This window comes from Lissotriton helveticus, chromosome 9 (genome assembly GCF_964261635.1).
Source record: "Lissotriton helveticus chromosome 9, aLisHel1.1, whole genome shotgun sequence".
Taxonomy (NCBI): domain Eukaryota; kingdom Metazoa; phylum Chordata; class Amphibia; order Caudata; family Salamandridae; genus Lissotriton; species Lissotriton helveticus.
The window spans coordinates 140,961,161-142,073,410 of record NC_136070.1 but is presented as its reverse complement, the minus strand read 5'-3'; the positions used below and the strand labels follow the sequence as shown (position 1 = coordinate 142,073,410).

Here is a 1,112,250-nt window from a genome sequence, read left to right as displayed (position 1 = left end):
TTCCCCACCCTGGGCACATCCCTGCACTCCTGCAGGAGACGGTGTTCAAGTCCATTTATGTAAAGGAGAAATAGGAAGGGGGCCAGAACACACCCCTGGCGTACTCCGCGTCCCACTCCAAATCTCCTAGTACATTCTCCCCCACGGCCATATAGGACTGTGGCTCCTGAGTATAATTCTCTGAGAAAACGGATAATAGGATCTTCCACGCTCAGCCCCTTCAAAATTTCCCACAATTTAGTATGTGATACGCAATCAAATGCCGAGGACAAGTCGACAAACGTGAGATATAACCGTTCACCTTTAACCCTCGTATACTTTTGCTGAACAATCATTAAATTTAAACATTGTTCAACAGTTCCCATACCCTTCTGGAATCCATACTGTAGGTCGCTCATTATTTCATTTTCCTCCGCCCAATTCTGGAGTCTAGCCAAAATGATTCTACCAAGAATTTTTACAGATGAATCAAGAAGGGAGATTGGCCTATAACAAGCACATTTTTGTCTGTCACCCTTCTTGTAAATCGGCACAATAATCGAGGTAAACCAAGATGGGTTTAAACCCTTGGCAAGTGTGGCATTAAAAAGCTGTACCAGCATGGGGCCCCAGATCTCTTTGTTTGCTTTATATAGATCTGCAGGGATCCCGTCAGGGCCAGCAGCCTTGCCACCCTTCGTTGCTTTCAGCCCCGTTATGACTTCCTCCAGGATTATCACCAGGTTCTCATCCCCCACTCCACCGGTAACCATTGTAAAAACATTTGTAGTGTTAGTATCATCTTGGGAGCTATATAAGTTTGAAAAATGTTCCACCCATTCGTCTTCAGTAATCGCCGTCTCTATCCGAGCCTTGTGACTATCAAAGAGGAAGGGAGTATTAACGGCCCTCCAAAAGGCAGATGCATCCTTCGACTGTGCAGCCTCGCAGAGGGCTTCTAGGGCCTCCTTTTTTATAGCGTTTTTTTCTATTTTTCAGGGCCTCATTATAAATTTTCCTCAACCTTCTTATTACTAGACGATCCCGGGGAAACCTATGGATAGCGTGTTTCAAGTCACTTAATGCCCTTGTACAAGCGGTATCAAATCAACTTTTAGTACGCCTAGTCCTATCTTTTACCTCCACCCACAGGCTTTTTTTGATTTCAAAAGCTATTCTATCAAAATGCTCTAATATCTGGTCACACTGAGATGTCTCCCCAAGACAAATGGCAAAACTATCTGAACAAACATTCAGCAGCTTTGCAAGAAACATTTCTGGCGTGACCTTGACCCATTTTAGAGTATACCCATTTTGCCTTCCCAGAGTCACGTCAGGGGCAGTACGTGAGGTGAGGGTATCTTCACAATGTTCATAAAAAGGGTTCTCAGCCTCTATTAATTGGGGCAAATGATCACTTAGGGGTAACTCTAGAGTCTCTGACCTATTAATCCTGTGGCTATAACTATTTGATATAAGAATAAAATCAATAGTGGACGATGCTCCTCTACCAATAAATGTAGGCCCAAAAGAAGTGGGATTCGGAGCTATTTCATTTCCAAAACCCAAATCGTACATGAACACTAATTCATTAAGTAGGTCCCCGATCAAGGAGTGGTCAAAGTGTGTTAGATTAATATCTTGTTCTAACATTAGGCCACAAATCCCCTGTTTTCCCTTTGTACAGAGTGGACAATTAAAATCCCCCCCCCATATAATTATCATTTCTTTGTTGGACTTGTCTATTTCATGTTGTATGTCTTCCCTAAGCATTTTTAAGATCTTCGGGATTTCGTTTTTTAGAATGTTATTATAAAAATTTATCACAGCTACATTGATTCCCTTTTTAGAGCTTAGGGTTATTACTTGATAGTAACCAGATTTAGACATAAAATGTACTTTCTCATATTTAAACTGGTTAGAGAGAAATGTTATTAAACCTCCCTTCGCACGTCCGTGTTGGCCCCCCACAGCCGGGGTAAAAAAGGTTCTGTACCCACTTATATACACTGGGTCCGTGGACCAAGTTTCTTGAAGGGCCACAACGTCCCGCCCATTTAGGATGGTCTCCCAGGATGGATTATTAATCTTGTTCCTTAATCCTGCTACATTCCAAAATAGGAGTGTGCAGGATTTCCTTTTCTCGTTTTCTTCCATGTTTGCCAGGGGGATATTACAAAATACCTTTTTACGAGTGGAACTTACTCCTCCAGTATTATACCCCCCATCTAACTCCCGAGTACTCAAAATGTTACAGGGAGGCTCTTCGGTGTCTCCATAGTTTGTATTTAGGGTCAATTCTAGTGGTAAAGTAATCTTACATCCCTCCCCTAGGGTGCACTCTTTTAGTTTCCGTTTAGAATCAGTGTCATCTCCTACTCTCAAGTTATTTGTCTGGTGTATATCCTGCTTTTGTCAATCGACATAGTCAAGGCCCGAGAAAGCATCGAATCTATTATAAATTGGTAGATTATAAAGTGGTAGGGCAAAACCTCTATTCTCCCAAAAATGATTATTATTTCCAAAATTCAATCCAGGAGTTCTTGGAACACAATGCCTTTGATGGAAATTAAATTGTCTCTGAGTTTGGGAAAAAGGAGTCTGACTGTATCCATATTGATTTAAGCCGGACCAATTTACGGGGTACCTTACTTTGTCCCTATCTCTAGGGTTTTGCCCTGGGCAATAAGGGTAGAAGTAGCTGAGGTAGTGAGTAGTGATAGAATCGCTGCTTCTTGAATCATACCAATCTCCTATATGCCGGACCGCTCTATGATCTTTAAAATTTACAATAATAACATCCCCTTTCTTGTCTTTGTGTCTAGAGCCCACCCAGGATGAACGCCTCACAATCAAAATGTCTCCGTTAATATGGGCGGGCAGGGGTCTATTATTACGTAACCAGTGTGTCACTTTGTTTCTTAAGGCTTGATGGTCTTCCCCGATGTCCATAGGTAGCTCGGGGACACCCGCCATGACTATTGTATAGGGCGCTGCTTCAGGTGGTAAGTCAACAGTTCTCAGTGGGTGCCAATTTCTATTGTGAGAATTTGCTGTACCATTCTCCTTAATAGCCTTACCGTGCGGTATCTCTGCCCTTTCTTCCACGATCAGGTTTTCCCCACCTTGGACACCTGCTTTACTTATGGCTTTAATTTCAGGGACGAGCTTCTTTTTTAACAAAGGTGATGATAAAGCTTTTTTTGGTGTCGGGCCAGTTGCTTTTACCCCAATTTGTACAGTTTTTTTGGGGGGAGTTGGGCAAAGTGGAACTTGTTTAATGGCTGTCAACGTTGTAACAGATGAGCCACTAGGTTTTGTAGTGTTCACCCCCTTTGCCAAATCAGCTAGTAATAGTGTATTTTTCCCTACTTTTTTTATCTAACTGGTCGAGTTGAATGTTACACAAATTTATTTTTTCTAACAGGGGCTGAATTAATGCTTTTAACAAGCTTTCAAATTTTACTAGGAGGCCACTCTCACTGGAGGAGCAAGAGTGGGATGTCGTTTGAGATACAGTCGGAGGGGTTAATAAAGTAACCACATCGGTCACTGCTAAAATTGGGCTCCTCTTCTGTAATTTAGCTTCCCGGGTCTTCAGAGGGCAACCCCCTCTTTTTTTGGTAATGTTAGTGTTGGTATTAGATGGTGACATGTACATTATATTTGGAGATGATGCTGGTGAGAATCTAGGGGAATTTGATAACCCTTCATCAACATAAGTACTACACAAACTCGTGCGGGGTACTCGCGTACTAACAGGGGTACTTAGAATGGAGACCTCAGTAGTGGAATAATCAGATGCTTCCCCATTTTCCCCCCTGCCTCCTAAATTAGATAACCCAGTATCTTCTATGCTACTGTGTGTGTGGGTTATTGTTAGGGCTGCCCCTATATGTCCCAAGGTAGAACTTTTGTTTGTCATTGTTTCCAATCGAGGGCTCTTTTTTAGCTGTGTGTAGTTTTTGATTTCTTCCCCCTTCTTCTTCTTGATTTTGCCTTTTTAAATATTCTCGTTGAACATGTAAGGGATGTAAAATGTTCTTTTTCCACGATATCTGGCCGATCATCAAGTCTTACGGCATGCACCTGTGCAATCGCAGTGACCACTTTCCCAAAGGCAATAGGGGTGTTTTTATGCGTAGGTATATCTATTAACTGCGCCTCATCCTGAATCAAGGAAAGACTCCCCTGACCTAAAGAGGCCCTTCTATCACAATTAATCTGAGTTACTTTCTGGATCAAATAGTTATCCATAGGCCCTTTGTCTAGTTTCTCCTTAGACATCGTACTAGCTTAATTTCATGCAGAATCTGAAAAAAAAATACTTAAAATACTTAAGATAATTAAACACAGCAAAAACTACAGTCCTTCAGTGATCAGCGCTCAATACCTAAACTTAAATATATACAACAGAGGTTCACAGGGCGTACCTGTATATAAAGTGTCCCTGCAGGGCCAGTGTCTAATGCCCAGTCCAGTCTCCTCAGGCCTCTGAGGCCTCAGAGGGCCCGCCCTTTGCCCGGGCTTTGCTCCGCGCTTTGCCCCGCGCGCGTCCCGCTTGCGCGTCTGGCGCTGACTGTATATAACGGGAGGGAGGCGGGAAGAGGACCAGCTGCGTCGAATCTAGGAGCGCAGCGCCCGCTTATCCTCGCAGTCCCGCAGGGGTGAAGCGTCCCTGTACGGCTCCTCTCGATGTCAGCTAAGCCTTGGTGGTGGCAGCCTCGAGCGGCTCCCGCGAAGCGGGGGCCGCGAGGAGTGGGCAGCAAGCAGCAACAGTGCCACGTAGGCGGAAAGCAGCAACAACCACGTCGTCCCACCTTCAACAGCAGTACAACACGCACCCTGCCCTCGGTTCTTTAATCCAGGCAGGAGGGAGGCGGGAAGAGGACCAGCTGCGGCGAATCTAGGAGCGCAGCGCCCGCTGGTCCTCGCAGTCCCGCAGGGGTGAAGCGTCCCTGTACGGCTCCTCTCGATGTCAGCTAAGCCTTGGTGGTGGCAGCCTCGAGCGGCGGCCGCGAGGAGTGGGCAGCAAGCAGCAACAGTGCCACGTAGGCGGAAAGCAGCAACAACCACGTCGTCCCACCTTCAACAGCAGTACAACACGCACCCTGCCCTCGGTTCTTTAATCCAGGCAGGAGGGAGGCGGGAAGAGGACCAGCTGCGGCGAATCTAGGAGCGCAGCGCCCGCTGGTCCTCGCAGTCCCGCAGGGGTGAAGCGTCCCTGTACGGCTCCTCTCGATGTCCACTAATCCTTGGTGGTGGCAGCCTCGAGCGGCACCCGCGAAGCGGGGGCCACGAGGAGTGGCCAGCAAGAAGCAACAGTGCCACGTAGGCGGGAAGCAGCAACAACCACGTCGTCCCACCTTCAACAGCAGTACAACGCGCACCCTGCCCTCGGTTCTTTAATCCAGGCGGGAGGGAGGCGGGAAGAGGACCAGCTGCGGCGAATCTAGGAGCGCAGCGCCCGCTGGTCCTCACAGTCCCGCAGGGGTGAAGCGTCCCTGTACGGCTCCTCTCGATGTCAGCTAATCCTTGGTGGTGGCAGCCTCGAGCGGCGCCCGCGAAGCGGGGGCCGCGAGGAGTGGGCAGCAAGCAGCAACAGTGCCAGGTAGGCGGGAAGCAGCAACAACCACGTCGTCCCACCTTCAACAGCAGTACCAAAGGGCTAGATTAAGTGGTAACTGACTTTAAGCTCTTCTGGGATCTAGACTATTAAGTCTTTCATGATCCTTGAAAGGATGAAGTGGAGGAAAAAATGACAGTTGCGCTGTCGCTTGGTTGACATGAAAGTCCGATGCCACCTTTGAGAGGAAGGACAGTGTCACTAATTTATTTTTGAGAATAAGGTTGAGGCTGGAGAGGTGGACAAAGTCTCTTTTTAACACCTCCTTGCATGAAGCTTATCAGAAAAAGAAACGCACTATACCAAGAAAGGATTAGCGGGTGATAATATTTTGTCTTTATAATCTGTAGAACCCAATGCTCTTTTTACACCTCTGACGATTTGTGAATTTAAACTTAACAACTACAAGCTGCTGGGCAATACTGGACAAGATTCCGAAATGCCCCTGACAAGACAAACAATTTAGCACATGCTTGATCTGTTATATCTACACACAGAAAAGAGACGAGTGAGGGATTCAAGCCTACTATCAAATCTATGATACCAAATTTCCTAAGAAATATGCATCACACCAATTCATGACTAAAAACAGTCCTCGCTCACAATTTGTGGCATGCTTCACTATCGGCATCTACATACCAACTAAATGTGTATCAGGATGGGCTCCACCACTTTAGTGGAAGTTCTTTGCTGTTCTTTTTTTCTGTGGGATCTAGGGATCGGTTATGTTATTGAACAGTAAAAATGCTTTTGAAAAATGTCCAAATTTATAATGTTTGATTTGTTCCTAGGCTACATTAAAATATAAATGTTTGGATGGTTAGGCAATTGTTTTACCGCCCAGACTAATGAGTTGACATGTTTCAGGCTCTTTTGCAAATGCTCACAGGGTACGAAGCTTTCTTCAGGACTGTATAATCACCTATTTCTTTATATGCTGCTGTCAGACGTTTCTTTGATTAGCACATACTACATACAAGATGAGATGGACATAAAGAAAAGCTGGTATGGGTAATCCAACGGAGTAATAAAACATGATAGACTTGAGAACATTTGTAGAATAGACAAATATTTTGACATGCAAAATATGAGAAATGCTGCACTGCACATTCTATGGCACACTGCATTCAGGGGATCACAAACGTCCACTAAAGTGATATAGCCCATCTCAAAAAACGTTGTTGGAACGTATAGCCCGATGATGAAGCATACCACAAATTTTGTGGGTGAGATCTATTTTTTCCAAAGTAATTAATATCTTTTTTAACAAAACTCACGCTCTAAAAGCAAATCACAATTTCAGCCAAAGCTGATTCTGTTTATACTACTAAGCTTATTACCATAATTGCATAACAGTCTACGTACGGTGAGGCCAGTGACATGCAGCTTCTCCCGGGATTCTGGCAGACGGGTCCTGATCGCCTCTGGGAACATGCACTGCTCCAGTGAGTAAGCCGCCCTGTTTTATGTATTCCCATTCAATACACCTTTCCATACTTATTGTGTATTGTTTATTTCCCATGTGAAAGGAGTACATGGCAGAATGTATCTCACCTTTCCTGTTTACTCCCTTGAAGGCCTTGGCTGTAATTTTTGTTTTGTTTTATTGAAGTCCTTTTAATGTCATTACAAATTAACAGAAAAATACATTTCAAAGTCAATTCTTAAACACAGAGTACCAACAAAAAGCCCTTTTTTTAAACTAATGCAAAGCACTATACACCAAGCCTTGTAGCACAGTACAGAAAAAAAAAACGTAATTCCTCTCTAATTTAATCAAAAAATGTCCCCCAGATCCTATCGAATCTTCTCATCCCCCCTACCCGCAGTGCATAAATCTGCTCACTGGATTTAACTCGTCTCATCTTTTGTAGCCATTCATACATGGATGGAATCTGTTCGGTACGCCATTGCTGTAACAAAAGAGATCTGGCCACTGCCATAGCAATGTACAGTAATTTAGCTATCTGATCGGAAAACATAAGATCGGAGTCAAAACCATGTAGAATTAAATTCTCGTTCACTGCAATCGTAATATTATATTCAGTCTGCAAAAAAGCAAAAATGTATTCCCAGAATTTCACAATCTTGACACAATAAACCATTACATGTGACCAGTTTGCTGGAGAATGATGCATACATCTAAAACAGTGTGCAGAATAATTGGAATACATTTTAGAGATGGAGGCAGGTGTACGATACAGCAACCATTTACTAAAAAATAGCATTCTACGCCAATTAGCCCCACGCAATGTACTGAAATTAAATTTATTAATAACTGTCCAAGTATTCACGGACATTGCGTGGTTTTCATGATCTTGCCATTTTTTAATTGCCTTCTGATTTAAGTCAGCCCTCCTACTCTGAACTAGACAGCGCTTCCAATCCCCGGGTTTTCTGTCGGGTTCAATAACTAAAAGTTCATTAGTCAATTGACTTAGTTGACCTAGCTGTGTAGTGTCGAGTTGCACGAGAAACTTATACAGAATATTGTAAGACCCTAACAACATAAAATTCCTAGGGATTAATTGCGACATTTCCACCAAAGTGATCCAAACTCCATTTCTCAAAAAGTCGGAAACTTTAAGAAATCCTGCCCCCGCCCAATTACCAGCTAGATCTAAGCTTTGTACAACCCCCATCAATGGGAGAATACTGGACAGTAAAGTTGTTGAGTTAATAGGGGGAACCGAGTATCTTTTAAACAGAGCCTGACGTTTAAAAAAAAACCATAGTAACAACTTGTAACGGACTAATTTGGGATATTTAAGCACCTGCAGGGGGACTGGTATCTGAGTTTCTGTACACATCAAACCGAAAACGAGATTAATATATAATTTATTACTATAGATTTGACCTTTAAATCTTGATAAGTACTGTGCAAAGTATGCATTATAATAGTCCCTGAGATTTGGCAGGGCGAGCCGTCCATGTCCCAAAGCCTCATATAAAGTACTTAATGCAATGCGGGGTGTCTTCTTTGCCCAGATGAAGGCCGAAAACATAGATTCTACCCTGGTAAAAAAAGACCCCGGTAAAAAGCATGAAATAGTTGAAAACAAAAAATTGAATAAAGGGAGAACGGACATTTTTATCAATGCCACTCTGCCTAGAATGGTTAATGGTAAAGCATTCCAGCGAGAAAAAAAACTGCTTGAACTTTCCGAAGAAGGGGATCAAAATTCAAATTATACAAATCTTTGACTGACGCTGAGAAAAAGACTCCGAGATATCTCTTGGGCTTATTGTTGATACAACTGCGTATATCTGGATACAATTCCGGAGTTTTACCCCCACAGATTAATATTTCCGTTTTCTTTTTATTTATACGGTATCCCCCCAGGGCTTCAAAATCCTCAAAAATCTGAAATACTTTGGTTTGAGTTCGTAATTCGGGTTTAATAATAAGCATAATGTCATCTGCATACAGTTTCACTTTAGGCATTAATGGAATCGGGGAAAGAATTTCTGCACAGTTCCTCAATGCGACTGCCAGTGGCTCGATGAAAAAAGCAAAGGGGACTGGCGATAGTGGGCACCCTTGCCTCGTGCCACGTTTGACTGAAACTGACCCAACCATGCGGTATTTATGATGACATTAGCTTTAGCATTAATATACAAGTTGCGTATCACAGATATAATTTTACCAGAAATCCCAAAGTGCTCCAAAATAATAAAGAGTGTCTCCCAAACCACCAAATCAAAAGCTTTTTCAGCATCCAATAACAAAACCAAAGCAGAAATCCCTTGTGTTTCAAAATAATCCAAAGCTTCAATCAAATAATGAGTATTTGTAACGAGTTGCCTGCCCGCAATGAAACCATTCTGATCTGGATGGATCAAATCTGCTGTGCAATAATTAAAACGTATTGATAAAAGTTTTGCTACTATTTTGTAATCTGAGTTTAATAAAGTTATTGGACGATAGGAATTTGGATCCCTTGCATCCTTCCCCTTCTTCAGAAAGCTCACAACATTGCCTTGTCTAAAGGAATCTGGTAACGTGCCTCCCTCTAACATAGAGTTTATTAGTTCAAGAAAAAAATCAGCAAAAGCACAAAAAAATACCTTTAGAAATTCTGAGGGGAACCCATCTGGGCCACAGGCCTTACCATTGGGATGATCCTTAATAACGGACTCTAGTTCTTCCATAGAAAAAGGGCTCGCCATAGTTAGTTGTTCAAATTCAGAGAGCGAGGGCAATGTATGATTGAGTAAAAAGGTTTCTAGCTTTCGAAGGTCTACACTATGTTGCGGGCTGTAGATAGCATTATAGGGATTAAGCATTATGTCACCTATTTTAACCGGATCAACTGTCTCTACATGGGTGGATGGGCACTTTAACCCTTTTATCAGGTTAGCAGCAGCTTGTTCCCTGACCTCCCAGGCTAGGAATTTCCCTGTGAAGTTGCTTTCTTCGTATATCTTCTGGCATTGTTGTCGGAATACCTCTTCACTTTGGGCATAATAGTTAGCGCTGAGTTCCCGTTTACCCTAGTATAGCTGATATTGATTAATACTAGATGGGTGATGCAGCCTTATATTGCTTAATGCCTGTACTCTTTGCTCAAGGAGCTTCTTCTTGGATTTAGCTGCCTTTAAGCTAGCTGCATCCTTGCCAATGATGATTCCACGAATAAAGGCTTCTAGGGAGTCCCAGACGATGTTAAGTGAAGCGGACTCATAATTTCGGGAAATAAATTCTTTAATCTCTATCTTCATAGTTAACCCATGTTTCATCGTTTAAATACTGTTTATTAAACACCCATCATTTAGGAGTCCTTACACTATTTTCTAAAAGAAACTCAATAGCGAACATAGCGTGATCAGAGAATCCATTGTTAAGAAATCTCTGCTGAAAAAAGTGAAGTTGTCTAGAAACCAAAAAGAAATCTATCTGTGATGAGGACTTAAATCTTCCTGACCAACATGTAAATTCTGCTTTAAACAAATGGTGCGAGCTCCACGGATCGTGAAGATCAAGAATTGTTTTATAATTTTGGATGACTTTCAAAGATTTAGGTTTGAGCTGTTTTCTTGTCTGCGTAGTAGAATCCAGAATTGGGTCAATAAGAATATTGAAGTCTCCTCCAATGATCACATCTCCTATCACAGTCAAGAGAGATTGAAACAACTCTTCATATACTCTGAAATTATCTTCTACTGGCGCATAAAAACTTACAAAGGTTATAGGTCTCTGTCTGTGCTTAATTGTACATGTAGCCCAACACCAACGCCCTAAGTCATCACTGTCAGAATTTATAATCTCTGCATGGATATTTTTGTTTAAAAAAATAGCAACCCCTCTCTGGGATTCCGAAATCAAAGAGAATCCTCGATATGACGCCCAGGCTCTGAACATTGAAAAATCAGCCAATTTTATGGATGGAATGTACGTTTCCTGTAACAGAATCACAGAGGGGTTTTCTATGTTAATCCACATCTCTATGGCCCGCATTTTCTTTTTATTATTTAGGCCATTAACATTGAATGATACTACTTTCAATTCCTCTTTGCTAGACATCTGAAATATTTACCATATTTTTTGGTCGGTTCATTCTCTTAATACAGTAAGTAAAACCTTGATCTACAAAAAAAAAAAAAAAAAAACACATTCATTTTTTCCTTACTTTTACCCCCTACCCATCCCCCTAGGATCCACCCTCCATAGTGCTCCTATGCCTACACCTGTGCCCTCCCCCCAACATGTGGCGCTTCCTTCCTCCCCCACGCCAGCCACAGAACCCTTCACCCTTAAAACTCGGGTGTCCTGTTATTACACCCCTGGGACCCCTCCTCCTCCACCTTCACCCCCGCAATGCATCAGGCTTGGCTCAAAAAGAGAAAGAAAAAACCCCTTTAGCATGCGCAGCATCTAGTACATCACTCAAAGCATTTAATGAATAATTAACTATTCCCAAATTTGAGCACTTTGTTAAACTTCCAACCCAGGATACCTACTATCCCAAAAAAATACAAGTAAAAAAAAAAAAATACTCAAAACCTAGGTAACCATTCCTGTATTTAAACCACAAGGGTTTTAGCTCTATTCTATATTTATCCTTTCCATTCACCCCTTATGCCCCTGTAAAATTTCCTTCAATAACTCCTGTGCTTCATCCAGATCAGACAGCATGTAGAATTTGCCTTTTACCAGTACTTTCAATTTGGATTGCTGTGCAATCGTAGCCTGGGCACCATTTGCCTTAAATAAATGGAGGATTTTCACAAATTCCTTCCTCCTACGTGCTGCTGCGGCGGACATATCTGAAAAAATTTGGCACTTAATTGTCTCATTAACTGCGAATTGTCTTTGCTGAATTGCTTGGGATAAAATAGTATCTTTTATGCGAGAGTCCGAAAAATTTAGCAGGATTGTACGCGGTAGCGTGGAGTTAGGAAAAGGATGGGCAGGTACCCGGTGCGCCCGGGTTATAGCCAGGTCCCCTTCATATTCTGGGATTACTTTTTTCTTTAAGAAGGAGGTCACCCATTGAACTGTGTTCGATCCCTCTAACCCTTCAGGGACTCCAACTATTCGGAGGTTAGATCTTCCTGTATAATTTTCCAGGTCATCCAGTTTTATTTCGAGCGCCCGTCTGCTTTTATTGACCACCTTGACATCTTCTTTGACCTCCATCATCTGGTCCTCCAGAGTTGAGATTCGGGTCGAGTGGAAAGCTTGAGACCAAATCCTCAATTTTCTCCAGCCGCTGATGGATTGAGGCTAGTTCGGCTCTTTGAAATCTTTTCAACTCCCGAACCTCATCCAAGATTCAATTTAGCAAATCACCGTCATTTGGATCTCGCCTGCTGACTCGGTATTCAGGTCAAGGATGGGGCTAAAGGGATCAATTGTACAAGAAGGATGATTATCTATATGGTCATCCATAGCCGGTAATAAGGATACCTTCTTTAATGTGGATTGCGACTGTATCTGCGTTTCAGCTGAGGGGGGATTTAGCTTTTAAATCGGGGGCACCAGAGACACTCTCAGACTGATCGTGACCTTGTGCTATTTCGGTGTTTCCTGGACAAGCGTCCTTTTGCACAATCGGCAACGATGATTGTTCATCTTGGTGGAGTATCAGAGTGGTGTGACATTAAACCCAGGGTCAGTTATAACAAAGCCGGTTGTAGCAGGTTTTTCTTGCAATTGAGTAGACACTGGTTGGATAACCCCTAAGTTGCCACCTGAAGCCTGCAAAATTTGGGCGGGGCAGCTGGAGGATTGCGTACTAGGTTTTTTTAACAAAGAGAGGAAATTGTTTTGGTCCTTTGGCAGAAACAGCAATTTTATCTTTTTTAGGACCGTTGAATCCAGTATAATTCGGCTGAGCCGCTTCCGGGCTGGTAATTGACACGTTCATCTCATCCAGTGTTGTATTTGTTACAAGACTAGTTTGGTTCAAATGTTCAATGGACGGTGCCTCCTGCTCATCTGTGCTCTCGGATGATTCCTTACCCATCAGCCTGGCTGCTTCTTTGGCTTCCTTTGCCTGTAGCCGGCGAACTCTGGCTTTAATCCGTGCGTTTAGCAGCTTGCCCATATTCTCGTGTACCCCTGTACTCCACTCAGGCTGATTTCTACCTCCCTTTACCTGCCCTTAAGCTCAAAGCCAAAGCTCTCAATCATGGTCCATTTTAAGCAGTGTATAAACTTTAAATATGTATAAACTTTATTGTTTAGTTAATTAAAACCATAACAAAGCCAAAAAATTGAAGAAAATGGAACATTACAATAAAATCAATAAAATTCTTCGTAGTACAGTTTAAAGCACAACATTTAAAATGATGCTGGTAGGAGCTTTATCAGATTGCTCATCATTAAAATAGTTAATAATACTGAAAATCTTATTTTAAAGTTTCAAGAGCTTTCAGACGCTTTTCAAAGGCTATCAAGAACTTTATGAATTTGCAATTAATTATAGGGTCTGTTGAGTCTAGAGCACCAATAATGGCCGATCTACAGGTGCGTAGACCTTTAGCCCTAAAAATGTTCTTTAAAAAGAGTGTGCGCTCCCGGTTCAATGCTTTACAGTGGCATATAATATGGATTAAATTTTCTTTTGTAGTGCCACATAGTCGACAGGCGTTTGCATCTGAGCGTTTCCAGACGGGTTCGTCAGCCAGTGTTGGTAGTTTGCCGAATCTCACTGCCATCAGCCTTTTTTTTTATAAACACAGAATACGTTGATGCTAGGTAGGTAGCCGAGATGAGATTGTTGTAACTGTTAATAACGGTCCAAGAATGGGAGCGGACGGCAAAGATAGCTTTCTACGTAATTAGTGAGTGAAATGTTGCCGCTTTGTTTAGAACCTGTTTAAAGGACGCAAATGGCAGGTTTTTTTCCCACAGGTTTTCAGTGCATGTTTGCTCCAGAGCGCCAGTCAGGTATTTGTTTGCTGCAGAGTTTTGTTGGTTTTCTAATTCCTGCCATAACAAGCTGCCCAAGGTGTTATTTGTGGAGCTAGTTTTAATTCTATACCATACACTAATACTTGTGTAGAGTCTTCCCAGTGACTCGTTCATCAGTCCAAATTCTAAACGCATCTGGGCGGGTGAAGCTGAGCGTGGGAGTTGTAAGACCTTCTTGTAGATTTTTATGATAAGGCTGTTTAAGGTGATATCATCCTTGCCCTGCATGGCTATACTAGCATAAGATGGAGTTGGAAGTACTTTGGTTACCATCACTGTTAGTAGAGGTTTCAGCGACGGGCCTTCCAATTTTTTTGCCAGTGAGCTAAGTGCGAATATTAATGCTCCGGCTCTCTGCTTCATGTATTTTTTTGGGGCGTTTAGAGTGAGTTTGTCATCAATGTAGTATCCTAGGTATTTATAGTTTGGTACTCTTTCCAGTGATTTTCCCTCAAGTGAGATGTTAAGTTGCACTGTACGACGGTTGGTTATTGACATAATTTTTGTCTTGGATAGATTCAGAGCAAGGTTATTTACCTTCAAAAATTCTGACGTTACTGCCAGTAGTCTGGACAGGCCCACTTTAGTTAGGCTCAGAAGCACAATATCGTCTGCGTAAGCCAAATGGCTAAGATGAAAATTACCAAGTTTCGGTGCGTGCACATTGCAGATGTTTAAATTTCCCGAAAGGTCTGAGATAAATAGGTTAAAAAGCTGTGGTGCTAATAAGCAACCCTGTTTTAATCCGATCGATGTGTATACCTTTCTTGATAGGTGTGATCCGTCCCCTAGCTTGATTTGTGTCCAAGTATCGGTGTAGAATAGGAGTAGCCCCTTCAGTATTTTCTCGGGTATGGCCCAAACTCTCAGCTTCGCCCATAAGAGCTTGCGATCAACGCTATCGAAGGCCGCCTTCAGGTCGATAAAACAGAGGTTCAGGTCCTGTTTCGATCGCTGGCATTTTTCTGCTATCATGGTTATTGTTAATATATTTGACGTAGTTCCGATGCCTGCTCTAAATCCAGTTTGGTTTATTGGAATTATTGCTTTATCATCTGCCCAATTTACCAGGTCTTTTAAAAGGAGAGAGGCAAAATATTTAGCTTCGATGTCCTGGAGTGTTATTAGGCGATAATTTAAAGGGTTAGCTCTGTCTCCTCCTTTATATATTGGGGTGATGATAGAACCTTTCCAGCTTTCTGGAATGCGGTTATAAGTTTGAACATCGACAAAAAGATCTTCGAGATGCGAGCCCCAAAAGTCTGGTGCTTCCTTAAAGGCAATTTGCGGTATGCCATTCGGGCCCGGCGCTCCATTGCTTTTTCCCTTTCTGATGATGGTGATAATCTCAACAGCCGTGTACCAGCCACCTGTGGCTTCAGTAGGTGGAGTTGTCCTTTGTGCCATTGTTGTGAGGTCGGTATGATAATGTTCTTCGCAACTGTTTAAATACGGTTCCACTGGTCCCACTAGCTGCCCAGGAGCATTCCTTTGGTTTTCTACAAATTTTGTCGACAAGAAGGTTGACCATACCGTTTCTTGAATATTCGAGGTCAGTACGTTTCGTGGCCTTGGCAGCTGGTTTATTATGTTCCAAAATTTATTTGAATCCTGTAGCTTAGAGCTGGCCAGTAAATTAATCCAGAACTCGTCGTTCGCCTTCTTTTTCTGCTCCCAAATCCTTTTTTTTATATAATTTTCTTTGGACAAGAAAAGTATTCAAGTAGCTCGGTCGTTCGCTTTTGATTGCAGGTTTTTTTAGCTTCTCCGTAGAGCCCTTCTTTGTTCATATAGTGCCACGGGCAGTTTCTTGGTTGGGTGCTTATTTTTTGCCGCTGTTTTAGTTGGCTTCATTTTTAACTTTAATTTCGCAAGAAAAAGAGACCAGGCTTGTATTTTATCCATTGTAGTTCTGTTCGTCTCTTGCAGAGCGTCCTTTATTATTGAAGTCCATTTCTTTTTGTTCGAACTGTTCCAGTGTATTAGTTTCTGATTAATTGTTCCTAGTTGGCCCTCCAGGGAATACACCGGTTGCAATGTATCTGCAAAAAAGTTAAGTTTCAGGTGTTGCATGATATGATCGCTCATTGTTGTGTATTCGATGTAAAAGGTGAGTACTGGAGGGATCAATGGAAGACTTACTATAGTAAAAATCCAATGTAGATTGACTATAAGGACCATAGAACGTTTTCTTTGGTGGGTTGTCTTTCTCTGACCTACCATTCAGTACTCGCATGCCTAGGTACTCTAGGTCTGTTACTAAGTGAGTAGCTAGGCTGTCCTTTCGGCTCTTTGTTGCGCCTGTTGCCTGCTTGGGGACGTTCCAGTGTATGTTCTCTGAGGTTAGTATATCGTCTTCCTCTGGTGTGTAAATGAGTTTGGAGTTAAAATCTCCCGTTAGGATAATGTTCCAAGTTGGTTCGGAACTTCGAAGATTTAATATTTCCTTGCATAATAAATCGTTTTTTGTCTTTTTTACTTGAAGATTTGGTTGGGTGTAATAATTGATCAGTATTGTCTTTTTCTGACCGTACTTTTTATGGCCTGAGAATTTAATTATCTGTAAACTTGGATCCGGCGATTGGAGTTGTTCTGTCTTGATTTTAAGTGCAGTAGACACATATACTGATAGGCCTCCGATTGCTCTCCCGTAGGTTTAACATTTTTTCGCTGGCACAGTGTAGTGGATATAGCCTGATAGTGCAATTTCTTCCTGCAGCCATGTCTCTTGCAGCGCAATTATGTCGGCGTTGTCCCATTCATTCAAGGCAAGACCGTCGTCCAGCAGTCTTTTTGCACCCGCTATGTTCCATGAGATAATATGTATGTTATTATTTGCTGCTTTATTTCTTTCGGGCCGATCGGTCAATTAGACCATTTATTGTTTAATAAACTGGGAAGCCATTTCCAGGAGTCAGTTGTGGTTAACTGTTCCCTTGCTTTAACTAAGTCCGGCTCTTTGCATGTAAGTTCTGCCTCGCATCTGCCTTTGGCGTTATGTAATATAGAACAGACTGTTTTTTTCGGGGCAAGGTCCGCCCGTCTCCTTGTGAGTTGCGGGACGCTATTTATCTGTAGAGGAAGCGGGTATCTTGGGGCGATTGGCTGTGATAGTTGAATGCCCCATGCTTGGAATATCTCCGTTTTCCCTAGAATAGATTGCACTATGGCAGCGGATTTCCATGTTGTCGTTGTTTGTTCGTGCGTTGTTGCATTAGTGCTGGTTAAAAATTCAACCCGGTCTAAGTCGGACGTTTTGATGGCGCTTAGATCCTTAATTTCTTTCATTCATTTTAAGATGTTGTGTTTAGGATATCGTGTCTGCCTTGGGTCACGTACTCTGGGGTAAAAATAACTTGGCAGCCAACGTTGTCTGCTTTGATGGTATCTGATATTGGCTTTGTTACAGCTGCTTCGCTTGGCCGTGGCGTTTCATTGTTAGTAACGCAGAAGCTCAGCTTTGTCTTGATCAGATTGCGCTGGGTATCAGATGTTGAATTGATGGTATCTGATATCTGCTTCATTGCTCCCTCATCACTTGATCGTGATATTTCGTTGTTGGTAACAACGAAGCTCAGCTTTGTCTGGGTCGAGTTGCGCTGGGTATCTGATGTTGAAATGTGGGGGATTGGCCCGGGGTATTGAGTGGTGCCATGTATTCCCTCTCGGTGGACTATTTCTGTGTTGTTGGCTTTGAAGCAGTGCTTTTCAGCTTTGCTCTCTCTCTCCTTCTGTAGTTGGCTAGTAACGCATTCTTGAACAGCTTTATTTCCCTCATGATGTGCTCGTAGTTGAGCATTTTGGGGTTTTAATAATGGTGTTGTGTTGGGCAAGTGCTTCCACCAAGCCGAGTTTATTGGTTCCATGGCTGGCATCCGGTCGTTGGGTGGCCGCCCATTTAAAGAGCTCTTTGACTGCTCATTGTCCGCTTGGACGATGGTTTTGTTGTTGTCAGTCGCCGGGGATATTTTGTGTTCTGACCCTTTTGCTGGCAAGCTGGTCTGTTTTGCAGCGGGATTTTGATCAGATGTTAGTGTCGATTGGCGGATTTGCTGAGTTCCCAGTGAGCTTTGAGGCTTGGGTTCCGCAGTTAGCGACGTTGTGTGTGTAGGTTGTCCGTTGGCTCCTGCTGTAGGATCTTTAATAGTGGCCCTTGTGCCTGCCTCTGTCGTATTTTGTATATGTTGGTTTAAAAATATTGGATAAATGCTGTGGCATCGGAGCACATCTTCTTCCGTTTTTTTGTTTCTTGCTTTTGTTTCTTTTTTCTTTTGTCTTTTTGTTAATCTTTGTTTCATTTGCTTGGCAGTGGTGGATTCCGTCAGTGGTTTTTCAGTTGTGTTATCGCTGATTTATATTGATCTCGTGCCTTGATGTCTGTAATTCAGGTGTTTTATCATCGGGACATCTGTTGCTGCCGGGTTGTTGGTCTTCGGATTTGACGCTGTTTAGGCTATCGGTGTCTCTATCACGGCTTATTGCGCGTTTGTTTAAATTAATGATCTGGTCAAGGACCATTGGTAGGGTGCTCAATTTGTCAAGAATTGGGCCACAAGGGCAAGTTTGATGTTGTTCGGTAGAGTTGGCTTGGGCTCTTTTAATTAAGGTGATCCAGTTTTGTATTTATTCCTGCTATGTAGGATGCAATTATATTCAATAAATCAATTTGGATGTCCAACTTGTCGGATTGCATTGTTAGCGTTGCCGTAGCGGTTTGTAGGGCTTGCAGGAAGGATGCTACGAGGGTCAGAGGCTCGTAGCCTTTAGGTGAATTTGTTTCTTCGTCATGTCTTAGGGAATTGTTATGTTCCTTTTACGTTATTAGATGGAGCTTGTTGCCCAGCGGAGACCATTGAACCGGGTGCGAGATTGTTATAGCTCGGAACTTGTGGGTATGGGGCCTCGTTTACCTTGAGCTTTTCGGGCTCTGCATTGGCTTTTTTCTGGTTCAACCGTTGGTTAGGGACTTTTTCAGGTGATAGCTCTCTCTCTTTAATTTTGTCAAGTAGTTGGCTAGTGGTAGGCCATTGTTGCGACAGATTAAAACTTGAGTGGAGTGTAAAGGTTTGCGTTTGTTGCGTTAAATCCCTTGTTACCAGACATAGGTTACTAGTTTCTTTACTATGGTTGTCTTGTGCTTGATTTTGTTCGGAGGCATCTAAGACCTCCTTGTGAGCAGTGTGGATTAATGCAGATGTGGTTACGCTTATTTGTCTGTTTGGCGGATTTTTTGTGTGATCACTGATTAATAGGTGCTCTTGACTTTTATTAACAGTACCGTCTTCGGTGAATTGAGAAGGTAGTTTCGCAGGCGAAGCTGAGGGCATACAAGCTTCGTCTGCCGACTGATTGTTGACTTATGATTCTTTCGCTGGATCCAGTGGGGTTTGTAGGCCCACTACGTCTGTCGTGGAAGAAAACAGTGCCGCGCCTGGGTCTTTCAGGAAGTTGAATTGTAGATCCTGTAAGGAGTTTTTGCTCGCTATTGATTTTTCAAAGAGGGTCGCAATTGGTGATATTAAAGGGTTTTTCAGGTTGCTATTGGCCTTATATGCGGATGATTTTTCAAGTCTTCTCCGTTTAGCTGAGCCCTTCCGAGTTGTCGGTTTCTCACTAGGTGCTTTTCTTACTTTGCTGGACCTCATTTTTGGGCTAGAGCTACTGCTGCTCACGTCCCCCGGACACCAAGTCTCTGCAGCTAGTTTACAGCTGCTCGCGTTGTTTTTTTTTTTCACCGCGCTCACGCCTGCTTGCAACCTGCGTTCTGCCTACCGCCTCCCACTGATGCTGTGCGCTTGTGGGCTCGGTGTTGCCTAGGTGGCGTTGGTATTACAGTGCGGATCTCCGCGGTCACACTTGCATGCAACATGCTTTCAGCAAGCCGCCGCAGCTCTTCTCTGGGCTCAGGCTCGCTCGCTCGCCAGCAGACCGGTCACGGGCTGTACTTCCAAGATCAAAGGTTGCGTAGGGAGGTTGTGCGCCCCCAGTGATGGCCACACGACTTTGCTTCACGCTCACCCTCACACTCGCCCTCACGCCCGTCTGCCCCGTGGAATGAGGACAGCTGCCGTCAGGGAGAGAGCGGGGGCGGAGGAAGGTGCTGGGCAATGTGGCTGCTCTTGCTTACTTTGTAGCGAGTATATGGGGCTGCTTTGCCCGGAACAGGGTAATAGGTGGTGCCTTTAGCTTAGAGTTAGGCCACTGCCTTTCTAGCGAGCCGGCCTTGGTCGGTTGGTGTCCGCCTGCTGCTTCACTTCACTTTATTTGTGTGTTTTTTTCTGTGTTTGATTGTTATTTGTAGGTTTCCCAGTTGGCTACCAAAATACAGTAGAGCAGGCTTTGTTGCTCTGAGCTGGGCTGGGCTGGACTAAGCTAGTCTCGAACCAGCTTGGCTCCCTCCGCTTAGGCCGTCCTTCAATCTCCAGCCTTAATCCTGCAGTGAATGTCTCTCTGTCTCCCCTGCCCGTTTGCACCACCCTCTGGTGCCTGACCCCCTCTCGCTCCTGGAGGGGTGCTTAGAGGGACCCTTGCCAGGTGGGTTTCTGTCTTGTCGACAGTCTATGGGCGGGTTGTGTTTTTCTATTGGGTGATGCAGGGATGCAGGACAGCGGGAGGAACTACCTCCTCGTCCCCCATCTGCCAGCCTCGCCTCCGGCCTCAGGCCGTTTAATTCGCAGTTTTCGTGTGGTACAACGCTGCTCGGGCAAAAGTCGGGCCGGTATTTGTAGTAAAGGAAGATACACAGTCCAGCTGTATAGTTAGATAATCCTTTATTGTAGATTCCTTTTAGGATAGGTAAGTAGGATAAGATAAGAAGTATAGGTAAAACCCCACCAGGAGCAAGCTCTAAGCAGCTCAGCCTGAGTTGATCAACTGACACTGTGAGCCAGAGAGAGGCACTGTGAACCAGAGAGTCACCCAGGCATTCTATGATGTCGTGAACATTCTATTCAGTGAAGAACAGCAGAGAAGTAGTTTACTACACATCCTCTTTCCTTAGGGAATGACAGAAGAATAGAAAGAAAGATAGACAAGATACCTCAAATATGACATTTGTATGAAAGTACAAAATAAAGTACACAAAAGAAATAATGCACGACAAGTACAGCATGAGGTATCATTAGCAATAAGATGCTACATTTTAAATGGACAGAAAAGACAACTAAATATTGCTACTATATGCCTCATCCCATTCCCTTAGGGTAACAGCATGGTTTAGATGAATGAATACCAAAGTAGCAAAGAAAGGTGGTCACGCTCACAAGCTCCCCACCGAGTAAACACCCTGGAAAACAAAGACGAGCGTAGACACAGACCCTTGAGAGAGATACAACAGGGTAAAATTCACTCAAGACAACAGGAAGAGTGTAAACCCCATGACAAAACTTCACCAGAGAAAAATTCCCCTGATAAAAGTAAGTTGACACTGAAATATGATAAAGCTCCACACTCAAAGTCCTACCAACATGAAACCCTTGGCCACGAATTCCAAGCAGGTAGACTTCGACAGAAGCAGGGTGTCAAATTGAAATGATGTTAAAACAATCTCCACCAAAAATAGGGAACAAGGCAGGGTGCTAACCCTGTAAAAACTACAACCTCCCCTAAGTAGGGTACACCACAGGATAGTCATCCTGGCAACTAAAATGGGCATTGACTACCCACAAATACACAACCTCCCCTGAATAGGGTACACCACAGGATAGTCAACCTGGGAACTGAAATGGGGCATTGACTACCCCCAAAAACACAACCTCCCCTAAATAGGGTACACCACAGAATAATCAACCTGGGAACTGAAATGGGGCATTGACTACCCACAAACACACAACCTCCCCTAAATAGGGTACACCACAGGAAATTTACACAGAGAACTGATATGGACATTGACTACCCACAAACTACCACCTCCCCAAAGTAGGGTACACCACAGTAAATTTACACTGGAAACTGATATAGGCATTGACTACCCACAACCACAACGACCTCCCCAAAGTAGGGTACACCACAGGAAATTTACACTGGGAACTGATATAGGCATTGACTATACACAAACACTACCACCTCCCCAAAGTAGGGTACACCACAGAAAATGTACACTGGCAACTAATATGGGCGTTGACTACCCACACATACAACCACCTCCCCAAAGTAGGGTACACCACAGGAAATTAACACTGGGAACAAGACTACAACATCCCCTACTTAGGGTACACGATAAGATTCAACATCACCATAGAAAACAGAAATGGGCATTGACTACCCACAAGCACACAACCTCCCTTAGATAGGGTAAACCTACACAGGAAATACAACAAAACTAGGAAACTAACTGTCCGCTCAAAACACTATGTTATACACTGAACACACCCCACCAAATTAAAGTACAGTGGTATACAGGACATGAATGATGAAAACAGACGTTGTAATCACAAAGCACTAGTTAAGCACCGGTGAGCGGTTTCTCACCCGGGATCCTTACACACACACCATATACCAAACAGGACATGCATTATGTCAACTTGCTGTGTCCCGGTAGAAGACTTGAGGGTCGATGCATTGTCGGTACTGCTGACCGCACAGCCATTACAGCTCCAGGAGCAAAGTTCTTGCCTCTGCTTAGATAGGCAACTCCGCGTGAACTTCATCAGGAGCATGGTAAACAGCAGCACGCAAGACCAGGAAGGCCGGACTAAACACCTCAACGAATGTCAAGTTATGCTGCTAGTGCTGGTGAAGTAAAGCTCTAGCAGGTACAAAAGCACAGGTCATCCGGAATGTGTGGGTATCTCTGGCACTAACGTGGCAAAATCTCGGAAGTTAGCGCGATGCGCGTTAACTCAAAAGGTGGCTGGCAGACAGGAACTGTGAGTAAGCCTTCAGAATGACGTGCTAATGCCAAGCACAAGATGGCGGCACGCTGCCTCACGCCACGCTGAGTGGCTCACGGCACGTCTGTGCGAGTGGAGACGTGAGACAATAGGACACAGAGGAGATGGAGGAACGGCATTGTGGCACCATGGAAACTCCACTTGACTGAGGTAGAGTAGAGGTAAGAGCGCACGCTGAGACAGACGTGGGAACACTTTTGAAAATCGAGCTCGCGCGTGCATGAAAAACTAAACTGCCAAACGGCTCCGCAGCAACTAGACTCTCTGTGTCCACGGCAATGTGCACAAACGCACAACAAGGCCACCACAACCCAGTTACCTCACATGGCGCTGCAGTACACCAACCACCGAAGTTCACCTCTCGTCTTGTCAGTGGTTCTTCCCAAAGCACTCTGTCAAGCACAGACCCAAGAAGTGCTGGCAGGGAAGGGACGATACACCTCCTCCGCAAAGCATGCGAGAACATAGACACTGGTGGTTCTTGTGTAACAAATCGCCAAGACAGTTCCTCTGAAAAAGATCAGAAAAGTTCACCGCAGTAGTCACTGATGCTGCCAATAAACTACCTCACATATGCACTTGCATAGGCTGTGGAGAAAGTCGCAAGTTGCAAGTTGAAACACCCTGCCATCGTCTTTAGATGTAACTTGCTCAACGTATAAACACTTCCCACACTGGATGAAGACCAGATGAAATAAATACACACCGCAGGCCTCACAGAAGAGTGTTGCTGGGGAAACTTTTCCCAGGCAGGATCAGGGTGACAGCAGGCAAATTAGTAACAAACGCCCAGGTTGCAGGCTGTCCAGATAGTACAAGACACTGGTGGGGTTGACCAGGGCGTTACCTTTAAGTTTCAATTGACGTGTTGAAAGTTCTTACTGTCTTTGTTTCTTTCTCATATGGTTCCTTAGTTGGCCTTTCTCCTTAGTTCACGCGTAGGTTCATCCTGTTGACAATCGTCGCCAAATTGTAGTAAAGGAAGATACACAGTCCAGCTGTATAGTTAGATAATCCTTTATTGTAGATTCCTTTTAGGATAGGTAAGTAGGAGAAGATAAGAAGTATAGGTAAAACCCCACCAGGAGCAAGCTCTAAGCAGCTCAGCCTGAGTTCATCAACTGACACTGAGAGCCAGAGAGAGGCACTGTGAACCAGAGAGTCACCCAGGCATTCTATGATGTCATGAACATTCTATTCAGTGAAGAACAGCAGAGAAGTAGTTTACTACAGTATTCCCCCCGTATCCACACTCACCGATTCTGCAGTCTTGGGGAGGCGGCTCGTTGGACCGCTAGTAACAGCGGTCCGCTGCTTCTGATGCGTGGAACTCTGAGGCACTGCGGGACGCACGGAGCACAGCGCTCCTGCTTTCTGGGCCGTGTGTGCCTACGAGGGTGCAAGGTGGAGCAGTCTTCGGCCGTCAGCAGATTTGCTGGTTTGTGGTCCTGGGGGTCTGCTACGGCGGCACTCTCCTGCGTTCTCCACGCCACTTGACCCCCCCGCTCGGTACGGCTCGGGTCTGCTCTGCTCTGCTCGGCGCTACTCCTCTGCACCTCTACTCCGCGCGCAGCTGCTCTCTGCGACGCTCCCAGTACTCTCTATGCTCTGCTCTCTAGCGCCACTGTGGTGCAAGACGAGACATTTTAAACAGTGTGTATGACAGGCCTCGATTGAGAGCTCTGGTGTTGAGACTGAAGGCACTACGAGCTTCTCACAGTGTCTGTCAGTGAGTCAAACCAATGTAAAATAAAGAAAAAAAAGATGTATTTACCCACTGCCGCGTTCTCGATGCTCCTCTTCATCTCAGCAGCACAGGCTCCCAGAGCTTCAGCCAGCAACTTCCCTCTACCAATCCAGACGCTGCTCAAGCAGCATGAGAAATCACTAAGATTGGTTTGAGTGTGCTGATCTGACACTCCTTCAGGCTCTAGGGGCCTGTGTTTGCGGTCGGTATTAAAAAAAATAAAATGGTAATACATTTGTTTTCATCTCATTTTATTTTTCATGTTTCCTGCGCTTGCAGTGGAGGGGGCGACAGTCTTCCACCCTCATGGAGGCACCGCCGCTGCTACAGAGGAGGGTTTTGGGTTGACAACAGTGTACAGAGCTCCTCAAAATCCTCACTGTTAGACCTGGCATCTCTGGCGTGGTTTCCCCTGACTTTTTGCCTCTACATCCTGTATTTTTGACACTGTGCTGGATTTCGTTTTTGCTGGTTTAGATGCTTTGAAAACTTTGCCACTGCTGATCAGTGTCAAAGTGCAAGTGCTTCCTAGGTAAATTGTTACTGTGATTGGTTATCCATGATTGGCATATTTGTGTTACCATGAAGTACCTAGTAAAGTGCACTGAGTGTGACAGGGCTGGTGATTCAAATGCTACTAGTGGGCCTGATTGTGCCACCCACATGAGTAGCCCTAAAATGGTGTCTCAGGCCTGCCACCGCAGGGCCTGGGCGCAGTTGCTAACTGCCATGCTGCCCTGACTAGTTCCACACTGGCCAGGCCTACCCTTCCCTTTCTGTTCACATTGGTCACCCCCTATAGAAGGCCCTAGGTACCCCCCTGGGCAGGGTGTAGTGTATATGAAAGATAGAGCATGTACTAGTGTGTGTGACATGCTCTGGTAGTGAATTACAGCCATTTCCGTTTTCCACTACTGAGAGTGCTATCTTGCCCATAGGCTATTATGGGGAATGCTGTGTATAATGCTTACCTGCATATCTTCCCATAGGAGCAAGATAGAAAATTAAAGTTTGGTATCCCTGAACTCAGAATTTAATAACACATCTTTTAGGACAGATGGTTTTTAAATCCTGCGTTTGAGAACTGCACGTTTAGAAAGTGGCTGTTCTCTTGTCTGACCTTTCTGTGTGCCTTGGCCTGTTTGTGAATTGACTGTCTGGTTTGTGAATGACAGGGGCTGGGGAGCTAATAAACAACAAACTTAGGGGTCTAATTAGAAATCCCAGTGTGATTCTATGCTTTTGTAATCATGTCAATTGTACATGAGGACAAACACAGCAAATCCAACAAACCATACCACCAAAAGTGAAGCACCAGTAAACGTGAGTCACCCCTAGTTAAGGATTCCCATCAAAAGTCTAGCATGGATCAATATTCTCATTTGGTAGTCCTTATCGGGTATCGTGTCTCTTGATCATTGAGACCGGCATACCCAGACAGCCAGTTCGGGGTAGCGACCCACAATCACTCGGTACTACCACATGATGTTGATACGATGGGAAGTGCAGTGCAAAAGCAAAAAAGTGGTGATTTAAAAAAGGATAGGGAACTTAACACAAACCAGTTTTAATGAACGTTAGCCCCTTCCCCTTTAAAAACAAGAACAGTATAACATCATCAACGCAGTCCACACAAATAGCTGCGAGGAGACCAACATGTTTCAGCCCCAATGTGAAAATTCCCCAGGCTTTCGTCAGGGTCTCTGTTCTAAATATATGCTACTGCTTATAAGTGAATAAAGTGTGAAAAAACTATACAAAAAACACACAAGTGAAAACCAGTAAAGGATATAATTTTCCTTCAACTGTATCAACTCCTCTCTTCGGCACCTGGTCGAATTAGTACTGTATGTTGGGGACAAACATACCGGTGAATCACGATCAGTTATCATGGTCTGCTAAAAGAGATACATCGTTCCTCAAACGAGGCTGGATGAGTCAGCCCTAGGCTGAATAGCTGCATCTGCATCTTGAGTGGTAGGAGGGGATAGCACCTGGGCCTGAATAGGGCTGTGCCTGCCTTCCACAATGCTGGCTCCACCTCCTGCTGGGCGGCTGACGACCCTGCCTCTCTCTCTGAAAGGAAAGAAGAAGTCAGGAAAACACAGTGCTCCAGGACTGACCAGAAATTGTTCTGACTAAGCCAATGCCTCCCTGCCTCCAGAGAACAAAAGAAAGACTGGTATAAAAAGGGCTACCCAAAATACAGAAAATTAGATTATCCTGGAATCAAGAAGGAACCTCTGCCAAGGAGAAAACTGGAAGACTGAAGAGGAAGGACTGTCCTGCTGTGTGCTTGTGGACTGACCTGCAGTTGCTTTGCTGCCAAGGAGCGGGGAAGGAATTTGCTGTGTGCTGCATCCCCTTGCTTGAAGAGATCTCCAAGGGCCTGAGGAGAGCTGGCCTCCTGTTAAGAAGTCCCAGGAACAAAAGGACTTCACCCCCAGCTTCCCCCCTGAACTGTGCTGAGTTCGTTCTGCCCTTCCTAGAGTGCTTGATCCAATTGTTGGGCCTCTGGAAGTTGTTGCCTGCTGTTTGGGAAGCTGGACAAGTAGAAAAGAAGACAATCTGCAATTTTCACGCATCGCTCGCTTGTGGAGCGCCTCCCCGACAGTGCGAGGAAATTCCAATCGCCGCGAAGATCGAGATCGTCGCAGCGCCTGTTGCCGCTGCAAGAGGCGACGCATCGTTCGCTTGCGGAACGCATCGGCCCGGAGCAGGAAGAATCCGGTAACTGCGAGTATCGCTGCAAAGCCTGTCATTGCTGGGTGAGATCGCCGCACCGCTTGCTTGCGGACCGCATCACGTCACTGCGAACATCGTCACAGAGCCATCGCAAAACAATTTTGCTAATTAATTCAACTTTCAGATTTCTTTGATCATGTCTGGCTGTCAGCCTTAGTTGTTACTCTATAGTATTGGGACCCTTTACTAGGGCCCATTTAAATCCCTATATATAGGCAGGTGACTCCTTGCGAGTCTTGGTTCTATAAAATATGAGAGAAACAAGGTTATAGTTGAGAATTATTACTACATTTTTTTTATTTAAACTAATGCCAACATGTTTTGGCCCTCACAAACAGTCCAAAACTGATCTGGGACCTTCTTCAGGAGTGTAATCGTATCTCTGCATGAACGACTACACATTCATGCTCTATGTGTGAATGGCCAATAGCTCTCACCTGAAATTGTAAGGGACTACTTATCAGGGAGTGGACAGGAAAGGCTGGTAGAACAAAGGCCAGCCGAGGTCTACCTTGTTTGACTTGGAGATGCCAGGCAGGGTGTCTCCTATTAATTTCCAGGAACCTCCTAGACACCCAAACTCCAGTCACAGTGGGAAAGAAAACCCATTTGGATTCTGTCAGGTGGGAGGAAACTCAACTAAATAGGGGAAAGTTAAAGGAGCTGAAAAACGACCTGCTTGGTGGCAGAAGTGGTCTGCCATGTTTAAAAGAGGGCCCCTGAATAACTTTAAATTAAGGCAAAAAGGAGGTCCTGTAAAAGCAGATGGGGCAGCAAGAAAGGAGTTTAAATTGGGTGGCAGAATTTCTCCAAGCACAGGATAAATCTCGCATCTCAACCACTACCGCCACAGAACATCCCTGGACCTGGGAAGACTCCTCCTGAAGAATGCTGTCCTGAAAAAAGTCTCCTGACTCCTGCTGGTAGTTAGTTTGGTAATGTTATTGTGTTGTGCACTTTACTTTTTTAAATTATTGGTACTGTTTGAACTCCTACTCCATCCTGCACATTTCTCATCTTGAACCACTCCCAAATCATTGTTATGGAATGAGGAGATGCTGAGGCAATTAATCACTTATCAAAAATTTCTGAATGACAGATGTTCCAAACTGTGGCTGACTCTTGCTCTCGGTGTGCAAATGGTAATCATCAATGAATGTCTGAATGGAATACCAAGTGACGCCTTGGTAAATAATCACAACAGGAACATTGTGAAGAAGTCCAGAATTAGGAGCCATTCCTCTTATGGTATGAGAACTTAATTCTTCAAGAAATTCCTTTTGGTTAGCAATATTCTCCTTTCTGGGAATTGAATACTTGCAACTGAAGAACAAGTAACTTACTTTCGGTAATGCATTATCTGGTAGAGACATTGGGCCCCATTACGATGTCAGGTGAAAGGCCATTCAACAGCTCCTCAGTGGCATTCTGCTCGACAATTGAGGCATTGGTCCCACTACTGTATTATGATACAGACGGTCCAGCCGATGCCTGTGGGGGGAATCCGAACTGCCTCCAACAGCCTCAAGGAGCCCTATTAGGGGCGGAAGGCAGATTGTAACCCCCAAAATGGAGGCGGTGCCTGCTCAGGCACTGCAGTGGGGGTTACGATCCATGTTTCTGACAGCCTTTACATGTCGGTTCTTCCGCCATGAAAAGGTGTAAAGGGTAATTTGGGGCCCCTAGCATGGCTCCTGTCCTCCGTGGCCCTCAGCTATGTGCACAGGTGCCCCCCTAAACATCAATGCATTGTGTGGCAGGCACCCCATGGTGCCTGCCACACGGTGCAAAGATGTTTGAAATGTGTATTTGTCCTATTGCAGCTTGTGCTGAAGCCCGCAGCAGAAGGCAGAATCAGAAATATAGAATTTCCGACTGCCGTGAAGGCGGTCCCATCATAATTTGGAAAGCGGGACCACTGACTCCTTGTTGGGTGGTTCCATTTCTGACCAAATGCCGTTCAGACACTTGTCCAAACGGCATCGTAATGAGGCCCATAGTCTAGCAGGTTCCTTAATTTTTTCATTCTCCCAGGGTGTCAGCCTGGATCCAGAACTTTTTCTGCAGTACCACGGCACACCAGGGGACGGAATTGTACTACTCCACAATGACGTTGACTCCAGTTATGACAACAGTGGAGTCATATAAGTCTCCTCCAGCACGTGGAAGTCAGTTTTGTTTGTGAAACATTCCACGCCAAAAGGTGAAGCCACTATAGAAACTGGCTATGGAAACAGTGTGCCAAAAAGATCAATATATCTTTGAAACAATAATTAGATGGTGAAAATAAATGGTATGTTAATACCTAGACAAGGTCCACAATAAAAGACCAAATGGTTCTTCGAAACCCAAGGTTACGTGAAACATTGACCGCTGGTATATAAACCAGTGTGGTATAAGGAAATACCTCTCACCCTGTAAGTTGTTCGCAGAGCAGGGAGGATGGGCAGGGCGTTAAGGAATCTCCAGCTAGACTGTTTCTACCAGATAATGCGTTACCAAAGGTAAGTAAATTTTCCTCTGATAGAGACTTCTAGCCACAGATTCCTTAATATATTTATTAAATGCTATAGCTATATCCCAACTGGGGGAGAGGCTGTGAATCAATCCCACAAACGTTCCCAGCGAGAACAAGCCAGTAAGAGTTAACAAGAGACCATACACATGTAGGATTCAGATGAAAAGGAGCATGAGCTACTTACAAAAACTGTAGTAAAGACCACAGGCAATGTAAATAAAAAACAACCTTGCAGGCACATATATAGTTTTGTATCCACAATTCATACATAGATAAACAATAGGTGTGTGTATATATATATATATATATATATATATACACACACACACTAAGTAGCATATACAGCTATACACAAACGCACAGTGAAGAGAGAAGCAGACTGCATCTCATTGTAAAATTTACTAAAATATTAGGAATATCTTGCCTTATTTTATATAGCAGAGCTATATCGAAGTATGTATAAACACACATGCAATCCACCTGTTTATATGCTATATAAACACATAGATAAAATGCAACTAGAAACAGCCCATGATACCATACAACAGAAAATCAAGGGAGAGATCACACCCTCAATACAGCAACCTGGGTGACTTAGCGTTTAGATATAGCTGGCTGTCTAAAAGAATCCTAATGGGCTGTTACCACCATAAACCTAAAAGAAAACAGAAAAATTAACCTTTGCCAACAGAAAACACTTACGACCACATTTGGCCCAGAAGGTCAAGCTGAAGAAAAAAGGTTGTATGTCAGTACAACGCATGATTTTACCCCGCATGCCATTACAACGCGGGGATTACAACGCTGGCGCTGGATAGTGGAATAGTTTAATTTTCTATTCCAACTCCAGTCCCGTGGATAGTAGGGAAGGTGTTGGATAGAAAATTAAACTATTCCCTATCCAACGGCGCCCTCCAGCGAAAGTCGTTGTAACGACTTTCGTTGTAATCCCCGCGTTGTAATGGTAGTGCGGGGTAATAGTTGCGTCGTAAAGGATGTTCCCCAAGAAAAAACCCAACCCCTAGGAATCTCAAAATATAGGTATGCATGTGGAAAATGTGACGGCAAGGTATATCAGACAGAACTGAAATCTGACTTTAAATCAGACAAGGGCTCATACGTATTCACTGAAAAAAAACAAAGGTCACAGGGACCTTATAGTTCGGCTCAGATTTCACACACACAAAAGCAGTTATAGGTAGCTGAGCTAACTAGAACTCATGCCCCTGTAATGCACTGCTTATGACCTCACATATTACATTACTCATGACATGGTCAATGACATCACTGATGACATCACTGATTACATCATCCGGTGATTGAGTGTTTCTCAAAAGTTTACAAGTATTAAATATTGTGAGAAAGTGAACGCGGGGCTCACCTTCGTACCTCTATGGGAAGACATTCCCCGTAAAAACCATGGTTCTCTCGACACCCAATCCCCGAGAGGTGCATTTCGGAACACGAAGGCCAACGCAGAACTACAAAATCCATCCACATATCCTGTCTCTCCACAGCGGGACTACGACCCGAGACAGGAAGTAGGCGGAGTCGAACACGGTCATCATTTCCCCGGTCCAATGAAAGGAGGGCAGCACGAGGAGGAGGGGTCTTTGACCGGTTACGGAGAAGAAACAAGAGCGAAGATGGAAGAGGAAGTGCGAACGGAGGAAAGCGGAGACTACGAGAGACAAGACGAAGAAGACGCGAGGAACGAGGACGCCCTGAGAGGAGACGAGGAACCGGATGAGTGGTGGAGCGAGGAGTGGTGGTACCCACCGGAGGAAGTTGGAGAGCAGCCGCAATGCAGGAGAGTTGCGGCAGAGCCGGTGAGTGATAGTGTCTCTGGGGGCAACGGGGAGGGTGCGAGGGAGGTGGGAGGCGAACACGGAAAAGGGCACAAGTAGTGGAATTGAGGACTCAGCCTCAGAAGTACTTGTGTGTGGCAAGTCACCTTTATTTCACAGCAGAATCGGCACTTCACTTAATTATCGTTGTAGGCACTGAGTATTGTTCCAACCCTTTTTTCTTTGTGGCACTACTCCGGTTTAAAGGACCATTAATGTGCGATTTTCACTTAGTGTCTAGAACACACATCCCCTGATCCTGAGTATTAGAATAAGCTATTGAACCCTGACCTCTAAACACTTCAAGGTGTGGTGACGGGTAGACTCTAAATACCTTCCTCAACACAGTCATTGACGGCTCCCTTTTTCTCCTCTCTTATGAGCCTCCGCGGAGACGCCAACGAGAACGAGGAGGAGCCAGGAACAACTACCTCAGAATCCCCGCCAAGATCAAGAAGGACCGAACAGGGAGAGGAGCAGGAGGATATACCCCCTGTACGAACTACCACCCCTATCACTGATAACATACTTTTGGAAAATATATTCAGCCTCCTCGCCTGTTTATCAGACCTGCCCACCCACAAATATATATGCACCAAGGTGTATTGATGATTCAGTCGGTGTATGAGTGCCGGTATGGATGATTTAGTGGGTGCGTGACTGACTGTATAAGTGATTGATTATACGTGTCTCAAAGAATGTATGGGTGAGTGACTAATTTGTGTGAATGTCTGTATCAGTCTGTCAGTTGGTGTGTAAGTGGCTGTATGAGTTGGTGAGTAGGTGTCTGAGTGGGTGTATGGGTTATTGATTGGTCGTCTGAGTACCTGTATGGGTATATGAGTGTCTGTGTGGGTAGGTGAGGGTGTGCATCCATGCAGGTAGACTGCCTGCATGGATGAATGAGTGGGTGAGTCTGTGGCTGAATGGGTTTGTGAGTGCATCTGTGAGGGGCTATATGGGTGAGTGAGTATGCTTATGGCTGTATCAGAGAGTGAATGGATGTGTCAGTGGTATATGGGTGAGTAACTGCATATGTAAAAGGCAGTATAGGTGAGTGTTGGTGTATATAAGTGACTGTATGTGTGAGTAAGTGATTGTGAGAGTGGCTCTATGGGTGAGTGTGCTAGTGTCAGTGACTGTATAGGTGAGTGAACATGTATTAGTATATGTATGAATAAGTGTGTTTGTGTGTGTATAACTATAGGAGAGAAAGTGGCTGTGTGATTGACTATGGGTGAATGACTAGGTGTGTGAGTAGCTCTATGGGCGACAGCGTATGTGAGTGGCTATGTGGCTTTATGAGTAGATATATCAGTGGCTTTATTATTGAGTGAGTCGTTGTACGAGTGGCTCTATGGGTGGCTGAGTGGATGTGTGTGTAAAGCTATAGATCAGTGAGTGGGTATGTAAGTACTGGTATGGGTGTGTTAATGGTTTCGAGAAGGGTAGTGTAGAAGTTGCAGTGGGTGTATGAAAGGTTACTTGGGGGTGTGAGTGGGTGCATAAGATATTCTATGGATGATGTCATCAGTGATGTCATTTGAGATGTCATCAGTGATATCAGTGACCATGTCATGAGTGATGTAATATGTAAGGTCATAAGCAGTACATTGCAGGGGCTTGCTAATTATAGCTACTGAATTTCTTTGGTTTCGTATGAGTGAAAAGCCTAACAATAACGTCTCTTTAACCTCTTGTTTTTTCAGTGAATTCCTGTGGTTTAAAAAAAATTATATTTCCTAACTATAACATCCCTGTAACCTTTGTTTACGCGCCTCCGGAGGACGGTTGCAGCTAATGTACACACAACGGGGTACCAACAGAGAGAGCGGGGCCCCCTTCCCTGAGTTGTTACCAGGTAGAGGTGGGTCTACTTATCCACCAATATGGATAAGTTCCAGTAGTACTGAGCTTAACATTAGATTACTGGTTTTGTATCACTATTTATTAGCTTTTCATTAGTTATTTTTTCTCACATATGCAGCAGCATTGTTTATTTCTTATGGTCCTGATGAAAGCCTGGACACTCTGAAAGACCAGATAGGCTGAAACATGTCGACCGACCTTACCATCTTAGCAGCTTAATTTACACTGCTTTGCACTGCTTTTTAATCCTGCAGTTGAGACAAGCCAATAAAGAGATGTTTGTCCCCACTAGGTAGTTTTAGATTCACATATATCCTTCTAATCACATCCAGCGCTGCACCCTCACCACACCTAGCACTCACATATGGGATCTTAGTATCCTGAACATCTTAGGACATTGGAAAAAACATCCCAGAGCTCCTACATCACAGTGAGGGAGTTGTACCCCTCAGTGGGACTAGGTTTTCCCACTGGGTGGAGAAGCCCATATGATGAAGCATGCCACCTATGGTGGGTAAGGGCATTAGTCCTGAAAGGGATTGCTCCCCAGAGGGGCTTTACTGAGAGACACATTTTTCACCTCACTTTGTTAGACCCGAGTAGTATTGTGCTTTGATTATTGTATATGGGGAATCACTTCTCGCAGGTCTTAAAACTTTTCCCTTTGACCCGCTCCACATTTTTCTGTGATTCAATTGCTCTAATATATGCCAAAGACAGAAATGGAAGTGTTCAAATCAATTCTGTCCACAGATTGACAAAGCCAGGTCACATGTTCATAAAACTGTTTCTGCATTCCTCACAGACCATTATATGGGCTGTATCTATAACAACAATCTGCTTTTCGACATGCATGGAATTTATAAAATTGATGGAGTGCACTTTACAAACGAAGGCAAAAGGATGTTTTTAAGTAACTTGTAACTCTCCATCCGGTCTTATGTGTAGCAGCCAAATACACACAATCAACACAACCGCTCTTGTCAGAGCCACACTAGCCCCCAAAATATTGTGAAGTTTTTTTCTAAAGCTTTTTTTCTTTAGTTTTTGTTGATCTTCGCGACAACATCGCAATCGCCGAGGATGCATAGCAAAAATGGAAAACAAAAGCAGACATTCAATGTCAACACATCCAAAAATATTTTGTGAACAAATCCATTCTGAACTTTGTACTACACATATTACTACATACATACTTCTTTCAAAACATGTTTGAACTCAATATTTTTGCAGTAAGTTTCTTTAAAAACCATCTTTCAGACCTATTTTCTGTTTTTGCGGTTATTTGGGGCATCGAGATGACGTCGTTAACCATGACAATCGCGCATTTCCACAAAGTTTAAAACACATATATCCACACATACTACAGTGTTTTACACAGTAGTGGTTTCTTTCAGAATTCTCTAAGCTCATGTTTTTGTAGAGTTTCTATAAAAACCATCTCTAAAACCTATTTTATGTTTTCCCGGTGACTCCGGCAATTGCAATGACGTCGGTAATTGCGATCCCCCCGGGCACCTCGCGAAAACAGAAAATCAAAAGCTGGAATTCATTAGCCACCACCACATAAAAACATTATAACTATATAATTAATTATAACCATCACAGTAGATACCTCACTATCTAAATAACTCTATAAAAATATTTATCACAATCTCAATAGCTCTATAACAATGCATATTAATGATTCACTGATATATTTTTTATATTTCCACAAGTATTTAAGACGACGTTGATAGTCGCGATATCCCCGCGATGGTACACAGGGGGCCACTCTGGCGGTGTTTCGCGAATATCGCGCACAATTAAAAAAATCTATTAGTACACATAACTTGTCACTAACACCCCCATCTCTTAACCATGGGGTCAGAGTATCTCCACCCTGACTCCTTATGTGGGCTTTCACACAAACTTTCAGCCCCAGGAACCATTCCCGATAGATCAAATGGCGGGCGTAACTTTCTGTTCAGGCTGCCAAATCTGGTGTAAGTCCGTTCAGCGGTTCGGACTGTAGGTGTTGCTAAAGGTTCCTATGGGAATTAACATTACAAATGCAACCTTATTTTGTGCCCCAAATTTTTGGTCCCCACTGCACGGGTCACCCCCAATCTTTCCATGACAACCAGATCCTACACTTTTTGGGGGAAATTTCATGAAAATTGGTCAAACGACGTTTAAGTTACAGGAAAGTAAAAATACGGTTTTCCTACAGAAACGAGGTCCTAACTATAACTACCTACTGGCAACCGCCAGTAGGAGATATATATATATATATATCCATAAGAGCACAAGAAGTAACAGACTGCCAGCGCAAAAAAATGTAACCTTCAAAGGGCAGCTGCTGATTAGAGGATGAAAATGTCCCCAGGATCAGAGCACTTCCAGCCTTCAGACAGGATAAGTGTAACTACACCCATGATCCTAACATGTAAAAGTGTATAATAAGGAGAAACACAGAATATTCTTAAGGAAGAGAAAGACCAAAAAAGCGAGCATTCACTTAAGAAAAAAATTAATCCCTAAAAAATGCAGGACATTGGCTTACTGGTTAACACCTGAAGGTTAAGAAATCATGACACTGCATCGGAACCTTACAAGCAGTGTTCACAGAACCACATGTTCTAATAACATAAGTAGGGAACCATATGATCCTCTCACAACATGGAGGTAACCATTAGATATATAATTATTCTGAAGAATACAAAATAAAGACCTTGAACCTGCTAAAAATAACTCAAAGACAGAGGTGTACATATCAAGGAAACAATATCCAATGTACAGTCAAGGAATGCACAGCATGGTAAAGCTGGTATAACCCCATCATAGGGCAGCAGATGCACTACCTGAATCCCATGAAAAGTGCACCCTGCCGAAAACTAGCGAAAAGGACAGCAAACAAATGAAGGAGCCATCAAAAAAAAAATGTCCTAGTGGGAACCTCGTCAGGTCACAAAACATGGACTGCTGGGAAGAACTCAAAACTCCACTAAAGTGGAAATTCAGAGTCGTCAAAAAGAATAAGCATACTCTCTATAAAAAAGCTCTCGCAAAGGGCATAACAAGATGTCCCTTATAAGGGTCAAAAGTAATGCATACCAGCATACCGAACTGCCTTCAAAGGAGCATGTGACACAGGTAAACTTCCTAAATGGAAGAAATATCACAAGCAAATGACCTCTTGAGCCTGAAGCTCATCATCAGAGGAAGAAAGGGAAGGGAAAAACCCATGTCACAGGCATCCCTACATAACTTGAGACAATATTGAAAGAATAATATCTGCTAACCACAGGTGATACCAACAAACACAACGTATCCAAATATAGCACCGCCATAACATGGCCAGCCGTGTAAGAACCAAAGGATTACTATCCTCCCATAAAACTCTGGTATAGGGACAAATTAAAGAAGCATATAAATGGGAAAAGAGTAATTAGGACACTGTGTCACCTCGGCTATCACGGAAATGCCGTAAAGCCGAGTCAGCTTGGGCACCAAAAAGATGTGTGCCATTAAACGGCATATCGACCAAAGCAGGTTGGACAGCTTCTGAAAAACCTAAGGTACGTATCCAGGCACGATGCCATAGTGCCACTGAGGCAGCCATGGCCTGGCCTACTGAATCAGTAGTATCCATGCCACATCTAATTATCAGTTTAGCTGCCTGTTGGCCATCCCAAATCAAATGTTCGAGATTAGATCGGATGTCATCTGGAAGTGATGGCAACATAGTCTGCAGGGAATCCCACAAAGCATGAGAAAAACGCCCAAGAATACAATACCTGGTAGTGGACCTTAAAGCAGAACTAGTTGACGAAAAATCTCTATCAGATAGAACATTAGGCAGAGACTCTAGCTGTGAAGCTGAAGCAGCCGGAACTATCAAACTATGAGAGGTAGGATGCCTGAGGAGACAAGCTGAATCTCCAGGAGCAGGCAGGTGTCTGCAAGATATAGCACGATCCACGAGACCCCTGTATCTGGCTTAGCCCAAGACAGAGAATCTCGGTTTGCTTTGACACGCTTGTTATTGCAGTTCCAAGTTCTCATTGGCCTATATGTATCTTCATCAGACTCATAGTCATGCACAAACTGCACGGATACTGCGCCCCATATATCCAATTCCAAAAAGAGAAACACCACACATTCCTAGACCTCTGAATCCAGTGCCATCCCACCAGTGTTCTCCATTCCTTGCAGATGATCCTTGGTTTCCTCATCTCTGTTCTCTTCAGGTCTTCCATTTTCCTGTTTTGCTTTCTCTTTTCATCTATATATTTTGCCTTCACCACTTACTCCTCTGCGTTCACCCAATCTCACTCTCCAACCACCCTTCTCTTTGTTTTCCCCTTAAATGCCTAATTCTCCTCTTGTATGTCTTAACATTAGACTCTCATTCTGTTTTCCCCCTCACTGTCTTGTCTTTTAAACTCCACCATCTACCTTATCAGTTTAGTCTATCATTCCATTCTACTGTCTTCTTTCATCTTCCCCTGTATCCCTCTTTTTCACTGCTGCTTGTTCCCATTGTTTCTCCTTTTCCTGTTTTATACTCGCTTTTTCTGCCTTTATCTCTCGGACTCTTCCATCCCTCCTCTCTCTCCTGTCTCCCTTTATCTCCCAGTTACTGAAAATGACACTTAAATGGATTTGCTGGTTTTCTGTATAGCACACAACCTATTGGTCTTCATAGTACTAGAAAGATTCTTCTTTTAAATTCCAGCCTTAATTTTCAAAGCAGAGTTTGTTAGCAGGTTTAGGGGTAGTGTGCCAATGAGAGGAAGCTCAATATTAAGTGAATATAAACAGTTTAATACAAGGCTTAGGGGATTTAGCAATTTAAGAGCTAAAGGGGTCAGTGTGGGAAAGATGGACACAATTGTGGCCATATCGAGACTGCAGCTTCAGCCTCAGTGTAAATTAATGTGTTTTCCGGCATAGGGCACAAATGACCTAAGCCATATAGACACATGGCCCGATTCCAAACTTCATTTTATAGTACGTAATGAATATGCTACTTACCAGTATGTATCTGTTCTTGGCATGTAGGGCTGCTAACATTCATATCTGATGCATAGATCGCCGCCTAGTGTTGGGTCCGGATGATTGCACATTGTTGTCCTGGAAGAGTCTTCGAAGTATCACGAGATAGGTGGCTCCTCCCCTGGACTACAGTGCGCATGGGCATCGGCTCCATCCCCAGATTGTTTTTAGCCATTGTGGCAGTGATGGAGTTAAATAGTGTAAATGATGTCCATGCTAATGATGAATGCAAGAGAGTGTCTGCAGCCGCTACGGGCACCGGGGAGGAGGGCGGGCGATATGAATGTTAGCAGCCCTACATGCCAAGAACAGATGCATACTGGTAAGTAGCATATTCAGTTCGAGGCATGTGGGCTGCTAAATTCATATCTGATGCATAGAATACATAGCAGTCCCTCCATTAACGGCGGTTGCCCGTGCCAGCTGCAGAAGCTTGAAAAAGTGTTTTGAGAACAGCCTGTCCTACAGCTGCTTGCTGTTTGGAATGCACATCCACACAGTAATGTTTGGTGAACGTGTGTGGTGTAGCCCAAGTGGCTGCTCTACAAATGTCTTCTAAGGGAATGTTCCCTAGGAACGCCATGGATGCCCCCAATTTGCGTGTGGAGTGCGCTTTTGGGGGTATTGATAAAGTGCGCTTAGCTTTTTGGTAACAGATTTGAATGCACTTAACTATCCACCTGGCTATTCCTGCTTTGGAGATGGGGTTGCCTTTGTGCTGTGGTGAGAAGGCAACAAAAAGTTGTTGTGTCTTTCGAAAGTGTTGAGTCCTGTCAATGTAGTACATCAACGCCCTCCTAACGTCTAGTGTATGAAGCATTCTTTCCGCCACGGTTTGTGGGTTTTGAAAGAATGCAGGCAGGTCAATAGTGTGGTTGATATGAAACTGTGACACCACCTTCGGAAGGAATTTGGGGTTAGTGCGGAGCACTACCCCGTTAGAATGTATTTGGATGAAGGGCTCTTGGATTGTGAGCGCCTGCAGCTCGCTAACACGTCTGAGCGACGTGATAGCAATGAGAAAAGCCACTTTCCACGTCAGAAATTGAATTTCGCAGGAGTGCAGTGGCTCGAAAGGTGGGCCCATCAGCCTAGTGAGGACTACATTGAGGTTCCACACTGGAGCTGGTGGAGTTCTTGGAGGAATGACTCGCTTCAGTCCCTCCAGGAAGGCTTTAATGGCAGGCACCCTGAAAACAGAGAGGTGCTGCCTATTCTGGAGATAAGCCGCTATGGCGGATAGATGTATCCGAATGGAAGCGTACGCTAGATTGCATTTGTAAAGATGTAACAAATAGCAAATGATGTTAGGGATGGATGCATCTAGCGGATTGATATTGTTGTTAGTACAGTGAATGACAAACCTCTTCCATTTTGCTGCATAGCAAGCTCTGGTTGTGGGCTTTCTTGCCTCTCGGATAATGTCCATGCATTCCGGAGGCAGGTTGAGGTAGCCAAATTCTAAGACCTCAGGAGCCAGATCGCCAGATTGAGCTGTTGCGGATCTGGATGCTGAATGTCGCCATGGTTCTGCGTCAAGAGCCTGGGTGTGAGATGCAGCCTTTGATGCGGTACCACGGAAAGTTCTAGAAACGTGGTGTACCATGGTTGGCGTGCCCATGTTGGAGCAACCAGGATGAGAGTCATCGAGTGTTGCTTTAGCTTTCTTGCCACCAGCGGAATGAGAGGCGCTGGGGGAAAAGCGTACGCAAATTTGCCTGACCAGTTCATCCATATCGCATTCCCTTGCGATTCTGGGTGAGGGAACCTGGCGGCAAAGCTTTGGCATTTTGCGTTTTCCCTTGTGGCAAACAGGTCTATCTCTGGATGACCCCACTGCTGGAAGTACGGGTGAAGTACTGATGGATGAATCTCCCACCCGTGCATTTGATGGCTGTATCTGCTGAGCAGATCCGCATCTGATTGTCCTTGCCCGGGAGGTGTTCTGCCATGAGGAAGATGTTCCTCTGAATGGCCCACTTCCACATGCTCTGAGCCAGATGAGACAGCTGTGGTGAGTGAGTACCGCCCTGCTTTTGGATGTAGTACATGGCTGTCATGTTGTCCGTCCGGATCAACACGACCTTGTTGCACAAATGCACTTTGAAGGACTTGAGCGCCATGAAGATTGCCATCAATTCCAGGTAGTTGATGTGCAACCTTTGTTGATGGGTTGACCATAGTCCCTGCACTGTGTAGTGGAGCACATGCGCTCCCCACCCTTGGAGAGATGCGTCCGTTGTTAGGACAATCTGTGGCACCGGCTCCTGGAACGGTCGTCCCTTGCAAAGGTTGTGTGGATTCCACCAATGCAGAGAGTTGTATGCCCGACCGGTCACCAACACTAGGTCTGTCAGTTGTCCTTGAGCCTGTGTCCATTGATTTGCCAAGCATTCTTGGAGGGGACGCATGTGCAACCTTGCGTGCGGGACTATGAAGATGCAGGAGGCCATCATGCCTATCAACTGCATGAACACTCTCGCTGGCAGAGAGTGTTGCGGGCTAAACCTCTGGATCAGCGACTGAATGTTGTTGATTCTGACTGTGTTTGGTTGAGCTATAGCAGTAAGGGTGTTTATGGTCGCGCCCAGATACTGCTGCACATGGGCTGGCTGAAGGTGCGACTTTGGGTAGTTTAGCGAGAACCCCAGGCTGTGAAGGAGGTGAATAGTGTGGGACATGTGTGAGGCGCACTGTCTTTCCGACTATGCCTGAACGAGCCAGTCGTCGAGGTACGGATAGACATGTATGTTTTGTCTCCTGAGGTGCGCCGCCACTGTCGCTAGACACTTCGTAAACACTCTGGGGGCAGTAGTCACCCCGAAGGGTAGGACTTTTAACTGATAGTGCTTGTTGAGAATGGTGAACCTGAGGTATTTTCTGTGGGATGGGTGGAGTGGGATGTGGAAGTAAGCATCCTTGAGGTCCAAGGTTGCCAGGAAATCCCCTTGGTTTAGAAGGGGAAGGATTTGTTGCAGTGTCAGCATGTGAAAATGTTCTGACAGTATGTACATGTTGAGGGGGCGCAGATCTAGAATGGGTCTGAGCGATCCGTCCTTCTTTGGGATGAGGAAGTACAGGGAGTAGACACCTGTTCCTTCCTCCTCCACCGGCACGAGTTCGATTGCTCCTTTCTGCAGCATTACTAGCACTTCCTGCTGCAATAAGTGCAAGTGCTCTGCCGACATAGGACGTTGTCTTGGGGGGATGTTGGGAGGAGTGGATGTTAACTCCAAGCAATAACCGTACTGGATTAGTTTTCTCACCCACCTGTCTGTGGTGATGGACGACCAGACTGGCAGGAACTGCTGTAGTCTTCCCCCGACAGGTGTTGGATGGTCGGGGGCAGCGACAGGGAGTCACTGTTTGGTGGTGGCAGAGGAACGTGAGTTGTTGTTTCCTCTGCCTCTGCCCTTGGCATTGTTACCTCGGTAACCCCCTCTACCTTGCTTGGGGTACGAGGATTGCGCACCACCTCTTGCGAATTGTGTTTGTTGTCCCAAGTGTCCTCTGGTACCACTACGCGCACCTGAGCGACGAAAAGTGGTGCCTCTGAACTGTTGTGATTGGAGAGCCCCCATGGACTTAGCAGTCTCGTTGTCTTTCTTAATCTTTTCAAGTGTGGTGTCCACATCAGGGCCAAACAGTCTGTCAGGATTGACTGGCTGGTTGAGGATTGTAGTCTGGATGTCCTGCTTAAACCCAGATATACGAAGCCAGGCTTGGCGCCTTAGCATGACGCTAGTGTTAATACCCCTAGCCGCTGTGTCCGCGACATCAAGTGCACACTTAAAGGCAGCATTTGATATAAGCTTCCCCTCCTGAATGAGCATTTCGCCTGCTTCTTTATACTCATCAGGTAGATGTTGAAGGAGCTGTTCTAGGGTGTCGTAATGCGCCCTATCGTAACGCGCCAGTAGTGCTTGTGTATTTGCTATACGCCATACATTGGCAGCCTGCGCAGCCACCCGCTTGCCAGAAGCCTCAAGCACTTTCGACTCTTTGTCTGGGGGAGGAGCTTCACCCGTTGTTTGGGAGTTGGCCCGTTTGCGGGCGTTCGCGACCACCAATGAGTCCAAAGGCAACTGTCCCCGAATATAAGCAGGGTCTCCAGGTGCTGGCCTGTATTTTTTCTCAATACGTGGGTTTACCACTCTTGCTCTTGTTGGTTCCTTAAAGATCTCTGGTGCATGTTTAAGGACACCTTTCAGCATGGGGAGTGTTTTGACTGTTCTTTCGGAGACAGAGAAAGTGTCAAACAGGAAATCTTCCTCCACCGGGTCAGAGTGCATGTCCACATTATGAGTTGCAGCTGCCCGTTCTATTAAAGCAGCGAATGCTGCTGAGTCCTCAGTAGGTGATGTACGTGTTCCAAAAACCTGAGGGTCATGTACTACTTGATGGCTGTCCTGGTCCCCAGCGTCATCATATGGGTCCTGGTGTACATCAGGGTCAGTGTCAGTAGGGAAATTATATTGGTCATCCTGTTCTTCATCCTCACCCCCTGAGTGGTGGGGGGAAGGTGTTGGACTCCTCCTTGGTGGAGGCTGAAGAGGTTCAACAAGTGGAGGTATGTCCTGTGCTTGTTTTTCTTTTTTAGTGGAATAACAAAAGCTTCCAAAGGTTGGGAAGTGATCTTTCTTTTATAAAGTGTCAATTTCCCTGTGTTGGCATCGATGTAATGCTCTAAATTGTCCCCTGACGCCTTTGGCCGCTGCAAATTGGGACTGGGCGTCGAATATTCCGACGTGTCGGTGTTCTTCGACACCGTTGTGGCCACAAACGCTTTGGGCGCCACCTTTGGTGGCAGGACGTAGAGAAGCTTGGTGGACGACTTCGCCGGTATGTTCACCGGTGTCGGATCCGATGATGCGGTAGACGTTGACGTCTGTGCTTTCTCCCGAATTCTCTTGAGGGAGTCGGTGACCTGTTTTGTAAAAGAAGCCGAGGGTTTGGTAACCGATGCTTCATGTTTGTCTGCTTCGGAGGACTTCGGCGTAGCAGAAGTGGCCACCGATGATTCTTGGCCTCCCACGGGACGCTGCTTTGCGGTCGGTGTAGGCGCCGACGCCGGCGATGCCGACCCGGCATCCGTGTGCCGATGAGTAGCGGCTCCGGTCGTCGGATCTTGGGCCTTAGGCGCCGAGGCGGGATGGACGACCTTCTTTGAGGACTTGTCCTTAGCCACCGTTTGTGGCGCCGATGTGTCGACAGTCGTTTTGGACTTCGTGTGGCTTGAAGCTGACTGAGTTGAAGACGGAGTCGGCTTTGCTGGCTTGGACGGGACGTCGGCCATTTTAGATGTTGTGGAAGCCGCAAGTTTCGGTTTCGCTTTTGCTGAGTCGGCGGCCATTTTCGGAGCCGTGGAGACCGAAGGTTTCGGTTTCGTTTTCGGCGTGATGTCGGCCATGTTAGGTGCCGTCGACAGCAATAGTTGCGGTTTCGGTTTCGATACGCGCAACGGTGGCTCCTCCGGTGTATCCGTAGCCGGGCCCGAAGGCGGGGCTGGGGATATCGGTGCAGGGTCGAGGGTAAGGCCGAGTTGCGATCCCGTGACCGGAGCCTGAGTCGAGTAACTTTCGGGGCATAGCTCGTCCTCTGAGCTATCTTCCGCGGCCCCATAGACTTCTTCGTCGTCCCCTACCTCCTCGACGTATTCAAGGTCTTGGCTCTGTCCTTCGATGTATTCCTCTGGATCCGCCTCGACCTCCGTCGATGGTGGTGAGATCTGAAGTTGATGGCCGTGGCCTTCTTCTGCGGGGTCGTCGAATATGTCGTCGGGTGCCGGGGCTGCGTGGAAGGCCTCAAGTCGCGCCGCGCGCCGATGCTTGAGCGTCTTCTTTGACCTGAATTTGGAGCAGGCCATGCAGTTGTCTTCGTCGTGGTCCGGCGAAAGACATCTATTACAAACTGGATGCACGTCGATGTGTGGGTATTTGGACCCACACACGGGGCAGCGCTTGAACGGGCTCCGTTCCATGATGAAGCCGTCGGGGTCTTGCTGCGAGTACAGGGCCTCGATGCGCGAAGGGTAAGCCACTCCGCTGAAATCTGACCGGAAGAGTCAGACGATGCTCGGGACCGTTCGCATACAATACCGACGCGAATACCGAAGGCCTTTTGGCCTTGAGAAGGAAGGTTTTTCGATTCCGACAGGGAGCCGTCGAAATCACATCCGAACCCAATGGCGGAAAAAAACAATCTGGGGATGGAGCCGATGCCCATGCGCACTGTAGTCCAGGGGAGGAGCCACCTATCTCGTGATACTTCGAAGACTCTTCCAGGACAACAATGTGCAATCATCCGGACCCAACACTAGGCGGCGATCTATGCATCAGATATGAATTTAGCAGCCCACATGCCTCGAACAGTAGTACTACAGTTCGTGCTGGAATTGGAACAAAATGGAAAGACTTCCGCCCCATCACCTCACATCTTCGGGTAGCGGGGTGTGCTACTCTTGGGGGCACCCCTTCCGCATTATCTTTCGTCATGAAGGGAAACTGCACCAAACTAGATCCCTGGAAGAAGAACGCCTCATATTGGACTTGGGGTGGTGATTCTCCCACAGCTACTCAGAATGACGGAGAAGAAACAGACAGATCAACTAACCGAGTGCGGGGGGGGCCCGGCACCTCTCCTGGTGGCGCTCGACCAGATCCTGACACTATAGCCAGAGCGAAAAAGGCAGTCATAGATACATTGTCTGGACCTCTTCGAGACCAGCATCTCCTCCGGGTATCCTGTTCCTGCTCATCTGCTTGTAGCTCTTTCCTTTTCTCTCCAGCTTTGCCTTGACACTACGCAGAGGCGGTGGATGGCCGGGCTCAGCTGGGGAGTGGGAGCCGCACCCACGACCACACTAGTGATGAAATGGACACACCAGAAATGGACCCCATCTTTCTTTGCTCACGTTCTAATTTTTTGTTGTTATTGTTTGTTGGGATTTTGTTTTGTTTTGAATTTTCTTGGTTGAAAGGAACTGGGAATTATTGTTGCAAGCTCTTGACCTCCTCACTTCCCAACACAATCAGCTATGTCTAAACCACACACATGAACCTTTGCCCTCACACAAGTAGCCGGTGTATAGCACCTTTCACTAGTGCCCAATGTCAGACTGACTACGAATTCTCACTTTAAATGTCAAGGGCCGGTGTTACATCGGGTGTACTACTCCCGCATCCTCTTACATAAGCTGGGGCGCGCACCAGATCCATTCTCCCTTAGGGGTTGTGGGCAAGTCGGGACCTTTTATCATGTAATTTGGGACTGCCCCAAAATACAATCATACTGGGACCAGGTTACGACGGAGATTTCGGAGGTGGGGGGTGCTGAGGTCCGGCGAGACCCCCGGTGCTGCCTCTTAAATATTTGGCCACCTACTGACCTAAACGTAGCACTACAAAATTGGGCGACACTGGGCATGACCATCGCCAAGCGAAACATTGCCAAACACTGGGGCTCAGGGGCACCGCCAACGATGAATCAGTAGGGTACAGACATGGACAATGCCATGGTAGCTGAAAAAGCGGTCAACACTTACAGGGGCAGTCCCAGAAAATGGTCCAGAATATGGGGAAACTGGAATGAATCAAGAGGGAATATTTGCGATCCGCCACACGCAACATCAACCCCGGAGGATGGACCATGAGTGGGGGCCAGTCTAAAGGGACAGAACTGTGGTTCCATATGCAATGGTACAGGAAGAAGGGCGTCGAGGAGAATGGTATTACATGCCTTCATGAAATGTTGAACTGCCGGGGTTGGACTGTACTGTGTGCTATGTTATGTAATTTGCTCAAATTATGCACAGTTGGAGATGATTACTGTTTGATGATATTCAAGATGTTTGTGATCGTACAAATACGAAATGACAATAAAAATGTTTTTTGTTTAAAATGTCAAGGGCCTTAATCACCCCCTGAAGGGGAGCGCTATCCTGTCTTACTGGGAACACTTTGGGGCCCATGTATGCCTATTACAAGAGACCCACCGTCTTCCCCGGGATGAGCACAGGCTCCGGTCCAAACACTTTCCACCCAACTCTTCTCTTCCCTTCCGAACAAATCAGCGGGGGCAATTTTAGCCTCCCGACACTTCACAGGCAGGGCAATAGCCAAAGAGGCTGAACTACGGGGGAGGCCTTTGTTGCACTCATTACAAGTAGGCATGGAAACAATCACATTAGCCTCTATATATTCGCCCAATTAAGGACAGCAGTGACAGAGATTATGGGAACCTCTGACAGCTTAGTCTTAGTGGGATGCGACCTAAACCTTGTTCTTGACAATGTCATGGGCCGATCTGCACAATGACAGGGGCAGACGGGCGCTCTTTCTAAAGAGGGCTTGGCCTGGCTCAACAATAGGGGCTGCTTCGCTATTTGGAGGAACACACATCTGCAGGATCGAGAGTATAAATACTATTCATGTGCTAGGAAAACATATGCCAGGCTAGACTATTTCCAGGGGACCCGCGACCTGGTCTCTCGGATGCAGGAGGTCATCATTGAAGCCAGATCCCTGTCTGATCACGCAGCTGTTGTGGTGAGTATAGACATTCCCAAACATCGCCCAATCCCCAAAACTTGGTGCATGCAAGACAGTCTCTTCCAACGCCCCAGGAACGTAGATCAAATTACCAGAACAATTAAAGATTATCTGGCTATCAATGAGAACCAGGAAACAGCAGTTTCCATTCTGTGGGATGCACTGAAGGCTGTGGTCAGGGGTGCGATGACTGCCATATCGTCAGCCGAAAATAAAGAACAAAGGGATAAAAGGGACAATATTTCCTAACAAGATGAGGAACTTGAGCGTATTCATAACTGTACCGGAGCCCCCCCTGCGACCCCCACCGGTATAGAGGCAGTTGGAGGCCGTTGGATCCCAATTAGCTGGAATTGATACAGATAGGGTAGAATATGCAGCGCTCCGCCTAAAGCACTAATTTTACGTCGGGGGCGACAGGGCAGGCTGCCTCCTTGCCAATTGGTTGAGCATTCAGCGGCAAGAGCAGCAGGTTCAAGAGTTCCTAGATGCTGATGACCGGGCACAGACCGAAGACTCCCACATAGCTGTGGCGTTTAGAGATTACTATCAAACACTCTACACTGCGCAGAGAATATTTCGTAGTACCTCCAGGCAGCCCAAACATCTACCCTCACCTCGAAACAAAGGGATGACCTGGATTGCCCAATCAAAATCGAGGAAGCCATTGCATGTATAGCCCGACTAAAGTTACCCCATTTGGGGTGATTCAGGCGCTCTATAAATGACATAAATAAATAAATAAATCTCGGTCCCCTGGGCCGGACGGCTTCCCTTCCATCTTCTATAAAAACCTTTTGTCTGATTCTAGCACCCCTGCTCACCCAACTCTTCGGCGACCTTGCCCCCTTCGATGAAATTCGCCTCCAATGCTGTGATCCCGAAACCAGGGAAAAATAAAACCCAATGCTCTTCGTAGAGGCCGATTTCCCTTTTAAATATAGATTTAAAAATATTGTCAGGCATCCTAGCGGCCCGTCTCAATCCCTTACTGCGGGGTCTCATTGAACCGGACCAGGCAGGGTTTGTTCCACAATGCCAAATGTGGGGACAATACCTGCAGGGTCCTCTACCTTATCGATAAAGCCCAGAGACATGGCCAGGAACGTATGATCTTATCGGTCGACGCAGAAAAAGCTTTCAACAGAGTTCATTGGCCTACCTCATGGCTATTTTTAGAACATTTTGGCATGAAGGACAGATTTAGGAGGTGGATCGCTAGCAGTTACGATAGCCCTACCATAGTCATCCGGATAAATGACCATTCTTCCTTCCCATTCGCAATTAATAGTTGCACCAGACAGGGATGCCCGTTGTCACCATTACTCTTTTCACTATATATGAAGCCTATGGCCCACAGAGTCTGATCCCACCCTACAAGTAGGGGCATCAAGTTTGGTAGTGACTCCCACACAATTAGCTTGTATGCCAATGGTGTTCTGGCGATGCTCGAGGACATGGTCTCATCCATGCCGGCCTACCTCGATGAACTCACAGCCTTTGGCCAAGTCGCAGGGTTTAAAATAAATATCCATAGTCGCGATCTTTAAACTTAACAATGACACAGCGGTCATTAACCACACTTCAACAAAACTTCTCTCTCCAATGGGCCAGCTCACACATCAAATACTCTGGGCTCCAGATTGCTCCCACGACTTTGGAGATGGTGACTCTCAATTATCGTGCATTGACCCAGCAGATTAGTTCTGACCTGCACTGCTGGCGGCAACATGCTCTCTCCTGGCTTGGGAGGACGGCTGCTGAGCACATGGCTTTTCCACCCAGGATCTTATATTTCTTCCAAGTATTACCATTAGACCCAAACCGGGCTCCATTCGATTACATCAGGGTGAGGTAAATCATTTAATCTGGTGGTTAAACGTCCAGACTTCCTAGAGACTTGACTCAGAGACCTGTTGGAGGGTGGCTTGGGGGTTCCGGACATCCTTCGCTATTATGAGAGTAAACAGATTAGAATTTTTGTTGAATGGTCACGTGCGGAGTCGGAAAAGCACTGGCTCTTTATGGAAAAAGGACTTGCAGGACAGCTTCTGTTGAAGATTCCCTTTCTTCCAAAAAGTGCACGTCCCCTTGAGTTATACCTTTATTCTATTACCAAGCCAGCGATGGCAGACTGGCACAAGGTACCAACACGTTGACATCTCACCTTCCCCTCTCCCTTAAAAACTATTGTAGGGAACCTTGACTTTACTCCGGCCCTTTCGGACCCTGTGTTCCACCACTGGACCCAGGCAGGTTGTAGATCGGTGGGACATCTGTTTTGTTTTTGTTTTTTTAAATTATTTTTTATTGTAAATATAATCAAGGCACATAACAATCAGGCAGTAAGTACAGGCATTATATCCAGACAATGGTGAGACATCTGTTTGACACGCAGGGTCCTATTCCGTTTGACTCTCTCCGCCAAGTACAAAATCTTCCTGAAGGAGAGCGACAGCATTACACTAAAATACGCCATTGGGTACTGCAGCCCACTGTCCGGCATGGAGCACAAAGCCACCTCACTCCTTATGAACACTGGCTTCTTTCTAGCACATTAGGCACACGCCTTATTACCCATCTATATAAACTACTGGCCCCTGAATGCACAGCCACAAAATCCCCGGGTCAAAGGCAGTGGGAGTAAGAATAGGAAGGGAACTGTTCCTGAAAGAATATCGCTTTCGACACACAGCTCGCAATATCCCAGACACTGAAACAGCCACAAAAATTGTAATATACTGGTACCTTAACCCTAAAAGACTACATACATTTAGACCATCTACACCGCCTGACTGCTGGCACCAATGCTTTTCTGTAGGCACGCTACTACACATGCTATGAGAATGCCCGAAATTAGCTACACACTGGGAGCAGGTCCTTAAGAACATAAGGACCTGGACATCCATCTTGAGACAGAAATCCCTAGATTCCCGGAATATATCCTCCTTGGCCTCCCTAACACACTCACCTTCCCATTAAAGTCCCGCAGAGGCAGACAGTTAGGTTTAGAGCTACTGGAGGATCTTCAGAATATTTTACTGCACTGGGGTACTCGAAATATCCCTACTAACAAAGGCTGGCTACATAGACTCTGGCATATAATGGGGATGCAGCGGATCACCATCACTCTGATGAATCAAAGCTCTTCATTCCCCAAACTTTGGATGCCCTTCATAACCCTCCTCACGACAGAATTCAGTGAAGTCACTTGCTCTAAGTACTAACGCTTACTCCGCTTATCGGAACTGGATTCAGCTCTAACACATAATCGTTAATTTGGGTTGGAGGCTGGCAGCTTTGGCTCTATCTCCTCACTATTTTGTATGTGTCACCAGGTCCGGGTTGGTTGGGTGGGTGGGGAAGAGTTATGGGTCTAGCAATTGTTGGTATATTACGACAAGAGGTTTCATATGCATGTCATTATTGAAATGGTAAGGAATTTCAATTTTCGGGTACAGATGGATGTTAAAAAAGAAAGCTACCTTTCTGTGTGGGCGCTACTGAATTGTGTCCTGGTGTCGGACAGTGACACAAGGACAAATTCAGTATGTTTCCCTGGGGTGATCGTATCACAGATCCAATGCAAAAATAGCTGCCAGAACCAGAATCCAGCGCAATCCCCCTACTTTCTACTTTTGACTCCAGTAATACTACATACTTGCTATACATTGCAATTCAGAAACAGAGCATGAATCTTGACCTCTCTTATCATTTCTATGGGGAGTTCCTCACACATGCAATTTTAGTATTTAGGGCCCGTTTTAGATGTCGGAAGGACATCGATTCGGTACTGGGACCGACCGACCTCCTGTCAGCAGTCCCAACCCAGCAATTAGGATGCAACCTAACACTGTTTGGTCGCACTCCTAATCTGTACAATAGGAGAATGCATCCCGACCAGAATGCCTGCTCTCATTGTAAAGAGAAGAGGTGCAGTTCATCCCTGCACACCCTGGCAGGCCCCACACGTGGCCTGCCATGGGGTGCAGGGATCAACAGGGGGGTACCATAGGTGCCCCACTCTGCATCCAACTGGAGGCCGTGCACCCATGGGTCAACTTCGGACAGCCTTTCTGTGTCGGAAAGGCCGGCACAGAAAGGCTGTTGGAATCCGATATTGTAATCCCTTGGTGGAAAGATCTGTCCTTGTGATTACTGGAGGCTTCCTGAATGGCAAGCGGGCTCTCCGAGCCCGTCGAAAGCCATTCGGAAATCCAGTTTGGATTCCTTTCCGACCGACTCCATCCCAATAGGTTGGTCGGTAATTAATCCGAACAGCTGATTACGATGCCGTAAGAATGGCTCAGACATTGTAATCGGCCCCTGAGTTGTAAATGTGGGAGGGACCGGGGGTGTGACTAGAAAAGAGGGCATATTTACAACTAAAAGGGAAGTGTATAGGGAGGAGTAAGGAAGAGTTTATGGAAGATTAAAAAGGGGTTTAGGGAGGAATGTGAACCCACTTATCCCATAAAAAAATAAACCCATTCCTACTCACAAACTGCACTTCTAAAGTTACCAAAGCCAAAAATTACTCAAATTAGGTTACATTTAAACTTGTTAAAAATACAAATACATTTAATTTAATGTTAAAAATATTCTCAAAATCCAACTGATGTAAGTTATTTTAAAATATGTTAATAACCTTTTTTTTTTTTCAGAACAAAATTTTATTATTTTCTTTGAGAGAGATTGCAAGAAAAAACACAGCACTCCGACCACCGGAGAAGCTGTGAGCATAAAAGCAGAATGCACTGAAAGCAATCAATACAGTAATTCAAAATAACAGTTACCACAACTCTCCCGCCTCCCTGCCCCCCCCCGGCATTCCTCCCTCCCGGATCCCACCCAAACCCGTGCACGATGTCCACTGATTCCTAAGAAGGAAAACAATTATGAATCATTTAAGGTACACTCTCCCTCACCCAGGATCTAAGACAGCATCAAGATCGTGATGTGCTGGCGGCTCCAGCCACAGTCCCCTGTAGTCCGCCCACCTTTTCCAAATTTTATAGTGTTTCTTGGGACAGCCGCGGGCCTCAAACACCGGACGCTCCAGCCCCATACAGTGATCTAACCCCTTTTTCCACACTCCTACCGGGGGGGCCCTGGGGTCCTTCCAGGCTCTAGCCACATCTCTGTTGGCCACGGTAAGGCCAAGAAGCAGTACGTGCCGTTTGTAGACGTTGCCCCCCACCTGTTCCATTACATGAAGAAGGCCCAGCTGCGGTGTACGGGGAAGCTCCCATCCTAACACCTCAGACAAACAATCCCATACACCAGTCCAGAATCTCTCCAGTGCTCCACAGGACCAAACCGTGTGTATAAAAGAGCCCATCTCCCGACCACATCTCAGGCATTCAGGAGACGCAATCAAGCCAGCTCGCCACAGCCTCTCTCTAGTATAGTAAGCTCAATGCAAATATTTGAATTGGATAAACCGTAGGCGTACGGCAACGGCCGCACCCCTGGGGGCCGCAAGGGCTTCTCTCCAGTCCTCTTCTTCCAATTCACCCACGTCTCCTTCCCATGTAGTACGCAGCTTATCAAGCGAAGGGGGAACAGTGCGTGATCAGCTATTGATATATGCGGGATATCTTTTTATCCTCTAGTTCTCCCATGAATACCTTAGCCTCCAGGAGGCTGAATTCAGGCAAGGAGTCTAGCCCCTCTAGGGTGGGGGAGATGGCATGTCGGAATTGCAAGTATTTAAAGAACTGGGTTCGGGGCATGTCATATTCGTCTCTCAGTTCTTGAAACGATTTAAGGGTCGTACCCTTCATTACGTGGCCCAATGTCGAGATTCCTATTGCGTCCCAGCCGCGGAACCCCTGAAGGGACGCCAGAGCCGGTAGCCGACCATTCTGCCACAATGGGGTTTCCTCCGTCAGTGTGTTCCACCATCCCATACGGCGCAGCGCCTCTCGCCAAATCCGGAAGATCACCTGTGTGACCATCGGGAGCCTCTTCCTCTTTGCAGCCGAGTATAATATAGTATGAAGGGAGTCCGGCTACATCAGATACCCCTCCAGAGCGTACGCTGGCTCACTCCGGTCTCCGTACCACCATTCATTTAGTATCAATAGGTGGGACGCCTGATAGTAGGATAAGATATCCGACGATGCCAAGCCCCCGCAATATGTGGAAAGGAAACAGGTACGGAGCACAACTCTTACCACGCCCCCAGCCCAGAGGAACTGACCTAATGCCGAGTTGACCTGGCCAAACCACTGTGGCGAGAAAGGGTAGGGGTGGTTCTGTAGTTGGTACAGTAGGCGTGGGAGGACAACCATCTTGAAAATGGCCGAACGGCCATAGAGATTCAGGGGCATACGGGACCATGTTTTCATCTCCGACTGGACCCGGTCCCATATAGGGATAATATTGCGCTCCCACGCAACTCCAGGGAGGTCTGTCAAGAATACCCCCAGGTACTTTAGGCCCCCGGTCGCCTCCTGCAATGCCGACGCCCAGGAGCCAAATTCCATGCGGTCCCCTAGCGTCCACAGCGTGGATTTCTTCAAATTGAGGCTGAGCCCCGACACCTCCCCGAATACTCGCATGATTTCAAGGACCCTCGGCCCTGACCTATTGAGGTCCGTGAGGAAGAAGAGAACGTCATCGGCGTATAGCGCGATTCTGTCCGACGGTCCGGCCACCCATTCAAAGCCACGCATCTGTGCGTCTATCCGTACCCACGCCGCTAACGGTTCCATGGCAAGGGCGAACAGGTATGGCGAGAGGGGACACCCCTGTCGAGTGCCCCGTCCGATAGGAAAGGCGTCGGACACCGCTCCAGCCACTCTCACAGAGGCAGTCAAATCGGTATACAGCAGCTTCAAGTATGACAGAAATTGGGGCCCGAGGTTCAGGCGAGGCAGGAGTGCATGTAAGTAAACCCAGCTCAACGAGTCGAAGGCTCTATCTATATCGGCCAACAGGAGTGCCGCCTGGGCCCCTGTAGCCCGCATCATCTCAGCTGCCACCTGGGCACGCCTAATATTGTGTCTCGTTGCCCTGTGTGGCATAAAGCCCGCCTGATCCGGGTGGACCAGGTCAGTGATATACGGAAGGAGGCGATTGGCGAGTGCCTTGGCTAAAATCTTCGCTTCAATATTCAGAAGTGAAATAGGTCTATACGATTCATGGCGTTCAAGGGGCCTCCCGGTCTTACAAAAGACTACAATTTCGGCATGTCTCCAATCCGCCGGTAAACGGCCACATTCCCTGGCCCCCTCCAATGCTCTCTGATAACGTATCCCCAACTGAAGGTGATATTTCCTAAAGAATTCGCATGGGAACCCGTTGGGTCCGGGGGCTTTCCCAGCATGTAATTCCCCCAAGGCAGTTCCCAGTTCCTCAGCCGACAATGGGAGCTCGAGGCGATCCCACCCCTCCTCCGATATTGCCCGTCGCGGAAGGTCCGCAAGGAATTTATCAATTGCGTCTGCTGGGAGGGATTCTCGGGGGGCATATTGGGCCGCATAGTAGCGCGCAAAGCTAACTGCCAGGTCCTCGGGGGCTGACATGGAAGCGCCGGACTCATCTCGCAGACCCGGCAGTGTCTGCGCCTGGAAAGTATTCTGGCAAAGCCTATACAGCATTGTGCTGGACTTATCGCCCCATTGGTATATTCTACTCTGTGTTCCGAGCCATATCTGTTGTGACTCCTCAAGGTGTAAAGACGCAGAGGCCTGCTGCGCCTGTAGGAGCCGCCGCACGTCACCGTCGTCCCCGGTCGCAGTACATCTTTCTTCTAAGTTACGGACCAGATCTGCCGCCCTCTCTAGGTCTTCCCCACGCTCCCGTCGGGCCGCTGCGCACCAGGCTATGTCCACTCCTCAGAGTGTGGGCTTCAGGGCCTCCCAAAGGGTCACGTCATCTGTCTCTGACCCATCGTTGTCTTCCCAATAGTGGGCTATGGCCTCCCTCATATGCGACTGATAGTCGGCTTGTTGCAAGTGCCATGTGGAGAGACGCCATCTAAATGGTTGTCGCCTCCTGTCTAGGAGAAGGTCAAGAGTAATTGGGGAGTGGTCGGAGAGACCCCGCGGCAGTATGGCCGTCGAGCCCACCCTCCCAATCCGCGCGTAAGGAACAAACAGGTAGTCCAACCTTGAGAAGGATTTATGCACCGCTGAGACATAGGTGTACTCCCGGCTAGGAGCGTGGTGGTAGCGCCATGTATCAATCCAGCCCATCCCTCTCGCCATATCGTGTAGTTTGGTAGGAGTGTCCGCCGCCTGCTCACCCCAAGGCCTGAAGCGATCCATTCTGCAGTTCATGACATCGTTCCAGTCACCCCAATCACAGCCATCACATCAGGGATCTCAGCCCATACAGCAAACAACTTTTCAACAAGTGACCACTGCAACGGGGGCGGGGCATACACACTTCCGAAGACCACAGGTTTGTCCCCTATCATTCCCTTGACAAATATGTACCTGCCCTGAGCGTCTATCCATTGTGTCAAGTGGGCATAGGACACCCTGCGATGAATCAAAACAGCCACTCCCCGGGAGCCCCTAACAAAACCGGTATGGTATACCTGTTGATACCCATATCGCTGCAGGCTGAGGGTTTTAGTGCCCAGGAGGTGTGTCTCCTGCAAAAGCAGGACGTCTGCTTTCTCTTTCTTCCCCTGTCACAGAACAGCGCCCCTCTTGAGTTTGTCCAGCATACCCCTCACATTCCAGCTTACAATCCGCAGCGACGCCCTGGGGAACCCTGGCTCGGGGCCTCTAACCGCCATCTATAGGCTGAAAGACTAAGTGCCCGAGTGTTAGGGATCGAAAATGTACACATGATCATAAAGGAACTTGATTGAACATCGTGATGCAGAGAACTACCCCCCACCCCAACCCCGTACCGCCCCCGCCTCCCCACCCCCCAACAGCCCTCAGCCCAATGATTCCTCAACTCCTAGCCTCCCCCCCATACCTCAGCACGTTGAAGTACCTGTCGCGGTGTAGGTGTGCATCAGCCCCCAACGGGAGGCTGAAAGCCACCCACACCAATGGATCCCCATAAACTAGTCACCCAATCCCCAACTTACCCTCTGGGGGTAATAAACTACTTTGAACCCGAGGAACATGCCCGCTCATCAGGCCGTAGCCCCCCCCCCGCACCCACCCCCGTCCCACCTCAATATTGCAGAAACAGTTTAACAGTAGCCGTGATAAACCTCTAGTCCATCGTTTGTCCCCAATAGAAGTCTCACCACATAACGTATTCACCCCATGTGGTTGAGCATGTAAAATGACCTCTGGTCCGCCCAAGCCCTCAAGGATCTGGCTTTCGAGTGTCCGGGGTGACGGGCCTCTCCTCCAGCACCTCCCGAGAAGGAGAGCGTCCGCCGCCGAGGACTAGTCCGAGTCATGCCCGGGTGGAGTGTGGACCCGAACGCTAACAGTTTCGTCGTTCCAGGTGAACACCTCCTCCGGTGTGTTGAAGAAGAGGGTACGGACTGACACACAACCCATAAGCGGGCAGGGTAGAGCAAGGCATATTGGATCTTCAAGTCCCGTAGCCGTGCCTTGGCCGCTGTGAAGGATTGTCGCTGTTGTTGTACCAGTTTAGTGTAGTCCGGAAATATGAGGATCTTCTGATTATCGAATAGGGGGGATCAGCCGCTCGTGCATGTCGCAGGATAGTGTCTCGATCATGATAGTTGAGCAGCCGAGCAATCACAGGTCTCGGGCGGGCGCCCTCTGGCGGCTTCTTGATGAGCGCTCTATGTGCCCCCTCAACTATGAAGCAGCGGGAAAGGGAGTCCGTCGGCATCCACCCCTCTAGCCATTGGGTCAGGAAGGCTTCCATGTTGTCCTTCTTGCAGCCCTCCGGAAAGCCAACGAAACGCAGGTTATTGCGCCGGGCCCGCCCTTCTGCGTCTTCGGCCCGTAGCGCCAGGCCCTTTTGAATCCCCTCCAAGCTGGCTACTTTTTTCTTTAAGGTCGCCACGCCATCTTCCACCTCCGAGAGCCTGGTCTCTACTTCTGTAATACGGGTCACAGCATTCCGCAGGTCCTGGCGCAGGAGGGTGACATCCGCCCCCACCGCCCCAATCTTTGCATCTAGCATGTCTCTGGATTGCGTAATTGCCACCATGAGGGCCGCGTTGTCCGGTCCCGATGTTTGGGAGCCCCCGGATGCCCCGGATCCTCCATTCGGGCCCGTAAATTTGTCCATGGGCCCTTGTTTCGAAGTCCCCCCACCACTTCCTTCCCGGCTCCACGAAGTATATCGCTCTGCTCCTGCCGTAGCTCTGGGTGGGGACCACGTCCTAGGAGTATTGCTCTGCCCGCAGGTGCCAAGGGTGGTCGTGCTAACACCGTCCGAGTCACATATAAGACTCGCTGCTCCGGCACAGTACTGTTAATGCCAGCTGGCAGCACCCGCTGCGTCTCACAACTCTCCCTCTGCATATATAAAATGGCGCCGCGGCCACGAAATGCCTCTTTCCCCAGCAATCTAGCCTCAGGCAATGCCTGTCTCCATGAGGATCAAGTGTGGGGAGTGTTTTTTTAATGGCTGGGGCTGGCGAGCCGGACTGTGGCCACCTCCGCTGTCTCTTTGTCTCTGATGCCAGTAGCCCGGGCAAGGACACCGGGGCCCGCCAAAAGGAAAGTCACCAGGGATCTGACCGCCGAGTGAAAGATCCCACCAGCCCCTGCTAGCCACGTATTCAGGGCGTCTCAGCGAGGGGGGAGGAAAGGGGGGGAGGAAGAAGCAGAATGTTGGACCCCCGACACCAGCGCGGTCCGATGTCACCGCCGACAAGCCGGTGGCCCCCCCGCATAGGCCGCCGCCTCGCTGGGTCTCGCGCACCCTCTCCCGGCTCTCTCACCTTGAGGTGTCCCAGGCCGCGTCGGATGAGGACGTCTCTGCCGCCCAGTCGAGGTCCCGGCTGCAGCCGCCCTCTAGGCCGCACCGCTCCTCCACTTCCTGCGCCTCGCGATCGCCGCGGCCGTTCTATGCCGGCAGTAGGCAGGAACCCCTGTGGCTCCGTGTAGGGTCCGCGCGGCCGCACCACTCCGCAGCCCGGACTCTCAGCATTCTAGGTCTTGGCTTCTCGCGGCGAAAGGAGGCCCTGCCGGGCCGGGTCCCGCTCAGCGGCGTCCGGTGCTCCCGACACCCCAAAACTGCTCACGGGGGTCGCTAACCGCTCGGGACAGCAGGGTACTCCGTCGGGACGGGTCAGGGCAGGGGAGGAGCAGGAGAAATCATCGGATTCTGGAGTGGCGGGACGGAGCTAACTCTGGCTGCGTCCGCCATGCTGGCTACCTTGGCCACGCCCCCGTTAATAACCTTTTTAATAAAAAAAATGAATGTACCGTTTATTTTTATGAAAATATAATAAAATTACTTTTAATTAATGTCATATGTTACATTCAATAATTATTTATAAATAATGAAAATATATTTTTTCTTTATGTAGGATTTTAATTTAAACTTCAGAAAAATATTTTTGATTTAATTTATTATATTCAAAAAAATTACATTTGAAATTAAAATTAAAATAATGCTGTAATGTTTTTTTATTTTGTTCTATATTAAAAAATATATAGAATTAATTTGTTAATATTTAACATAAAATATGTTTATGTTTATATTTTTTGATTAAATAAATACACTTATTACTTTACGCTACACTTTACCATAGAGAGATGTCCACCTCCTGGGCAGAGTTCTCCCTATGATGAAGCATTGAAACAAAAATTAAGAGTTAATAAACTTTAGAAAAATGATTACAACTATTTTTATGTTAAGCATTAATGTAAATTAATGTCATGCATTTATTTTAAATGTAGAATAGCACTTATTAATTATTATAATGTGAATTATTTAATTTAAATAAATAAAATTAATTTTAAAGATTTATTTTAAAAAATCCCACCAATATTTATATTTATTTATTATGTACTAAAACTTACAAAAAGTTAAGTATATAATCAATTGAAATTAAATTAATTATTTTATAATTAAATTTACATTTATGTTTAAATTCAAAAGGTAAACTAAGTTTTTTTAGCATAAAATTATATTTCTTTTTAATTATATTTATATTTTTTAACATCAAATTATATATATATATATATATAAATATATGTATCAACAAAATCCAACCAACCAATTAATTCTAGTTAGGACCTCGTTTTCATTAAAAAAGCATTTTTTGTGTTCCTAATATCTTTGGCACCGTTTGACGAATCTTCACAAACCTTCCAAAAACAAATGTTCTTCCACCTCAGCTCCTAACTGAAAGTTTTGAGGGGATACGTCAAGTGGGAACAGAGAAAAAGGGGACGTCCCAAAACATGTTTTCCCTATTCATTTTTCCATTGGAGCTTTAGACATAGCTACAGCCCAAACTACTGAACGGATTTACACCAATTTGTCAGAAAGCTAGATTTTCGTCCAGAAAAAGTATGTTTTATGATTTGGTGTCAATCTGTTCAGTAGTTTTTTAAAAATTATTGCCAAAAAAACATTGCACATTTCACGTCGTGAAGGGTCCGGGAACAGGAGAGATCTCAAGCTGAGATCTGATTGGCTGCCACCACATCAGCAACAATGTGGTGGAAGCCATCTTAGGACTCAAATCTGCGGCAAAAGGGATTCTGGCAATCCTGGAGCAACTAAATCACTGACCTTGCTTCAGGAGAGATTCCAGTGGCGACTGATGCCAAAACAAAGCATAAAATGTCTTTCAATGTCAAGTTTATTAATTAATAGAATTGTCTATTGTTGTAAGGCTGATGCCCATCACTCAAAGTTTCACAGCCTTTTGACTGGGCCTTTACCTCCCAATACAATATATTGTTGTTTCTGTCGACACCTATATTAGATTTTTGTGTGGGTGGGCACAATGTGCAGGAAGTACTGATGCCGTTCAAAAATTCTGTGGTTTCTATTTGCGTTTTTCAATCAGATAATGGATCGGAGTTCACTACAAAACTCTTTCACTGAGGATCTTTTCCGCATGGAAGCACAACTGCAACTCTCTTCTCCAAACCAACCTCGGAGCAATGAAATTGTTAAGAGAGCGACAGCACCCTAACAAAATGTTTAATTTGAGGGCTCTAAGTGTAGCCATACTATAGTATCAAGGTCTAGATGATGTACAGCAAGCTCTCAATAACCCACTGAGAAATGTACTCTAGTCTAAGAACCTATACCAAACGCTATGTGGCCCAGACATGCGACAAGTGCTGAGTCCAAGAACTGTCATGTCTTTATTGTTACAGGACTTGCGAGAGGCCAGAGAAAAGATTTCAGAGCTACAAAAAACTACGCAACTGGTCCACAGAACACAGCTTGGCTGGATTCCAAAGCTAGGTGACATTATCCAGGCAAAGATCACCGAGAAACAGTAATTTGGCCGAGCAGGCTACTGTGATGTTCACATGATCGGAATTAAAGTTTGTAAAACTTGCAGCTATAAACACAGTCAGTGCCCAAAAACAAATTATTCAGATTTTCCTGACAGGCCTTAGAAAAAGCATCTATCAGACTAGTACAGAAACTAGTAAGTAACGGAACGTTCGCTACATGAAATTATGCTTTCAAACGTACTGTAAATTGGCCTATATCAGATATCTATATTAGAGAAAATGTTCCTAGTCTATCAGCAAACCAACCTTATCACCGGTAAACTCCAGTTTCTGTCAATAACATGGGAAATGTTGTCAACAATGAGCACAGAAACACTCGACTGTTACAATTAAAGGGGCCCATTACAATGTCGGGTGGATCAAATTACGATGTCGGGTGGATCACCACTGACAGGTATCAGTGGCAGTCGTCTCGACATGGAAAGCAGCGGTCCGACCTTCGCGTTATGATGTGGTCAGTTAGACGTCTGCAGGCTGAGGGAAAGACTGATGCCTACGACAGGATCTGAGATCCTGTCGGGGCATCGGTCAGACAGATAATCCCCAAATGGTGGTGGTGCCTGCTCAGGCACCACCATCAGGATTATGATGTCCATTTCCAACAGCCTTTCCATGTCGGTTGTTCCAACATGGAAAGGCTGTCAGAAAGTGAATTTGGGGAGCCCTAGCAGTGCCCCAGTCCCCCAGCGGCCTCTACTATGAGGCCTGGAGGGCACCTGTGGTGCCCCCCCAAACATCCATGCCCTGTGTGGCAGACACAATGCACACACCGTGCATGGATGTTTTAAAAGTATATTTTTTCTATTACGGCTTGTGCTGCAGCCCACAACACAAGCCGCAATAGAAAATATACACTTTCTGACTGCCATGAAGGCGGTCGCATTATAATAATGGAAGCAGAACAGCCAACTCCTCGTTGGCCGGTCCCTTTCCGCTACGGTGTCGGTTGGACCGATATCGTAATAGGGCCCTCTGTCTCACATGCTACTGCTCATGAACATCAGTGCCTTAAATGTCAATACTTTTAACTTTAGGTGCGGATTTCTAAGCTATACAGAACTGACACAGCAGGAATAGAAGCCCATGGGAACTATTGCATAACATTCCCAATAGTGCACCTATAAATGTAAGCCTGGCAGAGCTTTTTAGGTGTAATACTGGGAATGGTGATAATAAAAAAAAAAAGTAAAAGTATGTTCAGCGGTGCCAGAATGCATTACCCCAAGTTCCAGATCCAAATGAGCAATGCATTTTCCATGCTTCTCCTTATCCACAGCAACCAGAGATATGTTGGTTAGCAGTAGACCTGAGCAAAGGGGAATTGGATGAGAGGGAAAACAAAGACACTGAATGTCACACCTTTGACTTATTACACTGCTAGATGCAGGGTGATGGTGTCGGCTGGTTGACAGTGGATATCTAAAGAAAAGACTAATGAACAAGTTACTTACCTTCGGTAACGCTTTTTCTGGTAGATACAATATCTGCCTGTGGATTCCTCACCTGGTGAATATCCCCTTGCGTCAGCAACATTCGGAAATTCTTTTCGTAGCTTCGCGCCGACGTGGACTTGGACGTCATAGAGGCACGGCATCGCTCGCGACTCCGCTGACGTCACCGACGCCTATAATAGGCCCACGCCGGTGTGATGACATCAGTTCCGCCCTTTTTTCCGTGCCTTCGAGGCACACGGACGGACCAATGACAGTAGACATATACACAGTATACACAGTACAGATATCAAGGTAACACACACAGTGTGAAGCAAATGCAATAAAACATTTGAAATAAACAACCCCTTGACAATAAAATGAATACATTATAGAAACTCTGGAGTAGAAGAGTGGACAACGGGGAGGCGGGTGGGTCAGTGAGGAATCCACAGGCAGATATTGTATCTACCAGAAAAAGCGTTACCGAAGGTAAGTAACTTGTTCTTCTGATAGATACATCTGCCGTGTGGATTCCTCACCTTGTGAATAGAGTCCCACAGCAATCCCCACTCCCGGAGGAGGGTGTCCACTCTTCTAGACTAGGAAATCCTGGAGAACAGAGCGAGCAAAGTGACCGTCCCTCCTTACCTCAGAATCCAAGCAGTAATGCTTCGTGAAAGTGTGGAGGGAAGACCAAGTTGCCGCCCTACAAATATCCTCAACAGGAACACCTCTAGCCAATGCAGAGGTTGACGACTTAGCTCTAGTAGAATGAGCCCTTATACCCTCTGGAGGTTCCTTACCGGCCAAAGAGTAGCAGATGTTTATACAGAGGACGATCCATCTTGATAAAGTTCTTTTATGGACCGCTCTTCCTCTCTTGCAGCCAGCAAAGCCAATGAAGAGCTGGTCATCCAACCGACAGTCTTTAGTTCTGTCCAAGTAAAAAGACACCGCCCTCTTGGGGTCCAGACGGTGTAATCTCTCCTCCTCCTTGGAAGGGTGTGGGGGAGGATAAAAGGTAGGAAGGATAACAGATTGACCAAGGTGGAAAGGAGTTACCACCTTAGGCAGAAAAGCAGCCCTGGTCCTAAGAACCATACGATCAGCATGAATGGACAAGAAAGGGGGCTTGGAACTAAGAGCTTGAAGCTCACTTACCCTCCTTGCCGAGGTTATCGCAACGAGGAAAACTGTCTTAAAAGTCAAAAGCCTCATAGGACATTTGTGAAGAGACTCAAAGGGAGCACCCACCAGAAAGGTCAAAACAAGATTTAAGTCCCACTGAGGCACAACAAAAGGAGTAGGAGGGAACTTATTTGTGAGGCCCTTCAAAAACCTTAAAACCACAGGAGATTTAAAAAGAGAAGGCTGGTCAGGCAAGCAGAGAAATGCCGACAGCGCTGAAAGATAGCCCTTCACTGTGGCAACAGCAAGCCCCTGTTGCGCCAGAGAAAGGGCAAACTGGAGAACATCAGACAAATGGGCTCTCAAAGGGTCTATAGATTTCTCTCTACACCAAGTGACAAATTTAGACCACCTATAAGAATAGATGGACTTAGTGGAGTCACGCCTGGCTGACAAGATGACATCCACCACATCAGGCGGGAGCGAAAAAGAACTCAGGTTGCCCCGTTCCATCTCCAGGCATGAAGGTGTAAGGTCTGGAGGTGGGGGTGTAGAACCTGCCCCTCCATCTGGGAGAGGAGATCTGCCCTGTGTGGGAGACGGAGCAGCGGGTGAGAGGAGAGGTGGAGAAGGTCTGAGTACCACACCCTTCTTGGCCAATCCGGGGCAATCAATATAACTTGGGCCCGGTCTTGGCAAATTTTCCTCAGAATCCGAGGAATCAAAGGTATGGGAGGAAACGCGTAAAGGAGTTGCGAGCTCCAACTCAACTGAAACGCGTCCCCCAAGGCTCCTTGCATCGGATACTGGAGACTGCAGAATAACAGGCAGTGAGCATTCTCTTGAGTGGCAAAAAGGGCCACCTGAGGAGTTCCCCACGTCCGATAGACGTGACGAACTACCTCCGGATGAAGCCTCCACTCGTGGTCGGCAGAGAACTGCCAACTGAGACTGTCTGCACGAACGTTCTGAACTCCGGCCAGATGATTTGCCATCAGACAAATCTGATGGTCCTGAACCCAGGACCAGAGACGCAGAGCCTCTCTGCAGAGACACTGCGACCCCACTCCTCCCTGCTTGTTGATGTACCACATCGCGGTCGTGTTGTCAGTCAGGACCTGAACCGACTGACCGCGAAGGGAAGGGAGGAAGGCCTTGAGCGCCAGACGTATCGCCCGCAACTCTAGAAGGTTGATATGAAGCAACCTTTCCTCTGTAGACCAAAGACCCTTGACCTCCAGATCCCCCAGATGAGCACCCCACCCTAGAGTGGATGCATCCGTTATTACCGTGGCCACTGATGGAGGAAGTTGAAAAGGCTTTCCTTGCGACAGATTGCCTTCCACGCTCCACCAAGACAGATCCGCCGCAGCTTCTCTGGAGATCCTCACTGACTCCCTGAGATCTCCGTTGTGCTGATACCACTGCCTGCGGAGGCACCACTGGAGTGCCCTCATGTGCCAGCGTGCATGGTTGACCAATAGAATGCAAGAAGCCATCAGACCGAGCAGGCGAAGGACCTTCAGGACTGGAATAACCGCTCCATTGAAGAATAAAGGAATCATTTCCTGTATGTCGCGAATCCTTTGAGGAGGAGGGAATGCACGACATACAGTAGTGTCCAGTACCGCTCCTATGAACAGGTTGCGTTGGGAGGGCACCAGGTGTTACTTGGGTACATTTATCGAAAAACCTAACCTGTGCAACAAATGAGTTGTCTCTTGCAGATGATGGAGCACCTTCTCTGGCGACTCTGCTTTGATCAGCCAGTCGTCCAGATACGGGAATATAGGAATACCCGACCTCCTGAGATGTGCTGCCACCACTGCCATCACCTTGGTGAAGACTCAAGGCGCAGTAGTAAGACCAAACGGAAGGACCGCAAACTGGTAGTGTTGCGACCCAACCGTAAAACGGAGATACTTTCTGTGCGACTTCAAGATGGGAATATGAAAATACGCATCCTGCAAGTCGATCGACACCATCCAGTCCTCTTCCAGCAGCGCTTGAAGAACCTGTGCAAGAGTGAGCATCTTGAACTTTTCCTGTTTCAGGTAAAGGTTTAAGATCCTGAGATCCAGGATTGGCCGTAACCTGCCATTCTTCTTGGGGATCAGGAAATACCGGGAGTAGCACCCCTGACCCCTTTCCTGCTCTGGAACCACCTCTATCGCACCTTTTCTGAACAGTGCCAGGACTTCTTCCTGCAGGAGAAGCAGGTGGTCCTCCGAACAATAACCCTGGAAAGGAGGGTAATTTGGGGGAAACTCCCGAAAGGGAAGAGCATACCCATTCCCTACGAGATTGAGAACCCAAAGATCCGATGTTATCAATTCCCAATCTCGTAGGAAATGGGTAAGCCGGCCCCCCACTGGGCCCACATGATCCGGAATGGCGGATCTAGGGCTGCTTTGCTGCGTTGGTAGGGGGCTGGGAAGGGGAAGAGGAGGAGGAGGCTTGACGGCCTCGAGAATGGCCTCTTTGCTTGCCCCTATAAGACCTGTACAGCGTGTTCTGCTGCTGCTGTGGCTGCTGCTGCGTAATTTGTAGGATCGAAAGGAAGATCTGCTAAATCCTCTAGTACGCCTTCCAAAAGTGCCCCTGGTCTGAAGGCCTAATGACTTGGCTGTCGCTCTGCTGTCCTTAAAACATTCTAAAGCAGCGTCTGCTTTCTTGCCAAACAAGCCAGATCCATCGAAAGGGAGATCCAACAATGTAGATTGGACATCTGAAGAAAACTCACTAGACTTCAGCCATGCAGCTCTCCTCGTAGCTACAGAAGAGCCCATGATCCTTGCCACAGAGTCCGCCGTGTCTAACCCACTCTGAATCACCTGCCTTGCTGCAGCCTGAGTATCAGAGATAACTTCTTGGAAGTCTTTTCTATCCTCCTCAGGTAATTTGGGTACCAACTGTTTTACAGTGTCCATAAGGGCGTGAACATAACAACCCATCAGGCAGGTCGCATTTGTGGACTTCAACGCCGTACTAGCAGAGGAGAAAATCTTTTTAGCAGCCTGATCCTGCTTTCTCGACTCCTTTTCAGCTGGAACTTGAGGAAAAGCTCCTGTAGATCGTTTGGAACAGGCAGCCTGTACCACCAAACTCTCAGGCAGAGGGTGAGTGGATAAAAATTCTGGGTCTTCTGGAGCAGTCCTGTACCTTCTGGCAACAGCTCTAGACACAGCTGGAGTTGATAAAGGTTTCTTCCAAACGTCTAAAATAGGATCTCTAAGGGCATCATTAAAGTGCAGCAATGGTTCAGTCACCGATGAGGGAGAGTGAAGAACCTCCGTGAGTAGATTTGACTTGAACTCAGCAGTAGGTAAAGCAATGTTCAACAAACTTGCTGCTTTTTTAATTACAACGTGGTAAGGAGCCACATCTTTAGAGTGTTCGTCTGATACTGAAACCAAACCCACTAAGGGGACAGTTCAAGACCACTGGCCACCGAAAGATCCTCATAAGGGTCATCAGGATCCTGTAGCTCACCCTCCTCCAAATACTCCTCACGATAACTCTCTTCTTCCATCAGCCTCTGGGCTTCACGCCTCGACCTGTGCTTCACTTTCGAAGCCGTCGGATCCACTGTCGACTCTGCCGAAGCCGGAGCCGGAGCCGGCGCCGAGCCCGACGCCGGACGAGGAAGACTTCCACGACGTCTTTCGGGATCCGGCATCAGAGATGATGGAACCGGCGCCGAAGGATTCGGTTTCGTCGACTTCGGCGTTGATGGCTTCGGAGTCGAAGGCCTCGCCGGTGTCGGAAGATGCCAATGCGGCACCGGAGCCGGCATAAAGGGCGCAGGAGCATAGGTTTGGGGGACACCCAGACCAAATGCCATCGGACCCGTGGGACCAACAGGCATCCCAGAGGGGTACATAGCCCTGGAGTAGATACCATACATCGCATTTAGAAAATGCGTCGGATCCTGACCTGGAGTCGGAAAGGTTGGATACGAACCCCCAGGTGGATCTCGAGGGCGCGGAGTCGATACGACGTCGACCTCCTCTTCAGGCTGGTGCACTGGAGTCGACAGACCTTCGGGCAACGGAGCCTCTCCCTCTCCAACTGTCTCCCCCTCACCCTCATCCTCCCGATCCGGAGAATGGAATGGATCCGGAGATGGATTCGCTGTCTGCTTCAGCGAACCAGGCGAATTCGCATGCGACGCCGCACCTCCGGCGTCATGTTCTTCCGAAGCCGAAGACACCACATCTTTCTCTACCAGCTTCACCTGCGACTTCGGCTTAGAACCGAGTCTTTCTTTGAACAATGTCGGGATTCATGAGATCTTTTCCTATGCTTCTTTTTTGAAGACCTCGAAGCATGGGCCGAGGACGAATCCGAACGCGACCTCAAGTGAGATCTTGACCTCGAGCGTCGAGTCCGTGATCTCGATTTCTTCTTCTCCTTACTTCCTTTAAGCTTTGCAACAATAAGCTTAGCTTCTCTCTCCCGGAGGGCCTTAGGAGTCATCTTCTTGCAGGATCGGCAGTCTTCGACGTCGTGGTCGGAGCTAAGACACCATAAACAGCATTCATGCGGATCCGTAATGGACACAGTCTTGCCGCATTCCCCACAGGCCTTAAAACCCGTCTTCTTCGAAGACATGTTGAAAGAGGAGATAAAGGAATACTAACAATGCAAAGTAACAAAGTTACAGTAAAAGCTACGGACGATCCCTAGAAAACCGTTAACGTCGACGACGCGGAAAAAAGGGAACTGATGTCATCACGCCGGCGTGGGCCTATTATAGGCGTCGGTGACGTCAGTGGAGTCGCAAGCGATGCCGTGCCTCTATGACGTCCAAGTCCACGTCGGCGCGAAGCTACGAAAAGAATTTCCGAATGTTGGTGACGCAAGGGGATATTCACAAGGTGAGGAATCCACACGGTAGATATATCTATCAGAAATCTTACTATCTTACTAACTATATAACTCTCCATTGGGTTATTAACCCTAGCTGTTGCAAATTATATACATTGAGAATATCTCTATACCTGAGAATCTCTGGGATATTGTTGGAGCATTAGTGTTTCTGAAACCAAAACACAAATAGAATCTTAGTAAATTATATACTTACATTTTGTCCCTATCTTACTTCCTTTTATAATAGGGTAACTACCTTCAGTTATTTCAGTATTTTCTCTCTGCTTCTACTTTATACACTAAGGTTTGCTACTTAAAGTGAAGTATTAAGCAACATTCAGGAGGGTTATATAATTCACACTGATATCAATGAATCGCCTTTTCCCTAAACATGTACCAGGCCAATAAATCCAACACATACATCTTAAAATTATCAATAGTCTTTCTAATGCATACATCTAACTGCAGAATCCTCACTGTGTGCATATTCCCCAGCCATCAGTCTAGTACAGTTCTCCTGTGCACCGATAGGTTGCGTCATGCCGCTCTGTGTCAACGTTGTTCAGGTCTGGAAGTGGTGAGTGGAGCCGCGTATAAGCGCCACCCAAGAGCTGACATTAGTTCCTTTCTTTCCATCCCTTTAGATGTGGATCCAGAGTTTCTCCCTGGTCCTTGACCAGACTTTTGAAATAACTGGTACAGTATGAAAGGGAAATGTCACCCCTAAAATAACAGAGTTCAATCAGAGCAGAGATTGTCGCAGCTAGATGTTTGTGACAGACCTTCACGAAGTCTGTTTGTGATGTCAGGAGTCAGAGCATGACTCCAGGAACTTTGGTGACTACACCAGATGAATCCGAAGGCAATATGGCATTGTGAGGACAAACTCTATGTCGCCAAACACACGCCATAACAGGATGACGTCAAAAAGTAGGATGCGTTGCCATTCCTTAGGTTGTTCCCACAGCAGATAGTCGTTGAGGTCAAAGTCTTCAGGTAAGTCAAAGAAAAAAAAAAATCCAAGCAGGACATTACCCCTACCTGTCACTCTCGAACTAAAGAGAGGGTGCAAGGGCATCAGCATGCCTCATGGTCACACTCTGCATCGGAGCCAATTCCAAGCTTGCTCCCGACCCAACCTGAGTTCCCAGGTTCATAGGTGACGTAGCAGCAAGTTGAAGCCTTCAAGGAGACTTTGTTTCTGATTCTTTGGGTCGCAGCACTGGTACCTGGAGGTACTTGGGAGCCACACCTGAATAATATATTTGTTTCTCTGTTGATGCCCAGGCATCCTTAATGGATATGCTATTTGACGGCTCTTGCCTTTTGGGCCACAAAGTGGACTCTGCCTTGGAACATTTCAAAGGGAGCAGAGTAACAGTTCGTTCTTTGGGCCTTTCTGCTTCCACAAGGCAGTATAAATAGCAATTTCGCCCTCTCTGTGGCAATGGTAGAGGCTTCCTCGCAACGGTTGAGGGTTCCCATCAGACCACTTTCAGAGGGCCATGGGGCAAGCAGGAGCTACTGGGCCCAACTGTGGGACGCTGATGCCTTTTACTCCTGATGTCCCAGGGCCGACCTACTGTGGATCCTGAGCAACTGGGCTACATACCCTTTCAGCACTTGACTCTCAGTGGTAATGCGGATCGAGCAGTCCAAGGTTTTTTGGGAGGGCAGGGGATAGGAAGACACAGCAGGGTGGACACAGGCTCACAACTCAAATTATGTTCAATAGCAGAAATAAATGATTGCTCAGTCAATACTGTCTTTTATGACTAAGATAGTATTTTTATATGAACAGAAAGTGAAATACAGCATACACAAACAATACAGACAACCCCTGAGGTCAAGGCTCTAGTGTTCAATAGGCAGGTCTGTGAGTCCCACTTTCCTCTCACTAGTGGTAGTAGTTATTCCTCATTTACTATAAGTAACTTTCAGGTTAGGTCCCACTAGCAGTTTGGGTCTCAGGAGTGCCACTCCCACTCTTTTAGAAAAGTCAAAATTGTTCCAATGCTGGCAGATAAGCTCCCCCATGGCCTTCCGGCCCTTGGATCATTATTACCAACGGCAGAAGGGAATGCTTGATCGGAGTCTCTGAGAGCATCTCACTTGCGGGTGCGGAAGCTGCAGCCACTGCCTTTGGTGCAGGGGCAGCAGCTGGGTATCCTCTGCACTTCTCCAGTGCGACGGTATGTTTCTTTAATCCCTTCCACAGGAGGGAGGGGGGTATTTGAAGGCTTCTGGTTCCGATCCTCAGTAATGGCTTGGGCAAGCATTGGTCACCATGGTGGCCTCTACTCTCGATGATGGCATCAACCAGGTAATGGTCCTTGTCCATTCCGGTGGCCCCCTCTGGCATACAGGTTCATAACTTCAACTCCGCACATGGGTAACGGCCCAATTGGCAAGATTAACTTCGCAGCCGCCCCCGCTAGCATAAGGGGTCCCAACTTACATACCACACGTGGGTGATGGCCCGATCAACATGATTAACTTCACAGCAGACCCATTTGGCATATGGGTTTGACAGCTTACACACAGCACTACGAGTGATGGCCCGATTGGCACGGCAGTCCTCTCCTCAGAACTCGCTTCAGGGATCCGTTCGCTAGGATCTTTCACTGGACATTGCTCCCTCCAACGATCTATTCTTCCTAACAGGGTGCACAGGTCTTGGCAAGACACCAGGCACTAGTGCTCCTGAGATGCACCCAGACCCCTTTCTAAGGACCTCCCCCTGAATCAAAGAGCACCCTTTAAAGTGTATGAAGAATCTGGCTCTTTTTCCAACAGTGTGTGTGTCTCCCACCCAGCTCATAGGACTGCAGCAATCCACAAATCTGTCTGTGAGGATTCCACTAACTCCTCATGCTCCTCCAGTCAGCCCTACGTCTCCCAAAATTAAAAACAGAATCTTCCATGGATTATATCATTCACAGGCACACATACACCCAGCACATGCACAGCACTACAAAACACACACGCACTGCACAGCACAGCATTACATACTACCTTGATGTAGGCAAAGAGTGAGTTAAGCACAGAGCAGCATACCTTTCTTTACATGAGTAAGCCTGTCGACCTTACTCCATTGACACAGATAAAAAGGGCCTGTCTGCTCCTCTAGGTCACTAAATGGTATGCTGGCACCACCACGTTCATGTTACTTAACTACTGGCAAAAGAAGTAGTCTTTCACCACTATAAGGGTAGCACTTTGGGCTGCCCCCCACCCCAGTCCAACAAGACCCCAATCCATGAGACAGACCTATGCTATGGCGCACATGAATGATCTGTGTTTGCCCGTGACAAAAAAAAATCAGTACCAGGGATCCAAAATGTATCATTGAAGCTGGGGCGTTCAGTGCACGTCCATCACCATACTAGGGACTTTTCTGTTCCAACACTTCCCATTTCACCAGCGGAGGACTCCTCCTCTAAACCAGTATGCTTTTCAGCCCTTTGGTCGCAGAGGCCGCTGTTCTCAGAGACAACGAAAACAGCATGGACAATATTCAACTCAGTCCCCCACCCCTCCAGCAGCCGCAAAACCACTTTAGTGTGTCCTTGTCCAAAGGTGACATGCCATCACCACAGACAAGTGGATCCTCCACATTGTCCACTGGGGCTATGCTCTTCCATTCCTTTCTACTCTGTTGTGCCTTGCACCAACTTCAGGAGGGCAGACGGCGGACCATCTGTCCATTTTACGGCAGGAAGTGCAGGCCGTTTTGGCCAAAGGAGCCATAGAGAGGGTTATGGCCTCAGAGATAGTATCTGGGTGTTACTTCCTCTAGTTCCTTCTGCTGAAGAAGGATGAAGGGTTTCATACTATTTTAGATCTGCGCCATCTTAATGCCTTCATGCAGAAGGACAAATTCAAGATGTTCACTCCAGTTGAAGTGCTGTCTATCCAAGATCCTGGTGGCTGAATGGAGGCATTGGACAAAGACAGGTTTTCCCCAGGCATTCAACAATCACCTTTAGACAATGGTAAACCTCTTGACATCTTTGGGGTTCACAATCAATTTGCTGAAGACACACCTGACTCTTTCGTAGATGCACCCCAATTGAGCCACTGCACAGTTGTCCCTTGAGACTTCTGACCTTGAAGACTTCACTGCATTAGCACGAAGAGTTCCTGTCCTGGACATCTGTCAGTTCGCGACGCACTACTTCCTGGACAGTCAGGTCTGTCGAGAGAGGGGTATTTTGTGCACTGGGTTCTGCAGGACTTTTTAGTCTGAGCCAGTTCAGAGACCCGACACAATGGGAGGTACTGCTATGGTTAAAAATGATCCCAATCTAGAGATCTGCACACTGCTCATGCCAATCTGCTGATTTGATCTGTGTCTGAGGATGTAGACAGCCTAGAAAGCAACTGAAGTTAGAGTACAGGTGTAGCACTTATATGCCGCCCCACTTGTCAATTACGGAGTGGAATGACGTCTGCAAGAAGCTGCATGACACCAACTTTGTGAAGGAGTACTGCTCTAAATGTTTACAGGCCCAATCTGATGCCTGGGAAATATTCTCAATGTGGGGAATCTATAGTCAGATAGAGTATCCATCAGAAAGATCGCTACCAATGGTAAGTAAATTGTTCTTTAAGGTGACAAAGATGGTTCCCATTTCTCATTTAGGTTAGCTTCCAAAGTGCAAAAATTATAGTGTATTCTCTGATAATGGTTTATCTATGAAGTGATTTCCACAATTAAATCCCTTAGATACTTTTTGGTACTCCGCTTCAACTTCCAAACATGCTTCCAACTGAAAACAATCTTAAAGGTTTTCTCAAAGCCGGGTAATATGGTCGTGGCTGCAGTAAATGAGTATCTTGATTGCATAGCTAGGACAGTTTGAACCACAAGAAAACCTGTACTATATAACTCAAAATGGACACCGACATTTCTAAACACAGTGAGAGTTTAGAAGATTCAAGTAAAATTAGATAAGCAGTGTGTCCTCTGAGACACAGAGCATTTCTCCAAGCGGCGCCAACATTCCAGGAGACATGCCAGCCTGTCCTTCACCAGAATTACCTTAGCGGTAGTAAGATCAAAGTATTGTGCTTGCACGCCCACTGAGCACCGGATGGTCGGCCAAGATGACAGATCATGACGGGAAGATCTAAATCTTTATTTTTACTTTCATGTTTTTATTGGTGAATTGGGTCCTATGTTGGGAAGACCCTTACTGCCTCCTACCTTTCCACATTCTCTCTTTCCAAGGTCACGCACTGTAGAAGGTTGTGGATTCCGGCTACACAACCAACTCTCCTTTCAGTGTGCTCAGGAGCAGATAGTGTCCAGTTGGCTAAATACCCTCTCTGAAGTTCTTCTCCTTGTGGAGATTTGGCCAGCCAACTCAAACTTTGGTAATGTAAGGAGCCCAAGGTGTCTTTGATCACCGAAGGCGCCTGTGACGGATCGCAGGACAGTCACCCTCCATAAAAGTGGCGCATAAGCACTTGGACAACCACACCTAAGAGTAAGGGCCTGATTTAGATCTTGGCGGGACTCCCATTGCCCCTCTGTAGCGGCGGTTACAAGTACTCCATATAGCTGACAGATTCCCGCCAGCTGTATTTAGATGTGGGCTAGCTGATTCGCTGTTGGCTCTAACAGTCTGTTTGCATTTGTGTAAGCAGCTCACCTCCTTCTACGCGGCAGATTCTTCTGCTGACTAACAGTACTCTGTTGGGGTCAGGGTGGTGTTTTTCTGCCGAGCCTACTTGGATTTCACAGTTGTGCTGGCTTTGTCCTAGAGACAGAATCGTGACTGAGTGAGTCCGTCGTGGGGCATGTTTAACATTTTACTATTCTTGTGGCTTTTGGATGGATGCTAGGATCACACACTTGATGTGTGTGTACTCATTATTGTCACCTTTATAGCTCCAAGAGTGACCTGGAGGCCCAGAGAACTGGTGGTGCTTCTCCCAGCACCCCCCTCCCCTGTTACCACTATATCCCTAGGATAAGGTCTTGCAGATCCTATATACTGAAGGCCTGACAGGAATCCCTGGTGGAGTGAAGACTGGCAAGTAATACTTTATAATGTGTCACTAAACATACATGTAGTTATTGCTTTTAAATTGGCTGTTGCAAATGTGTTTTGCCATTTTTTTTTAATAGATAGCATAGCAGCCCCTACACTTTCCCCAGCCTCCCAACCAGCCCATTCTTCTGCCCCAATTCAGGTCCCTTACTCAACTCAATTCCAAAGTCCCACCCCAATCCCAAACACACTCACTTCTCTGCAGACACCCACTGCAACAGACACAAGCCGCACAATCACACACACTCACATAAACACAAACACACAAAGAAACACACATACAACATACATACACTATTGAATCTACTCCTACAAGCACCACACCCACAACCACACCAACCTCCAAAACAATACACTCAGCAAAAGCAACACACTTACCCAAAGCACATCTACACACAACGAAACGCCAACCAAAAGCAAACACACACATTTACCAGATTATCAAACACCAGCCAAAAACACACATCCAAACTGACACAACAAACACCAGACCACATGCAACTGCCAAACATACATGTTACAAGTACATCACCCACTCCAGGTCCCTCTACCTCCAAAAGTCACTCCTCTACCACCCCTCCCACTCTTACTCTGTTTTTGCTAAATGTATATTTTTGTAATTGTAAAAAAACTAAGAGAGAATCCTCTCAATTTAATTAACATATTTTTAATTCTACAATTGAAACTATTTAAGTGTTAATACAGGTGTGTTTATTTTAACGTAATAAGTGAAACAATGAACACATATGCATCACACATAAGAAAAGAATTGCATGTAAGAGCAATTTTATAATGAACGAATCCACAGCGGGGGATCCGCCTAGGAGGGAGGCGGATAATCTTATGGAAAAGCGACAGCAGGACATAAATCAGCAAAGATCTAAATCAGGTCCTTAGACTCTTTATCTCAAGCTTATGGTTCATGTATGTTCAAGCGCTAAAGAGATCAGGGATACTTTCCCCACCCAGTACAGGCAGAGATATTGTGGCCTGTTCATGGTGATGGTTTCAGATGATGATTCTGGTGCTTGCAGGTAACCAGCGAATAGATGGCATGACTTCCTCAGTCTGGCAATCAATTTTAATTTGGAAACAATTCTTTTTTAAATCACAGACAAAATCCATATAATTCACAGATTTCAAAACTATCTTTGCTTATGCTACAATATACTATTCTAGTCCATCATAAAATTACTGAAGTATTATTCGATAAATGGATTAATTGCAACAAATTAAGCAGATCCAAAGCACTACATTTGGGGGCATATTATCAAGGCAGCCGAAATGAAATTCTCGCCGCTTTTGCTGATGTTTTTGGCCGCAAAGAGGCGATAATTTCATCGCTCTATTAGCAAGCTGTCGCTAACATCAGTTAGCGACAGCTTTTAGGTGATAGCGAGCGGTTTGAGGCCCGCTTGCATGTCAGCGATATTTATCGCTAATGACATGCAAAGTGGGCGTACCCAACCAGTTAGCGACTGAAAGCAGTCGCTAACGTCGCTATCACCTAAAGCAAGGCAGGCGTAGCGGTAAAAAAATTTGTGCTAAGCGCGAATATCGCTAAAAACTAACGCCTGCTCAGACCAGTTCTTAACCTGTATATCCAATGGGAGGTGGATATTCAGGTTAAGACCCTATTGGCGTTAATGCCTGAATATCGCTGGTTTTCCAGCGATATTCACGCATTTCGCCGCTATCACCGGATATTTTATCGCATTGGAGATAAACGTTGCTAATAGCACATTATCTCTGCGATAATATCCAGTGATGCTTGTCGAGAATTTTTTTTTCGCTATGCTTCTTTAGCGATAAATATCGCTACTTGTTGATAATATGCCCCTCGGTTCAATCTGTATCCATAGCTAGCATTAGACCTCACTATAATTAAAGATATTTGCTGACACTATTGGCATGCAACATAGAGGTAAAATTAAAAGCTCAGCAAAACAATTAAATTTCATTCCAAGATGAAGTCAAGGATTGGGCACTCAGAAAGTCTATGGAGTCCCATTCTTCACTTCTAAAGGAAAAGCCAAATTCTCCCAGTAGTCTCGGTTCCACTCTGAGCATAACAGTATAAGGAAAAGGTGTCAAGGAAAACACCGCACAGGGTAGAAAATGGCCTTGGAAATCTTGTAGCTCTTGGTTGAAGATCAAGAAAAACACCAAACTCCTCCTGACATTAAAATACTGAAAATAACAAAGCATAATATCTAAATCTCTGGTAAGCTCATTCCGCCCAGCCCACTTCATTAGAGAATAGTCCAGCTCTTGGAGATCCCTCTCCGGAGGCGATGATTCAGCTATGAGATCACAGTCCTCTGGATTTAGAGCTCATCGAGGCCTGGAACAGAAGGGACATTTTCTGGCCCTAGTTGAAATAGGTTTGGAATCAGATGCAAGCAAGTAGGGCTGTGGTATCAACTTTCAAGGGATCCAGCCCCAGGGGTGGAATTTGTGGGAGTATCTAATTCCCTGAGAAATCCTCCCAACGCATCAATTGCCTAGAGTTTCTAACCAGACCATTGCTATCAACAGTTTCGACAGCAACGCTGCGCACTGTATCATTCAGCTTCAGATGGACATCACTTCGGCAATTTGCTACATCAACAAATTGGGTGTTGGGGACCAGATCAAAGAACCTGACAGCCCTGGCTAAGGATCTCTGGAACTACCAGCAAGGTCGGGAGTGTGATATTCAACCTATATTGCCCCTTCGCCGCCACAGAATTGCCTTTCCCCAGAACTATCTCTTCCTTTTAACATTCATCCTTGGGATATGAATACTCATGAGGACTATGATGAGAGAGGTTCTCTCTCTTATTCTGCTGGTGACACATGAGTGAAGATGCAAAAAGAGTTTCTGTACACATAAGGCAGAGGCACTTTCCAAATAATGCTTAATGTGATCAGTTCATTTAGTCATTTCCGTTTTTAGGTCGAGCAGACGTACTCTCAATGCGTGAGCATTGAGAGTGTCTGTCTCGACATCTATTGTTGCCCGTTAATGGGAATGTGGACACCGATGTGGACGAGCGTTTCCTTCGCGGTTTTCACCGCGGGAGCCCGCGTCTCACCCGCGCATGCGCAGGGTAACTCAGCCATTTTTTTTTTTTTTTTTTTTTCCAGCCCCGAACCGAATCAGGTATCAGAGCGCTTTACATATAGGCAGCCCCCACCCCTCTGCATGCGCACACACAGGCGAGCGCCTGCACACGCAGGCACACACATACAGGCACACGGCAGACACTCGCTCACACACACCCCCCTCCCCCACAGTCACACACACGCACTCTAGACACATACACACACGCACGCACACACACATACACAGCCCGACCCCCCCCCTGCACTCGCGCACACATGCTTCCCCCCCCCGCTCAGCAACCCACTCACCGGCTTCATTCCTGCGGCGGCTCTCCTCAGCTGCAGGGCCCGGCAGCAGGACTCTTCTTCCCTCCTTCGGCACCCGCAGGGTAGGCTCCTGCCAGCTCCGGTGCTTGAAACGCGGCTCCGGCTCCTGCCAGCTCCGGTGCTTGAAACGCGGCTCCCATCGCGGCTCTTCCGTTGGAGGCGGGGTAGGCTCCCGCCCTCCTACTTCCTGTTTCCTGTTGTCGCGCCGGCCTGCCTGACTTCCTGGTCGCAGGCCGGCACAGTGACGGCAGTGATTTGCGGTACTAATTAATTTAGTTATTTATGCATTTTTATATAGCGCGGACTTTACCCGAAGGCGGGATTTATTTCTTTATGTATTTATGCATTTTTTTTATTATGCCGAGTTGATTTGGGCAAATGAAGGAGCGGGCCTTTGCAAAATGAAACACGGGCTTTTTGTGCGGAATACACAATATTTTGAGGTAGCTAGAGAGAGTATTTGTTGCTTTGTTCGCGTTTTTCACAGTTATTAGGATTTCCCCACCATTTCTCTGCTTAAAAAAACATCATCTTTCTCCCATTCGCGTCACGGACCGCAGAATATCTTCCAGATGTTCCCTCCATTTCTGCAGATGGCAGTGCTCATCTTAGAAAGAATGCTCAAGAAAAGTCGTCCGTGGAAAGGACACAACGCCGTTTCTGGTGTTGTTTAAGTGAGTTGGGGGAAATATAGATTGCCAGGTAGCGCTTCAAAGGTGTTGTGCAGGTACGTGTGCTAGCTTTACACGTCTCAGCCGAAAAGGGCTGCCCGCCTTCGAATTTGGAAGCTAACCCGGGGTTTGGGGGTGACACCGTGACAGCATGAAGGATCCGTGGAGGGAACGCTGGTTGGACCCGTCAGGGCCTCCGCGTGTGGTTGGAGTTATCTGTTTCCTTTAGACAGCAGGCCCGTTAGTTAGCTGTCATATGGGACGCAATTTGGGTAGCCCGGGCACGCGGTGGGCGTTCTCTAACGCTTACTAGGTATCTGTGTAGCATGTACTGACCTTGGGTGTAAGTGGCAGTGGTTAGATCCGCACTCTGTTACTGCAATAGTTGTGCCCACGGCCCTCCACCCGGCATGATAAACGTTTGCGGCATTAGTGGCTGAGGGGAGCCCATTTCTAAAGGCACCCATTCACATGGTATTCTGAGTTCGGGAGCTTGAATAAAGCAACAAATAGTTAATCAACATATGTAAATAGAGCTGCAACATCATCTTTCTCCCATTCGCGTCACGGAGCGCAGAATATCTTCCAGATGTTCCCTCCATTTCTGCAGATGGCAGTGCTCATCTTAGAAAGAATGCTCAAGAAAAGTCGTCCGTGGAAGGATGTATGACGGTACAACGCGTACCGTCACAACGCATCCCTTTACCACGCATCCCTTACAACGCAAGTCGTTACCACGACTTGCGTTGGGGGCGCGGATTTCGAATAGTATAATTTACTATTCTAACACCAGTCCCCGTGGACCCTAGGGAAGGTGTTGGGATAGTAAATTTACTATTTTTAATCCTTTAGCGCCCTCCAGCGCAAGTCGTGGTAACGACTTGCGTTGTAAGGGATGCGTGCTAAAGGTACTGCGTTGTAAAAACTTCGTGGTAAACGATGTTTACCTCCGTGGAAAGGACACAACGCCGTTTCTGGTGTTGTTTAAGTGAGTTGGGGGAAATATAGATTGCCAGGTAGCGCTTCAAAGGTGTTGTGCAGGTACGTGTGCTAGCTTTACACGTCTCAGCCGAAAAGGGCTGCCCGCCTTCGAATTTGGAAGCTAACCCGGGGTTTGGGGGTGACACCGTGACAGCATGAAGGATCCGTGGAGGGAACGCTGGTTGGACCCGTCAGGGCCTCCGCGTGTGGTTGGAGTTATCTGTTTCCTTTAGACAGCAGGCCCGTTAGTTAGCTGTCATATGGGACGCAATTTGGGTAGCCCGGGCACGCGGTGGGCGTTCTCTAACGCTTACTAGGTATCTGTGTAGCATGTACTGACCTTGGGTGTAAGTGGCAGTGGTTAGATCCGCACTCTGTTACTGCAATAGTTGTGCCCACGGCCCTCCACCCGGCATGATAAACGTTTGCGGCATTAGTGGCTGAGTGGAGCCCGTTTCTAAAGGCACCCATTCACATGGTATTCTGAGTTCGGGAGCTTGAATAAAGCAACAAATAGTTAATCAACATATGTAAATAGAGCTGCAAAAAGTGACAAGTCCGTCTCTAAAGAAAAGCCCGGACGATAACTGTACATTGTTATGTAACTAAAAGTAAAATTAGTATAAGTTGGTTGTCTCACTAAAAGCACATCCTTTAAAATGTTTTAGACAAAGAAAGGATTCCATTTTTCATAGCTTGACATTGATTTGCCATGGTTGTAACAAGTCAGACCAACACATAATTACACGCCACACAATTACACTTTACTGAATACAACATACACTCCACATAATACGTAATTCCACTGTGCTCAACGCAACATACACTCCAAATACCACTCCGCACCACATAATTACACGTCACATAATTACACTGCACTCAATGCAACATACATTCCAAATACCACTCTGTGCCACATAATTACACGCCACATAATTACACTCTACTGAATGCAACACACACTCCACAGAATACCACTCAGTGCCACAATTACACGCCACATAATTACACTGCACTCAATGCAACGTACACTCCAAATACCACTCTGTGCCACATTACAAGCCACATAATTACACTGCACTCAATGCAACATACACTCCAAATACCAATAAGTGCCACATAATTACACGCCACATAATTACACTGCACTCAACGCAACATATACTCCAAATACCACTGTGTCACATAATTACACGCCACATAATTACACTCTACTGAATGCAACACACTCCACACAATACCACTCAGTGCCACATAATTATGCTTCATAACTACATTGCACTCAATGCAACATACGCTCAGTACCACTCAGTGCCACATAATTACACTGCACTCAATGCAACATACACTCCAAATACCACTCAGTGCCACATAATTACACGCCACATAATTACATTGCACTCAATGCAAAATACACTCCAAATACCACTCAGTGCCACATAATTACACACCACATAATTACACTCTACTGAATGCAACACACCACACAATACCACTCAGTGCCACATAATTATGCTTCATAACTACACTGCACTCAAAGCAACATACACTCCAAACAATACCACTCAGTGCCACATAATTACATGCCACATATTTAGACTCTACTGAATACAAAATACACTCCAGACAATACCACTCAGTGTCACATAATTATATGCTAAATAATTAGACTGCGCTCAATGCAACATACACTCCAAATACCACTCAGTGCCACATAATTACACACCCCATAATTACACTACACTCAATGCAACATACACTCCAAATACCACTCAGTGCCACATAATTACACGCCACATAATTACACTGCCCTCAATGCAACATACACTCCAAATACCACTCAGTGCCACATAATTACATGCCACATAATTACACTGCACTTGATGCAACATACACTCCAAATACCACTCAGTTCCACATAATTACACACCACATAATTACACTGTACTGAATGCAACACACTCCACACAATACCACTCATTGCCACATAATTATGCTACATTGTTATTAGTAATATCAATACATTTAAGTCACGTAAATACAACACATATTGCATTACAAATGCTATAGGTGTCACATTTGCGAAAGTTAAAACTATTGGCATTGTAAATAACAAAGCTATTAATTTCGCTATTTTCAAAACCAACACATAAATATAACATTTGTCATTTACAATACCAACAGCTCAAACTTTCCTAATGCGAGACCTATTGCATTGCAAATGCTTGTTCCTAAGGCCTGCTCTTGGTAAGTGTGCTGCCATGTATGGACTTCTGTAAACAAACGTTATCCAAACGTCTTGCTAAAAACACTCTTCTTTATTGTTTCTTTTTTTCAAAAAAAGCAAATAACATCCCAGGCAAAGCCAACCCATTTTCATTCCAAGGAGAATTGAACTTCTTCAGGGCTGTTAAAAAGTAATGATACATTAAAATCCAGAGCATTCTTTCCACATTGATAGATATCTTGTAAATCACAAAAAGTGATATATAACATTGCATAGCTTCAATTGACGCCATGTGAAAACTCTGTAGCTTGAAAGCTTTGGCAAGCTTTGTTGATGGATTAGGTAAATGCTTAACCTTGGATAGTAGTATTGATGCGGTCCGTATACTGATGGAAAAGTCCATTACATATGTGCCCGGGAGGCACACTATGGAACAGTTTTTAATCGGAAACAGTGAGTTCAAGTGAGAACTGGACAAAATGAGTTATGAGGAAATTAAGGGCATTAAAATTTAAATTGTGGGTGCCTGTATGGAAAAAACGGGACAGTGACTATAAAAATATGCAAACTCGGAATATAACTAACAGATTGTTTTTTTTTATAATTCTTTTTATTGAACAGTCGCTCAGTACACCGTTACAAATGGTTATATGAACAGTGGTGCAATACATTAGCTTTTGGGGGAGACATTTTGTAAAATAAATGGCAACAAGTTTCAAACAATAGCATTCCAAAGTGCCGTAGCTTTGCATCTTGAGATCCCTGTCTCTACCCCTCCCCCACTCCGATGCTCCACCCAATCCCCACTGTCTTCACTATCGGTGTCTGTATTCCACTCATGGGGTAACAAATTATTTTTAAGTACTTTGTAGTGATAGTGATGTAAAACAATGAGCTATCTAAAGGTGCATTACTCTGAGGTTAATAGACCCTTAAACTAACAAGAAAATTTCATACTGCTCTTTCAAACATCAGTCATGCCAAATAACCGCTTTGTTTCCTAAATGTTTATAAAAAATAGTGTACTACAAATCCCACAATACCCTCTGATGCTTTGGATTATAAATTAATCAGTTATTGACTCATTGTTTGTAAACCACCGTAAACAAGACATTAGTCCAAACACATTGTTGGTGTCGCAATTGATCATCTCCTCTGTTGTTTTTTTTCTCCACATGTGGACACCTGTTTACTGTACTATCTCTCTTTTATTTTTTTTTGCTGCGGTTTCCCAATTGATGTTGATGTTTATACTACCCCCTTGTTCTTTCCTTCTGCCCTACTGTAAAGTGCTCTGATATCCTTCGGAATCTTGTTTGCGCTATATAAAACTTTATAAATAAAAAAATAAATAATTGGATAACATGCTAACAACAAGTAATAAAGACTTGGGCCTTGTGCGCCTCTCGGGAGTAAGGTGCTTTTTTCTTTGCTTTAACATAATACTGTGGGAAATGGTCAGTCCCGACACCTGCAGCAGCAGAAAGAGCACACTGTGTTTGAGACCACTTTGCTTTGGGATAGATATGTATATATATATATATTCACTGAAAAAAACATAGGTTCCAGGGGCGTTATAGTTAGTTGGACATTTCACTCGTACAAAACCATTGAAATTCCCCCGTTATAGTTAGTTCAGCTAACTATAACTCGCGGGCCCGCAATACACTGCTGATGACACTGCTGATGACGCCACATATTACATCACTCATGACATGGTCAGTGACATCACTCATGACATCACTGATGACATCTTTATCAAAAGGAGGGAGAGAGATCAATAGATCAACGGACACTAGTTACCACTAGGGGAGTGGAAGGTCCAGTTACAGCATGTGTCCGCGGGTGGTCTGCACTAACAAAGTGGGGGGCTGAACTGTTCCTGCACCAGAGGGGGAAAGAAGGAGAAGGGGAATACTAGGAAGGACTATGCACACACTGGCGTGACCAGAGGTGTAAATGTAACACCTGTGGGCATCCCTTTTGTTGGATGTATTTGCCTCACACACCCCGAAGGATGTCATGCTTCATCATCGGCGGTTGCTCCTCGTCGGGGGGGCGGTGCAATCCCCGACGGGCACACCTCAAAGAGGGGCACTTTGGCGGAGATCTTTTGTATCCAACTGCCCTATGGTGAAGTGTGGGTGTGTGGGCGGGGAGGCAACTGAGCCTGAGGTGAAGGTTAAAATGCAGTAAGAGGTACCGGAAACAATTTTATTCTGGTGGTCCCCCTATTGCAGTTAAAATCGTGAAAGTAAGCTCACTCAGTGTCACCTCGTTAGGTAGAGTGACCTATGTGGAGCTCTGAAAAAAACAAGTGGTCAACATGTTTCTCGCAAACGGATTACTATCCTGCGATTCATCAGGACCTTAAAAAGTGAAAAATAAAATAAAGAAGAAAATTATCTCAATAACATGCCAGTGTCATGTGTATGGTGTGGTATGGGTATACAGTTTACCTCCATGGGAAGTCCTATGCCTAGAGTATGAGAAAGAAAGCAATTGCACATTAGTAATACATTTCTCATTTAGAACAGCAAGGACTTGTCAACGCCAGAATGTGAATACAATGCGGCATGCTTGGGGCAGTGTGGGGAATTGTCACTACCTCTCCATGCCAGGTGGTTACATCGTGCAGTGTGGTGTGCACACACACTCTAGAACTATATCGGTGAGGGGGTAGAGAATTAAAAAACAATTATAAAAAACAGCAGGCAACTATATACACACCATGTTGGCTTAGAGTGGCATCATGACCCTAGAGTGTGCGGGTGGCGACACCTACCATTCAGTGTGCGCAGTCAAACCTAAGTGGCTCATGTGGTCATGAAGTGATTGGCGCCAGACTCACCTAAGGGTTAAGGGCTAAATACCACATGAGTGATCGGCGGGTCAGTACATCGGGGGAAGCCTTCAGACTTGGCTAGAAAATAGACATGTTACAACAAGGGTGAAGAAGAACGCTTCGCATAGTTCAGATTATAAAGTGTAGGTGCTGCACAAGATTACAGGAACCGGTATTGACTAGGCTGTGAAAATAGTCATGTTACACCTAAGGTCTGGAAAAACACTTCACTGTGTTCAGGTGTATTTAAATTTATTTTATGTTACAATGCCACAGCGCGGTAAGGATTAAGGCAAAACGATAGGAGAAAAGAGACATGGAGCCGGTGTTGGAAGCCTCCATCTGATCAGTTCTCATGGAGTGCCCGCATATTAAAAAGGCGGGGAAGGCTCCGCTTAGTTCAGATTAATTAAACTATACAATTGGACACGCTAGCAGAATAATCAAGGAGGTCGGTGATGACCTTGCTGGAAAAATAGACATACTGAAACGAAGGTGTCCACAACAAGGAGCGGTGTCCATGTGCGGTTTGTAAAATGGAAGCGCTGCACAGGGATTGAAGGCAGCCGATATTGCAGCCTCCAGCCCGTCATGTCTCAAAGCGTGCTAGCACAGAAAGGGTCCGCCTCTTACCTTACTCTGCCCGTGTCCGCGAGGAGTCACCTACCCATCTCCGCCGAGCCCGGATAGATGGTGTAGCACTCGTGGAGTTTGTTTTTAATGGAGTCCGGATCGGGAGTTTCGATTAGGGTCCCGCCTCCCGCCAAAATCACGTGACGCGGGTGGTTGGTAGGTCGGCCATGATGTAGTGGTCAAAAGGCCATGGAATTCATGTGGAAAGCTAGCATTACAGGGTTAATTCCATCGGTTAAGTGGGGACAGAAGTTTATATTTACGGTAATTCATGACTAATTCCAGGAAACATAGTGTGTCAGCTACTCTTGAATTTAAAAGCAATGTTGATAGAAACCCAGGACAAACTTATAGTTTATCTGTCAAAATTCGTAAATGATGTATAGAATCACGTACACAGCAAGGGGCTAGTGTGTCACGTGATTACCAAATATAGAATGTTGTGATTGTAATATTAATATATATATGTGCCCGGCAGGGGGCTATTGAATCACGTGGTTTCATCAGTATCATTGGAGGTAATGGTGTCCCATATGGATGGTCTAAGGCACAACAGCAGCAGGGTGTGTGTGCCGGGGTTGGATCGACCCAGAGTAGTTAATCAAGGAGGTTAATAGGATGACGCACAGACCACAACCAGGTGGTTAGTGTGGATTCACAGTGAATGCCACGGGATGTCTTCATTCAGTCCCCGGCTATCAGTGGAAAGTCGATGGACCCATCTCTGCTCCTTCCGAAAGAGAGCATTTTTAGGGCAATTTGGACTGGATTCCAGAACAACCCATGTTTTTTATAATTGTTTTTTAATTCTCTACCCCCTCACCGATATAGTTCTAGAGTGTGTGTGCACACCACACTGCACGATGTAACCACCTGGCATGGAGAGGTAGTGACAATTCCCCACACTGCCCCAAGCATGCCGCATTGTATTCACATTCTGGCGTTGACAAGTCCTTGCTGTTCTAAATGAGAAATGTATTACTAATGTGCAATTGCTTTCTTTCTCATACTCTAGGCATACGACTTCCCATGGAGGTAAACTGTATACCCATACCACACCATACACATGACACTGGCATGTTATTGAGATAATTTTCTTCTTTATTTTATTTTTCACTTTTTAAGGTCCTGATGAATCGCAGGATAGTAATCCGTTTGCGAGAAACATGTTGACCACTTGTTTTTTTCAGAGCTCCACATAGGTCACTCTACCTAACGAGGTGACACTGAGTGAGCTTACTTTCACGATTTTAACTGCAATAGGGGGACCACCAGAATAAAATTGTTTCCGGTACCTCTTACTGCATTTTAACCTTCACCTCAGGCTCAGTTGCCTCCCCGCCCACACACCCACACTTCACCATAGGGCAGTTGGATACAAAAGATCTCCGCCAAAGTGCCCCTCTTTGAGGTGTGCCCGTCGGGGATTGCACCGCCCCCCCGACGAGGAGCAACCGCCGATGATGAAGCATGACATCCTTCGGGGTGTGTGAGGCAAATACATCCAACAAAAGGGATGCCCACAGGTGTTACATTTACACCTCTGGTCACGCCAGTGTGTGCATCGTCCTTCCTAGTATTCCCCTTCTCCTTCCATCACTGATGACATCTCAAATGACATCACTGATGACATCATCCAGTGAAAGTGTGTTTTTCTGAAAATTAAATATGTTTTATATATGTATAGCTCAAGGTTGATGGAACAATAAATGGGTATATAAGTGTCTAAAGGGATGATTTTTTTTCATTGATTGTATAACTGACTGATTAAGTGTATCTTAGTGAATACATGGGTTAGTGAGTAATGTTTAAATATATAAATATCTGTATCAATCTCTCACTTTGTGTATAAGTGGCTGCATGGGTTGGTGAGTAGCTACATGAGTGTCTATATAGGTTATTAGTTGGTTTTTTGAGTATCAGTATGAATGTCTGAGTGTCTGTATGGTATTACGTAGTGCATAGATGCTTCAATGAGTGACTCACTGTTTGTGTTGAAGACAGCATGTGTGCAGGACTATATGGGTGGATGAGTGTGTGTATGGGTGTGTTAGTGAGTGAATGACTGTCTCAATAGTGTCTTTATGAGTAACTACATATGTTTTAAACTAGTATATGTGAGTATTGATGTATATAAGTGAGTACATGTGAGAGTGAGAGATTGGAAGAGTTCCTGTATAAATTAGTATCCGTTTCTATAAGTGATTGCTTAAGAGAGTAAGTATGTGTAAGTTTCTGTAGCAGTAAGTGTGGTGGTGTGTGTATAACTGTATTTGCGATGTAATGGATGCTTGATACTTTCTTTGCATGTGTGACTATGTGTGTGAGTAACTCTATGGATGAGTGTCATTGTGTAACAGGATGTATAGGTGTATGAGTACATATGATGAGTGAGTACATGTATGAGTGACTGTATAGGACTGTTGGTGAATGAGTGGATATGTGTGTGTAGATCTTGGAATTACTGAATAGGTGTGCTGTAAGTGGTATTGGAATGTCCATTGTTTTGCAAATGTTAGTTTCTATTTTTGAAAGCGTGTTTCAAAGGTTATATTAGGGTGAGAGGAGGTCTGCCACTCTATCACAAGAATGATGTCATAAGTTATGTCGTTTGAGATGTCATCAGTGATGTCACTGACCATGTCATGAGTGATGTTATATGTGACGTCATCAGCAGTGCATTGCGGGCGTGCGAGTTATAGTTAGCTGAACTAACTGTAACGGGGGAATTACAATGGTTTTGTACGAGTGAAATGTCCAACTAACTATAACGGCCCTGAAACCTATGGTTTTTTCAGTGAATTTCTAAAGTTTTTGTTAAATGCCAATTTCTAAATATAACGTGCCTGAAACCTATGTTGTTTTCAGTTAATTTCAAAGGTTTTTTAAATGCTAGTTTCTAACTATTCCCGCAGAGGTAGGACATGTGAAGAAAGTAGAAAAAACACACAGAAAGAAGAAAATAAAATGCAGAAAGAAGCAACAGAAGTCCTCAAAGACAAAGATAGGTGCAGGAAGAAGGAAGACGTGCAGAAAGAACAAACAGGGGAGCAGAAAGAGACCTTGTTGCAAAATCATCCTGTACCTTCAACTTTTTCAGATGGGTACTGGTGGCAACTGACTCTGACTAACCAGTCCTAGAGCCAGTGCTATGCTAAAAGACACTTAGAATACAGTTAAAACACCTACATACACTAGGGAACGCTATGCGTTGGAGTACCCCTCTGATTATCATGGCCTCCTCTGTAAGACCCTAGTACATAATAAGGCAGGGGGATTAAAACTACCTCTTACCAGAGGGCGCATTTGCACACTGGTGAAGGGAGGGGGGGCTGAGCTGACGTGTGCAAACACACCCTGTGGCCATTTTAATTTGGGGGATAAAGTCCCCTTGAATCCTGAGTGTCCCTTGGGTCCAACTAGCCCAACAGGTATCTCCAGTTAGAGCCACAGAGCTGTGTTGCAGAGAGGTGTAAAAAAGTGCAAGGCCTGGACCACCTCTCTAAAAACGCAGTGCAGTAGCGCTTACTGGAAGCACCTGGTGGACCAGTTGGCCCCCAGGGGCCCTCAGGATTGAAGGGGAATTATTTCCCCAACTTAAAACGCGCCACAGGGCGTGTTTGCACACGTCACCTCAGTCCCCATCCCCTCCCTTCACCACTGTGTTAACGCGCCCTGTGGCCGTTTTAAGTTGTGAGATTAAGTCGCCTTGAATCCTGAGGGTCTCTAGGGTCCAACTAGCCCACTAGGTACCTCCAATAAGTGCCACAGAGCTGCGTTGCAGAGAGGAGTAAAAAGGGGCACAACCTGGACCTCCTCTCTGCAACGCAGCGCAGTGGCGCTTAATGGAAGCACCTAGTGGGCTAGTTAGCCCCAGGGGCCCTCAGGATTGAAGAGGAATTATTTCCCCAACTTAAAACTCACCACAGGGCGTGTTTGCACACGTCACCTCAGGCCCCATCCCCTCCCTTCACCATTATGTAAACACGCCCTGTGGCCGTTTTAAGTTGGGAGATTAAGTCCCCTTGAATCCTGAGGGTCCCTAGGGTCCAACTAGCCCACTAGGTACCTCAAGTAAGTGCCACAGAGCTGCGTTGCAGAGAGGTGTAAAGAGGGGTGTGGCCTCTGAATACATCTCTGCAACTCAACTCCCTGGCGCATACTGGAGGTACCTGGTAGGCCACTTGGCCCCCAGGGACCCTCAGTATTGAAGGGGAATTAATTCCCCAACTTACAACTCGCCAGGGGGTGCGTTTGCACAGTGGTGAACAAAGGGGGGGGGGGGGGCCTGAGGTGACATGTGTGAAAACACGCCCTGTGGCGCGTTCTAAGTTGGGGAATTAATTCCTCTTCAATCCTGAGGGTCCCTGGGGGCCAACTAGCCCACCAGGTACCTCCAGTATGCGCCAGGGAGCTGTGTTGCAGCCCCAAATCTCGCATGCATTCTGAAAGGTATTCCAGTGCCAGTTATTACACCTACTTTCACTCTGCTTGCAAACAGTAGTTATCTTCTTTTGAATAATGAGGAATGCTGCGTTATGCTTCCCGCAAAAAACACAGTTGATGGACAGAATGTAGAACAATGTCATACATTCACCCCAGTACAAGGATCTGGGCCTCAATCCATCGTTTTTTTGCACTCCACACCACCCTGGGTTAGACACTGGCTATATGCAAATCAGCTCTGACCCTGTGCCTCATGGGAACAGTCCAGTCCGAACTACCAAGCCATGTCTTTCCCAGACCGGAATCAAGCATCCAAGGACCGGTTTCTGGCTATCAGCCTTCATCAGCCTGGATAGCTTGACTCCAGTGGTGTGGAGAGCCTGGGACTCACGTCTGAGCATACCCAGCCCACTCGGGGTGATAACTGCAAAAAACACAGTTGATGGACAGAATGTAGAACAATGTCATACATTCACCCCAGTACAAGGATCTGGGCCTCAATCCATCGTTTTTGTGCACTCCACACCACCCTGGGTTAGACACTGGCTATATGCAAATCAGCTCTGACCCTGTGCCTCATGGGAACAGTCCAGTCCGAACTACCAAGCCATGTCTTTCCCAGACCGGAATCAAGCATCCAAGGACCGGTTTCTGGCTATCAGCCTTCATCAGCCTGGATAGCTTGACTCCAGTGGTGTGGAGAGCCTGGGACTCACGTCTGAGCATACCCAGCCCACTCGGGGTGATAATTGCAAAAAACACAGTTGATGGACAGAATGTAGAACAATGTCATACATTCACCCCAGTACAAGGATCTGGGCCTCAATCCATCGTTTTACCAGCATCCCTTACACTGTGACAGTCTCGCCATGTGTGGTTTGTTGTAAAAATTTACTGTTTACGCCCCCACACAGGAGACTCGATAACTCGGTCTGGCCTTCCATTCCGACCTTGAGGGCAGACTTCGATAAGTTGAGCAGAATTAGAGCATTGTTATCCCAAAAAGAAGTTTCTCTCGCATCTGCACGTGAAACATTCGTCCTTAATGTGGCCAATACCCAATCAGAGGTGCAAGCCCTTCTTAATACTGACCGCCCACTGCATTTTGGCGCTTTAATTCATACCATTTTCAATGCCTCTCGTATTACTGGCTTGGCCCATTTTTTTTTTAAGTTGTGGGCTCAGGTCTTGTGACTTCTTTCCAAACTATATTTGGTGTGATACCAGTATTTATTCATTCTATTTTTTTCAGCGTCTTCGGTGGATTGCCTTGGCCACTGGAGTACTGCTGGTAATTTGCCTTCTGAGCAATTGCTGCTATTCCTGTGGGCCTACACAGCCAAGACCGGCTGCAGATGCTTCATAGTTGTATGCTTGAATGCTATGGTACTCTGCCCCTGGCCATACTCAGTGTGGCTTACGGATTGTCCTTTCATTTTGCGTGCAACCTGTCTTCACCTGCTTGGAATGTTCATTTGAATGGGCATTGGACCTTTGCCTCTCCAATACGGTGTCTCCTGCACCGGATTTTGATCTGCTGATGAGTCCCTTAGTGTCCCATGAGCAAGAGTGTTCCGGTGTTGAGATTATGGCCTGCGCAGCTGCGCTTGGAGTTTTGGCACAGTGGAATATCTGTGCAGCGGCACAGGATTTCCTACAACAAACTTACATCGAGTATCACGCAAGTTGTCTTCTGATGGTGCTGAGTGTCTCTGTTTACTCATGTTGTGGACAAGTAACGAAAGAGTGTTCTTCTTCCCGCGAATCCTGAGAGGGACGGAGTGACATGTTCTAGGATGTCTAATCATTGGTAGCTTCACTGTAGTACGGAGAACGAATGATCTACTATAGCTAGTCGGATTGGGGTTCTGGGGACCAAGGTGGGCTTTCTGGTACACCACTACACACCAAGGTCCTGGTTTCCTGCGCGTAGTTCTGTGTATGTGTAGAATCCCTGCAACAGTAACCAGCGCTGACCTAAGTCTTGGAGTGGGACTGCAGTCTCCCTGTAAGTCTTATGACCAAGCTTTGTATGCCTGCAGTGCAGACAGTACAAGAGCATTACCACCAGAGCAACCACAATATTGCTGACTTTTTCTGACTCATGAGGAGGGCCTGCATCTGCCAATGGTGAAAAGTCTCCTTGCTGTTTGGGTGGGCGGACCACCTTGGTCTGTGCTACTGTTTTGTCAGTGTTTCCGCAATCCAACACAGGGAGAAGGAGGCAGGGCCTGTATTACTGCCGTGTGCTGCTATTTTCTATGGGCCTCCTGTTCAAGATTTTCAAGAGTACAATCCTTCAGCTAAACACATCAGGAAAATGAGGTGGAGAAAGCGAGGGAGAGGATAGCCTCAGACATGGAGAAGCTTAAGAGTGCAGCAGAAAAAGCAATATCCCCTCTAGCTGTAGAATTTTTTGCAGAGATTCAAAGAGCTCTTGCAGATGTATGGGTAAGGCACCAATATTTTGTATTGGTTTGTGAGATTTGAGTTTGCTTTGAATGCACAAGTCTTTAATGATATTCATAAAGCAGCTGCTCTGAATAGTCACTTACCTTTTGAAGAGATTGTGGTCACTGGGAGAAAACTTGTGGCTCATATGAATTATGAGTGAAAGATGAAAGCTTTGATCAGCTGGGATAGGATGAAGCTAGATTTGGTTCAAGGAAAGCAAGAGAGTGGTGGTCCATGTGAGACCCGGATTTATGGTGTGTTGCATGGCAGGAATGGGTAGGTGAAAGGGTTGGAACTATTATGCCCTCATTCAATTTATGATGAAATAGTGACTAAGAGAGCAGTGCTCTAACACCCTTAGGCAATACCGGTCTGATTTGACCGAGTAGGATCCTGAGAAGCTTGCTGTGTTGACTGACAAGTGATTAGGTTACAGGTCTAACAAACGTCTGGAGCCGCATATTTCTATGCAAAGGGGAGGGAAAGAAGTACCCATTTCAGACAGAAGGGAAGGGCCAGGGTAATTCCCAAACATCCAGGACTCAACACAAGCCAAATCAGAATTGGAAGCCTAGATTAGAGCAAAACGAAAACGAATGGAACCAAATGTACGCCATGTGAAATGTGGTGACTTGTAGTAGGTGCCACAAGGAGAAGCTTTACTCGTGAAGCAGTGAAGTGAAAGATACTGTATCAGCCATTGATATTATAAAGAATGTGTTATCTGTGGGAGCGGGGAACTGAAAGAATCCCATTGCACTGAACCTAGCAGCTGTGCATATTTGGGAGGGATCAGATGCCCTGAAGCACATTCACACAGCAGGGAAGGTTCTGAGAAAGCACAGGCTATGGTGCCCATTGCCCCTGCTCCTTGAAGATGAAGCCCCTCAAGAGGACCATGTGAGTCTCGATTACTGCCATAATTGCAAGGTTGGTTAGTAGCTGAATGATCTACCCTGGGGCACTTCCACCAGTTACCGGTTGACTGCCCTACATTTGTGGAACTTCAGAAAGAAGCCCAGGAACAACTCAGCAAGGGAGTAATTCGAAAGCATTATGTTGGGTGCCGCAGTGGAATGTTTCACAGCAAGTCCCTAAATTCTGACCCATGGACTAGCAAGAGATGAGTGGCTTCTTTAGAGAACAGGAGTTTCCTGTTATGACTAGATTATGACGTTCAGTTAGCAGCACTCTTGAGCATCAAAGAGTCCCAAGACTGGTTGAATACGTTGTTTTACTGGCTAGGAATATGAAAGGACATATTCAGTTTCAGTTGTAAGATAGGAGATGAGGTCAAGAAGCCATTTTTGCCGCTGCTTGTAGTAGGTGTGTAATTTATGCAGTTGGACATTGACATAGTTTGTCTGTTTAATCCACCACCACACTAGCATCAAGAAAAAAGTACATCCTGGTTGTGGTGTTATCAGCCATCAGGAATCTTGAGGTGACACCTCTGTGAAGTGCAACTACTAAGGTATTTACAAGGGCGCTCTTAAGAGATCTTTTCACAAGATGGATTTCCCAAGAAAGTGATCTCTGACAGAGGAAGAAATGCCATTTCATCATATATGAGAGACGCGGAAGGAAGGTCGTGTGGCCACTTCTCCACTATATATCACCCACAGAATACTGGTTTGGTGGAGCATTTTAACAAGCTGTAGTTTGGTGTCACCGTGCACGCTTGTTTCAGTACGTTAAGACTTACTTTAAACTGGTTCTTTTATTATAGTTCCGGGTTTGCAGCACTATCTGGCGCACTGTGTCTGGCAGTGCCTTATTGTTAGACCTGGCACCATTGGCGTGGTTCTCCCTTCCATTTTTGCTGTTGCCTCATGTAATTTTGCCGGTGTTGTATGCTTTGGGGACTGTGCCACTGCTATCCAGTGCCACAGTGCAAGTGCTCCCTACTGTAAATTGATGTACTAATCAGTGGTTCCATGTTTTGGCTATTTGGTTTACTTGTGAGACCCTAGTCTAGTGCACTGAGTGTGCCCAGGGCGTGTAAATCCATATGCTACTGGTGGGCCTGCAGCACTGGTTGTGCCACCCACAGAAGCAGCCTTGTAAAATGTGTCTAAGGTCTGCCATTGCAGAGCCTGCATGCAGTCTGGTACTGTCATGCTGACTGGGCAAGTGCACCCACTTCCCAGTCCCTAAACCTTCCCTTTTCTTCATATCAGTCACCCCGATGGTGGGCCCAGGGGCAGGGTGCAATGTAAGTATAAGGTAGGACAAGCCCTGATGTGTGTGGCATGTCCTAATAGTAAATTACAGCAATTTTTGTTTTTCACTATTGCAAGGCTACCTGTTCTCCATAGGCCAGAATGGGCTGTTAAGAGTGATTACATTTTATAATCCTAACTGTCTCGGAGAACATGGTGGAAATTCGAGTTTAGTATGCCTGGACTCAGAATAATAAAACACATCTTTTAGTAAAGTATATTTTAATATTCTGTGCTTGCAAATACCACTTTTAGATTGTAGGTATTTGCTTGTCTAACCATTCAAACCTGCCTCTGCTAGTTTGTCTATTCCTATGTCTGGTTTTGTGAGTGACAGGGCTGGGGAATTCCAGGAGACAGGCTGAGTCACCCAGTGGTGAATAGAGAGATCTGCATCTAGAAGGGAGGGAGGAGTTCACCTGAACCTTAAATAGGGCTGGGCCGGCCTTCCACAATGCTGGCTCCACCCTCTGGGGAGCGGCTGATGTCTCTGCCCTGCACACTGAAAGAAGAGAAGGAGTCCTGTAAACAAAGTGCTCCAGGACTGAACTTGCCTTCCACAATGCTGGCTCTACCTCCTGTGGGGCGTCTGATGTGCATGCCCTGCACTGTGAAAGGAAAGGAGAAGTCTGATAAACAGAGTGCTTCAGAACTGGTTTGGACTGGGCAAAGGCCCCTAACCCCTCAGAGAACAAAGGGTTTCTGGGTATAAATACTGGGGCCCTGATCCCATGAAATTAGATCACTTTGGACTACAAGAAGAAACCTTTACTGAGGAGAGGAACCTGAAGAAACTGAGGAGAGACTATTGCCAAGCTGAAGTGCTGCTTGGGGGATTGGCCTGCAGTGGTTGCCTTACTGCCAAAGGAAGGAGAAAGGAACTTTGTGTACTTTGCTTTCAACTTTTGAAGGATCTCCAAGGGCTTGGAAAAGAGCTTGCCTCCTGCTGATGTCTCAGGGACAACAGACTTCACCCCTCAGCTGCCCAGAGTTCTTTTGGAAGTGCCTGCTGCTGTTTTGGGCCTTCTGAGGAACTGTGTCGCAAGGAGCTGGAAGTGCGACTCAACGAGAAGAAGCGTGTTGCCGTCGCTGTGCCTGCCGTCGCAACTCCGGAGAAAGGAGGGTGTCGCCACTGGAACTGTCGCACTGCACAGCATCGGAGAGAAGCGTGTCGCAACGAAGAGGAAGCGTGTCTCCGTCGCTGCTGCTGCCGTCGCAACTCCGAAAAAGGAGGGTGTCGCCGCTGGAACTTTCGCACTGCACCGCATCAGGAGAAGAATCTCGCAACGAGGTTGGAGCGTGTCGCTGTCGCTATGCCTGCCGAAGCAGGAGGGTGTCGCCGATGGAACTGTCGCATTGCATCGCATCGACCAAGAGCACCTGCATCCCCGAGAAACGCGCCGCCGTCGAAGCTGCTGGCGTCACATCTTGAGGTTCGCCGCTGTAGTTGTCGCATCGAGCGGAAGCTTCACGCATCGTGGAGAAGAGCGTCGCCGCTGGAGCTGTTGCATCGTAAGGGTGTCGCCGCTGCAGTCCACGCATCAAACCGAGAGTTTCTCGCATTCCCGAGAAGCGTACCGCATCTGGAAGATCTTCCCGTCTTTATTTCTTTGCACCTAACTTTGCAGCATTTCCCATCGCTGCGACATTGTTTGTCGTGGAAGCGCAACGCAACTTAAGGTACATTGACGCAGAATGTCGCATCTAAGTACTGAACTGAACTAAGCTTAAATCTACCATCTTAAAGTAATCATAGGGTGTATTTTTGTCGTTTATGGTAGTGTGGTAACTGTATATAAAGTCTACTTATTTTTTTATATGAAACCTGTGTGGTGTCCATTTGTAGTGTTGTCACTGGGTTACTGTATGTGGTCACAACTGCTTAACTTACAACGCCTCTGAAATAAGCCTTGACTGCTCGCGACAAGCAACCTAGAGGGTGAGCAGGGTTTTTTTAGGTGTGTAATCCCCTTGTCCTGACTAGAGGAGAGGGTCCCTATTTGTCACAAGTACCTACCTACCTGTGCCAACTAGAGACCCCCAAATCTAACATTGGTAGGCAGCAGAAAGGATTCTGGATTTGCATTTGTGGCTCATGTACAGTGACTGGTGAACACTACTTAGTGAGTGCAGATCATAATGATACCACACACTTTTTGGTAGATTCCTTTTTGATTTTTTGATTGCCTATTTTTGAAAGATGCCTAATTCAGTAGAGAGAGCAGAATCTGTAGCCTCCCTTAATTGCGAATGGGAAGAAGAGAGTCTGGGATGCTACACAGTAAAGCAGATGAAGTACTTTTGCAAGAAATTCAATGTTTCCACTTCAGGATTTAAAGTGAAGGAAGAATTCTACAAGGCGCTGAGGACCTGGGTAGAAGCAAGGAAAACTCCTGTGATTGAGGAGGATGTCTTGGCAATTGTGCAACAAGAGGGGACAGTGGGCCTAGGAGGAAAGAAAATACCTTCCCCCGCATGTAGCAGTGCTTCTAACAAGAGTCTGTCTCCAGAGGAGCTGGAGGACAGAGAAAGATCAAGAAGGCATGAAATGGAGATGACCAAGTTCAAGGTGGATAGGCAGTTAGAATTAGAAAATAGAAAGTTAGATCTTAAGGAAAAGAAAATGCAGCTTGAGCATGAAAACGTTTTGAGGGAGTTGGAGTTTAAAACTAAAAGTTTAGAAGTTACTCCCTCTGGTGGCAGCATACCATCAGTACATACAGAAAGTAGAGTGTATATTCCCAAGGATGTGGTGAAGGAGTTTTACAAAAATTATGATATTGGTCAGTGGTTCAGAGCCTATGAGGTAGCCATGTCTTTCCACCGGGTCCCTGAGAGAGATTGGGGAGCGGGGTTGTGGGGAAGGTTCCTTAGTGAGGGGCGGGATACATTGTTAGACTTGCCTTCTGAAGTCAACAATTCATACAACCACATGAAAGATGCATTGATGTCTAGATATGGTTTGACACCTGAACTCTATAGGCAGAGGTTCAGGAAATGCAAAAAGTTAGAAAACAGTACTTGGGTTGAATATGTCACTTTCTTTTGCAGAGCATTGGATGGTTGGATAAAGGGCAGCAAGGTTAATGATTTTCAAGGTCTCTTTGATTTGATTGCATGGGAGCACTTGTCTGATAATTGTTTTCCAGAGCTGCGCCAGCATCTGATAGATAGCAAGCTGACTAACCCTAGGAAGCTTGCTGAGAAGGCGGACAGCTGGGTCAGTACCAGGGTCCACAAGGTTCACATGGGAGACTCAGCCAAAGGTGGGCAAGGTCCCCAGCAGAAGAGTCGGGGGGACAAGGGTAAACAGAAGGAGTTCCACAACGGACCCCAAAGTAGTCCCCAAGGGAACCCTGTGAAAGGTTCCCAGCCTCCCCCTGAGAGAAAGCAAGGGGCCCGACAGGTAGTCCTGTTCCCCAGGGGCCCCTGAAATGTTACAAGTGTGGTGACCTGGGTCATATGGCGAATGATACGAGGTGCCGCCTGTTTGGTAAACAAGCACCCACTGGTGCTCCGCCCCGGCAGATGGCTAGTGTAGCCTTGTCGGAGGAGATTGAAGTCCAAGGTGGGGGGGGTCCCGCACAGATGACCATTGTCTCTTTAGGAGACTGTGAGACGGTCTCAGAAGCTCAGCTACCCAGAAAAACTAAGAATTATGGGCAGCGAGTGACCGTCAATGGCCAAAAGGTGGAGGCTCTTAGAGACACAGGAGCCAGTGTGACAGCTGTCAGGTGTCACCTGGTGTCTCAAGAGCAGATTGTCCTTCATGCATTTTGCCAAGTTGTCAACGCCGACAACACAGAGAGTCATTGTCCAATGGCTCAGGTTCCCTTTGAGTGGGGGGGGGGTCTCTGGTACTCTTGGGGTAGCTGTGAGGCCCGCCATGCCTGTTGACTGTTTGTTGGGAAATGATTTGGAGAGCTCCCCTTGGGAAAAGGTGGAGAAGACAACTCACTTGAAGATGGTTGGACTGCCTGACTGGGCGTGCGTGACCACCCGGTCAATGTCAGCCAGTAGGGGTTCTCAAGAGGACCCCTGGAGCCTGAGAGGGAGGCCCAGGACCCTGCCGAACAGAGAAGTGGCAGGGGGCGTGGGAAACCGGCCCTGAAGTTCCAACGGCCCAGGAGGAGGTAGACCCTGAGGGGGATGCCCTGGAGCCTACCGGGGAACAAGTAGCTGAACTGGGGACCTGCCTGAGCTGACCCATTGGCAGCAAGAAGGAGGCCCCTCCAGGGAAGAATTTTGCAAGGAACAGAGAGAGTGCCCTTCTCTTGTGGGCTTGCGGCAAAAGGCTGCAAGCCAGGCAGCAGGTGATCAGTCAGGATCACACTTGATTTACTGGGAGAATGGTCTCCTATATAGTGAGCCTAAGGTTGCTGAACCTGGGTCAGCCCGTGTGCTGGTGGTACCCCAGAAGTTCAGAGCCTTCCTACTGGGGCTGGCTCATGATGTGCCGTTAGCAGGACATTTGGGGCAGGACAAGACCTTTGAAAGGCTTGTCACCCACTTTCATTGGCCCCAAATGCGCAAGAGTTCTGATACTCATTGCAGGACTTGTCAGACTTGCCAGGCAAGTGGAAAGAGTGGGAAGAAGCACAAGGCTCCTCTCCAGCCATTCCCTGTGGTCAGTACCCCCTTTGAACGGGTAGGGATTGACATTGTGGGGCCACTGGACCCCAAGACAGCCATGGGCAACAGGTTCATCCTGGTCTTGGTAGACCATGCCACTCGGTACCCGGAAGCCATACCTCTGAGGACAGTGACGGCCCCCGTGGTGGGAAGAGCACTGATGGGAATTTTCTCCTGAGTGGGATTCCCTAGTGAGGAAGTGTCTGACCGGGGAACCAACTTCATTTCCAAGTATATGAAGTCCCTGTGGCAGGAGTGTGGGTAACCTACAAGTTCACCACTCCTTACCACCCCCAAGGAAATGGGCTGGTGGAAAGGTTCAACCGGACCCTGAAGGGCATGATAATGGGTCTTGAGGAACCCATGAGGCGTAAGTGGGATGTCCTCCTACCGTGCCTACTCTTTGCATACCGTGAGGTACCACAGAAATCTCTAGGGTTCAGTCCCTTTGAGCTTCTCAATGGACACCCAGTCAGAGGAACTCTGAGTTTGGTTAAGGAAGGCTGGGAGCAATCTCCCAAGAAACCTCCCCAGGATGTATATAGCTACATGCTGGCCAACAGAAACCAGACTAGGCGTTTCAGGCAACTCGCTGAGGCGAATCTGGAAGCCAGCCAGGAAGAGATGAAGCGCTGGTATGACCAGAATGCCACTCTGGTAGAGCTTCAACCTGGCCAGAAAATGTGGGTCATGGCCCCAGTGGAGCCCAGCGCGCTCCAAGATAAGTGGACCGGACCATTTGAGGTTGTGGAGCGCAAGAGTCCAGTTACCTATTTGGTGGACTTGCGGTCTCCTAGGAACCCCTTGAGGGTCCTACATGTCAACCGCCTTAAGCCCCACTTAGAGAGGTCTGAAGTGGGCATGCTCTTGGCAACAGATGCTGGGATGGAGGAGGAGACTGAGCCTCTTCCTGACCTCCTGTCAGCCTCAGAGCAAGATGGGTCAGTGGATGGTGTTAACCTCTCTTCCAACCTGACCCCTGAGCAACAGAATGACTGCCGCCAGTTGTAGGGACAGTTTTCTGATCTGTTCTCCCTGGTTCCTGGTGTCACAGATTGTGACACCATGATCTGGACACAGGAGACAGCTTACCTGTGAAGCATAAGTCTTACAGGGTAACTGACAGGGTAAGGACTTGCATTAAAGAGGAGGTCTCAAAGATGCTTGCACTTGGGGTGATTGAGTCATCTAGCAGTCCTTGGGCCAGCCCAGTGGTCTAGGTCCCGAAGGCTGCAGCGCCGGGTGCCACACCCGAACTCCGGTTCTGTGTGGACTACAGAGGGCTCAATTCAGTCACGAAGACTGACATGCACCCCATCCCCAGAGCTGATGAGCTCATTGATCGGCTAGGAGCTGCACGGTACCTCAGCACATTTGACTTAACGTCTGGGTACTGGCAGATCGCCTTGACTGATGGGGTAAAGGAGAGGTCAGCATTCTCCACACCAGATGGGCATTTCCAGTTCCGTGATATGCCTTTTGGGATGAAGAATGCCCCTGCCACCTTTCAGAGGTTGGTCAACCAGGTGTTGGTGGGTCTGGATGAGTTCAGTGCCGCCTAACTGGATGACATCGCAGTGTTCAGTGCCAGTTGAGAGGAACATCTGAGTCACCTCTGGGAAGTGTTGATGGCGCTGCGGAAAGCAGGCCTCACGATCAAGGCGAGTAAGTGCCAGATCGGGCATGGTTCCGTGGTGCACTTTGGACACCAAGTTGGGAGTGGCCAGGTGGCGCCCCTACAACCCAAGATTGAAACCATCCTGGCTTGGGAGCCACCCAAAACCCAGACAGAGGTGAGAGCCTTCTTAGTCTCACAGGGTACTACAGGAGGTTTGTCAAGGGCTATGGCAACATTGTTGCTCCCTTGACAGAGCTGACTTCCAAGAAGCAGCCCAATGAAGGTGATCTGGACTAACACCTGTCAGAAAGCTTTTGAGGCCCTGAAAGCTGTCATGTGCACGGCGCCCGTGCTCCTGGCACCCAACTTCTCAAGTGAGTTAATCGTCCAAACAGACGCTTCAGAGCATGGTGTGGGGGCTGTTCTGTCACACATGAATGAGGAAGGCCTAGATCCAACTGTAGCCTTTATCAGTAGAAGGTTACTTCAACGGGAACAGAGGTGGAGTGCTATTGAGCGTGAGGCATTAGCTGTGGTCTGTGCACTGAAGAAGCTGAGACCATACCTGTTTGGGACTCACTTCCGGGTTCAGACAGACCACAGGCCCCTCAGATGGTTGATGCAGAGGAGGGGTGAGAATCCAAAGCAGACTTTACGGTGGAACACCACCCTGGTACAGAACACGCCAACGCTGATGGTCTGTTCAGATTTTTCCGCCTTAGCGAAGAGAACTCCCAGGAGTTAGGGTAGTTCTCCCCAATTTTGAGCTGGAGGGGACACGTGTTAGACCAGGCACCATTGGCGTGGGTCTCCCTTCCATTTATGCTGTTGCCTCATGTATTTGTGCTGGTGTTGTATGCTTTGGACACTGTGCCACTGCTATCCAGTGCCACAGTGCAAGTGTTCTCTACTGTAAATTGATGTACTAATGAGTGGTTCCATGTTTTGGCTATTTGGTTTACTTGTCAGACCCTAGTCTAGTGCACTGAGTGTGCCTAGGGCGTGTAAATCCAAATGCTGCTGGTGGGCCTGCAGCACTGGTTGTGCCACCCACAGAAGCAGCCTTGTAAAATGTGTCTAAGGTCTGCCATTGCAGAGCCTGCATGCAGTCTGGTACTGTCATGCTGACTGGGCAAGTGCACCCACTTCACCGTCCCTAAACCTTCCCTTTTCTTCATATCAGTCACCCCTATGGTAGGCCCAAGGGCATGGTGCATTGTAAGTATAAGGTAGGACAAGCCCTGATGTGTGTGGCATGTCCTAATAGTGAATTACAGCCATTTTTGTTTTTCACTATTGCAAGGCTACCTGTTCTCACTAGGCCAGAATGGGCTGTTAGAGTAATTACATTTTATAATCCTAACTGTCTCAGAGAACATGGTAGAAATTCAAGTTTAGTATGCCTGAACTCAGAATAATAAAATACATCTTTTAGTAAAGTATCTTTTAATATTCTGTGTTTGCAAATACCACTTTTAGAAAGTAGGTATTTGCTTGTCTAACCATTCAAACCTGCCTCCAAAAAAGGATTTCTGGGTATAAATACTGGGATCCTGATCCCATGAAATTAGATCACTTTGGGCTACAAGAAGAAACCTTTACTGAGGAGAGGAACCTGAAGAAACTGAGGAGCGACTATTCCCAAGCTGAAGTGCTGCTTCGGGGATTGGCTTGCAGTGGTTGCCTTACTGCCAAAGGAAGGAGAAAGGAACTTTGTGTAGTTTGCTTTCAACTTGTGAAGGATCTCCAAGGGCTTGGAAAAGAGCTTGCCTCCTGCTGAAGTCTCAGGGACAACAGACTTCACCCCCCAGCTCCCCAGGGTTCATTACTTCATGATCGAATTCATTTTCAATCCTTTCACATCATAATATGGTTCAGACGCTTTTTACAACACCCAATGCATTTCGGGTCATTAGTGCGACACTTCTTCAGGGGTCGAAAAAGGAAAGATACAAGACCAGTTCAGTCTCTAGGGTAGAGAGTTACTTGAACGATAATCAAATCCGAACAGAAAGAGTTGTAATACATAGTGTTTCTCAATCTTCAAGAATACATCATTTGTAATATGTGCAATTAAGAGACCGTTACCATATGAATATTAAATCATATTACAGCAGTTAAATCAAAACGTTCGAATCGGAGTGGCTAGTTGTTGCAGAATAGTTATATGTCTGCCATCGGTAGACAAATCTAACAAATGCGTTTAAATGTGTCTTCCGCTAATACAGCTTACGCGGTGCATCTTGGTGTTCTCGCATAATCGCAAGAGTCAGGCGTTTGTTGCTATCTTGAATGAGTTTGCAATGTTAACACAGTACGTAACGTTTCTTAGAAAAGTATGGGCAGTACGAGATGTCTAATATATTTCACTACCAATCAATACGCTATCAGTTAACTATCAAGAGTCTGGCTCATACTGTGTTAGAATGCCCGTTCTACTTACTGTTATTTGTGAAAGCGTCTACGCTCGCTCGCTGTGGGGAAGTCCCCACATTCTTGCTCTCGCCTAGCAGTGTGTGACCGAAATACTGCCTCATAATAGAGCGCAAACAACTCCGCTATACCCTTGCTCGTGTCCTTCACCGTACCATCCGCCGATCGAATCCCCGGCACCCAATTACGTTCCCTGTCCCGTTTCTCAAGCCAGGCTATCATACTATTGGTCTTGTCCCCCAAGTCATACACGCTCCTCTGGGTGGCTAAGGCGCGCGATCTCACCTGGTCGGCAAGTACATATTTCAGTTCCTTCTCTATAAGCCGTAACCTATGTCGCCGATCCTGTTCCTGCGTCGCCCCCCTAGCGTCCCCTAGGGCGTAAAGACCTAGTTCTAACTGTTCAATTTGAGCATACTTAACCTTGCGACGTTTTCCTACCTCCGCCTGTACAAAGCCCCTGGCCACTGTCTTATACGCCTCCCACACTATACCATGAGACCTAACGGAACCCACATTTTCCTCGAAGTATTGGTTTACCCGCTCCCTAAACTTCTCCTGAAACTCCTGAACTTTAAACAAAAAGGCATCAAGCCGAGGGGGGGGGGGGGGGGGGGGGGGATTGCCCACTCTTGTTCTGGACCCCGTAATTGCACCTCTACCGGGGAGTGGTCGGAGATCCCTCTTGCTTTATGGTGTCCCCCCTTGAAGAGGTCCATATGACCCACCTGCGTGAATATGTAGTCAATCCTGGATCCTGAGCCGTGTGCTGCGGATATGTGTGTACTGCCGAGTGTGAGGATTGTGCGCCCTCCATAGGTCCACCAAGCCCATAGCATGCACAAAACCCCTTAGCGGACCCATCCCCCCCCTAATTAAAACCCTAAGCCATGACCTCATTCATTTCCCCCCCAGGACCAGTATCCCAGATGGCAGATCCAAGAGTAGTTTCCCAATATCGGGGAGGGTGGTACTATGCAACTTTGGGGGAATGTAGAGCGAACAAAGGTTAAGCGTCAGACCTTCCCACTGGACAGACAGCGCCGCGTAGCGCCCCAAGGGGTCTAACCATTGTCGCCCAATTATCAGCGGAAACTAATTTTTAATGAGGATCCCCACTCCTCTGGATCCAATAGTGAAACCTGCATGAGCCCGCAGCGTGTAGCCAAATCTGTTAAGGGCCTTGCAGTGGTTCCCAATCAGGTGTGTTTCCTGGAATAGGACAATATCCGGGGCATGTCTACGAAGATATTGAAGCACCATAGTGCGCTTAATTTTGTTCTGCAGCCCATTAACATTCCAGGACAAAATATTGACTTGTTGTGTCCGTGGTGTATGCATCATAGACATCTATCCGATAAACCATTAGGGGAGGCTGCCCCTATCCCCCGCCTCCCACCTCCCCACCCTGAGTGCCGTTGGAGCCAAAACAATTGCATAATAAAACAACAAAAATGCAAAAATCAAAACTGTCGACCAACTCCCCCCCAATCCCCATAACTCCCCCCATCCCTGCCACCCTGCTGCGCCGGCCAACATGGCCCGACATACCCCAACAAGCAGAGCTCCTGTAGCCCTCACAACATAAACCTAGGGGGTGAATGGTACAACCAGCTCGACAACCTGAGGGACCCTCCCAGCCCTCACCTCCAGCAAATCAGCCGTATCACCATCTCCAAGCCCAGGGGGCGGCACAAAAAGTATACATTTGTAATACAAGTAATAGGACTATCCCCCCCCCCGATTATCACAAACAGTTCGAACCACTGTGATCAATACAGGCTAAGACCCCCCCCCTCCCCTGGGGGGTGTCCCCTGGGACTATGCCCTCCATCATAGCAATGTCTCAGCAGTTCCATACACAGCAGAGTCATTATACGTTACATGCACTCCATCTGCGCTCATCACACCAAGCTAGTCCCATCCGCCCCAGCCCAGGTCCGGCGAGGCCGATAGACTCCGAGTCCTGTACCGCCTGGGTGGTCGAGGGCCGCCCTGCTGTCGCTGTGCCCTCTCCGCGGAGTCTAGAGAAGAAGTCGGAGATGGGACGTCCGTGTCTCTCCAGGTGCCTCCTGGTCGAGGCCCTCTCCATGACTGCAAGTGTTCCTCCATCCATGTGTGGACCTCCTCCGGGGACGTGAAAAAGAAGGATTTTCCATTCGCTAAAAGTTTAAGATGTCTCGTAAAGAACATCATATATTTGATGCCCCGTTCGCGAAGCTCCCTCTTCACTCCATCGAATGATTGGCGCTGTTGCTGAACCTGGAGCATGAAATCAGGGAAAAATCTAATAGTGGCGTTTTCAATCCGCAAGTCCCCATGTTGGCGGGCTGCCTGCAGAATGGCGGCCCGATCCCTATAATTAAGGATCTGAGCGATGATGGTTCTCGGGGGAGCACAGGGAGGGGGTGGCGGGACCGCGCCTTGTGCACCCGCTCGATGATAAAGAATTTGGATAGACGCTTTGGCTTAAGGTGATTGAGGATGAGATCCTCCAAGAACAAGTCAACACTTGGCCCTTCCATCTTCTCCGGCACTGCCACCACGCGTATATTATTCCTGTGGGCCCTACCTTCCTGGTCCTCCAGCCGGGCCGCCGCCATTTTCTGCTGATGGGTCAGTTGCTGAACCTGCTGCTGCAACAGTTTGGTGGTACGTTGAAGTTCCACGATGTACGTAGCATTTTGAGTGGCTTTTTCCGAAGTTTTGTTTAAGTCCGCCCTTTGCAGCGCCATCTCGATGGAGACTTTATCAATCTTAGATTCCAGTGTGGTTCCCAGAGATTATATGGCCTGCATGATGGAGGTCAGGGAGGGCTCCTGCGTTTCGGACAAGTTCCCGGTGAGGGCCTCACCCCAGCCACCCGCATAGTTGTCCATGGTGTTGGTCTGCGTCATTGTAGATTTTTTGGGCTTCATGGCTGTCACTGATGCCGTAAACTGGACCTCAGGAGGTGGGGATACACCGCTCACTCACTCTCTCTGGTATTCTGCCACCACGCCGCCCGCACCCTTAGACTGTTGTTCACTCTCAGCCCAGGAGGCGCCCGTGCAGGGTCGACCAGACTTGAGGCGGGGCCTACCATACACAATGCGCCCTCACTCCGATCGCTGCAGCTCAGGCCTTGGCTCCGCCAGTGCCTTTCATCCCACGGACTCTTTGTCGCGATCCAAACAGAGCACTTCCCGAATCACGGCACGTCGCTTCGCCAGCCTCCACTTCTCGCATCTAGGGACACTCGCCTGCTTCCTTATCTCCCCTGCGTTCATGCGCCTCCCGCCACCACGTGGCACGAGGGCCAGGCCACCAAGCTCTCCGCTCCGTCGATTAACATCCAGTCCTCCTCTTCGGCGGGGGGCACCGACGCGCGCCCCGGCCTGTTGGTACAAATCAGCCGGGGCCCACACTTCCTGGCCCGGGCCTCCACTCGCCTCTCCACACGGGCCTGGGTGCAGTCCCTGCTGGCCCCATACTCCCTTCAAGTAGCTAGGGAGGTCTAACGCTGCCACCTGAGGACTCGGGGCAGCCTTACTTAATGGGGCCCCCTCCAAGTCGGGCCCGCCACTTTCCTCCACCGCCGGTGCGCCTCCCTCGCACCCGGCCCGCCGATCACACGAGGCCGGTGCATCATGTCTTCCCTCCCGTGACCCAGGCCCCGACAGTTTGCCAATCGCCGGGGCGCCGCGCCCACAGCCGTCAGGGAGCGCCAGTAAAGACTTGTCCCGGCACTGGAAGGCAAGTGCTGGTGAAATCCGTTGTCTGTGGCAATGAGACGGCAGGATAAATCACGGATTTTTGGGGCCGTCAGAACTCCCTCTGGAGAGCCGCGGTATTACGCGGCCATCTTGGTTGTCGGCCGGCCACGCCCCCCCCAACATTTCATACTTTTAACCACATATAACTTGTGATGATGAGGAAAAGCCAGATAAACAATACATCTTGAGTCAGTTTTCGTATGTTTAGAAATGGAAAGAGACACCCCTGAGGGAGTAAACACTACCTGGTAAATCTAAGGCTCAAACATCCTAAACCCTTCTGCAGGAAAGAAGTAGACTACATTTTGCTGACAATTGTTTACACGAAAGATCTTTGTTAGCTGGCCAGGCTCTGAGGAAACGTAAGACAACATCTACATCCCATAAAGTAGAGTTTTTTGGTTTGCACACAAGCGGGTGTTCCCCCACAGGTTTACCGTTCAGATGAAGATGACACACAGAAATGTCAGAACGGAAATTATTCACCGTCCTATATGCCAAGCCTTGTGTAGCAAGATCTGATAGAAAATTCACAATGTTATAGATACCAGATCCCACAGGATCCACATCCCATTCACCGCAATAAGAAAATCAGTGACACTAGGTGGATTCATAACACTTGTGTGTAGAGGGAGCCCAAGATTGGGATAAGAAGAACAGTGCATCTGGTGAAACTCCTGGCATTTGTCAACAACGCCTGAAAGTCATAACACTATAAGGGACAACAGTCCCTGAGTCACTAGGGGATGATAAAGGCCTGCCTGATCCGCCAGAAAGTCCTGGCAGGATTGAAATCGAATTGGAAGGGAGCAAAAAAACTCCATTGCCACTGGAAACCACTATTGGGCTTTCCAATGGAGTGCACCCAGAACCTATTCCGCTGCCTGTCTGCTCACCTCTGACAGCACCCTTTGGATCATCCAAAATGGTGGGAAATCATAGAACAGACCCATCGACCAGTCTTGGAGAAAAGCATCCGAGCTCAGCGCTCGAGGATACGCCCGCCAACTGTAAAAGAGCTGGAGTTGTGCATTGAGTCAGGAGGCAAATAGGTCCACTATGCAGGGACCCAGACACAAGTTCAAGAGATGAAAAACCTGTGGATGCAGTCTCCAATCGCTGGCATCACGGAGATATCAGGAATTCCAAATTTGCTCTCACATTGTACCTGCCTGGAATGTTTTCCGCCGTTACTGATATCTTATGCTGGAGGCAATAATGCCAAAAGTCTTTGCCAATCTCCACCAGAAGGAGTGAACTCAGCCTGCCCAGGCAATTGGTGTATCAGACTGCCGATACATTGACCATCCTCAATAAAATACAATAAAATACAACAGTCGTTTTGTGTGGTGATGAGGCAAGGACCTCAAAGAAGCCCAAGTAACTCCAGACAATTGAAGTGGCGGGAGAGTACCTCCAAGAACTACCTACCCCTCCCCCCCCCTTCCATAGGAACTGCAATGGGCTCCACAATCCCAGCGGGTGGGATCCGATTCTATCATCACCTCTGGGTCTGATACAAAAATAGCCCTGCCGTTCCAGACATCCATGAACTCCAGCCACAAAGACATCTCTGTCTTGACCTCCTCGGACAAGGATAACTGCTTGGTATAAGTAAGATCCTTGCAAAGGTGAAAAATGTTGAATAGAAAGCACTGTATAACTGAATATTTTTATTAAACTGGATTTATAAGTGTTTTGACACCCTGTGGAATTCATAGCTCCTTTAAGACTGTGTTTAGATATGTGTGTAGAGGATACATGGAGTGATTGATTTGAAAGATAAGTGAATCCAAAGGGAACTATATACTTAACTGTTAAGTCTCTTCTGGTGCCCTGTCCTTTTGCTCTGTGTGGCCTCTCTCTTTGTACTGAATGGAAGAAGCCAGCAGCCCTATCAGGGGTGCCAGAGTCCTCAAAGTTATAGCCAGAGAAGCAAGGGCTCTCCTCAACTCCTTCTTGGTGGACAATCGTTTCCGTAAGAGTAAGAGAAGTTGGGCTCAGACTGAGTCCACTTGGAAGCCCAGAAAACCCAATATTTGCAACGGAATTGTAGGAAGGTAGATCCCTGACTATGGTTGCCCCCAACTTTTTGCCTGGTGTTTTGCTGGTTTTCTGACTTAGTTGACCTGGGGCCCTGCTATTCAGGACCCCAGGCCTACTGCTCTCTCTGTAAAATGGATTCCATGTACCCTATGTACATATCTAATTGGATACTGAGTCACCTTATCAGTCCCTGTACAGTGTACCTTAGGTACCCAGGGCATAGGTGTACCCAGGGCCTACCAGGGGCTGCAGCATGTATTATGCCACCCCTGGCTGGCCATCCAAATCTGACACAACTGGCTGCACGACAGCTGGGGCAAGGTGGTGTAATCACCCTTTGCTTTAGATATAGTATACCTATATCTAACCCTAAAATGGACACACAGATCTCCTATCAGTCACTCCTATGGCAGGCCTTAACAATCCTGAAGGCAGAGTGCTTGGAATCGTGTGAGATAGTGCTCTGGCATGAGCTGAGCCTGTCTGCGGCTTTCGGGATCCATCCCTTAGCCGTTTCCATGATATCGCATAGCATATACTCTTAAGTGCATTATAATCCTCTCGGTTATATGCCAACTCTGGTATCGCTTTATCAAAACATGTCGAGTAAGGTGTCATACGAATTGGAATACTAACCCCTCGCCAATTCTGGCGACGGGGTTAGCATTCCACCCTTCTAGAGGGACACGACATGTATGTAACCTGTAACCCCGGTTAAAGTCAGACAGAGCCTTAGCTCCACAAAATGGATGCTGCCACCGAGACACAAGTCTGCCCTCCTGCTGCTGGGAGTCCTCCCAGCCCAGGAGGCAAGGACAAAGGGTTTCCTGCCAGGGGCGGTGCCAGCACCGTCCCAGACAGGATTTTGTGTATCCTAGGTAGGCAGGGCTTTAGAAGAAGGTGACTGCAAGTGGCACCCCGGTGCTCACTGTGCATAGGCCGGCTGGAACCAGTTGCAGGGGCACTCCAGCCCCTGATCTGGGGAAAGCCCGCCAAAGGAGAGGGGTGTAACCACCCCCCTCCTAGTCCCACCCATAGGGCAGGACTTAGTCGCGTGCCAGCCCCTTTGTGCAGGATAAAGGTAGGAACTGGCCCCCTTCCAGATCAGATCATCTTTGAATCCTGAAACTACTTTCCTCGAAAGGAACTCAAGACTTCTTCCCAAGATTCTCCCTTGTGACTAAGGAGTAGTCACCCTGCAGCAGCAGGCACCAACCAAGCATCGCGGTTTGTTGCCAGTCTCTCCTTCGGATCAAGACTGCTCCAGCACGACGAGAACCGGCTTCCCTGGCACCTCTGACCTCAACCTACATCATCAGCCCAGCTGTGATCCGTGGGTGTGACGAGACCTCGAGGGACCGGCCATCTTCAGAACTGCACGACGCTTGTCCAGCACGACTCCCGAGTGACCCTCGACTGAGTGCTTTGGGGTAAGAGAAGCCCCGACCCTGAGCAGCTCCAGCACCGAAGTTCAGCCACCCCTGCATCCACGAGATCTGCGTGGGGCCCTTCTGCTCTTTGCTGCCAACTGCGTTGTCCAGGTCGCTTGCCCGTTGGCTAGTGGCCCCCTCACGACGCTCCACGACGACAAACACTGCTGGTCTGGTTGCTCCAGACTAGCCCTTGCTCCCCTCCAAAAGAGGAGCACCCTGGACCCTCCTGGTCCACTCAAGACGCCATTTTAGGTCCACCGCGTGGGCCTTGCATTTGCCAAGACTTGTTGCCCAATCCTGGGTCCAGCGACGTCGACAGCAAGAACCTTCGTGGGACAGCTCGCACCTCCATCCTGGTCGCCGACAACGCCTCCTGGTCCGAGAGACTGCAGAGCCCAGCAGCGCCCACTCACCTGGCTGAGGGGACTTCGTCCGGTGCCATCCTGGTGCCCACTCAAATCACTGGCTAGTGATTCAGAACTTGGTCCCCTCTGCTTACAGGTTTCTTCTTCCCTGATCCAGGCTTGGATCACTCCGAACTTTCTTCACTGGCCGCCTGCCAGCAACTCTTTCTTCAGGCTCCTGGATCTTCAACGAGGGTTTCCGACACAACTTCAACCCTATGCAGCCGCAGCCCCTGGGCTAGGTAACCTGAGTACTCCGGTGCTCCAGCATAGTCCAACACCCTAAGTGTTCGGATCCACTCTTGTTTTCGACCCACCTAGTTGGGTTCGCCCGAGAACAGTAACTTTGCAACTGCTAGCCTCCATAGACTTTTTCCCGCCTTACGCGTGAGAGTTCCCACTCTGCACACGACGTCCACAGGCCTCCTGCATCTAATCCCAGTGTTTAGAACTGTAGGCCTAGCGATTCCTAAGTCTAGAAAAGTATTACTTACCTGCTAGCAAGTTCGCATTCCACTTACTGAGTATATGGTTTTTCGTGCCCCTAGGGCATTTGTGTAAATTGTGCGACTTAAAGTATTTTCGTAAGAGTTTTGTTGTGTGCTTAGCTCCCTGACTCATAAAGAGTTCAGGGTAGTCTTGTTATAAATAAATATCTGTTTATTTTCATAACAACTTGTGTGGTGTCCTTTCACTTGGTGTTCAAGGGGTAATGTGATGGTAAAACAGCTGGCTTAACACGCCCTCTAGAGTCTTAGCCTTAGACTGCTCGTATCCATGCTACTAGGATAGCTGGTCTATAAGGGTGACTTACAACCAATCATCAATAAGGGTTGTTTGGACTGATACATAGTGATCACTAGAATAGTGAGCACTGCATATCAGGCCAACTTCTCACATTGGTGAGCGGCGGTTGGGATTTGAGCTTGCTGTTGTTTTACCACACATATCCTAAGAATATCATTTGAAAGATCACATAAGTACTAAGGTACATATAACTTAGCTTAGAATACTCTGAGTTCTACTGAACCAGCTGTTGTAGCTCCTAGGGCCTAGCACACCCTAAACTACAACTCTAGCAAGGGATCAGTAGGTAAACATATAGTGTAGGTAAGTGCACCACTTACACCTCACTAGAAAAGCATGTCTACCCATGGAGAGTCTACTGAGACTCCCCTTGTGGATCTTGACCCCCCACAGGTCAAATCAAGATATGCAGCTCTCAGTTTCCAGGAGATGAGACAAGTGTGTACCTCCAGGAAACTGAAACAGGGGTCTAACCCCACCATTCCCTTTCTGATAGGTCTCTTAGAGACATATGATGCGAGAAAGATTTCTCAGCTAGATGGGAATATGCCAGCCTTAGAGGGTACCACTGGGGATCCAGACCTCCACAACACTGTAAATACAGTTGAGGAGGAGGATCTTGAGGAACTCTCTGAGGGTGAGGCAAACAAGGGTCCTGAGTTAGTCAGCAGACTCACTAGGGCCAACTTAGACCTACTTGGGCAAGGATCTGGGGGACCCCCAGTACTGACCCTGATGAGGCCTAACCTTGGAGTTAGGAGAGATAGATCTCTTTCTAGGGACTCCATTAGATCTCTGCACTCTAATGCCTCTTCTCAGAGGAGAGGGAACTCTCCACAAAGGAGATTGACTTCCCCTCAGAGAAGAGAGCATGAAGCAAGGATGAGACAAGCTAAACTGAGGATTGAAAGGGAAGAACTTGCCCTGGCCAAAGAGAAGCTTGCCTTTGCTAGAGAGCAGCAGATGAGTGGGACAGTTCCCACTGGTGGCAGCAATCTCCCAAGAGAAAAAGAGAAGGGTTTAGATACTAAACACCTGACAAAGATAGTGCCCCCCTTTAAACAAGGGGATGACATCCAGAAATGGATGGCTGCTTTGGAGAGGGCCTGCACTGTACAGTGCATCCCCCAAAGTCAGTGGGCAGCTATACTGTGGCTCTCCTTTGATGGCAAAGGTAGAGATAAGCTCTTCACTACTAGAGTTGAGAATGCTAACAATTACCAGGTCCTGAAAAATGCACTGGTTGATGGGTTTGGCTTAACCACTGAGCAGTACAGGTTGCTGTTCAGAGACACCCAGAAAACTCAGTCTCAGGACTGGTCTGACTTTGTTGATTGTGCCACTAAGGCTTTGGAAGGCTGGCTACTGGGTAGCAAGGTTACGGACTTCACAGGATTATATAATCTTATTATGAGAGAGCAAGTCTTAAATAATTGTCAGAACCAGTTATTACACCAGCACCTGGTAGACTCTGATCTGACCTCTCCACAAGAATTGGGTAAGAGGGCAGACAAATGGGTCAGAACCAGGATTAGGCCCAAGAACCAAGGTGGTGACCAGAAAAAGGAATCAACCAAGCCTCAAGAGAAGGGTGGGAATAAATCTCCAGATCAAACCACATCAGGGCCCCAAAAATCCTCTGAGGGGGGTGGGTCCCAGAATCCTTCTAATAACCAGAAGAAACCTTATTGTTATCCCTGTAAACAGGTGGGTCATTTGAAAACTGACAGCAGTTGCCCAAAGAATAACAATAAGGAGAACATACCCCCAAGTAACATTCCCAAACCTCCTGTTACTACTAGTAGTAATCCCCCAGGTGGTGGGAGTGCCCCCAAGAATTTGGGTGCATTTACTTTGGGAGTTCCTGGGGACTCTGGCCTAACCAGGTCCCCAAACTTAGATACTCTTGTCTGTGAGACTGGCATGGGGTTTGCCAACTTCACAACTTGTCCCAACACTTTGGGCAAGTACAGACAGGAGCCCCTCATTAATGGTATAAAAGTTGAGGCCTATAGAGATACAGGGGCTAGCATCACTATGGTGACTGAGAGTCTAGTCCCCTCAAGGCAACTTTTACCTGGTGCACATACCAGGTGACCAATATTGATGGAGTACAGAGAGATCATCCCATGGCAGTGGTCAATCTCAGCTGGGGAGGTGTCATTGGCCACAAGAGAGTGGCAGTGTCGCCAAACTTGCCTGTAGATTGCCTACTGGGGAATGATTTAGAGCTCTCAGCCTGGGCTGAAGTAGAGCAAGAAACCCATTCTAAAATGGTAAACTTCCATGGTAAGGTTAGTGGAGCAGCGATAGCCACAGCCCCAGTCCAAGATGTCCTCCCTGAACAGGTCAGGAGGGCTGTGCCAGTCACAGCCCAATCTCAGACAACTTCCTTCCCAGAACAGGTTGTAAAGGCTGTGATGGTCACAGCCCACACCCAAACTGAGCCCCCTCCTGAAAAGGTTGGGAAAGTTGTGATGGCCACAGCTCAAACTCAGACAGATGATAGTGTTGTGAAGCCTGAAACTATGGATCACTCCACTCAGACAGAGAGCATTGAGGAGGAAGAGAAATCTCCCTCCCACCAGACTCTAGGAAAGGATCAGCCTCCTCAGGGAACTGATCTGACCCCTTGTGAAGGAACTGCCCTAGAGGTAGTCAGGCCTAGCCTGGCAGAGCCCCTGATGTCAGTGGACCCTTCCAAGGTGGGACCCGGTCTGGAGCAGGTAACCTGCCCCTCTCTACCCTGCCTCAGTCAGCCCAGGGCTGTAGAGGTCAGGGAGGCCAGTGTTGGACCCCACAGGGCCCCCTGTCCAAAAGAATCCCCCAATCAGCAGATTAAGGGCACTGAAGCTAGCAGTCCTAGCCAAGTGAAAATAAAACAAACTCCTGAGGGATCCCCCTTAAATTTAGTTAGGGACCTCCCCCAGATGGACACTGTTGGGCACAGCCAGACCTGGGACCTAAGGGCGCCAAACCTGACCTGTCCCTCCAGTAAGCCAAACAGAGGGACCCAACCTCCAGCTGTAGGTAGCCAGAGGTTGACCCTGAGAGCCCAAAACAACTCAGTCTTCGAAAGAAAGGCCTCTATGGTAGAAAATGATTGGAGTAAGCTGAGCCCAAAATTAGTGGAGCCTCACTTCAGTACTCCATTTCAGCACCAGCCTTTTCCTTTGCCAAAACACACCACAGGTAGAGATTCCCTATGGTGGAGACCCTCAGATACCCTTAGGGTGAGGGATTGCTTAGTGGACCATGAGATAGGGGGTAACCATGCCAGTGCTGGTACTTCCTTATATGGCCACTCAGGCAATATAGGCTTACCTGGCAAGGATAGCCTTATCTCCTTTCGTTGGGGGGGGGGGGGTTATGTAGGAAGGTAGATCCCTGACTATGGTTGCCCCCAACTTTTTGCCTGGTGTTTTGCTGGTTTTCTGACTTAGTTGACCTGGGGCCCTGCTATTCAGGACCCCAGGCCTACTGCTCTCTCTGTAAAATGGATTCCATGTACCCTAGGTACATATCTAATTGGATACTGAGTCACCTTATCAGTCCCTGTACAGTGTACCTTAGGTACCCAGGGCATAGGTGTACCCAGGGCCTACCAGGGGCTGCAGCATGTATTATGCCACCCCTGGCTGGCCATCCAAATCTGACACAACTGGCTGCATGACAGCTGGGGCAAGGTGGTGTAATCACCCTTTGCTTTAGATATAGTATACCTATATCTAACCCTAAAATGGACACACGGATCTCCTATCAGTCACTCCTATGGCAGGCCTTAACAATCCTGAAGGCAGAGTGCTTGGAATCGTGTGAGATAGTGCTCTGGCATGAGCTGAGCCTGTCTGCGGCTTTCGGGATCCATCCCTTAGCCGTTTCCATGATATCGCATACCATATACTCTTAAGTGCATTATAATCCTCGCGGTTATATGCCAACTCTGGTATCGCTTTATCAAAACATGTCGAGTAAGGTGTCATACGAATTGGAATACTAACCCCTCGCCAATTCTGGCGACGGGGTTAGCATTCCACCCTTCTAGAGGGACACGACATGTATGTAACCTGTAACCCCGGTTAAAGTCAGACAGAGCCTTAGCTCCACAAAATGGATGCTGCCACCGAGACACAAGTCTGCCCTCCTGCTGCTGGGAGTCCTCCCAGCCCAGGAGGCAAGGACAAAGGGTTTCCTGCCAGGGGCGGTGCCAGCACCGTCCCAGACAGGATTTTGTGTATCCTAGGTAGGCAGGGCTTTAGAGGAAGGTGACTGCAAGTGGCACCCCGGTGCTCACTGTGCATAGGCCGGCTGGAACCAGTTCCAGGGGCACTCCAGCCCCTGATCTGGGGAAAGCCCGCCAAAGGAGAGGGGTGTAACCACCCCCCTCCTAGTCCCACCCATAGGGCAGGACTTAGTCGCGTGCCAGCCCCTTTGTGCAGGATAAAGGTAGGAACTGGCCCCCTTCCAGATCAGATCATCTTTGAATCCTGAAACCACTTTCCACGAAAGGAACTCAAGACTTCTTCCCAAGATTCTCCCTTGTGACTAAGGAGTAGTCACCCTGCAGCAGCAGGCACCAACCAAGCATCGCGGTTTGTTGCCAGTCTCTCCTTCGGATCAAGACTGCTCCAGCACGACGAGAACCGGCTTCCCTGGCACCTCTGACCTCAACCTACATCATCAGCCCAGCTGTGATCCGTGGGTGTGACGAGACCTCGAGGGACCGGCCATCTTCACAACTGCACGACGCTAGTCCAGCACGACTCCCGAGTGACCCTCGACTGAGTGCTTTGGGGTAAGAGAAGCCCCGATCCTGAGCAGCTCCAGCACCGAAGTTCAGCCCCCCCTGCATCCACGAGATCTGCGTGGGGCCCTTCTGCTCTTTGCTGCCAACCGCGTTGTCCAGGTCGCTTGCCCGTTGGCTAGTGGCCCCCTCACGACGCTCCACGACGACAAACACTGCTGGTCTGGTTGCTCCAGACTAGCCCTTGCTCCCCTCCAAAAGAGGAGCACCCTGGACCCTCCTGGTCCACTCAAGACGCCATTTTAGGTCCACCGCGTGGGCCTTGCATTTGCCAAGACTTGTTGCCCAATTCTGGGTCCAGCGACGTCGACAGCAAGAACCTTCGTGGGACAGCTCGCACCTCCATCCTGGTCGCCGACAACGCCTCCTGGTCCGAGAGACTGCAGAGCCCAGCAGCGCCCACTCACCTGGCTGAGGTGACTTCGTCCGGTGCCATCCTGGTGCCCACTCAAATCACTGGCTAGTGATTCAGAACTTGGTCCCCTCTGCTTACAGGTTTCTTCTTCCCTGATCCAGGCTTGGATCACTCCGAACTTTCTTCACTGGCCGCCTGCCAGCAACTCTTTCTTCAGGCTCCTGGATCTTCAACGAGGGTTTCCGACGCAACTTCAACCCTATGCAGCCGCAGCCCCTGGGCTAGGTAACCTGAGTACTCCGGTGCTCCAGCATAGTCCAACACCCTAAGTGTTCGGATCCACTCTTGTTTTCGACCCACCTAGTCGGGTTCGCCCGAGAACAGTAACTTTGCAACTGCTAGCCTCCATAGATTTTTCCCGCCTTACGCGTGAGAGTTCCCACTCTGCACACGACGTCCACAGGCCTCCTGCATCTAATCCCAGTGTTTAGAATTGTAGGCCTAGCGATTCCTAAGTCTAGAAAAGTATTACTTACCTGCTAGCAAGTTCGCATTCCACTTACTGAGTATATGGTTTTTCGTGCCCCTAGGGCATTTGTGTAAATTGTGCGACTTAAAGTATTTTCGTAAGAGTTTTGTTGTGTGCTTAGCTCCCTGACTCATAAAGAGTTCAGGGTAGTCTTGTTATAAATAAATATCTGTTTATTTTCATAACAACTTGTGTGGTGTCCTTTCACTTGGTGTTCAAGGGGTAATGTGATGGTAAAACAGCTGGCTTAACACGCCCTCTAGAGTCTTAGCCTTAGACTGCTCGTATCCATGCTACTAGGATAGCTGGTCTATAAGGGTGACTTACAACCAATCATCAATAAGGGTTGTTTGGACTGATACATAGTGATCACTAGAATAGTGAGCACTGCATATCAGGCCAACTTCTCACATTGGTGAGCGGCGGTTGGGATTTGAGCTTGCTGTTGTTTTACCACACATATCCTAAGAATATCATTTGAAAGATCACATAAGTACTAAGGTACATATAACTTAGCTTAGAATACTCTGAGTTCTACTGAACCAGCTGTTGTAGCTCCTAGGGCCTAGCACACCCTAAACTACAACTCTAGCAAGGGATCAGTAGGTAAACATATAGTGTAGGTAAGTGCACCACTTACACCTCACTAGAAAAGCATGTCTACCCATGGAGAGTCTACTGAGACTCCCCTTGTGGATCTTGACCCCCCACAGGTCAAATCAAGATATGCAGCTCTCAGTTTCCAGGAGATGAGACAAGTGTGTACCTCCAGGAAACTGAAACAGGGGTCTAACCCCACCATTCCCTTTCTGATAGGTCTCTTAGAGACATATGATGCGAGAAAGATTTCTCAGCTAGATGGGAATATGCCAGCCTTAGAGGGTACCACTGGGGATCCAGACCTCCACAACACTGTAAATACAGTTGAGGAGGAGGATCTTGAGGAACTCTCTGAGGGTGAGGCAAACAAGGGTCCTGAGTTAGTCAGCAGACTCACTAGGGCCAACTTAGACCTACTTGGGCAAGGATCTGGGGGACCCCCAGTACTGACCCTGATGAGGCCTAACCTTGGAGTTAGGAGAGATAGATCTCTTTCTAGGGACTCCATTAGATCTCTGCACTCTAATGCCTCTTCTCAGAGGAGAGGGAACTCTCCACAAAGGAGATTGACTTCCCCTCAGAGAAGAGAGCATGAAGCAAGGATGAGACAAGCTAAACTGAGGATTGAAAGGGAAGAACTTGCCCTGGCCAAAGAGAAGCTTGGCTTTGCTAGAGAGCAGCAGATGAGTGGGACAGTTCCCACTGGTGGCAGCAATCTCCCAAGAGAAAAAGAGAAGGGTTTAGATACTAAACACCTGACAAAGATAGTGCCCCCCTTTAAACAAGGGGATGACATCCAGAAATGGATGGCTGCTTTGGAGAGGGCCTGCACTGTACAGTGCATCCCCCAAAGTCAGTGGGCAGCTATACTGTGGCTCTCCTTTGATGGCAAAGGTAGAGATAAGCTCCTCACTACTAGAGTTGAGGATGCTAACAATTACCAGGTCCTGAAAAATGCACTGGTTGATGGGTTTGGCTTAACCACTGAGCAGTACAGGTTGCTGTTCAGAGACACCCAGAAAACTCAGTCTCAGGACTGGTCTGACTTTGTTGATTGTGCCACTAAGGCTTTGGAAGGCTTGCTACTGGGTAGCAAGGTTACGGACTTCACAGGATTATATAATCTTATTATGAGAGAGCAAGTCTTAAATAATTGTCAGAACCAGTTATTACACCAGCACCTGGTAGACTCTGATCTGACCTCTCCACAAGAATTGGGTAAGAGGGCAGACAAATGGGTCAGAACCAGGATTAGGCCCAAGAACCAAGGTGGTGACCAGAAAAAGGAATCAACCAAGCCTCAAGAGAAGGGTGGGAATAAATCTCCAGATCAAACCACATCAGGGCCCCAAAAATCCTCTGAGGGGGGTGGGTCCCAGAATCCTTCTAATAACCAGAAGAAACCTTATTGTTATCCCTGTAAACAGGTGGGTCATTTGAAAACTGACAGCAGTTGCCCAAAGAATAACAATAAGGAGAACATACCCCCAAGTAACATTCCCAAACCTCCTGTTACTACTAGTAGTAATCCCCCAGGTGGTGGGAGTGCCCCCAAGAATTTGGGTGCATTTACTTTGGGAGTTCCTGGGGACTCTGGCCTAACCAGGTCCCCAAACTTAGATACTCTTGTCTGTGAGACTGGCATGGGGTTTGCCAACTTCACAACTTGTCCCAACACTTTGGGCAAGTACAGACAGGAGCCCCTCATTAATGGTATAAAAGTTGAGGCCTATAGAGATACAGGGGCTAGCATCACTATGGTGACTGAGAGTCTAGTCCCCTCAAGGCAACTTTTACCTGGTGCACATACCAGGTGACCAATATTGATGGAGTACAGAGAGATCATCCCATGGCAGTGGTCAATCTCAGCTGGGGAGGTGTCACTGGCCACAAGAGAGTGGCAGTGTCGCCAAACTTGCCTGTAGATTGCCTACTGGGGAATGATTTAGAGCTCTCAGCCTGGGCTGAAGTAGAGCAAGAAACCCATTCTAAAATGGTAAACTTCCATGGTAAGGTTAGTGGAGCAGCGATAGCCACAGCCCCAGTCCAAGATGTCCTCCCTGAACAGGTCAGGAGGGCTGTGCCAGTCACAGCCCAATCTCAGACAACTTCCTTCCCAGAACAGGTTGTAAAGGCTGTGATGGTCACAGCCCACACCCAAACTGAGCCCCCTCCTGAAAAGGTTGGGAAAGTTGTGATGGCCACAGCTCAAACTCAGACAGATGATAGTGTTGTGAAGCCTGAAACTATGGATCACTCCACTCAGACAGAGAGCATTGAGGAGGAAGAGAAATCTCCCTCCCACCAGACTCTAGGAAAGGATCAGCCTCCTCAGGGAACTGATCTGACCCCTTGTGAAGGAACTGCCCCAGAGGTAGTCAGGCCTAGCCTGGCAGAGCCCCTGATGTCAGTGGACCCTTCCAAGGTGGGACCCGGTCTGGAGCAGGTAACCTGCCCCTCTCTACCCTGCCTCAGTCAGCCCAGGGCTGTAGAGGTCAGGGAGGCCAGTGTTGGACCCCACAGGGCCCCCTGTCCAAAAGAATCCCCCAATCAGCAGATTAAGGGCACTGAAGCTAGCAGTCCTAGCCAAGTGAAAATAAAACAAACTCCTGAGGGATCCCCCTTAAATTTAGTTAGGGACCTCCCCCAGATGGACACTGTTGGGCACAGCCAGACCTGGGACCTAAGGGCGCCAAACCTGACCTGTCCCTCCAGTAAGCCAAACAGAGGGACCCAACCTCCAGCTGTAGGTAGCCAGAGGTTGACCCTGAGAGCCCAAAACAACTCAGTCTTGGAAAGAAAGGCCTCTATGGTAGAAAATGATTGGAGTAAGCTGAGCCCAAAATTAGTGGAGCCTCACTTCAGTACTCCATTTCAGCACCAGCCTTTTCCTTTGCCAAAACACACCACAGGCAGAGATTCCCTATGGTGGAGACCCTCAGATACCCTTAGGGTGAGGGATTGCTTAGTGGACCATGAGATAGGGGGTAACCATGCCAGTGCTGGTACTTCCTTATATGGCCACTCAGGCAATATAGGCTTACCTGGCAAGGATAGCCTTATCTCCTTTCGTTTGGGGGGGGGTTATGTAGGAAGGTAGATCCCTGACTATGGTTGCCCCCAACTTTTTGCCTGGTGTTTTGCTGGTTTTCTGACTTAGTTGACCTGGGGCCCTGCTATTCAGGACCCCAGGCCTACTGCTCTCTCTGTAAAATGGATTCCATGTACCCTAGGTACATATCTAATTGGATACTGAGTCACCTTATCAGTCCCTGTACAGTGTACCTTAGGTACCCAGGGCATAGGTGTACCCAGGGCCTACCAGGGGCTGCAGCATGTATTATGCCACCCCTGGCTGGCCATCCAAATCTGACACAACTGGCTGCATGACAGCTGGGGCAAGGTGGTGTAATCACCCTTTGCTTTAGATATAGTATACCTATATCTAACCCTAAAATGGACACACAGATCTCCTATCAGTCACTCCTATGGCAGGCCTTAACAATCCTGAAGGCAGAGTGCTTGGAATCGTGTGAGATAGTGCTCTGGCATGAGCTGAGCCTGTCTGCGGCTTTCGGGATCCATCCCTTAGCCGTTTCCATGATATCGCATACCATATACTCTTAAGTGCATTATAATCCTCGCGGTTATATGCCAACTCTGGTATCGCTTTATCAAAACATGTCGAGTAAGGTGTCATACGAATTGGAATACTAACCCCTCGCCAATTCTGGCGACGGGGTTAGCATTCCACCCTTCTAGAGGGACACGACATGTATGTAACCTGTAACCCCGGTTAAAGTCAGACAGAGCCTTAGCTCCACAAAATGGATGCTGCCACCGAGACACAAGTCTGCCCTCCTGCTGCTGGGAGTCCTCCCAGCCCAGGAGGCAAGGACAAAGGGTTTCCTGCCAGGGGCGGTGCCAGCACCGTCCCAGACAGGATTTTGTGTATCCTAGGTAGGCAGGGCTTTAGAGGAAGGTGACTGCAAGTGGCACCCCGGTGCTCACTGTGCATAGGCCGGCTGGAACCAGTTCCAGGGGCACTCCAGCCCCTGATCTGGGGAAAGCCCGCCAAAGGAGAGGGGTGTAACCACCCCCCTCCTAGTCCCACCCATAGGGCAGGACTTAGTCGTGTGCCAGCCCCTTTGTGCAGGATAAAGGTAGGAACTGGCCCCCTTCCAGATCAGATCATCTTTGAATCCTGAAACCACTTTCCACGAAAGGAACTCAAGACTTCTTCCCAAGATTCTCCCTTGTGACTAAGGAGTAGTCACCCTGCAGCAGCAGGCACCAACCAAGCATCGCGGTTTGTTGCCAGTCTCTCCTTCGGATCAAGACTGCTCCAGCACGACGAGAACCGGCTTCCCTGGCACCTCTGACCTCAACCTACATCATCAGCCCAGCTGTGATCCGTGGGTGTGACGAGACCTCGAGGGACCGGCCATCTTCACAACTGCACGACGCTAGTCCAGCACGACTCCCGAGTGACCCTCGACTGAGTGCTTTGGGGTAAGAGAAGCCCCGACCCTGAGCAGCTCCAGCACCGAAGTTCAGCCCCCCCTGCATCCACGAGATCTGCGTGGGGCCCTTCTGCTCTTTGCTGCCAACCGCGTTGTCCAGGTCGCTTGCCCGTTGGCTAGTGGCCCCCTCACGACGCTCCACGACGACAAACACTGCTGGTCTGGTTGCTCCAGACTAGCCCTTGCTCCCCTCCAAAAGAGGAGCACCCTGGACCCTCCTGGTCCACTCAAGACGCCATTTTAGGTCCACCGCGTGGGCCTTGCATTTGCCAAGACTTGTTGCCCAATTCTGGGTCCAGCGACGTCGACAGCAAGAACCTTCGTGGGACAGCTCGCACCTCCATCCTGGTCGCCGACAACGCCTCCTGGTCCGAGAGACTGCAGAGCCCAGCAGCGCCCACTCACCTGGCTGAGGTGACTTCGTCCGGTGCCATCCTGGTGCCCACTCAAATCACTGGCTAGTGATTCAGAACTTGGTCCCCTCTGCTTACAGGTTTCTTCTTCCCTGATCCAGGCTTGGATCACTCCGAAATTTCTTCACTGGCCGCCTGCCAGCAACTCTTTCTTCAGGCTCCTGGATCTTCAACGAGGGTTTCCGACGCAACTTCAACCCTATGCAGCCGCAGCCCCTGGGCTAGGTAACCTGAGTACTCCGGTGCTCCAGCATAGTCCAACACCCTAAGTGTTCGGATCCACTCTTGTTTTCGACCCACCTAGTCGGGTTCGCCCGAGAACAGTAACTTTGCAACTGCTAGCCTCCATAGATTTTTCCCGCCTTACGCGTGAGAGTTCCCACTCTGCACACGACGTCCACAGGCCTCCTGCATCTAATCCCAGTGTTTAGAATTGTAGGCCTAGCGATTCCTAAGTCTAGAAAAGTATTACTTACCTGCTAGCAAGTTCGCATTCCACTTACTGAGTATATGGTTTTTCGTGCCCCTAGGGCATTTGTGTAAATTGTGCGACTTAAAGTATTTTCGTAAGAGTTTTGTTGTGTGCTTAGCTCCCTGACTCATAAAGAGTTCAGGGTAGTCTTGTTATAAATAAATATCTGTTTATTTTCATAACAACTTGTGTGGTGTCCTTTCACTTGGTGTTCAAGGGGTAATGTGATGGTAAAACAGCTGGCTTAACACGCCCTCTAGAGTCTTAGCCTTAGACTGCTCGTATCCATGCTACTAGGATAGCTGGTCTATAAGGGTGACTTACAACCAATCATCAATAAGGGTTGTTTGGACTGATACATAGTGATCACTAGAATAGTGAGCACTGCATATCAGGCCAACTTTTCACAGGAATCATAACATATTTCTCTGTGTTGAGGACAAACCCCAGATCCTGAAGGACCCGGCCAGCCCAGTACAGGTGAAGGAGAACGGTTTCTCTGATTGCGACCATTATGAGAATATCATCTAGGTACACCCCTCGCTCACGAAGGTATTGAACAACCAGTCGAAGGAGCTTGGTGAAACACTAAGGAGCCGAAGAAAGGCCGAAGGGCAAGGCGGTAAACTCATACCACCGATGATGCCCCTGGAATTGAAGAAACCTTTGATGTGGAGCAAAAATAGGAACTACCTAACATGCGTCTTTGAGATTGAAGGTTACTAGCCAGTCTCCTTGTAAAAGATTGCGTTACAAATGTATGCCCTCTATCTTGAAGTAGCGATCTATCTTGAAGTAGCGATACACAATCCAGGAATTAAACTCTTTTGAGACAGAGAACCAAATGAAATCCCTGGTCCTTCTTGAGAACCAAAAAGACCACATTGACGAACCCTCTCAGGTGTAGGTAAGTCTGGGCCACCGCCCCTTTGGAAATCAGGGAACACATTTTTTTGACCATGAAATTGGTCTGAGTTTGGGAAAAATGGAGAGGGAAAGGATGCCTCCCTTGACTCGGGGTTGAGTAAAAATCCAGCTGAAAACCCTGAACCATCTGTAATATCCATGGGTCTTGTGATATTGTTTGCAATTATGGTAAAACAACTCCCCCACGATAACCTCTGACTGAGGACGAATGCTCACCTGTGTAAAAGGAGCCTGCAGCATTGTCTCCATGTCGATATCCCCGTGGCGGGTATGTCCTCGCCGGCTCCTGTTGCGAATGGGGTAGAAGTTGGAAGTGCGTAGGGGGAGCGACCCCCTCCTCCTCTAGGCGCATATCCACGTGAGGCCTGATGGAGACCACAGCCAGGCGCTCAGCCTCGATAGCGTCGGGCCCTGACAAATAGGGCCCAGTTGAAGACCTTCTTCAAAGGTGACTGTGCTTAATCCAAAGCAGGAAATGTCGAGACATACTTCTCCAAATACTTCACAAACTTGTCACCAAATAGCAAGCCATTGGCCAGTGTGCCGGCTTCTGCGGAAGCTAGGTCAGCGAATTGGGGATCAATGCACATGGGCACCGATTTACGCCTTTCTGTAGATAAGGCGCAGCTGGCATTACCTAACAAAACACAATGCTCTTTGCGCCCATTCCAGGAGCTCCCCAGGGTCCAACTGGGACCGGTTATCATTTGCTTGTACAGCCAGGTCCAACATTGGGGTAAGAGGACCAGAAATGTCTAGGAGTTGGCTGGGTCCAAACTGGGGTGGCGTAGTGGGCAAAAAGAACAATGGATTTAACCCAGATCTTTTGACTGGGGGAGAATGTTTGCATTGTCAGCATTCTGTCCATCATTTGTTTGCTGTAACACTTTGCGCCCTAAGTGGGATGGATATGCCCATACGTGGGTCCCTTGCACACTGTGCCACTGGATTCAAGTTAGCCTGGCTGAAGAAGGGTAACATATCCTGAAACCGGTCCCAGGATGCTTGTTTCCGGTCCTGGGAGGACCTGGCCTGGCAGTTCGGTCTGGACTGTTCCCATGGGGCACAGGGTAAAGACTGATTTGCATATGACTGGGTCCAAACTGGGGTGGCCTAATGGCCAAAAGAACGATGGATGTAGCCCAGATCTTTTGACTGGGGGAGAATGTTTGCATTGTCAGCATTCCATCCATCATTTGTTTGCTGTAACACTAGGAGTTTATCCTGACACCCACGCCAGGCCCTATTGAGACCCTTCTTTGGGCCTTTAGCAAATTTTTGAGAAATGTGGCCATGTTAAGATTAAGTTCAGGTGTATCCGCCACTCTGCCTAGGAGGGATGGCCGTGGACACTCAGACCGCAACGTACTGTGCACTGCATGCTCGAAGCCCTGTCACAGATTATCTTGGACGTGATGGCCCACTTCTACACAGGGACCCATTCTGTAGAACAAGAATGCATAATCTCTTGTGGATCACAGAGCAAATGTTTTTTGGATGGAACTTCCGGCCCCACATGTCGCACTTTGCGTTTGGTGGCCAGTTCAAAATCTTTTTGGGGGTTCTTAGTATCCAAAGATGAAGAGGAAGAAGACACCTCCACCGTGAATGTGGTGCTCCTGGAGAACCTGGTCAGTTCAAAGGAATCTATACTTCCATACTTGTGGTCATTATAGGACTTCAGCCGAGGAGGCTTTAGAATAAGTACCCTGGGCAAAGCCCAACTCACGCAAAGCCAAATCCTGTTTAAGAGGGTCCCTTGAAGAACCTACCCGCTTACGCCATCCGTAGCATGCCAAGGACTGAGTAAAGGGCTGCAAAGCCTTTAAGGGGCTTGATTCAGAGTCTGGCACCTGTGTGTCAAGTGCCTCCACTACAAGCTATTCCATATGCTGTTCGATGGGTATCTTAGGCTATTCCATATAATCTTCTCCATCATCAACGTAGTACACCACTCAGTTGCCCTGGAGGGGTAGAAGAGGCTCCAGGGGGAAAGTAGCCCAGACGGGTGAATAAGGTCTCCAAAGGATGAACAAAATGAGGACAAACCACTGCCCCTGCCAGGTGCACTAAAACTAGGGACTTGAGGGAATCACCCAACTCTCCTAGGGCAAATCCCTTTAATCATTTATGTCCCCATAGGGTGTTCGCCGGGACCAAAAACACAGCCGACCACACATTGATCCACATTCTGTCCATCACTGTTGTGTTTGAAATTACCGCTCTAAGTGTACTGGGGATGCTCAGACGTGAGTCCCAGGCACTCCACACCACTGGAGTCAAGCTAGCCGGGCTGATGAGAGGTGTTACCTCGAAACCGGGCCGGTCCTCGGATGCTTGTTTCTGTTCTGGGAAGGACATGGCTTTTGTAGTTCGGACTGGACTGTTCCCATGGGGCACAGGGTCAGCGCTGATTTGCATATCGCCATTGTCTAACCCAGGGTGGTGTGGAGTGGAAAAACGATGGATTTGGGCCCAGATCTTTTGACTGGGGTGAATGTGTGACATTGATCCACATTCTGTCCATCACTGTTGTGTTTGCAATTACCGCTCTAAGTGTACTGGGGATGCTCAGACGTGAGTCCCAGGCACTCCACACCACTGGAGTCAAGCTAGCCGGGCTGATGAGAGGTGTTACCTCGAAACCGGGCCGGTCCTCGGATGCTTGTTTCCGTTCTGGGAAGGACATGGCTTTTGTAGTTCGGACTGGACTGTTCCCATGGGGCACAGGGTCAGCGCTGATTTGCATATCGCCATTGTCTAACCCAGGGTGGTGTGGAGTGGAAAAACGATGGATTTGGGCCCAGATCTTTTGACTGGGGTGAATGTGTGACATTGATCCACATTCTGTCCATCACTGTTGTGTTTGCAATTACCGCTCTAAGTGTACTGGGGATGCTCAGACGTGAGTCCCAGGCACTCCACACCACTGGAGTCAAGCTAGCCGGGCTGATGAGAGGTGTTACCTCGAAACCGGGCCGGTCCTCGGATGCTTGTTTCCGTTCTGGGAAGGACATGGCTTTTGTAGTTCGGACTGCACTGTTCCCATGGGGCACAGGGTCAGCGCTGATTTGCATATCGCCATTGTCTAACCCAGGGTGGTGTGGAGTGCAAAAACGATGGATTTGGGCCCAGATCTTTTGACTGGGGTGAATGTGTGACATTGATCCACATTCTGTCCATCACTGTTGTGTTTGCACACAGTCTGCTGCAGCGCGGTGAGCTGATCAGCAGTCACTACTCCATATCGGCTGCCTGGGATGCATGAGCTTCTGAATAATAGAAAGTGAACAGACCCGGACTGGGCGCGAATCGCTCGTCCCGCTCCCTCTCCACCGCACCAGCAATGCTGATCAGGCAGTATGGCTCTGTAGAGCTCAAGCGCTCTGTTGGCAAAATACTATAATACAAATATTTATACTGATAACTTTCAAATAAACACCAGACTTAAGAAAGTAAAAGTAAATTACTTAACTCAGCTGCTACTGCAGCAAAGGAGGAAGAACTATGGTAGCATTTGCATATATACTGTTACATGACCCCAGTGACTGGTGGAGAGAGTAGACTACAGTGGTTCATGGGAAGTGTAGTTTTCAGTTTAATAATGTTTCATTGGCTGCTGTGGTTTCTAAAGTAAAGAAAGAGCATAATCCGAAGCCTCCTTTCCTGATATTTAGTGGACGGGATCGGAAGGGCACGGCATGCCCCTACTTTTTTCATTTATTACAGTCCGTTCCCCCTACTTCTTTTTATTAAAAAAGTGTCCCAGGACTGCAGGAATGGTCCATATTAAAATGATAGCTTAATCATTTAGCCATGTCTCCTGTGTGGTGCATATCGAAGAAGGCCTCTGCAGTGCCCACGACCTCCTCCCCCTTCCCCTCTGTATCTGGGGACAGGGACCTGAAAAACAACTCTGAAAGGGCCGTCAGTGGGAAAAGTGCTACCTCTGATAGCTCTAATGCTGCAGTGATTTACAGCTCATTTATTGCTGACGCTACCTGGCTGCCCCCACTGTGACCAATACAATGGTCAAATCAGGAAGGTTTGGTGGCCCCGCCCATGACCTCATATGCCCTTTATTTTCGGGCTCACCCAGACTGACAGACACCACGTGGAAAAGAAGAAAAATGGATTAGGTGAGGAATCCCTGGCTGACTAAAATCTGCTCTCCACCCAGCCAGAACTGGAAAATAGGAGGAAGGCGGCTACTGTAAAAGAGGCCCCCAGCTGACCGAGCCACACCAGCCTCTGTTATGTTATGTTATGTTATACATTTATTTTTATAGCGCACGGCTACTCCAAAGGAGTGTCCCGGCGCTTTATTGAGGCAGCTCAAAATAAAAAACATATCACCATACAGCGAACAACTGAAACAAAAGAAAGCACAAGAAATACTAAAGGTTAAAAAGCCAGGTCTTCAGGCTCTTCCTGAAGTGAAGCAGATTAGAAGAGGACTGTAGGGCCAGAGGCAGGGTGTTCCATAACTGAGGGGCCCTCAAACTAAAGGAGCGCCCCCCAGTACGTGCCTTCCTGATTCGAGGAACCACAGCCAAGAACAAAGATTCAGATCGCAAAGACCTGGCCGGGCGGTAAAAGGCGAGCCTGCGTTGGAGGTACTTCGCTCCCACACCAAACAGCGCTTTATGCGCCAACGTCAGAACTTTAAACATGATTCGCTTCCGGATGGGCAGCCAATGGAGCAACTGCAACAAACCGGAGGCTCCTACTCGCCTATGAAGGCCAAAAATGGCGCGGGCTGCAGCATTCTGCACAACCTGCAGCCGCTGCACAAGATAGTCCGGCAGACCACTGTACAGGACATTAGCATAGTCCAATCTGGAACCAACTAAGGCCTGCACAGTGATCTTTCTGTGCTCTTCTGTGAGCAGAGGCAAGAACTTCCGGAGCATCTTGAGCAGCCCAAAGCAAGTGCCCGTTAGGCCGCGAACATGGGGCACCAGCGTCAGGCTGTTGTCCATCTTTACTCCCAAATTCTTTGCCACCAGCGATGCCGAGGCAGGGGGACACATATCTATTGGCCACCAGGCCCGCCAGTCGGGGTCAAGGGAGCAGCCGAAGAACATCACCTCCGATTTATTGGAATTGGCCTTGAGGCCATTCGACTGGAACCAGCTGAAGACCAACTCCAAGCAGCCTCGGATATTCTCCCCATCGAAAGCCTGATCTTTCCCACACGTGAAGATCAACTGCGTGTCATCAGCGTCTCCTGGAAATTATTCTGCGGGCCAGAGGTCCCCAGCCCCTCCTTTACAGACCTGCTCTTTTCCCCGCACTGGGGCCTGCAAGAAGAGCCTGGACTGCCTCTGAACTCCATGCTCACTCGTAAATGAATATCAAGTAAGTTGTGAAAATTAAAGAATACCTTGGTGATTTTTTTTTTTTCAAACGTTTAATGTCTTAATCAGCTATTTTTCTTATGCTATTTTATTTAATGTGGCTTATGTTATTTTATTTTATGTGTACGGCTACTCTGTATGTGTTCAAAGATGTGCTCTTTTAAAAACATACTGTTGACCTTTAAAAAAAATAATATTGCATATAATGGCACAAGTTCTGTGACCCCCAAGCACCAGCGCCCCTTTCGAACCCCATCCCGGGTCAGACTATGAAAACAAATAGGCCCTGGCACCAAGGTAAGACTGTCCGTACCGGACATGGGAGGAGAGGCTGCTTTTGTAACTGGGGACTGGTTTTGCGGCAGTGCTGCAAAATCGGCCCCCAGTAACAAAAAAAGCATTTGCAATGCAATGGGTGCAATAGGTCTCGCATTTGCAAAATTTTAAGTAATTGGCATTGTAAATGACGAAGCCTTTTATTTATCTCTTTTTGAAACAAACACATAGATAAAAGGTTTGTCATTTACAATGTCAGTAGCTCAAAGTGTCGCAAATACGAGACCAATTGCATAGCAAATGCTTGTTTAAAGCCCTCCCAAGAATGTGTGCAGACCACAAACATACTAAGATCCCAAAACGCAAAACAGATACTGAAAACGAACAAATAAATGTACTTCTTTCAAAAAGCATTTACAATTTTAATTTCTTTCATGTTTACACAAGATCACACAGTGCTTTTGTGTTTTAATACATCACAGAGTTACCACCTCAAGGTGAGAAGACGAAAACAAAACTCTGTTGCAAGAATGTAGCAGCCAGGCTGCTTGGTGCTTTAATCTCAAAGATGTTATTTTGTGCAATAAAAAATCCTGAAGTCGACAAAGTTAATAGACCCTAAGCACTGTAAACTGCCCCAGATCACCATATGTGAAAGTGACGCCAAAACTCAAATGGTTGTTTTGTACATTGAAATCGCCGCTGTCTGTGAAAAAAATAAAAATAAAATTTCTTATCAAACTGAATTTGTACAAAGCTGTGCTAATGTGCCCCAAGTTAAATATGAAGTCATGCTTGCACAGCTACACACAATTTCTCAAAAAGGGTGTGAAGTTTACGGCAGTATACACTCCATAATAAGAGTTATTTTTTAAGTTCATTAAAATCAAACGACTTTGAAACCATTTATTGCTCATGTGTTTTTGTTACAAAGAAATAAGCCCTTAAATAAAGTAACTGGTGACCATGTAATGCACTTTAAAGCCCTCTGGTTGTGTGTCTGCCGCTGTGAGCCTGTCCTTGCCACGCATAAAGAGGGCGCAAACTCTTTAATGCAAGTATTTGTAATGCAATAGGTCTTGCATGTCCGCGAGACTTATTGCATTACAAATGGGAGGCATCACGGACAGCGGGAGGGAGAGGCATTATGGACAACGGGAGGGGGGAACGGAGGCGTGTGGGATTAAAAGGCACAGACAACGGGAGGGGGTGGGTGGGGAAGTGCGAGGCATGGACAATGGGAGGGAGGGCTGGGGGAGTGAAATGCACAGACAATGGGAGGGAGGGCGGGTGGTGGGGAGTGAAAAGCAGGGACAACGGGAGGGGTTGAGGGAGTGAAAGGCACGGACAACGGGAGGGAGGGCGGGGGAGTGAAAGGCATGGATAACACGCACAAATATATTTTATCGGGGATTTGTTTGTTGGCAGTTTTGAGTTTTGACTCATTCAATGTAACGCACAGGGGTAATATGCCTGCTGCAAAGAAGATGCATCATACAGATGGGCCGGCAGAAATGTATTTAATGTTCCAAAGGTCTAATTAAATAATGGGAAAACTAGATCGGTAGTTTGTGGCTGTCATTAATTCATTGATGATTAAAACCCATATTTTATAGGGACCTCTAAAAATAGTTTGCTTCTGTGAAATACACAAAACATTCAGAAACTTCATATTATTTAATGCATAAATGTAAATTAACCATTGCCGATACTTCTCAGTTTTTGCAAAAAAATGTCAAACTCCAACCAGAATTGGAATCAATTGCTCAACTGCAGGTTAGTTTGGTGAACAATTGATCCCTTTGCATATGAGAGATGACTGGTAGAAATTGGGATAGTATTATGGCTTCTCTGCCAAGATTTTTGCATAGTAAAGCACAGGCAGGAAATGTACAGCAAGGTCAAAAAGGCATGTGGTCCTGTGTGAACGTCCTTAAGAATAACATAATGTGCTTACCTCAAAGGTCTACCCAGAGGCCTTCTTTTGGAGAGAAGTTGTGCAGGAAGCTTTGTACCAAACTGCTCATGTGTATCATTCATCCAGGAACCCAATTCAAAGGATATTCAGAAAGAATCTGTGTCTTACACCAACAGTTATCCGTAACGTTTATATCAAATAAGAATACATATCTACAATATTGCATTGAAAATGGCTTTACAGTAACTGGGCAGGACTGGCGGTACTGGGCATCAGACGTTTCCCAGGGCATCCCGATGGGTAGGGGGTCGGTTTAGTAGCAGTGCAGGAGTTTTAAAAAACACTGCAAAGTTCCTTGTATATTCAGCAGGTTCCGGGCAACAATAAAAGTGCCACGATAACTCTGGTGATCAATGTACCTGAAGAGAGAGACGGGATGGAGTTTTGCCCAATGGCGGTTTTGACGCATCTAAGGTAATGCAGAAGGTTAATATACCTTATGAAGAGAAAATGTACCATGCATATCAAAGAACAATAATTTATATGCATAGCTCAGTGGGTTACTGCTTTTTGTTCACTTCCCAAATGAAAATATAATTTTGCCTTTTACTGTCAAGATCTCTTTCAAGTTTTTTGTGAGTGGAAGAGTTAGCCAAGCCGGACAGTTCAAAAGGTATCCTTTGCAGGACACTTGAATACATAACGCCTATGTTTGAGCAGCTAGCTGGCTGACATGAATAGGGAGGAGTCCTGGTGGGTTTCTGTGAGTCAGATCAGATTCTCCTGAATAGTCCCTTTCTCTTCTAAGGCCTGCTTAACCCCTTCCTTGCTGTCCAGGAATGCAAAAAAGGCACACCTGTGACCAGGAGGATCCTTGTATTCATGTCCTCAAAGTTTGAGACAAAAAATACTAATTTCTGAACAATGAGTGTAAAAGCGTTACGGTAACATGTCGTTCCTGCTTCTTTTTCACATGCTTTGCATAATCTTGCATTCCCTATGAGTGTTTGCTTTCTCCAGGATGCTATTTTTGTCAGGCAGTGCATATTTGAATTGAGTCACATCTAGGTGTTTATAATGGGGGCAGACTTGATTTGTAGCTGAAGACAGTGCAAGTTTCTCTCAGTGGGGCAGAAGGGTGTTGGGGGGGAGGGGTTGGATGTGGCACTATGGCCAGTGCTACCGAATTTGAAACTGAGGAACCTGGTTCAGCCTTCATGACTAGTCCACTAGACCACTCTCCTGAGGGAGCAAATTCCTTTACTAGACCTTAGAAGGCCCACCTGGACCTTAGAAGCCCTGGTATATTAGAATTTTGAAGGCCTGTTCACCACAATCCATACTGATGTTCACCTCATGTCTTGCAGGCAGGCCTAAAAAGCAGCACACCCTCGAGCAGCAGTGACTTTGTCACTGAGGTCATAGGACCCTTGAGCTACAAGAACAGAAGAGAACCCTGCCAGAATTTGTTTATACACAGCCCTATAAAGGGTCCTTGATATAGATCAAGAAACCGGAACAACCCCGGAAAGAGTCAAGGAGCAAAAACCATGGTATACGAATAATTACTTTTATTATTTATTTGTCATTTTTTCTTCTTTTCTTTGTATTCGTGATTAAGAGAAAAATGCTACAAAAGTTTATGAATCATTTCATTCAATAAACATTAGAATCATTTCATTATGTAAGCATCAAATAAAACATATAGATCAAATATACAATATATACAGTCCCACATCAACCAATCAATCTCACAATCATAGAAACACCATCTTCATTCATACACATACAACAAACCTCAGTCACAATTCTACATATAGTCACAATGTTACAGTAACGCCGCTAAATTGATAGATGACCAAGAGATTAACAAATCATCCAGCAAATCAAAAAGTGGAGGCAGAGCATACAAAAGGGATTGAAGATGGAAAAAACAATCTTGTTGCCCGCAAAAATAACAACGACGCGCGTTTCGGTGTCTGGCCCAGTGGGGGGGCCACACCTTTGTCAGGGCGGGGATGTAACACGGCGTGTGGGACAAAACATCTGTGAATGAAACTATATATATATATATATATATATACATCCATGTTAATATTATATATAAATGAATAAATACATAATTAAGAATCTCCCTTCATGATAACATGATTAAATAGATTTGTTCATTTTCTCTCTCATGTAATATATATCTCCTGGGCTCTTCAGGAATTTCCGTATTCTATATTGCTATTTAAATTTGAAAACACTATAATATGGAAAAAATTCTCAAAACCCAGTGAGTGAAGTCCAAACACACAAGGACACCTACAATAGAAAGCATATATATATCCACAAGCGAATTTCATGTTATCGGGCATATAGATAGAGGAGGCCCGTCCATACATTCAACAACATTCACAAAGAGTCAGTCTTCTTCATAGAAGAGATGCTGGTAATGAATACAGACTATAACACATATATATAAAATCATAAACCAAAGCAAAATATTCGAGACACTTGACCAACATATCAACTTATTCTACAATGTGCATGGATCAAGGACTGTAGAGGAGAGGAGGTCTTAGTTCATAAGGTCTCTAAGGAGTGCGATATCCTCCATTAACACCCTAAAAAACGTATTAAAAGCAGCCCATTTCTGAACTCTGAATGGTTTCGGGGGCTTGTCCCAACCTTAACGTTATACGCTGCCATACATTGGGGCCTCGAGATGCATCGGAAAATGCCATACGTTATAGTCAAACTCACCATAATAGGTCTGGGCAAAGGTATGGGCCAGGATACTCAGAAGGTCCGGTATGGCGACTATGGGAACGCCGCTCGATGGCTTTCTTTTTTAATGATGAATCGCTAAGTCGATAATTCAAGGTCTGGAATCCTCGATAAGGAGATTCTGTTTAGGGCAGGTAAGGGATGAGATACATCAGGATCTATCAGGGCATCACTTATAATAAGACCAAGAGGAAAGGCATAGTTATACGCCCACCCCCCGGGTGGCTCTTATGAACACATCAAACACGACTAGAGCTGGCCAAATGCGGAGCTACCTGTATTTCAGGAAATATTGTCCGTGGTGAAATCAATTTATTCTGTAAAATGTCATCACAAAGATCGACGCGTTCAGGAGCTCATAAATGAGTGCGGCAGGCATTCTGGCATCACCAAGGTTAAAAGGTCTTAACCTAAGAAAACATATAGGATCAGATTAAATAATATCGCCCAGGTATGGTTCCCTATGGGGCCAGGTAACTGACACGCCCATGTCCGTGCAGGGCCTTATCGTCAGCCGTTTGGACTACAGAAATGCCCTGTTTACTGTCCTGAATGCTAATTTGCTCTCCGAGCAACAGATCCTTCAGAACACGGCAGCTAGGATTGTCCTTAATCTCCCCAGTAGATCCTCATCTATCTTGAATCTACTGACTCTTCACTGGCTCCCTATCCGCCAGAGGTCCATAAGAAAATACATGACGCCGGCCCTAACTACCTAAAAAACAAGCTCCTTAGGTACACCCCTGGCAGATCTTTAAGATCCAGCTCTAAATTCCTCCTTGCTCGGCCCCGTTTTCGGACCCTGCGAAACGGGGGCCGTTCTTTTTCCTATCTTGCCCCAATGTTGTGGAACAAACTACCGGTCCATATCTCATCCATTATCGGTCACAAATGCTTCTGTAAAAAACTGAAAACCTGGCTTTTCCCCCCTTCCACCAACTAGCCGCAGTGCATCGTCCCTGTCCTCTATTCTTTAGCTGCTAGCGCCTTGAGACCTTGCGGTGAACTGTGCGCTATATAAGAATGTATGACTATGACTATGTCCGTATTAGAGCACAACTAAATGGCGGATAGTTTAGAAACGGTCCCCCAGGTATATCTTATGGAGACCTCCCACAACATTAAAATATAAACAGAAGTCGATAAACCTATATTTAACGAAAAACTCTCCGGGATGGATTCCAATTTCTGAAGTCAGGAGTCGTCACAAGGATCGTAACTTTCAAAAAGACCATGAATATATGATGCATGCAGGCTGGGGTCACCAGGATTTAAGGATCGTAACCTGGAATAACATAAGAAATAGATATGAATACCATTACCCGGGATTAATTCCAGATAAGACCGGGGGTTAGTCCCTTGCTCTTTAACCTGTATGTAGCTCCACTCGCGCGGATTGCCGAAGCAGAAGGTTTGACCATGTTTATTTATGCGGATGATTCACAAATTAATTTCTCTCTTTCTAACACAGAGCAGGACTCCTTGTCTCCTTTGCAGGCAGGTTTAAGCAAAATTGCACTATGGATGAGGGAAAACCTATTGAAGCTCAATGGTGATAAAACGGAGGTTTTAATTTTTGGCCCTAATCCGGACCTTTGGAGCTCAAGGCATTGGCCTTTAGAAATGGGATGTCTTCCCATTCCGTCAGACCAAGTGCGAAATTTAGGCATTATCATTTATAATGGCCTAACCATGCAACCTCAAGTTAAGAAGTTAGCAGCCATGTGCTTCACTATTTTAAGGTGGCTCAGAAAAATCATTTGGATGCTGCCTGAAGACACGCAAAAGTCTGTAGTCAATGCCCTGATCACCTCGCGGCTCGACTACGGAAATGTTCTTTATTTGGGGTCTTCACAAGCTGTTATGAGACGTCTCCAGCTTGTGCAAAATGCCGCAGCTAGACTGTTGTGCAAGTGTCACAGGAGAGAACGCATGTCAGGGCATTGCACTGGCTCAGAGTCGAGAACAGAGTAAAGTTTAAGACTCTGAGTTTTATGCACAGAATTAAATTTGGCTCTGCCCCTAGATATCTACAATCTCTGGTACATACTTGCATTCCGGCCCGATGCCTGAGATCAGCATCACAGGGCTTGTTCAGCGTGCCCAAGGTCCATCGAGCCAGGATGGGTGGCAGGTCCTTCTCATTCTTGGGACCCAAGTTGTGGAATTCTCTCCCCCTTAACTTACGTACAGAAACAAATTATGTTCAGTTTCGCAGAGCCCTAAAGACTTGGCTGTTCAATCAGTAATATAACCCTGCCTTGCATGCGAGCACTATGACCTGCTCAACGGCTATCTTTTTCTTCAGCGCCGGGAAACCCTTTTTGGGTAGCTGTCGCGCTTTAAAAACTCAAAAAAAATAAAATTAAATAAATAACAAGCCCATATCTATAAAGGAGCCATACTAAGTGATGGATGGAACCGACAAACGCTCGGCTTACCTGGCTCGATAGGATAGAATCGCTCAACTATTCCATAAGCGCGGCGGGTGCGTGGATGACGTCACCGGGAACATTAGAAGGGGAGCGATCTGGATCCGCTTTAAAGCCATATACCGAGAAGCTGCACCAATCACAACTAATGGGATGCGGGCATAGGACTAGAACGGCCCGTTCCCGCAAAGATAGACATGGGACTATTCCTAGATCGATCCCAAACGGCCGCCAACGGCGGTCATCTTAAAATGGAGTCATCGTAACAAGATGGTAATCTCAGGCCATATACCTAGAAATAACGGTACGCGCCAAGTCATGGAACTCATTTAAAGTAACCATACTTCTATTGGTGACAGCTCTAACTATATGAAGTCGATAAAGCTATGGGCAAATAGAATGATATAGTTTCGTTTAAGGCGTCACAGAGGCCCACCTGGTCTCCCAAGCAGCGATTCATTTGCGACTGACCGACCTAGTACGGGTCCCTATACCTAAATGGGAGGGTACTCTGTGGTGAGTGATATCAAACAGTCGGAGCTTCATATATTTGCCAATAATAGAGAGCCAGACAAAATGATTGCCATCACGGTAGGCCAAACATATTGTTAAAATCTGGATTGTGGCGTAAACATTATCGGCGCCATCTTGTCCCTTTCAGATCCATACGTGCGCGTAAGCGGCAACCATTTTGATTGCCATGGTCTCTCTGCCCACTCCCGATAGCCAGCGTCTCTCTCTCTCCCTCACTCCCCTGCCTCGCAAGCATCCCCGACAACCCCCGGTCTCTCCTGCTTGGGTCATAAACGCACCTCCAGCGCGACCCTGCCTCCGAGCCACATCCCGTGCTGAACCCCTCACTCTTTCATCTCATTCATAGAACAGGCCCTTTTGATAACCTCTTCCTCCCTGCCCGATTGTCCGGCCTGACCCCAGGCCATCAACTAGCTCAACAGATGCAGTTTATTGCCCCCTACAGTAGGACCTCGCCCCACATCAAAGGAGCGGGGATTAATCAATGCCTTCACACCCCTAGACCCGACCGATCGCCCACATTCCTGTTCCCAGCGGAATGTCCAGCTGCGCGATAGCCATCATGCTGAGATTTGGGTGGGGACCTCTACTGTAGATATGTGTGAGAACGGGCCTGAACCGGGGATTCCAAAGATGCCTTTGTGAACTTCAAAGCAATACCACGGATGTCATAAATGTAATAAAGCCATAAACCTGTGTATAAGAGGCCAGGCCTCAGAGATGCGGTTAGAGCACCTCGAGAAGATACCCTGTTGTCTGATTTGACGTGTTCTGCTCCGTCGGAATAAAACTTCTGTTTCCTGCCTTCCAGTCTCCAGCGCCTGCCTCTTTATTTGGTAACCGAGAGTTGGGTGAGAGGCGGCTAACGCCGGGCAAACCTTGAGAAGGGGTAATCGACCTGATCTGCCTGACCCTTTTTCCTCAATTGGCGTCCCAAACGTGGGGCCCATCAGCGACACGTGGATCCAGTGGGAGAGGTCCTGACGACGGAGTGAACGACTGCAACGATCGGGAAGTGCACCTGCCCGATAGACCCTCGTCTGGCAGCCGATCATCCGAACTTCACTAGTTCCGAACAGACCTCTCTCGAGTGATCTACGGTCCTGACTGGGAACCATCAGGAGTGCCACGACAGAAGATAGAGGACGATCGGGCGCTGGAATCGGAAGACAGGAAACTGTCCATACGGTCCGGGTAAGGTCGTGTAACACGACAAACTGTGAAATATTTGATTGATTGATTAGAAAATACTAGTATTACTCTCCGAATTGTTGGTTCTCTTGGAGATTCTCTGTCTGCAAACGGAGAGAAATAGAAAGTATTCTCTCTTCCTTTGCAGGTAGTGAAGGGTAGGTAACGCAGGCTTTTGCCCCCGTTGTAATCCGTCGTGCCTATTTTTCTCCCCCACTGATTGATTGTTTGCCCGAACATTGTTTGTTCGAGGATTGTTTTCTCGAGAATTCTCTGTCTACAAACGGGGAAGGATAAAAGTATTCTGTCCTCCTTTGCAGATAGTGAAGAATAGGTAACGCAGGCCTTTGCCCCCGTTGTAACCCGTCGTGCCTATTTCTTTCTCGCCACTGATTGTTTGATTGAACGGACATTAATTGTTCGACATTTAGTTCTTTGGAGGCATTTTCTGCTGACAAATAACGTGGAATAGAGATATTCCGTCTAGTCTTTGTAAGCAGTGAAAGGATAGGTAGTGCAGACTTTTGTCCCCATTGTAACCCGTCATGCCTATCTTCTCCCCATTGTCCAGTAGTTGGTTCAGCCCGGACCGCTTATTAAAGGTGGATCATCCAGCTCCTCTGGAAGGCACCCCTAATAAGGATATGTTTTTAAAGTATGGACTAGTCGCCGTAGCTTATAGTAAGTTATGGCATAAATATACTAAAAAGGATCAGGAAAGTCAGTGGCCACTGATAGGATCCTTCGATGACGCAAAAATAAGCGTGCTGGAAACAGCCCTTTGTAACAATAAAACAACGCCCACTATGCTTGATAGTTTCGGCATGTGGCGTAAGGAGACGGAACAACGAAAGAAAAGAAACGAAGTCAGACTAGAGAAAGAATTGCGAAAAGCGGCTCATTTAGCTGCGAGCAAGTTGAAAGAAGAGATAAAGGAAAGAGAGGGAGCTAGACGGAAGCAAGAATCCGAGACATCGAGCCAATGTCCTGTTAGAACACCCTCTACGCTTTACCCTGAGCTACCTTCGAAGCAGCGAACGGACGATGATCTACTGCTAGGTCCCCCGATCATCTACATGCCCCCTCCATACGCCCCTTCCCAACCTCTAGTGCAACGCACGCAACCCCCTAGCACAGATGAGAGCAGTGCCAGAGCCTCGGTCCTCACGGCCTCCACGCCGGCCGAGCCCCTTGTACTCAGCGCAGCGCAGCGCAAGCAGCAACATTAGATGAGCCCGAAACTAAGAAGAAAGACTCTGCTAGGCTCCATCGATTGAATAAGGATGAACGAGCAGGGATTGATAAGATCGCAAAGACGCTAGTAGAACGGAAGGAAAGCGAAGATTACGTGACAGATATATGCAATACATATGCTGATAACCACAAACGACACTTTGTTGCACGTTTCTGTTACCACACCCTTAACGCCTATGAAGACCGGTATCGTAACAAAGGTCCTGAAAGCCTAACGACTCTGTATAGAAAAGTCGACATTGGAGAACAGGGCGAGGGTGATGTGACGGACCTCTTCTTGCGCACGCTTGAAGTCTTCTGCCACCTCACTGAACAGAGATTAGAGGCCGACACCACGACCCCAGCAGCAACTGAGCCTCAAACCGAGAGAACTGACACCATGATGCCAATAAGAGAAGCGGCACCTTATTGGGTCCCCTCACGAGGAGAGGGAACACACGACGATATTCACCACCAAGATGCGAAAGGGAGGGTAGTGTACAACTGGGTCTACCAACCCTGGGATCGGCAAGACATCCTGACTTTCCGAAAGTCCTTGCCCGATCTACGAAAGAACCCCACTGCCTTCTACACAGAATTAGATACCGCCTTGGGTTCGCCGATTATGACCCTAGCGGACATCGACTTGTTTTTCGGGCTATGTCTGCCAGCTGATGTGTGGAAGCAAATCCGGAAAGTCGACCACCTTGAGCTGTTCGGACATACCTGGTCACAACTCGATGGCATAGACAAACAGCGAGAGCCCGGACAGAAACCCTTGAAATCGATTCTAGACCTACCAGACAAAATAGTACTAAAACTGAAAACCATAGTACCAGAAAAGAAGGTGGACTGGTCGGTAGTAATGGCCTGCTGCCAGAAACCACAGGAAGACGCCTCAGAATATTTCTCCCGGTTCGAAACGGTGTTCTCCGATTACAGCGGCCAGGACATGACCTCTGCGACCGGACATCACTTGTTCGTCCAGAACTTTGTAAAAGGCCTGACACCAGAAGTCTCGCAAAAACTGCAGACTAGTGAAAGTAGTTGGGCTGCCTCCAAACCCGCGGCTATCCTTCAGATGGCCCAATACTACGAACGGCAAAAGAACGAGAACGATAGGGCGACTGAGAAAAAGAAAAAGGATTTGAAAGAACGAGTGATGATTGCTCAATTGCAAGGAGTGACGACAGGAAGGGAACAGTATAGAGGAAACTACCAGTCGAACGCTCATAGAAATCCACCCCCTAGAGACCGCACACCCGCACCAGGTGCTCCACGAACAGACCTCGATGAGAACCAGTGTGCGTTTTGCAAAGGATATGGGCATTGGAAGTCCCAGTGCCCGGTCCTGCTAGAAATGTACAAAAATAGGGACGCAAAAGACGTAGCGGGTGGGCCGAAAAATAAAGGACAGGGACGAGGGCACACAAACGACACCAGAAATGACAGATCAGGCAGACCGAACACTTTTGACCACCCCCGACAGAACCAATGCCAGCAGACTGACTGTGACGATGCCCGCGACTTCGCATAGGACTGCCTAGGGCAAGGGAGGGATCCAGTCAAGCTCTATGTTGACCAGCAAGGTCCTTACGTCACCGCTAAGGTCCTTGGTACGAAGTCTCCATTTCTGGTAGACACTGGCGCGACACGTAGTGCGTTATCTAAACGACTGATTCCAAGGGCACCCTTGTCTGGCTCACGCATAACATCAATAGGCTTTGATGGAACGCCCTCCACTAACCCCTTATCCGCACCGGTCTCCTTCGACTTGGACAGTAACCCCACTGACACGACGTTTCTGCTTTCTTCCAACACCCCCGATGCCATTATGGGACTTGACTTACTGAAGCATTTCCGAGCTACCATCAGGTGTTCACAGGACGGAGTTCGAGTCATTCTGTACGACAACCCGACTTTGCTCAGACCTCATCCCGCACGACACATGTTCTCCATCTCTGACGCTGATGCATCCTTACTTGACTCTCTGCCTCTGTATCTGTGGGCTAAAACTGACGCTGATGTAGGACGAATGATGATCGACCCCGTGCACATAACTGTTCGCCAAGATGCGATACTCCCAAAACTTCCACAGTATCGGATATCACCCGAAGGTGAGAAGGCATTGGTAATGATAATCCAGTCCCTGGTAGAGGCAGGAGTGGTAGAGGAAGCAGTCAGCAATATTTGCAACAGCCCTATCCTACCCATTGTGAAGAAGCAGGGCGAGGGAGATGAGAAAGCGTACCGCTTCATCATCGACCTTCGAGAGGTCAACAAGGTAGTTGTACCTCAGTACCCCGTAGTCTCAGATATCGCCACCATTCTGACCCTGATTCCTTCCACCGCCACCACCTTCACTGTAATAGACCTCAAGAACGCTTTCTTCTCCATCCCCATCCACCCAGACAGCCGCTACCTTTTCGGCTTCACGTTAAAATCCCGCTCATATAGATTCTGTAGAGCTCCCCAAGGTTACACAGAAAGTCCCAGCATCTATAGCCAGGCCCTCAAGAGACAGCTGGACGCCGTTCAGCTACCGGAGGGAGTGGTGTTGATACAGTACGTCGATGACATCCTTTTGGCGGCCGACACCACTCCACTTGCAGTCACAGCCACCTTCCAACTCTTGCACTTCCTTGCAGAAAATGGCCACAAGGTCTCCAAGAAGAAGTTGCAATTCTGCCAACCCCAGGTCACCTACCTAGGCCACCTCTTGTCCAAAGACGGGAGAAAGCTTACACCCGATCGAATTCAGGCCATTCTAGAAACCCCTGTCTCAAAGACCCAGAAACAAGTCCGCTCCCTGGTAGGCCTCACCTCCTTCTGCCGGCAGTGGTTGCCAAATTTCAGCCTCATTGTAAAGCCACTACTTTCCCTACTAGCCAAAGATGTCCCCTTCCCACTCCCTTGGACCCCCGAATGCCAATCTTCCTTCAAAGAACTTCGAGACGCCCTTTGTTCTGCACCAGTCCTAGGAACCCCCGATTACACCAAGCCCTTCTCTCTCTACACTAACGAAAGGGAGGGGTGCGCTTTGTTTGTCCTGACTCAAACTATTGGCCCCAAGCAACGACCATGTGCCTATTTCTCTGCCACCCTTGACCCCGTAGCGAGAGCCTTGCCTGCCTGCCTTCGAGCCGTAGCTGCCGCTGCTGTCTCTATCCGACAAAGTGAGGGGATCGTACTCTCGAATTCCCTCACGGTATTGGTGCCCCATGCTGTTGACACCCTCCTAAACCAGACTAAGACACAACACCTGACTAGCGCATGACTGACCGGATACGAACTGACTCTACTTGCACCCCACATCACGCTGAAAAGATGCACCACACTGAACCCAGCCACCTTGTAGCCTCTGCCCGAAAACGACCCAAATGTCCCCCCTATACATGACTGTGTGACCCTCACAGACGAACAGACTAGGAGTAGAGTTGACCTCCGAGACACCGCCTTCACAGACCCTGACAGAGAGCTATGGGTAGACGGCTCTTGCATAAAACTCCCCGACGGCACCACCTCAGCTGCCTATGCAGTTACCACAGCCCGAACTGTAGTTGAAACCGCCCGCATCACGCAACGATCCGCACAGGCGGCAGAACTGATTGCCCTCACACGAGCATGTATTATAGCAACAGGGACTACGGCAAACATTTACACGGACAGCCAGTACGCCTTCGGAGTGGTTCATCATTTTGGACTCTTGTGGAGAGAAAGGGGATTCCTGACGTCCCACGGCACGCCCATCCTCCACGGAGATCTAGTCTCCGCCCTGATTGAAGCAGTTCTCCTCCCCAAACGATTAGCTGTAATCAAATGCCAGGCACACAGGAAGGTGACAGACTTAGTCGGACAGGGAAACGCGCTGGCCGACATCACCGCCCGAACCACAGCTGAGAATAGGACGACGACACGCATGTATGTGACCAGGTCACAAGCAGAAAAATGGACTGACGCTAGGGAAACAATTAGGGACATCCAGATGGCCAGCTCACCACACGAATTGACTGAATGGACACGGGTGGGAATGAAAGACGATGAAGGCTGCTGGCGGACAAAGGACACTAACAAATGGTTGTTACCCAATTCATACCTGATCCCCATACTGACTATGGCTCACTCCCCTGCACACATAGGATCCGCCCCCATGATCGAACTCATCTCCAAGGTCTGGCACAACGACAAAATCCCCGACTCAGCCAGACGCCTGGTCCAGCAATGCCTTATCTGCCTGCAACATAACCCTGGGAAAGGAACTGTGGTACCCCGGGGAGGGTTTGGGGTCCCCGACCATCCTTTTGAGGTCCTCCAGATGGACTACATCCAACTAGAAAGATGCCAAAGCCTGAAGTATGTATTAGTCATTGTGTGTGCTTTCAGCAAATGGGTAGAAGCCTATCCAACCCGTGATAACACTGCCATGACCACTGCCAAAGTACTGCTGAAAGAGTTTTTCCCTCGCTACGGTCTTTGTCGAATTCTATGGAGCGACAACGGCCCCCACTTCATAGCTGAAGTTATCCAACTAATCTTGAAAGGGTTGGGGGTAAAACAGAGGTTTCATGCAGTCTTTCACCCCAATCCGCTGGCTTAGTTGAGCGACACAACGCCACACTGAAACTAAAACTGTCGAAGATAGTGGCCACCACAGGACTTAAATGGCCAGATGCCCTCCCACTGGCATTGCTATCGATGCGCTCCACTCCCACTAAGCACCATTTGACCCCCTACGAGGTTGTATTTGGGCGACCGATGAACCTCTGGACTGCCCCTAAACCGACCTCCATTCACGACGTCCCGGACGTCCTACTGTCTGATTACTTGTGCAAATTGACTAAAACGTTGTCTGTCATTCATCAGCAGGTGCAGCAGGCCATCCCCGATGCTTCCAGGGGTCCGGGTCACGATATCCAACCGGGGGATTATGTGCTGATCCGAAATTTCCAACGGGCGAAGAGTCTGGAACCCCGGTGGACGGGCCCCTGGCAAGTACTGATCACCACCCGGACGGCTCTTCGAGTGGAGGGGAAACGACACTGGCTGCACGCACACCACTGTAAGAAGGTCTCCTCGACCCTGGCCACGACAGAAAACGTCAGCACCCAAGAAGAACTGGTGAACAAAGACCGGCCATCACTGAACTGTTATCCTGATACCGAGGCACTCGAACTTGCAAAAATCTCTGATCCCACTGTGCCATCCAGGGAAGGGTATTTCCTGCGTCGAAAGGAGGGAGCTTCGGCTAAGTAGACCACAGACTGAGTTGAATCTCAGAACGGTAGCCTAAACACAACCAAGGGTTACCCGGAGAGAAGCTAAACGAAGTCTGCGGTTCTGCCCACTACCGAGCACCTCGAAGATGATGGAAGCGCCAGATAAGAAGATGATGGAAGCAACCGGAAATACCCACTACCGGAACCCAAAGACTGACAGTATACACAAATCGAAGACAATTGCCCTTTTCATTGTCCTCCTCTTTTGCCTCCTCCTCATGACTTCCTTCTGGATCGTGGAAGAGAGCGCACCCGCTCATCAGATATTGCTGACCACTGCACAGCCAACCACCATGAAAGAGCATCACCACCTGATCTCCCTTTCGCCTCAGCTCCGAGAAAGGCGTAAGGAGTTCTGGAACAATTCCTTCGTGCAACTGTTGCACCAACACAACCTTGCCGCCAACGCCACCAACTGCTGGATCTGCGGGTTGCTCCCGCATGCCACCGGACACTCCATCCCTTTCATCCCTTCCCCGTTCTCAGTTCACGGCTCCTGCCTTGCCTGGTTGATTCTCTTGCAAGAGAGCTACAAGGACAACGCCACTTCTGGTCAAACAGTGTCACACTTCTACCATGGGTTCTGGCTAAACAAAACCGGAAGAACATCTGCTCCCTTTTGTCCTTTGACCTCTGGTCCCTTCTTCCAGATGGACATCCCTGCCAAGGAACGAGTTGAAATGCAGGTGTTCCATAACCCAGCCAGACCCACCTTCTCCTACCTACGGAAACGAACTGCTGCCACTCTGACTGTGGTTCTGTCTGTTATCAATGTCACGGGCCTCGTGTGCCTCGAAGGCCTGGGAACACAGCTGGTGGGCCACAGTTCCTGCCACATCACCAGAACATTGGACTCAATTGATCCCCCCTCCTTTGTTGCTTCTCCGAATATGTACTTTGTTTGTGGCACCAAAGCTTACACGTGGCTTCCAAAAGGTTGGGGGGGTACTTGCTACATCGCCTTCATTCTCCCTCCAACGTACGTGGCCCCAGCAAACCATCACCGGCAGAAGCGCGCAAGAGACATTGAACAAGCCGACTCCACCGGAGCACAGTTCCTGGATGCAGTGAAGGGACTTGTTCCTCTGTGGGGCCCAATGGCAAACAGCCGCGCCATCCGACACCTGACCCAGGCAGTAGAAACGACCATGAACATCACGGCTGGCATCCTCACTAACAATACGGCCGAGCTTCAGGCAGCCCGCCTGGTGGCTCTTCAGAACCGCCTTGTTCTAGATGTGGTTCTAGCTGACCGTGGAGGAGCATGCCGCATCATCGGATCCAGCTGTTGCACCTACGTGCCAGATAACTCGCCCTCAGTTTACAAAGCAATCGAGCACCTCCACAGACTTTCCTCAGAGGTTCACCAGGAGCAAGAAGGATGGTCGCTTGGGAGCTGGTTTTGGGATACTTTGAAGGACTGGGGATGGAGGTTGTTTACATTTATATTGATACCGGTCGTGGTACTGTGTGGGTGTTGCCTAGGTATTCAATGGTTGCCACCTTTGTGCTCACTCACCGCTAACTGCATGTGCCCTAAGACTCCGAATTTCGACACTGATTGTATGAACGCTTTATATGATATCGAAATACGTAATCTAATGGGGATAGACATAAATTGACAAGTTGGCTAGATATGTGGAAAAGGGAGGACTGTTAAAATCTGGATTGTGGCGTAAACATTATCGGCGCCATCTTGTCCCTTTCAGATCCATACGTGCGCGTAAGCGGCAACCATTTTGATTGCCATGGTCTCTCTGCCCACTCCCGATAGCCAGCGTCTCTCTCTCTCCCTCACTCCCCAGCCTCGCAAGCATCCCCGACAACCCCCGGTCTCTCCTGCTTGGGTCATAAACGCACCTCCAGCGCGACCCTGCCTCCGAGCCACATCCCGTGCTGAACCCCTCACTCTTTCATCTCATTCATAGAACAGGCTCTTTTGATAACCTCTTCCTCCCTGCCCGATTGTCCGGCCTGACCCCAGGCCATCAACTAGCTCAACAGATGCAGTTTATTGCCCCCTACAGTAGGACCTCGCCCCACATCAAAGGAGCGGGGATTAATCAATGCCTTCACACCCCTAGACCCGACCGATCGCCCACATTCCTGTTCCCAGCGGAATGTCCAGCTGCGCGATAGCCATCATGCTGAGATTTGGGTGGGGACCGCTACTGTAGATATGTGTGAGAACGGGCCTGAACCGGGGATTCCAAAGATGCCTTTGTGAACTTCAAAGCAATACCACGGATGTCATAAATGTAATAAAGCCATAAACCTGTGTATAAGAGGCCAGGCCTCAGAGATGCGGTTAGAGCACCTCGAGAAGATACCCTGTTGTCTGATTTGACGTGTTCTGCTCCGTCGGAATAAAACTTCTGTTTCCTGCCTTCCAGTCTCCAGCGCCTGCCTCTTTATTTGGTAACCGAGAGTTGGGTGAGAGGCGGCTAACGCCGGGCAAACCTTGAGAAGGGGTAATCGACCTGATCTGCCTGACCCTTTTTCCTCAATATGGGCCAATGACAACCAGCTGCGGGACCATTTATGATAGGTGGCTAAAAGGCCTGAAGTGGTTAGGATCTCTATATATCCATCTGATAGCACTCCAATAGGAATAAAATAGACCCACAGGGGCTGGAATGCTACGCTCATATACCTAATAACAGAAAGATGTTTTCAACCCACATGCGTTCAATATAAGCATAATTATAACCAGACCTAGGGCCAATCATCCGAATCTTCAAAGGGTGTTCCTCCAGGATACAATATTTAGAGAATGGCATTGGCCCATGGGCATTCCTCATTCAGCCCTCTCTTAACAGAGTTCAAATAGAAAATCCAGAAGACTTCCCTCTTTTTGCGCATAGCGGTAGGATCCACTCCTGCAGGCACCTGAATTCTCTCCAGGATGAACCATTCGAGATCTTTTTCTGTATGGTTAGCCTCCTGCCAATGCATCACAATAGGAGCTGAGGTCTTGCCATTACGAATATTGGATTTGTGTTCTCCTATTCGTATGCGGCACTCACGTCCTGTTTCCCCCACATAAGATTTATTAAATGGGCAGAGGATCACGTATATCACATTGGGAGTGCGGCAATTAGTCATTTTCCTGTTAATGCGCCGCCGAGATTGTGCGCTCACTCGTGGTGATGGTATCGCCAATCAGAGCATTAGGGCAGGCCTGACAATTCCCGCATCGATGGTTGCCATAGATAGGATTCAAATTGTCAATGGCATTTTGTTGATGTTGAGGCATTTCAGTTAATTTACCTTTCACCGGGTAATTTTTCAGATTCCTATTCCTCCGAAAGGCAAAAATAGGTTTGGGGAGAGTCAGCCGACTGTCTCCCAAATTCAAGAGATGCCAGCAAGAATTAATTGTCTGCCTCAATTTGTGATCCAAATTTAAATGACGGGTAATACACATCAGTTTGTCATGAGGCGCCCTTTCCTTAGGTGAGACCATCAAATCCTATTAAAATATCTAGCCCGTTTAAAGGAATCCTTGATTAGTTTTGCGGGATATCCTCGATAGGCTAGTTTTTCTTTTAGAATGTCGGCTTGGACAAGGAAGTGTTTGATGTTTGAACAGTTCCTCCGAATACAGAGGAACTGGTTGAAGGGAATGCTATCCCATTGGCAGCGAGGGTAAAAGCTGCCATATTGTAGCAAAGTATTCCTTGCCGTGGGTTTAGTGTAGAGGGAAACAGTTAATTTCCTCTCCTGATGTTCGATCCAGATGTCCAAAAACCCAATTCGGACATTACTGGCATGGCCAGTGAATTTTAAATTGGAGTCGGCGGCATTAAGCACAGGGTTGTGAATAAAAATCCAAACAGAAGGGGCCCCCCAGAGGAGGATATAGGCAGGTTCGCGGGGGGAGCAATCTATATAATCTACAAGAACAGAAGAAAACCCTGCCAGAATTTGTTTATACTCGGCCCTATAAAGAGTCCTTGATTTAGATCAAGAAAACGGAACAACCCAGGAAAGAGTCAAGGAGCAAAAACCATGGTATATGAATAATTCCTTTTATTATTTATTTGACATTTTTTCTTCTTTTCTTTGTATTCGTGATTAAGTGAAAAAATGCTACAAAAGTTTATGAATCATTTCATTCAATAAATATTAGAATCATTTCATTATGAAAGCCTCAAATAAAACATATAGATCAAATATACAATATATACAGTCCCACATCAACCATTCAATCTCACATTCATAGAAACACCGTCTTCATTCATACACACACAACAAACCTCAGTCACAAACCTCAGTCACAATTCTACAAAGAAAAGAAGAAAAAATGTCACAATGTTACAGTAGCGCCGCTAAATTGATAGATGACCAAGAGATTAACAAATCATCCAGCAAATCAAAAGGTGGAGGTAGAGCATATAAAAGGGATTGAAGATGGAAAAAACAATCTTGTTGCCCGCAAAAATAAGGCAGACACGCGTTTCGGTGTCCGACCCAGTGGGGGGGCCACACCTTCGTCAGGGTGGAGATGTAACACAGCGTGTGGGACAAAACATCTGTGAATGAAACAATATATATATACATCCATGTTAATATTACATATAAATGAATAAATACATAATTAAGAATCTCCCTTCATGATAACATGATTAAATAGATTTGTTCATTTTCTCTCTCATGTAATATATATCTCCAGGGCTCTTCAGGAAGTTCCGTATTCTATATTGCTATTTAAATTTGAAAACACTATCATATGGAAAAAATTCTCAAAACCCAGTGAGTGAAGTCCAAACACACAAGGACACCTACAGTAGAAAGTATATATATCCGCAAGCGATTTTCATGTTATCGGGCATATAGATAGAGGAGGCCCGTCCATACATTCAACAACAATCACAAAGTCTGTCTTCTTTATAGAAGAGATGATGGTAACAAATACAGACTATAACACATATATATCAAATCATAAACCAAAGCAAAATATTCGAGACACTTGACCAAGATATCAACTTATTCTACAATGTGCATGGATCAAGGACTGTAGAGGAGAGGAGGTCTTAGTTCATAAGGTCTCTAAGGAGTGCCATATCCTCCATTAACACGCTAAAAACGTATTAAAAGCAGCCCATTTCTGAACTCTGAATGATTTCGGGGGCTTGTCCCAAACTTAACGTTATATGCGGCCATACATTGGGGCCTCAAGATGGAAAAGGCCATACGTTATAGTCAAACTCACCATAATAGGTCTGGGCAAAGGTATGGGCCTGGATACTCAGAAGGTCCGGTATGGCGACTATGGGAACGCCGCTCGATGGCTTTCTTTTTTAATGATGAATCGCTAAGTCGATAATTCAAGGTCTGGAATCCTCGATAAGGAGACTCTGTTTAGGGTAGGTAAGGGATGAGATACATCAGGATCTATCAGGGCATCACTTATAATAAGACCAGGAGGAAAGGCATAGTTATACGCCCACCCCCCGGGTAGCTCTTATGAACACATCAAACACGACTAGAGGTGGCCAAATGCGGACCTACCTGTATTTCAGGAAATATTGTCCGTGGTGAAATCAATTTATTCTGTAAAATGTCATCACAAAGATCGACGCGTTCAGGAGCTCATAAATGAGTGCGGCAGGTAGGCTGGCATCACCAAGGTTAAAAGGTTGTAACCTAAGATAATATATAGGATAGGATTAAATAATATCGCCCAGGTATGTTTGCCTATGGGGCCAGGTAACCGACATGCCCATGTCCGTATTAGAGCACAACAAAATGGCGGATCGTTTAGAAACCGTCCCCCCGGTATATCTTATGGAGACCTCCCACAACATTAAAAAATAAGCATAAGTCGATATACCTATATTTAACGAAAAACTCTCCGGGATGGATTCCAATTTCTGAAGTCAGGAGTCGTCACAAGGATCGAAATTTTCAAAAAGACCATAAATAAATGATGCAGGCAGGCTGGGGTCACCAGGATTTAAGGATCGTAACCTGGGATAACATAAGAAATAGATATGAATACCATTACCCGGGATTAATTCCAGATAAGACCGGGGGTTAACAAGCCCAGATCTATAAAGGAGCCGTACTAAGTGATGGATTGAACCGACAAACGCTTGGCTTACCTGGCTCGATAGGATAGAATCGCTCAACTGTTCCATACACGCGGCGGGTGCGTGGATGACGTCACCGGGACCATTAGGAGGGGAGCGATCTGGATACGCTTTTAAAGCCATATACCGAGAAGCTGCACCAATCACAACTAATGGGAGGCGGGCATAGGACCAGAACGGCATAGGACCCTTGAGGCCAGTCTGCCTCACTCATTGGTGCCTCCATTGGCTTTGTTCCAGCAATACTAATGCAACTCACCAGGGATTGGCAATGCAGGATTTGCATGCACAACGAAAAACTCTAAGTCATATTTTAAAAGTCACGCAAAGCCACTTTGCAAGTCATGAATGGCTTCATAAATATGAAGTAATGCAACACAGCGCAAAGTGCTGCCTTGCCTTACTGTGCGCAAAGGAGGTGGTGCAGTGGATGTTGGGAGGGAGACTGGTTTTGTAACCGGGGACTGGTTTTGCAGCAATGCTGCAAAATCAGCCCCCAGTAACAAAACCAGCAGAACTGTGCAGCATTATGACCCACTCTTAAAAACACACAAATCACTGCAGTGTTCCTTGTACATCCGTAGTTTTCCTGCAACAATAAAAGTTTCCACGCAACTCCCACGGTTTCCGATGTATTCAGATTTACAAGGACTTCTAAACTTGGGATTGCGTCAAAATCTTGCACCTCCTGATAGGAGGCATAACGAGGAGCAATATTGTTATTTCTCCTTTTTTCCTCTTTCTATGTGGGCTGCTGCATTTTGCAGCACACATAGAAAGAGGAAAGAGCCTCTTAGGATTGTTTTTGTACAGGAAGGTGCATGCAACAGAGGCATCCTTGCACCATGGTGCAAGTGTGCCTGCATTGGCGCTAGGTTGCCAAAATGGCATCAGCACAGAGGAAAAGGACAGGAATGCACCATATTGGATAAATACGGTGCATTACTGCCCTTTCCCTGAGATGCAGGGCAGCGCAGCAAGTTTGGGCAGCGCAGCAAAGTAACTTGCTGCGCTGCCCTAGCCACCATTCCCATAAATATGGCCCTAAGTTTGCAAAATTTGCGGTCTCTGCTTAATGCACAGGCACTTTTAGCATGTGCTGACTGCTTTGAGGCCACCGCAATTATGCAGCAATGGAAGACAAAATTATGTTTCACTGTTGACTAAATCCTGCAGCAAAAAAGGCTGCAGCGTAATGTTGTACATTTTCTGATACTTTATTATTTGACATTTTTAGACATACGAACAGTCTCTGCAAAGCTTTCACCCCATTAATAGCAGTTTAACAAACAAGTGCAGCACTGAGAACGTGACCAGTCAACCTTTGTAAAGGGCCCTCCACTTCACAGCAACACAAGTCATGTTGTTTTGATACATTTGAGCTACATTTTTTTCGTTGAATCCATCAGAAGGACCAGCTTAGGGTCAGCCTGCAGGGTAACTCCCAGAACTTCTCCCAGTTCTCCCAGTACTTCCCCTCAGTAGGCTTGTATGCTCGTGCAGGACCAAAGGGTATGGAAGAAGTTTCCCTCCTCGTGACCACATCGTAAGCAGCATGGGTCAGTTGCCCGTCCTATTTTATGCAGTCGGGCTCTGTCAAAGTATGTTCTGTGGAGGACCTTGAATTGGATGAACGGTAAGCGTGATTTAATGGCTACTTCCCTCGGGTGCATCAGGACCGTACCCCAATCTACTTCATCCATTTCCCCCACGCCTCTTACCCATATGTCTCTAAGTTTCCCCAATCCATCCGAGAGGTTATTCATCACCGTTTTATAAGTCAGAGACACTGCCTTATTAGGGATGCGTTCTTATAGGAGGCGTCCCTCTAAGGGTGCATATTCAGGGAGAGCCTCCGATAATGTCCCCTCCGCCCTCCAGGCGTGTTTCAATTGCATATATTTGTATTGTTGTGTGTGACGGAGCCCGTACTCCTGTCGTTGTGCTGCAAATGACTGTAATTACCCCTTCTTCATCACATCACCTAAGTTGGAGATGCCGATAGTGTCCCAATTTCGAAAGCCCTTCAACTTATTCAGTTCTTTTAGCCAGGCACATTTCCATAAGGGGGTTTGCTTAGTTGGTTTACGATCCCAGCCTGTGGCCTTTGTCGCCCTTATCCAAGCTCCCAGCGTGACTCTTGTCGCCGGAAGCAATCTGTTTCTTCCCTTGCCGCCGTATAAGTAGTGTAGGCACGTGTGTTTCTCCATTGTTTGTCGTTCTAACGCATATGTGGGATGGGAGGCCGGGGCGTGTATCCATTCATTTATGGGTGCCAGGTGTTCCGCCCAATAATACGATTCTATGTTGGGCAGTGAGATTCCCCCGTTATATTGATGTCTCGGTAGTGTCTTTAATGCTACCCGGGGCTGCTTTCCCAGCCACAGGAATGTCCTCAGTTCCACGTGAATGTCTTGGAAGACCCGTTGCTTAAGGGGGAAATACTCATTCTGGAAAGCATAGAGAAATCTAGGTAGCAATATCATTTTAAACATGGCCGCACGGCCCAGCAATGTAAGTGGGAGCAGTCGCCACCCCGCCGCATCCTCCGCGAAGTTATTCATGATACGTTTGACATTCCTGGCGTAGGACAGGGCGTTATCCGCCGTTATAAAAATCCCTAGATACACAAAACCCTCCCCGGTCTTCCTAAGTCTCACCGGGAGAGTGGGCCATCTTCCTTCCCCTTGTGGGTCATAAAGAATCGATGTATGCCAATTTATCTGGTATCCCGCTCTAGCATCATACCGTGCTAATTCCGAAAATAGAGCTGGGATCGTGGTAGCCGGGTAAGAGACATACAGAAGGACATCATCTGCATATAAGGAGATCTTTTCCTCCACAGTGCTTCCTTGACATAATCGGAACCCCCTGATTTCCACATTTTGTCGGACTGTGCAAGCCATCACCTCTATGGTCAGTGCAAATAGCAGCGGAGACAAGGGGCACCCCTGTCTGGTGCCCCGCTGTATAGGGAAGTCCTCCGACAGCACTCCATTGACCCTCACCCTTGCCCTGGGGTCGGTATAAAGTAGTCTTACCCATTGTCTATACTTGGGACCAAAGCCTAATTGCGTCAATACCCCTTCCAAGAAGGGCCAATGGACGGCGTCGAACGCTTTTTCTGCGTCGAGCGATAAAAACAGGTGTGGTTCCTCCCTATGGCACACTTCCATTAGCCAATTATGTGTCCTTCTAAGGTTGTATCTAGTCGCCCTGTCCGGTAAAAAAACGGTTTGGTCCAAGTGCACTAGGCCCGATATCACTCCCCGGAGGCGGGTGGCCAAGATCGTTGCAAGGAGTTTTGCCTCCACATTTAAAAGCGAGATGGGCCTATATGATGCGCACTCCTCAGGGGGTTTACCCTCCTTGTATATTGGGAGAATAATCGCTTGACGCAGATCAAACGGCAGCTCACCCTCCGCCGCCGCGTCTTCGAAGAGTCCCAACAAATGGCGAGAGAGCAAATCCGCAGTTTTCTTGAAAAATTCCGCCGGGAAACCATTGGGGCCCGGGGATTTCCCAGACCGGAGTTTACCCAGTGCCTTCCGAACTTCATCAACCGTAATGTCCGTGTCCAACTCGCGTTGGTCAGCGTTCGCGAGGCTCGGGAGCACTATACGACTCATATAGTTTACCGCTTCTTCCTGCGACCCTAGGTCCCGAGCCTCATAGAACGCTCGGTAGTACTTCGCAAAAGTCTCCGCTATACGTTCATCAATCCGTACCCATCCTCCCTGTCCGTCCTCTAATTTCTCCACCCACCTCGCATCCCTTTCTTTTCTACTAAGCCACGCCAACAGCCTCCCGGATTTTTCCCCCACGTCATAGAGACGGTGGAGCGTCGCCAGTGCCTGTGTCCGCGCTTCACCTGTCACCAGGTGCTTACATTGACGTTGGATGTCTAGGAGCTGTCTGAGGACCCCCTGATGGCTCTCGGTCTGGTGTTTCTGCTCAAAGGCTAGGATCTGAGTTTCCATCTGACGGGCCTCTTTCCCCTCCTTCCTCCGTTCCGCAGCTATCCTATTCTGAGCTCTGTCCCTCAGGACTGGTTTTAATGCTTCCCAGAGCATCACCCGGGAGGAGACTGTGCCCTCATTTTCCACTATATACACTTTCACGTTTGCCCGGATGCCGCGTAGGATGTCTGCATTTTGCAGATCCCATGCCGCTAGAAGCCATGTGGCCCGCCTTGTGGTTCCCCTATCTCCCCCTATCGTAATCAGGAGCGCCGAGTGGTCTGAGATGCCCCTCGCCTGATATTCCGCCGTGTCGGTGGTTCGCATTTCTTGCCGGGACATGAATATATAGTCTATCCAGGAGTACACCTTATGCGCCCCCGAGAAGAATGAGTAACCTTGAGCCTCCGGATGGAGCCACCTCCAGGTATCTACCAGTCCCAAGGCCACCATCGTCCTTGCTAGCAATGTGGGTATCGAGGCCCTATCTCTATCTCCCGACCTGTCTATCGCCGGTTCCATGACATCGGTAAAGTCATCCCCTAATACTTGAACCGTGTCTGCTGTTTGTAGGAGGATGTCCGTGACAGCTCTGAGTGTGGCCGCCTGCAGTTTGGGTGGTGCATAAACCGACAGGAACGTGTAGTCCAGTCTTCTCCAGCGTCCCCTGACCCCTACATACGTCCCCTGAGGATCCAGCCATGTCTGGGTTACCTGAAAGGGTGGGTGCTTCCTAATCAGGATCGCCACTCCCCTTGACCCTGATGTGAACCCTGCGTGCGCGAGGACTCTGTATTGTCGTCGCTCAAGGAAGGGACATTTGGTGCCCTGCATGTGTGTTTCCTGCAGTAGTATAACATCCGCCCCAGTCCTCCTTACCGCATTGCGTACCGTCCCCCGCTTAATCTTACAGCCAAGGCCGTTGACGTTCCATGTGAGGATCCTAACCCTCTCTGTGGTCATCTCCTCCCCCACTGAGCTAGTCATCAACAGCTCCTATTTCGAGGCCAGGGGTTTGTACGGGGTGGATGTTTCGGGCTTTCAGTTCGTAGGCGTGTGTGAGTAGTGTGACATGCTGCAAACAATCCCTCCCCCCCAACTCCCCCCTCCCACATCAAAACGGAAAACTTCTCCTGCTTCTCTCCGCTGAACCCCCAGCTTCAAACTGTTGTCCCTTACCCCAACTCCCCCCTCCCCACCTCCTCCCCCCGGCCGCCCCATCCCAGCCATTGGCTACCTATAGGACTTTCGGGCTGAGAAGGCCTGTCGCCCCCCCCCCCAAAGAACGCCCCCTAGCTAACTAGTCCCAGGACAAAATCGCCCAAGGGCGTGCCTCTATCCCCCAGCTGTAGCTGACTATGGGAGAACAAACTACCCCAGAAAACAGTAACCCAAAGGGGATAAGAGGGAGGGGGAGTGTCTACTTGCTTGCAGACTGTGTAAGAGCCAGTCTCTCCATCGTCCCAATCGTCCCGGTTTCAAGAATGCGAGTCCTGGAGGTCCACCTGGGAAGCCCCGGTCTCTTTGTCTTTCTCCTGTTCCATCTTGTTTATCGCTACCACCAGAGGGTGCATGGATGGAGCCCCCACGTCGTCGTCCTCTGAGGAATGACCACCAGTGTCATCTTCTTCTTCTGAGCGAGTCTTCTCCGCTAGGCAGCGGAACCTAGACCCAGCGTGATCCTCCGGCACCAGTGATGACGAGTGTCTCCTCCCTCTCTGAGTCGCGTTGTGTGTCGGATACGGTGTCGTGTTCTGCCTCCTGCTGCCTCGTGACCCTCTGGTTTTCGGTGTCTTTGATCGTTCCTCTCTGTGTTCCGTTGCGGACGTTCCCGACCCGATCTCCTGTCAGTCACTCTCCGCAAAAGTGGGCGCTCCTCGAGCCATTGCCACGCATCTTCCGGGTGAGTGAAGAAGTGCGTTTTCTCCTGGAATACCACTTTCAGTTTCGCCGGGAAGAGCAACATGTATTGGATGTGCAAGTCTTTCAGTTTCGCTTTCACTTGATCAAAGGAGCGCCTCTGCTTTTGGACCTCTTGGCTGTAGTCTGGGAAGATCATAATGTGAATGTCCCCCATCTTTCTAGCTTCTCGCAATATCGTGTCGCGGTCCGCAAAGTTCAGGAATCGAGCGATAACCGGCCGCAGTCTCGCCCCCTCCGGCGGTCTTGCCATCAGTGCTCGGTGCGCTCGTTCTATTATGAAACAGTTTGAGAAGCGCGCCGTCGGGAAGGTCTTCCACAACCAGGTATGGAGGAACTCCGCCATATTGTTTCCCTCGATTCCTTCCCGGAAACCTACAAAGCGGAGGTTGTTGCGGCGTGCCCTGTTTTCGGCGTCATCCACCTTCCACTGGAGTTGTTTGTGGGAGGCCTGGAGCTCGGCTACATCCTTCTTTAGCGTGTGAATGACGTCTTCCGCATCACCCAGCCTATTCTCTGCTGTGGTCATCCTTTCCGTCTGGTTACGGAAGTCCTGAGGCAACAGGTTTACCTCCGAGCCTACCTCTCACATTTTCACTTCCAGGGCCGCTCTTGATGCTTGGATGTCCTCTCGTGATGCCTATATAGCCCCCATGAGAAGCGCAGTGTCTGAGCGTGTCCCCCTTGGGTCGGTCTCCGTTGCGGGAGGGACTGACATGTATTTATCTATTGTCCCCTGGCGCGGAGGTTTGGGGGCCGTATCCTTCTTCCCCATGCTCGATATCGTCTTGAGGAAGCCCTGGTGTGTGGCCCCTGTCGCTCGTGTCCCCCGGTCTCACCTTGCACCAGCCGGAGTCTGACCGTGCGGTTGCTGATGTCCGGGGCTATGAGGCTCTGTGGGGCGCGTATCCAGCGCTCACTGCCGCAGAGCTAGCTGTCTCCCGTCTCCCTTCGCCACTAGACGTTACTCCGAGCCCCTGTGTCCACCTGGACCTTCAATCTTTGGTACCGGCTAGTCCACGGTGGTTCCCAGGTGCCGGGGAGGTGGAGGGATGGGGGCGCGAAGGGGGTCAGCCAATGCGGGCAGTGTCTCCGGGTCAATGGCGGGGGGCCGTTAGAGTCAGGGCCTCAGTGTCGTGCCCTCCAGGCTATGCTGCAGCTCCCAACAGTCGGGTGTCCCTGTGGTGTCTTCCGCGCCCTCCGTTACTCGCCTGCAGTGGGCTTGCTCCGGAGTCACCCGCCGGCCCGCACTTGAGGGAGGGTGCAGGCAGCCGGCTCCTCCGGTATCCGCTGGTAAAGGTTCTTCTGTGCGGCTGCTGTGAATATCACCTGTGTCTCACCTGCCTCTGATCGCTTTTCTGCCAATTTTGGGGGGACCATCAACGGCTTCTTCTATCGGTGCTCCGCTGCGGGCCCGTCAAGACCTCCAGGCATGGGTGTGCCCAGCGCCGTTTCCCACGCTCTGCACTACAGGTTGCGCTTCTCGCGGGTCGCCTCCGCCGTTTCCAGTGCGTCTCCAGCGGTCTCTCATCGGCCGCCTCCGCGTGCCCAGCCGTCTCCCTCTCAGAGTCGACCTCGATCCCTCCGCTATATTGAGCTCGGGTACCTCCGTTTTCAATTTTCCCGGGCGGCCCGCAGCTCAGGGTGCTCCTCTCCGTGCAGTGCCTCCTCTGCAGCAGGGCGCCGCCATCTTGGATACCGCCTCACTCGCCGTCAGGATCACCGCGGCCGCACTCACCTCCGATGACTGCCAGAGGTGCGGTTCACTCTCCATGTGCTCACAGTACACTCATGCAGTCCCGGGTGTCGAGTATGGGACGATCAGGTGCCGTTATTAAACCGGATTAGGATTAGCTCACCGGAGCTGCCGGGTGACACGTCTCAGTCGGCCATGCTGTTGGCCACGCCCCTCACGGATTCCATATGCAAATCAGTCTTGACCCTCTGCCTCATGGGAACAGTCCAGCCCAAACTGCCAAGCCAGGTCCTCCCTGGACCGGAAATAAGCATCCTAGGACCGGTTTCAGGCCTCATCAGCCAGGACAGCTTGATTCCAGTGGCACAGTGAGCCCACGGCCCAACCTGGCTTGCTTACGATGAGAAAGCAAAACACACACAAATGATGGACGAAATGCAGAACAAATCAAAACATACACCACCAGTCAATAGATCTGGGTTAAATCCATCATTCTTTTGCTCACCACGCCACCCCAGTTTAGACCTGGCAATATGCAAATCAGTCTTGCCCCTGTGCCTCATGGAAACAGTTCAGCCCGAACTGCCAAGCCAGGTCCTACCTGGACCGGAAACAAGCATCCCAGGACCAGTTTCAGGGTTTCACCCCTCATCAGCCAGGATAGCTTGATTCCAGTGGCACCGTGAGCCCAGGACCCACCTCTGGGCAAACCTTGTATTAAACCTCCAATAAATGTGGTTCTATTGGTAGCATTAAATAACGTTATAAGCTGTAACAGGTCAGTGAAATGCCAAAGAGACTAAAAATTAGGAGGTATTGCTCTTTATAGCCACACCTCTGACTCCGCCCACTGAAGCAATCCTCTGAATATTCCAGCCCCCTGATGCTCCGCCCACAGTTCCCCTACTTTTTTCCCCCACTTCGACCACTGCTGACATTGAATTTATTGTGCCTGTTGCATAACTATTGAGTTCTGAGTCTATACCCCTACACTACCTCCTGAGAAAACCATTGACCCTTCTACTTTGATATGCTGACAGTCAAGTGCAGAAAGGGTTACAAAGCACCCAGTTGCACATACCACAGTAGGTCAGCTCCAGGACAAATCAGTGGTAAAAGAACTCAACCTCTATGCAAGGCTTGCCCCATTTCTCCAACAGAAACATAAACACTCCCACTAGATAGGAGCTTGCTTTTGGACCCACTGTGCACTAATGTCTGCTTCCCTGGTCAACTGAAGATTATGCAAAGGCATTACTAGATTGGCTTTACAGTGTATTTTCCCATACAACTACCTGTCATCAGCCTACATCTAGTAGGATCTGATATCCTCTCCAGCGGGAATTTGTAGAAACTAACTAGTAGGTGGACAGTGCAGTCTTGCTGGGCACCACAGCTCAGTTGTCTGGATCAGGAGAATAGAACGAATGAAATGTTAGAGGTTGAATGTGTATTCACGTGTTTAGAAAATATTTACTATACCTTTATAAATATCTCTCAATCATAGTTAGAAAATTAAGTGTCCAGTGATTACATGTAAGTTAAAGGGGATAGGTCTATTCAAGTGCAAAACATAACAAAGAAATGTGGAAGACATAAATAGTAAAATACTCACAAAAAAACAGAACTCAAATGTCAGTCCCGAAATCAGCTTTCACCGTACAGACCTAGGTCCGATGAGCTCAGTACTCTAAAGTTTAAACTGCTCTCATACATACGAGTGAATAATGCATGCACTAAAGTCTGAACCGGTGGTGCATACACATCGAGTTGATTACAAACCCTGCCAGGGGTAATCCACATTCTAAAACACGGGACTATATATCTTCAAAATAGTACTCCAATTGATAAAGCGCCAATGAGCTAAAAACGATGATCCACGAGGTTAAAAAAATAGGGAATGTGGAGAAACGACTTCATTTTGGCTTTTTTCCACGATGGAGAAAAATACCCCAAAACATAACGTACCAAAAACTAAAGACGGTCTGCCAGATTAACCAACCTTATTATAGATCGTTTATGTTTCTGCATGCTTTGATTATCTCCCTGCTGCGTAGACCCGGAATTAACGTGCACCAGTGTTGCTCTTACATTGCGTTTTGGGCAGAGCACCCCTCGACGACTTCACCCTATGTCAAAGAAGGACTTTCGATCCGTATATCCCTCGACGCACTCACTCAGCCACAAGGCGGGGCCGACCCGCTCGAGGGCTGCGATCACGCGACAACCCTCGCTTCAGCCAATCACGTGGCCGCCTAGACAGCCACGCGAGGGGATTCGTGAGCTGGAGGACGGCGCGTGGGACATCTGCGTAAACCGTTTGCGCTCGAGACGAGGGAACGACGTTTCTGCAGGAGCATTCGAGAAGTATGTGAGTTCGTGCAGCATTGTAACGAATATTCGGCGCTCATGCCTAACTTTTCACATCTGCTGTGACGCGCTCGTCTGCTGCGGTACTCTTTAGCAAAGCAGAAAGTGTGCACTTCGCCGTCAGTTATTTAATGTGGTGACTACCTTTCAAGACTAAGTTGACCACATGCCTCCGTGCTTGCGCCTTATTTTTCCAATTCGAAATGAACCATGTGTAAACTGCCTGGTTTTCATCGCATGATGCCGAGCTAGCCAATGATGGTCCCCTACAGTTGCCCGAGATATTTCAACCTCGGTGGGTTTCCTGTATAAGCCATTATTGATAAAGGGTATTGAGCGACTTTTTTGTTACTCCTCTAATACTAATGTATTTATTTCCTAGTTTTCGTATTCTTCTGCTAATAAAATGGCTGCGGAAAGCCGACGTGCGAAGTCTGGTTGCGGAGACGTCACTTAGATCGGGAGAACGTGGCTGACACGTGACTGTAACGAAGCAAAGCTGAGCGCGCGGATGCAGTCTGCTGCACGCACAGCCTTGGCATTCACGCACCAGACGCCGCTTTGTTCGGTGATTTAAACGTCATTGCAACCGAAAGATTAATTTATTAAGTGGTAAGCCACAGTCACCTTTCACACGTGGGAGTCGGTCTAAACCACGTGTTAGCATTTGTGAATGGAAAATTGAGAGATTGAAACAAAAATGAAACGGGGACCGCGAAATGCTTCGAGGCATCTCTGGCTAAATGACCGATCTGAGTTATTTCCCGTAGGACAGGAGGGCTACAATTGTGTGGTTCTTCAGTCCGACTTTGATGGTCCGTCAAGTTTACCAGGATAACACCCGAGTCCTTCATGAATTCATAAATGCAAATTGGGCCCATTTACAAGCCTGTGTTAGCTGTTTGCAATCACTTTGTAATTGCATCAGTCTTCATTTTCTTACGTTGTCTTTTTCTAGTACTGGCAGTATATGTGGAGGCCGTAGCAAATTGGCGTTTCTTAACATTTTGCACACGTCTCCATGTTTTGAAGACTGGTCTATCTCAATAGTTCAAGTTTAAGTTTGGGGTCTTGTTTATATCATGTTTCTATTGTAATGGCTAAGAGGCACATCTTTTCTGAATCCTTCCAAGAAATATCCATATCCCCACCTATTTTAGTGGTGACATAACTATGCATTTAACTTTCTGTTCATCTTCTACTGTGTAGAAAGACATGTTATCACACGTTATCAAAGTCATGATTGCATGCTTTCTTCAAACAGAAGACCTACTAAAGTCCCTTTCTCACTTTAGAATGGTGTATTTGTACTCCGGTTGGAAACAAATATGTTAATGAAAACCAGCACTCTTACTTGGGCTTGAATGATAATAAATGATCTTCCTACCTGGACCGCATCTTTGCAGATCCCATTTCTGATCACTCAGTGTTAGTAGTCAACTTTAATGCCGTCAGAGTTTCCTCCTGGTGAGGATTTGCCACTTACCTCCATGTTTCTACATTCCAGACAACTATTCAGTTCTTCAGGAACACCGTCATCCTGAAGTCTCATGACACTATCAGTTCACATGGTCATATTTTCTTAGGAAACTGGTCTAATCAAGTACAACCTCCCCCGTGACAAGAAGTCCTTTTCAAAACTGCACATCTATGCTTCCCACTGCAGTCATCAATATTCTTCAGTTGGAAAAAGAAATAGCCAAGCAACCACTAATGGTACAGAGTGAAGACCTATTGGATGAAGAAGCTTTTCTGGGATATATGCAACTGCTATCTCTAAACACAGTTCCTAAAATCACAATCCCCAACATTCTTCATCTTGCCACAGTATTTTAACCTGCACATCACCCATAAATAAAGACCATGCCATCCCCTCTATGAGGCTGGCTGAATGTCCTAACACTCTTGCTCAAAATATTCCTCAATATCGAACCCAATCCAGCACGTGGTTATTTACAGTTTCAGCACACGTGAGAAGTTTTGGTTATGTTAAAGCCCAGTTTCAGCAAACAAGGCAGCTGCCATGTGCTGAAATGAAGGGAAAGTTTAGTTCATCTCATCTACACCGACACCGTTTCAGTACTTTAAACAGATTCATACGTTGGCAAAGAAACTTTGCTCATGGATATCTCAAAGCTAGGATGTCCATCTGCATTTGTACATTTAAATTGACAGATGCTTAATTGTTTGTGATAGGTACAATGAGATATTTTCTCACCTGAGCTGAAACATGAGTAAATTATGTTAATCTTACTATATACTGAACATGCTCCTCTGCCCTGGGAGCGCAGAGGTTTTCTGGTTTAGAGTTTTAGTTCAATATTGAGGGAACTAGTTTCGTCAGAACCCTCAAAAGTGAAGTATCTCTCAATGCCCTCGATGGCCTTGAAGTCTTTGAAGACCTGTGGGATCCAATTGGCAACAATCTGTCGAAGTCAGGATCAGCTAAGAGTGAAGATGGCAACTATTTTTTCGCTTCTTACAAAGATGTACAAAGAAGAAAGCATTAACTATTCTGGAGTAAACTAGCTAGGAGCTCATTTAGGATGCTCTGGTGTGGAGGAGGTTGAAGTGTATCTAGTAGCTCAGTTGAATAACTGGGTTCTGCATACTACCTTTTCCAACTTTCGGAAAGAGTCAAATCTGGCCAAATGCCTGTCAAGCATCTACGTAATATGCTTTTGAGAGTAATAGAAAAAAAGAGTTGCCACAGCCTCCCCTTCTCCCAGCTGCAGCTCTGCCTCTCCAAATCCTCTCTTGTAAGCTCCACTACAGGACATTTCACCTTTCAAAGGTACATTTTCCCATCTACCCATCAGTCGAATAGCTTGCTTAGTTGGTTTGTAGCTTAAGAATGCTAGCTAATTCAAAAATGCAAGTGTGATGACTTAGCTACAAAAGTTGAGCAGTGCCCATTCTACTGAATTCTAGATGTAACGAATGAGGAGTGGTGGGGTGTGTGGTTGGGTGGGTGGCAGGGGAGGGGGGTGTATGGCCTTTGCTGACTGTGAATTGTGAGTAGCGGTGGAGCAGGCGGAGGGAGGTGCTGAGCGGGTCCTGTGGATCGGTGTTTGCCAACCCACATAGATGCATGACAGAGCAGAGAAAGGAGGTGGCACCTGTGTATGCACAGCCTATCATTGATTGTGGGAGTGGAGAGCATGGGCTTATTTTTCCCTTCCTGGGCAGGCAGGAGGATTATGTCTCCAATTTGGTTGCTAACCTGCAGTACACAGAATGTAATAGCTTTCAGGAGACAGACCGTAACTAAGGCTTAGGCTAAAAGCAGTTGTGGGGCAAATAATTGGGAATTAGGGCAACATTCTGGGACAGAGAACTAATCAGCGGTTTGGACATATGCTCAGCCAAGGAGCATTGGTACTGCACAGAGCCTCCATCTAAGAAGGTCTAAGGAATGGGCAGGTGTTACACGTTTACATTATGGAGCATGACCTGCAGAGCCTGTGCCAACATTAAAGCAGTGAATGCTTAGTATGAAACACAGTAACACATGCATACATAGAAGCTCATACAAACAGCACTGATTGTTCTGGGAAGAATCACATAAGATTTATGACACCAGTTACAGTTTGCAGAAGTGAGAGGTGGGCTCATGTGTGAGGTGCAAAGCAGTGATTTCAGTTGGAGCCACTGTGAAATTACACTCCAGTCTGTGGCTGAGGGTGAAGTAGAGATATCCTGGACCAGGCCAGATGTCTCACTGCAATAAAAGAACTAGGCAAAAAACGAGCTTCAAGATTAGTTACAGCAGCTTTCCCTGACAATCAGCATGACACCTGGGTAGCTTAGGATCTCTCACCAATTAATATTGGCATGACTCCCAAAGGAGCACAACAGCTGAGTGAAGGTGAGCGTAATGCTTGTCTGGTGGACTTTAATAAATAACCTGGTATGACACTAGTCGCTGGACTGAATCAGCAATCTCCGACATTATTAAAGAGATTTCAGATATTGAGAAAGACATGTAAAACCTTCACACACATAATAGATGCATCAGCACCATTGGGGCAGTCGATGATTGACAGTGAGCAACTTGGCACTATATGTTGTCGCTGGAAGCACGGACAATGCAGTTGTTTGACGAATGTAAAGCCTTGGTCCATTTAAGGATCTCAAAGGATGTAGCTAAGGTTCCCATATTCTTCAGTGTGTGACAGATCTCTTTAAATTCCTCAATGAAAATTATTGGTTTCCTATAGAAACTGAAAGGGCTCACAGAGTTGGGAAATGCCCAAGTAAACCAGTAAAAAGGCTTAGGGATGTTCTTATCAAAACATCCTTCTACATACTCATGGAAAACATAAAAGATGATAAAGGTCAGAGTCATATTCACTATCATATCTGAATAACAATGTGTCTGTATATCACGACAGATGAACAGTTGAAATGGAGACAAATCACCCCATGTAGTTTAATCTCCACTAGCACCAAAGTTGGCGGCGATGGCTTTACCCAAAAGAACTACAGTTCTAGATAAGTGGTTAAGGAGTCACTATAATCGCTGTGAAGGAGAGAGGCAATATTGGAATTGATACAGAAGAAGAGTGCAGAAGAGTCTTACAAGAAGAGGCTCTGGAGCTCCCGGACAGTGGCTAAAGAGAACAGTGCAAAATAAAGACTTTTAAACAGTTTACTGAGATTTAGTGAACAAGGAAGGCACTGGAGTTCAGGTAAGATGTTAATATAGGATTCTTGAGATGCATTGATGTTTTTTGTTCTAATTAGCGCCGCCTTGTTCTGGTTGCTTATCACTTTTTAATGTGTAAATGCGTGCCCCTTAGCAGAGATTGTATCAGCCTTTGAATTCACTGCACTCACTTACACGGATGATATGCAGTTGATCATTATACTTTCCCAGGGCTCAGCGGAGAAGTCCTCAGCTGAAACTGTCTTTCTGCAGTGATGAATTCGATAAGCCTTAATTGCTTGAATCTCAATGGGGATAAGACGGAGGGGATGATAGTGGGGAACCAACAAAGCACCTGGTCTACTGCTTGGGGGCCTCTTTTCCTGGGTGCTTTTCCTTACCCGAAGCTTATAGTGAAAAATCTAGGAGTTTGGATTGATCTACATTTCACTTTTGACCACCAAGTCAAGACTCTTTTAACCAGATGTTTTGGGATCTTGGGATGTTTGAAAAAAATGTTGCAGTTTCTACTCTCCATGGCCCAGGAAATGGTGGTCTAGATCATGACAACATCCCTCATGGGCCACAGCAATGTACTTTCCATGGCCTCTCCCAGAGGTTCCTAAGATTGGATTGAAGAGGGATGATTGGAGTGGGGTAGATTGGAGTGGAGTGGGTTGGATAGGGGTGGGGTAGAGTGGGAATGGAGTGTTATAGAGTGGATTGTGGTAGCTAGGGTGAATTGGAGTGTGGTAGATTTGAGTGGAGTGGGGAGATTGGAGTGGGTAGATTTGAGTGAAGTAGATTTGTTGGTAAATTGGAGCGAGGTAGATTGTGGTAAATTGGAGTGGTGCAGATTTGAGTGGAGTAGATTTGAGTAGATTGGAGTGGAGTAATTGTGGGGTGAGGAGTTGGATAGTTTGCAATGGAGTTTGGAGTGTGGTAAATTAGGAAGGGTAGATTGTAGTGGAGTGGGGTAGATTGGGATGTTGTGGGGTAGACTAGGTGGGGTAGGGTAGATTGGGTGGGTTAGAGTGGGGCAGACTTGTTGAGTGGGATAGATTGAAGTGAAGTAGAGAGGGGTAGATAGGGGGTATATTGAAGTGGGGTGGGGGTAGATTGGAGTGGAATATGGTAGATTAGAGTGGAATGCAGTAGGAGTATAGATTGGAGTGGATAGATTGTGGTAGATTGGGTTGGATTGGAGTGGATGGATTGTGGTAGATTGGGTTGTGGTGGTTTGGAATGGATAGAGTGTGGTAGACTGGAGTGCAGAGGAGTTGGATGGATTACAGTAGAGTTTGGAGTGCAGTGGGGTAAATTGGACTGCGGTAGATTGGAATGTAGGGGGTAGATTGCAGTAGAATCAGGCAGATTGAAGTGGGTTGGATTGGGGTACATTGGAGAGGGGTGGACTGAAGTACACTGGAGTGAAGTGGGGTAGACTGGGATAGATTGGAGCAGAGGGGGGTAGATTGGAGTGGAGTGCGGTAGATTGGTGAGGAGTGGGGTAGACTACTGTGGTGGGGTTAATTGGGTTACACTGAGTAGGGTAGAGTGGTGAGGGGTAAGTGATGGAGGGGGTAGAGTGGAAGGGCGTGTTATGGATTGAGTGGCGTAGTTTGGTATGGCATGGAGTCGAGTGGTATGGCATGTTGTAGAGTGTCTTAAAGTGGAGTGGTGTAGATTGGAATGGGGTTGGGTTGATTGTGTTAGATTGAGTGGAGTGGGGTAGATTAGATCATGGAGTGGATTGTGATACATTGGAGTGGAGTGGGGTAGACTGCAGTGGAGTAGATTGGAGTGTGGGGAGGTAGATTGGGGTGGGTAAATTAGGGTGGGGTAAATTGGAGTGGAGCGAGGTCAAATGGCATGTCGTAGAGTGTCTTTGAGTGTAGGGGCCTAGAGTGGAGTGTCATAGAATGAAGTAGCATGGCATAGAGTGGAAGGGCTAAGAGTAGAGTGGAGTGGTGTAGTGTGGAGTATGCTTGGTGTGGTAGTGCATTGCCATAACTGACAACACATTTTCAATTGAAATGCTCATTACATCTGCACAGAAATACGGTTTCGCTGCACACAAACGATATTGTGCGCAAATGTAATCACCTACTGTTTTGATAGTGTTCAAATATTTGTTTCCACCACACTTCAGAATTACAAAAAATGTGCTTCATTTATACTAATTCTGATATGTTCTGAAACATGAGCACAGTTTTTTTTTTATTGTGTATGAAAAAAACATCCTACACCCTCTTCTCATATGGATACTCAGCAGGGTTGTCACATAAATTCTCTCACTTTGAGGCCAGAGAAAGAAAAGTAAACACCAAGCTTCCTGAGAAGAAAGAGATTGACAATTGACCCCTCTCTTTGAATGCACAGCAGATCTGACAAGATGGGCTCAAGATTTAAAGGCCTGTTTAAAGAAAGCGAGTTTGTGGAAATATAGTAAGCAAGGTTTGGGCAACAGGAGGGACAAACTCAAGCGGGCCAGCCTAAAGCAATCAAAGTCAGCAAATAGAAAGCCAGAAATTGTGAGTTATATATAGGGCTCTCGGTTTTATGGTATTTATTTTGTTGACATTTATTTCTGTATTTATCTATATTTATTTTTTGTCAACTTTATCTGTATTTATCTATATTTATTATGGGTTTTATGAAGAAAATAAAGCTGAAACTGGTATATTCCCACATTTATTTAACAAATAAATATACAGTAATGCTTGAATGCCTATACACAAAAAGGACAACCCCACTTGCCAAGAGACAGGGTACCACAGGTAAAAGGGAGAGAAGGCTCTCTTGGGATTATGGTTAATCTACTTTAAACTGAAAATATTCAAACACCCACAGTCAACAACTAAAAATATTCATGCATAGTCAATAAGCCAAGAGTTTCAAAGTTCGCATATACGTTACTCTCTGAACCCAAAACAACTGTAATGCACATAAAGGACACAGAACTCAAAAATCCATAGTAAAAAATGTCATTTATTAATGTACATAAATTGCAATTAAAAACAAAAATAATTTGTTATATTAAAAACACGATTTATAAAATACATCAATCTAAAAAATCAGCAAATAAGAATATTGAGAGACAAAAGGAGGTGCAAAGTAATCAATACATCAAAATTCGGTTGCTTCAAAAAAGGAATCACTAAATAGTAATTTCATCAGTCCATTATGTCATAATGTCATTGGACTTAGAAGGGCTCCTTGAATGCAACCAAATACCAAAAGAAGCGTTGACTCGTTTCGGTGGCGATAAATTATTAGGACATCACCTTCATCAGGACATTAAGATATGTCTCTCTTACAGACAATATGCAATTCACGGATCCTAGTCAGAAAATAAATAAATACAAACAATGTCAAATACTAAACCAATCCATTATAGACACCAATCAATTGTAACTAAAGAAAAACATTATATATAAACAACTTTTAATGTAAAAACATTCTTGAATGCCTGCCAGGTTTCAGTGATATGAACACCCGCAGAAGGTAAATCAATACACTTTTATGAAAATATGCACATTTCAGTATCAGCCATGTGCGTATCTACTGCTGTTTAATCCTCTTTACTAAAAATCCTTTTTTTAACCATCTTACCTATCAAGTCACACAGTTATTGGCCTGACCGTCATGGTCAAGTCTAGTGTATTTAGAATCACTCAAAAAACACCCAATTTTCATTTTTATCCACGTTTAAAAAATAAATACAGACAAGAAAAGAAATGGATTTCTGTCTGTATTTATCTGTAAAAATCAGTAAAAACAGAAAACAGAGCTGTAGTTACAAACCACAAAGCTAATGGAGTGCAATGAGCGGAATGCATTCCTAGTTCCGTTTTCTGATTGTCCCCAATCTTTAGCAAGCTGGACAGCTGTTCTGTCTGGTAGGCTTCGACCTAAAAATGAGATTCTCAACCTGAGGTTGGTGAACAACTGGAAGTAATTTCAAGACAACAAAAGGAAATACACTTTTTCTCACATGGTCACAGAACACACACAAAATTACTTCAGTTATTAGAGGCCATGTGAGCTAGAGGAGGTACATATTGTGGTTTTAATGGTCACCATCATGCAGATATAGGGGTTTAAAATAATTAATCAGTCCGGAATTAAAAACGTGCTACTCACCTGTGAGGGTCTCAAGGCGCTGAGGGGTGGGGGGGGGGCGCAGATCTGTTTAGCCAAAGAGCCAGGTCTTGAGGGTCTTCCTGAGGGTGTTCAGGGAGGGGGCGCGTCAGATGTCTTCCGGTAGCTCGTTCCAAGTCTTGGCTGCAATGTGAGAGAAGGATCTTCCGCCTGCTCTGGCTCTGGATGCACGGGGTTTCGGCCAGTGTGAAGTTGGTAGAGTGGAGGTTTCTTTTGGGTACGTGGAAGTAGATTTTGTCGTTGAGGTATTTGGGTCCGTTGTGTAGGCATTTGTAGGTCTGAGTGAGGATTTTGAAGGTGACTCTTTTCTCCACGGGGAGCCAGTAGAGTCTTAGTAGATGTTGGCTGATGTGTTCGTGCCTTAGGATGCAGAGGATAAGTCTGGCGGCGGTGTTCTGTATTGTCTGGAGGTTGCGGAGCAGAGACTTGTTGATGCCGATGTAGAGTGCGTTTCCATAGTCCAGTCTGCTGGTGCATGGTGCATGGGTGACTGTCTTCCTTGACTCGGGGGATCCATTTGAAGGTCTTGCAGAGGGTGTTGAAGTAGCTGGTGGTGACGTCATTGACCTGTCGGTTCATGGTGAGTAATGAGTCGAGTCAGTGAAATTGCTCTCCCACCCTCGCAGCTCCACCATTAAGTGAGGTGCCCCTGCACTCTTGAGTGTTGGTGATCGAGGCCCTCCTCCACCCGCAGGTTTCCCTGCGCCTCATCCCTGGTGGTCCAGTGGACCTCTGTCTCCTTTCTCTCACTCTGCTCCTTCACTCGTTTTTCTAACCCTTTCTATCTTTCACCTTTCTGCTCTTTTCTGCGTCTCTGCTCTTTTGTGCCTTATTTCTGCTTATTTTCCCTTTCTCTTTATCCCTTCTTTCCTCCCTTTACCTTTCCCCGCCGCTGCTGCCCCGCGGCCCCTCCCCCCCAGCGCGACCGGCCCAATCCAGCTCCCCTCCCCGCTCCCGCCTCCCAGCTGTCCAGCCCTCCCCGATCCCTACTTAATGGCGGCCACTGCGCGGGTGCGCGGCGGCCACTGTGCGGCCGCGGGCTGCGGGCGCGCCGCTGGTGCACCGAAGGCGCGTCAAAGGCAAGCACGTCTGCGCCCGTCTGCGACCCGTCCGCGACCAGCACCAGGAACCCTGGACCTCCGCCCCGCCAACGCTACGACCCAGCAGCACTCCACGCACTCAACCCAGGCTGCAACAACAACTGCAAGCTAGCATCACCAGCCGACACCCATGGACCCTTCAGCTGTCACCGCTGCCGGCACACCTGCAGCACCGCCAAGAACACGGATCCAGCACAACCCGCCCACAAGAACACAACCGAACCGAAGACCCTGCAATGTATCCTCCTCAACGTCCGATCCCTCCACAAACATGCCACAGAAATCTGGGACCTACTTGACAGCACCACCCCGGACGTAGCATTCTTCACCGAAACCTGGACCAACACCACCTCGGGACCAGACATCGCCATCGCCATCCCCCAAGGATACAAGATTTCCAGGAAGGACCGCCCCACCCACCCAGGAGGAGGAATCGCCATGGTCCACAAATCCAGCCTCCGCCTGAGTACACTCCCTGACGAGTCCACAGAACTGATGGAACACCTTCACTTCAAGATACTGGCCAGCCCCACCGCCGCCCTCCGAGGAACCCTCATCTACCGACCCCCTGGACCCCGCAGACCCTTCGCCAACTCCATCACGGACATTATCTCCCCGCAGGCCATCGCATCCACCAACTACACCCTGCTGGGAGACCTCAACTTCCACCTCGACAATCAACTGGACCCCAACACCACATGCCTCCTGGACAACCTCCACAACATTGGACTCCGCCAGATCGTAACCGAGCCAACGCACTCAGCAGGACACACCCTCGACCCCCTCTTCACTACAGGAAACTCCATCACCTTCAGCCACACCACCGAACTCCCATGGACCGACCATCGTTGCGTCCACTTCACCTTCAGAACACCCACCATCCACAGACACCAGCACCTGCTTCCGCAAAGAAACTGGACCAAAATCACCGACGACCAGCTCACCTCCTCACTCAACAACTCCACCCCAACCATCGCGGAAAACGACGACCCCAACACCGCAGCCCGAACCCTGCATAGATGGATCTCGGACAGCACCAACACCATAGCCCCCCTCAAGAAAAACAACAATACCCATGCCAAGAAAGCCAGATGGTTTACCACCGAACTTCGAGAATCCAGGCGCTCATGCCGCCGCCTCAAAAAGGCCTGGAGAAACACCAAATCCACAGAAGCCCACAACAACTTCAGAGCCGCCACCAACGCCCACCATCAACTCATCAGAGAAACGAGGAAAAAAGCGATTGAAGACAGAATCTCCACCCACGTACACAACAGTAAGGAACTCTTCAGCATCATCAAGGAGTTCGCCCAACCCACCAGCGAGTCTACTGACATCCCGCCCTCACAAGACCTCTGCGACAAACTCGGCACCTTTTTTCACCACAAAATCAAGAGCATCTACGACAACTTCGACGAAGACAACCAACACACTGAACCCTCACCAACCACCCCCGACACCCGGAAACCAGCGATTGATGACTGTACAGCCCTCACCGCCGAAGACACACGGAAGACAATGAAGTCAATCCACTCAGGGGCCCCCACGGACCCCTGCCCCCACCACATCTTCAACAGAGCCGCCGACACCATCGCACCCATGCTCCGCCACACCATCAACCGCTCCCTGGCGACTGCCTCGTTCCCCGACGACTGGAAACACGCCGAGGTGAACCCCCTCCTAAAGAAATCCTCAGCGGACCCCACCGACCTCAAAAACTACAGACCCATCTCCCTGCTCCCGTTCCCAGCGAAAGTCATCGAGAAAGCCATCAACAGCCAACTCGCCATATTCATTGAAGAACACAACATCCTCGACTCCTCCCAATCCGGCTCCAGAAAAAACCACAGTACGGAAACCGCCCTCCTCGCCGCAACAGACGACATCCGCACCCTACTGGACAAAGGAGATACAGTAGCCCTCATCCTCCTCGACCTATCAGCGGCATTCGACACAGTCTCCCACCGCACCCTAATACGCAGACTCTATGACGCAGGAATCCAGGACAAGGCCCTCGACTGGATCTGATCCTTCCTCTCCGACAGGACGCAGCGGGTCAGACTCCCCCTTTCCTCTCGGACCCCACACCTACCACCTGCGGAGTCCCCCACGGCTCCTCCCTCAGCCCGACGCTCTTCAACGTCTACATGGCTCCACTTGCCCCCATCGTCAGAACCTACGGACTCAACATCGTGTCATACGCAGACGACACCCAGCTCATCCTCTCCCTATCCAACGAGCCCAACACCGCCAGACGCAACTTTCGAGAAGGCATGGAAGCCGTCGCCAAATGGATGAAAAACAGCTGCCTACAACTAAACACCAACAAAACAGAAGTACTCATCATGGGCCCAAACCCCGACGCCTGGAGCGACACCTGGTGGCCCAGCGCCCTCGGAAACCCGCCAACCCCCACAGACCACGCACGCAACCTGGGAATCATCCTGGACTCTGAGCTCAAAATGGACCGCCAGATCAACTGTGTCTCATCTTCCTGCTTCCACACCCTCCGCCTCCTTCGTAAGACCTTCAAATGGATCCCCCTCGAACACCGAAAGACAGTCACTCACGCCCTGGTCACCAGCAGACTCGACTACGGCAACGCACTCTACGCCGGAATAAACAAAAACCTCATCCGCAAGCTACAGAACATCCAGAACGCCGCCGCAAGACTGGTCCTCAACCTGCCAAAACACTGCCACATCTCCCAGCACCTGCGCACACTCCACTGGCTCCCCGTCGAGGCGAGAATCACCTTTAAGATGCTCACCCACGCACACAAGGCCCTCCACGGCACCGGACCAGCATACCTGAACAGCCGACTCAAATTCCACGCACCCCAAAGAACCCTACGATCAGCCCAGCTCTCCTACGCCGTGGTCCCCCGCACCAGAAAGACCAGATCGGGAGGCCGCTCCTTCTCCTTCCTCGCTGCCAAAGCATGGAATGCCCTTCCGCTCCACCTCAGACAGACAACATCGCTCCCCATCTTCGCAAGAAACCTCAAAACCTGGCTCTTCGACAGACCCCCTCCTTGATGGAATGGAACCTGCACCCCCCTCCCCACCCCTAGCGCCTTGAGACCCTTACGGGTGAGTAGTCGTGCTTTAACAAACCCCTGATTGATTGATTGATTGAGTACGATGCCGAAGTTTTTGGCGTGGTCTGAGGGGGTAGGTGAGCTTCCGAGGGCGGTCGGCCACCAGGTGTTGTCCCAAGCTGAAGGGTTGGTTACAAGGACTTCTTTCTTCTCGGCGTTGACCTTCCGGCAGCTGTTGGTCATCCAGACTGCGACGTCTTGCATTCCTTTCTGAAAGTTGAGTTTGGCGTTGGTGGGGTCTTTGGTGAGGAAGAGGATGAGCTGGGTGTCGTCAGTGTAGGATACGATGTTTTTGCTGTGTTGTTGGACGATGGCTGCGAGGGGGCCATGTAGATGTTGAAGAGGGCTGGCTCAGTGACGACCCCTGTGGGACTCCGCAGGCGATTTTTGTGGGATCGGAGAGGAAGGGTGGCAGTCTGATCCTTTGGCTTCTTCCGGTGAGGATTGATTGCATCCAGTCCAGGGCTGTTTCTTGTATGCCGACGTTGTGTAGTCTGGCGAATAGTGTGTGGTGGTAGATGGTGTCGAAGGCCGCTGATAGGTTGAGTAGGTTGAGAGCTGCGGAGTGGCCTTTGTCCAGGAGGGTATAGATGTCGTCTATGGTGGCGAGTAGGTTGGTCTCAGTGCTGTGGTTGCTTCGGAATCAGGTTTGGGACGGGTCGAGGACTGCATTCTCTTCGATGAATCGTGTCAGTTCCCTGTTGACGATAAGGGCTGTGGTTCCTTTTGATGTCTGCTGGAAGATGCCCAGAAGGACCATAGACGTACAGCTAAATTAGAGAAGCCCATAAAACCTTTGGTGAAAGATACACAGAGGGACTGAACTAAAACCTTCAATTGGGACATACTGAAAGTGGCTACTCCGGGCACATTAACAGATATTGCCATGCAAAAGAAAGGGGAAACTTAGCTTGTAGTCAGGAAATTACAGAGAGAGCATATTTGGAAATACAGTTTAAAACACGTCAAAAGCTTTGCTAGAGAAGATAATGGGTACAATGTGCATCTTGAAAATACAAAAGGCAGAGCTTCTAGATATGTGGCATAAGAGGGTCAACAAAACAAGGGGGAGAAAGAGGGAATTGCTTAGGCTCACCCTCCAAGGTCAGATAAATCACAAATGATCTCTGGAACAGAGATCGAGAGCCTAGCTGTTAGTAGTCCTATCCACAATGTTCAATGTGGTTGGAATAGTGTATCCAATGAGAGAAAAGGAGAAGTTGCTCTTTTTCTTAGTGTCCCCTCACTCACCAGGGTTGCCCCTTGGTGACATGCTTCATCATGGGGGTCCTCCCAGCCCTCTACGGACTGGGGCGTGCTACGACTCACGAGTTACGCAGGAACACTTTAATAATGACTATGTGTGGTGCAAAGGTAGTGATGTGATGGAGTGGAATATGTGAATTTGTTAAAATTACCTGCCTAGTAAGCTATAAAAAATGTTATTCTGGCTTCTAGGTGGTACTGTATTAAAACCGGGGTAGAGCGATTAGGGTGCCCAAATGTCAATGTACTCAGGTGTACCTATCCATTCCTATCTGTCGACTAGTTTCATGCATCCCCCTTGCATAAGAGGGTCCCAGCGCCTTCAGACCCTCACAGGTGAGTAACTGTGCTTTACAAATCTCTGATTGATCGATTGAGAATAGACAAAATTGAGTTTAAATGGAAGAAATTAAAGATCATAAGTGGAAACGAAATGCACAGAAAAGGTGCATTCAAGTTTAGACAGTAATACAAGCACTGACACATCAAAGGGGCAATGACACAGCAAAGTGCCAAAATCCCGGAAAGACGCTCTAAGTACTTGCATAATGTTCCACTGCTCACCTCTCGTAAGTACTGCAGAAAGTACTGAATAACGCCATGGAGGAGGCTGAGGGGAAAGCTGTGATCAAAAGGCTGGGGTTTATTAATGCCCCAGGCTCTTCATGACCAAACTGATTTTTTTTGTCTGTCAGATATCGCTTGGTTAGAGATTTTAAAACAATCTAGCCATACTAGTTCAAAGATTATCTTCCTGTTTGGTTACATCACAACAAAACCATTACTATTAATCAAGAGTTGTTGATTTGTCCCCAGTTAAACCAGCGATCATAAGTTATGAAGTATGAAAGGTGTAGAACAGAACAAACACTACTCACTTTCTCTCCCCTGATCGAACCATGTTTAAGATATTTTTATGTCTGGATCTTAAATCCCCCATAGCTTTATAGGAGTATGTGTTGGGGAGTATATTCAATGCATCTGTGGAAAATTAGAAAAAAATATTGCCAGATGGCCTACCTCAAATCTTAGCAGATGTATTCAACTCTTTTAAGAAGGGTACTGGAGTTATAGTGTCTATAACAGAAGCCAATAGAAACCTGCGAAAGATCTCTCTTCCGCCCCCAAACACTGCATTTCTTTCTTCTCAATGCCTTAATAAATATGGGTGCCTAAATATTTACAAATGTCTGGCCAATTGTCTACATAAATTTCTCCCCTCATGATAGATTGGAGCAGTGTGGGTTTGTGAAGGGTGTTGGGTGCAAGATTTTTAGAAAACTACTCTTATAGTTGAAAAGGTATTAAAGCGCTGACAATAACCTCTCTGTCTGATTATGTTAGAGCCCAAATTGTAACAAGGTTTGGATTCAAGCAAGGCTCGGCTTTTGTCACATTTCCACAAATCTAGCTAAAGGGGCTGAAAGTAGGTGGGCAGGGAAGTTCCAAGCTTTGAATGTCTTGTGAGTGTTGCACACTCATAAGCTAACAAACTTCAGGGTATTCAGGTACTCTTCTCCAATCTTTTTCCACATTGAAAAAGGCAGGACAGTTACGCCTGACAGAATGGAATTCACAAATGTTTGCTAAGCCTACTTGGGTTGGGAATTTCTGGAAGCCAGAAATTTGCACCAATGCCAGCACGTATGCCTGCAGATGCATTTTGTGACTTCAAGAATATCCTCCCTTATTTATATTAATTTAGCCCATAATGATCCCATAATGGTTTTACAGTCGTTCTTTATTGTTTATCTCTTTATTTTAATATTGCATACATCAAACATGTTTTGCTAAATGATTTATCAGAGAGATGCTATTTAAAATGGCATAATAGTATAGTAAAATGTTTTTCGTCAAGTTGCTTTTGTGTTTATGCATGTTTTTGCATACAATCTGGGAGTATTCTGGGAGCACTGTTTCTGGCCTCTAATTGTTATATTTTGGAACTACTTTCAATAATACTAGGTGTGCTCTCAGCATTTTCTTTTAATGCTTGCCCTAATATTAAAGGATTTGAACAGCGTATATTTCTGGGTACCAACCTAGCCTTGGTGGAATACAATCCTCTTTCACAGATTAGTACTGAAGTACTGTAAACCGGAAATCGAAGGGTTTGTGCTGCACGGTGTTGGGCCTACTTGAGTAAGGGGACAAAATAACATGAAAACTTGTACATTATTTTGGATACTCCAATGTAAAGTACGCTTTTTTGTGATTGGTGTCCTGATGACTCTAGTAAATCCAAATCATTCTTAACCTCTTAGGTGTTGCCGTTGGTCAATGGCTGCAGTCCTTCCCAGTGTGGGTGTCGGCCATTGGGCAGCACAGGGAAGGGCTATAATGGCCTCTGCGGCCCTCTGCACCAGAAGTAAGCCATTTTTTTTTGATCAGGCTGCAGAGAAAGTTTTGTTTGACCATCCTAACACTGTCACCCCTAAAACGTCAACAGTTTTTATCCTCTCCTGCGGACTAAAGCATCCCATTCCAGTGGCAAGTGAAAGGACATTTGATTCTTTTGGGTGTTGTCTTTACATATGGGCAAGTAGAGTGTGGCTGACTCATAATATCATCTCACTTGCAATGGTTGCAGCACTTTTTGTGCTTGGTAGGCTGCCGCCTGGAATAGCTTACCGGACCAAGACAGTTCTGAAAATGAGAGATCGGTGAAGTCCACAGTGGTTGGTTTCACACCATTTTCTTATCCACAATGCACTGCAAACCTTAAGCTTTGAGTAAAAAAACGAATTTTCCTCAGTTCTGTGAGGAAAACATCTGGAATCTGCGGGCAGCTGCAAATGTTCTACTATGCAGCATTCCCCTAAGTCTACTGATAAAAATGGTACCTCTTGTGTGGATGGGTCAAGAGACCTTGACACAAAAGGGCCTAGAGTGCTGCGTGGCGATATCAGCAATAGGGGGGCTTGACCACCGCCCATGAAAACCTACTAACCATGGATATTTTTGAAAAGTAGATAATCAGGAAATTCCTGGTGTAGTGTGCCATGTGTGAATCCCACAAGGTTTTCTTATCCACAATGCGCTGCAAACCTCAAAACTTAGCCTGAAATCATGCATTTTCCTTACATTTCTGTGATGGAAACTTCTGGAATTTGCAGACACCCGCAACATTCCTAACACCCAGCATTGCCCCACTTGTGCCAATAAAAACGTGGCGCCACTTTTAGCGACAGGAACGGATCAAAATGAGGTTCGTTCGAGTCCCCACACAAGCTGTCTTTTCCCTACGTTAAGATCCATATTTTCTCATTGAGAGAAATAGCTTTTTTGCCTCATACTTTTGAGAGATGTAATTTCATCCAGTATAGTAGCCAAAGTTTTGTTGTAGTGAGTGGTCGGGTTATTTGCAGATTACACCTGATTCGGGAGTTGAAGTTGTGACATGATTCTTGAGGCAAGCTCATTGGTGTAAATATGTCTTGTGGCTCTTATCTGTAGTTGTGTTCTATACATTTGGCATTTGGTAAGAGATCATTCCATGTTGAGGTAGCAAAGGATGAGATAGTGGTAAAGACAGTCGGACGTGAGGATGAAGTCAATCAATAGCATCCCTTTTTATACAATCAGAAGATGAAGAGTTGATCCTTTTATATTGGTCAGACTGCTACAGAGTTGTTTTTGATCACCGTTACTTAGAAAGGAACTCAATTGGGCTACCTGAGAGTCCATAGGATTATTCCACTGGAAGCTCCCAATAATGATGTTATTGGTATGTTAGAGAAATTGTTTGGTGCTGGAATCCATTGCTAACTTTGCAGTATGGCGATCACCTTCAAGGAATTAGAATGCTGAGTAATTCTCGACTGAAACATGTGAGATGGATGGAGTTTTTGTGTATTACTGTGACCCCCTAGATCTAGTTTTTTTCTCACAAATTTAGAAGGGCCTTAGTGTAAATCAGAGGAGCAAAAAATGTATCTAGTTAGGTCTCTGTGAGGAATTAGATGTCATTATTGTAGGTTTCAATAGCTTCCGAATCTCTGTACTGTGTTTTGCAGTATGATTGCAATTATATAGCATATACCTCATGTTGGTTTTTATAGTTATCATGGCTTGTGAAGGGGTAATCAGTAGAGAGATGAGATTGTTGGGGTTTGATCTTTTTCTCGACCTAAATGTGTAGGTGTCCTGGGATAGGTAAGCTGCATTAGTTGAGTTGTAAGCTTACAGAGAAAATTATCCGGGGCTTGTTCTGAGCAATAATTGCGGGATCTTTTGTTGAAGTGTTCTTTGTAGTTCTTGCGAATGGATGGCCCAGGGTTGCTGGAAATTTCATGCTTGGGGCCAGGCGATATAAGATGGGTAAGGAGCTTTTCTTTAACACATTTTATTGTTTTCATATTGCAAGTTAAACAGAATGAAAATAAACTAAAGTCAACATTCAAGCGCTAGGCAACACAAATAAAGCGAATCGCAAGAATACTGTCCCCAAACCAGTAACAAGTGAACTTGTATTACAACAGGAGAAAGGAGCCACCCCATATCCGCCTGCAGAATCAGTCCACAGAACCCTTGAATCTTGTCGACGGGCCCCAAATTTGCTAACTTCTGCGGGATCCCGGTGCTTTGTACACTAGGTGTTCCTTCGCTGCACAGGAGTACAGGCTTCTAACCCATTCATATGGCGCCTATACATATTTCCAATATCTGGCCAAGTCTCTGTTGGCCACCAAAGATGCTGTGGCAATAAGGGCGCGGGTGGCTCCGGACTCTCCCAGCGCGCCCATTATCCCCAACAGAACAGTCTTGGGATCCAGAGCCTGCTACAGTCCTACCACTAGCCTAATATGGCTGTTGACCACGTTCCAATACTCTTGTGCCATTGTACAGTCCCACAGCACATGATAAAGGGAGCCCAGAGAATGACCACAACACAAACATTCAGAGCCCGAGCACGTCCCATGCGCCAGAAGCATGCCGTGAGCAGTAAATTCGATGAAAGTACTTGAACTGGATCAAGCAGAAAACACATAAAGATTGCGAGTGTCTTCAAGGCTATTTTTGCTTTGACCCACTCCTCATGAAGGGCCCCCACGTCCTCCACCTACCGTGACCTCTGGGTCCTCAGGGGGGTCTGGTATGTTGATGACCAGCGATTTATATAAACGTGAGATGACACCCTGCCCAGCTCATCGGTTACCAATTTACACTCCAGCGGATTAAATTCAAGGAGAGCCTCCAGTGTACATTTGAAGCTTCCCAGAGCATAGCGAAAATGGAAGTACCTATAGAACTGAGAGTAGTGGCAATGTACTACGCTGTTCGGGCTGGACTGTTCCCATGAGGCACAGGGTCAAGACTGATTTTTAGGTCTCGCTAGCTACCGCGTAAGCGATGCTCTGCGAGATATTTAGTGGGGCTTCTGAAAGTGCTCCCAAACAGGCGGATCAGACACAGTGCATGTGCTCCGGGCGCGCGCACCATTTGTTAGCCTGGCACAGCTGTGCTCCTTGCATTTCCCCCTCCCTTTTAGGCCATCTCTTTCAACAACAGCAGCAGCTGGCAGGCACAGTAAGGGGCAGAGCGGCGCACGCAATTAAACTCCGTTTACCCGATTATGTGTTTCTTTTTTTTTCTTTATTTGATTCAGAGGAAACGCAGGAAACAAAGTGCGATTATTTCCGTGGTCCAAGACTCAGCATTTTGATTTCTGCATTTCGCAATGTCCTTTGATAAGTTAGGTACACGACAAGACAGATGACACACATTCCCTTTACTGCAGCTTTTTCACGAGTAGATGCAAACAGAACACTTGTTGTTGCTTCATTAAATGTCTTATTTTTTCAGCCGAGCTTCCTCTGCACGTTTCTTTTATATTATTTCCTTACTGCGTTCCCATACAGGATAAGATTAAAGACCCTTGCATGGCTAAAACCTCCACTTAACACAATATTCACTTGTGTAACTCAATTGAGATAGTTGTCATCGTTGTTTTAGTGTACCAGTTCTTAACGTAAAATAGTTATAATAAAGTAAACCTGTGATGGTGTCGTTTTGTGTCCTAATACTCGAGGACGAGTAAAAATAAGTGGTTCCTAAAGCCTTACACGTTTGTGAATGGTTGTAAAATGTGCCGAAATTCAGCCTTTAAGCACAAAGATCATAATTGGAAGCTGCTAAATATGTTGTCACTGCCGCAGGATGGTTCCAACCAGTGTCTCTTCACAAGGCAGGCATATCCACATTCATTTTCCGTGCTTCAGGAATCTGGCCTTGCCTGTTGTGAAACCTTCTCACTTAGAGAAAGGGCTATAATATAATAATATAGCCTTTCCGGGTTCACATGAAGAGCCGTTTGGATAGGTGGGGCAAATAAAGTTGCTTTTGAAATGCACACTCCAAACTTGCCTTGTAATGACTCCTAATGCAGCTCTCTGGTTACAATGGCTTTGGGATTGCATCAACCTCCTAACCTGGTTGTTACTTTATTGCAGTAGTTAATCTGTGCGTTTAAAGTGAGTATGTTGTGCAAAGGGCAGCGATTTTGTACTTGGCGGGGAAGGTAGCTCATATTCTGCCTGCAGGCACCTTCATCTTGCAGTGCAGTTGGTACCCTTGGTTTTTCTGAGAGGTTTGCTATTGCACCCGTCTGCTTGCTGTTTATGAAATTGAGATTATTCATGATTTGCTGTCTCTATAATTTTTTTTTAAATACGTAAATTAGGCATGACCATGCCATTTTTATTCAAACTACGAGTCAACTTGTAAATGACTATGTGACCAATTTGAGGTCTTGTCTGTAGCTACGTTGCTGGACAAGATCGAAGTAGGGTTTCGATTGTCATAGAAGGCCGGTAAAGACCGTGGATACCACCTTGTTTTTTTTGTTGCACACTTTCAAAGTTTCTTTTTGCACACACATTGCCAGCCGTCAGTGCACACTTTCACCAGGCATACACCACCAGCCGTCAGTGCTCACTTCCACCAGGCACACACACAACCAGCTATCCGTGCACACTTTCACCAGGCATACACACCACCAGCCGTCAGTGCACACTTTCACCAGGTACACATACCACCAGCCGTCAGTGCACACTTTCGCAAGGCATACACACCCCCAGCGTCAGTGCACACTTTCACCAGGCACACACCACCGGCCGTTGGTTGGTGGTGTGTACCTGGTGAAAGTGTGCACTGTCAGTGCACGCTTCCACCCCAGGCATACACACCAACAGCCATCAGTGCACGCTTCCAACATACACACCACCAGCCATCAGTGCACACTTTCACCAGGCACACACCACCAACCGTCAGTGCACGCGTCCACCAGGCACACACACATCACCAGCCATCAGTGCACGTTTCCACCAGGCACACAGACCACTAGTCATTAGTGCACGCTTCCCCTAGACACACACACCACCAGCCATCATCACCAGTCAGTGCATGCTTCCATCATGCACACACCTGCTACTAGCTGTCTGTGCACATTTCCATCAGACACACACCACCAGCCGTTAGTGCACGCTTTCACCAGGCAGACACACACCACCAGCTGCCAGTGCACGTTTTAATAGGCACACTCCTCCAGCCGTCAGTGCACACTTTCACCAGGCATACACAACACCAGCTATAATTGCATGCTTCCACCAGGCACACACACCACCATTTGTCAGTGCATGCTTCCACCAGGCATACACACCACTAGTCATCAGTGCACACTTCTAGCAGGCAGACACACCTCCATCTGACCCGCCTAATGGTTAGACAACTATTTTGTTATGTATTGTCTTTTACACACTTTTGTTAGGCTGATCTATTTTAGTACACCTTATGCTGCAATCTGGCGTTCATTAGTTTTTTCTGGCACACCTCTACCCCATAACCTCTCACTGAAAGGTGTGAACTCTAGCAGTGTCACGCTCGCAAATGCCTTACAGTGCAACCACACACACAACCACACATACAACACACACAACCACACACACACCCACAACCACATACAACCACACACACAACCACACATACAAACACACACACAACAAACACACACACAACTACACTGAAAACCAAACCCTCAGTGCACACTTTCACCACGCACAGACACCGTCACTTATCAGTACATGCTTTCACCACACACAAACACCACCAGCCATCAGTGCACGCTTTCACCGGACACAGACACCACCAGCCGTCAGTGCACACTTCCACCAGGCACACACCAACAGACATAGTACACACTTTCACCAGGCACACACACACCATCAGCCATTAGTGCACACTTTCACTAGGCACGCACACACCACCAGCCGTCACTGCACGCTTTCACCAGGCATACACAAACCACCAACCGTCAGTGCACAATTTCACCATTCACACACACACCACCAGACGTCAGTGCACGTTTTCACCAGCCACAAACACACCACCAAAAGCCAGTGCACGCTTTCAAAAGGTACACACACCATGAGCCGTCAATACACGCTTTCACCAGACACATACCACCAGTTGTCCGTGCACGCCCTCACTCTATATATCTATCTATCTATCACCCTCACTCTATCTATCGCCCACACTCTATCTATCGCCCACACTCTATCTATCGCCCTCGCTCTATCTATCGCCCTCGCTCTATCTATCGCCCTCGCTCTATCTATCGCCCTCGCTCTATCTATCGCTCTCTATCTATCTATCGCCCTCACTCTATCTATCTATCGCCCTCACTCTATCTATCGCCCTCACTCTATCTATCGCCCTCACTCTATCTATCGCCCTCACTCTATCTATCGCCCTCACTCTATCTATCGCCCTCACTCTATCTCGCGCCTTCTCTCTATCTATTGCCCTCACTCTATCTGTCTATCGCCCTCACTCTATCTGTCTATCGCCCTCACTCTATCTGTCTATCTATCGCCCTCACTCTGTCTATCGCTCTCACTCTAACTGTCTATCTATCTTTCACCCTCACTCTATCTATCTATCTATCTATCTATCTTTTGCCCTCACTCTATCTATCTATCGCCTTCTCTCTATCTATGGCCCTCACTCTATCTATCTATCGCCCTCACTCTATCGCCCTAACTCTATCTATATATACTGCCCTAACTCTATCTATCTATCTATCTATCTATCTCCCTCGCTCTATCTATCTATCGCCCTCGCTCTATCTATCTTATCGCCCTCACTCTATCTGTCTATCTATCGCCCTCACTCTGTCTATCGCCCTCACTCTGTCTATCGCCCTCACTCTGTCTATCGCCCTCACTCTGTCTATCGCCCTCCCTCACTCTATCTATCGCCCTCCCTCACTCTATCTATCGCCCTCCCTCACTCTATCTATCGCCCTCCCTCCCTCTATCTATTGCCCTTCCTCTCTCTATCTATCGCCCTCCCTCCCTCTATCTATTGCCCTTCCTCTCTCTATCTATCGCCCTCACTCTATCGCATCACCACAGCATCACTCAGCATCACCACAGCATCACTCAGGGGTACCAGAACATCACTATGCGCTACCAGAGCATCTCTGAACGCCACAGCATCACTCAGCGCCACCACAGCATCAATCTGTACAACCATTCAACAACAACTGGTTCAAATATGTTCTCTCAATGTTTCAAGCTTCTTTACAAATGTCACAAAAAGATGTTAATATTTCACTTCTATTCTTGGATTTTCTTCACAATAAAATACACTGAGCATAATCTTCACAAAAGTTATTTACAAAAGTTTAAGCTATTGCCATTATAAATTGCAATAACTTTTATTTAAGTATTAATTATTAAAAAAAATAAAAGCCATTGTTATTTGTAATATCAATACATCTAAATCACGTAAATACAACACATATTGCATTACAAATGCTATAGGTGTCACATTTGCGAAAGTTAAAACTATTGGCATTGTAAATGACAAAGCTATTAATTTTGCTACTTTTAAAACCAACACATAAATAAAAAAATTGTCATTTACAATACCAATAGCTCAAACTTTCCTAATGCGAGACCTATTGCATTGCAAATGCTTGTTATGCATGGTTTCTATTGGTTTGATTTTTCTTTATGATATACTAGCAGCCCGCCCCGGCGTTGCCCGGGGCAGAAGGGGGCTGGGGGCAGCATTTTCGCCTTTTGTGCAGTCCCGGCCGGGCCCCCGACCGCCCCGACATTGCGTAGACCGCCTCCCGCCCCCGCCCGCCTGCCTCCCGCCCCCGCCCGCCTGCCTCCCGCGCCCGCCCGCCTGCCTCCCGCCTCCCGCCCGCCTGCCTCCTGCCTCTGCCTTCCCTGAGCCGCGCTCCGGACTTCACCGCCACTCCCGGGCCCCCGCCCGCCCCGACATTGCCCAGACCGCCTCTCGCCTTACCTGATGCGCCGCTCCGGACTTCACCGCCACTCCTCGCCGCTCGTCACCGCTCCTCCCCGCCTGTCGTCATCACGCACGTCTAGGTCGCGGTCAGCGCTACGTCGCGGCCGGCGCTAGTTTTAGGGAACTACTTTGTTTGTAAATTTTAATTTTTTAATTTACATTTTATTTTTATTTTATGTCACCTATGTCCATCTACACACCCTGAGGATTCCAACAATGTATTGGGTGTGTGGATTGGCGCTGTGGTTCCCGAGTTTACCCTGCCAAAAGGTTTCTGTTCTCTCTTTATACTAGTAGTATAGAATTTGGTACTGTACTGTTAGGTGCGACTACTTTTTCAATAATATTGTAAGGTGCTTTTGGACTGCTTTCTCAGTTCTGTTTAGCTGTTCTATATACAGAGTATACATGGCTGTGTGCATATGTGTTACACATATTTGGTCTTCGATATAAAAAAAAAAGAGAGAACAGAAAGATGTTTTAATGTGAGAAGTTGTTGCTTCTCTTTTCTCGTTTGGCTTGGTGCCTCTATATATATATATATATATAACATCCAACGGCAACCTCAGTGGAGTATCCCTCGTCAAGTGGGGGTGGCGCGCTGCCGGCGAGGAAACCGGTAATCAATATTCAAACAAAACGGCGTTCCAAGCGCGCTACTCAGGTACCAAAAGAGTCCACACCAACAAGCAGGTCTATCAAGTAGGTAGGGTTTATTCACGCCATAAGCCCTACGTGACGCGTTTCGCACTCCATGAGTGCTTGTTCACACAATGATGCTAGAAAAGTTTGCTGTATTTACCGTGTGCATACATGAACATAAACATAGGACTATCTGTGTATACAGCATTATGAAAGCGCCATCTTGTAATAGCAATATAAGTCTTACATTGATGGTCGTCAGTCCTAGTGCATAATAGTAATAAATCGCATTACAAATAACTGGCTTTGTAAACATAAATAATTAATAATAGTGCAATCAATTCATATTTCTTGAATCTGAACCACGTGAACCCAAAATTATAATTGTGTTCCTAATTGAACAGGTGGACTTTATATGTCAAAATTTACACACAAAGTGAAGAAAATAACTATATAAGTATATAAGTAGTCAGGCACCCACTCGTACTTGTATATAAGCGCCAAACACGTACAGCCAATCAACTGTCGGAGTGTTGACACGTGATCGGCATACGTCCATAACCATGGTGACAATACGTCAACAATGTGCCGGAGTCCCACTCTCGTTGCAATAGCACTGTGCGTGAGCGTACTTATATACGTTAGTACAAATATATAAACGGGGACTCTATATGAATGAGCAGAGTGTAGTCTGTTAGCAAAACACACGCTCGAGCATCCCAATGAATGCCAGTGTTGTTAACACGTGATCGGCACTGGAAACACAGGCGGTTTCCTTGGTGACCTAGGTAAATGAGGTCCCATTGTAAAGCATCAACATTGTGATCTTCGTTACTATCCCCTGGTTAGTGGGTAAAAACACATTGGCGAATCGAGTGAATGGTATTCCCTGGCTAGTGGGGGAGTTCACGTGTGGCATGGGTAGTTTTACAGTTCAAAGGTCTGACACAGTCATGAATCCAAACACGGTACAGCAAAAAGCATCCTGCAAAGGATCAGCTTTGAAAAAACCCCTGTTCCAAAAACCCATCAGTGTTACAGTGTACAGTGATACAAACAAATATATAACATACTTGAAGCGGAGAGTGGAGAAGGCCAAGTTGAAAGGACTCGGGTGCTTGCATCACAAGCCTGTGAATAAGTCCTGACCTTTCAACCTGTAGGGAAAAGTACATAAGCACCTGTATCAAAATGAGGAAAATGTTCAATAATACAGTACCTTACAAACAATATATATTTTTCATTCCTAATGTAAATGTACATTATATTCCTCATCAATATTGTGTCCGTTTGGAAAACGTGTGCAGAGACCAATAATGTGTCTCGATTCACGTTGCCTGAGTCTTAAAGCACGATTGCCACCTCTTCCGGATATGGATACCTGTTCAATAATATAGTATCTTAACAGTTTGGCGTTGGAGAAATGGTGACTTTCAAAATGCCTGGCTATAGGGTACTGTTTGTCTCTGTTCGTAATGGCTCTAGTATGTTCCAATATGCGTTGTTTGGCCATTTTAGTGGTACTCCCTACGTACCTCAATTCGCAAGGACAAATGAGTACGTACACCACAAATATGGTCGTGCATGTCAAAAATTGTTTTATGGTTTCCATTTTGTTGGTACTAGGATTCCAATATTCCTTGACCATATGGCTATTCGAACAGGCTTTACAGTGCCCGCAAGGAAAAAATCCAGGGAGATCCACCCCCCGTGGTACTATTTCACTGATCATATTGTGTACCAATAAATCACTTAGATTGTGTCCCCTGCGGTAGGTGATGCTAGGTCTTGCTGGTATGGTACTACCTATAATGGGATCATTTTTAAGAATATCCCAGTTCTTCATGATGCTTTTCTTTATTGCCTTGTAGTTACCATTATAGTCAAGGATGATACGGGTGACTTCATTATTCTCATTTGTTACATCATCATTCCTTTCATTGGTTAGTAAGTTCTTGCGTTCCACTGATTTTACTTTCTCCGTAGCCCTTTTGATCACCCATTTAGGGTAGCCCCTGTCGGTGAACCTTTGTACCATAGAAGCCTCCTCTTTAATATAGTCCTCCATGGTGCTACAGTTCCGTTTTGCCCTTAGAAGCTCCCCATACGGGATGCTCCACTTGAGGGGCTCTGGGTGACTGCTTAGGGCATGCAGTAAGGTGTTGCCTGCTGTTTCTTTCCGGAATAATATAGTTTTAAGTTTATTATTCCGTACTTGCACTTTGATGTCCAAATATTCAATCTCCCTGTCACTGATGTTACTTGTTAGTGTGATATTGTTGTTGTTATTATTCAGTTTGGAGATGAAATCAATGGCCATGGTTTTACTGCCTTTCCAGATCACAAAAATGTCATCTATGTATCTTAGCCACATAGTGACATTCTGGAATCCTTCTTGTACATCTGGTCTAATTCTCATGTCTGCCTCCCATGCGCCCATGAACAAGTTGGCAAAGCTCGGGGCAAAACATGTGCCCATCGCGGTACCATGCAGTTGGACATAGATGTCATCATTAAACAAGAAGAAATTGTTGACTAGACAGTATCTTATCATGTCTAAAATCATAGTGGTATGCCCCAAGTATTTGATGTTACGGGTTTTCAGGAATCTCGCACAAGCCTCTATGCCCTGATTGTGTTCTATAGAGGTGTACAGTGAGCTAACATCGAGTGTTATGAGCAGTAGATCTTTATCCCACTTGATGTCCTTGATCTTATCAAGAAAATCCTTCGTGTCACGTACATATGTGGGTAGATTTTTTACATATTCCTGCAAGAAGTAGTCCACGTATCTGGAGATGTTTTCCAGTACACTCCCTCTGGACGAAATGATGGGTCTGCCTGGTGGATTGTACTTGCATTTATGGACTTTTGGCAGTAGATATAGAATAGGAAGAATAGGAAAGTCTCGTTTTAAATAACAGTATTCCTCCCACTCGATCCATCCCTTATCTTTCCAGTCTGACAGCTTGTCCCAAATACTGGTAATACTCAGATTGTATTCCACTTTGTTACTTTTTCTGTATGTTTTTCCATCCGTCAGTTGTCTCATCGCTTCCCCTATATACATCTCTTTGGGTAGAATTACAATATTACCTCCCTTGTCTGCAGGACGGATGGTAATACTGTCATCTTCCGATAGCTCAATCATGGCTGATTTTTCTGCCGATGTGAGGTTATGCTTAAAAGTTTTCATTTTTTTCTGCCAATTATGGCTCCTGTAGTGAAGGAGTTCCTTCCCTACCATCTCCTGAAAGGTGTCTATGTTATCATGATACAACTTCGGGGAAAAAGTGGATTTGGGTTTGAAATTGCTCCTAGTACTGTTGTCATGTTGTATCTCAAGGGCTTCTAAGATACGTTTAGCTTCCAGACTTATATCATGATCATCCATCTCTTCATTCACTTCATCCAAGGCCAATAGATTGTCTATATCCCCAATGATCATATTGTCATCCATTTCCCTAGTATCACTGGTGCCCATATTCCTACTTCTAGATGGTTTAAGTATATGCCATTTTTTAAGTTTTAATTTACGGCAAAACTTGAATACATCAATCTTGTTATTCACATAATTCATAGGTACAGAGGGACAAAATGAAAGACCTAAACAAAGAGTACGTTTGTCTTTCATACTGATGTTTCTTGAGGAAAGATTAATAACAGTGCAATTTACCTGGTCTTCATCCATATTTAATATTTCTTGTTTTGGCCCTTCTTGTTTCCCACTTGGCCTCTTGTTCTGTTTCCTCCTCTGTTTGTATTTCTTCCTCTTCTTGTCCCGGTACCTCTTGGCCTTCCTCTTATGGGTGTCGGATTTTGTTGATTTTTCGCCTGTAGTCGTGCAGACGCCCTGGTCGCTTGTCGGCTCTGGTTCATGAGCCGATACATTTCTAAAAAATTGGGCTTTGATTTTTGGGTTACTCCTTCTGCTGCCATTCCACTGCGTGAGCTGGTTGTACTGTCGATGGAGTCTGAGTTGTCCGTGAGTGATGCGCTGGTATATTCATCATCTTCGTCCAGTTCTGCATTATCCGCTCCATTGGTTTGACCTTGTTGTTGTATCTGGTCATAAAGATGATCATATTTCTTAGCATGTGTCAGTATTCTCCCTGACTCGTAATCTCCACAGTCCCTGTGGAGTTTGTACTGTTTGCGCTTCTTAATGTCATCTTCTAGAGTCTTAAGTCTTATTTTCATTTCACTGATATATTCCATGATTATTACTTGATCTTGGTGTTTATTCAGCTCACTTGCAATTTCTTCAATTTCTTTTTTGATTTTTGTTCTGTCTGCCCAGGCATATTTCACAAGGATTTGCATCATCACTTTAGAGCTTTGCGCTGAGTTTGCAGCCCAATCATCCATCATTTGAGGGTCACGTGATTCGTACGAGGGGGTGATGTAAATACGCAGTCCCCTCGGTACCATATTCTTTTCCAGATAATCCTCCAGGGAGGTGGCTTCCCACCATTTGGATACCTCCTGTTTATGAAGTTTTTCGTATTTTCTTAATAAGTCCATGATGGGTTTGTTTGCTTTAGCTGGTGTTACTGCAGAGACGCCTTTGCCCGGCGCTCTAGCGAACAAGGACAGTGCAGCTTCCCTTCTCTCCTTCTCTTCCTCCATTGAAAACCTGGGATTGAGACTTCAATCCCTTGACAGGCACTGCAACAGTGGCGTGGAAGATGTACCCCTCCGTAAGATCGGAGTTCCCCCTCGTCTTCGGCAGGAACAGCTGATTGTCAAAGCGTTACCACAGTAAACGCGGTACACAGCCGATATAACTTTTGGTTGTACCGTGTTCCCGGGAGCACATCAGAGACCCGAGTCACGGTTAAGGAGTAATATATCACTCCGCTCTTGACTCGTTTGATTTGCGATGTGAATCCAGCTGCATAGGTCTCTCTGTGACGGAGACGGCGTAGATACCCTCGGTAATAGAACATCCAACGGCAACCTCAGTGGAGTATCCCTCGTCAAGTGGGGGTGGCGCGCTGCCGGCGAGGAAACCGGTAATCAATATTCAAACAAAACGGCGTTCCAAGCGCGCTACTCAGGTACCAAAAGAGTCCACACCAACAAGCAGGTCTGTCAAGTAGGTAGGGTTTATTCACGCCATAAGCCCTACGTGACGCGTTTCGCACTCCATGAGTGCTTGTTCACACAATGATGCTAGAAAAGTTTGCTGTATTTACCGTGTGCATACATGAACATAAACATAGGACTATCTGTGTATACAGCATTATGAAAGCGCCATCTTGTAATAGCAATATAAGTCTTACATTGATGGTCGTCAGTCCTAGTGCATAATAGTAATAAATCGCATTACAAATAACTGGCTTTGTAAACATAAATAATTAATAATAGTGCAATCAATTCATATTTCTTGAATCTGAACCACGTGAACCCAAAATTATAATTGTGTTCCTAATTGAACAGGTGGACTTTATATGTCAAAATTTACACACAAAGTGAAGAAAATAACTATATAAGTATATAAGTAGTCAGGCACCCACTCGTACTTGTATATAAGCGCCAAACACGTACAGCCAATCAACTGTCGTAGTGTTTACACGTGCCAGGGAATACCATTCACTCGATTCGCCAATGTGTTTTTACCCACTAACCAGGGGATAGTAACGAAGATCACAATGTTGATGCTTTACAATGGGACCTCATTTACCTAGGTCACCAAGGAAACCGCCTGTGTTTCCAGTGCCGATCACGTGTTAACAACACTGGCATTCATTGGGATGCTCGAGCGTGTGTTTTGCTAACAGACTACACTCTGCTCATTCATATAGAGTCCCCGTTTATATATTTGTACTAACGTATATAAGTACGCTCACGCACAGTGCTATTGCAACGAGAGTGGGACTCCGGCACATTGTTGACGTATTGTCACCATGGTTATGGACGTATGCCGATCACGTGTCAACACTCCGACAGTTGATTGGCTGTACGTGTTTGGCGCTTATATACAAGTACGAGTGGGTGCCTGACTACTTATATACTTATATAGTTATTTTCTTCACTTTGTGTGTAAATTTTGACATATAAAGTCCACCTGTTCAATTAGGAACACAATTATAATTTTGGGTTCACGTGGTTCAGATTCAAGAAATATGAATTGATTGCACTATTATTAATTATTTATGTTTACAAAGCCAGTTATTTGTAATGCGATTTATTACTATTATGCACTAGGACTGACGACCATCAATGTAAGACTTATATTGCTATTACAAGATGGCGCTTTCATAATGCTGTATACACAGATAGTCCTATGTTTATGTTCATGTATGCACACGGTAAATACAGCAAACTTTTCTAGCATCATTGTGTGAACAAGCACTCATGGAGTGCGAAACGCGTCACGTAGGGCTTATGGCGTGAATAAACCCTACCTACTTGACAGACCTGCTTGTTGGTGTGGACTCTTTTGGTACCTGAGTAGCGCGCTTGGAACGCCGTTTTGTTTGAATATTGATTACCGGTTTCCTCGCCGGCAGCGCGCCACCCCCACTTGACGAGGGATACTCCACTGAGGTTGCCGTTGGATGTTCTATTACCGAGGGTATCTACGCCGTCTCCGTCACAGAGAGACCTATGCAGCTGGATTCACATCGCAAATCAAACGAGTCAAGAGCGGAGTGATATATTACTCCTTAACCGTGACTCGGGTCTCTGATGTGCTCCCGGGAACACGGTACAACCAAAAGTTATATCGGCTGTGTACCGCGTTTACTGTGGTAACGCTTTGACAATCAGCTGTTCCTGCCGAAGACGAGGGGGAACTCCGATCTTACGGAGGGGTACATCTTCCACGCCACTGTTGCAGTGCCTGTCAAGGGATTGAAGTCTCAATCCCAGGTTTTCAATGGAGGAAGAGAAGGAGAGAAGGGAAGCTGCACTGTCCTTGTTCGCTAGAGCGCCGGGCAAAGGCGTCTCTGCAGTAACACCAGCTAAAGCAAACAAACCCATCATGGACTTATTAAGAAAATACGAAAAACTTCATAAACAGGAGGTATCCAAATGGTGGGAAGCCACCTCCCTGGAGGATTATCTGGAAAAGAATATGGTACCGAGGGGACTGCGTATTTACATCACCCCCTCGTACGAATCACGTGACCCTCAAATGATGGATGATTGGGCTGCAAACTCAGCGCAAAGCTCTAAAGTGATGATGCAAATCCTTGTGAAATATGCCTGGGCAGACAGAACAAAAATCAAAAAAGAAATTGAAGAAATTGCAAGTGAGCTGAATAAACACCAAGATCAAGTAATAATCATGGAATATATCAGTGAAATGAAAATAAGACTTAAGACTCTAGAAGATGACATTAAGAAGCGCAAACAGTACAAACTCCACAGGGACTGTGGAGATTACGAGTCAGGGAGAATACTGACACATGCTAAGAAATATGATCATCTTTATGACCAGATACAACAACAAGGTCAAACCAATGGAGCGGATAATGCAGAACTGGACGAAGATGATGAATATACCAGCGCATCACTCACGGACAACTCAGACTCCATCGACAGTACAACCAGCTCACGCAGTGGAATGGCAGCAGAAGGAGTAACCCAAAAATCAAAGCCCAATTTTTTAGAAATGTATCGGCTCATGAACAAGAGCCGACAAGCGACCAGGGCGTCTGCACGACTACAGGCGAAAAATCAACAAAATCCGACACCCATAAGAGGAAGGCCAAGAGGTACCGGGACAAGAAGAGGAAGAAATACAAACAGAGGAGGAAACAGAACAAGAGGCCAAGTGGGAAACAAGAAGGGCCAAAACAAGAAATATTAAATATGGATGAAGACCAGGTAAATTGCACTGTTATTAATCTTTCCTCAAGAAACATCAGTATGAAAGACAAACGTACTCTTTGTTTAGGTCTTTCATTTTGTCCCTCTGTACCTATGAATTATGTGAATAACAAGATTGATGTATTCAAGTTTTGCCGTAAATTAAAACTTAAAAAATGGCATATACTTAAACCATCTAGAAGTAGGAATATGGGCACCAGTGATACTAGGGAAATGGATGACAATATGATCATTGGGGATATAGACAATCTATTGGCCTTGGATGAAGTGAATGAAGAGATGGATGATCATGATATAAGTCTGGAAGCTAAACGTATCTTAGAAGCCCTTGAGATACAACATGACAACAGTACTAGGAGCAATTTCAAACCCAAATCCACTTTTTCCCCGAAGTTGTATCATGATAACATAGACACCTTTCAGGAGATGGTAGGGAAGGAACTCCTTCACTACAGGAGCCATAATTGGCAGAAAAAAATGAAAACTTTTAAGCATAACCTCACATCGGCAGAAAAATCAGCCATGATTGAGCTATCGGAAGATGACAGTATTACCATCCGTCCTGCAGACAAGGGAGGTAATATTGTAATTCTACCCAAAGAGATGTATATAGGGGAAGCGATGAGACAACTGACGGATGGAAAAACATACAGAAAAAGTAACAAAGTGGAATACAATCTGAGTATTACCAGTATTTGGGACAAGCTGTCAGACTGGAAAGATAAGGGATGGATCGAGTGGGAGGAATACTGTTATTTAAAACGAGACTTTCCTATTCTTCCTATTCTATATCTACTGCCAAAAGTCCATAAATGCAAGTACAATCCACCAGGCAGACCCATCATTTCGTCCAGAGGGAGTGTACTGGAAAACATCTCCAGATACGTGGACTACTTCTTGCAGGAATATGTAAAAAATCTACCCACATATGTACGTGACAAGATGGATTTTCTTGATAAGATCAAGGACATCAAGTGGGATAAAGATCTACTGCTCATAACACTCGATGTTAGCTCACTGTACACCTCTATAGAACACAATCAGGGCATAGAGGCTTGTGCGAGATTCCTGAAAACCCGTAACATCAAATACTTGGGGCATACCACTATGATTTTAGACATGATAAGATACTGTCTAGTCAACAATTTCTTCTTGTTTAATGATGACATCTATGTCCAACTGCATGGTACCGCGATGGGCACATGTTTTGCCCCGAGCTTTGCCAACTTGTTCATGGGCGCATGGGAGGCAGACATGAGAATTAGACCAGATGTACAAGAAGGATTCCAGAATGTCACTATGTGGCTAAGATACATAGATGACATTTTTGTGATCTGGAAAGGCAGTAAAACCATGGCCATTGATTTCATCTCCAAACTGAATAATAACAACAACAATATCACACTAACAAGTAACATCAGTGACAGGGAGATTGAATATTTGGACATCAAAGTGCAAGTACGGAATAATAAACTTAAAACTATATTATTCCGGAAAGAAACAGCAGGCAACACCTTACTGCATGCCCTAAGCAGTCACCCAGAGCCCCTCAAGTGGAGCATCCCGTATGGGGAGCTTCTAAGGGCAAAACGGAACTGTAGCACCATGGAGGACTATATTAAAGAGGAGGCTTCTATGGTACAAAGGTTCACCGACAGGGGCTACCCTAAATGGGTGATCAAAAGGGCTACGGAGAAAGTAAAATCAGTGGAACGCAAGAACTTACTAACCAATGAAAGGAATGATGATGTAACAAATGAGAATAATGAAGTCACCCGTATCATCCTTGACTATAATGGTAACTACAAGGCAATAAAGAAAAGCATCATGAAGAACTGGGATATTCTTAAAAATGATCCCATTATAGGTAGTACCATACCAGCAAGACCTAGCATCACCTACCGCAGGGGACACAATCTAAGTGATTTATTGGTACACAATATGATCAGTGAAATAGTACCACGGGGGGTGGATCTCCCTGGATTTTTTCCTTGCGGGCACTGTAAAGCCTGTTCGAATAGCCATATGGTCAAGGAATATTGGAATCCTAGTACCAACAAAATGGAAACCATAAAACAATTTTTGACATGCACGACCATATTTGTGGTGTACGTACTCATTTGTCCTTGCGAATTGAGGTACGTAGGGAGTACCACTAAAATGGCCAAACAACGCATATTGGAACATACTAGAGCCATTACGAACAGAGACAAACAGTACCCTATAGCCAGGCATTTTGAAAGTCACCATTTCTCCAACGCCAAACTGTTAAGATACTATATTATTGAACAGGTATCCATATCCGGAAGAGGTGGCAATCGTGCTTTAAGACTCAGGCAACGTGAATCGAGACACATTATTGGTCTCTGCACACGTTTTCCAAACGGACACAATATTGATGAGGAATATAATGTACATTTACATTAGGAATGAAAAATATATATTGTTTGTAAGGTACTGTATTATTGAACATTTTCCTCATTTTGATACAGGTGCTTATGTACTTTTCCCTACAGGTTGAAAGGTCAGGACTTATTCACAGGCTTGTGATGCAAGCACCCGAGTCCTTTCAACTTGGCCTTCTCCACTCTCCGCTTCAAGTATGTTATATATTTGTTTGTATCACTGTACACTGTAACACTGATGGGTTTTTGGAACAGGGGTTTTTTCAAAGCTGATCCTTTGCAGGATGCTTTTTGCTGTACCGTGTTTGGATTCATGACTGTGTCAGACCTTTGAACTGTAAAACTACCCATGCCACACGTGAACTCCCCCACTAGCCAGGGAATACCATTCACTCGATTCGCCAATGTGTTTTTACCCACTAACCAGGGGATAGTAACGAAGATCACAATGTTGATGCTTTACAATGGGACCTCATTTACCTAGGTCACCAAGGAAACCGCCTGTGTTTCCAGTGCCGATCACGTGTTAACAACACTGGCATTCATTGGGATGCTCGAGCGTGTGTTTTGCTAACAGACTACACTCTGCTCATTCATATAGAGTCCCCGTTTATATATTTGTACTAACGTATATAAGTACGCTCACGCACAGTGCTATTGCAACGAGAGTGGGACTCCGGCACATTGTTGACGTATTGTCACCATGGTTATGGACGTATGCCGATCACGTGTCAACACTCCGACAGTTGATTGGCTGTACGTGTTTGGCGCTTATATACAAGTACGAGTGGGTGCCTGACTACTTATATACTTATATAGTTATTTTCTTCACTTTGTGTGTAAATTTTGACATATAAAGTCCACCTGTTCAATTAGGAACACAATTATAATTTTGGGTTCACGTGGTTCAGATTCAAGAAATATGAATTGATTGCACTATTATTAATTATTTATGTTTACAAAGCCAGTTATTTGTAATGCGATTTATTACTATTATGCACTAGGACTGACGACCATCAATGTAAGACTTATATTGCTATTACAAGATGGCGCTTTCATAATGCTGTATACACAGATAGTCCTATGTTTATGTTCATGTATGCACACGGTAAATACAGCAAACTTTTCTAGCATCATTGTGTGAACAAGCACTCATGGAGTGCGAAACGCGTCACGTAGGGCTTATGGCGTGAATAAACCCTACCTACTTGACAGACCTGCTTGTTGGTGTGGACTCTTTTGGTACCTGAGTAGCGCGCTTGGAACGCCGTTTTGTTTGAATATATATATATATATATATATAAAACCTGCACTATCTATGGGTCCTGCCTCATTCAAGATACTAACTTGTTTCTGACGTCTGTGCTTACCGAATATATATATATATATATATATATATATATATATATATATATATATATATATATTCACTGAAAAAACCATAGGTTATACACCATATATTGTTAGGAATTAGCATTTAAAAAACCTTATTTTACTCACACAAAACCATTGAAATTCCATATATAGTTAGTTGCACTAACTATATATCGCGCACCCGCAATCCACTGCTGATCATGTCACATATTACATCATTCATGACATGGTCAGTGACATCACTGATGACATCACTGATGACATCTCATTTGACATCAATGACCACATCACTGATGATATCATTCATGTGACAATACAATGCATCTCCTCACGTTTTAATATAACCTCTGTTTCACCCAGTGTTAAATACAGAGTATAATTTTTGAAACCATTGACACACCAATACTAGTTACTACATACGTACTCACTGATTCCTACGTCTACACACACATTCACTCATTCACCCATACAATCATTCATACATACAATCACTCATCTTTACAACACTATCATATGCACTCATACACCTATACAGACACTTACACTCTGCCACTCATCCATGGAGTTACTCACACACCTAGTCAGTCCTGTAAAGAATCAATCACACTTCCATTTTCTTGTCTATACAGTTAAACATAGAGCACCTTACATTTTCAAACATATACTAACACATACTTACTTTCTTATACAATCATTGATACAAGTACACATTGATCTGCACAGAGTCACACACCTCCCAGCCAGCCACACACACACTCAGTCTCCTATACAAATACTTGGACAATCAATCAATAACCCATATAGTTAATCATATAGCTACTGATCAACACATGCAGCAGTTTACAGAACAACAGACATAATGATGCACAAATTAAGACAGTTTAGTCACTAACCCATGCACTCAGTGAGACACATTTAATCACTCACTCATACATTCAGTCATGCACCTACTAAATCCTTCGTCCAGACACTTATACATCTACTCATTCTTCAATATGTAAAACATATTTAAACTTTACAGAAACACACAGTCACTAGATGATGTCATCAGTGATCTCATCAGTGATGTCATTTGAGATGTCATCAGTGATATCATCAGTGATGTCACTGACCATGTCATGAATGATGTAATATGTGACATGATCAGCAGTGGATTGCGGGTGCGCGATATATAGTTAGTGCAACTAACTATATATGGAATTTCAATGGTTTTGTGTGAGTAAAATAAGGTTTTTTAAATGCTAATTCCTAACTATATATGGTGTATAACCTATGGTTTTTTCAGTGAATTTTCAAGGTTTTGTAAATGCTAAGGACCCCACCCCCCTGCCTTGGACAGACCATATGCTGATTCCTATGCACTGGTCACTCGACACGACACCAGCGCCCAAACAAAAAACAAGGGTACAAGCCAGACGTTGGCACAAGTTAGCACCAGAAGAATGGGAGGCCAAACTTCGCGATACCATCACCCCCTTGTCCATGGACCCAAACAGCGCAGATAGAGAATTCATGAATTGGCTACTCCGACCCCTAGATAGCTCCATTCCGCTGACCAGTACGCTAAAACACGCGAAAAGAACCGGCCACTCCCCTTGGTACACACCTGCCCTTACAGCCCTTAAAAAACAATGTAAAAAGACAGAACGCTCGTGGAGGAAAAACAAGTCAACAGAAGAGAAAAGCGCCTACTACCGCTCCATGAAAGCCTACAAACTAGCTTTGCATGACACCAAAAGGACTTATTATGAGGAAAAGATAAAAACTTCCGCCTGCTCATCCAAGGAGACTTTCTCCATTCTCAAAGAACTCCTCCACGTCCCGGAACCCCCACAGAAACCCATGGACCCCAATGAAGCCGAGGAAAAATGCGTCAAGCTGGCCACCTTCTTTGACGACAAAATAAAAAAAATTCTCATTTCCCTCCCACCTCCCAACTCTGACTCCTTGGTGAGAGCCAAAGAGCAGACACCCCCCGACGACAAACCCTCCCTGGAGGCACTTGGCCCAGTCTCAGAAGAAGAAGTGAGAGTCATACTTACCTCAACTAAGAGCGGTGCCCCTAGCGACCCAGTTCCCATACGTTTCGCTAAAAACATCACGCATACTATAGTGCCCCAATTGACAGCCCTGATCAATATCTCACTGGAACAGGGAGAGGTTCCATCTAACTGGAAGGAAGCTGTCGTCAAAGCGCTGCTCAAAAAACCGTCGCTTGACCCCACAGACCTCTCCAACTACAGACCTATCTCACTTCTACCTTGGATAGGTAAAGTCGCCGAAAAGTTGGTAAATAAAAAGCTGTCACACTACCTCGAGTCAAACCATCTTCTCAACGACTCGCAGACAGGCTTTAGACCAGGTCAGGGCACGGACACCGCCCTCCTCGTGGCAGTAGAAAGAACCAGGGAAATCATCGATACAGGAGGATCAGTGGCAGTGGTCCTCCTAGACCTCAGTGCGGCCTTTGACACGGTCAGTCACCAGGTCCTAATCCACCGTCTTGGGACTGTTGGGGTTAAAGGCAGAGCTCAGAGGTGGCTTGCGTCCTTTCTCTCCCGCCGCTCCTACCAAGTTTGGGAAGGCGAAAGCCGCTCCCCCTCCATCCCCCTCCAGTGTGGCGTGCCTCAGGGCTCCTCCCTGAGCCCCACGTTGTTTAACGTTTACATGGCCCCACTGGAGGGACTCGTCTCACCCTTTGGAGTCACTATCGTCAGCTACGCCGACGATACACAACTGGTGGTGACACTCTCCCACCCCAAGCTTGAGCCCTCCAATCTCCACGACTGCCTTACCAACGTATATCAGTGGATGAGTGACTCTGCTTTGAAGCTAAATGGCTCCAAAACAGAGATTCTGCTCCTTGGACAAAAAACCGCGAACCTCCCCTCTCACATGTGGCCCGCCTGCATGGGCGAACCCCCCACTCCCAAGAAGGAGGTCAAAAGTCTTGGAGTGTGGCTGGAGACTGACCTCACCTTCAGGACCCAGGCTAGAAAGACGGCCGGCACCTGCTACGGTTTACTTAAATCTTGCAGGAAGGTAATTCCACTTCTACCTTTTCAGTCGCGTCTCATGCTGATCCAGGGCTTAATTCTATCGAGGCTGGATTACAGCAATGCTATCTACCTGGGCGCCCCAGAATCCACCCTTCAAACTCTTCAGAAGGTTCAAAATGCCGCCGCCCGACTCCTCACAAACACCCCGGCCAGATCATCTGCAAAGCCTGCGCTCAGGAAGCTGCACTGGCTCCCGATTAGGGAAAGGGTCATTTTTAAGGCCCTCTGCCTTGCTCACAAGACTCTTCATAACACTGGCCCTCCTATACTAAACAACTGGATCACCCCCTATAGACCCACCAGAGCGCTCCGCTCGGAGCACGGAAACCTTATCACGATCCCTAAAGTGAAAAAGGTCCGCACAGGTGGCCGCCGCTTCTCAGTTAACACTGGAAAGAAGTGGAATGCACTCCCCCTGAGCCTTAGGACAGAACCTAACCTCCTTCGGTTCAGAAAAGCACTCAAAACTCTTCTCTTCCCCTAAAACTGTCACTTTCCCGGACTACACCCCCTCGTGAGTAATATGGTTTCAGCGCTGGGATACCCACTGGGTGACTACGCGCTCTACAAATCCCCTAAATAAATAAAAATAAATTCCTAACTATATATGGTCTATAACCTATGGTTTTTTCAGTGAATTTCAATGGTTTTTTAATAGCAAATATCATAAGCTGTCGAATGTCAAGTACGTGGTAAGTAAAAACATTTTCGTGTTTATGCACACTGATCTGCTTTGAATGCTGCCCCCCACCCCTCATTTCTATTAGGAGTACTCTCTCTTTGCAGATAGTGAAGGGTAGTTAACGCAGCCCTTTGCCCCCTTTGTAATCCGTCGTGCCTGCTTCTCTCTCCATTTGATTGATTGTTCTCTTTGGTTCATTCTCTATTTACAAACAAGCACAGAGTCGCAATACTCTGTTTAGTCTTTGCAGATAGCGAAAAATCGTGTAAAAAAACAAAAGGAATCGAGCAAAATCAGTAGGCCACTAATGGGATCTCTTTTTGACCTCGCTAAAATAGAAACATTAGGAACAACCTGTTGAAAATAGCAATGCGTATGTACATAAGCGGCGTTCATTTGTGTTCACAGTACCCCTTGTTGATTGTTTCAATCGAGCATTGAATTGTTCGAAGTTAATTCTCTTAAGGATCTTCTCTACCTGCAAACGAGGAAGAATAGGAATATTCTCTCTCCCTTTGCAGATAGTGAAGGGTAGGTAACGCAAGCCTTTAACACGTCGTACCTATTTCATTCCTCATTGATTGATTGATTGTCCGAACATTGACTGTTTGGGAATTAGTTCTTTTTGGAGGTATTCCCTGTTTGCAAATAAACGTAGGAAAATCTTTGCAAGTAGTGAAAGGGTACGTAATGCGGACCTTTCTCCCCCGTTGTAATCTGTCATGCCTATCTACTCCCCACTGATTGATGCACCTTTTTCACCCGGACCATTTACTAGAGATACGTCATCTGGCCCGACCAGAGAGCACCCCTAGTGAAAAGGACATATGCAATAATAACGAAGTGATCACTGTATCCTGTTAACAGAAACTTTACCATGAAACAACCTGGAAAGAAAAAAATAGGAAAACGAAAATCAGTAGGCCACTGATGAACATGAACTTTTATTAAACAACGAACAAAGAAACGATAACATAACGTAATGATAAAACCTATTAATGTCCTAGAAACAAGAAAACGTTAAAATATGCCAGTGGTGAGAGACCAGAAAAACAGTAAGAGAAACCAAATCACCCCTCGCTGTCCCACCGCCTGCCACGCCCAAAAAATCGATAGACTAGGGAAAATGCAAGTCAGTAGAACATCCGCCCCCACTCTGGAAACTTCCAAGGTGGGGCAGGGTTCCGGCTACGCCCAGCCGGGAGCAGCCCATATAAGGCAGGTCCTGCTGCCACGCCTCGGCCAGGAGATCCTAACGTAGGGTGTAGCCGGAGGAGAGGCCGAGGCCAGCGGGACCCGGCCAGGGGATTGCCTTTACAACGCTGAACAGTTGCAGGGGGGGGGAATGTCTCCTCGACCCTCCCCTCTCTCTCCCAGTCCGGCCGCGGTGGCCCTTGAGAGTTGCAGGTAGTCCCGCCACATGCTCTTCCGGTCCGGCCACCAACGGTCGGGGGGCCGAGGCCGACGGGATCCGGCTGCAGCCGATAAACCAAGAAACCCGTGCATGGGGCCAGAGCCAGGGGCGTCCGGCCGACATCCACCGGAAGCCCGGCCCGAAGACGGACGGGACACTTCTTTCTTTTATAATGGCTGCGACAACACTGGGGGGGGATGTCTTGCACATGCCTCCGACCCCCCCCCCCCCTCGTCCTCATCGCCTGGTCCGGCCATAACAAATCTCAAGCGAGACGCCGTGGGGTGCACTGGGAGGGAGAGACGGTGCGAACAGGCCTCTCCCGCCTCCCCAGGTGGAGGCTTCCCAGCTGCACCCTCAGCGCTCCAGGCGCCCGGAAAAGGGTTCTTCCACTGTGGCCATGCTGCAACGTCTCGCCCGGCAGGGTGGAGCCCGTCCGCTCATGTGACCCCGCGATCGCCGGTAGCTGCCGAACTCTCAAAATGGCGGTCGACCTGGCAAGAGCGGGCCCAGCATAAAGAAATGGCCCGGTCACTGGTTGACTCCACCACCGTAGTCCTCCACGACCTTGAAGATTCTAGAGGAGCCGCGGGAGTCTCCGACCCCCGATGGGGAATGACTGCCATGATCGCCCGTGGAGTGACGAAACTGTATCCGCGGGACGTCGGCGCTCCCATGCTGGCGCCAGCCTCACTTTGAATTACTAGAATCCTGCAGACCTCACTTCCGGTGAAAGCACAGTGTGACCCGGTAGGAAAAATTATTGCACCCCCTCCCCTTTTTGACTGATAGTTCAAACCACCGATCCTTTCCTTTGCCCTTTTAACGGAACTTTGGACTGCCTCCCCCTCTTTTACATTTTCTAGAGAAAACAAAACATTAACCACTACATTAGCATAGCAGTTGACACCAGAACTGTTTTCAAATTGAAAACCAACAACATCTTCAACAGAATCCTTTTTGTTTCTGCTGTGACCCTGCTACAGCACAGGCATTGTCCCCAGCAGTAATTCTGCAATGCCGGTAAGAATAGCTGTGGTGCCTACTGGACTCACTCACCCCCGCGGCGCCCCACGCCGTTTTTTGCTGGGCGGCAACTTACTAGACATCACTTTCGTGCCATCTAGATTTCAGCGCGTTCTGCTGCCTTGGAACTATTCGCACAACAGCCCGCTACTGACAAGAATATTTCATTATTGGTGCTGTCAATTTCAATAAATCTATTGGATAATTCAAAAGAAATTGCCACGGTCTCTTCGTTGTTTAAATGTTTTTACTGTTTTTGTTTTCTTGTATATATTTATATGTTATTAAAGTTTTATATTCCTACTACTTTGTTGGAGTGCTATATATTTTTAATGTGACACATAATTGTAAAAACTTTGATGTACAAAGAGTCATTCCTGGAATCTTCCGCTTCAGGCTCGGTCCCCTCCCCAATCACAATACAGGATGGTTTTCAGATAGTAGGAACACGTGTGGTGTGACGGATCTCATCGGGTGTGGGCCTTGATCTACTATAACTCCTTTGAAGAGGGGTGATTCTTTACAGCTGGGGCCATAAACTACATCTGCAGGGCTAGCTGATAGCCTGGACAATCGGACACAGAGAAAGAGGAGTGTCAGAGGGTGCGGTAGTGAATAGGGCGAAAGGGAGGTGTCGGGCGGGCACAGAGTGTGATTCTCAGGGAAGAGCAGCGCAGATGGGGGGAGGTTTATTGCCCATGCATAAGACAGAGAGCGGTGGTGACCAGTGCCTAGGGAAGCGTGCCTCGACAGCGTGCAGAGAGTGGGTCTGGTCAAGACATCTAAAATGGCTGCCGTGCACGACAAAAGTGTGGCATTTCAAAAAAGGCAAGATGGCGCAGACAATGTTTTTCAACACTTCCTCATTTCCTTCGAATCGAACGTTAACAGACGTTGGGGCATATTACCAAAGTTAAGCGATATTTATCGCTAACGATGCTTACCAACCAATTTTTTACCACTAAGCATCGTCAGAAATTATCGAAGATAAACCTTGCTATTATCAAGGTTTATCGCAAATGCGATAATAAACGGCCGCAATGCATGAATATCGCTAAAAACTCAGCGATATTCATGCATTACCGAGCTAATGCTCTTAGCCATGTTATCCACCTCCCATTGGATAACATGGCTAAGAACTGCTCAGGGCAGGTGTTACTTTTTGGAGATATTCGCGCTTAGCGCGAATATCTCCAAAAGTTGGTAATAGGAGATAGATATCTTGCATGTTGTAATGCAAGTTATTGTGGTATATGGAACTCATACCATAATCTCTCAGGAAAGCAGAAACGGATCCTTTTGGGACCGCCTAAAAAGGCCTAGGGGGTGAGGAGTACTCTACTTTGCCCCCTTTTCACGTTCCGAACTATTTTATTTTACTCTCTTCTGTAATTACACAAAATAGCAGCGATAAGATGCATCGGAGACACACAGTGAGAGAAAGGAGGCCGGAGATGAAGAAGAGATGTCAAATACACATTGGAGATAATATAGTGGCAGAAGGGAAGTAAATATGAGTAAACTTACCATGTAACATAAAAATGTTGCACTCTATACTATAAGTCTCATTTTATACTACAATCACTTCGCTACAACCTCATAAATTAAAAATAAAAATGAATAATGTCTCAAACAATTTTTGATTTCTAAATATAAATTTATTCTTCAGAATTTTCTAAATTTGAAAGAACTAGTAACATGTCCTCATCAGCAATGTCCTCATTAAAAGTCTCCAATGATGATTCTTGTAACTCTATGGTCTCCAAACACTCGATAAATTCGCCATCAAGAGATTGATCAAAAAAATCATTCAAGTCATCTCCTCCTTGTGACAATATTTCATTATTGGTGCTGTCAATTTCAATCAATGTAGTGGAATCATTCAAGTCATCTCCTCGTGACAATATTTCATTATTGGTGCTCTCAATTTCAATCAATGTAGTGGAATCATTCAAGTCATCTCCTCCTTGTGACAATATTTCATTATTGGTGCTGTCCATTTCAATCAATCTAATGGAATCATACAAGTCATCTCCTCCTTGTGACAATATTTCATTATTGGTGCTCTCAATTTCAATCAATGTAGTGGAATCATTCAAGTCATCTCCTTGTGACAATATTTCATTCTTGGTGCTGTCCATTTTAATCAATCTAATGGAATCATACAAGTCATGTCCTCCTTGTGACAATATTTCATTATTGGTGCTCTCAATTTCAATCAATGTAGTGGACAATTCAAAAGAAATTGCCACGGTCTCTTCATTGTGAGCCATTTTATTTTGAAATTGCTTGCTGTAAATTGCAGAAAAAAATAATCACTTTCATTTATCGTTTTTAGTAATACATAATATAAAACTAACTTTATCAAGTATTTAGTATAACAGAAGGACTGCAAATAAATAACAGAAAACATTTTTCAAATTATCTTCAAGTGTACAACATAGTTCCCCTTACAAATTAACAACTCACCTTTTTAAAAGTAGCAGAAGTGTTAGTACTGTGTAAATCAAACACCAGAAATTCACCACCAAAAATTCCTCACAAATGTACCTCAGACAGTAGTATCACAAAATGGCTGTGGTTTCCTCTCATTTGACATATATACATAACCAATTAACTTTCATCACACACAAATACAAAACCAAAGTAACATTTTAATTGGTTCTAAATTTCAACACTTTCAAATGTGTTTTCCCCATGCAATTTTCCATAGGACATTTACATACGTCTACAGCCTGAATGGCTGAACGGAATTACACCAAACTTGACAAAATGGTACATCAAACCTAAGAGGTCAGGAAGGATCTACTATGCCCCCTTATGGTCATTTCCCCCTTCGCTTTGGCCTCCTCTTGTCTCTCAATCCTACCGAGAGACAAGATGGCGGCCGCTACGGACTGTTTGGAATGTTGACAGACGCCGGAGAACCAATCAGCTTCGCAAAGCTCCGTAACGCGAAAAGTACGCGAAGCGGAGCGCTGTTACAGATATATATCTTTTTTTGAACGTTAATTTCTCAAAATCCACTGGAGCACATATATTGAGACCTAGCAAAGGCACATCGGGCTACCAGTCCCTAATATTTTGCCAAGTTTCGTGCAAATCCATTCAGCCGTTCGATTATTATTATTTTGTTTTTTTTTTGCCCCGCGGAGCCCTTTTAAAACCTCCACATCAAACGTAGGGGGTCAGCGAGGATCTACTATTCCCCCTTATGGTCATTTGCCCCTTCGCTTTGGCCTCCTCTTGTCTCTCGATCCTACCGAGAGACAAGATGGCGGCCGCTACGGACTGTTTGGAATGTTGACAGACGCCGGAGAACCAATCAGCTTCGCTTCACAAAGCTCCGTTGCGCGAAAAGTACGCGTCCTGGAGCGCTGCCCGGTCCGCTGTTACAGATATATATCTTTTTTTAAACGTTAATTTCTCAAAATCCACTGTAGCACATATATTGAGACCTACAAAAGGCACATCGGGCTACCAGTCCCTACAATTTTGCCAAGTTTCGTGCAAATCCATTCACCCGTTCGGGCTAAAAGTGAGGCCAACCGCCCTATGGAAAACTCAATGTTAAAAACATGTTTTGGGACCCCCCTTTTTTCTCAGCCCCCCCTTGACGAACCCCCCCCAAATTTTCAAGGGCTGCTCAGAAACAAAATGTTCAATTTTCCTGAAAATTTCAGCCAATTCCGTCCACAAACGCCAAAGTTATTAGACATAGAATTTTCAAAAAACCCATAGAGAAAAAATCCTAACTATATATACCTACTGGCGACCGCCAGTAGGTAATATATATATATATATATATCTCCATCTTTGTGGCAAATATGTATACAGCTGGCATGATTGATGAATACCTATATGAGATAGATTCAAATCTGTTTGGTGTAATTTTATCTTCTGTACAGTGCATTATGTAATCTTCGAGTGGTCATTTTGTTCAAACAAAATTCTTTAAACTATGGAGGTATTATTGGTTCATCTTTCTTGGTGTAGGGATTATGTCTCTAGTTTTTGTATTGATGCTCAGTCATCTTGGTATAATAGAAGTTAATTCTGAGAGTCCTTCTTTTTGGATTTTATCAGGAGAGTTATTTCTCTTATATTTCTTTATTGTTGTGAAGAATGCAGATTACATGGCATTTGTCTTGCACTTAGCCCTTTTTTTCAACAAGTTCTCTTTCCCCTTGAGGATAGAGAATAATGTCTGACAACTGTCAGATGGTTGGTTAGGGGTTCACCCCTTTTTTCCTCCATGTCCGATTCTCTCGGGCCTGTAGGGTTGTTTATTATTTATATGTTTATCTACATCAAAATACTTTATTTGGGCTATCCTGCTATCGAAGTCCCTAAACTGGTACAATACCTATAAATATACAATTTGACAATATAAAAACAGACTCTAAAACATCTCAATAAACCATTTTGTAAGTCATTAATATCAATATCTATGAGATATAAAACAAATGTTATCAAATTATCCCCTTGTTTTGCCAGTTATAAAAATACATTAATAGCCTAAAAATTCAGTAATTTAACCCATATAAAAATCGTAAATAGATCAGCTATGTTTGTCATTCGATGGCCTAGCTTCTAATAGACCAACTCCAGTATATATATTTTGATACCGCACAGACAACTAACTGCCTGTGAAGATTCTGTGTAGAGGAACTGTATGGCAATCTCAAGCTTTCGACAACCTAGTTGTCTACATATAAATGTAATCCATGTTTTCCTGGGGCAGGTAAAACCTGAACAGAAAAAATATAAAGTGGACTAGTGATTCATCAGCGTGTTGGTAAACTTGGCATAGGCTGCTTGTTTAAATTGGATTGTTACATTTTTCCAGTAAGAGCATAAGAGGCAAAGTGTCATAGCGAAATTTAAGAAATAGGGTCTTTGCTGGTAGAGGGTTGATAAAATCCTAAAAAGGCTCCCATCGGGTGTTAGGTTTAAAATCTAGGAAAAGTGAAGTCCGAGATAATAGCTATGGTATTTAATTCAAAAGTTAAGGAATCTGCAGCTAGATGTCTCTATCAGATGTACAAGTGACTTACCTTCAGTAGCGTAATATCTGGTAGAGATATAGTCTAGGCGCAGATTCCTTAGCGCCTTGCCCTTCCTCCCCGCTCTGCGAGAAACCTGTGAGAAACCTGTGAGACAAGGATTATACCCTGTTTCGATACTGGTTTTTACACCAGTGGTCACTATCTCACAAAATAATGGTTCAACAAACATCTTGGTGTTGCCTCATGAGTCTTCTCATGGTATTATCATACCTTTTACTTCCATTGGTGAGTGATCTGTAAAGTGGGGGTTGTTTACCTTTGCAAGGCTGGTTATGCATTAAGGTGCAGGGTTACACGTATTGTATTGTAATTGCATTTATTTAGCGCTTACTACCCCATATGAGGCGTCAAAGCTCTTTTTCGGTGAGTAGCACGCTACTCCGGGACCCATAGAGGATTAGTGTTGAATTAGTATAGTGAAACATGCAAGTACATTTTAAGTGGCCTAAGCTTAGTTGGTTAATGTGTCTTTGACTGGTATTAGCATATAATTTCTTGCTTTTTCGTAATTAGTGTTTCAAAGATTTTGATCTTTTTTGGGCGCACAGTTTCCACAGAAGTTATCACAGAAGAAACTGATGTCTGCACGCCAGAGGGGACTTTTATGGTACCGCCGACATCACATTTGTAGACAACTTCACTGCCGAGCCATACAGCGCTTTCCCCCCGGAGCGCCGATGTGCTGCTGAAACGTTTCCGGATCCAGTCTGAGGCCTGGGAAGAATTCACAAGTTAAGTAATCTGTGGCTAGACTGTGTCTCTACCAGATATTATGTTACAGAAGGCACGTAACTTGTACTTTCAACCCACAAGATCACTGTTCACAGGGGGACCCAGGTTCCGTGCACCCCAGCGCCGCCCCACGAGCTCCCCAGTGCCAGCCAACCTTACAGTCCAGCGGCTAACCTATAGTTTCCTGCCACACCACATGTCTTCCAGGCACCAGGGCCCCACCTCACCCCTAGGTCTTAACTCCAGGCCACTCAGGCGAAACAGTCACTGGCTCCCTAGCCACATGCCACTGTGCCATCCGAGCTCCCTCTGAGGCATGGCCTTCGGAGCAAAGTTGCCAGCTGAGGGGCCCTCCGGACCCTCAATGCCAAAAGCAAACACCTCCAGGGGATTTCACCCTGTTCAGTTCACAAAACCCTTGTTAGATTTCTTCCACAAGCATCAGGAGGACCCCAGCCACCCGGATCTCGATGTGCAGGGCTTCCACCACCGCTCTGCTGCCACAATACTTACTAGGCGGTGGGGGCACCTCTATCATGCAGTGTTTCACTGGGTCTGGCACCCTCGAATGCCCACATGGCTTCTCAATTTCGGCCCCTCGTAGCCTATGGCTATCAGGATGCTGTGGCCGCTGCCTGTCTTACGCCACTCGGCCTCATCAGCACAGCTGGTGCATGCATGCATGGGCGTAGGAAGTGTGGGGGACGCGGGGGACATATCCCCCCCAGATTTTGGAGTGGGGGGGACACGGGGGACAAGGGTGGGGGAGACGAGGAGACAAAAGAATTTCCCCTCTCCCTTCTGTTATTCGCAGGGCCATTAGAGCGTGAAAGCGCTACCTAATAGCCCTGTACTTGACCTGTGACCTCACCTGCCTCCAGTCAAAGAGGCCACCCGCCCTCTGCCCTTTGTTATTCTGCAGTAAGGCTTGGCCAGTTTGGGAAGGGCCGAGAAAGAAAAACAAGCATTTGCAATGCAATAGGTCTCGCATTTACGCAAGTTTGAGCTATTGGCATTGTAAATGACAATGCCTTTTTATTTTTGTTTTCGTTTTTAAAACATAAATAAAAGGCATTGTCATTTACAATGCCAATAGCTTGAACTCGTGTAAATGCGAGCTCTATTGCATTGCAAATGCTTGTTTTTTTAAGGCAGGTGGGTACAAATAAAGGACGCTGTTTACACTGTAGCTAATAGGCCCAGATCTTTCATGAACTTTTATTTATCTATAAATAGTTTGACGATGTTACATTAGAATGTATGTAATGCACCGGATGGGGGGGGACGAAACCTAACCACCATTACGTCGTAGGTACGCATTGTATTTGCATTTTACTGTTCATTATCTGTATACGTAGTACTTCGGTTGTCCTATGGCATCTATGTGTTGCTTATTTAAGCCTGTTCCGTTTTTGTGTTCTGGTAGTCCGTTTTTGCGTTCTGTTTGTTGTAGGTGTGAAATTCGTGTTAGAATGCAGTGCATTAAAGTGACACATATATTTTGGATGGGATGGTGGAGGAGTGGGGGGTGCGGGGTACCTGTACTACTGCAGTCCTAGTGCAAGCACTGTGCAAGTACGAGAATGGAAAGAGTAAAACTACGCTTGGCTCACTTACATGGAGAACCTGTGCTCCCAATTTGTATGGTGTAAATCCATTACCAAATATTATTAAGGCATAACGTTTGCAGTTGTCGACTTAGTTATAGCCAAGTGCAATCGAATATTTTACTGCAACGGATTCGGTGAAAGTGAACCGAGACGGTAACTCCCAGAATGCATCAGCAAGTCCCCATGATATACCCCTGGCGACGTGGAATCACATACCAACAGTAATTTAAAGGTGACCAGATGACTCAAATTTCCTATGCAACAGACACGCACAAACGTACTTTCCTCCCAGGTGGCCCAAACACCTCTTATCTGCGTCTCTTCCCCCTGCTCTAGTGACGCAGACAAGGCAAGCAGGTTATCTGCAACTAGTGAACAGCGGCAGCTCGACAGCCACAAGCAGGGAGAAGGTATAAAGCCTTCACGGCAGAGCATTACCATATCAAGTGGCAAGGAATTTACCAAAGCGGCTGCTGAAGGAGTGGACCTGAATAGTCATGCTCCGGTTTCCAATCCAACCAGCCGCGACGCAGCAGCCGCATCCTTAAACCAAACGAGCCAGCAGCTGCACTGAGCCCCATCTGCTGGGGGGGCACCAGGAGGGTGCGAATGAAAGCGGCTCTGATTAGACCGAGCCCATGTGGCGAGTGCACCAACCTTTCCCCGGCACACACCCCCTCTGCCATCCGCATACTAATGACTTGGTTTGTTAATTCTCGGAAGGCTGAAATACCTCTGTCCTCCACCCACTCGTGGCCAGCGCCGCGCGCACACCAGTGGGTCAGAGGCAAGCTTTTTGCAAAAAAAGAGTGACGGAGGAGGGATGCGGGCAGAGGGAAGGGGGCGAGAGCAGGACGGAGGAGGGCTGTGGGCAGAGGGGGCAAAGAGGGCGAGAGCAGGACGGAGGAGGGCTGCGAGCAGAGGGGGCGAGAGCAGGACGGAGGAGGGCTGCGGGCAGAGGGAAGGGGGGGCGAGCGGAGCCGAGCAGCTCCAGAAAGAGCTGACGGCGAGAGACAGGCACAGACACAGACGGACACCCACGGATCGCATCAAGAGAGAGGCAGGATAAACCCCCACTCTGTTGAAGTCATTAAATCTTCGGCTCCGCCCCCCCACTGCTTCGCTGTGGGACGGTAGCCTCGACCTAAAAACTCTTTTCTGTCATGCCCAGAGAAGGCAAGGACAGTGTTCGCTTCTCCTGCTCTGCCTCTGGTAGCTTCCCTCCTCCCCCCCACCCCCCTCTCTCTCTCTCTTTATTCCTCCATCTCTTTCTGTCTCTGTCTCGCTCCTTAAGTGCTGATTTCAAAAGACAGCTTTTACATACTCTCTCTTTCCTCTCCTTTTCTTTATGTGTTCCCTGTGAAATGGATCCAAAAAAGAGCGGAACACTTTGCTGGAAATGTCCTCATTTTCTGACAGGGTTCTATTCAAAGTACAACCTCGGGACGGAGAGAAAAAGTATCAAAATAAGAAAAATAATTAAATAATCAAATAAAGCAATACAGAGCGGTCAGCAGACAGGCCAGATTGTTATTTACACCCATGCACCTTAGTGCTGCTTTACCGAGTTTTCCAGTGAAGAGCTACTTTCTTTTTATCTACTTTGTTTGAACAACATTGTTTTCCCAGAGTGGGGAAGTGCACCATTCATAAAGGGACTGCAATACCTGGTTGAGGGGTGGAGTGGAAAACGTTTAATATGAGCGTTTTCAACTGTTTTAATTATTTTACCCTATAAAATGTGTACCGCAGCTCTGTGTTGAGGGATTTGGTCTTTTTTAAACCAAATTGCTTACATGTTGTAAATATATAAGCAATGGACATTGAAACGGGTCCCTTCCTGGTCCTGTAGTCATTTCCTGAAATTTTCAGGCAAAATCACTTACTGATTTCTGAATAATGAGTTTAAAACCGTTAAGGTAACCATGTTGTTCCTGCTTACATTTCACATGCTTTGCTCATCCTTGCATTCAGTGTTTGCTTTTTGCAGGGTGTTGTTACTTTTTTTTCAGGCAGCATTTTACTCTTGTCCAATGCATAATTTGAATTGAGTCTCAGCACAATTGGGTTGTAGCTGAAGGCAGTGCCAGTTTCTCTCAGTGGGGGAGTATGGTGTTCAATAGGGGAGAGGATGTGGCACTCTGGCCAGAGATGCCAAATTTGGAACTGGAGCACCATTTTCAGCATTCATGACCAGTCCCCCAGACCACACTCCTGACAGAGCTCATTCCGATGATACACCTTAGAAGGCCCGATAGACCTTAGAAGCCCTGGTGTCTTAGCACCAGCAGGTGGACCCTAACGGTGGCAAGTGTGAGTTAACCTTGAAGGCCTGTCCACCACAATCTATGCAGTTCACCTCCAGTCTTGCGAGCAGGCATACGAAGAAGCACACACTAGAGCGACAGTGACTCTATCACTGAGGTCACAAGACCCTTGAGGTCAGTCCACCTCGTCCATTGGTACCTCCATTGGACTTTTTCAGCACTAGTAGTGCAATTTACCAGGGGTTGGTAATGTTGGATTTGCATGTACATTAAACTTAGGGGGTGATTATAATGGTGGTGGGACTGCCACATCACTGTGTCGTTGACAGTCCAACCACCATTGATGACTGCATTACTGCCCGCCATATTACAATGGCGGGCAGTTCCCTGGCAGTCGGAGAGACCGATCGCCACGCATACTTCTCCCTTCCATAGGGAAGGGAGATGGCTGGGATCCTTGTTTCTTGCAGAAAGGAGAGAAAAGGGTGTATCTGCTCTTCAGGAAGGATATACAATGCAGAAAGGGCCAGCATAGCCTCTCTGGCATTTCCTTTGTGGGCTGCAAGCTAATGATGCTTAATTTAAGTTGGTGTCTGCATGTGAGGTGTAACTGTATTCTTTGTTAGAGACCGGTACATTATTTAAACCATCAGAATGTAAAACCGAACAAGAGAAAGGCATCAAGAGTTGTTGGCAGAAGGGAAATAAGGAAAACTGAGAAAAGGAGGAAGCAAAGATGAGAAAGAACCTGGAAGAGTGAGATAATGTGGAGGGAGAGTATGTTGGTGGATAAAGGAGGCAGGAGATGAAATCAGATGTACAGCCTTGGTATTCAACAACCCAGCTCCGCCACGGATTCCCTCACTACCACCCTTTAATAGTGCTGCTCAAGTCTCCATAACCACTCTCTCAGATGCATTTAATTAGTTATATAGCGCCACTCATACCAGTGCAGGGTGTCAGCACTTTACATCATTCACACTACACAGAGGCAGTCAATCATAGGTGTGTAAATCTGTGTATAGGAAATGTTAAATAGAACTACAGGGTGTAGGAGTCACATGTCATCCATACTTGTAGACAGTATTGTTTAAGAGTGCTTGGTCTGGATGTTGGAAAGTGGGTTAATAGTAGGGGCAAATGTATATATGTCCCCGGCAATAAGGACACTACCTAAATATATAGCTCCGTACCGGTCTTCGAAAATTATTCTCATGCTCAACCCTTGCTAGCTTGGCTGTGAGCCTGTATGTAAAGCATTTAAAAACACCAATTCAGTAAATAATTAAGACACAACACACAATAAAAATCCAACACCAATTTATAAAAATACAAAATATTTTTCTCTTTAAAATGAAAAAAATCCAATGTAGGGAACTGGGAATATGACTTTTAAAAATGTTTGCACGACATAGCATATAGAACGTATATCCCCTTTTGGTACATCTGGTCATGCTGGACCTGCTCAAAGTAAAAGTTTCCCTCCGACCACGATGAAGCCCTGCGGGGCTACTCCTTGCGGTAGGTCTCGGTCAAAGTTTTTACCTTCTGACTTAGAAACTTTTCTGGAGCTTTTCTTCACGGGGTCCATCAAAGCTCTCAGCCAGCCCTGATTCGGTGAGGGTTCGCCGGCTTGCCTTGCAACGAACTCCCGGTCAAACTTATGGAAGTGCAACCTCCGGAGCTTTCCAGCGGTACAAGCTAGGGATGCAGGCTGGCACACAGTTGATGGTGGGTGGCTTGGCTCTCATGGTTGGCCCTGGTCTCCTTTTCTAAGTTCGGAATTAGAAATGTTTACAGAGCTTTTTCTTGCAGGGTCCCTCAATGCTTTTCACTAGGCTGGAGTCGGTGAGGGTTCACCAGCTTGGGTTTGCGCCTACGCCCGATCAAACTCTGGAAATCGGACTCCTGGTGCTTTTTAGAGGGAGGAACCTGGACGGCAGGCCAACTCATGGTTGATGGCTGTCGACTTGGCTGGCCAGAGTGAGTCGGTCCACTTATGGAGCTTTTTACCAAAGTTGCTCCAAACTTCTCCAAACCTCTGGAACTTCTTCATGAAGTTTTCCAAAGGGTCTCAAAGTGTCCAAAATGTACTCCAAGGGTCTGGAATCTCCAAGATGGTCCCTGAAATGGACTTCAGTTACCACAATCCACTTGGACAAAACCCTTTCAAATTTACTGGTAGTTCTCCATGCTGGGGATTCTTGGTGGTCCAGTTGTGCTCTGTTAACCTTCAGCTTGCAGGGAGTCCACTCTTTAGTCCTTTTGAAGCAAGGTAGTCCATAGGACTGTAATTCCAGATTGTGCAACATGCACAATCTTCAGTCCAGGGCCTGGTTGGTTCAAATCAAACTACTCAGCAGGGACACTTCTTCTCCCAAGTTTGAAGCAGCATCATCTGAGAGGCTTTGTCTCTTTCAGATACTTATTCCAAGTTCTCTGGGTCAAAAAGGAGGACACTCCCATCCAATGAGGTGCAGCGTAATGCTCCAGGGTATGACCACATCCTCTAAAGTGTGGCATTATTTTCCCAAAGAGAGCAGAATTTCTCCAAAATGTATCATGGCTGATTTTCCAGCAGAGGGAGCAGAACTAACTAAACCAGCCTACAGGATGGCTTCACCTACTTGGGTCCACTCCCCTTACATCTGGGAATTCCTCCTTAATCCCCCCATCCGGCTGTGGGAGAGGTGTAAATGAAAGTGATTTTTCCAGCTTGTCTCCTTCTCTTGAAGAGCATTGTTTACTACACCTCCCCCTGGCTCTGGCATTCCTATGCTCAGCAACCTCTACTCCCAGACAAGCCTCCTAACTCTAGGGGTCATTTCTCACCTCTTCAAACAGCCAGTCCAATCCACTTACCCCTGACAAATCAAGGCAGGGCATTAGAGGTCTGAATTGTGGTTTGCAGACAAGAAAGTCTTATAACTTCTTGTCTCTATATTTTAGAATAAATTCAACAATACCACATTGTTGCATTTATCATTAACATTCTTCTGAGTCCTTTAATTCTAGTTGTATGGCTTTCCTTTCTCCAGTTATTAATTAATAACCTCTTGCAATGTTAACCTTTGGGCTGGGGATCTGCAATGGAAAAATTAACTGGCCAATTTCTCCAATACCAGGGCCTATATAACGATCCTCCTTATACCTACAGGACCCCCCACCCCTAGAATACATAGGAAAGACTTTAGGGGTTCTGATTATATCAAAATATTTCAGATCCTCACTTCACAGTGCACCTAGCACAAAAGCCGATTTTGGGAAGCACTATACTACAATGTAGGCAGTGAAATGTGCAATTTCACTAAACCCAGGGCATATAACACTCATTTTATAAGGGGCCTGATCTCTAACCCCTGGTACACCTAGGGGAACCCCTGGGGATACCCAAAAGTCAATATTGGGCACAATTTGCATTTTAAAAGCAGTCCTCCAACACGGGCCTGCTTTTAAACTGACCTCAGACTACAGCAGTGCACACATGCAAGCGCAGGAAGGGCTGCTGGCCTCTAAACCACTATGCCCTAATATGTATACTAGGGACTTAAAGGTAGTTTCAATCCCTATGTCCTATTATGTACTAGGGCCTTATAGGAGAGGTCATGTCAATCATGGAGGTACCCTAACCCATAGTGCACCCTATTGTATGTAGGTGTTTTTACTGTATTTGTAAGTGTCTCTTTCAACATAGCACTGGCCCTGGGCCTGGTTAGTCGGAGACCAGGGTCAGTCAGAGTGAGGTACCACCAGTGCAGGTCAGCAAAAAGTTGGGGAGTGCCCAGGGCACAGATGGCTTTGCAACACTAGAGAAGCACAAACTCAGAAGTTAAAACATAACACCATGGTTGGGGGTTCTCTTTAATAATCAGAATTGATTTCCATCCTAATGAGCCCATTTTCCAACCTTAGGATAATGAAAGACTGGGTAAAAATCATAAGGTTCTAATCTATACCTTGCAGTTTTCATGCAGCTCTTTGATGACGGTTAATAGCTCACTGTTCAATATTAGGATTTTAACTTATAAACTGCAAATAGCAAAAGAATCTCTCAGACAAAAGCAGTAACTCACTGACCTATTTACATGATATGCATTTTGTGATCTGCCTCGTACACGTTCTTTGCAGCAGGCATATTAACACATTGTGGCTACCTTACCATGAGTCAAAACTTCCAGTAGTCAGACCTCTGATCTCTCTCAATAAAGATCATTAACCACCGAAGTTATCTTCACATTTTTATTGTTGCCTGAAAATTGCTGGAGGGAGACCAGGAATGCAGCAGCAGGTACTTTTCAATCCGTAATGCACTTACAAACATGATGCCCTCACCCGAAGTCAGCGACCTTTTTTGCTTGGTACATGAAGATGCAAGATTCATATACATGTTTTTTTAACATTTGGTCTGATTACTATGTGAATGTAAATAACAATAAAGCATACATGCAAACTGTGACTACATGCCGGCTTTTCTCAATATTTCACTTCAAAACTATGCAACTGTATTTGTTTAACGGGCGGTGATTTGAATAGGGTCAATAGAAAGTCCACAAGGTTGTCCCCGTCCCCCCCAGAATTTTAGTGTCTCCTACGCCCCTGCATGCATGCCGCTGATGTTGTGGTCCTGGGAGCACGACTTCATGCATTGGCGCCTCCTGCTCCCAGGGCCTGCACACAGATCACCAGATTGGCTCCTCAGCAATGGTTGCAGGCCCCGGCCTGTCTCGGGGACCTGCCGCTTAAGCGCGCTGCAGCCGTCCTTCATTTTATGGCACCTGGCCTCATCAGCACAGCCTGCTTAGGCATTCTGCCACCTTCTTTGATGCACAGCACCTCTCAAGGTGAGACAGGCAGGGCACAAGTCCTAAAAAAAATGCATTTGCAATGCAATAGGTCTCGCATTTGCGAGAGTTTGAGCTACTAGCATTTCAAATAACAATATCTTTTATTTGTTTTACAAACCAAAACGTAAATAAAAGACATTGTCATTTACAATGCCAAAAGCTCAAACTCACGTATATGCGAGACCTATTGCATTGCAGATACTTGTTTAAGATATTGCCATGGTCCCTTTTTGGTACCAATGAGAGTATTTAGAATCAACGTAAAGCTGCAAAGGAGAATGGGTAATACTTGGGGTATTGAGAAAGTGTCTAGTTTTGTAGCATATTTACCAAAATCCGATATAGTGCGGATTGTCAAACATGTGCAGCAAGTATGGGTGTACTGCAGTTTCTGAGTCTACTATTTTAACAAACTATTTGATCTTGGGAAAATAAAACTTTCCCTGTGCATCTGCTCACTGATCTGACAAAATGTCAACATTTCGAAAGACTCATGAAGTAAGATTGAAACACAAAGGGCATTCTCACAGTAAAGAAGTCAGTCACACTTTCAGATCTGTTTATCGACATGTGGCTAAATTTGCGTCTTTTTGGCTGAAAGTGCTCCGAAGCTATATTGTACACGACCCCGCATGCCTAGCTCCCCACAGGCACATTTTACAGCTAATGAAGGGCTGAAAGGGAGATCTTTGCTTGTCCTGTGACTGAGATGGTTAAGAGGGGCATGGAACCAAAATGAAAGATGACGGTTGTGCCGCTGCGCCTTTGTGTGGGCAAAGGGACAGGAACCACGTTTTCAAAAACAAGCCCTCAAAATGCTAATGTTTTTTTTCTGTAGACACTACTCAAATTACTACTCACCTCCGTACACGCTATATTTACAGTAGCGGCGTCTTGTTGCTATGGTTACCACCCATTAGCGGCATTTATCTCCTTGTAACTCCGAGGCCCTTCGCTCCTGTTAGTCCGCTGTTAGAGTGGTTCCGTCAGTCCAGTGCCATACTCCACCATCCTTTAAAACCCCGGGTTCACACGGTACACCACTTGAGACTTCTTTCTTACCGCTATACTAAACTCATTCCACCAACAGACGGACACAACACATCCGACTTTTGGAGATGTGCTTCCGGGACCAAGCAGCAAAGCCACATCGGAAGTATAGTTTCAATGGTTACATGTAGGACGTGTGGTTCTTATTGGAAAAATATATTGGCGTTCTTAGCAACCACACAGCCCACATGACCGCCTTTTACCACCGAGTCCTTAAATGGAAGTTAGACGATTGCCTGCTTTGCTGCGTTTCGAGAAGGGAATAGTTCAGGCAGCAAGCGAGTTGTAAAAATTACACGCCCTGTTCAAATGACTGCAAGAAATTAGAGTTAACATTTCATTCGTTTCACTTAACGGTCATCAACGAGTTGAAAATTAGCGGGGAAATTATGCAGAAGAATGATGGTCATTCAATAGGTGATGATCACGTAAAACCGGACTATGTCGTAGTGTTTTGCAGGAAATGTCATGCAGTAACCTCTCCCTAGGGGCAGTGCTGACAACCACTATTCCTGACGAAGAATTCCACTGATGACGAAACTGCGAAGAACACAGACTGGCCCGTTTAATTTCTGCAAATTTTGTCTCGGAAACTTCAAGCCACAGTAACTGGCGGTCGAGCCCGTCTGCTCGTCAGAAATAGGTCGCTCGCAGCCCGGTAGGTGCGTCCACAGTCCCTTGTGACGTGTCTGTCGTATCCCCAGAGATGTCGTATCCCCAGACCCAGGAAAGCACGCAGGACACGATAGTGTTGTACAGGTATGCCTTTATTCTTATTCCTTACAGCATATGCAGATCACGACCTCATGCCTCGAGGTCCAGCACCAGACTCTTCCTCTCCCCACCCCTTGACCGGATGTGGTGTCCGGTGTCCCCTCGCCCCTGCGCTGCCCCAGGGTCCTAGTGCCCTTGTCCTGGACAGGACATCTCCCCCCTTGTTGCAAAACAAACATTTTTTTTTTTTTTTGAGAAAGGAAAAAGAGAAAGAGAGAGAGAGAGAGAGAGAGAGAGAGAGAGATGTTGTTCGATGGCCCAGAGGCCTCTTCGTTTACACCTCTTCAATTAGTCTCTTTGGTTCCATGTGTTTCCTTCTTGATCGCTGTTTTCTGATATCCGCTTGAGCTTCTTCCTTTTGTGTGCCTTTCTATAGTTCTTGCTTTGACCTTTCCGCTTCTCTTGCGTCTGCCTTGCTGACATGCGAAAGGTGCCCTGTGACGTGATGCTGGCCAAACCGCCGCCTTTGCCATCCGTTCTTTTGCTTTTGTCATCTTCAATTTGCCTCCGGGGATCTCGTTGCTCCATTTCCTCGCTTGTCCTTCTTTGACCATCGCAATGCCTCCTTTCTTTCTTTTCCGTTTCGTCGCATGTTTTCCTTTTTTCTCCTGAGCCTTTGTTGTTGCGTTTGCTGTTTGAGCTCTTGCAGCAGTGTCTTCTTGTTCCACTCTTTTTCCTTTCTTGTGTGTGATAGTCTCACTCTTCTTCATTCTCTCATTGCCACCACCTGTCTTCGGTAATTTTTTTCTTTGTTGATGTTGTGTCACCTTTGCTACCAGTTCTATTTCGTTGCCATCTGAATTTGGCTTTCTGCGCTGTCCCCGGTCAGCATGTGCTGGGTCGTCCTCGGCCGTCATAGCAAATCTGATCTCTTTCAATTCTTTGTGGTGCTCTTCGGGCCATGTGAAACGTTTTCCTTTGTTTGTTAGCCCCTTCGGTGGGGTGCTTGTGATGGCATCATCTTCTTCCAGTCTTTCAGTTGCCATGAGACCCATCATTTGCGTTGTGACGTTGCTCAACAGGCACGGCGCTGTTTCTTCTGTGAACTTTCCTCGCTCCATTTCTTTTGCGTCTGCTGTCGCTCTAGCCTCCGCTCTTGCTAGGGCCAGGATGTTTTCTAGTGATGTTGGCTCTTTTAGTATTTTTGCACGGAAGCTCCTGTCACGGCATCCTTCTATTATTCGCAATCTTATTGCTTGTGTGTTGTCAAATTTGTCAAATTCACAATGCGTTACAAGTTTCCTCAGTCTGGTCGCAAAGTCATCTGGTGTTTCGCCTATTTGTTGAGACGCAGTTGCGAAATTGTATCTTTCAAGATCAATATTTCTTTGCTGGTCAAATTTCATTGTTAACCATTTCTTTAGTTTTTTATAAGTAGTTGTTTCCTTTGTTGGTAGCGTCACTAGGAGGTCCCCAATTTCATCGCCTGCATAATTTAGTAATAGACCCAGTTTCTTTGCCTCTGTCACATCAGTCTCTTCCATGTATCTCTCCAGATGTCTGATCCAATTCTCCCACCTTATTCCGACTTGTGGCTCCGACAAGTTGAATGGTGGTGGTTTTCTGTATTGTGCACTTTGTCTTTCTGGCTTGGGGTCTGTCATTTCTTCTTTTCTGTGCTCTTCTTGACACTCTTTCGTGTGCGCTTCCTGGTATTCTTTTGTTGTTTCCCGTGCTCTTTCTGGCACTCGTCTGTTTTCTGTGCTCTTCCTGGCACTCTTCTATTCTCCGTGCTCTTCCGGCACTCTTCTATTCTCCGTGCTCTTCCTGGCACTCTTTTTTTTGTTTTTTTGTTATTTCTTCTACTATCTTTTTCTTTTGTTGTTTCCCGTGCTCTTTCTGGCACTCTTCTGTTTTCTGTGCTCTTCCTGGCACTCTTCTATTCTCCGTGCTCTTCCGGCACTCTTCTATTCTCCGTGCTCTTCCTGGCACTCTTTTTTTTTTTTTGTTTTGTTATTTCTTCTATTATCTTTTTCTTTTGTTGTTTCCCGTGCTCTTTCTGGCACTCTTCTGTTTTCTGTGCTCTTCCTGGCACTCTTCTATTCTGCGTGCTCTTCCGGCACTCTTCTATTCTCCGTGCTCTTCCTGGCACTCTTTTTTTTTTTGTTTTGTTATTTCTTCTACTATCTTTTTCTTTTGTTGTTTCCCGTGCTCTTTCTGGCACTTTTCTGTGCTCTTCCTGGCACTCTTCTATTCTCCGTGCTCTTCCGGCACTCTTCTATTCTCCGTGCTCTTCCTGGCACTCTTTTGTTTTCTGTGCTCTTCCTGGCACTCTTCTATTCTCCGTGCTCTTCCGGCACTCTTCTATTCTCCGTGCTCTTCCGGCACTCTTCTGTTCTCCGTGCTCTTCCTGGCACTCTTTTTTTTTTTTTTTTTTGTTATTTCTTCTATTATCTTTTTCTTTTGTTGTTTCCCGTGCTCTTCCTGGCACTCTTCTGTTTTCTGTGCTCTGCACTTTGTCGTCTTTATTTTCTCTTGTGTGTCTTTATTTTCCTTTCTTTCTTTTTACTTGTTGTCTTTTTCTCTTATTCACTGTTTTTTGTCTTCGCTTGTGCTTTATTAGCGCTCAATTCCTTTAGTTCGATTCTCTTATTCGTCCTTGTCACCCTTTGTTCTTTCTTTATTTTCTTCTTTGTCTGTGCTTTGTTCTCTTGTATCTTCTTTATTTGCACCTGTTCGTTGTGCTTTCTTTTGTCCTTTATTTTGCCTCTTTTTGCCTTTGCATATCCTTGTTTGTGCCTTTTTCTTAATTTCCTTTCTTTTCTTTCTTTTGTCCTTTTATTTGCCCCTTTTCTTCTGGTGTTTCTCTTATGTACATGTATTTATGTATTTATGCCCACTTGTCGTTATTTGTCCTTCTTTGTGCCTTTTCTCCTCTTTGATCGGCACTTTCTGATGTTTTTCGCCCTTTGCCTGACTTTAAGATGGCCGCCGCGCTCGTTCTCTTTTCCTATTGGCTTGTACAGCCTTATTCTAAGATGGCCGCCGTCTTCTCGCGGGACTTCGCGGCCAATCGCGATGCAGCCTGACCTCAAAATGGCCGCCGCGCTTGTTCTTCGTCCCTATTGGCCCTCGCGCCTGGCCCCAATATGGCCGCCGAGACTCTCGCGAGAGCTCGCGCTGGCTTTTCTTTTATTCCTTGAAACTCGCGCTCTTTGGCTGGCGCTTACCGGATTCGTTTCTTCTTTGTTCGCGGCGGTCGGGGTGGGCTCCCACGTCGCTGCTTTCTTCTGGATGGCGCTTCACTCTTCCCTCTTCCTTTTGACCACGACGCAATCCAGGGTGGGCTCCTCGTTTCAATCCCGATGTTCCGATGGGCACAGCATGCAGTCCGTCGAACCTTCGTCGCCAGATGTCGTATCCCCAGACCCAGGAAAGCACGCAGGACACGATAGTGTTGTACAGGTATGCCTTTATTCTTATTCCTTACAGCATATGCAGATCACGACCTCATGCCTCGAGGTCCAGCACCAGACTCTTCCTCTCCCCACCCCTTGACCGGATGTGGTGTCCGGTGTCCCCTCGCCCCTGCGCTGCCCCAGGGTCCTAGTGCCCTTGTCCTGGACAGGACATCGTCCCGTGCTTCTGGTTTGTATATAACCGCTTGTAGAGAGCGTGCTGCAGAGGCAAAGATGTGATCAAATCTGTGTTTCTAAATAAATCTAGAGTAGTCCTTCTGTATTGTAGTGGAATGCTCGTGTTGGAAATGGGATAGGTTTAGCATTAGTGACTGAAGAGCCCGAAAGGGTGCTGTCTTGAGCTCTGGACAGGGAGTGGGTGATTGTTGATAAAAGGCATGTATATGTCCAATAACGAATCTGCATCAGAATATTGTGGATAAGGGAGGGGTATGTTACGTTGTGCATTATGGAGATGTGTTAGGATCCTTGAGGAAGAGGTTTCCAGGGGGAACATTGTCGGTTCTAGAATGTGTCCGATGTATGAATGCTGACTTCAAGGTTGAAGGAGAAACTGGACGAAAATTGGCCACAATAGTAAGTGGGCTGAGGAGGATGGCACTAGTTGGTGTACTTGAGGGAGGAATTAAGGAAGTTGGGGGAATCCCTTGGCAGGGATTGGGTTAGGTGGTGCTTATCTGCAGTTTTTTGTTGTGAAGAATTGGAGGTCGAACATTCCCAGGTTCGTGTCCAGGGCTTGGATCCAAATGTTGCTACTATTGAAATTGGAGATTGGTACTGGAGAATTTTGAACCACAATGGTGTAACTGAGTTTGCCAAGAAATACATTAAATGTCATGTTTCTATCACTAGACTCAGCGTCTTCCATCGAGGTGGGAATTTGATTTCTCAATGTAATGAGTGCAATCTCTTATGAGCATGATGTCATCGAGTGCATTCATCTTTAGAAATACATGCTATATTTACCAGTGTTTTTTAATTCCTTTGAACAGAATTGCAGAACTTTGTGTGAGTTGATTCACATTCATGTCATTTTTTTATTAAATGCCATTAATTGTGCCTTTAATTACTCCGTATTCAAGATATTTTCCTTGTTACTTTTGGCACATCATTGTTTATTAAATTAGCCTTGTTAATATCCATCATAAGACATGCAAATATCGTGTCAAACTAGTGTAGCTGTAACTGGTTGTGTAAGCTATCATTTTCTTCTGATCCTTGGAGTTAGGTAATGGGTTTCCTTAATATCCTGCTTTTCATTCCTAACGGTTGTTTTCTTTCTTTTAATCTATTTTTTAAAATATTTTATTCGTCCTCCAGGAATTGATCCACTTTTGTTAACTTCTGAGGCTGGTTTCTGTAACTGTTTAATGTTGAGTAGAGGTCAGCTTATTCCATAGTGACTATAGTTTATTTTCCAGTGCATTTGGTCGGGATAATTCTTGCTCCGCATTATCTGGGTTATTTCAAACAACATTACCACATAATTTACTACCTTACATTCCTAAATCTTTTTTATTCTCTACTTATATTTTGTATACTGCTAATACTATAGAGACATGTCTTTATATGTGCGTCACCAATTCGGCTCCCAGTAGTAGTTCATACAGCTCTTCCTTGTTTCCTGGTTCTGCAGAGAAAATCTAGCCTAACCTGGGATTTTTTGCAAGAGTTCATAACTCTTGTTAAAATAACCAGTATGTGTTTATCCAATACAGTTTTTCTCATTTAATTTAAAACTGATTATGATATTAGTCCAAGAGATTCCTATATCGGATAGTGATGTATTTTTCCCATTATTCAATTATGTCCAGTTTAGATGTTTTCTGGACTGCCTTCATGTCCGTCTCTGGTAAAGGACAAGATGCTTATGCCTGCACCTTCTAGTGACCTGTTGGATGTAATCATTTCAGGACAAGGGTTTATTTGACTGTCTTGGATTTTTGTTCACTTTTGCCACTATATTCCACTTTAGTTAGAATCAAATAACTGTCTTGGCTGTGAGCTAGTGTAAAGTGATCTGGATAATCTTGTTGCACCACCAGTGTTTCATTCTTTAATGATGTTGAACAGAACACTAAATTGACACCACCCATATTCATTCATTGTTTTACCTCTGCCGTCACCAGTTTGCTGTTGTAGTCCAAGTCCAGTGCTTCATCATTCATTGATGTGAAACCGTGCCATCAACGACTGCCGTTCATATCCGTTTTGCCATTTTACAAGGAAACGTACCTTTGCTACTTTACTTATGATGCGGTTTGAAAACTTTATTCGAGATTGACCTATAAGCCTTTTAGCAGTGGCATAGAAAGCAAGGGTGACATGGCCCTAGTGCAAGCAAGGCTCTAGGTCCCCTGACTGCTGTTTATTTAGAGAATAATACATCAGTAATCGTGAATCAGGGCCATGGGCCCTGTGCTGCTGCACCGGTTGCATAATTGATAGCTGTGGCATAGCCTGTTAGTGTTAACAGGAACAGAAGTTTATTCTGTGTATTACACTGTATTCCCTACGTTAAAACTAATACAGTACCTAACTTGGTGTCGCTAGCTTTTCCTGGCTGCTCAACAATCATTGGTTCTCATTTTCCAGCACCGATCTTTGCAATTGTTTCTTTCTCCGTTCATAGTCTGCGAGTTGAGATATCATTTATCACCTCCTGTGTAATTATATGTTGCTTTTTATGAATGGGCTTTCCTGGATTGACATATTGTATGGCTCTGCTTTTATTTTGGAATTATTAAAGGGAATGTTCACCTAACACCTCTTTTTTAAGGCATAAATGGCCCCAAAACAAAATCCCATCATCGTCCGGTTATTTTATGTTTAGCTCTGGCATTCGCCAAAACCTTTTGGTTTTGGTAAAACTATATGTATGATATACTAAAAGAGGTTTTCAGACAACCACCTTCTTCCATTGGTGCAAAGTGTCATACACATTTTTCTTCTGCCCAGTACAGCATGGAGCAGTAGGACAGTTCACTTCAGCCACTGGCTAACTTCACCGAGTAATGGCAATCTAACCTTGTTGTTGCTATAATTCCCACTTAGGCCAAATACAGTAGTGCCCATACCTCCAATACTCCCTCTCAGTTCACCTCAGCGATCCCAGCCTGCTACAAATAGAACAGGGAACTCCACCTATTGCGAATCTAACCTTTCACACACACAGTTGTTCTCTTCGGTGCCAGAGATTACAGTGGTAATGCAGGCTTTTTGAGATCAAAAAGAGATTGTGTTTTTCTTTTCAATGTCCGTTTTTGTTATAATTTATTGGCAAGGGCTAGGCAGTTTCCCCAACATTATAGTTTAAAGAAATTACGAAACAAGCATTGGCAAAGCCTAAAGGCTGGCAGCGAACACCAGGCCTATTGGCTTTGAGAATACTTGGTTTCCAATATAATGTCTGTCACAGTTTTCCAACATTACAAGTTTACAAAATCAACACTTGACAACAGCCAACTATATTCCTTCTTGCTATTTTCTGATACATGTTAAGGCATGTTACTTAGTTACTTTATCTGTGCCCCACTTGAAACGTGGCAGAGTAAAGCTAAGAGGCTGAAAGATGGTGGTTACAGAAAGTGTTTACTTTCAGCTGTCAGACGTTTAAACCACCAACAAAGTCTGCCGTCCTGTTTGTCCTATCTGTGTCGTTATTATATAATGCTGATGCATTGTCACACTATACTTATTCTTTAAATTGAGTACACAGCGTGGGTGCATAATCAAATGGTTGTCTGCATGGATATGATACAATTCCCAAGAAGTTTTTCAGCTCTGCTTAGCGATTGACTCTATCAAAGCCTCTTGAACCTTTCATTTATAGGGTTCTTGCTATCCATGCATTTATTCGATCCTGCATTGATTTTGGCACTACACTTTATTTAACCTTGCCTGAAAAGTCATTTGTCGTCTTCAGCATATTCAAACGCTGCAGCGAGGGCTTACAAAATACGACCACATACAACTGCCCATTTTCAGCAGCTCCAATGGCTGTGTGCAAGTGAATCCTGTTTAAAGCCTCGTGTGTCATGCACAGGATCTTCTGATGTGGGCCAAAATGCTTGCCCTGGAAATTTACCAGGTGCATTCCCGGATGCCTGTTGAAATGCAGACCGCACCTTTTGTTTGATTTCCTAAAATCAAAGTACAAAGAAAGGTGATTTAGAGCTATTCGAGTTTGGGCTGCTTTGATGTGAAATAACCTCCCGCCGCCTTGGACTGCAATTTCAGCCTGAACTTTTCACGTTTTGGAAATAGCATAAAACGTTATTGTTCACTTCTTGATGTGAGCTGCCCCTCTATTGATTTTACGGTTCTAACTTCAGTGTTGTTGAGAGACTGTTAGAGTGTGTCCTCCTTCACAAATAAATAATACCAAAATGAATGATAATTATTAAATGTCAGCCAGAGGTATGTTTGCAGTGCCACCGGCGGTGTATCAATATACAAGAATTGCACTTTAGTAAATAAAACTTTTGTATTTCAAATGTCTTTTTATTGAGTATTTAAAAACAAAACAGGTAATTTGATAGTCACTACGTACAAACACGTTTGTGAGGCATACTGGTCTAGCATTAAGAACATTATCATTAAACAGCCTGTAGTTGACAAAAATAGAATGACTCGTACACCAACCAGTCTGTATCACATACTGAAAAAGTTCAACCTTCAACATGCACCCAGGGTGACCCCCTGCATACTCCCTCCGGACAATACATTAGTTGCATGTGGCCCGCTAGGGATATCGTCTTTGGCATTTCTCCATGCACCTCATCATTTCTGGGACACCCACGTGCCTGATATACCAATTTTTCTTCCCTCATGCACAAATCCAGATTTAATCCCCAGTCCTGCATCGTCTGAACCCTGCCCCTTCCTCAGTTCCTGATCAGGTCTTGTCGTGTAACCATCAGGGCTACATTGCAGAATAAAATCATACGTGGGTCTAACGTTTGTTCGCCCCAAATTCCCAGAGTTATTAGCGCAAGGAAGTCTAAGACCGCTGCCATTTTTTGACCAACCATTCCCCAGTAGCCTGAACCCGAGGGCAAGTCATAACATCAGAATACCCCATTGCCAACACCCCCTTAAACGGAGACCATTATCTGCTCTTCCCATGCGGAACAACCTGGTCATGTGGACCAATTTCAATTGGATAAGTAGGAATCCCACCTGTATGGCCACTCCCCAGTCATCACCTTCCAGTCTGCCCAAATCTCGTCCCTATTTGTCCCTGAGATTATCTATAGTGAATAATCATAGCTTAAACTTGGAACACAGTGTGATTAGTTGGGGGGCCCCCAGTACCCTGTATTCTGGAGCACCTCTTCTGGCACCTGCAGCAGCAGAAGAGAGGATTGGGCCCAGCGGCTAGAACGGTCGACCTCGAAGCTGGGGGACCGGGTTTGAGTCTCGGCAGGGATGCTCAACATCCTGTGTTTCTGGGCAAATCACTTAATCTCCCGTGGTTGACAAAAATGAATGTGTCCATCTGCAATGCAACTGGTGCTCATGTAAAGCGCTCTGATACCTTTGGGTCTATTTCGCGCTATATAAAACTCTAGGGGAATAAAATGTTTGTGCAGCAGGTCATTTAATTGCTGATTTTGGAGATATTGGTTCCTCGACAATTTGTACTGTTCTTGTAATTCGGAGAAGGGTTTCATCCCGTTATAACACCACACATCGCGTACCTTGGAGATACCCCGTATCTAATTTTTGTAGCCCTCTATTCTATGAAGTGTCTGCAGAATATCTGAATCCCAGAGCGGGGTCTTTAGTGTCAGCTTGCCTTTTCAACATGTGGTCCAAGTCGACATATGCAATATCTTAATGGCGGTAGCTGTCTGGTTGGTGAGTAGTGTTATCACTGTGCCCCATAGAAGCCGTTGGACTTAGCATTCAGGCTTGATGGCCCTCCTGTCCGCCATCAGTGATGGTTCCTGCTGTGTGGAAAAGGTCTAGTCATTAATCACTGCAGTTGTCGCATAATAGTAGAGTGAGGGATTTCCTGGAAAGTCCCTCTATCCCATAGTAGTTCACGTCTCATCTCAGCAACTCCTCTGGAACCTCGAACTGAGTATTCTGCAGCACATACGGGAATTTTGGTAGAGAGATCATTTTATAGAGGGCTGTTCTACCCATCAAAGACAACATGAGTTTCCTCCATCGCCCTTCGTAGCCTATAGGCCTCTAAGATGTTGGTTAGATTTTCCCTAAGAAATTGCTCATGAGCGTGTGTCTTAAAGACCCTAAGTTAGGTGACGGGCTCCCATCTCTGTGAATAATTCCAACCCTACTCCTGTTTTCCGTCTGATGGTGGAAAAGACACTGATATATGCGAATCCCAGAGTAGGTCCCAAAAATCTCCAGGATCTCCAGTATTATGGGGATAGACTGCTCTGGGTCAGCCAGATACTGGAGCATGTCGTCATCATCATATCGGGAATCGTTCTTCCATTCCATATCCTATTGTAGACCCCTAATCAGTGCGTCCTTCCATATCCACATGGCCAACGGTTTAGTCCCCATCGCGAAGAGCAGGGCGGACAGTGAACGATCCTGTCGAGTGCCCCTACTTAACCCAAATTCTCTTGAAAATGCCCCATTCACTTTGACTCTTGCTATGGGGGTCCTTATACAAGAGGCGCACCCACAACAAGAAGTCGGGCCGAACCCAAGCTTGTGTAGGATTGGCATCAGGTACGGCATAAATGTAACTTTTGATGCCAATACATATGGATGATGGCCGTCTCATCTCAAACAGATAGAGATCCTGAAATTACTTTTGGTATCGCATCTTGCACCCTTCAGGCACTCAGATGTTGAAATTCAGTGATAGACAAGGACATTTTGGTATACACATAGGCAGTGAAGTTTAAATCATTGCTGTGGGGGGAGACTGCCTCTTTACATTTTAGTCATAAACCACTCTTTAATATTCTTAATGGCAACAGCAGGCTGTTCAGACTAGATAAAAGTTGCTGAAGTTTAATTTTAAAGTAGAGCATAATCCAGGAGGAAAGAATGCTAAAGCAACTTGATTGTTCATATCGCCTTTTGACAATGCTAATCTGGTTGAATAAGCAGAGGATGAGGAAGAATGTGTTATAGTTCTTGTGGATGTATTAAAGGGAGTTGAGGGGTGCTAATGAAGAAACCCTGGATATAAACAGCAAAGGCAGATGAGGTGACAACGGAGGCTATGGAAAGGTTCCTGTTAACAGATTGTGGGAGGAAAAAGCTACAACTGTATTGAAAGGTAGAGGAGGAATGGGGTGTTCTTAAGACGGGTAAAGTTTGTGACTTTATGCTGTTTGTGTGTGAAGTGTCATTAGCACATGAGGTGCATTTAGCCTACATTTCTAAATGTTGGCCAGCTAAAGACAGTCGTGTGGAGTTTAAAGTGAAAATAATTGTGACAAACACTTGACGGTACAAATCCGGCTTATCCAATCTGCATTTTTTCTGAATAGCTCTTAGGAACAAACACTTCTTGATATTTTGGAACTATTCCATGGTTTATCACTAGGTTTTTGAGGATTATTTTTCTAGATTGACAAATTGGAGCTATTTGAATGTAATTTGTAGATGAAATGCCGTAGATTTGTTCGCTGCTGTTTTTTGGTGGGAATGCTTTCCAAGAGAAATTGTATCTGGCAGCAGAGTTCAGTTTTACGTATGGTTCCAATTAAGACTTTTATGTCAAAGTGGCAAACTTCCCTATTATATTGTGATGTACCAATTGCGGTGTAGTGACTGTCAGGCAAATCAATTGCTTGTTAAGAATTATGTGTAACAGATAATTGATTGTGTTGGTGCAGGCAGTGTGTTGTATGTACACTTGAATACATCACACTGTAGTACGGGCTGTACTCCTTTTGCGAATTTGAGAGGCAGGCAGGAAGGCTACAGTGGTCTTGCCTTTTTCCTGAATAAACATGCGGGCTGATGTGTAAGTAGTAATATCCCAAAATAAAATGGTGGACGGAGTGTTGAAACTTGTCAAACACTTGCCCCCTGTCACAGATCTGGGTTTAATCCATTGTTATTTCGCTCACCACGTCACCCCAGTCTGGACCCAGCCATATGCAAATTAGTCTTGACCCTGCTCCCCATGGGAACAGTCCAGTCCGAACTGCCAGGCCAAGTCCTCCTCGACCGGAAACAAGCATCCTGGGTACGGGTTCGGGGTATCGACCCTCATCAGCCAGGCTATCTTGAATCCAGTGGCACAGCGGGCAAGAGACCCACGTCTGTGCATACCCATAGCCTCTGTGTCACTAGGACCCCAGAGGTTGCCAGTACTCGTGGGGCTCTAAACCCTGTCCTTTAGTTCCATTCAAAGACACTTGGCGCAAATTATATCTGAGCTTATCAGTGTGCACTTCCTGTGACAAATCTGCTTGATCAGCAAGCGGTTCTTGACTCGTTGCTAAAGGTGCCCTTTTCACAATGGAAATGTGTATCCAGTTCTTGTAGCCGGTGCACTTTAGTCTTGTGTTGGTGGCAAAGGACTTGGACCGGGCCCTTCCACCTGTGCTGTAGACAATTACTCAGTTGAAAGTTCTATGCCATTATCTACTTGCCTGGGACAATATTGTGACCTGCTTCAGTCAGCGGTGTGGGCAACGGGTTCTTCACGTGTCAGTGCAAAGTTCGGACAGTTTCAGTTATTTTTATACAATAGTCTCTCATTAGGTCATCAGATAAATGCAATGTGACAGTGTACTGCGGCATGTTTCCCTCTCCCCCTAATCCTCCATTCTGACATCAGTCTTCCTATGACAATCTTGTGGGGGCTTAGTAAATGTACAGAGTTTTGGGTGCTGCGCATACTCATGAGAGCAAGAAGTAGAGCATCCACCCAAGTCAATGTACTTTAAGCTCATATCTTTGCAATCGTTGCTTTCAGAATACCATTACTTTTTTCAACAGTCCCTGCTGCCTTTGGGTTATAGATGCAATGGAATTGTTGCTTTATGGCCAATGTCCTGGTTAACACTTCCATAAATTTGTTTAAAAAATGTGTGCCATTGTCTGAAGAAATTAAACGAGACAGGGCGAAATGTGGAAATAGTTCTTTCAACAGACACTTGGCTACTGTTGGGGCATCATTTTTCTTGGTCACGTAGGCTTCGATCCAGCCTGAGAACCTACAGACAGCCACCAGTGCATTCCGATAATTGTTAGTTGGAGGCATCTCTATAAAGTCGAGCTGCAAATGTTCAAAAGGTGCCTCAGGGGGTGCATGCAGGGTGTCTCCAGGGGGAGTTGGAGTTCTGTTACCTGCAGTTTGTTGGCTACAAATCACACATTTTAGAAATCCTTCCAGCTGCTTTCCTAAACTTACAAATGGTCCACTATTTAGAAAATACTGCACACTTGGCATTTATTCCTAAATGTGCTGGTCCATGTATATACTGTAGGCCATGGACTGAACTGTAGCATCAGGTAGCATTATCCTCCCTTCAAGAGCCTTTCAGATCCCATGGACCAGCTTCCCTTTCCTGTCCCATTTCTCCTTTTCTACGTTGGTAGCTTCACTTTGCAATCGTTTTATATCATATGCATTATAATCTCCCTTGGTGTCATTGAAAGTATATAAAACATACATTAATGAGGTGGTCCGTTGGGCTGTGTTCTTGGCAGTAGCACCTGCAAAAGCATTTACTGTACCAGCATCTACAAGTTTCTTACATGTGTTAAATTTTATTAGTGATACCTGTCTTGGTAATGACAGGGCATTCAAGAGTTTGACATTCAAAGTACCATGGTGTACTCTCTGTCTCTGAGATGTGAGAAATCCTCTTTTTTTCTCCATAATCGACCAAAATTGTGTGCAACTCCAAAAGCCTACTGGCTAGCTATATAGATATTTACTTTTAATCCTGTACTTGATTCACAGACCCTTGCTAAGGCAATTATTTTAGCCGCTTGTGCAGATTTTCTTGTATTTTACATGATCTATCCATTCATAAATCACGATCTCTGCCTGTCATAGGCGTGTTCAGAAGATCTGTTCTGCCCTTTGAGGTTTCTTCAGTATCAAATATACCATCATGGGATATCTCTATGCACTGGCATGGAGTGAGAAGTAGTGTGACTGGATTCAATACATTACAGCGATGTAAAACAATATGAGGTGCTAACAATCTTAGTTCGTAATGTGAAAGCCTAGCATTTGTTAGGTGCTGTGTCCACGTTTTATTCAATAACAATTCTACTGAATGGGGAACATTCAACATGACATTTATTTCCTAATATCAACGTTTCTGCTTGTAGTGACACCGTGGCTGCCGCTGTGCCACGGCAACACATAGGTAATTCTTTGACTACTGATTCCAGTGTGGTCGAAAAATAATCACAGGGTCGTTTATAGTCTCCCTGTTGTTGGGTCAATACCGCTAGAGCACTGTGGTATATAAATAAATAATACCGGATCTAGGTTTTACTGGACATAGCAATAACAGATAGCTCAATAAATAAGAGTCAAGATTCGAGGTAGTAGGAGTTTGCAGGTTTAATACAGCATAAAGGACAGGAACAGGACAACCTGCATAGGAATAAGCTGGCGTGGCCCGGCAGGGGGGCCGGATTGGACTAGCGTGGCCCGGCAGCTGCCGGGGCTGGATCTGGGATGAGCGCGCTAACTTTAATAACAGTACACAAGCATATATATTAAAGCAGTTGCATTACAATACATATGATAGGCGGAGCAGTGGGTGTGGTCAATAGCAGTCGCGAAAGATAAGGGTGAAAGTAGGTGTAACAAGAGGCGTGTACATAGACATGTGATGTAAACGTAACAGAATATGTCATAAATGGGGCGGAAACATGGAGGGGGCTACCTAAGGAGCCGGGACCTCTGACCTAATGGTGCGCGCAAACTGACAATGACGTGTTACTAGGAGAAGCTGGGGGCTATGAACTCTGTGCTAGGAGCAGAGACTGAAGTCTGGAGAGTCAGGGCGACATGTACCTAAACCCTATCTAGTATCTAATGTTTAGAGGACATGTTGATATAAACTAAGAGTCAGGAGGGGAGAGGCTAACAGACTCTAAGACTGGAGCATGCATTATTCTACATGTAATGCGTGATGAAGAACATTAAATGACCATTAATTCAGTATTTCTCTTACATGGAGACGTAAAGGCTAGACGATGACGGGAACTTTTGATGCGATTCAGTAGCTTAGGAATGCAGAGAAGGAGGGCTGGACTGATAACTAGAATCATAACATACTCTTGGCAGACTCGTAGGCAGAGCCAGGCCGAGCCGGGCACTGCGAGGCAGGAAGTAAGTGAAGGGTCGAGGATACAGGTGGGGGCTGTATCGCTCCTCAGCGAGGGTTCAGGAGACAGGAGCTGAATCTGGTGTCCGGGCCCATTTGAGGCCTAGAAACGGGGACTTTACAATGAAATAACGTGCACACTGAGAAACGTGGCAACGTAACTTTACATAGGCCTAATATTCGTAGCTTTCACGAGAACTGGAAACTGGCATACTAGAGATGGACACAACTATAATTGCATCTTAAATCGAACATGGGGAATACATATGCATATTAATCATGCACACATAACATAAGATGGAGGACACGTAGGGACACAGAACATGGCAAAATTTACTTTTCCACAGCACAACAATCCCACTCATGACCAAGCAAATTAAATTCTTTCTCATAATTTGGCATGCACAATGCAGGGGTCACATAATGCTTGGCGGATAGTGAAAAAACTGCTATGGTGTAGGGCTTGTGAGGGTTTAGATAAAAGTGAACTATTCGGTATCCACTGTCTACAAGATCCAGCCATGTCTAAGAATGCTCTAACTTATTGTTGTGTGGTGGGTGGTGGAATCTGCAAATTAGTGTGTATTCCTTCGGGGCAAGTCGTCCTTACCTCTTTTGAAAGGAGGTGAACTAAGAAGGCAACCTCCTGCTGAACAAATTGTCAAATTGTAACTTGGTAGGTGAAACCTTGTATCCGTGATCAGGCAGAAAATTCAACAAGTGTATGGTCTCATCAATCCTGTTCATCGGTACTACATAACAAAATGTCATCAATGAATTGTATTGTGATAGTGTTCTGATTAGGGATACAATTGTCTAGTTGTGCTTAAGGACTTGAGAATATATAGAAGGACTCAGTAAATCCTTGTGGATTTCTTTGAAAACAGTAGGGACACCATTACAATGTAAATGAAAATAAATACTGGAAATCGTGGTGCAGGAGAATAGAGAAAAAAAAGGCATTTTTCAAGTCTGTAACTGGAACAAAAATTGGTTGCTGCAGGGTGCACAGTTGCAAATATTCTTACCAAAGGAAAACGAGGTTCAACAACTTTAATTAATTTCCCTAAGGTCAACCAGTAGCCTCCAAGCATCAGGCTTACTATGGACACTGCTCTACTTTAATATGGGTAGAATCAGACTATTGCAAGAGCTCCAGCCTATTTCTTTGATAATGCCATCCCTCAATAAGTCTGATATTACTTTCTGTAATCCGAGCTCTCCCTCTTACAACATTTCGTATTGAGAGATGCATGGTTTAACTTTTCTCCCTTTAACTTCAGCTACCACAATGGGTCCCCTCAAATCGACAGTGATAGCCACTTTCTCCCCTCCCTCCCTCGGGCACCCTGTGTCGCTTAATCATAGGCTTAGTCGATGACTTTAGTAGTCATGGTAACCATCGGATCTTCTTTCCAATTCTAATTATCAAAATGGTTAGCCTGATGATGGGCTGCCCTAGAGGTCCTGTCCATGCAGCTTCCATTGGTGGGCCAAGACCTCTGCCCCTTGGAACCAATCGTTTCCTTCTATTCTGTTATGAGGGACATTATCACAGGGCTTGATCCCAAAAATGTTACTAGACCTGCAGGTCTAGTGACTTAGATGACTCACTCGACCTAATTATAATGCTCTTGACTCATAAACTGATTTCAAATTGTGTGATCCCGGGCAAGTATTTAAATTCACTAAGACTCCATTCTCTTCTTTATCACATATGAGAGCACCTTCAAATACGCAAGTTCAACGCGTCTGCTGTACATCAAATGCTTTTTTTTATTTAATAGACTAAACATTAGCTTGATATAGAATGCAAATCAAGCCACATGTAAGATACATTTCACTGCAAACTTACCTCTTCATTCATTAAATGGATTGTTATCAGGGCTTGACTAGGAATGTCTCTCACATCATTTTTAAAAACTATCACTTTTAATAAATACTTAACTAAAGCATAAAGTAGTAGTCCAACTGTTATTTGCAATCAGCAGATTTTACATTGAAATGGCCACAGAATGTGTTACTGACACGTGGTTTTAAAACTATGTAGTGTACAATGTTTGGAAATAAAGGTTCTGCAAATATTTGTCATTTTCACATCAAGTAAAGTGTTCTGATTTATTTTCCTCCAATCTAAATCTTTGTTTGCATCACACTTCTGAAATACAAAAAAAGGGCCCAGGTGGGGCAGATTTCCCTCTTCCTCTACCTACCCTATAGCCTCTTCTGTTCTGTCCCTGACCGCATTGCAGTAATTGCATTAACACACGTCTCTTACATTTTTTGTGCTTTTTGCCTCTCATTTCTTCCTATTTGCCTAATTTTTCAGCATAGTATTGGGCTATTGCTAATGTATTGGTTAAATGTTTTACTGTCCAACATGGTGTAGATTGCTTTATGACAGCCTTAAGGGGTCCTGTAATCCTTGCGCAAAACAATTTACTAAAGCTTGTTCATCCCCATCAGCGAGACATCCAACCTGCTATGGGCAGCAAATATTTTCTGTAGTCTACCATAGAAGGCATTCACTAGCTGTGTTTATCTCGTTTGGCAGCCCAGCCCATAGATTTTCGAGGCACTAATGTATGTACGAATTCCAAAATGTTGCCTGGTAAAGCAAGAATTTGCCCAGGAAGGCTGCCTGTGTGTTTATTACATTCACAATTGACAATTGCTTCTGCCCATTTTACAGTGACACAGTCTGTTAAACATTTTCTCCATAGTTCAGGGCGAAGAAGTATGGAGAACATCTGATCCAGATCGTCTGGGGTCCATTGATTTATCTTTAATACCCTTTCTGCCTTAGCATACCATTCATCTGGAGGTTCCCGAATGTCGAGATATTCATTATCAAAAGATACCAATTCTAATTTAGACCAGGGTGGGGGAACAAAATACGTAGGATGGTCTTTATTATACCCTGCCACTTGTTTCATGATATCTATCCCAATACAAGTTTTAAGGCATCTGTTGTCCAGTGAGCTTCCATTTCATATTCTTTCACCAGTTCATCAATGCAAAAATGGTCCTAGGGTAATTTAAACTTGAGACTTCTTTCCTTTTCTTCACAATCTGCATGAAAGTCCTTATCTGTCTCTCAGAGATATTTACACACGCCTGCCAGGACATCATTATTCATCATTGCTTCAGAGTTCGTGGGGAATTGTGATTTGCCCTCAGGAATATTTTTAGATCCCATGTCCTGTACCTTGTTGGTCCAATTGGTTACAAACGCTAGTTTAACTTGGTCTAAACTAGTGTGAATGTGGGTGTTTCCATTAACTACTGACCGGTGATCCCCATTCTCCTCTCTATTTTCACTATTCGTGTCTTTTTCTTTCGCTGGCTGTGCCAACTCCGTACAGGAAGGTGGATTTAATGTCCCTGAGAGAATATCTTCCATAAACTGGTCCTTAGCCACTATAGGGGCAGATGGATGGGCATTATAACAGCCCTCTTCCTGTAAGGCATCTCCCCGTAAAGCTTCTATTTTTCACTATTTGCACATCAATTCCTTCATACATGTGTTAGTTCTGTTAGACTATGTGTCTTTCACCATTCTTTCTCGGGCATATGCATCTCACTTGTTCAGAATCTCAAATTATACCAATTTCACTTTCTTTCAACCTTTCTCTGAAAGTATTTCTCTAAGATAGGATAATTTACAGAAATCAAAAGTACCCTCTACAGGAAATTGTAATGAAGTATTCTTTCTGGTAAATATATTCTATTTACGTACATATAATCCCATTTCAAACCCCTTTTTGTTCAGTTTGTCATTGTTTCCCCCCCCCAATCTTTACGAGGTGACAGTTGGGCCTGATCAGGTTTTGAGTGTTTAGTACACGAGTAACCCATTTTGTCTTAAACTTAAAGCCTTCAAGCGATATAACCAGAGAAAATACCTTTTATCATACATTATCATATGGTTTTCATCATCAAACTTTTATCATCTTCATGCTCATCACATATAGGCCTTTAAAATCATCATCATTTATCGACATGTGCATTCATTTGCTTACCCGTTCTCGACGACTGCACCTTGGTATTGTTTTTGGATTTTAGTTACACCAGTCTTGTGATCTCACAGTAGTTCCCTCCACTGGTTTTAACTCTCGGATGAGCAATCCCTTCTGGAGGTGTATGCTTCAGAAGCTTGGAGGGACCCCTCCAGCCCAGTGCTAACGGCTTTCCACCGCCGAGATGGACTAGGTGTGATGAAATCTCAGCGGTGAATCCAAATTTGTAGAAGAATAATTAATTTTCCTTGAGAAAAGGACAAGTTCAAGGTAAAGTCGTGGAGTATTTATTAGTTTGAACTGAGATAGACACGGTTCCCAAGTGCACTCTGCCCGCTCATAACTCACACAAGTTTATATACAAAAGTAATTCCATTGCAGTACATTGAAAGCTACGCCTCATTTCGAAAAGAAATATCGCGTGCAAAGCTCAAGACCGTTATAGTAAATAGGGTCAGGTGCAACCACTGTCTGGTGCCTGCTGTCAGTAATTCATTTGTATTCTCCTAATAACAACACAATAGCTCAGTTTCCTATAAAACAATGAGTAATTTAGAGAATGTGACATTTTCCTGAGCCCATGCATAAAATGTGCCAAAAATATAAATTTAGACAGATGGTCTCAAGCAGTATTAAGTCTAGTAAATAAACAGATGGATGAGAATAGCACCTGTGTATGAGTAATTCTGAAGAACATAGCAGTCTGCAAAAACATTTCACAGAAACGCATGTCCTTTCCACGCAACAGGACAACACAAAGTTCGAGCTGGTCTGAGCATTTTTGCAAAATGGATGACATAGAAATAAAAATGGAGGATAGTCTAAAAGGAAAGAAGATAAATGTAGTCTTTTTCACCTGTGCAAGGCTTAAAGATACTCTCCCGGTGAAGATCTTCAAGGATATAGATTCCTAGTCTATACAGCAGATTCTTGTATGCCTTTTCCAATATAATTGGAGCGCTAGGATGTCATTATATCCTAGTCAAGATGAAACAGCCACTTTCTGCCTGTTAAACGGCAAGCCTTCTCCACACCCATTCTACTTCCTCTCGCACATATTTATCTTTACGGTTCTCCACAGTACATCTGACTAGGATCTCATCCAGTGGGTTATATTAAGGCTCTCTCAACTAACACAAAGGGAACAATTACCAGCCAGACACATAACTGGCTTGTGTAACCAGGTAATATTGCCAGATCCTCTCAGTTCCCCCCGCACAAGGGATGGCAGGGGGAACTGGGAGGGATTGACCCTGGCATCTCCGGGGGAATTTTAGCACCACAACCAAATCCAAGCACCAATCTAGGAGTTCTTCACTCGCAGTGTCACAACAGAAAGTAGAAGCACAAACTCTCTTCCTTCTCTTCACCTGGACGTGAAAGAAACACAAGAGTTGGAAGGAGGCTTCCGGTCTGCCTCTTAAGAATAATTCTGAACCTCTGTAGACAGAGTAGAGAGGCTTGGAGTGAAGTGGGGGTAGACTCAGAATGGATTTAGAGAAGGGCACAGTACTGAGTCTGCCGCTATAAAATCGACTGAAGAAATTAGGGAAGCCCTGGATCAGGGAGGTGAAGCTGCCCTTGTAGAAGTGAGATTCCTATCAGTCTCACTGGTGCATGGACACCCTTTAGTCTACAGGTTCAATAAATGAGGACCAACACTGGAGTGGAACAAAACACAGGTTTATTATATCTCATAAGATGAGTCTCATCGCTCAGACACTGCTAGTGCCAGAGGGAGGGAGCTAACAAGTACAAGTTCACACATGGCATTTATACTTTTCGGTACCTCGTGAAACAGATTGAAACCACTTTGTCATTGTTACATAATGCTTACACAACCCCTTTGTGTAATACTTACATGCTGAACTGTTGAATCCTGAAAAACCCCTACCCACGTCTTCTTTGTAGATAGGCAAGGGTTGGTACAGGCATTGGTGGCCTTGTAGATAGGAACATCTGCATGCTCGGGGCCTTTAGACAGGGCATGTCCTTGGCTTTACGCATAGATTCATGACACCTAGACATTCAGATTCAGTTTCATTACAAGCAATTTGATTTGTTGGCTGTAAGCTCAATACATTTGAATTGAGACATTTCTTAGTCATACTATTATCCCAAAACAACTTGACAAAGGAAGTAATTTTTTTTCTCACTCTTTCGTGACTGACATTTACCATAGCTACTAAATTAAGGCAGCTGGGCATTTCTGTGATGTTGGGGTCGAGGGTCATTGGGAAATACGTCCGAGATCTTTGAACACATTCATGTTTCTGAACAGGCACTGAGAGAGCACAGCCCTCCCTCTCAATGCAAATTGGTGTATTTTCTTTTAAATAAACTTGTACTCCTAGTGCCGGGGCGCAACACTTTTTCCCTTTCAACTGCAATTGTTTCCAAAAACATATATACTTTTTGCATTTAAAGTCTATCCCTTCTCTTATCGCTTTCCACACTCTCTTCTTGTGCTTTTATTTGTAATTCTTTTATTTTCTGTATAATAGTCTGTTCTTCAAATGTTTCCTATCCTTTTCTTCTTTAATCTGTTTCTGTTTAATTTGTTTTCCCCATAACCCTACGGCATCAAACGTACTCTGCCTACTTTTTCTCTTAAAGAGCTGCTCTTCTACATATTGCAATTTATTTAAATCATAGGTACCATTTAAGTGGCACGTGTAAACTGGCATCTGCCTTCATATATTTGTTCCACAATGTGCTAAACAGTATGGAAGAAATACTGTATTTAATGTACATTTCATAATTCAGAGTGCCTTGTAGAGGCACTGGCTGTCTTTCTTCTAGAATAGCAACAACAGCATAGTGCACGAAGTGTGCTCAAAACAGGCATGTTTAGCAAATACTTCTTAGCAACAGTGTTAAGAGACTCTTATACCAAAACCCAAAGATGAGACCTGTCAGACATTTGCAAATGACGTTTTACTAACAAAAGACCCAAAAAAGACAACCAATTCGATCCTACCTGATCGCAGAACTCCAACTCCCACCTGCTGGTACCCTGATCAATAGATCACCTCCAAAATGCCAACTGAAGAGCCCCAGTTGAGACATGCAGTCGCCACCAAGGTCAGGTCGAAAGCTTAAAACCACCTTGGCCGGGGGGGAAGCAAGTTTCAGTCTGCAGGACGCCCCTGAGTGTTTCTGTCCTTTCGAAATGACCTCCTTCTGGTCCAGCTATGCCCGTCAATGAGGTCCCATATTGGGTGCCAATTGTAGAAGTGAGATTCCCATCGGTCTCACTGGTGCAGGGACACCCTTTAGTCTACGGGTTCAATAAATGAGGATCAACACTGGAGTAGAACAAAACACAGGTTTATTATATCTCATGAGATGAGTCTCATCACTCAGACCAGTGGCGGCCCGTCCATGGGGGCGTTTGGGCACCGGCCCACTGCTTTCTCGCCGTGCGAGAAGGCAGAAACAAATGGTAGTTATTACCGTAATAATTACCATTTGTTTCTGCCTTCTCGCACGGCGAGAAAGCTGAAGTTCCGAGAGTGGGCGGTGTTACTCGAGGGCAGGGGGGAGCGGCTTGCCCACTGTTGTTAATACTGTCTGTTTGGGCAGCCTGAGAGACTACCCAAACAGACAGTATTAACAACAGTGGGCAAGCCACTCCCCCCATGCCCTTGGAAACACTTCCACTCTCCCTGTTCTCTGTATGCTGAGAAATGACGCGGTTGGGGCAGCCGGCCCAACCAATCACAGCGCTGGCTGCGGTGGAGGGGAGGGAGGCTGCCTGCAGCCTTCCTGTTGACGAGAGCCCAGACGTCAGACGAATTCGAAATCCAGGACGGCGGGAGTCGGGAGTCTGCAGTCTCGGGACTTAAGAAAAGTGGGAAGAAGCCAAGGAAAGTTTTATTATATTTTATTATTTATCGCAGGCCGCTGGAGTCACTGGACATGAACCATTTTGAATGAGTGAATCATATTTGCAGGGAGACAGATCCAGCGAACGTCTCAGGGGGTTGGAGGGCATTTGACTTCCCAAGAGAGAGAACTTGGCAACGTGGTATACACGTGCGTTGGCACCAATTAATTACTGGCAACTGCATGGTTGAGCCGGGCTCCCTTTGAAAAGCGTTAAAATGCCAACTCCTTTCATAACCTCTAACTCGTTTGTCTATCTTAAAAACTCTGTAAAGCCGCTTTTTCGATGAGTAAAGGGATTGGGGAAAGGAGGACGGCCTGCCCCCTTCCTCCCCCACCCGAATATCCGAGGGATCAGACCTATTTTGTGCAATAGTGCTATTAGCGCTCACCCTGGTTGGTGCACGGCTGGTTGTGCCAGCTTCAGAGGGTGGTAGTACTCATCGTGCAGACTTGTGTGTTGGGGTCCCTTTACAGTCGCTCCTATCCTATTACTTCCAGTCGGTGCAGTAACACGTCTTAGCGCACATTTCGCAGCTACGAGTTGTGTGGCAAGTGATGCCCCGCATTCTTCCCGTGTTCATTTCGGTAGAACACATCTGAAATTTGCTGTGGTGAAAATGCAGGTGCGTGCAGATTTTTTGTAGGTAATCCTCGTGTTATGCCTCATAACATGATAACAATAGTCATTTTAGATTCCTGGGGCACTACTACCCTGCATGACTTTCATTAACATTAATCGAATATTCGGATGCATACAGTGCTGTCGAACGACCTCTACAACCTGGTAATTGAATGTACTTGCACAAATCTGCCAATGGGCATGGTAAAATGGGTGGCGCCTCCCGCACCTCTCTTGACGTGGGGGTGACTTTTACTCCTCTCTTCCGCGCGCCTACATTCGCACTCCCTTTGCCCCCCTTAGCGCTTGTTGTTTGAGCGCCTGCTGGTAATCCTGGTAGCGCATTCCAGTGCCTTGCTGTCGGCCCCCTAGCAGGGGTCAGACGCATCATGTAAAGTGCTCTGATACCTTCGGGTAGATAATGCGCAAATAGCACCCCCCAAAAAAACGCTACGGTTGCTGAACATTTCATTTACGATAAACACTTAGATTTATGAGGGATCTTTTGTAATGTGGGTGCTTGTCCTCCCATGGCTAGTATGCAGGATTAGGGGTGGCTGCTATTGACTAGGCATTACCAACCAGTACAGAGGATAATAGAGTGGTCAGTTCAAACCGTGGACATAATACAAAATTGGTGACACTCATCCTGAACTTTTACGCCCCACTACTTTCAAATGTCACCAGCCGCCACTGACTCAGACACTGCAAATGCCGGAGGGAGGGGGTTACCAGTGTAAGTTCATACATGGCATGTATACTTTTTGATGCCTCGTGAAACATTGAAACCACTTAGTCATTGTTACATAATGCTTATGCAACCCCTTACACAACCCCTTTGTATAATGCTTACATATTGAACTGTTGAATCCTGATAACCCCTACCCACGTCATCTTTGTAAATAGGCATGGGTGGGTACAGGCATTGGTGTGTTGTAAATAGGAACATCTGCGTGCTCTGGGCCTTTCGGCAGGGCAGTGCCTCTATTCTGGCATGTAAGCATTATCAGCACAACCAGGTTTCAGTGAACACGTAACTTCTGACTTAATGAAAGTCCCTGCAGAAACACAAAAATAGGGGCTGGTAGACAAAATGGAAGAGGAGTAAAGGCTAACTTAACAGAATAAATTTTTTACCGTTCAACACCCTCGTTATGCTGGACCTTTCCGAGGCCTTCTTCACGGTCCACCATGATCTTTTGATAGACCGTTTGTTGGAGTGTGGAGTCCAGGGCAACGCATGGAAGTCATTAAAAGCCTTTCCTACAGATAGAACACAAATAGTGTCCCTAGGGAAATTCTACTCCAAACCGTTTTCCCTGCCATGTGGAGTGCCACAGGGGTCATTCCTCAGCTCTACCCATTTTAATGTTTATGTGGCACCATTGGCCCCCCTGATTAGATCCTACGGCTTCAGTCTTACCTCATATGCAGATGACACATTGTAGTGTCACTGCTACCGGGACAAGAATCAGGGATGAGTACGAAGTTTCATGACTGCCTGCATGGAAGCAGTTAAAACCTGGATGACACAGAACTGCCTGAACTTAAACTTAGGCAAAAACGAGATCCTTATGTTTGGAAATAAGGCCAACTTCTGGACCCCGGAGTGGTGGCCGATAGAACTGGGTACCCTCCCTAAACCCACAAGGAAGGCAAAAAACGTGGGTGTTTTACTGGATGATAGACTGAGCTTTGAGGACCAGATAAACACCATGACTTCAGCCACTTTTCACTCTCTTAAACTGATTAAAAAGGTTAAACCATTCCTGCCGGAAGATAGTTTACGAACAGTCGTCTCATCCCTCATTTTATCTCGGTTGGATTATTTTAACGGGCTCTACTTGAATATTGAAGAGCGGCACCTTGATAAACTGCAGATCCTGCAAAGTCCGGCAGCAAGACTTGTGACAGGTACCCCATAACTTGTATCTGTCACCAAGGAAATTAAGACTACACTGGCTACCTATCAGGTAGCTGGCACGCTTCAAGTCTTTATGTACAGTCTTCAAGGCGCTACAAGGCCAGGGTTCTGATTTTTTGATACACCAGTTTCAATGGTGCACTCCCAAAAGAAGTCTGCGATCACTAGGAGTCAAACTAGTGAGCGTACCTCCCACGAAGAAAGCTACATGGGGGGAGAAGCTTCATCACATGTGCAGCCAAGGCTTGTAATGCCCTTCCTTGGAATCTGAGAAACTCAACTGATCTCCTCATATTCAGGGAAGAACTGAAAACATGGCTATTTAACCTATAGAATCTCCCATTAACACCTCCCCTGCAATCTTGATCTCAGTAGAGTTAGCTACCAGCGCCAGGACACCAACGGGTAACAGTTGCGCTTCAGAAATATAATTAACATAACATAACTAGATTAGAGTGGAGTGGTATGGTGTAGAGTGGCTTGAAGTGAGTGAGAGTGAAGTGGGGTAGGGCAAAGTGGCGTACAGTACAGTGGCATTGTGTGGAGTGGGGTAGAGTAGAGTAGAACGGCATGGAGTGGACTGGCGCACAGTGTAGTGGCATGGAGTAGAGCGGTATATGGTAGAGTGCTGTGATGTAGATAGCGGTGGCATAGAGTGGTGCAGAGTACAGTGGTGCATAGTGCATTGGGATAAAATGCAGTAGTTAGAGAGGTGTAGAGTGCAGTGGCATAGATTAGAGTGGTGCAAATGAGCATAGTGAGGAGTAGAGTACAGTGCAGTGCCGCAGAGTAGAGTGGCGCAGAGTGTATTGGTGTAGAGGGCAGTGGCAGAGTGCAATGGCCCAGAGTAGAGTGCAGTGGCGAAGAGTAGAGTGGTGCAGAGAAAGCACAGTGGCGAAGAATAGAGTGGTGCAAAGTGAAGCACAGTGGCAGAGAGTAGAGTGGTATAGAGTAAGGCACAATGGCATAAAGTAATGCAGCATAAAGTGCTGTGGCGTAGAGTGCAGTGATGCAAAGTAGAGTGGCATAGAGTACAGTTGCTGAGAGTAGAATGGAGGATAGTGCAGTGGTGCAGAGTAGACTGCAGTGACAGAGTGCATTGACATAGAGTAGGGTGGTGCAGAGTAGATTTGAGTAGTGCAGAGTGCAGTGGTGAAGAGTGCAGTTGCGTAGAGTGTCAGACTTCAGTGGCACAAGTGTGCAGTGGTGTACAGTGCAGTAGTGTAGATTAGAGTGGTGTAGAGTGCAGTGGCAAAAAGTGGTCCAGATTAAAGTGGCCTAGAGTTCAGTGGTGCAGAGTGGAGTGGCGTAAGTGCAGTTGCACAGAGTAGAGTGTCGTAGTGTAGAGCAGAATGCAGGGTAGTAGAGTGCAGTAACAGAGTAGAGAAGAACAGAGTGCTGTAGAGTGCAGTGGCACAGAGTGCAGGGTAGGAGGGGCAAGAAGCAACATGGAAGGGGGGACAGGTGGGAAGGAATAGAAGCTACATGGGCGGGGATATGAGGGAGAGACTGAAAACACAAACACTCATGGAGTGCTGGAACACAAAGAACACCAAGAAAAAAGTCGCTCCAAAAACGGTACTAGTGAATGGACACAAGTACGCGGCCCATGCTCCAGTGGAGGGCCAAACACAAGATTACATGACCCCTGAATGCCATGACAAACGTGGACGAAGGAAATGAGACCGACGCCCAAGCTAAAAATGGTAAGATATGGGTGGGCTGTAAGCACACTTAATGTAAACATATCTCATAGAGACAGCACATGCGCGGTCTAGGCAAAACCTAAAAAGGGACTTTTTTGGTAGTTTTTTATCCTTGAAAAGGACACAATAATGAAAGTGTGGTGGTATAGTGCTGTTAAAAAAACTCGCAAAAAAAGATGTGTGAGAGGAAAATGCAACAAACTATGTTGAATCATTTTGAATTGAATGCCTACTTGAAATATTTTCTCTCGTAAATGTTACTGAACCCCAATTTAAAAGTTGGTCTTAGAAAGAAAGCTTATATCTCAAAAATAAAACCTTGAAACGTACACTGACTGATACGGTAGGAGAAAATGAAAGTCAATCACCAAAATGCGATCCAAATAGAAAGATTGCCAACTAAGACAGAAAGCTAGGATCACAGTCTAACATGCAGACTGATGGATGAGCACAGAAATGTTGAAAAAGAAACAACATTGATAGAGATGTACAGAAAATGGCTTTGAGACCAGCAAAAAGAGAATGAAAGAAATCAGAAAGAAAGTAAGACACATTTGCAGTTAAAACGGGAATTTGTTTTTATTTCCTAAAAAATGTTTGCACTCTACTTTCGTGACAACCTGGTTTTTCAAGTAGTCCCATTAGGGCATAGGTTTGAGTAGACTTGCACCAGCACAGCACCAGAATACCCGCCCAGGTGATAGAGCATTCTACACACCTACAAAACATATAAAAGCAGGTTCTAGTCCCCATTGTGAAAGGTTATTTAGAGTGTTGCCAAGAACGTCATCGTTGGTCAAAAACAAACCTGCTCCAAAAGCCTCAATGCTTGTTTCGCTAAGGTAGCATAGGTGAAAATATACAAGAAACCTCAACTTTATTCAGAGGTGCATATCTGCTACCATGCATGGCCTGTTGTCACAGCTTAATGTTGCAGACCATTAGTTTGCGAGATATGTTACCATGGTCCTGAACAGGTTGGGAAGGACAATATAACCGAAATAGCAATGTTTTAAGTATTGAGAAGACAAGTGCTCCGACCCACCTACCACGAATGAGTTCTGTTTTGACATCTGAATTTAAATGAGGTGCTAATACGTGACTGGCACTGCTTCCGATTAAGCCTTTGCTACTTCCACAAACAAAAACAACCAATCTCTGAAAAAACTAGCCTGTCAGACATGAAAGGTCCCATCCTGCCTCTTTGGTAGTTAAATAATTTTATTTTGGGCTTATGATTCAGGTGCCTTGATTTAAAGTAATGCTGTCAAAGGAGATCGTTTTTTAGCCTGTCCAGGAGTGGCATCAGTCTTCAAGGACACTAAAAAAGCCAGATTCAAATATTAAATGATACACACTGAGTGTGATATAAAAAGGGTAGCTCTTTAGGGTCGTCGAGTAGCAATTGTTACACGTGAATGTAACTTATTTTGTTCTCTTGGCGTTACTGGAAACAGTAGCAGACACTGCTATTTATCACTCCTTGAATGTAAACTAAAAAGTAACAATATTTTCCCAGTAGTGCACCCTTGGAGGAGAATCAAAAATTAGCTAGCATTCGCGCCAAGAATTTTCAATTCTATTAAGGACACGGAGGCGAGGATTATGCTATCTATTTCTTTACTGTATAAAATCAGAGCAGCCAATAAACATACAATTTAGTATAACAAGCTACATTGTCCATGATGCTTTGCATCAGCCAGGCCTCTTTAGCCCTCATAAGAGCCCTGGGAACAGTCCCATCATCCTCTTTCTTTGCTCAAACTGTGGAAAAAAGTCCACTAAACCAACAATTTGACGAACATCCTCCAACATGGAAGTTAACAGGAAACCCAGTTCCATCGCAATTTTCCAACCGGAAGAAGCTTCTTACTCAGCCTTCTTATCTGCTCCTAGGAAAAAAAAAAAATTAACAACCCGTAATTCCAGTTTATTACTAGCATTTAGCATCATATCAACGGGTGGGTAAGCATGAACAATCACATTGTAACATAGCCTGGTGGGATAATCCTCGCCTCCGTGTTCTTAATAGAATTGAAAATTCTTGGCGCGAATGCTAGCTAATTTTTGATTCTATTACAGGATCGGAGGCTTCGGATTATGCTATTTTTTTAAAAATCTTTTTATTGTAATAACCAGCTCCATAAAATCGCTCATCAGTCGACATCGGAAGTTCATTGGCAATTGCAAACAAAGTCAATCATAGAATCATTAATAACAATATGACCTGCATACAGAGATCAAGCCCCTGAATAGACATCTATGTAATGGCGAAGGCGCCCCGAATGCCACAGGAATAAAGAAGGCCATCTTCAAATCCCCATCCACAGTTCGCTCCCACCCTATCTCTCCAAATCCATATTGTGTCCATAGTGATCAACAGTAGCAGTCCGTTTAGCTCAAAGGAGGCAAGGTGACTCATAACATCATCATGAACAGAGCACTCAAGAAGTAAAGACCCGGATACATGAATCTCATTAATCAGGAGCAGACACAGACTGGGTATCCATCAATTCTCCCCTATACCTCCTCCATGCCGCCCATATTTTCTCCCACTTCTTGGGGCAACCTCGGCTTTTATAGATTACTTTCTCAGCCCGTTGGCACCAGTCCAGGTCTTGCTCCCATTCTTCCACAGTGGGCAAAATATCACTTCCCCATAACCTTGCTATGTTTCTCTTGGCTACCATACTCGCCATAGCCAGCCACATCTTGTCCCATTTCAGCCAAGTGATGTCGCTCGTCACACCCAAGATATGCCATCTGGCTTCCAGCGGGACTTCTGCGCCCACCACTTCCGACATGATGCCTGCCAGTCTGGACCAGTATGCCCGGACTCTGTTGCAATCCCACAAAATGTGAACAAAGGTGCCCTCCTCTCCACACCCCCTTATGCAAAACCGTGAATCTACATATCCTATCCTGTACTGTACTGTGCGTGGGGTGTATGACCGGTGTGAAATAAGTAACTGAACTAGTCTAAACCGGGCGCGAATCGCCACCTCTCGGGGACACTTCAAGGCCTCCCCCCAGTCGTCGTCCTCTAGAAGCCCAATATACGATTCCCACTTTTCTCGCAGAGGTCCCAGTGGGTCTGTGAGGTTATTGATGAGCTTCTTATACGTGAGGGAGATAGCTTTGTCGATCATGGGGTCCATCAGTAGCCTGTCTTCCAGCGGGGCATACTCAGGTAATTGTTCCCCCTGGCTCAGGTGTTGGTGTAGGGCCTGCCTAAGCTGCTGGTAATGTAGAAACTCCCCACTCCCCATTTGGAATTCTGCCTGCAGGGTCGCAAATCCCACCATACCCCCTCTTTTCCGGATATCCCCCAGCACATCAATACCAATTAGGCTCCATTGACGAAGACCCTGTAATTTTGCAACCTCCGGGAGGAAGTTCCCAGCCCACAATGGGGTTTGTGCCGTGAGTTTCGCCTCCCATCCCAACAGTTTAGTCGCCCGCTTCCACACCCCTACCACCACCACCGTTTGGGGTGGCAAAGGCCGGCCGCGACTGCCCTCAGTATAGAGAGCTGCTAAGTAAGTACCACTGCCGAGGACCATGCGGTCCACCCTGTACGCTGGCTCCTCCAGTGGGGCAAACACCCACCCATTGATATTAACCAGTTGTGTCACCCAATAATAAAGACGGATATCCGGGATGGCGAGTCCTCCCTCATATGGCCCCCGCTGTAGCTTCCTAAGAGCTATTCTCGGGCAACCCCCACTCCATAGTAGGGAAAGCTGTTCCGATTCGACCATTCTAAAAATCTGTCCCGGGACCGGAAAGGGCGTACTTTGCAGAACATATATCAGCCGGGGAAGGGCCATCATTTTAAATAAAAAAGCACGCCCCATCAAGGAGAGCGGGAGGGTTTTCCAATGCTCTACATCCCCGTGTAGCCGCTCTAGTTGTGCAGACACGTTCAGGCGTAGGAACTCTGTTTATGAATTTGCGACCCAAATACCCAGATATCGGAATATCTCCTTCCAGACCAGGCCCCTACAGTCCCCAGTTAACTGTGGCTGCGGCCCCGCCAGCACATGTCCTAGGGACTTATCCCAATTGATGCGTTATCCGGAGTACTCACCGAACGTGCGCAAAATTGCCATCACCCTCTGAATGGAGGCGGCCGGTCGCTGCACAAATAATAAAACGTCATCGGCATATAGCGATATACGCTCCTCCCAGGTCTATGCCCCACACCATAGGGTCCGCCCGTATCCAGTTTGCCAACGGTTCCAGTGCTAAGGTGAATAGGGTCGGAGAAAGCGGGCAGCCCTGCCGCATGCCCCGGCCCGGTTGGAATTCCCTTGACAGAGCTCCATTGTCTCGGACCCTCGCAAGCGGCTCAGTATACAACAGCTTCACCCACGATCGAAAGTTGTCTCCAAAGCCCAATTTCTCCAAAACTGCATATATGTACTGCCACTCCATGCTATCAAAAGCCATATGGGCATCGAGAGACAGTAAGGCCGCCGGCACGCCGGGCCGTGTAGATACCGCCTGCAATACTCCAAAAAGGTGCCGCAAATTAAGCCGCATGCTTCTATGGGGCATAAAGCCCGACTGATCCGGGTGGATCAGAGATTGAACAACCGCCCACAGTCTTGTGGCCAGGATCTTTCCGAGAACCTTTGTTTCGTAATTAAGAAGGGATATGGGCCTGTATGAGCTGCACAGGTCTTGCGGTTTGCTGACTTTATGGATTACTACGATCGTTGCAGACCTTAGATCCTCCGGGAGCTTCCCCACCTGTTTGGCCTTGGTGAACATGCGCAACATGTGTGGCGCGATTCTACCTGATACACATCCAAATGCCTCTGCCGGAAACCCATTAGGATCCGGCGCCTTCCCCACCTGTAGGTCCCCCATGGCATCTTCTACCTCTTTGACTGACTGTAATATCGGACTCCAAGATTTCCTTATCCGCCTGATCTAGGGTGGGTAACTGTAGGGGGACCAGGAAGTCTCCGCATTCCTGCTCTCGCCTTGTAGTTTGCGACCGATATACTGCCTTATAATAGAGCGCGAACTCCTCCGCTATACCCTTGCTCGTCTCCTGCACAGTCCCGTCCGTCAGTCGAATCCCGGGCACCCAGTTACTTTCCCTATCCCGTTTCTCCAGCCAGGCTATCATCTTATTGGTCTTATCCCCTAAATCATACACGCGCCTCTGGGTGGCTAGGGCGCGCGATCTCGCCTGGTCAGCAAGTACGTCCTTCAGTTCTTTTTCTTGGAGCCGCAGCTTGTGTCGACGATCTTGTTCCTGCTCCTGAGTCTCCCCCCTAGCGTCCTCTAAGGCGTGAAACTCCAATTCTAGTCTCTCAATTTGTGCATATTTGTCCTTGCGACGTTTTCCCACCTCCGCCTGTACAAAACCCCTAGCTACGGTCTTATACGCCTCCCACACTATACCATGAGATCTAACTGAGCCCACATTTTCTTCGAAGTATTGGTCTACACGCTCCCGGAACTTATCCTGAAACTCCTGATCTTTAAACAGAAATGTATCAAGCCGGGGAAGATTAGTCCACTCTTGCTCTGGACCCCGCAATTGTACCCCCACTGGGGAGTGATCAGATATCCCTCTTGCCTAACCACCCTGGAAGAGGCCCATATGTCCCACCTGTGTGAATATGTAATCGATCCTGGACCTTGAGCCATGCCCTGCGGATATGTGTGTGTATTGCCGAACGTGGGAGTTATGTGCCCTCCATAGATCCACCAGGCCCATAGCATACACAAAATCCCAGAGATGACATATCCCCCCCCCGGGCTGGCAGAGCCTGTGACCTATCCATGTCCCAAGCCATGACCTCGTTTATCCCCCTCTAAGAGCAGTATCCCAGTTGGCATATCCAAGAGTAATTTCCCTATATCGGGGAGAGTAGTGCTGTGCAATTTTGGGGGAATGTAAAGCGAACAAAGGTTAAGCGTCCGACCCTCCCACTGTGCAGAAAGTGCCGCATAGCACCCTAATGGGTCTAACCATTGCCGCCCAATTATCAGCGGCAAGGAATTTTTAATGAGAATCCCCACTCTTCTGGAGCCAGTGGTAAAACCTGCATGAGCCCGCAGCGTGTAGCCAAATCTGTTGAGGGCCTTGCAATGGTTCCCAATCAGGTGTGTTTACTGGAGTAGGACAATATCTGGGGCATGCCTGTGAAGGTATTGAAGTATCATGGTGCGCTTAATCTTGTTCTGCAGGCCATTAACGTTCCAGGACAAGATATTGACTTGTCGTGCCCTTGATATATGCATCGTAGACATCTATCAGATAAGTCATGAGGGATGGCTGCCCATACCCCCCGCCTCCCACCTCCTGCCTGCCCACCAATAGTGCCGTTGGAGCCAAAACAGTTGCATAGTCTAAAGACAAAGATGCAGAAAGCAAACAGTCAACCTTCCCCCCCCCCCAATCCCCATAACTCCCCCCCCCCCCCCTCCCTGCTACCCTGCTGCGCCGGCCACATGGCCAGACATCCCCCAACAAGCAGAGCGCCTGTAGCCCTTACAACGAAAACCTTGGGAGTGAAGGCTACAACCAGTTCGGCAACCTGAGGGTTTCACCCGGCCCACCACTGCAGTGAGCTAGCCGTCTCAACATACCCTATTACGGGGGGCAATACAAACAGTATAGGTCCCCGACCCAAATACATGGACTATACCCCCCAACCCCCAATTAGCACGAACAGTTCGATCCAATAGGTTCGGTAAAGGTTAGATTCCCCCCCCCCCCCCCGGGGCCACCCATTAGAACAATGCCCTCCACCATATCAATGTCCCAGTAGTCTCATACACAGGAGAGTCATTATACGTTTCGTGCACTCCATCTGTGCCCGTCACACCTAGACAGCCCCGGCCGCTTCACTTCATGTTCGACGAGGCCGATAGGCTCCGAGTCCTGTTTCTGCTGGATGGTCGAGGGGCGCCCTGCTGCCGACGCTCCCTCCCAGTGGAGCCCACAGACGAAGTCGGAGATTGGGCCGCTGCGTTCCTCCAGCTGCCTCCTGGCCTGGGACCTCCCGATGATTGTACGTGCTCCTCTAACCAGGCATGAACTTCCTCCGGGGATGTGAAGAAGAAGGATTTACCGTTCTCTAGAAGCTTGAGATGCGCCGGAAAGAACATCATATATTTAATGCCACGATCGCGAAGCTCTTTCTTTTCTCCATCAAACGATCGGCGCTCTTGCTGAACCTTAAGCGTAAAATCGGGAAAGAGTCTAATAGTGGCGTTTTCAATCCGAAGATCTCCATGTTGGCGGGCTGCCTGCAGTTTGTTATACTAAATTGTATGTTTATCGGCTGCTGTGATTTTATACAGTAAAGAAAGAGATGGCATAATCCGAAGCCTCCGGTCCTGTAATAGAATCTTCAAACCCCTCAACACTTTTCTGGACCCACGTGTGTTATCATTGTGATCATTTGTAGAGGTGAAGGCTCGGATGATAGTCACTGTTGCTTACTTTAAGAGTCTTTCTTGTGTGAATGTGTGGAAAATGTATTTTTCTGAAAAATGTGTGCAAAGAAAATAAGCATGTGAATTCACAACCTGCCATAACAGCAGTTTTGGCCTTCCGGTATTCCTTGTTCAGAATCCATGTGCTCAGTGGTTTTTCCCTGAAAAGAATGAGGGACTTTAGCTAAAAAAAAAAGATGTTCTGTTAAAGTGCATAAAATATATTGTTCATAACTATGTCATTTTTATTGCACAGCATTATGGATGTTCACCATCCTTGATGGCAAACAAGTTATGGCCTAATTCCCATGGATGCCTTCTTTTCAACTGCATTACTTTCATACTGTTAGTATGACAAAATGCGGCCAATAAGGTTCTTAAACATTTTAAATAAAAAAAAACCTGTGTGACTAGTGGGATTAAGCATTAGCGCTTCATCACTTACAGTGCATACACACAGGTTATTTGTAACGCCTTAAGGACTTAATTGCATATGCAAATATAAAAACATACTTGATAACTATGTTATGGGTAAATAATTGCATTTAAAGGATGCCCTTATGTATGGCCTTGCTTCTCTTTATGTTCACGGGCTTCCTCAGGACTTGAAATATCCTTATAATGTATAGAAGGGGGGTACTGTATTTCTTATAATTCCTGGTCACACCATAACTTTTCCCACAAACCACTTATATCCTTGGTATGGTGCTCTTTCATGTGAGAAAGAAAGGATGTTTGTAAACATAGAACAAAATTAGAATCTCTAGTGCAAAACTAAACACATAAAACATAGTTATTTGTTTCAAAAAGGTATTAAATACGCATACTAGTAGTTAGATTAAAAAAAGCTGTAGCTCAGAAAGCAAAGAAGAAATAAATGTGTTGCCATATATATCTCCTTTCTGCTTATCACATGTTCATCTATCTAGAATAACAGAATAGAGAAGGAAAATACACATTTTATTTCCTGAAGAGCAGTTTAATAATATTCTGTGAACTGCCTTTTCCCCTCAGCTGCTGACTCTTGCAGCAGGCATTTTGATGTCAAGTCAGCTGTAATATGTTATTACAGTTAAGTACCTAAGCTATTTCTGTGTTACATGCCACTAGGGTGTCACAAGTTGACTGGAAGATATAGAAACATAGATGGGTAACTGTAAGTTACAAGTATGTTTTCACCGAGGGGTTCCAAGTGACATCAAATAGAGCACTCATTTGCAAAGCCAATAGGTCTTGCCTATGTGAGAGCTATTGGCTTTGGCAATGTGTTTTAGCCATTATATACACCAGTGTGACTTCCCTTCCTTCTTTCCCCTCTTGCAGCTGTGCTTTCTGCTTTCAGTCAAAGCAGTCAGGCAGCGCTGCGAGGCTCTCAAAGAGCCCTGTCAGCCTTGTCTGGAAGGCCTTTATGACGTAGCATCAGCAGGTACAGGTTATGTTATCAAAAGTTGCTATGTCATGGAAGTGAGTTGTAGAAACTGAAACAAATGATAAAGGCTTTCTATGATAGCCATGTATAACAAGGACATTTGAGATGGGCTTTTTTTTACAGGGGTTGTAGCTCTCATGTATTATAATACCTACAGAATCAAGGCTAAGTGGTTTGTGCATCTCATCAGAACCCGGAAGTGGTAATATTGCACTCTACTGTCATGGTCTATGTTTTATATTTTTTAATAGAATGGAAAAAATTTGACTTTCTGTTGGTTAAATTCTGTTATGGTATTCGTATGTCTTAATTCATAAGTAACTAAATTGGGTTAAATATTTGTGTCGATTGCACATCGTAGGTAAATGGCTAAACAAGAGTTTACTGGATTGTAAATACACTTAAGGTGTGCAGGGGATGGCGAGTGACTTGCTGATTTTGATCACATGGTTTACACTGCTTAAATGAAATATCGAGCCAGGAGAGGCTAATTGGGCTTGAGGGACCTGTGTTTACGTTTCATTTATCTACTTTGAATTTATTTGAATTTAAAAACATTTATTGAGCGCGCTTATACCCAGCGGTTTCTTAACTCTAGCATTGGCTTTTCTGGGCCGTCGTGCCAAGTACCACGCATCAAGTGTTAGACAAACTCATTTCAGTGTGATGCTTTGCATCCCCACACTGAAATGCACTGTCACGCATTATAGGTGCACAGTAAATTGGTTCGGAGAGACGGTTGCAGTCAGGCACACACACGTAAGGGAGGAGTAGATTGCATCAATCTTGCTGCCTCCAATCTTGCCTTTCAATCTCCTGAGGAGCGTGTGATTGTGCATGGCTCGTGCATCTGTCTACATGTCTACATGTCTGCATCTGTCTGCTGCACCAGCTGCTAGCCTTCCATTCCCTGTTTTTTTTTTTTGTCATTCATCAGACTCCATTATTTGCCTTTGTAAAAGCGCAGTATTAATTTGGAGTACGGCTAAAGCCTAAAGGCAGTGGAAGCAGCTTTAAGTGCTCGCTTGCCCCCCGATCCCAGGAAAGAAATTGTTGTAATACATTGTCCTCCTGATCGTTTTTGAGTGCTGGCCATCACTCTTAACCCTGACCAGTGCTTTCAAAATCATAAAAATGTTACTGGACCTGTAGGTCTAGTACCTTGTATAATATACTCGACCTAACTGTAATGTCCTTGACCCGTGAACTGGTCTCAAATTGTGTGATCCTAGGTAAATATTTTGTATTACGGACCCGCCTTTTTAGGTCTCGTGGCGTTTACAGCGCGTAAGCGCTGTCTCGCCGAGACCTATTGTTACTGAGTCTGCTTCCCAGGAGACAGCACCTGGCCGCGCGCATTTTCTCTTCGAGGAGGCGATTTGAGCGGGCCACGCGCACGCGCGCGCTGTGGCCAGCTGCTGTCTCCTGGGAAGCTCCCACACGACACTCGCATGCACATACACAGACACACACACGAGCGCCCATGCACGCACGCACATACATACAGACACACACCCCCCAAGCATACACACACTCGCGCACACACACACACGAGTGCACCGAGCCCCCCCCCGCCGTCGCACACATACATACACACACGAGCACACACACACGAGTGCACCGAGACCCCCCCCAGCCCTTTTCAACTTACCGGGCCAATCTCGGGGGACTCCGCTCTCCGCACGCGGCAGGCACCGGGCATGTGCAACACTTGCGCAACCTTCTTCTGGCGGCCCCGGGGCTCTCCACCGCTCACAGGAGCCCCGGACCGTGAGACGCTTTCACTCCGCCTGCCTCCTCTTCCGGTCCGGACGCGGCCCCGCCCCCGTCACAGGCGACCATGCCTGACTTCCGGTGAGGCTGTGCATCGTTCGCGGCGCTTCAACGCTCCTCCCCCCCCCCCCACTACCACAGAGCGTGTCTCGTTATCATCGCTTTATTGTGGTTTGGTGCTCCTTGTTTAAACAGGAATTGTAAATACCTGTTCAGTGTGCAAAGAGGACCACCCTCTCCCAAAGCTGGTGGATGACCTCCTAGCGTGACAATGCAGCAGACTTTTTCCATTCGTCATGGAAGGGATCATTTCTGTACAACGTGCATTTGTGTCTATCTTTATCTGGATTCGAAACTTTATAGGGTTGCGCAATTTGAGCACAGACTATTCCGTGGTTGGTAAAACACAAGTCTCCTTTATGACATGTCACTGACCAAAGACGTGGTATTTCAAAGGCAAATGGCTACCGACTTCATGTTCTTTACTGGAGGTAAATAAATATATGAAACTGCAATTTATGTCGACCCAAGCAAAATGTACTGCGGAAGCCTGAAAGCTACTCGTCCTCGTTTATAAAAGCGGACTTATCGCTGAGTAGCCGTGCTAATCCCATTTCTAAAAGTTTAATTAAAATATGTGTTAATATTCACGAGCAGGCAAACCTCAAGAGAATCCCATGGTAGTCAAAATAGGAAATGTGGTGGATAAAACAATGAGATTTCTTCACTAAACAAGGGCTGGCTAGAACCAATATTTGCCGCTGCCAGACTGCCAGCAGCAGACGCCAATAGGTTATCATGAAACCGCTCACATCATTGTAAACCAATGAAATTTCTTCCACAGGTTCACTTTGCTGTGAGCCAATAGGATTTCTTTATCAGGTCCTCCGCTCTGTTGGCCGATTTGATTTCCTAAACAGGCCTCATCAGTCCGAAGAAAGCTGGCCAGTATATGTTTTTAAAAATGACTTTTTTGGTCCCAAATTTTCTATTTTTGTTCAAGATTCTTGGCAGTCTGCCCAAATACAGTCTTCAACTGTTATTGATTTAAGAATAAGAATGAAAAGAGACAATGTTCTGAGGGAACATAGCATCAGAAATAATTTTTTAAGTCCTGCTATATTTAGCCTACAACTGCTATGTATTTTTTTTGTTTCAGAATGATATCGAATTTTATGTGCTGAAAGTAAAAAAACGATGTACCTGATAAAACGTTGAGTGCCACAATTAAGAAGGAAGCCCCAATTTCTGATGTGGGCTGATAAAATGAGTGGGAAGGGAAGGTGCAGTCCTATAAAAAAGAGGTGGAGTGGTAACATTTCTAGGAAAGGACATTTCGTAGATTTATTCTGTAGCTTCGAATGAGATCAAACCTCGTGGCCTCTCCTCTGCTAGTTCTATTTGATGCTTGCTCTTGTATCGGAAAGCTTCAATTTGTGTATGGGGGAACCTAGACCACGCGACTGCAACCATTGTAAATGTCACTAGAGTTAATGCCAGGTTTTGGCTGTTTTTTTTGTTTTTTTATGTTGGTTAGCCAATAGCTTTTGATTTTGCGAAAAATAGGCATAGAGTATTTTTCTTAGAGGAGCTTTCAAGCCAGTCCAGTTCATTCATTGGTCTTTTGTGGTGTCATTCACATTTCATTTCGGGTCACCACAACATACAGCTTAGGGCAATGGGTCAGCCCACATCAGCCTTTTGCTAACTTCACTGAGGTGCATCATCAGAGCTGTGTGAATAATAACAGCTGTGAACCCGTGCCTGAGGTGCATCATCAGAGCTGTGTGAATAATAACTGCGTCAGCCCGTGCCTTAGGTGCATCATCAGAGCTGTGTGAATAATAACAGCTGGGAGCCCCTGCTGAGGTGCATCATCAGAGCTGTGTGAATAATAACTGAGTCAGCCCCTGCCTGAGGTGCATCATCCACATTGCTCATGGCACCCAAATTCCTGCACTCTCTACCACACTGCTTTCAAGAACAGCATACTCTTGCACACACTCTCACTGCTCACCAACTCAAAGTTGGCTAAAAAATTTATGCTACGCATTGTCATACACAATGCCAATAACTCAAACTTTAATGCTGCGAGACCTATTGCATTGTAAATGCTTGTTCTTTCTTTATCACACAAGATAGCACTTTACAAATATGCATGTTCACTATTTTTGCTGTACAAAAAAAACTCCTTTTATTTACTAGACTAAATCTTTGCTCCATGTATAACAAGAATTGAACCCATATATAGGGTACACATGATCCCTGACTTGCCTCTCTGTTCTCTAAAAGCATTGTCGTCTGGGCAGGAGCAGTAATAATCCCCAGTTCATGTTTAAAAAGTCACTTTTCATAAATAGATTACCAAAGCATGAGGTGGTAGTGCGCTGTCATTTAGAGATAACATATTTTCCATTGAAATGGCCACAATACATTCCGACCAACATGTAGTATTACTGATAGTAGCACATAATCAATGTTTGGAAATTGGGTCTCAGCAAAAATATTAAAAATATGCACATCGCCAAGTAGTGTTATTTGTTTTGATCCTATAACAATATTTTTTTCACCACAGAATTACAAAAACGGGTCTTCATAACTAGTGAAGTTTATTTGAAATGTTTACTTAGCTATTTCAGTGTTGTGTTAGAAAAATCCTGATATCTTACAGCCTTTCATTTCACATGCTTTACACAGTTCAATTGTCACAAAGTTCACTTTACAAAATCCTCTAACTTCAGTCAGAGAAAGAAAATGAAATGCAGGAAGACAAACTGCCTTTTAACCTCTGTCTCTGAAAGCCAGCAAATATGACAAGAAAACAAGATTTTAATGCATTTGTATTGCTGTTTCACTTTGTGAGCAATAAAGATGCCTTTAGATCTTATCTTGTCACATTTGCTCTGCTTTCGGAGACAGAGGTCAAAAGTCAGTTTGTCTTCCTACATTTACTTTTTGTTCTATGACTGAAGTTAGAGGATTTCAGCTCGACAGAAAGGGCTAGTAGGCCCTAAAAATAGCATGTCCTGAATAAATCTTGCTCGACAATGCCAGTGGATTTTTCGAACCCGGTCTTATATGTTATTTATAGACTGGCAATACAAATATATTGTTCCTTGATCAAAAGTGACATTTCTCTACCAAATACATTATAGTCTACAACAACTTCAGCGATGGATCCAAAGATTACTACAGACCAAATTAATATGTAGAACTTAGTGGTTATAGTATTTGATTATATATATCTAAGCAATACCTTTCAGGCTTAGAGTGCTGCATATATTATGCAAAAAAAGAAAATGGGAACCCTGGGTAGTTCCCAGGTTTTATACGGTGAGCAGCTCCTTCATATGGAGCACTCCACTACACCACCGACAGTGTAAAACTGCTCAACTCAAATGCCTGTTGTTCTAGTGGTTAGGATGAGCACAGTTCCATCCACACAGAGCTAAACAAGTGACGGAGACTTTTGTTATTTTTGCTGCACAGTCTTTAAGCATAGAATTAGCTATTGCCATCCACACCCAGCTGAAAAATGCCAAAAGGCTTTTACCATTCCAGGCACACTATTGCAGCTTTGGATTGGTAAAATACCATGTAAGCCAACCTGAAATGAAAAAAACCATCCCCTGAAACGCATTGCTCTCTTATTAGGGATCGTCAGAGATGCATGTATATTCACCACATATACTACTGCTCAACCACTCTGACCTCTCTTCAATGTTAGATAAAGTTGTGAAGAGCGGGCTGGAGAAAGAAGGGCTGGTGTGAGTGGAACAATTATTTATAGATTAAAAACATTACCACACAATTTAGGAGCATCGGGAATTAACAGCCTTAGTTATGTATAATTATGCATTAGACGTGGTTTTCCTTAAATGGCTCTTATTCCTCTTGGAAGGACTGTCCCTCGTTTGCTCTGTATACCTATATTTTGGTGAAACATGGAGGGAGGGGTTGGGTGTTCAAGCTATATTGTCTATACACGATTGCTGTGGCTTAACAAACAAAGTGTCTAACTGTAATGTACTTGTCATCTGTCTCTGAAAGCCGTGCAAGTGAGCAAGATAAGATTTAAAGGCATCTTTATTTATTACCCCAATAAGAACCATTAAGCAAGAAAGGGTAACCGTCAACCCCAACACCTCCGACAACTCCCGGGTCACCCTTTTCCAGTACTGGAGCACCACATCGCAGGTCAATGGCATATGATAAAAATCCACTTGATCGGCTCCGCACGGAACACGTGTGGAAGTGTATTTCAAGCCTGCCCGATACAGACCGAGCGGAGAAAATTATACAGAGTAAAGGTTGTTGGTCTGAATAGGACACAGTTTAGAGGAGGTGGTAAGTTCCCGAGGGGCAATCTATCCGTCCTGCCAGACGTCATCGGGGCCTATGCAACCCTCCCATCGGATCCTAAGATGGTCTAGCGATCCAGGAGAGTTAATAACAAGTGTGCAGAAAATCTGAGAAATTCTTCCCGACCCAAGTACCCGATAATTAGCTTAGCTTTCAATGGGCTGAACTCAGGGAGATTATCCACGGGTAGGGAATGAGCACGGAGGGCGTGCCTGATTTGAAGGTATTAATAGAACTGGGCATGTGTAAGGCTGTATGCCTGCCAAAAATCTTAAAAGGAACGCGTATACTTCCCCGAACATACATCCCCCAGTCTTGCAATGCCGATGAGGTCCCAAGAGCGGAAGCCGCTAAGAGCAGCTGTTTCCTTAAACCAAGTACCGTGCCAGAGCAGTGTCTGTTGCGTAAGTGTGGCCTCCCATTGTACATGCCGTAGGGCTGCTTAACACGCAAGGAATACCACTCGGGTCACCAGGAGCAGCGAGAGAGAAATTACAGCACCATACAGTATGGCTTGGAGATGGGAAGAATCCAGGAAGGAGAGTTCCAAATGGTAAGCGGGGTCCGACCCCGACCGCCCCCCCTCCCCCAACACCCCATTAAACCAATCATGGAGGACAAGGAGATGCAGGACAAGATGTAGAGATAGAGATTGATCATGCCCAGGCCTCTGTCGTAAGAGACCCCGTTAAAAATGCAGAAAGACCATCCGTGGCTGTGAGCACCGCCATAGAAATGTTTTAGCTGCACTGTCGAGTGCAGAGAACCAAGTACAGGGCACATGAAGCAGTAAGTTTTGGTAAACATAAAGGAAGCGCAGTAGAATCATCATTTTATAGAGGGGAATATGCCTTAAGACGTTGAGGGGGAAGGTACGCCACTTAGTGAGGTCTGACTTGGCTTTCTGAACCAGAGGATGAAGATTAAGGGCCCAGGTGACCCATATGCCCAGGTATTTATAGCTAAGCTGACGAGGAGGAATTGTTTGCCAGTTAAAAAAAATCCCTAGGTGGCGGCTGGGGAACCAACACCGACTTCGAAGGGTTACATCCGAAGACCAGAGTCCTGCTCGAACTGTTCAAGCAACAGGAGACATCTGGGTCCTCTTGCCGCCGGCTGGCAAGATAAAGCAGGACATCACCCGCATACCATGGGATGCGGTCCTCGGGGCCTACACCCCACACCCAACCAGTTTATTGGGGGGTCCGTACGGACTAGTTCAGCCAAGGGCTCTATTGCTAGGTCAAGGAGGAGGAGGGACGGGGGGCAGCCCTGTCTAGTCCCATGCTCTATGGCAAAAACGTCAAAGACGACCCCATTTACTCGGGCCCAAGCAGGGGGATTAGAAAAAAAGAACCTTGACCATGCTCTGAAATCTTGGCCCAAGGCCAGCCCGAGCCAGCACCGACTTCAGATAGCCCTAGTCCACAGTGTTGAAGGCCTTCTCGAAATTGATAAAGAGCAAAGCCAGATCTGGAGGCAGTCGGTGATGGTTTGCCAGGGCCACATGCAGCCTGTAGATACAGTGTCTTGTGCTCCGGGATGGAAAAAGCCGTCTGGGGTGCCGGACATTGCCTCTCCGATCTCTTCTTCATTAAGGGGCTCATCCAGCAGAAGTGCCTCATAGGGGGACAAGCGGGCAAGGGGGAGTGAGTCAAGAAAAGCCCGAGATACCATTGTTAACCTAAACACAGGTTTGACGTATAATCTTCGGTATTAATGTGCGGAAGTCTGAGCTATCGCTGGGAGGGACTGCTGAGACTGACCGGCTGCATCTAGGACCTCAGGACTGATCCTGTTGATGGGAGACCAGCCGGTAGAGTTGTTTTCTGTCTGTGTCCCCCCCCAGCCATAGATCCTGGTCGTTGTGGCCCTCTAGATGTGCTTGGCTGCCTCAATGGAGTCCATGAATATCCTCATGGATGAGGCCTAACTGGCAAGCGGTACCCACCTGAGACCCGGACTCCAGCTGCTGCTCCAGCTGGAGGACCTGTGCCTCTAGCCGAGCAACGAGAGCCGAACGGTTGTGCTCCCGGGTCCTAACATAACTCTTAGCGAAGCCACGTATTGTTGCTTTACTTGTGGCCCATAGTGTTTCCAGCCACGCAACCCGCATTGATTACAAAGTAGAATCGGATCTCTGACCCTGGGGGGGTTGTGTGAACTCTTTGTCCTGGAAGTACCAGGCGTTGATAGGCCACATGGGTTGGTGACCCGCCGGAGGGCGACCAAGGTGAAGGAGCAAAGGAGAGTTGTCCGAAATACAATGGACCAGAATCTGAATCTGGGTCAACAATTGGCAATCGAGGGCTGTAAGAAAGTGCCCTCTTTTGCATGGTTGCCCCCTCTTTTTTGCCAAACTGCTGATGTACTTTGACTAAGTGTGCCCTGGGTTCCTGCCATACAGGTACCCAGGGCCAAGTTATTTCCCTAAACTGCATGAAAAAAAAATCCAATTGCCACTCTTTGGCCATATGTCAGTCCCTTGTAAATGGTACCACACGTGCCAAGGGCACTGTGTCCGGGGAAGACCTCTAAGGGCTGCAGCACTTCTTGTGCCACCTTTAGAGGCCCTGTACCTTTACACACACACTGCCATTGCAGGCTGCGTATTTTGGTGCAGAACAAAGTGAAAAGTCTATATGGCACACCAGTGTGCCATGCCTACAACCCACTGCCCTGGCATAGGTCAGCCACCCCTCTAGCTGGGTGCACTATACCAGTGGTGAGGGTACAGGTGCATGAGCCCTGTACCCCTACAGTGTCTAAGCCAATTCTTAGACATTGTAAGTGCAGTAATGCCATTAAGAGTATATGGTGCTGGGAGTTTGTCATCCTGAACTCCACAGCATCATAATTACTTTACTGAAAACTGGGAAGTTATGTATCAAACTTCTCAGCACATTAAACCCACACTGATGCCAATGTGGGATTAAATATAAAATGCACTCAGAGGGCATCTTAGAGATGCCCCCTGAAAAACGACCTAACACTAGTGTCTAGGCTGAGTGGCTGCTCGCCAGCTGCCATCACCAGACATGTTTCTGGACCCCTGGGTCAAAAGCCGGCTGCTCTCTGATGCCTTTGTGAGCTACCCCAGCCCTGTGCTGCTTCAAGCAACTGGCTTCCACCGCTTCAGACCACACTTCGAGCTGGAGAATTGGCAGGAAAACCAAGTGAGGAAGGGAGGGGTGCCCACCTTTGCAAACCCCACCCCTCAGGTGAGGTAGGCGAGGTGAAGCACAACTCTGTCCCCGCCATCTTGCAGATGGGGGGACCCAGCCAACCAGAGTGAGGCATATGCCCCCCTCCCACTGGAGGGTGGCATAATAGGGCATGTACCCACCCCAAGGAAGGGACCCATTCGTTCTAACCTTTATCTAGTATTTAGGGCCCCCCCTGAACCTTCCCTCCTCGGGCATCGACAAGAAGAAGAGAAAAAAGACCGAAGAAGCCATGTTGAACTAAGAGGAGGACGCCCACTGACTTGGCCCCAACCTTACTGGCCTGTCCTCACCTCGAACCTGCTCCAGTAAAATCCTGGTGTGTCCTGCAGCCAGCAACCTCAAGAGCCCGGAGGACCTGCCCTGCCTTCCAAGACAAAGACTTTGTCTCCCGTGAGCACCAGATTTGCTCATCCACAGACTCTGGTTACGGCCAAAGCCGCGAGTTTGCACCACTCTGCACCCAACGCCCACGGTCCGAGTAGCCTATCACCACAAAGAGGTCTCCCTGGAGATACTGACCTGAGATCTGGTGGTCTCTGACCTGCCTTGACTCTTCAAGCGATGCCTGCAGTCACTTTCTGGAGGATCCCCCGGCTGCGACCGGAGCTGGTAAGAAAAACCAGATGCCTAAAGACACCTCTGCACCTGAAGTCCCACAACCTTGGGTGTCCCAGCATCCCAACTTACCTCTCCAACTGGTGGTTACCTCCAGAAGATCTTCGTCTCCGAGCCTGCAGTCTCTGTTGCCACCGGAGAATCCCCATTGAAAACAGGGCATCCGACGCCAAAATAGCACCCTGCACCCAGCCACCCTTGGGGGTGTACATTGGGTGCTAACTCAGATCCCCCTTTGCCCTGAGCCTAGCACCCGGAGCTTTGCTCCCACAACCTTTTGGCCTGCTCGTGAGCAGCCACCAACCGGAGGCATCCTATCCCCAATTGGAAAACATTGGGGCTCAGCACTATGCACCCGGCCGCTCTTGTGCCGCTGAGGGTGCTTTGAGAGTCCATCCTTGACCCTGGGGGGAACCCTGGTTCTAACCTCAGAATACCAACTCCCACAAAACCGTACTTACCTGCAAACCGTTAACTTCATTTTTCTCCATAGGAATACATTGACTGTTTTCCCTTGAAAATTGTTCTAAGTGTGGAGTTGGTTTGTATGGAACAATGAAAAACTGTCTAAGTACTAAAAGTAAATTATTTACCTTTTGTCTAGGAAATGTCTGTGTGATATCTAGGCATATCACACCGAGTAGCAAAAGTAATCTAAAAAGTAACGTACATAGTAATCTGAAAGAGCTATATTGTGTCAGTGCGGATCATGTGTCACACGTTTGACCACAAGCGGAAAGGAGTGACGCAAAAGGACAGCAACCCCTCAGGCCCCCCGGGAGTACTCACGTGGAAGACTCAGTCGTAACCCTAGGTTTTCCCTATGAGCTGGGTTTCTTGTAGCAACAGGACTTCAGGGCAGTGCCGGTGAGTGGAAGCGAACACTGCTGCTTGTTTCACTCGATCCCACAGGCCATTAACATTCCATGACATAACTCGGAAGGTCTTATGGGTGTGAGACTGGAGTTATCGGGAAGGATGCTTATTGGTCCGCTCATAAAGAGGGGGGCCTGTACAGGATGTCGAAACCTTAATAAGTGTGCTAGTGGAAAGTGGTGAAGGGGTGTTACCCCGGGACTGCGCATAGGAGAACAGCAAGTTTGTGTGCCAAAACCTAAGGAGGAAAAAGAAAGGTTAACCCAAACAGCAAATAACAGTGTACAAACCACAGTTCTACCCCAGAAGCATCTATCACCCTATAAAAATGGTAAACAAAAGAAACAAATAAATATAACATCATTCTGTACATCTTAACGGGTGGAAGAAAACCCCCATCTTAGTAGGGAAAAACAGCAAAATTAGACCAAAGCCGCTGTCAGGCAGGTGGGCGAGAGCCCCTTAACCATCTGGCGGGCCCGGGGGGCTAAGAGGGAGGTAACTAAGCCACATGTCGAAAAGGCAAGTACTATATTTGGAAAGAGCAAAATGCCAACCCCACCACTTTTCAGATGCTCACCAATCTGAGCAAACAAATCAAAATGAATTCAGATTTGTTCGGTATGTTTTATTTATACCTTTTACTTAAGGAAATTTTTTAAACACTTAAGAATGATCATATGTGTGAGAAAGACACTCAACACATAACATACTACAGAAATGACAATCACATAACTAAATTATTTAAACAAACAAAAACCATGTTATACACCTTTTTCTTTTGAACAAAAAGCAGTGAATCTTTGCATATGTTCAAGAAAAACAATATTTCGCAATTTTTCAATTCAATGATAGAGACACGTTCAAAGAAGAAATCAAAGAACACAAATCAATTAGGGACATTAATCAAGATCAGAAATTAATCCTGTGTGATTCATGTATTCTTTATATTCTGCCGACGCGTTTCGAATCCGTGGAATAATGCACGGACTCTCATCGGGGCTCAATCAATGGGGTTCTGTGAGGTGTATTAAAAAAGAAAGAAAAGAGAGCACTGTGTCACCAACCATCATTCAGTTATTAGGTGACCAACCCACTTCCCCCTCTATTGTCCTCCTGTACCTGTTAGTAAATCAGGAGCAGTTGTCACGATGATGTAAAAGTCCCACACTTATTCGAGACAGTGTTATCTGCAAGATAACAGTAAACTAAGTATAAAATGTCATAGTGCAATTCGTATGGTACATAAAGACGAGTAGCGCAAAAAAAGTTCATACCTTAGACAGGTATATGTGATCCTCCCTTCTATTTTTATAGGTCCTCTTTTGGCCTGGATTTCAATGATTTTCCCGTCGCATTCTCGATTCAGAGCGGGGGCCTCTTAGTATATGAGAAAACGTTCTAGAATGGACAAAGAGCGGGACTTGAGTCTGTTTGTACCCGTTAGTAAAATAATTTTTGCGTGTAAACTAAACACTGTACAATAGAAAGACTCGCCGCCCATTTACCTGCGCTCGTATGCTGCCGCTTCGCTCGCCTAGTCGATGTGCTTCTGTCAACACAGCCGGCGTATGAACACCTTGCCGCTCTTGTACTCAACGGGTCACCTACCGATCGAGAACAGCAAACAGTTACTACTCCGCTATAACTGCAAAAGCGGGTTTTATGAAGCGCGTTTGTTTGCGCAATGACTTACCGATACACTCATGCGTCCAACGCTCATAGTTGTCCAAAATACATCGGGGACAGCAGCCGCCATTTTGTTAGACGGGTGGAGATATAGACAAGGACCCAACGCTAAGGATTCTGGTATCTGTAGTTGCAATTTGGTATCTAATGAAAACGAATCCACCTAGGAGTCGGATGGAGCACTTCAAGCCACCAGGCGGTCACGAAATTACAGCCTTGAAACCTCGGACATACTGTTCAGTCCGGTTTGGGCACTGTTAAACCTTATGATAAGGTAGGCCTCTTGTCGTAATAAGGTTTCTTCAATGTCAACAGGACCCTTTCTCATGGGCATTGTGAATAGAACTGTCCATGTAAAATCAGTTTCCGCGTGTTCCTGATCTACAAAGTGTTGAACCATAGGGGCACTAAGTACCTTATTTTTAATTCGGGAACGATGTTGTGTAATCCTCGTATTCACTTGCTGGTTAGTCTTGCCAATGTACAGTTTCTGGCACCCACAAATGATTGCATAAACGACATTTTTCGTTTTGCAATTCTAAAAACCTTTATTGGTCCATTTGACGTTCTTATGTTGGAATTCGCCCCCCTCAAGGCAGGACCCACATGACACACAGTTCCCACATTTGTGGTGACCCACTATGGGTTTAAGACCCCATTTCGAAAGGAGATCTTGCTTGGGTCTAGATGTTACTAAATCTGCACGAACTACATGTTGGCCAATACTCCTGTTCTTTTTGTAAGCGAAAATCGGTCGTGGAAAAGGACACTCCAATTCCTCCAGTAAATGCCAATTTTTGAGGACCATTTGTCTGATCCGGTGGGTGTCTGGTCCAAAGGTCGTGACGCATACCATTTGTTCCAGCTCACGTTTCACTTTATTTTGAAGTAAACATTCCCTTGGCGTATAGCGGGCCCTCTTATACGAGTGTTTGAGCATCTTCTTCGGATACCCACGAGTCGTCATCTCTTCACAGAACCTTTGGGCATGATGGTCAAAGTCCTCAATGCTTGAACAATTTCTGCGGATCCGAAGCAGTTGCCCGTATGGTAAATTGCTTCTTAAGTTCCGCGGGTGAGCACTCCGGTGGTGGAGGATCGTGTTTTTGTCTGTCTTCTTGCGAAAAAGGGACGATTTCAAGCGACCCTCTCTGCAAGTGATTTCGACATCTAAAAAAGTCATAGAACATTTGCTTTGTTCTAGAGAGAACTTGATGTCCTGATGTTTGTTGTTCAGCCACTCGTGGAAGGCAATCAATTCGGTGTGACTCCCCTGCCACAGGAGCCACACGTCGTCGATATACCGTAACCACTGTTTGATGTTTTTCTGAAAAGGGTTGTTGTTTTCAATGAACCTCTGTTCATATTGTGCCATATACAATATGGCTACCTCCGGCGCATAGGGACAGCCCATGGCTGTCCCCTTGATTTGCATATAAAATTGGTCATTGAAACGAAAATAATTCTTTTTCAATGTCAATTCTGCAAGTTGTAAAATAAATTTTGTCGGGACTCTATGCGGCCTTTCTCGGGTCTCCAAATACATCTCTATCACCTCAAGCGCCTCGTCTTGAGGGATCTGTGTATATAGGGACGTCACGTCCATACTGACCATGATTTCAGATTCAGGGTCAAACTCAACGTCCTCAATCTTTAAGAGGAAGTCGGTCGTATCTTTTAGATAGGACCTCACTCCACTTACAAAAGGCTTCAGAAAGAAGTCAATGTATTTGGAGATGGGCTCCAAACACGAATCACACCCCGAGACAATTGGTCGCCCCGGGGGATTGGTCAGATTTTTGTGAATTTTTGGCAGGAGGTATAACACAGGGGTACGTGGAAACTTCTTAACAAGATATTCACTTTCCTTTACTCCTACATATCCACTCTCCCTGCCTGCTTGTACTAAATCCACTATTGCTCCCTGGATCTCCTTGACTGGATCTCCCTGTAACTTCCTATACCATGTCACGTTATCAACTTGCAGCTGGCCTTCCAGCAGATATTTGTCTTTAGGCCATATCACCACGGCCCCGCCCTTATCTGCTGGTTTGATCAGAATAGACTGGTCTTCTTGTAAATTCTTCAAAGCTTGCCTTTGTCCTTTACTCACATTTGGTGGAACATATTTTTTGCTTTTCTCAAATTTATTGATGGACGAAAGTAAAATTTGCTCAAATGCATACACTTGTTTGGGAATGTTTTGACTTGGAATAAAATTGGACTTATTTCTAAGACCAGTTGTTTCGCTATTCACACTAGGTTGCTGGTTTGCAAAAAACGCTTTTAGTCGTATTTTGCGACAAAAAGCAATCATTTCCATCTTTGTTTTCGTGTAATCCGTTTGTTGACTTGGAACAAATTTGAGTCCCAAATTGAGTACTGATTCCTCGTCTGTAGTGAGTATTTTGGAGGACAAATTAACTATATTAGTTGTAGCTGTTATGACTGGTAGTGGTTCCTGCGAGTACGCATTTCCCACGGAACTTTGTATCTTGTCTTGCCCTGTTGGTTCTTGTCTAAAAAAGAAACCTTCTTATTAAGGTTGCCTTTTGGGTCAGGCCCAGAGGAGTCAGATGAGGAGGATGTTTCTGAGAAGGTCTTAAACCGATTCCGTGATCGACCCTGGTATTTATGAAGTGCTCCACGCGAGTCAGCCTGAGTGTAGTAATCGTCCTTCAAAAAAGGATATGCCTTTTCTAAGCTGAAGGATTTAGAATCTCTATCGTATTGCGAGGTTTTGTTGTTAATAGTGGTGTCCCTGAGATGGGACACCACTATTAACAACAAAACCTCGCAAGGGCCCTGAGATGGGACACCACTATTAACAACAAAACCTCGCAATACGATAGAGATTCTAAATCCTTCAGCTTAGAAAAGGCATATCCTTTTTTGAAGGACGATTACTACACTCAGGCTGACTCGCGTGGAGCACTTCATAAATACCAGGGTCGATCACGGAATCGGTTTAAGACCTTCTCAGAAACATCCTCCTCATCTGACTCCTCTGGGCCTGACCCAAAAGGCAACCTTAATAAGAAGGTTTCTTTTTTAGACAAGAACCAACAGGGCAAGACAAGATACAAAGTTCCGTGGGAAATGCGTACTCGCAGGAACCACTACCAGTCATAACAGCTACAACTAATATAGTTAATTTGTCCTCCAAAATACTCACTACAGACGAGGAATCAGTACTCAATTTGGGACTCAAATGTGTTCCAAGTCAACAAACTGATTACACGAAAACAAAGATGGAAATGATTGCTTTTTGTCGCAAAATACGACTAAAAGCGGTTTTTGCAAATCAGCAACCTAGTGTGAATAGCGAAACAACTGGTCTTAGAAATAAGTCCAATTTTATTCCAAGTCAAAACATTCCCAAACAAGTGTATGCATTTGAGCAAATTTTACTTTCGTCCATCAATAAATTTGAGAAAAGCAAAAAATATGTTCCACCAAATGTGAGTAAAGGACAAAGGCAAGCTTTGAAGAATTTACAAGAAGACCAGTCTATTCTGATCAAACCAGCAGATAAGGGCGGGGCCGTGGTGATATGGCCTAAAGACAAATATCTGCTGGAAGGCCAGCTGCAAGTTGATAACGTGACATGGTATAGGAAGTTACAGGGAGATCCAGTCAAGGAGATCCAGGGAGCAATAGTGGATTTAGTACAAGCAGGCAGGGAGAGTGGATATGTAGGAGTAAAGGAAAGTGAATATCTTGTTAAGAAGTTTCCACGTACCCCTGTGTTATACCTCCTGCCAAAAATTCACAAAAATCTGACCAATCCCCCGGGGCGACCAATTGTCTCGGGGTGTGATTCGTGTTTGGAGCCCATCTCCAAATACATTGACTTCTTTCTGAAGCCTTTTGTAAGTGGAGTGAGGTCCTATCTAAAAGATACGACCGACTTCCTCTTAAAGATTGAGGACGTGGAGTTTGACCCTGAATCTGAAATCATGGTCACTATGGACGTGACGTCCCTATATACACAGATCCCTCAAGACGAGGCGCTTGAGGTGATAGAGATGTATTTGGAGACCCGAGAAAGGCCGCATAGAGTCCCGACAAAATTTATTTTACAACTTGCAGAATTGACATTGAAAAAGAATTATTTTCGTTTCAATGACCAATTTTATATGCAAATCAAGGGGACAGCCATGGGCTGTCCCTATGCGCCGGAGGTAGCCATATTGTATATGGCACAATATGAACAGAGGTTCATTGAAAACAACAACCCTTTTCAGAAAAACATCAAACAGTGGTTACGGTATATCGACGACGTGTGGCTCCTGTGGCAGGGGAGTCACACCGAATTGATTGCCTTCCACGAGTGGCTGAACAACAAACATCAGGACATCAACTTCTCTCTAGAACAAAGCAAATGTTCTATGACTTTTTTAGATGTCGAAATCACTTGCAGAGAGGGTCGCTTGAAATCGTCCCTTTTTCGCAAGAAGACAGACAAAAACACGATCCTCCACCACCGGAGTGCTCACCCGCGGAACTTAAGAAGCAATTTACCATACGGGCAACTGCTTCGGATCCGCAGAAATTGTTCAAGCATTGAGGACTTTGACCATCATGCCCAAAGGTTCTGTGAAGAGATGACGACTCGTGGGTATCCGAAGAAGATGCTCAAACACTCGTATAAGAGGGCCCGCTATACGCCAAGGGAATGTTTACTTCAAAATAAAGTGAAACGTGAGCTGGAACAAATGGTATGCGTCACGACCTTTGGACCAGACACCCACCGGATCAGACAAATGGTCCTCAAAAATTGGCATTTACTGGAGGAATTGGAGTGTCCTTTTCCACGACCGATTTTCGCTTACAAAAAGAACAGGAGTATTGGCCAACATGTAGTTCGTGCAGATTTAGTAACATCTAGACCCAAGCAAGATCTCCTTTCGAAATGGGGTCTTAAACCCATAGTGGGTCACCACAAATGTGGGAACTGTGTGTCATGTGGGTCCTGCCTTGAGGGGGGCGAATTCCAACATAAGAACGTCAAATGGACCAATAAAGGTTTTTAGAATTGCAAAACGAAAAATGTCGTTTATGCAATCATTTGTGGGTGCCAGAAACTGTACATTGGCAAGACTAACCAGCAAGTGAATACGAGGATTACACAACATCGTTCCCGAATTAAAAATAAGGTACTTAGTGCCCCTATGGTTCAACACTTTGTAGATCAGGAACACGCGGAAACTGATTTTACATGGACAGTTCTATTCACAATGCCCATGAGAAAGGGTCCTGTTGACATTGAAGAAACCTTATTACGACAAGAGGCCTACCTTATCATGAGGTTTAACAGTGCCCAAACCGGACTGAACAGTATGTCCGAGGTTTCAAGGCTGTAATTTCGTGACCGCCTGGTGGCTTGAAGTGCTCCATCCGACTCCTAGGTGGATTCGTTTTCATTAGATACCAAATTGCAACTACAGATACCAGAATCCTTAGCGTTGGGTCCTTGTCTATATCTCCACCCGTCTAACAAAATGGCGGCTGCTGTCCCCGATGTATTTTGGACAACTATGAGTGTTGGACGCATGAGTGTATCGGTAAGTCATTGCGCAAACAAACGCGCTTCATAAAACCCGCTTTTGCAGTTATAGCGGAGTAGTAACTGTTTGCTGTTCTCGATCGGTAGGTGACCCGTTGAGTACAAGAGCGGCAAGGCGTTCATACGCCGGCTGTGTTGACAGAAGCACATCGACTAGGCGAGCGAAGCGGCAGCATACGAGCGCAGGTAAATGGGCGGCGAGTCTTTCTATTGTACAGTGTTTAGTTTACACGCAAAAATTATTTTACTAACGGGTACAAACAGACTCAAGTCCCGCTCTTTGTCCATTCTAGAATGTTTTCTCATATACTAAGAGGCCCCCGCTCTGAATCGCGAATGCGACGGGAAAATCATTGAAATCCAGGCCAAAAGAGGACCTATAAAAATAGAAGGGAGGATCACATATACCTGTCTAAGGTATGAACTTTTTTTGCGCTACTCGTCTTTATGTACCATACGAATTGCACTGAATTGCACTATGACATTTTATACTTAGTTTACTGTTATCTTGCAGATAACACTGTCTCGAATAAGTGTGGGACTTTTACATCATCGTGACAACTGCTCCTGATTTACTAACAGGTACAGGAGGACAATAGAGGGGGAGGTGGGTTGGTCACCTAATAACTGAATGATGGTTGGTGACACAGTGCTCTCTTTTCTTTCTTTTTTAATACACCTCACAGAACCCCATTGATTGAGCCCTGATGAGAGTCTGTGCATTATTCCACGGATTCGAAACGCGTCGGCAGAATATAAAGAATACATGAATCACACAGGATTAATTTCTGATCTTGATTAATGTCCCTAATTGATTTGTGTTCTTTGATTTCTTCTTTGAACGTGTCTCTATCATTGAATTGAAAAATTGCGAAATATTGTTTTTCTTGAACATATGCAAAGATTCACTGCTTTTTGTTCAAAAGAAAAGGTGTATAACATGGTTTTTGTTTGTTTAAATAATTTAGTTATGTGATTGTCATTTCTGTAGTATGTTATGTGTTGAGTGTCTTTCTCAGACATATGATCATTCTTAAGTGTTTAAAAAATGTCCTTAAGTAAAAGGTATAAATAAAACATACCGAACAAATCTGAATTCATTTTGATTTGTTTGCTCAGATTGGTGAGCATCTGAAAAGTGGTGGGGTTGGCATTTTGCGCTTTCCAAATATAGTATACGGTCCTGCTGACCCTACGTCCTGGGACCTACCTCCTTAACTATTCAAAGAAAAGGCAAGTACAGCAGAGTACAGATTAGGGGTAAGCATCCTCATTAGACTCTGGTACTCGCTTGTGGTGGGATTACAGAGCACTCCGAGCCCAACAGACGGGACAAGGTGCGTACCAAGAAGAAGGATGTCCCCATCCCGGGTGCTACAGTGTCTTTACCAGCTGCTGGTACCCCATCTCAAGTGGGCCGAAGCATCTGAGAGCGATAGTCACAGTATCTTGGCCGCCTAAATGTCTCTGAACCAGTACAAGAAAGCAAGCAGGATCTCACTTAGGTCAAAGAGTAGTGCAGCCGACAGATAATCAAATGACGGGGCTGCGGGACAGGTCTTAGGCAACATGGAGACTAGTCAAATCCCGGAGTGGGCCCCCTGCCCGTACGCCACTAAATCCTCCTCACACCCAGAAGCAGGATTCGAGGTTTGCGGAGAAGATGGAGTGGGAACTCTAGAGGGAACTCTGCCGGTGAGAGACACCATCCCATCCTGCGCTCCCTCTCTGACCGGTTACGTTGTCTGCATGGCATGACAAAGTCTGCATTCCCAGGGTGCTGGGCACCTCCCGGTGTCGCGGGGGGAGTCTACAGGGCCACGCAGTGGACGCTTCTCCGTAAGCCACAGTCAAGTGGCTTTAGGAGTGTTGAAGAAGTGTGATTTATTGAGACGAAGAACCCGGATGTGTGCCGGGAAAAGCAGGCGGAATTGAAGCTCCATAGCTCTCAGCTTTTACTTAACCTCTCTACAGGAGCGCCGGCGTTGCTGGACCTCAGGGGTATGGTTTGGAAAAAGAAGTACTTTGGTGTCTCCGTAGCGGAGTACAAGCTGCTGTCAGGCCCCTCCGAGAATGGCGTCCCTATCCTGGATCGTTTAGGACTCGGGCAACTATGGGACTGGCGGAGCCCCCGGGGACCAGGGCTCGGGGTGCTCTCTCAATCAATCAATACACTTGTAGAGTGCGCTACTCACCCGTGAGGGTCTCAAGGTGCTGGGGGGGAGGGGGAGTGCCGCTACTGAGCCCGGTCTTGAGGAGTTTCCTGAATGTGAGGTGGTCCTGGGTCAGTCGTAGGTGGGCGGGGAGGGAGTTCCACGTCTTGGTCGCTAGGTACGAGAATGATCTTCCTCCGGCGGTGGTTCTGCGGATCCGTGGGACGGTGGCGAGGGCGAGGCTGGAGGAGCGGAGTTTGTGTGTTGGAGTGTAGAACGTGAGGCGGTTGTTGAGGTATTCGGGACCTTTGTCGTGGATCGCTTTGTGTGCGTGGGTGAGGATCCTGAACGTGATCCTTTTGTTGACGGGGAGCCAGTGCAGGTCTCTCAGGTGGGCTGATATGTGGCTGTGGTGGGGGATGTCGAGGATGAGTCGTGCGGATGCGTTCTGTATGCGTTGGAGTCTTTAAGTTTGACTGTGGTTTTTGCGTATAGGGCGTTCCCGTAGTCTAGTCGGCTGGTGACGAGGGCCTGGGTGACCGTCTTTCTAGTTCCGGTAGGGATCCACCGGAAGAACTTATGGAGCATGCGCAGAGTGTTGAAGCATGAACATGAGATAGCGTTGACTTGCTTGGTCATCGTGAGAGAGGAGTCCCGGATAAATTCCAGGTTGTGTGCGTGGTCAGTGGGTTTCTGTGCGGTGCCCAGTTCTGTGGGCCACCAGGAGTCGTCCCAGGTGGATGGGGATGGTCCGAGGATGAGGACCTCTGTCTTGTCTGAGTTCAGTTTCAGGTGGCTGAGTTTCATCCATTCAGCGCCGTTTTTCATTCCTTCCTGGAGGTTGAGCTTGGCGGCGGCTGCGTCTTTGGTGAGGGAGAGTATCAGCTGGGTGTCGTCGGCGTATGAGATGTTGAGGTTGTGTTTGCGTGCGATGGTGACGAGGGGGCTCATGTAGATATTGAAGAGGGTTAGGCTGAGCGATGAACCTTGGGGTACGCCTCAGATCTCGGTGGCCGCGTAGCAGAAGGGAGGGAGGCGGACTCTCTGGGTTCTGACGGAGAGGAACGAGGTGATCCAGTCCAGGGCTTTACCTTGGATCCCGGCATTGTGGAGGCGGGTTATTAGGGTGCGATGGCAGACTGTATCAAAGGCGGCTGAGAGGTCTAGGAGGATGAGGGCGGTGGTTTCCCCGTTGTCGAGTAGGGTCCTGATGTCGTCGGTGGCTGCGATGAGGGCAGTCTCGGTGCTATGGTTGGCTTGAAATCCGGACTGGGATGGGTCGAGGGATCCATTGGCTTCGAGGAATGCGGTCAGCTCTAAGTGGCAAACCACGATGAGAGGAGATCTGCTGGCATCCAAGATTTCATCCAATTCTCCATGTGGTCCACCGATTGCTGAGTGTCCTCATCCTCCGACCGCTCCTGGACTCAATCAGATGGATGTTGTTGCGCTGAGAGCGATTTTCAGCATCCTCAGCACGCCTGTGGAGATTCGCCTTTCTCGTGAGTAGGCTGGAGACCTGTTTTTTGAGAGTCCAGATATCATCTTTAGCGGAGATCAGGGATTCAGTGAGCCATGCCCTAGCGTTACAGAGATCTTGGCGCTGCAAGGCAGCGTCCATTCCAACCTCCCCTGTCTTGTTCTCCACCGCAGTCTGTGATGTCTGATTCGTCTTTAGTATCGTGGTAAGGTCTGGAGCTGAGGGGTCAAGCCCGTTGCTATCCGCCCGCCTGCGGGGACGCACTGGAAGAGCCAGCTGTGTACTGTACCATTTTCATTTGTGTCTGTGCAGGTGCCGAGCGCGCAGGCCAGACCTTGGTCATCTTGCTAAGGCGGAATGTCGCAGGACTGGTGATGCAGTTTCAAAGTAGCCTACATCTGGGCCATCAACAGCAACGCTAGAGGGGGACAAGAGGTGAGACTTCTGGCCCCAGGCAAGTGAATAGCGCCCCCTGAAAGCCTCAGAGGGTGCAGTGTTGGGGCGTCAAGTCTGTATGGGCCCAAAGTAAAGAGTGCTCCCCCACGGGAGGCTGGAGCTACAGTCGCTGAAGCAAGCTCCTGCCCAATTCGGGGCTATGTCCCAAGTGCCTAGTAAATCACAGCAGCACTCCATCCGTGGAAGGGGAGGGGATTGCTGAGGGCAGCTCAGCAGAAGGCCGGTGGGTGCAGGTGATGCAAGACTCACGGCCCCCCAGGCGAGTCTCCAGGGTGCAACACGGGGATCATGGGTCTCGTCCCATGAAGAGTCGCAGTGGCGTTATGGGCTCACCTGGGAGTAGGTCACCTCAACATAGACTTTGCAGCAACCTCCTCCTCCTCCACCGAAGCCGCGCTCAGTCGGGCTGGAGCCCAGTCAGGCAAGAGCAGGCTGATAGCAGGAACACAGGTGCAGAGTGGGGGCCCAGGTTAGGAAGTCTGAGCCCTTCACCTCTCCCAGGGCTTGTGAATCCCCTGCGGCAGCGTACAAACAGACAGTGCAGGTGTGGGGCAGGGAAGGGGTGGGGGGTAGGTGACCCAACAGCCAATTCACAGGCAGGCACCCCTTATAAAGGTGAAGTACCTTTAAGGGCCCGGGTCGACCCCAGCCGTTGCAGGGGGGCACATGGCCCCCGCTGTTGCATGGCTCAGTCTGGATCCAGAGACATCAGAAGCCAAAAGCACAGGCCTCAGGGCTCACTAGGACCTCGGTTGCAGCACTCAGGTGGTAGGGGGGAGTCCAAGCTCAAGAGACAAAGCTTGTTGACTCAAACGTTTTAAAATAAATGGTCAAAAATAAAACATATAAAGCTGTGAACTCGGCGTTGTTCTTGAAAGTGTGCATCTGAACGACGATTAGACATTTGAACGGTAGGGGCTTGAGTGTACCAGAGAGATACGTGGCAATGAGGTGCAAAAATATGATTTTGCCACTTGCCATTCACAGACAAAAGACCAATAATTTGGCAACATCACTATGTTGTGCCGTAATGCCCTACCTTGTCACCCAGGGACTCTGAATCACTGGTCAGAGCTGGCAGTAGAGCAGGTGGTTTATAGGCACTAGGGAAAGAAGTCACTGGCTCTCCCTGCTCCCACGACCCCGCCTCCCCCCACGATTTTACTGGCTTTAGCCTACGTCTACTGCAGAGCCTGTCCGTTGCACCCCTCCAAATTAATTGGGAGACACTCAAGACAAGTGCTCAGTCTCATGCACACACTTCCCAGGCACTTCTGCTCTGCAAATCTATTCAGGTTAGTCATGCACACTCTCTTTCTGCACTGAAGTTCGCTTGTCTGATCTCTGCAGCACGTGCATTAACCTACTATGCCACCCTTCCAATTAGTTACACTAATAACCAGAAGGATGTTTTTTTCTTTATATTTCAGATGCACAATTCCTCACAGAGAATAAATGTGTGATACACACAGAAAAAATGACAGGCTTGCAACTAGAAAGCTTTTTTTTGTTATATGTAAAAAAATAATTTTAGAAATGCATTATGAAAACAGAAAGCTGGTTGAATGACCACTTCTTTCCCCATGAATGACCATCCTAATTGTACCTTAGAGTTCATGTTTAATGTTTGTAAAGGGTGTGGTTTTACTCGTGACAAAATGTCACTCTTAAGTGTCACACATTTGGTTTCTAATGCCACTCCTAAGTACCCTAAATTCATGGAAAGGTCACACACATAAGCAATCTTAAAACCTGGCAGCTATGAGTGCCCTTCCATTTAGGGTGTTGAAGCAGTTTTAAGATCTTAGAGTTTATCAGATGGGTGTAATTTCTCATAGTTATGTTTCCCTCGTCTTAATTGCTTGATTTTGCTCAGGCGAAAGTGTCACTCTGTCGTTGAATGTCCCTCACAATTACACAAAAATTATGAAAATGCTACACATAAGCCATTTGAAACCTTGGCAGCTATGCCTGGGTTTGCGGCCAAATGTCACATGGGGTGATATAAAGCGTATACTGCATAAAAAGAGCCATTTGCGTTAGCACTTAAGTACGTTTGCGAACTGAATTGTTACTTTACTGTGTGCTCCTTTATTTCCAGCAGTTCATATTCACGTGGGTGGCCAAGGGATGCGTTTGAGGAGCTGTGCACTGCCGAGGGTTAGGTGTTTTAGAGGCAGTCATGCCTCGAGGCGCGCAGGTTGTTCAGAACTGCCGGGGGGAGCGCTTCAGCTCCGTAGATTAATGAACGCTCACTGTCACCAGGATGTGTCGGCGCTGCGCCCTAGCTAAAGAGGATCACTGCTCAGCACGCTACCCAAAAACTGAGCGCGACAGAGGAGGCGGCGGCGCCTGGGCCTCGGCGGTTCTTCGTGCGTCTCTAACGGCACCATCCATGCTCCCGCCGAAGGGTCGGTGATTCCAGAGCGTTCTTGCCAGTTCTAGTTGAAGCGAACAGAGAGCCTCGCTATCACCATCCAGCCCAACGGCTCGGGGTCAGCCTTGACAGACCCCTGCAGTATGGTCCCCTGGCAGGGTGGCACGTGACTCGCAGGTTCAGCCCACACACGGGTGGGTGGAGTCTGGTAACCGCGGCGTCACCTGAGGGCCGTATCTCCACTACGCCTGCGCGGGTGACGTCGAGCCCTGTGCGCACGCATGTTTTTCTCGGCTCCTCGGCACACTGTGCACCCCGAGTCAGAGCGGAAGGCGGAAATTGCTCCGAAGCGCGAGGTTGAGCGTGGCAAGATTCCACGCGCGACATGGGCTCCACCTTTGCACCCCGGAGGGCCAGCGCCGCCTTGTTTCCATGCGCCGGGATGAGGAGGAGCCTGTGTGTTGGCCTCGTGCGCGGACTTCACGCCTCCCAGGTCTGCGCGACGGAAGAGGCGTGAACGGGAAGTCACAGGGCGCCCAGAGCCTTAGAACCCGAGGCACGCGGTGAGGCTTCAAGCGCCGACGACCTGAATGCCAATGTTTGCGCGGTCAATGTAGGGGCCACTTGACGACCGTCATGTGTGAGGGAGTGTTGGCGTCCAGCAAACGACGGACCAAATGCTGGAACACTGCTTGGAGGAGCCTGCTGGTGTGAAGGGAGCATAGGCTTCGAGGATGTTCCAGACCTGTGGTAGTAAATGGCAGGACCCGCTGTTGCTAGAGGATGCTCCGTCCAGGGTGTTAGACCAGCGTTTACCTGTCCTCTTATCTTTCTCTGTTGAGCTTCACTATCTCTCTTATTAATATTAATCTTCACCAAAGTTACATTCATTCATAGAGTTCTATAATGTCACTCTTTTGCAAACCTGTACCACCCTTATTTTTTTTCCTATTCACTAACGAGAACTTCCTCTTGCACCTGGTCTCACCCACCTTCGAGAGTAGGCATGCCACCTATTGGAGAGGGAAAAACGGTCAATTGTTCACGTTTTAAAATTCTGAGAAGACCCGACCATGATGCTTAAGTAGAACGTTTTATGAAAACATCTGTTTTTATATTTAACATGCCCCCTTTCTATCTTTCTTTACTTTATTCGCTAGGGATCGTTAAGACAGCTCTTGAACACATTTTTGAGTTATTTATTTTTTATACTTATTATTTCACGTATGTACGGATGAGGGGTGAAAAATAACAGCCGTAGTTGGTTTTCCTCTTGTACAGGCTAGCACATCAAAATACTGCTCATGGGGGTAACAAAAAAAAAGCCAGTCGGCAACCCTAGTCAAGAGCTCATGGTTTGAGATCTAGTTAACTGCCAAGAAACAAAGAAAACCTTATGACATGGTCTAGTGCTGGAAGTGAAGGCAAGTTTGAGAAGGAGACCATTGCAGTTTGAGGGAATGGAACGAAGGGCTTCTACTTATGATGAAGTGCTACCATTACCAATGCAGGGGTGTGGAATTACGGTTGGCCAAAACACATTGGAGTCGAGGACAAGTTTCATGATCACTTTATTTAAAGGAAATGTAGGCCAAACCCCTTGCAGCACAAACACCATGGCGGTTCTGTGGAAGAGTATTGTCTGCCTCTAATTCAAACGTGTATATTATATAGTTCAATAATGGAAAGCCTTTATTATTAGGGTGAGCAGTCATAGGAATGTATTGAGGTGTGAGCCCACCTTCCGTTACTGAAAGGGTCTCCAGGGTAAAACTATATACACACGTTTGCAATATCTAACAATTTGAGGCTCTCTGTTATGCTCCCATATAGGTCACTGATTATGTGCCACCCCGTCTTTACACTTTCCACCCACATCTCCTGTTAGAAGTTTCATTCCTTCAGCTTTAAGGTGACAATTTTTCTGCAGTCTGTGGATTCCACACAAGTTACAAATATACTGTTCTTAGGGGATATCTTGGTAAGGTGGCCCTTTTCAATTTACGGAACACTTGAAGACAGAATATTACAATTTGTTTGAATTTTCCCTCAAACTATGAAGCAAAGATCTATCTTGTGGCTGCTGTCATTGATTCTCTTTCCATCATCAACAGAGGCAGCCAGCCTGTCTTAGTCCTTTTGTACCTTTTGGTGGTCTTCAGTTCTCTGTAAAACAGTACCTTGCAAATTTAAGTGCCTGGTGTAGTGGCAGTGTTGAACATGTGATGGACCCTGATTTACAGATGTCTTGCTCATTGATCAAGGAAGAGTTTGATTTGCCTACTCGTTATGAAGTTGCCATTACTACTCCACAGCTATGTGTGGGTAGGACAGATGTGGGAATGACCCAATTCTTTGCATTCTGTAAACATGAGATTTCGTTTAGTTAAAGGTGATCCCACCTCCAGTTGTGCCCCGATTTTCAGGTCCTACTCTTTTTGTAGGCTAGTGCAGGAGTAGTGAATGGATACGTGGATGGACTAATGAGCTACTCGGATAGTAATCATGAATATGATGTTGCTCTGTCATGTGACCCCAGGATTCCCAGTAAACTTAGCTGGGTTGTTTTAGTTGATCCTTCTTGTGTCTAGAATTAATAATCGTTTCCTCATCAACATTTTCTCTGAAGGTGGACCTCTGTGTTTCGCCAAGAAAGTTTGTTGCCTTTCTCTGCATGAAACTCTGTCGGGCTGTCTGATGAAGATTGCAAGTTCTTAGAAATATTAGAGATTCAAACCCTTGTTGGTATTTGATTGTGCACCATATTTCGTACCTATCTGCCTCTCTGTTTCATTCAGTGCAAAAGTGACAGTTAGTGGTATGTGGACAACAGCATTTTCTTTGTTACAATTTCAGCTACCATGAGATGTTCCTACTGTTATAAATGAGGACCTTGCAAGTACTGGTACAGCAGCTTGCTTCACTGTTTTCTTGGGTCTTCATGGAGACCAGCACCTTAATCTTCCTAATAAAATTATCCTGCCTGTAACAAATTTGGTATTACCTCTGGTCTTTAGCTTCAAGTTCCAAATTGAAAGACTTTGTCTTTTTCTTCTCTTCCAGCCGATTAAATGGCCGATTGCGAAAGAGGATTTTTGACCATTTGGAGTCTATAAAGGACTGCCTATATAAGTTTGTGAATTAAGAAAGTCAAAAAATCCTTTATGGAATGTAAGTGGTGAACAATATATTAAATATATCTAGATCTGATTGCTAGTAAAGCACATACACGGTCACTGAGAGAGTGCTTTGACTTATTGCAGTTCCCCTTATGAATTATTGTGGAGGACTTCCAATCAAAGATTGGTCTTCTCGTTTTTATTCAGGTGATGGTTTGGAAGTTTTTTCTATATTGGTGATGGCTTGCTGTGAGGCATGATTTATTAGGTGCATTGTGGTCTCCCTTATGCAACCCCCTCTCTTCTCCCTTTTTTCTTGGCTTACTGATGCAAGTGGTGTTTTATCTAAACATCCTTTTTCTTTCAAAATCTTTTTCTTTTGAAGATGCCCATTCGTGTTTTAATTATAAATACCTCCATTTTATTGTACAGATTGCTATTGCTCAAGGAATCTTTCAGTCCTGAGGATGACCGCGCAGTAAACAGCGGTCGAAACTCCATCGACGCCTGTGTGGCCTATAAAATATATAAGGACACATTTATTTTTGTTTATGTTGTTCCTTTTTGTGTAACATGTACTGTTGTTTGTAGCCACTTGTCTGGTTTTGGAATTTGTTGTTTTGTATACCAGCATCTTGTCTTGAGCATCTCTGTTTTCATCCTTTTATATAAAAAATAATAAATTCAGATCAATTTTTGACAAATTTGTATGTTCTTAAGGCTTCTTGTGTAACTTTTTCTCTTTTTTACTCCCTCTTCTCTTTTTTCTTTCCCATCCCTGTTTTTCAATTAAGTAAACTCAGCTAGTTTCTGTTTGCTGAGTATAATTTTATATTGCTTCTTCTCTTGAACCAATTGTTAGTTGTATTGACTTCATGGAGACCAGGCCTTTAATGGAGCTTGTAGGTGAAAATCCTCTTGAGTTCCCAGCATTCTACATGCTATTTATGGTTGATTGATCAGAATCTGATTCCTACGCTCCTTACTATAGCGGAAGCATGGGCAGTGCTGTGGGATTCCAATGTGGGATTGGGAGAGGTTCATTATTAAAACAGAAGAAAGCTCAGGTATTACATTGAGGGACTCAAATCACACATGAATATCCTCTCATATGTTTTTTTTAAACAGAGTTTTATATAGCGCAAACTTGACCCGAATCGGGTATCAGAGCACTTTACATAGCACCAGTTGCATTACATGAGGGCACATTCATTTTTGTTAGGCACTTCGAGATTGTGATTTGCTCAGAATCACAGTATGTTCAGCGTCATTTCCGAGACTCAAACCCAGTTCCCCAGATTTGATGTTGACCACCCTAGCCGTTAGGCCAACTCCTCTCCCTGTGTTATCGTGCTGAGTCCACATTTAAGATTCATTGTGTTGCTTTTTTGCTATGTATATGAATGTCTTAAGGGAATTCTGCTGAATGAAGACTTAAAAACTGAATAGGGTGCAACGTGATAATGAGTGGGTTATTGAGAGATTTCTTCTAAATTTTGAGAATCTAGAATCAAAATAGCGAGTTGAGGTGGCTTCGTATTTTATTTGATGTTGTTGGTTAATAGGTTTGTTTCTTTCATTGCAGAATGGTGAAGATCAAGGGGGCTGCAAATGCAGCTTTTTCACAAGTATTATGACTGAGAAAAAGCCAGTGCCCACCATGGAAAAATCACAAACTACGTTGGGGAAAAAAGACAACGCTCCTTCATCTGGAACATCACCTGCACTTTTTGTCCTCCTTCAACAACCACAGGGAAATGACAAATCAGAACCAGGGATCTCCGTGTCTGATCAAGATGCAGATTCCAGTTCTACTGATGCACCAGCCATTGCATCGGTCCCATCTAACCCTAAATCCAAGGCCTGCCTTGCAGCCAACTGTAAGATTGCAGGAATTACTGTGGTCCTGGATAATAACACTATGTGGAATGAGTTCTATCGTCGTAGCACAGAGATGATTCTCACTAAACAGGGTAGACGTATGTTTCCATACTGTCGTTACTGGATCACTGGCTTGGACCCAAATCTGAAGTACATACTTGTCATGGATATTGCACCTGTGGATAATCAACGATATAAGTGGAATGGTCGTTGGTGGGAGCCGAGCGGAAAAGCAGAACCTCATGTTTTAGGTAGAGTATTTATTCATCCAGAATCTCCTTCTACTGGCCAGTATTGGATGCATCAACCAGTCTCCTTTTATAAGCTGAAGCTTACCAACAATTATCTTGATCAGGAAGGTCACATCATTCTTCATTCAATGCACCGATATTTGCCACGGCTTCATTTGGTGCCAGCAGAGCGAGCTACTGAAGTTATTCAGCTAAATGGTCCTGATGTTCACACCTTTACTTTTCCACAGACCGAGTTCTTTGCTGTTACAGCCTACCAAAATATTCAAATTACACAGCTTAAGATAGACTACAACCCATTTGCTAAAGGGTTTCGGGAAGATGCACTTGTTTCAAAACCTTTCAAGGATGTACTTGCTAGAGTGAGGTCAGACTTGGAAGGTGCAAGTGATTCCACTTCACCTAATACTCATGGACAAGTGGAAAATCACAGCACAGATAGCTTGAAGAAGGATGAGGGTTCCTTGGTTGGTTCTCATGATAAGCTGGATGGTGACATTGAGAAAGACTCATTTACTGCTGAGCGAGATTTCTTGACCTTGATAAATCCAGATGTTGCAATTGAAGATGTAAAAAGGTTAAAGCAAGAGAGTTTGGCCAGGTAAGCATAATGTTTAATTCTGTGTTTTTAACGAGAAGAGGCAGCAGATTAATTAATTAATTAATTAAAAATATATATATGTGTGTATATATACGATTTTATTTATATATATATATATATATATATATATATATATATATATATGATTATAAATGGTTCAGCACTCAAAATTTACGGTAACGTCAGAAAACATCTAAAGTTCAGCATAGGTTTTCATTCCATACACAACAACAATGTTCATGGTGCATCAGCATATAATTAATGCATTTAAGGATAGTGTCTTGGTTCAATCGTTCTTTATTTGTTTTCTTATAAACAGTGCTCCATTGAAAAACACAGTAGCCAACGCGTTTTGTCCAACAAGGACTTTTTCAGGGCTACAAGAGATATATATAACACATAAGCAAATATTTACATTATGTTAATGTAATTAACCGCTTTGCTGCAACCGGAATTCCCCCGGTGTGCGGGAGAATTCCCCGCGTTGACGGCCCCCGGCCGTCCTCCGCACACGCCCACCGTGATGTCAGACGGCCGGGGGCCGTCCGACGCACGGAAGCGGTTAAAACAATTCACATTTATATAATAAAAACACTTCAGACATTTTTTTAAAGACATTGCAATATTGGGGCAGACTCCAAAGAAACCATGACTTTAACTCACATATATTTATAATTGCACATATGAACAATAACAAATTTATAGCTTCTGTCTTTATGGCAGTAAGATCATATGTCCATAGGTTTTCTTATTATGCCAACTCCATGAATCACAAATAATCGAGTATCTTTGATCATGCGATTCTTCAGTAAGCTCTGGACAGAACTATGAGGCACCTAATTAGCATGATATTTTGGTTACAAGCTCAAGAACAGAATATCTTTCATGAGTTATTATAAGCTATAAATATTGTTAGAATAGTATTTATTATAATACTTCAAAGATTTTTTGATTTAGGAAGTATTCAGTTAGGCATACCTCTGACTTATAGATGAACATCACCAGTCTCTTAGTGTATACTGGTATTGGAAAGATCCAAGGTTTGTAAATTCGTACAGTACAGAATTCTGAAACAGCCAAATAGGTATTAAGGAACCACATATACTAACTGTGAATATCTTAGACACAAGAGAGAAGATTACAACAAGCATCCACTAGATCATATTGTGAAATTTTAAATATGTTATTTTCCTGCATTGCTTGTCCCATTGTATTATGCGCAATGTTTCTGCACTGCTTAGCCCATTGTAATATATGATTTTAGTAATGTAGTACTATCAATGCACATTATCCTAGAGTATCAAGAATTGTAATTACAGATGGTTGCCTGGAAAAATGTGAATTGGTAACTAAATGTAACAAGCGGTTTAGTACCGCGCATGTCCCTTTTTAGTGCATTGTAGTGTGTCAACTTCCTGCACCACACTGTTCAGTAACACACACATAAGTCCAAAAGAAAGGTCACTATGATACCTTTGTTAGGAACTTAATGAGTTTTCAGAGAATGAGACAGGGAAGAGTATGACAAACTGTATTTGATGTATTACTATGCGTTGAATAATGGCACACGCATGATTACTCAACAAAAAACACTATTGTCTCTTTCTTAGATAATTTTCAAGTGTTGGAAACAAACGGCAGAATAGAAGGTTAGATATTTGCTATCCATGCCGTAATTATATAAATTGATACCAAATAAAATTACAGGACAGTACAAGGATAACCCACTCTTAAACATGCCTAAAACATGTCTAAAACTGCTACGTTAGGCAGACAAGTCTGCATGGAAGGAGAAGGAATCACTCGCTATGTTCACCCTATCCGCACAGTTTCGCGAGTGACATCTTTGTGAGAAATCCAGAGGCAGACCAGAAAAGTTAAAAAAAACTAAGGTTAATTGATTTCCTTTGCAACTTAAGTTTTATAATAATTCTCGTGACTTACTGAAGTTTGTAAATAGAGTTTTGTCATCCACTAGAAACTCCCCTCCCCAACCCTCTCAATGTCAGTACCCGGCATGCCATCTTCCCACATACTGCAACATTGCTAGCTTTTTTACAGACAAAATAGTCACTATTTATGAAGAGGGCGAGAGCCAGATGGGAAACTGGCCTAAGGCAATCATAAAATGAAAGCTTGGACCGCTTGACCCTCCTCCGATTACCATTTCTGAGCTTTCACTGATGAGTATAAGTAAACTTTTGTCTCTCAGTTGAAGGCTTCCAGGTGATCCATGCCCTGTAACTACCCTCGAAGGTCTTTTCCCAGCCATAGGAGCTTCTATCCATGCTGGCTTTGATACATTGTTGCTGGTGGGGCAGATGAAAACCCCCCCACTATAAACAAGCATTGGTAAATGTATTGGGTTTCGCCTATGATTAATAATAATTTGTTTTTTGTTGTAAGTTGTAGTTTGGTGAATAGTAGTGCAATATAAGTTTTTGGAAGTCTGTCAAAGTGTTATGACTTTTTTAAGAAAGGCAATATATTGTGGTGTTTCTGGTTTTATTATAAAGTGGGGAGCTTAAGTAAATGGGGTAGTACTATGATAAAAATACATGTACCTGATATGTGTGCCGCTATGGGGAGAATAGGTAAAAGATGGATGAAAAACCAAGCATTAATTGCACCCATAACTAGTATCATTACCAATATATATTTGGCAAGTTATACACAGGCTTCATACATTTCTAAAATAAATATGTCTCTGGAGCCATAGAGAGTTGTATTACAAGGCTAAACACTCCAAGGAAGAAGGAAAGGAACAGAAGGTGGAAAAGAGAAAGGGAAGGAGCTTGGGAAGAATCGAGAAGGTGAGGGACGATGCGAGTTAGGGTGAGGAAAAGGGTCAGTAGATAGAATAAAAGTGAAGATGGGGAGGTATAAAAAGGATTGGAAGGGAGGGAGTAAGAAGAAAGTGAGATAGAAAAGGGAGGATGAGAACGATAGGGAGGTAGAGAGAAAGGGCGAAGGGCATGGTTTTAGAGAAAGAAAGACGGACAGGTAAAAACGAAAAGTAGTGAGAGAAAGTAAGAACGGGAAAGAAAAGAAAGAGAGGAAGGATGAAAAAGAAAGAGCTGTTTGTACGGTATACCTAAAAATTAAAGGCGTGAATTAAAAAGTAGCATAGCCTTAATGTATATGTTAATAAAATGTTAATCATAGCTGTTAGTATACCGCGCAGGAGAACACGGATTATAAACGTAATCTGGCATGGTCATATTTCATATGGCTAAAATCGCAGTAAAATGGCACAATTCTCACATTGAGCTACATTTGCAATTCCTAAGCACTTTGGACCTACTCTGTCAGTGAAGTTTGTAGTTTGCACATGAGCCTACATGCGTCACAAAGTGAGTGACTGAATAGTTCAGTCATTGATTTGTTACTCAAGTCAGAGCGGAATCCCATTCCTTGTCTACTATTCCACCAGTACATTGTCCTACTGGGCCAGATAGAAAGTGAAACCATTCATACTTGGTAGACTCAACTTTCCACCAAAATTTCTACCAGGGGCTTAATAAGAGCCACACAGGTCATTGTGCCGTCTTTAAGGTTTCCTAATAGGCTGCAGGTTGGGAGGCTCCTCTCAGAGCAGGATGTGCTGGCCCTGTGGACCCATTTAGTTGCAACCACCTAAAATATCAAGCTGGTTTTAACATTATTGCCATGGCCGATTGTTATTCCTATACAGACCTAGACTAAATACCTCAAACTTAACATGGACATTCCTACCTCCTGGCTTATAATGAAAAATTGTATAGTTATCCGAAGAGGTACTTCAGAAGGATGTACAATGAGGAAACATTTGACCAACTACAACATACAGCTAACTCCACAAAACAATGGAAAACACAGAAGGTGGAAATGTAATAATTTTTCTTCTGTCCTAAAACATTGGTACTGTGTAATTTGTCATGAACTAGTCACAAGTGATCATCCAAAATGATGCACATTTGTTCTTGTACCTTAAGGAAGGACGTATCCATTAACTTTAAAAAGGAAAACATTACGTATTTTGGGAGGAGAGCAATGTTCAGTCAAACAAGCAATAGAAAAGATCCTAGGGCAGCAGTGAGCATGTTTACCATTTCTTGCGGGGTGCGCGTCTCTCACTCACCCGATGTCGCCTCCTATGCAGAATCTCGCCTGAAGTTTAGGTCTCGCCTAGGCAGCGCGCATGCGCTGCTCTAGGAGATGAACTTTAGAAATTGGTCAGCTCTTTTCAAGTGCACGTGCTTATGCTGGCATCCACCTTGCTAGAGTGAGCAGTGACGCGCAGGGGCCATCTGTTTGCAATTAGCGTGGCTGCGTGCGCGTCTGCACTTTTGAAGCACTCGTGCTTCTGTTGTGATTCTTCCCGTGTCCTGGCACGCAGGAGCCATCTGTTTTGTTAGCGTGGCTTGTTTTCTCTTATCTTTAAGAGTTTCTCTGAGCAGGAAAGGACCACTGCAAACAGAATATTCGCCCTATTGAATTCTCCAGGTCTGACAGAGGAACGCCTGGGCATTTTCAAAATGTCCAAAACATTGAAAATCATGCTATCCAGATTGGACAGCATGGTCCCAAAATAAGTGTTTAATATCGTGAAATATTTTGCGATCATCTTTAAAGATGGCGCTCTGATCATCTGAAACCCACTTGCAGGCTAGCTTTAGCTGAACAGCACCTAACGTAGTGACTCAACCATACGAAGTGCTAAAGCAGGAGGTCTGAGTGGCAACGAGATGCAAGCAGGGCAAAAAGTATGTATTCTGACAGTTGTCATGCGAGATTCGATTCACAAGACTGTGGCAGCGTTTTTTTGCTGCAGTTTTACATAGCACGAACTCGACCCAAGGGTATTGGAGCGCAAATATTGCATTTTGTATCACCAAAGGAGATTAATATTGCATTAACTGTATTTAAAATTTTCTTAAGCACCAGTAATCGGAAACTGAGAGGCTTCCTGGGCGCCGGTGCTAGAGCTGAACGTATGCACGTTTTAAAAAAAAAAAAAGAGAAAAGGATAGTTTTTTTTTCACTGATGTTTTGTTGTAATGTGGCGGCGTGGGCAGAGTTCTTTGAAGGGGAGTCTGTCCCCAGTGTCTGTTTCAAAGTTCCCTGCTCTGGAGAGGCCCGAGGAGCTGCCTCCATTAAATGCTTATTGTCAACGCTTCAGTGAAGGGGGAAGATGTCTCTTGTAAGTGAATTTCTTGGGATGAGTGCTGTCAACTCTGTTTCGGTCTGATTAATACGTGTGTGAAAGTTTGTAAAAATTGTGTGACCTGTGGAAGCGACTCTGCTGCTCCCGTAATTGTTAGGGTCTGGGACCACTTTTGTACACAGTGTTTCTGCACAGTGATCGCCTTTGCGGTGAGGTAGAGACCTGTTAGCCTTGTGCTATCTGTGGGTGACTACTGCATGCAGGGTAGTCCACTTGTAAATATTGTTGGGTGGCTCAGTGAGCTGAATTTTGCTGCTAGTTGGCACAGGCTTGTGGCGCTTCAATACTAAGCGCTACACAACCTAAGACCAAACCTGTTGTACTTTCATGGAAACCTATACGGCGGCCGTTCTTGTTTTTCTCTGTTCTCCCTCTCAGTACCCTCTACCCCTCCATTCTGCGGCCTCTTTATCCGGTCTCAGGGTCTCTCCACACCACTCTCTCATTAGCCTTTTCCCCGATCTCTCTCTTCATTTCACCGTGCTCTCGCTCTCCCACATCCGGCCCTCCCTCCCTGCCCTTACTCACCCTCCCCCCATGCCCTTACACTCCCTCCCCCCATGCCCTTACACTCCCTCCCCCCTCACCCTTGCACACCATGTGTCTGTGAAGTCAGCTGGCATACACTCTTGATTCACGCGGATTCTGGCGTTTCTCACTGAGGGTGTCTATTTTAAATGAAAGTCAATGACATTCTCTGAGGCACTGGAGATTACACTGCGCGAGTAAATCACTCATTCACCAAGGGAGGGGCGCGGCGCCCGCCCCACAGCGCCGCCTGACGCCCAGCACATGCTCGTGGCGCTTCAATGCTAAGCCTGTCGACTAACCACTGACAGCAGATGATGAGCAAGCAACGCCCACAACGAATTGCCTTAAGAGTACCTTACTAAAGCGTGCCCAGAATAAGAGCGTTATGGGTAATAGTCCAATGTTTCTAAGCGCTATTCAAATTCTAGTAACGTAATCAAGACTACAACTCCCAAGAATGCATGAAGGTAGTTCAGGAACACGCCTCTTTTCTGTCCTACAATTATCTTATGAAAACACTGGTTCTGGAACTTCTTGCTGCAGCTACATAACACCCTTTCTGTCTGCACAGGAGTGTCTGTCAATAAGATCTATGAAGCTTGTCTTATGTGAGTTTGTGTACCATTGCTCCACAAGTACCCAGCTTCCCATGCCTGATGCTTTATGTGTGCTTTTGCCTCAAGTGCAACCATCCTCCACATGTGCCAATAGCTATGGCTAAACTCTTATAAGGTCCCACAGGCGAGACCTGTTGGCTATGCCAATGCTTGTTTTCTGGAAGGAGCATCTTTTTTTCTGGGACTCGCACCGAAAAGCTTACATTAAAGCATAAGTCTGGAAGCATAGCGTGTGGATGTAATGGGAAAAGGCCTTGGTGTGCTATCTGCCTTCCTTTTATGTTGCATATGAATTAAAAAAAAACATTTTTATTGGATTATCATCAACATAAATCTCCATACATATTAATGACCTCTTCAATCATATGTCTTCGCATTCCCCAAAATATGCTCAAGATACACCATCCTTTCCCGCCAGAAAGTCCATCGATCCACTTGTTTTCAATGCTGCTTTCCAGGATCAGTGTAATCTTTTGTGACTGCCGTACCATGATTTATTAACCAAGTACTCCCCACCTCCCCCTTTCCCAACCAACTTTAAACACCCCCAACCATACTCCCCTCCATCCCCCATCCTCCACCCCCCTCTCCCCTCCAGACGTGTCATGAGAGGTATTACCTAGAAAACAAGTGGGCCTATGCCCCTAACTTATCTAGCAACTGGACCAAATACTATTTTTGGGTTTCGCCTGCCGAAAGGCTGCGCTCTGCGCAGCCTTTCAGCGCAGGTGAAATCCTATGTCGACACTAAGCACTTCGGGAACGTCCCCCGGCTCTCATTGGCTAGCTCCATAAATGGAGGCTAGCCATTGAGTGCCGGATCTGTCCGTCAAGGCCGGACCAGATTCGGGGGCGTTCCCGAGATTTTTTCCCAGGGCGGAGTTACGTTTTTTCCCGTTCCCTCCCCTTTCACTGAAAGCGAATTCAGATGCGCTGTCCATTCCCGCCCCCTCCGTGTCCTCTCCCGCCCCCTCCCGCCCCCTCCGTGTGCCTTTCCGCCCCCCCCTCGCTGTCCTGTGCACGTTTCCCGCCCCCTCCCGCCCCCTCCCGCCGTCCGTGTCCCCTCCCGCCCCCTCCCGCCGTCCGTGTCCCCTCCCGCCCACTCCCGCCGTCCGTGTCCTCTGAGGCAGAAGTGGTGGTCGGTTTAAGTGAAGGAGTCTGTGATGGGAACCTATGGACAAGGTTGCGTTTGGAGAAGCTGAAGCGCATACCATATCTCGCATCTAGCAATCCAAGACAACGCCACCCGTCACCGCTCAGAAGTCGAGGCATTATGTGGGCCAGCAGTCACGCGGGAGAAAGGGCCATTTCCTGCAACAGAGTCCAATCCACGGTCAATGCAAACTACATTATTGCGTTTCACTTAGCTTGTTAAGGTACGCTTATAATTTCATATCCGATTCATTTTTATGTAATTAAGAAAACTGGAATCTGGTGGTACAATAGGAACGGAGGGTGAGATTTTGTACATTTTGCTCAGTCATCTAAGCACGTTTAATCTTGTTTTTCTTAATATGGGTTATAAATACTTTATGTACTATTACTAGTAAAAAGAATCTCAATGATAAATTTGTTCAAAACGAGAGCAGTAGATTAATCATTTTTAGTGTTCTCTTTTCTCAAAAGAACACGCCGGTATGTTTTTACTCAGCAGCTGTTCCACTTTTACTATTTTTATGCATCTCTGAAAATGGCACCTGCTTATTATGCACGGCCCACTTACCCTCAATATGTTCTGCATACACTCAGCTACAGTGAGCAAAAGAATGTTGAAAACGCTCGGAAAATGTTGCTGGCCTTATATTATATGCGCTCTATTTCTTAAAGGGTAAGACTGACTGCAATATTCAGTTGTGAGCTTCATTCACTATCCTACTATTCCCGCCCCCTCCGTGTCCTCTCCCGCCCCCGCCCGCCGTCCGTCCCGCCCCCTCCGTGTGCCTTTCCGCCCCCCCCCTCGCTGTCCTGTGCACGTTTCCCGCCCCCTCCCGCCGTCCGTGTCCCCTCCCGCCCCCTCCCGCCGTCCGTGTCCCCTCCCGCCCACTCCCGCCGTCCGTGTCCTCTCCCTTCAAGAATGCTTCGAAGGGCTCAGGTGCCGCGGCGTCAGGCAAGTCAGCAGAGTCCTGTGGGGCAAGGGAGGGGAAACGGGGGTTAGGGTGAAGCACCGTTGGCATGGTGCGTGGGAGAGAAGGCCGGAAGTCCCGCCCCCGCCCGGAGACGCATGGAGCCCCGGAGGAGAAGTGCTGGATGGTGCGGGGCTCCCGTGTGCTGAGGGAGCCCCGGGGGAAGAGACGGCAGGAGCGGAGTTGTGTTCCTCCAGCTGACGGAAGTCCCGCCCGGAGACGCATGGAGCCCCGGAGGAGAAGTGCTGGAGTTGGGCTCAGCTGCCACACGAAGCCATTGGTCATCAGAATGAAGTATGTACCAGAGAGAGAGAGTGCCGGTATGTTTTAAAATTAAGACTTCTGTGCCATATGTGTGTTTTTAGACAGCCTGCATGACACGCACTGGTGCAAGTACTCTTAGGTAGAGGCGGTGACATACCAGTAAACCATGGCCAGGGCTGACGGGCGTGCAACTATTTATGAATATAACTGCTCACTCTCTCAAAAAGTGTATTTTTTTTGAGAATACAGCTTACAGTCGGGCTCTGAACTAGGCCATGTGTACTTCAGTCAGCCTCTCTTCCTGAGGCTTGCCCTGCCCCACCCCCCTCCCTCCGATGCCTTACTGTGTCGTATGGTAATGGCTTAGAATAGCAATAACATGTATTTTCAACATCGGGTAAATAATAAATAATGAGCGGGGCTGCGAACCCTGCTATAATCCGCAAATTGATTTTTTATTAAACTGCTCATTGTGTCTTTTTGAAATAAAGTACAGTCTGTGTCCGGGTTGTGACCCCTATGGGTGTAATGTCTGATATTTATGTTTCCCTCGTTCTAATTCCATGGTTTTGATTTGCGGAAAAAGTGTCACACCTAGTTTTTGAAATGTCACTCATAATTACGCTGAAATTATGAAAATGTCACACAAAGCAATCTGAACCTTGGCAGCTATGAACCACTACTTTAAAATCCCTTAGTTAGGCATCGTCCACTTTACCACAGAGGGGGGAGAGAAATAATATACCCATAATCCCTCCTATGCAGGCAACTTTTCTATTCACGAGGAAGGGTGGAAATATTGACACAATCTGGATCTCAGTGGTGGGCTTTTATGAGCTAGATTTGTGCAAGTCGTTCCCTGTCACCCTCCCTTTATATCTTAAAGGGCACAGTAATATTGTAGCTCATTCCAAAATCGCTTCACCTTACACCCTAGTTAGTGAACTCCGTGTGCCTATAAAACAGGACTGACTCACGGAAAGGTTACCAGTGTCACAATAACACCAGTCATCCAATCAAGGCTGCAACACTGCTTCCTGGTCTGTTGTTCTTTAATAATAAGATGGCTGGCACACAATGGCGGGGCCTGTTATTTTGTCTCTTAATTGTGCTCACCGTCCTTTTTCCCCCAGCACCCTCCCCTCTTCCAAGGGGCGGCAACCTGAGGGATAGCCCCGGGCGCCACAAGCTCTAGCTACGCCCCTGACCGGTCTTGATGGTAATAGATATGAAGCTTGTAATCTAATAATCTAGGAGAATATTAGTATGAATATTTACCCCTTTGGTCATTTCAGAACCTGATTTTCGATCAAGTAATACAGATTCTCACATTACCTTGTACATAAATCGGAATCCTGGTTATGGTAAATACATTCTTTTTAGTCCTTAAAAGCCAAATATTAATATTCTGAGTGGGTGTGTGTGGCTCTGGGTGGGTGTGTGTGTGTGTGGCTCTGGGTGTGTGTGTGTGGTAGTAATTGCTGTCTGCTGAGCTCGTCCGTAGGGTACAATAGGTCTCACATTTGCAAGAGATTAAGCTAATGGCAATGTAAATGACAATGCCATTTATTTATCTGTTTTCAAAACCAACACATAAATACAAAATTTGTCATTTACAATGCCAATAGCTCTAACTTTTCCAAAGGCGAAACCATTGCATTGTAAATGCTTGTTTGAATTGCAGTGTCCCACCCATGGGCAGGGGTAGCAGTGCACCAATAGCCCATGAGGAAGCCCCAGAAGCGGTGTAGAATACTATAGTGGGCGGGCCTCAGGCTCATCAGCCGGTGTCTCAACATTTTCATTCTCAGTGGGCGCAAGTTCCATGACCAGCCTACCCCAAGCTCTCGCCGTCTCCATCGCCTTCTCGCTACCCGTTCTGTGTGCAATTTGAAGTAAGATAGTACCTTCACAGTCTGCCCATTTACAAAATTCAGCCCTCCATTTATCTAGGCTGGGACCCTTTTTTGCTTTCCACTGAGAAGTTATCGTTCTCTTAGCTAGAAGGAACCCCAGCGCTATAAATTTACTAGTGATCTTGTTCTTCGAGGTATGGGGAAACCAGTGCGGTATACAGTGAGCCATGGAGGGTTGCAGGTCTCTTACTGTTACATCCATCAACAAGGACGTCACCCCCTCCCAAAAAGAATCAAGAGCCGGGCACTCCCACAACATATGTTTGAAGTCAGCCTCAGGCATTGCGCACCTTGGGCAGGATGCTGACTGGGCCGGAAAGTACTTATGTAATCGGACTGGTGTTAAATATGCCCTGTGCAGAATGTGAAAGCGTACTAGCTGGAAGCGCGCATTTCTCGTACTTTTCCAGGCCCTTTTCCACTATTCACTCCATGCCGTGTCCGATATGTCCTCTCCTATGTCAGTCTCCCACTTCGTCTTTAGGGCAGTCAGAGGGACCAAGGTTTCCTGTGTCATGCACCTGTATAAGCATGTTACGGCCTTAACGGTGCCCGCGGCTACCACAACATATTGACAACCCATGGAAGTAGGTGGTTCCGCGAGGCCTGCTTTCCAGTGTATTCGGAACGCCGCCGTGAGCGCAGTATGTAGTAAAAAGTCACCACCCGGTAGTTCATAGCGTTCTCGGAGGTCAGTAAACGGTATTAGGGCGCCGTCCTCATAGAGGTCCCCGATCGTCGCTACCCCCTGCTGTTCCCAGTCCTGCAGCCTCCACCAGGTGCCCCCATGTGGTAGTGCCTTGCACATCTTCAAAGGTATATCAGGTGCGTAAGGGGCCCCTATGGACCCTCTCTGCAGATATCTATTCCGGCACTTGCGGGCTGTGGCAAATTCCCGGGTCAGATGCAAGTCCCCAAGCGGGAGACGCAAAACTATGCGAGATAACGCCAACAGGGGACCCGACATTTCGCCCGATTCCCCCTCCCCTCTAGTGGCCCTTGCTACCCACTTGGTGTGCCATTGGAGCTGTGCTGCTATGTAATACATTTCATAATCGGGGAACGCTAGTCCTCCCTCCGCTCGAGATCTCATCAGCGTACCAAGAGCCACTCTGCGTCTGCCCGTCCCCCATAGAAAAGAGCTGATCATTCCCTTAAGTCTCTTAAAATACGCTGCCGGGATCCAGATCGGGAGGGCTCAGAAGTGATATAGTAATCTCGGAAGGGTCACCATTTTGAGTAGAGCCACTCGACCCACGACTGACAATGGTAAGGTACCCCAGAACTCAAAGTAAGCTCTGGCTCCCCTGATCGCCTTCCCGACGTTCCCTTCGAGTATATCTTCCTGTTCATGGTAGATCAACGTGCCTAGGTAGTGTGGAAAAGTAAATTTTGCCATGTTCTGTGTCCCTACGTGTCCCCCATCTTATGTTATGTGTGCATGATTAATATGCATATGTATTCCCCATGTTTGATTAAAGACGCACTTACAGTTGTGTCCATCTCTAATATGCCAGTTTCCAGTTCTCGTGAATACTACAAATATCAGGCCTATGTAAAGTTACGTTGCCACGTTTCTCAGTGTGCACGTTATCTCATTATAAAGTCCCCGTTTCTAGGCCTCAAAAGGGCCCGGGCACCAGATTCAGCTCCTGTCTCCTGAGCCCTCGCTGAGGAGCGATACAGCCCCCACCTGTATTCCTGACCCTTCACTTACTTCCTGCCTCGCAGTGCCCGGCTCGGCCTGGCTCTGCCTACGAGTCTGCCAAGAGTATGTTATGATTCTAGTTATCAGTCCAGCCCTCCTTCTCTGCATTCCTAAGCTACTGAATCGCATCAATAGTTTCTGTCATTGTCTAGCCTTTACGTCTCCATGTAAGAGAAATACTGCATTTAATGGTCATTTAATATTCCTCAACACGCACTACATGTAGAATAATGCATGCTCCAGTCTTAGAGTCTGTTAGCCTCTCCCCTCCTGACTCTTAGTTTATATCAACATGTCCTCTAAACATCAGATACTAGATAGTGTTTAGGTACATGTCGCCCTGACTCTCCAGACTTCAGTCTCTGCTCCTAGCGCAGAAGTCATAGCCCCCAGCTTCTCCTAGTAACACGTCATTGTCAGTTTGCGCGCACCATTAGGTTAGAGGTCCCGGCTCCTTAGGTAGCCCCCTCCATGTTTCTGCCCCATTTATGACATATTCTGTTACGTTTACATCACATGTCCATGTATACGCCTCTTGTTACACCCACTTTCACCCTTATCTTTCGCGACTGCTATTGACCACACCCACTGCTCCGCCTACTGTATTCACTGAAATGCAACTGTTTTAGTATATATGCTTGTGCATTGTTATTAAAAGTTATCCTTTCCCTTGATCCTGCCCCCGGCAGCGCTGCCATCCTATTCCTGTGCAGGTTGTCCTGTTCCTGTCCTTATGCTGTATTAAACCTGCAAACTCCTACTACCTCGAATCTTGACTCTTATTTATTGAGCTATCTGTTATTACTATGTCCAGTCAAACCTAGATCCGGTATTATTTATTTATATACCACATAATGGCGCCCGAACAGGGACCTGCCCTTTCCCCACGCGCCGGTGAAGCCACGTATGCCCCCTGACCCTCTGCAGCCGTGACGGAACTCTTCTGCGCACCGGCAGATATTTCTGCTTCAAGTATCCCTCAGGCCCACGGAGGAGACGGAGGTTGCGGTCCAGCATCCAGACGAGGCGGTGGAGGAACGCGGCGAGTCCCGACCAGAGCCCAAGCCGAGAGTCCAAGGTCCGAGGTATCCGGAGGCCCACCCGTAACAGAAGTCCGAAGTCCGTCCGTCCGGCGTCAAAGCAGTCCAGTCCAGTCCGAGGCCTTCCTTTCTTGCTGCCCGGTGAGTACCGTTGCTGGGGTAGTATCTAGACAGGGTCAATCTAATTGTCTCTGGTCCGTGGGGTTTGGTGTACACAGATCCCAAAACGAAGTGTCCACTTCGGTGGATGCGGGTCCTGACGTGTCTCTTTATGAGACCGGTAAGTTTCGTACTGTTTTAGCAGTGCATCTAGTTTCTGTTCTAGTCAGTTCTGTTCTCGAGAAAATTCATGTATTTCTGTTTTCCGTATTCCAGGTAGTATTCTGTTCGAACTGTTATTTTAAATGTTCTTCATGTATTTTAATGTCGTGGTACGAAAGTGGTGTAATTATCGTGTTCATTGTGTATTGTATTGTGTCTAGATTACAGTTCAGTCATGCCCCTATTTTCCAAACTACGTCAGTTGAAAACTAGAAAAGGTCTGTTAGAAGCAGCAGTTCCTGTCCCGCCTAGGGACAGTCCAGGTCACTTTATGTATCAGAAGCATGGCATAAGTGCCATATTATATCTAGATTTATGGGTAGAGTATACCAAACAGTTAGAAGAAAAGTATAGATGGCCCGTATCAGGTACGTGGGATGCAGAGTGCATCATGCGAGTAGAAGAAGCATTATGGAAAAAGAAAGCCAGACAGTCACAGAAAGATGCCATCGAGTTATGGCGCAAAGAATCTCATAAAAGAACAGAAAAAGAAATCAGAAAGTCAGAATTAAGTAGAGAATCCTCAGAACGAGCCCAAGAAAGGGAATTAATCGAGATAGGTGAACTAGTCAAAACCGAACAGTCAGACAGACAGAGGCATGCCCTCATTAAGGGTATGTATCCTCTTCTTGCCGAGGGCTTGCCAAAAGCAACCCCGGAGGCATCCAGTAATTTTCCGCCACCATTAGTTCCGATCAAGCTACGTCACAAACCGACCGCAGCTGATATTTTCATCTTGTCCTACTTGGACGACACAGTCCCAGAATATGCAAATCCTGTTCCGTCAGTCCCTGTAAATAATGTAAATCCTGCTCCTCCAGTCACCGGAGTACCTGTTACGGTACCCCCGGTCCAGCCTACATTACAATTTCCCACCGCGCCAGCACGAAGAGTATCAGTCGACGATTCTAGTTTAGGGGCCGCAGGAGGAGGTCCTCCTGGTACCCCGCCACCACACCAACGAGTAACGTTAGTCGAGTTACATGAAAGTGCGTTACAGCGTACGCCCAAATATAAGTCCGTTGCAGATATCCGACGAGCTCTTACTGAATGCCGCTATGATCCAGTCGCAGGTGATGATAGTACGGTTATATATTCCATACGTGTAAGACGGGTGACCGGGTATTTGGACACCCTACCGAATATGAAAGAAGATCTAGACAGAATATATCGTTTCATCCGTACAGGGGATGATACAGAAAGTATTGGTGAAGCCATGTCTCAAAGGAAAGCTGAGATCCAGCTCATGTTATTAAAGTTTCTGATTAATTGTTTAATAAGAGAACAAGATTACCCGTCCAAAGATCCGAGTGAAATGAGAATCCTGACAAGGTGGAGTGATAATATAGCCGAGGGTAAACACAGAACTGTCAGTAGTATAGAGAGTATGTACAAGAGAATTCGTAAGGAAATAATAAGGTTACACGAACAACGTAAAGCAGCACAAGTAAGCGAGAAGGAGAATGACTCTTCTACAGAAGAGGTAGAGGACGAGAATCCCGCCAGAATAGCGTATGTAGGAAAATCTAGATTTCCAGACCGCCATTTACGCCTAGAACACAAGAAAATCTTTCATCATCCAGCACCAGAACAAGGTTCTCTGGAACAAGTATTTCAAGCTACCGATCACATTTTGAAATCACGAATCGGTTACAGTGAATTAAGTACTATGCATGAACAAGAACTAGTCCGATCAGCAGTCCGATGGACTACTGATTCTACCACTTTTCCAGACGAAATAGTGGCACAAATGTTTCTGAAACTGCCCCCAGCCGAGCAACGACTGGTGGGTATGTATATGATCCAGCACCTCATCACATTGTATGAGGGTCAACACTCTGATCCAGGTCCGTTACATGATGTCCTGAACGAGTTACTCCAGTATAGATGGAAAGGTTTAGGTACCGATTTAATTAGTGTCATTCTAGAACAGCGTCATAAATATAGAACGTTCCTGAACCCGCATTTTGTTCATGTTTCACCTCCAGAAAGTAAACCGTTTTACATAGATAGACAGAATCCGTTACGAGAAGTACACCCAGTCAGGACAGCAGATGGTGAAATGCAACGAGTATTTGTTTACACTCCGATTACAAAGATGGAACTCTTAGAGATGAAGAAATTAATTCCCTGTCATGACAAAGATCCAGCAGGGTTCCACCGAGAATTAAAAGACATGCTCCGTATGGGAGAATACACGTATCCAGATATTATTAAAATGTTGAAGGTCCTGTTGCCCGCAGGGGTATACGAGAAACTCAAGGAAAAAGAATGGGAGGTGGGAGAGAAAAAGATCGATTGGGCAGTTCTAGAAGCTGAAGATAAGATACGAGTACCAGGTACTGGTCTTGGAGAGAAATGTAAAGAATTACCAGAATTGTTAATACAAGTTTTGCCCAGATTATTAGCCACTAAAAAGGAAGACTGGGATGCAATCTCAGCCTGTAAACAGAAACAAGACGAAGACACTAGTGATTTTTATTCTAGATTTGAAAAATGTTTTATTATAAACAGTGGCTTGAAGACGAGTAGCGAGTCATACCCTCATCTTTTTGTTACTAAATTAGTCGAGAATTCAAGTCCACAAGTTAAGAATCGAGTTTTGAAAGTCGAAAGTACCTGGCAAGCTAGTACCCCGTCCCAAATGTTACAGATGCTTCAGTATCACCAGAATAGAATCAGAGAAGAGCAAGATCACGAGAGAAAACGTATGAAAGACACAAAAATGAAAGTATTAGTTGCACAATCTGTTCCTCAAGACAGTCAGAAGAGGGGTACGAATCAAGCCAGTCATCCTGCAGCTCCCGTTAAAGGGACCTGCAATTATTGTAAACAGCCAGGTCATTTCATAAACGAGTGTGCAGTTCTGAAACACAATATAGCTACTGGTAAAACTAAAGAAAGACCACGTCCGTCTAGACAAGAACAAGTTTCACAGACTTCTCAGCCACAGAATGCACAACAGACAGTTTCAGCACCGCAGCCTATTGCTGCAACACAGCATGTTACACAGCAGATGTATCAGTATGCTCAGACAGAGTATCCAGAGTATCAGCCATATTCATGAAACAGCCTAGAGAGGGAGGTAGGCTTGCCTCTCATCGAGATTCCTGTAGATCAAGAGGGTCCCTATGTTCACAGTCAAGTATTAGGGAAAGACAGAAAGTTTCTGATTGATACAGGGGCAAGTAGGACCACTATAAGTCACGCCGAAGTTCCAGGGGCTCCGCTCCCAGGCTCTAGAAATGTTTCCCTTGGATTTTCAGGAAAGCCTATTGTAAACGAGATATCTAAGCCAGTTACTCTAGAAGTAGGTCCATTGTCCCGCACTACTGATCTGTTACTTACGAAGTCGTGTCCAGAAAATCTGTTAGGTATTAAAACACTGAAAGAATTAGGTGCAGTTATTTGCTGTTCCCCAGAAGGAATACGACTGTTCTTACGTGACTTCAAGGGTCACTATGTATTACGAGATTTTGATCCGAGATTGTCCAATGTTCCACAGCATTTATGGGCGCAAGGTCCAACTGATGTAGGTTATATGCAAATCACACCCCATCGTGTGACTCTCAAGCCAGGTGTAGTGTTACCACGAATCAGACAGTACAGACTGCCACCTGAGGCTGTAGCAGCCTTATCCAAAATTATTGACGAGCTCATGGCTCAAGGAGTAGTTGTAGAAACTGACTCCAATGTATGTAATTCTCCGATCATTCCAGTCATGAAACGTACTGATCCAAATGCACCCCCAGTATATCGATTAGTGATTGACCTTCGAGAACTCAATAAATGTATTATTCCCCAGTACCCAGTTGTCCCAGATATCTCTTCCCTATTGACAGCCATTGATTCCGAAGCCTCATTTTTTACAGTCATAGACCTCAAGAACGCGTTTTTCAGTGTTCCAATTCATCCAGATAGCCAGTTTCTTTTCGGATTTTGTTTAAATGGAAGGAGCTATAAATTTACACGAGCTCCTCAAGGTTTCACAGAAAGTCCTAGTATTTACAGTCAAGCACTTAAGGGACAACTAGACAACATTCACATGCCAACTGACACTGCCCTGCTCCAGTATGTCGATGATCTACTGATCACAGCCCGTTCTGAACGTGCTTGCGAGCGAGCATCACTTACAGTCTTGTATTTCCTTGCCGAGATGGGGCACAAGGTGTCCCCTTCGAAGCTTCAATTCTGTGTCCAGCAAGTGATCTACTTAGGCCACTTACTGTCCAAGTGGGGTAGGCAGTTGACACCAGACCGTATCCAGCTAATAGCGAGTCTTCCTCAACCCAAGACCCAGAAGGAGGTACGTGCTTTTATCGGCCTCACTTCTTACTGCAGACAATGGATTCCTCAGTATGCATTTCTAGCCAAACCACTGATACAGTTAACGACACAGGAGGCAGCCGTATCGACTGTCCTCCCTTGGATATCTGAACATACACTTAGTTTCAATGAGTTAAAGAAAGCTCTATGCCAAGCTCCTGTTCTAGCTACACCGAACTACAGTAAGCCTTTTACACTTTTCGTCACTGAACGTGAAGGTACAGCATTATCTGTCCTCACACAAGATCAAGCAGGACAATACAAGCCCTGTGCTTATTTTTCGAGCACACTAGATCCTGTAGCCCAGGCTCTGCCTGCGTGCCTCAAGTCAGTTGCAGCCACAGCACTAGCTATCAGACAAAGTGATTCCATAGTATTAGGACATTCCTTGACAGTACAAGTTCCACACTCCGTGGAAGTTCTTTTAAACCGAACACAGACTCAGCACTTGACAATTGCACGTTTAACAGGTTATGAATTGACACTGTTCCAGCCACACATAGAAATCAGACGCTGCAACGTTCTAAATCCTGCTACACTGTTACGTCAGTTAATTCGAATCCTGCCACACACGACTGTGTGGAAGTAGTTAATATTATGACAAAGCCAAGACAAGATCTGACAGATATTCCATTACCAGATCCTGACCTGACACTTTATGTGGATGGTTCATGTATGAGAACAAGTACAGGAGAACTAGTAGCCGCGTATGCAGTGACTACAGACACTGAAGTTATAGAAACACACCGTATTGACACCCTGTCTGCTCAAGCAGCAGAGCTAGTTGCTCTGACACAAGCCTGCATACACGCCAAGAACCTGAAAGTTAATGTTTATACAGATTCACGCTACGCATTCGGAGTTGTATACGACTTTGGAGTGCTCTGGCAGGAGAGAGGTTTCATGACTTCTCATGGAACCAAGATTCAGCATGGTCTCCTTATTCAAGCTCTGTTAGATGCCATACATTTACCGACATCTATTGCTATCATGAAGTGCAAAGCACATACGAAAGTTACTGACACTATTTCTCAAGGTAATGATCTAGCAGATCGCACAGCCAAGCTTACAGCACAGACTCCAGACATTCCAGTTAATCCGACACAGACACATACTCCAGATCTGACTACCTGTATGACAGTTAAGGACCCTACTCAAGATGTCATAGATATCCAGTTACATGCTACTCCCGATGAAATCAAGAAATGGTCCGAACAAGGAGGGGTCCAGACAGATCAGGGATGGGTAACGAAGGGAAAAGCCACATGGTTTCTCCCCGACTCTATGGTTCAAGTCATTATCAATACCGCACATAGTCCAGCACATTTAGGAGAAAAAGCTATGTTAGACAGTATCCAGAACATTTGGTTTAACAAGCACTTACGAGCTGCAGCCAAGCAGAAAGTCCGTACCTGTATGATATGTTGTCAATTCAATCCAGGTAAAAGTGTCCCGGTGGAACAAGGTGGATTCCAGCCCCCTGACCACCCTTTTGAAGTCCTCCAGATGGATTATATTCAGATGGAGCGATGTCGAGGTTTCAAGTATGTCCTTGTAGTTGTATGCGCTTTGTCCAGATGGACAGAAGCATATCCAGTCCCAGATTACACAGCCGCGACCACTGCCAAGCAGCTGGTTCGTGAATTCTTCCCCCGTTATGGACTCCCTAGGGTCGTATATTCTGATAACGGCCAGCCATTCTCATCTGAGCTCATGAAACACATCTCCCTTTTGTTAGGGTACCAGTGGAAGTTCCATTGTGTACGCCATCCTGAAGCAGCCGGTCTCGTAGAGAGACATAATCAGACCCTGAAAATCCGCATCGCCAAAGTATGTCAAGAAAAGGTGTAGACTGGTTAGTTGCTCTGCCAGTCGCTTTGTTTTATATGCGCATGGTCGCACATTCCAGATCAGGTCTGTCCCCGTACGAGGTCGTATTCGGCCGCCCCCCTAATGTGTGGGGTACACCTAGACCTCGAAGTATTACCGATGTTTCAAGTAATATGCTGACAGATTACCTAGCTTCCTTGATGTCTGCCCTACACTCTTGTCGTTCCAGGTTGCCGCCGCATTTCCAGACAATACCGAGGTGGCACCGCATGAAATCGTTCCTGGAAGTTTGGTTCTTGTCCGGAACTTTGATCGTTCAAGTCCGCTGGAGCCCCGCTGGAAGGAGCCCAAGCAGGTCCTCCTGGCCACCCGTACTGCCGTCAAGCTGGAAGGCAGGAAGGGCTGGGTCCACCTGTCTCATGTGAAAAAGTTTTACGGATTAAGGACTGTTTCCAAGAACATTTCCGAGGATTATAAAGATTGCCAAAGTACTATTCTTAAGGACTGCCCCGCAAAAGACAATGATACAAATCCCTCCCTGTTAGAGAAAACTCCGCAGCAGGAGTACAAGCTAAAATTAAGGTCTAGTAAAATAAGTCAGCCAGTTTGATTGTCTAAGTCCTCCCCTAGGTGAAACGGTTAGACCGGTTTCTGACATGTATATAATAGACCCCCACAGAGAGAGAGTTAGTGAGAACTCTAAAAATTGCACTATTATTTTATGTTTTCTGCTATATCTCAGCCTTATGATTACCTGCACAAGTTATGCATTTTATTTGTGTTTTCCAGTTTCTAATGTAAATAAGTCTTCTAACGTTACAGTAGAGCACACGTTTAGTGATCTACCTCCTCATGAACTCTCTTATCGTCTTGCTATGCGTAATAATTCCTTTATCCGCATGTTACATTATTCACACCAGACCAGCAATGCCACTAATTGTTGGGTGTGTGGTCGACTCCCCCCTTTCCAGACACCGAAGGGAGTTCTGCCACTCTTTCCTTATCCATTTTCACATAATGGTTCGTGTGGAGCATGGTCCACGTTAACGTCATCTTCAACAGATATGTCTTTTCTTAACAGTACATTTTTCCCAGGCAAGCAAGGTCTTCCCCACAGAACAGGGTTAGATCTAGAAAATGAAGTTTATAATTTGGGTAATTATTCTTCGAATTTCATGGTCCTGAATGTTCAGTCTGATACTACTCCAGACTTACCTGCTATGTCAGTATTACCAGTCAAAGGTGAATTATGTGTCCGAAAGAATGGTTCCGTACATGTAGGTCATAGTGATTGTACTACTATTGTCAAGTATAGTGACAGTAGGAAATCTATTTTCAAAGCTTCACGTCATTCTTATTTTGTTTGTGGTCAGACCGCATATGTTCGTCTGCCCCTCGATTGGGAGGGAACCTGTTACATTGCCTTCCTACTGCCACCAGTTTTTCTAGCCCCACCTGACTATCATAGGAATTCCCACCTAGTACATATCAGACACAAGAGAGACCTCCCGATTGTCGATTATACTGAAACTGCTCTAGAACAATATATAGATATCAATAAAGGTGTTTTCCCCTATTTAGGTACTGTCGTGAATAGTAAACTGATACGTAGATTAACGAGAACCCTCGAAGCAGTAGTGATTGAGACTACTTCTGCTCTAGGTAACTTAACCGAAGAGCAATCCTTTATGAGAATTGTCGTGCTCCAGAATCGTCTCGTCCTTGACGTCATACTGGCCGATAGGGGCGGGGCATGTAGAGTCATCGGATCTAGTTGCTGCATTTTCATTCCTAATAACGCGCCGTCTGTTTATTCAGCTATAACCAGACTCCATAAAATTGCCCATATGTTACACCAAAATCCAGGCACCTGGACATGGTCCGGTTGGTTCTGGAATATAATTTCCGCCTGGGGATGGAAAGTATTGTCCTTTCTAGGTATTGCAGTAGCGATCATATTCAGTTGCTGCCTCTGTTTACAATGTGGCCCTGCGATTTGCGGCATTTGTGCTACCTCTTGTATTCCTAGTCCCAAGTCCCGTTCTAAATCCCGTTCCAAGAAAATTCGAGACGAGCAAATGATACTGTATGAAATGATAGATGGTATCATGAATATTGATGTTTCCTGATGGAAACGTAGTGACAAGGAGGGAATGTGGAAAAGTAAATTTTGCCATGTTCTGTGTCCCTACGTGTCCCCCATCTTATGTTATGTGTGCATGATTAATATGCATATGTATTCCCCATGTTTGATTAAAGACGCACTTACAGTTGTGTCCATCTCTAATATGCCAGTTTCCAGTTCTCGTGAATACTACAAATATCAGGCCTATGTAAAGTTACTTTGCCACGTTTCTCAGTGTGCACGTTATCTCATTATAAAGTCCCCGTTTCTAGGCCTCAAAAGGGCCCGGGCACCAGATTCAGCTCCTGTCTCCTGAGCCCTCGCTGAGGAGCGATACAGCCCCCACCTGTATTCCTGACCCTTCACTTACTTCCTGCCTCGCAGTGCCCGGCTCGGCCTGGCTCTACCTACGAGTCTGCCAAGAGTATGTTATGATTCTAGTTATCAGTCCAGCCCTCCTTCTCTGCATTCCTAAGCTACTGAATCGCATCAATAGTTTCTGTCATTGTCTAGCCTTTACGTCTCCATGTAAGAGAAATACTGCATTTAATGGTCATTTAATATTCCTCAACACGCACTACATGTAGAATAATGCATGCTCCAGTCTTAGAGTCTGTTAGCCTCTCCCCTCCTGACTCTTAGTTTATATCAACATGTCCTCTAAACATCAGATACTAGATAGTGTTTAGGTACATGTCGCCCTGACTCTCCAGACTTCAGTCTCTGCTCCTAGCGCAGAAGTCATAGCCCCCAGCTTCTCCTAGTAACACGTCATTGTCCGTTTGCGCGCACCATTAGGTTAGAGGTCCCGGCTCCTTAGGTAGCCCCCTCCATGTTTCCGCCCCATTTATGACATATTCTGTTACGTTTACATCACATGTCCATGTATACGCCTCTTGTTACACCCACTTTCACCCTTATCTTTCGCGACTGCTATTGACCACACCCACTGCTCCGCCTACTGTATTCACTGAAATGCAACTGTTTTAGTATATATGCTTGTGCATTGTTATTAAAAGTTATCCTTTCCCTTGATCCTGCCCCCGGCAGCGCTGCCATCCTATTCCTGTGCAGGTTGTCCTGTTCCTGTCCTTATGCTGTATTAAACCTGCAAACTCCTACTACCTCGAATCTTGACTCTTATTTATTGAGCTATCTGTTATTACTATGTCCAGTCAAACCTAGATCCGGTATTATTTATTTATATACCACAGTAGGGGAGGCATCTCTCCTCCTAGTTCACCCCGTCAGCATTTTGGGACGAGGCCTTCCCCTGCACACTGGAAAGAGGCACGACTTCGTCCAGTTAACTTTCAATCCAGCTACTGCGCTCAGTGCTCGCAACAGGGATTTCGCCCAGTAAGAGGTCATCTGCATAAAGAGCAATATGGTGAACTTGCCCATAAACGTCTAGGCCCTGATACTCCTGTCCCTATCTAGCATGCGCCGCCAGAGGCTCCACCGCTGTAGCGAATAATAAAGGGGAGAGGGGACACCCCTGCCACGTGCCCCTCCCCACCTTGCATGCTTCCAAAATCACTCCTCCCGTCCGGAATATGCATATAGCAACGCCTCCATTGCACAAAACCAGGGCCACGTCCCATCTGTCTCATTACATGATATAGGTATTCCCATTCTAGACTGTCGAAAGCTTTTTCGATGTCAACCGCAAACACCGCCGCAGTATCCACCTCGTATGAGTCGGCCTCCAAAATGTGAAGGAGCCGGCGTATATTAAGTGCTGTATTGCGGGCCCTGATGAACCCAGATTGATCAGCATGGGCATGTGGGGAAGCATTCGAGTTGCCAGTATTTTACTCAGGATTTTGTAGTCTAAATTAGCATGGATAGTGGGTGGTAAGCCGTTCTATCCCAAGGCTGTTTGCCCGGCTTTAGTAAAGGGACAATGACCGCCTCTCTGGTGGAGTCTGGCAATCTACCTATCTTTTTGGCTTCATTATATAGGTTCGCGAGGGGCAAGAAGGTCAACATAGGTTAGATAAAATTCCACCGGAAGGCCATCCGAGCCCAGAGTTTTATTGCAGGCCATACTTTTGATGGCCACTCGCACTCGCGACCAACCCAGATGGGCCATCAAGGGATTATGGTTTGATATAGTTCTAGTGAGATACTCGCTATTACAAATCTCTCCGTGCACCTCAGGGGAGCATAAGAAGGCATCCAGGCGGACGTGTAATTCGTGCAGGGCAGAGAAAAGGAGTAATCCCTAACCCAAGGGTGCTGGGTTTGCCACGTTTCCACCAAACCCCAAGTCTGCAGCCAGGTAGCGCGCGCCAATGCTAGTTTGTATGCAGGTGCATTTGGGAGGGGAGGATGTGAACGATCTAGGTCAATGTCCGGGACATAGTTAAAGTCACCCCCTAATAACAGCGGCCCTGCTAAGACAGTCGCTAGTCTATTAGACAGATGAGAGAAGAAGAAGGCAGGTTGGTCCACATTTGGTGCATATAGATATCCCAGCGTTAAATCCTTCCCATCAAGTCTTCCCTGGATCACTACATATCTGCCCTCCGGATCAATCAGCTGTGTCGTACATTGGAAGGGAACCCCTGCTGTGATCCAGATTAAGACCCCCCTCGCGTATGCAGAGTATGTTGTGTAATAGACCTGACCCCTCCAGCGGCGCTGTAAGGCCTTCCCTTCTTTCGCAATGAGGTTGGTTTCCTCGAGGAATGCTATGTGTGCAACCCAGCGAATTAAGAACGGGTGTATCTTGTGGCGCCTATGCGTAGTGTGCATACCCCGCACATTCCAAGTGAGACATGCGTAACCTAATGCGGGTCCCATTGCTGACACTGATATGTCCAATAGTTCTTTACCCCTAACCCCCTGACACGCCTGGTTTCCTTGAACAAAACTTCGTAAGAAATACAACCCCAACTCCCCCTCCCCAGGACAGGCACCCAACGAGGCAACCCCATCCAAACAACACAACTGTGCTTACAAAATCTACCCGGTGGAAGCTACTTGACCCCCCCCCCTCCCCCACAGTCTAGCATCTAGCCCCCCAGGCTCCCCCTCATGTCTCTTATGGTTCATTCAGTCAGTCCGCACTAACACAGCTTAGCGAACACAAGGTCTAACAGGCATCGCAGATACCTCGAATAATCAGCTTCACTATTCCCGGTACGTCTTCATCCAAACACTCCATCCGCCGTTTGCGGGGTGACCAATGGTAGGTCTGCGTCCAAAATGTAGTTGACGCAATTTCCGTTTGACTACTAAAAAGGAGGCTCTTTGACGTTGCACCTCTCTGGTGTAGTCCGGAAAGATCATTACTTTGCTGTTCTCAACACGCAAATTCTGTAGCTCTCTCGCCCTTCACAGGATATGGTCCTGGTCGCGGTAGTGGAGGAGTTTCACCACCAGCGGTTGAGGTGGGGCCCCAGATCTTGGTGGGCGCGCTGGCACCCTTCGCGCACGTTCCAGCGCGTAAAAGGGAGATCGACCCTCCGGCGCCACTTCCGTTTTTATCCATGTCTCCAAGAATTGGACCGCATCAGCCCCCTCTTCCCGCTCCGGCATTCCCACAATGCAGAGGTTATTTCTCCGGGAGCGCCCCTCGCTGTCTTCCGCCCTTACCGCCAGCACACGGACCCTCTGCACCACCTCGTTCAGTGTCTTTTGTAGGGCATTAACCGTGTCTGGGACGTCTTTCAAGGCGGTCTTGTTAGTCGCCACTCGCCCCTTGAGCTTCCGATGGTCATCTTTTAGTAGAGAAAGGTCGGAACCTATGGCATCCATCCTCTTTTCCAAAGCCTCTCTCGAGGCTATGATGACTTGCATATTGTCCCCCAATGAAGGGTCTCGGGGTTGTGTGGTCGCGCTACCCCCAGGTGTAGACTCCTCGTCGTCCATGTTATGGACCGGTTCCTCAACCTGTAACACCTCAAACCCCTTTCTTTTGGTCACTCTACCCATTTTGAGGACCACAACTGTCAGTAGGTGGCTGTCTCAGCAGAGTCCTTGCACCCTCTTCTCTTCGGGCGGGGAATCCTGGTGACCCTCCGCCTGTCCCAGCAGTCCTGCGCGGGGTTCTCTCCTGATTGCTCCCCTCCGGTTCTCAGCGCAGGCGAAACAGGGGCGAGCCAGTGGTCAGCGACCTGTGAGCGCTCCCCCACTTGGAGTCACTACGTCTCAGCTTCCGCACGTCAGGAGAGCCCGCTAGTGGTCTCTTGTCCTCCTTCACATATCTTTCTGCAGGGGAGGTTCCTGCACCCCCATCTAGGGCACCACTGCGGATTTTCACCCTCGATCTCCTCTCCTCACCGTGGCACTGAGGCGGTCGCTTTTGGTACTATGCTGCTTCGGGGCTGCGCAATCTACCCCCCAGGTCACTCTCCGGAACTCGGGTTAGCTCTACCACGAGGCCCCCCAGGAGAAGCTCACAGGCGGTGTGAAGGCGCAGGGTCAGACAGTCAACACTCCTCTCAAGCCACAGGGAACACCTGCCCTCTCCCCCTCCGTTCCAGGCTTAAAATAGGGGTTTACTGCTCTCCAGGTGCTTTATTTCCAGGGAAATGGGCACCACTTCACATCGCGGGTGCCGCCATTTTGAAGTCAGGCAAGGCTTGCCCGGGCATCAGAGACAGCCAAGCGTCCAAGTTCGATGTTCCCCTTCGCTAGGAAGTGTCGGGGCCTACCTCCCTTAATCTGGATCTCGTGGGCACTAGTGAGGCGCTCCCGGGAGATCCCCCGCTGCAGCACCCGACTCCGGGTCAGGCAGTTCCTTCGCCGCCGCCGGCCGCCATTTTGCGCGCTGACAGCGCGGGCCTCAGCTCTCGTGAAAGAAGTTATTTTATGCCGTTGATAGTGCTCGTTCACACTATCTGCACCAGCTGCCACGTTCCCCAGGCTATCCGCTCGGCAGGCCGGGGTTGGGTGCCCGGAAATAATGCCAGGGTCACTTTGGGAGAAGGGTGATCGCGGAGTAGCTTTGGAGCCCGCTGCCGCCTACATCGACGCCCAAGCCACGCCCCCTTATGTTGCAGATGATGTGGCAGTGTGGCTTGCAGAAGTGAGGCCCACCAAGTGTCCGAGAAGAGAAGAATATAAAAGACGAGGGTACATGTAAAAAAGTATAGGGACGGATTTAATCCAGCAAGGATTTATGTTCTACCAGCCTATTCGCTTCCGCTTTGCTTGTGTTGGCAGCCTTGGCTGTGGCAACCTGTGTTTGTTTGCAATAGCTTGCAGACGAGTGACGCCAGTCAGAGGAGTCCTGCTGCACATTAAAATTAACTGACTTGTGAATGCTGGAGAAACCAGTAGCTGAAACTGTATTTAGCAAGTCATGTTGTATTGGTGCCCTCTAGTGTAATTTGTGTAAACAGGTGGTTTTGGAAAGCAATATGCCTTTCGTAATTTGGAGTAAAAGACAAGTGCTTGGGCACCATTAAAGAATTGTATGCTTTTAAACACACCTGTACATGTAGAAATGCGCGCCGGTCTCGGGAATCCCTCAGCAGATGGGGCATTCTGCATGACTAAGGCAGATGGATTTGGATGCCTGCTTTGGCTAACGGTCACCAGAAAGTGAACAAAGAACATGGGAGCCTTCAAGGATGTCCCTGCTTGTGGCATGGGGTGAACAGTGCAGTGGAGGTTGAAACTGACCCAGGCATACCCGGTATGAGCAGCAAAACACACAAGATGATGGACGGAATGTTGCACAATGGTTTGGGTCCCGTGCTCACTACGCCACTGGAGTCAAGCCATCCTGGCTGATGAAGGCTGATAGCCAGAAACCGGTCCTAGGATGCTTGATTCCGGTCCAGGGAATACATGGCTTGGCAGTTCGGTCTGGACTGTTCCCATGAGGCACAGGGTCAAGACTGATTTGCATATGGCCTTATCTGAACTGAAACACTCAAATCTCGGGTAGTGGCTGCATATGGGTGTGCCAGTGATATATACTTTGGTGGTTATTAGGCTGCTCATGCAAAGTATATAACCGGATGGCCTTCAGCGGCGCAGCTGGGGTGCTGCTGTTCGTCGAAGACTATGTTTTGTCCTGAGTTGCTCCCCGATACACAAATCTATCTCTGGGCGTTTTGTATATGATTGTGCCTGGGGGTATGATTTACTGTTTTTTCCGGTTTCAAAGGCACAGTATTTAACCGGATGGCTGATGGGGCCTTCGGAGGCGCAGCGGGGGCCGTGGTTTCTTACACGGTAAGACCATCAGATTGGCCAGCCGCCTAAGCACTTAACGGGCCAACAAGGTTGATTACTGAGCTTTCATCTTAAGCAGGTAGTAATGCACGTTCCCAAATGATGCCGGATATGGAACAGATGTTAAGGTTCCCTTATCATGGCGATGTTCGTGTATTTTGGGGTACTACATCAGCATGGTTGAAACTCTGATCCCCAGACAGGCATGTTATTGAGAATTTGTTTACATAGTCTGTGTCGCCATGGCAATGCTTCCCGGCCCTGGCGTGACCCAAAATGGCCAGGCGGCGAAAATTGCAGCGGCCTCCCACGGGATGTGCAATTGTGGGTGGTTGTTTGCAGCGCTTGGTGGTAATGGTCGAAGCATGCAAAAAGATTATTATGGCCAGATAATTCTAAACAGAAGGGAAGAAAGTGGTTACACAGATTTGCATATCGTTGTATTGCCCTGGTGTGTCCTTTTCAGATGCGGTTGAATTCAAAACTTGGTCTCAAGCATTCAATTACACACCGGATTCTGCTTTCTGATTGGTTGAGTGGGATCTGTTGTGATTAATATGTTGATGTTGTGTTTAAGTTTTGTCTGGGGATTTTGATCGTTGTTTGGTGTGTGTAGCCGTAGATTTACCAATGCGAGTGACTGCCTTTTACAGCGTTGGTGTGAGCTAGAAAGCTATGGCGAAAACATGAATACCCACTTGGAAATCTTTTTGTCTGGGGACAGAACTTTTTCAATTGTAGTAGCAACGGCATAGAATTATCTGCAATGTTTGCTTTCTGCTCTGATTCTAGTATACTCTCGTTAAAGGAAGGTCTGGAAACTTATATACAGGGCTTTAAGTGAGATGAAGAAACTGGGGCGGGGGAGGTCCCTCAAAGTGGTGTGGCCAATATAATAAAGGGCGTGGCTTAAACACGTAAGGTAAAAATCTGTGCTTCGCATTGTGCCACACTACTGGTATTTTGCTGCTTCTGTCATAGCATCCACATATATGATACAACAAGTAACATCACACCTACAACAAGCCAGGACTATTGGCTTTGTCAATGTCTGTTAGTTGCATATTACTAAGGACAATTGAAAGATGTTCTGCTTCTATTTGCTTGTTTTAATAGCCTCATGGTGTTTGAGGACGCGTAATATCTAAGACTAGATTTTCATAATCGCCCTGAACCAGTTATTGCATTCATTGCCATTCTAAAATATAGAATTTATACTCCTTGTTTTCTTTGTCTGCATAGCTAAAAACGTATTAGGTCCCAAAGGCGAGACCGATTGCATTGCAAATGCTTGTTGTATATTAGAGATAGTCTTCTCGGGGAAGTGTCCGTCCAACACTCGATCCTCCAGTGGAGAGGCCTCTGGAAGCGTAGAGTCTACAGGTATGTGTGTGAGGAGAGCATGTCTAATCTGGAGGTAATGATAATACTCGCTATCGTGTAGGCTGTATTGCTGTTTGAGAGAGTCGAATGTATGCATTGTGTCCCCTCTCCACACGTCTTTGATCTGTGTGATCCCAATTAGATCCCACTTGTCAAATCCCTTAGATTTCCACAGGCTCCCAAGCCTCTCCGAATTCCATAGGGGGGTGGCCAAAGTTAGCTTCCCCTCCCAGGAAAGATATCTATTGGCCGCGTGCCACACGTGGAGTGCATGCGCTGTGGGATCCGTCAGGGAGAACCGCCGAGGCCTGGCATACAGCGCCATGGTGAAATCGCCACTTGGTGCCTGGCCGCGTTCCATGGCATACCCTGGGGGTCCATACACTACATGGTTCACCGCCGCAAGTTGTAAAGCCCAATAGTACTTCCGCAGGTCTGGCAGTCCAATCCCTCCGCCGTACCAGGGGAGAGTGAGTTTAGAGAATGCTATACGGGGTTTTCCGTCTCAAAGAAGTTTCCTCTGGAGGGTCTCTATTTCATTTTATCCATCTTAAACAAGACTGCCCTACCCAACAGGGAGAGCGGAAGGGCCTTCCAGCGGTCCACGTCCCTTTTAAACCGGTTCAAGGGGAGTCTCAGATTATTGGTGTACCGCAACTTCGTGCCAAGTGTAACATAAATACCTAGGTATTTAAACCCTACTGGCATTTGTATAGGGCATGACTGCGGGATCACTGGTGGCTCGCCCCTGAGGACGAAGAGCACCGACTTCGACCAATTGATCGCAAATCCGGAATACCTCCTGTATATGGCCAGCACATACAGAAATCCGATCAGGGATTCCCTAGGGTTGGTGAGATAAAGCAGAATATCATCGGCAAACAGTGACATTTTATCCTCCCACTCCGGCGTCCACCGCAGGCCTTGTATTGTCCGGTCCCATCTGACCCATGCCGTCAGAGGCTCCAATGCAAAAGCGAAGAGAAGTGGGGACAAAGGGCATCCCTGTCTCGTGCCCCTACCGAGGGGAAAGTCTACCGACCTGCAATTGTTCACAACAACTCTGGCCAAGGGATCAACATACAGCAAACGTACCCAACCAACAAGCTCCGGTCCAAAACCCATCTTCGTCAGTACCGCAAACCGGTAGGACTACTCGACCCTATCAAACGCCATAGTGGCATCAAAGGACACTAGCACTGTCGGCTCATGAATCTTCGGGGAACCACCCAGAATCCCATGTAACCTCCGCAGATTGAGAGCTGTATTCCGGTGTGGCATAAAGCCCGACTGATCCGGTTGTACCAAAGTAGTGATTACCTTAACCAATCTAGTCGCGAGTAGCTTCGCCAGTATTTTAGGCTCGGGGTTAAGCAGAGATATAGGTCTGTATGAGGAGCAATGAGTCTTAGGTTTGCCTGCCTTATAGGTAACCGCAATATTTGCCACCCGCTGATCATATGGGAGTCGACCTTTCTCTTTACTTTCTGTGAACATGGATCTAATATACCGGGCGAGTTTGTGCGTTCAATTTATATAGTTCTATAGGGATTCCATTTGGGCCTTACCGGATTTTACCCCTCTCATGGTCTGTGCCACCTTGTCGTCTGTAAAAGGGGAGTCTAGATATCTCTTATCATTCTCTGACAGCTCAGGCATACGGATGTCCCTAATCATGTCGCTGTTCTCAGCCTCTGTATATCCCCCCAACCGAGGTATATACTTCTCTATAATAGTCGGAGAACACATCTGCCACTGCCTGTGGATCTGTAACCATGACGGTGTCCTTCCCCTGTAACTCAGGCACCAGCCGCGATGCCCACTCCCCACGTTCGAGCCATGCAATCAGTTTACCAGCCTTGTTACAATGTTCATATATGCGACTTTGGGTGGCATTATTCTGAGCTATCGCCCTATCTCTGGCTAGGCCTTAGAATTCATCCTATCGTAAGTTTAAAAGGTGTAGATCCCTCGGAGCAGCCGTCCTAGCCACCCTCTCTTCCAACCTTATCACTTCTGCTTCTGCCCTCTCAACCTCTGCCTGAAGCTTCTTTTTCTTCCCAGCCACCAATGACAGGACCTCTCCGCGTATCACTGTCTTATATACTTCCCACAAGGACTGTGCAAATTCAACAGTACCCACGTTTTTTTGGAAGTAACGTTCCGAAATCGTGGTAACCTCTTTCTTAGTTGCGGGGTCTTTTAAGTGCCACGCACTGATTAGAGCCACTCTACCTACTGCAGGCTGCCCAAGCTCCAGCCGTAACCACATGGGAGAATGGTCGGAAATGCCCCAACCAAGGTATCATGCCTCTCTGACCGTGGCTGCCTGTGCCGCCGGTATCAACACCTAATCTAGTCTGGACATGCTGTGGTGCGCGGCAGACACATGTGTGATGTGTGTCTGAGTCGTATTACGTATCTGCCAGCTATCTACAAGCCCCACCGTTTCCAGAAAGTCTTAGAGCCACCTATGAGCCGGTCTGAGTACTCTCGCAGGGCGTCTGTCTATCTCCCCGTCGAGCACCGCATTAAAGTCGCCTCCTAACACCAGGAGGCCCAAGGGCAAGGTGAGAAAGACAGTCCCAAGGTCGCGAAAAGTATCGGATTGGAGGCCAGGCGGGACATATATCGACAAGAAGGTGACTGTCGCCCCCCACCCCCACTGCCCGAAAACTCTGATATACCGGCCCCTCTGGTCGGACCACGTGGCCTGGATGGGAAACATCCTTTAAACCGAAACTTTTACAATGCAGTGCTTTATAACGCAGGTTTTACAACGAAAACCATTACAACGCATTGCGCTGGGGGGCGCTCTAGGATAGGGAATAGTTTTAATTTACTATCCAACCCTACTATCCACGGGGACTGGAGTTGGAATAGTAAATTAAACTATTCACTATCCAGCACCCCAAAGCGCTATGCGTTGTAACAGCATGCGTTGTAAAAACTGCGTTGTAACAGCATGCGTGGTAAAAGCATGCGTTGTAACGCCATACAACTGGCCTGGATTGTTAAAGGAAAGGAGTTTTTCATCAAAATCCCAACCCCCCTTGGACCCCGTGGTAAACCAGGCAGGAGCCACCAATTTATATCCCCCTTTATGGAGAGCAATGCAGCGGTTGGCGACAAGATGCGTCTCTTGCAATAAAACTACATCTGGAGAGTGCCGTCTCACCAATTGATTAACCATTCCTTCTCTTGATCCTGTCCCCCAGGCCATTCACATTCCAACTCAGCACCTTTATCCCCGATCCCTGACTAACACATGACATCTGACCAATATGTGTATTGTCGAACTGCAACATTACCACCCAATGCATAAAAGAAAAAAATTAAAGAAAAACCCAACAATGCAAACATTGCTGTGTACAATAGGATCTCTAATCCAAACCTCTTTGTCCACCCCGCGTTCCGCCCCCCTCCCTGCACCCCTGCATATGGCTAACGCCAATCCCCAACTCGCAGTGTGCCTGTCGCCCAATCTCCCCCCCCCAATGGTTAACTAAAGGTAGTAACGAGGAGGTAACCATTGTCCTGCCCCTCCAGCCCCCAAGGGAACCTTTTGTGCCCTGAATCAGTTCGCAGTCTATCAGGATCGGAGAAAACAACCGCTGAGCCGACCCCGCATCTAAGTCTCTCCAGCATTGCAAACAGTTCTATGACTGCCAACAGTCCTGTTCAAGTCGCTACTCTTTGTCACTGAGTTCGTGCTCCGCCGTCCCAACCGGGGGCCTGCTGTCAATCCAATCCGAAGCCACTTCCAGGTTGTCAAAAAACCAGGCCTCCCCCTCAATTTCGCAGCCGAGCCGGATACATCATCGCATACCGCAGTCCCTTGTCCCTGAGTTTCTTCTTCACTGGGAGGAAACTTTGCCTTAGCTTCTGTACTGCCTGGGTGAAGTCCGGGAAGAAGGAAAGCGTCTTGTTCTCATACTTAAGGGGATCCCAGGTTCGTGCCGCCTGCAGGATGGCATTGTAGTCTCGGAAATTAAGCACTCTGGCAATCATCGGGCGAGGGGGCGCCCCAGGTCTTTGTCTCCCTCCCGGCACTCTGTGGGCCCTCTCAATTGTGAAGAAGTTACTAAGGCCCTTCGGCTAGAGATGTTTAAGGACAATGTCTTCTACAAACAAATCCGGCACCGGTCCTTCTGACCTCTTGGGCACTCCAAGAATACGTATGTTGCGCCTGGCTCTCCCTTCATACTCGTCAAGCTTCCGGTCTGTGGCATCCCGAGATGTTCTAAGGTCATGCACCTCCCATTGCAGCTCTGCCACATCGTCTATTGAAATAGCTGTCTTGATGTCGAGTGACTTCACCTTCTCGCTGGCCTTCGTGCGGTCCACACGTATCAGGTTGAACTCGATCGTGACCACGTCTAGTTTATTGTCGAGAGTTTCCATTTTCCCCCCCAGCGAAGACTGGACCCCGTTTAGCGCCACCATAACATCTGTCGGCGTTGGTTCTGAGAGGGCGTCATGTGGGTCTCCCCCCCGACGACAGGGACCTCCCAGACTCCACTGGGGACCCCTTGGGCAACGTGTAGCGGTCGAGCTTATTTGATTGCTCTTGTTTCGCCCCTTTCGAGGACCTGGGCAGAGTCTTATCCGAATTCGGCTTCGTCGCCATCACAGCGGTCACCAACCCCCGTGGGGTCTCAACTGGTCACCTCAGAACTGAGATCGTAAATAGTCCCTTGCGGCCCAGGACACACGGGAGACCTTTGCCCTGTATGGTGCCACAATCAGTGTGCCTTTCCCTTGGTATGCGTATATTTATAAGGTCCCCTTCCGGGTGCACTACCAAGTGCTAATTGTCTCAGCGACTGTACCTCACTTCAGGTGCAAGCAGCAGTACACCACGCAGTGGGAGGCACTGATTATGCCTCAACCGGGTCACAACTTCGGTAGCAAGCGCCAGGACAGTACCGGGTGGCACCTACCGCTTCCAGTATAAGCGTGGTGTGTATGGCCTGTAGTTACCACTCCGGCTCTCTTGTAGTGTAGTTCCTATATTCCCAATAGGTTCTGCGCATTGGAATAATCTGTTCAGTAGTGTAGACGTAGGACTGAGGTTATCTAGGTCTCTACTGACTATATTAGACTTAAGGTTTGCCAGCTAGCTCAGAGGTCACTAGAAACTTTCTCGAATAAACGAGGAGGAGTTTAACCTCCCTGGATAGACAAGAAGGGATTAGCTTCTGACAACCATAAAACATGACAACTTTGCTCTCCCTGAATAAGAGTGTATCTCTAGAGTCGTGTGAAAACAATAGACAGCTATTTCACTCAGTCAAATGTGCGTACTTAGTTTCACCAGAATGCAGAGAAAAGAGAGATGGGCGTTTTGAATAAAAGGTGTTATTTATTGAGCAGTCTTCTTCCTCATACAAGAGAAATGAATTGCCACGATTGTAATGCTCATGGTAAAGTAAAGTGCGTACAGTAAAAGGAAGATTATAAAATAATACTGTAAAAGCATTTATATGGTTTCTTAGCCATATGATACTTTAAAATAGATAAAATATATACATACATTGACTAATCGTACTCAACCGGTGCTTCTAAATACGCCTACCCCGGTGTACCTGACCTAAGCCTAATACGTGGGAGGGAGTAATTAAGTAGCAGTTTAAGTTAAGTTTGTTTTGCCAAGAATCTGACTCAAGAATTCTCTGTAAGGGGGGGAGGAGCCAAGCTCGCGACCGTGATGGCCGCGTTGTAGCTCGGCTCCGTCAAACCTTCCTGCCTGAACCGTCTATCCTGCACCTTATCCTGCCCCGAGAAGTCTTATTTGCTGAAATATGGACTTATGAAGTTTTGCTGGCACTCACCGTCTGCTCCGGATGTTCTTAAGTGCCGTGGATCCTGAGCTGCGCCCTTGTTCGCTTCGTGGCCTCCGAGGCGGGCAGGCCTGGTACTTGTTTGCGGCGCCCAGGCGGGGCGGAGCGCCGGGGCCGACCCCTTGGTGTAGGAGCGGGGTCGGCCGGAGCGGCCATTGTGCGGTTGGACCGGTGGCGACTGACCGGGCCTGGTCTGGCTGTCTGGGGACCTGGTGGTGAAGTGCTGCCTTCCACGGACGGGGATTGACCGAATGGACGACTCGTCTCCCCTTTGTTCTCCTGTCAGGCCATCTTGAAACCCTCCGCCCGGTCTCGGCGGGCGGCGCCCGTGGGTCGGTGGCGCCGGCTGCCTCAATATTCTGGTGGCCTGCCTTTTTGCCCTGAGGGTTCCATTGCTTGTCGCCGGCTGGTTCCCATCGAACTCTGTTGGTGGCCGGATTGGGGTCGGAGATTGCCGCGGCCGCGCCGGGCTGCAAAGATGGCGGCCCACACCCTGCATCTACGCCCATTTGGGGACGGCGCCATTGGCTCGCCGCACGGCACGTTTGCTGAATACCGTAAAGGTGAGCCTACAGTTGGCGACGTTTTCGCCGCCTTGTGTTCCTGGCGTGCCTCCTTGACTGTGCCTGTCGATGGGCTGGATGGTAGCCCTTGTTCCCGGCTCGTTGGGCCGTCCCCTGCGTGTATGGCTTCGCCGCTTCAGGGTGCTGCAGTGCCTTTCCTGGAACTTGAAAATACTAAGGCCACCGCTTGTCTGGACGTTCAGATGCCTGCTGCCTGGTACTGTCAAGAGTTCTTCCCTGTGGTGGATGCCTTGGAGAGCCTCCAGTCGAGATCCGTCCGGATCGGTCTTGCCGGGTCCCCCGGTGATTTCTTGCCTCGGCCTGCTGATCGGAGATCCTGTAACTGTTTCATCGGGGCAATTTTTTCCCCTCGGTCTGCGGAGCTGCGCTTGAGTTGCCTGTTGCTGTTGCTGTCCTTCTTTACTCATCCGGTCCGAAGCCGTTATAACGTGTGTAGTAGCTCGACGTTTGGGATCCCTGTTTTTCACCTCTGCCCCCTCATGTTCTGGTTCTTTGTGCACTCTGTGCCTATGGCACTGGACAGACGAGGACAGGGTTGAGATGACCTTGCACCGCCGGACTATTACTTCGTGGCATGACCGGATGACCGCCTTGCGGCTCTACATGTATGATTGCTTCCTCTTCATATTCCTGGTACCTGTTTATTGTTTTGCAATGACTTTATCTTCTCGTGGGCTTTGAATGTGCTCGGACGGGGGAGTTGGGGGCTGATGGTTTTGATTATGTGTCTCCTCTCCCAATAGTTTTTTCCTTCCTTTCTCCTTCTTCTCTTTTTGCCTACATGGTTTCTTCCTTACTTTTTGACTCTTCTATATTTCGGGTTTCCAGTTAGGGCGACAGGCACGCTGCTGGGGGGGTAGGCCGTAGCCTTCCGCAGGGGTGCAGGGTGGGGTGGGTGGGGGGGGTCTGTCTTTTTGTTTTTCTTTTTGTTCTTGGTTCTATGGCTCTTGTGTATTCTTTTTCTGGACGCTGCGTCTGCATGTAGGCCCCCTGGGGTGTTTTTTGCTAGCGTGGGCGCACGGCCTCCCTGCTACCGATGCTCATCGTGCATCCATTACTCCTGCTTCCTTTGGCTCCGTGGGCTGCCCCTTTTTCGTGTGCTTTATTTGCCATGGGGCATATACTGTGGGGCCGCGTCCTCTTTTCCCTGTTTTTTCAACCCTTTTTTCTGATGTTCTTTTCCCCTTTTTCCCCTTCCTTCTCTCTTTCCCTGGGTCGATGTAGCGGATGGCTTCGTATTGCAATCCTGACTTCCTTTCTATGTATTGATGCGTATTCTTGTGGTAACGGGTGGGCGTTGGGCAGTGGATGGTATTGTTTGCTGATGTGGGCCTCATGTTTTGCACTTGCTATGATGTAACTGTTCCCCTTTTTTTTGAAGCTCGCTGTGTTTTGTTCCACTGCCTGTTGACGACCCGCCACGGACTTTTGGACTTTAATAACTGCAATGTTCCTGCTCCTCACCCTATTATATTATAAAATTAACCTTCACTTTTCCTTCTCACTGTGGTTTCCTTGTGGCTATTTGCTTTGCTTGGTTGCATCTGTTATGTCGGAGACCTGCTGGAGTTTCTTTCCTGGCCTATGTGCTAATACAGTGTGGTGGCCGGCCCGATGGGTTGTAGGCCCGTATTTGTCAGCTATATTTGCACAATAAAGGTTTAAAAAAAAAAAGATTTCTCTGTAAGGGTTTAGTCAGTTCCGTACCTGGGTAATAGAAAGCAGGAGGTCTGGTATCTCTTTCTCAGGACTCGATATCCCAGTAACCCGCGAAGGTATCTGGAAACACCGGAGCTGGATTTCTCGGCAGGAGAAAAAACAGCGTCTCTCTCAGTGCGTCAGGGAGGAGGGGCAGCGTCCGTGGGCTCTCGCATCAGCTGGGCTTTCGGGCAAGTAGATAGCTGCTCTGCTCCAGAATCACCACCGTGTGTTTGCTTAAGGCAACGTTGGTATATTTATACCTGAAAGGTGCCTGGGTTTGACGTAAGGTTGGACATAAGACGTCAATAAAGATGTCACTGAGAACTGGCTGTTCTTACAGTGCTTTACAGGAGTTCTAGGACGAAATCAAAACAAAAGCAAGGGGGATTTCCCAGGTTGCTGGAGGCTTGGTTTTGTTTAGAGAACTCGGTGTGCTTACTAGGGGGCCGGAGAAGTAGCCTTGATTAATGCGACAGCATGTGCTACGACTGAATTATGGATATGATTATTATGCCGTTGTATGGATATTATTCATTATAACCGGACAAGGGCATAAAATAGGAATATCGATTCAGGTTTCCTTGATAAAACACTACACCCACTCCACGAATTAATGTCCATCATTACTAAAACTTAAGCAATAGTAAACATAAAAGGTGCATGTGTATACCAACCCACCCCAAAATACATTTTTGCATTTGAAATGGTGTATGCGAAATACATGAAAATGATTATAGGTACTGTACGCTTTTTAAGCAGTGTAATCATTCATTGAAAAGGATGCATATATATATCGGCATGAATGATTTGCGAAATTTACACATGAAATGGCTCTTAATACAGAAAAAAAAAGGGTCGAGACCATTCCATCACATATAAATACAGTTGCTGTAAATGTGCTAGAGGCTGACGTGATATATTGTCTTTAGAGTTCCTAAAATAGAAGCTCTGTTCTCTAAGAATAGTTCTACTTTAAGCAGAGTACATGTGCCAAAAAAAGGTAAATATTTTGGAATCGGAAAAAAAAATAATTTCGCTTTCAGGGGCGAGAGAAAAAATATAGTTCCAAATATGTTCAGTAGCTTTTGTTTATCAAAGCCGAAGGCCGAATTCAGAGTTCAGGGAACGCTGTGTACTAGTTTGCTTAAAAGTTATTCTTTTTGTTCGGGGGAAACATCATTTCAGACAGACTTTCAAAAAAGTGGTTTACCGCTTCAGGTGAAAGTTCGACCAAGTTGGAAAATGCCGCAACTGTGCAGTCGTGAGCATGATTGCTATCATCGATGACAGGATCAGCAGTGCTCACAGAAGGTCGTACCTGGGTGATGTTGCTCTCATCTCGTACTTAACTACCCTTTAGTCGCAGTGGTGAAGTCTCAACGAATGCCGTCATCAGGATCGGTAACCGCTGGGGACAACACGATGCATGAGCCGTTACCGGACTTAGCAAAGTGTCTGTATCCAATGGTACTGCTGATTGTAGTGTAAGACAGACGTCCAACACGCATTCTTCTCCGCATAGCATACATCGAAGCACAGGTAAGATACAATTCTGCCAGATGGGCCTGAATGAAAGAAACCAGGTCATATTCAGATCTCTTAGCCGGGCTAATCCAAGGACTTTAGTTATGCGGTCCCGATAGCGTATAGCTAGGATCGTTTCTTCCATCATTGCTGGAGTCTTGTCTGCGTTTTGGCTTGCCATAACGAAGCAGAAGTATCAAAAATAAAATGCCTGCTACGAGTCCCAACAGGAGTGGTCGGCCGCCAAAGACAGAATGGACAAAATTAGGAAAAATGCCCAGAACTGTTGTGAATGGTGTTAACAGTCCCGAAAAATTTGTCTTAAATACATGTGGGATACCGCCAGTATCAGACATATTTAGGATTTGGCTTAACATTTCTGCGAAATGTAGGAGGCAATTTGTTGATAAAAGGCTATGTATCTCTGCTGTTGTCGTTGCGACTTGCAGATCATACGTTTCTTTTGATGACGTCAAGGGCACAGTTGTCTGCAAAAGGACAAACTTCATTCTGCTTAAAGTATCAATTCGAATAGAAGAGATATTCAAAAATAGCCAAATGTTTTCCTCCCTGTCTGGAGTGCTGTTTGGAAACAATACTTGCATACAGCAAGTGACCATGGAACTAACGCTCACGAGGTAAGCTTTTCCTGGCACCATACCACAACATCTGTGGTCCACTATTAGAATAAAGCTCCCGTTAGAAAGCCGTCTAAAGAATGGCTCTATTCGAGTTGCAGGTGTGCCATGCTGGTGACATGAAAGGTTATTTGAAGTCTCCTCACAGGCCCCATGCAAGTTAATACCTTGACACAGAAGTATACCACTTAGTGACCTTTTACAATTATTACCACTAAGAAATACATTCTGTTCCTTTTCACTATAACGTGTGTGTGTGTGTAAGGTAATTTCCATGATGACTTAATGTACCCTTTACCCAACCTTTCATACTGGCCTGCTGGTATATATTCTTGACAGAATTTAAATTTGAAAGTTGTTATCGGAATAGTTATTATTCCATGTATTATCCATTCAATGACAGGTCGTTCTGACATTGTCAATGGTAATCTCTCAAGTTTTTCAATGCGCAGAATTGTATATTCCGCTCCTTTCTGTGCCAAGCTGATTTGTGTATCAGTAAGGTTAAAGATAGAGAATAATGACGTTGTGTTGATTAAACGCCAGGGCACGTAGCCTGAACGCAGATTTTGTAACGTCCAGCCAAGCTGTACAATAGAACGCAATTGGGACTGACCGTGTTGTAACATTAGTAAGTCCTGCTCTATTATATCAATAGCAGATGATACAATACTGTCCAGTGAATATATTCTGGAAGACCGAGTCATTAACCCATTGTCCACAACAGAAAGTGATTTTTCCAAATTGATACGATCAATTTCTCGTATTTTTTCTGCTGTTTCAATTTGCATTATTTTCCAAGCTTCATTGTATGCTGCGTATACACTGGCCGCTATAAAACGTTTTTGACGCTGTTTGCGTGGTCCCATTATGAAATCACGCAAGTCAGCACCGTCTTTAAGTAAAGTCAAGTGTTGCTTAATTTCTGCCAGTGTGGATGTGTGTAGCCATTCGAGGCAGAGTTTTCCTACACTGTATGTTGTAAATATCCCTGGATGTTGTCTCTGGGAGTATCTAGGGTCTGGCCTGGTCAATTTGAACCCCTGTATTTTGTTCAGGAATCTATCTTGACAGTTATTTGTGTCTGTGGGCCAGATCAACCAATTCTTCCAATCAGGATGTGTTCTGTTTTGGTTAAAGATATGGGATACGTCTATTTCAACATCTGTAGTGCTATTACTGTCAGGTGTTGGCTTTGGAATAGACAGTTTGTTGAAGTCTTTAATTTTGGCTAGGCCAAGACAGGGTGTCTGTTGAATGGTGTCATTCAAGAATATAATTTGTTCTGGGATCATGCAGGCTCTAAATAATGATTCTATACCTTGGACCTGCCAATCTTTGGTACCCCAGATGGTTTTTGTTTCAACGTTGTTTTTCCAGAAATCAAAAGCAAATGTAGTCATTTTTTCATAAAATGCTTCTGAATAGATTAATTTAGTGTTTGTCAGCATTGTTTTCATTCCTGTCTTAATTTAACATTTTGAAATAAAAGATTTCTGCTTCACTTGTGTTAAACCCTGAGAAGTATGGGAATTTCTCATAAAATGTTTTTGAACTGCCTTTTGGTGGAGTTGCACAATGTTCCCACTGATTATAATTTAAAACATTTCTAGGTTGAGCAGATTTATGCAAATAGTGATGTGCAAAATGGTTGTAGCAGTACATTTCTTCATAATTAGATGAACCCTGCAAGTAATCATGTTCTGTAAATTTTGCTGACATTACTAAGTCTGACATCATATCATTAATACTTTCAAAGTCCCAATCATCAGAGAATGTGCTCGGTTTTACAAAGTCACTCAATGAAATCTTAAACTGGTGTGGATACTTCAGGAGCTCGACCGGGCCATAAATATCGTAATCTGTTTTGTCCCAAGCTACCCCACCGGGTATTGAATTGGCTGTGACATTCACGGATGATACTTCTCTTTTCTCGATGTGAAATGACTTGTGTGGCTTTAGGACCAAGTTGATGTTCTGACTTGCTGTGTCCATTGTATTGTATTTTCCCTCAATGAATTTTCCCAAACAAAGAACCGTGATGAGCCAAAGCAGGAGGAAAAGTACACCTAACACAATCCAAAATTCAATCCATGAAGAAATCAGATAGGTTTCTTTGAGTTGATGAAAGAGTTCTGTTACATTGTCTTTAAACGTTTTTGTTGTTGGCTGTTCTTCAGGCTCACTTGGATCCTCAGAAAAGTCATCGAAATTGATGAAGTAGCCAGATGCAGTTCTATCAATTGTCGGAATCGCTTCCGGAATTTTATTTGCTTTTGGAATTTTCTTTGTTTCATTAGCATAGTCTGTGGCTACAAAGTTGTAGACAGGTGTTTCTTGATGAACTGTTTCAATTTGGGCTTCAAGAGGCACAAGTTCCATGGCATTATTGCATAGTTCCTTTTTAATCACTGCAGGTTTATCAAATGTGATTAGTCTCTCAGTTTGAACCTCTTGGATTGTAGCAAGATTTGGTCTTCTGCTATTTCTTGGGAGTCCACAGGGCCTACTACTTATTATCGGCCACATGATTGTGGTTTTACCAGGTCGATTGATACAACTCTGTTCTCCTTTTTACCAGCAAGGGGCGGTAGTACAACTGATCTTGTTCCGTTGACAGCTAAGACAGGTACTGCTTTTCTGTAAGAAGGCCCAAATTCCTTCTTCACTGCGATCTTCTCTCGGACCAGATCCCCAATCTTTGGAATCCAGACAGGCCTTGCTGGGACAGGTGATTTCTCTTCAGTGGCTGTTGGCTGCTGTTTTTGCTTTACGTTGCTCAGGTCTTTTCTTGTTTCATTTAAGTCCTGTAAAATAGCCAAACGATCTTTGATATCAAAGCATTTTTCTTCTACCACTGAAGTCTGACTATCGAGGTCCTGAATGTGCATTCTAGTCCCGAACAATAGTTCGTACGGACTGAAACCTTTTAGAGAATTTCTTGGCCGATTATTAAGACTACGTTGGACACTTGTTATATGTTGGACCCACCCATCACCCGTACCTAATACCCTCGCCGTTATAGATTGCTTTATGTCTCGGTTTTTTCTTTCCACAATCCCGTTTCCCTCCGGATGGAAGGGACAAGAGTACCGCAATGCAATGCCCATGCTGGTCATGGCCTCCTTATAAGCTCGAGAGCTAAAAGCAGGACCATGGTCAGAATGTAGCATGCCAATTGCGTATGTGCCGATATAGACTCGCAAATCTTTTATAACAGTTCTGGCGTCAGCAGAGCGCTGGTGTCTACATTTTAAGTGAATCTAGTCTTTAATAATATACATAGGGACGCATGTTTCCTGTTTAATCATGCGTATAGATCGCCTTATGCTTTCTATTAGGTGTTCTGGCACTACTTCAGCCGGTTCGCCACTGCGATCTCTGTTGCAGTTTTCACAATTTTTTGCAAATTTGCGATTATCCACACTCATTCCCGGCCACCAGTATTCTGATTGTAATTCTGTCAGAGATTCCTTGATCCTTCGGTGCCCTAGACCTTCACCCATGTGTGCGTCTGCTGTTAGCAAGACTCTCCTGTTCGTGTTTGGAATTACTCTATCCCCCACTCCAGGGATTCGAGCAAAAGGAACGGAGTTTGCATCGATTATGTATGTATAATTGAGTGGATAGTTCACTGGTAATGCTGCACAGTCGCCTTTTGAAGACTTTTTTACTGCCAGCACGGTTTCTCCGTCTATGTATTTTTCTGAACGCTTTTTTGTGGCTACGGAAGCCGGATTAGTTGTTTCCGCTGTGGCTGTTTCAGCCAATGAATTCCCTGCAACGTGAACGCCATCACGCTGATGACTCAGTGTATGTATCACGTGAGTCTTTTGTAGTTCTTCCTTTACAAGAACTACTTGTTCCCAAAGCGATTTTTGCTTGATTGTGGCACCTGTGTCATCTTTGTAACCGTTTTGAACCCATTTCTGCAAGTCATTATTGTATGATTTGACGCAGGAATGCGAATCGCACACTATTAGTGTCGGGAATTCGCGAATGGCAATGTCGAGCGCCATTTTTAAAGCTATCAATTCAGTTTGTTGACCTGAATTGTCTTTTACAGATTGTGACATTGTTACCAGTGGTCTCAATGTACCTCTGCGCCACCGGCATTTGACAACCTCGCACGTAGCGTTATAAGCTTGTTTTCCCCAAACTGAGGGTTCTGCATAACTGTTTGTGTATATTACGCAGGCGTACTGTTGTAGGAGCAGAATGTCGTTAGGCAGAGGATATTCTTTTTCATATGTTAGATATTTAAATTTTTTCATTTCCGGGTCAAAATAGTATTTCACTTTTTCTGTAGCAAGAGAATATTCCCATTGTATCCATTTTGGATCTAATGCAACGGTAGTTAAATTACATGGGCTTGTTAATGCCTCGAAGGCTGATTCTGCTGTTAAAACAGTAATCCGTCTGCCTTGGGCCTGGGCTCTTTCTTTTGCTACAGCTGTTTGAACCGCATTTACTACATTTTTCGCAAGACTGAATGTTTTCTCAGCCTGTGAGTACAAATGTGATTTGTATGCTATTGGTACCTTTTCTCCCTCATTAGAGGTCAGGTACGCGAATCCGCATCTTCCTGGGATGACTCTAATTACAAGGTTGCGTGTATTATCGCGAGTTTGCAATTTTGTTTTTGCTAACATGTCTGTTTGCAATGATCTCAAAATTTCTGTGTGTTTTTGAGTCCAATTGATTGGTTTAAAATCAGGTTTTATTAATTCATAGAGAGGTTTTAACCCTCTCTGCATAATTTAGAATGTAAGTTCTTCTGAAATTCAGGAAACCTAGTATTGATTGTAAGTTCCTTAGCGTTTTTGGTGCTTGGAGTACAGCACACTTCTCTAAGAAATTGTCTGCTAGGCTCTTGCCTTCACTTGATAATTCATAACCTAAAAACAGGACAGTTAGATGGGCAATTCGTGACTTTTTAAAGTTGAATTTGTAACCCTCTGCTGCGAACCCAAGTATTATGGTGTTCACTCTTTTCAAGTGAGTATCTAAATCATCATCTGTGAGATAGATGTCATCAACATAAGATAATGCCTCATCATCATACATTTGTAGTAACTCTGTTACTCTTGCTGAGAATAATCCTGGGCTATTCTTGAACCCCTGTGGGAGTCGACAAAATTTCTGCGATCCCATTATTGAGAAAGCGGTCAAATACCTCCTTTCAGGTGCAATGTTTTGACAAAAGAATCCATTAGAGATGTCTAATGTTGTTTTGTATTTTTTTGCGCACTATGTTATTCATTAGTGCTGCACTGTGTGAGTTTTGTACTGCAAATGTCTTGCAACATGAATTAAGGTGTCTGTAGTCCAAAACTAGACGATATGAATCGTCGGATGTATGACGTTACAACGCATACTTTTACCACGCCTACCATTACCACGCATTTTTTACAACGCAGGATCCATTACAACGCATACCATTACCACGCATGTATTTACAACGCATATACCTTTACAACGCATACAATTACAACGTAAGTATTGGTAAGTATATAATATTTTTTAATATTTAATTTAATTAAAATTAATATAATGTAATTTAATTTAATTTAATTTAATTATTTTAATTTAATTTAATCAATTTAATTTAATGTAATTTAAATTTAATTATATTTAATTTTTACCCTGTACCCTTTTGCCCAAAAACCCAAAACTGACCCTGAACCCAAAAAATACCCCTTTACCCAAAAACCCAAAACTGACCCTGAACCCTAAAAATACCCCTTTACCCAAAAACTCAAAACTGACCCTAAACCCTAAAAATACCCCTTTACCCAAAAACCCAAAACTGACCCTGAACCCTAAAAATACCCCTTTACCCAAAAACCCAAAACTGACCCTGAACCCTAAAAATACCCCTTTACCCAAAAACCCAAAACTGACCCTGAACCCTAAAAATACCCCTTTACCCAAAAACTGAAAACTGACCCTGAACCCTAAAAATACCCCTTTACCCGAAAACTGACCCTGAACCCTAAAAATGCCCCTTTACCCAAAAACTGAAAACTGACCCTGAACCCTAAAAATACCCTTTACCCAAAAACTGAAAACTGACCCTAAACCCTAAAAATACCCCTTTACCCAAAAACTGAAAACTGACCCTAAACCCTAAAAATACCCCTTTACCCCAAAACTGAAAACTGACCCTGAACCCTAAAAATACCCCTTTACCCAAAAACTGAAAACTGACCCTAAACCCTAAAAATACCCCTTTACCCAAAAACCCAAAACTGACCCTGAACCCTAAAAATACCCCTTTACCCAAAAACCCAAAACTGACCCTGAACCCTAAAAATTACTCTTTACCCAAAAAACCAAAACTGACCCTGAACCCTAAAAATACCCCTTTACCCAAAAACGCAAACTTATAATATTTTTAATAAAATAATATACTTACCAATACTTACGTTGTAATGGTATGCGTTGTAAAGGTACCTGCGTTGTAAATACATGCGTGGTAATGGTATGCGTTGTAATGGATCCTGCGTTGTAAAAAATGCGTGGTAATGGTAGGTCGTTGTAAAAGTTGCGTTGTAAAGGTTGTATACCGAATCGTCTGGCTAGGAGACAGGAAACAAAGGATTGTTCATTTGTGAGGTGCATGTTTCAATCACCCCCTGGTATTCAAGTTGATCTAAGATCTCCCTGACCTGTTTTTTAGCTTCTTGCTTAATTGGGTACTGCCTTTGTGCAGTCGGTTGACATTTTAATTGGATTTTGTGAGGAGGAGAGTCCTCATCCCATCCTACATGATTTTTATATAATGCAGGAGCTTGGGCTACTGCCCACTTTCTTGCAAGTGTATATTTTTTATGAATTGGAATGTGATTTGAGAAGGCAGGCATAATCATTTCTTCACCATGAGGGCACTCCCTGACAAACTCTGGTGGCCAGTCTTTTTCAGCTAAAAGGATGTCATAGCCTTTGAAAAGGTTATCCCAAAATAGACACCTTATTTTCCTAGTCTTATCTCCCTCTATACGTAGTGTTATCTCGTATATTTTATGAGGTTTGCTAACTCTGCTGTCTGCAGTTTCCACTTGAATGTATTCATTCGTGTCCACTGTCTTCAGATGATTCATCAGGATCTTGCGAGCTATGGTCACTTCTGCTGCGCTGTCTAGCACTGTCTGGGCCCACTCTCCGTTTTTCAGCTGTGTCCTCAGTATCCTCGGCATGTTTGACTATTTAAATGCTGGCTACCTTCTTTCTTGGAAATTGTAATTTTTTACTTTGATGAGCAGGTTCTTTGTCTTTGGACTTGACGTGCTCTTCCCTTTGTTCTGAACGTCCTCTTCTTTCCGATTTCTGCGAGGAAGTCTGAAAAGATCGAGAGGGACGTGTATCAATATCTTGATATCTATCCGGTTTCTTTAGATTATCCCTATTTCTAAGGTTGTATCTTTTCTCAGAGGGCTCCCTCTGGGGAGACTTGTGTCCTTGGTCCGGAGATCTTTCTCTCCGCCGAGGAGACCTTCCTCTGGACTGTAATTTTTTTTCTGTGGGAGTGAATTGTTTATTTCCATCCCAACTCTTTTTTTGGAGTGTTTAGATTATTTTTAATAAATATTTTTTCAGGATTTTCAGTTAGTTGGGGTTTTACTGGTTTCCCACCCAAACTATCTCTTCCTAGTTCTTCATAGGATTTTTCTATGATTCTGGCAAGTTCAAATGGTTGTTCTGCTATATCTGTTTCTTTCAATTTCTGACGGATCGCCACAGATGCTGCTTCCCCTTTTATGTTGGCTAATAATATAGCTAAGACCTGCTTGAAGTCTTTTAGTAATTTCATACCCAGAGTTAAAGCAGGTTCTGGACCGTATTCATTTTGAATCTGTCTTAGCACATCGGGTATTACCGCCATGGACGGAACACCATGTGTTTTTGTGTAAATGGATGCAAAGACTGTGCCCCAAGTGTCACAGTCCTCTACATGTGGTGCGATCCCCATTGGAAGGCAGATAGTCAGAATTCTGTGTTTCTCAGTAGGGGTAGTATCCGGAAATACTGCCTCTATTTGAGTGATTTTTTTGTGCTAACCAGAATGGAATTTGTTCCCGTTTTATTGGTACTTTACCCAGACATGATTGTATGTTCTGTGGTGTAATTTTGTTTGTGTTCCCCTGATGAGGGGTCAGCTGTGGAATGTTAATAGCTGGTTGGACTGTTGAAGTCCGCATTACATATTGGACTAATTGTCTATGAATTTTAATCAGTTGTTTTAGCTGTGCTAAAAGTTCTGGTATTGACATTTTTTCAATGTCTGGATGTGGTGTGTAGCTGGCTAGAACCGGCCACGTTGCTCCTGGTCTACCTAGTGGACCGAGCCTGGTGATGTGATTATTATGTTTTAGGGCGCCTTTAAACCAGAGCAGGTGCTCTTGGTATTTTAATGGGATTTCCACCTCCTCGAAAGGAGTGTATTCATCCGGTGGTTCCTCTATTTTGTAATAGTGGAATTCGTGTGTGACAGCGTTTGCTGCTGGAAAGTTTATCCATGAATAGAATACCTCTGTCTGCCGATATTCATGTGCCTCAATTACGAATACGACTATACCACCTCTCGATGTTAGTCCATTCTCTATAAGTTTAAGAGGTATAGTTTTTCTTATGTTGACCGGAATGAGTATAGCATCCGGGTCGGTCTGCAGGAGACTCGTGTCATCCTCTAGGAGTTGAGCTGCTATTCTAGCTGTCTCCCTTTCTTCTTCATTTTCTGACATTTTTACTGACAGAAAGGTTTTTGTTGCAGATCAGGTTTCAAGGAAACAAAGAATAGGTGCACAATATTTTTGGAACACAGTATCCTTCAACGTTGACTAAACCAAAAACTATACATAGAAATCCCTTCCTACTAAGTTCCAGCGGATTTTAACCTTTTACCCACTCCAGATGTCTTTTGGAGTTTTTTCGGGAAAAGGGGTCTGTGTGAAAAAGCACGACTGAGTTACTCTAACGTCTTGCGTTAGATTTATCGCCTTACCAAACGTTGGGCGCCATGTAGTGTAGTTCCTATATTCCCAACAGGCTCTGCGCATTGGAATAATATATTCAGTAGTGTAGACGTAGGACTGAGGTTATCTAGGTCTCTACTGACTATATTAGACTTAAGGTTTGCCAGTTAGCTCAGAGGTCACTAGAAACTTTCTCGAATAAACGAGGAGGAGTTTAACCTCCCTGGATAGACAAGAAGGGATTAGCTTCTGACAACCATAAAACATGACAACTTTGCTCTCCCTGAATAAGAGTGTATCTCTAGAGTCGTGTGAAAACAATAGACAGCTATTTGACTCAGTCAAATGTGCGTACTTAGTTTCACCAGAATGCAGAGAAAAGAGAGACGGGTGTTTTCAATAAAAGGTGTTATTTATTGAGCAGTCTTCTTCCTCATACAAGAGAAATGAATTGCCACGATTGTAATGCTCATGGTAAAGTAAAGTGCGTACAGTAAAAGGAGGATTATAAAATAATACTGTAAAAGCATTGATATGGTTTCTTAGCCATGTGATACTTTAAAATAGATAAAATATATACATACATATATACATTGACTAATCGTACTCAACTGGTGCTTCTAAATACGCCTACCCCGGTGTACCTGACCTAAGCCTAACACGTGGGAGGGAGTAATTAAGTAGCAGTTTAAGTTAAGTTTGTTTTGCCAAGAATCTGACTCAAGAATTCTCTGTAAGGGTTTAGTCAGTTCCGTACCTGGGTAATAGAAAGCAGGAGGTCTGGTATCTCTTTCTCAGGACTCGATATCCCAGTAACCCGCGAAGGTATCTGGAAACACCGGAGCTGGATTTCTCGGCAGGAGAAAAGACAGCATCTCTCTCAGTGCGTCAGGAGGAGGGGCAGCGTCCGTGGGCTCTCGCATCAGCTGGGCTTTCGGGCAAGTAGATAGCTGCTCTGCTCCAGAATCACCACCCTGTGTTTGCTTAAGGCAACGTTGGTATATTTATACCTGAAAGGTGCCTGGGTTTGACGTAAGGTTGGACATAAGACGTCAATAAAGATGTCACTAAGAACTGGCCGTTCTTACAGTGCTTTACAGGAGTTCTAGGACGAAATCAAAACAAAAGCAAGGGGGATTTCCCAGGTCGCCGGAGGCTTGGTTTTGTTTAGAGAACTCGGTGTGCTTACTAGGGGGCCGGAGAAGTAGCCTTGCTTAATGTGACAGCATGTGCTACTACTGAATTATGGATATGATTATTATGCCGTTGTATGGATATTATTGATTAAAACCGGACAAGGGCATAAAATAGGAATATCGATTCAGGTTTCCTAGATAGAACACTACACTCTCAGGTATCCGCCTCTGCAGGCAAACAGTTCAGGTTCGTCGGCGCCCCATCCACCGCTGGGCGCACCAAACCAGCCCCCTCATTCAGTGCCGACAAAGCACCTCTCTCAACCCTTTTTCTGCCTCCAGGTATCTCCGAGGCCGCTCCCCACAGTCACTACACCTTTGGCAACATATATGGGACCCCGGCGTTACACTGGCAGTGTCTGGGCCTCTCCGCCTGGTCGCATCCCTCGAAAGTCTCATCTCCGTCCCGGGGGCCTCACACGACTTCCTTCGGCCCCCGGGGGTCCCAGCTGCTGTATGCCCTCCTCAGCGGGTACGGCGAAGCACCTCAGCCTCTCCCCAAAAGAGGACCTTCGCGGGGCGGCGTGTCTTATTTTGCAAATCTTCCGGTCGGCAACACACCCACGATAATCACCATTTGCCACAATAAGAATGGTGAGCGGCGGAATCAGGATCCCTGCAAATGCGGGCGGATTTGCGGAAGCACTTCTGCGGCGGTGACGTGTACGGGGCCGGACCGGCAACTTCCGGTTTCCGGCCCCGCTGTTATTCAACTTGCTGCCGGGCTTAGCAATGACTCTCGCCCCCGGCTCAAAGGGCTGAGGGCCGCAAACTTCAAGGCGACGCTGCTCCGTGCCCCGACACCGGAGCAAGCCCAGAATCGCAGCGCCCGGCGTCTCTTCCCTGCCGCCGCCCGAAATTAGGCTCAGGGCACAGGATTATCAACAGGATAGTGTAGTAGGCGGCCTGGGTCCCGGGAGCCGAGCGCTCACGCAGCCATCTTGGTTCCGCACCTGGCTCCTCCCCAACACCAGCAAATTTCAAAGTCACTTACAATATCAGCCAAACAAGGGTAACATTTTTGGTCACAGAGATCTACATACTGGATAATCAAATACATACAACAATGCACAGAAAAAAACTGCAACCAATGTGACACTACACACAGAGAGTTTTCATCAACAACCTTTACTTCAAAACATTCTGTAAGGTGAATTCTTAAGAATTCGAAGAATTTGCTCTGAGACCACTGAATGGGAAAAACATTGTAAAATGAGAGCACAAAGATTCAAAAGAAGAGGATATTCTGAAAATTTGATTAAAAAAGGCTTGGAATACTCTGACCAACAAGAGAGAGAAGACATTTTAAAAGTAAAAACACTGGGTCAGAAAAGCAATCCGGAAACTTGGTTCATTACCAGGTATTCTAAAGAAACTAAACAAATACTGAAGAAAAATTGGAAAAGTTTCCAACTTGATCCAACTGTTACTAAAATCATGGGTACACATCCCAATGTAGCATTCCGAAGAGCAACTGATCTGAAATATGGATTAATTCAGTCACTTCCGTAAAAAGAATAATAAACCAACTCAATGGCGGAGCACACAGGGATTTGTGAAATGTTACAGTTGCAAAGTGTGTCAAATTGCTAAAAAAACAAGTCGCAAAACTGGCAAATTATAGGATTTGAAAAATCGAGCAATTGATTACATGCAAGAGCAAGTATGTAATATATGTAATTGAATGCTTGTTGAAATATGTTGGGAGCACGATATGCAAACTGAAAAAACACGTTAGAGCAACTGTTAACAAAGACTGCAGTAATGCGGTAGCCAAAAATACGGAATCACATCATGGAGAAGACTGGAAGCAATTAAAATTCTTCACCATTGAAACCGTTAATCACCTAGTAAGAAACGGCGATTGGGAAAGGAGTTTAAGACCGAAAGAATCTCGCCACATTCTTGAGTTTGGGACTTTCACATCACATGATTTGAACCAAAGTGAAGAACTCTTATGTACATTTATGAAAGTTTCAAGATATTGGATGGTGGCAAGATCCGCTTCCTGATATCTAAATTTTAATGCAGTTTATGATTTGGTTATTCACTTTTTTCAGGTCTTTCACTTTTTCACCTAGATAATTTCAAATAAACCATGCTCATAAATCAAAATTTCAATTGATCACAATAGTCTTATCAAAAATGGGAGCCCAATAAATTTTGGTTTAATGATTAGAAGCATATGGCTGCCGGATTGGGCTACTCAGAATGAAAATCTCTAAGGGAGGAGAATTCGAAAATACAAAAATGTTGTAAGCAATAGTGTAACAAACCACGACCCAACCCACTGGAGGGTTTGACTGACCACCTTGCATGATGAGTATAAATATGCTGATGTTAGGACCAATGATTTATAGTGATGAATTGTCCTAAAGTCACTTCTAATATGGTCATGAATGTCAATAATATGAGCTTAATTAGAGATGGGGTTATAAATGAATTAATTTTCCCCTTGGGCACAACTTTAATTTCATTAGCACATACTATTAACTCTTTTTTGTTGAAGCTACTTCTCCCATAACGCCTAGCCTTGTCCAACAGGAAATGATGTAATGCATTAGTTTGTAGATATTGATTGTAATGCATATGCGGGCGTTAACGTGATCAAGGTCTCAGCGAGACCAACACGCGTTGGTTTCTGTTGTTTCCATAAATTAATTTGGGCTGAATTGAAAGTAAAATGAATTATTGAAACCTGGAGTGCAACCCAAGTCTTGTCCTGGTGGAGAGGAGTGGTATGTCTATGTATGTATATATGTGTGTGTGTATGTATATGTGTGTGTATGTGTAAATGTGTGTGTGTATATATTTGTGTGTGTACATATGTGTATGTGTATATCAGACGTGCAACACCCATTGAGCTCAAAGGGCTTCAGAACCTCCCCTTTCCACCTCCCCAACCCCACCCCCATGTCGTGTCTGTCAGCCCGGGTTGAGACAGTGTCCAGGGCACACACACAGCCGTACCCGAGAGTTTTTCACCCCTTCTTAGAGCCCCTACAGCTCCACTCTGCCTATTGCTTGAAGAATCAGCCAACCGACATTTTGTCTTAGCCTCTCCGAAATTTGGCTCTAGTTGTGCCTCTGGGGTGTGTGTGTGTGTGTGTGTGTGTGTGTGTGTGTGTATATATGTACATATGCATGTATGTATATATGTATTTATATGTATGTATAGATGTATGTATATATATCCTCGCTCACTTTCCTTCGCGTAGGCAAAAGAATGGACCGCACTCTATAGCTCAAGCAAATCCATAGTTTATTTTCTTGTTTTCAGCAAAACAGGACGCGTTTCGGCATCGCGCCTTCTTCCAACTGTTACTGCACAGCAGATCGCTTCCATTTTTTAAATAAAGTTTCACTAGGTTTCTTGACATTACATCATTTCCTTTAGTTTCATAAAAACAAAAGATGCACTTACAATCAATTACTATTGGTGCACCCATCTTAGAATGTGTTTTGTTTTGGCAAACGTTTTATCTATGAAATATGGCCTTTCTCTGCTCGAACAGAAATTAAGCCCTGGATGGGCATTCACTCAGACAAAATTAATCAAATCACTTGTACGCATTCATCTACTCTAAATAAATTCATTAGTTGTCAACATCTCCATGTTTCAACAATTCATAATCAAATATGCAATTCAATATGTTTTTCAGAATGTGTGAAATAAATACATATGTTCTGTGGACTTAGAGTTGCAAGTACAGATCTATGTGACTCGGGTAGAGGTGAATGGGAGCTTATTTCCCTAGATGTACAGCTAATTCTTCTACTATGTTAAGACCAAATGGAGTTCTTGTTTTAAGGTCAATGATAAATCTCGATTCCTATCGACGTAACTGTGTTTCCCTGTGTCCTCCCCTCTCTTTGATGGGAACTTGATCTAAAAAGAAAAAACACAAAAGATTGCGATCACTCTTGTGTTCTTTAGCAAAATGTCTCGCCACGGGGTAATTTGGGTCGTGTGGTGAATGGCTCTTGCATGTCCCAGTATTTTTCTTTTTACCGGATGGATGGTACTCCCAATATAGTTTAATTTACAGGGACATACTAGGCAATAGACACTAAAGGGGGTTGTGCATGTCAGGAATTTATTAATCTTCCTAGTTATCTGTGTCCTCGGAATCTTATAAGAAGTGATTTTAGTGCTTGCCTTACAGGCTTTGCAATTTTGACATGGAAAAAATCCGGTCAAATTGCCTAGTCTTGGTGTCCGTGGAACTGAGTCAAAGTGGCTGTGCACTAGAAGGTCTCTCAATGATCGATTCTTTCTGTATGTGATTTTTGGGTATCTGGATATCTTTCCCAATAATACCGTCTGCCTTTAATATGTGCCAGTTATGTGCTATAGTTTGATGAATTTCTTTAGAGTCTCTGGAGAAGATTGTAATAAAAAGGGGTGTATCGTCATATCTACTCATTGTCCTACTCTTATCTTTGAGGAGATTTGTTCTCTGAATTTTTTTTAACCTGTTGTAATATCTGATCCGAGTATCACCTCACTTTGAACCTGGACATTGACTCAATGGGGTGTGTGTGTGTGTGTGTGTGTGTGTGTGTGTGTGTGTGTGTGTGTGTGTGTGTGTATATATGTATATATGCGGCTCTCTGGCCTTTGTCAATGTCACCTCTCCTATGTGACGACATGCATTACATTTAAAATCAACTTTTGTGATTGGCAGAATGTCATAACATAAACACAGACAGAGGACCACCACTTAAACTTATTCGTGGTTAGTTATTAATATGGTGGCCATTGTGAAATTGCATTAACTTCTCACGTATGATTGAATTTAAATTTGAAAATGGTAAGTTCTCCAAAGTAGTGGTCCGTTTACAGATTGTAATGCACACATATATATAAAACAGGGAGGACTTGTGTAAATAAGGAAGGAGTTAATACAAAGGGCGCTGTTCTATTCATTAATGCTAATGTACATACAGAAGATTTTGAAATTGTGGAACTGAATTTGTTAGCCTATTCAAGGCTAGATGCTTTGGAGTGATATCAATAAGTTATGAATTGCATATGCCATTGGTAAGGATCTATGGATGATTTATTTGAAAATTTATTTTCTAAATATTTTCTAAATATTTGAAACCAATTGTCCCTAAAAAAACGATGGCTAGAACTGACCATTTTTAAATTTAAACTTTGTTGAAATCTTAGATTTAAGTGTTGTTGAAATCTCAAAATGGCCGCCATATTCATAACTAACCACAAATTAGTTTGTCGTAGTCCTCTGTGTTTGACATTCTGTCAATCACGACAGTAGATGTTAGATTTAATGCATGTCGTCACTCAGGAGAGCTGACATTGACAAAGGCTAAGGAGCTGAAACGCGGTTGTCATCTGTAGGTTGCACTTGAAAATTTAAATAAATTATTGAAGAATAAGAAGCCTTGAGTGCTCAGTGTCTTTTTGGGAAGATATATATATATATATATATATATATATATATATATATATATATATTCTCCAAATTCACGCAAGGGGTCCTGCTGAGATCCTCTCCCGAGTCAGGTGGCGCACGATAACGGCGAACCCAGCCGGTCCATTTTAATTCAATATTCCTCAATGCTGTTAAGCAGTGCGCACTCAGAAGCAGGTTGCTTAAAGTTTGTCTTTATTCCCACATTCGCTACGCGTTTCGACACAGAAATGTGTCTTGGTCACACGAAAAACTCCGACTGATCAGGCATGTTAAATAAACATAAACAAGGGTTTGAACATGTTTGGTACAGGTCACATGATTCTTAGTACACCTTGATCCGCCATTACAGAGTGGTAAACTCTATCGTTTTTAAACAGTAAGTACAACTTAATCAGGTATTGTATGTTGCTGTTACATGTTCAAATGTGGCATCAACCAGCATCAATTCATTATGACTTTTTTCATGATGTAGTAGAATTACATACAAAATTAATATGTGGCATTATATATTACGAGAATTATTATCATATACTTTCTCGTATTGCAGGCGTGATTGTAAACGTTACTGAACCTATAAAACATTTAATAATCATTGTACCAGCGAACGTCATTCTTTCGGTCTAGTGCCTTTATATTTTAAGCGTCCGCCTTTATAAATCACCTTTTATGTTCTTTTATATTGCCCTCGGTAAAGTACCTAAAACAAAGTGCATGAAAGAAGTGCAGTCAAGTGTTTTTCATAGGGGCATGATTCACGGCTCTACTGTAAATATAGTAACGAAAAGCCTAGTGTTCACACTCATAGATAAGTACCTGCTTGCCACTCTACAGAGAGAAACCCCCAGGGGCATATGATCTACTACTGTGCCATCACTTTTGGATCATGCCCCTATGGAATTGTAATTGTACCATGCATTATCCATTCAATGACAGGTCTCTCTGACATTGTCAATGGTAATCTCTCAAGTTTTTCAATGCTCCGAATCGTATAGTCTGCTCCTTTTTGTGCCAAACTGATTTGTTTATCAGTAAGGTTAAAGGTAGAAAATAATGACGTTGTGTTGATTAGACGCCATGGCACGTAGCCTGAACGCAGATTTTGTAACGTCCAGCCTAACTGTACAATAGAACGCAATTGGGACTGGCCATGTTGTAACATTAGCAAGTCCTGCTCTATTATATCAATAGCAGATGATACAATGCTGTCCAGTGAATATATTCTGGAGGACAGAGTCGTTAACCCATTGTCCACTACAGACAGTGATTTTTCCAAATGAATACGATCAATTTCTCGTATTTTTTCAGCAGTTTCAATTTGCATTATTTTCCAAGCTTCGTTGTAAGCAGTGTATATGAAACGTTTTTGGCGCTGTTTGCGAGGTCCCATTATGAAATCTCGCAAGTCAGCACCTTCTTTAAGTAAAGTGTTGCTTAATTTCAGGCAGTGTGGATTTCTGTAGCCATTCGAGACATAGCTTTCCTACACTGTATGTTGTAACTATCCCTGGATGTTGTCTCTGGGAATATCTTGGGTCTTGCCTGGTCTGTTTGAACCCCTGTGTTTTGTTCAGGAATCTATCTTGACAGTTATTAGTGTCTGTGGGCCAGATCAACCTTTTTTTCCAATCAGGATTTGTTCTGTTTTGGTGTAAAATATGGGATACGTCCATCTCCACATCTGTAGTGCTATTACTATCAAGTATGGGTTTTGGAAAAGACGGTTTGTTTAAGTCTTTTATCTTGGCTAGGCCGAGACAGGTTGTTTGTTGAATGGTGTCATTCAGGAATATTATCTGTTCTGGGATCATGCAGGCTCTGAATAGTGATTCTAAACCTTGTACCTGCCAGTCTTTTGTACCCCAGATGGTTTTTGTTTCAACGTTGTTTTTCCAAAATTCAAAACCAAATGTAGACATTTTTTCATAATATTTTTCAGAATAAATCAATTTAGTATTTGTCAACATGTTTTTCATTCCTGTCTTATTTAACATTTTGAAATAAAACGTTTCTGGATCAGTGTTGTTATTCCCTGAGAAGTATGGGAATTTCTCATAAAATGTTTTCAAGCTGCCTTTTGGCGGTGTTGGACAATGTTCCCATTGGTTATAAGTAAAACATTTCTAGGATTAGCAGATTTATGCAAATAGTGATGACCATAATGATTATAGCAATACATTTCTTCATAATTTAATGAACCCTGCAAATAATCATGTTTGTTGAATTTTGATGATATTTCTAAATCTGACATCATATTATTATTTTCAAAGTCCCAATCATCAGAGAAAATACTTGGTGTTACAAAGTCACTTAATGAAACCTTGAACTGGTGTGGATATTTCAAGAGCTCAATCGGGCCATAGATTTCGTAATCCGTTTTGTCCCATGCTACACCACCAGGTATTGGAATGGCTGTGATGTTCACTGATGACAGTTCTCTTTTCTCGATGTGAGATGATCTGTGTGGCTTTAGGACCAAGTTGATGTTCTGACTTGCTGTGTCCATTGTACTATATTTTCCATCAATAAATCTACCCAAACATAAAATCATGATGAGCCAAAGTAGGAGGAAAATAACACCTAACAAAATCCATAGTTCAATCCATGGTGAAATCAGATATGTTTCTTTGAGTTGATGAAAGAGTTCAGTCATTTTTTTCTTTGTAAGTTTTTGTTGCTGGCGTTTCTTCATGTTCACTTGGATCATCTGAAAAGTCATCGAAATTGATGAAGTAGCCAGATGCAGTTCTATCAATTGTTGGAATTGCTTTCGGATTTTCTTTAGTCTTTGAATCTTCTTTTGTCACATTAGTAAAGTCTGAAGCTACTTTATTGTAGACAGGTGTTTCTTGACGAACTGTTGCAATTTGGGTTTCAAGAGGCACAAGTTCCATGGCTTTGTTGCATAGTCCTTTTTTATTTACTGCAGGTTTATCAAAGGTGATTAGTCTCTCAGTTGGAACCTCTTGGATTGTAGCAAGGTTTGGTCTTCTGCTACTTCTTGGGAGTCCACTGGGCCTACTACTTATTATTGGCAACATGATTGTGGTTTTACCAGGTCGATTGATACAACTCTGTTCTCCTTTTTACCAGCAAGGGTGGTAGTACTACTGATCTTGTTCCGCTGACAGCTAAGACAGGTACTGCTTTTCTGTAAGAAGGCCCAAATTCCTCCTTCACCGCGATTTTTTCTCTGACTAGATCCCCAATCTTTGGAATCCAGACAGGTCTTGCTGGGACAGGTGGTTTTTCCTCCGTGGGCTTTGGCTTTAGCTTTTTGTTACTTAGACTTCTTGTTTCATTTAAGTCCTGTAAAACAGCCAAACGATCTTTGATATCAAAGGATTTTTCTTTCACCACTGAAGTCTGACAATCTAAATCCTGGATAATCATTCTAGTACCGAACAAAAGTTTGTATGGAGTGATACCTCTTAGAGAATTTCTTGGCATATTGCTAAGACAACGTTGGACACTTGTTAGATGTTTGACCCACCCATCACCCGAACCTAATACCCTCGCCGTTATAGATTGCTTTATGTCACGTTTTTTTCTCTCCACTACCGCATTTCCCTCGGGATGGAATGGACTAGAGTACCGCAATGCAATGCCCACGCTGGCCATGGCCTCCTTGTAAGCCCGAGAGCTAAACGCAGGACCCTGGTCAGAATGTAGCATGCCGATTGCGTATGTGCCGATAAAGACTCGCAAATCTTTTATAACTGTTCTGGCGTCAGCCGAGCGCTGGGGCCTACATCTAAATGAATCTCGTCTTAATAATTATGGGATCGCATTTCTCCGGCTGGATTTCTGCGTATAGATAGCCTGATGCTTTCTAATAAAGGTGTCCTGGCAATTGTCTGGTCCGGTTCACAAATGCGATTTCTATTGCAGTTCCGACAATCCATTGCAAAGTTATAAATTTGCACGCTCATCCCCGGCCACCAGTACTGTGATTGTAATTCTATTAGAGATTTCAAGATCTCTTGGTGCCTCAGACCCATTCCCATGTGTGCTTCTTGAATCAAGTAAGCCCTCCGGTTCGTGTTTGGAATTACTCTATCCCCCACTCCAGGGATTTGAGCAAAAGGAACGGAGTTCGCATCAATTATGTATTTATTTCAGAGTGGATAACGTAGAGGTAACGCCGCATAGTTGCCTTTCATTGAGACTTTTACTGCTAGTAGCTTTTCACTGTCTATTTGTTTTTTAGTACGCTTTTTTGTAGCTACGGAAGCCGGTTGAACAGCTGCCGCCGTGGCTCTGTTAGCCAATGAATTTCCCGCAACGTGAACGCCATCACGTTGATGACTTAGTGTATGTATCACGTGAGTCTTTTGTAGTTCTTTCTGTAAAAGAACTACTTGTTCCCAAAGCTTTTTGTGCTTTATTGTGTGACCAGTCTCATCTTTGTAACCGTTTTTGATCCATGTCTGCATGTCATTATTGTAAGACTGGACGCAATAATGCGAATCGCACACTATTAGTGCGGGGAACTCGCGATCGGCATTTTCAAGCGCCATCTTTAAAGATCTTATTTCAGCTCGCTGAGCTGTACAGTTTCTGAGTGATTCAGTTTTGGTGATTATCGGTCTGAATTTACCTAAGCGCCAGCGACCTTTAACAATCGCGCACGCTGCATTGTAAGATTTTTTTATCCACAACGTAGTGTTGTGCAAATCTGTCCGTGTAGATTACGCAGGTGTACTGTTCTAGAGGCAGAATTTCGATTGGCAGAGGATATTCATGTTCGTATTCCAGATTTTCTAGTTTTTTCATTTTCGGATCAAATGCGTGTTTCACGTCTTCTGCAGCAAGAGAATTTTCCCATTGTATCCATTTTGGATCTAATGCCACAGCATTCGGAATGCGTGGTCTTGTTACTGCCTCAATGGCTGATATTGCTGTTAAAACAGATATGTTCTTGCCTTGGGCTAGGGCTCTTTCTTTTGCTACAGCAGTTTGAACTGCGGTTAGAATTTTTTCAATAGAACTGAATTTCATTTCAGCTTGTGTGTACAAGTGTGATTTATAAGCTATTGGTACCGTTTCTCCCTCATTAGAGGTCAGGTACGTGAATCCGCATCTTCCTGGGATGACTCGGATTACAAGGTTGCGTTCGTTTGCGCGTGTTTGCAGTTTTGTTTTAGTTAACATGTCTGTTTGTAATGAATGTAAAATTTCTGTGTGTTTCTGAGTCCAATTAATTGGTTTGAAATCAGGTTTTATTAATTCATAGAGAGGTTTAACCCTCTCTGCATCATTTAGAATGTATGTTCTTCCAAAATTCAGGAAACCTAGTATTGATTGTAAGTTCTTCAGCGTTTTTGGTGCTTGGAGTACTGCACACTTCTCTAAGAAGTTGTCTGCTAGGCTTTTGCCTTCACTTGATAATTCATATCCTAAAAACAGGACAGTTAGGTGAGCAATTTGTGACTTTTTAAAGTTGAATTTGTACCATTCATCTGCGAACCCAAGTATTATGGTGTTCACTCTTTTCAAGTGTGTCTCCAGGTCGTCGTCTGTAAGATAGATGTCATCGACATAAGATAATGCCTCATCGTCATACATTTGTAGTAACTCTGTTACCCTCGCTGAGAATAATCCTGGGCTATTCTTGAATCCCTGTGGGAGACGACAAAATGGTTGTGGACCCCCAATAAGGAGAAAGCGGTCAAATACCTGCTTTCTGGTGCTATATTTTGACAGAAGAAACCATTAGAGATATCTAATGTCGTTTTATATTTTTTGTGCACAATGTTATTCATTAGTTCTGCACTGTGTGAGTTTTGTACTGCAAATGTTTTGCAGCAAGAGTTTAGGTGTCTGTAGTCCAAAACTAGATGATATGAATCGTCTGGCTTTGAGACAGGAAACAAAGGATTGTTCATTTGTGAGGTGCATGTTTCAATCACCCCCTGATATTCAAGTTGATCTAAGATCTCCCTGACTTGTTTTTTAGCTTCTTGCTTAACAGGATACTGCATCTGTGCAGTAGGTTGATTTTTTAACGGAATTTTATGGTGAGGAGAATCCTCATCCCATCCTACATGATTTTTATATAATGCAGGGGCTTGGGCCACTGCCCATTTTCTAGCAAATGTGTATTTTTTATGAATTGGAATGTGATTTGAGAATGAAGGCATAATCATTTCTTCGCCATGTGGGCACTCCCTGACAAACTCTGGTGGCCAGTCTTTCTCAGCTACCAGGATATCATAGCCTTTAGATAAGTTATCCCAAAAGAGACCCCTTATTTTCCTAGTTTTTTCCCCCTCTATACGCAATGTTATTTCATATAATTTATGGGGTTTGCTAACTCTGGTGTCTGCAGTTTCCACCTGAATGTATTCATTCGTGTCCACTGTCTCCAGAAGCTTCATCAAGATCTTGCGAGCTATGGTCACTTCTGCTGCGCTGTCTAGCATTGTCTGGGCCCACTCTCCGTTTTTCAGTTGTGTCCTCAGAATCCTCGGCATGTTTTATTTTAATACTAGCTACCTTCTTTTTTGGAAATTGAAATTTTTTACTTTGATGAGCAGGTTCCTTGTCTTTGGACTTGACGTGCTCTTCTTTGTGTTCTGACCGTCCTCTTCTTTCCGATTTCTGTGAGGAAGTCTGAAAAGATCGAGAGGGACGTGTATCAATATCTTGATATCTGTCAGGTTTTCTCAATTGATCCCTATTTCTAAGGTTGTATCTTTTCTCAAAGGGCTCCCTGTGGGGAGACTTGCTTTCTCGTTCTGGAGATCTATCTCTCCGTTGAGGAGACCTTCCTCTGGACTGAAACTGTTTTTCTCTGGGAGTGGTTTGTTTATTACCCTCCCATCTCTTTTTTGGAGTATTCAGATTATTTTTAATAAACGTTTTCTCAGGATTTTCAGTTGGTTGTGGTTTTAGTGTTTTCCCTCCCATACTATCTCTACCTAGTTCTTCATAGGATTTTTCTATGATTCTGGCGAGTTCAAAAGGTTGTTCTGCTATATCTGTTTCTATTAATTTCTGGTGGCAGTTTGTACCGTCAATTGCTAATTGAACGAATTCTCTATATGCCTTTGTTAATTCTTTTAGTTTAACTAAAAGTTCTTTGCTTGACATTTTTCCAATGTCGGGATGTGGTGTGTAGCTGCCTAGAACCGGCCATATGGCTCCTGGTCTACCTAGTGGACAGAGCCTGGTAATGTGATTTTGATTTTTTAGGGCGCCATTAAACCAGAGCAGGTGCTCTTGGTATGTTAGTGGAATTTCAACGTCCTCGAAAGGGGCGTATTCCTTTGGAGATTCCTCTATTTTGTAATAGTGGAAATCTTGTGTCATTGGATTTGCTTCAGGAAAATGTATCCATGAATAGAATACCTCTGTCTGCCGATATTCATGGGCCTCTACCACAAATATGACTGTACCACCTCTTGATGGTAGTCCATAGTAATTGTTTTTCTTACATTTACCAGAATGATTATAGCATTCGGGTCGCCTTCTTGGAGACTTGTGTCATCCGCTAAAAGTTGAGCTGCTATTCTAGCTCTCTCCCTTTCATCTTCACTTTCTCCCATTTTACTGACAGAAAGTATTTTGTTGCAGAGCAAGTTTTCAAGGAAACAAAGTTTAGGTGCACAAGATTTTGGAACACTGTATCCTTCAACGTTGACTAAACCAAAAACTAATACATAGGCATCTCTTCCTACTAAGTTCTGGCGGATATTAACCTTTTACCCACTCCAGACGTCTATTGGAGTTTTTACGGGAAAAAGGGGTCTGTGAAAAGCACGACTGAGTTACTCTAGTATCTAGCGTTAGATTATCGCCTTACCAAACGTTGGGCGCCGTGTAGTTCCTATATTCCCAATAGGCTCTGCGCATTGGAATAACATAAACGATAGTTTAGACGTAGGACTGAGGTCGACTAGGTCTCTACTGAATATGTTAGACTTCATTATGAATGCCAGCTAGCTCAAAGGTCACTAGAAACTTTCTCGAATGAACAGGAAGTAGTTAACTTTCCTGATTAGACAAGAAGGGATTAGTTTCTGACAACCGCATAAACATGACAACTTTGCTCCCTCCAGAACAAGGAGTATATCTCCAGAGTCGTATGAAAACAATAGACAGCTATTTCACTCAGTCAATCGTGCATACTTAGTTTCACCTGGAGTGCAGAGAAATAGGGAGACGGGCGTTTTCAATAAAAGTTGTTATTTATTAAGCAGTCCTCTTTCTCATGCAAGAGAAGTGAATTGCCACAATTGAAATACTTATCATGAAGTAAAGTGCGTACAGTAAAAGGAGTATTATGAAATAATACTGTAGAAGCATTTATATGGTTTCTAAGCCATATGATACTTAAAACGGATAAAAGATATACATACATAAAATCATTGACTAAACGTACTCAACTGGTGCTTCTAAGATACGCCTACCCCGGTGTACCTAACCTAAGCCTAGTACGTGGGAAGGAGTAAGTGAGCTGCAGTTTAAGTTAAGTTGGTTGTTGCCAAGAATCTGAATCAAGAATTCTCTAAGTATCTAATCAGCTCCGTACCTTGGTTATAGAATGAAGGAGGTCTTGTATCTCTTTCTCAGGACTTGTTCTCCCAGCAACCCGCAAGGGTGATTGGAAACCCTGGAGCTGGATTTCTCGGCAGGAGAAAAGACAGCGTCTCTCTCAGTGCGTCAATGGTAGGGTCGGCTTCCTTCGGCACTCGCTACAGCTGGGCTTCGGGTAAGTAGATAGCCGATCTGCTCCAAACCACCGTGTGTTTGCTTAAGGCAGATGCTGGGATATTTATACCTGGAAGGTGCCGAGTTTGACGTAAGGTTGGACATAAGACGTCACTAAGAACTTACAGTACTTTCTGGACTCCAGGAGTTCTTGTACAAAACAAAAGCAGGGGGAATTCCCGGGCTGCTGGAGGCTTGGTTTGTTTAAAGAACGCGTTGTACTTTCTAGGAGTCTATGGGAGTAGCCTTGCCGTATTTGGACTGCATTGGCTATGACTAAATATGGATATGATTCTTATGCCTTTTTATAAGGATATGTTTTGTTATAACCACATAAGGGCATGTATCGGGAATATTTAAATAGGGTCCTAGATACGTTTACAACACCCACTCCACGTATAATGTCCATCATTACTAAATACTAAGCAATACTAAACATATAACGATGCATGTGTTTTCCAACCTACCCCAAAATACATAAAATGCATTTGAAATGGTATGTACACGAAAAAATGAGTATCATACTGTACGTTTTCAAGCAGAGGTAACATTTAGATAATGCATATATTGTACGTTGACTGAATGATTTGCGAAAATTACATTTATGAAATGGCTCTAAATACAGAAAAGAAGGTATAGACCATTTCATCACATATTTATACAATACTGTACATGTGCTAGAGGCTAAGTCAAAATATTGTCTCTAGAGTCTCTAAAAACAAAAGTTCTGTTCTCTAAGAATAGTTCTACTTTAAGCAGAGTACTATGTGCCCAAAAAAAGGTAAATATTTTGGAAATGGAAAAAAAATAATTTCCCTTTCATGGGAAAAAATAGTTCCAATTGTTTTCAGTAGTGTTGTTTATCAAAAACTGACGGCCGAATTCAGAGTTCAGGGAACGCTGTGTGCTCGTTGTTTCAAAAGTTATTCTCGTTGTTGGGAGAGAACATCAAATCAGACAGGCTGGCAAAAAATTAGTCTACAACAGTAGGTGAAAGTTGGACCAGGTCCGAAAAAGTAGAAATAGTGCAAATGTGCGAAGCATTGCGATCATCGATGTCTGGATCAGCAATGTTCACGGAAGGTTGTACCTGTGTGCCGCTTTCATCTCGTACTTCACCGTCACCTAATCGTAATGGTGAAGTCTCAACCAATGCCGTCATCAGAATAGGTAGCCGCTGGGGACAACACGTTGCATGAGCCGTTACCGAACCCAGCAAAGTATCGATATCCATTTGTACTGCTGATGGTAGTGTAAGACACACGTCCAACACACATTCTTCTCCGCATAGCAGACATCGAAGCACAGGTAAGATGCAATCTTGCCAGATTGGTCTGAATGAAAGAAACCAGGTAGTACTCAGATCTCTTAGCCGGGCAAAGCCTGAAGAACTGGGTTTTAGAACCCAGCGGCGCCAGGGACACGCCCAAAGTCTTCGGGTTCTCCTGTCTTGGCAAACAGAGACACGGAATACTTCTAGGTGGCGTCAGAGATCAAATTTATTAGCTGCAGCTAGTAACAGTAATCCCAACAATACAACACGGTGTACAACTCAAGAAACTGTTCAAATTTCATAGAGCAAGACATCACCTTTTATGCACAATATTCTCATTATAAATGTACACCCACTGCGCAGAATTCTGACCAATAGGACACATTTTCTAACTGAGTATCACATTAACAAAAACCCAATTTACAGTAACCCAACCCAAAAGTTAATTATTAGGACTGTCCCAAATTCAATTTCCACAAGCCGGACAAACCCATAGTTGAAAGCACAACCCATGTAATGAAAAGTCGTAAGGAAAGAAACAATTCAGATGCTGATTAGGATAAGATATGTGCAAGGAAACTAAAAGTTAACGAGGTCCTGAACATTGATTGGCAATCTCAGACAACGATCAGCCAGAGAAATTGGCTTCGTGAAGGGTCAGTTTCAGGTGACGGGGTCAGCGTCCTGCAGTTCACTCACAAGTCAGAAAAGGGCCTGTTTAATGCATACATGAACAATGAGGCCCATGCAACTTTGTTCGTTCGGTTACCTCCACGGCCTACGTGAGGGCAACACAAAATGGTGTTATGAACAACGCAAACAAAATGGAGTCCGGTCCCGAAAACCACGAAACCTCAGACCCTCCTTTTGCCATTACGTAGGCAATGACCTAAACTCACGTCAATCTTAATCCAGGTCTAAATCTATTCTCATCAGATCATCAAGGTGTTGCTGTAACATCATTTTATTATCCTTCGCTTCTCTCGGGACTGGTCTTCTCACACAGATTGTAGCACAAAGACTACAGATGGCGGGACCACACTGGATGCATAAGCAACACGAGAAAAGGATCGCTAAAGCCATACCAAGGAACATCAGAATCTTCCATCCCCATTTGGACAGCAGTTCCCAAAACCATTCTATCAATGACCAGTTCCCTTCGTCTACATGTATAGACTCAGCGGACTTATGTAACCTCAAGATGGCTTGGTACACTGTCGGGGCGTTATCTGAAATAAAAACGCAGCAACTAGACCCGATCAATTTACATACTCCACCTCTATCTGCAAGTATAATATCTAAAGCAAAGCGGTTCTGTAATGTCATAAGGCGATCCGCTTGAAGCTCAGCTGTAATATTGCTAAGGGCACCTGCAGTCTCATTTATAGTGGCTTCGACCACTCGTAAGCTGACGAATTGTCCTACTATTAGCCATAGGACCCCAAAAGGGCAGGAAACCCTTAAAGAAGTCTCCAACTTCTTGTGCAACAGTGTACTTCACATCGATAACACCTCTACCATATCTTGTCTTATGGTAGTTGAAAGCAGCTGTGTATGTAGGGGGAAACAAAAATGCCACATAACATGTGCCTGATAAATCAGAAGGCAACCATGTATATGCTCTGTCGTGACAAACAAAATACGTACCTTTGGCTGGCACGAACGGTGGAGATTTCTGGGACGTATGACATAGGTGTGAACACACACACTCTTACCAAGCTGAGCTCTCGGATTCTGACCATTACCTTGCAGACAAAAATGACCTTGGTGGGGTACAATCCAAATAGGAGGAGACCTTTTCTGTCTCTCTTTCTCTGTCAGACTAATGCTATATCTCGTCTTGTTCCAACCAACATATGCTCGTACCTCATCTTTAGGGATAGCATTATATGCATCAATATCTCTGACCATATCTACTATTCCCTGTTTCAAGGCATTATTATTCGCACTATCTTTGACAGAACGTACAGGAGATGCTTCATTCGCATAGATAAATATTGATTGGAGTGCCCATACTGACCCATTGGGCGAAAAAGGCAAAACCAAATATGGCATTCCCTTATCAATCGTATGTGGCATAAGACCACACACCCAACAATTCGTGGTATTTACAACTAGCTGATGCTGATGTAACATCTGTATAAACGAATTGTTCACAAATTCTAATCTTCGTGTCTGTTCATGTTCAGGCAGCGTATGAAACTCATGTGGGGAAACAGTAGAAAAAGAAAGAGTAGGTTGGGAGGTAGATGCAAGCGTCTGTTGTGATGCATAGAAAATCCAACCCACACAAACCAATGTAATGTTCAAAAGCATAAAAAAACACATTATTAAAAACATTTGCTACGAACCAATATACACATTTGCACTCTGAAATCAACTCTTTTAACACCCTTGTCGGACTCAAAAGACTCCATCCTCTAACGTGCTGCTCACGGCAATTTTCCTTCTTCACTTAAGTGTGCGTCAAGATCGTACTAACGACCCTAAACCACAGACCTTGTGTCAATACGCGGCTCACCCCTTAAGAACGTATACTGTGACCCTGCAGCTGAGTCCGGATGGTGACTCGAAAAAGAAAAAGTAAAAAAGTCTCTTGATCTGACAAGGTGTAATTCACTATATAAAAAAATTCAGATTTATTTGTCCATTTCAAACGTCCTTTTTCGATCTCGGATTGTAGCGCTCTTTGCCAGGCACAGTCTGATCCTTAAAGAGGAGTTCCGGATTCGTCGTGTCGAGTCTCAGAGACGGAGGCACCGCAGCTTGTAGAACATCATCCTCGCGTTCCGACTGAGTCCATGTCAAATGTGCATCACTAAAAGGTGCGAATCTAGGAACCCTTTTACACTCTGAGTCAGCTATTCCATCCCTCACCCACTTATCATACGGTAAGGGCAACTGAACTTTTTTCGTATGGGTGGCATGCACCCAGTTCTTTTTTACCAGCTACTCTAACAGCAGTTCTAGTGATCAGCAATACCAAATAGGGACCAGTCCATCTCTGCTCCAAATTCTTGGATCGCTGAAAATTCTTCGTCAAGATAAAATCACCAGGTTGGATCGTGTGCCCTGGATCTGCAGTAGCTGTTGGCAAACTGTCATAGACCTGTTGGTGGAGAACATGTAATTTAGCAGTCAAGTCATGTAAGTAATCCACCAACATAGGGTACTCAAGGTCACTGTATTTTTTAGGACGAGGCATACCCCAAACATTCGCTGGACGACCAAAAACTATTTTGTATGGGCTAAGTCCCACACGAGAATGCACTGTCGTCCTTGTTGACAAAAGAGCCAACGGCAAGGCATCCGACCATGTAAGACCAGTGCTCGCTTGTACCTTAGGTAATTTCAGCTTGAAGGTACCATTGTAACATTCAACAAGTCCAGCAGACTGGGGGCGATTCGCTGCGTGGAACTTCGGCCTGATACCCAAACCAACGCATACTTTCTTCATGATTTGACCCACAAATTCACTCCCATTGTCCGACCATACAATTCTCGGCAAACCAAATCTAGGGAAATACTCTTTGAGCAAAACCTTAGCTATAGACAAGGCAGTATTATCCTTTAGGGGGTAGGCCTCTAACATCTGGAAAAGGCGCAAACAACCACAAGGACATACTTCAGATTATTTCATCTCTCCATGTGTATGTAATCTAGCTGTATCACTTCAAACGGATACGTCGGAGGGGCAAAATGACCAGCTGGAGTTGGAGTTCCCTTGCCAGGGTTATACTTCAGACAAATCATACAATGCTTCACAACATTCTCAGCACATTTCGGAATTCCAGCATTCTGCCAAACTGGAGCCACCAATTGCATATCCCTTTCGAACTAATGTGAGCCATTCCATGAGCCGTAGTAACCACTGGGAGCACATACGCATCAGGCAACAACCATCGCTGGTGTTCTGACAACTCAACCCAACAACCTGTCGAATCCAACATACCCGTACTCTCTCTCCACGTACTCACTTCTTTCTCTGTAGCTTCAGCCTTAATCATCTTCACACTTTCTATTGTGTCTTCACACATTCCACAACCCATCTTGCAGGACCTGCCACATACATACGGCTCATCATGTCTCTCGCCGTTTCCTTCGCAACTTCATCCGCAAACGCATTCCCTCGACCTACATCATCCACAACTTTCTTATGCGCACTACACTTCACAATTGCAATCTGCTTTGGGAGAGCAAGAGATTCCAAAAGTTCATTCACGAACTGCCCATGCTGAATTTTTGTGCCATGGGAAGTAAGGAATCCTCTTTCTCTCCACAAACGTCAAACTATAGGCAACACCAAACGCATACTGGCTATCGGTATAAACATTCACTCGCTTTCGCTATGACAATACACACGCTCTAGTCAACGCAATCAACTCTGCTGCTTGCGCAGAATTCTGTGGTATGCGTGCTGTCTCAACAACTGTATGTAAAGTTGTGATAGCATATGCTGCAGTCGTCTCACCATTCGGAAGCTTAAAACACGAACCATCTACCCATAAAGTACCATCAACATTCTCAAGAGGAGTATCTTTTAGGTCAACTCTACCTTTCGTTTCCTCCTCTGTACGAAGAAAACAATCATGCTGTTCTTGAGCATCCGTCTCTGTAGAGATCGGCAACAACGTAGCTGGATTCAACATATTACATCTTTTGATGTGAACATGGCTAGCCAACAGTGTCAACTCATAACCTGAAAGACGTGCACTAGTAAGGTGCTGTGTCTTGGTCCTGTTCAATAAGGTATCCACTGCATGTGGGACATCCCAATCAACGTATTATCCAATACCAAACCAGCAGACTGTCGGATAGAAATAGCCGCTGCCGCTGTAGCTCAAACAGCTCGGCAACGCTTTAGCTACCGGATCTAACATCGCTGAAAAATATGCACATGAACGTTGCTTGTCTCCGAACTGTTGAGTCAACACTAACGATGCACAACCTTCTCTCTCGCGAACATACAACGTGAAAGGCTTACTGTAGTCCAGAGTACCCAATACCGGAGCCGAACACAATGCATCACGTAATTCAGAAAAACTATTCTGACACTCATCAGACCAAGGGAGAGGATGCGGAATATCTTTAAGAGTCAATGCCAACAAAGGTTTCGATAGCAGGGACAAATTAGGGATCCATTGTCTACAATACGAGGTGATACCTAAGAAAGCACGCACTTCTCTCTGTGTGGATGGCACACTCATTTGCGCAATCGCTTGAATTCGTTCTGGGGTCAACCTTCTTCCCTCCTTCGACAAGAGATGACCTAAGTAGGTTACTTCTTGTCTGCAATACTGTAACTTGGAAGGTGACACTTTATGATGAAGGTCAGACAAATGTCGTAGCAAAGAAAGAGTAGCCTCTTTACAAATCTCTTCTTCATCAGCAGTAATGATTGATTGATTGATTGATTGATTTTGGGTTTTATAGAGCGCATAGCTGCCCTAGGGCTTCCCAGCGCTAGTGACCACTGTCCTGTGGGGTGAGGAAACAGAGGGGAGGGCTCAGGGGAAGAGTAGGGTCTTTAGTTGTTTCCTGAACCTGAGGTGATTGTGTTCTTGCCTCAGGGAAAGAGGAAGGGCATTCCATAGTCTGGGGGCGTTGTACGAGAACAGGCGGCCGCCTGTTCTGGACTTCCTGATTCTGGGGACGTTTGCAAGGGAAAGGGAGTTTGATCTTAATTGTCTACTAGACTGTTGTTTTGTCACAAGTGGCCTAAGGATGTGAGGGCCTTCATTGTGCATAATTCTATGAGCTATGCACAGGGATTTGAAGTTGACCCGTTCCCTTACTGGCAACCAGTGCAAGCTTCTAAGAGCTGGTTTGGCCGAGTTCCTTGCTGCGGTTCCTGTGAGGATTCTGGCGGCCGCATTTTGTGCACATTGAAGTTTGTGGACTACAGAGGCTGGGGCCCCCAGATAAAGGACATTGCCATAATCCAATCTGGAGTTCACCAGCCCCTGCATTAGGAGCTTTCTGGAATGGAGGGGGAGTAGATGTAGAATCTTTCGTGCCATCTTTATAAGGCCGAAGCAGGTTCCCGCGGTTTTCCTAGCTTGAGTCCTAAAACTGAGCTCCTGGTCCAGCCATATCCCAAGGCTCTTTACTTCGGGTTTGGGGGATGGCGGGGTTCCCATGCATGGTGGCCAGGGAAGGGGAGTGGGGATTTTCTTAGGGTTTCCCAGGAGGAGTATTTCTGATTTCTCCCCGTTCAGTTTTAATCTGGAATCGCACATCCACTGGTGTACCTTTTCCAGACAACTGAATAGATTAGGGAGGGCAATGTCTGATTGGTTGAGGGAAACGACGAGCTGGGTGTCGTCAGCATACATTATTGATTTAATGCCGAAAGGCTTGACAAAATCCTCGAGTGGTTCCATGTACACATTAAAAAGTGTGGGGCTCAGGGAGGATCCCTGAGGCACCCCACACTTGAGTGCTTGAGCCTTGGAGGTGGAATACCCATCTGCTACTTGAAAAGACCTGTCTTCAAGGAAGGATGAGATCCAGGCTAATGCGGAATCCTCCACTCCTATCAGCCCAAGACGGTGAACAAGGGTTGCGTGGTCCACCGTGTCGAAGGCGGCACTCAGGTCGAGGAGGATCACTGACACTGATCCTCCTGCGTCCAATATGCCCCTGGCTTCTTCGACTACGGCTAACAGTGCGGTGTCGGTCCCCTGTCCTGGTCTGAAACCTGTCTGGGACTGGCGGAGAAGGTGATTGGTTTCTAGGAACTCAGAGAGATGTTGGTTTGCAACGCGCTCGGCGATTTTGCTGATAGCCGGTAGCAGTGAGATCGGTCTAAAATTAGATGGGTCTGTGGGGTCTAGATGCGGTTTTTTTATGAGCGCTTTGACTGTAGCTTTTTTCCAGTTTGCCGGGACTGTGCCATTTTTGAAGGAGGCGTTGATCAGATTGGTGAGAGGGGGAGCTATGGTGGAAGCAACTAGCTTTAGTTTACTGATCGGGGCTGGATCTGATGGAGCGCCGCTTGTAATCAACAAATCATCAATGTACTGAATAAGAGTAGCACCAGTAGGCAACACAAAGCTATCAAGCTGAGTTTTCAACGCCTGACGATAGATGGAGGGACTTTCACAATAACCTTGGGGAGCTCTCTTAAACCGGAAGCTTCGACCTCCTAATGAGAAGCCGAAAATATCCCTACTCTCCTCAGCAACCGGAATGCTAAAGAAAGCATTCTTTAGGTCAATAACAGAAAACCAGGCTGCCGAAGCAGGAATCCGAGTCAACAAAGCAGTGATATCCGGCACCACAATCTTATTCACTTCCCGGAGATCAATCACAAACCGATACACAGGTGGCTGAGAAGCATCAGTACGCTTAAGGACAGGCAAAACAGGACTGTTGCACACATTACCTCTTGTTTCTTCAACCACACCCTTCTCAACCAGATCATAGACAATCGCTAATAGAGCTCTCTCGCCATCACTAGATATTTTATACTGTGGGATACGAGGTAGCCTAGCATTCGATTTGAGGGTGACAACATAAGGTGGAATCTGCAAAAGACCAACATCATTAGGACCTGTAGCCCAAAGTGTATCAGGAAGAGAACGCAATTCCAGTGGAAGACAATCTTTAGACAAATACATCGGGGAAATCACTTTCTTACCTAGGGTAAGATGTACTCCCGAAGGAGAACAATGTAATGTCGCATACAATCTTTTCAGCAAGTCCAAACCCAACAGATTCTTATTACAACCAGTCGTCAAAATAAGAGGAGCTTCCAATTCACAAGGGCCAATAGAAGGGGGCAAAGGACTAGAAATCGGGTTACAAACTGGGGCGCCTGAAAATCCTACTGAAACATTGGTCAAGCCAGACAAAGGTGCGCCAGGAAGTTTAGAGTGCATAATAGAACTCTTCGTCGCACCAGTATCCAAAAGAAAAGGTTGTACCACACCTGATGTAGTCACTTACATAAGGTCCACTCTGATCTACTGGAACTGACACTACTCCCTCTCTTTGCCCATGGCTGTCCTAACTATCATTATAACCAGCAATCTCACTATCGACATAATAATCATCAACATAGTACTGTGCAGACTGACCACTCGGATCATTCTGTCTGTCAAAATAATTAGCAGAATTCTGAAGGGAAGAGGAACGCTCATTCTGGGGTAACACACCACGTCCCCTACCCCTAGGAGCTTGTTGGAAACCACCACGACCTCTCTGACCAGATACGCCATTCACATGCTGTAACAAAGCCGGGCAACTATTCTTAAAATGACCTTCCTCTTTGCAATAAGCACACTGATTAGGACCAGGAAAGAATCGCGGAGCATAAGGCTCAGGCTTCTGTAACAATCTCTGAAACGGTGGAGGTTGCTGAAACTGAGGCTGATTCTGACGAGGCGGATAAGCTTGCTGCAAAAGAACCTTCGTCTTTAAATCTTTAGTTTTCTTCTCTGCTTTATCCTTCTCATCTTTATCCCTATTCTCATAATATTGTGCAGTAGCCAATATCTGGGCCGACAAAGAAACAGCCTATGAACTCTGAGTAATTTAACTTATTAGAAAGTTCGGGAAGCAAATTAAAGACAAATTTGTCCACGAACAACCTTTGACCACCTTCCGTACTCATGTCCTATCCACTATGATCGATAAACGTTTCTTCAAACCTCGTGAAGAAATCAGACACACTCTCGTCTTTCTTTTGTTTACATGCTGCCAACTTGTCCCAATTCACTCGTAAAGCAGGCATCATAGTTTTCATTAAATTAATAATACTACCAGGTAATTCCGCAACTAAAGGCTCAGGTTTGGCATCTCCAACCTGTCGACCATCTGCAGCAACAATATTAGCCCACGTATCTCCTAATTCTGCTGCATGATTCTCATGACGAATCCTCGCCCACAAAGGTTGAGGAACTACATTACCCATCAACATATCTATGTCAGCTAAATTCATAATACACACTTCACCTGTCTGGGACAACTCCTTGTAATAACCAGCAGGATTCTTACGGGGTCAGGTAAGGTCTGCTTAAGAGCCAAGACCTCTGCTCTCTTCCAAGGAACATGTACCCATACTCGCTGAAAATGGGCTTCTGCAGCCTGAATACCCAAACCAACATCAGCCTGAACTGCCTCTCTCCATACAGGGGGAACTTCTCTCCTAGGATACTGCTTCACTTTCCTCCTAACAGAAGAATCAGGTTCGTACAATGTCTGAGGCGGTAATCTAGACCTTTAAAACAAGTATTGTCTCCACGGCATCTGTAACATCAGATTCCACTATCGTCCCTTTAGCAAATTCTGACTGAACATCAAGCACTTCCTGCGGAATCGGACCCAACTCATTATCTTCCAATTCCTGTCGCAAAAAGGTACACATTACATCAAAAACATACCTTTGCTTAGGCGGCTCCCACTGAAAGAAAACATCCATAACTGCAGGCAAATTATACCTGGAAGCATTTAAAATCCATCTACAAGCCAACAGATCCAACACTGCTCGCTCTTAGGAACTAGGAAGCTGACTACGACTCTGCTTACGTTCCGAAACAGGGGTCATACTCAGTGGCCCAAACAATGGAGACAACAGATTAACAACAGTTTCTGTCATTCGTTTTCGAGCAGAAGGAGAAGAAGTAGGCGTAAAAACAGGAAAGTTAAAATCTTGAGACAAAGTAGGAACAAGAGCAGTAGGAGTCTGAGATGCAGAAGCAGAAGGCAAAGGAGTTTGAGGCAAAGCTGGTAGCAAAGCTTGCGACCCAAGAGTGGGTTGCGCAATAGGAGGCAAAACCATCTGTGGAGCACCGGGTGGCTGAACAACAGTAGGAGGTTGAACAACAAAGGGTAGAACAACCGGGGGTAATGGAGGTGCAGTAGCACCCTGCTCATAAGGGGGTGGCAATCTCAGTAAATGAGACATCAAAGGATCTTTTTCAGGGTCTTCCGTCACTTTCGGAGGAGAAGACGGCAAGGCCGGATAACATTTATCTATGGCCATGAAACGCTGTCTATCTAAAACTTCACTCACTCGATCTTCCTCATCTGACTTAAACTGCCTAGCAGCTTGTAGTACTGACATATTCTTATCTTTCCTATCTCTCTTTGCTTGCTTAATTTCTCGCTGTTTGGCTTCCTTTCGCCAAAGGCGGAAAGAGTCAAACATTGCCGGCCGGGCTTTCTTCTTAAATAGCGCAACTTCCAGATTATCTAAAACATTTACTTCAAAACTACCATGTTGGGGCCATCGTAAAACACCATCCTTCCTAGTGTAGCGGACCCTTACTTCATTATAAGTGATAGGACCTACTCCGTGTTTTGAATAGAGCTCATAAGTCGGAGTTCCAACCGGAGGTATCGGACACGAATCCTCCAATCGGGAATCCCTGTTGCAACCACAACTAAACCATTTCCTAATTTTGCTAAGACCAGGCATCTTTTAGCTCACTAATCTAGCTTCAAACTTCAAGGGGTTATCGACTATCGATATACTCGTAAATATACGAGCCCCTTGGCTTCGATTTTTGCAAGAACCGAATCAAAACCAAGAACCAAAACACAGTCGTGGGAGCGACCCACTTATACTTAACCAAATATCTGTCACGCCACCAGAAGACCATCTATCGTCTCGCTTTACAAAGGATCAATTAAGGGTCCAAGACAGGGCGACAGTCAGGGCAGCAGTCCTTTGTAGCCGTTGGAAAGCGAGAAGCCTCGCAGAAAAGACCTTTGGTCCACGTCGACATGCAGGGGTCAATGAAGTGGCGGCCTTCCTCCAGAATTTCCTCACGTGGCTCCTCACGATCCTCGGGCTTGGACCGGTACCGCTGAAGTCGCCTCACGTTGGGCGCCAACTGAAGAACCTGGTTTTAGAACCCAGCGGCGCCAAGGACACGCCCTAAGTCTTCGGGTTCTCCTGTCTTGGCAAACGGAGACACGGAATACTTCTAGGTGGCGTCAGAGATCAAATGTATTAGCTGCAGCTAGTAACAGTAATCCCAGCAATACAACACGGTGTACAACTCCAATAAACTGTTCAAATTTCATAGAGCAAGACATCACCTTTTACACACAATATTCTCATTATAAATATACACCCACTGCGCAAAATTCTGACCAATAGGACACATTTTCTAACTGAGTATCACATTAACAAAATCCCAATTTACAGTAACCCAACCCAAAAGTTAATTATTAGGACTGTCCCAAATTCAATTTCCACAAGCCGGACAAACCCATAATTGAAAGCACAACCCATGTAATGAAAAGTCGTAAGGAAATAAACAATTCAGATGCTGATTAGGATAAGATATGTGCAAGGAAACTAAAAGTTAACGAGGTCCTGAACATTGATTGGCAATCTCAGACAACGATCAGCCAGAGAAATTGGCTTCGTGAAGGGTCAGTTTCAGGTGACGGGGTCAGCGTCCTGCAGTTCACTCACAAGTCAGAAAAGGGCCTGTTTAATGCATACATGAACAATGAGGCCCATGCAACTTTGTTCGTTCGGTTACCTCCACGGCCTACGTGAGGGCAACACAAAATGGCGTTATAAACAACGCCATCAAAATGGAGTCCGGTCCCGAAAACCACGGAACCTCAAGCCGAGGACATTATTGATTCGTTCTCTGTATCGTATAGCTAGGATCATTTCTTCCATTGTTGCCTTGGTTTGGTCTGTGACTTGTCTTGCCATATCGGAGCAGAAGGAACAAAAATAAAATTCCTGCTACGAGTCCCAAAAGAAGAGGCAGTTCGCCGAATACAGAATGCACAAAATTCGGGAAGATGCCAAGAACTGTCTCAAAGGGTGCTAACAGTCCCGAAAAAATTGTCTTAAATACATGTGCGATGCCTCTGGTATCGGACATGTTTAAGATTTGGCTTAACATTTCTACGAAATGCACAGGGCAATTTGTCGATAATAGGGTATGTATCTCTGCCGTTGTCCTTGCAACTTGCAGATCATACGTCTCTTTGGACGAGGTTAAAGGCACAGTTGTCTGTAAAAGAATAGACTTCATTCTGCTTAAAGTATCAATTCGAATAGAAGAGATATTCAGAGAAGGCCATATTTCTGCCTCCTTGTCTGGTTTGCTGTTTGGATACAATACTTGCATACAGCAAATGACCCTGGAAGTAATGCTCACGAGATAGGCTTTTCCTAGCACCATGCCACAACAGCTGTGGTCACTTATTATAACATAGCTGCCGTTGGAAAGCTGTCTGAAAAAAGGCTCTATCTGTGTTGCAGGAGTGCCGTGCAGGTGACATGAAAGGTTGTTTGTGAACCTTTCGCAGGCTCCATGCAAGTTAATACCTTGACACAGAAGTGTACCGCTTAGTGATTTTTTACAGTTGTTACCACTAAGAAATACTTCTTTTTTCCCTTCACTATAACATTTATGTGTATAAGGTAAATTCCAGGTTGACTTGATGTATCCTTTACCCAACCTTTCATACAGGCCTGCTGGTATATACTTTTGGCAATACTGAAACTGAAAAGTTGTTATCAGAATTGTAATTGTACCATGTATTATCCATTCAATGACAGGTCTCTCTGACATTGTCAATGGTAATCTCTCAAGTTTTTCAATGCTCAGAATCGTATAGTCTGCTCCTTTTTGTGCCAGACTAATTTGTTTATCAGTAAGGTTAAAGATAGAAAATAATGACGTTGTGTTGATTAGACGCCATGGCACGTAGCCTGAACGCAGATTTTGTAACGTCCAGCCTAACTGTACAATAGAACGCAATTGGGACTGGCCATGTTGTAACATTAGCAAGTCCTGCTCTATTATATCAATAGCAGATGATACAATGCTGTCCAGTGAATATATTCTGGAGGACAGAGTCGTTAACCCATTGTCCACTACAGACAGTGATTTTTCCAAATGAATACGATCAATTTCTCGTATTTTTGCAGCAGTTTCAATTTGCATTACTTTCCAAGCTTCGTTGTAAGCAGCATATATACCGGCGTATATGAAACGTTTTTGGCGCTGTTTGCGAGGTCCCATTATGAAATCTCGCAAGTCAGCACCTTCTTTAAGTAAAGTCAAGTGTTGCTTAATTTCAGGCAGTGTGGATTTCTGTAGCCATTCGAGACATAGCTTTCCTACACTGTATGTTGTAACTATCCCTGGATGTTGTCTCTGGGAATATCTTGGGTCTGGCCTGGTCTGTTTGAACCCCTGTGTTTTGTTCAGGAATCTATCTTGACAGTTATTAGTGTCTGTGGGCCAAATCAACCATTTTTTCCAATCAGGATTTGTTCTGTTTTGGTGTAAAATATGGGATACGTCTATCTCCACATCTGTAGTGCTATTACTATCAGGTATGGGTTTTGGAATAGACGGTTTGTTTAAGTCTTTTATCTTGGCTAGGCTGAGACAGGTTGTTTGTTAAATGGTGTCATTCAGGAATATTATCTGTTCTGGGATCATGCAGGCTCTGAATAGTGATTCTAAACCTTGTACCTGCCAGTCTTTTGTACCCCAGCTGGTTTTTGTTTCAATGTTGTTTTTCCAAAATTCAAAACCAAATGTAGATATTTTTTCATAACATTTTTTAGAATAAATCATTTTAGTATTTGTCAACATTTTTTTCATTCCTGTCTTATTTAACATTTTGAAATAAAACTTTTCTGGATCAGTGTTGTTAAACCCTGAGAAGTATGGGAATTTCTATTAAAATGTTTTCGAGCTGCCTTTTGGCGGTGTTGGACAATGTTCCCATTGGTTATAAGTAAAAACATTTCTAGGATTAGCAGATTTATGCAAATAGTGATGACCATAATAATTATAGCAATACATTTCTTCATAATTTGATGAACCCTGCAAATCATGTTTGTTGAATTTTGCTGACATTTCTAAATCTGACATCCTATTATTAATATTTTCAAAGTCCCAATCATCAGAGAAAGTACTTGGTGTCACAAAGTCACTTAATGAAACCTTGAACTTGGGTGGATATTTCAAGAGCTCAATCGGGCCATAGATTTCGTAATCCGTTTTGTCCCATGCTACACCACCAGGTATTGGAATGGCTGTGATGTTCACTGATGACAGTTCTCTTTCCTCGATGTGAGATGATCTGTGTGGCTTTAGGACCAAGTTGATGTTCTGACTTGCTGTGTCCATTGTACTATATTTTCCATCAATAAATCTACCCAAACATAAAATCATAATGAGCCAAAGTAGGAGGAAAAGTACACCTAACACATTCCATAATTCAATCCATGGTGAAATCAGATATGTTTCTTTGAGTTGATGAAAGAGTTCAGTCATTTTTTCTTTGAAAGTTTTTGTTGCTGGCGTTTCTTCATGTTCACTTGGATCATCAGAAAAGTCATCGAAATTGATGAAGTAGCCAGATGCAGTTCTGTCAATTGTTGGAATTGCTTCCGGATTTTCTTTAGTCTTTGAATCTTCTTTTGTCACATTAGTATAGTCTGAAGCTACTTCATTGTAGACAGGTGTTTCTTGACGAACTGTTGCAATTTGGGTTTCAAGAGGCACAAGTTCCATGGCTTTGTTGCATAGTCCTTTTTTATTTACTGCAGGTTTATCAAAGGTGATTAGTCTCTCAGTTTGAACCTCTTGGATTGTAGCAAGGTTTGGTCTTCTGCTACTTCTTGGGAGTCCACTGGGCCTACTACTTATTATTGGCCACATGATTGTGGTTTTACCAGGTCGATTGATACAACTCTGTTCTCCTTTTTACCAGCAAGGGGCGGTAGTACTACTGATCTTGTTCCGCTGACAGCTAAGACAGGTACTGCTTTTCTGTAAGAAGGCCCAAATTCCTTCTTCACCGTGATTTTTTCTCTGACTAGATTCCCAATTTTTGGAATCCAGACAGGTCTTGGTGGGACAGGTAGTTTTTCTTCAGTGGGCGTTGGCTTTAGCTTTTTGTTACTTAGACTTCTTCTTGTTTCATTTAAGTCCTGTAAAACAGCCAAACGATCTTTGATATCAAAGGATTTTTCTTTCACCACTGAAGTCTGACAATCTAAATCCGGGATGATCATTCTAGTACCGAACAAAAGTTCGTATGGAGTGATACCTCTTAGGGAATTTCTTGGCAGATTGTTAAGACTACGTTGGACACTTGTTAGATGTTTGACCCACCCATCACCCGAACCTAATACCCTCGCCGTTATAGATTGCTTTATGTCACGTTTTTTTCTCTCCACTACCGCATTTCCCTCGGGATGGAATGGACTAGAGTACCGCAATGCAATGCCCATGCTGGCCATGGCCTCCTTGTAAGCCCGAGAGCTAAACGCAGGACCCTGGTCAGAATGTGGCATGCCGATTGCGTATGTGCCGATAAAGACTCGCAAATCTTTTATAACAGTTCTGGCGTCAGCAGAGTGCTGGGGCCTACATCTAAATGAATCTCGTCTTAATAATTATGGGATCGCATTTCTCCGGCTGGATTTCTGCGTATAGATAGAGTGATGCTTTCTAATAAAGGTGTCCTGGCAATTGTCTGGTCCGGTTCACAACTGCGATTTCTATTGCAGTTCCGACAATCCATTGCAAAGTTATAAATTTGCACGCTCATCCCCGGCCACCAGTACTGTGATTGTAATTCTATTAGAGATTTCAAGATCTCTTGGTGCCTCAGACCCATTCCCATGTGTGCTTCTTGAATCAAGTAAGCCCTCCGGTTCGTCTTTGGAATGACTCTATCCCCCACTCCAGGGATTTGAGCAAAAGGAACGGAGTTCGCATCAATTATGTATTTATTTCCGAGTGGATAATTTAGAGGTAACGCCGCATAGTTACCTTTAATTGAGACTTTTACTGCTAGTAGCTTTTCACTGTCTATTTGTTTTTTAGTACGCTTTTTTGTAGCTACGGAAGCCGGTTGAACAGCTGCCGCCGTGGCTCTGTTAGCCAATGAATTCCCCGCAACGTGAACGCCATCACGTTGATGACTCAGTGTATGTATCACGTGAGTCTTTTGTAGTTCTTTCTGTAAAAGAACTACTTGTTCCCAAAGCTTTTTATGCTTTATTGTGGCACCAGTCTCATCTTTGTAACCGTTTTTGATCCATGTCTGCATGTCATTATTGTAAGACTGGACGCAATAATGCGAATCGCACACTATTAGTGTGGGGAACTCGCGATCTGCATTTTCAAGCGCCATCTTTAAAGATCTTATTTCAGCTCGCTGAGCTGTACAGTTTCTGAGTGATTCAGTTTTTGTGATTATCGGTCTGAATTTACCTAAGCGCCAGCGACCTTTAACAATCGCGCACCCTGCATTGTAAGATTTTTTATCCACAACGTAGTGTTGTGCAAATCTGTCCGTGTAGATTACGCAGGTGTACTGTTCTAGAGGCAGAATTTCGATTGGCAGAGCATATTCATGTTCGTATTCCAGATTTTCTCGTTTTTTCATTTTCGGATCAAATGCGTGTTTCACGTCTTCTGCAGCAAGAGAATTTTCCCATTGTATCCATTTTCGATCTAACGCCACAGCATTCGGAATGCGTGGTCTTGTTACTGCCTCAATGGCTGATATTGCTGTTAAAACAGATATGCTCTTGATTTGGGCTAGGGCTCTTTCTTTTGCTACAGCAGTTTGAACCGCGGTTAGAATTTTTTCAGTAGAACTGAATTTCATTTCAGCTTGTGTGTACAAGTGTGATTTATAAGCTATTGGTACCGTTTCTCCCTCATTAGAGGTCAGGTACGTGAATCCGCATCTTCCTGGGATGACTCGGATTACAAGGTTGCGTTCGTTTGCGCGTGTTTGCAGTTTTGTTTTAGTTAACATGTCTGTAATGAATGTAAAATTTCTGTATGTTTGTGAGTCCAATTAATTGATTTGAAATCAGTTTTTATTAATTCATAGAGAGGTTTAACCCTCTCTGCATAATTTAGAATGTATGTTCCTCCGAAATTCAGGAAACCTAGTATTGATTGTAAGTTCTTCAGCGTTTTTGGTGCTTGGAGTACTGCACACTTCTCTAAGAAGTTGTCTGCTAGGCTTTTGCCTTAACTTGATAATTCATATTCTAAAAACAGGACAGTTAGGTGAGCAATTCGTGTCTTTTTAAAGTTGAATGTGTACCCTTCAGCTGCGAACCCAAGTATTATGGTGTTCACTCTTTTCAAGTGTGTCTTCAGGTCGTCGTCTGTAAGATAGATGTCATCGACATAAGAACATAAGATAATGCCTCATTGTCATACATTTGTAGTAACTCTGTTACCCTCGCTGAGAATAATCCTGGGCTATTCTTGAATCCCTGTGCGAGACGACAAAATTGTTGTGGACCCCCAATAAGCAGAAAGCGATCAAATACCTGCTTTCTGGTGCTATATTTTGACAGAAGAAACCATTTGAGATATCTAATGTCGTTTTATATTTTTTGCGCACAATGTTATTCATTAGTGCTGCACTGTGTGAGTTTTGTACTGCAAATGTTTTGCAGGAAGAGTTTAGGTGTCTGTAGTCCAAAACTAGACGATATGAATCGTCTGGCTTGGCGACAGGAAAGAAAGGATTGTTCATTTGTGAGGTGCATGTTTCAATCACCCCCTGATATTCAAGTTGATCTAACATCTCCCTGACTTGTTTTTTTAGCTTCTTGCTTAACAGGTCACTTACTGCCTCTGTGCAGTAGAATGATTTTTTTAACTGAATTTTATGGTGAGGAGAATCCTCATCAATCAATCAATCAATCAATCAAGACATTTATAGAGCGCACTACTCACCCGTAGGGTCTCAAGGCGCTAGGAGGGGGGGGGGGGGTGCCGTCACTGCTCGAACAGCCAGGTCTTGAGCTTCTTCCTGAAGGAGAGGTGGTCTTGGGTCAGGCGCAGGTCGGTTGGGAGGGAATTCCAGGTCTTGGCGGCCAGGTAGGAGAAGGACCTTCCTCCTGTTGTCGCTCTTCGGATGCGGGGGACGGCGGCGAGGGCGTGGCTGGTTGATCTGAGGTGGCGCTTGGGAGCGTAGAAGTTGACTCGGTTGTTGAGGTAGCTCGGGCCTTAGTCGTGTCCCATCCTACATGATTTTTATATAATGCAGGGGCTTGGGCTATTGCCCATTTTCCAACAAATGTGTATTTTTTATGAATTGGAATGTGATTTCAGAAGGAAGGCATAATCATTTCTTCGCCATGTGGGCACTCCCTGACAAACTCTGGTGGCCAGTCTTTCTCAGCTAGCAGGATATCATAGCCTTTAGATAAGTTATCTTAAAAGAGACCCCTTATTTTCCTAGTTTTGTCCCCCCTCTGTACGCAATGTTATTTCATATAATTTATGGGGTTTGCTAACTCTGGTGTCTGCAGTTTCCACCTGAATGTATTCATTTGTGTCCACTGTCTCCAGAAGATTCATCAAGATCTTGCGAGCTATGGTCACTTCTGCTGCGCTGTCTAGCATTGCCTGGGCCCACTCTGTGTTTTTCAGTTGTGTCCTCAGAATCCTCGGCCTGTTTTATTTTAATACTAGCTAGCTTCTTTTTTGGAAATTATAATTTTTTACTTTGATGAGCAGGTTCCTTGTCTTTGAACTTGACTTGCTCTTCTTTGTGTTCTGACCGTCCTCTTCTTTCCGATTTCTCTGAGAGTGGATTGTTTACCAGCTCCTCCATGCTGCCGCCGCCTGGGTAGGTTGACATTCGCTCCACGCGACGGGACAAGGCTACTACTGTTATACCACAGAATCCATGACTGGAGGAGACTGTTGAAGCTACACTCAATTTACATTAGGGTTCCATTAAGAAGTGGTAGGACCACCAGCCTACCATCTGACACCATATGGAGAGTAGGTATACGTTCCACCATCCACACTGTGTAGATAGTGTTCTTTTATTGTTTAGGTCCTGAAGAATTGCGCTGTATCCTTTTGAACTAGAGCATGAAACATGTCGACCGACCACTAATTAATCACTTGGTAGAGTACACTGTCCTGGATCATTGAATCAGGGAGTTTACGTCTCCTTATTGTCTTTAATAAGGTAGATAACCACGCCAATAAAAATTATTGAGGATTACCTAACCTTGGTTTTAAATCTACACCACTATCACGCACACACATCTACACCCTCTCACACTAGGCCCTCACACACGCATGCACCAACTGGCAGGGACAAAAGATCTCCGACAAAGAGCCCCATTTGGGTGCCCGTCAGGCATTGCACCACCAGCTTGACGAGGAGCAAAAACCCATATGATGAAGCATGACACATAGCTTGCTGGGTGTGTGAGGGTTTTAAGTCCCGAAAGGGAGGATCCCCATCCCCCTTTTCACCGGTTCCTTCTTAGGTTGTTACCTATGTCCCATTAGTTTAGTTTGTTGTCTTGGAGTACATATCCCCTTCCCCAGGGAACTGCGTACCCTCCTTTGTTATTACGTTCCTGGGCACATACGCTGGACGCTTCCAAAAATAACCCTACTTGTCCCTTTCCCTTGTTAAAATTGTTTATTACCCCCCATCTCTTTTTTGGAGTATTCAGATTATTTTTAATAAAAGTTTTCTCAGGATTTTCAGTTAGTTGTCGTTTTAGTGGTTTCCCACCCAAACTATCTCTACCTAGTTCTTCATAGGATTTTTCTATGATTCTGGCAAGTTCAAAAGGTTGTTCTGTTTCTTTCAATTTCTGGCGGCAGTTTGTACCGTCAATTGCCAATTGAACTAATTCTCTATATGCCTTTGTTAATTCTTTTAGTTTAACTAAAAGTTCTTTGCTTGACATTTTTCCAATGTCGGGATGTGGTGTGTAGCTGGCAAGAACCGGCTATGTGGCTCCTGGCCTACCTAGTGAACCGAGCCTGGTAATGTGATTTTGATGTTTTAGGGCGCCATTAAACCAGAGCAGGTGCTCTTGGTATGTTAGTGGAATTTCAACGTCCTCGAAAGGGGCGTATTCCATTGGAGATTCCTCTATTTTGTAATAGTGGAAATCGTGTGTCATTGGATTTGCTTCCGGAAAACCTATTCATGAATAGAATACCTCTGTCTGCCGATATTCATGGGACTCTACCACAAATATGACTGTACCACCTCTTGATGATAGTCCATTTTCTATAAGTTTAATAGTAATTGTTTTTCTTACATTTACCGGAATGATTATAGCATTCGGGTCGCCTTCTTGGAGACTTGTGTCATCCGCTAAAAGTTGAGCTGCTATTCCAGCTCTCTCCCTTTCATCTTCACTTTCTCCCATTTTACTGACAAAGTTTTTTGTTGCAGAGCAAGTTTTCAAGGAAACAAAGATTAGGTGCACAATATTTTGGAACACTGTATTCTTCAACGTTGACTAAACCAAAAACTAATACATAGGAATCTCTTCCTACTAAGTTCTGGCGGATATTAACTTTTTACCCACTCCAGACGTCTATTGGAGTTTTTTACGGGAAAAAATGGTCTGTGTGAAAAGCACGACTGAGTTACTCTAGTATCTAGCGTTAGATTATCGCCTTACCAAACGTTGGGCGCCGTGTAGTTCCTATATTCCCAATAGGCTCTGCGCATTGGAATAACATAAACGATAGTTTAGACGTAGGACTGAGGTCGACTAGGTCTCTACTGAATATGTTAGACTTAATTATGAATGCCAGCTAGCTCAGAGGTCACTAGAAACTTTCTCGAATGAACAGGAAGGAGTTAACTTTCCTGATTAGAGAAGAAGGGATTAGTTTCTGACAACCGCATAAACATGACAACTTTGCTCCCTCCAGAACAAGGAGTATATCTCCAGAGTCGTGTGAAAACAATAGACAGCTATTTCACCAGGAGTGCAGAGAAATAGAGAGACGGGCGTTTTCAATAAAAGTTGTTATTATTCTCATTCTCATGCAAGAGAAGTGAATTGCCACAATTGCAATACTTATCATGAAGTAAAGTGCGTACAGTAAAGCATTTATATGGTTTCTAAGCCATATGATAATTAAAACGGATAAAATATATACATACATAAAATCATTGACTCAGCGTACTCAACTGGTGCTTCTAAGATACGCCTACCCCGGTGTACCTAACCTAAGCCTAGTACGTGGGAAGGAGTAAGTGAGCTGCAGTTTAAGTTAAGTTAGTTTTTGCCAAGAATCTGAATCAAGAATTCTCTAAGGATCTAATCAGCTCTGTACCTTGGTTATAGAATGAAGGAGGTCTTGTATCTCTTTCTCAGGACTCGATCTCCCAGCAACTCGCAAGGGTGACTGAAAACACTGGAGCTGGATTTCTCGGCAGGAGAAAAGACAGCGTCTCTCTCAGTGCGTCAATGGGAGGGTCGGCTTCCTTAGGCACTCGCTACAGCAGGGCTTCGGGTAAGTAGATAGCCGATCTGCTCCAAACCACCGTGTGTTTGCTTAAGGCAGATGCTGGTATATTTATACTTGGAAGGTGCCGAGTTTGACGTAAGGTTGGACATAAGACGTCACTAAGAACTTGCAGTTCTTTCAGGACTTCAGGAGTTCTTGTACAAATCAAAACAAAAGCAGGGGGAATTCCCGGGCTGCTGGAGGCTTGGTTTGTTTAAAGAACGCGTTGTACTTTCTAGGAGTCTATGGGAGTAGCCTTGCCGTATTTGGACTGCATTGGCTATGACTAAATATGGATATGATTCTTATGCCTTTATAAGGATATGTTTTGTTATAACCACATAAGGGCATGAATCGAGAATATTTAAATAGGGTCCTAGATACGTTTACAACACAACATACAATACCTGATTAAGTTGTACTTACTGTACGATAGTTTACCACTCTGTAATGGCGGATCAAGGTGTACTAAGAATCAAGTGACCTGTACCAAACATGTTCAAACCCTTGTTTATGTTTATTTAACATGCCTGATCAGTCGGAGTTTATCGTGTGACCAAGACACATTTCTGTGTCGAAACGCGTAGCGTATTTGGGAATAAAGACAAACTTTAAGCAACTTGCTTCTGAGTGCGCGCTGCTTAACAGCATTGAGGAATATTGAATATATATCAACACAAGGACAGGAACCCCAATTGAACACAGCCACAAGAGGTTAAAATAGGCAGTCGGTTCAATGTAGGCTTGCATGGCAGCTTCTCTCAACAGCATGTAACTTCTTTGCTTAGTTCTCGCCAAATGCGTTTCGAGAGCCTCCTGCTCTCTTCTTCAGTGGCGTGTGTTGAAATAGAGCAAGGAAGAGGTTCCGAGCTGGTGACTTTTACAAGGAGACACTCGCTTGGGCGCTATGTGTGGCAACTTCAGCACACTTGGGGAAATAACTTTGGTTGTGTTGTAAACGTATCTAGGACCCTATTTAAATATTCCCGATTCATGCCCTTATGTGGTTATAACTATATATATATATATATATATATATGTATATATATATATATATATATATATATATATGTATATGTATATATATATATATATATATATATATATATATATATATATATATATATATATATATATATATATATATATATACATATACATATATATATATATATATATATATATATATATATATATATATATATATATATAGCATAGATCCCACAAATGGCTTCCATAACCCTGGGTTTAAATGTTACCAATATACCAATAAGGTAGCAGCACTGTTCATAGTGAGCAGTGCTGCTACCTTATTGGTAACATTTAAACTCTTGACAGACAGCGAGGGTCTCACTGCAGCACCATCGTGTTGAAATTGTTTTATTAGTTGTAAATAACTGATTACATTAGCACACAAGGTGTGCGCTTCCAACCCCTCTACATTTCCATACCCCTGGGCCATCAAGTACTCCATACGGTTAATATGATGAGATTACGAGACTATGATGAGTTATTAGAACCTTGTACATGTTCCTGTACATTAATTGAAATTGTTTTATAGTGAACACTCTAGGTGATATTTTACACCTCTGTATAAACCTTTTATGCAACTGTGCATCATATATTCTTAACAATCTTTTAACATTGTGGGTAATGATACAGGCATCTTATTATATCCTGATGATATATAATTGAATTGCATTATGGGATACATTCATAGCTACAGTAACATATGAATGGGATACTGTTTGTAACCTATTTAATACTGACTTTTTTCTTTTATACTCATGTTCTTCGATCGCTAGCATTTGTACCTTTGAAATCGAGTCAGCAGATACATTTTAGCAAATTTGTTATTGAGTAATATTTTAAGATTTATTCTGGTCCTCGTATTTTGTAGGTACTTTCTACTTGCATGATCATATGCACTTTTATAAGGCTACTTTTTAACTAATTGGATTTATTGATCAACTTTATAGCTATTAATATCGCAAAATATTTTATATGAGTACTGTAATGGAGACCTATTTTATATGCAATACAATTCTAATTAACTGATCAACTTTGAATTGCTTACAGCACATAGCACTTTATGACCTTAATACTATATATGTGGATCTGTTATATATGCTATACGTATCAATTGTATGCAATTTAATTGACAATGGAGAACTGTTAACACATGCATTCATAGTCAGGGGTCGTATTTAGACAGATTTCTTTTATGACAAATAATTTTTCATTTGAATTATATATACACATATTTCTCATCTTTTGTTTATATATATTTAAAAAAAGCTTTTTTGTTGTCCGACTTCACAGTGAATACGAAGAATAATTGCACAGGTGATACATTCATGTAAAAATAAGGAAGTGAGTTTTTTTCTCTTATTAGATGTCTAAATCATATCAATTAGTAAAACATAATTGTCCTTTATGCATGATGTACAACGCGGATAGCTAGATGATGTGAGAAAGCGAATGACTTTGGCGCCGTTAGACAAATCTTCAAGCACTTTTCAAACTGATACAACTCTCACTTCAGCTGCTATCTTAAAAGTTTCGGGGTGATCCGTCAAGCGAGGTCCGAGAACAACGGGATGTTTAAAAGTGTGTTTCTCCATGTTAATTCCCATTGGATATTTGAGCACGGCTGCAACCCGAACTGCTAAACTGAACTGCACCAAATTTGTCAGGAAGGTAGATGTTGGTCCAAGGAAGTGTGCCTTTTTGTGATTTGGTATAAATCCATTTAGTAGTTGCGAAGGTTTATAAAGGTTTTTCAGACATACAACTGTGGACTCAGAGGATCCACGACCCCACCCGAGATCTCGTGCTGGGATCTGATTGGCTGCCAACACTTCAAAGGAAGGAAGTGCTGGCAGCCATCTTGTGACTCAGTTGAACTGATTAACAGGAAAAAACATTTAAAGAAAAGGAGGCAGGGTAGACACACCCTGACCCTCTATCTCTCTTGGAGGTGAGTTGGGGTCCAACAGGGACATCCCAGGGATAAAAAAATATTTCCTGCTTTTTGTTAGTAATTAGCCCCATGTTTATATAGTTATGCAGAGTGTGCCAAAGTGGCAAAGCCCCGGGGACCACCACCTCCCCAGGGCAAACATGTGTAAACTGATGCGGGGCCCGCACGTTCCCTGCCTCCCGAGGGACTGCCACCTCCCGGGTTTATTGATTACAGTTAATATGGGAGAGGTCCGTATATCCTCCTCCATGGGGCCTCCATGGGGCCACCACCTCTTAGGGCTAATAATATTTAATGTGGCCCTCTCTGCAGCTTCAGGGACCACCACCTTCCAGGGGGAATGGCTAACAGAAATTGACCATATTCATATTTAATTAAATTTGTGTAAAGTGCAAGTGTAGAGTTTCCATTTCACAGTGTCTCTGAAATAGCATACATTTCAATTTTCATAAGCTTGAATACTGTGGGCCTAACTCGATCTCTTTTTATTGTCTGTACCTTAGTACTATACTATAAATCAAATTGAGTGTGTATTATCTCTATCTGGCATATTTGTGAATAGTACCTATAAGCACTCCACAAAATGTACGCATCAATGTTCTAGACGAGATTCTGTAAGGGCCCTAAGGTAACTATAACTCACGCCCTTGCCATGCACTGCTAATTACCCCACATATTACTTCACTCATGACACCTTCGATAACATCATTGATAATATCACTGCTACATTTGCAATGAATTTCTTGATTAGAAAACTGCTTGGTAGGGGCACGAGTTACAGTTGCCATAGGGCATGAGTTAGAGTTACTTGAGCTAACTATTCCTTTTTTTTTTGCTATTAATTTTTATTTTGCTTTTCAGGAGAACCCAAAAGTCACCTGTACAATTGTTTTAAAAAATATTTTTATTAAGATTTTGTGTTAAAGCACAGCAAAAATCCAATTTCTATACATTGTAATACCTTCATGAAAATATTTCCAACATTTTTACAGTCACAACATAATCTGTCTCGATTCCTTTAAATAAAGATTAAACAGAGAAGAAGGAAGGCATGTAGAACTGGAAACATAAAGGAAAAAAGGAAACAACCCAACGAAAATAACAACTTATTGTATATTTCTAAAGTTCTCCTTTCACCTCTGGATAGGTTCCCAAATTCGCCTCCCAAGTAGTCTATCCTTTTTGCCTTTTCTTGCATAAATTCCCTTCTCTAAATTAAAGACAGCAAGCAGTCTAGCTGACCACTGGTGCATTGTTTCACCTCTGGATAGGTTCCCAAATTCGCCTCCCAAGTAGTCTATCCTTTTTGCCTTTTCTTGCATAAATTCCCTTCTCTAAATTAAAGACAGCAAGCAGTCTAGCTGACCACTGGTGCATTGTTGGGGGTGCCCTATCTAACCATGCCTTTGCTATTCACATTCGTAGGACAAACATGACCATGAATATAAATTGAGCGTGAGGCTCCTGGTCAGGCTCTGTTTTAATCCCAAGTATAATCCTTACTGGTGAGAGGGGGATCTTTATCTCCAGAGATCAATCAAGAAATGATTCAATGGCTCTATGGAGTGTGTGCATCTGCGGACAAGTAGCAAATGTATGAATTATATCTGCCTCCAAAGAATCACAACGAGGACAAGTAATGCCTGTGGTATTTCCCCACTGAGCTATCCTTGCAGGTGTATAATATAGGGAGTATATCGTCTTGTAGTGCTGGGCCTGCAGCCCAGCTGAGCAAAGTATTGTCCGTCCCAGATCCAGTGAATCCTGAAAGTATTCCTGGTCTATCCCTAGTTTCCCTGCCCTTTTAATGCAAAACTTCTCAAGGTCATCGGCTTTTGTTGTGGAGTACTCTAGATAAAATCTTCGGATAGTACAATCTACCCCACTTTTAATGACCTCCAGGATTTTGTTACTACTTAACCCTGACGGACCGCCCTGTTTTTTGGAAATGAAACTCCGGACCTGTAAATATTTAAAAAAGCTCCTCCTATCGATGCCATATACAGCCTGCAGCTCTGCGAACTGAAGTACCCCGCGAACTGAGGTATCCTGTCCAGGCCCATCATATCTCCTATTTTCAAAATTCCATGCTTTCCCCACTCCGCCTTGACTGAGTCCGCAAATATTTTCCCCTGAGAGAGATACATTCTTAAACATGCGGGTGTAGATATTGAACCTTCCAAGACCACATTTTTTCAAGAAGGCTGCCCATATCTTATAGGCTGCCTGCAGCGTCTTGAACCTCGTTCTTTTGTAGTAACTAGAGTCTGCACAATTAAGAAAACAATTACCCGCTTCTACTCCCAGCAGCGTCGCATATACGTTGATGGAGCTGGATTTGACTTTAGGATCCCACCTAGCAGCCCCAACATATACTGAAGTGCCGCCGCCTAATAATACATTTTAAAATCCGGGACTGCCCAACCCCCTCTGGCCCTGGGAAGAGTCATGTACCGGAATGCCCTCCTCGTTTTGCCGTGTGCCCATATAAATCTATTCATTATTTGTTCCAGTGTCAAAAACCATTTAGCATTAAAAAAAAGTGGGATCGCCCTAAAAAAATTAAAGAAATTTAGGGAGAATGATAATTTTTATCACATTTGTACGCCCAACGAGTGACAACTGAAGGTTATGTATCCTATCGAGGTCTCGTTTCACTTTAGTAATCAAAAGCTCAATGTTCCTGTCCACTGACTTATCAAGGTCTGCAGAAATACTAATCCCTAAATATATGGCATAGCTAACCACCCGGTTGTCATTACAAACCGCCCTGCTATTTTTGATTATCTGAGTTTTAGCCCTATTAAGCGCATACCCTGAAACCTGCCCAAATGCTTGAGCTTCTGCCTCCACCTCTTCAATAGCACTGTCTTTGAGACTGAGGTGACAATCGCCACATCGTCTGCGTATGCAAACAATTTAAATTCTCGCCCATGAGCTATTAGAGGGGAAATCCTAATGTTTAATTCCAACCTACGTAAGAGTGGGTCGATGTATAAGGCGAAGAGGAGTGCCGAACATGGGCACCCTTGACGGGTCCCCCGCTTAATCTGAAGCGGCACAGTATACCCTTTATTTATTCTCAGTCGGGCTGTGGGACCTCTATAAAGAGCCTGTATAGTTTTTATATACCCCTCCACCTCATGACTATCCAGAGGTAGTCCCAGGAGACCCTGTTGAATGCCTTTTCTGCGTCTAGTAACAGAACGGCCATAGGGTCCCCTGAGACCTCCACTGCGTCGAAGAGGATAAAAACTTGCCTGATGTGTTGCGTGGTGCCCTTCCCTGGTATGAAGCTGTGCTGTGTGGGGCTAACCAGACCCTCTATCACCCTACATAGTCTCAGAGCCAGGACTTTGGAGAAGATCTTCGCATCCACGTTCATAAGAGTTATGGGTCTGTAAGACCCTGGCTCTGAAGGTGGTTTGCCCTTTTTCAGGATTACTACTATGTCTGCCCCTGCTCAGGAACTTGGTATGGAATCTCCCCCTTGCGCCTGCAACATCGTGTCCCGCATATCCCTACTTAGAGCCCCTTGAAAAACCTTGTAAAATTCAGCAGGAATCTGATCAGGACCTGCCGCTTTACCTGAGGGGAGATTATTTAGTGCCGTAAGCATCTCGTCAAGGGTTATAGGGAGTTCGAGTGCCGCCTTCTCCTCAGGAAAGACGGGGGTTAATATATCCTTGATGTACTCCTGGATGGCCACTAACTCACTTGGCTGGTCTTGATTATATAGTCCAGCTTAAAATAGCCTAAAGACCTCCTGTATTGCATCAGAGTCTGTAACTGTATCTCCTCTGCCATCTAGAATATCCTTTATTTCCCCTGCCGAACGTTTCTGCCTCGTACGGATTGCTAAAATATGCCCCACCCTCTCGCTTAATTCATGGCACTGTTCTTTCTATATTGGAAAATTGGCGGCTGCTATACTGCTCTCAATTGCCTCCGCTTTACCAACTATAATTTTAAGAAGAATCTGCTCCATGGGCGCCCTCTGCTGTATTGCTATATTCAGCTCCTCTTCTGCCTCCACCAAAGTTTTGATTTATTTTTCCAGTAGTACCCCTTCCTGCTTTTGCTTATGTATACTATAACACGGGGTCTCCCCTCGTATACCTGCCTTAAATGCGTCCCATGCAATACCTGAAGAAGTACTTCCTCTGTTAATCTCCCAGAACGCTCTGATCGACTCATTCATGTGTTCAATGTACTTTAACAGCGCCCTTTCGAACGTCCAGGTACTTTCCCGCTTAGCTACCCTTCCGAGCTTAAGGGTGATTATTAAAGGGTTGTGATCAGAGATGATCCGGGGGAGCTTTTCGATCTGAGTTCTTGGAGTTTGAGTTAGAAACTAAGAAGTAATCCAGTCTCACGCAGATCTTGTGTGGTGCTGAATAAAATGTACTGCCAGTGCCTACAGGATTCAGGCGCGCCCAGGGGTCAGTTAGTGAATTATGGTGAGCCAAATCAACGATTGCGCGGCATGTCTTTTTTTTTTATGACCAAGATGTACTTTCCCCTCCTCAGTAATTAAACCAGTCAACCCATTGATATTAAAGTATCCGCAACAAATGATTGGTTTTGGCCAGAAGGCTGATTCTGAGTCCAGGAACTCAAAAATACCAGGGTCGTCTTCCATTGACCCCTAAACTGACGCTATAGTAAACGTTTCCCCTTTTACTATACATTCGAGGAGGACCCATCTGCCCCACTGGTCATCAATCTTTCTTTTAACTATGGTATCCCTTCCGTTAGCTAATACAGCCACATCCCCGATCTTCAAGCCTCGTTTAGTATGTGCAAGCAGAGAGAAACCCTGCTGTTCCAATAAATAGCCCTTCGTCCCTTCAACGTGTGTCTCCAGATCTAATCGCATTGACCTCAGCAATGCAGCCACCCGCTGTCTTTTAGTGTGGTCATTGAGCCCACAGACATTAATTGACGCGATCCGCACACTCATTAGAATACATCAAATAACTGTCCCACCTTCTCTGCCAGTAAATTAAAGAAACTTGAATAATGTGCTGACCTGTGCTGTATGTGCCCCCCCTTGTGTCCCCTCCTCACCCAACCCCCTGCCCCTCCCTCCCCACCCGCAGGACCTACCCCTAAAGCCACCCCCGCATCGCCTTACAGGCAAATAGGTCAAGCATGACCTATGAATGACCGCTTAGATTGCAGCCATCGCAACCTCCTTCCTCTCCAATGTCAATTCAAAACTCCAGTGTGTGAATCCTCATCATTTAGGTGTCAAATCACATTTTACATTTTGCATTTTGTGCCCCACATTGCCGTACAAGAAGGAAGAAAAAAGAGCCAGGATTATAAAATACAAGTACCTGTATAGTCAGGGGCCTATCTTTATAGCCCCTTCATGTGTACCCTACACCTTAACTCTAACACTTCATCCCCCCTTCTGCCCTTTCAGTTCCTCCATGTACTGTTGCACTTTTACCTCAGAGAAAAACATTTTGATCTGGCCCTTTGTAACCACCTTGAGCCTAGCGGGATATAGTAAGTACGCCTCAGACCCAAGGCCCTGGAAGGGAGCTATCAATTGCCTTAGCCTCCACCTTCTTTCTACGGTGGCGTGGCAGAAGTCCGGTCTGGCAAAGAATGTGATATCTTTAAATGAACGCTTAGACTCAGGCTTCGCCTTGTCCATGATTTCTTGTCTAAGGAGATAGTTACCCACCTAGACCAGGATTGCCCTGGGCCTGTCCCCCTGGGCCACACCATATCCTTTCCTCAAGGTCAGGGGAAACCGGTGCGCTCTCTGCAACTCATTCTCCCACTGCCAGGATGTTGACTCTGGGAACGCGCCCTTAAATAGGTTAACAACAAACATCCTGCCCTTCCACCCCCTTGGCTACCCCCAGTAGTCTTATGTTGTTCCGCCCCTGACGGTTCTCAAAATCCTCCAGCTTTCACTGAACATACTCAGCCATCTTTTTTATTGTGCCTGCTTAAAAAGTTTGCCATCTGCTAACATCGTCCTCTAGCCTTCCTGTTCTTTCTTTCACTTGGGCCACTCTGTCTGCCACCTCTTCATATAATTTGTTCATTTTCCTCAGCGAGCTTTGTATCTTTTTTGTTGTCTGTTTAGCCCTACGGCTCTCCATTCTAGCTTCTCCCTGCATCTGTTTTAATGTGCTAAACAGTAACTCCAATGAGGCAGGCTGAGGGGGGGTATTTGACGCAGGCTCACCTGCTTGCTTCGGCAGATTAGCACCGTCCTGATACATTTGTGACCTGGCTGAATAATCCCAGACCAGTTTCTGGGCGGTATCGGAGGGGCTCTCGAGCGTCTTAGCTCTTACTTCAGACCTCCTTTTCTTCTGGGTGCTCTTTTTCACGGATGAACTGCTCAGTCTGTATCCTCAAGTGAGCTCCCTTCACTTGATAACAGAGATTCTGAGTCTTCGTTTAGTGAAAAAAAGCAGCCCCCCCCCCCCTTAGGTGAGCCCGCTCCCCCTCTCTCCTGAACCCCTTGCTGTTGTGGGGTGTTTGCAGCGTCATGGCATGCCAAAATGGGTTCACGTCCCCAAGTACTCACTGTTCTGTTCGGCGTAGCCAGTTCAGCTACCGCAAAGGCTCGAGCAGCCTCTTCCGTATTATTGCCAGTTAGAGATGGGGCGGGATCTCCATTGTCGACGAGATGCTCTTTCTTTATTCCGCCTGCCCGTTCTGAGAGAGTGTACCCTGTGCCTAGCATTCCGCTCATCTGTGCTTCCCCGGGCGGTACTTGCAACACTGTATCCCGGCGTTGCTTGGTTACCGGGCTTTCAGCGTCCTTGAGGACGGCTCCGATTTCTCCCTTCTCCACGTCCGCGTCTGTGATCTCCGGCGTCTTGGCAGTGAAGGCTTCGGCTAAGGTAGGCTGGCGCAGGGAAGTATCTTTAGGCTTGAACCCTTCTTTCGGGACCCTCTGCGTTGAGACATTCCGGGCATTATCAGCAGTGTCCCTGACTCGCGCAGTCACGGCATCACCAGTGCTCCCCTGCTGTTCGCCTGGCTTCTTTGAGCGTGTCGGAGCCCTTCGAACTGTCCCTGTAGAGCACTGCACAGTACTCGGGCTGGTGTATCCTTGCTCGCCTCCCTGGTATTTTCTTTAGAGTTACCCGGTTCCTTCTGGTCCTTCACCTGCTTTGGACAGTGTGGAAACATCCTGCACCCTGCTCTTGAACGAAGTAGCAGTACGGCAATTCTTGTGAATCCGCATTTAATTAATGAGACCAGAGAAGCTGTCGGATGAGCTATCCACTGCGCAGTCCCACAATCCTGTTGCCTCACAGCCGTGGGGTATTCTAGGCCAGTAGGGGTCCACAACATCCTCATCAGTTCGCCATCCTATATTGGAGCGGGAAGAGGGAGATCTGCGACTGAGTGCTCTCGCCCGTCAGCGGCCATCTTGCGATAACTATTCCTGGTGAATGTATATTTGTTTGTTTTTTTTGTTTATAAAGTACATTGCATCTGAAAATTTCACATAACTGTAACATCCCTTTAACCTTTGGTTTGGTTAGTGACTATAGATGTGTGTGTACATACATATATATTTCTATTAAAAAGTGAATACTTGGCATCCTTCCACTCTTTTCCTTCAGTTGCCTTTTCCTTCACTAAAATTAGAAGCAGTACCTGGGTCCTTGAACTTTCTACACCTCCCAATTATCCTTGCCTGTCTCTCTCAGCCTTGGGCCGTGCTTTATTGTTTCTTTGTTATTGGAAACACAGAGAGAGGTGTCTCTCCTATTGATTAATTGTCTGTACAGATCGATGGAAACAGGCTAGTCCACCTTTTCCCTCTGGTCTGCAGAAAAGCAAGAAAATTGTGGGGATTCAGCCTCATTTTCACTGCCTCTTTCAGGTCAGTGGACCCTTAATGAAGAAGACAGTTACTCAGTTTTGTCATAAGCACTACTTCAGAACCCAATTTTTCGTTGTTTTTCACTGTTCTGGTGTAAAAAAACAAAAACGGTTTAAATCCCACATTGTTGAAAATGGCTAGCTATGTAAGCTGTACGCAACTCATGCAATAAAGCTCCCATTTTCTGATAGCAGTTATGTCATGATTTACAACCTTTCTATGATGATAAAATTACAAAAGGTTTATCTTACATGTAATAGTAGCTTCTATTATACAGTGTATTTCGTTACGGGCATCTTTTCCTGTTGCTTATGTTATACAGCTTTGTTTATTTCTATGGTAGTAAATCAATTCTAGTTTAGTGTACAGGTTCTGTCCTTCCTCAAGGTTTGTCTTGTGTATGCAGCAACATATTCAACAGAACACTCTAATTGGTTATTGCTGAACTGCTTTATCTTGGTGTTAATATTTAACTCCGTACATTCAGTGCAGTATAACTAAGTTGCGTACTGTTTTCTATGAATGGACCATTGATAAGGCGCCTTGTTTCATGCTCATATATTTAAAAGAGAGCTATTAAAAAATATGCATTTTTCACCAAGCCACTTTGAAAAGAAGAAATTAACCTTCCACCTGACAGTTGTGTGAGTATTGGAACTGATGTGTAGCCTTGCTCTGCTTCTTCATATTAAACCGGATGATCGACTTCTCTACTCCCAAGTACGCATATTCAGACAACACTGGTATCAGTGAAAAATTAAGATTTGATAAACAATTCTTTTGACCACTGTGTCCCAAGTTTGTTTCTTATGTCTTTGCAGCACTCAGCCCAGCAGTGTTGTTAACTGCTCTCGTGTGACATCACCACTTGACTCGAGTGGACTTGCTGATGTGGTAATCAAAGAAGAACCTGTGGATGACTGTGAAAAAACTACAGGAACAGATGTGGTTGTTGTGAAATCTGAGGATTCAGAGGAAGAAGATACAGATGAGTATTCCAATAGTGATGAAAGCTATCCTATATTAGAAAGACAGCTAATGAAACAGTCTGCAATGGACAGAGCATCTCAAAAAAGGCCCTGCAAACGGACCCTAAAAAGCCCATCTGGGATAGCCAAAGCTAAAATATTAAAATTGGAGAGTGGGAACTTGCCTGTCATAGACGTGGAAACCTGCAATAATAAAACTGATGTATCTGAGGCAGCAGTGCTGGAAGATTACATTGATTTGACAGGGAAACAAGCCGAATCGCTTGACAAAGAAACAGATTTGTCTGCCTCTGTAGAAGAGAGTTTGATAACCAGCATGAATTCCAGTCAATCCAAAGCATCAGAAAATATAGTGTCCGAAAATAAAAAGTCAAAATGCTCCTTGCCCACTAATGCAGTAGAGAACAATAGTGAATCCTCCCGAAGGTTTGACGAACCTGAAACACCTGTCCTTTTTCCTAGGGACTCTGCAGATAGCCCAACTGAGGCCAGGGTTACAAAAAAAAGGAAGTCTACTCCTACTCTAAAATATCAAGAATCCCTAAACTATGGAGTAGATGAACTCACCCCACCAGTGTCCCCAGTCAGAAGGGGAAGACCTCGAAAAACGAAATTTAGCAAAGTTAGCCGTCAACCAAAGAAAAGTTTTGGAAAACTCCTGGAGGAAAGCCAGAAAGTCAGTCCTGCAAAGAATGATGCATTCTCAAATGCAAATCTGGATCTCGAAGATGTTGATGGAGTATTGTTTGCTTCTTTTGTATCAAAGGTATGTCTGTTTTTCAATGTTCTCCCTCTCCTTTTTTTTTAAAGGAAGGTTGGTGTATTGCAATGTCACCTAGAAACCTCAATGTTATTTGCTTTAGTAAATGTTTTATCTTGCTGATTTATGTTTTCTTGAAACCAACGATTTTAAGCAACATGAACACTTTCATAGTTCAAAATATGAAAACATCAGTAATGTCAAAATTTCTGCATCTGGAAGGTTTAACCTTAAAACATCTGAACAATTTTTTTTTAACTTTTGCTCTGTTTGGGTATGTCATGTCAAAGGTTTTGATATAGCGCAACTTATCACCGTGAGGTCTTAAGGCGCTTACAGCATAAAAACGATTGGTCACATGTGAAGCAAAAGAGTGGAATGGGGACTATTTAGGAAAAAGCCAGGTTTTTAAGGTTTTGCGGAAGAGTTTATGTTCGGTGATGGATAGCAGATGGGAAGGCAGCTTATTCCAGGGCAGAGGGGCACGGTAGGAGAAAGAACGCTGACCGTATCTAGAAGTTCGGGCCCGAGGTTGATAAATGATTTGCTGCTGGACCTTAAGGGTCTTTTAGGGACATACCAGTTAAGTTTTTTTTTTTAAGGTATTTGGGCCCAACATTATACAGAGCATTATGCTCAAGATCTTAAAGTGGCTTCTCTGGCGGATGGGGAGCCAGTGGAGCTTTTTCAAACAGGGCTTGGAAGATGTTCTAGAAGGCAGATCGAGGACTAATCTGGCTTCTGCATTCTGGAGGGTCTGCAGTTTGGCCAGTTGATCCTCATTGAGTGCAGCGTACAGGGCATTGCCATAGTCAAGATGGCTAACGATCAGGCCCTGTACCAGGGGTTTCCTAATTACTATAGGGAGCCACCTAAAGATTTTCCTGAGACTACGCATGATGCCATAACAGGTGCTTGTCACTTTGGTGATGTGATTCTTCATGGACAGGGCACAGTCCATTATGATGCCCAAATTCCGTACTGCGGATTTGGGGGAGGGACATACTCCCAGTTCTGATGGCCACCACTCTTGTGTCTAGCATTTCTCTGCTTTGCCGAACAAGATGATTTCGGTTTTGTTTGCGTTCAGTTGGAGTTTGTTTTGACACATCCAGCTGCTTATGTCGATCATGCATTTCTTAAAACGAGAACGAGTGTCAGCATGATCTGTACAACATGTGATAAGCAGCTGGGTGTCGTCGGCATACGACACAGTTTCAAAGCCGAATGAGTTAATGATCTTCGCCAGTGGGGTTAGGTACAGGTTAAACAGGGGGCTTAGAATAGACCCCTGTGGTACACCTACTGTTACAGGGCGGCTGCTGGAAACCAGGGTGTCGACACGGACAGTGGTGCGGCGGTCCGTCAGATAGTTTTCAATCCAAGCAAGGGCCTTTCCTCTGATACCTATCTCCCACAAACGATGTTTCAAAATGTTGTGGGAGATGGTATCAAAGGCCGCAGATAGGTCTAAGAGGATAAGGATGGCTGATTCGACTTTATCCATCGCAAGCCTAATGTTATACACGATCTAAATGACCGCAGTCTCCGTGCTGTGTCCAGCATGGAAACCGAATTGGGAGGGATCCAAGATCCCATGCAATTGTGTAAAAGCAGCAAGCCGTTTACTGATTAAATGCTCCAGCACTTTCCCAAAAAAGGGTAATAAAGAGATCGGTCGGTAATGGGCTGGCAGTAGGGGGTCATCGGAGATTTTCTTTAGGATAGGCTTTACTTGTTATAAGGCACCTGGTGACTTCATGTAGGCTTTGTTCTGCCTTAAATGTGATGACGCGGAGCCACATATAAGCAGTGTCCTATGGCTGCTGCATTGAGAAGTCGTCTTTCCAGTCAATGGCATCTTGTAAGTTAAAAGTCCTAGGTAAAGCATAAGAAAGCGAAACTGGACTAGCCCATCCTGTCACCCTCTTTTAAAAACAATGTCACACGTGCATCAAGGTGCCGGTCGACCTCTCTCCCGAACTCTGATCAGGGAGTCGATCCTACAGTTGATCCCGGTGCGCCCCGAGTTCCCCTGGCCATTGGCGATGTTTCAGCTTTAAGCTTGCAGGTTGGGACCTTTGAGGAGGCCATGCTGCTTATCTTTCGCAATCTTCAGGCTCCCACCGGCACACCTTTGGACCCCATGAATCTCTAGGAGTCCTCAGTCGTATTACCTTTGAGGAACCATCCTGAGTGTGGTGTGAACAATTGCCCTGAGACCCACGCCTGCCCCTCCTTTAGCAACACTGGTGCTGAACCCTTTGACACCAGAGGAGACTCTGATACTGACACCAGTGCCCTACCCTGAACTGGCATCACCTCAAACCTGAGCAAGTTGATGCTCCAAGTCTACCACAGTACACACAGTCCCCACCCTACTCGGGTGTGATCCTACTCTTCCACTACCGCAGAGGTGCCCTCAAAGGCTCCATTACCTTTTTGATTCCGACTCTGACCAGAGGTTGTCATGACTCAGAGTTGGCGAGTTATGATGAGGACAGTCTATACATTGATTTACAGGTTATCAGTGTGTCTGTTACTTCCCCTTATTCAGGGCTGTATCCACCTTTTAGACACCGAATGGAGGAGTGTGTCGCCTTTGCTGTGGTAGTTCGATGAATGGCTAAGGTGCTGGACCTGCTCCTGCTCTCAGTTGAAGTTAAGATAAATGTCCTCACTGATACCTTATAGGCACTTTGTCCAAGCCCTATTCTTACCAGCCAGTGAATCGGAAGATGACCAGATTCTGTAGGATGGATCGTGGTGACCCTGATTTCCTTACACAGCATCCTATTTCAGAGAGTCTGGTGACCCTGGCTTCCACCTCTACGGTGAACTGCATTTCATTCCCTACAGCCCCCCCCTCTTCTCTAGTCCACACAGACAGGCAGTCTGAAAATCAAATGTTTTCAGCCACTAGCTCTGCATTCTGGTCAGTAAATGCTGTTTTGTTTATTGGGTTGTATAGTTGAACCTTCTGATACTTGGCTTTCTTAGAAGTAAAGGGCCCCCTTGGCTCAGACTACTCATGATGACCAAGGTGTGGCCAAATACTCTAATCATGCTGGCCTTGATCATACTGATTGACAGGGGCAGCAGTTGGCACGGGAAACAGCATTTACATTGCATGCACTACAACGCATAAGATTACAAGGCAGTCATTACAACGCAAGCCATCACATCGCCAGTCGTTTCTTCGACTTTCTGTAGGGGGCGTGCTAAACTAAGGAATAGCATAATGTTCGAGGCATGTGGGCTGCTGAATTCATATCTGTGCATAGATCGCCACCTAGTGTTGGGTCCGGATGATTGCACTTTGTTGTCTTGGAAGAGTCTTCGAAGTATCACGAGATAGGTGACTCCTCCCCTGGACTACAGTGCGCATGGGCATCTTCTCCATCCTCAGATTGTTTTTTTCCGCCATTGAGTTCGGATGCAAACTCCTATACTCCAACTCGGAATCAAAAACAAAACTTTTCTAAAGGCCAAAAGGCCTTCGACTTCGTCGGTATTGTTCTCGTCCGGTACCTCTCTACTCGATCCAAACTTCCATCTCGAATCGGTCGTCGACGCGGGCCGTTGGTCCTTTTCGACGCCACGTGAGCCGACCGTCGATGGAAAGAAGCCCGTTTAAAAGGTGCCCACAATGCCACTCCAAGCTCCCACATACTGATACACACTCAGTATGCAACAAGTGCCTTTCCCCAGACCATAGGGAAGAAACCTGCCAGGCCTGCACCCAGTTTCGATCCAAGAAAACTATACGAAACCGACGGGTTGCTAGGCAAGAAATGTAGCGACAGGCACCGGAACCGGACAACATCTTCGATGATGACCAGGATCTACACGACGCCCCAGACTCGGACCTCGAAATCGTCACCGTCGAGGACTACTCCGACTCCGACGAGGAACTCCCATCTGGGCAAATCTTGAGTACACTACCCCCGACACCGACTAGCCCGTTACCAAAGGCTCCGGTCGAGGCATCGCCAAAAGGCCTTAGCCAAGATCATAAAAAACGTTTGCCAGCCCCGCCTTCCGGCTCGGCTCTGAAACCGAAATCTTCAGAAACACCAGGGCCCAGTACCATCGTCCCGAAGAAGGTTCCAGAGCCAAAAAAGGTCACCGACCCAAAGGGCGTCGATCCAAAAAAGGCCGCACAGCCAAAGAGCGTCGAGCCAAAAAAGACTTTCGACCCCACAAAGGCCGTTCAGCCAAAAACCGTCGACCCCAAAAGACTTGGTCGACCCGAACAAAGGCACACAGCCAAGGGGCGCAGAACCAAAAAAGGTCGCCGACCCGAACAAGCCTGCTGCTCCGAAAACCGTCGACCCGGCAACCGGCGCCGTACCGAAACCAGTATCAAAGCCGGACAAGCCTATCGACCCGAAGATAACGACTCCTAAGACACCAGTCGATCCAAAAAAGATCATCAACTCGGTGAAAGACACTCATCCAAAGAAGTCTGCAGAGCATAATAAACGTGTCGACCCGAAAGTTCCGGTCGACCCGCAACCACTCGTCGACCCAAAATCAGGGCCCGAGCCTAAAAAGGCCAACAAACCTCCAAATGTCGTCGAAAAACCAAGTGTTACCGACCCGAAAAAGTCTAACACTAAATCCAGGACTGTAGAGGAAGAATTATTCCACCCAGGTCCATCAGACGACCAAGCTAAAATATATATTAACCCAGACACTGGTAAAGTTACCATCCTGCATAGGAAAAAGAGGCCTTTGACTTTGTACCAGATTCACCTATTCCACTGAAGAAAAAAGACTTTGGGACTTCTCCCTCAAGACCCTTCATCCCTTTTCAACCTATCATGCCTACCACACCTTTTGCTCCTTCCTCACCTTCACAACTCGGGGACGATGAGGGAGACACAGGGTATGAGCCACTGCCTCAATATGATTTCCCACAAGATCCTAACCAAGAGGAACCTTGGGAAGAGCCAACAGTCCCTTATGACACCCATCCCATCCCTGATGTATCCACTTATCCTATTAAGCCGTCACCTACAGACGACACAGTGGTCTTCAACCAACTCATAGACAGGGCAGCACAATTCCATAATGTAGATATGCATAGTGACCCTGTGGAGGAAGATTTCCTGTTTGACACATTCACTACTGCAGAAAAAAGTGTCAAAATGCTTCCAATGCTGAAGGGAGTTCTAAAACATGCACCTGACATATTTAAGGAGACAGCCAGGGCACGGGTAATCAATCCCAGAATAGAGAAAAAGTATAGGCCAGCTCCCTCAGACCCTACTTACATCAAGGGCCAGTTGACACTAGACTCTCTGGTGGTTGCAAACACACGAAAAAGATCCAACTCTCAGACTACAGGGGAAGCACCCCCCCCTGACAAAAAGTCAAAAATTCTAGAGGCATCAGGCAAAAGGGTAGCTGCACAAGCCTCCAACTCATAGAGGATTGCTAACACACAAGCCCTACTGGCTCGCTACGACAGGGCACACTATGATCAGCTCGAAAGCCTTATGCAACACCTACCCGAGCCTTTTAAAGCACAAGCCAATGATCTCATCCAGGAGGGAAAGTTCATATCAAACGCCTCCATCAAATGTGCGCTCGACGCTGCTGACACCGCATCCAGGTCAATTAATACTAGCGTCCTGCTACGCAGACATGCATGGCTGCGTATTTCCGGTTTTAAGAATGAGGTGCAGTCCACCATTCTTAACCAACCTGTCAATCCTGATTTTCTATTTGGCCCTGCTGTCGACACCATATTGGACAAAATGAAAAAGGACACTGAAACCGCAAAATCTATGGGTGCTTTGCAATTTCAACAATATAGGGGCTCCTTTCGACGCTCCTCGTACAGAGCAAACACGAGGTAATGCTTCGCAAACATCTGCCTAATACAAAGGTAACACACAAGGTTCCTTCAATAAGAACACATCCAGGGGAGGTTACAGAAGTAACAGTAATAAGGGAAGAGGGCGTGGAGGCAATAACACCAGAGCCTCCACTGCCACAAAACAGTGACTTCATTACGCTGCCTCCGGACCCCTTAACACCAGTCGGAGGCTGACTACAGCAGTTCCTACCTGTCTGGCACGCAATTACCATGGACAGGTGGGTAAGAGAAATTGTCCAGTCTGGTTATTGCCTAGAACTGACTTCTATGCCACCAAACATACCACCCAGACATCGTCCTATGTCCACGGAACACATCACCCTGCTACAAGAGGTGAAATACTTGCTGGAAAAGGGGGCCATAGAGCAAGTCCCTTTCCACCAACAGGGGACAGGAGTATACTCCCTATACTTCCTTATTCCAAAAAAGGACGGTTCCCTCAGACCAATATTGGACCTCAGACTCCTAAATCAATACATACTGTCGGAGCACTTCCATATGATCACACTACAACAAGTGCTCCCCTTGCTACAGCAAGGAGACTTCCTAGCAACACTAGACGTCAAGGATGCGTACTTCCATATACCCATCCATCCAGCCCACAGAAAATACCTAAGGTTCACAATAGAAGGTCAACACTACCAATTCAAGGTTTTGCCCTTTGGGTTACCACGGCTCCAAGAGTGTTTACAAAATGCTTAGCGACAGTGGCGGCACATCTGAGGAGGCAACACGTCCATGTGTACCCTTACCTGGACAATTGGCTAATACAAGCAAAATCGTACCAAGAGTGTGCGGCACACAAGTCACAAACAATACAGTTGCTACACAGCCTAGGCTTTTCAATCAACTACACAAAATCGCATCTGCAGCCTTCCCACATAGAGCAATACCTGGGAGCCACTATAAATACCTCAGTGGCAAAGGCATATCCAAACTCAGCAAGGATAGCCAGCATGCAGATACTCATTCGCAAATTCCTGCCACAACACTCCTTGCCTGCTCAAGTCTTCATGCAGCTCATAGGCATGATGGCCTCCTGCATATTCATTGTCCCCCATGCCAGACTCTAAATGCGCCCATTACAGGAATGCCTAGCACTGCAATGGAACCAGGCTCGTGGACAACTAAAAGACCTAGTGGTGGTAGACAGTCGCACTCACAACTCTCTGCAGTGGTGGAATCCACAAAACCTTTCCAAGGGGCGACTGTTCCAAGAGCCAGTTCCACAACTAGTACTAACAGCGGACCCATCACTGACAGGCTGGGGAGCCCATCTCCTTCAATACACAGTACACGGGCTCTGGACAAACAAACAGAAACAGCTGCATATCAACCAACTAGAGTTGCTAGCAAATTTCCTAGCCATGAAGGCTTTTCAGAAATACTTGTACAACAAGACGGTGTTGATCCGAACGGACAACATGACCACAATGTACTATATTCAAAAACAGGGGGGGACGCACTCTCCACAGCTGTCCCATCTGGCACAGAGCATATGGAGATGGGCGATTCCCAAAAACATTTTTCTCCTCGCGGCACACCTCCCGGGGAAGGACAATCAGATTGTCGACCTTCTCAGCAGGCACAGCCAACAAATACACAAATGGGAGATTCACCCCCAAGTTCTCCAGTCCTTCTTCGAAGAGTGGGGTCACCCAGAGGTAGACCTGTTTGCCACAAAAGAAAACTCCAAATGCCGATACTTTGCCACCAGGTTCCCACATCCGTTGTCACTGGGCAATGCGATATGAATGAACTGATCAGGCAGATTTGCGTACGCTTTTCCCCCAGCACCGCTGATCCCGCTGGTGGCACGCAAAACACTCACTCACACTAATCCTAGTTGCTCCCACATGGGCGAGGCAACCATGGTACACAACGTTCCTCATCAACGACTGTGCCTTGCTCCCCATCTTCTAACCCAGAACCATGGAGAAATAAGACACCCAGATCCCAATCAGATGAACCTAGTGATCTGGCTCCTGAAATCTTAGAGTTCGGATAGCTTAACTTGCCCCCATACTGCATGAACATCATTAGGGAGGCAAGACGACCAACCACACAAGCGTGCTATGCAACTAAATGGAAGAGATTTGTTATTTACTGCAACAATAACCAAATCAACCCATTAGACGCTTCCATACAAAACATTATATGTTACCTGCTGCACTTACACACAAGTAATTTAGCATACTCTTCTATACGACTACATCTTGCTGCTATAGCAGCATACTTTCAAAACAGGCAACACCTTTCACTGTTTAAAATACCAGCAATCAAAGCCTTCATGGAAGGTTTAAAGAGGGTGATCCCTCCACGACACCCCCCTTCCCCAGTCTGGAATCTAAATATCGTGCTTACCAGACTCATGGGACCTCCTTTCGAACCTTTACACTCATGCGAACTACAATTCTTAACGTGGAAGGTTGCATTCTTAGTTGCCATTACCTCACTCAGAAGAGTGAGCGAATTACAGGCACTAACAATTCAATAACCTTTTATGCAGGTACATGCTAACAGGGTAGTTCTTAGAACAAACCCCAAATTCATGCCTAAAGTTGTATCCAATTTCCATATCAATGAAGCAATTGAACTGCCAGTATTCTTTCAGAACCCACAGTCAGTAGCTGAGAGAGCCCTACACACACTAGATGTAAAAAGAGCTCTACTTTATTATGTGGACAAGACTAAATCATTTAGAAAAACAAAACAACTATTTTACAAAGGAAATCCTATTTCAAAGTCAGAAATAGCCAGATGGATAGTTAAATGCATCCAAATATGTTATCTCAAAGCTAAATGCACTTTAACAGTCCCCCCTAGAGCACACTCTACTCTGAAAATGGGGGCATCCATGGCTTTCCTAGGAAATATTCCCCTTGAAGACATCTGTAAGGCAGCCACTTAGACCACCATACACACTTTCACTAAACACTTCTGTGTAGACGTGCAAGCAAAACAGCAAGCTGCTGTAGGCCAGGCTGTCCTCAAAACTCTTTTCCAAACTGCTGCAGCTGGCACAGGTGGCCACCGCTAGAGGAGATACTGCTATTCAGTCTATGCACAGATATGAATTCAGCATCCCACATGCCTTGAACGGAATATGCTACTTACCAGTATGCATCTGTTCTTGGCATGTAGGGCTGCTGACATTCATATCGTCCGCCCTCCTCCCCGGTGCCTGTCGCAGCTGCAGCATTCTTTGGCATGGCCATCTCTTACTTTCCTATCTCCATCTCTGCCACAATGGCGAAAAACAATCTGAGGATGGAGAAGATGCCCATGCGCACTGTAGTACACGAGAGGAGTCACCTATCTCATGATACTTCGAAGACTCTGCCAAGAGAACAAAGTGCAATCATTCGGACCCAACACTAGGCGGCGATCTATGCACAGATATGAATGTCAGCAGCCCTACATGCCAAGAACAGATGCATACTGGTAAGTAGCATATTCCTTCCTATTCCAACACCGTCCCTACTGTTGCACACACTGGAGTTGGAATAGTAAATTATACTATTCCTAAGTCCAGCAAACCCCCTACAGCAAGTCGTAGGAACAACTTGCGACCTAATGGCTTGCTTTGTAATCACATGCGTTGTAATATCGTATATTTCAGTTGGCCACTGTTGTGCTCTGTTCCTACAAATGGATAACATCTCCAGGGTTCTCATAAGAAATAAAGGCCTGCCTTATGGATGTGGCTTTCAGTGGGTCATGCCTGTTTAGTCAGAAAGCTGCCTTAGAATGTTTTAAGGTGAGTGGGACATGTCATTCTGTGGATCTTTTGGCTCCTGCCAAAAAAAATTCTCACCCATTTAGAAAATTACAAAGATTATCCAGGGAGTTGGCATTCCGGCGACCCAAGCTTTGCTGCTGTCACCCCTGTCCTTTCATGGCCAGTAATGTGAATCTAGCTGGCAGCATGCAGCTCAGTACGAGCACTAGCACTCTTCACATATGGCAGCTGCTCCAAGCTGCTTTAGCTTCCCTTTAGTGGCGCACAACCACACTCTGGGAGACACTTCCAGCTCTGTCTTCCAGGATGACGATCCGTCACATCCGACAGATTGGTCTTCCAAATGATTTATTATGGCAATGCCTGGTCTCTCTTCCCCACCTCACCTACCTCCTGCATCAGGATGGTTATCAGAGTTGAACCTGGTAATTTCTAATGCAAGCTTTACTCTCCAAAGGAGCCTTTGAGAGTGTTCCAGAAGCAGTAATGGGGATGGATTGTTACCCTTGCTATTTCATCCTAACGAAGAAGGTTGGAATTGGCCCATTTGATCTATGCCTTCTGAAGGACTTCCTAAGGAAGGAATTGTTTTTTAAAACGCTCACGTTGGCCCAGGTTATGTCTGTCCTAGATCCAGGCTTTTGGATGGTGGTATTGGACTTGTAGGACTCATATGTTCATATAACTGCACTACAGTCCAACAAATGTTAGCTTTAGCTTCCAGGTAGGTCAAGAGCATTTCCAGGTTACTGTGCTCCTTTTCGACCTCATCAGTACCTCTTGGGTGTTTACGAAACTGATAGCAGTGCTCACCATCCATCTTGGGAGGTCATGGGTATAAACCTTACCCCACCTGGATGAATGGCTGTTCAAGGCAAGTTTGTCGCAATCAGTTGGGGACTGCCTCCAGACATCAAAGAACATTACATTGCCTCCAGACATCAAAGAACATTACATTGTTGGGGATCCCGATCATTAAGTTCCTGTTGCTCCGGTCTCATTTGTTAAGACTTTCTTTTATGGAGGCTTTCTTGGACATGGTGCAGTTCAGGGCCTTCTCTCATCGCAACAATTTGAAGCATTCTGGTTTTGATCCAGAAGTTTCAGTCTCCGTCCCAGATCTCTGCGAGAGCAGCTCAGGGGCTTCATGACCCGTTATCCTCATGCATCTTGCTTGTTGACTTTGTTAGGTGAAATATGCTGGCTCTTCAGTGGAATCTGAAGTCTTATTGGGCTCAGCATCAAGGAAATCTGTCACACATCATCCAGGGTTCGGCAGAGACCACCGATTTGCAGTGGTGGCTTTTGAGTGGAGTTGGACCAGTGACATACCTCTCTACTTTACCCATCCAGAGATGATAATAAAAGTAGTGGATGTATCACTGCTGGGTTGTGGAGGTCATCCGAGGAAGGCGGAGATCAGAATATTCTGGTCCTAGGTGGAAACGTGGCTCCATTTCAATCTATTGGAGTTGTGGGCTACTAACACAGCGTCTAAGGCTTTCCTGCTGTCCAACAAGCAAAGACTGATGCTAGTTCTCATGAACCACACTACCAACATGTGGTACTACAACAAGCAGGGTAAAGTGGGCTTTTGGGCCTAGTGCCAACATGTTTTATCCCTCTGATGTTGGTTGGAGCATCAGGGTATCTCCTGGATTGTGAACCACCTGGTAGGATCTTTGTACGCCAGAGGAGGGACAAGCTCAGCTAGTGGCACCCAGCGGACCACGAAAGGTGGCTACATGCCAACGTGGCACAGGACATCTTCCAACAATGGTGGGGTCCCAGGCTAGGTGTTTTTGTCATTGTTGATAAGATGCAGTGTAAAAACTTTTGTGCTTTGGAATTCCTGTGAAAACATCCGCTAGGAGATTCATTTCAGCTGTGGTTGAACACAGGACTTTGTATGTCTTACCATTGCTGCTTCTCCTGCACCGAGTTTTGAGGAAGATCTGTAACGACTGTGCCCAAGTCATCTTAGTGGCTCCAGATTGGACATGGAGTGTGCCACCTGGAAACCATGGGCTTTCGGAGCCTGTCCTCCGATGAGGCTACCACTTCCAGAGGATCTGTCACAGCAGCAGGTCAGGCTTCTACACCTTAACCTGCACAGTCTACACTTCCATGCATGGAGGTTCAGCTGCATCAGTTTCATTTGCTAACTGAAGTTGTGGATTTCATCCTTGCTGGCAGACATTTTTTTATTAAGTCCATTTAGGCTGGGTGCTGGTATAGATTTGAGGCTCTATGAGGACTCCATAAGAAAGATCCTTTACAAGGCACACTGTTGGATGTTTTATTGTTTGTTTTGTCTCTGACCCTGCAAGGTCTTGCAATAGGCACTATGGAAAATTCTTTGTGTTGCTTTTTTGGAATTGATGGTCTAACCATCTTTTTTAAAAATCACGTGTTTTATAAAGTTTTATATAGCGCGTGTGGTGCATTTCTTTTTAAAGGTTTGACAGTTGTTCCCTCTCAAATCATTTGTGATGCCACTGTGGGACCTTACCTCGATCTTCAATTTCCTCATGGGCACTCAATTTGACCCGATGCACAGCTGTTCTTTGCGTCTCCTAAGCTGAAAGAATGTCTCCCTCATTAAAATAACTTCTGCTCGTCACAAGTACACTCTGGGCTCTATCAGGACAACTGCCCTATACCACATTTTTACTGGACAAATTGGTACCCAGGATTTGGGCAGTCTTCTTGCAGAATGCCATGCCTCCTTCCCACATTGGGACAATTAATCACTCTCTCCCAGCGTTATTTGCTCTGCCCCGCTCCTCAAAAGAGCTTTAAGCATTTATAGCAATCCTGCCAAAGAGCTTTGGGTAGACGTTCTAGGATGCAGAAAGGTAAAGCTGTGCAGAAAAGGACTCGGTCGAGGTGGATAGTCTTCTGCATTGAGATTTGCTACACATTGGGCAAAAGGTAACTTCCGAAGGTCTGAGAGTCCATTTCACTAGGGATACGGCTGACACAACTGCATTGGCACTCAGAGTGCCTGTCCTTCACATCTGTCAGTCTGTGACATGAGTTTCTGTTCACACATTCAGAAGGCACTACACCTTGCCACCTAAATCCAGCGTAAAGGGTATTCAACCGTTAAGTTGTATGGGTCAATTGAATTTTTTTTTGGTCTGAGCCCACTCCCACAAACCATCCACATTCAGGAGGTACTGCTTTGGTATCTTTTCTAAAGGTGAGAAATCGGCAGTTAGAAGTATCCATCAGAACAAGTTACTTTCACCATCCGGTGGATACTCTGTCTAACCGCAGATTTCTCACTGTCCTCCCACCTTACCGTTCTGTGAAGTTGTCTTTTTTACCATCTAAAAAGAGCCAAATTAAAGCTCTGCACACTGGTACTGACCATGGTTTTTGCACCACAGCCAAGTGCCCAGAACTATTCAAGCAAAAAACAGAGGTAGTCACGCAAGTGTGTCACTTAAATGTAGCTCCGCTCCATCAGTTCTCGGGCAGAACAAAGCCTATGTGGATTCGTGCTGTGCCACCTATTGGAATGTGGGAGCACTGCTATGAAAAGTTTCCAGTCATGTGTCTGGGGAATATTCTGAAGGTGAAGCATCTGCAGTTAGATAGACTATCCACCTAAAAGAGCATTATCAAAGGTAAGTAACTTGTTCTTTAATGACACTTGAACAAGCAGTTCACGGTTTGCATTTTTTTCCCTTTTGTAGATTGTAAAAATACTTTTTGGGAAACCTGAGCATTCGCTTTTGTTTGGTTTTACTATAGCTTCTTGTGTGCCCTTTACAGTGCTAACATTTTCCAGTCTGCATTTCAATCCCTTTTAGCCGGGATCAAATCTCATTACTTATATAGCAGTTGAGGGACTTGAATTATACCTCTTAGCTGATGCTGCTGCTTTGCATAAGATAGCAAGAACACTTTGTCAATTGGTGGAGTTTTTATGAAGTAGCGACTCCTGCAAGAGGTATGTTATTTCATAAAGCTCATTGCCCTGTAAAAGTCAATTTTGCCCCATTAGTCGGCTTGCAGTTAAGTGAGAAACAAGCGCAGGTTTCTCGTTACATTAGAGCTCTGACAATACCCGCTCTAATTGTGCAGTGGCCCATATTGTGTCAAGGATTGGATTCTGAACAAGACTTTGCCTAGGTCTCCTTTCTTAATTATGCCAGACTCTGAATATATGAGGTATATCCTTATGTCAAGTAATCAAATGCTCTGTGTATTGGGTCTATTTAAGTCCAGCTTCTGTATCGTGGTAGGGCTCTGAATATGCCACCACTTTCATGATACAATGGCTGTGTATAGCAGAGCTCTGGATAGATCATTGTTTGGGTTGTATTATTGCTGTCTTCCATACTTTAAGTTTTCCGAAAAACATCTTGTGAATTGCCCTGACATTTGATGTAAGGCGTTCAGGGATATGTAAGTAACTTGAATGTTTCCTGTTATGTGTATTATTAGTAGATTTTATAAAATGGTATAGCTCAGGTTATTCTTGCAGTGCTGTCCCTTGGTAGCAGTGCAGTCCCTGTGTTGCTTACTAAGGATCAAGGAGAGTGACCACAATCAGAACTTTACTCCTTCACCAAATTGTGACCCTGTTCGCTCATTTTCTAAAATTGTGAGCATACATAAAAGTTCTGTATCCAGGACCAGGTGTTTACATTTTATAACTAGATGAACATCCTCAGTCTTGAGAGAGGAGAAATATTTTGGCCCGTTTCTCAAAGCTAATAAACTGTCTTCATAAAAATACGAATCACTCAAGAGAAATTGGGGTGTCACTGTGTCCCTTTTACCACGTCCTTCCCAGTTTGTGGTATCTACACTGTATGCTGGTTGACTCCCAGGGTTTGGCATAGGCGCCAATGGTAACTGATTTTAAATTACCTGTTTTTGCTGCTTTTTAGATGCCTCATTTTGCGTTTGTGGATTCAAATTATTATTATTTTTTAGCACAGCCTTACACTCGTTCTTCCAATGCCCCAACTTGCCGCACCCATGACAAGGAAATTTCTTTTTAGCCTCCTCTCGATTAAATTTCCCTCTAGGTTTATTACCATTTCCATCCCCTTGTGTCTGCATATTTTTCAATTGTTGTTCTTGTTGTTCTACTCATTTTACCTGTGCCCACATTACTTTTTCTTCTAATTTCTTTCGTTTATTGTCCAATTCATCTTCACAATATTTTGCATATTTTAATATTTCATCTACAGGTTTGGCCTGCCAACAGATTTTATTATCTTTAATCCATTGCGAAATTTCTGGTCTTATTCTAGACACAAACCGATAGATAGATGAAATGTGTCATATCTTTGGTGTCAATATTTTCTAAACCACTATACTGTTTAAAAACCTGTAAAAGACGTTCATAATATGCATGCACAGATTCAGCTTTGTTCTGAGTTGTTCTGTCTATTCTAGTCCAGTCTGTCTCTTTTGGTGGTACTTTCCCTTTCAAATACAGTGCAACCTGATTATATTTTCTCATCACTTCATCTGATGGTGCTCCTGTTTTTGGGTCTCTAGGATACTCTTCATTTGGCAAGTTTACCGCAATTTTACACTCTGTCCATAAATCAACAGGAACGACAATGTCAAATAACCCATCTAGATCATTTAATAGCACTTTTGAAACCTTTACGAATCTTTCGACCTGTGTGTACCAATCTACAGGTTTCTCTCTGAGTTTTGGAAAGTCATTTGTAAATGACAATATGTCTTGTCGGGACCATGGAACATGCACATAACCTCCACCTGGTACTTCTCTCATTGGACACAACCTTTCCACTTTTTCTGTTTCTTTCAACATATATTCTGATGCAGTGCTTTTTCCTTGAGCTTCTTCCTTTTTCTTTAACCACCTAGCTTTCCATCTGTCTACGTCACCCCATTTTTGCAACAACGTTAGCAACTCTTTAATTTGAAATTTACGACCTGACACTTTCATATTTTCTAAATCTTTGAGAGAACTCAGCTCGATATGGTTTCTGTAACACTTTTGATTTACCAATATCAATCTCCATTTCACTTGCCAAACTTGTTAATTTCTCATGAAATGTTTTAGTATTTCGAGTGATATTTCGACATATAGATAACAATTCATCTTCGTTTAATGCATTCAATCAATCTAATCCCACATTTCCAGCAATCATTTCTTCTAATTCAACTCTTAATTTAAAAATATCCAATGTCTTTGACTGTGGTTTTGGTTTTTCTATTTCTCGAGACCATCTTTCAGTTCCTTCAGGGGTAACTACAGTTGCACTTCTCGTACCTGAAGAACTTTCTATTTGTAATTCTCTGGTATTTACAGGTGTAGTTTTCCTAGCTGAACTACTTACTGGTTCTCTTATAGGTAAATCCATCAAAGAAATGTCTGATCCACATTCACTTGCTTGGTCATCCACTATTAATTTTTCTCTCCTTGGCTGCACTACAGGTGTAGTTAAAACAGGAGGTCTAGGACTGGTTTGTTTTTCGCCATAGAAAGGAACAATTGGACCTATAGTTACTGGAATTGTCAAGGCTTCAGGATTGACATTTAACTGTGTAATTTTCTGAATTAATTCATTCCTATGCTTATTTATTGCTTCTCGTTCCTTTTCCTGCAATGTTTTCTCTAGGGAAGCTTCGTGTAATACTTGCGGAACTAAAGGTGGTTTTAAGAACGGAGCACTAGCACTTGTCTGATTCTGCTCTTCATTATAAGGTGGCGGATTTTTCATTAATAAATCCTCCAAGTAGTCATCTTCAGGATCAGTATTTGTCATTAAATGTTTAGTTTTCTCTGTACTTTTATTCCCTGTTTCTTCTAATGTTCGGACAGGATACAATCCTTCCACCAGCATAGATTGTCTCCATTGTTTCATTTGCTTATCTCTTGTCTCTTTAGGACATTGAGGATAAAATGTACTAATACTTTTATCACTTCTGACTCTGTCTCGCTCAAAAGCCTCTATTTCCCATTCCTCCAGTGCCTCATATTGAGTTAATCTAGGGCTTGGATCTAATTCATTCATGCATGTTCTTAAATTGTACAAAGCCCTACCATTAAAGGTACCATTTTATGGAAATGCCAAAATTCCATCATCTTTTGTATATTCAATCCAATTTTTTAACCAAATGCAAGTATAATAGCCCCTTTCAATCATCATGATTGATGCGGGCGTATTTGGTGGTGGAATAATAATCCCTTCTCTAGTTTTTATTGACTTATCTTTCTTGAAGACATTTTTAAGTTTCTTGGCGAACGACATTTTCCTTTTATCTCCCTACATGATATAGGGTCTCCCTCATATCATCTGTTCTTTAGCAAAACCTAAATATCTTTTATCTGGTCGATTTCCTATGAATCCTGGATCTAAATGCCACATATATTTTATGCTGCTTTACTTCGTAATGACACCCAGTTTGTTTACGAAAAACCACCAATACAAAAACGATTCTTATTTTCAATGACCAATCAATGATTGGAATACAAAACAATTTCAACTAATGGTTGCGCGGCTTTTCCGTGAGACGAGTTCTCACGCTCCTGTGCTCACCCCTCCTTTACAAAATTGCCTCAGCTACACACCTTCTGTATCAACCAATACCAGCGCGGCTCTTGCGTGACGTCAGTGCAGTTCCGCGACTGACTCCCTCCTTCGCAAGGTAATACGAGAGTTTATTTAGTTTCACTTTAATTGCTCAATTCTGTTAATTAACAACGTAAAAACATTTGCCACTGTGTTTGCGTAACTAATTCAGAGAAAGAACGATTTTAATTCACTGCGAGTAACTCCCATCCGTTTATTTTTCACACGCTACAAGTAGATCCCTTCCGTCTACGTTTCACACAAGCATCGGAGAACCTGTTACTCCCTCAGGTTTACCCTATCTAGGTTATGCAAGGCCAAAGTTTCACCAATGAACCCCTTTGCTTTCAATCAAGCTCAGAGAACCTGCTACTCCCTCAGTGTGACCCTTTCTAGATGATATCGCACTAAAGTTTTACTAGCGAACTCTGTGCTATCAATTATTCACAAATTTATACAGAAAAAGAAAATCCCTAAAAACAGTGCTTCCAGTTTTACCTAACTCCTGCAAACAAGTGACCTCACTACAGAATGGCTTCCATTTACCACCTGTTATTCTGCCCCCGGGGTTTCCAGACAAAACATAAAACAGATACGAAACAGTTTAGGTTAATGCATAAAATCAATAAATCAATATCTAATAATCAATAATCAATGTATCTATCTAACTACACTAATCCCTAACCACTACTCTGCTACCAAACTAACTGATAGAGCGCGGGCTCACCGCTCAACATATTCACATGAGCCCATATATCTATGTATGCATTAAACAGGTAAACCTACACACACTATTCAATTGGGGTTTTACCATATGGCTTTTATACCATTTATTTTACCAATCCAAGTCACCGATACCTATAATCCTAAAGGATCAAGGGAGTTGGAGAGAAAATAGATAGATAGCAGATTTAAGCATTTCATGTATAAACACAAACTCGGGAAAGTTTTAAAATCTTTATCTAAGTAAATTTTGGTAAAGCTTATAAACCATGAATTTCAGATTAACTTCTTTATTCTTTAGAATATGCTATATTTTGGAAAATAAACATTTGCGAAATGCATTAGAGAAATAATATGTCATTAAGTTTTAAACAGAGGGTGGGTAAGAGAAAAAGGGAAACAGTACATAGACAAACCTACACTTTTATAGTTACCTATTTCGGTGTGATGATCAATCCTGGGCATGGATTAAGCCAAAGGATAAGAATCCCAAGTACAAGTGCTAGCAGGTAAGAACAGGTGCAAGCCAGAAATCAGAACCAGGACAGGATATGGACCAAATTGGATCAGGACAGGACCACCACAGGCTAAGTCTTGCACCAGAGTTAAAGTTCAAAACGCCAGCGTTGAAACCCCTCTCTGCAGCCAACAGTCGAACCCCGATTGGGTCATCGATCTCCTTCCCAATAACCCCGATTGGGTTATCGAATCTTCTGACCGAGTGCTCCGCCAGCAACTCTTCTCTCGATCACCTATTGAGTGTGTTGGGTCAGTGACAGGTCAGCTATTCGGACAAGTCGGACAATCTTACCTAACTAAGCCTACCCTAGTTATACTATTTTTCAGGTCAGTGTACCACCCCCAAATGTTGCAAATGTGTGAATCCTACAATTTTATTGGACAAGAACGAGGAGTAGCCATCACACCATATTTTCATTAACGCAACTTGTCAATCATGTATTCATGACATCCCCTCCCATAACTTTATCAACCCATGTTCTTTTTATTCCTCCCAGTAGTGAAATGTATCAATGTTTATTAAAAGTCAATTTTATCAATTCAGTTTCCTCTGTCAAGGCAAAGAGTTCATTCTTCTCCGCCTTCCATGTCCGTCTCGGCCATGATTCAAGGCTACGGCTTCTGTAACTTCAGGACTCGCTGCGCAGTCGCAGTTCCTCCAAAGATGGACTTCAGCAAAGCATTTAGTCCCATTTCGGTTTATCATGTAAAAATAGAAAAGAACAGTTTTAGAGACACAGAATAAATGAATACACTTATACCACTTCTTTCTACTCTACTCCCATTATTTTATTTTATATTATTGCATTAGAGATTTTGCAAAACAGACCGCTTAGCAAAGCAACGATGCAAGCTTCTTGCATGTTAGGACACATAACGGCCATTTTAGTTCTATTGCGCAGAAGCAAAAAGTTTTCCCTCCAAGCATATCACGTGGGCATGACTGACGCATGCGCAGCAGAAAATCCCGCGTAGCAGCAGCCATTTTAGTGCAAGCGGATTATCGGTAGTAAAAGCACATTTTTCAAGCTTCCCTTGGATACCTAACATGTCGTAAAATGCAATATTATTAAGACGGAAACATGTTAGTATATTAATGTTATTACGAGAGGGTTGAGTTCAAGCAAGTCACTTTACGTGTAAAACCTTGCTCCATCAGATGGATGATCCACTCTTTATCAGTATCACTGCTTTGGCATATGGGGTGCCTTCCCTGGACATTTGCCAGGCTGAGATGTGGGCACCCCTCCATTTGTTCACAAAGCACTGTTATCTGGACAACTGAGTCATGGAGAGGAGCACTTTTCCCTTTCGGTCCAGCAGGGCTTTTTGATTTGAGTCCGTTCAGAGACCCACAATGTGGAAGAGACTGCTTTGGTATCTGTGGTATCTATGAAGAAGGTGAGGGATTTGCAGTTAAAAGTCTCCTATCAGAGCAAGTTACTTACCTTCGGTAACATTGTTTTTGGTAGAGACTCTTAACTAACCGCAGATTCCTCACCGGCCCTCTCATCCTCTCCGTACTATGAACTGAACTGTAATAGTTAACAAGCATTTACAATGCAATGGTTTCGCCTTTTGAAAAGTTTGAGCTATTGGCATTGTAAATGACAAAATTTGTATTTATGTGTTGGTTTTGAAAACAGATAAATAAATGGCATTGTCATTTACAATGCCAATAGTTTAATCTCTGGCAAATGCCACACAAAAACACACAGACCCACACACACACACACACACACACAAACACACAGACCCACACACACAAACAGAGCCCCACACACACAAACAGAGCCCCACATACACACACACACAGAGAGTTTGATCCTTATTGGCCTAGAACCACAGCATAAAGTGAGTGGATCTGCTCCAGAAATCAAACGCTTGCTCTCTAATGCAGTGTGTCACTTTTCTAACACTATAACGGATAGAGCTTCCAAGGCATTTGGGGTTAGGTGTACCATTAATGGTACACACATCAAATTAGCTGATTTGTGTCTTCAGGTATGTACTCAGCTGCAACGGTATTGGCAGACACTACTACAAACCTAGGCAAAGCCAGTCATGCCAGTTACAAGGTTGAAATTTAGGACATGAAATATCAACAGCTCTTTCTCCAAAAAACATTCAGATTTAAAGGAAAAGTTATCAAAGTCATTACCTACAACGTGCCCTTTCCCACACAGGAGGGCAAAACAGGGTAGCACTGGGCGTGGAAACCTAACAGTGTGCAATTACGGCTACTTCAAGTCTGATAAAATGTAATTAAATCTGGCCTTCATCATAACATTGCTCTTGTCCAAAGGGTGTTGCAAGGAGTTAGTTATCAGGCAAAACAGAACCCAATTTTCATTTCCATCTGTAACGTTTGTTACTTTAAAAAAAAAAAAAAAAATCACTGAAACCTACACTTTTATTTATCTTTCGCATTTTTCAGGCAAGGATGCCACTGGAGTTAGCCAATCATGTCAGCAATAAACGCGAAATCAATTTATGCACTACTTTTTTTCACGGCGTAAAACTATTCCCCATTTGACATCTTTTAGATTGTGATGCTATTTTGCACTAAGATCAGATTATAACGTTTCTTTAATTTTGGGATTGGCATTCTTCGTAAAATAACAAAACACATCAGTTATTTTTCAGCCCGAAAATGTAGATGATTGTGCTCTATAGGCAGATTGATCTAACCACAGAATTAACTTATTTTGCAACAGAAAATACTCTTCCTCCACCCTCTTCGCCACCATAAAAAGATGCATTCTTTATTTTCTGAGAAGCAGTTCGCATCCTGCCTAGTGGTCCTGCCGGTTGCCATGGTGGCTCCCAGTGTGTGCGTGCTTCTTCCAAAGAGCGATTAGTGAGTTTCATGCAATGACCCTGGTTAAGATGTTTGCATGGGGAGCTGTACAATTGTTGATAATTGGCATATTTCAGAAGCAGATGCTTCCACTCTCCACCTGCATGAAATGAAACAATGTAAAATTATCTGTGCATGGCCTCTGAGCCTTTGTGAAATATTTAGAGTATAATGAAAGAAAATTATTAAAGCTTAAGCTGTATGTCTACAACGTTTTTTGATACTTATGTTTAAGAAACACAGTTAAACGTAATTATTACGTTAGTTAGGGAAAGAACATTGGCTATGGAAAGAAGCTCGCATTTAAGCCACAGGATGAGAGCTGCCATTCCTAGGAAATAATAAAAAGATTAGCCCGAGCATTGCTACAATACAAAAAAAGTAATTGGAGGCACAAGGGAAAAACTATATAATACCTATGTACATCAATTAAGTGTAGTCATGGATAGCCTTGAAATACAGTTAAACGTAATTATTACGTTAGTTATGGAAAGAACATTGGCTATGGAAAGAAGCTCGCATTTAAGCCACAGGATGAGAGCTGCCATTCCTACAATACAATACAAAAAAAAGTAAACGGAGGCACAAGGGAACAAGCTACATCCAAGTCGCCATGACAGGGTCTCGGTCTGAAGCTCGGGGCCTCTTGGAGGTTGGGGCCACTCCTGGCGCTACGCCCCTGCTTAAAATACTGCATCGTTCACCCCCCCCCCCCAAACACCCGAAAAGAAAGCAATGAGTAATCCTGTTATCAGAGCAGTGCCCGGGTTCACTGGAAACAAAGCCGGACCCTGCCTCGCTCCTCCGCACACTCAGGGGTGCATTAGGGGGGAAGCAAGGACCCCGCCCGCTGCTTAACACACGCAAAGACTTAAACAATAAACATGCCGCCGGACGCATTCCATTGACGGAAAACAGAGACAACAGCAACAAGAGACGGAAAGACGTAAAACAAACATGGAGATGGAGAGGACATGAGACGGGGTTAAAAGAAAATTACAAGACGGGGTTAAAAGAAAATTTGCTTACCTGAACGCAAATACAAAGTACTTCCTGGCAACTTAAATTTCGCAGCCCACTCCAACAAAAGACACTTCGAAAAAGACAAAAACATGACCCAAAAAAAAAAAACGCCCACTGCCGCATGACGTACAAAAAGGGGTGGGATGAGTAAAAATCGCGGGAACGCCCACAAATCTGCTCCGGCAATGACGGACAGATCTGTCTTCCAATGACTAGCCTCCATTTATGGATCTAGCCAATGGAAGACAGAGGCGGGAGAAAGCTCCATACTTGTAAACAAACGTTTTCGCCTGCGCGATACTGCTTGTGCAGTAAACGCCAGGCGAAACCTAAAAAGGTCCCAGTTAAAGATTTGCAGACTAGTAACAATCAATCTGAAGTTTGGATTGCACATTTGCGGGCACGGACAGTTCAGTAAGCAATTGATGTCCACACACATTGATGACACTTGCATAGGGCCAGCGCTTCACTACCGGGGCGGCCCAACATTGGTACGGTGCTGCTTATCGCCACCTGTTGGCATGCAGAGGTTCTGCTTAAGATTTTCTGGGTCGAAGTTAACACCTGGGGAGTGTTCAAAAAGTAAGAAATCTGCGGTTAGATAGTGTCTACCAGAAAGCGTATTAGTGAAGAAGGCAACTTGTTCATTTTACTTCTATCTGCCGGCAGAAATAATACCTGGGGTGGGGCGTGATGCAAAGATTGTCGTTTTCCCGGCCCGCTTTCAGCCCCATTGGAACGGCAGGTTAGTGGTTAATGTCCACTCTCCAAAAGGAGGACAGAAAAACTGTCTAGGTACAAGGAACTGTATGGCTGCCTGATGCCAGAATGTGACTAATCCCACCCTATACCTTGCTCATTCCTAGGCTTTTGGACCCTCAGATTGTGGTGTTTACCCCATGTCACTACTCCTAAGGAAGAGGGGATGTCTATCAGAAATCAGGACAAAAAACGTGAGAAAGAGAATGGGCAGTCACGAGCTCCAAACAGTTTTTTTTTGTTGTCTCCTCAGAGGTCCAGATTGGAGGGTTCACTTCCAATCTTCCTGTCATGTGGGACAAAAAGCTCACTGGAGTTGCTCCCAAATCTTTCACCTACAAAGCATTCATTTCAGTCCAGTTACGTAGTGGAAGCAAAACAAGATCACAGATGCACGTGGCTATCGCTTAGAAGTCCAGAACTAGCCAGGGTCTGTAATGATCTGGAAAGAAGTGGTCACCCTATTTTCACCAAGTCTTGGCATTTGGGTCTTACATTCGGACACCAGATAATCTTTCTGCTCCTCTATGGAACACAGACAGTGGAGTTTATTCATCCCTGCCGCCTGTATTTTCTGTAAGTGGGGGTGCTACCTGAAGTCAGGCCAAGCTGTCCTCCACTCATTCTTTTGAAAAACATCTCTGGTGGGGACAAATGGAGGCACATCTCCCTATCCTTCCCTGGGATGCAGGTAGATTCTTTGGGCTTTTGGGATGGGGTGCTGCCATGATAGCTTGGTCCTCACCCCTTTATTTAAAGAAAAAAAGCATCCCTAATTTATAGTGTGCTCCATTTAAACACCCCAACCCTTCTTTTTCCCCTTCTTTCATGTGGTAGTCTGTTGCCAGGATCCATTCTTGGGATCTCCTTCCTGCTGCGATAGGTATCGAGTAGAAAGAGTTGGCATTGGAAAAGGAAAGATTTTCTCCTTTCCGACATACCTCTCTGCTTACAGTTGGTGTTGGGGGTGGGCGGGGCCGGAATAGGGGGAGGGGGTCAGGGGATCAGGGAGTGCTGATCTGTGCCCTTTAGTAAAAGGTAAGTTGCCGAGTGGCGTGAGCGCCAGAGGGTTTGTGAGCCCCATTGTATTGTTTTAACAGTGGCTGTCTACGCACTATAAAGTTCGTTTCAAGGATGTGAACGTCACAACTACCGCCTTTTTTTTTTTTTTGTTAATAGCTCTTTATTAAAATTGTGGTTCAGTGCATATACATTCCATGTAGCTCAGAGGAATTTGGTATTTCATTGCATAGGTGTTTTTCTGTACAGATCTGTACAATTGTCGATAATTGGCATATTTCAGAAGCAGATGCGTCCCCTCTCCACCTGCATGAAATGAAACCATGTAAAATTACCTGTGCATGGCCTCTGAGCCTATGTGAAATATTTAGAGCATAATGAAAAAAAATTATTAAAGCTTAAGCTGTATGTCAACAACGTTTTTTGATACTTATGTTTAAGAAACAGTTAAACGTAATTATTATGTTAGTTATGGAAAGAACATTAGCTATGGAAAGAAGCTCGCATTTAAGCCACAGGATGAGAGCTGCCATTCCTAGGAAATAATAAAAAGATTAGCCCGAGCATTGCTACAATACAAAAAAAGTAATTTCTGTACAGATCTTCAGTAAAATGAGCCACTACCTTTTTAAATAACAAATATATAACAAAAACATACAACTTACAAGGTGGATTTGCTATTAACGACCTGCACATCAAAGTGTCTCCTTAATATATTGGATCAGCAACAACATACATGAGCCAAGTGTTGAGTGCAACTTTGGTGTCCAACGCTCCTCCACCTAAGGCGTCAATCTCAGCATCCACAATAAGTGAGACAGATCTTACTTTAACAAAAAACCCCAGAGCACATCATATTTGAGTACTCTCATCCTCCGTGCAATCCGCACTCTTCTTCAATCAATGTTCTTGTATTAGAGAATTCCCAAACAATAAGAATCACGTAGTGTAGATCAATCTGTTTTTATTCCTTTATAAAACACAGTGTTCCACAGCCGATGCACGTTTCATCCTATCAGGGCTTCCTCAAGGCTGCAAATCATATATAACGAATGACTTGTAATCTACATGTCAATATATACAAACAAGCACTGGCGTTGCCAATAGGTCTCGCAGTAGGAAAGTTTGAGCTATTTGTTTTCTAAATGACATTTTATTTTTTTGTTTTGTGATTTACAATGCCCATACTTTTAACTTTTCGCATTAGGAAAGTTTGAGCGATTGGTATTGTAAATGACACTTTTTTTATTCATGTGTTGGTTTTGAAAATAGCAAAATTAATAGCTTTGTCAGTTACAATGTCAAAATTTTTAACTTTCGCAAATGTGACACCTGTAGCATTTGTAATGCAATGTGTGTTGTATTTACGTGACTTAGATGTATTGATATTACAAATAACAATGGCTTTTAATTTTGTAAATAATTAATACTTAAATAAAAGTTATTGTAATTTATAATGGCAATAGCTTAAACGTTTGTAAATAAATTTTGTGAAGATTATGTTCAGTGTATTTTATTGTGACGAAAATCCAAGAACATTGCATTTGCACCTACACACACATATGTGTTGTAGCACTGAGTGGTGTGAGGGTGAGTGAGGGGGTGTGAGGGTGAGTGTGTGAGGGTGTGAGGCTGAGTGAGGGTGAGAGGGTTGTGAGGGGGGGTGAGGATGAGGGGGGGTGAGGGTGAGTGAGGGTGTGAGGGTGAGGGTGGGTGAGGGTGTGACAATGGGTGAGGGTTTGTGAGAGTGAGAGGATGAGAGGGTGTGTGATGAATAAAAAAAAATACATTTGTATGCGCTTGCACAATGGCAATACAAAAATGCTCAATGCATAATGGCACGTTTGCATAAAGCAGAAAGTAAAGTCAGACATCAGCGAAGTAGCCATCTTTAAAGACAAAAGTATAGCCTTCTGATAAACGTAGTAACAACCAAAACACTTCTGTTCGCAAATATTAAAAACGCTGTGCAGTTAAAAAAGGAATAGAATCAAACATTATGAAATGTAAAATAAATATACATACTTAAAAATATGAAGACACTCGCTATTGAAGTTTTTCAATATAAGTTTAAGCCTGGGTCGTACTTACTCGAGCTTACATGTCGGCACAACCACAGTGCACACGGCCCTTCAACCTGATTGTTGTCCAATATCCAAAATGCTGGTTGTAGGTGAGCTCACCTTCGAATGTTTTTAACTCACCATTGCTTGTTTGTCCGTTAAGACAAACACCTGAAAGCTTAGGTCTTGGCTTTGACACGTGGTGGCTGTTCTATCCTTCTTCTTTTTTGTGTGCATCACTATTTACACTTGGAGGAAATTATTGGCCTATGAATTGAAGCAGAGGCTTGGCACATATATGTTGTGAATGGATGTCTTGGTGGTTGATGGTCTCTTGCAGTACACTTTGTGTAACAAGCGATGTCTACACATATTTATATAGATGTAAATATGTCTATTTTGTATATCATATGGACATTTAGATTACTCCAGTATTGGAACTTTCATAGATTCACATACCTGAATTACTCCCCGTTGTCGAGACGGGAGTCTCCGGTACATAAAAAAGCAATGCATAGCAGTATATCAAACTGAAAAGAGGCCTAGGCCCATTTCCCTTTTGCAACCCATAGCCTTCGTTATGTAAAAAAGGCCCAAACTTTTCCCTGAACCAATCTGCTGTCCTCACCCTCTAGAACACTCCTGGGAGAACCTCTTGCCCCTCAGATGTTCTACCGCACGTTGTGCTAGGGAGTCTCCTTTGAGCTCTGCTCACAATCTTCATTTTATACTCTTTGACTGGAATTTGGGGGTTCCCGTTTATCTAGATTGAGTTCTTGGAAACTTCTCTATTTCTTCTACCATGGCTGACAAGGAGTAGAAGAGCTTATTTAGAGCTTGTGCCACCTGCTCTAAGAAAAGGCTTTATACAGATGATCCTCATGAAGACTGTATATATTGCCTTTGCCCAGATCATCAGGCGAAGGAGTGTAAGATTTGTCGCACTTTCTCCAATAAGACCTTTAGAGATCGTGAAGGAAGGCTTCTACTCTGGCTCCAGAAGGTGAAGGCCAGGAAGGAAATCCTCTCAAGTGACAGTGAGGAGGAGTCAACATCATCCAGGAGATCTCAAGAGGAGCAGATCTCCACAGGCTCATACCTCAGGTGAGAGGCCAAAAAAAAACCCTAAAAGACCATACCAGGGTTTTTGGGTCGCAGTCCCTCAAAATCTCCTTCAGGAAAGTCTAAGGAGAAGAAGGGTCATGCTTCAGAGGAGAAACAGACTATGAAGACTTCATCAGAGCCGTCGAAATCTCCTCCGAAGGTAAAAATTAACATCAAAAAATCTTTTTCTACACCTTCTGAGGTGAAAAAATCTGCGACGTCGACGAGGAGAACATCATTGTCGACGAAAACACCATCGTCGTCGACGAAAACTGAGGTAAAGGTTGTATTGCCGTCGACGCTTCCGCCGCCGACGACATCGACGACGAGAACTTCGTCGACAAAGGCAGACGACCATGTTGTCGACGGGCGACGACGACATCGACCATGGGACCGTCGACGACGACAACATCTACGATAGCATCGACGGTTATGATTTAGTCAACAGCGGCGACGTCAATCTCGTCGACTGGCTCGTCGACGACGGAAAAAACACCGGAGAAATGTTTTTGGGCCTGGAAAACAACGCCAGAAGTTATGGCGCCCAGTAAGGTATCACCATTGGTTCCTTCTCACCTTCTGGAGGAAGAAGATATGGAGGAAGAGGATGATGGTGGTCCTTTCGGGTATGCTAGCAGCCCATCTCAACTAAAGGTTAAGTACCAGGAAGACTCACAAGAGGAGTATGAGGATTTTCAGAGTCATCCCCAACATCACCACCACCAGGAACAACGAGAAGAGATGACAAGTGTGCCCTCTTCTTTATTGAGAGATCTTCAATCCATGCTGGAAGATTATAGAAGAAGATATCCTACACCTCAAACGTCTAAGGAAATCCCTGACGTTACACCTCGGCCACGCTCTGTACCGGGTACGCCGGTGCGCAGACGAGAGATTTTACAAGAGCCTTTGCCTAAGTCTCCGCCATCGAGACCTCCCAACACTACTGATGAGTAACATGAGGATGGGGGAGATTACAGATCCTAGCAAGGAGTGGGACGATTACCTCAATCCTTCACCTTTGTCCCCTTCACCGCAACCCGTGGATTCCCCACCAGAGGACATTGGGGGGTTTCATAAACTGATGGAAAGGGCCAGTAAAAGATTCTCGCTTTCCATGACGGAGGATTTGGCTGAATGGTTCTTATATGACTTTAAAGAAACCTATCGCAAATCGGTTCGATCTTTGCCGATTGTGAGTCATTTTTGGGAGGAAGGCCTAAAGGTGAGGGAATCACCAGCTACAGTGACCCCAGTACTTGCGAGATTAGACAAAAAGTATAAAGCACTGGCAGATGCCCCAGTCTGCCTTTTGGGTCACCCCAAACCGGATTCGGTGATACACAAGCAGCGGAGCAGAAATCAAGAAAGAAACCCATCAGCACCCCAGGACAGAGAAGGAAGTAGGCTGGACAACGCAGGGAAGAGATTTTCCTCGATGTCAGCTCTGTTCGTAAAGGCCGTAAATGCTGTAGCCATTCTGGGAAGGTACGACAGGCAAATGTGGTGTGACCTGTCACCTTATATTGACCACGTGCCGAATGCAGAGAAGCCAGAAAGATTTTTCTGGCGGGGGAAAGAACTTCGGCGGAAATCAGAGACTGCGCTATGGATATAGCGACTACAGCTTTCAGATCTCTAGAAGGAGCGGCGGTGCTGCGCAGACAAGGGTGGTTAAGGGCTACGGCATTCAGACCGGAGGTCCAGAATAAAATCTTGGATCTTCCGTTCAACGACGAAGACTTATTCGGCAAGCACGTGGATGACGCGCTGCAGAGTATCAAGAAAGACACTGATACTGCCAAAGCTTTGGGAACTCTGCAATACAGAAAGGTTCCTTTTCGTGGCTCTAAGGGTAGGGGCCAAGCATCATACAGAGGAGGATATCAACAAGGGAGATATTCTTCTTATACCTCCACTTCTCAACCCTACCGTCAGCAGTACACACAGCGACAATCAGACGGTTATTCCAAATCTGCTCCAAGAGGTAGAGGAGGTCTTCAGGGTAAGGAAAACGCCCGACGACAATGACAACTTGCGAATGCTGATCACACCGGATACACTGAGACGGTATGTTCCCCCGGGTGGAAAGATTTCCAGGTTTCTTCACAATTGGCAAATAATAACCACGGACCGTTGGGTCCTCAACATTATTCGATTCGGCCACACTCTAGAATTTCTTCAGACACCCCCTCGGACGCCACCGATACATCACAAGGTCAATCATTTGCATCAAATCCGGAAGGAGATTCGGACAATGCTCCGAAAGGGAGCAATAGAACCGGTACCGAATTCTCAGAAAGGAGAAGGATTTTACTCCCGATTTTTTCTAGTCAGGAAAAACATCCTTCAATGGCGTCCTATTCTGGATCTCAGATCCCTGAATATATATCCAAAAAAACAGTCATTCTGGAGGATTTCCCTACAGGACATCCTTCTACTTTTAAACCCGGAGGATCATATGACCACCTTGGACTTACAATGACGCGTTCTTTCACGTCCCAATCCATCCTGCACACACGCAGTACCTTCGTTTCATGGTGGCCGAGGAACATTACCAATTCAAGGTATGGCCTTTTGGCCTCAAATCAGCCCCAAGTGTGTTCACAAAATGCCTGGCTCCAGTGGCGGCTGTTTTAAGGAAACAGAAACATCAGGTTTTTCCTTACCCAGACGGCTGGTTAGTCAAAGCACCAACAGAAGCACTAACCAGGGTGTCAACGGGGGCGTGCATAGACTTGTCCACCAAGCTGGGATTCACTCTGCACGAGAAAAAATCATCCCTTCAACCAAAGAAACAGATAACTTTTCTGGGAGCAATCTTAGACACGGAGGAAAACAAAGTGTTCCCCTCCACAGAAAGACAACAAAAAATAGTGCCCCACTTCTAGAGATTTCTAAAAAGAGAGGATTTTTCAGTACGCAGATACAACTCATTGCTGGGGATAATGTCATCTTGCATTCCCCTTGTGCCTCACTGCAGATTAAGAATGCGGCCGTTACAAGAACAGCTCGACCTCCAATGGCGTCAAGCATAGGGGTCCTTTGAGGATGTGGTGCGAGTGACACCGGTCATGCTGCAGGCAGCAGCGTGGTGGACACAACAGCAAAACGTCTCTCAAGGAGTCTCATTTCTCACGGCTCCAGCTCCATTGGTAGTGACTACAGATGCATCCCTGGAAGAATGGGGGGGCACTTCTGCAAGACCTCAAAAAGAACAAGAACTACATATCAACTTGCTGGAACTAATGGCAGTGCGCCTCGCGTTGCTGGCTTTCCTGCCATGGATCAGAAGTTCGTCCGTGTTGATAAGAACAGACAACACGACTGCGATGCACTACTTAAACAAGCAGGGAGGGACAAGATCTCTCTCCCTTTCTCAAGAAGCGCAGAACATATGGAAATGGGCTCTACAACAAGGAATATCCATGTCTGCAGAACACCTACCAGGGGATCAGAACACCAAGGCAGAAACTCTCAGCAGGCTCAAAACTTCCTGCCACGAATGGGAGTTGGACCAGGGAGTCCTGGAAAGCATTTTTAGGACATGGGGCAAACCAACACTGGACCTCTTCGCCACAAGGGAGAACAAGAAATGCCGGTGCTTCGTAAGCTGGCTTCCCCAGGGGGGATCCTGGGGAATGCGTTTTCAATGGCATGGCTCGATGTCTTTGCCTACGCTTTTACCCCGATTCCCCTCCTGCCAAGGGTCCTCAGGAAAATAAAGAAAGAACCGTGCAGGCTGATCCTGATAGCCCCTTGGTGGCCCAGACAGCACTGGTTAGCGGAGCTTCTGCTGCTGTCAGAAGCGCAACCTATTCGACTCCAGCTGATACCATCACTCCTGACAATGTCCCAGGGACAAGTGCTCCATCCGGACCCGAAATCCTTGCACTTAGCAGCCTTTCTCCTGAGCACTGTGAGTTCCAGCATCTGAATATTTCGCAGGAGTCCAGAAGCATCCTATCAAAGGCTAGGGCAGAGAGCACAAACAAAACCTACAGGATGAAGTGGAAGAAGTTTTGTCTCTGGTGTCAACGGTATGGTACCCATCCTCTGACGGCGGCACCTCATGAAATCATTTCATACATCTTGCTATTAGCAAAGTCTGGATTAGCTCACGCTTCTTTAAAAGTGCATTTAGCTGCAATATCTCGATACAGAAGATCTGCATCAGGCCCTTCCTTATGGTCAGCCAGGATCATCAAGCAGTTTATGAAGGGATTATTCAGGGTTTTCCCTCCAATAAAACCTCCGCCACCGCTCTGGAATCCCAACATAGTATGGTCTCAATTGATGAAACAACCTTTTAAACCCATACACAGAGCGGACCTTAAATTTTTATCTTGGGAAGTGGTGCTTCTCCTCGCTCTAACTTCAGCTAGGAGGAACTACAAGCTCTTACGATTCGAGGCCCTTTTTTTCAGTGAAAAGAGGACACAATGATTCTGAGGACTAATCCAAGATGTATTCCTAAAGTGCCTACTGAATTCCATTTGAATGAGCCTTTGGTGTTGAAATGTTTCTTTCCTCTACTAACAACAGTGGCGGAAAGAGTCTTACATTCATTAGACGTTCAGAGATGTCGCAAGTTCTATCTTAAAGAAACCAAAGGTTTTCGAAAATCTTCACAGCTTTGTCGCCTTCAGTGCACCCAGGAAAGGTTTTCCTTTATCAAAACGTGGAATTGCCAGATGGATTTCCAGTGCAATTGTTTACTGTCATCAAGCTGCTGGGGAGTTCATGCTCATTCGACGAGATCAGTGTCCACGTCCACGGCGTTATTTGCAGGAGTGCTTATACAGGATTTCTGCAGAGCAGCGACCTGGGCATCTACACACTCATTTACCAAGCACTACTGCTTGGAAGGAGCCGCAGAGACAGAAGCGGCGGTGGGAGAAGGGGTGCTGAGAAGGATCATCCAGTAACGGTGAGCCTTTTTTACATCCCTCCATCCTTTTTTTTTTTTTTTTGTCTTGTTTACAAAGTCCCATTTATGATACTGTACTAAGCTTTATAATGTACAAGTTGTGTTGCACAAGGTTGAAATATAAGGAACAAATGTGCTTTGTGATGTTACTGCTTACTATTCTAATTCAAGCATGTGAATCTATGAAAGTTCCAATACTGGAGCAAGAAAACAAGTTACTTACCTGTAACTGTAGTTCTCCAGTATTGGAAGCTTTCATAGATTCACATGCACCCACCCTGCTCCCCTGAGAGGCTCACCTTGGATTTGGCACGACAAGTGTTTGGTATGCACAAGTGCCCGAAAATCTGATTGGCAAGAGGTTCTCTCAGGAGTGTTCTTGCGGTTGAGGACAGCTGATTGGTTCAGGGAAACGTTTGGGCCTTTTTTACATAACGAAGGCTATGGGTTGCAAAAGGAAAATGCGCCTAGGCCTCTTTTCAGTTTGCTATACTGCTATGCATTGCTTTTTTATGTACCGGAGACTCCCATCTCGATGACGGGGAATAATTCAGGCATGTGAATCTATGAAAGATTCCAATACTGGAGAACTACAGTTACAGGTAAGTAACTTGTTTTCTTACAAGTCATTCTTTATATATGATTTGTAGCTTTGAGGAAGCCCTGATAGGGCGAAACGCACGTCGGCTGTGGAACACTGTGTTTTATGAAGGAATAAAAACAGATTGATCTACACTACGTGATTCTTATTGTTTGGGAATTCTCTAATAAAAGAATATTGAGTGAAGAGTGCGGATTACACGGAGGATGAGAGTAACTCAAATATGATGTGCTCTGGTGTTTTTTGTTAATATAACAAAAACATAACCATATTGTTTTAACAGCGATACCAGAAAATATATTTCTGCATGTCACTACGGTTGTATCCCAGCCACCTTATAGCTTACGCTTCACACAACCACCTTAGTTAAGACGTTAAATTATAGTAAGGGCTCCCATTTTAATGATCTTTTTAATATGTTTACTGCCTTTTTACTTGCTATGTTTATACCTAACTTACTCATTACGAACTTGCAGTTAAATAGTTTATGAAAACGTCATTCTTGAATTTAAAACAGTTATTTCGTTAAGATGAATAGCTTTTCTCTTCATTTTCAGTCATTGCTGATTAATAAATTAGGGTCTTTGTCAGTTCCTTCTTCCAGATATTTAACAGTACCTATGACTGAAAACATTCTATATAAGTATCTACTCTACCTTCTCCATTACTGCAATAAAATGTTTACAAAAAGTTAGTCTGCTGTTGCTTTTGCATACTGGGTAAAAAATATTTAACACATTCCTTTTGTATTTATTATAAATTAATTTCCTGGAGAGTTTGGCTCCTAAATGCAGAGTTTAACCGGTACTTAATAGATACGGTTGTGTATGCATGTTTGTTAACTTTGCAGAGTCTGTACTTTCATTGTTAAATTCATAGATTTGCCTGTTAATGTATCGCAGAAGGAAGGTAGCGTTGATTTTTGGAGGCAATGAATAATTCATGCAGGTCCACCCATCCAACTGGGAGATAGTATTTTTTAATGTGTAATTGTGTCTTGTTGCTCTAATCTAATTTTAACTCCATTTTATATTGTCATACCTGTGTGTTTTAAACTCCTTGGTATAGTCTAAACATAATTTAATTTTTTTTATTGTTCATACTGATAAACATCAATTATCAGATTTTGGAACAGGAACACACTGTTATTCTGCAATCGTCTTCAATAAGGCAAACAGAGCTTAAGCCTCATTTCTTTTTCTTAGAACGCTCAACATAACAGTAGAAGCTTTTTTATTAATGTGGTGGCGTTCTATGCATTTCATTTGCTATATTCTATGTTCACTGTGTGGAGTAATTACTCTTGTGAGGCTACTTGTAATGGCTACATCCTTACAAAACATACTACAAGTTGATAAAGAGAACTATTTAAAAAAAAAATCAAGTGTATTATTTCTCAGTGTTGTTTTAAAGCAGGCACTACATATTTTCTATTTGAATTTAACATTTATCAGTGCACAATTAAACACTTAGAGAATGTGGTTGTTACCCCTTGAGTTCATAACTTGAAGTGAAACTTGTAAATGCACTGAATGGTTGAATTAGCTGAAAGTGAAACAACGGATTTGCCATTTGGACAGCAGCACGTTGCGTACCACTCACCTGATTTGAAGGCTCGTTTTTTTTTTCTTTTAGGAATTGAGATTACACATTTTCACAATTTAAGCGTTCTTAGTATGTATGTGAAATGTGCTCTCGTATTTCAACCATATTGGTGGCTATTCTTCTGTATTGTGGTAGTTCTTATTATCGTGTTTGTCTGAGTTAGCCTGTTTGCATACTTTGCATCGTTTATTAGACAACATTAAAAACACCTTTGAAGTTAGCACATAGGAGCACTATGTGAATTTCTCTCATTTAACAGATATTGAATTGCACAGCCATTTTGATGTTTGTTTATGTTGACCATTTAAAATCCGATAACCAAGCATCTTAAGTTAATTATTTTCTTTTCAAGGAAGCTCTTGACATACACACAGTGGATGTACCAGCTGTAGGAAAAGAACTTCAAAGCTCCCTCACCTCCTCAGCTTTTGAAAATACAGGTATTTCTGCAATTTTACATAACTAAAAAGTTGGAAGGACTATAATGGAAACAATGGAAGACCAACACACAGAACCTATCGTATTGCTGTTGACTTCTAGAAGCTTAATCTCACCTTATCATTAAGTAGTAACATATGTGCATTATTTAAGTGGTCGGCATTGTTAATTTGTCATCCTATGTTCTCCAGTATTGGGGTGTATTTCATAGATTCACATGCTTGAATATTCCCCGTCGTCGGAGTGGGAGTCCCACGGTAAATAAAATAGCAATAATATAATATAATATAATATATATATATATATGTGTAAAAACATAAAACCTGAAATATGTACCAGAAAAAGGCATAACCTGCCTACACATAATTCTACATAGGATTGTATGGGAAAGGAAAAAACCATATGCAGCCTATCGTTGTCATTATGTTGGTCCAAACTGCAGCCAATCAGGCGACAGCAACCCTCTAGAACCTTCTCCTCAGAGCTCAGCACCTCAGATTTTCTACCGCATGTCGTGTGTAAGGGAGTCTCCCTGAGCTCTGCTCTGTTTTCCTGGTTCTTCAACATGTCTACAAGTAAGAAGTCTCTTTTCAGAGCTTGTTCATCCTGTGGAAAGCTAAGACTTCTTTCTGAGGACCCACACAGTAAGTTTATTTACTGTCTTTACCCGGACCATGAGGTGGGGAGCTGTAAGTTCTGTAGAACTTTCTCCACAAAGACTTTAAAGGACAGGGAAGGCCGTTTACTCCTCTGGCTACAAAGACTTAAAGATAAAGATAATGTACTTTCTGATGCTGAAAGTCTTGTTTCTGGCCATTCCCAAGCAGCCTCCAAGCGTGGTAGTGTGCAGGAGTTGCCTTCTCCATATTTAAAAAAGAAGAGGATGTCTCTTACCTTGGCCACTGCGGTGTCTTCACCACTTCTGGGCCCACGAGACCTGGCTCTCAGGCTCCTGCTGCATCTTCTTTAAGTTTTTCTGTGAAGAAAACTGACTTTCTGTCGATGACGGTGTCGTCTACAGTTCCGTCAACGAGATTTGCTGTCTCTGGTTTGAAATCGACGACAACGGTAACGACGCTTGCTTCTGGGTCGTCTACAGCCCTTTCGTCGACGTCGTCGATGAAGGTCATTCTCAGTTCTAATACTGTGTCGTCGATTATCCCAATTTCATCGTCGTCGACGAAGAAACCTCCGCCGTCGACAGTTCGATTATCGTCGACGAAGGGTGTAAAGATGTTGGTTTCGTCGCCGCCTTCGACGACGAGTGTTCCGTCGATGGGTGTTCCGTCGATGAGTGTTCCGTCGATGAGTGTTCCGTCGACGAGTGTTCCGTCGACGAGTGTTCCGTCGATGAGTGTTCCGTCGATGAGTGTTCCGTCGACGAGTGTTCCGTCGACGAGTGTTCCGTCGACAACTGTCCCGTCAACGACTGTCCCGTCGACGAAGAAGATGAAAACGAAGGTTCCTTCGACATCTACGTCGACGAAGGTTCCATCGTCGGACCATTGCCGTCGACTACGTGGTCACCGTCGACGACGGTTTCGTCGAAAAAGACCGTAGCACCGTCTATGCCTCCGACAGCACCGTCGACGGAAGGATTGCCATCGACAAAGGAGTCTGAAAATGTAGGAAAGACAGTACCATCTACATTTGCCTCGCTACCTTTGTTGCCCCTACATTCCAGCAAGTCGGACAAGGTTGCAACTTTTCCTGAAGGGGGTATGGCTCAACCACCCTCGCCTTTGTTTGCTACAGACTCAGATCAGGAGTCTGAAGAGGATGTGCATGAAGCTTTTACGGAGGCTCGAAGTCCGTCAGATTTAATTATAAAGTGTCAGGAGTTCAGTAATGATGAGGAGGAGCAGTATAGCCAACATGATGAGGTTCAGACTCGAATGCCAGCTGCGATGTTGCCTTTGTCGCTGATTTCAAACCTCCAAACTATGTTGGACGACTATAATCGGCGTTTCCCGCCATCACCACAAGTACCTACAGTTCCATCAGTCTTAACCCCAATTACGGAGCCGTCAGCTGCTCCTTCAGTACCTTCACCGCCTGCTACCATTCAGCGACACACATCAATTCAAGTACACGCAACTGTGTATCCTGATGATGACGAGGAGAACTCTCTGGAACGAGAAGATGGAGAGGTTACAGATGTGGATGGTGATGATCAGATGGCGGAGTGGGACGGCTATCGGGCACAGACACCATCCCCATCTCAGGTGACGCCAGGGGATTCTCCTCCGGTGGATATTGCAAGCTTCCATCAATTGATGGATAGGGCGGCTCAGCGTTTTAAGTTACCACGAGTCCAAAGAGAGGAAGATTGTTTCCTTTATGATTTCAAGAGCCAACAATTCAAACAGATTCATACTGTTCCAATTATAGATTTCATCTGGGCTGAAGGGGTGAAAATCATGAAGACGCCAAATTCTTTGCCGGCCCAATTGCCACGGTTAGAAAAGAAATATAAGGCGCCGGTCGGATCTTCAGCATGCCTCATTGGCCAGCGGAAGCCAGATTCCGTTGTTACACAGACAGCTCAGAGGGGATCCCGGAATCCTGCATCTACTATTACAGCTCCTCCGGATCGGGAGGGCCGTCGCCTTGATGCTATAGGGCGCAAGTTTTCATCGATGTCTTCCACTACTGTGAGGGTGGCTAATGCAATGGCCATCTTGGGTCGATATGACTGTCAAGTTTGGGCAGATATGTCCGCCTATGTGGCGTTACTCCCGGATGCTTCCAAGGCGGAAGCATTACAGCTTCTTCAGGAAGGAGAAAGAACATCCGAAGAATTGATTGATTGTGCAGTGGATGTAGCCTGCATTGGGTTCCGACCAATACATAGAGCTGACCTCAAATATATCACCTGGAAGGTTGCTCTTCTCCTTGCATTGACGTCTTCGCGTCGAGTAAGTGACATTCATGCATTTACGATCAATCCACCTTTCTCCAGTTTCAATCGGATTGTGTGCTGCTTCGCACTAACCCTACTTTTCTTCCTAAAGTACCTTCAGAGTTCCACATCAATGAACCTGTTATTCTGAAGACTTTCTTTGCTAACCCGCAGTCTCCTGCGGAACAAAGCTTGCACTCCTTGGACATTAAACGGTGCTTGAAGTTCTACATCAGCAGAACGGCCCAGTTCCGCAAGTCTGACCAACTCTTCGTGGCTTATGGACGTTTTCACGAAGGGCGTCCAGTTACCAAACCTACTATAGCCCGTTGGGTGTCTTCGGCTATTACTTTCTGCCATCAGAAGGCAGGTAAACCTTTGCAAGTTTCGGTGAGGGCCCACTCTACCAGATCAATGGCGTCCTCTACTGCCTTATTTGCCGGTGTCCCGCGGCATCAGATTTGCAGGGTAGCCACGTGGTCCAGCAGGCACACGTTCACGAAACACTACTGTCTGAGTGCCATGAATGAAGCGGATACCGCAGTAGGACAAGCTGTGCTTCGTAATCTTTTTCAATAAGGTGAGCCTCTGTTCTACCCTCCTCCTATTAGTTTCCAAGTAATTATTGACTGTTTGATATATATTTGTACTCTATACATATGATTCTCAGTCTTTTCTTATGCTTTGTAACTCTGGAAACTTTCTTTGGTACTGACTGCTATCTATTCTATATTCAAGCATGTGAATCTATGAAAGACACCCCAATACTGGAGAAGAACAATTGTTACTTACCTGTAAACAGGTGGTTCTCCAGTATTGGTGTCGTTCATAGATTCACATGCGACCCTCCCTCCTCCCCTCAGAGGCTCTCTTCTCCTCACAGACTCTTGGTCACTTTTGTGCTCCAAAATCTGAGGTGCTGAGCTCTGAGGAGAAGGTTCTAGAGGGTTGCTGTCGCCTGATTGGCTGCAGTTTGGACCAACATAATGACAAGGATAGGCTGCATATGGTTTTTTCCTTTCCCATGCACTCCTATGTAGAATTATGTGTAGGCAGGTTATGCCTTTTTCTGGTACATATTTCAGGTTTTATGTTTTTACATATATATATATATATATATTATATATATATATATCTCGAACAGACTCCTTCACTGAAAGAGGAAAGGCCACACTTGAGGAGGTTTTCGGAAGCGCTTTTAATAAACTGCCCACACAGAGTAAAGTTCTGACACCCATGATGGCGGATGCATTTCGGCGGTGTCTGCCTCTTCAGCGCCGGGTGAAAGTGTTGGAAGAAGGGGTGTGAGCGAAGGTTAAAAGGTCCAGCCTTCCCTCATCCACGGACTGCAGCCACTCCCACGTCGATAATGTCACACTGCATATACTTCCTGTGGTCAGCTAGAGCCCCAGCGCCTACAGGTACCAGCATGCAGCAGCAAAATTCTGGTAAGTATCGCAAACGAAGTGGGGAAACCAATAGTGCTGCAATGTCTGAGAATTGCCCCCAAAGTTCAACAAACACACTTGGGCAGCGGCGCTTCCTTCAGTCCCCAATCCGCTTCAACCACTTAGCATCGGAATCCTATCTGGCGGGGACATGGCAAAATCCATGCCCGACGTGCTGCTCAATGGCATCATCACCGTCATACTTCTTCCAATGATCTGTGGTGGACCCTGTAAATTCCGGTATCCCGGAGTAGAAACGACTGCGAACAGTAATCCAGCAGAAACAGAGCCTCTTAAGAAAGCGGGAGCCTTTAATGCGCGTCGCTGGTGACCACGCGGATATGTATCTCGAACAGACTCCTTCACTAAAAGAGGAAAGGCCACACTTGAGGAGGTTTTCGGAAGCGCTTTTAATAAACTGCCCACACAGAGTAAAGTTCTGACACCCATGATGGCGGATGCATTTCGGCGGTGTCTGCCTCTTCAGCGCCGGGTGAAAGTGTTGGAAGAAGGGGTGTGAGCGAAGGTTAAAATGTCCAGTCTTCCCCTCATCCACGGACTGCAGCCACTCCCACGTCGATAATGTCACACTGTATATTCTTCCTGTGGTCAGCTAGAGCCCTAGCGCCTACAGGTACCAGCATGCAGCAGCAAAATTCTGGTAAGTATCGCAAACGAAGTGGGGAAGCCAATAGTGCTGCAATGTCAGAGAATTGCTCCCAAAGTTCAACAAACACACTTGGGCAGCGGCGCTTCCTTCAGTCCCCAATCCGCTTCAACCACTTAGCATCGGAATCCTTTCTGGCGGGGACATGGCAAAATGCATGCCCGACGTGCTGCTCAATGGCATCATCACCGTCATACTTCTTCCAATGATCTGTGGTGGACCCTGTAAATTCCGGTATCCCGGAGTAGAAACGACTGCGAACAGTAATCCAGCAGAAACAGAGCCTCTATATTATATTATATTATTGCTATTTTATTTACCGTGGGACTCCCACTCCGACGACGGGGAATATTCAAGCATGTGAATCTATGAGACACCAATACTGGAGAACCACCTGTTTACAGGTAAGTAACAATTATTCATTTCTCCAAATAAACAGTACATTAAAGAGAAGCATGGGAAAAACTTTGTGAGCACAAAGTATTTGTTTGAGACCGAAATAGGTTTGCAGAATGACCATCTGTAGATCTCATAAACTGCACATTCCTGCCCTTCGGTATTGTGCTCAAAACATTACAGCTTGTTTTTCTTCGAAAAAATGATTTCATTTTCAAGGTGACTTGTGATACCTAAAACTTTCAATGCACCAGAACTCAGACTGCATCTCTGATTTTTTTCTTTTCTATTATCAGGTTATGTGTGTCCTCAAGACATCATTCTTTATGGCAAACTACTTTCTGAAATAGGCTTTGAAGTCGAGCACCCTTTAATGCCCGCTACACCAGCATCTCCTTCAGAAAACAGTGAACAACCTGATAAGACAGTAAACAATCAATTACTAAGCAGTGCGCAATGTACGCTGGGACCCCCAACTAGGCAGGTACTAGCACAACTCCCCTTCCTCGACTAAAGATGCCCCAAGGATAAAGAAGCAAACAACTGAGGAGTAGGTTTCAGAGGAATTATGGGCTTACTCTATTGCAGAGAAGAACAAACCCGGCACAGTGTTGCACACTCCTCCTCCACGTTTGCCACTAGACATACATGCAATTTTAGAGAGAGACCAAGACCCACACACATTGCCAGAAGATCAGGATATAGATGACCCAGATTACCAGTTGGAGGTATAAAATTATTGGGTAGATCCTCAAATTATCTCGGCCTTAGATATATATCCTCTAAATCAGTGTTCTTCAAACTTCTAAATGCTGTGCCCAGTGTTAAAAAGAGACATAATCAGGCCCCCCTCATTTTTACACAATCTGTTAAATTGACAATGTTTAAATATGTCTAAACATATTTAAACATTGCCGTTAAGTTATGTTACACCTTTTACACATATTCCCATTCAGAATATAAATAACAGATGCTAGTTATAGACCATTACAAAGTGGCTTACTGCCGCTCATTTTTTATCACTTAAAACAAGTATGATGCTTTAATTGGTCAGAGTAAGGCGCCCCCCTGAGATCATTTAAGGCCCCCAAGGGGGACCCGCCCTCTAGTTTGAAGACCTTTGCTCTAAGTGCCTCACTGCAATAAAACACCTCAGGCTATCATTAAGTCATTGCTAAAGCAGCATCACCTTATAAAGTGGCCATGATCTAAAGCCAACTTTTAAGGACCCTATTAAGTCTAGGGTGCTCACCCATAGGGTTAAAAAAAAAGATGAAGCTGTCACGTAGGACTAATTAATTTTATTATGGGATATGTGCCACCAGAATCTTTGGTAGTGCATGTAATAGAATACTTACGCATTGCACTGGAGATAAATCTCCGAAAGCAAGAAGATTGATGCTGCATGTAAAGTTACACTGGGAGCCGCCACACAATAGTGTATTGCTAACTCTGGGGTTCTCTCTGCCAGGATCAACAAACATCAGTGGAGTGAAATCGTGGAACCCTCCTTGACACCTACTAAAGAGACAGCGATGATGTGGAGAAGGGAAAAGCATATCTAATGCAAACTTTCAATATGATTTACCTGGAGTGGATACTCCCTTATGGAAAATTAACTTGTATCTTGAACCGATGAGATGCCTGCTTAAGGGTATCTGTTTTTTTTAAATCAAAAGTACAACAGAATCTTATTGGTTTGCTGTTTGAATGAGAACATATGTTCTGTGCACAAGTTAATGAGATGCAAGCAAATATTAAACAAGCATTTGCAATGCAATAGGTCTCGCATTAGTAAAAGTTTGAGCTATTAGCGTTGCTGATAATAATGCAATGCCAATAACTGAAACATTTAGTAATGCGAGACCTGTTGCACTGCAAATGCTTGTTCATTTCAGGTATGACACAGACTGTATCAGTCTCTACGTCTTAAAGATACTTTTTAATGGTTTGTGTATCACAAAGAAATCTGGCTCCTATACCATTATGAGTTAAGACAACCAAGTCAGTTACAGCGCTTAGAAACGATAGAAAGGCGACATATAATTGTATATATAAACACATAACTTCCTGTAGACGTGTCGTGGGCGGAACGTCCACGCTGCTAACATAAAAAACAGAACGGTAAAACCCCTCAGTCCAGTTTAAGATGAAACAAAAATCCTAGGTTTAGGGATCAAAGTGCATTTAAAGTTTTGTTTACCTTGCATAAAACTTCGCTGAGGTCAAAGATGGTGAGCGACATCAAGGCAGTGGACATGTCTGCGTTAATTTTACTCTCGAAACAATAACTTAAAAAATACAATATATACATAAAAATAAGAAAATCACAGTGTTGGGGAGAGGGGAGTTGACGGCCACAGGATCCAGCTTCCCCTTTTCCTCCGGTGCTTTTTTGTTGTAAATTCCTCCCCTTCCTCCAGCGATTGCCTGGGACTCTTAGCAAAGCTCACAGTCTGCTTAAATGCCAACTGTTTCGAGTCTTGACGAGGGCGGGGCTTTAACTCATTTAAATGAGGAAGGAGGCAAAGGGGAGCGAGGGAAAAAAAAAGTGACTGACACCAGAGGGCTGAATCATCCACCGCACTCTCAGAAAGGAGAATTAAAAAAAAAGCACAGAAACACTCACACACCCGCATTTAAAACAAGAAGATTTTCTGAATTCTGGAACCATCTCGTACTGTAGACATGACCATCTATTGCTATGTCTAATCCTGTTAGGCTGGGCCTGGAACAGAAGGAGACTCCTATGGATACCCATTTGCAGGACCCATGAGTTTCTTGATGAACACTAGCTTTCCAGTAGAGCCTGCAGAACTGCGCTGTGTGAAACTCCCATGTGCTAACTTTGTTAACCTGCTCGCTTCCTGTGAAGGTTTAGTTAATCTCTAATCCACTGCAGAGGCTATACTGGTGGTTCCCTCTTATCCTCTCTGTGTTCTCCCTGTCTCATGCTTTGCATCTCTGTGCAGTGCTAGAGAGCAAGAGAGACCGAGAAAATCATATAGAGCGTTAATGCTAAGACCCTGAAAAAATCAAACATTTTCAAGCTCTGGGGGATTTTCCTCAGGCAACTGCGGTAAACATTGTTGAGGCTTATGCATCAGAAGGAACTCCGGGCAGAGGTATAATCACGTGAGAACAAAGAGAAATGCTATCTGTGTAAGCTGGGAATTTATTCCAATATCTTGTTTTTATGAAACACTAGCAGCCCGCCCCAGCGTTGCCTGGGGCTGGGGGCAGCATTTCCGGATTGCGGCAGCGTTGCCCTGGGCAGAAGGGGGCTGGGGGCAACATTTAAGGCTTGGGTGCACTCCCGCCTCCGCCTCCTGCCTCCGCCTCCCGCCTTGCCTTTGCCTTTGCCTTACCTGAGCCGCCGCTCTTCCCCGCGCTCCGGACTTCACCGCCACTCCACGCTGCTCGTCACCGCTCCTCCCCGCCTGTCGTCATCACGCACATTGCGGACATCGCTAGGTCGCGGCCAGCGCTAGGGGACTACTTTGTTTTTAAAGTTTAATTTTTTAATTTACGTTTTTTTTTTTATGCAGCCTATGTCCATCTACACACCCTGAGGATTACAACAATGTATTGGGTGTGTGGATTGGCGCTGTGGTTCCCGAGTTTACCTTGCCAAAAGGTTTCTGTTCTCTCTTTATAATAGTAGTATAGATTTATCAGAGGATTAGCCAGCGGGCTCCATTGCCCTAGTATGTTTTCTCTACAAGTTTTTGTTTTCATCTAAATACTTGCTACCGTGTATAAAGTAGTTGTAGAAGTCCAGGTGCCCTTGGCACTTCTCAGTGCCTGAAGCATGCTGTGGAATAGACAGTTTCTCAGACTTCTGTCCAGGAGAAGGCCTCAAACGCCCTAAGTCCGTGCCTGACAGGCATGGGCTCTGTTCATCCTTCTGTAGCATAAGTGCATGTGCAGTCCGCTATTCGTTTCTCCTGTAAATAAAGTGTCTGCAAGGCCCTATGATGTTTGACTTTACAGGACCTGTAGGATACACCTTTTTTTCAGAGATTTATATTTCCAACTGTTGAATAAATTCTGCCTCCCAATTCTTCCTCCAGCTCTTTGAAGAACAAAGTGTTGTGTCATAAAGTGCGGTCTGCGTGTCTCTCTTTCCTCCCTTGTAGAGTAAAATTCTGTTTTCAGGACGGAGCTGTTCCTCTAGAGTCTATGGTATAAAAAGCTTCCTATAAATCACTATTTGTTCCTCTGTAGAGTAAAGTCGTCTCTTCAAGACTCTCTTCCTTCCTCTGTAAAATAAAATGCTGTTTTCAGGTTTTGTTTGCCCTCCTGTGGTATGAAGTGCTCCATTGAGAACCCTGTGCAGCCAGCTTTAGAATAAAGGCGTGTCTTCAGGGTCCAGTTCCTCCTTTTTGTCCTCTGTTGACGCCCATAGAAGAAAGTACTATTTGCGAGGTACGGGTCACTCGTTTGTTAAAAAAAAATACATGCCGGCTCCAGAGCAGTTTATCTCTCTATGATATAAAGTTTCTGCTTCGAGATTACATTCTCCATAGAGTCAAGTGCTGACATCACAGCTCTGTTAATTCGCATGTAGAGGTAAAATGACTGACTTAAGTGTTTCTGGTCGAAAAAGAATGAGGGCCAGTTCCACAGCTAGTGTCCTCCTCTCTAAAGTGAGTGCAGATTCCATACATTAATGTTCTTTCTGTTTTTCAAAGTGGCAGGTCGGCGTCCATCTGCAGACTAAAGTGTCACTTTCTACTCATTGTATCACTATGTAGTGTACAAGACCATCATCTGCATCAGATGGTTGGTCTGCAGAAGGTGACGGTAGCGTCACGCCTTCGCTGGATTTACGGGGCATTGGTCAAACCCGAATGTTCCATTTTCCATCTTTTGCCTTCTTGCCACATTTCGATTTTCTGTGTTTTGGCCAGTTTGTTTACCCTGCTGTCTTCCCTTACATGTGTTCTGAGATTATGCACTCTCCACGTTGCCCTCCCTAGGAGCACCCAGGTGTGTGCACATCTGTTTAAAATGAATTTTCACATTAGTTGACATCTTCGTGTTTGAGATTTTTAAGACTGATGTAAGCCGAGGTTTCTTTCCCCTCAGCGATTGGGCACTGTTAAGCTCTGATTTCGAGGGAGGGTCAGTTAGAGTTAGATATTTTTTTGAAACCTTGTAATGACATAGTCATCTAAAGAATGCATTTGAATTGCAAACAAAACAGGGTAAGCCAGTTTTTGGTTTGGTCTCACTAAAGATGTACTGTTTTACAAAATGATTTGGGCAGACCACTTCTTGAAGATGATGCACTTACAATATGGCTATTTAAGCAAAAATCGGTGGGCCTGTTCTGGCCATCTTTGGCAGCGACTGCTTGTTTGCGAGCTCTTTGGCAGTGCCAGCTGATGAACTGCCTAGCTCCTGAGCCTGTTGCTAACCCATCAGCTGTTTCCTGGCAGTCAATGCTGGCTCAAGTGTTCCTTATACTGCCCCATAAACTGGCCCATTTCCCAGTGTTGGCGCTCCTTGAGGCTTCCTACAAGTACCAGCAGTACACGGACTACCTGGTCAGTGCAGGTGCACAGGTTTCCTTTATTGCTGGCCCTTAAGCTACCTAGTCAACCCAAGACCGTCCAGTGCAGGCCCATCATTTACTTCAATGTCGTTTTCGATAAACATAAGATCCAACTACAGTCTCCTGTATAATACTGACCCAAGTACATGTCCCCAGCCTGCCTGCTTGATTTCTGTAAACTGGTTTCAACCAGACCCCACATGCACATACTATTCTCTGTTGTGCAACCCATGTTTGATTTTCTTCTGCTACGGTAATAATTTGCTCTGCTGCTTCTTGCAGTGAAGCTTGTGCTATATCAGATATTTATAAATATGTAAATAGTCTTATTGAAGGGGTCTTACTTATGAAAAGATCCCGCCTGTTACAGCGTTTGTAAAGTGGTCTCATAGCAAGACTCTCTGCTGAGAATTACCCTTCGAGCATGGAGGGAGAAGACCAAGTCCAGGTGAAAATGTGGTGTATGTGAAGGTGGTGGTCAAGAAAGAAGCTTATTTCGAAATCTAATGGTTCGAGGCATGTGGGCTGCTGAATTCATATCTATAGCATAGATCGCCGCCTAGTGTTGGGTCCGGATGATTGCACATTGTTGTCCTGGAAGAGTCTTCGAAGTATCACGAGATAGGTGGCTCCTCCCCTGGACTACAGTGCGCATGGGCATCGACTCCATCCCCAGATTGTTTTTTTCCGCCATTGGGTTCGGATGTGATTTCGACAACTCCTGTTCGGAACCGTTATAGAACTTTTTTCAAGGCCGAAAGGCCTTCTTCGAACCGTCGGTATTGTTTGCGTTCGGTGCCCGCCTATATTCCAACTCATCGAGTCGGATATCCGGGGAGTCGTGTGACTCTTCGGTGATCGGGGCCCAGTCTACGCAGCAAGACTTCGACGGCATGGAACGGAGTCCGTTCAAGAACTGTCCCGTGTGTGGTTCCAAGTACCCACACATTGACGTCCATCCTGTGTGCAACAAGTGCCTGTCGCCGGACCACGACGAGGCCAACTGTATGGCCTGTTCCAGGTTTCGATCGAAGAAAACGATCAGGATGCGGCGCGTGGCGCGCCTCGAGGCCCAGCGATCGGCTCCAGCACCGGTGGACATCTTCGACGACGCGGAAGCGGACGAACAAGAGCTTCAACTGCAGATTTCACCTCCATCGGGGGTGGTCGAGTCCGACTACGAAGTGGACGTTGAAGGCCAAGACTTAGAGGAAGTCGTCGATGAGGTAGGGGACGACGACGAAGCATATGGGGCCATGGAAGATGGCTCAGAGGAAGAGCTATGCCCCGTTCGTACTCTTACAAAGGCTCAGGTCGAGGGATCGCCACACGGCCTTACCCAACACCTTACACCAAAATCCACGGCCCCGCCTTCCGGCCCGGCTACGGACACCTCAGCGGAGCCGCCATTATCTAAACCGAAACTGAAACCCTCGGTGTCGACGAAAACAAAGATGGCCGAGACGCCATCGAAACCGAAGACGTCTGCTCCACCATCGATGCCATCGTCTTCGGAGGCCTCCAAGCCGCGGAAAGCTGTCGACCAGGCAAAGGTGCCAAAGGTGGTCAAGGAGCTCAGCTCGAAAAAGGCCGTTGAGCCGGTGTCAAGCAAGGCGGTCGAGCCAAAATCCAAAAAGCCTGTCGAGCCTGCCTCGGGCAAGTCTGCCGAGCCACGAAGCAGCAAGCCTGTCGAGACCAAGTCGGCCAAGGGCGCCGAGCCCCAGTCTGGGGTCCCTACGCAAAAGGTCAAGGCTGCCGATCCGAAGCCGTCGGCGGCGACGTCTGCGACCGTGGACAAACATCAAAGCGCACCGGTCAAGGATGCTCCTGCGCCTCAGACAGACAAACAGAAGTCATCGACGCTCGGGGCGTCCCCTGGGGGCGGACCGAGGTCGTCGGTCGGGTCAACAAAACCATCCGCTTCCTTTACGAAGCAGGTCGCGGACTCCCTCAAGCGACTTAAGGACAAGGCTTCAGCGTCGGAACCGAAAACGCCTTCCGCACCGAAGCCGACCGCCCCACCGAAAAAGACTTCCATGCCGATCCTCTACACGTTACCGCCTAAGGTGGAGCCCAAGGCCTTCGCACCACGGTCGGTGCCCATGGACTCTGACGTGTCGAAGCCCACTCACACGGATGGGAGTTTGAGTCATCGCCAACCTTTATTAGAAGAGCGGTCGGAGCATTTCATCGATGCCGACACCGGGAGGCTCACGCTTTATAAGAGGAAGATGACTTCACAGCCTTTGGAGTCATTTACAATTCCTCTGAAACGCAAGAAGCCTGCACCAGAGACACCCGTACTTGTTGAACAGATTCTTCCACAGGCTGGGAGGAGTGCAACACCTTCACCCACTTACTCTGATGGAGGGGAAGGGGAGCAGGATGAGGAGTACAATTTTCCTGCAAACACAGAGCCTGATGAACAGCAGGACTCGTGGATGGACACAGGGGATCAAGGGGACCAGCAGACGGTCCATGACCCTCCGATTTATAACGTAAAAACATCTCCCACTGAAGATTCTGCGGCATTTAATGCCTTAATTGAAAGGGCAGCTAAGAACCATGATATGGAAAGGCATGCTGACCCTGTGGAGGTTGACTTCCTTTTTGACACTTTCTCCACTGCTGAAAAGACTGTCAAGACTCTTCCAATGCTCAAAGGGGTCCTTAAGCATGCGGCAGACATTTTCAAGGAACCCACGAGGTCAAGGGTTGTCAACCCTAGAATAGAGAAAAAATACAGACCGGCACCTGGCGATCCAACATACATAAAAGGCCAGTTGCCTTTGGACTCTTTGGTGGTCTCTAATGCCCGCAAGAGGGCGAACTCCCAAACCACGGGTGAAGCTCCTCCCCCAGACAAGGAGTCAAAAGTGCTGGAGGCATCGGGGAAGAGAGTAGCAGCTCAGGCGGCCAACATCTGGCGCATCTCAAACACGCAGGCACTGTTGGCCAGATACGATAGGGCACACTATGACACCCTAGAGCAGCTCATGCAACACCTTCCAGACCAGTTTAAAGAGGGAGCTGAAATGCTTATCCAAGAGGGAAAGCTCATCTCCAACGCTGCTATAAAGTGTGCGCTCGACGTTGCGGACACGGCAGCGAGAGCAATCAATACTAGTGTGATGTTAAGGCGTCAGGCATGGCTCCGCATCTCGGGGTTCAAGCCGGAGATACAGACTACTATCCTCAACCAGCCGGTTAACCCAGACAGGTTATTTGGTCCAGAGGTGGACACCACCCTGGAAAAGATCAAGAAAGATACTGAAACTGCCAAGTCCATGGGTGCTCTCCAGTCACAGCAATTTAGAGGGAACACTTTTCGTCGCTCAGGCAATCGAGGTGTTAACAGAGGACACATGTCGCAGTAGACGCCATTCAATAAAGGTGGTGCGCAATCCTCGTACACCAAGCAGGGCAGAGGTGGATATAGAGGAAACAGTGCCAAGGGTAGAGGCAGAGGCAACACCAGTTCCCGTTCCTCTGCCACGAACAAACAGTGACTCCCTGTCACTGCCCCCCGACCATCCAACACCTGTCGGGGGGAGCCTCCAACAGTTCCTGCCAGTCTAGAAGTCCATCACCACAGACAGGTGGGTCAGGAAACTTATCCAGTTCGGCTATTGTTTGGAGCTGACATCCACTCCACCAAACATGCCCCCAAGACAACGTCCTATGTCAGCAGAGCACTTGCACTTATTGCAGCAAGAGGTTCTTGTGATGCTGCAAAAAGGCGCTAGAGAGCTCGTGCCGGTGGAGGAAGAAGGCGCAGGGGTTTATTCCCTGTACTTCTTAATCCCAAAGGACGGCTCTCTCAGGCCGATTTTAGACCTACGCCCCCTGAACCAATACATTCTTTCAGAACACTTCCACATGTTAACACTGCAGCAGGTTCTTCCATTGTTAAACCAGGGAGACTTCCTCGCAACCTTGGACCTCAAGGATGCTTACTTTCACATACCACTCCATCCATCCCACAGGAAATACCTCAGGTTCACCATCCAAAACCGGCATTACCAGTTCAGGGTCCTCCCTTTCGGAGTAACCACTGCCCCCAGAGTGTTCACAAAATGTCTGGCGACAGTAGCGGCGCACCTCAGGAGACAGTGCATACATGTCTACCCTTATCTAGACGACTGGCTGGTTCAAGCCAAGTCGGCCCAGCAGTGCGCCGCGGACATGTCCCACACCATTCACCTCCTTCACAGTCTGGGGTTGTCACTAAACTATCCAAAGTCGCACCTTCAGCCAGCCCATGTGCGGCAGTATTTGGGCGCGACAATAAATACTCTGGCAGCCACAGCTCAGCCAAACCCAGCGAGGATCGATAACATCCAGTCGCTAATCCAAAGGTTTAGACCGCAACACTCACTCCCAGCGAGAGTGTTCATGCAGTTGATAGGCATGATGGCCTCCTGCATCTTCATAGTCCCGCACGCACGGTTGCATATGCGTCCGCTCCAAGAATGCTTGGCGCATCAGTGGACTCAGGCTCAAGGACAGTTGACAGACCTAGTGTTGATGACCGGTCGGGCATACAACTCTCTGCATTGGTGGAATCCACACAACCTTTGCAAGGGCCGACCGTTCCAAGAGCCTGTTCCACAGATCATCCTGACGACGGACGCTTCACTCCTGGGTTGGGGAGCTCATGTGCTCCACTACACAGTGCAGGGACTATGGACGACGCAGCAAAAGAAGATGCACATCAACTACCTAGAACTGATGGCGATCTTCATGGCAATCAAGTCCTTCAAGGTACATCTGTGCAACAAAGTCGTGTTGATCCGGACGGACAACATGACTGCCATGTACTACATCCAGAAGCAGGGAGGTACGCACTCTCCACAGTTGTCTCATCTGGCTCAGAGCATGTGGAAGTGGGCCATTCAGAGGAACATCTTCCTCATGGCGGAACACCTCCCGGGCAAGGACAATCAGATGGCGGATCTGCTCAGCAGGTTCAGCCACCAAATGCACGAGTGGGAGTTACATCCATCAGTACTCCACCCGTACTTCCAGCAGTGGGGTCATCCAGAGATAGACCTGTTTGTCACAAGGGAAAACGCAAAATGCCAAAGCTTTGCCGCCAGGTTCCCTCATCCACAGTCGCAGGACAATGCGATATGGATGAACTGGTCAGGCAGATTTGCGTACGCTTTTCCCCCAGCACCTCTCATTCCGCTGGTGGCAAAAAAGCTAAAGCAACACTCGATGACGCTCATCCTGGTTGCTCCAACGTGGGCACGCCAACCATGGTACACCACGTTTCTGGAACTCTCCGTCGTGGTACCGCATCAAAGGCTGCACCTCACACCAAGGCTCTTGACGCAGAACCATGGCGACATTCAGCATCCAGATCCGCAACAGCTCAATCTGGCGATCTGGCTCCTGAGGTCTTAGAGTTTGGCTACCTTAATTTGCCTCCTGAATGCATGGACATCATCCGGGAGGCGAGAAAGCCCACTACCAGAGCTTGCTATGCTGCGAAATGGAAGCGGTTTGTCATTTACTGTACGGAACACAATATCAACCCGCTAGATGCATCCATTCCTAATATCATCTGCTATTTGTTACATCTTTACAAATGCAATCTAGCATATGCTTCCATTCGGATACACTTATCCACCATAGCGGCTTATCTCCAAAACAGGCAGCATCTCTCTGTTTTCAGGGTGCCTGCCATTAAAGCATTCCTAGAAGGGCTGAAGCGGGTCATCCCTCCCAGGACCCCGCCGGCTCCTGTGTGGAACCTCAATGTGGTCCTCACCAGATTGATGGGTCCCCCGTTCGAGCCTCTACATTCATGTGAGATTCAGTTCTTGACATGGAAAGTGGCCTTTCTCATTGCCATCACGTCTCTGAGACGGGTTAGTGAGCTCCAAGCGCTCACAATAGAAGAGCCATTTATACAAATTCATTCAAACAGGGTGGTGCTGCGCACTAACCCCAAGTTTCTTCCTAAGGTGGTGTCGCAGTTACATGTCAATCAAACCATCGAACTGCCCGCGTTCTTTCCAAACCCTGAAACTGTGGCAGAAAGAATGCTCCACACTCTTGATCGTCAAGCGCGCTTTGATGTACTACATCGATAGGACCAAAGAATTTAGGAAGACACAACAGCTCTTTGTTGCCTTCTCAGCCCAGCACAAAGGCAACCCCATTTCCAAAGCAGGAATTGCCAGGTGGATCGTTAAGTGTATTCAGATTTGCTATCAGGAAGCTAAGCGCACTTTAACAATCCCCCCCAGGGCATACTCCACACGCAAGTTGGGGGCCTCCATGGCATTCCTAGGTAACATTCCTTTGGAAGACATTTGTAGAGCAGCCACATGGTCTACACCACATACGTTTACCAAACATTACTGTGTAGATGTGCATTCCAAACAGCAGGCAGCTGTAGGACAGGCTGTTCTTAAAACACTTTTTCAGACTTCTGCAGCTGGCACGGGCGGCCGCCGTTCATAGAGGGACTGCTATGTATTCTATGCTATAGATATGAATTCAGCAGCCCACATGCCTCGAACTGAATATGCTACTTACCAGTATGCATCTGTTCTTGGCATGTAGGGCTGCTGACATTCATATCGCCCGCTCTCCTCCCCGGCGCCCGTAGCGGCTGCAGAGTTTACACTTACTCTTAGCATGGTCATCGCTCACGCTGTTACACTCCATCTTCGCCACAATGGCTAAAAACAATCTGGGGATGGAGTCGATGCCCATGCGCACTGTAGTACAGGGGAGGAGCCACCTATCTCGTGATACTTCGAAGACTCTTCCAGGACAACAATGTGCAATCATCCGGACCCAACACTAGGCGGCGATCTATGCTATAGATATGAATGTCAGCAGCCCTACATGCCAAGAACAGATGCATACTGGTAAGTAGCATATTCAATTCACGGAGGAGGGGAATGTGATTTGGGTGACCATGCGAGTTTCGCTTGTGACTAGGTACTCTTGAGTGGTGCATTAGGTAGAGAGATGGCAGATCGCAGAAACGGTTGGTGCAGAGAGCAGCAATCTGGTGTGTGGGAGTTGTCTGGCAGGACAGAGGGGTGAGATATATCCCACGTTAGCACGCCAAAATGCCCCCTTGATGTGCTTTGGCTAGTTTTAGGCCAGGGTGACATGTAAAAGGGAAACTTTCATTAGCCCCTTCAGCGCTGATGACAAAGCCAGCTCGTCATGGGCGTTACCTGCGCTACGCGCATGACGAGCTGGCTTTGTCACGTTACGCGCGATTTGCAAATTTCAGCGCACAGCGGGAAAACCCGCTAGCGCGGTAGAGGTTAAGCTCGCAAGAGAGAGCTGTGTGGCCTGAATGTGAAAGAGACCTTGTGTGTTCTCTTTTTTATAATAGTGTGTACATAGATCAAAGGGACAAAAGTTCGTTCATCAGCAAAATGTTATTTTTTTTTTTTTTTTGGGGGGAGTTCAACACTGCTTTATTGCATAATACAAGGCAGAGTACACAGCTTTTCGTGCCCACAAACCGGAGGCTGGCAGCGTGGTACAGTAAGTATTACACAGCCTCGTAGCCGGCATCCCTGAGGCCCGGCGGCATAGTACAACCATGAGCGATGGTAATAAAACAGTTGGCGTCGTAGGGCCCCTGAAGGATGAGCAGCAGCAGAACAGTGTTATCCATTGTAACATTCAGTATTAGAACAGTGATAAAAAACTTCCCAACTTGAAAGAAACTTAGAGGCATTTCGTTCTTCCTTGAAAAAAGAAATAATGACAAATCAGTAAGGTAGTCTAGGTAGGTGGTATAGCGTAGCACTCAGCAGTCGTAACTCACGTTCCGAATAATCCACTAGCAGGTCCAAAGGCAATGACATGTGCTGTGAGGGGCATGTTCCGCAGTAAGGAAGAAGATGAGTACGGGAATGTGCAAAGTATGGTGGAGTATTTGACATTGGTACTTACTTTTTTCGGAAACCCTTTTTAAAAAAAAATATAAATGTATACTGTTGCATACAGAAAAAGAGAAAAGAGATCCAGTGGTGTGCGTGCACCACAGAGGAGCGGGGACGGCAATCGAAACCAGTGGTGCGCGTGCACCACAGAGGCACGGGGAAGAGGGAGTGCGGCAGCGAGGCAAACGCGCGCTGCTGAGCTTAACAGCACGAATGGGAATGGGCGGAGCAAAGGCGGGACATGCGCTCCCCTTTGCCCAATTGTGTGCTGGCTAAAAAAAAAGCACACAGAAGCCAATTAAAGCAGGCGAAAGCAAAAGCACACGCATAAGCGTGTGCTCAGCTTTCTGAACCCCCTACATGAGCTCTCGTGCTGCTAGGCGCGAGACCTAAAAAAGGACACAAACACACCATAAGTTACAAATCTTACCTTCTGATCAGAAGGTGCTTTCTATCATCACTCAGCGATACTGCATCACCTTCCTCACAATTCCACCAGATAAACCACTGCACATGTACAGAATGACTCCAGACATTACATCCTTCTGTTAGATGAAGTCAGTCCAAGTGTTGTTTGAAAAAGAAGATCTTGAAATTGTGCCGGACAATCAGACAGACAATGAAGTAAACTTCCTGAACTTCCTTATTCCAATTACAAACCAAAACTCTTCTACCAATTCTCAACATCAGAGCATGGAACTGGTACTTCACATCATTTCAAAATGATAAAACTCCAGGATGTGCTCCCACTTCTCCAGCAAGGGGATTTATATGTCAACCCTCAGCCTCACAGATTGTGGATTTCCACACCCCTGTCCTTCCTTATCATCACCAGCACCTTTGGGGTCACAACCGTTAAAGTATTTTCCAATGTCTGTTGGTTGTTGCGGTGCATATAAGGTACAATCCCATGAATGTTCTCTTATATCGGACAATTGACTGGTGAAGCAGTAAAGGCTTCTTCAGTCCTTTGCTTACACTCTATAGACACTTGTAATTCTTCAGCAGCTTGGTTTCATGGTAAATGTGAAAAATATCAAACCTCTGCCCCCTTGATGCTTTTATAGGAACCACACTTAGTACAGTCATAGCAAACCCTATCCCAACCCATTGAACACCAAGGCCTTCCACAGGCTACTTCCACTTAACCAGACTTTGCTACCTCTGACAGTGAGAGTGATTATGAATTTGCTAGGAAGGATGGCTTTTTGCATTGCTTTGTTGTCTTTTACCAGGTTGCAAAAGTGCCTTCTTCAAAAACCTCTCTCTGCAGACATTGGTCACAAGTGACTGGAGATTTGGAAGATCAATATTGGTGGAGTTCAGTGCATCCTGAAATGCTGGTATGCAAAAAACCTGCTATTGGGCTAGTCGTTAATTGAATCATAGCCTCAAGTGTCCATCAATATAGATGCCCCCCCTGATGGATGTGGGCGCTCCCATGTCACACCCATAGTCCAAGGTTGGTGGTCCACCCAACAAGGTCTCCTCTACGTCATTATCCTGCAACATCTAGAGATGCAGTTAGCTCTCAGGGTTACTTATCTCACATTTGTCACAAAGTAGTGCTAATTCCACATACAACATGATGCCAGTAAATTATTTATAGAGACTGGTGAGGGGACATGCATTTGATGAACCTTTCACAGGTTGCATAGCTGATTAAGCGTTGGGCCATACATCTTTCAAGTGTATCTACTGGTGCAACATCTCCCATGGCCAGATACACCAACTTTGCAGATTTCCTAAACAGAAGTCATTAGCAAACACATGAATTGGAGATAGGCCCACAAGTGCTACAGCACTACCTCCGCCATTGGGATACGCCACCTATTAACCCTTTCCTTATATACAAAGTTGCAGAAAGCAAAAGCTACGTGTCCGTTTACTTTCACCCACAGTCCCTTGGCAGTGCCATATTGATTAGCGGTCAGGAATATTTGCATACTTTTTTCCTGCTATTTCCTTATTTTAGCTGAAAATGCCAGAGGCACTTATGATACTTATATTAATTTTCCCCATCGTGCTGTACAATTTCTGTTACTCTAAGGTCATCTGATCTGTCCAGATCCAAATTCACAGAATCTAGGGATTTGACACCTGACGTCTTAAACTTTGGATGTTTACATCTTCCAGAGAAGTGCATGCAAATGATAAAACAAGCCAGAAAATAATCTCCTCAAAAATGTTATGCTACCATATGGAAACACTTTGTCGACTACTGTTCTAGTATGATCAACCCTCCCTTTTAAGCCAAAGTCAGTGACATTATTTGCTACCTATTACTCTTGCAAATGTCTGGTCTTGCCTACATTTCCATTAGCGTACATTTAGCCACAGTCACCACTTGCCTCCAAAACAGCCAGTCGGAAGGGTTAAAGAAAAACCCCTCCATTTTTGTCCACTACAGTTTTTGTATTGGAAGGTGGTTTTCCTTGTTAATAGCACTTCCTTTGCAAAGTGAGTAAATTATAATCATTGTCAGTGGAAGAATGTTGTATTCAGTTTCATAGGCACTGGGTGTAATCAGAATCAGTTCACATGTGCCTAAAGTTGTCTCTCCTTTCCATGTTAGCCAGTTCTTCGACTTGCCGTCATTCTTTCAGGGTCCACAGTTGGCAGCAGAAAGTGCTTTACCTACTCTGCATGTCAGAATATACAGGTTTGGGAATCAAAGCATAGATGCCCGCACAAGTCCTAAAATCCCTTTTTATTAGAAGCGTAGAAACAGAAAGGTGTAAAAACTCCCTAAACCCCCAAAGATTGGGAAGCCGGTCCAAACAAAACCAGCCTACCCAAATGTAAATACACACAAATAGCCCAGCACACTTTATACATGGAATGTGATAAATATACAGTCAAGAAATGCAATGTTGTTTCAAAGACGAGTCGATGTTATATTCCAATTCTTCCTTTATTTTTCATTGTTAAAAACTTTTGAAACCGCCAACGCGTTTCGTCCCATCCAGGGACTTCTTCAGGGCTTATAATAAATAAAAAAGGCTTTCTGATGTAATAATTCTTCAAGTATTAGGGATGGTTAGTTTTTTAGAATCAATTTGTGCGCTTCCCCATAGGTTTATATTCCATGTAGTTTAAACAGGTAGTTTTTTCTTTAGTAGACAGCATATCCCGGATAAATGGTTCCGGTCCAAGTAGTCCTCCGCAATGTCAGTCCTCAGCAATGTCGGGATGGCCAGTGGAAGAATGTTTTATTCAGTTTCATAGGCACTGGGTGTAATCAGAATCAGTTCACATGTTTTGCCTAAAGTTGTCTTTCCTTTCCATGTTAGCCAGTCCTTCTACTTGCCGTCATTCTTTCTGGGTCCACAGTTGGCAGCAGAAAGAGCTTTACCTACTCTGCATGTCAGATAAACGCCAATGTTAGGAAAATAAAACTGTTGTTTTTTGCATTCGTACAGCCACAAAAAGATAACCCACTCTAAGTCAGGGATAGCCAGATGGATTGTGGAAAGCATTCAAATCTGCTATTCTAAAATCAAGCGTACATACCACCTGTACCTAAAGCACATTCCATACATAAAATAAGGGCCACTATGTCTTTCCTATGAAATAACCCATTAGCAGTACTTTGTGAAGCTGCTGCCTGGTCAACTATCACCTCCCTCAGTGACCATTGTGCAAAGTAGGCTAATGTGTGTTTAAAGCACTGGTTTCCTAAGTGTTCTTCTACTCACAGGCCATCACTTTAGGGAGCACATACTGCCTTTCAGTCTGTGCAGAGCAAGTGATCTACAGCTACATATGCTTCAAACAGAAAAGGTTACTTGCTTGTGCAAATGTGTTTGCTGCTCATAGGACTGTAAAATCATATGTCCCTTACCCACACCCGGAAGGCATGGTAATGTGTGACAGCGTACAAATCTAGATATTATTTGTATATTAAGTTCACTGACATGATACTGCTTCTTAAGTTTGCTCTAATGTTTACCCTCTGTGGAAAAAAGACTATCTGAGATGGAGTCTGTGTCCTGGTGCATTGTGAGTGTCAGGAGAAGTAGCCCCAGTCACGGGGAAGCAAAAGACCAACTGTGTAGAAAAATTAGTTAAAACATTCCAAGCCTAACACTAAATGGCAGTATTGTACAAAGGATATGAATGTACAGCATTACAAACTGATTGTTATAGGTAAGTAACTTTTTCTTGAAGAGTAAGATTTGTGAAGTACTGCGGTGACCTCATGACAGATTCCTAGGGCTGAGGATAATTGGAACACAGTGCAACAGGCAATGTACGCTTATGTAAACAAACATGTTTTAAGCTCTTTATAGAAGAATAGTATGGTTAGGCTGAGTACAGGTAGAGAGGGGCAGGCTGTTGCAAATTCTAGCTGTTAAAAAAGCGAAAGGTTGTTGTCTCCCCCCAAATGCCCTTACTACCCTCACACCAGCCCCTGTGAATAATGGGAACTTGCAAAACTAAGGTATTGAGGGATTTCAAGAAGACTAGTAAAAACTACTTAGTTTGTCGTTGACAAATACATAAAAATGAAAAAGGTCAAATATGTTTTTTTCATTTTGCAACTTGTGTTTGGAAGTCAGATAGGCAGAAATAGTGGGGGTTAGTGTACGTTTACTCACCGCTAGTAATAGATAAATCTAACCACATGTGAGAAATAAAACGCACCAAATTTCTCTTTCATGTATTATATTTCAGTATTTTTTTAATTAAATTAATAAACACAAAGATTTAAATATATTAATCGTGCCACTGCTGCACTTAAAGCTGACCATATCCCTTTAAAAATAGATCAGCCGCAAAACTATTGAAGTGCAGAAATCTATTCCTTTCTGCAAGAACTGAACATTACGATCCAATACGACTTAAGGGACTCAATAATAAGAAAGAGAATAGTAACAGAGAGAAACAAGAACTTCCCTGTAACCCCTACTAGGCTGCACTCTATGGCTCAAAAGGCATGCAGTCATCATCCTCACTTTAGGCGGATGCCCAAGCTGTTGAGGATACCCAGATAACAAATTAGTCATCTCTCTCCTTAGACCTATGAATAAATACATTGGCTGCATTGGTATGAGTGATTTGCGTAATTGCTATTGCTCTCTTAGGTTTCTCTCAAAGGCCTTATCTAGCTTCCATGCCAATAGTGTTCAACTCTTTTATATTCTGGCATGAGCAGTAATCGATTCCCTTCATTCGTTTTTTCTTAACGGCTGCTTGCAATATCATGACATTTCAAAATCAGAACGCCATCTTCACATACTCTCACCATCGATGCATGCATCAATGGCTCAGCACGGAAAATAGGTCAAATCCAATACACTTAAATGGGGCCTCCTCAACTGGTACTCAGCATTCTGTTTTGCATTCATCATTGATGGAACTTCCATAGCGTTCCAAAATTACTTTTTACTATTTTAACTTTATTCTCCGACTCACCTAATTCGCCATGCTCTGAATCTGCACCGCATTTTGAGCCCAACCAGTCAGACCACGGTTTAGACAGCCTCTTTATTTTTGGGTGACTCATGGTTCAGGTTGCAGTTCTGTAATAGAATGCAACATGACGAGAGAGAAACAGGACTTTGTTTCGGTCATCCAAGGGTCTTGTACCCTCTCTTTATGCCCATTATTTAGACCACCGGAGAGTGGCTTAAAGTCTTACTTGCCCTTCTTTTTATCTCTCTTATTTACTAAGTTTAGCATGGTATCATGGTCAGACACAAGCTGCAGGAGGTTTCTGTTCTATTTGACACTTTAAATGCTGAAGCAAGACATCTGCACTCATGCCAGCCTGTCAATGGGCTTCAGAAGGGTGACAAGCCCGCATATTTGGGGAAACTTTACATTTTTATCGAGTGAGGCAGTCTCCTGAATATAGAGGAGCCTTTGTTGCAGTCCTGCAGCTGTAAACATCATTCTCTTATTCTCCTGGTCAGTCAACCCACAGCAGAAATTATCTTCTTGCCTGCGGCACTCGTAATGTTCTTGTTCACCTAGATTTTTTTGGTACCACCCACCCTTATTTGGGCTGCATGGGTACTGAGGGTGTCAGGCCTGCCACAACTGTATCTTCCCTCAGCAGCTTCTCCCGGTTATCACAGAGTTGTTGGAAAGGTGCACTGAGCTGTCGATCATGGGGAACTGCTCCTTCACTGATGGGCAATTAATAGCGTACTCCTCTACATGTCCCAGGGATCCTTAGGTCTCCAAAATGCCTGGCACAGCGATGCGGACTTGACAGCAATCCTATAGAAGCATGGCTATCCACGCATAATTCATTAAATGAGAAGCAGCCAACATTCCGTAGCTCTGTATTATAAAGTATTATAAAGAAAGTGCACCCCATGATTTATTACCATGGGAAGTTAGCAGCACTAACTTAAACATTTTCTGTAACTTTATCAGTCTCCAACATCTCCTAAGAGGAATGTTGGCCTACTTCTACTTGCAAAACTGTTTAAAAGTAGGGATATTTGAGGGTACTTGTTTATGTACAACTCAGTGGGTTTCATGTTAGAAATTAGATTTCACTCTTCCAAAATTCCGATTATGATTCTGTTGGCTGATAATTCTTCGTTTCGTAAGTAACATATTTATATTTGTGGTTGTGGTTTGTTGCATCGGGTTACATTTATGCATAGCTAGGACATTGTGAGGACTAGGTGGTCATATATCTCAATACGTACAAAACAGAGAATGTTAAGCTGATGTTTTCTTTTTCACTTCGCTGTACTTTCCTTCAGGTTTTTATGCAAAACATGCATTGGCAAAGACAGTCCATCTCACTTTGCCAATGTTTTCTGCTGGAATTGACTTTGGCAGTGCTTGAACAAAAAGTACAAGTACTGGAAAAGCCAGTAATAGAAAAAGGCCATCTTTTAACACTATTTTGCCACTGTAGAACAATAAAACAGTAGTAGTGTCTGTAGAAGGGCGAGCTAGTTAAGCTGTACAAAAGTAGGCTAACTGTGCAGTAATTGGAATTCGTGTGTTCAAGTTTCGGTTACCTTTCATGAAAAGAAAGTTAATTAAACATGGGGCAATTGCAAACCTCTGCCTAGTGTCTTGGGGCTGTCATGATAATGAAACCCATAATTGACTGTTCCCCTTAAATATTTTCTGTATTTCATGAGTCACTATGAAATATGCATTTTTATACCACTGATTTTGTTTAATAACATCACTTAAACATGTACTATATAGAGAATACAAAACAGGCAATATTTAATATGGTGCTACATTTGCATTGAAGGTGTAGTGTGAAGTCCTAAACCATGGGTCTTTAGGCCGAAATAGCAATATCTGACCATATTAAACGGTACTGATCATGTGTTTTTTATATTTCACGATTTTGTATTGATTTTAGCACAGTTTATGGAAAATATTTCACAGTGATGAACTCTTTCCTGTGAAATACGAGCTTTGAAACCACTGGCCTGCATCCACCACAATAGGTTTACCTATGGAGTATGTTTGACATTTTGACATGCGGTGTAATTGATAATGCTGACTTTGGGTTGAATTTTTACACTGTTTTGTTAATTTTCTTTGAGCAGATGATGGAAGGAAAATTGCTCATTTGGAGAAACAGCTCTTGGATGATTTAAAGTCCCTACGACATAAACAGGTGATCCATCCTGCTCTCCAGGAAGGTAAGTCCGGAGAGGTTTTACTTGATAATCAATTGTGTTTTATAATGCACTAGCTTACCCGTCGCGCGTTGCTGCGATCTCCGAAGAAAGGAAATTCAAGGAAACTCGTCATGATAACATTCAATTTACATTGTGTCATTTTTATTGAAACTTGTTCATTTTAATATGGAAAACATTTCAAAGTATGGTTTTAATTCTATTTATTTATTCGAGTGCTTGTGGATAGACGATTTTTTTGTTTTTCCGTCTGGTGCGTACATCAGTAATCGAAAGATTATGAGGGCCCTGGGAGGCCGATATTTAAAAAAATGTATGCCAGAAACCTTCGCGGGAGTGTACCGAACAACTTCCCAAAGTTTCCTGGCGATCGGATGAATGGTGTTTTAATTCTATTTATTTATTCGAGTGCTTGTGGATACACGATTTCTTGTTTTTCCGTCTTGTGCGTACATCAGTATTCAAAAGATTATGAGGGCCCTGGGGGGCCGATATTTAAAATATTTTTGTGGCAGAAACCTTCCCGGGAGTGTACTCAACAACTTACCAAAGTTTCATGGCGATCGGATGAATGGTGTTTTAATTGTATTTATTTATTAGAGTGCTTGTGGATACACGATTTGTTGTTTTTCCGTCTGGTGCGTACATCAGTATTCGAAAGATAATGAGGGCCCTGGGGGGTCGATATTTAAAAAAAAATTATGCCAGAAACCTTCGCGGGAGTGTACTCAACAACTTCACAAAGTTTCATGGCGATCGGATGAATGGTGTAGTAATGCATAAAGGACAAACAGACAGACATACTTTCGTTTTTATATATATAGATTGAAGCTACTTATTGCTGCCGTACATCAGTAGGAAGTTTTATTTCGACCTAACTTGTTGACCTGCATATGTGGTTAGGATGGAAGTAGCGCCTTGTTTAAGAGAAATAAAAATGCTGACGTCAAACATAGGTGTGGTCGGTGACTCATGGTGACCTTAAACCAAAACCTATGCTATACATAGAGTAAGGTCCACCTTTTGGTTGCTTTTCATGCTATTTCAGTTTGGAAGTACAAGCTGCATATAAAGAAATGAATGGTTTCTTGGTTGTCGGAGGTCAGGCAGCTTTTATCTTTTGGCACATAAGATTATGTTGTTCTGACCGTCTGAAAAAGGCTCATAAATAAGGGAAATGTTTTAATTTCTTCTCTTTCAAGGTCCAAAATAGAACAGACATTCAGAAAGCCAATCGGTCCCTTCTATCTTACCATTGCCTTAGTTTGTAAAGTATTGTTGAAAAAAAATGTTAAAGAATCATTTAAAAGTACTGGATAATAATCAAACTTATCTTAAATTATATCACAATTGTACATTGAATAAAGTGTTATTATACTAATAACTGAATTTATAAAGTGCCTGGTTACACTAGGCTAGTGTGTCCCCGTGCTGCATTACGGCTTTAACCAGACCACCCCAGCACTAATATTTCATCCCACCCACCCGCTACCTAGCCCAGGCCTACTCTTTGGGAAAGAGGTGTTTCAGCTCTTTGCGGAACATTAACTCTGACGTCTCCAGCCGGAGTCTAGGAGGGAGTCTGTTCCAGTTTTGGGCTGCCAGAACGCAAAAGGAGCGCCCTCCCATCCTCGCTCTTCGGAACCTTGACCTGCCCCGTCCCGCTAGATCTCAGTTGCCGGGTTGGGTTGTAAAGGGTTAGTAGGTTATGGAGATAGATGTGCCCTTTCCCCTGTGTGATTCAGTGACTAACACATAAGGCTTTGAACAACACCCATTCCCTGATCGGACGCCAGTGTAGCGGTTCCAGGTCCCTCTTCGAAGAGGCTCTCTTAGGCAGCATCAGAACCAAGCGTGCCGCCGCATTCTGTATACGCTGCAGCCTCTGAATACACTTAGCATTCGCTCCCAAATAAAGGACATTCCCATAGTCCAGCCTCGATGTTATTGAGGCATGGACCATGGTTTTCCTGGCTGTCGTTGGCAACAGATCCAGTGTCTTCCTGAGACCCCTCTGAATGCCAAAACGAGTGCCTGCCACCCATCTTGTGTGGTGCTCAAACGAGATCTTAGTATCGAGCCATACCCCCAAATTCCTAACTTGTTCGCTAGGTGAGGGTAGCGGGCCCAGAGTTTGAGGCCACCATGCCGATGTCCACACCGATGGAGCCTTCCCAACTATCAGCACCTCAGTTTTATTTCCATTTAATTTGAGGCAATTGTTCGCCATCCAAACTGCCAATTCCTGCAAACAAGTACTGAAATTGCTGGCTACCTTCTCCTCTGGTTGTGTTAAAGCCACAACCAGTTGAGTGTCGTCTGTGTAGGACACGACTTCCACCCCAAATTTTTCCGTGATCTCCGCCACAGGTGCTGCATAAAGGTCAAAAAGAGTTGGGCTGAGACTGGACCTTTGTGGCACCCCCTGTTTCAGGCTTATGTCTTTGGACCGATATGGTCCCTGTGCCACTGAAAAGCTGCGGTCTTGCAGAAAGGACTCCAGCTATTTCCCACGCTTTACCCGCCACTCCTCCCCTTTTTAGACACTGTAGCAACGTGTGGTGCGCTACAGTGTCAAATGCGGCACTTAAATCCAGCAGAATCAGTGCCACGTCTGACCCTCGTCTACAAATTTCCGTAAGGTCTCTGTAGACAGGAGCAGCGCTGACTCTGTTGAATGGAGTGCACGGAAGCCTGATTGGTTGGGATGGAGCAGGTTATGAGTGTCAGTATGGGCAATCAGCTGAATATTAACAACCTTAGTAACAAAGTAAGGTAGCAGCGAGATAGGGCGCAGGTTGTCTAATTGCTCCATGCTAACATTTAGGCTTTTTTTTCAAGGGCAGCACCACTGCCGCCTTCCAATTTTTCTGCACCTTTCCCGAGCTAAACGATAGCTCTAATAGGTGTCTGATGTAGGGCTCTAGGATCTCCACACTACCTCTCAATACTCTAGGTGATGCAGGATCTTTAGGGGAACCCGATTTGATGTTAGCAGCTATTATGCCTTGAGCATCCCGAGGAGGGACACTGAAGGTTGTTAGACATTCCGTCCCCTTTAAGTTAATAGGAGCCTCCTCTACCGTGCAACCTTCTCTGGCCGCAACCGGGAAGGAGGAGTAGATCCTCCCCATCTTCTCCACAAAGAACTCTGCCACCCAAATACAGGATTCCTCTGACCCTGTCACCGGTGCTGGATAGGTCAGATATTTTTTTAAAGGCGGAGAACAGCTCCTTCACCGAGTTATCTGCTCCCTCTATCCTTCCTCTGTAATAGGACGCCCGAGTCTTTCTAATTAGGGCATGGTATCCCTTAAGTCTGTTTTTGTATTCGCTCCTGTCTGTCGCTGAAAAACCTCTCCTCCAGCGTCTCTCAAGGCGCTTGCATGCCGCCTTCTCCTTCCGAAGTTCGGCCCCGAACCATGGGGCAGATTTTATTTGTCTCCTTGGTCCTTTTTCTTGACCAGGGTGCAGTGCTATCAAGTGCCTCCATAATGCATCTATCTAGAGCCTCACAAGCTGACTCTATCTCAAGACCACCCGGAAGCCCACCCTGGCCATGGGCCTTGTTGAACATCTCTGAGGAGAAGCCTGCCCACCTCCTGCGTCTCTCATTGATTTCCACCTTCGCCTGTATGTTAATTGCCGTTGCCGCCGCCTTAGAAGAGATCAAATAATGATCTGTCCAGACCACGGGTGTCGGGGGTTCAATTGTCAGCATCTCCCAATTTACAAACATCGGGTCAAGTAGATGGCCATGGCAGTGTGTAGGCAACTCTGATTTTAAGGTCATTTGTAGTGCTGTAATTCCGGACTGATCCCTTGCGCCTCCGCATTAATGGGCACATTAAAGTGGAGATTCAAATCTCCCAGGAGTAAAAACCTCTCATACCTGAGGGCTGGCTGCATTAAGCAATCGATCAGACTCGAAGCAAACTGCGCCCCTGATCCCGGTGGTCTATACACTAAAAACCCCTTTAAGATATGATTGTCAGATGCTGAGATTGAAAAGAACCCAACTTCACTGTCCGCAATGTCAACAGTTTCGAGGGTGCACTGAATCTTATGCTTGTAAATTATGGCAATCCCTCCCCGTCAATCTTTATAAATGGGATAGCTTCGTTTTCAAATAATGTTTACTCTAGAAACTGAATGGAATTAAACATAATTAAGGTAGTGTCAGAATGTAAAGGGAAGCCTTTGACAAAGTCGATTTTACTTTCTCCAGGATTTACCTATTTGGTCTTCTGCTGTAACCCAATGAGCATATTGATGGGCTTCCAAGACAAATGTCATATTATAGGTCCATTTTCTGCCTCGTAGGCCAGCTGAGTGCAGGAAATGGCCCTTTCCCCACAGCACCATGAAAGCCTAAATTGTACTTTAATGCAATTTGTGGAATGCAAGAGAAAACAAAAACAACCCTCAATTTCTGCTTTCAACCGCACACCAGCAAACATAATGCTTTTGCTGTGTTTCTACAGCTGGGTGGGATGGGGAGCAATGTGATGAGGGCTGGTATTTTGGAGAGGGAGATAGCTAGAAAGCACTTGTCCTCTCATTGAGTGCTGAATGAAAAAGAAAAATGTGGTACCATAAATGTGAGCAATGCAAGGATTCAAAATGACCAATCAAAATTATCTTAGAGAGGCTATGCTCCAGGGGAGGCACCATCACAAGAAGCGGAAGGAGAGTCCTCAGATAAGAAGCAAGCAAATGAGTGACAATAAAGCCAACCAATGGTAAGCAAAGCTTGAAGTACATTTACAGTAGGTTTTCCATAACCAGACAGCTTGCACTGTCTGGAAGGCCAGATCCAAAAACGACCTTTTAAAGTTTTTCTGAACTTTCACTGTTTGTGCCTTTGTAATAGCTACACACTAGGTATGTAATTTGTGTCTGATGATTGTTCGTATTAGGTATATAAAAGCTTAATTCTAAACTATACATTTCGGAGATAAAAATGCAGAATGTTTTCTTTTGTGAAAGTTCATTTCGTGAACCAGCGTAAAAGGACCTTTTTAGAGATCCCTTCAGTTCTCAAACCCAGGTTCGGAAAAAAATATAAGCCAGCTCCCGACGATCCAGCTTATATTAAAGCACAGCTCTCTCTAGTTTCATTGGTGTTGTCAAATGCACGTAAACGTGCAAATTCCCAAACATCAGGAGATGCCCCACCTGCAGATAAGGAGTCTAAATTATTAGACGTATCTGGCAAATGCATTGCCTTACAAGCAGCAAATCACTGGTGCATTGCCAACACACAAGCTTTACTGGCCAGGCATGATAGGGCTCATTACGATGAGCTTGAAAAGCTCATACAACATCTTCCCGATCAGTATTAGGCCAAGGCTAATTACCTCATGCAAGAGGGAAAATTAATCACAAACACTTCTATAAAGTGTGCTCTTGATGCAGCTGACACAGCCTTGCGTGCGGTTAACACAAGCATTCTACTATGCAGACACGCATGGCTGCGCATATCTGTGTTTAAACAAGATGTGCAGTCCACAATTCTTAACCCTTTGATCAAAAACACTTATTTGGACCCACTATAGACACATCTTTGGAAAAAATGAAGAAGAACTCAGAAACCGCTAAGTCCATGTGAGCCCTACAGGCAACAACCAGTAGAGGTTCCTTTTGTCGCTCCTTTTATAGGGGCACCTCTAAATCTATTGGGACGGATAACACCTCATCCACCTACAAAAACACTATTCAAACCTCTCCTAGCAGAGGGTATTTCAGAGGAGGTTATAGAGGCAACAACAACAGGGGTAGATGCTGTGAGAAAGTGAGTTTCTGTTGCAGTACCCCCCCCCCCACACACTTTTTGCCTGATACCCGATGCACTTTTCCTTGGTGTGCCCTGGGTCCCTGCCAATCAGGTACCCAAGGCCTGTGTTCCTTCCCTAAAAACTGTACTAAAGCCTAAACCCAATTGGCATCTCTGGCCACATGTCATCCCTAGTAAATGGTACCCTAGGTACCCAGAGCATTGTGACCAGAGAAGACCCCTAAGGGCTGCAGCACTTATTGTGCCACCCTTAGGGTCCCTGTACCCTGACACACACACACTGCCTTTGCAGGCTGAGTGTCCTGGTGCAGAACTAAACCGAGTCGACATGGCACACATCCCTGTGTGCCATGCCCACAAACCCACTGCCCTGGCATACATCAGCCACCCCTCTAGCTGGGTGCCCTATGCCAGTGGTGTGGGCACCGGTGCATAAGCCCTGTGCCCCTACAGTACACAGGGCCATTCCTGGGCACTGTAAGTGCAGTGATGCCATTAAGATAATATGGTGCTGGGAGGTTGTCATTACGAACTCCACAGCACCGTAATGGCTACACTGAAGGCTGACAAGTTTGATATCAAACTTCTCAGAAAATTAAACCCACACTGATGCCAGTGTGGGATTTAATGTAAAATTCACTACAGAGGGCATCTTAGAGATGCCCACTGAAACCTAAACCTACAATCCACGTCTTGTCTGAGAGGCTGCTACACAGCAGACATGTTGATGGACCCCTGGGTGGAGAGCTCCCGCTCTCCTGGGCCTGCAACAATGCACATCCTGGGACGAGGTGCCAAGCCTCCTCCCGCAGGATGGTCAGGGGAAGCTTCAAAGGCATTCCGCCTTTGTGAGCTTCTCCAGACCACTTGCTTTACTCAGCAACTGCCCCCACCAGTTCTGCCCCCACTCTGGCAGGAAGACTGGCGGGAAAACCTACGTCCGAAAGGCGGGGGGGTGCTAGCCTGTGCCAACAGCACCCCTCAGGTGGGAGAGGGGAGGTGATGCACGAGCCCGGACTCCAGCCATATTGAAGATGGGGAGCCCTGCCCAATCACAGCTAGGCTCCTGCCCCCCTCCCACAGGAGAGGAGCAGGCTAGGGGGTGTACCCACCCCAGGACAGGGACCCATTGGTCCCTGCCCTTACCCTACCTGTAACGCCCCTACATTTAGTATTTAGGGGCACCCTGAACCTTTTTCCACAGATCCAGATTATGAAGCAAGAAAGAAGATCAAGGAACATGAAGGCCTGCCGTGCAGCTGCTAAAAAGAGGAAGACACCAACTGATTTGGCCCTAGCCCTACCGGCCTGTCGACCCTCGAACCTGCTCCTGTTAAACCCCGTCATCTCCAGTGGTCAGCAACCTCAAAAACCCTGGAGGAACTGACTGTCTTGTGACTCTGACTACCAGGGTCTCCCACGAGCAGTGGTGCTGCTCAAAGCAAGTAACAAGCCCTGACATCTACCCGGAACCGCAAACCCTGCTCACTATGCACCCGCCAAGCCTGGCCTGAGTGAATCAAGACCCTGAGGACGTCCCCCCGGCGATTCTGACCTGGAATCCAGTGCCCAAGGACCCTCCTCGAAGACCCCGACGACGCCTGCAGCCTCAGGACAAGGGACCCCTCCAACAGCGACCAGATTTCCCGACCTCAAAAGACACCCCTGCACCCGGTGCCTTACGGCCCCCTGTGCCCAACTCCTGGGTGCCTACCTAACCTCCAAGTTCCCAACTTACCCCTCGAAGTGTTGGTCACACCAGAGGATCCTCCGCCCCGAGCCTGCAGCCTTTGTTCCCTTTTCAAGATCTCCGTTGAATAACATTGAGCGCCCGATGGCTCAAAAGCACCCTGCACCCAGCCGCACGAGTGCCCCTGGCAGTGCAACCTTTGTCCTTATCTACTTCCCCATTTGCCCTGAGCAAGTGACCAGGAGCCCAGCTCCCACAGCCACGTGGCCTGCTAGCCAGCAGCCACCAACCGAAGGCCCCCTACCTCACTTTGGATAACATTGGCCCTAACTACCTCTGCACCCGGCTGCCCCTGTGCAGCTGAGGGTGTACCAACTGTACCTACCTGTCCCTGGGGGAACCCTGAGTCTATGCCCAGAACCTTAACTTCACCAGTCGAGTACTCACCTGAAAACCGATAACTCACTTTCCTGCCATAGGATAACATTGACTGGTTTGACTAGAAAAATCTTCTAAGTGTGAAGTTTTGAAACTCTAAAATATTCCTATAAAATCAGCCAAATGCCGAATTTTGAAGTACTCACTTGGGATCAGGAGAGAAGCCAGTACTGTACCTTGTATCCCAGTACTGAAATGCAAAAGTAATCCTAACCGGGTTTTCTAGTAACCTGAACTTTCTTCATAGGAATCCATTGTCTGCTTTTCTATGAAATTTCTTCTGTCTACTTTTGAAAACTTTAAATATTCCTTAAAAATCGTACATACGACTGAAACGTAATTACTTACTTGTCTTAAGTAGAGATCCCAGTGCTGGACCTAGAACCCCAGTACCGGATTACAAAAGTAACGAGAACGTACTTTACCTGTAACCTGAATTTTCTCCCATTGGATAACATTGCTAGATTTTCAATGAAAAATTTCTAAGTGTGAACTTTTGAAATACCTTTATATTCTTTAAAAAAACATTGCAATAACTAAAACGTTTTTACTAAACTGTTTTCAGCTTAGACCCCAGGACTGAATCTAGGATACAGTCCTGGAGTTACAAAAGTAATCGATTAAGTAATCAGCTGCATTCATGTAGAAAAACCAATTGAGCTCAATGTTAAATTGTGTTTAGAATTGTGTTGCCTACTGCAACCATTTTACCTATTGTGTTTACAAAGTTTATTGTCTCTTTGCAAAGTAATTACATGAGAGTACTCCTATCGAGAAAAGTATATTTTGATACCTGTTGGTTCTAAAAATAAAACAACTATATCTTTGGATATAAAAACAATTGGCCTAGAGTTCAGTTCTTGAGTGTGTGAAACTTTTTGCTGACTGAGTGTGTACAACAAATGCTTTACACTGTCCTCTGGTACTGCCTTACTGCTTGACCAAGCTACCACTCTAGAGAATAAGGTCAGACCTGACTTTAACCTCTGTTATACCTCTGGGGATTGTGGACTCTATACACACTGTACCTTACTTTGGTCCAGTATATATAGAGCCACTTTCTCACAGATGCCTCAGTAATAATACCCACACCTCTCCTACTACAAAACAGTGATTCCCTCCACTTCCCACCCACCATTCCTCTCCAGTCAGGGGAAGACTATTACAGTTCCTACCTGTCTGGAATTCCATCACCACAGACAAGTAGGTAATACAAATTGCAGTATGGTTACTGCCTGGAACTCACTTCAACTCCCCCATTCATACCACCCAAACAACATCCAATGTCCGCAGAACATCTGACACTGTTAAAACAAGAGGTTCTCTCCCTATTACAAAAACACGCCATAGAACCAGTTCCCTTACCTCATCAAGGAACAGGGGTTTACACCCTTTACTTTCTAATCCCAAATAGAGACGGTATTCTCAGACCAATAATAGACTTCTCACCATTAAATCTCTACATACAGTCGGACCACTTCCACATGATCACTCTCCACCATTTGCTCCCACTGCTCCAACAGGGTGATTTCCTTGCCACTGTAGACCTCAAGGACGCCTAATTTCATATTACCATTCACCCCGCTCACAAAAAATATCTACAGTTTGTAGTGGACGGACAGCACTACCAATTCAAAGTCCTCCCTTTCGGAGTGACTACAGCACCCAGAGTCTTCACAAAATGTCTTGCAGTAGTCGCAGCTCATTTGCGCAGACATAAAACTCTAAAAAATACATAAAAAAATAAACACATTCATGTGTTTCCTTATGTTGACCACTGGCTCATAAAAGCCAAGTCACGCACACACTGTGTACACAATACACACAGAACAATCCAGCTGCTCCACGACCTGGGATTCACAATAAACCAACCCAAGTCACACCTTGAAGCGTCTCATATCATTCAGTATCTAGGTGCCACAATAGATACCTCAAAAGTCCTTGCATACCCCAATCCAGTCAGGATAGCCAGCATGCAAGCTCTCATATCAAAATTCCAACCTCAGCACTCCCTTACAGCTCGAGTGTTCATGCAGCTAATAGGGATGATGGCCTCTTCTATCCTCATCGTTCCTTGTGCAAGACTTCAAAGTAGTCCCCTACAGGAATGTTTAGCACATCATTGGAACCAAGCTAAAAGTCAGTTAACAGATCTGGTGTTGGTGGACAGCTGCACACATCGCTCTCTGCAGTGGTGGAACACACAAAACCTATCCAAAGGCGGCCATTCCTCGACCCTGTTCCACATATAGTGCTAACCACAGACGCATCGCTCACCAGATGGGGCGCTCATCTCCAAAACCAAACCGTTCAGGGTATATGGACTCCTCAACAAAAGCAACTCCACATAAATCACCTGGAGTTACTGGCAATTTTTCTAGCACTAGAGTCCTTTCAACTTTTGCTATTGGGCCGAGCTGTCTTGATCCGTACAGACAACATGACAGCAATGTATTACATACAAAAGCAGGGGGGGGAGGGACAGCTTTCAGAACTAGCACAAAGCATATGGAGATGGGCCATTCCTCAAAACATTTACCTCCTGCCAGAACATCTACCAGGAGTACACAATCAGATTTTGGATGTACTCAGTCGTCAAACACAGCAGATCCACAAATGGGAACTTCATCCCCAAGTTCTTCTTCCATTCTTTCACATATGGGGTCATCCAGACATAGATCTGTTTGCCACACACCAAATGCAAAATACCCCAATCGCCTCCAGATATCCGCACCCATTGTCCAAAGGCAATGCACTATGGATGAACTGATCAGGTAGATTTGCATACGCTTTGCCGCCTCTCTCGCTCATTCTGCTACTGGTTCAGAAGCTCATAAAGACTCCCTCATAATGTTCCTAGCTGCTCCAACATGGGCACGCCAACCATGGTTCATAACCCTGTTGGAACTTTCAGTAGTGCCTCATCAAAAGCTCCACCTCTCCCCCAAATTCCTCTCTCATAACCATGGAGAAATAAGGCACCCAGATCCAAACTCAATCTTGCGATCTGGCTTCTGAAGTCCTAGCGTTTAGCTACCTTAGTCTCCCACTAGACTGCATGAACATCATTAAGGAGGCTAGACGTCCTACTACTAGAGCATGCTATGAAGCAAAGTGGAATTGATTTGTCATTTAGTGTACAAATAACAAAATTGATCTGCTAGATGCTCCCATCCAAAATATTATCAGTTATCTTTTACATCTACAACCATGTAACCTAGCATATACATCTATATGGTTACATCTTGCTGCAATTGCTGCTTACCTCCAAAACAGACAGCAATTGTCGTTGTTTCATGTACCTGCTATCAAAGCAATTATGGAATAATTTCACCTAGCGTTCCACGTTTTCCGATATGGAATCTTAACATAGTCCTCACCAGACTCATGGGTCCCCTAATTTGAACCTCTGCACAAATGCGAGTTACAGTTCCTTACTTGGAAGGTAGCCTTCCTCATAGATATCACATCACTTAGAAAAGTTAGTGAATTACAGGCATTAACCATACAAGAACCATTTATACCAATACACCATAGAAAATGGTTCTTAGGCTTAATCCAACATTTCTACCTCAGGTGGTATCTGCCTTTCCCCTTAATCAGTAGGTTCAACTTCCAGTATTTTTCCCTCAACCAGATTCAGTAGCAGAACGCGCTCTCCATACGTTAGATGTTAAAAGAGCCATACTCTACTACATCGAAAGAACTAAAAGTTTTAGAAAAACAAAACAACTTTTTGTCGCTTTCTCCCCACTACCCAAAGGCAATCCCATTTCTAAAACAGGAATTGCTAGGTGGATTGTTAAATGCGTCCAAATATGCGATCTCAAAGCTAAACGCACATTAACTATTCCCCCTAGCGCTCATTCCATACTCAATCTAGGGGCATCTATGGCATTCTTAGGGACTATACCCTTAAAAGACATCTGCAAAGCTGCAACTTGGTCTACACCTCATACTTTCACTAAACACTATTGTGTAGATGTGCAAGCAAAGCAACAAGCTACTGTGGGCCAGGCTGTATTAACACTTTTTCAAACTACTGCAACGGATACAGGTTGCCACTGCTAGGTAGAAAACTGCATTATAGTCTATGCTAAAGTATACTATCTACAGCTCATATGCCTCGAACGGAAAATGCTACTTACCATTATGCATCTGTTCTTTGCATGTAGAGCTGTAGAGTTGTATACGCCCACCCACCTCCCCGGGTACCTTTATCTGTTGCAGTATTATCTTACAATCTGAAGATGGAGTCGATGCCCATGCGCACTATCACCATAAAGAGGAGTCTCCTATTCCGTGGCTACAAAGACTTCTTCGACAAAAACAAACTGCAAACCTCCTAGCCCAACACCAGATGGGGATCTATGCTAAAGTATACAACTCTACAGCTCTACATGCCAAGAACAGATGCATACTGATAAGTAGCATTTTCCTTTCAGGTAGTACACAATTTTTTTAGAACCTTTATTGAAATAAAATATTAAATATCAAATACAAAAACTCCAAGAATAATTCACAGCATGACATATTACAACATATTATGTACATGCAGAATATCATATAAATTGAAAAGTGCACATCAATGAAAAAGAAAGAGATACTTGTAAGGGTGATAGCATGGGATGGATTCAGAGTAGTACATGCCCCAATCATAGATAATTATTGATTTGTATCACAGCAATTCCCCACAGCAGAGCTGCACATAAAGATCAATTTTTACATGTTTATGATACCGTTGTCCACATAGCTAGCGTGCAGATAACAATCTGGGTGGTAGCAGCCTTTGTTTGTTTTTCTCTAGCGCGACCCACTCAGGTTTGGGTAATGTTTGTAGTAGAAGGCAAGGCACCTGAGAGAACTGATATGAGTAATAGTACAATTGCATATCTGGAGGGTGCACTGGCCCACAAGTAGTCGTGCCTATAGTAATCCCAGTTCAACCTAGAACAAGCCCCTCCAACCAACCCCACATAAAACATTAGGTATCAAGTCATTTCTCTTGAATAGGTTGTTTTTAATTTCAGTTGAGAGCACACAGAAAATATAGTTGTGTACCTGGGCTATTTTGCACATCTGTACCCTTCCCCACATTGATGGATTTAATTGGATCCAGCTGGTGAAGTCATTGTTTGCCTGGGAGTTCAAGGGATTCAGGTAATCTTCTGCCCTGTCTACTAACCCCTATTGATCCGGATAAATGGAATGACAGTTCCTTGGAGATCAGTTTCATGGGGCACTACTTTAAGTCGAGCAGAATGTCATAGGTAGTTCTTCGCACTTCTGCCAATCCAATTAATTTTATATGTAGAAAACTAGGTCAACGAGCGCATGGGAGACTTTAACCTCTGGTGTAGATTCCTCTCGGTTAGGAATTGTCCGTAGGATAGCCGCATAGAAAGCTTAATTGGATCTGAAGTTTCTACACTGACAGTGTTGTGTGAAGAGCGTACTCGCCATAGATAGAGCCTCTAAAGACAGCAAAAACAATGGAGGTGACAAAGGACAACTCAAGTGGGTGACCGTAAAACAGGCGTAATAGGCTGATTTACACTATTGGGTCCCTGTACAACCAGCATATCGTGGCGATGAATTCTTATCCAGCTCTCTTGTGGGTGTGGGATAGCTATCCTAAATACTTCTCCACATTCATCAAGAGTACTGGTGATCAATGTTCCCTCTAATTATTTTCCTCTGTGTGCGGCAGAGTAAGGTCTCTGTGCGCTGTTGCCAAGGCTATGTGCGCCAAGAACTTGACCGCACGTGTAGACCAGGGCTTTGAGTGGGATGAAAAATTCTTGTGGCTGTTACTTTTATGGCCGCGTGGTGCTTGTTTTGCCTTGTGACTTATAAATACTTTGACCAGAGCACCCTCGGTGGCACTAATGGACACGAATAGATAGTTTAGAAGTTATTCTGCACTTCTCATGTATGAAGAACGGCTGTACGCACATAAAATTTAGCTTAGGGAAGCCTGCCTGGTGTGCTGGATGCACTCTGCAGGGCAGACAGGCTCTGCTTAAATATTGTTCTAAACACATTTACTGAGCATTTGAACACTTCCCTTTTCGTCAATACATTCTTCCATTGACTGTCTGTATACAAACCCCGTCCCATCCGCCCATCCATCCCCTAGCCATCCATCCATCCAAACCATAGTGTCACTCATCTAGAATCCAAGTAAAATAAATCTATCCATCCATTCATTCATCCATCCACATAAACTTACATCCACCGTATCTACACACTCAAACCCATCCAGCTGCCCCTTAAGCTCATCCATCCTTACATACAGCTCATTCACCCACTCAAACCCAGCCAGCTCCCAAAACCATCTCCCGTCCATCCATCAGCACATCTTGAATTTAAATAAATCTGTCTGTCTGTCTGTCTGTCTGTCTGTCTTTCCGCCTGTCTGTCTGTCTGTCCACCTGTCTGTCTGTCCACCTGTCTGTCTGTCCACCTGTCTGTCTGTCCACCTGTCTGTCTAGCTGCAGAGAGAATGCAGTCAAATATGTGTGTTCAGACCATCCACGTCTGCCAATGTGGGTACCTTCTGTATATTTTCTCTATCCTTCCCTCCCCTTTGTCTTTTTGACAGCATATCTATCTTTTTAACTAGATAATGTCATTCAACCTGTACATAAACTATACACAAGCTGTATGCATTTATATTTTTCTTTCAACTTTTTCTGTATTTCCCAATGTATGTTTTTTTTTTTTATCTCTGTCTATCCAGTTACCTCGGTGTTCAACTGTTTGCAAGTCAGTACATCGTTAAGTGTGTTGTCTATATTTGTCTTCCGGGCTTTTGTCCCTGCTGGCTTCTCTGTGCCTGTGTAATAATGCTATGTGTCCGTCCCTTTCTCTCTCATTTTCTGTTTCTGCCTGCTTGCATCGTGGCCGCCTGTCTCCTAGGAATGTCTGTCTAATCTACCTTCGTACTTAGGACACTTTCCGCTGCTCTGGTTGGCTGTGTGTATGTCCGACTATTCCGGGGTTTGCCTGCCTAGCCAAATAGTGTAAAAGTGATTGTTGCATGCGTGCCACTACCACAAACAGTTTCAAGTATTTCAAATACTGGAGCAGGAACCTGCACATAGTCTTATAAGTAAGCAGAAATGTGACATGAAATAGATAGCACCCCACCCCCTCGCCCTCTCCGATGATTTACCTGCTTTTGACAAGACCTCCAGGTGTGCCTTCCTTTCCTGAATTCGATGCCTCTTCCGTGAAAGATGAAGCACCAGAGGAGACAGCAGCCCCTTCCTTTTATCATAAAAGTTTGCAGACAGTGCTTTGAAGGGAACTATAGAAGTACAGGGACTTACTATTTAGAGTACCTGCTTGCTCCTGAGGGGTGCCAGTACTCCACAATTAAATGTATTGCAGCACTTCTTAAAAGTGCCGGTATTCAAATAAAAAAAGCGCAGGTACTTGGCACCGGACAGAACTGCCCATTTAAAGCACTGGTTTAGAACTCCAAGAGTAAGCCAAAAATGCTCAGTTTGCCAGTGCTTGTTTCATTGACAGTCACAACTTGAGGCAAAATATTTCCATTTTATTTGTCACGGCCTGACGTTACTTTACTTCACCCTATCCAGATTAATATCACCTGTTTATACACAATATCTGCGTTTTTTCTTTCCCTACAATTGTCTCTGCAACTTTATTCTGAAAGTAAACAAACGGGATGGCATGCAGGCTGTGTGTGTGCGAGTCACAAGAACAGCTTCACTCTGTTTTTTATCTGCGTGGCTAGACCTGGCAGATTTATTTATCAATTGAGCAGGCTACACCATCACCGCTCCCGGCTGCCTCTTATAAAGCAGAGGATTCTCCCGAGGTGGCTCAGTATGATATTATCGACATCCAAGTGGATGGAAAACAATAACAAAAAGTCGACTTAGCAACCTTTTGCGAGCGTGTGCTGCTGAAGCGCTCCGGCCAGTTGTGGTACCAGGAGGGCTCAGGCACTTATTACTCTTTGTAGATGACGAAGCCGCAGACGTCCCAAGTAGGCAACCCCGGGAGTTCCACCAGCGACGTGTTAGGAGTCACCCGAGTCGCCCAGTGTCCTTCACGGCTATTGTGAAAATATTCCTGTTAATTGCAGCGCATGACGGGCGCTGCGATTAACTGGAATCCTTTCACAAAGGCCCATAATCAGCACCCAGTCGCGCTGTATTTAGAAAAGAAATTAAACAAGTCTGAAAGCACGACCTGTGCTTTACACGTCGTGCTTACAGACTTGCTTCTTTTCTTTTCTAAATACAGCGCCGCTGGGTGCTGATTGTGGGCATTTGTGAAAGGATTCCTGTTAATTGCAGCACATGACGGGCGCTGTGATTAACAGGAATACTTTCCCAAAGGACACAAACAACCAGGAAAATTGCCGTTTCTCGCCGCTTGCATTTTAAAAGCGGGTGGCGGCGGCGAAAACGTGTGCGCGCTAAACATTGTACAATGCGCGCTCAGTGCCTTAAAGGTGCGCGGGAGGGCAGCCGCGCACGTTAGAGGGAACACTGCTGGTGATACATCTTGTTGGTCTGTAAGGATTCACAATAAGTGTACCAGTGTTTGCATGCGATGCCTGGATGTAATTCCTGGAACAAACCCCACTTGTATCTCATGTATTGTGAAAGGGAGTACTTCTTTTTCCTCCACTGGTGAGATCTTTGCGAGAACTTTCACATCTGCATTATTAAGAGCCATGGTACCGTAATTTGGACATTGAACGAGATCTTACCTAGCGTTAGGATGTAACAATATTATTGATTTATTAGGTAGGGATCCCAAAGTATTTGTTGTTTCTTCCTATTTGTAGGTCTTATGTAGGTCTTATATAGCATTGGAACTAGTAATATCCGCTCCTCTTCAAGCCCAGAAGAGTTGTAGCCTTCGCCAGTGACCTTGCGGCCCTGGTGTGAGGAGGGAACCCTATGATGAAGTAGGTCGCCTTTGGGTGAGTGAGGGTTCTTGCTCTAAAAGTGGTCTCCTCCCTGAACGGGGCATACTCTGGGCCTGTCACCTTCACTACACCACATCCGGGGACATTCCTCACCCTCCCTCTTTTTTCGTCATTTTGAGAATTACTCTTTACGATGTTACAATACAATTTAAATGTAACTGAAGTAGCCCCCCTGCCCCCAACTATCCCGTACAATGCTGGTTGCTTGAGTTCCCTTATGGACTATAACAGAAGTGAAGGGCAAAACAGGAGGTTATCCTAAAAATTATAGCCTATATAAATAAAAATAACCCTTCAGTCAGATAGAAACTGCTGAACCAACAGGAGGTATACATGTTGGGTTGTTCTCTTTTCCACAGGCTGAAGGGCTATTCTGGGAACAACTTGACAGAGTGGAGTCGTCATGTCAGTCAAGCAGAAACTCCTCAGCCTAAAGGAAAAATGCTTTTTTGAGTCCTTCTTTGTTCTTCAGGATGGGTGTGAATAGGTCCTACAGTAATAAAGAGAAACCTCATGCTGATCTAACCTTATTCAAAACTTGAGACACACAGGAAAGATTGAGAATTAATGTTCATAATTGTAATACAAGTTGAAATAAAAGGAACCTTTGGCATTGTGATCATTTGTCATGATGTCAGTGGGAAAGCGGCGTAGACCAAGTCTTCACGGTTTGTATACACAGAGCTTGAGTTGAACGAAAGTTAGTTTGGCACCATGGTTGGTTGAATATGCGGTGCAGATTCCTAGTACTCCATGTGTTTTTTGAAGAAGGGACAATTGAAGACCTAAAAGCTTGGCAAGATTTGTCAGGGGCTTTAGATATGTAGTAGAATTCTTGTTGCACGTTTTTGAATAGGCAGTAATCTGTTACAACGACTGAAGCACTAAAGTATGGTACATTAGCTTAGTCTGAACTCTATTCTATAAGGGATCCCATGATGCGGGAGGATGCATCACATGTTCCTTCCTCTTAATGGAGGAATTGTTACTCGGTTTTCCGGGGGTAAAAGAAAAAGGTTGTGGTCCATGATCGCTCCAAAGTTTCTCACATGAAAAAGGCAGACAGGGGGTGGGGAGTCCCGATTCCTGAGGCCATTGAGGTCTTATATGCCAGAAAGACAAGTTTATCCCAGAGAACAGCTCTGTCTCCAATATGTTAAGTGAAGACCTCCCTGTTCAGTCTTATTTCAATGTAGCTTTTTATTGCTCCTCAGAGATCCCATTGAATGCTACTGTCTGCATTGTTCTTTCATCTTTTAATAATTAAGTTATAACAATAAATAAAACATAATTAAATAGAGCACATTCCTCCATTAAAAAGAACACAAACATAGCTTTACAAAATTCTAAAAGTGAAAGCATGCAACACAAATTAAACATGAATTTACATTGTTTTGGTTTAAAAAAAAAGTGATGTAAATTCAAGTCTATGTAAATGACGAGCATTATAAACAAGCATTGGCATAGCCAATAGGTCTCACCTTTGGGACCTTATAAGTATTTAGTTGTGCAGCACAATATCCTTGGTGCAACAACATCAACTGTTGCATGGATAAACACTTATAAGGTCCCAAAGGCGAGACCTATTGGCTATGCCAATGCTTGTTAACTTAGAAACATGCTGAATGAGGAGTGTTTTCGTAAAAACCCACTTGTTTAGTTTGTTACGATCTTAATGTCCCTTGATTTGCTTCTGCCTACAGCACCAGGACACTCTGAGTAGCCATGCGCTCTAGAAGTGTGCACATTTATTAATTATTTGCTGCATTCATATTTTGATTAATCAATATCACCTTGATTTTTGTTTACTTTAAGCGATTAACCTTTAATAAATCTTCATAGTTTGAAAGTTAAATATTCTCTGCCTTTCTTGTGGAACCTAATGTGCTTCACATTTAATGACTGTATTAATTGGTTGACCAGAGTCAGTTGTGAAATTGAATCCACCTGATAGGGCTTTATGGTCTTGGATCTTGCACAAAGAAAAAACGCTAACACACTCTACCATGCACATGCCATATACTTTCTTTATCGTCCTGTAGCTTCTGTGATGGGGAAGCAATGAGAGGAATGTGAGAAGCTGCTAACGTTCAATATTTCAGCATCAGATTTGGGTTGAATTCCAGTGTCTCTCTTTGAATTAATTGTGAATTCCTGGGTATGGTTGTTTTCCCACGGTATTGGTGTAGGGAATACAGAAGGGAGCAAACATAGAGAGAGAGAGGAACGTGGTAGGAACTAACAAACGGGAGAGATTGCAACACGTAAATGGGAGAGAAACAAACGGGTGAAAAAGGAACACAAAAGAGGGATTAGCACACAAGGACATGGATGAAGACCAGAGGCAGAGAGCGCAGCATAGGGGGAAACGCACAAAAGGGAGAGGATGGAGGCTGAAGGCACGCTGAAGGGCGAGGGAGGCGAGGGAGGGAGGAGATTGAGAAGTGTGAAGCAGGGGGCGGGGGTAGCGGATACCTTTGAAGTGAAGCTAAGCTTCACTTCAAAGGCTTGTTGGCACAGCGCACGCTGGGGGATGACTGTGGGAGGGGGGCTGGTGTCTGTGCACGCGCTTTTTATGGCAATGCACATGCGCATTGAGCGAGCTTTCACGGGCACTGCATGGAATCGCTCGATCTCGGTAAGCTCTGTTTAAGCCCCTTTATATCTCGCTCCGCTCAATGCGCATGCGCATTGATAGGTCGCGAGACCTAAAAATGCAAAGAAAATGAGTCTATGTAAATAAATCACTGTAAAGGTAACATATCCTCTTAATGAATTGATAAAATGAATGTGTAGAAAAATGCTCTTTTCAGCATGTTCACCCCCCTTTTTTTGCCAGATATTCAGTTCAGTTTTTATAGAAAGTGCACTGGGTAATCCTACTGTCCAGCCCCCCAGTGCCAGATCTCTTTCTCTAAACTCTGCAGTTGTTTCCCCAGTTGGCAAAGTAGTTAGCACCCCCTGTAAGTCACTAGTACATGGTGTCCCTGGTACCTAGGGCATGGGGTACTAAAGATGGTCCGTAAGGGCTTCAGCATACATTGTGCCACCCTAAGGGACCCCTCGCCAAACCCATGCAAACTGCCATTGCAGGCTGCGTATTTTGGTGCAGACAAAAGTGAAAAAACAACATGCCACAGAGCCCTGTGTGCCCTGCATGCAGACACTGCATGCAAAATAGGTAAGTCACCCCAACAGCAGGCCTTACAGCCCTAAGGCAGGGTGCACTGTTCTAAATGTGTGGGCATAACTGCATAAGCAGGTATGCCCCTGTGCTGGCCAGTTCAATTACTGCTAGTACATTGACCAGGGAAGCCATTTTCAGTACATTTGCTTGACACTAGTCAAAAACGATTTCCTCAGCTACATGGTGGCTTCACTGAAACTAAAGATGTTTGGAATCAAACATCTTGTATTAATAATCCACCGTTATATATTGTCTGGCTATAAATGGGAATTCTTCTTAATTCTGTTTCGAAAGGCGACCCAAAATCTGTGGAAATGTGTAATCTGTTTTTCAGAATATCCTCCTTAGCTGTCAGCGATCACAGAAACCCATCCACAGTTTTGTCTTAAAAATATTATGCTATGTGGTATCCTTCTCCTAGATCAGTTCTCACACAATTTCAAATTCATTGGCCAATTCTCGTCAGTGTCATACTTTGTCTTATCCTTAAAACTGTTCACGAAAACAGCATCCTCCTGCTCATAAATATTTCTCTGTCCAATATTCCAAGTTCTAAACTGTTGTGGAAAATATCTCTAAATCAATCCATAGCCGCCTTCTCAGACATCATGTCGTCAGCCTTGTTCCGTTGTCAACGGAACAAGGCTGACGACAGGATGCAGCATCCATCTGGTGGCCGGAAGAAATGGGCCAGGCACCCTCCCCCAAACCAACAGTTAAAAACCTTGGAGTTTTAATCGATAGTAAACTCAGCCTTGACGAACATATAGCCATCACAAAACGAGCCTGCTTTCACGCACTTAGTCTTCTTCATAGAGTCTTCCACTTCCTCCCCTCATACACTAGAAAAACTCTGGTTCATGCTCTGGTCCTCAGCCGCCTGGACTTTAGCAATGCCATGCTGATCGCTGCCAAAGAATCTGCCCTGGACGGCCTTCAGGTGGTGCAGAACACAGCAGCCCGCTTGGTAACCTGCTCACCCTACCGTACTCCTTCACTGCCCTTATTGCGTAAACTTCACTGGTTACCTCTCCGCATGAGAATGAAATTCAAAATTTGCTGCCTTGTGTTTAAGAGCCTCAAACAACTAGGCCCCGCGTATCTGTCAAACAAACTGATTAGACACTCCCCGACGCGGACCCTCCGGTCAAAGGGGAAAGGCCTTCTTACTATCCCGCGATTCAAACAAACTAGATTGGGAGGCAAATCATTCTCCCACCTAGCGCCCCAATAATGGAATCAGCTCCCATTGGACATTCGCCTCTGTACCAACTATCTTAGATTCCGGAAAAAATTGAAGACTTAACTCTTTTGTTAAATTCCCCAGTTGCTACCCTTGCTGCATCTATAGCGTGGAGATACCCCATGTGGGGTGATTCAGGCGCTCTACAAATGACAAAAATAAATGAAATAAATAAAAGATGTTTACATCCAACTGGATGACATGTAAATTAGTATTCCAAGGGAGAGAGCTTCAAAGAGCCCGCCACCTTTAGAATGCAAATCTGGCTTCCCTCAGATGTGAGGGAATATCAACCCCCCAATCTACCTCCACAAGCCTGGGAGGACTGTCTGCCTCCAGGAACTCCTGTGGAGTAGCGGACCTGCATCCTCCAGGCATTCCAAATGAACTGTGAGGACTCCGGACTGCCGCAAACCCGACACCGGAAAGCACCACTGCAACCGTTTCCCTTACTCTGAGTTGAAGTGGGCCAACAGTGCCAGCTAGGTCCCCTGACCCTCCAGGCCCCCTCTACTGCGAGTGTCTCTGTTGACAAAAACCCAATGACTCCGACCACCTCTGCACCCGGCCTGAGGAGAAGAGGATCAAAGGTGTGCCCACGTTCTCCAGTATTTGGGGTGTCTTTCATAGATTCACATGCCTGAATCATTCCCCGTCGTCGGAGTAGGAGTCCCACGGTATATAAAAAAGCAGTAATAAGCCATTTGTACATAGCAAATAACAGTTACAATAAACCAGGAAGTGAAGTAGCCTCAGCTACCAATGAAAAAACTTCCACATTAGTGACCATCCAAGTCATTATGTTAGACCAAACTGCAGCCAATCAGGCCACAGCTCCCACCTAGGTATTCTCCCCAGAGACCCAGGCTGTCAGATTTTTTACCGCACGTCGTGTGATAGGGAGTCTCTCTGAGCTCTGCTCAGTTTTTTCTTCTATTTTGAAAGTTTGAAAGTTTTCTTCTTTCCAACATGTCCACATCTAAGTCCCTCTTCAGGGCTTGTGACTCTTGTGGCAAGGCAAGGCTCTTCAAGGAAGACCCTCATTCTCTCTGCATATACTGCTTGTATCCAAACCATCAGGCTAAGGAATGCAAGATTTGTCGCACTTTTCCAACAAAAACCCTCAGGGACAGAGAGGGTCGCCTCCTACTATGGATACAACGGAATAAGGACAAGGACTTGCCACTCTCTGAGGTAGGAAGTTTGGCCTCTATGTCTTCTATGGGATCTAGGAAGAGAATAGCTGAGGGTACAGTAACTACCCCTAAGGCTAAGGTGGCGAAACAGGCCCAGCACGCGCTCGCTGCTGAGGAACCTTCGACTTCTAAAGTGAAGAAAGCCTGTCAAAAATCGGTCAAACAGCCTGTCATTAAAAAGACTGTCCCTTTATTGTCACCTCAGAGGCCTACAACCAAGGCAGCAGCTTCTCTGCCGGTTTCCTGTCAGACTGCCACTACAGTGACTTCTACTGCGACCTATTCCTCACCAAAACCCTCTTTGGTGGTGTCCTCAGTGTCCTCACCTACTTATGTGCATGTTCAAATTCGTCCCATCTCGTCGACGAAGAAAGTTTCACCTACCGTCGACGAGCCTCCGTCGACGAAGCCCTCCTCAGCGTCGAAAAATCCCTTCCCGTCGACGACGACACTACCGTTGACGAAGAAAGCCTTGCCGTCGACGGCTTCACCGTCGACGAAGCACCCGTCGACGGACTCATCGTCAACGAGGAAGACTCCGTCGACGATCCAACCGTCGACGAAGAAAACACCGTCGACGGCCCCGTCGACGAAGTCGTCGACGACGGCCTCGTCGACGAAGAAGATAACGCCGTCGACGGCCCCGTCGACGGCCCCGTCGACGGCCCCGTCGACGAAGAAAAATGTTTCGACGACGACGAAAGGTGTTCCGTCGACGACGACGTCGTCGACATCGAAAAATGGATCGTCGACGAGACCTCTCCAGCCACAGTCGTCGACGACGGCGAGTTCGTCCCTCACAGCAAAGTCAATGCCACAGGACTTCTCGGTGGCCCAAGGGAATCCAATGACGCCAAAACTGTCAACTTGCACAGATCTTCAAGTATGGTCTGCAAAGAGCAACCCCATATCGTTGCCTTCTCCAGCCACCACTGCGGCGATTCTACAACGCCCATCTCAGGCTGCATGTATGTCACCACTCACGATGCCATGTATGTAAACTAACACTCCCAGGCATAAAATACAACAGTAACACAATAGAGTGAACAAACAAACTACTAGAGTATCAAAAAATATACATTTTTTAATTCAAATAAAAATACAATTAATAACAATCAATACACTGGTAAAAGTTAATAAAAATGCTAGACTGATATATAAGGATTCACAAAAAAATCAATTTAAGAATCAAATTTAGAGATCAAAGGAGGTTAGGTGGTATCCGGTCGACGCGTTTCAACATGAAAATATGTCTTCATCAGGACATTGGATATGATTCCGATTTTTAATCTTTCAAAATATCAGTTAGAACTATCAGATATGTCTTTGCTTTCGAAGGGCCTAACATTTGTCCCTCATGCGAATGTTGACTTATTTGAATTATATCAGGATATACATTCGTTTTTCAGAAAAATAAGACTAAAAAATTTTTTTATGGCTAGTATAGATATGGAACATGACAACACTACAAACAACATTGTAGCTCTACCTTCCACCTTTACACCATCACTGGACCAACTGGGCCCGGAGGTGGCAATGTTTGAAAAGGTCGTTCTATCCAAACTAGAATCATCACTTAGATTTGTTCCCAAACCAAAATACAATATCTCGAAAGATGAACATGATTCTTTGTTCAAATTAAGGAACAATAAATCACTCACTATTAAAGGGAGTGACAAGGGAGGGGGTATTGTCCTCATTGATTCCACTACATATGAGGAAAACATGCTGAATATGTTGAACGACTCTTTGTTCTATAGAGAAGTTACAACTAATCCGGTTGACAGGGTAGTGAGAAAGATTCAACATATAACAAAGAGAGCCTTGGAAGACAAAATAATAAATAAGAAAGAATATGAATTTCTGAACAAGTCACAAGGTAAAGTTGCATGCATTTATGGTCTGCCCAAAATGCATAAAGACCAACATAACCCACCCTATAGACCCATAGTCTCCACAATTGGTACTCCGACAGAGGCACTTTGTAAATATGTAGACAACATATTGAGACCCTATGTCGCCCTCTCCCCGTCGTATATTAAAGATACGGGAGAAATGATTGCTAAGGTAGAGAGTCTTGCTTTTAATGAAAACAGGGATCTATTGGTCACACTCGATGTTGAGGCATTATATAGTAATATCCCACAGAAAGGAGCACTGGATGCCACCATGTGGTTCATAGATCTCCACCAAATTCCCTGTGACAAGCAGTTTGTCTATGACTGTCTAGCAATAGTTTTGAAGGAAAATGTCTTCCAATTTGGAGACCGAATGTACCAACAAATCAAGGGCGTAAGCATGGGGGCGGCCATGGCCCCTTCGATAGCAAATATATACATGGCTTTGTTTGAGTCACGTAATATATACAACGAGATAGCCCCTTTCCATGAGTCTGTTTCCCATTGGTCTAGATATATTGACGACATCTTTTTTGTCTGGACTAATGGGGAACAGACTCTGGGAGAGTTCTTGGAGTGGCTCAATCTGGCAGACGAAAATCTTCGTTTCACTGCCCACGTCGACACCACTAGGGTTGAATTCCTGGATATATATATATCCAGAACAGGAATAATGTATTGGAAGTGGATCTATACTCAAAGCCTACATCGAGGAACACTTTGCTCCATTTTTCGAGCTGTCACCCTAGGAGTCAGAAGGATGGGATTCCTTTCTCCCAGTTCCTAAGGGTGAGACGAAATTGCACGGATATCAAAGACTACGATAGACAATCGGAAAAAATGAAACAAAAATTCCTGGACAGAGGCTACCCTCGCAGACTAATACGGGAGGCCTACAAGAGGGCAAGATACTATGATCGGGAAGCTCTTTTTAAACCAAAAAGCTCAGTCCAAGAACCGAAATTAGTGTGTGTTACACGGCATTCGACACTAAATGCAACCATTAGACAGATAATGAATGCCAATTGGCACTTACTAAATCTTGAGCCAACTGCACCCAAGCTCAAGAAACCTATGTATGCACACCGGAGGAACAAGAATTTAAAAGATCTGGTGGTAAGATCTAGATACTCTGGTACTCTCGACAGACCCCCTTTTGTCCAAAAATCAATACAAGGCGCCAACCCTGTCAAGGGTACGTCTAGATGTGGCTCTTGCCAATCCTGTGAGGGCATCATACCAGGACAGAACTTTCATCTAAACGGTTATAATATCGTGGCCAATGATCTGTGGACGTGCAATACTAGCAATGTAGTCTATCTGCTTGTATGTCCCTGTAGCCTAGGATATGTGGGCGAGACCTCCAGAAAAATTAAAACCCGACTTACTGAACATAGGTCAGCAATAAACACTCGGAAACAGACTGCCCCTCTGGTCTCGCATTTCCTTGAATTCAAACATGCTCCATCTGACATACGGTGGCGCATTCTGGAGAAGATTCAGATACCTAACACGAAAGGAGGAGAGAAAATAAGAAAAAAACGTGAGGTTTTTTGGATATTTTCTCTTAAGACATTTAGCCATGGCCTCAACAATGAATTACCTTGGCAGAATGCTATCTTATGATAAATGCCACAGAATTCCCTGCAATAGAGAGTTTAGTAATGTCATTAAAATCACTCGCTATATATGCCTCAGTAATTGTGGCTTTCCCCTTTAAGGATGTTAATAATGTTCAGAACCACTCGTGGCTTTCCCCTTTAAGAATGTCAATAACGTCCAGAACCAATGATACGCTGCCTTATATAAGAAGGTTCTATCCACCAACTGGGGCTGCTCTTACTTGTATTCCTGACCGACCGGCAGGATTCTATACCAGTCGTTTTTCACCGTGTAAACTCCAGGTAAGCATATGCGAGGAAGGGTTAGGTGAGATCTATTTGGAATTCGTGTTTTTTTATGTACAGACGTTAAGACCCTCCATTTATATTTTCAGGGTAGCGAGTGTGTACTAAGAATAGTTCCCTACCGCCGTACCCTAGAGACTGGATTAAGGCAGACAAACGCTTGCATCTTACCGATTGGGGCTGCTTTCCGGTGCATTCCTGACCAACCGGCAGGATTTGATATCATTTCTTTTAATCAGGTAAATCACAGTTAAGTGTGCGTTAGAATTATTTTAAACCCGCTTGAACTGGAGCCTTACAAACACTAAGACCTTCCGCTTGTATTTTTAGGAGTGGCGAGTGCCTGCCATAAAAAATACACAATAGGAGTATTTGCTTCGAACCGCCAGACGGGACGAAGGCTGAAAAACGCACGTTTTTGGGAACAGCGCGAATAACAATAGGCCCGGAAAAGGAAATAAATAGGTAAGCGGGTTGAGACATAAAATAATGTAACGAGATTAGGGGTAGGATAACATGTATTTAAAAGACCTGCTGGTTTCAGTGCGCACTAGTGTACCTGTTTAAATGTATGTCACTTTAGGGATTAACGGGTTGCTTCTCATTGCCCCATAGGAACTTATGAGCACAGCAGAAGAATATCATAATTTCTCGCTGGTTTTAAGGTGTATACAGCGACCGGATATGATCGGCTTAGTTAGAGCCTGGTGAGTGTTATTTAAAACTGACAGCTCAATACGGTATTGGGATTAGTAGGGTAATCCAATTTGCGCTAACAAGTCCCCTTTTCTCCCTAACATTAGGATTTTACTGAATAAAATATTTTAAAGTTGAGATACATGATTGATATAAAGGACTTCGAAATGAGAAGGCCTGAATGAATCCTCTCTGTGGTAAGACATTTAAAAGATGTTGTTGAATTAAAAAGAAGCTCATACTGATCTTGTGATACACCCTTAATATATGGTCTCTTATCTATAGGTCGAATTTATTCGATGAAATTTAGACTTCTGGGACCGGAATGCCCTTATTGAAAATAATTACTGATTTCCTTTGAGGTCAGTAGCTAGTTGGTACCTTATGAGTGCAATAATCCTTGCTTAGGTTTACAAATAGTTTAAAATGAAACCTCCATGTTGAGGCAGGGTTTACCGGCATGTTAATTTGTTTTCCTTCAGATACCCACTGAGTAAATATCCCTTCTTGGATTCTGTTGATAAAGCGCACAGCTAGAAACACAGAGGAAACTGTACACAGAGTTCGTGATTTTAATTTTAGGTAAGATACCAAGATGTATATAATCCATTCAGTTTAGTCAGTGCACCGTGAGTGCTACAAATATCTCCAGGCACAGTACCCTAACCAGGATATTGGTTATAATTCATGGATAGGACGGGCATATATGGTTAAATTGTGGCGGTCATCTCTTTTTTATTATCCTATTCTCTTTCCCCCCTTTTTTTCTATTTTTCTATCCTTTTAAATCTAATTGGATTGGGATTTCTGTTGGGCTAAAAAAGACATATATAAAAGAGAACAATTAAGTTGTTTTTGTGCATTACATACAATGTATGAAATGGAGAATAGACATCTAGCTAATTCAGTAAGCTACAATCATTGCATCCCAAGGGAGCGTGAATTAATGTTTTATGTAATAGGAATATGCATAAAGTTCTATTTATCATAAATATGAATCTGGTCAATGACATGAATGCACTATCAATTAGCATATGCATAGGTTTTTTCTATATATATAATGAGCGGTACATCAAGATTTATAGCAAACATGTGTATAACCGATAGAAATGTGTAACATACTTATAACTACTAGAGTAATACCATTGAAATTCTGTTGTTACCTTTGTTACAGAAATTGGATGGTAAATGTCCTGATGAAGACATATTTTCATGTTGAAACGCGTCGACCGGATACCACCTAACCTCCTTTGATCTCTAAATTTGATTCTTAAATTGATTTTTTTGTGAATCCTTATATATCAGTCTAGCATTTTTATTAACTTTTACCAGTGTATTGATTGTTATTAATTGTATTTTTATTTGAATTAAAAAATGTATATTTTTTGATACTCTAGTAGTTTGTTTGTTCACTCTATTGTGTTACTGTTGTATTTTATGCCTGGGAGTGTTAGTTTACATACATTATTTACCCTGTCCCAGGATACTCATTTGTACCAGGGGGTCCTTGTTACTCACATACCACTCACGATGCCAGACAGGCTTTTGGATTCTGACGAGGACTCTGGTGGAGACTTATTTCCGGCAGCTACGAGTCCATCTGACTTGCTCATACACGTTAAAGAACAGGAGGAAGAGGAGCAGGTGACGCAACACACAGGGTTGGATCCTGCACCCCCATCAGGGACACAAATGCCCATGGAATTATTTAGAAATGTAATGTCCATGTTGGATGATTACTATCAACGTTTTCCGCCCTCGGAATCGGGCGAATCACACATCACTTCCCCCCCGCCTAGAGGAACTCCGCATTCAGTCCCTCCTAACATGGAAGAATCGGTACATGCCCCATCCATGCCGGTACCATCTACTCAACCGGTGGATGACAATTCTGAAGAGGAGGCTCAGGAAGAAGGAGAATTGGATGACTCTGATTCGTCGGAGTATGAGGATTATCAGGCTGACTCCCCTGCTCCAGATGAACAGCCGAAGGCTGAATCACCACCAGTGGATATTGCAAATTTCCATAGGATTATGGATAACGCTACCAAACGATTTCTCATTACCATGGAGACAAAACAGGATGATTGTTTCCTGTATGATTTCAAAAATCTGTCCCAAAGACAGAGCTGGTCGATACCGATCATAGAGTTTATTTGGAAAGAAGGTCTAAAGATCATGGCCACTCCAAACTCTTTACCTCCAGTTTTGCCACGAGTGGATAAAAAATACAGAGCGCCTGCTTCCTCACCGGCTTGCCTGATTGGACAGGCCAAGACAGACTCAGTCATTGCACAAGCAGCTCAAAAAAGGGCGAAAAACCCATCATCTCAAATCTCCACGCCTACAGACAGAGACGGAAGACGACTCGATACCATTGGCAAAAAAGTTTCCACAATTGCAGCAACCACAGTAAGGGTTGCTAATTCTATGGCGATTCTTGGCCGATACGATAGGCAAATGTGGTCTGACATTTCGCCTTATATTAAGAAACTGCCTGAACCGGACCGGTCTGAGGCTATCAAAATTTTACAAGAAGGGGAGTGTGCGTCGTCAGAGATCATTGACGCTGCAGTGGATGTAGCAGCTACAGGCTTCAGACAATTGGCAGGAGCCGCAGTCCTTCGGAGAGAGGGATGGTTGAAATCTACATCCTTTAGACATGAAGTACAGTCCAAGGTCTTAAATATGCCTTATGATGGCGAGTTCCTATTCGGCTCGCACGTGGATGAGGCTTTGCAGGCCATCAAAAAGGATACTGAAACTGCACGATCTTTGGGCACTCTGCAGTTTCAAAAATCTTCCTTTCGTGGCGCAAGAGGAAGGGGAAATTTCTCCAATAGGGGAGGATATTACCAACAGCGCAACTACACCACTTCTCAAAACACACAGAGGTACCAGCCATATAAGCAGCAGCCTTATGGCCAAAGACGTAACTCTTACACACAGCCCCGAGGAAAAGCGACATATCGCGGAAGAGATAACACCAACAAGAAGTGAGGTTCACTTCCTGCCGCCAAAGTGTCCCCGCCAAAAACGAATTGGAGGAAGAATATCCCAACATTACTCAAAATGGTCCAAGATTACTACAGACAAATGGGTGCTGGATGTGGTATCCAAGGGACACATTTTAGAATTTGTAAAAACCCCTCCAAATTCTCCTCCAAAAGGGCCGCCCCCAGCACATCTCAAGGAGCTCTTCATCCAAATCAATTCCATGATTCAAAAAGGGGCAATCGAGAGAGTACCTCGACACCAGAGAGGGACAGGTTTTTACTCTCGTTTTTTCTTGATACGCAAAAAATCAGGGGAATGGCGCCCAATCCTCGATTTGCGTGCCCTGAACAAATTCATCAAAAAATTGACGTTCAGAATGTTAACACTCCAGGAGATCCTACAGTTTTTGGCAGAAGGGGACCACTTGGCAACACTCGACCTTCAGGATGCCTACTTCCACGTTCCTATCTTCCCCAGACACAGGAAGTTCCTAAGGTTCAGAGTGGCTGGCAGGGATTTCCAATTCAAGGTGCTTCCCTTTGGACTACGTTCAGCCCCGAGGGTATTCACGAAAGTGCTAGCACCCGTAGCGGCGCACCTACGATTGCAGGGAATTCAAATATACCCTTATCTGGACGATTGCCTTATCAAGGCCAATTCCTACGCCACAGCAAACGACCATGTCCAAAAATGCCTTTGCCTGTTTCAAAGCCTGGGGTTTTCAGTGAACTTCGAGAAATCAGATCTAATTCCATCTCGAAGAAAGTCCTTCTTAGGAGCAACGCTGGATTCCAAGCTCGCCCAGGTCTTCATTTCAAACGAAAGGCAGACAAAGATCAGAACGATGGCAACCACACTCCTCAGAAAAGAGTACGTTTCTGTTCGGAGATTCAAATCTTTCCTAGGGATGATCTCTTCGTGCATCCCTCTCACTCCAAACTGTCGTCTGAGGATGAGACCATTACAAGAGGAACTCAGTCACCAATGGATGCAGATATCGGGGTCCTTCGAGGATCTCATTACACTGACGCCTCGAATGAAGGACACAATCCTGTGGTGGAGTCAGGCACGCAACCTACAAATCGGCTGTGCCTTCCTCGCAGAAGTCCCAAGATTCATATTGACCACGGATGCCTCCCTAGAAGGTTGGGGCGCTCACCTTCAAGGGATGACGATCAGCGGCAAATGGGACGCTCAACAGAAGAAATGGCACATCAATCTGCTGGAGTTACGAGCCATTTTCCTCGCCCTAAAATCCTTTCTGGCAATCCTACAAGGCTCCACAGTGTTGATTCGAACAGACAACACAACGAGCATGCATTACCTGAACAAGCAGGGGGGCACAAGATCAGCCCGGTTGTCTCAACAGGCTCAAGAGATCTGGACTTGGGCTCTGGATCACGACATCAACTTGTCAGCGGTGCATGTTCCGGGAGTAGCCAATGTACTGGCAGATTCGCTGAGCAGATCCAAGAACAGCACTCACGAATGGGAACTGCATCAGCCAGCGCTGGATCGGATCTTCCAGAGGTGGGGTCTCCCCGATCTGGACCTGTTTGCAACTTATCAGAACAAGAAATGTACTCACTTTGCGAGCTGGATTCCCCACAGGGACTCTTGCGGGGACGCTCTATCACTCAATTGGGAACGGATCTTTGCCTACGCCTTCCCGCCAATTCCGCTAATACCCAAAGTCATCAAGAAAATGAGAAAGCAACCGTGTCGAATTATCCTGATTGCTCCACGGTGGCCACGACAATATTGGTTCACGCAGCTTCTCCTTCTATCAGAGTGCGAGCCAATTCAACTGCCCCAAATTCCACACCTTCTAACAATCCAAGAAGGCAAGGTGTTTCATCCAGACCCTCAATCTCTGAAATTATCGGCTTGGCTCCTCAACACCACGAGTTTGCGCACTTGAACATTCCACAAGACTGTCAGGAAGTCCTGGCCAATGCTAGGGCGCCTTCCACAAACAAAACTTACAAACTAAAGTGGAAACGTTTCTGTGTTTGGTGCCACACTATGAATTTGCATCCAATGACTGCGGAGCCAGAAGCGATATTGCCCTTCTTTTTGCAGCTCGCTAAATCAGGTTTGGCGCACTCAACACTTAAAGTGTTCTTAGCCGCCATATCACGATACCGTCAGGACGGTAAGACTTCTCTATACTCCTCAAGGATAATACAACAATTCTTTAAAGGTTTATTTCGTATGTTTCCACCTGTACGCCGGCCACCTCCATCTTGGCATTTGAATATTGTCCTAGCACAGCTTCTTCGCCATCCCTTTGAGCCTATTCATAAGGTCGATCTCAAGTTCATCACTTGGAAGGTTGCATTACTGCTGGCACTAACATCAGCCAGACGAGTGAGTGACATGCAAGCATTCACCATTAAGCCACCATTCTTGCAATTCACACCTGACTCTGTGATACTACGCACCAACCCGAAGTACATGCCCAAAGTACCATCGGATTTTCATCTCAATGAGCCTGTGATACTTAAGACATTTTTTCCCAATCCGCAGTCACCAGCTGAGCGGACTTTACACACATTAGACATTAAGAGATGCCTTAAATTTTATCTTTCAAGAACAGCTGCCATCAGGAAGACGGATCAGCTGTTTGTGGCATATGGCAGACCAAGACAAGGCTGTGCTGTTACTAAACAGACTATCGCCAAGTGGGTCTCATCCACGATAGGGCTCTGCCATCAACAAGCAGGTAAACCCTTACAGACCTTACCTAGAGCCCATTCTACAAGAGCAGTCTCCTCTTCAACTGCGTTGTTTGCTGGTGTGCCTCTCCCGCATATTTGCAGAGCAGCAACATGGTCCAGCAGACACACATTCACGAGGCATTACTGTCTGGATTCTTCAAGCGACACCGATGCCTCGGTGGGGAGAGCAGTCCTACGAAATCTGTTTCAGTAAGGTGAGCCTCTGATGTTCTCTCCCACCTCCTTTACACTCTTTACGCTTTCTTATGATGTTGCATTGCTTTCTTTTATGCATGATAACTATGTTTTGGCGTATAAGAGCGAGATATTGTATTACTGCTAACTACTCGGATTCAGGCATGTGAATCTATGAAAGACACCCCAAATACTGGAGAAGAACAATAGTTACTTACCTGTAATCTGTGGTTCTCCAGTATTGGTGTCTTTCATAGATTCACATGCACCCACCCACCTCCCCTCAGAGTCTCACCCAGACTGTTATGATATAGCTGTATATACTCTGGTACACTCCAGTGCTACAAAAATCTGACAGCCTGGGTCTCTGGGGAGAATACCTAGGTGGGAGCTGTGGCCTGATTGGCTGCAGTTTGGTCTAACATAATGACTTGGATGGTCACTAATGTGGAAGTTTTTTCATTGGTAGCTGAGGCTACTTCACTTCCTGGTTTATTGTAACTGTTATTTGCTATGTACAAATGGCTTATTACTGCTTTTTTATATACCGTGGGACTCCTACTCCGACGACGGGGAATGATTCAGGCATGTGAATCTATGAAAGACACCAATACTGGAGAACCACAGATTACAGGTAAGTAACTATTGTTCTTCTCTAGCATCTTGAGACCTTAGCCTTCTTGTTGGTTCAGCCGGACTGGTCTCCCAGTCCCAAGTTGCAGCTCTTTTTTGACTGGACCGATTCCCATTGACTGCAAGCGGGCACCCAACACAGAATTGCACCTTTTCACTCTGCCTCTCCATTGCTGTCCGATGTGACCTATTGGTGTGCTGCCTTGGACTCCGACGTAGACTTGCATGAAGTCTGGAAGATTGGTCCTGTAAGTTGCTGTAAAGTACCTGTATGCAGTATATGCCTGTCTTCCATAGGATAACATTAGCGCTTCAGAAATTGGAAATGTTGATTTTTGAAACCTGCAAAAACTAATAACTCGAAACTACTTACCTGATTTTGATGATCTTGATTCATAAAGTTATATAAAGATAAGTGTTATTTTTATAAATTGGTGTGGATCTCCTTATTGAGTTGTGTGTATCCTTTATTTACTGTGTAGGGAAGTGGGGTTCTGTTACAGTAATCCCCCCACTATTTGCCAGATCGCTGATTCTGACTCTGACTTGGTGTGCCCTAGGTCCCTGCCAATCAGGTTCCCAGGAAGTGTGTTCTTTCCCAAAACTGTACCTTTGTACCCCCAGGTTCAAGGCATGTGGGCTGCTAAATTCATATCTAGTGCATAGATCGCCGCCTAGTGTTGGGTCCGGATGATTGCACATTGTTGTCCTGGAAGAGTCTTCGAAGTATCACGAGATAGGTGGCTCCTCCCCTGGACTACAGTGCGCATGGGCATCGACTCCATCCCCAGATTGTTTTTTTCCGCCATTGGGTTCGGATGTGATTTCGACGTCTCCTGTTCGGAATCGATAAAACAACTTTTAAAGGCCACAAGGCTTTCTTTACTTCGTCGGTATTGTTAGCGTTCGGTCTCGTGTGTACTCCAACTCTTCGAGTCGGATACCTGTGGAGTCGGGTGACTCTTCAGTCATCGAGGCCCTGTCAACGCAGCAAGACCCAGACGACGCTACGATGGAACGAAGCCCGTTCAAGTACTGTCCCGTGTGCGGTTCGAAATACCTGCACATTGACGTGCATCCTGTATGCAACAAGTGCCTGTCGCCGGACCACAACGAGGCCAACTGTATGGCCTGTTCCAAATTCAGGTCGAAGAAGACGCTCAAGATTCGGCGCGTGGCGCGACTCGAGGCCCAGCGATCGGCACCAGCGCCTGTCGACATCTTTACAGACCCCGAAGCAGACGAGCAAGAGCTTCACCTGCAGATCTCACCTTCATCGGCGGAGGTCGAGGCCGACTACGGGGAACCCATCGAGGGCCTGGACCTGTACGAAACCGTCGAGGAGGTAGGGGACGACGAGGAAGTTTATGGGGCCGCGGAAGATAGCTCAGAGGAAGAGCTATGCCCCGTGCGTACAATTACTAAGGCTCAGGTCACGGGATCGCCACTCGGCCTTACCCACGACCCTACTCCTCGATATCCTCGGCCCCGCCTCCTGGCCCGGCTACGGACACGACTACGGAGCCTCCATCACACAAATCGAAACCGAAACCTTCGGAATCGAAAACTACAAAGATGGCCGACACACCATCGAAACTGAAGACGTCTGGGACTGCATCGGCGCCGTCGTCTTCGGAGGCCTCGAAGCCAAAGAAGGCTGTCGATCAGGCTACGGTACCGAAAGGGGCCAAGGAGACCAGCTCGAAGAAGGTCGTCGAGCCAGTGTCGTCTAAGGTGGTCGAGCCAAAGTCGAAAAAGACTGTCGTGACTCCTTCAGCGACAACTGCCGCACCAACAGGCACGCGGACAGTCGAAACGGCGTCAGCAAAGGGCACCAAGCCGAAGTCCGGAGCCCCTACGCCGCAGGTCAAATCCGCTGCTCCAAAGTCAGCGACGTCGACTACTAAGGCCGGGACGGGGGACCGGAGCACGGCTGTCGAAGGTGCATCCGCGCCTCCGCCGCACAAAGACATATCGTCGACGCATGGCTCTTCCCCTGTGGGTGAACAGAGGTCGTCGGTCGGCTCCACGAAGCCATCCGCTTCGTTTACAAAGCAAGTCACGGACTCCCTGAAACGAATAAGGGACAAGGCGTCGGAGCAGAAAACACACTCGGTGCTGAGGCAGAGTGTTCCACTGGACAAGACTTCGATGCCGATACTCTACCGCCGAAGGTGGCGCCGAAGGCTTTTGCCCATCGTACGGTGACCGAGGAATCAGTGGCTCAGCTCACGGGAGGTTTGGGTTGACCACCCTTGCCTGCCGAACATTCAGAGCAGTTTATCGACACCGACACAGGTAGATTAACCCTCTACAAAAGGAAAATAACAGCACAGCCTGTAGAATCCTATGTCATACCTCTAAAAAAGAAAAGGCCTGCACCAGACACGCCGGACCTTGTGGAACCCATCCCTCAAGGACCTGGGAGGAGTCCTACACCTTCACCCACTGGATCCAATGGGGATGAGGGTGACCAAGATGAGCAGTATAACTTCCCTGAAACTACTGACCCTGATGAGCAGCAAGAATCATGGATACACTCTGGTGATCAGGGGGACCAACAGCTGGTCAGTGACCCACATCTGTATGGTGTTAAAACTTCTCCCACTGAAGACTCTGCGGCATTTAATGCCTTAATTGAAAGGGCAGCTTCAAACCACAAAGTAGAGATGCATGCCGACCCAGTGGAAGTTGACTTTTTGTTTGATACTTTTTCGGCATCAGAAAAAACGGTGAAGACACTTCCAATGCTTAAGGGGGTTCTCAAGCATGCCACAGACATTTTCAAGGAACCCACCAGAGCCAGAGTGGTGAACCCACGTATTGAAAAGAAATACAGGCCGGCGCCTGGTGACCCTACTTCTATTCGGGGACAGTTGCCTCTAGACTCTTTGGTGGTCTCCAATGCCCGCAAGAGGGCAAATTCACAGACAACGGGTGAAGCTCCTCCCCCAGACAAAGTGTCTAAAGTGCTGGAGGCAGGGGGCAAAAGGGTGGCTGCGCAGGCAGCCAACATATGGCGCATTTCTAACACTCAAGCCCTGTTAGCCAGGTATGATAGGGCGCACTATGACACCTTAGAGCAGCTCTTACAACACCTTCCAGACCAGTTTAAAGAAGGAGCTGAGATGCTGATACAAGAGGGCAAGCTCATTTCTAACGCTGCGATTAAATGTGCGCTAGATGTCGCTGATACAGCAGCAAGAGCAATAAATACTAGTGTTATGTTAAGGCGTCAGGCATGGCTCCGCATCTCAGGGTTCAAGCCGGAGATACAAACGACTATCCTCAACCAGCCCGTCAATCCAAACAGACTGTTTGGCCCAGAGGTTGGTACCACCCTCGAAAAGATAAAAAAAGATACTGAAACGGCCAAGTCCATGGGGGCGCTTCAGTCTCAGCAATACAGAGGGAACACTTTTCGTCGCTCAGGTGCACGGGGTGTTGCCAGAGGACACTTGGCACAGCAGTCGCATTTCAACAAGGGAGGCGCCCAGGCCTCGTACCCAAAACAGAATAGAGGTGGTTACAGAGGAAACAGCGCAAAGGGGGGCAGAGGCAGAGGCAACAATAATTCCCGTTCCTCTGCTGCCAACAAACAGTGACTCCCTGTCACTGCCCCCCGACCATCCAACACCTGTCGGGGGGAGACTCCAGCAGTTCCTGCCAGTCTGGAAATCCATCACCACAGACAGGTGGGTCAGGAAACTTATCCAATACGGCTACTGTTTAGAGCGAACATCCACTCCACCCAACATACCCCCAAGACACCGTCCTATGTCAGCAGAGCACTTGCCCTTATTGCAGCAAGAAGTCCTGGTGATGCTACAAAAAGGCGCGATAGAGCTCGTGCCGGTGGAGGAAGAAGGCACAGGGGTTTATTCCCTGTACTTCTTAATCCCAAAAAAGGACGGCTCGCTCAGGCCCATTCTGGACCTACGCCCCCTCAACCTCTACATACTCTCAGAACATTTTCACATGTTAACACTACAGCAGGTTCTACCATTGTTAAACCAGGGGGACTTCCTCGCAACCTTGGACCTCAAGGATGCTTATTTTCACATACCACTCCACCCGTCCCACAGAAAGTACCTCAGGTTCACCATACAAAACAGGCATTACCAGTTCAAGGTCCTGCCCTTCGGGGTAACCACTGCCCCCAGAGTGTTCACAAAGTGTCTGGCGACCGTGGCGGCGCACCTCAGGAGACAAAACATACATGTCTATCCTTACCTAGACGACTGGCTCGTTCAAGCAAAGTCGGAACAGCAGTGCGCCGCGGACATGTCCCACACAATTCACCTCCTTCACAGTCTGGGGTTTTCGTTAAACTATCCAAAGTCGCACTTCCAGCCAGTATCTGCGGCAGTATCTGGGCGCGACAATCAATACTCTAACAGCTACGGCTCAGCCAAACCAGGTGAGGATCGACAACATCCAGTCGCTCATCCGGAGGTTCAGACCGCAAAACTCACTCCCAGCTAGAGTGTTCATGCAGTTGATAGGCATGATGGCCTCCTGCATCTTCATTGTCCCGCACGCACGGTTGCATATGCGTCCGCTCCAAGAATGCTTAGCGCATCAGTGGACTCAGGCTCAGGGACAATTAAAAGACCTAGTGTTGGTCACCGGTCGGGCGTACAACTCTCTGCATTGGTGGAATCCACACAACCTTTGCAAGGGCCGACCGTTCCAGGAGCCTGTGCCACAGATTATCCTAACAACGGACGCATCTCTCCAGGGGTGGGGAGCTCATGTGCTCCACTACACTGTGCAGGGACTATGGACGACGCAGCAAAAGAAGATGCACATCAACTATCTGGAATTGATGGCAATCTTCATGGCACTCAAATCCTTCAAAATACATCTGTGCAACAAAGTTGTGTTAATCCGGACGGACAACATGACGGCGATGTATTACATCCAGAAACAGGGAGGTACGCACTCTCCACAGCTGTCTCACCTGGCTCAGAGCATGTGGAAGTGGGCCATTCAGAGGAACATCTTCCTCATGGCGGAACACCTCCCGGGCACAGACAATCAGATGGCAGATCTGCTCAGCAGGTACAGCCATCAAATGCACGAGTGGGAGATACATCCATCAGTACTCCACCCGTACTTTCAACAGTGGGGTCATTCAGAGATAGACCTGTTTGCCACAAGGGAAAACGCAAAATGCCAACACTTTGCCGCCAGGTTCCCTCACCCACAGTCGCAGGGGAATGCGATATGGATGAACTGGTCAGGCAGATTTGCGTACGCTTTTCCCCTAGCACCTCTGATACCGCTGGTGGCAAGAAAGCTAAAGCAACACTCGATGACACTCATCCTAGTTGCTCCAACGTGGGCACGCCAACCATGGTACACCACGTTTCTAGAACTCTCCGTGGTACCGCACCAAAGGCTGCACCTCACACCCAGGCTCTTGACGCAGAACCATGGCGACATTCAGCACCCAGATCAGCGACAGCTCAATCTGGCGATCTGGCTCCTGAGGTCTTAGTTTGGCTACCTCAACCTGCCTCCTGAATGCATGGACATCATCAGGGAGGCACGGAAGCCCACTACAAGAGCTTGCGATGCAGCAAAATGGAAGCGGTTTGTCATTTATTGTACAGCACACAACATTGACCCGCTAGATGCCTCCATTCCTAACATCATCTGCTATTTGTTACATCTTTACAAATGCAATCTAGCGTACGCTTCCATTAGGATACACTTATCCGCCATAGCGGCTTATCTTCAAAACAGGCACCATCTCTCTGTTTTCAGGGTGCCTGCCATTAAAGCTTTTCTAGAAGGGCTAAAGCGGGTCATTCCTCCCAGGACCCCACCCGCTCCAGTATGGAATCTCAACGTGGTCCTCACTAGGTTGATGGGCCCACCTTTTGAGCCTCTACATTCATGTGAGATTCAGTTCTTGACATGGAAAGTGGCTTTCCTTATTGCTATCACGTCTCTAAGGCGTGTTAGTGAGCTACAAGCGCTCACTGTACAAGAGCCATTTATACAAGTGCATTCAAACAGGGTAGTGCTCCGCACTAACCCCAAATTCCTTCCTAAGGTGGTATCACAGTTTCATGTCAATCAAACCATTGAACTGCCCGCATTCTTTCCAAACCCAGAAACAGTAGCAGAAAGAATGCTCCACACGCTAGACGTTAAAAGGGCTTTGATGTACTATATTGACAGAACACAACCCTTTAGGAAAACACAGCAACTTTTCGTTGCCTTCTCCGCACAGCACAAAGGCAACGCTATTTCCAAAGCTGGAATAGCCAGGTGGATCGTTAAATGCATTCAGATTTGTTATCAGAAAGCTAAACGCACTTTAACGGTCCCCCCCAGGGCACACTCCACACGCAAACTGGGGGCCTCCATGGCATTCCTAGGTAACATTCCTTTAGAGGATATTTGTAGAGCAGCCACGTGGGCTACACCACATACATTTACCAAACATTACTGTGTAGATGTGCACTCCAAACAGCAGGCTGCTGTAGGACAGGCTGTTCTCAAAACTCTTTTTCAGACTTCTGCAGCTGGCACGGGCGGCCGCCGTTCATGAGGGGACTGCTATGTATTCTATGCACTAGATATGAATTTAGCAGCCCACATGCCTCGAACTGAATATGCTACTTACCAGTATGCATCTGTTCTTGGCATGTAGGGCTGCTAACATTCATATCGCCCGCCCTCCTCCCCGGCGCCTGTAGCAGCTGCAGACTACTTCATGCATTTCATCACTAGCATGGACATCGTTTACACTATCGCACTCCATCTTTGCCACAATGGCTAAAAACAATCTGGGGATGGAGTCGATGCCCATGCGCACTGTAGTCCAGGGGAGGAGCCACCTATCTTGTGATACTTCGAAGACTCTTCCAGGACAACAATGTGCAATCATCCGGACCCAACACTAGGCGGCGATCTATGCACTAGATATGAATGTTAGCAGCCCTACATGCCAAGAACAGATGCATACTGGTAAGTAGCATATTCATTACTACCTCTCTGGCCACATTTAAGTCCCTTGTACTATGTGTTTGCAATAGATGTCTAACACTCCTCTCTGATAAGCCTAAGGCGGCTCTAGCACACTACCCCCTAAGAGAGCACATTGGGATTGCTAGAGGAAGCCCCTGTCCCTTTATAAGGCACATTGCGTGATGAAGTGGAAACCTTTATTGTAAACATCCAGGTTAACTGTGATTGCTAAATATTTCCCTTTACTTGAAATCCCATCTCTAAATCCCCTCATCTTTTGCAGCTCTGTAGCTAAATCTGTGCCAGCATCAGCATCTTGCAATGTTTTTTTTTAGCTGGAAGCTATTCACTGGGAGGTTCTGTTGTGAAATCTGAATAAGATGGTGTAGTCCTCTCCGCTCCCCTTCCATTCGTGATTCGTCTAGGATCATGAGCCATTTTACTGACTCATAAAAGGGCTTTGCTACATTGTACAAAAGGTGTTTTGTAGTCGCAAACCAGATGTTTTCGTCAATCGCAGAAGTTTGAGACCGCAAAAACACGCTTATACATGAGGCCTCTTAACCTCTTTAAGACTTCGTCTTGTTTTAAGTAGGAGTGGAAAGATTCCCGGTATTCCGCATCTGAGTTTAGCAGTCTGTAATAGACTTTGAACAGAACTGAGATAGTCGGGGGGGGGAGAGGAGTGTCTGTCATTTTATCAAAATGTAATTCTAATTTCTGGTTTCTTTTCTCTTTTTAGTGGGGTTAAAATTGGGTGTTGTAGACCCAACCATGAGCATTGACTTGCAGTACTTGGGTGTGCAGCTGCCTCTTTCCTACTTCTGCACTTCCGGCCTAGAGGATGACAGTGTACTGAGTAAGTTTATAGTTCATGCTGCTGGCTCTGCCTTTTCTTGTTAAAAATAGAGTTGTGAAGACATGATATAAACTTGTATTTACATGTCATGACACACGCAAGCAGTGTGAGTATGTTATGTACCATAACTTGTAAAGCGCAACAGCTGTCCCAGCAAAGGGGAGTCCCGAGGCTGACAGCAGAGCAACTGACACGTGCGGGTGGCACAGATAATAGGACTATGGTGCAGGGAAAAGGTGAGTTTTAATGGCCTTCCTGAATTCTAGGTAGTTGTTAAGGCCACAGATGTGAGCAGGAAGTGCGGTCCAGAGGAGGGCTGCTATACTACGGAAGGAGCGGCTTCCAGCACGGACTCTTCGTGTCCGGGGGACCCACCACCAGGTGTTGACCCTGTGAGTGGAGATGTCGTGAGGGAACATATGGCGAGAGGAGGTTGGCCAGGATAATAGGGGTGGTCAATTTCAAGGCTTTAAAAGAGATGCATAGAGCCTTGAATTTAATTTGCCTGGCCACGGGCAACCAGTGAAAACGACAAAAGGCGTCAGACACCGGGCAAGACCTGCACAAACCCAGAAGGGTTCTTGCTGCCGCGTTCTATGCCCTCTGTAGCCTCAGAATTTCAGCCTTATTGGACCCCAGATACAGAGAGCAGGCAAAGTCCAGTCTTGACATTACAGACACCTGAAAGAGGACCTGTCCTGTGGGTGCATCAAAGAAACCCAATAGGGGTCTAAGCCCCCGTAGCAGTCCGAAGCAGGTCCCTGCCACCTTTTTGGTTTGAACTCAGAAGTTGAGGGACGAGTCCAGCCACACCCCAGATTTCTCACAACCTGCTTGGTGGGGGGAGGGGCAGCACTACCAAGGCTAGCGGGCCACCCAGAGTTCACTCCACTGACCATGGTCCTTCCCCACCAGCAATACCTACGACTTGCTGGCATTCATATGGAGACAGTTGGTGGTCATCCACTCTGCGACTGCTGCTAGGTTGTCCTAAAACTTGAGGGCGTCCCGCTCTGCGTCGTTCGAGAGCACCACCACCACCAACTGTGTATCGTCGGCGTAGGAGACCATGGTCAGTCTTCTGCTCCTGGCTGCTGCAGCCAGGGGTTGGACGTAAAGATTAAATAACAGGGGGCTGAGGGAGGAACCCTTTGATGGGGTGTTCGCCTGAGGCATACGGGGGGATTGTTACCACGAACGACCCCTCATGAAGGAATGAGGCAAGCCACTCCAAGGCCGGACAAATAATTCCCACCCCCTCCAGGCGTCGCAGCAGTATGGCATGGGCCACTGTGTCAAACGCGGCACTTGGATCCAATAGAATCCGTGCCGACATTCAACCAGCATCCAGTGCTTACCAGAGATGTTCTGTCACAGCCAAGAGAGCGGACTCCGTGCTGTGACCTGGTCGAAAGCCATTCTGGGAGCTGTCTAGCCTTTTATTCATGATCAGAAAGTCTGACAGGTGGGAGTTGACATATGTTTCCATTATCTTCCAACAAATATGAAAGAAAGACACAACATTTACAAAAGAATATTCTTCTCTTGGGTCATGGAGGGAAAAAGAGGCTGACAAAGTTCTTGATCGTAAGTTAAGATTTGACAAAAGGAAAGCTGTTAAGAAAACACAAGTTAATGTAGGAGACTTAGTAATGATTAGGGCACCATTTGGACGGAAGTCTTCTGAGTTATTTAAAAGGGTGCATAAAGTTAAAAAAGTTCTTACAAATATAATTAAAACTGAAGATTCTAGGATTTAGAATCTTAACAGGGTTGTTGTTGTTAATAATCCATTAGTAAACAATTAATTGGACAAAGCCTCTGTCAAGTCTGGCGAGAAGTGTCTTTCAAGTTCTTTGAGAGAAAAAAGTAAAAGGATTCTAAAACTTCCAGCAAAATACAATGACTATGTTAGAGATTAATCCTTTGTAAATGTTGTGTCTTTCTTTTATATTTGTGGGAGGAAGATGTGTAATAATGTGTATATTATTTATTTATTTATCTTGTACATAGTAGTGTTTCTCCTTTAAGGATTAATTACTAGAGAACCTGTTGTTTCTTGAATTAGCTCCATGGTGATGGAATACTGTGGTGAAGAGAGACAGTCAGTTGCACCTGCTTAATGGAACTGGATGGATGACATCTTATTTCCTCTACAATAAACGTACTCAATTTCTACCTCAAACTGTACCAGCTTTATTTAAATGTGAGACTTTTACACCATCCCATGGGGATGGGCGCATGCACTATAAGCAAGGTTATGTTCGTGAAAACTGGGTCTAGCAGGTGGCCGGCAATATGATTCGGATCCGAAACCAGTTGCACTAGCTGGCATGCCGCAAGGTCAGCTGCAAAATTAGCCACATCAGTGTCATCCTGATTGTCCAGATGAAGGTTCAGATCCCCTGTGACGGTAAAGTTAGCGGTGTTAACCGCCAACACGCTGACCGTCTCCGCGAGAGCTTCCTAAAAGTCTGTGGATGGCCCAGTGGGCCGGTATACTAGGAGCCCTGACATCGTATAGTTAGGGCTCAGTGTAATCTTAAAGTGTGCGCATTTGTATCCGGTTACTACCTGTTATACGAAAGTACAGTAGTAGCAGGATTTGAAAATAACCGCTATGCCCCGCCTCTAGACACACTGTTAAGAGTGAGAGTACAATAGCCTACAGGGAATGCTAGGCCTGGCTCAGCTATCATGGAATCAGAGAGGCACTACTCGGTAAGGAAGAGGATGTCCGGAGAGGCGTCCTCTAATAGATCATGGACATCAGCGTAGTGTTTGGCTAAGGAGCTACAATTAAGATTAAAAATGCTAATATGCTTCCTGGACCGGGGGAGGTGACAGCTTAGTGATGGGTTTGGTGCAGCATTGAAGCCACACTGTAGACAACAAAAAGGGCTCTCAATAACGTCCCCACAGTACTGTCTGCAGCTGCTCACCGAATTCCCAATTTTTAAAAGATCGTTCCGGGCGTAGGTTAGCCTATCTCTAGTGAACGGGGCAGCATGTCTGGTGTTTGGCGACGGACGGACGCAGACAGGCTTGCCTTTGGCGTGCCCGCTGTGTGCTTCCGCGCCATCAGCCTCGTTTCACTGGGGCTGGTGCCAAGTTTTTAGAAGACTAGACCATCTCCTCACCCAAAATGGTGGAAGAGCACGGCACACCGGAAGTGGGTATCCGCCACTCACAACTCCCTCCACGCAAACAGCCCGCTAATGGCTGGTGGTGGATCGGGGAGGGACTGGCGGAATCTGTGCGGCATCTATGATCATCCAATATATTCTTATGGAGAAGGGGCCAGATTGGTACTTTATCATGTTTCTAGGTAATTTGGAATGTTTTTAGAGTGTTTAATGTGTAAGCATTCTTAAAAAGTTATCACTTGAATTTGTGTAAAGCTTTAGTCAGATACTGTTTGACTTTTAAAGGGGCTGTCCATTAAAGAGTAAAAAATGCGTTCTGTTTTCCCAGTCCTGCATCAACAGGAATCCCAAACAGTAAGCATTCTAGAATATTGCTTTATTTGATAACGTCGTCTTGAGTTTAGACATCATTCACTGATTTGGCCTTTAACCCTTTCACTGTTGGTGGGAGGTTTGCACACTACTGTGCCACAGATTGTTTTTTAAAGCATTTGCTTACTTAAGCACATGCAACTTTTTGTTCTCTTTTTGTATCCGTATGCACTATGTATTTTTTGGGAAACTTTCAGGGCTGTATATTGGTGCAAACCCCACATCAATATCTGATATTAGCCTGAAGATAAAATTTAAAATGTGAAGATATGTTCACTTTTTAAACCGTTTGCTAAACATTATGTTGCCTTTCTGAAATACGAAAACATTCCTGGAACAATAGCCAGGCTAATGTTGCCCTGACTGGTCGAAGTCCGGAAGGTTTAATTGATTTTCCTTTAAACCCACTTGAAAACAAAAGGTACCTGAGTTAACCAACATTGAATATGAGCAGTTCAAGAGCATCAAGCAAAATATTCTAACCACCGCATTGGGACCCCAGCAATATTAGGTAGTGTGGAGCACTGATACTTGTTTCTTTTGGTAGCAGAAAAAAGTTTAAAGGGGTGACTAGTCAAGTCATAAAAGCAAAGATAAGGTGAAAGAGGAAGAAGGAGCCATTATCTACCTTTCATAGCACCAGAGTCCCCACACTTTCTCAAACTTTTTGGGACACCCTCTCACCTTGCGAACAGTCACAGATCCTGAAAATAACTTCATTCATCAGTGGTTAGTCTCAGCCCTCTTACATCTCCTGGCTGCATCACAGCGCACCACCATGAGTCCACAATCACAGAGCAGATTAATGAATTTGGATGGTGTTAGTTCATCCCATAATATGCTTAACATGATGCACTCCCTATTGTCCAGTGCTTTCTCTGTAAATGTTGCCAAGCTCATCACAGCATTTTGGGGCATTTTTAGATTGTTTCTCAAATTTACCCAACATACCCATTTTACTTCACACACAACTCACTGTCTGTCCAGACAAATTTGAACAGTTCTGTAGGGTTCTGTACTATTTTTATCCATGACCAAATGGCCCTGTCACAAGTCTACTGCAATATCTCCTCCCATTCTGAATCCTCTTCGCTCGGAGTTGCAGTCTTTCTTGATCTTAGGTGGTCTAGCATGGATGTTGTTAATCAGCATTCTATAGATTAGGGAGAAGTTTTTTCATAGAGCCTCACTCAGAGGTCTGTTCCAGAGGAAGCATTGGGCATAACTGTGCCATCCACTATATTCACCGCTAAAGCTTGTCTAAAGTGTAGATCTCTGAGAAGCTCATAATTGACTAGCTCAGATTTGTTCTCCTGCATATGTAAGGGTGGAAATTCCAGTAATATCCCATTTATTGATGCCTGACAACCATATTGCATGCACACAATGGGTTATCTTACGTTTTTTGGTGAACTGCTGTAGCTTAATTGCAGTGTTGTTGTGTGTCGGTATTATAGAGATCCGCCCCATATCTAAAGTGCTGCAGAGTAGCTTGTTTTGCCAGGCATTATCTACCTAAAGTGACTGCGCCTGTTGAGGAGCAAAGTACCACCCATTAACGATTAATAATTGTTTGTTGTGTCCATACGACTCCTTTCACCCTTTCATTCCCCGAAACGATAGTCTAAACGAACCGCTAGATCGATAAAGTCAGAACAATCAGTAGGTAGGTCAACAACCTGCGCGAATATATCGTTATGGTCGTCTCGAAGACCCCGGTAAAACAATGACATTCTTTTTTCATTTGGCCATTCACAGTCTCAGCAATGAGACGATTGAAGGACGTAATGTATGTTAATAAATCCTTATTACCCTGGAGCAAATTCAAAAGCTCATTATCAAGCAAACCGCTTTCGCATTGCTTCCTTAAAATGAGTAAAATCAGGAAGCAACGGATCGTCTTGCTCAACAAACTGGATAGACCAAGTTGCGGCTATACCACCTAAATAAGACAAAACAAATATTGTATTTTGCATAATCTCCAAAGAAACGTTCCGAAGGGGCCAAAGAACTGGCGTCGGGGTGGTAACGGAGATGTTCACGGGTTGAACTACTGGTGTTTCTGTAGAAGTGTAGAAGTTGTGGTAAAATGAAAACGTGGAGGTTGAACCACTGGTTTAGATTTAGGCATGACATCTTCCCAAGGATTCCCATGCGGCTTATAAAGCTGTAAGTCGTTTTTACCATATTATTTTCTGGTTTTAAGGAAACCTCTTCGTGCTGTAATTCTTAGAGGATTTGTGTCAAATCCTGCATTATGGGAGGGTCTGAATCCTGACCTACAGACCTTAGTACATCGCGTGTGGTATCCATCGCCCAGACCGATGTTAATTTTTGTGGCTTGACTTTCTCTTTATGGTGGTCTCACCACCCATCTGAAAACCAGTTAGTTAGCCGAGGCGTTGATAGTGCCCCAACCTTCTCTGAATATTCCTCAGTTCCACTGAAAATAGAAACGGTTGCGCTGGCAAATATTCCAAGAGGGAAGGGGTTTGGGATCAGGAACAAAACACAGAGAGAAGAGACCCAGCCGTATTCTGCCACCTGGACCTGCCGGGATCTTATGTGCAGAATCGCCGTCTTCTATCTACCCATAAGGAAAATCAAGATATAAGTTTTTCCAAAGAATGTAACAAACAACTTGTTATATTATGTGTATATTGTTATTAACAAAGTAATAATCACCTGTTCACATACTACGGATTTCCATTTATGTATCAGAGGGATTATCTGTTTTGGGAATCTTATAGCACTACGCATTAATCACACATCATGTGAAAATGAATTATGATGGAATAAGAGAATAGAACACGTGCATTCAGTTAAGAGTTTTTTATTATTTGTCCTACTTAACTTATCATTTGTGTATGTTCAACACCTCACCTTTGTGTCATCTGTGCTTGTTTTAAAACCTGTCACCAGTTGCTACAGAAACAGGTATTGATATCCCATGTATATGCGAAGAAAACAGAATGAAAGCACTGATACATTTATGTATTCAAACACAAGAATTCTACTAGCATCGCAAGATATGCAAGTCACACTAATGCAACTAAAACATTGATTCATTGTTTAAGTAAGGAAACACGAGTATCCCATTAGCCTCGTAGGATACGTGAAGCTCAATACTCTAAAACAAGCATTTGCAATGCAATAGGTCTCGCATTAGGAAAGTTTGAGCTACTGTTATTGTAAATTACACATTTTTTATTTATGCCAATAGTTATAACTTTCGAAAATGTGACACCTATAGCATTTGTAATGCAAATATGTGTCGTATTTACGTGACGTACATGTATTGATATTACAAATAAAAATGGCTTTTAATTTTTTTATTAATTAATACTTAAATAAAAGTTATTGTAATTTATAATGGCAATAGCTTAAACTTTTGTAAATAACTTTTGTGAAGATTATGTTCAGTGTATTTTATTGTGAGGAAAATCCAAGAACAGAAGTGAAATATTAACATCTTTTTTGTTACATTTGTAATAAAGCTTGAAACATTGAGAGAACATATTTGAACCAGTTGTTGTTGAATGGTTGCACAGATTGATGCAGTGGTGGCGCTGAGTGATATTGTGATGGCGAAAGAGTGATGCTGTGGCGTTCAGTGATGCTGTGGTAGCGCATAGTGATGTTGTGGTGCCCCTGAGTGATGCTGTATGCTATGCTATGTTTTGTTTTGCTTTCCTATGTTTTGTTTTGTTATGCTATCCTATGTTTTGCTATCCTATGCTTTGATTTGTTATGCTATGCTATGTTTTGTTATGCTATGCTATGTTTTGTTATGCTATGCTATGCTGTGTTTTATTATGCTATGCTTTGTTTTGCTATGTTATGTTTTGTTATGCTATGCTATTTTTTGTTGTGTTTGGTATGCTATGCTTTGCTATGCTATTATATGTTTTGTTTTGCTATGCTATGTTTTGTTAAGCTATGCTATGTTTTGTTGTGTTTTGCTATGTTTTGTTATGCTGTGTTGTTCTGTTTTGTTATGCTATGTTTTGTTATGTTATGCTATGTTTTGTTATGCTATGCTATGTTTTGTTATGCTATGCTATGTTTTGTTGTTTTGTTATGCAATGTTTTGTTATGCTATGCTTTGTTGTGTTTTGCTATGTTTTGTTTTGCTATGTTTTGTTTTGCTATCCTATGCTTTCTTTTGTTATGCTATGCTATGTTTTGCTACACTATGCTTTTTTTTGTTTTGCTATGTTATGCTGTGTTTTGTTATGCTAAGCTGGTGAGGGTGTGTGAGGGTGAGTGAGTGTGTGAGAGTGAGGGTGTGTGAGGATGAGGGTGTGTGAGGGTAAGTGAGGATGTTTGAGGGTGAGGGCGTGTGAGGGTGTGTGAGGGTGTGTGAGGGTGAGGGGTGTGAGGGTGAGGGGTGTGAGGGTGAGGAGTGTGAGGGTGAGGGGTGTAAGGGTGAGAGGGTTGTGAGGGTGAGGGGGTGTGAGGGTGAGGGGGTGTGAGGGTAAGGGGGTTGTGAGGGGGTGTGAGGGTGAGGGTGTGTGAGGGTGAATGAGGGTGGGTGAGGGGGTGTGAGTGAGGGGGTGTGAGGGTGAAGGGGTGTGAGGGTTAGGTGGTGAGGTTGTGTGAGGGTATGAGGGTGAGGGGGTGTGAGGGTATGAGGGTGAGGGAGTGTGAGGGTGTTTGAGGGTGAGGGAGTGTGAGGGTGTTTGAGGGTGAGGGGGTGTGAGGAGGTGTGTGAGGGTGAGAGGGTGGGTGATGGTGAGAGGATGGGTGAGAGGGTGAGTGAGAGGGTGAGTGAGGGTGAGGGGGGTGTGAGGGTGAGGGGTGTGTGAGGGTGAGGGTGGGTGAGAGGGTGTTTGAGGGTGAGGGTGTGTGTGTGTGAGGGTGTGTGTGCCGGTGTGTGAGGTTGAGGGGGTGTGAGGGTGAGGGGCTGTGAGGGTGTGAGTGACGGTGGGTGAGGGTGTGTGAGGGTGGGTGAGGGTGAGTGAGGGTGAGAGGGTTGTGAGGATGAGGTGGTGAGGGTGTGAGGGTGAGTGAGGGTGTGTGAGGCTGAGGGTGTGTGAGGCTGAGGGTGTGTGAGGGTGAGGGGTGAGGGGGTGTGAGGGTGAGGGGGGGGTGAGGGGGTTGTGAGGGTGATGGGGTGTTAGGGTGATGGGGTTTGAGGGTGATGGGGTGTGAGGGTGAGGGGGTGTGAGGGTGATGGTGTGAGGGTGAATGAAGGTGTTGGGTGGGTGAGGGGGTGTGAAGGTGGGAGAGGAGGTGTGAGAGTGAGGGAGGGTGAGGGGGTGTGAGGGTGAAAGGGTGTGAGGGTTAGGTGGTGTGAGGGTAAGTGAGGGTGAGGGGGTGTGAGGGTATGAGGGTGAGGGGGTGTGAGGGTATGAGGGTGAGGGGGTGTGAGGGAGTGAGGGTGTTTGAGGGTGAGGCGGTGTGAGGGTGAGGGGGTGTGAGAGTGGTGTGTGAGGGGGTGTGGGGGTGAGAGGGTGTGAGAGGGTGAGAGGGTGGGTGAGGGTGAGAGGGTGGGTGAGAGGGTGAGGGGGTGTGTGAGGGTGAGGGGGTGTGTGAGGGTGAGAAGGTGGGTGAGGGTGGGTGAGAGGGTGTTTGAAGGTGTGTGTGTGTGTGTGTGTGTGTGTGTGAGGTTGAGGGAGGGTGAGGGTGTGAGTGTAGGTGTGTGAGGGTGAGTGAGGGTGAGAGGGTTGTGAGGGTGAGGGTGTGAGGGTTTGTGAGGGTGTGAGGGTGTATGAGGGTGAGAGGGTGTGAGGGTGAGGAGGTGTGAGGGTGAGGGTGTGTGAGGGTCCGAAGTAAATGGTGGCCGGGCAGACATCATAAGACAGAGAAAATCACAAATGTTAAGATAACAGTGCTCAAAGGGGTTGTGGCCTTTAGTATATACGTACACGGCATTCCATGTTAGAAACAAGCATTTACAATGCAACGGTTTCGCCTTTGACAAAGTTAGAGCTATTGGCATTGCAAATGACAAATTGTTTTTGTACGTGTTGGTTTTGAAAACAGATAAATAAATGGCATTGTCATTTACAATGTCAATAGCCAAGAATATAACTCAATTCAAATAATGTCATTAGAGGTAAATATTTGGTCAAAAGGCGAAAAATATACCTCTAAACAAATGTACAGTGCTGCTTTTTAGAACATGAATTTTTTTTACTGACCTCTTCATTATTGCGGTCCCAGGATGGCAGCTTTTCCCAGAGCTGCAGCAGGGCTCTTTTGCTGCTCACAATGTAGTACAGAGGCCAGGTGAATTTAACTTTTATCAATAAGGAAATCTGTGAGCAATATGTTCATAGGGCCTCGCGGCTCCTTAGGGTGTGAAGTTACTTAATTAAAAGGCCGGCCAGCAGTTTCAGAAACAGTCATTTAGTTGTCTCGGGCGGAGGGAGCACAGGAGCATGAGAGCCATCTTCGCTACGCAGAGGCTGCGAGGCACTCCAGCTCAGACTTTTGTGAGCGGACTGTGGACACAAGTAGGCCCAGGTGCAGGCCAGCACAGAAAGCTGCTACAACTCATAATTTAGTTGGACAGGCGAGCCCTTGCACCCCGGGCCGGATAAACAACAAGACTGACTCTAGTTCGAACATTAAGATATTTTTGATGCAGGAGTCACGTGGTTGCGGAGGGAGGGGCTAATTTCAGGAATTGTTTTTTCCCACTCTCATGCTGAGTGCGCTAAATACAGTAATATCAATAAGAGCAGGCGTGCATGCGTTGCCGGTGTATAGTATAGAATAAAATCCTAATGTAGCTTTAGAAAGGGACAAGCTAGAAAAATAATGAAACTGATATTTTTAATAGTAAAAGAAAAATCCAATGGTGAAGTCGGATTTTTACTAAATATTAAGGAAAGTAACTTTTAGAAAGTTACCTATTCCTTAGAAAGTTACCTATTCCTTGCCTGAAGCTCGTGGAGGCTAATTGGCGGCGGCGGGCGGGCGTGCATGCGTGTCACCAGATTTGCCACAGTACATTTCCCACACTCATCCCCAGACTGAAGCCCAAGTTAAACATGTTCAAAGACTTACAACATCTTGAATATGCCTAAACAGGTGGGATTTCTGAACTTTTATCCCATTGCCCAGGAGTCAGTTCCACCCACTAGCTTGTGCCATGGATAAATGTGGCATCGCCAGGCACTCACTTCAGAAGATTGCTGGACCTCATAAAGAACATAAGAGGACTGGACATGCTGGAACCAAAACAAGATCTACAAGGTGGGCACATGTAACGAAGAAGCAGATGTTTCCCAAAGAGAAGGAGGGTGGGGCATGGTCAGGAGTGAATACATATATCAGCCCTGGTCCCTCATAGCAGAGACTAGCTAAAAGGTGATGGATTGGAATGCACCCACAGTTGATCACCAGTGGCTTAAACTGATTAAGGCATTTGCATCATAGTTTTTGTTTTGTCCAAGCTGTGCAAATACAGAGTATTTCTCGATCACTCAGAAAAAAACAAAATTCCAAACCTGTATGGCGGCCTGAAAGTGTGGCTGGCCAACATGGTTTTGTGGCAATCAATGACTATCCTACTTCAGCCCAGCAGTAATAGCCCTGCTAAGAGGGAATCTGGTGCAATCATCATGTAAGGCTGTGCGGTTTCTCAACACCGCTTCTAAGATGCTGGAACAACCCAGTATCTGAACCGCAGGGTTCCACAAAAATGATTATTCACCCATCATCTGGAGGGACTCTCTTAGGAGAACTTAAAGGACGCTTTGGCAGAAATCCAGCCTGGCTTCAACCTCACCTTGAGATGGTGCTGTCATATTAACACATCAAGCACTTTATCTGTGGACTAATATTAATGCACAAAGCATTAAGCACTTAATCCCTGGTCTGGCCTTCCAGCTCCAGCACTTCACCCGCTAATTGAATTTTTGTATTCAAACACGGATGGTCTATTTATGTGAATAAGGTGATGTTTGGAGAAAAATGGTTGAAGTTCCAATGTATGTCCCCATTTCCAGTTGATAAAACCTTTCTTGCTTTACTACTGCAAACCCTGCCTGATGCACGGAGGTAATCACCGCTGGCAGTCTTGCAGGTAATGTCTGTACAACACGCATATTAGTAGCTCAGCATGCCTTACATTCAACATAAGTAGCTGTTGTTGCAGAACAGGTTGATATGCCTTGCCTAAACATTTCATTACGTATATACTGTACTTTAGAAACCACAGAAAAAGCTTTGTTGTGAGACACACAAAAGAGTATGTCTCATGACTGACATTCTATACTTTGAAACCTGCAATACTGTCCAGCTTATTTTGTTCCCATGTCGCCATCTGATTGTTCACATCCCGCCTCTACGCCCACACAAATCTAAGAAAGTTTAATATATTTTACCTACACCTTAATGAATCACATGGTTTCAAAGTCGATAGACTAATAAAATCCATTGATAAAGACGGTAGGTCTATTCTTAACAAGCGGAGTACTTTAATTTTTTTTTTTTTAAACTGCTGTTAGCATGCCACCCAAAAAAAAACACTGCCATAAACGTGGCAGTTATTTAGTCAAAACAAATCTGAAATGGCAAAAAAATTTTTTTTTTAAAACAATTGCTTAAAACGTTAATAGAACGCTGCGAGTGCTTCCTAGCAGGCAGGCATTCTTAGAACAGGTAAATAAACTCGTTTTAATGCACTCTGCAGGAACATAGGATTCTTATGGTCACAAAAAGCTACTATTGTTTATGAAAGATAGGAACGAGGAGGCATAGTTTTAACATGCAAAGATATGCACACAAAAAAAGTATCAAGAATAGAAAAAAAAATGCATTGGAAAATCAAAGTATAGGGCCACTATACCCCAGCACAGACACGCATTTCTTATTAGGTGGAGGAGCACAAGTGATCAGGATTATGCGGTACTACCAGTGCAAGAGAGTAGAAGTGGGGTGACTCATTGCCCCATCCGGTAGCCTGGGAGAGTAAAAGGTTAACGACAGCTGAACAGGCCAATGGATGATGAGGGCTGCCCCAAAACCGCAATATCCATCTATATATAGATAGCTCCATGTATCGATATAGATATAGACATGGATGCATTTGTTTCTCATTTTATTCGTTTTGATTTGAGGCCAATAAGAGATCAAAAAGCTGACTCTACGTCAGACCTAAACATAAAATAAAGGACTAAGCAGATTTCATAAGTACCCTGACCACACTGTGCGCTACTCAACTACCAACTACCTGGAAGAAGAGTCAACAGTATTTCCAGAAAAAAAGGTGTGTTTTGGGGTGGTTGGACTAAAGGTAGGGGCGGCGGGGGTCGGGGGGACGGCCCTGGTCTGGCTTTCCTCCTTCCTGAGTGACCGCACCCAGGCTGTTCGCCTGGGTGATTTTACAGCGGACGTCCGTAGAGTTCAGTGCGGGGTCCCTCAGGGCTCCTCTCTTTCCCCTCTTTTATTTAATCTTTATATTGCTCCTCTTATTTTTTCCCTGCAACAAATGGAGGTCGCCGTGATTAACTACGCGGACGATCTCCAGCTTGTTTTTGATCTGTCTTCTTCTCCCTCCTCTGTTTCTAACTTTCAATCTATTATGCTTTATATCCGGGACTGGATGAGCCACAACCACCTTAAACTCAACCCTGACAAGACAGAGTTGGTTTTGACAGGTGGTTCATCCAGCCCCTGGACTCCCATGTTTTGGCCCTCTTCTCTTGGTCCCTCCCCGTCTCCTGCTACCTCAGTTAAAACCCTCTGCATAAAAATTAATTCTCAACTGTCCCTTCACTCCCAGGTTGGTTCTGTGGTTTCTGCTTCTTTTCTTGCACTGCGTACTATACGCAGGGTGTCCCGTTTCTTTTCCTTTTCTGCCCTCAAACTTATCATTCTGGCCATGGTGGTGTCCCGCCTGGACTATGGTAACGCCCTATATGCGGGGATCCCTGCATATAGTTTACGGCGTCTCCAACTCATACAGAACCAGAGTTCGTAAAGTGATTACCAATACATTAAGGGTAATAGCCATTATTTATAGTGCTTAGAAACTGCAACTGCGGTATAAAGTTGCCCTCAACAACAACAAATGGAGGGACTCCAATAGTCAAGGATGAGGGTAGGGTAAGTGTTGAACTGTGGTACATGTACCAGTTGTAAGTTGGAAAGATCATTTCTATCAGTCACCTACTCATGGAAGGGGCGGCAAGAGTTGGCGGAAAGCTAGGGTAAAGCCAGTGCATTACTGATCAAAAGGACTGTACCATGCGGTGCTACAACACAAGCAAGAGCAGGGAGTCTCCTGGTCTTTTTGACTTTGAAGTCATGCATGTGTAATATGGCACCAACTGTAACAATCTGTAGGGCGTGCGGTTTTGCTTTGTGTAGCTAAAAAAAAAAAAAATAGTTCATTTGGGTTTTTTTTTGTACATGGATGAAAAAGGAGCTATTACCAAGCAACTAATATGGAATCACTTAAAAGTAACAGATCCATATTTGGGAAAACCTGCACTCTAATGATACGCAGAGCACCAGGGAAAGTTCTTAAGTCTTGACATGTTGCCATCACTTGGTTTCTTCTGCCAAAATGTTCTTGCTTACAATCCCCAATCAAAAGAATACTCTGGAAAACAAATGTAAGTGCCTGGACAAGTACCACCACACAATGATCACCCAACCATGAAAGCGATACACAGTGCATGCCTCACTCTGCTGGCCATGCAGAAGCCTTCAATGATGCCATGAGGGGGATACATCTGGGATACTGGCACTACACTGAACCTACAACCCAGCCAGCGGTCTGCTTAGAATGTCAACTTAGAATCTTCGTCCACAGTAGAGGGAAACCCCACCGACCTCCATAGTCCGGACTTGCACCATCTACCACTCTACACGTTGGCCCTAAAACCCAGAAACACACATTTTAGTGTCACACTGACCAGGGCAAGCGAAGGGCAGAATCTATGTTCAAGGAGGACATTTTAACTCGATCACAGGCCAAATGTTAAAGTGACACATCCAGACAAATATCAACGTCATATAACCGAGGAGGATTAAATGTGAATTTCAGAAGATGATTTCTGGCATATTATGACTAATTTAAACGTGTACGGCATGCAAAGAAAATGTTTTCATTCAATACAGCTGAAGGTAAATTTTTAAATTAATAACGTTAAGATGGGAGTTTTCTTCTGAAAGATTTTTTATTGGACACATTTTCAGTTCCGTTCAGTTTGACTGGCAGCAATTACTTCCCGAGGCCAGTACGCCAGGTTTAAACCGATCAGAAAAAAAGACACTGCCAGAGTGGCCTATTTAGGAAATGTATCACTCGATTACAAATCAGCAGCATACATTTTGCTACGTGATCCTAAGAGGATGGACATATTAAACCGCAAAGACCGAATCCAGCTTTAACTGAACAGTGTTTATTAAATGAATGTATACAATTATAGAAACAAAAGAGCAAGCCTTGGGGCGTGTTTAAATATTACATTGAGTCAATGGCATAAAACATGCATGTATGAAAACCAAAACCAATCGATTATCAAAAGAAAGAAAGCACGGGAGTCCAGATAATAAATATCCATAAAATAATTCGGATGCACGCACTTTTATTTAATGCATTATGTGGCAACAGATGTACCCGCGTGGCACATGACCTTTACCATACCAATCACACAGATGACCTTGAGAAAAATATCCAGGTTTAATGTCCAGGATATCTTTAAGAAAGCAACCAGGAATGGACGGCATTGGCATCGCAGCAGCATATAAAGCAGCTGCGACGCTTCCAGGCAGAAACGAAAACACACAGGGCAAGGTCGAATAGAAGGGTTATCATCCGAAATGCTCATTTACCTTTCAAAGCCCGGAGCACGGCGAGGCGTCTGGGGCTCTATCCCATCCCCGGCACCCGGCTCTGTGCAGACCCTGCCCCGCCTCAGTGGGTGGCATGGAGTGGTGTGCAGGTCTGCACGTTCGAGGGGCTCGTATGAAGCATCTCCCTGCAAAGCATGGCGCGGTGGCCTCGTCCGGGCGGTGCATGCGTGCACACCGGGAGGCAAAGGGTGCGCCGGGATTCAATGCATCCGAGCGGGAGCATCAGTAATTACACAGCAAGCGAACCCCCCCTCCGCCAGATTACACAACAAGCTACTGCCCGGCCGCCATCTTCGCCGAAATGACGAAAACAAACATTGAGAAGAAAAAAAAAGTAAACCCGCCCACCGCCGCAATGATGTTCTTAAAGGAGCGGGATGAGTAAAAATCCCCGGAACGCCCACGAATCTGGTCCGGCCATGACGGACAGATCTCTGATCCAATGGCTAGCCTCCATTTATGGAGCTAGCCAATGAAACAGAGGGCGTATTCCAAAGCAACATATTATTCTCAATACGTTTCACCTGCGTGAAAAAGCTGCGCAGTGCGCAGCTTTCACTTAGGCGAAACCTAAAAACCTACAAGATACAGAAGCATGGTGAAAAAGAATCCCTGAAAAGGCCTCTGTGTGGACATGGGACACCCATTAAAAGCAATTGCGCACCAATTAATGACTTTTGGAAACAATGCTTCTCTCCCAGGGCAACTTAAATTTGCGGAGGTGCCTAGGTAAAGAGAGGCTGGTGGAAGGCCTGTGCGTGTGTTGAGGGCTGTCCCAGGAAGGCGCACACGGAATCTGTCCTATAAATGCACTAATGTAAGGGTATTTTAGGGCCACACCTCTGCACACCTGATCCTCACATTTACTACATTTTGTTTCTAGGAAACGGATGCTTGAAGTCAAGAAAAGTGAGATCACCTTTTCGAGTTATTCTCCAGTAACTTAGAAATGAGGGTTGCGGTGGGAGGCAAATGAAACCTGTCTGCCGATTTAAATAACAGTTTCTGAGAGATGCAGCTTTCAGGAGCAAAACAAGTAGCGAACTAAAGACCTCCTTGAAAAATAACAGTTAAGAGTGCTGTGTGAGAATTAAAACACATGAGGATAAATATGAGAAAACGTGAGAGTCCGACCTACAGTGCAAGATAAAATGCACCAAAACTCATTTTGACAAGTTAGCATGCTGACCATAAAATCACAGGCAGGCAGATCACTGCAATGAAGCAAAGTAAAATAGAACAAGGACTGGGCGAGAAGGTAGGGGGGGAATGCCAGCAGGAAGCGAGGGGGTTGACAAATGGTGAGTATTTTGCGGCAGCTTTGATGTTCTCAGTGGCCGCACGGCTCACTGAGAACATCAAAGCGGCCATCAAGCATGGTGGTTTGTGACGTGGAAGTGTCAAGCGCATTGGCAGGTCGAGACCTAAGAAGGCCTTGTTTACAATTTATACGGTTGGGCTGCAAAGTAGGGTGTCGCAAAACAGCACAGCTGAATGATCGGCATAAACTACAACGCAATGAGATGTAAAGACAGACACATTTAAAGCAGAAATCTCTCAAGGAAAAATATAGTGTTATTACATAAAGTCATGCAGAAAAAAATGCCAGAAGCTAAGAAGAACATACATTGACTTAACAAACGCTGCTGTCATCTTTTTGCACTACCGAGCACCAATGCGTATTCTCTCTTGTACAACCAACTCCATTACTCGTTGCCATGGCATGCATGGGTCCAGCAATGCTGTATAAAGTATAATGCAGCTTCCGTTCTAAAGCACAGGAACGATAGGGGTCACGACTTGGACGGGAGCTCTCATCGCTGCAGCACAACGTCCGGTACTGTCACATCAATCAAGCTGCGGCCGCGACATCTGCCAGACAGGCGACAGTGGCTGTTGACGCAGGCAGGAGTCTGCTAGCCGGGCCTGGCACACGCGGACGCGCTCAGCTTTAAACTGGCACCGGGCTGGGCAAACCCTGTCAAAAAGCACATGCCTGACGATTGTAAGAACGACGATCAACGGCTAAAAATATCAGGGAAATTAGTTTATGTAAACACTGAAGATGGACTAAAAGTATTCTTGTGTATGCACCAACCTTTACAAAGTATGACGACTTTCTGCAACTGTCAAAGCAGTGATTAAGGATATATTTTATTTGTGTAAATATGGAGTGATAAAACCGTGTGCACGACAATGTTCACTGGGAGCAGATTTTTTTGTAGCGCTCAAACTCCAGTCGATCACGCTCTAGTCTGCCAAGAAAATGCAGACTATGGAGTGACAGCGTGTGAAAGACGGTGAAATGGCAGCGCGGGAGCTGGAGGCCTCCTCTGACGTGTGAGCTTTTCACTCTGCCATGTGTTAGCCAAGGGCCTGCTCAGCAGCATGCGAGGGAAGAAGGGTCTAACATCTTAGCCCACCTCCACGGAGTAACAACATTGGTGCTAACTGGGCTGGGTATGATAGTGATCGGCAGGACAAGCAATAGGCCTACCAAAAGAGAAATGTGTAGGCTATGTCAGTGTGGGATGAGGAGGAGGAGGGAGAAACCCTGAGTGAGAATGGGCGAAAGCGATTGAAATGTGCAAGGCACATTGACTGAGACTTAGAACGTACAGGGAATGCACAACCTATTTCTCTCCCAAAAGTTGATTTGGGTATAATTTGGTGGAAATAAGGACATCTAAATGGATGTACCCAAGTGCTACGGGACTCCATGGAATCGGATGTAAAATAATTGTACAACAGAGTCACTACATCAGTGAACAAATGTCTGCCTCCAATACCTTCGGGTAAGCCCGCAAGACTGCAAAATAAACAAGCTTTTACTACAAAAAAAAATGGCCACCAGATGGCAGTATAAGACGATTCAGAAAGGGGGGTGGTGATGAACAGAGTGTCTGAATTAAGCAGACCACTCTTACCCAGTCCAAAGATCAGGGCTTGATCCATCACCGTTATTTATCTCACTGCCCCATCCCAGCTCAGAACCTGGCTATATGCAAATTAGTCTGTCCCTGGCCCAGTGCATCATGGGAACAGGGCAGACCAAACTACCAAGCCAATTCTTCACCAGAAAGGAGACAAGCTACCGGGGACCGGTTTCTGGCATTTCAGCCTCTTCGGCCCGGCTTGCTTGAATCCTGATGGAGCAGTGAGAAAGGGACTCATGTCTGAGTATACCCTGCCACACCTATAGTGGCCAAAAACGATTCAGAAAAGGGGGTGGTGATGAACAGAGTGTCTGAATTAAGCAGACCACTCTTACCCAGTCCAAAGATCAGGGCTTGATCCATCACCGTTATTTATCTCACTGCCCCATCCCAGCTCAGAACCTGGCTATATGCAAATTAGTCTGTCCCTGGCCCAGTGCATCATGGGAACAGGGCAGACCAAACTACCAAGCCAATTCTTCACCAGAAAGGAGACAAGCTACCGGGGACCGGTTTCTGGCATTTCAGCCTCTTCGGCCCGGCTTGCTTGAATCCTGATGGAGCAGTGAGAAAGGGACTCATGTCTGAGTATACCCTGCCACACCTATAGTGGCCAAAAACGATTCAGAAAAGGGGGTGGTGATGAACAGAGTGTCTGAATTAAGCAGACCACTCTTACCCAGTCCAAAGATCAGGGCTTGATCCATCACCGTTATTTATCTCACTGCCCCATCCCAGCTCAGAACCTGGCTATATGCAAATGAGTCTGTCCCTGGCCCAGTGCATCATGGGAACAGGGCAGACCAAACTACCAAGCCAATTCTTCACCAGAAAGGAGACAAGCTACCGGGGACCGGTTTCTGGCATTTCAGCCTCTTCGGCCCGGCTTGCTTGAATCCTGATGGAGCAGTGAGAAAGGGACTCATGTCTGAGTATACCCTGCCACACCTATAGTGGCCAAAAACGATTCAGAAAAGGGGGTGGTGATGAACAGAGTGTCTGAATTAAGCAGACCACTCTTACCCAGTCCAAAGATCAGGGCTTGATCCATCACCGTTATTTATCTCACTGCCCCATCCCAGCTCAGAACCTGGCTATATGCAAATTAGTCTGTCCCTGGCCCAGTGCATCATGGGAACAGGGCAGACCAAACTACCAAGCCAATTCTTCACCAGAAAGGAGACAAGCTACCGGGGACCGGTTTCTGGCATTTCAGCCTCTTCGGCCCGGCTTGCTTGAATCCTGATGGAGCAGTGAGAAAGGGACTCATGTCTGAGTATACCCTGCCACACCTATAGTGGCCAAAAACGATTCAGAAAAGGGGGTGGTGATGAACAGAGTGTCTGAATTAAGCAGACCACTCTTACCCAGTCCAAAGATCAGGGCTTGATCCATCACCGTTATTTATCTCACTGCCCCATCCCAGCTCAGAACCTGGCTATATGCAAATTAGTCTGTCCCTGGCCCAGTGCATCATGGGAACAGGGCAGACCAAACTACCAAGCCAATTCTTCACCAGAAAGGAGACAAGCTACCGGGGACCGGTTTCTGGCATTTCAGCCTCTTCGGCCCGGCTTGCTTGAATCCTGATGGAGCAGTGAGAAAGGGACTCATGTCTGAGTATACCCTGCCACACCTATAGTGGCCAAAAACGATTCAGAAAAGGGGGTGGTGATGAACAGAGTGTCTGAATTAAGCAGACCACTCTTACCCAGTCCAAAGATCAGGGCTTGATCCATCACCGTTATTTATCTCACTGCCCCATCCCAGCTCAGAACCTGGCTATATGCAAATTAGTCTGTCCCTGGCCCAGTGCATCATGGGAACAGGGCAGACCAAACTACCAAGCCAATTCTTCACCAGAAAGGAGACAAGCTACCGGGGACCGGTTTCTGGCATTTCAGCCTCTTCGGCCCGGCTTGCTTGAATCCTGATGGAGCAGTGAGAAAGGGACTCATGTCTGAGTATACCCTGCCACACCTATAGTGGCCAAAAACGACTCAGAAAAGGGGGTGGTGATGAACAGAGTGTCTGAATTAAGCAGACCACTCTTACCCAGTCCAAAGATCAGGGCTTGATCCATCACCGTTATTTATCTCACTGCCCCATCCCAGCTCAGAACCTGGCTATATGCAAATTAGTCTGTCCCTGGCCCAGTGCATCATGGGAACAGGGCAGACCAAACTACCAAGCCAATTCTTCACCAGAAAGGAGACAAGCTACCGGGGACCGGTTTCTGGCATTTCAGCCTCTTCGGCCCGGCTTGCTTGAATCCTGATGGAGCAGTGAGAAAGGGACTCATGTCTGAGTATACCCTGCCACACCTATAGTGGCCAAAAACGATTCAGAAAAGGGGGTGGTGATGAACAGACTGTCTGAATTAAGCAGACCACTCTTACCCAGTCCAAAGATCAGGGCTTGATCCATCACCGTTATTTATCTCACTGCCCCATCCCAGCTCAGAACCTGGCTATATGCAAATGAGTCTGTCCCTGGCCCAGTGCATCATGGGAACAGGGCAGACCAAACTACCAAGCCAATTCTTCACCAGAAAGGAGACAAGCTACCGGGGACCGGTTTCTGGCATTTCAGCCTCTTCGGCCCGGCTTGCTTGAATCCTGATGGAGCAGTGAGAAAGGGACTCATGTCTGAGTATACCCTGCCACACCTATAGTGGCCAAAAACGATTCAGAAAAGGGGGTGGTGATGAACAGAGTGTCTGAATTAAGCAGACCACTCTTACCCAGTCCAAAGATCAGGGCTTGATCCATCACCGTTATTTATCTCACTGCCCCATCCCAGCTCAGAACCTGGCTATATGCAAATTAGTCTGTCCCTGGCCCAGTGCATCATGGGAACAGGGCAGACCAAACTACCAAGCCAATTCTTCACCAGAAAGGAGACAAGCTACCGGGGACCGGTTTCTGGCATTTCAGCCTCTTCGGCCCGGCTTGCTTGAATCCTGATGGAGCAGTGAGAAAGGGACTCATGTCTGAGTATACCCTGCCACACCTATAGTGGCCAAAAACGATTCAGAAAAGGGGGTGGTGATGAACAGAGTGTCTGAATTAAGCAGACCACTCTTACCCAGTCCAAAGATCAGGGCTTGATCCATCACCGTTATTTATCTCACTGCCCCATCCCAGCTCAGAACCTGGCTATATGCAAATTAGTCTGTCCCTGGCCCAGTGCATCATGGGAACAGGGCAGACCAAACTACCAAGCCAATTCTTCACCAGAAAGGAGACAAGCTACCGGGGACCGGTTTCTGGCATTTCAGCCTCTTCGGCCCGGCTTGCTTGAATCCTGATGGAGCAGTGAGAAAGGGACTCATGTCTGAGTATACCCTGCCACACCTATAGTGGCCAAAAACGATTCAGAAAAGGGGGTGGTGATGAACAGAGTGTCTGAATTAAGCAGACCACTCTTACCCAGTCCAAAGATCAGGGCTTGATCCATCACCGTTATTTATCTCACTGCCCCATCCCAGCTCAGAACCTGGCTATATGCAAATTAGTCTGTCCCTGGCCCAGTGCATCATGGGAACAGGGCAGACCAAACTACCAAGCCAATTCTTCACCAGAAAGGAGACAAGCTACCGGGGACCGGTTTCTGGCATTTCAGCCTCTTCGGCCCGGCTTGCTTGAATCCTGATGGAGCAGTGAGAAAGGGACTCATGTCTGAGTATACCCTGCCACACCTATAGTGGCCAAAAACGATTCAGAAAAGGGGGTGGTGATGAACAGAGTGTCTGAATTAAGCAGACCACTCTTACCCAGTCCAAAGATCAGGGCTTGATCCATCACCGTTATTTATCTCACTGCCCCATCCCAGCTCAGAACCTGGCTATATGCAAATTAGTCTGTCCCTGGCCCAGTGCATCATGGGAACAGGGCAGACCAAACTACCAAGCCAATTCTTCACCAGAAAGGAGACAAGCTACCGGGGACCGGTTTCTGGCATTTCAGCCTCTTCGGCCCGGCTTGCTTGAATCCTGATGGAGCAGTGAGAAAGGGACTCATGTCTGAGTATACCCTGCCACACCTATAGTGGCCAAAAACGATTCAGAAAAGGGGGTGGTGATGAACAGAGTGTCTGAATTAAGCAGACCACTCTTACCCAGTCCAAAGATCAGGGCTTGATCCATCACCGTTATTTATCTCACTGCCCCATCCCAGCTCAGAACCTGGCTATATGCAAATTAGTCTGTCCCTGGCCCAGTGCATCATGGGAACAGGGCAGACCAAACTACCAAGCCAATTCTTCACCAGAAAGGAGACAAGCTACCGGGGACCGGTTTCTGGCATTTCAGCCTCTTCGGCCCGGCTTGCTTGAATCCTGATGGAGCAGTGAGAAAGGGACTCATGTCTGAGTATACCCTGCCACACCTATAGTGGCCAAAAACGATTCAGAAAAGGGGGTGGTGATGAACAGAGTGTCTGAATTAAGCAGACCACTCTTACCCAGTCCAAAGATCAGGGCTTGATCCATCACCGTTATTTATCTCACTGCCCCATCCCAGCTCAGAACCTGGCTATATGCAAATTAGTCTGTCCCTGGCCCAGTGCATCATGGGAACAGGGCAGACCAAACTACCAAGCCAATTCTTCACCAGAAAGGAGACAAGCTACCGGGGACCGGTTTCTGGCATTTCAGCCTCTTCGGCCCGGCTTGCTTGAATCCTGATGGAGCAGTGATAAAGGGACTCATGTCTGAGTATACCCTGCCACACCTATAGTGGCCAAAAACGATTCAGAAAAGGGGGTGGTGATGAACAGAGTGTCTGAATTAAGCAGACCACTCTTACCCAGTCCAAAGATCAGGGCTTGATCCATCACCGTTATTTATCTCACTGCCCCATCCCAGCTCAGAACCTGGCTATATGCAAATTAGTCTGTCCCTGGCCCAGTGCATCATGGGAACAGGGCAGACCAAACTACCAAGCCAATTCTTCACCAGAAAGGAGACAAGCTACCGGGGACCGGTTTCTGGCATTTCAGCCTCTTCGGCCCGGCTTGCTTGAATCCTGATGGAGCAGTGAGAAAGGGACTCATGTCTGAGTATACCCTGCCACACCTATAGTGGCCAAAAACGATTCAGAAAAGGGGGTGGTGATGAACAGAGTGTCTGAATTAAGCAGACCACTCTTACCCAGTCCAAAGATCAGGGCTTGATCCATCACCGTTATTTATCTCACTGCCCCATCCCAGCTCAGAACCTGGCTATATGCAAATTAGTCTGTCCCTGGCCCAGTGCATCATGGGAACAGGGCAGACCAAACTACCAAGCCAATTCTTCACCAGAAAGGAGACAAGCTACCGGGGACCGGTTTCTGGCATTTCAGCCTCTTCGGCCCGGCTTGCTTGAATCCTGATGGAGCAGTGAGAAAGGGACTCATGTCTGAGTATACCCTGCCACACCTATAGTGGCCAAAAACGATTCAGAAAAGGGGGTGGTGATGAACAGAGTGTCTGAATTAAGCAGACCACTCTTACCCAGTCCAAAGATCAGGGCTTGATCCATCACCGTTATTTATCTCACTGCCCCATCCCAGCTCAGAACCTGGCTATATGCAAATTAGTCTGTCCCTGGCCCAGTGCATCATGGGAACAGGGCAGACCAAACTACCAAGCCAATTCTTCACCAGAAAGGAGACAAGCTACCGGGGACCGGTTTCTGGCATTTCAGCCTCTTCGGCCCGGCTTGCTTGAATCCTGATGGAGCAGTGAGAAAGGGACTCATGTCTGAGTATACCCTGCCACACCTATAGTGGCCAAAAACGATTCAGAAAAGGGGGTGGTGATGAACAGAGTGTCTGAATTAAGCAGACCACTCTTACCCAGTCCAAAGATCAGGGCTTGATCCATCACCGTTATTTATCTCACTGCCCCATCCCAGCTCAGAACCTGGCTATATGCAAATTAGTCTGTCCCTGGCCCAGTGCATCATGGGAACAGGGCAGACCAAACTACCAAGCCAATTCTTCACCAGAAAGGAGACAAGCTACCGGGGACCGGTTTCTGGCATTTCAGCCTCTTCGGCCCGGCTTGCTTGAATCCTGATGGAGCAGTGAGAAAGGGACTCATGTCTGAGTATACCCTGCCACACCAATAGTGGCCAAAAACGATTCAGAAAAGGGGGTGGTGATGAACAGAGTGTCTGAATTAAGCAGACCACTCTTACCCAGTCCAAAGATCAGGGCTTGATCCATCACCGTTATTTATCTCACTGCCCCATCCCAGCTCAGAACCTGGCTATATGCAAATTAGTCTGTCCCTGGCCCAGTGCATCATGGGAACAGGGCAGACCAAACTACCAAGCCAATTCTTCACCAGAAAGGAGACAAGCTACCGGGGACCGGTTTCTGGCATTTCAGCCTCTTCGGCCCGGCTTGCTTGAATCCTGATGGAGCAGTGAGAAAGGGACTCATGTCTGAGTATACCCTGCCACACCTATAGTGGCCAAAAACGATTCAGAAAAGGGGGTGGTGATGAACAGAGTGTCTGAATTAAGCAGACCACTCTTACCCAGTCCAAAGATCAGGGCTTGATCCATCACCGTTATTTATCTCACTGCCCCATCCCAGCTCAGAACCTGGCTATATGCAAATTAGTCTGTCCCTGGCCCAGTGCATCATGGGAACAGGGCAGACCAAACTACCAAGCCAATTCTTCACCAGAAAGGAGACAAGCTACCGGGGACCGGTTTCTGGCATTTCAGCCTCTTCGGCCCGGCTTGCTTGAATCCTGATGGAGCAGTGAGAAAGGGACTCATGTCTGAGTATACCCTGCCACACCTATAGTGGCCAAAAACGATTCAGAAAAGGGGGTGGTGATGAACAGAGTGTCTGAATTAAGCAGACCACTCTTACCCAGTCCAAAGATCAGGGCTTGATCCATCACCGTTATTTATCTCACTGCCCCATCCCAGCTCAGAACCTGGCTATATGCAAATTAGTCTGTCCCTGGCCCAGTGCATCATGGGAACAGGGCAGACCAAACTACCAAGCCAATTCTTCACCAGAAAGGAGACAAGCTACCGGGGACCGGTTTCTGGCATTTCAGCCTCTTCGGCCCGGCTTGCTTGAATCCTGATGGAGCAGTGAGAAAGGGACTCATGTCTGAGTATACCCTGCCACACCTATAGTGGCCAAAAACGATTCAGAAAAGGGGGTGGTGATGAACAGAGTGTCTGAATTAAGCAGACCACTCTTACCCAGTCCAAAGATCAGGGCTTGATCCATCACCGTTATTTATCTCACTGCCCCATCCCAGCTCAGAACCTGGCTATATGCAAATTAGTCTGTCCCTGGCCCAGTGCATCATGGGAACAGGGCAGACCAAACTACCAAGCCAATTCTTCACCAGAAAGGAGACAAGCTACCGGGGACCGGTTTCTGGCATTTCAGCCTCTTCGGCCCGGCTTGCTTGAATCCTGATGGAGCAGTGAGAAAGGGACTCATGTCTGAGTATACCCTGCCACACCTATAGTGGCCAAAAACGATTCAGAAAAGGGGGTGGTGATGAACAGAGTGTCTGAATTAAGCAGACCACTCTTACCCAGTCCAAAGATCAGGGCTTGATCCATCACCGTTATTTATCTCACTGCCCCATCCCAGCTCAGAACCTGGCTATATGCAAATTAGTCTGTCCCTGGCCCAGTGCATCATGGGAACAGGGCAGACCAAACTACCAAGCCAATTCTTCACCAGAAAGGAGACAAGCTACCGGGGACCGGTTTCTGGCATTTCAGCCTCTTCGGCCCGGCTTGCTTGAATCCTGATGGAGCAGTGAGAAAGGGACTCATGTCTGAGTATACCCTGCCACACCTATAGTGGCCAAAAACGATTCAGAAAAGGGGGTGGTGATGAACAGAGTGTCTGAATTAAGCAGACCACTCTTACCCAGTCCAAAGATCAGGGCTTGATCCATCACCGTTATTTATCTCACTGCCCCATCCCAGCTCAGAACCTGGCTATATGCAAATTAGTCTGTCCCTGGCCCAGTGCATCATGGGAACAGGGCAGACCAAACTACCAAGCCAATTCTTCACCAGAAAGGAGACAAGCTACCAGGGACCGGTTTCTGGCATTTCAGCCTCTTCGGCCCGGCTTGCTTGAATCCTGATGGAGCAGTGAGAAAGGGACTCATGTCTGAGTATACCCTGCCACACCTATAGTGGCCAAAAACGATTCAGAAAAGGGGGTGGTGATGAACAGAGTGTCTGAATTAAGCAGACCACTCTTACCCAGTCCAAAGATCAGGGCTTGTTGTAAATTATTTTGTCCACCCTAAGCGTGGAAGGGTATACTCAGATGTGAGTCCCTTGCTCATTGCACCATCAGGATTCAAGCAAGCCGGGCCGAAGACGCCTGAAATGGCAGAAACCGGTCCCCGGAAGCTTGTTTCCTTCCCAGTGTAAGAATTGGCTTTTGTAGTCTGGTCTGCCCTGTTCCCATGATGCACTGGGCCAGGGACAGACTAATTTGCATACAGCCAGGTTCTGAAACTGGGATGGTGCAATGAGCTAAAAAACGGTGTTGGATCTAGCCCTGATCTCTTGACTGGGTGAGAGTACTCTGCTTAATTCAGAGACTCTGTCCATCACCACCCCTTGTTGTAAATTATTTTGTCCACCCTAAGCGTGGAAGGGTATACTCAGATGTGAGTCCCTTGCTCATTGCACTATCAGGATTCAAGCAAGCCGGGCCGAAGACGCCTGAAATGGCAGAAACCGGTCCCCGGAAGCTTGTTTCCTTCCCAGTGTAAGAATTGGCTTTTGTAGTCTGGTCTGCCCTGTTCCCATGATGCACTGGGCCAGGGACAGACTAATTTGCATACAGCCAGGTTCTGAAACTGGGATGGTGCAATGAGCTAAAAAACGGTGTTGGATCTAGCCCTGATCTCTTGACTGGGTGAGAGTACTCTGCTTAATTCAGAGACTCTGTCCATCACCACCCCTTGTTGTAAATTATTTTGTCCACCCTAAGCGTGGAAGGGTATACTCAGATGTGAGTCCCTTGCTCATTGCACCATCAGGATTCAAGCAAGCCGGGCCGAAGACGCCTGAAATGGCAGAAACCGGTCCCCGGAAGCTTGTTTCCTTCCCAGTGTAAGAATTGGCTTTTGTAGTCTGGTCTGCCCTGTTCCCATGATGCACTGGGCCAGGGACAGACTAATTTGCATACAGCCAGGTTCTGAAACTGGGATGGTGCAATGAGCTAAAAAACGGTGTTGGATCTAGCCCTGATCTCTTGACTGGGTGAGAGTACTCTGCTTAATTCAGAGACTCTGTCCATCACCACCCCTTGTTGTAAATTATTTTGTCCACCCTAAGCGTGGAAGGGTATACTCAGATGTGAGTCCCTTGCTCATTGCACCATCAGGATTCAAGCAAGCCGGGCCGAAGACGCCTGAAATGGCAGAAACCGGTCCCTGGAAGCTTGTTTCCTTCCCAGTGTAAGAATTGGCTTTTGTAGTCTGGTCTGCCCTGTTCCCATGATGCACTGGGCCAGGGACAGACTAATTTGCATACAGCCAGGTTCTGAAACTGGGATGGTGCAATGAGCTAAAAAACGGTGTTGGATCTAGCCCTGATCTCTTGACTGGGTGAGAGTACTCTGCTTAATTCAGAGACTCTGTCCATCACCACCCCTTGTTGTAAATTATTTTGTCCACCCTAAGCGTGGAAGGGTATACTCAGATGTGAGTCCCTTGCTCATTGCACCATCAGGATTCAAGCAAGCCGGGCCGAAGACGCCTGAAATGGCAGAAACCGGTCCCCGGAAGCTTGTTTCCTTCCCAGTGTAAGAATCGGCTTTTGTAGTCTGGTCTGCCCTGTTCCCATGATGCACTGGGCCAGGGACAGACTAATTTGCATACAGCCAGGTTCTGAAACTGGGATGGTGCAATGAGCTAAAAAACGGTGTTGGATCTAGCCCTGATCTCTTGACTGGGTGAGAGTACTCTGCTTAATTCAGAGACTCTGTCCATCACCACCCCTTGTTGTAAATTATTTTGTCCACCCTAAGCGTGGAAGGGTATACTCAGATGTGAGTCCCTTGCTCATTGCACCATCAGGATTCAAGCAAGCCGGGCCGAAGACGCCTGAAATGGCAGAAACCGGTCCCCGGAAGCTTGTTTCCTTCCCAGTGTAAGAATTGGCTTTTGTAGTCTGGTCTGCCCTGTTCCCATGATGCACTGGGCCAGGGACAGACTAATTTGCATACAGCCAGGTTCTGAAACTGGGATGGTGCAATGAGCTAAAAAACGGTGTTGGATCTAGCCCTGATCTCTTGACTGGGTGAGAGTACTCTGCTTAATTCAGAGACTCTGTCCATCACCACCCCTTGTTGTAAATTATTTTGTCCACCCTAAGCGTGGAAGGGTATACTCAGATGTGAGTCCCTTGCTCATTGCACCATCAGGATTCAAGCAAGCCGGGCCGAAGACGCCTGAAATGGCAGAAACCGGTCCCCGGAAGCTTGTTTCCTTCCCAGTGTAAGAATTGGCTTTTGTAGTCTGGTCTGCCCTGTTCCCATGATGCACTGGGCCAGGGACAGACTAATTTGCATACAGCCAGGTTCTGAAACTGGGATGGTGCAATGAGCTAAAAAACGGTGTTGGATCTAGCCCTGATCTCTTGACTGGGTGAGAGTACTCTGCTTAATTCAGAGACTCTGTCCATCACCACCCCTTGTTGTAAATTATTTTGTCCACCCTAAGCGTGGAAGGGTATACTCAGATGTGAGTCCCTTGCTCATTGCACCATCAGGATTCAAGCAAGCCGGGCCGAAGACGCCTGAAATGGCAGAAACCGGTCCCCGGAAGCTTGTTTCCTTCCCAGTGTAAGAATTGGCTTTTGTAGTCTGGTCTGCCCTGTTCCCATGATGCACTGGGCCAGGGACAGACTAATTTGCATACAGCCAGGTTCTGAAACTGGGATGGTGCAATGAGCTAAAAAACGGTGTTGGATCTAGCCCTGATCTCTTGACTGGGTGAGAGTACTCTGCTTAATTCAGAGACTCTGTCCATCACCACCCCTTGTTGTAAATTATTTTGTCCACCCTAAGCGTGGAAGGGTATACTCAGATGTGAGTCCCTTGCTCATTGCACCATCAGGATTCAAGCAAGCCGGGCCGAAGACGCCTGAAATGGCAGAAACCGGTCCCCGGAAGCTTGTTTCCTTCCCAGTGTAAGAATTATTATTATTTTTTTTTTTTTATTATTTTTTTTTTTGAAGTTCAACAAAAGCTTTATTTGTCTATTGTAGCACATGTACACAGCCAGTGGCCTACAACCCTGGGGCCGGCCGCAGTTATAAAGTCAACAGAACTGTCCTCTCCACGGCCCTGTAGCCGACAACCCGGGGGTCCGGCGGCGAGTTCTGCAAGAGCGATATGGGCGTGTAACATGCGAAACAGACTCTTATATCCATGTCGTGCATGGTCAACTTCACATTTTCACATGGCTTATGTAGACAAGTAAATTAAAACAACCATAACAAGTAACTGTAGGACATACCAGGACAATACAGCACTCTGTTGCCACCTTCACAGTATATTGCATTAATCTCGCAATAGTGAGGTCTATTTTATCAGTTTGTGCTTAGAGCAGCCTATTTCAACACCCTAATTCAACTCAAACAGTTGACCTGCCTCCCCTTCCGTCTCAAGTGTGAGTAAATAATCCGACAGATAGCACCAGTAATTACTGGGTCTTGCCCTGTTGGGTAGTTCTTCTTCATATGTTAGCAGTGCATCTTTGCAATATATCATGTCCTTAATCCAGGCCTTGAGGGTTGGTACATTAGCTCCCTCCCAACATCTTGAGACTTGTCTCTTTGCTAGTAAAAGCGCCACAGCACTAAACTTACGTTTTCCCGCTTTCACATTGGAAATTAGGCCTAGCAAGCATACTTTCGCTACACATTCTATTTCAATCCCTACCATTTTGCTAAGCAGGTCAGTAACCGCCCTCCAATAAGTCTGTATGTTGGGGCAATGCCATGCTAGGTGTACAAAATCAGCCTCAGCTTTTCCACAACGTTTACATCTGGCATCCCCACGTAGCCCTAATTTATGAAGTCTCATCGGTGTATAGTATGTTTGATGTAAATATTTCAGATGTGTGATGCGGAGGTTACCATTTGGGGTTAATAGTCTAAGGAGCGTGCAGGTCATAGACCATTCTTTGTCCGTTAGTGGTTCTGGCAGGGAAGCGTTCCACTTTTGCCAGGCTTTATCTGAAGTGTTTGGGATTTCACTTTGAGCCGTTTTATACATTCTGGAAACCAAATGAGATGTGTTAGAGGACTCGATTATCAGTTGCAGTGTTTGCATCGTGGGTGGTTCCTCTGGGTAGGACTGATATAATTCCCGGATTGCCCTCTGCAGTCTATAATATGTGAAGCGAAATAGCAGTGTGGGGTTTCTTATATAAGTCAAATCTTCCAGTCTGTTGAAAGTGCCGTCATGGTAAAGATCCCCCAGTGTAGCAACACCCACCATCTGCAGTATGTTCATGCCTACCTTCTCTGCCGTTACAGACAGTGCAGGGTGATGTTGCAATGGCAGTGCTGGAGCATATAGCGGTAACTTGCGCGCCATGTGCCCTAGTGTTTTCCACGCACGGTTCGTGGTATCTATTGTATTTATGTCCCTTGCATGTAACGCCGGTCGCTCATGTGTCACTATCGAGGTGAGTGGTACCGGTAATGCATCGCCTTCTTCCACCGTTACATGTGTCAGATATGGGGTGGGGTGGTACCAGTGAGCTGCGTATTTGGCTTGAGCGCACAAGTAGTAGAGTTTAAAATCAGGTACACCGAAACCGCCCTTTTCATAGGGTAATGTCAATGTGCGAAGTGCAATGCGTGCCTGTTTGCCAGCCCAGATCAGTTTTAACACCAGGGACGTTATATTTTTGAAGACAGTCTTGGGTGGCGTAATCGGTATATTATTAAACAGATAGAGGAGCTTAGGTAGAATATTCATTTTGACTATCGCTATCCTATCAGCTAGGGATAGTGGAAGTTGTATCCATCTTGATACCTTTTCCTCCAGATCAGTGAGTACCCTACCATAATTCGTCCTTACCACTTCTTCGGGGTCACGACTATACCAAATACCCAAGTATCTTGTAGGGCCAGTTTGCCAGTCAAGGGGGAAATCGGGGGCAAAGGGGGCAGTGGAATCAGTAAGTGGAATGATTAGCGATTTTTCCCAATTAATTAGTAACCCCGAGTGGCGTCCAAATTTTACATATTCCCTTAATAATGGGCTGAGGTTCAGCTCAGGATCTCGCACATACAGGAGCATGTCATCAGCATATAATGAAATATGCAATGGTCTGCTGGGGAGGTGCAATGCCGAATGATTATGTGTTTGCCTAATTATGCAAGCAAGGGGTTCCAGAACCAGGGCAAATATCAACGGAGATAGGGGGCATCCCTGTCTGGTCCCCCTTGAAATATTAAAGGAGTCTGAAATGTAGCCATTTACTCTCACTCTTGCCTTTGGGTTCGTGTAGAGCAATTTTACCCAGGTGATGAAGCGAACAGGAAAGCCCATTCTCTGCAATATTGTGAGGATATACGACCATTCTATGGAGTCGAAGGCTTTGGCCGCGTCAAGCATCACCGCTACCGCTCTAGTTTGGGGTGTAAGGTAATGGGACAACGCAAACAGTGTACGTGTGTTGTGGGAAGTGTCCCTGGTAGGGATAAACCCAGCCTGATCCGGTAGGACTAAATTAGTCATCAGAGGTTGTAATCTGTCTGCCAGTAGCTTAGCCAGTATCTTCGAGTCCACATTCAAAAGGGACAAAGGGCGGTAGGAATCACAAAATTCCGGTTGTTTGCCCGGTTTTAGGAGAGTTATTATCACCGCCTCCCGAAGGGACGGGGGCAACGTTGCTTGGTCAAAGGCTGCACCATACATTTCGACCAAATGGGGGGCGATCAAATCTACAAATTTTTTATAAAACTCACAGGTGAACCCGTCAGGTCCTGGCGCCTTGCTATTTGGTAGGGCCAAGATTATTGCGGTCACTTCTTCGACAGTGATGGGTTGTGCTAGGTATTCCCGTTGATGATCAGATAGCCAACCAATGGCTATGTCTTGTAAATATTGTAACGTTTCCTGTGGAGGGGCCGGTTTCTGAGAAGTATATAGGCGTGAGTATGTCTGAACAAAGCTATTTAGAATATCTTCAGTGCGTGTGTGTAAAGTACCGTTATCATCATAAATTTGAAAAACTGTTTGATCCCCCCTTCCTCCACAAATTTTCTGCGCCAATACCCTGCCGGGACGACCACCCTCACCAAACTGTCTAGCCTGTGGACGCTTTGTGACATATTTCATTTCGTCGTTTGCAAATTGTTGGTGTTCTATCAGAGTTTGTTTAAGCTCACCTTGTATCCCCGGACGTCCTGTATGTTCGTACTCACGTTCAAGGGCTAACAGTTTATTCTCTAGTTGAGCAATCTGTGTTCTGATATCCTTAAGGATCCCTGCCGCAGTGCTGATGCATACCCCCCGGATTGTCACCTTAAATGCTTCCCATATCACACATGGGTCTTCCACTGTACCTACATTTAACTGAAAGTATTCCTTAATTGCCTCCGCTACAGTAGTCACATATATAGGGTCTAATAGTGCGCGTGCATTGAAGCGCCAACTGAAGGGAGGGGGTGTGTGGTGAGGGATACGAAGAGACAGGGCAACCGGATTATGGTCAGAGAGTGTGCGAGGGAGTGTGTGAATGTGTGTGGTCCATGATACCGCTTCGCTGGATCCCAACCAATAGTCAAGCCTTGACCAACTATCATGTGCCATGTTAACGTGGGTAGCACCTGGTATATTTGGATTCTTAACCCTCCATATGTCGCTAAGTGTTCTGTCTTTCAGTATGTCCCGCAATTTTCCCCTGGCCTTCCTGTGGGGTTCTGTGGATGCATTTGATCGATCTTCATTGGTACATAAAGTTACATTAAAATCTCCCCCCCAGATTATTGTGGTATCACTGAATGCTAGCATGTGATCCCAAAGCTCTTGAAAGAAGTCTGGGGAATCTGTATTCGGGCCATAGATATTCACTATTGTTATCAATTGCCCTCTTAATGTCCCTGATAAGATTACATATCTACCAGCTTTGTCTGTAATCGTTTGAGCAATTCTGAAATCTGTACCTTTCTTAACCAACGTTATCACCCCTCTAGAGTATGATGAGTATGGTGCTGATGTGCTTGATTCCGCCCAACGTGTACCAATGGTTTTGCGTATAGTAGGGTCTAAATGAGTTTCTTGCAACAACGCTATGTCAATGTGATGCCTGTCAAGAAAGGCGAAAATCTGACGAACTTTTTTAGGGTTCGTTAGACCCCGTACATTCCATGTTAGGAATTTTAAACTGTCTCTATTCATTTTACCTATATATCATTCCTAATAGGAAAACCAGGAGTATCTGATGTACGTACTCTAAGCACATTAAACCGTACAAGGACTTCATACATTTCGGACCTCTGATTAGTTCTCCTTGGCAGCGTTCAGCAGTGCGTCTCAATCGTCCCAGTCTTACCAAAATTAACAATCCCCAACTATCCCACATCCCACCCACTCCAGCAACCCAATCCTGCCGAAGCCATAGTGCCCCAAATAACATGGATAGTAACATAACTTGTCGGGGACCGCCCTAGTGAGGTCCGCCGAGAGCGCAGTACGCCATCCTAAGAATAGGATGGGAGCAGATCAAAACATTTTGTAAGAACAGATCACAGCTAGGTAACATTGAATACGTACAGCCTCCATTCACCCCACCATGCAATATAACTGTTGGAGTCAACAGTAGTAGCACCCGAAACTAGAGGTGATTCGCATAACACCACTCGACGTGAGATCTGACATATGCCAGCTAAGCCAGTGGTCTACATGTCCCAATAGTCCATATTGATCCAGCTAATAGAGGCAAGTGCGCAACAACACAAACAGTTACCAATGCATCATACGCAGCTAATATGTCACTAGCACAGGCTGTGAGGTACCCTCCTGGACTGGCACTGCCAAGTGTCTCAAAGGCCATCTGTGCTTGGCATGTATGTAGTCTGGTGGGTCTTACCCCCGGCTGACGCTATGCAACTGGCATCAGAGCACTTGTAATTAAGAATGGCGCAGTATCTTACCGTCAGTCTGAGTCCACTTGCCTTTCTCTGCGATGTGATTTTTTACCTTTGGTCACCGTAGATTTTATGAAGTCAATCGCATTCTTTGGAGTCGAAAAGAAAATCTGTTTGTCTTCCCAGGTGATTTTCAGCCGCGCTGGGTATAACATGGCGTATGGTATTTGCAGGTCCCGTAATTTGGCTTTGACCTCGTTGAATTCCTTTCGTGCCTGTTGTACTGCGTACGTGAAGTCCGGGAAAAACGCTAGCTTGTTACCTTGGTGTTGGATGTCGCCTTTTTCCCGAGCCAGCCTTAGTATAGTGTCCCTGTCTCTGTAGTTGAGGACTCTCGCTATTATCGGTCTGGGCGGTGCCCCCGGCTTGGGCTGTGGGGCCAGAGACCTGTGTGCTCGCTCGACAATGAAGATGGAGGATAGGGTATCAGCGCCAAACAGGTCTTTGCATAATTGTTCCACATATTGCTCCATGCGGCCAGTGTTGGTTGATTCCGGCAGCCCCGCTATGCGTATGTTGTTCCTTCTCGATCTGGCTTCCAACTCCTCCGATTTGGCCTTTATGACGTCGAGAACCTTCTCCATGCCGGAACATTTGGCAGTCGTCGAGCGTGATTCGTCTTCCACCTCCGAAATCCTCTTCTCCGCCGTTTCCAGTCTCTCACCTTGTTTGTCAAGCTTCGCAGCCATACTGTCGACTCTGCCTGTTAAGTGGTCCAGTTTGCCATTAATGTCTTGCAAATTTGTTTGTATTGCCTTCAGGATGGATTCCATTGCGCTACCTTCTTGGGGGTCCGTGTCCTGATCGTCGTCCGTCGCACCATTTTGACCTCTCTGTGTTTTCCGAGTTTCAAAGTTTAGTTTAGGTTGCCTGTTGTCTGGTTTCCCCATGGTGACTGCAGCAACACACGTTGTGGGGCCGTTGCACAATTCACACCTCAGCAGGAGGCGCACTAGAAAGAAAAGAGGAACTGCACTGGTCACCCCGTATTTAAACACTACCCTTCATATATGGTAAGCCAGTCTTGGTAAAGCGTATGCTCCATGCAGGGTGAGGTCTGGTCAGGTCTGCTGTCGGCAATATGTGATTGTGTGCGCTACTGAAAGACCTGCGCTTATCCGGAAAGGACCCAGTTTGTCTCCAATACAGGTATGTTAAGGTTATACAGTACCTCAACCGACATTGCAGAGTTTGCGTCTAGAATTCCGCCTCAGGTGCTGTTCCGCCCAGATCAGTCCGTTGCGCGCTCAAGGCTGATCGGAGGTAACTTGGTGTTCGCGCCTTCACAGTCTCAGCGCATATGCGTTGTCGTGCAGCATAGGGAGGCAAAATACATTACATGCCAAAAGTACAGCGCTTGTCCTGCAAGGGTAGTGTGCATCGCCCTAGTTCTGCCACGAATGTAGCGTCAGGCAGCCTTGATGAGCAGGTCGCATAGTGAGCACCGCACGGTCCTCTCAGACGTTCGGGGACATCGCCATTTTGTGGCTGCCAGCGCGACATGTACTCGAGCAGCAGCTCCGTATCTTTCACTCTAGCCAGGCGAGTATGCTGGGGTTGTACGCGCTAGGTTAGTTCTGATTGCTCACCGCCAGTCAGTTGTTGAAGCCTCTCAAATCTGAAGTCGGTCGGGCGCTCACGCTGTGGGATTCCGACCAGCCGCCATCATGTCCTAAGAGACGTCCGATCCGTCTGAGCTGTCACATCAGCCACGATGTGTCGCAGGGTGGACAGACACATACTCCGGGGCGCCGGCGAGATATCGTCTCGTTGAGTAGGAGCGGCGCTCATAGGTACCCGTCCGTTGTATGCTGAGAGTCTTCCGCTCCGTAGCTATGTGGTCAGTGAGCTGTCCGCCATGTTAGGTCACTGAGTCCGTGTCGAATCCAGGCTGCAGCTGGGTCAGCGCCGTTTCAAGAGCCTCCGCTGTCGGCTCCAATCGTGCACTAGGTTTTCTCCTGTAAGGTGATATGGTGGTTACCGATTTTTAATCTGTTCGACCATGATAAATGGCCATTGGAGCGATCCGCTCGGCGGAGCTGCGAGGCTAGGCAGCCATTCCGCTGTGCGCCCCCTAGCGCCTCCTTCCCAGTGTAAGAATTGGCTTTTGTAGTCTGGTCTGCCCTGTTCCCATGATGCACTGGGCCAGGGACAGACTAATTTGCATACAGCCAGGTTCTGAAACTGGGATGGTGCAATGAGCTAAAAAACGGTGTTGGATCTAGCCCTGATCTCTTGACTGGGTGAGAGTACTCTGCTTAATTCAGAGACTCTGTCCATCACCACCCCTTGTTGTAAATTATTTTGTCCACCCTAAGCGTGGAAGGGTATACTCAGATGTGAGTCCCTTGCTCATTGCACCATCAGGATTCAAGCAAGCCGGGCCGAAGACGCCTGAAATGGCAGAAACCGGTCCCCGGAAGCTTGTTTCCTTCCCAGTGTAAGAATTGGCTTTTGTAGTCTGGTCTGCCCTGTTCCCATGATGCACTGGGCCAGGGACAGACTAATTTGCATACAGCCAGGTTCTGAAACTGGGATGGTGCAATGAGCTAAAAAACGGTGTTGGATCTAGCCCTGATCTCTTGACTGGGTGAGAGTACTCTGCTTAATTCAGAGACTCTGTCCATCACCACCCCTTGTTGTAAATTATTTTGTCCACCCTAAGCGTGGAAGGGTATACTCAGATGTGAGTCCCTTGCTCATTGCACCATCAGGATTCAAGCAAGCCGGGCCGAAGACGCCTGAAATGGCAGAAACCGGTCCCCGGAAGCTTGTTTCCTTCCCAGTGTAAGAATTGGCTTTTGTAGTCTGGTCTGCCCTGTTCCCATGATGCACTGGGCCAGGGACAGACTAATTTGCATACAGCCAGGTTCTGAAACTGGGATGGTGCAATGAGCTAAAAAACGGTGTTGGATCTAGCCCTGATCTCTTGACTGGGTGAGAGTACTCTGCTTAATTCAGAGACTCTGTCCATCACCACCCCTTGTTGTAAATTATTTTGTCCACCCTAAGCGTGGAAGGGTATACTCAGATGTGAGTCCCTTGCTCATTGCACCATCAGGATTCAAGCAAGCCGGGCCGAAGACGCCTGAAATGGCAGAAACCGGTCCCCGGAAGCTTGTTTCCTTCCCAGTGTAAGAATTGGCTTTTGTAGTCTGGTCTGCCCTGTTCCCATGATGCACTGGGCCAGGGACAGACTAATTTGCATACAGCCAGGTTCTGAAACTGGGATGGTGCAATGAGCTAAAAAACGGTGTTGGATCTAGCCCTGATCTCTTGACTGGGTGAGAGTACTCTGCTTAATTCAGAGACTCTGTCCATCACCACCCCTTGTTGTAAATTATTTTGTCCACCCTAAGCGTGGAAGGGTATACTCAGATGTGAGTCCCTTGCTCATTGCACCATCAGGATTCAAGCAAGCCGGGCCGAAGACGCCTGAAATGGCAGAAACCGGTCCCCGGAAGCTTGTTTCCTTCCCAGTGTAAGAATTGGCTTTTGTAGTCTGGTCTGCCCTGTTCCCATGATGCACTGGGCCAGGGACAGACTAATTTGCATACAGCCAGGTTCTGAAACTGGGATGGTGCAATGAGCTAAAAAACGGTGTTGGATCTAGCCCTGATCTCTTGACTGGGTGAGAGTACTCTGCTTAATTCAGAGACTCTGTCCATCACCACCCCTTGTTGTAAATTATTTTGTCCACCCTAAGCGTGGAAGGGTATACTCAGATGTGAGTCCCTTGCTCATTGCACCATCAGGATTCAAGCAAGCCGGGCCGAAGACGCCTGAAATGGCAGAAACCGGTCCCCGGAAGCTTGTTTCCTTCCCAGTGTAAGAATTGGCTTTTGTAGTCTGGTCTGCCCTGTTCCCATGATGCACTGGGCCAGGGACAGACTAATTTGCATACAGCCAGGTTCTGAAACTGGGATGGTGCAATGAGCTAAAAAACGGTGTTGGATCTAGCCCTGATCTCTTGACTGGGTGAGAGTACTCTGCTTAATTCAGAGACTCTGTCCATCACCACCCCTTGTTGTAAATTATTTTGTCCACCCTAAGCGTGGAAGGGTATACTCAGATGTGAGTCCCTTGCTCATTGCACCATCAGGATTCAAGCAAGCCGGGCCGAAGACGCCTGAAATGGCAGAAACCGGTCCCCGGAAGCTTGTTTCCTTCCCAGTGTAAGAATTGGCTTTTGTAGTCTGGTCTGCCCTGTTCCCATGATGCACTGGGCCAGGGACAGACTAATTTGCATACAGCCAGGTTCTGAAACTGGGATGGTGCAATGAGCTAAAAAACGGTGTTGGATCTAGCCCTGATCTCTTGACTGGGTGAGAGTACTCTGCTTAATTCAGAGACTCTGTCCATCACCACCCCTTGTTGTAAATTATTTTGTCCACCCTAAGCGTGGAAGGGTATACTCAGATGTGAGTCCCTTGCTCATTGCACCATCAGGATTCAAGCAAGCCGGGCCGAAGACGCCTGAAATGGCAGAAACCGGTCCCCGGAAGCTTGTTTCCTTCCCAGTGTAAGAATTGGCTTTTGTAGTCTGGTCTGCCCTGTTCCCATGATGCACTGGGCCAGGGACAGACTAATTTGCATACAGCCAGGTTCTGAAACTGGGATGGTGCAATGAGCTAAAAAACGGTGTTGGATCTAGCCCTGATCTCTTGACTGGGTGAGAGTACTCTGCTTAATTCAGAGACTCTGTCCATCACCACCCCTTGTTGTAAATTATTTTGTCCACCCTAAGCGTGGAAGGGTATACTCAGATGTGAGTCCCTTGCTCATTGCACCATCAGGATTCAAGCAAGCCGGGCCGAAGACGCCTGAAATGGCAGAAACCGGTCCCCGGAAGCTTGTTTCCTTCCCAGTGTAAGAATTGGCTTTTGTAGTCTGGTCTGCCCTGTTCCCATGATGCACTGGGCCAGGGACAGACTAATTTGCATACAGCCAGGTTCTGAAACTGGGATGGTGCAATGAGCTAAAAAACGGTGTTGGATCTAGCCCTGATCTCTTGACTGGGTGAGAGTACTCTGCTTAATTCAGAGACTCTGTCCATCACCACCCCTTGTTGTAAATTATTTTGTCCACCCTAAGCGTGGAAGGGTATACTCAGATGTGAGTCCCTTGCTCATTGCACCATCAGGATTCAAGCAAGCCGGGCCGAAGACGCCTGAAATGGCAGAAACCGGTCCCCGGAAGCTTGTTTCCTTCCCAGTGTAAGAATTGGCTTTTGTAGTCTGGTCTGCCCTGTTCCCATGATGCACTGGGCCAGGGACAGACTAATTTGCATACAGCCAGGTTCTGAAACTGGGATGGTGCAATGAGCTAAAAAACGGTGTTGGATCTAGCCCTGATCTCTTGACTGGGTGAGAGTACTCTGCTTAATTCAGAGACTCTGTCCATCACCACCCCTTGTTGTAAATTATTTTGTCCACCCTAAGCGTGGAAGGGTATACTCAGATGTGAGTCCCTTGCTCATTGCACCATCAGGATTCAAGCAAGCCGGGCCGAAGACGCCTGAAATGGCAGAAACCGGTCCCCGGAAGCTTGTTTCCTTCCCAGTGTAAGAATTGGCTTTTGTAGTCTGGTCTGCCCTGTTCCCATGATGCACTGGGCCAGGGACAGACTAATTTGCATACAGCCAGGTTCTGAAACTGGGATGGTGCAATGAGCTAAAAAACGGTGTTGGATCTAGCCCTGATCTCTTGACTGGGTGAGAGTACTCTGCTTAATTCAGAGACTCTGTCCATCACCACCCCTTGTTGTAAATTATTTTGTCCACCCTAAGCGTGGAAGGGTATACTCAGATGTGAGTCCCTTGCTCATTGCGCCATCAGGATTCAAGCAAGCCGGGCCGAAGACGCCTGAAATGGCAGAAACCGGTCCCCGGAAGCTTCTTTCCTTCCCAGTGTAAGAATTGGCTTTTGTAGTCTGGTCTGCCCTGTTCCCATGATGCACTGGGCCAGGGACAGACTAATTTGCATACAGCCAGGTTCTGAAACTGGGATGGTGCAATGAGCTAAAAAACGGTGTTGGATCTAGCCCTGATCTCTTGACTGGGTGAGAGTACTCTGCTTAATTCAGAGACTCTGTCCATCACCACCCCTTGTTGGCAGTATAAGACAGCCTGTGGAGAATGCCAGCATAGTTCAGGCACAATTCAAACAAGTTAAAAAAATGCGAGTCACGGCCTGGCGGGTGTGAAGATGCGTGGGCAGAGAGAAGGCAGGCGCTGGAGAGGGAGGGGGTGGGCAACTCGAGCGACCGTGGTCAGAGAGAATGCAGGCGCTGGAGAGGGAGGGGGTGGGCAACTCGAGCGACCATATGGAGAGGGAGGGGGGGGGCTGCCTGCTGGGATAAGCTTGTGTGAGGGAGGCTGGTCTGGCTAGTTCAGGCACAATTCAAACAAGTTAAAAAAATGCAAGTCACGGCCTGGCGGCCGTGAAGTGTGAAGATGCGTGGGCACAGAGAAGGCAGGCGCTGGAGAGGGAGGGGGTGGGCAACTCGAACGACCGTGGTAAGAGAGAATGCAGGCGCTAGAGAGGGAGGGGGTGGGCAACTCGAGCGACCATATGGAGAGGGAGGGGGGTGGGCTGCCTGCTGGGAGAAGCTTGTGTGAGGGAGGCTGGTCTGGCTAGTTCAGGCACAATTCAAACAAGTTAAAAAAATGCGAGTCACGGCCTGGCGGCCGTGAAGTGTGAAGATGCGTTGGAGAGGGAGGGGGGTGGGCTGCCTGCTGGGAGAAGCTTGTGTAAGGGAGGCTGGTCTGGCCGGGCTGCCTTTGATGATGGAATGCGAGCTCGTGCACGAGGAGCTTGTGGTCACGTGATTCTCGTGAACTGTTGAAAATCCGCTTTTGGAGAGCCTTTTGCGAGCCTTGGGTTTAAGTAGTGGTTTAGCTGCATTAGACTCGCATATTCATTCCTTGCGGAATGGAATAGGCGAGACCTAAAAATACTGAATGTCCCAAAAGTCTTGAGGCGCTTTGTTTTCAGAAAGTTAAAAAGTGACTATGAATACTAAATAAAATAAAATGCAGGCGGAAATGCACCAAGTCACTCGACACGCATTCACTGGACTTTGCTGTGATGAATGTCCTTTGTTCCTGAATGCTGCTGGGTCTCTTTCCAGTTGCTGGATACCAAGGCATGAATGCGGAAACTCTCCCTGACACGGCCGGGTCAAAACAAAGTCAAATACAGCTTTCCAGTAGCGCGGCTATTTATAGCGTGCTCATGGGCGTTGGCGACCGTGTTCACAAAGTGCATGTTAACAGCGCCCAGAAAGAGCGGGAAAAACACGTGGCTGGCAGGAAGCTGGGTTCCTGGCAACCATAAACGACTCCTAAACGCGCATTTGCTCAATGCGTTTATTGCTAGAAGGAATTACACATTCGGCAAGCATTCACTAGAAGGTCAGCATGGGCCATTATGTAAGGTAGACAAAAATATACAGGGCACCACAACAAATCCCTAAGCAGGCAACAGTTTAATATAAATAGCAACAATGTATGTCTGTATGCATGTTTATTAAACAGGATTCTGACTAATCACATGATTTAACTGATGACCCTGTGGATGCTGACATATTACGCAAGGAATGGAAACAGATGTTGTGTGTCGATTCCTGACATAGTGTGGTTACAGCGAACCTGGGTTATAGTAGATATTATATAAGTCCTTTTGAAAATTGTGTTTCCCACCCAGTAGGATGTGTTTCGGGGTAAACCGACTTGTATTGACATAGTAAATCAGTATTTGTGAGTTTACCATGTGCTCTACTACTTTTTGTCTTAAGTTTGCGCTATAGAAATGCCATGGACTTGCTTACATAGGACACATATCGTTAAATTGTCGCAGAATCACTTTTTTTTATCTTTTTTGTCCTCATTTATGCAGTAAGTAGAGATATGAATAGACAAAGATCCCATTTTTGTCCTGTACTTTGTTTCCTATAGTTTTCTGGAAGGGAATGCCTTCTCACCTTACAGTGGAATTTTGCCCCAGGATCTCCGAACTCCTTAGTGTGTCTCTCCTGGAGCCACCAGGATGACCTTCCCCAAATTCATTTTATTGCATAGTAAGTAATCATTGGATGTCCATCCCTACCCTGCCTTCACTTTGCATTTTGTTTTATGTTTTGGCCCCACCTTTCCCAGAATTTGGTCCTGTTACTCTTCCCTCAGGATTGATCCAGTTTCCTATACCTCTCCACGGAGGCTCCCCATTCATTTAGAGTCGGGGGGTTTGCTAATATCCACTTTATACATATCTCTCTCCTGGCCAGTATGATCAACATAAACAGTAGCCGTTTTTGCCTATTATTTGATGCTAGTGGTGAGTCATTTTCTTCCATTATACCAAAAATAATGTTTGTAACGCTTACCTCAATATCTTGTCCAAATGCTTTGTTTATAGTCTTAGCCACTCCTGTCCAGAATATACCAAGATGGGGACATTGGTGGAGCATATGCATGTCATCTGCCTTAGCCTCCCCACATTTCGGACAACTTTTTACTGCTTGCCTGTTCATTTTGGTCAGTTTTCTTGGCGTCCAGTATGCCTGCCCTATGTAAATTAAAAATATGGTTCTTGCTGAGAGGTGCGGATACTACTACGTGTCATAATGTAGAGCAGGATACTTGCCATAAGTCCATCAGTAGAGTGAATTCTTCTTCCCCTGCCTGTATCATCCGCCAGTACCATTTCAATACTTCTTTTTTTGCTGGCTCACTTTGTAGATCTTTTTCCAACTCCGTTTTGTCTTCTTGCGTTTCTTTCAGGTCTTTTGCCCAGCTTGCCAACTGATAATATTTAAACCTGGACAGTTTTCCATCTGTGCTTGTTGATAAGGAGTCCCAGCTTTTCAAACGACTTTCTTGTAACAGTTGCCCCAGAATCACTGTTTATGATGCATGTTTCATTTGATGATTCATTTCAAAGTATATAGAAAGTATAAAAATAGGTGTGCCCCTTGAAGATCAAAATTATATTGAGGACAGAATATTGAAAATAAAAATATCGACATGATAGTCAGTCAAGATTTTCTATACCCAGCTCCACATACAAATGTACCTATCCGGTACGTATATCTTTAAGTTACATAGCTGTGGAGTTAGGACTAGTGAACCTGTACTGTTGACTCTGGATGTCTTGGTGTGTGAACAATATACAAGCACTATAAAGTAGGAGATTGCTTGGATTTTTTTCCTTTGTTTAAAAAAACAAACAAAAAAAAAACCCTAAACAATGTCTCACTCCTTGATGGAGCTAGGATTTATAGCTCTACATTGCAATGTTTTTCTTGGGCATAGAAGCATTGTGAGATCAAGGAGCTGTGTAAAATTGCATTGGGAAGTGGCCATGTCCCACCCTTTGGTTGATGTGTCCTATTGGTGGTGGGTAGGGCTGGGCTTCTCCTTCCACCCTGTTTCCCACCTACCTCCCTCCGCATCTTCAGAAAAAGCTCATCTGTACACTGGGCTTGGTTATGAAGGAGCTTCACTTGGCCCCTTTGCTTGCCCCGCCCTCATGTTCAATTCTTGAAAGGTAATTAGGGGCCCAGGAAATCCCTCCCAGGCCCTTCATTGACCTCAAGTGCTTATGAATGAGGTGGGCCAGAAGTGAGCTCCAGGTTGCCTCATCCAGGAGTTTGCCAGTACCAGAAAGGTTCTGCACCACAGCTGATTTCCAGGTCATGAGGTCATACAGTATAAATGATCTTCTCCTTGATTAATGTGCAGCGGGTCACCAGATGGCATGATAACACGCAACCTGTGAATTTATAACGGGTACCAGGCTGCTAAACCAGAGGTGTGGCATTCCTATAGCACAACGCCCAGGACATATTGTTTAGGTTCAAGGACAACACGTTTTCATATGTAGAATCACAGGAAAGAAAAGTAGAGAAATTGCCCGGCGCTAGTTCTCAGTTCCCTGGTTTCCTTTCAGGGAATATTCCATACATTTGATTATATATTGAGAAAAACACACTTTGCATCATAAATGTCCATATAGATCCTTTTTACTGCATGTCCTTCTTACGGACACTTGAAACATTTCATCTTCAGTTTGTATGATATTCGTATCAAAAAACCTTCAAATACTTGATTACAAATCTTCATCAACATGCAGTGGTAAACAGCCAGGCCAACACGTGTTTTGCGAAAGTTTTGCTTCTTCAGGGCTTTACAGAATTTGTTCCAAAGAAATTTCTTTCCAATCTCCTGATAAGGGATTCCCAAAATTCCTTGTAACCTAGTGCTTCATCATATAGTTTCCTCCAATAGCATAATTCAGCTGTAGTCGCCAGTCAGTAAAAGTACAGTCATCAAGTTTTCATGTGTATTTTGTCTCTGGGACAAGTAGGCCCAAGCCACTGCAGCACCAACCCTATGGCTGCCACTTTACTGTACCACATTATGGATGAGCGAAGGCCATTGTTTGCAGTTAAGGTAATTTTTGTGTTCATATATATATACTGCTGTTCGAGTTTGTATTTATGATTAATTAATTCAAAGCCTTTATTATAAGGGTGAGTGTTCTAAGGAAATGTTGTAAGCTCGTACATCACTACTGACAGTGGTTCGTTGAAAACCTTTATTGAGAAAAAAACCTTGCTCTTCAGGTTACATTACAGACAGCTGAAAGGTCAACAATCACAGCGTAAAATCACATGTGAGGCATACAGAACCTGAATTTACTTATGTGAGAAGCCCAGCATGTGACATGAGGAGAGAAAGACCAAGAGAGGGCAGAAGGGCCGAGGGAGGTCGCCCGGGAAAGAGGTCCTGTGCTGAGTTGGGAAGTGCCCGGAGACCAGGAGGATTGGCAGGTAAAGAAGCATTGCCTAACGGACCAGCACCAGCGGCCGCCGCGGGCGGAGAGCAGGCGGGGAGCACGGGAGAGGCCGCAGCGGGCAGTCCATCCTGTCGCTGAAGATAGGAAACTAGGGGACCCCAAATGTCAATCGGACGGCACATGGTAGGCACCAATTCCCAGAATTCGGAAAGCAGCGCCTGACAAAGGGAAGCGTCTTCAAGCCATGCGTTACCTTTATGCACGGAGTGGCGACCCCAGCACATGGAGACCCTGCGCCTAGCAAGGACAAGGAGCATTATGATTAGCCGGCGTGAAGCGTCTGGACAAAACTTCACAAAGCAGTGGATCCGGTGCAACTGGTGTGGAGACGATATCTGTAATAGTAGCGCACACCTCGTGCCAGTAGGCAGGGACCCTCGGGCACAGCCAAGCGAGGTGGGAGAAATCCGTCGCATGGGCTGAGCAGCACACGCATCTATTGCTAGGGACGAGGCCCATTTTATGTAGCTGTGCAGGGGAGCAGTACAGTCTGTGCAAGTATTTAAAGTGTATGAGTTGTAAACAATAGTTCGGGGACAGATGTTTGATCTGGTTACACCAGTACATCCAGTCCTCCTGAAAAAGATCAGCACTGAGGTCAGCATTCCAAGCTTCTCGGACACGGTCAGTTGAGATGGCAGAGTCGGTTAGCGTGAGGGCATATATCTTGGTGACTAATTTGTTAGAGGAGGGGGTGACATAGAGGGAGTGAAGGCCGGCCATTGGAAGGGGGGGGGGCAGGGGGAAGGAGAAGTGAAGCTCCCTGCAAAGAGCACTAAGCTGATAGAAGAGCAGAGTATCCATGGGGCCAGAATCTACCGCCAGAGAGAAAAAAAGTCCCGCTAGGGTACAAGTCCTACACCGCGGAGAGCTCCAAGCTTGTAGCACGTTTAGCCATCCCAGCCGTCTGTAGGGGGAGGGGATGGGAGGGAGGGGGGGTGGGGGGTGGGTAATGTCGGATTGTGAGCAATGGGCACGGCATTTGCAGAGAGCATGCTAAAACTAGAATATCTCCGGAGGTTGTCCCAGGCCCAACGTAAAGTCTCGACCGTGTCGATCTGGCCACGTAGAGGTTTCAGGGGAGCAAAAAGAGATGTCGAAAGCGGCAAGGGGGCAGCAAGGTCCGCCTCCTCCGTCACATGCAGCTGGAAATGTGTTGGATAAAGCCAAAAGTGAAGAAAGCTAGCTTGGGCACTAAGGGCATAAAGCTTGAAGTCTGGGGCGCCCATACCCCCGCGATAGCGTAAGCGTCAATATGCTGTAGGCGACTCTAGGCTGCCGGCCCGCCCAGACAAGGGAGATAATCCGAGAGCGGAGCCTACGGAAAAAGTCAGCAGTGAGGGGAATAGGAACATTTACAAATAAGTACAAGAACTTTGGGAGTACACCCATCTTATCGATGGCGATACGACCCGCCAGGGACAGGGGAAGGTGCCGCCAGAGCTGGACCTTAGACTCCAACCAGTACACAGCGCGGCCGAAATTAGACTTCCAGGGCTCGTCCACATCCCTCCCGAGCCAGATTCCATGGTACCGGGGGACGTATGACGTTACAACGCATACTTTTACAACGCATACCTTTACAACGCATTTTTACAACGCAACATCCATTACAACGCATTCCATTACAACAAATTTTTAAAAACTACCTTTACAACGCATTCCATTACAACGCATACATGTAAGTATTGGATAGGTTAGGGGTAAAAAATACTATTCTAATTCCAGGGGGGTGCAACAGTAGGGTAAGTGTTGGATAGTGTAGGGGTAAAAATTACTATTCTAACTCCAGGGGGTGCAACAGTAGGGTAAGTGTTGGATAGTGTAGGGGTAAAAATTACTATTCGAACTCCAGGGGGTGTAACAGTAGGGTAAGTGTTGGATAGTGTAAGGGTACTATGCGTTGTAATGGTATGCGTTGTAATGGTATGCCTTGTAATGGTATGCGTTGTAATGGTATGCATTGTAATGGTATGCGTTGTAATGATATGAGTTGTAATTGTATGCGTTGTGGTGTCATGCGTGGTAATGGTTGCGTTGTAATGGCATGTGTTGTAAGGGATGTTGCGTTGTAATGGTAGTGCGTTGTAAAAGTTGCGTTGTAAAGGTTGTTTCCCGTTACCGGGTGGGTCCAATTGTCCAGACAAATGGAAAATCAGGAGTAAAGGGGACATTAGCGTCCGTAAGGGGGAAAAGGATGGATTTACTCCAATTAACTTGGTTACCAGAAAGACCCCTGAAGCGGACCACCTCGTGGATCATGGTGGCGAGATTCTCCTGGGGGTTATTAACGTAGTGTGAGACATCGTCCGCGTACGTGGAAACGACCAGGGCACGAGCAGCGAAGCCAAGGCCTCTTTGCGTGTGGTGCTGTCGGAGTTGCGCGGCGAGAAGTTCCAAAGCGATAGCGAATAGCATGGATGAAAGAGGGCACCTCTGCCTTGTCCCTCGCGCTATAGGAATGGGTTCCGAGATCTGGCCGTTGATCCTGAGACGGGCTGTTGGGAGGGTGTACAGGAGTTGAATTTTGCTATAAAAAAAACTGAGCTGAAGCCCAGGCGGGAAAGCAAATAAAATAGACTCTCCAAAGTGTTGAAGGCCTTGGTGGCGTCCAGGAGAGCAGCCACAGCCAGGAGAGTGGGATTGATTTGATGAAGGACAGAAAAAATGGTCCTAAGATTGTGCGATGTGGCACGGCCGGAGATAAATTCGGACTGGACAGGGCAATAAGCGGCATGAGAGGGAGAAGGCGGGAGGCAAGCAACTTAGCAAAACCTTTGTTGTCTGTATTTATAAGAGACAAGGGGGTTTGTCCGGCTTAAGAAGAAGCGTCAATAGGGCCTCTAGAGGCGAGGGGGGGGGGGGGGGAACTGGCCGCATTCGAACTGGTCCTTGTACATAGCAGCGAAAAGGGTTCGTCGAGAAATTCGCGGTGACCATTGCTCAACCACAGAAGTTTGAGGGTGTCAAAATATTAATCAAGTGTGTCTCGTGTGGGTGCAACCCCCCGCTGTGTGCAAGCTGGGAGTAAAAGGTAGTGAAGCGATCAATGACTTCCCCAGGGTTTACTGTCATAGCAGGGACACCGTCCTGCAGCAAAGTGATGGAGGCAGCATGGGGTGGCCGTAAAAGACTAGCCAGAGTCTTACCGGGACGGTCTCCTTCACCGTACCATCACACATTTGCCTCCCCGCCCAAGAAGGAGAGCTCCGTATTGGCCTCGTCAGCGAAATCAGTAAGCTTGCCCCGAAGTTGCACCAGTGTGGCCGGTTGAGGGTCAACTGAATGCAAGGAGGCTAACAACTTAATCTCGCCTCCGAGTCTGTCGTGAGCGCCCCAGATGGAGTGCAGGACGCCAGATTGCTTAGATTTGCACTCGCCACGGATCACCACCTTGAAACCCTCCCAGAGAATGGATGGGGAGTTGACGGAGCCCACGTTTCAATCAAAGTAGTTGGTGATAGCAGTCTGAATCTCGTCACAGAACACTGAGTCCCGTAGCGCGTTAGGGGGCAGACGCCAAGTGAATGCATGACGCGGAGCAAGAGGGAACTGAATACAGAGGCGAACAGGGGCATGGTCGGAAAGGGTATGAGCCATATGTTTGGCTGAGATGAGCCACACGAACACGTCCGGTGTGGCGAGCCAGAGATCCAGACAGGATCAGCATCCCGAGAGCCAGATATACATGTACCCTTGATCGTCAGAGGTCGGGTGTGACGCCACACGCCTAGAAGTGCGTTGGTCTGTATGGAATTTAAAAGGGAGGTGGCGCGCGGGTGCAGGGCATGCAATCCGGAGCGGTCAAGGGAGGCTGACAGTGCGACATTAAGATCGCCTCCCCAGAGGAGCCAAGCTGGCCCTAGGGAGGAGATGTTGTGCCAAACTTGTGCAAAGAAATCTGGGTCGTCTGACTTGGGCCCATAAATTGCTGCAAGGATCAATGGCTGTGTCAGGAGTGCCATGCAGGATAACAAAACGCCCTCCAGGGTCAATGATCGCCTGTGCGGTGCGCCAGGGGAGCCCGCTGCGCAGCAGGATGGATACCCCGCGAGAGTAATTAGAATAAAAAGAGGACTGGATTTCACCCCAGTGAAGCCTGGAGGAGGAAGCAGGCAGCAAGTGGTTTTCTTGAAGAAAATAAATGTCGACTTTATGCTCGATAAGGTGATCATGGACCCAGGTGGGTCTTACGGTGGTCGTTGAGTCAGCGGACATTCCAGGTCCAGAGGGTGGTGTCTGTCATGTCCCTGTAATAAGGAAATGGAAGGTGGATTGAGCCGTGAGTGTGACATGGACTTTCAGCGAAGGAAGGAAGAAGTGCAAAGTGAAGCGCAACATAGCACATATCGTATAGCAATCAAGAACAGGTAACAACACAAAAAAAAGCCTCAACAAGAGAAGGCAAACCCCCAAAGCCCAACCCCCTACCAACCACCCAATCAGGCTGAGATTCCACCCCTACCCACTCCAGGTATCCACAACTGGGAGGGGGAAGTTCTGAGTCCAGAAAGGCAACTATCCCGTGGGGGGGTGATGTCCCGGCCTACACCCCTGCCAGAGAGACAGGGTGGCCAAGCTACCAATAAAGGCAAACGACAATGAAAGTAGCAGAGGGATTGAGGCATAAAAGGGTCTGAGGTGTCTGACAAGGTAATGACCCGGAGCCATGGGGAACAGGAGGTGAAGCGAGAGCCTGCCAAGGAGAAGGGGCGAATGGCCACATGGCCACGACCCAGCCAGAGGGCAAGGGCCGGTGGGCCAAAGCTCAGTTAGCGGATCGGGAAACCTGTAGAACAAAAGGCACATAGTAGGAGAGACCAATAACAAGCGAGCATCCATTAAGGAGCACAAATTGCAAAAGCATCAAAGTGCCATCAAAATTCAGTCATTATCGCTTAAGTTGCAGTCAGCGATGGCCTGGGAGCCAGCAGGGGAAGGTTGCTGTGTCTGCTCAAGTTTCTTCGCGTAGGCCAGAGCAGCTTTTGGTTCCAGGAAAACGTGCACCTGGGAGCCCTGCTGGATCCGAAGTATGCAAGAGAATAGGAAACATTGTGCTTTTGGAGAATTCGCTTAGCCAGAAGAAATTTGCGGCGGGCAGAGCACCGCCATTGTGTAGTCTGGGTAGAATGACAGGGAGTTGCCTTGATGACGAATTTCGCCCCTCTCCCTGACCGCTCGAAGAATGGCGTCGCAGTCACTGAAATTTAAAAGCTTGGTGATGATGGGAAGGGCCAGCAAGCCAGGAGCAGGGCGAGGGCCGTGAGGCAGGTGGGCCAGCTCGACAATGAAAACAGGGGAGAGAACGTCGCTGAATAGTTCGCGGATGAGCTGCTCCACAAAGTCCTCTATCCTGGACATGTTAGAAGACTCGGCTCGCCTCCAAGTCCTCATTCTTGTTCCGGATTAGCTCAAGAACCTTGTCCATTTGGAGAAGACTGTGGTGGTCTTGAGTTGTGCCGTCCTCTGCATCAGAAACCCTTGCCTCAACTTGTAACAAGCGGGTGTCATGCGAGTCAACACACGCTTTGACAGCGTCAGCCGGGTCGACAGCTGGTCGAGTTGGGCCGCGATGTCAGTGACTGATGGTTAACATCCAGCATGATAGCTTTTAAATCGTCCTTCCTTGACGGGCCCAAGTCATTTTGGGTGGCGGAATCGCCTGCATCGGAGATCGCATCGTCCTGGTGGGTCTGCCGGCGCTGGTCGATGGTGATTTCAGGTTGTTTGGGGTCAGTTTTCCCCATGGTTAAATTCAGTCGCATAGAAGAGGCCGTAGAAGATCAGGAGGGGGCCCTCTGCGCAGGGCCAGGTGGACGATGAGGCCAAGGTGAGGCTCCGGGATGAGGAGGGGGACCACCAAATAGTGCGGGACTGCGCATTCTGGACCCACGTAGGAGAGGTGCAACAAAACCAGAGGCCCAGGAGGAATGGCAAGGGAGCATGTGGCGGTGCCTGGAGAGGCACAGGGGGAGGATCACTGATGTCGCCTATTAAAATGGCGGGCGATGAAGAGCGCCAGGCAGGTCTGCTGTCCCCCGGAAAGAGAGGGGGGGGGGGGGTGGCGGCGTGGAAAGTCAAACGGGCTGGTGGTGAGTAGTCTATGGGTGTCAACCGCTCCAGCTGTGGACTCGGCAGAGGAGAGAGGAGGCAAAAGCAGCGGGGAGACGCGGGGGCGCGCTTCCCACGCCACGGGGCCAGCGAAGAGATACGGAGTTCAGTGGGCACCAACTGAAGGTGGAAGGTATGCCCAGGCTCCCCGGTGTGGCGTAGCGCGCACTCTTCCCAGCGGCAGACACCCCTGCAATGCCCCACTCACAAGGAGACCACAGGAATCAGATGGCAAGCAGGTCCCAGTTTAACAAGCTTGTCTCAGTAGGTTGGTGAGATGAAGAAGGAAATGCGTCAACACCAGGGCAGCGTAACACAGGTTCCAGCCAAGCGTTTGCAGCATTGCCCAGCAGGTGAGCGCAGCCGCCAGCTAGGTGAGGACCATGCAGCGGGGGACAAAGGCGCTGGAGCAGCGAACAAGGAGGAACGCCCAGCAGGTCAGCAGGCCCCCAATGAGAAGGGGGGACGTAAAGCCCCCAACTAGGCCGGTGGTGAACAAGCGATGAGCAGCCACTCGAGCGTCGACCCACGCAGCGGGCACCGCAGAGCATGGCCGAACCGTGGGGATAGAAGTAGCGGGGAGACACGGGTGCACACCGCCCAGTGCCGCGGGCTAGTGGATCAGGGCCAGCCAGGAGAGGCTGAAGATGGCGGGCGCCAGCGATAAACGGAGGTGGCCCCAACCTCGCCGCGGGCGCCCCCGCGGCAGAACCACTTACCGGGGTCAGCGGGTGTCAGGTAGCAGGCAAGGCTCCAGCAGAGTGGCCGAGTTGAGTAGCAGGGACAACAGCTCCACGGAAGCGCTACGCGGGCTTTGGCCACGTGCCCGCAGCGAGGCCCGGCAGTCAAGGGCAGCCACCAGCAAGAAAAAGGCGAAGTAGCGTCGGGCTCTGGGGACCAGAAAGTTAGCAATCGATGCCTCAAGATCAGCAGGAACTGGATGGCACGGAGCGAATTGAATCTTCGTCTTCGTCTACAGGATAGTGGCAGATGAAAGGATAGGCCGGCAGAGCACACTCAAAGTGGGGCGATCCTGCAGATGGCTAAGCCAGGCCCCCCACGCATGTTTTCAAAGTTTAGCAGTATGAGGCTATATATAATGCTTTCACAATGCTCTCTGATTAGATGCAGATATTTGCAGAAGCTTTAAAACAAGATGGATGATTCTTTGCTTGCAAAATCAAATGTTCACAATAAAATGCAACTTAGAAAAAAACATTTTGCTAAACTACTCAAAACGTTTAGGGACCATTTCTTTGCAGCATCATTAATAAAATGTGTTGATGCATGCTAGTTTTTCCAAAAACTATTCCTAATGGAACAATCAGTGGAACTAGTTACAACAAGATGATGGGAAAAATAAAAAATCAACCAGCATTGACAAAGTGGTGGTCAGCTTTTTGTTATGTCAATGTGTGTGTGTTTTGCCATGTTTTTTGTAAAACCTTATTGGCGTCGTGGGTGCTGGGCCCTCACCATTATAACAAGCATTAGCAAAAGGCTAAAAAAAAAAGTGGGTCTAAAAAAATCTCATGTTGCTACATGTTCCTGTCACTGAACAAAACAACTTTGTGTGCCAAAATGCTCCTTGTGAAAGAGCAAAATGCTTTCACTCATAGTGAAGCCAGCTGATAGAGAGCAAAAAAGAGATTGAACTATAATAAACACAAAATGCCTTGGTTAATGCCATAACTAAATAGGGGTCCAATTAATTCAAAAAAGCTCTTAATAGCACCCGTGGTACATGTCTTTGAATTAGTGCAGATTTACGGCTATCATTAATTCACAAGAATTTACAGACGTAGGGCAAGAAATCGTAGTCCTAGAAAATGTTTGTGAACTGCATTTTAGCATGAGCAAACATGCATGTGTAGATTTGCTCATGTTAAAATCTGTTGCTCATTCGCATTTTCACTTTCCTTCCAACCACTTTTTCCCAAACCATGGAACAAGTTTAACGTCTGGCATTGCCAGGTGTAAATTTCCAACCTTTCTCAGTATGGCAAAAGATTAGAGAAGAGCTGGTAAAAACCCTTAAAACATGCAAGTTAGTAGGTTTGTACATACTCAAAAGGGTATTCAAATCCTGAAACTATTGCTTAACACTACCTTCAAATGTGTAGATCTGTAGAAAGGTGGCAAAATAAGGGACTTGCTAGTATTCAAACCCTACTGTGGTATGAGCCCTGACATAATCAGAGAGGCTAGATCAGAACTCTTTTATAATTAGATTGCTGCTATAATGTGTCACTACGCTGCATGGCACGAAAGGGACAAGTGGATTTGGTTAGAGGGCGAGTAGATTTATGAAGCAACCTGCACCATGGACAAGTAGATATTTTATTTAATTCCACACCTCTGTAAACTCTTACAGGTAAATAGTTGTTTTATATTTTATGCTGTTCACTTTTCTTTAATCCTTTCTATAATTAATTTTTAGAAAATGTATGCCTTCTTTGCCCCTAATGCTGGATTGTAACAGAGCAAAATAACAGCTTTCAAGATATTCTCATATCTCTTTTATGCTCTTTCTCTCAGTGTACTGTCAGTGTTAGTTGGTCCTTCTTGGCATTAAGGTTTGTTTCTTTGAGGAACCTTTTGGGCAGCTGCTTATTGATGGGAGGAATACAATATTTCTGATGTTAATTGTTTTTTTGATTGTTTCTCTCCACAGATTGTCTTTCAACTCGTCTCACTTTTTTGCTTCTTTCCTCTGCCAAATGGCCTGTGACTTCTAGAAGCTCAATTTTGTGTATTGTCTCATTAGGTTTGCTGCTTAAATCAGATTATAATTACGTGTTGGTCATAAACTCAACTGGTAGAAAGATTCTTACCACTTATGTCTATGTAAATAACGTAATATTTTTTTCCTCTCTTAGATCATGGACAGGCATTTATTTCTAGGACTGGAAAAACCACTGACGTCACAAAGATAAAAGGGTGGCGGGACAAGTTTTCTACAAATACCTCATCCAATACTGAAGGTAATTTATCCAATGAGCGCCTTAAAATGCTTGAGATTGTTTTTTATTAGCAGCATACTTTCATTATGTTTAGTAGTTAAATGCACACCTTAATCGTATTGATATATTGTGCTTGTTGATTGGGATGTTAAGAATGTAGTTTGCTTTGGAAATAGCGCTCTAGTTTTTGCTTATGGTTGCTAGCTGTCTCTGATATGCTGTATGATTGTTCAAACAATTTTATAGACTTCAAAAAAGCACCTTGAGAAACAAGTTACGTACCTTTAGTATCACACTTTCTGGTGGAGACTTTATCTAACTGCAGATTCTTCTACTTTGGAATCCTCTGAGAGGCCAGAATGGATCTGAACATTTTTCTATAGTAGATCTAGTAGGTATTGCCATTGCATTCCACGGCAATTTCATCCCACCTCTGCAAGAGATGAGGCAGAGTTGGGTAATCCCTTACTTCCGTGCCCTCAGACGTGTAGTAGCTGACAAATTGGGATATCAGCAGTATGCAGTCGTTAGCGTGGACCCTTCGACTACCAAAGCTCTTCTCCATTGTACAGGAAGGTGGGCGGGTAGAGAGGAATCTGTGGCTAGAGTATCCACCAGAAAGAATGTTGCACTGAAGTACCTTTTTCTTTTGATGGATTCTTCTAATTACAGATTTCTCACCTTTGGAGTCAGCATCAAGGCAGTGGTGATGGGGGTGGGTCTGCAGAATAACTTTACACCAGGAAGTCCTGCAAGATTGAGCGAGTCAACTCACCCTCCTTGTGTGCCTAAAAATCACTATAGTGGTGCCTGATGAAGATATGGATAAATGGTTGTATAGAAGCTTAGCAGATGTCCAATAACAGAACATCTCTAGCCAGGACTGTAGTTGTAGCTTTTGTCCTGGTTATAGTGAGCTTGAAGACCCTCGTAAGGATCATTTTTGCACAGACCATAGCTCAGCTTATTTCAAAGGATGTCTTGCTCGTAAAGGTCTGTTTCTTATTTGCCCCTCCTTTCCCTTAACAGTTGAACCCGACAAAGATGTGATTGCTCTTCCAGTGCTCCGTCGTCCTAGTGAGGTAGAAACTAAGGGATTGTCTAGGACTCCACTGGTGTAGCTTCTCTTGCTTCTTTGAGGGACATTGTGGAGAGAAGAAAGTAAGGCACATGATGGGCAGCCCCACTTGAAAAGGCAACACTATATTTCCCGAAGCACCGGTCTTTCAGGGAAAAAGCTGGTATACAGCAGCTGAAGTCCATTGTTATTTTGAGCACCATGCCGCCTCAATTTGACCCAACCATACGCAAGTTAGTCTTCACCCTGTTCCAATAGGAACAGTCCATCCCAGTGTCAGGCCAGGTCTCCCTGAACCAGATCACAAGAAACCTAGGTTAATTTTCACCCTGATTAGGGCTCATCAACTAGGTATGGCTTGGTTCCAGTGATACAGTGTGCACGGGACACCAGTCTGGGCATACCCATCCCACTTAGAACAACACACTGAAGTATTCAGATAAGTGTTGGGTGGAATGCTTAAACTAATCTCAACCACTGATAATTACTCTGTCCACATTCCAGTCCATCGTTGTTTTGCACACCATGCCACCTCAGTCTGGACCCAGCTGTATGGAGTCGAGATTTGTCGTTCAACTCAGTCTTGGGCACCCAAGTGTGGCACATGGAACCGGCTTGAGACCTGGAATAGGGCCAACCCCACTGTTGATGTTTGGCAACGTAGAGCTTGGCTTCATGCTTGCTGATAGCCTTCATATGCATCAAGGGGTATTTATTGTAGGTCTTTGTGTCATCTTTAGAACCAGAGGACCAAAATCTGACCTTGTGCGGGTCTGTGATTATGTTTTTTACAGTTATGGCACATCTTAAACCCCATAATTTTAGTGGTAGACTTCTTTGTGTGTTGTTAAAACAATATATTTGGTTAAATTGGTGGAAAAACTGAAAACATGGGAGCTGAGCTCCTGATCCTCATCCGAGGGTGCGGAAATAGAAGAACTTATATCGCTCAGTGATGGTGCCTATCTGTGGCCTAGCCATCACTTCCAAAGGTGTGGTGGCGATGACACAGTCTGATGGCACTTTCTGCCTTTGCACAGAAGCTATTATAGCAGTGTTTCCCAAACTATTGGTCGCAAGACGATTTTTAGTGGCTTGGGAAAGTCTGAGCAATAAAAAAAATGCCTTTAACTTCTGTGTTTAACTTATCAAATTAGCTGGTGCTTCAAAGAAAGAGGTTAAATGTCAGGCTATGTCTTCTTTTTTTCATCACATATTTTTAACAGCTGTAGCAGCCCTGGAGCATCCAGGGTATTCAATAATACAGTATACATCTGTAAGAGAAACGTTAGTGATAGATTCCTTACCTAAGAATATCCCCAGGCATCAGACTGGATCTGGAAAGCTTTCGTCAGCAGTACCCCTGCGCGTTGATAGGCGTCGTCGCATGGCTCCGCAAGCGTCGCTGGCGTCGTACAAGCCGAGATGACGTCACTGGAAAACTTTGCTGGAATGGTCCCGAAAGTGGCAGGAGGCCCGGGAGTCGGCCCCACGTCGTTCCAGGCCCAGGTCCCTTGGGAGGCGAGGGCCCGGTCGCGGAGGAAGCACCATCATTCGAAGTCTTTGCACTTGTAGTCGGGTAAGATGAAGCACAAAAAGTCGAAGAGGCGTCGCCGCTCTTCGTCCTCCCCTCGCCGGTCACAGGACGCGGCTGAGGGGGCAGGTGGCACCACCCCAACGGTTATAACAAAACGATGGAGAAAGGGTCAAAGGGGTGTTTAAAGACCTAGCCTAGGTTGTACCCCCCATCAATGACATTAATCACAAAGAAACCTTGGGGTCTCACACAGAGGAATACACGGAAACCTCAATCCATTATAGACAGAGTCTAAATGGGTACAACGATGATTGGAGTGGGATAAACAATATTTAAACAGAAGATATGCCCTTGATTGTGAATAGAACCCGCTCAGTTCATAGGATACCCATCAAAGTATTGCATGATCAATTTTATCATCTGGTCATCCCACAGCGGTAATGAGTCTCTAGATCATTGAGACCAAATCTTACCCTGTAAGAGAGCGGGGTCACTGCCCACAAGCACTTGATGACCAAATAAATATGAGCAAATGGGTAGAAGTGCAGTGCAAAAAAAGGGTGTGGTGAGTTAAAATAGGATAGAGGACAGAAAAGTGAACAATTTTATTGAGAATATGACCTCTTCCTAATTAAAAACAAGTAGAAGAGTGCAATGTGGAACAAATTACTGCATTATGGCCAACATGTTTCAGCCTCAATGGGGAAGACCCAAAGCTTTCTTCAGGGCCTCTGTTCATAACGTTGCTACTGCAAAGTGTAAGATCAAATTACAAATAAATGAAACATATATAGTAAGTGAAAGGATACAATAGATTAGTTACTGCTCTGTCGTTGCCTCGAGCAGATCCCGAGTAAGGCCTCCCCCTTACTCGGGATCTGCTCGAGGCAACGACAGAGAGGGCGTGGCCTCATTTAACCCTGAGTTTGAGTCCAGGCGAGGTGAGGTCCATTCCCCGGTATTGCTGGATCACGATTAGGATCCACTTACACGGAGGAGCAGTAACAAATCTATTGTATCCTTTCACTTACTATATATGTTTCATTTATTTGTAATTTGATCTTACACTTTGCAGTAGCAACGTTATGAACAGAGGCCCTGAAGAAAGCCTTGGGTCTTCCCCATTGAGGCTGAAACATGTTGGCCATAATGCAGTAATTTGTTCCACACTGCACTCTTGCACTGTTCTACATGTTTTTAATTAGGAAGAGGTCATATTCTCAATAAAATTGTTCACTTTTCTGTCCTCTATCCTATTTTAACTCACCACACCCTTTTTTTGCACTGCACTTCTACCCATTTGCTCATATTTATTTGGTCATCAAGTGCTTGTGGGCAGTGACCCCGCTCTCTTACAGGGTAAGATTTGGTCTCAATGATCTAGAGACTCATTACCGCTGTGGGATGACCAGATGATAAAATTGATCATGCAATACTTTGATGGGTATCCTATGAACTGAGCGGGTTCTATTCACAGTCACGGACATATCTTCTGTTTAAATATTGTTTATCCCACTGCAATTATCGCTGTACCGATTTAGACTCTGTCTATAACCACCCCAAAGGTGCCTGAGCAGTTACAGTTGGCTTACCCACCTTTCCCGGGTCCATCGGCGACTCTGGCCGAATTGCAAGAGTTCGTGTCAGAGATGGAACGTATCTTCGGCCCGTGCGGCCCCGTCGGATCGCCTGCGGGCCCCACTGTTCCGCGTTCCTCGACGCTGCCGGCCCCGATGTCGTCGACACCCAGAGGCCTCCATGGCTCCGGCCGAGGCTCGCCGTTCTAGCAGATGGACCCCGTACAGCCCCCACCGACATTGCCGGTGCCGACGCCAGCGTCAACTTATTTGCCGACGCGGTGCAGAGGGATGTTTCCCGATGCCGATCCCGAAGCCAATGGGGGATTGTTACCCTTTTCTTCACCCACGTCCCCGTCCACTTGTGGAGGAAGGGGAGGACTGGGAAGGGTTTGAAGACCCTCTTGCTGCACAGTGAGAGTCTGTTCCTGACTGGGATGAGAAGGCGGAGACCGGTGGCCCGGATTATACTCCGGCGCCTGGTTCACCATCCCCTTTAGCCACTATGGAGGAGAATGGTTCCTTTTCCACGGTGCTACGTAGGGCGGCCGAGGCTCTTGGCCTCGAGCTCCCTACAGTGGCTTTCAGGACCAACCTACTGACTGAAGTGCTTTGGCCAGCTTCTTCTTCTACAGAACCGCTGTTGCCATTTAATGATGCACTTACTGATGGGCCGGGACCAAGTGCCCAGAAGCACAACACAGGGGCCCCTGTGGACAAGGGTGTGGGCCAACGCCATCGCCCGGCATGGGGTGACCTGCCTTCCTCATCCAGCACCCTACACCTGAGAGTTTGGTGGTTCAGGCCTCGACGTCCCGAGTGCTTTTCCTTTGCCCCACCAGACAAGGAATCCAATAAATTGGAGCAGTTTGGCAAGAAGATTTAATCTTCAGCAAGTTCTGGACTGCGGTCTGTGAACACTGCCAGTCTCTTGGGCCGCTATTCCCATTCTGTATGAGATGCTGTTGAGCAGGTGCTACCACAGTGTCCGGAGGTGACCCGGACATGTCTCTCCCGAATTTATGGAGGGGAGAGATGCGGCCAAGTTCACTATACGTTGGTGAAGTAGTGTGGCTCACTGGTTAGAGGCGGCAGACCCGAGAGCAGAGGACGGCCCGGGACCAGGGTTCGATTCCCGGCGCGGCAGGTTTCTGGACCAGGGTCAGCGGACTCGATAATTCTCTCGCCTCGGTGCCCACTCTGATCAGCGATCACACTCGGCAACTCTGGGCATTAGCTTGCCTCATCTTCACTAACGGCCCCACCAGACCGCCGGGGATGCCTGGTCTCACCCTGGAGATACCCATTAAGGGACCATCTCTCAGGGAAGCCAGGAAGGGTTTCGCAGCGGTCGAAGCGCCTTGGGACCCTACGGGTAAGTAGTGCGCTATATAAATGCCTATACATTTACATTTACATATACGTTGTGGTCTTGATACTGCTGATTCGCTGGGTAGGGCGATTTCCACAATGGTGGCGCTACGTCGTCATGCTTGGTTGAGGACGACTGGCTTTTCTGCAGATGTCCAGAATACTTTGATGGACATGACCTTCGATGGCACCCTTCCTCTTTGGTGATTAGGCAGATTCCACGTTGGAGTGTTTCAGGCACTCTCGGGCCACAGCCAAGTCCTTAGGCCTTTCGGCCGCATGTACTCCTTCCGCTTCTAACTTTCGTTCCTTTCGAAGCTCTGGAAGAGGCGTACAAACACATTCATTTCATAACAAGCCTGCGCAGCAACAGTCCCAGCACAGCCGTGGACGTGGGGCTCGCAGAGGCGGTTAACGGGGCCAGCGTGCAGGTCAGTCCACCAACACCCCCGCTGCCAGTGCCTCCATTTCTTCCTAGTCCTGTGTTTCAGGCCCACCAGATGCCAGTGGGGGGCAGGATTTGTCATCACCTCCCCAACTGGCGCACCATTACATCAGACAGGTGGGTTCTGGAGATTGTTCGAAGGGGCTACCCCCTCCCCTTCGAGTGTACCCCCCCAGCCATGCCACCGCAGTTCCACCGCATGTCAGGGGTTCATTTGGCACTTCTCCAGCAGGAAGTTACGGCCCTCTTGGCCAAGGGGGCCATCGGGCGCGTTCCGCCGCCAGAAGTAGGTTGTGGTTGTTATTCCCACTACTTATTGGTGCCAAAGAAGGACAAGGGTCTACGTCCCATCTTAGACCTTCGGAATGTCAATCGCTACCTCCTGAAGGAGAAGTTCAAAATGCTCACTCTGGATCAGGTCTTGTCTGCTCTCGACCCACAAGACTGGATGGTGGCACTGGACCTGCAGGACGCTTATTTTCATATTCCCGTCCTGCCGGCCCATCGGCGTTACCTGCAATTCACGGTGCGCCAGGAGCATTTTCTGTTCACTGTGCTCCCCTTTGGCCTTACCAGCGCCCATCGGTGTTCACTAAAGTGATGGCGGTGGTTGCAGCTCAGCTGCGCAGATCAGGGGTTTCAGTCTTCCCCTATCTCGACGACTGGTTGTTCAAGGCAGGCTCGCCCCAGACAGACGTCTCCCACCTCCAGACTACGGCCGACCTCCTGCATTTCAAGTCCCCGGTTGTACAGAGATTCTTAAAAAGCATTACGCCTACGTTCCCTCCTGTTCCTTTCATAATGCCTCAGTGGGACTTAAATCTTGTTCTGTCTTCTCATGTGCGCTCCCTTTGAGCCGCTTCACAATTGTCCTTTACGTCTTCTGACTTTCAAAACTGCCTTCCTGGTGGCTATCACCTCTCCCAGGAGAGTGAGCGAACGTCAGGCTCTTTCGTATAAGCCTCCTTTTCTGTCGGTTCATACGGTCAAGGTTGTGCTTCGCACTCGTCCTTCCTTCTTGCCAAAGGTTATCACTGCATCACCTTGCCCACTTTCTTTCCGGCTCCGCATCCTTCCAGAGAGGAAGAGAGGCTCCACCGTCTCACCCAAAACGTGCGCTCTCCTATTACCTGAATCGCACACAAGCATACCGGGTGGATGACCAGCTCTTTGTTGGCTACGCTGGCGCCAAGAAAGGCTGGGCTGTTCACAAGAGGACTATCTCCCGCAGGGTCGTCTTGTGTATCAAAGCTTGTTATTCTATGGCTAAAAAGGAACCTCCGGTGGGGCAGCTTGCCCATTCTACCAGGACAACAGCACCCACTATGGCATGTGGTGTCCCCCTGGAAGACATTGGTCTTCACTGCACACTTTTACAAAGCATTATTGCCTTGACAGGTCCGGAGGGACGGCTTCTTTGGCCGTTCTGTTATCCGTGACTTTCTGGTGTAATCCTATTCGCAGACCCACCACCGGGGTTAGTATTGCTGGGGTATCTATTCTAAGGTGAAGGATCTATCACTTACGTGTCTCTTTCAGATGCACAATTTTCTACTTCTGTAGCGACATATCTGTAAGAGACATTAGTTAGTGATAGATTCCTTACCGCCCCACCCATCCCCCCTATTCTGTGAACTGATTTCTAGGGTTAAGGTCATCCTTTCGAGCCCTAGGTTCTGTGCACCAGTAGTCAGTATCTTACATGGCTCTGCGTTCCTTTCGTGGAAAGTTGTGTACAGAACTGATGTCAGCGCGCGTGGGCTCCAGTGACGTCATCTCTGCGAATAAGACGCCACCGACGCACGCGGATCCGCACGACGACGCCTATCCACGTGAAGGGGTACTGCTGACAAAAGCTTTCCGGATCCAGTCTGACCCCTGGGGATAGTCTAGGGTAAGGAATTTATCACTAACTAATGTCTCTTACAGATTTATCATTACACAAGTAGTAACTTGTGCATCTTAGCTATTGATGTTGACATTTACAATATTGAAATAAAACAATTTAAAGTCTGATAACATGAACACCATTACCCCCACCATAAACAGTGGTGCCAAACATCTAATATATAGTGAAACTCATGTAGTTGTCAGCCATCCCATCTAATAATCATGCCATTATAATTGAATTTGTTAATCCTTATCTCATCGTTGCACCAATACCCCACTTGTTAAGGTGACTGGAATGGGCTCTAAATACTATCCTCGATGTTCCACCCACCTCCTCCAAATCTTAGAACGTTTCCGGGGGAATCCACCCCCAGTTGCTGTACCCAGTCCGGCACTTCTTGGCTGGGGGTGTGCGGGAATGGCGCTGATCTTGCGGTGTGCATGGATGGCGCTTGGCTGGTGGCCTGTGGATGGTTGTGTGTATGTACTGACTCTTGACAGGTGGTGTGGCTTGCATGGATCCCCCAGTGTTTTCTTACCCAGAATCCCCCACAAACCTCAAATGTACTTACAAAGTCACATTTTCCTTACATTTCTGTGTGGTTAAGTTGTAGGATCACTATGCAGGCAGAAATGTTCTGCTGCCAATATTCCCGAGAAAAATGATATCTCAATTCTGTGGATGCCCAAAATAGCGTCAGCCTAAAAACGTATAAACAAACTGACCTTTTAGACCCTATTTAAGCCCCCCTAAATTTGTAAACGTTTTTGGCCCTTCCATGTCATAGGCACTTGACCTAGCCACACAAGTAAGATATCATTCATATGGGGGGACTGACATGAATGCTGAGTAGTAGGAAATGTGTTCCCCACCCCACAGCGTTCCCTCAGTCTCCCAAGTATAATGATGCCTCACTTGTGTGGGTGTCCAATGCAGAATTGGCTTAAAACGTATTTAAAAAAATAAGTAGTGCTTAGCATTCGCCGTGCTATACCCTTAATCCCTACGTTTTTGGCTCTTCCCAGTCAAAGGCACTTGCCCCACCCACACAAGTGAGGTATCATTTTACTCTGGAGACTGAGGAGAAAGTTGTGTGGTAGGACATTTGTGCTGGCACAGTGATCCCACACAAATATGTGGAAGATATGTGATTTTTCAACTGAATTTGCGGTTTACAGTGGATTCTGGATAGAAAAATGTTGGGGGGGGGGGGGGTTGTTCCAGTCTAGCTCCCCGGATGTCTAGTTTTCAGAAATTTGTGGGTTTTGTAGGTTTCCCTAGATGGCAGCCGAGCCCGGGCCATAGACCCAGGTGACCCCCCCGTGCAAAACCAGGTTGGTTTGTGATAGGTAATTATGATTTATTCCAAATACGTTTTAGGCCCTTGCCTGTCGCGGGTACATGGGCCACCCACACGATGAGGTACCATTTTTATCGGGTGACCTGGAGGAACGCTGGGTGGTAGGAAATTTGTGTCATCCCAGTGATTCTACAACTATTACATACAGAAATGTGAGAAAAAAAATGTGTTTTTTCAGCAAACTTTGAGGTTTTCAGGGGATTCTGGGTAGGAAAACGTTGTTTTGGGGGTGGGGGTCCATGCAAGCAATATCTCCCTGGATTCCTCAGGTGTCCAGTCTTCAGCAATGTGTGGATTTGGTAGGATTCCCTAGATGGCTGCTGAGCCCGGGCCAAAAACCAAGGTGACCCCCCCCTTGTAAAACCAGGTCGTTTTGTGATGAGTAATAGTGATGTCTCCACAACACATTTTGGGCCCTTTCTAGCTGCGGGCACTAGGCCTACCCACACAAGTGAGGTACCATTTTTATCAGAAGGCTTTGTGGAATGCAGGGTGGGAGGAATTTTGTGAATCCACACAGAATCCAGAACTTTCCATCACACAAAAGTGAGGAAAATGTGTTTTTTATTTAGGAAGTAGAGGTTTGGAAGAGATTCTGGGTTACAGAACCTGGTGAGAGCCTCTCGGGTCACCCCATCCTAGATTCCTCTGGGTTTCTAGTTTACAAAAATGTATTGGTTCTCTAGGTTTCCCTTGGTGCGGGCTGAGCTAGGGTTCAAAATCCACAGCGAGGCACTTAGCAAAAAAAAGAATCTGTTTCCCCACTATAAATGTGGAGTGTCCACATTGCGTTTTGGGCCGTTTCCACATTGCTTTTTGGGCCATTTCCTGTCGCAGGCACTAAGCCTACCCACACAAGTGAGGTACCATTCTTATCAGCAGACTTGGGGAAGCATAGAATTGTGCAGCAACTGTTATTACCTATTGGATGTCGATGCATTTTTGCCTTCCAAATGTAAGACAACGTGTATAAAAGAAGTCACTTTGAAAAATGTCCTATAATTCACATGCTAGTATGGGTACCCACAATTTTGGAGATGCGCAAGTAGCTACTGTTTTCTAAAGTCTATATTTTGCTCCCGTTTCAGAAATACATAGGTATCTTTCATACCGATTTTTTTACTGTTTATATTTTCCCAGATGAATTGCTCTAAACCCGGTACACAATAAAAACCATTGCAAAACTCTGCTCAGTTATTGGCTCTGGGTTCCTCGCATTCTTGGTAAACCTACAAGTCCTATATATCGCTTCAACCAGAGGGGTCCAGCGGATGTAACAGTATATTACTTTTAAAAATATGTTGAACTTAGAAGAAATTAAAGGTGAAAACGTTGGCACAAAGTGCTGTATTTTTATAACTAATTTTCATTTTTTTTTTCCTATTTTCAACTGTTAGTTTCTATAAAAAAGCCTTGAAGAATCTACACAAATGACCCCTTGCTGACTTCGGAATTTTCTCTACTTTTCTGAAATGTATAGCTTTCCAGGTTCCATTATTGCTTTCATATCCCTTTCTACTACGAACTGAAAGGAGGTTGAAAGCACAAAAATAGTAAACATAAGCTCTGTCCCAGTAAAATGCCAAAACTATGGTGATTTCAGCACCACACATTCTTTGTTGATACCATTTGCAGGGAAAAAACAGATGCTTTAATCTGTAGCCATTTTTCACATTTTTCCTCTCCAGGGGAATCAACAAACTCCACGTACCTTCAAAAAGTTACAGGGGCCTAAGCGTGAATTACCTCAAATAGCCCAAAAAAGATGAAAGGCCACAGCACAAGGGGGAAAAGGCCTAGCAACGAAGGGGTTTAAAGAGCATTTATGTATTATATTTACAAGATGAAAGATTTTCACAAAAATGTTATTGCGTTTGCTCCCCCTCATAAAGGGAAACCAATTTCAAAATCAGGCATTTCTAGATGGATCATTAAATGCATCCAGGCATGCTATGTGAAAGCCAAACTGACTTTGTCTATACCCACTAGAGCACCCTCTACCTGTAAAATAGGGGATTCATTGGTTTCTTGTGGCAACATTCCCCTAGCTGACATTTGTAAAGCAGCTACATGGTCTGCACCGGACACAATTACCAAGCACTATTGTGTGAATATTTGAGCTAACCCTGGACGGTGAACTCTGCTTCTTTAGCGGAGTTTTCTGCACTCAGCAGAGCTTGCAAAGTGCAGAAAACTCCACTCCGCATAGCGTAGCTGAGTTTTTCCCACGCTTTCGATCACCAGCAAAAAGGTGGTGAGTGCAAGCTGCCGCTCAGGTCAAATTTGTATCCGAGCGGCAGGAAGATCAGCTTCATGTTTGCCAATGGTTAGGTCAGCTTAAATGGCAGTTTGCTTTGCACTAATTTGCTTGTTAAACTCCGCAGTTATTTTGTCACTTGCTATGCGGAACTCCACAAACTCCACCCAGGCATAATTTTAGTGCGTCAAAAGCTAATATAGGAAAGGCAGTGCTACGTACACTTTTTCAAACAACTGCAATCTCCACTGTTTAGTCACTGCTTTTTGGAGGACACTGCTATACAGTCTATGCAAAGCATGTGTTCGAGGCATGTGGGCTGCTAAATTCATATCTTATGCATAGATCGCCGCCTAGTGTTGGGTCCGGATGATTGCACATTGTTGTCCTGGAAGAGTCTTCGAAGTATCACGAGATAGGTGGCTCCTCCCCTGGACTACAGTGCGCATGGGCATTGACTCCATCCCCAGATTGTTTTTTTCCGCCATTGGGTTCGGATGTGGTTTCGACGTCTCCGTGTCGGAACCGATAAACTTTGATCTTAAGGCCAAAAGGCCTTCGTTACCTGCGTCGGTATTGTTTGCGTACGGTCTCGAGCGTCGTCCGACTCTCTGAGCCGGAAATCTACGGAGTCAAGTAACTCCTCGGACATCGAGGCCCTCTCGTCGCAGCAAAACCCGACAAACTTAACATGGAGCGGAGCCCGTTCAAGTTCTGCCCCGTCTGTGGATCCAAATCTCCACACATCGATGTGCATCCGGTCTGTAATAAATGCCTGTCGCAGGACCACAACGAGGAAAACTGCATGGCCTGCTCTCAGTTCAGGTCCAAGAAGACGCTCAAGCATCGGCGCGCGGCGCGCCTGGAGGCCCAGCGAGCGACACCGGCACCCGACAACATATTCGACGACCCCGCGGAGGAAGGCGATAGCCATCATCTCCAGATTTCGCCACCGTCGACGGAGGTCCAGGCCGATCCAGAGGAATACATCGAAGGACAGGCCCAAGACCTTGAATACGTCGAGGAGGTAGGGGACGACGAAGAAGTTTATGGGGCCGCGGAAGATAGCTCAGAGGAGGAGCTATGCCCCGAAGTCTACAATATTCAGGCTCAGGTCACGGGATCGCCACTCGGCCTTACCCACGACCCTGCACCGCTATCCCCGGCCCCGCCTTCTGGCCCGGCCACGGACACTCAAGCGGAGCCGCCATTGCCCGTATCGAAACCGAAACCTTCGGATTCTACGGCACCCAAGATGGCCGACGTCCAGCCGAAATCGAAACCGAAACCTACGGAATCGACAAAACCTAAAATGGCCGACGTCCTACAAAAAATATCGAAGCCTGCTCCTTCATCGACTCCGTCGCCCTCCGGCCCACAAAAGTCGAAGAAGGCTGTCGAGTCGACAGCGCCGCAGAAGGTGCACAAGGAACCCTCCTCCAAGAAGGCCGTCCATCAGGCGTCGACCACGGTTGTTCCGGCGCGGACATCTAAAACTCTTGACACGCCTTCGGACGCTACTACGGCGCCGTCAAGTAAACGCCCAGTGGACCCAAAGTCGACTAAAAGCCACGACCCAAAGGCCGCGGCCTCAACGCATCGGCACAAGGATGCCGGATCTGCAGCAATGGCGTCGGCAGCAAAGCCTTCAACGGAGCCGCGACACATTGCAGCCGTAGATTCGTCGACGCAAATACCGTTGACACCAAGGGACTCCGACGCCACCGAACATCGGCCGTCGGTTACAAAACCCTCTACCTCCTTCACAAAGCAGGTCACCGACTCCCTGAAACGTATTCGGGAGAAGACTTTGTCGTCCACGGCTTCCACGCCATCGGCTCCAAAATCGGTGGACACACCTCCGAAGTCCTCGAGCAAGCTTCTTTACACTCTGCCACCGAAGGTGGCCCCAAAGGCATTTGCAACAACGTCGGTGCCAAAACCGTCGGATCCGTCGACGCCAAAGAGCCGCTCGGATCAATATCAAGCCTCAGAAGACCAATCTGAGCATTGCATCGATGCCCAAACAGGGAAATTGACCCTTTATAAGAGGAAACTCGCTTCCCAACCACTGGAATCCTATGTTATTCCACTGAAGAAGAAGAGGCCAGCACAGGACATTCCTTCCCTTATTGAGCCTATTCTGCCACCACCGAGAAGGAGTCCATCACCTTCCCCCAACCAATCAGGAGGAGAGGATGATGAACAAGAGGACCAATACAATTTCCCAGTTGACAATGACCCTGATGTTCAGCAGGACTCATATGACGACACTGGGGACCAAGGTGGACATCAGGTGGTACAAGATCCACAGGGTTTTGGGGCACGTACATATCCAACAGAGGATTCTGCAGCATTTAATGCTTTAATCGAACGGGCAGCAGCAAATCATAATGTGGACATGCATGCTGACCCGGTGGAGGAAGACTTTTTGTTTGACACTTTCTCTGTCTCAGAAAGAACAGTTAAAATACTTCCTATGCTTAAAGGTGTCCTTAAACATGCTCCAGAGATCTTTAAGGAACCTACCAGGGCGAGAGTGGTGAACCCACGTATCGAGAAAAAATACAGGCCAGCACCTGGAGATCCTGCATATATTCGAGGACAGTTGCCTCTGGACTCGTTGGTGGTCGCCAATGCCCGCAAGAGGGCAAACTCCCAAACCACGGGTGAAGCTCCTCCCCCAGACAAGGAGTCGAAAGTGCTTGAGGCATCCGGCAAGAGGGTGGCGGCGCAGGCTGCCAATGTATGGCGTATTGCAAACACACAGGCACTATTTGCACTATACGATAGGGCGCATTACGACACCCTAGAACAGCTCCTTCAACACCTACCCGATGAGTTTAAGGAAGCAGCCGAAATGCTCATACAAGAGGGAAAGCTTATCTAAAACGCTGCAATAAAGTGTGCACTTGATGTGGCAGATACAGCGGCTAGGGGGATTAACACTAGCGTCATGTTGAGGCGACAAGCTTGGCTTCGCATATCTGGATTTAAGCCTGACATCCAGACTACAATCCTCAACCAGCCTGTCAATCCTGACAGACTGTTTGGTCCAGATGTAGACACCACCCTTGAAAAAATTAAAAAGGACAACGAGACTGCTAAGTCCATGGGGGCGCTTCAGTCACAACAATTCAGGGGAAACACTTTTCGTCGCTCAGGAGCACGTGGTGTTACCAGAGGACACTTGGGTCAACAAACACAATTCACAAAGGGTGGTGCGCAATCCTCGTACCCCAAGCAGGGTAGAGGGGGTTACAGAGGTAACAGTGCCAAGGGCAGAGGGAACAACAACTCCCGTACCTCTGCCGCCAACAAACAGTGACTCTCTGTCTCTGCCCCCTGACCATACCACACCTGTCGGGGGGAGACTCCAGCAGTTCCTGCCAGTCTGGACGTCCATCACCACAGACAGGTGGGTGAGAAAACTTATCCAGTACGGTTACTGTTTGGAGTTAACATCCACTCCTCCCAACATTCCCCCAAGACACCGTCCTATGTCGGCAGAGCACTTGCACTTATTGCAGCAGGAAGTACTGGTGATGCTGCAAAAAGGCGCAATCGAGCTCGTACCTGTAGAAGAAGAAGGCACAGGGGTCTATTCCCTGTACTTCCTCATCCCAAAAAAGGACGGATCCCTCAGACCTATTCTGGATCTACGCCCCCTCAACATGTACATACTGTCAGAACACTTTCACATGCTGACACTGCAACAAATCCTTCCCCTGCTCAATCAAGGGGACTTCCTAGCAACCTTGGACCTCAAGGATGCTTATTTCCACATCCCACTCCACCCATCCCACAGAAAATACCTCAGGTTTACCATTCAAAACAGGCACTATCAGTTCAAAGTCCTACCCTTCGGGGTGACTACTGCCCCCAGAGTGTTTACAAAGTGTCTGGCGACAGTGGCGGCGCACCTCAGGAGACAGAACATACATGTCTACCCGTACCTAGACGACTGGCTTGTTCAAGCAAAGTCGGAACAACAGTGCGCCGCGGACATGTCCCACACTATTCAACTCCTTCACAGCCTGGGGTTCTCGCTAAACTACCCGAAGTCGCACCTTCAACCAAACCATGTGCGGCAGTATCTGGGCGCGACAATAAACACCCTGACTGCTATGGCTCAGCCAAACCCAGTCAGAATCAACAGCATTCAGTCGCTGAGCCAAAAGTTCAGACCGCAACACTCCCTGCCAGCGAGAGTGTTCATACAGTTGATAGGCATGATGGCCTCCTGCATCTTCATAGTCCCGCACGCGAGGTTGCACATGCGCCCGCTCCAAGAATGCTTGGCAAATCAGTGGACACAGGCTCGGGGACAGCTGACAGACCTAGTGTTGGTGACCGGTCGGGCATACAACTCTCTGCATTGGTGGAATCCACACAACCTTTGCAAGGGACAACCGTTCCAAGAGCCAGTGCCACAGATAATCCTAACAACGGACGCATCTCTCCAAGGGTGGGGAGCTCATGTGCTCCACTACACTGTGCAGGGACTGTGGTCCACCCAGCAGCAGAAGTTGCACATCAACTACCTGGAATTAATGGCAATCTTCATGGCGATGAAATCCTTCAAAGTACATTTGTGCAACAAAGTCGTGTTGATCCGGACGGACAACATGACAGCCATGTACTACATCCAAAAGCAGGGAGGTACTCACTCACCACAACTGTCTCATCTGGCTCAGAGCATGTGGAAGTGGGCCATTCAGAAGAACATTTTCCTCATGGCGGAACACCTCCCGGGCAAGGACAATCAGATGGCGGACCTGCTCAGCAGATACAGCCATCAAATGCACGAGTGGGAGATACATCCATCAGTACTCCACCCGTACTTCCAGCAGTGGGGTCATCCAGGGATAGACCTGTTTGCCACAAGGGAAAACGCAAAATGCCACAGCTTTGCCGCCAGGTTCCCTCACCCGGAATCGCAAGGGAATGCGATATGGATGAACTGGTCAGGCAAATTTGCGTACGCTTTTCCCCCAGCGCCTCTCATTCCGCTGGTGGCAAGAAAGCTAAAGCAACACTCGATGACTCTCATCCTGGTTGCTCCAACATGGGCACGCCAACCATGGTACACCACGTTTCTAGAACTTTCCGTGGTACCGCATCAAAGGCTGCATCTCACATCCAGGCTCTTAACGCAGAACCATGGCGACATTCAGCATCCAGATCCGCGACAGCTCAATCTGGCGATCTGGCTCCTGAAGTCTTAGAATTTGGCTACCTCAACCTGCCTCCAGAATGCATGGACATCATCCGGGAGGCAAGGAAGCCCACTACCCGAGCTTGCTATGCAGCAAAATGGAAGCGGTTTGTCATGTACTGTACAGACAACAATATCAACCCGCTGGCTGCATCCATTCCTAACATCATCTGCTATTTGTTACATCTTTACAAATGCAATCTAGCGTACGCTTCCATTCGGATACATTTATCCGCCATAGCGGCTTATCTCCAGAATAGGCAACACCTCTCTGTTTTCAGGGTGCCTGCCATTAAAGCCTTCCTAGAAGGACTGAAGCGAGTCATTCCTCCAAGAACACCACCAGCTCCAGTGTGGAACCTCAATGTGGTCCTCACTAGGCTGATGGGCCCACCTTTTGAGCCACTGCACTCCTGCGAGATTCAGTTTCTCACATGGAAAGTGGCTTTTCTCATTGCTATCACATCGCTCAGACGTGTAAGTGAGCTGCAGGCGCTCACAATCCAAGAGCCATTCATCCAGATACATTCCAACAGGGTAGTGCTCCGCACTAACCCCAAATTCCTTCCTAAGGTGGTGTCACAGTTTCATATCAACCAAACTATTGACCTGCCTGCGTTCTTCCAAAACTCACAAACAGTAGCAGAAAGAATGCTTCATACATTAGACGTTAGGAGGGCGCTAATGTACTACATTGACAGAACACAACACTTTAGAAAGACACAACAACTATTTGTTGCCTTCTCAGCACAGCACAAAGGCAACCCCATTTCCAAAGCAGGAATAGCCAGATGGATTGTTAAGTGCATTCAAATCTGTTATCAAAAGGCTAAACGTACTTTAACAATACCTCCAAGGGCGCACTCCACACGCAAATTGGGGGCCTCCATGGCTTTCCTGGGGAACATTCCCTTAGAAGACATTTGTAGAGCAGCCACATGGTCTACACCACACACATTTACCAAACATTACTGTGTAGATGTGCATTCAAAACAGCAAGCAGCTGTAGGACAGGCTGTTCTCAAGACACTTTTTCAAGCTTCTGCAGCTGGCACGGGCAACCGCCCTTAATGGAGGGACTGCTGTGTATTCTATGCATAAGATATGAATTTAGCAACCCACATGCCTCGAACTGAATATGCTACTTACCAGTATGCATCTGTTCTTGGCATGTAGGGCTGCTAACATTCATATCGCCCGCCCTCCTCCCCGGTGCCCGTAGCGGCTGCAGATACTCTCTCTATATTCATCATTAGCATGGACATCCTTTACACTATTTCACTCCATATCTGCCACAATGGCTAAAAACAATCTGGGGATGGAGTCGATGCCCATGCGCACTGTAGTCCAGGGGAGGAGCCACCTATCTCGTGATACTTCGAAGACTCTTCCAGGACAACAATGTGCAATCATCCGGACCCAACACTAGGCGGCGATCTATGCATAAGATATGAATGTTAGCAGCCCTACATGCCAAGAACAGATGCATACTGGTAAGTAGCATATTCATTATCTACAGCCACACATGCCTCGAACAGATTATGCTACTTATCCTGTAAGCATCTGTTCTTTGCATGTTGTGCTGTAGATTCATATGCGTCCACGCTCCTCCCCGTACACCTATAGTCGTTGCAGATCTAATCTATATTTTTATATGCATGGACATCTTAACTTACACTTACTTAAACTCGATTCTCACCCAATTGTGGGAAAACAATCTAACAGACGTTGCCCATGCACACTATCATCAAGAGGAGGAGCCACCTTACCTCGTGGCTTGAAAGACTTCTTCCAAGAAAAAATACAACTTGCAAACATTCAGACCCAACTCTAGATGGCAAGTGCTGATGGCAGGTGCATACAAAGCATGTGAATCTACAGCACTACTTGCCAAGTACAGATGTTTTCTGGTAAGTAACATAATCTTTTAATAGGACACAAACAAATCAAGACACTTTACTCGGTGATGCACAAATGACAAATATTCACAGAAACCCGATTATAGTGATATTAGTAATACTTCATATCTGTGCAAAGTTAGTGGCCATTTTAAGTGAAAATGTGCTGTCTGTAAAGGACAATGCACTACCACACAAAGCTTGAGTTACATTAAAAAATCGCCCTTCCTCTTACCCATTAGAGGTAGGTGGATTGTGAAAGTTTGTTCTTCTAAAACGTTTGGGAACCACTGTATTATAGGACAAAATGTATGGATTCAAAACATTTTAATGTGTGCAATTTCTATCTCTCATAGGTGTCTCTGGGGCCCCTATGAAAAACAGATCAGCATTTTGCAGTGACAAACTAGATGAGTACCTAGAGAATGAAGCAAAGTTGATGGAAAGCGATTTGGATCTTCCGCCTGATGTTGCCCCACCGATCAACTACCAACTTCCAACTAAGAGCACTAGCTATGTTCGAACACTTGACAGTGTCCTAAAAAAGCAATCAACTTCTTCTCCATTTAGCACTTTAAAAACTCTTTCTTCGCCACCTGCCAGGAAGCAGGTGAGAGGACGCAGCAAGTTGGCATCATCCAGCACAAAGGCAAAGCGTGTGTACAGGCGCATAATGCCCTCTAATGGAAAAGTAAAAGAGAAATACAGTTTGCAGAGTGTGCTCACAAAGACAGCCACCTCTCACAGTATTAATCCTCCTGCAAATATGATACACAAGTTTTTGCTGCCAGCTCTTGATGAGAGCATGCTACCCAAACAAATTAATCTTGCTCGGGCTCAACAGCAGCAACAGAATTCTGCCCGTTTCCCTGGAGTATCCAAATCATATTTGAAACTGATCGACCTTGAGGAATGTGCAGTATGGGAGGGAAAACCTCGCACTTACATCACTGAGGATCGAGCAGATGTATCGCTGGCTACTTTACTAACAGCTCAGGTAAGTCACAGGCCCTCATCATACATGACTGTTAATTTTCCATAATGGTAACGGGCATGTACATGTTTGCCGGCATGCATGTCTCCAGTAATCCAAATGCTCTTTCATCTTCATCTAGTGTTAGAGAGGATCATAAATACATAGATTTTCTTAAATATATTAGTTTGTGTTTCTTTCTTCACATTGAATTTTCTTCCAGGACTCTATCATGCAATCTCTACATCTTGAGGTATCTTAAAGCAGCAGACTGCAACTTGAATTTTTTCCTGCAGTTTACCTCTTTGGCACTAGGTGTGACTGATCCAGTCGACCTCATCCCTGGCACTAGGTGTGACTGATCCAGTCAACCTCATCCCTGGAAAACACTATATGGCTCATAAAGCCTCACTCCTTCAGTGATGTTAGTGCCTTTATTTCTGCGATCTACAAAAAAACTGGACCCCACATTTGCTGGGACATCTTTGTATTTCCACCATGTTGTCCACTGCAAATGTAGCCATCTAGGTGTGGAGTGGGTTCCTTTGACAGGTTTTTATATCTGATACACAATCCTCTAATATGTGGCATGTCTGATTGTTGGATATGGCCCTTTTTGCAGGTTTATTCCCAAATGTTTTGCTGCTGGCCTCCTATTTTTCCTGGCCTCTTTTTGTCACCTTTAGGACTCTGGGCACTTTACCACTGCTAATCGCACGCCAGCACAACCTCAACATCATCTCTTATGCCGACGACACCCAGCTGATCCTCTCCCTCACCAGAGACCCCGACACCGCCAGAACCGGCCTACACGAAGGGATGAAAGACGTCGCCGAATGGATGAAGGACAGCCGCCTGAAACTGAAACTGAAACTGAACTTGGACAAGACGGAAGTCCTCATCCTGGGATCTTCGCCCTCGGACGACTGGGACGACTCCTGGTGGCCCCCAGCCCTGGGCACCGCACCCAAGCCAACCGACCACGCACGCAACCTGGGCTTCATCCTGGACCCCTCCCTCTCGATGACCAGACAAGTCAACGCCGTCTCCTCATCGTGCTTCAACACCCTGCGTATGCTTCGCAAGATCTTCCGCTGGATCCCGACCGAGACCAGGAAGACTGTCACCCAGGCACTCGTCACCAGCCGACTGGACTACGGAAACGCCCTCTACGCCGGAACCACAGCCAAGCTACAGAAAAGACTCCAGCGCATCCAGAACGCCTCCGCCCGACTCATCCTGGATGTCCCCCGACGCAGCCACATCTCCAGCCACCTGAGGAACCTGCACTGGCTCCCCGTCGACAAGAGGATCACGTTCCGGCTCCTCACCCACGCACACAAGTCTCTCCACGACCTGGGCCCCAAGTACCTCAACGACCGCCTGACCTTCTACACGCCCACCCGCCAGCTACGGTCCACCAGCCTCGCCCTCGCAGCCGTACCACGCATCCGAAGAGCCACCGCCGGAGGAAGATCCTTCTCTTACCTGGCTGCCAAGACTTGGAACTCCCTCCCCATCCACCTTCGGCTGACCCAGGACCATCTCGCCTTCAGGAAACAACTCAAGACCTGGCTGTTCGAGCAGTAGCATACCCCTCCCCCCAAGCGCCTTGAGACCCTCCCGGGTGAGTAGTGCGCTATACAAATGGCATGATTGATTGATTGATTAATTAGTGCTGAAGTGCATATGCTCTCTGTGTAAAATGCTATCATGATTAGTTATCCCTGATTGCTATATTTGATTTACTGGTAAGCCCCTAGTAAAGAGCAATGAGTGTGCCAGGGCCTGTAAATCAAATGGTAGTAGTGGGCCTGAAGCACCCATTGTGCCACCCACATGAATAGCCCTGTAAATGTATATCAGACCTGCCACTGTAGTGTCTGCGTGTGCATTTGTTAACTGCCATGTCGACCTGGCAAGTACGCCCACTTGCCAGACCCTAGCCTTCCCTTTTATTATATGTAAGACACCCCTCAGGTAGGCCCAATACTTCCATGGGCATGCTGCAGTGTGTGTGAAAGATAGGACATGTACTGCTGTGTGTGACATGTCCTGATAGTGAAATACAGTGTAATTCGTTTTCACTATTGAAAGACTATCTGCTCCATAGGATAACATGGGAGATACTTTGTGACATCTCACAAATATAACTTTACATTCAGACAAGATAGAGAAATAATATTTAGGCTCTCTGAACTCAGAATTTAACAACACCTCTGTTCGAGGCATATGAGCTGCAGAGTGTACACTTAGCATTAGATCGCCACCTGGTGTTGGGCGCGGATGATTGCAGGTTGTTGTCTTCTTGGAAAAAGTCTTTGTAGTCACGAGATAGGTGACTCCTCCCTTGGACAATACTGCGCATGGTCATCGACTCCATCCTCAGATTGTTTTTTCCGCTACTGGGTTCGGATGAAAGTCCTCCGCTCCGGCTAGAAAAACTTTTCCAGCAACTTCGAAGCAGAAAAACTTTATACAAACAATATCGACATCGAATATACTACTTTCAACACCATCAGCTCCATTCCGGTGCATCGACGCAGACCGTTGGGCCTATCGGCGCCGTACGGCCTACATCTCAAGGACAGGACTACGTTCAAGAGATCCCCGGTATGTCGAGCAAAATTCCCTCTTAGCGATCATCACAAGGTCTGCAACCTCTGTCTATCGCCGGATCATGACGAGTCGACCTGCACAGCTTGTGCATCCTTCCGATCAAAAAAGAGCATTCGGGATCGGAGGGCCCGTCGACACGAGATGAGGAGATCAGCCCCAGCACCGGAGGACATCTTCGAGGACGAAGTTCCACTCGTCTCAGAAGAAGATTCGCCTGATCTCCAGATCGTATCAGAGGCAGAGGACTCAGATGACTCGATTCCATCTCGTCAACCCATGAGTACTCTTGCCCCTGCACCACAGACACTGCCCAAGCCAAAGGCAACGGTCAGCACTCCGCCCAAGGAGCCCAGTCGAGACCGAAATATTCCCTCAAACGGCACCGAGCAAACCACACATGCCAATTCTACCTCTTCCATCGGCACCGAAGCACAAACATCCTTCGACACCGAAGGATTCTTCGACACCGAACCCAAAACACCCTTCAGTACCAAAAGACAAAGATCCTTCGGCACCCATGCCTAAAGACGCACCGGTACCGAAGCCAAAAATTTTACCGGATCCAAAAGAAGCTCCGGCTCCGAAACCGTCCGGTTCCAGGAATAAAGATGGAAAACCAGAGTCCGACGCCTCGAAGCCGACGAGACCTGCTTCCACTCCAATGACTCCAACCTCGGTACCGAAGACTGTAAGGCCTGATTCAGAGTCCCCTAAACCCTCAGACAAGCCTACTAAATCAAAACCATCTTCGACACTGGAAAATTTGCCACAGGACACTATAACGTCTCCTAAAGCAAAAGACACAAAAAAACCTCTATCAGCACCGAAAAAACCAACGCCAAAGAAGGTTGTAGAGGAAGAAGAACTGTTTAGACCAGATCCTAAACAAAAGAAGGTCTATATCAACCCAAAAACTGGACACGTGAAAGCTATTCCACACAAGAAGAGACCAGCAGAAACACCACTTCTACCTGTGGTTCCTGGCAAAAAGAAGGATTGTGCAACTTCTCCAATGCACCCTTCCTCTCCTTCACCTTCTTCCTCTCCTATCCCTCCTTACATTTCACAGTTTCTCCTGTTCAATCTCCTACATAATCACACCACACTGATGATGAGTATGATCTAGGTGGGGGGGATGACATACCAGAGCCACCTGCATACCCTGTAGATGAAGATATCAATCCAGATACATATCCTACAGATGACGATATGTATCAGTTCCCATCACACAATGTGCCCGACATTCCTGATCCTCAGTCCTACCCAACAAAACCTTCCCCTCCGGAAGATAGTATTGGGTTTAATCACCTCTTAAATAGTGCCGCCCTTTACCACGGGGTTTCAATGCACTCTGATGCCAATTGTAGGAAGGTAGATCCCTGACTATGGTTGCCCCCAACTTTTTGCCTGGTGTTTTGCTGGTTTTCTGACTTAGTTGACCTGGGGCCCTGCTATTCAGGACCCTGCTATTCAGGACCCTAGGCCTACTGCTCGCTCTGTAAAATGGATTCCATGTACCTTAGGTACATATCTAATTGGATACTGAGTCACCTTATCAGTCCCTGTACAGTGTACCTTAGGTACCCAGGGCATAGGTATACCCAGGGTCTACCAGGGGCTGCAGCATGTATTATGCCACCCCTGGCTGGCCATCCAAATCAGACACAACTGGCTGCTTGACAGCTGGGGCAAGGTGGTGTACACACCCTTTGCTTTAGATATAGTATTCCTATATCTAACCCTAAAATGGACACATATATTCCTATCAGTCACTCCTATGGCAGGCCTTATCAATCCTGAAGGCAGAGTGCTTGGAATAATGTGAGATGGTGCTCTGGCATGAGCTGAGCCCGTTTGCAGCTTGCGGAACCAAGTCCTAATAGCTGTTCCATGATAACGCATACCATATACTCTTAAGTGCATTATAATCCTCGCGGTTATATGCCAACTCTGGTATCGCTTTATCAAAACATGTCGAGTAAGGTGTCATACGAATTGGAATACTAACCCCTCGCCAATTCTGGCGACGGGGTTAGCATTCCACCCTTCTAGAGGGACACGACATGTTGGTAACCTGTAACCCCGGTTAAAGTCAGACATAGCCTCAGCTCCACAAGATGGATGCTGCCACCGAGACACAAGTCTGCCCTCCTGCTGCTGGGAGTCCTCCCAGCGCGGGAGGCAAGGACAAAGGGTTTCCTGCCAGGGGCGGTGCCAGCACCGTCCCAGACAGGATTTTGTGTATCCGAGGTAGGCAGGGCTTTAGAGGAAGGTGACTGCAAGTGGCACCCCGGTGCTCACTGTGCATATGCCGGCTTGAACCAGTTCCAGGGGCACACCAGCCCCTGAGCTGGGGAAAGCCCGGCATGGGAGAGGGGTGTAACCACCCCCCTTCCTAGTCCCACCCATAGGGCAGGACTTAGTCGCGTGCCAGCCCCCTTTTGCAGGATAAAGGTAGGAGCAGGCCCCCTTCCAACTCAGATCATCTTTGAATCCTGAACCAACTTTCAACGAAAGGAACTCAAGACTCTTCTCAAGATTTCTCCCTTGTGACTAAGGAGTAGTCACCCTGCAGCAGCAGGCACCATCCAAGCATCGCGGACTGCTGTAAGTCTCTCCTCCGGATCAAGACTGCCCAGCTCGACGAGAACCGGCTTCCCTGGCACCTCTGACCTCTACCTGAATCTTCAGCCCAGCTGAGACCCGTGGGTGTGACGAGACCTCGAGGGACCGGCCATCTTCAAGACTGCACGACGCTTGCCCAGCACGACTCCCGAGTGACCCTCGACCGAGTGCTTTGGGGTAAGAGAAGCCCCAACCCTGAGCAGCTCCAGCACCGAAGTTCAGCCCCCTTGCATCCACGAGATCTGCGCGGGGCCCTTCTGCTGTTTGCTGCTCACCGCGTTGTCCAGGTCACTTGCCGTTGGCTAGTGGCCCCCTGACGACGAACTTCGACGACAAACACCGCTGGTCTGGTTGCTCCAGACTGGCCCTTGCTCCCCTCCAACAGAGGAGCACCCTGGACCCTCCTGGTCCACTCCAGACGCCATTTTAAGTCCACCGCGTGGGCTTGCATTTGCCAAGACTTGTTGCCCCAATCCTGGGTCCAGCGACGTCGACAGCAGATATCTTCGTGGGACAGCTCGCACCTCCATCCTGGTCGCCGACAACGCCTCCTGGTCCGAGAGACTGCAGAGCCCAGCAGCGCCCACTCACCTGGTTGAGGTGACTTCGTCCGGTGCCACTCTGGTGCCCACCTAAATCACTGGCTAGTGATTCAGAACTTGGTCCCCTCTGCTTACAGGTCTCCTTCTTCATCGATCCAGGCTTGGATCACCACGAACTTCTTCACTGGTCGCCTGCCAGCAACTTCTTCCTTCAGGCTCCTGGTTCATCAACGAAGAAACCCGACGACATTTGAACCCTATGCAGCCGCAGCCCCTGGGCTAGGTAAACCGAGTACTCCGGTGCTCCAGCGTAGTCCAACTCTCTAAGTGTCTAGATCCACTTTCGTTTTTGACCTACCTAGTCGGGTTCGCCCGAAAACACGAACTTTGCTTTTACTAGCCTCCATAGACTTTTTCCCGCCTTACGCGTGAGAGTTCCCACTCTGCACACGACGTCCCTAGGCCTCCTGCTTGTAATCTAAAGGTTTAGTAGTCCAGTCCTAGCGATCCTAAAGCCTATGAGAATAGTTACTTGCCTGCTAGTATTTCGCATTCCACTTTTGTAGTATATGATTTTTCGTGCCCCTCGGGCATTTGTGCAAATTGTGCGACTTTAAGTATTTCTTTAAGAGTTTTGTTGTGTGCTTAGCTCCCTGTCTCATAAAGAGCCAGGGTAGTCTTGTTATAAATAAATATACTTTATTTTCATAACAACTTGTGTGGTGTCCTTTCACTTGGTGTTCAAGGGGTAAATGTGATGGTAAAACAGCTGGCTTAACACGCCCTCTAGAGTTTAGCCTAAAGACTGCACGGGTCCATGCTACTAGGATAGCTGGTCTATCAGGTTGACTTACAACCAAACATCAATAAGGGTTGTTTGGACTGATACAAAGTGTTCACTAGAATAGTGAACATTATATATCAGGCCAACTTCTCACATTGGTGAGCAGCGGTTGGGATTTGAGCTTGCTGTTGTTTTGCCACACGTATCCTAAGAATATCATTTGAAAGATCAAGTTATATGTACTAAGGTACATATAACTTAGCTTAGAATACTCTGAGTTCTACTGAACCAGCTGTTGTAGCTCCTAGGGCTTAGCACACCCTAAACTACAACTCTTAGCAAGGGATCAGTAGGCAAACAAATAGTGTAGGTAAGTGCACCACTTACACCTCACTAGAAAAGCATGTCTACCCATGGAGAGTCTACTGAGACTCCCCTTGTGGCTATTGACCCTCCACAGGTCAAATCAAGATATGCAGCTCTCAGTTTCCAGGAGATGAGACAAGTGTGTACCTCCAGGAAACTGAAACAGGGGTCTAACCCCACCATTCCCTTTCTGATAGGTCTCTTAGAGACATATGATGCTAGGAAAGCCTCTCATGTAGTTGGGAATATGCCAGCCTTAGAGGGTACCAGTGGTGATCCAGACCTCCTTGACACTGAAAATGCAGTTGAGGAGGAGGATCAAGAGGAACTCTCTGGGGATGAGGCAGACAAGGGTCCTGAGTTAGTCAGCAGACTCACTAGGGCCAACTTAGAACGACTTAGGGAAGGATCTGGGGGACCCCCAGTACTGACCCTAATTAGGCCTAACCTTGGATTTAGAAGAGATAGATCTCCTTCTAGGGACTCCAATAGATCTCTGCACTCTAATGCCTCTTCTCAGAGGAGAAGGATTTCTCCCCAGAGGAGATTTACTTCCCCTCAGAGAATAGAGCATGAAGCAAGGATGAAACAGGCTAATCTGAGGATTGAAAGGGAAGAACTTGCCCTGGCCAAAGAGAAGCTTGCCTTTGCTAGAGAGCAGCAGATGAGTGGGGTAGTCCCCACTGGTGGCAGCAATCTCCCAAGAGATAAAGAAAGGGCTTTAGATACTAAACACCTGAGTAAGATAGTGCCCCCCTTTAAACAAGGGGATGACATCCACAAATGGATGGCTGCTTTGGAGAGGGCCTGCACTGTCCAGTGCATCCCCCAAAGTCAGTGGGCAGCTATACTGTGGCTCTCCTTTGAAGGCAAAGGTAGAGATAAGCTCCTCACTACTAGAGTTGAGGATGCTAACAATTACCAAGTCCTGAAAAATACACTGGTTGATGGGTTTGGCTTAACCACTGAGCAGTACAGGTTGCTGTTCAGGGATACCCAGAAAACTCAGTCTCAGGATTGGGCTGACTTTGTTGATTGTGCCACTAAGGCTTTGGAAGGCTGGCTACTGGGTAGCAAGGTTACTGACTTCACAGGATTGTATAATCTTATTATGAGAGAGCAAGTCTTAAATAATTGTCAGAACCAGTTATTACACCAGCACCTGGTAGACTCTGATCTGACCTCTCCACAAGAATTGGGTAAGAGGGCAGACAAATGGGTCAGAACCAGGATCAGGCCTAAGAACCAAGGTGGTGACCAGAAAAAGGAATCAACCAAGCCTCAAGAGAAGGGTGGGGGTAAATCTACAGAGAAAACTTCCCTAGGGCCCCAAAACTCCAAGAATGGGGGTGGGTCCCAAGACACTTCCTCTACCCAGAAGAAACCTTATTGTTATCCCTGTAAACAGGTGGGTCATTTGAAAACTGACAGCAGTTGCCCAAAGAACAACAATAAGGAGAACATACCCCCAAGTAACATTCCCAAACCTCCTGTTACTACTAGTAGTAATCCCCAGGTGGTGGGAGTGCCCCCAAGAATTTGGGTGCATTTACTTTGTGAGTTCCTGGGGACTCTGGCCTAACCAGGTCCCCTGACTTAGATACTCTTGTCTGTGAAAATGGCATGGGGTTTGCCAACTTCATTGCTTGTCCCAACACTTTGAGCAAGTACAGACAAGAGCCCCTCATCAATGGTATCAAAGTTGAGGCCTATAGAGATACAGGGGCTAGCATCACCATGGTGACTGAGAGCCTAGTCCCCTCAAGACAACTTTTTCCTGGAGCCACATACCAGGTAACCAACATTGATGGAGTGCAGAGAGATCATCCCATAGCAATGGTAAATCTCAGCTGGGGAGGTGTCACTGGCCCCAAGAGAGTGGCAGTGTCATCAAACTTGCCTGTAGATTGCCTACTGGGGAATGATTTATAGATCTCAGCCTGGGCTGAGGTAGAACAAGAAACCCATTTGAAAATGGTAAACCTCCATGGTAAGGTTAGTGGGGCAGTGATAGCCACAGCCCCAGTCCAAGATGTCCTCCCTGAACAGGTCAGGAGGGCTGTTCCAGTCACAGCCCTATCCCAGAAAGATGCCTTTCCTGAACAGGTTGGCAAGGCTGTGATGGTCACAGCCCATACCCAAACTGAGTCCCTTCCTGAAAAGGTTGGTGGAGTTGTGATGGCCACAGCTCAAACTCAGACAGATAATAGTGTTGTGAAGCCTGAAACTATGGATCACTCCACTCAGACAGAGAGCATTGAGGAGGAAGAGAAACCTCCCTCCCACCAGACTTTAGGAAAGGATCAGCCTTCTCAGGGAACTGATCTGACCCCTTGGGAAGAAACTGCCCCAGAGGTAGTCAGGCCTAGCCTGGCAGAGCCTCTGATGTCAGTAGACCCTTCCAAGGTGGGACCCAGTCTGGAGCAGGTAACCTGCCCCTCTCTACCCTGCCTCAGTCAGCCCAGGGCTGTAGAGGTCAGGGAGGCCAGTGTTGGACCCCAAAGGGCCCCCTGTCCAAAAGAATCCGCCAATCAGCAGATTAAGGGCACTGAAGCTAGTAGTCCTAGCCAAGTGAAAATAAAACCAACTCCTGAGGGATCCCCCTTAAACCTAGTTAGGGAACTCCCACAGATGGACACTGTTGGGCACAGACAAACCTTGGACCTGAGGGCCCCAAACCTGACCTGTCCCTCCAGTAAACCAAACAGAAGGACCCAACCTCCAGCTTTAGGTAGCCAGAGGTTGACCGTGAGAGCTCAACACAACTCAGTCTTGGAAAGAAAGGCCTCTATGGTGGATAATGATTGGAGGAAGCTGAGCCCAAAATTAGTGGAGCCTCACTTCAGTACTCCACCTCAGCACCAGCCTTTTACTTTGCCAAAACACACCACAGGTAGAGATTCCCTATGGTGGAGACCCTCAGACACCCTTAGGGTGAGGGATTGCTTAGTGGACCATGAGATAGGGGGTAACCATGCCAGTGCTGGTACTTCCTTATATGGCCACTTAGGCAATATAGGCTTACCTGGTCAAGGGTAGCCTTATCTCCTTTCGTTTGGGGGGGGGGGGGGGGTTATGTAGGAAGGTAGATCCCTGACTATGGTTGCCCCCAACTTTTTGCCTGGTGTTTTGCTGGTTTTCTGACTTAGTTGACCTGGGGCCCTGCTATTCAGGACCCAGGCCTACTGCTCTCTCTGTAAAATGGATTCCAAGTACCTTAGGTACATATCTAATTGGATACTGAGTCACCTCATCAGTCCCTGTACAGTGTACCTTAGGTACCCAGGGCATAGGTGTACCCAGGGCCTACCAGGGGCTGCAGCATGTATTATGCCACCCCTGGCTGGCCATCCAAATCAGACACAACTGGCTGCTTGACAGCTGGGGCAAGGTGGTGTACACACCCTTTGCTTTAGATATAGTATTCCTATATCTAACCCTAAAATGGACACATATATTCCTATCAGTCACTCCTATGGCAGGCCTTATCAATCCTGAAGGCAGAGTGCTTGGAATAATGTGAGATGGTGCTCTGGCATGAGCTGAGCCCGTTTGCAGCTTGCGGAACCAAGTCCTAATAGCTGTTCCATGATAACGCATACCATATACTCTTAAGTGCATTATAATCCTCGCGGTTATATGCCAACTCTGGTATCGCTTTATCAAAACATGTCGAGTAAGGTGTCATACGAATTGGAATACTAACCCCTCGCCAATTCTGGCGACGGGGTTAGCATTCCACCCTTCTAGAGGGACACGACATGTTGGTAACCTGTAACCCCGGTTAAAGTCAGACATAGCCTCAGCTCCACAAGATGGATGCTGCCACCGAGACACAAGTCTGCCCTCCTGTTGCTGGGAGTCCTCCCAGCGCGGGAGGCAAGGACAAAGGGTTTCCTGCCAGGGGCGGTGCCAGCACCGTTTCAGACAGGATTTTGTGTATCCGAGGTAGGCAGGGCTTTAGAGGAAGGTGACTGCAAGTGGCACCCCGGTGCTCACTGTGCATATGCCGGCTTGAACCAGTTCCAGGGGCACACCAGCCCCTGAGCTGGGGAAAGCCCGGCATGGGAGAGGGGTGTAACCACCCCCCTTCCTAGTCCCACCCATAGGGCTGGACTTAGTCGCGTGCCAGCCCCCTTTTGCAGGATAAAGGTAGGAGCAGGCGCCCTTCCAACTCAGATCATCTTTGAATCCTGAACCAACTTTCCACGAAAGGAACTCAAGACTCTTCTCAAGATTTCTCCCTTGTGACTAAGGAGTAGTCACCCTGCAGCAGCAGGCACCATCCAAGCATCGCGGACTGCTGTAAGTCTCTCCTCCGGATCAAGACTGCCCAGCTCGACGAGAACCGGCTTCCCTGGCACCTCTGACCTCTACCTGCATCTTCAGCCCAGCTGAGACCCGTGGGTGTGACGAGACCTCGAGGGACCGGCCATCCTCAAGACTGCACGACGCTTGCCCAGCACGACTCCCGAGTGACCCTTGACCGAGTGCTTTGGGGTAAGAGAAGCCCCAACCCTGAGCAGCTCCAGCACCGAAGTTCAGCCCCCTTGCATCCACGAGATCTGCGTGGGGCCCTTCTGCTCTTTGCTGCTCACCGCGTTGTCCAGGTCACTTGCCGTTGGCTAGTGGCCCCCTGACGACGAACTTCGACGACAAACACCGCTGGTCTGGTTGCTCCAGACTGGCCCTTGCTCCCCTCCAACAGAGGAGCACCCTGGACCCTCCTGGTCCACTCCAGACGCCATTTTAAGTCCACCGCGTGGGCTTGCATTTGCCAAGACTTGTTGCCCCAATCCTGGGTCCAGCGACGTCGACAGCAGATATCTTCGTGGGACAGCTCGCACCTCCATCCTGGTCGCCGACAACGCCTCCTGGTCCGAGAGACTGCAGAGCCCAGCAGCGCCCACTCACCTGGTTGAGGTGACTTCGTCTGGTGCCACTCTGGTGCCCACCTAAATCACTGGCTAGTGATTCAGAACTTGGTCCCCTCTGCTTACAGGTCTCCTTCTTCATCGATCCAGGCTTGGATCACCACGAACTTCTTCACTGGTCGCCTGCCAGCAACTTCTTCCTTCAGGCTCCTGGTTCATCAACGAAGAAACCCGACGACATTTGAACCCTATGCAGCCGCAGCCCCATGGCTAGGTAAACCGAGTACTCCGGTGCTCCAGCGTAGTCCAACTCTCTAAGTGTCTAGATCCACGTTCGTTTTTGACCTACCTAGTCGGGTTCGCCCGAAAACACGAACTTTGCTTTTACTAGCCTCCATAGACTTTTTCCCGCCTTACGCGTGGGAGTTCCCACTCTGCACACGACGTCCCTAGGCCTCCTGCTTGTAATCTAAAGGTTCAGTAGTCCAGTCCTAGCGATCCTAAAGCCTATGAGAATAGTTACTTACCTGCTAGTATTTCGCATTCCACTTTTGTAGTATATGGTTTTTCGTGCCCCTCGGGCATTTGTGTAAATTGTGCGACTTTAAGTATTTCTTTAAGAGTTTTGTTGTGTGCTTAGCTCCCTGTCTCATAAAGAGCCAGGGTAGTCTTGTTATAAATAAATATACTTTATTTTTCATAACAACTTGTGTGGTGTCCTTTCACTTGGTGTTCAAGGGGTAAATGTGATGGTAAAACAGCTGGCTTAACACGCCCTCTAGAGTTTAGCCTAAAGACTGCACGTGTCCATGCTACTAGGATAGCTGGTCTATCAGGTTGACTTACAACCAAACATCAATAAGGGTTGTTTGGACTGATACAAAGTGTTCACTAGAATAGTGAACATTATATATCAGGCCAACTTCTCACACCAATGAGGAGGATTTTTTACTGGATACATTTGAGCAGTCACAAAGGTCTAAGCAAGTTCTAGGCATGTGGGCTGCTGAATTCATATCTATAGCATAGATCGTCGCCTAGTGTTGGGTCCGGATGATTGCACATTGTTGTCCTGGAAGAGTCTTCGAAGTATCACGAGATAGGTGGCTCCTCCCCTGGACTACAGTGCGCATGGGCATCGACTCCATCCCCAGATTGTTTTTTTCCGCCATTGGGTTCGGATGTATATTCGATATCTCCAGTTCGGAATCGATATAGACTTTTCTTAAGGCCTGAAGGCCTTTTCCGATACGGTCGGTATTGTTTTGCGTTCGGTGCCCAGCTCTGTTCTGGCTCAGTTCCTGAGTCGGACATCCAGAGGAGTCGCGTGGCTCTTCGGTGCTCGACCCCCAGTCGACGCAGCAAGACCTTCGACGGCACATCATGGAACGGAGTCCGTTCAAGAAATGTCCCGTGTGCGGATCTAAGTACCCACACATCGACGTCCACCCTGTGTGCAACAAGTGCCTGTCGCCGGACCACGATGAAGCCAACTGTATGGCTTGTTCTAGGTTTCGATCGAAAAAGACGATTCGACTTCGGAGCGTGGCGCGCCAGGAGGCCCGGCAGTCGGCCCTGGCAGCGGTGGACATCTTCGACAGAGAAGAAGCAGACGAACAAGAAGTTCATATGCAGATTTCCCCTCCGTCGGAGGAGATCGACTACGAATACGACGCGGACGTCGAGGTGGTCGAGGCAGAAGAAGTCGTCGACGAGGTAGGAGACGACAATGAGGCCTACGGGGCCACGGAAGATAGCTCATGTGAAGAGCTAAGCCCCGAACGAACAATTACTAAGGCTCAGGTCGAGGGATCGCCACACGGCCTTACCCAAGACCTTCCACCCAGATCCACGGCCTCGCCTACGGGCCCGGCTACGGACACTTCTGCGGAGCCGACGTTGGTCAAACCGAAACCTTCGGTGTCGACGAAAGCGAAAGTAATGGAGACGCCGTCGAAACAGAAGACGTCTGTCCCTCCGGCCGCCTCCTCGTCTTCGGACACGTCGGGGCAGCCGAAGCCGAAGAAGGCTGTCGACCCGGGGAAGTCGGTCAAGGGCGCCGAGCCGAAGTCGGTCACGGAAGGAGGGCACAGCGCGCCGAAAAGGGCTGATCCTGTACGTCGGCCGGATAAGAACAAGGCATCGACGCTAGAGTCTTCACTCGCTGGTGGACCGAAAACGTCTGTCGGGTCGACGAAACCGTCCGCTTCCTTTCCGAAGCAGGTGTCGGATTCTCTACAACGCATCAGGAACAAGGCTTCCGCGGCCGCACCGAAGGATGCTTCCACCGCGAAGCCGGCTGCCACAACGCCAAAGTCTTCGACGCCACTCCTGTTTACGTTGCCGCCGAAGGTAGCACCAAAGGCCTTCGCACCACAGTCGGTCACCGAAACGCCCGTCCAAGTGTCTACGGCGTCGAAGCCTTCTCAGCCGCTTGGGAGCTTAAAGCATCGACAACCCTCGGTGGAGGAGCAGTCGGAACACTTTATCGACGCCGACACCGGGAAACTTACCCTCTACAAGAGGAAAATCAGGGTAACCCAGCCTTTGGAGTCCTACACGATTCCTTTGAAGCGCAAGAAGCCTGCTGCTGAATCCCCAGTTCTGGTGGAGCCTCTTCCACCACGGTCTCCAAGAGTTGCTACACCCTCACCCACTTATTCAGATGTGGAGGGTGGAGAAGGTGATGACGAGGAGTATAACTTTCCTGCCAACACTGATCCTGAGGATCAGCAAGACTCATGGGCAGATGCAGGTGACCCAGGGGATCAGCAAACTGCCCAGGACCCTCAGGTGTACAATGTCAAGACCTCTCCTACTGAGGATTCGGCTGCATTTAATGCTCTAATTGAGCGGGCGGCTAAAAACCACGCCGTCCAGCTGCATGCTGACCCTATCGAAGTGGACTTCCTCTTTGATACCTTTTCCACAGCAGAAAAGACTGTCAAGACTCTCCCCATGCTGAAAGGGGTTCTAAAACATGCTGCAGACATTTTTAAGGAAACCCACACGGGCCAGGGTGATCAACCCTAGGATTGAAAAGAAATATAAGCCAGCACCTGGCGACCCCACCTACATCAAAGGCCAGTTGCCATTGGACTCTCTGGTCGTTTCTAATGCCCGGAAGAGGGCGAACTCGCAGACCACTGGTGATGCTCCTCCCCCTGACAAGGAATCTAAAGTGCTGGAGGCATCAGGGAAGAGGGTGGCGGCCAATATCTGGCGTATCTCTAACACTCAGGCACTCCTGGCCAGATATGACAGGGCGCACTATGACACACTAGTTACAACATCTTCCAGATCAGTATAAAGAGGCAGCTGAGATGCTTATTCAGGAAGGGAAGCTTCTCTCCAACGCTTCGATTAAGTGTGCACTGGACGTGGCGGACACCGCGGCCAGAGCCATTAACACCAGTGTCATGTTGAGACGTCAGGCCTGGCTCAGAATCTCCGGTTTCAAGCCGGAGATACAATTCACCATCCTCAATCAGCCAGTAAACCCAGATAGGTTATTTGGTCCTGAGGTGGATACCACCCTGGAAAAAATAAAGAAGGATACCGAGACTGCAAAGTCCATGGGGGCTCTCCAGTCCCAGCAGTTTCGGGGCAATACTTTTCGTCGCTCAAGCAATAGAGGTGTTTCCAGAGGCCAGATGTCCCAGCAAACGCAATACACTAAAGGTGGGGCGCAGTCCTCTTACACCAAGCAGAGTAGAGGCGGCTATCGGGGCAACAGCACCAAGGGCAGAGGTCGTGGAAACAACAACTCCAGATCCTCCGCCACCAACAAACAGTGACGCCCTGTCACTGCCCCCCGACCATACAACACCTGTCGGGGGGGAGACTGCAGCAGTTCCTGCCAGTCTGGAAATCCATCACCACAGACAGGTGGGTCAGAAAACTTATCCAGTACGGTTATTGTCTGGAGTTAACATCCACTCCACCCAACTTGCCACCAAAACACCATCCTATGTCCACAGAGCATTTGCACTTATTGCAGCAGGAGGTATTCGTCATGCTGCAAAAAGGGGCAATCGAGCACATGCCGGTGGAGGAAGAAGGCACAGGAGTGTACTCCCTGTACTTCTTAATCCCGAAGAAGGACGGGTCCCTCAGACCCATACTGGACCTCAGACCCCTAAACCAGTATATTCTCTCAGAACATTTTCACATGCTGACGCTGCAGCAGGTTCTTCCGTTGCTCAATCAGGGAGACTTCCTCGCAACCTTGGATCTCAAGGATGCATATTTTCACATCCCACTACATCCATCACACAGAAAATATCTCAGATTCACCATTCAGAATCAGCATTATCAATTCAAGGTCCTCCCTTTCGTGGTGACCACAGCGCCCAGGGTGTTCACAAAATGCCTGGCGACAGTGGCTGCGAACCTCAGGAGGCAGAACGTTCACGTCTACCCTTATCTGGACGACTGGCTTGTCCAAGCAAAGTCGGCACAGCAGTGCGCCGCCAACATGTCCCACACCATTCACCTTCTTCACGATCTGGGATTCTCACTGAATTATCCGAAGTCGCACCTTCAGCCAGCCCATGTGCGGCAGTATCTGGGCGCGACGATAGATACTCTGGCAGCCACAGCTCAGCCAAATTCTGTGAGGATCGACAGCATTCAGTCACTGATCCAAAAGTTCAGACCGCAACACTCGCTTCCAGCAAGAGTGTTCATGCAGTTGATAGGCATGATGGCCTCCTGCATCTTCATAGTCCCGCACGCGAGGCTACATATGCGTCCGCTCCAAGAAGGCTTAGCTCATCAGTGGACTCAGGCTCAAGGACAGTTGAACGACCTAGTGTTGATGACCGGTCGGGCATACAGCTCTCTGCATTGTTGGAATCCACACAACCTTTGCAAGGGCCGACCGTTCCAGGAGCCTGTGCCACAGATTATCCTGACGACGGACGCATCTCTCCAGGGATGGGGAGCTCATGTACTCCACTACACGGTGCAGGGACTATGGACAACGCAGCAAAAGAAGATGCACATCAACTACCTAGAACTGATGGCAATCTTCATGGCACTGAAGGCATTCAAGGTACATCTGTGCAACAAAGTCGTGTTGATCCGGAAGGACAACATGACGGCCATGTACTACATTCAAAAGCAGGGAGGTACACACTCTCCACAGTTGTCTCATCTGGCTCAGAGCATGTGGAAGTGGGCCATTCAGAGGAACATCTTCCTCATAGCGGAACACCTCCCGGGCAAGGACAATCAGATGGCGGATCTGCTCAGCAGGTTCAGCCACCAAATGCACGAGTGGGAGTTACATCCATCAGTACTCCACCCGTACTTCCAGCAGTGGGGTCATCCAGAGATAGACCTGTTTGTCACAAGGGAAAACGCAAAATGCCAAAGCTTTGCCGCCAGGTTCCCTCATCCACAGTCGCAGGGCAATGCGATATGGATGAACTGGTCAGGCAGATTTGCGTACGCTTTTCCCCCAGCACCTCTCATACCGCTGGTGGCACGAAAGCTAAAGCAACACTCGATGACACTCATCCTGGTTGCTCCAATGTGGGCACGCCAACCATGGTACACCACGTTTCTAGAACTCTCCGTGGTACCGCATCAAAGGCTCCACCTCACACCCAGGCTTTTGACGCAGAGCCATGGCGACATTCAGCATCCAGATCCACAACAGCTCAACCTGGCGATCTGGCTCCTGAAGTCTTAGAATTTGGCTACCTTAACTTGCCTCCCGACTGCATGGATATCATACGGGAGGCGAGGAAGCCCACCACCAGAGCTTGCTATGCAGCAAAATGGAAGCGGTTTGTCATTTACTGTGCAGAACACAACATCAACCCGCTAGATGCATCTACTCACAACATCATTTGTTATTTGTTACATCTTTACAAATGCAATCTAGCATATGCTTCCATTCGGATACACTTATCCGCCATAGCAGCTTATCTCCAAAACAGGCAGCGTCTCTCGGTTTTCAGAGTGCCTGCCGTTAAGGCTTGTCTGGAAGGGTTGAAACGAGTCATTCCTCCCAGGACCCCACCAGCTCCTGTATGGAACCTTAATGTGGTCCTTACCAGGCTGATGGGCCCACCTTTTGAGCCTCTGCATTCTTGCAAGGTTCAGTTCTTAACATGGAAAGTGGCTTTCCTAATAGCCATCACGTCGCTGCGATGTGCAAGTGAACTCCAGGCACTCACTGTACAGGAGCCATTCATACAGATTCACTCAAACAGGGTGGTGCTGCGCACTAACCCTAAATTCCTTCCTACGGTAGTTTCACAGTTCCACGTCAATCAGACTATTGAACTACCTGTGTTCTTTCAAAACCCAGAGACTGTGGCCGAAAGAATGCTCCACACTCTTGACGTCAAACGAGCTTTGATGTACTACATTGATAAAACTAAAGATGCCTCGAATGGAAAATGCTACTTACCAGTATGCATCTGTTCTTGGCATGTAGAGCTGCAGAGTCGTACACGCCCACCCGCCTCCCCTGGACTTGTATCCGTTCCAGTTCTCATCTTACTTATATGCACACGCATGGACATCCTTTCTCTTTCCTTCTACTAACTCCATCATTTCCCATCATGGCGAAAAACAATCTGAGGATGGAGTCGATGACCATGCCCAGTATTGTCCAAGGGAGGAGTCACCTATCTTGTGACTACAAAGACTTCTTCCAAGAAGACAACAACCTGCAATCATCCGAGCCCAACACCAGGTGGCGATCTAATGCGAAGTGTACGGCTCTGCAGCTCTACATGCCAAGAACAGATGCATACTGGTAAGTAGCATTTTCCTTCAGTAAAGATGGCTTTTAAATTGTGTGTTTGAAAATGCCACTTTTAGAAAAACTTCTTGTTTCATAGGATTAGACTCTCACGGGTTGAGTTTCACATAAATTCTTTTAACAACTAATGCCAAGGGTTACGTAGCTCTTAATGCTCCGAACGTGGTAAGCACATTTCACTACTCTAAGTTCACTTCACTTCTTTATGTCCGGATCTTATACTTTTCTGTACACTTTCCTGTTTTCAGTAGACTCTTGCATCACTTAATGAGCTTTAATTGAAGCCCCTGTTTGCTTGTCAGGATGAGCACCATAACCTTCTATATGATTAATTTAGTTTGAGCAAGATATGCTTTTGTTATCTATTGTAATCTTTAACGTTGTAGATTTCCCTGACGAAGAGCAGAATTTCGCCCAAAATGCATCGGGAAATGAAAGTATTACTGTTACTCGATTCACCATGCTGAGAAAAGCATCATTACGCTCTACAGTGAAGAAATTCTGCTGAGACTGAATAAAAGCAGATTTTTGATTCATCATTACGTTTGCAATTGATTAGTGATGTTTTGAGTATTTTCTGTTAAATATTTGAGCCTATGATTACTAGTTTGATGATCGGTATAATACATGCAAAGTATTTTTGCTACTTTCTAGTACACTTTGAATAAAGTGACACTTTTGTAGTGCAACTTGAGCTCCCGGACATGCATCCGGTCTAATTTCGTTCTCGTTTTAGAAAGTAGGCATTTTCTTGTCTAACCACTATGTTCCTCCGTCTGTTTTTGTATTGACGGTCTGGTTTTGGCGTGACAGGGCCTGGGGATGTGCATTTACTGTAGACATCCACCAGGGAGTGATCCGTCAGGAAAGAGAGCCAGTGCAGGATGTCCCGTCTTCTGACGAGGAAGTTGAAGAACCGGAGGATGGAGAGGTCGGAGATGACTAGTCTGACCATAGAGATGATGAGGACTACATCGCTCCTTCTCCTGCCACACCTGAGCCCACTACCTCAGACTCACCGTCAGTGGACATTGGCGGATTTCACAACTTAGTGGAGAGAGCGGCCAGAAGATTCCATATGACGGTAGAATCTCATGAAACAGACTGTTTCCTGTATGATTTTAAAGACCCGGTTAAGAAAACAACCAGATCAATTCCTATCATTGACCACATATGGGAGCAGGGAAAACAGCTGATGCAGACACCAGCCTCAGTCTCAGCAGTGGTACCACGGCTGGACAAAAAGTATAAGGCACCAACAACAGCGCCAGCCTGCCTTACTGGTCATCCCAAGCCAGATTCCTTGGTTACCCAGGCGGCACAGAAAAACTCTAGAAATCCCTCATCTCCATTGTCAGCTCCACCGGACAAGGAGGGCAGGAAACTAGACAGTATTGGCAAACACTTTTCCACCACGTCGGCCATGACTGTGAAAGTAGCTAATTCCATTGCGCTACTGGGCCGCTACAACAGGCAATTGTGGGAGGATATTGCTCCGTATCTGGCGGAGCTACCAGACACCGTGAAAGAGTAGGTTCAATCACTCCTTAAAGAGGGCCAAACATCAGCATCGGAACTTATTGATTGTGCGATGGATGTTGCAATGACCGGCTTCAGACAGCTGGCAGGGGCTGCGGTCTTGCGAAGGCAGGGGTGGCTTAAAGCTACATCTTTTCGCCAAGAGGTCCAAACTAAGGTACTGGACATGTTTTACGATGGCCAACACCTCTTTGGGGAGAAAATCGACGAGGCCTTACAAACGATCAAGAAAGATACGGATACAGCAAGGGCGCTTGGCACACTACAGTTTAGGAGCCAATCCTTTCGAGGGAGCAGGGGTAGAGGTCAATCCTCTTACAAAGGATCTTACCAAAACAAATCCACATACTCCTATAATCAAGGCCGATCGCAATACCAACAGCGACAGCAGCAACAAGGTCGCCAGACCTCGTATGGAAAGTCCAACTACAGGGGAAAGAACCAAAGGAAACCCACTGGCGGACGCCAATGACCTTTTCCAGCAGCCAGTCCGTCCACAATCTCATTTTTTCAAAATTGGAGGAAAACTGACACACTTCCCCGACAATTGGAGATCAATTACAACAGATCGGTGGGTGCTCCAATTGATCCAATTCGGACATTCGCTGGAATTCAAATCAATTCCCCCGACAACTCCTCCTCGCAAAATGCAACACAGGAATTTACGATTACTCCTTCAAGAGGTCTCTTCTATGTTGAAGAAAGGAGCAATAGAGCGAGTACCATCAGCTCACAGAGGAAAGGGATTTTATTCTTGCTTCTTTCTGATACAAAAGAAAGGGAAGAAATGGAGGCCCATCTTAGATCTCAGGGCACTCAACGCATTCTTGAAGAGTCAATTGTTCCGCATGGTTACGATCCAGGAGATTTTGGGGCTACTAGAGGAAGGGGACGTTATGACGTCTTTAGATCTGCAAGACGCATATTACCACATCCCTATTCACAAAGGCCACAGGAAATTCCTCAGATTCGCAGTGGCGGGTCAACACTATCAATTCTGTGTCCTCCCATTTGGCCTCAAGTCGGCACCTCGGATATTCACCAAGTGCCTCTCTCCAGTGGCGGCTTTCCTACGACAGCAGGGACACCATGTCTTCCCATATCTGGACGACTGGCTGGTGAAAGCACCATCTATGAAAGGCGCAGCCAAGTTCTCCAGCGCCTGTCTCAATCTTTTCCAGCACCTGGGCCTGACGCTCAATCACGAGAAGTCTACTCTACAGCCCTCCCGAGTTCTTACCTTTCTCGGGGTGACATTGGATACGGAATGTTCAAAAGCATTCCCATCTCAGGAGAGAAAGCACAAGCTTATCACTCTGGCCAACGCAGTAGCCTCGAAGAAAGATTTACTGGTCCGTACTTTCAAGTCCCTCTTGGGGATGATGTCCTCGTGTATCCTGCTTATTCCCCACTGTCGGCTCAGAATGCGCCCACTGCAGGAGGCCTTGACCAGGCAATGGACTCAAAGCACAGGTTCTTTCGAGGATCGCATTGTGATAACTCAACAAATGACCAAGGCCTTACTCTAGTAGAGGTCGCTCAAGAACCTTTCACAAGGGCTACCATTCCTGCTTCCTGCAGCTCCACATGTGGTAACAACGGACGCCTCTCTAGAGGGATGGGGAGCGGTTCTCCAGGAATTGCAGATCAGCGGCAAGTGGACGGACCAGGAAAAGCAGCTCCATATCAACCTCCTAGAACTGAGGGCAGTTTTTCTAGCTCTGCAGGCTTTCCTACCGCGCATCAAGAACTCCCCAGTGCTAGTCAGGACCGACAACACTACGACGATGCACTACTTGAACAAGCAGGGAGGAACGCGTTCGCTCACACTATCTCGCGAATCGCCGAAAATCTGGAACTGGCTTGTGCTCCACAGTATCACGTTAAAAGCGGAGTATGTCCCAGGCAAGGACAACGTCATAGCAGATGCTCTAAGCAGACAGAGATCTATGTCCCACGAATGGGAGCTCGACCAAGAGGTGCTAGATCACATCTTTTCGGAATGGGGGGGAAACCGCAGATCGACCTTTTTGCCACCAGGGAGAACGCCAAATGCCGCAACTTTGCAAGTTGGCATCCCCAGTTAAGGTCCCTCGGAAATGCATTTTCCATAGCCTGGCGCAACGTGTTAGCGTACGCCTTTCCGCCGTTCCCTCTGATACCAAGAGTCCTCAGAAAGATGAAGACAGAGCACTGCACTCTGATTCTGATTGCCCCGTTCTCGCCGAGGCAGCATTGGTTCACGGACCTCCATCGCCTCAGTTCACCCGTTAATCCGTCTGTATCAACATCCATCCCTGCTCACGATGTCCAACGGCCAAGTACAGCACCCGAATCTGAAATCACTCAGATTATCGGCTTGGCTCCTGAGTACCGAGAGTTCTGCCAGCTAGACATCCCGCAGGAGTGCAAAGATGTCCTCGCGAAGGCAAGAGCGGAGAGCACAAACAAAACCTATTCCTTAAAGTGGAAACGCTTTTGCATCTGGTGTAAGGACAAAGGTCTACATCCCTTTCATGCTACTTCGGAGCAGCTACTTCCATACCTGCTACACCTGGCACAGTCGGGCTTTGCGCACGGCTCCATCAAAGTTCATTTGGCGGCAATTTCACGGTATACAAGAACTTCAAAAGGGCCCTCTCTCTGGTCACACAGGTTAATAAAACAGTTCCTTAAAGGACTCTACAGATCCTTTCCTCGGCCACGGAGGGTTCCACCAACATGGCATCTCAATGTGGTCCTCAACCAATTGATGAAACACCCTTTCGAACCCATTCACAGGGCAGACGTCAAATACATCTCCTGGAAAACTGCCCTCCTACTGGCACTGACCTCAGCAAGAAGGGTCAGTGAACTACAGGCTCTTTCCATGCAAAATCCCTTCATGCAGTTTAAGGAAGACAGAGTGGTTTTAAGAACTAATCCTCGGTTTATTCCTAAGGTCCCGTCGGACTTCCATTTAAATGAGCCTATAGTCCTCCGATCATTCTTCCCGAATCCCAGCACTGTCGCTGAAAGAACCCTGCACTCTTTAGACCTGAAGAGGTGTCTTAAATTTTACCTTGACAAGACAAAACAGTTCAGGAAAACAAATCAGCTATTCATCGCTTTTAGTAGACCACGGAAAGGCATGCCGCTTTCCAAACAAAGTATTTCAAGATGGATATCTTCGGCAATTGCCTTTTGCCACGACAGAGCCGGACGGCCATTGCACTCCAAAGTAAGAGCTCATTCTACAAGAGCTGTGTCCACATCGGCTGCACTGTTCGCTAGGATGCCAATACTGGACATTTGCAGAGCAGCGACATGGAAGTCGCCGCATACCTTCACCAGGCACTACTGCCTGGATACCTAACTGATGCAGGATGCAGCAGTGGGCCAGGCTGTGCTTCGCCATCTATTCCAATGAGGTGAGCCTTCCTCCTTCCCGCCTTCCTTTGCTGGTATGCACATTTATTTACTTATTTCTTGTTATTTATTGATGGCTCATAGTCGCAGGATATGTATTATCTACAGACTGGTATATGCTGTTCCATCAGAAATGTGCATAATGTATTGCTTGCTACTCTGATTCAGGCATGTGAGTCTATGAAAGACACCCATAATACTGGATAGGAAATGCGTTACTTACCTGTAACTGCAGTAATCCCGTATTGGTGTCTTTCATAGATTCACATGCAACCCTCCCGCCTCCCTTGGAAGGACTCACCTATCTCTCTATCAGTGCTACGCCTACCTAGCTTGGTGCGTACGAAAATCTGAGAGACTGAGGCTCCTGACAGGAAGGTTCTCGAGGGAGGTGATAGCTGATTGGCTACCTTCTGGAGTTTGGTCCTTTTTACAAAAGGACATAGATAGGCTACTAAGGCGAGGCCCTTAGGCCTATTTTTCTCTATATATGTCTATAGGACATTGCTTTTCTATGTACCGGAGACTCCCGTCTCGACGACGGGGAATGATTCAGGCATGTGAATCTATAAAAGACACCAATACTGGATAACTGCAGTTACAGGTAAGTAACGCATTTCTTCAACGGTATTGTTCTCGATCATGATTCCTAGTCGTCGTGCATCTCTCCAACTTCGAAGTCCCCGATTCTGGACGTCGACGAGGGCCTTCGGGCCTACTTGGGCTTTCGTATCTGGCTCATGGAAAGGACTCCATTCAAAAAGTGTCCTCAATGTGAGTCGAAGTTTCCCCACATCAATCTGCATGAGGTGTATAACCTCTGCCTTTCTCCGGAGCATGAGGCCAGAGACTGTGCAGCTTGTGCCTCCTTCCGCTCCAAGAAGACCATTCGAGATCTTCGAGCTTGGAGGAAAATGGTTTGCTTCTCGACTTCCATCCTCAACGACATCTTCCAGGAGGGCGTTGATGTACCGAAACAGGAGAAGGTCGAAGAAATCCTCAGCAGGGAATCCGAAGCTCAGGAATTCGACGTCGACGAAATCACTCCTGTGCAGCGGGTCGTAAGTAAAGACGTCGACCCTCACCCCCTCCATACTCCTTCGAAAAAGGCTTCGGTCACACCTTCACCTTCGGGCCCAGGTACACACCGAGACACTGCTTCCCATGCCCCGCCCCCGGGCTCGGCAAAGAAGCCTATTAAGCCTTCAGGCGACTCGGCCTCGAGTCAGTCTGCCACCTGTACCTATACCCGGCCACCGTCACTAAAAAAAAAAGCCTCCCGCCTCCTGTGTGCCGACAGCAGCCTCCACATCCAAGCATTCGGCACCGAAATCTATAAGCACCGACCCATCCACTCCGAAAAAACACTCAGAGCCGAGCAAGAAACCGCTCCCCAAAAGTTCGGAGCCACGCCCTTGGGAGCTGAAAAAGGTCTTGGAACCAAAGAAACTACCGGTTCCACATCCAATCACAGAGACTGTTGAACATCACAGCTCCAAGCCAAAAGACTACAAAACCTTCCCAGACTCCGTACCGAAGTCTACCGAACCGAAAAAGTCGGTGCCAAAGATCTTCCTCCATCAGAAGAGCTTTTTACACCAGACCCTTGACAAAAAACTCTTCTAAAAAACCCTAAAACTGGTCAGCTCATCTGAGCTTTAAAAAGAGACCCATGGATACGCCTCCACAGGCTCCACCGCCTAAAAAGAGGGACATTGACACATCTCCCCTCAGGGTCCCTTCTCCACCACCTCCCCCACCACATCATTCTCCTACACCATCTCCACCAGGGAATGATGATGACGCATCTGATGAGGACGAGGGTGCACATGAGGAACCACCAGGGGATTATAGTCCACCATCTTTTCCTGATCCCTTTGATGATTAAATACACCCGATGTTCCTAATGTTCCACAGGAGAACATATATCCCTCTACGCCTTCCACTCCAGAGGGCACAACCGGTTTTAATCAGCTACTTCATAGAGCTGCTCAATACCACGGGTTTGCTTACACACAGACCCTATAGAAGAGGATTTCCTCATGGACACTTTTGACACTTCACAAAGGTCCACTACTATTTACCATTGCTAAAAGGGGTCATCAAGCATGCACCTGAAGTGTTTAAAGATGCTGTGAGGGCTAGAGGTATTAACCCCCCAGAATCGATAAAAAGTATAAAGCTGCCCCTGGAGACCCAGCCTATATTAAAGGACCAGTACCTTTAGACTCACTGGTAGTGTCTAATGCTAGAAAAATGGCCAACTTCCAAACATCAGGGGACGCTCCACCCCCTGATAAAGAGTCCAAACATTTAGACGCCTCTGGAAAAAGAACAGTTTCACAAGCAGCTAACATATGGCGTATCGCCAACACTCAAGACTTGTTAGCCAGGTATGATAGGGCACATTACAATGAACTAGAGTCCCTACTACAGTACCTACCAGACCAATATAAAAATAGGGCCAATGATCTCATACAGGAGGGTAAAATTATCACTACCACCTCCATTCATTGCGCTCTCAACGTAGCAGATACGGCCTCTAGAGCAGTCAACACAAGTGTACTTTTGTGTAGACCTGCATGGCTACGCATTTCAGGTTTTAAACCAGAAGTGCAAACTTCCATTTTAAACCAGCCATTCGACCAAGAACATTTGTTTGGACCTAATGTAGATTCTTCACTTGAAAAAATGAAGACAGACACAGCCAAATCTATGGGAGCCTTGCAATCGCAAGCTCCCAGACGTTCTTTTCGTTATTCCTTTTACAAAGGCACCTCCAGAGGCTACTCCTCAAACAACCCCTCCCTCTTACAAAGCTCCCACCCAGTCTACGTTCCCCAGAGGTTACCAAAGAGGAGGTTAGAGAGGCAACAATAATAAGGGTAGAGGCAAAACCAACAATACCAGATCTGCCTCAACCCCTACCCAATGACTTCCCTCCGCTCCCCCCGGACCATTCCACTCCTGTCGGGGGGAGAATACAACAGTTCCTTCCTGTCTGGACCAACATAACCACAGACAGGTGGGTGAGACAAATCATTCAAACAGGTTACTATCTATAACTCACTTCTACTCCCCCATATCACCCAGACAGTGCCCAATGTCACTGGATCATTTATCACTGCTAAAACAGGAGGTCATCTCCCTTCTGCAAAAGCATGCAATAGAACCGGTACCCCTGCATCAGCAAAACACAGGGCTTTACTCCCTGTACTTCCTCATTCTGAAAAAAGGATGGCTCTCTAAGACCCATCCTAGACCTCAGAACCCTAAACCTGTACACACAGTCGAACCACTTTCACATGGTCACGCTTCAACAGGTTCTTCCCCTGCTGGCACATGGCGACTTCCTTGCCACTCTAGATCTCAAGGACACCTACTTCCATATCCCCATTCACACTTCTCACAGAAAGTATCTCAGGTTTGTAGTGGACGGTCAGCATTACCAGTTCAAGGTACTCCCATTTGGAGTCACCACGGCACACAGAGTCTTCACCAAGTTTCTAGCAGTAGTTGCAGCTCATCTAAGAAGGCAGCATACCCATGTCTACCCCTACGTAGACGACTGGCTCATAAAAGACAAGTCTTACAGTAGCCAGTGCGTACAACACACTCATGCTACAATTCAACTGCTTCACGACTTGGGGTTGATCATAAACCAACCAAGTCTCACCTGCAACCTTCCCACATCCAACAATACATAGAAGCAACCATAAATACCTAAAGGCACTTGCACTAAAGCGCCGAGACGCCTACGGGCATTTGTTCGCGCTTTATCAAATTTCATAAATAAATAAATAAAAAATAAAATAAATCCTAGTCCAGCCAGGATATCAAGCATACAAAGCCTAGTCACAAAATTTCAACTGCAACACTCTCTCCAAGCTTGAGTGTTCATGCAATTAATAGTGATGATGGCCTCTTGTATATTCATAGTCCCTCACACAAGACTCCAAATACGTCCCCTACAGGAATGTTTAGCACGTCAGTGGAACCAGGCTCAAAGTCAGCTGACAGATCAGGTGTTGGTGGATGCTCGCATGCATTGCTCTCTGCAGTGGTGGAACACCAAAAACGTTTCAAAAGGGCAACCGTTCATCGAGCCAGTTCCACAGATAGTGAAAACAGCAGACGCATCGCTCTCCGGCTGGGGGGGCTCATCTGTTACATCATACCATACAGGACACGTTGACACCCCAACAAAGGTTGCTCCACATCAATCACCTAGAGTTGCTAGCCATATTTCTAGCATTAAAGTCCTTCCAGAAACACATTCTGGGCAAGGCTTTCCTAGTCTGTACAGAAAATATGACAGCAATGTACTACATAGGGAAACAAAGGCGGTGCAAATCTCCCACCTAGCACAGAGCATGTGGAGATGGCCGTTCCTCAAAAAAGATTTCTCCCAGCCCAACATGTTCCAGGAGTCCAGAACAGCATAGCAGATCTGTTAAGTCGTTAAACACAACAGACTCACGAGTGGGAACTGCATCCGCAAGTTCTTCAACCATTATTCCACCTGTGGGGGCACCCACACATAAATCTGTTCGCAAAGCACGAAAACGCCAAATGCCCAATTTTTGCCGCCAGGTATCCACACCCATTGTCCAAAGGCAATGCGATATGGAGGAAATGGTCAGGCAGATTTGAGTATGCTTTTCCGCTTCTCCCACTCATTCCACTAGTGGTGTGCAAACTGCAGCAACACTCACTGACTCTCATCCTAGTTGCTCCAACATGGGCCAGACAACCGTGGTACACCACATTACTGGAACTGTGTTGTCCCGCACCAAAAACGACACCTCTCCTCGCACCTCTTAACTCATGGCCATGTAGAGATCAGACATCCAGATCCAGCGCTACTCAACCTGGCGAACTGGCTCCTGAAGTCTTAAAGTTCGGTTACCTTAGCCTTCCCCCTGATTGCATGAATGTTATCAAAGAAGCTAGATGCCCCACCACTAGAGCTTGCTATGCAGCCAAGTGGAAAAGATTTGTTTTATACTGTAACAATAACCATGTCAATCCCATAGATGTGTCAATCCAACACATCATAGGTGACCTGCTACATCTACAAAGGTCTAACCTAGCATACACATCTTATCAGGTTACACCTTGCTGCCATAGCAGCATAATTACAAAACAGACAACATTTGTCACTATTCAGAGTAGCTGCCATCAAAGCCTTTATGGAAGGACTCAAAAGAATAATTCCACCCAGAGTACCAACCTCACCTGTGTGAAACTTAAATATTGTCCTCACTAGACTCATGGGTCCTCCATTCGAATCCCTGCACAAATGTGAATTGCAGTTTCTCACATGGAAAGTCGCTTTCCTAGTAGCCATTACCTCTCTTAGAAGAGTCAGTTAGCTTCAAGCACTTACTATTTAAGAACCGTTTTTACAACTCCATCATAATAAAGTGGTTTGCACAACAAACCCAAAATTCCCTCCAAGTCATTTCTCCTTTTCATCTCAACCAGTCTGTAGAGTTGCCAATATTTTTCTCACAACCACAAACAGTTGCAGAAAGAGCTCTTCATACGCTAGACTTTAAAAGAGCCCTCCTTTATTATATTGACCGAACAAAACCTTTTTGCAAAACTCAACAACTTTTTGTATCCTTCTATCCTTCTCACCACCACATAAAGGCAATCCTATATCAAAAACTGGAATTGCAAGGTGGATTGTGAAATGCATACAAATTTTCTGTCGAAAAGCAAAACGTACATTAACTATTCCCCCTAAAGCCCATTCTACTAGGAAAATAGGGGCTTCAATGGTTTTCTTAGGAAACATTCCCTTAGATGACATCTGCAAAGCAGCTACATGGTCTACACTTCACACATTCACCAAACACTATTGTGTAGATGTGCAAGCAAAGCAACAAGCTAGCGTGGGCTAGGTTGTACTCAAAACACTGTTTCAAACAACTGCAGCAGATACTGGTGGTCGCCGCTAAGGTGGAGTACTGCTATACAATCTATGCACAGTGTGTGATCTGCCGTTCATATGCCTCGAACGGAAAATGCTACTTATCAATATGCATCTGTTCTTGGCATGGAGAGCTGCAGATTCACACACGCCCACCCGCCTCCCCAGCTACCTTTATCTGTTCCAGTATTATCTTATTTAGATACAGCTTACATAGGCATCTTTTCTATTTCTCACAAAACTCCATCATTTCCCTCACTGGCGAAAAAACAATCTGAAGATGGAGCCGATGCCCATGCGCACTATAGTCCATAGGAGGAGTCCCCTATCTCGTGACTTCCAAAGACTTTTCCAGGACAACAACAAAGTGCAAACATCCGGGAAAAACACCAGATGGCGATCTATGCACAGTGTGTGAATCTGCAACTCTACATGCCAAGAACAGATGCATACTGGTAAGTAGCATTTTCCTTTTCTAAACTGGTGTGGTGTCCATTTGCGGTTTTATCACTTTATTACTGTGCGTTTTGAGTACAAATACTTCACACATTAACTGTGGGAAAAGCCTGTCTGCTCGTGCCAAGCTCAAAGGGAGTGAGCAGGGGTTATCTTAAGTGTGAAACCCCCTTACTTTGGTAAGGGTCCCTCTTGGACAAAGATAGTTACCTCCGCCAACTAGAGACCCCCAGTTCTAACAGTGATGCTCTTATGTTTTTTATCTGCGTGTTGCTATGCAACCCAAGAATGACAATATTGTCCTGTGGTCTTTCAGGGAAGGATCAAAGCCACTGAACAATTTTGTGGCCACCATATTCTTGGACAGAGGAGCTTTCCCTTCAACGATAAGGTCCCACATCATTGGTATCATGAGCATAAATCTCAAGATCTCTCTCCACATCAAATTATTATCTCACCATCAGGAAAACACATCACAAAAGTCCAAAAAAAGTGACTTACAATTCCTCCTTAGAATTAATTATGCTGATTCTGCTCAAATTAAGGCTTTCACAGAAGCATGGCTAGTACCTTTCAAGAGCTTTTACCAGTGCAGTTGCGCCCTTTAAAACTGATGCCAGAGAATGCTTTTGCCTCAGGTTAGTTGGTCCAGAGGTCTGCCACTAACAATTGTAAACCACCCATCTTCACAATACTAACAGTCAACAATTGTCTTTGATACGGCTTCAGCAATATCTGTTATGGTGCCTACACCTTTTGTTTGTTTGTACTCCAGAGTTTGAGTTTAAAATTATTTGTAAAAGCGCGCGTACACCAGCGGTTTCTTGGCGCTACAACTAACAAACTACCGAGGAGAAAATGGAAGCAGGGGGCCATGGGGGATTATTCAAAGGACTTCTTGAATAGGTGGGCCTTGAGTTGTTTCCGGAATTGTGGATACAAAGTGAGGGATCGAATTTCCAGAGGAAGAGAGTTCCACAGGGACGGGGCCAGAGTGGCAAATTTAGAGCCTCCCCACTTCTTTCTTCGGAAACGTGGAATCATAAGAAGGGCCTGGGAGGACGAACGGAGATCTCTACACGGAACATAAGGGGTAATCTCAGAAGAGATAAAAGCTGGGGCTGAACCTAGACGAGCAAGAAAGGCGATGGAAGCGATCTTAAATTGGACCCGGGCTCGTACAGGCAGCCAGTGTAGAGACTTCAGGAGGGGGGTGGAGTGATGAAATTTCGAGAGATTAAAGACCAGGCGGGCCGCCTGGTTCTGTATGAGTTGGAGACGCCGTAAACTATATGCAGGGATACCCGCATATAGGGCGTTACCATAGTCCAGGCGGGACACCACCATGGCCAGGATGATAAGTTTAAGGGCCGAAAAGGAAAAGAAACGGGACACCCTGCGTATAGTACGCAGTGCAAGAAATGAAGCGGAAACCACAGAGCTAACCTGGGAGTGAAGGGACAGTTGGGAATTAATTTTTATGCCAAGGGTTTTAACTGAGGTAGCAGGAGTCGGAGAGGGACCAAGAGAGGGGGGCCAGAACAGAGGAGTCCAGGGGCTGGATGAACCACCTGTCAACACCAACTCGGTCTTGTCAGGGTTGAGTTTAAGGTGGTTGTGGTTCATCCAGTCCCGGATATGAAGCATGATAGATTGAAAGTTAAGAGTAGAAGAGGGAGAAGAAGACAGGTCAAAAACAAGCTGGAGATCGTCCGCGTAATTAAACACGGCGACCTCCATTTGTTGCAGGGAAAAAATAAGGGGAGCAATGTAAAGATTAAATAAAAGGGGGGAAAGGGAGGAGCCCTGTGGGACCCCGCACTGAACTTTCCGGACGTCCGCTGTAAAGTCACCCAGGCGAACAGCCTGGGTGAGGTGAGCTGACAGAGGTGCTGTCATTGACTCTGCTGTATTAGGTTTCTGCAGTTCCACTTATTCCCTGCCGTGACATTGAAGAATGCCAGATTATGAATCTCTTCTGAAGAGAAATTCTGTTTCACTTTACTCCTTTCTGTGCTCATTCAGATAGCCATACTAGTAGCTCCCACATGGGCCTGAGCTACCTCCGTAGAGATGTCCCGGCGCTGGGGGCCCTCGGGAAGATTAAGCGAGCAATTGCCCAGAGTCACATGGTGCTGGGCTAACCTGCCGCCAGCACTGTGGATCGAACCATGAACCCTGTGGCACGGAGTTAGGCACTCTGGCTGCTGCCCCATACCTCTTCCCAAGAGCACATTCCACTCGTAAAAATAGAGGCTACTATGGCCTTCTTAGGGACTATTCCCCTAGCCAACATCTGTGAGGCAGCAACATGGTCTACACCGCACACATTCAACAAACACTATTGTGTATATGTTTTTTTTTTTAATATACATATTTTTATTTAGATTTATCCGTCTATGTTAACAATGCACTCATGACAGCATTAACAAAAAGGCAAGTACTTTTGGGTCGCATATAATACACTGAAAGAGACATGTAAAACATCTTCATCTGTTAAGGATACGGTCACAGTGAAAACTTGACATAGTCACCTCAAACATTGATCGGATATATACAATTGTATCTCCTGTGATCAACCCCCCAATATTTTGAACTATATTCCTCCCCTCCACCCAACCCCCGTGGTTACATGTGAGAAACATCTCCTTGTATCCTATATCGAAGGGCACTAGAGTCCATGTTGTAGGCTCCTAATATATTTGAGGTCCAGAGGTTGCACCTCATCAACCACCCATCTCCTGATCCACCACTGTTATTCCACGTGTCCTCAGTTGCTTGTGAGGTGGGGTCCTCTGCATTAGAAATTTCTGAAATCAAACTATACCTCTACCTTGCATCATCCTCCATTTTTTCGTCATGTCTAACATACCGCATTCGTATCAACTCCACCGTGGCCCACTCTCAGGTCTTTAGCCTAATTTTCCACCTTGGGAGGGCTGTGAGTGCATCCAACTAATCGCAATCCTTCTTTTAGCCAACACTAGGCTAAGCTGGGTGAACCGTCGAGTGAGTTTCTTACCCCTGGGGCCGGGAAGAAGTCCCAGAAGTACTTCTCTAATGGAGTGAGACACCGACCATCCCCGGATCTGTTTCAGGCGTTACAGTATCAACCCCCAGAGCAGTGCGTGGATGAGGAGTTTGAAGGTGATCCTCTTGTTGACGGGGAGCCAGTGCAGGCCTCTCAGGTGGGGTGTGATGTGGCTGCGTCGGGGGACGTCGAGGATCAGTTGTGCCGAGGCGTTCTGGGTTCGCAGTAGTCGTCTCAGGAGCTTGGTGGTTGTTCCTGAATAGAGGGCGTTCCCGTAGTCGAGTCTGCTGGTGATGAGGGCCTGGGTGACGGTTTTTCTTGTGTCTGGGGGGGATCCATTTGAAGATCCTGCGGAGCATTCGGAGGGTGTTGAAGCAGGACGCAGAGACGGCGTTAACTTGCTTGGTAATGGAGAGGTTGAGTCGAGGATGACCCCCAGGTTGCGTGCGTGGTCTGTGGGTTCCGGGGCTGTGCCTAGCGACGTGGGCCACCAAGAGTCATCCCAGGCTGATGGGGTGGGTCCGAGAATGAGGACCTCCGTCATGTCTGATTTCAGCTTCAGTCTGCTGTCCTTCATCCAGTCGGCTACGGCCTCCATTCCTCGGTGGAGGTTGGCTTTGGCGGTGTGGGGTCTTCGGTGAGGGATATGATCAGCTGGGTGTCGTCGGCGTAGGAGATGATGTTGAGGTTATGTTGTCGTGCGACGTGGGCGAGCGGTGCCATGTAGATATTGAACAGCGTCGGGCTGAGGTTGGATCCCTGTGGGACGCCGCAGATGATCTCGGTTTTTGAGCGGAAGAGTGGGAGGCGGACGCTCTGGGTTCTGCCGGAGAGGAAGGATGTGGTCCATGCCAGGGCCTTCTCTTGAATTCCGGCGTCGTGTAGGCGTGCTGATAGGGTTCGGTGGCAGACTGTGTCAAAGGCTGCTGATAGGTCCAGGAGGATGAGGGCGGCTGTTTCTCCTTTGTCCATCAGGATCCTGATGTCGTCAGTGGCGGCGATGAGGGCGGTGTCGGTGCTGTGGTTGCTGCGAAAACCGTATTGGGAAGGGTCCAGGATGTTGTTGTCTTCGAGGTAGCGAGTTAGCTGTTTGTTGACAATCTTCTCTGTCACTTTTGCCGGGAGCAGGGAGATGGGCCGGAAGTTCTTGAGGCCTTTGGGGTCCGCCTTATTTTATTTAATTTTTATTTTTATTTTATTCAAAGTTTTATATAGCGCGAACAAGATCCTTACAGATATCAGAGCGCTTCACAAAGACAGGGTAGGGGCAGTAGGAATGAACAGAGATAATGGGAGCAGTATAATAGTCACTAACATGGTAGGATAATAATAACATACATAAAACAAATCAATATACAATCAGGTAAACAAGTAATATATGACGGCAAGTCATTGATCCCACTACAGAGGTGTTCAGGTACACCTTGGGTGTGTGGATGGCTTATACCAATGTTTTAGTACAGAGAGAACACTGAGTGGGGGCATTGGGAGAGTGGATCAGTAAACCAACGTATATCATATATTGGTCGGTAGTAAGAGAGTAACGTAGTAGTGTCCCCCTCAAGTAGAAGCATAGTGCCAAAGGGCAAGGTGAACAGTGATACAAAGCAAAGCAGAGTCTCTGATCCAGCACCTATAAGGTTGGGCTTCTTCAGAAGGGTGTTGATCTCGGCGTGCTTCCAGCTTTACGGGAAGGTTGCTGTCTCGAAGGAACTGTTGATTGTTTTCCGGAGATGGGGTGCGATGGTTGTGCTGGCTTTGTTGAAGACGTGGTGAGGGCAGGGGTCGGATGGAGATCCGGAGTGGATGGAGTTCATGGTTTTGATGGTGTCTTCGTCGCTGACGTGGGACCAGGCGGTCAGGCGGCTGGTGCGGGCGGTAACCGCAGGGGTTGAGGACTCGGTGGTGGGTGCAGGGTTGTTGGATTTGAAGTTGTCGTGGATGTCGGCGATCTTGCGGTGAAAGAAGGTGGCCAGGGAGTCGCACAGGTCTTGTGATGGTGGGATGTCAGTGGTGTTGGAGAGTTCTTTCACGATGCTGAAGAGCTCTTTGGTGTTGTGTGCGTTGTTGTCTAAGCGGTCCTTGAAGACAGTCCTCTTGGCGGACCTGATGAGTTGGTGGTGTCTGCGGGTGGCGCTTTTGTGGGCTGTTTGGCTGTCTGGTGTTCGGTCGTGGAGCCATTTCTTCTCCCGCTTCGGACAGGTGCGCTTGGAGATCCGGAGGTCATCGGTAAACCAGGCGGCTGTCTTGTTTGTATGGTTGGTTGTGGAGGTTTTGAGAGGGGCGAGGGTCGTTGATCCACTGTTTGAGGTTGGTCGCGGCGGTGTCTGGGTCGGTGGGGTCGGCGGGTGGTCTCAGGGCGAGGGTGGTAGTCAGTTGGTTCTTGGTGACCTTGCCCCAGCAGCGGCGTGGTAGCTGTTGGGTGGGGTGGTGTGTGGTGGGTTTCCTGAAGGTGAAGTGGACGCACACGTGGTCGGTCCAGTGGGTTTCGGTGGTGTGGTTAAAGGAGGCGTGGGGGCTTGTGGAGAAGATGGGGTCAAGCGTGTGTCCAGCGGCGGGAGTGTGTGTCGTCACGAGCTGTTTGAGTCTGAGGTTGGCGAGGTTGGCGATCAGGGCAGTGGAGTTGGCGTTGTTGTTGTTCTCGAGGTGGAAGTTCAGGTCCCCGAGGAGGATGTAGTCTGTGGAGGCGAGGGTGTGGGTGCTGACGGGGTCGGCGGTGGGGTCGCAGAACTGTGGTCGTGGTCCTTGTAGTCTGTAGACGAGTTTACCTCTGAGGGTGGTGTTGGGGTCGGTGTGGATCTGGAAGTGCATGTGCTCGGCGGTGGTGAGGGTGTCGACGGTGTTGGTCGAGACTCTGAGGGTGTCCTTGTGGATGATGGCGATTCCCCCTCCAACTCGGTTGGTGCGGTCCCTGTGGGAGATCTTGTAGTCCCGTGGGATGGCTATGGCGATGTCTGGTGCGGAGGTGGCGTTCAGCCAGGTCTCCGTTAGGAAGGCGGCGTCGGGAGCGGTGGAGTTCCCAGAGTTCGATGGCGTGTTTGCGAGCGGAGCGGGTGTTGAGGAGGATGCAACGGAGGTGGTTGGGTTCTCTGGCTGGTGGTTTGGAGGGCTGGATGCTGGTGAATCTGCAGTTCCGGCAGGCGAAGTGCCCTTGGGTGCGCTTCGGGGTGGCCCGGTAGCAGGGGTGGTCTCGTCCGGTGTTGAGTGCGTGGAGGGTGCTGGAGTCGTAGTGCAGTCTGGCGTTGTGGGGGGCGCGGGGTTCTGGCACTGGGCGCGGGCCTCGAACACCCACAGATCCGAATCAGCAGCACTGGAACACGCAAGGCGCAGTCAGGTGGAGCTGCGCCGGCTGCGTGAGGAGCGACCTGCCTGAGGCAGGGTCAAGGGTCGTCCTAGTAGTGGGAAGCGCCCCTTTGGTTAGAGCTTCAGTATACACCTCAAGGAGGTGATCCATCATTTGCTGGGCAAATGGCTTGTAAAATTCAGCCGGGCGACTCCCGGGACATTTCCCTGGGTTCAGTTGTTTAATGGAGGTTAGTATTTCTTCTCTAGTGAGCGGCCCCCCAAGGGCCTCCGCCTCATCCTCGCCAATGGTAGGAAGCGTTATGTCATTAAAGAATTCTTGAAATGAGATAGGGCTAGTCCGGGAAATAGTTGAGCAAGTCTAGCGCAAGTGGGTCGCAAACTCTTCGCGTCCTGCGTGTAGATCACGCTCCCGGTACTATCGTGAAATTGTAACACTGATGTGCGTTCCGTCCTGATAAGTCGAGCTAATAACGCCCCCGATCTGTCGCCCTCCATGCAAAGCCTCTGCTGATAGGCAGTGCATTTGTGCTTCTCCAGTCTCTACCAAACTTCAAGTAATTCTCCACGAACCTGCGTCCGTGCAGTTCTATCAGTAGAGTTTTGATATAACGTGGGTTCTAGGGCATGTAAACGGCGCTCCAGGGAGATGATATCCGCACCAAACTCATGGTGGACCCCATAAGTGGTCTTCATACAAATCCCCATGATAACGACCTTCATGGCCTCTCGTTCTGTAGAGTGAGCGGTGGTGGACCACCAATTCTCCCCAAAATAATGTTGGAGAGCCTCTGTAACAATCCGTACATATGGAGAGGTCCATAAGGGCTTCGTCTCAAAGCCACCATAATTGAATGGGTAGCCGCCCCGGTCCAGAGGACAAGGTCAGCAACAAAGGCGCGTGGTCAGACAGGTATCGCGGTAAGTATGAAATGGCCCGTACAGTAGCTAAGAGACGTGGTGTAAGGCAACAATGGCCAATGGTCAAGCCACAAAAAGGTGTTGGCTGCCGGAGTTAAACACGGAAACTCCCTCTTGGTGGGGTTACGAGCTCTCCACTCATTGCGTAACTGTAGACCCTGCAAAATAACCATAAGGGATCTCTTCATACAGAGTTTAGTATTTTCCCTATAGGGCTCCCGATCCAGCGCCCCATCAAAGATACAATTAAAATCACTGGAGAGAAGAATTTCAGCACCCATATAAGGTGTCGCTGCTTTCAGGACTGCCGGATTAAACTCAGAGCTATCCAGATTGGGCGCATCGACATTTATAATACATAGTTCCCTCCCTTCCCATCTTCCAAACAGGATAACTTATCTTCCTTCGGGATCAAGAACAGAGCGAAGGTGCTGGAACGGGTCCCCAGGGGCAACCCAAACCAGTGCCTAAAGTCAGAGTAGGATGGAGCGTAGACTTGTCCCCTTCAACGTTTACGTAGGCATTTTATAGAGTTCCCTCAAATGTGTGTCTCCTGCAGCCCCGCAATCGCTACTCCATATCTCTTCAGGAAAGCGTGCACTCTACGGCGCTTCTCCTGCCTGGCCATCCCGCGAACATTCCAATTAAGAACTTTCAGTGTCTGCGTTGCCATAGGAATATAGGAATATCGGACATGTCCCTTCCCTCTTCGTAGACACTCCACCCTGCACCCCTAGTATTGTTTAGATGTGTAGGCCAAGCAGTCCTTAAAACACTGTTTCAAACCACTACGATCACTACAGGTTACCACTGCTTTGGGAGTATACTGCTGTATAGTCTATGCAAAGCATGTGATGTACAGCTCACATGCCTTGAACGGATAATGTTACTTATCCAGTGAGCATCTGTTCTTGGCACGTAGAGCTGTAGATTCACATGCACCCAGCTGCCTCCCCAGTCTCCAGTGTTTGTTGTAGTTTTCAATTTACATTCATACGCATGGACATCTCTATTCCACACTCACTAACTCCTTTCTCACACTCTGCGAGAAAACAATCGAACAATGGAGTTGAGAAGTCACCTTACCTCATTTATTTATTTATTTATTTATTTATGGATTTTATAAAGCGCACGGCTACCCCCCACGGGGGTGTCCCGGCGCTAAAATTATCTGCTAGAAGGGAGGAGCAATCTAGATAGAAGCAAATAGCCAAGTTTTCAGGCCTCTACGAAACAGAGCTTCAGATGGAGCGAATCTCAGGTCGATCGGTAAGCTGTTCCAGTGTTTGGCAGCTAAGACAGCGAAGGCTCTGCCACCCATTCTTGAGCGCCGGAATCTAGGCACAAGCATGAGACGTAGATTGTTAGAGCGAAGGTCTCTGACTGAGTAAGACAGTCTCAATCTTTTTCTTAAGTATTCTGGGCCGGCGTCGTTCAGAGCACGATAGGCCAGAACAAGCGTTTTGAATTTGATACGGCTGGCTATAGGGAGCCAGTGGAGTTCTTTACGAAACGCAGAGATAGAGTGTCTATATGGGATGTTACCAATCAGTCTTGCCGCAGCATTCTGTATCACCTGCAGGCGTTCAATTTGATACAGAGGGGCCCCCGCATATAGACTGTTGGCGTAATCCAGATGGGCAATGATTAAAGCCTGAGTAACGGTTCTGCGAGCCTCCATTGGCAGAAAAGGGAAGATCTTTCTCATCATTTTTAGTTTGCCAAAGCAGGTCGCCGTTACCTTATTGATTTGAGGGCTACAGGAAAGGGTATCATCAAATGTGAACCCCAGATTGCGGGCAGAGTGGACCGGGACTGGAGGGGGGTTAAGTACCGTAGGCCACCAGAGTGGGGGTGGGATGGTCATTTTTTGATTAAAAAACAGGACCTCAGTCTTGTCAGTGTTAAGCCGTAGGTGATTTGAGGACATCCACGCACAAATTTCGCCCAGACAATGGCGGAAGCTGGAGAGGCTGGAGTCAGAGTGATCTCTAAATGAGAATATCAGCTGAGTATCATCAGCATATGAGATCACTCTGACTCCACATGCCTCCACCACTCTGGCCAGAGGGGCTAGGTAGACATTAAAAAACAGAGGGCTTAGCGCTGAGCCTTGTGGGACTCCGCGTTCGAGTGGTTTGCATCCAGATTTAAAGGGTCTGAGAAGAACCCTCTGTGAACGTTCCAGAAGAAAAGAACTGACCCATGCTAAGGCAGTGCCGCTCAATCCAATCTGCTCTAGTCGGCCTAGGAGAATTTGATGGGACACAGTATCGAAAGCGGCGGATAGGTCGAGGAGAACCAACATGGCCTCCTCGCCCTTATCCACACACTCTCGCACAGTCTCCGCAACCTCTAGTAGAGCGGTCTCTGTACTGAAACCCGCACGAAAACCGGACTGGGAGTCATGTAGCAGAGAGTGGGTCTCTAAGTACTCTGCCAGTTGTAGTTGGACTGCCTTCTCCAAAACCTTCGAGGGTTTCGGAAGAAGGGAAATGGGCCGGTAGTTAGTGAATTGCGTAGGGTCAGCATCGGCCTTCTTCAGGATGGGCACAAGGAGAGCCTCCTTCCACGCGGAAGGGAATTGTCCTAATCGAAGGGAGGCATTCCAGATGGTGGTGAGTGGCTCTAGCAATAGGGTAGACAGTTCACTCATGATTTTTGGGGGGACAGGATCTACCGGGGAACCCGATTTGCACAGTACAAATAATTTAAGTGCAAGATCCGGCGTAAGAGCCTTAAAGGAGTCTAGGGTAGGAACCGTATCCTGGGTGGTAGAGGCCAAGGGAAGGGGAGTGGCAGGTGGAGGAAAGGAGGATGCAATTTTTTCGATTTTTTCTTGAAAAAAATCAGATAGTCCGCTGCAAAGAGACTGGTTGGCTAAGTTGTTGGGGGTCATAGCAGGAGGTTTTACAAAGTCTTTGACAATTTTAAACAGAGTCTTAGCTGAATTGCCAGCGGCTTTTATTTGAGTGGCAAAGAACTCTGTCATAGCAGATTTTTTTAGTTTAATAAATTTCTTAAGGGCAGCTTTGTAGATAATTTTAGCCTCAGCATCAAATGTCCGTCTCCAGCAGCGTTCTAATCTTTTACAGTGACTTTTCTCTGTCCGTAAAAAATCTGAGAACCAAGGAGCAGAGGGGCGAGATCTTGCCGAGGATACCGGTAGGAGTGGAGCAATTTCGTCCACCGCAGCCGATAAGATCGTGTTGAATGTATTAACGCAGTCATCAATGTTTACCACTTGAGACTCTAGAGGGTAGCTAATTAACGGCTCTAAGGCCGAGCAGGTGATCTTATGCCATTTTCTCCTATAATCTGTTCCCAATACCACCGGAATAGGTGCCTGAGGGAGGGGAATGTCCACCCTAAGTAAAAAATGATCCGACCAGGTAAGGGGGAGGGAAGGATAAATAGTGATCCCTGGGAGGTTGGAGAAAATAAGATCCAGCGTGTGGCCAGCCACGTGTGTAGGACCTTGGATTAATTGCTTCAGGCTTAAGCTATGAAGGGCGTCAAGAAAACGCCTTGCTTGAATACAGGTAGGATCATCTACATGGAGGTTAAAATCTCCTAGAACCATAAAGTGCGGGTGCTTAAGGGATAGATCCGTGATACTGCTTATCAACTGAGATAATGCAGAGGGTGAAGCTTTAGGGGGATTGTAGACTAAGATGCCAGTAAAGTAAACTGCAGCTGGGTCAGCAATAGAAAAATACAAAGCCTCAATTAGTCCAATGTTCATAATTTTTTTAATGGTTATGTTGAGGTGGGATTTGTATAGGATGGCCAAACCACCTCCCGTTTTTCGCTCTCGGTTAATTCCCAGAAAGCGGTACTCCGGGGGGGTGGCAAGATGGATATCCGGGTTAGAGGTATCTTTAGTCCATGATTCTGTAAGAAACAGAATATCCCAACTGTAAGTGGTCAGAATCGACCAAATTTCATTGGCGTGTCGAGGAAGGGATCTGCAGTTGATCAATGCTAGTTTCAAAATACGAGCCTCCGGAGCAGGAGAGAGAGGTAAGATACGTTCACTCCAAGGGGGGAGAGATAGGTTACACTGAGGACAGTTAAAAGCCTGTCCGTCCAGGTTATTAGGGAGGCAGCGGGCCGATGTAACACAGGAGCCCACTCCTATTTGTAACAGCTGTGCCCTAGACCAACTTACCCGTGAGTCGGTAGTAGCCTGAGCAGGGGGACTGGCCCTAGGCCCGGGCCAGGCGCGGACGGGCGCAGACGGGCTTGCCTTAGGCGCGCCTTCGGCGCGCCATCGGCGCGCCCGCTGCGCCCGCCCGCTGCGCGGTCGGGACGTGTAGTTGTATTTACACATGATAGGAGGGTGGGAGTGGTCGAGAAGCTGGACCGCTATCCTGCCTGCCTTCCTAAGATGGCGGCGGCAATTCGGCGTCTACCGGCGTCAGCGCCTTTACTCGGCTGCGCCGGTAGGATCAATCAGCACTAGTAAACCCAAGGAGGTGAATTCGATCTCACCTTCTGGGTGGCGATTCTACAGGGGTGATAAAAAAGCGCCCAGTAAAATATGTACAGCAGTTTAAAAAAAAATATTCCTAAAAAGTCCCACACACTGTAATTCGCTCTACAGGCAGGAAGAGAAGAACGCCCCCGGCTTTTCGCCTCAGGGGAAAGTAAGCAAACAATTTTACCGGAGGAGCCGGCAGCTGAACCTTAAATAAGGCGGGAGGGCGGGAGTGGTCGAGAAGCTGGACCGCTACCCTGCCTGCCTTCCTAAGATGGCGGCGGCAATTCGGCGTCTACCGGCGTCAGCGCCTTTACTCGGCTGCGCCGGTAGGATCAATCAGCACTAGTAAACCCAAGGAGGTGAATTCGATCTCACCTTCTGGGTGGCGATTCTACAGGGGTGATAAAAAAGCGCCCAGTAAAATATGTACAGCAGTTTAAAAAAATATTCCTAAAAAGTCACACACACTGTAATTCGCTCAACAGGCAGGAAGAGAAGAACGCCCCCGGCTTTTCGCCTCAGGGGAAAGTAAGCAAACAATTTTACCGGAGGAGCCGGCAGCTGAACCTTAAATAAGGCGGGAGGGCGGGAGTGGTCGAGGAGCTGGACCGCTACCCTGCCTGCCTTCCTAAGATGGCGGCGGCAATTCGGCGTCTACCGGCGTCAGCGCCTTTACTCGGCTGCGCCGGTAGGATCAATCAGCACTAGTAAACCCAAGGAGGTGAATTCGATCTCACCTTCTGGGTGGCGATTCTACAGGGGTGATAAAAAAGCGCCCAGTAAAATATGTACAGCAGTTTAAAAAAAATATTCCTAAAAAGTCCCACACACTGTAATTCGCTCTACAGGCAGGAAGAGAAGAACGCCCCCGGCTTTTCGCCTCAGGGGAAAGTAAGCAAACAATTGACTGGAAAGACTTCTTTGAAGAAAAATGACTTGAATATATCCAGAACCAACACTAGATGCAGGAGTATGTAGCCAAACAGGCATCGTCTACACTTGTGGGGGTGGTGCGAGCATATGGGTGCAGGGCCCGTTATAAATCTGAAAAGATTCACAGGGGTTTGTGATAGAACTCCAGTAAAAAACCTTGCCCTCCACAGCTTGGAACGCACAAAGATTTATCACAGCGACACGATTCGCCCGAACTTGGTCTTCGTCACGGGCAATGAATAATACACTATGCCCATCACCTTATGAAACAAACAAGGGGCCAACATGCCGTACCAAATAAAAGACAGAGGTGACCTCGTCCGAGCAGGCTTCGAAAATAGAAATGTATACATAGAAATAATGAGAAAAAATCTTGCAATTTCTCACATTTGTAAAAATAGATTGAATTCAAAGTGAAAGAAATTTGTAAAATAAATTAAATACATTTTGGAGATAAAATTGCCAAGATTGCACATTTTGAAAACAAGTGTTCTACTGCTCTCAATCAGGGAACTGCTTTCTTTCAACAATCCATGAGTGTATGTATTTTCCTGCTGTCTCCTTCATGTTCTGCTTCCCCACTTAAATATCTATTTCCTCTCCATGTCGCTCCCCCCTGAAAACCGAGGCTGTCCAATGCTTCCCTCAGCCCTGCCTTTTTTTTGTTTTCCACCATTGCCTCAAACTCTGCAGTTACTCCAAAGCCTGCTTTCTATTGCCCCACCAACGCTGTCTTCTCTTACTCACCCATCTAGCCGACCTTCATAAATGTTTTTATTCAGTGTTCTCAGGTACCTACAACTGTATTTTTCTGCCAGACCGCGTTGTTAACAATAAGTTTGTTCGCTCAAATTTAAATTATTTTGAATTTACCCCTACAATTTGTGTCTGACATGTTGGTACAGTAAATAATAAATAAAATGTTTCACATCACGCTTTATACACACGTACATGCTCATACATCATCATGCATGGCTGCCATTATACAGGTGCGTGTGTTTAAGTTATTGTCGTGTTTCTCCCTTTCTTTTTTTTTTAACTGATTCTTTAAAGCATCAACAAAAAGCGTTGCAAAGGCGAAATCTTCTGGCTTTGCCAATGGTGATTTCAAATGTTTTTAATATCGTAGATTAGAGCCTCAGATATTTAGCAGTTTGCCAAGTATTACTTTTCTACATTTCTGTGTTTAATTGTCTAAGAATTCAAAAAGAGTCTTACTTGTTTGGTAAGTAATCTGAGATTTTATTGTGGAGTATTGTGACTAATTTGGTTATATTATGTTTGCTTCTTTTATTTATTCAAATATAGGTGTCTCTAAAAAGTAAACCTGTCCGCAAAATAATCCAGCGACGAGCACCTGCTTGCAATAATGAATTCTGCCGACTTGGATGCATTTGTGCAAGCATTTCCCAGGAAAAGCGCGAACCCACACACTGCAGGCGACCAGAGTGCATGTTTGGTTGCACTTGTCTAAAAAGAAAGATGATGTTAGTGAGGGGTGGACCCAAGGACACAACAACAATTAAGGAAGAAGACGAAGACAACCTGCTCTCAGAAACAATTGGGCAGGATCCACACATCGTTCCTAAGGAAGAAAAGCCTGAAAGCGAAGAGGATGAAAATAGTATTTATGGAAGCCATCCAGTGAAACTAGAGTACAGTGAGTATTACAGTTGCTTACATTTAAGGCTATAACATGAGGGTTGAAACCATTTAATCACAGACATGCAGTGATCCTGAATTTATATACAATTAGAAAGGTGTAAATATTGAAAATCAAAGTTGAGGTGCTTTTGTTCAGACGTTTTCACATGCAGCACCAGCTTTCCATGTGTTAAGTGTTTTTTCTATTAAACAAAATCTTCAGAAATGCTTTCTACTGCTGCTAGTTTACAGTTGTTTTCATTTGAGGTTTATTTTATAATTTAAACTTTCTCTTTTTGTTTTCTTTTTTCATTGGTCTGTATTTAGTGGTAAAGTCCTAAGCATTTGACTATTTTCTTTTCTAGTATATGCTTTTTTCATCTAAAGACTAAAATGATCTCTATTTCCTGACATAGACCAGAATTTAAGGTGCTGGAACCAAGACACCATTAAGTTGGTTTTGCCCTTCGGCATAGGATTAGTTAACTGGTTTACCCCACAGAAGTATGCTGACCATCTCATGGTGCATATACCCTATAACTTGCATTATGTCAAATGATTATTATCACTGTCCACATGGTTTTGTGCACTGCCCCTGTCCAGCCAGGAGAAAATGTATACTCACATAGCATTAGAGGACTATCATCACTGGGGGAATACATTTTTGATTGACCCTAGGTTTGTCTTCCTTTAGACATGACCACATAGAGGGCCTTCACAGTCTTAAGACCCTGTTGCAATATCCCAGGAGAGGTACCAGAGAAACATATAGAAATAGAGATCTGGAGATCAATGGGAAATTACCTGGATTCTCTTTGAGCAGTTTTTTTTTATGTAGACCCAGACTTGCCAAATAACAGGATCTCTATTGAGGATTAATCAAACGCATATTGGGCTGGATCCTACCCTATCCAGAAAACAGCGATGGCTTTGTCAATGATGGTTTCAAATGTTTTTAATATTAGAGATGAGATCAATAGGCATTTTCCGGTTTGCTCCATTTTACCACCGGCTATACTCTTTAAGTCTGGGATGTTGAAAGAGGGAGTCAGATAGGTCCTGACCAGCTTGATTTTTTCTTTGTCTAAGAGAATTATTGCTGAAGGTTATCTTTTGGGTTGACAACATGTAAATGAGTCATGTAGATCACGTGAATGGTAAATATTTTTGCAGGGTCTGTGAACTTCAAATTTAATAAGTGAATGAAAGGAAATCTAGTATGAACTGGAGCTTTTTTTTATTCAATGGACGGAATCAGATTTGAGCATAACATTTTAAAACTTAGTGCCACTTAGTTGGGCTGTAGAGGTCGTTGTCTCATTCCGGCAACATATACTCAGATCAGCTTTGCTTTACAACATTAACCTATTCTATACTCAAATGCTATACATTATTCAATTTCCACCCTCAACTTGCTTGGCTGGATATTATCTTTTTATTATATGTACATTATTTACAGGATTGACCGTCTAACATTCAAAATGACACAATTCTGAAGCTGCTTGCTGGTCATCATTGAAAATCTTAAGAATGAATCTTTGACATTCCTGTTTACACACAATGAAGAAAAAATGTCCCCACAATAGTGGAAGACCCTATCCTTTGTGACCATGTCTTTGGAGCCTGGCGGCATTTAGACTTTGGGCATTAGTACTACTGGTCATACAGAATATTTCTGAATTCAAAATGTATTTTCCCAGTGATGTTTACTGTTTTTTTGGATAGTGTTATCAACAGCGCTTCTTTTAAGCGGCAATTGAAGTGCTGTGGTGTGTACCCTTGCATAGACTGGTTCTCTGTAACCTTTCTCTCTCCTGGGACCCCAACAACTAGTGGTGTCAGACTTGTGCAGCTGTCAAATTGAAAATGCAGAAAAGAAATACACTAGGTATGTTTAAGGGGCAGTCCACTGAATGATGTCTCAATATGTCTCAAAACCCTGCAGACCTCACGAAACAGTGGAGCATTCTGGATTGTCTATTTGCAACTGCTGGTGACCAAATTCACCATTTCTGGTAACTAATTCATTTTTTGTCATGCATGGGTGTTAATGCTGATTACAAAGGACATACCATAGAGGAAACCCCAACTGTGAAACCGACTGATGTAGCACTCACTGTACCAGCAAATTTCTGATTCTTATGCGGAACCACACCGAGCGGTATATGTTTTCGATTTATGATCAATTCCTAAAGTCATTTTAACTTTGCTGACAGTCCCTATGAATACTGTTCCTCTAACAAATGGATCAGGACTTCAAAAGATGCTGGAAAAAATGTACTACAAAACTATTGATGTTAAAAAAGAAAGTGTACTGAAACATGCCTAAGACCACAATCCGTTAGACCAAAGGGAAAGAGGCTGAGTCTCAACAAGGGCATTGAACCTCGATCCTCAGCCACATTTGTTTCTAGGCAAAACGTTCACTGTTTGCTACATCCCATGCCCTACATCAAAAGGGCTAACATTTTTCTCTCAGTAACATTTGTATCCTTCCTCCAAAATTCTCTTATTTGCATAAGAACCTCTTTGACGCATCAGGGACTTTGATGTCATACTTGGACAATCAAGTTAACAAAGTCCAGTAGAAAAGGAAGACTTGCCCATGTTTTGATAGTTAGTTCCTATTGACTCACCATATCGTTGATTCAGCTATTGATTGAGCAAACTCTCTATGTCTTACATCATGAAGGCTCATAAACTAGAGGCTTTGCAAAGGAAAATGATTTGTCAAGACCTTCACACAGACAATTGTTTTGAAGAATGCAACTTCACCTTCATCGTTTCCAGATGAGGTGGGATCGTATCCCACTGTACTGCATTCAGTAACTTATACCTCTGGTCCATTCAGAAGAAGAAACAGAAACTTACTTCATTCAGGATACAGCTTTAACCCCCAGCAGCACAAAAGTTGTTGTTGGCAATTATACCATGTGAGAAGTGTCCAAAGCACTAGCAATAGCTAAATCTCTAATGCCCAAAATGGAACAATGGATTTGTTGATGCACCCAGATTAATTAATACTGGGGCATAAGATTGTGGAAAGGCAGAGCTCTCGTATACAAGTCATTTGCCAATTAATCATTCACATTAAAGAAAAGCTTAAGATACTAATCTTGTTTGAAGATTTATTGAAAAGTCAAAGTAATCATTGCAAAAAGCAAAAGTTACTTTATTAAGGGCGTTAGCATAAACAAGTTAAAAAGAATATAACAAGTGACTACCTTAAACTTAAAGCATAAAGTCTCTTTGGCTTTACATGAAATGAAATAAAATCGGTCTCTATTCAAACAGCATTTCTTTTAATAATGCTTTTGGACAATGGAAACGCACACATTCATAACATGATAATACGTAATTGGGCTGTTTTAAAATGTTACTGTTCGAGGTATGTGAGCTGTAGATCACATGCTGTGCATAGCTCGCCATCTAGTGTTGGGTCCGGATGTTTGCACTTTTTTTCTTCGAAGAAGTCTTTCCAGTCACGAGGTAGGTGACTCCTCCTTTCGGTGATAGTGCACATGGGCATCAACTCCATTGTTAGATTGTTTTTTCCGCCATCAGGTTTGGACGTCTATCGCTGTGCTTCAGTCTGACACCGTTCCTTCGGTTTCCCTCAGTGCGCAAGATACTCACCCTCTACGGTATTGTTTCGATCGCATTTCCCTTTCTATCGTGTACCGTATTTACTTACTAAAACTCATTCTTCGATCGGAAAGATCCTGGAAGGCCGTCGGCCCTACCCGCAGTCGATGGGAAAAAACGCCCTTCAAATTCTGCCCTCAGTGTCACACGAAATACCAGAGAAACCGACTCACTCAAAGTGCGTAACCTGTGTTTGTCCCCCAAACACCGAGAACAACTCTGTGACGCGTGGCAGGCTTACCGCTCCAAGAAAACACTCTACTACATGCAGAGCCAGCACACAAGCTCCATTCCGAATATCTTCGGGCACCAATTGGACGAAGAGGCCCAGGGAACCGAGGAGGGGCATGAGCTGGAGGCCATCTCAGAGCTCAACTCCAACCAAGAGGATGACATTCCACATGGACAACGTACCGTGAGTACTGCGCCACCCCCCACCACTCCCCCTCCCCGCGAACGCAAGACACAATTCCACATAAAAAGAAGGCTCCGGTCCAACCTGTGCCCTCGGGCTCCAGTCAGCATGCTTCCAACGCCCCGCCTTCTGGCTCGACACCAAAGTCTATTAAAAAGCCTTCCGGCTCCAAAAAGACTCCCTCCAAATCGAGCCCCGAGCCTAGACCTTCTTGGTTGAAACACAAGTCCCGCACCAACCCTCACCATTCGGCCTCGAAACACACTTTGGATATGAAGACACCGATGCTTACAACTCCGGCATTGAAAATGTCGGCGCCGAAACAGTCAGATGTGCTGAAAACACCGAAAAAGCATGTTTTTGACGCTCCAATCGTCAAACCGGATCCGAAACAGAAAGTGTTGTATATCCATCCACAGACTGGATATTCCACCACTACAGTGACTTTAAAAATAAGGGCTGATACAGAATAGGAATATCACGTTCCTTTGAAGAAAAGGACTGTTGGAACTAACCCTTCCCCTCCTCCTCCGCCTCCTCCTCCTCCGCCTTGTCCATCACCTCCTTCCCCTCAGCTTCGGCCAATTTCACCTGAACATTCACCACTACATATACCTGACAACCAGGATGATGGGAATGACAATGAGGATGGGGATGATAATCAGCCACTACAAGACCCATGGGATGATGTGACAACCTGGGCTTGTCGCAAGAAAAACGCATGGACGATGTCAGCTGGTGGAGCGCTATACCTCCCTCTCCACCTCTTCTTTCTCCCCTTCAGGATGCATGGACCACAGTTCCTAGAAACCCCTCCTGCATGGATGATTCTCTAGACGAAGGCGTCTCCGACTGGGGGATCCTGAGGGACTCAACTCCGCCCCCTGATGTAGCTTTCTATGGAGCCTTAAGGAAGAAGGATACCCAGAAGAGTGTGTGGCAGTACACCGGTGACGGAGACGAGTCGGAGGAGGAGAAGAGCGTGCTGTACAGAGGGATTGGAACCGCGAGGAAGGTAGAAGACCGGGAGACAGTGTCACCAGGGGCACCGGCTGAGCCAGGAGGTCAATGACCCCGCAAACCACCCAGCCACGCTCCACCATGTTCCTGGAGAAGCGTGGCTCCTACAGGTACTCAAAAGTTTCATGGGCTGGATCAGGAGGCGGGACAGCTAATCTCCTTAGCCCGCAAAACTGTGCTGATTTTGTTTTCTTGTTGTTTTTGTCTTACCTTTTTGGGCCTCACGGTTTGAACACCGCATATCTTGATCCCTCATATTATTTTCTCGAGTGCTCGGGTGTCCCTTCACAACCCACCCTCACACTTGGAACAAAATAGAAGTGATGCCTGCTCTTGTTTTCTTTTGTTAACACTAACCGACGCATGGACACGGAGCCCCCGGGCACCCACCAGCAGACGAGAAGGGAGCACTTACGCAGAGACCGGGAGGGAACAAAGCCCTCTGCATAAGACTGACATCAGCCCTAGTAGCCCTGAAAGACTGACAAGAAAGAGAAAACATCTGTCAAAGTTAATAAAATCTGCTTTAACACGCATTGGTGTCCGTTCCGGTACCTTACCCACGCCACAGACGATTACAACACCAATTCGCCCACTGGCAATGATCCTGACTTGTACCCTAACAAGCCCTCTCCACCAGATGACGGTGTAGTCTACATTGAGTTAGTGGATAGAGCTGCCAACTACCATGGGGTGCAGCTACATAAAGAATCCTTAGAAGAGGATTTCCTCTTTGAAACCCTCCGTACCATGCAAAAGTCATCACACACACTACCCATACTTAAAGGGATGACCAGGCATGTAGATGACATCTTTAATGACCTCGGTCAGAACTCGTATTCTTACCCCTAGAGTAGTCAAGAAGTAGAAGCCAGCACCATCTGACCCAGTATATTTAGCACATTGGCTGCTGGAGCTATTCCCCTGCTGTGCTGGGCCATAATAAAAACTGGTGTGCTCAGCTCGTCATGAGCACCTGAGAGGTATATGCTATGACGAGCTGAGCTCGTCATGAGCACCGAAGGGGTTAATGGGACAGTTACCACTAGACTCCCTGGTTGTGTCCAATGCAAGGAAAAGAGCCAACTCCCAAACAACAGGAGATGCTCCACCCACTGATAAAGAATCCAAACGTATTGATGCTTCGAGGAAAAGGGTGGCCTCTCAGGCAGCGAACGTCTGGCGTGTCTCCAACACTCCAGCATTGCTAGCACAATACGACAGTGCGCACTGGGACAAGATGGAACAATTGATCCAATATTTGCCCCAGGAACACAAATCTAAAGCACAAGACCTGGTGCGTGAAGGACAACTTATTTCTAACAACGCAATAAGATGTTCCCTAGATGCTGCAGACACAGATGCTAGAGCTGTAAACACTAGTTTGTTCTTAAGGAGGCATGCCAGGCTTTGCATATCTGTGTTCAAACCTCCATATTAAATACTCCTTTTGATAAGGAACATATATTTGGCCCAGTGGTAGATTCTTCACTAGAGAAAATGAAAAAGACACTAAAGTGGCCAAATGTTAATGTTATGTTAATGTTAATGTTATAAATGCTTATAAAGCGCTCTATTGCCGAGGCGTCTTGGCGCTGGGGTATGCATTTAAGCCATAGTCGAGAAACCTAATCATTTAGCCAACATGGAAAAGATAGGTTTTAAGCTCTTTCCTGAAGTGAGTATGACTAAGCTGTAATCTTAGGTGGACCGCCAACTTGTTCCATAGTAGAGCTGCCTGGTAGGTTAGCCGTCGTCCACCCCATCTCGCTAGCCTAAACTTTTTGACACATATGAAACCAAGCCTAGAAGATCTAAGTTCACTTGGTGGAGCATATGACAGGAACAGTTTCTGGCTGTCCACTGAGCCACCACCATACAAGGCTAAGCACTAAGCAAAGGGCCTTGAATTCGATCCTTTCCTGGACAGGAAGCCAATGAAGTGCTCGCCTGCCCGTTGTGGTGGGATGCCTGTAAGGTAGCTTAAGAACCGTTCGTATGGCTGCATTTTGTAAAGAATGGAGCTTTTTCAGCTGGTACTTGTCAATGCCTAGAAGCATGGCATTGCAATAGTCTAGTCTGGACAAAAAGAGGGCGGCCATTACTGTCTTTGAAGTGTCACTGGAATGAAAGGGAAAATCTTCCTTAGAGTTTTCAAAAGGAAGAAACTGGTTGATGCTAGACTATTCACCTGTGTTCCCATGGTAAGCTTTTCATCCAGGAAGAAGCCAAGGTTTTTTACCTTTTTTACTGGCTGTGGGCATTCTCCAGCTTCTCTTGGCCACCAGCTATTAATCCAAGCACGTGGACCCTTTCCAAATTCCATGACCTCCGTTTTTTCAGCGTTGATCTTGAGAAAGTTCAGACTCATCCAGACCATGATTTCTTTAAGGCACCCGCAGAAGTTCTGTGCCGTCTGTTCTGCACTGTCTCCTACTGATACCACTAGCTGGGAGTCGTCCGCATAGGAAACAAAAGTAAACCCATGCTTACTGACTAACCCAGCTAGTGGCAGCATGTATATATTGAACAGGGTCGGTGAAAGTGCCGAACCCTGGGGAACCCCACAAGGTAGAACAAAGCTGTCAGACAACAGCCCATCCCAGTCGATGTACTGTTTTCTGTTCTTCAGAAAAGATGTAAAGAAAGCCAACGCTGTGCCATTTACACCGATCTCAAGAAGTCGCTGCTCCAACACCGCGTGATTCACGCTGTCAAAAGCAGCCGACAGATCGAGCAGGATAAGCACAGCCCTGCCTCCCTCGTCCACAATAGTCCGAATCCCCTCGACCGCAGCGATCAACGGGAGTCCCATGGGAATCCATGGGAGCCCTTCAGTCAACACAAGGCTGTGGTTCCTTTCCGGCTCTTTTACAGCAAAGGTTCTAAAAACACCTCCTCGGAGCCCACCGCCACCTAAAAGGGCAATAACGAACCCTCTCCATCTAGGGTTTACTTCAGAGGGAGTTACAGAGCAAACAACGACAAAGGCAGGGGCAGGGGTTCGAACACACGCACCTCCCCTGCCAATACAAAGCAGTGACTTGTCTCCACTTACCCCAACCACTTAATACCAGTCGGGGGAAGACTTCCAGATCTCCTACAAATCTGGCAGTCAATAAAAACAGCCAATTGAGTACTACAAATTATCCGTTCTGGTCACTGCCTGGAGTTCATCAACACTCCTCCAAACATACCACTGAAATCACACAAACTTTCACCAGATCTCCCACACCTCCTCAAACAAGAGGCTCAGTCTCTACTTCTAAAAGGGGCTATAGAGTCCATACCACCCCAACATCACGTGTTGGGCGTGTACTCCTTTTACTTCCTAATACCCAAAAAAAGATGGTTCTTTCAGACCAATATTAGATCTCGGAGAACTCAATCTTTACATTCAGTCAGATAATTTCCACATGGTAACACTTCAACAAGTACTTCCTCTGCTGAAGAAAGGCGACTTTTTGTCTACTCTAGATTTAAGACGCCTATTTTCATATTCAAATCCACCTCGCTCATCGCAAATTCCTGAGGTTTGTGGTAGTGGGTCAACACTTCCAGTTCAAGGTACTCACATTCAGAGTCATCACTGCCCCCAGAGTCTTCACAAAGTGTCTGGCTGTAGTAGCTTCTCACCAAAGAAGACAAAGCATCCATGTCTTCCCATAGTTGGACGACTGGCTCATCAAAGCCAGCACGTACCAGCAATGTCTTCAGCTCACTTTCAGAACGATTCAGTTACTACATCAACTAGGGTTCACAATCACCAACCAGCCAATACTCAGGACTACCTAGGAGCCAAGCTAGATACGCAAAAAGCTCTGACCTTCCCCAGCACAGCCAGAATTCGAAACATTCAGACTTAGTTCTCCAGTTTCAACCCAATCATTGGATTCCAGCTTGGTTGTATATGCAACTGCTGGGATTGATGGCATCTTGCATCATAATCGTCCGCCATGCCAGGCTGCACATGCATCCACTTCAAGAATGCTTAGCCAGACAGTGGAACCAGTCACAGGGTGTGTTGACCGATCTAGTGTTGGTAAACGACCATACTCATCGCTCTCTACAGTGGAGGAACACATAAAATGTGTCAAACGGATGTCCGTTCATAGACCCGGTTCCAAAGATAGTACTGACAATGGACGCTTCCTTCACTGGTTGTAGAGATGATCAGAAGTTGTTTCACATCAATCATCTAGAGCTGCTTGAAATCTTTGTATCTTTGTAAAACTCTACTGCTAAAACATTCCTAAAATTAAATGGAAATTTGAAAGAGAGGTCTAAAACATAAGTTGACACAGTCTCTATCAAAAGACTACAGACTAGTCGTAGGTGGCGTCAGTTGACTTCGCGTCAGTCGTGGGCACCGGGATGGCGTTGCGGTGCCTACTTAGACTGCGCCCCTGCGCGCTGACGTCAGTTCTTTCTTTTTCCACACCAGCCAAACGCAGACCTGGAGAGAACTTATCCCTTTAGTCATTTTTTTGACTAAGCTTTTTTCGACTTTTGTCAACTTCTTTTTTCAAGTTATCAACTCCTGGTGCACGAGAGATGTCCCATTGTCGGACCGGCTTCAAACCCTGCGAGGTCTGTCAAGAACTGTTGTCTGTGACGGACCCCCACCTCGTGTGCCTTTGGTGGCTGGAGCACGAACACGACCCGAAGTCATGCTCCGACGGCCATGAATCCGAAGTCTTTGCGGAAGCAGTCCTGAGAGCACTTGGAGAACTGGCACTCAGTTCCCGGTCTCGCTCGAGGGGAAGGGCTTGAGACCTCTCTCGGTGCCACCACACCTCGTCTAAGTCTTTGCACTCCTCGGGTAAGTCGAAGCACAAGAAGAAGGCGAAGAAGCACCATCGCTCTTCATCTTATCCCTCTCAGTCTGCTGACACAACGTGGGATCCGGAGCGTCGTCGCTCTAAGGCTCCGCCTCAGGTGCCTGACTCTGGGACGACTCCGCACATCCCCCTGTTAACGGGAGCCACGGCGTCCCCTGCCCTGCTTCATATGTTCTATGAAGCACTTTATCATATCTTTGTGCAGCTTGACTACACTGGGGCGCCTTTGGGCCCCGCAGAGTTGGTCGGATCCGGACACTGGTCGACCTTACTCGACCTTCCCTGGTGGCAATGCTCCTCGAGTCGGCCGTGCCCCTGGCCGTCACCATCCCCATGCCCGAGATGCACCCAAAGGCGCACCGATGTCGAATCCGACGCTGAAGGGTACCTTTGTTCCCTTGTTCATCCCAGGTTTTCTCTATCGCCCTGAAGGTGGTAGGTGGTGATCAGGACTGGAAGGGGTCCCGGACCCTTTGGCAGACCAGCCGGAAGAACCGGTCTGGAGAGAGGAATTGGGTGACGGCAGTGGACTGGACACTTCACTAGACCTTGGCATGCTTTCTCCCCATACTGTGGCTATGGAGGAGGGAGCATTTATGCTGTGGTGGTGCGAAGGGCAACTGAGGCCTTGGGCCTCACGCTCCCTACAGTGTCAGTCAGGACTAATCGTGTGACTGAGGTGCTTTAACCTACAGCAACTTCCTCAGAACCCCTCTTGCCCTTCAATGAAGTCCTCATGGACATCCTTCTGGGCACTTGGTCCAAGCGCAGCACAGGGGCTCCTGTGGAATGGACGATTGCCTGCCGCCTGGTTCTGGGCGGTCCCATTTTCCTCACCCAATGCCCTTCCCCCGGAGAGTTTGGTGGTTCAAGCTTCTTCTTCCAAGAGCGCATTCTATACTGCTCCTCCAGACTTTGAATCCAAGAAGCTGGATCATCTTGGGAAGCGCATGTTCTCTTCATCCAGCTTGGCATTGCGGTCTGTGAATACTGTATGCCTCTTGGGCCAATACTCCCTTACAGTCTGGGATATGGTTGTGCAAGTGCTGCCTCAGTGTCCGGAGGAGGCCTGGGCCGTTCTCTCACAGGCTGTAGCAGATTGGAGAGTTGCAGCAAAATTCACTATTCGCTGTGGACTGGATACCACTGACTCACTGGGCACGTCGGTACCCCTTCAGCGCTATACCTGGTTGAGGACCTCTGGCTTTTCAGGGGATGTCCAAGCAACTCTGCTGAAAATGCCCTTCGATGTCTGACCCCTTTTTGATGACGAGGCAGAATCGGTGCTAGAGCTCTTTAAGGATTCTTGAGCTACGGCTAAGTCCTTAGGCCTCACGGCATCCTCCCATCCACCACAGGCACTGCATGGTAACGGTGCCAGATTTGTCAAAAACATGATCATTAACTACAAACCACAGCGTAACTTACGCTCTGCCCATCTCCACCTGGTAAAAATCCCATTGTTTAAACGGAAACGGCAAGGAGGTAGCTACTTCTCCTATTTGGCCGCCACTTTCTGGAACTCCCTTCCCCTGTCACTTAGGAGCTGTGACAATCTCTTGGTCTTCAGGAAATCCCTGAAGACGTGGCTGTTCGAGCAAGCGTATGCCTAGGGATTTTGGGTTACTTCTCTCTGCATCAGCGCCATGAAACCTATGGGTGTACGTGCGCTCTATAAGTGGTTATTAACATAAGTCTCCCTTTCGCCCCTTTCATGGCTATGGAAGGGGCACCCCACCATGTCCGGCCCAGTCTAGCCACCGGTCCACACAAGCTGCCCAGCCTATGCATGGCTGCGTAAGTGGGACCCAGCGACCTCGTGGGCCAGGGAGCCAGCGCGCGGTCCTGTCTACCCTTTCCCCCCCAGAGCAGCTCCAAACCCTCTTAGTCTCCTGCATTCACTGGGGTTCACTATCAACATGCCAAAGTCACACCTGACTCCCTCTCAGTCTCTCCTTTTCATTTGGGCTGTTCTGGATACAGTTCAGTTTCGGGCCTATTCTCCTGAACAGTGAGTCTGGGATATTGGTGCTATGATACCGATGTTTCAGCCTGTATCTCAGAGTTCGGTAAGAATGACCCTGAGGCTGCTGGGAATGAAATGCGTTGGCTGTGTGCCGGTTTTTAAAAGATAAACAACTTTAATAAAGAGAAGATTTTTGGCCTACATATATTTCCTGACTGACTCCAATCAGAGTGCACCTTCCTTTCTTGTGGGCTGTCCAAAGCATACCATTGCAAGATGGGTTGTCCTTTGTATAAAATTGTGTTGCGCTTTAGCAAAAAATGAACCTACAGTGGGTCTGAGAGCTTATTCCACTAGACCTATAGCAGCAACTACTGCTTTGTTACGTGTAGTCTATCTAATCGACATCTGTCAGGCGGCCACGTGGGCATCTATGCACACATATTCACCAGACATTACTGCCTGGCTAGTCAAGTCTGAAGGGATGGCTACTTTGCCCGTTCTATCCTCCAGTACTTTCTGGTGTGAACTTGGTTCGCAGGCCTTCCTCCGGGGCTGGTATTGTTTGGGTATCTATTCTAAGGTAAGGAATCTGTAGCTAACTGTTTCTTTCAGATGAATACGTTACTTACCCTCAGCAACGATGTATCTGTTAGAGACATAGGTTAGTTATAGATTCCTTACCGCCCTACCCATCCTCACCGCTCTGCAAACTGATTTCTGGGGATAGAGACTCCCTTACAGGGCCCTAGTTTTGGTGACCCAGTGGTCGTGACTTTCATGGCTCTGTGCTTCTGGCGTGGAAAGTCATTTCAGAACTGATGTCAGCATGCAAGGGCGGCGTCTGAGGAGGCTTAGCTGCGAACACGTTGCAAACACATCGCAGTGCCTACTTAGATGCCGGCCACGGACGCGGGGTCGACCGATGCCACTTAAAAACGTGAAGGGGTACTACTAAGAGAAAAAATTCTCTGGATCCTGTCTGACACCTGGTGGTAATTCTAAGGTAGGAATCAATAACCTATGTCTCTTACAGATACCAAAGCTAAGTAACTTGTTCTTCACATTCCTGTAACTAGATTACTGATTAATAAAACTCCATTCATTTTAAAAAGTCAGAAACTCGCACAATAGAGGACAATCTGCCTATATGTAATTGTAAATCTCCATCATGGTAATTGTGTTATAAACAAACCACCCTCCTCACCAGATCGTTTATAATGACCTAAATGTTCTGAATCAACTGCTGGTGCAAGCAATTGTGGAATGATGCAGATACTATCTTGTCAGCGATGCAATATTATGTATCATATTTACAGAGCAGCTGCCTATCTAGCTCTGTTCCCCTCATTTTCTTTTTTTCCTCTTTTTAATTAACTGGTGAGTAAACTTAACTTCAAACAGTTTCGATAGCTGTAGAGCAATTGTAATTCTGAATTGTACTGTATTGTTAACCCTTTCAGTGCATCGGATGGCCACTGGCTGTCCGACGTCACGGTGGGAGTGTACGGAGGTTGGCCGGGGGGCGTCCGAACCACACCCACCCTTTATTTCACCCGCACCGCAGCTAATTCCGCGTCGCGGTCAACGGGTTAAAAAGAAATAAGATTAATTTCTGTAGTAGCTTTCACATAGTATGTAATAAATCACTTCATTTAGAAATCTCTATTTAAAAATATCTGTATTATACAAAGCTATGGCATAGAGATATTGCGTAACTAATTAAACAAGCATTCTTTCCAATTGTAAGAAAATGGCAAACGTACTTTATGGTCTCATCAGTCTGTCTCTTCTCCCTATAGCAATATGCGATACTGAGCCTGAGGAGCCTATCAGAAAAAGTTTCTCAATTTGGGAAAAAGGAGAAAGTGATGAAGATCCAGAACCAATTTACATTCCCAAACCATCCGTCAGCGAACCTGCCCACTCTGGTACACTAGATTACACATCATCTACCAGAAGCAAACCTGGACGCATTTACACCCCAAAACCGAATCCTGTGGTAAGAAAAAAAGGAACAGTATTTTCTGTTCTGTAAGGAGTTTACCAGTGTTCAGTTAGGACTTAAAGTACGATACAGTGGTATTAGCCTCTGTAAGCCACCAGGATCTTTGTATATTGTTATGGAACATGCTCCACGGTCATTTTGGAAATCCTCCTTTCCATTTACTTAATATTACACTAGTTCACCTTTCACTTATTCATCTGGTCTATTGAGTCATCTGTTTACTATGAAGGCGTCCCTGATAGTTATTAATTTATAGAAGGACTTCTTACAGTTTGTTTCTAAGTTATTGCCAAACTAAGTGTGAATGGAAGTGAAGTTCATTCAGATTAACTAAGATTCGGCTGATTTTACATTGCGTTGCTTGTCATTACTACTAGCACTTGGGGGGCAAACTGCTATTCCCCATGGTCTTTAGTGTACGAGTAAAGGAGCAAAGGAAAACATTGCATTGTGCAAATAAGGAAAGCATGCTGATATATATGATCTACTGGACTAGCTCTCCCGCCGGGATTTAGCATCAAGATCCTTAATCGAGGGTTCAGGGGGGGCTGTATTTCAGTTATTTTTATATCTCTCTACCTGTGTTCTTTTCTGAGGGAGTCTCTGGCAGGGTGTGAAACTGCGCGCTTTGGGATTTTGCTCAATGTCAATTACACCTTGTCGGGCTTGCTGATCTTTTGCCCGCCGGGACCCTCCAGAGAATTCAGAATAGCTCTCATGGATGCCATAGGGCCTCTGGCCATGAGGGCTGCCAACTTCAGCATATTGGGGTACTTGAATTTGCATTTCGATAATCCTCATGATGTGGATATAGGCAGTTTTCTGGCGGATCTTGAGGCCTTCCAGCTATGCCAATTGGTACTGGGGCCTACTCACTCTTCAGGTCACCTGCTGGATCCTGTTTTTGCCAACCTGGCCCTCCTGATGGTCCACCCCCCTACCCTTTGCATTGGTTGGATCATTATCTTATGGTGATGACACTCTCTGGGGTGGTACCAATGAGCAGGATGCCTCATAAACCTGTACTTAAGCGCCCTTGGCACAAACTCGATGCTGTGCATTTTCAAGAGCTTCTCTCCTCTACCAAGTCTTCCAGCTGACTGTGATTTGGCTGATGAATCTATGTCGGTCTGGATCTCTGATGCGCTTGATCACCTCGTCCCAGTAAAATGGACAAAAGGTTGCAGCACCAGATCTAGCCCCGGTTATAGCACCAAGCTTGCTTCCTTGCGTAAAGAGTGTAAGAGGCTGGAGAGAGCATGGAGAAGGAACTATGACCCACATTTGAAAAAGCTTTATGGTGTAGCTATTAAGCAATGCCATGGGTCTATCCAAGTGGAACGGGCCACCTATTATGCGAAGGAGATCAATTGCAGCACTAATCCATGGAAAAGTATCTTCTCGATACTGAAAGCGTTACAATCATCTACTGCCCTGACTGCAACCCCTTGTCATCTAATGATCAATGTAATGCCCTGCCCTGCCCTCCTTCTTTGTGGAGAAGGTGGAGAAGATCTACCAATCTTTCACCCAGGCTGCATCAGTTCCCACCTGTGAGAAAGTGCCATCTTTCTTGCCTTGTTATGCCCCCACTTTTTTCTGAACGGCTGATGTGCTTTGACTGAGTGTGCCCTGGGTTCCTGCCAACCAGGTACCCAGGACCTGTGTTCCTTCCTTAAAACTGTGCTGAAATTAAAAACCCAATTGGCATCTCTGGCCACCTGTCAGCCCCTAGTAAATGGTACCCTGGGTACCCAGGGCATAGTGACCAGAGAAGACACCTGAGGGCTGCTGCACTTATTGTGCCACCCTCAGGGGCCCTGTACCCTGGCACCCACACACTGCCTTTGCGGGCTGAGTGCCTAGGTACAGAACTAAACCAAGAGTCGACATGGCACACATCCCTGTGTGCCATGCCCACAGAGTCCACTGCCCTAGCATACTTCAGTCACCCCTCTAGCTGGGTGACCTATGCCAGAGGTGTGGGCACGGGTGCATGAGCCCTGTGCCCCTACAGTACCCAGGACCATTCCTGAGCAATGTAAGTACAGTGATGCCATTAAGAGTATATGGTGCTGGGAGGTTGTCATTACTAACTACACAACACCATAATGGCTACACTGAAGACTGACAAGTTTGGTGCTCAGCACATGAAACCCGCACTGATGCCAGTGTGGGATTTAATGTAAAATGCACCAGAGGGCATCTTAGAGATGCCCTCTGAAACCCTAACCTACAATCCACATCTGGGCTGAGTGGCTGCAGAGGCTGCCACACGGCAGACATGTTGCTGGACCCCTGTGTGGAGAGCCCCCCGCTCTCCTGGGCCTGCAACAATGCAAATCCTGGAAGAGGTGCTAGATCACCTCCCCCAGGATGGGCAGGGGGAAGCTTCAAAGGCATGCTGCCTCTGTGAGCTTCTCCAGACCATTTGCTGTACCCAGCAACTGGCCCCCACCAGTTCTAACCCCCACTCTGGCAGGAAGAATGGTGGGGAAAAACTACGTCAGGAAGGCGGGTGTGCCAGCCAGTGGCAACCCCACCCCTCAGGTCGGGGAGACGAGGTGTAGCACAATCCCGGGCTCCAGCCATCTTGTAGATGGGATTTCCTGCCCAATCCCAGGTAAGCTCCTGCCCCCCTCCCACAGGAGAGGAGCAAGCTAGGGGGTGTACTCACCCCAGGACCCATTGGTCCCTGTCCTCGCCCTACCTGTAACACCCCTAAATTCAGTATTTAGGGGCTCCCTGAACCTTCCTTCCTCAGATCCCGATACGAAAAGAAGAAAGAAGATCAAGAAGAAGAAGACCCGCCATGCAGCTGCTAACAGGACGACAACAACTGTCTTGGCCCCGGCCCTACCGGCCTGTCGATCCTGGAACCTGCTCCTGCCTAATCCCGGCGACTCCTGCGGACAGCAACCTTGGGACACCCGGAGGACCTGCCTGCCTTGACCCTCTTAAAGACTGGGATTCCCATCAGCAGAGGCTCTGCTGCAACATCCCACCTGGTGCCAACCAGGAAGCTCCGGACCAGCCCACTCTGCACCTGTCGAGCCCGAACCCAACCGAACCAAGACCACGAGGACGTCCCCCTGGCGACTGGGACCCGAAGACCAGTGCCCAAAGACCCTCCTCGACGAACCAGCCGACGCCTGTAGAATCAGAACCAGGGGCCACCCAACCGCGACCAGCCGAGGGTAAGCTTTTCCGACACCCAAAGACACCCCTGCACCTGGCGCCCTACAGCCCCCTGTGCCTCCCTTTGGTGTACCTACCTGTGTTCCAAGATCCCAACTTACCTCTCGAAGTGCTGGTCGCCCCTTGAGAGTCTCCGTCCCCGAGCCTGCAGCCTTTGTTCCTTTTTGACCTTTCCCATTGGATAACATTGAGCGCCCAATGGCTTAAGAGCACCCTGCACCCAGCCGCCCTAGTGCTGCTGGCTGTGCCACCTTTGTCCTATCCTGCTTTCACCCTTGCCCTGAGCAAGTGACCAGGAGCTCAGCTTCTAGAGCCGCGTGGCCTGCTAGCCTGCAGCCCCCAACCGAAGGCCCCCTTTCCCTCATTGGATATCATTGGGCCTACCTACCTCTGCACCCACTGCTGCTGGAGCGGAACCGACTGTACTTACCTCACCCGGGGGGACCCCTGAGTCTACACCCGGAACCTTAACTTCACCAGCCAAGTACTCACCTGGAAACCGGTACCTCACTTACCTGCCATTGGATAACATTGACTCATTTTTGACTCGTAAATCGTCGAAGTGTGAAGTTTTAAAAACTGCAAATATTTATATAAAATCAGCCAAAGTCCTAATTTCGAAGTACTCACCTGCAGGCAGGCGAGAAGCCAGTGCTGTACCTTGCAGCCCAGTACTGAACCGCAAAAGTAATCCTTACAGGGTGTGCTAGTAATCTGTATGTTCGAAGCATGTGGGCTGCTAAATTCATATCTATTGCATAGATCGCCGCCTAGTGTTGGGTCCGGATGATTGCACATTGTTGTCCTGGAAGAGTCTTCGAAGTATCACGAGATAGGTGGCTCCTCCCCTGGACTACAGTGCGCATGGGCATCGACTCCATCCCCAGATTGTTTTTTTCCGCCATTGGGTTCGGATGTGATTTCGTCGTCTCCTGTTCGGAATCGATAAAACAACTTTTGAAGGCCACAAGGCTTTCTTTACTTCGTCGGTATTGTTAGCGTTCGGTCTCGTGTGTACTCCAACTCTTCGAGTCGGATACCTGTGGAGTCGGGTGACTCTTCGGTCATCGAGGCCCTGTCGACGCAGCAAGACCCAGACGACGCTACGATGGAACGGAGCCCGTTCAAGTACTGTCCCGTGTGCGGTTCGAAATACCCACACATCGACGTGCATCCTGTATGCAACAAGTGCCTGTCGCCGGACCACAACGAGGCCAACTGTGTGGCCTGTTCCAAATTCAGGTCGAAGAAGACGCTCAAGATTCGGCGCGTGGCGCGCCTCGAGGCCCAGCGATCGGCACCAGCGCCTGTCGACATCTTTACAGACCCCGAAGCAGACGAGCAAGAGCTTCACCTGCAGATCTCACCTTCATCGGCGGAGGTCGAGGCCGACTACGGGGAACCCATCGAGGGCCTGGACCTGTACGAAACCGTCGAGGAGGTAGGGGACGACGAGGAAGTTTATGGGGCCGCGGAAGATAGCTCAGAGGAAGAGCTATGCCCCGTGCGTACAATTACTAAGGCTCAGGTCACGGGATCGCCACTCGGCCTTACCCACGACCCTACTCCTCGATCCTCGGCCCCGCCTCCTGGCCCGGCTACGGACACGACTACGGAGCCTCCATCACACAAATCGAAACCGAAACCTTCGGAATCGAAAACTACAAAGATGGCCGACACACCATCGAAACTGAAGACGTCTGGGACTGCATCGGCGCCGCCGTCTTCGGAGGCCTCGAAGCCAAAGAAGGCTGTCGATCCGGCTACGGTACCGAAAGGGGCCAAGGAGACCAGCTCGAAGAAGGTCGTCGAGCCAGTGTCGTCTAAGGTGGTCGAGCCAAAGTCGAAAAAGACTGTTGTGACTCCTTCAGCGACAACTGCCGCGCCAACAGGCACGCGGACAGTCGAAACGGCGTCAGCAAAGGGCACCGAGCCTAAGTCTGGAGCCCCTACGCCGAAGGTCAAATCCGCTGCTCCAAAGACAGCGACGTCGACTACTAAGGCCGGGACGGGGGACCGGAGCACAGCTGTCGAAGGTGCATCCGCGCCTCCGCCGCACAAAGACATATCGTCAACGCATGGCTCTTCCCCTGTGGGTGAACAGAGGTCGTCGGTCGGCTCGACGAAGCCATCCGCTTCGTTTACAAAGCAAGTCACGGACTCCCTGAAACGAATAAGGGACAAGGCGTCGGAGCAGAAAACACACTCGGTGCCGAGGTAGAGTGTTCCACTGGACAAGACTTCGATGCCGATACTCTACACTCTACCGCCAAAGGTGGCGCCGAAGGCTTTTGCCCCTCGTACGGTGACCGAGGAATCAGTGGCTCAGCTCACGGGAGGTTTTGGTCGACCACCCTTGCCTGCCGAACATTCAGAGCAGTTTATCGACACCGGTAGATTAACCCTCTACAAAAGGAAAATTACAGCACAGCCTGTAGAATCCTATGTCATACCTCTAAAAAAGAAAAGGCCTGCACCAGACACGCCGGACCTTGTGGAACCCATCCCTCAAGGGCCTGGGAGGAGTCCTACACCTTCACCCACTGGATCCAATGGGGATGAGGGTGACCAAGATGAGCAGTATAACTTCCCTGAAACTACTGACCCTGATGAGCAGCAAGAATCATGGATACACTCTGGTGATCAGGGGGACCAACAGCTGGTCAGTGACCCACATCTGTATGGTGTTAAAACTTCTCCCACTGAAGACTCTGCGGCATTTAATGCCTTAATTGAAAGGGCAGCTTCAAACCACAAAGTAGAGATGCATGCCGACCCAGTGGAAGTTGACTTTTTGTTTGATACTTTTTCGGCATCAGAAAAAACGGTGAAGACACTTCCAATGCTTAAGGGGGTTCTCAAGCATGCCACAGACATTTTCAAAGAACCCACCAGAGCCAGAGTGGTGAACCCACGTATTGAAAAGAAATACAGGCCGGCGCCTGGTGACCCTACTTATATTCAGGGACAGTTTCCTCTAGACTCTTTGGTGGTCTCCAATGCCCGCAAGAGGGCAAATTCACAGACAACGGGTGAAGCTCCTCCCCCGGACAAAGAGTCTAAAGTGCTGGAGGCAGGGGGCAAAAGGGTGGCTGCGCAGGCAGCCAACATATGGCGCATTTCTAACACTCAAGCCCTGTTAGCCAGGTATGATAGGGCGCACTATGACACCTTAGAGCAGCTCTTTCAACACCTTCCAGACCAGTTTAAAGAAGGAGCTGAGATGCTGATACAAGAGGGCAAGCTCATTTCTAACGCTGCGATTAAATGTGCGCTAGATGTCGCTGATACAGCAGCAAGAGCAATAAACACTAGTGTTATGTTAAGGCGTCAGGCATGGCTACGCATCTCAGGGTTCAAGCCGGAGATACAAACAACTATCCTCAACCAGCCCGTCAATCCAGACAGACTGTTTGGCCCAGAGGTTGATACCACCCTCGAAAAGATAAAAAAAGATACTGAAACGGCCAAGTCCATGGGGGCGCTTCAGTCTCAGCAATACAGAGGGAACACTTTTCGTCGCTCAGGTGCACGGGGTGTTGCCAGAGGACACTTGGCACAGCAGTCGCAATTCAACAAGGGAGGCGCCCAGGCCTCGTACCCAAAACAGAATAGAGGTGGTTACAGAGGAAACAGCGCAAAGGGCAGAGGCAGAGGCAACAATAATTCCCGTTCCTCTGCTGCCAACAAACAGTGACTCCCTGTCACTGCCCCCCGACCATCCAACACCTGTCGGGGGGGAGACTCCAGCAGTTCCTGCCAGTCTGGAAATCCATCACCACAGACAGGTGGGTCAGGAAACTTATCCAATACGGCTACTGTTTAGAGCTAACATCCACTCCACCCAACATACCCCCAAGACACCGTCCTATGTCAGCAGAGCACTTGCACTTATTGCAGCAAGAAGTCCTGTTGATGCTACAAAAAGGCGCGATAGAGCTCGTGCCGGTGGAGGAAGAAGGCACAGGGGTTTATTCCCTGTACTTCTTAATCCCAAAAAAGGACGGCTCGCTCAGGCCCATTCTAGACCTACGCCCCCTCAACCTCTACATACTCTCAGAACATGTTCACATGTTAACACTACAGCAGGTTCTACCATTGTTAAACCAGGGGGACTTCCTCGCAACCTTGGACCTCAAAGATGCTTACTTTCACATACCACTCCACCCCTCCCACAGAAAGTACCTCAGGTTCACCATACAAAACAGGCATTACCAGTTCAAGGTTCTGCCCTTCGGGGTAACCACTGCCCCCAGAGTGTTCACAAAGTGTCTGGCGACCGTGGCGGCGCACCTCAGGAGACAAAACATACATGTCTATCCTTACCTAGACGACTGGCTCGTTCAAGCAAAGTCGGAACAGCAGTGCGCCGCCGACATGTCCCACACAATTCACCTCCTTCACAGTCTGGGGTTTTCGTTAAACTATCCAAAGTCGCACCTCCAGCCAGCCCATGAGCGGCAGTATCTGGGCGCGACAATCAATACTCTGACAGCTACGGCTCAGCCAAACCAGGTGAGGATCGACAACATCCAGTCGCTCATGCGGAGGTTCAGACCGCAAAACTCACTCCCAGCGAGAGTGTTCATGCAGTTGATAGGCATGATGGCCTCCTGCATCTTCATTGTCCCGCACGCACGGTTCCATATGCGTCCGCTCCAAGAATGCTTAGTGCATCAGTGGACTCAGGCTCAAGGACAATTAAAAGACCTAGTGTTGGTCACCGGTCGGGCGTACAACTCTCCGCATTGGTGGAATCCACACAACCTTTGCAAGGGCCGACCGTTCCAGGAGCCTGTGCCACAGATTATCCTAACAACGGACGCATCTCTCCAGGGGTGGGGAGCTCATGTGCTCCACTACACTGTGCAGGGACTATGGACGACGCAGCAAAAGAAGATGCACATCAACTATCTGGAATTGATGGCAATCTTCATGGCACTCAAATCCTTCAAAATACATCTGTGCAACAAAGTCGTGTTAATCCGGACGGACAACATGACGGCGATGTATTACATCCAGAAACAGGGAGGTACGCACTCTCCACAGCTGTCTCACCTGGCTCAGAGCATGTGGAAGTGGGCCATTCAGAGGAACATCTTCCTCATGGCGGAACACCTCCCGGGCACAAACAATCAGATGGCAGATCTGCTCAGCAGGTACAGCCGTCACATGCACGAGTGGGAGATACATCCATCAGTACTCCACCCGTATTTTCAACAGTGGGGTCATCCAGAGATAGACCTGTTTGCCACAAGGGAAAACGCAAAATGCCAACACTTTGCCACCAGGTTCCCTCACCCACAGTCGCAGGGGAATGCGATATGGATGAACTGGTCAGGCAGATTTGCGTACGCTTTTCCCCCAGCACCTCTGATACCGCGGGTGGCAAGAAAGCTAAAGCAACACTCGATGACACTCATCCTAGTTGCTCCAACGTGGGCACGCCAACCATGGTACACCACGTTTCTAGAACTCTCCGTGGTACCACATCAAAGGCTGCACCTCACACCCAGGCTCTTGACGCAGAACCATGGCGACATTCAGCACCCAGATCCGCGACAGCTCAATCTGGCGATCTGGCTCCTGAGATCTTAGAGTTTGGCTACCTCAACCTGCCTCCTGAATGCATGGACATCATCAGGGAGGCACGGAAGCCCACTACAAGAGCTTGCTATGCAGCAAAATGGAAGCGGTTTGTCATTTATTGTACAGCACACAACATTGACCCGCTAGATGCCTCCATTCCTAACATCATCTGCTATTTGTTACATCTTTACAAATGCAATCTAGCATATGCTTCCATTTGGATACACTTATCCGCCATAGCGGCTTATCTCCAAAACAGGCAGCATCTCTCTGTTTTCAGGGTGCCTGCCATTAAAGCATTCCTAGAAGGGCTGAAGCGGGTCATCCCTCCCAGGACCCCGCCGGCTCCTGTGTGGAACCTCAATGTGGTCCTCACCAGATTGATGGGTCCCCCGTTTGAGCCTCTACATTCATGTGAGATTCAGTTCTTGACATGGAAAGTGGCCTTTCTCATTGCCATCACGTCTCTGAGACGGGTTAGTGAGCTACAAGCGCTCACAATACAAGAGCCATTTATACAAATTCATTCAAACAGGGTGGTGCTGCGCACTAACCCCAAGTTTCTTCCTAAGGTGGTGCCGCAGTTTCATGTCAATCAAACCATCGAACTGCCCGCGTTCTTTCCAAACCCTGAAACTGTAGCAGAAAGAATGCTCCACACTCTTGATGTCAAGCGCGCTTTGATGTACTACATCGATAGGACCAAAGAATTTAGGAAGACACAACAGCTCTTTGTTGCCTTCTCAGCCCAGCACAAAGGCAACCCCATTTCCAAAGCAGGAATTGCCAGGTGGATCGTTAAGTGTATTCAGATTTGCTATCAGAAAGCTAAGCGCACTTTAACAATTCCCCCCAGGGCACACTCCACACGCAAGTTGGGGGCCTCCATGGTATTCCTAGGTAACATTCCTTTGGAAGACATTTGTAGAGCAGCCACATGGTCTACACCACATACGTTTACCAAACATTACTGTGTAGATGTGCATTCCAAACAGCAGGCAGCTGTAGGACAGGCTGTTCTTAAAACACTTTTTCAGACTTCTGCAGCTGGCATGGGCGGCCGCCGTTCATAGAGGGACTGCTATGTATTCTATGCTATAGATATGAATTCAGCAGCCCACATGCCTCGAACTGAATATGCTACTTACCAGTATGCATCTGTTCTTGGCATGTAGGGCTGCTGACATTCATATCGCCCACCCTCCTCCCCGGCGCCCGTAGCGGCAGCAGAATTTACACTTACTCTTAGCATGGTCATCGCTCACGCTGTTACACTCCATCTTCGCCACAATGGCTAAAAACAATCTGGGGATGGAGTCGATGCCCATGCGCACTGTAGTCCAGGGGAGGAGCCACCTATCTCGTGATACTTCGAAGACTCTTCCAGGACAACAATGTGCAATCATCCGGACCCAACACTAGGCGGCGATCTATGCTATAGATATGAATGTCAGCAGCCCTACATGCCAAGAACAGATGCATACTGGTAAGTAGCATATTCATTATTTAAACATAACTTTCTCCTTCGTATAGCCCACATCCAATGCAAAAATTTAGAAACGGCAATTATAATACTTTCAGAACAGTCCGTTTTAAAAATCCTTAGTGCCTCTGTCCCATTAGTAATGCCCTTCAGCAAACATATAGACTTTAACCACTTGTGGCGTGGGTGTTTGTACTCTGGGCAAATAAAAAAGATGTGGGCTATGCTCTCCGGTTGGGTATTACAGAATGGGCATGATACACTGTTTCCGGCCAACCATTTGCCAGTTAAAGAATTAACAGGAAGGGTACCCACCCTGTACTGGTGAAACCGTTTCCTATCCTCGGGGATTGAAATGTTGTCCCAATAACCTTCATAAACTGGTTCATGCTTGAGCTCTAAAAAGTCTTGTGTTAATGATGGCCATTGCATGTTTGAAAGTCTCGCATTGACACCATTGACCAGTAGAGCTCCTTTAGAACCTTTCGCGGTGGAAAGGGGTAGGCTTCAGCCACAATATGCCCGTGGCCCATAGCGATGTAAACCGCCTTGACCTCTCTAAACCATGCAATTCTACTTGCTGAATCCATGTCCCGAACTCTGAGGAGGGCCAGGGCATACTGGGAGAGTTCTGGTGTTACCCAGAGCCTCCTCCAATATGCCACGGGTCTATACCGCGCCACATCCTCAATTCGCTGGCAGCCCAAGTCTAAGTAGAGAGGCAAGAGTGGCGTACATGGTGGAAGACCAACTAATCCCCTCACAAACTTGTTTTGGGAAATAATTAATGGTGAAGTGTTGCTAGGACCCCATAATTCAGCCCCATACAGTATAGAAGCACGTATTTTGGTATCGTAAATACGATGGGTTTAGTAGCCGAGCAGCGCAGTTCCCTTAAAAGTACCCCCGCCAATTGAGCGTGTCTGGCAACTAGATGGTTTATGTGGGGTTTTCATTCAAGCCTTGAACCCAGTGTAATTCCAATATAAGTGAAGGATTCGGTCTGTTCAAGTAATTCACCATTCATGGTGGCCCTCCCTTTCACAAACTTAAGAGTGTGCATGACCATAAATTTGGTCTTTGACACGTTAATGGTTAGGCCGTAGTCTTTGCAGAATATTTCAAAGCGCCCAATAGCCTTCTGAAGCCCTTGTTGCGTCTTGGAAATGAATAGAGTATCATCTGCAAACATTAGCAGTGGTATCGACATTCCATTCAGCTTTGGAGCATCCGTTGGATAGTCCTTGTAATAGTCGATAACCCTGTTAATGTACAATGAAAACCTTGTTGGCGCCAGGAACTCCTCTGAGGGTCGGGAACCTATCTGTGACCTGGCCTCGTTCTCCCCACCGCACCTGAGCGAAGTTGCTGTCGTGGATTTTAATTAAAAAAAGCGAGTATTTCAAGTGGCATGCCTATTTCCTGGAAGACACTCCACATCTTAAGGCGCGGTATCAAGTCGAAAGCCGACTTAAGGTTGACAAATGCCGCATATAATGTGCCACCTCCAATAAATCCTAACAAATCTAAAAACCTGATCGACAGTGCTAGTGTGCGCACGAAACCCTGCCTGGAGAGGAGACAAAACTTCTGCCTCATCTGTCCAGCTCAGGATCCTAGACAACACGAGCCTGGCTACCACCTTCTGGACACAGTCTATCAGGCTAATCGGCTTGTAGTTAGCAGGGTCGGAACGATCCCCCTTCTTAAAGATGGGGATTATCTTGGCTCCCTTCCAGGTGTCAGGTATAGGGGAACCATTAGCGATGTCATTTACGAGGGACTGAATGTAAGGTGCCCACACTCCTTTCCCATGTATAAAGAGATCCGCGGGAATACTATCTAACCCGGGCGCTCTGCCCTTTGGGATGGAGTTAAGGGCGTGTTCAACATCGTTTAAACTAAAGTATAATGGCTTAGTATTTATATCGGAAATAGAGATGTTGAAACTCAGCCCTATGTCATGGGTCGGGCTTACAAACTGCGTCCTAAAATGCGACACCCACAATTCTGGGTGGACATGATTTTGTGGGTGAACCCTGGGGCGCCCCTTACCCCATTTTACCAGGTCCCAAAATGCTATCATGTTCCTAGTTCTGCTCGCATTGTAGTTAGTCAGTTCTTTAGAAAAGTTAAGATTACTTTTCAATTACTTTTAAGTTAAACAGTATTTCTCAAAACACAGTTTCTTAGGTTCCCATACAAAATATCCTCCACACTTAAATGTTTTTCAGAGGATAACAGTCAATGCAATTCTATGGAGGAAAATAGTGTTATTGTTTTGCAGGTAAGTAAACAGTCTTGAGGGGTGAGTTGCTGGGGTTAGAACAAGGGTTCCCCCAGGGTCAAGGATGCACTCTCAAAACACCCTCAGCGGTAACAGGACGGCTGGGTGCAAAGTGCTGACTCCCAATGTTATCCAAGGGTGATAGGGGAACTCCGGTTGATGGCTGCTCACAGGCACGCCACTTGGATGTAGGAGCAAAGCTCCTAGGGTTTAGCTCAGGGCAAAGGGGGATCCGAGTTAGCACACAAGGGGCACCCACAGCGGCACAGGGGCGCCAGGGTGCAGAGTGCTGATTTGACATCAGGCACCCAATTTTGCCTGCAGGCTCGGTGCAGGAAGTTTCCGGGTGGAGCCAACAGCTGGGCAGGTAAGTTGGAGCGCTCGGGGACGTAGGTGCACCTCAGGTCCTCTTTTCCAGGGTGGCTGGATGCAGGGGTGCCTTATGAAGTCAGATGCCACCTTACCGGGTCACTCACAGTTGGGGCATGGGGTCTCTGTGCAGAGGCTGGATGCGACGTCGGGGAGTCTTGGAGGGGTCAACATACAGTTGGCTCAGACTCTGGAGCTCTGGGATGCCTTGCTGCGGCCGATGGGCCACTCTGACTTGGCCCGTACGGGTCGGATGCAGCGGTGGTTCTAGGTGTCTGGTTTCTTTTTCCTCAGCAGGCTTGGAGTCTTTCTTTGGCGATTCTTTTGAACAGAGCTGCTGTTCACAGAAGATCCGGTCTTAGTTGAAGGCAGTCAGTCCTCCCAAGAGTTCTGGAGGTCAATGGCTACAGGAAAAGGCGACTTTTGGCACAGGATCTCTGGAAATTGCAGACGGGCCAGTAGGGATGGGGCAAGTCAGTTCTTCTCTGCAGTCTCCTCTGCTGGGCGTCTATTTTTGTTCTCTTCATAGGTTGTGGGAATCTGCCTTCTTGGTTCAGGGCTGCCGCCTAAATACTGTATGTAGGGGTCTCGCGGTCAGGAACCAATAGGCTACTGACCTTAGGGTGACTACACCTTTTGTGTGCTCACCCCACGTGGGGAAGTGGGCACAATCCCTAACCCCGATTCGGGCACAGAAGAGTGGGCTTCACCTTGCCTCCCCCACCTTAGGGATGAGGTTGATGCACCTTTTTTGGCTGTTCAAATTCTTCCCGCCTGTCTTCCAGACGAAAATGAGGGGAAACAGAAAGGGGTCTGTTCTGGTAGCAGGAGAGGCTGGGGGTCATGTTACAAAGGCAGCAAGGTCTTTGAAGCTCCCCTATCACAGATGGCTCTCCCTGACCTGGTGCAGGTGTGATCACCTCTGCCCAGGAAAGACTGTTACTGGGGCTAGGGAGCGAGGGCTTCCACCCCAGTGGTTCAGAAACATGTCTTGTGGTGGCTGGCTGGTGTTTACCAGTCAAGGAACCCACTAGAGGATGGTCGTTTTTCACGGGGCATCTCTAAGATGCTCTCTGAGTGCATGGTATAATAAATCCCACACTGGCATCAGTGTGGGTTTATTGTGCTGAGAAATTTGATACCAAACTTCACAGAATTCAGTGAAGCCATTATGGTGCTCTGGATTTCGTAATGACAAACTCCCAGACCATATACTGTTTTTGGCTTTACTGCACTTGCAATGTCTAAGAATGGACTTGGACAATGTATGGGTACAGTGCTCATGCAACTGTACCCTTACCAGTGGTATAGTGCACCCAGCTAGAGGGGTGTCTTGCCCATACCATAGGCTGTAAGTTGAAGGCATGGCACACAGGTTTGTGTGCCATGTCGACTCTTCACTTTTCTCTGCACCAAAACACTCAGCCTGCAATGGCAGTGTGTGTGTGTGTTAAGGTGGTGCCCTTGGTACCCATGGTACCTTTTACAAGGGACTTTCATGTGTCCAGTGAGGTGACAATCAGCATACAATGGTACAGTTTTTGGGAAAGAACACAGGCCCTGGGAACATAATTGGCAGGGACCCAGGTCACATCAAGTCAAAGTGCATCAGGAATCTGGCAAAAAGTGTGGGGGATGGGGTTAATGCAACAGAGATCCAGCTTCCTACAGATGGGGATCCATTTTATTACTTGCATTAGGTCAATGACTCCCTTGCTATGCCACTGGGTGGCAATCAGTGGCATGGGGAATTGTACTAAAGGATGATAATGGTAAAAGTAGTCACACACAAATGGACTACAAGACCACCACATTTGAGTTCACAGGTGAACCACCCACTTTCTGGCCTAAAATAAGAGTTTGCTGACACCATAGTATAGGATCACACTTCTGAAGAGGACCTCTATTAAATGTACATTACAATCCGAAAGGTGAAACACGTAGAGGTTTGGACTAGGTGACACATTAAGGAGCAAGATAATTGAATTCTTTAGTGGCCTTACACAATGCTGCACTATTTTGGAATTCATATATAGTAAGGGGCACTTAACCCTCGCAGGAGTAACAAGTAGTTGTATAATTGGACAGGAACTTAATGATGTGCACATTGAAGCCTTGTCAAAGGATCCTTATGTTGTGAAGGGATAGGAAATAGTAGTGTGATGCACAATTGTTAGAAAGTATGTTAACAAAAATACTTACTTTACTTGTGTGTTCACTATTGGGGGTGAGTGTGGGGCATGCATTCTCTTTTCTAGAGAGCATCTAAAATGATTATTCAAGGAGATTAAAAAAAATTGAGATGTTACTAGAATGAAGTCCATGTGGGGTAGTTTCTTCTAAAAAATAGGTGATTCATGGCGTAGTGTATGACTCTTTTAATCACGTTTCTGTTTGTGGCCACACCTTTTCCAACCTAAAAGGGCCAAACCCTGTACCAGTCTCTTTGCTTTCAAGTCCAATATATCTGGGAGGTACCCCATTCATGTACTGGTACAGGACGTTGTAGTACATTTTGATGTTTATTCTGTTGATTTCTTTTACCTCTTTCTAGAGTTACGAATAGAGAAATGTTCTACATTCTGATCTTGTGCACTGTGATGGGAACCAGAAGTTGTGTTTTCTAGTCTTATGGTCCCTCTGTTTGTGCCAATGCACCGGCCTAAACTTTAGTTCATGTCATGCTAGGGGAACAATTAGCAGTATTTATGCCCAGTTAGCGTATTTAGTTTATGGTTTATTATAGATATGAAATTGTGCTGGGGGAAATGGTAGCTAGGAATTAAATATCTCCTTCACAGACAGTCAAGTACTGTTATGAAAACAGATGGACTAATTCACTAAGATGAATTTGGTGTAGGTAAGTGTATGATAGAATTTACCTTATTTTAAGAGATGCTTCTAACTGCTGATTCCTTACCTGTAGAGCATTCCCGGGTGCAAGACTTGGGGGCCTATTATGATTGCGGTTTTTCCGCATCCTCCGGGCCGGCGGTGGCTTCCCACCAAAGACCCACCGCCACATTAGGATGGCTGGTGGGTCCTGGTTTCCGTCCGCAGCTTTTCCGCCGCGATTGGCTTACAACCGCGGCAGAAAAGCTCTAATATGGTGGCGGTGTCTCTCAGACACCGTCCGCCATATTAGGAAGGGCTTTAAAAAATGCTTTTCCACGGCGGGTTTTCCGCCGTGGAAGAGCATCTTTAACTTCACTGCGGGGGCCCGTTGCGGGCCCCCTAGGTGAAGGGGGGGTGAGGGGGTGCACATGGTGGGTACCTATGGTACCCCCCTGCATTTGTATGCAGTAATCGGCAGGCACCGCACGGTGTCTGCCACTTACTGCATACAAATGCAATGTATGCATTTTTACCATTGCGGCGGATGCAGCTTGAAGCTGCACCCGCCGCAATGGTAAAAATAGAGGATGTGACCGCCAGGGTGGCGGTCACATTCTAATTGCACAGGAGGGAACTCCACAGGCCATGCGGAGGTTCCCTCCTACTCTATGGTGGCGGACGGACTCAGGTCCGTCCGCCATCATAATCGGCCCCTATATCTGGAGGATTTAAATCTGCATTGCTATGGTGTGCCAGTAGGTGGCACCATGCAGCTTTGCGCTTACTTTGTTCTGCCTCGAAAGTGACAAATGGAGTTGAACCCCCTGTACTCTGACGTCTGTTCCGCAGCTAAGTATGCATATCCGGAGCTGGCTACCAACTTGTCCTAATGTTTTGCATTTTTTTACTGTGTGTAAGGGAACTAAGTCCACTCCTAAAAACTACAGGGTTTAATCCTTGTGGGGACTGTCGCAGATAGATGTCTGTGACAGATCCTCTAGAGGTGTGCCTCTGGTGTTTAGGCTTAGGGCACAACTTCAAATTGTGTGAGGAGTGTGCCCTTATCCGAAGGCAAGGTTTGAACGCAAAGCTGTACGTTGCAGGAACACCAGGAGAAGTGATGGAAGTTCTGCTGCTGCTTGAAGTCCGAAGGGTGGTCCTGTTTCTGCTGTTGGGCCATTCTCCTGAGAGTTCTTAGTCATTCAAGTATTCCTGAAAGTCTTAGTCTAAGCACAAGAAGGCCAACCCAGATTCATCCCACTCTCAATCTGAGAAGGCTTGAGGATGTCAGGTTTTTTCTCTGTCCTACGCCAGAAAGACTGGTGGTTCAGGGTACAAACAGCAGGGTCACCCAAATTCATTCCCGACTACTCCCCATAGACAGAGAGGTTCTAAGAATCGAAGCATTCAGGAAAAAACATGTTTTCCTCAACCATCCTAGCTCTCTCATCAGTCTGTGCCTGCTGTCAGATATACCCACACTTTATGGGAGATGTTGGGCAAGATCTTGCCAGCAGTCCCTGAGGAAGTGTGGGCCAACCTGTCTCAAAACATCCTGGAGATGGCAAAATATATTCTGTTTTTCTAGACTGGACACTACCAACTGTTTGAGCAGAGCAGTCAACACTAGTGTGGTGCTTCGGCATCACATTTGGATGAGATCCACTGTCATCTCTGGTGATGCATATCCCATCCATTGGGTCTTGCTTGTTTAGCAAGGAGCCTGATTTAGTGCTGGAGCACTTTAAAACAAAATCCGGTCATAACACATTTCTTAGGCCTTTCTGATTCAGTAAAACAGCACCCTCCACTATTTCACCCCTTCTGTTGCTACTCCTGAGGTAGATGTACCTGAACCCCAAGGCCCACCGCCTCCACAACAGGCACACCCTCCCTTTTCGGGCAGAGATCAAACAGATGACCAGGCCACCAAAAGTAAAGAACTTCCCAGGCCCCCACCCCTGAGTCATCAACCTCCAAGCTGCTTTAGTATGCCCTTAGTGGCACACGACCAACCATTCTGTGAGCCAGTATCAAACACTACTTCTATGGGTGGCAAAATATAATATCCGATAGGTAGGTCCTTCAGATCTTTCAATGAGGCTATGCCCTGCTGCACCTTCTACCGACATCAGATTCTCTTTCAGAGGTGGACCCATACATCCTTTGTCAAGTGGTGTAGACTCTTTTAGCCAAAGGACCATTGAAAGGGTTCTTTACTTGGAACTAGGGAATCACTGTCTCTCCCACTATATACTCATTTTTTATTTTGTTTAAATCTTTCTTTAATCATATTTTTCACATTTTAAGCATACAACAAGAACAATGCATAGGTACCATGTATAGTTGCCTGCAAATGCTATGTTATCCAGCACTCCCTATATACTCATGCCGAGCAAGGTCCGAGGCTTTAGTTCTATTTTATATCTAAGCCCCGAGCGCCTTCTTGCAGAAGGACACATGCAAGATGCTCAAATTGGCCCTGTTTCTGTCTGACTGAATCCACGCGACTGGATGATGGCTTTGACCTGCAGGGCTCCTACTTTCATGTTCCCATCCTGCAATCCCACAGACACTACTTGTGGTTCTAGGTAGGCTTGGAATATTTTGAATTTGCTGTTCCCCTTTTTAGCCTCAGGTGGTCACGAAAGAGATGCTGTGGTCGGAGCACCCCTTCAGAGGTTGGATTTTCCAGTTTTCTCTTAACTCAATGACTGTCTGTAAAAGGCAGGCTTGCCACAGTCAGTTGGAGACCACCTGCAGACGACAGCAAAGCTTCTGACTTCACTGGCTTTCCCTATAAATGTGCCAAAGTCACACCTGACTCCTTGCAAAGCCACCCTTTCATTGGGTCCATTGGGCATACGGTTCTGTTTCAGACCTTCCCTCTGTGACAACAAATCCAGAACTTTAGGGCTATGATCCAGAAGTTTGAACCTCAGTCCTGGATTTGAGTGAAAGTGGCTCTGAGACTTCTCGGCCTCCTGCATCCGGCTCATTGGATATTCCAGGTGGCATGTGCGGGGTCTGGTTTGGAACCTGAAGTCTCAGTTGGCCCACTATGAGGGAAACGTGCTGGACTCCATCCAGACATCTGAGGAGACTGTGAAAGATCTGCAGTGATGGCTGTTTGATTACAGTTGCTCCAACACCAGACCCCTTTAGGAAGCGGACTCTTTATATAGTATACCAAAAAGAGGTATGCTGTGTGAAGAGTCCAGGTATGAGTGGACAAGGGCTTGCTTTAGCAATCCCAAAGATGCTCTATCTGGGGTAGTGTGGTCGAGTAGCTTTGGGCTTATTGTGAGAAGTTGGCCTGATATATGATGCTCACTAGTTCTAGTGATCACCTTGTATCAGTCCAAACAACCCTTATGGTGATTGGTTGTAAGTCAACCTTATAGACCAGCTATCCTAATGGTAGCATGGACAAAGCAGTCTTAGGCTAAACTCTTTTGGCATGTGAAGCCAGCTGTTTTACCACAATATAACCCCTTGAATACCAGATGAAAGGACACCACACAGGTTGTTATGAAAATAAACAATATATTTATTAATAACAAACACCTCTGAACTCTTTACGAGGTCAGAGGGCTAAGCACATGACAATCTCTTATGAAAAATACGACAAGTTGCACAAAATTACAATGGTGCCCTAGGGGCACGGCAAACCATATACTAAGTAAGTGGAATGTGAAAGTCGATAAAAGGAATGGAGCTGTCCAGAGGCTGGAGGTTCGCTAGGACTACGCTATCTTCACCTTAGGTAAGTAATAGGAGGCCCACGGGACGCGTGTGCAGAGTGTGAACTCACACGCGAGATTCGTAACAACGTCTATGGACAGTACAGTTCAAGTAAAAGGTGAGTACGGACAATCCTGACTAGGTAGGACTAAAACGACTGAGGAACTGGACACTAGGACAGTTAAACTACCCTTGAGCACCGAAATGCTCTCGTTACCTCACCCACGGGCTGCGGGTGCATAGGTGCCAAAGTGTGTCGGGTTCTCGCGTTGAAATCTATGGAGCCTGAAAGAAAAGATGCTGCAGGCGACCAGGAGGACGATGTCCGGTGCGATCCAAGGGTGGATCGGTGAAGAAGAGGACCTGAAAGCAAAGGGGACAATGTTCACAGTCACTAGCCAGTGACTGGAGTGGAACCAGGAAGGAACCAGATGTCGTCGTCGCGATCAGGTGAAGAGTGGACGCTTGACTCTGCAGCCACGTGGACCAGGAGGTGTCTTCGACGACCAGGATGGAGGCACGAGCTGTCCCACGCAGGCTCTCGCTGTCGGCAATGTTGGATCTGGAATCGACGTCAACAGGCCTTGGCAAAGGCAACCCACGCGGTGAATGAAAAAGGCGTCTGGTGCGGACTAGGAGAGTCCGGGGTGCCCCTCTTTTGGAAGGGGGCAAGGGCCAGTCTGGAGCAACCAGACCAGCAGTGAAGATTTCAAAGTTCGTCGTCTAGGAGGCCACTAGCCAGCCGGCAAGTGACCAGACAACGCGTCGAGCAGCAAACAAGCAGAAGGGCCCCACGCCGATCTCGTGGATGCTGGAGGGCTGATCTTCGGTGCAGGGGCTGCTCGGGGCTGGGGCTTCTCAGTCCCCAAAGCACTTGGCCGAGTTTACCTCGGGAGTCGTGCTGAAAGCGAAGTGCAGGTTCTTTCAAGATGGCCGGTCCCACGTGTCTCGTCGCACCCACGGATCTCAGCTGTGCTGCAGATGTAGGTTGAGGTCGGAGAGGTCTGGGAGTCCGGGTCTCGTCGGGCTCTGAAGTCTGGATCCTTGAAGGAAGACGACAAAGGGAAGCCGCTGGACGCTTGATGGTGCCTGCAGTTGCAGGATGGACACTCATTGCCCACAAGGGAGCTTTCTTCAGTCTTCTGTGGAGCAGAACGTCGAAGTCCAGAGTTTCTTCTTGTAGAGTAGTTCAGGATTAATCTAATTTGGAATGGGACCAGCTTCTACCTTTATCCTGCTAAAGGGGGCTGTACTGCTGACTAGGTCCCTCCCCTGGGTGGGACCAGGAAGGGGGATGGTTACACCCCCTATCCTTTGTCCGGTTTTCGCGCCAGAGCTGGGGCAGGGATGCCCCAGCAACTGGTTTGAACCAGTGTATGCACAGGGCACCTTGTGTGCCCCAGGCATGTCTCATTCCTTTCAGGCCTATCCTACCCAATACACAAATTCCTGTCTGGGGTGGTGCTAGCACCTCCCAAGGCAGGAAACCCTTTGTCCAAGCCTCCCTCGCTGGAAGGACTCCCAGCAGCAGGAGGTCAGACTTTTGTCTGTGGTGGCAGCATCCATTTTGTGATGCCAAGGCTCGAGTTAACTTTAACCGGGGTTCACAGTTACATACATTTCGTGTCCCTCTAGAAGGGTGGAATGCTACCCCCGTCGCCAGAATTGGCGAGGGGGTAGTATTCCAATTCGTATGACACCTTACTCTACATGTTTTGATAATGTTATACCAGAGTTAGCATTTAACCGCGAGGTTGATAATGCACTTAAGAATATATGGTATAGCGTTATCATGGAACAGCTATTAGGACTTGGTTCCGCAAGCTGCAGATGGGCTCAGCTCATGCCAGAGCACCATCTCACACAATTCCAAGCACTCTGCCTTCAGGATTGACTGATAGGAATATATGTGTCCATTTTAGGGTTAGATATAGGTATACTATATCTATAGCAAAGGGTGAGTACACCACCTTGCCCCAGCTGTCTTGCAGCCAGTTGTCAGTTTTGGATGGCCAGCCAGGGGTGGCATAATACATGCTTCAGCCCCTGGTAGTCCCTGGGTACACCTATGCCCTGGATACCTAAGGTATACTGTACAGGGACTGATAAGGTGACTCCGTATCCAATTAGATATGTACCTAGGGTACATGGAGTCCATTTTAACAGAGAGAGCAGGAAGCCTGGGGTCCTGAATAGCAGGATCCCAGGCCAACTAAGTCAAAAACCAGCAAAACACCAGGCAAAAAGTTGGGGGTAACCATAGTCCGATATCCACCTTCCTACACTTATCAAAGAGAAGTGTTAGACATTTTTTGCACACATTCAATAAATGATGCACACTCTCAAAAATGAGAATCAAACCAGTTTAGAAAAATGACAGGAAGTACTTTTCCGTAATTTTGACAGCTTTTAACACTGTTAACAAAAAAGGGCATCTTTATTCTTAGTGTTTCCCTATAGGAGAGAGAACATTCACTGCATACATATACTTTCAGTTGTGGGGTTTCAGAGCGACCAAGACCAGAGTTCCACCACAGATGGGTCTTATCTGCCCTGGTGAGTCTGGGTGCAGAAGTGCTGGACTGGTTGTCAGCCTTGCGTACTACACGGTAGAAAGGAGGGGAGGGTAGGCACTTGGAAATAGGTTGCAAAGTGGGACTTGAGGACAAGTCCGAAGCTCCCAAAGGGGGGCTTGGGTTGTGAGGGTCCTGGGAGCTTGCAGAAGCAGTATGTTTCCTGAGGCCCGCGCTGGGTGGCTCGGGTGCAGAGGGTTTGTAGTTGGCTGGCTTATGGGCGTCAAGGCACTCACTTTTTTCTGGTGAAGAACCAGCTAGGGGAGACAAATACATAACAGCTGGGCCACTCTTGGTGCTGGCCTATACGATGCTGACGTCCCTTGTCGGCTGGTCAGTGATGACTTTGGAGTCTTGACTGAACTTTCAACAAGCTTTGGTCGCGTCAAGGATCTGGTACACTAAGTTTTGGTTCAGGAAGACTTGTAGGGGTACTGCCTCCTTCAGGCTTGGCAGGAAGACGGATCTGACCTTCTTGAGTGAGCTCACCTTCTCTTGGGCGGCTACTGCCCGGTGGACCCGGTGGACAGCAGCTTCTTTAAACCAGTTGCTACACCAGTTTCCAGTACATATCTCTAAGATGGGTTGCCTGTTCAGTTGCAATGTCTGCAGTTCGACTTAGCCATTGCAGAGGCATATCCTCTGATGCATATATGTCCACACATGTAATATAATGCACCCTGCCTTAGGGTGGTAAGGCTTGCTGTAGGGGTGATTTACATATGTTGCATGAATTATCTGCAGGCGACTTACACAGGTGCTAAAGGTGTTGCCAATTCCGGAACAATTGTACAGTTTTAGGGAAAGATCTGGCACTGGGGACCGCAACAGCAGGAAACCAGTGCACTTCTGTCAAAATTGCATCAAGCAACAGGCAAAAAGTGGTGGTGACCATGTCACAAAAGGTGCACTTTCCTACAACCCCTCTTACTGCCCCCACACAGATCTGACGTTGGTGATGGAAGTATAATTGCTGGCATGGCAAGGTCATCCTGGAGATGGGGGGAGATGGCTGAGAACTCTGATCTCCGATGGAGACCAATCTTAACCTGTTGGAGTTGCATCCCATTCGACTGACCCTGAAAGCCTACCTACTGTCCATCAAAGGGAGGTTAGTTTAGGTATTCACAGACAACACCACTACCATATGGTACTCAAAAAGCAGGGTGGGGTCTTTGGCCTGTTCCAAGCACTTTATCTCTTGAACCGGCTTGAGCCTCAGGGCACTTGCCTGATTGTGAACCCTCTGGTGCCATCTTCGAATTCCAGGATGGGCGAACTCAGCCAGCAGCTCTTGACAGATCACAAATGACGTTTACATCCTGAGGCAGCATAGGGCATTCCCCGGCAATGGAAAGCACCCTGGCAAGATCCTTTCCCCATTGTTAAGAATGGGCAATGTCCAAGCTTTCCAAGGAGGGTGTCTGGGGATGCATTCCGGATAGAGAAGAGCATGGGACTCTATTATTATTATTTTGTTTGCCTTTTCTCTGCTGCTTCTCCTGCCAAGAGTTCTGAAGATCAGGAATGACCAAGCCAAAGTCATCCTGATGGCTCTGTATTGTGCAAGCAAATTGGCATCTGGAACTTCTGACCATGAGCATTGGACAACCAATCAGGCTATCACTTCAGGAGGACCTCCGAGTGCAGCAGCAGGTCCTACACCTGCGCCATCTGCACCTCCATGCCATGAGATTTGCGGCAGCAGTTGACTGCTTTTAATCTAACTTGTGAAGTTGTGGATGTCACCATTGCTGCCAGGCGTCCATCTACAAAGTTTGTCTACATCGGGTGCTGTGGCAAGTTTGTTGTCTGCTGTGCCATCTGCAGTATGGACCTTTTCAAGGTCAAACTGTCTGTCTCGGCCCCAATAAAGTTTGTTTGCTTTTTTACATTGCAGGACCAACCATCCTTGTCCGTATCACCTGTTGTGATGAGGTTTCTGAAGGTTTTGCCACATTTGTTTATTGCTAAACACATTGTAATGCTTCATTGGGACCACAATTTGGTCCTTAGTTTTCTCATGTGCACCTCCTTTGAACCACTGCACAGCTATGTTCTACGTCTCCCGTCTCTGGAGAATTCATTCTTCTTCGCTGTAACTTCTGCTTGTTCCCTGCTCTTGCGTTGCAGCCGGCTTATACCACCTTCTTCCCAGAAAAGTGGTGTTGAGGACCAAGTTGACCATTTGCCAAAGGCTTTGACTCTTTTGCATATTGGGCACTCCACTACTCTCCCAACATTCTTTGCTCTGCCTCACCCTTACAAAGAGGAGGCAAGACTCTGTAGGCTGGACCCAAAGAGAGCCATGAGCTTTACACTGATCGTACCAAAGAACATCAGGTGGACAATCAGCTTTTTCTGAGGTTGCATGAAGCTAACTATGTAAGGCAGTGAATAAAAAGACTGTCATCGTGGATAGTCCTTTGCATTAACATCTCAATGCATTAACTGTTCACAGCTCTGCTTCCTCTCCTACTTTCCAAGTTAAAGCTTGCCCATGACTACATACAGTCCTCCGCTGCCTTTTTGCTAGGTTTGCACTTTAGAAATATCATATACATACAGAAATGCATATATATATTAGCTATGCATTGGTCAAGAAGCAGATTACATAAAGACAGAGGGCCCAATCTACCAGGGTTGAGGCTGCTTACCTCTGTGTTGGCATTCGATGTCCCTGTTCTTGATATCTGTCAGGCTGTGATGTGGGCCTCAGTGCACACGTTCACAAAACACTATTACTTTGAGAGCCAGATCTTAGAGTAAAGGCATTTCGCCTGCTATTGAATGTGGGTCTTTTTGATCTGAACACTGCTACAGACCCACCACCTTTGGAGGTACTGCTTTGATATCTAGTCTAAAGGGGAGGAATCTGTGGGTATACGTATTAATGAGGTAAACAAAGTTATTTAACTTTGGTAGCACTCCTGGTGGATACTCTATTTAATCAGATTCCTCCCTGCTCTCCCACCTCCCCCTTCTGTTCAATGGTCTCTTTTTCAATCAAAAAGGTCACAATTTACGATTCTGCATACACGCACCTCTGATTATTGTTGGGTTCCAAGGGCACGGCCACAGTTAAGAAAGATAGATGTAATTGTTCATGGATAGAGCTTTTATTCAGCTCCATTCGTCAACTCAGTGTAAATATTTATTTGTTGATTAATTAAAATCATTACAATCGATAAAAAACATACATTAGCGATAGAAAACGACAGTATGACTTCAAAGTCACTAAAAAAAGGGAAAAGACTTGACCAATTCCTGTTTTAGGTGGCTACAACGTAAAATTTCATCAGGCTAACATTTACAAAATCATTATGTACACAAATAAACAACTTGACACAGTTAACTTAGCAACAATAAGAAGCATGATCTGAAAGAGACACGTTAGTGATAGATTCCTTACCTTGGAATATCCCCAGGCGTCAGACTGGATCCGGAAAATTTTGCGTAGCAATACCCCTGCGTGCCGGCAGGCGTCGTCCGCGGCTCCGCGTCGGCTTAGTTAGCGCTGGAATGACGTCGTCGGAGTCCTTAGATGCCGCCCATGCGCGCTGACGTCAGTTCTTCTTTTTTCCGCGCCAGCTAGCGCAGATCCGGAGAAGCTCTACCCCTTTTTGTTTAAACTTTTTTGATCTTTTGATCATTTCTCTACTCGAGTCTTCGACTCCGACGGTGCCGGTAGGGATGCCGAGTTTAAACCCTGTTCCAGGTGCGACCGACCGATGTCGGTTACCGACCCCCATCGCCGGTGCCTCAAGTGTTTAGGCCTCGACCACGACGACCGCACTTGTTCCGACTGCCGGGCTCTGATGTCTAAAGCTAGGCGGGAGCGGTTCCGCAAGCGACTTGAGCTCCAGCAGTCGGCCCCGCGCCGCTCCCGGTCCCACAGGAGGTCGAGGGACCTGTCGCGGGGTCGGAGTCCTCACAGCCCTGGGAGTGGACATCGGTCGTCAGGATCCAAGTCCTCAGGTAAGAAGCCTGAGAGGTCGGAGAGACCTCATCGTTCCTCCGACCCTCCCCTACGCTCGCACAATGCGGCCGGGGGTTCGGGTGACACCACCCACGCGGCTCCGACGGAGTCGCGGACGTCGCCGCCTGCCCCACACCTTCGGGTCCCTGGGCATGGCGCGACGCCAGAGGAGGTCGAGCGGTACCTCATGGCCATGAAGTCCCTCCCTCCTCAGCCGGGTTCCGTGGTGCCTCCGGGCCCAACGGTCCCGGCTGGAGGCCCTAGCAGGTCGGGTGCTTGGGCTCCGACGCCGTCGGGTACTTTGGCCTCGGTGCCGCCGGCGACTTCGGTCCCGGCGCCGCAGGCCCTCACTGGATCCGCTTCCGGATCCGGGTCCTCGCCGGTCGACCTCACGACCTCAGCGGCCCCGGCCCTGCTGGTGTCGCCCCCGGTGTCCACTACGGACGACGTCCCCGATCCTACCCTCGGTCCGGTTCCGGCGCCGGAGCGGCGCCGCTTCCGACAGCCTTTGGAGATTTCTATTTCCACGAACCGGCCCCGTCTGTTGACCCTGATCTGCAGGAGATTGGTGAAGAGGGTGATTGGGAGGGGTCTGTGGACCCTCTGGCACAAGAATGCCAGTCTCAACAGGACTGGACATATGAGCTTGGGGAGGCCAGTGGTCTTGACACCTCGCCAGACACTGGATTTGTCTCCCCTCCCACCGTGGCTATGGAGGAGGGGGCTGCTTACAGTGTAGTGTTGACGCGGGCGGCCAAGGCCTTACACCTTGAGCTCCCCGTCGCGGCCGTGAGGACTAACCTCCTCACTGAGGTCCTTAAGCCGCAGGCAAGCTCCGCTGAGCCTCTACTGCCGTTCAATGAGGCCTTGTATGAGGTTCTTGTGGGCGCTTGGTCCAAGCCCGCTACAGGTCAGCCTGTGGATAGGAACGTGGCCAGACGCTACCGCCCGGCCCCAGGCGACCCTTGCTTTTTGTCCTCCCATCCCACCCCCGAGAGCCTGGTCATCCAGGCCTCCACTTCCCAGACCGCATTCCCGGCGGCTCCGCCCGATCGGGAATCCAAGAGGTATGAACAATTCGGGAAGAAAGTGTTCTCGTCCCGGAGTTTGGGACTGCGGTCTGTCAATACCGCATGCCTCTTGGGCCGCTACACCCACACCCTGTGGGACACGGTCGCGGACGTGCTGCCACAATGTCCGGAGGAGGTCCGGGCAAAACTCGCCCAAGCCCTTGCGGAGGGTCGAGATGCAGCGCGATATTCCATCCGGTGTGGACTGGATACCACGGACTCACTGGGCAGGGCGATGGCAACGACGGTGGCGGTTCGACGCCACGCCTGGTTGATGTCCACCAACTTTTCGGCCGATGTCCAGGTCACTCTTCTGGACATGCCGTTCGATGGCCGTCGCCTCTTTGGCGACAAGGCAGACCATGCGCTTGAGCTTTTTAAGGACTCCAGGGCTACAGCCAAGTCCTTGGGCCTCTCGGCCACACGCCAGCAATCGGGTGCCTTTCGCTCCTTTCGTGGCCACGGAAGGGGCGCCCCCACATGTGCTGCCAGCCACGCACCGCAGAATGTTCAACAGCGCGGTGGCGGCCGTGGAAACCGCCGTGGCGGCGGTCGGGGACAACGGCGAGGCCAGTCCACACCTTCCCCCGCAGCATCTGCCTCAAATCCTCTCTAGTCCGTGTTTTCAGGCCCATGTGACGCCAGTGGGGGGCAGGGTTCGCCATCACCTCTTCCACTGGCGCACTGTCACGTCGGACAGGTGGGTGCTGCAAATCGTCCGAAGGTGCTACTCCCTCCCCTTCGAGGCGACCCCTCCAGCCATGCCACCGCAATTCCACCGTGTGTCGGGGGATCACTTGCAACTTCTGCAAGAGGAAGTCACGGCCCTCTTTGCCAAGGGGGCCATTGAGCGCGTTCCCGGGCCAGAAGTAGGGTGTGGTTGTTACTCCTACTACTTTCTGGTACCCAAGAAGGGCAAAGGGGGCCTACTCCCTATCTTGGACCTACGGAACGTAAACGTCTTCCTCCGGAAGAAGAAGTTCAAGATGCTGACTTTGGCTCAGGTCTTAGCTGCCCTGGATGGTAGCGTTGGACTTGCAGGACGCTTATTTCCATATCCCCGTCCTGCCGGCCCAAAGGCGTTACCTGCGGTTCACGGTAGGCCACAAGCACTTTCAGTTTACCGTGCTCCCCTACGGCTTTACCAGCGCCCCACCGGTGTTCACGAAGGTGATGGCGGTGGTCGCAGCTCATCTGCGCAGGTTAGGGGTGTCAGTCTTCCCCTACCTCGACGACTGATTGTTGAAGGCGGGCTCGCCCCAGACAGTCGTCAGCCACCTCCAGACTACGGCCGACCTCCTGCACTTGCTGGGGTTCTCCATCAACGTGCCGAAGTCACACCTGTGTCCCTCTCAGAAGCTCCACTTCATCAGAGCGGTTCTAGACTCAGCGCAGTTTCGGGTTTATCCTCCCGAACAGCGGGTACGGGATATTCAGGCTCTGATTCCGATCTTTCTGCCTTTATCCCGAGTCTCGGTCAGGTTGATGCTGCGGCTTCTGGGGCTGATGGCCTCCTGCATCCTTCTGGTGCATCACGCCCGGTGGCGGATGCGGGCTCTGCAGTGGGACCTGAAGTTTCAGTGGGCCCAGCATCAGGGCAACTTGTCCGATCATGTCTTGATCTCGGAGGGCACTTGTAGGAGAGTAGGGTCTGCAATCCTATGATCACCCAGATTTTTTGCTTTTTGCTGCACTGGTTTACGACTTTCCCTGGCTGTGGGCCTGCTAATCAGACCCACAGCCTAGCTGTTCTCTCTATCCAAATTGTACCCAGGTACTGAATTGGCACTGGGCCCTCTCCAAGTCCCTGTACCCAGGGCTGAGGTGCACCCAGCAGTCTCCCAGGGGCTGAAGCATGTATTATGCCACCCCTGGATTGACTAACTAAAACTGACACAACTGGCTGCCCGACAGCTGGGGCAAGGTGGTGTACTCACCCTTTGCTTTAGATATAGTATACCTATATCTAACCCTAAAATGGACCCACAGATCTCCTATCAGTCACTCCTATGGCAGGCCTTAACAATCCTGAAGGCAGAGTGCTTGGAATCGTGTGAGATGGTGCTCTGGCATGAGCTGAGCCTGTCTGCGGCTTTCGGGATCTATCCCTTAGCCGTTTCCATGATATCGCATACCATATACTCTTAAGTGCATTATAATCCTCGCGGTTATGTGCCAACTCTGGTATCGCTTTATCAAAACATGTCGAGTAAGGTGTCATACGACTTGGAATACTAACCCCTCGCCAATTCTGGCGACGGGGTTAGCATTCCACCCTTCTAGAGGGACACGACATGCCTGTAACCTATAACCCGGTTAAACGTCAGACAGAGCCTTAGCATCCACAAAATGGATGCTGCCACCGAGACACAAGTCTGCCCTCCTGCTGCTGGGAGTCCTCCCAGAGCAGGAGATAAGGACAAAGGGTTTCCTGCCAGGGGCGGTGCCAGCACCGTCCCAGACAGGGTTTTGTGTATTGTAGGTAGGCAGGGCTTTAGAGGAAGGTGACTGCAAGTAGCACCCCGGTGCTCACTATGCATAGGCCGGCTTGAACCAGTTCCAGGGTCATTCCAGACCCTGTGCTGGGGAAAAGCCCGCCAAGGAAGTGGGTGTAACCACCCCCCTCCTAGTCCCACCCATAGGGCAGGACTTAGTCGCGTGCCAGCCCCTTTTTACAGGATAAAGGTAGAGACTGGCCCCCTTCCAAATCAGATCATCTTTGAATCCTGAAACTACTTTCTGCGAAAGGAACTCAAGACTTCTTCCTAAGATTTCTCCCTTGTGACTAAGGAGTAGTCACCCTGCATCCGCAGGCACCATCTAAGAACACTGCGGTCTGCTGTAAGTCCTTCCTCCGGAATCCGACTGCCCAGCTCGACGAGAACCGGCTTCCCTGGCACCTCTGACCTCTACCCACCTCTACAGCCCAGCTGAGAACCGTGGGTGCGACGAGACCTCAAGGGACCGGCCATCTGCAAGACTGCACGACTTCTTTCCAGCAAGCCCGCCGAGTATTCCACTGGTGAGTGCTTTGGGGTCCGAGAAGCCCCGACTCTGAGCAGCTCCAGCTCCGAAGTGCAGCCCCCCAGCATCTCCACGATCTGCGTGGGGCCCTTCTGCTTTCCGCTGCTCACCGCGTTGTTTGGCTACTAGCCCGTTGGCTTGTGGCCTTCCTGACGACGCCCGACGACATTTCTGCTGCTGGTCTGGTTGCTCCAGACTGGCCCTTGCTCCCTTCCAGAAGAGGAGCCCCCCGGACCCTCCTGGTCCACTCAAGACGCCATTTTGAGTCCACCGCGTGGGCTTGAATTAGCCAAGGCTTGTTGCCCAATCCTGGGTAACTTCGACGCCAACGACTTCATCCTTCGTGGGACAGCTCGCACCTCCATCCTGGTCGCCGACAACGCCTCCTGGTCCGAGAGACTGCAGAGCCCAGCAGCGCCCACTCACCTGACTGCGGTGACTTCGCCCGGTGCCATCCTGGTGCCCACTTAATCACTGGCTAGTGATTCAAGAACTTGGTCCCCTCTGCTTTCAGGTTTTCTTCTTCCTTGATCCAGGCTTGGATCCATCGAACTTTCCTTCACTGGTCGCCTGCCAGCAACTTCTTCCTTCCAGGCTCCTGGTCCGGCAACGAGATCCCCGACGTCTTTTCAGACCTATGCAGCTGCAGCCCCTGGGCTAGGTAACTTCGGCACTTCGGTGTCCCAGCATAGCCTCACTATCCTAGGGTCCGGATCCACTGTCGTTTTCTTCCCACCAGGTCGGGTTCGCCCGTGAACACTAACTTTGTGAATTCTAGCTTCCATAGACTTTGTCCCGCATCCCGCGTGAGAGTGCACACTCTGCACCCGAGTCCCCTGGGCCTCCTAGTAGTAATCTAACGATTCCCTAGTCCAGTCCTAGCGATTCCAAAGCCTATTAGAACTGTTACTTACCTGCTAGTAATTCGCATTCCACTTTTAGCGTATATGGTTTTTCGTGCCCCTCGGGCATTTGTGTAACGTGCTAACTTAAAAGTATTTTCGTAAGAGTTTTGTTGTGTGCTTAGCACCCTGTCCTCATAAAGAGTACAGGGTTGTTGTGATTCTAATAAATACATTGTTTATTTTCATAACACTTGTGTGGTGTCCTTTCACTGGGTGTTCAAGGGGTAATGTGATGGTAAAACAGCTGGCTTAACACGCCCTCTAGAGTCTTAGCCTTAGACTGCTCGTATCCATGCTACTAGGATAGCTGGTCTATGAGGTTGACTTACAACCAATCATCAATAAGGGTTGTTTGGACTGATATATAGTGATCACTAGAATAGTGAGCACTGCACATCAGGCCAACTTCTCACATTGGTGGCAGCGGTGGGATTTGAGCTTGCTGTTGTTTTACCACACATGCCCTAAGAATATCTTGTGAAAGATCACATAAGTACTAAAGGTACATATAACTTAGCTTAGAATACTCTGAGTTCTACTGAACCAGCTGTTGTAGCTCCTAGGGCCTAGCACACCCTAAACTACAACTCTAGCAAGGGATCAGTAGGCAAACATATAGTGTAGGTAAGTGCACCACTTACACCTCACTAGAAAAGCATGTCGACTCAGGGGGACTCTACTGAGACTCCCCTGGTCAGTGTTGACCCTCCACAGGTCACTTCGAGATATGCAGCTCTCAATTTTCAGGAGATGAGACAAATCTGTGTCTCCAGGAAACTGAAGCAGGGGTCTAACCCCACCCTTCCCTTTCTGATAGGTCTCTTAGAGACATATGATGCCAGAAAGCTCTCTCAGTTACATGGGAGCATGCCAGCCTTAGAGGGAACCTCTGGGGATCCAGACCTCCCCAACACTGATTCAGCAGTTGAGGAGGAGGATCAGGAGGTACTCTCTGGGGATGAGGCAGACAAGAATCTTGAGGTAGTCAGAAGGCTAACCAAGACCAACTTAGACTTACTTGGGCTAGGATCTGGGGGCCCCCCAGTACTAACCCGAAGTGGGCCTAACCTTGGAGCTAGGAGAGATAGATCTCTTTCTAGGGACTCCAATAGATCTCTGCACTCTAATGCCTCTTCTCAGGGGAGAAGGAATCCTCCACAGAGGAGATTTACTTCCCCTCAGAGAAGGGAGCATGAGGCTAGGATGAGACAAGCTGAACTGAGGATTGAAAGGGAAGAAATTGCCCTGGCAAGAGAGCAGCAGATGAGTGGGCTAGCTCCCACTGGTGGCAGCAATCTCCCAAGAGATAGAGAGAAGGGTTTAGATACTAAACACCTGACTAAAATAGTGCCCCCCTTTAAGCAAGGGGATGACATCCAGAAATGGATGGCTGCTCTGGAGAGGGCCTGCACTGTGCAGAACATTCCCCAGAGTCAGTGGGCAGCTATACTGTGGCTCTCCTTTGATGGTAAAGGTAGAGATAAGCTCCTCACTACAAGAGTGGAGGATGCTAACAATTACCAGGTCCTGAAGAATACACTGGTTGATGGGTTTGGTTTAACCACTGAGCAGTACAGGTTGCTGTTCAGAGACACCCAGAAAACTCAGTCTCAGGACTGGTCTGATTTTGTGGATTGTGCCACTAAGGCTTTGGAGGGCTGGTTGCTGGGTAGCAAGGTTACAGATTACACAGGATTGTATAATCTAATGATGAGAGAACAAATTTTGAACAATTGTCAGAACCAGTTGCTGCACCAGCACCTTGTTGATTCAGATCTGACCTCTCCCCAAGAATTGGGAAAGAAGGCAGACAAATGGGTCAGGACAAGGATCAAGCAGAACCAGAACCAGGGTGGTCAGAAGAAAGCAGACCAGAAGGGTAATGTTAAGAATGAGCAAAATGACCAGAAGTCTTCACCAGGTCCCCAACAAACCAAAGAGGGTGGGGGTCAGGCTTCCCAGAAGAAGAAGACTCAAGAAGGCCAGTCAAAAAGGTGGTGCCAGTACTGCAAAAGTAAATCTCACTGGTTTAGTGAGTGCACCAAAAGAGGAGGAGGACAAACTCCTACCACTACAGCTCCTAAAGCAACTGCACCCCCTAGTACAGTCAGTAGTGGTAGTGTCACTCCCAAGGTATTAGTTGGGTTAACCTTGGGTACTGAGGGGTCTGACAACTTAGTTGGCACACTCACTCAGGCTGTCCTTGTCTGTACAGGGGATATGGATATGTCCCCTGAAATAAGTCCCAATACTTTGGGCAAATACAGGCAGACACCTTTGATTAATGGCAAAATGGCTCAGGCCTATAGGGACACTTGTGCCAGTGTCACCATGGTGACACCTAACTTTGTGGACCCTGGACAGATCATGCCAGGTACTGATTTCCTGGTGACCAATGCCAGCAATGTCACTACTAGTCATAGTGTGGCAATTGTAGCTTTCTCCTGGGGTGGAGTGAAGGGACAAAAGAAAGTTGTAGTCAGTTCAGACCTCCCAGTTGATTGTTTGTTGGGCAATGATTTGGAGTCATCACAATGGTCAGAAGTGGAGCAGAGGACTCACATGGAGATGTTAGGCTTGCCAGCACATGTGCTTGCTGTGACTAGGTCACAGGCCAGAAGATGCCCCACTGAACAGGTGCTGGATCCTGAAATTATGGACCAGACACCTCCCAAGAAGAAGAGCAGTAAGGGTAAGGCTTTGCCTTCCCCCTTGCCCCAGGTTGAGGATCAAGTCTCTGAGGAGGCTGATCTAGCAGAGCTGAGGGAAACTGAGCCTAAAGAGCTTGAACTTGATCAAGTTGAGTTTCTGGGCTCAGGGGGACCCTCCAGAGCAGACCTGGGGAAGGAACAGTTGAGCTGCCCTTCCCTTGAACCCCTCAGACAGCAGGCTGCTGCTGAGGCTGCAGGGAATGCCACAGGTGCCCACAGGGTATACTGGGAAGATGGACTCCTGTACTCTGAGTCAAGAGACCCCAAGCCTGGTGCAACCAGGAGGCTGGTCATCCCCTTGTCTCTGAGAGGTTTCCTTCTCACCTTGGCCCATGAGATTCCCCTTGCAGGTCATTTAGGTCAGACAAAGACTTGGGACAGGCTTGTCTCACACTTTCACTGGCCCCATATGAATGAGAATACCAAGGAGTTTTGTCGCTCATGTGTCACTTGCCAAGCCAGTGGTAAGTCAGGTGGCACAACAAAGGCCCCCCTCATACCACTACCTGTGGTGGGGGTTCCCTTTGAAAGAGTGGGGATTGACATTGTTGGTCCAATGGAACCCCAGACAGCATCAGGACACAAGTTTATACTGGTGGTGGTGGACCATGCCACCAGGTATCCTGAGGCTATTCCCCTTAGGACCACTACAGCCCCTGTAGTGGCAAGAGCCCTAGTTGGAGTGTTCTCCAGAGTGGGTTTCCCTAAGGAGGTCGTTTCTGACAGAGGTACAAACTTCATGTCAGGATATCTGACTGCCATGTGGAAAGAGTGTGGTGTGAACTACAAGTTCACCACACCCTATCATCCACAATGCAATGGGCTTGTTGAGAGATTCAACAGGACCCTGAAAGGGATGATTCATGGACTACCTGAACCTCTTAGGAGAAGATGGGATGTCCTGATCCCCTGCCTCCTGTTTGCTTACAGAGAGGTCCCACAGAAGGGGGTTGGCTACAGCCCTTTTGAGCTTCTGTATGGGCATCCTGTAAGAGGACCCCTGTGTTTGGTGAAGGAAGGATGGGAGAGACCTCTCAAAAAGCCTGCAACCAACATAGTGGACTATGTACTTGGTCTCCGCTCCAGGATGGCTGAGTATATGGAGAAGGCATCTAAAAACCTTGAGGCCAGCCAGGAACTTCAAAAAGCTTGGCATGACCAAAAGGCTGTACTGACTGTGTACCAGCCAGGACAGAAGGTGTGGGTGCTGGAGCCAGTGGCCCCAGCAGCTCTGAAAGACAAATGGTCTGGGCCCCACACCATCATTGAGCAAAAGGGAGAGGTTACCTACTTGGTGGACCTTGGAACTCCCAGGAGCCCTCTCAGAGTGCTCCATGTTAACAGGCTCAAAGCATATGTTGACAGGAAGGACATGAGCTTGCTCATGGCCACAGATGAGGGACAGGAGGAAGAGAGTGACCCTCTCCCAGACCTGCTCACTCAGAATCCTGATGATGGGTCAGTTGATGGTGTTGTCTTTTGTGGCAGCCTCACTGAACATCAGCAACAGGATTGCAGGCAAGTTCTGCAATCCTTTCGACATATGTTCTCTCTGACCCCCAGCCAAACTGATTGGTGTACCCATGATGTTGACACTGGAGACAGTCTGCCTGTCAAGAGTAAAATCTACAGACAGCCTGATCATGTTAGAGACTGCATAAAAACTGAAGTGCAGAAAATGTTGGAACTGGGAGTCATTGAGCCCTCAGATAGCCCTTGGGCTAGCCCAGTAGTTCTAGTGCCAAAGCCTCACACCCAGGGTGGTAAGAGAGAGATGAGGTTTTGCGTAGACTACAGAGGCCTCAATGCAGTCACTAAGACTGATGCCCACCCAATCCCAAGAGCAGATGAGCTTATAGATAGATTGGCTTCTGCCAACTTCTTAAGCACATTTGATTTGACAGCTGGGTATTGGCAAATCAGGTTAGCTGAGGAAGCCAAACCTAAGACAGCATTTTCTACCCCTGGAGGGCATTATCAATTTGTGGTAATGCCCTTTGGACTGAAAAATGCACCTGCCACCTTCCAAAGGTTGGTGAATCAAGTCCTCACTGGGCTGGATGACTTCTGTGCAGCTTATCTTGACGATATTGCTGTCTTTAGCTCCACCTGGGAGGATCACCTGGTCCACCTGAGGAAAGTGTTAGAGGCCCTGCAAAAGGCAGGCCTCACTATCAAGGCCACAAAGTGCCAGATAGGGCAGACACAGGTTGTATACCTGGGCCACCTTGTAGGTGGAGGCCAGGTTCAGCCACTGGAGAGTAAGATACAGGCCATCAAGGACTGGACTCCTCCAATCACCCAGACTCAGGTTCGAGCTTTCTTGGGCCTGACTGGGTACTATAGGAAGTTTGTCAGAAATTATGGGTCCATAGTGACCCCCCTTAATGACCTGACAAGCAAGAAGATGCCAAAGAAAGTTCAGTGGACAGCAAGCTGTCAGAAAGCATTCAATGACCTAAAGCAGGCCATGTGCACAGCACCTATCCTCAAGAGTCCAGATTACTCCAAGCCATTCATTGTCCAAACAGATGCTTCTGAGTTGGGTGTGGGAGCTGTTCTGTCTCAACTGAATTTTGATGGTAATGATCAGCCTATTGCTTTCATTAGTAGAAGGTTGACACCCAGAGAGAAAAATTGGTCAGCTATTGAGAGGGAGGCCTTTGCTGTGGTCTGGGCCCTGAAGAAGCTGAGGGCCTACTTGTTTGGCACTCACTTCACCATTCAGACAGACCATAAGCCCCTCTTGTGGCTAAATCAGATGAAGGGTGAAAACCCCAAACTGCTTAGGTGGTCCATTTCCCTACAGGGGATGGATTTTACAGTGGAGCATAGACCTGGGACTGATCACAGCAATGCTGATGGGCTCTCCAGGTATTTCCACTTAGAGCAAGAAGACTCACCTGGTCAAGGTTAGTTTATTGTCCCAAAGTTTGGGGGGGGGGTCATGTAGGAGAGTAGGGTCTGCAATCCTATGATCACCCAGATTTTTTGCTTTTTGCTGCACTGGTTTACGACTTTCCCTGGCTGTGGGCCTGCTAATCAGACCCACAGCCTAGCTGTTCTCTCTATCCAAATTGTACCCAGGTACTGAATTGGCACTGGGCCCTCTCCAAGTCCCTGTACCCAGGGCTGAGGTGCACCCAGCAGTCTCCCAGGGGCTGAAGCATGTATTATGCCACCCCTGGATTGACTAACTAAAACTGACACAACTGGCTGCCCGACAGCTGGGGCAAGGTGGTGTACTCACCCTTTGCTTTAGATATAGTATACCTATATCTAACCCTAAAATGGACCCACAGATCTCCTATCAGTCACTCCTATGGCAGGCCTTAACAATCCTGAAGGCAGAGTGCTTGGAATCGTGTGAGATGGTGCTCTGGCATGAGCTGAGCCTGTCTGCGGCTTTCGGGATCTATCCCTTAGCCGTTTCCATGATATCGCATACCATATACTCTTAAGTGCATTATAATCCTCGCGGTTATGTGCCAACTCTGGTATCGCTTTATCAAAACATGTCGAGTAAGGTGTCATACGACTTGGAATACTAACCCCTCGCCAATTCTGGCGACGGGGTTAGCATTCCACCCTTCTAGAGGGACACGACATGCCTGTAACCTATAACCCGGTTAAACGTCAGACAGAGCCTTAGCATCCACAAAATGGATGCTGCCACCGAGACACAAGTCTGCCCTCCTGCTGCTGGGAGTCCTCCCAGAGCAGGAGATAAGGACAAAGGGTTTCCTGCCAGGGGCGGTGCCAGCACCGTCCCAGACAGGGTTTTGTGTATTGTAGGTAGGCAGGGCTTTAGAGGAAGGTGACTGCAAGTAGCACCCCGGTGCTCACTATGCATAGGCCGGCTTGAACCAGTTCCAGGGTCATTCCAGACCCTGTGCTGGGGAAAAGCCCGCCAAGGAAGTGGGTGTAACCACCCCCCTCCTAGTCCCACCCATAGGGCAGGACTTAGTCGCGTGCCAGCCCCTTTTTACAGGATAAAGGTAGAGACTGGCCCCCTTCCAAATCAGATCATCTTTGAATCCTGAAACTACTTTCTGCGAAAGGAACTCAAGACTTCTTCCTAAGATTTCTCCCTTGTGACTAAGGAGTAGTCACCCTGCATCCGCAGGCACCATCTAAGAACACTGCGGTCTGCTGTAAGTCCTTCCTCCGGAATCCGACTGCCCAGCTCGACGAGAACCGGCTTCCCTGGCACCTCTGACCTCTACCCACCTCTACAGCCCAGCTGAGAACCGTGGGTGCGACGAGACCTCAAGGGACCGGCCATCTGCAAGACTGCACGACTTCTTTCCAGCAAGCCCGCCGAGTATTCCACTGGTGAGTGCTTTGGGGTCCGAGAAGCCCCGACTCTGAGCAGCTCCAGCTCCGAAGTGCAGCCCCCCAGCATCTCCACGATCTGCGTGGGGCCCTTCTGCTTTCCGCTGCTCACCGCGTTGTTTGGCTACTAGCCCGTTGGCTTGTGGCCTTCCTGACGACGCCCGACGACATTTCTGCTGCTGGTCTGGTTGCTCCAGACTGGCCCTTGCTCCCTTCCAGAAGAGGAGCCCCCCGGACCCTCCTGGTCCACTCAAGACGCCATTTTGAGTCCACCGCGTGGGCTTGAATTAGCCAAGGCTTGTTGCCCAATCCTGGGTAACTTCGACGCCAACGACTTCATCCTTCGTGGGACAGCTCGCACCTCCATCCTGGTCGCCGACAACGCCTCCTGGTCCGAGAGACTGCAGAGCCCAGCAGCGCCCACTCACCTGACTGCGGTGACTTCGCCCGGTGCCATCCTGGTGCCCACTTAATCACTGGCTAGTGATTCAAGAACTTGGTCCCCTCTGCTTTCAGGTTTTCTTCTTCCTTGATCCAGGCTTGGATCCATCGAACTTTCCTTCACTGGTCGCCTGCCAGCAACTTCTTCCTTCCAGGCTCCTGGTCCGGCAACGAGATCCCCGACGTCTTTTCAGACCTATGCAGCTGCAGCCCCTGGGCTAGGTAACTTCGGCACTTCGGTGTCCCAGCATAGCCTCACTATCCTAGGGTCCGGATCCACTGTCGTTTTCTTCCCACCAGGTCGGGTTCGCCCGTGAACACTAACTTTGTGAATTCTAGCTTCCATAGACTTTGTCCCGCATCCCGCGTGAGAGTGCACACTCTGCACCCGAGTCCCCTGGGCCTCCTAGTAGTAATCTAACGATTCCCTAGTCCAGTCCTAGCGATTCCAAAGCCTATTAGAACTGTTACTTACCTGCTAGTAATTCGCATTCCACTTTTAGCGTATATGGTTTTTCGTGCCCCTCGGGCATTTGTGTAACGTGCTAACTTAAAAGTATTTTCGTAAGAGTTTTGTTGTGTGCTTAGCACCCTGTCCTCATAAAGAGTACAGGGTTGTTGTGATTCTAATAAATACATTGTTTATTTTCATAACACTTGTGTGGTGTCCTTTCACTGGGTGTTCAAGGGGTAATGTGATGGTAAAACAGCTGGCTTAACACGCCCTCTAGAGTCTTAGCCTTAGACTGCTCGTATCCATGCTACTAGGATAGCTGGTCTATGAGGTTGACTTACAACCAATCATCAATAAGGGTTGTTTGGACTGATATATAGTGATCACTAGAATAGTGAGCACTGCACATCAGGCCAACTTCTCACAGCACTGCAAGACAGTTGCAGTGGTGGCTCACGGACCGTGACTAGGTCAGTGGCAGATCCCTCTCCCTACCCCACCCGGAGCACGTGGTTGTGACGGACGCATCCCTCCTGGCCTGGGGGCCACATGGGAGAGGCGGAGATCAGAGGCCTCTGGTCTCCGGCGGAGTCCCGGCTCCACATCAACCTTCTGGAGCTGCGGGCGATCCGACTTGCACTGAAGGCATTCCTCCCCTCTGTCCGGGGGAGTGTAGTCCAGGTGTTCACGGACAACACCACCGCCATGTGATACTGCAACAAACAAGGAGGGGTGGGGTCGTGGACCCTCTGCCAGGAGGCTCTGCACCTCTGGCAGTGGCTGGAACATCAGGGCGTGACCCTAGTGGTTCAACACCTGGCAGGTTCTCTGAATGCCAGGGCGGAGGAACTCAGCCGTCGGTGCATGATGGATCACGAATGGCGTCTGAACTCGGACGTGGCGCAAGTCTCTTTCAGCAGTGGGGAGAGCCTTGGTTAGATCTATTCGCCACAGAAGAGAACGCGCAATGTCATCAGTTCTGCGCGTTGGAATTTCCAAGGCGGCACTCGCTCGGAGACGCTTTTCGTCGCGAGTGGAGTTGCGGTCTATTGTACGCCTTTCCGCCTATACCACTTCTGCCCAGAGTGCTTAAGAAGATCAGGCGTGACCGGGCCAAGGTTATCCTTGTGGCCCTGGACTGGGCACGAAGATACTGGTATCCCGAGCTACTCAGCATGTCAGTCGATCCCCCGATTCGTCTGCCTCTTTGGGAGGACCTTCTAGCGCAGCAGCAGGGGACGGTCCTCCACCCGATCCTGTCCAGTCTCCACCTACAAGCTTGGAGATTGAGCGGCGACAGTTGAGGCCATTTGACTTGCCTCCTGAAGTCTGTAATGTCATTCTGGCAGCCAGGCGTCCCTCCACAAAGTCGGTATACGCCTGCAGGTGGAACAGATTTGTGGCATGGTGCACAGCAAAGGCTGTGGATCCACTCTCTGCACCCCTTTCTGAGGTTCTCCTCTTCCTTCTTTTTCTTGCCCAGCAGGGCTCTGCTCTGGGCACTATCAAGGGGTACCGTTCTGCCCTTTCCGCCTTCTTAAGGCTACCTGATCAGCCTTCCTTGTTCAAGTCCCCAATTGTAAATAGGTTTTTGAAGGGCATCACGCACATGTTCCCTCCTGTTCCTTTCGTGATGCCCCAGTGGGACTTGAACCTTGTTCTTACTTTCCTAATGTGTGCTCCCTTTGAGCCGCTCCATAACTGTCCTCTCCGTCTTCTTACTCTGAAGACTGCTTTCCTGGTTGCCATCACCTCTGCCAGGAGAGTGAGTGAGCTCCAGGCTCTTTCTTCCACACCTCCTTTCCTCTCTCTCCATCCGTACAAGGTTGTGTGCGGACAAGATCCTCTTTTCTGCCCAAGGTTGTCACGGCCTTCCACATTGGGCAGTCCATTACCTTGCCCACCTTCTTTCCGCCTCCGCATCCCTCGAAAGAGGAAGAGAGGCTCCACCGTCTGGACCCAAAACGTGCGCTCTCTTACTATCGGGATCGCACATGCCAGTTCCGGGTGGATGACCAACTCTTTGTTGGTTACGTGGGCGCTAAGAAGGGAAAGGCGGTGCACAAGCGGACCATCTCTCGGTGGATCATCTTGTGTATCCAGGCGTGTTACTCCTTGGCTAAGAAGGAGCCCCCCTGTTGGATTGAGGGCTCATTCCACTCGGGCCACGGCGACTACCACTGCCCTGGGCCGAGGAGTGCCCTTGCAGGACATTTGCCAGGCAGCTACGTGGGCCTCGCTGCACACGTTTGCATGACACTATTGTCTGGACAGCAAAGTCCGGAGGGATGGCTTCTTTGGCTGTTCCGTCCTCCAGGACTTTCTGGTGTGATTATTGGTTCGCAGACCCACCAACTGGGTTGGTATTGCTGGGGTATCTATTCTAAGGTAAGGACTCTATCACTAACGTGTCTCTTTCAGATGCACAAGTTACTACTTGTGTAACGATATATCTGTAAGAGACAATAGTTAGTGATAGATTCCTTACCGACCCACCCATCCTCCCCGTTCTGCGAACCGATATCTAGGGTTACGGTCATCCCCTTTCAGGGCCCCAGTTTCATGGCACCAGTGTTGGTTCTATCATGGCTCTGCGTATCTGGTGCGGAAAAGCTGTGTATCAGAACTGACGTCAGCGCGCATGGGCGGCGTCTAAGTACTCAGACGACGTCATTCCGGCGCTAACGACGCCGACGACGGACGCGGAGCCGCGGACGACGCCTGCCGGCGCGCAGGGGTATTGCTACGCAAAATTTTCTGGATCCAGTCTGACGCCTCGGGATATTCTAAGGTAAGGAATCTATCACTAACTAATGTCTCTTACAGATATATCGTTACACAAGTAGTAACTTGTGCGTCATTCGTCAACTCGAGTTGGGTAACAATAAACATCTGTTATTCAGCGCCAAGATACCCAAGGGTGAACGTGCGCTTTACAAATACATATGTTATGTTATTTCTGGAGCAGAATGAAGTAAAGTAGAGGCACAAAATGCCACCAACCATTGCAAGGGAGAAATGCTGTTTTAAATATTATGGCTCCTGTTTAGCACCTGGGATATTTTAAAGGTGAGAAATGTGCAGTTATATAAGAGTAACCACAGGAAGAGCGCTATTGAAGGTAACAACTTGTTACTTGCTCCTATTTGAAATGTAGAACGTATTTCTGGCAGGTGTAAGTCTATATACACACGAGATCTCCGCCACAAGTCTAGCATGTATAAATCCAGCAGAAAGTGTGGGATTATGGGTTTCTCCAAAAGGAAAAAGATTTTCTTAATGGGGAAAACATATTTAATAATGTGCTTTTGCACCACGAAAGAGTTGTCCACCATGGAGTACTCTGCATCACAGGAATGGGAGTTTAAAATTGCCTGACTTCTCAGGAATCCTCATGATTCTCTGTGCCTGGCACACGTTTCCAAGAGATTCGTAGAATTTTTGGGGGAATGCCAGTAAGTAGTAAATTGACACTCTGACACAGATGTAAATCTATGAGAGTAGATTTAATAAATGTTTTGACTCTGGCCCAGAGGATGTATTTTATGGTAAAAGGAACTGAACTGTGAAAATTCTTATAATAAGTACTGGAAACCTATAACAAAAATATACATGGTGGAATCCAATTCTCACTCACTGCGATCCTTCGGCACCTTCATGCACTTGGTGAGAAGAGGCAGGAATGCAGCACTCTTATCAAACACAGTGCAGTGACCACTCTGCACCTGCTTGCTAATTAGGAGCGTAACATTCACCACATCTCAGGAGATCTACTTTCTGACCATAACTGGTACACCACTTTTCTCAACATGGCTGAAATCTTTTCATTTCAGCATCACAGCCAATCTGAAAGAAACAGGTTAGTATTAGATTCCTTACCTTAGAATAGAATATCCCCAGGCGTCAGTCTGGATCCGGAAACTTTTGCGTAGCAGTACCCCTGCGCGTTGGTAGGCGTCGTCTGCAGGCGTCCCCTGCGGCTCCGCGTCGTCGGCGCCGTGATGACGTCGCTGGAGTATATAGACGCCGCCTCCGCGCGCTGACGTCAGTTCTTCTTTTTTCCGCGCCAGTTAGCGCAGATCCGAAGAGCAGTACTCCGGTCTTTTGACCAAGTGTTTGTAAAACTTAATCTTTCTACGGTGCCGGTAGGATGCCTGGGTTTAAGAGCTGCGACGAGTGCGACCGCATGATGTCGGTCACCGACCACCATCGACTCTGCCTCCGGTGTCTGGGCGCGGACCACGACGTGGAGTCCTGCGTCGACTGTCGGGCCTTGACTGGAAAAGCTAGGCGGGAGCGGTCCCGCAAGCTTCTCGAGCTCCGAGTGTCGGCCCCGCGTCGAGAGCGGTCCCGGTCCGGTCGGAGGTCGAGGGAGCGGTCGAGGGAACGATCGCGGAGCCGCCATGGGCGCTCCGGGAGTCGCCACCATTCCTCCGGTTCGTCAGGTAAGCACAAGAAGTCGGGGCGTCGCCATCGCACCCCCGACTCCCCCCGACGCCTGCGTGATGCGGCCGGGGGCTCGGGTGGCCCCACCCCCGCGGGCCCGCGTGGGTCACCGACGCCGTCTACCCCATACCCGTCGGTCCCTGGGGAAGGCGCGTCGCGTGAGGAGATCGAGGCCTTCCTCATTGCTATGAGGGCGAGGTCTCCTCCGGCGGGGCCTACGGCGCCTGCGGGGCCGTCGGTCCCGTCTGGGGGCCCGAGCGGTTCGGGTGCTTCTGCCCCGACGCCGCCGGTGGCTCCGGTCCCGGCGCCGCTGGGTCCCTCAGGTTCGTCGCCGGCTGGTCTCCCGGCCTCTCCGGCGTCGGTTCCTTTGGGCCAACCCGTGGTACCGCCTCCGCGTGGTGCAGCGACTCCGCCGTCGGCTCCGGCCGGCGTCGGGTCCCCGGCACAGACGCCGCGCGGCGCCACCCCCATTCCCTCCCCGACTCCGGACACGGAGTCGGACCGGCGTCGGCCGACGCCGGATCCGACGCCGATGGGGCCCGTTGACCCCGACGTCTATATCGTCGACCCAGAATATGGGTATGATGAGGATGAGTATGGAGAGGGTTGGGAGGGGTCTGAGGACCCTTTATCCCGTGCCTGCCAGTATGATGTGGACTGGGTAGGTGATCTGGGTGATGCCAGTGGCCTGGACGAGTCGCCCAACCCTGGGTTTGTCTCCCCGTCCCCTGTGGCGTCTGAGGCAGGTGCTGCCTATTCAGTGGTCCTGATGAGGGCTGCCAAGGCCTTACACCTTGAGCTCCCCGTCGCGAAGGTCAAACCGAACATTCTGACCGAAGTGTTTAAACCGCAGTCATGCCCCCAGGAGCCTCTGCTGCCGTTTAATGAGGCCCTGACGGATGTCCTTTTGGGCACCTGGTCCAGGCCCGCTTCCGGTGCACCGGTTGACCGGAATGTGGCAAGGCGTCACCGTCCATGCTCGGACGACCCTGCCTTTTTATCCGCCCATCCCTCCCCGGAGAGTCTGGTGATCCAGGCCTCCACTTCGCAGTCCGCATTTCCGTCGGCTCCGCCCGATCGGGAATCAAAGCGGTATGACCAGTTTGGTAAAAAGGTCTTTTCCTCTTTGAGCGCTGGACTGCGGTCTTGTAATACCGCGTGCCTCTTGGGCCGCTACACCCACTCCCTGTGGGATACGGTCGAAGAGTGTTTGCCGCAATGTCCCCAGGAAGTGCGGGACAAGCTCACCCGGGCCTTGGTTGAAGGCCGGGATGCGGCGCGGTACTCGATCCGTTGTGGTCTGGACACAACAGATTCCTTGGGACGGGCCATGTCCACGACGGTGGCGATTCGTCGCCATGCTTGGCTGAGATCTGCCAACTTTTCACCAGACGTCCAAAATACACTCATGGACATGCCATTTGATGGCAGTCGCCTGTTTGGTGACAAAGCGGACCACGCGCTGGAGCGCTTCAAGGACTCCAGGGTCACGGCCAAGTCCTTGGGTCTTTCGACCCAGCGCCAGCAGACGGGTTCGTTTCGCCCCTTTCGTGGCCAAGGGAGGGGCGGTCCCACACGTGCTGCCAGCCACGCGCCGCAGAACGCTCCCCAGCGCGGTGGCGGCCGTGGTTTCCGCCGTGGTGGCGGTAGAGGCCAGCGGCGTGGTCAGTCCACGCCTCCCTCCGCTGCTGCATCCAAGCCTTCCTAGTCCGAGCTTTCGGGCTCACGTGACGCCAGTGGGTGGCAGGGTTCGCCATCACCACTCCCGCTGGCGCGCGATAACATCGGACAGGTGGGTGCTGCAGCTCGTTCGAAGGGGCTATGCCCTCCCCTTCGAGTCCACTCCTCCAGCCATGCCACCGCAGAACCACCGTGTGTCGGGGGACCACTTGACACTTCTGCAGGAGGAAGTTACGGCCCTCTTGGCCAAGGGGGCCATCGAGCGCGTTCCTGGGCCAGAAGTAGGGTATGGTTGCTACTCCCACTACTTTCTGGTACCCAAGAAGGACAAGGGAGGCCTGCGTCCTATCTTGGACCTGCGGAACGTCAACGGCTTCCTCCGGAAGGAGAAGTTCAAGATGTTGACTTTGGCTCAGGTCTTGGCTGCTCTAGACCCACAAGACTGGATGGTAGCGTTGGACTTGCAGGATGCGTATTTTCACATCCCCGTCCTGCCGGCCCACCGGCGTTACCTGCGGTTCACGGTAGGCCACGAGCACTTTCAGTTTATCGTGCTCCCATTCGGCCTTACCAGCGCCCCACGGGTGTTCACGAAAGTGATGGCGGTGGTCGCAGCTCATCTGCGCCGGTTAGGGGTTTCAGTCTTCCCCTACCTCGACGACTGGTTGTTGAAGGCGGGCTCGCCCCAGACAGTCGTCCACCACCTTCAGACGACGGCAGACCTCCTGCACGAGCTGGGGTTTTCCATCAATGTGCCGAAATCACACCTGTGTCCCTCTCAAAAGCTCCTTTTCATCGGAGCGGTTCTCGACTCGGCGCAGTTTCGGGTTTATCCCCCGGAACGGCGGGTCCGGGATATTCAGGCTCTGATTCCCATCTTTCAGCCGTTATCCCGGGTTTCGGTCAGGTTGACGCTGCGGCTTCTGGGGCTGATGGCCTCCTGCATCCTACTGGTGCATCACGCCAGGTGGCGGATGCGGGCTCTGCAGTGGGACCTGAAGTTTCAGTGGGCCCAGCATCAGGGCAACCTGTCCGACCATGTCCTGATCTCGGAGGGCACTGCGAGACAGTTGCAGTGGTGGCTTACGGACCGCGATTGGGTCAGAGGCAGATCCCTCTCCCTTCCCCAACCGGAGCACGTGGTTGTGACGGACGCGTCCCTCCAGGGCTGGGGTGGCCACTTGGGAGAGGCGGAGATCAGAGGCATCTGGTCTCCGGCGGAGTCCCGGCTCCATATCAACATGTTGGAGCTACGGGCGATTCGCCTAGCACTGAAGGCATTCCTCCCCTTTGTCAACGGGAGTGTAGTGCAGGTGTTCACGGACAACACCACCGCCATGTGGTACTGCAACAAACAGGGCGGTGTGGGGTCGTGGACCCTTTGCCAGGAGGCTCTGCGTCTCTGGCAATGGCTGGAACGTCAGGGCGTGACTCTGACGGTTCAACACCTGGCAGGTTCTCTGAACGCCAGGGCGGACGAACTCAGCCGTCGGTGCTCGGTGGATCACGAATGGCGTCTGAACTCGGACGTGGCGAGAGGCCTCTTTCAGCAATGGGGAGAGCCTTGGTTAGATCTATTCGCCACAGAAGAGAACGCGCAATGTCATCAGTTCTGCGCGTTGGAGTTTCCAAGACGGCACTCGCTCGGCGACGCCTTTCGGCGCGAGTGGAGTTGCGGTCTGTTGTACGCCTTTCCGCCTATACCACTTCTGCCCAGAGTGCTGAAGAAGATCAGGCGCGACCGGGCCCAGGTTATCCTGGTGGCTCCGGACTGGGCTCGAAGGTACTGGTATCCCGAGCTACTCAGCATGACGGTCGGTCCCTCGATCCGCCTGCCCCTTCAGGAGGACCTTCTGTCGCAGCAGCAGGGGACGGTCCTCCACCCGAACCTGTCCAGTCTCCACCTCCATGCTTGGAGATTGAGCGGCGACAGTTGAGGCCATTTGACTTGCCTCCTGAAGTCTGTGATGTTATTCTGGCAGCCAGGCGTCCCTCCACAAAGTCGGTATACGCCTGCCGGTGGAACAGATTTGTGGCATGGTGCACAGCAAAGGCTGTGGACCCTCTTTCTGCCCCTCTGTCTGAGGTTCTCCTCTTCCTTCTTTCCCTTGCCCAGCAGGGCTCTGCTCTGGGCACTATCAAGGGCTATCTTTCTGCCCTTTCCGCCTTCTTAAGGCTACCTGATCAGCCATCTTTATTCAAGTCCCCTATTGTATTACGTTTCTTAAAAGGCATCACGCACATGTATCCACCTGCTCCGTTCGTGATGCCTCAGTGGGACTTGAACCTGGTTCTGACTTTCCTGATGTGTGCTCCCTTTGAGCCTCTTCATTCCTGTCCTCTCCGTCTTCTCACCTTAAAGACGGCCTTCCTGGTTGCCATCACCTCTGCCAGGAGAGTGAGTGAGCTCCAGGCCCTTTCTGTTAAACCTCCTTTCTTGTCTGTTCATCCTGACAAGGTGGTTCTTAGGACTAGACCTTCTTTCCTGCCCAAGGTAGTCTCTGCTTTTCACATTGGGCAGTCCATCACCTTGCCCTCCTTCTTCCCGCCTCCGCATCCTTCAAAGGATGAAGAGCGGCTCCATCGTCTGGACCCAAAACGTGCGCTTTCATTTTACATGGATCGCACACGCCAGTTCCGGGTGGAGGACCAACTGTTTGTTGGCTACGTGGGTGAGAAGAAGGGAAGGGCGGTACAGAAACGAACCATCTCTCGGTGGGTCGTCCTGTGCATCAAAGCATGCTACTCTTTGGCTCGGAAGGAGCCTCCTGTTGGGCTGAGGGCCCATTCCACTCGGGCTACGGCGGCTACTACTGCCCTGGGCCGGGGAGTCCCTTTGCAGGACATTTGCCAGGCGGCTACGTGGGCCTCGCTGCACACCTTTGCGAGGCACTACTGCCTGGACAGTCAAGTCCGGAGGGATGGCTTCTTTGGCCGTTCGGTCCTCCAGGACTTTCTGGTGTAGGTTGTATTGGTTCGCAGACCCACCACCGGGGTTGGTATTGCTGGGGTATCTATTCTAAGGTAAGGAATCTAATACTAACCTGTTTCTTTCAGATGAACAAGTTACTTACCTTCGGTAACGATATATCTGTAAGAAACAGTAGTTAGTATTAGATTCCTTACCGCCCCACCCATCCTCCCCGTTCTGCGAACTGATACCTAGGGTTAAGGACATCCCTTTCAGGGCCCTAGTTTCAAATGGCACCAGTGTTAGTTCTCACATGGCTCTGCGTGTTCTGGCGCGGAAAAGCTGTGTGCAAAGAACTGACGTCAGCGCGCGGAGGCGGCGTCTATATACTCCAGCGACGTCATCACGACGCCGACGACGCGGAGCCGCAGGGGACGCCTGCAGACGACGCCTACCGACGCGCAGGGGTACTGCTACGCAAAAGTTTCCGGATCCAGACTGACGCCTGGGGATATTCTATTCTAAGGTAAGGAATCTAATACTAACTACTGTTTCTTACAGATATATCGTTACCGAAGGTAAGTACCTTGTTCAACAAGCATTGGGAAAGCCAGAGTGTTTTGCCTTTAAACTGCATAACTTGACCTTTTGGCATTTCCAAAGCTTTTTCACAGTGATGATTTGTAAAAGGCAAAAACAAAATGCTTTTTTGCTGATACAACAGCAAAACAATTGTGCATATTATAGGCTTGCAAATTGTCTTACTCACATTTTACAAGAATCACCCCAGAAATGAATAGCTGATATAGAGCACAGAAATCTAAATTAATTTCAGTTTCTTTAGGGATCACACAGTATGTGATATTGTGTAGTTGTGATTATTTCTGGACTTCGCTTCTAGTATCTCCTAGCAAAAGGGCACTCTCAAAAGTAAAAGCAACCCTAGTATTGAAACGATTATTAAAACCAGACACGCATTTCTTTTATTTTTTGTATGAAAATAAAAGGAATTGGAAGACCTTAACAATGTGCCAACCCTTCACACATGGAAGCAAGATGTCGTCTTTACCTGCTTCAAATAAAAATATTCATGCAGATGTTTGATGTCCGTTTGCACATCCCAAATTCCTCAGTACAAAAATAAAGATGAAACGTTATAAATTCACAGTTAATCAATTGCTCACATAGAGTTCCAGTTGGCAAGTATTCATGTTTGTTTGCCACTGGAACGTGGGGGGGTGTGGGGGGGGTGTGGGGAATTTTGCAATTGTAATTATATTTTCACAGTATCATTTTTACTGAAGACCTATGATTGACATGCAGTTGAGTGTTTACAGATCTAGAACCTTTTTGTTTGGTTACTTATGCATGCCTAAAGAGATGCACAAGAAATACTCAGCAAGGCGTTTCAATAGTAATTGTAACTTTGTGCTTCTTGTATGAAAGACATGCACTTCAATAATCAATAGAAGGAAACAGAATAGCGTAATTAGCATTATGAGAATTGTGAAGAAATTGAATGATTCAACCATTGTGCTATAAAAGTAAATATATGCCGGCATACAAGTTCTGTATTATATTGTACGCCTACCTAGCTCTACCTTACTTAGTATGTCTAGGTTGGGTGACTTACATTTCCTGAAGGGTGATCTAACTCTCCATAACCTTGGGGTAAGTGTCATCAGGGTGTCAGTCTTTGGTGTAGAGCTGAACCGCATCCCCCACAAGAGGTAAACAGGAATCAGCTGCACTGGAAATCCGGGGTGCAGTGGCCTCAGTGTCTGTGAAATCCTCCTCTATCTAATCAAGGGAGTGATGCTGCTTATATAATAAAACATTACCCATGCTGCCATTCTAAAGCCTCAGTCAGGACGCTATTGTTTATTCTATTGTGGTAGCTCTGTCCACGAGTAGGCAAAATAAGAGACCGCATTTTGCGTAGTGTACCTGGCCTTTGTACGGAATGATGAAGGCGGTGTTGTAATGTGCCTACAAAGTAGAAAATGTAAGCAAAGCCATTTCAGAGAATATTATCCTGCACAGGCTTGCAACGAAATGTGTGTTGGTCGATTGTCAACGTACAGTGTTCAAGAAAAGATGTCAATTTACGGTGAACATGTAAAATGGTGGTGTTCACCCTCGGTTCAAATGTGACCACATAACATAACGAAGCATATGGATTTTAATAATTTTCTGTCCTCTGCTTCTCTTTTTGTGACTAACAGGTACGTGATGAGGACAAAGATCCAGTCTACTTGTACTTTGAAAATATGATGACATGCGCTCGTGTTCGAGCATATGAGCGCAAAACAAAAGAGCATCAGAAACAGATGTCAGATCAGTGTACATGTGGCTCCAGTCAGTGTATTGCCAAGGTAAGTCTAATTTGTTGAGCCCTCTTCTGTTTGCCATAACGCTTGTCCAACATACAATCCTTCACGGATTCCACATTTAGTTCTAACCATCTGTGGTTAAGTCCCCTTTTGGATAGTTATTCCCTCACTGTTTGCTGCGGGATGATCTGAGAGTGTGCTGGGCCCTGCTGACCAGGCACTGGCATCTTTGGTCAACAACAGGAGGAAGAGGAAGAGCACAAGAGGAATCACTATTGATCCATGATTCTGATTCTCAATCTAGTCAGGACTCAGCCGCCCTTCAGCTGGTAAAGAAGCATCGGATAGTGAGTACTTATACCCCTGATCCAAATCATCGGCTCAGACCAAAAAGACTGCTCACAGTCCGCAATTGCTAAAAAGCCATGATGCACAGCTAAAAACTGATTCGAAAGCCCCGCCCTCCAGCTCGACCCTGAAATGTAGGCCTACAGCAGGGGGCTCCACCTCCTTGACCTCTGGGTCTGTAGAGCCTCGACCTTTGGTCTCTGCACGAAACAAAAACATTCCATTTCGGTCCGACCGCAGCTCCAACTAAATCAAAGCTTCCCCCACCGAAATATTTAGTTTTCGCACCAAAATCTCCACCAGAGCTGAGCCTCGGATCTACTTCAAGAACAGCTCGACCTGAAGCAACAAATGCTCCAGATTCAGCCTGGAACTAAAGGAATAGTGCTTCAAATAGTAAAACCTCACTCTTCTAACAAGCAGTTATCTTTTGAAGAGTATTTGAACGTTCCTCTACAGCCTCTAAAGAAGAAGAAGGATGCTGCTACTACCCCATTGGACGTCTATTCCACCTTCACCTACCCCACATACACAACCCCACCATCTAGTACAGAGCCTCACTCACCATAATTCTTTTTTTTTTTTTTTTTTATCTTTACACTGTAATCCGGCAACAATATGAAAGTGCGACATTGTCAGGCGTTTCGAATCCTGGCAAAAACATTCACGGCCTCAGCAACCCCACATCTGGCAGAAGTAAAGCCAAAATCTGTCCAAAGGGCAAAAGAATATACAGGCTGCATAGTTTAAGGATATACGATCAATAATGCAGTAATGTGAATTGACTACATAGATTGTGGCATTTACATCATCTGTAATCTATTGCATATAATGACATAAGTGTGGTACAATGTTGAAAACGTAAAATATACTAAACCACCAGAATCCCATGTCCATACCATATCATCTCAGCCGACCCTTTCAGCACAATGCCACATTCAACTTGCGCATCAGTGTCTCTGCATCTCTCGGCGATATATGTTCTATAGTGGCCCCATATGTCTTTTGGGCGTGAGGAGCTTGGCATTAGTGAAGCGTAGGTTTTACTATTTATTTTACAATAAGCTAGGCTGCGCAGCCAGACCTTCAATGTGGGAGCCGTTCTCCTGCCCCATACTAGCGCTATTTCCTGCTTAGCCAGTTGAAACCCAAGAGCCTTAAACCTTCTTATCTTTTTAGGATAGTTGACCATGTATCTCATGAGTGCTATCTCCTGGGTAGGGATCAAGGACAGGGAAGTAATTTCACCTAATGTAGCATGTTCCTGTTCCCAATACGGCTGTAGTTTTGGACACGTCCATGTTAAATGGGCAAAGTGCGCTTGGGGGGCAGAACACTTCAAACAATGGTGTGGCCTAGAAGGATCTATTTTGTGTGACCAGGCTGGAGTGTGATACATTCTACTTAGGATTTTAAAATAAATGTGTTCGTGCCTGCTGTTGAGGGATATTTCCTTTGTGACTGGGCAGCACTGCTCCCATTGATCATCCGATATGGGCCGGCCTAGGTCGCGGTCCCATGCCGTGGGGATTTTAACGTCAGTAAATGGACGTATCATGAGGCATGCTATGTATATTTTAGAAATTAGATGGGCGCCCTTCTCACTCTCTATTATCAGTGTTAATGGGGCCGCGGGTTCAGGCGCCACTGGATTACTAGGTAGAGCGGCTCGCAGAGTGGAGTGCATGCGTCTCATTATGAAGGTGTCCATGAAAGAACTGCCCTGAAATCTAGCGTCCTCCGTCATCGAGAACACATGATTATTGGGGAATAGGTCGCCAATCTGACGGGAATCAAATTTAGCCAGTGTGCTTTGCACTAGAGTTTCACCTGTGATGGGAAGCCATGAAGGGCTCGGAAGCGCTAACGCCGGGGAATAGAGAAGATCCAGCCCCAGCAGTCTACGTAGCTTCTCCCACGCCCAGCTAGTAGTTAACATTGTTTGTATGTCAAGTGGGTCTCTAGGGATTCCCTTGGGAAGGACGGTGGACAATTTCTGAGGTAGCACTAGGTCTGCCTCCGGTCGAAGGAAGGGAATCCGGGCGTCCGAGTGATACCAAGCATAACTGCACTGCGCTGTTAAGTAATATAAATACATAATCTGGAACGCCGAAGCCTCCCCTTTCATACGGGAGAATCAATATCTGCCAAGTCACCCCCAGACCAATCTTACAAGGTGTTGCCGCAGCTGCAGGAAAAAGGCTTGAGTGAGGAGAATGGGAATATTGTTAAAAAGATAGAGAAATTTAGGCAGCACAATCATTTTAATAATGGCAACCCTACCTGCGATAGACAAGGGAAGACGAAGCCATCTCTCGACATGAACCTCCAAGAAGCTGACAGCTCGTCCATAATGTAGCCTAACTATAGTAGATGTGTCCATATGTATATGTATACCAACATACTTGACTGTCGTGACACCACTCAAGCGGATACCCACAATCCCACAGAGTTGTGCTGCGCGTCAGAGGAAAGATTACAGACTTGTGCCATTTTATGCCAAGACCCGAAAAAAGGGCAAATCGCAAAATTTCCCTGATAATAGGTTCAAGGTTAGTCTGTGGATGTCTAACATATAGAATAGTATCATCTTCATAAAGTGATACCAATAATGGACCAGTCTTAAACTGTAACCCTAGATGCAGGTGACGTTCCTGGAAATGTCTTACTAAGGGGTCCATGGCCAAAATAAACAGTAATGGGGATAAAGGACATCCTTCCTTTGCCTTGTACCACGGGCCAAACGAAAGGGTTGAGACAGCGTACCGTTGACGCACGGTCTAGCAGTGGGGATAGTGTAAAAGAGAGCAGTAGTGGCAAAAAAAACCTCCGGCATCCCCAATCGACGCATCACTGAGATGAAAAAGGGCCATTCCAAGGAATCAAAAGCTTTATCGGTATCCAACAGTACAGCCGCTGCAGGTACCATTGGATCAATACTGTATAGAACAGAAAAAAAGGGTTCGGAGATTAAGCGAAGTAGAGCGATGAGGAACGAATCCAGACTGTGCAGGGGAAATAATATGTTCGAGGCATGTGGGCTGCTGAATTCATATCTATAGCATAGATCGCTGCCTAGTGTTGGGTCCGGATGATTGCACATTGTTGTCCTGGAAGAGTCTTCGAAGTATCACGAGATAGGTGGCTCCTCCCCTGGACTACAGTGCGCATGGGCATCGACTCCATCCCCAGATTGTTTTTTTCCGCCATTGGGTTCGGATGCATATTCGATAACTCCAGTTCGGAATCGATATAACTTTTCCTTAAGGCCAGAAGGCCTTTCCCTTTACCGTCGGTATTGTTTTGCGCTCGGTGCCCAGCTCTGTTCCGGCTCAGTTCCCGAGTCGGACGTCCAGAGGAGTCGCGTGGCTCTTCGGTGCTCGAGGCCCGGTCGACGCAGCAAGACTTTCGACACATCATGGAACGGAGTCCGTTCAAGAAATGTCCCGTGTGCGGATCTAAATATCCCCAAATCGATGTCCACCCGGTGTGCAACAAGTGCCTATCGCCGGACCACGATGAAGCCAACTGTATGGCTTGTTCCAGGTTTCGATGGAAGAAGACGATTCGACTTCGGCGCGTGGCGCGCCAGGAGGCCCGGCAATCGGCCCCGGCACCGGTGGACATCTTCGACAGAGAAGAAGCAGACGAACAGGAAGTTCATATGCAGATTTCCCCTCCAGCGGAGGAGATCGACTACGACTACGACGCGGACGTCGAAGTGCTAGATGCAGAAGTCGTCGTCGACGAGGTAGGAGACGACAATGAGGCCTATGGGGCCACGGAAGATAGCTCATGTGAAGAGCTAAGCCCCGATCACACAATCACTACGGCTCAGGTCGAGGGATCGCCACACGGCCTTACCCAAGACCTTCCACCCAGATCCACGGCCTCGCCTACGGGCCCGGCTACGGACACTTCTGCGGAGCCGCCGTTGGTCAAACCGAAACTGAAACCTTCGGTGTCGACGACAACAAAAGTGATGGAGACGCCGTCGAAACAGAAGACGTCTGTCCCTCCGGCCGCCTCCTCGTCTTCCGATACGTCGGGGCAGCCGAAGCCGAAAAAGGCTGTCGACCCGGGGAAGTCTACCAAGGGCGCCGAGCCGAAGTCGGTCAAGGGCGCCGAGTCAAAATCGGCCAAGGGCGTCGAACCGAAGACTGGGACCCCACACCCAGTAGTCAAGGCCCCCGACAAGAAAACGTCGGCGCCGAAGGCTGTCGACACGAAAGGAGGGCACAGTGCGCCGAAAAGGGCTGATCCTGTACCTCGGCCGGACAAGAACAAGGCATCGACGCTCGAGTCTTCACTCGCTGGTGGACCGAAAACGTCCGTCGGGTCGACGAAACCGTCCACTTCCTTTACGAAGCAAGTCTCGGACTCTCTACAACGCATCAAGAACAAGGCTTCCGCGGCCGCTCCGAAGGATGCTTCCACACCGAAGCCGGCTGCTGCAACGCCAAAGTCTTCGACGCCACTCCTGTTTACGTTGCCGCCGAAGGCCTTCGCACCACGCTCGGTCGCCGAAGCACCCGTGCCAGTGTCTACAGCGATGAAGCATTCTCAGACGCTTGGGAGCTTAAAGCATCGAAAACCCTCGGTGGAGGAGCAGTCGGAACACTTTATCGACGCCGACACCGGGAAACTTACCCTCTACAAGAGGAAAATCACGGCAACCCAGCCTCTGGAGTCCTACACGATTCCTTTGAAGCGCAAAAAACCTGCTACAGACTCCCCAGTTCTAATGGAGCCGCTTGCTCCACGGACTCCAAGAGCAGCTACACCCTCACCTACTTATTCAGATGTGGAGGGTGGAGAAGGTGATGACGAGGAGTATAACTTTCCTGCCAACACTGATCCTGAAGATCAGCAAGACTCTTGGGCAGATGCAGGTGACCCGGTGGATCAACATACTGCCCAGGACCCTCAGGTCTACAATGTCAAGCCCTCTCCTACTGAGGATTCAGCTGCATTTAATGCTCTAATTGCGAGGGCAGCTAAAAACCACGACGTGGAGCTACACGCTGACCCTATCGAAGTGGACTTCCTCTTTGATACCTTTTCAACAGCAGAAAAGACTGTCAAGAATCTCCCCATGCTGAAAGGGGTTCTGACACATGCTGCAAACATTTTTAAGGAACCCACACGGGCCAGGGTGGTCAACCCTAGGATTGAAAAGAAATATAAACCGGCACCTGGCGACCCTACCTACATCAAGGGCCAGTTGCCATTGGACTCTCTGGTCATTTCTAATGCCCGGAAAGGGCGAACTCGCAGACCACTGGTGATGCTCCTCCCCCTGACAAGGAATCTAAAGTGCTGGAGGCATCAGGGAAGAGGGTGGCAGCTCAAGCGGCCAATATCTGGTGTATCTCAAACACTCAGGCACTCCTGGCCAGATATGACAGGGCTCACTATGACACACTAGAGACCCTGTTACAACATCTTCCTGATCAGTATAAAGAGGCAGCTGAGATGCTTATTCAGGAAGGGAAGCTCATCTCCAACGCTTCTATTAAATGTGCACTGGACGTGGCAGACACCGCGGCCAGGGCTATTAACACCAGTGTGATGTTGAGACGTCAGGCCTGGCTCAGAATCTCCGGTTTCAAGCCGGAGATATAGACCACCATCCTCAATCAGCCAGTGAACCCTGATAGGTTATTTGGTCCTGAGGTGGATACCACCTTGGAGAAGATAAAGAAGGATACCGTGACTGCAAAGTCCATGGGGGCCCTACAGTCCCTGCAGTTTCGAGGCAGTACTTTTCGTCGCTCAAGCGGTAGAGGTGTTTCCAGAGGCCAGATGTCCCAGCAAACCCAATACAATAAGGGAGGGGCGCAGTCCTCTTACACCAAGCAGAGTAGAGGCGGCTATCGGGGCAACAGCGCCAAGGGCAGAGGTCGTGGAAACAACAACTCCCGCTCCTCCGCCACCAACAAACAGTGACGCTCTGTCACTGCCCCCCGACCAACTACACCTGTCGCGGGAAGACTCCAGCAGTTCCTGCCGGTCTGGAAATCCATCACCACAGACAGGTGGGTCAGGAAACTTATCCAGTTCGGTTATTGTCTGGAATTGACTTCCACTCCACCCAACATGCCACCAAAACACCGTCCTATGTCCACAGAGCATTTGCACTTTTTGCAGCAGGAGGTACTCGTCATGCTGCAAAAAGGGGCAATCGAGCTCGTGCCGGTGGAGGAAGAAGGCACGGGAGTGTACTCCCTGTACTTCTTAATCCCCAAGAAAGACGGGTCCCTCAGACCCATTCTGGACCTCTGACCCCTAAATCAGTACATTCTATCGGAACACTTTCATATTCTCACACTGCAGCAGGTTCTCCCGTTGCTCAATCAGGGAGACTTCCTCGCAACCTTGGAGCTCAAGGATGCGTACTTCCACGTTCCACTGCATCCATCACACAGAAAATACCTCAGGTTCACCATCCAGGGTCGGCATTATCAGTTCAAGGTCCTCCCTTTCGGGGTGACCACAGCGCCCAGGGTGTTCACAAAATGCCTGGCGACAGTGGCGGCGCACCTCAGGGGGCAGAACGTTCACGTTTACCCTTATCTGGACGACTGGCTTGTACAAGCAAAGTCGGCCCAGCAGTGCGCCGCCAACACGTCCCACACCATTCACCTTCTTCACAATCTGGGATTCTCACTAAATTACCCGAAGTCGCACCTTCAGCCAGCCCATGTGCGGCAGTATCTGGGCGCGACGATAGATACTCTGGCAGCCACGGCTCAGCCAAATCCTGTGAGGATCGACAGTATTCAGTCACTGATCCGAAGGTTCAGGCCGCAACACTCGCTTCCAGCAAGAATGTTCATGCAGTTGATAGACATGATGGCCTCCTGCATTTTCATAGTCCCGCACGCGAGGCTACATATGCGCCCGCTCCAGGAATGCTTGGCTCATCAGTGGACTCAGGCTCAAGGACAATTGAACGACCTAGCGTTGGTGACCGGTCGGGCATACAACTCTCTGCATTGGTGGAATCCACACAACCTTTGCAAGGGCCGACCGTTCCAGGAGCCTGTGCCACAGATTATCCTGACGACTGACGCATCTCTCCAGGGATAGGGAGCTCATGTACTCCACTACACGGTGCAGGGACTATGGACAACGCAGCAAAGGAAGATGCACATCAACTACCTAGAACTGATGGCAATCTTCATGGCATTGAAGTCATTCAAAGTACATCTGTGCAACAAGGTCGTGTTGATCCGGACGGACAACATGACTGCCATGTACTACATTCAGAAGCAGGGAGGTACACACTCTCCACAGTTGTTTCATCTGGCTCAGAGCATGTGGAATTGGGCCATTCAGAGGAACATCTTCCTCATGGCGGAACACCTCCCGGGCAAGGACAATCAGATGGCGGATCTGCTCAGCAGGTACAGCCACCAAATGCATGAGTGGGAGATACATCCATCAGTACTCCGCCCGTAATTCCGGCAGTGGGGTCATCCGGAGATAGACCTGTTTGCCACAAGGGAAAGCGCAAAATGCCAAAGCTTTGCCGCCAGGTTCCCTCACCCACAGTCGCAGGGCAATGCGATATGGATGAACTGGTCTGGCAGATTTGCGTACGCTTTTCCCCCAGCACCTCTCATTCCGCTGGTGGCACGAAAGCTAAAGCAACACTCGACGACACTCATCCTGGTTGCTCCAACGTGGGCACGCCAACCATGGTACACCACGTTTCTAGAACTCTCCGTGGTACCGCATCAAAGGCTGCACCTCACACCCAGGCTTTTGACGCAGAACCGTGGCGACATTCAGCATCCGGATCCGCAACAGCTCAACCTGGCGATCTGGCTCCTGAAGTCTTAGAGTTTGGCTACCTTAACTTGCCTCCTGAATGCATGGATATCGTACGGGAAGCAAGAAAGCCCACTACCAGAGCTTGTTCAGGCTGGACTGTTCCCATGAGGCACAGGGTCCGACTGATTTGCATATAGCCATGTCTGAACTGGGGTGGCAGAGTGGGCTAAAGAACGGTGATGGATTAAACCCAGATCTTTTGACTGGGTGTGAGTGTTTGATTGGTTCAGATGCTCCGTCCATTACCACCCCCTTTTTTACGCTTTTGGCCGCCATAAGTGTGGCAGGGTATGATCAGACGTGAGTCCCTTGCTCACTTTGCCACTGGATTCAAGCAAGCCGGGCTGAAGACGGCTGTAATGCCAGAAACCGGTCCTCGGAAGCTTGTTTCCGGTCCAGGGAAGGCATGGCTTGGCAGTTCGGGCTAGACTGTTCCCATGAGGCACAGGGTCAGACTGATTTGCATATAGCCATGTCTGAACTGGGGTGGCAGAGTGGGCTAAAGAACGGTGATGGATTAAACCCAGAACTTTTGACTGGGTGTGAGTGTTTGATTGGTTCAGATGCTCCGTCCATTACCACCCCCTTTTGTACGCTTTTGGCCGCCATAAGTGTGGCAGGGTATGCTCAGACGTGAGTCCCTTGCTCACTTTGCCACTGGATTCAAGCAAGCCGGGCTGAAGAGGGCTGTAATGCCAGAAACCGGTCCTCGGAAGCTTGTTTCCGGTCCAGGGAAGGCATGGCTTGGCAGTTCGGGCTGGACTGTTCCCATGAGGCACAGGGTCAGACTGATTTGCATATAGCCATGTCTGAACTGGGGTGGCAGAGTGGGCTAAAGAACGGTGATGGATTAAACCCAGATCTTTTGAATGGGTGTGAGTGTTTGATTGGTTCAGATGCTCCGTCCATTACCACCTCCTTTTGTACCGCTATTATAAGGGGGGCGGAGTATATGTGCTAGAATTTTACCAGGACGTTCGCCTTCACCATATCTCCTGGCCGTGTGACATTTACCCAAGTATAATAATTCCCTGTCTGCTGCATCCCGGAATTCCACTAATAGAGCCAGGCGCTTACTGTCTGCCTCAGCGGAGGCGTTCTCAATCATCTCTGCATCTAATATCAATATGTCCTTCTCAATGCGTGCTAGGAAGTTAAGCAAGTCTTTTAGGACACCTGAATTTTTGGCAATACAAACCCCACGAATATACGCTTTAAAACCCTCCCATAGAATCGCCCATGTATCCACCGATCCGCTGTTAATTTCAAAGTAGTCCACAATGGCAACCCGAACTTCTTCAAGGAACACCTGGTCTTGCAGTGCCTTACTAGGGAATCTCCACTGTCTTTCAAATCCCCCAGGTCGCGGGATAGCAAGCCTCAGCACCACTGGGGAATGATCCGAGTAGGTACGTGGTAGTGTGTCGAGCACCCGGAACCAGCCCGCTATTCTAGGGGAAACCAACCAATAATCGATTCTAGTCCAGGTGTTATGGTAGCCGGAATAGTGTGTATACGCAGTAGCATCTGAATAGTGAGTGCGCTCAATGTCTACCAAAGAGAATTGCTGGCAAATGTCTTGTAATGCAAGGCGGGAGCGGGTTTTGGTGTCTGGAGAGGAGGAAGTGCTGTCCCTAACGGGATCTAACAGCAAATTGAAATCACCCCCATAATAATTAAACAGGGATTTAGTGTCAGTAAGTGTACCTGCAAGGAATGAAAGAACTCTGGGGAGTCTCAACTTCCTCTCGGATGCCAGAGCGAGGTACCGACGGACATAGCGGGGCCTCATATTCCCAAGCGGTTGCCGGGTGAGGTGAGGTCTTTTTCCACGCAATGCGCGGATTAAGATAGAATGCACTTCTACCTTGTGAACATTGGGGCTCCAAGTTCTTGGTAGATATAAGTATTCTGATATAATTTTGGCACCTATTTCTTAGTTATAATTATACACCTCACTTTATTATGTTGCAGTTGCTCACCATCTAGGTCCTGACGAAAGCCGGATAAAATTTCCAATTTGGCTGAAACATGTCGACCGTCCTGCACAGCGCCACAGTGTGGTTATATGTTTAGACCACCAGGCGTGTTTTTAACTTTGACACCCAGACAAATCCCATTAAATATTTTTCTTGTCTGAGTCGTTAATTTTAAGTTTTCACCACAGCACTGAACTACACTCCCTTGAGCACGACCCTCTGAGCAACAACTTGGCTAGAGTTTCTATTCCACTTCCATATCCGCACCATCAGTTGATGGCTTGGGCGTCAGGTTGGATGGATTAAACAAACACACCATATGATGAGACTCTGCCATAGGGTGGTCTGATGGGTATATCTCAGCCAGTTGTAACTCTTTATAATTTGCATGAACCCCCAGTTTCTCAGTTACCAGTACAGCAAGGCAGAAGACCGGTCATTTCCTGTTATATAAAACGTCTTGTGTAGGGAATTGAAATGACAGGTCGTTAAATATATTCCCTTGACCCCTTTCTATATTTAGTTTTGTGGAGTCTACATTGGGACCATAGATGCCAATTACTGCAATAAAATGACCCATAAGAGTGCCTGTGACAATCAAGAAACGACCTTTGCCATCCTCAATAACTCCACCCGGGAAAAAGGGGATCCTTTTGTGAATAAGTAAGGCTACCCCCCTAGTGTAGCTACTATAGTTCGAGAAATACCTGTGTGCTCCCTAGCTTGCGACTTGTCTGATTTGGACAAGCGTGTTTCCTGCAGGGATGCTATATCGATGTTTCGATGTATGGCGTAGTAAGTAGTTAATCACCTGGCGTCTTTCACGGGTGTTATTTAGGCTCCTGACATTCCACGACATAAGGGATATCCCGGAAGGCCCAGGCAGGTTACCTAGCTGTGCCATAGGAAGACTGGGATATGAAACCTGGGTGCAAATATTCTAATCAAACGCCTTGCGACAATGACCTGTGTATGTATTGTCTGAAAATAATGAACATAATGTAAGCAACCACCCAGCCTCACATCTGGCGGTGCCTGTAGTATGCAAATCTGGAAGCAGAAATAACAAACCAACACCGCAATATCCAGAAAAACAGCAACCAAAACCAGGTGTACACCTTGAGGTGTGGCAACGCCATGCCGGCCGGACATTAAAGGTAAAACTTCAATGAATGAGAAGAACCATACATCTAAAGTATCAGACTCGGAAAGCCCATACAGTACTGTCACATTGCCCCAGTATTGGAACTTTCATAGAGTCCCATGCTTTTGTATCATTCCCCGTCGTCGGAATGGGAGTCTCTGTAACAAAAATAACATAGCAGTAGGTACAAAAGAGAAAGAAAAAGGCCTAGGCCTCATTCCCTTTTATAGCATATCACCCTCTTTTTGTAAAAGAGACCAAACTTCGGCATCAGCCAATCAGAAGAGCCTCACCCCATAGAACGCTCCTGAAGGAACCTCAGAGCCTCAGATTTTCTACCGCACGTTGTGCTTAGGGAGTCTCCTTTGAGCTCTGCTCATTTCATCTCTTTTCAAAAGTTTTCTACAGGATTTCTCTTCAGGATTGTACAAGGATGGCTGACAAGGAGAAGAAGAAGGCCCTTTTCAAACCATGTTCCACCTGTGGCAAGAAAAGGTTGTTTGTGGAGGATGAACATAAGGATTGTATTTATTGCCTCTCTCCGGATCATGAGGCAGAGGACTGCAAGATCTGCCGCACTTTTTCTACCAAGACCCTCCGGGATCGTGCTGGTAGACTTCTTACCTGGCTCCAAAAGCAGAAGGAAAGGAAACACGCAGTTTCCAGTGACAGTGATGATTCATCGTCAGCCGTGTCATCTAGAAGGTCAGTCAATAGGGGTAGGGGTTCCCCTTCTCCTTCCTTCTAAGGCCTCAAAAAAGACCCCCAGAGAGTCTGAGAGCCAAGGTCCAGGCGAATCTCCTCACCATAGTGGAGTACTGATCCAGCCTTCAAGAAACCCTCTTCCCAATCTTCTGACAGAAGTTCCAAGTCATCGACGATGAAGGCGTTGTCGACGGAGGCTCCGTCGACAAAGAAATTGAAGCCAAAACTAAAAGTGGTTCAGTCGACGGGCTAGTCGACGGAACATTCGATGACGAAGGGATCGTCGACGAGTTTGGAAGCGTCGACGGCAGCTGCAACAGCGTCAACGGGAAGGTCAGCGACAACGGCATCGTCGACGAATGTGTCGACGACGAGGGCAACGACATCGACGACGATGGTGGCGACGATGTCGACTGGCCTCGATGACGACAACATTAACAACGACGACGGCTGGAATGTCAACAATCTGGACGTTGACGACATCGACGACTCCAATCTTGTCGTCGAGTGTTCAAGTATCGACGAGGCATGTTCCGTCGACGGAGTCGACGACGACGGCATTCACAGTACCATCGTCTACGGGACCGTCGGCGATCCTGGCATCGGAGAAAAGAATCACTATTTCTTTTACAAGAATTACACTGGAGATGACATCTCCTAGGAGAGTAACCCCCTTGCCACCAGCTCTACTATTTGATGAGGAGGAGTCAGATGAGGATGATCAGGACTCATATGGCTACGCTAACAGTCCCTCTCAACTTCTGGTCAAGTGTCAGGAGACGGACTCTGAAGGAGGGTATGACCAAGAAGATGGTTATCGTCATCAGGCTGCCCAATCACAGCATTATGCAGGTCAAGACATGGTTTCGGTACCATCTTCTTTCCTGCAGGACCTGCATAAGATGCTGCAGGATTACAAATCTAAGGCTGCAGGGCCCGTTCCGGCTCCAGTTGCGCAAGCCGCGCCTGTCTCGGCTCCTGCCTCAGCGGCTGTTCCTGACTTACCTGCTCAGGTGTCCCCTCAGCCACAGGCATCAATTCCACAAGAGCCTTCCAGACCAGCAGACAGCCATGATTATTCCTCGGATCAGGGTCATGATTCGGATAATGAGACTGATCAAGCTACTGAATGGGATGAATGCATCATTCCGGACCCTCCATCTCGATGTCCGGATCCGGTGGATTCCCCGCCAGCGGATGTAGGGGGTTTTCATCAGCTGATGGAAAGAGTGGCTGGCAGGTTCAAGTTGGCAAGGCCTGCGGTGACATTCGAATGTTTCCTGTATGATTTCAAGGAACCTTATAGGAAGACGACAAGGTCCATTCCAACAGTGCAACATCTGTGGGAGGAAGGCCTTAAGGCTATGAAAAACCCAGCAACGGTGGTCCCTGTACTACCGCGTCTGGATAAATAGTACAAAACGCCTAAGGACGGTCCTGCTGCCTTAACGGGCCACCCAAAAACGGACTCGGTTATTTCACAAGCTGCACAGAGAAAATCCTGCAACCCCTCTGCTCCTTTAACAACTCCTCCAGACAAGGAAGGAAGGAGATAGGACAATGCTGCGAAGAGATTCTCTTCAATGGCGAGTCTTCTGGTGTGGGCAGCTAATGCCCTGGCAATTTTGGGCAGATACGACCGCCAGCTTTGGTGTGATGTCGCACCGTTCCTGGGTCAGCTTCCTCCAGAGTCGAAAGCGGAGGCAAAAAAGGTCTTACAAGAAGGAGTTGCGACTTCAATGGAGATCATTGACTGCGCCATGGACATTGACACAACAGCGTTTAGTTCGTTGGGTCGAGCTGCGGTCCTCCGTCGCCAGGGGTGGCTGAAGGTGACCTGGTTTCGACCCGAGATCCAAAATAAAGTCTTAGATCTTCCTTTTGATGGAGAAGCACTATTCGGGAAATTGATTGACGACACTCTCCAGGACATCAAAAAAGACACTGAGACCGTCAGATCTTTGGGTACGCTTCAGTACCGCAAACTTCCTTTTAAGGGATCCAGAGGCAGAGGTACAAACTACAGAGGATCTTATCAACAACAGAGATACTCATCCTACGGCTCAGGTTCCCAACAAAACCGCCAGCCTTATCAACAAAGGCAGGGCCAATCCTCCAATTACTCCAGGCCTTACAACAAAGGGAAACAGGCTCGCCAGGGACGTGATTCGTCCAAGCGACAATAGCAGCCTCCTGGCTCTTCCTACTGTACCCTCCTCCAAGAAGTCATCAGTTGGAGGCAGGGTATCCCAATACCTTCAAAATTGGTCCAAGATAACATCGGACCGTTGGGTGCTCAGCATCATTCGAAATGGCCATACCTTGGAATTTACTCAAATCCCACCACCCAAGCCCCCTCCAGCCATTCCGTCGAAACACCTGCGTCTTCTGCGGCTCGAAGTTCATCAAATGCTCCTGAAGGGGGCTGTAGAGCTGGTTCCCTCCGACCAAAGAGGACAGGGATTCTATTCCAGGTTCTTCCTGGTAAAGAAGACGCTAGAGAAATGGCGCCCCATTTTAGATCTCAGGGAGCTCAACACCTATCTCATCTCCCTGTCAAAGTAAAAAAGGCTTTATTTCGATAAAAACATATCATAAAAGCTTCACATTAAAAACACATTTTGAAAAATAAGAACATGAAATAATCTATTTACACCAATTTTTACATTCAGTATTTACAAGTTAAAAAACATTTCAAGTAGTTAGTTAAAAAACTGATTAAACATTTCATTTAAGCCTTTTGCTTCTAAGGTGCCATGCCCATGATAAAAATTTAGACAGGCCACAGGCATACAATGCCCGTGAATCTGCCATTAGGATACGCAGCGCCTCGTTATGAAACCTAGTGCCTAACAACCGACACAATGGTTTGAGCCACCTGTTTCTTGGATGCATGTACTCCGGGCATTCAAACGTAAAATGTGCTATAGTTTCTAGCCTAGTTGGGCAAATAGGGCAAAATAATGTTGTCTAATGGGTTTCCAGCGAGCTGTGAGGGCACGCACAGGGAGAGCCCCAACCCTAAAACTTAAGTAGAGAGCCCTATCAAATGGTTTCCAAATAATATCCAAATAGAGTTCCCGGATCGACAGATCCTTAAACTTCAGAAAATCGTCCGTAAGCCTACCCAGAGCATGGTTAGTACTAGTTCGAAATGCAACCCAGTTCCAATAAAGACTCTTTAGAGTTGCTTTCGGAGAAGAGGATCTACCAACCCATGCCCCACTTAGGCCCAAATCTTCAAGTAGAGCTTTTAAATCTTTTAGCAACTTTACTTTATGCCATCCAGGCAATGACATGACTTCAGATAGCCCTTTAGCATATTTGGCCAATTCGGGTACTCGCCACAGCCGAGCCCATAAGAGCAACGGCCGCAGCTTTGTCAGATCGCTAATGGGGTGACAACCTAGCTCCAGGATTAGCGGTAACATTGGTGTGCTCTGGGGAAGTGACATAAGGGCCCTATAGAATTTGTTTTCGGACCTTGTCAATACATCTATACTGTTAGTCCCTGTCTTTCCGGATGGTCTCTCTTCAAGACATGTTGCGGCTGATCAATCCGAGGGATTTCATGGCCACGCTCGATCTCGAGGATGCGTACTTTCATGTACCAATTCACCCCGCACACAAAAGGTTTCTACGATTCTCAGTAGCCAAGAGCCACTTTCAATTCAAGGTTTTACCCTTTGGTCTTCGCTCAGCCCCGAGGATCTCACGAAGGTGCTGGCGCCAGTTGCGGCATTCCTGCAAAGGAATCATTTTCAAGTCTTCTCCTACCTGGACGACTGGTTGATGAAAGCCCCGACCAGGGAAGCAGCGCGGGACGCTGTTCAGGCTTGTACAAACCTGTTTCAAAATCTAGGGCTCACTTTAAACAAAGACAAATCATCTCTGGTTCCGTCCAGAAAGGCAAGTTTCCTGGGAGCCATCCTGGACTCAAACCTCTCAAAGGCTTTCCCAACCCTAGAGAGGCAGGAAAAACTGCAGACCATGGCTCGGGACTTACAAAAAAGGTGTCGTTCAGTACGCCGCTACAAATCTCTGCTGGGGGTAATTTCATCATACATACCTCTAATTCCTCACTGCAGACTGCGAATGCGTCCTCTGCAGCAACAACTGGACATCCAATGTAAACAGATTCACGGATCATTCGACGACAGGGTGACCGTCACTCCGACGATGAGGAGAGCGGCCCTATGGTGGACAGACCAGAGAAACTTGTCCCAAGGTCTATCCTTCGTAAGCGATCCGTCTCCTCAAGTAGTGACAACGGACGCGTCATTGGAAGGTTGGGGAGCAGTGATGCAGGACCTGCATGTCAGTGGCCATTGGTCTCCTTACGATCGGCGGCTCCACATCAAACTCTTGGAACTGAGAGCAATAAAACTGGCTCTACAAGCCTTTCTCCTTCGCCTAGGAGGTTCACAAGTGCTCATCAGGACGGACAACACCACGGCCATGCATTACGTGAACAAGGAAGGAGGAACGAGGTCTCTTCCGTTGTCGCAGGAAGCTCAAGAGATCTGGGAATGGGCGATCCTTCTCGGGATGTCGCTAAAGGCAGAACACCTGCCAGGAGTTCTAAACGAGAACGCCGACAGGCTATGCAGGTTATCCTCAGTCAGTCACGAATGGGAGTTGGACCAGCGAGTTCTGGAAGAGGTCTTCAGCCTGTGGGGCAGACCAGCAATAGATCTTTTTGCCACGCCGACCAACAAGAAATGTCGGTCTTATGCAAGCAGGCTTCACCACCGAGGATCATTGGGGAATGCGCTTTCGATAGCCTGGTCAAGGACATTTGTCTACGCCTTTCACCCCATCCCACTGATCCCAAGGCTTATCAGGAAGATCAAAGTGGAACCATGCAGGATGATCTTGATAGCCCCTGCTTGGCCGAGACAGTTCTGGTACACGGAGCTCCATCTGTTGTCACTAGCTCCTCCTCTCCCCTTGAGAACTATTCCAGATCTCCTCACAATGTCCGAAGGACAGGTTTGGCATCCAGATCCACAGTCATTACACCTGACAGCATGGCTCCTGAGCAGCGAGAATTTATGAATCTCCCCATCTCAAATGAAATTAAAGAAGTCCTCTCCCAGACGAGAGCTCCTTCCACGAACAGGACTTACCGCTACAAATGGAAGAGATTTTGTATTTGGTGCAGGAGAGAAAAGTTGACCCCTTTACTTCAAAACCTCACCAGCTTCTAACTTATCTCTTGTCCCTGGCTAAGTCGGGGCTGGCCCATTCTTCTATAAAGGTTCATTTGGCAGCCATTTCAAGATACAGACGGTCTGAGTCTGGACCTTCGTTGTGGTCTTCCAGGATTGTTAAGCAATTTCTAAAAGGCTTGTCCCGGGTCTATCCACCAGTGAGGCCTCCGCCTGCTACTTGGCACCTGAATCTAGTCCTCACGCAACTCATGAAAAGCCCATTTGAACCAATTCATCGATTAGACATGAAGTTCCTTTCATGGAAATTGACTCTCCTTCTTGCCCTCACATCGGCTAGACGTATTGGAGAATTGCAAACTCTCACAATCCAGGAGCCTTTCCTGCAATTTAAAAGGAACACAGTTATCTTGAGAACTAACCCAAGATTCATACCCAAATTACCCTTGGACTTCCACTTGAACGAGCCGGTTATTCTAAAGGCGTTCTTTCCTCACCCGGCTACACAAGCGGAGAAGTCGCTACATTCTCTCGATGTACAACGATGTTTAAAATTCTATTTGGATCGTACCAAAGGATTTCGGAAATCCTCCCAATTGTTCGTTGCTTTTGGTGGTCCGAGCAAAGGTCTCCCGCTGTCAAAACAGGGGATTGCAAGATGGATTACGAGTGCCATTCTATGTTGCCATACTGCAGCAGGTAAACCACTGACTGGCAGGGTTCGGGCACATTCCACAATGTGGCTTCTTCAACAGCCCTCTTCGCGGGAGTGCAGATTAAGGATATTTGCAGAGCTGCTACCTGGAGCAGCGTCCACACCTTTACTAAGCATTACTGCTTGGAATCCTTACAGCAAGAAGATGCGGCAGTGGGCCAGGCTTTCCTGAGGAACCTCTTCCAATAATTGGTGAGCTTTCCTTTCTATCCCACCTTCCGTTATTTTGCACATTTCGTATTTGTATGTCATGTTGGCTTTTGCAATGCATTTATGACACAAAATGTGTTTTTTATTGCTAACAGCTTGCTACTCTGATACAAAAGCATGGGAATCTATGAAAGTTCCAATACTGGGGCAAGAAAACAAGTTACTTACCTGTAACTTTAGGTTAGAGGCATGTGGGCTGCTGAATTCATATCTGTGCATAGATCGCCGCCTAGTGTTGGGTCCGGATGATTGCACATTGTTGTTCTGGAAGAGTCTTCGAAGTATCACGAGATAGGTGGCTCCTCCCTCGGACTACAGTGCGCATGGGCATCCTCTCCATCCTTAGATTGTTTTTTTCCGCCATTGGGTTCGGATGTTTCTTCCAGCACTCCAAGTTCGGAATTGAAATAAACTTTTCTAAAAGGCCAAAAGGCTTTCGGTTTTCGTCGGTATTGTTTTCGATCGGTACTGAAAAACTTTCTTCAACATTTGTTTGCACTCCGGTCGTCGAATCGGGCCGTTAGGCCTTCTCGACGCCACGTGGACCGACGGTCGATGGAACGAAGTCCTTTCAAATACTGCCCGCAGTGCAACTCAAAGTTCCCGCACACAGATAAGCATCCCGTGTGCAACAAATGTTTATCTCCAGATCATAATGAAGATAATTGTCTAGCTTGTGCCCAGTTCCGGTCCAAAAAGACTATCCGGAATCGCCGGGCGGCGAGGCAAGAAATGCAGAGGTCGGCACCGGAGCCCGAGCATATCTTCGGCGATGAGGAAGAACTAGTTGACGCCGAAGACTCGGATCAAGAGGAAGATCAATACTCCGAGCACGACTCTTGAATATTATATCGACGAAGAAGAACAAATCGTCGATATTGAAGAATACGATCAAGACATCGTAGCTGTCGAAGACGACTCCGATTACAACGAGGGGCGAACCGTGAGTACACTGCCCCATATAGACACTACACCTATATCAGAGACTCAGGTCAAGGCATCGCCAACAGGCCGTAGTCAAGATCTAAAAACTGGTTCTTTAGCCCCGCCATACCGCCCGGCTAAGAACATACAAAAAGAGCCTTCTGAGACACGTAATCCAAGGCCGGTTCCATCGAAACCGAAACTCATCGACACGACAGTCTAAGGACCGAACGTCGTCGAACCGAAGGTGATAAAGCCAAAGGGCGCCGACCCGGAGGCCACCATTCCAGAAAAACCTTCGAAGCCAAAGGCCGTCGAATCGACAAAATAGAGTTCGACTGTCGAAAAAGGAAAGAAGCCTGTCGACGAAGTCAAAAGGGCTACGCCCAAGGCGGTCGTCGAACCGAAACCTAAGGTAGACCAGACCAAACCGGTCGAGCCGAAGCCCATCGATCCGAAGAAGGGCATCGAGGCAAAGCTGCAGGCTCCGAGGACACCTCTAAAGCCGAAAGAAGTTACCGAACCGACGAAACCGCTCGGTCCGAAAAAAGTGGTGAAACCTGTAAAAGACATCGGACCGACAAAACCTCTCGGAAAGCCTCAAAAACCAATACAGGCACCAAAAGCGGTCGAACCAATTAAAGGCATCGAACCGAAGAAGGTCAAATCTAAAACAACGGCGCCAAGGCAAAAGACTGTGGAAGAGGAGATAATCCATCCAGACCCCTCCACAGAAGATCAGTCCAAGCTATATATTGACCCAAATACTGGGAAAGTGACTGTTTATACAAAGAAGAAAAGACCAGTGCCTGCTGAAGACTTTTCTAGAATTCCTCTCAAAAAGAAAAGGGACTGTGCAACCTCTCCTATTCTTTTCCAACCTATCTCTCCAGCTATGCCTACTACTTCATATGCCCCATACTCACCTGCACGCTCTGACCACAACCCAGATGAAGATCAGGATGCAGATGTGGGTTTCGGATATCCACAAAACCCATATATAGACCCCAATTCACAACCATGGGGTGGTGGTGGTGAGCCAGACACTGAGGGGGCTCTACCTATTACAGACCCTACTGTATACCCAGCTAAGCCATCACCCACAGAAGACACAGTGGCTTTTAACTCTTTAATAGGTAGAGCACCAAGCTACCATAATGTAGACATGCATTCAGATGCTATAGAAGAAGATTTTCTATTTGATACGCTGGCTACATCAGAAAAAAGTGTCAAAACACTCCCCATGTTAAAGGACGTCCTAAAGCACACAAATGACATATTCAAGGACGCTGCTAGGGCACGTGTCATCAACCCAAGAATAGAGAAGAAGTATAGAGCTGCACCAGTAGACCCTACTTACATTAGGGGACAACTACCTTTAGACTCTTTGGTGGTATCCAACGCACGCAAGCGTGCAAATTCACAAACTACTGGAGAGGCTCCTCCTCTTGACAAGGAGTCCAAGATTTTAGAAGCATCAGGCAAAAGAGTAGCAGCTCAAGCAGCAAACTCATGGAGAATAGCCAATACTCAGGCTTTGCTGGCCAGATTTGACAGGGCGCACTATGATAGTTTAGAGGGACTTCTCCAACACTTACCTGAGCCTTACAAAGAGCAGGCAGATGAACTTATACAGGAGGGAAAGCTCATCACTAATGCCTCCATTAAGTGTGCTCTAGACGCGGCAGATACAGCTGCCAGATCTATCAACACAAGCGTACTGATTAGGAGGCGCGCATGGCTTCGCATATCTGGATTTAAGAACGAAGTACAGGCCACAATTCTTAACCAGCCTATAAATCCAGATTTTTTGTTTGGTCCAGCAGTTGACTCAATTCTGGACAAAATGAAAAAGGACACCGAGACTGCAAAGTCCATGGGAGTTCTTCAGTCCCAACAACACAGAGGCTCCTTTCGTCGCTCCAACTATAGAGGAGAAGCGCGAGGTAACACATCGCAGCAATCCTCCACATACAAGACTAATACGCAATCCACATACAATAAGAACACAAACAGGGGTGGATACAGAGGAAATAATAACATGGGCAGAGGTCGTGGAGGCAATGCCAATAGATCCTCCACTAACACCAAACAGTGACTTCTTGGCACTACCCCAGACCATATAACACCGGTCGGGGGAAGACTACAACAATTCCTGCCAGTCTGGTTAAACATTACTACAGACAAGTGGGTCAGGCAAATTATCCAACATGGCTATTGCCTAGAACTCACATCAACACCACCCAACATACCACCCGTACACCGTCCAATGTCACAGGAACATATAACATTACTGTAGCAAAAGGTCATCAGTATGCTGCAAAAAGGGGTCATAGAACCAGTCCCACTCCAACATCAAGGAACGGGAGTATACTCACTATACTTCCTCATTCCAAAAAAGGACGGTTCTCTCAGACCAATATTGGACCTCGGGCCCCTCAACCTGTACATTTTATCAGAGCATTTCCACATGCTCACTCTGCAACAAGTCTTACCATTGCTGCGTCAGGGAGACTTCCTAGCAACTCTAGACCTCAAAGACGCATACTTCCATATACCAATACACCCTGCTCACAGAAAGTATCTGAGGTTTACTATTCAAGGACAACACTACCAGTTCAAAGTCCTACCATTTGGTGTAACAACAGCTCCACGGGTGTTCACCAAATGCCTAGCAACAGTGGCGGCACATCTCAGGAGACAACACATTCATGTGTACCCATATCTGGACGATTGGCTAATACACGCGCCATCAGCCCAGCAATGTGCCAGCCACATGTCAAAGACCATTCATCTCCTGCACAGTCTAGGCTTCTCGCTAAACTACCCAAAGTCACACCTGCAACCCTCCCACGTCCAACAGTACCTGGGAGCGACAATAGATACACTAGCAGCAAAGGCATATCCCAACGCAGCACGGATCAACAGTAGGCAAATGTTAATCCAAAGGTTCAGACCACAACACTCATTGCCAGCTCGAGTGTTTATGCAACTAATAGGCATGATGGCCTCGTGCATATTCATAGTCCTTCATGCCAGACTACACATGCGTCCGCTACAGGAGTGCCTAGCAAGGCAGTGGAACCAGGCTCAGGGACAATTAAAGGACCTAGTGTTGGTGACCAGTCGGGCATACAACTCTCTGCATTGGTGGAATCCACAAAACCTTTGCAAAGGACGACTGTTCCAGGAGCCTATCCCACAAATAGTGTTAACAGCGGACGCATCCCTGCTAGGCTGGGGAGCCCATGTCCTGCATTACACAGTCCAGGGACTATGGACTATACAACAGAAAAAGATGCACATCAACCTTCTAGAGTTGATGGCGATCTTTCTAGCCCTAAAAGCGTTCAAGAAACACTTATGCAACAAACTGTGTTGATCCGGACGGACAACCTGACAGCTATGTATTATATTCAAAAGCAGGGAGGGACACCCTCCCCACAGCTGTCGCACCTGGCCCAAAGCGCGTGGAAATGGGCCATTCAGAAGAACATGTTTCTCATGGCAGAACACCTCCCAGGCAAGGACAATCAAATAGCCGACCTGCTCAGCAGGCACAGTCAACAGATGCACGAATGGGAGATTCACCCCAATGTGCTCCAACCATTCTTCCGGTAGTGGGGACAACCGGAGATAGATCTGTTTGCCACAAGCGAAAACGCAAAATGCCAGTACTTTCCCGCCAGGTTCCCACATCCGCAGTCGCAGGGTAATGCGAAATGGATGAACTGGTCAGGCAAATTTGCGTACGCTTTTCCCCCAGCTCCATTAATACCGCTAGTGGCACGCAAAATGCGACAACATTCGCTGACGCTAATCCTAGTTGCTCCCACGTGGGCGAGGCAACCATGGTACACAACGTTCCTAGAACTGTCAGTGGTGCCTCATCAAAGACTGCAACTCACACCCAGTCTTCTAACTCAGAACCATGGCGAAATCCAACACCCAGACCCGCAACAGCTGAACCTGGCGATCTGGCTCCTGAGATCCTAGAGTTTGGATACCTCAACTTGCCTCCAGACTGCATGAATATTATCAGAGGCAAGAAGACCCTCTACCAGGGCATGTTATGCAGCTAAGTGGAAACGTTTCGTCATTTACTGCAGTAACAACGACATAAACCCATTAGATGCTACTACACAATGCTATCTCTTGCACCTACAACGTTGCAATTTAGCCTACTCATCCATCAGGATACATTTAGCTGCATTAGCAGCATATCTCCAAAACAGGCAACACCTTTCACTGTTCAGAGTGCCAGCAATTAAAGCATTTATGGAAGGACTCAAACGAGTAATTCCACCAAAACACCCACCTTCACCAGTCTGGAATCTAAACATCGTTTTAACCAGACTTATGGGACCACCTTTTGAACCACTACTCATGCGAACTACAATTTCCTACTTGGAAGGTGGCTTTCCTTATTGCCATTACTTCACTTAGAAGAGTTAATGAGCTGCAAGCCCTAACTATTCAAGAGCCATTCATTCAAGTACGTGCAAATAGAGTAGTTCTCAGAACAAACCCTAAATTCATACCAAAAGTGATATCCAATTTTCATATAAATCAAACAATAGAACTGCCAGTGTTCTTTCAAAATCCACAAACAGTAGCTGAAAGGGCCTTCCCTACTCTAGATGTCAAGAGAGCTCTGCTATACTATATAGATAGGACTAAGGCATTTCGAAAGACAAAACAGTTGTTTGTTGCTTTCTCACCGCAACACAAGGGCAACCCTATTTCAAAAGCAGGTATAGCCAGATGGATCATGTGAGAAGTTGGCCTGATGTGCAGTGCTCACTATTCTAGTGATCACTATATATCAGTCCAAACAACCCTTATTGATGATTGATTGTAAGTCAACCTTGTAGACCAGCTATCCTAGTAGCATGGATACGAGCAGTCTAAGGCTAAGACTCTAGAGGGCGTGTTAAGCCAGCTGTTTTACCATCACATTACCCCTTGAACGCCCAGTGAAAGGACACCACACAAGTGTTATGAAAATAAACAGTGTATTTATTAGAATCACAACAACCCTGTACTCTTTATGAGGACAGGGTGCTAGGCACACAACAAAACTCTTACGAAAATACTTAAGTTAGCACAGTATATACAAATGCCCGAGGGGCACGAAAAACCATATACTCTAAAAGTGGAATGCGAAATTACTAGCAGGTAAGTACAGTGCTAATAGGCTTTGGAATCGCTAGGACTTGACTAGGGAATCGTTAGATTACTTCTAGGAGGCCTAGGGGACTCGGGTGCAGAGTGTGCACTCTCACGCGGGATGCGGGACAAAGTCTATGGAAGCTAGTAACGCTAAAGTTAGTGTTCACGGGCGAACCCGACCTGGTAGGGAGAAAACGACAGTGGATCCTGACCCTTGGATAGTGAGGCTATGCTGGGGCACCGAAATGCCGAAGTTACCTAGCCCAGGGGCTGCAGCTGCATAGGTCTCAAAAGACGTCGGGAATCCTCGTTGCCGGACCAGGAGCCTGGAAGAAAGATGCTGGCAGGCGACCAGTGAAGATAGTTCGAGTTGATCCAAGCCTGGATCTGGAAGATGGATGACACCTGAAAGCAGAGGGGACCAAGTTCGTGACTACTAGCCAGTAGTCAGTGGGCACCAGGAGGGCACCGGATGATAGTCACCTCGACTAGGTGAGTGGGCGACGCGGGCTCTGCAGATCTCACGGACCAGGAGGCGTTGTCGGCGACCAGGATGGAGAGGCGAGCCGTCCCACGATGGATGAAGCTGTCGGCGTCGAAGAACCCAGGATTGGGCGACAAAGCCTTGGCTAATTCAAGCCCACGCGGTGGACTCTAAATGGCGTCTTGAGTGGACCAGGAGGGTCCGGGGTGCTCCTCTTCTGGAAGGGAGCAAGAGCCAGTCTGGAGCAACCAGACTAGCAGCAGTGATGTCGTCGGGCGTCGTTCAGAAGGCCACAAGCCAGCGGGCTAGTAGCCAAACAACGCGGTGAGCAGCAAAAAGCAGAAGGGCCCCACGCCGATCGTGGAGATGCTGGGGGGCTGATCTTCGGTGCTGGGGCTGCTCAGGGTCGGGGCTTCTCGGACCCCAAAGCACTCACCAGGAAATTACTCGGCGGGCTTGCTGTGCAGAAGTTGTGCAGTCTTGGCAATAGTCGGCCCCTTGAGGTTTCGTCGCACTCACGGTTCTCAGCTTGGCTGTAGAGGTGAGTAGAGGTCGGAGGTGCCAGGGAAGCCGGGTCTTGTCGAGCTGGGCAGTCGGATTCCGGAGGAAGGACTTACAGCAGACCGCAGTGTTCTTGCGATGGTGCCTGCGGATGCAGGGTGACTACTCCTTAGCCACAAGGGAGAATCTTGAAGAAGAAATCTTGAAGTCCTTTCGTAGAAAGTTGTGTCTTGATTCCAAAGATGATCTAATTTGGAAGGGGGCCTGCTCCTACCTTTATCTGGGAAAAGGGGGCTGGCACGCGACTAAGTCCTGCCCTATGGGTGGGACCAGGAGGGGGGTGGTTACACCCACTTCCTTGGCGGGCTTTTCCCCAGCTCAGGGTCTGGAGTGTCCCTGAAACTGGTTCAAGCCGGCCTATGCATAGTGAGCACCGGGGTGCCACTTGCAGTCACCTTCCTCTGAAGCCCTGCCTACCTAGGATACACAAAATCCTGTCTGGGACGGTGCTGGCACCGCCCCTGGCAGGAAACCCTTTGTCCTTATCTCCTGCTCTGGGAGGACTCCCAGCAGCAGGAGGGCAGACTTGTGTCTCGGTGGCAGCATCCATTTTGTGGAGCTGAGGCTCTGTTTGACTTTAACCGGGGTTAGGGGTTACATACATGCCGTGTCCCTCTAGAAGGGTGGAATGCTAACCCCGTCGCCAGAATTGGCGAGGGGTTAGTATTCCAATTCGTATGACACCTTACTCGACATGTTTTGATAAAGCGATACCAGAGTTGGCATATAACCGCGAGGATTATAATGCACTTAAGAGTATATGGTATGCGATATCATGGAAACGGCTAAGGGATAGATCCCGAAAGCCGCAGACAGGCTCAGCTCATGCCAGAGCACCATCTCACACGATTCCAAGCACTCTGCCTTCAGGATTGTTAAGGCCTGCCATAGGAGTGACTGATAGGAGATCTGTGTGTCCATTTTAGGGTTAGATATAGGTATACTATATCTAAAGCAAAGGGTGAGTACACCACCTTGCCCCAGCTGTCGTGCAGCCAGTTGTGTCAGTTTAGTTAGTCAGTCCAGGGGTGGCACAATACATGCTTGAGACTTCTGGGTGCACCTCAGCCCTGGGTACAGGGACTTGGAGAGGGCCCAGTGCCAATTCAGTACCTGAGTACAATTTGGATAGAGAGAACAGCTAGGCTGTGGGTCTGATTAGCAGGCCCACAGCCAGGGAAAGTCGTAAACCAGTGCAGCAAAAAGCAAAAATCTGGGTGATCATAGGATTGCAGACCCTACTCTCCTACAGATCATTAAGTGCATTCAGATATGTTATTTAAAGGCAAAACGCACCTTAACAGTTCCCCCTAGAGCGCATTCTACACGCAAACTACGGGCGTCCATGGCTTTTCTAGGAAATATTCCTTTACACGAAATTTGTGGAGCAGCCACATGGTCAACCATACATACATTTACCAAACACTATTGTGTAGATGTACATTCCAAACAGCAAGCTGCTGTAGGACAGGCTGTTCTCAAGACTCTTTTTCCTACTGCTTCAGCTGACACAGGCGGCCACCGCTAGGGGAGATACTGCTATACATTCTATGTACAGATATGAATTCAGCAGCCACATGCCTTGAACGGAATATGCTACTTACCAGTATGCATCTGTTCTTGGCATGTAGGGCTGCTGACATTCATATCGCCCACCCACCTCCCCGGTGCCTGTCGCAGCTGTAGCATTCACTCTTTGCATGGACATCTCTTACTGTACTATACTCCATCTCTGCCACAATGGCGAAAAACAATCTGAGGATGCCCATGCACACTGTAGTCCGAGGGAGGAGCCACCTATCTTGTGATACTTCGAAGACTCTTCCAGGACAACAATGTGCAATCATCCGGACCCAACACTAGGCGGCGATCTATGCACAGATATGAATGTCAGCAGCCCTACATGCCAAGAACAGATGCACACTGGTAAGTAGCATATTCCTTCTCCAGTATTGGCAACTTTCATAGATTCCCATGCGCCCACCCACCTCCCCGAGGAAAGCTCAGCCTACAGCAGATATGATGACTGTTACACAACGGCTACGAAAATCTGAGGCTCTGAGGTTCTGAACCTTCAGGAGGGTTCTATGGGGTGAGGCTCTTCTGATTGGCTGATGCCTAAATTTGGTCTCTTTTACAAAAAGAGGGTGATATGCTACAAAAGGGAATGAGGCCTAGGCCTTTTTCTTTCTCTTTTGTACCTACTGCTATGTTATTTTTGTTATCGAGACTCCCCATTCCGACGACGGGGAATGATACAAAAGCATGGGAATCTATGAAAGTTACCAATACTGGGGAACTAAAGTTACAGGTAAGTAACTTGTTTTCTTATCCAGTCCCTGAATTGGAGAAGAGCTCCATGCTTGCCTCAGAGCTGCTCTGAGGAGGAGACTAAACTCTCACTGCTGCCGCTGACCTGCTGCTGTCTTTTTTGTAAGTGTGGCAGAACTCCTGTGCTTCATTTGGGGTGTCAAAAATACGAGAACGGCCTCCCACATAGACCTTAAGCCTGGCTGGATACAGCATTCCATACCGCAGCCCTAAATTTCTCAACGTAGCCTTTACCCCATTAAATTTGCGGCGCGCGTCCTCTACCATCACAGTGAAGTCTGGAAAGAAGGATAGTTTAGAACCTTGTCACTGCACTTCACCACATTCACGGGCGGCACGCAAAGTGGAGTCTCGATACCTGAAGTTCATAATTCTTGCAATGATGAGTCTCGGAGGCAGACCAGGATTGGGGCTGGAGTCCAACGATCTGTGGGCGCGTTCTACTACAAGCCCCGGAGTAAAGGACTCCCTGCCAAATAGATCAGATAGCAACTGTTCAATGAAGACATCCATTCGGCCTGCAGTGGCCGTCTCCGGAATGCCAAGAATGCGCACGTTGTTGCGCTGACTGCGTGCCTCCAGGTCCTAGTTCTTAATCGCCACCTCCTTCAAGATGCACTCCACTCTGTCCAGTCGCTTCTGGGATTGCGCGCGCGCCATCCTCCACATCTGATATCCTAGCCTCTGCCACATCCAATCGTCGGTCATGTGCCTGAACCTTAGCACCCATGTCCGCCAGGCTTTTATCCAGTGCATCAAACCTGCCGGCCAGGGCCCGAAATCCTGCTCTCATTTCCTGGAGCATAGCGGCTGACAGTGACTAAGGGTCTTCCGTATCGTCAGCTCCATGTGCTCCATCCGCAATCTAAGTGCCGTCGTCAGTCGCGTTGTCTGCAACTTTCCCAAAGGGTAAAGTCCTTTGCTTGGGATCCTTACTGCCCATGCCGTAGGGTGGTAAACGGGCGCTACCAGGAGAGGACAGGTGGAGCTGACGTGCGAGTAGGGACCCAAGACGGGCCAACGGAACCCACCGCGCCGTGCGGTCGTGTGTAGGAATAGGGGTAGCGATCACAGCGTACAGGCCACCCAGTACTGCCTGGAGGCAGATGAGGTGCAGAATCAGGCACTGGTATTCAGCCGTGTGAGCCCGCCAGGCGTGATCAAAAAAGCTCTTGGGCCCCGAGTGTCACAGCGCGTGTAACCCCCAAACCAACCAGGGCAAGAAGCAAAAAAAAGCGGGAAAAGGCTATTACGGAATCGGCGACTCCCACGTCAGCAGCTTTTTCAGCGGCCTGTGTGCATCATGTGGGACGTGGGATGCCCTGAAGTACAGCAGTCCCGTGAAGTGAGCAACTAATGTCCTCAGGGGAATGAAAGCGCAGATGATTAATGCCACAATGGAGGGTAAAATGGCAGCACTTGGGTAGCAAAATGTCTCACGGGAGTCCGTGAAGTGTTTAAAGCTGATTGAAATTGCTGCCAATATGCAAGGGGTGAAACAGAATCAGCACTCCCACTAGGTCATCAATCCACCAATCCACCAGATATCGGGCATCAGAGCCGACTGCAGCAGTCAATGAGATATGATGGAGCCCTCTGGGACAAAATGGAGGGTCTCCTCCAACACTTCCCAGAGGAGCACAGCAAAAAGGGGACTGGAAATTGTTAATGAGGGAAAGCTCATTACCAACAACTCAAATTAAATGTGCATTAGGTGAAGCTGACACTGCTGTTAGAGGTATAAATACTAGTATCCTGGTACATACATAGGTATGCATGGCTCTGTGTTTCAGGATTTATGCCTGAGTTACAACAACCTATTGTAAATCTACTTCTTGTTAAGGATCATTAGGACCTCAAGTGGATACAGCCCTTAAGAAAATGAAAAAAGACATGGAGGTCGCAAAATCAATTGGGCCTTAACAGACAAGCACACATCATGGTTCCTTTTGCATGCCCAAATACAAGTATGGTGCAAGATCTGCCACCTCAGACAACACTAGGTCAGCATACTAAACCCAAGGGCAAACCTCCTACTCCAAAAACCTTTTACAGAAGTTTTTACAGAGTGAGCAATTTTGAAGGAAGAGTCCGAGATAACAATACCCGTTCCTCAAACAACAATAACAAACAATGACATCCTTACCATTCCACTACACCACTTAACAACTGTTGGGGTCTTCTTCAACACTGTCTCCCTCTTTGGAAATCATTCACAACTGATCAATGGGTGTTGGATTTTATCCAACTTGGTTACTGTCTGGAGCTCCTTACAACTCCTCCAAGTATCCCACCTCTCAAACACAAACTGTCCCTTCACCAACAAAATCTCCTGCAACAGGAAATAAAGGTCTATTACAAAAAGGATCAATAGAAACAATTCTAAAACCGTTTCAGGGACCAGGAGTTTATTCACTATAATTCCTTATTCACAAAAATGATGGGTCGCTATGACCCATTCACGATTTCAGACCACCAAATGATTAAATCCTATCAGAACACTTCCTCGTGGTAACGCTTCAGATCATTCCTTTGTTACAAAATAAAAGACTTCATTGCTGCCTGAGATTCATAGTACACCTCCTTCCATATACCTATCTATTCCGCACACCCAAAATATCTCCGGTTTCAATTCCAATGAAACCATTATCAATTCAAAGTTCTTCCCTTCGGGATTACCACGCACCAAGGTTATTCACAAAATGTCTAGCGTAGTGGCAGCACATCTGCGCAGACAAAACATACATGTCTTTCCATACTTTGACTACTGGCTAATAAAAGCAAAGAGCCTCAGCCTTTGCAAACAAACCCTAACCGTACTACATCAACTAGGGTTTACCATCAACCTACAGTAGTCCCATCCTGGTACATACGTAGGTATGCATGGCTCTGTGTTTCAGGATTTATGCCTGAGTTACAACAACCTATTGTAAATCTACTTCTTGTTAAGGATCATTAGGACTTATCAACCAGCTACCATAGAGTTGTACCTCGGAGCCATGCTCAACACACATTCAGCATTGTCATATCCAAATCCAGACAGAATACACTGCATAGTAACATTGATTCAACAGTTTCAAAGAGGGAGTCAAATCCCAGCCAAAACATTTCTGCGACTTCTAGGCATAATGGCTTCTTGTGTTCGAGGCATGTGGGCTGCTAAATTCATATCTTATGCATAGATCGCCGCCTAGTGTTGGGTCCGGATGATTGCACATTGTTGTCCTGGAAGAGTCTTCGAAGTATCACGAGATAGGTGGCTCCTCCCCTGGAGTACAGTGCGCATGGGCATCGACTCCATCCCCAGATTGTTTTTTTCCGCCATTGGGTTCGGATGTGGTTTCGACGTCTCCGTGTCGGAACCGTTAAACTTTGATTTTAAGGCCAAAAGGCCTTCGTTACCTGCGTCGGTATTGTTTGCGTACGGTCTCGAGCGTCGTCCGACTCTCTGAGCCGGAAATCTACGGAGTCAAGTAACTCCTCGGACATCGAGGCCCTCTCGTCGCAGCAAGACCCCGACGAACTTAACATGGAGCGGAGCCCGTTCAAGTTCTGCCCCGTCTGTGGATCCAAATATCCACATATCGATGTGCATCAGGTCTGTAATAAATGCCTATCACCGGACCACAACGAAGAAAACTGCATGGCCTGCTCTAAGTTCAGGTCCAAGAAGACGCTCAAGCTTCGGCGCGCGGTGCGCCTTGAGGCCCAGCGAGCGACACCGGCACCCGACAACATATTCGACGACCCCGCGGAAGAAGGCGATAGCCATCATCTCCAGATTTCGCCACCGTCGACGGAGGTCCAGGCCGATCCAGAGGAATACGTCGAAGGACAGGCCCAAGACCTTGAATACGTCGAGGAGGTAGGGGACGACGAAGAAGTTTATGGGGCCGCGGAAGATAGCTCAGAGGAAGAGCTATGCCCCGAAGTCTACATTATTCAGGCTCAGGTCACGGGATCGCCACTCGGCCTTACCCACGACCCTGCACCGCTATCCCCGGTCCCGCCTTCTGGCCCGGCCACGGACACTCCAGCGGAGCCGCCAATGCCCGTATCAAAACCGAAACCTTCGGATTCTACGGCACCCAAGATGGCCGACGTCGAGCCGAAATCGAAACCGAAACATACGGATTCGACAACACCTAAGATGGCCGACGTCCTACGAAATTTATCGAAGCCTGCTCCTTCATCGACTCCGTCGCCCTCCGGCCCACAAAAGTCGAAGAAGGCTGTCGAGTCGACAGCGCCGCAGAAGGTGCACAAGGAACCCTCCTCCAAGAAGGCCGTCCATCAGGCGTCGACCATGGTTGCTCCGGCGCGGACATCTACAACTGTTGACACGCCTTCGGACGCTCCTACGGCGCCGTCAAGTAAACGCCCAGTCGACCCGAAGGCCGCTGGCACAACACATCGGCACAAGGATGCCGGATCTGCAGCAACGGCGTCGGCGCCAAAGCCTTCAACGGAGCCGCGACACATTGCAGCCGAAGATTCGTCGACGCAAATACCGTCGACACCAAAGGACTCCGACGCCACCGAACATCGGCCGTCGGTTACAAAACCCTCTACCGCCTTCACAAAGCAGGTCACCGACTCCCTGAAACGTATTCGGGAGAAGACTTTGTCGTCCACGGCTTCCACGCCATCGGCTCCAAAATCGGTGGACACACCTCCGAAGTCCTCGAGCAAGCTTCTTTACACTCTGCCACCTAAGGTGGCCCCAAAGGCATTTGCAACATCGGTGCCAAAACCGTCGGATCCGTCGACGCAAAAGAGCCGCTCAGATCACTATCAAGCCTCAGAAGACCAATCTGAGCATTGCATCGATGCCCAAACAGGGAAATTGACCCTTTATAAGAGGAAAATCACTTCCCAACCACTGGAATCCTATGTTATTCCACTGAAGAAGAAGAGGCCAGCACAGGACATTCCTTCCCTTAGTGAGCCTATTCTGCCACCACCGAGAAGGAGTCCATCACCTTCCCCCAACCAATCAGGAGGAGAGGATGATGAACAAGAGGACCAATACAATTTCCCAGTTGACAATGACCCTGATGTTCAGCAGGACTCATATGACGACACTGGGGACCAAGGTGGACATCAGGTGGTACAAGATCCACAGGGTTTTGGGGCACGTACATCTCCAACAGAGGATTCTGCAGCATTTAATGCTTTAATCGAACGGGCAGCAGCAAATCATAATGTGGACATGCATGCTGACCCGGTGGAGGAAGACTTTTTGTTTGACACTTTCTCTGTCTCAGAAAGAACAGTTAAAATACTTCCTATGCTTAAAGGTGTCCTTAAACATGCCCCAGAGATCTTTAAGGAACCTACCAGGGCGAGAGTGGTGAACCCCCGTATCGAGAAAAAATACAGGCCAGCACCTGGAGATCCTGCATATATTCGAGGACAGTTGCCTCTGGACTCGTTGGTGGTCGCCAATGCCCGCAAGAGGGCAAACTCCCAAACCACGGGTGAAGCTCCTCCCCCAGACAAGGAGTCGAAAGTGCTTGAGGCATCCGGCAAGAGGGTGGCGGCGCAGGCTGCCAATGTATGGCGTATTGCAAACACACAGGCACTATTGGCACGATACGATAGGGCGCATTACGACACCCTAGAACAGCTCCTTCAACACCTACCTGATGAGTCTAAGGAAGCAGCCGGAATGCTCATACAAGAGGGAAAGCTTATCTCAAACGCTGCAATAAAGTGTGCACTTGATGTGGCAGATACAGCGGCTAGGGGGATTAACACTAGCGTCATGTTGAGGCGACAAGCTTGGCTTCGCATATCTGGATTTAAGCCTGACATCCAGACTACAATCCTCAACCAGCCCGTCAATCCTGACAGACTGTTTGGTCCAGATGTAGACACCACCCTTGAAAAAATTAAAAAGGACAACGAGACTGCTAAGTCCATGGGGGCGCTTCAGTCACAACAGTTCAGGGGAAGCACTTTTCGTCGCTCAGGAGCGCGTGGTGTTACCAGAGGATACTTGGGTCAGCAATCACAATACACGAAGGGTGGTGCACAATCCTCGTACCCCAAGCAGGGTAGAGGGGGTTACAGAGGTAACAGTGCCAAGGGCAGAGGCAGAGGGAACAACAACTCCCGTTCCTCTGCCGCCAATAAACAGTGACTCTCTGTCACTGCCCCCCGACCATCCAACACCTGTCGGGGGGAGACTCCAGCAGTTCCTGCCAGTCTGGACGTCCATCACCACAGACAGGTGGGTGAGAAAACTTATCCAGTACGGTTATTGTTTGGAGTTAACATCCACTCCCCCCAACATTCCCCCAAAACACCGTCCTATGTCAGCAGAGCACTTGCACTTATTGCAGCAGGAAGTCTTGGTGATGCTGCAAAAAGGCGCAATCGAGCTCGTACCAGTGGCAGAGGAAGGCGCAGGAGTCTATTCCCTGTACTTCCTCATCCCAAAAAGGGACGGATCCCTCAGACCTATTCTGGATCTGCGCCCCCTCAACATGTACATACTGTCAGAACACTTCCACATGCTGACACTGCAACAAATTCTTCCCCTGCTAAATCAAGGGGACTTCCTAGCAACCTTGGACCTCAAGGATGCTTACTTCCACATCCCACTCCACCCATCCCACAGGAAATACCTCAGGTTCACCATTCTAAACAGGCACTATCAATTCAAAGTTCTACCCTTCGGGGTGACTACTGCCCCCAGAGTGTTTACAAAGTGTCTGGCGACAGTGGCGGCGCACCTCAGAAGACAAAACATACATGTCTACCCGTACCTAGACGACTGGCTTGTTCAAGCCAAGTCGGAACAACAGTGCGCCGCGGACATGTCCCACACTATTCACCTCCTTCACAGTCTGGGGTTCTCCCTAAACTACCCAAAGTCACACCTTCAACCAGCCCATGTACGGCAGTATCTGGGCGCGACAATAAACACCGTGACTGCTATGGCTCAGCCAAGCCCGGTCAGGATCGACAACGTTCAGTCGCTGATCCAAAGGTTCAGACCTCAACACTCCCTACCAGCGAGAGTGTTCATGCAGTTGATAGGCATGATGGCCTCCTGCATCTTCATAGTCCCGCACGCGAGGTTGCACATGCGCCCGCTCCAAGAGTGCTTGGCGAATCAGTGGACACAGGCTCGGGGACAACTGACAGACCTAGTGTTGGTGACCGGTCGGGCATACAACTCTCTGCATTGGTGGAATCCACACAACCTTTGCAAGGGACGACCGTTCCAAGAGCCAGTGCCACCGATTATCCTGACGACGGATGCATCTCTCCAAGGGTGGGGAGCTCATGTGCTCCACTACACTGTGCAGGGACTGTGGTCCACCCAGCAACAGAAGTTGCACATCAACTACCTGGAATTGATGGCAATCTTCATGGCGATGAAATCCTTCAAAGTACATTTGTGCAACAAGGTCCTGTTGATCCGGACGAACAACATGACTGCCATGTACTACATACAAAAGCAGGGAGGTACTCACTCACCACAGCTGTCTCACCTGGCTCAGAGCATGTGGAAGTGGGCCATTCAGAGGAACATTTTCCTTATGGCGGAACACCTCCCAGGCAAGGACAATCAGATGGCGGATCTGCTCAGCAGGTACAGCCATCAAATGCACGAGTGGGAGATACATTCATCAGTACTCCACCCGTACTTCCAGCAATGGGGTCATCCGGAGATAGACCTGTTTGCCACAAGGGAAAATGCAAAATGCCAAAACTTTGCCGCCAGGTTCCCTCACCCAGAATCGCAGGGGAATGCGATATGGATGAACTGGTCAGGCAAATCTGCGTACGCTTTTCCCCCAGCGCCTCTTATTCCGCTGGTGGCAAGAAAGCTAAAGCAACACTCGATGACGCTCATCCTGGTTGCTCCAACATGGGCACGCCAACCATGGTACACCACGTTTCTAGAACTTTCCGTGGTACCGCATCAAAGACTGCATCTCACATCCAGGCTCTTGACGCAGAACCATGGCGACATTCAGCATCCAGATCCGCAACAGCTCAATCTGGCGATCTGGCTCCTGAAGTCTTAGAATTTGGCTACCTCAACCTGCCTCCGGAATGCATGGACATCATCCGGGAGGCAAGAAAGCCCACTACCAGAGCTTGCTATGCTGCGAAATGGAAGCGGTTTGTCATTTTCTGTGCGGACAACAATATCAACCCGCTCGATGCATCCATTCCTAACATCATCTGCTATTTGTTACATCTTTACAAATGCAATCTAGCGTACGCTTCTATTCGGATACATTTATCCGCCATAGCGGCTTATCTCCAGAATAGGCAGCATCTCTCTGTTTTCAGGGTGCCTGCCATTAAAGCCTTCCTAGAGGGACTGAAGCGAGTCATTCCTCCAAGAACACCACCAGCTCTGGTGTGGAACCTCAATGTGGTCCTCACTAGGCTGATGGGCCCACCTTTCGAGCCACTCCACTCCTGCGAAATTCAGTTTCTAACGTGGAAAGTAGCTTTTCTCATTGCTATCACGTCGCTCAGACGTGTTAGTGAGCTGCAAGCGCTCACAATCCAAGAGCCATTCATCCAAATACATTCTAACAGGGTGGTGCTCCGCACTAACCCCAAATTCCTTCCTAAGGTGGTGTCACAGTTTCATATCAACCAGACTATTGACCTGCCTGCATTTTTCCAAAACCCACAAACGGTAGCAGAAAGAATGCTTCATACATTAGACGTTAGAAGGGCGCTAATGTACTACATTGACAGAACACGACCCTTTAGAAAGACACAACAACTTTTTGTTGCCTTCTCAGCACAGCACAAAGGCAACCCCATTTCCAAAGCAGGAATAGCCAGATGGATTGTTAAATGCATTCAAATCTGTTATCAAAAGGCTAAACGCACTTTAACAATACCCCCAAGGGCGCACTCCACACGCAAATTGGGGGCCTCCATGGCTTTCCTGGGGAACATTCCCTTGGAAGACATTTGTAGAGCAGCCACATGGTCTACACCACACACATTTACCAAGCATTACTGTGTAGATGTGCATTCCAAGCAGCAAGCAGCTGTAGGACAGGCTGTTCTCAAGACACTCTTTCAGACTTCTGCAGCTGGCACGAGCAACCGCCCTTAATGGAGGGACTGCTGTGTATTCTATGCATAAGATATGAATTTAGCAGCCCACATGCCTCGAACTGAATATGCTACTTACCAGTATGCATCTGTTCTTGGCATGTAGGGCTGCTAACATTCATATCGCCCGCCCTCCTCCCCGGTGCCCGTAGCGGCTGCAGACACACTCTTACATTCATCATTAGCATGGACATCCTTTACACTATTTCACTCCATCTCTGCCACAATGGCTAAAAACAATCTGGGGATGGAGTCGATGCCCATGCGCACTGTAGTCCAGGGGAGGAGCCACCTATCTCGTGATACTTCGAAGACTCTTCCAGGACAACAATGTGCAATCATCCGGACCCAACACTAGGCGGCGATCTATGCATAAGATATGAATGTTAGCAGCCCTACATGCCAAGAACAGATGCATACTGGTAAGTAGCATATTCAATTTATTAGTTCCACGTGCCAGGCTACACATGAGACCTGTGCAAGAATGTCTCTCTCATCAATGGACACAGTCACTGGGTCAGCTTCAGAATCTAGTGTTGGTAGACAGCCGCACACTCCACTGTCTGCAATGGTGTAATCAACAAAATCTATCCAAGGGGTGGCCATTTCAAGACCCAGTTCCACAAATAATTCTTACAGCTGATGCTTCCCTAATAGGACAGGGTACACATCTCCAAACCTCACAATTCAGTGTGTATGGGATTCCAAACGCAGGGATCTTCATTTCAATCACTTAGAGCTTCAAGCTGTTCACCAAGCAGTGAAAGCCTTCCTACCCCACCTACAACACAAAGTTGTCCTAATTTGAACAGACAAAATTCCAGCTGTGTATTATCTACAAAAACAGGGGGGGACGCACTGTCTCAGCACAGAAAATATGGAGATTAGCAATACATTACTACATTCACCTTCTAGCAGAACATGTCCCAGGGACATGTCCCCAAATTGTGGACTTTCTAAGCAAGACGCACCAACAAGACAATGAATGGGAACTCCTCCCCATAGTTCTTCTACTGTACTTTCAAAAATGGAGGTTCCCGCAAATAGATCTGTTTGCATCAAAAGTATATGCAGAATGCCCAAACTTCGGAAGCAGGTATCCACACCACCAGTCCAAGGGCAATAATCTATGGATCAGCTGGTCAGGAATATTTGCATATGCTTTTCCTCCTCTCCCACTACTTCCATTAGTGGTGAGGAAACTCAGGAAAACATCTCTTACAATGATACTTATAGTTCCATCTTGGGCTCGCCAGCATGGTTTTCAACACTGTTGGAGCTAACTAGTTGCACACAAGAAGCTTCACATGAACCTGGAACTTCTCACACAAAAGTAAGACATCCAAATGCCAAGGAAATCTATCTTGTAATTTGGCTCCTGAACTCTTAGTATTTGGGTACTCAAATTTACTTCAAGAATGTATGGACATTGCTAAATGGAAAAGGTTTGTTATGTTCAGTCAGTGTTCAGTCAGAAACAAAAGATCAACCCTCTTCATGCAAAAGTACTGACATTAATGACTAATTGCATTTACAGACCATAGGGTTGGCATGCACTTTTATACGATTACACCTTGTGGCTGTTGCAGCCTACTTGCAAAATAGACAGCACTGATCATTATATAAAATCCCTGTTAATTAAGCCTTTATGGGGGGACTTGTATGAATCATTCCTCCTAGGTTCCCACCTGCACCAGAATGGATTTTGAACATTGTGTTAACAGAGCTCATGTTTCCTCCTTATGAACCACTCAACTTTTGTCAATTTGTTAGAAAGTGCCCTCTTTCTTGCATGGTATACCCCCATTTTTGCTGAATTGCTGATGTTCTTTGACTGAGTGTGCAATGGGCCCCTGCTAATCGGGTACCCAGTTCCTATGTTCCTTCCCTAAAACTGCATTGAAGCCTAAACCCAAGTGGCATCTCAGGCCACATGGCAGCCCCTGGTTAATGGTACCATAGGTACCCAAGGCACTGTGACCAGAGAAGGCCTCTAAGAGCTGCAGCACTTGTTGTGCCACCCTTAGAGGTCCTGTACCCCTGACACACACACACTGCCTTTGCAGGCTGCGTGTCTTGGTGCAGTACAAAGTGAAGAGTCGACATGGCACACATCCATGTGTGCCATGCCCACAAACCACTGCCCTGGCATACATCAGTCCCCCCTCTAGCTGGGTGCCCTATGCCAGTAGTGAGGGTACAGGTGCATGAGCCCTGTACCCCTACAGTACCCAGGTCAATTCCTGGGCACTGTAAGTACAGTGCTGCCATTAAAAGTATATGGTGCTCGGACATTGTCATTACGAACTCCACAGCACCTTAATGGCTACACTGAAGACTAGGAAGTTTGGTATCAAACTTCTCAGCACATTAAACCCACACTAATGCCAGTGTGGGATTTAATGTAAATTGCACCACAGAGGGCATCTTAAAGATGCCCCCTGAGACTCGACCAACCTCCAGTGACCTGACTGAGTGGCTGCCTAGGCTGCCACCACCAGACATGTTTCTGGACCCCTGGGTCGAGAGCTTGCTGCTCTCGGGGGCCTGAAACAATGCACATTCTGGGACGAGGTGCCAAGCCTCCTCCCCAGGATGGGCAGGGTTCACGAAAGAGAAGCTTCAAAGGTATGCTGCCTTAGTGAGCCTCTCCAGACCATTTGCTGCTTTCAGCAACTGGTCACCACTGGTTCTACCCCCCACTTTGGGCGGTAGAACCGGTGGGAAAAACAAATGAGGAAGAGAAGTGTGCCTACCTCTGCCAACTCCACCCATTTTGGTGGGGAGGCGAGGTGAAGCACAACCTCGAGTCCCCGCCAACTTGAGGATGAGGGAACCCAGCCAACCAGGGTCAGGTTCCTGCCCCCCTCCCACTGGAGAGTGGCAGAATAGGAGGTGTACCCGCCCTAGGGAAGGGACCTATTGGTCCCTGTCCTTTACCTGCCTGTAAAACACACAAGATGATGGATGGAATGTTGCACAACGGCAAAACATTTACCCCCAGTCACAGATCTGGGTTTAATCCATCGTTATTTTGCTCACCAAGCCACCCCAGTTCAGACATGGCCATATGCAAATCAGTCTTGACCCTGTGCCTCATGGGAACAGTCCAGACCGAACTTCCAAGCCATGTCTTCCCTGGCCCGTAATCAAGCATCCTAGGACCGGTTTCTGGCTATCAGCCGTCTTCAGCCAGGATAGCTTGACTCCAGTGGTGTAGTGAGCACCGGACCCACGTCTGGGCATCCCCTTCCCACATAGGGTGAACAGCAAAACACACAAGATGATGGACGGAATGTTGCACAATGGCAAAACATTCACCTCCAGCCACAGATCTGGTTTAATCCATAGTTATTTTGCTCACCAAGCCACCCCAGTTCAGACATGGCCATATGCAAATCAGTCTTGACCCTGTGCCTCATGGGAAAAGTCCAGACCGAACTGCCAAGACATGTCTTCCCTGGACCGGAATCAAGCATCCTAGGACCAGTTTCTGGCTATCAGCCGTGTTCAGCCAGGATAGCTTGACTCCAGTGGCGTAGTGAGCACGGGACCCATGTCTGGGCATCCCCTTCTGAGCTGACCCTTACCAGGTTGAACTCTTGGGCCCATGGGGACCCACTAGGGAAGAGCTATGCCAGGGTCAGCAAGACTGTCCCACTCTTGAAAGCCTGAGGCAGCAAGCTGTTTCAGAAGCAAAGGGAGATGTCAGTGATACCCACAGAGTTTATTGGGAAGAGGGATTACTGTACACTGAGGCAAGAAACCACAATCCTGGAGCCACCAGAAGAGTGTCAGTGCCCCAAAAGTACTAACTTTAGCTCATGACATCCCATTAGCTGGACATCTGGGCCAAACTAAGACATGGGACAGGCTAGTTAGCCGCTTTTACTGGCTCCAGATGCACTAAAAGGTGAAGCAGTTTGTAAGCTCCTGTGTTACCTTTCAAGCCAGTGGCAAGACAGGTGGCCACCCAAAGGCCCCCCTGATACCACTGCCTGTGGTGCGGGTTCCCTTTGAAAGGGTAGGTGTGGACATAGTGGGTCCTCTTGAACCTCCCACAGCCTCATTCAAGTGATAGTGGATCATGCCACTAGATATCCTGAAGCAATTGCACTCAGTACTACTACCGCTCCTGTGGTAGCCAAGGCCCTCATTGGTGTCTTCACCAGGCTAGGGTTTCCTAAGGAGGTGGTTTCAGGCAGAGGTTCCAACTTCATGTCTGCTTACCTAAAACACATGTGGAAAGAGTGTGGAGTGCAGTACAAGTTTACTACACCTTATCACCCACAATCCAATGGCCTTGTTGAGAGAGTCAACAAGACATTGAAAGGCATGATCGTGGGGCTCCCTGAAAAGTTCAAAAGGAGATGGGATTTCCTCTTACCATGCCTGCTTTTTGCTTACAGAGAAGTGCCACAGAAGGGAGTAGAGTTTTCCCCCGTTCAATTTCTGTTTGGCCATCCTGTGAGGAGACCACTCTGTCTTGTAAAAGAGGGTTAGGAGAGGCCTTGCCAAGAACCCAAACAAGATATTGTGGACTATGTGCTTGGCCTAAGGTCCAGAATGGCTGAGTACATGGAAAAGGCATTCAAGAATCCTGAGGCCAGCCAGGAGCTTCAGAAGCACTGGTATGACCAAAAAGTTACACTGGTTGGATTTCAACCTGGGCATCAGGTGTGAGTGTTGGAGCCAGTGGCACCAAGGGCACTCCAGGACAGATGGAGTGGCCCTTACCCTATCCTAGAGAAAAAGAGTGAGGTCACCTACTTAGTTGACCTGGGCACAAGCAGGACACCCGAAAGGGTTATCCATGTGAACCGCCTCAAGCTCTACAATGACAAGGCTGACATCACCATGCTGATGGTGACTGATGAGGAACAGGAAGCAGAGAGTGAACCTCTCCCTGACCTCCTCTCCTAAACCCAAACGATCGGTCAGTAGATGGAGTTGTCTTTTCAGACACCCTCTCTGTCCAATAGCAGACTGACTGCAAGCAAGTTTTGCAACAGTATGCTGAGCTCTTTTCCCTGACCCCTATTCTGACAAACTGGTGTATCCATGATGTGGACACTGGTGACAGTGCATCTGTAAAAAAAAAAGATCGATCGACAAGGAAAGCATCAAAGCTGAAGTTAGCAAGATGCTGGAGTTAGGGGTTATTGAACTCTCTGAGAGCCCCTGGGCCAGCCCAGTGGTTCGGGTCCCCAAACCTCATCCACAGGGTGGAAAGAGAGAAATTAGGTTCTGTGTGGACTATAGAGAACTCAACTCTGTCACCAAGACAGATGCTCACCCTATCCCAAGAGCAGATGAGTTGATAGACCGAACCAAATTTCCAAAAGTACCTTTGACTTAACTGTAGGGTACTGGCAGATTGGCATGGCCCCAGGAGCAAAAGAGGAAACGGCATTCTCCACACCTGATGGGCACCATCATTTCACTGTTATGCCCTTCGGTTTAAAGAATGTCCCTGCCACCTTCCAGAGGATGGTGAATCTAGTCCTTGCTGAGTTGGAGTCCTGCAGTGCAGCTTATCGTGATGATATTGCTGTCTTTATTTCCACCTGGCAACATCATCTGATCCACCTTTGGAAGGTTTTAAAAGCCCGGCAAACTGCAGGCCTAACTATCAAGGCATGCAAATCCCGGATAGGGGAGGGGGCACTGTGGTGTACTTGGGCCACCTTGTTGGTGGATGCCAGGTCCAGCCCTTACAGCCCAAGATCCAGGCTACCCTGGACTGGACAGCTCCAACCTTCCAGACCCAAGTCCGGGCATTCCTTGGCTTGACTTGGTACTACATGAGGTTTGTGAAGGGATATGGGTCCATTGTGACTCCCCTCACAGAACTAACCTACAAGAAAATGCCCAAAAAGGTAAACAGAACAGTTATTTGCCAAAATGCTTTTGACACTCTGACAGAAGCTATGTGCTCAGTACCAATTCTGAAGGCTCCAGATTATGCCAAGCCTTTCATAGTGCAGACTGGTGCCTCTGAGCTAGGGATAGGAGCGGTACTAACTTCTCAGAACATTAAACCCACACTGATGCCTGTATGGGATTTAATGTAAAATGCACAACAGACTCGACCACCTTCTAGTGACCCGACTGAGTGGCTGCTTAGGCTGCCACCAACTGACAGGTTTCTGGACCGCTGGGTGCGGGACGTGGTGTCAAGCCTCCGCCCCCCCAGGATGGGGCAGGGTTCACGAAGGGGAAGCTTCAAAGGCATGCCACCTTTTTTAGCCTCCCCAGACTTTTGCTGCTTTCAGCAACTGGTTCCCACTGCTTCTACCCCCCACTTTGAGCGGGAGAGCTGGCGGGAAAAACATGTGAGGGAAAGAGGTGTGAGTCTGCCAACTCCACCCCTCAGGTGGGTTAGGCGAGGTGAAGCACATCCGAGTCCTCGCCATCTTGAGGATGTGGGGGACCTAGCCAACCAGGGACAGGCTCCTGCCCCCTCCCACTGGAGGGTGGCTTAATAGGGGGTGTACCCAGCCCAGGGAAGGGACCCATTGGTTCCTGCTCTTTACCTACCTGTAACACCCCTAAATCTAGTATTTAAAGGGCACCCTGAACCTTGCTTCCTCAGATCCAACAAGAAGAAGAAAAGGACTGAACAGCTGTGCAGCCAGCTAACAAGAGGAAGAGGCCCACTGACTTGGCCCCAGCCCTATAGGCCTGTCTCCCCTCGAACCTGCTCCTGTGAAATGCCGGTGTGTCCTGCAGCCAGCAACCTCGAAAACCCCAGAGGACCTGCCTTCCTTCACTTCCAAAACTGTTTCCCTCGTGAACACCTGATTTCTTCAACTGCAACCACTGGCAGCAGCCTGAGACCACAAATCCAGCACTATCTGCACCCGCCGAACCCGGCCTGAGCTCGAGTAGAAAAATATCACGAGGAGGTCACCACGGCGATCCTGACCCGAGATCCCGTAACCCCTGACCTGCCTCAAGCCTCCATCCGATGCCTCCAGCCTAAATCCAGAAGGCCCCCGACTGCAACCCAGAGCTAGTAAGAAGATCCGACCCCAAAAGGCACCCCTGCACCCGACGCCCTACGGTGCCTCACCAACCCTTTACTTCCCAACTTACTTCTCGAAGTAGTGATCGCACCCAGAAGTTCTTCATCTCCCTGACTGCAGTGCTTTTGCAAACCAGAGGTTTCCCATTGAAAACAACAGTACACCCGACCTTGAAACGGCACCCGGCCGCCCTAGTGCCGCTGAGGGTGCACCTTTTGTGCTACTTTGTTTCCCCATTTGCCCTGACCTAAACCCTAGGAGCTTTGCTCCCACAACGCAGTGGCCTGCTCGCCAGCAGCCACCAACCGGAGGACCCCTATCCCCCATTGGATAACATTGGGCCTCAACACTCTGCACCCGGCAGCTCTAGTGCCGCTAAGGGTATAACAAGAGTGCATCACTGACCTGGGGGACCCCTGAGTCTAACCCCAGAACCTTAACACCCACAGTTGATAACTTACCTGTGAACCAATAACCTGTTTATTCTCCATAGGATAAAATTGACAATTTTCCTTCAAAAAGTTTCTAAGTGTGGAGTTTTAAAATCTAAAAATAATCTTTAGAAATCGCACAAATAAACAAAACTTATATTTTTTTTATACAAAAACAATTGGCGTTCAGTTGTGAATTCATTTGCTGACTGTGTACTTCAAATGCTAACCACTGTCCTCTGGTACTGCCTTACTGTTCAACCACTCTACCACAAATTGAGAGATAGATTCTAACTTTAACCTCTGTCTACCTCTGGGGTCACCTGGCCCTTTTATACACACTAAACTTCATTTTGGTGTAGTATACATAGAGCCAGTTTCCTACACTTTCAACTTCAAAAGGTTAACCTACTACATCTTTCTTATTTGTAGCATCTTCAAAATTTTGGTCTAGCCTATACCTCAATACGCTTACACCTTGCAGCCATTGCGGCTTACTTACATAATAGACAACATTTATCTCTGTTCAGAATACCTTTTGTTAAGGCATTTATGGAAGGACCACCTAGGGTTCCACCTTCACCAATATGGAATCATAATATTGTACTAACAAGGCTCATGGGGCCTCCATTTGACCACTACATCTCAAAGAGACACGTTTGTGATAGATTCCTTACCGTAGAATATTCCCCAGGGATCAGACTGGATCCGGAAAGTTTTGCTTAGCTGTACCCCTGCACGTCGGTAGGTGGCGTTGTGTGGCTCTGGATCCGACACTGGTGTCGTGAGTGCAGAGATGACGTCATGGAGGGTACTTAGGCGCCACCCATGCGCAGGTCGAGATTGAGCACGTACCTCAGTAATTTTTTGACTACCTTTTTGAGACTTTTGCCTCCTTTTCTTGTCTCCTGGGCTTTTAGTCTTGTGGGTTGTGCCGCCGTAACATGTTGGTGGCGGACTCCCGCGATGTGTGCCTCTACTGCCTGTTGACCTACCATGACTCCTGGGACTGTCGAGACGGTCAAGCCATGGCCCTGAATGCCTTGCAGGAGCGGCGCCGGAAGTTGCTGGAGGTCCGGCACTCCTCTCACTGCCGCTCTGGGTCTAGGGGTCGTTCGCGGGACCGGAGCCGTCGCTCCTCGGGCTCTAAGTCTTCGCCTTCAGATTCCGGTAAGCGACGCCATAAAAAGAAGTTGAAGAAGCGTGTTCGCTCTCCGACGTCCCCCCATCGCTCCCTGGAGGCGGACGAGGGGGGCAAGGGCTCCGGTGGAGAGTCCCGCTGCCTACCCTCTATACCCGGGTCCGTCGGCGACTCCCGAACAGATGCAACAGTTTCTTGCTCCCACGGACCGCCTTTTTAGGCCCCGGGCTCCCGCCGGCGCGCCTTCAGGCCCCATGGTCCCGTGTCCAGATCCTGTTGGCCCGGCGATTCCACCACCAGCCTCCGGCTCTGCCACCAGCCTCCGGTCCCGTCGCCACAAGGTGCATTGCCGCTGGCCCCGGCGCCGTCTTTGGCTCCGCCACAGGCGCCGCTTCTCCCTCCCCTGCCGCGGTTCAAAGGACCATTTCAATCCGGCCTGGGATCCGGTTCCGGCTTGGCCCTGACCGGCGCCGTTTTAGGTGCCGTTCCATATGCCGCTTTCCCCTTCTCCGGCCCCTCTGCTGCAGCCGGCTCCCTCTACTCCGGAGCTGGACGAGGACTGGGACGACTCCCATGACCCCCTTGCTCGGCAGTGTGACTCCAAGCAGGATTGGGTGGACGACCTTCAAGATGCAGACGAACTTCATGTGTCTTCTGACCCGGGGTTTGCCTCTCCTCCACCTACTATGAAGGTGGGCGCTTCCAGCACTGTGGTGCTGTGTCGGGCTGCGGATGCTCTCCATCTCGACCTCCCTACGGTGACCCGTAAAACCAACCTCCTTACGGAGGTGCTCCAGACGGTGTCTACTTCGTCAGAGCCGCGGCTCCCTTTCAAGGAGGCCCTCACTGAAGTCATCTTGGGCACTTGGTTGCGTCCGGCCACTGGGGCGCCGGTGGATAAAAACGTCGCTAGGCGTCATCGCCCGGTGCCTGGTGATTCCGCCTTCTTGACCACTCACCCCATGCCTGAGAGCCTGGTCATTCAGGCCTCGACGTCGCAGATTGCTTTTCCCACGGCTCCCCCGGATAAGGACTCTAAAAGGCTAGACAACTTGGCAAGAGGTTACTCTCCTCAGCCAGCTTGGGGTTGCAGTCGGTTAACACGCCTGTTTGTTGGCCCGTTACTCCCACGCAGTGTGGGATTCTGTAACTCCGGTCTTGCCTCAGTGTTCTGAGGTGGTCCAGGCTGTCCTTTCCCAAGCAATTGCAGAGGGTAAGGATGCAGCAAAGTTTGTCCTCCGGTATAGTTTGGACACCGCTGATTCGTAGGGAAGGGCAATTTCTACGACTGTGGCGTTGCGGCGCCACTCCTGGTTACGTTCCACTGGGTTCTCACCCGATATCAAGAGCTAGCTCATGGACATGCCCATTGATGGCTCCCGCTTCTTTGGCGATAAGGCCGACAATGCCCTGGAGCGCTTTCAAGACTCTCGTGCCACGGCCAAGTCTTTGGGTCTTTCCACAAAGAGCCCTGCCAACCCTGGTTTTGTTCCTTTCGTGGCCAGGGCACGGGCACCCAGGCACGCTCTTCCAGCAAGCCTGTGCAGAACCAGCCTCAGCGCGGCTGTAGATTCGACAGGGGCGGGTCTAGTAACTAGCGCGCGGGTCAGTCCGCTTCCACCCCCGCTGCTTCCGCCTCTAAGCCTTCCTAATCCGAGCTTCAGGGAGCACCCCACGCCGGTGGGTGGCAGGATACTCCACCACCTCCACCACTGGCGCGAAATTACTTCAGACAAGTCGGTGCTGCAGATAATCAGCCAAGGTTTCGCACTCCCCTTTCTGTCCTTCCCTCCGGCCATGCCACCTCGGTACCACTGCACGTCGGGGGATCATTTGACTCTTCTCCGTCAGGAGGTCTCGGCCCTCCTGGCCAAGGGGGCCATTGAGCGTGTTCCCGGTCAGGAAGTAGGGAGTGGTTGTTATTCTCACTACTTTCTGGTCCCCAAGAAGGACAAGGGGGCCCTGCGCCCCATCTTGGACCTCTGGGACGTCAATCGCTTCCTCCAGAAAGAGAATTTCAAGATACTGACTCTGGCCCAGGTCCTGGCTGCCCTGGACACTGGATGGTGGCATTGGACTTGCAAGATGCTTATTTTCACATCTCCGTCCTGCCAGACACATTTTCAGTTTGCTGTGCTCCCCTTCGGCCTTACCAATGCCCCTCGCGTGTTCACGAAGGTGATGGTGGTGGTCGCAGCTCATCTGCGCAGGTCAGTGATGTCAGTCTTCCCCTACTTCGATGACTGGCTGTTAAAGACGGGCTCGCCCCAGGCAGTCCTCACCCACCTCCAGACTACGGCCATCCTCCTGCATTTGCTGGGGTTCTCCATCAATGTGCCGAAGTCGCACCTGAGTCCCTCTCAGAAGCTCCCCTTCATCGAAGCAGTTCTGGATTCGACGCTGTTTCGGGTTTACTCTCCTGAGTCCGGGATATTCAGGCTATGATTCCGATCTTTCAGCCTCTATCCCGGGTTTCGGTCAGGATGACCCTCCGGCTTCTGGGCCTGATGGCCTCCTGCATCCTGCTGGTGACGCATGCCAGATGACATATGCGGGCTCTGCAGTGGGACCTGAAGTTCCAGTTGGCACAGCATCAGGGCAACCTGTCCGATCTCGTCCAGATCTCGGAGGGCGCTGCACGACAGTTGGTGGTGACTCACGAATCGCGATTGGGTCAGTGGGAGATCCCTCTCCCTTCCCCAACCGGAGCACACAGTGATGACGGATGCGTCCCTCCTGGGAAGGGAGGCCACATGGGGGAGACGGAGGTCAGAGGCCTCTGGTCTCCGGAGGAGTCCCGGCTCCATATTAACCTTCTGGAACTGCGGGCGATCCAGCTTGCACTGAAGGCATTCCTTCCCTCTGTCTGGGGAAGTGTATTGCAGGTGTACTTGCAGGTGTACACGGACAACACCACCGCCATGTGGTATTGCAACAAGCAGGGCAGGGTGGGGTCGTGGACCCTATGTTAGGAGGCTCTGTGCCTCTGGATGTGGCTGGAACATCAATACTATTAACAATAAGGGCTGGCTCTAATCAGTAAGGCTGAGCCTAAAACTAGGAAACAGGAGATAGTTGCCAATACTGATATTCAATTTGACTCCAATTTATAACCAAAGTACAGACGACAGTTCAATACTTTGATATACTATTCAATAGGTCAAGCAATTTTATGTGACAATAATGAAAATAAGGACCCAACAAGTGGGATAACCCTCATATATACCATCACTCATTACTCATCAGACATGTCACAATCAAACCGTTGCGCGAACTATACAACGCAACGGGTGCTGCTTCAATCAAAGACGCGGTTGCCTTCCCCGGTGGTCCCACGTGCAACGCGACGGAATTGGAATTCCTTGACCACGCCTGACTTCAAGCCCACCGCTTGTTCGATCGCGTCGCCGTGACTTGACTTCCACGTGTGCTGCGACGATACGGGAATCCCCTGATCATACCTGACTTCGAGCCCATCCACTGCCTGCTCCATCGCGTTGCCGTGTTTTTACCTCCACGGTCTCCATTTCCACTACATCGCGCTGAATACTTGTTACCAGCCAGCTGAGGACACGATCCACTCCCCCATAGTAGGCGACACTTTTGAATACGACCTATTGGCCTAAGACAAACTGAGTTGATTGGCCCTGACGAGAATCCTGAGATTGATAAGGATTCGAAACGCGTAGGCCTTTGGGTCTGCTGGTTACATTTTGGTGTCAATTTGTTTTGCACTTATACTTGTGTTTATACACTGAAATTTTGGTAATTGTGTTGAAAACTATGATTGTACTGAATTTTTTCATAGTGTATTGTTGAGAATATTAGGGATTGTTTTAGAATATATAGCAGACTCCGTATTTCACCCACTGGTTCGTTGACTCTCCAGATTGTGTGAAGTACCTAGGTTGAATGTTTGAATGTAAGTGGTTTGATTGTGATATGTCTGATGAGTAATGAGTGATGGTATATATGAGGTTTATCCCACTTGTTGTGTTCTTATTTTCATTATTGTCACATAAAATTGCTTGACCTGTTACACTAATTTCAAGATGTGTACTATCAAATTATTTTTGAATAAATAGCTATTGAATAGTATATCAAAGTATTGAACTGTGGTCTGTACTTTGGTTATAAATTGGAGTCAAATTGAATATCAGTATTGGCAACTCTCTCCTGTTTCCTAGCTGGAACATCAAGGCATTTCCTTGGTGGTTCAACCCCTGGCAGGTTCTCTGAACGCCAGGGCGGACCAACTCAGCTGCCGGTGCATGGAGGATCACGAATGGCGTCTGAACTCGGACGTGGCGCAAGGTCTCTTTCAGCTGTGGGGAGAGCCTTGGTTAGATCTATTCGCCACTGAAGAGAACGCGCAATCTCTTCAGTTCTGTGCGTTGGAATTTCCAAGGTGGCACTCTCTCGGAGATGCTTTTCGTCGCGAGTGGAGCTGCGGTCTATTGTACGCCTTTCTGCCTATACCACTTCTGCCCAGAGTGCTAAAGAAGATCAGGCGCGACCAGGCCCAAGTGATTCTTGTGGCTCCGGACTGGGCTCGAACAGTATGGTATCCCGAGCTACTCAGTACGAGTATCGATCCCCCTATCCGTCTGCCTCTTCGGGAGGATCTTCTGTCACAGCAGCAGGGGACGGTCCTCCACCCGAACCTGTCCAGCCTCCACCTCCATGCGTGGAGATTGAGCGGTGACAGTTGACACCTTTCGAGCTTCCTCCCGAAGTGTGTGATGTCATTCTGGCAGCCATGCGTCTCTCCACCAAAATGGTATACGCCTGCAGGTGGATCAGATTTGTGGCATGGTGCACAGCGAAGGCTGTGGATCCCCTTTCTGCACCTCTTTCTGAGGTTCTTCTGTTCCTTCTCTCTTTGGCCCAGCAGGGCTCTGCTCTGGGCACTATTAAAGGTTATCTTTCGACCATCTCTGACTTTCTGCGGCTTTCAGATCATCCTTCTCTTTTCAAGTCCCCGGTTGTTAACCGTTTCCTTAAAGGCGTTACGCACACGTTTCCACCCATGCCCTTCATAATGCCTCAGTGGGACTTAAATCTTGTGTTGACTTTTCTGATGTGCACTCCCTTCGAGCCCCTTCATAACTGTCCCTTGCGTCTTCTCACCTTAAAGACTGCTTTCCTGGTTGTTATCACCTCTGCCAGAAGAGTGAGTGAGCTCCAGGCTCTTTCTACTAAACCTCCTTTCCTTTATATTCATCCGTACAAGGTGGTTCTGAGGACCCGTCCTTCTTTCGTGCCAAAGGTTGTAACGCCCTTCCACATTGGGCAGACCATCACTTTGCCCACCTTCTTTCCACCTCCGCATCCTTCCAGAGAGGAAGAGAGGCTCCACCGTCTGGACCCAAAATGTGCGCTCGCATTCAATCTGCAGCATACACATCAGTACTGTGTGGATGATCAGCTCTTTGTCGGCTACGTGGGCGCCAAAAAAGGTTGGGCCGTGCACAAACAGACAATCTCCTTGTGGGTCGTTCTCTGCATCAAGGCATGTTACTCCTTGGCCAAGAAGGAACCTCCTGTGGGACTGCGTGCCCATTCTACCTGGGCGACGGCGGCCCTACTGCCTCGGGCGTGGCGTTCCCTTGCAGGACATTTGTCAGGCTGCTACGTGGGCCTCGTTCCAACACTACTGCCTTGACAGTCGGGTCCGGAGAGATGGGGTCTTTGGCCGTTCTGTACTCAGTGACTTTCTGGTGTAATCTTGTTCGCAGACCCACCACCGGGGTTGGTATTGCTGGGGTATCTATTCTAAGGTAAGGAATCTATCACTAACGTGTCTCTTTCAGATGCACAAGTTACTGTAAGATACATTAGTTAGTGATAGATTTCTGACCGCCCCACCCATCCTCCCCATTCTGCAAACTGATTACTAGGGTTAAGGTCATCCCTTTTAGGGCCCTAGTTTTATGCACCAATGGTCAGTATCTTACATGGCTCTGCATTTTGGCGCGGAAAGTCGTGAAAAGAACCGACGTCAGCGCGCATAGTTGGTACCTAAGTACCCTCCGCGACTTCATCTCCGCGATCACGACGCCACTGACGGACGCAGACCCGCACGACGCTACCTACCGATGCGCAGGGGTACTGCTAAGCAAAACTTTCCGGATCCAGTCTGATGCCTGGGGAATATTCTAAGGCAAGGAATCTATCACTAACTAATATCTCTTACAGTAACTTGTGCATCTGAAAGAGACACGTTGTGCATTCATGCCAAATCCAATATTTGTTTTGAAAAGTTGCATTTCTAGTAGCTATCACTGCAGGCATTAACGTTAGAAGAATCTTTCCTCCACCTACCTGGGGACAAAATAGTTCTCCGAACAAATGCTCATTTTCTCCCTAAAGTCTTTTCACCTTTTCATATTAATCAGTCAATTGAATAGCCTGTCTTCTTTCCACAACCAGAGTCTGTTGCAGAAAAAGCTTAACTGCTATTTCAAAAAGTGGAATTTCAAGATGGCTAGTAAAATGGATCCAATCTTGTTATGCTAAAGCAAAAAGACTTTCACCTGTTACCCCTAAAGCTCGCTCTACTCTTTAAATATAGGCTTGAATGGCATTGTAGGCGATATTCCCCTTGCTGACATTGGCAAAGCAGCAACATGGTCCACACCTTCACAAAACATTGTTGTGTGGATGCACTAGCATGTTAACAAATCAGTGTTGGCCGATCAGTACTACAGACTCTCTTTCGAACAACTGCAACCCCCTCAGGCTAGCCACCGCTTCAGGAGAGGGACTACTTTACAATCGATGCACAGCACGTGTGTCTACAGCACACTTGCCTAAGGCCATACCTAAGGTAAATCTATGGGTAGTTTCTGTTTGTCAGCCATTACATCTTCCCAAATCCCATTGTCTACAGAGCTCTTATAATTGAGATGCCTCTCAAGGAAAACAAACCAGTATCAATAGTAGTGAATTTGTGTTTTTGTAATGTTCCCTGTCACCTCACAGCTGTGCCACTGTGTTAACAATCATGAGAGGCATTATAGATCACCAATGCTTTTCCCACTTCTTTCTATCCTTAGGTGCTTGGGGATTTATATAGTGACTGCCATTGTGCCCAGCTCTGTGTAAGAGAATATTAAGTACTTTCCTGAGGCCACAATTCCTCAGTAAAACCATGGCAGACATAAACTCAAATGCCCACTCTGTATTGCTGCTGTGTCTGAATGTGGTGATATTTTGATGGCTAAATCTCCTTTAGATCTTCAGACGTCCTTTCATGGTTTCAGCTGTGCATAGTCAAGCTGATTCTCATTGCTTGCAGCAGCACTCTGTCTGTCTTTCACTGCAGCTCCTCGCAAACTCTCCCCACTCATCTGTCTCTTCTCTATCCTCTCCAACTTCCCACACTCCAGGCCCAAGAATGCAAAGCTTTTTCTCCTTTTCGTTCCAAGTCAATCCTGGCTTCCATTTCCGAGCTACGGTCTTCAGCAGGCTCACAGTTCAAACTAGTGTCTCCTTGATGTGTAGTTGTATATGTGCAAATGGATCTTTTGGAGTTTATTCAACTGGAAGTCTACAGATCAACTTATCGCTTCTGTGCCCCTGGCAACCATCTAAATTCTTTGCAGGGAAAATTCCTTGCAGAGAAACAGAGAGCCTACGAGTTCCCAGGAAGGACTGAAGTGGCAGACCATAGAATTCCATTACTCATAGTGTTAATGTTATAGAAAATCTAGAGTCTAATGAAACAGAACTATATCTTAGTCTTAAACGGTTCAAATTCCTTGTTCAATATTCTTATCTTAAATGCTCCTTTTACTTTTTCTTTTTTGAAAATATACCTCCTGCTGGATTTTCAGTGTATTGTAGTGTTTTTATTATTTTATTATAGCAGGATTTCTAACCTAGTGCCGTGGAAATTAAGCTTTGACAGCTTAACATCTTGTGGAGAGTTTACTGCCACAAAGAGCAACTTGGTTAGATAATAGAAGTGCAGTAATATTGATGGCCCTGGATTACTAGTGGTGAACTAAAGTACCCATCAAGGTTCAACCCGATAACCATGGACTGCTGGCAGGACCACAAGAAAATACCTCCTATTCCTTGACAGCAAAGAGTTCTTGAAAGACAGCACGGGAGGCTTGCTTATCAGGGGTAGGAGAGGTTCAACAGCCCTTGATATGCTCTTAAATATTGCCAAAATAAAGATTACAAGCTAAGAACAGGCTTTTTCTAGCATTAAATTCAAATGATTTTCCTGGGTATATTCACAAATAACATTTATGGCTGTTTACTTTTTGCTTAAAATTAAATATTTGTTTGTAGTCAGCATTTACATTTATTTGTTTACTTGTACTATTTGATCTTTTCTTTTTTATTTTTCATAGGATCATTATCCTGAACATCAGCTAAAAGGTACAGTAAGCAAGATGGAAAAAGCAAAGGGGAACTCAACAGGTTAGTGTGTAATTTATTTTGTTACAACTTGTTTTTGAATGAAGTAATGTATACAGAAAAACGTTAACTTTTTTTAAAGTTATGTATGAACTTGTTCTCCTACATTGGATTGTCTGCAACTACACATTTTCGACTTTAAGAATTGGATTCTAAATGTTAGACTGTGTTAGTGATGTCACAGACTATATACCTATTTGTCAACAAGTTTAATATCTATTCTGAGCCATGAGATGGAATCTGGACACTTTTTGTCCACACCTTTTTTGTGAACTATACACATTCCGAGGTTTTCTATATCCTAGATTCATTCTCTTACTTACTATCTTTTCTCCTTAGCGGTGAGTTTTAAAACATGCAGGGAATTTTCTTTCTTCTATTTTCCTCTGGAATCTTCGTAGAGGAAACATTTAATGTTACTGCTGAAGAATGATGGCTGCTAGTGACAATCATGACTTGCATGAGTGTGTATGTACTTTCCAGGTACTTCCCTTCCATTTTGAGAAGGTTTCCACATCTTTTCTCACACTTAGCAAGGGAGAACATGAATAGCCTTACTCAGCCTAATTCTGAAGTTCTACAACTTCAATATTGTCTTGAACCTTTAAGTCCCAGTCCTACCAAAATATTATCCAAGAAGCTGCAGTATTTCCACCCTGTTTGGTTATACCATCCCTATCATGCTTGTCCTGGTACTTGAAAAGTTGTGGAGAGAATTCCAAAATGTTCTGTTAAGGCGTCTGGAGCAACAGTTAAAGGTAAAGAGTTCATCAGAGATCATTGATTTATTATGCCATAATCATTTTGCTCCAGTGAGACCCAACTTGGTTCTGAAAAAGAAAACAGTAAGTGCCCCCAGACAAATTGGAAGGAAGTGACAGACATCTTCTAATATATAACATGAGGTCTTGAGTTGCTGAGCCTGTATGGACAAAACCAAGTTTTGACAAAATCTATCAATGAATTCAAGATGTAATTGGAGGATATATACTTTATTCATACCAAGCTACCAATCCAGCTATGCTGGATTCAGTGGTCTTCAAACCGGGTTAAATAGTACACTGGTGGCTTTCCTGCTCCAATCTCTGCTAAAGAGGAAACATTTATTAGCCAAATTGAAAGTAATTTTTTTGTAAACGGTCTACACTTTTCGTTGGACTGGCAGATACCAGCCTTGCTAGATGCACTCAGTATTTGTTGTAAAATATAACTTTTTCAGGAGTAGTTTTCTAGAAATGTAGCAATTTAGTAAATATTAAATAAAAAAAGAGGGGAGTACCATCATTGGGAAGTCAGAAGAGATTCCTAATGTGGTAGTAAGCTGTTAAAAGTAGAAAATTTATCCTTTTGTTAAAAACCCCTCACTCACCAACCTAGTGGTGACAAACTTCATCATCGGGGTCCTCCCTGGTGGCCTAGCGTCACCAGGGTGTGCTACAACACCTGAATTACAGTGGAGCAGGTTGTGAGTGTAAGTGTAGAAAAAGTGTGTTAAAAATTGTCCTGGTTTAACTTAGTGGGAGAATAAATTTTATTTACAAGTAACTGGACAATATTAAAAAGGTGAGGCGAGATACTATGAGGGTATATTAAGGCCAAAAGTATCTCTTATGTGTATACTGGTCTACATGTTTCAACCGAGGGTGGGATATACCAGGTTTTCATCAGGACCTCTAAAACAGGGAACTGGACGGTATGTGCCCCCTAAAAGGCACACCCAATCCTAGTTCACTGTGGCCAAGTTTTCAAAAATCGCTAAATGGTGAGAAAACTCTAACCGCGTTGGGTGAGTCAGAAAAAAGATCTGTGGGAGGAAAAGGAGAGACCTACATAAATCAGACGTGAACTATTTTACATGCCTGTTACGTTGTGCAGTGTTGTGTCTTTTGTATCTTCGTGCTCGCTGCCACTCATATTAGGAAAGTATAGTGAGTGTCATGGTGAAATTATCACGATGTGACTGGGCCCACGGTGGGCTTGTTATCGAACTATAACACGCATACTTATCAATTGGTGCGTGCTTAGTGGGAGCATGATCGCTATCCTTTGTTACATTTATACAGTCTTGCGTACTGATCGGATCTCTAAGGTGATGTGATATCACATTCTCGTCTTTCCATTATTGTGGTTGCGAGAAGAGGGGGTTAAAAGTGCATAGATTATCCATTATAGTACATTCGACATACAGGGACTTACTGACACAAAACATGGAAGGACAAACACACATCGGTTGCGACTTCAGGGCTTAATCTGATTCCAGTGTCTAGTTCATTGGAGGGCGGGAGGGGGTATCCCCACTGTTATAACGTATTAGTTATCTCGTGGTAAGGCTGCCGAATACCTATGCATGCCCTCCGCCGCACTGCTACAAAGCCGCCGTGTCTCCGGGTCGTCTAAGTAGCGAGTCGGCTTCCGGGTGAGGCTGGGGCGATCACGTAGTTGTTGCTAGGGTAACCAGTGTGTCTGTTGTACTACGGGAGCCGAGTGCGGCCACAATTAGTAGAAAGCGGAAAGAGTATCACTCGTAGCATTGTTCATAATCAATCATTCCTTTAAAGTTAACAAGGATCAATTTTCCCATGTCCGTTTACAGTGGATTTGAACAGGTATTCAATACCGCAACTCTGCTAGCGGACTGGTTGGGCTCTTGTGTAACCGCTATGTTCATGGGGGCTTGACGAGGTACCCTGAGTTCATTGAGGTTGTACGCAGTTGCGTAGGCATTCGTGTGTGGGTTCGGCCAATAAGTGATTTGCACTGGTGGGGCCCCCAGTCCAGGGTGGTATTCATAGTATCAGTGTTGGTTAGGTGCAGTAACGTTGATCATCAGCGAGTTGCTTATTGCAAATGTGTGGATTGCGCTAATCAGTCTTAGGTGGCGCTGATCGGTGTTGGTTTGCTATATCATGCAATAGCCAAAGTGGTTCATTCAGATTTGGGAGTGATCATTTGAGGATAGTTGCCCACGGGATATTGTCATTAAGACCTATTTTATGTGTCGAAAGTCTATAGATCCATCTTTGCTCTTTTTCATACAGGCGACTTTGTGAATTTGGACCTTGTTACACCTGTTCTATGACTGTCCAGTCCATGTCGTTTGGTGTATGGTGCGCTGTCAAAAAATGATCTGTGAGCTTAGTAATTTTCTTTTTGCAACGTATCGTGCTACGATGCTCGTTAATGCGTTGCTTAACTTTGCGCGTTGTCATTCCTATGTAGGGTTTTCCGCATACACACTTGATCATGTACACCACGTTGGTACTGTTACAGTTAGTATGTGTCCTCTGCTCCCAGATTTTGCCTTCCTCCAAGTTGAGGGTTTTGGTGTTTTCTGTAAGGTGACATATGCTGCAGTCACCACATTTTGAGTGTCCTGTAACTGGTGGGAGCCCCCAAATTTGTGTGAGGCTTGGTTGGGCTTGGGTGATAGTTAGATTTGGTCTGGTGTTGACCAGGCTGTCTTTTAGGCTTCGACCTTTCCTGTATGAGAAAAGTGGTTTGTCGCATTTGAAATTGGTAAATTAGTAAATGACATGACAAATAGATTGTGATTCCTTGGCCAAAATATTGTGTGACCTATGATTATGTTGATGCTGTTGATTGAACTGTGGCTGCGGCCATAAAGATCAGAAGGCATTCTTGCACAGTAAGCATGAGAGATGATAATAAAGTGTTCGAGGCATGTGGGCTGCTGAATGTATATCTATGCATAGATCGCCGCCTAGTGTTGGGTCCGGATGATTGCACATTGTTGTCCTGGAAGAGTCTTCGAAGTATCACGAGATAGGTGGCTCCTCCCCTGGACTACAGTGCGCATGGGCATCCTCGCCATGCTCAGATTGTTTTTTTCCGCCATTGGGTTCGGATGTCCTTTCTTAACTCAAGTTCGGAATATATATAAATACTCTTTCTCAAGGCCAAAAGGCCTTCGGGGCGTCGGTATTGTCTTTCGCTCAGTGCCTTATACTTGTATCCAGTTCTTCGGACAAGACGTCGAGGACAGATTGCCTTTCGACGCCAAAGGCCCCATCGACGATGGAACGGAGTCCGTTCAAGCGCTGCCCAGTTTGCAACTCGAAATACCCTCACATCGATGTGCACCCGGTGTGCAATAAATGTCTCTCACCCGACCACGACGAGGCCAGCTGTGTGAGAAGTTGGCCTGATATATGATGTTCACTAGTTCTAGTGACCACCTTGTATCAGTCCAAACAACCCTGTTTTATTGTTTATATCATAGTTTATTGATACAATTGATTTTTGAAGATTTTGAAGATTAAAAAGTGAAAATTGATTTTGCTGTGTTGAGAGTTCACATGACAAATTTTGAAAACAGTTTATGAATTTTGAAATTGTGAAAAAAAACTCTGGTCTGATTTATTGACCAGGAGCAACAGTGCGCAAAGGTTGAGTGGTCCCACCACTCTAGATAGGTTGCTTAGTTAAAGGCACGGTGTTTGGACAAACGTGCCACTTTTGCTGCACGCATGTGTTCTAAGAAATTATAAAAAATTCTTTATAAAAAAATATTCCTTAATACTTAGTATAAAAAGAGGTGTGCCACTCACTTTGTTAATTACAGGGTAAAAGGATGTCCCATCTTCGCCTAAGCTTTTCAGGTAACCCTTTTATCATCCCTTTGAGGGTCTTGTTGAATCTTTCAACAAGCCCATTGCATTGTGGGTGATAGGGTGTGGTGAATTTGTAATTTACACCACACTCCTTCCACATAGCAGTCAAGTATCCTGACATGAAGTTTGCACCTCTGTCAGAGACAACCTCCTTAGGAAACCCCACTCTGGAGACAACTCCAACCAGGGCCCTAGCCACAACAGGAGCTGTAGTGGTCCTAAGGGGAATAGCTTCTGGATACCTGGTGGCATGATCCACTACCACCAGTATAAATCTGTGCCCAGATGCTGTTGGGGGGTCCATTGGTCCAACAATGTCAATCCCCACTCTTTCAAAGGGAACCCCCACCACAGGTAGTGGTATGAGGGGGGCCTTTGTTGTGCCACCTGATTTACCACTGGCTTGGCAAGTGACACAGGAGCGACAAAACTCTTTAGTGTCCTCAGACATATGAGGCCAGTGAAAGTGTGGGGCAAGCCTGTCCCAAGTCTTGTTCTGGCCTAAGTGACCTGCAAGGGGAATTTCATGGGCTAAGGTGAGGAGGAAACCTCTAAGAGACAAGGGGATACCAGCCTCCTGGTAGCACCAGGCTTGGGGTCTCTTGCCTCAGAGTATAGGAGTCCATCGTCCCAATATACCTTATGGGCACCTGTAGCACTCCCTGCAGCCTCAGCAGCAGCCTGCTGTCTGAGGGGTTCAAGAGAGGAACAGTCTAACTGTGCCTGCCTCAAGTCTGCCCTGGAAAGTCCCCCTGTCCCAAGAAACTCAACCTGTTCAGGCTCAAGCTCTTCTAGGACAGTTCCTTCTGGGGTCTTGGGGTCAGTCTCCTGAGAGAGCTGATCCTCCACCTGAGACAGGGGGGAAGGGTCAACTTTACTCCTACTGCTCTTTCTCTTGGGTAGTGTCTGGTCCATTCTTCCAGGATCCAGCACTAGTTCAGCTGGGCATTTCTTGGCCTGTGACCTAGTCACAGCAAGGACATGTGCTGATAAACCTAACATTTCAACATGAGTCCTATACTCCACATCTGACCATAAGGAGGATTCCAAATCATTGCCCAAAAGACAGTCCACTGGGAGGTCTGAACTAACAACAACCCTTTTGAGGCCATTTACCCCTCCCCAGGAGAAATTAACAAGTGCCATACTATGGGAGGTAGTGGCATTGCTAGCATTGGTCACCAGGTAGTCTGAACCTAGTATTATCTGTTCAGGGTCCATAAAGTTTGGTGTCACCATAGTGACACTGGCACAAGTGTCCCTGTAGGCCTGAGCCATTTTTCCATTGATCAAAGGCGTTTGCCTGTACTTGCCCAGAGTACTGGGACTTATTGTAGGGGTCATATCCATGTCCCCAGTACAAACAAGAACAGCCTGAGTAGGTATCCTGACTAAGTCAGAACCCGCCTCAGTTCCCAGGGTTAACCCCACTATAGCCTTGGGAGGATTACTACCACTACTAACTGTACTAGAGGGTGCAGGTGCCTTAGGGGCAGTAGTGGTAGGAGTTGGGCCTTTCTTGGTGCACTCACTAAACCAGTGAGTATTACTTTTACAGTATTAGCACCATGGTTTCCTCTGACCATTATTCTTCTTCTTTTGGGAATTCTGGGACCCACCCTCTTTAGATTGTTGGGGCCCTGTTGAAGACTTCTGGTCATTCTGCTTATTCTCATTACCCTTGGGGTCCGCTTTCTTCTGGCCACCACCCTGGTTCTGGTTCTGCTGCTTGACCCTTGTCCTGACCCATCTGTCTGCCTTCTTTCCCAATTCTTGGGGAGAGGTCCGATCTGAGTCAATAAGGTGCTGATGCAACAACTGATTTTGACAATTATTTAAGATTTGTTCTCTCATAATTAGATTATACAATCCTGTGTAATCAGTAACTTTACTTCCCAGTAACCAGCCTTCAAAAGCCTTAGTGGCACAATCAACAAATTCAGCCCAATCCTGAGACTGAATTTTCTGGGTGTCTCTGAACAGCAACCTGTACTGTTCAGTTGTTAAGCCAAACCCTTCAATCAGTGTATTCTTCAGGACTTGGTAACTTGGTAATTGTTAGCATCCTCAGCTCTAGTAGTGAGGAGCTTATCTCTACCTTTACCTTCAAAGGAGAGCCACAATATAGCTGTCCACTGACTCTGGGGGATGTACTGGACAGTGCAGGCCCTCTCCAAAGCAGTCATCCATTTGTGGATGTCATCCCCTTGTTTAAAGGGGGGCACTATTTTACTCAGGTGTCTAGTATCAAAACTCCTGTCTTTATCCTTAGGGATATTGCTGCCACCAGTTGGGACTACCCCACTCAACTGTTGCTCTCTAGCAAAGGCAAGCTTCTCCTTGGCAAGGGCAAGTTCTTCCCTCTGGATCCTCAGATTAGTCTGTTTCATCCTTGCTTCATGTTCTCTCCTCTGAGGGGAAGTTATTCTCCTCTGGGGAGAAGTCATTCTCCTCTCAGAAGAGGCATGAGAGTGCACAGATCTATTGGAGTCCCTAGAATGTGACCTATCTCTTCTAACTCCAAAGTTACGCCTGCTTAGGGTCAGTACTGGGGGTCCCCCAGATCCTTCCCTATGTAGGTCTAAGTTGGCCCTAGTAAGTCTGCTGACTAGCTCAAGACCTTTGTCTGCCTCATCCCCAGAAATATCCTCTTCATCCTCCTCCTCCTCTACTTCTTCAGTTTCAGGGAGGTCAGGATCACCAAGGGTACCTTCTAAGGCTGGCATGCTCCCATCTGTATGAGAAGCTTTTCTAGCATCATATGTCTCTAAGAGACCTAACAGAAAAGGAGTGGTAGGGTTAGAACCCAGTTTCAATTTCCTGGAGGTACACAATTGTCTCATCTCCTGGAAACTGAGTGCTGCATATCTGGAAAGGACCTGTGGAGGGTCACTAACCACTAGGGGAGTCTCTGAAGACTCGCCATGGGTAGACATGCTTTCTAGTGAGGTGTAAGTGATGCACCTACCTACACTATGGGTTTTCCTACTGATCCCTTGCTAAGAGTTGTAGTCAGGGTGTGCTAGGCCCTTTCTACTACAACAGCTGGTTCAGTAGAACTCAGAGTATTTCTAAGCTTGTTATATGTACCTATGGTACCTTATGTGATCTTTCAAATTATATATCAAGATTATATTTGGTAAAAACAACAGCAAGCTCAAATCCCAACCGCTGCCACCAATGTGAGAAGTTGGCCTGATATATGATGTTCACTAGTTCTAGTGACCACCTTGTATCAGTCCAAACAACCCTTATGGTGATTGGTTGTAAGTAAACCTTATAGACCAGCTATCCTAATGGTAGCATGGACAAAGCAGTCTTAGGCTAAACTCTTTTGGCATGTGAAGCCAGCTGTTTTACCACAATATAACCCCTTGAATACCAGATGAAAGGACACCACACACGTTGTTATGAAAATAAACAATATATTTATTAATAACAACACCTCTGAACTCTTTATGAGATCAGAGGGCTAAGCACATGACAATACTAGGAAGGAAATACGAGTTAGCACAATATTTACACGTGTGCCTCAGGGGCACGACAAACCATATACTAAGAACAATGGAATGCGAGGAAGGAAAGTACTGTAAGGAGATCCAGAGGCTGGAGGATCGCTGGGACTACGCTACGGACTGGGTAAGTACGGAGCAGGAGGCCCACGGGGCTCACGTGCAGAGTGGGAACTCTCACGCGAGATGCGTACCAACGTCTATGGATGCTACAGTTTACAAAGTTACGGATTCCGGACGAACCCGGCTGGATGGAGGGAAAACAACAGTGGACCTGGACACTAGGATAGTGAACACTGACTTCAGCACCTAGAAGCTTTAGTTACCTAACCCACAGGCTGCGGGTGCATAGGGCTGAAGTGGTGTCGGGTTTGCTGCGTTGATCCCGGTGATGCCTGAAACAAGGAGTTGCTGGCAGGCAGCCAAATGGAGGAGTCCGGTGGTTCCAAGGCTGGAACTAGGAAGGAGAAGTCCTGAAAGGGAAGGGGACAGAGTCTTGGTCACTAGCCAGTGACGGTGCTGGAACCAGGAGGGAACCAGATGCTGTCGCCGCGTTCAGGTGAAGGAAGGGTCGCTTCTCTCTGTAGCTGCGCGGACCAGGAGCTGTTCTTTACGACCAGGCTGGAGGCACGAGCTGTTCCACATAGTCTGCTGCTGATGGCGGTGTTGGATCGTCGATCTGGTCAACAGGCCTTGGCTAGTGCAAGCCACGCGGTGGAACATGATGGCGTCTGGTGCGGACCAGGAGGGTCCGGGGTGCTTCTCTTTCACAAGGAAGCAAGGGCCAGTCTGGGGGACCAGACTAGCAGTGAGATGGTGCTCTAGCATGAGCTGAGCCCGTTTGCAGCTTGCGGAACCAAGTCCAAATAGCTGTTCCATGATAACGCTATACCATATACTCTTAAGTGCATTATAATCCTCGCGGTTAAATGCTAACTTTGGTATAGCATTATCAAAACATGTCCCGTAAGGTGTCATACGAATTGGAATACTAACCCCTCGCCAATTCTGGCGACGGGGTTAGCATTCCACCCTTCTAGAGGGACACGACATGTATGTAACCGTGAACCCCGGTTAAAGTCAGACACCACCTCAGCTCCACAAAATGGATGCTGCCACCACAGACACAAGTCTGACCTCCTGCTGCTGGGAGTCCTTCCAGCGGGAGAGGCCTGGACAAAGGGTTTCCTGTCGGGGTCGGTGCCAGCACCATCCCAGACAGGATTTTGTGTATCCCAGGTAGGCAGGGCTGAAAGGAAGGTGACTGCAAGTGGCACCCCGGTGCTCACTGTGCATATGCCGGCTCAAACCAGTTCCTGAGGCACACCAGCCCCTGAGCTGGGGAGAGACCGGACAAAGGAGAGGGGTGTAACCACCCCCTCCTAGTCCCACCCATAGGGCAGGACTTAGTCGCGTGCCAGCCCCTTTTTCTTAGGATAAAGGTAGGAGCAGGCCCCCTTCCCAAATTGGATAATCTTGAATCTTGAAACTACTTTCCATGAAAGGAACTCTTGACTCTTCTGAAGACTCTCCCTTGTGGCTAAGGAGTAGCCACCCTGCACCAGCAGGCACCATCGAAGCTCTTGCGGTTTGCTGTAAGTCCATCCTCCGGATCAAGACTGCCCAGCTCGACGAGACCCGGATTCCCTGCCATCTCTGACCTCTACCTACATCATCCAGCCCAGCTGAGATTCGTGGGTGTGACGAGACCCGTGGGACCGGCCATCTTCAAGACCTGCACGACGCTTCACCAGCACGACCCCCGAGAGACCCTCGAGTAAGTGCATTGGAGTTTGAGAAGCCCTAACCCTAAGCAGCTCCAGCACCGAAGTCCAGCCTCCCAGCATCCACGAGATCTGCGTGGGGCCCTTCTGCTTCTTTGCTGCTTGCCACGTTGTCCGGCCACTTGCCCGTTGGCTAGTGACCCTCTTGACGACGTACCACAACGATTTCACCGCTGGTCTGGTTGCTCCAGACTGGCCCTTGCTCCCTTCCAAGAGAGGAGCACCCCGGACCCTCCTGGTCCACTCCAGAAGCCATCTTGACTCCACCGCGTGGGCTTGCCTTTGCCAAGGTTTGTTGCTCAAATCCTGAGTCCAGCATCGCCGACAGCCGACAGCCTCGTGGGACAGCTCGCACCTCCAGCCTGGACGCCGACAACGCCTCCTAGCCCGTGTGACTGCAGAGTCCAGCGTCGCCCACTCACCTGGTCGAGGTGACTTCATCCGGTGCCATCCTGGTGCCCACATAATCACTGGCTAGTGATTAAGAACTGAGTCCCCTCTGCTTTCAGGTCGTCTCCTTCACTGATCCAGCCTTGGATCACTCCGAACATCTTCACTGGTCGCCTACCAGCAACTTCTTCTTTCAGGCTCCATAGACTTCAACGAGGATTCCCGACGTCACTTGAACCCTATGCAGCCGCGGCCCCTGGGCTAGGTAACTCAAGTATTTCGGTACTCCAGCACAGGTTCACTATCTAAGTGTCCAGATCCTTTTTCGTTTTCAGTCTACCTAGTCGGATTCGTCCGGAAACAGTAACTTTAGAAACGCTAGCATCCATAGACTTCATCCCGCGTGAGAGTGCACACTCTGCACACGATCTCCCTAGACCTCCTGCTCGTAATCTTAAGGTTCAGTAGTGTAGTCCTAGCGATCCTGAAGCCTCTGGATCTTGTTACTTACCTGCTAGCATTTCGCATTCCACTTTTTGTGTATATGGTTTTTCGTGCCCCTCTGGCATTTGTGTAAATTGTGCAACTTAAAGTATTTTCGTAAGAGTTTTGTATTGTGCTTAGCTCCCTGACTCATAAAGAGTTCAGGGTAGACTTGTTATAAATAAATATCCTTTATTTTCATAACAACTTGTGTGGTGTCCTTTCACTTGGTGTTCAAGGGGTATATGTGATGGTAAAACAGCTGGCTTAACACGCCCTCTAGAGTTTAGCCTGAAGACTGCTCGTGTCCATGCTACTAGGATAGCTGGTCTGAAAGGTTGACTTACAACCAATCATCAATAAGGGTTGTTTGGTATGATACAAAGTGATCACTAGAATAGTGAGCACTATATATCAGGCCAACTTCTCACATGGTGCACAAGCAGACCATCTCTCGGTGGGTCATCTTGTGCATCAAGGTTTACTACTCTTTGTCGAAAAAGGAACCTCCTCAGGGCTCGACAAATTCACTCGACCGCTCGCATTTGCGAGTGAGATTGATTAAGGACGAGCTATTTTTAGGTCCTACTCGCCCTTTCTGGCGAGTAGGAATACAAACTTGACACTTGACCTCTGCCTCTGAAAGCAGAGGAAATGTGACAAGATAGGAAGATTTAAAGGCATCTTTATTGCTCACAAAGTAAATGAACAATAAAAATGCTTTTAAATCTTGTTAACTTGTCACGTTTGCTCAGTTTTCAGAGTTTGTGGTCAAGTTCATTTAAGTTAGGTCGAGGAGATTTTGTAGTTTACTAGACCTGCAGGTCTAGAGCATTTTTTATGATTCATCGAGCCCTGCGTTGGGCTGCGTGCCCATTCCACTCGGACCACGGCGGCTACTACTGCCCTGGGTCGGGGAGTCCCCTTGCAGGACATTGGTCAGGCAGCTACGTGGGCCCAGCTGCACACGTTTGCTAGGCACTTCTGCCTGGGCAGCCAAGTCCGGAGAGATGGCTTTTTCGGCCGTTCCGTTCTCCAGGACTTTCTGGTGTTATCTTGGTTCACAGACTCACCACCGGGGTCGGTATTGCTGGGGTATCTATTCTAAGGTAAGGAATCTAACACTAACACTAACATGTTTCTTTCAGATGCACAAGTTACTTACCTTCGGTAACGGTATATCTGTAAGAAACATTAGTTAGTGTTAGATTCCTTACCGCCCCACCCATCCTCCCTGTTCTGCGAACCGATATCTAGGGTTAAGGACATCCCTTTCAGGGCCCTAGTTTCATGGCACCAGTGTCGGTTTCTATCATGGCTCTGCGTTCCTGGCACGGAAAGCTATGTACAGAACTGACGTCAGCGCGCAAGGGCGGCATCTAAGTACTCCGACGTCATCCCGGCGATCACGATGACGGACGCGGAGCCGCGACGACGCCTACCGACGCGCAAGGGTACTGCTGACGAAAAAGTTCCGGATCCAGTCTGACGCCTGGGGATATTCCTAGATAAGGAATCTAACACTAACTAATGTTCTTACAGATATATCGTTACCGCAGGTAAGTAACTTGTGCGTTCACTTGTGTAAAATTGTCTTCCTTGTCCCTATTACAATACTACAATGCTAATAGTATTGGTAGCTCAGGTGATTTTATGTTAGTTAAGGTGGCTTCAGGACTATTGTTGTAAGTGGTTATTCAAGAGTAACCATTTGACTTGTTTTTATATGAGGAGGTCGAGGTGTTAGATCTGATCTCGGGAGGAGGAGCATTCCATATTCTTGGTGCAGGACCAGAGAAAGCATTGTTGTAGGTTCTTTTCTTTTTGAATTTGGGAGGTTTTAGCAGGAGCATGTTAGGGCTTAGTCAGGTCCGATTTAAATCAGATAGTTCACGTTTTTTAGCCTGGTAAACGGGGTTTTCTAATGAAGAGCTTTGTGCGTCAGGCAGGCTATCTTGAACGAATCCTTACTCTGATCGACAGCCATTTGAGTTGAATTGTGTCTGGTATAATGCGATCATGTTTTCTAGATCCAGTTATGTGTCTGGCAGCAGAGTTCAGAGTGGGTCTTAGAGGTGCCAGTCTAGCTTTGGGTAACCCTGCCTAGGTCACAATTCCATAGTCTAAGCGGGAGATAAGTAGGGATTGGACTGCTAACAGCATGTCCTCGGAAGGTAGGAATGGCTTGATTTTCCTTAACCCCTTCGACGCTCATGACGAGCCCAGCTCGTCATGGAGTTTCCATTGATTTCAATGGAAATTACATTGAAGATCTAAAATAGCCTTAGCATCCAAGTGGTTAATGTGTTGAGTTGATGATTGGCTCCCCTTGTTGTTGCACTGATGTGGTCTTGCATATTCAGGTGTTTGTCCAGAGTTATGCCTAAAGATTTCGCAGAGTCAACATGTGGAGCGCAGTTGAGAGCTGCAAGTTGTTTGAGCCTGTTTTCAATGGGTGTAGAATGATTGTGGAGGGCAATCAGGAGGAATTCCGTCTTGAGTGTATTCAGCAAAGAGTGAGTGAGTTAACCATTGTTGAGTTTTCAGAAGCACACATTTAATAGTTTTGATGTCATCCAGTGAAGCAAATTTCATGTACAATAGAGTGTCATCAGCGTACATGTGGTATTGAATGTTAGAGCGGTTCAGAATTTCGGAGAGTGGTTCCATAAATAGTTGAAAAACATGGGAGAGATTTTGGAACCTTGAGGCAATCGAATTGAGACCGGTGTACTGTTGGCGAGGAAGTGGTTAACTTTAACTCATTGCGTTCTATTTTGTTAGTGAGGCAAAGCAATTTGAGACTAAGCCAGATAACCCCATCCTGTTTTTTTATGAGATCAGTCAGGTTTTTATGTTTGACTGTGTCAAACACCGAGGACAGATCAAAAAGGATCAGTAGGCAGGGTACATTCAGGTCAAGTGATCTCAAGACTTCATCCACAATGTGTGTTAGCGCTGTTTCAGTACCTTGTCCCGCTCTGAAACCTGACTGGTATTGGTCAAGGAGTTGAAACTTCTCGATGTGGTTGCATATGAATATACAGCACTACATTCTACAGATTCTTACAGGGGTAAGCAGGATCTTTAGGTTGTAAAACATGTGGCTGTAGATACACATGCATTGTCCTCCAGAAGCATGCTTTGAGGGCTTAGGAAATGGCCAGCAGTTCTAGGTAATTTTTGAGGTGGCCCATGTGTAGCGGGCCCCACAAACACCCTACATCATGGCATTGAGGGACACTCACAGCCTGTCGTGGAGCTGTCTGTTCTAAGGATCACCTACAGATTCTTCCATGCAGCAAGTTGTTGCTGTTCCACCAATGCAGATAGAGTAGAGTGCTGGACTTAAACAACATTAGATTTTTCCAATGAACCACCTCCTGTACCCACTCCCTCGTGAGGAACTCTTGTAGTGGGTGCATGTGAAGACTGGCCTGAAGTACAATAGAAATGCTTGAGGCCATTATTCCTAGAAGGAACGTGATGGTTCAGACAACTGGGCTGAAAATGAGACAGCATCCGGTGGGATCCCAAAACCCTCTGGTTAGGGTAAACTTTCACTAACTGCAAGCAGCACAGACCCAAGAAGGCTTTGATCTGTTGAGACTGAAGATGGGATTTGGTGGCATTCATAGTGAATGCTCTAAACTGTGGGACAGGGAAACTGTTGCTTGAGGGCGGGCTAGGCATTTGATCAGCCAATTGTTGAGGGTGTGATGTAAGTTCCCCATTCTGCAGATGGGTGCCCAACACTGTCAGGCATATTGTGGACGTCCTTGTAGCCTTGGTGCCACCCCAAGGAAAGCACTTTGAATTGGTATTGATCTCCCCTTACCATAAAGCGACGGTACTGGCATTGAACAAAGTGAATAAATACGTGAAAGATGTGTCAAGCACCGTAATGTAAGCGTCTTATCAGAGCAATTGTCATATGGAAATATTCTTACCGGATTTATTTCTTTAGAGGCCCGAGGGTAAGGATAAGCCTGAGGGAGTTGTGCTTTTTAGAAATAAGAAAGTAAGGAGGGTTGACTTCTTTTCCCCCATGGTGGTGAGGGCTTGTATCTATTCCTTTAAATGGCAGAGAAAGTCTCTGCTGAGAATGTCTCAGCCTAGTGGCTGATGACTGATTGTGAGAGTTCTAGGCAGTAGCCACCGCGAACCACTGCTAAGACCCACTGATTTGATGTGATTTTCTCCCAGCTAGAGAGGAAAGCTTGTATTCTCTTCTCTTTACCGGAGCCACCTCTAACCTTTCCCCGGTTTTTACACCTGTATGCATTTCTAGTGTAACCCTTGCTGGTGAAAGCTCTTCTGCTGACTGTAATAAGATTGTGGCTGGTCTCGTGATGTGGCCTTGGCTCCTCACCTGGGCTGTTGTTTGTTAAAAGAGTCACTTGTGGTTGGAGTTTTTAGGGCACCAACTGACTTTGCAATCTCTGTGCTCTTTAATTTAAAATTATGTGTTCGAGGCATACGAGCTGCAGATCTCACACTTATATATACGACGCACTTCTAGACACAGTTTCAAATCTGATAACAATACACTCCAACCTGTGCATTCTGGGTGACCTTAACATTTGGTTTGATAAAACCAATATGACCCATCCGAAAACAATAATCACTGGCCTAGACGCATTGAACCTCCATCAGATTGTCCCCAATCCGACACACATCGCTGGACATATCCTAGATGTCATTTTTGCTAATACTGAACTAGTTACCTTTCAAACTATAACTCCAGTCACATGGTCAGACCACCACTTGCTTGCTTTCCAACATAAAACAACACTAAGCAACTCACCTAAAACTACCTTACATCCATCCACCTATCGATCTGTGTGTCTGTTACTTTTCTCCTGAAAAAAAGCATATCCAATGCACTACCCTATCTCTCATCCTGTGCCTCTATCAATATATTTAATCTAAATATACTTACTTTTTTATGTATCTATATATTTTTAATGTACTTATGGATCTATATACTTATCTCTTTCTTCTAATTTAGCATTTCCAATGCACTAGCCTATTTCTCAACCTATACTTCACTCAATATATCTTCTAGCCCAACCTTCAGACTCCTCTCAAACTTCTTTCTACTACTCCTTCTAATGCACTACCCTATCTCGCATCCTATAGATCTATCAATATATCCTCTACATCCACTCTCTCATTTATCCCAAACCCCATACCACTACTATGAATGCCAAAATAACCTTTTCTAGACTCTCTCCTGCTCTACCCCTCCATGCATCATCTGACACCTTTTTACTACACCGATCGCCTAAAACAAACATTTCTAAACTCTCCCCTCTGACTCCTTCCCTCCAAAACTCCTTTTTACTCATCCAAAAGCCTCTTCCTACTACTAATATATATATATATATAAAAAAAAATCTTTTACTCTTTTATCCCTCCACTATCCTTTTTTCAATAAAAATTAACAGACTAACATGTTTCACTTCTCAAATTCCATATTCAACTATACTAATATACTGCCTAAATAACTGAATAACATATCTACTACTCAAATTACTTCATATTTATACTATACTAATTTTCAACACTAATCCTTTATGGGTTCCGGAGTGGCGTGCTACTCGCCAGAAAAGCGCTTCAACGCCCATCAGGGGTAACAAGTGCTATATGAATGCAAATCTTTCTTCCCCTTTTATCCATCCGCTATCCTTCTCACTCCAAGTAACAGACTAATATCCACCACTGAAATTCCCTCATATTTCACCATATTAATTCACCACTAATCCTCTATAGGCTCCCTGAATAGCATGCGTCAACAAGCGAGTGATAGATAAATACGAACCTTTGTCCTACTCTATCCTTCTGCTATCATTCCAAATCCAAATAACTGATTAACTTATCCACCACTTAAAATGTACTTGCATGTTTCACTATACTAATTCAACACTAATCCTCTGTGGGTCCCGGAGTAGCGTGCTACCCGCCGAAAAAGCGCTTCGACGCCTCGTCAGGGGTAGTAAGCGCTATATAAATGCAATTACAATACAATACAATACAATATACAAACAAGGGTCCTTAAACAGTCAGATATCAGCAGGATAAATATAGACTAAAATCAATGCTATATTCCAAATGTCCTGCCGGACAATTAATTTAATAATGTAAACAATCAGACAACCGTAGTTGAGAACATCATTATAGTGGGACACAATCCTGTATCCTATATGGAACATGACATATACAAAACACACAAAGACATTTCAGGCAAGACCGGTTTAGCTTGTTAAATGTAAATTCTTTCAAACTCAGTATAAACAGTCAATGCATTTGTTTTACACAGTTAATTAATGTGGAAGCTGTTTATCATGGGTTGACGACGTTTGGATCTTTTCAGCGAAATAGTAGGATCATCATCAGGACAATTAGTGCATGCCACATTTGTTTAGAAATTGTCTTTAAGATCAATTCAATTGCACGAATCCGATACAAATTTAGTTAATTTTCAATTCAAATAGCAGAAATCGCGGCTGCGTCTGTGTGACAATGCACGATACAACGCAGCGTCCTCGCTGGAAATTCTCGGGTGAATTCTAAACATATCAGGCATGCACTAGTCATTGTCCTGATGATGATCCTACTATTTCGCTGAAAAGATCGAAACGTTTTGTCGGATGTATGACGGTACGACGCGTACCGTCACAATGCGTGCTTTAACAACGCGTCCCTTACCACGCAAGTCGTTACCATGACTTGCGTTGTATAATTTACTATTCTAACACCAGTCCCCGTGGACACTAGGGAAGGTGTTGGAATAGTAAATATACTATTCTTAATCCTCCAGCGCAAGTCGTGTTTACGACTTGCGTTGTAATGGACGCGTTGTTAAAAGCCTTGCGGAGTAAAATCCGCGTGGTAAAGGATGTTTCCCGTTTTGTCATGTTTCAAATAGGATACAGGATTGTGTCCCACTATAATGATGTTCTCAACTACGGTTGTCTGATTACATTATTAAATTTATTGTCCGGCTGGACATTTGGAATATAGCATTGATTTCAGTCTATATTTATCCTGCTGATATCTGACTGTTTAGAGACCATTGTTTGTATGTATAACTGTTACCCAAGGTCCTTATTTACCTTGCGGGTTTCCTTGTTTTTCTTGACAAAGCAGATCTCACACTTAGCATTAGATTGCCATCTGGTGTTGGGCTCGGATGCTTGCACATTGTTGTTGTCTTGGAAGAAGTCTTTGTAGTCACGAGATAGGTGACTCCTCCCTTGGACGATAGTGCGCATGGGCATCGACTCCATCCTTAGATTGTTTTTTTCCGCCATTGGGTTCGGATGCAACTTTTGTGCTCCGGTTCGAAAAAAATGTATACGCAAGGAAAACTTCCATAGACGCTTCAACTTAACTTCAAACATCTTCAGCTTCGACCAACTTTCATCGGTTCGATTCCGGTCGTCGATTTGGGCCATTGGGCCTACCCATCGAGGCCTACGGCTCATGGAAAGGACGCCATTCAAGAAATGCCCCCAGTGTGGAGCAGCATTTCTGCACAGTGACCATCACAAGGTCGGCAACCTGTGCTTATCACCTGAACACGACGAGGCCAGCTGTCCAGCCTGCCCATCCTTTCGATCGAAGAAGACCATTCGAGATCGAAGAGCTCGTCGACACGCCATGCAGAGATCAGCTCCGGAACAAGTGGACATCTTTGACGAAGGCCCAGATGTCCCAGAACAAGATTCTGAATATCTCCAAATCGTGTCAAAGGCAGAAGACTCCGACGAACAATGGTCAAAGAGTGAGTACTAGTGCCCCTACCCCGACCCTGCCAACAAAACCAAAGGCCATGGTCAAGACTTCGCCTGCTGGCCCCAGTTGCGACCGAAAACACAATTCAGAAGCCCCTCCTCCGGGCTCGGTTCTGAAGAAAAAAGATAAGCCTTCCGGTAGCTCGGGACCGACCAAACCGCATGTACCAATCCCTTCGGCACCGAAACCGAAAGAACTCTCGGCTCCGAAATCGGTTCCGACGCCTTCCACCTCCAAAGATAAATCTGTCCCCGAAAACATCAAAGCCCGTGGATAAACCGGCTTTGAACGTTTCCAAGCCTAAAATTCCAGCTTCGTAACCGAAACTTACGCCTAAGGACTCTACCACACCTCCTAAGGCCAAAGACAATAAAAGTCCACACCAACCCCTCTCGGAACTGAAAAAATCGGTGCCTAAAGCTGTTGTTGAGCATGAGGAACTTTTTTCAGCCGGATCTTGTCGATCTCAAACAGAAAAAGATTCATATTGATCCAGAAACAGGACATGTAACACTGTGCCATATAGGAAAAGGAAGTCAGACACAGCACCTGTTCCTTCCTATAAAGAAGGCCTCTGCCACGTCACCTATGCATCCCTCTTCTCCTATACTTCTTTCTAATCCTTCCCCTCTTCCTAAATCTATCACACCACCTCAGAATGAACCTTCTGCACCTCATACACCCACAGATGAGGATGATGATGAGGACTTAGGGGTGGGGGGTGACCCAGATGACCCTTTCACGTATCCAACTGACCCACATGATTGGGAGTACCCTATTCCAACAGATATACAAGACATCCCAAGCCCACACACATACCCCTCAAAACCATCTCCCCCAGAGGATAATATTGGTTTTGGGTAGTTAGTAGGACTGCCATCTATCATGGCGTCACAATGCACTCAGATGCCGCAGAGGAGGATTTTCTGTTGGATACATTTGAACAGTCCCAGAAAACAGTGCAAATATTGCCAATGATTAAGGGAGTCATTAAACATTCCCCAGAAGTGTTTAAAGATCCTGTACGTGCCAGGATTCTTAACCCTAGAATAGAAAAGAAGTATAAACCTGCCGCTGCAGACCCTGCTTACATTAAAGGACAGCTGCCTTTGGATTCTCTAGAAATTTCCAATGCTAGAAAGCGCGCCAACTCCAAACCTCTGGATAAGCGCCACCCCCTAATAAATAATCCAAATTGCTGGATGCTTCAGGTAAAAGGGTAGCTGCACAAGCGGCTAATCATTGGCGCCTAGCCAACACGCAAGCACTGCTCGCAAGATATGATAGGGCTCACTACGATCAGTTAGTACCCTACTAGTACTTGAGGGTACTAGTAGGGTCTATCCAACTGTTGGGCCTAGCTCAAGCCATTTGGAAATGGGTCATAAGTCAAAAAATGTATGTCCCAGCAGAACACCTTCCAGCAGTAAACAATCAGATTGTTGATCTTCTTAGAAGACAGAGGCAGCAGTGGGAACTTAACCCTCAAGTTCTCCTCCCATACTTTCAAAATTAGGGTTTTTCTTATCTTTTCACCACACACGAAAATACAAAATGCTGAAGCTTCGCCTCCAGGTATCCACACCCGCTATCCAAAGGCAATGTACTATGGATGAACTGGTCAGGGATATTTTCCTACGCCTTTCCGCCTCTCCCACTCTCCATTAGTGGTACGGAAACTCAGGCAAACATCCCTCACACTGATATTGATCGCTCCCCAGGCAAACATCCCTCACACTGATATTGATAGCTCCCCCATGGGCCCGTCAACCTTGGTTCACCACCCTGCTTGAACTGTCAATAGTTTCACATCAAAAGCTACACCTCACATCCAGTCTCCTCACACAGAGCCATGAAGGAATTAGGCACCCAGATCCTAAAGAACTCAACATAGCAATCTGGCTCCTGAAGTCATAGAGCTTGGTTATCTGAATCTTCCGCCAGACTGTATGAACATTATCAAAGAGGCCAGAAGGCCTACTACAAGAGCTTGTTATGCAGCTAAATGGGAACGATTTGTTATCTATTGTAATAATAACAATATCAATCCTCTGGATGCTTCCATACAAAATATCATCTGTTATTTATTACACTAGCAGCAGTCAGAACTAGCTTACACATCTATCTGCTTACATCTCGCTGCAATAGCTGTGTACCTACAAAGTAGGCAACACTTGTTTGTCTCTCTTTAGAGTACCAGTTATCGAAGCCTTCATGGAAGAACTAAAAAGAGTTATACCACCAAGACTCCTACCTGCCCCAGTGTGGAATCTTAACATAGTCCTTACACGTTTAATGGGCCCACCCTTTGAGCGCATACATAAATGTGAACTGCAATTTCTCTCATGGAAAATCGCTTTCCTCATTGCAATCACTTCACTGAGGAGTGTGGGTGAACTACTGGCACTAACCATAGAAGATCCTTTATTCCAGCTTCACAAAGACAACATGGTTGCTTGTACCCATCCTAAGTTTTTACCTAAAGTAGTATCTGCCTTTCACATCAATCAATCGGTTGAGTTACCTGTGTTCTTTCCTCAACCAAATTCAGTAGCAGCTCTGCACACTTTATATATTACATAGAAAGAACAAAGTCATTTCATAAACCAAAACAACTTTTTTTGCTTTTGCTTCACCTCACAAAGGCAATCCTATATCCAGATCAGGTATTACTAAATGGATTGTTAAATGTATTCAAACATGTTATGCGAAAGCAAAAATAACTTTAACAATACCCCCTAGAGCGCATTCCACTCGCAAAATAGGGGCTTCTATGGCTTTCTTAGGAAACATTCCCATAGTTGACATCTGTAAAGCTGCAACATGGTCTACACCACACACATTCACCAAGCGCTATTGTGTAGATGTGTTAGCGAGACAAGCTAATGTAGGCCAGGCAGTTCTTGAAACACTTTTTCAAACAACTGCAACAGCTACAGGTTAGCTACCACTTTTGGAGAATACTGCTTTATAGTCTATAGCTCACATGCTTCGAATGTAAAATGTCACTTAACCAGTAAGCATCTGTTCTTGGCATGTTAAGCTGTGCCCACCCTCCTCCCCGGGTACCGATACCTGTTGCTGTTGTGTCTTATCTTCTATACATGCGCATGGGCATCTCTATTCTACCTTTAGTAAGTCTTTTCTCACCCTGTGAGGGAAAACAATCTAACAATGGAGTCGATGACCATGCGCACTATCACCGAAAGGAATAGTCACCTACCTTGTGACTGGTAAAACTTACACTCTTCCGGACCCAACACTAGATGTCAGGAGTATGCAAAGAATGTGAATCTACAGCTGTACATGCCAAGACAGATGCTTACTGGGTAAGTAACATGTTCGAGGCATGTGAGCTGTAGATCACATGCTGTGCATCGCTCGCCATCTAGCGTTGGGTCCCGATGTTTTGCACTTTGTTTTTCGTCAAAGAAGTCTTTCAATCGCGAGGTAGATGGCTATTCTTTTTGGTGATAGTGCGCATGGGCATTGACTCCATCCGTACGTTTTTTCAGATGTGTATTGCTGCGTGCAGTTTTGGCACCGTTTCTCGGACCCCTTCGACGAGCAATCCACTTCCCTCGGCGGTAGTGTTATCAATCGCGGTTTCCCATTCTTCGCGTATCGTCTCAAATCAGAACAACTTCGAACGGAAAACTCGTGGAGGCCGTCGGGCCTACCCGTTCCGACATCGCTAGCAGTCCATGGAACGGACTCCTTTTCAAACTGCCCCTGGTGTTGCGCTAAATTTCCATGCACCGACTTGCACAAAGAGTGCAACCTCTGCTGTGCCCAGAACACGAGAAAAACTGCCATGCGTTCCGATCGTTTTGATCGAAGAAGTTGCTTCGTGACCGTCAGGCTCGACGTCACAAGATGCAACATCAAAGCGTCTCCGCACCGGACATGCTTGGTGAAGATTCCGATACAGAACATCACGCTCAAAGAGCCGAGGTAGAAGAACAACATATCCCTTTGTCCGAAGCCGACTCCGACATGGAAGAAGAGGAGCAGGTTACCGGCACCGCTCGCCTACGTCAATATACCCTCAACATCATCTCCTACGCCGACGACACCCAGCTGATCATATCCCTCACCGAAGACCCCCACACCGCCAAAGCCAACCTTCACAGAGGTATGAAGGCCGTCGCCGAATGGATGAAGGACAGCAGACTGAAGCTGAACTCAGACAAGACGGAGGTCCTCATTCTCGGACCCACCCCATCAGCCTGGGACGACTCTTGGTGGCCCACATCGCCAGGCACAGCCCCGGAACCCATAGACCACACACGCAACCTGTGGGTCATCCTCGACTCCACCCTCTCCATGACCAGGCAAGTCAACGCCGTCTCCGCGTCCTGCTTCAACACCCTCCGCATGCTCCGCAGGATCTTCAAATGGATCCCTTCCGATACGAGAAAAACCGGCGCCCAAGCCCTCATCACCAGCAGACTCGACTACGGGAACGCCCTCTACTCAGGAACAACTACCAAGCGCATGAGACGACTTCAACTAATCCAGAACGCCGCGGCACGACTGATCCTCAACGTCCCCCGACGCAGCAACATCACACCCCACCTGAGAGGCCTGCACTGGCTCCCCGTCAACAAGAGGATCACCTTCAAACTCCTCATCTACGCACACAAAGCCCTACACAACACCGGACCCACATACCTCAACATACGTCTCAGCTTCCACACCCCCACCCGAAACCTCCGCTCAGCCAAACTCGCCCTCGCCACAGTTCCTCATATCCGGAAAACCACTGCCGGCGGCAGATCCTTCTCCTACCTCGCCACCAAGACCTGGAACACTCTCCCCACCAGCCTACGACTGACTCTGGACCTGCTGGCCTTCAGGAAACTCCTCAAGACCTGGCTCTTCGATCAGTAGCGGCCGCCCCCCAGCAACTTAAGACAGCGCCAACAAAAAGTTTCAGATGCCCCGCCCTCAGGCACAGCACCGAAACACAAAGAAAAGCCTTCCGGCTCGGGCTCGGGCTCGAGCCAACCCCATATCAGTGCCCAACCAGCACCTTCGGCACTGAAACCTAAACCAAAACATCTTTCTGTGACAATCCCATCGCAACCGAAGAATCTACCTGCGGCACCAAAAAGGTTAGGAACCGAAGCCTTCGACGCCAAAACCGGCGAGTAAGGACAAAGACACTCCGTCTAAAATGCCTTGGACCGATGCCCCTTGTCGGATCCGAAGCAGAAAAAGCTGGTGATAAACCCAGATACAGGACATATCCATGCCACTCTTCCCAAAAAAATGCAAATACACCAGCCAGAGGATTACCACATTCCTCTCAAAAGGAAAAGCGTGGGTACTAACCCTTCTCCACCTTACATTCCACCTCCTTCCCCCACTGATCCCAATTTACTCATCACACCCACAAATTCAACATCACTATCACTTGACCCACAGGATGGCGGGTATGGGGATGAAAATCAGGATAGGCCACAGGACATTGACCCCTGGAAGATTATCACACTGTTCCAAACATGGATAATGACCCTTCCAGACCTCGCCACCTGATGATAACATTGGCTATATTGAGCTACTTGACAGGGCTGCTCAATATCACGGGGTGGAGCTGCATAAAAGAGCAGTTAGAAGAGAACTTCCTATTTGAGACTCTAAGTTCCACTCAGAAAGCCACTCATACACTGCCAATGCTAAAAAGAATGTTAAAGCATGCAGATGAAATATTCAAAGATCCTGTGAGAGCAAGGATAATTACACCTAGGGTGGATATAAAGTATAAACCTGCACCTATTGACCCCACTTACATCAAAGGTCAGTTGTCCTGAGACTCTCTTGTGGTTTCCAACACTCGCAGGAGAGCTAATTCGCAGACCACAGGCTGAGGCCCCTCCTCCTGACAAGGAGTCCAAGCTAATTGATGCCTCGGGCAAAAGAGTAGCTTCTCAGGTGGCCAATCATTGGTGCTTTGCTAATACTCAAGCTGTGTTAGACCTATACAATAGAGCTCATTACGATGAGCTGGAAAAGCACATGCAATTTCTCCCTGACGAACATAAGGCGAGGGCTAATGAACTTATCCAGGAAGGCAAACTGATTACCAATACTTCCATCAGATGTGCCCTATATGCAGCAGACATGGCAGCTTGTGCAGTAAACACTAGCGTACTACTACGCAGGCGTGCTTGGTTGAAAATCTCTGGATTCAAGCCTGAGGTGCAAACCTCCATTCTCAATCAACTATTTGATAAGGAACATCTCTTTGACCCAGCAGTTGATACCTCGCTGGAAAAAATAAAAAAAGACAAGGAGGTTGCAAAGTCCATGGGTCTTTGCAGACATCTACAAATAGGGGTTCCTTTTGTTGCTCCTTTTACAGGGGTGGCTCCAAAAGCATATCTACAGGAAGTTTGTCCTCTTCTTACAAGGGTAACAACCAATCGCCCTCATCAAGAGGCTATTTTAGAGGAGGTTTTAGAGAAGAGGCAAAAGTCAATCCACACGCACCTCCCCTGCAAACCTTCCTTCAGTTACCCCCGTTACTCCTGTCTGGGATGTCTCTCTCAATTCCTGCCTGTCTGGAATTCAATCACCACAGACAAATGGTTACTACAAATTATTCAATATGGTTACTGCCTAGAGCTTACAGACATTCCCCAAAATATTCCTCCAAGATCACATACAATGTCACAAGAACAGATCACCCTCCTCAGACAGGAGGTTCTCTCTCTGTTGGTAAAACATGCTATAGAACCAGTCCCCTTACAAAACCAAGGGACCGGGGTATACTCCCTGTACTTCTTAATTCCCAAAAAAAGACTTCTCTCAGGCCTATACTAGACCTAAATCTATACATTCAGTCTGACCACTTTCACATTGTCACACTACAGCAAGTGCCCCCACTACTTCAACAAGGCGACTTTCTATCGACTCTGGACTTAAGGGATGCCTATTTTTATATTCACATACACCCTGCTCACCGCAAATACCTAAGGTTTGTGGTAGAGGGCCAGCATTATCAATTCAAAGTCCTCCTATTCGTAGTAACTACCGCACCCAAGGTTTTCACAAAGTGCTTTGCAGTAGTCGCAGCTTATCTACAAAGACCGCACATTCAAGTTTTCCCATACCTAGAGGACTGGTTTAGAAAAGCCAGCTCGCAATAAAGCTGCGTAAGCTACACTAAAAAAACAGTGCAACTACTCCACGAACTTAGTTTCACCGTACACCTGACCAAGTCTCATCTACAACCATCCAACATACAAGTGTATCTAGGAGCCACATTAAACACTTAAAAAGCTCTAGTGTGTCCCAAACAGAATTTGCAACATGCAGACTCTAATCTCTCAGTTTCGGCCCCAACACTCATTACCAGCTCGAGTGTTCATGCAGTTACTAGGAATGATGGCGTCTTGCATCCTAATTGTACCTTACGCAAGACTTCAAATGCGTCCCCTCCAGGAATGCTTAGCACCTCAATGGAACTAGGCTCAGAGTCGGTTATTAGATCTGGTGTTGGTGGACGACCGCACCCATCGCTCTCTGCAGTGGTGGAATACACAAAACCTTCTAAAAGTGCAGCCCTTCATCGACCCAGTTCCTCAGATAGTACTAACAGATGCATCGCTCACTGGCTGGTGATCTCATCTACAAAAAGATACCATTCAGGGCATGCGGACTCTACAACAAAAGCAACTCCATATACACCATCTAGAGCTGCTAGCGACTTTTCTAGCACGCAAAGCATTTCAACTTCATCTAGTAGGCAAAGCTGTTCTAATTTGTACAGACAACAATACAGCAATGTACTACATACAATAACGTGGGGGGGACGCACTATCCACCTATCACAACTAGAGCAGACCATCTTTAGATGGGATATAAATCGCAAAATGTATCTCCTTGCAGAACATCTTCCAGGAGTAAACAACCAGATTGCAGATCTGCTCAGTCAGCGACAACAGATCCACGAATGGGTGGACTCCACCCTCAGGTTCTCCTCACATTCTTTCAAATGTGGGGCTTCCCTGAGATTGATCTGTTGGTCACACACCTAAACGCAAAATGCCCAAACTTCGTATCCAGGTATCCACACCCATTGTCCAAAGGCAATGCACAATTCCATTAGTGGTTCGGAAGCTCAGACAGCAATCCCTGACACTAATCCTAGTTGCTGCCACTTGGGCCCGTCAACCCTGGTTCACAACCCTCTTGGAGTTATCCGAAGTTCCTCATCAAAAACTACATCTCACTCCCAATCTTCTCACTCAGAGGCATGGAGACATAAGACATCCAGATCCCAGTCATCTCAATCTTGCGATTTGGCACCTGAAATCCTAGTTTGCCTACCTTAATCTTTTGCCAGACTGCATGAATATAATCAAAGAGGCTATGCGCCCTACCACAAGAGCATACTATGCAGCAAAGTGGAAGAGGTTTGTGATATACAGTAAAAACAAGCTAATAAACCCGCTGGATGCTTCAACAACAAAACATTATTTGCTATCTATTACATCTACAGCGTAGCAATTTAACGTACACATCCATACGCTTACATCTTGCTGCATATCTACAGAACAGACAACACCTGTCTCTTTTTAGAGTGCCTGCAATTAAAGCATTTATGGAAGGACTTAAAAGAATCATTCCCCCAAGACTTCCACTTGCTCCAATGTGGAATCTGAATATTATCCGTACCAGACTAATGGTTCCGCCTTTTGAGCCTTTATATAGATGTGAACTAGAAGTAGTGAATCCTCCTGAAAGATGTGATATACATTATGAGTGCACAGGATCTGATCCAGTGCAGATCTGTTTAGTAATTTGGCTTGTAATGTGTTCATACTATCTAGTGTGGGTAGGGATTAATTGCATGTCTGTGAAATGTGTTCAACTTCTGTGTGCTCGGAGGGGAAAGATAGTGCTTTTCTGTATGTTTTATTGTTGATGCACTGGCTTTACATTGACGTTCGGCTTTAGCTCAGATCTGTGACTGTAGGCTTTGTAGGAGACCCTGGTGTGGTGTAGCCTCCAGTGTTTCTTGTTTTGCCTTTGTTTGCAGTGTGTATGTAGTCAACTTGTTAATGTAGTGAGAGGGTCAAGTGCTGTCACTGTTGTGCCTGCCTATGTGTACTGGAAAATGTCATTGTGCATACAGATTTCAGGGCATGTAAATGTAGAGTATAGATTAAGGTGCTTTTTAGGTCGAGCCGAGCGCAGGGCGCATGCGCTGCTATAGGAGATGACCTTTAGAAATCGGTCATCTGTTTTCAAGCAATCATGCTTGTGGTGGCATCCACCTTGCGGAAGCGAGCAGCGGCACGCAATGGCCATCTGTTTGTAATTAACTGGCCGCGCCCGCTTGTTCTTACACTGCCTGTCTCACCCTCGCTCTCCCTAGTCTAATCAGCTTTCAATTTTGTGCTTTTTCGAGCAGCAGCGCGCACAGGGGCCATCTGTGTTTTTTGTAATTAGCTTTCACTTTTGTGCTCGTGCTTTTTCGAGCAGCAGCGTGCGCAAGGGGCCATCCGTTCATTCCACCCACCCTTCCAAGATCTAAACTCCTCCCCCACCATTTTCTAAAAGCGCATTGAAGCCACCACATGACAGTGTAAAGTCTCTGCAAAATTAATTCAAATACGCTGAGACTTAAGTTGCACCTCGCCTGCACTCGCTGGGAGCGTATTCTTTCCATATTCAGACAAATGAGGCTGTTCTGCGGACGTGACGTGCATGTATATGTGTCTGGTCTCAGCATATCGGTACTTCAGCCCAAAGGCTGCAGGGCGCTGAAACGAGTGGTCGGCCTGATACGTTGTCATGACGCACTGTTCTTTAAAGATTCAGGACTCTTCGTGGCCCCTGGGGCTCGCGCAGGGTGGTGAGTGATGTGCAGGAGTCTTCGAGGGGGTCTTAGAATGTGACGTTTTTGTTTGGCTGGGGCCACCTCTGCTCCCTTTCTTTCGTATGAGCTGGTGTCTTGCACTGTTTTTTGTTCTAGGAGGGGTTTCCCGAGACACTCCCTTGGTCTCCGTGCCAGGCGTTTTCGAGGATCCCATACCAGTGTCCGACATTACCGCCGGCCGTCATTTTATTTACAAGCAGATTTTCTGGCTTTCTTTTGATGCACAGCTGCTCTTGTTCTCTGGGGCCCATCTGTTGTTCACAGAGCTGAAAGGAGCCGCTTTGCTTGTCATGGCAGTGCCCCCGCCGCCCTTAAAGAACAAGACCCCAGTTGTTCTAGACTCGTTTGTGTCACCTTTGACCTGTAGGCATTAGCCTGGACTAGGAGCTCTGTTGTCCTCGAAGAGTGTGCACGAGATTGAGAGGCCTGTAGTGTTATTTACCAATCTGCTTTAAAAGTTGTTCTCGCTTTGTTGTTGTTTAACCCTTTAGATAACCCATTCTCCATCAGCAGATCTGTGATAAAAGGTCTGAGAATAAATCTTACCCAGCCAGACCCAGTCTTTAATCCTCCAAAGGTCGGTGATTGAGTATCATTAATTGGGTAATTGTCGCATCTGTTATTTGCAGCGATTAGAAGCGGCGGAAGTGCGGTATGAACCGTTGTTAAAACTAGTTGTTATGGCAACACGTAGATTTGATCCCCAGCCAATCACAGACGTGCTTCTCAGTTAAGTTCAGCTGGGCATGCTGCACACTGAACCCAGCTGTGAGCCTGCACATTAGCAGTGCTCCAGGGCACAATATGCAACAAGTACACTAGTTATTCTTGTGTTTAATAGTAGGCAACTTCTTGCTCAAAAATGCTCCAAGAACGTGTCTGGGGGCTAATGTGAACTGGTACTTCGGACATCTGATGACTCGCTGCTGCTCACGGATCCTTTGGCTCTGGTTCCCACCACCTTTTGTGAGAGTAATGCTACAGAGCTAAAAAAAAAAAACAAGCATTTGCAATGCAATAGGTCTTGCATTAATTACATTTGAGCTATTGGCATTGCTACATATTGCCACACCAATTGCAACAAAAGTCTATAAATTGTAGGCCAAAAATATGTGTATTTATTTTTGTAGCAATGGTGGCGTGCTGGGCTTCAGGTGAATATGTTTAAAAGTAAAGTGCGCCATACTGCGATTGCTACTATAGTTAATTGTGGATGTGTTATCAATTGATGTGTGCACTGATGGCTGGTGGTGTGTGCCTGTAGAAATTGTGCACTGATTCCTGGTGGTGTGTGTGCCTGGTGGAAGTGTGCACTGACGGCTGGTGGTGTTTGTGCCCGGTAAGCGTGCACTGACGGCTGGTGGTGTTTGTGCACGGTGAAAGCATGCACTGATGGTGTCTGTGCCCGGTGAAAGTGTTCACTGACGGTGTGGTTGTGTGGTTGCGTGTGTGTGTTGTGTGTGATTGTGTATGTGGTTGTGAGTGTGTGTGCGGTTGTGGTTGTGTGTGTGTGTGTGGTTGTGTGTGTGGTCGTGTGTGTGCTTATGGTAGTGTAGGCGAGACCTAAAAATGAACCACAAGCGCTCAGCACAGGAAAAGGCAGCGGGTGCAGGACAAACCGGGGATTTCAGCACTCCAAATCGACCCCCACAAACAAATGCCAAACGTGGCCCCAGCAGAGCCCAACAGGCACCCGCCAGACGGGCGAGGAAAAGCGAGAAGCATAAGCAATGGCGACCACCGCCAGCAACCTCTGGTAAGGCAGTCTGGCGCGAAGCGATCCACAGAAAAAGCAATGTTTACACCGGCCGGAGAAAAAGCAGCACAGACCTCTGACCGGGTAATCCTGAGAACCATATAATGATATCAAACATTGCTATAGGAGTTCATTAAAATGCATATACGTTCAAGGCAAGGCTGACTGTACACCCTCAGGCCCTTCTAATCTGGATGGTTCAGTTGGCCTAGATTAGCCTACCTCCTCTCAAGGCACTGTGGAAGGTGCAGTGCTGCCCTTCTGTGCTGGAAACATGCCTACACCCACAGAATACCCAGCAAAATTTAGAATTTACAAGTACCACTAATGCACACGTTTGTTTTCAAGTTGCCTGCTTATTTAGGGACACAATTGTGAGCAGTACTTCTTCTGAAAGCTACATCGATGAGGCAACTGGGCCAAACAGGTGCACTGGTGACTTTTGTGTCGAATCTGCACGAGTGCAGAGAATAGAGACGACAAGTGCGATATTAGGCACTACCTTAAAAAAACAAGGTCAGTGGTGTAGACATTGTGTCCTGCGACCTACTGCAAGGAAGAGAATGCTGCTTGAATTATAAAATACAACAATAATCAGGGTTCAATGGGGCCCTGGTGCCACTGAAGCTACGCCCCTGGCCAAAACACACTTGTTGACAAGCGCAGCACTCTGTAAACGGCGTAAATGGATCAGATGAATGATCAACTTTGACACAGCTGCTCACACTACTTGTAGGAAGGAGTAAGAGCGCTTTTTGTCACTCGCTTAGTGTGATATGTTTTCAGAGTGCATTATCCACCCTCACCCCAGTGGGCCGCCCTCCAGTCTTACAAACTCGTACAAAGGAGAGTTTTGGTACTATACACACCATGATGAAAACGTTTAACTTGCAACACTTAACTGATTAAATTAAGGGAGGCCACACTTACTTCACCCACTAAACTAACACGTTGACCCCTCCCCGGCCCCCAACAAATACACGGGATGGTGGCCATGGATGCCACGCCCCACACCCTCGCATGATCTTTGAACCGACAGCAGTGCGCTAAGTGCAGCATATTACAAGGTGAACTACAAGTCCCAGAATGCAGCGCACTCATGGCAGCCAGGCACACCGGCTGTTGATTGACGCACAAGGCTAGTGTGTGAGCCTCGCCAGGGCTGGCTGTGACCTGCTGGGGGAGAGGTGGGGTCTCCTGTTAACAAGACCCCAATTAACAACAATCTCCAGAAAGGTTACTCCAATTAGAGAAGATGCGCAGGCGACGGGGGTGGCGAGGGGTGGGGGGGGTAAAGTGTATTAGCTTTGAATGTCCTTGTCCATCAGCACCACAACCCACCCCCCATCTCCTCCCCCCCCCATCCCCACGCCACACAATGAGCTTGAGAACGGTCACTAATGCGATTACATCTTCAAGGGAGGCGGGGGTGCACGCAGGACACAGCTTTGTTTTGTAAGCCCGGGCTCTGCCTACGCACTGCCACATACTATAGCACACAGCGCCAATGCAGCCGCTTCTAGGTGTATAGAGGTGGCCAGATGTACCATGGATGGGGCAACAAGGCCAGCTGCAGCGGGGAGGGCATGCACTTCTCAGTGCCTCATAGAGCTGAAACAGGGGCGAAGCGCATGATCTGCGCATCACCTAAAGGGTACTGTCGAGGACAGCTGAGCACAGGTGGAGTCATGAGGGCCAGTCAGATCTATCCCTCAAGGGTAGAATCGAGGCTGGTAGGGCTGGGGCAGAGTCGGTGCTATGTAAGGCTGGGACAGAGTCAGCTGGGGCACAGTCAGGGATCGTGTGAGGCTGGGGCAAAGCCAGTAGGCCTGCACGGCCGGTCGGGTGAACGCGCAAGGGGGGTGCGGGAGTGAGCGTGGAGGAATGGTGAACTCGCTATCTAACCTAAGAAGCGGCACAGAGGGAAAAAAAACAGTACACAAGACAACAAAAAGAGCGCTTTGAGGGGAGGTGCGAATGTGGCTGACACCTCCAGCACTATAAATTAAACAACTTTTAGCTCTCAGAACTCCCTGTGGGGTGACGGTCATCATGATAAAAAATTGTAAATGCACTGCAGCCACGCAGCGGTGCGCCGAGCAGCGCTGTCATGTCCGTAATACCAAACACACAGGGAAACACTACTGCTCTGCTCCCTGTGTGCCATGACACATCCCTCAATAATAATTCCCGGTGACAACTAGTGTCAGTGCTGGTGGTTGTTGGACTGGACCCTCTTTTGTGTCGGACTCCATCCCGACTGTCTTCAGGGCTGAGGTGTCACATGAAACCTTAAGATTTTGGCTGCTGCTTCTGCAAGCTAAGCAGACAGAAGTCTCTGTGATGTTTTTGTTTCACTGTAGCCTGCAGCACACCTTCAGCAGCTTTGCCTCAAACTGACGCTGCATGCTTGAAGGCATCCGTTCATCTGCGACTGCCATAACCTAAAAAAACAAGCATTTGAAATGCGATAGGACTGGCATAGAGTGGGTCATGCAATGCGGCGCAGCTTCGGAGCTTTAGGCTGGAAAGCTTTAGGCTGGAAAGCTTGTGGGAAGGGTCCAGTGGTGATGGTATGGAGGGGTGTGGGGCGGGGGCAGCAAGACAGAGACATCCTGGTTGGGAGGAGAAAGAGAGCGAGTGAAAGCACAACAGTTGTTGTGCATTTGAAGCTCTCGGAGGGGGGCAGGAGAGCGGCTTCCTTTGAAGTCTCATGGGTGGGGGGGCGGGGAGCGGCTTCCTTTGAAGTCTGATGCCGAGGCATGGTACGGGATGTGGCTGGTAATGTGCACGCGCCTGTCTCACATGAACTGTATCGAATCCGCAGTTTGGGGATACTTTTCAGAAGCCTTACTATAATCTTGCCCATGAGACCTAAAAAAACCCATAAGGTATTCGCACAACGAATAGTTTTCGCCAATACAAGAGCTATTGGCTTTAGCAAGTTTTAGCCATGTTGTACACCAGCGTGGCTCCTGTTCAGAATGGCTAAAAGTTTGTGGCGTACAGTGCAGCACTTAAGATCACAGTAGAGTGCAGTTGAAAGCAGATGGACTTCAAGGTTAAATATAGGATACAATTCGAAATTAGACATGCGTTGCAGCATTTTTTATGTTATTTCTTTTTTAATACAGTTTTTCAATTATACATAATATCATCCTAATTATATAGATGGTAACAAAAATGCTTATAACACTTTTTTAACGTACTGTACGGCAGACCCACTATGCTACACCATAGCTTAAACACACTGGCAAAGGCAATAGCCCTCACTAAACACTTATAAGGTCCCAAAGGCGAGACCTATTGGCTATGCCACTGCTTGTTCTAATCTTACAGTATGTCATGGCAGTTTGGCTGACCAGCAATTTGGAATGTGAGTTTGCATGTTGCATAGGTGCTAGTTAGATGTGTGTTCTAAATAACATGTACATTTGTATGTTAGCCCAGAGTGGTGATCTGCTTGTTAAACATGTTTGAGTAGGGTTCATCTTTAAGAAAGTGCATATATTCTCACTTGATTTGATATATAGAGATTAGGTTAAATATATTTTTTATGTTAGAGGCATGTGGGCTGCTGAATTCATATCTGTGCATAGATCGCCGCCTAGTGTTGGGTCCAGATGATTGCACGTTGTTGTCCTGGAAGAGTCTTCGAAGTATCACGAGATAGGTGGCTCCTCCCTCGGACTACAGTGCGTATGGGCATCCTCTCCATCCTCGGATTGTTTTTTTCCGCCATTGGGTTCGGATGTATATTCCTTTACTCAAAGTTTGGAATCGAAACTACTCACTCTAAGATGCCAAAAGGCCTCCGCTATCGTCGGTATTGTCTCGTATCGGTGCCGACAACTTCTTTATAAACTTTTACCTACTTGAGACGTCGAATCGGCCCGCGGGCCTTCTCGACGCCACGCGACCAGTCGTCGATGGAACGGAGCCCATTCAAGAGATGCCCTCAATGTAACTCTAAATGCCTGCACATCGATTGTTGGATTCCGCTTCCAATGCCCGTAACACTGCGGGAATGTAGTATGGCCCAATCCGCTATCCCAGCCCAATTGTCACTCATATGACAATACACAATGAGTAAAACAAATGAGCACTGGGGAGAGGGTGGGAAAGAAAACAAGGGAAAAGGACTTCTTCTACCCAAGTCGATACTTCCAGACTGCCTCCACGTATCTGCACCTATAAAACAAGGCACAGCATTACACCTCTGCCATACGACTTGTAACACATCCTCCACCTTAAACCATGACCATGCCACATCCATCAACTAATAACCTCCTTACCCTTAGTGAGTGCTGGTTGCGTCTCGTGAAGGAGTCCATACAGCAAGTACTGATCTCCAATGGGGAATCCTCAATAGGTTTCAGGATGACAACTAACAAAAGCTCCCAACCCGTCTCAGAATAGAATAAAGGGGGGAAAAGTCAACTAGTTGACCGAAAAAAAAGCCTTACTCGGCTTTGCACTATATATTACAAGGACCAGGAACGAAGGAAACAACACGGCAAAGGAAAGGGTTTCCAGAACGCGATCTTTGTTCTGACTCCAGAAATGCGCCCAATTGTGGCACAACGATGAGGATAGAGTCCAGGATATCGCGGAAATAGGTCGCGTAATTCATGCGCGTCACAGCGCGCCTCTCGATTCCAAGTACAACAAGGTCTCTTTCACTCGTAATTCCAATGCCCAAAGAGGGAGCTGGAGCCCCAACACTCCCCCTTGTATCCTGAACAGGGCAACGAGCGGAATGCTCGAAAGTGCACCAGAGACACATCAAACCAAACGCCGGACCACAGGGAGGGAAGGAGGGATAAACACAAAACGCTGGAACAGGAAGCCTGGAACAAAAAAGGATAGATAAAGGTGCCCACGAGCCCGTGAACACCGTTTCACACGATCCTAAGAAGAGCCAATCACCCAGGACCTGGAACCAACATAAAAAAGATACCAAGCACAGCAGCAGGGGCGGAACTGACTTAAATCCCCTTTTCAGGTAGGTCATGTGATGGAAATAACATGGTCATAGAAAGGGGACTAGTCACGAATCCTAACAGTACCCCCTCCCAATGATCCTCCCTACCGGACGGGGCTTAGAGGGATGTTGTCTATGAAACAACCTGACCAGCCAAGGAGCATGTACCCCACCCGCAGGTTCCCAAGTCCGATCCTCGGGAGCATATCCCTTCCATCCACAAGATAAAACAAGCGACCCCTCCTCCGCCTCGAATCCAGAATAGCCTGGCCCTCGAACTCCTCTTGCCCCATCAACTAACAAAGGAGGCGGGGGAGGCAATACCTGGGCTGAAGGTACATAAGGTTTCAACAAGGATGTGTGGAACACAGGATGGACCTTATACTCCTCAGGCAACTCAAGCTTCATAGCCACTGGATTTATCACCCGAACTATGAGGAAGGGGCCCACATACAGAGGCTGCAATTTACGGGACCCTTGGAGTCTGAGGTTACGAGTGGCTAACCATAACCCCTCACCCACTTGATAGGAAGGAGCTGGAGCTCTGTGTTTGTCTGCCTGCGCCTTCATACTAGCCTTAACCTCGAGCAACTGTACCCGTGCTATGCCCCATATGTCACTCAACTTCTTACACACATCGTCTATAGCTGGCACATGTCCCGTGGGTTGGATGGCTAACGCCCGAGGATGATAACCCATAGAACAAAAAAAAGGAGTCATACCCAAAGCGGAATGCAAGCTGTTATTGTAGGCGAACTCCGCTATAGGAAGAGCCGTTACCCAATCACAGGATAGGGAAGACACAAGGCACCTAAGATATTGCTCCATCATCTGATTGGTATGCTCGGTCTGCCCATCAGACTGTGGGTGATAAGCAGATGACAACCTTATCTCCACCTTAAGCACCGAACAAAGCTCCGTCCAGAAATGGGACACAAACTGAGCCCCCCTGTCAGATACAATCACAGATGGCAACCCATGTATCCTCACTACCGAATTCATGAACACCAGTGCCATCTCCCTAGCAGTGGGAATCTTAGATAGGGGAATGAAATGCGCCATTTTTGTAAACAAATCCACCACCACAAAGATGGCTGTAAAACCCGAGACAGATGGAAGGTCGGTTACAAAATCCATACTGATAGTATGCCAAGGAGCTGGAGGGATTTCTAGGGGCTGCAAGAGCCCAGGCGGCTTACAATAGGTGGGCTTACTTGTGGCACAAACTGGGCAAGCTGCCACATAGCCCTGAATGTCCCGAGCCAATGTGTCCCACCAAAACCACCGTAAACACATTTCCTTCGTCTTCTGCATCCCAGGATGTGCCGCGAAAGCCGAGGAATGACACCACTGCAAAACCAACTCTCTCATTGCCGGGGGAACAAACAATCGGCCCTCATGATAGAACAACCCATCTTGAACCAAGACCTGGGGCAATGATAACCAAGGAGTTAAATCCACCTGACGCAACCGTTCCTTCACTAAGGTAGTAAACTCATCAGTTGTAACAACCCCCACAACCTTTTTGTCATCTATCATAGGTCTATCTTTTTTCACTGGCCCCACCTCCCTATGATCTACATGAATACGGGAGAGAGCATCTGATTTAATCTGCTGTGCCGCGGCTTTATAAGTAATGACAAAATCATATTCATTAAAGAAAAGGACCCACCGCATTTGGCGTGGGGTCAAGGCTCGAGCAGAACGAAAAAACTCCAAATTCTTGTGGTCGGTATAAATAGTGATGGTATGCAGGGCTCCCCACAAATAATGCCGCCATTCCTCAAACGATAACTTCACTGCCAACAGCTCTCTCTCGGCAACGGTATAATTGCGCTCGACTGGCAACAAAGTTTTCGAGAAGAAAGCAATGGGGTGCATAAATCCAGTCTCAACGTCGCTTTGTGACAGCACTCCACCCACCGCACACAGCGATGCAACTGTCTCAACAAAAAACGGCAGGGCAGGATCAGGATGCACCAATACAGGCGCCGTTGTAAATTTCCCAAGTAACTGCTGGAAAGCGCCCTGTGCCTCAGTAGACCAAACAAAGGGGACTCCCTTTCTTAGTAACCGGGTCATAGGTGCCACGATATCGGAGAAATGGGAGATAAAACGCCGATAAAAATTGGCGAACCCCAAAAGGAACTGTATATCCTTGACTGACGATGGAATGGGCCAAGTAACAATGGAGTCTATCTTTCTAGGATCCATCTGAATGCCTCCTGCTGAGATGATGAAACCCAAAATTTCCACCTTAGAGGTGCTAAACTGGCATTTCTCTAATTTGGCATACAGATGGTGCTCTTGTAATTTCTGAAGCACCTGCATAACGTGCTTTTGATGTTCAGCACCGGTCTCCGAGAAGATCAGTATATCATCCAGATAGACGATGACACTTCTATCCAGATAGTCTCGGAGTACCTCGTTGATGTGAACTGAAAAGCTGCCGGCGCATTGCATAAGCCAAATGGCATTACGCAATACTCGAACAAGCCGTGTTTGGTTTTAAAGGCCGTCTTCCACTCATCCCCGGGATGGACTCGTATGAGATGGTATGCGCCCCGCAAATCCAGTTTAGTAAACACCGTAGCTTTTCTTAGCTGATCTAACAACACAGGGATGAGGGGAAGCGGGTACTTGTTCTTCACTGTCGCTTTATTCAGGGCCCTATAATCCACACATGCCCGCAAAGAGCCCTCCTTCTTCGGAATGAAGAAGATAGCAGAGGATACCGGCGAACAAGAGGGGCGAATAAACCCCTTACTTAACATATCGTCCAAATAATCCTTGAGATGTAACTCCTCTGGTTCCGATCGAGCATATATGCGGCTACACGATAATGTAGTACCCGGAACCAGGTCGATCTTACAATTAAATGGACGGTGAGGAGGAAGACCCTGTGCTTGATCCTCGTCAAAGACGTCCCTAAAGGCCGAATATTGCAAGGGTACAGAACCCACATCACTCACTGCACATGACAAAGGGGACACCCAATCACTAGCCTCCTGATAACAATGCCTCCAACAATGAGAAGAGTCCAGGGTTACCAGGCGCTGAACCCAATCGATTTTAGGATTATGTTCCTGGAGCCAAGGTACCCCTAACACTAAACCAAATGAAGGGGCATTAATCAAATCAAAACTCACATACTCAGAATGGCCATTCTCACATAAAAGACACAAAGGCTCGGTCTGTCGCGTAATGGAACCTGACGTCAACTCTGTTCCATCTATCGCCCTCACTGGCTCCGGCTGCTCCTTATAACGACATGGGATCGACAACTTATCCGCCAAGGAAATGTCCAGGAAGTTCCCGGTGGCGCCAGAATCTAATAAAACCGACACTGGCACTCTGTTGCTATCAGAAAGCAACAGATAGGCAGAAATAATGAAGTGTCTAGGTACCCGATCTACTACACCCAGTACATCATACATACCCTTGGTGTCATCCATATGGGAAAAACCACCATTATGATGAATACATGCTACCTTCTTACTATAGATAGTATTGGAAGGCTTCACCGAACATTTCCTAGCATAATGGCCTCCCTGACCACAATACAAACATAGATTCTGTTCTCTTCGTCGTTTCTTTTCTTCAGGAGTCAATGGACCACTTACCCCACCTATGTCCATGGGTTCAGGCACAGTCTTAAGTTCCCCTACGGGCTTAACCTCGGGTTTAACATAGCCCCCACGGGATACCTGGAAACGGTTATGTTCTCCACGTCTCTCGGACAGCCGATGGTTTAATTTGACCACAAGATCAATAAATGCTGCACAATCGTCCGGGGGATCCACTACCTGTGACACCACGTCCTTGAGGTTCTCACAGAGACCCTGATAGAACAATGAAGTCCTTTTGGCCATTGGTCACTGGGTTTCGGACACCAACCGGTTAAATGTGGAAATGTACGTTAACAAATCCTGCCTGCCCTGCCGTAACTTCAAAAGTTCTGCATCGCTAGCCTGCATAAAAACATGCTTAGCAAATAGTCCCCGCATTAATTCTTTAAAAGCAGGATAATTATATAGCACGATCGTCATTGTCTACAAGAGGAATGGACCACAAGGCAGCCGTTCCAGCCAAATACGAGATGGTAAATGCAACCTTTGCCGAATCATCGGGGAAGGCATTGGGCCTAAAAATAAAATGTAATTGGCACTGGTTCAGAAAAGTGCCAAACTTCTCACTATCCCCTGTAAACCTTTCCAGGGGAGCCAATGGTACAGGGACAGGTGACGTAACAGTAACAGCAAAAAGGAGTCCCACCACTAGTGCTCTGTCCTGCCCCCCCAGTATACTGGAAAGTTGCCGGCTGTAATACAGGACCTTGACCCCTGTGCTGTTCTCTAGCCTTTGCCGCCCCCCGTTCCTGCTTCAACCCCACATTTTCCTGACTCAGGTCTTGTACCTGGTTCTGTAAGGCAGCAATAGCTCCCATCAAATCCTGCATTGTAGGTGGACTAGTCACCCCACCCGTAGGGCCCGACAGATCGTCCATACTCGTCCAGGCAGTGTTAAATTATTCGTGGGCTTGGTATTCTGTTGGATTCCGCTTCCAATGCCCGTAACACTGCGGGAACGTAGTATGGCCCAATCCGCTACCCCAGCCCAATTGTCACTCATATGACAATACACAATGAATAAAACAAATGAGCACTGGGGAGAGGGTGGGAAAAAAAACAAGGGAAAGGGACTTCTTCTACCCAAGTCGATACTTCCAGACTGCCTCCATGTATCTGCACCTATAAAACAAGGCACAGCATTACACCTCTGCCATACGACTCCACCTTAAACCATGACCATGCCACATCCATCAACTAATAACCTCCTTACCCTTAGTGAGTGCTGGTTGCGTCTCGTGAAGGAGTCCATACAGCAAGTACTGATCTCCAATGGGGAATCCTCAATAGGTTTCAGGATGACAATTAACAAAAGCTCCCAACCCGTCGCAGAATAGAATAAAGGGGGAAAAAGTCAACTAGTTGACAGAAAAAAAAACTTACTCGGTTTTGCACTATATATTACAAGGACCAGGAACGACGGAAACAACACGGCAAAGGAAAGGGTTTCCAGAACGCGATCTTCGTTCTGACTCCAGAAATTTGCCCAATTGTGGCACAACGATGAGGATAGAGTCTAGGATATCGCGGAAATAGGGCGCGTAATTCCTGCGCGTCACAGCGCGCCTCTCGATTCCAAGTACAACAAGGTCTCTTTCACTCGTAATTCCAATGCCCAAAGAGGGAGCTGGAGCCCCAACGCTCCCCCTTGTATCCTGAACAGGGCAACGAGCGGAATGCTCGAAAGTGCACCAGAGACACACCAAACCAAACGCCGGACCACAGGGAGGGAAGGAGGGATAAACACAAAACGCTGGAACAGGAAGCCTGGAACAAAGAAGGATAGATAAAGGTGCCCACGAGCCTGTGAACACCGTTTCACACGATCCTAAGAAGAGCCAATCACCCAGGACCTGGAACCAACATAAAAAAGATACCAAGCACAGCAGCAGGGGCGGAACTGACTTAAATCCCCTTTTCAGGTAGGTCATGTGATGGAAATAACATGGTCATAGAAAGGGGCACGAACCCTAACATCGATAAACACCCTGTATGTAACAAGTGTTTATCTCCAGAACACAACGAGTTCGACAGCCTAGCCTGTGCCCAGTTTCGGTCTAAAAAGACACTTCGAACTCGACGGGCCGCTAGACTTACCATGCAGAGACAAGCGCCAGACCCAGAAAATATCTTCGGCGACGAAGAAGAACTTATCGAGGCAGAAGAATACGAAGAACAGTCGGAGCAAGGATCGGAGCATGACTCCGAATACTACATCGACGAGGAGGAAGACATCGTCGAGGTAGGGGACAACGAACAAGTCACCGGAGCCGTAGAAGACGACTCCAGTGACGAAACGGATACAGCGGTCAATCCGTTCTCCTCCATGGTCCAACAGGCTCAGGTCGAGGCATCGCCACAAGGCCTTAGCCAAGATCTTGTCAGACATTTGATAGCCCCGCAATATATAATATTACGAAAGAGCCGTCGAGTCAACAACCTCCCAAGTTGGTGATGTCAAGACCAAAGGTGTTGGAACAGAAAACGAAAACGAAACTTATCGACTACACGATCTTCGGACCACACTACGTCGAACCATCGGAACAGAGACCGAAAAAGCTGTGGACGACACTGTCTTCGGCCCGAACTATGTTGAACCATCGGCGTCGAACACAAGGGTCGTCGAGCCGAAAAGCAACACCTTGGTACCAACGCCGAAACAAAAGGGCGTCGAACTGAAAACATCGGCGCCGACTGCTGACAAAACAAAGAAAGGACTCGATCCAAAGAAGGCTGTCGAACCCAAACAAAAGGGCGACAAGCCAATTGTGGTCCAAAAGAAAAGCATCGACCCCAAGAAGATCGACCCGAAAAAAGGAATCGACCCTCCATCGAAGACCGTCGATCCAAAGCCATCGGCTCCAAAATCAGCACAAGTACAAAAGGCCGTACTCGAACCGAAAAAAACTGTCGAACAACCTTCGGCTCCGAAAAAACAGGCACTACAAAAACAAACCGTAGTAACAAAAAAGATGATCGGACCGATTAAATTTGGACTCCCGCCTACCGCAAGGCCTAAGGCGGTCGAACCAAGGGCCAACGTCGAACAAAAACTAATAAAGCAAAAGACTTTGGCAAAACCAACCAAAACTGCTGAACAGGAAGTCTTACATCCAGACCCTAAATCAGTTGAACACTCAAAACTCTACATTGACCCTAACTCTGGCAAAATGACTCACTACAAAAGAAAGATCAGGCCAGAGACTGAAAAGGAAGCCTACACTATTCCTCTAAAAAAGAAAAGGGACTGCTCTACCTCACCTATTCTTTTTGAGCCTATTCAGCCACATAGGCCACACACATATTCATATACACCCACACACTCAGATGAGGAAGTGGATCAAGAATATGATGAAGAATACAACTACCCAGTAGATGTTGACCCAGACAGTCAAACACAACCATGGGCTGACCCACTCAATGCTGGTGACCCGCAAATCATTCCAGATACACCTACATACCCTGCTAGGCCTTCTCCTACGGAAGACACAGCAGCCTTTAATGCATTAATAGAAAGGGCAGCAAACCACCACAATGTGGACATGCATGCAGACCCAGTGGAGGAGGATTTCCTCTTTGACACTTTTGCAACATCTGAAAGGACAGTTAAAACACTGCCCAGGGTAAAAGGGGTTCTTAAACATGCAGGGGACATATTTAAGGATACCACTAGAGCCAGAGTCATTAATCCAAGGATAGAAAGGAAATACAGGCCAGCGCCAGTAGACCCTACATTCATTAAAGGACAATTGCCTTTAGATTCTTTAGTGGTGGCAAATGCACGTAAACGTGCGAATTCACAAACCACTGGGGAAGCCGCGCCCCCCGACAAAGAATCAAAAAATTATGAGGCATCAGGGAAAAGGGTAGCCGCACAGGCGGCTAACATGTGGAGAATATCAAACACCCAAGCCCTGTTAGCCGGGTATGACCGGACACACTATGATACCTTGGAAACACTTTTACAGCATCTACCTGACACTTATAAAGAACAAGCTGAACAATTAATACAAGAGGGAAAGCTAATCACTAACGCCTCTATTAAATGTGCCTTAGATGTGGCAGATACTGCTACCAGGTCTATTAACACTAGTGTGATGATCAGGAGACATGCGTGGCTGCGCATTTCTTGTTTTAAAAACGAAGTACAGTCCACTCTGTTAAACCAGCCAGTTAATCCTGACTACTTGTTTGGTCCAGAAGTAGATACAATACTGGACAAGATGAAAAAAGACACTGAGACGGCTAAGTCAAAGGGAGCCCTACAGTCGCAACAACATAGAGGCTCCTTTCGTCGCTCAGGATACAGAGGGGCTGCAAGAGGCAACTCATCACAGCAGACCACAAACTACAAAAGCAACACACAAACCACCTATAATAAAAACAATAGAGGTGGATACCGCGGCAATAACAACAAAGGCAGAGGACGAGGGAACAACACCACCAGATCCTCTGCCAATACAAAACAGTGACTCCCTAGCGCTACCCCCAGACCATATAACACCGGTCGGGGGACGTTTACAACAATTCATACCAGTCTGGCAAAACATCACGACAAGTGGGTAAGGCAAATTATCCAAGATGGCTATTGCCTAGAACTAACCTCCACACCACCCAACATACCTCCAAAGCACCGTCCTATGTCCGCAGAACACCTCAACTTATTGCAACAAGAAGTTATCAGCATGCTGCAAAAAGGGGCCATAGAACTAGTACCATTAGAACATCAAGGTACAGGGGTATATTCGCTATACTTCCTCATCCCCAAAAAGGACGGGTCTCTCAGACCGATATTGGACCTCAGGCCCCTAAATTAATACATCTTATCCGAGCATTTTCATATGCTCACCCTACAGCAAGTGTTACCACTGTTGCAGCAAGGAGACTTCCTCGCAACCTTGGACCTCAAAGACGCATATTTCCATATCCCGATACATCCCGCTCACAGGAAGTATCTCAGGTTTACGCTACTAAATCAACATTACCAATTCAAAGTACTTCTATTTGGTGTAACAACAGCTCCAAGAGTGTTCACAAAATGCCTAGCAACAGTGGGTGCACACTTGAGAAGACAACATATCCACGTCTATCCCTACCTGGACGACTGGCTCATACAAGCAAAGTCAGCCCAGCAGTGTGCCAGCCACATGTCAAAAACAATTCACCTACTGCACAGCCTAGGCTTCACGTTAAACTACCAAAAATCTCACCTTCAGCCATCCCATGTACAGCAGTACCTGGGAGCAGAAATAAATACTCTGACAGCAAAGGCATACCCAAACGCTGCAAGAATAAACAGTATGCAGCTACTAATCCAAAAGTTCAAGCCCCAACACTCGCTCTCTGCCCGAGTGTTCATGCAACTCATAGGCATGATGGCTTCGTGCATCTTCATAGTCCCTCACGCCAGACTACACATGCGTCCGCTACAAGAGTGCTTAGCACGGCAGTGGAACCAGGCTCACGGACAATTGAAAGACCTAGTGTTGGTGACCAGTCGTGCATACAACTCTCTGCATTGGTGGAATCCACAAAACCTTTGCAAGGGACGACTGTTCCAAGAGCCTGTACCACAAATAGTGTTGACAACGGACGCATCTCTGACAGGATGGGGAGCCCATGTCCTTCAGTTCACGGTGCATGGCCTATGGACAGCACAACAAAAGAAAATGCACATCAACTTGCTGGAAATGATGGCAATCTTTCTGGCAATGAAAGCGTTCAAGGTACATTTCTGCAACAAAGCTGTGTTGATCCGGACGGACAACATGACAGCAATGTACTACGTCCAGAAACAGGGAGGAACACTCTCCACAGCTATCACATCTAGCACAAAGCATGTGGAAGTGGGCCATCCAGAGGAACATTTTTCTCATGGCGGAACACCTCCCAGGCAAAGACAGCAAGTAGCAGATCTGCTCAGCAGACACAGCCAACAGCTGCACGAGTGGGAGATTCATCCCACAGTGCTCCAACAATACTTCCAACAGTGGGGACAACCAGAGATAGACCTGTTCGCCACAAAGGAAAACGCAAAATGCCGGTACTTAGCTGCCAGGTTTCCACATCCGCAGTCGAAGGGCAATGCGATATGGATGAACTGGTCAGGCAGATTTGCGTACGCTTTTCCCCCAGCACCGTTAATACCGCTAGTAGCACGCAAACTACGCCAGCATTCACTGACACTGATCCTGGTTGCTCCAACATGGGCGAGGCAACCATGGTACACAACGTTCCTAGAACTTTCCGTGGTACCTCATCAAAGACTACGGCTAACACCCACTCTACTCACTCAGAGCCATGGAGACATACAGCACCCAGATCCGCAACAGCGGAACCTTGCAATCTGGCTCCTGAAGTCCTAGAGTTTGGGTACCTAAACTTACCTCCTGACTGTATGAACATTATCAAGGAGGCAAGAAAACCTACAACCAGAGCTTGTTACGCAGCAAAATGGAAGCGTTTTGACATTTACTGCAATAACAATGACATAAACCCATTAGATGCTTCAACGCAAAATATCATTTGCTATCTTTTGCACCTACATCGTTGCAATCTAGCTTACTCATCTATAAGAATACACTTAGCTGCCATTGCAGCTTATCTTCAGAACAGACAGCATCTTTCGCTATTCAGAGTACCTGCAATTAAGGCATTCATGGAGGGACTCAAAAGAATAATCCCCCCAAAACACCCACCTTCACCTGCCTGGATCCTTAACATCGTTTTAACCAGACTAATGGGACCACCATTTGAACCATTGCATTCATGCGAATTACAATTTTTAACAAGGAAGGTGGTGTTTCTAGTGTCAATTACTTCACTTAGAAGAGTTAGCGAACTACAAGCCCTAACTATTCAAGAGCCATTCATCCAAATACATGCAAATAGGGTAGTTCTTAGAACAAACCCTAAGTTCATGCCCAAGGTGGTATCCCATTTTCATATTAATCAAACAATAGAACTGCCAGTGTTCTTTCCAAATCAAGTCAGTACCTGAAAGGGCTCTACACACACTAGATTTCAAGAGAGCACTTCTGTACTACATTGATAGAACTAAGGATTTTCGAAAAACTAAACAGTTGTTTGTTGCCTTCTCACCACAACACAAAGGCAACCACATTTAAAATCTGGGTTAGCCAGATGGATAGTTAAGTGCACCAAATATGTTATCTAAAAGCAAAACGCACTTTAACAGTTCCCCCAAGAGCGAATTCAACACGCAAACTAGGGGCATCCATGGCTTTCCTAGGGAACATTCCTCTAGAGGAAATATGTAGAGCAGCCACATGGTCTGCCATACATACTTTCACAAAACACTATTGTGTAGACTTACATTCCAAACAGCAAGCAGCTGTAGGACAGGCTGTTCTAAAAACTCTCTTTCAGACTGCTGCAGCTGGCACAGGTTGCCACCGCTAAGGGAGAGATTGCTATACATTCTATGCACAGATATGAATTCAGCAGCCCACATGCCTCGAACGGAATATGCTACTTACCAGTATGCATCTGTTCTTGGCATGTAGGGCTGCTGACATTCATATCGCCCACCCTCCTCTCCGGTGCCTGTCGCAGCTGTAGCATTCATTATTACTTTCTTACTTCTTGCATGGACATCTTTTACTGTACCATACTCCATCTCTGCCACAATGGCGAAAAACAATCTGAGGATGGAGAGGATGCCCATGCGCACTGTAGTCCGAGGGAGGAGCCACCTATCTCGTGATACTTCGAAGACTCTTCCAGGACAACAACGTGCAATCATCCGGACCCAACACTAGGCGGCGATCTATGCACAGTTATGAATGTCAGCAGCCCTACATGCCAAGAACAGATGCATACTGGTAAGTAGCATATTCCGTATATTTTTAGAGGGGGCGGGGGTGATTGGCCGAATTTGCGCTGACCTAAACCTAGACACCACCCCTTTAACCCTTTCTCTCATGTGTGTGTCATCTGGAACTGCCAACCCGAATCTCAGTATTCCAATCAAATTACTTAAGTGATCAAAATGAGTCTTGGGTCTTTGCCGTTAGCATGTCTTGTGGACATGGGTCACACTCCTCCAAAAAATTACATGGAGCTAACCGTGGAGCTAGTGTCAGGTTCTTTCGTCATGTTGGGAAGTGACACTGGTCGTAGTGCTGCTGTGTCTCTCTGTAAGATGACTACCTTGCTGTTTTTGGGGGAGGGGGGGGGGCGGGGTCATATGTTGCCGGGAGGCACTGTTTTACCCATGACCCAATCAATTATAGCTGCCCTCTCATCTTTTTTACTACCCCAATCCACTGTGTATTTCTTCACTTAAGGGGATCCTTGTGTCATCTCCTTGTACATCATAACTGTAAGAAAGTGCCATCTTTCTTGCATTGGTATGCCCCCACTTTTTGCTAAACTGCTGATGTGCTTTGACTGAGTGTGACTGGGCTCCTGCCAACCAGGTGCCCAGGGTCTGTGTTCCTTCCCTAAAACTGTGTTGAAACTATAACCCAATTGGCATCTCTGGCCACCTATCAGCCTCTAGTAAATGGTACCCTGGATACCCAGGGCATGGTGACCAGAGGGCTGCAGCACTTGTTGTGTCTCCCTGACGGGCCCTGTACCCTGACATCCATGCACTGCCTTTGCAGGCTGAGTGTCTCAGTACAAAACTAAACAGAGAGCCGACATGGCACACATCCCTCTGTTCCATGCCCACAAAACCCACTGCCCTGTCATACATCAGTCACCCCTCTAGCTGGGTGCCCTATTCCAGTGGTGTGGGCACAGGTGCATGAGCCCTGTGCCCCTACAGTACCCGGGGCCATTCCTGGGCACTGTAAATGCCGTGCTGCCATTAAGAGTATATGGTGCTCCGCCTCGGCACCCGACATAGCCATAGCCATCCCGGAAGGCTACAAGATCACTCGCAGGGACCGCACCAACAGAGCAGGAGGAGGAATCTCATCATCCACAGGAACACTCTCAGAGGCTTGACCAACACCAACGACACCCTCAGCATGGCCGAACACCTGCACTTCCAGATCCACACTGACCCCAACACCACCCTCAGAGAAACCCTCATCTACAGAACCCCTGGGACCCCGACCACAGTTCAGCGACTCCATCGTCGACTTCGTCAGCACACACGCCCTCGCCTCCATGGACTACATCCTCCTCGGGGACCTGAACTCCCACCTCGAGAACATCGACAGCAACTCCACCACCCTGATCGACAACTTAGCCAACCTCGGACTCAGACAACTCATCACAACACCCACCCACTCCGCCGGTCACACGCTTGGCCCCATCTTCTCCGCAAGTCCCCACGTCTCCTTCAACCACACCACCGAACTCCACTGGACTGACCATCGCTGCACCCACTTCACCTTCAAGAAACCCACCACACACCACCGCACCCAACAGATGCCTTGCCGTTTCTAGAGCAAAGTCACCGAAGACCAACTAACCACCACCCTCTCCCAGAGCCCACCCGCCAACCCCACCGACCCCGACACCGCCGCCCGCAACCTCAGACAGTGGATCAACGACTGCGCCAACACCCTCGCTTCAATCAAAAAACCCTCCCAACAGTCACACCAACAAGAAAGCCAGCTGGTTGACTGAAGACCTCCGGGCCTCCAAGCAAACCTGCCGAAAGCTGGAGAAGATCTGGCTCCGTGAACGAACAGCGGACATCCACGCAGCCCACAAGAACGCCACCCGCCGACACCATCACCTCATCAGATCCGCCAAAAGAGCCTCCTTCAAAGACTACCTAGACAACAAAGCGCAAAACAGCAAAGAGCTCTTCAACATCGTAAAGGAACTCTCCAACCCCAGCTCCAACACCAACAACGTCCCACCCTCGCAAGACCTGTGCGACTCGCTGGCCACCTTCTTCCACCGCAAGATCGAAGACATCCACGACAGCTTCAACGCCACGACCGCCTCGACAACCACTGAGACCTCGGCCCCCACGACCACTATTCGCACCAACCGCCTGCTCTCCTGGACAATCATCAACGACGACGACACCATCAAGATCATGAACACCATCCAGATCATGAACACCATCCACTCCGGATCTCCGTCAGACCCATGCCCACACCACATCTTCAACAAAGCCAGCACAGCCATCGCACCCCATCTCCGGAAAGTCATTAAACACCTCCTTCGAGACAGCAACCTTCCCGGAGAGCTGGAAGCATGCCGAGATCAACGCCTTACTCAAGAAACCCAAGGCGGACCCCAAGGACTTCAAGAACTTCCGGCCCATCTCCCTGCTTCCGTTCCCGGCAAAGGTCATCGAGAAGACTTTCAACGAACAACTGACCCGCTACCTCGAGGAGAACAACATCCTGGACCCTTCCCAGTCCGGGTTCCGCAGCACCCACAGCACCGAGACTGCCGTCATCGCCGCCACCGATGACATCAAGTCCCTGCTGGACAACGGAGAAACGGCCCTCATCCTCCTGGACCGGTCATCCGTCTTCGACACGGTCTGCCACCACACACTACGAACACGCCTCCACAATGCCGGGATTCAAGAGCAGGCCCTGGACTGGGACCACCTTCTTCCTCTCCGGCAGAACACAAAGCGTCTGCCTTCCCCCCTTCCGCTCCGAAGCCACTGAGATCATCTGCGGCTTACCCCAGGGCTCATTCCAACTCTGGTTTAACATCTACATGGCACCGCTCGCCCACGTCGCCCATCGGCACGACCTCAACATTATCTCCTACGCCGATGACACCTGGCTGATCCTCTTCTTTACCAAGGACCTCCACACCGCCAAAACCAACCTTCACGAAGAAGTGAAGGCCGTCGCTGAATGGACGAGGAACATCCGACTTAAGCTGAACTGGAACAAGACAGAGGTCCTCATCCTCGGATCCACTCCTACAGCCTGGGACAACTCCTGGTGGCCGAACGCACTGGGAACCGCTCCTGCACCCACCGACCACGCACGCAACTTAGGGGTCATCCTCGACTCCACCCTCTCTATGACTAAACAGGTCAATGCCGTCTCCTCCTCCTGCTTCAACACCCTCCGCATGCTCCTCAGGATCTACAAGTGGATCCCCACTGAAACTAGAATAACGGTCACCCAGGCCCTCGTAAGCAGCAGGTTGGACTACTGAAACGCCCTCTATGCAGGAGCCTCGGCCAAACTCCTGAGACGGCTCCAACGCTTCCAGAACGCCTCTGCACGCCTGATCCTCGACATCCCTCGCCGCAGCCACATCCCACTCCACCTGAGAGACCTGCACTGGCTCCCGATCAACAAGAGGATAACCTTCAAGCTCCTCACCTACGCACACAAAGCTCTCCACAACACCGGACCAACGTACCTCCACAGACGACTCAGCTTCTACACCCCCACCCGCCAGCTCCGCTCCGCTGACCTCGCCCTCACCACAGTCCCCCGCTTCCGAAGAGCGACCTCGGTGGCAGATCGTTCTTCCACCTCGCCGCCAAGACCTGGAACACCCTCCCCATCCACCTACGGCAGACCCAAGACCTGCTGACCTTCTGAAAGCTCCTCAAGACCTTGCTTTTCGAGCAGTAGCAGCATTCCCCACCCCAGCACCTTGAGACCCTCACAGGTGAGTAGTGCGCTTTACAAATAAGATGATTGATTGACTGATTGATTGGTGCTGGTAGGTTATCATTACGAACTCCACAGCACCATGATGGCTCCACTGAAGACTGAGAAGTTTGAAATCAAACTTCCCAGCACATTAACCCACACTGATGCCAGTGTGAGATTTAATGTAAAATGCACCATCTTAGAGATGCCCCCTGAAACCTAACCTACAATCCACATTTGCACTAAGAGGCTGCCTAGGCTGCCACACAGCAGACATGTTGCTGGACCACTGGGTAGAGAGCCCCCCTCTCTCCTGGGGCTGCAACAATGCACATCCTGGGTGAGGTGCTAGGTCTCCTCCCCCAGGATGGGCAGGGGGAAGCATCAAAGGCCTGCCGTCTCTGTGAGCTTCTCCAGACCATTTGCTGTACCCAGCAACTGGCCCCCACCAGTACTCACCCCCACTCTGGTGGTAAGACTGGCGGGAAACCCTACGTCAGGAAGGGGGGTTTGCCAGCCTGTGCCAACCCCACCCCTCAGATGGGAGAGGCGAGGTGAAGCACGACCCCGGGCTCCGGCCATCTTGAAGATGGGGAGCCCTGCCCAATCACAGCTAGGCTCCTGCCCCCCTCCCACAGGAGAGGAGCAGACTAGGGGGTGTACCCACCCCAGGTCAGGGACATATTGGTCACTGCCCTTGCCCTACCTGTAACGCCCCTAAATTCAGTATTTAGGGGCACCCTGAAACTTCCTTTCTCAGATCCCGATAAGTAAAGAAGAAAGAAGATCAAGAAGAAGACCCGCCGTGCAGCTGCTAACAGGACGACACCAACTGACTTGGCCCCAGCCCTACCGGCCTGTTGATCCTGGAAACTGCTCCTGCTTAATACCGGCGACTCCTGCGGACAGCAACCTTGGACAACCCGGAGGACCTGCCTGCCTTGACCCTCTAACAGACTGGGATTCCCCTGAGCAGAGGCTCTGCTCCAACAGCAACACCGCTGGAGGCAGCCAGGAACCGCAAATCCAGCCCACTCTGCACCCGCCAAGCCTGGCCCGTGCCGGAGTGATCCAAGACCACGAGGACGTCCTCCCGGCGACTGGGACCCGAAGTCCAGTGCCCAAAGACCCTCCTCAACGACCCAGACAACGCCTGCAGCCTCAGAACCCGGACCCCCCCCAAACCGCGACCAGCTGAGGGTAAGCTTTCCCAGCGCCAAAAGATAACGCGGCGCCCCACGGTCCCCTGTGCCTTCCTTTGGGGTACCTACCTTTTCTCCAGGATCCCAACTTACCTCTCGAAGTGGTGGTCGCACCTGAAAAATCTCCGTCCCCGAGCCTGCAGCCTTTGTTCCCTTTTTAGGGCTCGTGTGCGAATGCAGCGTAGCTGCTTCGCTAGGAGCACTATTTCTGCCGTTTTGGTGCGCGAAGGAAGACAGGAGGTGGCATGCGCCGACAGGCGATGTGCACGCGTATGGAGTGCACATCTCCTGTCCGCACGTGCCAACTCCCTTTGCTTGTCTCCCTTCACGTCACCAGCAGAACTCGCGCACAGGAAGTGCAGGGCAGGAATGTGATGGGCCGAGCTGGAGGCACAATGAGGTGGAAGGAATCAAAAACAACACAAATCGGGGCCTGGCACGATTTTATGAGTGACTGCAAATAAAAGCAGAACTATTTCCTGCGTAAATGTTGCTCACCGCTTTCAATTGTTCCCCCCGAGGCTGCCTGTTTGACATCTGAGCCGCACCCGAAAGCTGCGGTTTTTGGGAGCGAGAAAGCTAGAAGTGGAGAGGGGTGCTGCACGCAGAAGAAATGCAGAAGTGAATGGCTGCGGTAAATAATGGGTTAATTTAGAACCCTGCGATGCATCAGCTGGTGCCAGCCAAATAATTCTAAGCAGACCCACAATGCCACCACACACGCACACCGCAAAATACACACACATACATACTGCAACACACACACCCCTTCCTAGAAGATGGATTGAAGTTTGAGAAACAAGCAAATTTGTGTTCTAATCCCAGCTTCACAAGCCGTTGTGATCCTGGCCAAATCACTCTAGTTTCCGGTGTTTTAGATCCCTATGAAGGTAAATGCTGGAAACCCTTGCAAGAAGCGAACTGCTATTTTTATGAGAATGTAATTTCGTTGTATAGTGCTTGCACTATTAACTGTATGCGTCAAGCAGATACACGTTGATTATATTCCACCACTCACAGTCGAGAATCTGCAGGGTGTAAATGATCTCCCCATCATGTCTTCTGATGTTGTAATGTTGCCCGTCACTGGATTTAAATTTGTAGGAAAAATAGTAATGCCGTATCCTGTGTTGCAGACACTACAACTGAAGTGTCCCTTCACACCAATAACATGTGTTACTCGCGTGCATACCTCCCAGAGCGAGGCTCGGGCGTAAGGGGCCCAACGGTGCTGACCTAGTTGCACAGTGTCGTAGTTCCAATGGCCGCATTTAGACACACGAACAGCTGGTTGAGATCAGAAGTATATATTTGCTCACAAGCATGTACAGGCAGGCACGAGCAGAGAGTTTGAAGAAACCATGGGCACTCTTTCACAGGGTTTGAGGAAACCATGCATGGGCACACCTTGATACACTGCCCATGTTTGGGGAACTACATTGCATGCAGCCCGTGGTTATGATGTATCTTGCATTTGAGCATGGCAGAGTATGGCTATTTTTAAGGGCATCAAACTTGGTTCTGGGTAAGAGGACGTCGTTTTGTATCACACTGGCAGTGCTTGGCTTCACCAGGCCTCTGCCTTCATGACACAGCTGGTCTATCTTGAGTTTGGCATTTCTCTTAGCGCTGCACATGGGTTTACATCCGCTGCAATCAGGTTCTCTATTGGTTGGTCTTCAGTGTGATGCTTTTTCTTACAATACCAGACAGATGTCACCTGGTCTCCCTAATCTGTGGTGTTTTCTGGGTAATGTCTGTGTCGCTGCACGCTTTCACCAGGCACACACACCACCAGCCTGCAGTGCACACTTCCACCAGGCACACACCACCAGCCATCAGTGCACTCTTTCACCAGGCATACACACCACCGGCCGTCAGTGCACACTTTCACCAGGCACAGACACCACCAGCCGTCAGTGCACGCTTCCACCCGGCACACACCACCAGACATCAGTGCACGCGTCCACCAGGCACACACACACCACCAGCTGTCAGTGCACGCTTTCACCAGGCACACACCACCAGCCGTTAGTGCACGCTTTTTACCAGGCACACACACCACCAGCCTTCAGTGCACGCTTCCACCAGGCACACACACCACCAGCCTGCAGTGCGCACACACACCACCAGCCGTCAGTGCACAATTCCTACAGGTACAACACCACCAGCCATCAGTGCCCACATCAATTGTTAACGCATCCACAATTAACTATTGTAGCAATCGCAGTATGGCGCACTTTACTATTATGAGATGGGTAGGGCTGGCGCACAGCTATTTTCGAATGAGGTTATTCGACTGTTTGAGGTGCTCCACAAGTGATGTCAGGCGTCCCTCGACATCAGCATTTAACAGACCATGGTGTGGGGTCAGTGGGTCACTGGTCCCATCCTTATGGGCACACTTTAATTCCTCTATGGATAATAGAGGTTTCAAAAAAGACTTTTAAGCAAAGTTCCGTTTGGTTTTTTTTTTATTCGTAGGTTTCTTTATCGAGCATCATTGATATTGTTGGTTATTCATTTCAATTCAACGTAACGTAGAGGAATTAAAGTGTGCCCATAAGGATGGGACCAGTGACCCACTGACCCCACACCATGGCACTTTACTATTAAACATATTCATCAAAGAGCAGCATGCCACCATTGCTACAAAAATAAATACACTTTTTTGGGCCTACAAATGATAGACTTTTGTTGCAATTGGTGATGCAATATTTCGCAATGCCAATAGCTCAAACTTAATTAATGCGAGACCTATTGCATTGCAATTGCTTGTTAACTTTCCCATTGGCTAACATTGAGCGCCCAACGGCTCAAAAGTACCCTGCACCCAGCCACCTGAGTGCCTCTGGAAGTGACCAGGAGCTCAGCTCCAACAGCTGCGTGCCCTGCTTGCTTGCAGCCACCAACCGAAGGCCCCCTACCCTCCATTGGATTGCATTGGGCCTGCTCTCTCTGCACCCGGCTGCCCCTGTGCCGCTGAGGGTGTACCTACTGTACCTTTCCGACCCTGGGAGACCCCTGAGTTTATGCCCAGAACCTTAACTTCACCAGTCGAGTACTCACCTGGAAACCGATAACTCACTATCCTGCCATTGGATAACATTGACTGGTTTGTCTTGAAAAATCTTTTAAGTGTGAAGTTTTGAAACTCTAAAATATTCCTCTAAAATCCGCTGAGTAATGAAACCCGAGTTACTCACCTGGAATCAGGAGAGGAGCCAGTACTGTACCTTACCTATACTTACCCATAACCTGAATTTTCTCCCATAGGAAGCCATTGACTGTTTTTCTCTGAAATGTCTTCTAAGTGTCTACTTTTGAAATTACAAATATTCTTTACAAATCCTAACAAATACTGAAACATAATTAGTTACCTGTCTTAGGTAGAGACCCGAGTACTGAATCTAGGAGTCCAATCCTGGATTAACGAGAACCTATTTTACCTGTGACTTGAATTTCCTTTCGTAGGATAACATTGCTAGTTTTTCACTGAAAAGTTTCTGAGTGTCAACTTTTAAAATACCCTTTTATTCCTTAAAAATCATTACAATAACTAAAACGTTTCTACTAAACTGTTTTCAGCTTAGGCCCCAGGACTGAATCCAGGATCCAGTCCTGGAGTTACAAAAGTAATCTATAAAGTAATCAGCTGCATTTATGTAGATAAACCCATTGAGCTCAATGTTAAATTGTGTTTAGAATTGGTAGCCTGCAACTTTTAAAATACCTTTTTATTCCTTAAAAATCATTACAATAACTAAAACGTTTCTACTAAACTGTTTTCAGCTTAGGCCCCAGGAATGAATCCAGGATCCAGTCCTGGAGTTACAAAAGTAATCTATAAAGTAATCCGCTGCATTTATGTAGATAAACCCATTGAGCTCAATGTTGTATTGTGTTTAGAATTGGTAGCCTGCAACCACTGTACCTATTGTGTTTACAAAGTTTATTGCCTCTTTTCAAATTAATTACCTGAGAGTGCTCATATTGAGAAAAGTATATGTTGATACCTGTTGGTTCTAAAATAAAACAATTATATCTTTAGATATAAAAACAATTGGCCTAGAGTTCAGTTCTTGAGTGCGTGAAACCTTTTGCTGACTGAGTGTGTACAACAAATGCTTTGCACTGCCCTCTGGTACTGCCTTACTGCTCGACCAAGCTACCACTTTAGAGAGTAAGGTCACACCTGACTTTAACCTCTGTTATACCTCTGGGGGTTGCGGACTCTATACACACTGTACCTTACTTTGGGCCAGTATATATATATATATATATATATATATATATATATATATATATATATATAGCCACTTTCTCACAATAACGCTTCTATTTTTTTTGTGTAGCTTGCTTCTTGAAACTTTTGCCACTGTTATGTTTGTCTGTTCTTCTGGATTCTTCAGCTAGTCTGGATTGCCTTCTACAGTATTTTTACCTCTTACTGTATCCTACGTTTTGCTTCTTGGCAGTCCTGGGGTGGATCTGCAATTCTCTTCAACTGCTATTGTGTGCTGTTGGCAGAAGGGGGGCTACTTGTATTGAATGGTTAATCAAATCAAAGACCAGCAGGTTTAAGGATTGACTGTTGCTTCCAGCGCTTGTTAACCATCAAGTCAAAGACCACCAGGTTTACGGAATGACTTGCTTCTAGGGCTTCAAAGTTGATGTTAGAATTCACAGCATAATATTCGTCCCGTTGTTACTGTTCTGACTTGAGGTTATAAGAAGACATTTTTAGGTGTGGATATGAAGTAGTGTCTCCACTTGTCACAGAATTATACAGTGGCTACTATTTGTCTGATTTGCCTTTGCCAGGCAGTGTCGACCTGTTTAGATTGCTGTGGGGTAAGTCATACAGAAAATGTAGTGTATATTTTACATGGGTCAGTGTGTGAGGTAGTTAGGATTTTGTGATTATTTTGTTTTCTGACATGGCTTTCTGTATTTTGGTTGATCACAGGTATGGCATTCTCATCATTTTTGATTACCTATTGTTTATAAAACAAAAAGGGAACCTCGTTGTCTTAAACATGCTCCCTTTCCTTGTATGTTTGAGCTGGTGCCTGGAAAAAGAGAGACCGGCAGAGACTAGGAAGAAGTACATTCTATACTTTGAAGCTTAACATGTATATTACCATCCTCCGCTTGAGCAACTTCCTGACAGTCTCAGCACACTGGCAATTTTGGGGTTTGCTACGGTTTTTGTTTTTCAAATAAAATATATTCCCTTCTGTTAGTGCAAGGTGTTTGTATGCTCTATATATGAGACCCTTTCATCTGCATCAATTAATATTTTTCCTATCTATATCAGATTCTGTTTTCTTACTTTTCACAGACAAAAGCTGGAGGTTGACACACAGCAAGACTAATACTTCCATCTCCCGTGTTCATAAAATCAGCTCTGGGGGGCCAACTAAGCTCATAGAGATCATATCGGACTGCAACTGGGAAGAGGATCGCAACACCATCTTGAACATCCTATCCCAGCAAATCAATAGTAATATGCCACGGTCTCTGAAGGTGGGAAACTTTATTGTTGAATTAGCATCAGAGGGCAAGAACCGTGATGAGAAGCATCCTCCATTTGTCTCATCAAGGGTGAAAATCTCAATGCCGTCATGTCAGGTCAAGGATGAGGATGATGAAATGTCTGAACTAGAGAATTCAGAAATCGGTTCTTTATCATCAAGCTGCCGAAAAGCTGAAATCACAGGATTTCCTCATGACGATACTTCAGACACTATTCCAGAAAAGTCACCCAGTTGTAAAGGGCTGCCCTTTTACACTGGACTATCTCCTGCTGGCAGATTGGTTGCCAATAAGCATGCACCTGATTCAAATGCATCCGGGCTTATTCAGGTGAGTTCATGTTTTTCCTGAATGTCCGCCCTTGTCCCATTTAATGTAACTGCATCTGTCTGCATTTTGTTTAAAAACGTATAATTTATCCATGCATCATTGGGTTCTAGGGACAACACTGAACTAGATGTTTCTGCTGCAGAACGTGCTCATTGATTTTAAATTATGAGGCATTGTTTTCTTTGTTTCATTGAGCTAAACCTAACTTTGACTGATTGAAATAATGATTTAGTTTGAAAAGACTGCTCCATCCCATCAGATTTTCCTTGATCTTAACAAAAACAATATATCCTTTAATTTGTTGGATACCCAAACACTTTAAAAAATGTATCTCAAAGTTTCTAATACAGCAGCATATCTTTGAGACATTCATACATTTGCCACAAATTAGTATATTGATATAATACATCTTCATTAGTGCCAGCAGCACAAACATGGCAACCACGTCAGAATACAGGAGACTGAATGAAACCTACAACCAAAGCAGGGATCTATTCAAACAATGCTTGGTAGTGCCAAGATCCTTGCCAGAATCTTTCCTCTTGAATCCAACATTGTAGTCCTTATAGGCACCCCGTATATCACTATGTACTTATGCAGGGTGAGACAGACTGCGATTATGTTCTTCCAACTTGTTGCATATTGCATCGCAGTGTCTTTAGCTGATCCTCTGCAGCAGATACACTTTGTACACCTGAATGCAATGGATCTTTACTGTAACTATGTAGCCAATACTACATGACTGGATTTGGATTTGTTGTCAAGAGAGTTTAGGAAGGAAAACCACTTTAGGCTCAAACAATAGCTGCAAACTTGGTTACAAAAGTTCTTCATAAGCAAAAAGAGAATTACACAATTCAGAAAAGATGTACAGAAAAGCAGCTGCCTATTCTCTCCACCTGTCAAAATGCTTTTAAAAGAGTATAATTAGTTGATTCTTTCTTTCAAGGCCAGCTTAATTCAAGAGCAAATAATCACTGCCACCTGCCCCACTAGAACCTTCTTCAGTTACATATATGCAAACTCAACTCCGTAAATCTTTAAGAAAAACTTGCATTACAAAATACATCGAGGGCAACTTATTTCACAGCAAAATTGAAGTCCAGCTAATAGTCCTATATCCTGTCAAAGACATAACCTACACCCCAAAACCAAGCACACATGGCAACACCTTCTCTCCCACAACCCTACAAGGCATACATTAAACAACTCAAAGCCTCCAACAGGTAGCTCAATATATTACTGGCCAACAAGATAATAACAATAACTTTCACCTATTTGAGCTCACTTGGAATGATATGAACAAGTCTCTCTCACCCATAAAATTACTCAGATGTTCTAAAAACTAGCCAATTCAGGAACATCTCGAAAGCAGCTAACACCCATGAAAGTCTTCTCTCCAGTGTCAGCCCAGTTCCTATGAAAAAGAAGGAAACACATTGGCTGGCTGTTCTATTTTGATGAATTTATAGACTTGATGAATAGAGTAAAGGAGTGTCACAGCAGAGCCATTTTGCAATTTTGGTATAACAATAAGGTTCTCCACTATTGGATATTTCATAGATCCACATGCTCGAATCATTTCCCGTTGTCGAAGTAGGAATCCCACGGTACCATAGTAATCAGTATGTATTAGTATCATAGGTGATAATGGCAACGAAAAGTTATTTTCGTAGGCTTTCTATGTCCTCTTTAAAAAATGGGCCAAACTTGTACTAAAACCAATCAGGTGGCAGCACCCTCTAGAACACTCCCAATAGAGTCCCTTTAATTTTCTACTGTACGTTGTGTGAAGAGAGTCTCCTTGAGCTCTGCTCAGTTTTGCAGCGTGAATCTTTCTGGATTCACTATGCTGTGCATTATTCCGCGGTCTAGTGGTTGGGTCCGGAATCGTAGTCTTTTCTTTTCTTTGGTTATTTATTTTTTTCGTAGCCCAGGTGGGCGTCGACGTCCCACCTTTTGGTGTCCTTCCTGTGACGTCGGCATGCTTCCTGCGGAAGCTCCCACCCTTGGGCACCATCTTCAGATTCTTTTTTCCGCCGTTGGGTCTGGATCGTTCCCGAGAGGGCTCCAGAGATTTGGAGACAAGAGAAGCCAAGAACCACGTTTTTGGGAAGAAAAGACTTAAGAAGACGAAGTGAGACTACAGCATCGAAGGGGACGACGAAGGAAGAAGATCTTCGAGGAACTTCAACGTTCAGAAGAGAATGTGCAATCAGGGGGCCCCCTCAACGCAAGAGATGGACAACACACCATTCAAATTCTGCCGGAACTGCTTCCACAAGTACGCGCAGAAAGACCAACACCCAGTTTGCAACCTCTGCCTGCTGGTCGACCACAAAAGCAGGGCCTGCAACGCCTGCTCCGCCTTCACGCCTAAGACCCTTCGAGTGAGAGAGAGGCAAAGAAGAGCTAACTTCGCCATGCAGTGCAAGGACCAACCACCGTCCCTTCGAGACCTGGGACTATCGACCGACGAGGAGGATTACGTCGCCGAAGAGGACGACGGCTACACGGTCGTAGAGACCGATAATACGAAGACTCCAAAAAAGGTAGGAGACTCGACGCCCCAAAAAGGCCCGAAAGACTTTCGACAGTCTGCCCAAGACTCTAGAAAAAACGAGGGCAAGAGCCCGAAAGCGCCGACGCCGAAAGCTCCTGCGTCCGCGGCAACACCCAGGGCCAGCGGATCCTCACAGAAGGACTCCGAAGCGCCGAAGGGCGGCGACCAACCAAGGTCGTCGAAAAGCGTCCACGAAAAGGAACGCTCGACGCCGAAGACCTCTTCGACGTCGACGAAGGACGCAAGACCAGTCTCGACGCCGAGACCCGTCTCGACGCTGAAACCCGTCTCGGCGCCGAAACCCGTCTCGGCGCCATCAAGCCAGACAAAGAGACCGGCACAACCAATCGATGCCGAACAGGCGGCCGAGATCGAAAGAAAGAAGAGAAGACTCGAGGCAGAGATGGAGAACATCCTGCAGCGAAAGAAAAATTTTGACGAAAGGATGAAAGCGTATACAATTCCGTCAAAGCCAAAGCCACCTGTGGTCGAGTTCGTCGAGGAAGAAGAGGAGTTCGAAGGACCGTCGGAAAGCCAGGAATATCTGGAATATCGAGGAGAAGAGACCCCCTACTACGAGGAGGAGGAAGATGATGACCAGAGGACCTTTCAGGGTTCGTCATACTCGGACACACAGGACCTAGAGTGGCAGGACCTCGAAGCCGAGAGTCCAGAAGAGGGAGTGGACACATATCCGGCGAGACCCTCGCCGCCCGACGACATTGGACTTTACAATGAAGTCGTCAAGAACGCAGCAGCAACGTTCAAAGTAAAACTAGAGGAGGAACAGCCGAAGGCGGATTTCCTCATGGGAACACTGCTCCCAATACAAACTAGGAGCCAGTACCTGCCAATGCTCGAAAGCATTAAAGGGCAAGAGAGAGAGGCCTTCAAAGAGCCTGCGACTTGTAAACCCGTCACACCCAGGACGGGTACAAGCACTCCCCCAAGGACCCACCCTACATCCAGGGAGCGGTCACTGCAGACTCCATCGTTGCGGCAACAGCAAGGAAAAGAGACAATGTCCTGACAACGTCAGGACCACCTCCAGATAAGGAGAGCAGAAGGAAGGACCTGACTGGGAGAAAGATCGAGAGGAATGCCGCAACGCACTGGCGCATGGCCAATTCCAACGCCCTTCTGAACAGACACCAACACCAGATCCTGGACGACCTGGGCCAGTTAGTCAAACACCTCCCACAAGAATACCAGCAAAGAGCTACGCACCTGGTAGAGGAGGGAAAGAACGTGGCAAATTCTTGCCTAAAAACAGCACTGGACGGTGCAGACTTATGATGCTGGGCATCACGGAAAGGAGACAAGCCTGGCTCAGAATATCAGACTTTAAACCGGAGGTGCAACACAATATCCTGAACATCCCGTTCAACGGCGAAACACTGTTCGGAACACCAGTGGACGAAAAACTCACCCAGCTTAAAAAGGACACGACACCGCAAGATCCATGGAGGCCTTGCAATTCAGAGGAACAAAGAGAGGAACCCCGTCGCGGAGAGCAAACGGGAGAGGGGGAAACCAGCCGAGAACGTCGCACCAGGGCGACACTCAGACGCAACAGGGCCAGCAAAAACAACACTGGCAATACCAACAGAGGGGCCAGTCCTTTCGCGGGAAGGGGAATGGCCGGGGAAACAACAGAAGAGGTGGACAACAACCCACCTCCAAGTGACTCTGCCACACTACTAGTGCACACTCTTTCAAAAACTCCAGGGGTGGAGCACAGATACAACAAAAAGGAGTGGCTCGGACTAAACATGCAAGAGCACGTAACACCGGTGGGGGGAAGACTGAACCGTTTCTTCCAGGAGTGGAAGAAATGAACTACAGACAGATGGATTCTCAACACCATACAGTACGGATACTGCATAGAGTTGGAAAAAACACCACCAAACAGAAAACCAAAAAGAAGAGCACTAGCAAAGAAGGAACTAGAGCTACTTCAAAGGGAAACACAAGAACTCCTGCTGAAGGAGGCTATCGAGCCTGTACCTCCCATAGAGAGGAACAAGGGGGTGTACTCCACGTACTTCCTGGTACCAAAGGTAGACAAAACAATGAGACCCATCCTGGACCAAAATCCTAAGTCTTACTCATAAACTCCTTTATGGTACAGGCCCTTCTTACCTGGCAAAAAAACTAGTCTGGTATAGACCGTCCAGAACCCTACGTTCCAGTTCGAAGTTCCTTCTTTCCCAGCCTAAGGCGCGTACCTCCAGACATGGATGCAGGGCTTTCTCCTACCTGGCACCGCAATTATGGAACAAGTTGCCCTCTCATCTGTTGTCTCTCTCTAACCATCAGGCGTTCCGCAGGAGTCTGAAAACCTGGCTCTTTCCTATTTAATTCCCCACACAGACATTCTTGCTCCCCTCTTGGTTGATGCCTTCTTTCTGCCGAGCGCCCTGAGACCTCTTCTGGTGAATTGTTGCGCTATACAAAAGCCTTTGACATTGACATTGGACCTAAGGTTCCTCAACAAATACATAAAAAGCCAAAAATTCAAAATGACGTCCCTGCAAGAGGTCCTTCCACAGATACAAGGCGGGGACTTCATGGTCGACATAGACCTCAAAGATGCCTACCTGCACATCCCAATGAACAGGCGGCACAAACATCTGCTAAGATTTGTCATCAACACAGATCACAATCAATTCACGGCACTGGCATTCGGACTGATATCAGCACCAAGGGTATTTACAAAGTGCCTTGCAGCAGTCGCAGCACACTTAAGGAGGGAAGGGATCCACGTATACCCTTACCTGGACGACTGGCTAGTAAAGGCAAGATCATACCAGACATGCAAACGGCACGCACAGTGAGTGACAAATACACTAATGGCCCTGGGTTTCTCCATCCACTGGGGGAAATCCTCAATGAACCCAGAACAAGTAAAAAAATGTCCTGGGTGCGCAGATCAACACCGTACAGGAGAAGGTGTTCCCCAGCGAGAAGAGAACGCTGGCACTGGTGAAGGAGGCGCGCCTCTACCAGAAGGGGCGTCCTCTGACACTGAGGACGGCCAGCAAGATGATGGGCATGATGGCCTCGTGCATACACATAGTGCCAAATGTACGACTCAACATGAGACCCCTCCAGGAGTGGCTACAGGACCAATGGTCACAAGCTACAGGTTGTTGGGAAGACCTAATGGTTGTAACGCATGCAGTGCATGAGGAGATATCATGGTGGAACAAAGGAAACATAACAAAAGGGAAGCCTCTAACACCACCAACACCAACTGTGACCATCACCACAGACGCATCCCAGAAGGGATGGGGAGCACACATGAAAAAACTCAGAGTGAGGGGTCTGTGGACACCAGCGGATGCGGTCAAACACATCAATTACCTGGAACTAAAGACCGTGTTCCTCGCACTAAAGGCATTCCAGACGAAGCTGTACAACCAAACAGTGTTGATCCAGACAGACAACACAACAGGGATGTTCTACATAAACAAGCAGGGAGGAACACAATCAGCCCCGCTGTCAGAACTAGCGCAGTAAATATGGAAATGGGCCATCCCACTAAAAATAGATCTACTGGCGATTCACCTGCCAGGGAAGGACAACGTGGAAGCGGACTGGCTCAGCAGACAGACATCGGCTTCACACGAATGGGAGCTCAATGCCCCAGAGACAAGGAGACTGTTCGACAGGTGGGGAACACAATCAATAGACCTGTTTGCAACACGCCAGAATGCAAAATGCCAAAACTTCGCATCCAGGCAACCAGGGGAAGGGTCACTGTGTAATGCCCTATGGATAAGCTGGTCAAAGACATTTGCTTACGCTTTTCCGCCGATCCCTCTGATACACAAGGTACTCAGCAAGTACAGAAGGAGCAACATGACCCTGATACTGGTGGCACCACAGTGGGCCAGGCAGACCTGGTACTCGCAGATTATGGAGATGACACAGAGTGCACCACACAGATTTGGGAGAAGGAAAGACCTACTCTCCATGCAAAACGGAGAGGTGTTGCATCCAGAGCCAGAAAGCCTCAGCCTGGCAGCCTGGTTCCTGAGGACATAGAATTCGCACACCTTAACCCCTTCCATGCTAATGACAAGGTCAGCTCGTCATGCAGTGCACTGGAGCTGTGCTTATGACGAGCTGACCTTGTCATGAACAAGGGAAAATCAGAATTTCAGCACCCAGCGGGAATTGCCTTAGCACCAATGTGGTTAAATTACCTGAGAGCACCCTGAAGGTACTTCGAGAGGCAAGAAGACCTAGCACGCGGAATTTGCTACGTGGCCAAATGGAAGAGGTTCACACTATGGTGCAGAAAGGAAAAACTGCACAACAAGATGACAAGAGACTTAACAGTGCTTAAATACCTCACGCACCTGCTCGAGGCTAATCTGAGCTCATCCTCGCTAAGGGTACACCTAGCAGCCATAGTCGCTTACACTATAGGAGAGACAGGGGAAAGCTTCTTTACTTCACAAATTGTAAAAAGATTCTTGGAAGGTGCAAAGAGGATCGCACCGCCAAAGAGATTACCAGCACCAGCGTGGAACCTCAACCTAGTACTGACGGAACTCATGAAAGCGCCCTTTGAACCGATCCAATCCATAAGGCCTCCCTACAAATGCTAACCTTGAAGACAGCTGTTCGAGGCATGTGGGCTGCTGAATTCATATCTATAGCATAGATCGCCGCCTAGTGTTGGGTCCGGATGATTGCACATTGTTGTCCTGGAAGAGTCTTCGAAGTATCACGAGATAGGTGGCTCCTCCCCTGGACTACAGGGCATCGACTCCATCCCCAGATTGTTTTTTTCCGCCATTGGGTTCTGATGTATATTCGACATCTCCAGTTCGGAATCGATATAGACTTTCCTTAAAGCCCGATGGCCTTTTCCTATACCGTCGGTATTGTCTTGCGTTCGGTGCCCAGCTCTGTTCCGGCATCGGCCGGAAAAAGCCAAGTCATCGACGCTCGAGTCTGCACACGCTGGTGGACCGAGGACGTCTGTCGGGTCGACGAAACCGTCCGCATCCTTCACGAAGCAGGTGTCGGACTCATTACAACGCATCGGGAACAAGGCTTCTGCGGTCGATCCGAAGGATGCTTCCGCCCCGAAGCAAGTTGCCAAAACGCCGAAGTCCTCAGCGCCACTCCTGTTCACGTTACCGCCGAAGGTGGCACCGAAGGCGTTCGCACCAAGGTCGGTCGCAGAAGCTCCCGTGCAGGTGTCTACAGGGTCGAAGCCCTCTCAGCCACTTGAAAGCTCGAAGCATCGACAACCCATGGTGGAGGAGCAGTCGGAACACTTTATCGACGCCGACACCGGTAAACGTACCCTCTACAAGAGAAAGATCACGGCGGCACAGCCTATGGAGTCCTACACGATTCCTTTGAAGCGCAAAAAGCCTTCTACGGATTCCCCGGTTCTGGTTGAGCAAATTGCTCCACGGACTCGAGCAGTTGCTACACCCTCACCCACTTATTCAGATGTGGAGGCTGGGGAAGGTGATGATGAGGAGTATAACTTCCCTGCCAACACTGATCCTGAGGATCACCAGGACTCTTGGGCAGATACAGGGGACCCAGGGGATCAGCAAACTGCCCCGGACACTCGGGTGTACAATGTCAAAACCTCTCCTACCGAGGATTCTGCAGCATTTAATGCTCTAATTGAGAGGGCGGCTAAAAACCACGACGTCCAGCTGCACGCTGACCCTATTGAAGAGGACTTCCTCTTTGATACCTTTTCCACAGCAGAAAAGACTGTCAAGACTCTCCCAATGCTAAAAGGGGTTCTGAAACATGCTGCGGACATTTTTAAGGAACCCACACGTGCCAGGGTTATCAACCCTAGGATTGAAAAAAAGTATAAACCGGCACCTGGCGACCCAACCTACATCAAGGGCCAGTTGCCATTTGGACTCTCTGGTTGTTTCGAATGCCCGGAAGAGGGCGAATTCACAAACCACTGGTGATGCTCCTCCCACTGACAAGGAATCTAAAGTGCTAGAAGCATCAGGGAAGAGGGTGGCGGCTCAAGCGGCCAATATCTGGCGTATCTCAAACACTCAGGCACTCTTGGCCAGATGTGACAGGGCACACTATGATACACTAGAGACCCTGTTACAACATCTGCCAGATCAGTATAAAGAGGCAGCGGAGATGCTCATTCAAGAAGGGAAGCTCATCTCCAACGCTTCTATTAAATGTGCACTGGACGTGGCGGACACCGCGGCCAGGGCCATTAACACAAGTGTCATGTTGCGACTTCAGGCCTGGCTCAGGATCTCCGGGTTCAAGCCGGAGATACAAACCACCATCCTCAATCAGCCTGTAAACCCTGATAGATTATTTGGTCCTGAGGTGGATACCACCCTGGAAAAAATAAAGAAGGATACCGAGACTGCAAAGTCCATGGGGGCTCTCCAGTCCAAGCAGCTTCGGGGCAGTACTTTTCGTCGCTCAAGCAATAGAGGTGTTTCCAGAGGCCAGATGTCCCAGCAAACGCAATACACTAAAGGTGGGGCGCAGTCCTCTTACACCAAGAGTAGTGGCGCTATCGGGGCAACAGCACCAAGGGCAGAGGTCGTGGAAACAACAACTCTCGCTCCTCCGCTACCAACAAACAGTGACGCCCTGTCACTGCCCCCCGACCATACTACACCTGTCGGGGGGGAGACTCCAGCAGTTCCTGCCAGTCTGGAAATCCATCACCACAGACAGGTGGGTCAGAACACTTATCCAGTACGGTTATTGTCTGGAGTTAACATCCACTCCACCCAACATGCCACCAAAACACTGTCCTATGTCCACAGAGCATTTGCACTTATTGCAGCAGGAGGTACTAGTCATGCTGCAAAAAGGGGCAATCGAGCTCGTGCCGGTGGAGGAAGAAGGCACAGGGGTGTACTCCCTGTACTTCTTAATCCCAAATAAGGACGGGTCCCTCAGACCCATACTGAACCTCAGACCCCTAAACCAGTATATTCTCTCAGAACACTTTCACATGCTGACGCTGCAGCAGGTTCTTCCATTGCTCAATCAGGGAGACTTCCTCGCAACCTTGGATCTCAAGGATGCGTATTTTCACATTCCACTACATCCATCACACAGAAAATACCTCAGATTCACCATTCTGAATCAGCATTATCAATTCAAGGTCCTCCCTTTCGGAGTGACCACAGCGCCCAGGGTGTTCACGAAATGCCTGGCGACAGTGGCTGCGCACCTCAGGAGGCAGAGCGTTCACGTCTACCCTTATCTGGACGACTGGCTGGTCCAAGCAAAGTCGGCCCAGCAGTGCGCCGCCAACATGTCCCACGCCATTCACCTTCTTCACGGTCTGGGACTCTCACTGAATTATCCGAAGTCGCACCTTCAGCCAGCCCATGTGCGACAGTATCTGGGCGCGACTGTAGATACTCTGGCAGCCACAGCTCAGCCAAATTCTGCAAGGATCGACAGCATTCAGTCACTGATCCAGAAGTTCAGACCGCAACACTCGCTTCCAGCAAGAGTGTTCATGCAGTTGATAGGCATGATGGCCTCCTGCATCTTCATAGTCCCGCACGCCAGGCTACATATGCGCCCGCTGCAAGAATGCTTGGCTCATCAGTGGACTCAGGCTCAAGGACAGTTGAACAACCTAGTGTTGGTGACCGGTCGGGCATACAGCTCTCTGCATTGGTGGAATCCACACAACCTTTGCTAGGGCCGACCGTTCCAGGAGCCTGTGCCACAGATTATCCTAACGACGGACGCATCTCTCCAGGGATGGGGAGCTCATGTACTCCACTACACAGTGCAAGGACTATGGACAACGCAGCAAAATAAGATGCACATGAACCTCCTAGAGCTGATGGCAATCTTCATGGCAATGAAGGCATTCAAGGTACATCTGTGCAACAAAGTCGTGTTGATCCGGACGGACAACATGACAGCCATGTACTACATTCAAAAGCAGGGAGGTACACACTCTCCACAGTTGTCTCATCAAGCTCAGAGCATGTGGAAGTGGGCCATTCAGAGGAACATCTTCCTCATGGCGGAACACCTCCCAGGCAAGGACAATCAGATGGCGGATCTGCTCAGCAGGTACAGCCACCAGATGCACGAGTGGGAGATACATCCATCAGTACTCCGCCCGTACTTCCAGCAGTGGGGTCATCCAGAGATAGACCTGTTCACCACAAGGGAAAACGCAAAATGCCAAAGCTTTGCCGCCAGGTTCCCTCAACCACAGTCGCAGGGCAATGCGATATGGATGAACTGGTCAGGCAGATTTGCGTACGCTTTTCCCCCAGCACCTCTCATACCGCTGGTGGCACGAAAGCTAAAGCAACACTCGATGACACTCATCCTGGTTGCTCCAACGTGGGCACGTCAACCATGGTACACCACGTTTCTAGAACTCTCCGTGGTACCGCATCAAAGGCTACACCTCACACCCAGACTTTTGACGCAGAGCCATGGCGACATTCAGCATCCAGATCCGCAACAGCTCAACCTGGCGATCTGGCTCCTGAAGTCTTAGAATTTGGCTACCTTAACTTACCTCCCGACTGCATGGATATCATACGGGAGGCAAGGAAACCCACCACCAGAGCTTGCTATGCAGCAAAATGGAAGCGGTTTGTCATTTACTGTGCAGAACACAACATCAACCCGCTGGATGCATCTACTCACGACATCATTTATTTGTTACATCTTTATAAATGCAATCTAGCATATGCTTCCATTCGGATACACTTATCCGCCATAGCGGCTAATCTCCAAAACAGGCAGCGTCTCTCGGTTTTCAGAGTGCCTGCCATTAAAGCTTTTCTGGAAGGACTTAAACGGGTCATTCCTCCCAGGACCCCACCAGCTCCTGTATGGAACCTTAATGTGGTCCTCACCAGGCTGATGGGTCCACCTTTTGAGCCTCTGCATTCTTGCGAGGTTCAGTTCTTAACATGGAAAGTGGCTTTCCTGATAGCCATCACGTCGCTGCGACGTGTAAGTGAACTCCAGGCGCTCACTGTACAGGAGCCGTTCATACAGATTCACTCAAACAGGGTGGTGCTGCGCACTAACCTTAAATTTCTTCCTAAGGTAGTTTCACAGTTCCACGTCAATCAGACTATTGAACTACCTGTGTTCTTTCAAAACCCAGAGACAGTGGCCGAAAGAATGCTCCACACTCTTGACGTCAAACGAGCTTTGATGTACTACATTGATAGGACCAAAGATTTTAGGAAGACGAAACAACTCTTTGTTGCCTTTTCTGCCCAACACAAGGGCAACCCCATTTCCAAAGCAGGTATAGCCAGGTGGATCGTTAAGTGTATTCAGATTTGTTATCAAAAAGCTAAGCGCACTTTAACGGTCCCCCCCAGAGCCCACTCCACCCGCAAGTTGGGGGCCTCCATGGCTTTCCTTGGTAATATCCCTTTGGAAGACATTTGTAGAGCAGCCACATGGTCTACCCCACACACATTTACTAAACACTACTGTGTAGATGTGCACTCCAAGCAGCTGTAGGGCAGGCTGTTCTAAAGACACTTTTTCAAAAATCTGCAGCTGGCACAGGCGGCCGCCGATAATGGAGGGACTGCTATGTATTCTATGCTATAGATATGAATTCAGCAGCCCACATGCCTCGAACTGAATATGCTACTTACCAGTATGCATCTGTTCTTGGCATGTAGGGCTGCTGACATTCATATCGCCCGCCCTCCTCCCCGGCGCCTGTAGCGACTGCAGAATTTACACTTACTCTTAGCATAGTCATCACTCACACTGTTACACTCCATCTTCGCCACAATGGCTAAAAACAATCTGGGAATGGAGTCGATGCCGATGCGCACTGTAGTCCAGGGGAGGAGCCACCTATCTCGTGATACTTCGAAGACTCTTCCAGGACAACAATGTGCAATCATCCGGACCCAACACTAGGCGGCGATCTATGCTATAGATATGAATGTCAGCAGCCCTACATGCCAAGAACAGATGCATACTGGTAAGTAGCATATTCATTCCTGGTGGCAATCACCTCGCTGCGCAGGGTGAGCGAGCTACAGGCGTTAACGCTACAAGAACCCTACATACAAATTCACAACGATAGGGTTGTGATGAGAACGGACCCACACTTTATGCCAAAGGTGGTGTCTAAGTTCCACATCAACCAAACTATTCAAATACCTAGTTTCTTCCAGAAACCAACGACAAACGCAGAAAGGGCACTGCACACTCTGGACGCCAGACGAGCAGTCATGGACTACATAGAGAGAACTAAAGATCACAGAAAAACAAAACAATTTTTTTTGTCATTCGCAGACAGTTTCAAGGGAAAAGCAGTTACTAAGGGGACAATTGCACGATGGATCGCGCAAGCAATACAATTCTGCCACAAACAAGCTGGGCAAGAACTGGCAGAGGGGCCCGCGGGCCTATTCAACCAGGAAAAAAGGAGCAAAAATAGCCTTCCTGGCTAACACTCCCATTCAGGACATATGCCTGGCGGCAACATGGGCTTCAGTGCACACGTTCACAATCCACAAGTAGGACAGAAGGTGCTTCAACACATATTCAAAAATCAAAGCTCATCTTCCACCCAACCCTCACAATGATAACAAACCGCTACCAAGTCGATGCACAGCCTAGTGAATCCAGAAAGATTCACGCTGCAAAACGAATAGTTTCTTACCTGTCGGTGTAGTTTTGCAGCTTGAAGATCTTTCTGGATTCACTAGCGAACCCCCCCACCTCCGCCAGAAAGATGAGACTGGAATAAGAGGTGGTAAAAATGGGGCAAAGACTTAAACAGACTTTTGAAGAAAAAAGAGGTGAAACAAATATTCAAACATTGCCATACTATTCGGAAACAAAACACAAACGGGAAAAAAAGAATCCAAAGATGGCGCCCAAGGGTGGGAGCTTCTGCAGGAAGCATGCCGACGTCACAGGAAGGACACCAAAAGGTGGGAGGTTGACGCCCACCTGGGCTACGAAAAAAAAGAAAGGACTACGATTCCGGACCCAACCACTAGGCCGCGGAATAATGCACAGCATAGTGAATCCAGAAAGATCTTCACGCTGCAAAACTACACCGACAGGTAAGAAACACCCCTTTAAAGTTGCAGATTTATCTACAGCTACTGTCTGATACTTCTAAGAAAAGTCTATTCAAATCCCGCAAAATCTGTGGAAAGAAAAGAGTACATGTGGATGAACCACATAAGAACTGCCTTTACTGCCTCTCTCTTCAACATCAAATAAAGGAGTAAAACATATGTACACACTTTTTCCTCTAAGACCTTGAGGGGAGGGTACTTCTGTGGCTACAGAAATCTAAAACTCCAAAGTCACTTAAGAGGAAGACAGTGATAGGTTGATGAGTCTACAAAAGGTCAAGATCTGACCAAGGTACATCTGTGGAGGGCAAGAAGACCTTAAAAACTCACCATAAATACGTTCTGAGAAAGGAGAAAGCATAATTCATCTCCACAGAGGAGGCCTCCTCACAGCACAGTACTCTATCTATAAAAACAGGAGAGCGACCGCATTCTTCCTCCTCGGAACTGTCGACGTACAGAAGTAAAAATCCTCTCTGAGCCCCGACGACTGTCGCCACCGTCTCGCCCACCAGAGCATCGTCGGCAAAAACAACAACGATGACAGCTGTAGTTGAGAGTATTGTCATCCAATGCACCGTCGATGCCAGCTTTACCACCAAAGGCGCCATCGACGGAGACACCGACGACAGCTGCACCGTTTGAATTCCTATGGTTGATGCCGAAATTTATCTTGATGACAACATTGTCGACTGGGCCATCAGCTGTGATAACAAGCATTTGCAATGCAATAGGTCTTGCGTTTACTCGAGTTTGAGCTATTGGCATTGTAAGAATGCCAATAGCTTAAACTCTTGCTAATGCAAGACCTATTGCATACCAAATGCTTGAAGCCATCGCTGAGTTGCCCCCTTCTGTCTCCCATGACCCATGAAGAGCTCCCCGTTTGCTTCAAGTTAAAAAAACAAACCAGTTGTTACAAATGCCCATGAGACCCTCCTGCCTCCTGCAGTAAGAGAAACTCATTAAAGAAAATAGTGCTTACAGACTAAAGAAGACGTACCGTGTAACAACTGAAGTAAAAGGGTCAGTCCTCATGAGAGGGTACAAATGAAGACAAGGCGGCACTAAGGAGGGACTAAGAAGCCTAATAATGAATCCGAAGCCAGCATTTACGATGGACAATGACAAATATTGGGTGGAGAGTGAGCGGGCTTCAAGTACATTCTCCAATACAGCATGGGTCGTACAGCAGGCGCATGCACTGCCCGGGCTCGACCAAAAAATCGCAAAGATCACCAACACCCTTTTAAGACCTGAGTTGACATCTCCATCTCCTAGTATGGTTCCACCTCTTCTACCAAGTCACTTCTTAGACATAGAGGATTTGTATAATGACGGGCCTTTTGGGGCAGCGTACAGCTCATCAGAACACCAGGTCAAATACCAGGATGACAATGAAGACGAAGAGGACGGAAATTATTACTATTAATATTATGCCCCTTCCAAGAGGCATTATGAACATTATCAATACCATCCTTACCGCAGCCCATGTATGATGAAGTGCAGATGCCAATTTCTCTTGTTCAAGATCTGCAGGCCATGCTGGAAGATTACAGCATTAGGTTTCCTGACTCTCCACAGGAGCAGACAATAGTACCACCTCATCCTACCTCTACAACTATGCCAAGGCACATTCTTCTACATATAACACTTAGGATAATACCTCCGTCAAATATAGAGACACCACCAAGAGAGGAGGAATGCGAGCTTCCTGAACCATGCGATGAGTGGGACGACTACCTTGTCCGCACTTCATCGTCTCAACCGCTACATCCTTCAGATTATCTCCCAGAGGGGGTTTTCATAACCCAATGGATTGGGCTGCAACACGATTTCATCTCACAACATCTTTTAAACATTCAGACTGTTTTATATAAGACTCCAAAGAGCAAGCAAGAAAGTCACTAAGGGCCATTCCCATCATTGAGTACATCTGAGGGGATTAAAATATTAAGTATTGACTCCCTGCATGGACAAAAAGTATTCAGCTACTGAAGATGGGTGTTAGATCTAGTAAGGTTGGGACATACCCTGGAGTTTATACAGAGGCCACCAAACAACCCTCCAAGGGGAGCGCACGTACCTAGTCTTTAGGTATTGAGAAAAGAAGCGCTTGGACTGTTGGCCAAGAGTACAATGTAAAAGGTCCCTTATGATCAAAGAGTGATTTTTCCGCATACGAAAGAAAACGAGGGAATAGAGACCCATCCTGGACCTTTGAAAGCTAGACCAATTCTCACGCACACAATCCTTCTGCATGATTACTCTCTCCGACACCCTGCACCTGCTAAACACAAGAGACTACATGCCCTCTCTTGACCTACCAGATGTGTATTTCCACATCCCCATACATCTCAAGCACTGCAAATATCTTCGCTTCACCGTAGCCGGCACCCATTACCATTTCAGAATCCTTCCATTCGGCCTCAAGTCAGCAAATGTCTCCCCAAGGTAGCAGCCACACTCAAAAAACAAGGTCATCAGGTATTTTCCTACCCAGACGACTGGCTGCTGAAAGCCTCAAAACAACAGCAAGCTTTCAAAGCTACCAAGGCTTGCCTTTCACTGTTTCACAGCTAGGCCTCACTGTGAATTATCCAAAATCCTTAACTATCCCAACAAAAACGTTTCTGGGAGCCAAACTGGATATAAAGCAAAGCAAAGCCTTTCTCTCCCAAGACTGACAGCAAAAACTAGCAAACATAGCCCTAAAGATTTCCAAAAGAAAGTCAGTTTCAATGCGGCTGTACAAGTCATTGCGGATGAGGCATCATCTCGTCCGCAATCAATCTGGTTCCGCTGGCCAGGCTCAAAATGAGGCCACTGCTAGAGGAGCTGCATGCTCAATGCATCCAATCGGAGGGGGCGTTCGAGGACTTGATAAACATCACCGCAAAGATAATAGAGATGTTTGTGTGGTGGTCTCAAACATCTCGTCTTTCGAAAGGCCTCATTCTTTTTACTACCCGACTTCATCAACACTGATGCCTCCTTACAGGTCTGGGGCGGCCACTTATAGAACCTACAGTTACAAAGGAAGTGGTCAACACTGCAAAAGCAATATCGCTCACCCTGCAAGCTTTTCTTCCATGTATAGCAGGAGCCTCCATGCTGGTCAGTAAGGACAGGGCGACCAGCATGTATTACATCAATTAGCAAGGGACACAACTTCATTAACGCTAAATCAAGAAGCCCAAGAACTTTGGAGATGGCTTACAACCCACAATATATCTCTAAAAGCAGAGCACGTGTTGGGAGTAAACAACACCTCAGCAGATACGCTCAGCAGAACCAGAGAAAGTAGCTATGAGTGGGAACTGGATGAATCGGCGCTGGACAACATATTATTATGGTGGGGGCAAACCAGCATTGGATCTCAGTGCAGCAGGCAAGAACTCCAAATGCCAGTTCTACACCAGTCGATACCCTGTCCAAGTGTCGTGGGGGAATGCCCCTTCAACGAGACGGTCTGGGTTTTATACATACACTTTTCCCCCCTTTCTTCTCATACCAAGGATTCGCAACAGAATTTAAATGTCTTCTCATTCTAATCGCTCCCGAATGGCTCAGACAGCATTGGATTACGGAGCTCCTCCTACTGTCGAAGTCCATCCCCATTCGTCTGTCAACAACTCATGCTCTTAACGAGGAGCAAGGGCCCGATCTTACACCCAGAGACCGCCCCTCTCATATTACATGCATGGCTCCTGAATTCAACGAGTTTCAAGATGTAGATATCTCTTAAGACTGTAGTGACATGTTGCCTAAAGCAAGAGCTGAATCTACAAGCAAGACGTACAGATTAATACGGAAGAGGATCGGCTCATGGTGACATTAAGCTAACCTACATCCCTTGGAAGCGTCACCTAAATAGATTCTGCCTTAGCTCCTATCGCTAGCCAGAGCGAAGTTGGTACAAGCGTCTGTCAAGGTTCACCGTGCCTCATTATCAAGGTACATATGTTCTGCACTTTCTTTCCCTCTTTCACACAAATAGGCTAACAATTTATGAGGAGGTTGTTCGGAGCTTTTCCCTCAGGTTGAGCTCCTCTCCCAGAATGCACATCAATGGCAAACCACGCTCAGCAAGGACGAAAGCACACTCAACGACTGCAGTGTCCACTTTGACTGCTCTGCTTGCAGGCGTCCTGCTAGCGAAACTAGGTTGTGCTGTGATGTGAAAGAGCACCAACACATGTATGCAGCACTACTGCTTGGAATCAGCGCAGAAAAGTGATGCAGCTGTAGGACAGGCAGTTTTACGTCATCTGTTCCAATAAGGTGAGCCTCTGCAACTGAAAATGATTATTAATGGGTCTTTACTAATGTATATGATACTGTTGTGTTCGAGGCATGTGGGCTGCTGAATTCATATCTATAGCATAGATCGCCGCCTAGTGTTGGGTCCGGGTGATTGCACATTGTTGTCCTGGAAGAGTCTTCGAAGTATCACGAGATAGGTGGCTCCTCCCCTGGACTACAGTGCGCATGGGCATCGACTCCATCCCCAGATTGTTTTTTTTCCGCCATTGGGTTCGGATGTATATTCGACATCTCCAGTTCGGAATCGATATAGACTTTCCTTAAGGCCCGAAGGACTTTTCCTATACCGTCTGTATTGTCTTGCGTTCGGTGCCCAGCTCTGTTCTGGCTCAGTTCCCGAGTCGGACATCCTGAGGAGTCGCGTGGCTCTTCGGTGCTCAAGGCACAGTTAACGCAACCAGACTTTCGACGACACATCATGTAACGGAGCCCGTTCAAGAAATGTCCCGTGTGCGGATCGAAGTATCCCCACATCGACGTCCACCCGGTGTGCAACAAGTGCCTGTCGCCGGATCACGATGAAGCCAACTGTATGGCTTGTTCCCGGATCTCGATCCAAGAAGACGATTCGCCCAGCAGTCGGCCCCGGCACCGGTGGACATCTTCGAGAGGGAAGAAGCAGACGAGCCAGAAGATCAGGAGCCGATTTCAACTCCAACGGAGGAGATCGACTACAACTACGACGCAGACGTCGAAGTGCTCGATACAGAAGAAGTCGTCGACGAGGTAGGAGACGACAATGAGGCCTATGGGGCCATGGAAGATAGCTCAGGAGACGAGCTATGCCCCGTTCGAACATTAACTAAGCTCAGGTCGAGGGATCGCCACATGGCCTTACCCAAGACCTTTTACCCAGATCCACAGCCTCGCCTACGGGCCCGGCTACGGACACTTCTACGGAGCCGCCGTTGGTCAAACCGAAACCGAAAGTGAAAGCTTCGGTGTCGACGAAAACGAAAGTGATGGAGACGCCGTCGAAACAGAAGACGTCTGTCCCTCTGGCCGCCTCCTCGTCTTCAGACATGTCGGGGCAGCCGAAGCCGAAAAAGGCTGTCGACCCGGTGAAGTCGACCAAGGGCGTCGAGCCGAAGTCGCTCAAGGGCGTCGAGCCCAAATCGCTCAAGGGCGTCGAGCCGAAGACTGGGGCGCCGAAACCATTTGTCAAGGCCGTAGACCCAAAGCCGTCGGCGCCGAAGGCCGTCGACACGGTGAAAGGACACGGCGCTCCTCAGATGGCTGATCCCGCGCATCGGCCGGAAAAAGCAAAGTCATCGACGCTCGAGTCTGCACACGCTGGTGGACCGAGGCCGTCTGCTGGGTCGACGGAACCGACCGCATCCTTCACGAAGCAGGTGTCGGACTCATTACAACGTATCAAGAACAAGGCTTCTGCGGGCGATCCGAAGGATGCTTCCGCCCGAAGCAAGTTGCCAAAACGCCGAAGTCCTCGGCGCCACTCCTTTTCACGTTACCGCCGAAGGTGGCACCGAAGGCGTTCGCACCAAGGTCGGTCGCAGAAGCTCCCGTGCAGGTGTCTACAGGGTCGAAGCCCTCTCAGCCACTTGAGAGCTCGAAGCATCGACAACCCATGACGGAGGAGCAGTCGGAAGTCGGAACACTTTATCGACGCCGACACCGGTAAACTTACCCTCTACAAGAGAAAGATCACGGCGGCACAGCCTATGGAGTCCTACACGATTCCTTTGAAGCGCAAAAAGCCTTCTACGGATTCCCCGGTTCTGGTTGAGCAAATTGCTCCACGGACTCGAGCAGTTGCTACACCCTCACCCACTTATTCAGATGTGGAGGCTGGGGAAGGTGATGATGAGGTGTATAACTTCCCTGCCAACACTGACCCTGAGGATCACCAGGACTCTTGGGCAGATGCAGGGGACCCAGGGGATCAGCAAACTGCCCCGGACACTCAGGTGTACAATGTCAAAACCTCTCCTACTGAGGATTCTGCAGCATTTAATGCTCTAATTGAGAGGGCGGCTAAAAACCACGACGTCCAGCTGCACGCTGACCCTATTGAAGTGGACTTCCTCTTTGATACCTTTTCCACAGCAGAAAAGACTGTCAAGACTCTCACAATGCTAAAAGGGGTTCTGAAACATGCTGCGGACATTTTTAAGGAACCCACACGTGCCAGGGTTATCAACCCTAGGATTGAAAAGAAGTATAAACCAGCACCTGCCGACCCAACCTACATCAAGGGCCAGTTGCCATTGGACTCTCTGGTTGTTTCGAATGCCCGGAAGAGGGCAAATTCACAAACCACTGGTGATGCTCCTCCCCCTGACAAGGAATCTAAAGTGCTAGAAGCATCAGGGAAGAGGGTGGCGGCTCAAGCGGCCAATATCTGGCGTATCTCAAACACTCACGCACTCTTGGCCAGATATGACAGGGCACACTATGATACACTAGAGACCCTGTTACAACATCTGCCAGATCAGTGTAAAGAGGCAGCGGAGATGCTCATTCAAGAAGGGAAGTTCATCTCCAACGCTTCTATTAAATGTGCACTGGACGTGGCGGACACCGCGGCCAGGGCCATTAACACAAGTGTCATGTTGCGACGTCAGGCCTGGCTCAGGATCTCCGGGTTCAAGCGGGAGATACAAACCACCATCCTCAATCAGCCTGTAAACCCTGATAGATTATTTGGTCCTGAGGTGGATACCACCCTGGAAAAAATAAAGAAGGATACCGAGACTGCAAAGTCCATGGGGGCTCTCCAGTCCCAGCAGTTTCGGGGCAGTACTTTTCGTCGCTCAAGCAATAGAGGTGTTTCCAGAGGCCAGATGTCCCAGCAAATGCAATACACTAAAGGTGGGGCGCAGTCCTCTTACACCAAGCAGAGTAGTGGCGCTATCGGGGCAACAGCACCAAGGGCAGAGGTCGTGGAAACAACAACTCCCGCTTCTCCGCCACCAACAAACAGTGACGCCCTGTCACTGCCCCCCGACCATACTACACCTGTCGGGGGGAGAATCCAGCAGTTCCTGCCAGTCTGGAAATCCATCACCACAGACAGGTGGGTCAGAACACTTATCCAGTACGGTTATTGTCTGGAGTTAACATCCACTCCACCCAACATGCCACCAAAACACCGTCCTATGTCCACAGAGCATTTGCACTTATTGCAGCAGAAGGTACTCGTCATGCTGCAAAAAGGGGCAATCGAGCTCGTGCCGGTAGAGGAAGAAGGCACAGGGGTGTACTCCCTGTACTTCTTAATCCCAAAAAAGGACGGGTCCCTCAGACCCATACTGGACCTCAGACCCCTAAACCAGTATATTCTCTCAGAACACTTTCACGTGCTGACGCTGCAGCAGGTTCTTCCATTGCTCAATCAGGGAGATTTCCTCGCAACCTTGGATCTCAAGGATGCGTATTTTCACATTCCACTACATCCATCACACAGAAAATACCTCAGATTCACCATTCTGAATCAGCATTATCAATTCAAGGTCCTCCCTTTCGGAGTGACCACAGCGCCCAGGGTGTTCACGAAATGCCTGGCGACAGTGGCTGCGCACCTCAGGAGGCAGAACGTTCACGTCTACCCTTATCTGGACGACTGGCTTTTCCAAGCAAAGTCGGCCCAGCAGTGCGCCGCCAACATGTCCCACACCATTCACCTTCTTCACGGTCTGGGATTCTCACTGAATTATCCGAAGTCGCACCTTCAGCCAGCCCATGTGCGGCAGTATCTGGGCGCGACGATAGATACTCTGGCAGCCACAGCTCAGCCAAATTCTGCAAGGATCGACAGCATTCAGTCACTGATCCAGAGGTTCAGACCGCAACACTCGCTTCCAGCAAGAGTGTTCATGCAGTTGATAGGCATGATGGCCTCCTGCATCTTCATAGTCCCGCACGCGAGGCTACATATGCGCCCGCTCCAAGAATGCTTGGACTCAAGGACAGTTGAACGACCTAGTGTTGGTGATCGGTCGGGCATACAGCTCTCTGCATTGGTGGAATCCACACAACCTTTGCAAGGGCCGACCGTTCCAGGTGCCTGTGCCACAGATTATCCTAACGACGGACGCATCTCTCCAGGGATGGGGAGCTCATGTACTCCACTACACAGTGCAAGGACTATGGACAACGCAGCAAAAGAAGATGCACATCAACCTCCTAGAACTGATGGCAATCTTCATGGCAATGAAGGCATTCAAGGTACATCTGTGCAACAAAGTCGTGTTGATCCGGACGGACAACATGACAGCCAGCAGGTACAGCCACCAGATGCACGAGTGGGAGATACATCCATCAGTACTCCGCCCGTACTTCCAGCAGTGGGGTCATCCACAGATAGACCTGTTCGCCACAAGGGAAAACGCAAAATGCCAAAGCTTTGCCACCAGGTTCCCTCACCCACAGTCGCAGGGCAATGCGATATGGATGAACTGGTCTGGCAGATTTGCGTACGCTTTTCCCCCAGCACCTCTCATACCGCTGGTGGCACAAAAGCTAAAGCAACACTCGATGACGCTCATCCTGGTTGCTCCAACGTGGGCACGCCAACCATGGTACACCACATTTCTAGAACTCTCCGTGGTACCGCATCAAAGGCTACACCTCACACCCAGACTTTTGACCCAGAGCCATGGCGACATTCAGCATCCAGATCCGCAACAGCTCAACCTGGCGATCTGGCTCCTGAAGTCTTAGAATTTGGCTACCTTAACTTACCTCCCGACTGCCTGGATATCATACGGGAGGCAAGGAAGCCCACCACCAGAGCTTGCTATGCAGCAAAATGGAAGCGGTTAGTCATTTACTGTGCAGAACACAACATCAACCCGCGAAATGCATCTACTCACGACATCATTTGTTATTTGTTACATCTTTACAAATGCAATCTAGCATATGCTTCCATTCGGATACACTTATCCGCCATAGCAGCTTATCTCCAAAACAGGCAGCGTCTCTCGGTTTTCAGAGTGCCTGCCATTAAAGCTTTGGAAGGACTGAAATGGGTCATTCCTCCCAGGACCCCACCAGCTCCTGTATGGAACCTTAATGTGGTCCTCACCAGGCTGATGGGTCCACCTTTTGAGCCTCTGCATTCTTGCGAGGTTCAGTTCTTAACATGGAAAGTGGCTTACCTGATAGCCATCACGTCGCTGCGACGTGTAAGTGAACTCCAGGCGCTCACTGTACAGGAGCCGTTCATACAGATTCACTCTGGTGGTGCTGCGCACTAACCCTAAATTTTTTCCTAAGGTAGTTTCACAGTTCCACGTCAATCAGACTATTGAACTAACTGTGTTCTTTCAAAACCCAGAGACAGTGGCCGAAAGAATGCTCCACACTCTTGACGTCAAACGAGCTTTGATGTACTACATTGATAGGACCAAAGATTTTAGGAAGACGAAACAACTCTTTGTTGCCTTTTCTGCCCAACACAAGGGCAACCCCATTTCCAAAGCAGGTATAGCCAGGTGGATCGTTAAGTGTATTCAGATTTGTTATCAAAAAGCTAAGCGCACTTTAACGGTCCCCCCCAGAGCCCACTCCACCCGCAAGTTGGGGGCCTCCATGGCTTTCCTTGGTAATATCCCTTTGGAAGACATTTGTAGAGCAGCCACATGGTCTACCCCACACACATTTACTAAACACTACTGTGTAGATGTGCACTCCAAGCAGCAAGCAGCTGTAGGGCAGGCTGTTCTAAAGACACTTTTTCAAAAATCTGCAGCTGGCACAGGCGGCCGCCGATAATGGAGGGACTGCTATGTATTCTATGCTATAGATATGAATTCAGCAGCCCACATGCCTCAAACTGAATATGCTACTTACCAGTATGCATCTGTTCTTGGCATGTAGGGCTGCTGACATTCATATTGCCCGCCCTCCTCCCCGGCGCCTGTAGCGGCTGCAGAATTTACACTTCCTCTTAGCATGGTCATCGCTCACACTGTTACACTCCATCTTCGCCACAATGGCTAAAAACAATCTGGGGATGGAGTCGATGCCCATGCGAACTGTAGTCCAGGGGAGGAGCCACCTATCTCGTGATACTTCGAAGACTCTTCCAGGACAACAATGTGCAATCATCCGGACCCAACACTAGGCGGCGATCTCTGCATAGGTATAAACGTCAGCAGCCCTACATGCCAAGAACAGATGCATACTGGTAAGTAGCATATTTAATATTGTATTTTCATATATGGACTACTTCCGCAAATTAATGCATAGATAGATTTACCTACAAAACGGTTTGCAATGCTGATTCAAGCATGTGAATCTATGAAAGAGCCAATACTGGAGTGGAAAATACGATACTTACCTGTAACTGCAGTTCCCTAGTATTGGTAGCTTTCATAGACTCACATGCAACACACCCTCCTCTCCTGAGAGGCTCCCCTTATAGATCGAGAATATTTATTCCCATTTGTGCTTGAAAATCTGAGGGACTCTGTGTGAGAAAGTGGCTCTATATATACTGGACAATAATGAAGTACAGCGTGTATAGTGTCCACAAAACCCCAAAGGTATAACAGAGGTTAAATTCAGGACTGACCTTACTCTCAAAAGTGGTAGCTTGGTCGAGCAGTAAGGCAGTACCAGAGGGCAGTGCAAAGCATTTGTTGTACACACTCAGTCAGCAAATGATTTCACACACTCAAAGACTGAACTCCAGGCCAATGGTTGTTGTATCCAAAGATATAGTAGTTTTATTTTTAGAACCAACAGGCATAAAAATATACTTTGCTTGATATGAGAACTCTCATGTAATTACTTTACAAGGAAGCAATAAAGTTGATGAACACAATAAGTACAGGAGTTACTGAAGGTAACTCAAGACTAGACACACTTTAGCATTGAGCTCAATGAATTGTTACCATAAAAGTACAGGTGATTACAGTATAGATTACTTTAGCAGTTCCAGGACTAGATCCTATATTCAGTCCTGTGGTCTAAGCTGAAACCAAGTTAGCAAAAACGTTTTAGTTAATGTGGTGAATTTTCATGAATATAAAGCTGTTTTAAAAGTTCACACTTAGAAACTTTTCAATGACAATCTGGCAATGTTATTCAATGGGAGAAAATTCAGGTTGCAGGTAAAGTATGATCGCGTTACTTTTGTAATCCAGTACTGGGCTTCTAGGGCCAGCACTGGAGTCTGAACTTAAAACAGGTAGGTAATTGCGTTTCAGTAGTTTGTACGATTTTTAAAGAATATTTCAAATTTTCAAAAGTGGGCAATTTCATAGAAAAGCAGACAATGGGTTCCTATGGAGAAAATACAGATTACTATTAAACCCAGTAAGGGTTACTTTTGCGGTTCAGTACTGGGCTGCAAGGTAAAGTACTAGCTTCTCGCCTGCTTGCAGGTGAGTACTTTGGAATTCAGACTTCGGCTGATTTTATATGAATATTTGCAGTTTTCAAAACTTTGCACTTAGAAAATTTTCGAGTCAAAATGGGCAATGTTATCCAATGGCAGGTAAGTGAGTTACCGGTTTCAAGGAGAGTACTTTGCTGGTGAAGTTAAGGTTCCGGGGGTAGACTCAGGGGTCCCCCAGGGTCAGGTAAGTACAGTCGGTTCCGCCCCAGCAGCGCAGGGCCGGCCGGGTGCAGAGGTAGGTAGGCCCAATGATATCCAATGAGGCAAAGGGGACCTTCGGTTGGCGGCTGCTGGCTAGCAGGCCACATGGCTGTGGGAGCTGGGCTCCTGGTCACTTTCTCAGGGCAAGGGGAAAGTAAGATAGGACAAAGGTGGCACAGCCAGCGGCACTCGGGCGGCTGGGTGCAGGGTGCCCTTGAGCCATCAGGCGCTCAATGTTATCCAATGGAAAAGGTCAAAAAGGAACAAAGGCTGCAGGCTCGGGGACGACCAGCCCTTCGAGAGGTAAGTTGGGATCTTGGAGCACAGGTAGGTACCCCAAAGGGAGGCACAGGGGGCTGTAGGGCGCCGGGTGCATGGGGTGTCTTTGGATGTCAGAAAAGCTTACCCTCGGCTGGTCGCGGTTGGGGTGGCCTCTAGTTCTGAGTCCGTATGCGTCGGCTGGTTCGTCGAAGAGGGTCTTTGGGCACTGGTCTTCGGGTCCCAGTCGCCGGGGGCACGTCCTCGTGGTCTTGATTCAGTTGGGCCCGGCCCGGGCTCGGCGGGTGCAGAGTGGGCTGGTCCGGAGCTTCCTGGTTGGCACCAGGTGGGTTTTTGCAGCAGAGCCTCTGCTGATGGGAGTCCCAGGCTTGAAAAGAGTCAAGGCAGGCAGGTCCTCCAGGAGTCGCCGGGATTGGGCAGAAGCAGGTTCCAGGATCGACAGGCGGTAGGGCTGGGGCCGAGTCAGTTGTTGTCGTCCTGTTGTTAGCAGCTGCACGGCGGATCTTCTTCTTCTTGATCTTCTTTCTTCTTTTCGTATCGGGATCTGAGGAAGGAAGGTTCAGGGAGCCCCTAAGTACTGAATTTAGGGGCCTTACAGGTAGGGCAAGGACAGGGACCAATGGGTCCCTGTCCTGGTTTGAGTATCCTCCTAGCCTGCACCTCTCCTGTGGAGGGGGACAGGAGCCTAGGTTAGATTGGGCAGGGCTCCCCATCTACAAGATGGCCGGAGCCCGGGGTCATGCTTCATCTCTTCTCCCCCCACCTAGGGGTGGGGTTGGCACATGCTGGCACCCTCCCTTCCTGGCGTAGTTTTTCCTGCGAGTCTTCTCGCCAGAGTGGGGGTCAGAACTGGTGGGGGCCGGTTGCTGGGTACAGCAAATGGTCTGGAGAAGCTCACAGAGGCGGCATGCCTTTTAAGCTTCCCCCTGCCCATCTTGGGGAGGAGACCTAGCACCTCGCCGAGGATGTGCATTGTTGCAGGCCCAGGAGAGCAGGGAGCTCTCCACCCAGGGGTCCAGCAACATGTCTGCTGTGTGGCAGCCTCTGCAGCCACTCAGCCCAGACGTGGATTGTAGGATAGGGTTTCAGAGGGCATCTCTAAGATGCCCTCTGGTGCATTTTACATTAAATCCCACACTGGCATCAGTGCAGGTTTAATGTGCTGAGAAATTTGGTGCCAAACTTGTCAGTCTTCAGTGTAGCCATTATGGTGCTGTCGAGTTCGTAATGACCACCTCCCAGCACCATATACTCTTAATGGCATCACTGCACTTAGCGTGCCCAGGAATGTCCCTGGGTAATGTAGGGGCACAGGGTTCATGCACCTGTGCCCACACCTCTGGCATAGGGCACTCAGCTAGAGGGGTGACTGAAGTATGCCAGGGCTGTGTCTGTGGGCATGGCGCACAGGGATGTGTGCCATGTCGACTCTTGGTTTAGTTCTGTACTTAGGCAGTCAGCGTGCAAAGGCAGTGTGTGGGTGCCAGGGTACAGGGCCCCTGAGGGTGGCACAGTAAGTGCTGCAGCCCTCAGGGTCTTCTATGGTCACCATGCCCTGGGTACCTAGGGTACCATTTACTAGGGTCTGACATGTGGCCAGAGATGTCGATTGGGTTTCTAGTTTCAGCACAGATTTAGGGAGGGAACACAGGCCCTGGGTACCTGGTTGGCAAGAACCCAGGGCACACTCAGTTAAAGCACCTCAGCAGTTCAGAAAAAAGTGGGGGAATACCAAGGCAAGAAAGATGGCACTTTCTCACACTCTGCCACTTTTGGGAATGTTATAGAGGGTGCTGTCACCTGATTAGTTATAGTTCAAGTTTAGTCCTTTTTAAAAAGGACATAGATTGCCTGTTAACTGACTTTTTATTGTCATTATAGCCTATGATACTGATACATACTGCTTTATCATGGTACAGTAAGTCTCCCACTTAGACGTGAAAGATACTAATACTGGAGAACTTTAGTTACAGGTAAGTATTACAAAAGCAATAATACATAGAAGTAAGTGGAGCAATTAAAAGCACAATAAGAGCTGGCGAGTGGGTGTACATGGATAACCTTTCAAATCAACAGAGGAGGCAGCCAGTAGAGGAGAACTGGGGAAGTTGTTCAAGATCACGAGGATAGTCTGGTAAATCTCCTCCAGCATACAGTACTCCTATCATGGACAAGCAAGGCAGACTACTCATAACAGCGAAAGAGTAGGCAGCACGCCGGGCTGAGCACTTCAAAAGTTTCTTGAACAGACCAGCACCACCAAGTGAAGTGGACATACCAAAAGCAGAGACCGAATTGGATGTCAACACCAACCCACAACAGAATGAAGAACTTATCACTGCCATACGGAACTGAAGCACTCCTGGCCAAAACAACCTAAATTTAGAAATGTTCACTACAGACCCTGAAACCTTAGCCAGCATCCCCCAATCACTGGATTTGGGAGAGAAAGAGGGTACCAGACGACTGAAAATATCAAGATTCCAAAGAAGGGAGTGTTAGCCAACTGTAACAACTGGTGGGTAATTACCCTTCTGTCAATCTAGAGTAATTATTCCGAAAATCATTATACAGTATATTTTCTGATGCTATGGACAAGTAGTTAAGAAAAGGAACAGCCGGGGTTCTGCATGGGTGAAGGGGGTGTGGATCAGATCTTTACTCTACACAACATCATAGAGTGGCAGAGACCTGCTTTACATCAACTTCATTGATTCATTGAAGGCCTTCTCAAAATAAATTTAAATACATAGTTATCGCATCCGGCGTATTCTGAGAGCCCATAGCATACCGAGCAGATGGTACTCCTCATCAAGAGCTTCAAGATAATTTTACAAGCAATTTGGGAATAGGTTCAAAGTCACGACTGGTTTGAGGCAGGAATATGTGATGGCAGCACTGCTCTTCATCTAGTCATTGACTGGGTGATAAGACACAGCAGAGGACCAAACTGGAGTAATCAGAGGGACCTTATTCTTTACACTGAAACGCCTGAGTGATGCGGATGACCTAGACACACACACACACACACACACACACACACACACACACACACACACACACTCTCTCTCTCTCTCTCTCTCTCTCTCTCTCTCTCACTCACACACTCTCTCTCTCTCGCTCTCTCTCACTCAAACACACACACACACACATCAGCATATGCAGGGAAAGACTTCTCGCTTTAACATCTATGTACGAAGAGTGGGCCTCAAAACGAAGAAATCTGAAGTCATGCCACTCAACATCATAAAACCGTCATCTGTCAATCATAGCTGAAGAGTTCACCTGCCTATGCAATATTATCGCACATGATCCAGGGGTAGGCAGTGACAAATAGAGCACACTGAACAAGGTCAGAAATGCCTTCAGGATGCTGAATAATGTGTAGAGGTTGTAGGAAGCTGGCTCTGTATATACTATCCCAAAGTAAAGTATAGTGTGCTGAATCCAGTGGAACCCCAAAGGTAGGCAGAGGTAAAAGTAGATAATACCTTACTCCCTATTTGTGGGAGTGGGCGAGCAGTAAGGCTTTATCAGAGGGTAGTGCTAAGCATTTATTGTACACACTCAGGCAAGAAATGATGTCACGCACTCAGTTTGAACTCAGATCAATTTGTTTGTATAAAAATATTATTTACTCCAGTATTGGAACTTTCATAGATTCCCATAGCTTGTATCATTCCCCGTCGTCGGAATGGGAGCCTCGGTAAATAAAAAATAACATAGTAGGTTCAAAAGAGAAAGAAAATGCCTAGGCCTCATCTCATTTTGTAGCATATCCACCTCTTTTTGCAAAAGAGACCAAAATCATGCAACAACCAATCGGATTAGCCTCACCCCATAGAACCTTCCTGAGAGAGCCTCAGATTTTCGTACCCGTTGTGTAACAGTAACCACATATGCTGAAGGCTGAGCTTTCCCAGGGGAGGAGGGCGCATGGGAATCTATGAAAGTTACCAATACTGAAGAATCAAAGTTACAGGTAAGTAACTTGGGGCCAGATGTAGGTGGCCATTTACCGGCCGGTAACGGCCGATTTCGGCTGTTACCGACCGGTAAATGGGTCTTTGGGATGTAGGGGGCCAATTTTACCGATTCGGTAAATTTACAGAATCGGTATTTTTACCGATTCGGTAACTTCTAGATGTAGGTGGGACTCTTCTGAGTCCCAAAGGCCTTTCAGATTCGGTATTTTACCACCCAATCCAATTGGGTGGTAAAATACCGAATCCAGGTGTGCTTGCACATGTGTGCATGCACACCTATGCCATGTGACAGACAGACATGCCCTTAGGGCATGTCTGTGTGCCACATGGCACACATGCCTGTATTTGGGGTGCTAGAGGGTGTCAAAGTGACACCCCCTGCACCCTTGCTGGAATCGGTATTTACCGATTCTGTAAATACCTATTCGGTAATGCCAATTGATTCCTATGGGCTTCAATGCCCATAGGAATCAATGGGCATTACCGAATCGGTATTTACTGAATCGGTAAATACCGAATCTTAACGATTCGGTATTTACCGAATCTGTAATACCTACATCCCCCCCCCCCTCTATTTTACCACTTCTTAAATACCGAATCGGTAACATTCGGTATTTAAGAAGTGGTAAAATAAAATTACCTACATCTAGGCCTTGTTTTCTTACTCCAGTATTGGAACTTTCATAGATTCCCATAGCTTGTATCAGAGTAGCTAGCTGTTAGCAACAAAGCACAGTTCGAGGCATCTGGGCTGCTGAATTCATATCTTAGCACAGATCGCCGCCTAGTGTTGGGTCCGGACGTTGGCACCTTGTTGTCTTGAAAGAGTCTTCGAAGTATCACGAGATAGGTGACTCCTCCCCTGGACTACAGTGCGCATGGGCATCTTCTCCATCTTCTGATTGTTTTTTTCCACCATTGGGTTCTGATGCACTTCGACAGCTCCAACTTCGGGACCGAAGTTTTCCAACTTTCAAACGCTAAAACCTTCTACATTCGACGGAATTGTGTCCGCTCGGTATCCCTCGACTCTACAAAACTGCAATTTTTCTCCGGGCGTCGACGCGGGCCGTTGGGCCTTTTCGATGTCATGTGGACCCTCCGGGCGTCGACGCGGGCCGTTGGGCCTTTTCGACGTCATGTGGACCTCCTGCTGATGGAAAGGACCCAGTTTAAAAAATGCCCAGAGTGTGGAGCCAAATTTCCACACAGCGACAAGCATAGAGTATGCACAGGTGCCTATCTCCGGAGCACAACGAAAACCACTGTCCAGCTTGTGCTCTGTTCCGGTCCAAAAAGACTATCCGGAACCGAAGAGCTGCTCGACTAGAAATGCAGCGGCAGGCACCAGACCCGGAAAACATGTTTGATGACGAACATGAACTCCCAGAGGCAGAGAGTTCTGAAGATCTCGAAATAGTCACCGTAGAGGACCAGTCGGACTCCGATGACCAGATCACACCGGGGCAAACCGTGAGTCCCAAAGCTCTTACCCCGCCTCCACCTCCACACAAGGTTTCCGGTCAAAGCATCGCCTAAAAGCCTTAGCCGCGACCTTTACACTGCTTCAGAAGCCCCGCCTTCCGGCTCGGCTCCGAAGACCACACCCAAGCCTTCCAGTACCCCGGGACCTAGCTAAGCCAGTCAACCCAAAAAGGTTGTCGATGTGAACACTGCCGTTGAGCCGAAGAAGGCCGTCGACCCAAAAAAGGCTGTCGAGCCAAAGAAAGCAGTCGAGCCGTAAAGGCCCGCCGAGCCGAAAAAGGTCGTAGAGACAAAAAAAAGCCGTCGAACCGAAAAAGGTTGTCGAACCGAAAAAGGTTATCGAACTGAAAAAGGTAGTCGAACCAAAAAAGGTAGTCGAACCGAAGAAGGCCGTCGAACCGAACAAGGTCGCCGAGCTGAAACAAAGCCGTTGAGCCAAAGAAAGCTGTTGTGCCGTAAAAAAGATTATCGAGCCGAAACAGGTCGTCGGGCCGAATAAGCACGTCGGGACAAAGAAGGCTTCACATCATAAAGACGTCCAGCCTGAAAAGACACTCGACCCGAAAAAATCTGTTCAGCCGAAAAAGGCAAAATCTTCAGCGCCACAGCCAGAGGAGGAAGAACTCTTTCACCCAGATCCACAACAAAGACTATATATAGACCCTGAGACAGGACATATAGCCTACAATAAAAACAAAAGAAGACTGGACACTGAAGCCCCTTCTCCTGTTCCTCCTAAGAAAAAGGACTTTGGCACATCCCCTTTAAGACCTTACACACCTCCTTCTTTCACTCCCAACATGCCTTATGTTCCATATTCTCCTTCACTTGTAGATTATAATCAGGAAGAAAGCATGGGGGAAGATCCTCAGGATGACTTTATACCACCTGACGATCCAGGGAACCCAGATGATACATGGAGTGACCACAATGATCCTGATGACACAGATTATAAACAACCCATACCCGATCCCACTACATACCCCACAAAGCCGTCTCCTACTGACGACACTGTCGCTTTTAATCAACTAGTGTACAGAGCAGCTCAGTATCATAGTGTACACATGCACACTGACCCTATAGAGGAGGTTTTCCTATTTAACACCTTCCCAACATCAGAGAAGAGTGTACGTATTCTCCCTATGCTAAAAGGGGTACTAAAACACGCACCAGACATCTTTAAAGACACAGCCAGGGCGCGTGTCCTCAATCCAAGGATTGAAAAAAATATATAAATCTGCCCCTACAGACCCTCTTATATCAGGTCTCAGCTACCACTAGACTCCCTAGTTGTGTCTGACGCTAGGAAAAGAGCAAACTCACAAACAACTGATGATTCTCCCCCTCCTGACAAGGAGTCAAAAATTTTAGAAGCATCAGGGAAAAGAGTAGCATCTCAGGCAGCAAATAGCTTGAGGATTGCCAATACACAAGCTCTCCTAGAACGCTATGATAGAGCACATTATGACGAACTGGAGGGATTATTACAACACCTACCAGAACCCTATAAGGCAAAAGCAAACAACCTAATACAAGAAGGAAAATTCATCACCAACGCATCCATAAAATGCGCCCTTGATGTAGCTGATACAGCCGCTAGGTCTGTCAATACTAGTGTACTGCTACGCCGGCATGCCTGGCTTTGCATTTCAGGTTTTAAAAATGAAGTGCTATCTACCATACTCAATCAACCCATTAACCAAGATTTCTTATATGGACCTGCGGTGGATACCATCTTAGAAAAGATGAAAAAAGACACTGACGCTGCTAAGTCCATGGGTGCACTTCAATTTCAACAGTCCAGAAGCTCTTTTCGTCGCTCATCCTTTCGAGGCTCAGGCAGAGGCAACACATAAGGCACCTTTAATAGAGGCTCCAATAGAGGAGGTTATAGAGGAAGCAATAACAATGGCAGAGGACGTGGTAATAATAACACCCGAGCCTCCACCGCCACCAAACAGTGACTTTCTCACATTCCCACCAGACCACTTAACACCAGTCGGAGGGAGACTAACACAATTCCTACCAGTCTGGAATGCCATTACTACAGACAGGTGGGTGAGACAAATTATCCAGTATGGTTACTTCCTGGAACTCACTTGTACTCCACCCAACATACCACCCAAGCACCGTCCAATGTCCAAAGAACACATCACGCTGTTACAACAGGAATTGAAATCCATGCTAGAAAAAGGTGCCATAGAGCCAGTCCCATTACAACATCAAGGGACGGGTATACTCTCTATACTTCCTCATTCCCAAAAAAGACGGCTCCCTCAGACCAATATTGGACCTCAGAACTCTGAACCAATATATTCACTCAGATCATTTTCATATGATCACTCTACAACAGGTACTCCCCCTACTCCAGCAAGGCGACTTCCTCGCCACATTAGACCTCAAGGATGCATACTTTCACATCCCCATTCATCCGGCTCACATTAGATGCCTCAGGTTCACAATAGAGGGTCAGCACTATCAATTCAAAGTCCTCCCCTTCGGAGTAACCACAGCACCAAGGGTGTTTACAAAATGCCTAGTAGTAGTGGCAGCACACCTCAGAAGGCAACGCATTCATTTGTTCCCCTACCTCGACGATTGGCTCATAAAAGCCAACTTGTACGTACAGTGTGCCAGCCATACCTCTCAGACAATCCAACTACTTCACAATCTGGGATTTTCAATAAATTACCTAAAATCACATCTGCAACCCTCCCACATACAGCAATATCTGGGAGCAACAATAGACACCTCAGTAGCAAAGGCATATCCAAACCCAGCCAGGATAGCCAGCATACAATCTCTCATTCAAAAATTTCAGCCACAACACTCCCTGCCAGCTCGAGTGTTCATGCAGCTCATAGGTATGATGGCCTCCTGCATATTCATCGTCCCTCATCCTCGGCTTCAAATGCGTCCCTTACAAGAATGCCTAGCACGCCAGTGGAACCAAGCTCAAGGACAACTAAAAGACCTAGTGTTGGTAGACAGTCGCACTCACCGCTCTCTGCATTGGTGGAACCCACAAAACCTTTCCAAGGGGCGACTGTTCCAAGAGCCGGTTCCACAGATAGTATTAACAGCGGGCGAATCACTGACAGGTTGGGGAGCCCATCTCCTTCAATATACAGTCCAAGGTCTCTGGACAGCCAAACAAAAAACTCTACATATAAACCACTTATAGTTACTAGCAGTATTCCTATCAACGAGAGCTTTTCAGAAATACTTGCGCAACAAGACTGTCTTAATCCGGACGGACAACATGCCAGCCATGTACTACATCCAAAAACAGGGGGGCACACACTCTCTGCAATTATCTCACCTAGCACAGAGGATATGGAAGTGGGCAATTCCTCAGAACATTTATCTCCTGGCAGAACACCTCCCAGGGATAGACAACCAGATAGCAGACCTACTAAGCCGACACAGTCAGCAAATACACAAATGGGAGATTCATCCTCAAGTTCTCCAACCATTCTTCCAAAAGTGGGGACATCCAGACATAGATCTGTTTGCCACAAACGAAAACTCAAAATGCCCATCCTTCGCCACCAGGTTCCCATACCCGTTGTCACATGGCAATGCGATATGGATGAACTGGTCAGGCAGATTTGCGTACACTTTTCCACCAACCCCAATGATTCCATTAGTGGCACGCAAGCTAAGGCAACAGTCACTCACAATGATCCTGGTTGCTCCTACATGGGCAAGACAGCCATGGTACACAACGCTCCTAGAACTCTCAGTAGTTCCTCACCAAAGACTGTGCCTCTCGACACAACTGCTACTGCAGAACCATGGAGAAATCAAGCACCCAGATCCCAATCAGATGAACCTAGCGATCTGGTTCCTGAAGTCTTAGAGTTCGGTTACCTTAGATTGTATGAACATTATCAAAGAAGCAAGGCGTCCCACTACCAGAGCATGTTACGCAGCTAAATGGAAAAGATTTGTTATTTATTGTAATAATAACCAAATCAATCCATTGGATGCCTCCATCCAAAATGTAATCTGTTACTTGCTACATCTTCAAAGATGTAACCTGGCATCCTCATCTATAAGGCTACACCTCGCTGCTATAGCAGCATATCTTCAAAACAGACAACACGTGTCCCTATTCAAAATCCCACCTTTCAAAGCTTTTATGGAGGGACTTAAAAGAATTATCCCTCCGAAGCATCCACCTTCTCCAGTCTGGAACTTAAACATAGTACTTACCAGACTCATGGGACCACCCTTCGAACCACTTCATTCATGTGAACTACAATTCTTAACATGGAAGGTGGCATTTTTAATTGCTATTACCTCCCTCAGGCGAGTGAGTGAGCTACAGGCACTTACCATTCAGGAACCTTTCATGCAAATACACCACTATAAGGTAGTGCTTCGTACAAACCCAAATTTTATGCCAAACGTTATATCTACTTTCCACATCAATCAGTCCATAGAATTGCCAGTTTTCTTTCAAAATCCGCAGTCCGTGGCTTAAAGAGCTCTGCACACACTAGACGTTAAAGGAGCTCTGTTATATTACGTTGACAGAACAAAATCATTCAGAAAGACAAAGCAACTATTCGTCGCATTTTCACCACAACATAAGAGTAATCCCATTTCCAAGACACGAATAGCCAGATGGATAGTTAAATGCATTCAAATATGCTATCAAAAGGCAAAGCGCACTTTAACAGTTCCCCCAAAGCCCTCTCAACGTGTAAAATTAGGGCATCCATGGCTTTCCTAGGAAATATTCCCTTATAAGACATATGTAGGGCAGCTACATGGTCCACCATACACACTTTCACTAAACACTACTGTGTTGACGTGCAAGCTAAGCAACAAGCTGCTGTGGGCCAGGCTGTCCTTAGATCTCCTTTTCAAACCACTGCAGCTGATACAGGCGACCACCGCTAGAGGAGAAACTGCTATACAGTCTATGCTAAGATATGAATTCAGCAGCCCACATGCCTCGAGCGGTAAATGCTACTTACCAGTATGCATCTGTTCTTGGCATGTAGGGCTGCTGACATTCATATCGCCCACCCTCCTCCCCGGTGCCTGTCACAGCTGCATGGTTATCTTCTTTACATACATTTACATGGTCATCTCTTACTTTCCTATACTCCATCTTTGCCACCATGGCGAAAAACAATATGAAGATGGAGAAGATGCCCATGCGCACTCTTGTCCAGGGGAGGAGTCACCTATCTTGTGATACTTGGAAGACTCTTCCAAGACAACAAGGTGCAAACATCCGAACCCAACACTAGGCGTCGATCTATGCTAAGATATGAATGTCAGCAGCCCTACATGCCAAGAACAGATGCATACTGGTAAGTAGCATTTGCCTTTTGTGACAAAAATACTGAAATAACTCTGTATCCATATTTTTATAAGAAATAAACAGAGATTGAAACATTAGTCAGTAAACATTATCAGATACAAAATGTGCAAAAACAGGAAGGAGGGATAGAAGGAAAAGCTCCCAGCTTACTGGAAGAGGTTCCTCAGGATTGCCTGTCCCACTGCCGCCTCACTTCGTGTAGAAGAGTCCAAGCAGTAGTGCCTTGTGAAAGTATGGGCACTGCTCCATGTAGCTGCCCTACAAATGTCCTTGATAGGAACTCCAGCGAAAAGAGAAGCAGACGATGAGACTGATCTTGTGGAATGAGCATGTAAACGTCCTTCTAGTTGCTTACCCGCCTCTTGGTTACAGTAGTGAATCGCGCTGGCAATCCAACGTGAAATCCCTTGCTTGTAAAAGGGACATACTTTCCGAGGAGCACTAAAAGCGAGTTGGGTAGATTTCCTGAAATCCTTGGTGCGCTGAAGATAGAATTTCAAGCATCTCTGGAGATCCAAGGAGTGAAGAGACCTTTCCGCTTGCGTGTAAGGTCGAGGGAAAAAAGATTTTAGAATGACCTGCTCATTCAAATGAAAATCCGAAGGAACCTTTGGAATGAACTTCTGGTTTGTTCTTAGAATCGGAGTGTCCTTTTTAAACTGTAAAAAAGGGTCCTTAATCGTGAGAGCTTGAACTTCTACAACTCTCCTGGCTGACGTCAAAGCGAGAAGGAGAGCTACTTTCCATGACAGAAACTTAATATCCGCTCTATGAATAGGCTCAAACAGAGGTATCATGAGTTGAGCAAGAACCCAATTGAGTTGCCACATGGGAGGTGGAGGTCGAACTGGAGGGAAAACCCTAAAGAGCCCTTTCAGAATTTTTTTGATGATTCTTGCAGACCAGAGGGAAGGGCCAGAGGCTGTCCATCTAAATCTAGATATAGCCGCCAGATGTACCCTGATAGAAGAATGGGAGAGATCTGATCTGGCCAGAGACAGAATGTAGGACAAAATTTGATGAGGAGCAGAAGAGAAAGGATGAATGTTTTCTCGGTGGCACCATGAACAGAAACGTTTCCATTTCAAACGATAGGTTTTAATCGTACTTGGTGCACAGGCTTGAGCTAAAACTTTACATTCCTGAGGAATATCTAAATTCTGAAACTCTTGGTGTTCAGAAGCCACGCTATCAATTGAAGTGAGCTCGGATCTGGATGTACCACTTGGCCCGGGGACATCATCAATAGAGAAGGAATGGGCCACATGTGAATCGACTAATCTTGAGAGAGCAGGAGTAGCTCCATGAACCAGAACTGAGGGGTCGGATTGACCCACCTGAGGGGTGGGATTGACAAAGGTAGGCACACCCCTCCTTCTAACTTGGTTTTCCCGCCTATTCTCCTGCCCAAAGTGGGGTCAGAACCGTTGAGGGTCAGTTGCTGGGAGCCGCAAATAACTGGGGTAGCTCACAAAGACGTCAAGCCTTTATAGCTTCCCCTTCATGGAACCTGCCCATCCTGGGAGAGGAGGCACATCACCTCATCCCAGGATGTGCATTGTTTCGGGACACCAAGAGTGGCAAGCTCTCGACCCAGAGGTTCAGAAACATGTCTGGTGGTGGCAGCTGGTGAGCAGCCTCTCAGTCAGGACGCTTGACGTAGGTCGTTATTGTCAGGGGACATCTCTTACATGACATCTGAAAGCATTTTTCAGGAAATCCCACACTGGCATTATGTGGGTTTGATGTGCTGAGAAGTTAGAATCCAAACTTCCCAGTTTTCAGTAAAGCCATTAAGTGCTGTGGAGTGCGTAACGACAAACTCCTAGCCCCATATACTCTTTATGGCATTACTGCACTTACAATGTCTAAGAATTGACTTAGACACGGTAGGGGTACAGGTCTCGTGCACCTGTACCCTCACCACTGGTATTGTGCACCCAGGTAGAGGGGTGGCTTACTTATGCGAGGGCAGTGGGTTATAGGCATGGCACACAGATGTGTGCCATGTGTGTGTGTGTGTGTGTGTGTGTGTGTGTGAGTGTGTGTGTGTGTGTCTCCCCCCCCCCCCTCTAAGGGTGGCACAATACGTGCTGCACCCCTTAGAGGCCTTCCCTGGTCACAGTGCCCTTGGTACCTTTTACAAGGGACAGAATGTTAATACATACCATAAGGAATTGGTCTTTGGAAGGGACAGTTATAAAACACCTCTTCCAAATAACAATTTGTAATTGTTTCCTAATCCCATTGCACAATTCTGAAAACCTTTTCCTCATTGTTAAACAGGTCTAGTACATTTCAGAAAGGATTTAAACATTTGCAAACTCACTAATTAACCCAGTGAGATGCTTCGTGTACGCTAAAACCCTTCGTACTTGAGGCCCAAGGACCTCTTTTAGTTGTGACCTGATATGGTCACATAACTTAAGTATTAGTAGCCACACCTGCCAGCAGTAACAACTGGTACTTAATCTACTCATAACAGTGTCTTGAACTGCAGGCAAAGGCCCAGGAGCTGTTTCGTACCTAACAGATAGGGAACAGAAGGCTCCATTCTCCTGTGGTGCCCCTTTAACCTCTGCAGAAGCAGCCACCGGTTATTTTGGAAACCTCTGTTGTAGAATCAAATTTCCATGATTTTCATGATATGCATACATGTGTAACAACATCAGTTGTGGTAATGAGTTCAAATAGTGATAAGTTGTTTAAAGTTTTTTTCTGAAGTGCGGCAAATATGAGCATTCTTGTCATTCAACGTAGTTCTTTGTTATTTATTCAGTCCCATTTTTTTTTTGCAGGTTAATGGAAAAAGCTATCCACAGGCTAAGCTATTGTTGGGGCAGATGGGGGCTTTGCATCCAGCCAACAGACTGGCTGCCTACATTACAGGCAGACTGCGCCCCACTGTATTGGACCTGTCCACTCTCAGTACTGTAATTTCTAAGGTGTCGTCAAGCTCAAAAACCTCCACACCATTGACAACAGTAACCACATCAGTCACCAAACCAACAGTGACCTTCTCTTCATCCTCCAACACTGCAAGCAACACTGCGACTCTCACCTTTACAGGTTTGACACATTCTTAAGCTTTTAATCATAATGCCAATATTTCACTGTAAAACAGCACCTTATGTATCGGGGCTCGAAAAACCATTATAATGTTACTCGACCTGCAGGTCTACTAACTTTAATAATCTACTCAACCTAACTGTAATGTACTTGACCCGTGAACTGGCCTCAAATTGTGTGATTCTAGGCAAATAAGTTGTCTTATGGAGCCGCCTTTTTCTTTATTTTCACATGAGAGCCCCTTCAAATATGCAACTTTACTATTTCTGATGTACATAAAAAATCTTTTTTTTTACTAGACTAAATGTTTGCTCTATGTATAACAAGAATCAATCCCATATATTGGGTATAAATGATCCCTCGCTGGCCTCTTAGTTCTCTAATAGCATTGGCATCTGGGCAGTAGCAGTAAACATTCCCAGTTCATGTTTAAAAACTCACTTTTCATAAATATATTACCATGTAGTAGTGTACTGTCATTTACCAATAGCATATTTTCCATTTAAATGGCCACAAAATCTTCCCACTAATGTGTAGTTTTACTGATAGTAGCGCCTAAACAATGTTTGGAAATTGGGTTTCAGCGAATATGTTTAAAATGTACACATCACCAATTAAAGTGTTCTAACTTGTTTTGATCCTATAAAAATATTTTTTTGCCATAGAATTAAAAAAAATGGGTCTTCATAACTAGTAAAATATATTCAAATTGTTTGAATAGTTCACTTAGCTACTTCAGTGTTGTGTCAAAAAAAAAGCCTGACATCTTACAGCCTTTCATTTAAAACATTTGTTTTTAAATCTTTCTATTGAGATTTTGCATGTAATCAAATATAATAGTACTGCACATTTTCCTGTTACGAGAATGCGATGATATAATGTAGCAGTACATGTGCATGAACAAACTCAATTTACCACTAATTCAAAACAATAACATCCTCCTTCCCCTTTACAGCCTTTCATTTAACATGCGTCACACAGTTCACTTTACAAAATGCTCTAATTTAAGTCACAGAAAGAAACATAAAGGTAGGAAGACGAATTAACTTTCGACCTCTGTCTTTGAAAGCCACCAAATGTGAAAAGATAACAAGATTTAAAGGCATTTTTATTGCTCTTTCATTTTGTGAGCAATAAAGATACTTTTAAATCTTGTTATGTTGTCACGTTTGCTCTGCTTTCAGAGATAGGAGTTAAAAGTCTGTTTTTCTTCCTATATTTACTTTTTGTTCTGTGACTAAGTTAGAGGAGTTTCAACTCGCCAGAAAGGGGGAAGTAGTCCCTAGAAATAGCTCGTCCTGAATAAAGCTTGCTCGACAATGCAAGTGAATTTTTCGAGCCCTGTGTATATATTGCCATCCATTGTACCAATGAGATGTGTCGTGGTCTCAACTATTTTAACAGTGGTAGGTAGGTGCCTCCTGTGAGAAGTTGGTCTGATATATGATGCTCACTAGTTCTAGTGATCACCTTGTATCAGTCCAAACAACCCTTATGGTGATTGGTTGTAAGTCAACCTTATAGACCAGCTATCCTAATGGTAGCATGGACAAAGCAGTCTTAGGCTAAACTCTTTTGGCATGTGAAGCCAGCTGTTTTACCACAATATAACCCCTTGAATACCAGATGAAAAGACACCACACAGGTTGTTATGAAAGTAAACACTATATTTATTGATAACAACACCTCTGAACTCTTTATGAGGTCAGAGGGCTAAGCACATGACAATCTCTTAAGAAAAATACGACAAGTTGCACAAAATTACAATGGTGCCCTAGGGGCACGACAAACCATATACTAAGTAAGTGGAATGTGAAAGTCGATAGTAAGAATGGAGCTGTCCAGAGGCTGTAGGATCGTTGGGACCACGCTACACCAACACTAGGTAAGTAATAGGAGGCCCACGGAACGCGTGTGCAGAGTGTGAACTCACACGCGAGATGCGTAACAACGTCTATGGACAGTACAGTTCAAGTTAAAAGGTGAGTACGGTCAATCCTGACTAGGTAGGACTAAAACGACTGTGGAACTGGACACTAGGACAGTTAAACTACCCTTGAGCACCGAAATGCTCTCGTTACCTCACCCAAGGGCTGCGGGTGCATAGGTGTCAAAGTGCGTCGGGTTCTCGCGTTGAAGTCTATGGAGCCTGAAAGAAAAGATGCTGCAGGCGACCAGGAGGAAGATGTCCGGTGCGATCCAAGGGTGGATCAGTGAAGAAGAGGACCTGAAAGCAGAGGGGACAATGTTCACAGTCACTAGCCAGTGACTGGAGTGGAACCAGAAAGGAACCAGATGTCGTCGTCGCGATCAGGTGAAGAGTGGACGCTTGACTCTGCAGCCACGTGGACCAGGAGGTGTCTTCGACGACCAGGATGGAGGCACGAGCTGTCCCACGCAGGCTCTCACTGTCGGCGGTGTTGGATCTGGAATCGGCGTCAACAGGCCTTGGCAAAGGCAACCCACGCGGTGAGTGGAGAAAGTGTCTGGTGCGGACTAGGAGAGTCCGGGGTGCCCCTCTTTTGGAAGGGAGCAAGGGCCAGTCTGGAGCAACCAAACCAGCAGCAAAGATTCAAAGGTTCGTCGTCTAGGAGGCCACTAGCCAGCCGCCAAGTGACCAGACAACGCGTCGAGCAGCAAACAAGCAGAAGGGCCCCACGCAGATCTCGTGGATGCTGGAGGGCTGATCTTCGGTGCTGGGGCTTCTCAATCCCCAAAGCACTTGGTCGAGTTTACCTCGGGAGTCGTGCTGGAAGCGAAGTGCAGGTTCGTTCAAGATGGCCGGCCCACGTGTCTCGTCGCACCCACGGGTCTCAGCTTTGCTGCAGATGTGAGTTGAGGTCGGAGAGGTCTGGGAATCCGGGTCTCGTCGGGCTCTGAAGTCTGGATCCTCGAGGGAAGACGACAAAGTGAAGCCGCTGGACGCTTGATGGTGCCTGCAGTTGCAGGGTGGACACTCCTTGCCCACAAGGGAGATTCTTCAGTCTTCTGTGGAGCAGAACGTCGAAGTCCAGAGTTTCTTCTTGTAGAATTGTTCAGGATAATCTAATTTGGAATGGGACCAGCTCCTACCTTTATTCTCCTAAAGGGGGCTGCTCTACTGACTAGGTCCCTCCGCTGGGTGGGACCAGAAAGGGGAGTGGCTACACCCCCTATCCTATGTCCGGTTTCCCGCCAGAGCTGGGGCAGGGATGCCTCAGCAACTGGTTTGAACCGGTATATGCACAGGACACCTTGTGTGCCCCGGGCAGGTCTCATTCATTTCAGGCCTGTCCTACCCAATACACAAAATCCTGTCTGGGGTGGTGCTAGCACCTCCTAAGGCAGGAAACACTTTGTCCATGCCTCCCTCGCTGGAAGGACTCCCAGCAGCAGGAGGTCAGACTTGTGTCTGTGGTGGTGGCACCCATTTTGTGATGCCAAGGCTCGTGTTAACTTTAACCGGGGTTCACAGTTACATACATGTCGTGTCCCTCTAGAAGGGTGGAATGCTACCCCCATCGCCAGAATTGGCGAGGGGGTAGTATTCCAATTCGCATGACACCTTACTCGACATGTTTTGATAATGTTATACCAGAGTTAGCATTTAACCGCGAGGATTATAATGCACTTAAGAGTATATGGTATAGCGTTATCATGGAACAGCTATTAGGACTTGGTTCCGCAAGCTGCAAGCGGGCTCAGCTCACGCCAGAGCACCATCTCACATAATTCCAAGCACTCTGCCTTCAGGATTGACAAGGCCTGCCATAGGAGTGACTGATAGGAATATATGTGTCCATTTTAGGGTTAGATATAGGTATACTATATCTACAGCAAAGGGTGTTTACACCGCCTTGCCCCAGCTGTCGTGCAGCCAGTTGTGTCTATTTTAGATGGCCAGCCAGGGGTGGCATAATACATGCTTCAGCCCCTGGTAGGCCCTGGGTACACCTATGCCCTGGGTACCTATAGTACACTGTACAGGGACTGATAAGGTGGCCCAGTACCAATTGGTAAATGCACCTAAAGTAGATGGTTGTCAATTTAGAGAGAGAACAGCGAGGCTGTGGGTCTGATTAGCAGGCCCACAGCCAGGGAAAGTCGTAAACCAGTGAAGCAAAAAGCAAATAAACTGGGGTGGCCATAGGATTGCAGACCCCACTCTCCTACACCTCCTGTTCATTTTGTGTGACATGAACACATGCTTTGTTTTCAATGCTTTGTTGTGTGTTGTCTGTACAGGTGTAGGTGATGGTTTTGTTGACAAGAGCATCTAGCACCAACAATTGTGAAAAGTAAGATTTTGACGATACATCTACTTTTTGCTTCCACAGCATCAGTGACGTCGGAATTAAAAAAATGTGCAGAATGAAGCATACCTTTTCTTTATAATAATGTGCTTTGAATCTTTGATTTACAGCATTCCTTTAATTTGAGTCTATGTGCTTGATGCATGAGTGTAGGAAAGTACCCTTTTTTTGCCTGGTCTTTGATGCAACTGACTGAAGTGCACTGGGTTCCTGCTAACCAAGTCCCCAGTGCCTGTGTTCTTTAACAAAAACAAGATAACTAAAATTGTTCCATAAGTGGCATGCCTTTTAGCATCCCTGTAAGTCCCTAGTAAATGAAACTCCTGGTACCTAGGGCATGGTATTAAAGAGCAGTCCCTAAGGGCTGCAGCATGTATTGTGGCACCCTGACGGACCCATCACCAAACTCAGGCAGACTGCCATTGCAGGTTTACTGAAATGGTGCAGACAAATGTGACAGCACAACATGGCACACATCCCGTGTGCCATGGCCCCAGATACTGCATGCAATATATGTAGGTCTCCCCTACAACAGGCCTTACAGCACTAAGGCAGGGTGCATTGTATAACAAGTGTGGTCATATATGCATGAGCAGATGTGCCCCTGTGCTGTCTGCTTTAATTACTAGATAGTACAAGTTAACAGTGAAGCCGTCTTAAGTACTTGTACTTGGCACTGGCTGTAATGAGTTCCCCAGATACAGGATGGCTTCACTGAAACGTGTGGTGTTTGACACCAAACACCTTGTCTTAATAAATTCACTACTGGCACCAGTATGGATTTATTAAGGCATGCACTGAGAAATCACCTTAGAGGTGCCCCCTGAAAAATTCCCAACTTCTAATGTAGTGGCTGATTGGTGTAGACCAGCCTGCCACCACAGACGGGTTTCTGACCCCCAGGAATTTAGAGCCCCTGCTCTTGGAGGTCAGAAACAGTGCCTGCTCCAGCCGAAGGTGTTTTCACCTCCTCCAAGCAGGATGGGCAGTAATCAGCATATCGAGGCAGGAGACTTCAAAGACCTCTGCCGCCTTTGATATGCGACCCTGGCTTCTCTTAGATAGGGGAAATACCATGCCCAGTACCTATTTGTCACTATGGCAGGAGTGAAAATTAGCAAGTCAGGAGGCTCATTCACTATCAGGCTAGTTAAACCCCTATGGTGGGCTACCTGAAGTGAACACGAAAAGTAAAATTCTTCCACCATGGTTTTTGGTGAAATTATATACACTGGGTCAGGGGTATGCCCACTCCCCACAGGAAGTGGTCATTTAGGGGGTGTAGACACACCAGAGGTTAGTAGCACATTGGCTACTTCCTTCCACTCCCCTTAACTCCTAGATTTAGTGTTCCAGGCTTGTGTGCTATAGCTACACATGTTTTGCCTTCTCCTGCCATCTAGTGTTGGGTTCGGATGTTTGCAGGTTGTTTTTCTTCAAAGAAGTCTTTCCAGCCACGAGGTATGGTGACTCCTCCTTTCGGTGATAGCATGCATGGGCATCGACTCCATTGTTAGATTGTTTTTTTTCCGCCATCGGGTTCATAAGTGTATTGCTGCGCTCCGGTTCAAAACCATTCTTCGGGGTCCCCTCGGTGCGCAATTCACTTTACCCTCAACAGTATTGTTATCGTATGCGTTCCCCTATTCTCTGTTGTTGGAAAGTCATCCTGTGCCTTGGGAACTCCCTAACTGTTTGCTGACTGGTACTGGCGGTAACTGACTGACTGACTCTGGGCTATGCCTTACCAGGGCCAGTACTATGCTGAACGAGAAACATTTAAATACAGTGAAAACACCTACATACACTAGAGTAAACTATGGGTTGGGGTACCCCTGTGATTGACATTACCTACCCTATAAGGCCCTAGTACAAAATAGGGCAGGGGGATTGAAACTACCTATCTGTCCCTAGTATATAATAGGGCATGGCAGTTTAGAGGTCAGCAGCTATTTCTGCACTTGCATGTGTGCACTACTGAAGCCTGTGGTCAGTTTAGAAGTGGCTCTGTGTTTTAGGACTGCTTTTCTTAAAATGTACATACAAGAAGTTATAAGACTTTGTTTGTCAATCGAGAGTCAGCCTTCCAGTGTTAGGTCCTGATTGGTTGGAGTTGAGTGGATTAGCCAGGCTGCTTTGAAGAGGTGATAAAGAGCCTCTGGTGTTGACCTGCTCTGCTGGGTGGAGAGTGTTCCGTTACATGAGAATGTCAGTGCAGGGGGAGGGGTTGTAAACAATAAACTTCAAGGGAAGGGGAAGACACTAGTGTAATTTACAGCCCCACTCTTTTGACCCCCAGCCAGATGCTAGGATTAAGGCAGGAATGAGCAGATGCAAGGTGGAAGAGACCATGGGGATTAGCCATGCTAGGGGTGTGTTTAGCCAGCTCTTCTCTCTCTTGGAAAATCAGCCATTATGAATTTGAAAGAATTGGTGCACTCTGGGACAAAATAGTGCCCCACTCTGCAGGAAGTGTTCAGAACTGTGGGTGGTACCCTGCAGCCCATTGGACAGGAGTGACCTCCTGCTTGACCCAGAGAAATTGGGATAAGTATCTGAGAAAGGCAAAGACCCTCAGATCTGCTGCTTGAAACTTAAGAAAGCAAGACGTGCCATGCTGGAAGTTTGATGTACATTTCCTAAGGCTGCACCTTCTGCACCATCTGAAACTACAGCCTGTGGATTACCTTGCTGTAAAAGTGCTAAAGAGTGGACTCCTTGCAAGCTACAGGGTAACAGAGCGTTCGAGGCATGTGGGCTGCTGAATTCATATCTGTGCATAGATCGCCGCCTAGTGTTGGGTCCGGATGATTGCACATTGTTGTCCTGGAAGAGTCTTCGAAGTATCACGAGATAGGTGGCTCCTCCCTTGGACTACAGTGCTCATGGGCATCCTCTCCATCCTCAGATTGTTTTTTCCCGCCATTGGGTTCGGATGTACTTTCCAGCATTCCAAGTTCGGAATCGAAATAAACTTTTCAAAAAGGCCTTCGGATTCGTCGGTATTGTTTTCGGTCGGTACCGAAAAGCTTTTTTCATCCTTTGTTTGCACTCCGGTCGTCGAATCGGGCCGTTAGGCCTTCTCGACGCCACGTGGACCGACGGTCGATGGAACGAAGTCCATTCAAATATTGCCCGCAGTGCAACTCCAAGTTCCCGCACACAGATAAGGATCCCGTGTGCAACAAATGTTTATCACCTGATCATAATGAAGATATTGCCTAGCTTGTGCCCAGTTCCTGTCCAAAAAGACGATCCGGAATCGGCGGGCGGCAAGGCAAGAAATGCAGAGGTAGGCACCGGAGCCCGAGAATATCTTCGACGATGAAGAGGAACTAGTCGACGCCGAAGACTCGGATCAAGAGGAAGATCAATACTCCGAGCACGACTCTGAATATTATATCGACGAGGAAGAACAAATCGTCGATGTCGAAGAATACGACCAAGACATCGTAGCTGTCGAAGACGACTCCGATGACAACGGGGGGCGAACCGTGAGTACACCGCCCCATACAGACACTACACCAATATCAGAGACTCCGGTCGAGGCATCGCCAACAGGCCTTAGCCAAGATCTAAATACTGGTTCTATAGCCCCGCAATACCGCCCCGCTAAGAACATACAAAAAGAGCCTTCTGAGACACGTAATCCAAAGCCAGTTCAATCGAAACCGAAACTCATCGACACGACAGTCTTTGGACCGAACGTCGTCGAACCGAAGGTGATAAACCCAAAGGGCGCCGAGCCGAAGGCCAGCGTTCCATATAATCCTTCGAAGCCAAAGGCCATCGAATCGACCAAATCGAGTTCTACTGCCGAAAAAGGAAAAAAGCCTGTCGTCGAACCGAAAGCGAAACCTAAGGTAGACCAACCAAAAGCGGTCGAGCCGAAGCCCATCGATCCGAAGAAGGGCATCGAGCCAAAGCCGCAGGCTCCGAGGACACCTCTACAGCCGAAAAAAGTTATCGAACTGACAAAACCAATCGGTCCGAAAAAAGTGGTGCAACCTGTGAAAGACGTCGCACCGACAAAACCTGTCGGAAAGCCCCAAAAACCGATCCAAGCACCAAAAGCGGTCGAACCGATTAAAGGCATCGAACCGAAAAAGGTCAAACCTAAGCCTACGGCGCCAAGGCAAAAGACTGTGGAAGAGGAGATCATCCATCCAGACCCCTCCACAGACGATCAATCCAAGCTATATATTGACCCAAATACTGGGAAAGTGACTGTATATACAAGGAAGAAAAGACCAGTGCCTGCTGAAGACTTTTCTAAAATTCCACTCAAAAAGAAGAGAGACCGTGCAACCTCTCCTATTCTTTTCCAACCTATCTCTCCAGCTATGCCTACTACTCCATATGCACCATACTCACCTGCACGCTCTGACTACAACCCAGATGAAGATCAGGACGCAGATGTGGGTTTTGGGTATCCACAAAACCCATACGTAGGCCCCAATTCACAGCCATTGGGGCGGGGGGGGTGAACCAGACACTGAGGGGGCTCTACCCATTACAGACCCAACTGTATACCCAGCTAAGCCATCACCCACAGAAGACACAGTGGCTTTTAACTCTTTAATAGATAGAGCAGCATCCTACCATAATGTAGACATGCATTCAGATGCTGTGAGAAGTTGGCCTGATGTGCAGTGCTCACTATTCTAGTGATCACTATATATCAGTCCAAACAACCCTTATTGATGATTGGTTGTAAGTCAACCTTATAGACCAGCTATCCTAGTAGCATGGATACGAGCAGTCTAAGGCTAAGACTCTAGAGGGCGTGTTAAGCCAGCTGTTTTACTATCACATTACCCCTTGAACACCCAGTGAAAGGACACCACACAAGTTGTTATGAAAATAAACAGTGTATTTATTTATAACAAGACTACCCTGGCTCTTTATGAGACAGGGAGCTAAGCACACAACAAAACTCTTACGAAAATACTTTTAAGTTAGCACGTTACACAAATGCCCGAGGGGCACGGAAAACCATATACGCTAAAAGTGGAATGCGAATTACTAGCAGGTAAGTAACAGTTCTAATAGGCTTTGGAATCGCTAGGACTGGACTAGGGAATCGTTAGATTACTACTAGGAGACCCAGGGGACTCGGGTGCAGAGTGTGCACTCTCACGCGGGATGCGGGACAAAGTCTATGGAAGCTAGAATTCACAAAGTTAGTGTTCACGGGCGAACCCGACCTGGTAGGGAGAAAACGACAGTGGATCCTGACCCTTGGATAGTGAGGCTATGCTGGGACACCGGAGTGCCGAAGTTACCTAGCCCAGGGGCTGCAGCTGCATAGGTCTGAAAAGACGTCGGGGATCTCGTTGCCGGACCAGGAGCCTGGAAGGAAGGAGTTGCTGGCAGGCGACCAGTGAAGAAAAGTTCGATGGATCCAAGCCTGGATCAAGGAAGAAGAAAACCTGAAAGCAGAGGGGACCAAGTTCTTGAATCACTAGCCAGTGATTAAGTGGGCACCAGGATGGCACCGGGCGAAGTCACCGCAGTCAGGTGAGTGGGCACTGCTGGGCTCTGCAGTCTCTCGGACCAGGAGGCGTTGTCGGCGACCAGGATGGAGGTGCGAGCTGTCCCACGAAGGTTGAAGTCGTCGGCGTCGAAGTTACCCAGGAGTGGGCAACAAGCCTTGGCTAATTCAAGCCCACGCGGTGGACTCAAAATGGCGTCTTGAGTGGACCAGGAGGGTCCAGGGTGCTCCTCTTCTGGAAGGGAGCAAGGGCCAGTCTGGAGCAACCAGACCAGCAGCAGAAATGTCGTCGGGCGTCGTTCAGAAGGCCACAAGCCAACGGGCTAGTAGCCAAACAACGCGGTGAGCAGCAAAAAGCAGAAGGGCCCCACGCAGATCGTGGAGATGCTGGGAGGCTGCACTTCGGTGCTGGAGCTGCTCAGGGTCGGGGCTTCTCGGTCCCCAAAGCACTCACCAGGAATTCACTCGGCGGGCTTGCTGGAAAGAAGTCGTGCAGTCTTGAAGATGGCCGGTCCCTCGAGGTCTCGTCACACCCACGAATCTCAGCGTGACTGATGATGCAGGTAGAGGTCAGAGGTGCCAGGGAAGCCGGTTCTCGTCGAGCTGGGCAGTCGGATTCCGGAGGAAGGACTTGCAGCAGACCGCAGTGTTCTTAGATGGTGCCTGCGGATGCAGGGTGACTACTCCTTAGTCACAAGGGAGAAATCTTAGGAAGAAGTCTTGAGTTCCTTTCGCAGAAAGTAGTTTCAGGATTCAAAGATGATCTGATTTGGAAGGGGGCCAGTCTCTACCTTTATCCTGTAAAAAGGGGCTGGCACGCGACTAAGTCCTGCCCTATGGGTGGGACTAGGAGGGGGGTGGTTACACCCACTTCCTTGGCGGGCTTTTCCCCAGCACAGGGTCTGGAGTGACCCTGGAACTGGTTCCAGCCAGCCTATGCACAGTGAGCACCGGGGTGCCACGTGCAGTCACCTTCCGCTAAAGCCCTGCCTACCTACAATACACAAAACCCTGTCTGGGACGGTGCTGGCACCGCCCCTGGCAGGAAACCCTTTGTCCTTATCTCCTGCTCTGGGAGGACTCCCAGCAGCAGGAGGGCAGACTTGTGTCTCGGTGGCAGCATCCATTTTGTGGATGCTAAGGCTCTGTCTGACTTTTAACCGGGTTATAGGTTACAGGCATGTCGTGTCCCTCTAGAAGGGTGGAATGCTAACCCCGTCGCCAGAATTGGCGAGGGGTTAGTATTCCAATTCGTATGACACCTTACTCGACATGTTTTGATAAAGCGATACCAGAGTTGGCACATAACCGCGAGGATTATAATGCACTTAAGAGTATATGGTATGCGATATCATGGAAACGGCTAAGGGATGGATCCCGAAAGCCGCAGACAGGCTCAGCTCATGCTAGAGCACCATCTCACACGATTCCAAGCACTCTGCCTTCAGGATTGTTAAGGCCTGCTATAGGAGTGACTGATAGGAGATCTGTGTGTCCATTTTTAGGGTTAGATATAGGTATACTATATCTAAAGCAAAGGGTGAGTACACCACCTTGCCCCAGCTGTCGTGCAGCCAGTTGTGTCAGTTTTAGTTAGTCAATCCAGGGGTGGCATAATACATGCTTCAGCCCCTGGGAGACTTCTGGGTGCACCTCAGCCCTGGGTACAGGGACTTGGAGAGGGCCCAGTGCCAATTCAGTACCTGAGTACAATTTGGATAGAGAGAACAGCTAGGCTGTGGGTCTGATTAGCAGGCCCACAGCCAGGGAAAGTCGTAAACCAGTGCAGCAAAAAGCAAAAATCTGGGTGATCATAGGATTGCAGACCCTACTCTCCTACATGACCCCCCCCCCAAACTTTGGGACAATAAGCTAACCTTGACCAGGTGAGTCTTCTTGCTCTAAGTGGAAATACCTGGAGAGCCCATCAGCATTGCTGTGATCAGTCCCAGGTCTATGCTCCACTGTAAAATCCATCCCCTGTAGGGAAATGGACCACCTAAGCAGTTTGGGGTTTTCACCCTTCATCTGATTTAGCCACAAGAGGGGCTTATGGTCTGTCTGAATGGTGAAGTGAGTGCCAAACAAGTAGGCCCTCAGCTTCTTCAGGGCCCAGACCACAGCAAAGGCCTCCCTCTCAATAGCTGACCAATTTTTCTCTCTGGGTGTCAACCTTCTACTAATGAAAGCAATAGGCTGATCATTACCATCAAAATTCAGTTGAGACAGAACAGCTCCCACACCCAACTCAGAAGCATCTGTTTGGACAATGAATGGCTTGGAGTAATCTGGACTCTTGAGGATAGGTGCTGTGCACATGGCCTGCTTTAGGTCATTGAATGCTTTCTGACAGCTTGCTGTCCACTGAACTTTCTTTGGCATCTTTTTGCTTGTCAGGTCATTAAGGGGGGTCACTATGGACCCATAATTTCTGACAAACTTCCTATAGTACCCAGTCAGGCCCAAGAAAGCTCGAACCTGAGTCTGGGTGATTGGAGGAGTCCAGTCCTTGATGGCCTGTATCTTACTCTCCAGTGGCTGAACCTGGCCTCCACCTACAAGGTGGCCCAGGTATACAACCTGTGACTGCCCTATCTGGCACTTTGTGGCCTTGATAGTGAGGCCTGCCTTTTGCAGGGCCTCTAACACTTTCCTCAGGTGGACCAGGTGATCCTCCCAGGTGGAGCTAAAGACAGCAATATCGTCAAGATAAGCTGCACAGAAGTCATCCAGCCCAGTGAGGACTTGATTCACCAACCTTTGGAAGGTGGCAGGTGCATTTTTCAGTCCAAAGGGCATTACCACAAATTGATAATGCCCTCCAGGGGTAGAAAATGCTGTTTTAGGTTTGGCTTCCTCAGCTAACCTGATTTGCCAATACCCAGCTGTCAAATCAAATGTGCTTAAGAAGTTGGCAGAAGCCAATCTATCTATAAGCTCATCTGCTCTTGGTATTGGGTGGGCATCAGTCTTAGTGACTGCATTGAGGCCTCTGTAGTCTACGCAAAACCTCATCTCTCTCTTACCACCCTGGGTGTGAGGCTTTGGCACTAGAACTACTGGGCTAGCCCAAGGGCTATCTGAGGGCTCAATGACTCCCAGTTCCAACATTTTCTGCACTTCAGTTTTGATGCAGTCTCTAACATGATCAGGCTGTCTGTAGATTTTACTCTTGACAGGCAGACTGTCTCCAGTGTCAACATCATGGGTACACCAATCAGTTTGGCTGGGTGTCAGAGAGAACATATGTCGAAAGGATTGCAGAACTTGCCTGCAATCCTGTTGCTGATGTTCAGTGAGGCTGCCACAAAAGACAACACCATCAACTGACCCATCATCAGGATTCTGAGTGAGCAGGTCTGGGAGAGGGTCACTCTCTTCCTCCTGTCCCTCATCTGTGGCCATGAGCAAGCTCATGTCCTTCCTGTCAACATATGCCTTGAGCCTGTTAACATGGAGCACTCTGAGAGGGCTCCTGGGAGTTCCAAGGTCCACCAAGTAGGTAACCTCTCCCTTTTGCTCAATGATGGTGTGGGGCCCAGACCATTTGTCTTTCAGAGCTGCTGGGGCCACTGGCTCCAGCACCCACACCTTCTGTCCTGGCTGGTACACAGTCAGTACAGCCTTTTGGTCATGCCAAGCTTTTTGAAGTTCCTGGCTGGCCTCAAGGTTTTTAGATGCCTTTTCCATATACTCAGCCATCCTGGAGCGGAGGCCAAGTACATAGTCCACTATGTTGGTTGCAGGCTTTTTGAGAGGTCTCTCCCATCCTTCCTTCACCAAACACAGGGGTCCCCTTACAGGATGCCCATACAGAAGCTCAAAAGGGCTGTAGCCAACCCCCTTCTGTGGGACCTCTCTGTAAGCAAACAAGAGGCAGGGGATCAGGACATCCCATCTTCTCCTAAGAGGTTCAGGTAGTCCATGAATCATCCCTTTCAGGGTCCTGTTGAATCTCTCAACAAGCCCATTGCATTGTGGATGATAGGGTGTGGTGAACTTGTAGTTCACACCACACTCTTTCCACATGGCAGTCAGATATCCTGACATGAAGTTTGTACCTCTGTCAGAAACGACCTCCTTAGGGAAACCCACTCTGGAGAACACTCCAACTAGGGCTCTTGCCACTACAGGGGCTGTAGTGGTCCTAAGGGGAATAGCCTCAGGATACCTGGTGGCATGGTCCACCACCACCAGTATAAACTTGTGTCCTGATGCTGTCTGGGGTTCCATTGGACCAACAATGTCAATCCCCACCCTTTCAAAGGGAACCCCCACCACAGGTAGTGGTATGAGGGGGGCCTTTGTTGTGCCACCTGACTTACCACTGGCTTGGCAAGTGACACATGAGCGACAAAACTCCTTGGTATTCTCATTCATATGGGGCCAGTGAAAGTGTGAGACAAGCCTGTCCCAAGTCTTTGTCTGACCTAAATGACCTGCAAGGGGAATCTCATGGGCCAAGGTGAGAAGGAAACCTCTCAGAGACAAGGGGATGACCAGCCTCCTGGTTGCACCAGGCTTGGGGTCTCTTGACTCAGAGTACAGGAGTCCATCTTCCCAGTATACCCTGTGGGCACCTGTGGCATTCCCTGCAGCCTCAGCAGCAGCCTGCTGTCTGAGGGGTTCAAGGGAAGGGCAGCTCAACTGTTCCTTCCCCAGGTCTGCTCTGGAGGGTCCCCCTGAGCCCAGAAACTCAACTTGATCAAGTTCAAGCTCTTTAGGCTCAGTTTCCCTCAGCTCTTCTAGATCAGCCTCCTCAGAGACTTGATCCTCAACCTGGGGCAAGGGGGAAGGCAAAGCCTTACCCTTACTGCTCTTCTTCTTGGAAGGTGTCTGGTCCATAATTTCAGGATCCAGCACCTGTTCAGTGGGGCATCTTCTGGCCTGTGACCTAGTCACAGCAAGCACATGTGCTGGCAAGCCTAACATCTCCATGTGAGTCCTCTGCTCCACTTCTGACCATTGTGATGACTCCAAATCATTGCCCAACAAACAATCAACTGGGAGGTCTGAACTGACTACAACTTTCTTTTGTCCCTTCACTCCACCCCAGGAGAAAGCTACAATTGCCACACTATGACTAGTAGTGACATTGCTGGCATTGGTCACCAGGAAATCAGTACCTGGCATGATCTGTCCAGGGTCCACAAAGTTAGGTGTCACCATGGTGACACTGGCACAAGTGTCCCTATAGGCCTGAGCCATCTTGCCATTAATCAAAGGTGTCTGCCTGTATTTGCCCAAAGTATTGGGACTTATTTCAGGGGACATATCCATATCCCCTGTACAGACAAGGACAGCCTGAGTGAGTGTGCCAACTAAGTTGTCAGACCCCTCAGTACCCAAGGTTAACCCAACTAATGCCTTGGGAGTGACACTACCACTACTGACTGTACTAGGGGGTGCAGTTGCTTTAGGAGCTGTAGTGGCAGGAGTTTGTCCTCCTCCTCTTTTGGTGCACTCACTAAACCAGTGAGATTTACTTTTGCAGTACTGGCACCACCTTTTTGACTGGCCTTCTTGAGTCTTCTTCTTCTGGGAAGCCTGACCCCCACCCTCTTTGGTTTGTTGGGGACCTGGTGAAGACTTCTGGTCATTTTGCTCATTCTTAACATTACCCTTCTGGTCTGCTTTCTTCTGACCACCCTGGTTCTGGTTCTGGTTCTGCTTGATCCTTGTCCTGACCCATTTGTCTGCCTTCTTTCCCAATTCTTGGGGAGAGGTCAGATCTGAATCAACAAGGTGCTGGTGCAGCAACTGGTTCTGACAATTGTTTAAAATTTGTTCTCTCATCATTAGATTATACAATCCTGTGTAATCTGTAACCTTGCTACCCAGCAACCAGCCCTCCAAAGCCTTAGTGGCACAATCCACAAAATCAGACCAGTCCTGAGACTGAGTTTTCTGGGTGTCTCTGAACAGCAACCTGTACTGCTCAGTGGTTAAACCAAACCCATCAACCAGTGTATTCTTCAGGACCTGGTAATTGTTAGCATCCTCCACTCTTGTAGTGAGGAGCTTATCTCTACCTTTACCATCAAAGGAGAGCCACAGTATAGCTGCCCACTGACTCTGGGGAATGCCCTGCACAGTGCAGGCCCTCTCCAGAGCAGCCATCCATTTCTGGATGTCATCCCCTTGCTTAAAGGGGGGCACTATTTTAGTCAGGTGTTTAGTATCTAAACCCTTCTCTCTATCTCTTGGGAGATTGCTGCCACCAGTGGGAGCTAGCCCACTCATCTGCTGCTCTCTTGCCAGGGCAAGCTTCTCTTTGGCCAGGGCAATTTCTTCCCTTTCAATCCTCAGTTCAGCTTGTCTCATCCTAGCTTCATGCTCCTTTCTCTGAGGGGAAGTAAATCTCCTCTGTGGAGGATTCCTTCTCCCCTGAGAAGAGGCATTAGAGTGCAGAGATCTATTGGAGTCCCTAGAAAGAGATCTATCTCTCCTAACTCCAAGGTTAGGCCCACTTCGGGTTAGTACTGGGGGGCCCCCAGATCCTAGCCCAAGTAAGTCTAAGTTGGTCCTAGTTAGCCTTCTGACTACCTCAAGACCCTTGTCTACCTCATCCCCAGAGAGTACCTCCTGATCCTCCTCCTCAACTGCTGAATCAGTGTTGTGGAGATCTGGATCCCCAGAGGTTCCCTCTAAGGCTGGCATGTTCTCATGTAACTGAGAAAGCTTTCTGGCATCATATGTCTCTAAGAGACCTATCAGAAAGGAAGTGGTGGGGTTAGACCCCTGCTTCAGTTTCCTGGAGACACAGATCTGTCTCATCTCATGGAAACTGAGAGCTGCATATCTTGAAGTGACCTGTGGAGGGTCAACACTGACCAGGGGAGTCTCAGTAGAGTCCTCCTGAGTCGACATGCTTTTCTAGTGAGGTGTAAGTGGTGCACTTACCTACACTATATGTTTGCCTACTGATCCCTTGCTAGAGTTGTAGTTTAGGGTGTGCTAGGCCCTAGGAGCTACAACAGCTGGTTCAGTAGAACTCAGAGTATTCTAAGCTAAGTTATATGTACCTTTAGTACTTATGTGATCTTTCACAAGATATTCTTAGGATATGTGTGGTAAAACAACAGCAAGCTCAAATCCCAACCGCTGCTCACCAATGTGAGAAGTTGGCCTGATGTGCAGTGCTCACTATTCTAGTGATCACTATATATCAGTCCAAACAACCCTTATTGATGATTGGTTGTAAGTCAACCTTATAGACCAGCTATCCTAGTAGCATGGATACGAGCAGTCTAAGGCTAAGACTCTAGAGGGCGTGTTAAGCCAGCTGTTTTACCATCACATTACCCCTTGAACACCCAGTGAAAGGACACCACACAAGTTGTTATGAAAATAAACAGTGTATTTATTTATAACAAGACTACCCTGGCTCTTTATGAGACAGGGAGCTAAGCACACAACAAAACTCTTACGAAAATACTTTTAAGTTAGCACGTTACACAAATGCCTGAGGGGCACGGAAAACCATATACGCTAAAAGTGGAATGCGAATTACTAGCAGGTAAGTAACAGTTCTAATAGGCTTTGGAATCGCTAGGACTGGACTAGGGAATCGTTAGATTACTACTAGGAGACCCAGGGGACTCGGGTGCAGAGTGTGCACTCTCACGCGGGATGCGGGACAAAGTCTATGGAAGCTAGAATTCACAAAGTTAGTGTTCACGGGCGAACCCGACCTGGTAGGGAGAAAACGACAGTGGATCCTGACCCTTGGATAGTGAGGCTATGCTGGGACACCGGAGTGCCGAAGTTACCTAGCCCAGGGGCTGCAGCTGCATAGGTCTGAAAAGACGTCGGGGATCTCGTTGCCGGACCAGGAGCCTGGAAGGAAGGAGTTGCTGGCAGGCGACCAGTGAAGAAAAGTTCGATGGATCCAAGCCTGGATCAAGGAAGAAGAAAACCTGAAAGCAGAGGGGACCAAGTTCTTGAATCACTAGCCAGTGATTAAGTGGGCACCAGGATGGCACCGGGCGAAGTCACCGCAGTCAGGTGAGTGGGCACTGCTGGGCTCTGCAGTCTCTCGGACCAGGAGGCGTTGTCGGCGACCAGGATGGAGGTGCGAGCTGTCCCACGAAGGTTGAAGTCGTCGGCGTCGAAGTTACCCAGGAGTGGGCAACAAGCCTTGGCTAATTCAAGCCCACGCGGTGGACTCAAAATGGCGTCTTGAGTGGACCAGGAGGGTCCAGGGTGCTCCTCTTCTGGAAGGGAGCAAGGGCCAGTCTGGAGCAACCAGACCAGCAGCAGAAATGTCGTCGGGCGTCGTTCAGAAGGCCACAAGCCAACGGGCTAGTAGCCAAACAACGCGGTGAGCAGCAAAAAGCAGAAGGGCCCCACGCAGATCGTGGAGATGCTGGGAGGCTGCACTTCGGTGCTGGAGCTGCTCAGGGTCGGGGCTTCTCGGTCCCCAAAGCACTCACCAGGAATTCACTCGGCGGGCTTGCTGGAAAGAAGTCGTGCAGTCTTGAAGATGGCCGGTCCCTCGAGGTCTCGTCACACCCACGAATCTCAGCGTGACTGATGATGCAGGTAGAGGTCAGAGGTGCCAGGGAAGCCGGTTCTCGTCGAGCTGGGCAGTCGGATTCCGGAGGAAGGACTTGCAGCAGACCGCAGTGTTCTTAGATGGTGCCTGCGGATGCAGGGTGACTACTCCTTAGTCACAAGGGAGAAATCTTAGGAAGAAGTCTTGAGTTCCTTTCGCAGAAAGTAGTTTCAGGATTCAAAGATGATCTGATTTGGAAGGGGGCCAGTCTCTACCTTTATCCTGTAAAAAGGGGCTGGCACGCGACTAAGTCCTGCCCTATGGGTGGGACTAGGAGGGGGGTGGTTACACCCACTTCCTTGGCGGGCTTTTCCCCAGCACAGGGTCTGGAGTGACCCTGGAACTGGTTCCAGCCAGCCTATGCACAGTGAGCACCGGGGTGCCACGTGCAGTCACCTTCCGCTAAAGCCCTGCCTACCTACAATACACAAAACCCTGTCTGGGACGGTGCTGGCACCGCCCCTGGCAGGAAACCCTTTGTCCTTATCTCCTGCTCTGGGAGGACTCCCAGCAGCAGGAGGGCAGACTTGTGTCTAGGTGGCAGCATCCATTTTGTGGATGCTAAGGCTCTGTCTGACTTTTAACCGGGTTATAGGTTACAGGCATGTCGTGTCCCTCTAGAAGGGTGGAATGCTAACCCCGTCGCCAGAATTGGCGAGGGGTTAGTATTCCAATTCGTATGACACCTTACTCGACATGTTTTGATAAAGCGATACCAGAGTTGGCACATAACCGCGAGGATTATAATGCACTTAAGAGTATATGGTATGCGATATCATGGAAACGGCTAAGGGATGGATCCCGAAAGCCGCAGACAGGCTCAGCTCATGCTAGAGCACCATCTCACACGATTCCAAGCACTCTGCCTTCAGGATTGTTAAGGCCTGCTATAGGAGTGACTGATAGGAGATCTGTGTGTCCATTTTTAGGGTTAGATATAGGTATACTATATCTAAAGCAAAGGGTGAGTACACCACCTTGCCCCAGCTGTCGTGCAGCCAGTTGTGTCAGTTTTAGTTAGTCAATCCAGGGGTGGCATAATACATGCTTCAGCCCCTGGGAGACTTCTGGGTGCACCTCAGCCCTGGGTACAGGGACTTGGAGAGGGCCCAGTGCCAATTCAGTACCTGAGTACAATTTGGATAGAGAGAACAGCTAGGCTGTGGGTCTGATTAGCAGGCCCACAGCCAGGGAAAGTCGTAAACCAGTGCAGCAAAAAGCAAAAATCTGGGTGATCATAGGATTGCAGACCCTACTCTCCTACAGATGCTATAGAAGAGGATTTTCTGTTTGATACGCTGGCAACATCAGAAAGAAGTGTCAAAACACTCCCCATGTTGAAGGGCGTCCTAAATCACGCAAATGACATATTCAAAGACACTGCTAGGGCACGTGTCATCAACCCTAGAATAGAGAAGAAGTATAGGGCTGCACCAGTAGACCCTACTTACATCAGGGGACAACTGCCTTTAGACTCATTGGGGGTATCCAACGCAAGAAAGCGTGCTAATTGACAAACTACTGGAGAGGCTCCTCCTCCTGACAACGAGTCAAACATTTTAGAAGCATCAGGCAAAAGAGTTGGCAGCTCAAGCATCAAACTCATGGAGAATAGCAATACTCAGGCCTTGCTGGCCAGATATGACAGGGCACACTATGACAGTTTAGAAACACTTCTCCAGCACTTACCTGAGCCTTTCAAAGAGCAGGCGGATGAACTTATACAGGACGGAAAGCTCATCACCAATGCCTCCATTAAGTGTGCTCTAGATGCGGCAGATACAGCTGCCAGATCTATCAACACAAGCGTACTACTTAGGAGGCACGCATGGCTTCGCATATCTGGATTTAAGAGTGAAGTACAGGCCACAATTCTTAACCAGCCTATAAATCCAGAATTTATGTTTGGTCCAGCAGTTGACTCAATTCTGGACAAAATGAAAACGGACATGGAGACTGCAAAGTCCATAGGAGCTCTTCAGTCCCAACAACACAGAGGCTCCTTTCGTCGCTCCAACTATAGAGGAGGAGCGCGAGGTAACACATCGCAGCAATCCTTCACATACAAAACTAATACGCAATCCACATACAATAAAAACACACAGGGGTGGATACAGAGGAAATAATAACAAGGGCAGAGGTCATGGAGGCAATGCCAATAGATCCTCCGCTAACACCAAACAGTGACTTCTTGGCACTACCCCCAGACCATATAACACAGGTCGGGGGAAGACTACAACAGTTCCTGCCAGTCTGGTTAAGCATCACTATAGACAAGTGGGTCAGACAAATTATCCAACATGGCTATTGCCTAGAACTCACATCAACACCACCCAACATACCCCCGTACACCGTCCAATGTCAAAGGAACATATAACATTACTGCAGCAAGAGGTCATCAGTATGCTGCAAAAGGGGGCCATTGAACCAGTCCCACTCGAACATCAAGGAACAGGAGTATACTCACTATACTTCCTCATTCCAAAAAAGGACGGTTCACAATATTGGACCTCAGGCCCCTCAATCTGTACATTGTATCAGAGCATTTTCACATGCTCACTCTGCAACAAGTCTTACCACTGCTGCGCCAGGGAGACTTCCTAGCAACTCTAGACCTTAAAAAAAGCATACTTTCATATACCAATACACCCTGCTCACAGAAAGTATCTGAGGTTTACTATTCAAGGACAACACTACCAGTTCAAAGTCCTACCATTCGGTGTAACAACAGCTCCACGGGTGTTCACCAAATGCCTAGCAACAGTGGCGGCACATCTCAGGAGGCCACACATTTATGTGTACCCATATCTGAAAGAGACACGTAAGTGATAGATTCCTTACCTTAGAATATCCCCAGGCGTCTGACTAGATCTGGAAAAATTTTGCGTAGCAATACCCCTGCGCGCCGGCAGGCGTCGTCCGTGTCCGGCGTCGTTAGCGCCGGAATGACGTCGTCGGAGTACTTAGACGCCACCCATGCGCGCTGACGTCAGTTCTTCTTTTTTCCGCGCCAGCTACCGCAGATCCGAAGAAGCTCTACCCCTTAGTCATTTTTTACTAAACTTTTTGATCATTTCTCTTCTCGAGTCTTTGACTCCGACGGTGCCGGTAGGGATGCCCGGGTTCAAACCCTGTTCCAAGCGCGACCGACTGATGTCGGTTACCGACCCCCATCGCCGGTGCCTGAAGTGTTTAGGCCTCGACCACGACAACCGCACCTGCTCCGACTGCCGGGCCCTGACGTCTAAAGCTAGGCGGGAGCTGTCCCGCAAGCGACTCGAGCTCCGGCAGTCGGCCCCGCGTCACTCCAGGTCCCGGTCCCACAGGAGGTCGAGGGACCGGTCGCGGGGTCGGAGTCCTCGCAGCTCCGGGAGTGGATCCAAGTCCTCAGGTAAGAGGCATGAGAGGTCGGAGAGACGTCATCGTTCCTCCGACCCTCCCCGACGCTCGCACGATGCGGCCGGGGGTTCGGGTGACACCACCCACGTGACTCCGACGGAGTCGCAGACGTCGCCGCCCGCCCCACACCTTCGGGTCCCTGGGCATGACGCGACGCCAGAGGAGGTCGAGCGGTACCTCATGGCCATGAGGTCCCTCCCTTCTCAGCCGGGTCCCGTGGCGCCTCTGGGCCCAGCGGCCCCGGCTGGAGGGCCTAGCGGGTCGGGTGCTTCGGCTCCGACGCCGTTGGGTGCTTCGGCCCCGGCGCCGCCGGCGACTTCGGTCCCGGCGCCGCAGGCCTTCACTGGGTCCGCTTCCGGATCGGCACCGGTCGACCTCACCGGCGCCGGCCCTGCGGGTGTCGCCCCCGGCGCCCACTATGGACGCCGTCCCCAATCTTTCCTTCGGTCCGGATCTGGCAACGGAGCGGCGCCGCTGGGCGCCGCTTCCGACAGCCTTTGGAGATTTCTATTTCCATGAGACGGCCCCTTCTGCTGAACCTGCTCTGCAGGAGATGGGTGACGAAGGTGACTGGGAAGGGTCTGTGGACCCTCTGGCACAAGACTGCCAGTCTCAACAGGACTGGACATATGAGCTTGGGGAGGCCAGTGTAATTGACACTTCGCCCGACACTGGATTTGTCTCCCCTCCCACTGTGGCTACGGAGGAGTGGGCTGCTTAGTGTAGTGTTGACGAGGGCGGCCAAGGCCTTAAACCTTGAGCTCCCCGTCGCGGCCGTGAGAACTAACCTCCTCACTGAGGTCCTTAAACCGCAGGCAAGCTCCAATGAGCCTCTGCTGCCGTTTAATGAGGCCTTGTGTGACGTTCTTGTGGGCATTTGGTCCAAGCCCGCCACGGGTCCGCCTGTGGATAGGAACGTGCCCAGACGCTACCGCCCGGCCCCGGGCGACCCTTGCTTTTTGTCCACCCATCCCACCCCCGAGAGCCTGGTCATCCAGGCCTCCACTTCCCAGACCGCATTCCCGACGGCTCCGCCCGATCGGGAATCCAAGAGGTATGAACCATTCGGGAAGAAAGTGTTCTCGCCCCTGAGTTTGGGACTGCGGTCTGTCAATACCGCATGCCTCTTGGGCCGCTACACCCACACCCTGTGGGACACGGTCGCAGACGTGCTGCCACAATGTCCGGAGGAGGTCCGGGCTAAACTCGCCCAAGCCCTTGTGGAGGGCCGAGATGCAGCAAGGTATTCCATCCGGTGTGGGCTGGATACCACGGACTCACTGGGCAGGGCGATGGAAACGACGGTGGCAGTTCGACGCCACGCCTGGTTGAGGTCCGCCAACTTTTCGGCCGATGTACAGGCCACTATGCTGGACATGCCGTTCATTGGCCGTCGCCTCTTTGGCGACAAGGCAGACCATGCGCTTGAGCGTTTTAAGGACTCCAGGGCTACGGCCAAGTCCTTGGGCCTCTCGGCCACACGCCAGCAATCGGGTGCCTTTCGCTCCTCTCGTGACCACCGCAGAATGTTCAACAGCGCGGTGGCGCCCGTGGAAACCGCCGTGGCGGCGGTCGGGGACAACGGCGAAGCCAGTCCACACCTCCCTCCGCAGCACCTGCCTCAAAACCTTCCCAGTCCGTGTTTTCAGGCCCATGTGACGCCAGTGGGGGGCAGGGTTCGCTATCCCCTCTTCCACTGGCGCACTGTCACATCGGACAGGTGGGTGCTGCAAATCGTCCGAAGGGGCTACTCCCTCCCCTTCGAGGCGACCCCTCCAGCCATGCCACCGCAATTTCACCGCGTGTCGGGTGATCACTTGCAACTTATGCAAGAGGAAGTCACGGCCCTCTTGGCCAAGGGGGCCATCGAGGGCGTTCCTGGGCCAGAAGTAGGGTGTGGTTGTTACTCCCACTACTTTCTGGTACCCAAGAAGGGCAAAGGGGGCCTACGGAATGTCAACGGCTTCCTTTGGAAGGAGAAGTTCAAGATGCTGACTTTGGCTCAGGTCTTAGCTGCCCTGGACCCCGGAGACTAGATGGTAGCGTTGGACTTGCAGGACGCTTATTTTCACATCCCCGTCCTGCCGGCCCATCGGCGTTACCTGCGTTTCACGGTAGGCCACGAGCACTTTCAGTTTACTGTGCTCCCCTTCGGCCTTACCAGCGCCCCACGGGTGTTCACGAAGGTGATGGCGGTGGTCGCAGCTCATCTGCGCAGGTTAAGGGTGTCAGTCTTCCCCTACCTCGACGACTGGTTGTTGAAGGCGGGCTCGCCCCAGACAGTCGTCAGCCACCTCCAGACTACGGCCGACCTCCTGCACTTGCTGGGGTTCTCCATCAACGTGCCGAAGTCGCACCTGTGTCCCTCTCAGAAGCTCCTCTTCATCTGAGCGGTTCTAGACTCGGCGCAGTTTCGGGTTTATCCTCCCGAACAGCGGGTTCGGGATATTCCGGCTCTGATTCCGATCTTTCAGCCTTTCTCCCGAATCTCGGTCAGGTTGACGCTGCGGCTTCTGGGGCTGATGGCCTCCTGCATCCTTCTGGTGCATCACGCCCGGTGGCGGATGCGGGCTCTGCAGTGGGACCTGAAGTTTCAGTGGGCCCAGCATCAGGGCAACTTGTCCGATCATGTCTTGATCTCGGAGGGCACTGCAAGACAGTTGCAGTGGTGGCTCACGGACCGCGATTGGGTCAGTGGCAGATCCCTCTCCCTACCCCACCCGGAGCACGTGGTTGTGACGGACGCGTCCCTCCAGGGCTGGGGAGGCCACATGGGAGAGGCGGAGATCAGAGGCCTCTGGTCTCCGGCGGAGTCCCAGCTCCACATCAACCTTCTGGAGCTGCGGGCGATCCGACTTGCACTGAAGGCATTCCTCCCCTCTTTCCGATTCGAGTGTAGTGCAGGTGTTCATGGACAACACCACCGCCATGTGGTTCTGCAACAAACAGGGCGGGGTGGGGTCGTGGACCCTATGCCAGGAGGCTCTGCGCCTCTGGCAGTAGCTGGAACATCAGGGCGTGACCCTGGTGGTTCAACACCTGGCAGGTTCTCTGAATGCCAGGGCGGACAAACTCAGCCGTCGGTGCATGATGGATCACGAATGGCGTCTGAACTCGGACGTGGCGCAATGCCTCTTTCAGCAGTGGGGAGAGCCTTGGTTAGATCTATTCGCCACAGAAGAGAACGCGCAATGCCATCGGTTCTGCGCGTTGGAATTTCCAAGGCGGCACTCGCTCGGAGACGCTTTTCGTCGCGAGTGGAGTTGCGGTCTATCGTACGCCTTTCCGCCTATACCACTCCTGCCCAGAGTGCTGAAGAAAATCAGGCGCGACCGGGCCCAGGTTATCCTTGTGGCTCCGGACTGGGCATGAAGATACTGGTATCCCGAGCTACTCAGCATGTCAGTCGATTCCCCGATTCGTCTGCCTCTTCGGGAGGACCTTCTGTCGCAGCAGCAGGGGACGGTTCTCCACCCGAACCTGTCCAGTCTCCACCTACAAGCTTGGAGATTGAAAATCCAATTGGTCGCACACTGCTTGTCCTATCAGCGTGTTGCCCCAAAGCATTGTGGTCCATGAAGTAAGCATCAGCGGGTGCGCCTCTGCCAGGGTCTTGAGCAAAAAATCACTGTTGCGTTGGCCATCCCTGGACACGTGTTTCGAGGTTGTTACCTCTCGTCAGCAGTGTGAGAAGTTGGCCTGATATGCAGTGCTCACTATTCTAGTGATCACTATGTATCAGTCAAACAACCCTTATTGATGATTGGTTGTAAGTCAACCTTATAGACCAGCTATCCTAGTAGCATGGATACGAGCAGTCTAAGGCTAAGACTCTAGAGGGCGTGTTAAGCCAGCTGTTTTACCATCACATTACCCCTTGAACACCAAGTGAAAGGACACCACACAAGTTGTTATAAAAATAAACAGATATTTATTTATAACTAGACTACCCTGAACTCTTTATGAGTCAGGGAGCTAAGCACACAACAAAACTCTTACGAAAATACTTTAAGTCGCACAATTTACACAAATGCCCTAGGGGCACGAAAAACCATATACACAGTAAGTGGAATGCGAACTTGCTAGCAGGTAAGTAATACTTTTCTAGACTTAGGAATCGCTAGGCCTACAATTCTAAACACTGGGATTAGATGCAGGAGGCCTGTGGACGTCGTGTGCAGAGTGGGAACTCTCACGCGTAAGGCGGGAAAAAGTCTATGGAGGCTAGCAGTTGCAAAGTTACTGTTCTCGGGCGAACCCGACTAGGTGGGTCGAAAACAAGAGTGGATCCGAACACTTAGGGTGTTGGACTATGCTGGAGCACCGGAGTACTCAGGTTACCTAGCCCAGGGGCTGCGGCTGCATAGGGTTGAAGTTGCGTCGGAAACCCTCGTTGAAGATCCAGGAGCCTGAAGAAAGAGTTGCTGGCAGGCGGCCAGTGAAGAAAGTTCGGAGTGATCCAAGCCTGGATCAGGGAAGAAGAAACCTGTAAGCAGAGGGGACCAAGTTCTGAATCACTAGCCAGTGATTTGAGTGGGCACCAGGATGGCACCGGACGAAGTCACCTCAGCCAGGTGAGTGGGCGCTGCTGGGCTCTGCAGTCTCTCGGACCAGGAGGCGTTGTCGGCGACCAGGATGGAGGTGCGAGCTGTCCCACGAAGGTTCTTGCTGTCGACGTCGCTGGACCCAGGATTGGGCAACAAGTCTTGGCAAATGCAAGGCCCACGCGGTGGACCTAAAATGGCGTCTTGAGTGGACCAGGAGGGTCCAGGGTGCTCCTCTGTTGGAGGGGAGCAAGGGCTAGTCTGGAGCAACCAGACCAGCAGTAGTTGTCGTCGTGGAGCGTCGTGAGAGGGCCACTAGCCAACGGGCAAGCGACCTGGACAACGCGGTTGGCAACAAAGAGCAGAAGGGCCCCACGCAGATCTCGTGGATGCAGGGGGGCTGAACTTCGGTGCTGGAGCTGCTCAGGGTCGGGGCTTCTCTTACCCCAAAGCACTCAGTCGAGGGTCACTCGGGAGTCGTGCTGGACAAGCGTCGTGCAGTTCTGAAGATGGCCGGTCCCTCGAGGTCTCGTCACACCCACGGATCACAGCTGGGCTGATGATGTAGGTTGAGGTCAGAGGTGCCAGGGAAGCCGGTTCTCGTCGTGCTGGAGCAGTCTTGATCCGAAGGAGAGACTGGCAACAAACCGCGATGCTTGGTTGGTGCCTGCTGCTGCAGGGTGACTACTCCTTAGTCACAAGGGAGAATCTTGGGAAGAAGTCTTGAGTTCCTTTCGTGGAAAGTAGTTTCAGGATTCAAAGATGATCTGATTTGGAAGGGGGCCAGTTCCTACCTTTATCCTGCAAAAAGGGGCTGGCACGCGACTAAGTCCTGCCCTATGGGTGGGACCAGGAGGGGGGTGGTTACACCCCTCTCCTTTGGCGGGCTTTCCCCAGGTATGGGGCTGGAGTGCCCCTGGAACTGGTTCCAGCCGGCCTATGCATAGTGAGCACCGGGGTGCCACTTGCAGTCACCTTCCTCTAAAGCCCTGCCTACCTAGAATACACAAAATCCTGTCTGGGACGGTGCTGGCACCGCCCCTGGCAGGAAACCCTTTGTCCTTGCCTCCTGGGCTGGGAGGACTCCCAGCAGCAGGAGGGCAGACTTGTCTCTCGGTGGCAGCATCCATTTTGTGGAGCTAAGGCTCTGTCTAACTTTAACCGGGGTTACAGGTTACATACATGTCGTGTCCCTCTAGAAGGGTGGAATGCTAACCCCGTCGCCAGAATTGGCGAGGGGTTAGTATTCCAATTCGTATGACACCTTACTCGACATGTTTTGATAAAGCGATACCAGAGTTGGCACATAACCGCGAGGATTATAATGCACTTAAAAGTATATGGTATGCGATATCATGGAAACGGCTAAGGGATGGATCTCGAAAGCCGCAGACAGGCTCAGCTCATGCCAGAGCACTATCTCACACGATTCCAAGCACTCTACCTTCAGGATTGTCAAGGCCTGCCATAGGAGTGACTGATAGGAGATCTGTGTGTCCATTTTAGGGTTAGATATAGGTATACTATATCTAAAGCAAGGGGTGATTACACCACCTTGCCCCAGCTGTCAAGCAGCCAGTTGTGTCAGTTTTGGATGGCCAGCCAGGGGTGGCATAATACATGCTTCAGCCCCTGGTAGGCCCTGGGTACACCTATGCCCTGGGCACCTAAGGTACTCTGTACAGGGACTGATAAGGTGACTCAGTATCCAATTAGATATGTACCTAAGGTACATGGAACCCATTTTACAGAGAGAGCAGTAGGCCTGGGGTCCTGAATAGCAGGGCCCCAGGTCAACTAAGTCAGAAAACCAGCAAAACACCAGGCAAAAAGTTGGGGGCAACCATAGTCAGGGATCTACCTTCCTACAAGCAGGGAATAGGCATATATGTAGGGGTGCTGCGTAGGCTGCTAAAAAATATCCTCCGGTCCGGTACCACTCGTGGCACGCAGGTGCGTAACCTGGGCTCGTCAGCCTCACCAGCTCAAGGGAGCTTGAATATAAAAGAAAGTCCAATTGGTCGCACACTGCTTGTCCTATCAGCATGTTGCCCCAAAGCATTGTGGTCCATGAAGTAAGCATCAGCGGGTGCGCCTCTGCCAGGGTCTTGAGCAAAAAATCACTGTTGCGTTGGCCATCCCTGGACACGTGTTTCAAGGTTGTTACCTCTCGTCAGCAGGGAATAGGCATATATGTAGGGGTGCTGCGTAGGCTGCTAAAAAATATCCTCAGGTCCGGTACCACTCGTGGCACGCAGGTGCATAACCGGGGCTCGTCAGCCTCACCAGCTCAAGGGAGCTTGAATATAAAAGAAAGTCCAATTGGTCGCACACTGCTTGTCCTATCAGCGTGTTGCCCCAAAGCATTGTGGTCCATGAAGTAAGCATCAGCGGGTGCGCCTCTGCCAGGGTCTTGAGCAAAAAATCACTGTTGCGTTGGCCATCCCTGGACACGTGTTTCGAGGTTGTTACCTTTCGTCAGCAGGGAATAGGCATATATGTAGGGGTGCTGCGTAGGCTGCTAAAAAATATCCTCAGGTCCGGTACCACTCGTGGCACGCAGGTGAGTAACCCGGGCTCGTCAGCCTCACCAGCTCAAGGGAGCTTGAATATAAAAGAAAGTCCAATTGGTCGCACACTGCTTGTCCTATCAGTGTGTTGCCCCAAAGCATTGTGGTCCATGAAGTAAGCATCAGCGGGTGTGCCTCTGCCAGGGTCTTGAGCAAAAAATCACTGTTGCATTGGCCATCCCTGGACACGTGTTTCGAGGTTGTTGCCTCTCGTCAGCAGGGAATAGGCATATATGTAGGAGTGCTGCGTAGGCTGCTAAAAATTATCCTCAGGTCCGGTACCACTCGTGGCACGCAGGTGCGTAACCCGGGCTCGTCAGCCTCACCAGCTCAAGGGAGCTTGAATATAAAAGAAAGTCCAATTGGTTGCACACTGCTTGTCCTATCAGCGTGTTGCCCCAAAGCATTGTGGTCCATGAAGTAAGCATCAGCGGGTGCGCCTCTGCCAGGGTCTTGAGCAAAAAATCACTGTTGCGTTGGCCATCCCTGGAGTCCCACTGGTGTGTGAGTAGTGTGCGACCCCACCCCCAATTATAATGTTAAAGCTCCCTCGAGCAGTTGGCTGACGAGCCTGGTACCCCGCACCTGCGCACCTGAGTGGTACTAAACCTGGCAATATTTGGCAGCCACCGGCAACCCCAGAACACGGCCTAATCCCTGCTGATGAGGGGTAAATACCCCGAAACACGTGTCCAGGGATGGCGAAGATAGCAGAGAATCGAAAGAAGATGCATCGCGGAACACAAACTACACTTACCACAGTCCTTAGGGGCGATCCCGCTGGTGTGTGAGTAGTGTGCGACCCCACCCCCAATTGTAAAGCTTAGAGATTGAGCGGCGGCAGTTGAGGCCATTTGACTTGCCTCCTGAAGTATGTAATGTCATTCTGGCAGCCAGGGGTCCCGCCACAAAGTTGGTATACGCCTGCAGGTGGAACAGATTTGTGGCATGGTGCACAGCAAAGGCTGTGGATCCACTCTCTGCACCCCTTTCTGAGGTTCTCCTCTTCCTTCTTTCTCTTGCCCAGCAGGGCTCTGCTCTGGGCACTATCAAGGGGTACCTTTCTGCCCTTTCCGCCTTCTTAAGGCTGCCTGATCAGCCTTCCTTGTTCCAGTCCCCGATTGTAAATAGGTTTTTGAAGGGCATCACACACATGTTCCCTCCTGTTCCTTTCGTGATTCCCCAGTGGGACTTGAATCTTGTACTTACTTACCTAATGTGTGCTCCCTTTGAGCCGCTCCATAACTGTCCTCTCCGTCTTCTTACTTTGAAGACTGCTTTCCTGGTTGCCATCACCTCTGCCAGGAGAGTGAGTGAGCTCCAGGCTCTTTCTTCCACACCTCCTTTCCTCTCTGTCCATCCGGACAAGATTGTTGCGGACAAGACCGTCTTTCCTGCCCAAGGTTGTCACGGCCCTCCACATCGGGCAGTCCATTACCTTGCCCACCTTCTTTCCGCCTCTGCATCCCTCGAAAGAGGAAGAGAGGCTCCACCATCTGGACCCAAAACGTGCTCTCTCTTTCTATCTGGATCGCACACGCCAGTTCCGGGTGGATGACAAACTCTTTGTTGGTTACGTGGGTGCTAAGAAGGGATAGGCGGTGCACAAGCTGACCATCTCTCGGTGGATCATCTTGTGTATCCAGGCATGTTACTCCTTGCCTAAGAAGGAGCCCCCTGTTAGATTAAGGGCTCATTCCACTCGGGCCACGGCAACTACCACTGCCCTGGGCCGGGGCGTGCCCTTGCAGGACATTTGCCACGCAGCTACACGGGCCTCGCTGCACACGTTTGCACGACACTACTGCCTGGACAGCCAAGTCCGGAGGGATGGCTTCTTTGGCCGTTCCGTCCTCCAGGACTTTCTGGTGTGATTATTGGCTCGCAGACCCACCACCGGGGTTGGTATTGCTGGGGTATCTATTCTAAGGTAAGGAATCTATCACTAACGTGTCTCTTTCAGATGCACAAGTTACTACTCGTGTAACGATATATCTGTAAGAGACATTAGGTTCGAGGCATGTGGGCTGCTGAATTCATATCTATAGCATAGATCGCCGCCTACTGTTGGGTCCGGATGATTGCACATTGTTGTCCTGGAAGAGTCTTCGAAGTATCACGAGATAGGTGGCTCCTCCCCTGGACTACAGTGCACATGGGCATCGACTCCATCCCCAGATTGTTTTTTTCCGCCATTGGGTTCGGATGTAATTTCGTTATCTCCAGTTCGGAATCAATATAAACTTTTTCGAGGCCCGAAGGCCTTCTTCGAACCGTCGGTATTGTTTGCGTTCGGTGCCCAGTTCTGTTCCGACGCGGTTCCAGAGTTGAACATCCGGGGAGTCGCGTGGCTCTTCGGTGATAAAGGCCCAGTCGACGCAGCAAGACCTTCGACGACACAACATGGAACGGAGCCCGTTCAAGAAGTGTCCCGTGTGTGGATCGAAGTATCCCCACATCGACGTCCACCCGGTGTGCAACAAGTGCCTGTTGCCGGACCACGATGAAGCCAGCTGTATGGCGTGTTCCAGGTTTCGTTCGAAGAAGACGATTTGGCTGCGGCGCGCATGGAGGCCCGGCAGTCGGCCCCGGCACCGGTGGACATCTTCGTCAACGAAGAAGCAGACGAACACGAGGTTCACATGCAGATTTCACCTCCAGCGGAGGAACTCGAATACGACTATGAAGCGGATGTCGAAGGCCTAGAAGTAGAAGAAGTCGTCGACGAGGTAGGAGACGACAATGAGGCCTATGGGGCCATGGAAGATTGCTCAGAGGAAGAGCTATGCCCTGTTCAAACAATTACAAAGGCTCAGGTCGAGGGATCGCCACACGGCCTTACCCGAGACCTTACACCTGGATCCACGGCCCCGCCTCCAGGCCCGGCTACGGACACTTCGGCGGAGCCGCCATTGTCGAAAACGAAACCGAAAGTGAAACCATCGGTATCGACAAAACCGAAAGTGGTTGAGACGCAATCGAAACCGAAGACGTCTACTCCTCTGTCGACACCCTCGTCTTCCGAGGTGTCGGGGCAACCCAAGCCGAAGAAAGCTATCGACCCGGTGAAGTCGGGCACAGGCGCCGAGCCGAAGTTGGTCAAGGGCGTCGAGCCGAAATCCAAGAAGGGCATCGAGCCGGAGTCACGCAAGAGCGTCGAGCCGAAGCCAAGCAAGGGCGTCGAGCCGACGACTGGGGCACCGAAGCCGGTAATCCAGGCCGCCGATCCGAAACAGCCGGAGTCGACGTCTGCTGCCACGGAAGGAGGGCGTTGCTGCGCCCCTAAGAAGGATGCTCCTACGCCTCGGCCGGAAAAGCCCAAGTCATCGACGCTCGAGTCTTCACATGTTAGCGGATCGCGATCGTCTGTCGGATCGACGAAGCCGTCAGCTTCCTTTACGAAGCAGGTCTCGGACTCCCTGAAACGCATCAGGGACAAGGCTTTGGCGGAAGAACCGAAGACACCTTCCGCCCCGAAGCAATCGGTCCCAACAACAAAGTCTTCGACGCCAATCCTCTTCACGTTGCCGCTGAAAGTGGCACCAAAGGCCTTCGCACCACGATCGGTTCCCGAACCGCACTTGCAGGGATCTGCGGGGTCGAAGCCAGCTCACCCGGCTGGGGGCTCGAAACATCGACCACCCTTGGTGGAGGAGCAGTCGGAGCATTTCATCGATGCCGACACCGGGAAGCTTACGCTTTACAAAAGAAAAATCACGGCGACACAGCCTTTGGAGTCATACACAATTCCTCTAAAGCGCAAGAAGCCTGATTCAGATTCACAAGTGTTGGTAGAGCCACTGGTTCCTCGGACTACACGACTTGCCACACCCTCACCCACTTATTCTGATGTGGAGGATGCTGGGGATGAAGACGAGGAATACAACTTTCCTGCCAACACGGATCCTGATGAACAACAGGACTCCTGGGTGGGGGCGGGAGACCAAGGGGATCAGCACACCGCCCATGACCCTCAGGTGTACAACGTCAAGACCTCTCCCACTGAGGATTCTGCGGCATTTACTGCCTTAATCGAAAGGGCGGCCAAAAACCACGACGTGGAGCTCCACGCTGACCCTGTGGCGGTGGACTTCCTCTTTGACACTTTTTCAACAGCTGAAAAGACTGTAAAGACTCTCCCAATGCTAAAGGGGGTCCTCAAACATGCTGCGGACATTTTTAAGGAACCCACACGGTCAAGGGTAGTCAACCCTAGAATTGAGAAGAAATACAGGCCGGCACCTGGCGATCCTACCTACATCAAGGGCCAGTTGCCATTGGACTCTCTGGTCGTCTCTAATGCCCGCAAAAGGGCGAATTCGCAAACCACTGGTGAAGCTCCTCCCCGGACAAAGAATCCAAAGTGTTGGAGGCATCAGGGAAAAGAGCAGCAGCTCAGGCGGCCAATATCTGGCGTATCTCTAACACGCAGGCACTCTTGGCTAGATACGACAGGGCACACTACGACACACTAGAGACCCTGTTGCAACATCTACCTGACCAATATAAAGAGGCAGCGGAGATGCTTATCCAGGAAGGGAAACTCATCTCCAACGCTTCCAATAAGTGTGCACTAGACGTTGCGGACACTGCAGCCAGGGCAATTAACACCAGTGTGATGTTGAGACGACAGGCATGGCTCAGAATCTCCGGGTTTAAGCCGGAGATACAGACTACCATCCTTAACCAGCCGGTAAACCCTGACAGATTATTTGGTCCTGAGGTGGATACCACCCTGGAAAAAATAAAGAAGGATACCGAGACTGCTAAATCTATGGGAGCTCTCCAGTCCCAGCAGTTTAGAGGGAGCACTTTTCGTCGCTCAGGCAGTAGAGGTGTTTCCAGAGGCCAAATGTCCCAGCAAACGCAATTCAATAAAGGTGGGGTGCAATCCTCCTACACCAAGCAAAATAGAGGAGGATACCGGGGCAACAGCGCCAAGGGCAGAGGTCGAGGAAACAACAACTCCCGCTCCTCCGCCACCAACAAACAGTGACGCCCTGTCACTGCCCCCCGACCATACAACACCTGTCGGGGGGAGACTCCAGCGGTTCCTGCCGGTCTGGAAATCCATCACCACAGACCGGTGGGTCAGAAAACTTATCCAGTTCGGTTATTGTCTGGAGTTAACATCCACTCCACCCAACATGCCACCAAAACACCGTCCTATGTCGACAGAGCATTTGCACTTATTGCAGCAGGAGGTACTCGTCATGCTGCAAAAAGAGGCAATCGAGCTCGTGCCGGTGGAGGAAGAAGGCACAGGAGTGTACTCCCTGTACTTCTTAATCCCGAAGAAGGACGGGTCCCTCAGACCCATACTGGACCTCAGACGCCTGAATCAGTACATTCTATCAGAACACTTTCATATGCTCACACTGCAGCAGGTTCTCCCGTTGCTCAATCGGGGGGACTTCCTCGCAACCTTGGATCTCAAGGATGCCTATTTACACATTCCACTGCATCCATCACACAGAAAATACCTCAGGTTCACCATTCAGGGTCACCATTATCAGTTCAAAGTCCTCCCTTTCGGGGTGACCACTGCGCCCAGGGTGTTCACGAAATGCCTGGCGACAGTGGCGGCGCACCTCAGAAGGCAGAACGTTTCCGTTTACCCTTATCTGGACGACTGGCTTGTCTAAGCAAAGTCGGCCCAGCAGTGCGCCACCAACATGTCCCACACCATTCACCTTCTTCACGATCTGGGATTCTCACTCAATTACCCAAAGTCGCACCTTCAGCCAGCCCATGTGCGTCAGTACCTGGGCGCAACGATAAATACTCTGGCAGCCACGGCTCAGCCGAATCCTGTGAGAATAGACAGCATTCAGTCGCTGATCCAGAAGTTCAGACCGCAACACTCGCTTCCAGCGAGAGTGTTCATGCAGTTGATAGGCATGATGGCCTCCTGCATCTTCATAGTCCCGCATGCGAGGCTACATATGCGTCCGCTCCAAGAATGCTTGGCTCATCAGTGGACTCAGGCTCAGGGACAGTTGAACGACCTAGTGTCTGTGACCGGTCGGGCATACAACTCTCTGCATTGGTGGAATCCACACAACCTTTGCAAGGGCCGACCGTTCCAGGAGCCTGTGCCACAGATTACCCTGACGACGGATGCATCTCTCCAGGGATGGGGAGCTCATGTACTCTGTGAGAAGTTGGCCTGATATATGATGCTCACTAATTCTAGTGATCACCTTGTATCAGTCCAAACAACCCTTATGGTGATTGGTTGTAAAGTCAACCGTATAGACCAGCTATCCTAGTAGCGTGGACAAAAGCAGTCTTTTAGGCTAATCTCTTTTGGCATGTGAAGCCAGCTGTTTTACCATAGTATAACCCCTTGAATATCAAATGAAAGGACACCACACAGGTTGTTATGAAAAATAAACAGCTCTGAACTCTTTATGAGATCAGAGGGCTAAGCACATGACAATACTAAAAAGGAAATACGAGTTCGCACAATATTTACACAAGTGCCTTAGGGGCACGACAAACCATATACTCAAAACAATGGAATGCGAGGAAAGAAAATACTGTAAGGAGATCCAGAGGCTGGAGGATCGGTGGGACTACGCTACAAACTAGGTAAGTTAGGAGCAGGAGGCCCACGGGACTCACGTGCAGAGTGGAAACTCTCACGCGGGATGCGTACCAACGTCTATGGATCTTACAGTTTGCAAAGTTACGGATTCCGGGCGAACCCGGCTGGATTGAGGGAAAACAACAGTGGACCTGGACACTAGGATAGTGGACACAGACTTCAGGACCTAGAAGCTTTAGTTACCTAACCCACAGGCTGCGGGTGCATAGGGCTGAAGTAGTGTCGGGTTTGCTGCGTTGATCCCGGTGATGCCTGAAACAAGAAGTTGCTGGCAGGCAGCCAGATGGAGGAGTCCGGTGGTTCCAAGGGTGGAACTAGGAAGAAGGAAGTCCTGAAAAGGAAGGGGACAGAGTCTTGGTCACTAGCCAGTGACGGTGCTGGAACCAGGAGGGAACCAGATGCTGTCGCCGCGTTCAGGTGAAGGAAGGGTCGCTTCTCTCTGTAGCTGCGCGGACCAGGAGCTGTTCTTCACGACCAGGCTGGAGGCACGAGCTGTCCCACGTAGTCTGCTGCTGTTGGCGGTGTCGGATCGTTGATCTGGACAACAGGCCTTGGCTAATGCAAGCCACGCGGTGAAACAAAGATGGCGTCTTGAGTGGACCAGGAGGGTCCGGGGTGCTCCTCTTTTACAAGGAAGCAAGGGCCAGTCTGGGGGACCAGACCAGCAGTGTTGAAATCTTCGGGTCGTCGTCTCAGAGGGCACAAGCCAGCCGGCAAGTGACCAGAAAACAGGAAGTGCAGCAACCAGGCAAAAGGGCCCCACGCAGATCACGGGGATGCTGGGGGGCTAGTCTTTGGTGCAGGAGCTGCGTCGGTGTGGGGCTTCTCAATCCCCAATGCACTCACTTGAGGAACCCTCAGGGGTCGTGCAGGAAGCGCTGTGCAGGTTTCTTCAAGATGACCGTCTCCACGTTGCTCGTCGCACCCACGGTTCCCAGCTGTGCTGTGGATGTGGGTAGAGGTCAGAGAGGTCTGGAGGTCCGGGTCTTGTCGAGCTGGGTCGTCGGATTCCGGGATGGAAGGACTCTGAGGCAAACCGCACAGGAGCTTGATGGTGCCTGCGAAGCAGGATGGTCACTCCCTGACCATAGGGGAGATACTTCAGTCTTCTGATGTTCAGGAGGTCGAAGGTCAAGAGTTTCTTCGTGGAAGGTTGTCAAGATTAATCTAACTTGGAATGGGACCAGCTCCTACCTTTATCCGGCTAAAGGGGGCTGCACTACGACTAGGTCCCTCCCCTGGGTGGGACCAGGAAGGGGGGTGGCTACACCCCCTTTCCTTTGTCCAGTTTCCCGCCAGAGCTGGGGCTGGAGTGCCCCAGCAACTGGTTGGAACCGGTGTATGCACAGGGGACCTTGTGTGCCCCAGGCATGTCTCATTCCTTTCAGCCTGGCCCTACCTAATACACAAAATCCTGTCTGGGGTGGTGCTAGCACCTCCCAAGGCAGGAAACCCTTTGTCCAAGCCACCCTCGCTGGAAGGACTCCCAGCAGCAGGAGGTCAGACTTGTGTCTGTGGTGGCAGCATCCATTTTGTGATGCTGAGGCTTGAGTTAACTTTAACCGGGGTTTACAGTTACATACATGTCGTGTCCCTCTAGAAGGGTGGAATGCTAACCCCGTCGCCAGAATTGGCGAGGGGTTAGTATTCCAATTCGTATGACACCTTACTCGACATGTTTTGATAATGCTATGCCAAAGTTAGCATTTAACCGCGAGGATTATAATGCACTTAAGAGTATATGGTATAGCGTTATCATGGAACAGCTATTAGGACTTGGTTCCGCAAGCTGCAAATGGGCTCAGCTCATGCCAGAGCACCATCTCACATAAATCCAAGCACTCTGCCTTCAGGATTGATAAGGCCTGCCATAGGAGTGACTGATGGGAATATATGTGTCCATTTTAGGGTTAGATATAGGAATACTATATCTAAAGCAAAGGGTGTTTACACCACCTTGCCCCAGCTGTCGTGCAGCCAGTTGTGTCAGATTTGGGTGGCCAGCCAGGGGTGGCATAATACATGCTGCAGCCCCTGGTAGGCCCTGGGTACACCTATGCCCTGGATACCTAAGGTATACTGTACAGGGACTGATAAGGTGGCCCAGTACCAATTGGTAAATGCACCTAAGGTACATGCTTGTCAATTTAGAGAGAGAACAGCTAGGCTGTGGGTCTGATTAGCAGGCCCACAGCCAGGGAAAGTCGTAAACCAGTGAAGCAAAAAGCAAAAATCTGGGGTGGCCATGGGATTGCAGACCCCACTCTCCTACATAACCCCCCCCCCCAAACTTAGGGACATTAAACTAACCTTGACCAGGTGAGTCTTCTTGCTCTAAGTGGAAGTACCTGGAGAGACCATCTGCATTACCATGGTCAGTCCCTGGGTGGTGCTCCACTGTAAAGTCCATCCCCTATAGGGAAATGGACCACCTAAGAAGTTTGGGGTTTTCACCCTTCATTTGATTTAGCCATAAGAGGGGCTTATGGTCGGTCTGAACTTTGAAGTGAGTACCAAACAAGTATGGCCTCAACTTCTTCAGGGCCCAAACTACAGCAAAGGCCTCCCTCTCAATAGGTGACCAACGTTTCTCTCTAGGGGTCAGCCTTCTACTTATAAAAGCAATGGGCTGGTCATGACCATCAATATTCAGCTGAGATAGAACAGCTCCCACACCCAACTCAGAAGCATCTGTTTGGACAATGAAAGGTTTGGAGTAGTCTGGACTCTTGAGAATAGGTGCAGTGCACATGGCCTACTTTAGGTCATCTCATGCCTTCTGGCAGCTAACTGTCCACTGAACTTTCTTTGGCATTTTCTTACTTGTCAGGTCATTAAGTGGAGTCACAATGGTTCCATAATTTCTGACAAATTTCCTGTAATAACCAGACAGGCCCAAGAAAGCTCTGACCTGTGTCTGGGTGGTTGGAGGAGCCCAGTCCTTTATGGCCTGTATCTTGCTCTCCAGAGGTTGAACTTGGCCTCCACCTACAAGGTGGCTCAAGTATACAACTTGACTCTGCCCTATCTGGCACTTAGTAGCCATGATAGTGAGGCCTGCCTTTTGCAGGGCCTCTAAAACTTTCCTCAGGTGGATCAGGTGATCCTCCCAGGTGGAGCTAAAGACAGCAATATCATCTAGATATGCTGCACAAAAGTCATCCAACCCAGTGAGAACTTGGTTCACCAACCTTTGAAAAGTGGCAGGGGCATTTTTCAAACCAAAGGGCATCACCACAAATTGGTAATGACCTCCTGGGGTAGAAAATGCTGTCTTGGCCTTGGCATCCTCAGCTAACCTGATTTACCAATAGCCAGCTGTCAGGTCAAATGTACTCAAGAACTTGACAGAAGCCAATCTGTCAATGAGTTCATCTGCTTTTGGTATTGGATGGGCATCTGTCTTAGTGACAGCATTGAGACCCCTGTAGTCTACACAAAACCTCATCTCTCTCTTACCATCCTGGGTGTGAGGTTTAGGCACTAGAACTACAGGACTAGCCCAAGGGCCCTCTGAGGGTTCAATGACTCCCAATTCCAACATCTTTTGCACTTCAGTTTTTATGCAGTCCCTGACGTGGTCAGGTTGCCTGTAGATTTTACTCTTTATAGGCAGACTGTCTCCAGTGTCCACCTCATGTGTGCACCAGTTTGTCTGACTGGGGGTCAGAGGAAACATTTGTCTGAAGGATTGAAGGACTTGCTTACAATCCTTTTGCTGATGCTCAGAGAGGCTGTCAGAAAAGACTACACCATCTACTGACCCATCATCAGGGTTCTGAGTGAGCAGGTCTGGGAGAGGGTCACTCTCTTCCTCCTGTCCCTCATCTGTGGCCATGAGCAAGCCCATGTCCTCCCTGTCAACAAATGCTTTGAGCCTATTCACATGAAGTACTCTGTGAGGGCTACTGGGAGTTTCCATGTCCACCAAATAGGTGACTTCTCCCTTTTGTTCAATGATGATGTGGGGTCCAGACCATTTGTCTTGGAGAGCTGCTGGGGCCACTGGCTCCAACACCCACACCTTCTGTCCTGCATGGTAAACAGTTAGGACAGCCTTTTGGTCATGCCAAGCTTTTTGAAGTTCTTGGCTGGCCTCCAGGTTTTTAGATGCCTTCTCCATGTACTCTGCCATCCTGGAGCGGAGACCAAGTACATAGTCCACTATGTCAAGTTTAGGCTTTTTGAGAGGTAACTCCCATCCTTCCTTCACAAGACATAGGGGTCCTCTTACAGGATGTCCAAACAAAAGCTCAAAAGTGCTGTAACCAACCCCCTTCTGTGGGACCTCTCTGTAAGCAAACAGAAGGCAGGGTAAAAGGATGTCCCATCTTCGCCTAAGCTTTTCAGGTAACCCTTTTATCATCCCTTCGAGGGTCTTGTTGAATCTTTCAACAAGCCCATTGCATTGTGGGTGATAGGGTGTGGTGAATTTGTAATTGACACCACATTCCTTCCACATAGCAGTTAAGTATCCTGACATGAAGTTTGCACCTCTGTCAGAGATCACCTCCTTAGGGAACCCCACTCTGGAGAAGACTCCAACCAGGGCCCTTGCCACAACAGGAGCTGTAGTGGTTCTAAGGGGAATAGCTTCTGGATACCTGGTGGCATGATCCACTACCACCAGTATAAATCTGTGCCCAGATGCTGTTGGGGGGGTCCATTGGTCCAACAATGTCAATCCCCACTCTCTCAAAGGGAACCCCCACCACAGGTAGTGGTATAAGGGGGGCCTTTGTTGTGCCACCTGATTTGCCACTGGATTGGCAGGTTATACATGAACGACAAAAGTCCTTAGTGTCCTCAGACATGTGAGGCCAGTGAAAGTGTGGGGCAAGCCTGTCCCAAGTCTTGTTCTGGCCTAAGTGACCTGCAAGGGGAATTTCATAGGCTAAGGTGAGAAGGAAACCTCTAAGAGACAAGGGGATGACCATCCTCCTGGTAGCACCAGGCTTGGGGTCTCTTGCCTCAGAGTATAGGAGTCCATCGTCCCAATATACCTTATGGGCACCTGTAGCATTCCCTGCAGCCTCAGCAGCAACCTGCTGTCTGAGGGGTTCAAGGGAGGAACAGTCTAACTGTGCCTGCCTCAAGTCTACCCTGGAAGGTCCCCCTGTCCCAAGAAACTCAACCTGTTCAGGTTCAAGCAGCTCTTCTAGGACAGTTCCTTCTGGGGTCTTTGGGTCAGCCTCCTGAGAGGGCTGATCCTCAACCTGAGGCAGGGGGGGAAGGCTCTGCCTTAACCCTACTGCTCTTCCTCTTGGGTAATGTCTGGTCCATTCTTCCAGGATCCAGCACTAGTTCAGCTGGGCATTTCTTGGCCTGTGACCTAGTCACAGCAAGGACATGTGCTGACAAACCTAACATTTCCACATGAGTCCTATACTCCACATCTGACCATAAGGAGGATTCCAAACCATTGCCCAAAAGACAGTCCACTGGGAGGTCTGAACTAACAACAACCCTTTTGAGGCCATTTACCCCTCCCCAGGAGAAATTAACAAGTGCCATACTATGGGAGGTAGTGGCATTGCTAGCATTGGTCACCAGGTAGTCTGAACCCAGTATTACCTGGTCAGGGTCCACAAAGTTTGGTGTCACCATAGTGACACTGGCACAAGTGTCCCTGTAGGCCTGAGCCATTTTTCCATTAATCAAAGGCGTTTGCCTGTACTTGCCCAGAGTACTGGGACTTATTGTAGGGGTCATATCCATGTCCCCAGTACAAACAAGAACAGCCTGAGTAGGTGTTCTGACTAAGTCAGAGCCCGCCTCAGTTCCCAGGGTTAACCCCACTATAGCCTTTGGAGGATTACTACCACTACTTACTGTACTAGGGGGTGCAGGTGCCTTAGGGGCAGTAGTGGTAGGAGTTGGGCCTTTCTTGGTGCACTCACTAAACCAGTGAGTATTACTTTTACAGTATTAGCACCATGGTTTCTTCTGACCATTATTCTTCTTCTTCTGGGAATTCTGGGACCCACCCTCTTTAGATTGTTGGGGCCCTGTTGAAGACTTCTGGTCATTTTGCTTATTCTCATTACCCTTGGGATTTGCTTTCTTTTGGCCACCACCCTGGTTCTGGTTCTGCTGCTTGACCCTTGTCCTGACCCATCTGTCTGCCTTCTTTCCCAATTCTTGGGGAGAGGTCAGATCTGAGTCAATACGGTGCTGATGCAACAACTGATTCTGACAATTACTTAAGATTTGTTCTCTCATAATTAGATTATACAATCCTGTGTAATCAGTAACTTTACTTCCCAGTAACCAGCCTTCAAAAGCCTTAGTGGCACAATCAACAAAGTCAGCCCAATCTTGAGACTGAATTTTCTGGGTGTCTCTGAACAGCAACCTGTACTGCTCAGTGGTTAAGCCAAACCCATCAATCAGTGTATTCTTCAAGACTTGGTAATTGTTAGCATCCTCAGCTCTAGTAGTGAGGAGCTTATCTCTACCTTTACCTTCAAAGGAGAGCCACAATATAGCTGCCCACTGACTCTGGGGGATGCACTGGACAGTGCAGGCCCTCTCCAAAGCAGTCCTCCATTTGTGGATGTCATCCCCTTGTTTAAAGGGGGGCACTATTTTACTCAGGTGTCTAGTATCAAAACTCCTGTCTTTATCCTTAGGGATATTGCTGCCACCAGTGGGGACTACCCCACTTAACTGTTGCTCTCTAGCAAAGGCAAGCTTCTCCTTGGCAAGGGCAAGTTCTTCCCTCTGGATCCTCAGATTAGCCTGTTTCATCCTTGCTTCATGTTCTCTTCTCTGAGGGGAAGTCATTCTCCTCTGGGGAGAAGTCATTCTCCTCTGAGCAGAGGCATGAGAGTGCACAGATCTATTGGAGTCCCTAGAGTGAGACCTATCTCTTCTAACTTCAAAGTTAGGCCTGCTTAGGGTCAGTACTGGGGGTCCCCCAGATCCTTCCCTATGTAGGTTTAAGTTGGCCCTAGTAAGTCTGCTGACTAGCTCAGGACCATTGTCTGCCTCATCCTCAGAAATAACCTCTTCATCCTCCTCCTCCTCTACCTCCTCAGGGTCAGGGAGGTCAGGATCACCACGGGTCCCTTCTAAGGCTGGCATGCTCCCATCTGTCTGAGAAGCTTTTCTAGCATCATATGTCTCTAAGCGACCTAACAGAAAAGGAGTGGTAGGGTTAGAACCCTGTTTTAGTTTCCTGGAGGTACACAATTGTCTCATCTCCTAGAAGTTAAGGGCTGCATATCTGGAAGTGACCTGTGGAGGGTCAACAACCACAAGGGGAGTCTCTGAAGACTCTCCATGGGTAGACATGCTTCTAGTGTGGTGTAAGTGATGCACCTACCAAACTATGGGTTTACCTACTGATCCCTTGCTAGAGTTGTAGTCAGGGTGTGCTAAGCCCTGTTACACTACAACAGCTGGTTCAGTAGAACTCAAAGTATTTCTAAGCTTGTTATATGTACCTAGGTACCTATGTGATTTTTCAAATGATATTTTCAAGATTATACGTGGTAAAACAACAGCAAGCTCAAATCCCAACCGCTGCACACCAATGTGAGAAGTTGGCCTGATATATGATGCTCACTAATTCTAGTGATCACCTTGTATCAGTCCAAACAACCCTTATGGTGATTGGTTGTAAAGTCAACCGTATAGACCAGCTATCCTAGTAGCTCGGACAAAAGCAGTCTTTTAGGCTAATCTCTTTTGGCATGTGAAGCCAGCTGTTTTACCATAGTATAACCCCTTGAAAATCAAATGAAAGGACACCACTCAGGTTGTTATGAAAAATAAACAGTCTATTTATTTATAACAACACCTCTGAACTCTTTATGAGATCAGAGGGCTAAGCACATGACCATACTAAAAAGGAAATACGAGTTCGCACAATATTTACACAAGTGCCTTAGGGGCACGACAAACCATATACTCAAAACAATGGAATGCGAGGAAAGAAAATACTGTAAGGAGATCCAGAGGCTGGAGGATCGGTGGGACTACGCTACAAACTAGGTCAGTTAGGAGCAGGAGGCCCACGGGACTCACGTGCAGAGTGGAAACTCTCACGCGGGATGCGCACCAACGTCTATGGATCTTACAGTTTGCAAAGTAACGGATTCCGGACGAACCCGGCTGGATGGAGGGAAAACAGTGGACCTGGACACTAGGATAGTGGACACAGACTTCAGGACCTAGAAGCTTTAGTTACCTAACCCACAGGCTGCGGGTGCATAGGGCTGAAGTAGTGTCGGGTTTGCTGCGTTGATCCCGGTGATGCCTGAAACAAGAAGTTGCTGGCAGGCAGCCAGATGGAGGAGTCCGGTGGTTCCAAGGATGGAACTAGGAAGAAGGAAGTCCTGAAAAGGAAGGGGACAGAGTCTTGGTCACTAGCCAGTGACGGTGCTGGAACCAGGAGGGAACCAGATGCTGTCGCCGCGTTCAGGTGAAGGAAGGGTCGCTTCTCTCTGTAGCTGCGCGACCAGGAGCTGTTCTTCACGACCAGGCTGGAGGCACGAGCTGTCCCACGTAGTCTGCTGCTGTTGGCGGTGTCGGATCGTCGATCTGGACAACAGGCCTTGGCTAATGCAAGCCACGCGGTGAAACAAAGATGGCGTCTTGAGTGGACCAGGAGGGTCCGGGGTGCTCCTCTTTTACAAGGAAGCAAGGGCCAGTCTGGGGGACCAGACCAGCAGTGTTGAAATCTTCGGGTCGTCGTCTCAGAGGGCACAAGCCAGCCGGCAAGTGACCAGACAACAGGAAGTGCAGCAACCAGGCAAAAGGGCCCCACGCAGATCACGGGGATGCTGGGGGGCTGGTCTTTGGTGCAGGAGCTGCGTCGGTGTGGGGCTTCTCAGTCCCCAATGCACTCACTTGAGGAACCCTCAGGGGTCGTGCAGGAAGCGCTGTGCAGGTTTCTTCAAGATGACCGTCTCCACGTTGCTCGTCGCACCCACGGGTCCCAGCTGTGCTGTGGATGTGGGTAGAGGTCAGAGAGGTCTGGAGGTCCGGGTCTTGTCGAGCTGGGTCGTCGGATTCCGGGATGGAAGGACTCTGCAGCAAACCGCACAGGAGCTTTATGGTGCCTGCGAAGCAGGATGGTCACTCCCTGACCATAGGGGAGATTCTTCAGTCTTCTGATGTTCAGGAGGTCGAAGGTCAAGAGTTTCTTCGTGGAAGGTTGTCAAGATTAATCTAACTTGGAATGGGACCAGCTCCTACCTTTATCCGGCTAAAGGGGGCTGCACTACGACTAGGTCCCTCCCCTGGGTGGGACCAGGAAGGGGGGTGGCTACACCCCCTTTCCTTTGTCCAGTTTCCCGCCAGAGCTGGGGCTGGAGTGCCCCAGCAACTGGATGGAACCGGTGTATGCACAGGGCACCTTGTGTGCCCCAGGCATGTCTCATTCCTTTCAGCCTGGCCCTACCTAATACACAAAATCCTGTCTGGGGTGGTGCTAGCACCTCCCAAGGCAGGAAACCCTTTGTCCAAGCCACCCTCGCTGGAAGGACTCCCAGCAGCAGGAGGTCAGACTTGTGTCTGTGGTGGCAGCATCCATTTTGTGATGCTGAGGCTTGAGTTAACTTTAACCGGGGTTTACAGTTACATACATGTCGTGTCCCTCCAGAAGGGTGGAATGCTAACCCCGTCGCCAGAATTGGCGAGGGGTTAGTATTCCAATTCGTATGACACCTTACTCGACATGTTTTGATAATGCTATGCCAAAGTTAGCATTAAACCGCGAGGATTATAATGCACTTAAGAGTATATGGTATAGCGTTATCATGGAACAGCTATTAGGACTTGGTTCCGCAAGCTGCAAATGGGCTCAGCTCATGCCAGAGCACCATCTCACATAAATCCAAGCACTCCGCCTTCAGGATTGGTAAGGCCTGCCATAGGAGTGACTGATAGGAATATATGTGTCCATTTTAGGGTTAGATATAGGAATACTATATCTAAAGCAAAGGGTGTTTACACCACCTTGCCCCAGCTGTCGTGCAGCCAGTTGTCAGATTTGGGTGGCCAGCCAGGGGTGGCATAATACATGCTGCAGCCCCTGGTAGGCCCTGGGTACACCTCTGCCCTGGATACCTAAGGTATACTGTACAGGGACTGATAAGGTGGCCCAGTACCAATTGGTAAATGCACCTAAGGTACATGCTTGTCAATTTAGAGAGAGAACAGCTAGGCTGTGGGTCTGATTAGCAGGCCCACAGCCAGGGAAAGTCGTAAACCAGTGAAGCAAAAAGCAAAAATCTGGGGTGGCCATGGGATTGCAGACCCCACTCTCCTACATACTCCACTACACGGTGCAGGGACTATGGACTACGCAGCAGAAGAAGATGCACATCAACTACCTAGAACTGATGGCAATCTTCATGGCATTGAAGGCATTCAAAGTACATCTGTGCAACAAAGTCGTGTTGATCCGGACGGACAACATGACGGCCATGTACTACATTCAAAAGCAGGGAGGAACGCACTCCCCACAGTTGTCTCATCTGGCTCAGAGCATGTGGAAGTGGGCCATTCAGAGGAACATCTTCCTCATGGCGGAACACCTCCCGGGCAAGGACAATCAGATGGCGGATCTGCTCAGCAGATACAGCCACCAGATGCACGAGTGGGAGTTACACCCATCGGTACTCCGCCCGTACTTCCAGCAGTGGGGTCATCCGGAGTTAGACCTGTTTGCCACAAAGGAAAACGCAAAATGCCCTGAGCTTTGCCGCCAGGTTTCCTCACCCACAGTCGCTGGGCAATGCGATATGGATAAACTGGTCAGGCATATTTGCGTACGCTTTTCCCCCAGCACCTCTGATACCGCTGGTGGCACGAAAGCTAAAGCAACACTCGATGACGCTCATCCTGGTTGCTCCAACGTGGGCACGCCAACCATGGTACACCACGTTTCTAGAACTCTCCGTGGTACCGCATCAAAGGCTGCACCTCACGCCCAGGCTTTTGACGCAGAGCCATGGCGACATTCAGCATCCAGATCCGCAACAGCTCAACCTGGCGATCTGGCTCCTGAAGTCTTAGAGTTTGGCTACCTTGACTTGCCTCCTGAATGCATGGATATCATACGGGAGGCAAGAAAGCCCACTACCAGAGCTTGCTATGCAGCCAAATGGAAGCGGTTTGTCGTTTACTGTACTGAACACAACATCAACCCGCTAGATGCATCCACTCCCAACATCATCTGTTATTTGTTACATCTTTACAAATGCAATCTAGCATACGCTTCCATCAGGATACACTTATCCGCCATAGCGGCTTATCTCCAAAACAGGCAGCATCTCTCCGTTTTCAGAGTGCCTGCCATTAAAGCCTTCCTAGAAGGCCTAAAGCGGGTCATCCCTCCCAGGACCCCGCCAGCTCCTGTATGGAACCTCAATGTGGTCCTCACCAGGTTGATGGGCCCACCTTTTGAGCCTCTGCATTCATGTGAGATTCAGTTCTTAACATGGAAAGTGGCTTTTCTCATTGCCATTACGTCTCTACGACGTGTTAGTGAGCTACAGGCGCTCACTGTACAAGAGCCATTCATTCAAATTCACTCCAACAGGGTGGTGCTGCGCACTAACCCTAAATTTCTTCCTAAAGTGGTTTCGCAGTTCAATGTCAATCAGACCATTGAACTGCCCGCGTTCTTTCAAAACCCAGAGACGGTAGCCGAAAGAATGCTCCACACTCTTGATGTCAAACGAGCTTTGATGTACTACATCGATAGGACCGAAGAATTTAGGAAGACACAACAACTCTTTGTGGCCTTTTCAACCCAGCACAAAGGTAACCCCATTTTCAAAGCAGGTATAGCCAGGTGGATCATTAAGTGCATTCAGATTTGCTATCACAAGGCTAAGCGTACTTTAACGGTCCCCCCCAGAGCCCACTCCACTCGCAAGTTGGGGGCCTCTATGGCTTTCCTTGGTAATATCCCTTTGGAAGATATTTGTAGAGCAGCCACATGGTCTACACCACACACATTTACTAAACACTACTGTGTAGATGTGCACTCCAAGCAGCTGTAGGGCAGGCTGTTCTTAAGACACTTTTTCAAACGTCTGCAGCTGGCACAGGCGGCCGCCGTTAATGGAGGGATTGCTATTTATTCTATGCTATAGATATGAATTCAGCAGCCCACATGCCTCGAACTGAATATGCTACTTACCAGTATGCATCTGTTCTTGGCATGTAGGGCTGCTGACATTCATATCGCCCGCCCTCCTCCCCGGCGCCTGTAGCGGCTGCAGACTTTACACTTACTCTTAGCATGGTCATCGCTCACACTGTTACACTCCATCTTCGCCACAATGGCTAAAAACAATCTGGGGATGTGGGGATGGAGTCGATGCCCATGCGCACTGTAGTCCAGGGGAGGAGCCACCTATCTCGTGATACTTCGAAGACTCTTCCAGGACAACAATGTGCAATCATCCGGACCCAACACTAGGCGGCGATCTATGCTACAGATATGAATGTCAGCAGCCCTACATGCCAAGAACAGATGCATACTGGTAAGTAGCATATTTATTAGTGATAGATTCCTTACCGACCCACCCATCCTCCCCGTTCTGCGAACCGATATCTAGGGTTAAGGTCATCCTCTTTCAGGGCCCTAGTTTCATGGCACCAGTGTTGATTCTATCATGGCTCTGCGTATCTGGCGCAGAAAAGCTGTGTATCAGAACTGACGCCAGCGTGCATAGGTGGCATCTAAGTACACCGACGACGTCATTCCGGCGCTAACGACGACGGACGCGGACGACGCCTGCCGGCGCGCAGGAGTATTACTACGCCAAACATTTCCGGAACCAGTCTGACGCTTGGGGATATTCCAAGGTAAGGAATCTATCACTAACTAATGTCTCTTACAGATATATCGTTACACAAGTAGTAACTTGTGCATCTTGTCCATCGGCCCAGCAATGTGCCAGCCACATGTCAAAGACCATTCATCTCCTGCACAGCCTAGGTTTCTCGCTAAACTACCCAAAGTCACACCTGCAATCCGCCCACGTCCAACAGTTCCTGGGAGCGACAATAGATACACTAGCAGCAAAGGCATATCCAAACGCAGCACGGATCAACGGAATGAAAACGTTAATCCAAAGGTTCTGTAGTGTAGTTCCTATTATCCCAATAGGCTCTGCGCATTGGAATAATACCTTCAATAGTATAGGCCTAGACCAGACGTTAACTAGGTCTACTACTGTCGATATTAGACTTAAAGTTTTGGGTTTGCCAGCTAGCTCAGAGTTCACTAGAAACTTTCTCGAATAGGCAAGGAGGAGTTGAACCTCCCTGGATAGACAAGAAGGGATTTAGTTTCTGACAACCATAGAACATGACAACTTTGCTCTCCCCTAATCAAGAGTGTATCTCTAGAGTCGTGTGAACAAAAGGCAATTTATTTTACTCAGTCAGTACGTGCATTCTTAGTCTCATCAGATTGTAGACAAAAGGAAGAGACGGGCGTGTTCAATAAAAGATGTTATTTATTGATCAGTCTCTTTTCTAATACAAGAGAAATGGATCGATATTATTGCAATACTTATAGTTAAGTAAAGTGCATACATTAAAAGCAGAAGTATAAAATAATACTGTAAAAACATTGATATGGTTTCTAAGCCATATGAAGGTTTAAAATGAATAAAATATATTACATACACATATACATTTGACTAATCGTACTCAACTGGTGTTTCGAGCTACGCCTACCCCGTGTACCTGACCTAAGCCTAATACGTGGGCGGGAATAGAAAGTTACAGTTTAAGTTAAGTTTGTTTTTGCCAAGTGACTGACTAAAGAATTCTCTGTGAGGGGTTATTCAGTTCTGTACCTGGAATTTAGGATGGATGAGGGATGGTATCTCTCGTCTCTGGTCTCGATATTCCAGGCTGCCTGCGAGGGCTACCCGGAAGCGCCGGAGCTGGATTTCTCGGCAGGAGAAAGCAGCGTCTCGTTCTCAGCGCGTCAAGAAGGCGGGGCTGCGCCAGCGGGGTCTGCTCTGCTCTGGGCTTCGGCAAGTCTGGCTGCTCCGATCTCGTCACCACCGCGTGTGTTTGCATAGGGCAATATCGGTAATATTTATACCTTTAAGGTGCCGAGATTGACGTAAGGATGGACATAGATACGTCAATAAGGATGTCATACGACCAGGTCGTTAGCACATTCTTTTGCTGAAGTTCTCGGTGAAATCAAAACAATGGCCGCAGGGTTTTTCCCAGGTTGTCATAGGTTTGATTTGTTTTGAGAACTCCGTATGCCTTATCAGGGGCTGGAGGAATATCGCTTGTCTAATTAGATGGCAAGCGTTATGACCTAATCAGATAACACGTTCCTGTGCCGTAGTGTGGCTTTATCAGATAACGGTTCCTGCATCATGCGGGTTTTCTGCCTCATGGGCTGGCTGCTAGTTAACTTGTTAACCAGAATAGGGTCAGGAATAGGGGGATCGATACAGAACCTATAGGAATACATCACAGTTCAAACCACAACACTCGTTGCCAGCTCGAGTGTTTATGCAACTAATAGGCATGATGGCCTCGTGCATATTTATAGTCCCTCATGCCAGACTACACATGCGTCCGCTACAGGAATGCCTTGCACGGCAGTGGAACCAGGCTCAGGGACAATTAAAAGACCTAGTGTTGGTGACCAGTCGGGCATTCAGCTCTCTGCATTGGTGGAATCCACAAAACCTTTGCAAATGGCGACTGTTCCAGGAGCCTATCCCACAAATCGTAGTGACGGCGGACGCATCCTTGCTAGGATGGGGAGCCCATGTCCTGCATTACACAGTCCAGGGTCTATTGACAATACAACAAAAGAAGATGCACATCAATCTACTAGAGCTGATGGCGATCTTTCTAGCACTAAAAGCGTTCAAAAAACACTTATGCAACAAGACTGTGTTGATCCGGACGGACAACATGACAGCTATGTATTACATTCAGAAACAGGGAGGAACACATTCCCCACAGCTATCGCATCTAGCTCAAAGTGTGTGGAAATGGGCCATTCAAAGGAACATGTTCCTCATGGCGGAACACCTCCCAGGCAAAGACAATCAAATAGCCGACCTGCTCAGCAGGCACAGTCAACAGATGCACGAATGGGAGATTCACCCCAATGTGCTCCAACCTTTCTTCCGGAAGTGGGGACAACCGGAGATAGATCTATTTGCCACAAGCGAAAACGCAAAATGCCAATACTTTGTCGCCTGGTTCCCACATCCACAGTCGCAGGGCAATGCGATATGGATGAACTGGTCAGGCAGATTTGCGTACGCTTTTCCCCCAGCTCCACTAATACCGCTAGTGGCACGCAAAATGCGCCAACATTCGCTGACGCTAATCCTAGTTGCTCCCACATGGGCAAGGCAACCATGGTACACAACGTTCCTAGAACTGTCAGTGGTGCCTCATCAAAGACTGCGACTCACACCCAGTCTTCTAACTCAGAGCCATGGAGAAATCCAACACCCAGATCCACAACAGATGAACCTGGCGATCTGGCTCCTGAAATCCTAGAGTTTGGATACCTAAACTTGCCTCCAGACTGCATGAATATTATCAAAGAGGCAAGAAAACCCACTACAAGGGCATGTTATGCAGCAAAGTGGAAACGTTTCGTCATTTACTGCCGTAACAACGATATAAACCCATTAGATGCTTCTACACAGAACATCATTTGCTATCTCTTGCACCTACAACGTTGCAATTTAGCCTACTCATCCATCAGGATACATTTAGCCGCGCTAGCAGCATATCTTCAAAACAGACAACACCTTTCACTGTTTAGAGTGCCAGCAATTAAAGCATTCATGCAAGGACTAAAACATGTAATTCCTCCAACACACCCACCTTCACCGGTCTGGAATCTAAACATCGTTTTAACCAGACTTATGGGACCAGCTTTTGAGCCACTACACTCATGCGAAATACAGTTTCTTACTTGGAAGGTGGCTTTCCTTATTGCCATTACTTCACTTAGAAGAGTTAGTGAGCTGCAAGCCCTAACTATTCAAGAGCCATTCATTCAAGTACATGCAAATAGAGTAGTTCTCAGAACAAACCCTAAATTCATGCCAAAAGTGGTATCCCATTTTCATATAAATCAAACAATAGAACTGCCGGTGTTCTTTCAAAATCCACAGACAGTAGCTGAAAGGGCCTTGCATACTCTAGATGTCAAAAGAGCTCTGCTATACTATATAGATAGAACTAAGGCATTTCGAAAGACAAAACAGTTGTTTGTAGCTTTCTCACCGCAACACAAAGGTAACCCTATTTCAAAATCTGGCATAGCCAGATGGATCGTTAAGTGCATTCCGATATGTTATTTAAAAGCAAAACGCACCTTAACAGTACCCCCTAGGGCGCATTCTACACGCAAACTAGGGGCATCCATTGCTTTCCTAGGAAATATTCCTTTGCAAGAAATTTGTAAAGCAGCTACATGGTCAACCATACATACATTTACCAAACACTATTGTGTAGATGTACATTCCAAACAGCAAGCTGCTGTAGGTCAGGCTGTTATCCAAACTCTTTTTCAGACTGCTGCAGCTGGCACAGGTGACCACCGCTAAGGGAGATACTGCTATACATTTTATGCACAGATATGAATTCAGCAGCCCACATGCCTCGAACGGAATATGCTACTTACCAGTATGCATCTGTTCTTGGCATGTAGGGCTGTTGACATTCATATCGCCCACCCACCTCCCCGGTGCCTGTCGCAGCTGTAGCATTCACTCTTCGCATGGCCATCTCTTACTGTACTATGCTCCATCTCTGCCACAATGGCGAAAAACAATCTGAGGATGGAGAGGATGCCCATGCGCACTGTAGCCCAAGGGAGGAGCCACCTATCTCGTGATACTTCGAAGACTCTTCCAGGACAACAATGAGCAATCATCCGGATCCAACACTAGGCGGCGATCTATGCACAGATATGAATGTCAGCAGCCCTACATGCCAAGAACAGATGCATACTGTTAAGTAGCATATTCCTTCATAAAACATAAGGCTTCGGCACCACTTCTGCCTTCGGACCTTGGTCGGCCGAGAGGTGATATATCTGACACCCCTTCCTTGGGCCCGGCACTGAAACAAGTGGTCTAACCTTCCCCAAAACATTTCGCTACGAACGACAAATCTGCTTTGGAGCCCAAATCTTCTGTTTTGAAACAAAATTCTGCTTCAGAGCCGAAACCTTCCGCTTCCAAGGGCAAGTCTGGTTCGGGACCAAAACGTTTGACGCTGAAATCGAAAGAAGATATTTCAGATCCCCCGGAACCAATCCTAGACATTACGAAGGACAGATAGTACGCAAAGCAGAAAAAGCTTTACATGAATCCAGACACTGGACATATATTACCCAAAACTCCTTCCAAGAGGAAAGTTAGTTCAGAGGACAGTGGATACAAATCCTATCCATTCCACTTTGCCATCCCCTCCACCATCCTTATCCCCTCCACCATCTTCCCCTTTACAAATACAACCAGGCTCAGATCCATTACACATAACACCACAGGGATCTCCTCACACACAGCCTGATTTAGGAGATGGTGATGGTGATGGTGATGATGATGATGATGACGACAATGACAATGGTCCTTTACCTACAGATCCATCGGTTGATTATAATATTGATCCACCCATGGATAATGACCCAGACCTATACCCTGCAAAACATTCGCCTCCAGATGATAATGTATGCTATCTGGAGCTAATTTCCAGAGCAGTTGCCTATCATGGGGTTACACTGCATACAGAAGCCGAAGATGATGATTTTTCATTTGAGTAGCATAAACTACTAGAGGTCCCGACTTGCCCCCTTCTTATTCTCTTGGGGGTAGACAAATAGGATGTGCCTCTCGAAATTAATTGGCTGTGTCACTACCACAGTAATTCACATAATTGTTTAAACAGGAAAGAACAAAACTTTCATCAAGTAACAGCAGGGAAAAAGACACAATAGCTGTATTTTATAGACAAAATCTTTTCTATATATTCTCTTTTATGGAAAAGCAGAGCCAGTAAGACATTTCAAAATGTATCCATATGCGGTTGCTCTAGAAAAGGGTGCAAAGAGAAAGTGCTCAAATGTGAAGTGAGTAAGAGAAAATCAAGGAGAAAAGGTTTGAAAGCATAGTATAATAATTTTATACATTGGGCACTGACTGGAAAATAGAAAACCAGTGTGTGTGGGCCTGTCTACACAGTAGTTGGTGATCTATTCTTCCTTATTTGTATCATAGAATGATGCTGGACGAATAGCAGTGCATCATCAGAATACAGTGAGGACCAATAGGACGTAGTACAGTATACATTGGGCACTGACTGGAAAATAGAAAACCAGTGTGTGTGGGCCTGTCTACACAGTAGTTGGTGATCTATTCTTCCTTATTTGTATCATAGAATGATGCTGGACGAATAGCAGTGCATCATCAGAATACTGTGAGGACCGATAGGACGTAGTACAGGCCCTGAGATGGGAGGTGCCGACGTTTCGATCCGTCTTGGGGCGTAGAGGGGATCTTAAAACCTCCGCTTGCAGGTCTTCATCAACACAAAAAGGTATATGAGAGACAACCTGAATAGAGTAAAGAACAATTGCAATCTGTCTCCCTGGTGTGTAACTAAATAGATGTCATGGTAGAATGCAAAATGTACTGACCGTTCACGGGTGCCCAACTTAATAGACCCGATCAGGCCCGTGTTCGTCGTGATGGGTGGTCTGTAATACATATAAATAGAGATGGATACATAAATGAATCATGTTGGATAGAACTAGTTTGAATATGCGATTACAATATGGAGTGCTGGCTAGGTTAAACTCACCATTGAAGTCCTTTCATTTAACTCATCACTGGAGGCCTCCGCAAGTTGTAATAAATATCCAGTTAGGCTTCCGGTAAAAGCAAAAACGGAATAATCAGATTGCATTGATCTTCTAAATGAAGTAGACGGAGAAATGTGGTCAGGATAGCCCGTGACTTAAGGTTAATGAAACCCCAATAATATATGCCAACAGAATGAACTCGCCACCGCAGAGGTGCACTGGAAAACAATTCAATTGTAAATTCCTTAAATCCAGGGGATGGCTCAATAGTCCGGAAATAATGATGGTCACTTAAGGTAAAGTGAAACGAATCACCAGGGGTATTTCTAAAAAAGAAACAAAGGAACATTTTTCTAACCATGTTCCGATACTGACGAGCCCAGCTCGTCATGAGCACAGCTCCACTGTGACTCATGACGAGCCTTGCGGCGCCGCGCTCAACGCCCCCCCTCCCCGCACCATGAGGTATTTACCCCCGCAGCAAAGGTGATACATAGGAAATGACAGAGATTAATTTACAAAATATAACTCATTAACCGGATTCACTAAAGTGTATTATACATATATATATAAATGAACAGAACAGAGATTAATATATGAAATAATAGGGCTCCCTGGATGGCTGAGTGGGTCAATAATATTCTTCTCAAAACATGAGTCTTTACCAGGAGGCGCATAGGTGTATTATATATACAAATGGACAGACATTACTGTACCGAAAAATAAGGCTCTCTACAACTGGATTATTGACAGGATTCCCTAACATGTATTATACATATATGCACGTGCAAAGGACAGCGGAAAAGACCAATGGTCATGATGCAATGTCAGCGAACAACTATGTATTCTCGGAGTAGAAAAATTAACCAGGTCAGAGGTCTCAGCCATTGTTCAAGATAGCAAACTGCAGTGCAATTTCCTCATATTCATTCAGCCCCTGTAGTGTGGTATCAAAAATGTGAATCCATTTGCATGCTCTGAGGTTCAGGGTGTTGGCAAAATTACCACCCCTGGGGTTCAAGCTTACTTTTTCTACAACTCACCATTTCAGACTCTCGGCAGAGTGTCCAAAATTAGAATGGTAGTGACTCGGCCAATTGATTTCTAGAGTCACATCCTCTTTGTCTACCCCCAAGTGAATAAGAATGGGGCACATCGGGACCTCTTCTTGTTTATGCTATACTGTACCCATGGTCCTTTGCCGTATTTTGAGTTACCCCATTAGTTTATAATGATTTTTTTTTATTTGAGACACCAGGGTCTTCACACAAAGTTAGTCAGAGTCTCCCTATGTTAAAAGGCGTGCTGAGACATGCAGATGACATTTCATGCACGAATTTTAACTCCTAGAGTTGGTAAAAAAAATAAACCATCTTTTTTTTTAAATGACAGCTCCCTTTATATACCCTCATAGTTTCCAGCGCTCGTAAAAGAGCAAACTCCGACATCTCGGGATGCACCTCCCCCAGATAAAGAATCTAAGCTGAAAGAGACACGATAGTGATAGATAACTTACCTTAGAATATCCCCGGGCATCAGACTGGATATGGAAAAATTTTCGTCCGCAGTAACCCTGCGTGTCGGAAGGTGGCATTGTGCGGCCCCGCGTCCGTCGCTGGCATCGTATGCGCTGAGATGACGTCACGGAAACTACTTAGGTGCCACCCATGCGCGCTGACGTCAGTTCTTTCTTTTTACGCGCCAGCAAGCGCAGATCCGGTTAGAGCACGTACCCTAGTCACTTTTTTACTAACTTTTTTGAGACTTTTGTCTCTACTTCTTTTTGAGTCTTTGACTCATGGTGCCACGTAGGGATGCCTGGGTTTAAATCCTGCGGGCCTGTCGCTGTATGATGTCGGTGAACGACCCCCATGGCGTCTGTCTCTACTGTCTGGAGCGCGACCATGACTCCCGGTCATGTTCCGACTGTCTGGCCATGGCTCCGAAGGCTTTGCTGGAGCGGTCCCGAAAGCTGCTGGAGGCTCAGCAGTAGTCTCCACACTGTTCGAGGTCCAGGGGTCGCTCCTCGGGGTTGAAGTCTTCACACTCTGAATCGGTTAAGAGACATCATAAGAAGAAGTCTAAGCGCTTACGCTCTCTGACGTCCCCCGTCGGTTCCCAGACGCGGACCAGGGGGCCAGGGGTACTTCCCCTGCGGCTCCGTTGGAGCCTGTTAGTCCCGCAGCCTACCCACCTTATCCAGGTCCATCAGCGACTCCGGCCCATGTGCAAGAACCCGAGGCCTTTTCAGGCCTCAGGCTCCCGCCGGCACCCCTTCGGGCCCCGTGGTACCAGCTGAGGGCCCTTGCCTGCTGGTGGCTCTGGCCCCGGCGCCGCAAGGTCCTCCGCCGGTGGCGGCTCTGGCGGCTCCCGCAGGCCCTTTCCCGGCGCTGCAATGAATCCTGTTCGTCCCACCTCCGCCCTTGCCCGGGTTCCCGGACAATTTTGCTCAGGGTTGGGACCCTACTTGGGATATGGCCGTTGGACCATTTGTATTCCCCGGTTCCTTCCCTGCTACAGCAGCCTGTGCCTCGGGCGGTGGAGGAAGGTGGGACTGGGAGGGGTTGGAGGACCCTTTTGCAAGGCAGTGCAAGTCTGAACAGGGGTGGACGGAGGAGTCGGAGGATGCAGGTGGCCTTGATCTCTCCTCTGAGCCTGGTTTTCTGTCTCCGACTGCTGTCGTGGAGGAGGGCACCTCATACATCGTGGTGCTCCGTAGAGCAGCTGAGACCCTTGACCTTGATCTGCCTCCTGTCACTCTCAAAACCAACCTCCTCACTGAAGTTCTTCAGCCAGCAGCAAGTTCTATGGAGCCTCTGCTTCTGTTCAGTCAAGCGTTAACAGATGTTTTGATGGGCACCTGGTGTAGACCAGCCACAGGGGTTCCTGTGGATAAAAACGTGGCCAGGCGTCATCGCCTGGCACTGGGTGACACTGCCTTTTTAACGAACGATCCAACTCCGGAGGTCTGGTGATCCCGGCCTCCACTTCCCAAAGCGCATTCCCTACCGCCCCGCTGGATAAGGAATCAAAAAAGCTAGAGCAGTTTGGCAAGAAATAGTTTTCCTCTCCCAGCTTGGGTCTGCGGTCAGTCAACACGGCATGCCTCTTGGGCCGCTACTCTCATGCTGTGTGGGACACGGTGGCGCAAACGCTGCCCCACTGATCTTAGGACGTTCGGGCAGTACTTTCCCAAGCTGTTGCAGAGGAGAAAGACACCGCAAAGTTCGCCATCCGGTGTGGGCTGGACACCGCAGACTCTCTGGGTAGGGCAAACTCCAAGACAGTGGCCCTACGTCACTACAGGGTTTTCAAGGGATGTTCAGAGTTACCTCATGGACATGCCCTTTAATGGTACTTGCATGTTTGGCGATAAAGCAGACAGTGCGCTGGAGCGTTTTAAGGACTCTCGAGCTACAGCCAAGTCCTTGGGCCTCTCCACCACGCGCCCGGCCACGTCTGCCTTTCGTGGCCACGGAAGGGGCACCCCTACAGGTTCGTTCAGCCAGAAGTCGACGCAGAACCAAAATCACCGCAGACGTGGTAGCCTCGAAGCCTTCCTAGTCTAGGCTTTGGGGTGCACCCCACGTCAGTGGGTAGCAGGATTCAACATCACCTCCCCCACTGGCATTCTGTCACTAAGTACAGGTGGGTGCTGCAAATTGTCCGAAGGGACTACTCCCTCCCCTTCGAGTCTGCCCCCTGCCCCCTCCCCCAGCCATGCCACCTCAGTTCCACCGCATGTTTGGGGATCACTTTGCACTTCTCCAACAGGATGTCACGGCCCTCTTGGCCAAGGGGGCCACTGAGCGCTTTCCTGGGCTAGAAGTAGGACGTGGATGTTATTCCCACTACTTTCTGGTCCCCAAGAAGGATAAAGGAGGCCTGCGCCCCATCTTAGACCTCAGGAACGTCAATTGCTTCCTCTGGCAGGAGAAGTTCAAGATGTTGACTCTGGCTCAGGTCTTGACTCTCCTCGACCCTGGAGACTAGATGGTAGCGTTGGACTTGCAGGACGTATATTACCTGTTCACGGTAGGCCAGGAGCAGTTTCAGTTCCGTTTTCAGTTTGCCGTGCTCCCCTTCGGCCTTACTAGTGCCCCTCGGGTGTTCACGAAAGTGATGGCGGTGGTCGCAGCTCATCTGCGCAGATCAGGGGTTTCAGTCTTCCCCTATCTCTACGACTGGCTGAAGGCGGGCTCGCCCCAGGCAGTCGTTTCCCACCTCCAGACTACGGCCGATCTCCTGCATTTGCTGGGGTTCACACCGGAGTCCCTCTCAGAAGCACCCCTGTATCGGAGCGGTTCTGGATTTGACGTGGGTTCGAGTTTATCCTCCCGTGCAGCGAGTCCGGGATATTCAGGCTATGATTTCGATCTTTCAGCCTCTATCCCGGGTTTCAGTCAGGATGACCCTCCGCCTCCTTGGCCTGATGGCCTCCTGCATCCTGCTAGTGCAACATGTCAGATGGCATATGCAGGCTCTGTAGTGGGACCCGAAGTTCCAGTGGGCACAGCTTCAGGGCAACCTGTCCGATCATGTCCAGATCTCGGAGGGCACTGCACGACAATTGCAGTGGTGGCTCACGAATCGCGATTGTGTCAATCCCTTCCCCAACCGGAACACACAGTGGTGACGGATGCGTCCCTGCTGGGATGGGGAGGCCTCTTGTCTCCGGCGGAGTCCCGGCTCCTATCAACCTTTTGGAGTTTCGGGCGATCCGATTTGCCCGGAAAGCATTCCTTCCCTCTGTCTGGGGAAGTGTAGTGCTGGTGTTCATGAACAACACCACCGCCATGTGGTATCGCAACAATCAGGGTAGGGTGGTGTCGTGGACCCCATGGCAGGAGGCTTTACGCCTCTGGACATGGCTGGAACATCAAGGCATTACCTTGATGGTTCAACACCTGGCAGGTTCTCTGAACGCCAGGGCGGACAAACTCAGCTGCAGCTGCATGATGGATTACGTATGGCGTCTGAGCTCGGACGTGGTCTCTTTCTGCAGTGGGGAGAGCCTTGGTTAGATCTTGTTCGAGGCATGTGGGCTGCTAAATTCATATCTTAGCATTAGATCGCCGCCTAGTGTTGGGTCCGGATGATCGCACATTGTTGTCCTGGAAGAGTCTTCGAAGTATCCTGAGATAGGTGGCTCCTCCCCTGGACTACAGTGCGCATGGGCATCGGCTCCATCCTCAGATTGTTTTTTTCCGCCATTGGGTTCGGATGCGGTCTCGACTTCTCTCTGTCGGACCCGAGTAAAACTTACTTTTTAAGACCAAAAGGTCTTATATTTTATAGCGTCGGTATTGTTTGCGCACGGTCTCGAGTTCTTCCAACTCTTGGAGTCGGATTCAGCGGAGTTTTTCACTCTTCGGACGTCGAGGCCTTCTCATCGCGACACGACCGCTACTTTCAAGCATGGAGCGGAGTCCGTTTAAGTACTGTCCGCTCTGTGGGTCGAAGTACCCACATATAGACCTGCACCCGGTCTGTAACAAATGCCTTTCACCGGACCATGACGACGGCAAGTGCAAGGCTTGCGCTCAGTTCCGGTCAAAGAAAACTCTTAAGCTCCGGCGCGCGGTGCGCCTGGAGGCCAGACAAGCGGCCCCGGATCCAGAAAACATCTTCGGCGACCTAGAAGAAGATGAACAGGGTCATCATCTCCAGATATCCCCACCCGAAACGGAGGTCGAGGCGGATCCGGCGGACGACGACGGAGTCGCGGGTCAAGGCCTTGAATACGTCGACGAGGTAGGGGACGTCGAAGAAATTTATGGGGCCGCGGAAGATAGCTCAGGGGACGAGCTATGCCCCGAAGGTTTCGAAGATCACGATCGGGTCACGGGATCGCCAGTCGGCCTTACCCAAGACCCCGTGCCGCAAGCCACGGCCCCGCCATCAGGCCCGGCCACGGACATACTTGCTGAGCAGGCCACATCGAAACCGAAACCTACAGTGTCGACTACACCTAAAATGGCCGACCCGAAAACGAAACCGAAACTTATGGACTCGAGCGTCCCTAAAATGGCGGCCAGCACACAGAAAACTACTGCACCCGCCGCCGCATCGGCTCCGTCGACCTCCGGTCCGCAGAAGTCGAAGAAGCCGGTCGATTCCAAAGGGTCAAAATCGGCGCAAGAGGAGGGATCCTCTACAAAAGGTGGTCGGCACGGATCGACCGCGGCGACACCGTCTAAGCACGCCAAGGCCAGCGGCACGGCTCCGGTTACGCCTGGGACTCCGTTGGTCGGTCGCGTAGTGGACGCGGAACCGACGAAGGCGCACGGATCGACAGCTGGCACATCTGCGCATCGATCCAAGGACTCTGGGTCGGCGACAACTGCATCGGCGTCCAAACCTAAGAAAGGCCACCATGACGTCGGATCCGAGGGGAAGGTCAAGACACCCTCGTCAGCGCCAAAAGACACTGTGAGTGAAGCGTCCCCCATCGCCGCTTCGCTACAGAGAATCAGGGACAAGGCCGCTGCTATGTCGGCTCCGTTGCCGTCGCCTCAGACGCCGACGGACGCTCCGGCAAAGCCTAAGAGTAAGCTTCTCTTCCTTCTGCCGCCGAAAGAGGCTCCGAAGGCTTTTTCCACGAAATCTACGCCAAAGAAGTCGGATTCTTCTACGGCAGGTGCACCTTCAGGTCGAGAACTCGAATCAGAGGACGATTCGGAGCACTTCATCGACGCCAACACAGGCAAATTAACCCTATACAAAAGGAGGATCACTTCGGAGCCTCTGGACTCCTATGTCATCCCACTAAAGAAGAAAAGGGTGCCTCAGGACGCTTCTAACCTGATAGAGCCTATCCAGCCTCCTCCTAGAAGAAGCCCTACTCCCTCACCAGACCAATCTGAGGGTGAGGGATATGATGAACAGGACCAATACACCTTCCCCATCAATGAACCAGATGCACATCCAGATGCATATGATGACATTGGTGACCAAGGCACCCAGAGTGTGGGGCAAGATCCACAACCATTCAGTGCACGTGCATCCCCAACAGAGGATTCTGCAGGTTTTCATGCACTAATTGAGAGGGCAGCTGCTAATCATGATGTGGACATGCATGCTGACCCGGTTGAAGAAGACTTTCTCTTTGACACGTTTTCAGTCTCTGAGAGGACTGTAAAGACACTGCCTATGCTCAAGGGAGTCCTCAAACATGCTGCGGACATCTTTAAGGAACCCACTAGGGCGAGAGTGGTCAATCCACGTATTGAAAAAAAGTACAGACCAGCACCTGCAGACCTTGCATACATTCGGGGACAGTTGCCGGTAGACTCCCTGGTGGTCGCCAATGCCCGCAAACGGGCCAACTCCCAAACAACGGGTGAAGCTCCTCCCCCGGATAAGGAGTCCAAAGTGCTAGAGGCAGGGGGCAAAAGAGTTGCTGCACAGGCTGCCAACTTTTGCCGTATTTCTAATACACAAGCACTCTTAGCACGTTACGATAGGGCGCATTATGACACCCTAGAACAGATTGTACAACACCTGCCTCCAAAGTTTCAAGAGGGCACAAAACTGCTTATAGAGGAAGGAAAATTGATCTCCAACGCAGCCATCAAGTGTGCGCTTGACGCCGCAGACACAGCAGCTAGGGCGATCAACACTAGCGTCATGCTAAGACGACAGGCTTGGCTCCGCATATCTGGGTTTAAACCTGATATTCAGACAACCATCCTTAATCAGCCAGTCAATCCTGATCGACTGTTTGGTCCAGATGTTGACACCACCCTCGAAAAGATAAAAAAGGACACAGAAACTGCTAAGTCCATGGGGGCCCTACAGTCACAACAGTTTCGTGGCAACAATTTTCGTCGCTCAGGTGCACGTGGAGTCACCAGAGGACAAATGGGTCAACAATCTCAATTCTCAAAAGGTGGAGCACAATCCTCGTTCACAAAACAGAACAAGGGAGGTTACAGAAATAACAGCAACAGAGGTCGCGGCAGAGGAAACAACAGCTCCCGCTCCTCTACCCCAAGCAAACAGTGACTCTCTGTCACTGCCCCCCGACCACTTAACACCTGTCGGGGGGAGACTGCAGCAGTTCCTGCCCGTCTGGAGAAACATCACCACAGACAGGTGGGTGCGTCAACTAGTCCAGTATGGTTATTGCCTAGAGTTGAAATCCACTCCACCCGCCAAGGCAAAGGCCTATGTCCGCAGAGCACTTGCACTTATTGCAGCAGGAGGTAGTGGTGATGCTGCAAAAAGGCGCAATCGAGCTCGTGCCAGTGGAGGAGGAAGGCACAGGGGTGTATTCCCTGTACTTCCTTATCCCAAAGAAGGACGGATCTCTCAGACCCATTCTGGATCTACGTCCCCTAAACCTGTATATACTGTCAGAACATTTCCATATGCTCACACTGCAACAGATTCTTCCCTTATTAAACCAGGGGGATTTCTTAGCAACCTTAGACCTCAAGGATGCTTATTTCCACATACCACTACACCCGTCCCACAGAAAATACCTCAGGTTCACTATCCAAGGCAAACATTATCAGTTCAAAGTCCTACCCTTCGGAGTCACCACAGCCCCAAGGGTGTTTACAAAGTGTCTGGCGACAGTAGCGGCGCACCTCAGGAGGCAGGGCATCCATGTCTACCCCTACCTGGACGACTGGCTCGTTCAAGCCAAGTCAGAACAACAGTGTGCCGCGGACATGTCGACTACCATTCACCTCCTTCACGATCTAGGTTTCTCGTTGAACTACCCAAAGTCGCACCTTCAACCGGCGCATGTCCGGCAGTTTCTAGGCGCGACGATCAATACCCTGACAGCCGTGGCTCAACCAAACCAAGTCAGGATAGACAGCATGCAGTCTCTGATCCAGAAGTTCAGATCACAACACTCACTTCCAGCGAGAGTGTTCATGCAGTTGATAGGCATGATGGCCTCCTGCATCTTCATAGTCCCTCACGCACGGCTACATATGCGCCCGCTCCAGGAGTGCTTAGCAAATCAGTGGACACAGGCTCAGGGACAATTAACAGACCTAGTGTTGGTTACCAGTCGGGCATACGACTCTCTGCATTGGTGGACTCCACACAACCTTTGCAAGGGCCGACTGTTCCAGGAGCCAGTGCCACAGATTACCCTGACAACGGACGCATCTCTCCAGGGATGGGGAGCTCATCTGCTCAATTACACTGTGCAGGGACTATGGACGACGCAGCAACAGAAGATGCACATCAACTATCTGGAACTGATGGCAATCTTCATGGCACTCAAGTCCTTCATTGTACATCTGTGCAACAAGGTAGTGTTGGTCCGGATGGACAACATGACCGCGATGTACTACATTCAAAAGCAGGGGGGCACCCACTCGCCACAGCTGTCTCATCTGGCTCAGGGCATGTGGAAGTGGGCCATTCAGAGGAACATCTTCCTCATGGCAGAACACCTCCCGGGCAAGGACAATCTAATGGCGGATCTGCTCAGCAGACACAGCCATCAAATGCACGAGTGGGAGTTACACCCATCTGTACTCCACCCGTACTTCCAGCAGTGGGGTCATCCGGAGATAGACCTGTTTGCAACAAAAGAAAACGCAAAATGCCAACACTTTGCCGCCAGGTTCCCTCACCCACAGTCGCAGGGGAATGCGATATGGATGAACTGGTCAGGCAAATTTGCGTACGCTTTTCCGCCAGCCCCTCTGATACCGCTGGTGGCAAGAAAGCTAAGGCAGCACGCGATGACTCTCATCCTAGTTGCTCCAACGTGGGCGCGCCAAGCATGGTACACCACATTCCTCGAACTCTCAGTGGTGCCGCATCAAAGACTGCGCCTCACGCCCAGACTTTTGACGCAGAACCATGGAGAAATTCAGCATCCAGATCCGCAACAGCTCAACCTGGCGATCTGGCTCCTGAAGTCCTAGAGTTCGGATACCTTAACTTACCTCCAGAATGCATGAACATCATCAAGGAGGCAAGGAAGCCAACTACCAGAGCATGCTATGCTGCAAAATGGAAGCGTTTTGTCATTTACTGTACGGCTAATGACATCACCCCGCTAGATGCATCTATCCCTAACATCATTTGTTATCTGCTACATCTGTACAAGTGCAATCTAGCGTACACTTCCATTCGGATACATCTATCCGCCATCGCAGCATATCTTCAGAATAGGCAGCACCTCTCTGTCTTCAGAGTGCCGGCCATCAAAGCTTTCCTTGAAGGTCTGAAACGAGTCATTCCCCCAAGAACACCGCCAGCTCCGGTGTGGAACCTCAATGTGGTCCTCACCAGACTGATGGGACCACCATTTGAACCACTGCACTCGTGTGAACTCCAGTTCCTAACGTGGAAAGTGGCTTTCCTAATTGCTATTACGTCACTGAGGCGTGTTAGTGAGCTGCAAGCGCTCACAATCCAAGAGCCATTCATTCAGATTCATCCAAATAGGGTAGTACTACGTACTAACCCCAAATTCCTTCCGAAGGTGGTGTCACAGTTTCATCTCAACCAAACTATTGACTTACCGGCATTCTTCCAAAACCCACAAACGGTGGCGGAAAGAATGCTCCATACGTTAGACGTACGGAGGGCGTTGATGTACTACATTGACAGAACACAACACTTTAGGAAAACAAAACAACTTTTTGTTGCCTTCTCACCACAACACAAAGGCAACCCTATTTCCAAAGCAGGAATAGCCAGGTGGATTGTTAAGTGCATCCAAATATGTTATCAAAAGGCCAAGCGCACTTTAACGATACCCCCAAGGGCGCACTCCACACGCAAATTGGGGGCATCCATGGCTTTCCTAGGAAACATTCCTTTAGAGGATATTTGCAGAGCAGCCACGTGGATTACACCACATACCTTTACAAAACACTACTGTGTTGATGTACATTCCAAGCAGCAAGCTGCTGTAGGACAGGCTGTTCTCAAGACACTTTTTCAAGTTTCTGCAGCTGGCACGGGCAACCGCCGCTGATGGAGGGACTGCTATGTATTCTATGCTAAGATATGAATTTAGCAGCCCACATGCCTCGAACTGAATATGCTACTTACCAGTATGCATCTGTTCTTGGCATGTAGGGCTGCTAACATTCATATCGCCCACCCTCCTCCCCGGTGCCTGTCGCAGCTGCAGATATACTATTGTATTCAATCATTAGCATGGACATCCTTTACACTTTTTCACTCCATCTTCTGCCACAATGGCGAAAAACAATCTGAGGATGGAGCCGATGCCCATGCGCACTGTAGTCCAGGGGAGGAGCCACCTATCTCAGGATACTTCGAAGACTCTTCCAGGACAACAATGTGCGATCATCCGGACCCAACACTAGGCGGCGATCTATGCATAAGATATGAATGTTAGCAGCCCTACATGCCAAGAACAGATGCATACTGGTAAGTAGCATATTCATTCTCCACCGAAGAGAGCGCGCAATGTCATCAGATTTGAGTGCTGGAATTTCCACGGTGGCACTCGCTCCGCGACGCTATTCGTCGCGAGTGGAGTTGCGGTCTGTTGTACGCCTTTCCGCCTATACCTCTTCTGCCCAGAGTGCTGAAGAAGACTCGGCGCGACCGGGCCCAAGTCATCTTGTGGCTCCGGATTGGACACGAAGATACTGGTATCCCGAGCTACTCTGCATGGTGATCGGTTCTCCGATCCGACTGCCTTTTCTGGAGGATCTACTGTCGCAGCAAAGTGGGACAGTCCTCCACCCGAACCTGTCCAGCCTCCACCTCCATGCGTGGAGATTGAGCGGCGACAGTTGACAGCTTTCAACCTTCCTCCTGAAGTCTGTGATGTCATTCTGGCAGCCAGGCGTCCTTCCACCACTAGTGTCCAGGGTGACTGGCTGCTTTCAGCTGCCACCACCAGACCTTTTTCTGGACCCCTGGGTTGCGAGCCTGCTGCTCTCTAGGGCCTGAAACAATTCACCTCCTCCTGGGGCGAGGTGCTATGCCTCCCCCCCCCCCCTCCCCTGGGGATGGGCAGGGTTCACGTGGGAGAAGCTTCAAAGGCTTGGCGCCTTTGAGAGCTTCCAGAGGCCACTTGCTGCTTTCAGCAACTGGTCCCTACTGGTTCTGACCCCCACTTTGGGCAGGAAAAACAAGTGAGTTTGAGAGGTGGTCCTACCTCTGCCAACTCCACTCCTCTGGTGGGGGAGGCGAGGTGAAGCACAACTCCCAGTACCCGATATCTTGCAGATGGGGGGGGGGCAACCAGGGACAGGCTTATGCCCCCCTCCCACTGGAGGGTGGCATAATAGGGGGTGTACCCACCCCAGTGAAGAGACCCATTGGTCCCTGCCTTTTACCTACCTATAACACCCCTAAATGTAGTAACTAGGGGCATCCCTGAATCTTGCTTCTTCAGACAAGAGGAAACTACAAGGAGAAGAAGGACCAAACAGCCATGCAGCAGCTAATAAGAGGAAGACGCCCACTGACTTGGCCCCAGCCCTACCAGCCTGTCTCCACCTCGAACCTGCTCCTTGCACAATCCTGGTGTGTCCAGCAGGCATCCCCCTTGAAAACCCCAGAGGACCTGCCTCCCTTCAACCCCAAAGACTTTGTCTCCCCTGAACACCGGATTTGTTCATCTGCTACCTCTGGCTGCGGCCGAACACCGTGAATCCACCCCACTCTGCACCCGCCGACCACTGACCTGCCACCAGCCGACGCCTGCAGCCTAAATCCGAAAGGTCCCCCCAACCGCGACCTGGAGCTGGTAAAAAGATCCGACCCCAAAAGGCACTCCTGCACCCGACGCCCCACGGCCTTGGGTGGTCAAACCGACGGTGCCTAACCAACCCCTAACTTCCCAACTTACCTCTCTAAGTGGTGGTTGCATCCAGAAGACCATTGTCCACAAACCTGCCATGCATTGCAAACCGGATGATCCCTATTGAAAACAGGGCGCCCGACATCGAAACAGCACCCTGCACCGGCCGCCTTAGTGCTGCTGAGGTTGCACCTTTGGTGCTACTTTGTTTCCCCATTTCCCTGAGCTAAAGTCCAGGAGTTTTGGTCCCACAACCAAGTGGCCCGCTTGCCAGCAGCCACCAACCGGAGGCCCCCTATCCCCCATTAGATAACATAGGGCCTCAGCACTCTACACCCGGCTGCCCTAGTGCCACTTAGGGTGTAACTAGAGTGCATCCTTGACCCTGGGGGACCCCTGAGTCTACCCCCAGAACCTCAATTCCCACTACCAAATACTTTCCTCAAAACCAATAACACTATTTTCCTCCATAGGATAACATGGTCTGTTTTTCTTGGAAAAGTGTGGAGTTTGAAAACCTAAAGAAATTCTTTAAAATTGTACTGTTTAACAAAAAAGCTTTTACTTATCTGTTTACAGGGAATGTCCCAGAGTAATGTCCAGGTATACTGCTCTGAGTAAGAAAAGTAATCCAAAAGCAATTTACCTGTAATCTTACTGAAGATCCCATTCAAAGTTGTACTGTATTCTAAAAAGCATTGCATTATCAGTAACACTACTGTAATCAAATCAAAGTACATTTACCATTGCATTCCAAACTGTTACAATCTTTATATTTACTGCAAGTACTTATCACTTACCTGTGCCAGGCTTGCTTGGTTCTAGGAAATAAAATACCTTAAAGAATATTTTTGATACAAAACAATTGGTCTGAAGTTCAGTTTTTAGTGTATGAATGTATTTGCTGACTAAGTGTGTACAACAAATACTTATTAACATTGTCCTCTGATACTGCCTTACTGCTCGATCACACTGCCACAAATAGAGTGAGGTTCTATCTAACTTTACCTCTGCCTACCTTTGGGGTTCCACTGGACTCTGTGCAATCTATTCCTCACTTTGGTATAGTATATACAGAGCCAGCTTCCTACAGTAAGTAGCATAATCCTTTCATTTCAAGGCTTAGTCAGGCAAACAAAAAGTTGAAAAATATATTTGCAATTTTAAATGTACTGAAAGTTAAGGAAATTAGAGCATCCTCAAATAAAGGTGATTTGTCATCTGACCTTGGCTCGAGTTGGAGTAAAATAGTGTCCTGCTCAATCAGTACCATTGGTTTCCTTTGGAAAAAATGTGCATTTTGGCTTGTGCCCACCTTTACAGTGCTGTCCTCCTTTTATTCATTTCGGGTATGAGGATCCCTGATGTCTTTCGAAATCATCACCTGTCTATGTACCTCTCATTTGACATATGGTGCAGGAAAATCGTGTCAAATAGGCAATGCAGACAGCATCCCCTGGCATGGTCTACTTTGGTAGTTTTCAACCTTTTAACTCTCTGTACACCCACTCAATCATTACAGGGGGATCCCCACTGAATCATTACTGGATTTCATGGGCTTTGATTTGAACCTCAAAACAGTATATAGAATTCTGAAATGAGTCCACTTTAAACAAATTACGAAATATTTTATTTAAATCACAAACAAGTATTGTAAAATCAAAAGCAACATTTTTAGTGGAAGTTTGGTGCTTTTCTAAATTCTGATTTTAATTCTTAAAGATTAGGCGAAATGCTAAACTTAGCATATCAAATAAAAAAATGAAAGCACAGTTTATGGCATAGTATTTCAATCAGTAAATCACAGAAATATAAAATTGTTAAAAACGATATAAAAGTCATATTAAGAGCCAGGTTAAAGTTCCACATTGATTTCCTAGAATTAATCATGCATTTCAAGAACAACAGAAGTAGTAAACATTTCGTATTGTAAAAGTTGTAACATCAAAAAAGCTGGGCGACATTGTCTCATGGCCAGAATTTTTAAGATTGACACTAACCATTATCCAGTATTTGGGTGTCTTTCATAGATTCACATGCCTGAATCATTCCCCGTCGTCGAGATGGGAGCCTCCGGTATATAAAGAAGTAATGTCCTAGAGACATACATAGAAAAGAATAGGCCTAAGGATCTCACCTTAGTGTCCTATCCACGTCCTTATGTAAAAAGGTCCAAAACAGAGTAGGCCCAAGGGTCCCACCTTAGTGGCCTATCTGTGTCCTTTTGTAAAAAGGACCAAAGTAAAGAAACCAACCAATCAGCTACCACCTCCTTCTAGAACCTTCCTGTCAGGAGCCCAAGTCTCTCAGATTTTCTACCGCACGTTGTGCTAGGGAGTCTCCACCTGAGTTCTCCTCAGTAATCTTTCTTCTTACTTTAAAAAACGATTTTAGCAAACTTATTCTACTATAGCTGATAGCCAGAAAAAGGGTCTCTTTAGAGCTTGTTCCTCTTGTGGGAAGAAAAGGCTCCATGTGGAGGACAAACATGAAACCTGTTTATATTGCCTCTACCCTCACCACCAACTGCAAAATTTGTAGAACCTTTTCAAACAAGACCCTCAAAGACGCCTACTACTCTGGCTCAACAGGCTGAAGAATAGAACAGATGACTTGGTGTCAGAAGACGGTGAGAGTATTTCTGGTACTTCACAATTTTCCTTGAAGAGGCCAAGGGTTACTTCCCCTAGCCCCTCAGATACCCCTCCTAAGAAGACTCTCAAGAAGTCCTCAGAGGGCAAAACCTCAGTGTCTGGCAAGGACCTTCCTGTCGCCAGGAAGCAGCCGCTGATCCTGACGACAACAGCGTTGATGGTCTCCTCAGCGCAAAAAACTGCTTCAACGTCGACGACGACAGCATCGTCGGCAACCTCCTCGATGACGAGGACGACGCCTTCATCGTCGGCGAGTATGCCTGTGACGTCGACCATTCCAGTCACTCCATCGACGACGAAGACCTTACCGTCGACGACGAGACCGACGCCGAAGACTATCTCGTCGACGAAGAGCATTCCGTCGACGGCAGGGAAACCGTCGACGACGGTGGAGAAATTGCCGTTGACGAAGGGCGCGTCGACGAGGACACCGTCGACGGAGACACCGTCGACGACGGGTAAATTACCGTCGATGAAGGTAATTTCTACGACGGCACCGTCGACACAAGCATCGACGATCACAGGGACATGGAAAGAGACTGAGCTGCTGTCGCATGCCATGGATACCTTGCCGCCTCAGACATCCCATATCACCCTTAAAATCACAAAAAGGCCAATTACGCCAGTCCTGACGTCGCCCAGTAAGGTGCAACAACTACCTCCAACCTGTCTATTGCAAGGTGAAGAGTCGGAGGAGGAGTTATACACACAAGCCACTAGCCCATCAGACTTGGTGCTCAAGTGCCAAAGCACGGACGAGGAACCGGAAGAGGAGGAACATATAGAACAATCAGTCCACACTCAAGTGCACACACAGGTTACACCAATGGTTTGTCTACCAGCATCCATTGTCTCAGACCTGCAATTCTTAATAAACTACAAACAGCGGTTTCCGGAGAAACCCACTACGCCTACACCTCCAGCTGCACAGGTACCCACTCCTTTGTCTCGACACAAGCCGCCACCACTGGTGCTTAGTAGAGACCAGGAGCCAATACAAGATATCCACTCGTCTGAGGACGAGGAGAGAGATCAGGAAGAGGGTGAGGTCCGTGACGACGAGTCAGACCCAGATGTAGACCAGGACTATATTGCACATTCTCCGACCTCCCCGGAACCACAGTCTTCAGAGTCACCACCCGCAGACATTGGTGGATTCCATAATCTTGTAGAACGAGCTGCCAAACGTTTCCATATGTCTATGGAAACTCAGGAAACTGAGTGCTTCCTTTACGACTTCAAGGAGCCAACTAAAAAGACAACCAGGTCAATCCCCATCATTGACTTTATCTGGAAACAAGGCAAACAACTGATGCAAACGGCAGCTTCGATCCCAGTTGTAGTACCCAGGCTTGATAAAAAATACAAAGCAACCTCATCGGCGCCAGCATGCCTCACAGGTCACCCCAAGGCAGACTCTGTGGTAACCCAAGCGGCACAGAAAACCTCGCGAAACCCAGCATCGCCTCTGTTGACGCCACCTGACAAGTAAGGCAGAAAACTGGATACTATTGGCAAGCGTTTCTCCACCACGTCGGCCATGACGGTGAAGGTGGCAAATTCGATAGCACTTCTGGGCCGTTACAATCGACAACTCTGGGCAGATATTGCACCCTACCTATCTAATCTGCCAGAGGATCTAAAGGAAAAGGCTCATTCGCTTCTTTTGGAAGGCCAAACATCTGCCTCCGAACTCATTGACTGCGCCATGGATGTCGCCATGACCGGCTTTCGGCAACTGGCAGGTGCTGCCGTACTCCGAAGACAAGGCTGGCTCAAAGCCACCTCTTTCCGCCAGGAAGTGCAAACGAAAATTCTCGATATGCCCTACGACGGCCAGCATCTCTTTGGTGAAAAGATTGATGAGGCCCTAACCACTATTAAAAAGGACACGGACACTGCCAAAGCCCTTGGAACACTGCAATTTCGTAACCGGTCCTTTCGTGGAAACAGAGGTAGAGGACAATCTTCATATAAGGGCACCTACCAGAATAGGTCTTCCTTTTCGTACAACCAGAACAAAGCGCAATACCAACCGCGTCAAAACCAGCAAGGGGGACAGACTTCCTACGGCAAGTCGAAGTACAGGGGGAAGAACCAGAGAAGACCTGCTGGCAACCGCCAATGACTTGTGTCAATGGCCAGTCCATCCACCGGAAAACTCACAAACTTCCTAAACAACTGGAAAATGATAACAACAGATCAGTGGGTGCTCCAGCTCATCCAATTTGGACATTCTCTAGAATTTGTCACAATTCCCCCAACAACACCACCTCGCAAACGGTCCCACAGGCACCTACGATTGCTTCTTCAGGAAATCGCTTCCATGCTACAGAAGGGAGCGATAGAGAGAGTTCCACCGGCCCACAAAGGGAAAGGTTTCTACTCCCACTTCTTCCTGATCCACAAAAAAGGGAGAAAGTGGAGGCCAATCCTCGACCTCAGGGCACTCAACGTGTTCCTGAAGAAACAATCGTTCCGTATGGTAACACTCCAGGAAATCCTGGGACTCCTGGAGGAGGGGGACTACATGACGTCCTTAGACCTGCAGGACGCTTACTACCATATTCCTATCCTCAAAGGGCACAGAAAGTACCTCAGGTTTGCGGTAGCTGGACAACACTACCAATTTCGTGTCCTTCCGTTTGGCCTCAAATCGGCTCCACGGATATTTACCAAATGCCTCTCCCCTGTGGCAGCCTTCCTTCGTCAACAAGGACACCAGGTCTTCCAATACCTGGACGACTGGTTGGTAAAGGCACCATCTGCGACCGCCGCAGCCACATCCTCCAGCGCCTGTCTGAATATTTTCCACCGACTAGGATTGACCCTCAACCACGAGAAGTCGGCACTGGAACCCAACAAGATCATTACATTTCTTGGAGCGACTCTGGACACGAAACGCGTCTGAGCTTTCCCCTCCCAGGAGAGAAAAATCAAACTCATCTCCCTGGCCACGTCAGTGGCATCACGGAAGACTCTGCCGGTCCGCACCTTCAAGTCCCTCCTCGGCATGATGTCCTCATGTATCATGCTCATTCCCCACTGCCGCCTCAAAATGCGCCCACTCCAGGAGGAGCTGACGAAACAGTGGACACAAGCTACGGGATCATTCGAGGACCGCATACGAGTCACTCGAACAATGGTCAACCACTTACAGTGGTGGAGATCGCTCAAACACCTGTCACAGGGACTGCCGTTCCTGCATCCGGCAGAACCACATGTAATAACAACGGACGCATCCCTAGAAGGCTGGGGAGCGGTCCTCCAAGAACTCCAGATCAACGGCAAGTGGACGAAACAGGAATCCATGCTCCACATCAATCTATTGGAGTTAAGAGCGGTCTTCCTAGCTCTGCAAGCTTTCCTACCACGCATCCGAAACTCCCCAGTGCTTGTCAGGACAGACAACACCACGACGATGCACTACCTGAACAAACAGGGGGGGGGGGGCGCGATCTCTCTCACTATCTCGAGAATCGCAAAGAGTCTGGAACCGGCTTCTGGAACATGGGATAACGCTGAAAGCGGAATACGTCCCGGGCAAGGACAATGTCTTGGCGGACGCTCTGAGCAGAGAGGGGTCTCCATCCCACGAATGGGAGCTGGACACAGAAGCGCTGGAACACATCTTCGCGGAATGGGGAACTCCTCGAATAGACCTTTTTGCCACCAGGGAGAACGCCAAATGCCCAAGCTTCGCAAGCAGGCATCACCACTCCGGAACCCTCGGAAATGCATTTTCCATCGCATGGCGCAACGTATTTGCGTACGCCTTTCCGCCATTTCCACTGATACCCAGGGTTCTCAAGAAGATGAAGTCGGAGCCCTTCACTCTGATTCTAATCGCTCTATTCTGGTCTAGGCAGCACTGGTTCACGGACCTTCATCGCCTCTCTGCCTAGCCACCTATTCGCCTGCGTCCACATCCAGCTCTGCTCACAATGTCCCAAGGACAGGTTCTACACCCGAATCTGAGCTCTCTAAAATTGTCGGCTTGGCTCCTGAATACCGCGAATTCAGCCACCTAAACATCCCGCGGAGTGCAAAATCGTCCTTGCAAAGGCTAGAGCGGATAGCACTAATAAAACCTACTCACTGAAATGGAAGCGTTTCTGCTCTTGGTGTGTGACTAAAGGCTTGCACCCCTTCCACATCACCCCACAGCAGCTGCTACCATACTTACTGCATCTAGCGCAATCGGGCCTCGCACACGCATCCATCAAGGTGCATCTAGCGGCGATCTCCAGGTTCACAAGGACTTCTAAGGGTCCATCCCTGTGGGCAAACAGACTTATAAAGCAGTTCCTTAAAGGTCTATTCAGGTCCTTCCCACGACCAAGACCGATCCCTCCGTCGTGGCACCTCAATGTGGTCCTTCACCAATTAATGAAGCACCCCTTTGAACCCATCCATAAGGCAGACATCAAATTTCTCTCATGGAAAACGGCCCTCCTCTTGGCTTTGACTTCTGCCAGAAGGGTCAGTGAGTTGCAGGCTCTCTCAATTCAAGATCCTTTTATGCAGTTCAGAGAGGACAGAGTCATTTTACGAACTAATCCTCGGTTTATTCCGAAAGTCCCCTCGGACTTCCACCTCAACGAGCCAGTGGTACTCAGGTCATTATTTCCAAATTCTACCACTGTAGCCGAGAAAACTCTACATTCGTTGGATCTGAAGAGATGTCTTAAGTTCTACATTGATAAGACAAAACACTTCCGAAAATCATCTCAACTCTATTGCCTTTAGTAGACCACGGAAAGGCATGCCCTTATCAAAACAAAGCATTTCAAGGTGGATTTCCTCGGCGATCACCTTTGGCCATGACAAGGCCGGACGACCTTTGGACTCAAGAGTCAAAGCTCATTCAACAAGAGCCATGTCCACGTCTGCGGCACTGTTTGCTGGAGTGCCGGTATTGGACATCTGCAGAGCAGCGCCTGGAAGTCCCCACATACCTTCACCAGGCACTATTGCCTGGATACTGAGCTGATGAAGGATGCAGCAGTGGGCCGAGCAGTGCTTCGCCATCTATTCCAGTGAGGTGAGCCTTCCTACATCCCTCCATCCTTTGCTGGTATGCACATTTCTTTGCTATTACTTACATGTATTTGCATTTTGGTGGTTTGCAGCCGTGTGATATGTATTACTTACATACTCATATTTGATGTTCCATCAGAAATGTGCATGATACATTGCTTGCTACTCTGATTCAGGCATGTGAATCTATGAAAGACACCCAAATACTGGATAAGAAATGCGTTACTTACCTGTAACTGCAGTTATCCAGTATTTGTGTCTTTCATAGATTCACATGCACCCTCCCGCCTCCCCTGGAAGGACTCACCTATCTCTCTAACAAGTTTACGCCTACCTAGCTTGGTGCGTACGAAAATCTGAGAGACTTGGGCTCCTGACAGGAAGGTTCTAGAAGGAGGTGGTAGCTGATTGGTTGGTTTCTTTACTTTGGTCCTTTTTACAAAAGGACACAGATAGGCCACTAAGGTGGGACCCTTGGGCCTACTCTGTTTTGGTCCTTTTTACATAAGGACGTGGATAGGACACTAAGGTGAGATCCTTAGGCCTATTCTTTTCTATGTATGTCTCTAGGACATTACTTTTTTATATACCGGAGGCTCCCGTCTCGACGATGGGGAATGATTCAGGCATGTGAATCTATGAAAGACACCAATACTGGATAACTGCAGTTACAGGTAAGTAACGCATTTCTTTTTGTCTGGGAACAGAATAAAATGTACACAATAAAAAAGTATGATTGTTGTGACAGATCATCGCATGGGCAGAGACCCATTTTTTTAGAGCAATCAGTCATAACCGGGAAACTTGTAAGTCTCAAAAAAGTCCCCATGCAAAAACAAGTCTGCAACATCCTATCATAATACCCAATTACGTAAACAAGATAGGGCTGAATGCCATAGCATGACATCAACAACTGGTTTTCCAAGACCGTGGGCTTAACAATTTCTTGTGATAGTCTAATTAACTGTAAGTGCTGTAAACAGTCCGCTTTCAATATTTTTCTAGGGATTCATGTGATACTATCCGGTCTTGGAAAATATTCAGGAAGGCCAATATCAATCATGAATTTTTTGATGTAGTTTTGCCAGGGAATAAAAGGTACCCTATCAAGCTTTAAACAATCATTAATGATGTCCCGATTGAAGCTGGTGTGAATTGTTACCCATATTTTATGCCATAACAAGATAGGTGCGATCTAAATCAGGTCGGATATATATGGGATCTCGGGCTTGGCGTGACAAACGTAAGTAGCAGTAGGACCGCCAATAAGTATCTGACAAAGGCATTCACAATTAATTGTAGGGGCTGAATATAGGCATAGCCCCTGATGCCCGCGCGATACATGGTAGTTGTAATACACTTAGCTTTGTAGACTTGCAATAGTTCCATCATAGGTCTTCTGCCCAATCTTCTAGCAAAATTGGCTAGAGTAGAAGTGGCTTTAGAAAATAACATTTTCCTGACTAGAACCGCATTTGACCAAGTTCCCCTTTGATCGAAGAGAATACCCAGCTATGGAAATCTATTGCTATTATTAATAAAAATGTCACGCTATTTAGCACTATTCGTACCACATTTCTTTATAATCGTTTTTGATATGTTCACTTACAGGCCCCGATTTTGCATAAATGTAGCAAAACTATTCACTACTCTTTGTAGCCATAGTTGAGTACGAGACATTAAAAAGGCATCATCTGCATACCGTAATGCAGGAATAGGACTCTTATCAATGAGGGGCACGTCCTGGCATTGATTGACTAAAACCTGGCAGAAGCTGTTAATACATAAGGTAAAAAGGAAAGGGGCAAGCACATAGCCTTGTATCACCCCTTTTCTGATTGGAAATGTCTGTGCATTCATCCATATTTCCATATCACACCCATGCGCCTGCGTCTCAGTATAGCTGCCTCATGAAGTTTATAAATGGTAGTTCCACTCCCGTTTCCTCACGAATGCTCCAGAGTCTGTCGTGTCTTACGCAGTCAAGCACAAAGCTAAGGTCCACAAAGGCCAAAAATAGCTTCCCCTGCTTAGCTCCCATATATTTACCTAGCACCTGGGTCTTCTGCCCATGACTGCAGTCTATTTAGTAAAATACTGCCTGTTACTTTAAGGAAGGAGTCTAAAAGAGAAATTGGTTGATAGCATGTGGATATATTGCGATCACCGTTTTTGAACATCAGGACCAAGATCGATTTAGACCAAGTTGGAATGAAGCCATGATGGCAACAAGCTGTTAAGACCAAAGTTAGTAACGGACCCCAGAGAGTGACTCCGTCCGGACCAGGAGCTTTACCTCCCACACTAGGATTTATAGCACAGATCACTTCGCCGAATGAGAAGTGAACATCTACTGGAAAAAAAGTAAAAAGTTCAGGCTCTGGGGAAAGTTTGAATTCAGCTGGTGGTGCTGCCTGCTCCTCATCGTTGTATAATGTACTAAAGTGATTAACCCATTTATCCTCACTAATGGCTATATCTATTGATGGAAGATCTAATTTTAAGTCTAAAGGATTAAGCGAATGGATAGACTTAGCATATCACTTTGGGGTTATTATGAGTCTGGCAGTCCACGGACCACCAGACTCTCAGGGGCGTGGCAGTGACGGTCTCCTGACTGCTCTATTATGACCAGGGTGGTTGGACTACTCTTGGACCACTGTAGCAGCCAGAGATACCTGGCAGTGGTGCAGCGAAATTGAGGCCGATATATGCTTGGCGGCCCCCAAGCCTATTACGAGCTTCCTCACCACCACTATTTTCATGGTGGTGCGACCGCAATGAAACGTGTGCTGGTGAGGAAACAAAGGGGGCCTTATATGGGGTGCCTCAAGCCATGTGGATGCACACAGGTGGGCACAACATGTGCCCCCTTTGTGCATGCAACCTTGTACCTACAAGGCATGAACTGCAGCAGTCCATGCTGTTGAATACCAAAGAACAGCCCGCCAGACAGGAGAAAACTCCTAATCTGGTGGGCGTTTCAAACTTGGCTTTGGCGGTGCAGCAGCATACACTTTTTGTTGGCGCTTCAGTTGACACCACCCATTGTCCATACTGTATTCTGTCTGCTCCCATGAATCGAGCAAAGGATACCAACTTAATTTTTAACCCCCAGTTTCCAATTCCTTCACATTTAAAGAATGGTTTACATTTTACTTCTTTATTTATATATACTTTATTAATTTGCTGATATTATTTAGCTTTCTAAGCTGTAGCTGACCCCCCTGTGTAGCTATCGTCTACGCCAACTGGTGAATGCATCAATGTCTAGATTCTTCAACTTGGGAAAAAGACACACAATGGAAGCATACAAAAAATGTTTTACCACAGATGTGTGTATGCCTGTTTTGGAAGTTGTGCTTGAGGATAGTGATGCAGAAAAAGTTTGCTACCATAGACTATGTGTTTTGGTATAACAAGGTGATTCCCTCAGTTGTCTAGATACAGGCTTCTTATTATAGGCCCCTCCAGCATCAACAGCAATCTTGTATATGAAGTGTGATGAAGTGCTGTCTGTGGTTGTGTAACACACTGAAGATTGCATTCCCCAAATGTAGAATCACAGTTGCCATTTAGACCACCTGTAGAGGCAGAGCTTTAGAGTTGGGGAATTTGATTGTGGAGCCCTGAGCTGGTTTGGGCTGATCTCTGTATAGACCTCTATCATGAATATGTTGTCAATGTAGGCTAAGCTAATAGCTTTGACAAGGTGTCGGCATCAAGAAAGATTTCACAGTAGAGAGTCAACTAGTGTTCAGAATAAACCAGTATAAAGGTACCAGCCAACTTTGAATGGCCTTCCAACGTCAACGTGATAATTGCAGCTCCTAAAAATAGTGAAAATGGTTGTTGCAAACTGTAGTATTGGAGACTTTCGGGAGAGGAGGTGCCATCTCCTTTTCCCCCAAATGTTACTTCACTGCTATAATACCCTTCAGACCAGAAACGTTCTAAGAAAAACTGAAATAAATAATACAACAAAGGCTTGACTTGTGAGTCTGCTCAAATAAATTCTCACTTTCCAAAGAGAACACCCGTATATATATAAAAAAAAATCCATCAGCTATTTTCACACAGAAATACAAGCCCTGCAGACTGAGGGGGAAAAAAGAGGGCGAATATGTCATGAGTGTAGGAGAGTAGGGTCTGCAATCCTATGGTCACCCCAGATTTTTTGCTTTTTGCTTCACTGGTTTATGACTTTCCCTGGCTGTGGGCCTGCTAATCAGACCCACAGCCTAGCTGTTCTCTCTCTAAATTGACATCCATGTACTTTAGGTGCATTTACCAATTGGTACTGGGCCACCTTATCAGTCCCTGTACAGTGTACCTTAGGTACCCAGGGCATAGGTGTGCCCAGGGCCTATCAGGGGCTGAAGCATGTATTATGCCACCCCTGGCTGGCCATCTAAACATCTAGAGGGACACGACATGTATGTAACTGTGAACCCCGGTTAAAGTTAAACGAAGCCTAAGCATCACAAAATGGATGCTGCCACCACAGACACAAGTCTGACCTCCTGCTGCTGGGAGTCCTTCCAGCGAGGGAGGCCTGGACAAAGGGTTTCCTGCCTTGGGAGGTGCTAGCACCACCCCAGACAGGATTTTGTGTATTGAGGTAGGGAGGCCTGAAAGGAATGAGACATGCCTGGGGCACACAAGGTGCCCTGTGCATACACGGTTCAAACCAGTTGCTGGGTGTGAGAAGTTGGCCTGATACAGGGTGATCACTAGAACTAGTGAGCATCATATATCAGTCCAAACAACCCTTATGGTGATTGGTTGTAAGTCAACCTTATAGGCCAGCTATCCTAATGGTAGCATGGACAAAGCAGTCTTAGGCTAAACTCTTTTGGCATGTGAAGCCAGCTGTTTTACCACAATATAACCCCTTGAATACCAGATGAAAGGACACCACACAGGTTGTTATGAAAATAAACAATATATTTATTAATAACAAAACACCTCTGAACTCTTTATGAGATCAAAAGGCTAAGCACATGACAATCTCTTAGGAAAAATACGATAAGTTGAGCATCATATATCAGGCCAACATCTCACAATGAGGAAAATGCGAAAAATAAACTTGATAATGAAAAGACTCAAAAGATGTTCACTGAAGCAAGACCTTGTTAGAATGGGCATATTAAGCTGAAAATAAAAGAGTTTATGTGCAGACATCTTCACCATTGACCAATATGCATTTTTATACCAATGTCAAATTTCTTTTGGATGTTGTCATTCTCCTGTATTGGGGTGTCTTTCATAGATTCACATGCTTGAATATTCCCCGTCGTCTCAGTGGGAGTCCCACGGTACATAAAATAGAAGTAAAAAAAATCACATATATAAAAAATATATGTCATAGTAATAATAATAATATTAAAATAGAATTTAATAATAATAGAATGCTTGAAAGTACCATAGAACATTATTAACACATAAGGAAGCATTGAGGGAGAATCACTTTACTGGCATATCCATGTCGTTATGATAGTCCAAATTCCAGCCAATCAGGCTGTCGCACCCTCAAGAACCTTCTCCTCAGAAGCTCAGGCCCTCAGATTTTCTACGCACGTCGTGTGAAGGGAGTCTCCCTGAGCTCTGCTCAGTTTTTTCTTCAAACTTTCTACAATCTGCAAGTATTTTTACTTTTCTTCAAAGAAGTCTTTATTTTCAACTCTGCTTCGCCTGTGGAAAGCTTCACCCTTTTTCTAAGGACCCTCTCGATAGTCCTGTCTTTTTTCTGAACTTCAAGTGAGGAGTCTCAGGTTCTGTGGAACCCTTTTGTCAAAGGACCTTTGAGAGCGGAGAGGCCCGTCTCCTTCTGTGGCTACAGGAGTTGTAGACTTTTGTCATCCCTGTCTCTGACATGGTGAGTGTTTGTTCTGAGCATGCTAAGTCCTCTCTAAGCGTGGGTGTGGAACTGGGATTCCTTCTTCTTGGCCTTCAAGGATGAAGTAGGATCCTCTGGATATTGTTCCCCCACTGAGTCTGCTGGCCTCCACGCCTACGGGACCTAGTCTCTGGCGTTTTCAGACTCTTACTGCCACCTATACACTTAGAAAGGTGCCAGTCCGTCGACGGACTCGTCGACACGCCCGTCGACGATGAAAGACTCCATCTTTGTCGACGACGAAGTTTAGTGTGTCGACGAGTCTAAAGGCCATTTTCTACTTCTAAGTTTTCGTCGTCGACTGCCTCGTCGTCGACGGTGGCTCCGTCTACGACAGTAAGGACAGTGCCCTCTCGTCTACGGTAGGCTCGTCGATGGTGGCCTCGACGTCGAAGGTTGCTTCATCGTAGACGGTGGCTCCATCGACGACAGTGAAATATGCCTCGTTGACGATAAGGCTCTTCAACGATAAGGCTCGTCGACGGTTGGCCCGTCGACGGTGGTCTCGTCGTAGACGGTGGCTTCGCCGTAGACAGTGGCTCCATCGACGACAGTGAAATCAGCCTCGTCGACGGTAAGCCTCGTCGACGATAAGGCTAGTCGACGGTTGGCCCATTGGCGACAGTCCGCTTCGTCGACAGTGGGCTCGTCTGCGGTAGCTCGTCGACGGTAAACTTCGTCGACGGTGTACTTCGTCGATCATTAACTTCGTCCACGATTGGCTTAGTTGACGACAGAGCTGCGGCGATGATGGGCTCGTCGACAGTGGCCTCGTCGACGGTCAGCTCCATAGACGTTACAATACAGCAATTACTTCATCAACTTTGTCCAACAATGGACTTTGTCAACGACGGAAAGCTTCGTCGACGGTTGGCTTCGTCGAGGGTTGGTGTTGTCGCCAGTTAGCTGGGTTGACGCAGATGGCCTCGTTTACCGTTGGCCTAATCGACGGTTGACCCAGTCAACAGTTGGATTCGTCGACGGTTAACCTAGTTGCCAGTTGGCTATATGCAAGGTGCTTTTGTAGACTATTTATTAGCCGTACACTGCTTTTCCAATACATCATTGTGATGGCTCCTTACTCAACGCCATAATTTCTTGGACTGGCAAAAAACTTTGTCAGACTCTCAGCATCTGGTTTCTTAAGACCAGAATTATGTTTCTGACGACAAGGCTTCCATGTCCTGTTCCATGGTGAAATGATACCCTCTCTTACACTTGAATCTCCATTACATTACCCTCCGGTGGATAGTGGAGGATCAAACCTCCTCATGGAGAGAACGGCGGCTCGCTTTCATCTTCCCCTCGTCACGAGGAAAGAAGCAGACCGTTTTTCTCTTTGATTTTACAATTCACTACGGACCCAAGTTCGTTCAGTTCCTCTGATACCTTTTATTTGATGGGAAGTCTTTGGCTCTTCCTGAGCCCAAGATCTGTGCTGGCGGTTCTTTCACGCCTCGAACACAATATTTAAAACGCCAGACAATTCACCTGCTTGTCTTGTCTCTCAACTACTACCTGACAATGGCTGCAACCATAGTTTCAGCAGGCAACTCTTTAGCCATTTTGGGCAGGTACCGCTGCCTGGGGTAGTCTGCCATGTTGACGGAGGTAGCCCTTATTCCCATATCCTCCTCGGCTGACGCTTCAAGGATCCTGCGGAAGAATGGGAGAAGTGCATCAGAAACAATAAACCGTGCAGTGCACATTGCGTCTCCGAGTTTTTAGACAGCTCGCAGCTGCGGCAGTATTGCATAGACAAGGTTGGCAGAACGCTCTGTTTTTTCGCCCAGAGGTTCAGACTAAAATAATGGACGTACCTTTTATGGGCAATCCATCTTTGGCCAACATGTTGAGCAGACACTGCAGACACTACCCGCGCCTTCGGTTCTCTCCAGTACAGAAAGCAGCCCTTTCGTGGTGCCAGAGGTTGCAGCTCCACATCCTCTTTTCCAAGGAGCTCCACCCAGTATCACTCCTACAATCAGAACCAACTGCATTATTCGGCTCCAACTCGTATACCGGAGGTAATTTTTCCAGGAAACAACGACTTGCCTAAGAACCCACCCTTAATCCATCCCAGAAAGGCTGACGGTTGAATTTCTCTCTCTTTTATTCCATTTGGTCAACTATGCCATTTGTTAGTTGGGGGTTCTAATAGTTGTGTTGAAAGGGCACGCTCTAGAATTTGGCAAATTCCCTCTTGCTACACCTTCAAAGGGGGACCTCTACCTCCTCATTTATGCGAGTCGTTTGCACAAGTGTCTATATTGTTACGCACACGGACCGTCGGAGTGGTTCCGAATCTCCAACAACAGAGTTAGGGTTTACTCTCAGTACCTCATCAACAAGCAAGTCAGGAAGGATGCGCCTGATTTTTGATCTTTGCGCAAACTTTTCAAATGTTGTACCTCCAGAAGGTCCTGAAGTACTACTGCCAGAACGACTTTATACTTACACTCGTCTTCCAGGATGTCTATTTTCATGTGCCAATCCTTCCACAGCACAGGAAGTGGCTACACTTTACAATACGTACAAACCTTTTCAATTCAAGGTCCTACCTTTGGACTTCGGTCTGCTCCACGTGTCTTTACCTGGATCCTGGCACCAGTGGCAGCCTGTCTACGTCTGCAAGGCATACAAATGTATCATTACTTAGACGACTGTGTCATAAGGGCTCGCTCTTATCAACAGGCAGTCCAGCACACCCAGACTTGTCAGTCACTGTTTCAAAACCTAATTTTCAAAAAATCATGACAAGTCCCAACTAGTCCGAGCTCCGATATGAACATTTCTCGGAGCATCAATCAATACAAGCCTAGCAAAAGGTGTTTGTCTCACACGAACAACAGGCCTGCATCTCCCACATGCTGGTTCTTCTACGTACAAAAAAGGTCCATTTCAGTAGATCCTCAAAGTCATTCCTGGCCACGGCCGCCATCTGAAGTGGCCAGGAATGACTTTGAGGATCTACTCAAACTGACCTTTTTTGTACGTAGAAGATTACACATGAGAAAATGCTAGAGGAGCTAGCCAAGCAGTGGCGACAGCTATCTGGCTTATTCGACGACATCTAATTTAACTTTAGAATGAGGACACCGCTGGGCTGGTTGGCCCACACTCCCAGTGTCGCAGCAGGCCGCTCCCTCCTCGGACGCTCCACCGCTCACCCTTACCAACGATGCCTCTCCGGAAGGTTAGGGAGCGCACCTTCAGGGTTTTTTCCATCAAAGGCCGATGGATGCCTTTCCAACGCACGTCGCACACTAACCACTTGGAGCTGTTATCCAGTTTCCTGGCTCTGAAAGCCTTCCGCTTCCTAGTGCGAAAGGAATCGGTGTTAGCGTGTACAGACATTACTATCACTATACACTATCTCAACAAGCAAGGAGGTACGTGATCACTGTCGCCCAAACAAGCACAACACATTTGCCAATAGGGCTTTCACCATCGCATTGATATTTCTGCAATACATGTTCCAAGGGTCTTGAACGTCATGACGGACTCCCTCAGCGGATCCGCCTAGGACAACCACGGGTGGGATCTCCACCAACGGACCCTGGACCACATCTTATGCCTGGGGGGATAAGCAGCCCTGGATCTGTTTGCAGCGCCTCTCAACCGCAAATGCCTATACTATGCAATCTGCCTTCCCCACAAATGATCGTGCGGAACTGCATTCGATGAACTCGTCAACAGTATTTGCATTTGATTTTCCACCGATTCTGTTTGTGCCTCGTCTCCAGCGGAAAATTAGGTTCTAACCATGTCACATCCCACTCTTTGTGCTCAGACGGCCTCGCCGACATGGGTGCATGGGTCTCCTCCTACTACCTTGCTGCAAACCTATCACGTTTCACCCTCTGCCGCACCTTCTGACAGTACAGTACGGACGGATTCACCATCCGCATTCCTCAGGCCTCCAGCTTGTGGTTTCAACCTGTGCAATCTGAATTTGCTCTCTTGTGCATTGCCGCAGACTGAAGGGAGGCTTCTCGCGAACGCAAGAGCCCCTCCACTACTTAGAAATATAAACTAGAATGTAAACGCTTTGGTATCTGGTGCGAGTCTGTCTGAATCAATTCTATGCACGCTACACTAGAGCAAACCCTACCTGTTGTTCTCCTTATGGTAAAGTCAGCCCTTTACTCATTTCGTCTTGAAAATTACTGGCTGCACTTCTCGTTTTTGCCATGATAGATTCAGGTCTCTCTATTCCTCCCGGATTATTCGCAAGTTCTTTTAGGGCCTCTACAGGATGTGTCCGCCCATCGGGCGTTCCCCGCCTCTCGGCGCCTCGACGTCGTATTAGCCCAGCTTCTCTAAGCTTATTTTGAACCAATCCATTTCTGGATTCGACATTTCTAACAGGGAAAGTTTCCCTCCTACTCGCTCTCACGTCTTCTCGACGTGTGAGTCCTATTCAAGCTTTTACCATCAAATATATTTAACTTCAACTTCCAAGTGACTCTCTGGTGCTGCGCACCAATCTATTATTTATACCACAGGTTCTATCTGACTTTCACCTTTATGAACCAGTCATCCTATGAAACTTTCTTTCCAAACCCTCAGTCTTCAGCTGAGTGCACTCTACATTCCTTAGATTTCGAACGATGTATTAAATTCTACATACAACGGACTGCTGCCTACGCAAGCCAGACCACCTTTCTTGTGTATGCGTTTAGTGCATCCAGTGACCAAACAAACCATTGCCCCATGATTTGACATCAGCTATCTCTTTTTGTCATACAAAGATGGGCAAGCCCTTAATTACTCCGGTGAGAGCCCACTCGACAAGGGCAGTTTTCGCATCAGTGTACCATTAATAGTGTTTGTTTAAATATTCGATATGTTCATGCATTACGGTTGTAACCTTTTATGGATTTATTGGCTATTGCTTGCTATTCTATTCAAGCATGTGAATCTATGAAAGACACCCCAATACTGGAGATGAACAAAAGTTACTTACCTGTAAACTGTGATTCTCCAGTATTGGTGTCTTTCATAGATTCACATGCGACCCACCCTTCCTCCCCTCAGAGGCTCTCTTCTCATCCACCCTTTTGTCACTCTTGTGCTACGAAAATCTGAGGGCCTGAGATTCTGAGGAGAAGGTTCTAGAGGGTGCGACAGCCTGATTGGCTGGAATTTGGACTATGATAACGACATGGAGATGCCAGTGAAGTGATTCTCCCTCAATGCTTCCTTATGTGTTAATAATGTTCTATGGTACTTTCAAGCATTCTATTAAATTCTATTTTAATATTATTATTATTATTATTACTATGACATATATTATTTATATATGTGATTTTTTTTACTACTATTTTATGTACCGTGGGACTCCCACTCCGACGACGGGGAATATTCAAGCATGTGAATCTATGAAAGACACCAATACTGGAGAACCACAGTTTACAGGTAAGTAACTTTTGTTCTTTTCTTTGTAGTGGTTTGTCAATGTCTGTGGATTTTAGAATATTTTCTTATGAGAAAGTAAATAGAAAATTCTGTATAGACGTATTTGTTTATAGTTTGAGAAATATGTTTCTTCTTAAATAAGACCCATGCCACGTATTTAACAAGAGATACTCGGATGTTTATTAATTAAGATACCCATGATACAGAACTGGTTTTACAGATAACTGTTTCGTTTCAAATATGGATTGAAGTGAAAGGATCAGTTGTCGACTGAAGTAGCTTTTGAGTGTTTTATTAAGATTGTGCCTGTAATAAAATGTTTGTGGCTTTTAGTCCCAGTGGTGTTGTACATGTTTTTGCCAAACCTCCTAATGCCCAAGTATAAAATTCACTGCTGACTTAAAGATGTTCTTTTTCTCCAGCAGCCCGGCCTTCATCTGGTGGTGTGTACACACAGTTTTTGCTAAATAAAGCTGGATCACTGCAGCAGAAGATCCCAGTTGTCGGCACCCCACAACCAGTTTCAGGCACTCAGAAATTCAACGTCAGTCCAACGTCATATGTTGTTGTCACTCCTGTGGCCACTTCCCGGTCGTGCCAAGTTTTCACTACCACTCCTACGACTAGAATGTCAACTTTGCCTACACCTTCATCCACACTTTCTGCGCCACTCTTTACAGCTGCTACTCTTATTTCCAAAGTTAATACTAATGAACTGGTGTCTCCTACAACCACCCCTGCTAAGAACCCCGCAGTCAGCTCTCCTGGTAAACTACAATCTCCTGCTGGGTTTGACGTCCCCTTAGCATCTCAGACAATAAATACAACTTCGCCTACAACTGTATCCTCCGCTACTGTGACCTCAACCAAAGCAACTGTGAAATTTCCCACAATTCCAGTCACACCTTTAACTCCTCTTTCCTTTGCAAGAACAATAGTAAACACATCAACAATTCCTTTACCAGTGAACACACATACTTCTGCTTCTTTGGTGGCCACAACAAAAGCTACAACATTTGTGACCACATCATCATCTTCCACTTCAGGTGCTACTATCAGTTCTGTGCCTATTTTGCTGTCTGGAATAAATTCTCTCAGCCAAAAAACAGGTAAGGACTGGAAATCACCATTTTTTGTTGTTTAATTCTTTCTATTTCTGCCATTTTAGTAAATTGTAAAAAAAAAAAAAAAAAAGAATTCCGAATTCATGCACACTCGTGTTTAACACACGGGTTCAACATTTGAAATGTTCCCTGTTTCAGAATAGATATTTTAGAGCCTCTAGACATGGCAACTTCCCAGGTAGGTGGTTAGATATGTGCCTAACAAGCCATTTGTTCTTTCACACCACATCCAGCATACCTACAGTACATTAGATCTCTAGTGAGTGCTAAACCTAGGTGATTCACTTACTACTCATCGCAGGCTGGTTGAGAGAAAGAAATTGCCAATAATAAACAAGGCACTCGTTGCACAGACTAGGGTTAAGTTAAAGAATGCCAGAATTGCCTATTTGTCTTCAGCAGGAACAGAATGTCTTAAGGGCATCCCTGATATTCCAGGTGACAAACGAATACTCAACCCACTAAGTGTAGGCATTATTCTAAATTATCCCACAAGATGATGGACGGAACACGCCACCCCAGTTCAGACAGCCATATGCAAATCAGTCTTGACTCTGTGCCTCATGGGAACAGTCCAGCCCGAACTGCCAAGCCATGTCTTTCCTGGACCGGAATCAAGCATCCTAGGGCCGGTTTCTGGCTATCAGCCGTCATTAGCAAGGATAGCTTGACTCCAGTGGCGTAGTGAACACGGGACCGACATCTGGGCATACCCTTCCAACATAGGGCGAACCGCAAAACACACCAGATGATGGAAGGAATGTTGCACAATGGCAAAACATTCACCCCCAGTCATAGATCTGGGTTTAATCCATCGTTATTTTGCTCACCACGCCACCCCAGTTCAGACAGGGCCCTATGTAAATCAGTCTTGACCCTGTGCCTCATGGGAACAGTTCAGCCCGAACTGCCAAGCCATGTATTCCCTGGACCGGAATCAAGCATCCTAGGACCGGTTTCTGGCTATCAGCCGTCATCTGCCAGGATAGCTTGACTCCAGTGGCGTAGTGAGCACAGGACCCATGTCTGGGCATACCCTTCCCACATAGGGCGAATGGCAAAACACACAAGATGATGGACGGAATGTTGTACAATGGCAAAACATTCACCTCGATTCTGTCCATCAACTGTTGTTTTTGCATTTGTCACCCCGAGTGGGACGGGTATGCTCAGAGGTGAGTTCAGTGCTCTCCATGCCACTGAAATCAAGCTATCCTGGCTGATGAGGGCTAAAAGCCCGAAACCGGTCCTAGGATGCCTGTTTCCAGTCCAGGGAGGAACTGGTTTGGCAGTTCGGGCTGGACTGTTCCCATGAGGCACAGGGTCAAGACTGATTTGCATATGGCTGGGTTCAAATTGGAATGGCATGGTGAGCAAAAAAAACGATGGATTTAGGCCCAGATCTCTGTACTGGGGTGAATGTATGACCTTGTTCTGCATTATGTCCATCAACTGTTGTTTTTGCATTTGTCACCCCGAGTGGGACGGGTATGCTCAGACATGGATCCCGTGCTCTCCATGCCACTGGAATCAAGCTATCCTGGCTGATGAGGGCTGAAAGCCCGAAACTGGTCCTAGGATGCTTGTTTCTAGTCCAGGGAAGACCTGGCTTGGCAGTTCGGGCTGGACTGTTCCCATGGGGCACAGGGTCAAGACTCATTTGTATATTGTTGGGTTAAAACTGGAATGGCATGGTGAGCAAAAAAAAGATGGATTTAGGCCCAGATCTCTATACTGGGTTGAATGTATGACATTGTTCTGCATTCTGTCCCTCAACTGTTGTTATTATTTTAAATTATGAAGTTTTTCCAGTCAGCAGCCCCTGACTGAGAAAGACCCTTCAGCTATTCGACGTAATGTCCTCCTACCTTGTGCTTGTCCTACCAAAGGACGCCAATATGAGTTCTATTCGGCGTTGACTGAGCACAGTAATCACAGATACTTATTCCTATTGTCCTGCGTTAAAAACTTTGTGAATGGGTTAAAAAGCCAAACCCTGTGATGGAAGTTCCTAATCCAAGATGGGATGTGAACGTGGTACTTGCAAGATTTGCGGTTTCTCTATTTGAAACAGTTCAGTTGTGTAGCCATGAACCAGTCTTTATAGTTGCCATCTGCTAGTCAAGAAATTTTTTCAGCGCCAAGAAACCTCTGGGTGAACGTGTGCTTTACAAATACACGTTATGTTATGTTAAACAGATTTTATAATGAGTGAGCCTTATCATCAGATAGATAGAGAGATTTGTATTGTGGATGTGTAAAGCAAACAATTGTGTAGCCTTCCTTCTTCACTTACCTACAGGCAGCAGTGGAATGTCTGCTACTCCCAAAGAGGAGCCATTACTAATTAAATTGATCATACAAAATCCTTTCACTTAACACACCAGTTCTCCGTTGCTTTAACATAGCCCCTTCAGGGAAAAATAATCTGACCTGACAAGATGGAAAGTACGCTGCATACCAAACTATTATACATGTGTTAATTGAAAGGGCTATAGGCACCACCTAGACCATGTTTCGCCTATTGGAATGACGCCACCACAGCTGTTTAACATATCTGTTATGTAGATCTTCCAAGAATATTTCTGAAGTACTATAATAGGGCATGTCTGTTTAGGTATGTGTGCACACGCACACTCCCAAATGTAAGTTCATATTACATTGGAAGGGTTAAATGTATATGTGGACAGTCACAGCGTATATGTTAGTTACATTGGGCCATAACTGCCCTCGCTATCTGGGACTTTGACCTGAAGATCTTCATCCTGTGATGGTTCTTAACCCCTATGGCTTATGAAATGAGGGGGGTGGAGAGGGCAGACTTGTTCCTGTACTGCTTCTAGACTCTTAGACTGCAATGTATTCTATCCTAACAATTTTTGTCAATCTTTGAAGCTGAGCTTAATGAGATTGCTTGTGTGCTCTTTTGTGTGAATGATCACATGTAACCATGGTAAGTTACTGATTCTGATATCCTGTGAGAAACATTTACCCAGAAATAAGAAAAGCTATTTTTGTCCTGAGTTGAGTAACCTGTTCTGGACACTGCATAATGGTAAAAGTCCACATTTGTAAAGCGCACAATCACCCGTAAGGGTCTCTAGGCGCTGGGGGGCCGTCGGGAAGATTAAGCGAGCTATTGCCCAGAGTCACATGGTGCTGGGCTAACCTGCCGCCGGAGCCGGGGATCGAACCGTGGTCCCCAGATTCCAGCGTCAGTCGCCCTGGCCGCGGCGCCACACCTCTCCCACCGTGACAGAATGACAGGGGTAATCAGCAAACAGAAACGATTAATGTTTGAGAAGCGATTATCCCACACTTCTTTTTACATCTTAAGAAGTGTTATCACTGTTATAACATTGTATATGTTGTGCATTTGAATTATTAGTTTTAATAGTAGTTGCAGTCTCATTACTACAGTTGTTTGTTTGAAAATTATGGTCATTCCATTGTTCTACTCTCATTTTCAGGGTTCATGAGTTTTTCCTACCCTGCTGCTACATTCCTGATTAATTATTTATCTTGCAGGTGCTGGTTCTCAAGCTAGTGTTGCGGTTTCAAGCACTCCAATATTGTCTCCAGGAACCGAAAAGCGCGCCGGTCCCCGTCTCCTTCTGATTCCTGTTCCCTCTGGCTCTCCAACTGTACGTCCAGTCCGCAATGTGCAGCTTGCTCAGGGACAGAAGATGGTCTTGCAACCCTTTAGGAATCCAGGGGGGGTAAACTTGTTCAGGCACCCAAATGGACAGATTGTCCAGCTTGTGCCATTACAGCAACTGCGTGCTGCGGCGGGTTCCCAACCTAAAGCTCAGCCTTTACTGTTACGCAATCCAGGTACATTTTTCTTTGTTCATAATCATTTGATTATTCACTAAAATGTGTGCTGGTGAAAGGGTATATTTTTTGTTTTATATAGATTTCATATTTTTACTCTTGCTAAGCAAATTTCAGTGTCTCCCATTAAATTCTTCAGTAAACATATCTTTATTCAGCATGCATTATTTACAGGTTAGTTTACTCGATATATTCATGGAGTTTTTCTCCCTCTTTCAATCTCTCCCAATGCATTGAAAAATAACTAATTACTACGATTCTTCTAGTGTATTCTTATTTCTAATAGATATTTTCAGCAATTTTTTTACATGTAGATATGTTCAAGGGCAATAGATTGATACAGAAAAGTTACAACTCTATTTGCAGTGTACAGGCACAAATTCTTGAATAAGTGGGAACCGTTGGTAGTTTCTCTTGCCACGTTCCATCCCGTTTATTTTTAGCTTGTTTGTGTCATCACATACATGAATCAACCAGTCACAGAAAGTACTGTCCAGCTTAAAATGCTTAAAATGCAAGTCCTGTTCCTGTTTAGCATTGTCAACCTGATGCATCTTGAGTTCTTTTGGTACAGAGACCACGGTAGTCATACCCATGCCTCTTACATAGACTAAAAGTGATGAATGCCAGGAGTAGAGCATACATTCCTACTTTCTTCTCTTTCTGAGTCCTAGAGACCCAGTAGTTCTAGAGCTGCTCCGAAGTTGGTTTGGTTTTGCCTAAATTTGGTTTCAAGACCTGCAGATTGTCAGTATCAGATATCTGTGTCAAATGGTCACCATTCATGCATTTATTGAAATAGCACTTGTTACATCGCATAGAAATACCACGCATGCCTTTACAACGCGGGTATTACTGCGCAATGTCAATTACGAGTCCCATTACAATGCAAAATTTTACCACGACTATACCTTTACCACGCATGCCATTTCAGCGCCAAGGCATGCGTGGTTAAGGTATACTCATGGTAAACTTTTGCAAGGTAAGTGACTCCAACCTACACTACCGTAATCATTAATGTAGTTCCACTGTACGGGCCTCCCCGACCCCCAGTCCTCTCCCTACAATAACACTACACTACCCTGCACAACCCCCCGACTACACTAATTCCCCAACCCCAGTCCTCTCCTTACAATAACACTACACTACCCTGCACAACCCCCGACACTACACTAATTTCTAAAACACTACCCTACACTACACAAACACCACAACACTACCCCCTGCACAACCCTACCCCTACCCCGGTCCCTACACTCCAAACACTATCCTGCACGACCCCTGCCACTACACTGAACCCTAAAATACTACCCTACACTACACAAACACCATAACACTACCCTAAACTCTAAAACACTAACCCCAGCACGCCCCTCCACCCTACCACCAGTCCCCTCCCTACACTCAAACACTGCCCTACACGACCCCGACGCTACACTAAACCCTAAAACACTACCCTACACTACACAGACACCACAACACCACCCTAAACCCTAAAACACTAGCCCCAGCACGACCCTCCCCCTACCCTCAGTCCGGTTCCTACAATCTAACTCTACCCTGCACAATCCCCCCGACAGTACCCTAAATCCTAAGGTACAACCTTACCCTACACAAATATTTCAACACTACTTTGACACTACCCTAAACCCTTAAAAAGTAACCCCAAGCACAATCCCCCTTGCCCATCTCTCCTCGTGGTTCCTCTCTCCTGGTTCCAGTGTCGACAAAGGGGCCGTGCACGTCGTTGTGAGGAAACTGAACAGCCCAGTTTTCTCACAACGATGTGGATAGCCATTACATCACATGCGTTTTAAAAGCACATGCAATATAATGGTTTGCGTTGTAATGGTAGTCGTTGTTACATCGCATGCGTTGTCACACATGCGATGTAACAACTTGCTTGGTTATTCATAAGGTCTACCAGTGCTTTAGTAAGTTTCACACAGAGGCTTGGTAAAAGACCACCAGCGGAGTTGATTCAAATTTACCAGGCAAAATGCACCAGCACAGCCATCTATGGAGCAGGGGTGGGGGGTTATGGTCAGGTGGAAGCCCTTCAAAAAATGGAGAACTTGAGGTTCCTCCTCACGGTTCCGCGAGGTTCCTCAACTTTTAGCTGCCACCTAGAGTTAGCTCTGCCATATATCACCGATATTGTAAAAATGCAACCGATTCTCCTGTGGCATCACCTTTGGTCTTCCACAAAGACAGTTTTCAATCAAGGCATACTAAATGACTGTCTCTCACTCAAAAATTCATACAAAATTGGTTGGCTCCTTTATGTCAAAAGGTTTCTGTATGATTTGGGTTTAGAAAGATATTACCATAACCACCCCCCCCCCCCCACACTTATCGTAGAGATTTCAAGAAAAGGCCTGAAAAAGCTATGTTTGACTCATCTTGAAGAACTGCGCCTGGCTACTGAGGTTAAAAAAAACTCAGTTCAACACTCACTGCTGATTCAATCTACCATGGCCATGCAGCCCTATTTAATCTGTAATCTGAGTGGCTATGAAAGGTTTCTGCTGACTCGTTTCAGGTTGAATATTTTCCATCGATTGGTTACCTTTCCCAGAATTAATGATTGGTCAAAGCTGCTAATACCTTGTCCCTGCGATGATGTATCAACTCAATCCTTAATCCATGTGGTTCTTTTTTGTAAATTTTATAAAGAACCGAGAAAGCACTGGATAATTCCAATTTAAAAAAATTTAGGTTTTCGCCACTGTCGTCCTGCCCTTATTGTGTTGCAACTCATGGAGACCGAATGTATGGTGACAAACATTGTTACGTTTTTGAAGTTCTGTATTAGACATAGGACAAACCTATAATAGGAATAGTGTCATAGACATCCCAGTATGCCATATTGTGCTCTACGGGCTACGCTTAAACGACCCTACGAAGGGTTTTAATCACTATCTTTGATGAATTAAGATATTTTATGTTGTGCTGGTTCTTTTGAAATCTGTATAATTTTTTTACCAATGTATGTGATTTGTAAATATGAACTTTTATGGTTTCTTTTGGCATGGAAACCGAATAAAGACATTTTGATGATGTATCTGGTGTCATTCATGCACGTTCTGTAGTAGGGGATCTCTGTGTATAGTCATAATCTAGTGAATAATCCCGCCCATGTGCGTGGACCCCGGAGCAATCAAAAATAATCTCTTAAAGTGTCGAAAAATGCAGAACTGCACAGACACTTAAGAGAGAATTAAAGACAGATAATGCAGCCTGTATCCACAGGCTACACTGTCCAGTACTTCAACTAGAAATTACACCAAAAATCCACAAACAGCAAAGCCTGTCCAGATTTCCCTTGCTTTAACAGCAAAAACCCTCTGGAATGATAGAGAGAAAGACCTGGACAGACATCCCCTATAGGCTGCCATTATGTGGCTCAAAACAGGATACTGTGCCTTTAAGAGAACCTTCAAGAACTTCACAGTATCCCAGAATGCACTGCAGGTTCCTTTTACTTTCAGTTCTTTTTTCCGGCTCCTGCTAGCAGGACCCTGGAGCATTGAGCTCTCCCTTTTGGGATTTATTTTTGTGATTTCTCACTTTTTCAAGTGTTTTGTGGTACTTTGTTCAAAGTACTTTGGTTAAATCTTCTTTGGTGTGCTTTGGGGCAGTCTTTTTGTCGAATATGCCTGCATTATTTGACAAATGCCCGGAGTGTTCCAGGAAGAAGGCCAAGACTGACCCACATGAAGTGTGTATCCTCTGCCTTCCCTCCTCTCATAACCCTGATGAGTGTGAGATCTGCCAGGGATTTACAACCAGAACCCTGAGAGACAGAAAGAAGATCAGGCTCCAAGGCATGAAGGAGAGAAGACTGCAAGCACGAGGTGGGTCTGAAGGGGCTTCATCTGCCCATGCTGAGGCCTCTGGGGGGCTCCCCAGAGGCAGGAAGTCCAGCAAGCGTCCCCATTCCACGTCGGTGTCGATTGCACCGATGACGGCGTCGAGAGGGATGACTACAGTCTGTTCCCCGTCTCCCTAGGGCTCTGGGTCGAAGCGGCGTCGACGTTAGACGTCGAAGGAGCTGAACAGACCGCCGTCGACGTCACCGGTGACGGTTTCGTCATCGACGGGTGGCCCGGCGTCAGCGCTCGCCATCGTGGCGACACCGCCGTTCGCCGTCGGCGAAAAGGAGAGATTATCGTCGAGGGGATCCTCGGCGTTGAGGGGGCGATTGCCGTCGAGGCGCAAGAGATCGCCATCAAGGCACAAGAGATCGCCGTCGAGGAAGAGATCGCCGTCGAGGCACAGGAAGCCGTGTAGGCGAAGACGATCGACGTCGAGGCGATGGAGATCGCCGTCGAGGCGGAAGCGTTCGCCGTCAAGGGACAGGCGTTCGCCGTCGAGGAAGCGCAGTTCGATGTCGAGGGGCCGACGCTCGCCGTCGGGTCACCGTTCTTCGACGCAGGAACGGCGCAGAAGGAGTTTGGGCGCCAGGAGTCAGTCTGACAGGCGTCCAGTGCCTAGGAGAGACTCTCCCACATCCCAGCCTGATAAGGAGGGCGGGTCACCGGGCTCGGTGTACTCCCTTGTGTATACCCCTCCTAAGCCGGGGACAGTGACACCTCCTCCTCCTCCTTTGCTGGGAGGGCTTCCTCCGCGGGTCCCTACCCCGCCGCCTCTTCCACCTCTACCACCTCGGCCCCAGCCTCCGCCTCAACCTCAGCTGCTGGTTGACAAGCCTCCACCGCTTCCTCCGAGGTCGGTTTCCCTGCCCAGGTACCCGACTCCTCCGAAGGGGACCCCTCGGCCGAGGGGACCACCCAAGCCACAGTCTCCTGTCCCGGTGGAACCGGCAGGACGACCGAAGCCACAGAAGTCGCGATCCCGCTCCGGACGGAAAGGGAGGTCGTGCAGCCGTCACAGATCCTCGACGAGGTCCAGACGGCGCCACAGGAGGCGCGGTTCACGGTCCCGCACGAACTCTTCCAGAACCAGGTCCTACTCCCCGATCTTGTCAGACTCTCCGGGGACTAGGGTGTCTCCCGTGGATGACATCAGCACGTTCTAGGATGTTCTCCTGAGGGGTGCCGCGAAATTAGGAATCACGGTGACGGCTCCCACACCTACGACGTCCGTGATCTTTGAGACACTTCACAAGGAACATTTGTCTCGCCCTCTGCTGCCGCCCGTGCCAGGCTTGGTAGAGCCAGCGGAGGAGCTGTTCCTTACGCCTGCAGTAACGAGCGCTGCTCCATCCCGTCTGCTGAAGAAATATAGGGCTCCGGATTCCGACCCGGCTTTTCTAAGGTCTGACCCGGTTCCGGATTCCGTTATAGTGACGGCGGCCAGAAAACAACATTCTACCTCTCCGTCTTCTACCGTGCCTCCGGAAAAGGAGAGCCGATGGATCGATTCTAATGGCAGGAAGGCTTGTGGGACAGCTGCTACGGCCATGAAGACCGCTAGCGATACGGCTCTTCTGGGACGGTACTATCGTTCCCTGTGGGAATCTCTCCAGCAGTTCATGAACTCCTGCCACGAGACAAGAGGGAGGATTTCCTAGAGATCCTGAAGGAAGGGATGCTGGTTTCGAACCAGGTTATCAGCGCGGCTGCTGATGGTTCCCTGTTGGTGTAGGAGAGTGGGGTCTGCAATCCTATGGTCACCCCAGATTTTTGTTTTTTGCTTCTCTGGTTTACGACTTTCCCTGGCTGTGGGCCTGCTAATCAGACCCACAGCCTAGCAGTTCTCTCTCTAAATTGACAACCATGTACTTTAGGTGCATTTACCAATTGGTACTGGGCCACCTTATCAGTCCCTGTACCCAGGGCATAGGTGTACCCAGGGCCTACCAGTGGCTGAAGCATGTATTATGCCACCCCTGGCTGGCCATCTAAAACTGACACAACTGGCAGGCATGACAGCTGGGGCAAGGCGGTGTAAACACCCTTTGCTGTAGATATAGTATACCTATATCTAACCCTAAAATGGACACATATATTCCCATCAGTCACTCCTATGGAAGGCCTTATCAATCCTTAAGGCAGAGTGCTTGGAATTATGTGAGATGGTGCTCTGGCATGAGCTGAGCCCGTTTGCAGCTTGCGGAACCAAGTCCTAATAGCTGTTTCATGATAACGCTATACCATATACTCTTAAGTGCATTATCAACCTCGCGGTTAAATGCTAACTCTGGTATAACATTATCAAAACCTGTCGAGTAAGGTGTCATACGATTTGGAATACTACCCCCTCGCCACGACATGTATGTAACTGTGAACCCCGGTTAAAGTTAACTCGAGCCTTTTTCCTGCCTTGGGAGGTGCTAGCACCACCACAGACAGGATTTTGTGTATTGGGGAGGATAGGCCTGAAAGGAATGAGACATGCCTGGGGCACACAAGGTGCCCTGTGCATACACCGGTTCAAACCAGTTGCTGGGGCACTCCAGCCCCAGCTCTGGCGGGTAACCGGACAAAGGATAGGGGGTGTAACCACCCCCCTTCCTGGTCCCACCCAGGGAGGGACCTAGTAAGTAGTGCAGCCCCCTTAAGCAGGATAAAGGTAGGAGCTGGTCCCATTCCAAATTAGATTAATCCTCAACTACTCTACAAGAAGAAACTCTGGACTTCGACGTTCTGCTCCACAGAAGACTGAAGAAATCTCCCTTGTGGGCAAGGAGACTTCAGAGCCCGACGAGACCCGGATTCCCAGACCTCTCCGACCTCAACTCACATCTGCAGCATAGCTGAGACCCGTGGGTGCGACGAGACACGTGGGACCGGCCATCTTGAACGTACCTGCACTTCGCTTCCTGCACGACTCCCGAGGTAAACTCGACCAAGTGCTTTGTGGACTGAGAAGCCCCAGCCCCGAGCAGCCCCTGCACCGAAGATCAGCCCTCCAGCATCCATGAGATCTGCGTGGGGCCCTTCTGCTTGTTTGCTGCTCGACGCGTTGTCTGGTCACTTGCCGGCTGGCTAGTGGCCTCCTAGACGACGAACCTTTGCATCTTTGCTGCTGGTCTGGTTGCTCCAGACTGGCCCTTGCTCCCTTCCAAAAGAGGGGCACCCCGGACTCTCCTAGTCCGCACCAGACGTCTTTTCCACTCACCGCGTGGGTTGCCTATGCCAAGGCCTGGTGACTCCAATCCCGGATCTGACACCGCCGACAGCGAGAGCCTGCGTGGGACAGCTCGTGCCTCCATCCTGGTCGTCAAAGACACCTCCTGGTCCACGTGGCTGCAGAGTCAAGCGTCCACTCTTCACCTGATCGCGACGACAGCACCTGGTTCCTTCCTGGTTCCACACCGGTCACCAGCTAGTGACTTTGAACACTGTCCCCTCTGCTTTCAGGTCCTCTTCTTCACCGATCCACCCTTGGGTCGCACCGGACATCTTCCTCCTGGTCGCCTGCAGCATCTTTTCTTTCAGGCTCCATTGACTTCAACGCGAGAACCCGACACACTTTGGCACCTATGCACCCGCAGCCCGTGGGTGAGGTAACGAGAGCATTTCGGTACTCAAGGGTAGTCTAACTGTCCTAGTGTCCAATTCCACAGTCGTTGTTGTCCTCCCTAGTCAGATTTGTCCATACTTACCTTTTACTTGAACTGTACTGTCCATAGACGTGGTTACGCATCTCGCGTGTGAGTTCACACTCTGCACACGCGTTCCGTGGGCCTCCTATTACTTACCTGAAGTTAGTGTAGCGTGGTCCCATCGATCCTACAGCCTCTGGACAGCTCCATTCCTTTTATCGACTCTCACATTCCACTTACTTAGTATATGGTTTTTCGTGCCTCTAAGGCACCATTGTAATTTTGTGCAACTTGTCGTATTTTTCGTAAGAGATTGTCATGTGCTTAGCCCTCTGACCTCATAAAGAGTTCAGAGGTGTTGTTATTAATATACTGTTTATTTTCATAGCAACCTGTGTGGTGTCCTTTCATCTGGTATTCAAGGGGTTATATTGTGGTAAAACAGCTGGCTTCACATGCCAAAAGAGTTTAGCCTAAGACTGCTTTGTCCATGCTACCATTAGGATAGCTGGTCTATAAGGTTGACTTACAACCAATCACCATAAGGGTTGTTTGGACTGATACAAGGTGATCACTAGAACTAGTGAGCATCATATATCAGGCCAACTTCTCACAGTTGGCGGCCCATGATAACTGTCATAGGATCAACCAGCGACGCCATGCTTGGCTCAGGCTCACATCACTCAAGCCGGAGGCCCAGCAGCGAGTGACTAATCTGCCCTTCTCGGGGGAGACCCTGTTCGGAAAACATGCGGATGATGAGATGGCCCGCATGAAGGCGGAGGCAGAGACTCTGACGGCTGTGGGCTTGGAGAAGCCCAAAGAAAAGAAAGCCTACCGCCCGTTCCAGAGACGGTTCGGGGCGCAGGGCCGAGGGCGAGAACAGGCTTCGGGACTGCCGCAGCAACAACAGCAGCAGTTCTGGAGGCCCTTCCAGAAACGCCAGAAGGGTAGGGGAGGTCAGCAGTCCTCTACAGCGAACAAGGGCGCGGCCGGGTCTCGACCCTGAGCTGTTACTTCCCCTTCATCCGTTACCCACTCCGGTGGGGGGAAGCGGCCAATTTTTTCTGGCAGAGTGGAGAAAAATTACTCAGGACAAGTGGGTGCTGAATATTGTTTGCAATGGATACAGTCTTCGGTTCACCGGCCCGCCTCCATCGATCCCTCAAGTCAGCTCGCAGTTTCAGCTGCGCGAGCTCCAGGCGGAGGCCGATATCCTGTTTAGGAAAAAGGCGATAGAAGACGTACCTCTGTCTCAAAGAGGAAGAGGTCTGTACTCCCGGTTCTTTCTGGTCCGCAAGAAGGACAAGAACGAGTTCAGGCCCATTCTGGATTTGCGACAAGAAAACAAGTGGATTCGCAGAGAGAAGTTTCGCATGCTGTCGTTGCATCAGATTTATCCTCAGCTGCAACAGGGAGACTGGCTGTGTGCCATAGATCTTCAGGATGCATACTTCCATGTGCCCATTGCACACAAACACTGGAAGTACCTGCGATTCCAAGTCGGCGCCAATCATTATCAATTCACAGTACTGCCATTCGGATTGAAGTCTGCGCCCAGGACATTCTCGAAGTGCATGGCAGTGGTAGCCGCACACCTAAGGAAGAACAGGGTGTTTGTCTACCCGTACCTGGACGATTGGTTGATCAAGGCCTCCTCCTTCTTGGAAGCTCAAGCGCACTTCCGGAAGACGTGGGTTCTCTTAAACAAGCTGGGGTTGCACATCAACATGTCCAAGTCTGTCCCGACTCCGGTCCAGTGCATTCAGTACTTGGGAGCCTCCATCCATACGCTGTCAGCAAGCGTGTCTCCTTCGGAGGAGCGACGGTTATCACTCCTTCGGAAGGCTCAGGCTCTTATGACCGCTCCATCTACAACAGTGAGGACGGTGTCTTCTCTACTGGGGTCGATGGCCTCTTGTATCTTCCTCACGCCACACGCACGGCTGCAGATTCAAGGGACGTGGTCCCAGATGGAGTCCACGTACCACATCAATTTCCTGGAACTCAGAGCTGTTCACTTGGCACTGAAGGCCTTTCTTCCGTCGTTCCGGACCAACTCGTTGCTTGTTCAGACAGACAATACGACCACGATGTATTACCTCAACAAGCAGGGGGGGTCAAGATCGCGCACTGTGTCGCAGGAGGCGCAGGCGATCTGGCACTGGCTTCAGGCCAGGGGACTGACGATAACGGCCACCCATCTACCAGGTGTGCAGAATGTTCAGGCAGACGCACTGAGCAGACTGATTCAGGAAAACCACGAATGGGTCATAAACGACGAAGTACTAGGAGAAGTCTTCGCATGGTGGGGGAATCCAGACATAGATCTGTTCGCCACCGCCGAAAACAGCAAATGCCGAGACTTCGCCTCCAGGTACTACCAACCAGGGACACTGGGGAATGCGCTATGGATCAACTGGTCGAACAGCTTTCTGTACGCTTTTCCACCCATTCCCCTGATTCCGGCGGTGCTCATCAAACTGTCCCAGCCCAGGGCACGGATGATCCTGATTGCCCCGGAATGGCCCAGACAGTGGTGGTTCACAGACCTACTTCACCGGTCGCTCCTTCCTCACATATGGCTGCCGTGCAGGCCGGACCTTCTCACGAAGTTCGGGGGGGCAGATGTTCGGGGGGGCAGATGTTGCACCCCAACCTCTCGTCTTTGAGTTTGGCGGCATGGCTCCTGAGATAGTGCAATATGGCCATCTGAATCTACCAGAAGATTGCATGGACATACTGAAGGAGGCTAAGCGACCTTCCACTAGGACTTCTTATGCTTACAAGTGGAAGAGGTTTTGCATCTGGTGCAAGTCCAAGAACTATGACCCAACGACGTGTAAGGAAGATGTCATCCTTACATATCTTCTACATCTGGCGCAGTCTGGCCTTAATGTCCATTCCATTAAGGTTCATCTGGCTGCTTTGACTGCCTACAGGAAATGCCCTTCACAGACTTCCTACTTTCAGATCCCTGTGATCAAAGACTTCTTGGAAGGCTTGAAGAAAGTGTTCCCTCCTGTCCGGCTTCCTTCGCCTTCATGGGAATTGAATGTGTTGCTGTCCAGATTGATGAAGGAGCCTTTTGAACCTATTCATAAGGCTTCGTTGCAGCACCTGTCCTGGAAGGTGGCGTTCCTCGTGGCCATTACATCGGCCCGTAGGGTGAGTGAAATTCAGGCGTTGTGTTGCCAAGAACCTTATACTGTATTTCATGCTGCTAAGGTTGTTATGCGTACTCACCCTAAATTTCTTCCTAAAGTTATATCTGACTTTCATGTTAACCAGACAATAACTTTGCCAACGTTTTTTCAGAATCCTTCCTCTCCAGCGGAAAGGTCCCTGCATTCCCTGGATGTCAGGAGGGTGTTGAAATTTTATCTGGATAAAACCAAGGATATTCGTAGGTCAGACCAATTGTTTATCAATTATGGCTCAGTCAGCACAGGTCTTGCTACCTCTAAACAGTCCATTTCTAGGTGGATTGTGTCCTGTATACAGTTGTGTTACCAAAAGCTGGTAAGACCTTAGGGGGTAAACCTAAGGCTCATTCCACCAGGGGCAAAGCTGCCACGACTGCTTTGCTCCGTAATGTTCCTATTGCAGAAATCTGCAAGGCGGCCACTTGGAAGTCGGTCCATACCTTTGCTAAGCATTACTGTCTGGACACTGATGCCAGGGCAGACGCTCAGGTTGGGCAGGCTTCGCTGCGAAATCTGTTCGCACAGTAGTGGTGTTATTTCTCTTTTCTCCACCGCCGCTTTGGTGTGGGGATGGGCTTGCCATTCTATTCACTAGATTATGACTATACACAGAGATCCCCTACATGCAGAAGGAGTAGTTTCTGTCCTGTAACTCCAGTTCTGTAGTCGGGGTATCTCTGTTATAGTCATAAGCGCCCGCCCTCCTCCCCGGTGGAGAGAGATATTCATGTAAGGAATGCTACAGGTCTGGCGTGTTACGCCTTCAAAAAGAACTGAAAGTAAAAGGAACCTGCAGTGCATTCTGGGATACTGTGAAGTTCTGGAAGGTTCTCTTAAAGGCACTGTATCCTGTTTTGAGCCACATAATGGCAGCCTATGGGGCTTGTCTGTCCAGGTCTTTCTCTCTATTATTCCAGAGGGTTTTTGCTGTTAAAGCAAGGGAAATCTGGACAGGCTTTACTGTTTGTGGATTTTTGGTGGAATTTCTAGTTGAAGTACTGGACAGTGTAGCCTGTGGATATAGGCTGCATTATCTGTCTTTAATTCTCTCTTAAGTGTCTGTGCAGTTCTGCATTTTTCGACACCTTAAGAGATTATTTTTGATTGCTCCGGGGTCCACGCACATGGGCGGGATTATTCACTAGATTATGACTATAACAGAGATACCCCTACTACAGAACTGGAGTTACAGGACAGAAACTACTCCTTCTGTCACAATATGCCCTAATTTGTAATGGTACCACACAGGGCTTTTACAAACCAGTTCTGAGAAGGTCATAGGGATCCATTCCTTCAGTTCCTACAAAAATAAGAGATTGCAAGTAAAGTGTTTCTTCATTCACATGCCCTATACCTAGGTGCTCCAAAGAAAGTGATAGCCAAACTACAGGTTGTACAAAACACTGCTGCCCGGATTCTTAGGGGCTCCAATAACCGTAGTCCTGCCAAATCAGCCCTCAGGTCACTTCACTGGCTTCCCATCCTGGAAAGAGTGCATTTTAAAGCCCTTTGCACCACTCACAAAATTTTGCACGGAAAGGCCCCCCCATTCTAAAAGACCTGATTGTTCCCCATAAAACCAATAGATTGCTTCGATCTACGCACCTCCATCTGACCTCAATACCTAGGACCAAAAGGGCCCGTTCAGGAGGCCGTCTTTTCTCGTATAATGCCTCCAAACTGTGGAACTCGCTTCCACTAGACATTTGCGCTCAGCCCAATATCCTCTCCTTTCGCAGACTCTTAAAGACCTCGCTATTCCCTTAAACCCTTCCTCTGTTGTTCTCGTTTATTCTATCATTAGCGCTGGGACGCTCACGGGCAGCCATGCGCTTTAGAAATCTGTAAACATAAACCTAAACACATAAAAACAAGCAGCATTCCAGCTTGAGTTAACATCAGCAACTTAATGAGTTTGGGTGAGGGAGTAAACCTTTAGAACCTATCTCCTCCTTTCATACTTTTTACTCTTTCATTTATGTTTACCACTTTCACTTTTCTCTAACCTACCTATTCACTAGTTTTGTTTCTCTGAGTTTATTTTGATTATGGAGGGACTATTGGAAGGAGGTTGCAAAAACGTTTTTATTGTACATTCTGCAACCAAGCAGGAAACCACAGTTATGACCACCTGCAACGGACAATGTGATAATTTGAATTCTTTGTTCCTGAATCAGGGTTACAGGAATTAGAGTACTCCAAGAAAGGATAGTGGCTCATGAGCAGAGGGAAGGAGGACCACACAGAATGCTGTCCACACATTTGACATTTAACAAATGGCATCTGCCGTTGAAAAATACTATTTCCTGAATTCAGATGTTTGTTTGGTGTCAAAGGAAAATCTTTACATATACTTTATTGAACAACAAGTATTCCCTTTGAATGTGCATAACATTCAGAGGGAATACTTGTTGTTCAAGTAAAAATTAAAAAAAGAATCAATTCATGAAACTTCAAATGCAATCTAACCTATGCAGGTACATCTTAGATTCCTAGGAATGCTAATTTTAGAACAGCAGTAAATTATTATAATTTCATTATATAGCTGCGGTATTAGCCATTTAAAAATTTCTGATATTTGTAAAGCAGCTTGGGGTAGCCAACAACAGCCATCACTAATGCTCTCCACTCTCACAATCTCTTTACACTGTGGGGCCCGCCAAACTGGGACGTGGGGGCATGAAGTCATCTCAATGGGGGCGCAAGCCAATGCCTCCGAAAGGCATTTGAGTCCCATAACTTTGAAATATTTGATCGGGTTTCATTCATGTAAGCTTTTTTATGCTTTTTTTATCCCATTTTTATCATTGTGAGTATTTGTGGTTATTTATAAAAGGAAGAGGGGTTTGTACTGCATTTGGCTTGTTCTTAAAGGCTCATTAGAGATAAATCTAAAGAAGCACAGTGAGGAAAAGAAGGTGGGCTCTCAATGCACTTTCCGATACTTTTGTAGCAATCAGCAGCCTTTTCAGTCTGATTTCCGATAATTTCATGTACATTGTGTCATTTTGGAGGTTTTTGTCACTGGTTTAATGTGCTGAGAACTAATGATGATGAAAGCGACTTGTAACACACACAGTAACTCCAAGGAGAGTTCCAGTGCTCAGCAAAAGGTCTGAATATAATGAAAGTTTGTATTGTCGATTCCTGGTGAAAAGCCAGTTTTTCAATCTTTTTTTTTTAACACTTCGGCATTATCCAGAGTGTGGAGCTCAAAAGAGAGCTTACTCCAAACTGCTGGTCTTAGGCAGGCGTTCGACCTTCCCCCAGCTCTGGAACAGCGAATTCTGGGAGTCTTAGCAAGCAGCCTGCTAAAAGGACACATGTTTCTTGCAAGGGTGTAGAAGCTGAACCTTGTTGCGAGATAAATTGCAGTGGCCTGGTAAAGTGCCCCATGTACCAGCATAAGTGCCTTGAACATGAGATTCTTTTCTTGATAGTGAGTCAACGCAGAAGGTGCAACGGTGGGGACATATGCGTTCTAACTGGCAAATTCAAAAGAAAACGAGCTGCTCTGGACTACCTGAAGACTGTGCAGCAGGTATTTGGGAAGACCAAAGTATAGGGCATTACCATAATCCAGTCTTGAGGTTGTCCATGCCGGAATAACCGTTTTCCTTGCAGTGAATGAGAGATACTGCAAAACCTTTTGTAGTGAGCGCAGAATTCCAAAACAGGTGCCTACCCCCGATTTAATTTGTGGCTTAAAGAACAGACTTCTATCGAATTTGATCCCAAGATTCTTGACTATGCCATCCTGTAGGCCTAGAGGGAGGTCATCTTCAGGCAAGAAATTCTGCCTTGTTACTGGGAGAGTATTACCGAAGAAAAGATGTTCAATTTTATCTGTGTTTCAATTAAGTTGGTGTACGGCCATCCAATTGGAAACCCACAGTCAGGCACGTTTTAATGGAGACCTCTGCAATCTCTTCTCCGCTGCCACACCAGAACAGCAGCTGAATATCATAAGCGTAAGATATAACATTTGCCCTCATGGCATCTGGGCAAGTGGGTTGATATACACATTGAATACTGTTGGGCTCAGGGCCGAGCCCTGGGAAACTCACACTTTCAACTCAAGCAGCTTTGAGGAGAAAGGCGAAATCGAGACCTGTTGACTTCTGCCTCGCAGAAAAGGGGAAAGCCCGTCTACGGCTTGACCCATTATGCCAATGGATTGAAGACACACTAGAAGTCTGGAGTGGGGGATCGTATCAAAGGCTGCTGGTAGATCTAACATGATCAGCGCTGCCTTCACACACGGCCTCTAGAATGTCTTTGATTTATTCTGTTACCTCCATTAGCATTGTCTCTGTACGAAAGGGGGGTCTAAAGCCCATCTGACTTGGATGGAGCAGGTTATTGGTTTCCAAGTATAAAGAAGGTTGCTGCTTAACATTTTTTTTCTAGTACCTGAGACAGGGCTGGAAATAAGGAAACGGGTCCGTAATTGGACTGGATTTCTGGGTCCACTGATGTTTTCTTTGGCAGGGCAGAACTTTGGCCTGTTTCCAGGACCAGGGTACCATAGCTGTAGCCACTGACACATTAAGCACCTTATTTTACAAAGAGTTAATAGCAGTAGCCCCTAAGGCTAGCAAGTGTGATGGGCACGGGTCTGATAGAGAACCCTGATTTAAGGTTATTTAAGTCTGTCAAAGATCTATCCAACGAAATCACTTCATAATATAGAGAGTAGCCTTGGTTGAGGAGAGTGTACTGGAATGTATAATGTCCAGTAAGTCCTCAACTGGGTGGGAAGCAGTAGACAGGCTGACTTCAATAATCAAGGGCCTGATTCACAAAAGTTAAGTTTAACTGAGACAAATACTAGCCATAAAGTTAGGATTTTGTCTCAGTTAAACTTAAATTTGTCTTAAGTTAACTTAAAACCAAAATTTAAGTTTAACTGAGTCAAAATCCTAACGTTAGTACTCCTAAATGCCTTCTGTGAATACCGAAAGTCGTAAAGTTAGGATTTTGCCTTAGATTACTTTTGTTAATCGGGACCCAAGATTTTATTGTGGAAGTAAGTCGCCAACTGCCCACATCAGTCCACAGAGGGATGCTGGGATCTGGCGCATGCTACCCGAGATATTAATCCTTTAACACCTTCAAGTCTCATGACGAGCTCAGCTCGTCATGAGCCACGGTGCTCGTGTGACCGTTAGAACGCTCGCATGCTGGGCAAATTCCCCTGCTGTGCGAGCGTTCTAAAAGAACGGGTGTGGTCATGACGAGCTCAGCTCGTCATGAGCACACGACCACCGTGGCTCCCAACATTTACCTCTACCAGCTGCTGTATTTGTAATTTTGAAAAAATGCAATAATTAGAATTTGATGATCCTCAAAAACCCTGGGCCCTGGTGTCACTGCACCTGCTGTACTATTGATAGCAACAATCCTTTAACTGTGCTGATGTTTTTTTCTTTGCATTCTGGGACTTATAGTCTTGTTTCGTTCAAAATAAATTCCATCTGAAGATGCAGATGAACAACTGGACTGGAGCGAGCTAGTTGGGCATGGACCTGGTAAACTTAGCAACTATGGCTTTGAAAATGTGGCACGGGCTGTAGCCTTAAAGGAAAAGGATGTTAACATTATATTTTTACATGTCCTACTCTTGAATACCATGCACCCTGCCTTGTAAGCTACAGGGCCTACATGGGGTGACTTATTAATATTTAAAAGGATTTTTACCTGTGAAAAGGGTTTATTATGACAGGCTGCAGTTCATACCTTGCACTGTTACATTTTGGCTACATTGGTAGGTCTGAAACCATGTGTGCACTACCACTATATTGTATGGCACAATAAGTGCTGCAGTCCACTAGTGGCATTTAACTTCCTGGCACTTAGCTGCATTTTGTACCAATACTAGGGAATTATAAATATACCAATTAATGGGATACCAAGTCACCCATATTATGGGGGAGGTATTGAGGACATACACACTTTACTACTGGTAGCAGAAGTAAAGTGCTGATTAGTTCTAAAGCTAGCAAAAAGAAAGTGCCCTCATTAAAGAAAAGAGGCCCATTCTTAGGTGTACTTATGAGCAGTATATTGTAGCTTGATGTGTATTATTAGCATTATTCTTTTGTCTTCCGGTTTGTTCCGATTTGTTCATGAAACCTGTACGAAAAGCTTACGCTCATAGCATATGTGGCTGTAAATACACATGGTTTGCATACTCTTACTTCTAGTGTTGGTCTAGGATATTACAAGTTGTTTTCTTTGAAGAAGATTCAAGTGTGACTCCTAATCTAGTCCACAATCTACATGGGTATTGTCTATCCTCCTAAACCCCCTCCGCTCTTGGCATTTGGTTTGGATGTGTTCAGTAACTGCTCTGAAATTGAAGTGTTGCTTTTGCTTTTTTTCTTGGGCTGGTTGGAGAACAGTCTTTGTTTGCGTCTGCTTGGTCAATACCTAGTTTGACCATGAAGGATTGAGTTAAAGCAAAGAAAGAGTACACGGCGGATTAAAGACAGTCCTTCTCGCTCCCCAGTAAAACAGCTCAGAGAATGTGGGCAGGTACAGAGTGATGGAATGGCCACCCTTCCATTTTTGCCCATTGTGCAATGCCAAGTACACATGGGCTGATTACCAAGGCTTCTGCAACTTTCCCCCGAGCACAACTACCTCCTGCACTTCATATACTGCCTTTCACTGCAAAAAGACTATAAGGTACAGAAGGAAAAAATGTTGGGCGCACCTTAACATGCAACAATAGTCATTGCCCGAACCATCAGATATCTTAAGCAAACAAGGCCCTTAGGATGTCAAGGCAGGCCCAGCATTGTGGCACCAGCTGATGTCAAACTCCCATACCTTCTCTTAAGGCACCTTTGAGGGTGAGGAACTCTAGGAGTCAGTACAAATCAACGGAAGAGTGACATAAGAAAGAAGAAAAGGGGGGGGGGGGAACGAACCATAAAAAGGATTCGATTACTACCATCAACACTGAAGGCCTCTGTGACTATCACCTCTGCTTATAGTACAGCCTCAAAACCCCAACCCACCAAAATGCCCTGGCATTGCTCCCAAGTGATTCAGGCATCCAGCCCCAAATACTCGCACAAAAAAGCCATGGCATCCAGTGCACCAGTCTTTGAACTATGTTTGACACCGAAACAAACAGGTTCCCACGGAAAGTGGTCAGACACCACCACATCTTGACACCCTTGCCGACAAAGAATTTCGACTTTATGCCTTTGGTGCCAATGCAGTACTGTAGGTCCAAGACAAGTTCTTTAACTCACACATCAAATGGGTCACAAGTACTTATTCTTAAAAGGCTCGCTGCAGAATTTAATTCTAGACAAGAGGCTTTTTATCCATACAGATACTGAAAAGATTTCAGCAAAGCCGCCCCAAGGAAAAGCTGCAAGTAATTTACCTCTGAACCCCAGGAAACAGAGGCTGTCCATTGAGTAAAAATTAGCCTTTGAGACACAAGCACAAGTCTACAAGCCCTTATCCAGTGCACTCCCATCCACCACCCCACTGTTTCCTCCATGCTCAGATTCTCTATTTCCTCCACCCCCATTTCCAGTCTCTAGAGGGATCATCAGTCAACCCTTCTTGTGACGTAGTTATTATAGGGAGGGAGATCCATATGATCAACCTAATGGGACAGGTGGTGGGGATGACTAGTGACAGAACTACCAGATGAGCTGTACCTCAAACCTTATCTAACCAAGCCATTGCCCCCCTGATGATACTACTGTGCATCACTTAGTTATTAATAGTGCAGCTCTCCATCATAAGGATGAGATGCACATCATTCAAGATGATAATGACATGTAGTAGAAACCCTCTTAAAGACTGAACTCACAGTTTAGTTTCATCCAATATTCAAGAGCGCTCCAGAGAACTTTAAGGATCCTGTTAGAGACAAGATGGTTATGCAGGAGTATAGAGGATGTTCATGGCATCTCTCACTGATGCTCTCTACATTAAAGGGCCATTCCTCTCTTGTTCTCTCGTGGTACATACCACAAGGAAGCAGGGATCTACTCAAGTACCAGGGAGCGCTCGCCAGATAGAAGAAGTGTTTTAATGCTGCTGTCAAAATAATGCAAAAAGAACAATTGATGGACAGAATGCAGAACAATGTTATACATCCAACCCAGTACAAGGATCTGGGCCTACAGCCATCGTTTTTTTACTCCCCATGCCATTCCAGTTTGAACCCACACATATGCAAATCAGTCTTGACCCTGCCCGCTATGGCAACAGTCCAGCCCGAACTGCCAGGCCAGGACCTCCCTGGACTGGAAACAAGCATCCTAGGATCAGTTTCGGCGTTTCCCCCCAAGTTTCCCAGGCTAGCTTGACCCCTGCGGCATGGGGAGCATGGGACCCACGTCTGGGCATACCCATCCCACTTGGGGTGACAAATGCAAAAAGAACAATTGATGGACAGAATGCAGAACAATATCATATATTCACCCCAGTAAGGAGATCTGGGACTAAATCCGTTGTTTTTTTTACTCCCCATGCCATTCCAGTTTGAACCCAGCCATATGCAAATCAGCCTTAACCCTGCTCCCTAAGGGAACAGTCTGGCCCGAACTGCCAGGCCAGGTCTTCCCTGGACTGGAAACAACCATCCTAGGACCGGTTTCGGGTTTTCACCCCTCATCGGCCAGGCTAGCTTGACTCCAGCGGTATGGGGAGCACGGGACCCAGATCTGGGCATACCCATCCCACTCGGGGTGACAAATGCAAAAAGAACAATTGTTGGACAGATTTAACCCAGATCTCTTGGCTAAGGTTGAATGTTTGATTTTCTCTGCATTCCGTCCATCATCTGTGTGTCTTTTGCTGTCAAAATAATTGCAGTAGGGGTAGCGGCCAGTGGCAGATCAACACCAAATGTTCTCTCAAGATACAACTGTTATAACCGAGTTGAAATGGAGACCCGGGTACAACACCTTCCTAAGCCTGTAGAACATGGGGTGAAAAACTAGTCACACAGGAACATAATTTCCAACGTTAATATCTGTTGTGTCCTAGAGGCAGCAGACACTGTCTCCTGCAATCCTTCTATAACAACATGCATGCCTTTGTGTCTCAGGTTTTAAAGGTGAGGCGCAACAGTACCTTCTAAACATCCTGTTTGATGGGGAACATCTCTTTGGCCCGCAAGTGGACGAGACGTCAGAGAAGATTAAGAAAGACTGAGATTGCCATGTTCAATGGTGCACTACAACCATCAACACAAAGGGTCTCCTTTCAAAGGCACCAGGCAAGAGGTGGGAGTAAGGCAACACCCCCATGCCAGGCACAATCCTACCAGCACAAGCAGCACGTTTTCATCAGTCCTAAGCAGGCAGGGGTTACTCTCAAGGAGTCTGTAGATGGATGCCTAACGCTAAGGGGAATCGAAGGGGCTGATCTGGCAAAAGAAGTGCCCCTGCTCCCATGCCCTGACTCCATCCATCCTCCTCGATTAACCAACACCCATCGACGGTAGAAAAGGAGATTTCCACCATTGCTGGATATAAATCACTTTCGATCCGTAGGTGTTAACAATCATCCATCAGAGCTACTGCCTAGAATTCTATACCACCCCAACAAACATGACCGGTGCGCCATTGCATCCTCAGTCAAGGCCACCTCATTCTCTTACAAGAAGAGGTCACAGTGCTCCTCCAAAAGGGTGGAATACAATGACTGCACCTCCTCCAACGCAGAAAGTGTGTCTATTCACTATATTGTCTTAATGCAAAGAAAGACTTCTCCTTCCTCCTCATATTAGACCTGAGGCCTCTCTATAGGTGCATCCTGTCTGAACATTTTCAATAGCTCTTTGCAGATGACTGTGCAGGATGTCAGCTTACTCCTCTGTGTAACTGCATGACTGCATTAGATCTCACATTCCTATCCTCTCTGGTTTGTGGTAAGCGGACAGCATTACCAGTTCACAGTACTAACCTTTGGAGTCACCACACCCACAAGGTTCTTCACAAAGTGTTTGGCAGTGGTGGCCACTCATCTACACGGAGTGAGAGGCATTCATATATTCCCATGTCTTGACAACTGGTTTGTTAAGAGCAGCCGCGGGTAGAAATGTCTAGCTGTCACTCAGACAGCTTTAAATGTCCTCCACAGCCTTGGTTCCACCACAAATGTAAAAAAGTCCCATCTCTAACCTCAACAGATCTAACCCTTTGTGAGTACGATTCTAAATGCTGTCACAGGAAAGGCATACCCCAATCATCAGAGAATAATAGTATTCCAACAGCTGCTGCATGTTTTGCACTCCACTCACTTATTGCCTGTAAGAACAGTTATGAAACATTTAAGTATAATTGCATCTGGCAAATCCAGTTGATCCTCATGTCAAAATTCATATGTGCCCACTGCAGCAGTGCCTTGCCAGTCAATGGAAGCAGACAGTGAGTCAGTGGGAAGAGCTAGTGTTGATAAAGGGCTGCACTCCGCGTACTCTGCAGCGGTGGAACAAACCTATTACTAGCAGGCTTTTCTTAGACCCTTTGTCGCATGTGACCATTACTACTGATGGACGCATCACTCTTGGGGTATGGCAAACATTTTGGCAGTATGGGTGTTTAAGGCACCTGGACCCCTTTCATCAGGGGAGACACTTCATATAGCTAGAGATGACAGCCATTTTTTCTGGCCCTTAAAGCTTTCTACTTCTTGGTCTAAAGCTTTCTACTTCTTGGTCCAAGGTGGTTATTGTACTCCGTCAACATGACAGAGAGTACTATATGCATAATTAGGAGGAACCTTCCTCCCTCACTTTCAGCACAGATTTGCAAAGTGGGCAATTCACCACAAAATACATTTTCTGGCAGAACACTTCCCGGGCTGTTGTAAACCTCTTCAGCAGGATGCATCAACAAGCCCAGAAGTGGGAACTCCACCCCCAAGTTCTCCTGTACCTTTGTTGGTGGAGGACACCACCCATTAACCTGTTTGCTACCCTAGGAAATAGAAAGTGCCAAAGTTTTGCCTCCAGACGCCCTCAGTCTATGGGCAATACACTTGATCAACTAGACAGGGATATTTACCTCCGCTGGTCCACCTCTCCAACTCTTCGCATATCTGATTAGGAAAATGTGGCAGGTCTCTGCAACCCTCATTCTGGTGGCCCCAACGTTGGCTAGACAACCCTGGTACTTAGTGATTATGCAGATGTTCATCAGCCCACAAAAGAAACTGCCATTCAGGTCAGACCTCACTCAGCAACACAGCCAAACCAGACACGCAGTACTGAGCCAGCTCAATCTTGCCATCAGATTCCTTACCAAACCACCCACCCTCCCCGCTCTGCAAACGGATTTCCTGGGACAAGGGTTTCCCTTTTCAGGGCCCTAGTTTTCTACACCTGTGGTCAATGCTTTTCGTGGTTCTGGGCATGGAAGGTCGCAAAAAGACACTGACAGCAGCCCGCTGGGGAGGCGCTTATTGAGACATCATGCCTGTCACTTCTGGCGCCGGCAACGCACCGCAAACCAAACGACTCACCCTACCACCGTGCAGGGGTACTGCTTCCGAAAATATACAGATCCAGTCTGACGCCTGGGGATAATTTGAAGGTAGGATCCGGCAGCTAGATAGTCTATACCAGCTAAGGCATTGCCGAAGGTATGTAACTTGTTTGTTGATTAGAGGAGTCGTCTTACAGTATCCTGTGACTTACAGCATCTTCAAAGACAAGCATTTACAATTCAACGGTCTCGCCTTTGCAAAAGTTAGAGCTATTGGCATTGTAAATGACAACATTTTTATTTATGTGTTGGTTTTGAAAACGGATAAATAAATGGCATTGTCATTTACAATGTGTGTGTGTGTGGGTGCAAATGCAATAGGTTTCGCATTTGCGAGAGATTAAGCTATTGGCATTGTAAATGACAACATTTTTATTTATGTGTTGGTTTTGAAAACGGATAAATAAATGGCATTGTCATTTACAATGCCAATAGCTTAATCTCTCGCAAATGCGAAACCTATTGCATTTGCACCCACACACACACACACACACACACACAGAAACACACACACACACACAGAGCCACACACACTCACAGAGCCACACACACACACACAGCCACACACACAGCCACACACACACACATAGAACCACACACACACACAAATTCATGCATATACATAAAGGTTTACAGAAAATACGATTTCCTCTTCTATTCCTCTCTCTGATGTTTTACCTTTGCAATTTGGACAGTCAATAGCAATAGCGCACATTTTAAAATACTGCAAAAATGTGAAATCCTGCTTACTTCTCAAGCTAATTTCCCCGCTGGCCAGAGAAGTCGTCCCTGCTTGCTTATGGAGGGTTCCCTCGATGGCTCTGCTGCATAAGACAGCGTTGGAGTAAGTCTAGAGAGAACTCATCGAGATCCCGATGATTGGAGGTGAGGCATGTCTCTCCTGGCCACACTGGCACAACACACAGAAACAAGGCTGCGGAATTCAGAGAGGTGACCCGGCAGCACAAAGTCCACACACTTGATGCATGTGGACCTTAGTTCGGAGTGGAACTCAAAGGGGTGTGCAGGGAAGGCCAAACATCGCACCACCCTCCTTTAGTACCTGCGTTATCGGAGCTGCAGGACCCTTGCTCGTCTTGTATTCAGCAGTGTGACAACATTAATCCTTATACTTGACATTCTTTAATGAAATCATTAATCGTGCACGCGACGAGAAATCACTAAAGCAGCACGCATGTACAAGAAATTGGCAGCATAATTTTCCTTTATGCTGCTCGGGGAACATCACCTCACAAAACAAAAGCTTTAACAATCCAAGTACAACTGCCACTGGAAACGTGTGACTCTCCTGATAACGGCAAAGGCTTCGATATGCAAATACGGAGAAAACACCAAATGTTGGCCACATAGACCTTACCTGCTCTTCCTTGTCTATGTATGCGAGTGTGATATGCTGTTACTGCCTGTTAGACCTGTAGGCCTTTTGGGTGGTCCCTCCTTTCATTATTTATTTTTGTCCCCTTTTTGCCCCTCAGACCTTATATTTTTGATGTCCACTGGAATTTTTCAAGTATTGACCTAGGGGTTAGGTGCTCCTTGCCCTGTAGTTTTCTTTTTCCTGCCTTAGGTGCCTTTCCTGACTAAAACGATGGGATACACAAAATGGTGGCCTATAACTGCCATAACTGCTCACCTCAGGGACCTGAGCCATAGGATTACATTGGAAGGAATCTAGAACCTTCTGGCCCATTCTAGTGAACTGAACCTAGGGTATATATAGGACAGAACCTTGGAGGCCATTTTGTGCAGTAGGGAGTTGGTGGGAGCGCAGGCTGTGGTGACTGAGGAAGGGGTTTAGACATCGTGAGGGTTGACTTCTCTGTAGGGTTGCTCCCTTAATTCTGTTATTTCCCCCCTTCAGGCCATAGATCTGGCCCTACCCGAACTGTCCTTCTTTTGAACTCGGATTGGGTGTCCTTGTAATAAGAGAAGAGAAGGGCTGACCCACTCTCCGGATGGTCACGGGAGACTGCTGGACTCATTTCAAGCAGATTGACCAGTTGAATTACCCCATCAGGAGGAAGAGCTGTTAGAGGACTCTTGACATCCTCTGAGGGGGACGGTGAGAGACCGATCCCCGTTCTCCCCTCTGTCTCTTGCACGAGCCCACTCCTGCCCTGACTTGACCCCTCCTACCTGGGAGCAGAGGCGCTGCACAGAGGTCGCCTCATCTTCTCTCCTTTCGTGATAAGGAGGAGCGAGGGCCCGCTGAGGTGGGGAAAGTAGCCGGCTCACAGTGTCAGGGTTGGAGGCGGTGGCTGAGGCGTCCGACTACAGAGCAGACGCGGCGAAGGGCTCGACGGAACAGAAAGGCGGAATAACGGAGTAGTGTCCCTGGTACTGCGCAGGTCTGAGGTGGAGCCTGACGGCAGCGCGAAGAAGGCGGAGCGACGGAGAAGCGTCCCTGGCAACGCGCAGGACTGGGGAGGATCCTGTCAGCGGCGTGGAAGGCAGTCGCTGATTTCCCGCGCAGGCCCAGAGGAGCGCGGCCCGGCAGGAAGCCAAGTGGTGGCCTCGTTGTACGGTTGGGCCAGAGCTCAGGCGGTTACGTCGACTAGAGCGTTCCCTCCCCGCGCCGGCCCAGTGTGTGAGACGGCCATGTGTGCGGGGGAGTGGATGCTCCTTCTTTAGGCTTTGCGGCTCCATTCCTTTCAGCCGCCTGGGACGGCTGAACTAAAACACACTGCCTAAGGACACAAGTAAGCAGGGGGGCGGGTGCGGGACAAAAGCCCAGAGAGATCACTTTAGGGCCTAACGGGCGGTCTGGTCTTTGGAATCTGGGGAAACTCTGTCGAGTAGCCAAGGGAACTCAGATGACAGGATCGTTATATTAAGAATTACCAGAACTGGAACTAATGCTGGCTTTCCTCTAAAGCTAAACCAAAAACAACTCACTTGGCTAGTTCTACTGCCTGTTTTAGATGTAAACTGATGCCTATTCCTAATTCACCTAAAATGAACTAATCTGTTCTCTGCTGTGTCCTGACATAATTTACTGCTACTAGAAAGGTGATTCATAGTTAGACTTCGGCTGGTATTAATGTGTACAATTGTTCCTGTAAAAGTGAAGTAGGTAATTTCCCCTGCTAAGATTGGGTTGAGACACAAGGAGTACTGCCTGAACTACATGGTATTAAGTAGTTACTGAATTCACTCTCACCTAGAACACCCAGTGATGGGACTGATTGTAATGTCGTATGCTTAATAATGCAGGTAAACAAAGGTGGATGTGTTAAATGTATTTAAGCAATTCTGGTCTGAAAAAGAAAATGAAGTAACCAGAGAATTCTTTTTTGTAAAACAGCTCTTATTTTCCTAAAAATAAGTGGTGTAGTGTCATTTTTGAATGGATGGATGCTGGGTTACTGTAAGGGTGACGCAAGCTTAGCACTTTTGCCTCTAGATCTGACTGTCTTCCACTGGGCCAGGCTGCCCTATGTGATCCGGAAACCCCCAGGTCCAACACTGCCTCATCAGTAGGTGACGCATTTGCAACATGTAGTCATAAAACCCCTTACTGGAGCTGGTAAGCGTTCTAGAAATTGTATGTTTGTCTAAGTAGCAACTCCAATTGCCCTTCTCAGGCCACGCACATTACAGGCACTGCAGCTTTAAGATCAAAATAGCGCTGGTTGAATTTTTATCGGGATTTTCGGTTAGGTGGGATCAAGAGACTGCCTACTTACATTAAAGAAAGGTGTCATAGCATTCCTATTAATTGAAGTGGCATTTGTTGAAGCACAGGCATGATCCGAGAACTCAAAGCCAAAGAAGCAGAGCTCTTGTTGTGTGGATTTTCGTTTACCAACCTGATGCAGCGAACGAGTAGCAATGCTTTTTAACTTGATGGAATATAACAAAGTTGAAAATTAAGACTTGAAAATTAAAAATCCATGACTGTGGCATAATGTCCATCTGGTAACACCCCTTTCATCTCCACACCCATCTACATTTTAACCTCTCGCCTTTAGATCCGAATAACTCCATTCCTATACATCGTGCCCTTCGCCTGTCCCGACGGGTTAAACTGAACTTACCTTTCAGGTAGTTTGTTCATCTTCCCCATTCCACCGTTGCTCAAACTCCATCGTCCGGGGCCTTGAGCTACTATCGCCGTTTCGCTCAAGGCCCGAGCACAAAACGCAACAGATTCAAGGCCAAGCAGGACAAGACCACACACAGCACGCTCTACCTCTCCGATTCCGAAGCCGGTTGAAATCTAGCCACACCGCACTTTTTTTGGGGTCGCTCACCTATGACGTAGGCGGAAACAAACAAGAACGAAAGCGAAGGTTTGATACGCCATTTTAGAGTGGTCTGGTTATTAAGGTGGGATCCGTCTAAGTTGTCATGTCAGTACACATTCACAAGTTGAAGTACTATGCATGCCGCCATGTTGGAATGGCAAATATTGAAGAAGATGTTTAAGGTGTGCCGTGGTACAGGCGGTTTTATTAGAAAGCTTTCACAGTGTGGAGGTTATGTGTTGCAAATATGCTAAGGATGCACAAGTTACTACTTGTGTAACGATATATCTGTAAGAGACATTAGTTAGTGATAGATTCCTTACCTTAGAATATCCCCAGGCGTCAGACTGGATCCGGAAATTTTTGCGTAGCAATACCCCTGCGCGTCGGTAGGCGTCGTTAGCGCCGGAATGACGTCGTCGGAGAACTTGGACTCCGCCCATGCGCGCTGACGTCAGTTCTGATACACAGCTTTTCTGCGCCAGATACGCAGAGCCATGATAGAACCAACACTGGTGCCAAGAAACTAGGGCCCTGAAAGGGGATGACCTTAATCCTAGATATCGGTACGCAGAACTGGGAGGATGGGTGGGTCGGTAAGGAATCTATCACTAACTAATGTCTCTTACAGATATATCGTTACACAAGTAGTAACTTGTGCATCTGAAAGAGACACGTTAGTGATAGATTCCTTACCTTAGAATAGATACCCCAGCAATACCAACCCCGGTGGTGGGTCTGCGAACCAATAATCACCAGAAAGTCCTGGAGGACGGAACGGCCAAAGAAACCATCCCTCCGGACTTGACTGTCCAGGCAGTAGTGTCGTGCGAACGTGTGCAACGAGGCCCACGTAGCTGCCTGGCAAATGTCCTGCAAGGGCACTCCCCGGCCCAGGGCAGTTGTAGTCGCCGTGGCCCGAGTGGAATGAGCCCTCAATCCAACAGGGGGCTCCTTAGCCATGGAGTAACATGCCTGGATACACAAGATGATCCACCGGGAGATGGTCCGCTTGTGCACCGCCTTCCCCTTCATAGGCGCCCACGTAACCAACAAAGAGTTAGTCATCCACCCGGAACTGGCGTGTGCGATACAAGTAAAATGAGAGCGCACGTTTTGGGTCCAGACGGTGGAGCCGCTCTTCCTCTTTAGAGGGATGCGGAGGCGGAAATAAGGTTGGCAAGGTGATGGACTGCCCGATGTGGAAGGCTGAGACAACCTTGGGCAGGAAAGATGGCTTGGTACGCAACACAACCTTGTCCGGATGGACAGAAAGGAAAGGTGGAGTACAAGAAAGGGCCTGGAGCTCGCTCACTCTCCAGGCAGAGGTGATGGCAACCAGGAAAGCAGTCTTCAGAGTCAGAAGGCGAAGAGGACAGTTGTGAAGTGGCTCAAAGGGAGCGCACATCAGGAAAGTAAGAACAAGGTTCAAGTCCCACTGGGGCATCACAAAGGGAACAGCAGGGAACATGTGTGTGATGCCCTTAAGAAATCTATTTACAATAGGGGACTTGAACAGAGAAGGCTGATCAGGCAGCCTCAAGAAAGCAGAAAGGTAGCCCTTGACAGTGCCCAGAGCAGAGCCCTGCTGGGCAAGAGACAGAAGAAAGAGGAGAACCTCAGAAAGGGGGGCAGAGAGTGGGTCCACAGCCTTTGCTGTGCACCATGCCACAAATCTGTTCCACCTGCAGGCGTATACCGACTTTGTGGAGGGACGCCTGGCTGCCAGAATGACATTACAGACTTCGGGAGGCAAGTCAAATGGCCTCAACTGTCGCCGCTCAATCTCCAAGCTTGTAGGTGGAGACTGGACAGGTTCGGGTGGAGGACCGTCCCCTGCTGCTGCGACAGAAGGTCCTCCCGAAGAGGCAGACGAATCGGGGGATCGACTGACATGCTGAGTAGCTCGGGATACCAGTATCTTCGTGCCCAGTCCAGAGACACAAGGATAACCTGGGCCCGGTCGCGCCTGATCTTCTTCAGCACTCTGGGCAGAAGTGGTATAGGCGGAAAGGCGTACAATAGACCGCAACTCCACTCGCGACGAAAAGCGTCTCCGAGCGAGCGCCGCCTTGAAAATTCCAACGCGCAGAACTGATGACATTGCGCGTTCTCTTCGGTGGCGAATAGATCTAACCAAGGCTCTCCCCACTGCTGAAAGAGGCCTTGCGCCATGTCCGAGCTCAGACGCCATTCGTGATCCATCATGCACCGACGGCTGAGTTCGTCCGCCCTGGCATTCAGAGAACATGCCAGGTGTTGAACCACCAGGGTCACGCACTGACGTTTCAGCCACTGCCAGAGGCGCAGAGCCTCCTGGCATAGGGTCCACGACCCCACCCTGTTTGTTGCAGTACCACATGGCGGTGGTGTTGTCCGTGAACACCTGCACTACACTCCCCCGGACAGAGGGGAGGAATGCCTTCAGTGCTAGACGAATCGCCCATAACTCCAACAGGTTGATGTGGAGCCGGGCCTCCGCCGGAGACCAGAGTCCTCTGATCTCCGCCTCTCCCATGTGGCCACCCCAGCCCTGGAGGGACGCGTCCGTCACAACTACGTGCTCCGGGTGGGGTAGGGAGAGGGATCTGCCACTGACCCAATCGCGGTCCGTGAGCCACCACTGCAACTGTCTTGCAGTGCCCTCCGAGATCAAGACATGGTCGGACAAGTTGCCCTGATGCTGGGCCCACTGAAACTTCAGGTCCCACTGCAGAGCCCGCATCCGCCACCAGGCGTGACGCAGAAGAAGGATGCAGGAGGCCATCAGTCCCAGAAGCCGCAGCGTCAACCTGACCGAGACTCGGGATAAAGGCTGGAAGATTGGAATCAGAGCCTGAATATCCCGAACCCGCTGTTCGGGAGGGTAAACCCGAAACTGCGCCGAGTCCAGAACCGCTCCGATGAAGAGGAGCTTCTGAGAGGGACACAGGTGCGACTTCGGCACATTGATGGAGAACCCCAGCAAGTGCAGGAGGTCGGCCGTAGTCTGGAGCCCGCCTTCAACAACCAGTCGTCGAGGTAGGGGAAGACTGACACCCCTAACCTGCGCAGATGAGCTGCGACCACCGCCATCACCTTCGTGAACACCCGTGGGGCGCTGGTAAGGCCGAAGGGGAGCACGGTAAACTGAAAATGCTTGTGGCCTACCATGAACCGCAGGTAACGCCGGCCTGGATAACCAGGCTCTCGGGGGTGGGATGGGTGGACAAAAAGCAAGGGTCGCCCGGAGCCGGGCGGTAGCGTCTGGCCACGTTCCTACCCACAGGCGGACCTGTGGCGGGCTTGGACCAAGTGCCCACAAGAACGTCACATAAGGCTTCATTAAACGGCAGCAGAGGCTCACTGGAGCTTGCCTGCGGTTTAAGAACCTCAGTGAGGAGGTTAGTCCTCACGGCCGCAACGGGGAGCTCAATGCCCAAGGCCTTGGCCGCCCTCGTCAACACTACGCTATAAGCAGCCCCCTCCTCCGTAGCCATGGTGGGAGGGGAGACAAATCCAGTGTCTGGCGAGGTGTCAATACCACTGGCCTCCCCAAGCTCATATGTCCAGTCCTCTTGAGACTGGCACTCCTGTGCCAGAGGGTCCTCAGACCCCTCCCGATCACCTCCGTCACCAGTCTCCTGTAACCCAGGGTCAACAGACTGGACCTCCTCATGGAAATAAAAATCTCCAAAGGCCGTCTGAAGCGGCGCCCAACGGCGCCGTTCTGGCGCCAGAGTCGGACCGAAGGGAAGATTGGGGACGGCGTCCACAATGGGCGCCGGGGGCGACACCCTCGGGTCCGGTGAGTTCGACCGGCGACGCCCCGGATCCGGTGAGGTCCTGCGGCGCCGGGGCCGAAGCACCTGGCGACGTCGGGGCCGAAGCGCCCGACCCGCTAGGGCTTCCAGCCGGGACCGCTGGGCCCGAAGGCGCCGCGGGACCCGGCTGAGGAGGGAGGGACCTCATGGTCATGAGGTACCGCTCGACCTCCTCCAGCATCGCGCCGTACCCAGGGACCCGAAGGTGTGGGGCAGGCGGCGACGCTTGCAACTCTCTTGGAGCCGCGTGGGCGGTGTCGCCTGAACCCCCGGCCGCATCGTGCGAGCGTCGGGGTGGGTCGGGCCGCTCCGACCTCTCATGCCTCTTACCTGAGGACCTGGATCCCGACGACCGATGTGCACTCCCGGAGCTGCGGGGACTCGGACCCCGTGACCGGTCCCTCGACCTCCCGTGGGACCGGGACCTGGAATGACGCGGGGCCGACTGCCGGAGCTCGAGCCGCTTGCGGGACCGCTCCCCCCTAGCCTTCGACGTCATGGCCAGGCAGTCGGAGCAGGTGCGGTCGTCGTGGTCGAGGCCTAAGCACTTCAGGCGATGGGGGTCCGTGACCGACATCAGTCGGTCGCACTTCGAACAGGGCTTGAACCCGGGCATCCCTACCGGCACCGTTGGAGTCGAAGACTCGAGTAGAGAAATGATCAAAAAGATCAAAAAATGACTAGGGGTAGAGCTTTTCCGGATCTGCGCTAGCTGGCGCAGGAAAAAAGAACTGACGTCAGCGCGCATGGGCGGCGTCTAAGTACTCCGCCGACGTAATTCCGGCGCTAACGATGACGGACGCGGAGCCGCGGACGACGCCTACCGACGCGCAGGGGTATTGCTACGCAAAAATTTCCGGATCCAGTCTGACGCCTGGGGATATTCTTAGGTAAGGAATCTATCACTAACGTGTCTCTTTCATATATTGTAAAGATATAAATTCAAATTAGTTGTATATTGGCAAGTTCAGCATCACCGACGTCAATGCGTATAACTAAAGGGCAAGACGGGGGTGGTGCATTACAATGTTAATCGGGGCACGCTCAGATCGGGTAACTTGGCTGAAATAGAAACTGTATCTTGGATTTAAAGCGGCCCACAAACCACCGAGCCTCGTTCTGCAGAGTTCCGGGCGGGCCCCTCTGTGCAGGGCTGGGCGAGGGTGTGCAGATGTTGTCCTCCCACAAAGTGCTCACACTGTAAGCCCCGTCCTTTTCAGACTGGGGTTGTGTTTTTGACTCTTGTTTACAGCCTAGAAAGAAAGTAAAAAAATATGCCCCCCAATCTGAAAAGGACGGGGCTTAGATCAAAAGAAGAACGTCACTAGGACCTCTTCTCCAATGGCTGGCCACCGTTTAGGAGGCCAGCCAATGGAGAAGAGGGGCCGGGCTTAACCTCGCTAGTGATGTTCACTCTACCCCATTAAGTCTCGCCAGCGAGACTGCGCATGTGCGCAGTCTTCTGCGCATGTGCGCAGTCTTTAGCACGCCGAGACCTAAAACATTTCTTTCAATGCCCAAGCCCAACATAAGTTTGCAAGAGTATGCAGAATGTGCACTTCAGGCTATAAGCCTATCTTTATAGAGTAAGTAACATTGTCCTTATGACTCATTGTGCTTGATTGATGAAATAGAACTCCTGATTTGAAAATAGGATTACAGTAATTAATGCCATTTAGAAATTGTTTTAATATTATTGCATTTCTCCTCTCTTCAGGTTCTGTCATGGGGATCCAGTTACCGTTACCCAGCAAGATTTCCGAAGCTAGTAAACAACTCCCAACATCCACATCATCCTTTGTATTGTCTTCTCCTGTTGTCAGTACTAAAGTGGCAAATGTGGTGTCTTCATCGACAAATAAGGCAATTTCTCACTCAGCAGCCTCTCTCTCCTCAGTACCTAGTTTTGTGTCCCAGGCTGGCACACTTACTTTGAGGATCTCCCCACCTACGTCAAGTAATCTAGCTCCAGGACAGTCAAATACAAATTCTAAAATCATAACCTATAGTACAGCTGGTCAACCTATGGGCTCAGCTAGTCTTGTACCCCTTCAATCTGGAAGTTTTGCCTTGCTGCAGCTGCCTGGTCAAAAACCTGTTCCAAGTTCAATTCTGAACCATGCTGCATCTTTGCAGTTACTGAAAGATACTAAGACTGCCAGTCAAAAGGAACAGCAAGATCTTAATGGGCAACCAGATTTGAAGACCTCTTCTTCAGAAGAGGAAGCAGCCACAATGCGGGAAAAAAAACTTCTTGAGACTTCACGTGAATCTGGTGAGAAGCATGTAGCATCTGAAGTTACAAATTTTGCAGAGAATTTGCAAGAGGACCTTTCTGCTGTATCGGTTCAGAAAATAAGCCACACATCTCAGTCTGGGACACTGGAAAATACAACCGATCAAAAGTCCCGACTTTCAAAAGACATTGTTGAGACAGACAACAGAGAACAAGAGAGTCCAACCCCAAAAGAAATAAATGAATTTGAAGAGCAAAAGGTTTGTCTAGACTCTTACAATAAAGAACAGGTGGAGCTTTCAGGTTTTTCTGATTCTGAGTGTGCTGTAGAACACAGTAGTTCAAGTGCAGACTGCAGTACTGTTGTGTCCAGGAAATGTGCAGATGCAGGAGATCCTGTGAAGGTAGTGAGCACTGGAAAGCAAAACAGAAAGGAGTCCAACAATGGTAAAGAGAACGGAGCCTCTGCAGTGTCTTTATGCAAGACCAACAGTGAAGCTAATAATCAGGTAGACAAACCAAATGAGCCAGTGTGCAATGATGGGAAAGGAAATACTTCTAAACAACAGGACCATGCAGAAGAATGTTTTTCAGAACTAGCGGACCATGAGAATCATGTTAACACTACACAGAAATGTTGCCAAGAGCAGATGGAAAATAAACCAGAATCTAGTTCAATAAAAGTTGAGTCCGAGATCATTGAGGATCATGTCACAGATAATCTTGCTACAAGTACTTCTTACGTACCAGAAACAAAAACTAGTGTTGAGTCACATCATAGTTTAAACAACAGCCTGGAAGAAAACGGAGGTTCTGAAAAGGGTTTTACTTTGAGCAGAAATTTAACAAGTAGTCCGTGTTTGGTGTCGGAGCACATAAGGAATGAAAAGAAAGTAATGAGCATCAGTCATGAAGAACTTGGTGAAAGTTCTTCCCACCCACTTGTCCCAGATGTCAAAGCAGAGCCCAGTCAATTGAAGAAAACGTTAGTCCTTATAAATATTGACAAGGAGGAATATGAAGAGGAAGATGATAAAAGTGACGATTCTGCTGATGATCTAATGGAGGATGCCTCAAGTGATGAAGATGTGAAAGTGGATGTGGTTAGTATTCACAGTTTTAATTTTTTACCTTGAATTTTTTTGTTGTTTTTTTTTGTTTCAATCTTCTTAAATGCATTGGAAACATTTAACAACTTAAACGCACCGTTGTTTCTTTAATCAAAAGCTACTGCTGATAAAAGATAAGAGACCAATATAGAGGTGAATTTACTACATAAATTGTGAACATGGCTGTTGGAGTTGTTTAAAAACTAGCCCAGCATAATGAAGTAAGAAATCCCCAAGGATCTCTGATACATAAGAACACCTTGAGGAGGCAGGGTACTGTCCTTGGTATAAGACATTTGGAATGTCTTGCAATGGGTAGGGGCCAGCTAAGTAAAGCTATGCATGAACATTTCATTGGTTAAAAAGCTATAAAACATCTGTCATGACCAAGGGTTTGGCAGAGAGGGTTAAGAAAGCTACCTTCTCCACCCTGTTTGGTTCTACGTGTGTTGTAAGCAGTGTTGTGTCCCACTTTCAGGGCTCAAACAAGAGGCTCTTTAGAGGCTTACCAGTCTGCAGCTTTTAGAGTATCTAGGGAGAAAGAGAAAAAGTTTTATATGACAGGCACATCCATAGCTAGGGTCTTTGAAACAGCTTTTCTTACATTCACCGAAGCAGTGCTGCTTTGGTACTTGCTCCATCAATACATTTTTTAAAGTGTCACGCTACTTTTTCTAATGAGACACTATCAGCAAAGTACAGCTCTACAAAATAAGGGAAGAGACGATTACAGGGAAGGGTACCTTTTCAGAATCCTTTTAAGGGTCAGGATGAGGATGACCAGTCAGAAAGACAATTTCCTGCCTCATAGGAAAACTGCTGAAGGACATCTTTTTGGTATTGGAGTGTCAGTGGGCTTGGCATGTGTCAAGAGCTGTACTTGCTGACACACTGTGCGAGTCCGTTAGATACATTTCTCCTTTGTTGCTGCTATTTAAAAAAAACTCTGGGCTCACAAGGTAATTCGAGCAGAGACCACATTGTTGAAGTTGGTATCAAAGTGTAGACAAGATAGGAACTCTGCTGTTCTCACTCTTTGAAGCGTTTTTCCTCACTAGCAGAGTTAAAGAGCTGGACCAGTTGTGTGCGGATAGAGAAAGTAAAACGCAGGAGTCCTTCAAGGACCTCTTTTATAGCTTCTACTTGAAGGGATCATAGAGAGAAGAGGAAATAAAGGAGTATTCTCAGTGGTGTAGGTGGTCACTGCTCTTGGCTGAAGTGAGAGAAACTCTTGAGAGGCCTATAGTGGACTCTGAAAACAAAGAGGTCCTAAAAACAATGAAACTATAAAAACTATGGGCCCCGGTGACTTTCTGGTCATCTTCTAAAAAAAGTGTTTTCCTCAGTTGAGTAAACCAGTGACTACCCTCTTCAACATTTTCACACATTTCTCAGGCTTCAACCCTACCGTGTGCGATACAGACATCCTATTAATTCACAATCCAGGAATGACCATGCAAATGAGCCCTCCTATAATCCCATAGCCCTTTTAAGTACTGGCATAAATATTTTGGCTAATGGGCACGAAGATCTGACGCCACATCTGTAAGATCAACATCAAGTGGTTTTACCAAGGAGAGACCGCGGAGAAATAAGGAAGCTTTGACCTGGTCAGCTAGAGGTTTCTAGAAACTGTCCTTGAGAAATTAATTTTAGGGCATGTATAAAATACTGAATCTTAGCTGGATACCCTAGAGGCTGCTATCGTAAACAGTCTGAGATATCCCAGTAATTACCTGGGTAGATGCACCTGGCAGGGGATCCTCCCATTTACTCATGAAGTGGAGCCCTTTGTGGTCCAGTCTGGAGACTGGGATGACAGCCAGGGAAGTTCTTTGGAAGAGAAGACCACAAAAGTTGCCTCTTGGCAGATGGTGTCTTCCTTTCCTTGCCAGTCCTGTAGAACTCTCTGCCAATGATACTGAATGAGCTGGACCATTCTGAGTTGTTCTCTAGTTTCAAGGTTAATGAAAAATAAAACGACCATCATTAACTTGTCCATCCCAATTGCCCCCACTCCCCTTTTAAACCATCTCACTACAGTTTGTGTTCCCATTTAGGTGGAATGATCATTCGATTTGGTTCTTGGGGCTGAATGTGACCAATGACTAGAAAACTGGAGAGAGGCCAACTGGGCGGCCTTACATAGATTGTTCTGATCTAAATCATTAGCATTCCCTTTGCATCTTGTGGTTGAAGCATATTAACTTTCCTAGAATTTATGTACTTTAGATTTCTTCAACTAATTGAGCCCCTCCTGATCAGAATTCCTGTCACTAAAATGTGCTTTATGCAGAATTGATTGGTGGACTTTGGAGAGGAAGAGGGTAGACCCCGTGTTTCAAAGAAGATCCGTAAGGCTTCAATAGAAAGAGGAGCACTTAATTTTCCAGAGCTCTTACCCGACAATTTCACTGTGGTGACATAAAATGCTCTAAGAACTTTTACTCCATGCACCTCATGGTGGCCAAATGTATTCACAATATTTTGGACCTTCAGTTCCTACATTTTTCAGGGAAATGATCTAGGCACAGGTTCCTCTTGCCATGTATGTGAAGAACTGGATTGTGTCACTAGATATGTACAGTACCTGCCTTAATATCAGTGCACTTTACCAGTTATGTGCGTTTTCTGCAGTCTGTTGATGTAATTGGTAGGATTTCATCAATATTCTACTTGATGTGATTAATTAAGGCCTTGGGAATGTATCTTAATCTTAAGTTTTTCTCTAGTGGGCGCTTAATTCTATATTTTTAATGTACACATTATTTGAGCCCTTATGTTTGCTAGATGAAAATTGTGACCCTGTATAACTCTAATGTAGACCTAGAAAGGGCAGTCAGTTTTCAAGCAAGCACTGGTAGATAGATTGTGCAGCACTTTAGGTAGTGTTATGGATTGGAAAACAAGGAACTGCAGGTTAATATTGGGGCACAGACAACGGAGATGCCACTTCTATTCTTAGAGGAGTGACTTGTGTTGAGAGCTGAAAAGAGCTTCGACTTCTAGTTCTGCAGATGACTTTAGCCTGATTAGCCCTGCTTTAATTCTCTTCTGGGCCTCGTCACATCATGTGATTGGCGGATTCTTTGGGAGTTTTCTTTTAAAAAAAGAATCTTAAAAGAAATATCCTCTTGCACAAGTCCTTATTTACTAGCTGTAACTTTAGTGATAGGTGCTTTATCGTGTACATTTCTCATGACCATCTCCTGCCCCCCTCCATTAAAGTATTATTGCCATCGATAAAATTGTTTCCAATTTTGTTCTACTGCTTTCTCACCAGCTACACAATGCCCAGTGTGGACTCATTTAAGTGGGAGTACAGTCTGTAGTATAGTTCCTATATTCCCAATAGGTTCTGCACATTGGAATTATATATCCTATAGATGTGACGTAGGACGTTTGTCTACTAGGTCTCTATCGAGGATCACTGACGAAATATAGACGGAAAAAATATCGACCTACACAAAAATCAACGTTGGAATATCGGAAGCAAGAATATCGACAGCCTATCTACAACATGGTAAGTACAAAAATATCTATAAAAAAAAATATCGAAGTTAAAAATATCGTAATTAAAAATATCGGGTTTATTTAAATGAAAAAAAGTGTAAAATAATGTAAATAATAATTGTAAACCAAATAAACAGTTAAAAATATTTAATGTTTACAATTCATAAATAATACATATACAATAATATAACATTAAACATATACATAAAAAATATAATATATACTTACCTAATAATAAGTTTTATTATTAGGCAAGTTTAATATTTTAATAACTTAAGTATTATAAATTACAAATACATCTACACACATCAAAAAATAGCATAAATAATTATATTTAATACATTTAATAAATTTAAAAAATTCAATATACTTTCAATATTTTTTAAATTAATAATATACTACATTATCAAAAATAATAATAAAAATTTTAAATAGATAAATGAATGAAACTACTATTCAAAGTCCCAAAAAAACTACAGTAATGATAACATTAGATAGCGTAACACTTAAAATTACTATTCCAACTTCAGAAAATGCAACAGTGGGGAAAGCGTAGTGATAAAAATTACTATTCCAACTCCAGAGGGGGCAACAGTAGGGAAAGCGTTGGATAGCGTAGGGTTAACAAATTACTATTCCAACTGCAGAGGGTGCTACAGTAGGGAAATCGTTGGATAGCGTAGGGGTAAAAATGAATATTCCAACTCCAGAGGGCACTACAGTAGGGAAAGCATTGTATAGCGTAGGGGTAAAAATTACTATTCCAACTCCAAAGGGTGCTACAGTAGGGAAAGCATTGGATAGCGTAGGGGTAAAAATTAATATTCCAACTCCAGAGGGCACTACAGTAGGGAAAGCGTTGGATACCATAGGGGTAAAAATTACTATTCCAACTCCAGAGGGGGCAAAAGTAGGGAAAACGTTGGATAGCGTACGGGTAAAAATTGCTAATCCAACTCTAGAGGGGGCAACAGTAGGGAAAGCGTTGGATAGCGTAGGGGTAAAAATTACTATTTCAACTCCAGAGGGCGCTACAGTAGGGACAGCGTTGGATAGCGTAGGGGTAAAAATTACTATTCCGACTCCAGAGGGTGCAACAGTAGGGAAAGCATTGGATAGCATAGGGGTAAAAATTAATATTCCAACTCCATAGACTGCAACAGTAGGGAAAGCGTTGGATAACGTAGGGGTAAAAATTACTATTCCAACTCCAGAGAGTGAAACAGTAGGGAAAACATTGGATAGCGTAGAATTTAAATATAACATAATTATAAACAAAATTTGTATTTAAAATAGTAAGTAATTAAATTTTTTGATGACTACATCTTTTACAAATACCCATTAATAATTAATAAAAACATAATTACAATTGAATAATTAATTAACAATAAATTATCAATAAATAACAATAAATACCAATAAATATGAATTAATAAATATTAGTCGCCAAATAATAAATATTAAACAATAAAATATTTTTCTTTACATTTTTTTAATTATTTAAAATTAATTCACAATAAAAAAATATTCAAGAATAACATTATTTTTCATACCAAATAATACTTTTTACGAAACATTGATCACCAATTTATTAAAAATATTTTCCAATTAATAAAAAACATAATTACCAATTAAAAACATTAATTACCAATTACCAAAATTCATTACCAAATAAAAAATTCATTACCAATTAAAATGATTATTTGCCAAGTAAAAACATTAATCACGTATTACAAAAATTAATTATCAAATAAAATAATTAATTACCAATTAATAATTAATTAAAAATAAAATATTTACCCATTCCAATAAATAAAAATAAATCATTAATTAATTATAATTAAATTACTTCCCACCAAATTCCCCTATAAACCCGCTACAGAAATAAACACAAACATTAATTAAAATTAATTTATAATTCGTAAAAATGTGTAATTAATTTAGTATATTTAAATTACTTCCCACCCTATTCCCCTATAAACCCACAACCCGCTCCGGTACTAAAACATAAAATTTACTTCAAAATAACATTATTAATATATACAAATAATACACATAATTTAAAACAAGTAAAATACTTAACAGAAAAAATATTACCCATACATAATAAAAAACATAATAATACAAATATCGATATTAGTATCTGCGATATTACTTACATCGATATAAAAAAAACTATATTACTTACCTTAGGGTCGATATTCTGTCCACCGATATTCTTGACCTCGATATTATGTACCTTCGATATTTCCAACACGATATTTTTGTAGGTCGATGTTTCAAACTCGATATTTTGACTGTGAACCCTCTATCGAATATATTAAACTTAATTGTGAGTTGAACAAAACCAAAAACTAATACATAGGATTTTTTGTTCTACTCAGTAATGGCGGATTTTTTATTCTTTTACCCACTCCAGACATCTATTGGAGTATTTACGGGAAAAAAGGGGTCTCTGTGAAAAGCACGACTGAGTTACTCTAGTATCTAGCGTTAAATTAGTCCCTTACCAAACATTGGGCGCCATGTAGTGTAGTTCCTATATTCCTAATAGGCTCTGCACATTGGAATAATATATCCTATTGATGTGACGTAGGACTTATGTCTACTAGGTCTCTATCGAATATATTAAACTTAATTGTGAGTGCCAGCTAGCTCAGAGGTCACTAGAAACTTTCTCGAGTTCACCAGAAGGGATTTCGTTTCTGACAACCGCATAAACATGACAACTTTGTTTCCTCAAGATAAGCTGATCTTCAGAGTCGTGGAAACAATAGATAAATATTTTACTCAGTCGTTTGTGCATGCTTCGTTTCACCAGAGGTGCAGAGAAATAGATACAGGCGTTTTCAATTAAAGTATTTATTGAACAGTCTACTGTCTCAAGCAGAAGAAATGAACTGCTACAATCGTGATACTGGTTGCAAAGTATGATGCGTACAGTAAGAAGAGTAGTATAAAATAATACTGTAAAAGCATTGAATGGTTCCTAGACCATAGATAAATACATACATAAATAACAAAGGCTAAAAAGTACTCAACTGGAGCTTCTAAAATACGCCTACCCCGATGTACCTAACCTAAGTCTAGTACGAGGGAAGAAGTAAGTGAGGCGTAGCATAAATTTAGTATTCTTTGCCAAGAATCTATCCAAGATTTCTCTTAGGATCTTCTCCGCTCCGTACCTTGGTGTAGAATGAAGGAGGCCAGTATCAGGACTCGATTTCCCAACAACCCGCAAGGGTAGCTTGGAAACACTGGAGCTGGATTTCTCGGCAAGAGAAAAGACAACATCTCTCTCAGTGGGTCTGCTGGAGGGTCGGCTTCCTTAGGCACTTGCTGTAGCAGGATGCGTCGGGCAAGTAGATAGTCGAACTGCTCCAAACCACCGTGTGTTTGCTATGGCAAGTGTGGGCAAATTTTTGACGTAAAGGTGGACATAATAACGTCATCAAAGAGTCTCAGTTCTTTGAAAACTCCATGAGTTCTTGGACAAATCAATATTCAAGCAAGGGGGAAGTCCCTAGCTGCTGAAGCCGAGTTTTGCAAGAAATCGTTGTGGATTTTCGGAACTAGTGGAAGTAGCCATGCCGTATTTGGACTGCATGAGCTATGTCTAAATATAGTTATGATTTCTATGCCTGTATAAGGATATGATGATTTATACCTATATAAGGGCATGAATCAGGAAAATTACACTAGGGTCCTAAAATGCTATACAGCAATTCACTAGCTATTTTTTTTGTTTAAACACTAGTGCAAATGTTACTAAAATTGAAAGGATGCATGCCAAGTACCTTAAGTTAAATGACAATTGGCAAGTTCAGTTAGGTAATACTACTAGAGCGAAGAACAGAAAAAGTCATTAAAAAAATGAGTTAAAAGCTATGTTTTGCCGTGGATTTACAGTATCAGTTGGTGTAAAATATTGTGGCTTGAGACTGTTGGTAAGGGTTGCTACATAATTAGTTTAGTCTATTCCATTAGTGCTTTTATCCCGATGATTTAGCCTTTGACCTGGGTCTCAGAGTGAGCGACTCTGAGACTTATTGGCCTCCAGCATCCTGCTTGCTAACCATGCCAATAGATGCATGCAGGCTCTGCAGTGGGATCTGAAGTCTCAGTGGGCTCCCTACCAACTGAACGTTTTGGATTCTATCCAGGTGTCTGAAGAGAGTGCAAACGATTTGCAGTGGTGACTGGTGGCAGGCCTTTCTCCCTACCCCACCCAGAGCTAATGTTTCTGCCAAATTCATTGTTTGTGGGTTGGTGAGTTAACCTGGGAGAGTTACAGAACAAAGGACTCTGGTCTCCAATTGAAGCCCTTCTCCACTTCAGCTAGCTGCGGTTGTGGCTGATATGATTGGCACTGAAAGCGTTCCTCCCATCAATCAAGGAAGAATGGGTGCAGGTTCTCACAGAGAACACTACCGCCATGTGCTACTGCAGCCAACAGGGTGGAGTAGGTTGTGGGGCCTGTGCCAGAATGCTTTGTGTCTTTGAAAAGTGTTTCAATCATTACCACACCTCCTTGATTGTATAACACCTTTAAATGCTAGGGCGGATCAATTCCTCAGTTGTTGTCTTGCAGACCACAAAATGCGCCTACACTCGGTAGTGGTACAGGGCATCTTCCAGCAATGGAGAGAACTGTGGCTAAATCTTTTTGCCACTTCAGTGAACGCACAATGTCAAAACTTCTGTGCATTGGGAGTTCCCATGGCAGTTCTCACTCAGACACCTTTCGCATAGACTGGAGTTTGGGACTCCTGTGCACCTTCCTACCACTGCTTCTCCTGCTCAGTTCTAAAGATTAGAAAAGACAAGGCCCAAGTCATCCTAGTAGTCCTGGAATAGGCAAGGTGAGTGTGATTTCTGCAACTCAAATATGGCTGCCTCTTTGGTCCTGTATCTGAATCTGTACAACTTACTCCTCCATGCTTGGTGATTGTATGGCAACAATTGATAGCTTTCAGTCGTCCCTCCACCTAAGCGGTTTATGCAGTACACTAGGAAAAGTTTGTTGTATGATGTTCCTCCTCATCATGTTTACAGGCACAATTAGCTAACACACATTTTGTCTTTCTTTAGCCCAGGGAGACCTTGCTAGGGCACCTTCGGGGCTGCGGTATGCTGGGGGATTTCCGCCACATTTGGTGGGATTGTCCCACCATCCGACCCTTTTGGTCCGAGATCCTGTCCCATATTAAAGATGTACTGGGCTATCTGGTTCCGAATTCAATAGAATATGTGCTACTGGGACTTAGGGACCCATTGTTGGAACATCAGACTAGAGCTAATAAGCGCATGGTATGACTGTGTTTGGGGGCGGCCAAGTTGACATTAGCAGCTGCCTGGAAAAACCCATCTGCACCGGCCATCTCGTTATGGCACGCGCGGCTGTGGTGACTCTTGAGTATGGAGAGAATGTCTGATATATTTTTGGGGAATTTTAAAAACTTCATGTTTACCTGTGGTTCCTTGGTGAGATTCCTATCCCGAGGTCTACCTTCTGCGGTCTGCCCCCCAGCACTTCGTGCATTACACCTCTTTCAAATTTAACCATTTACATATATGACGTTGTGCTGCATGGATGTTGGTCGCCACCACCGGGGGAAGGCTGGGGGGCTTGAGGGGTGTTGGGGTGGGGTTGCAGTTTACTCTTTGTTGCGACATACCTTGCATGTGGAAGTGACCTGAGTGGCATTCCTGAATAAATGTGCTTCTGGTTGGGGACGCCTTCTCTTGTAACCCTTTGGGCATTTGCTACGGACTTGCCGCACCCTCCAAATCAGTGCTAGTTGGCGAACACGAACATAGACATGGGCGGCGACCAGCACAGTGTACCATATATGACTTGGGGTTCTATAGCAATATTATCAGCACCCCCTGTGTGGGGATATGTGGCGGTTTGTCGCCTGTTCCTTTATTCTTCTCCTCCTTCTCTTCTTCTTTCTTACTCTTCTTCGCTTTCTACTTCAATCTTGAATGAATAACAAATAAAAAATGTATTAAAAAAAAAAGATTACTTGTCTGCCCTTTCGGCCTTTTTATGTCGACCTCATCATCCATCTCTTTTTATCACTTGTGATGAGTTTTAAGTACTGATCCATATGTTCCTGCCAACACCTTTCTATGCCGCAGTGGGACCTTAATTTGATTCTCAGTTTTTTCTTGTGCGCCAATTTGAGCTAATGCATAGTTGTTCCCCATGTCTTCTGACATTGAAAACAACATTCCCCTTTTCGATTACCTCAGCTTGTTGCATGAACAAATTGCAAGCTGTGTCATTCCAAAATATGTATAACAACTTTTTTCCAGTTAAACTGGTTCTTTGGACAAATGCTACCTTCCTCCTGCAGGTTGTCATTCCCTCTGTATAGGTCACTCCCGCACATTACTTGCTTTCTTTGCCCCTCCTCACCCTTGCAAGGAGGAGGAATAACTTCTTCATCTAGACCCCAAAAGAGTCCTCTGATTCTATATTGACCGCACCAGGGAACATGGGGTGAATGAACACTCCAGGAAAATTCCTACAGTAGAAGACCATCTCCACTTGGATAGTCTTGTTCAGCAAAATCTGTAATAGGCTGTCAAAGAAACAGCCACCGGAAGTCTCACACCCTCATTCCACCAGAGCAAAGGCTATTACCACTGTGCTGGCATGTGCTGCGCCAATCATGAACATTTGCCTGACTGCTACTTGGGCGTAAAAACACACGTTTACAATGCACTTCTTCCTGTATAACCAGGTCCAGCCGGAGGAGCATTTTGCCAGGTCTGTTGTTGGAAAGTCCCCCCTTTTTGACATGGTCACTCCCACTTTTTGCCTGGTACATGATGTGATTTTGACTGGCAGTGCAGTGGGTTCCTGCTAACTAGGTTCCCAGTGCCAGCTCACTTTATCAAAACTATACAATTGTTCACCCAATTGGCAATACCTTTAACACCCTCTATAATTCATCAGTAAATGGTACCTCTGGTACCTACGGCCTGAGGTACTAAAGAGGGTTCCCCAAGGACTGCAGCACAAATTGTATAACCCTAAGTGACCCCTCACCAAACTCATGCAGGGCTGCCATCGCAGGCTGCATGTTTTGGTTTTGGCAAAAGTGATAACATGACCTGACAAACATCACAGTGTGCTATGTCCCCTAACACTGCATGTAGTATTTGTAAGTGACCGCTCAAGCAGGCCTTACAGCCCTAAGGCAAGGTGTTTAACATTACATGTGAGTGCATACCTGCATGAGCAGATATACCCCTGTGCTGGTCAGTTCCATTACTGCCAGTGGAAGTAAAGAGGGAAGAAATTTTAGAACATGTGCTGGACACTGGGAAAATGAGTTCTCCAGATACATGATGGCTTCACTGAAAATAGGGATGTTTGGTATCAAACATCTCATATTCACAAACCCACCCTGATTCCAGTTGTGGATTTGGGAATACATGCACCCAGAGGGCACCTTAGAGATGTTTCCTGAAAACCTACCAGCCTCTAGTTTGTTGGCAAACTGGTCTCTGCCAGCCTACCACCGAAACAGATTTCTGACTTCCCGGGGTGAGGGCGTTTGCTCTTAGGAGTTCAGAAACAAAGCTTGCATAGGAAGAGGGTGTTCACATCCCCTCCTTAATGATGGCCTACTGATTAGCAATCCTAGGCCGACAACCTTCGAAGAACCTCCTATCTCTGAAATGCAAATCTAGCACCCTTCAGAGGAGAGGTGGCCGACCCCCTTTGTCCAGAGCCCTTAGGTGTGCCCACCGCCAGATAGTACCAGCCCTAAGGTGGCCAAACCTGATATGGGTACAACTTTGCAGAAGTGGCCGTATTTGTGTTGGCATACTTAGGAACTCTGCGACAGGGTTATGCCCACTTCCAACAGGAAGTGACCCCAAGGGTCAGTAGCCCCTAAACTCCCCTAACGCCCCTAAATTCAGTATTTATGGGAGCCCTTGGTACCAGAAAATGAGATCCTGCTGACCTGAAAGATGAAGAGGGACATGAAAAGCCACATCCTGCAAGAACTGAAGGCTCAGCAACTGAGCTGGCACCAACCCTGTCGGCATGTCTGCTGACTTCGACAATTGCGCCGAAAGGTGACTTGTTCTGCAGCTACTGAGTCCCCAAAGCCCGGGAGACCTGGCAGCACTTCACACCCAGGAACCAAGACCTCCTGGGAAGTATCGGATCTGCTTTCCTGCAGCCTGCAAGACTCCTGTGAGGACTTTGTGACTGCAGAAATCTGACGCCTAAAGACACCAATTTATCCATAGCTCCAAGCCAGAGATGAAGTGGGTCAAGAATGTCATGTGGTCCCCAGCCCTCCAGAGACCAAGTCCACCGTAGTTTCGCCCCCAGTGAACTCTGACATCGCTTGCAGACCCTGGACGCAGGCCCTCTCTACTGCAACTGCACCTGGTAAGAATCAGCTGACGCCTAATGACACCTGCACCCGTCACTCCTGGAAGAGGACCAAAGGCATCTCTACTTCCCCAAGCATTGTGCTTCTGGTGCCTAAACATATATAAAGATACGTGTTCATTTTATAAATTGGGGTGGATCTCCTTATTGAGTCGTATGTCTCATTTATTGACTAGCGTGTATATTTTCAAATGTCTGGCACTCCTCTGAGATAAGTGTAAGGCTGCTCGACGACACTACCCCCTAGAGGAGCACCTTGGAATTTCTAGAACAAGCCCATGTCTACTCATAGGGCAACCCTCCTGTACTCTTTACATATATATATCACATTTTGATATATAAAGAGCCAGCTTCATACATTGTTCTACAGGATTACCTGGTCTTGAGTCATTCCACAGATGGACCACCTGGGGCGATACTGTTTTTGGTATCTATATAAGGTGAGGAATCTGCAGTTAAAAGTATGCAGAAGAAAAAGTTACTTACCTTCTGTAACACGCTTTCCTGTAAATACTTTATCTAACTGCAGATTCCTCACCAACCCACCCTCCTTCTCACCAATTTCTAATGGCTCTGCGTCTTATGGCGAGAAGAGATAACACAGAGGTTGCTTCTGTGTAAGAGGTCTGACATCCCTTCCAGGGTGGGATGGGCGAGATGTGGGGCTCCATGAAGCCACCTAACTAGCTTGCAAGGGAATTGTTGAGAAACTCTCCAGGTCCAGTCTGGCATCAGGAGGTATTTAAAAGATGAGGAATTTGCGGTTAGGTAGTGTCCACTAGAAAGAGAATTACCAAAGATGAGTAACTTTTTTTTTTTTTAAGTATTTTTTATTTTTATTTTTTATCTATATATTAATGTTTTTACATTCATTTATATACATTTTTAAGTCTCCAAAAATGTATTTCAACATTATCTGCTATAGAGTTCGACTGACCCAACCTTTATTATTTTCTTTTTGAAGGTCTTCAGTACCAATGATTGGCCATGTGTAATGCTGGAATTACTCATGGTCCTATTTGTCTGTTGTAACTTTACATTCGTAAATTTGGCTCAACTCCACTGTTTCAGGGGGTAGAAACATGTAAGTCTACAATCAAAGTTAGTAAATTTTTTACGCACAGTGTAAGAGTAAATTAACAGTTGTAGATTTACTTCTGTCTAGATTTACCTTTATGAATAGGCTCCTATGTTCAGAACATGTGTGGCTGAAAATACAAATGTTCTGCACATTACTGCTATCTAGTGATGTGCTCCTATATTTGTAAATTCTTTTTCTTTGAAGAGGTCTTTCGAGTCACAAGGTGTGCTGTTAAATATTTCTTAGTGGGGAATGCACATGTGCAACAACTCCTTGTCAGATAGTTTTTTTTGTCCTTCTACCATTGGGTTTAGGCGTACACCAAGAGGACTTCAAGTTTGTTGTGTTCTTAACACGTTTTTCAGGCCCAAACATTCACATCTTGACATTGCTGCTTACCCGTTAATTGACGTCTGTTCGTTGTGCTTTAACAGGCACTTGCAGTGGAACAATCACAGACACTCAACGCCCTAAATAGAGTGGTCCTCTGAAGATACCACACAACCTCTTTCAGATTTCAGTTTTAGATAATGCAGACACTAGGAGGGTGATGGAATGGGCACCCTGTCAGTTTTTTCCCTAGTGCAGCTCTAAATACCTGTGGTGTGATGATCGTGATGTCTGTAACCTGTGTTTTTGTCTTACCAAAATGAAATCTGCTGCTAGTTCTTCCTTGCCATATGCTCCAAGAAAACCCTAAGGTTCCAAAGGCACTGTGCACTTTGCAGAATTAACCAGCAGACATTCTTCTAGACCCCGTAAACATTTGGAGAAGAGGACCCCTTGGGCACAATAGGTGAGCCCTCTAGTAAGGACACTGTTTCCTCAAGCTCCTCTGACCATAAGAAGGAGGACATCACGCCGACACCAAAGACTAGCGGCTCTCATGAAGACCAAGGGTGGGGTCATAAGTCCGCCACGCAGCTTTGAGACTCATACCACAAAGCCAGAGTGGTATATACGGTCCCACACCAAGGTAGAGCTCTGCTCCAACAGGATTATAATATCAAGAACTAAGCATGGATGTAAAAGATTACTCCTTCCACGAACCCTGCCTCCTTCCGCTCCTGTCAGCACTGAGAGAGGGTTTCAGACTCTTCCATTGCTCCTCCCAATGGCGTCCACCCACACCAGTCATTGAGCTCCACCAGCTGTAAGTGTGTTGCGTTGTCACACCTACTCTCTAAGCTGGTACCAAAGGCATCACGAAGCCGACTGTAAAGATCCTGTTGTGTTGTTTTGCCATCAAAAAGCGTCCAGTTCAACAAGACAAAGAGCAGGCTTTCCTCCTTCTGTAAAATTGCTAAAACGCTCTATTGCCCTATTGCCTTACTGGTTTTAGTGAGCTTTAGTTCTCCATTCATCACCTTCTTCTGGCTAGTAAACCCTCTGAAAAGGAATGCTTTCAGTACCCCAGTTCTTTGGCATTAGTTGCCTCCAGATCATTGAAACCGTTTGGGTATCTCCATGAAGAATCGTATCTGTTAACCGAAAAAGGAGCTGATTTGAAGATTCTGAAATCCGGTGAGTTCCGTCTGCTGCAGGGTATAATCTAAAGGATTTAGTCTGTGGTTTAATAATCTGTGTAAAAAGTAAATGATTTTCCTCCTCTTGCATATCTTATTTCTGCAAAAAATGCATTCTTACCCATGCCTATACATTTGGGCTCTGGTCATCTGCAGTCCATTCCTGCAAAAGTTTATCTGCGTCTCAATTTTGTCTCATGATGTAGCCTTTAATCACTGTATATTGTCTACTATCTCAGCTTGCTAAAGATAATTTCTCACTCTTTTTTAATATATTTATTTTTATTTTCTGTCTATGCATTAGAATGAATTTGCGAAAGATGACGAGGAGCAAGTGGACATCGAAACTGTGGAAGAGCTTTCTGAGAAATTTAATATTGCCCGCCTCAAGGCAAAAGCCTACATTGAATCTTCGAGACAGCAGTAAGAATCTATTTTCCCATGGGTCCATAGCACGGTTCATAGGGTTATGTTATTATTTTGATGAACGTAATATATTTTTGGTCTCAGAATGCAAAACTCTGTTGCTTCTTTATGGCGAAGCATTTGTTTGTTTGAAGGAAAGACTAGTGTCACTTCCAATGTTCATGCTGTTCAAATGACCGAATAGGCTGTGCCAGCCACATCTTGCATAAATAACAGCCACCAGCCACATTTTCTATACATTGCATATATATCCCTGACAGACATACTGATGATGAATGTCTTTAATACAAAAAAAAGGACAGGTCTCTTCACAGCCTGCTGAGGGATCATTTCAAATCCCCCCTCCCCCCCCCTACCCATTGCATAGTTAAACAAGCATTGGCATAGCCAATAGGTTTTGCCTTTGGGACCTTTTACGTGTTTAGCCATGCAGCAAATGAATACACAGGAGGAAGAACACTGAAAAAAACATGCAAATATGCTAAAAAAAAAAGAAAAAAAATATATAGCCGGCCTCTGATGAAGCTTCAAAGAGACTCTTTTGTTTTTCATGCCTCCACAGTCAGGTGCTATTAGGAAGATATGATCAGGTGATAGAGATCTGAAAGCACACGCGCTGGGATCTGCAGCACGCAGGAGAGGTGAAAAGCAAAGGTCTGGCTCTAAATGTGACCGGTCTACATGATTAAGGCGCTTCAGGGTCCACAGCTGCCAAGCATTAGCAACTTCTAGACCTGTTTCAGGCCAACAATAAATAAATGTAAATATTTCTCAAAGAGTTTGGCTTAACGTCCCTCAAGGAGCGCTATGGCTATTTCACCAACTCACAATTTCAGAATTGAAGCATTTTCAACATTATTCACAACAAAGTCAATGTTGTTAATCCTTTATTTTATGCAGAGTGCAACCACTGACAAAGCCAATAGTCCTGGTTTGTTTTAGGAGTGATGTCAGTTCTTATAATAGATCTGGATGCATTAACAGAAAGAGGCATCAAAACACCAGTCGGGCGGCACACTGTGCTAAACACATATGTGTAGGTTACCTGTTTAAATCACACCCTTAATTGCACAGGCCACGCCCCTTTGAGAGCGCCCCACCCCTCCTGTTTTTTCATCCGACTTAAAGATCAAACTAGACACATCCATAGGAGCAAACGTCATCAGGGGAAGCTTGTGCCACCCGCAGTGATATCGTCTAAAATAAACGCTACAAAACTTGCAGTGTGGAAGGTAGCACGTATTTGTCCCTGGAGATTCTCTTTTTGTCTGACTCTCCAATGACCGTTTCGCCTGAAATAGACATGTTCGCCAGCAAAACATCTGTGGCAAGTAAATAAGGCATGCATTATGTTGCCTAAGCAAATACATAAATAAACAATGTGCTACATGTCCCCTTCTGTGTTAGATGTTAAATGAAACAGATTGAAAGAACTTCATTCTCAAGGTTGCGAAGTTTCAGTGTTTTTACCGCTGCTACAACACATGAGCAGCCCCTAAGGGAGGTTGAAGAAGCATTAAAGAGCGCGCCATGAAAACACACAAGAACCTGGCAAAGATGTGTGACAAATGCTTGCTGTATTCTGACTAGTCACTAAAGGAAACATATCTCCTGCAGTGCCCTGGGCATTCTTTTTTAGTATTTATGACAGGAAATTGCTCGAGCTGAAGCAACGGGTCCAGCACATTTTTAGATCTCGCCTGGCATTAGCAGCACGCATGCGCTGCTCTCGCCATAGGAGGTCTTCTTGTAATCAATACGGTTTCGAAGTTTAGTGTAGGCTCCGCCCCCTGTTTCTATTGGCTTGCGTCATCCTCCATGCTAAACGCTGGCTTCACATTGTAATTGAGGTTACCACCCTGTCCACGTTTAGCCCCGCCCACCAGGACTGGATGCTTTACTTGCGGCATGTTACTATCTCCTTTAATTAGAGGGTGAGGAGTTTTTTTTGTCATTCCGGCTGGAGTGCGGTGCACGCTGTTTATTTAGTGTCATTACGGCTTGTTATTTATTCATTTTTACTTTACATCGGAGCGCTGTGTCCACTTTAGGGACACCGTGCTCTGTTTATTTATTTTATACTGGATGCCCGCGCTCCTTTAAATATTCGCGCCTAAGCTTCTTTTCTCCGTAGCACTTAAATACTGCTACTTAATCAAATATCGATTGTGCCCGATTACGCAGAGTACAGCTGCTTTCTGCAGCAAGTAAAGGCATTGCCTGAACAGCAAGGCTTTTCAAGTGCTCCTCTCTAATCCCTGCTGTTTAAAGGGTGTGTTGCTGCAATAGGATTCTGTCTGTCTTGAACTTTACAGTCTCTGGGACGTTTACTACTGTAAAATCCTTAGCTGGGTATAAATTGCTGTCAGCGGCGAAGGTCCAGAGCTCGGCGACAAAATATCTAGCCTTCTGACAAAATATCTGGCCTTCCATTACAACTTTCAAAACTGGCCTTGTAATGCTGTGACTGGCCTTCTATTGCTGTGACGTGTGTGAGAGAGCTTTTGGGGTTCGGCGTGTCTGAGCGCTTGTGAGGACCGTACCTCAGTCTGTGTGTGTCATAGTGGTGATTAACTGTTCATGTGTTGTCCATGTGTGTGTAAGACAAAGAGAGATTGATTCTATCTGTCGGTGCCTGTTGTACGTGTTGGTAGAGTTCAGCGTCCTCCAGCCTGTGTGTGCAGGAGCAGTGATGACGTGTGAGATGTTCTGCGCGTGTGTTTGTAGTGTTAAATGTGCCCAAGTATACTTGTACTCGTGTATTTGTGTACAAACTACACTGCTCAGGAATGTGATCACAAACAGGGGCTCGTTGCCTGCTTTCACAATCCCCCTGCTAACTGCTCACCCCCTCCTGATGAAATGTCACCCGTCTTTCCCCCACCCCTCGCCTGCCTTCACAGCCGGGAGCGCAGTCTCGTAACAGGGTGCTTGGCAGTTGCCTGCCCTGCGTGGGTCAGGAGAGGCGTCTGCGCACTTAACCCCCTCCCTGTCTCCTATTCTTTCTCTCTCTGTTACTTTCATCGCTTGCTATTCTCATTTTCTCTCTCTGTTCCTCTCACTTTCGGCCCCTCTCCTCTTCTCATCTTTCAGTTACTCTCACCTCTTTCTTTCCCTCCCCCATCATGCTATATTTTTCCACTCTCCTTCCTCATCTCTTTCTCTCTTCTCACGCGTTCTCTTCATTTTTCGCTAGTCCTCTTCTTTCTAACTCCTTCTGTCAGTCTCCTTCTTTTGGATGTCCTTTTCACCCTCTCTGCCCCACACTTCTATGGCACTCTTTGTCATCTTTCATCTCCATCCTCTTCCCTCTTTTTTCTCTCCATTGCATATTGCGCTATTTCTTTCGCAGTCTCTCGGTACTTTCCAATGCTCATTGTCTTCCCTTGTACTTTCTTTCTCCTTTATTTGTTTTGTTGCGTGCCTATGTGTCCCTTGGTCTGTGTTGCTCCTCCGTCTCACTCTTTCTTTTGCTCTCCGTTCTATTCCCTCTCTCCTCCCCCTCTTTCTTTCCTGTTCCGCTGCCAGTCTTCACTTTTCTCTCGATCCCCACTTATGTCTCCATTCTCCTCGGCCCATCTTGCTGCTGTCTTTCTTTCCCATATCTCCCCGTCTCTCTGTCTCCATATTCTTTGATTTCTCTTTGCTCTTCTTTCCGCGCTCACTTCCAGCGCCCCTGTTTCTTCATTCTTCACTGTCTCTTCGCCCTATTCTTGCTTCGGTCTTTCTCTCTCTCTCTCTCTCCTCTGCCTGGCTTTGTGTCAGTGGGAATGCTGTGATTTGGGAGGCAAGCTCGCCTGCTCAGTTTTTCCAGACCCTCATTTGAAAGGAAGAAAGTAATGTCAGAATAAGAGTCCTTCCCGCCACATACACCTTCCTTCTCTTCCGTCAGTGTGTCACCCTGTTCGCGCGCGCGTGGATGTCTGAACATGCATATCGCAATCACTGTGTGGCAACGTATAGTGCCTCTCACTTTATCTCTAAACCTGCATTGTACCTGTCACCGTCTGTCTAAAAAACACGCATATCTCCTTGGAACGTGCGCTTCTCTCACCCACAGTGGGTCATCACTCCTTTATTCTCCCCGTGTGTTACGAGGTGGCTTAAAATCTGCGTGTCTGCATGTTTGTGCCCCACACGTAGATTCCATTTACGTGTTTATAATAATTTCTGTGTGGCCATTAGTCTGTCCATGAGTGTCTGAAGTTGTGCAAGTGTAAGTGCACCCATAGATGCCAAGGTTTCAGATTGCTATGAGTGACATTTTCAAAATGTGAATGCAATTATGAGTGACATTTTGACGAGTAAGAGTGACACTTTCTTACGAGCAAAAAAATCAAGCAATGAAGACAGGGAAACATAAAAATGTCAGAAATGAATCAGACTGAGATACTGTAAGATTTTAAAACTGGTGCAAACAACTGAGGTGGCTGACCCATAATTACAATGAAATTATGAAAATGTCACATATAGCCATCTGAAACCTTGGCAGTTATTGGTAGACTGGCCTGTACTCTCACTTTGGAGAATGCCTGACCAAGAGTTAATGAACGCCTTTGCCTCACTTATGCTTCAGTCCTTCTGAAACAAACAGATGGATTCAGGAGCAGAAATCGGAGCTCTCAGCCGGCAGGGCCCATTCAGCTGTATCCTTACTTAACAAGCATTGAAAATGGAATAGGTCTCGCCTATGATTAAGTTAAAGCCATTTGCTTTGCTAGTCGTATTGTATTCTAGCTTTGCATTATTTAGTGTATATTTGTGATAAGTTATAGTTGTATGTAGTTAGAATTGTTTTGTTAGCTGTGTAGTAGTTTAAAGCATAGCGTTAGTAGGAATAGAGCAGTGTTTTTGATTTGGGAGGTGAATGAATAGAAGAATAGTATGTGTTAATTGCGTATAGTGAGGGTTACAATAGCATGAGGCGGTCGAAAGGGGCGAGGCGAGAGCAAATATATGCACATATCACAAATATACACTAAATAATGCAAAGCTAGAGTACAATACCATTAGCAAAGCAAATGGATTTAACTTAATCAAGGCGAGACCTATTGCATTTTTAATGCTTGTTAAAAAGTGCCCCCGGCGGCCATTGGAGTATATAACGCCAAGCCCTGATATGGTTCTGAGAGGGGCTACAAGCACCGGGCAGGTGAACAGCAGCGCAGTTTTTTGTGCTGGGAATGTTATTTCATGCAGAAGATTGCACCAACAGGGAACCAGAGTAGGCCTCTGGCTTGGTATTTAAGAAATCCGCTGCTAGCGTTTCCTCGCTGTATTTTAAGATGTTAGCCATGTGTTGTCGCTTATGTCACCACAGGCAAAATGTACCACAAAGCAGACAATCTGTTTACTTTGCACGCGTCTACATAGGTCTCTAACATTTTGTGTAATAAATACAAGGTACCTAAATGTGCTTGTTTCTTATGGTGACTTTCCGGCGTCATTGGAAATAATTGACAGGGTCTCAACTGAGATTTTAAAGATCACAATCAAACTTGCTTGTGCGTGCTCCTGTTCCAGTTTCCACCCTTCTGTGACTGTAAAGCAATGTTTTACACATAGGTGTCTCGACCAACATCCAGTTTTCAGTTCAGAAAAAATTACATTGCATTCTAGGTGCAACGCTGCAACTTAGTGAAATATTTAAATATAAACAAAATTGATTTAATAAAAAGTGTTCGCACAGAAGAACAAGCGCGGCCGCGAAAGTGAAAGCGGCCTTTGGAAACATGATACAGACCACATGGCGCCCTGCACGCTCTCTCAAGGTGGATGCCGCCACACGCACGACTGTCAGAAAAGTGCAGACCGATTCCAGAAGGTCATCTAGAGCAGCGCATGTGTGCTGCACTAGGCTCAACCCAAAAAAGACATTCCAACCATACCTGCCATGTCCTTTCATGCCAAGAGCTTCACCATAAGAGTGTCATAAGTGTAAGGCCTCCTAGTATCCTTTTGGAAGGAATGTCTGAACTCCGTCAACATTATGGACTTGATCTACAGGCTGTTTGATGGCAAGGAATAGAGAAAATGTTTCTAGAAACTAAAAAAACTGTTGACCATATCATTTTCAAGAATGTTCACATCATCAAAGCGTCAGTCATTGAGTTATGTTAAGTTACTGAGCTGTTCATCTCGGTCTCTGGCAATCTGTTGTGTAAAGAGGTTCTTTACAGAATATGATTCTGTTTAGAGGTGTACATCTAAAGATGGATCAAATTCATGACATACTTCCACTAGGAACCCAATCTCCCGAAAGACATATTTAAGAGAAGGATACAGCTTTACATTCCCCGCTCCATTAGCTTCTCCAGTGATGAGTTTGTACCATTTGAGTTTTCTAGAAATTCAAAACGTTGGTTTTGTGAAACCCCCTGGCACCTAGGACTTAGTCAATTTTGCCAACCTGAATCAGAAAATCAGTTGTACTGCAACCGTTGATCAATGCACTAAGCAATATTTGAGCAAGATTTATTTCAGGTAACAATCAGCCCAATGAGGCATCACAGGGTTTGTTGAACCCCAAACCCTCTTTCAGTAAAGGATTACGCTCTCGAACTCGAGGGCTACATTTTAAATATGTATTTAAAACAGAATCCTAGTCTTGTGCTCATGATAGGAATTGTAACTGCAATGAAGGCAAATATAACGGCAGCAGTAAAGTTCACTGAAAGCGTAAAAAAGAGTAACCACTCTAACACGGCTGCTGTGATAACTCTATAGCAATCCTAGGCTCATACTCCTACGTCTAAGCACTAATCTAATTCTAGCACACTCGAAAATGAAACCTATTTGACTTTCAGAGATGGTACACACTCACATACATGTTTGCACAATAGATCTTGTGTTTAGTGCTGCCTCAAGTTCTGTTGTTCCTGGCTCCTGAGGCCACTGCACTCATAAGTCAGCAAGCAAAAACTAAATGACTCTCATCCCAGTAACCTTCGTTCGAGATCTGAGATATGATTCTGTACGCCCTGCCAATGTGTTGCCTAGCATGAAGATTCCTCTCAACCCTTCACTCTTGTCTTCATATCATAATTTCCTTGTTAGAAATTATGATCAAAAGCATTTCATTGAAAGAGTCCTGGTGCCCTTTCGCTTATTTTTATTCTAAGAGATTGCTTTCTTTTTGAAGTAACAACAATAAATTAAACTAGTTTTCAACCTTGTAGAAACACTTAGAAATCGATAACTAACTAATTTAAAATGATTCAGTCCACATTTAAAATAGATAATTCACAGACAGCGTGTACCTTGTGTGAGAATTGTGTGGTCTTGAGGCAGAAGCCAGGACCATGAGTAGAACGCTTGCGATTGATTTTAAAAATTGCATTCACTTTGTTTTTAAACTAACTTTGGCTATCCCTTCGACACCCTGACTAAATATTGGGCTACTTTCCTTACCTGCGGTGCCCTGACCCACATGAATCGGCATAATTGCCCAACGGCCGCCATCTTGAGTGAGGAGCACGGCGAGCAGACCAGTGCTCGGCCACTCCCGCCCTCGTCACTATAAAATGGTACCCCCCCTCCAGGAGGCGCAGCGGACGGGCGCGCCGGTGGGGCGCCAAAGGCGAGCCCGTCCGCGTCCGGCCGGGGCCAGGGGCCACAACCCCTGTATCTTTTACAGGGAATGTTAAGAGCTACAGCTCTACTGAACTGATAAGGTTAAGAACACAAGCTAAAGCGACATGTCAACATCTTTACTATCCCATAGATATGCCTATGCAGTGCTTGCATTGTAACGCTCAGCTTAAACCCGCGCCCCTTTCGGACAAACAACAAGCATTTAAAATGTACCTTCTTAACTGTAGGTCCTTACCTAAACACTGTATAGAAATATCCTTATTACTTGAGGAACTAAAACCGGACGTAGTCTTTCTCACCGAAACGTGGTTAACCCCGTATTCGGAACCTGAGTTAGTACAAGTCCTGTCGCAGGGCTATCAAATAGTAAGGCTCGATCGGCCCAATGAGAAGGGAGGCGGCTTGGCAATCATATATGTAGGGACCACTATGCCTGCCGATGCCTCCCTAACACTTTCACTGACTGTGAAAACATGTCTTTCTGTCTTGAGTTCTCCCCCAACATTAGCTTCACTGGGGAGCTTATCTACCGTCCACCAGGACCCGCCAAACAGTTTTATGGATCATTGCCTTCGACGGTTGCAGATCTTGCCATCCAATTATACGCTGCTAGGCGATCTGAACATTCATTTTGATGATATAACTGACATCGCCAGAGAGTTAATTGGAGATTTTTCCGCTTTACAGGTGGCCCAGCTTGTTTTATCCCCTACGCACACTAAAGGACATCTGTTAGACCCGGTGTTCAGCAACTGCCCTAATTTGAAGGCAGATCCCCTGATTGCTCTTCCCTGGACAGATCACTTGCTAATTCCCCTCGTTTGAGAGACTCACAAAATCCCGGCCCTAACACCTGTAGTGCGAGAAGCATGGAACTGGTCAAAACTCCCGCTGGACCAATGGACACACGAGTTAGAAACTTCAATACCACCAATGAATCAGGATCCTTCGATAGCTAATGATATGTTTAATAACTGGATTAAGAACTCTTTTAATGCTATTCTCCCTACCAGGAAAACTACCTTAAAACGATCTAGGATCACTGCCCCCTGGTATTCGGCTGAGCTACGGGAGAAAAAATTTCAATGCAAAAGACTTGAAAGGAAATGGCGTTTGGGGTACGCTGAGTTGGATAAAACCATCTACAGAGAGGCTATCAGAGCCTATAAAAAAGATATAAAGAGTGCCCAATCTATACATTACACACACAAAATCTCTGAAGCCGGCTCCAACTCCAAAGAGATCTTTCAGATCGTGAAAAGCCTTACTAAACTCCCACTACCTCCGTTAACCGACTATAACCCACAATCCCGGTGTGAGGATCTGGCGGAATTTTTCTTCCGTAAAATCGATCTCATATACTCTTCCTTCCCGGCCACAGATCCGACCGCTCCGGTGGACCTGCTTCTATCTTCTTCACAGGAAGCTAAGCGCAATCGACCACCTGTGCTAGACGAATTTCCCTCGTTGAGTTACGAAATACTCACCACTCTAATGACGCAAGTGAAATCAGGTTCACCCAGTGATCCTGCCCCTCCTCGTACTCTGGTCGCCGCCACCCGCACCATTCTTCCTACTTTGTTAAAAGTACTTAATACCTCAATTTCCACAAGTATCGTTCCACCGGCGTGGAAACAGGCCATGGTGCGGGCATTTGTGAAAAAATCCAATTTGGACACCAATAATTACCGCCCGATCTCTTTGCTTCCTTGGGCTGGCAAAATCTTAGAGAAATACATAAATGGCCTCTTGACATTCTTTCTTGAGAGCAACCAGCTGCTTGACCCCTCACAGACGGGTTTCCGCCCCAAACATGGGACGGAGACCGCTCTGTTGGCGGTCATGGAGGAATCCAGAAAAATCTTAGACCGAGGAGGATCGGTGGCAGTCATCCTCCTTGATCTAAGCGCTGCATTTGACACGGTAAATCATAAAATCCTAGTGCAGCGTCTTCTGGATATAGGAATATCTGGCAGAGCTCTGGAATCGTTCAAATCTTTTTTGAGCGACAGAACCTTCCAGGTATATGAAGATAATGCCATCTCCTCCAGTAAACCTGTGGGCTGTGGAGTCCCTCAGGGCTCACCGTTGAGCCCGACGTTATTTAACGTCTACATGAGACCGCTGGCTGAGATCGTCCGTCCATATTGGATTAAGATCATTACCTATGCGGACGATACTCAGCTGGTGGTCTCTCTGGCCCAAGAGAACGGCTCCCCAGCCAGGGTGGATCTGGTGGGTTGTCTGGAGAAAGTCAAAAGCTGTATGACCACGTCTTGTCTCAAACTCAATGGAGACAAGACTGAGCTCATGTTGCTGGGTCGATCTGCTCCAGCCTCCATCAACTCGATCTGGCCATCCTGTCTGGGTCCACCACCGGCACCCAAGGATACCATCAAGAGCCTCGGAATTTGGTTAGATAGGTCTCTGACATTTGACTATCAAGCAACTAAACTGTCTGCCATCTGCTTTGGTCTCCTTAGAATTATTAGAAAGATCCTTCCCTTGTTACCTTTTGAAGCGAAACAAACTGTGATACATGGCCTGATCCTATCCCGTTTGGACTTGGGGAATGCCCTGTATCTAGGAGCCCCTGATTTTACCTTGCGTAAATTGCAAATAATTCAAAACTGTGCTGCCCGGACGCTATTGGAAATCCCTCGTAGGCTATCTGTTAAGCCCGGGCTGAAAAGCCTACTTGGCTCCCCGTTAGGGAGAGAATTAGTTTTAAGTCCCTCTGTCTCGCCCATCAGGCATTCTGGGTTACTGGCCCGGCAATCAACCTCTCCATTATCACTCCGTATCACCCTAGTAGACAGTTGCGTTCAACCCACGCCATTCTGGCAACAGTGCCTAAAATTAAGAGAATCAGAGCAGGAGGCCGCTCTTTCTCCTTTAATGTGGCCAAGATGTGGAATGCCCTTCCCCAATATCTAAGGTCCAACTCGGAACTGACCTCTTTTCGTAAGCAATTGAAAACGTTCCTGTTTAACAAGTAGAACTCCTTCCAGGCCTGTACTGTCTCATTTAAATAGCACTTCAGTCTCAGCGCTTGGACACCTCAGGGCAGCTATGTGCGCTTTACAAAAACCATTTTCATTTCATTTCATTTCATATAATATATTCACGTAAGCTTGATAATCACATTGCGGAACATCATAATATAAACTAAATGTGCGTTATATTGCTCCACTCTTTTAGCACTCAGTTAATTCTACTTATTGGCATTTTGAATGATTGACTCTTGCATGTGACTCAGTCAGAGGAATGTCCACAATAAAAAAGACATTATATTCATAATAATGTAAGATTTACACGTGTATTGAGCACCAATTAAGGACTTACCTCGCAAATGGTTATAGACCCAATTTAATTGCAAACACGGATTCTCTATTGACTCCTTTGTGTGTGTGTATACAAATAGATCCCCTTAAAGAAGTTCATACAGAATGCAGTTAATAAATTGGTGTAGGACATTTTTTTGCCCTTTACCACCAATCCGGTTTCCAAATCATGCGAGCAGGAGGAGATAAACGTTGTTCATGATGATTGTCCTAATAACACTCCCTGTGCATGACAGACATGTTATTCCCTTCTGATTGAGATGTCCATTGCACATATTTGCGAAATAGCAGGTTCGAGGCATATGCGCTGCAGATTACACACTAGTGCATAGATCGCCATCTGGTGGTGGGCCCGGATGATTACACTTTGTTGTTGTCCTGGAAGACTCTTTGTATGGTAGATGACTCCTCCTGTGGAGCATAATGCGCATGGGCATTGACTCCATCTTCAGATTGTTTTTTTCCGCCATCGGGCTTGGATGTGTTTGTCGCTCGGTCCCGTTACCGTTCTCCTTTCGACGCCCATTTCTTGATTTCTTCCATCAGTATCGTTTTCAATCACGATTTCCTTAAAACTTGCATTAAATAAGCCTGCACTTCTCGATACCAGCGATCCTCGGGCCGTTGGGCCCAACTGCGCCATTGGTCCTTCGGCTCATGGAAAGAACACCCTTCAAGAAGTGCCCTCAGTGTGGACACAAATTCCCCCCACACTGATCTACATGAGGTGTGCAATTGCGATTCTCATATTAACATGACTAGAGAATCTGGATTTCATTAAAGACACGGAGGCTGACATTATGCATTTTCCTTTAATGCAGACCCAAGCAGCCGCATACATCACAATAAGCAAGGTTCTAAAACAGAATAAAGGCAACAGATAAAGTCCATGAGACAATAATAATAAGCCTCTTTTAATTGAACGAAAGGCAGTTCAAAAACGAGGAAGTTGAAACGACAGAGTCCAAGTTAATCTTCAGAAGTAGAACAAGTGGAGGATTTCATCGATTAGGAGATAGATGAAGTAAGGAATCCATCAATGATAGTGATAACAGAACAAGCAATCAAGGGTTATCTGAAAAGAGAAGGAAATTAGATTGCGAAAATAATTTGCAAAAATTCAAAGATAATACGATAATAGAATGCATTACAATCAAATGTTATCAACAAAATTGTCAAAGTAACATCACCACCAAAGGGTGGGAGGGAGGGATAATGTCAGCCTCTGTGTCTTTAATGAAATCCAGAAGTAATGTTAATATGAGAATTGCAATTTCATTACAAGTCCGGAGGCTACATTATGTATGTTGGTAGCTTTCTAAAACAACATTAGACATGTGTTCAATAGGTTTACAGTAATGACATTCAAGAGTACTGGCATTAGACCAATCAGCAGCCTTAAGGATGTCATCCAACTTACCTCCAGGTCGGAGTGATTTACTGGCCATAGCACCTCTTAATGAATGAGCTTGAAATTTGTTTAAATCAATACCAGCAAGACTCATAGCAGTTTTGATCCCATAGCAATAGAAGAGGAGGAAATTCCTTTGTGGGGTTTAACAAAGGAAATAAGCAATTGATTAACACCTTGAGGACGAAGATGGAGCATCCTCCGATCATATTCCTTCATGCACTCCACAACGCAGAGTTTGGGACAAAGGTCGAAATGAGGATAAAAGATAGTCAGACATAGTCTTAGTTCTCTTAAAAATATCAAACTTGACACCAAAAACATTGTAAGAGCGCCTTGAAATTTCTAGAGCTCTGATGTCAGAGGCTCTTCTACAAGAAATTAGGCACAAAAGAGTGGCTAATTTAATAGATAGTTTTTTTCTGTTATGAAGAGAATTAGGAGGCCAATTATTGAAGAGGTTGAGAATGAATTTGACATCCCAAAGAGTATCGTATCTGGCTTTAGGAGGTCTCCCCAAGCGAATACTCTTCATGACTCTACAAATAATGACATTTTTACCAATAGTCTTACCATTGATGAGGGTATGACCAGACTGCAAATCAATTCTAGAAAGGTTGGGAACTAAGCCTGAGAAGTCCAGAAAGGGGTTATCAAAATGAGGCATGATTGTTGTTGTCTCACTTTCTGTGGGACCCTCTGAATCATGGCAAAGGGAGGGAAGACATATCTCCGAATCTCTTTCCAAGATTGCAGGAAGGCGTTGACTGCTAGAGCACCCGGGTCGGGCATCCAGCTGAAGTAGTTCTGGATTTGGAATGTCAACCTGCTTGCAAACAAATCTATCTCCAGGGGGCCCCAGATCTTGTTCAGGGCATTGAACACGGCAACATTCAGTTTCCAGTCGCTGTAATCTATGAGGAACCTCGAGTTTCAATCCGCTGTGAAGTACGCTTTCCCTGGAAGGTATTCCGCTTTTAGGGAAATATGGTGCTCCAGACAAAACATCCAAAGCTTCTTGGCTAGACTGGATAAATCTGCAGACATCGTGCCGCCCAGACGGTTGATATAAGCCACAGCTAAAATATTGTCCATCTTCAGAACGACGGACCTTCCTTGAAGAGAGTGTTTGAAACTCATAAGGGCGTAAAGCCCAGCAGTTAACTCGAGGAAGTTTGTGGTGAAGAGATTCCTCTCAAGACCACAGACCACCAGTGTTTTGATTGAGTAAACAAGCTCCCCAGTCATGTAGGCTCGCATCTGATTCCAAAACAAATTCCGGTTTTGGACCAAAAGACCCCTTTGCCATTCCACGCTTCTAGGTTGTTGAGCCACCAATTCAATTCTGGGCTTCTTGGGCCAAGCAAATTCGGTCTCCGTACCATAGTCCGGATCTCAGGGCTCTTGCTTTTATTCTCTGAAGGGCCCGATAATTGAGTGGTCCTGGAAATATGGCTTGGATAGAAGGCCTAAGAGTCTGGCAAGTTCCCTCAAGGATAGGTCTTGATGTTTCAAAACATACCTTATTTCTTTGAGGTCTAGTTTGACTAGCCAATCCTTCTCTAGTAATAAATCCCTGAGAAGATGGATGCCCTCCATCTTGAAATGTCTGTAGGTTAAGAACTTGTTACGGTCTCCTAAATTTATAACAGGTCTCCAACCCTTGTCCTTTTTTTCCACTAAAAAAAGATTGCTTATGAAACCCAGTTGGTCTAATGGTACCTCTAAAATTGCACCCTTTTGAATCATGGAGGAGATCTCTTCCTCTATAATCTTCTGTTGGTCCTGAGTCAAGTGAATTTCCCGGGGAAAAGAAGTTTGAACAGGTGTATGTGTGAAGTCTATCATAAAACCCTTCACCATGTTTAAAACCCAAGAATCTTGAGTAATCAATTTCCAATTCTTTAAAAAAATTCAGTCTTCCGCCCACCTTTAGGGGGGAAGAAGGAGAAGGAACAACACTCACCTGAGGATGTGTTGGAATTGTTAGTCCCGCGTGATCTGTAGCCTCTGCCTCTTTGGCCTCTACCTCTTTGTGGGTAGAAGGGAGTGGTATTAAATTGTTGTTGGTATCCCCTGCCGTAGCCACTTCCTCTTGAATAGGGCCTCTTGCTGTAGCGGCCGGAAGGATCGGCTTTGCGATCAGCTGGAGGCTGGATGGGAAGAAGAGTGAGCCTAAGCAACGGTAGGACGCATCGCTCCCGTTGCCAACTTACTTTCCTCCCGCTGACTATAGAGCGGTACGGGGAAATGGAGGAAAGGCCCGAGCTTCAGGAACCGAGCTCGAGAAGGAGAGCTCGAGTGTGAAGACGCGCTCGAGGGCGCGAGCTTCGTGAACCGAGGAGGTGAGCAATTGTTAGTAACGAATGCAAGGAATAACGTTTAAAACGCACAAAAGTCAAATCGCGCTAACGTTAAATCGGGCTATTGTCAAATCGTGCACCTGGAAGGAAAACGAAGTTAGGCATACTGCAATATGAAATCAATCAAGGCATAATAGAAAAACAGGGAAAAGGGATACAAATCTCCATACATAGTAGAGTGGTAGGGAGAGGGTGTAGGGATGGTGGGGTAAAGGCCACACTGTAAGAACACCCTGAAATGTAAAATATAGGTTAATATAAGTACATTAAGGTAGAGAAAATAAAGCCAACTTATCTGCTTGGAGCCGCATTTAAAAGAGGCTAATTATTATTGTCTCATGGACTTTATCTGTTGCCTTTATTCTGTTTTAGAACCTTGCTTATTGTGATGTATGCGGCTGCTTGGGTCTGCATTAAAGGAAAATGCATAATGTAGCCTCCGGTCTTGTAATGAAATCTGTGCTTGTCCCCAGAGCACGAAAGCCGAGATTGCTAGGCCTGCGCTTCGTTCCGGTCCAAGAAGACTATCCAGGACCGTCGAGCTTTGAGAGTCATGGCACAGTCCTCTTCATCTGCACCAGACATCGTCGAGGAGACTCCAGTCGATCTGGAGTCCGTAGATGAACAGCAGGAAGACGTTGTTGTTTCCGAAGCAGAGTGTGAGAAGTTGGCCTGATATATGATGCTCACTAGTTCTAGTGATCACCTTGTATCAGTCCAAACAACCCTTATGGTGATTGGTTGTAAGTCAACCTTATAGACCAGCTATCCTAATGGTAGCATGGACAAAGCAGTCTTAGGCTAAACTCTTTTGGCATGTGAAGCCAGCTGTTTTACCACAATATAACCCCTTGAATACCAGATGAAAGGACACCACACATGTTGTTATGAAAATAAACAGTATATTTATTAATAACAAACACCTCTGAACTCTTTATGAGGTCAGAGGGCTAAGCACATGACAATCTCTTAGGAAAAATACGATAAGTTGCACAAAATTACAATGGTGCCCTAGGGGCACGACAAACCATATACTAAAGTAAGTGGAATGTGAAAGTCGATAGAAGGAATGGAGCTGTCCAGAGGCTGTAGGATCGATGGGACCACGCTACACTAACTCTAGGTAAGTAATAGGAGGCCCACGGAACGCGTGTGCAGAGTGTGAACTCACACGCGAGATGCGTAACAACGTCTATGGACAGTACAGTTCAAGTTAAAGGTGAGTACGGACAATCCTGACTAGGTAGAACTAAAACGGCTGTGGAACTGGACACTAGGACAGTTAAACTATCCTTGAGCACCGAAATGCTCTCGTTACCTCACCCACGGGCCGCGGGTGCATAGGTGCCAAAGTGTGTCGGGTTCTCGCGTTGAAGTCAATGGAGCCTGAAAGAAAAGATGATGCAGGCGACCAGGAGGAAGATGTCCGGTGCGATACAAGGGTGGATCGGTGAAGAAGAAGACCTGAAAGCAGAGGGGACAATGTTCACAGTCACTAGCCAGTGACTGGAGTGGAAACAGGAAGGAACCAGATGTCGTCGTCGCGATCTGTACTTAAGAAGCCAACTTGTCTATCAGTTCATCTGCCCTAGGTATTGGATGGGCATCTGTCTTAGTGACAGCATTGAGACCCCTGTAGTCTACACAAAACCTCATCTCTCTCTTACCATCCTGGGTGTGAGGCTTTGGTACTAGAACTACAGGTGTAGCCCAAGGGCTCTCTGAGGGTTCAATGACTCCCAACCCCAACATCTTTTGTACTTCTTTCTTTATGCAGTCCCTGACGTGGTCAGGTTGCCTGTAGATTTTACTCTTTATAGGCAGACTGTCTCCAGTGTCCACCTCATGGGTGCACCAGTTTGTCTGACTGGGGGTCAGAGAAAACATTTGTCTAAAGGATTGAAGGAGCTGCTTACAATCCTCTTGTTGATGCTCAGAGAGGCTGTCAGAAAAGACTACACCATCTACTGACCTATCATCAGGGTTCTGAGTGAGCAGGTCTGGGAGAGGGTCACTCTCTTCCTCCTGCCCCTCATCTGTGGCCATGAGCAAGCCCATGTCCTCACTGTCAGCAAATGCTTTGAGCCTATTCACATGAAGTACTCTGTGAGGGCTCCTGGGAGTTCCAAGGTCCACCAGGTAGGTGACCCCTCCCTTTTGCTCAATGATGGTATGGGGTCCAGACCATTTGCCTTGGAGAGCTGCTGGAGCCACTGGCTCCAACACCCACACCTTCTGTCCTGCATGGTAAACAGTTAGGACAGCCTTTTGGTCATGACAAGCTTTTTGAAGTTCTTGGCTGGCCTCAAGGTTTTTGGATGCCTTCTCCATGTACTCTGCCATCCTGGAGCGGAGACCAAGTACATAGTCCACTATGTCAAGTTTAGGCTTTTTGAGAGGTAACTCCCATCCATCCTTTACAAGACATAGGGGTCCTCTTACAGGATGCCCAAACAGAAGCTCAAAAGGGCTGTAACCAACCCCCTTCTGTGGGACCTCTCTGTAAGCAAACAGAAGGCAGGGTAAAAGGATGTCCCATCTTCGCCGAAGCTTTTCAGGTAACCCTTTTATCATACCTTTGAGGACCTTGTTGAATCTCTCAACACGCCCATTGCACTGTGGGTGATAGGGTGTGGTACATTTGTAATTTACACCACACTCCTTCCACATTGCAGTCAAGTATCCTGACATGAAGTTTGCAGCTCTGTCAGAGACAACCTCCTTAGGAAACCCCACTCTGGAGAAAACTCCAAGCAGGGCCCTGGCCACAACAGGAGCTGTAGTGGTCCTAAGGGGAATAGCTTCTGGATACCTGGTGGCATGATCCACTACCACCAGTATAAATCTGTGCCCAGATGCTGTTGGGGGGTCCATTGGTCCAACAATGTCAATCCCCACTCTTTCAAAGGGAACCCCCACCACAGGTAGTGGTATAAGGGGGGCCTTTGTGGTGCCACCTGATTTGCCACTGGCTTGGCAGGTGACACATGAGAGACAAAACTCTTTAGTGTCCTCAGACATGTGAGGCCAGTGAAAGTGTGGGGCAAGCCTGTCCCAAGTCTTGTTCTGGCCTAAGTGACATGCAAGGGGAATCTCATGGGCTAAGGTGAGAAGGAAACCTCTAAGAGACAAGGGGATGACCAGCCTCCTGGTAGCACCAGGTTTGGGGTCTGTTGCCTCAGAGTATAGGAGTCCATCATCCCAATATACCTTATGGGCACCTGTAGCATTCCCTGCAGCCTCAGCAGCAGCCTGCTGTCTGAGGGGTTCAAGGGAGGAACAGTCTAACTGGGCCTGCCTCAAGTCTGCCCTGGAAGGTCCCCCTGTCCCAAGAAACTCGACCTGTTCAGGCTCAAGCTCTTCTAGGACAGTTCCTTCTGGGGTCTTGGGGTCAGCCTCCTGAGAGGGCTGATCCTCAACCTGAGGCAGGGGGGAAGGCTCAGCCTTACCCATACTGCTCTTCCTCTTGGGTAGTGTCTGGTCCATTCTTCTAGGATCCAGCACTTGTTCAGCTGGGCATTTCTTGGCCTGTGACCTGGTCACAGCAAGGACATGTGAGGAGAGACCTAGCATTTCTACATGAGTCCTGTACTCCACATCTGACCACAGTGAGGATTCCAAATCATTGCCCAAAAGACCATCTACTGGGAGGTCTGAACTAACTACAACCCTTTTGAGGCCAGTTACCCCTCCCCAGGAGAAATTAACAACTGCCATACTGTGATTGGTAGTGACATTGCTAGCATTGGTCACTAGGTAGTCTGAACCTAGCATGATCTGGTCAGGGTCCACAAATGTTGGTGTCACCATAGTGACACTGGCACATGTGTCCCTGTAGGCCTGAGCCATCTTTCCATTTATCAAAGGCGTTTGCCTGTATTTGCCCAGAGTACTAGGACTTACAGTAGGGGTCATATCCATGTCCCCAGTACAAACAAGAACTGCCTGAGTAGGTATTCTAATTAAGTCAGAACCCACCTCAGTTCCCAGGGTTAACCCAACTATAGCATTGGAGGTACACTACCACTACTAACTGTACGATGGGGTGCAGGTGTCTTCGGGACAGAAGGGGTAGGAGTTTGGCCTTTCTTGGTGCACTCACTAAACCAGTGAGTCTTACTTTTACAGTATTGGCACCATGGTTTCTTAGGACCATCATTCTTCTTCTTTTGGGAAGTTTGGGACCCACCCTCCTTAGGTTGTTGGGGCCCTGTTGAAGACTTCTGGTCATTTTGCTTATTCTCATTACCATTCTGGTCTGCATTATTCTGGCCACCACCCTGGTTCTGGTTCTGCTGCTTGACCCTTGTCCTGACCCATCTGTCTGCCTTCTTTCCCAATTCTTGGGGAGAGGTCAGATCTGAGTCAATCAAGTGCTGATGCAACAACTGGTTCTGACAATTATTTAAGATTAGCTCTCTCATAATTAGATTATACAATCCTGTGTAATCAGTAACTTTACTTCCCAGTAACCAGCCCTCCAAAGCCTTAGTGGCACAATCAACAAAGTCAGTCCAATCTTGAGCCTGAGTTTTCTGGGTGTCTCTGAACATTAACCTGTACTGTTCAGTGGTTAAACCAAACCCATCAATCAGTGCATTTGTCAAGACTTGGTAATCATTAGCATCCTCATCTCTAACAGTGAGGAGCTTATCTCTACCTTTACCTTCAAAGGAGAGCCACAATATAGCTGCCCACTGACTCTGGGGTACCTGCTGTACTTTGCAGGCCCTCTCCAGAGCAGTTATCCACTTGTGGATATCATCTCCTGTCTTATAGGAGGGCACTATCTTGCTCAGGTTTCTAGTATCAAAACCTCTTTCTCTATCCCTAGGGATATTGCTGCCACCAGTGGAGACTACCACAACTGTTGCTCTCTAGCAAAGGCAAGCTACTCTTTGGCAAGGGCAAGTTCTTCCCTCTGAATCCTCAGATTAGCCTCCTTCATCTTTGCTTCATGCTCTCTCCTCTGAGGGGAAGTCATTCTCCTCTGAGCAGATGCATGAGAGTGCACAGATCTATTGGAGTCCCTAGAAGGAGATCTATCTCTCCTAACCCCAAAGTTAGGCCTGCTCAGGGTCAGTACTGGGGGTCCCCCAGATCCTTCCCTATGTAGGTCTAAGTTGACCCTTGTAAGTCTGCTGACTAAAGGTTGCCTATTGTCTGCCTCATCCCCAGAGGGGTCCTCTTCCTCCTCCTCCTCTTCTACATCGTCTGTTTCACGGAGGTCTGGATCACCACGAGTACCTTCTAAGGGGGGCATGCTCCCATCTGGATTAGAGGGGCCTGGGTTAGAGGCCTTTCTAGCATCATATGTCTCTAAGAGACCTAACAGAAAAGGAGTGGTAGGGTTAGAACCCTGTTTCAGTTTCCTGGAGGTACACAATTGTCTCATCTCCTGGAAACTGAGAGCTGCATATCTGGAAAGGACCCGTGGAGGGTCACTAACCACTACAGGAGTCTGAAGACTCTCCATGGGTAGACATGCTTCTAGTGAGGTGTAAGTGATGCACCTACCTACACTATGGGTTTTCCTACTGATCCCTTGCTAAGAGTTGTAGTCAGGGTGTGCTAGGCCCTTTCTACTACAACAGCTGGTTCAGTAGAACTCAGAGTATTTCTAAGCTTGTTATATGTACCTATAGTACCTTATGTGATCTTTCAAATGTTATTTCAAGATTATATGTGGTAAAAACAACAGCAAGCTCAAATCCCAACCGCTGCACACCAATGTGAGAAGTTGGCCTGATATATGATGCTCACTAGTTCTAGTGATCACCTTGTATCAGTCCAAACAACCCTTATGGTGATTGGTTGTAAGTCAACCTTATAGACCAGCTATCCTAATGGTAGCATGGACAAAGCAGTCTTAGGCTAAACCATATACTAAGTAAGTGGAATGTGAAAGTCGATAGAAGGAATGGAGCTGTCCAGAGGCTGTAGGATCGATGGGACCACGCTACACTAACTCTAAGTAAGTAATAGGAGGCCCACGGAACGCGTGTGCAGAGTGTGAACTCACACGCGAGATGCGTAACAACGTCTATGGACAGTACAGTTCAAGTTAAAGGTGAGTAGGGACAATCCTGACTAGGTAGGACTAAAAACGGCTGTGGAACTGGACACTAGGACAGTTAAACTACCCTTGAGCACCGAAATGCTCTTGTTACCTCACCCACGGGCCGCGGGTGCATAGGTGCCAAAGTGTGTCGGGTTCTCGCGTTGAAGTCAATGGAGCCTGAAAGAAAAGATGATGCAGGCGACCAGGAGGAAGATGTCCGGTGCGATCCAAGGGTGGATCGGTGAAGAAGACCTGAAAGCAGAGGGGACAATGTTCAGTCACTAGCCAGTGACTGGAGTGGAGCCAGGAAGGAACCAGATGTCGTCGTCGCGATCCGGTGACGAGTGGACGCTTGACTCTGCAGCCACGTGGACCAGGAGGTGTCTTCGACGACCAGGATGGAGGCACGAGCTGTCCCACGCAGGCTCTCACTGTCGGCGGTGTTGGATCCGGAATCGGCATCAACAGACCTTGGCAAAGGCAACCCACGCGGTGAGTGGAGAAAGCGTCTGGTGCGGACTAGGAGAGTCCGGGGTGCCCCTCTTTTGGAAGGGAGCAAGGGCCAGTCTGGAGCAACCAGACCAGCAGCAAAGATTTCAAAGTTTGTCGTCTAGGAGGCCACTAGCCAGCCGGCAAGTGACCAGACAACGCGTCGAGCAGCAAACAAGCAGAAGGGCCCCACGCAGATCTCGTGGATGCTGGAGGGCTGATCTTCGGTGCAGGGGCTGCTCGGGGCTGGGGCTTCTCAGTCCCCAAAGCACTTGGGCGAGTTTACCTCAGGAGTCGTGCTGTAAGCGAAGTGCAGGTTCGTTCAAGATGGCCGGTCCCACATGTCTCGTCGCACCCACTGATCTCAGCTGTGCTGCAGATTTAGGTTGAGGTCGGAGAGGTGTGGGAATCCGGGTCTCGTCGGGCTCTGAAGTCTGGATCCTCAAGGGAAGACGACAAAGTGAAGCCGCTGGACGCTTGGTGGTGCAACTTTGAGGTCGGAGAGGTGTGGGAATCCGGGTCTCGTCGGGCTCTGAAGTCTGGATCCTCAAGGGAAGACGACAAAGTGAAGCCGATGGACGCTTGGTGGTGCCTGCAGTTGCAGGGTGGACACTCCTTGCCCACAAGGGAGATTTTCTTCAGTCTGCTGTGGAGCAGAACGTCGAAGTCCAGAGTTTCTTCTTGTAGAGTAGTTCAGGATTAATCTAACTTGGAATGGGACCAGCTCCTTCCTTTCCTGCTAAAGGGGGCTGCACTACTGACTAGGTCCCTCCCCTGGGTGGGACCAGGAAGGGGGGTGGCTACACCCCCTATCCTTTTTCCGGTTTCCCGCCAGAGCTGGGTCAGGGATGCCCGAGCAACTGGTTTAAACCGGTGTATGCACAGGACACCTTGTGTGCCCCGGGCATGTCTCATTCCTTTCAGGCCTATCCTACCCAATACACAAAATCCTGTCTGGGGTGGTGCTAGCACCTCCCAACGCAGGAAACCCTTTGTCCAAGCCTCCCTCGCTGGAAGGACTCCCAGCAGCAGGAGGTCAGACTTGTGTCTGTGGTGGCAGCATCCATTTTGTGATGCCAAGGCTCGAGTTAACTTTAACCGGGGTTCTCAGTTACATACATGTCGTGTCCCTCTAGAAGGGTGGAATGCTACCTCCGTCGCCAGGATTGGCGAGGGGGTAGTATTCCAATTCGTATGACACCTTACTCAACATGTTTTGATAATGTTATACCAGAGTTAGCATTTAACCGCGAGGATTATAATGCACTTAAGAGTATATGGTATAGCGTTATCATGGAACAGCTATAAGGACTTGGTTCCGCAAGCTGCAAACGGGCTCAGCTCATGCCAGAGCACCATCTCACATAATTCCAAGCACTCTGCCTTCAGGATTGATAAGGCCTTCCATAGGAGTGACTGATAGGAATATATGTGTCCATTTTAGGTTTAGATATAGGCATACTATATCTACAGCAAAGGGTGATTACACCACCTTGCCCCAGCTGTCGTGCAGCCAGTTGTGTCTATTTTAGGTGGCCAGCCAGGGGTGGCATAATACATGCTTCAGCCCCTGGTAGGCCCTGGGTACACCTATGCTCTGGATACCTAAGGTATACTGTACAGGGACTGATAAGGTGGCCCAGTACCAATTGGTAAATGCACCTAAGGTACATGGCTGTCAATTTAGAGAGAGAACAGCTAGGCTGTGGGTCTGATTAGCAGGCCCACAGCCAGGGAAAGTCGTAAACCAGTGAAGCAAAAAGCAAAAATCTGGGGTGACCATAGGATTGCAGACCCCACTCTCCTACACAGAGGATTCAGCTTCCGGAGCCGAAGAGCACGCAGACGATGACGATCCACTTCCAGCTGGTCAGCAGGTCCTGAGTACAGACATCAACCCTCTTGACACCCCCTTACCGGTTCAGGTTTAGGTTCCACCTCCACTTTCAGGCTCCGGTGCACACCGATCACAAACTTCCGACGCCCTGCCTTCGGGCCCTGCAATGAAGACTCCCAAAAAGCCTCTGGGCGACTCGGGCTCGGGTCAACCTGTCGGTTCCAACAGACAAAAAGTCCTTAAACCGAAACCAAATCCGGCACCAAAGCAAACTTCGGTACCCAAACCAGTCGAACCGAAGACAAGCTCCGCACCGAAACCAATTTCGACACCAAAAACTGTCGAACCGATGCCAACTCCGGTACCTAAACTGGTCAAACCAAAGTCCACTTCGGCATCGAAACATACTTCGGCACCTAAAGCTGTCGACCAGAAACGTGCTTCGGAACCAATAACTCCGGATCCGAAAACAAAAAACACAAGCCAAAGAAAGCTTCTGACCACAAGTCTTCGGAACCTAAACCAAAATCTGCTCCAAAGGCTGTAACAGACACTGCAAAACCCTCTAAGCAACTCTGCCCCAAGCAAGGCAAGTCTGTGCCGAAAAGGATGCTCCCACAGAAGAGCTTTTCCGTCCAGATCCAAAACAAAAGATTCTTCTTATTCATTAAAAGACTGGACATGTCATTACTGGACCTGCTAAAAGGAAACCGAACCCTCCCCCCACACCTCTAGTCCCTCTAAAAAAAAAACATGCTGGAGGAGCTTGGCGGGCATCCGAGATGGCCGCGTGAGCACAGCGCTCTCCGGACCCCCGCCACTCCCGGCATGATATCCTGAACATATCCTGACTTTTCACGAGGATTTGTGTAGAGGACGCTGGGCTGATCGTCCTGGAACTTTCGGAATTTGATTCTGACCCGGGGTGCCGGAGTTACGGTGATTCGAACTTTTGGGATCCGCCCTTGAGGTATCCGCCCTTGAGGTACGCCCGGGACTGGGTGAGGCTCTGTGGCCGTCTTGGAGTTGAACAACAGCGGCAGGGGGATTGGACTTGTGAGCCCCCCTCTTAAGTTTCGGTTTCGATTCTTCCTCGGACTGAGACATCTGGCAGGGCAGTCTGGCCTGGGCTGGATCCGGGGCACAAGACGGCTGTCGGGCCTTTGGCTGGCTTATTCTCCTATCTGATTGGCTCTATCCTGGTGGTACCCTTTTGGCGGATCTTTGATCCCGAAGCCTTATTTTCCTGTGCCCATTCCATCGAGCCTGGTGAATCTCTTTGTGACGCAGTTTCCAACATGGCGGGCAGAGGGGACCGAGAGACACGGAAGACCAAGACACCCCTGCGCGGGGGCCCGGTCCAGTCTAACGTTATGGACTGTTACACCCACTCGAAGGGGTCCCCCGGAGCCGCCCTGCCCGGTCCAAGTGCTGCTGACCACATCGTGGACGCATCAACGGAGCCGTCCTTGCAGGACATCATGGGCGCCATTTCTGGCATGAGGGAGACGATAGGCCAACAATACGAGGCCTTGGCCCACAAAATCGACACAGTGGCCATTGATGTGAACTTGATTCGAGCCGACCTATCGAAAACCAATGAGAAGGTGAAATCATTGGATCTCAAGTCATCCAGCCTCATGACGGACGTCTCGGAGATACAGACGGAGATTGGTAATCTCCGTAGGGTGACCGATTTCATGACCCGGCGCCTGGAGGACTTTGAGAACAGGGCACGTCGCTGTAATGTGCGCGTGGTTGGCGTTCCGGAGAATCCAGAACCTCACTCTGTTGATCTCCTGGTTGAGGACCTGATCCAAAACTATCTCTCTCCGTCTGGACTGAGTAAATTTTTCGCAGTAGAGCGTGCCCATCGAGTTCCGGGGGGCCAGGGTAAGCCGGGTGCCCCGCCGAGGCCTATTGTTGCGAAACTCTTCCATTATAGAGATCGGGACGCTATCCTGCAGGCATCACGTGTGAAGGGCCCGGTGGCCTTTGAGAACGCCACAGTGAACTTTTATCCGGACTTTTCTCAACAGGTCCAGAAACAGCGTATGGGCTTCCGTGGTGTCAAGAAGCGTCTTCGGCACATGGAGCTACGCTACGCTATGCTGTTTCCGACCAGGCTGCGTGTGGAGTACAATGACCGAACCTTTTTCTTTGATCGGCCAGATTCTGTGAACGACTGGCTTGACTCTCTGCCTGGCCGACCTCCTGCGACTGAGTCCGAAGCCCACCCGGGTGGTGCTGAGGGTGGTGTGGAGAGCTGAACAATTCGTCTACGCCTGGGCCCTCGTATAGAGTAAACTCTTCCGGGCTTCTATGCCTAAGTGCCTCTACTGTTTGTGTGTTTTCCTCGTCATCTGTCTTGATCGGGGTGGCGGGTGGGCCAGAGCCTTTCCTCCTCCGGGGTCTTTTTGTAGAATGGGGGTTCTTGGGCGACAGGCACACTGCATGTTGGGGTGGCTTTTTAGCATTTTGCAGGGGTGCAGGGTGGGGGGTGTTTTCTTGATTGTTGGGGGGTGGGTGGTTGGGAAGTTCGATGTTTGTGTGTTATGTTCTCAAGGCGCCTTTATCTTGCTACTGATGGTTTTCATGTCATGCTCATGGAGGAGGGGTTTCGGCGTTGCTATGTGGGATGGGGGGTAGCGGGTTGAGGTTTGTTTCGTGGAATGTTAATGGTCTGGGGGATCGTATTAAGCGGAGTGTGGTATTGAAATGTTTACGCCGTTTATCTCCAGATATTGTTTTCCTGCAGGAGACTCATTTGGTGGGCAATACTTGTCGTGCGATGAATAGGTGGGGCTATCGCCTTGACGCGCATTCGGGGTTTACCACGGGTTCCAGGGGGGTGGGTATCCTTGTTCGGGCTTCCCTCCCCCTAGCTATTGATGATGTGATCCTTGATGATCGGGGGCGTTATGCTGTCCTCGTGGGTCGTTATGAGGGTCGAACCCTCTCCTTATTTGCTGTTTATGTCCCCCCCGGCCTGCAGACTTCTACCTTTTCCGATTTGGGCCGTGTTTTGTTGGACCTCCCTAATAGTACTCTCTTCATTGCAGGTGACTTTAATTCTGTGTTCTCCGGTCTACACGATCGCCACCCCCCTAGGGACACTCCTTCGGCCCAACAGTGGCTGGGTGGGTTTCTGGACACGTTTGGTTTGGTGGATTGCTGGAGGCTTATGCATCCTACTCAGCTTCAATACACTTTCCACTCTGGGGCCCATGGGAGTTTGTCTAGACTGGATTATTTCCTGATGCCTGCGGCCCAGTCGCCGGCGGTGCGTGAGATTAGACACCTCCCCCGGGGCATTTCTGATCATTCTCCGCTCTGGCTCTGTTTTGAGATGGGGGTGAAGGCGGCGGGCCGGGTAGCTCCTATCAACCCATGGTACCTTACCTCCCCCGAGACCCGCAACCTTTTGACTAAGTCTTTGGATGCCTATTTTTTGGACAACGAGGGATCTGTTTCCTCTGCGATATCCCTGTGGGAGGCCTTTAAGACAGTGATTCGTGGACAGGCCCTCTCCCTTATTGTTGAGTCCAAGAGGGCGAGGAATCGGGAGGTGGTGGACCTCGAGAGGGAGATTGCTGAAAGGGAGGCTGCCTTAGAGTCGGAAGTCACATCTGATAAACTCCATGCCCTGGGTCTGAAACAATTTGCTTATAAGTCTTTGGTCACGGATGCGGCCAAACAGATGTTCCGGGAGCAACAGGGCCGTCTGTATGATGTGGGGGACAAAGCGGGCAAATTATTGGCGTGGTTGGATAAGAAGGAGAGGGCGTATCGTGTGGTGCCCGTGATTCAATCATCGAATGGTGTGAGAGTGATGGACCCGATTGGAATAGTTGCATGTTTTGCTGAGTATTTTCGTGTGGTTTATACCCCTGTGTCTGGACGGGATGTTGCTGACTCTCGCCTTCTGTTGCGCGATATAGCTTTGCCCAGCGTCTCCGATTTAGACTGTAAATCGTTGGAGTCCCCTTTTACTATTGACGAGATAGCTACTGCCATTCGCTCACTCCGTTCGGGCAAAGCCTTGGGCCCGAACGGGTTGCCAATTGAACTGTACAAGCTACGTCCTGATAAGGTAGCGCCCTATCTTCGCGACATGTTTTTGGAGTCCCGGGAACGGGGGGTTCTCCCGTATGATCAGCGTCTGGCTACGATAGTCGTAATTCCTAAGGATGGTAAACCGCGGGACCTTTGTTCGTCTTATAGGCCCATTTCCTTGTTAAACGTTGAGCCCAAGGTCCTGGCTAAGCTCCTGACGACCCGCCTCTTGACGGTCATTAGTGACTTGGTTCATCCGGATCAATCCGGATTTATCCCACATCGCAACACGGCTCTTAACCTACGTCGTCTCCACGGTGCTGTTGCGAGGGCGGGGCTTCTGACGGAACCGGCCATTTTGGCCTCGTTGGATGCCTCGATGGCTTTTGACACAGTGGAGTGGCCCTATCTTTGGGCTGCTCTTGAAAAATTTGGTTTTGGTCCTGAGTTTATCGGTTGGGTGAAGTTGTTATACGCTGAACCCTTAGCGCAGGTAGTGGTGAACGGTAGAGTTTCTGTCCCCTTCTGCCTTGGTAGAGGGACCCGTCAGGGTTGCCCCTTGTCTCCGTTGCTTTTTGCGCTCGCCCTGGAACCGTTAGCTGCGTGGCTTCGATGGGAGCCTTCACTCAAGGGGATCCGTTGGTCACCGGACTTTGAGGACCGCGTCTCACTTTACGCAGATGATATTCTTTTGTATCTTACTTCCCCGCGTAAATCTCTAAATGTTTTGTTTGATGTTCTTACCTCGTTTGGAGCTAACTCGGGCCTAGTTATTAATTGGGCTAAGTCCTGCGTGTATGTTCTTTCGGGTGTTTTGCCCCCATTGCCGGACAGATTTCCTATCCAGGTGGTCCAGTCTGGCTTCCAGTATTTGGGGATCTTTATTACGCGGGACTCCTCACTCCGATTCGAGCGCAATCTCCTCCCCCCGCTTCTTCGACTGCGACTGGATGTGGCCCGTTGGCGTAAGCTGCCCCTGTCTCCTCTGGGCAGGGCGGCCCTTTTTAAAATGATGTCCTTGCCGCGGTTCCTCTACGCACTTCAGAATTCTTATGACGATGTTCCCGCTACCTATTTCCGAGAGATCGAGAGTCTTCAAAGACAACTGATCTGGGACGGGCGTCCACGTATTGCCCTTGCGAAACTCACCATCCCTTGGTATGACGGGGGCATGGCGCTCCCCGACATCAAGAGATATTACTGGGCTGCCCAGCTGTCTGCCATCAACCACGCGATGTATTCACCGGGTCGGGATCCGGCCTTTGAGATGGATAGACTCCAGTTGCCGGGAGGGGACTTTAATAGAGCGCTTTATTCTAGATCGGCCGGGCGCCATCTTGTGGGCCCGTCCAGGATCGCAGTCACTGTGTGGCGCGCCGCGCATGTGAGTTTGGGCTGGGAGAATCGACTGACACTGGCGACGCCGCTTTATGCCTCTGAACGTTTGGGGTGTCTCTGGTCTACTAAGGGATTCGACCGCTGGGATATGATTGGGATATGTAAGGTGGGTGATGCCTGTGCGAACGGTAGCGTGAAGTCATTCCAGACCCTTAAGGCAGAATACGACTTGAGTGATAGAGAGTTTTTTCGGTATCTGCAGGTCCGGCATGCCCTGGCCTCAGTTCTAACTCCTGGTGTGACCCTGCCCGAGTCTTCCCCCCTTGAAGATCGTGTACTAGATGGACACCTGCCTGATAGTACTATCTCCCTTATTTATAAAAAATTGATTCATAGTCGCGCCGACCTGTTGGTCTGCCTTAGGGAGCTGTGGATCGGTGACGGATTGGAATTAGATGACGAGGATTGGCAGTCAGCACTCTCTTCTCCTAAAGAGGTAGCCATTCCCGCCCGTCTTCGTTTGGTGCAACTTAAGATCCTCCACCGCGTGTATGTAACTGGCCCGCGCCTGGTTGTAATGGGTTTTTCCCCGGATGGCTTATGTAAGCGTGGCTGTGGGATGAGTGCTACATTTACGCATATACTTTGGGAATGCCCGTTGGTAGCGGCCTACTGGATTGAGGTACTCGATGTGATGACTGTCGTGACTGGTGTTGCCCTGCGGCCTGAGGCCCGACGCTGCCTGTTGAACGTGTGGGAACCCACCGATTATTCTGTGGCCCAGACCAGATGGGCAACCTTGGGGTACATGGTCGTGAAGCGGGACATTGCGCAACTCTGGGGCGCATCCAGACCTCCGGACGTTTCGGTGTGGGAGGATAACATGGACTGGTCCATGTTTCGAGAGAAGACCGTCTATGTGGCATGGGGCAGACCCAGGGCGTGGACTAAAATTTGGGGTCAGTGGAATGCATATCGTGGAGATATTTGTACCCCTCCCTTGGTTGACACATCCGATGTTACCCTGTCTCCCTAGGCTGACGTTCCCGAAATCTTTCATTCTCTTTTTAAGATCTTTCTGTCCTCCCTGCTGCCCCCCCCTCCCCCCCCCCCCGGCCTTGCCGAGTCTCATTGATTTACCTTTATCTTCCTGATTAGTGTACTTCCCCTCTGTCATCTGGGCTGACGTGATTGCTACATTCGCCTTGTTTTGGTTTGTTATTTTAATGTTTACGACAAAAACTGTTGTGTCCTGTCATATGCTTGGTGCAATATTTAATCTGTGATTTGGGCCTGGCCACGGAGATTAATGTTCACTGCATGATACGTGCTTTGCGAATTAGAGGCCAGCCCGTGTGGTTGTAGGCCCATCTTTGTACTTTTTATCTGATTGCTCAATAAAAGTTTTTAACCCAAAAAAAAAAAACCATGCTCCGACTTCTCCTATAAGGGTACCTTCACCACTTCCAGAGGTACCAGACCTTGACATTTTCCCCGCACATTCACCATTCATCCCACACAGCCCTGCACCCGCAGATGATGATGAGGATGATAACTCAGGGGGGATAGAAGATGAGCAACCCTTAGATGACCCAAATGATATTCCTGACCATCAGATGATCCAGATTATAATGCACCAGATGCCCCAGATCTGTCACAAGATGACGCATACCCTTCTAGGCCATCTCCTCCAGATGACACTATAGGGTTCACGCAACTCATTCACAGAGCAGTAACCTTTCATGGGGTCGATCATCCAGTAGATGATCCAGTAGATGACGACTTCCTTATGGACACATTATTACCATTGCATAAAACCACAGCCATTTTCCAATGCTCAAAGGGTTTCTAAAGCATGGATTGAAGTGTTTAAAGAACCCGTCAGGGCTAGGATAATTAATCCCAGGTTGGGGAAAAAGTACAAAGCTGCTCCAACTGACCCAGCCTATATCAAAGGCCAGCTGCCATTAGACTCGTCAGTAGTCTCAAACGCCAGGAAAAGAGCTAATTCTCAGACATCCGGAGATGCTCCATCCCCTGATAAAGAGTACAAACTTTTAGATGCTTCAGGCAAAGGCATGACATATCAGACAGCCAACGTCTGGAGAATTGCCAACACCCAAGCCCTGTTGGCAAGGTATGATAGGGCTCACTACGATGAGCTTGAAGCCCTTATGCACATTTGCCAGACAAATATAAGACCAGGGCTTCTCATTTAATACAGGAAGGGAAGGTTATCACTAATACTTCCATCCGTTGTGCTTTGGATGCTGCTGATCCAGACTCGAGGGCAATAAATACCCGCATACATTTACGTAGACATGCCTGGCTGCACATTTCTGGTTTCAAACCAGAGGTACAAACCAGTATTCTTAATCAACCTTTTGACCAGCAACATCTTTTTGGTCCTACAGTTAATACTTCCCTAGAGAAAATGTAAAGGGATACTGACACTGCAAAGTCCATGGAAGCTTTACAAACTCAGACTCCCGGAGCTTCCTTTCGTCGCTCCTCTTACTGGGGCGCCTTCAGAAATGTTCCAACAGATACTGCCTCATCTTCTTACAAAGCACCCACCCAATCCTCGCCGAATTGAGGTTATTATAGAGAAGAATACAGAGGCAACAACACTAAAGGTAGAGGCAGAGGTAACAACACCCGTACTGCCTCCACTCCCAAACAGTGACTTCCCTCCCCCCAGACCAATCCACTCCTGTCGGGGGGAGATTACAACAGTTCCTACCTGTCTGGAACTCCATCGCAACAGACAGGTGGGTGAGACAAATAGTTCAGCCAGGTTATTGCCTGGAGCTCACTTCCACTCCTCCAACATTACCACCCACACAGAGTCCCATGTCACAAGAGCATCTCACTCTCCTAAAACAAGAAGTTGCCACTCTACTGCAGAAAAATGCAATAGAACTAGTTCCAGTACACCATCAAAACACAGGAGTTTACTCCCTATATTTCCTTATTCCCAAAAAGGACGGCTCCCTCAGACCTATATTAGACCTGAGACCCCTAAATCTTTACATACAGTCCGACCACTTCCATATGGTCACATTACAGCAGGTCCTTCCTCTGTTAAAACAAGGCAACTTCCTTGTTACCCTAGATCTCAAGGAAGCCTACTTCCACATTCCCGTTCACCAAGCTCACAGAAAGTACCTTCGGTTTGTACTGGACGGTCAGCATTACCAATTCAAAGTCCTCCCTTTCGGAGTGACTACAGCACCCTGAGTTTTCACAAAGTATCTCACGGTAGTAGCAGCACACTTGAGAAAGGAAAACATCCATGTCTTCCCGTATCTCGACGACTGGCATAATAAAAGCCAAGTCACACCACGAGTGCGAGCAGCACACAGAGCAGACCATTCACCTATTGCACAAACTCGGGTTCACTATAAGCCAAACAAAGTCACATCTCCAACCATCCCCGTCTCAACACTATCTAGGTGCCACAATAGATACCTCCAAAGCACTTGCATTCCCCTATCCAGCAAGAATACAAAGTATGCAAGCTCTTATACAAAAATTCCAACCGCAACACTCACTACCAGCTCGAGTGTTCATGCAGCTAATTGGAATGATGGCGTCTTGCATCAGCACGCAAGACTTCTAATGCGCCCCTGTTGTGAATGTATCTAGGACCCTATTAAAATATTCCCGATTCATGCCCTTATATGGTTATAACAAAACATATCCTTATAAAGGCATAAGAAACATACCCATATTTAGTCATAGCCAATGCAGTCCAAATACGACAAGGCTACTCCCATAGACTCCTAGAAAGTACAACGCGTTCTTTAAACAAACCAAGCCTCCAGCAGCCCGGAAATCCCCCTGCTTTCATTTTGATTTGTGCAAGAACTCCTGGAGTCCAGAAAGAACTGTAAGTTCTTAGTGACGTCTTATGTCCAACCTTACGTCAAACTCGGCACCTTCCAGGTATAAATATACCAACGTTGCCTTAAGCAAACACACGGTGGTTTGGAGCAGAGCGACTATCTACTTGCCCGAAGCCCAGCTGATGCGAGAGCCGAAGGAAGCCGACCCTCCCCTTGACGCACTGAGAGAGACGCTGTCTTTTCTCTTGCCGAGAAATCCAGCTCCAGTGTTTCCAGTCACCCTTGCGGGTTGCTGAGAAATCGAGTCCTGAGAAAGAGATACAAGACCTCCTTCATTCTATAACCAAGGTACGAAGCTGATTAGATCCTTAGAGAATTCTTGATTCAGATTCTTGGCAAAAACTAACTTAACTTAAACTGCAGCTCATATACTCCTTCCCACGTACTAGGCTTAGGTTAGGTACACCGGGGTAGGCGTATCTTAGAAGCACCAGTTGAGTACGTTTAGTCAATGATTTTATGTATGTATATATTTTATCCATTTTAAGTATCATATGGCTCAGAAACCATATCAATGCTTTTACAGTATTATTTCATAATACTACTTTTACTGTACGCACTTTACTTTATGATAAATATTGCAATTGTGGCAATTCACTTCTCTTGCACGAGAAAGAGGACTACTCAATAAATAACACCTTTTATTGAAAACGCCCGTCTCTCTATTTCTCTGCACTCTGGTGAAACTAAGCATGCACGATTGACTGAGTGAAATAGCTGTCTATTGTTTTCACACGACTCTGGAGATGTACTCCTTGTTCTGGAGGGAGCAAAGTTGTCCTGTTTATCATTCTTGTCTAATCAGGAAAGTTAACTCCTTCCTGTTCATGCGAGAAAGTTTCTAGTGACCTCTGAGCTAGCTGGCATTCATAATTAAGTCTAACATATTCAGTAGAGACCTAGTCGACCTCAGTCCTACGTCTAAACTATCGTTCATGTTATTCCAATGCGCAGAGCCTATTGGGAATATAGGAACTACACTACACCCCCTGCAAAAGTCCTTAGCAAGCCAATGGAACCAGGCTCAAGGTCAATTAACAGATCTGGTGGTGTTGGACGGCCGACTCATCGCTCTCTTCAGTGACGGAACACCAAAAAGCTTTCCAAAGGACGGCCGGTCATAGAGCCAGTTCCACAGGTGGTGCTAACCACGGACGCATCCCTCATTGGCTGGGGAGCTCATTTGGCAGAGCACACAGTACAGGGCAGGTGGACACCTCAGCAAAATCTACTTCACATAAACCATCTGGAGTTGCTAGCCATTTTTCTAGCTCTTAAGTCATTTCAAAATTACCTATCAGGCAAAGTTGTCTTAGTCCGCACCGACAATATGAGAGCCACGTACTACATCCAAAAACAGGGAGGAACACACTTCTTACAGCTCTCCCAGTTGGCGCACAGCATATCGAGGTGGGCCATCCCTCAAATAATCTTCCTATTAGCAGAACATCTGCCAGGAGTTCACAATCAGGTAGCAAATCTGTTGAGTCATCAGAGACAACAGATTCACAAGTGGGAACTTCATCCGCAAGTTCTTCAATCTTTCTTTCAACAGTGAGGACAGACAGAAATAGATCTGTTCGCCACACACCTCAACTCCAAATGCCCAAGCTTCGCCGCCAGCTATCCACACCCATCTTCCAAAGGCAATACGATATGGATGAGTTGGTCAGAAAGATTTGCTATCTTAATTAGATACACTATACATGGACATCTCTTTCAGTTCTCACACTATACATGGACATCTCTTTCAGTTCTCACACAACTCCATAATTTTCCCTAATGGCGAAAAACAATCTGAAGATGGAGTCGATGCCCATGCGCACTATGCTCCACAGGAGGAGTCGTCTACCATACAAAGACTCTTCCAGGAAAACAACAAAGTGTAATCATCCGGGCCCACCACCAGATGGCGATCTATGCACTAGTGTGTGAATCTGCAGCCCTACATGCCAAGAACAGATGCATACCGGTAAGTAGCATTTTCCTCCTGTCATAGCCCATAAGCATGACAGCCGTTCAGTCAAAACCATGTCCTTGACTTTGCAGCCTGGCTTCTACAGTCCAATATTTTGGAAATTTACAACATTGATAATAAATACAGTTGTGTGGAGAATAGCACAGACTAGTTATCAGGTTTGTGTTTGTTTGGAAGAAGCTGCTAGGACAAAAGACTCTAATTATTTAAGATCTTAATCCTCATTCTTAGGCTGTTCGATTTTCATGGTCTGTTGCTTGCAGGAGATTTGACACCTGAAATGTTCAAGTAAGTTAGATTTATATGTCTGCTTCTTTTCTTCCAGATGCATGTTCCACAACCTGTTGGCAGACCAGGACAGGGTAAGTTTTGACTTTTAGTTTTTTCAAAGCGTTTCCTTATTGTGCTTTTGTTTTAATTACCAAAATGCAGTACCATGTTGTCCATACATTTTCAGGAATTATGGGACCCCTTCATGAAACAAAAAAGAAAACATATAAAACATACTAAATCCTTGAGAGAACCCCCCTGTACCCTCTCCTCTTTTCCCAAAGGTATTCTGAATTTCCATGTCATGGTCTTCTAGAGAAATAACTGACCTTCACATTTACAGCTCTAAACTGACATGTACTTTTATATCCTGAGTCAGTTTGATGTTGCTAGTTTTGTATGCTGTTATAAGTTTTTTTTTCTATTGAGCTGGGCATGTTTTAAGAGCTGCCACTGCACAGCCTTTATACATAAGTATTAGATTTGTTATATTTCTGTTATCATTACAGTTTGACCTCTTAATAAATAGAAAGTTGTTAACTGTAGCAAGTCTCCACCTACAGTTGTATAGTTTCGCATCTAATATTTATGCAAGATCATCTTCATTCTTCCATTCACTTGAAAACAGACACTGCTTCTATTTACTTAAATTGTGTTTCCCTTGTTTATTCATTTGTATAGTGATGCATGCCATTAAAACATTGCCGCAAAGCACTCACAGATCACATAATGCTAGCAAAGCTGTGATTGAGCTGGAGAAAGAAGATGGAGGTGAGACAAGAGAGCTTTTAACTCAGAGCAAGTTAGAGTAGAACGGAAGAGTTTACAGTCAAGGTAGATCGTGAAAGGTAGTATTTATAGAAACCTTTTTGAACTTAGGTCGCAACTCTCAAACTACTTCCTCGTCTGAAATACTAGGAAGACTCTCCCAGGTTGGGCTGAGTCTCCCGGCCTTTCGGCTCAGGGATGGGGGAGTGTTGTGTAGGAAGTGGGTTTCTGTTGCAGCAAATCTACCCCCACACTTTTTGTCAGATTTCTGATGCACTTTAACTGAGTGTGCCCTGCACCCTACCAATACGGTTCACTGGGCCTGCCTGTGTTCGCTTCATTAAACTGTACCATTGTTACCACAATTGGCACAACTCTGGCTTACCTGTAAGTCCCTTGTAAGGGTTACCAATGGTAGCCAGAAAAAGGCCTCTGAGGGCTGCAGCATGTATTATGCTACCCCCAGAGACCTCTTACCACAAACATGCACCACTGCCATTCAAGCCTGCGTGTTTTGTCGCAGGTAAAAGTAAAGAGTCGGGATGGCACACATCCCTGAGTGACATGCCTACCCTGCACTGCATGAGGCATAGGTGGCTAACTCTTGAGACAGATTCCACTATACCTTGCAAGGACCTATCTGCATGGGCAGACAAACCCCTCTAATATATAAGGCCATTCTTAGATATTGTAATTTCACAGTAAAGCCATACCGAGTATATGGTCTAGAAACTGGTCATTACAAGTTTCCTAGCATCATAATGGCTTTGCCAAAACCTAGGATGTTTGGTATCAAACATTTCAGAAAAAATAAACCTGCACATATGTTAGTGTCAGATTTATTATTCCATGCAGTCAGGGTCCCTTCTAGAGGGGAACCCTGAATCAAGCCAACCAATATTAGATTCCTGACTGATGAACACCAGCCACCCACCACAAGACACGTTTCTGGACCCCTGGGGTGGGAGCCTTCACTCCCTGGGCCGAGAATCAAAGCTTTTCCTTGGCGGAGGAGTTCACACCTCCCCCCAGGTCAGAAGAGCCATCTGTGGCAAGGGAGCTTCAAAGGCCTCGCCTCCTTGGCAGTGTGACCTCCAGCCTCTCCTGCTACATTAACAGGCCCCCCTTCTGTCTCTCCCTCTTTTTCGGCAGGAAGACAGGCACGAAAAATTAGAACAGCCCAGAAGGTATGCCCAACTCTACCAACCCCACCCCTCAAATGGGCGAAGGCAAGTTGAAGCACACTCTTCAGTCCCTGCCATCTGGCAGATGGCAGGCACTCTCCAAACACAGTTAGGGATTGTGGCCACCCCCATACTTGGGGTGGGCACACCAAAGGTGTTGTCACCCTAAGGTCAGTAGCTGCTGACCGTGAGACCCCTAAAACGCCCCCAAAATACAGTATTTAGACAGCAGCCCTGAACCCAGAAGGCAGATTTCTGCAACCTACGGAGAGGAAGGACGGAAGAAGTTGCACAGCAGAGAAGACCTGACTTGGCCCTAGTCCTACCAGCCCGTCTGCAGTTTCCAGAGATTGTGCACCAAAAAGTTGACTTTTCCTACAGCCAGGGATCACCAAAACCCCTGGAAGGACTGCCTGCCTTAAACAAAGACCAGATTTCCTGCGAACAGTAGCTCTGTTCAAAAGAAACTCCAAAGAAAGATTCTGAGCCTACTGAGGACGAAAAAACTTGATGCATGGTACTACAACTGCACCCGTTGCCTATGGCCCGAGTCCAAGTGGCCCACCGGTCCCAGTGAGGTCCCCCAGTGCTTCAGAGTCCACGGTGGGTTGATGCCTCCAGGACTCCCTGACGTCGCCTGCAGCCTCAGCATGGAAGACACTACGCAACTCCCTTCTCCCCTCTTCCCCCCCCCCCCTGCATCCTCCACCCCCCCCCCCAACTCCCCAACCACGAGTGGTCCCGAGCCCTTCAACTTCCTGCCCAGCTGTTGGTTCTTCATAACAGACTTCCTGGACCAAGCTGGCAGCCAAAATCCAAAACCAGCAACCTCCATAGGACTGTAGTGGGCTCCCGACACCACCTAAGCACCCTGCACCCGGCCGCCCCTGCACCGCTGGTGGTTTGGACTTGGTGCTGACATGAGACCCCCCTTTGACGTGGAACCCCCTTTGCCCTCACCATAACCTTTTGAGCTTGGCTCCCAAGACTGAGTAGCTTGCCCGTGAGCAGCCCCCTCCGAGGTGCCCCTTAGCCCCATAGACTAACATTGGCATCCGGCTGCCCTGGTGTCTCTGGTGGTGCACTTTCAGTGCCAACCTAAACCTATGGGCCCTAAGGATCCAAAGGGACCGCCATCCAGATCATCGACAACAAATCTGTTCCTAATGCCAGCTGTGCCCCTTAATCCCTGTACAGGCGCCAAACCCTATGCCATCTATGGCACAAAGACGTGTCACAACCCAGCAGGTCACCAGAGGGGGAGTCTATAATCCTTTCAAGCTCGGAAGCTCATCCACTGCGACCACCATCATGGTTACAACCATCTCATCCTCTAACCTACTTTGATTTCAAGATGCTTCCATAACACTGACATCCCTGACTCCAATTATGATACCGCCATATCTATGATGATGAAAATCTATGTTTTAGGCATATGAGCCGTAGATCATATGCTGTGCATAGATCACCATCTATTGTTGGGTCCTGATAATTACACTTTTTTTTTCAAAGAAGTCTTTCCAGTCACGAGGTAGGTGACTCCTCCTTTCGGTGTTAGTGCGCATGGGCATCGACTCCATTGTTAGGTTGTTTTTTTGCCGCCATCGGGTTCAGATGTATATCATTGCGCTCTGGTTCGATACAGTTTCCTTCAGGTTTCCCTCGGCGCGCAAGATGCTCACCCTCGACGGTATATTTTTCAATTGCGTCTCCCTTTCTATTGCGTATAGTAATTACTTTAAGTAATCTGACAGTCTCAACCGCTGACTTAAAAACTTGCATCTTCATTGAAATTCTTCAGCCAGGACAGATGTCACAGAAGCCTCTCCTGCCATTCAGTGAGGCTCTTACCGACACACTGTTGGGCACCTGGGCAAATCCAGGATCTTACCCACCAGTAAATAATCAAAAATAACGATGAGACCCAGATCTGCTCCAGGACACCCTGCATTCTACCTACCAGCACCATATGCCCAAAAACCTGTTGGGTTAGGCGTCATCAAGCAGGTTAAACCACAATCTGTTTCCAACCACCCTGCCAAACAGATTTGAAACATATGGAAACTTTTGAAAAACGCATGTTCCCCTCCAGTAATTATGCCCTAAGCTCAGTGAACTCTAATTGCCTCTTGAAAAATAATTGCATTCAATGTGGGATATGGTAGACGTGATTTTACCATCAGTCATGGGAAACTCAGATCCATCCACCAGTGTGTCATTCACGATAGTTATGGTGCTGTGAGGTATGTTATTCGCTCAGGCCTGAACACTACTGACTGCTTAGGTAAAGTAGTTTGAGCCTGTGAGGCTCCTCGGTGCCATGCTTGTTCATCCAAATGCTGGTGATAGTCGCTGAACATGTTTGTAGGTTGGGAATCCAGTGTTCGAGGCATATGAGCTGCAGATTGTACACTTAGCAATAGATCGCCACCTGGTGTTGGGTTCGGATGATTGCAGGTTGTTGTCTTCTTGGAAGAAGTCTTTGTAGTCACAAGACAGGTGACTCCTCCCTTGGACAATACTGCGCATGGTCATCGACTCCATCCTCAGATTGTATTTTTCCGCCACTGGGTTCGGATGAAAGTTTTCCGCTCCGGCTAGAAAAGACTCTTTTCAGCATTTTCGAAGCGTGAAACTTTAGATAAACAACTTTCGACATCGAACAAACTTTTCGACATCACCAGCTACATCCCGGTGCGTCGACGCAGGCCATTGGGCCTATCGGCGCCGTACGGCCTACGCCTCTTGGACAGAACTCCATTCAAGAGATGCCCGGTATGTTGAGCAAAATTCCCTCATAGCGACCATCACGAGGTTTGCAACCTCTGTCTCTCGCCAGAACACGACGAGTCGACCTGCACAGCCTGTGCCTCCTTCCGATCGAAAAAGACCATTCGGGATCGGAGGGCCCGTCGACTTGAGATGAGGAGATCAGCGCCAGCACCGGAGGCCATCTTTGAGGAGGAGATCGTCGAAGAAGACGTCTCCGAGGACGAGAACCCACTCGAAGATATCTCCGAGGACGAGGCTCGTCGCTGTGGAAGACTCGCCTGATCTCCAGATCATATCGGGAGCAGAGGACTCGGACGATTTGATTCCATCTCGACAACCCATGAGTACCTCTGCCCCTGCACAACAGACATTGCCCAAACCAAAGGCAACGGTCAGCACTCCGCCCATGGGGCCCAAGCGAGACCGAAATTTACCCTCCGACGCCCCGCCTTCGGACTCGACTCCAAGGAAAAAGACTACGCCTTCCGGTGCCTCGGCACCGAAAAAAAACACATGTGCCAATTCCACCTCCATTGGCACCGAAACATCCTTCGACACCGAAGGACTCTTCGGCACCGAAGCTAACAAGCCCTTCGGCGCCCAAAGACTCTTCGGCACCCAAACCTAAACAGGCATCGGTGCCGAACCCAAAAACTGTAACGGACCCGAAAGCTTCGACTCCGAAACCATCCGGTTCCAAAAATAAAGAAGGGAAGCTAGATTCCGGCGCTGCAGGCCCAACAAAAACCTGTCTCCACGCCAAAATCTTCAATAGCGGTACCAAAGACTACAAGGCCTGATACAGACATGCCTAAACCACCTTCGGCACCGAAGAAATTGCCACAGGACTCATATCTGTTTAGACCAGATCCTAAACAGAAAAAAGTCTATATTAATCCAAAAACTGGACATGTGGAAGCAATTCCTCATAAAAAATGACCAGCAGACATACCACTTCCAACTGTGGTTCCTGCCAAAAAAGATTGTGCAACTTCTCCAATGCACCCTCCCACTCCTTCACCTTCTTCCTCTCCTATCACTCCTTATATTGAGCCTATAATTTCTCCTGCTCAATCTCCTGCATCATCACACCACACTGACGAAGAGTATGACTTTGGTGGGGGGGATGATGTACCAGAGCCACATACATACCCTTTAGATGAGGATGAAGATGTCAACCCAGAATATCCCAAAGAGGATGATGCATATAATTTCCCACCAAATAATGCACCAGACATCCCTGATCCTCAGTACTACCCAACAAAACCTTCCCCTTCAGAGGATAGTATTGGGTTCAATCATCTGTTAAACAGAGCTGCTCTTTACCACGGAGTTCCAATGCACTCTGATGCCATTGAGGAGGATTTCTTATTAGACACTTTTGAGCAGGTCTACTCAAATACTACCTATGATCAAAGGGGTCATTAAACATGCTCCAGAGATTTTTAAAGATCCAGTAAGGTGTAGGGTACTAAATCCCAGAATAGAGAAAAAGTATAGACCAGCACCAGCTGATCCAGTCTACATTAAGGGACATCTGCCATTAGACTCTTTGGCAGTGTCAAATGCACGTAAAAGAGCCATTGACACACCCCGCCTGACAAAGAATCAAAAATTATTGATGCGTCATGGAAACGGATTGCTGCGCAAGCAACAAACATATGGCGCATAGCAAACACACAAGCCTTACTCTCACGCTACAACAGGGCTCACTACGACCAACTAGAAAAATTAATGAAACACCTACCAGATCAATACAAAGATCAGGCAGCCGAGCTCTTACAAGAAGGCAAATTAATATCTAATGCCTCAATTAAATGCGCACTAGATGTAGCTGACACAGCATCCAGAGCAGTTAACACTAGTGTTATCCTCAGACGTCATGCATGGTTACGCATTTCAAGTTTCAAACCAGAAGTACAAACTACCATCCTGAACCAGCCCTTCAATCGGAACCAGTTGTTCGGGCCAGAAGTAGATAACACACTAGAGAAGATAAAGAAGGACACAGACACCGCTAAGTCTAATGGTGCATTACAATCCACCCAGACTAGAAGTTCTTTTCGTCGCTCCTCTTATAGAGGAGGCTCCAAGCAGACCGGCGCAGATAACACATCAGCTTTTAAAACACAAACCTCCTCTAATAAAGGCTACTTTAAAGGAGGGTACAGAGGCAACAACAATAAGGGAAGAGGTAGAGGTAATAACAACAACCGCTCCTCTTCCACTCGCAAACAGTGACTTCCCTCTGCCTCCCCTACAGCATTCCACTCCTGTGGGGGGCAGACTATCACAGTTCCTACCTGTCTGGAATTCCATCACAACAGACAGGTGGGTAAGACAAATTATCCAACATGGTTACTGCCTAGAACTCACAGCAACCCCCCCCCAAACATACCACCCAGGCAACGTCCAATGTCCACAGAACACAAAACTCTGCTTCAACAGGAAGTTCTAGCACTTCTACAAAAAGATGCTATTCAAGTGGTCCCCTTACAGAAACAAGGAACAGGAGTCTACTCCCTGTATTTCCTAATACCCAAAAAGGACGGGACATTAAGACCGATTCTCGACCTCAGGCCCCTAAACCACTACATACAATCGGATCATTTTCACATGATCACTTTACAACAAGTACTCCCATTACTAGAACAGGGACACTTTCTTACAACACTAGACCTAAAGGACGCCTATTTTCATGTTCCTATAAATCCTGCGCACAGGAAGTATCTAAGATTTGTCATACAAGAACAACACTATCAGTTCAAAGTCCTTCCATTCGGGGGTCACAACACCACCACTAGTGTTTGCAAAGTGCTTAGCAGTAGTATCAGCACATCTCAGAAGACAACAGATACATGTCTTCCCTTACCTCGACGACTGGCTCATAAAAGCAAGATCGTTCAACCAGTGTGTACAACACACAAAACAAACAATACAAACATTACACGACTTAGGGTTTACCATAAACTACACCAAGTCGCACCTAGAGCCTTCGCACGTTCACCAATATCTAGGAGCTACCATAGACACATCGGCAGCTCTAGCGTATCCCAGTCAAGCCAGGATTCAAAGCATTCAGAGCTTAGTCTCCCTTTTTCAATGCCAGCACTCTCTTCAAGCCATAGTGTTCATGAAACTAATAGGCATGATGGCGTCTTGCATCTTCATAGTTCCTCACGCAAGACTGCAAATGCGCCCACTACAAAAATGTCTAGCACAACAGTGGAATCAGGCTCAAGGTCCGCTCACAGACCTGGTGTTGGTGGACAGCCGTACATATCGCTCTCTGCAATGGTGGAACACCAAAAACTTGACAAAAAGACGGCCGTTCCTAGACCCTGTTCCACAATTAGTGCTCACGACAGATGCATCCCTCACAAGATGGGGAGCCCATCTCCTGCACTATACCACTCAAGGCCAATGGAACAGCCAACAAAAACTGTTCCACATCAATCATTTAGAGTTGCTAGCGATTTTCCTAACACTCAAGACTTTTCAAGTACAAGTACAAAACAAAGCTGTTCTAATCCGGACGGACAATATGACAGCTATGTATTATATACAAAAACAGGGGGGGACACACTCTCTGCAACTGTCCCAGCTTACACAGAACATTTGGAGATGGGCCATCCCTCAAAACATACACCTGACTGTAGAACACCTTCCAGGAATTCACAATCAGATAGCAGATCTGTTGAGTCGTCAGTCACAACAGATTCACGAATGGGAGTTGCACCCACAGGTTCTCCAACCATTCTTCTAAAGGTGGGGGCAGCCACAAATAGATCTGTTTGCCACCCACGAAAACGCAAAATGCCCAACCTTCGCCGCCAGGTTTCCACACCCACGGTCGGAGGGGAAGGCAATATGGATGAACTGGTCAGGCAGATTTGCGTACGCTTTTTCGCCTCTCCCACTCATTCCACTAGTAGTAGGCAAGCTCAGACAACAGTCTCTCAAATGAATACTAGTGGCCCCCACATGGGCACGACACCCATGGTTCACCACGCTACTAGATCTCTCATTGGTTCCACATCAGAAATTATGGCTCACGCCATCCCTGTTAACACAGAACCATGGAGAACTAAGGCACCCAGAACCAAACCAACTGAATTTGGCGATCTGGCTCCTGAGGTCCTCGAGTTTGGCTACTTAAACTTACCACCAGACTGTATGAATATAATTAAAGAAGCTAGAAGACCCACCACTAGAGCATGCTATGCTGCTAAGTGGAAAAGATGTGCAATGTACTGTAACAACAATCACATTGATCCGCTGGATGTTTCCATCCAAAATATTATTTGCTACCTTCTACACCTACAAAGGTCCAACTTGGCTTATTCTTCCATACGACTGCATCTAGCAGCAATTGCAGCCTATTTACAAAATAGACAGCATCTATCTCTCTTTAGAGTACCTGCAATAAAAGCATTTATGGAAGGATTAAAACGAATAATCCCACCTAGGTTACCACCTGCACCAGTATGGAACCTAAACGTGGTCCTTACAAGGCTTATCGGTCCCCCTTTTGAGCCTTTACACAAGTGTGAACTGCAATTCCTAACATGGAAAACTGCCTTCCTTGTTGCCATCACCTCTCGCAGAAGAGTTAGTGAAATACAAGTATTCACAATAGAAGAACCAATTTTTCAGATACACCCTAACAAAGTGGTTCTTAGACCTAACCCTAAATTCCTGCCAAAAGTGATTACTCCTTTTCACCTTAACCAATCAGTAGAGTTACCAGTGTTTTTTCAAAACCAGACTCTTGCGGAAAGGGCTTTACACACCTTAGATGTTAGAAGAGCTCTTTTATGCTACACAGACAGGACTAAATCCTTCAGAAAGACAAAACAACTATTTGTATCTTTCTCTTCCCCACACAAAGGCAATCCCATCTCTAAAGGAGGAATTGCCAGATGGATTGTAAAGTGTATTCAAATATGGTATCAAAAAGCTAAACGTACACTAACAGTTCCTCCTAGAGCGCACTCCACTCGCAAACTAGGAGCCTCTATGGCTTTCTTAGGAAACATACCACTAGAGGACATATGCAAGGCATCAACATGGTCTACCATACACACCTTCACTAAACACTATTGTGTTGACGTGCAAGCCAAGCAGCAAGCTGCAGTAGGCCAAGCTGTCCTTAAAACACTATTTCAGTATGCTGCAACGGATACAAGCAACCACCGCTAGGGGAGACACTGCTGCACAATCGTTGCTAAGTGTACAATCTGCAGCTCATATGCCTCAAACGGAATATGCTACTTACCAGTATGCATCTGTTCTTGGCATGTAAAGCTGCAGAGTTGTACACGCCCTCCCGCCTCCCCGGGACTTGTATCCGTTCCAGTACTCATCTTACTTAGATGCACACGCATGGATATCCTTTCTCTTTACTTCTACTAACTCCATCATTTCCCATCATGGCGAAAAACAATCTGAGGATGGAGTCGATGACCATGCGCAGTATTGTCCAAGGGAGGAGTCACCTATCTCGTGACTACAAAGACTTCTTCCAAGAAGACAACAACCTGCAATCATCCGAGCCCAACACGAGGTGGCGATCTATTGCTAAGTGTACAACTCTGCAGCTCTACATGCCAAGAACAGATGCATACTGGTAAGTAGCATATTCCTTTCTGTTACCTTAATGTCTGGTTGCTGAAGGCTGTAGGAAACTGGCTCTCTATATACTACACCAAAATGAGGTATCGTGTGTATGGAGACCAAGTGACCCCACAGGTAGGCAGAGGTTAAAGTTAGATAGAACCTTACTCTCTATTTGTGGTAGAGTGGTTGAGCAGTAAGGCAGTATGCAGCAGTTGCACGACCTCGGACTGCATGTCAACAGGGACAAGTCGGTGCTGCAGCCCACCCAGACCATTCACTATCTCGGCTCCGTTCTGGACACAGGCGTGGGAAGAGCGTATCCTTCGGAGGAAAGACTGTCTTCCATGAAGCACAGATGCAGGCTTCTGCTCCAAGCGCAGAATCTGACAGTCAGGCAGGTGGCGTCCCTGCTAGGATCCATGGCGTCCTCTGCAGCAGACTCTGGAGGACCAGTGGGATCAGTCGACAGGTCGCTGAGAGGATCAGATCTCTCTCTCTCAGGCGGCCAGATCCTCACTCTCATGGTGGACCCAGCAGCGGAATCTGATGGTGGGAGTCCCTTGTCACCAACCGCTACCAGTGCAATCGGTGGTGACAAACGCATCTCTGCAAGGCTGGGGCGCGCACATGGGATGCCTCCAGATTCAAGGTCGGTGGTCGGCAAAAGAACAGACCTACCACATCAACATGCTGGAACTCCGGGCAGTTCATCTAGCTCTGAAAGCTTTCCTGCCTGCGATAGAGTCCGATTCAGTCCTGGTCCAGACAGACAACACGACGACCATGTTCTACCTGAACAAGCAAGGTGGAACTCGGTCACGTCCGCTCTCCCTGGAGTCTCAGACCATCTGGCACTGGCTGCTCGCCCGGAACCTCTCGGTGGTGGCGGTGCATCTTCCAGGAGAGCTAAACGTCAAGGCAGACGCTCTCAGCAGGCACTTTGAAGATCAGCCAGACTGGGTGCTGCACGCCGAGGTGGTGGCAGACCTTTTGCATCGTTGGGGTCGTCCGGAAATAGATCTCTTCGCGGACGACGAAAACACAAAATGCCACGCCTTCGCGTCCAGATTCCACCGTCCAGGGACAAGAGGGAATGCTCTTTTGATGGACTGGTCAGGGACATTTGCCTACGCCTTTCCTCCGCTGCCCCTGATCCCGAAGGTGGTGTCCAACCTACTCATATCCAGCATGACCATGATTCTGATAGCTCCAGACTGGCCACGGCAGTGGTGGTAGCCGGACCTTCTACATCTGTCAGTGCTCCCACACAGGAGACTACCTTGCAGGCCGGACCTGCTGTCCAAGATAGGAGGGAGGATTCTTCATCCCAACCTTCTCTCACTGAGCTTGACAGCATGGCTCCTGAAGTCCTACAATACGGACATTTAAATCTGCCTCCTGATTGTATGCATATTTTAAAGGAAGCGAAAAGACCATCCACAAGAACCTCATATGCGTTTAAATGGAAGAGGTTTTTTCTTTGGTGTAGAGAGCATCACTTTGATCCCACGAAGGGACAGGAGGATGTTATTCTCCCTTACATGGAAGAGGTTTTTTCTTTGGTGTAGAGAGCATCACTTTGATCCCACGAAGGGACAGGAGGATGTTATTCTCCCTTACCTTCTGTACCTAGCAAGATCTGGTCTTAAGTATGCTTTGATCAGAGTGCATTTGTCTGCCATTACAGCTTACAGGAAGTCACCTAGGCAGCCCACCTTTTTCCAAATGCAGGTGGTTACGGACTTCTTACAGGGGCTAAAGAAAGTGTATCCCCCTGTTAGAAACCCTTCACCTCCATGGGAGTTGAACCTGGTGTTATCTAAGTTAATGGGTCCTCCCTTTGAGCCCATCCACAGAGCTTCCTTGCAGCACCTATCTTGGAAGGCCGCTTTTCTAGTAGCGATTACATCAGCGCGCAGAGTAAGCGAGATACAAGCGCTTTGTTCCAATGAGCCTTACGCTGTTTTCCACCATAACAGAGTAGTCTTGAGGGCGCATCCTTCTTTTCTCCCTAAGGTGGTGTCTGATTTTCACATCAATCAGTCCATTTCCCTGCCATCTTTCTTCCCTGATCCGGCGACCCCAGCTGAGCGGTCGCTTCATTCCTTAGATCTTAAAAGAGTACTCAAGTTCTACTTACAGAGTACAAAAGAGATAAGGAAGACAGATCAATTGTTTGTTAATTATGGCGCCATGAGAAATGGCTTCCCAGCCGCTAAGAGATCCATTTCTAGATGGATTGTTTCATGCATTACCTTAGCTTATCAGCTGGCAAAAAGGCCCTTACCTTTACCTCCCAAGGCTCATTCCACCAGAGGGAAAGCGGCCACTGTTGCATTCTTGCATGATGTCCCTATGTCAGAAATTTGCAAGGCTGCAACCTGGAAATCGGTTCATACTTTTACGAGGCACTACTGCCTAGAGTCTGATTCCAGGGATGATGCTCAAGTAGGACAGGCCTCCTTGAGGAATCTGTTTGGATAGTGGTTTTTTACTCTATCCTAGCTTGGTGTTTTTAACTAAGCTTACTAAATATATTTACTGTATTTTTCCTTTGCCCGCAGGGAGATGAGGTGAGGCTCACTATTCTATTCTAATGCTTATGACTATTGATGAGGATCCCCTGGAAGAGAAGGATTAGTTACTTACCTGTTATCCTAGTTCTCTTCCAGGGGTATCCTCATCAGTCATAAGCAACCCTTCCGCCTCCCCGGGCAAAGGACTATTTTAAGTTGGAGATATTGTTAACCTCTTAGTTTCATGGTTTTTTCAGTCTCCGCAAAGAACAACTGACCTAACTGTCACCCCTGAGGCATGATGGGAAGCTGGGGGTCAGGAGTGCCTTAAAGGCACGGTGTCAGTTTATTGCATGCAGCTACAGGTTAGCTTTTCAGCCTTTTTAGACTGTGTGTTTGCAATGCAGCTTGGGAGCTTCCTATGCTTTCAGTGTTTTAGAATGATTTCTACTGTTTTCTGAGCATTAAAACAGTTCCAAAGCAAACTTTATTGTTGTTTCTCATGTTTCTAATGCATGTCATTCATGTATGGTGGAAATTCTTTACAGCATAATTCAGCTCTACTGTTTATTAGGCTGCAATTGCTTTTATTTATATATATATATATATAAATTATCAAATGGGCATATGTATATATATATATAAAAATATAAGGATGTAATTAATCAATGTTAAAAATAATTTATTGTTTTTATATTGTGATTATGCCAGTACATCGCAAACCAAATATATACAAACTATCTTGTTTATGTCTATGACCATGTGACCTGAAAGAGAAATGGCGGGCTAGCACTGCATTATAAAAAAGAAAAAAAGACGTTGAATCTATGCATGTGAACAAGGGCTTTGGCAGCCCGAAACGCGTCTTGCCCTCGCTATTTTCAACCCCCTGCACATTAAACAGCTGTGTATCCAGTTTGTGGTCCGTCTCCTTATTGCCCGGAGGGTTCTGATGTTTACAGGAACCAGTAGTGGCTGTTTTTTGGAGTTTGCGCTGATATATATATATATATATATATATGTGGGGCACATATAATATAGTGTTTCCGGGGTCCCGCGCATGGGCGGGAATATTCTAATGCTTATGACTTTGATGAGGATACCCCTGGAAGAGAACTAGGATTACAGGTAAGTAACTAATCCTTTGCCCACCTCTGCTAATTCCACCCCTCAGGTGGGGGAGGCGAGGTAAAGCACAACTCTCAGTCCCTGCCACAGCCAACCAGGGAAAGGCTTATGCCCCCCTCCCACTGGAGTGTGGCATAAAAGGGGGTGTACTCACCCCAGGGAAGGGACCCATTGCTCCCAACCTTTTTACCTTCCTTTAACGCCCCTAAATCTAGTATTTGGGAGCACCCTGAACCTTGCTTCCTCAGACAAGAACCTGCAAGAAGAAGGACCGAACAGCTGTGCCGAAGCTATCAAGAGGGATGCCCACTGACTTGGCCCCAGCCCATCCGGCCTGTCCACACCTCGAACCTGCTCCAGCAAAATCTCAGTGTGTCCTACAGCCAGCAACCTCAAGAAACCCGGAGGACCTGCCTGCCTTCAATCCCAAAGACTCTGTCTCCTGTGAACACCGGATTTGTTTAAACAGACTCCAGTTCCGCAACGATCCGCGGGTCTGCACCCGACGCCCAAGTTCGAGTGGCCTAAAACCAAAAGGAGATCCCTATGGCAGTCCTGACCCGAGATCCGGTGACCCCTGACCTGTCTCAAGCCTCCAGCCGATGCCTGCAGCCTCAAAGCGGAAGGTCCCCCCAACCACGTCCAGGAGCTGGTTAGAAGATCCTACCCTGTAAGGCACTCCTGCACCCGATGTCTTGGGTGGCTCAACCAACATTGCCTAACTAACCCCCAAGATCCCAATTTACCTCTCCAAGTGGTGGGCGCACCCATAAGACCTTCGTCCCCAAGCTTGCAGTGCTTTTCCAAACCGGAGACTCTCTTTTGAAAGCTACAGGGCTACCGATGCCAAAACAGCTCGCTTCACCCGGCCGCCCCAGTGCCGCTGAGGGTGCATATTTTGTGCTGGCCTAAACCCCCATTTGCCCTGAGCTTAAGTCCAGGAGCTTTGCTCCCAAGACCCAATGAGAGTCGAGACTGTGAGCCATGCGCTTCGTTACGGTCCAATAAAACACTCAGGGACCATCGAGCTCGAAGAGTAATGGCGCAGTCAGCTTCAACACCAGACCTCATCATAGACGAGGGTCCTATTGAAGTAGATGCCGAAGAACAGCAGCACGATGACATCGCTTCCAAAGCAGAGGATTCAGCTTCTGGAGCCGAGGATCAATCCGAAGATGACTATCTTCCAGCTGGTCAACAGGTCGTGAGTACAGATGTCGACCCTGTTCACCCCACCATACCGCGACAGGCTTCGGTTCCACCTCCACCTTCGGGTCCAGGTGCACACCGACCAAAACCTTCAGACGCCCTTCTAGCTCGGCAGCAAAGAATATAAAAAAACCTCCAGTCGACTCGGGTTCGAGTCAGTCTGTCGGTCCCGAAAAGCAGAAGGTTCTTAAGCCAAAAGTAACACCGGCACCAAAGCATCCTTCGGTACCGAAAGCAAGTTCAGCACCGAAAGAGGTTCCGAAAGCTACCGAACCAAAAACCACCCCGGGTCCGAAAAAATGGACCCGAAGACGGTTCCGGTACCGACACATACTTCGGCTCCAAAGGTAGATGAGTCCAAACGTACTCTGGGAACAAAAACTCCGAATTCAAAGAGCACGGATCCTAGGAAAAAGTCTTCGGAACCGAAACTAAAACCTGCTCCAAAGACAATAGACGCTGTTAAAGCTAAGCATTTCGGCCCCAAATCAAATAAATCAGTGCCGAAAAAGGATTTTCCAGTAGAAGAGCTTTTTAAACCTGATCCAAAGCAAAAGACTCTTCATATTAATCCAAAGACTGGACATATCACTTCAGTGCCTGAAAAGAGGAAAATGGACTATCCTAAACCACCGCCAGTTCCTCTAAAAAAGCATGCTCAAATTTCACCGATAAGGATTCCTTCACCAGAAGTAGAAATACCTGTAGATATTTCTCCTGTACATTCACCCTATAGTACACATAGTCTTATACCACAAAATGAGGATGATGGGGATAGCTACTCACAAGAGGTAGAGAGTGAACATCACATAGGCGACATTAATGACCCAGATGATATTCCTGTTCCATCAGGCGACCCATGGGGATATTATAATGCACCGCATGCACCAGATCTGCCACAAGATGATGTATACCCGTCTAGACCATCTCCCCCAGATGACACTATTGGGTTTACGCAACTCATACATAGAGCAGCCACTTTCCACGGAGTAGACTTACACACAGATACAGTGGAAGAAGACTTCCTAATGGACACACTAATGTCGTCACATAAGACCACAACCACACTTCCAATACTTAGTGGAGTGGTAAGGCATGCACCCGAAATATTTAAAGACCCAGTTAGAGCCAGGGTAATTAACCCCAGACTAGAAAAGAAGTACAAAGCGGCTCCAACTGATCCAGCATACATTAAGGGACAGTTGCCATTGGACTCATTAGTAGTGTCAAATGCGAGAAGAAGAGCTAACTCACAGACAACAGGGGATGCTCCACCCCCTGACAAAGAGTCTAAGCTTTTAGATGATTCGGGAAAACACACCATTTCACAAGCAGCCAATGTCTGGAGGATTGCTAACACTCAAGCTTTGTTAGCAAGATATGATAGAGCTCATTATGATGAGCTAGAGTCACTCATGCAACACTAACCAGAACAATATAAAACCTGGGCTTCTGACCTAATACAGGAAGGCAAGGTTACTACAAATACCTTGATACGCTGTGCACTAGACACAGCCTCTAGAGCAATAAATACAGGGGTATTGTTGCGTAGGCATGCATGGTTACACATCTCTGGTTTTAAACCAGAAGTACAAGCCAGTATCTTAAACCAGCTATTTGACCAACAACATCTTTTCGGTCCATCGGTTGATAGTGCACTAGAAAAGATGAATAAAGATACAGACACAGCAAAATCAATGGGAGCTTTACAAACACAAGCCCATAGACCTTCCTTTCGTCGCTCCTCATATAGGGGCGCCTCTAAGAGTCTCCAAACCGACAATACCTCCTCCTCTTACAATACCTCCTCTTCTTACAACTCACCCAGTAAAGGATATTATAGAGGAGGGTATAGGACGACTGGTTAATAAAATCCAAGTCATACAACCAATGTGTACAGCACACGTATCAAACAATATGCCTGCTACACAAACTGGGATTCACAGTAAATCAAAGTAAGTCCCATCTCCAACCGTCCCTATCTCAGCAGTATCTAGGTGCTACAATAGATACCTCCAAGGCAATAGCGAACCCCAACCCAACAAGAATACAAACTATGCAGGATCTTATCAAAAGATTCCAGCCACAACACTCACTACCAGCTCGAGTGTTCATGCAACTAATAGGAATGATGTCATCTTGCATTTTCATAGTACCATATGCAAGACTACAAATGCGCCCCATACAAGAGTGCTTGGCAAGTCAGTGCAATCAGGCTCAGCAACAAATAACAGATCTGGTGGTGGCAGACGACCAGACATATCGCTCTCTGCAATGGTGGAACACCAAAAACCTTTCCAAGGACCGGCAATTTATAGAAACTGTTCCACAAATAATACTAACCACAGACGCATCTCTCACAGGATGGGGAGCGCATTTACAAAATCACACAGTACAGGGTACATGGACAATGCAACAAAAACTACTCCACATAAATCATCTGGAGTTACTAGCGATTTTTCTAGCTCTAAAATCGTTTCAGCATTACCTATCAAACAAAGCTGTACTAATCCGGATGGACAATATGACAGCAATGTATTATATTAAAAAACAAGGAGGAAAACACTCCCGCAGCTCTCCTGGCTAGCGCAGAGCATATGGAGGTGGGCCATTACTCAGAACCTTTTTCTATTAACAGAACATCTACCAGGAGTTCACAATCAAGTTGCAGATCTGTTAAGTCGTCATAGACAACAGATACACGAATGGGAACTTCATCATCAAGTTCTTCAGCCATTTTTTCAAAAGTGGGGTCAACCAGACATAGATCTGTTTGCTACAAGCCACAACTCCAAATGCCCAAGCTTCGCCGCCAGATACCCACACCCATTATCCAAAGGCAATGCGGTATGGATGAACTGGTCAAACAAATTGGCGTATGGTTTTCCACCTCTCCCACTAATTCCATTAGTGGTACGCAAGCTACAGCAACATTCTCTCACATTGATTCTCATAGCACCAATGTGGGCAAAACAACCCTGGTACACCACGCTACTAGAGCTCTCAGTAGTACCACATCACAAACTAAAACTCTCCCCACATCTACTGACACAGAACCATGGAGAGATTATGCATCCAGACCCAATGCAGCTCAATCTAGCGATTTGGCTCCTGAATTCTTAGAATTTCGATATCTAAATTTACCACCTGATTGCATGAATGTCATAAAAGAAGCAAGACACCCTACCACTAGAGCATGTTATGCAGCAAAGTGGAAAAGGTTTGTTTTATATTGCACAAATAACAACATCAATCCCTTAGATGTTTCCATTCAAAACATCATATGCTACCTGTTACATCTGCAAAGATCTAACTTAGCGTATTCCTTGATCAGGTTACATTTTGCTGCTATAGCAGCATATCTACAAAACAGACAACATTTGTCATTGTTTAGAGTCCCTGCAATCAAAGTGTTTATGGAAGGACTCAAAAGGATAATTCCTCCCAGAATACCACCCTCTCCAGTGTGGAATTTAAATGTTGTTCTCACAAGACTTATGGGTCCTCCTTTCAAACCATTACATAAGTGTGAATTACAGTTCCTTACACGGTAAGTTGCTTTTTTAGTAGCCGTTACGTTACTTAGAAGAGTAAGTGAGATCCAAGCATTAACAATTCAAAAACCATTTATACACCTTCATCACAATAAAGTGGTTATTAAAACAAATCCAAAGTTTCTGCCAAAGGTCATTTCACCTTTCCACCTCAACCTATTCTATTGAGTTGCCAGTTTTTTTCCCCAACCACAAACAGTTGCAGAAAGAGCTCTACATACATTAGATTTAAAAAGAGCGCTTCTCTACTACATTGATAGGACGAAACCTTTTCGTAAAACTAAACTACTGTTTGTGTCTTTTTCTCCTCCACATAAGGGAAATCCTATTTCAAAATCAGGCATTGCAAGATGGATTGTTAAGTGCATTCAAATTAGTTACCAAAAAGCAAAACGCACTCTATCCATTCCCCCTAGGGCTCATTCTACCCGTAAATTAGGGGCATCTATGGCATTCCTAGGAAATATACCATTAGATGACATCCGTAAAGCAGCTACATGGTCTACTCCGCACACATTTACAAAGCACTACTGTGTAGATGGTGCAGGCAAAACAACAAGCAAGTGTGGGCCAGGCTGTACTCAAAACATTATTTCAAACTACTGCAACAGATACGGGTGGTCGCCGCTAAGGGAGAAACTGCTGTGCAATCTATGCAATCGTGTGTGGTCTGCAGGCCATATGCCACGAACGGAAAATGCTACTTACCAGTATGCATCGGTTCTTGGCATGTAGGGCTGCAGAACCACCTCCGGCTACCTGTATCTGTTCCAGTATTATCTTATTTAGATACACAACACATGGTCATCTCTATATGTACTGGTACAACTCCATCATTTGCCCAAAACAATCTGAAGATGGAGTCGATGCCCATGCGCACAACGATCTAAGGGAGGAGTCATCCAACAGACAAAGACTCTGCCAAGACAACAACAAAGTGTAATCATCCGGGCCCACCACCAGATGGTGTGGGTCTGCAGCCCTACATGCCAAGAACAGCTGCATACTGGTAAGTAGCATATTACTTTCCTTATTTTCCTCCATAGAAATAACATTGACAGGGTGGAGCTAGGTTTAAGCCAAGTTTCAGTCAAGAATCCAATATCTGGATTCTTGGAGGCAAGTAGATCCCAAATTTCTACTGCATGCTGAGGCAGGCAACTGACATTGCTTAAAACGCCATTCCAACTTTGAGCAGATATGCCAGTAAGATTTCCTTGAGAAGTCTGGGAATGAGTAGATACATTGGAGGTTGTTTACCTTTGCCAGGGTCAGATATCATAAGACCTATGTGCTTCTGTTCCAGCTTCAGGCTTTGAAATTGGCAGGACCTGCACCTTATGAGCCATCTTTATTTAAATCACCTTTCGTGATGTTTTTTTAAATGACTCACCCATATGTTCCCACCAACACCATTTGTGATTTCTCAGCAAGACCTCAATTGTGTTCTAACTTCCCTTGTGTGCAAATTTAGAACTGCTGCAAAGCTGTTCTTCGGTCCTACTTGTGCTGAAGACAACATTCCTCAAAGAGTTCATGTCAGGTCTTCATGTGAGTGAATTACAGGCACTCTGTCCAACAAGCCTATACCACCTTCTTTCTGGAAAAGTAGACCCCGGGACGAATGCAGCATGTCTCTCGAGGGTTGTCACTCATTTCCACCAAGGCCAGTCTGTAACCCTATCCACACAACTGAAGAGACAGGAGAAAGAGCCTCCTCTAACTCTCCTGCTTTAGACTACAAATCTCACTAAAGGAGAAGGAACTATACTCAGTGCTGTACACCACAGCCTACTTAAAATCTGGGAAATATCCCCCTAGTGACTATTAATTTCCACACGAGGGAGAAAAAAAGGACAAATAAAGGTGACATTCAATTACAATCCAGAGTCTAAAAGCAAGCCCACCGGCTTGTTAAAGACTGCCCTCACCAACTAAATCCTAGTGGGGAGTATTAAATATACATACAATTTTCAGCAAAGAGAGTGCCAGTACAAGTATAGCAGTACTTTATCTCCAAAGGAGATACGGGAGAGCGGGGACCTGGTTAGGTTTCCGTGTACAGCATAATGATTCGTACCCTCGACGGTATTGTTATCATACGCGTTTCCCTCTGCTTATTAATTAGATCAGGAAAGACTCTATCTTTGGTCGAAAACATTGTAAGCAGCCTTCGGGCCTAGACAGTCGGTCCAACCTTCTGTCGATGGGAAGAACTCCGTTCCAGTTCTGTCCTCTGTGCCACTCAAAGTACCCTCGCACCGATCTACACCAAGTCTGCAATTTGTGCCTCTCACCTGAGCACAAAGAAGAAAATTGTGACGCTTGTCCGTCTTTTCGATTAAAAAAAAACCCCTTCCAGATAGTTTGGCTCGACAACGAGAAATGCAACACCAAAGCACTCAACATACTCCGGATATCTTCGCAGAAGAATCCGAACAGGAGAAAGCGACAGCTGCGGAAGAACTGGGGGGGGCCTTTTCAATCCCAGAATCAGATTCCGACATAGAGATCAAAATGGAGTCCGACATCATTCCAGCGGGACAGGGTGCCATGGGTACTAAAGTCCCTTGACCACATAAACTCTCTTCCACCAAACAGAAGGCTGACCCACCTCTGCCTTCGGGCCTTGGTCGACACCGAGATGCTGTTTCCAACGCCCCGCCCTCGGGCCGGGCACCGAAACAAATAGTCAAGCCTTCCAGATTGAGTCGAGACAAATCGTCTTCGGTTCCGAAACATTCCACTCCGAAAAACAAATCTGGTTCGGAGCCGAACTCTACTGTTTCAAAACACCAGCACTGAAACCTTCTACCTTGAAGGATAAAAAGGACGTCTGGTTTGGCTCCGAAAACTTCGGAGCCAAAATTAAAACAAGATCTCCCGGATTCGATCTTAGAGGTCATGAAGGACAGATTTGGCCCGAAACAGAAGAAGCTATACATCAATTCAGACACTGGACACGTTTTGGCTAAAACTCCTTTAGAAAGGAAAGTTGGTTCAGAAGACACAGAATATAAGAATCCTCTTAAAAAGAAGGACATTGCTACAAGTCCTATCTACCCTACCTTGCTGTCCCCTCCACTTCCACCATCTTACCGTTACTACAACTGCGAGCCTCAGATCTACTACACATAACAGCACAGGGGTCTCTTCATACACAGCCTGATTTAGGAGACAATGATAATGACAAAGACAGTGTTCCCTTACTAACAGGTCCTTGGGATAACTGTAACAATGATACACCCATGAATAATGATCCAGATTTATACCCTGCAAAACCATCACCTCCAGGTGATAACGCATCTTATCAAGAGCCGATTTCAAGATCAGCAGTTTATTATGGTGTTACACTGCACAAAGAGGCTTTAGATGATGATTTTTAGTTTGAGACACTAGCGTCTTCACATAAGACTAATCAAAGTCTCCCTTTGTTGAAAGGCGTAATGAGTCATGCAGAGGAGATTTTTGTGTGTGCCTGTATCTTAACACCTAAGGTTGACAAGAAATACTAACCATCACCATCTGATTCTGTTTTAATTAAAGGACAGCTACCCTTAAACTCACTAGTAGTTTCTAATGCTTGTAAAAGAGCAAACTCACAAACTTCTGGCGATTCACTTCCCCCAGATATAGAGTCTAAATTAATTGACGCATCAGGTGGGATTGGCTGCTTAAGCAGCTAACCACTGGCGTATTGCCAACATGCAGGGCCTACTAGCTCAGTATGACAGGGCACACTGGGACGAGATGGAAGGCCTACTTCAATACCTCCCAGAAGAGCACAAGAAAAAGGCCCAAGAGCAAGTCCAAGAAGGAAAACTTGCATCTAATTCTTCTATTAGATGTGCTCTAGATGCTGTTGACACTGCAGCGTGAGAAGTCAACACCAGCATTCTTTTACGTTGACATGCCTGGGTTAGGATTTCAGGTTTTAAACCAGAAGTCCAGCTATCAATTTCAAATACCCCCTTTGACAAGCAACATCTTTTTGGACCTCATGTTGATGAAGCTTTAAAAAAATTAAAAAAGACACAAAAATGGTGAAATCCATGGTCACATTTCAACAAGTACTTCCACTTCTACAGCAAGGTGATTTTATGTCCACACTGGACTTTAAAGACACATATTTACACATTCCGGATCACCTATCACATTGCAAATACCTCAAGTTTGTGATAGCAGGAAAAACTATCAGTTCAAAGTACTCCCATTCGGAGTAACTACTGCTCCCAGAGTATTCACAAAATGTCTAGCAGTAGTGGCAACACTTCTCAGAAGACAACAGATTCAGGTCTTCCCGTACCTAGACGACGGATCATAAAAGCCAGCACACACCAAAAGTGTTTACAACACACTCAGACTACATTAGATCTACTCTACCAATTGAGTTTCACAGTCTATGCAAAGAAGTCTCATCTTCAGTCTTCACAGGTGCAGTCCTATCTGGGAACTACTTTAGACACACAGATCTAGCCTCTCCCATAACAGCCAGAATGCGAAATATTCAAACTCTCTTACTACAGTTTCAATCCAACCAGTACTCAGCAGTCAGGACTATAATGCAAGTGTTCGGAATGATGGCATCATGCATTGCAATAATGCGGCATGCAAGGTTGCACATGCATCCTCTACAAGAAAGCATGTTTGTGGAATCAGTCTCACGATCAATTAACAGATCTAGTGTTGGAATACAGCTGCACCCATCGCTCTCTGCAGTGGTGAAACACACAAAACTTATCAAAAGGGTGGCCCTTCATTGACCCAGACGCATCTCTTTAACCGGTTGGGGTGCCCATCTCCACAATTTGACAATTCAGTGGCTATGGGACAACAAGCACAAAAGTCTTCACATCAGCTATCTAGAGCTTTTAGCTGTGTATCTAGCACTGAAAGCTTTTCAGACTAACCTCATATGCAAAGTTGTCTTAGTCTGCACAGACAATATGATAGCTATGTACTATATATAAAAACTGGGGGTGGAGGGGGCACGCACTCTGCAAGTGTCACGCCTCTCTCAGACCATTTGGCGTTGGGCAATCCATCACAGAATTCATCTTCTGGCAGAGCACCTCCAAGGAGTCAACAATCAAATTACTGACCTCTTCAGCGGGATGTGGTAACAAAAACATGAGTGGGAACTTCATCCCCAAGTTCTCCTGCCATACTTTCAACAATGAGGATTTCCACATATAGATCTGTTCGCCACAGTGGACAACCCAAAATGCCCTTTATCCGAAGGCAATGCCCTATGGATCTATTGGGCAGGGAAATTTGCCTATGCTTTACCGCCTTGCCTTCTCATTCCATTTCTGGTTTGGAAGCTCTGGCAAACATCCCTCACACTTATTTTAGTGGCTCCCACATGGGCCTGTCACCGTGATTCACCGCAACTGTCAGTGGTTCCACATCAAGAGCTGCACCTCAGTTGCACACTTCCCACTCAACCATGGAGAAATCAGACACCCTCACCCTAAGGAGCTCAATCTAGCGATTTGGATCCTGAAGTCATAGAGTTTGGATACTTAAATTTGCACCAGATTCTATGGCTGTTCTTAAAGAAGCAAGAAAGCCTACCACCAGAGCATGTTATGCAGCAAAGTGGAAAAGATGTTTTGTATATTTTACCAACAGTATGTATCCCCTAGATGCTTCTATCGAAATTATTATGTTCGAGGCATGTGGGCTGCTGAATTTATATCTATGCATAGATCGCCGCCTAGTGTTGGGTCCGGATGATTGCACATTGTTGTCCTGGAAGAGTCTTCGAAGTATCACGAGATAGGTGGCTCCTCCCCTGGACTACGGTGCGAATGGGCATCCTCTCCATGCTCAGATTGTTTTTTTCCGTCGGATGTACTTTCTTAACTCACGTTCGGATTATATATAAAAACTTTTCTCAAGGCCAAAAGGCCTTCGGGGCGTCGGTTTTGTCTTTCGTTCGGTGCCTTGTATCTGTTCCAGTTCTTCGAGACGGACGTCGAAGGCCGCTTGCCTTTCGACACCAAAGGCCCCATCAACGATCGACGATGGAACGGAGCCCGTTCAAACTATGCCCCGTTTGCAACTCAAAATACCCACACATCGATGTGCACCCGGTGTGCAATAAATGTCTCTCACCGGACCACGACGAGGCCAGCTGCATGGCCTGTTCTCGATTCAGATCGAAGAAAACTCTTCGCCTTCGACGCGCTGCACGACAGTCGGCGCGGGAATCAGCGCCCAATCCAGAAAACATCTTCGGAGCTGACAAAGAAGAGCGTGTAGAAGAGGAGGATCCTGATCAACAGTCGGATCCTGCGTCGGGGCGAGAATCCAACTATGATGAGGACGAAGAAGAATACTACGTCCTTGATGAAGACATCGTCGAGGTAGGAGACGACGCACAACCCATCGGAGCCGTCGATGACGGCTCAGGCCATGAGCAGGGCCCAACAACAGTAGCGGGGCCCAGTAAACACACTTCCACGGCTCAGGTCGAGGCATCGCCGGAAGGCCTTAGCCAAGATCGTCATACACGTTCTGTAGCCCCGCTTCCAGGCCAGGCTAAGAACATATCCAAAGAGACATCGGTCGATCGGCCACAATCAGTGGAAAAATCGAAACCAAAAGCTAAAGACACTAAATTGAAACCGAAACTGGTGAAAACAGTCATCGGCTCGACGACTTCGGAACATTCCAAGTCAAAACGTGTGTTCGACCCCTCGGGGTCGCAAGGGGGTGTCGACCCGAAGATCGGGGCGCTGAAGCTCGTGTCTACTGTTAAGTACGTCACGCTCACGTCGACGTCAGGCTCCAAAGATGGCGACTCTTCCAAAGGACGCGAGACCCAAAAAAGCCTCGATCCGAAGCCTCGGAAGCCACTAATGGTGAAGGCCTTCGAGTCAAAAACAAAACTCGGCCCACAGGAACAGAGCAAGTCGAAGCAAAAGGGCGTACGATTGCTGCGCAACAACAGCTCAAGTCGACGCATAGCCACAAGCAACAAGCTGAACAGTCGAAGTCGGTCGGATCGAAAACGACGCCTACCTCGAACCAGGTCAGTCCGTCGTCCACGCTTACGGCGCCAATAAAATACGGACTGCCCCCAACAGCACGACCTAAGACGGTCCAGCTCCCAAAGGGCACCGACGCATCCAAGTCGGCATCGGTAGCCGCAAATGCTCAGCCCATGCAGGAGGACGTTCTGTTCCAGGCACCGTCCTATGATAACCAGTCGAAACTATTTATCGACTCCAATTCAGGGCGACTCACCATTTACAAAAGGAAAATCAGGAGTCGTACAAGATACCACTCAAGAGAAAGAGAGACTCTGCCACCTCACCTACTCTTTTAGAACCCATACAATCCTATGGACAGGACTATACCTATTCTCCCACACCTGCCACTGAGGATGTGGAGGAAGGGTACAATGAGGACCAGTTTATTTATCCCATTGACACAAGCCAGGAGGAGTCCCAACCATGGACTGACCCTGTTGACCCTGATGAACCACACACCACCCCTGACACTCAGTCCTATGCGGTCAAGACATCGCCTACTGAGGATACTGCTGCGTTCAACGCATTGATTGAGAGGGAAGCCCTTAACCATGATGTGGACATGCACGCTGACCCAGTGGAAGAAGACTTTCTGTTTGATACCTTCTCAACCTCAGAAAGATCTGTAAAAACTTTGCCTATGCTCAAAGGGGTGCTCAAACATGCTGGTGACATTTTTAAAGAGCCAACAAAGGCAAGGGTGATAAACCCCAGGATTGAGAGGAAGTACCGACCTGCACCTGTGGACCCTACGTATATCAAGGGCCAGCTCCCGTTGGACTCCTTGGTGGTGGCTAATGCTCGTAAGAGAGCAAACTCTCAAACAAGTGGTGATGCTCCTCCTCCGGACAAAGAATCCAAAATCTTGGAAGCTTCTGGCAAACGTGTGGCAGCTCAAGGGGCTAATATTTGGAGAATCTAAAATACACAGACCCTATTAGCAAGATATGATAGGGCTCACTACGACACGTTAGAGCAGCTACTGCAACACCTGCCTGATGCTTATAAGGAGGGGGCAGAAATGCTCATACAAGAGGGGAAGTTAATCTCAAACGCATCTATTAAATGTGCGTTAGATGCAGCTGACACAGCGGCTAGGGCCATCAACACTAGTGTAATGCTCAAGAGGCATGCCTGGCTCCGCAGCTCTGGTTTCAAGTCAGAGATCCAAAAAACTCTGCTTAATCAGCCAGTTAACCCTGACTTTCTATTTGGTCCTGAGGTAGACACCACCCTAGAAAAAATTAAAAAAGACACTGAAACTGCCAAGTCCATGGGGCGGTTCCTTTCGTCGCTCCGGTAACAGATGAGCGTCTAGAGGACAAACGTCGCAGCAAACCCAATACAGCAAAGGAGGCACACAAACCACCTATAACAAAAACAATAGAGGTGGATACCGTGGAAACAGTACCAAAGGCAGAGGATGAGGAAATAACAATGCCAAATCCTCCGCCACTAATAAACAGTGACGTCTTGTCACTGCCCCCAGACCATATAACACCGGTCGGGGGAAGACTTCAGCAGTTCCTGCCAGTCTGGGAAGGCATTACCACGGACAGGTGGGTGAGACAACTTATACAACACGGCTGTTGTCTGGAACTAACCTCCACTCCACCCAACATACCCCCAAGGCACCGTCCTATGTCCGCAGAGCACATGCACTTATTGCAGCAAGAAGTCATATCCATGCTGCAAAAAGGGGCCATAGAACTCGTGCCTTTAGAACAACAAGGTACAGGGGTGTACTCACTGTACTTCTTAATCCCAAAAAAGGATGGGTCTCTCAGGCCCATTCTAGACCTCAGACCCTTGAACAAATACATCCTGTCAGAACACTTTCACATGCTCACTTTGCAGCAAGTTCTACCATTGCTCAGTCAGGGAGATTTCCTAGCAACACTAGATCTGAAGGATGCATATTTCCACATTCCCGTTCATCCCAGTCACACTTGTTCTGTCCCGCATTGACTACTGCAACTCCCTCTATCTGGGAGCAGGTGAAAAACAGCTGTCTAAACTTCAAGCAATCCAAAATGCGGCGGCCAGAGCTTTATTGAACATTCCTAGACGCCACCCCACGTCTAAAGCTATTCGGGAGCTACATTGGCTCCCGGTTAGACGCCGCATCCAATTTAAAACTCTATGCCTGGTCCACAGATCTCTTCACGGCAAGGGACCCGACGACTTTAACTACTTACTGCCCCGATACACCCCCCCCCCCCCACGCGCACTGAGGTCATCCTCCCTTGACCTCGTCTGCCAACCCAGAATAAACAGAGCTCGGTGGGGGGGGGGGAAGTCCTTCTCCTACCAGGAAGCAAAAATCTGGAATTCACTACCCCCAGCACTTCGTGCCCAAAAATCTAAAACGAGCTTCAGAAAAGACCTAAAAACCTGGCTCTTTGTCTAGATCGATCAGCTCCTCTGCCTCCCTTTCATCTGTATCTGTTAGCGCCAAGACGCCGCGGCAATCGTGCGCTCTACAAATATTTCAGTCAGGAGATATCACAGGTTCACCATCAACAACCAGCATTACCAGTTCAAAGTCCTGCCTTTCGCGGTCACAACTGCCCCCAGAGTGTTTACCAAGTGCTTAGCAACAGTAGCTGCACACCTTCGGAGACAACACATCCATGTCTATCCATATCTGGACGACTGGCTTGTCCAAGCAAAGTCGGCCCAGCAATGTGCCAGCCACATGTCCCGCACAATTCACCTCCTACACAGTCTAGGATTTTCCCTAAATTACCAAAAATCCCATCTACAACCCGCACCTGTCCAACAGTACTTAGGCGCAAAGATAAACACTCTGACCGCAACGGCACGGCCAAACTCAGCAAGAGTCAACAGCATGCAGGTGCTCATTCAAAAATTCAGGCCCCACCACTCACTCCCAGCGCAAGTGTTCATGCAACTAATAGGCATGATGGCCTCCTGTATCTTTATAGTCCCACACGCGAGCTGCACATGCGTCCGCTTCAGGAGTGCTTGGCACAACAGTGGAACCAGGCTCAGGGACAGTTGAAAGACCTAGTGTTGGTGACCGGTCGTGCATACAACTCTCTGCATTGGTGGAACACACAAAACCTTTGCAGGGGACGACCGTTCCAAGAGCCTGTACCACAGATAGTGCTGACTGCGGACGCATCTCTCCAGGGCTGGGGAGCGCATTTCCTCAATTACACGGTGCAGGGACTATGGACAACACAGCAGCGAAAGATGCACATCAAGACGGCAACACTAGAACTGACGGCAATCTTCCTGGCAATGAAGGCATTCAAGTTGCACTTGTGCAACAAAGTCGTGCTGATCCGGACGGACAACATGACTGCAATGTATTACATCCAGAAACAGGGAGGGGCACACTCTCAACAATTGTCACACCTAGCACAGTGCATGTGGAAGTGGGCCATTCAAAGGAACATGTTCCTCATGGCGGAACACCTCCCAGGCAAGGACAACCAGATGGCGGACCTGCTCAGCAGACACAGCCATCAAATGCACGAGTGGGAGATACATCCCTCAGTGCTACAACCGTATTTCCAGCAGTGGGGTCATCCAGAGATAGACCTATTCGCCACACAAGAAAACGCAAAATGCCACACCTTCGCCGCCAGGTTCCCACACCCGCAGTCTCAGGGCAATGCGATATGGATTAACTGGTCGAGCAGATTTGCGTGCGCTTTTCCACCAGCACCGCTCATACCGCTGGTAGCGCGCAAACTGAGGCAGCACTCCATGACCCTCATCCTAGTTGCTCCAACGTGGGCAAGGCAAGCATGGTACACCACGTTCCTGGAACTTTCAGTGGTGCCCCACCAGCGACTAAGACTCACACCCAGTCTCCTCACTCAGAGCCATGGAGACATTCAGCACCCAGATCCGCAACAGTTGAGCCTTGCGATATGGCTCCTGAGGTCATAGAGTTTGGCTACCTAGAACTGCCCCCTGACTGTATGGCCATCATCAAGGAGGCTAGGCAGCCTACAACCAGACCGTGCTATGTGGCAAAATGGAAGCGTTTTGTCATCTATTGTTCCAATAATAACGTAAATCCGCTAGATGCATCAACGCAAAACATCATATGTTATTTATTGCACCTATACAGATGCAATCTGGCATATAGCTCCATCAGGATACATTTAGCTGCGATGGCAGCTTATCTTCAAAACAGACCGCACCTTTCCCTTTTCAAAGTGCCTGCCATTAAAGCTTTTATGGAGGGACTCAAAAGGGTAATTCCTCCAAGACACCCGCCTTCGCCTGTCTGGAATCTCAACATAGTTATCACAAGACTCATGGGTCCACCACTTGAACCTCTTCACTCTTTTGAGATACAATTTCTGACATGGAAAGTGGCTTTTCTGGTAGCGATCACATCGCTAAGACGGGTTAGTGAGCTGGAAGCCCTCACTATTCAGGAGCCTTTCATTCAGATTCATGCTAATAGGGTGGTTCTGCGTACCAACCCTAAATTTATGCCTAAGGTAGTGTCACAGTTCCACATTAACCAAACTATTGAGCTGCCAGTATTCTTCCCAAATCCTGATTCAGTAGCAGACAGAGCACTACACACACTAGATGTTAAGAGGGCTCTCCTGTATTACATAGACAGAACTAAAGATTTCAGGAAAACTAAGCAACTGTTTGTTGCCTTCTCTCCACAGCACAAAGGCAACCCAATTTCAAAATCCGGTATAGCCAGATGGATTGTTAAGTGCATCCAGATCTGTTATCAAAAGGCTAAACGTACATTAACAGTTCCCCCAAGAGCGCATTCCACACGCAAGTTAGGGGCATCCATGGCTTTCCTAGGTAATATTCCTCTAGAGGATATATGTAGAGAAGCCACATGGACCACCATACACACATTCACCAAACACTACTGCGTGGATGTACACTCCAAACAGCAAGCTGCTGTAGGTCAGGCTGTTCTCAGAACTCTTTTTCAGACTGCTGCAGCTGGCACGGGCAACCGCCGCTAAGGAGGGTACTACTATTTATTCTATGCATAGATATAAATTCAGCAGCCCACATGCCTCGAACGGAATATGCTACTTACCAGTATGCATCTCGCCCGCCCTCCTCCCCGGTGCCTGTGGCAGCTGTAGCACTCAGAATTATTCTCAAGCATGGTCATCACTTACTGTATCATACTCCATCTCTGCCACAATGGCGAAAACCAATCTGAGCATGGAGAGGACGCTCATGCGCACTGTAGTCCAGGGGAGGAGCCACCTATCTCGTGATACTTCGAAGACTCTTCTAGGACAACAATGTGCAATCATCCAGACCCAAGACTAGGCGGTGATCTATGCATAGATATAAATGTCAGCAGCCCTACATGCCAAGAACAGATGCATACTGGTAAGTAGCATATTCCTTGTTAACTTTTGCATCTACAGCGTACTAGTCTAGTTTACACTTCCATTCGATTACACCTTGCGGCAGTAGCCGCATATTTGCAAAACAGACAACATTTATCTTAGTTTAAGATTCCATTAATTAAAGCCTTTAGGAAGGGCCTTAAAAGAGTAATACCACCCAGGATACCTCCTGCACCATTTTGGTATCGGAACATTGTGCTTGCAAGACTCATGGGTCCACCTTGTGAGCCATTACACAATTGTCTGTTACAGTTTCTTTAATGGTAGGTTGGCTCCTTCATTGCTATTACTTCATTAAGGAGAGAATGTGAGCTACAGACATTAACCCTAGACGATCCCTTCTTTTAGCTTTATCAAGATAGAGTAGTTCTTCGCACCAACACAAAATTCCTTCCAAAAGTGGTTTCTGCTTTTCATATCAATCAGTTGAGTTACCTGTGTTCTTCCCTCAACCCAATTCCGTAGCAGAAAGAGCTCTTCACACACTTGATGTCAGAAGAGCATTGTTTTACTATATTGATAGGAAAAACGATTTTCATAAAACAAAACAGTTTGTTGCATTTGCCAAACCTCACAAAAACAATCCTAGCTCTAAATCTGGCATTTCAAGATGGATTGTTGAATGCATTCAAACTTGCTATGCTAAAGATAAAATAACTTTATCTATACCTCCTAGAGCACATTCCACTCATATAAAAAGAGCATCAATGGCCTTTTTAGGCAACATTTCTATAGCTGACATTTGTAAGGCAGCAACATGGTCCACACCACACACATTTACCAAGCACTATTATGTGGATGTGTTAGCACATCAACAAGCCAATGTAGGGCAGGCAGTGCTAGAGACACTTTTCCAAACAACTGCCACACCTACCGGTTAGCCACCACTTTGGGAGAATATTGATATATAGTCTATGCAAATCACGTGTATCTACAACACACATGCCTCAAACGGATTATGTTACTTACCTAGTAAGCATTTGTACTTGGCATGTAGAGCTGTAGATACACATGCACCCTCCCACTTCTCTGTGCACCAATAGTTGTTGCAGTTCTCATTATTTACATTACATTCTCATGGACATCCTGTTCTACACCTACCTACTCCATTCTCACCCTCTTGCGGGAAAAAAATCTTAACAATCGAATCGATGCCCATGCGCACTATTACCGAAAAGAGGGGTCACTTTACCTCGTGACTGGAAAAGACTTCTTTGAAGAGAAACAACTTGCAAACATCCGGACCCAACACTAGATGGCTGGAGTATGCAAAGCATGTGAATCTACAGCTCTACATGCAAAGAACAGATGCTTGCTGGGTAAGTAACATAATCCTTACCAAACTATAAGCATATGGTGAAGTTCTGCTTAGTTGCCAAATAAAGTTACAGACTTATTTATCAGAAGCCAACAGATTTCTTTCTTTCGTTAAATGACATGTGAGGATGCTAAAATATATAAGCTACATGTTATCATTGTAACTATTCGAGTAATTTATTAGAAAAAAAATGGTAACCTTTAAATGTTCTCATAAGATTGGTTGTGTTTAAGAAAGCTGTTCTAGTTAGAGAAAGCCTGAGCTTCCAAATAAAGAATGGCTTCAAAACGTTTCTCCAAAAAAGTGTTACTAGTGATGTTGAGTAATATTACAGGGAGTGGAACTATCCCTCCAGGTTGTAATATAAGGAATGAAAATATGTGTGTTGTGCATAAAAATGAAATTAATTTGTTGAGCAGGGTCATTTACATTTGATGAGCTTGAATACCAAATGCGTACTCTAGTTAATGACTTAAATCCTTAGTGTGGGTGGGGGAGAAGGGGGGGCGGGGGTGTTTCAGATTATGTTAATGGAATATGCTGTTTTAGAGAACAAGAATATTTGGGGAGTATTTGATTTGAAAGTTGGATTTGGTAATGAATGTATATTGTGAAAAAAGACCACAAAGAGGACAGGGAAGCACATTTCGTCCAGAAGCACCAGCAAAACAACTACTGGTTTACATTGACAATCTGGGTGTCCTTGCGAAATTGACCTGACCTGAGCTGGTACAAATTAATCCAGGGTGTGGAAGGGAATAGTTGCTGCACCAGCCCTTAGAATGTGATTCTTCATAACTGGACAACCATGCTTAACTGTAGTTTTGCACTTTGTGCAAAATGTGTTTTGTGAATGCCTTTGATATTTCTCAGCTCATAATTGCTTTTAATGTATGCTTTTGTTTTTCCAAAACTTTTCTGGGTATGTCGCTACGGGAGCAGCAATATGGCTACCAAATCATTTTTCTTAAAACTTATTTTATTAAGCATTTCTGTCACATCCACTTGCATCACAGTTTATACATTAAAGCATTACAGGCTTCTCTGATTTGCAGCGCTTCCAGGCCATCTATGGCTTTGGCAGATATAGTATCTTAAAACATTGCATAGATATTTCAATTCAGTATTGTATTGTTACAACCTCTGGTATATCCAGTTTTAGATGACCCGTTTATTTTCCATATAGGGCTATTTGCCTTGTTAGTCATTTCCTTCGCCTGCATATCTTCCTGTTCCTACGAAAACAAGCAAACAACTATTCAACTCCCTCCCCACCCTAGGCGTGCCTTAGTATGATGTAAATCAGTAGTGATTGTCATATTTCGGCTCATTCCGTAAATTTGATAGTTCATTGCATAATGCTGTTTGTGTTGGGGTATTGTATTTGATTTCCTTCTCCTTCCCCCATGGTCCCTTCCTTGTCAGCTTCAGTGGGTGGGTGTTGCAGTAGCTACACCAATGCTTCCCATGCCCTGGCTTTATATAGGGATCCCCTGCCTCGCTCAATCTTGCCGCTCCCTCATATGTCACCCATCTCGTAAATTCCTTTTTCCACTGTTCAACCTGGGTCCTCCCTGGTCTGTCCAGTTCCCAGGAATCTCTTTTTTGGCCATCAGGAGTGCCAGATCTTGAAATGTACTTGTCACTTTAACCCTGGAGGTGTTTGGGAACCAGTAAGATACAGTATCCTGGCGTTACTTGCACCTCTTTCTCTGTTCTCTCCGCAATCACCCGTGTCACCCCTCTCCAAAAGCTTTCTATCTTGGGACAGTCCTAAAACATACGCAAGAATGCTGCATGGAGCTCCCCGCAACGGTGGCACATTGATGCTTGTGTCCCAAAGTGCTTGTTGATGTGTGCCGGCGTGAGGTAGGCTCTATATAGCACATAAAAATGTGTTCATTGAAACCTGGCGTTTCTAGAAGGCATTGTTGCCCTCTCCTCTAGCCCATCCCAATTTTTCTCCTCTATGGCTGTTCCCAAATCCTCTTCCCATCTGCCACGTAACTGGCTGAGAGCGGGCACCGTCTCATTCCTGAGGCATCTGTACAAGCAAGTGACCGCTTTGAAAGTCCTGGAGGATGATACCACATATTGGCATCCTCCCGATGTAGGTGGTTCAGCTAGTATGCTACCAAGTCATTAAGAGGATTTTGAAAAGCTCGATGTTGGGTTTAAATTGACATTTCAATGTGTTATAAAGCTAGAATGTGTTTACTCCTTGTTTTGTAACTCATAACCTTGGACATTTGGCATCTCTGCAATTGAAATTGAAAATGATTTCTCTGTTATCTGACATAAACAGTGTTTTGAATCTAGTGTGGTGCCAACATGCAGAAGTAAAATGTGATGATTTCACCCAAAGGAAACCGCTTAATGCTGATAATGTCTTTCTGTGTAACCTATACTTTTAATAAAGGTTTGGCATTTGGATCCCTTAACATCAGCTGAGATATGGTAGTGATAGAATACTTTAATTGTGTTATAAAAAAAATGAATAATTACAATTGTTAGTAAAAAGTTTTGTCGCTGGTATCTCTGTGGAGTTTTAAAAATGCTTTTTTTTAATCTTCATAATTCTCACGAAACAGAACGTTTCTAACTGGAAGAAAAAAACAGACAGTGAAGCAAATCCCTTTAAGTATTATCGCGAGACACACACTGCAAATGAGCGCCGGCGTCGCCTTGAGATGAGGTCTCTATTTGAAAATCTGCAGAAAATGCTTGGACTCAATCTTCCAAAGGTTTCGAAGTCCTACATTCTAACTCAGGTTAGTAATTGTCTTTTTCATATTTAGGACAAGCAAATCACTGTAGCTAGGTTTGAGTGTTAGCTGAGCCTTCGTGCGAAAGTAGCTAAAGACTTTTTTTTTTCCTTTAAACATTTTGTGAAATTCACCTCTCAGCTTATTTCTTGCCTGTTTCCAGTGAACTTGACAGTCATGCATGTCGACTGAAAATTATATACCTTTTGCTTTTCTGTTTGTCATCGGGGCCTTACCTGAAGTGTACCCTCATTCTGAGTTGAGGCTTAAAGTGCCCCCCCCCCCAGACTAGTCTATAGAATTCCAGTGACCATTTTACATGTGTGTTTGGAGTGACTTCCTACTGACTGTCCTTTGTTACAGGCCTGGCTCATCTCCATAACTGAGATCACTTGCCCCTATGAGTGACATGAAAAGGATGTACATCAATAAGATGTATGTCATTTACATATGCTGGGTGAATGATGGGGTATGCTTGGACTGATTCTTTTTTCTTGGATACACATGAAGTCTACATTTGCTTCCTTCCAGGATCCTAATCATGAACGCTTGAATCCCCTTTCACTCTGAAACCTGTTGTACCTCATTAGAGCAGTCAGCTGCCTGTCATTACCCTTATCGCTGTGGATTTCCACCTACTTGAATGAAAACTGACCTTCACACTATTCTTGCATTTTTGCTGTCTCTGAGGCAATGCAAACAGATTGAGAGCTCTGGGCTGATCAAAGTAGGCTTTGCTAATTCTATGTCTAACGGGTTTAACCTACGAATCTTTCCTTTAGAGACTGGAGCATGTGGACAATAGGAAGATGCACTTCTCCAGGATTGGAGAGTCCTAGACATTTGAGAAAAGGGAATCTTTCATAGATTCCTATTCATTTAGAATGTGTATCTGTGCTAATTCAAAACATAGTAGTTTCTTTGTGAAGCTTCTGCTGCTTTGATTTAAAAAACATTTTACATAATAAAACTAAAAGTTGCAGACAGGAGAGGAAATAGCCAGTTGGCAGCCAGAAAAATAATTGTTCTAAACTGTTGTTAGCAGGGTTTGTTGGGGAACAAGTGAGGCTCCTGGCTTGGTTGCTTGGAGTCTTTGTAGGCATGCTTAGTGGCCATGCAGTTTAATAACCAATAGACCCTTTCAGTGATTGACTTTTCATGCATAGCAGATTATAGTAGTTTAAGATTTCTTCGAGAGATGGTGGGGTTTAGAAACTCAGATTCAGCAGGGATCAATAAATAACGTTCACTAAACTGTATAGTTAGTCAGTGCTTGCTCTGACTTCAGAGGGAAATAACACTGGAAGAGACTGGAATAACACAAAGAATAGGACTACGGTGGAATAATCAATTAAACTATAATGTTCGAGGCATATGAGCTGCAGATAATTATCCCCTTTGAATAGTTTTTTGTGTCAAATAGACCTTGAATTACAGTTGACGAAGCAGTCATCAAAACCATCATTATAATGTCATTACTACCAGCAATCATGACCCTTTCCTTGCCTAAAACTAAGCCTGTATTGAAATATTATTCGGTGAAAGTCTTACCTCCCATTGTTCCTTCCTTTAGGCTTATGAAGAAATCCAGGGGTTAACAGATCAAGCCGACAAGCTCATAGGACAGAAGAATTTGCTAACTCGCAAACAAGATATCCTAATACGCAAGGTGTCGGCCCTCTCAGGTGAGTAGAGATTTGGCAAGAGGATAAGGGTTTTTTTACGCTGATCCATAAGCATTTGATTATACGATTGTGTTGCAAAGTGACCAATTTTGGTTGGTAACCCCCACAGTTTTTCATTTTTGGGAAGAAACTGCTAGTAATCTTTAACTCCAACACTGAAATACTGCTCTTAAAACCGGATTGTCACATTTAACTTTCCTAGATGGGTCACAACATATGGTGCAGAAATGCATGCATCTTAACAAGAACAATTGCCAGTGCTGATGATTATTACAAAAAATCAATTTTATTTCAGAATGTCCAATTTATAAACATCCGAAAGCTCCTAAATTGCTTTTTATTTACTTTTTTCTTATTTTCATATAACAAACAACATGATTACCACATCAAAGGATCCATTAGCATCAAAGGATACCATTACTGGTGATTAAAGGGACAAAAAAATATAATAATTAAATATTCACACAATCAGCCATTCATACCATCAGCAATCCACATTTATTCCCATCCGTCCACCATACTATACAAAAATATGCACACACTCCAACAATATAACTAAACCTGTGGAGTGAAATAGGTCTGCCAAATCAACTTGTCAAAATATTAGGTTGCAGAAAATATATTTTATCAGTGCATAAAAATTGAACATTTGATATGTTTTAACAATTTGTCCCTAAACCCATTATTAATCCAGGAGTTCTTTTTTATATAGATCTTTTATGGCAGCACCAGAAGTCTACGCGTTTCGAGTCCCAAGGTTTGTAGGGACTCTCGTCAGGACCATAGATTTCTGAAATGATAAAGGAAATAAAGGTAATTTTCTGTTTAGAGCATCACTAATTTCAACAGTAATAAGTGACTACCACTATTCTCAAGCTTCAGCTTACCACTTTAATTGAACACCGCAAGGTGTAAGCGTGCGTTTATATGTCCCCACAGAAGAACTGAAAAATATAAAGAAAGGAAAGAAAAAATCCAATGTAATCACATACATGACAATTATTCAAGTTGTTACTGCTCCACTCGACCAAACACAAGTCGCCTGTCTTACCTATGTGGCCTCTCAATCAGTAACAACCACGCGATGAAGTATCTTCGCCTGGTGACCGTCTATTCATAGAAAAGATAAAAGGGGTATGGAAGTCCTTAATAGTCGGTCCTCGTGAAAGTTCCACAATTATATAAGAGATTCCTTTCCAACCTCTTACCTCCTGTTGCCCTTTGGCGCGGAGTGCTGGTCATGTATACATCCTGTTTTCACAATGGTTGACTTTGCCGTATAAATGATCTGTAACAAATGCCAAAACAGTGCCTTGTGATTTCCTTGTTGGTGGCAGAATCGCCAGAGTCTTTGCAGCAGCGTGTTAGCAACCACGAACTAGCGCTTACCGATTTCGTATGATGTTCTGTGATCCAAAGATTGCGCCGTACATTGGAGCGTATAATGCGCATGCGCGAAACCTGGAAACGACTACATTTCCCAGCTTCCCGAGTCACCAGCACAATACATCATTGAGAGGCGCGCTGTGACTTTCGGTGACTGAGACGGCAGGAAGGTTCTTTGGATCCCAAAGGGCGACAGGAGGTAAGAGGTTGGAAAGGAATCTCTTATATAATGGTTGAACTTTCACGAGGACCGACTATTAAGGACTTCCATACCCCTTTTATCTTTTCTATGAATAGACGGTCACCAGGCGAAGATACTTCATCGCGTGGTTGTTACTGATTGAGAGGCCACATAGGTAAGACAAGCGACTTGTGTTTGGTCGAGTGGAGCAGTAACAACTTGAATAATTGTCATGTATGTGATTACATTGGATTTTTTCTTTCCTTTCTTTATATTTTTCAGTTCTTCTGTGGGGACATATAAACGCACGCTTACACCTTGCGGTGTTCAATTAAAGTGGTAAGCTGAAGCTTGGGAATAGTGGTAGTCACTTATTACTGTTGAAATTAGTGATGCTCTAAACAGGAAATTACCTTATTTCCTTTATCATTTCAGAAATCTATGGTCCTGACGAGTCCCTACAAACCTTGGGACTCGAAACGCGTAGACTTCTGGTGCTGCCATAAAAGATCTATATAAAAAAGAACCCCTGGATTAATAATTGGTTTAGGGACAAATTGATAAAACATATCAAATGTTCAATTTTTATGCACTGATAAAATATATTTTCTGCAACCTAATATTTTGACAAGTTGATTTGGCAGACCTATTTCACTCCACAGGTTTAGTTATATTGTTGGAGTGTGCGTATATTTTTGTATAGTATGGTGGACGGATGGGAATAAATGTGGATTGCTGATGGTATGAATGGCTGATTGTGAGAATATTTAATTATTATATTTGTTTGTCCCCTTAATCACCAGTAATGTTATCCTTTGATGCTAAAATTATGGGGTAATCATGTTGTTTGTTATATGAAAATAAGAAAAAGGTAAATAAAAAGCAATTTAGGAGCTTTCGGATGTTTATAAATTGGACATTCTGAAATAAATTGATTTTTTGTAATAATCATCAGCACTGGCAATTGTTCTTGTTAAGAGGTTATATTGTGCTCAGCCTTGCTGATCAGAGCCACCCCCCTTTTTGTTAATATAAATACATGCATGGCACGTAAAATGACATGCCATTTGTGGATTAGAGCACCTATTGTGCCAACTATTATGAAACATGACTTCAGACCTAACCCATGTAGCCTGAATGCTGCAGTGTAAAACCTGCAGGGTGACTTGTCAAAATAACAATTTTTGACCGGTAAAGACCTCCCTCCTAAATATCAGTAAGCCACCCTGATGTAGGCCTTGTAGCCCCAAAGGGCAGGGTGCATGTTATTTAAAAGTAGGGCGTGTAGAAAATGTGTTACCATGTCCCTACAGTGACAAGGCCCCAAACGCTTTTTTCAATAAGGAAATCGTAACTGTCCTATGTAGAAAACCATAATACAGATTAAAATACTGCTATCTTGTAAATGGAAACAGCTAGAAAAATAAGTAAACCACTATTCGAGGCATGTGGGCTGCTAAATTCATATCTTAGCATTAGATCGCCGCCTAGTGTTGGGTCCGGATGATCGCACATTGTTGTTCTGGAAGAGTCTTCGAAGTATCCTGAGATAGGTGGCTCCTCCCCTGGACTACAGTGCGCATGGGCATCGGCTCCATCCCCAGATTGTTTTTTTCCGCCATTGGGTTCGGATGCGGTCTCGACGTCTCTCTGTCGGAACCGAGAAAAACTAACTTTTTACGGCCAAAAGGCCTTGTATTCTTTGCGTCGGTATTGTTTGCGCACGGTCTTGAGTTCTTCCGTCTCTTGGAGTCGGAATCAACGGAGTGCTTGCACTCTTCGGACATCGAGGCCTTCTCATCGCGACACGACGCAACTTTCCAGCATGGAGCGGAGTCCGTTTAAGTACTGTCCGCTCTGTGGGTCCAAATACCCACATATCGACGTGCACCCGGTCTGTAACAAATGCCTTTCACCAGACCATAACGAAGACAACTGCAGGGCCTGCGCAAAATTCAGGTCAAAGAAGACACTCAAGCTTCGGCGCGCGGTGCGCCTTGAGGCCAGACAAGCGGCCCCGGCTCCAGAAAACATCTTTGGCGACCGAGAAGAGGAGGACCAGAGCCATCATCTTCAAATCTCCCCGCCCGAGACGGAGGTCGAGGCAGATCCGGAAGACGACGACGGAGTCGTGGATCAAGGCCTTGAATACGTCGCCCAGGTAGGGGACGTCGAAGAGATTTATGGGGCCGCGGAAGATAGCTCAGGGGACGAGCTATGCCCCGAAGGTTACGAAGATCAAGATCGGGTCACGGGATCGCCTGTCGGCCTTACCCAAGACCCCGTACCGAGCCTCGGCCCCGCCTTCAGGCCCGGCCACGGACATACTTGCTGCGCAGCCCGTATCGAAACCGAAACTGAAACCTTCGGTATCGACTACACCTAAAATGGCCGACCCGAAAACGAAACCGAAACTTATCGATTCGAACGACCCTAAGATGGCGGCCGTACCACCAAAAACGACGACACCCGCTGCTTCATCGACTCCGTCGACCTCCGGTCCACAAAAGTCGAAGAAATCTGTCGATTCCACAGGGTCGAAATCGGCGCCAGAGGAGGGATCCTCTAAGAAGGGTGGTCGGCACGGGTCAACCACTGCGACGCCGTCAAAGCCCGCCAAAGCCAGCGACACGGCTCCGGTTCCGACTGGGACTCCTTTAGTCGGACGCGTGGTGGTGATGGAGCCGACAAAATCACACGGATCGAAGGCTGGCACATCTGCGCATCGGTCCAAGGACTCCGGGTCGGCGGCTGCGGCATCGTCGTCCAAGACTCAGAAGGGCCAACAGGACGTCGGATCCGAGGGCAAGGTCAAGACCTCGTCGGCGCCAAGGGCCGCTGTAAGTGACGCGTCCCTCGTCGCCGCTTCACTACAGAGAATCAGGGAGAAGGCCTCTGCTACGCCGGCTCCGATGCCATCGCCACAGAAGCCGATGGACATTCCGGTGAAGCCTGCGGGTAAACTTCTCTTCCTTCTGCCGCCAAAAGAGACGCCGAAGGCCTTTTCAACAAAATCGACGCCAAAGAAGTCGGATTCTTCGACGGCAGGGGCACTTTCAAGTCGGGTACTCGACTCTGAAGAGGATTCAGAGCGTTTTATCGACGCAGACACGGGCAAATTGACCCTTTACAAGAGGAGGATCACTTCACAGCCAGTGGACTCCTATGTCATCCCCCTAAAGAAAAAAAGGCTTCCTGAAGACGCTTCAGGCCTCATGGAACCTATCCAGCCTCCTCCAAGAAGGAGCCCAACTCCTTCCCCAGAACACTCTGAGGGTGAAGGATATGTTGAAGATGACCAATACACTTTCCCCATCAATGAACCAGATGCACAGCCGGATTCATATGATGACATTGGTGACCAAGGCACCCAAGATGTGGGGCAAGACCCACAGCCTTTCACTGCACGTGCATCCCCAACAGAAGATTCTGCAGGTTTTCATGCACTCATTGAACGGGCAGCTGCTAATCATGATGTGGACATGCATGCTGACCCAGTAGAAGAAGACTTTCTATTTGACACTTTTTCAGTCTCTGAACGGACAGTAAAAACACTGCCTATGCTCAAAGGGGTCCTCAAACATGCTGCGGACATCTTTAAGGAACCTACCAGGGCGAGAGTGGTCAATCCACGTATCGAAAAGAAGTACAGACCAGCACCTGCAGACCCTGCATACATTCGGGGACAGTTGCCGCTTGACTCCCTGGTGGTCGCAAATGCCCGCAAAAGGGCCAACTCCCAAACAACGGGTGAAGCTCCTCCCCCGGATAAGGAGTCCAAAGTGCTAGAGGCAGGAGGCAAAAGAGTAGCTGCACAGGCTGCCAATTTTTGGCGTATTGCAAATACACAAGCACTCTTGGCACGTTATGATAGGGCGCATTACGACACCCTAGAGCGGGTTTTAGAACACCTGCCTTCGCAGTTTCAAGAGGGCACCAAACTGCTTATAGAAGAGGGAAAACTGATCTCCAACGCAGCCATAAAGTGTGCACTTGATGCCGCAGACACAGCAGCTAGGGCCATTAACACTAGCGTCATGCTCAGACGACAGGCGTGGCTCCTCATATCGGGGTTTAAACCTGACATTCAGACAACCATTCTTAATCAGCCAGTCAATCCTGATAGACTGTTTGGTCCAGATGTGGACACCACACTAGAAAAAATTAAGAAAGACACCGAAACTGCTAAGTCTATGGGGGCCCTACAATCACAACAGTTTCGTGGCAACAATTTTCGTCGCTCAGGTGCACGTGGAGTCACCAGAGGACAGATGGGTCAACAGTCACAATTCTCCAGAGGTGGAGCACAATCCTCGTACCCCAAGCAAAACAAAGGGGGTTACCGAGGAAACAGTACCAGAGGACGTGGAAAAGGAAACAACAACTCCCGCTCCTCTGCCCCAAACAAACAGTGACTCTCTGTCACTGCCCCCCGACCACCTAACACCTGTCGGGGGGAGACTACAGCAGTTCCTGCCCGTCTGGAGAAACATCACCACAGACAGGTGGGTGCGACAACTTGTCCAGTACGGTTATTGTCTATTGTTAAAGTCCACTCCACCCAACATTCCACCAAGGCAACGGCCTATGTCCGCAGAGCATTTGCACTTATTGCAGCAGGAAGTAGTGGTGATGCTGCAAAAAGGCGCTATTGAGCTTGTGCCGGTGGAGGAGGAGGGCACAGGGGTATATTCCCTGTACTTCCTTATTCCAAAGAAGGACGGATCTCTCAGACCCATTCTAGATCTGCGTCCCCTCAACCTGTATATACTATCAGAACATTTCCATATGCTTACACTGCAACAGATTCTTCCCTTGCTAAAACAAGGGGACTTCTTAGCAACCTTAGACCTCAAGGATGCTTATTTCCACATTCCACTACACCCGTCCCACAGAAAATACCTCAGATTCACTATCCAAAGCAAACATTATCAGTTCAAGGTCCTACCCTTCGGAGTGACCACAGCCCCAAGAGTGTTTACCAAGTGTCTGGCGACAGTGGCGGCGCACCTCAGGAGGCAGAACATCCATGTCTACCCCTACCTAGACGACTGGCTCGTTCAAGCCAAGTCGGAACAACAGTGCGCCGCGGACATGTCGACTACCATTCACCTCCTTCACGATCTGGGCTTCTCGTTGAACTACCCAAAGTCGCATCTTCAGCCGGCGCATGTCCGGCAGTTTCTAGGTGCGACAATCAATACCCTGACGGCCATGGCCCAGCCAAACCAAGTCAGGATAGACAGCATGCAGTCGCTAATCCAAAAGTTCAGACCACAACACTCGCTTCCAGCGAGAGTGTTCATGCAGTTGATTGGCATGATGGCCTCCTGCATCTTCATAGTCCCTCACTCACGTCTACATATGCGTCCGCTCCAGGAGTGCTTAGCAAATCAGTGGACACAGGCTCAGGGACAATTGACAGACCTAGTGTTGGTTACCAGTCGGGCATACGACTCTCTGCATTGGTGGACTCCACACAACCTTTGCAAGGGCCGACTGTTCCAGGAGCCAGTGCCACAGATTATCCTGACAACGGACGCATCTCTCCAGGGATGGGGAGCTCATCTGCTCACTTACACGGTGCAGGGACTATGGACGACGCAGCAACAGAAGATGCACATCAACTATCTGGAACTGATGGCAATCTTCATGGCACTCAAGTCCTTCATTGTACATCTGTTCAACAAGGTAGTGTTAGTCCGGACGGACAACATGACCGCGATGTACTACATTCAAAAGCAGGGGGGCACCCACTCGCCACAGCTGTCTCATCTGGCTCAGGGCATGTGGAAGTGGGCCATTCAGAGGAACATTTTCCTCATGGCAGAACACCTCCCGGGCAAGGACAATCAGATGGCGGATCTGCTCAGCAGATACAGCCATCAAATGCACGAGTGGGAGTTACACCCATCTGTACTCCGCCCGTACTTCCAGCAGTGGGGTCATCCGGAGATAGACCTGTTTGCCACAAACGAAAACGCAAAATGCCAACACTTTGCCGCCAGGTTCCCACACCCACAGTCGCAAGGGAATGCGATATGGATGAACTGGTCAGGCAGATTTGCGTACGCTTTTCCGCCAGCCCCTCTGATACCGCTGGTGGCAAAAAAGCTAAGGCAGCACTCGATGACTCTCATCCTGGTTGCTCCAACGTGGGCGCGCCAAGCATGGTACACCACGTTCCTCGAACTCTCGGTGGTGCCGCATCAAAGGCTGCGCCTCACGCCCAGACTTTTGACGCAGAACCATGGAGACATTCAGCATCCAGATCCGCAACAGCTCAACCTGGCGATCTGGCTCCTGAAGTCCTAGAGTTTGGATACCTCCACCTACCTCCAGAATGCATGGACATCATCAAGGAGGCAAGAAAACCGACTACCAGAGCATGCTATGCTGCAAAATGGAAGCGTTTTGTCATTTACTGTACAGCCAATGACATCAACCCGCTAGATGCATCTATCCCTAACATAATTTGCTATCTGCTACATCTTTACAAGTGCAATCTAGCGTTCACTTATATTCGGATACATCTATCCGCCATCGCAGCTTATCTTCAGAATAGGCAGCATCTCTCTGTCTTCAGGGTGCCTGCCATTAAAGCTTTCCTTGAAGGTCTGAAACGAGTCATTCCCCCAAGAACACCGCCAGCTCCGGTGTGGAACCTCAATGTGGTCCTCACCAGACTGATGGGACCACCCTTTGAGCCACTGCACTCATGTGAACTCCAGTTCCTAACGTGGAAAGTAGCTTTCCTCATTGCTATTACGTCACTGAGGCGCGTTAGTGAGCTACAAGCGCTTACAATCCAAGAGCCATTCATTCAGATTCATCCAAATAGGGTAGTGCTACGTACTAACCCCAAATTCCTTCCGAAGGTGGTGTCACAGTTTCATCTCAACCAAACTATTGACTTACCGGCATTCTTCCAAAACCCACAAACGGTAGCGGAAAGAATGCTCCATACGTTAGACGTACGGAGGGCGTTGATGTACTACATAGACAGAACACAACACTTTAGGAAAACAAAACAACTTTTTGTTGCCTTCTCACCACAGCACAAAGGCAACCCTATTTCCAAAGCAGGAATAGCCAGGTGGATTGTTAAGTGCATCCAAATCTGTTATCAAAAGGCCAAGCGCACTTTAACGATACCCCCAAGGGCGCACTCCACACGCAAATTGGGGGCATCCATGGCTTTCCTGGGGAACATTCCTTTAGAAGACATTTGCAGAGCAGCCACGTGGGTTACCCCACATACCTTTACAAAACACTACTGTGTTGATGTGCATTCCAAGCAGCAAGCTGCTGTAGGACAGGCTGTTCTCAAGACACTTTTTCAGGTTTCTGCAGCTGGCACAGGCAACCGCCGCTAATGGAGGGACTGCTATGTATTCTATGCTAAGATATGAATTTAGCAGCCCACATGCCTCGAACTGAATATGCTACTTACCAGTATGCATCTGTTCTTGGCATGTAGGGCTGCTAACATTCATATCGCCCACCCTCCTCCCCGGTGCCTGTCGCAGCTGCAGATATACTATTGTATTCAATCATTAGCATGGACATCCTTTACACTTTTCACTCCATCTTCTGCCACAATGGCGAAAAACAATCTGGGGATGGAGCCGATGCCCATGCGCACTGTAGTCCAGGGGAGGAGCCACCTATCTCAGGATACTTCGAAGACTCTTCCAGGACAACAATGTGCGATCATCCGGACCCAACACTAGGCGGCGATCTAATGCTAAGATATGAATGTTAGCAGCCCTACATGCCAAGAACAGATGCATACTGGTAAGTAGCATATTCAGTTTTTAATAGTGATTGAAAACCAAATTGAATGGTTATGCCCTATTTGTAATAAATATTTAGGGAAAATGACTTTTAGTTAGTTACCTTTTCCCTGCCTGAGCCTTCATTGGCTAATTAGCATTAGCCTCAGACATATGATTAGCTTGTACCTGACCTGAATAAGGTGTGAACCTCCTCAGCATAATGTTTAGGGTAGGGACTGTGAGCATACTGTTAGCACAGCAGTATCAAATCCTGTCTGACAGGTCTGTCTAAGGCACTTTTAAAACATCTGCTCCTTTGAAACAAATAAGCTAACCGTTTTTATGCATTGCCTGACTCCTGACTGCTCACTGCTTTGTTTACTAGAGTTCTGTCTCCTGTGAGTCCAGGGCCTGTTTTTAACTGGATTTTAGTGTTCGATGTGGAGGGACATTTTTCTTGATTTCCATAGTACCATCCCAGACACACCCCAAGCCCATGTTTAGTCTGGCTGAAGACTTCCAACTATTTTGGTATTGCCCTGGCACATGGTATTTTGGGCCTCTTTGTGGAAAGGCAAACCAAAACTAATGAAAGAGTGGATAGAGTTACCCTTGGTAACTTATCCTATTGGTTAGTCGCCTACACCCACTATTAGTGCTAGCCATAAAGGTGGCACCTCATGGGACCTTCCTAAGAACGCACTCTGGACCTGTAGAAGATAAAAATAGGACTGGACCTACTGTCTGTGACCTGAGAGGAGCTCTGAAAGATTGGACCTACTCCCTCTTGTACTCAGGACAACTAAGTGGACTCCATATGTTAGTTGGCTGACCTCCTCTGTCTCTACAGGGACACACAGCAAGAGACCTTGGAAATGCCCAGCTGACCAGGAACAACTGGGCTTTCCTGTTGACCTAGAGAATCTCTTTAAGTGCCCTCCCCTGAGATCCCTAGAACTGTACTCCTGTGGTTGTCTGGGCACCGAAAGAAAGTTTGGCAACTTTTGCCTGTCTGCCTCTTTGGTTTGCCATTCCATGCCCAGTTGCTGGGACCCTGAAGCATACTGGAGGACAGTCTTACACTGAAGGAGGTTTAAACTTTAATGTTTTGTTTTTATGTGTCTGAAAGAGACTGTAGTTCTAGATGTCTTACCTTAGAATTACCCCCAGGTGTCAGACTAGATCCTGAGACTTTTTTCTGTAGCAGTACCTCTGCGCGTCAGTAGATGGCATCGGTTGACTCCGCGACTGTCGTCATGGTCGCTAAGATGCCATTGCGGTGTCTATTTAGACGCCGCTCCTGCATGCTGACATCAGTTCTTTCTTTTTTCGCGCAAGCCAGCGCAGATCCGGAGAGAGCGTGCCCCTCAGTCTTTTTTGACTATCCCTTTGATGTCGATCACTGATCAGCAGCTCGTGTGCCTTTGGTGCCTGGAGCACGCCCAGGATCTGAAGTCGTGCTCTGATTGCCGGCCAACGAACCCAAAGTCTTTGCGGGAGTGGTCCCAAAAGCTTTTGGAGGCCCGGCAGTCCACTCGGTGCCGTTCTAGGTCCCGGTCAAGGGGAAGGTCGCAGGACCAGTCGCGAAGACATCACCATTCTTCCTTGAAGACTTCGCACTCCTCCTGTAAGTGGAAGCACAAGAAGAAGGCGAAGAAGCATTGTCGCTCTTCGTCTTCTCGTCAGCCGAGACAACGCAGGACCCAGAACGTCATCCTTCTCTGGCTCCATCTTCGTGGCCCACTGGGACAGCCCTGCGCTTCCCTCCCTTTCCCAGAGCCGGAGCGTCCCCTGCCCAACTTCATGACTTTTACGATGCACTTCATAGCATTTTGGGGCAGCATAACTCAGTTGACGCGCCTTCGGGCCTCACAGACTTGGCTGGGGTCTTCCGGCCTTCGATGCCGGCGGCTCCAGCCTCGGCGCCGGATGGCCCCCAAGGATCCATATCTGGATCGGCACTGATCGACCTCACGGTACCTTCCCCGTTGCCGATTCCAGTGACGACACCCCAACGCCAGTGGTGCCCCCAACTGGCGTCCACCCCAGTCTCACCCCCAACATGGAACCGGCACCGGAGGGTACTTTTGTACTGCTGTTCATCCCTGACGTTCCTTATCTCTATGAGTGGCAGCCAGAGGAGGATGAGAGTGGTTAGTTGACCCTATAGAAGACCAACTTGAAGAGCTGGACTGGTGAAAGGAGTTGGGTGATGGCAGAGGTCTGGACACATCCCCAGACCTTGGTATGCTTTCTCCCCCTACCATGGCTATGGACGAAGGAGCTTCCTACGCTGTGGTGTTGCGTAGCGCGGCTGAGGCCGTAAGCCTCAAGCTTCCTGGGGTGGCTGTCTGGACTAATCTCCGGATCTTGGTGCTTCAGCCGACAGCTGCCTCTATGGAGCCCCTGCTGCCTTTTAATGAGGCTCTCACTGACATCCTTCTGGGCACTTGGTCCAAGCCCAGCACAGGAGCTCCTGTGGACAGGATGATTGCCCAACACCACAGCCCGGCCCCAGGGGCCTACTTTTCCTCTTCCAACACCCTACCCCTGAGAGCTTGGTGGTCCAAGCCTCCTCCACAAAAGGTGCATTACTACTGCTCACCCAGATAGGTAATCCAAGAAGCTGGATCATCTTGGGAAGAAGATGTTTTCTTCCGCCAGCTTGGGACTGCGGTCGGCGAACATTGGGCCGATACACCCATTCTGTGTGGGATTCGGTTGCGCAGGTGCTGCCACAGTGCCCAGAGGAGGCCCAGGCCACTCTCTCCCGTGATCTTGCCGAGGGAAGAGATGCAGCCAAGTTCGCAATTCGATGTAGGCTGGACACCGTCGACTCGCTAGGCAGAACGATTTCCACGTCAGTAACCTTGAGACGCTATGCCTGGCTGAGATCCACTGGGGCGATGTTCAATCTACCATTTTGGACATGCCCTTTGATGGCCATGCCTGTTTGGCGAGAAAGCGGACAGTGCACTTGAGCGCTTTAAGGAGTCTAGGGCTATGCCCAGATCCTTGGGCCTCGCTCCCACCGTCCTGCGCAGTCTTCTTTTCGCCGCTACAGAAACAGTGCCCAGAGCCACAGCCCTGCGCAAACTGGTCAGCCTCTGCTTGGCCGGGGACGTGGGACCCAGCGTCATGGGTCAGGGGGCAGGCCAGTCCACCAGTGCCCCCTCTGCGACAGCCTCTAAACCCTCCTAGTTCTACCCTCCAGGGCCGCCAGTTGCCAGTGGGTGGCAGGATTCGCCATCACCTCCCCCACTGGCAAACCATCACATTGGACAGGTGGGTTTTGCAGATAGTTGAAGTGGCTACTCCCTCCCCTTCAAGACTACGCCTCCATTCAGAATATATGATGTTAACTCGCATGTCAACACCATGCATACCATTTCAACGCAAGTGCTATTACAACCCGTTTCAATCACAACCCATACTTTTACAACAAATATGCCTTTAGCACCAATGCCATTATAACGAAAAGGCGTGTGTGGTAAATGCATATACTCTGTAAAAATGGTTAAGGAAAAAAAATATATATATATATATATACATATAATTACTTTTTTTTGTTGTTTAAATTAGGTCAAGGAGTTGTAGATAAAGTAATCAAAACTTACTCCAAGATGGCCGCTGTAAATAACGTAATGTTATTGTTACTATTCATGTGAATCCAGTTCAATCATGTACTGTCCTATGAAATTTAGAACTGTGGACTGATGATCTGTTTGCTTGGTCAGAAACTGATGCATTGCCCAATCAGGGCTCAATAATCTTTTGTTTCTTAAAAGGTCATAAAAGGGAGTTGTATATAAGGTAACGAAAGCACACTCCAAGATGACCGCTGTAAATAATGTATGAATTTCTGTCCTTTTATGTTTACTTACTATAGGATGTGACATAATTTTGAAATCACTGTGTAACTTTATTTAACCAAAGGTTTAACATATGGTACAATGAACAGTGGAAAAAGGCGTGATGCCGAAACGCAATAAATTTGTGAAGAATTCTGAATCACAGAGTGCGGTCCATTCTTTTACTTCTGTAAGAGAAAATCAAGCGAAAATTGTCACGCAGGTTCCATCACCGCGTTTACGGACACGCACCCGCTCCGGAGTGCAGAACGGCGTTTTTGGGTGGAACCTGGAGCAAAGCTAACATCGCCATTGCACCGCCGATTGAAATACAGTGGCAGATATCTGGAGGAAAAAGCAGAATTGAAACCGAGGATTGGTGAGTCGGAGGACTGACAGGTCCCTGTGTTTTCTTTCTGTATACAACCACAGCGTGAATTATTGCTATAAGTTGAAGCGTTTTACCGGCTGGAACGAGTAATTCAGAACGCACAGAACAACTTGCACTTCTAAGAAAAGAAAGTATCTTAAAGTTACACGACTAGTACTAAGCAGCATGTACTCAGGCCAAGCACGACGCGATGCAGCAGATGATATTTTTCGAATCGACACAGTGCAAGGCACATCAGCCAGCAGTACAGAGCCTAATGTTCAAAGCCCCCTCCAAACATTATTCGCGCAGTTAGAGACTGTTTGAGCGCGAGATTCGAAAATGGTGGGAAGCGACTTCGCTTCAGAAATATTTGGAAGTACAACGTATCCCACGCGGGCTCCGTGTTTACACGGTCCCCGCATATGAAAATCCAGTACCTCAGCTATTGGATGAATAGGCAAGCTATACAGTGGAGATGTCCGGCGTCCTGCTTAAGATTTTGATCAAATTCGCGTGGAGCGATAGGGCAAAGTGCCAAAAAAAATAGAAGCACTGGAAGCATTAATTGCGTAGGACCCTAATTCCACTCAATCTGATGATTTACGCGAAGCTATGAAAAAACGACTACTGGCATATGAGAACAAAACCACCCCACAAAAACCTATTCCATGGGATTGGTGAATTGCCGCTGTTTACCCAGCCACGCCAATGACATCTGGCTATTACTGTCCTCCACATTCTGGGACGCACTATTCTTAACTGAGACCTGGATTAAAGACTCCTCCAACCCAGACATCGCCCTAGCTATACCCACTGGTTACATCTTCACGGGATTAAGCCGTGAAGGCACCAAAACTGGTGGAGGAATCGCTGTGATCCTAAAGAATCACTTAAAAATCACCTCAAGGAAAATTCTAAACATTAAACCTATTGAAGCTCTATACTTCTCAATCACTGACTCTACAACAGCCATCTCCTCAGGGATCTTGGTCTATAACCCCCCGCACACCCCCCAACCCGCCATTCTAGAGCTATTGGCAGTCGCGGCAGATCTCTCCCTTAAACACCCCCACTTCATGGTACTGGGAGATTTCAACCACCACGTGGATGTAAGTAGCTGTAACCGCGCGTCCCAACTCCTAGAATCTATGCAAAATATAAATTTGATACAAAAAGTAAAAAGCCCCACTCATACCGCAGGTCACACCCTCGACCTCATTTTCTCGAACTGCGAGAAACTTACAACTTTTCCCCCCTTACCTCTGTCATGGTCTGACCATTTCTTGATATCTTTCGAGCTACCTCTGACCCAAACGTTCAAACAGGAATCTGCCATCAGAACTCAAGGCAGAAAATGGCACAAGCTTACACTTACTGCCCTTGAGCAAAATTACTATAACAGTCTAAACCTTCTTCCGGACGACCTCAACGAAGCGGTGCGTATATTAAATAGCGACCTCACGACCGCTATCGAGAAAGTTGCCCCTTTACAAATCCTTACTTCCCGCAGACAAAAACCATCGGCTCCATGGTTCACCCAAGAACTAAGAGCACACAGAAGCGTGTGCAAAAAGTTGGAACGACTTTGGAGACAGAACTATGATCTAGTAGCCAAGGCCCTTTACCGACAAGGCCTTAAAGAGTTTCGCAAACTCAAGCGCCACTTCATGAGCACCTACTTCTCAGATACCATTGCCAAAGCAAAAAACTCAACTAAGGCCCTATTTAATATAGTGAAAGATTTCACTCATCCCAGTGCACTATCCACTCCAGTACCCATGTCCCAAGCACTGTGTGAGACCTATCAAACTTCTTTGAAGAAAAAATTGCCAACATTGCGGTAATTATTCTTCAGAACGGTACCGACATCTCCAAAGATCTTTCCTCCAACTGCAAGCATACATTCACTGCATTCCAACCACTTACTAAGGAACTTGCTCTGAATTTATTTTTGGAATGTAAATCTGGCTCGCCTTTGGACCCAGCCCCAGCCCTGATCATGAACGAAATTGCCCCTCTAATCATTAACCCTCTACTAGACATCTGGAATTCCTCTTTACTCACTGGAGTTGTCCCCTTCCGCCTGGAAACATGCAATGCTAATTCCGATCCAAAAAAAACCCGACATTGATCCTACCTGTCTAAACAACTACCGACCGATCTCACTTCTACCCAAGCCCGCAAAAGTTCTTGAAAAAGCTGTTCAAAAACAACTGTCACACTACCTGGAATCTAACTCCTTATTTCATGATACCCAATCAGGTTTTAGACCAGACTATAGTACTGAGTCGGCACTACTCGAGGTATCCGAGTCGATCCGAGAATGCACGGATAGGGGAGAGGAGGCCATGTTGGTCCTCCTCGACCTATCCGCGGCATTTGACACCATCTCCCATGACAAACTACTGACTCGCCTGCAAGAAGTAGGTGTCTGCGGGTCCCCCCTCTTATGGGTAAAATCTTTTCTTACAAACAGAGCACAACAAGTGATGTTGGGATCCTTGGGCGTTCAGCAGGGCTCTGCCCTTAGCCCTCTCCTTTTCAACGTATATCTCAAACCACTGGCAAAAGTAGTTGAATCCTGTGGCGTCAAAGTAACCTTTTACGCAGACGACACCCAACAGGTGTTCTCCTTCAAAGACCACACCGAAAAATCATTTCACAACTTTCGCCTCTGTATGCTTAATATCGCCGCCTGGATGTCTGCCAACAACCTAAAGCTCAATACAGATAAGACGGAAGTCTTATTCTTTAATCAAAAATCACCCTTACCTTCCAATCTTTGGTTGCAGTCAGAACTCAAACCCCCCCCCACCCCCGGTACCAGTCCAAGCCGCCCGTAACCTAGGCTTTCAATTTGACACCGCCCTCTCCTGTAAGACTCAAATCAACAAAGTCCCCTCAGCCTGTTTCGGGGAGTTACGAATGCTAAAAAAAAATCATCCCCTACCTACCGCTCGACTCTCGAAAAACAGTGGTCCATGCCCTCATCACCGCTCATCTAGACTACGTCAACAGCTTGTACGTAGGTGCCCCCACTTACCTCATTAACCAACTACAAAAAGTCCAGAATGGAATGCGTCAGCTAGGCTAATTTGCAACATCCCTTACCGCCATTCCATTTCACCCCACCTGATCAAACTTCACTGGCTCCCAATAAAACTACGCATTCAATTTAAAGCCTTAACCCTGGCCTTTAGAGCTCTCAATGACCAAGGCCCCACCTACCTACGTCGTAGAATGAGGTTCTCACAAGCACCCCGAAACCTCAGATCCAACCATCTCCGCCTCATGATCTGCCCCCGTTTTCGTCTTGCTCGCACGGGAGGAAGGGCCCTTGCAGTGACCACTTCCAAACTATGGAATCAGCTTCCCTCCGAGATAAGATTTCTGACATCAGAACCCCTTTTTCGAAAAAAACTAAAGACCTGGTTTTTCTCCCAGATCTAACTCTATTCCTTCCTTTCTTACTCCCCTGACCCTCCTGAGATAAAGTCTTCAGCGCCAGGACACCTCCGTCGGAGGTAGCTGTGCGCTCTACAAAATACTAAATAAATAAAATAAGACTCCACGAGGGCTTAATACTGAAGAAGAATTGGCCATACATCTAGGTCAATAGGCTGACAACCCAACGTTCTTTTCACTGGGTCCCATTCTCACTAGATGTAACTGTGTATATAGATAACCTTCACTGCAACATTATTTAATTGTCAAAATGTATCTGAATTCTTTTGAATTATGCACAGTCCAATGAAATTTAGAATTGTCGACTGTTGATTAGTTAATTTTAGAATCATGGCCCCTCTAGGGCTTAATTACTTGTTGTTGTTTAAATTAGGTCAAGGAGTTGTAGATAAACTAATCAAAACTTACTCCAAGATGGCCGCTGTAAATAACGTAATGTTATTGTTAATATTCATGTGAATCCATTTCAATCATGTACTGTCCTATGAAATTTAGAACTGTGGACTGATGATCTGTTTGCTCGGTCAGAAACTGATGCATTGCCCTTCCAGGGCTCAATAATCTTTTGTTTCTTAAAAGGTCATAAAAGGGAGTTGTATATAAGGTAACAAAAGCACACTCCAAGATGGCCGCTGTAAATAATATATGAATGTCAGTCCTTCTTTTATGTTTACTTACTATAGAATGTGACATCATTTTTAATTCACTGTGTAACTTTATTTAACCGTAGGTTTGACATATGGTGCAATGAACAGTGGAAAAAGGCGCGATGCCGAAACGCGTCCTGTTTTCTGTTTAAATGCACAATAAATTTGTGAAGAATTCTGAATCACGGAGTGCGGTCCATTCTTTTACTTCTGTAAGATAAAATCGAGCGAAAAATATATATATATATATATATCTATATATATATATCTACCTAACTACGGTTGCCAGTAGCTATTTTTTTATTTAAAAGGGTTTTATATAGCGCTGGCTAGACCCGGAGGTATCAGAGCACTTTACATGGGTATCAGACAATAAATTGCAGGTTACAGCTTTACAAAGGTTACACAGGTATTAGAGCATGGCAATTTTAGTTACAAGTAAGGTTTAGACAAACAAAAGGAACTTATAGGTAGGGGGAAAAGCTGGCATGGGGAGATATTCCGGGAAGTGGGGGGGTAAAAGCAGGGAAAGAGGAGGGGAGATTAGAGACACGGCATGGCCAGAGGAGAGGTAGGGAGACAGGGACACAAATCGGTAGACGAGTCAAAGCTGCGCCCAAAGTACAGAAGTTGTGATCCCAGGGGGAGTGGTATCATTTCCCCATCTCAGTTGCGAGAGGCTCCCTAAGCGCAGTGGACTCTCTCAAAGGGTTCTATTCAAAAAGCGTTTTTTCTTTTCCAAATAACTTTGGCGCCGTTTGACGAATCTTCGCAACATTTTCAAAACTATTGGGGTGCTCCGGTCCGCTCCTATCTTGAAAGTTTCGGGGTGATTTGGCAAGCGGGGGCTGAGAAAAAATGGGGCTCCCAAACGTGTTTTCTCCATGTTAATTCCCATAGGAAACGTTAGACACGGCTACAGCCCGAACTGCTGAACGGAATTACACCAAATTTCGTAAAAAGGTACCTCTTGTTTCAGAAAGAACTCTTTTTGTTAAATAGTTTAAATCCGTTCAGTAGTTCCTGAGAAATTTTAAAAAAGGTCAAAAAATGTATTTCTCATACCAAACTTTAGACACGGCTACAGCTCGAACTGCTAAACAGAGTTACGCCAAATTTGGCACAAAGCTAGCCCTTGTTTCAGAAAGAACTCTTTTTCTTAAATGGTGTAAATCCGTTCAGTAGTTGCTGAGAAAATCAAAAAGTAAAGGTTTTGATATATAGAGGGGCGGTGGATCTGCGCACCCTCCAGATCACGAGCTGCATTCAAATTGGCTGTCAACACTTCAAACCAGGAAGTGTTGGCAGCCACCTTGTGCCTCGGTTCTACCAGAAAAACAAAGGCACAAAAGAAGAAAATGGGGCAGGGAAGAAACACTGACCCCCTAGGCCTGCTCAGGGGGTACCACAAGGACACCCAAGGCCCAAAAAAGCATTTTTTTTTTAATCGGGCGAATTCAGGCTGGGTGCGTGAATCTGGCCGAGAATTTATGTTTTAAAACGAAGCGTGGTCTCCCGCGCTTCGTTTAATTGAAGCCCCCTGGTGGGCCAGGTCCTGGGGGCAGTAAAAAAATATGTCTGGGGGGGGCCAATCCCCCCCACACTGCCCCTGTCGGGGCTAGTTGGACCCCAGGGACACTCCGGATTCAAGGGGACTTACTCCCCAACTTAAAACGCGCCGCGGGGGGCGTTTGCACAGTGGTGAAGGGAAGGGAAGGGGCCTTTCTGCACCTCTGACTTATAGGTAGTTTTAATCTCCCTGCCCTATTATGTACTAGGGCCTTACAGAGGAGGTCATGCTAATCACAGGGTTACCCCAACGCATAGTGTTCCCTAGTGTATGTAGGTGTTTTCACTGTATTCTAAGTGTCTTTTATCATAGCACTGGCTCTAGGCCTCGTTTGTCAGAGTCAGTTACCACCAGTAGTTTCTTTTGCTTCTCTCTGTGCGTTTTTTCTTCTTTCTTCACAGCCGCAGTTGTTATTTTCACCCTCCCGTACCCACCCACCTTCCCAATCTCTTCTCACCACATTTCACGGATCCCTCTTTAGTCCCATACACCCTTTTGTGCCCCTTTTCACCGCACCGACTTTGCTGCGCATATCATGGAACTCACAGGCACACATACCTACAACAACATTTATCCCCCCAACCTCTCAAAATAATCTGCCAAACTGCACACTGAAACTCTCTTCACTGATCCCTATTTCTCACTTCAGAACGGGAACACAACCACTGATTTAATTTTCCTCACGAAACGAAGAGCCCAATGGAGGAAAGCATTCCTAGCGTCACTTACGATATCTTCCACTAGGAAATCCGCGCATGGTCTAGTTATTTCTATTGCCCCCTCCCAGCTCTTCCATGCGACAGCAACCATCATCATCTACATCTACAATAACGGAACAATGCTCATTAAGTCCACAGACCGTAGTTTAAATCTACTGGATAGCATCTTCTCCATTATTAAAGAACAAGTCTCTAATTTCCCAACTAATACCCAAGCTATTCCCACCTCCAGCACACAAGATGTCACATCTCCAACACCCTCTGACAGCCTCCCCCCTCCATTACCCTGTCCACTACTGGCATCGGATCCATACGCTTCTTCCACCTTGACTACCCCTCCCACCAACGCACCTCATTTCACTTCACCTAACCCACACACTTTACCTCCACCCAGCACGACTGAGATAACATACGCACCTCCAATAGAAACAAGCTTTTGCAATGCAATAGGTCTCGCATTAGGAAAGTTTGAGCTATTGGTATTGTAAATGACAATTCTTTTATTTATGTGTTGGTTTTAAAAATTGCAATATTATTAGCTTTGTCATTTACAATGCCAATAGTTTTAACTTTTGCAAATGTGACACCGATAGCATTTGTACTGCAATATGTGTGTATTTACGTGACTTAGATGTATTGATATTACAAATAACAATGGCTTTTAATAGTTTTAAATAATACTTAAAGTTATTGTAATTTATAATGGCAATAGCTTAAACTTTTGTAAATTACTTTTGTGAAGATTATGTTCAATGTATTTTATTGTGACCAAAATCCATGAACAGAAGTGAAATATTAACATCTTTTTGTGACATTTTTAATAAAGCTTGAAACATTGAGAGAACATTTGAACCAGTTGTTGTTGAATGGTTGCACAGATTGATGCTGTGGTGGTGCTGAGTGATGCTCTGGTGATGCGAGAGTGAGTGCGATGGATAGAGGGGGGCGATAGAGGAAGGGCGATAGATAGAGGGAGGGCGATAGATATACAGACAGAGAGACAAGACAGATCAGACAGATAAGATAGATAAGATAGACAGATAGAGTAAGGGCGATAGATAGATAGATAAGATAGATAGATGGTTGTGTGTGGGGGCGGTTGTGTGTGGGGGTGCTCTGTGTGTGGGGGGTTGTGTGTGTGGGGCGTTGTGTGTGTGTGGCGGGGTTGTGTGTGTGTGATTAGTAAAGAGCACAGAGAGGAGAGAGTAGTAGACCTGAAAAGAAGAGAGGTGTGGAAGGAAAGAGGACACAGAAGGTGGGGGGAGATGCAATTTAGAGAGAGATGGAGAAACAATAATAGAAAATAGGAGTCAGGAAGATGGACAACAGAACGAAGAGAAGAAAAGAGAGGAGATGTGTAGGCACGATGGAGTGAGACGAAGAAAGAGGATGTAGGGAAGAAAAGAGAAAGTTTAATGAAGCTGGCGACTGCGGAGCTGGGTAAGACCCCCGACTACGTCCTGCATTACCTGGCTATGCGGACAGAGGTGACAGCGCCCCTACCCCACATCTCTATGCCGAGGAAGCCTCACCGGAGTCTGCCGCTCCTGCATCCGTGAGGGCCTCTGTTTCCCCGTTCAGGTGCTGTGCCGGGCCTTTTCAGCACCCCTCCCCCCACACCCCAAAGCCACGCAGCGGCTTTCAAAGAAAACCCAAATAAGTAAGTCAGTGTCTTGCATGGCTCTGCACTTCTGGTGTGGAATGTCTTGTAAAGAACTGACGTCAGCGTGCAGGGGCAGCGTCTAAGTAGATACCGCGACGTCATTCCGACGATCACGACACCAACGGCAAACGAGGAGTTGACCAATGGCACCTACCGACGCGCAGGGGTACTCCTGAAGAAAAATTGTCCGGATCCAGTTTGACGCCTGGGGATAATTCTATGGTACGGAATCTATAACTCATATATGTCTCTACCAGATATATCATTACCGACGGTAAGTAACTTGTTCTTCTCTGCAGTAACCTAGCATTGTCCTTGACATGGATGTGGTGTACCTTAAAAGGTAAATACCCAAATTTGGAAATAAAGAATACACTACTCAGATGTTTTTCTGTTGTGGGAATCTGTAGCTGTATATGTTGATGCTTTGTGTCACTCTTTCACTACCCTTATGTATAAATATTTCACTAAATGCAGTGACATACTTTGAAAATCTAACGTTGAAAGTGTTGATATCCTCAAATTACTGCAGAATCAAATATGAGTGGTACATGAATACTGTGATTTTGAATCTTTCTCTGTCATCATCCAGGGAAAACTGAGGAAGTGGTCTTGAAGAAGCTTGAGTATATCTATGCCAAACAGAAGGCCTTGGATGCCCAGAGGAAAAAAAGGCAAAAGGGAGAGGAAGAGCTTGCTCAGCAACTGCGGCCTAGCAGGTTGCTAAAGCAAGAGTTATCTTTAGAGTCTTTGAGGCATGTGGAACAGTTTACTTTTTCCAACCAAAAGCGACTGAAACCTTTGATACTTGCCAGAAAACCACAGCAAGTGGGTAAGTGCATTAATAGTTGAATTATTGATTGTTCTTAAATACTGTATTAACTTGTTTTCATTACTGATAAGTAGTACGTGTCAGTCAATTTTGCTCTGAATTTGAAGAGCATTTCATCTGAAATCTTTTTTTATGTGATTCCACTTAATAATTCAAAATACTCTATAAAGAAATGCCGAAAGTTATATTTTTCCAGAAATGTAATGCAAATTGTAACTCCTCCAAAGATATACTATGTGTTTAATTTTAGAAAGTCTACAGGGCTGTTTGAAGCATTAAATAATTGAGGAAGCCTAAAACAGTGGTGCTAGACAAGCTCTGTCATCTTTAAGCCGGTTTGCAGAAGCTTACACTAGACAAAGGGAGAAGTATGTTCAAGGCATGTGTGGCTGTAGATACACATGCTTTGCATAAGTCTGCCATCTAGTGTTGGGCTCGGAGGCTTACGAGTTGTTTATCTTTGAAGTATTATGTTCGAGGCATATGATCTGCAGATTGCACACTGTGCATAGATCGCCACCTAGTGTTGGGCCTGGATGTTTGCAGTTTGTTGTTGTCCTGAAAAGTTCTTTAGATGTCACGAGATAGGTGACTCCTCCTTAGGACCACATTGCGCATGGGCATCGGCTCCATCCCCAGATTGTTTTTTTCCGCCATCGGGCTTGGATGTGTTTCCTGCGCTCCGGTTAGGAACCGAATTACCTTCGGCGCGCAATCCTCACCAGTTCAACGGTATTGTTTCGATCGCGCTCCACATCGACACGATTCTTCACCACTTCAAAGTCCGGTCGTCGACGAAGGCCTTCGGGCCTACCTAGGCCTAACTTTCTGGCTCATGGAAAGGACGCCATTCAAGAAGTGTCCTCGATGTGGGTCGAAGTTTCCCCCACACCGACCTACATGAGGTGTGCAACCTTTGCCTCTCACCGGAGCACGAGGCCAAGACTGTTCCGCTTGTGCCTCCTTCCGCTCCAAGAAGAACAATGGCTCGCTCGTCAGCTTCGAATCCCGACGACATCTTCGAAGAGGGCGTCGACGTGCCAGAACACCAGCACGCCGAAGAGAGTACCAGCTCCTCAGACGCCGAAGACTCCAACATCGAGGAAGTCACTCCAGCTCAACGGGTCGTAAGTAAGATCATCGACTCCAACCCTTCCTCGACACCCTCTAAAAAGACTTCGGGCACACCCTCACCTTCGGGCCCTGGTGCACACCGAGAGACTGCTTCCAACGCCCCGCCTTCGGGCCCGGCAAAGAAGCCCATGAAGCCTTCAGGCAGCTCGAGCCAGCCTATCCACGGTGCCGATCCTACACCGAAGAAAAAGCCATCTTCTTCAACCACGCCGACCGTTGCTCCGACACCTAAGCACACGGCGCCGAAGACTGGCAGCGGCTCATCAATGCCGAAACCGCATTCGGAGCCGACTAAAAAACCGCCTAAAGCACAAGAACACGCTTCGGAACCGAAAAAACACCCAGAACTGAAGAAACCGGTTCCGATAAAAGACATTTCAAAAGGGCACACTTCTAAACCGAAATCAGCTACCGACTTGGTGCCGAAAAAACCTACGGAGCTGAAAACATAGACACCAAAGGATTTGCCCTGTTCAGAGGAACTATTCACACCTGATCCTAACCAAAAAACTCTGGTCAAGGATCCTAAGACTGGCCAATTGACTCTCAGTTCCAAAAAGAGACCACTTGAGGCGCCAGCACCTCCTCCTCCTCCAAAAGAGAGACATTGCAACCTCTCCATTAAGGATGCCTTCTCCTCCACCTCTCCATACTGTTCATCCTCCTACACCTACTCCACCTCACCATTCACCTACACCATCCCCTAATCCACATGATGTAGACACAGACTCTGATGACACAGATGGAGGTGCACATGACCCAGCAAGGACTAATAGTCCCCCCTCAGTCACCTAATCCATGGGATGATTACAACACCCCTGATGTGCCTTATGTCCCAGAAGACGACATATACCCTTCTAGACCCGCCAGATCCAGTCTATATTAAAGGTCCAGCACCATTAGTCTCTTTAGTAGTGTCTAATGCACGTAAACGTGCTAATTCTCAGACATCAGGTGAGGCCTCACCACCAGACAAAGAATCCAAGTTACTTGACGCCTCAGGTAAACGAACAACGTCACAAGCAGCTAATATCTGGCGCATCGCCAACACCCAAGCGTTGCTGGCCAGATATGACAGGGCTCATTATGATGACTTAGAGTCCATAATGCAGCATCTACCTGATAAAAAATAGGGCCAATGAACTTATACAGGAAGGTAAAAATATGTTCGAGGCATGTGGGCTGCTGAATTTATATCTATGCATAGATCGCCGCCTAGTGTTGGGTCCGGATGATTGCACACTGTTGTCCTGGAAGAGTCTTCGAAGTATCACGAGATAGGTGGCTCCTCCCCTGGACTACAGTGCGCATGGGCATTCACTCCATGCTCAGATTGTTTTTTTCCGCCATTGGGTTCGGATGTACTTTCTTAACTCACGTTCGGATTATATATATAGGAACTTTCTCAAGGCCTTCGGGGCGTCGGTATTGTCTTTAGTTCGGTGCCTTGTATTTGTTCCAGTTCTTCGAGGCGGACATCGACGGCCGTTTGCCTTTCGACACCAAAGGCCCCATCGACGATGGAACGGAGCCCGTTCAAACTATGCCCCGTTTGCAATTCAAAATACCCTCACATCGACGTGCACCTGGTGTGCAATAAATGTCTCTCACCGGACCACGACGAGGCCAGCTGTATGGCCTGTTCTCGATCAAAGAAAACTCTTCGCCTTCGACGCGCTGCACGACAGTCGCGCGGGAGTCAGCGCCCGATCCAGAAAACATCTTCGGGGCTGACGACGAAGAGCGTGTAGAAGAGGAGGATCCTGATCGACAGTCGGATCCCGCGTCAGGGCGAGAATCCAACTACGATGAGGACGAAGAAGAATTCTACGTCCTTGATGAAGACATCGTCGAGGTAGGAGACGACGCACAACCCATCGGAGCCGTTGGTGACGACTCAGGCTATAAGCAGGGCCCAACCGCAGTAGCGGGGCCCGGTAAACACACTTCCACGGCTCAGGTCGAGGCATCGCCGGAAGGCCTTAGCCAAGATCTTCATCCACGTTCTATAGCCCCGCTTCCAGGCCAGGCTAAGAACATTTCCAAAGAAATCAGTCATCGGCTCGACGACTTCGGAACATACCAAGTCTAAACGTGTGCTCGACCCCTCCGGGTCGCAAGGGGGTGTCGAGCCGAAGATCGGAGCGCCGAAGCCCGTGTCTACTGTTAAGCACGTCACGCTCAGTTCGACGTCGGGGTCCAAAGATGGCGACTCTTCCAAGGGACGCGAGACCCAAAAAAAGCCTCGATCCGAAGCCTCGGAAGCCCCTACTGGTGAAGGCCTTCGAGTCGAAGTCAAAACTCGGCCCACAAGAACAGGGCAAGTCGAAGCAAAAGGGCGTACCTGCTGTGCAACAACAGCTCGAGTCGATGCAAGGCCACAAGCAACAGGCAGAACAGTCGAAGTCGGTCGGATCAAAAACGGTGCCTACCTCCAAGCAGGTCAGTCCGTCACCGACGCTTACGGCGCCAATAAAATACGGACTGCCCCCAACGGCACGACCTAAGATGGTCCAGCTCCCAAAGGACACCGACGCATCCAAGTCATCATCAGTAGCCGCAACTGCTCAGCCCATGCAGGAAGACGTTCTGTTCCAGGCACCATCCTATGATAACCAGTCGAAACTGTTCATCGACTCCGAATCAGGGCGACTCACTATTTATAAAAGGAAAATTGTTCCTGAAACTCCTATGGAGTCCTACAAGATACCACTCAAAAGAAAGAGAGAATGCCACCTCACCTACTCTTTTTGACCCCATACATTCCTATAGACAAGACTATACCTATTCTCCCACACCTGCCACTCAGGATGTGGAGGAAGGGTACAATGAGGACCAGTTTAATTATCCCATTGACACAAGCCAGGAGGAGTCCCAACCATGGACTGACCCTGTTGACCCTAAAGAACCACACACCGCCCCTGACACTCAGTCCTATGCGGTCAAGACATCGCCTACTGAGGATACTGCTGCGTTTAACGCATTAATTGAGAGGGCAGCCCTTAACCATGATGTGGACAAGCACACTGACCCCGTGGAGGAAAACTTTCTGTTTGATACCTTCTCTACCTCAGAAAGATCAGTAAACACTTTGCCTATGCTCAAAGGTGTGCTCAAACATGCTGGTGACATTTTTAAAGAGCCAACAAAGGCAAGGGTAATAAACCCCAGGATTGAGAGGAAGTACCGGCCTGCACCTGTGGACCCTACGTATATCAAGGGACAGCTCCCTTTGGACTCCTTGGTTGTGGCTAATGCTCGGAAGAGAGCAAACTCTCAAACAAGTGGTGATGCTCCTCCTCCGGACAAGGAATCCAAGATCTTGGAAGCTTCTGGCAAACGTGTGGCAGCTCAAGCGGCTAATATTTGGAGAATCTCAAATACACAAGCCCTATTAGCAAGATATGATAGGGCTCACTACGACACGCTAGAGCAGCTACTGCAACACCTGCCTGATGCTTATAAGGAGGGGGCGGAAATGCTCATACAAGAGGGGAAGTTAATCTCAAACGCATCTATTAAATGTGCGTTAGATGCTGCTGACACAGCCGCTAGGGCCATCAACACTAGTGTAATGCTCAGGAGGCATGCCTGGCTCCGCATCTCTGGGTTCAAGTCAGCGATCCAAACAACTCTGCTTAATCAGCCAGTTAACCCTGACTTTCTATTTGGTCCTGAGGTAGACACCACCCTAGAAGAAATTAAAAAAGACACAGAAACTGCCAAATCCATGGGAGCTCTACAGTCACAGCAGTTCAGGGGGGGTTCCTTTCATCGCTCCGGTAACAGGGTAGCGTCTAGAGGACAAACGTCGCAACAAACCCAATACAGCAAAGGAGGCACACAAACCACCTATAACAAAAACAATAGAGGTGGATACCGTGGGAACAGTACCAAAGGCAGAGGACGAGGAAATAACAATGCCAGATCCTCCGCCACTAACAAACAGTGACGTCTTGTCACTGCCCCCAGACCATATTACACCGGTCGGGGGAAGACTTCAGCAGTTCCTGCCAGTCTGGGAAGGCATTACCACAGACAGGTGGGTGAGACAACTTATGCAACACGGTTATTGTCTAGAACACTCACCAAGTGTTCATGCAACTAATAGGCATGATGGCCTCCTGTATCTTTATAGTCCCACACGCGAGGCTGCACATGCGTCCGCTTCAGGAGTGCTTGGCGCAACAGTGGAACCAGGCTCATGGACAGTTGAAAGACCTAGTGTTGGTGACCGGTCGTGCATACAACTCTCTGCATTGGTGGAACACACAAAACCTTTGCAGGGGACGACCGTTCCAGGAGCCTGTACCACAGATAGTGCTGACTGCGGACGCATCTCTCCAGGGTTGGGGAGCGCATGTCCTCAAGTACACTGCAGGGCCTATGGACAACACAGCAGCGAAAGATGCACATCAACCTACTAGAACTGATGGCAATCTTCATGGCAATGAAGGCATTCAAGTTGCATCTGTGCAACAAAGTCGTGCTGATCCGGACGGACAACATGACTGCAATGTATTACATCCAGAAACAGGGAGGGACACACTCTCCACAATTGTCACTGGAAGGACTCCCAGCAGCAGGAGGTCAGACTTGTGTCTGTGGTGGCAGCATCCATTTTGTGATGCCAAGGCTCGAGTTAACTTTAACCGGGGTTCTCAGTTACATACATGTCTTGCCCCTCTAGAAGGGTGGAATGCTACCCCCCGTCGCCAGAATTGGCGAGGGGGTAGTATTCCAATTCGTATGACACCTTACTCGACATGGTTTGATAATGTTATACCAGAGTTAGCATTTAACCGCGAGGATTATAATGCACTTAAGAGTATATGGTATAGCGTTATCATGGAACAGCTATTAGGACTTGGTTCCGCAAGCTGCAGGCGGGCTCAGCTCATGCCAGAGCACCATCTCACATAATTCCAAGCACTCTGCCTTCAGGATTGATAAGACCTGCTATAGGAGTGACTGATAGGAATATATGTGTCCATTTTAGGTTTAGATATAGGTATACTATATCTACAGCAAAGGGTGATTACACCACCTTGCCCCAGCTGTCTTGCAGCCAGTTGTGCCAGTTTTAGATGGCCAGCCAGGGGTGGCATAATACATGCTTCAGCCCCTGGTAGGCTCTGGGTACATCTATGCCCTGGATACCTAAGGTACACTGTACAGGGACTGATAAGGTGGCCCAGTACCAATTGGTAAATGCACCTAAAGTACATGGTTGTCAATTTAGAGTGAGAACAGCTAGGCTGTGGGTCTGATTAGCAGGCCCACAGCCAGGGAAAGTTGTAAACCAGTGAAGCAAAAAGCAAAAAATCTAGGGTGACCATAGGATTGCAGACCCCACTCTCCTACATAACCCCCCCCCCAAACTTAGGGACATTAAACTAACCTTGACCAGGTGAGTCTTCCTGTTCTAAGTGGAAATACCTGGAGAGACCATCTGCATTGCCATGGTCAGTCCCTGGTCTGTGCTCCACTGTAAAGTCAATCCCCTGTAGGGAAATAAACCACCTAAGAAGTTTGAGGGTTTCACCCTTCATCTGATTTAGCCATAAGAGGGGCTTATGGTCGGTCTGAATCTTGAAGTGAGTTCCAAACAAGTAGGGCCTCAACTTCTTCAGGGCCCAAACCACAGCAAAGGCCTCCCTCTCTATAGCTGACCAACGTTTCTCTCTAGGGGTCAGCCTTCTGCTTATAAAAGCAATGGGCTGGTCATGACCATCAATATTCAGTTGAGATAGAACAGCTCCCACACCCAACTCAGATGCATCTGTTTGGACAATGAAGGTTTTGGAGTAGTCAGGACTCTTGAGAATAGGTGCAGTACACATGGCCTGCTTTAGGTCATCAAATGCCTTCTGACAGCTAACTGTCCACTGAACTTTCTTTGGCATTTTCTTGCTTGTCAAGTCATTAAGTGGTGTTACAATGGACCCATAATTTTTGACAAACTTCCTATAGTAACCAGACAGGCCCAAGAAAGCTCTGACCTGTGTCTGGGTGGTTGGAGGAGCCCAGTCCTTTATGGCCTGTATCTTGCTCTCCAAGGGTTAAACCTGGCCTCCACCCACAAGGTGGCCCAGGTACACAACCTGACTCTGCCCTATCTGGCACTTGGTGGCCTTGATAGTGAGGCCTGCCTTCTGCAGGGCCTCCAAAACTTTCCTCATGTGGATCAGGTGATCCTCCCAGGTGGAGCTAAAGACAGCAATATCATCTAGATATGCTGCACAAAAGTCATCAAACCCAGTGAGAACTTGGTTCACCAACCTTTGAAAAGTGGCAGGGGCATTTTGCAAACCAAAGGGCATCACCACAAATTGGTAATGACCTCCTGGGGTAGAAAATGCTGTTTTGGCCTTGGCATCCTCAGCTAACCTGATCTGCCAATAACCAGCTGTTAGGTCAAATGTACTTAAGAAAGTTGCAGGAGCCAACTTGTCTATCAGTTCATCTGCCCTAGGGATTGGATGGGCATCCGTCTTAGTGACAGCATTGAGACCCCTGTAGTCTACACAAAACCTCATCTCTCTCTTACCATCCTGGGTGTGAGGTTTTGGCACTAGAACTACAGGACTAGCCCAAGGGCTCTCTGAGGGTTCAATGACTCCCAATTCCAACATCTTTTGAACTTCTTTCTTTATGCAGTCCCTGACGTGGTCAGGTTGCCTGTAGATTTTACTCTTGACAGGCAGACTTTCACCAGTGTCCACCTCATGGGTGCACCAGTTTGTCTGACTGGGGGTCAGTGAGAACATTTGTCTAAAGGATTGAAGAACCTGTTTACAATCCTCTTGTTGATGTTCCGAGAGGCTGTCAGAAAAGACTACACCATCTACTGACCCATCATCAGGGTTCTGAGTGAGCAGGTCTGAGAGAGGGTCACTCTCTTCCTCCTGCCCTCATCTGTGGCCATGAGCAAGCCCATGTCCTCCCTGTTGACAAATGCCTTGAGCCTGTTTACATGAAGCACCCTGTGGTGGCTCCTGGGAGTTCCCATGTCTAACAAGTAGGCGACTGCTCCCTTTTGTTCAATGATGGTATGGGGTCCAGACCACTTGTCTTGGAGAGCTGCTGGGGCCACTGGCTCCAACACCCACACCTTCTGTCCTGCATGGTAAACAGTTAGGACAGCCTTTTGGTCATGCCAAGCTTTTTGAAGTTCTTGGCTGGCCTCAAGGTTTTTGGATGCCTTCTCCATGTACTCTGCCATCCTGGAGCGGAGACCAAGTACATAGTCCACTATGTCAAGTTTAGGCTTTTTGAAAGGTAACTCCCATCCTTCCTTCAAAAGACATAGGGGTCCTCTTACAGGATGCCCAAACATAAGCTCAAAAGGACTGTAACCAACCCCCTTCTGTGGGACCTCCCTTATGGTGATTGGTTGTAAGTCAACCTTATAGACCAGCTATCCTAATGGTAGCATGGACAAAGCAGTCTTAGGCTAAACTCTTTTGGCATGTGAAGCCAGCTGTTTTACCACAATATAACCCCTTGAATACCAGATGACAGGACACCACACAGGTTGTAATGAAAATAAACACTATATTTATTAATAACAACACCTCTGAACTCTTTGAGGTCAGAGGGCTAAGCACATGACAATCTCTTCCGAAAAATACGACAAGTTGCACAAAATTACAATGGTGCCCTAGAGGCACGACAAACCATATACTAAGTAAGTGGAATGTGAAAGTCGATAGAAGGAATGGAGCTGTCCAGAGGCTGGAGGTTCGCTAGGACTGCGCTATCTTCACCTTAGGTAAGTAATAGGAGGCCCACGGGACGCGTGTGCAGAGTGTGAACTCACACGCGAGATGCGTAACAACGTCTATGGACAGTACAGTTCAAGTTTAATGGTGAGTACTGACAATCCTGACTAGTTAGGGCAAAAACGACTGTGGAACTGGACACTAGGACAGTTAAACTACCCTTGAGCACCGAAATGCTCTTGTTACCTCACCCACGGGCTGCGGGTGCATAGGTGTCAAAGTGTGTCGGGTTCTCGCGTTGAAGTCTATGGAGCCTGGAGAAAAAGATGCTGCAGGCGACTAGGAGGAAGATGTCCGGTGCGATCCAAGGGTGGATCGGTGAAGATGAGGACCTGAAAGCAGAGGGGACAGTGTTCAAAGTCACTAGCCAGTGACCGGTGTGGAACCAGGAAGGAACCAGATGCTGTCGTCGCGATCAGGTGAACAGTGGACGCTTGACTCTGCAGCCACGTGGACCAGGAGGTGTCTTCGACGACCAGGATGGAGGCACGAGCTGTCCCACGCAGGCTCTCGCTGTCGGCGGTGTCGTATCCGGGATTGGAGTCAACAGGCCTTGGCAAAGGCAACCCACGCGGTGAGTGGAAAAGAGGTCTGGTGCGGACTAGGAGAGTCCGGGGTGCCCCTCTTTTGGAAGGGAGCAAGGGCCAGTCTGGAGCAACCAGACCAGCAGCAAAGATGCAAAGGTTCGTCGTCTAGGAGGCCACTAGCCAGCCGGCAAGTGACCAGACAACGCGTCGAGCAGCAAACAAGCAGAAGGGCCCCACGCAGATCTCGTGGATGCTGGAGGGCTGATCTTCGGTGCTCGGGGCTGGGGCTTCTCAGTCCCCAAAGCACTTGGTCGAGTTTACCTCGGGAGTCGTGCTGGAAGCGATGTGCAGGTTCTTTCAAGATGGACGGTCCCACGTGTCTCGTCGCACCCACGGGTCTCAGCTTTGCTGCAGATGTGAGTTGAGGTCGGGGAGGTCTGGGAATCCGGATCTCGTTGGGCTCTGAAGTCTGGATCCTCGAGGGAAGACGACAAAGTGAAGCCGCTGGACGCTTGATGGTGCCTGCAGTTGCAGGGTGGACACTCCTTGCCCACAAGGGAGATTCTTCAGTCTTTTATTGAGCAGAACGTCGAAGTCCAGAGTTTCTTCTTGTAAAGTTGTTCAGGATAATCTAACTTGGAATGGGACCAGCTCCTACCTTTATTCTCCTAAAGGGGGCTGCACTACTGGGCAGAAGTGGACTACCCTTGAGCACCGAAATGCTCTCGTTACCTCACCCACCCACGGGCTGCGAGTGCATAGGTGCCAAAGTGTGTCGGGTTCTCGCGTTGAAGTCAATGGAGCCTGCAAGAAAAGATGCTGCAGGCGACCAGTAGGAAGATGTCCGGTGCGATCCAAGGGTGGATCGGTGAAGAAGAGGACCTGAAAGCAGAGGGGTCAGTGTTCAAAGTCACTAGCCAGTGACCGGTGTGGAACCAGGAAGGAACCAGGTGCTGTCGTCTCGATCAGGTGAAGAGTGGACGCTTGACTCTGCAGCCACGTGGACCAGGAGGCGTCTTCGACGAACAGGATAGAGGCACGAGCTGTCCCACGCAGTCTCTCGCTGTCGGCGGTGTCGAATCCGGGATTGGAGTCAACAGGCCTTGGCAAAGGCAACCCACGCGGTGAAGGGAAAAGACGTCTAGGACTAGGAGAGTCCGGGGTTCCCCTCTTTTGGAAGGGAGCAAGGGCCAGTCTGGATCAACCAGACCAGCAGCAAAGATTCAAAGGTTCGTCGTCTAGGAGGCCACTAGCCAGCCGGCAAGTGACCAGACAACGCGTCGAGCAGCAAACAAGCAGAAGGGCCCCACGCAGAGCTCGTGGATGCTGGAGGGCTGATCTTCGGTGCAGGAGCTGCTCGGGGTTGGGGCTTCTCAGTCCCCAAAGCACTTGGTCGAGTTTACCTCGGGAGTCGTGCTGGAAGCGAATTCCGGGTCTCGACGGGCTCTGAAGTCTGGATCCTCGAGGGAAGACGACAAAGGGAAGCCGCTGGACGCTTGATGGTGCCTGCAGTTGCAGGGTGGACACTCCTTGCCCACAAGGGAGATTCTTCAGCCTTCTGTGGAGCAGAACGTCGAAGGCCAGAGTTTCTTCTTGTTGAATAGGTAGGAAGGTAGATCCCTGACTATGGTTGCCCCCAACTTTTTGCCTGGTGTTTTGCTGGTTTTCTGACTTAGTTGACCTGGGGCCCTGCTATTCAGGACCCCAGGCCCACTGCTCTCTCTGTTAAAATGGATTCCATGTACACTAGGTACATATCTGATTGGATACTGAGTCACCTTATTAGTCCCTGTTCAGTATACCTTAGGTATCCAGGGCATAGGTGTACCCAGGGCCTACCAGGGGCTGAAGCATGTATTATGCCACCCCTGGCTGGCCATCCAAAAACTGACACAACTGGCTGCTTGACAGCTGGGGCAAGGTGGTGTAACCACCCTTTGCTCTAGATATAGTATACCTATATCTAAACCTAAAATGGGCACACAGATCTCCTATCAGTCACTCCTATGGCAGGCCTTAACAATCCTGAAGGCAGAGTTCTTGGAATCGTGTGAGATGGTGCTCTGGCATGAGCTGAGCCTGTCTGCGGCTTTCGGGATCTATCCCTTAGCCGTTTCCATGATAGCGTCAGGCCATATACTCTTAAGTGCCTTATAATCCTCGCGGTTATGGTAACTTTGGTCTGACAATATCTAAACATGTCGTGTAAGGTGTCATACGCTTTGGAATACTACCCCCTCGCCAGTTCTGGCGACGGGGGTAGCATTCCACCCCTCTAGAGGGAGAAGACATGTTGGTAGCCTGTAACCCCGGTTAAAGTTGGACATAGCCTCAGCTCCACAAAATGGATGCTGCCACCGAGACACAAGTCTGACCTCCTGCTGCTGGGAGTCCTTCCAGCGAGGAGTGCTTGGACAAAGGGTTTCCTGTCAGGGGCGGGGCCAGCACCATCCCAGACAGGGTTTTGTGTATCCCAGGTAGGCAGGGCTATAGAGGAAGGTGACTGCAAGTGGCACCCCGGTGCTCACTGTGCATATGCCGGCTCAAACCAGTTCCTGGGGCACACCAGCCCCTGAGCTGGGGAGAGACCAGACAAAGGAGAGGGGTGTAACCACCCCCCTCCTAGTCCCACCCATAGGGCAGGACTTAGTCGCGTGCCAGCCCCTTTTCTCAGGATAAAGGTAGGAGCAGGCCCCCTTCCAAATTAGATCATCTTTGAATCCTGAACCTACTTTCTACGAAAGGAACTCAAGACTTCTACCTAAGATTTCTCCCTTGTGACTAAGGAGTAGTCACCCTGCAGCAGCAGGCACCAACCAAGCATCGCGGTTTGCTGTAAGTCTCTCCTCCGGATCAAGACTGCCCAGCTCGACGAGAACCGGCTTCCCTGGCACCTCTGACCTCTCCCTGCATCATCAGCCCAGCTGAGATTCGTGGGTGTGACGAGACCTCGAGGGACCGGTCATCTTCAAGACTGCACAACGCTTGCCCAGCACGACCACCGAGGGATCCTTGAGTGAGTGCTTTGGGGTTTGAGAAGCCCTAACCCTGAGCAGCTCCAGCACTGAAGTCCAGCATCCACGAGATCTGCGTGGGGCCCTTCTGCTCTTTGCTGCTCACCACGTTGTCCAGGTCACTTGCCCGTTGGCTAGTGGCCCTTCTGACGACGAACCACGACGACAACACCGCTGGTCTGGTTGCTCCAGACTGGCCCTTGCTCCCCTCCAACAGAGGAGCACCCCGGACCCTCCTGGTCCACTCCAGACGCCATTTTGAGTCCACTGCGTGGGCTTGCATTTGCCAAGACTTGTTGCCCCAATCCTGGGTCCAGCGACGTCGACAGCAGATACCACCGTGGGACAGCTCGCACCTCCATCCTGGTCGCCGACAACGCCTCCTGGTCCGAGAGACAGCAGAGCCCACTCACCTGGTCGAGGTGACTTCGCCCGGTGCCATCCTGGTGCCCACCTAATCACTGGCTAGTGATTCAGGACTTGGTCCCCTCTGCTTACAGGTCTCCATCTGCATCGATCCAGGCTTGGATCACATCGAACATCTTCACTGGTCGCCTGCCAGCAACTTCTTCTTTCAGGCTCCATAGACTGCAACGAGGATTCCCGACGTCTTTTCAGACCTATGCAGCCGCAGCCCCTGGGCTAGGTAACCTAAGCATTTCGGTGCTCCAGCATAGCTTAACTATCTAAGTGTCCAGATCCTTTTTCGTTTCAGCTCTACCTAGTCGGATTCGTCCGATAACACTAACTTTGCATTTACTAGCCTCCATAGACTTTGTTCCGCATCCCGCGTGAGAGTGCACACTCTGCACCCGATCTCCCTAGGCCTCCTGCTAGTAATCTAAAGGTTCAGTAGTCTAGTCCTAGCGATCCCAAAGCCTCTGAGAATAGTTACTTACCTGCTAGTAATTCGCATTCCACTTTTGTAGTATATGGTTTTTCGTGCCCGTCGGGCATTTGTGTAAATTGTGCGACTTTAAGTATTTTCTTAAGAGTTTTGTGTTGTGCTTAGCTCCCTGTCTCATAAAGAGCCAGGGTAGTACTGTTATAAATAAATATACTTTTATTTTCATAACAACTTGTGTGGTGTCCTTTCACTTGGTGTTCAACGGGTAAATGTGGTGGTAAACAGCTGGCTTAACACGCCCTCTAGAGTTTAGCCTAAAGACTGCCCTAGGATAGCTGGTCTATCAGGTTGACTTACAACCAATCATCAATAAGGGTCGTTTGGAATGATACATAGTGATCACTAGAATAGTGAGCACTGCATATCAGGCCAACTTCTCACAGAATAGTTCAGGATAATCTCATTTGGAATGGGACCAGCTCCTACCTTTATTCTCCTAAAGGGGGCTGCACTACTGACTAGGTCCCTCCCCTGGGTGGGACCAGGAGGGGGGTGGCTACACCCCCTATCCTTTGTCCGGTTTCCCGCCAGAGCTGGGGCAGGGATGCCCCAGCAACTGGTTTGAACCGGTGTATGCACAGGACACCTTGTGTGCCCCAGGCATATCTCATTGGACTATGCCTTCCTTACACAGGGCTGCCGTCTTGGATATCGGGGATAGCGTACTCGCAGGATACCGAGACTGACGCGTACTCGTGGAAGTTTGACAGGCTGTTTATAGATGAACCTTGAAATTACTGGTACTATAAATCACCCTATTTGAGGGGATATTGTAATACAAGGACAGTTATTTTATGGACTAACTAAGAATACTACATGAGTGATACCTTATGTATATAGACTCTTCGTGAACTTATGGAAAAACTACTTGTGCTGAATTTAATCAGAACTACTTTGTCTATCGAGGATACAAGGATTTCTTTTGCCCTGAAGAAGTCGGTATGGCATGTTACTAATGCCTGACGAAACACGTGTTGGCTGCCATAATGATGTTATAAACCCTTGTTTTGACTGGAAGAAGTCTCAATAAATTGGAATTTTGACTCACGACGTGCGTTGGTGTCTCAGCTGAAGAGGCTATTGAACATTACTGTGATAATTGGTCAAAAACCTAGACCCTACACAGTGGATTATTTGAGATTGTGGATATTGGAGAGCTCAGCAAGGAACTACTAAGCAAAAAAGATCTTGCAAGAGGGAGAAGCGACGTCGATGGAGATCATTGACTGTGCAATGGACATTGCAACAACGGCGTTTCGTTCCTTGGCTGGGGCGGCAGTCCTCCGTCGCCAAGGATGGCTCAAGGCTACTTGGTTTCGGCCTGAGATCCAAAACAAGGTCCTGGATCTTCCCTTTGATGGTGAGGCATTGTTCGGCAAACTCATTGACAACACTCTTCAAGAAATAAAAAAGGACACGGAGATGGCCAGGTCCTTGGGGACCCTTCAATACCGAAAGTCTCCTTTTAAGGGATCCAGAGGCAGAAGTGGTAACTTCAGGGGATCCTTCCAACAGCAGCACTATTCCTCCACGGGCTCAGGTTCCCAGCAATACCAGCCTTATCAACAGCGGCAGGGCCAGTCTACCAACTACTCCAGGCCTTACAATAAGGGGAAACAGGCTGGACGAGGACGAGATTCGTCCAAGCGCCAATAGCGGCCTCCTGGCTCTTCCTACTGGACCCTCCTTCAAGAGATCATCAGTTGGAGGCAGGGTCACCAAATACCTTCAAAACTGGTCCAGGATAACATCGGACCGTTGGGTGCTCAACATCATTCGGAAAGGGCATACCTTGGAATTCACGCAAGTCCCTCCACCCAAGCCCCCGGCAGCCATTCCATCGAAACACCAGCGTCTCCTGCGGCTCGAGGTCCAACAGATGCTCCGGAAGGGAACGATAGAGCCGGTCCCCTCAAACCAAGGGGGGCAAGGATTCTATTCCAGGTTCTTCCTGGTGAGGAAGACGCTAGAGACATGGCGCCCCATTTTAGACCTCAGGGAGCTAAACACCTATCTCATCTCCCTGTCCTTCCGGATGGTCTCTCTCCAGGACATCTTGAAGCTTATAAGTCCGGGGGACTTCATGGCCACGCTCGAGCTCGAGGATGCGTATTTCCACGTTCCGATTCACCCAGCACACAGAAGGTTTCTGCGATTCACAGTAGCCAAGAGCCATTTTCAGTTCAGGGTTTTACCCTTTGGATCCACTCAGCCCCGAGAATTTTTACAAAGGTGCTGGCGCCAGTAGCAGCTTTCCTGCGGAGGCACCATTTCCAAGTCTTCCCCTACCTGGACGACTGGTTGCTGAAAGCTCAGTCCAGGGAGGCAGCGCTCGAGGCTGTTCAAGCTTGTACCAATTAGTTTCAGAATCTGGGACTCACTCTGAACAACGGAAAGTCCTCCCTGGTCCCGTTCAGAAAGGCTCGCTTCCTAGGAGCCATCTTAGATTCAAAGCTCTCAAAAGCCTTCCCTACTCCAGAAAGGAGGGAGAAATTACAGACCTTGGCCCAGGACTTACACGCAAGAAAGTGTCTTTCAGTACGCCGCTACAAATCTCTACTGGGAGTGATTTCATCGTGTATTCCACTAATTCCCCATTGCAGACTAAGAATGCGTCCTCTGCAGGAACAACCGGACAACCAGTGGAAGCAGGTCCACGGTTCATTCGAGGACAGAGTGACCGTCACTCCAATGATGAAGGAAGCGGCCTTATGGTGGACAGATCAAAACAACTTGTCCCAAGGCTATCCTTCGTAAGCGACTCATCTCCCCAAGTGGTGACAACGGACGCGTCATTGGAGGGTTGGGGGGCAGTGATGCAAGACCTGCATGTCAGCGGTCATTGGTCGCCCCAGGAGAAACGTCTCCACATAAACCTTTTAGAGCTAAGGGCGATAAGACTGGCTCTGCAAGCTTTTCTTCCTCGTCTGGAAGGTTCACAGGTGCTTATCAGGACGGACAACACCACGGCCATGCACTATGTGAACAAGGAAGCGGGAACCAGATCGCGTCCATTGTCGCACAAAGCTCAACAGATCTGGCAATGAGCGATTCTTCAGAGGATATCGTTGAAGGCAGAACACTTGCCAGGGGTCCTAAACGAAAAGGCCGACAGAATGAGCAGGTCATCCACAGTCAGCCACGAAAGGGAATTGAATCAGAGGATTTTGGAGGAGATCTTCAGCCAGTGGGGCAGACCGGAAATCGATCTTTTTGCCACTCCGACCAACAAGAAATGCCGGTCTTATGCAAGCAGGCTTCACCATCGAGGTTCTCTGGGGAGTGCGCTTTCGATAACATGGTCGAGGACATTTGTCTACGCCTTTCCTCCCATACCTCTGATCCCACGGCTCATCAGGAAGATCAAGGTGGAGCCGTGCAGGATGATCCTCATAGCCCCTGCTTGGCCGAGGCAGTTCTGGTACACGGAACTCCATCTGTTGACGATAGCCCCTCCTCTTCCTTTGGAGGTTCTACCAGATCTCCTCACGGTGTCCGAAGGACAAGTTTGGCACCCAGATCCGCAGTCGTTACACCTGACTGCATGGCTCCTGAGCAGCGAGAAGGGTAGGTTTATGAACCTACCCTTATCAAGAGAGATTAAGGAGGTCCTTTCCCAGGGACGGGCTCCTTCAACAAACAGGACTTACCGTCTTAAGTGGAAAAGATTTTGTTGCTGGTGCAGGAAAGAAAGCATTGATCCTTTCACTTCCAAGCCTCATAAGCTCCTTCCTTATCTGCTGTCCTTGGCTAAGTCGGGACTAGCCCATTCATCGATTAAGGTCCATTTGGCGGCAATATCAAGGTTCAGAAGGACTGGTTCTGGGCCTTCCTTGCGGTCTTCCAGAATTGTCAAGCAATTTCTTAAGGGCTTGTTCAGAGTATATCCACCAGTGAGACCACCTCCTCCTACATGGCATTTAAATCTAGTCCTTTCTCAACTCATGAAAGGCCCATTTGAACCAATCCATTGTTCTGACATGAAATACCTTTCATGGAAATTGGCTCTCCTCCTCGCTCTCAAGTCGGCTAGGCGTGTTGGAGAATTGCAGGCCAAGAACCTTTCCTCCAATTCAAAAGAAACACTGTAATCATGAGAACTAATCCTAGGTTTATGCCTAAGGTGCCCTCGGACTTCCACTTGAATGAGCCGGTCATTCTGAAGGCGTTCTTTCCTTAACCGGCTACACCAGCAGAAAGAACATTGCATTCGTTAGATGTACAGCGGTGCTTGAAATTCTACTTGAAACGTACTAAGGGATTTCGAAAATCCTCTCAGTTATTTGTTGCCTTCGGAGGTCCAAGCAAGGGCCTTCCTCTTTCCAAACAGGGCATTTCAAGATGGATCACGAGTGCCATTCTGCATTGTCACACTGCTGCAGGAAAATCTCTGACTGGCAGGATTCGAGCACATTCTACAAGATCTTCGACAGCCCTCTTCGCGGGGGTACAGATTAAAGACATTTGCAGAGCTGCTACCTGGAGCAGCGTTCACACCTTCACCAAGCATTACTGCTTGGAGTCCTTGCAACAAGATGATGCGGCAGTAGGACAGGCTGTCCTGCGGAACCTCTTCCAATAATTGGTGAGCTTTCCTTTCTATCCCACCTTCCGTATTACACATTTTGTATCTCTATGTCATGTTGCCTATTGCTATAATATTATGATGCAAAATGTGGTTTTGTTGCTAACTGCTTGCTACTCTGATACAAAAGCATGGGAATCTATGAAAGTTCCAATACTGGGGTAAGAAAACAAGTTACTTACCTGTAACTTTGGTTCCCCAGTATTGGTAACTTTCATAGATTCCCATGCGCCCACCCACCTCCCCGAGGAAAGCTCAGCCTACAACAGATATGGTGTCTAAGTACACAATGGCTACGAAAATCTGAGGCTCTGAGGTTCCTACAGGAAGGCTCTAAGGGGTGAGGCACTTCTGATTGGCTGATGCCTAAGTTTGGTCTCTTTTACACAAAGAGGGTGATATGCTACAAAAGGGAATGACGCCTAGGCCTTTTTCCTTGGTCTTTTGTACCTACAGCTATGGTATTTTTGTTACCGAGACTCCCATTCCGACGACGGGGAATGATACAAAAGAATGGGAATCTATGAAAGTTACCAATACTGGGGAACCAAAGTTACAGGTAAGTAACTTGTTTTCATCTGCCTCGACACCGACCAAAACCTCAGCACCAAACTGAAGCCACCCTCAAAGCTGAAAATATCGGCATCAACCTGCAAGACTGCCGCGATCAACTGATTCTCCACAAATTGCAGGAGTATATTGACTCAAGGCAGAAACATCTGGTCATCCACCCCATACGGGCTGAATATTTGCCCCCCCTTATGGCCTGCTGTTGATCCACCCTCAAAATGCTAGCTCTCCTTCGAGCAAGCCTTGGGCATCCTGATTCCAACTAAGCAGAACAAGAAAGCGTATAAGACCACCAGCCTGACCCCCATACACAACCCTCCCTTCACTCTGTTTTTCAGCCTTCACATTCACCGCCTACATTTCTAGAGACCCCCTTTATTTCACACCTCAGGGGGTCTCTTCACACTGACGCAGGTGTAAATGAGGGAGGGGACAACACAGTTGTCACCCCTCCGAGGGTTACCCATGGGGTTCCTAAGATGCAGACCAACCAAGGGACACAGACCCTGACCTGTATCCTGCATGTCCCTCCCCTCCAGACGTTTCCATGTCCTACTAGGTTCTGATTGGTAGGGCCGTCTCTTTATACAAAGCCTCTAAAGGAGACTTACTTTTTTAAACCCTCTCCTCCACTGACTGCTCTACTCGGAACCTCCCCTTGCTTAAGGTCATGCTATGCCAGGACTCTGAGCCGGGCTTAGAACACCTTGAGTGGATAAAACATGTAAAGCCTCCCCTACTACTCGTAAGCGAGCCAACTCCCAGGCCAGCGGACATGCTCCGCCACCAGTGAAGGAGAATTCGTGCATGGATGCAGCAGGTAAAAGGGTGGCTAATCAATGGCATATTGCAATTCGTTCGTACTTCTTTCAAGATATGAGCTTGCCCACTGGGATAAGATGGAAGAACTCATCCAACACCTCTCAGAGGAGCACAGAAAGAGGGGATCTGAAGTAGTCTCTGAGGGCAAGGAGATATCAAACACCCCTATCCGCTGTGCCCTAGATGCAGAAGACATCGCTGCCAGAGGGGGCCCATTCCAGCATCCCCCTATAAAGATACGCTTGGCTCTGTATCACTGGCTTTAACTCAGAAGTGTAAAAGAACCTTTTGAACATACCCTTTGATGACCAGCATTTCTTTGGTCCACAGGTGGATCAAACGTTAGAACAGATTAAGAAAGACACAGATACAGCTAAGAGTGCCTTTCAAACACCTTCTCCCTGTGGCTCCTTTTGCTGCACACTCCCTCATGGAGGTTCAAAGACCATGTCCCCCTAAGCCTCCACATTCTACCAGGGCACGAGGGACAACAATCCTCTCCCAGGTGTTACTTTAGAGGTCCTACAGGGGCAACAACTCCTAGAGGCAAAGGTAAATGTGCCCTCCCACCCCCAAAGGAGTTGCAACAACCACCATACCCTGACTGGCCTCTTCAAACCCTTCAAGGCTTTTTTTCCCACATGGCAGAGGGTCACCTGTGGGTGATGGATACCAAAACACCAAAGGCTTCTCAGAGAAGAGGTCAAAACACTCCTTTTCAAAGGGGCTATAGAACCCGTCCATTGCCATCAGCAGGGCAAGTGAATGTACTCTCTGTACTTCCTAATACCCAAAAACGAAGGGTCCCTCATGACCATTCCTATCCCCTGACTGCCAACCTACGATCAACACTCTATGGAACCTACCGCCAATCACTGGTCACTCCAAATGTGGCCACTGTAAGGCTTGCGACTTAACCATACAGACGAAAGATTTTGTATACCTCCATCTTACTGTCAAACCTAAATTCTTCAGTAATTGTAATTCCAGTAACGTCATCTACGCCATTGTTTGCCCATGCCAGAAAATCTATATCGGCCAAACCCAGCAAAAAATTAAAACTCGGATATTGCAACACATGAGCCGTATTCGCTGTGACGTGGAAGGCGCACCATTGGTTGAACATTTCAAGTTGAATTCCCATCCACCAGAGAGCATGCGATGGTTGGTCATTGAAAAGGTAACAATGGGACCACGTGGTGGTAACATCGCTGAAATCCTCAACATGCGAGAACTGAAATGGATGTACTTTTTCAATTCCATTGAAACTGGTCTTAATGAACTCGACAGTTCATTCTCCCAATTGGCCACACTGTCCTGATTAGTCTGTTCCGTTAGTCTCTACCCTGTAAGCTTTGAAGTTCCACCTTAGGGCTTTAATTTTCCACCACGTCTCTACTCTATGTGTGGATTCGATACACTATTGACAATGATGTATTATCTGTCAATTCACGTATTGTTGGGTCTTTACCCTCATGCTTGAGAGGTACGCTCATAACTTTTCAATGCGTCTCTACAATCACAATTTCACACTGCGTCTCTACTCCATGTGTGGGTTTGATACACTACTGTCAATGATGGATTTCCTGTCAATTCACGTATTGTTGGGCCTTTACCCTCATGCTTGAGAGGTACGCTCATATTCCACGGACACTGTGCTTTACAATTATAACGTTTTTTAATTACCTTTTCACTCTGTCCAATTCGATTTTATCATTATACTTGCAATTATTTATCAATGTTGGAGGTTTGGATTCTAAGGGCACCTGACACATTACCATCTCCAACCCATACTGGCTCTCTCCCCCTTCTCCACTGATCGTGGTAGACAATCTAGTCTTTCTTCCAACTCCATGATCGCTCGGGCTACCTTGTGACCCGTTACCATGACTCCCTTTCCAACTCAGGAAATGCGGTGATGGTCGGCGGCCCGCGCACGGAGCTTTTCAATTCAGGTTTACCGAGTGAGTATCACTGTACTTGGTAACCAAGCCCTGCCTCGAATTTCCCCACTGGGATTTGTTCCTCTAACCTAGTATCCTTCAACCCTTGCCTCATCAGACCCGTCACGGATTTACATGATGACAGAAATCACGGATCCTTGAGAGTTAACGAGACGCCATCATTCGGTAAGCACTGTTCGAGTGTCCCCGACCTGGCCATTAATGTAACTTCCCAATGCGTGCATTACAATTATTGCCTGCTCATCCCTCCAGATGCAGCACGCACGGTCTCCATTCCTCCTCTGAAATTACCAAGTGGATTATCGATCCTGAAACCGACAGGACGCATACACTGGGTAAGCAGTTTCTCACTGTTTCCGACTGGCCATTAACATACTCTCTTGACTGCCTTCTAACTCTAAGTTATTCACTGCTCGTTCATCCTTCCAGATGCGGCAGCACGTTTTTCCATGCCCCATTTGAAGATTTCCCAGGGGATTATCGACTTCTTGGTATGTGGTTTATTTTAATTGGGCATACTCCACCAGCCTTACATTTCTGCACCTGTTATGAACCCTCATCTCTACCTGTTATTAACAGTTCCCATTTGAGATCTCCCAGGGTATTACCGACTTCTTGGTATGCGGTTTATTTTAATTGGGTACATTCCTCCAGCCCACATTTCTGTGTCTCTACCTGTTATTAACAGTTCTATAGACCGCCAACAGCATGTGTATGGCCGCGTGCTAACGTATCAGTCTTTGGACCTAGGTTTTCATATATAGGCCTCTTTCAAATTTTCTAAGTAACCGAGTATTTACTCAGCTTGAAGTTCTGGACTCGCACATTTCAAGCTGCGTCCAAATAATGATATGCACTTATCTTATGAATCTACCACCAATCATGTTTTTCTCTACCTATGTGATAAATTTGAGGCAGAATAATTACCCTCTAATTTTAAACTTATTATACTTCCGATAGGTCCTTTGCCCCCCCCTCCGGTCCTGATGAAGACCCCACAGCAAGGTTAAACGATCCTGCAACCTCAGAGGGTCGAAACGTCGACTATTTGTTTCATATGTGGCAACCTCACGCCAACATCTTGTATATACATTGTACCTTGTGTCGTATGCCTTTCTTTCAAATAATGTCGCTATGCACAATGCAAGTTGTTGCTACAACATTTTTAGCATAACTAAGTGCTTAAAGGATTGATTTTACTGTCACATAATCCCATCACTTCCCCAACCTCTCACTATCACCTCCCTACTCCCTCCTTGGGGCACTGTATGACTTCAAATACAGCTGACTGTTCTTTGCATGATGTATATGCAATATACTGCATCCCATTGTGAATTAAACCTTGTGGATCAAAGTAATTGTTGTTGATTAACTTACTCTAATTGTTTGTAATTGCTTCTTGTATACACTGGGACCCCTTCCTCTCAGTATCATTCTAGTCCCCAGGCCTGTAAACGGATACATCCTTTTGGAGTGCATTGCTAGACGATGTCTTCCACACGGAGCTCCATGATGCTATCGTTGAATATTTTGAAATAGATAAGGGATCAGTACAGTCTTGGGCTACTGTCTGGGAAGTGTTAAGACATATATGCGAGGCGTATGCATCTCCAAGCATTCTGGAGTCTTGCGCGTCTTGAGGAATACATTGAAATGCATAGAAGAAACAGCTGGGTAAATTGGATCAGGATGAAGTGTGGCGCTCGGACAAGGCAAGACAGGCCCGTAGGTTGACGCTTTTGATGGAGTTCTGGGAATCCCCGGAATGATAAGCTCACTTCCTAAGTAAATATGCTACAGCATGCCAGTATGGAGAGAGTGATAGACTGGGCTGTACCCTGGCGAGACTACTTAGGCCCTCTGCGGGGCAAGCGTTCATGGCAGCGCTTCGTTCCTCTAAGGGGCAAATACTGACAGGTACTTCAGAAATGTGTGATGAGTTCCTGGATTACTACACACAGCTATACACGCCACGTACAACGCACAGCGAAGATGACGTAACATATCTAGACGAAGTGGCGTTGGTGTGGCTAGAAAAAGCTATGCAACAATTTTTTGCATAACCATTCTCTGCAGCAGAAATCATTAGCACTATAGATGCTATAAATGGCTCTACTGCACCAAGCCTAGATAGATTTACAGGCCATTTTTATAAGACTTACAAGTCCATACTAGTGCCATATCTCCTGCAGGTGTACGCTGAAGCTCTAGAACAACAGGTACCCCCCACCCCTCCCCACTCTGCGGGAAGCCGTGATCATTCTACTACCTAAGCCTGGCAAAGACCCGCTTCTGTGTGCTTCATACAGGCCACTTTCGTTATTGAACTTAGACTACAAAATCTTAGCGAAAGTAATAGCATTGCGTCTAGCTTTACTGCTGGACCAGATCATTTCTCCAGTCCAGTCGGCCTTTTCGGTCCACTGCTTTGAACCTTCGAACGCTTTTTGCAACTATGAATAGAATTGACCCCGGGTACAGGCAGCGGCCGTCCTCTTAGACATGGAATAGGCATTTGACTCTTTGGAGTGGCCTTTCTTCCTGGCGGTCATGCGACGGATGGGAATGCCAAACATGTTCATGTTGCTCATAATTACTTTGCACATCACCCACTGCTCGACTTGACTCAATGGCACCCCCCCCCCCCCCCCCCAATTTAAGCTTACCCACAGTACTAGGCAGGACTGTCCGCTTTCCCCGTTACTGTTTATTATTGCATTAGACCCACTAGTGAGACACTTCCAAGAGCGACATTTACATAGGACTCCAATTCAAAACCGGCCCGCTCCTAATTTCACTCTATGCAGACGTCATAATATATGTCCGGCGCCCTCAAGGAAATTTGGAACCTCCTAGTGCGTGCGGTAATTAGATTCGGCAGTTATTCGGGTCTAGGTTAAAATTGGGGCAAGTAGGAAATGTTTCCATTAACAACACGCACTATGAGATGGGAGTGTGAGTTCCCGCTAACCTGGTGCACTGACTCAACTAAATACTTGGGAATTAATATCCACTTAGAGGCGGAGCAGATCGTACGGCTCAATTAAGGCCTTACTATATTTGGGCTTGAGCAGCAAGTTGAGCGTTGGATAACGCTTCTGCTCTCATTGGCCGGGAGATGCGATTATTAAAACAGTCGTATTACCGAAATTCCAGTACCTGTTCCAGAACATGCCCATCCCACTGTCCAATAGTTTTTTTCTCATACACTGCACTCACATCTCATCAGACTGACCTGGGGCGGCAAGAATCAGTTGGACTACTACGACCCTACCATATGAATGGGGAGGGTTTGGGGTCCCGAACTTCCACATATATTATTTAGTAGCATAGTGCAATTATGCGCATTCCCGGTACCACCCCGATGCACACATCCCTTACTCCAAAATAGAAGCTGACCTTACACATCCTGCCTGCTAAAAACAATTTTAGCTAAGGGATTCCCCAGAGACCCCCATGACATACAGACAGTATCCACCACTTGCTGGGCTTGGAAGAAGCTGGCAGGCATTCATTACACTCCTTCGCACTCCCGATGCTTAATAACCCTTGGTTGCACAACACTGAAGACAAATTGGTACAGCGCACTCTGACAAAGTACTCTTTATACACAAGTGGGGATCTATTTCCAGGCAGACACATCTTTCATGGCTCTGAAGATGGGAGGTTCAGCGAAGCCACCTTTATGGACCTATTCATTCTCCATAGACTGAGGAGTGCGCCGAGAGCGAAGATAACGGAGTTATCCCTAGAGCCTGCATCTTTGCACCATTACCAACATTGATCACTAGCACGGAAGAGTCCAATCTAATTTGAAAATTATACAAAGCCTGCATGACACTAATCCCCACTAGAGATGCCAAAATCCGGGAACGGTGCAAACGCTATGTTGGTCATCCCATAGAAGACGCTCATTGGTCCATCTGCTGCACCCAGACCAAGGAAGTTTCCCTGAATAGCCGCCACAAATGTATCCAGTTTTAAGTTCCTATGGAGGGCGTACATATTCCCAGCTTAGCTTCACTCAATAGACCCCACTCGGCCACATACATGCTCCAAATGTGGTACTCACCACTCCGAGTTAACTCATATGACCTGGAACTGCGCCAGAATTGGAGGGCATTGGAGAGAGATTTACAGCATCCTATCGCGTATGACACTCCTTGACCTTCACCCCACACCTGAGGTGGCCTTGTTGGGATATGTCCAGAATATCCCGAAACAGCTGCGCAGATTCACGTCAATTGCGTTGATGCTTGCCAAACGAGATATAGCTCTTAACTGGAGTATTAAGGTTATCCCTACTACCAAAACCTGGTTAAACAGCCTTATTTATTGTAACAAAATTGCGACCTATTTGTATCTACTTTACCTGTGACATCCAGACCTAAGGACATATGGGGTTCCCTAAAGAATTACCTGTTGGAGGTTGAAGGGACCACAGCATCACAGCCACCTGATGGGATAGTCCCCACTGAAGTAGGTTGACTCACCCCATCCCCCTCCCCTTAACTCCAATCTTGCAGATGAAAGTGTCAAAGGATATATCTCGAAATTTGTGGGGACCATCATGAGAGTGATAGATTACTAGGGACAGGGTGGTCCAAGTACTTGCTGTCACGGGCTGAATGTGTTTGATTGTAACTTCACTATTTCATAATCCAATAACTGTACGGTATTTTACTGCATTTCTGCATAACGTGATATATTGTTGTTATTTATATGAAAATGGTAAATAAAGTTTTTTTTTTTTTTAAATGTGCTGTGTGCAAGTGCTGCTCATATGCCGGTTATGGCCGGCCCATAATTTCGTCCTGTAGAGGGTACCTAAACCACTTAATTTAAATGACTTCAGAGATTTAAAAATATGGATATTGTGCTGAATAGAGTTCATTTTTCATCTCAAACAATACTTTTTCTTGTAACAAAGAGAATTAATATTTACTCTGATGATTGAAAGATCAAGCATAGCTGAGTCTGGTGGCTCAGTGGACTAATGTCAGTCTAGATTGTTCCGAAAATTGTGGTATCAAGTATAGGTATGAGGCGCCACTAGGCAGATTCACACAACCAGATTATGAAGTTCTTTTCTATTTTTAAAGGCGGTGCTGAAGGGTGTGGAGAACCACCTAAATCCACAGAACAAAGCCTCAGCTTTCTATAGCAATTTAGTCAACTCCCCAGCACACGTCAAAATCAAACAAGAAGGTCTCCCAGTTCTCACAACAGCAAACGAATAATGATATGTCAAAACAGTGAAACAAAAGTAAATTTCTTGTATTTTCTTTTTTTCAAGATTTATTCATGTAGGCTTCAGAATCAGCTCTCAACAGCCAGCACGTGTTTCGTTGCGTATGGGGTGTTATCCCGCAACTTCATCTATACAAGGCTATATGGTAAAACACACCAAACAATCAGATGATTGTTTGGCATGTTTTACCGTACTCTGGCGACGACGATTACGCTGACCCACACAATGTTTTTAAATACTGAGGAACCATTAACTAATTCAGAAACGGATACAGAAAGAGTAATACGATTTTGCATGGGATAAACCATTCGGATACAGAAACCCTTTGTGGTCTGGAAGTATCACCACAAATCAAAAGAATAATGACTTGAAGAGTATAGCCTTGATGAAGTTGCGGGATAACACCCCGTACGCAACAAAACACTTGTTGGCTGTTTAGAGCTGATTCTAAAGCCTACATGAATAAATCTTGAAAAAAAGAAAATATAAGAAATTTACTTTTGTTTCACTGTTTTGACATATCATTATTTGTTTGCTGTTGTGAGAACTGGGAGACTTTCTTGTTTGATTTTGACGTGTAATGTCAGTCTAGAACCTGTGTTAGACCTCATGGCCACAGGTTTGAATCACGGAGGTTCCACTCAGACTTTTATCCTTCAGAGGTTGGTAAAATGACTACCACTGAGTAGCTAACAATACAACACCTGTTATTTTGTACCAAGGGGTGATATTTTGCTTCAAAGATCCATCTGTTAACTTCCTCTGTTATAAAAAAAATTGGTCAAAACTTCCTGGATGTGTGCTTTTTATTGTTCAAAGACTCACCTTTTTGCATTTAGTTTAGACACGTCTGACCAGATGTGCAGCCGTTTTAAGCAGTTGCAAATGAAGATTTGTGACCCCTAAAAAGGGTTGTAGCATGTATCAACCCTATTTTGCGAGTTGGGAACCTGTTACCAACTCGCAAAATAGGGTTTGCGAGTCTCTATTAGAAAGGGGTGTGCCAAGAGCAACCCTTCCTAATAGCGAGTCTCAGGGGGATTTGTGATTGTTTTGTGCCTTGGTTTACTGCCTACTTCAAGTAGGTGGTAAGCCACTCGCAAATAGGAAGCGGTTCCCTGGGGGCCCCTTACCCTTTGGGATTGGCAGCAAAAATGTTTTTTAATAGCAGGCAGTGGTCTGAATGAAACTAAAACGTTTTATTTTTGAAACCCATCCTGTTTTCCTTTAAGGAAAACAGATTGCTTTATTTACAAAGCAGACGCAGTCATAGGGGGTCTGCTGTCCCCAGCAGGCCACCATACCTGTGGTATTGACCATTCCCAATGGGCTGCAAATGTGTCTGAGACACATTAGTACATTTCCTTTTGCAACTCTCAAATTGTAATCGCTAACATTTGCAAATTACAGACGGCAAAAGGAAATGGTCGTACTTCTGGCCCCGTCTACTTTATTTTTTCCATTTATTCTCAATGTTTAGGAATCTGTTATCTTTTTTTGTGAAGGTATGACGTCCATGGTGATCCAGCTTCCAGGATCTTCAGTGCCTATTCAGTTGAAGGGTATCATCACCAATCCAATTACACTGTCAAGTACTACCAATTCTAATATTGCTCCAACCATGTCAAGAACTGCCCAACTCCCAACTGGTATGTTTTATTTTTTTCTTCCTTAATGTGTCCATTTTGTCGATATGATGTAGTTCATTTATATTTAATGTATGAGATAAAGTACTCCCTGCCTTACATTATTAGGATATTGCAAGTCACAAGGAGTTACATTACCATAAAGAGGAACAAGGCCAAAGACCAAGTTCCTGTATAAGGTGATGGAACTCTGAGGTGGCTTGCAGTATCGTTCTCATGTGCGGCAGAGAGTATTGTATTATATTATAATTGCATTTATATTGCGCTTACTACCCCTGACGAAGCGTTGAAGCGCTTTTTCGGCGAGTAGCACGCTACTCTGGAATCCATAAAGGATTAGTAGTGAAGTAGTATACTTTTCCTTTTAATACATGGCCACACCTTCAACTTTCTAGCTCTTTCATATGAAAGAGAGAGGATGTTTGCATACATGTAGAATAAAACTAAAATGTTCGAGGCATATGAGCTGCAGATCTCACACTATAAGTTAGATCGCCACCTGGTGGTGGGCTCGGATGATTGCATGTTGTTGTCTTGGAAGAAGTCTTTGTAGTCACAAGATAGGTGACTCCTCCCTTGGACGATAGTGCGCATGGGCATCGACTCCATCCTTAGATTGTTTTGGGTTCGGATGTAACTTTTCCGCTCCGGTTCGCGTGAAAAACTTACTTCAACTATACCTAACAACTTGCGACATCAATAATCATCGACTCTACCTCGTTACCTCGACTCCAATCGTCGACGCGGGCCGTGGGGCCTATCCACACGGTGAGGCCTACAGCTCATGGAAAGGACGCCGTTCAAAAAATGCCCCCAGTGTGGAGCAAAGTTCCCGTGCAGTGATCATCACAGCGTATGTAACCTGTGCCTATCACCGGAACACGACGAGTCCAGCTATACCGCCTGTGCATCTTTTCAATCCAAGAAGACTATTCGAGATCGGAGGGGCCGTCGACACATCATGCAGAGATCAGCCCCAAAACAGGTAGACATCTTCGACGAGGGTCCTGAAGTCCCGGAGGAAAATTCCGAAGATCAGCCAAATCGTGTCTGAGGCAGACGACTCCGATGACTCCATACCTTCGGGTCAGTGCGTGAGTACTACAGCCCCTGGCCCATCCCCAACACCCAAATCGAAGGCAAAGGTCAACACTCCACCTCCTGGGCCCAGTTGCGACCGAAAAACTACTTCAGAAGCCCCGCCTTCGAGCTAGACTCTGAAGAAAACTCTAAAGCCTTCCGGTAGCTCGGGACCGAGCAAACCGCATGTGCCGATACCACCAGCTCCCTTGGCACCGAAACCGAAAGAAGTCCCGGTTCCGAAATCCACTCCGAAACCGTCGTCTCCGAAAGAAAAAACGGCTCTGAAAATAATAAAGCCTGTTTCCGACGCTTCCAAGCCGACAAAACCAGCTGCGGCTCCAAAGCCTAAATCGTCTGAGCCAAAACCTACGCCAAAGGACTTTAACACAACTCCTAAGGCTAAGAACGAAGTGAAGCACCACCCACGATCGGAATCGAAAAATAGTCGCCGAAACCCGTTTCTGATGAACAGCTTTTTCAACCTGATCCTTCACAGAAATAGATATATATTGACCCATAAACTGGACATGTCTCTGCTTTGCCACACAGGAAGAGGAAGTTAGATACAGCACCTATACCTCAAGTGCCTGTAAAGAAGAAGGACTCTTCTACTTCACCTATACACCCTTCTTCTCCTATATCTCCCTCTCCTTCATATCCTCTTCCTTCACCTCAAAATTCACCCCCTCATTTTTCACCACAACATACACCACCTCATAATTATGATAATGATCTTATAGGAGGAGGGGACTACCCAGACCAACCAGACTGGGGTACCCAATCCAACCAGATGCACCAGATATTCCTGATCCACATACATATCCATCCTAACCATCTCCACCAGAAGATAACATTGGGTTTAGACACTTAATCAATAGAGCTGCCATCTATCATAAAGTCACAATGCATTCAGGCAGAAGATTTTTTTATTAGACACTTTTGAACAATCACAAAGGTCAGTTCAAATATTACCTATGATTAAAGGTGTCATTAAACACGCACCAGACGTGTTTAAGGATCCTGTACGTGCTAGGATCATAAACCCCAGAATAGAAAAGAAATATAGACCTGCTCCTACTGACCCTGCGTATATCAAGGGACAACTACCTTTTGATTCCCTAGTCGTTTCCAATGCTAGACAACGAGCAAACTCCCAAACCTCAGGGGAAACCGCACCTCTTGACAAAGAGTCAAAGATGATAGACGCTTCAGGCAAGAGAATAGCTGCCCAAGCCAGCAACACATGGCGCATAGCTAATACACAAGCCCTTCTTGCAAGATACGACAGGGATCATTATGATCAGCTAGAAACATTACTACAGAATCTACCTGACCAATACAAAGCACCAGCAAATGACCTTATACAAGAGGGTAAGCTAATTTCCAATGCTTCAATCAAGTGTGCGCTAGATGCAGCAGACACCGCATCTAGGGCAATAAACACTAGTGTCCTCCCTAGACGCCACGCATGGCTACGCATCTCAGGATTTAAACAAGAGGTGCAAACTACTATCTTAAATCTACCATTTAACCGACAGCAGCTTTTTGGTACCGAGGTAGACACAGCACTTGAGAAGATGAAAAAAGATACAGACACTACCAAATTTATGGGAGCCTTACAGTCCCCACAACCACGAGGTTCCTTTCGTCGCTCCTTTTATAGAGGAGTCTCCAAACAAGCTGGAGCAGACAATTCAGCTTCCTTTAAAAACAATACACAAACATCCTCCAATAAAGGATACTTTAGAGGAGGCTACAAAGGCAACAACAACAAGGGAAGAGGTTGAGGTAATAACAATAATCGAACCTCCTCCACCACTAAACAGTGACTTCTTCAGCTCCCCCAACAGCATTCCACTCCTGTAGGGGGAGACTAACACAGTTCCTACCTGTCTGGAATTTCATCACAACAGACAAGTGGGTAAGACAAATTATCCAGTATGGTTACTGCCTAGAGCTTCCAGCTACCCCTCCACATATAACACCCAGACAGCGTCCAATGTCCACACAACATCTAACACAGCTCCGACAAGAGGTTCTCTCATTGCTGCAAAAAGATGCAATAGTTAGTTCCGTTGCAACATCAAGGAACAGGGGTTTACTCGCTCTATTTCATGATACCCAAAAAGGACGGGACACTAAGACCAATTCTAGACCTAAGGCCTCTCAATCTGTATATACACTCAGATCATTTCCGCATGATCGCTTTACAACAAGTGCTCCCATTGTAGCAACAAGGCGATTTCCTGACCACACTAGACCTCAAGGACGCCTACTTCCATATTCCTGTGCATCCTTCTCACAGAAAGTATCTCAGATTTGTACTAGAAGGAAAATACTATCAGTTCAAAGTCCTTCCATTCGGGGTCACAACTGCACCACGAGTGTTTACAGAGTGCCTAGCAGTAGTAGCAGCACATCTCAGAAGACAACATATCCACGTCTTCCCATACTTAGACGATTGGCTCATAAAAGCCAAGTCAATCAGTCAGTGTGTCCAACACACATCTCAAAAATTCAAACACTGCACGACTTGGGGTTTACAATCAACTACACCAAGTCACATATCCAGCCCTCTCATGTACATCAATACCTAGGGGCTACGATAAACTCCGATACAGCTCTAGCTTATCCCAGTCCAGCCAGGATACAGAGCATTCAAACCTTAGTCACGAAGTTTCAAAACCAACACTCTCTCCCAGCCAGAGTGTTCATGCAACTAATAGGCATGATGGCATCTTGCATTTGTATTGTACCATATGCAAGACTGCAAATGCGCCCATTGCAGGAATGTCTAGCACATCATGGGAATCCGGCTCAAGGACAACGTACAGGTGTTGGTGGACAGCCGCACACATCGCTCTCTGCAGTGGTGGAACACCAAAAACTTGTCCAGTGGGCAGCCGTTCCTCGAACCTGTTCCACAGATAGTACTGACAACAGACGCATCCCTCACAGGATGGGGAGCCCATCTGCTCCACCATACAACTCAGGGAAGATGGACCGCTCAACAACAGGTGCTTCACATCTGTCACCAAGAGCTGCTAGCAATATTCCTAGCACTGAAATCCTTCCAAGTACATGTGCAGAACAAAGCTGTCTTGATCCGGACGCACAGCATGACAGCCATGTACTACTTTCAAAAAGGAGGCACACATTCCCTGCACCTGTCCCAGCTCACACAGAACATTTGGAGATGGGCCATTCCACAAAAGATATATCTGCTTGCAGAACACCTTCCGGGAATTCACAATCAGATAGCAGATCTGTTAAGTCGACAGACACAACAGATTCACGAATGGGAACTACATCTGCAAGTTCTTCTACCATTCTTTCACAAGTGGGGTCATCCAGACATAGATCTGTTTGCCACACACAAACGCAAAATGCCCAAAATTCGCCGCCAGGTTTCCACACCCGCTGTCCAAGGGCAATGCTATATGGATGAACTGGTCAGGCAGATTTGCGTACGCTTTACCTCCAATCTCACTAATACCACTAGTAGTACACAAGCTGAGACAACAGTCTCTCAAAATGATCCTGTTAGCTTCCACATGGGCACGCCAACCGTGGTTCACCACTCTGCTAGAACTCTCTCTAGTTCCACACCATAGACTGTGTCTGACACCATCCATGCTAACGCAGAACCTTGGAGACATCAGACATTCAGGTCCAAGTCAACTGAATCTGGCGATCTGGCTCCTGAAGTCTTATAGTTTGGTTACCTTAACCTGCCACCAGACTGTATGAATATCATTAAAGAAGCCAGAAGGCCTACTACTAGAGCTTGCTATGCTGCAAACTGGAAAAGATTTGTCATTTACTGCACTAATAATCAAATTGATCCTCTAGATGCTGCCATGCAAAATATCATCTGCTACCTTCTCCATCTACAAAGATGTAATCTAGCATATTCATCTATACATTTACATCTTGCAGCCATTGCAGCAAATTTACAAAATAGACAACCTATGTCGTTATTTAGAGTACCTGCAATCAAAGCTTTTATGGAAGGATTAAAACGTATCATTCCTCCTAGGTTACCACCCTCTCCGGGGTGGAACCTAAACATTGTTCTTACCAGGCTCATGGGGCCCCCTTTGAACCTTTACATAAGTGTGAGCTGCAATTCCTTACATGTAAAACACTTTCCTTATTTCTATTACCTCTCTTAGGAGAGTTAGTGAGATTCCAGCTTTAACTATACAAGAACCATTTTTACAATTACACCGTAACAAGGTGGTTCTACGGACTAATCCCAAATTCCTTCCTAAAGTAATTACTCCTTTTCATCTAAATCAATCAGTAGAGTTGCCAGTGTTTTTTCAAAACCCAGACTCTGTAGCAGAAAGAGCTCTACACACACTAGATGTAAAAAGAGCTCTTCTCTATTACATTGATAGGACCAAATCCTTTCGTAAAACAAAGCAACTGTTTTTAGCTTTCTCTCCAACACATAAAGGCAACCCCATCTCTAAAGCTGGAATTGCAAGGTGGATTGTAAAATGTATACAAATAATCTATCACAAAGCAAAACGTACATTAACAGTTCCTCCTAGAGCGCACTCCACACGCAAACTAGTACCCTCCATGGCTTTCTTAGGGAACATTCCCCTAGAAGACATCTGTAAGGCAGAAACATGGTCTACAACACACACCTTCACTAAACACTATTGTGTTGATGTGCAATCCAAGCAGCAAGCTGCGGTAGGCCAAGCTGTCCTCAAAACTCTTTCAAACTACTGCAACAGATACAGGTGACCACCGCTAGGGGACACACTGCTGTACAATCGATGCACAGTGTGAGATCTGCAGCTCATGTGCCTCAAACGGAAAATGCTACTTACCAGTATGCATCTGTTCTTGGCATGTAGAGCTGCAGATTCTCACACGCTCACCCGCCTCCCCGGGACCTGTATCTGTTCCAGTTCTATCTTACCTTAATTAGATATACACGCATGGACATCCCTTCTTTATTTCTACTAACTCCATCATTTCCCATCATGGCAAAAAACAATCTAAGGATGGAGCCGATGCCCATGCGCACTATCGTCCAAGGGAGGAGTCACCTATCTTGGACTACAAAGACTTCTTCCAAGACGACAACAACATGCAATCATCCGAGCCCAACACCAGGTGGAGATCTAATGCACAGTGTGAGACTCTGCAGCTCTACATGCCTAGAACAGATGCATACTGGTAAGTAGCATTTTCCTTCTAGTGCAATATTAAACACATCCAAAAAACTGTTACATATTTGTTGCAAAAAGATATAAGAATCGGTTTGATACAAGTCTGTATTGTTTTTTGTTTGTTAAAAAATCCAATAGGAACATGCAGTAAGATTTAAACTTTTCTATTGTACCTATTGTACGTGGCTTTTTTCCCAATTAATTTCCTGTCACCCCCCTCTCATTTGTGGTTGTCGTCTCTTCCGTGCCAAGCGCCTTGAGACCTTTTTGGTGAATCGTGCGCTATACAAGAGCCTATGACTATGACTAAAGAGTGCAGAAAATAAGCATGTTACCATACATATCTCCTTTCTGCTTGTCACTTTACAGATAAAAAAGAAATCGTAAGAAAGAAAAGCAACATTTGGTTTTGTTCCTTAAACAGCTGCTTTAATTATCCTCAGTGACCTGACGTATCTTTCCTCTCAGTTGTTGGCTCTGGCAGCAGGCATTGTGCCATCAGAACTCAACTGTAAAAGGTCATTACAGTTCAGTTCTGACATCATTTGTTTATAATAGGTGACTGAGTGCATCACAAGTCTCCTATTGGAATAAAGTACACCCTGCTGTACATTATAAGGATATTGCAAGTCCGTTCTGGGCCAAATTCCTTTATAAGGTTACAGAACTCCACTGTGATTTTCAATATCCTTAACTTCAGCAGTGGGTCACCGTATTATACTTAGTCATATCATCACCTTTCCCACTAACCACTTAAATACTTGGTGCATAGGTTTTCATATGAAAGAGGGTATATTTGCAAATATGAAGAATAAAATTGGAATTTCAAGTCCAACATTAAACAAATCAAAAACGTTGTAAGATATTTGTTGTAAAAAGATTAGAAGCAAATTTGTTTCTTGTTTTTTTAAAAAATGTTAAGGCATAGTAGAAAAAGGCTGAAAGATTTTAACTTTTCTAAAATTACCCAAGGTCACAAAAAAGGAACATGTTGCCATGAATTTCTCCTGTCAATGTACAGCTCAGAAAACAGTAGAAGAAACCTGCCTGATCAAGGCATGTGAGCTGTAGATCACATGCTTTGCATACTCCTGATATCTAGTGTTGGGTCTGGATGTTAGCAAGTTGTTTTTCTTCGAAGAAGTCTTTCCATTCACAAGGTAGGCGACTCCTGCTTTCGGTGATAGTGCGCACGAGCATCAACTCCAGTGTTACATTGTTTTTTTCTGCCATCGCGTTCGGACGTGTATTGCTGCACTCTGGTTCAAAGCCGTTCTTCGGGTTCCCCTCGGTGCGCAATCCACTCTACCTGCGACAGTATTGTTTAAAACGTGTATCCCATTTCTCTGTGTAGCGCATCAGTCGAGGAATGTCTCTATTTCGATCGAAGATCTTGGAAAAACCGTGCGGCATAACCGTGTCTGTCCACTTCGCAGTCGATAGAATGGACTTCATTCAAATTCTGCCCTCGGTGCAGCACCAAGTATACGCTCACCAACTTGCACCAAGTATACGCTCACCAACTTGCACAAAGTGTGCAACTTGTGCCTGTCTCCGAAACACAACGAACATGACTGCGACGTATGTAAATCGTTCCGAGCGAAGAAAACGTTTTGTGATTGTCGGGCTCGACGCAGCGAGATGCAGAGTCAAAACGTCAAATACACACTGGCCAGCTTCGGCGAAGGATCCGAGCAGGAATTTGACGCACAAGGGGCTGAGGAAGAACAAGAGTAACTTGTCTCCATTCCAGAATCAGATTCAGAGTTGGAAGAAGACTTGCCACAAGATCAACGGACCTTGAGTACCGAAAGCCCCCTAACCGAAACTCAAACTGAGCCGAAATAAACGGCTTCGGTCCCACCCCCGCCTTCGGGCCACAGTCAGTACCAACAAGATGTTTCCGATGCCCCGCCCTCTGGCTTAGCACCGAAACAGCTCTCTTAGCCTTCCTGCTTGGGATCAAGTCGGCCGAAATCTGGCTCCGAGCTGAAACCTCCAGACTCTAAGCCGAAAACCGTTTTCGGAGCTGAAATCATTGACACTAAAAACAAAGCCACCTTTGGCTCCAAAAAGTGATTATACCCTGGCACCGAAATCCACAGCGCCGACACCTAAAACTGTTCCTCCGAAGCTGCAGGATACGATTTTTGACGCCCCAACACCTAAATCGGACCCAAAATAAAAGGAACTTTATATAAATCCAGATACAGGACATGTTCTTACTAAGCACCTCTGTAACGCAAACCTAAGTCAGAGGACGCAGTTTTCTTTATTCCTTTCAAGAGAAAGAATGTGGGTACTTACCCTTCCCCTCCTCCTCTTTACCACGTTCCCCTACAACAACCTCTCCACCATTGCGTCGTTTACTGATTACACCAACTAACTCTTAACCACCTGACAATGATGTTGATTGGGAGTGGGGGAGGCTATATTTTACCAATAGACCCTGGAAGGATTAACGCACAAATTCACCTACGAATACCGACCCAGATCTTTACCCTGCAAAGCCTTCTCCTCCTGATGACAATGTAGAATATCTAGAATTACTCGCTAGAGCTGCAGAATATCATGGGGTACAATTGCACAAGGAATCTCTAGAAGAAGATTTCTTATTTGAAACACTCAGTAACACACGAAGGGCTAGCCAGACTCTATTTATTTATCCTGTGCTCAAAGGCATGATGAGACATGCCAACAACATCTTAAAAGATCGAGTGCGGGTTTGCATTCTCACCCCCAGGATTAATAAAAAATAGAAATTTGCTCCCTCAGATCTAGTCTCTATTCAAGGACAGTTACCTCTAGACTCTTTGGTGGTCTCTAATGCCCGTAAACGGGCCAATTCACAGACTACAGGTGATGCTCCTCCTCCAGACAAGGAGTCAAAACTATTAGACGCCACTGGTAAACGAGTACCCCCCCCAGCAGCAAATCATTGGCGCATTGCCAGCACCCAGGCCCTTCTAGCCAGATATGATAGGGCACACTGGAACGAAATGGAGCAGTTGCTACAACACCTCCCAGATGAGCACAAATCAAAAGCCCAGGATTTAGTCCAGGAGCGGAAGCTCATATCCAATTTCTCAATAAGATGAGCTTTAAATGCTGCAGACACCGCCGCTAGAGAGATCAACACTAGTGTGTTACTAAGAAGACATGCATGGTTGAGGATTTCTGGTTTCAAACCAGAAGTACAACAGTCTATTTTAAATACTCGTTTTGCAAAGAAACATTTCTCCGGGCCCGAAGAAGATAGGTCTTTAGAAAAAATGAAAAAAGACACAAAGGTAGCCAAGTCCATGGGAGCTCTGCAGTCTCCCTCTAATCGGGGCTCCTTTGGGCAATCCTTCTACCGTGGAGGGTCAAAAATCATGTCCTCAGACAATACTGCCACCTCTTACAAAGGCAACAGTCAATCTTCCTCTACAAAGGGTTTCTTTAGAGGAGGGTATAGAGGTAACAACAACAAAGGTCGAGGCAAGGCACCGCATAATTCCCCCTCCCCCAACAAGCAATGACTTGCCTACACTTGCCCCCGATCATTTAACAGCTGTCGGGGGATGTCTTTTACAATTCCTCCCCATTTGGCAAACTATCATCACAGACAAATGGGTGTTCGGAATTATCTAACATGGTTATTGCATGGAGCTTACCAGCAATCTTCCAAACATACCACCACGTTCTCACAAAATGTCACCAGAACATTTACATCTACTTCAGCAAGAAGTCCAATCCCTCCTCTCCAAAGGAGCCATAGAACCTGTGCTGTTACAACAACAAGGGACAGACATGTACTCCCTGTACTTTCTCATCCCCAAAAAGGGTGGCCCCTTGAGACCGATTCTAGATCTCAGAGTACTAACCCTCTATATACTGTCAGAACATTTCCACATGATAAGACTTCAACAAGTGCTCCTGCTGCGATAGCAAGGCGATTTTATGTCTACTCTAGACTTGAAAGATACATATTTCCACATTGCAATTCATTCTGCTCATCGCAAATACCTCAGATTCATCATAGCTGGTCATCATTACTAATTCAAAGTACTACCGTTTGGAGTCACCACTGCTCTCAGGGCATTTACCAAATGTCTGGCAGTAGTCGCAGCACATCTACAGAGACAACAAATCCATGTCTTCCCATACCTGGACGAATGGCTCACCAAAGCCAGTATTTCCAAATGTGTCTCCAACACACTCAAGCTACTATTCACTTACTTCACCAACTAGGGTTTACTGTGAATTTGTTGAAGTCTCATCTACAGCCTTCCATCACACAAACGCATCTGGGAACCATGGTGGACAATCACAAAGCTCTAGCCTCTCCTTATACAGCCATAAATCACAGTATTCAGTCCCTTCTCATGCAATTTCAGCCCAACCAATCATTCCCAGCAAGAATCTTCATGAAGCTGCTAGGCATGATGGCGTCTTGCAGTATAATTGTTCCCCACGCAAGACTTCCCATGCGTCCCCTTCAAGAATTCTTAGCAAGTCAGTGGAACCAGTCGCAGGGTCATTTGACCGATCTAGTGTTGGTGGATGGCCGCACTCATCGCTCTCTGCAGTGGTGGAACCCACAAAATATATCCAAAGGGCGGCCCTTTCTTGACCCTGCTCCACAGACAGTGCTAACAGCAGACGCATCGCTCACTGGTTGGGGCGCTCAACTTTCATAATCATACAATCCAAGGATTGTGGACTCTAAATTACAGGAGCCTACATATCAATCACCTAGAGCTACTAGCAGTGTTTCCAGTGCTCAAAGCCTTTCAAACTCACCTTGTAGGCAAAACTGTCTTAGTCCGCACAGACAACATGACAGCTATGTACTACATATAAAAACGGGGGGGGGGGCACTCTTTCCAACTGTCACCACTACCACAAGCTATTTGGAAATGGGCCAGATATCACAAAATGTATCTCCTAGCAGAACACCTCCCAGTAATAAACAATAAACAATCAATTTGCAGACCTCAGCAGACAGAGACCGCAAAATCCACAAGTGGGACCTTCATCCCAAAATTCTTCATCCCTACTTTCAGGAATGGGGATTTCCTCACATAGACCTGTTCGCCACAGCTCAAGACGCAAAATGCCCAAGCTTCACTTCTAGGTTACCACACCCGCTCTGCAAAGGCAATGCCGTATGGATGAACTGGTCAGGGACATTAGCCTACGCTTTTCCGCCTCTCCCACCCATTCCGCTGCTAGTTCAGAAGCTCAGGCAAACATCCCTCACACTGATTCTCATAGCTCATACATGGGAACGTAAACCCTGGTTCACCTGGAGCTGTCTGTAGTTCCACACCAAAAGCTGCATCTCAACTCCAGTCTCCTCACTCAGAGCCATGGATAAATCAGGCTTCCAAGTCCCAAGAAACTCAACCTGGTGATTTGGCTCCTGAAGTCATGGAGTTTGGTTATTTACAATTACCACCAGACTGTATGAATATACTAAATAAGGCTAGACCTACTACTAGGGCATGTTATGCAGCAAAGTGGAAATGTTTTGTTCTAGATTGTAACAATAACAATATCAATCTCCTTGATGCTTCAGTACAAAACATCATCTGTTCTCTATTACACTTACAGCAATCTAGATTAGCTTATACATCCATTTGTTTGCATTTATCAGTAGTCGCTGTCTATTTACAAAACACACCACACTCATCTCTATTCAGAGTACCAGTGATTAAAGCCTGTATGGAAAGGCTAAAAAGAGTAATACCACCAAGAGCTCCACCTGCACCAGTATGGAACTCGAACATAGTCCTTACAAGGCTAATGGGACCACCTTTTGAACCAATGCACCAGTGTCAACTTCAATTTCTCCCATGGAAGGTTGCTTTTCTTATTGCAATCATTTCCTTAAGGAGAGTTGATGAACTCCAGGCACTAACTATACAAGCGCCTTTCTTTCAACTTCACAAAGACAAGGTGGTTCTTCGAACCAATCCCAAATTTCTTCCAAAAGTGGTGTCTACTTTTCACATCAATCAGTTGTTACCTGTGTTCCTTCCTCAACCTTATTCTGTAGCAGAACAAGCTCTACACACACTTGATGTTAGAAGAGCTCTACTATATTATGTAGAAAAACAAAAGATTCTCGTAACACAAAGCAGCTCTTTGTTGCTTTTTCTCCACCACACAGGCAATCCCATTTCTACAGGTTAGTCACCGCCTTGGGAGAATACTACTGTATAGTTTATTCAAAGCATGTGATCTACAGCTCACATGCATCGAAAGTAAAATTTAACTTCTCCAGTATTAGGGTGTCATTCATAGATTCACATGCCTGAATCATTCCCCGTTGTCGGAGTGGGAGTCTTACGGTACATGAAAAAGCAATAACATGCATATAATGACCAATAAAACCTTGGTAATAACCATCCGGGAAGTAAAGTAGCCCTAAGCTACAGAGGCAAAACTTCCAAACTCATGACTATCCTAGTCATTTTGTATAGACCAAACTGCAGCCAATCAGGCGGCCGCCCCCACCAGAATGTTCTCCCTAGAGGCTCAGGCTCTCAGATTTTCTACCGCACGTCGTGTGAAGGGAGTCTCCCTGAGCTCCGCTCAGTACTTCTCAACTTGGCTGGTTTTTACCTACTTTAAGGATGTCATCTTCTAAATCCCTCTTCAGGCTTTGTGAATCTTGTGGGAAGCTTAGGCTTTTTAAGGAAGATCCCAACAAGAAATGCATTTATTGCCTGTATCCAGACCATGAGGTAAAGGATTGTAAGATCTGCCAAACCTTTCCTCAAAAGAACCTCAGAGACAGGGAAGGTCGTCTTCTCCTGTGGCTGCAGAAGATGAAGGACAGGACAACCCCCTATCTGAGGTAGGAAGTGTGGCTTCGGGGTCACCTATGTCCTCTAGAAAGAGGAAGAGGTATCTTCTCCTGGGGCTAAGGTGTTGTGAAAAGCTCAATCCACCAAGGATTCTAGCTTGCCTTCCTCCTCTACCGCAAAAAAGGCTTCTCCACCTTCAAGATCTGGACTTAGTAGGCCCCCGAGAAAGTCTGGAAAGTCTTTGCCTTCAAAAAGACTGTCACAGAAAGTTTGACCTCAGAAAACGACCTCCGTCGACGATCACCATCTCTGACGCTTCCTCTACGTTGACGGTCACCTTTTCATCACCAAGACCTAAAATGATAATGTCTTCGGCTTCTTCCCCGCCGACGCTGGTCTCCGTTTCAATACGACCCATCTCGTCGACGAGGATAATGCCTTCAATCGTCGACGCGCCTTCATCGACGAAGAGTAAAAAGGTCCCGTCGATGAGCGCATCGTCGACGAAGAACACCTCGACGGCGCCTAGCCCGTCAACACAAAGTCACCCCGTCGACGGATTCCTCGTCGACAAAGATCACCTTGCCGTCAACGACCTCACCATCGACGAGATTTCCATCGTCGTCGACGAAGACTGCCTCGTCGTCGAAAACATCGTCGACGAAGATTGCCTCGTCGTCGAAAGCATTGTCTATGATTATTGCCCCGTCGACAAAGTTCACTGTTTCGTCGGTGGCCACAGTCCATACACCATCTCCGTCAACGGCCGTCGAAGCCTCTTCTTTCATCATGCAGAGAACTCCAGGTTTGGTCTGCTGCTCCATCTGCTGCCTCCTTTGCCTCGCCGTCTACGGCGGCTTCTTTATTGGAAAGAAGGGGCTCTTCCTTAGCGGCTCTCTCCCCATTGAAGTTGCCTGAACAACTTTTAGACTCAGAAGAGGATGAAGAACAGCCTGATGTGGATGAGAGGTTCCGTGCAGCCAGAAGTCCATCTGAGCTGCTTGTAAAGTTTCAAGAAGAAGAAGATCATGAGGAAGAGCAGTTTCCTGAGCTAACAGGTCAGGCTCCTGCCACGGTGCCTACAGCACAGATGCCGTTAACTCTCCTCAACAACTTGCAGTATATGTTGGGTGACTACTATCGCCGGTTTTCTCCATCTGAATCAGCAGAGTCGCTCCCTTCAACGCCCATGCCTCAAGCACCTGCATCAACGTTGAGACCCCCAAGGCAATCTTCTCCAAAATCAGCACCTGAATGACGTTCCACAGTTCCACCTTCTCCTGCACAATCCCACCATGCTCAGGCGGCTGTAGCAACTGATGACGACAGAGAAGAAGGAGAAGTGGATGATAAATCTGTACTGTCGGAGTGGGATGACTAGCAGACGAAAACCCCATCACCTACTGCTCCTCATACGGCGGACTCTCCGCCTGTAGATATTGGAGGATTCCATCTCATAATGGAAAGAGCAACAAAGAGGTTCTTAATCTCTATGGAAACGAAACAGGACGACTGTTTCTTACATGATTTTAAAGATCAGCCACAAAGACGGGTGAAGACGATTCCAATGATAGACTTTATCTGGAAGGAGGGACTTAAAATCATTTCAACTCCACATTCTTTACCTGCAGTTTTACCACGTGTAGATAAGAAATATAAGGCCCCTCTCACCTCACCTGCATGCCTTATAGGACAATCAAAGACAGAGTCAGTTGTCACCCAAGCGGCCCAGAGAAGGGCTAGAAATCCATCTTCTCAAGTAACCGCTCCGCCTGACAGGGATGGCAGACTCCTGGACTCCATTGGCAAAAAAGTTTCAACGATAGCTGCAACTACTGTCCGTGCTGCAAACTCCCTAGCAATATTGGGGAGATATGATAGACAAATGTGGTTGGATATCTCACCATATATTGAAAAGCTTCCAGAGCCTGAACAATCAGAAGCTAGGAAAATATGACATGATGGAGAGTGCACATCTGCAGACATGATTGACGCAGCAGTAGATGTGGCATCTACAGGCTTTCGGCAGTTGGCAGGAGCAGCAGTGCTGATAAGGCAGGGTTGGCTGAAGTCAACATCCTTTCGCCAGAAGGTCCAAGATAAAATCATTGATATGCCTTATGATGGAGAGTTTCTCTTTGGCCAGCATATTGATGAGGCCCTGCAGGCCATAAAGAAGGATACAGAAACTGCAAGGTCGCTGGGAAACCTGCAGTTTCGTAAATCGTCCTTTCGTGGTGCCAAAGGATGGGGATCTTTTTCCAGTAGAGGGGGCTACTCTCAGCAACGCTCATTCCAGTCCTCACAAGGTAACCAGCGGTATCAACCGTATAAACAACAAACATACGGACAGCGAGGTAACAATTACTCGCAAGAAAAAAGTAAGCCTTCTTACCGAGGATGAGATTCCTCCAGAAAGCAATAAGACCTGCCGCCACCTCTGCCCTGCCCATCCCAAGGTCAAAAGTTGGAGGGAGAATATCCCATTTCTTATCGAATTGGTCCAAATTTACTACGGACAGGTGGGTCCTGGATGTAGTGGCCAGGGGCCACTCTTTAGAATTCGTCAAAACCTCTCCAAATTCTCCTCCAAAGGGTCCACCACCAGCTCACCTCAAGGAGTTGTTCTCCCAGATAAATGTAATGATTCGGAAAGCAGCAATCGAAAAAGTTCCTCAATTGCAAAAAGGAAGAGGGTTCTATTCAAGGTTCTTCCTCATACGCAAGAAGTCAGGAGAATGGCGCCCTATCCTCGACCTGCGTGCCCTCAAGAAATACCTCAAAAAGTTATCCTTCCGGATGTTAACATTTCAAGAAATCCTCCAGCTTCTTTCAAAATGGGATCACATGGCCACCCTCGTCCTTCAGGATGCTTATTTTCATGTACCAATCCTTCCCAGGCACAGGAAGTTCTTAAGATTCAGGGTGGCTGGCAGGGATTTTCAATTCAGGGTTCTCCCATTTAGACTTCGTTCAGCGCCCCGTGTGTTAATAAAAATGTTAGCTCCAGTAGCGGCGCATCTTCGCCTGGAAGGCATTCAATTTTTTCCATACTTGGACGATTGCCTTATCAAGGCCAATTCTTTAGGAGCTGCAAGAGTACATGTTCAAAGATGCCTGACTCTATTCCAATCTCTGGGTCTCTCAATCAATCTAAAAAAAATCCCATCTAACTCCGTCACAAAGAAAGTCGTTTCTGGGAGCCACACTAGACACTTGGCTCACTCAGGCTTTCGTCTCAAAAGAAAGGCAGCTCAAGATTTGCAGGATGGTTCTCCTCTTACAACAAAGAGAGTACGTTTCAGTGCGGATGTTCAAATCCTTTCTAGGGATGATCTCATCCTGCATCCCTCTGATACCCAACTGTTGTCTCCGAATGAGACCTTTACAAGAAGAACTCAGCCTCCAATGGGTGCAGGTTTGCTGGGTCGTTCGATGACAGGATCAGCATAACTTGCCGTATGAGAGAAGCCTTTCACTGGTGGATTCAAAAGAAAAACTTACAAGAAGGATGTACATTCCTGACGGACGTGCCAAGTTATACCATCACCACGGATGCTTCCCTCGGAGGATGGGGAGCACACCTTCAGGGAACGACTGTCAGCGGAGAGTGGAATACACAGCAAAAGAAATGGCACATAAATCTGCTAGAGCTGAGAGCTATTTTTCTAGCCTTGAAGTCCTTTCGAACAGTAATAAAGGGGTCCACAGTTCTAATCAGGACAGACAATACAAAAAGTATGCATTACTTAAACAAGCAAGGGGGTACATATCGGCCCTTTTTTCTCAGCAAGCCCAGGAGATTTGGGATTGGGCTCTGGATCACAAGATAAATCTTTCAGCAATTCACGTCCCAGGGATGTCCAATGTGCTAGCGGATTCTCTCAGCAGATCTGCAATATCCAATCACGAATGGGAGATCCATCAACCGACTCTGGACCGAGTCTTTCGAGAGTGGGGTCACCCTGACCTGGACTTGTTTGCAACAATCCAGAACCGAAAATGCCCACACTTTGCAAGCTGGATTCCCTACAGGGACTCATGCGGGCATGCGCTTTCGATGAACTTGTCTCAGATATATGCATACACCTTTCCTCCGATTCCTTTGGTTCCCAGAGTCATCCGGAAAATGAAGAGGCAGCCGTGTCGCCTCATTCTCATTGCGCCCAGGTGGCCTCGCCAATATTGGTTCACCGAGCTTCTACTCCTCTCGGAGTGCAATCCCATTCAGCTACCATCAATACCGAATCTTCTGACAATGCAAGGGGGTCAAATTTGTCACCCGGACCCAGCTTCCTTGAAATCAGCAGCTTGGCTCCTCAGCACGTTGAATTCGCCCATCTAGATATCCCTGAGGATTGCAAAGAGGTTTTGGCCAATGCTAGAGCGCCTGCCACTATTAAGACATACAAACTTAAATGGAAAAGGTTCTGTACTTGTTGTCACTCTGCCAATCTACACCCAATTCATGCTAAACCAGAGCAGATCTTGCCGTTCTTTCTTCATTTGGCTAGATCAGGCTTATGTTATTACACACTGAAGGTGTTTTTGGCAGCCATTTTCAGATTCCGTCAAGATGGCTCTAACTCTCTTTATTCTGCTAGAATAGTCCAACAATTCTTTAAACGTCTATTCCGAATGTTTCCTCCTATTCAATGTCCACCTCCATCCTGGTACTTAAATGTGGTGCTTGCCCAGCTCATGCGTCACCCCTTTGAACCTATTCATAAAGTGGATCTCAATTTCCTTTCATTGAAGGTTTATCTACTTCTGGCACTGACGACGGCACGTAGGGTCAGCGACATTCAGGCATTCACCATCAAGTCTCCTTTTTTACAATTCACTTCAAATTCAGTGGTGCTTCGTACCAATCCAAGTTACATGCCGAAAGTTCCCTCTGACTTTCACCTTAATGAGCCAGTGATTCTAAAGACATTTTTTCCTAATCCGCAAACAGCGGCAGAAAAAGCTTTGCATTCCCTAGACACCAGGAGATGTCTTAAATTCTATCTCCAACGAACTGCAACATTGCGAAAGACAGATCAATTATTTGTAGCATACGGAAGGCTACATCAAGGATACGCTGTATCCAAGCAGACCATAGCCCGCTGGGTGTCCTCAGCAATCAGTCTGTGTCATCAACAAGCTGGAAGACCTCTACAGTCTTTGCCAAGGGCACATTCTACAAGAGCAGTCTCCTCTTCCACAGCTCTTTTCGCTGGTGTGCCTCTCCATCAGATCTGCAGAGCGGCATCTTGGTCCAGCAGGCATAAGTTCACCAGGCATTACTGTTTGGATGCTGCAAGTGATGCAGATACTTCAGTGGGACGAGCAGTTCTTCGCAATCTTTTCAAATAAGGTGAGCCTTTGTTTTCCCTCCTCCTCTATGCTCTTTTAGACGCTTATTCTACATGTTATTCTCGTTGCAAAGTATGTGTATGTACTATAATACAAGGAGCGTCTATGAGCATTATGATTTGTACTGCTATCTACTCTGATTCAGGCATGTGAATCTATGAAAGACACCCCAATACTGGAGAAGAACAATAGTTACTTACCTGTAATCTGTGGTTCTCCAGTATTGGTGCCTTTCATAGATTCACATGCACCGGCTCCTCAGGCGATTATGTTGGCTTCACTCCTGTGCGTAAAAATCTGAGAGCCTGAGCCTCTGGGCAGAACATTCTGGTGGGTGCTGTCGCCTGATTGGCTGCAGTTTGGTCTATACAAAATGACTAGGATAGTCATGAGTGTGGAAGTTTTGCCTCTGTAGCTTAGGGCTACTTTACTTCCTGGTTGGTTATTACCAAGGTTTTTTGGTTATTATATGCATATTATTGCTTTTTTTTATGTACCGTGGGATTCCCACTCCGACGACGGGGAATGATTCAGGCATGTGAATCTATGAAAGACACCAATACTGGAGAACTACAGATTACAGGTAAGTAACAATTGTTCTTACTTGCTCAGTAAGCATCTTTTCTTGGCATGTAGAGCTGTAGATTCACATGCGCCCACCTGCCTCCCGGGTACCTATACCTGTTGCCGTTCTTTCTTCGCTTACATACATATGCATGGACATCTCTATTCTACCTTTACTAACTCGATTCTCACCCCCTGCGGGAAAACTATCTGACAATGAAGCTGATGCCCATGCGTACTATCGCTGAAAGGAGGAGTAATCTACCTCGTGACTGGAAAGACTTCTTAGAAGAAAAACAACTTGCAAACATCCGGACCCAACACTAGATGGCAGGAGTATGCAAACCATGTGAACCTACAGCTCTACATGCCAAGAACCCATCGTCTGCTAGCTCTGGCAGCAGGTATTTAATTTATTGCTGTTGAGTTCTGATGTCATTTCTTTATAAAATGCGACTGGGTGCATCACAAATCACCAATTATAATGAGATTAGAGACTGTTTATTATACTAGAATTGCAAAATCCCATGTATTTATAAAGAAATTAGAGACATGCTTTTATACAGAGATTGTACAATCCCATGGATAATATATTCTTTGCTTTGCTACGCAATCAACTCCTAATTGCATTCTGCAGATATTAATTGTCAACTCTGTACAGCCAGTTCTTTTAAGGCAGCCTAGAAAAGAGTAAGACAGATACATCTATACATACTTCAGTTCCTCTTGTTTCCTGTTAGACAGGAGGAAAGTTTGCATTCACCATCCATCAATAGTCGTTCAACAGACTCTTGGCTCTTTAAAGATGTTTGTGACTTTTATTTTCATGACTTCAGGATTCATTTTTTATTACTCTTACATCACATCCTCTTCAGCCATTAGATGTATTGTTCAGTATCAGCTGCCTGTCAGGTGCTAGTGCAAGGGATGTATGACATTACAACGCATGCTTTTACCACGCATGCCTTTACAATGCAGTTTTTACAACGCATGCCATTACAACGCATAGCGCTTTGGGGTGCTGGATAGTGAATAGTTTAATTTACTATTCCAACTCCAGTCCCCGTGGATAGTAGGGAAGGTGTTGGATAGTAAATTCAATCTATTTTCTATCCTAGAGCGCCCCAAGCGCAATGCGTTGTAATGGTTTGCGTTGTAAAAGTTGCGATGTAAAAGCACTGCGTGGTAAAAGTTGCGTTGTAAAGGATGTTTCCCTAGTGCAAGAGTAGGAATCACCCACATCGGGGCCAAACCTAACCCTCTACCCCCACCCCGCACATACATTGAGAGTCTTACACACCGATTCTCTTCTCTATGCCTCGCAAAGAAGTTGTGCATTGATTTGTTTTCCAATCAGATTTTCCTTTTCACTGCAGACTGTAGGACTCCCTACCTCATTTCTTGGTATCATCCATAGCACTTCTATATCTTAAGGTTTTCAGGACAGTCTGATTTCTGCAGTTTCCTTCGTACTGCTCACAGATTTATCCTGTTGGTGCAGTTTCACATGAGTTGACAAACAGCTTCTCTGTACTTGCTTTAGGTGGAGTCCCCTAATTTCTTTTGATCTCTAGGGCAGGAAAGCGGCAGTTGATAGGTTTGTTTTTAACAAAAAAAGATCAGTGGATCACTTTTGTTTTCTTGATCCTAGCCAGTTAGATCTATTATTTTCAGACATTTTGTGTTGACTTCAGAATCTCCATCTTTTTGTCCATGTTAATAAGAAGCAGCACATTTCAAATCTGATAGAGATATCTAGCCACATATTCCTTAACTTCGGATATCCCCAGGCGTTAGACTGGATCCGTAAAAATTTCTTTAGCAGCACCTCTGCGTGCCCGGGGAGGCGCTGCACGGCTCTGCCCTGACGTTGTCCACGGATGTGATGTCAGCGAAGCCATATATGCCCCTCCCGACGCGCTGATGTCAGTTTTCTTCTTTTCTGCGTCCCAGTGCTGTTCCTGGAAAACCAGCTGCTCCTTGGCCTGTTTTTTGGGCCTACTCGACGCCTTTGGCGTAGCAGAACAGTGTGCAATGCCTTTGGGCTTTAAGGCGTTGTGAGACCTGTGCGCGCCAAATGTTTGTCACGGACCTGCACGCCATCTGTATGTGGTGCCTTGGAGTGCACAATTTACAACTCCAAACAGTGCGATGCCTGTCAACAGATGAAACCTAAGTCCTTGAGGGAGCGTCGTATGAAATTGCATTCACGTCGAGCAGAACCCGCGATTGAGCGGTACACGCCTTCTCTATAACAGCCATTCTGCCGTTTAAGAGACCCCGCGATTGAGCGGTCCACGCCGGCTCGCCCCACCGGCCTTCTGCCACATATTCTTCGCAAATTGCGCTGGTGGTGCCAAGTCTCCGAGCTACCTGCTTGAACACACCTTAACTGAACCATCGCCATTGTGCATTGGCATTGTGCCCTGGATACCCACTCTGAACACCTTCCCGAGGCTTATTTGCCCAACAATTCCTGCTCCTGATCGTACCTACACCTTGTTAACCGTTGGGAAAAATAGGCTAATACAATTATAGGCATGTACCCCATGTCCTGATAATGATCCAGATATCCTCATGGATGGATCGAAACGCAGTCAACACCTAAAAAGCACCTTATACATGTTAAAACAATAGTTCATTGAAAGTGTAAAGGTGTAACCCGCGATTTCTTGCTCTGTTGTGTCATTGTGCATTTCCTATGTGTAACAAACCGTTAAGTTGTGCCTGAACCCCCTGCTGGTTCCCTCCCTTCCTGATTGTGTATTTCTTACCAGGACACAGGCTTTTGTCCCACTCTGTTTTCTCATAAAACTGTTTTACATCATTGACAAAGTAAAAACTAGACCTCTGTCCGCCTGGACATGTCCCTCAAATGTAGTTACTATTGAGTCTACATTCATTTAAAATTAATCCTTGTTCTAGGGACCACTGTTGTTTAAAATATTGATTCCCGAGGTCCCTGTCGACTTCTTTGGGCCCCCTTGTTGTTTTGAAATATAGTATGAAATTTTCACTTAACGGCTTCATTCTGTTTTATTGCTCTACTCTGCCCATTCTCGTGATTGAGCGGTATGCTCCTGTGTCCTTTCCAACCCTACGCCCTGGGATCTACTCGTGTTTTCCCACCCCTGCTCTCCCCTTCTCCATCCCCTTTGGGTCTCTTACCTCCCCTGCGGTCCATTAGTTTGTAATCTTTTGGCTCAGCCAGATTCTATAGGTCTCTTATGGGGGATACAACATCTCTTTCTGGTGAATTGTCCTTGTTCCTGTGTTCCGTACTTGTTGTCCTTCACAGTTATACGTTATGGTTGCAGACTTTCTCTCGTCTGCCATGATGTTTTTCACATCTTCATCTGCCTCCAAGGGAGGTTTGACCTTCACTTTTGCGGGGTTGTTTCAGACAGCGGTGCTCTGCTCTTTCCCTTCACTAGTTTTCAAGATACAGTGTCCTTTATGGTGCTATTTTTCACCATTCAATTTCTTTTTATTTTTTCCATCATTTTTGCACACTGTTCCTGTATTTTCTGTTATTGGTGGTGGCTCCGCGTTGTGGCGTGGAAATATTTCTCCAACGAAAACTGACGTCAACGTGCTGGGAGGGGCATATGTGGCTCCGCTGACATCAGGTCCGTGGATGACGTCAGGGTGGAGCCGTGCGGTGGCACGCAGAGGTGCTGCCGCGGAAAGTTTTCCAGATCCAGTCTGACGCCTGGGGATATTCTAAGTTAAGGAATCTGCGGCTAGACTGTGTCTCTACCAGATACATTGTTACCAAAGGTATGTAACTCGTTCTTCATCATTGAATGCTAAATGTGCTGTACATAACTCTCAAATGCGGATTGATTCTAAATTCACTTTGAAGTGCTGTAACCCTTCTGTTTAGGCTAATGTTTCTTTGGCATAGATGTGTAATACTTCGACATCCAACATCTTGGTAGTACAGTGTAAAAAGGTTACCTTTGTTATTCCATCCTAGTTATATTGCTTTTACCAGTTTTCATCCATGATTTAAGTATTCAAGAAGTACAGCAGTGATTTCTGCAGATTGGAGACAGCTGGGACCTAACAATGCTCAGAATATGCCGTTTTCTCAATAGGAAAGCATTACAGCGTAAAAATGCAGTTGTGCTACAATTTTACTTACCTGTATAAATTGCTATTTCGAAAAGTACTTACCCAATTACGAAGTTCTTTGTGTTGAAATATATATAAAAAATACTTTTTCTAAATTTGTCTTGAGTCTCTTGAGTCTTTGTCTCATTTACTGACTGTGTGTGTTCAACAAATGCTTAACACTACTTAAACTGCTCGCCCACACTACAAAAAAGAGAGCGTTTGGGAATATTCATTTATACCCTGTGAGCCAATAAGGGTTGTCTGGACTTTCTACATAGTTTGTCTCTTTTTGGTACACTACGTAAAAAGTCAGTTTCCTACATAACTTTACTATAGTGCTGATGTATAGAATTAATATTGTGATATGGTGAGGAAACCCATTATTGTTAAGTATGCCATTCTGCCTACAGACCTACAAAATATTTGTGTACCTAAGGATTACTACATACAAAAAATCATGTTAAAATATAACATAGTTATCCATTGTCCGTTTCGAAAGCTACTAAATTATTATAATTAATGTGTAATTTCTTTCAAATGCTCTACGGTTTCTCTAGGGAACATGAAGGTGTGTTAGCTGCTAACGGGAAGGATGACAAGGATATCTCTTTCAAGGACCATAATATAATGCACTTTATGCCTAAATTAATATTTATTTGGGACATTTGCATTAGCTTATTTTTCGCATCTCTTACATTATATTATGTTGTTCACAGTGGAAGCACTAGACATGTCATTCCTACTAAACCACTCCCAGTTAGTTATTGATAGGCTGGCATATGCAAACTACATCTGAAGGTGATATTCTGTATGTACTTGGAAGTGATTAGTAACTGATGGCCTGTTTCTATTGTGTTACAGAAAGTGATGATGTGTTCATGATGCCGAAGATTGTGAATGTAACATCTCTAGCAGATGAACCAGCAGTAGGCTTGAAGTTAAGACTCGAGAAAACGCCTTCCTCTGCAAGCACTGTTGTCAAGGCTTCCGACACAACCCTAAGATATGAAGCTAACATTGGTGAAAACATGCTTGGAAAATTAGCTCCTTTTCCAGGAAGAGGTGTCTTGGAGCGCTGCAAAATAGAAAGCTCTAGCTATGGGACACAATATGCACAGGTTGCCATAACTGACAGAGATCTAATTTCTAAACAAGTAGAGAATCTTGAAAGTACAAATAAAGCTCCAGGAAATAGATTACCCGATGTAAAAAGTCTTGCAGTCTTACATGGAGAGGAGAAAGAAATTAAAGTGGAAAATGAGCAGTCCTCAATGAAAGATTGCCAATTCCTCAAACTGCTTAGCAAAGACGCAAAAGACTTGATGGATGTTGAGCTAAAGCATGGGGCATCATCTGCTGAAGACGTTGCCCTACACACAACTGAGCTAATGAGTGCCATTGAGGAACACGATGATTCAGATGAAACTCTTACTTCGCTCCTGAATGAAATTGCCTTTCTCAACCAACAATTGAATAATGATACTCCTGATTTATCATTGAGTCCAAAATTATCCTTGGTAGACTCTTTAACCGGAGAAAAAGAAGAAACTGTTGAGAATGCATCATCTGTTCAGTTTAGCAGCTTCCGAGAATTACTCGAACAAAGTGAATTTCAAGCTGGTGAAAAACAGCCAGGAGATCCTTCATCAGGGGACACTTTAAATTTAGTTGGCATTCAAAAGAAGGAAACATCACAACTCAGTATCAAAGATCTTAGCGTCAGTCCACGTTTTGTAGCAGATACTACAAGTGCATCTCCACCGCCAATCCTGCAAAAAAAGACTAAACAAGAATTGGGCAGCGCAGATACTGTGTGGCGGCCTATGCCAAAATTGGCACCTCTTGGACTAAAAGTATCTAATTTGCCAGCAGATCAAGACGGACAGGCCAATAAGGTAATGCCTCCTTTGGCTCCAGTAACAACTAAGTTAGGGCCACTTTGGACAAAAGCTGCAGTTCCCGTAGCCAAACCGGGGCAGATTAAAAAGATTATGCCTGTACTGTCGTCGGTGGTTGCAAAACCGAATGATAGTGCCTTGCCTTCAACTATTACGGACAAGTGAAAGCGATCATTTTCCTGTACTTGAAAAGTATATGCTGGGCATATGGATTGGTCACATATGTGCTCTGGGCTCTCACTTATCTCCGGCTGCTTCCAATGACTGCAGTAGGAATGTGGTAAAACTACGCTCAGTGCCATGCCTCATGAATGGCAGGTTTCTCTGGAGAAAATTTGTGGTAATAAAATCCAATCATGTTCCATTTTGTACATATTTAGGGCGGTTTGTTACCATGGAATTAGCTGCCAGAACAGTCAGTATTCCGTGATATAGAAGGTTAAATAGTAATTATCCTCAGACTGTTGAGCAGTTAATTTGCCGCTCTTGGCCCATTTTGCTGAGGCAGTGTAATCACACTAACTTTATTATCATAAGTCTAGGCAGAAACGGGAATATGTATTACCTGTAGTTGTGTATTGCCAGCTAAATGGGGTGAATTACTTTGCAAAAGCAACCAATTGTAATGAGAGCTGTATAATTTTAGGAGGGGGCATTGACAGCCACTATGTAAAAATGACATTTGAAGCTTGCATGTTAATGAATGATTATTGCTCTGCAATCATTTTTTGTCCTTGAAACATGAAATCGAAGTACTTAAATATATAACTGGAGTGTAAGGAACCAGTGAAAGCAAAAACACACTTGATTACAGATTTTAAATGGGCTGTTTAACAAACAAAATGGATTTTTTGTAGATGTAATGCTTCCACTGATTGTTTACATGTGTGTCTCTATGATGACAAGAATAGTATAGGCAGATTGTATGAAGGACCGTTTTGGATCAGTGTACAGTCTGAAAACAATGTCTGTTTTTTTGTACATAAACGTAGGGCAACATATAACTACACAAGTTCATCATAAAGTATGCATTGGGCCCATCTGCGAAAGCACAGTGGCTTTTTCTAGGAATGTCTCTACCAGACATGCAGCAAAACAGTGTAAACCTCAATATCTGGTAATCCTAAAATGTCTTTTTTAGAACACCCCCACCATGCCTGAGGTAGTGGTTTGTACATATACTTCTCAAACTAACCATGTTTGTAGAAATTGCTCACAGATTGTAAAGATATTTATATTTTTTGAATCCTTTTGTACACAGATTTTGTTTTGCTAATATCCTTTAGTGTTGGTATTCAACATCATTGGAAGAGTACTTAGTAGTGCTTGTGTAAATTATAATTTTCTACCTTACTCTGATGTTTTGGAGTGACTTCTCAGATGCTCCTAACAGGTGTAAATTGCTGCTTTGAACATGGTACACTTGTAATAGAAAATTATCATTTGTGCGCTTGTTTAATTTTCATTTTGAACCTGAGGACACCTCACTGTTCTAAAATAAAATCACAATTGCGAATCTGACAAACTTGAATAAAATTTATTTTACATATATATGTTTCTCCTAATTTAGTAATCATTTAAAAATGCTAACGACTAGGTGAACAACTGGATTGTGACACTTCTCCCTCACTGTAATTTTCAACGACTTCTTACCGGCTGTCTGCATGCACCAGGTATTCCTGCAGATTGGAGATAGCTGGGACCTAACAATGCTAAATTTTAAACCAAGAATAACATCACAATTGTTTTCATTCTAGAAATGTTATGCAAGCCACAGGTCATTACGTACAGAGCTTTATTTATTTATGCTATTTAACAAAGTACTGCGGAGTGATTTACAGAAAGCTTAAGGCTCTTGGACAAGAAGTGTTGTATGTAGAACACTGTCGTGTGTGCTGGCATACAAAAACAGAATATGTTGGGGTTAGAGGTACGAAGATATAAAGGACTCACACAAAGGAAGTTTCAGTTAAATGCAGTTTAAGTGTTTGCCTTGTCGAGGTCACATACTGTTAGTAATCCCTCCAACCTGTAGTTGGGCTCGCAAGTTCCTATTAATTACCTTGATTAACAAAAGATTAATTGTGATGTTTGATATTAAATTGAAACCTAGAATGCCCTATGTAGGCACTATTTGTATGGGTGCAATTTCTCATAAGCATGTGCGCAGCCAGGGAGAAAAATACAAGAGACCGAAGTAATCACTGCTGATGGAATCAATTAGAACATTTGTCACTTAATCTGTTGCCCCAGAATTTTCAACACTATTGATCTTGAGTAATCTGCAGAATATCAAGGTCATATAGAATGTCTCAAGAATCTGTTTTCTATGACTTTTGTGTATTGTTTGGGCCGTCAAGAGACCGAAAGCCTTAATTCAGACCACAGAAGCACCATTATCATAGACAAGACTGGGATCCCAAAGGCACTTGGTCTCAGGTATGCACTGTTTGGCTGCTAAAACCCCCACCAAGACAGAGCTACACCTTTTACGGAATGGTTTCCAGTCCTGATTCCAGCAGCATACAGCAGAAAGCCTAATCTTGGGTTTTCAACACTGAGGCAGAACTTAGGTTTTGAAGAGGCAGAGTCTGCAAAATTCAGACTAAGATGACAACCAGCCGCTGTTTTGCAGCATGAATCCTTTTCTCGTTTCACATGCTGTGCATCTATTCCACCATCTAGTCGTTAGGTCTGTTGATAGTGTCTTTCGAATTTTTTGGGGGGGGGTCGTTGTCGACCACCCTGGTAAGTGCACCCCTGTCCTATGTGCGCCTGGAAGTTCTGGTCCATGGTCGTTGTGTTCAGATTCTTTTTTCTGCCATTGGGTCTCGAAGCACGTAGAAGAGTGCTGAAGATTTTCTTCAATCATCAAAAAACAGATTTTTTCCTTTTTCCACAGAGAAACACAGAAGATTGCCTATAAGAACAAAACTGAAGCTTTCTTGACCCGACAGGCAACCCCACGGGTGAGCACCAAGAGAATGCAGAGACATGGAGAACACACCATTTAAACTTGGTCTCAACTCCCATCACAAGTCTGCACAGAGGTACCCACTTGGGGTGTGCAACTTGTGTCTCTCAAAAGTGCAGCACTGAGGACTGCTAGGCCTATGCAGAATTCGTCCTAAAAACTTTAAAGGCAAGGCTCAAACAATGACTGGCACACCATGCCATGGCCAATGCCCAAAGGATAAATGAATCCCTGAAGGAACAGGCCTCTCCAGTAAAGATGAGTGGTATGCTGAGAAAGCCAAAGCAGAGAATCAGAGATCGAAGGCGGTTTCCTCAACGCCAAAAGGATCCTGGCTGGGAGGAGAGTG

The 1,112,250-nt window shown here is 46.9% G+C and overlaps 1 protein-coding gene across 2 annotated transcripts; it reads left to right on the top strand.

Moving 5' to 3' along the window:
• Positions 1-160,669: 160,669 nt before the first annotated feature.
• Positions 160,670-1,110,478, top strand: MGA (MAX dimerization protein MGA). Of its 2 annotated transcripts, none has more exons than XM_078659651.1 (24): positions 160,670-160,792; positions 285,236-286,383; positions 384,808-385,741; positions 420,501-420,588; positions 447,026-447,121; positions 488,416-488,532; positions 542,829-542,933; positions 561,901-562,541; positions 606,429-606,780; positions 620,454-620,653; positions 670,919-671,068; positions 724,681-724,750; positions 781,725-782,248; positions 821,699-821,969; positions 908,485-909,171; positions 912,715-913,020; positions 945,056-946,677; positions 961,533-961,651; positions 996,358-996,394; positions 1,031,389-1,031,568; positions 1,033,136-1,033,247; positions 1,055,473-1,055,712; positions 1,083,776-1,083,919; positions 1,107,891-1,110,478. In XM_078659651.1, exons 2-24 carry the CDS (start codon positions 285,284-285,286, stop codon positions 1,109,090-1,109,092), a joined length of 9,297 nt encoding a protein of 3,098 aa, XP_078515777.1. In that variant the 5' UTR covers positions 160,670-160,792; positions 285,236-285,283; the 3' UTR covers positions 1,109,093-1,110,478. The 2 variants fall into 2 exon arrangements, with proteins under 2 accessions (XP_078515777.1, XP_078515776.1); XM_078659650.1 differs by lacking the exon at positions 160,670-160,792 and adding an exon at positions 280,784-281,094.
• Positions 1,110,479-1,112,250: the final 1,772 nt, after the last annotated feature.

Bases quoted from the DNA above. Each gene is read 5' to 3' on its own strand.
- MGA (XM_078659651.1), top strand. From the start codon at position 285,284: ATGACTGAGAAAAAGCCAGTGCCCACCATGGAAAAATCACAAACTACG. The intron at 782,249-821,698 runs GTGAGTTCATGT...TTTTTTTTGCAG, and splicing joins ATGCATCCGGGCTTATTCAG to GTTAATGGAAAAAGCTATCC. The intron at 1,055,713-1,083,775 runs GTAAGTGCATTA...TTTTTTGTGAAG, and splicing joins CAGAAAACCACAGCAAGTGG to GTATGACGTCCATGGTGATC.